The following is an 873,194-nucleotide window of genomic DNA, read 5'->3' on the forward strand; positions in this document are numbered from 1 at the left end:
CTCACACAGTTAATGATCTACTTTGACTTTCAGAGTCTTCTCTCGTCACTCAGGTAAAACAACATCCATGTCACCACCATGTGTCCTTATTCTTTCTATTGCTCCTTCCACATGTGGACGTTGTCTTTCGCTGAGGTTTATCAGGGCCGATCTGGACATTCAAGCATTTCCTCACCATCCCTCATCGACTACAACTTCATAGTTAAAATGTATCCCACCAGGCACTGACTCCTCCTGGCCTCACCCATCCAAACAACGGGGCTCCATGTGGGGGTGGAAACTCTGCTGGACACAGGAACTGTCTCATGAAGGTAGTAATAACATTATAGAAGACACAATTTAACTTCACAAGAGCTGCTGCTATAGAAAAGTAGGTCAGCAACACCAGTAATAGTTAATTCATTATCTAAAATAAATTAAAAGCTGTTGTCAGTGCAGATGTCTGTTGTTGTTTTCTTCTGGAAATGGGCAACGTTTTAGAGAATCGCCACATTGTGACTGACGTCAGGCGTCTGCGTCATCATTTTCAAATGTCTCTGTTTCTGCCTGTCAACATTAAAATGCTACCCTGGAGTATTCAAACTAAAATGTGCAGCATAAATTTCCAAAAGTCTCCGTTTAACGGGTCCTAAAACACCCGAGTGGTGCCAGGCGTAAACGTAGCAACACTTATTTAAGAGTGTGGAAAGGGGAACACATGACACCGGACCTTTATCTTGAAATCGTATCACTTGTCTATTAAGTACTAAATGTTCTCAGGACTGAATACATTTCTGATTTTCTTGTATATTATGGAGCATCCAGACCCTGCAGGTGGTCTGAGGCAGGTTCACTCAGCATCAAAATCAAGAAAGGAGAAGCAGTTCTTAGTTTCTCTGCTTCTTACCTGTAGATCGAGCTGTGTCGTTTTGTAGACATTTTTTTCTGTAGATTTTTTTCTGCGCAACCAAACTAAACAATCAAACTCTTTGTTTGTTTTCATGACTGAATAAACAAACTGATCTTAAAGGACAACACAATTCATACTGTTTTGCTTTGTTTATATGTGGCGGACCCTGCCACCTTTCTAGCTTCAACCAGTGTTGTGTGGACAGCTGAGAGCAGCTTGTTTATTCACTGATGGAACAAATACATGTTTCTGAGTTTGTGTTATTACCTCATTAATATTGTAAATATTAAAATTCTGAGTTTGAGTTTCTTCTCGTAAAACTACACAGTGCACCTTTAACCAACATTCCCACCTGAGGAGTCACGCCTCTCGCATGGCTAAAAGGAAAAGGTAAAAACATGTTTATCTAACCAAAACTAACTGCTCCATTTAAACAGTGTCCATGAACACAAACGGAAAAGTCATGCACCTTCTCCTGATCAACAACCAGCAACATCCAGCCAATCATTAAACTGCGTGCGTCCGTGCACGTGTATGATAATGGACTCGGTATGTTTTTTTTTGGGGGGGGGGGTGTTTATGCATGCTCTGCATAATGTGTGTGTGTGTGTGTGTGTGTGTGTGTGTGTGCAGCCAGTGTGTGAGTCTAAATGCACATGAACAATGGCGACCATGTGGCTGCAGTGGTGGTAATTGATGAATGGGATGTTTAAAGAGCAGAATATGAATGAAGAGGAGAGGAGCCTGAGGGAATACTCCACACCATTGTAATCAAAGCCCTGATAGTGTCCCCGCCTTTGACTAATGGTCCCAAAAAGAAGCCTCTTACAGCATGCCTGTTCAATTCCCTCACCTCGGTGTGACACGGACCTCCAGGGAGAGGCCGGCAGGGTGGGAGGGCGACTTATGTCGGATCTTTTACATCAGCTCAACCTTTGCTGTCAAGTACAGGTGAGATACCTGCGTGTGAGCACTTAGAGAATGATATTTTCAACTCTTTTCTGTGTCCCGTTGCATCCATTTCACCTCTGTAACCCGTTCTCATCCGGAGGTGTGTACCTGCTCAGTGGCCGTTGATTTATGTAGTTCATATGAGGCCATTCTTCACGGGCGGGTGAAGGAGAGGAGGTGGAGAACAAGGCTCCGATGAAGGATGGAGGGCAAGAAAGTGCTAACACAAAGAAAGCAATTCACAAACACACAGAAACACACACATTAATTAATGACACTGTGCAAAATCAAATGACTCTCATTCATACTTTATTAGAGCGACTGTTAGGATGACATTCACACCGACCTCCAGAGAGGTAGCTTTTATATTACAGACCTATAATAACAAGGTGTGAAAACTGCAGTGGTGGGAGAAGTATTCTGATCCTTTACTGAAGTAAAAGTACTAAAACCCAACTGTTAAAATACTCTTATATTGCACATTTGCATTCGAAATCTTACTTAAAGTAAAGTATTATCAGCAAAAGGAAATTAAATTGTCCAAAAACGACTAGATTTTCCATTTATCTTTTGTTGAGTTGTGTACATGCATTATGTAAATGTAAATATCCAAGTAAAGTGCAAGTCCTCTGAACCAGCTGAGCTGCTTTAGTTCTGAAGATATTCTCATAACTACAGTGAATAATCACATGTATTAATTTGGATTTTCTTGCAGGTTTTCTGTACGCTCATTTGATCCACTCCCAATCTAGATATTTTTTATAGCAGCTTTAGAGACGTCATATTATGCTAATTTCTAGGTGCATACTTTTATTTGGGGGTCCTAGTAGAATAGGTTTACATACTTTTTTTTTCAATTTTCAAAAAACACATTATTTTTCTCAAATGGTGCATCGCTGCAGCATCTCTTTTCACACTGTGTCTTGAACAGCTACAGAGTGAGACATCTCGCCTCTGTTCAATCTTTGATGAGAGTTTCACATGGGCATTACTCAACTGGCAGGATGTAGCCAATCAGAGGCAGAGTAGGGCGGGTCATACCAGGCAAGGTAGTGTGATCTAAAATAACGTAGCAACTGTGTGTCTGCTGACTGACTGTGGTGTATATATTTTATTATAAATGTATAAATATAAATATATGTTTATATAACGGTTGTTACATAGTGACGCACTTAAGTTGCGGACGTGAAGGCTCGACTCCAGTGCAGACGTTTCAGGAGTGTTTTCTGTGGGACAGAGTGACTCCCTTTAGCGTGGACTTTGGACTTTTTCACTTTGCGGACCTTTAAAATGCTACACAAGACAATAAAGGAAAGGCTAAAACCCAAAAAGCATAATATGACTTTTTGAAGTGATTATATGAAGTGATCTTGCTGATAAAATCCACCAATTCCTGTTAAAACAACTTGCTGAATCTTGATTTTGTCTTATATTCAAGTGCACCAAACATTTTGAACTGTTGTTTTAAGCCCAGGGCCACAACACAAACACAACTCTGAACACAAAGCAGCTCGCTTACCTTTTTCTCTTAAATGTCACGGCAGTGCGAGGCGAGAATATACAACCCAACACACACACACACACACACACACACAGGCTCACATTATTACAAATGTATGGCATTACTCCTGCACACAGTGTGTTCGTGTGGCCTTTTGCAGGCGTCCTCAGAGACGTGGCATTGACAAACCTACAAACAGTAATTGGGCCATTACGACTCCCTGCGATGGTATTGATTCCACTGTTTTAGGTGCAGGCGGGTAATGGGTGTCTAGACAGAAGGGTTCATATTGCAGGCAGTAGGGCCGGGGCGGTATTAGATACAGTAATCCTGATGTTGTTCATGACTCAGGTGTGTTGTTCTGTGAATCTCAGCCGAGTGGAAATGATTGAATTTAGGGGCACATTTGAGCAGTGATTGTGCAATATTTCTGTGTGTTGAGAGCAGTTTCCAAGTGCTGTGGGCTGGTATTTCAGCAAGGAAGACACATCTGGGAGAAACTTATAGACTAAGAAGAACCGAGCCCGTCCTCATCAGAAATCCACCGAACATGTAGACTGACTCTGAAAGCAGACGATCACAACCTGACAGCCACCTGTAGTAGCCATTGTTACGGCAGCAAAGGAGGACGTCAGGTGAAGAAGTATAAAGAGTGCCAAAGTCCTCATCCGAAGGAGGACGTGGTGGACAGTTGGGTTGAAACAAATACAGGTCTTTAACCCAGAAGACGGCTGTTTGTGTCCCGCGTGAAACCAAAAGTCAACAGTGAGTTACTTTAACTAACGCAGCAAAGTGCTGTCACATACGGAACGTAACCTAAGTTAACAGTGAAGGTTTCATCTTTAGGAAAGAGAGTAAATAACATTGTTTCAAATACATTTGGGATCTCGGAGATGCAGGGACGTTTTTTCCCTCTTCAGCTGCAGCTCTGTTTCACTGTGAACAGTCCCCTTTAAACGCACCATGTTATACATAGAAATATAATACCGACACCCAAATTAATGGTAGATTTTTTAAAAATGTATGACCTTAGTTTCCTTAATTTTATTTTCAGACGTTTTAAGACTTGTGAAGGAGCTGCAGGAGCCTTCCACGTGCAGATGGAGGCCTCTTTACCTCGGAGTTAAAGCTGATCCCAGCGGCCACGAGAGAGCTGACTGACTGCAATCTGGTCCAGGTTGCTTCCCACCACCTGGAGAGCAGAAAGCAGGTGAGAGGGATCTCATCAGAGCCTCGCGGCTGTTCACTATCAAATATTACTGAGGCTGGGTTTCCATGGCAATAATGTGCCGCCCCCTCCGTGACATTTGGGGTTCAGCTGTGCAGGAGGCCCCCCCACCCCCCAAACCCACCCACCCCTCGTCTGTCTGCCTTCTCGGTCCAAGCGTGAGCAGAATAGATGAGTAAGCAGCATCTTGACCACGTTCTCACCTTGTGTGAATCTACAGAGTTGTGTGCACAGCGCTCCCTGGGGCTGCACAGGAACATGCGTGGCAAACACACTCCCTGTACTGCAGAGTACCGTCGGTCCACAGAGAAATGCTGAGGCCATCGATTGCTTTCTCCACAGGGGCACAATGTGCAACCTGCAGGCCCACAAAATGTCAATGGATATGAATTGTGCAGAGAACTCTTGATCCTCTAATTCAATATCGTAAAGCTTCACAAAAGGTTGTGCCGTAAGGTAAAAATAACAACAATACCTCACACACTCAATTTATTTTTCAGATATCTTTCCAGCAATGTACAATTTTTTTCTCGTTATTTGATATTATTTTAACGTGTTTCAGTACAGGACACGTACGTAATTTTCCTCCAACGTCACGCTCAGGGTGGGAAACTCGAACACTGAATTAACATTATGCTGCTGTGTTTCAGGTTGCAAGTCTTACAAATGTAGGTCATCTGACAAATTGTTATTTCACAGCTTCTTAGGTGATCAGCAACGGAAAAGATGATTGATTCGACCATATTTCAAGGTGAAAGTATATTTGATAATTCGTTAACTTCCTAACTTGCCACTGTCTCACTCAGCTGTAAAACTCTCTGCCAACTCCCGACACGACATCAACTGCAACTGGAAAAACTAGAATGGCACCTGGCAGGCTTGGCTGGCTTTGAAGTCAGGTTTCGTACTGGCCAAACCTGTAATTGCATCCTCATTTGATCCCAAAGCTTAATAAGCTTACATTGTGAAAGAAGAGTCTGTAAAACAGTGAATAAATGTTTTTGAGCGTAACGTAAGTGCTGAAGTTTAGCTCGAAAACAAAACCTCCTTCAGAGATAACAACCAAAGTATAAAACACATCGAAATACAAAACCAAGCAGTGCTGGAAAACTTAGCTCAAGAATTAAGTTTATTACCTCCGCCCAGGAGGTTATGTTTGTTTGTTTGTTTGTTTGTTTGTTGGATGGATGGACGGATGGCTGGTTGTTTGGTTGGTTGGTTGGTTGGTTGGTTGGTTGTTCTGTTGGTTGGTTGGTTGGTTGGTTGTTCTGTTGGTTGGTTGGTTGTTCTGTTGGTTGGTTGGTTGTTCTGTCAGTTGGTTGGTTGGTTGGTTGGTTGTTCTGTTGGTTGGTTGGTTGGTTGGTTGGTTGGTTGTTCTGTCAGTTGGTTGGTTGGTTGGTTGGTTGGTTGTTCTGTCAGTTGGTTGGTTGGTTGGTTAGTTGGTTGGTTGGTTGGTTGGTTGGTTGTTCTGTCAGTTGGTTGGTTGGTTGGTTGGTTGGTTGGTTGGTTGTTCTGTCAGTTGGTTGGTTGGTTGGTTGGTTGGTTGGTTGGTTGTTCTGTCGGTTGGTTGGTTGTTCGGTTGGTTGGTTGGTTGGTTGGTCGGTTGGTTGGTTGGTTGGTTGTTCGGTTGGGTGGTTGATTGGTTGGTTGGTTTCTTTAACATTGTGAAATAGGGTGTTTTTCTACATTTTTTGTTAATTTCTCAGTGAATGGATCTTGATGATAAAAAGCAGCTGTTTTTAGGCTGGTATCTATGAATGATTACAAAATTGGACCGTTGGACTCTGATTGCATGATTCAGATATTACTGCTGACATTAACACCTAGCGTTAGCTTTACAAGCCGTTCAGTTCAAATTAACTGATAAAATATGTCATTATGCTGTATTAATATATACAGTGTATATATATATATATATATGATGTCAAATTGTGTTATTGTCTGGTGTTTTGTCTATTAGCAAGTTATTTTTCAGTCACAGTCTATTGAGCTCTCTGGGCCACCATACAGGACAGCACTAGAACCAACACTCCCCCCCTTACGCCAAGACTACTGTTTCTAACACCAGATCCCGCTGCCTCCCCACCTTCTGCCTGCAATATTCATCTGGGAGAGTGCTGTCATGATGAAACACACAGTTTTAATGCTTACAAGCACACTGCCCCGGGCTCTTTTCACAGCATCAGTCACCTACCATCAAATCAAAGCTGCTTCTGAGGGGTGAAAGTATGAGCAGGGCCCATATAACCACACGGAGAGAGACAAAATAACAGGACTGGAGTCGAGCGAACATTTCGAGATCGCTGCCTTTTTTTTCGGCTCAGCGTGCCGATGATCCAGTTTGGACACTCGGCTCTCTGGTCCTTTGTTTAGTCTGTCGCAGATGTTTCTGCCTCCGTGCGCATGTGTGTGAGGGAGGGAGCGTGCAGGATGATTTTCACCGTGCTCTACTGATCTCCTCGCTACATTAGGCCAGGTCATTCCAGTGATTGCTGCCAAAGCTGCCAGAAGACCAAATGAATGTCTGAGGAGGAGACAGGGAGCCGCCACATGCATATATTTACAGGCCAGCAGGCAGAAAAACAACACAAAGCTGGAACCGGACTCCGGCTTTACAGAGCTTTTTTTTAAAAACATCAGAATCGACCATATTTACATGGCGGCCATTTTCCTCCAACGTCACGCTCAGGGTGGGAAACTTGAACGTTGAATTAATATTATGCTGCTGTGTTTCAGGTTGCAAGTCTTACAAATGTAGGTCATCTGACAAATTGTTATTTCACAGCTTCTTAGGTGATCAGCAACTGAAAAGACGATTGATTCGGCCATAAAGTATATTTGGTAATTAGTTAGCTGATGTAAGCATTCAACAACTTCCTAGCTAACGTTACTGTTTGAGTACACACCTGTGTGTTTCACATGGCTGTCTGATCAGCGGTCTCTGACTTGCCACTGTCTCACTCAGCTGTAACACCACCACCAACCCCCACCCACGACACGACATCAACTGCAACAGGAAATACTAGAATGTCACCTGGTAGGCTTGGCTGGCTTTGTTTGGATAGCCATGTTTCGTACTAGCTTGCACTGTGTCCCCAAATTACTTCTCCAATAAGCTTACATTGTGAAAGAAGCATCTGTAAAACAGTGAACAAATATTTTTGAGGGTAACGTCCCCCACTAAATGACTCGGTTGACTGGATCTGCACCAAAAACCAATGAGGTCTTTTCTGGGCCGAGACTCATCCTCTATCCAAATTTCGTGGAAATTCGTTCAGTAGTTTTAGTTGAATCCTGCTGACAACCAACAAACAGACAGGTGAAAACACAACCTCCTTGATGTAGGTAATAGATGTAGGACGTGCGTCTCAAATCTTCACCCGCTTTATCAGCTTGAATGAGTTGGACCAAGAGAGGAACACAGAGGAAAAGGATCACTATTTGATCGTTTATCAGGCGCTGGCTCCGGGTCTTAAAAGGTTCTGGTTGTCCATCAGTGTCCAAAAGTGTCTCCAGTGGCTTGCTGCTTAAAATTCCCAGAGGTTTATGGTTATTAATTATAGCAATTCAGGCATCTCTAATCCAGGTGTAGGTGATTAATAGTTGTCTGAGAGGTGGAGGACGAGGCCTTCAGCAGGTCCAACACTATAAATCTACACTTCTCAAGGAAAGACACAGCATTCAGATGCATCTCCGTCTCAAGTTATATCTATCAATCATTCTACAAAGTGTGTGTTTTTACTTTATGAAGCTGTTTTGCAAACTTTCATCCTCGAGCTATGTGTTGTAATTATTGATTTATTAGTGTATTTTCAGGATCGGTGGCGCAGACTTCCACACAGAGGCAGATTTATTGTATCTCGTGGCTCTGGGTTGTGTATCGTCACGCTGAGCTCGACGATGTGGGAGGCTGCTCACGCAACAGGAGAAGCCTCCACTTTCCACTTTATCCAGTGTCATGTAAGTTTTTGGAAACCAAAATGCATCCCAGCGAAGATGAATTATTCCCTCACTGAGGATCCGCGCTTTGATTTCCCCCTAATCGAACTGAAGTGTGGCTGTGCAGAAGTTCCCAGGCACGACAACACATGCATTTTTCATAAAAGACAGATCATGGAAAGCAGCTCAGAGTTAAGATAGCGCTGACATATTTTGTGCTGAATACACCATCCATATTTCATTACCAAAAATGTTCTCTGTCGATGTGTGGACTCGGAGGATTCGAGGGGGGATCCAGCTCTGTTCCCCCACCAACAAATAGGAGATAGTGGAGGTGTTCATCTCATGTTTGTGTACATAAATCATAGTAATACTAAATCACACCCAGAGAGAAGATCCCATTATAAGAGTGGTTATGTTTGTATTATTCTCACATTTGCATAAACTTTAATCAGCAAAAAACTATTTAAGTTTTCAGGCTTGGCAGCAAACTGCACAGCAAATAGAGAAGTTGTAATGCCTTCGGTTTATGTTTTTTTATTTTACCCCAAAAAAAATCATTGCTAACGAGCTTCTGAATGAGACTTCAGAGGTCGTCGGGGACATTAAACGTCCTCACAGCGAACATGGAGACTCATCTACTCACTAGTCCGTCTTTACAGGCCCACTTTAGTTACAAACTATTCTAACATTGACTCTATGACTTGTACATTGATCAGTTTATAGAAAACCTGGATAGTAATTGTGTAGTAAGATGCTTAGTGGTCGTGATGTTTAAGTCATGTGACCGTGATGTCGTCTGTTTGTAGCCTAGCATTAGCTTTTTACTGCTACACATTTAATTTACCCTTCGAAAATCATAAGTGGTGTTCATCTGTGAGGATTATCTTGATGAACAAAACCTGTAAGACTCATAAACACATCATTGCTACACCGCTCTACAGTCAGTCACTGTGTTTTCTCTTTGCATTGCAGCTCAATCACGTGCACACATTTAAGTATATGTGAAATGTGATGCAGTATAATGGTAAAATCCCCATCTGGCAGCAGCACCAGCACAATCGCTCCCCGTCATCTTTCAACTGTCATCTGCTGCAGTTTGTCACAATCCATAGCGTCCCACTGACTTCCCAGCTGACAGCTCGGGGCCCCGCTGAGGGGAATCAAATGGATTGCGAGCGCAGCTATGTGTGCCGACTGAACAGGCTCACACCCGCTCGTGAAATATACATTTTCAAATAAAAATTGACAAAGAAATGTAATCTCAATTCAAGGAGCGGGCGGAGGCATCGTCACAAGAGAAAATTAATTGTTATCCGCTCCACGACGGCATGTGACAGTTTTTGAATAGGCTAGATATCATCCCGCCATGAAACAGCCATATTGAAATAAGTGACAAGCGGTGCAACAGGAAGGGCACGCGAGCTACAGATAACAGACGCGTTGGCAGAGAGGAATCGATGGAATCGCGTTTGAAAGCAGCGCGAACATCATCTGACAAGACATCAATTTTAAACGTGTTGACAAGTCTCAGAAGTAAAAAACGATAAGATTTCAGAGCTGCCGGAGACAAAAGACTCCACTAAATTTAGCCCAGTTTACAGCCTAGTTGATGGTGGATTGGTGGAGGGGGGGGATGGCTGGGAGTATTGGATTTCTGTGCCACACGACTCTAATGCATCTCATCACAGAGCTGGTCCACATAGATTTGGTTCAGAGTGAGCATCAGGTCAGAAAGAAATGCATTAGATGGACTCGCTGGCTGCCAGCGTGTCTGACTGAAGAATGAACTCACAGAACTTCATTTCCACAACTGGATCCAGTTTAAATCCATTCAGGATGATTAAATAGATGTTACAGACACAGTTAGGTTTGATTAATGTCGATAAGTCGGATTCAGAGCAACAAAACAGAAATCACAAGGTTCAGTGATAGTTCAATTCAATTAGCTACTTGAGCTAATTGTTAGCTAGTTGTAGGCTAGTTCAATTTTAAATATGCATATAAACCATTAAAAAAATAGGCTCGACCTTAATATATTGATATCCATTAGCTTATGCATTAATTATCCACCGAAATCCAATTTAAGATAACTTAATATATAATCATATAAGCCACTGAAGTTCCCAAATACTCTTGTATGGTATAATCTGTTTAATTCATCCTCTTTAATCCTATAAAAGATACTTTAATGTCACAAATATTAATGGATTGTGTTTCATTGTAGTTTCTGATGTTAGGTAGTTACTGCAAATTACCTAACGATCCTGCATCTTCTGACATTTTTGTGTCTCATTACACGATCCCTTCGTGACTTTGAAGGATATTAAAGTGAACAAAGACGAGGATTTAAAGAAAATCCAACGTTGTTCAAGAACGTCTGCTAAGCATCATTAAAAAGACGATTCAACTGATCTCTTCTTCGACATTTGCTTGATATAACGGACTGGAACAAAAGGCAGGGCTAGATGAGGAGGCAGGAACATTTTATGAGGCCAAATGAGCATGAAGAAATATAATGTGAAGCTAATGGTTCAAGGTCGTTCTCAGGCTTAAAGAGAACAGACTGAATCGAGGTAGCTTGCTCCAGACAAGCCAACTCACTATGACTTGTCAATCAAAGAATCATAATAACACATTCTGTGTTGAGTGTCAAGGTATCAACTGGATTCAAAGGAGTGTTTCTGATGTCAGCCACATCAATCCACATCAACAACCGACCTGAAAACACTCGAGCATCTCTGCCTCATTCCTATTCCCCTGGAGTTTGTCTCTCCTGGGCCAGAAGATTTGACTCAGGCGTCTGGAATCAGCCCATGAAAACATAATGAGCAAACATGGCAGTAATAGACGAAGGATTGGGGGGATTTTGTGCTGCACACGGTCCCACCACACACTTCAAAGTAAAGCGCCCGATCCCTGGAGAAGTCTTCTGCTCCTCTCACCCTGCTGCAGCAGCATCCTCCCCCTCCTGCCCTCTGCTTCTTCCCTCTGCCCCTCCAATTAAAGATCTCTGGGCCGTTCCCTGACAGTCACTGTAAAGTCCTGCAGCTTTTACTTTATTTGCAGCCTAAATAAAGACACGGCTCTCAAATATGAATCCTAAATGATCTAATTTCACATTCGATCGACCTCTGCAGCTACACAAGGACATTTTTTAGCTGAGCGGACGTACGATAGGCGAGATTTTATTTTTTTATGCATAAAGAACGGTGTGTGAGGTTAACGACAAGCATAACTTTTTTCCTTTTTCATTAAATGACATCAAGAGAAGAGAAACGAGAGCTCTAACGGCCAGTGAAACCCTGGGGGGATGTTGCAGCTCCAGTGAACAGGACTAAGGGCCCCATCGTTGCCAGAAACCATTACCCGCTGAGGCCGCTCCGCTGCCACGGCCTCCACCATGGAAATGAAATCAGTAAAATGAACGGTAATTCGATTGCCTCCTTTGTCCTCACAGAGCACCGCTCCGACCTTTCAGTCCTGCTCCTTCAGATTCGACAGTGATTATTAATTAGCAGCCATTACAGTGCACGCAGCAGATGAAATACGCTTGCACGGGTCGTCTTGGAGTCAACAATGCACCGACCTGGCAGGTCTGTACATCTCAGCAGTGGTGGAAGACGTATTCAGATGCTTGTCATGGGTAAAAGTAGCGACTGTACACTGTGAAAATACTCCATTACATTTCTTTCTTAAGTAAAATACGTAAGCGTTATCATCAAAATGTTCCTAAAGGATCAAAAGTACAAACGCTCATCCCTGGCAGTGTTTTACACTCATATCTGATGTTTTTGTATTTATGTGTATGTTGCATTTTACTGCTGTAGATGTTTAAGTTTATAAATACTTTAAATACTGTGGTTACGTTCGTTGACTTCAGAGAAGCAGCCGAGGAAAACAGCTGTTTGTTGGAACAGTGTGAAGACAAATCACGACTGGTTTGGTGAGTTTTGTTTTGTTGCAGAGTTTGAAAGACGTGTGGGCAGGGCCTGCAACACAAGAGTGTTAAATGTGACTACTGTGACTCTGCTGCTGGCCCTGCCGCTGCTCGGAGCTTAGCGTCCGTCATCGGATGATCGATTTTTAAAAAAGTAAAGTGAATGGTGGGCGCGGTGGGCACGTAATGCAATCGGTGTAAGCCCGACCGCCGTGTAACACCCCAAACAGCCAGAATATTGTACGTTAGCCGTAAGCTAGAGAGCAACAGCAGGCATCGAAAGTGTCTGTGTCTGTTTTAGATTCAGGTAAACTCTGAGTGAACTCAGCACTCAGCAGAGACTCTGGTTCTGGTTCTCTCTCTCCTCTCTGTAACGTTCATGAAGTAAAGTCCATTTCCCCTCCAGCTCCAGTCAGCAGTCAACATTACAGAACAGAAACACCCGACAGTGGAGGTCACCTCCGGATCACTGCTGCAGTCAGGCTGATAAACAGGAGTGAAGATAAATCCACTTTTTAATTAAGTTAAATAATAATCTCTGAGCTCTCCTCCCGTCTGTAAACGGCTCCGGATCAGAACAGAATCTGATGAGGTCTGGATCTGGATCCATCCCCCGTCTATTTGCATCTTTTCATCTGCAGATATAATATTTTAAAAGATGGTGTAAACGTTAGCCATGTTGACTAGCTGCTGTGTTTCTATAATAACATCGTGCCAGATCGTTTGTTTTACAATATCATCTGAAGAGGAGCCGCTAGAAACTGATTGGAAAAGAGCAGACGCTTTCAAGAAATACTCAAGTTACCTCAAGTGTGTTGTGGCAGTACATCAGCCTGGTGTGGTGAAATGCTGCATTCTGAGCAGCCACCATAGACTATTACAACAAAAACATGACCAGCTGATCCGACAGACGTCCGTCACTCTGCTGTAGAAGAAAGATCTACGCTACATCTTTTTAAAAACTGGTCAGATATTTGATAAAAATCAGGGCGCGAGGTGATCAAGCAGCACATGTCGACACAATTTGACGCGCTCCCCCTTCCAGTGTAGTCAGGAGTGTGAGCACTTCATAAGATCAATACTCCTGATCATTATCGGGACAGTGTTGTGCATGTGAATGCAGTGCTTTGTATGTCAGGCGTCAGTTCTGTCTCATAGAGATCATTTAAACTGTACAAGTCATTACATGTCTGAATGAAACCACGGCAGAATGTTGTAAATCCAATACAGGGAGCTGATATTTCCCTCCTCACCACAGGTGAGTCATACTGCCTGATTGAGAGGAACATTACCTCGCTGTGTGAATTCACGGGCGCTGAAACAAGAAGCACGGCCTTTACAAAGTGAAGGCAAGTGGAAGAAGGGGGAATTTCCCCAGTCCCAAACCGCCTTCAAAGGATTTTCATACGCAGCGTCTGTGCAGATCATGAATTATCCATGATTGCAAAATAGATCCCTTGCAGTATGGCTGCGCTACATGGAATATTGGTATGTAAAATAATGCGAATGATCCTCAGAAATATGCATGCATGCATAGCTGGTCTGGATTCAGTCTGACAAATTAACTCAGGAGCGTGTTTCCCGTGACACTCAAATGTCACGAGGAGTTTGCATCCTTTTACAGAAGCGTAATTGCACAGAAAATGTAATTCATTGTGTTACGTTTTCATGCGTCGGTGTGTCCTCTACCCCCGTATTCATGCACACACAACAGCCGCACAATAACGTGTGTCCATTAATCCTCCAGAAACCAAACAAATAGAAAAAAAGCACTCTCTGAAGTCTGACAAGGGGAGGCTGTGGTTGCTGGGGAAACGCCTACGACAGACATTGATGGCCGACACCTCTGGGACCGGATGGACTGATGGGTAGCGAGGGGATGTCAGTGTTTGTGTGTCTGAGTGTGTGTGTGTGTGTGTTAATGACAGAGTGAGTAAGGGGGGTTGTGAATAAGTTGAGGAGGGAGTCTCCAGTCATGTTAGAGGGTGGATGGTTGGTTCGCAGCAGGAGGGCAGGTGGGTGGAGGCACCTGGATGAGCCGCTGCAGGTGCATCTCAGTACTCTCATGTTCCAGGTGAGACAGGAGAGGCAGGAGACACGATGCCTTACGTTTAATGAATGAAGGAGAACAGGCTCAACAGTACAACAGGAATGTGACACACATACACACACACACACACACACCTGTGACCTTGAGCATGACCTCGGGGTGACTCCTCCTCCTGGGCGAGCAGAGAAGGAGTTACATATATCGACAAACTGACGACTACGAGCTTATGAGTTGTAACATATGGAAATTAATTCACATCATGTCTGTTCAACTACTTTTCTAGACGGGCCGGATTTGAAATAAAGCGAAGGGCTCGGACTTTAACGTTCCTGACGTCTGACCTGCAAAGCTCAGAATTTGCTGTGTTAAAACGATGCAGCATTTACCATTTTTCTTCACTCTGTTTATTAGTTTTCATAATAGAAAAAGAAAATAGAAATACATGAGAAAAAAAAAGAAAACTGCATGTTTTAATATTTTTAGTAGTTAAGTTATGTTAAATCAAATACATTTTTTTAATTTAGCCCACAATCACAATCACATCGCCTCAGTGAGCTTTACAGTCTGCACAGCGAACGACGTCCTCGGTCCTTAGACCCTCGATTCAAGTGAGGAAAAACCTTTTACAGGAAAAAAAGATGGAAGAAACCTCAGAAGGAGCCGCAGCGGAGGATCCCTCTCCCAGGACGGACAGATATGCAAAAGACGTCGCCAGAGCAGAACAACAAAATCACAGTGTTCAAGTTGCATTGACAGAATATCTGATACAAATAATTATATAACATATGTGAAGTGTTTGGATCCAGGAGGACGACTGAGTCACACAACGTCCTCTCCACCGTGGTGACCTGGAAGAGGACCGGCCACGCAAGATAATTAGCAACAAAAATGAAAACAACAAAATGAAGAGGCATCAAATTTTACACAAGTAGCTGCACATACAAGGAGATAGTAAAATGTTATTATTATATGAACAAAGTTTTTCTCATCGAGATCTCGACAAAATTATCTCGTAGTCTCATTTGTTATTCTTTGATAATGACATAAATAACTATTTGAGAAAACAAATCAAATGTAACTCGTTATCCCGGGAAACTGGAGGAAATAATGTTTGATAACTCAGTAATAACTACTGAGTACTCACAGGTCTACATGTGAACAGGCCTCGTGGCTGCTGTGATCCAATCAGCAGATCGTCTCTAGTTTCCTTCACACAAAGTAACTCAACCGGCCACTAACCGCTCACCTGATGTCGTATAATGTGTCTCTGCTGCCACCGTGTGTTCTGACAGAACGCTACAACCCATCAGCTCATATTTCTCTGTTCCCTTGTAACAAAATGATGTATGTATAATAGAGTTATATACAAATTTAGATTTCTAAATGAACTGAACAGCAGGTCCAATTGGCCAGAAGTTGCCTCATGGCTGGAGTTCATTTAACGTTAAGTGAAGCACATTGGCCACGTGTTCCTTTAAATTTAAGGAAGCTTTTAAAGTAGATCATTAAAGGTGGGAATTTGATGTAAAAATGTAAAAGTCGGTTCCAGCTACTAACAGGTCTGTAAGTGAACAGTGTAACAGCGTTGGTGCATCAGCATCAACAGTCTTGGTAGTTGCCGTATCTACAGGTTGCACCCAGGATACTGCACTGCTCGGATGTTAGCTGGCATTAGCGACGTTCATACATCCGTCTTTCTTTTCCACACCTGCCACCTACATTGCCCACAATGCAACCTAGCCACTGACTGACATCACTTTATCAATTTATCAGATAACACTAAGCTTCCTCTGAAACCACAAATCGGCAGATTTCCAACAGCAAGGATGTTTCGGACCAAATTGGAGAAACTGAAGGCGGAGAATGCAGACCTTAAAAAGGAAGTGGAGGACATGAAATTAGAAGCCCGTGCTGAAAAACAGCTGCGTGCACCGGCTGAACACAACACTGAGACAACTACTCAAAGCCTGAAGGACATAGAAAGAGCAGAGCTTGAGGCTCGCACAAAAGCAGAACAACTGGAGGCTGATCTTGTATTTGAGAACACTCAAGCTCAGATTCTGGCCAAGAAAGAGGAAGCGGCTTGGAAGATTGTAGAAAGATCCCGGGCTTCCCATCAGGCCCAGCTTGAGGAGCACAGAGAGGAGACCAGGAAGATCACATCTGCCTTAGAAAAAGGCAAAGGATCTGCTGGAGACTGAGCGCCTCTGCTGGCAGCAGGAGAGAACCTCCCTGCTGGAGAAGATGGAGAAATCCAGAGCTCTCTATGAGGATCAGCTGGACCAGCAGGAACACAAGCACAACAACATTATGGCTGCTTTGAATGAAGTCAAGCAACAGTTGGACATCCATCTTATGCAGTGGCAGGAGGACAAGACATGCTTCATTCAGGTCAGAGAAGGTTTCAAGAAGACTGTGCAGGATATGCAACAGGAAGAAAAGGGAGGCTTTGGAAAGATCCATCAGACATCAGGTGGAGTGGCAGCAGGAAAAAACATCCCTCAATCAGTGGCGGATTTAAGAAATTTGGGGCCCAAGGCAAAGGCAGGCATGGGGCCCTCTGAAATGAGAAGACAACACACAAAACAACAGGTCAATTATACAGACACATACATTTTAACAGAATACACATGTATTATGTGTTTTACCTGTTGTCCCTCTCTTCCTGTCCCTTTTTCACGTTGTCTCTCTCCCTCATTCTGAAAACAAACACACAAACACAGTATCAGGCTCGTACCCAGTGGTGAAGTGTAAGTATATTTACTCAAGTGCTGACGTAGACATTTTAGGATTTCATGCAACTTCGATTTTGTCTGCTCCGCTGTATCTCAGAGGCAAATACTGCACTTTCTACTCCACTACTGTACATCATTTACGTTGCTGGTTACATATTTCAAACCTTTCCTGCCCAGTGAAAACCATGTACCCTCAAAATGATGATTTAATGCTAATATTTGTGATAAACTGAAAGAGTCTTCCTTTGTGGGGCGACTTCTTAAAGGACAACTACCGTTTTTTACAACCTGGACCTTATTTGTAGCAAAATATATGATCATTTACTCACCCAGATAACTTTGGTGTCATTTGACGTCGTTCGGACGAAATTAGATCCAGCGTAGCGCCGATATATCCATATAATGCGAGTGACGGGGCACCGAAGCGCAGCCTCTATGAGCATTATCTGCCACGAAACTAGTTCATTTCACCAATATGTTGTCATCATGATACGCTAGTGCAATTCCCCTCTGAGTCCGGGCTCGTCTGTTGTCAGACGTCTGTTGATCTACTACCTCTGACCTGGAAGATGTCGTCTCTGAGCTGCGCGCGCACCCGCGACAGCGCGGCTTGTTTACCTGTAGCTGCTACTGCTAGTTTGACCCCTGATGTTGGTAACAGACGAGCCCGGACTCAGAGGGGAATAGCACGAGCGTATCATGACAAAATATTAGTGAAATGAACTAGTTTCGTGGCAGATAATGTGTTATATAGATGCTGCGCTTCGGTGCCCCAATCACTCGCATTACATGGATATATCGGCGCTACACTGGATCTAATTTCGTCCGAACAACTTCAAATGACACCAAAGTTATCTGGGTGAGTAAATATTTTGCTAGAAATAAGGTCCAGGTTGTAAAAAACGGTAGTTATCCTTTAAGCCAAAACTCTTTAAAAAATCGTCTTGGGCCCGCTGGAAAATACATCATGACAAGACTTCAGTGAAGTTAGTTTTAAGTTGGATATTCGACATTCGCAGCCACTCCAACATTTCAAGTGCACCCGTATTGCAGACTTTACAGTAAACACACGGAGAAGACGGCTACAGCGGGTACCGACTTCCTGTTTTCAAAATAAAAATGTGGAATATTTAAAGCAGAGATACTGTGTTTAAAGCTATTGAGAAGCTATTGAGCTGAGATGCTAATATTTACATATAGCCTAAAAATGAATAAAAAATGATGAACAGATGTAAAATGTAAAAATATGAGGGGTATCTCATGCAGCCAGTGTAGTTACATGATCCCACACTGATTTTGAGTCAATTGATCACATGACCTGGAAGCTATTGAGCTAACATGCTAATATATGCTAAAATGCTAATATTTGCATATCAAATTTATAAAAAATATTTAGAGACGTAAAACGTAAAAACAAGAGGCGTATCTCATGCAGCCAGTGTAGTTACATTGCCCCCGGGGGGCAATTCAAGGCAAGGCACATGGAGCAGTTATACACAAGACAACACAACACTTAACAGATATACAACACAACACAGGACAGTTGGCTAGTTAAAATAAAAAATATATATAAGATAAAATAAAAAATAAGACTAAAATAGAGAAATATAAAAGGTACTGAGGTAGTTTTGAATGTCCATATAAATACTAGGGGGTTTAATGTCTAAACAAACAAACTCTCTTTGTTTTCATGACTGAATAAACTGAATAGACAAACTGACCTTAAAGAACAACACAATTTATACTGTTTTAGTTTGTTTATGTGTGGCGAGTAATATGTGTGTAGGATAGGAGTAAATAGGAGTAAATGTGTGTGTCGGCTGATATAAAGGTACATGATGTTGCTGAGTTCTCATGAATGTTGTAAATAACACAGTTCCCCTTTAACGTGTAGGAAACAGGTGGAGTCACCCTTTAACTGAAGATGCGCCTCGCTTCGAACAGCGCTTGGTGACACGGCCGGCGCATGCGCAGCGGCTCGCTCCCCTCGCGCGGCTGACCGCTGGTGACCTCAGCTTCTGCAGCACAACTTGGACGGGCTCGGCACACGCGCGCACGCACGCACACCGATAACGGCAGGCGCGGCGGAGAGATGGCCGGCATGTTCGGGAAGATCTTCGTGGGCATCTACGTGGAGATCAAGCGGAGCGACGGTGCGTAGCTAGCTCCACACACACACAGACAGACACACACACACACACACGGACACACACACGGACACACACCGCTCTCCATCCGGCGGGGCTCGGCTAACGTTTACCGCTCTCCATCCGGACCCGCCGGCCGGCCGGAGAGCGGCTAACGGTGCCGCTCACCGCTAAGCTAGCAAGCGGCTACGTCAACGGTTTTTTAACCGGGGCTGTCGGGTTGAACCTCCCGCTGAGTGGAGCGGTGAAACCAGCAGAAACGGTGTTTTCTGTCGACTGACAGTCGGGGGGAGACACACGCCGGACAGCCGCCGCACAGGTGGACGGACCCGCCCGCCTGTCAGCCCGCTCCCCCTCCTCCCCCCTGAGCTGTCCGGACAAAAATGACACCTGCCCCCGCCGGGCTCCGTCCGCTCCTCCGCGCCTCCGCATCATGGCTGAAGCCCTCCAGAGCTGCACTGCATCATCCGGCAGTGGCCTGTGAATCACGGGCTGACGGATGGCTGCACGCAGGGGGGCCTCTCCCCTCCTCAGACTGCAGCTCGTCTCGCTGCCCCCCACAAATAACCTGATTTTACCACTGAGACGTGTTTGTGTGTAAAGTCTCACTGGCTGCTCATAAACCAGTTGACACCCAGTGAATGCAGCTCTTCAAGTTGTGTGTGAGGCAGTGAATGAAAGTCTGATCATCCATCATGAGCCACACCCTTTAGCATCTCAGCATCCTTATTTAGGGTTAAACTGGGACTGCAGGTGTCTGAGGTGTTGGCTGTTGATGTCGTGGTTTTGGTCTGAATTACATTTTCTGAAAATGATGCGACCGTTTGAGGTGTTCGGCTCATAAGATGTGTTCATGTCTGCCTCTGTGATTTAAAGCAGCACATACACCAATCAGCCACAGCGTTAAAACCCAGGGGATACACACAAATAGAAACCACGGAGACTGAATTTATTTATTTGCAGTGAAAATGAAGCTCTTTATGTCATTATTTCGACAGCAGTTTATTCAAGTGCTGTTCTTAGGTACAATTTTCAAGTACTTCACTTCAGTATTTTCATTTTCTGCTCCTCTCCGCTACATTTATTTGTTACCTTTAGTTACTAGTTACTTTGCAGGTTCAAGTTATTCAGTGTTTATAGAGAGCTGAAGTCTCGGCCTCTCTGGTGGACCTCCTCGGACCTTGGTTCTGAAACAAACTGAACAGTAGTCAGTGGAGAGAGACAAGTACATGTTTCATCCTGTTTGAATCGTGTCATGAATCACACAGATGATGTTTGTCAATTTAAAAGATCATTTTTTAAGATAATACAGTCTCAGTTTGTCGTAATTATTAGTAGTAATTGTTTTAAACTGCTCATCGTCTCATCGACACAACATGGAGCTGACTGGGCTCAGAAAAGGTCGTAAAAAAGATGAAAATCACAATAAATCTGCTCATATTGACGACTGCAGTTCTGTGAAAGGAGAGTTGAAAAGTCAGTGATACTGGAACAATCATAAAATGCTGAATAATCATCCCTCCCCTGTTAAAACCACCTGCTTAATATTGTGCATGTTCCTCTGGTGCTGCCAGAACAGCTCTGATCTGTCGAGTCATGGTCCAAAGAGCTCCTGTGGTTTTCTAGCACCGGGATGTTTGTAGTGGGTCCTTTGGGTCCTGTTTCCGGGGGTGGTGCCTCCATGGATCGGACTTGTTTCAGCACGTCCCACAGATGGTCAGCTGGATTGGGATCTGGGATATTTGGAGGACTGGTCCACGTCTTGGGCTCTTTGTTTTGTTCCTCGAGCCTTTCCTGAGCAGTTTTTGTGGTGTGTCGGGGCTCATCGTCCTGCTGAGGGGGCGACCGCCATGAGGAGGTGTACTCGGTCTGCAGCGGTGTTAGGATAGGGGGTGCGTGTCAAGTTCATCCACATGAAGGCCGCTGCCCATCGTTTCCCAGCAGATTAATGCAATGTAACAAGATGATCAATGTTACTCACATCACCTGTCGGTGGTTTGAATGTTGTGGCGGATCGGTGTTTATTAGGGGTCGACTGAAATGTTTTTTTCAGGGCCGATACGGATTTTTAGTAATTGTTAGTTATTAGTTACCACAGGCTGAAGACATTTACACATTTTGTTCTACGACAAAGTTTACAGAAAACCTTTATAGTAACTGTGCAGTAAGACGCTCAGTGGTGGTGACGTTTAAGTCATGTGACCGTGATGTCGTCTGTTTGTAGCCTAACATTAGCTTTTTACTGCTAGATATTTCATTTACGCTTCAGAAATCACCGAAGCGGTGTCCATCCGTGGAGATTATCTCGCTTTTTGTGGAGGGAACCGGGGCAGAGCTAACTTCCGGGTTAGCCTACAAAAAGACGTCATCCCTGCAGCACTCTATAGGCGTTGACAGAACAGGCCGAGCATCTCTCTACATCCTCCCTCTCTCTCTCTCTCTCTGCAGGACGGATTCACCAGGCGATGGTCACATCACTGCATGAGGACAATGAGAGTGTGACGGTGGAGTGGATCGAGAACGGAGACACCAAAGGGAAAGAGGTACAGCTGACCCGTTCAGCCTCTCGCTTCCTGTCCACCTGAATGTTTCTCTGCTCTCATCATTCATGTTAAACAAATCCTGTCGTGAATTACTCCCCGTCTCTTCAGTGTGTCTGGAAAGTGATATGAGTCACTGAGACACAGTGGAATTAACTTGCATTCAAACACATTCGTCCTGTAAATAGAGAAAGCTTTATTTGTGCTCATAGCGCAGAGGTTAGCTTCTATTTAAAAGTCATTTATAAACGTCTCCTGCTGAAGCTGCCTCAAAATGTTTCATCTCTCGTTCATCAGGAGGAAATACTGAACTCAGGGACCGTCCCCTACTTTGCACCATCAAAATGGAATAAAATTAAACGTGAATAATATCATAATATTCTGAGCATGTATTGTGAAGCATTATATATCTCGACATTTTGAAATCTGCTCAAAAGCACTTCATAAATGCTAGATCAATGCATAAAATGTGTGAATATCCACCGATGTATTGATATTTGAATTGTTCTACTCCGTTCATTATGTCTGACCTGTAAAACTTGGAATTGAAATGTATAAAAACGGTGCACTCTTAATTATTTTTCTCCACTTCGTGTGTTAGTTTTCAAAATTAGAAGAAGAAACATTATAGACACAAAAGTACAGGGGGAAAACAATGCACCTTTTTAAGTTGTCAGTTTGATTCTTGTAAAGTCCCTCAGCCTAAACAGCCGGGGTTAAATCCTGTTAACAAAATAAGATAAGTCATACTCTAAATTTAGACTGCAAACCTCTAGGGCTTGTGGGAAATGATGTTTGTTATATGGCCACTAAAACACATAAAACTAGGATTGTCCAGGATATTAGATCATTTAAAAAAAAAAACTTCTGCCTTAAACATATGAAGCAAACCACATTACATACTGCTGCTCTGTGTCGAGGTTGGATTTATAACACTTATAACAATTATTACTAACATCAATGAGATTTTGAACTGGTCTTGAATATTGATATTTTTCAAGGTATTATATCAAAGTTAGAAATTCCAGTATTGTGACAACAGTGTTAAACTACTGATGCACGACACGTTTTCCCAATAATGGAAAATGTACAATTACAGCTGATAATAGAGCCGATAATACAAAAAAAGCCAAATTGCTTTTGCTGACCTACCAAGTGCAGCATCTCCACACTGTAGGTGGCAGTGTGCAGCTTTAACGTCCGTTTGTGAGCAGCAAATAAACAGAGAAACAGGAGAATCCTTGATGTCGAGCTGCTGCACCTGTGTAGAGCCACACGTCGTCTGGTGTGGATGTTTTTAACAAGAAGAAGCCGGAGAGGAGGGAAACGTCTTCAGGTTTAACAACAGATCTTCTCACAGCTGTGGATTATTAGACCAGCCATCTTTGCTCGCTACATCTGAGCCTTTCTAACGGTCAGGTGTGAACGAACCACAGGTTAGCCATCAGCCATGAGAGGCAGGTGATTATCGGCGTTATCCCTGTTTGAAACGGACGCTACTGTTTCACTTCAGTTCTCTTTTGTAAAAGTGTATCTAAATCTCATTGAGATCACCTGATTTAACAAATGTTATAATATAATATTCTGTGTCTTGTTTCTGCCGCAGATCGATCTGGAAAGCGTCTTTGCTCTGAATCCAGATGTTGCTCCTGACGAGGAGATCCCACAGAGTCCTGAAGCTCCGCCCTCCAACGTCCCCAAAACCAGCAAACTCCCCAAGGTCTGCTCCTCACCTGTTGTTCCACCAAAGATCAATGATCGGGACACTCTCAGAGATTATTCATGATTCCTGATCTGAAGTTTTTGCTCAACGTCAGCTCATTTATCCAAGTCATGTGTTTTGTGTTGACTTTGTTGTCGAGGGTGTAGGTTTGGGTTTAATGTGCACTGTTGTGTACTCTTTATTTTTTATATTTTCAAACACAAATGCCTTGACTCTGTCGTGTTTATTCAATTCATTCAGTATTTGTTTGGTTAACTTCAACCGTTAGATCAAGTGTCATTTCATTTTGATGCTCTCCACGCTGGTTTTAGTATTTTACAGTTTGTGGTGCCCAGACTGTTTTGGGTGCTGCACTTAATCCCAGTGGTGGCAGTGAAAACCCTGGTTACAGTCCTGTTTGTGTTTTTATTCTCAGACCAAACGGATTACAGCAATACCCAAGGCTGAGAATGCTCCACGGGAGAACAGAGGTACTTTTTTTAATCACCTTTGAAAGATATGAGTTTTTTTCTCAGCTTGACTTGAGGGATTCATAACAAAACTATCAAAACAGTGACCAATTAATTTTGTTGATTGTCGTATAGATCAACTAATAGTTTCAGCTCTGTAGCTGAAACCACATCTGTCTGCATGCACAGAAAGCGGTGGAGGTAAATAGGAGAATAGTTTGTCTCTTGTTTGTTCTGGAGCTGAAGATTCTGTTGGCCTGTGTTCTCCTCAGCTGCAGCGGTGGGAACCACCCGAGCCCGTCCCAGCCAGCACACCCAACCCTCAGAGCCTCCTCCACCAGCCATCCCTCCCCAGTCTGCCCTCAACCAGTCCCTGCTGCAGCAGCAGAACGGTAACACATCTGGATCATACGTGTCAGAGGTCACGCGAGTCCTCACGCCTTTTGTCATCTCTGATGAGGTCGTTTCCGTGTGTGTGTTGTTATTTTCTGGCGGAGGGTGATGTCATGCTCCCTCACAGCTGTGAGTGTGAGGGCGTCAAAGGCTCTTTCACAGTCGCTCGCTCAGCTTGGCGTCTGCACTCCGACTCATACTACAGCATTTGTTTTAGCCGTCAGCTGTGGCGGTGGGAATTAGCATAAGTGTACAACGCTGTGGAAAAAAACACAACACGTGGAAATCTGCAGAATCACTTCTGAGGATGAAATCTTCCATATTTTTACTGTCCACATATCACACCACATTGTGCCATGATGACACACACACACACACACATAGTGTAAATAATCCCCAATAAATGCACTAATTCCTCTGTTTTACCATTGTTTGTTAAAACTACACTGACCAGCTGTTATTTTTTAGCGTGTTATTAAATAAAAACTGTATATTTGTGAACCGTTTAATGGTCTTAGGTCTGCAGACAGTGTAGGGAAGTGAAACAAAGATTAACACGAGCATTATCCCCAATTAATCTGGTTGTTAATTGTGATTATTCTTGCTCCGTCTTTCCAGCACGGAGGAAATCCAACTGTGTGAAGGAGGTGGAGAAACTGCAGGAGAAACGAGAGAAGAGGCGACTTCAGCAACAGGAGCTCAGAGAGAAGAGGGCACAGGTGAGGAGCACACACACACACACACACACACACACACCAGGATTGGCTTCAAAGTTGTTTTTTGCATCATCCTCATACGTGCACGTCGTTAACTGAGATTTATTTCAGGAGGTGGACGTCAACATGCCAAACTATGAAATCATGTGTATGATCCGAGACTTCAGAGCCAGTCTGGACTACAGGCCGCTGACCAGCAATGACCTGGTGAGTCTGGTTCAGAGCCACGTTTGCTGATTTAGTGTAAAGTACTTAAATCATTGAAGTACCTCCCAAATCTGTATAACAATAAAATGCATAGTGGTAAAAAATGTGCAGCAGTTCTGTGGACTACGAAACTTCACCTGACTTTCCATCAGCATCAACATCAGTATCAACTTTTCCTTTAACGACACATATTGAACAGCACATTTTGTCTGTTGATGTTTCAGATCGAGGAGCACAGGATATGTGTATGTGTGCGTGCACGTCCCCTCAATAAAAAAGGTGAGAGTCTCTTTATTCAGTCTTTGAATTCAAACAGAACAAAGCAAATTTTCACCTTGAGTCATTCGCACAAATTTGACCAGCGGTGTAGTCTGTTTTTATTCTGCCCCAGAAAACTACTGTGCAGCTTCATTACAGACATTAGGGTTAAAAACGAACAACACGTCGACACCTGAATAATTGGTCACCGGGCAGATACACCTGTGCATCCTCGTTCAAAGCTCCTCCGGTAGCCTCCTCTCTCCTTGAGATGCATTCTAGGAATTGAGACATGCTCAAATTTCTCGTCATGATAAAATATATTGGACTCTTCTTCACATCAGATCACGCTGCCTCAAGAAAATCAGACTCTGGTCTTTTGTCTTGGCTCTTCGTTGACTTTGTGTTCAGCCTGTCTGTTCTGTCTGAAATGCTGTTTTCTTTGACGCATATGGTTGCACGTGCAAACAATGTGAATAAATGTCTTCTCTGTGTCTCTTCAGAGTTGACGGTGAAGGATTTGGACGTGATCACCATTCCCAGTAAGGACGTGGTGATGGTCCATGAGCCCAAGCAGAAAGTCGACCTGACGCGCTACCTGGAGAACCAAACGTTCCGATTCGACTACGCCTTCGACGAGAACTCCACCAATGAAATGGTTTACAGGTGATGTGTTTTTTTATGGAGGTTCAGTTTATTAATGTGTTTTTTTTCTTTTTTATGGGATAATTATTTTTTATGGGATAATCATCTGCCTGCTAACAGTAGCTCTTGTGCTCGCAGGTTCACTGCTCAGCCGCTGGTTGAGACCATTTTCGAGAGGGGGATGGCGACCTGCTTTGCGTACGGACAAACTGGAAGTGGAAAAACACATGTGAGTGTTTTCAACCGGAGAAGAGTTTTTGTTTCTGTGCCCTCCTCCTGGTTTAACTCGTGTCTCTGTTTTCAGACGATGGGAGGAGACTTTTCAGGAAAGAACCAGGACTGCTCTAAAGGGATCTATGCACTGTCTGGTTAGTTTCTCCCTCATCTCTCCATCTTCACTGCTGGTTTGCTCCATTCAGGTGTGATTCAGGTGTCTCTTTTTCTTTCCTCGTGCAGCCAGAGACGTCTTTCTCATGATAAAGAAGCCAAATTACAAGAAGTTGGACCTCCAGATCTTTGCCACATTTTTTGAGATTTACAGCGGGAAGGTTGGTGTCTTTTTTAAATGATTAGTTATCATTTTATGATTCATGTTATAATTTTGTATCTAAATCTAATCGACTGAAATGAGGCACAATATTGATCATCACAATCAAAAGACAGGTTTGTGATTCTCCCAGTGTTTTTTCCTCTCCACCCCGCCAACTTGTGCATGTCTGAGGAAGGAAAACAAAAAACACTTCACAGACGGCACAGCAGCTAGCTTACTGTTAGCGTCGGAGATCCTTAATTGATTTGTTTGGGAAGAGGGTTTACTCTGGACAGATTTGAGAAAAACAAAATACTTTTTTAACTCTGGAAACTTTATTTTTGGTGAATATAATTTGAACTTGTCTAACCCTAAACTGCAAAAAGACACCAGGAGACACCAGCAGCTCCACACTTCCTGAACAACTCTGTAGTCGCACTCTGAAGTCAAAGTAGTTTTAGTCCTAGTTTATCTTTCTATCTGTATGTGTTCACTGCATGTTGCAGCATTGAGAGACATGACAGACGTCCTGACAGGGCTGATGTGTTTGTATTCAAAGGTGTTCGACCTGCTCAACCGTAAAGCCAAGTTACGGGTCCTGGAGGACGGGAAGCAGCAGGTGCAGGTGGTGGGGCTGCAGGAGAAGGAGGTGAAGTGCACAGAGGACGTCCTCAAACTCATTGAAGTGGGAAACAGCTGCAGGTAAAACAGCAGCCCGAGCAGCAGTTTGAGACAAGCTGAATTAATGTTTTAGGGTCGTTTCTTACCAGCTCACCCAGAATCAGAACTTTCCAGTTCATGTCGAGGATTTTCTTTAAAAAAGTCATGAAAAAACTTCTGTTGAATTCATGGGGCCACGTAACATCCTACAGTTGTCTGATCTAAATCTTCTCTCCTGTGTTTATGACTTGACAACTGGTGGGAAAAATTTTTGCTAAGGATAATTTTTGTTAGCTCCTTAATTTTTTCCATCTGTGAAAACGTGAAAAAAAACTTTCAGAGGGAATTTTTTTTTTTTTTCTTGTTAATTTTTTTTTTTTATCTGGGAACTGGTGGGAAAAATTTTTTTGCCAGGATAATCTTTCAAAATTCACTTTTTTTCCATCTGTGAGAAGTGTGGGGGAAAAAAACAGGATAAAACTGTTGCTTTTTTTTCCCTTTTATTTTTCTGTCTGTGAAAACATGAAAAAAATGTTTCAAAAGGTTGTTTTCTTTTATTATTACTTTTTTCTTTTCTACACAGAAAAAAATATCCTCAAGAAAAAAAGAAAAAAAAATATCTGAGAAAAATCATCTTCCACTGAGAATTTTGTTTTCTCCTGAGAAAAAACTAATTTCACTCAGTTTCACACATTAATATTTTTTTCTCTCTCTTGAAATATTTTCTCCTGAGAAAAAATACATTTCACTTAGTTTCACACGTGAAAATAGTTTTTCCCTGCTGAATGTTTTTTCCCCATGTTTTGATGGATGGGGGGAAAAAGAGGCTTACGAAGAAGAAAAAAAAAGGTTTTTTTTGTTTTTTTTTTGCTTGGTTCCACAAATTGAGTTAAAAATTTCTTCTGAGAAAAGTAATTTTTCCATCTGTTCTATTTCCAAACTGAGCTATGCACATGAAAAAAAAGAGATTTCACTCGGTTCCACAAATGGGGAAAAATAATTTCACCTGAGAAAAATTTAATCTACAAACATTTTTTTTTTAAAAATCATGTTTTTTTTTTTTCATTTATTTTTGTCTCCTGAAAAATTTCCTCCTGATAAAAAAACTAATTTCACTCAGTTTCACATCACAAATTTTTTTTTCTCTCCTGAATGCTTCCCCGCCACGTTTTCACAGATGGAAAACAAATTAAACAGGCTTACAAAGATTATCCTGGCAAAACGTTTTTCCGCTTGTGCCACGTGTAAAGTTAATTTTTTATTTTTTTTGTGGGAAAAAAACAGCATAATCCTTCAAAGTTCCTTATGAAAGATTATGACAAAAAATTATTCAGATGAAAATTTGATTGTGTGAAACCAAGGTAAATTATTTTTTTTTTTTGGTCGGGGAAAAAACAGGATAAAAAGTTCCTTTTTTCCATCTGCGAAAAGGTGAAATCCTTTTTTTTTGTCAAACCGAGCAAATTCATTTATTTATTTATTTATTTATTTTCAGGAGAAAGGAAAAAATGTTGCAGGGAAAAAATAATCTTCTCCTGAGAATCTTTTTCTTTTTTTCGCCACGTTTCAATGATGAAAAAAAATTTAAGAAGCTTACAAAGATTATCCTGGCAAAACTTTTTTCCCACATGTTTCATGTTTAAAGTAAATTTTTTGTCATGAGAATTTTTTTTAATTTTTTCGTCCGGTACCTGGTGGGGAAAAAAAACAGCTTAATCCTTCCCTAAAGTTTCTTTTTTCCATCTGCGAAAACTTATTTTTTTCTTCTTCTAAACCAAGCAAATTTTATTTTATTTATTTCAGGACAGAAAAAAACAATTTCCTCCAGAAAGACAATGCTGGGCTACACACATGAATGTTTTTCACTCAGTTCCACACAGAGAAGAAAAACAAGTTTCACAGTAAAAAAAAAACAAAAAACATTTTCATGTTTTTTTCATTTACTTTTTTCTCCTTTTTTTGTGTAAACCAAGTTAGGTTTTTTTTTTTTTTTAATCTGATTTTTTTGGGTCTGGGAACTGGTGGGAAAAACAGGATACATTTTCAAAGTTCTGTTTCTTCCATCTTTTTTTCCACCGGATCTCAAGTCATAAACACAGGAGAGAAAATAATTTAGATCAGACTTAGATTGACAGATAAAAAACACTGGCTTCTGTAAGAATCTGTCATTTTCAAAAGTCAGTAACTAGAAAAGTTAAAAGTAGAACTTGATGATGTCCTTCCATGACATGAACTGGTAGAAGAAGTACTTTATTAATCCCTTTAAAGAGAAGTTCAGGGTTTCTTTGGTGCGTTGATATGAGAATAGAAAGAATAAGCATTGTGGTGTTTTTTCCTCCGTCCCTGCGTCTCCTTCAGGACTTCTGGTCAGACCTCGGCGAACGCTCACTCCTCTCGGAGCCACGCCGTGTTCCAGATCATTCTGCGTCGGCGGGGGAAGATGCACGGAAAGTTCTCCCTCATCGACCTGGCGGGGAACGAGAGAGGGGCGGACACGTCCAGCGCTGACCGCCAGACTCGCCTCGAAGGAGCTGAGATCAACAAGAGCCTGCTGGCACTAAAGGTCCTCTCCTCAGTATTTAAGATAACCTGCAGCCTCACTGGACCGACTGACAGACAAACAGTTTTGTTTACCATAATACCTGGAAGCTACTGCACTCAGCCACTGTGCAGTAATGACTGACATTAAAAAGCATCATGGTAGATTATTCAGAGCTTCTGAGATGGCTCAGCAACAGGAGGTGGACAGAACTGCAGTTATTGAACGTATATTTGTTTAACAATCATTATGCCACATAAAAAAACAGTTGAAGTTATTTAGTGAACCTCTACATTAGTTCACCCTTTACTGGTCCAATTTGAGACCATTTCATCAAAAATTGATCACTGTTAGAGCTGCAACGATCGATTAATCAACTACTATTATCCACAAACTATTTTGATAATTAAGATAATATAATAAGATTTTTCCAGCATTAACGAGCCGTTTATTAACAAATTGTTCCCGTCTTTCTGCAGGAGTGTATTCGAGCTCTGGGCCGAAACAAACCTCACACTCCGTTCAGAGCGAGCAAGTTAACCCAAGTGCTGCGGGACTCCTTCATAGGAGAAAACTCCAGAACATGCATGGTGAGATGGAGACGGATCTGTGTGTGTTCCTGCACCTCCTGCGGACAGAAACATTCACATAACGCTGATCTAACTCTCTGATGTTCCCCTGCACAGATCGCGACCATCTCTCCTGGAATGGCGTCATGTGAAAACACCCTGAACACGCTGAGATACGCCAACAGGTAAAACAGATTATACTGACAGTCGAAGAGTCGCGACTCACCTTTAGTTTAATGTTAAAAAACAGTTGATGCAAAAATCCCACGAAGTGCTGCAATTTAGATTTCAAGGTGTCATTTTAATACTAATAGCAGAAATATTTATTTTTTCCATAAGTGAAGACACAAGCTGTTCTCAGGACCCTCAGAGAATTTATTTGTTTGTGACTGTACAACATCATTGGTATTTCTCTCAGATGAACATAAACACACATCTCTACCTGCAGGAACATTAACATCCTCACTTCCACATGAAACTTTAAAGAAGAAATCAAATTGAGTTCATAGTGTTTTCTTTTGTGTCCTGGCAGCCGTTGATCCATTAATCAGCTGATCACATCACTTACACTTTGATTCATATCAGATCAAAACACCTCGTCACACATTTTACTTGTTAATGAGAGTTTGTCTTGATTCATTGTTGCTACCTGTACAACACTTTTTAGTTTAAAAGGTGCAAAATGTAAGAATTTAAGTGTAAACATTTAAAAATAAAGTTATCAACACAATGTGAAGCTTTGCTGCCCCCTGTTTGTTGGTAGGATGAATTTAATGGATCTTTACACCGTTTTAGAAAAACATTGTAAAAATGATGGAAAATGAGAATCATGTGGGGTTTTATTGTATCAAGCTGCAAAAAGACTGTAGCAGGACGTGATCGAGTTCATATCACACGTGCAGCATAACACGATCCTCTCCTGTCTCCTCTTCTTCTTCTTCTTCCTCTTCTTCTGTGGTTTTGTGTCTCTGTCCCGTCATGTCTCCAGAGTGAAGGAGTTCGGGATAAGTCCTTCAGACATCCCCTTCTCTCAGAGCGGGGGCGGAGGAGGGCGCTCTGAGCTCTCTCCTACTTATGAGTACGATCACTTTATCCAACGTCTCACAACAACCATCACATCACTTTTTTTCCCTTTAATCACTTTCTGTTTCCCCCGTGTCATTGCTTTCTGCTTTATTTTCCTCCACCATCCATTTTGTTCTGTGTTGACCTGCTTTTATTGTTTCCAGGCTTGATGTACTGCATGGACTCGGTCTGTTTTGCTTGTTGCATCTCTGGCATGCTGAGCTTTTTCCACCAGCAACACGTCTGCATGTACGCACGTATCTGCCAGCCAGCATCCGTGTTGTTGTCTGACGAGCAGCGCTGATGTGTTGTCAGGGTGAAGGAGCTCACCGTGGACCCTGCAGCAGCCCTGGACAGCCATCAGGGAGGACACGTCACCCAGCTGGAGGTGCTGGAGGCTCAGTGGGGAGTCGGGAGCTCTCCACAAAGAGACGACCTGAAGCTGCTCTGCGAACAGAATGTAAGACAGACTCAGCTACTCGTTCACTCAGGTCGATGTGGGTTTGATTTATCAGTTAAAGGAGAAACAAAACACAACTCATATTTCTGCTTGTTGTAATCATACCACCTTTTTCAAAACCCTATTGACATGTAACAACTGTAATCGCTACAAATCTAGTGTTAGTGGACAGAACTGTGAATTTTGTCCAGTATGAACAGGAGGAATTATTGCATACCTGACGTGTTTAAAGATGATTTGGATGGAGGGATTTTAATGTGCCAACAGCAGTCTTCATGTTTTCGAGCTACAGACTGACAGTAAAACCACCGTGTTTGTGTTCTCGGCAGGAGGAGGAAGTTTCCCCGCAGCTCTTCACTTTCCACGAAGCCGTCTCTCAGCTGGTGGAGATGGAGGAGCAGGTTCTGGAGGACCACAGGGCCGTCTTCCAGGTACAGCACAGCCTGCATTTTAAAAACAGCAGCGGTTCATAAATTCACTGACAGCAAATCACACCACTGGTCTCATAGCTCTGATGAAGCTGAGCCAATCACAGGGAAGCAGGACAACAACTCAACAAACAAAGAGAGTCAGTTTACAGTATGAAGAGGGGAAAAGGTCCACAGAGGCAGGAAGTTGTTGTGCAGGATGAGTGGATCAGTTACAGGACTTTAACAACCTTTTTTCCTCCATGTCTAGTGTGCTAGTGTTTCACTATCAGAAGCAACATCTAATTTATCAGTTTGACATATTGGTGATGTGTGAATGCCCTCTAGTGGACAGATCGTATAACAACCACACGCTGCTGCTGGCATTAGAAATGAATAAGCCGACTGTGTGTATACAGTGTAGAGGTACATGAGAAACATTCGTAATGGTCTAAATTTGAATTTTAAAAATAAATTAAATTCAAATGGGATTTTAGACAAAGATTGAGACTTCTTGATTTAAGAAAATATCATAATTTGCGTTAAAAATAAATAAATTGAGTTTCGGTTTCATGTTCGACACGAACAACAGCAAAAACAAAAAAATGACCTGAAGTTAAAACGAGGCGTGAGGTCTCCTGTAGGTTCAATCTTGAGGTTCAGGTTTGCTAGTTTATCCAAAAAGTGAGTTTTTAGGGAGTCCAGGTCGTGTGTTTGTTTTAAATAGTGCAGTGAAGACAGAAAATCAATAGAATAATTTTATGCATCGTATCGTCATGTAACATTTCTTTGTTTTTATTGGATCGTTGTCAACTGATTGGATGCTTTGTCCTGTCTTTTTTTCTTCGCATTTTTCTAAACTACGTTAGCTTGCGTCATCTTTTTTTAAATTTATCTATCTAAACTTTTTAAAGGGAAGGGAGGTCAATGATATAAGCCTGTGGCCTCTGACACATCTTATTTTTACCCTTTTTATTTGTGTGCAAATAATCAAAATAATTGTTTGTTTCTTGATATGTTATGTCAACACTTCTACTGTATCTCACTTTATAAATAACCACAATAAAATAACTGATTTAAAAAATAAAACAAACACCTAAAAGTTACAAAGAGGATCACGATGCGCAGGAATTTAAAGATCAGGAAACTGTCTGGTGGTAGCACTCTCACAGAAACAAATCCCAATGAATTAATTTCTTTCACAGTTTAGTTCTCAGTTTATTCCTGTTGTCTTCATCAGTCTCACATTATAAAGTGTGACCAGCACAGACGGTGTTAAAGTGCAGTCTGTCCCTACAGGAGTCGATCCGCTGGCTGGAGGATGAGAAGGTGCTGCTGGAGATGACGGAGGAGGTCGACTACGATGTCGAGTCGTTTGCGACTCAGCTGGAACAAATCCTGGACCAGAAGATCGACATTCTCACGGAGCTGAGAGGTAAAGATCAGCTGTACTAAATCTGTCAGACACAAAGCCTTTTTATTTTCATCAAACAGGGGGTTTTTGGGGGTTTTGGACTGTTGGTTGAACAAAAGAAGAAATTTGAAGACGTCACTTTGGGTTCTGGAAAATTGGGACGAGCATTCTTCACAATTTTACGGCAATTGAAACTTGCATATATTTGCATTTTGTCTCAGATTTTCTGAAAATTCAGGTAAAAATTGCTCGACATTTGGAGTCTGCGTATTATTTTAACTTTACGCTGGTTTCTCTCTCTCAAACTACAAAATCTCCTCCCCCACATTGATGGAAAGTCAGGTGAAGTCTCGTAGTCCACAAAAACTTCTGGAGCTTCACAGCAAAACAACTGAAGCAGCTGGGGTACAGAAGCCCGGAGGGGAAAGTGAGAATTTTATATTTCTGGTGCTCCATTTTCTAAGCTCTGAAATTGAAACAAAGGAAAAAATAAATAATAATAATAATAATTCAGGAGAATATTTTTTTCATGTGTCGAACAGAGTGGCAAAAAATTTTCACAAGAATTTTTTCCCCTGTGTGAAACCCAGTGAAAAAAAAAATTCACATGGTTCGACACATGAAAAAAAAAAAGATTTGAAAAGACGCCCTATTTTTATGAAAAGTTGATTTTTGAGTGTCACTCCTGACGCTTTGTGGTGGCGAAAATCAACTTTTCTTGCAGCTGCTAAGCTAAAAGCGACAGCGCACCCCGTCTGAAGTTGGTGCACGATCTCAACTGTACGTCAAAGGTGTAAATAACATCTTTTCAAATCACTTCAGGATCTCGGAGCTTCTAGAGACGTGGATTACACCGGACAAGCTGTAAGGAGCCATTTAATGTTTTGTTTCTCCAGCTCCTTCAGTTGTTTAGCCGAATGCTGCGACTCTGTTTTGTGGTGAAGCTCCAGAAATGTTTTGTGGACTACGAAACTTCATGTTTAGAAAACTGACTGGATTTTCATTTTTGGGCGAACTATTCCTTTAACATAAAAGTTGCTTCTTTAACAGACGGATGAAGTCGGCCATGTTGAGTATTTAATGTCTGACAGCGGCTTCAGAGCTGTTGAACTCGAGTGTTTCTGTCGAGTCGTCGTCACCTGTGCCGTTCTCTCTTCTTTCAGATAAAGTCAAGTCTTTCCGCTCTGCCCTCCAGGAGGAGGAACAAGCCAGCCAACAGATCACCCCGAAGAGGCCTCGTGCACTATAGACACACACAAACAGATAACAGATATTTCACTGTAATGTTGACTTGAGAAAGGTGAAGACCTGCCGCTGAGGAGGTCGCTGTTGACGAACGAGCTGATCGAGCTCAGCTGTGATTTAACGACTTACTGTCTCTCTGTGCGTTTCTCCTCAACCTCTTTGCTGTACAGGCTGCCGTCGCTTCCCATCATGCATCCGTCCACCTGTGAAACCAAAGAGCAGACCGTCTTTGCTCTTCCATCCTCCTGTGAAGTGTGTCGACAAGGTTTTGTATGTGTGATCAGTCACAAGTGCTCCATTTTAAACAAAAAATAAAAAAAAGGTGAATATTTATTTGTTTTAAATACACTTTTATAGGGTCAATCACAGCTTCTCTTCACTTTGGCCAATTTTATAAACAACTTTTTGCCATTTTGTGCAATATTTGGAGGGTTTTCTTCCTGTTCTTCCCTTTGTTTCAGCTCGGGGGCAAACAGGGCAGCTTGTGTGTAAAATGAGCCAATGTGTGTTTGTGTTGATACTGTATGTAATATATGTTTGACTGAGAGGAAGCTTAAACAAATCTAATCATGCATTACATGAATTGACCTGAAGGGGGCGCTGTAATCAAAGACAAAGCAGCTGATACCGCGTGTCCCATGCAACAATTAAAGAAGCAGTCATTTTTAATTTGCCAAAATAAAGAAAAGTTACTTCTTGTTGCTGTACTTGTTTTTATTTATTCACTTAAATATTATTTAAATTGTTATGATTATGATGCCTGTGGCACTTTACACTTAATGAGGGCTCATAAACTCAGGTTTTAAATGATTTAAGTTAATATTTCTTTAATAATTTGTGGGAACTTTAGTGTCGCCGTAAAATGTTTTTAAGTTCTGACACTTTATTTTTCACAATTCTGACTTTTTTCTCAGAGTTACATTACAATACACATACACAATTATAATGAAATTTAGCTCTGAGGGACAATAAAATCCATGATGTGAACTGGGAGGGCTGAGGTGAGTTAGTTTTTGGTACACAATCAAACAGGAAGAAACACTGCATGCGTTGGGGACTATTTTCAGCTGTGGAGTAATACACAGTTACCAGGAGGAATCTGCAAAGACTGCAGAATATCTGAAATGTATAAAAAAAAGTATATGTATTGTGATCAAAACAGCAATTACAAGTCCACGTTTGTGTTTAAGAGGGAAATTGACACACAAATGGGGTAAGAAATTGGTGCGATGCAGCTCTTTAAAGGGCGACTCCACCAATGTTCCACATTAAAGTGTGTTTACAGGTGAGAACTACTGAAAATGTGAAAAAGTCCGATAACAAGCAGCTTCCTCTGGAGCCACAACAGGCTTGATACTACTTTATTCACATTTGCAGTAGCTCTCCCCAACACCTGTAGACACACTTTAATGTGGAACATTGGTGGAGTCGCCCTTTAAGAGAAGCCAAACAAAGTCTCGTTATACCTGGGTGTGACGATAATAAAGATCTGAAATCACATTTAACAATTTCTGCTCCAAATTATCTGAAAGAATGAGAGAACTTGAAGTTCTGTAAAATGCTTCATGGTGGAGCGTTGATGATGAGTTCAGGAGTCTCTCAGCCTGAGGAATGAAGCTGTATCTTTCTCCAGATGGCCTAAGTTGCATTGTGGGTAATGTAGGCACCGTGTTTTGCAAAGGAATATGAGTGCGGGGAATAAACAAGGTGATATCTCTTCTTCTGCTGTATCCATTTTGATCGTTTGTTTTTAAACTGTCCATAATGAGTCCCAACAGCTTTCCAAAACCTGCCTACATTACCCACAATGCCACTGATGTGTTATCTATCTATTTTTGCAAAAATATTTTTAGAAGATAATGGCTTTTTTTATTCAATAGCTTCCATGTCATGTGACCCAGTGACTCCAAACCAATGCCGAATTGTATTACTAAATGGGACAAATAAAACATCTCATTTGACTGTTTCTTTTACTTTAAATGGCTATTTATTATTAAAATGAAGCATATATTATCAATAGCTTTGTCTTCATTCACTACCACAAAGTTTTCAGAAATAAGGTCACATGAGGGAAACCGGAAGAAGGCGTGACACCAGCTCTCTATGAAACTCAAAGTTTTTTTCTCTACTTAATTTTTATCTTGTGTTTTGTACATATATTTATTTGTATTCTCATTGTTTGATGTCCTTAAGTAGCTTTATATTTGTTTTGTATGTGTTACTATTCGGTGTACCTGAAATCTTTGTAAACGATTCATGTTTCAATAAAAAGAAACAAAAGAAAAGAAGGAAATCGTTCATCGCAGTCTTAGCTAATAACTTGTCTGATGATTTTTGTTTCAAAACATATGATAATAAACATTAACACATAAATGATTGTTCTCAACTTCAGAAGCAGCTGATCTGGTTCATTCTCGTCCGTCTGGATTCACAGTTCACTAATAACTTGTCTGATGAGTTTTGTTTCAACACGTCTGAAGCTTGAAATGCTGCTTTGACTCAGGATGAGATTCTGAAGCTCAACTGTTTTGTCACGAATGCTTCAAAGTAGATCATTAACTGTGTGAGACAACTATTATACAGCAGCTTGAATCTTTATGAGAGTTTAGTTTGATAACTCGCTGCTGTCAGTCAGCTGTTTTTAACCAGGAAAAGGAAAGTGACCAGAATCAGAGGAAGAGTCAGAGAAATATCAGCAAAGCCTCTGGACTAAAAACTTTGATGTTTTCAAATGTGGAGCAGGTTTTAACTGAGGCTTCGTTGTAAAAGAGGAAACACAGTTCAGATCCACAGAGCGGCTCCTCGTCCTGGAGCGAGTCAAAGGTTGATGACCGCTCACTTATCTTGTTTGCTCAAATAACTTCAGTCATCGATAGGTGAATCTCAGACAGTCGTTGTCACTGAGAGGTGAAATGGCGCAGAAAGCAGTTCAGCTGGACCGAGAGACTTTCTCTTGTCCGATCTGTTTTGATCTACTGAAGGATCCGGTGACTACTCCCTGTGGACACAGCTACTGCAAGAACTGCATTGAAGATCACTGGGACACAGAGGATGAGAGGAGGATCCACAGCTGCCCTCAGTGCAGGAAGAGCTTCACACCGAGGCCTGAGCTGCTGACAAACACCATGTTAGCAGTTTTAGTGGAGGAGCTGAAGAAGACTGGACTCCAAGCTGCTCCTGCTGATCACTGCTATGCTGGACCTGAAGATGTGGCCTGTGATTTCTGCACTGGGAGAAAACGCAAAGCCCTCAGGTCCTGTTTGTTCTGTCTGGTTTCTTACTGTGACAAACACCTCCAGCCTCATTATGATGTGGCTCCATTAAAGAAACACAAGCTGGTGGAGCCGTCAGAGAAGCTCCAGGAGAACATCTGCTCTCGTCACGATGAGGTGATGAAGATGTTCTGCCGTACTGATCAGCAGTGTATCTGTTATCTCTGCTCTGTGGAGGAACATAAAGGCCACGACACAGTGACAGCTGCAGCAGAGAGGACTGAGAGGCAGAGAGAGCTGGAGGAGAGTCGACAAAACATCCAGCAGAGAATCCAGGACAGAGAGGAAGATGTGAAGGTGCTTCAACAGGAGGTGGAGGCCATCAATGGCTCTGCTGATGAAGCAGTGGAGCACAGTGAGAAGATCTTCACCCAGCTGATCCGTCTCATGGAGAAAAGACGCTCTGATGTGAAGCAGCAGGTCAGATCCCAGCAGGAAACTGAAGTGAGTCGAGTCAAAGAGCTTCAGGAGAAGCTGGAGCAGGAGATCACTGAGCTGAAGAGGAAAGACGCTGAGCTGAAGAAGCTCTCACACACAGAGGATCACACCCAGTTTCTACACAACTACCACTCACTGTCAAAACTCAGTGAGTCTACACACTCATCCAGCATCAATATCCGTCCTCTGAAGTACTTTGAGGATGTGACAGCAGCTGTGTCAGAGGTCAGAGACAAACTACAGGACGTCCTGAGAGAGACATGGACAAACATCTCACTGACAGTGACTCAAGTGGATGTTTTACTGTCACAACCAGAGAACATGACCAGAGCTGACTTCTTAAGATATTCATGTGACATCACACTGGATCCAAACACAGCACACAGACGTCTGTTATTATCTAAGAGGAACAGAAAAGCAACATACATGAGACAACAGTCTTATTCTAGACACCCAGACAGATTCACTGTCTATCTTCAGGTCCTGAGTAGAGAGAGTCTGACTGGACGTTGTTACTGGGAGGTGGAGAGGAGAGGAGGAGTAGTCGGTGTAGCAGTCGCATACAAGAATATCAGCAGAGCAGAGAGGTCACATGACTGTGGATTTGGATCCAATGACAAATCTTGGAGGTTAGATTGTTACACAGACAACTTTTGGTACAACAAAGTCAAAACTCCCGTCTCAGGTCCTCTGTCCTCCAGAGTTGGAGTGTACCTGGATCACAGTGCAGGTATTCTGTCCTTCTACAGCGTCTCTGAAACCATCACTCTCCTCCACAGAGTCCAGACCACATTCACTCAGCCTCTCTGTGCTGGACTTCATGTTTCTGACTCTGCTGAGTTTTGTAAACTCAGATAGACAGAAGTCATTTCAGGGTCAGTGGGTTAAATTCTGTGTTTCATTTCTTCACACTTGTTGTGTTTCCATCATTGTTGCTGAGAGCTGATTGTTGTGGCGTTTCTTCACTGCGCACAGATCACCTGTCAATCAAACATGATGGGCGGTACTTTGACGTCTTCTTGTTGTTCTGTAAATGTTGGACTTTCTTCAGGCGGCGCTCCTTCCTGTGTCTGTTCAGCCACGGAGGCTCTCGCTGCTCATGATGACTTCAGTTTACATGATCATAATCAATAAGGAGATGCTTCATTATTTGCTTGTACATAGCTGAGATTCTGCTCCAACACACTGATTGTGTTGATCAAGTCAATCTGTTCATGAAATCATTGAACAAGAGTGGTTTAACAGACTTTACTGATGGACGTTTGAACAAACTGAAGCTTTAAATCATCAATAAACAAACACGAACAAGGTCTTTTCTTCTCGTCTTCATTCAGGGTTTCATACAGAGCTGACGGAGAACATGTCAAACTAATATGAGAGAATAACTGAGGCAGTTTTCCTCCTGAAATAACACAAAGTTCAGAGTTCATGTTCAGAGCTGAAGAGCGTTTGTCAGTCAGTCTCTGTCCTTTCAGCTTTCCTCTCTAAAACAGCTTCATCACAGAGAAATGAGTTTTGATCTTTTCACAAGAAACATTTAGTTTGTGCTCAGAGTCAATGAACAGGATTAATTACTTAGACTTAAAAAACTGGAATTAATGTTGGTGTTGAAGATTGTTAAAAAGACATTGAATTGTAATAATCATTAAAAAAAAACCTTTTCCTGAATATATGCAGCAGGATTACCACTTTGTTTTCATGTTTAGTGTGCTAATGTTTCACGATCAGAAGCAACGTCTAACATGTCAGTTTAAAGTATTGGTGATGTGTGAATGCCCTCTAGTGGACAGGACGTGTAACAACCACACGCTGCTGCTGCCATTAGAAGTGAATGAGCCCACTGTGTGTATACAGTGTAGAGGTACATAACACACATTTCATTAATTTCCATAGTCAAAATTCTAATATGAAAAATAAATGAAATTCAAATGGGATTTCAGGGAAAGACTGAGACTACTTGGTTTAAGATTTATTGTGATATTCATCTTTTTTAATAACTTTTCTGAGCCACCAAGGTGAAGTTAGTTCAAACAAATGCTGAATTGTAATTGCGACAAAGACAACACACCTCTTTTTATTCATTTTACTGTTTCTTTTATATGAATATTATGAAGTTCAGATTTTATTTTCAATAGCTTCCATGTCATGTGACCCAGTGACTGCAAACAAATGCCGAATTGTATTACTAAACTGGACAAATAAAACACTTCTCACTTTATTTTCATTTGACTGTTTCTTTTATTTTATATGAATATTTATTATTAAAATTCAGCTTTTATTTTCAATAGCTTTGTCTTCATTCACTACCACACATACTTTTTCAGAAATGAGGTCACATGAGGGAAACCGGAAGAAGGCGTGACGTCAGCTCTTTGAAACTCAAAGTTTTTTTTCTATTTAATTTTCATCTTGTGTTTTGTACATTTATTTATTTGTATTCTCTTTGTTTGATGTCCTTAAGTAGCTTTATATTTGTTTTGTATGTGCTACTATTTGGTGAACCTGAAATCTTTGTAAACGATTTATGTTTCAATGAAAAGTAAAGAAACAAAGAAAAAACTGATTATTATATCTGGTTCATTCTCGTCCTTCTGGATTCACAGTTCACTAATAACTTGTCTGATGAGTTTTGTTTCAACACGTCTGAAGCTTGAAATGCTGTTTTGTCACAAGTGCTTCAAAGTAGATCATTAACTGTGTGAGACAACTATTTTACAGCAGCTTGAATCTTTATGAGAGTTCAGTTTGATAACTCGCTGCTGTCAGTCAGCTGTTTTTAACCAGGAAAAGAAAAGTGAACAGCATCAGAGGAAGAGTTAGAGAAATATCAGCAAAGCCTGAGGAGCCAAGAAACATTTTACAACTAAAAACTTTGATGTTTTCAAATGTGGAGCAGGTTTTAACTGAGGCTTCGTTGTAAAAGAGGAAACACAGTTCAGATTCACAGAGCGGCTCCTCGTCCTGGAGCGAGTCAAAGGTTGATGACCGCTCCCTCTTCTCTCTGATCGCTTATCTTGTTTCCTCAAAATAACTTCAGTCATCAGGAAGTGAAGCTCAGACAGTCGTCACTGAGAGGTGAAATGGAGCAGAAAGCAGTTTAGCTGGACCGAGAAACAATTTTTTTCTTCTTTAGTGGAGGAGCTGAAGAAGACTGGATGATGAGATACTGAAGATTTTCTGCCATACTGATCAGCAGTGTATCTGTATTTTGTGCTCCATGGATGAACAAAAAGGCCACGACACAGTGTCAGCTGCAGCAGAGAGGACTGAGAGGCAGAGAGAGCTGGAGGGGAGTCGACAAAACATCCAGCAGAGAATCCAGGACAGAGAGGAAGATGTGAAGGTGCTTCAACAGGAGGTGGAGGCCATCAATGACTCTGCTTTAGCGACTGAAGTGGATGTTTTACTGTCACAACCAGAGAACATGACCAGAGCTGACTTCTTAAGATATTCATGTGAAATCACACTGGATCCAAACACAGCACACAGACAGCTATTATTATCTGAGGAGAACAGAAAAGCAACATTAAAGAGTAAACGACGGTCTTATTCTGATCAACCAGACATATTCACTTGGTGGCGTCAGGTCCTGAGTAGAGAGAGTCTGACTGGACTTTGTTACTGGGAGGTGGAGTGGAGAGGAGGAGCTGGTGTAGCAGTCGCATACAAGAATATCAGCAGAGCAGGAGACTCAGAGGAATGTAGATTTGGATTCAATGACAAATCTTGGATGTTATGTTGTTTCACAGACAGTTATGTGTTTTATCACAACAATGTCCAAACTCCCGTCTCAGGTCCTGAGTCCTCCAGAGTTGGAGTGTACCTGGATCACAGTGCAGGTATTCTGTCCTTCTACAGCGTCTCTGAAACCATGACTCTCCTCCACAGAGTCCAGACCACATTCACTCAGCCTCTCTATGCTGGACTTCGGCTTAGCTGGTCTTATGGAGACTCTGCTGAGTTTTGTGAACTCAAATAGACAGAAGTCATTTCAGGGTCAGTGGGTTAAATTCTGTGTTTCATTTCTTCACACTTGTTGTATTTCCATCATTGTTGCTGTGAGCTGATTGTTGTGGCGTTTCTTCACTGCGCACAGATCACCTGTCAATCAAACATGATGGGCGGTACTTTGACGTCTTCTTGTTGTTCTGTAAATGTTGGACTTTCTTCAGGCAGCGCTCCTTCCTGTGTCTGTTCAGCCACGGAGGCTCTCGCTGCTCATGATGACTTCAGTTTACATGATCATAATCAACAAGGAGATGCTTCATTATTTGCTTGTACATAGCTGAGATTCTGCTCCAACACACTGATTGTGTTGATCAAGTCAATCTGTTCATGAAATCATTGAACAAGAGTGGTTTAACAGACTTTACTGATGGACGTGTGAACAAACTGAAGCTTTAAATCATCAATAAACAAACACGAACAAAGTCTTTTCTTCTCGTCTTCATTCAGGGTTTCATACAGAGCTGACGGAGAACATGTCAAACTAATATGAGAGAATAATTGAGGCAGTTTTCCTCCTGAAATAACACAAAGTTCAGAGTTCATGTTCAGAGCTGAAGAGCGTTTGTCAGTCAGTCTCTGTCCTTTCAGCTTTCCTCTATAAAACAGCTTCATCACAGAGAAATGAGTTTTGATCTTTTAACAAGAAAACATTTAGCTTGTGCTCAGAGTCAATGAACAGGATTTATTACTTAGACTTAAAAAACTGGAATCAATGTTGGTGTTGAAGATTGTTAAAAAGACATTGAATTGTAATAATCATTAAAAAAAAACCTTTTCCTGAATATATGCAGCTGGATTACCACTTTGTTTTCATGTTTAGTGTGCTAATGTTTCACGATCAGAAGCAACGTCTAACATATCAGTTTAAAGTATTGGTGATGTGTGAATGCCCTCTAGTGGACAGGACGTGTAACAACCACACGCTGCTGCTGCCATTAGAAGTGAATGAGCCCACTGTGTGTATACAGTGTAGAGGTACATAACACACATTTCATTAATTTCCATAGTAAAAATTCTAATATGAAAAATAAACGAAATTCAAATGGGATTTTAGGGAAAGACCGAGACTACTTGGTTTAAGATTTATTGTGATATTCATCTTTTTTATTAACTTTTCTGAGCCACCAAGGTGAAGTAAGTTCAAACCAATGCCGATTTGTAATTGGGACAAATACAAGACACCTCTTTTCATTACATTTGACTGTTTCTTTTATTTTATATGAATATTTATTATTAAAATTCAGCTTTTATTTTCAATAGCTTCCATGTCATGTGACCCAGTGACTGCAAACAAATGCCGAATTGTATTATTAAACTGGACAAATTAAACACATCTCACTTTATTTTCATTTGACTGTTTCTTTATTTTATATGAATATTCATTATTAAAATGCAGCATTTATTATTAACAGCTTTGTCTTCATTCACTACCAGTTTTTCAGAAATAAGGTCACGAGGGAAACCGGAAGAAGGCGTGACGTCAGATCTCTACGAAACTCAACGTTTTTTCTCTATTTAATTTTCATCTTGAGTTTTGCACATTTATTTATTTGTATTCTCTTTGTTTGATGTCCTTAAGTAGCTTCAGATTTGTTTTGTATGTTACTATTTGGTGAACCTGAAATCTTTGTAAACAATTCATGTTTCAATAAAAAGTTAAGAAACAGACAGAAATCGTTGGTCGCCATCTTGGCTCCTCTCACCAGATGCTCCGTGTCTTCCTGTTGTCCTGCAGGGTCTTCATCTTCTCATCTCCTCTCTTCACCTTCATCAAGTAAAGTAACTTTCCCTTTCTCCTCCATCCAGCAGCGGTCAAGTGACAGTTATGGTACATCACAGTGGGTTTCTGCACCTCCACGGCTCGTTGTGGCAGACACGAGTGAAGATAAATCCAGTTTTTAATCCCAAAAGTGTCAAACAAACCAAACTGTGCTCTTTTCCTCCAGAGGCTCCGGCTGTGTCCTCCAGAGCTCACCGGTTCCAGCTGCTGTGTGCCGGTTAGCGCTAACAGAGTCGCTCGTTAATCCAAAACACCGGCCTCTGTCCCTCCACACCGGTCTTTTAGTCCAGTTAACCGCACAGAAAGACACAATCTGTGTCTGAAACCCTCCAAAAGGCCTCAACGCCGCAAACATGGCCGACGGTTCAGGTTCAGTGAGGTGAAGCCGCAGCAGCTCGTTGGTAGCTACCTGTCACTCAAAATGGCCGCCACCCCTAATCATGCGTCACTTCAGAGCCGAAGCCACGCCCCTTCCGGTTTGCCCCATGGGCCCTGATCAGGAAAACTTCGTGCAGCAGTGAAAGAAGAGACAAATGATTTATTGATCCTGTTTGAATCGCGTCATGAATCACACAGATGATGTTTGTGAATTTAAAAGATACTTTTCAAAGTCAATAAAGTCTTAGTTTGTTGTAATTAAAGTAAAATCTCAGGTAGTTTTGTGTTAAACTGCTCAGTGAGCTACATCGTCTCACTCAACACCAACATGGAGCCAACTGGGCTCAGAAAAGGTCGTAAAAACGATGAACGTCACAATAAATCTGCTCATATTGACAACTGCAGTTCGGGTTCTGGTTCAGTTCTGTGAGCTGCTGATATACAGGAGCAGCTCTACAATGTTTAAGTTCAACAAGACGACGTCACTAACGAGACTGTTGGCTGTGTCGTCTTTATAATGACGTGTTTTCACAGTCTGATGTTTCATTAGTTTGATGGCAAACGGACTTTATTGACTCTGAAAATTATCTTTTCAATTGAAAAAAAAATCATGTGTGTGATTCATGACACAATTCAAACAGGATCAATAAATTATTAGTCTCTCTTCATTCACTTTCATACAAAGGTTTTCTGAAATAAGGTCCCATAATATTAATATTTTTATGTATTTGAAGTATAATTATTGCTGGATCGTTTCTCTTAAATGTGAATGTTTTCTGGTTTCTTTCCTCCTCGACGACAGTAAACTGAATATCTTTGGGTTGTGGACAGAACAAGACATTTGAACACGTCATCTTTGGAAACACTGATCAACATTTTCTCTACCAAACAGCTAATCGATTAATTGACTTCAGCAATTAAAATAGTAGATAGTCTCAGTCCTGCTTGCAACAGTCCAGTTTTATTGAGTGAAAACTGATTTATTATTTTTATTTTCCCAATCTAGTTACTAATCACAAAACATATGATAATAAACATTAACACATAAATTATTGTTCTCAACTTCAGAAGCAGCTGATCTGGTTCATTCTCGTCCGTCTGGATTCACAGTTCACTAATAACTTGTCTGATGAGTTTTGTTTCAACACATCTGAAGCTTGAAATGCTGCTTTGACTCAGGATGAGATTCTGAAGCTCAACTGTTTTGTCACGAATGCTTCAAAGTAGATCATTAACTGTGTGAGACAACTATTATACAGCAGCTTGAATCTTTAGAGAGTTCAGTTTGATAACTCGCTGCTGTCAGTCAGCTGTTTTTAACCAGGAAAAGGAAAGTGACCACAATCAGAGGAAGAGTTAGAGAAATATCAGCAAAGCCTGAGGAGCCAAGAAACATTTTACAACTAAAAACTTTGATGTTTTCAGATGTGGAGCAGGTTTTAACTGAGGCTTTGTTGTAAAAGAGGAAACACAGTTCAGATTCACAGAGCGGCTCCTCGTCCTGGAGTGAGTCAAAGGTTGATGACCGCTCACTTATCTTGTTTGCTCAAATAACTTCAGTCATCGATAGGTGAATCTCAGACAGTCGTTGTCACTGAGAGGTGAAATGGCGCAGAGAGCAGTTCAGCTGGACCGAGAGACTTTCTCTTGTCCGATCTGTTTTGATCTACTGAAGGATCCGGTGACTACTCCCTGTGGACACAGCTACTGCAAGAACTGCATTGAAGATCACTGGGACACAGAGGATGAGAGGAGGATCCACAGCTGCCCTCAGTGCAGGAAGAGCTTCACACCGAGGCCTGAGCTGCTGACAAACACCATGTTAGCAGTTTTAGTGGAGGAGCTGAAGAAGACTGGACTCCAAGCTGCTCCTGCTGATCTCTGCTATGCTGGACCTGAAGATGTGGCCTGTGATTTCTGCACTGGGAGAAAACGCAAAGCCCTCAGGTCCTGTTTGTTCTGTCTGGTTTCTTACTGTGACAAACACCTCCAGCCTCATTATGATGTGGCTCCATTAAAGAAACACAAGCTGGTGGAGCCGTCAGAGAAGCTCCAGGAGAACATCTGCTCTCGTCATGATGAGGTGATGAAGATGTTCTGCCGTACTGATCAGCAGTGTATCTGTTATCTCTGCTCTGTGGATGAACATAAAGGCCACGACACAGTGTCAGCTGCAGCAGAGAGGACTGAGAGGCAGAGAGAGCTGGAGGGGAGTCGACAAAACATCCAGCAGAGAATCCAGGACAGAGAGGAAGATGTGAAGGTGCTTCAACAGGAGGTGGAGGCCATCAATGGCTCTGCTGATGAAGCAGTGGAGCACAGTGAGAAGATCTTCACCGAGCTGATCCGTCTCATGGAGAAAAGACGCTCTGATGTGAAGCAGCAGGTCAGATCCCAGCAGGAAACTGAAGTGAGTCGAGTCAAAGAGCTTCAGGAGAAGCTGGAGCAGGAGATCAATGAGCTGAAGAGGAAAGACGCTGAGCTGAAGAAGCTCTCACACAAAGAGGATCACACCCAGTTTCTACACAACTACCCCTCACTGTCAGCACTCAGTGAGTCTACACACTCATCCAGCATCAATATCCGTCCTCTGAAGTACTTTGAGGATGTGACAGCAACTGTGTCAGAGGTCAGAGACAAACTACAGGACGTCCTGAGAGAGACATGGACAAACATCTCACTGACAGTGACTCAAGTGGATGTTTTACTGCCACAACCAGAGAACAAGACCAGAGCTGACTTCTTAAGATATTCATGTGACATCACACTGGATCCAAACACAGCACACAGACGTCTGTTATTATCTAAGAGGAACAGAAAAGCAACATACATGAGACAACAGTCTTATTCTAGACACCCAGACAGATTCACTGTCTATCTTCAGGTCCTGAGTAGAGAGAGTCTGACTGGACGTTGTTACTGGGAGGTGGAGAGGAGAGGAGGAGTAGTCGGTGTAGCAGTCGCATACAAGAACATCAGCAGAGCAGAGAGGTCAGATGAATGTAGATTTGGATCCAATGACAAATCTTGGAGGTTAGATTGTTACACAGACAACTTTTGGTACAACAAAGTCCAAACTCCCGTCTTAGGTCCTCGGTCCTCCAGAGTTGGAGTGTACCTGGATCACAGTGCAGGTATTCTGTCCTTCTACAGCGTCTCTGAAACCATGACTCTCCTCCACAGAGTCCAGACCACATTCACTCAGCCTCTCTGTGCTGGACTTCATGTTTCTGACTCTGCTGAGTTTTGTAAACTCAAATAGACAGAAGTCATTTCAGGGTCAGTGGGTTAAATTCTGTGTTTCATTTCTTCACACTTGTTGTGTTTCCATCATTGTTGCTGAGAGCTGATTGTTGTGGCGTTTCTTCACTGCACACAGATCAGCTGTCAATCAAACATGATGGGCGGTACTTTGACGTCTTCTTGTTCTGTAAATGTTGGACTTTCTTCAGGCAGCGCTCCTTCCTGTGTGAGGCTCTCGCTGCTCATGATGACTTCAGTTTACATCATCATAATCAATAAGGAGATGCTTCATTATTTGCTTGTACATAGCTGAGATTCTGCTCCAACACACTGATTGTGTGGATCAAGTCAATCTGTTCATGAAATCATTGAACAAGAGTGGTTTAACAGACTTCACTGATGGACGTGTGAACAAACTGAAGCTTTAAATCATCAATAAACAAACACGAACAAAGTCTTTTCTTCTCGTCTTCATTCAGGGTTTCATACAGAGCTGATGGAGAACATGTCAAACTAATATGAGAGAATAACTGAGGCAGTTTTCCTCCTGAAATAACACAAAGTTCAGAGTTCATGTTCAGAGCTGAAGAGCGTTTGTCAGTCAGTCTCTGTCCTTTCAGCTTTCCTCTATAAAACAGCTTCATCACAGAGAAATGAGTTTTGATCTTTTAACAAGAAAACATTTAGTTTGTGCTCAGAGTCAATGAACAGGATTTATTACTTAGACTTAAAAAACTGGAATTAATGTTGATGTTGAAGATTGTTAAAAAGACACTGAATTATAATAATCATTCAAAAAAACCTTTTACTGAATATATGCAGCAGGATTACCACTTTGTTTTCATGTTTAGTGTGCTAATGTTTCACGATCAGAAGCAACGTCTAACATATCAGTTTAAAGTATTGGTGATGTGTGAATGCCCTCTAGTGGACAGGACGTGTAACAACCACACGCTGCTGCTGCCATTAGAAGTGAATGAGCCCACTGTGTGTATACAGTGTAGAGGTACATAACACACATTTCATTAATTTCCATAGTCAAAATTCTACTATTAAAAATAAACGAAATTCAAATGGGATTTTGGGGAAAGATTGAGACAAGTTGGTATAAGATTTATTGTGATATTCATCTTTTTTAATAACTTTTCTGAGCCACCAAGGTGAAGTTAGTTCAAACAAATGCTGAATTGTAATTGGGACAAAGACAGCACACCTCTTTTTATTCATTTTACTGTTTCTTTTATATGAATATTATGAAGTTCAGCTTTTATTTTCAATAGCTTCCATGTCATGTGACCCAGTGACGGCAAACAAATGCCGAATTGTATTACTAAACTGGACAAATAAAACACATCTCACTTTATTTTCATTTGACTGTTTCTTTTATTTTATATGAATATTTATTATTAAAATTCAGCTTTTATTTTCAATAGCTTTGTCTTCATTCACTACCACACATAGTTTTTCAGAAATAAGGTCACATGAGTGAAACCGGAAGAAGGCGTGACGTCAGCTCTCTATGAAACTCAAAGTTTTTTTTCTATTTAATTTTCATCTTGAGTTTTGTACATTTATTTATTTGTATTCTCTTTGTTTGATGTCCTTAAGAAGCTTTATATTTGTTTTGTATGTGCTACTATTTGGTGAACCTGAAATCTTTGTAAACAATTCATGTTTCAATAAAAAGTTAAGAAACAAAGAAAAAACTGATTATTATATCTGGTTCATTCTCGTCCTTCTGGATTCACAGTTCAATAATAATTTGTCTGATGATTTTTGTTTCAACACGTCTGAAGCTTGAAATGCTGTTTTGTCACAAGTGCTTCAAAGTAGATCATTAACCGTGTGAGGCAACTATTATACAGCAGCTTGAATCTTTATGAGAGTTTAGTTTGATAACTCGCTGCTGTCAGTCAGCTGTTTTTAACCAGGAAAAGAAAAGTGAACAGCATCAGAGGAAGAGTTAGAGAAATATCAGCAAAGCCTGAGGAGCCAAGAAACATTTTACAACTAAAAACTTTGATGTTTTCAAATGTGGAGCAGGTTTTAACTGAGGCTTCGTTGTAAAAGAGGAAACACAGTTCAGATTCACAGAGCGGCTCCTCGTCCTGGAGCGAGTCAAAGGTTGATGACCGCTCCCTCTTCTCTCTGATCGCTTATCTTGTTTCCTCAAAATAACTTCAGTCATCAGGAAGTGAAGCTCAGACAGTCGTCACTGAGAGGTGAAATGGAGCAGAAAGCAGTTTAGCTGGACCGAGAAACAATTTTTTTCTTCTTTAGTGGAGGAGCTGAAGAAGACTGGATGATGAGGTACTGAAGATTTTCTGCCATACTGATCAGCAGTGTATCTGTATTTTGTGCTCCATGGATGAACAAAAAGGCCACGACACAGTGTCAGCTGCAGCAGAGAGGACTGAGAGGCAGAGAGAGCTGGAGGGGAGTCGACAAAACATCCAGCAGAGAATCCAGGACAGAGAGGAAGATGTGAAGGTGCTTCAACAGGAGGTGGAGGCCATCAATGACTCTGCTTTAGCGACTGAAGTGGATGTTTTACTGTCACAACCAGAGAAGATGACCAGAGCTGACTTCTTAAGATATTCATGTGAAATCACACTGGATCCAAACACAGCACACAGACAGCTGTTGTTATCTAAGGAGAACAGAAAAGCAACATTAAAGAGTAAACGACGGTCTTATTCTGATCAACCAGACATATTCACTTGGTGGCGTCAGGTCCTGAGTAGAGAGAGTCTGACTGGACGTTGCTACTGGGAGGTGGAGTGGAGAGGAGGAGCTGGTGTAGCAGTCGCATACAAGAATATCAGCAGAGCAGGAGACTCAGAGGAATGTAGATTTGGATTCAATGACAAATCTTGGATGTTATGTTGTTTCACAGACAGTTATGTGTTTTATCACAACAATGTCCAAACTCCCGTCTCAGGTCCTCAGTCCTCCAGAGTTGGAGTGTACCTGGATCACAGTGCAGGTATTCTGTCCTTCTACAGCGTCTCTGAAACCATGACTCTCCTCCACAGAGTCCAGACCACATTCACTCAGCCTCTCTGTGCTGGACTTCGGCTTAGCTGGTCTTATGGAGACTCTGCTGAGTTTTGTGAACTCAAATAGACAGAAGTCATTTCAGGGTCAGTGGGTTAAATTCTGTGTTTCATTTCTTCACACTTGTTGTGTTTCCATCATTGTTGCTGAGAGCTGATTGTTGTGGCGTTTCTTCACTGCACACAGATAAGCTGTCAATCAAACATGATGGGCGGTACTTTGACGTCTTCTTGTTGTTCTGTAAATGTTGGACTTTCTTCAGGCGGCGCTCCTTCCTGTGTCTGTTCAGCCACGGAGGCTCTCGCTGCTCATGATGACTTCAGTTTACATGATCATAATCAATAAGGAGATGCTTCATTATTTGCTTGTACATAGCTGAGATTCTGCTCCAACACACTGATTGTGTGGATCAAGTCAATCTGTTCATGAAATCATTGAACAAGAGTGGTTTAACAGACTTCACTGATGGACGTTTGAACAAACTGAAGCTTTAAATCATCAATAAACAAACACGAACAAAGTCTTTTCTTCTCGTCTTCATTCAGGGTTTCATACAGAGCTGACGGAGAACATGTCAAACTAATATGAGAGAATAACTGAGGCAGTTTTCCTCCTGAAATAACACAAAGTTCAGAGTTCATGTTCAGAGCTGAAGAGTGTTTGTCAGTCAGTCTCTGTCCTTTCAGCTTTCCTCTATAAAACAGCTTCATCACAGAGAAATGAGTTTTGATCTTTTCACAAGAAAACATTTAGTTTGTGCTCAGAGTCAATGAACAGGATTTATTACTTAGACTTAAAAAACTGGAATCAATGTTGGTGTTGAAGATTGTTAAAAAGACACTGAATTGTAATAATCATTCAAAAAACATTTTACTGAATATATGCAGCTGGATTACCACTTTGTTTTCATGTTTAGTGTGCTAATGTTTCACTATCAGAAGCAACGTCTAACATATCAGTTTAAAGTATTGGTGATGTGTGAATGCCCTCTAGTGGACAGGACGTGTAACAACCACACGCTGCTGCTGGCATTAGAAGTGAATGAGCCCACTGTGTGTATACAGTGTAGAGGTACATAACACACATTTCATTAATTTCCATAGTCAAAATTCTAATATGAAAAATAAATGAAATTCAAATGGGATTTTAGGGAAAGATTGAGACTACTTAGTTTAAGATTTATTGTGATATTCATCTTTTTTATTAACTTTTCTGAGCCACCAAGGTGAAGTTAGTTCAAACCAATGCCGATTTGTAATTGGGACAAATACAACACACCTCTTTTTATTACATTTGACTGTTTCTTTTATTTTATATGATTATTATGAAATTCAGCTTTTATTTTCAATAGCTTCCATGTCATGTGACCCAGTGACTGCAAACAAATGCCGAATTGTATTACTAAACTGGACAAATAAAACACATCTCACTTTATTTTCATTTGACTGTTTCTTTTATTTTATATAAATATTTATTATTAAAATTCAGCATTTATTATTAACAGCTTTGTCTTCATTCACTACCAGTTTTTCAGAAATTAGGTCACACGAGGGAAACCGGAAGAAGGCGTGACGTCAGATCTCTACGAAACTCAACGTTTTTTCTCTATTTAATTTTCATCTTGAGTTTTGCACATTTATTTATTTGTATTCTCTTTGTTTGATGTCCTTAAGCTCAATATTTGTTTTGTATGTGCTACTATTTGGTGAACCTGAAATCTTTGTAAACAATTCATGTTTCAATAAAAAGTTAAGAAATAGACAGAAATCGTTGGTCGCCATCTTGGCTCCTCTCACCGGATGCTCCGTGTCTTCCTGTTGTCCTGCAGGGTCTTTATCTTCTCATCTCCTCTCTTTACCTTCATCAAGTAAAGTAACTTTCCCTTTCTCCTCCATCCAGCAGCGGTCAAGTGAGAGTTATGGTACATCACAGTGGGTTTCTGCACCTCCACGGCTCGTTGTGGCAGACACGAGTGAAGAGAAATCCAGTTTTTAATCCCAAAAGTGTCAAACAAACCAAACTGTGCTCTTTTCCTCCAGAGGCTCCGGCTGTGTCCTCCAGAGCTCACCGGTTCCAGCTGCTGTCTGCCGGTTAGCGCTAACAGAGTCGCTCGTTAATCCAAAACACCGGCCTCTGTCCCTCCACACCGGTCTTTTAGTCCAGTTAACCGCACAGAAAGACACAATCTGTGTCTGAAACCCTCCAAAAGGCCTCAACGCCGCAAACATGGCCGACGGTTCAGGTTCAGTGAGGTGAAGCCGCAGCAGCTCGTTGGTAGCTACCTGTCACTCAAAATGGCCGCCACCCCGAATCATGCGTCACTTCAGAGCCGAAGCCACGCCCCTTCCGGTTTGCCCCATGGGCCCTGATCAGGAAAATTTCGTGCAGCAGTGAAGGAAGAGACAAATGATTTATTGATCCTGTTTGAATCGCGTCATGAATCACACAGATGATGTTTGTGAATTTAAAAGATACTTTTCAAAGTCAATAAAGTCTCAGTTTGTTGTAATTAAAGTAAAATCTCAGGTAGTTTTGTGTTAAACTGCTCAGTGAGCTACATCGTCTCACTCAACACCAACATGGAGACAAGTGGGCTCAGAAAAGGTCGTAAAAAACATGAACGTCACAATAAATCTGCTGATATTGACAACTGCAGTTCTGTGACAGGAGAGTTGGTTCTGGTTCAGTTCTGTGAGCTGCTGATATACAGGAGCAGCTCTACAATGTTTAAGTTAGGAGACGACGTCACTAACGAGACTGTTGGCTGTGTCGTCTTTATAATGACGTGTTTTCAGTCTGATGTTTCATTAGTTTGATGGCAAACGGACTTTATTGACTCTGAAAATTATCTTTTCAATTGACAAACATCATGTGTGTGATTCATGACACAATTCAAACAGGATCAATAAATTATTAGTCTCTCTTCATTCACTTTCATACAAAGGTTTTCTGAAATAAGGTCCCATAATATTAATATTTTTATGTATTTGAAGTATAATTATTGCAGAATCAACAAGAAGGCCCAAATAACTTAGAATCTTTAACAGACAGCGTTTCTCTTAAATGTGAATGTTTTCTGGTTTCTTTCCTCCTCGACGACAGTAAACTGAATATCTTTGGGTTGTGGACAGAACAAGACATTTGAACACGTCATCTTTGGAAACACTGATCAACATTTTCTCTACCAAACAGCTAATCGATTAATTGACTTCAGCAATTAAAATAATAGATAGTCTCAGTCCTGCTTGCAACAGTCCAGTTTTATTAAGTAATAATTTTTTTTTTATTTTGTTTTCCCAATCTTGTTACAAATCACAAAAGAAATGATAATAAACATTGAAACATAAATTATTGTTCTCAACTTCGGAAGCAGCTGATCTGGTTCATTCTCGTCCGTCTGGATTCACAGTTCACTAATAACTTGTCTGATGAGTTTTGTTTCAGCGCGTCTGAAGCTTGAAATGCTGTTTTGACTCAGGATGAGATTCTGAAGCTCGACTGTTTTTGTCACAAGTGCTTCAAAGTAGATCATTAACTGTGTGAGACAACTATTATACAGCAGCTTGAATCTTTATGAGAGTTTAGTTTGATAACTCGCTGCTGTCAGTCAGCTGTTTTTAACCAGGAAAAGAAAAGTGAACAGCATCAGAGGAAGAGTCAGAGAAATATCAGCAAAGCCTGAGGAGCCAAGAAACATTTTACAACTAAAAACTTTGATGTTTTCAAATGTGGAGCAGGTTTTAACTGAGGCTTCGTTGTAAAAGAGGAAACACAGTTCAGATTCACAGAGCGGCTCCTCGTCCTGGAGCGAGTCGCAGCTCGATCAGCCCTCCCTCTTCTTCCTCCTCTCACACAGCAGCTCCACTCTGTCAGGATGTTTCCTTGTTCCCTCCCCTTCAGATCTACAGTTTGTGGTTGGGTGTAACTGAGCTGACGGCCTCATTCACTGCACAAACACACCCTGTTCAGATCAGAGCTCAGGCTAGTTTCAGTTATCAGGAAGTGAAACTCAGACAGTCGTCACTGAGAGGTGAAATGGAGCAGAGAGCAGTTCAGCTGGACCGAGAAATAATTTCTTGTCCGATCTGTTTGGATCTACTGAAGGATCCGGTGACTACTCCCTGTGGACACAGCTACTGCAAGAACTGTATTAAAGATCACTGGGACACAGAGGATGAGAGGAGGATCCACAGCTGCCCTCAGTGCAGGAAGAGCTTCACACCGAGGCCTGAGCTGCTGAAAAACACCATGTTAGCAGCTTTAGTGGAGGAGCTGAAGAAGACTGGACTCCAAGCTGCTCCTGCTGATCACTGCTATGCTGGAGCTGAAGATGTGGCCTGTGATTTCTGCACTGGGAGGAAACTGAAAGCCCTCAAGTCCTGTCTGCAGTGTGTGGCCTCTTACTGTGAGAAACACCTCCAGCCTCATTATGATGTGGCTCCATTAAAGAAACACAAGCTGGTGGAGCCGTCCAAGAAGCTCCAGGAGAACATCTGCTCTCGTCATGATGAGGTGATGAAGATGTTCTGCCGTACTGATCAGCAGTGTATCTGTTATCTCTGCTCTGTGGACGAACATAAAGGCCACGACACAGTGTCAGCTGCAGCAGAGAGGACTGAGAGGCAGAGACAGCTGGAGGTGAGTCGACAAAACATCCAGCAGAGAATCCAGGACAGAGAGGAAGATGTGAAGGTGCTTCAACAGGAGGTGGAGGCCATCAATGGCTCTGCTGATAAAGCAGTGGAGCACAGTGAGAAGATCTTCACCCAGCTGATCCGTCTCATGGAGAAAAGACGCTCTGATGTGAAGCAGCAGGTCAGATCCCAGCAGGAAACTGAAGTGAGTCGAGTCAAAGAGCTTCAGGAGAAGCTGGAGCAGGAGATCACTGAGCTGAAGAGGAAAGACGCTGAGCTGAAGAAGCTCTCACACACAGAGGATCACAACCAGTTTCTACACAACTGCCCCTCACTGTCAGCACTCAGTGAGTCTACACACTCATCCAGCATCAACATCCGTCCTCTGAAGAACTTTGAGGATGTGACAGCAGCTGTGTCAGAGGTCAGAAACAAACTACAGGACGTCCTAAGAGAGACATGGACAAACATCTCACTGACAGAGACTCAAGTGGATGTTTTACTGTCACAACCAGAGACAATGACCAGAGCTGACTTCTTAAGATATTCATGTGACATCACACTGGATCCAAACACAGCACACACACGTCTGTTATTATCTGAGGGGAACAGAAAAGCAACACACAAGAGAAAACAACAGTCTTATTCTAGTCACCCAGACAGATTCACTGAGTGGCGTCAGGTCCTGAGTAGAGAGAGTCTGACTGGACGTTGTTACTGGGAGGTGGAGTGGAGAGGAGGAGAAGTTCGTGTAGCAGTCGCATACAATAATATCAGCAGAGCAGGGAACTCAGATGAATGTAGATTTGGATTCAATGACAAATCTTGGATGTTATATTGTTCCACAGACAGATATAACTTTTATTACAACAAAGTCAAAACTCCCGTCTCAGGTCCTGAGTCCTCCAGAGTTGGAGTGTACCTGGATCACAGTGCAGGTATTCTGTCCTTCTACAGCGTCTCTGAAACCATGACTCTCCTCCACAGAGTCCAGACCACATTCACTCAGCCTCTCTATGCTGGACTTCGGTTTTACTTGCCTTTTGGAGTCTCTGCTGAGTTCTGTAAACTCAAATAGACAGAAGTCATTTCAGGGTCAGTGGGTTAAATTCTGTGTTTCATTTCTTCACACTTGTTGTGTTTCCATCGTTGTTGCTGAGAGCTGATTGTTGTGACGTTTCTTCACTGCACACAGATCACCTGTCAATCAAACATGATGGGCGGTACTTTGACGTCTTCTTGTTCTGTAAATGTTGGACTTTCTTCAGGCGGCGCTCCTTCCTGTGTCTGTTCAGCCACGGAGGCTCTCGCTGCTCATGATGACTTCAGTTTACATGATCATAATCAATAAGGAGATGCTTCATTATTTGCTTGTACACAGCTGAGATTCTGCTCCAACACACTGATTGTGTGGATCAAGTCAATCTGTTCATGAAATCATTGAACAAAAGTGGTTTAACAGACTTTACTGATGGACGTGTGAACAAACTGAAGCTTTAAATCATCAATAAACAAACACGAACAAAGTCTTTTCTTCTCGTCTTCATTCAGGGTTTCATACAGAGCTGATGGAGAACATGTCAAACTAATATGAGAGAATAACTGAGGCAGTTTTCCTCCTGAAATAACACAAAGTTCAGAGTTCATGTTCAGAGCTGAAGAGCATTTGTCAGTCAGTCTCTGTCCTTTCAGCTTTCCTCTATAAAACAGCTTCATCACAGAGAAATGAGTTTTGATCTTTTAACAAGAAAACATTTAGTTTGTGCTCAGAGTCAATGAACAGGATTTATTACTTAGACTTAAAAAACTGGAATCAATGTTGGTGTTGAAGATTGTTAAAAAGACATTGAATTGTAATAATCATTTAAAAAAACCTTTTCCTGAATATATGCAGCAGGATTACCACTTTGTTTTCATGTTTAGTGTGCTAATGTTTCACTATCAGAAGCAACGTCTAACATGTCAGTTTAAAGTATTGGTGATGTGTGAATGCCCTCTAGTGGACAGGACGTGTAACAACCACACGCTGCTGCTGGCATTAGAAGTGAATGAGCCCACTGTGTGTATACAGTGTAGAGGTACATAACACACATTTCATTAAACATTTCCATAGTCTAAATTCGAATATTAAAAATAAACGAAATTCAAATGGGATTTTAGGGAAAGATTGAGACTACTTGGTTTAAGATTTATTGTGATATTCATCTTTTTTAATAACTTTTCTGAGCCACCAAGGTGAAGTTAGTTCAAACAAATGCCGAATTGTAATTGGGACAAATACAACACACCTCTTTTCATTACATTTGACTGTTTCTTTTATTTTATATGAATATTTATTATTAAAATTCAGCTTTTTTCAATAGCTTCCATGTCATGTGACCCAGTGACTGCAAACAAATGCCGAATTGTATTACTAAACTGGACAAATAAAACACTTCTCACTTTATTTTCATTTGACTGTTTCTTTATTTTATATGAATATTCATTATTAAAATGCAGCATTTATTATTAACAGTTTTGTCTTCATTCACTACCAGTTTTTCAGAAATAAGGTCACGAGGGAAACCGGAAGAAGGCGTGACGTCAGATCTCTACGAAACTCAACGTTTTTTCTCTATTTAATTTTCATCTTGAGTTTTGCACATTTATTTATTTGTATTCTCTTTGTTTGATGTCCTTAAGTAGCTTTAGATTTGTTTTGTATGTGCTACTATTTGGTGAACCTGAAATCTTTGTAAACAATTCATGTTTCAATAAAAAGTTAAGAAATAGACAGAAATCGTCGGTCGCCATCTTGGCTCCTCTCACCAGATGCTCCGTGTCTTCCTGTTGTCCTGCAGGGTCTTTATCTTCTCATCTCCTCTCTTCACCTTCATCAAGTAAAGTAACTTTCCCTTTCTCCTCCATCCAGCAGCGGTCAAGTGAGAGTCATGGTACATCACAGTGGGTTTCTGCACCTCCACGGCTCGTTGTGGCAGACACGAGTGAAGAGAAATCCAGTTTTTAATCCCAAAAGTGTCAAACAAACCAAACTGTGCTCTTTTCCTCCAGAGGCTCCGGCTGTGTCCTCCAGAGCTCACCGGTTCCAGCTGCTGTGTGCCGGTTAGCGCTAACAGAGTCGCTGGTTAATCCAAAACACCGGCCTCTGTCCCTCCACACCGGTCTTTTAGTCCAGTTAACCGCACAGAAAGACACAATCTGTGTCTGAAACTCTCCAAAAGGCCTCAACGCCGCAAACATGGCCGACGGTTCAGGTTCAGTGAGGTGAAGCCGCAGCAGCTCGTTGGTAGCTACCTGTCACTCAAAATGGCCGCCACCCCTAATCATGCGTCACTTCAGAGCCGAAGCCACGCCCCTTCCGGTTTGCCCCATGGGCCCTGATCAGGAAAATTTCGTGCAGCAGTGAAGGAAGAGACAAATGATTTATTGATCCTGTTTGAATCGCGTCATGAATCACACAGATGATGTTTGTGAATTTAAAAGATACTTTTCAAAGTCAATAAAGTCTCAGTTTGTTGTAATTAAAGTAAAATCTCAGGTAGTTTTGTGTTAAACTGCTCAGTGAGCTACATCGTCTCACTCAACACCAACATGGAGCCAACTGGGCTCAGAAAAGGTCGTAAAAAAGATGAACGTCACAATAAATCTGCTCATATTGACAACTGCAGTTCTGTGACAGGAGAGTTAGTTCTGGTTCAGTTCTGTGAGCTGCTAATATACAGGAGCAGCTCTACAATGTTTAAGTTCAACAAGACGACGTCACTAACGAGACTGTTGGCTGTGTCGTCTTCATAATGACGTGTTTTCAGTCTGATGTTTCATTAGTTTGATGACAAATTGAGACTTTACTGACTCTGAAAATTATTTAAAGTGACAAACATCATGTGTGATTCATGACACAATTCAAACAGGATCAATAAATTATTAGTCACCTAACAAAGGTTTTCTGAAATAAGGTCCCATAATATTGATATTTTTATGTATTTGAAGTATAATTATTGCTGGATCGTTTCTCTTAAATGTGAATGTTTTCTGGTTTCTTTCCTCCTCGACGACAGTAAACTGAATATCTTTGGGTTGTGGACAGAACAAGACATTTGAACACGTCATCTTTGGAAACACTGATCAACATTTTCTCTACCAAACAGCTAATCGATTAATTGACTTCAGCAATTAAAATAATAGATAGTCTCAGTCCTGCTTGCAACAGTCCAGTTTTATTAAGTAAAAACTGATTTATTAATTTTATTTTCCCAATCTTGTTACTAATCACAAAACATACGATAATAAACATTAACACATGAATTATTGTTCTCAACTTCAGAAGCAGCTGATCTGGTTCATTCTCGTCCGTCTGGATTCACTGTTCACTAATAACTTGTCTGATGAGTTTTGTTTCAACACGTCTGAAGCTTGAAATGCTGTTTTGTCACAAGTGCTTCAAAGTAGATCATTAACTGTGTGAGACAACTATTATACAGCAGCTTGAATCTTTGTGAGAGTTCAGTTTGATAACTCGCTGCTGTCAGTCAGCTGTTTTTAACCAGGAAAAGAAAAGTGAACAGAATCAGAGGAAGAGTCAGAGAAATATCAGCAAAGCCTGAGGAGCCAAGAAACATTTTACAACTAAAAACTTTGATGTTTTCAAATGTGGAGCAGGTTTTAACTGAGGCTTCGTTGTAAAAGAGGAAACACAGTTCAGATCCACAGAGCGGCTCCTCGTCCTGGAGCGAGTCGCAGCTCGATCAGCCCTCCCTCTTCTTCCTCCTCTCACACAGCAGCTCCACTCTGTCGGGATGTTTCCTGGTTCCCTCCCCTTCAGATCTACAGTTTGTGGTTGGGTGTAACTGAGCTGACGGCCTCATTCACTGCACAAACACACCCTGTTCAGATCAGAGCTCAGACTAGTTTCTGTTATCAGGAAATGAAACTCAGACAGTCGTTGTCACTGAGAGGTGAAATGGCGCAGAGAGCAGTTCAGCTGGACCGAGAGACTTTCTCTTGTCCGATCTGTTTGGATCTACTGAAGGATCCGGTGACTACTCCCTGTGGACACAGCTACTGCACCAACTGTGTTAAAGACCACTGGGATGAAGAGGAGAAGAAAAAAACCTACAGCTGCCCTGAGTGTAGGCTGAGCTTCACACCGAGGCCTGTCCTACTGAAAAACACCATGTTAGCAGTTTTAGTGGAGGAGCTGAAGAAGACTGGACTCCAAGCTGCTCCTGCTGATCACTGCTATGCTGGACCTGAAGATGTGGCCTGTGATTTCTGCACTGGGAGGAAACTGAAAGCCCTCAAGTCCTGTCTGCAGTGTGTGGCCTCTTTCTGTGAGAAACACCTGCAGCCTCATTATGAATCACCTACATTTAAAAAACACAAGCTGGTGGAGCCGTCCAAGAAGCTCCAGGAGAACATCTGCTCTCGTCATGATGAGGTGATGAAGATTTTCTGCCGTACTGATCAGCAGTGTATCTGTATATTGTGCTCCATGGATGAACATAAAGGCCACGACACAGTGTCAGCTGCAGCAGAGAGGACTGAGAGGCAGAGAGAGCTGGAGGGGAGTCGACAAAACATCCAGCAGAGAATCCAGGACAGAGAGGAAGATGTGAAGGTGCTTCAACAGGAGGTGGAGGCCATCAATGGCTCTGCTGATGAAGCAGTGGAGCACAGTGAGAAGATCTTCACCGAGCTGATCCGTCTCATGGAGAAAAGACGCTCTGATGTGAAGCAGCAGGTCAGATCCCAGCAGGAAACTGAAGTGAGTCGAGTCAAAGAGCTTCAGGAGAAGCTGGAGCAGGAGATCACTGAGCTGAAGAGGAAAGACGCTGAGCTGAAGAAGCTCTCACACACAGAGGATCACAACCAGTTTCTACACAACTACCCCTCACTGTCAGCACTCAGTGAGTCTACACACTCATCCAGCATCAACATCCGTCCTCTGAAGTACTTTGAGGATGTGACAGCAGCTGTGTCAGAGGTCAGAGACAAACTACAGGACGTCCTGAGAGACACATGGACAAACATCTCACTGACAGTGATTGAAGTGGATGTTTTACTGTCACAACCAGAGAACATGACCAGAGCTGACTTCTTAAGATATTCATGTGACATCACACTGGATCCAAACACAGCAAACACACGTCTGTTATTATCTGAGGTGAACAGAAAAGCAACATACAATAGAAAAAAACAGTCTTATTCTGATCACCCAGACAGATTTACTGGGTGGCATCAGGTCCTGAGTAGAGAGAGTCTGACTGGACGTTGTTACTGGGAGGTGGAGAGGAGAGGAGGAGTTGGTGTAGCAGTCGCATACAAGAATATCAGCAGAGCAGGGAGCTCAGATGAATGTTTATTTGGAGACAATGACAAATCTTGGTCATTATATTGTTCCACAGACAGTTATGTGTTTTATTACAACAAAGTCGAAACTCCCGTCTCAGGTCCTCGGTCCTCCAGAGTTGGAGTGTACCTGGATCACAGTGCAGGTATTCTGTCCTTCTACAGCGTCTCTGAAACCATCACTCTCCTCCACAGAGTCCAGACCACATTCACTCAGCCTCTCTATGCTGGACTACGGCTTGGCTTATTTGACTCTGCTGAGTTTTGTGAACTCAAATAGACAGAAGTCATTTCAGGGTCAGTGGGTTAAATTCTGTGTTTCATGTCTTCACACTTGTTGTGTTTCCATCATTGTTGCTGAGAGCTGATTGTTGTGGCGTTTCTTCACTGCGCACAGATCACCTGTCAATCAAACATGATGGGCGGTACTTTGACGTCTTCTTGTTGTTCTGTAAATGTTGGACTTTCTTCAGGCGGCGCTCCTTCCTGTGTCTGTTCAGCCACGGAGGCTCTCGCTGCTCATGATGACTTCAGTTTACATGATCATAATCAATAAGGAGATGCTTCATTATTTGCTTGTACATAGCTGAGATTCTGCTCCAACACACTGATTGTGTGGATGAAGTCAATCTGTTCATGAAATCATTGAACAAGAGTGGTTTAACAGACTTTACTGATGGACGTTTGAACAAACTGAAGCTTTAAATCATCAATAAACAAACACGAACAAAGTCTTTTCTTCTCGTCTTCATTCAGGGTTTCATACAGAGCTGACGGAGAACATGTCAAACTAATATGAGAGAATAATTGAGGCAGTTTTCCTCCTGAAATAACACAAAGGTCAGAGTTCATGTTCAGAGCAGAACAGTATTTGTCAGTCAGTCTCTCAGCTTTCCTCTCTAAAACAGCTTCATCACAGAGAAATGAGTTTTGATCTTTTCACAAGAGAACGAGACGTATCTTCACTGGTGGTCTTGGGCTTTTCTGTCCCGCTGTGTTTCACCAAAGTGCTGCACCGACCGACAAGACTCCGTCCAAAGAGCCTCGCCGCTGCAGCATGGAGGATAAAATGACACGTACACATGTTGAGTTACTGTCCAATTGTATTTATTCCACAGTACAGACAATGGTAGAGAGAGCCGGGGCCGGGCAGCAGAGGTTCAGCCCGATGTATGAACCAGGAGACACCGGTACTGAATCCTCTGTCTGAAGAGTCAGAATAACTCAGAACAGTAATTCTAATACTGGTGTTGTTAATCCAGCACACAGTGTCGTGAACTAAAGGATGAACAGTTTCCAATCATTTAAAAAGATCTTTATGTTCGTCTGCGTACAGCTGCTAACAGAATACAGAGAAACACTTTATTTTAAACGCCCCTTGTTTAGATTTAAAAGCATATTAACACTTAATAAATTGTATTGTTTGTAACACTACTGTGTTTGTAGTTGTAATCAGTTATAACAACATTCATTGAAGCATCTGCAACATATAGAAACAGTAACTGAATGCTTTAAAAAATACATATCATGACAGTTGTGAATAAATCCGTACAGTGTCTGATAAAGTGTTTGATAATCATCATTCACAGGAGGGTTTAATACTGTTTAAGACAAATTATTATAACCAGGTTGCATTTGGCTGTCAGGTATTAATTAAGAATCTAATTAAAGATACTGAATGATTAGTTGTTACAACAAATGCGTAAAGAAAACTAAATAATGTTCGAAAAACTGCTTACAACTACATTATAATGTGTTTATAAATACTAAAGAAAGGGGTTAAAATAAAGTGTCACTGAAACACTGCATATATCCAAAATATAAATGAATTATTGCCACCTTAAATGTTGACAGACCTACACTTCTATTAATATTTGTCATGTTTTATATCAGTTAAATATGTAACTGATCCCACAGCTGGATTACCACTGAATGACTATTTAATATAATATAAATAATATCAAACGTTGGTACAACTTAATAATAAGGCACCCTTTATTTACAGGATATATATAAGCATTAATATACATCTAGTCTGATACAGTCCCCACTTCCGGTTTAAACACCACCCACTTCCTGTTTAAGCCACGCTTAGGTCAGGAAGTGGGCTTCAGGTCCAGGTACAGGTAATGTTGTACTCACTCATCCCTTTAATAAACCATCAGTTACAACTTACATCCTCTTCATAAAGGGTGTTTTATTATAAAGTGGTAAAACTCAAACTGGGCTGTGTGTTTTAAAACCGAGCTGATGACAAACCTCCGTAAACGTCTTACTTCTAATCCAAATGTGGCAATAACTGTGATAATCTCAAATATAATCAGCAGGATGTTTTCAGATATAGATCTCATTAAACAGCGAGGACAGAGTGGACAACACAACTGCTTTTATTATTGTTAAGCATGAAGGTTAAGTAGTTCAGATCTGACTGGATGACATGCAACAGCTTGTTAAATAGAGCTGCTTCCTTATGGGGGTTTCACTCTTTCATGCACCCGCTGACTGAAAAACCAGTCTCCAGTTATATTTCAAAGGTTTTGTAAAATACTGCAGTTTGAAAAATAGGTACAGTCAGTCCTATAAAATGCTCAGCAGTTGTTGACGGTTGTAAAGAGACAGCAGAGGTCAACAGTAGCTCTGATACAAAGAGTTTTCACCAGGTGTGAACTGCAGGTGGTGTGTGGGGAGCGTGAACTGCCTCGAGCTTGTGCCCCTGCTGTGATGGTGCTCCCGCCTGGCTGCGATGATCAGAACCATAATATTGCACCGGTAAAACAAACAGAAAAAAAACAACTTCCCGCGTTGGTCCGTAGCCTTAATGACCGCCAAAGTGACAAACAAAATGCTACATATTTCAAATATATTTCACCTGAAATTTCCAGAGTAACATCATGAGCTTTAGGTAAATAAATAACTCTCAAACATAGAAGTCCTACATACACATCTTTACAGTATGTACACCGACACGTCCGTCGGGCCCAAACAGCCTCAGGATCCAAGCGGACGGACATTCAACTCAGCAGCCGAGCGGCCAGAAGGGAAACAATGTGTGTTTGTCACCCACAGCACAACAGAAACTCAACGCAAAAGTCCGCGACTTTTTGCAAAATAGCTTATTGTCCACGATTAACAGCAACACGCTCGACCTCTGCTCTCAACTCAAACTCTAAAAGACATCTTCAGTTTCCTGTTAAAGCCACTTTTCTTTGTCCTCTCAGACATGGACGACTTTAGATCCAAAAGTTTTCAAACCTCATCAAAGCGGTACAAATCTCCCCTTCTAACTATGACTAAAGGACGGTTTCTGTCTGAATCAGAGGTTTTCAAACGGTGAGGTGCCTGCCCAGGTGCTCTGGGAACAGGAAGTTGGTTATTGTAGTGTGCACATGGAGAATGAAGAGTCATAACTCTGTCACATCTGAACACCACCATCGGGGTGGCTTACATTTAGCGCTAATTTACTAAGCCGATCGAAAGAAAATGAGTCACCAACTATTTTGATTTTGATTCAAGCTTCTCAAATGTGACGATTTTCTATTTCTCTTTGTCATTTAATGACAGAGAATGAAGAGTTTGGGGGTTTTGGGCTGTTGGTTGGACAAAAGAAGCAATCTGAATGCAATTGAAATTCAATTTGTTCCCTTTACATTTTATAGACTAAAAGTTAAAGGAACAGTTCACCTAAAAATGCACATTTGTTTATCGTCTCCTCCCCACATGTTGATGAAAAGTCAGGTGAAGTTTCGTAGTCCACAAAACATTTCTGAATTTATATTTTTGGGTGAACTTTTCCTTTGATCGATTAATCGTGAAAATATCTGACAGATTAACCGATAATGAAAATAATCGCTAGTTTTCGTAATCTCGGATACACATCTTAAAAGTCTGCTTGGAAATCATAGCAACAAGTCGCTCCTTATACTGTAACTGCAGAACTTGCCTGAGAATCTTCACGTTTTTAGGTTTTCTTCAGCATCAAAGTAATCCAGTGACAGTTATCTGTACATCCATGACTTCACTGCAAACAGGAAGTGCTAACAGCTAATTCGGCATACTTTTAATGGTGCCAATTTACTAAAATGTAAATAAACCTAGGCTTAAAAAACAAGACTCACGCTGCAGCCAACAGCACAACGCACTGAATCTATAGCTACATTTTACTTCCTGTTTAACATCTCCCAAGGATTCATGGGAAATATAGTTCCAAAATGTAATTAGTGTGATTATCTACCAAATAGAAGTAAAGACAAAGAAGAATAACAGGAGAGTAGGAGGTCGGGGGTGTTGGAGGGACCCACAGTGTCAGACTTTCAACACCTCAGCTCTAAATGCTTCTCTTGAACTGTCCACTGTTTGGCACATTTACTTACATTATTTTCATACCCGACAAAATGTACAGACATGTGCGTAGCTGCACACACAGTTTACCCTGAAATAAATTTTTTAAAAGTGTCGTGCACTACAGAGGTGTTCGAACGTAGCAACATGAGATGGTAACTACAGTATACTTCCACCAGAAACTAGTGCAAAAAAACAACAATGAGGTTCCACAGTTGATCGACTACAGTATTAGAGAATGATTTTGGCTTCTGTGGTGGGTTGAAGACATTGCTGATCACACAGAGAGTGGAGACGGACACTCTTTTGTCGCGTGGAAGCCGGGCATCAGATACAGCACAGTACAGCGAAGTGAGCAAGAGGAACAACCGCGCCACGTGTCCTTACTCCAGAAGCTTACAGGGGTTTAAAGGACAGGTTCATCATTTTCAAGTCCGTCTTAAAACAATTGTCAGGTGTCCAATCGATCCCACGCAGAAGAGGATCGGGCCCACTGAAATGTGTTTTCGGGTTCTGACTTTTTTTTGACAACTCTGATTTTCTTTCTCAGAATGTCAAAAAATGTCAAAAATGTCAAAATTGTAAAAACAAAAACATCAGAACTCAGCGGCCTTCATCCTCTTCTGTCCTCCCATTCCTCCCAGTCCTCCCATTCCTCCTGCTCATACTGGCCATTAAAAGATACATTCTTAATGTGCTTCAAGCAAAAACATAATAAAGGGCAAAAACATGATCCTGTTTTGTGCAAAGACACGTTACACGGTTTATCTGAAGCTGATATGAGGCTTTAACTATTCTCGTGAAAGCCCCCAGACTTCCCTAACAAATCACTTAATTTTGTGTGATGCTGAGTGAGAAGAAACTTTATAAACTTTGTGAAATGTTGTCCACAACATTTCACAAATCACTGGTGCCTTCTTGTAAATTCGGCATTAAATGCGAAAAAATTCATTTGTTTCTTTCCTCATAGAAAGTGTCAGTTTGTCGCAGCAGCATCATTTAAATGAAGATGTTGGGTGTATATATTTAAAACAGGGAAGCTTTTATAATGTAAATTAAATTGGCCGAGGATGGAGGGTTGGTGTACACCACAGGGGAGATTAGATCATAACTGATACTGATGTATATTATAGATACATTTAAACCAATCAGTGCCTGAACCTATTCTACATTTGAGTCTCAGCAGTGCTCACTCGACTCTCATACTGCCTGAAACCTGACTTAAGTTTTCCCGATTGTTGTTCACTTTGACAAACTCAGACAGCAGATCGTCATATCGGCTTAATATGAAGTTTTTGCACACAATGAGGTCGATTTTGTTCCCCCTCATGAATACTGGAAGAGCTTTAGACATGTTTTAATGGCCAGTATGAACACGAGGAACGACTTCAGCAAGACAGACTTGAAAAAAAAACAAACCTTGGGTGGCATCAGGACTGAAACATCTGACTACTTGTGCACATCGTTTGTGTTTTTGGATTGGACATGTGAGGATCTTCTTCAGTGTCCCCTGTCTATTAAAATATACAGTTCAGTAGACAGAAGCTATGAAATGTTTGCTCTCACGAGGGCGCTGTTGATTTTCTCTCCACCCCTGAAATTGATCCAGTCTTTTAAACATTCGTGCTGAATCACATCCGGCCCGCTCTTCAGTCCATTTGGTAAAAACAGTTAAAGTTCAACGCGTCTCTGTAAGTGAAAGCTTTGTGGAAACACTGGGTCCAGCCTGAAAGGAAGCAGGCTCCCTCGGCAGAAACACCAGGTCCGTCCTGTTCGGGGACACCACGCGAGTGTCCCCCAGCAGCAGCACAGGTGAGACACAGAACACCACCAACAGGCGGATCAGAGGTATTGCAAGCAGATGAATATATAAAGGGATTGTTGCTGTGGACTGTACAGAGTTTCAGTTGTTGCTTTAATGCTGCATGCCCTGTTTTTCTGCTTCCTGTTCCATCTGTGGAGCAAAGTGTCTCGTTGGATATTAAGGCCTTGGATGGCCCAGAGGCCACGCTGAAAGGGAAAATACTACGGAGTCTCACACACGCTGGAACGAAAACTGGACTAGCAGCCTGCTAGCATAAATACACGTAGCGTATCAGTGACGAACAAAATTGTTCTGTGACGAAGACGAGAAGAAATTTCATCTCCGATACGATTCATTTAGATGCTTCAAGGATCAGTTCAACCAAACTACAAAGTATATATTTTCTCACCTTCCCTCTCGTGCTGTTAGACACCCCGATGCTGTTGCCATCGACGGGTGGGGTTGCTACGTCAAAGCTATGTCAAAAACGTTAAATTGATGTTAAATTTATTATTTGACGTAAAACAAAAGTTTATATTGCCTTTTTGTCAGCCAATAGTTGAAACTTCCCTTTCTTTGTCAGAATATCTCCTTGTTTTGAACGTAGGGAGGCGAGCCCCGGCATCAAAATGTCTAAATGTGGAAAAAAATTAAAAATCCCAAACTATCTGTGTCGCTCAACACCGCGAGAGCTGAGTGAGAAAATGTGTTTGTTTTGTTCTGTAGTTTGGATGAACCGGCTGATGCTTCGCTTCCTTGCTTCCTGTCTCCTTCCTCGGTGTTATTGCCCGTCGTTGCTGGGTGTTTGAAACGTGTCGCTCAGCTGACAGTGGGACGGACACAGAAGTGAAAGTCATTTGGCTTTCTGACATGGCTGCCAATCAAGTTGGCCTCAAACCCGTGCTCGACTGTTTGGATCTGGCTCTGCGGTTTGTCCTGAGCTCATGACTGTGAAGTCCAGGACAGTGTGTTGTATGTGTGTGTGCGTTCGGAGAAGGGGAGGTGGGGGTTTTGTCCCGTTATACGAGATTAGTTTAAGGCTTATAATATTTCATTTAATCCCTCCTTGTCATGTTTTAAATAGTTAGCGATGTATCCTATAAAAGTATTACTGTAAAAGAGTCATGCTACAGAATCGTCTTTGTTCGCTGGATCCCTCTGGGCCTGATGAGTCCACTCCTCCTGGACAGCTTCCCTACCTTTCATTTCTAAAATACAAACCCTCCATCCACCTCCTCCTCTTCCTCCACCCGTCGTTCTTTCTCCAGAGATCATGGTGGCTCAGGCCGAGTCCTTCAACACCACAGCTCCGTTTTGAACCTTACTTCGGGCCGAGTAACCCTCCACTGCCCTCCTTGGTGCTCCCGCTGCGGCCCCAGCACCCTGCGGCGATGCTCATACTCCTCTGGGCTGCCGGCCCGACCCCTCGGTCCCGCTCCATCTCGCACTGGCTCAGCGTTCGCTCAGTCCGGCCCTGCTGGTTGGGAGAGGCCGACCCCGCCCCGCCGGGCTGCTTAGAGGAGATGGTGCGAAAGATGTGATTGCGTTTGCGAAGGAAGTCTCCTCCGGCGGCGCCCAACCCGAAGCTGCCCTTGCGGAGGACCATGCGGGTGCTGGCGGACTTGGCGGGCCGAGACCTCTGGTTGTACTCCAGCTGGGACAGGTGGGAGGCGTAGCCGTCCGGGATGAACTGGAAGAGATGTGACATTAAAAAGCTGTCCTGTCCAAATAAAACAATAAAATAATGATTTATAATCTGTTTACCTGACACTGGTGCTGCATTTTCTTCGTGGGCCTCCCCACTATGTAGATATGTGACGGAGGCAGGCCGATGGACGAGTACACAGATATGTCCTTGGTGGAGCCGTAGGCAGCAAAGATCCTCATGTGGGCCTAATGAAAGAGGGAGGTCAGCTTTTAGAGACGTCAAGGACCTAAATGTAAAAACACCTCAAACTCAGCGCAGCCTTCTTTACCTCGTTGATGAGGCATTTGAGGAAGTTGGCCTTGTGTCGGAGCGGGTCGTGAACCAGCCCGTCGCAGAAGGAGACGATGCCGTGAGGGAAGTTGTGCTGCGAGAGCCAGGCCACCACGCGCTGCTTCTGCATGTCAGGGCGACCCGTTACGTATACGATCAGGTAGCCCAAATCCTGCCAGTACCTGCGAGAAATAATAGAGTAAATGGAGCACAAAGTTAGTTCAGTATTTTTCCAATTTTACAAATACAGTAAACAGGAACTGATACAGGGTACTTCTCTGTCGCCCATGGAAAAAGTCACCAGACTCCCTTTAAAAATTGCTCAATTTTGTGAGTTGTTGAGTTAAGAGAAACTTTATAAGCGTTGTGAAATGCTGTCTATGACAAATTCTTAACTATTTGGGCCTTCTTGTAAATTCGGCAAATGTTATACATGAAGTTTTATTTCTTTGTGTCAGGTATAAACAGCCTCTGATATTTAATGATATTTTGCTGCTTCAATTCTCTGAAACAGCCTTTTGCCAGCTCTTACAACACAATCATATACAGTGTATACTATTGCAAAATAAGCCTGCAGAGGGTTGAGGATCTGACCCCTTACCTCACCACATCCACAGCTCCAGCTCGAACCTTTGGGTCGCTGCCCATTATAGACACGCTGGCAGCAAATGACCCGTCAATACTGAACACGACAAACTCTGTCCCTCGTGGCACCACAGTGAGATAGCTGTCTGCAAACGTGTGGTCCCCCCTGCGAGAGAGGAAGAGGAAAGATATAGTGAAAAGGGTAAAACATGCTTTTTAATACGTGAAATAACGTCTTAGCGTACCTGTAAATGACCTTTAATATGAGTGTAGTATTTCTATGTGTTTTTATGTTTTCTTATTAACATTCTTTAAAGCCAGGCTTTTATTTTTTATATATATTAAGCAGACGTTACATTCAGTGCTTTTATTTTGAAAGCGTCTCGCCTAGAACTCGTACACGTCCGGTGCTTCGGACTTTAACGGCAATAGGAAAAGTGTCTTCAATGCTAAAGTGTGCCTAACTTACATGAAACGCCCTAGCACCTGGCTAATAAGGGGCACAAGGTTTGTTTTGTTACCTTTTCATGCCATATTTATGTCCGGCTTGAGTTTGGTTGCTGTAGATATTTTTTATGTATAGAACGTGTTGTGGTTAACGGTAACTACTATTAGCAACGGCCAAGCTGCCGGTCTGTATTGGAAATGAGATGAAGCTATAAGCTAACTCGTAGGTTGTTTTATTAATGCAACAAGATGTATTTTGTCTGTTTTATGTGAGGTCTGCTAAGGTTAAAAACTGTTTATTGAGTTAAAAACGAACGGTTAAAAAATGCTAATTTCATGTTAAATATTGTTTTATATTGCACTCTATGGGAGGTTGTCCTTCAGTTAAAATGTGAATTTTCCTTCATGATTGTAACATCAATCGTAGCAGTTAAAATATATATTTAAATTCATGGAGTAAAACCTGTGAGTCTACAATGAGTTTATTAAAATAGATAAAAGGAGAGTCAACTTACATGATTGTTTATGGGATAAAAGAAGTTAAAAGTAATTTCAATTAAAGGTAACTGTATTTTATTTTCTTCTTTCATAGCTCTTACGGTGTGTTTATATTGACTACGGTCCAAGGAATAAATGAGTGTAAACCATCAGTTTGAGAGTTCGACCATCATTTAGCCGGGGATGCTACAGTACCTGACCACCATTTTGACAGGATACACCCCGATACCGAGCCTCTTGCTCTCAGGGATTACATAAGAGACTCGTCCGCTGCTGTTGGTGAGCTCTGTGTTAAAGTACACCCACTCTCCAGAGGGAGGCTGGGTCATGATGTGGACGTCAATCTGCAGGGAAATAACACAGAGATCTTTTCAACGCTGCGACTCAGAGTGACCTTAGTGACACAGATGGTGACACGATTACATAACTCGTCTTATTTACGGCACATCGCAGCTGGCCTCTGTCATTACCTTCTCTCCAGTGAGGGTGACCATGTCCAGAGGGCCGTACATGAAACGGCCCGTCACCATCTGGGCTCCGTCCTCGGTGTACACGGCGTCATTCACTCGGTGGTTGGCCGTCACATTCTGACACACAGAAGAGGACAGGAACAGGAAATCAGAAGAGCGTCCTCCTCGTCTCAGTTGTTGTGTAACGTTAACCGTGATTGGTGTGATTAATCCTCTAAAATCAATCCAAACAGACTCTTCTTACTGTGAAGCTGCCAGGATTTAAATGAGAGAAGCTCTGAGTTGATCAAAATGTTAATTAAGCGCAGAACTAAAGCTTTCGGCGCTGTATCGAGTGGTTTCTCTGACTCTTCAGCCCTCGGTTTCAACTCTCTGGCAACACTCAAACTGTTTTCAGGAGGAGAAAGAGGTAAAAGTACCAGTAAAACGATGTACGAATACTCCACAACAAGCAAGTATGATTAAAACGCACTTCAAAAATAAGAATACTCATTCTGCATGATGTATTTTAACACTGATGCGTTAACGTTAAAGCAGCTCCAGCTGGAGACAGTTTGAACTACTTAACATACAGTTAGCTAGTTCAGTACAGCGGTTCCCAACATGGAGGTCGAGCCCCTCCAAAGGGTCACCAGAAGAACCTGAGGGGTCGTCGACGTGAACGAAACATCATACTTTAATATTTCTTGCATGTTTGAAGACATCTTGTAAAAAAGTGTATTTAAATGACTCTCAGGTCATATTGAAGTCAACTGTTGTGTTTGGATCGTCTGATCGGTGTGTCGTGGGCAGATATTAGTTCTGGAGGGTGTTTGATTGGTGCAGCACGGGCTTACTGCCACCAGGGGGAGACAGACGCTCTGCCCTGCAGGTTTGAGTATTCACCACTGGCTGACTGAGATGTCTAGAGCTGCAACGACTAATCGATTAGTGAGTCAAAAGAAGATAAGTTGAAAAATTATTTTGACAATCAATTATTCTGTCATTTTTTCAGTAAAAATGTCAAACATTCGCTCGTTTCGGCTTCTTAAATGTGACGATTTCCTGCTTTTCTTTGTCATTTCTGACTGTAAATTGATTTTTGAAGTTTTTGAGTTTTGGACTGTTGACGACGTCACTTTGGAGATTGTTCCAGTGCACTGGTGTCATTTCAGATAATAAAGTTTATTGTTAATCTAGAAAATGTTCTGCCTGCATTAACATATCTTCGTCACAAGTGTTTGATAATCACAGTTGGCTGACAAATATTAATATCAAAATGTATTACTCCCCAAAAAACTCCCCAAAACAATTTTTTGGACATTTTATAGACTAAACGATCTACTGATTGATTATAAAAATTACTGTGAGCCTGTATGCAACTGGAGAGAAAGACTGAATGTAACAGGTCGTATGTATTTGCAATGACAGAGGTGAAACAGACATTATTACATCTAAATTTAAAAGGTTTCTGTAGGAAATGCATTAAAAGCCGAACACAGATCTTACCCTGATCTTAACGTGAGTCCTCTTGCGCAGCCACTTCTCACGAGGTTTGGATGGAGTGAACTCAGACACTTCTTTACCATCCAGCTCCAAAATACTGGAGTTCTCATGTCTCATCACCTGCGGCAGAAAACAATTTTAACTTAAAAAAAAAAAGGACAACACCTCTCTCAGACTCGAGCAGTAAATCGGTTACTGTAGGATTCAGATTCACAGCTCAGCCACAGCTAATTTAATGCTACATCAGACTGTTACTGCAAAGTCGACATTTTCTCTGCTTGCTTTCTTGGCATCTGTTGTAATTCTTCAGCTGTATATTCAATTCTTAAACATAACCATTAAAACTTAGGATAAATTGATGAAACACGATTTTAGCTTTGGCCGAGTGCTTCACTTCAAAGTTTATGACTTTGTCCTCTGCACTAAAGTCCAGATTGTAGACTGCTGAAGTTTCAGTGAGAAGAAATGAGCTGTGACAATGAAATCTACTTATAAACTGCAAAAATCTGAAATAAAATCGAACCTGGTGGCGAATTAAAAAGTCAGAAGATCACTGAAGTTGGAGGGATTCATCCTCTTGGCACCATGAATATCTGTTTTCATTTTTTTTTGTCAATCTAGCCAATAAATTTCACCATTTCACCACAAAAACAAAGATTGTCAACCAGATGGTGGCACTAGATCAAAAGCCAGGAGATCACCAAAGTCATCAGGGTTCATCCTCTGGAGACCATTAACATCTTTACCCAGTGTCACTGCAATCCAACCAATGATTGTTGAGATTTCTCAAGTGGTGGATCCGTGTTATTAATGCCACGGCACCAGCATGACTAAAAATACACTTTTAATATATATGAAGTAGAATGAACATACAGACTGTACGAACCTGTCTGAGTAAGAAGGAGACGACGTCTGTGGACTCCCAGTACGACGCGTGGAAGAGATGAGGCAGAGCCACGGTGGGGAACGCCGTCAGGGCATCAGGGCAGTACAGGGCGTAGTCCATCCTCTTACTGCCCCACCACCGAGAGGCAACTACAGCGGGGGGGAGGAGACGAGGGACAGATGGAGACAGAGAGGAAGAGTGACTTCAGGAATCAGTGCATCCGGTGAATCTTTGCGGCGTCCGCTGCAGATCTACGTTCTGCTCGTGTGGAGGTGAAGTTCACTCAGAGGAACACTACGAGGAACTGGAGGGTCGATGCTCGTGAGAAAGCAGCTCAGACTCTGAGAGACGCTCGCCGAAGCTGCTCTCACGAGTCTGAGCCGAAGAGACGTCACACAAGAATGAGTATAGAATGTAACTAAGTACATCTACTCAACTACTGTACTTAAGTACCATTTTGAGGTACTTGAGTATTTATATGTTCTGCTACTTCCACTCCACTAAAGTTTGGAGGCAAATATTGTACTATTACTCGCTACATTTTACTATAACTTTAGTTACTAGTTACAGATTACATGCTGCATCAGAGCCAAAGCAGCACATTTTTAATTTAATTCAGAAAAATTTAATGCAGAAAAATACTGAGTATCAGATTCACGCACGTTTGATATTTTGTCATTTGTTGCCCGAAAATTACTTTGATACTTAAATACATTTAACATCAGATACTTTAAGAGCTTTACTTAAATATTATTCACGGGACTTTCACGACACAAACTTTGGCTCTTGTACTCCTAAAAGAGGAGGTCGGGGTTTAACCTGCAGATATTTTTTTACTGGAGTAAAAGTAGCACATTAAAAAAGTTTTTTTTTTCCACTCCACTACATTTTGAAGACAAATATTGTCGTTTTATTCCACTACATGTATTTGAAAACTTTAGTTACTAGTTACTTTGCATCAGCGCAAAAGTAGCTCATTTTTTAAATTCATTAAAAACAATTTTAAGGAAGCAGAATATCAGATCCAATAAACGGCCGACCCACAGCATACAGTGTAAACATACATGTAAATATGTGTATAAGTTACTTTTACTTGTACTTAATATCAGATACTTTTACTCAAGTACTATTCACACAAGTGGCTGCTATGGAGCCAATGGACTGCCAAATAAATGTGCAAATATAAAGACAAATAACTGATGATAACTAAATGATAATTGAATTAAATTATTTTAGTTTTTTATTAAATTGCATTTACTGCCGTATAAATATATTTATTTATCCATTTTGCTTTATTCTCTGTGAATCCAAAGTTTACGGGGCCCTTCTGTCGTTTCTGTAGACTACTGAGGAAGACTATCAGAGAGGAAGATACAGGAGGAGGAAGGAGGAAGCGCACACAGGAGTGAGGATGGATCCTAGCATCCTTCCCTCATGTCCTCTCACTACAGCTCCCAGGGTACCTTGCTCTATGTTCTTCAGCACCCTGGGCGACGGGGGCGCCGAGCTGATGTCTGTGATGTAAGACGTGACATCTGTGAGGTCAGAGGTCACGTCAGAGGTCACGTCAGAGCTAACGTCCGAGCTCTGCTCAGACTCCACGCCGTTGGGTTTCGGAAACACCTGACGGGTTTTCTGGCGCGACCGCAAGGACGGAGTCCGAGAGGCGAGCCTATTGTAGGGAAGAGCCAGCTGGGACAGCAGACTGGACCTTTTACTGTGGCTGACCTCACCTTTGTGTGCTGAGGGGATGTTTGGAGGGAGGAACAAGAACACAAACACTGTCAGCTTGTAGACGAAACGTGGGTCAGACGCAGGCGGTTAAAGGTCGACTTACTCGTGGCGATGTTGGAGGCGGTGTAAGAGTCGGCTAATCCCGACACCTGACTTGCCAGGCTGGCCTCGCTGGCCCGGCGGTTGAAGCGAAGATGAGGGACCCCCGGTGACGTGGACGATGGGTACTGACCGTCCACGAAAATATGTGAGTGAAGAGAATCAGCTGCAGAGACAGAAGAGAGAAGTTAAAGAAGTTAATTCATTCGGTCTTATTTGTAAAGACAGACAATGATAATTTCAATAAACTAAAAGGTGGGGTGCTAGCTTAGCTTAGCATAAAGACTGGAAACGGGGAAATTGTCGTCAACAGTCAATGAAGATCTTCCTCTTTACATTAAAATGTCTTCCCCAAAAACTCCCCAAGTGCTCCTTTAAAATAAGTCAAAAACTGCACCAGAAAAACAAACATGAGGAGGATAAAAGAGGTGAACAGATGATATCAGATGATAACAGATGATAACAGATACACACTGTCTGTGTGGAGCTGCGTGCTCGGCCAGTTGAGGACGGGTACGGGGATGGACGTCTCATTGACGGTGTTTTCCAGGCAGCGTTGGGACGCCGCACCACCGGACTCCACCAGAAGCTGAGGGTTATTCTGCACCGTCTCGACTAGGAAGTCAAAAGAAAGGAAGAAAAAAAGAGGGTGACGCTTTAACAACGAGAAGTAAAATCTGCAGCGAAACGTTTGGTTTGTTTGTGCGGACTCACCCAAGAGGGCTGAGTGTCCGTCGCCCAGAGGAAAGCGCTGGTAACGGGGGACGCTGAAGGGAGGCAGCAGGTGGAAGCGTTTGTCCAGGAGAGGCTCGAGGCGGGAGGCCGACGGATCGGCTGGATGAAACAAGTTATAAACCTGCTGACAGGCCGGGCGCAGAGCGGACACTGGAGAGGAGAAGCAAACACACACTGAGAAACCTCAATCAATCAAAACAGTGAGATCAGAAAACTACTAAAAGAAAAGACAGACATCAAAACATATAGGATCATATATATAATTGGATATTAGTCGAGATGTTAACTCAACAGCTGCAGGTCAGAAAACTCTCTCCAAAGGAAACACAGCACAGTCAGAGTCCTGCCTGTGTGACTTTAATCACGTATGTTTCTTCTCTCAGCCAAACTTTTTCAGCCTATGACATCAAAAACGTGACCTCTAACCTCTGACTCGTGCTGTCCAGCTGTTTGGAGACGTGACTCTCACACAGAAAGAAAAACATCAGAGGCTACAAAAAACCCACTTCCTGCTCTTCTGACGAGGAAAATCATTAAAGGCCATTTTTGTTTTAAAACTGACAGCGTGAGTTTAAGAGGACACGTGAGGAACATCACACGGTGCACGAAACCTTCCTCACCATCTAGCGAGGGCACCACAGTCTTCCTCAGCGCGAGCACCAACCCCAGAGGAGAGCCGAACAGGAAGAAGTCCGTCACCTCGAAGTCAAACTTTCCCAGCGAGCCTCCCTCCAGCATGGTGCTGTTGCTGGAGCGCCGAGACCCGGGCTCCCCGTGGAGAACGCTGGAGTGGAGACTGATCGGAGAGAAGACGTCCAAACAATCAGTTTTCATTCAGTATTCATGGAAACAAATACAAAATGTAAAAAAACTGCACATATTGGCTGAAAGAGTTTGAGACGTCTGTGTCTCACCTGGACAGGAAGGCTTGGTGGTGTTTGATGGTGTCCAGCTCGTACGTGGACGAGTCGCTGCGCTTGCGTGGAAGTTGTCTCTTGGGGTCGTCGGGCCCCGAGCATCGAGGGATGTCGATATTGCTCCGGCTGAGGTGGCGGCTTCCTTCGAGGGACGGCGAGGAAGGAGAGACGCTGTTTATGACGATGCCTGGAGAGAGGAGGTCGGTGTCCTGAGAGACGGAGATGGAGAGAAAACAAAGAACGCCGTCAGGCTGAAACTAGCATTCAGCTACAGCCTCACAGAGCTGCTAGCGTTGCTCTAGACTCATTATCTGAAGTCAGAGTTGAGACAGATACCTGTACACTGATGGCGCTGCCCCGTCTGCTGCTGTTTTGGCTTTCTGACACCGTCACAGAGCTGCTGCACAGAGCATCAAACCCCAGGATGCCTCCAACACAGTCCCCGATAACACACACCTGCATCGGCACACAAGAACACAGAAACATGAAAACACACCAAGTCAGAGGAGAAACACGGCAGCAACACACACCTTCAGGTTTCACACTGACCTGGCCGTTAAAAGACTCTCCTTCTAAAGACTTGATGAAGTCACTGTACACCTGATTGGCTCGTAAGATGACGGTTGCCACGGCGTCTTGGTACTGCGGCGCAGAGGTAGCCAGGAGAGGCAGAGCGGCCAGAGGGATGTGGTCCTGGCTGCTGGACAGGCAGCCCTCGTCGTAGCTGTAGGGGCTCAGACTGCAGAGCAGAGGCAGCGGGTTATTCTCCTGCACAGCAGGTCGTGCATGTATTACACCGGGTTATTTAATTACTGTTGAACACTCAGGAGTATCGCTCACTTGGAGACCAGTGAGAAGGCGTCGACACACACAGCAGGACAGGGGACCATCCGGATGGCGATGCGGCCGAGCGCCGTGGGGTAATGGACCCTCATCACCGTCTCAAACGCCCCGCTCAGCGTGTTCCCGTCGCCCTGCTTGCTGTTCTGCTCACCTGCAGGCAGACAAGAGCAGAAGGTGTCTCGTAGGACTTCACCCAATAATGATGATCCAGTCATCATCTACTCTCCTCCTCAACGTTTCGCAGTCCACAAAACATTTCTGGAGAATCAGAAACTGTTGATCTTTTCATTTAAGCTTTAAACTAAAACAGTAGATCCTGAGAGGTCGGTCTCAAGGTGACGCGAGATAAATCTGAGGGTGGTGCACACATTTAGGTTTATTCTTTCCAGACTTTGACTTTTCTTTGCATGAAATACCAGATAGTTTTAATCGTCTATCACATGAGATAATGTCAGAAAGAAAACATCTGCCTGCTGCTGGAAACAAAACTATGAAATCTGCGAGAGCGACAGAAACACCCAAACCAAAACACTGAGCTGAAAGATGCTAAAACGCTCTGTAACGCTGAGGGGGAACTGCAGAGCTGCTGATGATTCTCTGTAGGTTTGAGTTCATTGTTATCATAAAAATATTGATTCATGTTGGGGAATTTGGTTGCTGCTGTACCAGAGCCGGTGTCCAGAATGTTGCCTCCGTGCAGGACCAGGACCAGGACGTGAATTTTGGACGGCTGTAGACACTGCTGAGCTGAACAGTCCTGCAGGGAAGAGGACAGAAGACAGACAGGAAGGAAACAGGAAACAGGAAAACAGGGTTAATAGGGAGGAAGGAGCTGGGAGAGTACAGGAAAACAAGGGAAGAGGAGCAACACGCAGGACAAGATACTAAAATAATTAGTACTTTTGTCTGCTAACATCAAATATCTTCAGTTTTTGGACGGCTGGTGAGACAAAATAAAGCAATATGAAAACATCACGTCGTGCTCTGTGGTACAGTGTATATTATTCACTATGTTTCTGACATTTTAAAACAAAAAAGTTCGTAAAGAGTCTCAATCAAAAGAAAAACAAAACATGTAGTTTGATGACGTTGTGAGGTAGTGTGTGGTGGATCATGGGAGTCGTTGTCTTCGTTGCTAAACAACCACTGCTGATGAAAACACATCTGATGGTTCACTGACTTCCTGTCTCACTGGAGGTTCAAGTGGTTCAATTTTATTCCATTTCTGCCTTTAAATCCTCCTAAATCCTGCAAACTGAACCTTCAAGACGCAAATATAATGTGTAAAAGAGTTATAGGAATAGTCTGACATTTTGAAAATACACGTATTGGTTTCCTGCGGGAGAGTTAGATGAGAAGATCGACAACACTCGTGTCCGTCCAAGAAACATCGAGTGCTACATTAAATTCTACACGACCAGTAAATTCAGTCTACTCTAATGTCTTCTAAGCTCTATAATCACGATGTCTAATGTTTTTCTACCCTCCTCAGTCAGAGGATCTCTACCACACAGCCTTTTATGCTCTACTGACTCACATTTCTTTTTCTGATGGATTCATGTCTTCTCCTTTTTGAGACGCGCTGCTGGACACAAAGAGCAGGAACGCACAACCAGAAACAGCATTTATACAAACTCACACAGTGTAAGCTGGAAAAAGCCTTTTTTAAACCAGCCGCAAGAGCGTCAGCTGGTCCTGAAGACTGCTTTTGTAGAAGGAACTAACAAAGAAGAGGTGTCTGTCTGTCTGTCTGGACAGATTTCTGTCTACATGAAACATGTAGACATGCATGTTCCTGCTGCAGAGGAGGCTCCAGTTTCAGGATCACAGTTCTGGGATTTGACCAAAATACTACTTTCTGTCCAAGTACTTAAAGTTTTAAAGCTTAAACTAAAAAAACATGCGACAGGGTTAGGGTTATGTGAAAAAAGTGGAGAAACTGTACCTCCATCTGCCTCTCCTCGTTACTCATCCCAGCGTACTCCCCGCCCGACTCCTGATACAACGTCTCTGTGGAGACAGACGATGGTTACAACTACAAAGGTAAAGTTTCTTCTGCATGTATGTCTGTTTCCAACAGAAAACACCACCAACCTTGTGCTTCATCCACCTCTATTGTTTCTATCTTGTCCATCAGATCGTTGGAGCTCCACTTGGTGATCTCTTTGGCAAACATCTCCTCGTTGTCAGAAAAGTCCTCTGCAAGACACACAGAAGAGCTCTGATATAAATCTTATGAAACACTCCTCTGCCGGTCAAAACAATCAGCCACGTAACAAAAAACCAGAGTCCAAGATGACTCTTACTGATGATCTGTCGGTGGGCAGACCTCAAGCCTGCTCCAGGTCTCTGAGGTCTCTGACTCGAGGAAACTAGGTGTTAAAAAAATCACAGGGGGGCACTAACACCGGTGAGTTTGTTGCCATGAGGAGGTGTACTTGGTCTTGCAGCAGTGTTAGGATGAGTGGTGTGTGTCTCAAGGTTTCCCAACAGAATATTGTTGAAGGATGATCAGTGTTACTCACTTCACCTGTCAGTGGATTTAATGTTGTGGCTGATGGGTGTAGGTCACTGAATCAATCAGGATGATGTCTGAACAAAGCAGGAGCACTTTTAATTAGTTTTTTATGCTTAAAAAGAGAGTGTACGAGCTGGACCTCTCTACCATGGGACTCGTTCAGTGCTCGTATTGGGGATATTTAGTTTTTTTGTACGCCGGGACAAAGTGGAGACACATCGTCCGTCTGTGGAAACTGATGATTTTACCATGAGCATCGAAGAACTCGTCGTCTGTACTGTCTTCTGAGTCTCGGGCGATGCTCTGCATCCTCCACTCTGAGATACTCTGGTGAGACGGACTCCCTGCAAACACACAGAACACAGCTGATGTTACTGACCATAGTTTATGGGCAGCGTTGTAAGAACTACACACTAACTAAAGTTATTAAACAAACTAGTGGAGTTAAAGTACAATATTTGCCTCCAAAATGTCGTGGAGTGGAAGCATAAAGTAGCAGAAACACAGTACTTGAGTAAACCTACTTAGTTACATTTAATCGGCAGTGAAATGAACCTTAGCTGATTATGAGATCATGAGAATGTGACACTATCAGGTGAATAAATGAGTTGCTCCTCACCTCCTCTCTTAGAGGACCTGTTGGAGGATCTAGAGGACGTTGACCACTGCTTGGTGAGCTCCCCTCGAGTCTCCAGTGAGTCTCCCAGTTTTCCTCCTCCTCCTTCGGCCTCTGCGGTCGACCCCGCGGTCTCAGCCCCGGGCTCCTGGTCCTGGCTGACGGAGGAGCCGTTGGTCTCCGCTCCACCCTCCTCGTTGAGGCTGTAGTGGGCCATCTTCTTAGCCAAAGCCAGCTGCGTCTCCAGCTCCAGCTGCCGGATGTCCTCGATGGTCAGGCCGTACCACTCGTCCTGCCAGCACCACGCCTGCCGGTGGGCTCGAACCATCACCTTACGGAGGCCTGGAGGGACAGAAACCACAAATCATTTTATTGTTAATTCATTGCTGACGCCAGAACTGTTACCTCCTCACATTTGTTGATCATTTTAATACTAAAATTCTTACATATTGCACCAAATGACAATGTACATTTTTATATATTTTCTGCTGCACTCAGCTCTCGATCTTGATCTCAGCGATATTACCTGATTAAAAGAAATGTCACATGAAAATAGATTCCAGAAAAGAACAAAAGACTGGAGGAGAAACGTGGGTCTGAAAGGTGATCTGTCAAAGGAGATTTAATTCTCATCAACGTCTTCCTCTTGATGAACCAAACAAGCACCAGCTGGTTATTAAACCTGAACCCTCCGAGCGGATCATGATTGAAACATTGAGCCTGCCAATAACAGACGAAATTAGCAAACAGAAAAGAGTTATTCTATTAATACCTGGCGAAAATGACCATTAACACATTCTGACATTAATCATAAAAGTTGAAATTTGCAGTTTAGAGCAGAAGCCCAGTGAACAGCCGCAGATGAAATCAGCGTAAAAAGTAGAAGTAGTAGTGAATGAGGAAAAAAACACACTGTGGTTGATGTTTCTGTCGGTGAGACGACAGAGTGAGATCGCCGTGAAGACAGAGCAGCTGCTGCTTGGTTAGTAAATGCTGTGAGGAGAGCAGAGGCCTGTGAGAGTGTATAAACATCTTAAATCACAGCAGGGAAACAGAAACAGTCCAACACCGGCAGGAAATGAATCCAGCCGGCCGCGTTATCTCAGCCAGACAGACACTTCTCTGTGCTCCCGCCTCTCCAACAGGTATCTTCACCACTTTATTCATTGGATTTACCTGTCCGCCAACTATTCCTCACACTCACCTTGTTCATTTCTTTTTCTCTCGGCTCCACACCAGAGAGTTAATTACTACAGAGATCAGGTCTATTGTCTTCTTATGGTCCGCTAGTTAGTCACTGTTTCATGTTCGGACACATGCAGGAACAAAACATCCTCAGAAAACTCATCAGCTCTGAATTTTCTGTGGTTGTAAATGAATTCTCTAACTATTTCAAAGATTTTGAGGGTTGTCAGTGACTTTTCCGGATTATTTTTAATGTTTTCAGGGTCTTTGTTTACTTCACTAGATTTTTTCCAATAATTTCAGGGTCATTATGGACTTTTCTAAATTATTACTGATGTAATCCAGGTCTTCAGTGGATTTTCTGGATTATTTCCAATGCTTTCAGGATTATCAGTGACTTTTTTGGATTATTTCTCATGTTGTTAGGCTAATCTAAATCATGCAGCCAGTGTAATTACACTGGTTGCATGAGATACGCCTCTTGTTTTTACGTTTTACATCTCTTAATATTTTTTATTAATTTTTATTAGGAAATATTAGCATGTTAGCTCAATAGCTTCCAGGTCATGTGATCAGTTGACTCAAAATCATGTTGGGATCATGTAACTACACTGGCTGCATGAGTCATGGGTCACCAGATTTGGCCCGTAGCTCGTTACACGAGTACGTTAATTCGATGCTACAACTGCCCTCATGTGCACCACGATAGCTCAGTAGCGCCCCCTAACGCCCCCTTATGGCTTTTCCCATTTTTTTTTTTTTCATGTCAAAGCCTCGTACTTTATTTCACTAGTCCTACAGATTTAACGCCACAGACTTCACACTCACTAAATATCATCTTCAGACCTTGATGATGACACCTTGTCAAAAGCTTTTGCCTCCGATATACATATGTATCATGACCAGACGCACAAAATACCCCTCGGCACCGAAACCCTCAGTCCAACAGGAAGTCGGCCACTTTGGTTCACAGCGGCCATTTTGTCAAACTTGAAGCCCCGCCTCCTACATGCACATACACTAACGAATTTCGGCACGCGTAAGTATCGTGACCAAACGCACAAAAAAGCCTCTTGGACCCACAACCTCAGTCCAACGGGAAGTTTGCCATTTTGGTTCAAAGTTGAGATGTTGCCGCCATTTCCACCCATTTCCACGGCTCGTACTTTAATTAACTTGCCCTACAGATTTAACGCCACAGACTTCACAGTCACTAAGACTCATCCTCATACCTTGATGATGAAAAGTGGTAAAAAGCTTTCGCCTACGTTATTCCTGGTGGGCATGACGGTCTGAACTTTCAATGCGTGGCCACTGTAAAAGCCATGTCAATGTGTGGTGTGTGTTGGACACAAACTGTCCACTAGGTGGCTACGTTGTGTTGTGGGTCAGCCTGATATCAATCAATCAGACGTCATTTATATCGCACATTTAATACAAATACAATGTAGCACAAAGAGCTTCACACAATAAAAGCAAGCACAACAAAACAGAAGTGAAACCAAAAGACACACACACACACACACACACACACACACTTTCTCTCACACATAACATACATACATGTGCACAATCTGATTTCAATTTTCGCTAAACCGGAAGTTAGCCGGCTCGGTGGACGGAAGTTTCTACGGTGCCGCACAACACGGAACATCCGGGTATTTTTTTTATCGCCAGGAGGTCGCGCCATTTTGTCTTCTACGCGCCACTTCCCCGCTCTCATGAATGAGCGGGGCTCAGCTCCGTCACTGTGTCCGGGCTGTGATGTAACGTCCTTGGGCTCGCTGGGCGCGGACTGTCGCCGCCCCGAGGCCGAGCTAAAGAGCGCGAAAAACGAACTGACGTCGGAGCAAATGACATAAAAGTCCGCGGAGGAGTCGAAAAGCATCAAAATGGAGACAGAAAACTCAGTGAAGTCGCTGAAAACGACGCCGTTTGAGAGGAGAACAGTGCAGGAGAAGCTGAGAGTGAAAGAGCTCGGACCGGACCGGACCGACATCGCGATAAAACAACAAGCACAGGACAGAGGGAGACGGTACACCCGGTCCTTCTCAAGTAGCTGGTTTGCTAAGAAGCCGTGGCTAACTGCGTGCAGTGAGGCCGGCGCTTTGTTTTGCTTTCCCTGCCTCCTTTTTCAAACGGCAGGAACCGAACCAGCATGGGTCCAGTCAGGTATCGCCGATTTAAAGCACTTTGCGGAAAGGGTGAAAAGGCACGAACAAGCTAAGAGCCACGTGGAAAATGCTCTGCGTCTTGGCATGTTTGGTAGAGCAGACGTCGCTGCCCAGCTCGATGAGGGCTACAGGGTGGACATCAGGAGACACAACGAGGGCGTTGACAAAAACAGGCACATCCTGTCCAAAATGGTGGACTATGTAAAGTTCTGTGGTGCGTTCGAGCTCACCCTGTGTGGCCATGATGAAGGTGCACGCTCAGGAGATCCGGGTGTTTTCAGAGGAGTGGTGGACTTTGTAGCATCACTGGACGCAGCAGTACAAGAACATGTGCACAGTGCTGCTGTGTTTAGAGGAACATCTAAGACGGTGCAGGATGAACTCCTTGACTGCATGCTGTCAGTGTTGAGAGAGCACATCATCGAGGACATCAGGAGCGCTGACTTTGTCTCCATCCAGACTGACGAAGTGATGCACGTTTCCACTCAGCGGCAGCTGGTGATTGTGATCCGCTACCTTGACAAAGCCCATGATGTGCAAGAGAGGTTTTTTGAGTTTATTCCTCTGCAGGGTGCCACCACCGACTCCATCGCCACAGCGCTTCTGGAGAGGTTGAGCATCATTCTCCCCGAGGAGCAGAAGAACAAGCTCATTTCTCAGACGTACGATGGGGCAAGTGTCATGAGAGGAGCCACAGGCGGTGTGCAGAAGAAGGTGCAAGATGTGTATGAGAATGCACACCATGTCCACTGCTACGCTCACCAACTTGACCTCATCATGCAGCAGGTGACATCTCACCTCACTGAAGTCAGGCAGTTCTTCTTCGACGTGGCCGGATTCTCTGGCTTTTTTTCAGCATCTCCCGAGAGACTCGGCGTGCTTGACAGAGTCGTGGCGCTCAGACTTCCAACAGCAGGCGCAGTAAGCTGGGACTTCCACAGTCGTGCTGTGAAGACTGTGTTCGAACACAAAGATGACCTCCTCCAGTGTTTAGAAAACATCAGGGACTCGGGCGAGTTCGATCCTGCCACTGTGCGAGAAGCTGGAGGGTTTGTGAGGCTACTGGAGGATGATACTTTCAGCTTCTTCCTGGAGCTGTTCCTTGACATCATGCCTCATGTGGACCTTCTCTACAGTGAGCTCCAGAAGCGGTCCATCGACTCAGTCTTTGTCCACAGAGTCATGCAGCAGTTCACAGACGGCGTGCAAAAGATCAGGTAAATTATGTCTGTTGTGCTGATTAATAATATTTATTAATAACTAACTGACATTTCTAGTTGTTTTTCCTGACGACTAAAGCTTAACTGTTCTGTTCTGGTTCTGTGCAGAGATTCCCTCCCTACTCTCTGTGGAGAACATGGTCACAGTGTTCAGCAGCAGCTGGCCAAGAAACGCCGCACAGTTGGGCCAGGTGAACGTCAGAGGGTAGCTACAGAGGTGAGATAGCAGTTCACATGCATCCATTGATAAAATTAATATTTTTATACATCATTTATAGGGATGCATGGATATTTTGAAACCGATATGATGACCAATAATCACCTGACTCTCATGGCCGATACCAATAATAGAAACACATATCGTGCATCCCTAATCATTTATAATATCTATATGTTATGTATCAGTTATGTAAAGCTGATATCCATGTCAATATTGTATTAAACTGCATACATTTTTTTAGGTTTGTGACACTATCCTGGGCCATGCAAAGGAGAGGTTTGCTTTCACCAAGCACCTGATCTGTGCTACACTGCTGCAGGCAGACAGGTTTCAAGAGTACAGCAGCCAGTTCCCTGAAGCAGCGCTGGACACCACCATGGAGGCTTACCCGCTGCTGCTGAACAAGAGCAAGCTGAAAACTGAACTGTCACTCATCTACGGCAACAGAGAGTTCAGGAACTGCACTGGTGCTGTGGCTCTGTACCAGCTCTTCGTGAGGAACAATCTTCAAGACACCTTCTCAGAGACTGTGGTCCTGCTGAAGATCCTCATCACAACACCCATGACGACGGCTGAATCTGAGAGATGCTTTGCAACGCTGAAAAGAATCAAGACCTTCCTCAGGAACACGGTGTCACAGGACCGTCTCAACGCATTGGCCATGCTCTCTATGGAGAAGAAACTTGTCAAAGACATCCCCGACTTTAACCACAGGGTCATTGAGAAATTTGCATGTCAGAAGCAGCGAAGGGCGAAATTCACATATAAAAGGTAAAGACGTCTAAATGACTGGAAAACACCTGTGAGGTTGTACACTGTGTGTTCAAACAATGACTTGCTGTTTTTGTATGTCATTAATCACAGTAGATAGTCTTAGACAGTCAGGGATAGTTGGTGATGAGCATCTTTCACATGTTGACTCACATACACAATGTTCAAGTATTGATTGTTTTGTTTACATGGAATCACATTAGCTAATATACAGTATCATTTACAGTAAGAAGAATATTTCATTAGGATTTCTAAAATAGACACACAAACATTTTTTTAATAAATAGCGTGCGAGATACAACTAAAGTGCACGCTATTTAGTAATTCACGCGTTTGAAAAAAAACACATCCATGTCACCTCTTGGGCTCCGTAGTTTCCAGCTCCTTGAATGTCAAGTTTTGCTGCTGTTGTTCTTGTCATTTATGACAGTAAATGAAGAGTATTCAGGTTTTGGACTGATTGGGAATTTGTAAATTTAAAAAAAATGTTTATAAAGTAGTTTTTAGTGTTACTAATATTACTGTTCCAAGCAGAGTATTTGTATTTATTTAAACAGACCGGTGTGATGCACCAGTAGGGGGCTTCGGCACGTCGTACTGGTGATACATGGTGTTCTTCGTCATTCCTGACTTTTCTGAATTGTTATATTATTATTATTATTCTCTTTTCATCTTTGGCTCTGACTGTTTTATTCTGGATATTTTTAGGATAATTGCCCAAATCTTCAACATATCTGACTTTCCCTGGCTATTTTGTAGGATTATTCCCAATGCTTATCTTTCATGGTTACCCTAAACTATTTATTTATTCTCATCTTTTCGGGGTAAAGTTTGTCTGAAACTTTTCAGGACTATTCCTAAAATTTAAAAATCAATCAATTAAATCTATAACATGTCCTGATTTTTTATAGTTGTCCCTAATTTTCAGGATCTACCTGACTTTTAAAGGTTATTTCAGACGTTGTAAGTGAGACTTTACTCTGACAAAGAGAAAAGATTTGAAGGTGACCTGTGTCAAAGAGTGCAGATACTCTTAAGACACTCACACACCTGTGCCGTGTGCCACACCTACCCACGTCGTGTATGAAGCGCTCGATCTTGGACTGCATGCCCCAGTATCTGAACTCCACTTTGCAGAGCTTGTAGGCACACATGACGGGGCTCTGCCCGTGATTCTGGTTGATCTCCTCGATCCAGTCGTCTGACAGCGGACCCCGTTTGGTCTTGATGGACTGATACAGCTTCGGGTCTTCTTCCACCAGGTACTCGTGAGGAGGGATGTAGTCCTTCACGATGTCTATGGGGTCTGCGAAGGGCACAAAATTATAAATAATCATATGAATGCTGAGCTGATGCAGACGTGAGCAGCAGGACAGATGTGACAACGTCCTGACTGAACACCTGCCTCAAGATGTGTGTGTGTGAGAGAGAGAGAGAGAGTGTGTGTCTTTTATGTAATCACTCCCTGCAGGGAATGTGTCTGGAGCAGACTGCACATTTTTCCTGAGGCCTGGTGGATTTTAGTATTCAGAGGCTCAACACAAGCTCTCACACTCCACAGTCTGCATCCCTCTGCATCACACTGTCTTTGTTTTCTCTGCAAATAACATCGTGTGAATCTGACTCCTGATTCTCGACTTGTGAGGAGACGACAATAGGCCGGTCGATCCGAGAGGCACAAACTCATGAGAGCGCACTTTGGGAGTTTGGGAGAGGGTGTGTGTTTGTGTGCAGGATGATAGACTTACCTACAGTCCTCTGTCTCTTTTCAGCAGGGGACATGTTGAAGACGTCCACTTGATTTCCAGTATCTGGTTTATAATACGTCTCGATGTCTATAGAGAACTTCTCTACAAAGGGGCAGGTGTACCTGAGAGACGAGATAGAAACGGATGTTTAGAAGTGCAGAATCACCGAAAAATGGGAAAACTCGGTCCAGATTCTGCGTAAATGATGTAAACTAAACACTAAACGAATTAATATCAGATCATAAATATCAGAGGAGCTTATAGAAGTGAGTTTAGGACCAGGGATGCAGCTGATACCAATAACTGATAATTATCTGCTTTTCATGGCCGATACCGATGAGATAACCAATAATTCACTGAGCAAGCTCAGAATGTTCTTCTCTGATCTCTGACGTATCAGCGATGTAGACTTTATCGCCACCTTTTGGCCTGGTATGCAAGTTTAAGCGGAAAATATTCATACGAGTGTGAACAAGGCGTAAAACTCAGCACCATGCATCACATAATCTGCATTTCAGCCTCTTCACCACTGGCTCCTAATTGTTATAAATGTCCATGTGGGAAAAAAAGTTCACAGCAGGCGACGTCCTGCAAATCTAATCTATTAGAAATAACAGGAGTCGAGCTGGAGGAGTTCAGTTACCTTGAGCAGATAAAAACTTGGCAAAATGTGGCTCAAAGTTGGCAGCAGTGTGTGCAGTAAATGAATAAATGATTATTCAGCTGAAATTGTTCCAAATAAAGAAACCGCTCCATCAGCAGAATCCGCTGAATGTTATTTCATTCGTTTAATTTATGAATCTAGAGGGCGTATAATAAAAAGCATTAACGTTTTATTGCTGAGAGTTCTGTGTTTCTACTTTAGCTGAGGCCAGCCGCCCGACATCAGCTGATGTAATGTGTGCCCATCACAGAGCAAATGTTTTCTTTTCTCTTAAAGTCTGAGTGATTTATTGTTATGTCTCCATGTGTTCCTAAAGTCCAATCCATCATTTAAACATGTGTGTGATGCATCGTTCTCCTCTCTGTGTGGCTGTCTCACCGGGTTCGTGTATAGGGGTAGGCGTTCCAGGACTCCTCCTCCACTCGAAGGGCAGCTTGAGGCAGGATGGCACAGAACCAGGACGGGATGTGTTTGCCGATGTGATAGACCTTGCGCGTGTACTGACCCGAGCCTCCGGGGCCGTCCTCGTAAGGCTTGTTCTCCAGGATCTCCACGCCGCTGCCCTCGCCACAGCTCTCCTCTCTGCTCTTTTTCTGCAGGATGACAGCACAGAGGGAGGTGATACGCTGTTTGTTTCAGCAGGTGACACAACACATTTAAACACATCTGCTGTACATATTGTTGGTGAATGTGTTTTCTCATAATAACTGTTCGAAAAAGAAATTTGCTTTGTAAACTGCGGCTGTATTCGCTCTACTTAAAAGGTCCAGGGTGTCTGATTTGAGGAGAATATTGGCAGAAATGGAAAATAATAATCATAATAGTGCTTTTATTTGTGTATAATCATCTGAATTAGGGGTGTCGCCGATAGCCAGTGTGGACTGTAACTATGACATTCAAAAACTGAAATACTGACATCGTGTTAATAATAGACATTTGATAATCCAACGTTAATAATCCAGCACCTCACAAATCGTTCCTTTGTTATAGTCGGTGGATTTAATGAGCCTGAACACCGGTTGCCAGCAAAAAGAGAAGAAGGGAAAGCTGCAGTAACGGTGAACTGTTCGCTCGCTCGCTACAGTGTGGCCGCTACTCATCGATTTACTGCTTCTGTGCAAAATCATGTCGAAACAAGAGACGTCGAAACACACAGAGCATTTTTTATTTTTAAAATGTCTGTATATAGATATCACAATGATATTGTTATTGTGAATTATTTTAGCAACGATAATCGTCCGGTGAAAATCGACCCCTTAGACTGTCACATCTGAGTTTGTAAAGCTCCACAGATCAGGTCTGATGTCCTGACAACTGTCGTTTTCATTTTTAAATTAATCTTAATAAAGGAGCAGTCTGTAGTTTTGTGGAAGAAATGTTAATGAGAAGAGAAATATCTTCATTGGCTGATTTCTTTTTCTGCCTAAACAAATTAAACAAACAAACTCTCTTTGTTTTCATGACTGAAAACAAACAAACTGACCTTAAAGGACCACACAATTTATACTGTTTTACTTTGTTTATATTTGGCGGACCCTGCCACCTTTTCTAGCTTCAAACAGTGTTCTGTGGACCTTATTTTCCTTTGACAACAGCTTGTTTATTCACCGTATGGAACAAATACATGTTTCTGGTTTGTATTATTACCTCATTAATATTGTAAATATTAAAATTCTGACCTCTCCAAAACAACATAGCGCTCTTTTAAAAACGGGGACTGTCCCTGAAAACGTAAACGTGTGGTGACCCGATGTTACACTCAACAGAAAACAACAAAGAACACGTGAACATTTAAACATGTTTGAGAGCGATCCCAAACCTGAGTGTGAATTTATATCCGAGTAGATTTACCAGCCGGTTACACTTCAACACATTCAATGAACCAAACAGGAGCAGGAAGAAGAAAAACCTCTCTGAGCTGCCCCTTTCTTAATAATAACACCAGATACTGTAGATACTGATGGACATCACTTTATTGTTCACTTCTATTTTCACAAATCAACTCAGATACAATCAATAACAGTCATCTTAACATAAATGTGACTCAATAAGCTCATAACGTCTCATTATTTCTCTTTTAAATCCTCTTAAATTGAATATTTGAGCAGCATGTTACGTCACAGTGTCTCTGCTTTAATGTACTACATCATACAGACTCTTAAAATTAAATGTGATCTTAATATAAACAACCTCTGTAGATTTCCAGCTGATTTCTGTCTTTACACACGACTGATAACGTTTTCAAATCAACTCAATCTTTAAATTTCATCACGTGTGACCTGATAAACAGTCTGTTGCTGTGTTTTCTTTCATCCACCTTGTTTATAAGTCTTATTGCTCTTTTCTCTGACACATACAAAGGTTTAGTACGAGTCATAGACGAGTTGCCCCGCACCTCAAAATATGGAAGAACAAGTGAACAGAACAAAATATGAAGAGAATCAAAATCTGAACCGTCCTTTGTTCAAAACAGCAAAACATGGACACACTTTCCAGTTTGTTGACACGTCCATCAGTAAAGTCTGTTAAACCACTCTTGTTCAATGATTTCATGAACAGGTTCACTTCATCCACACAATCAGTGTGTTGGAGCAGAATCTCAGCTATGTACAAGCAAATAATGAAGCATCTCCTTATTGATTATGATGATGTACACTGAAGTCATCATGAGCAGCGAGAGCCTCCGTGGCTGAACAGACACAGGAAGGAGCGCCGCCTGAAGAAAGTCCAACATTTACAGAACAACAAGAAGACGTCAAAGTACCGCCCATCATGTTTGATTGACAGCTGATCTGTGTGCAGTGAAGAAACACCACAACAATCAGCTCTCAGCAACAATGATGGAAACACAACAAGTGAAGAAATGAAACACAGAGTTTAACCCACTGACCCTGAAATGACTTCTGTCTATTTGAGTTTACAAAACTCAGCAGAGTCTTCAAAAGACCAGCTAAGCTGAACTCCAGCATAGAGAGGCTGAGTGAATGTGGTCTGGACTCTGTGGAGGAGAGTGATGGTTTCAGAGACGCTGTAGAAGGACAGAATACCTGCACTGTGATCCAGGTACACTCCAACTCTGGAGGGCACAGGACCTGAGACGGGAGTTTTGACTTTGTTGTAATGAAACTTATAACTGTTTGTGGAACAATCTAATATCCAAGATTTGTCATTGAATCCAAATCCACAGTCCTCTGAGTTCCCTGCTCTGCTGATGTTCTTGTATGCGACTGCTACACCAACTCCTCCTCTCCTCTTCACCTCCCAGTAACAACGTCCAGTCAGACTCTCTCTACTCAGGACCTGCTCCCACCAAGTGAATCTGTCTGGGTGACTAGAATAAGACTGTTGTTGTCTCCTGTATGTTGCTTTTCTGTTCCCCTTAGATAATAACAGCTGTGTGTATGCTGTGTTTGGATCCAGTGTGATGTCACATGAATATCTTAAGAAGTCAGCTCTGGTCATGTTCTCTGGTTGTGGCAGTAAAACATCAACTTGAGTCTCTGTCAGTGAGATGTTTGTCCATGTCTCTCTCAGGACGTCCTGTAGTTTGTCTCTGACCTCTGACACAGCTGCTGTCACACCCTCAAAGTACTTCAGAGGACGGATATTGATGCTGGATGAGTGTGTAGACTCACTGAGTGCTGACAGTGAGGGGTAGTTGTGTAGAAACTGGTTGTGATCCTCTGTGTGTGAGAGCTTCTTCAGCTCAGCGTCTTTCCTCTTCAGCTCAGTGATCTCCTGCTCCAGCTTCTCCTGAAGCTCTTTGGCTCGACTCACTTCAGTTTCCTGCTGGGATCTGACCTGCTGCTTCACATCAGAGCGTCTTTTCTCCATGAGACGGATCAGCTTGGTGAAGATCTTCTCACTGTGCTTCACTGCTTTATCAGCAGAGCCATTGATGGCCTCCACCTCCTGTTGAAGCACCTTCACATCTTCCTCTCTGTCCTGGATTCTCTGCTGGATGTTTTGTCGACTCCCCTCCAGCTCTCTCTGCCTCTCAGTCCTCTCTGCTGCAGCTGACACTGTGTCGTGGCCTTTATGTTCCTCCACAGAGCAGAGATAACAGATACACTGCTGATCAGTACGGCAGAACATCTTCATCACCTCATCATGACGAGAGCAGATGTTCTCCTGGAGCTTCTTGGACGGCTCCACCAGCTTGTGTTTTTTAAATGTAGCTGATTCATAATGAGGCTGCAGGTGTTTCTCACAGTAAGAGGCCACACACTGCAGACAGGACTTGAGGGCTTTCAGTTTCCTCCCAGTGCAGACATCACAGGCCACATCTTCAGGTCCAGCATAGCAGTGATCAGCAGGAGCAGCTTGGAGTCCAGTCTTCTTCAGCTCCTCCACTAAAGCTGCTAACATGGTGTTTTTCAGCAGCTCAGGCCTCGGTGTGAAGCTCTTCCTGCACTGAGGGCAGCTGTGGATCCTCCTCTCATCCTCTGTGTCCCAGTGACCTTCAATACAGTTCTTGCAGTAGCTGTGTCCACAGGGAGTAGTCACCGGATCCTTCAGTAGATCCAAACAGATCGAACAAGAGAAAGCGTCTTGGTCCAGCTGAACTGCTCTCTGCGCCATTTCACCTCTCAGTGTCAACGACTGTCAGAGCTTCACTTCCTGATGACTGAAGTCAGAATGACGGAACAAGACAAGCGATCAGAGAGAAGAGGATGTGGTTATCAACCGTGTTTCATCTTTTACAACGAAGCCTCAGTTAAAACCTGCTTCACATTTGAAAACATCAAAGTTTTTAGTTGTAAAATGTTTCTTGGCTCCTCAGGCTTTGCTGATATTTCTCTAACTCTTCCTCTGATTCTGTTCACTTTTCTTCTCCCAGTTAAAAATATAGTCAAGGTATTTTACAACAACAGCTTCACTTAACCCTGGTGGCTTTCTGCAGGTCAGGATTAGACAAAAAAATAGAGATTCCAGAGTTCAACACAAAACACCAGCCTTCAGTGATTCAACAATAAACAACAAGAGAGAGAAATTCAGTTTGTTACAAAGTTCAGTTTCTAAAAAAATGTGTCCAGAGTGAACCCTCTTCCCAAATAAATCAATAAAGGATCTCTGAGAAAGAAAATAAACCCAACATCCATGATGCTGTTAGAGTTTCTTCCACTTCCAGTCAGCACGTGGAGGTGCAGCTACAGGCTAATGCTAAACTAGCTGTGTCATCTGTTAAGTGTTTTATTTATTTATTTATTTATTTCCTTCCTTCAGATTGGCACAAGTAGGCGTGGGTGGAGAAAACAAAATACTGGGAGAATCGCAGATCTTGCTCTTGCTTTTGACTTGAAACTCTAAAGCTCATTCGTCTGAACAAGCAGGTAGACCAATTAAATTAATGAGTAATTAGAAGAACCTTTCCTTCCATTTCCAAGTCGTGGTGGTAAATGTGGGGTTGAGAGCTAATTTGGTGTGAAAAAAAAAAACACAGTCCATCCTCATCCAGACTCAGCGCTGACACACATCCTCATCCTCCCTCCTTTCCATTGACTCCCAATTAAACCCCTGCCACCCTTACACAGCACTCCTGTCTCTCACTCAGGTGTTCAACCCGGCGAAATCCACTTTCCTCTCTGAGCCGCATGGATGATGCAGCAGAGGCAAAGTGATGAGCTGGAGAGAAAAACAGCTGCCACACGGAGAGAAAAAAAGAAACTGCTTTTTAGTCACATTCAACCTTTTTATTTATAATCCTGCACTCCTATTCTTTAAACCGTACTAATTTCCACTGATGAGTCGAGGTGAGGCGACTTTAAAAGGAGACAGTGTAGAGGAGGTCAAAGCAGTGATTGTGGTTTCCTCTAATAAAAGGCAGCAGATGGTTCAGGCCCACAGATCCTGTAAGACTGAGCCGTGTATTAAGCCTGTTGATTCACAGAGGGGGCCGTGGATTACCGCATCAGTTTATAAACACACTACATCTCCTTAAGAGGCTCTCCATTTAGACTGGAGGCGTCTGGGTGGCAGCACTCAGCAAATGTAAATGCACAGAGAGAGTTTAGATGGCCGGTGAGTCACATTAAACCCCTCCAGGATGAGACGCAGGAGCCCAGGAGAGGCCAGACCAGTGCTGGAATGATTTTTAATTAATCGATTAGGCGTTTCTACTCATGATCTGATCAATTTATTAACAAAATAAAAGGCAAACGTTCTGTTTCCAGTTAATAAAATGTGCTTAATGTCACTATAGAGTTAAATATTTTGAGATTCTTGACAAAACAAACCCAAGAACATCATGAGTGCTGGGAACTTTTGATTTCATAGCCCTGTTATGGTCAACTCATCAATAAATGAATCAATAATAAAAAATAATTAGTAGCCGAAAGCTTCTGTAAAAACCTCAGCTGCATTTCAGCCATCTTATACACGTTGTTACACAACATACATTTACATTTTAATCAATAGGTTTGATTATTTCTGTTCAAGTCTGTCTGCTTTCTGTTCATTGACGTACAGATGTAGAGAAACAGAGAGCTGAAACGTCTTCAAGAAACTAAAAACAAGTTGCAGATGATATAACGCTTAGTAAGTGACACTGACCACTGCCTGACCGATACCTAATCCGATCAAGGTCGGTATCTTTCATGGTCCGAGGTTTAATACTTTGTGTCTTTTTTTTTTTACTGTTGGCAAAAGAGGAAGTCAAATGCAAGAGACCAAGACAGACGGGTGAGCAAAAAAAAACAAGTCACAAAGTCAACTTTAATAATGTAAAGCTGAAATCCCAAGAACAAAATGCAGATAACAAGAAGGGCAGGAAAAACCCAAGAAACAGACTCAAGAGAAATTAAAAAAAAAATGTAAGTCAGAACAAACCGGAACTGGAAAAAGCACAGAAACAAAAAGAGCAACACTGAAGACACACAGGGAGCAAACAAAGGACCGGGGGACAGATACCGACGTGACGCAAGGACCAAAACAGACAAACTGACAGATTGTTGAGCCGCGCCCATGATGGTGGTAACCCTGACCCTGCTCCTGAGCAGCGACATCCATACGTCCATCCATCAAGACGTTTATACGACTTGTAACAGCATCAAAACATTATCCCAGCATTCCCATCTTGGGCGTGACATCAGAGGAAAATGGCCGCCGTGTGAATATGCTCCATTACTACCACAGAGGGAACCCCCTGGCAGCCTCCAGATGAACACACACACTAGCGATGGAGCAACTTTCAGGCGCCAATTATTTCATGCCCAACAGCACATCCATGATAAATACTTTGTCTGCACACCGGTCCTCAGAGTATAAAGCACCTGACGCTCTGTAATTAAATCAATGAATCAAATCTTAAATCTTTGTTTGTAAAGGCTAGAAACATTTGAATCTTCCTGCCGAGTCACGCCAGGTGACCATCGTGTATACACACTATACTCTGGCTTCAAACTGATGATTGAAAAGCTGTTTTATTCCCTCCACTGTAAATGTGCTGCGGGTCCAGGAACAGCACAGCGTGAATACAAATCGCGGTGATCATTATTAACAGCGAGGAGTGGGGTGCTCGGGGTCAAGAATGAGAGCTCAGATTGAACACGGAGCTCTCCTCTCCTGAAGACTTCAGGGAGGTGGTATCAGTAATGAAGGTCAGAGGAGGCAAACAGCTGGAAAATTGCTGTAATCTAGCAGGTAATGTAATTTAGGTGAGGAGCTAAGGGCTTTAAATTACCCTCCTCGTGTCTGCTGCAGCACAGCAGAGAGAGCACAGGATCTGTATTAATGACATCTGAGAGCTCATAGCTCAAGTGTCGACTACACAGCGTCTCCCCAGAGACTTCGAGCAGGTTTATGGATCTTTATGAAAACAATAGAGGTGATCTATAACTTTGGTACCGTCTTCTGGTGTTGGGCCAATTTAAACATTTACAAACCGGTTTGATGTAAGAGCCCGTGAATGAGAGCGTAGCAGCACTACAGTCCATCAGGGCAACTGTGACACGTCGTGTTTTCATTCCTCACGACAACCATTCGACTTCAGTTCATCATCAAAATGATAAATAAAATAAGACGAGTGGAAGTGGAGAACAGATGGTATTTTCTTGATGATAGGGTTTCTGTCCACTATAACACTAAAGGGCTTTTAATTTGAAATGGACACAGGAAGTGTTGAGTTTGCATTAAAGTTCCCATCAAACGGCTATTTTGTGTTGGCATAGTTACGTGTTTCCAAGCCCCGCCCCTCCCGCCTCGCGGTGATGTAACCTTCACTTCTCTTTCTGCGGCTTTACTCGAAAACTTTTCCAATGTGGAAGCTTTTTTTTTAAACCGAAGATGCTGCGTCTGCTGCTGAGGTGTGTGTGTTCTGGTGTTTGGCTGTCAGCAAAATCAGACAAACACACACACACACACACACAATTGTTGAAGCCTGAAGGAAGCTAACGAGACCTCAGCAGCTCTGCGAGGCTGCACTTCAAGCTAACGTCAGCGAGTGAACGGGCTCACAATGACAACGCTAAAAATGTTTTTAAAAAAAGTAGTACGAAGCCTTTTGTGGCTCCAGAGGAAGCTGCAGGAATCTGATAAACTTCCTCCAGTGATGTCCCTCAGTGGCTCAGTTGCATTGTGGGTAATGTATGCACCAGGTTTTGAAAAGGAAGAAGAATGAGTGAAATAAAAACATCAACATCTCTGGATCATTTGTTTTGAAATGATGGGTCCAACAGTGTTTTTAGGAGTGCAATGCTTTTCAACACCTGCTGCCTACATCACTTACTTACTTTCCAGGAATCTTCTCAGGAAGTTTTCAGTAAAGTAAAGAGTTACTGAAGTCCTTGTACATTATTAAAATGCAGTGATGTGACGGGGAACACAGCGGACAGTCTGACCACTAAAGATCTACATGAGCCATAATTGTGAGAAGAGGAACTCGTCCAGTTTGACACGAAGATGAGAATTGTTCAAGGGAAAGAAAAACTAATCTGATATGTAATATAATATTTAACAGCTGACAGGAAAAGAAATACAGTACAATTAGAGACCAGCTCGGGCAGACACACTGTGGACCACGTCTGTGGAATTACAATGGGTCGGGCTTCGCTGAGGGTCTCGTTTCTGCCGGGCTGAGCTGTCCCTGAATAATTTATGTGACACTGCAAGGTTAGCATAAACCAGGGTACAAAACTCCGCTCCTCGGGCCTGCGTTCAGTCCAAACCGGAGCACCGGCAGAACCTCATGCATCAAGCGTTATCACTGGCTGCTCACACATTTCATACTCCCCCTCCTTCAGCCGCTCTGCCATTTTTCAAATCTGTGCAACAGACAACTCTCATGGATCAAACTGTCAGCTCGTTCGTTAAATAAAACAAAAACTGCAAAGACGACTCGCACACTGCAGCAAGTGGATACAAACGTGAAAGCAAAAGTGTAAAAAAAGCTGCGCGAGAGCAGAAAATATGTCACACAGCAGATCTTTCTGTTCTAATCTTAATTAGGACACTACAGGGGAAAACAGCTTTTTATGCTCTCGTTCATTTTGAGATTTTTGGCTATTTTGCCATTTTCTTTCAGACTAAAACGTCCAAAATAAACACTGAGGTCAGATTTCTGTTCTGGACATTTATGCAACTTGCATATTTAATAGATTATGCATCATTTGCATATTTAAAGGCCAGAAAACTTGAAACACCCAAGAAATAATTGTCTTTATGCAAGTTATCAACTTGAGAGGTCAGCTGTACTTTGTGTTTATCTAAACTAGGACGTTGAACATGGGTAACACTGTAGCTGCTAAACATCAGACTTTAATCTGAGAATTAAAAAACCTCAAAAAGTCAGAATTATGAGGAAAAAAATGTAACAAAACAATACAGCATCGCTCGCTAGCATGACTTTAGCTTCACCCTCTGCTATAATTAACAAATATGATCAGAAGTCATTTTTCTATGATAGATCAGTGAGGTTGAACTGAAATATTTGGGTTTCTTATTATATTTCTATGGATTATAAATCTTGAATTACAGACTTTTCTGCAAAGAAAAAGGGAAACAGGAGGTGAGGGAGTTAAAATGTATAATTTTATTTTTACACCGCCTGTGGTTCGATATAGTTTGAAGGTACAAGCCTGGACTCTAAATGCTAAACACCAGGCCCACTGGTTCTTACTGAAGACATGTTCGTTTCCTTCACTACCTACAACAGCTGCTCACTGTAGATTTTATTATATCTGGGACTACTTTCAGCGGCGGACTGATACATAATTGTTGACTTTTTTTCCCACCACGAAAAAAATGGCAGTTAAAAGAATCAAAATCTATTAAAACATCAGGCTGTTCATGTTATTGTGTCCACCCCCCTGTACCTGAGTGATAACCTGTATTTACAGTCAGACTTGTTGTCATGGTAACGCCGCTGCGCCATCACGTCCTCCTCCTCTCTCTCTCCCTCTCTCCGTCTCTCGCCCATATCACAAACAAATGATGGCAGCCCCATCCCGCCATGCTGCAGCTGATGTCACCGGTTACCGTGGCAACCGGTGCTCAACTGTGACGCTGAGCAGGAGGAGGGGTCCGGGGCGTGTGTGTGTGTGTGTGTGTGTGTGTGTGTGTGTGTGTGTGTGTGTGTGTGTGTGTGTGTGGATTTAATAATGTGTTTTATCAAAGCTGATTTTGAGTTGAGTTAATCTTGTCATGTTTATTTCCAACATGTCTCATCTGTTTTATTATTTTTCTTCTTCTTCTTCTTTTAATCTTATATTTCTGCCGTAATCCGTTTTATTTTTGTATTATTTTATTGTTGCCTCGTTGCGGTCCTGATGGTTCAGACACGTAAAGCACTTTGTAGTTTTGTTTTGATCAACGGAAACCAAAATCATCACCCCACTGAGGGCTGGATTCAAAATCAAACATTTAAATCACAGGCTGATCCAACTCATGAAGCAACTCATAATGTGACTCAGCAGTAAGTAATGCTCCTGATGACTCTGCGGGTGGTGTCCTGGGGGATCTCCTCCCAGACCTGGGTCAGGACGTCAGTGAGCTCCTGGACAGTCTGTGGCCGTACTTGGCAGCGTCGGACGCACCGATACATAACATCCCATAGGTGCTCAACTGGATTTAGGTCAGGGGCATCAATGTCTTCGTCATCCAGGAACTGCCTACACACACTGACCTCATGATTGTGAAATTCTTAATCTAAAATCCCAAATTATGGTTTTGTTTGTCAGAATTGTGAAGTTTGGATCCAGCTTCTAACGAGGTTTGTCAGCCAACAGGGGAACACCGTTGGTATGAGGTGGTATCTGTGTTTCGTTGCCAGTGTACTGCACTGCCCGAACGTTAGCTCGCTGGTGTTAGCGACGTTAGCTACGACAAACTGGCAACCACTGGAGTTGCATGTGATTTGGAGCGCAGCGGTGCTGTAAAGGTGAATGCAATAGAAGGGAAGAGATGAAATGACACGTTCAGTGACTGAATGTGATCAATAACAGCTTCATGCTGATATCTGTTAGTAAAAACTTGTTGTGTCTCTTATTTTTCCTTCATTTATGTCTAATTTAAACACTAAATAAAATCACTTCTTACTCAGAGCAGAATATTTTCTCTCTATAATTTTCCACTGTGTGTGTTTGCACCAAATTATGAACCGAAACACAATCCTGCCACATATGGAGCACCATCTGGTGTGCAGAACAACACGGGCCCCCGTGACCCTCTGAAAGTGCTCTTGTTCTGCTACAGTACGACACGATGACACCGTGACCTCCGGCCGCCTCCACACACAGACCTGAACTCGTGTCAGCACATGATCTGAATCACACCCCCGCTCCCTCGTACTTCCCCGCGCCACCAGACTAATCCTTTAATTTGAGATAAACAGCATTTTGACTATTAGTAATTCAGTTGTCCACTCACCTGGATCATGTAGAGCTGAGCGATGCGGTACTCCTCCACGCTCATCGGCATGGGGATGCGATACTCCTTGATCAGCATGGCTGTGGTTGAATCGGGCCGACTGTGTGTGTGTGTGTGTGTGTGTGTGTGTGTGTGTGTGTGCGCGGAGGGGAAGGAGTGTATGAGGGTAGTCGCTCCTCTCGGTCGGCTTCGCTACCCAAGCAGCATGTTCAAACAGCGAGGATGGGAGTCATCGTTATTCACACCTGAGGAGAGGAGCAGAAAAGAGGAGAGTGTGTAGATGGTAGCGTCCAGCGTCAGGAGGAGTTAGCATGTTTGTCTCAAGGATTAAAGCCCCCGAACACAAGCCAACACATCCTGTGTGTGTGTGTGTGTGTCCTCCAGCCCTCCCACAGATCTATTACAAGGTAATCCACTGACCTAGCAACATCCCTGAAATCCCCCAGCAACCTAAATCCCAACTCTGTCCACACACACCAAGATTCAGCCAAGTTGTGGTCAACGTTTAAATCCAACAAAGCTCTCTCATCTTCTGCACAGACGGAATATACTCATGTACTGCACTGTAGTACAATATTCAGATACTTAATGCGAGTATTTATTTGTCCTCCTACTTCAAACCTCTGTTTCACTACATTTATTTTTTTACAACTGAAGTTTTTACAGATTAAAAAGGTGAAATATGTAAGAAATCTGGTTGAAAACATTTAAGAATTGACTAAAATGATCAGCAGACTGAAAGAAATGACGGGTTTTGACATTATGACGTCTGTGAAAAGTGTTCCTGAGAAATCTACTGGAGTTAGCATGCTAACCAGCTAGCCTCAAGGTCCACAGCTCCTGTGCTAGTGGCCCGAACACCAACAACCCTACCCTGGTGCTCCCAGCTCCCAGTCTGGACCACTACAAAACAGTTACTCTGGTGACGTGCCGCCCTGTTTGTTTTGGCATTTGACTTCAGTCATTCAGCTTTATACTTTATTTATATATCTGTCTCTCTCACTATGTTAGGGCCACTTAGCTAACTGAGCAACTTGCTAACAGCAGCAGCCAAACACAGCTGAAGCAAAGAGTTCAGTGAGCAGCAGTTAGCGGTTATCCTGTCAATTTCTTTAAAGTCTCACCTTAAAACCACAAACATTAACCCCATGGTGGCGCTAGAGGAAAAGTCAGAGCATCAACAAACGATTCATCGTTCGGTCTGAGGGCAAACAGGCCGACACAAGTAACATTAAGATTTTAAATAAATGTTAAAACCTAAAAAAGAAACGTGTAAAAAGCTTCTGAAGCTCCGTGTTGTTGACAGCAAGATCTACTAATCTGTTTCCATTGTTGAACAAAGATCTGATCTGCTGCTGCAGCTTGACCCAACATGAAGAGCCAGTCACACACACACACACACACACACTTTTGATTTGACATGTCAGCTCCTCCTCAGCATCAGATTTACAGTCGTTCTCAATCTGTCTGAGATTAAGTAGCCTTTGTCATGTGACTCCTGAACTCATCTGTCTGCTCGTCAGTACGCGACCGTCTCTCAGCCGCCTCACAATCATCATCACAGTCATCACTCTGTCACTTGTGTTCGGATAGACGGGTGTTGATGTTGGACCAGAGGATGTCAGCGTTGGTTCTTCAGGGAGTGGACCAGATGTCACACTAAACGCTGTTGTCTTTACGAACACAGAGCAGCGAAGCACACAGATCAGAGGATCAGCGGTGGAAGAAGGATTCAAAGACAACACTATGAAAATACTCTTTAGGAACTTAAAGGACTCATAATGCAGAAAATGTGTTTTCTCACAAGTAAAAAAATATGTTGCTGGAGTAAAGATTATTTACAGAGGTTGCAAAAGTCAGTAGAAGTTCAGATACGTCTCTGGTAAAAGTAGAAGTACTGATTCAACTTCTTTACTCCAGTAAAAGTAATAGAGTACAGGCTCTGACATGTACTCAGAGTATCAGAGTAAAAAGTCTCCCTCTGAAGGACATTTGTGGTCAAAGCTAACTGAAGCTCACGTCATATTAATATAATTAAGAATAAGAATATAATAGAATCAAGCACAGTAATGAAGTATTTTTACTTTGTTACTTCTCACCTCTGGTTATTTTTAGGGATGTATGATGTTGGATTTTTGCTGATATCTGATATTTTTTCCACCTAATTGCAGAGAACATCTGTGAAAACGAGCAATTTGTGGAAATCAGCACCGAGAAATAAAAGAGGCGTCGATGCAGCTTCACTGATTTTTAGCTTGAAGATGAAATCATGACTGAAATCAACCCGATCATGTCACACATAAACACAAACATGTACTCATACGAGATCTGGTCCTCAGCGAATATGTATAAAATATGAATCTTTAAACTGTTTTTTTTAACAGTTTGCACAAAACATCTCCTTCTTCTGCTCCTGAACCCACAGAGCTCCAGTCATTCCCATGATGCCTTTAATAAACAATAACTCCAGGTATCACCGCTGCAGTCCTCTGCATGAACCATGAATGGAGATTCAAAATCCCAGCTGCTCTCCAGAGGCGGTAACGTCCGACCTGACTCAATGCGCTCTGATACAATTACAGCAGGGAGATGGAGTGGTGCTCCCTCCCTGAATCCTGTGAAGAATAAGTCCTTGACCGACAGAAGAGCTGCTATATATAGAGACACAGTAATCCCCACCGAGCAAAATGTGAGACGGAGACGGATGAAAACTGACAACAGACAGACAGACGGAGCCACGCATGAAGAGCGAGCCTTTTGTTTTTCGTTTGCCTCCATCTGATGAGCGAGCTGTGAGTCAGCACATCAGATACAGCAGACTGAACTCAGGAGAAGAAAACCTGAAGAACAAGCTGCAGACGACGTTACTGGAGAAAGTCTCAGAACGCTCTTCTACTTATTTTAAAGCAAAAATGCTGCCAAATTTTTCTGTTTTACGTGATTGTTGAATGAATTTCTTTGGGTTTTGGACCAAAGTAATACGTCTGAAAACATCACCGTGGTACGGAAGCCCTGAGGGGGAAAGTGAAGATTGCTTTTTTTGAGAGAAAAATAATTTTCAGGAGAATAAAATAAGAAGATTTCATTAGTGGAAATTTTTTTTTATGTGTAAAAATTTCAGGAAACATTTTCGTTTTGTTTTCATGTGTGAAAAAAGAAAAAGTGTCCTGTTTTTTTTTTTTTAAACAGATGAAAAAAGGCTCATTTTTGTGTTTGTTTCTGTAATACTCGTTTTGACCACAAGAGGCTTCAGTGCTCGTCCTCCTCATGTTGTTGTAAATAGGACTACAAACATTCACGTGTACTAAATATGAGACGTATCTTGTGTTTATTCTTACACACTATCAGTGTTTTTCTTGTCTGAATAAATAGTTAACAACAGTTGTGACGACTGTTTAACATGTGCAACTAAATCATGAGCTTATTTCCCAACGCTGCTTGGTTTAGTGTGTCAATGTGTTTTATATCAAGGAGGTTTTATTTTCACCATGTTCGTTTGTTTGTTTGTTGGTTTGTTGGTTTGTCAGCAGGATTACACAAAAACTCTTGAACGAATTTCCACTAAACTCAGATTGAGGATGAGTCTCGACCCAGAATAGACCCCGTTAACTTTTGGTGCAGATCCAGATAAAGGGACAGACCCAGGATTTTTTTTTACATTTTCTTTAATGTTGCGAGAGAGGGTGTTTTTTGTCATATTGGTTATTTCTTGGGATAATGCATTGATATTGAAAACAATCAGGCATATTTAAGTGGCTGGTATCTATGAGTGAGAACAGTTTGATGCAATCCAAATAAAAATAATGATATTAGATTGATTGGATTAGAGGGGACTGTTCGGCTTTGGCGGAGGTGTGCGCTCTACTGAGTGCCTACAGTCCCGAGCACTCAACCCCTGAAACTACAACATTAAAAAAAAAAACACTGCCTCTTATTTGGCAGACGACCACAAACATCACTTACATTATGCAGAATAACAGGAAGCTCTCAATCAACATGTGATGTAATGCTTTTCATCTCCACATCCTCCAGTATCTGTTTTGGAGTCCGGCTCCATTCCCTCTAATTGCTTTGGGTTCGAACCAAAGCTGATGGCTGATTTCCCACAGAGCGACCCGACCACAGTAAAGGGAAATTAGCTCTCTGCCTTCCCTCTGTGCCTCCACCTCCACCCACTCTGATCCATTTAACTGATGAAGTTTTCAGGGGTCGACTCTCTGAAAACACAAACCCAGCCTGCCGTCCACCTCCTCACATTAAACTCAAACTCGAGGTGAGCACCTAAAAGACAGACTGTCGCCTCTCAGCCCTGCGCAGACATCTGCAGCTACAAACTGTGGATAACATCTGTGAGATAAGAGATCAGGAACGTATTACCGACTGCACTAGTTGACTCTTTAAAAGGTGCAATATGTCAAAATGTTTGTTCAAAAGTTAAATTATCAGGAGACAATAAAGAAATAACAGTCTTTAATTTTTGTCTATGTTTTGTTTTGCAGAGACATCTATTGAAGTTAGCGTGCTAACCAGCTAGCCCCTCGCCATTTCGGATGGATGGATGGATTTAGTTGAAATATGTCCTGAACGACCCACCTTTAACTTACAGTAACTCACATCACCACTGACCTTTTAAGTTACTTAAGTGAACTTAGCGTACACATGCAGCAGAGAAGGAGCAACATTAGCATTCGTTCGCGGCCCCCTGATGAATCGAACCCACAAGCCTTGTAGTCAGAGCTCAGAGATAAGTCGACTGTCGAAGGAAAATCATTTACCACTTATGGAGCGATGCCTGCGAGCTGGTTCAGGCCGGCAGCTGGAGCTGTACTGGGGGCTACTGGGGGTCGGAGTGATGGGGTCCGAGCCTAGACGCCAAACGTGAGCTGCAGACTGACATTTTATAATTATAATTTATTCAGTCAAAACTAAACATGGAGAAGCAGCGTTCAGTTATTCAGCGCCACATAACTGGAACAAACTCCCAGAAAACTGCAGGTCTGCTCAGACTCTCACCTCTTTAAAATCGAGACTGAAGACCTTTTTGTTTGCCGCTGCCTCAAGGCTTTGAACTGTACTGTGACCTTTTATTCTTTAGTCTCGTCTCTTTTAAACCTCTTCTGTTTTAGGTTATTTTCCTATTTCTTAACTTGTTTTTAATGTTTTGTTTCTTGATGTCTCGCCTTAATTGTTTCAGTCATTTTTAAAAGCAAAAATATCAAACATTTGCTGGTTCCAGCGTCTTAAATGTGAGGATTTGCTGCTTTAATTCGACGTTAATGACAGTAAATAAAAAGTCTTTGGGGTTTGAAGACGTCACTTTTGGCTGCGGAATAGTGGCATTTTTAAAATGTTTTGACATTTTAGAGACTAAATGATTAATTATGAAAATAATCTACAGATTATTACCAACCAGACTGAAACTACTAAAACGATCCACCAGCTTTTTGACATCCAGAGCTCTGATAAAAATCGCTAAACGTTAACAGCTAATCCTGCACTCTGAACTGAAAAATGGTCTCAGTCTGTCTGGTTCGTTTCCCTCACGTGACGTCACACTGAAGCCTTCTTTACGTGCAGTTTTAACGTGTGACAGTTGTGTTTAATTCATGAAAATTTAAATTCCTCAGAACGTGTTGGCAGAATGCATATCCAATGAATTGTAATCATGAGGACACATGGATTAAGCACATGCGTATCTGTCACATTGTGCTCGACATGCACGAGTGGATTTATCGCGAAGAAGCCGAAGCATCGTGTCGTGCGATGCTTTCTTATCCCCTCGGGCAAAGAGCGAGCACCTGTTCTGTTTTTATTATATTATGTTATATGATGTATCCTTAAGATGCAAAATGTTTCTGTACAGAAGCCCTGAGAGGCCAAAATACTAAAGTCTGATCTAAATGGTTTTCTCTGCTGTGTTTATGAAGTTTTTTCTCTGATCTAAGTTCCTTAAATTTTTTTTCTTACTTTTTCAGAGCTTCCTTATTACTACGAACCCAAGTTCCCTTAATTGGACTTCCCTTAAGTGTCACTCTGCCCGCCGTGCTCAGATTATGAACAACAATGAATCATTTCAGATATTTACCGAGCATTCACATTACAATATTTTAAAATTCAATTTTGGTAGGACAAATCAAACCTTATGGTGGGACAGCTTTGGCTGCACGGATCAAGTGTGCAACAAATGTGTGGTGGTCTATAAAACCGGCAGAGAAACGAGACCACAGAGACGTTTTGTCAACAGTCCAAACCCCAAAGATTTTCATTTTACAGTGATATCAATGATATAAAACAGAGACAAACAGCAAATCCTCTCATTTGAGAAGCTTTGACATAAGACGTTCTGGCATCTTTGTTTTAAATAATATCGATTAATGTGCCTCAATTGATTAATTAAACATTTAGTCGACAAATTGCCAATTTCACATCATGTTTCATCCAACCAACAATCCAAAACAGCAGATTATCAGCACCGATTAATGTGATTAATGTGTAATCTCGTTCAAATAAGCTTACAATGTAGATTTAAACATGCTGCAGTGATCGTCAGCAGCTGAGGCTGAACTGCACCGAACATCTACTGAATATTTACACTTGAAATCAGATAAAAATGATGTGCCTCAAACGCCACCTCCTTCACAGCTTCCTCCCTTCAGAGAGACACATCGCAACCGCCCAACGTGACCACGAGACGTGTTGCACACAGGACGAGACAACATTTCAGCAGCGAAGCCGTCACACTGATCCCGAACCTCAGACGTGAATCCAGCGTTTGTCACTTTCGTATTTTCCTCAAAGAAAAATGACAAATCCGCCCTCAAAACAGCAGCCACCTGCAGAACCTCAGAGGAGTCCAACAGGCAGGCGTCCATGTTGCCATCATTCGACTGACCTGTTCTCACAACAGTTCAGTCCAGAGGAAACATTTTGTCTCGCGTGCATGTGAAAGATTACCTCGCAGAAGGCACCACCACCTCACCACAGCCACCCTCTGGGCAGAGGCTCAGGGGCCATTGCAGATCCTGGTCCCACAGAGACCAGCAGCCCGGGCTTCCTTCCACCTCATCCCTGCGCTCGTCTGCTGTCGGGCCAATCCTCACCGGCTCGCTCCCCCCAGCTCGACTGGGAAGGAGCGTCGCTTTTTAAATCCTCTCCTGAAATAAGAGAAGGAATCGATTCTCTCTCTCTCCCCTCCACCTCTTCCTTCTCCTCTTCTCTCATCCACCTCTGCTCTGTTTTCCCTCTCCCCCCACCACCCCTCCACCCCTCCTCGCTGTCTCCACCTCCTCGGGACTGAGGAAGCTCTGTTACCATGGAGACGCATGAGGCTGAAGCCCGATTGGTGGAGTTTGTTGTGATGCAGCCGGTCGGTGGTGCAGCCCACCAGACTGACTGCCTGCTCAGTGAGCGTCGCTCCTCTAACGCCGAGTGCTCCGCTAGTTTAACGCCTGCAGCTCATCAGGGAAGTTCTGGACGGTCGGACAGGAAATATAAATAATGCTTAATATTTAGTGTAAATCTCACATGCACAGCAAAATGTTTCAAGTCTTTCTGATAGAATTTCATTAATGTACATTACTGTATTATGAAGAGTCGTTTGGTGAATGATTTGTATTTATTTTCCTCTTATTTGATGACGTATGTTCATTTATTTCACTGTGCATATTCAATAAAAAGCTAAATAAAAAGATTGCGTCCAAGCAGTGATCTAAAAAACCTTTGTAAGCTCATTGAAGTGAGTCCAAGGTGACGTTTTCAAATGTCTCACTTTGTCCAACAGTCTAAAACCAAAAGATTTCATTTACTTTAGAGGCTGCGACCTGAGAAATTTTGGCATTTTTACTTAAAAATAACAATTAATGCGCCCATTATTTCCCGATTCATCAGTTATAGACTGGTCTTGCCAGAAAACAAGGCAGAGGTTCTGTTTCCACATGTCTTGTTTTGTCCATCAACAGTACAAAACACAAAGATGTGAACGATTTACTGACAAACAATCTAAAATTCCTCATATTTGAGAAGCTTGAGGCTGAGAAATGTTGCTTTGCTTCGAAAATAGACTTACTAATCAATTTTTCCACTAAAAGCAGCGAGTCCAAGGTGACGCTTTGTCCAGAACCACAAGAATTACATTTTCCAACAACGCCGATATACGATTAATGAGCCCATTGTTTACTTGATTAATCAATTAATTACGACGAAACAAGTCAGAGGTTCTGATTTCAAAAGTCCTGTAAGCAGGACCACTAGTTGTTGCAGTCCGAACATCAAGAGGAAACTGTAATCTAAGAAATTTTGGCATTTTTACTTTAACAAATGACTCCAGTCAGTATCATCTGATCTACAAATTGCCAGAAAACAAGTCAGAGGTTCTGTTTCCACAAGTCCTGTTCTGTCCGAAAATAAAAAGCTGTATTTAAGAAGCTGTAACCTGAGAAATTTTGGCGATTTTGCATTAAAAAATGGACTTAAACTAATCGATTAATCCACTTGTTATTGTAGTTTGGACATCAAAAGTGAGCTATGATCAGAAAACACTGATTAAAAACCTTTTTTAACGCTCAACAAATGTGCATCAGATTTCACACTCTGCACATTAAACACAGTGAAACAAACCATAAATCATCCAGTGAAGCTCTGCTGACACATGAACGCTTTACTTCAGCTGTGATTATTTTCTGAATGTGATACGAGAGATGAAGCGTTTGCTGGTGACGTGCAGAACATGTGCATGAATCACTTTTATCTGCTCCCACAGGCGGATCACCTGCTCTCATCATTATGCATCTGTTTGCAGGGTGTCGTGACCGTCCTGCCTCTTCCCGCTGTGTGTTTGTCTCACCTGCGCCGGCCACAGAATCTGAATGAGCCAGCTGAGCGGCGCCAACGCAGGTCTGTCCTTTTTGACTAACGAATCGGTGCACGAGGAAAAGTGTGCAAATGTTATTAATCCGGGCTGGAGCTGTGACGCCGCTCTGCTTGGATCAGCGCCTGTAATCTACATTTACATGTGGAACCAGCAGCAGCTTCGGCTTAAAGACACGAATGTCAATTAAAATGCAAAATATAAACTCGTATGAAAATATGTGCTGTGCTTTGCAGAAACATTCACTGCTGTCCCTGTTTTCAGATGTAATGCTAAGCTAAGCTAGCAGCCTGCTAATGAGCGGTTTCTTCTCATCTATATGGAGTTTGTTTCACTCAAACTGTGACGTTAATACACGAGAGGCTCAAACTGGAGGTATTTCTCTGAATGAGACCTGATGTGCACTGAGTGAGCGCTGAAGGCGTAGGATAAACTCTATGACTCACATGTCGACGCTTTATAAACGTCTCTTTAATTACATCCAGCCAACACGTCTCAGCGGGTTTGAGGTTAAAAATATCCCACCTGCAGCCAGACGGGCTCTATAGGGGGATTGTGTGGCTGCTGCTTCAACATCCAGCACAAGAACTGCAGAACTGAGGGTGAACCTGAAGACTACAACGGATCACAAAAGGCAAACTTAAACAGGGATTTAATCTACTGGCATACCGACAAACAGGAAGTGAGGCTGAGAATGAGAATGAGCTCTGCGATTTGTGCAGCGGTACCTCGCTCACAGCTCGTTTTATCTGGGAGCTGCAGAGACGTGCATCTTCAAAATGAAATGACTTGTTGATGGGTACTCCGCCCAACACACACACACACACACTTTATCTGAGCATCAGCAGAGCACCACGCTAACAGAATCAAGCCCTGCTCTCCAAACACCAAAGTCCTGCTTTACACGCAGATCCACGTCGGGAACATCTGCCACGATTACAGCTGTTAATTTGTGATGCTGTCAAACATCTTTCCTCACCAGACAGTCCTGTTGCTCATCCTGCACGGATCAAACAGCAGGTTACTCTGCGTCGGCTCCTGTGGTGTTACTGACGGCATTTTGTCAGGACGTCACACACAGCATGTGTTTGCTTAAATTCCCAGAGGATTTCTGTTACTGCGACACACAATAACAGCATTATAATGAAGCACGAGAGATATCGTGACCTACAGATCTTGTTCTTAACATGTTTGTTTGGTTCAGACCCTGACTCCACCACTGAGATCTGTCTCCACCACTGAGATCTGTCTCCACCACTGAGACCTGTCTCCATCACATCTTTACACGGACCTGTCTCAACCACATCTTTACACAGACCTGTCTCCATTACATCTCTTCAGAGACCTGTTTCCACCACATCTTTACAGAGCCCTGTTTCGACCACATCTTTACACAGACCCGTCTCCTTCACATCTTTACAGAGACCTTTCTCCACTACATCTTTATAGAGACCTGTTTCCACCACAACTTTACACAGATCTGTCTCCACCACATCTTTACACAGATCTGTCTCCACCACATCTTTACACAGACCTGTCTCCACCACATCTCTACAGAGACCTGTCTCCACCACATCTCTACAGAGACCTGTCTCCACCGCATCTTTACACAGACCTTTCTCCATCACATCTTTACAGAGACCCGTCTCCACCACATCTTTACACAGACCTGTCTCCACCACATCTCTACAGAGACCTTTCTCCATCACATCTTTACACAGACCTTTCTCCATCACATCTTTACAGAGACCCGTCTCCACCACATCTTTACACGGACCTGTCTCAACCACATCTTTAGACAAACCTGTCTCCATTACATCTCTTAAGAGACCTCTCTCCATCACATCTTTACAGAGACCTGTCTCCATCAATAATTGTTTAACTTATAAAAATCTAATAATGTCACACAGGATAAAATATCAGTCACAGGCGTCATTTACTGCAGAATGAGTACTTTTACTTTGACACTTTAAGTACACTTTGCTGCTATTACTTAAGTAGGTTTTTGAATGCAGGCCTTTTGCTTGTAATGGCGTATTTTTACATTACTTTACTGGTATTTTTATCTCAGTAAAGGCTCTGAATACTTCCTACACCCCTGCTCAGCTGACTGAAGATGTTGTTTTTTCCAAACTACAGATGTGAGATGTAGTCACTGACCTGCAGTCCATCTTCAGAGTCGATCTCCACTCTTCCTTCCTGTGAATGAAAAAAACAGCTGAGATGAGACTCAATGGCTGATGTTTTTTGAATGAAGCGTGCACAGTTACATGAACTCAGAGCTGGAGAGCTACGACACAGCTCTCTGAAAGTCAAAAATGTCACCTTCATACTGCAGAAACAGCTGATATGGAGCAGAAGTCGTGTTTCGAAACAGTTTCCTTCCTCAATCCAGTTTGAGAAACACAAAAAAAAATGTAATAGGACAGAGTGTAATATTATGAAATCTACCCTCTCATTTAAAAAGAAATTGACTTCTGTGTATGAAATTAGCTGGAAGTCTCTTTTCCTTGACGGATGCCAAACATGTTCACCCACGGCTAATTTGATCATCTGACACTGTCAAAACATCACAACATGAAGAGGCGTGGGCAGCGAATGAGAGTGAACGCCGGCTTGACGTGATGGCTGGGTGATGAGAGAGGACGGGCTATTTTTAGCTCAGGGCAGTGGAGGTGGTGGAGGTGGAGGGATGGGGTTGGGGGGGGGTTGATGGCAGAGAGCAGCGTGATGGTGGCAGGGCTGCTAGCAGGGGTTAGTTGTGATGCTTCACAAATTGCTCCGCTTTCCTGCATTCTGGTAAATGGCGGCGATGCATCAGTGTCTGAGGAGGGAGGGGAAGAAGCTAATCACCGTGCACATCGTCCATCCGAGTCTCTGGCTACTTTGTGCATCTGTAATGATTTTCACTGCACATAAAAACAAACATTTGAGAAATGAGGAGACAGAAATTCACTGATTCATTTCGCTCATTTCAGAATTGGATGTTAAAGGGACCTGACTTTTCTTTTTAAAGCCTTTGAATTCTCTTCTACATGTCAAACTGTGATTTACGTGCGTTACCGGATCTTTAGGTCACCTGAAGGCAGCAGAGCGTTTGATTTGTTCGTCCACTGCAGGCATAATGAAACAATTTATCAAGCAACTGTTTGTTGTAAAGTTGCTGTTGAGGCTTAAAGGGGACACTGTGTAGTTTAAGAGAAGAAATTCAAACTCAGTATTTTAATATTTACAATATTAATGAGGTAATAATACAAACTGTTTCCATAAGTGAATAAACAAGCTGCTCTCAGAGGAAAATAAGGTCTCAGAAACACTGTTTGAAGCTAGAAAGGTGGCAGGGTCAGCCACATATAAACAAAGTGAAACAGTTTAAACTGTGTTTATTCAGTTTATTCAGTCATGAAAACAAAAAGTTTGATTATTTAGTTTGTTTAGACAGAAATAAATCAGTCAGTGAAGATCTTTCTCTTCTCATTAACATTTCTTCAACAAAACTACAAAGTGCTCCTTCAATAAATGATTAATAAAGCATTTCATTGTGTGTTAACAGTAAAACAACTATTGACTTAAGTTTAACTAACTATACATTAACATTTAAGAATGATGGTCATCATAAAGTGTTACCAAAACACAGTTTTTCAGTTTGTTTCTCCTAAATTTGTGACTTTAATCTCAAAAAGTTTTACTCAGACTACTTCAGTTGTTTAAAGAAAGCTTCTTGGTGTTTCCAGATAGCTGTTGTCCATCAGTTCACCTCCTTTAACATCCTCTTTTTCACACTGACATGAAGGAACTGTAGAGGGAAATAAACGAGGAGCTGGAAACTGATGACTGCTTGTGGTTTTAAATTTGACAGCTGAGCACTGATACATGCACATACCTGCACACAGGAAGAAGAGGGTGGGCAGGTGGAAGTGGAGGTGGGTGGAGGAGGAGAAGGGGTTGGGGGGTGTTCTGTTAATTGGATATAGACAAGGAACCAGCAGGACAGCAGAGGAAGACACTGTTGTTAATAGAGCTGAGCTGATCTGAAGGCCCGGAGATAAAAGAGGAGGAAGATCGACTCTTCGGGGCCAATACCATTACGGTTTGGCCCCGCTCCAGAGCCTCCGAGGCTGGCTGACATGCAGCAGCAGAGCAGGTGACACGGGGCACGCTCTGCACTGACTCCAGGTCCTTTCACCCACTTTCATTTGTCACGGAGATTAAGCATCCATTAAGACTACAGATCCATCTCTTGATTACTCACATTCATAATGTCTGACTGGAAAACGAGTGAGTCTCCGCTGAGGAGAGGAGGCGAAGCACCCGCACGCAAAATCACTGCACACATAAACTAAACTGCTTTTAGGAAAATTTAGAGATGAATCTTCGTATCCGGGCTGATATCGTCATCGTGATGTGAGACTATGTAGACTGACTCTCAGAGACTGTTGTGCCCACAGACACCTATCTCCACCACACCTCTACAGACCTGTCTCCACCACATCTCTACAGACCTGTCTCCACCACACCTCTACAGACCTGTCTCCACCACATCTCTACAGGGACCAGTCTCCACCACATCTCTACAGACCTGTCTCCATCACATCTCTACAGACATGTCTCCACCACATCTCTACACACCTGTCTCCACCACATCTTTACACACACACCTGTCTCCACCACATCTCTACAGAGACCTGTCTCCACCAGACCTCTACAGACACCTGTCTCCACCACATCTCTACAGACCTGTCTCCACCACATCTCTACAGACCTGTCTCCATCACATCTCTACAGAGACCTGTCTCCACCACATCTTTACACAGACCTGTCTCCACCACATCTCTACAGAGACCTGTCTCCACCACATCATCTCAGATCAAGCTGTTGCAGACGAAAGGTGGACCACACACAGTCAAAGCTGATGGACAGTGTTTCCCAGATGTTTTTATATGAAGATGCCGACCAAATCATCATCACCAAGTCGAGTCTGTGACTTGGACTCGAGTTGCGCATAAGTCACCACACACAGACACTTGGGACTTAATTCTGACTCGCAATCAGGGGCTCGTAACCAATCTTTGTTTCAAGTCTGGCAAGCTTGCCGCCATTCCCGCAGTTTCACAAGAGCCACAGACGATGATGTCGGCTGCAGCAACAACACAGCTCAAAACGACACCATGGCGAGTACGGCGGCAGCTGCAGTGCCGTTTGTCATCACCTTTCGATAAAAAGACTTCACACAAGGCCCAAAACAAAAGACTCGCCAAATGCAATATCTGAAAACACGCAAAATTGGCCATTTTAATATTAAATGGTAAATGGTAAATGGTCTGCATTTATATAGCGCTTTTCCAGTCCTCTCGGACAGCTCAAAGCGCTTTACAACACATGCCACATTCACCCATTCACACACACATTCATACACTGATGCCGGAGGCTGCCATGCAAGGCGCCAGCTGCTCATCAGGAGCAATTTGGGGTTCAGTATCTTGCTCAAGGATACTTCGACATGTAACTGGGGGGAGCCGGGATTCGAACCAGTGACCTTCCGATTACTAGACCACCCGCTCTACCTCCTGAGCTACAGCCGCCTGCTCAACATCAGCATTTTAGCATTGTCTCTGTGCATGCTGATGTTATCACTCAGCTCGCAGCTCCACTGTTGCAGCCTCACAGAGCTGCGAGCATGACGATCAATCAGTCTAATCTGTGAGGCAACGGACGCACAGAGATTACTTTTAACTAACGGAGTGACGCTCAAAGTATCAAGTAAGCAGGCTGCTGTGCCTCATCCAGACCACTGAATATGTGTGTGTGTGTGAATATTTGATGAGGACACAACGCTTCGCTGGATTTGCACAAAGACCAGGGGTTGTTAATTAGAGTAAGTGCTCAACGCGAGCGCCTCAAACGTGGCCAAACGTGACAGCTTTAAATTCTCAGAACAAACGTTCGGTCTCACATGACCACTCGGAGCTACCGGGGGACGTCACGTAGGTATGGATCTATATTTAAAGCATTCTTACAAGGGCAGCATGCCGACTGTAAACCCTGACAATGTGAGTCTAAATACAGCTTCTTCTACATGCATCAGCGGTGGAAGACATATTCAAGGCCTTCAGTTTAGTAAAAAACAAATCAAATAGTGATACCACAGTGAAGAATATAGAAATATGTCAGCAAAATTTACTACAAATCTCAAACCTGTTCATCTGTGAAGATTATATTGATGAACAAAATGTGTAAGTATCATAAACTTGTGTTTGACACAGAGATTATTTTCTGTAATAATCTTAAATCCAATCTCATAGACTTTCTGTGGAGGGAACCAGGGCGATGCTAACTTCCGGGTTAGCCTTTCAAAAATACGTCATCGGCCTGGAGCCATGAAGAGTTCTCACACATGAGGACTGTCGTGTTGGACTGCATTAGTTGTATCTCAGTGTCACTATCTGCTGCACTAATAAAGTATTATCATTATTATTATTATGATTGTTGGTTGCATGCTGCAGGACTCCATATGAGACGCGGTGCATGTGTGCATCCTGCATGTGAAGCAGGAGGAGAAAGCGTCAGACTGGGAGCTCGTCGGTCTATTTGTGGCGCAGTGTTTCTTCCCCAGTCGGGTGTCGGGAGGGCGGTGACGACGGAGGCAGACGATCGTTCATTCACATCCAGCTCGACGCTACAGAGCGTCTCCATCCTCCCACCACACAGTCCTGACTGTGAAGCCATGATCAGTGGGCTGGAATCCCTCTGTTTACTCTGCTAAAAATAGATCCACACACACTGCGATGACGTGGCTTCTCGTGACAAGACCCCCTCCTCCTCCTCCTCCTCCTCCTCCTCAGCTCCCCCTCACCCTCCTCACCTTCCTCTTCAGCTCCCCCTCAACCCTCCTCACCCTCCTCCTCCCTCTCTCATCCAGACTGGAGTGCAGAGCGAGTCATGCCGTTATTGGTATGCAACGCTCGGCCCCGGCTGCATGCCGGCTCTCCTCAAATCCTGTCTGACGAATCTTTGGGAGGGAAAAAAAAAAATTATAATCTGGCGTGTCCACGAGAGGCGGAGAAGAAAAGATGAACTGGAGACATGAAGGATGGATGGATAGACAAAGACTCAGGGAGGAAAGAGGGGGGAGGGGAGGGAGGAGGTTAGAGAGAACTGAAGGAGGAGGCGGCGATCAATACCATGACTCATTCTTTCTGCGGTGGCCACTTCCTAACAGCATTCATTAAAGCAAACCTAATCATTTTGGCCCGATAATCAGATCCTGCGAGGCTCCGTCTTCTCTCACTCCCCAACACACACATCAAAATCATGCACACTGGGCCTGAAATGGGAGGAAACAGGACCAGTACATGATGGGGATGGATCCGATGGCTGTGGCGATAGTGAAGCTGCATGATACGAGTTTAATGAGCAGGTTAACAGATTTTCTGCAGGAAGCTTCTCTGGACGGAGGATGGAAACGTTGATCTGTTGGTCGGTCGAGCACGACCTCATATATCTCAACAACTGCTGGATGGACTGTAACTCAGTCCCAGAGGGGGAGAGTAACTAAGTACATTTAATCAAGCCCTTCAGTGCAACTTCAAGATTCTTGTTTTCTACTTGAGTACTTCCATTTCTTATGCAACATTATACTTCAATCTCTTCATCTCAGAGGTGAATATTGTTCATTTCTACTCCACTACATTTATCCGACAGCTTTAGTTACATTACTGTCCAGTGAAAACCACGTATATCCAGATGTGTTGATGCTGAATGTGTGAGATGAACTGAAGGATGAAGCCTTTGACAAGATTCTCCTCCAAACTCTTCAACAACCGTGTCGGATTGGCTGGAAATGCATCGTCACGAAGCTGAAACAGGCTGTTTCTCTGACACCTTCAAACTTTTTAGGGATAAGCTACGAACATATAATGATTTTATAGATATGATGCATCGTATTGATGCCCAAGTCAACCCATATCCCGCAGGACACGGGAACTGTCCCGTGGGTCAGCTTGACTAGAAATTATCACAGGTTTGGTTGGTGCAGGTCAGTAAAAACCTTGCATCACTACTGTGTTGTTATAGAGTGGTGTAGTGATGACGTATTTTTGTAGACTAACCCAGAAGTTAGCATCGCCCCCTCCACAAAAAGCCTGTTCGGGTTTCAAATGGGATTTTGGATCATTGTAGAAAATAATCTCTGTGACAAACACGAGTTTATGATAATTACACAAAATCACCAGAGTTAAAAAGCTAACGTGAGGCTATAAACAGACGACGTCACGGTCACGTGACTTAAACGTCACCACCACTGAGCTTCTCATCATCAGAATCGTCTCGATGTCGACCTTTGACTCCTCTGCCGAAAAACAGCAAATTCTCAGATTTGAGAAAATATCAGTCCGTCACGCTCGAATGATTGGTGATGAAGTTATGTACAATTTAAAATTCATGATTTCTAGATAATAACTCCCACTGACTTTTCCTCCAGCGCCTTCTTCAGGTCAACATCTTAATTTGTGTTTTCGATCATGTACCTGCAAAACTTGTGACATTTCAGCAGCCTGGCTAAAAAGCAAGCGTCAACACAATGTGGTGAACATCATTATTATCATTATTTCTCTGTGTCAACTGCTTCTCAACCTGAAAAGTGTTTTATAAATGAAGTAATTAATATTACACTTCATGGATGATTGTCTGAGCATCAGTCACCGGGTCAGTTTGGATTTCTTCAGACACCACGCGGTCACGCTGATGATTTAAAGCTCGGCGCCGGCAGCAGGCTGATAAACTCTCTCCAGGCTTAAAGTGTCCTTCCTAGAAAGTTTTGGCTCCACCGCAGCATCCGTCTAAATAAGTTAAGGGCTCGGTGAGGATCACACGGACGACAGCACGTCTTCAGCGTTTTCACCTTCAGTGTCTAAGAATAGCGGCGGCTCTGTGGAGGCCGGCATTGTTCGCAGGATGTACAGAACGTTTGTAGCGAGGACAGCTGGACGTTTATACAGTAAACACAGTCACTGCTTTACTCACAGCTTCTCAAATGTTGATATTTGCTGCCTGAATTTTCAACAATTAAAGAGCTGCAGCGATTAATTGATTAGTTGACAGCTACTAAATTTATCGCCAACTATTTTCTATCTATCGCTAACTTCATTTTCTTGATTAACTGATTAGTTGTTTGGTCTGTAAAATATCAGAAAATGTCAATCAGTGTTTCCCAAAGTGCAAGATGATTCAAAGATATTCAGTTTACTGTCGTCGAGGAAAGAAAACAGTAAATATTCACATTTAAGAAGCAGGAATCAGAGAATACCGACTTGAGAAATGACTCAGACTGATTAATCGATCGTCAAAATAGTTGGTGATTAATTCAAAAGGCACCACATGTAATTCCTGTCAGTATGTAAACACAAGACGTTTTTTAGGATAGAAAAGTCAAAATCCTCTGATTCCAGCTTCTTAAACGTGAACATTTTCTGGTTTCTTTCCTCCTCTGACAGTAAAAGCAGAATATCTTTGGGACGAGACATTTTGAGGACGACATGTTGGGTTTTGGAGACGCTGATCGACATTTTCTGACATTTTATAGAAGAAACAACTCATCGATTAATCGTTGAGTAACTTTTTCAAGCAAAAATAAAGTCAAAATCCTGATTCCAGCTTCTTAAATGCGAATATGTTCTGTTTCTTTCCTCCTTCAGCCTAAATATATCCTGTTACAATGTTTCTAATTACAAATAGTAGTCGAGTAAAACCCTTAAAGTGTCAGATGGAGTCCTAATTAAACGTGTATATAACATGTTTTGAAGTATTGTTTATTCCTCCAGTAGGTCTGGCTCTTCAACCGACTCTCTCCTCTGTCCAGGACTCATTTTTTAAGATAAAATAGTCAAAACTCTCTGATTCCAGCTTCTTAAACGTGAATATCTTCTGGTTTCTTTCCTCTATGACAGTAAAAACTGAATATCTTTGGGACGAGACATTTTGAGGACGACATGTTGGGTTTTGGAGACGCTGATCGACATTTTCTGACATTTTATAGAAGAAACAACTAATCGATTAATCGAGAAATTGATCGATAGTGAAAATAATTGTAATTTGCAGCCCTGCACTGAGATAAAGTCAGTTAATACCCGTGCATACTGAACATTACTCAGTATACAGGGTGTGTTATGTGCAAAGATCAATAGCTTGTGTTGGTTTATCTAACCTGTAGTTTCATGCTGATATGTGAGACTGAAGCACACACACACACACACACACACACACAAACACCACATTATTCTCCTCCTATAGATCACAATCACATCTATGGGCTGCATTGATCAGCTGGGGGAGCCACAGTGATGGACGCCAGCTGACCTGCAGCCAGTCAAACACAACCACAGCACAATGGAGGAGACGTTAACATCTGCATCGTGTCAATCGTGCGATCAGCTGCTCGCCAGTGACTCACCTGCAGCTCTCTGTTTATCTGCAGTCGCGTTGCTTCAGCTGCGCGGAGCCTGAACGCATCACCGAAGCTGTATTTGTCCACACAGACCCGAGTGGTCGGCGTTCACACGCTGAGCGCTGCCCGGCCTGCGGCGTTCATTCCCCCGCTGTGAGCGTCCGTCAGCCCCGCTGCCGCAGCACCTCCATCAGCCGACAACACGGTGGAGCTGCCCGGCCGGTGTGTGAGCCGCCTCAGCCCGTGTGCTGATGATATATATTCAGGTTAGCAGTTACATCAGAGGGCAGGAGGAACCTCCTTCTGACGGGCCACACGGGAGGAGGGCGCCCCCCAGCGGTGGACAGCCGCCTGCAAGCTGGGAAGACGTGTGACACCTGGTTGATCAGGTGAGGAGGAAGAGCTCAGGACTCATGTTATATTTTTACAAAGATTATAATGTTTTTATGTTATATCCGGATACTAAGCTCACATCCACTTGTAAAGAAACTACTTTCTCCATAAACATTCATGAAGTTTGGTTCAGTAATTAATTTATTATAGGTTTTCTTAAAAATCGGCCATTTTCACCTCAATCAGGTGCTTCTGATCTCCATCCACAAGCCTCTGGCTGATTTTTTAACCACTCCTCACATTTATGAACTGCCTTTTGTGGAGATTTCTAAATATCAAGATACAGTCGTGGTGAAACGTTTACATACAGCTGTAAATATCATGTCAGTCAGGAGCTCCAGTGATTTCTACAGCTCTCATTTTTCTGTGATGGAGTGAGAGGAAAAAATACAAAGAGTTTGGTTCAGTATTTATTATAGCTCTTCTGAAAATGTCTCAGCGAGAGTCGAGTACAGATCCAGACCTTCTGGAGGAATAAACACCAGGAGTCACATCAGTTTCTGCTCTGATCTGGAGACGTTTACCGACGGGAGGAGAGCTCAGAGGTTAGTTTTTAACTTTTGGGATTAAAAAACTGGATTTATCTTCACTTTATCTCCTCTCTGCAACGTTACGTTCATGAAGTAAAGTCCATTTCCCCTCCAGCTCCAGCCAGCAGTCACCTCCGGATCACTGCTGCAGTCAGGCTGATCAACAGGAGTGAAGATAAATCCACTTTTTAATCCCAGAAGTTACAAAATAATCTCTGAGCTCTTTTTTCCTGTAATATAATTCAAACAGTGAAACTTTCATATATTCTAGATTCATTATACGAACAAACTATCGAGTTATTTTTGTGTCTTTATTATGCGATCAATCAGAAAAGATTTGAGAGCAAAACTTTTGGATTTGCATTAATTCATTTTTAATCACAAATTTATTTTACTTGCAATAATACGTTTTTTAACTGTAGTGTCGATAGTTTTGCTCTCAAATCTGTTGTTTGATTGCATAAAAAAAGACAAAAAAACGGCGTAACAAACCAAAAACAAATGGAGATGCCAGCCTGACCTGAAGCCCACGGAGAAGATGATACACCAGACCCAACAATGCAGTGACCTCCAGAACCTCACACATATTACAAACTCATGAAGTTTGATTCATTTGTTTAATGTTTCATCAGTTGCAGCCCGAGACTCACTGCACTGTTTTGCTGTGAGAATAATAAACTAAATCTGTTACAATAAGGTTTAATAAAAGGAGCAACACTTCCAGTTATCAAAAAAAGCTTCATTTATTGTGCAACAACAACATTATAGTTCCAGTGAAGTTCACGTCAGGTAGGAAAACTGTATGGCAAAAAGGAAGCAGTGCAAGAAAATCCATGCACGAGCATCGCTGAAGGAGAAAAACGACCGGCTGCGTGAAAATGTCTCGACTGAAAAAGTGTGCTGGTTTGGATTTTACAAGTGGTTTTTAAATCTGGAGGCTCCAGTCCTGTGGCAACTTCAAAACACAAAGCAAAACAAAGTGACGAGCAGCGATGGAAAGTAAACGGAGGAAAAAGGCGATTCGATTCAAGTAAACAAACATTTCCTTCAAGTTTGATACATTTGGCCCAAAACAATGAGAAATAATCTACTTCTATCACAAAATAACAAATCTGACGTACAAAAACATTAAATAAATACATTTTAGGTCATGAAAATGGAAAAAAACATTAAAAATACTCATAAACACATGAACAAAAATGGCAGTTTTAGTTCCCAAGTGGATGTATGTCTGTGCTGGAAAAGTCTTTCTGATCGTCCACATTTACACTGAAACATGGCTGATTTTAAAAATCCACACCTGAATATGGCGAGTAAAACAATATCATAGTTATATTTCTGTGACTAAAAAAGTAAACGACTTTACAAATCTGTGCGTTACTAAAAATATACTCCAAAAATTGTAATATCTCTCAAGACATATAAAAAATATCCCCGAGTAATAAGCAATACGTATAAAAAAGATGGCGCGTGGGTTTCTGTACAGATGGGCGTATGGCACAGAGAGAGACCGGAGGACAATCGGTGCAGTGTATAAAACCAAGACACTAAGTTGTAGCATCTACACTGTAAATGTAAAAAGACAGACATTGCTATATGTTGGCAGAGGAGCGGAGGACGTGGAACCTCTTCAGGGTCATGCGGATGGATCCCAGCTCACGGTTCACTCTCTCCAGACGATTCTCTAAGGCCACCTGAGGAGGGAGGAGGAGCAGGAAGTCAGATCAGTAACTACACTCACAATCGATTCAGACTTCAAGTGTTGAAGTGTTTGTAAGCTTCTGGTTCCAGATTATTAAATGTGAACATGATGCTGCTTTTTAGCAACATTGGCGACTGTCAATCTGTCCACCACACTGTGGCATCACCCGCTGGGTTGTGGGTGTTTTAAAGCTTCAAGTCTGGCATTATATTGGTCGCCATCTTGTTTTTCTGGAGCCAGAAGTGACCGTATTTGGAGAGGATGCAGCTGGGGAGGATGTCCAGATAGTGTTTTGTTTTTTGTGGGCAGAAAAGCGCTGGCAAATGAAGCGTTTGTGCGCAGAGAGAATAAACGCTGCACGTGGGTTGCTGTATTCTCGATGCTGCAAGTTTGCTTTTTACTATTTGACATTGTTTTTTTATACCATGAGCACTGAACAGACGCCCCCGCTGTCATGGCTCCAGCTATCAGAGGACGACGTGGGTACATGACGTGATCCTGAATGACATTTTGGCCTCTTCACAGAAAAAGTGCGACGGTGACGTCACCGGCGCCTTTCTGAAAAGTTCAATGATTTTCAACTTGAAGCGATCGAGCGGCCTCACAGGCAAAGGCAGAGGGCTCTGAACAAAGACGCTGCAGACACTTTCTCCTCATTGGGAACAAGTGAACATCCAGATTTTAATAACATTTTTCTTGTACGTTTTTGTGTGACTAAAAAATACATCCGTCCACTCCAGCAGCAAAGCGTTTCCATGTCTAATGTAGTTGAAAACTATTGTTTTTTATCTGTCTGGTGTTCTCAGAAAAACATTAATACATTTATAAGAACATGATCAATATCCAAAGTCTTACCTCATCTAACCTGGTCTGTAGACTCACTCTACCACCTGCTCCAGGCATCCGGCTCAAAGCCGCCTCAATCTGCACAACACACACACACACACACACACACACACACACACACACACACACACACACACACACACACACAATTATATTGATGAAACAACCGGCACATGAATCTGGATCTGAACTTCCTAAAAATAGCAGTTATTCATGATTGGTATAAAAACAATGAATCCTGTTACATCAGAGGTCACGTGGGATGAGTGAGATCGAGTTCTGCTGTTAAAGCCTGAACGTCGGAGACACCGGCCTCTTTAAACTGAACAACACGCAGCTCTGTGAGTAAACTTCCTGTGCTGAGGTAATTAAAACTGTCTGAGTGGAAACAAAGCCGCGTGCGATGTGACAACCTGATAGTGAGCTCGTCTCACCTGCAGTTTCTCCTGCGTCAGCTCGTCAAACAGTTTCTCGGCCTCAGCCAGCGAGTGGAGTCGATCCAGGAAGAGTGGAGCCGAGTCCTCGAAGGAGTCCTGCAGGCTGGATCCAGGACCGGCTCCCTGCTCCTCCCAGCCCAGCTGGGAGTTTCCTGCAGGTGGCTTCACGCTGCCAGAGGACTCTGACTGCTGGAGGTCTGACGGAGACGAAGACAGAGAATCAGATTAGGAAGTTTCCGCCCTTTACAAAAGAAACCTTTTAATGCACTCCAGTAAAACAACACCACCACCTACTGTGACCTCAATGATTAACATACAGGAAAAGTATCGTCTTTCTGGGAGCGTCGACGAAAACCAGATGAATGAACATGAACTGTCTTAAGTGAAAATTACAAATGCATCAGTTGCAAACCAGCAATGACACTGTGCACTGAGCATTAAATAGAGCTCTTGACGTTCTCTGCAATTAGGATGAAATATCTGCATGGGTGTCGGCCAAGAAGAAAAACATCCGTAAGAATTTTAAAAGATCTTTTGGAGCTTGAATATTCAGTCTTACCATCTTCTCTGTCTGCTGACGTGAACTGGAGTCTCTTCCTGGGACTGCTGTTGTGGAATGAATGACGCCTCTGGTCAACTTGTCCATCGAACCTACAGACAGAAACACAACGTGATTTTCTTATTTGTTTTATACAGTAAAGTAGAACCTCCAGTTGAGTTTATAAGATGGAGAATTTCGATAAAACTCGTGTTAATGAAGCTGCAGTTCTGTCTCTGTCCCACGGGCTCACTGAGCTGTTTATATGTACTGAATTTTAACAAGCTGTGAACTCTGTGAGCCACTTTGTGTTTTTCAGGCAGTGTTTCATAAAAACTTTACGACAGCTGTGTTGCATATTGTCAGTTACAACTCTACTGAACTCTCTGAAAGAAAATGAGTAAGCGCATTTCTCAAAATATCCAACTCTTGCTTTAAAGCACACCTGGCTGGAGATGTTGTGTGTTTCTCACCTTCTGAGCAGGTGTTCCTCTCGTGGCATCATGCCACCAAAAGCGGTGGAGTAGTTCTCCGTGGGGCAGCGTTTAGGACTCGACTTGGCAGACAGGGGCATGAGTAAAGTTTCTCTCTTCGCTGGATGGAGGAGAAAAGTACGCCGTTAATTAAAACTCTGATACACCCAGACAGCATTAATTAAAAACTACACTCTCCAGAGAATTTTCAGTGATCCACAAAATTAAAAAAGATTTAATTGCTTTTGTTAAAAGGTTTTGGGGTTCGTGTCAAATGTAATATTAACAGTTTGTGGTTAAGTAAACAGCTTCGCTCCTGAACAAGCAAAGCTTGAAATTGTGAAGTTATTTGGCTAAATGTTTGTTAGCATGTATAAAATCTGTGGCACCGTCTGTGTTTATTGTTAGTCAATCATTTTATATGATTTGCTTCGTCAGTCCATTTTAACAAAGAGAAAAGAGTCGCAGACTGAAAGGCCCGGCGGGACACATACTGGGTGTAGTTGGGGGAATGTTTCGATGGGCTGGAGGAGGCAGGGAGGATGATCTGTGGCCCTCTGGAGACAAACTCCTCTGAGCTCTCAGCAGCGCTGCTCCACTCAGGCTCTTGGCTCCTCCTTGCTCAGCTCTGGCCACGACTCCTCCAGGTTTGATCACCTCCCTGTCCACCTTCTGAAGCCCGACTCGCTCCTGAATCACGTCTTTGTGTCTCCGCTCCACAAACCCGACTGTGGTCCTCTGAATGCCGATCCCTGCAGAGAAAAATCACACAAAGATGTTCACGATTAAGGTGTTTGATCAGCCTATAATTAATTCATAAAGATATACTACAATCACTATTTAAAGTGATCGGTCAATAAGTTGATTGATGTGGGTGGTGGTCTTACAGGGGGCCCGGCTCTCTGTCGCTCTGGTCTCCTCCAGCTCTATCAGGGCCCTCATCATGGGCGTCAGGGAACAGGACGCCTCTCTACGACCGGCCTCCCACTGCCCGCCGCTCTGCTCCTGGTGTCTGGGCTGAGGCAGAGACTGTTCACACTCGGGGGGAGACGCACACCTGCAGAAAGGGATCTCAGTAAATCGCCTGAAATCTTCACTAACTTTGGTTGAGAAAATTATCCACAACGATAAAAACCCACCTCCAGCTCCCACCAGCTGGAGACACGTCCAAAGAGCTTCCAGCGCCTGATGACTGCTCATTTATTGGAGACTGTGTCTTCTTGTAGACACTTGATTGGTTAGTTTGAAGGAAAGGTGACTTTCTGCCGCCGTTTAGCTGATCAGAGGGAGACTTCCTGCGGGTGACGTCTGGCTCTGCCTTACATTTGCTCGGTGACAGCAGCAGGTCAGGATGGTGGAAAAGACTGTGGACATGTTGAGAGGAAATTTACATTTAAGTGCCAGTCAGGTTTTTAATCTAGTGTTAATAGTTGTTTTATCATTAAAGCAGCTAATTGATTCTGGGGATCCCTAGTCTGCAAACTGAAGTTAGCAGTGCAGTGAATGAATGTTTGGGCATTCGTTTAACAAACCAGGGTTCAGGAAGAGATGCGTGTTTATATTTGTAAGTCAGATAAGAAAGAGACTTTAGCATGAAAGCTACTGTGGGTCATGGCTCTTGTGTATGTGGCTACTGTCTGGCTCTAGCTAAGTGTTAAATGGACAGTTCATCCAAAAAAAAAAAGAGAGATTTTTCCTCTTCCTAAAGGGCTATTTATCCTTCTAGATTGAAGCCATAAATAGCCCTTGACTTAAAGATGTCTGCCTGCTCTCTGAAATAATTGAACTAGATGACACTCTTGTGTGCTTGTGGTGCTCAAAGCGCTCACAGAAATCAATTTTAAAAGCTCAACAGCAACATCTCTTCCCTGAAATCATAACTTGGTTTTCAAGATAAACCACAAACCCTGTTGTGAGCAGTTTCAGAAGAAGTGTGCATCTACTCATGGATGAGAGGCTCGTGCTCGTCGCAGTGTGAGATGTGAACACAGCGTCCTCCTAGGCTGAGCTGTAACTTCAGCTAGCTCAGTTAGCTTGCCTCTCACCCATGAGTAGATGCTTCCATCAGCTTATAACACCTACTGTAGATATGAAAGACAGATTATCAGGCATTCAAGAGCTTACCCAGCCCCAGACGGTTGTGTGTTACTGTGGGAAGCATAACGGGCTCTGGCCTGGTTCTCGTGCTCCAGCTGCTTCACCTGAGACTCCAGTTTGGTCGCGACTCTGAAGGGACAGAGACAAACATGGTCACATGGTCTCAACAGAGAGACAGATGACTGGTTAAGATCACTTCTGTTGAACTCTTGAGCTCATCACTATGATACTTTACCCCTTAATTATTGATAGGGATGTCACAGGTGTCAGTTAGTGTGTGTTATACTCTACAGCCGATCCACTCACCTCTTCAGCTCTGATATGTGATCGTTGGCATCCAGAAGTTTGTTCTCTGTTGACACCAAGTTGTTCTGCAGATACAAAAAATGTTAAATAATTGAATTGAGAGGTTGAACGTGACATAAAGAAACCTGATTTCAAAATGATCCGACATGTTTAAAAGCTAATCAAATAAACAACATGTAATGAATCAGTTCCAGTAAAAGATCCATTACCTTCATTCCCTCGTGCTCCTTCACCAGAGAGTCATATTCACCGAGAAGCTGAGGAAACAAAACAGAGACCTCCATCATCATTAGTGTTGACAGAGAGTTCAACTCACTCACTGTCTTTATCACTCTCTTTACAGCAATAGTTTTCATCAAGGTCCCAGTGAGAAGTTGAACTTTAGAGGTCAGAGATGAAATAGTTATATTTTCTCTCACATCACAGTCAGACTCACATCCTGCAGCATCTTGTACTCCCTCTCCCTCCTCGCCTCCTTCTCGTCGGCCTCCCTGCAGGCTTTCTGCACCGACTCCTCCAGCTGCCGGACGTGGTTCTTCAAACGTGCGGTCAGAGCGTCCTTGTCTTTGCCCGAGCGTTTGCTCTCCTCTAGTCGCTGCTGCAGAGACTTCACGGTAGCACCGGCTACGGCGTACCGCTCCGGCCATTCTGCCTAACAATGGAAAGTCACATCGAGATTTAGGAACTGGAAGAATTTTAGGGATTTAAAGCTTGAAAGCTGCAAGTCAATTCATATTTTTGTAAATATTAAGACTTCCTGGCTAAAAAAAGGACATTTTATACAACAGACTTTAATCGCTACATACACACAAGCATAACAGATGCTGATTAAAATAAATAATACAAAAAACAAAACAGATTTTGAGGAATGTTACCAGTTTTTTCTCCAGCGAGCTGTTTGCTGCCTCGAGTTCTTGAACACGACTGTTGGCCTCAGCCAGAGCTTTCTCCAGGTGCTTGCACCTGCGGATAAACAAAAAATCACAACAGAAAAGAGTTGGAAAAAGAAAAAATATGAGTCTAAACTGAAGTATAATGTCATGTTAGAAATGTGATGGCATCTCAAAACTTGGTCACATTAAAAAAAAGTCAATACTTCAGAATAAATGGTCTGTTTTTCTTGAATTTACTCCTTGATCAGGTCAACATATTAACCATTAAAGAGTTGAGTATAAGCATACATTTTAGCAGCATATTTGCTCTTTATTAGTCATAAAACACTTGTTAATGCTTTTTTTTTGCATGACCATATTCTACAACTTCAAGCCCATTAACTCAGACTTTAAAATATAAATGTTAAGTACTACACACCTCTTTGTGAGGGCCTGGTTGCTCTTCTCTAAATCCTGGGGCAGATCTCTGAGCTTCAGTTTGTCTCTCAGGACTTGAATCTCAGACTCATAATAAGCTTTCAGATCAGCCACGTGCCGAGAGTGTTTCTCTCTCAGGTTCTGCCTCAGTCTGAGGAGACGGAGGAGAAAGGAAAAGATGAATTAAACTGTTTAACTGTTTTTTATGACTTCTGTCGGCTCACATAAATCCAGATGAGGCACTCTGCAACGGAAACACAAACAACTCAACACAGTTATTAAGATGCTTACAACTATCCATCCTTGAAACATTTTGTGTTTAATTCTATGTAAATGTTTACATCACCATTTTATCAGTTAAATTTTGTTTTTTCGTCACTTTCTTCTTCCTTGTAATCGTGTGTAAATATATAGCTATTTTAAATCGAGCATGAGCATCCCAGTGTGAACGAATACCGCAGCCTGTGTGTGTTTGACTCACAGAGAAAGGACGACAGGATCCTCTAGTGATGAAGCTCTCTCCATGTGTTGACTGGCTGCAGGCCGCAGGGTGGCACCAGAGGCTGAACAAGGCTTCAGGGTGCTGGTGTGGGTGTGACTGCCCTCCTCCTCGCTGGCTAAGGGGGCACTGGCTCTGCGTTGCTGGCTGGATGTGTGGGAACACGGCTGGGGCTTATCATGGGAGGTAGACTGGACTGCCTGGGATACCCACATGCTTTGCACCTTTGAGGGAGAAGGACCGGCAGCTGAGACGCTGGAGGTATCAGAGATACAGTCTGTATCTCCAGGGTTGGGACTGCACTCCACCATGCTGTCAGGGGTCACGGGGGTCCCTACTCTGGGGTAGAGGTGGGGCTGAGTGGCGAACGAGGGGCTGCTGAAGTGAGAGGGCGATGTGAAGCCGGAGGTTCGATCTGACTGCCGCTGGTTGGCTGCTGGGTCCAACGTCAGCACCTACAGCACAGAGAGAGGGAGAGAAGAGAGCTTCTGTTTTTTCTTCCTGATACCTCGACTTTGTGTATCAACCAACACTGTGTTGTTGAGCTGCATACAGGTGTACGGGATGCTTGTGAAAAGTAGCAGGGTCCCGTTTCTGATAAATAAATATATAATGTGGTGTCGGACCAGCGCATAGACTCGTGTACTCGGCAGTGTTGGGGCATTTCTTATTCTGGTATCAGAACAGTTGTAAGTGAGAGTAACTGTCAGGGGATTACTGATGATGATGATGTGACATACCTGTGGTGACAAAGGACTGGAAGTAAGAGAGCCTTCCCAGTCTGAGCGTTTGCAGTCTGTTCTTTGCTTGTTCTGATAGATCTCTTTGAGCGACAGCCGAGGCTCCTGAGAACAAGGCTACAAGAGACGGAGAAGAGACACCAGTCATCTCTGATTATTGTCAGTTAAGCACCTCAAATATAAATGTGCACAGGTAGGGGATGGTGTCGGAGGGTGCTTATTTCTACTCAACAACACGTAGTGTAATTACAAAAGTGGGAATCTGGAATCCACAGCTTCGTTAAATAGTTTTATTGGTGAGTTGCGTGTCTTGAATACATGTTTATTCCCTGCTATGGTTGCAAAGGTTTGAGATTTTAACAGCATGATAACCGTCACAGAAAAATATGTCTGTCCTGATTTGGATTCAGGTCCAGGTGTTTTTACTCACAAGACTCATAGATGCCTCTTGCAGGAGGAGGTAAGCGCCGCTGTCAAAGCTGTCCGGTAGAGGATGATACAGTTCAGTCTCATTCAGACGCCAATAAGTGAGGCCTAAAACAGAGAGAAGAAGGTCGTGGTTAGTTAGTTCATCTACTCGTCTGTACAGGAGTTTAAAATGACACCTTGTTGATAATTCTGGCAGTGATGGCCACCTTAATACAGTCCATTTTTAAAGACAAGTCTGGTGATAATCGATATATTTCTTTTGTCAACAAATGTGCCACACTGTTGTACTTTCATTACCATCGACTCAGTCTCACACACACCATCCTGCTGCCACAAATACTCACTAGACCATCAAATGTGGATTAATCCGCGCTGAAAATAGTCGCCAACAAATGCACCATTTCCTCCTGTTGGAGTCACATTTAATAAAATCTACAGTGAGCAGCTGTCAGAGGAAATTAATGAGATTTGTTTTAAGAAATTAAACTATATATCTGTGAGCTGGTGGCAGTAAGAAGGGAAAAAGAATCAGAAAGTTCTGATTGATGTTTTTTGTCCTTTCATGGAATTTGTTGCAATAAGGAAAATATAAAATATTACCAGACTTTAGGGCTGTGACTATTATTATTTTCACTGTCGACTGATCTGTTGATTATCTTCTCTATTAATCAATTAGTTGTTTGGTCTTAAAAAAAGTCAGAATTGTGAAAAATATTGATCAGTGCTTCCAAAAGTCCAAGAAGACGTCTTGTTTTGTCCACAACCTAAAGATATTCAGTTTACTGTCAGAGAGGAGGAAATAAACCAGAAAATATTCACATTTAAGAAGCTGGAATCAGGGAATTTTGATTTTATTTTAACTTGAAACCTAAAATCAAAATAGTTGGCGATTAATTTATTAGTTGACAACTGATGGATCTACCAGACTTATCCTTTAAAAGCATGAATGAAACACAGAGCACATTAAAAAGTTGTGAGAATAAAAAAAATATATTTAGAAGTAAAATCTGTCACATTGTTTGTCTCTAAACATTTTGCTCTGCAGTCACAGGCTTCAGGTGACGACCAACAGAGCTGGTGCTTAAACAGTTTATAAAGTAAAACCAGCAAAAAGTCAAACATTTGTAGCTTGTTTAAGGAAATAAAAAAAGGAAGTGATTTGATTCCACTTCCTCATGAATAATCCCTCTTTGGTACAACAGTGCCATCTTACTGTCACTTGTGGTAACTGCAGCAGAGCTTCGTCTTTAATAAGAAACTAATATCCTGTAATGTTTGTTTTATCACAGTGATCTCTTCACACGGGTCAAGTGTTGCCGCTGTGTGTTTTGTGTGAGTCAGTGAGTTGTTACCTGATGCCTCAGACATCAGGCTGTCGCTCCTCCTCAGGGGAAAAGAGCTGGATGACGGCCCAGCCGCTCGCTGCTGAAACCCAATAGAGATGAATGGATTAGATGCAGCAGAGGGAATGTAATCAGGACGACCACAACAGACACATACACTGAAAACAAACACGCTCCAGATGAAGGGCAGAGATAAACACTGGAGTTTTTTTATATAATCCCTGCAAAATCTTATGTGATTGCTCGTGGCGATACGTACCTGGTCCTGCGAGTCTGAGCTCTCCGGGGGGGTTTGTTTGTGGGACTCTCTGAGGCTGCGTGGCTGCTCCGGGTGCTCGGGGATTTGGAATGAAGCTTGTCCTGCTTTGCTCTTCTTGGGCCTGAGTTTTTGCCTCTGGGCCCACGAGGTCAACAGCTGGCTGGTGCTGCCAACAGAACCGGTCAGGATGAGTAGCGATATAATTTATCAGAAAAAGTGTTTTAACAGGGTTTCTGCAGGGGTCAGCAAGTCAAATCTGAAGACATTTTTCAGTGACAAACAGAATGTGGTGCTGTCCGAAGTATGAAATGCATCAATGAAAAACAGCAGAGACGATTCGGCCTACAGTCGACTACCAACCCATTTCATTAATGGACATTTATAGTAGGTTTGGGCCCATTTTAGATAATATCTAATATCAGGATATTTGCTGTTGTATACAATTGTTTTCACAATATCAAATATGAGAGAGTTCAGAGAGTTTTTACAGTAATATTTGAACTACTCAGACATACCCAGAGGTTCTCTGCTGGTACGATGAAGGGTTAGCTTCCTCCACTCCCACAGTCCTCTCATTGGATAAATCCTGCTGACAACCAATCACGGCTGTCTCTGTGATCTCCTGGAAGCTCGAGGGCCAGTGATGCTTCTCCCTCTCCTGACCACCATCCTCATCTTCCCCCGGAGACCCGTCAGGTTCCAGACCTGTTTCCCAAGCAGACAGAGTCCCGTAGCCACTGCTGAGCACCGTGGTCGCCCGCTCCTCCCCCTGCTGGTTGGCGGTCTCTGATCTCTGGAGCGGAGGTGAAGGGGAGCTAAAGGGGGTGTGGGCAGGGGCTGCCAGGCTGTCGTTGTCACTAGCCACATTTTTGGGGAGTGTGCGGTCACTGGTGAGGAGGGGGAAGATGTAACTCTTTGTGTCTGGGGCAGTTTTGGTCACAGGAGTTGGAGAGAACTCAGTGTGTGGCTGGATGCTGGCCGGGCGGTTCTGGAGCTGAACCAGGGCCTTAATTTCATCCTGAATCAACTGGAAAAATGCAAACAGGATTAACAAACATATTTACCCATCTCACGTAATAAGACACGACTAAATCCAGGCGTACCTGTATTTGGCACTGGTATTGTTCTTGCTGAGCAAGTATTTGCTCTTGGTATTGCTTCTCAACCAGCTGAAACAGATGCAGCCATCGGCCCTGTGGAAGAAGAGGCAAACAAGTGTGTCATGAACCATCATCACTCACAGAAAGACGTTTTCTTTTTCTTTCTAAAATAGGTAAAATCTTATTTTATTGTAGAACTGCAGACTACTTAATCACTCAACCCCTTCCTGTGGAAAACCCCTCCACTGTGAACATTATTAATTATCAACATATTAATGACATATTCATAGATTAATGACATATTCATAGATTCTGGATACTTCAGTGTGGAGTCAGGAGGAGAATCCTTAAAAAAAAACATATCAGACACAAATTATAATTCCAAGCAGAGTGTTTTTGTGCCTTAAAACATGTCTGGAGGAGATATGTTAATTGCTATAGTGATATAATATGCTGCTTTGTGAGTGTGTGTGTGTGTGTGTGTGTGTGTGTGTGTGTTGTAGACTTGCAGACTCTTTAGTGAGTAAATCATTTTTTTAAACAATGTGAATGTGTCTGAATGTTACAAACAGTCAAATGTTCAGTGGTGTAAACAGACTAACCACCACTTCTCCCTACCACTTAGGCCTAGCCCACCATTTTGCACGTCCACATCTAGGTGTACGGTGTCCTGATTCTTGATGTAATAGGGGGTGAAGTGTTGGGGCTACATGGCCCTCCAAATGGGAGGTTTTTCAGAGGCACACTTCTAACCGAGGGTACTGAGAACTCTCTGCTGCTTCCTTTTCTTTATAACAGGCACGAAACATCACGACAGTGCTGATGTCACATTAGCTGACTAGTGCCGCTTTTCCACCAAAATAGCAGGTCTACACAGGATTTTTAAATGCAGGTCAACCCACAATAAAATCACCTATTGACCCCGTTCCCACTTCCAGCAGGCAAGTCTGTCTGTGATTTTCAACCTGAAGCGTTATGTTGAACGTCACTGACGTCATTCTTCTTTAACTGAATTCGCCTGCATATTTCCTGTGTGCAAATATCCATGTGTGTATTTGTGAAGGAGTGAGGGGAGCAGCTGTGAACATCCAATCAGAGAGCTGATAGAAGTGATGTACAGAGCGACAATAATTCTCCAGTGATGTGATTATACAATAAGTTACTAGAGACATCATAATGACCAGAGATAAGTGTGTTTCTCCCCAGGTATGTGACCTAAAAGGCCTCCAGCCTGATGAACTAGCAGTGAAGTGTCTTTGTGTTGCAGCATCACAGTTGTCTGTTCTCTACAAATCACATCCTGCGTCTGAAAAGATCAGCTGCAGTGTGCTGCTGTGCTGCTGTGTGTATGTGTGTGTGTGTGTGTCTATCTTACTGTCAGGTGTGATCCGCACAAAAAATAAAAGTGACAGCTCAGAAATGAGGCTGCCAGCTGCCAAACGCAGCGCACAAGAACAACTACCACAGCAGTTAACCCCGACTCCACTTCCAACATCATCAGCGTGCATCTACACTTCTACAGCAGCTACAGTCTACAGCTCTGTAATATTCTCCCACCTCACAATCCTTCCAGATCTCAGGGTCCGTCTCTCCACTGCTCTGGATCTCCTGCACCAAAGCCCGCAGGGTCTCAAGGGAGCTCGGGTTGATGAATGGGAGGCTCTTCCCTTGTTCAAATGCTTCATCTGTGCTCAGACACAGACTCCTAAGATCATAAATCAACATTGAATCACACACTGTACCTAGGGATGGTAATATATGTTTATTATAGTAATTTTTTTCTTATTCTGGACCCTCTACACCATCCTGTAACTCCCACGATTCTTTAGATTAGACTTCTGAGAATTAATGCAAAATATCCTACCACATAAATTATATTACATTTGAATCTATTTCAAGGAAATTCAGAAAACTACAACAACGGTTCTTCATGGGAAATAGATGTCAGTAACTTGTAGTAATTCTGTCATGTACGTAAATTGTAAATTAAAATTCTACCACATTGTTAAAATGGGTGAAATGTTATTTTACTGTAGAACTGGGCAGAGTTCACTGATTAGATCAACCCTAGATCAAACTTGAAGCCTTCTTGATTTTACAATGAGTGAGGAGGAGACTCCTTAAATAACTGTATCAGACACAAATTATCATTACAAGCAGAGTAGTTGTTGTGTTGTGTTGTGATACAATACACACTCTACAACATCTCCCACGATTCTTTAGATCGAACCTCTGTGATTAAATGCAAAATATCCTCACACATATAAATTATATTAATTGATAAGAAGAGCATTTAAAGGCCTATTCACATGGGACTAGTATTACCTGGACAGAGAAGGTTACAGGTCATGTTCCAGTACAGCCACAAAGCAAATTTTACTTGATCTAAACGAGCTGCAAATGTGTATTAATGCTTGAAACACATGCAGCAAGTGGCCACATCTTTATTAATGATGTGGCTGCTGAAGAACAGACACTTCACTTCTGAAAGCTGATGTTACCTGAAGCCTCGACATCATATCCAGGAGATAATGTCCGGAAATATGAGTAAAATAAATATGTTTATCCTGTGTGAATACACCACAGGAAAAGCAAATGTGGTTGTAACTTCTAAGTCACATGAGGTCCCCTGGTAAGACGAGTCCCGTGAGAACAGGGCTTAAGAAAAGATTGGTGCATTGGCCACTGTTTCGTATTTTATCTCTGTGTTTTTATACTCCATGTTCAGTCGAGCGTTTACGGATACTGCACCTGATCTTGTTGCATGCTGGTGTGATGTCCATGGGCCTGCTCTCCACAGTGCCTCCTGTTGTTTGGGAGGTCGTGTGTCTCTCCTCTGAGACAGCCAGCCCCGAGGCTGATGTCCCCTCAGAGGACACCAGAGAGGTCTCGCTCTCTTTGCCCCCATCCCCGTCCGCACTGGCATGGCAATGGCTCAGAGCCCCCGAGCTGGACACATCCTCAGAGATACTGTCATCTGTGGACATGTTTATGGGCCCATGCAGCGTGGGTCAGTCTGACAGCTGGGAACCAAGAGAGGGGGACACAAGAGGAAGGGAACCAAGAGAGGGGGACACAAGAGGAAGTGAGAAAAACATATTGTCAGTTGGAGGCGTTTCACAAATGTCAGAAGAATAGAAAAAAAGCAGGACCCAGATGTTTATTACACAGCTGTTAGCAGCAGCCTCAGTCCATGTCATATGTCTGACCTAACATCTGCAAGTGTTCACAAAACATAAATAAAAACAAAAATACAAAATGCTCAAGCTAATGTGTTAAATGTCACGCATTAGCATCCACTTCTCTGTCTGTCATGACCCCTGCTTCCTGTCTGCGAGAGCTCGGCTTGATTGAATGGCTAATTAACTTTGACACCTTAGCAAACAACACAATCTACAAAGCACCAACAGATGTCTTAGCCACAGCCATGCAGCCGATTGTGTAATTAAACAACAACATCCACATTAGCCGCTTTAGCTTCGGCGTCTGCCAGCTGCACCGACGCTGCGGGCGGGCAAGACCGTTAAAGTTGGCTGTCAACTCAGCTGGCTCAGTCAGGCTAAGTTACCTAGCTAACGCGCTAGCTACAACTACCACTGACAAGCAAATGAACTGGTTAGCTAGCTAGCTAAGTTGGGCTAAGTTGGTATATTACAGGTTTGTAAGCAGAGCGTAGACAAGCTGGACAGCGCGGGCGAGATGATGACACGCGTACACCGACGGATAAACACTGTTTTACAGAAGAGAGAGTGACGCAGATAAGCTTCATTAAATAAGACTTAACCTACCCGTTGACTTGTATCATCGCTTCATCCATATTTCTCAGTGAGTAGACGAGTCGGCTAGCTGGTTGCTGGTTGGCTACTGCACTGCAGTGATCTCTGGCTGCTGTAACGTCCGCAGAGCGCGTCGCCATTGGTCGAAATCCCGATCAAAAATACGGAGCTGTGATTGGCCGTCACGTTCACTCTGTGATTCTATTGGCTGCTCGGGGAAGGAGGGGGGAGGGGGCGTACACATCTGCTGGGACAGGAGCTGACAGAGGAGAAACACTCAACAATCAGCTGATGAGCCTTTTCCACAGGATTTAGATGAGCTGATCTCATCTGTTGCTACTTTGAGACCTCTCACCTGTGTTTTTATTAATCACATTTATTTTACTGATCCAGCTGCTGTTTGTCTTCACAGTCCCGCGTGTTTTCCTTTTGCAAACCCAGACCCTCAAGGCAACCATCTGTATACACACTTTTTGAATTATTCTGACATTCATATATTAAACATACGGCACTTTACACGCACATGCAGTTAATTTAACTCCTTCACCTCACTCTGCAGCTTTGAGCAATATCAGTATACCTCTTATATTACAGTATATTACTAGAATTATACAGTTAGCATTGTACTCCTCTCTTAAGGATCTATTATCATCTATTATCAACAACAATCTTTTTCAGTTAATGTATGTGTTATATTGTTTCTATCTATCTATCTATCTATCTATCTATCTATCTATCTTTGCATATAATGTTGTACCTACACTTGAAGCACAGTGATCAAGTGAGCTTCAACTATCGAAACCAGGGCCAAAATAACCTGTTTAGAGGCCACGGGGCAAAAACACCCAACTGCTGACCTCTGTGCATTTTGCATTTTGTAGTGTTTGCAAAAGTTTTAAAAATGTCTGGTTGATGTTTCTCAAAAATTAGTATTTTGTGATTTTGCATAAAATAGATGTTTTACAAACGTGTCCTTTTCTTTTTTCTTTCCATTTGTTTGTTTTTTACATTTTTTAAAAAGTTCCCAGCAGCTTCAGTTGTTTAGCAGAATGCTGCAACACTGTTTTGCTGTGAAGCTCCAGAAATGTTTTGTGGACTAGGAAACTTCACCTGACTTTCCATCAGCATGGAGGGGAGAAGATAATGACTGAATTTTCATTTTTGGCGTGAACTGTTCCTTTAAGCTGCCGGGACCGATAACATCCCTGGCCGTGTACTGAATGCCAATCAGCTAGCTGATGTTATTACTGATCATTTTAACGTACCATCCTCCCAGGAGACTGTTCTCACCTGCTTTGTGACAGCCACCATCGTCCTTGTACTGAAAAAAGTCTGCAGTGTCCAGGCTGAAGACGACCACCCACCCTGATAAAGTGCTTTGAGGTGCACCCCACCCAGCCTGGACCCTCGGCACTTCACATTCAGATCCAACAAGGATCTTTTAAGATATTTGATTTTGTTGCCCAATCCAATCATTTTTTAGGTGCTTTTGAGGGCATTTCAAAATATTGATATATACTGTACAATGCATATCACAATATTCTCTCAAGGCCATATCGCCCAGCCCTACCCTGCAGTCTCCTTTACTTCTTATTGTCACTTACAAGCAGATTTTTTACCCCTTTAGGAAACAGTTTGGTAGTTAAGTGTCTCATCAGAACTGGATGATGAATGTCTGAAGTGCATTGAATCACACAGTGACAACTATATTGAAAATACAATTTATTACACTGAGTAATAAATACATACAAAGATGCAAGTAACAGCATTTTCCTTTTTTTAATACCAAAACCAACCTCAACACGAATGAACTGATGCATTTGGCACATTTCTGTCCCTCACTCACTCAGTCACGTGTGTTATAGGGGTCTGAAAAACAGACCAAATTCTATCAAAAAGAAGAAGTCTTCTCCATCTACCCCTGTACAAGCCATGCACTGTCTAAGATTAACCCGCGGGCCCGTTCGCATGCATAAATCAACGTTTTAAATATGAAGTTGAAAACTAAGATCCCAAAAGTGGGGCATAAAAACACATGATACCCTCTCAATTGAATTCCAATAACCCACACATGATTTAAATGATCCTGCAGAACCGTCAGGAGTCATGAATTGTGTTTTTTTTTCTCTCTAGGAGCTTGCTTTTTCCATCCTTTGTTCATTTACTTCCTCTTGTCGAAGGAAATGCCATGCAAGTTATTTATTTTGTTTCATGAGACACACGCTGTTAGCTCTTCTTGCAGGGAGGAGTGTGTGCTTGCAGCTAGGACCTGGCGTTTCTCTCCGTCTCAGCCAAGCACTCGCGCACCAACCCTCTGGCGTGGATTATTCCTTTGAAGAAAGGCAAATATAATTTAGATTAACAAACTCTGAATCACCCGCAGCCACACTGTATGTTTTGCACTGGAACTGTTCTGCATATGAAGGTTTACACTTACCTCTTTTCAGTCTCTCCATTGCACTCTTACTTCCAGCATACGTGGGCCTGATCTCCTTTCCGAGCTCTTCGATGATGGCCAGCAGCTCTGCATATTTGTTCTGAGGCACTTGACTACCGGAGGAGCCCTGAACATCGAGCAAACAGAACAAGATAAGCCAGGTTCAACACAGTTCACACTGGGCTCTGTAGATGCAGAAGACACTCTTAATCCTGATAATATTTCAGCGAGAACAGAAGGAGCGTCGCCTTCAATACAGAAAATAAGCAATGTAAAATATTAATGTGTTAACAATCTGACAGCAAAATGAAAGCTGGAAAGAACAGACACTTTTTTAATCACATTATTTAATCTAATTTATTGATCCCAGTCATGTGGATCACTGGTGAAAGTCGTTTTCAGAACCTTTAATTAAAGGAACAGTTCACCCAAAAATGAAAATTCAGTCATTATCTCCTCACCTCCATGTTGATGGAAAGTCAGGTGAAGTTTCGTAGTTTCGCAGCAAAACAGCGTTGCAGCATTCTGCTAAACAACTGAAGTAGCTGGTGGTTGCACAAGCTTGACCGTGCGTCAAGGGTCATTTTCTTATTCTTTTTCCAGTTGTTCTTTTACGTTTTAAACAAGTCTCCAGCTGCTTCACTTAGGAGAATGCTGAAATGCTGTTTTGCTGTGAATGTTTTGAAGACTACAAAACTTCACCCGACTTTCCATCAGCATGGGCTGAGAAGATTATGACTGAATTTTCATTTATGTGTAGTAAAAGTGGCAATCCTGCATTAAAGAAGGTAAACCTGGAATCATCCTAAAACGTTTCAACTGACGGTGAAGTTGCTAAAACCCTTAAATTCACATAAAAATGAACAGAGTCTGGTTAGGTTTTGTCCACCACCGTCGTTGCTCCCCTTCTTTCGGTCGGAGAAGAAAATTATAGCAGACTAATCAATTGATTTTATCGTTTAATTTTTAAATCAATTACACTTAAGTAGTAGTTGCAGACCCTTAACTTTTCATTTTGTTGGGTCAAAAATAAATCAATAAAGGAATCATCCTAAAAAAAAGTTTTTGCTTTAGATTAAGTTGCGCAAACCCTTAAATTTCCATAATAATGAACAGAGTCTGGTGTGATTTTGTTCGCCCCTGCTGTTTTGTTCATCTGTAATATTCAACCTCCAACATAAAATGTTGCACACCATTTTATCATTTAATTGTTTGTTATTTTAAAACAAGTCTCCAACTACTTCAGTTGTTTAGGAGAATGTTGCAAAGATGTTTTGTCGTGAATGTTTTGAAGACTATGAAACTTCACGCTACTTTCTATCAGCATGGAGGTGAGTAGATAGTGACTGAATTTTCATTTTTTGGGTGAAGAAAAAGTAGGAATCCTACCCAGTGAAAATACTCCACTACAAGTAAAAGTCCATGTGTTTCTATTCAAACAGGTAGAAGCTTGATGAAATGCCTGTGTGGTTCAGTCTGTGTCAGTTTAATTTCAGTTACCTGTGAGAATCCCAGAGATGGAGGTCCATAGTCGCTCAGAAGCGGCCTGTAGGACTGCTGCAACGTGGCCAGGTTAGCTGCTGAGGGAGACTGGAGGCTTCCAACTGTTCAGAAAACACAAGATGTCATGAGTCAAGACCAGGAGGACCGAAACAGCCACATCTACATTTACAAGGGCTGCAACTAACATCTTTATTCTTTATCAATATATCTATTCATTACTTTTTTAATTATTTAGACAATAAAATATACACTGAAAGATACCGTCTCAGGACCCAAGGTACATCTTCAAATAGCTTTTTTTGAGGGAGAAATAGGTAGATATTTCATAAGAGTAAATCCTCACAATTAAGATACTGCAAACCAGAGCATGCTTGGCCTTATGCTTGATAAATCGACTCAAGCGATTAATTGCCACTGGGTTTTTAGTTGCCAGTGGTTAACTTTTTAACCTTACTCCTGTATTTTGTTCGGCTGTAATATTCAATCTCCAACACATTATCATTCAATTTTTTTTTAAATCAACTAATCGATCAATAAGTTTCTAAAAAATAAGGCAACGTTGGAATCATCCAAACAGAAAAGTTTTCGCTTTAGATTAAGTTGTTGAAATCCTTAAATTCCCACAAAAGTGAACAGAGTCTGGTGAGGGTTTGTCCTCCCCTCACACTGCTCCCCTGCTGCTTTGTTCGACTGTTATACTCAACCTCCACCACATTCTTCCCCTTTTTTTTTTAAATCGACTAATCAATAAATAGTTTCAATATACTTTTTTTTGTATTTTGTTGGCCCAACGTTAGGCAACACTTGAGTCAGAAGTTACAATCCTTAAATTCCCATAAAAATGAACGGAGTCTGGTGAGGGTTTTGTCCTCCCTCAGTTTTTTTTATTATTTTTTTTAAATCAACTGGTCGATTAATAGTTGGCCCAAAAATAAGGCAACACTGGTGCCATCCTAACAGAAAGTTTTTCTGTTCAATCCTTAAATCACCATAAAAATGAATGGAGTCTGGTGAGGTTTTGTCCTCCCCTCACGCTGCTCCCCTGCTGCTTTGTTCGACTGTAATACTCCAACACATCATTGTTCTTTGTTTTGTTTTTTAAATCGACTAATCAATAAATCATTTCAATACATATATTTTTTTATGTTGTTGGCCCAAAGTTAGGCAACACCGGACTCATCCAAACAGAAAAGTTTTCGCGCTTGCTTAAATCCCTTAAATTCCCACAAAAGTGAACGGAGTCTGGTGAGGGTTTTGTCCTCCTCAGTGTTTTTTTTTTTTTAATCAACTAGTCGATTAATAGTTGGCCCAAAAATAAAGCAACACTGGTGCCATCCTAACAGAAAGTTTTTCTGTTCAATCCTTAAATGACCATAAAAATGAATGGAGTCTGGTGAGGTTTTGTCCTCCCCTCACGCTGCTCCCCTGCTGCTTTGTTCGACTGTAATACACCAACACATCATTGTTCTTTGTTTTGTTTTTTAAATCGACTAATCAATAAATCATTTCAATACATATATTTTTTTACTTTGTTGGCCCAAAGTTAGGCAACACCGGACTCATCCAAACAGAAAAGTTTTCGCGCTTGCTAAAAATCCCTTAAATTCCCACAAAAATGAACGGAGTCTGGTGAGGGTTTTGTCCTCCCTCAGTTTTTTTTTTTTTTTTTTTTTTTTTTAAATCAACTAGTCGATTAATAGTTGACCCAAAAATAAGGCAACACTGGTGCCATCCTAACAAAGTTTTTCTGTTCAATCCTTAAATTTCCATAAAAATGAATGGAGTCTGGTGAGGTTTTGTCCTCCCTCACGCTGCTGCTCCCCTGCTGCTTTGTTCGACTGTAATACTCCAACACATCATTGTTCTTTGTTTTGTTTTTTAAATCGACTAATCAATAAATCATTTCAATACATATATTTTTTTACTTTGTTGGCCCAAAGTTAGGCAACACCGGACTCATCCAAACAGAAAAGTTTTCGCGCTCGCTAAAATCCCTTAAATTCCCACAAAAGCGAACGGAGTCTGGTGAGGGTTTTGTCCTCCCCTCACGCCGCTCCCCTGCTGCTTTGTTCGGCTGTAATATTCACCCTCCGACGCGAGATGTCCTCGAAGAGTCATAAAAAAGCTGAGAGGCAGATCAATCAGCAGCTCCGACCGAGGAGCATCATGGAGGAAACGGAACAAGGCTGGCTCAAGAAGACACAAGTGATACATTTTTGTCACCGCGTAACGGCTCCCACCCGGCGGGACCAGGACCCGGGACGACGGAGAATCGCATTTTACGAACCGCCGCCTCCTCGCCTCGCATCCCGGCCGTGTTTCTCGGCCGACTGATATCGCGGATGGCGCTCTTTTACATTAGTAATAATGGCGGATATGAATTAGCCTAGCTCCCAGGATCTGACCCTATATATATAACTGGACAAAAACTACAGACACGGTCTTTCTCCAGGTATTCTCCGAGACCCCGAATTTAACACTCGATTTAACGGACGGATACTTTGATTTCCCCCCGTTTTTTCTCCTTACCCTGGTTCCCAGAAGTTCCCGGAATGTGCTGATGGACATTGGGTTTATAAGACATTCCCAGAGACATTGTAAATTAAAGAAATAAAAATGACCCGAAATTCAGTGAAGCGTCTGTCTCTCACTTTTTGTTTACAACAGCGGCACCGGCAAATATGGCCGTCACTTTATATTGACACCCACTATGCTTTCTAACACTGATACTATCCATTGCGGGTTTATCATGTAGGGGGGAAAAAACACGGTTAAAACGTGATTTCCAGCAGAAAGGGACGGATTTCACACACGGTTTCGCAGATTTACTCAGCGACCCGCCGGGAAAAGTGGACTTTAAACACGACTTTTTAATTTAAAAAAAAAGGCAGTGTTTAGAAAAAAAAGTGCTCAAATGTCGCGTTTGACTTTTTCCCTCCTCACATTGCTGAAGTCTCCTTCATACATTACATTACGTTACATTTAAGTCAGAAAATTGTGTTTTTTTTTTGTAAAGTCGGTAACCGTGTCCGCCCGGGTGAACGTGCCCAGAGGTGAAGACTCACATTAACCCGGATGAGTTAGTGTTGAAGTGGAAAAATGTCTTTGTTGTGTCAAAGTGTGAGTCTTTCTGAGAGGAAAAAGAAGAAGAAAGAGAAAAGAGAGAGAAAGCAGCTGGAAGCAGTTTGCAGATACCTGTCTTTGTCTGTGGGGGCGCATCCATTGCTTCACATGAGAATCTGTAGTTTTAACATGAATAAAGAGGAGAAAGATAAGCAGGAGGATCCACTCCTGTTTTTTTTTTTTTTTAGGAGGGCATGTGGCTCCTCTCCCACTGAGCAGAGGAGATGAGCAGGAGTCCAGTTAAACCCTCAGTTTGTCCCATCAGGCCACATGGTGGGAGCTTTGGCCCAATCCTGGCCCCCCCAGTGTCCCAGTGTCCTGACCTGAGGGCCTCTGGTGTGAGAGGACAACCCCCCCCCCACACACACACACAAAGGAGCAGACACAAGACACAAGATGTGTGTTGGTAAATGTGCAGTAAATCAACAGCTTTAATTAAAAAAAATAAGCAAAAATATGTGTATTTTATGTAGTTTCATTATGAAATTGGCAAAAAGCAGCAGTGGAAGAAGTATTCAGATCATTTATTTAAGTGAAAGTACCAGAACATCACAAAAGATGAACATGTTTTGATTTTTAATTCTTGTTTTTCAGCGCTCAAAGTACAAATAACACACAGTAGACACAAATCAGATCCAAAACGTATATTATACACAGTAAATAAACATGGTCAGTTGTGGGAGAAGTATTCAGATCATGTACTTCGTTAAAAGTACCAGTACAACAACAAAAAAAGCATTTTTAATGATTAATTCAATTGTTTTTCAGCTCCAACAATACAAACAATACACAGTGGTGGCATGTAACTAAATACATTTACTTGAGTACTGTACTCACCCTTAGAAGATTACATTTTATACCACTCCACTACATTTATTCGATAACTTTAGTTACTATTACTCTGCAGATTACAGATTACAATTTTAATTAGATATATTTGATCCAATAATCGATCGACCCATAGTATACAGTAGATACATGTAAACATATGTATCATTTACTTTTACTTGTACTTTTGATAATTAAGTACGTTTAATATCAGATATTTTAAGATTGTTACCCGAGTACTACCACTAAAGTAATGTTTAAACACGATATCTTTACTTTTACTGAAGTATTCAGATCATTTACTCAAGTAAAAGTACCAGTTTAACAAAAAACTGCTTCAGAAGAAGTGTTTTTATTTTAGCTCCAGCAGTGCAAACAATACACAGCGGTGGCATGTAACTAAATACATGTACTTGAGTACTGTACTTACCTCAAATGTTTCCATTTCTGCTACTTTATACTCATAACATTTGAGAAGTTCAGTTACTTTGCAGATCACAGGCTGCATCAGAACCATAGCAGCACATTTTTAAATTAATTTATTTAATCTGCATTCTGATTAAATAGACAATAATCAGCGGACCCGTAGTTTACAGTATATACAGTACATGTAAATGTGTATGTTATATATGTGTCAGGAGGCAGGTTGTAGCTCTGTATCACAAACAAAAGCACCAGGAGGTAGAAGTATACCAAGCTTTATTGAGCATTGCACTCATCCATGTACAGGTCATGTTGAATATTTGTACAACTCTGTCAGTAGTGCAACTCGTGCAACGATAAAAGGAAAAAACAAAAAAAACAAAACAAAAAAAACAACAAGTCCTTCAAGTGTTATTCGACTTCAGAGGAGACGATCTGCTGTGGCATTCAAAAACAAAGTTACCAAGTCTGCAGCCCGGTACACGACGTCCCGAAAGACGAAATAAAAACCGAGCCGTTTGTTTATAGATCGGTGGACATTCAAGTTCAGAGACGTGACTTCCAATTCTGTCCGACAGTTTGAGATGTGCTGCAGGGAGAATCTCAGTTCTGATCCTTTTACAAAGTGTACAAAATGCACATTGGTATGATACAAAGACTTCTTCCTACTTTTTTTTTACTTGTTTCTGAACGCATCAGTCAAGAGCAGAAGAGAAAACACAGCTAACAACATGAACTAATCCACAGGTCGACTTTAATTATCAGCTCACGTGTGCAGACTTTGGTCTGAACCTTCCAGTGCAGATCTAGTACGATGCAGTATAGGACTGAGGAGGAGGCTGAGGAGGTACAACTACTCAACAGAAGCGATCGTCCATTTTAATTACAACTCGGCTGGAGAAAGCGGAGGAATCAGAGAGACACACGTGCTGTGAGGACTGTAAACACAGCTAACCACAGAGCCACAGAGCGACATCACTGAGCAGAGGTATAGAAGGAGCATTCGAGTTATGGTCATGCATCTCAGATACTTTTTGTTTTTCCAAAGAGGGTCTTTGTACGAGTTTAACCCCTGAGCAGAAGTCCATTTAAAAATGCCACAAAATAAAAAAAAAAAGAAGAAAAAAGATTAACATCTGAGCAGAGCACAGCGCTGCAGAAACCGGCTCTGAAACCTGTTTAAAAATCAAAATGTGATGGTCTTTAACACGGACATGCATTTCACAGTTCTCACACTTCCTTGGCTGCTTTATTGTAAATATCTGTTTCCTCTCCTTTGGATGACAGTTAGCGTCACAGACATCACACCTGACATCGAGGTAAAGACCAAAGGTGGTTTTAAATGTGCAACATTTTCAGGAACACTTGAAGCCCCGTTTTATGAGTGGTACTAAACATTTAATAAATGGTTTGTAACTCACTGTAACAGTAGTTTTAAAGGAACGGTTCACCCCAACATGTAAACTCCGTCATCATCTCCTCCCCTCCACGCTGATGGAAAGTCAGGTGAAGTTTCGTCATCCACAAAACATTTGTGGAGATTCACAGCAAGACAGCGTTGCAGCATTCTGCTCAACAACTGAAGTAGCTGGAGACTTGGTCAGGCATAATCCAAGTCTCCAGAAAGCCCCGAGATCCCAAATCGGTTAGAAAAGACGTTATTTACACCCTTTTTTAAAAGCTGAAGTCTTCACTGTCGCTGTTGAGCTAAAAGTGTGAGGGTGCAGGAGCTCAACAGCACATCAAGGGTCTAAATAATCATTTTTATTTCAAGAAGGGGCAAGAGAAAACAAACAAAATGGCGCCACAGCTCCTCCAGAAGCCCAGAGATCCCAAATTGATCTGAAAAACGTTGTTTACACGTTGATGCGCAGTCGAGGTGAAGATTTCAGTTTAAAAAAAAGGTGCAACAATGTATTTTCAAATCAATTTGGGATCTCAGGGCTTCTAGACAGTTGGATTACGCTAGATAAGCTGTGTGGAGCCATTTTACGTCTTGATGGCCTTCAGCTGCTTCAGTTGTTTAGCAGAATGCTGCAACGCTGTTTTGCTGTGAAGCTCCAGAAATGTTTTGTGGACTATGAACTTTCACCTGACTTTCCATCAGCACGTGGGGGAGGAGGTGATGACTGACTTTTCAGTTTTGGGAGAACTGTTCCTTTAAGTTTTTGTCCAACATAACCCCTCTTGTTGGCAACTCTAACTGGATGCTCCTAATGAATGACAAAGAAAAATACAGTTGTAATAATGTAAAACACGTCTTCATGCGAGCAGTTATGGCTACAGTGTGCTTCAAACCATTTATTATTAAAAGGGATCTTAAAGTTAAAGTGTGACCACTGCTTCATTTGTGAGGAAACGTCTGAAGAGAAATGCCTGGTTACACAATCTTACCGTTTCAATATTTATCTTTGGGAAACATTTTTCTTTAAATAGAAACCTCCGGAGAACAGACACTAAAATAACCAATTTTTTTTTCCACCAGTGCTTTGTTTAAGGCGCCTGACTGCAGCAGCTGTTTGTACCGATACTGAGGCAAATGTGACAAAACTCCCTGCTGTTAAACGATCCGTTCAGTCGGTCTTAAAAACACTGAACCGGGTTAGGATTCCTGTCATTCCTCCTGTTCAAACCAGCCACTTAGAGATGCCTTCTTCTCAGTGTGTCACCGGCCTCATTCTGTGTAAAAAATGTAGTTAATCTCGCGTCAATACGAGGCTTCAGCAGTCTGAGACGAATCATGTTTTTAACTTTGTCCCTCAACTTCAGCTAAACGCGGAAACATTAAGAGGGAATTTTGTATTAAAATAATTTAACCATAAAAGATATCCACTTCATTTGTCTATCTCAGATTGCTGGAGCGTCGCAGTGAGTTTGTTTTATACAAGAGGACAGTGGATTTTGTCCTCCATCTCTTCAGGGTCAGTATGAACCAGAGGAATAATTACAGAAGAAAAATGAGAGCTGGACGATTAATTCCTCAAAAAGCTAAATTTTTTTCAATAAGAAATAACAAAATGTGTGACAAACAGCATCATACTGAAGTCCTGTAGATCTGCAGAGACGCCCCGGGCCAAATACTTTTCTTCTCCAGATCTAAGAGGACATTTTTGTTTTTGTCCAGACCCCAATAAATGTCACATCATCAGGATTTTAATTGTTTTTTCAGCAAAAATATCTGTAACCGCATCGTGCAGCGCTACAAGACAGGCTTGAAAAACTGTGAATGTATCCTTTAATGTTACGTTACTAAAATAAAAGTAACTTTAATCAATGTGAGAGCCATGTGCAAAAAAGAAAGAAGGAAAGAGAAAGACAAACTGGTCTGATTACGATGTTTGTGGATTCTCACAATGAAGACATTTTTGGGCTTCGTCTTTGTGAGCGAACACAGAAAATCAGGAACTGAAGTTCTGCATCACTTCTTCTACGTCAAAGAACCGACTCTCTCTCTACATTAGTGCTGAATCATGTCAGAGGAGCAACCGACTGACAGTTTCCATCATATATTAATATCAGATTGTATTTAAGCATTAAATGTCCTCTTGTTAAAGGGTAAATCCGCACATTTATCACATTCAAGTGTGTTTACAGGTCTTGGGGAGTTACTACTGTGTATGTGAGAAGTGTAGTATAAAGCCCGTTGTGGCTCCAGAGGAAGCTGCCTGTGAGTTTGCAAAGACGCACTGTGGGTAATGTGGGCGCCAGGTTTTGAAAACACTGCACTCCTACAACACAGTTGGACTCATTACGGATAGTTTAGTAACACTCGTGACCACTTCCTGCTGTTCACACAGGACGGAGTAATCGAGTACCTGGAAAAAACTTCCGTCCGTGAGATACATAGCTGTTTATTCTCATTATGTGCTTTACTTTGAAAGGATCTCCAGGTTTTTTGCACAGCCTTCTGTAAATCAAGGCAGTGCTGATCAAATCTGAACCACGATCCTGTTCATTGTCGACTTCTCTCCTAAAATGTTTTCAGGAACATATTTTAGTGACTGTTTAGCCGCACGTCACCTTTTTTAGTCCACGCATTTTTCTTCCATTTCCAAACCTGGTGTGCATTACCCACAATGCAACAGAGGCAGCTCCCTCTGGAGCCACATAAGACTTCATACTGCCGTTTCCACACAGTCGTACTCCAAGAACTGTAAACACACTGTAATGTGTCAAATTGGTGGATTTCCCCTTTATTGAATCAAGGTAGTTCTCAGACTTTTTTGTTTTTCCCCCAATTCTGATTTTTATTATTTAGATCTCAGACTTTCAAAGACATGCTGGTCTTTGTCTCCTCCACCTTTGATCTGAACCAAGAGAAAGTCTTTGCTTCATACCAGGTAGTCCGGACTAAACATCTTAAAGCGTGGGTGAGGAGCGGAGAACTCGACAGCCACAGGCCAACACGCCCTCTAAAGGTTTCAACTCGATCAATATATCAACAAATCTTTTCACTCTGAATGTCAGAGGACAAAACGTCACCCGTCAAATCTCTCTAGGTGAGAACAAGAGTCTCTGGAGATTTAAAAAAAAAAAAAAAAAGGAAACCCTGAAATCTTTTCTCTGTACAACCACGGCTTTACATCTGAGGATCATCACAGCTCGGTGTGACACCTCCGACCCTCAGAGACATTAGGGGGGCGTGAGGGTGCAGAACAAGAGGGACAGCGGTCCTGGAGCCTGCAGTGCAGAGAGACTGATGAGTCAGATCCCTTCAGACCGGGATGTGAACTCGAAGGGGGTGGAGATGGGATCGATGCCCATGAAGCCGAGCGGTCCACCTCACTATGTGTTGGGTGCATGACTGAAACTCTGAGGGTGGAGCTGCTGCCGTTTCTGCTGCTCCTGCACAGCGAGCTGCTGGCTCTGGTCCGATGTTGACAGCTTGTTAATTAATGCAGACACACAGTTCGCTGGAATGATCAGTCCTGTGGATGAAAGAGACGAGCCTGTGAGACCGAAGACGTTGACATTTACAGCACAAATTAAAAGGAAAGGGTTTGATATTTTGGGAAATAGCTGATTCACTTTGTGGTGAGCGTGAGAGGAGAAGATCAATCCCACTGTCATGTCTGTACGCTAAAAATGAAGCTGGAAACTCTGATCATTCAATTCTGTTTAATGAAATCAAAAGTAGGATCAGTATCTCGCCGGCTACCTTTTGGTTTAGGCCTCCGCTAACTTGATTGGGAATAAAGTTATTTAATCTTGCTCTTCTAGTCTTTCCAAATGTTATCGGACCAAATGGATCAAATTCTGATAGTGAAACAAGTCACTGTGCGGTTGTTTTGCAGCTGCTTCTTTCATAATTTAAGCTTGTGGGAAAAAGTCTTTTGCCGTTTTTCCATCACATCTGCCGGCCTGGCTCTACTCGGTTTGACTCGGTGCGGCAGGGATTGGCATTTCCACCACAACTGAGTTGCCTGCTTGAAGGTGCGTCTTAAACCAATGACGCGCTTGTCTCCATCCCCACAGTGCTATCAAATAATCAACTGCTTAGAAAAGTGGCTCCATTATTTCATTTACAAAAATGTTTTTTCTACAACTGATAACTAAACATGATTCCTGAAACAGCTGAAAGTGAACACGATGAAACAGTAAAACTCAACAGCTGACTGAAAGAACAAACAGGACGAGAGAAACTAAAGAGATTCAGTTAGAAGCTACAAAAGTACTGAGAGCTGAACACATAGACTTTTAAAAACCTCTCTCAGGTTTCCTGCACAGACACAAGCTGAGTATCAACACACACTTCTTTGAGGGGGAGATGGTGCATGTTACGCAGTCTGTTTTGAGGTGGGGCGGGCGCCGCTTGGCCCTACTCCAGACCAGGTTCATCGCTGGCGCAGCTCAGCTGAATTCAGCGCAGTAAAACTGGCGATGGAAAAGTAAATCAGCGCTGCTCGGAGCAATATTTGATGAGTTGGGAATCAGACTCACAAAGGCTCTTTTTGTAAGTTGATTCTTAACTCCACAAAATAAAATCTGGATCTCGCTTTTAGTTTATAAATGTCTTACATCATCTGACAGAAAAACTTTTTAATGCCCTCTAAGGGCCTTTTTAGAGGGAAATCAATTCAATGCTTTTAAGTTTTTAAGACCTGCAGACATTCTGAACATGTTGCCTCGGACAGGGAACGATGAAGGGAGCTGAAAGTGGCCTTACGTTTCAAAAGGGGATCATGAGGATTTAGAGGCAAGATCGATCTTTTCATCCAGCTCTCGGAAAGCAATCACCTTAGCATGTTTCCCAAAGTGTCAAACAATTTCTTAAGGAGTAGCCGTCTTTCAACTTACCAACTATCCTCTGTCCATCTTCTGTTCTGAGGCGGACTATCTGCACCTTCACATTGGCTCCACTGACGGGAGTGAGCACCAGCTCCACCTCGTTCCACACGCTGAGCACCGAGCCACACAGAACAAAGTACGTCCTGCACCGAAGTCCGACTTCACACTGCAGACCCACCGACGCCTTCTTACAGTTCCCCCGCCTGTGGGCAGAATAACACACAAACAGCAAGATTAAATAACCATTTACAATACAAGATGGAATAAAACATATTCTAAGATGAATGATTTATGTCACGGCGAGGCTTAAAAGGATAAAGCTGGTGATATTCTGCATTTTTTAAGTGTCAACAAATCCCGAACCTTAGTAATTTCTGACTTACCCTGAAGCAACTGAAGTAAATCTTTAAATACATAGCTACATTTTTAAAAGGGCTGAGATATACGTTTTTAACAGCTGCTCACTTTAGTAATTAAATCACTCAAACAGGAGGAAATAGTGCATTTGTTGTGGACTATTTTCAGCGGTGGATTAATCCACATTTGATGATCTAGTGAGTGTATGTGGCAGCAGGACGGTGTGTGTGGGATTAAGTCAAAATAAACTACATTGTGTGTGTTCACTGCATTAAAGGAACTACAGTGTGACTCACTGATGTGTTTTTAATATTTTTGACAACAACTGAAGAAGATTTATCAGGATTTGATACACACACACACGATACCTGTTATTAGACACATTCATTGTTGGCGTTTTTATGAGACTGTTGACAGAGAAAAATGAAAGATATAAACAGACTAAACATTTAACAGATCTAAAATGCACGTACCAATACGCATGAGAGCAGATAAGTGCTGACGACTTGTACTGGTCAGTCCAGTGCTGCTTGGCGTCTTCTGATAAGACCTAACAGGGCAAAAATAAAAGTCGTGATTCACCATGTAAATCATTAAATGTTCTTCTCATGTCAAGCTCAATAAGGAATGTTGTGTAACCTTTTTAAACTTCTTCTTGATGTCTGCGTACGTCTCCAGTTTGAGCTGTCGGCCCGTGTTCGGCCGGTACACCAGGAACAGCCTCTTCTTGGTGTTCACCTCTTTGACCAGGATGGCGGTTTTCTTGTTGTTCCTCATCTGAAAATGAAATGCATGTTGGACTTGAAGGGTCTTTTCACTCCACTGATGTTTAATATACAGATCTGTTTACTCAGCACAGACAGCACTTCTGAGTCTGAGAAACAGGTGTATTTTATGTCTTCTGTGGCTCTATGAACACTGACTTTTATATTAAAAAGGTCTAATGGTTTCTTTCTTCCTCTCTGACAGTGAACTGAATATCTTCGTGTTGTGGACAGAAGACATTTGAGGACGACATCTTGGGCTTCGGGAAACACGATCGACATCTTTTACCATTTTCAGACATTTTACAGACAAAACAACTGGTCGATAGACAAATTAAGATGATGATTAATTGGCAATATAATAATAATCGTTATTGTTGTCAACTGTGTGTAACCGTTCATGGGCTTCTTGTAAGTCGCAGGACGATCTTGGTACATTTTTACATTACCAACATCACGGGTCATCACGATGCAAATTCTGCCACGAAAAAAAGGTGGAGATAAATCCTAGTCCCGTTTTAAAATAATAATCTTTGCAATGGCTAAAATGATTTTTTTTATTAGGAGCTTTGTGCAGGATTTAGTCGGCTGTCTGATCGGTACTGCACAGCTGCAACTCATCGGAGATCAGAAAGAAGTGAGATGTCCCACTCCTCAGCGACTTCTGTTAGCTCCAGAAAAAAAAAAAACACGATGTGTCTAATTCAGAAATACTATTGATTAAGACTTTTATAAACAAGTTTAACATCTTCTGGATGAAGTCTGATGAGGAAAAAAAAAAAAAACAGAAAGGCAAACTTGTCTCCTGTCAACGTGAAAAGAGGAAATCGTAGTTTTATCGGTGTTTAAAAAAGTGGTACAAGTGAGAAACACCCTCAGCCTTCTCGTACCTGTACATAGAAGCCATCATCTGGTCCGTTCTGTTCTGCCCAAGCATGCGTCGCCTCCTCCCAGGACATCCCCCTCTCCACACTCACCTGTGATGAGACACACAGGTACAAAGTCAGGTAATGCTGCTGCGATCCAACCATATCTCACAAGAGAACAGGGAGGTCAGAATGGTGTTTAAATAAAAATGAACATACAGTGTAGAGCTCAACATGTCCAGATGTGGTATAGCCCGGTGTGAGGAACTTCCTGCAGTCCACCTTCTTCACCTTCTCATCACCAGAGCCCAGATCTAATAAATGACATGGAGACAAAGATTTTACTCACAGTTGATACCTTAAAGATTAAACAAAGGCCCTCTGTCCCAGTTTAGCTTCTGCATTTGTGAAAACTGTGGGAAAATAACAGTGCGAATAATGACCGACTTACCAAGAATGCCCATGTCGTATCTGCCATTCTTCTTGGCCTCCTGGATGACTGCTCCCAGTGTGTCAGCGAAGTACTGGAACAAGGCGTTCTGCTGGTGGACCTCCATGCCCAAAATACGGTTCAGGAACTTCCCAATGTTGTTGTAGTCTGTAGCAGCAACAAAGAGCATACATTAGATTCAGGGGAACACACATTTAACAGCAATGTCACAACTTTTAACAATTTAAAAATCACCTTTGTCCAGTGAGAGCGTGCCAGATCTGTCCTCCACATTGATGAGGCCCACACCTATTAATCCTTTTTGAATTTCTATAGAAGAAATATATTTTTATCACTCAGAGGCAGAGATGACCATTGATTGATAAAAAAACAACAATACAGAAGTCAATACAGTAATCTAACACAAGTCATACCTTTGAAGAAATCACCTTTAAATTCAGAGGGCGGAGACACTAACGGAGAGTCGAGCTTTACGATAGACTTCATCACAATTTCCAGAGCGTTTCTGCCATACTGTAGCAAAGATAAACGTGAGTGAGTTACTGCAAATAAATAAATCTATAAGAACCACTCACAAAAGCTTGATGTACTTACTTTGTTGTCAAAATTAAACCTGCTCAGATCTCGAGTTTCTGTTGCTCTTCTGTCTCCGTGAGTTAGAGCTCCCTGTACAACAGGAACGTAACAGTTAATTACCTTTTCACAAATTCAAAGACAACAAATGCTGATGATTATACATTCAGTTAGTTCTCACCAGGCTCTCTAGTCTTTTGGCTACAATGGAAGCAAATCTCTGCTCTCCTGCCAGCTCTGATATGAGGAAGACATATTCTGGAGCTGTGACCTGGTTCGACCTGTGAGTTCTCCCTGTGACCAAACAAACAAAAGCAGAAGGTTCGGTTTATTTCTTCATTTATTTACATGAAATACGTGCAACAGGATGATCGATTTGAGAAGGACCGCAAGCATTAATATCTACTGACCGAACTGCTGTATCGCTCTGTCTGCGCTCCACGGCAGCTCCAGTGTCATGTGGACTCTCCGTCGCTGGTTCTTCACTCGACGATCAGCCTGCAGCGAGATACCTGAGCTGGCAGCTTCTGAGATGATGGCAATGTTCTGGATGGAAAGGAAAAGAAAGACATTAAAGACATAAAGTCCGTCAGCTCTGTCCAAAGATTTTTAGATCAGCCAGCGGCAAATTAAATCGCTCCGTTGGCCGTACACAGTAACACAGATTATGAGCCTGATTCCTTGAAGCAAACTGGTTTGTTACGAGGTGCTTTCACACTGAAGCTTTTAGGCTGATAGGAAACCTGTAAATTTGGCTGTTGTGGACTAAACAACCAGGGTTGAGACCACCTGAAAAGCTGCTGCCGAGCTATAAATATTAATCCCTTGGGCCAAATGAATTGAACTTTGGGTGTGAAATGATTGAATAATGACTAATGATTCAAATTACACAATAACTTTTGTTTACCTTCTCTCCATCCATGAACCTCTGCTTCTCTGTGAGATTCAGGATTTCCACCGGGACGTCCAGCTCAGAGCGAGATTCATACGTGATGCTGCCATCGTCATTACTGACCACGCGACCTTTGCGGCCAGTCATCTGAAGCACAGTTGAAGAAACAGAAGTGAGTTGAGACACAAACAAAAATCTGAGTCCGCTTTAAAAAAAAACAGACACTACAACAAAAAAATAAACCCTTTAAGCTACATAAGAATATGTTTTCATACCTCAGCTACATTTTCAGGTCCCCCCAGTTCATCGATGAGCTCGTCCAGAGTGTTGGGCGGCAGCTCTTCGGCGACCTCCTCGAGCTGATCCAGCAGTTCTCTCTTCATTTTCTGGGCGTGCTCCACTGCGTCGTCTCCTGTTACGAAGCTATCCTGACTCTCTGCCTTGACTTAAGAACAAGTAAAAACACGACATTCATTAACTGTCAGACGGCTCAATCAGAGTGTTGTAATTCTGCTCTGCCGTGTGGTAACATGCTCACCTATCGCAGGTGCGCTGGGGGGGTTAACAGGGGCAGTGAAAGCAGGCCTGGTGGAGCCCAGCCCGGAGGCTAACAAGGCACTTTGAATGGAGTCTGGATCGATACTCCTCCTTCTCTTTTTCTTCTTCTTCTCTTTCCCTTTCTTTGGTTCTTTTCTGATGAGCCATGGATCTGATGAAGACATAAAGGTGTTGCTGTTAGCACTGAGTTGGATATAAAAATATTCATTTAACTTTGACAACCTTCCTCGAAGTCTCACCGTCTTCCCCATCGTCACCAGACTCGTCTCTGAATGGGTTGAAATCATCGTCTTCATCCGCCGAGCTGATGGACTTGAAGCTGTCGTCGCTGTCTTTACCGGACTCTCTGTCTGACTCCTCTGATTGGCTCTCCTCGGAGCTGGTACCTGACAGACCGCCATGCTTGCGAGGCTTCTTCTTCTGCTGCTGCTTTTTGACCTCTGAACCTGGAAACATGATCAGAGAGTGAAGTGAATAATGTTTGAACAGAAATGACAGACTCAGTTTAAATAAGTTCATCATTATCTTAAGGGCTTTATTACCTTTTCTTTTCTTGCCCTTCTGTTCTTGCTGTGCTGCCGTGTCACAGGGAGAGGGCGTCTTCTTGGCTGAGAGGTCGATACCCAACAGGCTGTACAGCTTCTGTCTGTCAGGAGCTGGAAAGTGCTTCTCAATCAGGGACTGCAGCACACCCCTGCAACAAACACAATTTGTTACTGTGACACACAATCATAAACAGGAGAATGTACGTGTGAGAGAAATCATCTTCAGCCTGTCCGTACTTTGCAGTCGACACAAAGTCATTGAGCTCTCCTCCTCCTTCCTCCAGAGCCTCCAGTGTTCTTGCTTCTCCAGTGGACTGAAGACCGATCACCACACACTGCAGATGAAACAGCTCGTCAGTATTTTACACAACGAGGACCCTGATGAACAACTAACTGTTAGGCGTGTGTAACTTTAGGATAGCCAACACATCAAGAGGTGTTTCAAGAAAGCACTGAGTAGCTTTTGTGTAACAAAGCACGAGGACCTGAGTATCTTGGGCTCAGGTTACAGGTCAAAGTCTTTGTAGTGTTGTAGTGTTGCTGGGATTGAGAGCTTCACACAAGATCTGAGAGTATATAAACGAGATCATAATCTTAATTCAATTAAATCCGCAGCCTTAAATCTTGTTATATTTCAACAATAGTCCCACCTTTCCGTTCTGGACCTCCTCTCTGGCGAGCTGGACCACTCTGCGGACTTTAGAGGCGATGCAGAGGTATTTGAAGAACCTCTGGTGAGCCGACCAGAACTGGCCCCACATGGACTTCTTCATGCGCTGCTCCGCGTCCATCAGGTTCGCAGCCTGCTGGAACTTCTCACGTGCACTCACCCACTGGGAGAAGCAGGAGAACATAATTAATTAATTTACTTAACTTATAAGCTTCAAATAAATGTATATACACTTATTTTTATGTGCTTACCAGCCTCACTGATTTGTTGTACATGTGGATGTATTTCTGAGACAGGGGAACCTCCTCGATCTTGAAAGTCACACCTGTGAAACTCAACTGCCTCGCGATGTACATCCCCCTCAGTTTCATGTCCATAGCGACGATCTCCATGGCGCCAACACCTCTGAAAGTAAAAAACAAACATTGAGACTTGTTCCACTCGCCGCCCGTCAAGCTTTCAGTTGATTTTCTTTTGTGAAAAGTTGTTTCACCTGCTAAGAGAGACATTTACCTGCGCTCAACAGCTTGGATAAAGTTGCCAAATTCTCTGAAGGGAGTTTTGGGGCCCCAGATGCCCAAACGATTCATATAGGCCATATTTCGCGGTTCAGAGGCACCTAACATGGAAAAGGTACATTTCACAGAATTTACCATTGAGACTGACAATCCATTCAAAAAGCAGATCTCATGTGATTCTGTCTACTGACCTGTAGCACTTGCATACACGACCCGAGCTTTGGGGAGTTTGTTCTGCAGTTCCAACACTGCAAGTCCAGTTTTTGTGGGTTTGGATGAACCGACTGGACACACATTTTTGGCTTTGTGACACTCGTCATAGACAATCTAAAGACATCTGGTTGAGGAAAGTCATCACACTTCTTAAAAAGGTCTACAAGGATCTAAATAACCTAGATTCAGTAAAGACAACGTGTCTTCTCTGAGACTAGTGGAAACAAAGTGTCCAAAACACACATTTAGGTGTTTTTACGGCCCAAATGCAAATGATTGCATCTGGGTCACCAACCAACAATGAACCTCCGAGTTAAGCTCATGGAATTTTTTAAAGAAATAAAGTAGAAACTTCTACTTTTTCAATCTTTGTCCGATACCTATCTATATGATGTCATCTTGTTCTTGGTGTCGGGCAAAATTTAAATATTAGCTCCTTAGCGAAATAAACGTTATATCACAACACAAACATTACTGAACTAATTTCTGACAATAGCCTTACAAAACAATAAAGCAAGTCTGGGCAGATTGTACCAAAAACAAGTGTGGGCAGATTACTGCAATATAACCACAAGTCGTTAAATTCATTTCATCATTTAGCAGTTTGATGTGATAATAAAATGACGGAGCCCCGCTCTGTTGAACGAAGCCTGAACGAAGAAGCAAACTGTCAGAATCAAAAAACCAGTTTGAGCTGATGACGTCAGAAATTAGTTCAGAAACGTTTAAAACTGTGAAATTAATGACCCATATTAGATGAGATGATGACTTTTTGCTTATTTGAACATAAACTCGTACGGTTTCAGAAAACAGTACGAGTTTAAATGTGACCCTATTCACCTGAGGTGACTTCCCTTAATATAGCAAAGCAGTCATGATTTCCTGAGATCATCTTTTCTAAGAACTGATGTCCCCTTGAAAGGATACGACTCCGTCAAAGTCCTCCCCGCACCAGTGGAGGAGCTGCTGAAATCTGGTCTTGTACTTCCCTCCTGATTGGCTCTCTCCTATCAAGGAAGAGTAGGTGGCGAATATCACACCTTTCTTCACACTCCCATTGTGTTTCGAAGAGATTTTTCCATATTTGAACTGTAAATGTAAAAGTGGAATTGAGTCACACGTTGACATAATGAAGCCAGTAAACTCCTCTTATTGTGTTCATCCTTGTATCATGAACGTGTCTTACCTTGTTCAGTGAGTGAACCTGGATGTTTTTGGCTCCGATGTCTCTTAAATCCCTTTCAGCGTCGTACTTTAAGTCATTTGAGACACTGAACCTGAACAGAAGAGGAGAAAATATAAGTGATACAGTGGAGGTAATTCTGTATATCTATTTGGAAGGTAACAGATTGTAATTCTGTGTTTTAAATATAATATCTAATCGATTCTGAGTATTTACCAAAGTGATCTCTTCCTGCCTAACAGGTAATTCTCATAGATGACCCCTGCAATGGTCCGGCCTTTCCCCACACCAGCTCCATCGCCAATCAAATACGCAGCTCGATCACCACCGGGGAGGAATGTCTCATGTTGCTGCAAGAACCAGAAGACACACAGCGTCAGCTTCACTCTAAAATGTATTTTAGTTTGACTCATTTGATTCGTTTCTGTGGTGAAAGGCATCCAAGTATAGTTAATCTAGTACTGTACTTTTGGGGGGCTACTTTTCCTGAGTATTTGTAATTTCTAGTACTTTATTTCCACTCCACTACATTTATTTGATGACTGAAGTTACTTTGCAGATTATATGCTACATCAGGCCCAAAGTAATGCTGTTTTAAATCAAATTATTTTATTGGCAATCAGATAAAAATACCCGATCTGATAATCGGCCAGGTTGATGATCGGCCAGATTGACGATGTAAAAATGTGTTTAACTTACTTTTGATACTTAAAGTATCTGATATTAGATATACTTAAGACTTTTACTCAAGTACTATTCATATGAGTGACTTCCACTTTTATCAAAGTAATATTTTAATACAATATCTTTACTCAAGTATGACTAAATTGAATTAATTTACTGTTTAAAAAAAATAAACATTTTATTTACAGGGCACTTCATTCAAGACACATTGCAAATGAAATCTGGGAAAAATAACCAAGATAAAAAACACAATTCAAGTAAAAAGTACAGCAAAACATAAAATTAAATATTAAATGCAGTTTTTAGAGATACATTTTGTTTTCCGCTGATCTGTGAAACACAAAATCATTTACTTTTTGCACATTTTATTATTTCAATCTACTCTTTTATTTCCGTACCTGAGAAGCGTACGTGATGGCTTCCAGCTGCAGCGCAGACAGGCAGCCACGGTCGATAGTTTCTTCTGGGATGGACATTCTGTACCAAACGTCTGGAGGATTGACACTGGACAGGGAACTGGTCTCCACCACAGGGTCAGGATGCCGCAGACCAACTTTTACTGCAATGACAAAGTGACTGGTCAGTGGATCAGGACATTAACAACAGCAGGCTGAGTTTGTTTGATTTGGGAGCCATCGATCAGGACTGATGCAGTGCACGACTGTTATCACTCCGTCCATTTTCATTAGGCCTCAGCACAGCACTGCTCTGCAATTGTTCTCACAGTGGCTTGGTGAATAAATATATGTCCACACCTCGCTGTTACATATACTTACAGCTAACCTTTATATTCATTGACTGGCCTCATGTGTTTTTTTAATTCTTTAAACTGAATATTTTTGGGTCGTGGATCAAACAAGACATCTGAGGACGTCATCTTGGGCTTTGGGAAACACTGATCAACATTTTATAAACAAAACAACCAATCGATTAAGATAATCCGAAGATAATTAACAATGAAAATAATAGTTCGTAGCAGCAGTCACACTTACATTTCATTGGCATGTACTCCGCGTATGTTTCTGCGTGACCCAACTCATCTTCCTCTTCCTCCTCAGGCTCGTCTTCCTCCTTCATCCCTGGGAGTTTCTGTAGATGCATCAACATAATGAGACACCATGTTCTCACAATATCCTTCTGATTATAAACATCTCCTGAAACGGTCTTTAACATGCTGACATTTAGCAGAATTCAGCATCTTTCTGTTACAGTGAAATAATATTTACCAGAGGATGTGTGAAGTTGTGCATTTTAATGTTGTCATTAATCCAGATCCTGGCAGCATCTTTCCCCAAAACTTCTTTCTTGACTCCGTTGTTCATTTCACCTGAAACACCAGAAGAGACCAGAGATGTTGCTGAAACAGTTCAGGTTTCTGACCAATGTTTGAATTTTCGATTGTTTTGAGGAGACTGCTGAATCTCAGCTTGGTTATTCCACCATCTCATTATTTAGTTAATGTCACTGTGGATTTTAGAGCCGCAGTTACAGAAAATAAATCAATTCCAATAAAATGTATGCACAAATGACAAACATTACCTTTCAAAGCCTCTTAAATGTGAGAATTAGCTCATGAGTGATGCTTTTATTCGTGTAATGTGATAATTAACTCAATAACTTTGGATTATGGACTGCTGATTTGACTAAAGGAAATGATTATGTCCGTTTTTCATCATTTTCATACACATTGTGTACGAAAATTGAGTATTAAAATAATTGTTAGGTAGCACATTTATTAAAATAGATGCAGATCAGACTGAGAGCAGTTTAGAAATTCTCATTAAGTTTTTTTTTTTTTTTGGAGCTAGTAAAAGCTTTTATGTCTTCAGTTTTAAGAATTTTCTTGTGTTGAGGCCACTTGTAGGATTTCATATTATTATTCTTTATTTAGGTATGGCAGTAAATGTCATAAAGGCAAAGGCAGTATCATTTTTCTCCGCCATCCAGTTTTTACATTTTAGGTAAATAAGCATACGGAACAGTAACAAAAAAAAAAAAGAAAGAGAGAGAGAAAGAAGGAAGAGAAGAGAGAGAAACCATAAAGAACTTTGTACAGTTTGGGAGAGAAAGTGTGCACATACATGTCCATAATGTCCTTACAGGAGAGAAGTGACCAACATGATTCTTAGGTAGGTGAGGGGGGGGGTTATGGGTAGTCTTCAGCATGTATGGGGGGAGCGGAAGAAATTCTCATTAAGTTTTAATGTTTTAAACTAATAAAGAAAGTGGATCGGAGAGGGCCCTCAGCTTCATTAAAACGTTTAAAATAGTCAGAGCTGTAACACACAAGACACATTAAACCATAATTTTCTCTTTATTTTAAAGTGATATTTTCCTTTTATTCGGCCTCATATGAAGAGTAAGGACCGCTTTGCTCTAAACATAAACGGAAAGTCCCAAATGCTCTCTGCTGTGATTTGAACCAGAAATATTTATGATATCATCAACTAACTGAAAAACCTGGAAGACACATCTGGAGAGCAGAGCCCTCGAAGAATTAACACCAAACCCTACAGCTTTTAGCTCATTATGTTTATTCTCCTAAAACCTCAATAAATATCTTATAAGATTCCCAAAATGGGAGTGATTAAAACCATTTATCACATCTGCTTACTTAATATTAATTGGAAATAGAAGATATTAATAGTCCTCAGCTCTAATGAATAAAAAAACAAACACATCTAATTGCACATTCAAATTAAACCAAACAATATCAATAAATGACCTGTCGCAGTTGCTGTTGCTACTGGTGTAGTGATGTCAGGTGGAGGCTTCAGCTTCATGAGCTCCATCAGACTGTTGCCCTTTGGACCTGTCTTCACATTGCCGGTCCGAAGGAGGTCTTTCAACTGAATCTGCTAAAAAAGAAAATTACAACGTATGATGAGCAAAACCAACAGAAATACTTCTGCGCTGTCCTCTCATTTCACCACGAGTCTGAGATTTTGAGGAAGGAAAAGATGTTTTCCACAAATGTACCTGATCTCTGTTTGAAGGCACGACTGTGGACACTGAAGCAGGAATACTTGTGGAGGAGGGGGTCGAGGAACCTCGCAGGGCTGAGTTAGCAACATGGACCACCTTGGTGACAGTTATGGTGTGTTTGATATTGTTTGCGGCTGATTGTTTGGTCACAGTAGCTCCAAGTGACGGCAACTGATTCAGCTGATTTAAGACAAACGTGGTGGTTGATGGCTGAGGTTTGTGCTGTTGGAGACATTAGGCAGAGAGAAAAATGGATTTTAATACCACAAGACAAAGCATTAGGAGCGTTATCACATTGTGTCTTCAATAATTAATTAAGTTAATGTTCTGTAATCTCACCCTGATAGTAACTATAGGGACTGGAGCTGGAGGCTCCGTTCGAACAACGTCCATTGACTCCGTGCCCACACCAACATCCAGGGCACTGATGGAGATAGACTGGAAGAGGAACAGAAAACAGAACGTTAACTATGAAAATATCAATAAATCTCGTCTAGAACAAGAGCAGAATTTAATCTTACTTGCTGGGTTGTAGAGGGCTGTGCAACATCCTGAGCATCAACGTCAAACAGGCCAATATCATTTGGGCAAATGCCGCTCTCACTCAGGGCAGCGAGAAGTAAATCCTGTCCAGGATCCATCTGCAAGACAAACGTACGTGTCCTTACGTTAATGTCTATCGTTTACAGTGCCGACAATATTTGTTCTTAAATAAAAATGGTTAGCGTCAACAGAAAATACATCCCATCAATTTTGATAGAAAATGAATGTACATGTTACATTTCACACAAAAATTTCCAGATAATTTGCAGTTTCTAGTTTCTCAAATGTGAATATCCAACTTTAGTTTATTGTACATGATATTAGATTAAATTTCCATTGAGATTCAAGAATATCCTTCTGGATTAATAAAGTTTTATCTCATCTATAACTGGTAATAGAAACATTTTTACGCTTCACTATGAGGTGAATATTGAATGCACACCCGGGAAAAGTTAGTTTAACTGGTGAACCATTTCTATTAAAGACTAAATGATTGAATAAAATAACATTATGTCCTGTGTTCTTGTTATTTACGACGGAAAAGGAAAACAGACACAATCTTTTTTGTCTTTGCAACAGCAGTGTCAACAATAATTACCATCAGGAAACACTAGGGGGTAAAAGCTGTCTGTAACCACTTCAAATAAAGAAATGTGAAGATGTTTAATACAGCTTTAGGATAATGTAGCATAAAAACATTAACTTTATGCAGATACGACTCAATTTTAAATTCAAACGTGCGGTGACATATCATGAGAGAACTTCACAGTCTTGTGCCATTTTCAACAAACTCTAAACTTTTCACAACATAATGACACAGTTGGGAGTTCAAGGTTACACTGCCTGCTTATTCCCAAATTAAGTTGCTTTTTGTCAAGTGTTTCCAAAAAGACTCATCTCTGCTTGAACAACTGGATGAACCAGACATCGCTAACAAACACAAGCACGTCGATAATCATAAAATCTAATAGATTAAATGTCAGAGGATGCAAGAGATAGACAATAAATTAAATGTTTTATCAAATCCGACACAAGCAAATGGCTTTTCACATCTTGAAAAATGGTTTCAGTCCACGAATAAACAAACGCAGAGACCAGACTTCTTTAGGGTTCAGGGAGGAGGGAAAAAGTGAGTTTTAACACAGCAAATCTTATCAGAGCGATGAAATATTTAATCATCCATCTTTGCTCACGGTAACATGGTCGGTCTCACCTTCAGGCGTGTATAAACTACCAGTTATGGTCTTTTTAAAAGCCAAAAATGTTAAATCATTCATTAGTAGAAGACAATTATTGGTTATCAGTATTGGCACACAAAAAAAATCCATGTCCTGCATCCCGTTGATTTCAACAGCAATGAATGAATACATGCAACGGTAATGTTTACAAAGTACAACTAATACAATAATGTGATCACAACGAAATGTATGCACTAAAAATCACAATTACAACCCACATGTATAGCACACGTGTGGTATCAAAAACTGAATGCCACTGAAAGTCAAAACCCCGTTTTCAGATGAAAAATAAGCCAGCGATACGTTTTTACATCCGTTATATAAATATCAACCTTTAAAAAACACACAGGTGAAGTTATTTCAATCTGATCCAAACTAAAATATTCAAAGTTCACCTCGCTGTGTCTCCTCCTGCACCGCACGCCCGAAAAAATGAAAATACAAAAAAATGCAAGTTAACACTGTGATAACTTCATTCAGTTAAAATCGAGGTTAACGACAGAAGAATATAAATGATCCATGTCCCAGAGCAACGTCTCCACAACCGCTCCGGTTCGAGACTTGCTCCAAAGTGACCCAAAACAAAACACGTGTTTGCCCCACTGTGCCGTTCAACTTCCTGCTCCCTCTGACTCAACGTAGCTCCCCCCCCCCCTCCCGCCGCCCCTCGACTCCTCGTTAGCTCAGCTGGTTAATAATTATATTAAAAACACAACACCAACGATGCAGAATCGGAACAAACATGTCAACGGCCAATAAAGCTGACGTTAATTCGCGGTTGCTCACACTCGACTGGACACCGTCGCACCAGAGGAACTGGCCTGCTTGGACCAGGGTGACACAGCTTAGCTCTGCTAGCTTGCTCACTAACCGAAAGCTAACGCACTGAACTCAAAGACACTTTCACATTCATGTCAGTGACACGACAGGCAACGTTTAGCTACGCATTTACGAACTAACAGAGGGAAGCTAACATGGCTACTGGCAAACACTCGGCAGCTACAAGATTAGGAGAGAAATCTGTTAAATGTTAGTAACGGTAACCACGGAGACTTACTTGTTCTCACAAATGTCAGAAGCTTTAAACGTTGTTCCCGTTTGTATCCCACACATGTGAACGTGCATTTAATAACTGAGGGTTGCTTGTTTTCTTCCAACTTAGTCCCTCGTTGAGTTAAAGTGTACGTTTTGTGTGAAACGCAACGAGTTTTTAAGCTAGCTCGTTACGTTGGTGCTGCCTGATCTTGATAACGAGTTCCTAATAAATGACGTTAGCACGCTCACACAGCGGTAACACCGAGTTTACAAAACACCACCTTCACCTGGGTGTCACAGCGTGTCCTTCCCGACCTAATCCACAGCTGCGGGGCACGGCAGGTGCGTTAGCTAACTGCCCCTCGCATTGTTGTGATGTTGTTGACGGGGCTCTCGCGCACTGTGTCATTGCTGTCGCTAGCTAACGTTAGCAACGCGGAGCGAGCTAGCGTTAACGTTAACCCAGCCTCAAATAGCAAATAAACAATTTTAACATTTCCGTAAAGTATCAGCACAACTTTGCGTCGTCAACGACCGGAGGTGTCGGTGTTAAATCAGCTCCCGCGCTGCAGTCAACTTACTTGACAGCTGAACGGGCGCTCCGGCTCGCGGTCGGCAGCGATCAGCAGTTGGGGTTTGTTGTCCTCTTCGCTCCGCCGCGCTCACGCCATCTTTTTATCAAACGCTCAGCCGCATGCTGGTCACGTGACGTGCAGGCCGACAGCGGGCGTTTTTACCGTCAAACTCCTCGACGAGCCTCGATAAAAACGGGTCTGCGGACAGCTGCAGGGCGTCCCTCCACCACAATAAAGCGACACAAGCGAGAAATTTAGCATTTCTAAAAGGTTAGCACAAACGACAAACATAGCAGAGTCAGCGAGCTAATACAACATCACGTGACCCCGCGAAGTCTCGGCAGGAAGTGACGTCGAGAGAAATTCTTCTTCGCTGTCCTCTTCCTTTTTTTTTTTTTTCTTCTTCTTCTTCTGCTTCTGCTTTTCATCTTCTGTCATACACAGTTTATTGTACTTATTAACACAACTTGTTATTATCATTCAACAAGGCAAATGTGCACATATAAAACCTCATCATCTTTAAATTACTCCAGAACATAATTTCTTCTGATTGGGTCAGAGAAGCAGTCTTGGACCAGAATATTCCTAATAACCTTGTTAGTGCATTTACTGTCTTAGTCCAGGGAGATATATGAATGCAAAATGTCTTCTTTCACCATCATGACCATGCTCTATTTGTTTGATAAGAAATGATTCAACATGAGTTTGTATGATTACGTGATTACTATTATAAATATTAAAATTCTGACGTTGGATTTCATCACCCAAACTACACAGTGCCCCTTTAACAATAAAAAATATTTTATAATTCTGTTTTTTTTCCTTTAAACCTAAATCTTGATCTTGATCTTGAAAAGTCAGCTGTGAAATAAAAGTAGTGGAGAAAAAGTATGTTTTCCCCTTAGAAATTTAGTGAAATGTACTTAAGTAAAAGTATCTTAAAGTTAATATGAATATATGTATTTTTTTGTAAACCTTTATTTAGGAAAGAACAATTTACAAGAAGTTCGTGTAAGTCAAACGGTAGTACATACAATCACATTTAAGTGAAAATAAGGTTGCATAGAAGTACAATAATTATATGATAATATAATAATTAGTATTACCTCATTAATATTCTGAGTTTGAACTTCCTCTCCAAAACTACACAGTGCTCCTTTAAGGAACATTGTAAATGCAGGTCTCGTACCAGAGTATTTCTACACTGTGGTACTAGTACTTATACTGCAGTAAAGGGTAGAAATACTTCCTCTGAGTGTGTATTTGACACACAGGAGGGGGCGGTTTGAAGCGCAGTGTCGCTGTCGGCCTGCAGGGGGCGACATTTCCCCGCCTCGCTCTCCTCCTTCATTTACACGGAGAAAAATGGCGGACAGGAGCTGTGGAGGCTTCATCGGTTGAGCTGCTGGCAGTTTAAAAACAACAGACGGGCACACAGTCACCGTGGAAGGGGGCCAGCTCGCAGGGAGGGCACTGCCGTACGAGCAGGGCGAGGTTAATCTCTGAACTGGCACCAAACGTCATTTATTTATTCCTCGAAACGAGAGGCTACAGCCGAGCGAGGAGCCACGAAAACAAGTCGGACATGAACGGGGTAAGTTTGCTTGTTCGGGCATCAGCGAGCACAGGTCAGGAGCCGCGGATGAAAGCTAGCCGAAGTGGATTAATTGTGTCTCTGAGAGTGACCCTAACGTATTCAGGTTAAAGGTGGAAATCACGTGTATTTTTACTGTAAGTTGGTGTAGTTACAGTAGCTGCAGATGAGGGGCTTTTTGTTGAAGTGCTTTGCTAACGTTAGCTGCTTACATGTGGCTGCTAGCTGAGCACTGAGCAGTGTTTCTGACATCAGACGAGACAGAAACACGCGTCGATTTCTGCTGTTTCAGAGGGTTTTATAGTTTGAAGGCAGCTGCTGAAGTGTGTTTTAGTTTTAGCGGACTTGACTCGTAGATATTGATGATCCGAGAGGCCTGATTGTGCCTGCAGTCTGGATTTAAAGGGACTGACGGGTGGGTGTGGAGCCAGCATGGTCCCCTCCTCTGGGCCCCACCCACACCACTGCTGGAGAGGGACTGAGTACTTTTACTCAAATACTGTACTAATTATATTACTTGTACTTTACTTGAGTACATTTCACTACATTTCTGACAGAAAAAAACACTTTTACTCCACTGCTTTTATTTGACAGCTGATTTTTCAGATCAAGATTTAGTTTTTGAATAAAAGAAATAACAGAATTATAAAATACTTTTTATTGTCAAAGAGGCACTGTGTTGTAGAAGAATTTTAATATTAACAATATTAATGAGGTAATAATACAAACTGTCTCCATCAGTGAATAATCAAGCTGCTCTCAGAGGTAAATAAGGTCCCAGAACACTGTTTGAAGCTAGAAAGGTGGCAGGGTCCGCCACATATAAACAAAGTAAAACAGTATAAATTGTGTTGTCCTTTTTAAGGTCAGTTTGTTTATTCAGTTTATTCAGTCATGAAGACAAAGACAGTTTGATTATTTAGTTGTTTAGGCAGAAAACAATCAGCTGATGATCTTTCTCTTCTGATGAAGAAATTTGTCCTGAACATCCAAGACACCCTGAGGAAACATGGCAACATGTATTAATTTAAATAGTTGTTGCTGAATGTTTACAGTAATCAAATTAACAACAGGAAGTCTTTTTTTTAGACAGTTATTACTCGTTAAATATAGCTTCTGAATTGAAAACCCACTGTAGATTTTCTCAAGAATGAATTTCCTTGAAACAACTGATTAAAAGATCGATAGAAATTAAGCAGGCGAACATTTTAATATTGGGTTAATAATTTAAATTTCAATGTCCATATTTCAAGCAAAGCCAGAAGATAAACCCTATTTTCACCTTCTCATATGTGACGATTTGCTGCTTTTCTGTGTCATGTGTGAGTTAAGTGAATGTCTGTGGGTTTAAGTTTGGTTTAGTTTGTTGTCAAATGTCTTAATTAATTACTTTAGTGTCTGTATGTCTCCTGAATATTTGTGTTATTGTGTTCTTCATCTTTTTGTAATTGAAGCATGCTTCTGTAAAACCACATCTGCTCATGGCAAGAACATGGACTTGATACATTTCTCTCTGCATTCACAGGAGATTGTATGCAATAGTCATTCAGTCACTGTCTTAAGCTGCACCAAATCCATATCGCCAGTTCATGATGAGACGACGATCAAGCTGACACAGGAGGGACGGTGCTCTCCGATATGCTGCCAGCAGAATGAGGCTCAGAGGCAGGGAGAGAGTAAGTATCCTCGCTGCAGGTCTGCAGCTTCATCTCCAGCTGGGGAGGAGAGTGGTTTAACTCTGTGGACTCGCCACAGGAGAACAAAAAGACTGCTGTTTATTTTTATTTGTCAGTAGATTATGTAATGGAAGGCAGCGAGGATCGCCACAATGATATATTGTTGTTTTTTCCTCTCAGGCAGGAGAACAAACACCATCAGCGCCACACCAAAAGACTCGACGACTGACTTCCCAGAGATGGAGAGCAGCTACAGCCAGTGTTCACCCTGCTGGTCAGATGAACAGCCGTCGCCTCCGCAGCTCTACTGCCGCCGCTCCCCCGCCGAGCTCTCCCTGCCCCGCAGCAACAGCTTATCTCACGCTCCCCTCCACGCCAACAACAACAGCGCTCTGCACGGCCACCAGAGGAGAGGAGTCCGCCTCAAGGTCAAAGGAAAGAAGTCCACGCTAAGAATGTACGCACGCCCGGATCATAGAGGACAACGTGATGGTGTGATTGTTGTTCATACAGGTGTAATAATTATTGTTCTTTGTCCGCTACAGTGCAGGAGGGAAAAACTCTCAAAACCGAAAAGTTACTGATTACTATCCAATAAGACGAAGCTCAAGAAAAAGTAAAACAGAGCTCAAGGTAAGAAGGAATCACTTCTCTTACATACAACATATTATATCATCAGTATTATCAGATGTAATGTCTTTAATCACTTGTAAAGCACTTTGAATTTTGATTTGTTTGGAAGGTGCTTGATTGATTGATTGATTGATTGGTGAGTATTGCTGCATATGTGAAATAAGTAGTATAAAGCCTTTTCTGGCTCCAGAGGAAGCTGCATGTAGTCTGAAAAATTGCCTCCGGTGATGCCGCTCAGTGGCTGAGTTGCATTGTGGGTAATGTAGGCACTGAGTTTTGAAAAGTAAGAAGATTTTGATCATTTGTTTTCAGGAGTGAAGCGTTAGACCAGTGGACTGCTTTTCAAAACCTGGAGGAGGGAGAGAAATCCAATCTGCTCTTTTTCAGTAACGCCATCTCATGTTTCCCTTTTTGTTACCAGTGTGAAGAAAAGAAGCACATAGATGATCTCATCACAAAGGGAATAGAAGAAGGAATGGAGGTACGTTCAGTGTTTTTCTCTAATATTCAAAAAGCAACAAACACTCAGCGGTTTTAGGTGTCAAAAACAGACGCCACCACCTGCTATGTGCGTCCGCACACTGGTGACGCCTTGAGGACACGTCAGGATAAACTGTTATCTTACTTCCCAGTGTTTGAGACACATTGACTCTTCAGAAAGACAAAAGAAACCGAACGTGAAGCAGAAAAGAATCAGCAACATCAGAGCAAATATAAGAAGAAAGAGAGAGATTTATTCTTGTTATTTGCCCAAATACATTAAAGAAAACTGGTGTAATATCCCATCAAACTATATACATATAAGATCAGTATTAATGTAAAGTTTATTCTTTCTGTGTGTCAAAATGGAAAACCTCTCGTATTTGTTTTTGTAGGTGCAACATATAGAAGGAAAGGGGCGAGCAGTGTTTGCCACTCGGTGTTTCCAGAAAGGCGAGTATGTGGTGGAGTACCACGGAGACCTGCTGCAGATCACTGACGCCAAAAAGAGGGAGGCCGAATACGCTCAGAACCCCGCCACCGGCTGCTACATGTACTACTTCCAGTACCTCTGCAAAACTTACTGGTATGATCAAACTTCTTACATTTAAACGTTACTGGATGACGTACTGTAGCTGGCTAGTTGTTGTTTATATCTATCAATGCTAACTGCCAGAGCGAATGTGTCGAACAACAAGCAAGGAGACACTCCCTTTTTAAAGGGCCGTCATTCTGCCTCGTCTTCTGTGTGAAAGTAACAGAGGCAGGATGGAGGCACTGTTTCTTTCTATGTCTGATCCTCCAGCAGAGGTAGTAACAGAGCCGCAACAGAGGCGAGATGATGTCTGTCTGCCGACTCTTCGTCACACTTCCACCCAAAAACCAGCGTCTGTCCCCGGCAGCGAGAGTCGGGCAGCTCCCGCTGATGATTTGATGACCCTTGGTAGCTGTTGAGGTGCATTAACATTTTCCAATACAAAGTCTGATGTGAACATTTTGTCTTTTGCTCCAACAGTGTGGACGCCACAAAAGAGACTGGTCGACTGGGTAGGTTGATAAATCACAGTAAAACCGGAAACTGCCAAACCAAACTCCACGACATCAACGGCGTCCCTCACCTCATCCTCGTCGCCTCTCGAGACATCGACGAGGGTGAGGAGCTGCTCTATGACTATGGAGACCGCAGTAAAGCCTCCATCGCAGCTCACCCGTGGCTCAAATATTGATCGAGGGGGTCCACGACAAAAGAAAAAAAGGGAAACGTACAGTAACACTCGTGTTTCTCATTAGCTAGTGTACAAAATGCCTTAGAAACAGAATGTGTACCCTTTTTGTTGTAGGAAGTGGGAGGGGGGGTTGTGTGTTGGGGGGGTGATCACATTTCGATTGAGGTCCGTCTGCCTTGTCAGATGACATCTGTACTTTTTATTTATGTGTATATGAAACATTCTGGTTGTTTTGCAGCACATTTATTTTGTACATTTTGTATTACCTATAGACCAATGCTTCTACAGCATGCAGGTGGTAGTTAATGCTCTGCATTTTTATACTGCTTTTTCTTAATTGGTAGTTAGCAATACTTATATTTACGGCCCCAGAGCCCTTTTGGATCAGCAAGAACTATGAGATGCAAATTACAAACCCTTTTTTAAAAAAGACAAAAACATTCTGTTCCAAGTTTGATTTCAGCCATCAAAACTCACAATCTACCGTTTGTTTAGTGGAAGTGTGAAAGTTTACCAAACTTGCGGTTCAGTCGGCGTTTTTGGCTCCTGATGATAAAAACTGTGACACTGGATCAAAGTATTTTACTTTTTGAAGTGTAAAATAAAATAGTGTTCAACGTACAGACTCAAACAATCACACAAACTGATCAAATTAATAGTTTTTTCTCAGTTTTCATGCTTTTTTTAAAGATTTTTTTTTGCCTTTATTGTATTTTTTAATATCTAATACGCACAATACTTATAATTTATCATGTAATTAATGTTTGAAAGCATCTACGTACAGAACTTTCTGTTAGTTTAAATACGAGGAAGATATAGGAATATAAATAGACTTGATCTCGACTAACGACTCAGTTCTCAGCTGTCAGACTTCTCTTTTAATTCACTTTAATCACTCACAACTCTGTCTTATATTTCTGCACTATGTAAATATATTTATTGGCTTTCTATCGCAAATCAAAGGGTGTTTTAAAGGAATAGTTTAACGTTTTGGGAAATTGTTTTTTTCACCTTCTTACAAAGAGTTAGATGAGAAGTTTCATTCACTCAAATGTCAAAGCTGACCAGAGCGTCAAACCCACAAAATCTTCATTAAATAGCTTAATTTAATATTTTTTTTTTTTGTCAGTTACACTTTGAGAACAAAAAACTCCAGCACACCTGAAAAAATTGCAACGTTTTGACGACACGGACCTTCGTCAGGTTGCTTTTGGGAGTTTTTTCGTTTCGTTTTTTTTTCCGATCTCTCATATCTTCTTCTACGCACCTGTTGATCCACAGATGTGCAAAAGCTTTTCTCTGTGAATCAGTTAACACTTAATCTTGTGTTCAGTATAGCAGACTTATCATTAACGGGCATCATTGTGTTTGTTCCTCGTGCAGGGAAGGATTGTAGTCCGTCAGAGGCCCCCTGTCATTTTCTGTGGCTGAATTATGAAGGAAAACAGGAAAAAAAATTAAAGGTGCAGTATGTGAGAATTCTCCACCTGTTGAAATCATTCTCAAAACATTTAGGGGGCAGGGGAAGTGTTGGTGTTTACGCCTCCAGCACGGGAGCCGGGGCTAGCTAGTTAGCGTGCAAACTTCAGTAGATATCTCTGCAACACAACACATAGACGTCACAGTGTCAAAACTGTTATTTCTTCACATCCTGTTGTTCATTCTTGAATGTTTTTCAACTAAAATTCCTGCATACTGCACCTTTAAGCCTTCATCTCAGGTCTGTTTTACAGTATTATCGTACAAATTTGAGCGAAACGCAAAAAAGACTGATTCATGTCAAAAGTTTTCACTTCTATGAACAGATGTCAACTTTAGAGGGTTTTTTTATCATGAAGCTGTGACTAAATATTCATCTGAAATGGGGAAAATGTTCCAGTCCAGTCTTGTTTTAATGAAGTAAATGTTTTTCTCCATCATATCATAAACTAAACTTCCTGTCATGTCGGCCTCGGTCATTAGATGTTTGGACTTTTGATGAAAAGTTAAGCTACACTCAGAGTAGTGTGACCTCACGTAGCCAGAACAATCACATCCGCCAAAGACGAACTGACTGTTTGGCTGATTCTGTTAATGTTAGCCAGGCTAGCTGCTTCCCCGTGTTTCCAGTCTTTATGCTAAGCTAAGCTAATAGCCTGCTGGCTGTATTTTCATAACTAATGCACAGACATGAGAGGTATTGAAGTTCTCATCTAACTCACAGTTAAGGCTCATTTATGCTCTTTTTAAACATAGCTTCATCCATCGCTTACTGCCAACATACTTCCATGTGTCCTTCAAGGAACCTAAAAAAAAGAGGGTCATTACGTCACTGAATCTCACTTTGGTTCCAGACTGTGGCGTCAGCTGTATTGAAGTCTATGGGAGACGCATGGAGAAACACACTAAAACCCAACGTATCTACGTCGTCTGACTTCTGATGAAGAAATGTCTCCAGAAACACACTTCAGAGAGGAGTTTAACACCTGATTTTGTTTTTCCAAAAAAATAACGACGTTGTGACCAAACGGGGCATGTTCGACCAAATATCACTGAAGAAAACCAAAAATCAAAATCCAGGGAAGAACAACATGTCGATAAAAGAAATCAGGTGTTTACTCTCTCTCTGAAGTGTGTTCTTTCAGTTTCTGGAGGCGTTTCTTCATCAGAAATCAAAACGACGTAGATATGTTGGGTTTCATAGACTTCAATACAGCTGTCACCACAGTCTGGCGTCGAAGCAAATATTAAGTGACATGATGACCCTTCCTTCTGTTTACCTTCAGTAGAGGGCAGCTCAGAGTCGAGTTTCTGACGACAACAAACACGGTGACGTACGAGGAGTTTGTGACGATGTAACGGACAAAAGCGGAAGCAACGTTTTACACATGGCGGTCTGGGAGGCCATTTCCAAGACTTTTGGGCATCCGCTGTTGTTCAGACTTCTTCGTCATGTCTGATGGTCGTCTCACTGTTAGCAACACTTCCCCATAAGTTCTGGCAGGGATGTAAAATTACATCTGGACACGGCCTTGGTGGCGGAGCCTCGTTCAACTCTATGAAAGCTGCTCAGTGGTGCTTTGAAGCCAAAATGGCCCGTAGAGCGTGTGCACTAGAGACTTCTGCCAACTGAGCGGGCTAACTTCCGGATTAGCGCCCAGCTAACTTGAATGGGGATAAAATAATTGACGCTCAAAAAATGCATCCACCATTTTACAGACACTTCTTTCACAATGTTAGCTTATGGGAAGAGTCTGTTTGGGCCACAGGGCATCATGTGAAGATGTTATTACGCGGTTTTGCCACTACGAACGTTGGCTTCAAAGCCTGGCGCTCTTCCTGGGGGCTTGATTTCTTGTGGTGCTTCTCAATTTTGTCCGCAAAAGTTCAGGAAAGTTGCTAGAAAACAGGCAAAAAGAACACAGACGAGTACAGACAGAGGTCTGTATCGAACAGTGAGCATAAATGAGCCTTCAGAAAGTGAAGAAGCGTATTTCCAAAATCTCAAACTCGTTGAAAGCGTCTGTCCGGTACATGTTTTCTGTCCACGCGCTCACACACTAAACCAGCCTCTCCGACGTGTCCGGTGCCGACTGTGTTTGGTGAACTCTTACACTCCTGCTGTAAACTGTCTGCAGGTTTTCTACACATCTGTTCTTCCCGCTCACAACCAGATGTTCCATGTGAAAGTGTTTAACAGCTGAACCGCCAACAGGTCATTTTTTTAACTTTATATTTTAGCAGCTTTTTCAAAAAAGTGTGTTTTCCATGAATTGTAGCCAGAAGGTCAAATTTACCTCAAAGGGTTCGGCTCCAATCAGACATTTCTCTCTCGCTCGCTCTTTAATCTTATTTATCTTCTCCTAGAAAATCTCTGACAGACAAATTATTATTTTTCTTTTAGCTAATTTGTAATGTAGATATAAATATATAAGTATATACTATATTTTAAAAACTAATTTCCAATTCTGTGCTTTTGTTTTTTTCATAGAAATAACATTTCACTTAAGTATTAACTATTTTAGCTTGAATAATCAGATTACTTTTGTCAAATTACTACAAAAAAATGAATTCAGTTGTTCGGTACAGGCACGACGAGATCAAATGTTTTTGTGCTGACACTTTTCCTTTATGTGGCTTTAAGTAGCAACTTAAAACAAAAATCTTCCCGGTGAACACGACGCACACTTTTTCTGGCAGGATAACACATTCCCTTATATTTTGTTGTACAGCACGTCCTCTTCTTAAAGGTGCTGTCTGCATTATTGCTAATATCTCAATTATAACACATTTGTGAGTTTGGTACGATTATTGTGGTAAAATGTTCGGGCTCCGTCTTAAAGAAACAGTTTGATGTTTTAGGAAGTGTATTTGTTTTCTTGCCGAGAGTTCGACCGACGCCTCTCTCATCGCTTTCTGTTGAATATGAAGCTACAGCGACATGATGGTTAGCTTAGCTTAGCATAAAGACTGGAAACAGGTGGAAACAGCTAGCCTGGCTCCGTCCCGAGGTTAAAAAAAACCTACCAACAACTCTAAAGCTCATTAAAGGAACAGTTCAGCATTCACCTAAACAACTGAAGTAGCTGGAGACTTGTTATAAAATGTCTCACTTCAGCTCATCCGGCGTAATCCAAGTCTCCAGAAGCCCCGAGATCCCAAATTGATTTTAAAAAGACATAATAAACGCCCTCGACTCACATCGAGCTTCAGACAGGGTGCACGCTAACGCTTTTAGCTTAAAAAAGGGTTTAAATAACATCTTTTCAGATCAATTTGGGATCTCCAGAAATGTTTTGTGGACTACGAGACTTCATCTCACTTTCTATCAGGTGATGAACATTTCCTTTAATTGACGTTATACCTTATGTTGGAAGGGTTTTGTTTTTTAAACTTTGACAGAGCTACGGTAGCTGTTTCCCCTTGTTTCCAGCCTTTATGCTAAGCTAAGCTAATCACCCCCCGACTGGCGTCAAATCCAAACGACAGATATGAGAGTGGCATCGATCTTCTCATCTAACGCTGGGCGAGAAAATGAATAAGGGCATCTTCCAAAAATATCAAACTTGTTCCCTCAGAGCCTCTGAAATTCACTTTTACTGATTTGTAGCAGGTTTGTCTCTGAACTCTGCTAAATATCGAGACCTGGCTGTTTTACCAAACGTTCTCCATCCTCTCTGTGGCTGTTGATGCTCTACAGGAGATTTTCCAGAAAAGTGTTGGAAAAAAAACAAACTGCTTTGGTTTTATCTGCAGACAGAAGTCTCATCAGTGTTAATGCAGAGAGCGAGTTTCACAGTGTGTAGTACATACAGATCTGACTCTTCCCCCTCTTGCCGCCTCTACAGTAGCATCGTGTCACATGTGTGAAATGTTTTCATTTGAGCCTTTCTCAAACAAACACGTTACATTTTGGATTATTCCATCTTCACGTAGAACTAATGCAATAATACCTGAGGGGCAAAACTGACCTGTTGGCCATTCTAGGACATAATAATAGATCTTTGCTGTTGTAGCGTTGAATAAATCTTAATGCTGGGGTTTAGGCATCGATGAATAAAGATGTAATATGCAAATAACACGTGTGTGAATCTGATTTTTTCTTATGTTAGAAGAAATTATTATATTTTTTTTTAATTTCATTTTAGTTGCGTGAAACTGAAATTGTCTTTAAGCCAAAGCATGAGTATTACCACTTCTACGCTGACATTAACGTGTATACGCAGGTTTTTAAACACGGGTGAACCTGCTTATAATCAGCAATTAACTCCTTTCACGTTACCAGTGGATGAGTTTGCCTTTCTGTTTTATTTTCCCCTATTCACTTACCGTTAGTCATCACGAACGCGCCATAAAAACAGGGAACAATAGCTATCAGCAGATCCAGAAGACGACAAGTTAAAAAGTCTTAATCAATAATTTTCTGAATTAAACACCGGAGCTGATAACAGAAGTTACTAAGGAGTGAGACATCCGTCTTCTTTCTGATCTCAGAGTTGCACACAGGCAGCTGACTCGGCTCGGACCTCACAGAGGCCACAGACAACGGTTACTAACGAACCGACGGCAACAACTTCAACATGCGTCACAGCATCGCGCCTGAAACGAGAGTAAGTCAGCGTGTTCACATCACAGCCGAGCCGAGCCGGAGGCGATAAACACCCGTGACTGCGGCCGGGTTAACTGACCCGGGAGTAAATCCTGATTGTTCACATTACACACAAAAGCCAGATGTTAACGGGCTTAAGTGGGTCATTTGTGTGGTCTTAACATTCGGTGTCCTGAGAGTCAAACATGAAGGAGACCTATTACACTTTCTCCTTTCTCTCGGTGTGTTATTGGTTCTTGTGCACGTCAAAGATCTTGTAAGTTAAAAAGGTTAAAGTCTGCCCCAACAGAAGCTCCTCTCTCCCACAGAAAACACTGCTCCTGAAACGCCTCGTCAGCAGTCCGGCCTCTAATTCTGTGACTTTGTGACATCACACTATGTCACAGAGTCACACCATTTGCATAATTTATGCCTCGCAGCGGCTTGGGACATAATAATCGATCACAGCTGCTCTGTTGTTGTGAGTGGTGCTGCCTCAGGCGTGTGTGAGCCGACCAATCAGAGCAGACGGGGTCTTAAAGAGACAGGAGCTAAAACAGACAGAGCTGAAGCTGAACCTCAACTGTTACGTGATGAGTGATAACAGTGTTAAAAAACCAGACAAACACCTCAAACATTACAGAGTTTTTATTACTGAGGAGACAGCTCGTTTAATAAAGCACTGATCCATTCATTACATCGTTTAAATATCCATTTTAATGAGGGGAACAGGTGAGAGATGATCAACACTGACTGGTCGTCTTGTTCGACTACATTTCCCTTTTTTATGTTTCTCTGTTTTCATGCCTAAATAGTCCCGATCCCTTTGACTTCCAGGTGTAGTCCAGAATGAGACTGCTGCAATAAATATCATTATGTTGTCTGAATGTGGACCAGGTGAGCTGCTCTGACACTCATCACCTTCGTTTATTCACCTCGCTGTGTGAGTATAAACGCAGGTACAGTCGGCTCTTCGTGGCCTCTCAGGGGTGAAACATGAGTCAGTGTTAAAGCATGAAGGCAAAAGCAGAAGCAGCAACCATCAGTTAGCACGTTTTAAATAAACCACACTCGGCACTTCTGCTTTACTCACTTTGTTTTCACCGTTTTAGAAACTTCAGTCTGTTTCGGTCGTTTCTAACTTCTCTGCAGCCTCCTGAGCAAAAATCTGAGGAATATTTATAAGATTTACAATTTGACAACACGGCTTTAAAACCAGGTTCGTATCTGAGGCTCTGTATAAATGATGCCTATAAGCACAACGTGTACAAACTGTTCCAGTTTTTAAAATAATCTCATTTTGCAGGTGCATATTATATTGCTGTGTATTTGTCAGTATTGGGTTTGCTGAAAGTTTCAGATATTTGGGGTGTAGACACATGAAACAGGAAGGTTTATAAAACAAAAAATGTTTGTTTAATGTTGCCTCGTGAACATTAATTCATTTTTCTTCTTAACTATTATTGCCAAGAAGTAAGTAAGCCTTTTCGTTGATTTTTTAAAAATAAAATACATCTCAGTGGCTTATTGATATGCCAAATTTACTCATGATTTTGAAGGTTAAAACATTATTATTTTACATTTTACTTATCTAAATAATCTCATGAAAAGACCAAATATAACAAATATCTCAAGACTTTCTCTACTCTGTGGCTGTCAGACCAGAAAACATTGGCTCCCGGTCATTTAAGATATCGTCCTAACGCGCTGTGCGTACGCCCGACTCTCTTTTAATATAAATATTAGTCATTGTAGAAACAGGCTCACACAAACACAAGCTTCATTTCCACTCCCACAATTATCCATCAATCGACGTAGTGACGATCGATACTTCGATGCAACGAGAAGAACGGCGAAGAAGAAAAAGTACAACTTGTGTTTCATTTGTAAACCATCACCGTGGTTTTCTCTCAGTCATCATTAGTGAACGTAAAAATGCTGATCGATAGTTAATCTATAGTGTGTGTGTGTGTGTGTGTGTGTGTTAATGGTAATAAAGGAACATGTCTTTGGTCTTTTCATTCGATTTGTTGAATATTAAAATTATGCAATATCACAGGACTGATCATTTAAATGTGCTCTGATCAGGTGTTTAATCAGTCGGTCTCTCCTCTAAATACAGACGGACGACTAAAATCAATGTGCTTCGCAGATATTTTAAAAACACAAATAAGTTCAGAGGGAAAGTTTCACACCGGCAGCTCGTTTTATACTGACGGGGCTGTTTAGAGTTTTATATTAATCACCTGCTTCGGTTCAGCTGGTGATTCTGATATTGCTGTTATTGTGAGAAAATATATATTATATATGATGTGCTGTGACATCTTTGGCACTTTTTAAGAATAAACTATTGCTCTTACATGAAGCGGATACATTAGTGTTCATTTAATAATGATAATGTGTGAGAGAGAAGAGCTCACTCACTTATGGAGGCCCATTTCTGCCAGGAGAAGAAGAAAAACCAAGAAGTTAAACGGTCAGCGCAGGTTTTCTGTTCTTCAGAGAGAACTGGAGCTGAGACTTTAAGTTTCTGTCAGCAGCAGCATGTTAGCTAATGTTGTCAGCGCTGTCAGCTGGAAGCGTCTCCTATTGGTTGTTGTGGTCCGGCTCAGAAAGCAACGATGAAATCATCCAGATTTTAAATCACCTCACGTCACCAGATCATCCGTGCTGAAAACAGGAACCGGTATTACAGAATACTGGAAAGCGCTGTTGCAACTAAATCCTGCTCTACTCTATAAAATTCTTAGTATTTTCTATTATTTAATCACACCAAATCATGACATCTTTTTTCTTTTCTTGGCAGAAATGGGCCTCCATACTTGCTGTTTATTGCACGATATATGTTATAAATAAAAGCATTTCATCTTGGTCTGTACTCAGCTTTTAAATTGTGTTTCTAAGCATCATTTTATACACGAGCCTCGTAATCTTTATATTTGTAGAGCTGCATAGTTTTGCAAAATGCTGGTGACGGACCGACTAGCTGCCCACAGGAACAAGGACAGAGATTTTAAATAAATCAGTGGGACACAAAAGTGTTGCTGTTATTGTGAGTGAGTGGAAAACTGCCGTGATTGAGTGTTTTCTTTGCAGGTTAGCTTTATATTTCGACGGGGATCGTGAGACGAAACCCTTTAAAACTCATTTCCATTAGGTCGACATCTGGAGATGTTCAGACAGATCATTTGCAGCACACTTTTGTGTCCCAAGCCTTCATCTGTGTCATAATTTTCATCCACTTGCGTTTACTCTGTTCATTTACCAACATATCATCAACCTACGGAAGCCCAGAGAGGAAAGTGAGGAAGAAAAGATCCTGGTGATCCATTTAAAAAAAAAAAAAAGTCTGATCAAAACTCTAAAAAATTAGTTTTTACCAAGATCATTTTCTAAGTTATTGTATTCATATGTAAAAACAGGTGATTTGATTTTGTCAGAATCATTTTAGTTACTTTTTTCCATCTATAAAAAAAAACTAAACAGGTGAAAAAAAAAGGTTTTGCCAGGATCATTTTCTAGGTTTCTGAAAATATGTTTTTCTTCTGTGAGACAGGGAGATTTTATAACACTACCACTTGTTTTAAAGTGGAACAAGATGGAAAAAAGTAGCTTAAAAAAAAAGAAAAATATTCTGACAAAACAAACATTTTTCAACCGTTTTCATGTATGACAAAAATAAGTAACTTAGAAAAATGATCCTTGTGTTCTTTAGTCATAAACACAAGAGGACAAATGAGATCAGACTTAGAAGATAAATCAAAGGGATGTTTCTTGTTCTTGTCCTCTCTGGGTTTCCGTATAAACCGCTTGGATTGCAACAACTTTCCACTTTCCATCCTTCAACTTGAGTTTACCCTCTGCTCTTCTGTGTACAGACATCATGTCCGACTCTGTGAAGCCCTTCAGGCACCAAAAACACTCTATTTCTAAAGTTGTACAGTCAGTATGTGCCATCACTCTCTGAGATAAACAGTATCAGGTGTTTAAATAAACTTTTTTTTAAGAGGTTTTTAAGGATTTCTTTATCTGAGCTGGAGCCTCGTTCAAGCTGATCCGTCACTCGTCTTTCTGTCGGCCTTCTCACCTCAAGCACATGATGTTTCAGCTGCGGTGTGAGTCACTAGTGGTGGTTTTGGTGAGCGGTCGACGCGCCACGAGCCGGCCTCGAGTGATGGACATGGAGTGTTAAGAGTTTTGGAGTTTGAGTCCTCTCCAGTGACTACATGTGCTGTAACGCCTCCTGGGCCTGCTCTGTGTACACGTCGTCTTTCCCCGCCCACGAGCCGACGTCGAACTGTCCACTCCGCTGCGAGCCCCGCTGCTTGTCGCGTGAGAAGAAACTAAACCTGAGAGGAGAGGGGAGAGGATGGAGAGGAGACAGAGGAGATGTCTTCAGTGACGACAGCAGGTTTACAGTTACACGTCTGTCGTGTGTGCAGTGGATGTCAGGTTGTGAAGCCGTGTTAGAGTGTTACATCTTACAGCAATATGTGGCATTTAACAACATCAATACATCCGAACTGGATTATTTTTGGCACATTAATGGCGAATTCAGTCATCATCTCCTCCCTCCATGCTGATGGAAAGTCAGGTGAAGTTTGTCGGAGTCCACAAAACATTTCTGGAGCTTCACAGTAAAACAGCGTTCTCCTAAACAACTAGTCGATGGATTTGTGAGATCACAGGTTTGTAATCTCGCAAGTCCATCATGCCGGCTTCAAGCTATACACTTGTGGCTAGTCAGCGTCCTTTGAGGAAATGGAGGCGGAAGCTACAGGCATGATATAGATGTGGCGACGGCGAGAAGCGATTATTAGCCGTAGCAGCAGTTTTATCAGAACTGGACAAGAGCAAAGAACGGCACTTAAGGCTTTTCTGGAAGGAAAAGATGTTTAAACAAATAAACAAAATGGCTCCATACAGCAGCTCGTCCAGCGAACTCCGAGTCTCCGGAAGCCCAGAGATCCCAAATTGATTTGAAAGACGTTATCTACACCCTTTTTGAAGCTGAATACTTCACCGTAGCTGCCAAGTGTTAGCGTGCACCTCGTCTGAAGTGGGTGCACGAGCTGGACGGCACGTCTGGAGGCATTTTCTGTTGTATTTTTTGCATTTTAAAACAAGTCTCCAGCTGCTTCAGTTGTTTAGCAGAACGCTGCAACTCTGTTTTGCGGTGAAGCTCCGGAAATGTTTTGTGGACTACGAGACTTCACCTGACTTTCCATCAACATGAAGTTGAGGAGATGATGACTGAGTTTTAATTTTTGAGTGAACTTCTCCTTTAATGCATGACACAAATATTCAGAAGATTATAACTGGAATTAACTCATTTTATGAAAACTGATCAGTGCTGTTTTAATAAACATTAAGTCTTGAATTAGCTTCAATCACTAACTAGCCAAAGTGTTTTAGTTTTTAAATTATTCCTTTGAGTTTAGAGCTCAGACGTTGAGTTGTTACTGTGGTCAGTGAGGGAAAAGACGAGACAGACTACATGTTTATATTCTGACTGGCTGATTTGTACGATCCACAATCATCCCACTCTACAGCGGTGGTAAGACAGCCCCACAATCAGTCAATCAGAATACTACAAAGGTGGGAAAAAAGGCTCAAAAAGCGGCCCCGGCACATGCAAGGGGATGTAAGCTGTTAGCTGAGAAAGTGACAGACTCCGAAGCCAACCGAATATAGAGTCATACAAGTGATACGAGACGTCTGATTGGCTGTAAAGTGGGGTCATCTGGGATCAAACCAGCCGCCACCATCGGCATAATGGCTGTGAAGATCCTGTTACACAGAGGTGAAGACACACAAGCACAAACAGGAAGAGATATAAACAGAGAGGAGGGAGGAGGGGGGGGGATGGACAGGGGGGAGACAGGGACCACATCAACCTTTGACCTCTGTTCCACCCAAACTTCAAGTAAAGTCACCGTCACAACTCAAACAAGAGAAGTCATCATGCCTTAGTGCATTTTAGTGAAGGTAGAAAAACAGACCGGGTGCAGGAACGAGGAAACACAACATGGTTACATGTGTGTGTCGTGTGATGGACCTGCCCCACGACCAAAACATGACAGCAACTACACAAGCACACAGAGTGGTGACCGGTTCTGAAGAAGGCTCGGTGCAGCGTGTTTAACATCACAGCTGCAGTACTGATGTGTAGTATTCACATCCTGTTAACTCATATTTATACTCTATTATATGATGGTACTCATAGGTATTTATATCTCTGTGCATATTACATTATATATCTATACATATACACATATTTATACACACACATATATATGTATACACATATATACATATATACACACACACGTACATATGTACATATCCCTATATATATATCATTTCCTTCATATATTTATATAAACATATACGTATTAGGGATGGGCATTTCAATCAAAAATGCAGTTCGATAGTCACCAGGAATAATTCAATGCTCTGCTGTTCATACTGACCTCATGTGGAAAAGACTGTGCTACACATGTTTTGCCTGAGCCTGGTCATAATAACGTGGTTTAGCAACGCCTGTAATAACCTGGTACCTGGAGGTATCGTGTTATTAATCGCATGAAGTGTTAGAATGTTTCTAATATAACGACTATTCAAATATTAGATAATCATGACCCATTCCTAATACATATATATATATATCTGTGTTATAACAGGCCAAACACACACAGGCGTGTGCATGAGCTGTTTCCAGTTATAATCGCTGAAAGTCATTTTTTTTAATTGGAAACAACTAGTCTTGTAGTTACATTTTAAATTTGGTGCAAATGTGGTTCTCTCTACATTTTGTTAACTAATCAATCATCTTTCTAAATGTGTGACTACCTGTGTACATGGAGGGAAGTCGAATATTATCAGATGATACTCAAAATCTCTTAAATTGTCCCAAATGTCAGTTACTGCTGTTGAAGAGATGTGACTTCTCTCATGAGGCACAAGCTTGAGCCAAGGTTTCATTTGCATATGTCCTGAAGAGTAATGTTGTGCATGTTTGAGCATGCAGGGGCCATTTTAATTAGCCTTTACTCAGCGCATGCAAAGTAATCTGAGTCACTGTGATTTGCATCTCAAAGTAAAGGTTTTTAAAGTGTTTTTATGAGCAGATGTGTCTGAGAATGCAGTCGGAGGCATGTGAGGACATACAGGCGTTTGATTCCCGACTCTGGCTGGGCTGAAGAACGAGAGCGAGTCCTCAGTTCAGGTGAGGGAGAAGGACTGGGAGTAACAATCTCATCTTCTGTTTCCTCGCTGCAAAAACAGACCGTCATTATTAGCAACAACTTAGCCATAATCATGCCATTGTGAAAATCCATCTCCTCAGCTTGAAGTATATGTCTGTAAGTACCTTTTGTAGTAGGCCAGCTCCTCCTGCAGCAGGAAGACTTTGGCCTTGAGCTCGTTCCTCTCGTGGAGGACGTCCCTCAGCTCCTGCAGGGTGAACCGGGGCCGGTTGGGGTCCTTTGGGTCCAGGCCTCCCGTATCCTCATCGCACAACGCCTCCTGCGGACAGACGAATGCGTCACAAAGAGGAAACAAAACCAGAGAGAAGGAAGGAAGGACGCGAAGGGAAGGAAGTGAGGATACCTTGGTAAAATATTGGAACACAGCAGGCATGTCCTCATCGCACATCGCCTCCTGGTGGCAAACGATGAACTCTAAGTCAGACATCAGGCCTTGTTCCAATAAATATGTTCGCCCTTCCCTCCTCCCTTTACGCTTAAACTCTGTTTTTTTAACTCGGCACACTCGGCACATTCACTGACTGATAAAAACACCTGACAGACTTTGACAACACATGCAGCTGGCAGAAGTCGCTCATGCGTCAATCAACAAAAAAAGACTGTACTTTTTATTAATATGTATCTAAAACGATGTTCAAGTCCAACTGAAATCACATTTAGTCACCTCCTGTGCCGTCACAACTACTGTAGTTTGTTTTGAATTCGTTGTCAACTGTTTTTCTTTAAAGAAGGAAGAGTAAAGTCATTTGGAGGGATAGCAGACGACATGCTGTTGGTTGGTTTCTAAAGAGTAAACGACACACCGGCGTCAAACGAGAACATTTGCAGGTACATTTACATGCCGTCGACTGTGCTGCAGCTGAGCTGATCTAACTTGCAAACTTTCATTTTTCTTTGGTGAATGTTTGGTTTGGTGTTCAACAAGTCATGTCTCAGATCAAGAGCAGGAAATATGAAGCTGGTTGTTTAAAGTCTGTGGTTCTTGTGTTGCAGGCGGCTTTCTCCAGCTCTTAGTTAATTTCCATCCACACGTTTTTATGCCCATTTTAAAGTTGTGCAAATCTGACTTAATTGTATCTTTAGCTTCCTCTGAAGAGACAAAAACTGCAGCAGACGAAAACATCAAATCTGTGTGGAGTGACGAGGAGACTGTAAAGCTTCTCAAATTAATACATTAAACAAACAAATATCATGTTTTCTAAATTAATGTCCATTGTTTGTTTGTTTGACTGATGCTCTTTTATTGCATTGTCTCATTGTGCCTTCCTCGTCTGCAGCGGCACCTGACTGGAGAATTAGCTCAACCAGCTGTTTATCTCTATGAACCAAATCCTCCTATTCTTAGTTTTCAGATTTTCTGGCTACTAAATTGACGAAAAGCACCGTCGAGTTCATGACCAATGAGGTCGGAGCTTCACTGCTCACTTTCGTAGGACAGTGTACGTAAGTCACTTTAATTTTTGGCAGCTCTTTCAGGCCCCCGAGTGTAGGAAAGAGCCATAGTGACCTCTAATGTTGGTAATGTTTGTCTGAGACACTGAGGTGATTATCAAAATAATTAAAAACACTATATTCAAAGTTAAGGATGAAAACTAAGGTCGGAGGTGAACATAACGTCACCGTAGAGGGACAGGACGTAAACAGATATATGTCACACTACAGGAATGATGAATTAATACAGAGGTTGCCATCTTTAAACCAAATATTATAAAAAATATAACCAAAATATATTTAGTTTTCTGCCTTTTATCTTGAAGGAGAGCAGAGAACATGTGATTTAAATGGGCAGATATGTGTTCTGTTGATTTCAGTTGGACTTGAAACAAACATCTCTATTGTCACAGTTTCTGGATCACGGTGCATTAAAGGACAACTTCGAGTGCTGTTAGCGTCTGAGCTGCTGAAGTGATCTATATTTAGAAAGGTCATCGGTGCGGTCGTCCAGAAGGTCTCACCCAGCTGGAGCGACGAATCCTACTGCCTCTCTGTTAGTTTGTCAACACCCATGCCGAGCACTTCTCATGGGTCACACAAATGTTAGTCCACTAGCTGTTGTTTTTCTTTCTACCCATGTAGTCGTTCTTCTGAGAGGGGAGTGCAGGTTTGGAGTTAGAGTCGGGACAATCACACCACTCTGGTTCACTAACTAGCACTTCTTTATTACCCAGAGCAACACTGCCTCGTCCTCAGCCTCCTCATCCTCGTGTCCCTCCGGGCTGAGGGAACCAGGCAGGGGTCGCAGGGGCGGGTCAAACCCACCCAACATCAGCTCAGAGGGGTCAGATGTGTCTGACCAGCCCTCAGCACCCAACACCACTGAAGCAGCTTTACCACGCTGGTGGAGTAAAAGACACTTTATTATGTGTACAGAGGGATCCTAGTTAATCCTGTTTAGGGGTCGGTCAATATATCGATTAGATTGTGGATTAGAAGTGTCGTCTTCTCCTGGTTTTAAAGGCCACTTACAGCAAAGTGATGTAATTTTCTGAACTCACCAGACCGTTCTGCTTGTTTTTATACTTATGTTTACCCACTTAGTCATTATATCCACATTATTGATGATTAATGACACAGCCATACTTTGGGTATTTATCTGATTTGTCTATTCGCAATTTGGGTGAACGCTACATGGCTTCAGTGGAAAATTACTGGTTCTGACAAACAAGAGACTGGTATCAGTCCAACTCTCTGTACATGTGCATTTCCGAAGATGTCAAACTGTTCCTATAAATCTGTTTTTAAGACTTTTTTAGACAATTTAGAGGAAAAGTTCTCCCAAAAACGAAAATTCAATCATTATCTACTCACCCCTGTGCCGACGAAAAGTCGTAGTCCACAAAACATTTCTGGAGTTTCAAGGCAAAATAGCATTGCGGCGCTCTCCTAAACAACTGAAGTAGCTGAGGACGTGTTTTAAAACGTAAAAAAACAAAACATAAATGGCTCCATGCAGCTCATCCAGCATAATCCAAGTCTCCTGAATCCCTGAGATCCCAAATTGATTTGAAAAAATGTTATTTACAACCTTTTTAAAGCAGAAAACTAGCTGCTAAGCTTAAAGTGTTGAAGCGGGTGCACAAACTCGACTACGTGTTGAGTGTAAATAACATCTTCGTATCAAATTTTGTTTTTCTGGAGCCATTTTATGTTTGTTTTTTTTGGGTTGTCTCCAGCTGCTTCAGTTGTTTAGCAGAATGCTGCAACTCTGTTTTGCTGTGAAGCTCCAGAAATGTTTTGTGGACTACGAGACTTCACCTGACTTTATATCATCAGGAGGAGATGATGAGTGAGTTTTCATTAATGGGTGAACTGTTCCTTTAACCTTATGAGATAAGATAGACTGAGGGGGAAAGAGGATGATATACCTTTTAAAACAGACTTAAACTTGGACCGCACCACTAACATCTGTTCACTGTGCTGCGTTACCTCTGCAGGTGAGGGGGGCTGAGGTGGCTGCTCCTCAGGGTTCTGGGCTGGAAGTTCTCCTTGGAGTCGTTCCCTCAAGCGTGCGACTTCCTGCCGAAGGGCACTGACTTCCTGCCCCCGCGCCTGAGCGCCGGCCTCCAGTTCCACCTTCTGTTCGATCAGTGCCTTCCCCTGCGCCTCCACCACCGAGATTTTATGTCTCAAGTCGTGGTTGATTTTCATGAGGCGTGACTGCTGCTGCTGGAGCTGCACAAACACAAAATACAGGAAAATCTTGAGGAAACAGCTGAAAAACCTTATTATCAAGTGCACCCTATTTTAAAAGGTGCACTTTGTGTATACAGCCATCAATATTGTTATCAGTTACACGTATGCCTTTCCTGCTACGACACGTCATACTGTCTGCCTTGTTTATCGGCAGGAAACACTAAATTCCCAGTTAACTGACCCATTTTTCAGATTATTGTTTTGCCTCGACCCACTGTGTGTTATCCTCCTACTGTATCCAATCTACTGTCGCTAAAAATAGCACGATGTTGTGCAACATTAAAATGTGAGCACCCGTCCAGGCCCGCTGAAATTAGACTGGACTGAATCACGTTGCTGCTCTTCAACAAACCAAATTCATTCAAGCAGATTAATTGTTTAATCTCTGAAATGTGAAAGCTTGTTAAACGTGAGTATTTTCTGGTTTCTTTCCTCCTCTATGACGATGAAAATAACTGTTTGTTGCAGCTCTACTTAAAAATAGTGAAAAAAATGCCATTTCCCAAATAAATCACAGCCACGAACGATCACTTAATCTGGTCAATTTAAAGATATTCAACTTAACGACATAAATGACAAAGAAAAACAGCAAATATTCACATTTGAGAAGCAGGAATCAGATATTTGACCAAATGATTAATCAACTATCCAAATATTTGCTGATTAACTTTCTGTTGATCGACTCTATAAACCAGCTAATTGTTGCAGCTCCGACACGTCGACGTAGCTTCATGAGATAATTCGATGTGTGACATCTCTGAGTCGCCTTACTGCTTCTATGTCCTCGTTTTTCAGCGTGAGCTCGCGGTCCTTGGCTCTGATCTCGTCCCTCTGCTTGTCCACCACCTCTTTCAGCTTCTTCATCACCTGCCTCTCTCTCTCCGTCATACCTGGTGGCCACAGAGAGGAGGCGGTGAGGGAGGGAGAGAAGGCACAGACGACAACGAGCAGGCAGAGTAGATTTTTAAACAGTTTTATTCTTTATAATCTGTTTTTATTGGAGGAAAGTCATTGGACAGAGCTTTGCAGAAGGAAGTCTGATTTGTGTGCAAGCGTGCATGCACGTGTGTGTGTGTGTGTGTGTGTGTGTGTGCGTGCATGCGTGCGTGTCTAGCAGGTGTGCCTGTACACTGAGGCTGGTCTGTCCACAGTGTGTCCGAGTGACTGTGGCCTCTGTGTGAAACCACGAGAGCCTCTGATGCAGAGACAAGACTGGCTCACGATCAGATGCAGAGAAGGCTTCCTTTGTGTGTGTGTGTGTGTGTGTGTGTGTGTGTGTGTGTGACTGTGTGTGTGTGTGTGTGTGTGTGTGTGACTGTGAGCAGAACAGGGAGAGAGAGTGTCAGCGAAAGTTTTCTACAACCAGAACACAAACAACAGGTAGCAAACAATTTAAGACTTTTTTAATTGTATGTATTACTTATGATACTGTGATGTCTGTACGTATTATATAGATATAAAGTGTTAATCAACGAGCTTTATTGGGGCCGGCAGGCAGGTTTTCTTACCTTCGGACGGAGCCAGGCTAGCTGTTTCCACCTGTTTCCAGTGTTTATGCTAAGCTACGCTACGCTGCTGGTTCTCCATTCATATTTACCGTACAGACATGAGAGTGGTATCAATTCTCATCCAACTCTCAATCAGACAGCTGTATTGGGGCTGCAATTAATGATTATTTTCATTATCAATTTATCTGCTCATAATTTTCTTGTTTGGTTTATAAACTGTCTTACAAAAAGGGTGAAAACACAAAACTAATGTCAGCAAATATTGTTTTGCCCAACCAACAGTCCAAAACCTCCAAAGACTTTCAGTTTACGATGATATAAAACAGAAAAAACTGAAAAAAATCCTCACATTGGTCGGTTTGGGGATTAAACTATTAATCGACCAGTTCAGTTGTTATCCTGAATAACATCTGAGGGATTTATCACAATATATGAGCATCCAAAGTGAATAAAACCTGCTTTATGTGTGTGTTGCGAGCTCCTCACCCTCGTGCCTCTGCAGGTCCTCCTCACTCATGGGGTCTTTGATGGACATGTTGGTGAGGAGGCTTTTGTTCTCCTCCTGCAGCTGAGCGATCTGAGTCAGCAGGTCCTGAGCTTCTCCTCTCCAGACGTCCTCCACCAGCTCCAGCTCCTGAAAACACATATGATATCATTTCTGATAAACTGAAGGGTGAAGTGTTTCTTTATATGTTGAGAAAATTGAAACGTTATAGAGATGGTTCTCACAGGACGGCCACGATACAAACATGATGCTCTTATAGAAATTCGTTCAGACCTGTTATTAACATCCGTACAGGTGTGAACGTCATACAAAAAGTTTTTCTTTCCTTGTAAAAAGTGTCAGTTTGTCGAGGCGTCACTGTACCAGTCTGTCTGCTTCTGTGTTAAAGGTCGTCTTATCTGCAAACACTTACTTTCTTACTCACTATTTACACTAAATTTGTTTAAAAAAGGCATTTTATTGAAGGTAAACAACTCAAATTCTGCAAATACAGTAAACAGAAGCCAATATAAGCTACTTCTATGTCACCTGTGGAGAAAGCCTCCAGTCTCCCTTGAAAAATCACACAATTTATGAGTTGTTGAGTTACGAGAAACTTTATAAACTTTGTAAAAAGCTGTTTCAGACAACTGAGAGCGGGGACGCGGTCACTCGCGATGTATGTTAGTGCCAGGTGTGAAGTGATGCATTTAAAATGCATTGCTGTAGATTAAACTACACAACAGTACATAAAGTAGTCAACCTTTAACATCCACAGCAGTAAAACGACGCATACAAATGAATGCAGCAGCGATATTAATCCAGAAACATCAGATATAACAGGAAAACACTGTCAGGAAACATTTTACTGCACTACGACTCCTTTTACTTCAGTGAGGTTTTGAATGCAGGACATTTGACTGTACTGGAGTATTTTCACAGCTACTTTAACTAAAGCAAATTATTTTAATATGTATATTTCTGAGGATGAAGCCTCAGTGAAGCCTTGTGTCCTGTATCAAAGCATCAGCATCGGTTGTGTTGCTCCTCTGGTTTATTCACGTTTTCCTTTAATTTGTCACCGTCTGTTTGCAGAGAAAAGATCGATTGTGCGCTCAGATCTGAATCCGTCTCCACACGAAGGATTAACACGCCTGTTTCCGCATCTGTGGAGCCGTGAAGAGCACCGTAAAGCCTTCTGATTATATGCCGTGTTTATGATGAGGAAAAGAGATGAAAGGGCAACTCCACCAAGTTTACACATTAAAGTGTCTGTACAGGTCTTGCATAGCTCTACTGCACATGTGAAAAAAGTAGTATAAAGCCTTCTGTGACTCCAGAGGAAGCTGCATGTGATCTGATAAATAGAAAGATGAAGTCACGCCCCTTCCGGTGGACCCATGGGACCTTATTCAAGAAAAACTTCACACGGTCGTGAATAAAGAGAGATAAATAATTCTTTGGTCCTGTTTGGATCGTGTCATGAATCACACAGATGATGTTTGTTAATTTAAAAGACACATTTTCAAGTCAATAAAGTCTCAGTTTGTCGTAATTAAAGCAAAATCTCATGTAGTTTCAGTGAGCTACATCCTCTCGCTCGACACACGTCACCAGCACCAACATGGAGCCAACTGGGCTCAAAAAAAGACCATAAAAAAGATGAACATCGCAATAAATCTGCTCATATTGACAACTGCAGTTCTGTGACAGGAGAGTTGGTTCTGGTTCAGTTCTGTGAGCTGCTGATATACAGGAGCAGCTCTACAATGTTTAAGTTAGGAGACGACGTCACTAACGAGACTGTTGGCTGTGTCGTCTTTATAATGACGTATTTTTAGTCGGATATTTCATTAGTTTGATGACAAACTGAGACTTTACTGACTGAAAATTATCTTTTAATTGACAAACGTCATGTGTGTGATTCATGAAACAATTCAGACAGGATCAATAAATTATTTGTCTCTTCATTCACTAACGTACAAAGGTTTTCCATGAGGGAAACTGGCAGGGACGTGACTTCGGCTCTTTATCGCCTCCAGTGATGTCACTCAGCGGCTGAGTTGCATCGTGGGTAATGTAGGCTCCTTGTTTTGAAAAGAAAGAAGAATGTGTGGAATAAAAACGGTGATATCTGCTTCTGCTGTATCCATTTTGATCATTTGTTTACCTGTTGACTGCTTTTCAATATAATAATTATTGTATTTATTTATTTATTTTTACTCTGACTTTGTTGCCTTTGCAGCCAGTGAGCATGCATCAATAAGGAATAAACCCCTGATGCTTCTCGTTGACCCCGTCCTACCCCTAACCCTCCCGTCTGTAAGTTACTTTCCCACCACAGACTTCTGTGATGTCGAGTTTAGCAGCGTGTATTTTTGTAGTTGTGTTGTGATCCATGCGAACAACACAGGAGCTGACTGTCCTCTCAGTCACGGCAGAGAGATCCACTTTATCACACTCATGAGACACAGTTAATCAGTGAACCTGTGACTGTGTTCGCCGTCGCTCCGTCACCGTCACGAGAACATTAACTTTTTTTATAGCAGCGAGCAGCCTGACTCTGAGCTGTGACCTTCATTTACAAGTATTCAGACAGGACAGTGTGTCTGTGATACTCGATACTGAGTTTAAATAAGATCTCATCAGCAGTGGTGGAGAACATTTACTCAATGACCATAAGTACCATTCTGATTTAATCATTTCCATTTCACGCTATTTTATACCTCTTACTTCTACAACACTGCATTTATCTGATCTGTTCTCTCAAAATGTCCCTACGTTAGTGCATTAAAGGTGCAATATGTAAGACTGGCCACCTGTTGGATTCATACTCACAGCAAGTAAGGGACAGGCTACCACCACAGTAACTGCTAACTGTAGCTGCTGTTGGCTAGTTAGCAAAGTTAGCTGTGAAGCTAGCAGTCTGTACCGGGAGCTCGGAGCACCAGGGACGTGTTGGTGTTTACTCTGCTAGCACGGGAGCTTTGGACCCGGAGCGAGCTGGTTAGCACGTTAAACAGAGTCTTCATGTCAAAACTGTTATTCCTTCACATAATGTTTATAATTTAAGTGATGTTTTCAACCAAAAGTTGTGCATATTGCACCTTTAAATCAAACACTATGTGGTTTTTACCTTAAAATAACAGCTTCACAATCATTTTGACGGTCCAGTCTCTTGTAACAGGATCAATAGTTACAGGAGGATTGATTATTTTGTTTCTGTAACTTCAGACGCTGTAATCTTGAATCTTTGTCGTGATTTGATGACTAATTGGAAACAATCTCTCATCTGACAAATATAACTCGAGTGTGAAAGGAGAAACATTTTCCTGCTGACTCAGGAACAAAGTTTCCTTCAGCCGTCATCATCTGCAACTAAACAAACAGGAAGTATCCGACTGAGCGACTTAGATCAAGTAACTAAGTACAATTACTCAAGTATCTGTACTTCACTTGAGTATTTCCATTTCATGATACTTTTACACAACTGCCTTTGGGAAATGTTTCACTCCATCACATTAATCAACAGCTGACATCAAAATATATGAAGAGCTTTTAAAATATGATGCACTGTAATAAAACAACTGTCGTATTTACAATCTGATTAGTCGATTCATCAATTAGTCGATTCGTCAATTACCAAAACATAAATCAGCCACTGTTACAATAAATAATACTTAGTAAATAATACTTATAATACTTAAGTGACATTTTCAATGGAGGACATTTATTTGTAAATGGAGTAATGTTACTTTTAATTAAGTAAATATGACTTATAATACTTAAATTACAATTTCTGTGGAAGACTTTTACTTGCAAAATATTGGTACTTTTACTCGAGTAAATAACACTTAACATACTTTGACATTTTCAATGGAGGACTTCTACTTGTGAATGGAGTAATTGTACTTTTACTCAAGTAAATAAAATGCAAAATACTTAAGTTGCATTTTCAATGGAGTAATGTTACTTTCAATTAAGTAAAAAACACTTAAATAAGTAACATTGTCAAAGGCTGACTTTTCATTAGAAACAGAGTAATGCTACTTTTACTCAGGTAAATAAGACTTATAATACTTAAGTTACATTTTCAAAGGAAGACTTTTACTTGCAGGTGGAGTAATGATACATTTACTCAAGTAAACAAATATCAGAATACTTAAGTGACATTTTCAATTTTCAATGGAGGACTTTTACTTGTAAATGGGGTAATTGTACTTGTCATCAAGTAAATAATACTTAAAATACCTAAGTGGCATTTTCAATTGAGAAAAAAGAGTAATTGTACTTTTACTTAAGTAATGAAAGTTACAATATTACTTGATATTTTCAGTGGAGGGCTTTTACTGGGAGTACACCAGGGTCTGAATACTTGGTGGCCTTCACAGTCACAGTGTGAACAACCTGTTAACCACATGTTTAATCTGATTCTACATCTGTAATCTGTCTGATACTGGGTCATAGTGGGTTCTATTGGGTCATATCGGGTTATCGGGGCCTGTCGCGGTGCAGTAGCAGACCTTCCTGTGCTTCTTCTCCTTCTCCAGCCGGTCGAGCCGCTCCAGCCGCAGCTTGTCCAGCTCCAGCCGCAGCTCCTCGGTCTCCGGGCTGATGCTGCTGCGGCTCACCATCACCTCCAGGATCTCCAGCACCCGCACCACCTTGGGCATGAGCCTGGACAGAGCCTCGCAGCCGTACTGGTCTATGATCCGCTCGAACTCCTGGCCCACCACCGCGGCGATGTCGTACACGTCCATCACCGTGAGGTCAGCCACATTTTTCTCCAGGGCCGACCCGGAGTCCTCCATGTCGGGAGATTTCGGCCCTCCCCGGTTTCCTATTCTGTTTCCTCCGCCGCAGCAAACTTCCTCCCCCTGGAAGAACAATCCTGTGAAGTTAGCTAAACTCTACCGCTTTAGCTTCACAAACCACGGACTAAAACACCGAGAAACGGCGTCAAACACCGCGACTACCGCCGGCCCATCACTGGCGGCTGAGTCCGGGCTGTAGTTGGATTTGTTTGGGGTGAGTGTCGGCTGTGGCCCATCTCTGTCCCGCCTGGTCCGCCTGTCCCTCCTGCGGGCTGCTGCTGACCAGCACCATCAAGTCCGCCATGTTGGAACTGCGCACTTCCTGCCACGCGTTTCAAAATAAAACCACTGTTGACGAACAATTTCTGCATCATTACTACAAAATACCAAAGGTTTCATTTGTCACCTGTGTTGAAATGTTGCACTCAACACACGTTTTTTAAGGTACTTATACTTTACTTGAGTGGCTACTGCTACTACTCCACTACACTTCAGAGGTAAATATTGTACCTTTTACTGCAGACAGCTTTAGTTATTACACAGCAACCAATGAACGTTGCCTGAAGGGTAGGGGAATGTTCCCTGGACCCCCCCAGAGCAACGATCCCTAAAGGTTCTCTAGAGGCTGCACACAAAAAACACTTCAGAGAACCCTCAGGGAACATTCCCTAAAGGTTCTCAGAGGGTTACACATTAATAACCTCTAGAAAACCCTCAGGGAACAATCCCTAAAGGTTCTCAGAGGGTTACACATTAATAACCTCTAGAGAACCCTCAGGGAACAATCCCTAAAGGTTCTCAGAGGGTTACACATTAATAACCTCTAGAGAACCCTCAGGGAATGTTCCCTAAAGGTTCTCAGAGGGTTACACACTAAGAACCTCTAGAAAACCCTCAGGGAACAATCCCTAAAGGTTCTCAGAGGGTTACACATTAATAACCTCTAGAGAACCCTCAGGGAACAATCCCTTAAGGTTCTCAGAGGGTTACACATTAATAACCTCTAGAGAACCCTCAGGGAATGTTCTCTAAAGGTTACACAAAATAGCCTCAGAGAACCTTTAGGGAATGTTCCCTGACGGTTCTCTAAAGGTTTGTGTAAAATGAACCTTTAAAGATTCAGATTTTTAATACAAAATATAACCAACTTATAAATGATGATGCACTAATTATAATGAGTAATATGTTAGTCTGGAAATGGGCCATTTTGCACAACAAATACTTTACATTTTGGTACTTTAAGTATATTCTGATGCCAGTACTTATGTAATCTACCTTTACTTTTGTGAGATTTTAAATGCAGGACTGTGGCCTCACAGCATTAGTACATTCACACTGTGGTTTTACTACTTTTATTTAAGTCAAAGATCTCAATACTTCTTCCATTCCTGCTACTTACTTTGCAGATTCAGATGATTAATCGCAAAAATAATCAACTAATAAATTGTGATGTATGATTATCAGGGATGGAGGAAGTATTCAAAATTTTTACCGATTTACTTTACTACTTCTGGACTGTGATCATACTCCATTAAAAGAAGACATTATTTGAATACAAGTCTGTAAGTTTTATAAGCAAAATAAAGTTTGAAAAGTAAAAGTACTCATAATGATGATAAATGAGTGTTTTAATATATCATATTAATGGCTTATAATTATTGATGCATTGGTGTGTAGTTAGCATTTTATTGTTGTAGTTAGTCGAGGTGGAACTGGTTTGAAATATTTTATAAAAGCAAATGAAAAAAGTAGTATACAATGGAAAAACTTTGGCTGAATACACTAGAAGTACTTCACACTCGTACTTAAATACAGTACTTAAGTAAATGTACATAGTTACATTCCATAGCTGACTACTGGTATTTATCATGGAGGGTTAAGACTCTAAAGCTTAAAGTCACCCAGGTTTCCCCAGTGTTTGGAGACATCTGCTTGTACTATGCTTTTATTTTGAAAGCAATGGTATGTATTTCCGGTGTCCCTCCGCCTCACCTTCCTCCGGCTTGACGCAGCTGCTCTCTGCAGGACTCTTCATGGTGGTGAGATTGCACTTTGTTTTGCGCATGACAGAAATAACAGACAGATGAGGTCGCTGTGAGAAAATGTGACAGCATGAAGGACAGACACTTCAAAACAAACACAAATAAGAGACACGCAGGTCCTTTATTCAAGTGATGTATCTCAGCTCAGTGTATTTAACCGGACCATGTGTGCAATAGATGCATATTTGAAGCTAATGACAGACTTAAATGGAAGTAGGAAATCAGAAGAATCACATACAGCTACATTCTGCCTCAGATGATTTTATTATTTCTAATAAATCAACTCAGTATACGACGACAGATAAAGCTTTCAATATGATTACAAAAATAATTTGGAAAGTATTTGATTGCGATTTCATTTGAAGAGCCAGAGATAAAGATTAAAATCAGTGTTTTTAATACGTTAAAGGACATTTATATTTCCAGTGATTCTTCTTCAGTCAGGCTTCAAGATTCACCTGTTCCAGTTTCGCCTCGTTTGAACTGTAATGGGGAAAAAAATAAAACAACATAAATTTACACCATCTACTCAAATTATCCTCGTATTAGAGGGAAATTCCGGTATTTTTAAACTGCGCTATATTTTTGGGTTGTAAATAATTAAGCGGTACAAAAAGTTTTGAAATTGGCCCAGACGATCATCTAAGCTGGCTGCAACGTCACCCTTTGGGGCAACTGTCAAACTATGTCCACTGACTGTTTGTTTTTGTCTCTGACAGACTCAGATTGTTGTTCTAAGTGTCTGAAAACGATACAGACCATTTTATTAAAGAGGAAAATCCTCTCGCCAAAATCCACCAGACTCCATTCACAGAAAGAGTAATTTTATCACCAGAAAACACACACTTCATTCGAACTTGACAGAAACATGATAAAACTCACCAAAACTTTCTTGGTTTATCTTTCCAGTGTTCGAACAACCACCAACTGTAGTTTGGTTGACGTGAACCTTTAATTTACCGAGTTAGAGGTGAAAATATTGGGAGAGGAGCGAGAGGAAGCAGCTGGGGTAAACAGTAACAGAGTATTTTTACATCAAACGCAGTGAGTTGAGGGTTTACTTCAAGTTTGAATTAAGTGTGTTTTATGATGTAAAATTACTGTTTCTGTAAATATAGTTTGGTTTATTTAGCGAGAGCGATATAACGGCTGTTTCTGGTGAAACACAAAGATTTTACTCCTTCACAATAAGGTCTCTCTCTGCAGGTATCTTTATGTAATGTTGTCAGACACTTAGAAAAACAATCTGAGCCAGTCAGAAGCAAAAACCACCCCTTTTCATGGAGGGATTTTGCTGGTTTGAAGGATTACAACGCAGCCTGTGTCGCAGCTGCCGGCTGAGGCGATATACTGTAATGATTCCCAAACATTTTGTACCCGTTAGCCATTTACACCCCAAAATATGATAACAAATATGAATACCCAGCATCAAAACTTACCGCGTTCTTCAGCAAGTTTCCAGATTTGGTGAAGATGTTCGGTCTCCTGGAGGCTGGTTTGGTGGTTTCTGTGTTGTTCTGTGGGGTCGTCTGCGTCAGAGAGGGTGAGTGAGGCCGGGAGAGGCTGGGTGACGGTGGCTGTGACGGCGAGTAAGACTGAGGTTTTAGGTAACTCTGGGTCGGGTTTGGTGTGTAGGGCTGAGCTGGGACGTGAAGCTGGGAGGGGGTGTAGGTTTGAGGAGGGGTGTAGGTTTGAGGAGGGGTGTAGGTCTGAGGAGCGGTGTAGGTTTGAGGCGCGGTGTAGGTCTGAGGAGGGGTGTAGGTCTGAGAAGAGGTGTAGGTTTGAGGAGCGGTGTAGGTTTGAGGAGGGGTGTAGGTCTGAGGAGGGGTGTAGGTTTGGGCCTGTGAGTATGTGTGTGTTGGTGTGTAAGACTGAGGCAGTGAGACGGATTGTGTCTGAGCCGGTGCGAAGGGATTGGTTGGTGCATAGCTCTGTGTGTTCAGGTACGGCTGTGTCTGTGAAACGGACTGAGGTACTGGCGTGGACTCGAGCAGAGTGGGCGGAGGCGGCGGAGGGAAGCTCTCGGCTCCGTCCTCGGCGTCATCCCCAGAGACGCCCATATCATAGTGCCTCTTCCTCAGCTCTCCCAGACGGACTCGCTCCTGCTCCAGCTGGCTCTCCAGCTGCAGGACCCTCACCTGAGAGAAGAGCGTCGTCAATTACTTGCTATCGACAGAAAACACAGGAAACAAGAGGATCAATGTTGGGACTTGAAAGCCTTACCTGAACCTCCATTTCCTCTGTTTTCAGCTTGATCCGAGACATGCCAGAGAAGTCCATCGCACCTGGAAACACATCAGACTTAAACCACTTTGATCCACGGTGAAATATATGCACAACTACTGAATGGATTACCAACAAGTTTCTTCCAGATATTCATGTTCCCCAGAGGATGAACTGTCATAACTTTGATACTCCCTTCATGTTTCATCTAGCACCACTATCAGCTCCAAATTCACTGATTTTACACATCAAAAGCTTTTTATAGGTGTTGAGACTCACACTTTATTTGATCAAATCCACACAAAGTCTGATAAATTGCCTCAAGTGATGTCACTTGATTAAGTGTTGGTTGAAGACAAAGTTTGAAAATAAAATAAATCTGCTGGTGTGGAGAAGAAGATTACCTGAGGTCTCTAGTCCACCTCTAATTTCTGCTCAAGGCCAGCGGCGCCATGCTACATTAGCCTCTACTAGCATAACTAGTATAATTGAGTGAATCAAAATGAGTTGCATTTTGGGTAATGTTTGCTAACACATTCACAATATCAATTTTCATGTGATAATACGTCAGTGTACGTCTGCCGCCTCCTAGTGGCCGAAAAACTCAATTAACGCCGGCTTAATGTTACAAAGCCTCCGACATCTGCAGTCGTACTCGTCAGCTGCTCCACTCACCTTGGTCGGAGATCTGCCGCTGCCCGTGTTTGGTGGAGGTGACGACGACAGCAGCCATGTCATTCACATGTCGGGAGGCCTGCTGCAGCGTGTGCAGCTTCTTGTTGTTGCGGTCGGCCTTCACCTGAAATAGTGGTAAAACACAGTAGCACTTGTGGAAAAAGAAAAAGAAAAAAATAGTAACGATTTAAAAAAAATGCAAAAATAGAAATAAAAGAATAGAAACAATAAAGGACGATTAGAAGACGACATCACATCAAAGGAGCCAAGAACAGATGAAGAGATTATGAGCAGTAAAAGGAATAAAGGACAATACAAAGATTAAAGATAACAAATATAAGCAGTAAAGGACGGTAAGGAAGAATGAAAAAAGACGAGGGAGGAATTAAAAACAGAAAAATAGTCTTCAGAGTGGTGAACGGAGGTGAACACAAATTGTGATGTCGGCTCCCACCAAACTGTCTCAAGATAAATCTGAGGGGTCATGAGATGTTTAAATGCGACAGGAAGGAAGAAAACAAATGCGTCCATCTTTTGGACTATAAAATATTTGATGATTTCACTTCTTTCACTGCCAAAACTCAAAATCTTATTACATCTATTTGTCTATCTATTAGAATGTTTGACACATTCACCTAGAAAAGTAGCATTTCAGTGAGTCTTGTTCGTTTTACTTCTTACGAGCAATAATCGCCTTCAATTCATTGAGTTTTGTAACTTAGTGGCATTTTCTTACAGTGAATTAAGACTTGAACAGTTGCTCAAATGAAACATCTGAGAAAGTTCGAGGGGATGTGTCTCTTTTGTGGAACTGCAAACAACTCATGGATGTCTGAAATGTGCAGGAGGCCTCAGCTAGACACAGCTTTTTTCTTTTTGTAAGAGGTCACAATTAATTATCATGTTTTTATGCAAAATCTGAATCTAAAAGTAACTCAACGCTCAAATAAATGAAGCTTATTGGAGCAAAAAGTTTAATATTTCTCTTTAAAATGTTTCTTAAGTAAATGTACTCAGTTCATTTCCACCACTGCCTAAATGTGCATCTTATCAACCTCATACTCGCGGCTGTGGAGTCCGTTTGTCCACGTCGGTTGAACAAAGAAACAAAGAATACACATCTAAAAGCCCCACTCGTGGCACATTTAAAATGATTGGACGACTTCACAAACCAGCAGGAGAATATTTAGATTTCTGTACCTTCGAGGCAGCAACCAGGTGTGCAGTGCTCGCAGCGATCTCATGTGAACAGGCGATGAGCTCCTCATATGTACCATTCTCACCAACAACCCGGTCGGCTGAGTCTCTGACAGCAACAGAAGAGAACAAGATCATTATTTGGTTTGATATTCAGGATGAACTACTGACACACAGTATGCGTTTGTATTGATACGTACAGCAGCTGAGTGGCGCCCCAGCCCACAGCTTTGGAGGCGGAGATGAGGCCTTCGGTCCAACGAGAGTTTCTGGCATAAAATTCTGTAACGGACGCTGCCCCCTACAGGAAGAACAAATACTTAACGCCTGACATTATGAGACAACTAGCTTCATAGCTGCTGTAGCTAGCAGTAGTGACAGTGTGGGGCAAAAACAGTCTGCAAGCGCCAAGTTAATGCTTGTAAAACTTAATTGCTGTGAGCACACGGTAAAAACTGAAGGTAAATCAGCATTTTAAGAGATTTTCCCATTTGGATTTTGCTGGTTGAGGAGTATATGTCCCCCCTGTCCCCAGTGGAAATACGTCCTACTCTTAAATTGGTGCTTCTGTCCGTTACTTGAGCTCCGGCACACAAGCACAAAGCAGCTAGCACTTTAATACGGATACAGTGGAACTATATTTTATATATGACTTATAATAAAGTTTTAAGTCAAAGGTTTTAGTCTTGTATCAACTCACCCTGCCTCCTTCCACGATGTCTTTTTGTAGGTCAGTCGAAGCTGTCACCAGCATGTGAACCGCCTGCAGAGAAGAAGAAAAACTGAGTGAAAATGAATCACAACTTCACAGAAATGTGTGTGAAAGTACACTGACTTCTTACCTTCATCAGGTCTGAACAGGATCCCAGGATACTGTCGTGAAACAGAATAAAAATCATGCAGGTAAGAAACTAAACAAGAAGCTTTAAAATCATCAAGTTTAGGATGCTGCAGTGTTCTTCTCACCTCTGGTTAACCTCCAGCTTCACGCCACTCGTGTCTCTCTTTGCCTGACTCAGTATCTCCTGAGAAACAAACACAGAATTAGAAATATTCAACATCACCCGGTGAAGGTGTCCAGATTGATCCGTCATGATGTGTGCGTGTGTGTCCTTACGTCCATCCGCAGCACAGCCTCTTCAATGGCAGTTGATGTGGCGATCATCTCTTTATCCACCACGTATCCCAGCTCCTCTGTCAGCACATCTCGCCCTTTTGGACGCAGATCCTAAACATGAATCACACAGTTACAGCACACGTCACAGAAAACTGGACAAAAGTGTTTGTAACCAGCAAAAAGAAATGTGTATGTTTTGTAAAGTTTGTCAAACCTGTCCCAGAGCGAGGATGCGTTGGACGGTGTAGCGCACCGCAGACGGATCGGCTCTCTGTAAACTAGCCTGAAGCTTCAGATCCTTCAAGAACTGGAGGCAGTTGTTGGCACAGTCCCGACAGCTGTCAGTCAAACCTGCATGAGACGAGCACACAGGAGGGAGTGTTCACTACATCACGTGTTTAGTTTGAATCTCCCACACAGGTACGGTGTGTGGATGTGTGTCTCTTACGGTCGGCCTGGTCGGTGGGAGCAGAGTGAGACGTCGCCGATCCGTTGACGATGGTGTCAGCAGCAAGGTGGGAGAACTGTGTGACGGCTCTCAGCAAACCGCTGGCATCTAACAAACAACAGAGGAGAATAAGATACACTCAACATCCAGTGTCTGGTACCCTTCTTTTGATCAGTGGACTTTATAGACTTTATGACCACTTCAAAAGGAACAACGCTTTTGCTTATCATGCCAGCAAAACTGAAGTTGTCGGTTGGTTTTTCCGTTAAATTAACTGAACGACTGCATTGAGGAGAATCTGACCATATATAAAATGTCCACACTGACAAAACATTTATATCGTCATGAGCTGCTTTGAAAAACCTGGAATGGGCTGTCAGTGACCTGCTGGGTCTGAATTTCAGATGGTAACGCGTTACCGGCATTAGTAACTATAATTATTAGAAACACATTATATAACTCAATTACTGCTTAAAGTAATATATTACTGTATATTCCCCCAACACTGTCAACATCTAAAATAACATACAACAACCTGAACACGCGTACGACTCGCTCACCGTTCATGTTTCCCAGGTAGACCATGTGACTCTGCTGCATTTTGTCGATAGAACTCAGAGTGATTTCAGCTCGATTCACCAAATAATCTGAAAAAACAGACGGAGAATTGATTATTAATCAATCAATTTTGAGAACATGGAGCATGTGGGTGCATGACATGATCCAAAGGAGCCAAAAAAATCCTAGTTAGGGCCCGAGCAGGGAACCTGCAAGGTTTGCACCACCTGCAAGATTTGCACCACACTTTGCACACAGCATCTGTGGACCCTCCTGACAAAAAGTTATTAAAAGAATTGTGATAGTCCAACAAACGGCCAAAATTATGAAACAACAATTTCCTGCACATTGCAGTCACACAGACAATCTTCCATATCTTCATGAAATACAGTCGCATTAACACTACAGTTTTTAATTGTGTTCCATTGCCCAGTGAAGGTTTGTGAAAAATTTGGTGCAAATCGCCCAATAGAGGGCACTTTCATTGCTAAATGACGAAAGAACAACTTGCCTGCCTTCACTTTTGATTCCTCAGCGGAAATTCTTGCATGAACAAGCCCCGACGGCAGCATGTAGCGACAGCAGCACGCCCTGACGCGCGTGGACTGCTAGGGCCCGTTCATCACTGCTTGCAGTTTTAATTTTTTACTTATTTTTATATGTAAATATTAGCATGTTAGCTCAATAGCTCCCAGGTCATGTGATCAATTGACTCAAAATCATTGTTTCTGGAACCAATGGATCCGTTTATAGTCGTAGTTTGAAGTAACTTCAGTGTAATGAATATGATTTTAGGAAATAAAAGAGGTTTTACCAGGTGAGCTGATGCAGCTGACGTGTATGGGGTCGTCCAGTTTGGCCACAGCGTCCAGTATGATGCCCTCAGCCTCCACCACAGCACACTGCAGCAGACAGAACTGCTCCTCCTGCAGCTTCTGGGTCAGCTCGCCTTCACGACAGGCCTGATTCAACACACACATTAACATTTCAGTAACTAAACATATAGAAATTAGTAACAGCTTCACCGTGCAGTCGCACACACAGTGCAGACCTGTTGCTGTAACTGAGCGTGCAGGTTTCCCAGCTCCATGTTGTTCCTCTGCCTCTCCTGCTCCAGGGAGCTCTGGTGGAGCTGAGCCTGCTGTCTGAGGGAGTTCAGCTCGGCCTCCTGGTCCCTGGCCGAGCGCAGCAGCACCTCCCTCTCCGCCTGCAGCCCAGCCAGCGTGCTGCTCAGCTGGGTACCACTCTGAGGACCAAAACACGTATCAACATGTGTTTTCTTTTTATCAAAATGACTTGTAGATGATGTCAGGAGAGTTTCTAGAAATATTCCCACCATTTCTTTGCTCTGCAGCGCGCTGTTTGCTCGTGACAGTTCTGCTCGTGTCGAATCCAGCTCTCGTCTCAGCCTGTCGATCTCCAACTTCTGCTCTGCGTTGATGGTGAGCTAAGGAAAGACAAGTTTATCTATAAAGCGTCTTTCAACCAGTTGTAGAAGAAGATTTCAGATCAGAAGATACAGGAAGCACACATCTAGACCACAACATTGCCGTAGTAGTACTGTTCACTGTTTGAAGACACTCGTGTACCTGCTGCTGCAGCTGAGCTCTCAGGGCCTCCAGCTCTCGGTTCAGTCTGTCTCTCTCCAGGTCCAGAGAGCCCTGCTGGTGTTGGGCCTGTTGTCTCAGCGAGGACAGCTCGGCGTCTCTCTCTCTGGCAGAGCGCAGCAGCACATCCCGCTCCGCCTGCAGAGCTGCCAGGATGCTGCTCACCTGAGATCCCTCCTGAAGACACAGGAACAGGAACAGGTGAGTCAATGAAAGGTGTCTGAATAAAGAGGACTGACTGGATAAAGCTGCAAGCCACCAGTCGAAAAGCACATGAAGGAGGACGATGGTCCTGCTCTGCTTGTGATAAGCACAGTGGTGAAAAGTAACTAAGTATATTTACTTTACCGAACATACTACTGGACTCTAGACAGCCAGAATCAGTACTGAACATTTTGACGTTAGAACATGATGCATTCATTTACTTTTCGATGTTCTGAAACGCCGTTAGATGGTGATGCATTCACTTGCCATTGTACCTTTTGATTTGCCTTTAAATGATGATGCGTTTGCTTGTTGTTGTCACTACTGGAGCACCTATGAACAGTGATGCGTTCACTTGCTGTTGTACATACTGAGACGTCTTTGCACTGTGATGTGTTCACTTACACATCTTGTAAGTGATGCTAATGCTTGGCTTTGGAAAAACGTGACTGAACTGCCTGGTCGGAGATTACGATTCTTTGGACTCACCTGAAGAAAGTGATTTCTGCCTCCGATACTGAGTCACAGTTTCTTTATTGTTTGTTGTAATAATAAAAGTTTGTGCACACATTCAGTCTCACCTTCTCTTTACTGTCCAGAGAACTGCGAAGGAGAGCCAGCTCTGCTCGTTGCTCCAGAAGTTCTTGGTTCAGTTTTTGGACATCGTGCTGCTGCTGATTCATCTGATCAGGACATGAGACAGTCAATATTCACAACAGTCTTTGTCTACCAACACCAATGTTGTTCTTTAATATCAGGAGGTGTTATCAGCGTTACTGTCTGCAGCGTTTATGGGTCACAAGTTGAGGTCTCACCCAGCTACTTTTCTCTCGTCGTAGATTTTCCAGCTCATTTTCCAGCAGCTGTCTGGCTCGCAGCAAGTCGTCTTGGCCGTGTTTTGTATTTGACAGCAACTTCACTGTCTCAGCATTCTGCACAAAAACACAGATAACACGCTTAGCTCATGTAACTCTCGGCAAGAAAGTGAACGAGCATATTTCCAAAAAATGTCAAGAAACAACAATAATGAGGCAGTTTACCTTCTTCATTAAGTCAGCGTGACTGGTGATCAGCTCTGCGTGTCTCTCTTTGAGCTGACTGAAGCGAAGCTCTGCCGCCTGAGCTCTAGCTGCATAGAGATGATGCAATGAAGACGAGACACTCGCTCAGTAAGATTCAGTTACATTTGTATGGCTGTTTCACCGGGACACAAATCTGATTACTCACTGTCTGCCTCCTTGAATCCGATCTGAGCCCCGACACCGGCGACGTTAGCGCTCCGCAGAGTCTCCACTTCCATCCGCAGGTGTTCGTTTTCCACCATAGCCATCTGTTTGTGTGTGCGCTGCTCATCCACCTCGGCCTCCAGACGATTCACTTGAGACTTTAACTCAGTTACACACCTCTGAGCCTGAGGAGAGGAGGAACACGAGAGAATATTTCATCTTTATACAACATTTTACAGTGGAAATGCGTAGTAAGGAACAGGAAACAGTATTCTAGAGATCACACAGCTACACTGTGATATCTGGGACATTATTACATTAAATTATGCTCATTTTCAGGTTAATGCTCTTATTTAGGGTGTCTACTGAAAACTCTTTATGTGCTCTCTATTACTGCAGCACCTCTATTCCACCTCTAAATGCTCTGTTTCAGTGCCAGTCTCTTTCAGGCCCCCTCCCAAAAAGCCAAGTCTGCCCTGATTGGTTATTTCTCACAGGCCTGAGCAGGCAGCGCCCACCATGTTTCCACATCAGCTTTGTCTGTGTTTTTGCAACCATGGTCGTACTGGGGGCTGTGACTGTATAGTTGTGACATCACAGAAGACCTGACAACTCGTTTAAAGGCACAGTGTCTGAAAATGTGCTGCATGCGTTTCTCTGTGAGGGTTTTGATACTTTCACAGTTTCTATATAACACCTAGACCTGCTTTATAACCTGACACCACTCCGTCACGAGGACGCCCAGCTTACCTCGGTCTTGATGAGCTGTAGTTCAGGTTTGAGCACCTCCAGCTCTCTCTTCAGACTGTTGTTCTCTGTTTCCCTCTGCTCAAGTGCAGGATCAGGTGCTCCCATTTGGCTGAGCAGATAGTACTGCTATGAAAAAACACTAAACATTAGCCATGATACCACAAGAAGAGGAGAAAAACATTATTTATCTTTTGACTTGCATGTCAGCATACCTGTGGTGCTTCCCTGAGCTCTGGTTGCATCTCCACTTCCTCCTCCTCGTGATGCTCCGCGTTCGGTACCACCACCACTGGCCTTTTATATTCACCCAGGGCGGCGGCACGGAGGAAGTTTGGAGGACCCTGTGGGGTAAAAGATGATGGAAAATCACATAAAAGAAATGTACATACACAACCAATCAAAAGTTGAGAATTTGCTTTTTTAGTTTCCTTCCATAATAAAATTAAGAAACATTGTAAATCTGACTCCACACGTATTATTTACATTTAAAAGAGTTTCGGCTACAAAAGGAGAAGAATTAAATGACTCATTTTCAATTTATTTAATGTGTTGCATGATCGAGGAGAACTGCTGTAGCTGTTCTTTTCCACCAAATAACCTTCGACTTTGAATTTGTTTTGCAATCTGTCTGCAATGGCGATATATTCAGCTGATATTCCAGTAGTGCAAACCCTTAACATTTCTATTTTGAAGTTTTAGGCCTGTTTAATGGCGGCTTGTTGTCAGCATTTTTTTGTACTTGACACTGAAACAGAAGCCTGTTCCTATTTTATTTTGTTTAACTTATTTAATTTGCACCCGTATAAAACCGCAATAAAACCAAAATAATGAAGAATAAGAGATGTGTCAGGACAAACAGACCTCTCCTTCCTTAGAAAACAAACAAACTATCAAAAAATAAAAACTAAGTAAGGATAATTTAGGAAAATGTAACAAAAAATTACAAAAAGACGGACACACAATAAGCAGAAGAACTAACCAATCAATGATTCAATAAAAACAAAAAATACTGGGTTAATCAAGACAGAACAAAACAATACATGCAGTATATAATCTGGACATATTTAAAATCTGAATTCTAATATTCTTATTTAACTGTTGCTCAGTTGTATCTTTGTCTCTTTCTGCCTTTTCAGTTTCAGTTCGGTTGAACCACTGAACAGCGTTTTGTTCTCCAAGTACAAAACATAACTTTCATCATTCAAAATAACTTGAAAAATATCAAATAATCCTCTCAGCTACCAAATCAAGTTTTTGTGGCAGCTGCTTCCAAACGTTTGAAGAGAAACGTACGTGTGGAAACATTTACAGAAACTCACATCTGGGAGATCTGGGATCTGGATGATACTTTTAAAGAACTCCATTTCTCTGGCTCTGTCGAAGAACTGCGTGAGGCTGTGGAGGAAAGCACAGCTGTCACTTCCAGAAGCCATTAGATATAAATAAAACAGTTTTTTACCTTATAACACTGATAACCTACCCTGTGAATAGATCACGGAAGCGCTCACGATGTCCCAGAAGAACATCCGGAGCAATGCCTGAAAACCAGGAGGATATGATGGATTGAAGGCTTCGCAGTGAGCTTTGATTGAATATAAAACATATTTCTTCGTCACTCACGGCTGTGAAGTTTGAACATCAAGAGGACAGAGAAGTGGTAGAGGAAGCTGCAGTCCAGGATGAGCGGTATCAGAGGAGTCAGTCTGCACTGTCCGGCTGGAGTCGTAGATTTGGCCCCGTTGGCGTCCAGCTGACGTAAAACTTAATACGAGAAAAACATCAGAGCCAAATTCACGTCTGGACACCAAAAGAAACAAACCTGAATATGTAGAGAGCGTCTCCTTCCCGTGGACTCACCTGTCTCAGACATCTTCAGTCCAGCTTCCAGGTAATCCAACAGCTCCTGTGTCATATCTAAACTACAATACAAGAAAAAACACATTTAATTAGAAACATGGGAAACATCATGCGGCGACAACACAGACGTGAGTAGAAACTTACACTTTAGTCATGTCATTTCCTGCTTCCCTGTCTAAGGTCTCATCACTGGCCTCCATGTTGGCTGGGATCGTCTTGTGCTGTGGAGTTGAGGGTTGTTTTGTTTTAGTTTTATCACATTTGTCACATTTCATTAAATATAATAATATAACACATTTATGAGTTACCTTTGCATGAAATTCCATTTTGAGGCAGAGGAATTTGGCAGACAAGGCAACAATGTGGCCGTATCGATCGTGTAAGTTTCCCTGAAAAACATTCAAATATATAAGTTGTAATTTATTTCCTTGTTTGTATGCAGGACACAAGATAGAAAGGACGAATAGTATAGTGTTTGCGTACGTTTGTAGGTATGGATATATATATTCATGTACGCGGATAATAAAGTAACCTCACCTAATGTCAGACAGATAGAGTTGTAATCTCACATGACTTTTAATGCATTCCTAGATGTGACAATAATGCCTAATCTACAACAGGAAAACCAGTTTTCGGGTTGATTTTTGGACAATAAGTAACAACAATCTGTTACTCACCCAGAGGATACCCATATCTTTAACGTTGCGACAGTGTCTCTGAGAATCTCGGACAGCCTGCAGGTCAGACAGAAACAGAGATTACGCATCACCAGCGTGAGAAAAGAAAAACAGAAGTGAATGAGAAGACTGAGTTGTCGTTTACATTCAAACCTACATTTCTGTGTCCGTCCCGGAGCACTTTGTGCAGCAGGTAGCAGAACTTCCAGCTGACCATGGAGTTGCTGGACAGCGGCAGGTTCAGGATGTAGGACCAGAAGGTGGCGGCTCCCCCCTCCTTATGTGTTCCCATGAGGATATCTTTACAGCTGTCAAGGAAACTCAATAATACTAATGCAGACAGCTAACTGGTGGTGATGAACGAGGGATAGACCAATTATAGTGTGAATGTTTCGCATTTTTCTGATTATTGGTATCAAATTCAATTAGTTTTTTAAGGTGTGTTGTTACCACAGGCTGAAGATATATACATGTTATTTTCTATGACATAAAATACATCATTAAATGTCCCACAATTCAATTATAAAGCTCTTACGTGTGTTACAAATGGCAGTTGCTAAAAAGTGTCTAAATGAGACTACAGAGGTTGTCGGGGACATTAAACGTCCTCACAGTGACACAGAGACTCATCTACTCACTAATCCGTCTTTACTGGCCCACTTTAGTTATTAGTTATTTTAACTCTGACTTTACAACTTGTACATTGATCAGTTTATAGAAAACCTGTATAGTAACTGTGTAGTAAGACGCTCAGTGGTGGTGACGGTTACTGAAGCCTGTTTGTAGCCTAACATTAGCTTTAAAATGCTAGAAATTTAATTTGCGCTTCGAAAATAAAAATGTGTTGATCTGTAAATATTATCTCGCTGAGCAAAACGTGTACGTATCATAAACTTGTGCTTGACACAGAGATTATTTTCAGCAATAATCCAAAAAAACAATCCCATAGGCTTTTTGTGGAGGGAACCAGGGTGATGCTAACTTCTGTTAGCCTCCAAAAATAAGTCATCCCTGTACCACTCGATCAGTGAGTCCCCTTGTTTACTAATTATCAGTATCAGCCCTAAAAAAATATATGTCCAATTCCTAAAATAAAGCATGTGATAACTCATTGTACAACAAACATCACACTCGTGTCATAGCAGGTTAATAAAGCTATGCTAGCCCTTCTGATGCGCCATTTTGTTTTTTCCCCCGCGCCGTTATTATCTATTCTGACGTCATTACACTGCATAAAATCACAAATATTTACGATAAAATGTTCTCACCACTTTTCAATATAAAGTGACCGTTAAGCCAGAAATAACGACATTCCCATCTGCCTCAGTTGCGCTTTTGTGTTTAGCTAATTAGCAAAGGTTAGCATGCTAGCAAACGCGCTAAACTAAGCTGGCACATCAGCACAGTTTGCTTACAAAGCTGCTCGCGTGGCTGTAAACTGGACTTGTTTTTCAAGTAGTTTGTCAGTGAAAAAGGATACTGCGCACATATTTCTCTTTGGGTGGTGTTTCAGCGGAGGTGAGAGTCTTGCTGATGTTGTGAAGCTGAAAGAAAATGAGACAACAAACAACCAAACATCAGGAATCAAACAGCTCAATTTCCTACAAAGTCAACATCAGGCGGCTGGGCACGGAAATAGATGAGACTTGTAGATAAAAACGAAAAAGACAAAACTGGATTTATCGCAGCCAAGAAGGCAGAAAACCTTCAAGTACAATCAAAGCTGACATGTTGACTGAGTTATTTAACGTACATGTATTTATGTGTTGGTTTTAGCTTCACATTTGATTTATCTGGTAATCCAAAATAAGAGTCAGTGAAGGCATCACATACACGAATTTAACTATAAACCTTGTAGGAATCAGTTTTTTAAAATAACTTCACACAGACACAGTTTAATTCTGCCTTAATAAAATCTTAATTACTCACCTGTTGTTTACCAAACTGCTCTTTCTCCGCAGCCAAAGCTTTTTCCGTCTTATTGTCGCTTTTGTTCTTCGTTTTGCTCATCTTGTCGCTGTAAGTTCCTCCACGCAAACTAAAAGTCTATACATCCACAGACGTCCCCAGGTTTCTGCTCCTCACCTGGGCTCTCGTTTCTCTTTAAAACAATAACAGGTGCGACAGACGAGTCGTGCGCATGTCCCCGAAGGATTCCTCCTTCAGTTTAATCTCTTCACATCAATTCATCAGTCTTCCTGAAGGAAACAAGGCACTTTCTCTTGTGCGTAAAAAGCTCTCCAACTGCGTAAAGACGCACGCTGGGAGAAACTCGGCAAATCAGCGAGGACGATTATTTAAAAAAAAAATGCGAGCATCAGGCAATAAAATAAGGTTTGGATATAAATATTTTATATCAAATGTAGTGACAAGATCACAAAGACACAAGTTATAAGTAAAAACTATACACAGCGAACGACATTTCCTCTGAGTCACCTGGTGAATCTGTAGGCAGTGAAACTGGAAAGACAATACAAGGACACACCACTCAACAGCCCTGTAGGACTGGTTTCACATCTCACCTACTCCACACAATGCAGCCTTTAAAAATCTTACACAGGGTTTAAAAAAAAGACACACACAATGTATGTTTATCCACCAAATAATATGCATATGTAGAAATCACGCAACAAATTAAAAACAAGGTTAAGGGTATAAAAAGTTAAAATTCACAACAGTGTGTATTTTTATCACTTCATTGTTTTCCTGAGAGACGGCAGAGTTCAACCTTTTACTTTATGTCTGTGGACAGGTTCTGTTTCTGTAGTAATACTGATTTAAAAAACAAACTTTGGTAAATCCTGAAGTTTCCAGGAAACAAAAAAACAGAATCTGTGCTTCAGCCAAAGTCAGGCCGTCCACATGTCTGGCTGGTGTCGCGGGCAGGCTTTGGGTGGAGTTTCACTGGCCTGTTGGAGAGAAAAAAAGAAGCTGTTACATCTCAACACACCCAAACTACTTCATCTGAACATTTCACACCCCTGACGCCACCACACCCCGTGAATACAAACGGAGACAGAGGAGGAGAGAGGTTAAGAGGCTCTGAATCATGAAACTCCACCTTGTATGTCGGGGTAGCTGGGTGATGGTGGTGGTGGTGGTGGTGGTGAGGTGTCTGGCACTTATGAGAGTAAAGGGGGTCAGTGGTCCCGGAGCTGTTGACTACAGAGCTGTGGGGTCTCGAGCCGCTGATCACCTGTCTGGACTCCTCCAACAGCTGCTGCAGAGAACAGCTGGACAGAAGATCATCACCCTGCCCGCAGGAGAAGAGAAGATCAACTGTTAAAGGAATAGTTCAACATTATAGAGATGTTTGCTTTCTTGCTGAGAGTTAGATGAGAAGATCGATACCACTCTTATCTTTGAACAGGAGACAGTTATCTTAGCTTAGCATAAAGATATAATGAACACGTGAAACAGTCTGACACATAACCCAGATAAAACTTGTTGCTTTAGCATTTTTGTTTAAACAAGTGTTAATACGTGAGTTTTAAAGTTGCTGGAAGGCAGATTTTGTTTTTGGACAGAGCCAGGCTAACCGTTTCCCCTTGGTTCCAGCCTTATTGCTAAGCTAAGCTAACTGGGTGCTAGCTGTAGCTTCACACATAACGTGAAAACATGAGAACAGTGTCAACCTTCCTTTCTAACTCTCTGTAAGAAACAGAATAAAATATCTAACTACTCCTTTAAAACTCAAAACAAGTTTACATGTTTATACTCATCTTACATCCATCACGTGTGCTGAGAAGACTCCCAGGTCGCCGTTGACTGTGCCTTGCAGAGAATCGTGTAAAACCCTTGTGTTCTTCAGTCTGAGTGATGAAGGCGACCGGTCGTCCACACAGCCACATCTGGACTCATCCTGACTGAGACACAAACGAGGACAACCAATCATTCAGATTTTATGTTCTGGAAAATCTTAAAGAATCAATGCTACTCATTTCTATTCTATTCAATATATGAACCAAGACAGTTTATCGTGAGGTTTGTGCAAGACTTGGGTGTACCTATTTGACGGGGGGGTTTGGGAGTCCTACCGCAGGTCCACTGGGGACCAACTACAACCATTAGATCTGTGATGAGGTCACTTAGTTTTGATGCTCTAATCTTCTGTTAGGTGGTGCACAAACTGACCTGGGGGCTGCGTCTGAGCCTTGTGATGTTCATGAAAACCCTGAAAGATTATGGACTACATCACGGCATGAAATGAGTCTCATTAAGATCAGTTCTTACCAGGTGCAGCTGTAGTTAGTAGTTACACATTGTTGTATCAGTTGCAACCATTACAGGCAGATTAACATCTGTTTTATTGTGTCTAATGAGTGGATGTCTCTGTTTTTATTGTGTCTGCAGTAACCCTCCTTTCAGACTGGAGCAACAGGTTGGGAGGAACCTGTGTTGTATGATTCAACCAGCTGACAATCAGGGTTTAATGAATCAGGCTTTGGGGTTAAACAGCAACCACAAATTACTCTGCCCAATGTTAACTGACTGGAACATTACTCACCTGCCAGGTAACCCCTGACTCGTCTTCTCTCTAAGAGTTTCACGAGCGCTTTCCAAATTCAACTGCAAGAGCTGCAGGTCGTTCCGCTGATTCTCACACACCTGGAAAAACACACACAAACAGTATAATGTGTATTTATTTATTTACAGTTCAGACAGTCAGATGGAAACCATCCAACATGTAAAGTCACAGTGAGAGCATCTTTATCGTTTGTAATGTAATGTGTGGGCGAGGGATTTAAATTAAAATCCTTCAGATTGAATGGAGGGAAATGTTGTACTTTTTCTCCACTACATGTATTTGATAACTTTAGTTACTTTGCAGATTACACGCTGCATCAGAGCCGAAGTACAACATTTTTAAAACAATTTGTTTTATCAGCAGTCAGATAAAAAAAAACCCACTGATTCTGATAATCAGAAAAATTCAGGCCAATAATCGGTCGACCTATTGTATACAGTATATGTATAGATGTAAATATAATTAAAATGTACTCTGACTTGTACTTTTGGTATTAAGTACATTAATATCAGATACTTTAAGACTTTTACTCAAGTACTAGTTGTATGGTTGACTTACACTTTTCCCAAAGTACTATTTAACGATGATATCTTTACTTTTACTCAAGTATGACTTTTGGGTACTTTTTTACAACCCTGTCTTTTTTATTTCTCTGCCATAAAAAGTCTAAATGTGAATAAACTAATAAAACTATGATTGCTGAATTTTCATGTCACTGCTGTATGCTTTAAACAAATAATGGACATGACAGTGACCCAGAGCCGCAGTGAAGAAGCTGCGGGAACACTCTGAGCTATGCTGCCAAACCAGAAAGTCTCCTCTGACGTCAACAACAGTGTAACACAAAGAATGAGGACGGACGTTTTCTCTCATCTGTGATCTGTTATGATTTCTAGCAATGTTGTGAAGCTAAGTGAAGGTTTCTATTGGATGTGACCTTTTTGTATCTCTCTGTGAGTTGTTACATATCAGATACCTGTCGCAGGCAGCGGAGCTCTGACATGGTGCGTTCCTGTTTGGAGCGAGTCAGTTCCAACAGCTCATCTTTCCAACTGTCTCCCTCTCCTGGTGGAAAACATCAAATGCAGCAGTTATCTCAGCAGAACTATTTATTTTGAGCCGGGCAGTTGTCTGAAAGCAGTTACTGCACAGATTGAAATCAAGAAAAGAAGAGATAAAACAGAATTACACTCATATCGCTGCTGCTGAATCTAAAACTGGCTCCAGTTTCCCTGCGCACATCAACTACTGTATGGTAAAGTTCAGTGCTGACATTATCAGTCTGGTAATCGATCAACATAACTGATAATCGTTTCGTTGTTTAACTTTTTCATCAATAATAAAATGGCTGACAATATTTTAAAGAATCATGGATCAAAAGGATGAAGTTAGACTGATGAACTAAAGCACAACATTAATAAAAACAAATATGCAGTGTGTTAAAATTCTGTGGAAAATATATATAAAATGGATTAATGAATCAAATAAATAAATCCTTTTTATTATAGATTAATCTGACGGGTTTGGGTTTTGGACCCAAACACTCTTCTTACAACAGATAACACCAATGGTGACAATATATAATATTTCATCTGGATAAATCGTTTATGAACACCGACAGCCTGAGAGCCGATTATTTTAACGTACCTGATAAAGCCAGATCTCTGCGGAGCAGCTGGAGCTCCTGTTTGAGACGGATCATCTCCTCCCTCTGAGTGCTGCTCTGTGTCACCTGCTGCTGCAGCTCCTCTGCAGCCACACAGAATAACACATGTACAGCTGAAATGATCCGTCGCCTCAGGAAATAGTCAACAGATAATTAATGGACCGCTGTTAATTGAATGTTTCGATCCACATTCTCAAGTTTCAGCTTGAGCAGTGCAGATTTGCTGTTTTTCTTCATCATGTAAAAACAGTAAACTGAATAAATTGTTTGTTTTTGGGCTGTTGGTCCGGGAAGAAAAGACATTTAAAAAAAACACCCCGAGGTCTGGGAAATCATATTTGGTATTTTACATGAAAAAAATGGGCCAATTAATCGGTTATGAAGATAACCCTCTACCGAAAAGCAGGTAAATCTACTCCTGTAATTCTGTTTCTCAACTTTAAGGCTGTGTTGCGCTTGAAACAAACACATTAATACAAAGTGCTGTCCGCACATGTGAACAGGAACATCCTCAAAGTCCCAGCAACAAACCTTCACTGCATCTCTCTCTCCTTCGTTTATTTTCATCTTTCCATTCTCTATAATGCAGACCAAAATATACGAAAATAAAAAGTGCATCTTTAGATGATGTTCGGTGACAGAACGAGCTCTTTGTTTGAAGCACAGTGATGTTTAACTATGGATGTTCAGGTCAATCTATCCCATGTTGACACTGAGATAAAGAAAATCTTCAGGGCGACTAGAGCCGGAGTTTTAAAACGATTTTAAAATGTCTTGTTATTTTTAAGGTTTTGTACCTTTAAGGTGTGTTATCTCATGCTTGGCCTCTCTGTAACGACGTTTGTTTTCCTCCAGGTCTCTCAGGAGTTTGCTTTCCCGTGAGCGACTCTCCGTTAACGATGTCTCCAGATCTCGTAGGCGCCCTGTGAGCTCCACTATGTGTCCAGAAGCCTCAGTGACATCTTTGTTCTGAAATCAGAAAATCATACACACATACAACTTAACGAGCATCCTAATCAGTATTTATGGAAGTCACAAATTAATAATAGTCGGATAGTGTACCTTGAGTTTAAGCATGGAGCTCAGTTCTTCCTCTCTGACCTGCAGAGAGCCGACCTGAGTGGACAGAGCCATGACCGTGGAGTTGAGACTCTGGTTCTTCCCCTAAGAGAGACCACAAACCTTAGTGCTGCTTTAAGACTGTTTTCTATTGAGAATAAAATGTGTGAGATGAATTAATGAAGAATAACCAGGGAATAAAGATTCTCATGTTGCACTTTAAACTACCAGGAGAATAACCTGATGAATTCCATAAAGGTGAGTCAGGCTGTCAAAAACAGCAGCTCCATCCATGGTGAGCAGTCCTGGGTCTATTCCTCTGTGAGTAAAATATAAATGTGAAATAATGTTTTAACTTTACCTCAAAGTCTTCACATTTTTGGCTGATGTTCTGCTGCTTCTGTTCGAGCTCACAGAGCTGCTGTCGGGTGACGCTGAGCTCCTTTTGGACCTCCTCCTCCCTGGTTTCCACCACCCAGACACGTTTAGTCAGGACTCTGATCACCTCATTACGCTTCTGCAGCTCCTCTGTGCAAACAACAGAAGTAAATCACTGTCATATAGCTTTATGCCTGAGAGCACTCAAACATATTTTTAACAAATTCTTGGCTGTAGGATCAACGTGCAGCTGATATATGGACAGACTGGAGCTAAAACAATGAGCTGATGTTATATAGATAAAACAATCAATCTATGATTCACAGAAATAATCAGTGGGTTAATTAATCTAAAAACAACAGATACACAAAACAAAATAAACATCTATTCATGATTTATCGTTCAGAATAATTTGCAAAGAAACAGGGAAGGACGTCTGGATCAAATCCAAGGAACCTATAAAACCTATAACCTAAATAATCTATGAATATAATTTTAACTATATAACCTATAAAAGTTTCTATATCTGTCTGTTTACCATCCAAACGGGCACACCTGTGCTCCAGGGTGAGCACCCTCTGGCGGTCTTGTTCCCAGGCGTGAAGCTGCTTGTGATGGGAGGCAGCCATGGTGTTCAGCTCCCGGTCCCGGTCCTTCAGCTCAGCCATCAGCAGCTGGAGCTCCCTCCTCTGCTTCTGGATGGTGGAGCCACTCAGGTCATTCACAGGAAACTATTGCAAAACACAGAGAGAGACACAGGTCACCAAAACATAGCCTATTTGTAGTATTAGCAATAGAGCTGAGACAATTGCTTTTATCTAGCATGTAAGTGAGGATATTTTACATTAAAGGGGCCAAACTGCTTAATTTTGGTAAATAATTACTGTAAATATAAGAATCTTTTCTAGTAATTAACAGAGTTAACTCCAAATTCTGGGTAAAGTTATTTGACTCATTTGAATTCTGCTACTTTTTGTTCATTTTCATATTCTGGCAGTTAAATTCTGTTAACTGACTCGATTTCAGGTTCCTATTTGGAGCTTTTGCTTTTGGTTTACTTTGACATGAAAAATAAGGTTATCAAATACTCACAGTTGAGAAACAAGAATCAGCGAATGTTTGGCATTAATTGCCTTAAAATGACGGAAACAGTTTATCTTCTGTCATTGACTGCTGACATTCACAGGTGACTCTCAGGTAACAGGAATGACAGAGCTTGTAGCCTGTTCATGAACTCAACCCCATTGTAAAGTCAATGTGTTGGAAGCTATGCACAAGTTAAAATATAAACTATGAACCTGAAGTTTCGGGCCGGTACCTGCTTGGCCCTAACTCTGATCTCACCTCGGTGTCCTGCGGGCCGGGGGAACAGAGGGTGTCTGCAGGGATGGGAGGTGAGTGTTGGGCCCACTGTTTGGCTCTGCTCTCCATCTTGAAGCTGGTCAGCACAGATGGTTGGCCAGCATCCAGTGAAGCATGACCATTTTTCTGAAAAGTGGCATAAATAAGGTGCTTCAGACAATATGAATGCACTGCTTTGGGCATTTATAAGTGGATTTAATGAGAAATGTCACTGACCTTTTTGACTGGGGTGCTGTGCCAGAGCTCAGCTGAAGTGTCTGAAACAAAGTTAAAGTGAAAGTTGGGTGGTTTAAACTTTCTGTTATACATTAAAGCAAAGCACTTTAATGAGTTTGTTGTTGCAGCTGTCAATAATGATGTGTGTTTACCATTACACCAGGAGAAACAGGCTCTTCCAGCTGAGGGGGACAGTCTTTGTCCTTCATCCATCACATCATAGCAGCTGGTCACTCACTAATATTACACCCAACTCTGATTCCTTCGTGTTTTATCTCCAGTAATCCCCCTGTGTTATGTCACAGTCATTGTTTTTATATTGAGCTTGTTGTGGAGCATCTTTTAGGGGGTACGTCCATCAGCTAGCTTAAGTTTATAAGGCTAACGTTAATTTATCACCTCTAAAAGTAACTCTAAAGTTAACCGATAGTCAGGAAAACGGACTGAATAACTCGAGTGTGTGTATAATTTAACAACACGCTCCAAAACTCATTTAGATATCGAGAGCTGAATATAAAAATGATGTCTCTAGAAAACTTCAACTGCTAGCTAACGTTAGCTTCCAGCTAGCAGAGTTTAACTTTTTGAATGTAAGTGACCGAGGTGGGGAAACAAGGATGCGACGATGACGTCATGTCAACGGACGTCCCGCAGTCTTTTTACTGAATTTCTAAAATTACATAAATCAGAAAATTATGAGTGTTACTCTGACTTTTTGTCTACACACATGAATATTGTTTTGGAAAGCTCAAAGTTAGCCCAATTAATTTCACACTTCCGCACATCTGGACTGCACCTTGAAATACTCAGCCTAGGAACGATACAACGGACTTTCAGATTTTCAAAATAAAAGTCGAAATAACAAAGTGTACATCATTTAAAGAGCAATAATGTAGATGTCTGATTTTTACTGTCATAAATCTTGAAGGTAAAAATCTTAATATAACTTTAAATCACTGAAGCTATCTTTTAAAACGCAATTGGAATATATTCAATCTGTGCAATCAGATTGTCTCCAGGCAACTTTCATTTATTTTTTATATATTTTTTATACTTTTGTAAGTACATTACACAACATGAGGATTAAGTTTTATGATGAGGCAAAGCCTCCTACAGAACACAAGGGAAAAAGCATATATTTGGCCTAATGGTACATAATATGAACAACAGTTTTTGCTGTCTGTCTGTAATATACACCGTGTATTATAGACATATTGATAGCTGAGGTTGAAATCTAAAAAAAAAAAGAATGAAAAACACCTTTGCCAAAATGTATACAGCATGCATTTTGCTGTCAGGACTTCTCGGCTTTGGAACAACCTACTTGAGGAGATAAGGCCCGCAGAACCAGTAACTTTTTAAAACCCATCACCCTTTTTTTAAAATGAATTTTCATCTTTCCATCTTTCATTCCTTTTACTGCTCTTAGACTATTTATCTGTAACTCATGTGATGTGATGTGATGTGATGTTCTAATCATCCTTTATTGTTTTTGTACCTCTATTTTTGCATTTATTTTTTAAATTATTTTTTCTTCGCTCTCTTTTCCTTTCCTGTGATTTTGCCTGTTTTCTCACTTTTATTCATTTTACTTGTAGTTAATCATAGAGACTGTTTGTGTTTTTACATTTTCTGTTCTGCCTTCTTGTTTTAACTTCACCTTGGACAAGACTTCCTTGTGTTTGAGTGTTTATTCTGTAATATTGTCTTCCTGAGTTTCCTGCTTTTGCTTGACTGTCAAAGCACTTTGTAAACTCTGTTTTAAAGTTTATAATTATTATTATTTTATTATTATTATTATTATTATTATTATTATTATTATTATTATTATTATTATCCAAAAATAAAAGTTAAAAAAACATAGAAAATATCAGCAGTTGCATGAAGGTTAAGAAAGTAAGGGAGTTAAAATGGATCATGTCTATATGTGGACAGTCGGCAGTTGTCTGTTCGTCCTCCGGTCACCAGGGGGCGCTGCTGCACATCAACACCGCGTATCAGCCTCCTCAACGACTCAAACAAGAAGCGATACTAGGCGTGCTCAAAGTACGCCAACTAAACCTTATTCAATAAGAATGATTTTCCAAAAGTCCAACTAACGGTAATAATGCGAGTGGATTTACTGGACGGACATCAGTTTTAAGAGTATATTTAGCGGGGTACGTATCTCGACATTTCACCTGCCTTCAGTCAGTTATTCAGCAGCACAGCCTGGTCAGATAGCGGTGCGTTAGCTAGCTGAGTTAGCCTGCTAAGCTAAAGCCCACTAAACTGAGGTGCTGACGGTGACAGCTGGGTGAGTCAACGTTACCTGATGAATGAAACCACCGAAACTCATTTCGGCGATATTTTCTCAACTGGTACAGTTTATCTCCACCGTGATACTGTCCGGGCTAACCGTGACATTTAAAAATCACAGACATTAAAAGAAGCACTGTAGCTTAACGGTCTGTTTAAGAGCGCACCCACTGTGAAACAGCCGCATGTGTTAGCCAGCTAAAGCTAGTTCTGCTGACTTCTTTGATGCTGTTCAGCCAGCTGGTAAAGGGTCGGCACTTGTGTATTAAAATAGCCCCCGTGGGACCGACATGTGAACTATTTCAGTTCACATAAGTCTGTGTCATGATGTTAGCTAGCTGCTGCCCCGGACCTGTTAAGTGCTGAGTGTTGGCCGGGCAGGCTAGCATGATGAAATATTGGCAGGAGCCTTGTTCACTCATGTCCACACTGGAGTCTGATCACAACAGATCTAAAGGCGTTTTATTATGCTGGTCTGTAGGTTTGGACGTGGAGGGGAATCTTTAGGCTTTTTATCCTGCCTTTATTTTTGACTCATATGTGTCCTGTGCATTAATTTAAATCCATGTATTTGTCTTCCCTCTAGATAATTTGTGATGGCTACTACTGAGATGGAATCTGGTTCCTCAGATCATGGGACACTGGACCCTGATTCAAAGTACCCACTGAAAGTTCTTTACTGTGGAGGTACAGTATATTACATTTCACTCAGCCTGGCATCTTTACAAGTTGTATTTTGGTGCCCTTTCAAAATGTGACGATGTGACGTTTCTTTCCTCCGCAGTGTGCTCTCTGCCTACAGAGGTAAGTTTTTTATGATCACAAACATTCTGCTGTTTGACCCACTTCACTCACAAAATGCCATTTGAGATATTTAAGCTTTTGTTCATGGTGTAATTGAATCCACACTCTTTTGTGTCTGCAGTATTGTGAGTACATGCCTGAGCCGGCCAAATGTAGGCATTGGCTCGAGAAGAACTTTCCAGATGTTTTTGCCAGGATGACTGTTGGTGAGTGCCATTAAAGATTATAGCCAACGACATTCATTCATTTCTTAAATTCCCCAAACCTGTACATGCTGTACTTTAAATGAGGGATGTTCGATATATATATATAAATCGAGCCGATAAATAATAGAACATTTACATGATCGGTTATCCGCAGATAAAGAAATAATAGCCGATTACACAAAGCCAAACTGCTTTTGTTGACTTAACAAGTGCAGCATCTACACACAATAGGTGGTGGTACGCACCTTTTTAAAGTTGTTTTGTGAGCAGCCAATAAACACAGATAAGAACAACAAACAAGCTATTGTTGCACTCAAACTGCTGCACCTGTGTAGAGCCACGCGATGTAGACAAGAGCCACACATGTCATCACTGGTGTGAACACAACACGATGGACAAAGTCTTCATGTTTAACCATAAAATCTTATCACAGCTATCGAATATCAAATAAACCATCTTTGGTCACTACGTCTTAGCCCTTCTTGCACTCAGGTGTGCATGAAAAAGCATAAAAATGTTGGTTTCTATTCTCAGTTATTTTAATCGTTATCGGCCATGACAGTCAGGTAATTATCGGTTATCGTATCGGCTGAAAAACATCCATATCGTGCATCCCTGCTTTAAACATTTGTGACCTAAGAATTAAGGATGGGACGATTAAAGATATTATGGTGGATTGTGATTTAAAACCCACTCATAGTAAGCCATCTAGTTGGCTGATGCAGAGTCCTTTATTGGTTTCCTGATATATTTTAAATTGCCTGAACGTGTCACAGTGGCTGAAGGCTCGGCTCGCTCACTGTATCCCCACTAAAACTAGTTCAATCAGATGTGTGTAAATAAAAAAAACTACAGAGAGATGAGATTACCACCATTTTGCAAGATGTAAGGTTAAAGTGATTCCAGTATGATTCTGTGTAATATTTTGATGAACATCATGTTAATATCCCAGTTATGTTGAACAGGATAATCGTGACATGAAATTTTCACATCCTCTCATGCCCACTCAGAACAGAGCTGCACAGTATAGATTCATTAAATATGTATTGTTGCATGAATGCCTCAGCTTGTGAGGTCGTCAGATCTATGATGTTTTTTCTCGTTCACAATTGTTTTCAGTGTCAATATTTCCTTCTGAACCCAGCAAAAGTATATTGTCACTTTTTCTTGATGTCCACATAATGTGACATGTGTTTACCCCTTAACATAAAGCTTTTGGGTTGGAAAAATGATTTTATTCCACATTCACTGACAGTATTGTACAGTATGTTTGCTCTGTATCATCTTGTTCCAAGTCTTCTGGAAGCTACATGATGTTTACACTGAGTTTATTCCATCAAATAGAAGTTTACTACAGGAGAACCCCAAAATTCAACCTTATATTTGGTATCTTTGGGAACTCTGTGGATTTAAACAATATTGGCTTACAATAAAAATATTGTGATATTTGTTTTATGAGTGAATGGGTGAAGAAAGTAAGATTTCAACGTGTTAGAACTTTGTATTGTTTGCTTACCTCCATTGATTTAGTTGGACTGTAACAGCTTCATCAAACAATCATAGATTTCCATTTTCAACACAAATTACAGGTTAAAATGGAGTTAAAGTTAAAGGACCCAAAAAAGGTTGCTATAAACCAGGGAGTCTCACTGGAAAGCCCTAAAGCTGTGAAAGATTTTACCCCAAAACAGGGAGAAGAGTTTAATCAGTTATTGTGGCGCCCCAGTAGCTCAGTTGGCCCTCTGCTGCATATTGAATTAAAGCACAAAAAGCCCCCCAACATAATAATAATAATAATAATAATAAAAAAGAAAAATATGTATATTATTAAAGATCTAAATATTGTTGCTGGATTGGTTTTAATATTTTCCTCGTCTTCTTCTGTCCTACTGGCCCGGCAGCAAATGCACCCAAGCAAGAATCCGGCACTGGAGAAGCGCCCCCTGCTGGCGAGGACGAGGAGAGAAAGAAACAGAAGAGAGGTATGGTGGTTTTTTTAGCCGTATTTTAGGTTATTGTGTCGTTTGGTATAAATTCAAATATTTTTATGTGTCACAACAAATACGTTCTGCTTGTTTTGAGTTATAATCCCTCAGATTTCAGTCAAATTAGGAAATTTATCAAATTTAAACATTTCAGCTCGTTCTTTCCTCCCTGAAATGTTTCGCGTTGATGTGCTATCAAAAACTTATGAAAATGACTGTTTGATCTTGTTTTGTAATTACATTTTTGATGAACTGACAGCAAATCCTTTCCGGGCTTTCCTCCGACAATTTCACATTAAAAGCCAAGTTTAATGTGTTTTAATATGAACTAGCATGAATAGGAAATGTTGTGTTGGCATTATCAGTAACGTGATACAGCTGGATGAGAGTGAACAGTGAACAGTGAGGCGGATATCAGTGAGATTAAAACATTCCCTGTGAATCACCTCTGTGTATGAAAGAAATTTAAATACAGCACCGGAAAGGCGGACTCCGCCACTGACAAATAAAACTATTGAATAGAAATGAAATCATTGGAAATAAATACACTGGCTGTTGCTGAAAATGTCTAAAACAAGGTTTGATTTTAATTTTTATTGGTTAATGTTGTAAACGAAACTCTCTCTGTAGTTTTTGTATCATTATAGTGACGTCTCAAGTTTTTTTGAATCGACACCATAAGAGGTTTGAAAGACTTACATTGGTTTTATCTTTTCAAGGTGGAAGAGGTCAGATCAGACAGAAAAAGAAGACGGTGCCTCAAAAAGTCTCGATAGCAAAAATCCCAAGAGCCAAGAAAAAATACGTGACACGGGTGTGTGGCCTGGCAACATTTGGTAAGAGTTTGGTGTTTTGTTTTGTCAACTTCGCTGCTCTCTCGCTCTCTCTTTCTGTCAGTGCTTAACATAAATCCTGTGTTGACTCCTGCAGACATCGAACTTAAAGAGGCTCAGCGATTCTTTGCCCAGAAATTCTCTTGTGGTGCCTCAGTAACAGCAGAGGATGAAATAATCATTCAGGGAGATTTTACAGACGACATAATCGACGTCATTCAAGAGAAGTGGCCTGAGGTGAGTTTGTCTTGAGTTTTACCTTTGTAAATGCTTCATCTTGCCTAGGTGTTTCTCTTTTTCCCTCAACGTCACTTTCTCGTTTTACCCACACAATGCTGTTAAAAAATGAAAGACAGTTGGTCTGAGGAGAGGAGGGATTTGGCTTAATTACTGAGAAGAAAGGATAAGTTCACCCAAAAATGAAAATTGAGTCATTATCTAATTATCTTTGCTGATGGAAAGTTGGATGAAGTGACTTCGTAGCAAAACAGAGTTGCAGCGTTCTCCTAAACTACTCATGTAGCTGTGGACTTGTTGTAAAAAGCAGTGATGAATAGATGATGATTAAGAACAGTGTCTTTTTACAATTATTCCTAATGAGGAGTGATCATCTGCAGCAGCCCAGAGAGAAGTCGCAGCTCCTGCATCTTTTTTCCGAGTGCTCTATTCTTTCGTTTTCTTTCCTATCTTTTCAGGAAGGCGCTGGTGACGCCACCGTCGCTCTTTTTCTTTTTCCTGTATAATATTCACCGTCTTGTTTATCTCCTGTGGATCATGTATAGATCTCTGATGTCAAATAATAAAAAAACAGATGGTAAACCACAAAGGGGCAGTGTTGATCATACAGTGGTGGTTGTCAAGATATTGTTAGGTTTTTTTGTCTTGGCGCATAAACTCTTCATCCCAGTGTCCCGAGCACACTGCCAACACTTTTCTGCCTTTAAAAAAACCCCTCTGTGTTGACAGAGGCCGTAAGTTTTTTATTTTTCGGTGAACTTATCCTTTAATAAACAGGAGATAATAGTGCATTTATTGGGGACTATTTTCAGCTGTGGATTAATCCATATTTGGTGCTCTAGTGAGTGTATGTTGCATCAGGGCGGTGTGTGTGTGTGGGACTGAGTCAAAATAAACTACAGTGTGTGTGTTCGTGGTGATGAAGGAACATGTCGGCATGTGTTTTTAATAGTTTCTGGACAACAATGGAGCTCTGAGGCACAGAGGAAGAAGATACATCAGGCTTTGATAAAGGGTTTTGATCTTTTCATTGGATCTGTTGACACAGAAACTTGTGTAACTCATTATTGAGTCCAGTCTCTGTTTCTCTCCCTTGTAGGTGGATGATGACAGCATCGATGATCTGGGCGAAGTCAAGAAGTGAAGACCAAATATGCACTTTTACTGAAATGGATGTGACCTGTAACAGCGATAACCCGGCCAAATGTACACATTAAGTCATTTTATACCTATTTTATTTACTGTTCATAAGAAGCTGCGGACTTGGCCACTCACTTGGCATTTTCTTTTTTTAGTTGGTAGCTGCTTTCTCTCGTTTGCCAAAGGTGTGGTATGACGTGAATCCCTCCCAAATGTTCTTCACTCAAGCAAACTGTAGGCTAATAAATTTCAGTCTCCCTCTGGCCTGTACACTCACGTCTTCTTTCCAAGTTTCTTTTTTGTTTTGTTTTGTGTCCATGGGTGCAAGACATTAAAAATGATTTCTTTTTCAGGGTTATGATTTGTTGTAATCGCCTGCTTTATCGGAGTTAAATGGCCTCGGGTTACTTGTTTTTCAGGCGGCCCACTCAAACCCCTTGAGTCAACCTATTCCCCTGCATAATAGTTTTATAATGAGGGCACATCCCTCGACAGATAACATTTACAGTTGTTTCCATGCTCCTCTGGGTCAATATCACTCCCCCAAAGATAACACATAGTGCACAGCTGTTCGCCACTTAAGAATTTGCATGTTTGCATGAGAGCAAAGATAATTCCCTACCAAAGAAGTCACCTGGTACAGCATATAGATAGACAAATATATCTGTGTTGACACTGTAGAGCGGTCGGCTGTGCTTCATTGACAGTTCACAGGATGAATCTCAACCAGTCGGACGTGTGCTGCGCCTTCGAGGCTCCCATCCTGGACAAACTTTTGCCTCCAATCCTGATCTTGGAGTTCATGTTTGGACTGATGGGGAACGTTGTCGCCCTGTGGATGTTCATCTTTCACATGGACGAATGGAAACCCAACTCTGTGTACCTGACTCACCTGGCCGTAGCCGACTCCATCGTTCTGTTCTGCCTCCCCTTCAGGGCTGACTACTACAGGCGTGGAAAGCACTGGCTCCACGGTGACGCCATGTGTCGCATCCTGCTCTTCCTGCTGGCTGCCAACCGTGCGGCGGGGATCTTCTTCCTCACGGCTGTCGCTGTTGACCGCTACCTGAAGATCGTCCACCCATTGAACCGGATCAACCGAATGGGCCTGGGCTACGCTCTCATGGTCTCCCTCGGACTCTGGGGTCTGATTTTTCTTGCCACAGGTTATCTTCTTGCCAATGAGCACTTCTTCTACAACAGCAACCGTACACAGTGTGAGAGTTTCAACATCTGCATGGGCTTCAGTCCCCTGTCCACCTGGCACAACACCTTCTATGTGGTCCAGTTTTTCCTTCCCACTGTAATCGTCGCTTTCTGCACGATCAGAATCACGTGGCAGCTGAGAAGCAGAACCTTGGACAAAACGGGGAAAATCAAACGGGCCGTTCAGTTTGTCATGGCTGTGGCTTTAATCTTTATTACCTGCTTCTTTCCCAGCACTATCTCACGCATCGCTGTGTGGATCCTTAAGGTATGGTATAATGAATGCAAATACTTCGAAGAGGCCAACCTGGCGTTCTACACGTCGGTGTGTTTCACCTACTTCAACAGTGTCCTCAACCCTGTTGTGTATTATTTCTCGAGCCCTTCCTTCAGCGGCGCCTTCAAAAAGCTCCTGAACAAGCTGCTGGGAAGGACCGACGACAAAGAGGAGCCAGAAACTAAAGAGAATGAAATTTCCACCGTTGATCGTAGAAAGATATAAAGCCAGGTGCTGTTGTGTTTCCTGCTAATATTGTTACATTGAAGCATAATACACAATAATACACTTTTAAATCCGTGGTTACTGATAAAAGAATCACATTATCCAAGTGTGAAGAGGTTTTGCTGTGATATCTGAAGTTATAATCAGCAGCTTTGTGCTGTGTACTTATAAACGTATAACCCTTTTGAGTGTGGTAGCAATTTTTAATGGGTACTTATGAGCCATTAAAGGGTCACGCCACCAATTTTACACATTAAAGTGTGTTTCCAGGTCTTGGGGAGTACTACTGTCTATGTTAAAAAAGTACTTAAAACCTTTTGTGGCTCCAGTGGAAGCTGCATGGACCTGGTGCCTACATTACCCACAATGCAACTCAAACTGAGTGGCATCACTTGAGGGAATTGGTTGGAGCCACTAACTGCTTTATGCTACTTTTTTCACATATGCAGAATTGCTTCTCAAGACCTGTAAACACCGTTCAATGCCTGAAATTAGTGGCGTTGCCCTTTAACAGTGAAAAATACTGTGCAGTAGCAAAGTAACCTGGTTGAACATGTACTGCAAATGCTTGTAAAGGTAACAATAACTGTCAAATATGTGATTTTGCATATAAACATACGCTTTATCTCAGTAAGGGAGTTAATATAATACTTTGCATTGTCAAACACATCGACTGTGAACAGCAAACACTGATTTTCAGCCACCCAGTAAAACAATATTTACATACCAGCTGAAGGGAGGTTTAATGACTTCAGTCAAGCAACTTATAAACATCCATTGCAAAGTGAAACATCTGTGTGATAGGAGGTGAGCGTGCAGGTAATTTGTAGAAATACTATAAAAGCAATGTGTGTGTTTTTGTTTTTTTTGTCTTTTTGTCATGATGTGTGCATATACTTCAACTCACATTATTTGTATCCTGTCATATTTCGTTTCCAATGAATTCATTAAACATTATGATAGCTAAAATAAATCATATATTACTTTTGTGCCGTTTTCCTTTGTGTTGGTGTGTTTTCCGACTCGAGAAAGCGCTTCTTTTTTTTTTTCGGTGCTCGGATGTACGAGCGTACGTTCGGTCCCGTGAAGGCAGCGCTGGTTCCCAAGGTGACGTCATTGTGTGAAGCTGGGGCTGGGCAGTGGGAAAAACATGTAACGGTGCGAAGGTACGCTGCTGCACCCACACACGGCATCCTTCACTGAGACCCAGTTCACCGAGAGAGACCAAGTAAGCTCCCGCAACAACTCTCTCCACACCTGCCTGCTTTCATTTCACCGTAATGTCACCTGAACCGGCCGTTGGTTGCTTGACGTTAACGGCAGTTTGTGCGTTGTCGCTAATCTGAAGCTAGCTAGCTGTGGCAGTTGGGAGCGCATTCCAGCAGGCAGCGAAGCGCCAGCTAGCAGGATAATGAAGAAACAAGTTGTCAGTAACGTGTGTGGTCAAATTAACCTGTCGGGGTGTAATTAAAACATGTTAGAAACGGTTAGAAAAAGTGTTGGGGCGGTGTAAACCCAAGTTACTAGCCTAGCTCCAGGGATGCATCAAGTAGGGAGCAGCCCAGCCCGGAGACAAACAACACGGCCAGTGTCATCATCATCATCTGTCCGTCACAATGATTTATTCATTCACGGTTTGTATATTCAAAGCTCGCCTGGCTGTTTTAAAGGCTGTGGTAGTCTGAGAGTCCACCAGAGTCTGTGGAGCCGCAGGGTGAGGTTTGACAGCTCTGGGTGTGCTCGTTGTTTTGGTCTGGCAGCACCGGCGGGGCGGAGGGAGGGAGGGAGGGGGAGCAGACAGGTCTCCTGTTACCTGGCCACTGCAGAGGATGAGTCTGAAACACACACCTCTTCTTCTGTGGTACCATGAAATGTTAGGTACAGGACACATCGAGTCAGTCCTCTTCTTTATTATTAAAGAAAAACTTATAAAGATGTTAAACACTGCTCAAGTTTTTAGACACCATGGCCGGATTAACCTGCTGTGAGACTCTTCCCTCTGAGAGCAGCTTGTTTGTTCACTTATGCAAAGAATAAATATTTCTGAGGTTGTATTATTACCTCATTAATATTGAAAATATGAAAGCAAGTTTACTCGTCACCTCCTTTTTTCTCTTTTGTTGCTTCCACCCCTCATACATGACAACTATTTGTTTTTTCGTGGATCATAAAGACTGAGCAAAGCTACATGAATAGAAACCAGATCTGCAGCTAGAGATTATAGACTTTCATGGTATGATATCTTTCCTCAGTTTCATCATCTTAGTACGGTAATTTATTTCACCACGCTACAGATGTATAAAATCACATGAGCATTTGTGTCCAGAGGTTTTTTCTGAACAGTTGCTGCCTTTTGAAACAGAGTTCATAACCAAATAATACAGTACAAAATAACCAATAAAGATAGACAATAAGTCAGGTCAAAGAGCTGTTTAAGTAAAAGTGAAAGAAAAATAAATTGAGAAAATCTCCTAAATTGGCGGAGTGTGATTTATAAACAGTGCAATGCTCCTTTTCCTGCTTTGTTGCCGTTGGTTTAAAATGCACTGAAACTGAACTCTTAACTGACCGCAGTGAAGCAGGATCCGTCTTTAGGCCCTAAGAGTTGATAATGTGGTTTAATACTGATTCCCAAACATGATTTGAATGGTGAGTGGACTGTGCAGTTTCCGTCTTCTCCCGGTTGTTAAGACATTTCAGAGAGTACCTGTGATACTGTAGGAGAGCATCTATGCATCTATGCTGATTGTTTTGCATCAGAGCGTGTTTACCGGTCGTGGGCAGAACTGCTGCACATGTGAAAAAGTTACATAAAGCCTTTTGTGGCTTTAAGCTCAACACGGTGACGTGTCACTTGAGTCAGCGTCACTTGGGGCTGAAGACGACATGTTGAGAAATGAAAATAATTCAAGTTGTGGATTTAAAAAAGCAGTGAGCTTAGCAGACTTATCTCAGCTAGAGGTTAGAAGCTAGCGCTAGCTGTCACTCGCATAACGCTCCAGTATCCCCAACTAAACTGTATTTTGGGTAACGCAGGAGCCCGGCTGACATCTCTGGTTGTACTGCATCAGTTTTGAAGTGCCCATCATCTGACTGCCACACGATGTTATTGGATGGAGTGCTCTGTTAGTGTAGTAGGTGATGTGTGGAAACACAGCCTTGACTGTGTTAAACATAACGTCTGTGTTGACCCGCTGCACTCAGAGTGAATCATCTGCTTTATGAATAAAAATGGAGGCACGAAACAAGCTGCTTCAACACCTACAAGAGCTGCAGGAAGAAAACAGCTGATGTTAGAAGAGAGGAACGTCTCACTTTAGTGTGTGAGGCGGAAAATCAGCGTCACTTTATTTCACATGTGAGTTGAGACGTTGCACACGTGATAGTAAACAGCTTGGTGATAAACAGTGGGTTGTGATATGCAGGAGGAGGTGTTGAGGCAGGGTTGAATGTTTGGAGGCCTCGCCGGGTCTTGTAGCAGCTCTCACAGAGATGCTGTTGTAGTTATTGGAGGAGGACAGTGTTTTATTGTTTTTTACAGCATTGAATCAAAGCAGAACTTCATTAATACATTTGCTGGTCTTCAGAAAAAGAAACAACAACTATTTTGATAGCTGATTAATCTCTGAGGTTTGAGCTTCCTCCTGTACCGGTTAGTTGATCGTCTTCGTGCACACAGGATAAGTGACCGGAACTGCTGAAGGCTACCGGTAAGCTAGCTGAGTCTTTTACGGGATTTTGAGGATTTTGATTTTTTGTTTGTTTTTTTGGATGGTCAGGAGGAGTCTATCACTGACACTGCCTTTGAATTCGATTGATCGAAATGAAAGTCAATTTTGATCTGTTCTCGATTTAGAGTATCAGAGTAAAAAGTCTCCCTCTGAAGGACATTTGTGGTCAAAGCTAACTGAAGCTCACGTCATATTAATATAATTCAAAGACTATTAAAGTTAAAGGTAGAATCAGTAGGATTTGTCCCAGCTGTTCCTGAACGCACCACAAAGATAGTTGATTGTTGAGTCTCATTCTCAGGACGTCAAATAGACACATTTTGGGTTAGTAAAGTGTCCCGAGCAGCAAACAAAGTGAGAACATGAGAAAATCCAGGCAGAGGGCTGCAGGGTTCACAGCTTTTCTTGTAAAAAGAACTTGAAAACATTTTAAACTTAATGATTTTTGTTAAGCAAGGAAGACAACAACTCCCATGATCCCGCGCTACTTCACAACATCATCAAACTACATCTTTTGTTTTCATTGTTTAGATTGAGAGACTCCTAGTGGCAGAAATGACATACTGTGTCTTTAAAAACATGAATGCCAGCTTGTATTTCTCCAACGTCCCCATCGTCTTCCCACAGAGCTAAAAGTTGTTGTTTTATATTTTGAGTGATGAAGGCGACATTTTCTTTGTTTTCCAGCTCCCTTCCATCACATTGGGACTTTGTGGGGTGGTGGGGAAGGCCTAGTCCCCCACCTTGTTTAGGCCAGTTCCCCCCGACCCGAGGACAAACAAGGAGCCATGAGTACTTCAAGCAAAGCCAGCGGGCTCAAACCGCCCAGTAAAATAGCCCGTCCATCCGGGGTGCCATCGAAGACGTCTCCATCCTCTGGTAAGGAACGGTGACGCCGGCTGTACGGGCCCTTAGTAGAAACCTTAAAACTGGCTTCTAACTGACTTGTATGCTTTCTGTGAGAAGTGATAGCATATAATCATAATTGTGATTGCAGGTGCTCCAAAGCCAGTTCCCCCCGAGAAGACCCCAGGCACCGTGACCTCCCCGACCCAGGAGGGGAGTGCCGACTTTCAGATTGGAGAGAAGGTCTGGGTCAATGGCAACAAGCCCGGCTACGTGCAGTTCATCGGGGGCACGCAGTTCGCTCCAGGCCAGTGGGCGGGGATCGTGCTGGACGAGCCCATCGGGAAGAACGACGGGTCTGTGGCAGGGGTCCGGTACTTCCAGTGTGAGGATGGGAAAGGGATATTCACGCGGCCTTCAAAGCTGTCCAAGACTGCGCTGCCGGAGAAAGAGGCGAACGGGAGGCAGGCCAGTCCAGCTCCAGGAGCCTTGGCGACAAGCGAGTCTGCACCTGGTGCACCTTCTGCACCTGCTGCACCTACCTCAATTGGTAACAGTGAAAATACAGAAAGCATGGATGTTGTTCAGTGAAGTAAAGGCAGCTCTTTTGTCTAGAAAAAATACTAAAAATGTTTATTTGTTGTTCAGCTCAGGGCACCGGCATTAAGACAAGTTCGGCAATGAACCGAATGATGTCCAGCGAGTCGGTGTCAAACATCTCAGACCCAGACTCACAGAAGAAGATCAAGAGGGAGCTGAGGCTGGGAGACCGTGTGCTGGTGAGAAGCTCAGTGTTTGAACCTCAGAGGCCTTAAAATAATATTGTGATACCTGATATATATCTCGATATTTTGAAATCTCCCTAAAGTATTTCACTGTAATTCAGCTTTTAAAACCAGGAAAACACAACACTTGATATACAGTATATGCTTACTCCAAAGTGTCCCCAGTGTTAATTGTTAGTTAGGAGTTCAGCAATAAATATTAGATGAGTGGGTAATTTAATCTGACACGGGAGACCGTTTGAACAGAGTCTGGACCTTAATTATTACCAGCCTTGTTGGTTGGTTGGTTGGTTTGTCAGCAGGATGACTTTAAAGTGGCCAATTCTTATGTAATGCACCTTTGATATTGGATTAGGCTTGACTGAATTAAAGGGCCTTGGCCTTGTCTTTTGTGTGTATGCAGGTTGGTGGGACGAAGGCAGGAGTGGTTCGGTTTCTGGGAGAGACAGACTTTGCCAAAGGGGAGTGGTGTGGAGTGGAACTGGACGAACCACTCGGCAAGAATGACGGAGCTGTGGCGGGGACGAGGTAAACAGTGTAAATCTGTTTTAACAACATCAATCGTAAAGGTACTTCTTAAACCAGCTGTCAGTGGGTCTGCTGAGGTTTCAGTTTGTGCCACCTGTTCTCCTTCTCAGATACTTTCAGTGCCTGCCCAGGTACGGTCTGTTCGCTCCGGTCCACAAGGTGACGCGTATCGGCTTCCCGTGCACCACACCGACCAAGGCCAAGAGCTCCCGGAGGAGGTCCACCCTGAAGAGGAGCCCGAGCGCCTCCTCCATAAGCTCACTCAGCTCCGCCACTTCCTCAATCAGCGGCAAACCCAGCCGAGCAGGACTGGTAAGACTCACAAAGCAGCGTCACACAACGCATCCCCAAAACCTCACTGTGAGTCACAGCTGAGGCTGTGCGTGCAGCGGCTGGAAACTCATCGTTAAGTTTTGAGTATTTGGGTCATTTCCTGAGGAAGATTTAAATTTTGCTGTTTCTAACATGAGGTGACTTTTTTCCCTCTTGTCCTGTTTTCAATCTATAATTTGGATCGCAGATGTCAAACAGTCTTGTCCAGCGGTCTGCTGACCCTTCACGACTGAGTGTTATGTTTTTAATCAACATAAGGAAACAGTTTGAATGAACGTATTTGTCAAGCCATACATTGTTCAAACAAACCTTCAGTGGCATCGTGCAGTACTGTAAGTAATTTGTTTTTCTCTCGCTCTTAACACTACAGTATTGTGATTGCAATTCAATTTTGTACAAACATTCCCCAGATCCGCAGAGGATGAGTCCAATAGAGCTGTAACGATGATAACGAGTTGAATAATCGATTAATCTATCAAAAGAAAATTAATTGTCACCTGTTTTGATAATCGACAGTTGTTTCAGTGATTTTTCAAGCTAAACATTTGCTGGTTTCAGCTTCTTAAACATGAGGATTTGCTGCTTTTCCTTTGGGTTTCGGACTGTTGGTCATACAAAAAAGCTATTTGACGTTGTCACTTTGGGCTCTGGGACATTGTGATGAGCATTTTTCAAATTTTTTTGACATTTTCTTAATAATCTTAAAGATGAAAACTGAAATTATTCACAAATTAGTGAATAATGCCCATTAATGCCCGCTAACATGTGGCATTTGTCTTCGGTGGGAAAGCTCCAACATCTGGGTGGATATGTAATATGTAATATGTAATTTTTTTAACATAACTGGTTGCACATCGTCTTATCCAAGCAAATATATTTGTTTCCGATCAAAATATAGTGTGACTGAATGTGGAGAGTAACTCATGTTGAGTCAGACTGAGTTGATTTTCTGATACATTGACCTCATTGTCTTGTTTCATGTTTTGCCACCGTAGATCAGAGGCACCGCTGACACAGTCTAAACACTTGGTGTAACTGTATGTGAAAAAACAGCATCAGAAAACATCCAAAATGTTAAATGTGAATGTTTCACTGTATCTCTCCAGCTGACGGAGACATCTGCTCGCTACGCTCGTAAGATCTCTGGCACCACGGCGCTGCAGGAGGCTCTGAAGGAGAAGCAGCAGCACATCGAGCAGCTGCTGGCAGAGAGAGACCTGGAGAGGTGTGAGGTGGCCAAGGCAACCAGCCATGCAGGGGAGGTGCAGCAGGAGCTCACTCTGATGAGGAAAGGACGGGATCAGGTCTGACACGCACACGTGAATGTCATTGATAATAACTTTTTAGGATCAAAATATGTCAGAGCTCGTGTTTCTGTATGTTCCTGCTCACATCCTGTAGATGTAACATGTACAGAACAGAACAACAACAGCACATAGTGTACAGATTTCATTGACAGAACATCTGATACAAGTAAATGATATAGAATATATGTGAAGTGTTTGGATCCAGGAGGACGTCTGTGCAGGCCGAGGTAGCGCCAAGTGGTGCCCGAGCCACACAGCGTCCTCTCAGGACAGGCCACAGAAGATAATTACCAAAAAAATATAAAGATTTAGATATTACAAAAACAGATATAAGAAGATTGTTAGATAGAGGAGAGCAATGATCCGTGGGAGCCCAAGGGCATGACGATACCGATCCGTCAATAAAATATCCCATTGAACTGATGATTCGATTATTCTTGCCACACATTTTAAAGATACCGTCATTAACATCAGTAACCAACATCAAGTGTCTGTAAGTCGACTCACACAGTGTTATTGTCTCTGTGTGTTGCAGTATGCGGTGGAGACGGAGGCTAAGTTGGATCAGCTGCGTTCGCTGGTGGAGGCAGCAGATCGAGACAAAGTGGAGCTGCTCAACCAGCTGGAGGAGGAGAAGAGGTGGGTGGTCGGACTTCACCTGTAGCCTGCACATGATACGGCCCATGGATACTGTTAAACGTCTCGTGTGTCACTGTCTAATACGTGAAGTGGAGTTGCTTTGGGAGGAAACTTTATCATCGTCCCTGTTTGACAGAAAAGTGGAAGACCTGCAGTTCCGTGTTGAAGAGGCGTGCATCACCAAAGGAGACCTGGAGGTAACTCCCGGTTATATAATCCGCTTCTCAATTAAACATCTTCTCTCAATCCTTCGAGCTATAAATCTCCCACTTGTCAGGCTCATGCTTTCTTTATGATATTCATTTGTGAATTATTGACAAACTAGGTGGATATTTTACATTATCCAGGGTTTCTGCAGGCCCCAAGTCTCAAAATGTCCTTAGGCCTATAAGGACTCATGATCTTGACGGGTCTAAACAATTGATTGGATTTGAAGTTAACATGACTTTTTTCATTAACTTCACTCTCACTTTTAAATGTGTTTTTGTAAAAAAAGATTGTTTTGCTCACATTGTGACAAAACTACTAAACGAAACCAGCATGTAACCAGTAACAACAGATGCAAACTGTGCAGCCTGGCGTGTGAGCGGTGACGTCTCCCCTTTAAAAATAATCAGCTGCTTTTAGAAGTAAAAAGTTGAAAACATTTCTGTTAAAGTAAAAGTTTCCGGCTCAAGAACAGCGCGTTTAATTCTTGTTCAGACTGCAGGCAAATCAGATTTGTTTCTCAAATCATCTTTAAGACAGACTCTCTGCACCGTAGTGAGTTGCTGTTGTAACAACGCAGGCATCAGTCAGTATGTACGCCGGTGACGCAGCTTCCCAACATGGACGCCTGATCAATCATCAAACAATCACACTATCAAGTCGCTCCGCTAGTCGCAGCCTAGAGTCTGCTCAGCCGCTCTGATGCTCCTCTGTGGCTCTGACGTTGCTGCATCCTGTTTTGCTGTGAAGCTCAGGAAATGTTTTATGGAAACCTCACCTGACTTTCCATCAGCATTGGAGCTGAGTAGATAATGATTCTCGTGATAAATGAGACAATGATGGTGAACTTAGCCTTTAAATTAAACTAACTGAAACCTGCAGAAACCCTGTGATCACACACACTTAGTTCTCATTAAAACCAGACAAATGATGAACCTCGAGCCCTCCTGTGTACGAGTTTCCAGAGTTTAATCTCTTTTTTTTTTCTACACACAACATTAAGTGAAAAAATGGCCACTAACTTTCATTACTGCTTTGCTATTTCTGCCAAAAAATAAGAGCTGATGATTAAATCAATCATTCTGTCTTAAGCCTTTTCCTTTTCCTGCACTCTTTGAATCATTCATTGGCTTTCTTGTTCAGACGCGTCTTTTTTTCCGGCTCCTTTCATTTATTCATTCATCCTTAATTCACTCACCCATCTTCTTGGATTTTTTTCTCCCCGTCTGCAGCACTTTGAATTACCATCCTCTCCTCATCTTTTCATCCACATGCCTGTTCTTGAAAGCTGTTTTTTGTCTTCAGTCTTTCTTGTATGCTTTCATCTTCCTCTCCTGTCTGCATCCTCTTTACTCTCACTGCCTGAATTGGTCTCCTTCAACATCTGAATACAAGCAAACAAGTGGCCAACGAAGAGAAATGAAAGTATCTGGGAGTCAGAATGAGAGAAAATAATTAACTCCTTATACTCCTCAGAGCAGAATGAGCAAATAACAATCTTTTCCTTTGTTCACAACCAACTGATGAAATTGAAATGCTGTAAACCATCAGTGCTTTCTTACTCACTGGCCTTCTCTTTAAAGTCTTGTCGCCTTTCTGTTCGTGGCACAAAGCTGGCATGTCAGTGTTGCAGTGTTGGTGTTTGTTCTCCTTCTCTTCCTGCTCTCTCTTACTAACAGACGCAGACCAGACTGGAGCATGCCCACATAAAGGAGCTTGAGCAGAGCCTGCTCTTTGAAAAGACCAAAGCTGAAAAACTCCAGAGGGATTTAGAGGACACTAGGGTAATGCTGGCAGTCCCAGTCCCACAGCGCGGCTGAGTGATGTGCTTTTCCCCACTAGGTTTAATAATGATGCACAGAATATATTGAAGGAACCACAGCGTGCAAACATTATGCAGTTTTTCAGATATGTCACAAGTTTCTTCCCTCACGGCCCAGTCCACGATCAGCCCCGGCGTAGGTACATTAACATCCCATCGGCCTCGAGCTTCTCTAATAACGCAGGTCTATCACACTGAAAGTTATGCATGTGTGCATGAAAGCTCTTTTAAATAATAGAGTTTGGAAATGCCTGTGCTTCTGACGATGTCAGCCTTCATTTTTCTTCCTCAGCAAATCCCACGAAAAGCCCAAAAACCAACAATGTGTTCGCACTTTCCAACGTCTCCACCCTGTCGGCTGCACTCAGCTCCAAACCCACTCGCCCCTACTGAAGATGTGAAGCTTTAAAAACAGCTCACAAATATGTAGTGTCATTTTCAAAAAGGACTGTAATTTCCTAAAACAGTGGGTTACTGGCAGTCAGTGATGTGAGAGGTTTTAATCTGACGCCCCACTTCTTTGTGTCCTAGTAGCAGAAAGAGTGGAGAGTCAGTTGGACAGATATTGTGATGTATGTAAGATATATGAGGCTGTGACACACAAACAGATACATTCAGCATTTGTTTGGTCTTTTCATGGGATTTGTTGACTCTAAGAAAAATGTACCACACTGCTATCCTTTACCCTTAAAGCAGAAGGTCCAAACTTTGACCTGTTTGATGAGTCAAAGTCTCCTGAAGAAAGACGAATCAGTTGTATCTGTTCAAAATAAGTGTTTTTTTTATCAAGGCATAAAGCTGAGGATGTTACTGAAGGTTTGATTCAGCAGAAAGGTCTGAGGAAGTGTTTTTTCTCAGTTTGATGAGTCAAGTTTGTGATTAGACACCGTGATGTGCCTTCAGAGCCTGGATTTTTGGGGCCGATGCCGATACCAGAGCGTAAAAAAAATTCTATAACGATCTTAAAACATAAAACCACACGTTTTTTGCAGTGATCCTTTTAATTTGGTTATTAGACACAGGATATATCCAAGGCAGGATATTTTACCATTAAACAATAAACTTTATTGTACTAAATTGAAATCGGAGTGCTGAAACAGTAAACTTCTCTAGGAGTTTAATAATTATAACCTACCACAGGCAACTTTTCTGCAATATTTTCTGAAAAAAATCATATCGGCACATATTGGACAACATTTAAGCTGCTTTTCTCTCTTTAATATTAAACATATTTTGGTGTTGGAACGTCAAGTTGTCCCCTTGGGCTCTGGGAAATGTGACGGGCATTTTTCACTTTTTTCTGATGTTTTTTAGACAAAAGATGGTAAATTAATTTGATAGTAAATCAAAATTCTACTGATTCTAAGTCATTTGATGTATCCCACCAGTGTAATCATATTTGGTCCACACTGTACAACCAAGTGTGTTCTGTGTCCACTCTCCTCTGTCTGCTCTCCTGCCTCCTCTTTGCCTTCATGCCTCCTCTCTGCATGTCGTGCTGTAGGTGGCCACGGTGTCCGAGCGCTCCAGGATCATGGAGCTGGAGCGGGAGGTGGCGGACCTCCAGCTCAGGCTGCGGGCGTCGCAGCAGAAGGAGGATGCCGCCTCTCTGTCCCAGCAGCAGATCAGCAGGCTGAAGGCTCAGGCTCAGTCTCAGGAGAAAAAGGTTTGTGGGAAAAGTCCCGGCACAGGTGTTGTGTTCAGCAGCTGCATGATTCTCACCACCTGTAAAATGGATTATTCATCGTCGTCATTATCATATAATTTATGGCAGGATGTCAAACTTGGACGATTGATGCAATTTCTATTTACGACCTTCCCTTTAGCTCCTAATGTAAATAGGCATATGTCCTCTTTATGTGTGGTTAGTTCGAGCCACTGTGCTGATGCATAATTTATGGCTCTACTCAGATGTACATGTGTATAATGTATGTCCTATACTGTGTGTCCCCAACAGATCAGTGAGCTGAGTGTCGACCTGGAGAGCAAACAGAAAGAGGTTCAGTCTCTGGAGCAAGATAAGAGCAGTCTGGAACAGCAGCTGACAGGCGTGGTAAGAAACCCTGAACATCATAATCATAAATAAACAGAGAGAAGAGAAAAAGAGGACCACGTTGCTCCTTTCTGACATTTCTGGCTCCAACTATCTGCTAACGTCAGGGATTTTGGGCTTTTAAACATAAGTGTCCTTTATCCAAAGACTCATTCAGACTTAGAATAATAAATAAACACCTGAGTCACTTGTAAAAGTCACAACAGCAGTCTTAAGGCCTTTACACACCGGGGACGTGACAAGTAAACAACACAAAAATGAGAAATTCTCGCTTCAAAACATCGTCATCTTGCAATAACAGGCTCCAATATGGGATTTTGCCACACAGGTATATGAAACGTACAGTGTATTCATACAGGACAGTATTTTTTTTTGTTGGCCTTTTTCACTTCGTAAAAATGCCATCATAACCTGTGTAAAATGGAATGAATGTAAAATGGCTGCACGTTTCTGTAATGAAGTGCACATCTGTGAGCGTCTAACTGTAGATTCTTCTCGTTTTCACGGTGACGTGTTTTGCTCGTGGGCATAGAGAAAGTGCTCTCATTAAGAGAAGCCTTTTATCCGCAAACCTGCTTGTTGTCTGGGCCCAGTCATTCTTCTCTGCTGAGCTCAAGGTACAAGAATGTTACCGAGTGATGTGAGTGATTAGTTGTAGTGAAGCTGATGTTTCTCTGTTTCAGAGACAAAGGCTTGAGACAGCTGAGGAGGAGAACAAGAGGACAGCGCAGACCATGCAAGGTAAACACATCAGATGTTTCTCAACTGAATTTGATCTTTTTTGTTGATGGTTGTTGTAGTTGATGTCTGTTTCCTGTCAGATTTGGAGCAGAGTGTGGAGCAGTCAAAGAAAGACTATCAGACCCTGAAGGAGGAGAGTCAGAGCAGAGAGACGGAGCTGACACAGGTACGTTCACACACGCAGTCAATGTACATTTAATCAACTAAAGCCGCCCTCCAGTGTATTGTGGTGTTTTTATCAGGGGTCGACCAGTATGGCTTTTTCAGGGCCGATACTGATTATTAAGTAAGGCAACAGATAACCGATATTTGGAACCAAAATTAATTGACATATATATATATAGTGCTAACTCCAACGCAAAGCTTACTGAAATGCATTGAAGCATATGTTTTATTAAGATTATGTCTGAAGTCTCAGCAACAATATCCTGCAGAACTGCACCTCTCTAACCTTACAAGAAAGAATCAGACATGTTAATACAGTTTACTCGTTGTAAGAAAGTGCAAGACATAGCATTAAAGCCAACAATTGTTCTGTGAATCAACTGGCTAAATAATGGAGCAGTTAATGAACTTGTTAATGTTTTCTAACACAGTCAAATTAGCTCTAAGGGACTCTACGTTAGCGTACGTCATTATATTATCATCTTCAAATTATTCCTTAAAAAGATAGGGCTATTTTTCAACAACAGCTTAACTTTATCCTGGTGTTTTTGCAGTTTAGGGTTGGACGAGTTCAAATGATTGTAAGGGAAATTCTCCTTGTTGAAGTAGAGAGTTGCTAATTCTCTGAAGAACTTCAGAATCAGTATCATGAATCAGATCTCTTTAATACATGCAGCATGGAGAGAAGACCTGAAGTGTTCTCTCTCGTCTTCCAAATGTTTCTGACTTAAATACAAACAGAGTGGGGGTTTACAACATTTCTTTCCAGAACAATGACCTTTTGATGTTTGGTGGATCGTCTCTTTCCCAGGACGGTGACCCTTTTGCTACTTCATTAGAATGTAAATGTCGTCTACCATCTATCTTCCTGTAACACCTCAGAGGAGAGGCAATTGCCTCTCGTCTGACTCTTACACCAAGGGGTTTCTTCCCTTTTGTTCTCACATCCTGATCTGGTGTTTACAGTATATTTCTTACTGAATGGAAGACTATTTAATTTCTCACATTCCTCCCTTTTGACACAAAGTGTCAACACACATTTCTGGGAATTAAATTTAGAAAAATTGAAATAAAACAAAACCATTAACAGCAACCAGCAATAACAAAACAACAACAAAAAAAATCACTTAATTTGACCTCAAAAATTATGACTCTTCGTTACGGTACATAGAAAATACAACAACAGCATTAAAGCAAATCAATTAGTTCATCAGCATTGAAAACTCCAAAAACCATTTTGTTCAAACTACTAAACTGTTGTTTTTTTTTTTTTAATTATTATTATTATTCCGTGATCAGCTGCGCTATTGTGGTTGTTCTGATGTCATCTTCCTCTGGGGTCACTTGATTCTGTTTAGTCGGCATGCCAATGTCACTTTTGTCCTCTGTGTCTTCTTTGGACCCTCGTTGTTGACAGTCCATTGCCATCCTTCTGTGATGGATGGGTGTCTAAGTATCAGTATAATGACATCAGTTTGACTGGTGGTTGCAAGTGAATCAGTGGTGGTGTGATAGGTATGAATATATGAGGACGTTTGGAGTCCAGTTGTTGCAAGCTTCTGAATTTGCAGGAACAGCTCTCATCTTGCTGTTAGGCTGAAGACCAGGATTGGTCTACAACGCTTGTGGTGACCAACCCGATGATGAAACTGTAGCCACGATCGTCCACCAGAAATCCTCATCACTTTCCCCACAGATTAAGTTGTCTTCTTCTCAGAAGAATAATCGCTGGAGAAGGTTTACACTCGAATTCCTGGATCTGGATTCACGTTTCTCCCTCAGCTATCCAGACACAGTTAGAGTCATTCACAGGTCTAGGCCGGCTAGATGTAGAGTCAGGCTCAGATGGGGCAGCTTTTACCTGAGGGAAGAAAAACTTCAAGACATAGTTAAGCTCACAGCAATATTTTAACATGTCATCATCCATTCCTGTCAGAGTTAAACTGTTTTGAGGAAACAGGCCGTTCATCATTCTCATAGGACGGCCAGTCAGTACCTCATAAGGAGATGATCGAGTTGTCTTATATGGGCAGTCTCTCATAAACATTAATGCAGGTTAATTAATGCAACATTAAAAAGGTAAAACCTCAACTATTAATAAATTTGTTTCTGTCACTAATTTTTTAGTGGTTGTTTTCAGGGTCTGGTTAGCCTATTCCACTGCACCTCCACTAGCTGGATGGTAGGCACAATGTTTTTTTTTTTTAGGTTTATCTACAGGCTATCGGAGAAGCTTTGAATTACACTATTTATAAAATAAGACCCATTTTCGCTAGTTAATTTAGATCGAAGGCTCTCAACATGGAATTACGTCTCTCAACAATGCTTTTGTTACTGAGAGCAAACTGGAGTGACTGTAGCATTTTTACATTGGAAGCATTCAATCCATTTCAGAAACATGTCAACAACTCATCATTAAATGCTCAAAGGAACCTTCAGGTTTAGGATGGCTGACAGGGGCATTGCTACACCTCTGCCAACATTATTAGTTGCACAAATTACACAATTTTTACAAAAATTCAGAGCAAAAGTTGAAAATCCTGGCGCATACCACAATCTATTTACAATATCCAACATCCCCCCTTTTGACTCATGGTCAAGACCATGAGTCAAATTTGCCAAAAAGGGAATATAGCTTTTTTCAGTACTGTGCCTTCATGCAGCCTTCATGAGGCTAGATGAGGTTTTTGTTGTTTTGTTTTGTTTTTTTTAAAACTCAGCTCCTGTTTGAAACAAAAAGACATCATAAAGGGTGTTGGACAGACAAAAGCATCTGTAGAGTGGGGGAGGCAGGTGACAGAGCAGCTGCCTTTGACACCGGGACAAACAGAACCTGTATGAGCTTGACATTTGCATACCACTACAGAGACAGGTAGAAGTAATGCAGACAAGAGGTTACTGATGGGACTTCTATGTGCTATAAGTTCGCTGTCGAAGTAAGGAAACGTAAGTTATGACACACATTAACTGCATATTTCAAGTCATTGTAAAACTGTGACGTTCTGTCCTGTTCCTAGAATGAAAAAACAAAAAACGAGTTATTGCAAAATATTCAGCTGCCCTAGCAGACAGGAAGTTTAGCATTTTCAACTATGGCATTCTCAGTACATATTGCATATGAGACACAAGGGGATCCATCAGTTGGATTTCTCATAGCAGAACCATCTACAAAAAAGAGAAAAGTTAGGGTTATTAAGGGGTGTGTCAAATAATGCATCCTGTGGTTTTGACACAGACATGGATGTGGTCCTCCATCTTGAGCTGTATGGAGCAAAGTTGATGGGTTAAGGTCAGTACAATGTTTAGGGTGACATGAGACACTGTTAGTAGCACATTTGTTAGTGCAAAACTCATGCTTTGATTAGGTGAGTAGTTTTTCTCATTGTTAAAAAAGCAGACAGCATGCAGAACATGAACAGTTAGAGGACAGATAGTCATCAGCTGTGGCCATAACTTCTTTGGTAACAACAGCTACAGCTCTTACACAATCTTACCATAGCTCTCTCTGTGGTGTAAAATTATTCTGATTAATAACCTATTAGGCCCTAATTGCCACCACGGACTAAGTTTGATATAAACCACCATATTCAGAAAGAGTAGTAGTTTTTTCTTTTTTCAATTTTGTAATCTTACGCAAATTCTAGGGTTTGGTAGGCCTAAACAAAAAGAAAAAAAATTGCATCAAGCTTGATTTAAGTCAGTAGAGGCTGTCTCTGCCTCAAAAGTCAGTCAAGTCAGTCTTGGTCAAATGTTTTCACCCATGTGTGATGTCATACAAGGGTTGGGAGATCTCCACAAAATTAAGAATCCATGGACAACAATAGCCTGCTAAATCCAATAAGGCAATCGTTTGTTTTTTCTCATTCGCAGTTTTTGAAACATCCAAGATTGTCTGGATGTGGTCAGGACCCAATTTTCGACCCTCCGGAGTATAATAGCGCATTAAATTTTTTGAAATAAGTTGCAACTTCGTCCTTCTAAACTTCAGGACCGTTTTCTGCCAGAAAACAAAGTGGAGACACTGTTTCAGTTCTTGACAATGTCCATGTAACGTAAAACACATATACAAATTATCAATATACTAAACAAGAGCACTACTGCACAATAGCTGCTAATGCAACAAGTTCTCAGCTCCATAGCAAACAGAGTTGGACTGGAGAAGAAACCCTATGGCATCTTCATCCAAGAATAAAGCTTACCATTGAAAGAGAAAGCAAACCAGAACTGTGAGTCAGGATGAACAGGAATGCTAAAAATCTGCATTTGTTAAATCAATTACTGAACCCCCACCGTCTGATAGAAATTTTGACATTAGTGTTACAACATCTGCTGGATGCTCAACAACTTCACACCTTAAGTGTTTTACTGGTCTCCACCCCCCATTTGGTTTCTTAACAGGCAAGATGGGGGATTTACATGGTGAACTTAGGGATTCAACAATGGCACCTTGAATTATGATAGACTAAATGACAAAAGCAATGACTTTAAAAAGCTTTAGGGCTGAGCGGATATTGTTTTTTATCTAGTCTAAAAGTTGATTTCGACTGGACAATAATTATCATCATAATAATAATTTGCATCTTTTATATTCCCAAAAATCAAATTTGCTTAGAGCCCTCAAGCTACCAGAAACTGTTAGAAGCAATGCTTAGTCTTTAGCAGTCAATCAGTGTTTCTCTCTCTCTCTTTGTCTATGTGTGTGTGTGTGTGTGTGTGTCATCATTATTTGTGTCTAAATGTTCTTCTCTATGTGTTGCTCAATGCTCTGACCTTCCTCCACTGTCTCCTTTGCCTTTGTCACGGGGAATCCTGGAGAATGAACAGACATCTTTAGGTGGTGCATGTGGCCAGGATTCTTCTGGATCTCGTCTTGCTTGTTGTTTAAGCTCAGGGGTAGCACGATCATGTGATGCATGCCCATAGCCTTCCAAGCTGCAGCATCGGCCTTTTTGTCAGTTCTGTTGCACTCTCCTTGACGCGTTGGATGTGAACCCAGTCTGCTTCTCCTCTTGCTGTTCTGTTGAGACTGCCATCTTTGTCCAGGACTCTGTGGTCCACCCATCTCCAGTCTTTTGGGTGCCAGGTAGTTCCTGCAACCTCCTTGAATTTTTTCGGCTGACATAGGGAACATCATCCCCTCTATGATCTTGACTCCGCAACCAGTAGTCAACAGAAGCTGCTATTGGAGAAAAAGTCTTTTTTGGAGAAGAAGAGTTAATTTGTGTCTCTTTAGGAGATGGGGAGAGGGCTGACAGGTCAGGGTGTATTGGTGCCTCTCCCCCCTCCCTTGCAGAGTCTTCCTGGGGTTCTTGACCTCATGTGGAGAAGGTGTCGTTGAAGGAAGTGCTGTAGGTGTGGAGACAGTATTTGGAGGAGGCCCATTCCTAATTCTGGCCCTACATTCTTGTTTCTCCTTCTTCCTCTTACTCAAACTTTCTTTTCCCATTATTTCAATCCTGCTCCTGATTTTGCAAAAAATCATCAGTCTATCTTTCCTACATTCCTTTTACCTTTTCTTCTAACATACTCTATACCATCTTAACATTCTGTAATTTGCCTTTCACTGAAAACACCCCATGGGTGACATAGTGCCAACGTTGAGCATCCTCCACCACATTATTTCCCCATTTGTCTGCCCTTATTTCAGCAGAGCCTGTAAGACATTCAGCTAGAGCTTTTAATTTCCCAGTTTTGTTCCTCCTGTTTTCAATTGACTCACTGGGACAGATGTGCTTAAACTTTCAATGGGCTTATCTTTCACACAAACTTCACAATCACACTGATCTTCCCATACAAGTGTATGGTTGGATCTCATCAAGTAGACACTAACTTTGGGTAACTTATTCAGCCAGGTGGTTTGTATGACACATTTGTTCCGAGCAACGCACCCTTGTAGCATACAAGCTGTATACTAGTCACTGAATGTGACTACAAAGTTCATTCTTTACATTCTTATTTCATATATATATATATATATTTCCATTCATACGCCCATTTTATTGTAGTGGGGCCTATCATATCATATTATACTGTATAATATCATTATATTACAGTATTTAATATAGGATCATATTATTATTATTATATTATATTATTATATTACCTGTTATCAGGTTTGCATCAAACACTCCTATTCAATTTCTAAGTCGTCTATAAGGATTATCTAGAACTCCTTCAGCCTCTTGAAATCACAGTATATATATATAATCAGTTCTTTTGCAAGCTTTACTTAGTAGATTACAACAGCCTCTTGCTGTGTTGTTACTTTAGTTTCTTTCTTTTTTTCTTTTTTCTTTTTTTTTTTGTCCAATACCACACAGGAATTACATGGAAAACAGGCGCCCCCAGGGCCCTTTACACACAAAAGTCCAATACCACACAGGAATTATATGGACAAACAGGCGTCCCTCATGGACCCTTTACACACGTGAACTCACTACCACACAGGAATTATGTGAGCAACCTAGGTTTCACAATAGAGCAAATGATTCACAACACCGTACTCACTTATTAGATGGAGCGTCTGCTGTCTGCCTCCCGTGCCTGACTTCAGGTGGGATCCAGTCCTCCGTTTGTCGGAGCGGAACTTTCCCTGAGTCTCCTTGAAACTCCTGCCGACAGTTAAACCTTCAGTCCAGGCTCAGGAGTCAATCAGCAGAGCGTCCATCCCATCCTCGTCGCCAAATTGTAAGGGAAATTCTCCTTGTTGAAGTAGAGAGTTGCTAATTCTCTGAAGAACTTCAGAATCAGTATCATGAATCAGATCTCTTTAATACATGCAGCATGGAGAGAAGACCTGAAGTGTTCTCTCTCGTCTTCCAAATGTTTCTGACTTAAATACAAACAGAGTGGGGGTTTACAACATTTCTTTCCAGAACAATGACCTTTTGATGTTTGGTGGATCGTCTCTTTCCCAGGACGGTGACCCTTTTGCTACTTCATTAGAATGTAAATGTCGTCTACCATCTATCTTCCTGTAACACCTCAGAGGAGAGGCAATTGCCTCTCGTCTGACTCTTACACCAAGGGGTTTCTTCCCTTTTGTTCTCACATCCTGATCTGGTGTTTACAGTATATTTCTTACTGAATGGAAGACTATTTAATTTCTCACATGATATTCACCAAAAATAAAGATTCCAAGTCAACAAAGTCAACAAAAAATACCAGCCTTCAGTGATTCAACAATAAACAACAAAAGGAGTTTTCACTACAGTTCAGTTCAGTTTTTTCTTCAAGGGTAAACCCTCATCTCAAAGAAATCAATAAAGGATCTCTGAAACATCTCCAACGCTGTCAAAGTTACTTACCTACTCGTAGCTTGTTTGTCTTTGTGCACGCAGTGAGTCTCTGGAAGTGCAGCTGACGGCTACCGCTAAGCTAACTGTGTTTTTTTTTTATTTAAATCGAAACCCTAATCACTTTAAGTGTGTGCTATATTAAAGTATCAGACAGCCCTTTCAAATGGAAAACTGAAGCCTTTATATTGCTCTCTCCAAAGCCACCAGACTCCTTTAACAAAAAACATAATTTTACCACATCAAACGCTGGAGTTGCTGGTCTACCACCGCCTCAGTGGTTTTGACTGTTTGTGTTATTGTGTGACTTTGTCGAATCCGACCCAACCCTTTAAATCTCGGCTTCCTGCTGTGGCCGCAAACGACATTACATCTTAACCGCATGTAAACAGAGTCCTTATTGTTGTGTTTACACTGCACACAGAGGAGCCTGAGAGCTTCTGTCTGTGAACAGAGTCGAAGTCACGGCTCTGACTGCAGCTAACAGTCGGATAACGTTGGTAGACGATGAATCAGCGTGTTGGCATTTACTGATTCTCACCAAGATAGCTCCGTCTGCCTCTGGCTGTTAACAGACTTCAACAAAGTATTTGTGGACGTCTTGGAGGAAATGCTGAAAATGTCAGAATTAAAGAGTTTTTGGGGACTTGCAAGAGGCCTTTCCTTTATTAATCCGTCCTTCAGTAATCCAGCGTGATTTGATTCAGACTTAGTGAAGCTCTAAAGCTGCCGTGGCCTCCGGCTAATTTGGTGTTGTTAAAACATTAATAACACACACATGCACACGTTACTCTCATTTCCATTTGAGTTTGATAAGTCAGCGCACCAGTCAGATATTTTTATTCAAGCTTTACAGATTTGTGAAGTCTGTCAGTTTGTCGTCACAACCAGGAGGAACTGCCTGAAAACTAGTTTGTAGGATCATACATGAATCAGAGTAACATAAAGGATGTGAGGAAGGATGAAATTATATTCTGTTTAGGAAGAATCTGCAGAAAAAGCACTGCAAGTCAATTAGGGATATCATAATTCAGTCGATTTATGATGTAAACATTATTTCAGCACCGACGGCTCTGCCATTGTTCTCACTCATCTGGGTTTGTAAAGATCAACAGATCGTTGGTTTTATACCCCGACAACTGTCATTTACATTTTCAAATCCTCCTCGAAAATAGAGGTTTGTTACTCAACAACAGCTTGATTTTATCCTGGTGTGTTTTTGCAGGTTAGGGTTAGATAAGTTCAAATAATATACAACAAAATAAAGTTTCCAGGGTTCAACAAAAAATACCAGCATTCAGTGAGTCAACAATAAACAACTTAAGATACAAAATCAGTTTGTTACAAAGTTTGGTTTCTCAAATCTGTCCAGAGTGAATCCTCCTTCCAAGCAAATCAATCAAGGATCTCTGAAAAAGAAAATAAACCCAACATTTGAGTTTCTTCCATTACACGTCAGTCGATCGTCTCCCTGCACACAGGATAAGTGTCTGGAAGTGCAGCTGTAGGCTAACGCTAAGCTAGCAGTGTCGTTTTTGAACAAACTCAATGGTGTGTTTCAAGCTACAGGAAAACTTCTTATGCACTTACATTTCTTGTAGCTATTTTTGCACATGTGAGACGTCTCTAAACAACACGAGTGGAATTACAGTTTGCAGTTATAAGAGAGTATTTTGTTTTCTCTCCCTGAAGTCGGAGCTTTCCTGCTGCTGCTCTCGCTTCATGGAGCTCGTTACAAATGGATTTAAAAAGTGAAACAGCTGAACAGGCTTGAGGCTGACTCAGTACAGAGCTGTCTTTCCTTTTTTAGCCAAGACTCTTAATGACCTCTGGTCTCTGCAGTCTATTAATGGAAAGCTGGTTTTTAAGCATGAATGTCCATTTTCACTGAGCGACTGTGATGTCTGTGAAAACATCACAATATTTTCTCTATTAGCAACGGATCAAATTATTGTGTGCAATGTGAAATTGGTCTCATGTTATGACAAAGCCACAAGGTTCCCCTCAGCTCTACTTAACATTTTAGTGTCTTTCAGATCCTTGTTTTGGTTGCACACTGCACAGTTTCAGTGTTTTGTTTTATTCTCACTTCTTTCTTTAGCAAAACGGCAGACAGACAGACTCAGTTAGAGACTATGTGGTGAACATAGTGCAACATTTAGCAGCTAAAGATCCAGATATTTCCCTCAGGAGTTGGTGGAGAACACAAAAAAGTTAAAAGACGGTGATTATTGGACAAACATTCATTAGGTGACACAAACATGACTCTTAATAAATGATAGTGTTGCTGTGTTTCTGCTGGATGTGTCATTAAGCAACTGTTTGCTAATTATTGTTGCCTTATCAACTTTATAAGGTGATAATATGATAAAGGTGTGTTTAGTTAAATAAAATGATTCATATAAGCTTGGCTGCTCTGGATGAATGACTAGATACAACAGACGCAGTAAATAACAGTGAAATAATCCCAAGAACAGGTGAATTCTGATAAAATAATCCAGAGAAGACGCATGACATATGCAGTATATAACCGTACAATGTGGAGCTAAATATTATTAATATGTTTTCCAGGCTGTTGAGAAGTCAGAGAGGACGGCGCTGTCGCTGGAGCAGCTGACCAATGAGAAGAAGACACTGGAGACACAGGTGAGCAGACAGCTCCAATAGAAAACATGTAGAAGACTGTCGAAACCCACGGTCCCTGAAGTCCCCATGTTGTCATGTGAGATCTTACACGTTTGCTTTGTGTTTTTAGTTATGAAAAGGTCAAATAAACCCTCCAAGCTCTTTAATATCTCTCCTTCTACAGTCCGATGCTTCAGCATGTGGATGAACGCACGCATGTGTATGAAATCGCTTTAACAGTGTGTTTGTCTAAAGGAGTCAGCCCGAGAGGGAGTTTTCATCCAAATCATGCCGCTAACGTTAGCTCCAGTAGTTGGATTTGTCTCCACAGCCCTGTGAAAGCATTCACACATGAATATACATAAGTTTAGCGTTTGTAGCCTGCAGGGTTTTTATTATGTATTCACATCAGGATTCCCACACTGACAGCATGTGACTGTGCAGCTCTCAGTCATCGCATTTAATCAGCCGTGCGTGAAACACTGTGGGCCATCGCTCTCTCTTTGATTCCCATCTCAGTCTCGTCGTCTCACCGCCGTCTGTAACCTGATATTTTTATCATTTCGTACTCCATCGCTACCCCTCTGAGTGTGATCCACCTGCAGTCGTTCTGTCAGTCGGTGGCTCTCTGGTGCCCTCTTGCTCGCCTACATTCATCTCAAATCTGAGCTGCCCGGGAGCTCCAGATGTTCGGTCTCATGACAGTCAGAGAAATGGACAGCAGATTAGAGCAGGAGATGAATGTAAACATGCTTTTTCTGCTTTTCTGACTGTTCTGTTCTGGAAAACCTACAACTAGGAAAACAACAACAAATGTCTCCTTGTAAGTTGAATGAATTGAATGATCATTTCAAGCATAATGGCAAATTCTTATTACTAAATAAAAAGTTTAAGCTCACTTAATAATGAACAGAAGCTCACAGGTTGAAAGATAACACACAGTATTTTGAGGTTAGAACGAACAACAGACTGTTCATGATACTTTAAACACAGCGTGTTTGAAGTGACCTGAAAGGATCAGCATTACGTGATCGTCATTAAACATGTAAACTGTTTTCTCAGCTACATCATAAGAGCAGGACGTTACTCTCTGTGGAGGAAAACACACATTTATTTATTTATTATTTATTACATCTGCCTCCTCGCTCCGCTCCGCTCAGCCATGTCGCTGTAGGTTGTGATGTAATACTGCACATGTCAGAGTGTGTGTCTGTGTGTGTGTGTGTGTGTGTTAGTGTATGTGTGTGACGCCTGGCTGGTCAGAACATCGCTGAAGTTAATGAACAGTTGGCTTGAGGTCGGCAACTCTAGTCTCGTTCTCTCAAAAATCTGTTGGTTCTGCAACTGGAGCGAATCGTCGGTTAATTGATGAGTCGATTGAACAAAAATGTTGACAATCTTTACTCTCTACGTATTATTTGTATTTCTTTTCATTGTTACACAAACCTTTTTGGACGGCTGTTTTGGTTGTGGTTGGCTTCTCAGTTTATTTGCTGGGGTTTTTTTAAATTTTTTTCCATCTTTTCTGATTTTAAACTGAATATGATCGGGTTTTGGAGGGATGCTAAACCGACTTTGGCTCTGATGCAACATCCTCTCACACAATTTCCCGCCAACAACAATATCTGATTGGTAACACTTTTAACACAATTAATAGCCTCTAGACACTAAATAATCTGAATCTGCAAAGTAACAATTAACTAAATGTATCAAATAGATGTGGTGGAGAGGAAGACACAATAAGTTTCATTTTTACTGCAATTGAATATCAGTCCCAGATATCGGTTTTCAGTCTCCTTGATTTCTAATCATCAGTATCAGCCCTAAAAAAGCCGTATGAGTCGACCCGTACTCTGTCCCATCGTAACACTGTCATTTAAGAGGCCGCTCAACGCACACTGAATGTTACGACTCCATGTTCTGTGTATTTTTGCTCACTTAGGTGAACCCATGAGTGTCTTTCAAGTTAACTTATCTTTATCTTTATAGCTAGCTAACTGGCTATCTGTGTTTCAAGCTTCTGAGATGAAGCCCCTTTAAAAGACATTTACAGTGCCTATAGAAAGTTTACACCCCCCCCGCTGGATGTTTTCCCTTTTTATTGCTTTAACAAATGGAATCATGGTCGATTTAATTTGGCTTTTTTTGACAAGAATGTGCAAAAAAAACCCAAAAAACTCTTTAATGTCAAAGCGAAAACCAGATTAAATAATAATAAAATAAATAAATGAAATAAGAATAAAAGGGGAAAACATCCAAAGGGGTGAAAACTTTTTATCGACACTGTGTAGACCAAATAATTAATCAGGCAGATGACTGACAGATGACTCGATGATTGAAGTATTTGTTAGTTGCAGCCGCAGTTGGGTCGTCTGTGTACAGATGCTGCCACACGTCACTGACACAGTGTAAGAGCTGAAGGTACGACTGGTTGTTTTTATGAGACCTCGTAACGTAAAGCAAAACCGTAGACATGCAGTCACCAGCTGATTCTCCTGTCGGCTGTGATTCATGTGAAACACTGTGAATGAAAGGTGAATCTCTCAGAGCGAGTGAGTACATATGGTGTCGGAGAGCGAGGAAACAAGATTGTGAGCAGCTCAGAGGAGGTGGTGGTGGTGGTGGGGGGGTCTGGGAGGAGCTTATTGAGGCTTACATAATGGAAGTGCTCGGAGAGAGAGGGAGGCTGCTCAGGCGACACTCTCTCCATTTCCCTCTGGCAGCCGTGCACGGCGGGGGATGAGGGCTGATGCTTTATTGATGCTCAGCTTGTGTTAGTCTGTGCTTGACAGAAAGGAGTCGAGCGCTGGTGTAGCAACAACTCTGCTGCTGCTGAGCAGGTGAACACAGGTCAGAATCAGGCAGCGGTGAGCTGTGTAGGTATGGACATAGCCGCTCTGCATCAGGGTTACTCCAGTAACATCTACTCGCCTCGCTACCAGGTAGGATTCCTGTTTGTGTTTTTATTTTTTAAACTGGGATTAAAAGCTGATCAGTGCGGGAGTCACTTACTGTCACTGTAAGCAGGACGAGGCGGTGTGATGTGTGTTTAATTGGCTCTTTTAAATGAGCGCTGTTCTCCGTGTGGATGTAAGATGCTGTGATGTAGCCCGTGCAGATAACCTGATTACATGCTGCGTGTTTGTGTGTATTTGTTTATGTTTGCGTGTGCACGTGAACATGCTCTGCAGACTAGATCTCACCTCGGAGGTGTAGATAAATACTGAGGTGCTGAGAAGTCAAGAACTCCCGTACAAGGCAACCGTATGTGTTAACATGCAAACAGAAACATACTGCAGACGGCTCACTGTGTGAATCATCACTCATGACTTTTTTTATTTATTTAGTCCGTGTCCAGTGTCAGCAAAGGCATCGATTCAAAAGTCATACTTGTTAATTAATTATTGACCGTTGCTATTTTAAAGCAGCACGTGTGGCAGTTTGAGCTGTCGGGAACGATTTGTGAGATGTTTGTTTGTCCCGACTTGAATGAGAAAGTAAAAGTTTGCACGAGGTGAAGTTGGACGAGCTGACGTCTCTCCGGGGCTTTTATTTATAGTTTCACGTGGATTAAACGTGCTCTGCTGTCTCATGCTGACTCACCATGAATATCAAGGTGTTGTATTTAAGGTCAAGGCACAAAATTAGCACCAGCCATCAGTTAAATGCTGGAAAAATATGCAAGTAGCTGGAAGATGTCTTTTCACCCTCCATCCAAAGAAACAATGGTAATCTACTGAGTGGCTGGTAAAATTAATTTGCCAGTTGGGCAGTGCATAAATTTTAATTATGCACTATGTTTTAAGGTATCAACTGCAGATTCACCTCTTACGACTAACGACAACTCTTGTCTGACTGCAGCTTTTCCCTGGATGCACAAGCTTTCAAATGACATAGGGGAAAATGAGGTTGAATAATTGTGGGACAATCAATTACTGGGTCGAATTGATTGGGAGCCTTTTAGAAAGTGTTGAGAGTGGAGTTGCAACTTCTTAAATGTGATGATTTGCTGCTTTTGAGGAGTCTTCAGGTGTTTCTCTGTTGGTTGGACAAAGGAAGCAATTTAAAGACGTCACTTTGGGATCTGGGATATTGTGATGAGCATTTTCACAATTCTTGATGAATGAAATGAATAAATGTGAAAATAACCAGAAGATTTATTGATAATATAAAGAGTTTAGTTGCAGTCTTAACGTGTAAGATAATCATGCACGTGTAAATGCACTGAAAATTGATAATCATAATGCAAAGTTACTAAAAGTAAACAATAAATCGTTGCAGCTCATTTCATTCATTCATGTTGTTGGCCTAAAAATGTTTTAGGTTAAGTTAGGTAAAGAGTCTGGGGTAGCTTTAGACTAAACAATTTTATTTCAATAAATGTGAAAATAACGGGCAGATTAAATGAGAATGACAATAAGTGTTTCAGGATTGGTGGAGAATATCTTGAATATCTTTGGGCTTTGGACCGTTGGTTTCGTACAAAATAAACAGTTTGAGGATCAACTTGGACATCGTGATTATTTTTTCAAGCTCCCTCAAGATCCACAGAAGATGTGTCATGTTGGTGGAGCTCCCCTTTAATATGATGGTATCAGCGTAATTAAACGAATATTAGAAAAAGACCGTTGAGAACTTGCCTGAGAATCATCACATTTTATAGTTGTCTGAGCATCCATGACTATACTGCAAACAGGAAGTGCTAACAGCTGATTCGACATACTTTAAATAGATTTGGCGACCTCTTGCGCTCCCGATGACTTTGATTTTTTTTTTGTTGTATTGGTCACCAAATAGGCTTCTTTGTTCGTGTTTCGCCGGTCAGGTTCGCACAGACATCACAAGAGAAAACTCAAGAGATCGTCTTCACGATCGTTCAGGACTGGATTCAAATTGCAGGAGTATGAACAATGATCAACATATGCACTCGCTGACCAGAGCAGCTGATCTTAAACTCAGGACACCTCTCCAGATGAATATCTCCCGTCCGAACGGGGCTTAAGTGCAGCAACATTTTAGCTGTGAATATGTGATCAAGATGAGTAGAAGAGAAAAACGTTGTTGTAACTTGCTGTGTGTATACTGTACTCTTTAAGACCTTCTGTCCTCTGTTTGTTCCTCAGCTCGAGGCTTTGAAACAGCAGAACTCCAAATACCAGGAGGAGCTGAGTCTGTCGAAGGAGCGGAGCAGCTCAGAAAACCAGCGTATCGGAGTCCTCCGCAAGGAAATGTGAGTACTGAGCATAACTAATGTGTTTTTTCCTGGCGCGGGTCTCCTCTAAAGGTGACCCCCAGCCAGCCGGTTCATTAGACTGGTGTGGTGAATTTCTCCTGTGGGGTCCGTGCTGATGATTAAAAATCCAGCCTGCATTTTCAAGCTCTAATTCAGCACAAAGAAAGGACTGTGGCTCGACGTATTTACATGTAAAAACTGTCCACATTGGTCTCACACCGAAATGTTAAATGTGTTGTTTAAGTGGCTCCATCTGCATCTCTCCAGAGAGATGCTTCCACTTGTAAATATGTTTTAAATTGCTGTGTAAAGCCCATAATTAACCAGAGGGTGCTATTATGTGATTATGGATATGATGGTGGAGTTGAGTACAATGCACAATACTCATAATCACAGTAAGAAAACTCCTCCGGGGTATTATGGCCTCCTTATAAACATGTCTAGAGTCCTCACTGTAAAATGCTTGTTTAAAATCCTTTTCGCTGAACTTTTTTTAAACGCATGTTCTAGTTTTTATATTTCCAGATGTACTTTTACTTCCCTTCAGGCAGCCGTTGGTTTCCATTAACTTCTGTATGGATTGAAAATCACGTAGCAGATTCCTGAATTCAGCTTGAGTTGTTTAATCGATCACAGTGAACATCAAGTTAGTCACGGTCGAATCTTTCCGACTCTTCAAAGACGTCGTCGTCGTCCTACAAATTCAAGCCTGCAGTGCAGTTTAGCTCCCAGCCTGTAGTATATTTTGAATCCTTCATTCTCACCCCAGTATTATGACTCTTCGTGTCCTGCAAAGAAATTAAAGCCAGCTGTGATGTAAAGTAGTAAATAGAGAATCAAAACATGAAAAATCACTGGTATGGTCCTTTAAGACCTCTGTGGATAGATAAGAGAAAACATGATAAAGCAAGATTTATCACAGATTACTTTGATGTCTTCCACGGTGTCGGCAACAAATTCATTAAATTTATAACAACGAGCAGATTGTTGACTGATCGCTGAACCAGTTTTTGACGCAGAGTAAAAAAATACTCTGCATGTTTTCACCTGATGTGTTTGTTGTGGATTTCCGGCCTGATGTCGAGGTCTATTTATAGACTGTGTGTGTGCATATGTGGAAGTACGTGTGTTTGCACGTGTGCGTTTGTGAGTCTTAACATCATCCTGCCACTGCCCCCCCCCCTGAGTCATCAGACCCCCGAGCTGTGATGTCACAGCTCCTGATGACTCGGATTGGCTGAATTATAGTCATCAATATGTAGCATCCTGAAGGAGGAGCAGCAGATGGAAATACCAACAGTTACAGCGACACGAGAGCAGCTTCGTCGTCCTTAAGAAGCAGCGATTTGTCTGCTTTTCTGCGGGTCTGAACCTCAGATGTCTGTAAATGGAGGAACCATGTCGAACACCTCTGTGGCTCTGTTACATCTTCCTTCCTCCTCCCTCGTCCCGTCTTGTCCCAACAATGTGTTCCTCCATCCTCTCTGAGCGTCCTTCCTCGCTCTGATGCTGTTATGTAATCGCTCCGTCTCTCCTCCTAGGACCGCCTGGCTCCAACGAGGCCGCCGCTCTCACTATGACATCAGAGTGTGTGTGTTTCTGTGCGTCTTTGTGTTAAACTGAGAGTGTGTGTGTGTGTGTGTGTGTGTGTGTGTGTGTGTGTGTGTGTGTGTGTGTGGCTCTCAATGTGGCTTTTGTTGGCATTTGGGAGAGCAGCTGTATTGTGTTTCTGGTGCGTCTGCAGGTCAAATACTGATTGTCTTGTGCAGTAAATGCAGCAGTTAAAGAGGCTCTGTGTCACAGATTTGTAGTGATTTAAGTGCATTTATATTTTTTTTATAGTTCATATGTGAGCAGACCGAAGTGACACATAAAATTAGACCTTCTCCGTCCCTCTCAGTCGCCTATACAAGCCTGTGGACGATCTGTTGAAGGTGTATGTGATGAATATTCATTATCGAGATAATCTTGAATATCCTCACATGAATGATTTGAAGCTGTCGTACAGTCCTTGATTCATTTCTTGATTTTGCCTCAGCCTGGAGCACAAACCTGAAGCAATAAACAGTCTTAAATTTTAGATGATGCATGAAACAATCTCAGAAGTCAGATTGGAGAGGCTGAGCCTCAGCTGCTGCACTCTCACATCTATAGTTCTGCTTGAATGAAGCATTTTCCATCTGAGTCTGCTTCTGTTTACACCCTGATAGAGAATAAAAAGTGACAGAGACGCAGATGGATGTGGCGTTCACAAAATCCACAGAATAAACCATATTTTTTATCGTGCAGGTTCCCTTTTGCTCATCCCTGTTGTGTTTGCGTGGATGAAACAGAGCCATGGCCAATGTAATTACACAGCAGGCAGCCAAATATTTCACCCAGCTGGTGCTCAGACCGGTCTATTAGTCACACATAGCTTCAGAGTTCTTCCTTTGACACAAATCCTAAGAATGACCCACATGGAGCTAATTACAGTTTCTCCTGCAAAGCATTTGCTTTCTGCATCCAAAAATATCCAGATTCATAAAGCTCCAGACGACACTGTTTACGCTGCTGTCTGTCGGTCTAAATTTGATCATGTGCACAGATTACTGTCTCAGTTTTATAATATCCTGCTGGTATTTTCCGTGGATGTGTGCGTAGTACAGTATATCACAGCTGTATCTTAGCTGAGCAGAGAGTATAAACCACTGCAGGTTTCACAGCTGTCAAATCCTTTAAGATGTTTAAAGTGGGATGGTGTAGTCGTCTACATAAGCAGCAGAAATGGACCAACAGATGGCTTTGGAACGATGAGAGTCTGTAGATTATATCAGTTTAAGTGCGGCTCATGCAGGACATGTGCTGTTACAGTTACTCCAAAAACTAGAATCAGTCTGAAATACTAAAGCAGAGCATTTTTCAAGAGGCTTTGGGTTGCTTTAAAGCTGCTACAATCAATATTTTTGTATAAGTCACCTGAATCTGCAGCTCCCCTCAGTTATACAGAGCTTTTTAGTGTCTTTCAGCTCATTGTTTTTGACAGGTGAACTCTCACCAGCATTGTTTCTTGCCGTTTTCAGTGGAAGCTCTGATAAAAATATTAAGTACATCACCAGACAGACACAGTTCGAAACGAGCTGGTGAACACAGTGGAGCATTTAGCAGCTTCAGAGCCACATGTTTCCCTCTGGGGCTGGTGGAGACCAAAAACTGAGCTAAAAGAGAGAATATTGGACCTTCATTCTTCAGATGCACATAATGTTACTCTGTGTCTGCTGGATATGATTTTGCTATATCAACTTTTTTGAGGGAAATGTGTGTTCAGTTTAGTGAACAGATTGTTGAGCTGCACAATGTGGTCATCATCCTCTCCTCCCTCCATGCTGATGGAAAGTCAGGTGAAGTCTTGTAGTCCATAAAAACATTTCTGGAGCTTCACAGCAAAACAGAGTTGCAGCATTCTGCTAAACAACTGAACTAGATGGAGACAACCCAAAAAACCCATAAAATGGCTCCAGATTCTGCTGCAACTCTGCAACTTTTGCTTATAAACTGACTTGCCCGGTCAGTCGATTATCTAAATAGTACCCGGTTGTTTCCTGACGAGTCAGTTAATGGACTAATCGTTGCAGCACTAAGTGAAACCTTGAAAGCATTTGAGTCACACACATCTCACAGAGCAACACAAGTTGATCTGACATGCAGCAGCACTTTACAGCTCCTAATCAATGCACCCCGCCTCTGACACACATAATGCAGAATGTATGTGGATCGTACTGCAGTCACAGCAGTAAACTTCATCCAGCTCCTACATCAGCGTGTGTGTGCACGTCTAACAGATGAGGCAGCACACCAGATCTAAGCATATAGCAGTGACACAGATATCACAGATCTGACTGTACGTCTCTTAAAGTGTGTCACCTCTCCTTCCTCTCTGTGTTTCCCTTCAGAGAGGAGCTGAAGCTGGCCTCCCAGAAGTCTCAGCATCTCGACGAGGTACTGACCTTTCCACACCTGTATTATACAAACCATTTCCTTCATCCTGTTCTAGACCAGGGTTTCAGAAACAGTGATTTGATTAATAGGTGTTGGCACGGCGAGGATTTAGTTCCTGCTGCGACTGAACTCTTAAAGCTCAGGCGGGTTTAGCTTCTATTTAAACGCCTCTATATTTGTGTGTGTTTGCCTTTCAGCACAATGACGACCGAAACAGTCAACAGCCAGACATGAAGAACAGGTAAGAAACCAGGAAACAGCTTCTTAATTATACGTATGTACTCTTTATTTCAGTCATGCTCTGACTCTTTTTACAGACTCTGATGTACTCTAACTTTTTGAAATGTTCTTTTAAATGTGTGATAAAATGTATAATTAAAAAAAATAGCAGCCTAATCGAATCCCTGATTTAGCATTTATAAACAGTTAATACATCGATTATAAGACACTGTAATGTGGCTGTATGCAGCTTTAAGGATATTTATCGTGCTTATTATGAATTTATCAATACTTCCTCTTGTGAATTAAACTAATCTATAACTGATATACAGTTTACATTAGTTTTCTGTATCCAGTGGTTGGAATATAACGTACATTTACAATATTAAGTGTTGTGCTTGTCACAACAGAGAGGGAGGGGTCGTCACAGTGGCCAAACAAATTCATGATAACGATATTATCATGATATCTATGGAAATTTGAAAAAAAAGTATTTATAAGTCTGTTTTCTGTGTGTTTGTCTCTTTTTTTGGCAAATTAATTACCCTCAAACTACGAGTAACTGTAAAAAAAGAAGAAGCTGTTTTTGAACTCTCAATCAATCATCTTCATTTGTATTGCGCCAATTCACAACAAAAGTCACTCCTTGATTCATTTATTTACACAGACCCAACGTTTCCCCACATGAGCGAAGCACTTTGTGACAGTGGTGAGAAAAAACTGCCTTTTAACAGGAAGAAACATTCGGGTCAGCCCGAGCGCCCGGTTAGTGTGAGGGTCACCCCCCTGTTCAGAATGAACAAATCAATGACTGACTGTACTATTGATCTACCTCGTAGTAGTTGGCTCCACATTGACAAACTACACATTAAAAATTCTTTAATAATTCACGTTTGTGCTTTGATCTGTTCATTGTCTTTGGTCGTATTTTAAGCCCGTCCTCAGAACAGAAACAGAAACTTGGCGTCGTCTCTGCTCAGCAGTCAGAGGATTAAAACGTGTCGGCGCTGCTTCAGAGCAGCGACTTAAGTTGCGAGCGAATGTTGAAAAGAGTGTGGATGATGGACGGCTGAGGCAGGATGACAGCGTGTGTGTGATGTAAGATCTGAGCAACAACGTGAAGGAGAAGCGAAGTGAGGAGCAGCCGACAGCTCTGTGCTGTTGGCCCGAAGGAAAGCGAAGAGGTGATGGTACAAACTGGAGCAGAAATGACATGTTTGGAGGGAGAGAGCGTTCTCCTCAGGTAAACAGGAGCAACACAGGAGATGTGATTGAGTGAAACGAGCTGCTTCACATCCGGTTTCATTTATCGAGAGCGCTGGGTGTCATCTGTCTGATGGAAGTGATTTTGGTGGCAGGTGGTAAAAGCCACAAGTCTAATAATCCACGCAGCCACAGCTACGACGGTTCTTGGCTTTAAAAGTTTATTGACATTTTGGTATCTCACAGTTTTATTATTTGGTTGATGGAACTGTCAAATCCAATATTAAATACATTGTTTTAATGGTGAAAAAATAATACGATACAACCAAATATTTCTTCTCTCTACACGTCTCCTTCTGTCTACAGAGACACCATCTCCAATCAGGAAACTGAGGGCGACATAAACTTCCAGAAATCCACTGGAGCCTTAATCTCAGACAAAGACCGGGAGCTGGAGATTCTGAGGAATGAGGTAGTCACATGACTTTTATATAACGTCAGTGTGTTATTTTAACGAGGGGTGTGTGAGGGATTGATCCGTTGTCTGTCGTCGCTGCAGATCGCGGTGCTACGAGGAGAAAACGCCATGGCCAAGACGCTGCAGTCGGCCGTGGAGACGCTGGAGAGAGACAAAGCTCAGCTGCAGAGCCGTGTTCACAGTCTAGAGCAAAGGCTCATGGGAACGCAGGCCTCAGAGGGAGAAGACACCGAAGCTCCGCCCTCAGGTGAGGAGACGATGATCAGAGCGCTCAAACTGTCATGGAGCCTGGAGTTTCTTTTTGTCAACCTGCTTTCTGATTCACTTCTGCAGGCGATGCAGCTCTGGAGCAGCTGAGGGAAGAGAAGGAGTTCGCTGAGGGACAAGTAAGACTGTCAGGACGCTGCTGACACATATTTTATCTAATCAGTTCATGTTCAGGGCTCTCAGTTCTCATCTGTGTCTTGATTGTCTCCATCAGATCAACTTCCTGAACAGCGTGATCGTGGACCTGCAGCGGAAGAACGAGGAGCTGAAGATCAAACTGAAGAAGCTCGCTCTGGCTGAGTTCAACGGCAACGACGACACTGACGCGTAAGAAGAACACAAAATCATCGCTGCTTCATAAATGAACCGCAGTGCAACAGTGTCATTGATGTGTTTTTGATACATCAGAGTGATTTTTGGTTTTCTCATGTGTCAGTAATCACCGTGTCCTCTCGTGTCGTCCCTCTTTCCTCCGTCAGGTTTGTTGAAGGTGTGTCAAAGCGGGGGAAGAAGGCGGCGACGCCGCGTCTGTTCTGCGACATCTGCGACTGCTTCGACCTCCACGACACCGAGGACTGTCCCACTCAGGCCCAGAGCCCCGACTCTGTACCTCACACCACCTATCACGGCAACCCGGCCGACGAGAGGCCCTACTGCGACATCTGCGAGGCCTTCGGACACGCCACCGAGTCCTGCAACGATGATCAGACCTTCTAGAGGCTCCAGAAACTCTTTACCTGCATCTTAACTCCTCCCCTTAAACACCTTTTACTCTCCCACTACATCTCCCACAGTCCCGCCCCCGACATGCCTGACTAAATCCCTTCAGATTTTTCCATATTGTATTTTTATACTGTATTTATGCATATCACTGGTAGCCACCGTCCTGATCTACGTCCTTTTCTCTGCAGCTCTGGCTGTGATGCCGAACGCTCGTCCAAATATGCTGCTTTGGTGCAATATCGATGTTTATAACAAAAGGAATCCGTCCTCTGCACTCGTTGTTTTTAACGTGTTGTTTTGCATTTAAGTTTGTTTCTGAAATAAGCATTAAGTGACGTTTCACGTTGTTTTTTGGGGCTTTACTTGTTACATAGCCAAAAATGATGCAACACAGCTAAGCACAGATGAAACTGAAGGGAAAATGAAGCACATCTACGGTTTTACATTCCTGTATCACATTCCTCCGTCTGTTCAGCTACGAACCAATCAGAGAGTGAGACTGCCGGGTTTTTACTAACTTTATATGTCTAACAATATTTTTTACAAAGTCCTTCTTCAAGTCTGTCGACGTACGACGGAGTGTCGGGGCCACTGACGGGAAAGAAAGTTGTAATATTTCCAATAATGCAAAAATTCCCAGTCGAATCTTCAGACTTTTGTTGTGAAACAACATTTATAATTCACTAACAAAAGTATGAACTATCTCATAATGTATAATAATAATAACTTTATTCATATAGCACAAGTAACAAAGCACTTTATATACGACTGAAAATAAATATTAAGATTAAATGAAAAGGAAGGATAGTTCTTTACAACTAAGCAGTAAAATCTCTTATTATTCCAACTTTATTCTCAACATGTTAAGACAATAATCAAAATGTAACGGCTTTATTCTTTAAACGTCACGACTTTTCTCTTTGCACCATTCAGACATTATTCTCAAAATATAATAACTTTCATGACTTTGTTCTCATAATATTACATCTTCTTTCTCAAAACATTGAAAGTAAAATTCCAGCTTTACTCTCAAAATTAAAACTTTATTCTCTAAATATTACGACTGTAATCTTTAAACAGTACAACTCTTTTTCCACCACTATTGTTTTATCATTATTTCTCGTAATATGCTGACTTTATTCTTAAAATACGACTATATTGTTGAAATATTTTGACTCTATCTTATAATATTACAACTTATTTCTCAAAACTTTGCCTTTTCTGGGGGAAATATTTAGACTTTATCCAACAGATTAGCAGATAAAGTAGCAAAATCTCAAAATATTGCAACTTTTTTCTCTTTATCATTAACGTTTAGTTTTTTGGGGGGAAACATTTTAATATTAACTTAAACTGACAAAACAGTAGATGAAGTAGTGAAATACAACTTCGCTCTCAAAATTACAACTTGAATCTGGAAATATTAAAATGTTTATGATCACGACTCTTATTATGTTATTGTGCCTTTTTTGTTTTGTAATATTCCGACTTTGGTCTCGAAAGTTTTGACTTTTCCTGAAATATTACAACTTTTTTCTCACATCACTGCCAGTTTATTCTTTAAATATTACAACTGAATCAAACTTAATTAATTACTGAACAGTGGCCTGAACACTCCGTTGTAATCACACCAACAGTTGACCTGTGGACGGATGATAACACTTAGTAACATGAGCGAAGTCTTGACCTTTAAACTCGTTCGTTTCCAGTGTTGATGTCTTTTCTCCGGAGCTTTCAGCTGCATCTCACCGTCCTCATCAGTGGATGGAGGTTAGTCCTGAGTTCACTCGTGTGTTTCCTCCGTCTGCTGAAGAAGACCATGAGATGCAACTGAAGGAAAGCGAGTAAGTGGACCTCGACTCCACAGATTTTACGCACGAAGGTCAGTTTACTTGTTTACATACTTTTTTCTATGAAGTGTCTCCACAACGTTTATTTGTCAGTCAGAACAATCTCACCACGAGGTCCATTTAATAACTGTTCAGAGCTTTCAGCAGGATCAGAATATCTTCATCCGCAGTCGTGGAGGAAGTTCACATGTTGTAGTTTCATTTTTCTGAGCAGCTTTAAGGACTTCTCGTCTATTTTGGGTTCAGATTTGGGATTCAGGGACCTCGTGATGAGATTGTTTTGTCGTCTTCTGTGTCGAGCTTAATTACTTTTCCATAAATCATCCTACAGGTTCACGTCCTGGAGTAATGCCACAGAAGGTTATTGAGGATTTGTTGTCGTTAATGAAGAAGTCGTTGCATTTTGTTATTTATTCTCTGATCGTTCACTAACCGGTGATGTTCCTGCAGGGAAATAAGCTAGCACTGATTCAAGGTGTTGTATTAGTCTGTACTAGGACTACTGTACTGTAGTGTAGGTGGGCTTTTTGAAATGCATCTGCCTCATGTCACAGGAACTCGCCCAAACTATAGAAGCCTCGACTAACTTAGTTTTGCACTGTCCACTTTAAAGATTCAGCAGAAACAAACGGCGCTTTAACTTTATGGTTCTGATCAAAGTGACTTTATTCTGAAGGTCAGTACAGACGATCACACTGCCCTCTTTAAAGTTTAAAGTCTGACATTCTGGGAAATTAGCTTGTCGTTTTTTGTATCGGAGATGAAGTGAAAAGGTTTTGACAAGGAAAGGGAACACTTGTTTTAAAAAAGAGGATTCTCTCTGTTTCTGCGGCATCAATGTTTTTAATTATTTGGCTCTTTCCAGCACATAACCCACATAAAAAGGAAAAAAGTCAATTTTACAATAGTCTCTTTGGTTTTTGTTTGTTATTTAGCTGTTTCCCCTCCATTTCCAGTCTAAGCTAAGTTAACCTGCGGCTAGCTGAAGCTTTATACTGTATCTAAAAGGGAAGTCCAACGATTTGACACATCAAAGTCTGTGAAAACGTCTTGGGAGCACTACTGCCTCATGTGATGTCACTCGAGTCCGCGTCAGTTGAAGACTACAAGTTTGAAAATCAAATAAAATCTGTCAGCGTGGAGTTAGAAAGAAGTGAGACCTCTGTAGCTGCTCCCCATCTCTGCTGCAGGCTACATTAGCCACTACTAGCAAAACACACCCGAATCTCCAAGTGAGCTGTCGGTGGTAGAGTTGCATTGTGGGTAATGTAGGCACCAGGACAAGGAAAGGGAATACGTAGATTTAAAAAAAAAAGGATGACACTACAGAGCGTGATGCTGAATCCGTCGGACGTTTTCTCACCTGCTTCTCCGCCAGAAACCGAAGCGAATTTCCCAAAATGTCGAACTGCTCCTTTAAATTTAACCCTGTTTAGCGACTTGTATTTGACTTCTCCTGTTCTTAAGCACAATTTTTGGATCATATTGAATCTTCCAGTGTAACAGTGTATATAATACATGATGCGACTAACCATCGACACTCGTCTTTGTAAATACTAATCAGAGGCGTCCTTCTGATGAACGTGTACACAGTGCCATGAACAAAAGATAGCTTTTATGTGTACGACATTTTATTTTTCTGCCCTGTTGATAAAAGATTGACATTGTATACGGAGGTTTCCACTCCAGGGGGGGAAAAAAAGCCCATTTGTATAGACTTTAAAACATTGTGTACTTTATACGTGATGCATCTAATTATTAGTGTTTTATATGTAACAACTTCACCGTCGAGGAATGGTTTGGAAACCGTTTCTCAGATGTTGACGTGGTGTAAAATGTCACTGTTTTCTATGTACTGTATACTCCTGAACAGTCCAATAGAAATACTAAAAAAAGCAAAGTGTGTGTTCGTGTTTTGTCCTGTTTTCTCACTCCGGCGGTAGATAATGTTTTTTGCCTTGCAGCAGACATTTCTACATCCTCTCACAGAGCATTGAACTCCACTCTGTGCAGCTCACAGCAGTTAGCTGCTGCTGCTCTGCTCATTATAGTTTCGTCCTCAGATCCATTTACTCCTGAGAGGTTCAGGCAGCTCGGAGAGGCTGCTCCACTTTTCATGAGCTCATGAGGCCTGTTTCATAAATGAAGATCAGCACTTAAACCAGGTTTACTTCAGTAATTCAGGTTTATTTATTTTTGCTCTGTGAACATGATGAACGTAACTTTTTTAGCTCTGTTTTTGTCTCCTGGGGGAAATATTTGTCTCTTAAGCTGCTAAATGCTTCACTGTGTTTACCAGCAAAGTCTCCAACTGTCTCCGTCTGCTGAGAAGAAAAAACAGCTTCAGGCACTCGAGTGGAGCGGGAACAAGAACACTTATAAGTTTAGATTAAAAAGCCTTTATTAAAACGTGGCTACTTACAGAGCAATAAAAACACCGACTGGTTTCGACCTCGAAGGTCTTTGTCAGGGTGCAAAGTGGTGGACAAAGAAGAAGGTGAACGCAGGTGGTGATGACGATGAAAAAAACAAAACATCCATCACATGAACACATTTCCAAAAAGACTCAGTCCATTATCTAAATCATGTGACCTTCTTTGTCATTTAAATACATCTGTACAAAATAAAAATAAATATATATAAGGCCTGTTTAGTTTAAACCTTCTCTATCTAAGGATGCTTAATGTTTTTAGGATCAAGGTCATGAGAACAAAAAAGAAAAGGAAGACGTCTGTCCGTCTGCTGCCGAGCAGAACTTTTTTACTTTTCACAGTATAACACTCTTATGTATAGAAAAGTTTAGGTTTAGATTTTAAGGTTTCAGGAAACAAACAAATAAAATGAAATATATAAAGATAATAAAACTAGAGACCATCTCACACCAGTCACGACGCCCGGCAACATGTTCAGATCCGACCCATGACTACTCAGTACTCACGGGTCAGTTTGATCTCAACTACACACCTGTCAAGTTTCATGACTGCATCGTGCACGGTGACGCGACTGTGCTGGCAAGATACTCGCTATGAAATGTATCTACAGGACCAACACACACACACACATACACAGATGGACAAGGTGAAGCATTACCAGCAGATGCTGATGTGGCGGAGAGTAATAAAAACAGAAAAAAAAACAATTAGAAAAAATAAAGACGATAACAGACGAGGCGTATAAAAAGTTCTTCAGCTAATTTTAAAGGGGCACTTTGTAGTTTTAGAGAAGAAATTCAGACTCAGAAAGATTTATTTTTTCCATCAGTGGATAAACAAGCTGTTCTCAGAGGAAAATAAGGTCCCAGAACACTAGAAAGGTGGCAGGGTCCGCCACATATAAACAAAAGTAAGACAGTAAGAAATTGAAGACGATGAAGAGCTTTTCTCTTCTGATTAAAACCTCTTCCTCAAAACTACAGACTGCTCCTTTACGTCAGCACTTCAGACACACTGAACACAAAACGCCAGAAAAGTTTTTGTGAATTTTATTAAGAAAACAAACCATTGGACATGATAAAAACCAAGCACTACTGATGGAATAAATAAGTCAAACCAAACCATAAATCTGTACAAGATCTAAAGTGAAACAAAATGGTCCCAAGAAAAAAAAGAAAGAAAGAAAAAAAAAAAAAACAACATACAAGATTTTATATCTCACAGCTCTTTTTTTTTTTTTTTGTTTAAACACACAGTTATGAGCAAACTATAAGCAATCGGCTCAATCAGGTGAAAGCTACAACAGAAGTGAGATTTTGTTTTTTTTTAAACTGAGTGTACATAATGCTGTTTATAACTGTTAATGTCAATACAATAGCATTTTAAGTTCCAGCGCTGCTGGACTGGGAATGAGGTATATGCTAATCCATCCTCTAAACTGAGACAATTGTCATTTTTTATTTCTTTTCTCTCCATCCATGTTGAACGCTGATCAGCTGAAATCTGAAGTTATTCCGTCTCTACAGCCCCCGTTAACGCCGTGAAGTCATTGGTTTGTGATTCAATTGATTCCAATCCATAGTCACAAGCAAATATCGATTAATGAAACTAAATCTTACATGTGTGAGGTTGAACATTAGAGGTCAAAGGTCTGAATCCGTACGAGAAAGTTCAAGTAAATTGCACAAATCTGCACAAAACCAGGATGTCGATGCCACACGTGTATGGATTCAGCCAATAGACAGCACCTTGAAGGAGGATTAGAACCAATGTTTGAGCTCAGAGACTGGACCCTTCTGTGTGGAGCTACAGAAACATGAAGGTCGGAGATAAGTAGTGATACACAGACCAGAGATGAGAAGAGACGGTGGACCAGACTGAAAACCAGTTCCAGCACCTGGTCTGGTTCTACTGAGTTCACACCGGAGTAGATCCAGACCAGGTGAGCAGGAACTCTGACTTGTGAGGTTTGCAGATTTTTTACATTTCCAGAAGACAAAACCAAAAAGACTTCTGGGTAGTGTTCAAATTCCTGTTTCCAACTGTTTTTAAAGGAATAGTTCCACATTTTCATCAAAGTTAAGTGACAGGAATGGTTCCACTCACGTCTGTACGCGAGTGACGAAGCTACATCTTAGCTTAGCATAAAGACATGATGCAGGATTTTTAAAGGCGATCTTTAAACACTATGCGACTGATGCCTTTCACATTACCACAAGACAAGTTTGGTTTTCCTTCTGTGTCACGTTCAACGTTACAAATACCAGAAAACAGGAAACAGAAGCTTCGTTTCTCTTTCAAACTCGGCACCAACTGAACAATGTTTCTACGCTGCTTGAATAAAGACAGATGGAGAAGTATTTATGTGGCGATGTCGTCATAGCATCACAAACATCAGCATGTACACCTGGCTGTCACGTCTCTATCCGAGTCCTCTTCCCTTTCTTACTGAAGACAAAAGCCAGATGTTAGCGGCTCTATTGTCCAGTGTGTAAAAGCAGTATTTGTTTCCTATGGACAGGACCAGGCTAGCTGTTTTCCTATTGTTTCCAGTCTTTATGCTAAGCTAAGCTCAGCTGAGCACCTCCTGGCTCTAGTTTAACACCAAACGTACAGACACACGAGTGGAATCAATCCTCTCATCTAACGCTCGACAAGAAAGCACAAATATTTCCCAAAATGCTGAAATATTCCTTCAAATAAAAAACAAAACAGTTGTAGTTGAGTATAAATATTGGGTAATACTAATAAGTGATGATTATAAGGCAAAGAAACAAAACAAAACATGGCACCAAAATTGTAATTCAAAACCTGCTTGACCTAAAATGTGTATTTAAATCGTAGCAACTCAAGGCACACCTTCAGGACCTACGCTACCTACGCCTGTCTTCACTACTCATCCAAGAGTTTATCTTGACCTGTACCGTCGTCTTCTTCTTCTTCTTCTTCTTCTTCTACGAACCACAAACTAACTCACTGTGATAAACATGTGAATGGAGAACTTTTCATGGATAGAGAAAAAAGACTTCCACTACAGCAGCAAATCTATCTGTGATCGATTGTGACATACCATAACAGTGCATTGACCCTCCTGAGAAAAAAACCCTAAACATTTCCTAAACAAATATAGAACATTAGTCTAACAGGAGGGAGGATTGAAGTGTCGTGGTCTTAGGGTGGAGGTTCCCCCCCGCGGCCGCTGATCTGAGACCAGGTTAGCCTCTTGAGTATCCTGAGCTAAACCGTTAGCAGTTCTAAAAATCGGTCTCAGAGCAGCGACCGGGATCAACCTCGTCCTAATCTCAGATCCCCAGTGTTAACTCTTTTAGTCACAGATACAGGTCAGGGTTTGTGGTCTGGCCTGGCGGGTGGCCCGGGCTCGGCTGACGGCGTCGCCCCTGGTCACGGAGGGGATTGCAGCCCCGGGTTCAGAGCTTCTCTTGGCATTAGTGAAAAGTGTGGAGAACTGGAAGGAAGCACGGAGGGGACCAGTGAATAGAGGTAATATCCATTCTCCCTCTGTGGCAGAGGAGTGTTAGGGCAAAGGTGGCAAGGTGGAGGGGAGACAGCCGTCAGGAGGAGGAGGAGGGAGGGAGGAGAGGAGGGAGGAAGAGAGACGTCCATTCTCCCTTTGGTATAGTTTGGGTAGAGAAGGGAAGGTGGAGGTAAGAAGAGGAGTGGGAGGAGAGCTGGTGTGTCCATTAGCCCTAAATTATCTAGAGTTAATGGAGGGAGGTGCAGAGGGAGGGAGAGGAGGAGGGTGAAGGAGAGAAACGAATCAGCCCCCAAACATTTAACTCTCCTCAAAGTCCTGAGACGAGGACTCCAGTTTGCTTTTCTTGCTTGCCGGGGCCTCCTCCTCTAGGTCCTACGAGAAAGAAGAAAAACAACACATGAGAAACGGGGCCTGTTCACGCCTGGTATCAATATTTGTCCGGAGTGATTCACTGTAAAACATTTGCCGAATTTACAAGAAGGTCCAAATAATTAAGAATTTGTCAGAGACAGCATGTCATAACATTTATTTAGTTTCTCCTAACTCAACAAAAATAAAATCGGACGTTTCTGTAAGGGAGTCTGGGAACTTTCTCCACGGCCGACAAAGAAGTAGCCTGTGTTGGTTACAGTTTACTGTATTTGCTACATTTGTCATGTTTACATAGTGTTTTGTATTTAAAGCTGAATCAACATGGAGGTAAGAATGATTGAGAATTGCAAAGTTGAAGTTATTCTGTGTAACAACTCTCAAAATTACGAAATTTGTTAAGGGAGTCTGGTGATATTGTGGTTACCAGTTCAATGGCCAAGATGACTTTAACTTAAATTAAGACTTTTTAACACCATGTTACTAACACAGAGAATATAATTCAATACCTTTTTTTAACAGTGACATAAACTGAGGTATGTAAGTGTGTTGGGAAACCAGTGGCAACAACAACAACAACACACATGCAGACACGTGCTCAGAGGACAGCAGGTCCTGCGGTCAGTCCTGTTGTTATTCAGGGTCCTTCAGTATCTGTGTGACTATAAATATCCATTCAACATTCACCGAGTGCCTGAGGGAAACATACATTATGGCTGCAGTCGTAGAAGAGAAGTCAACACTGGAGCGGCAGGTCCAGAGAGAAGTGACATAATGTTGATGTACTGGACCTGTATTCTGTTTATTTTGTCCTGGTTCTTCTGAGGTATCTGATAAGAGTTCTGTTTGTGGTTCTCACAGCATTTTATAAATGTGAGTTTAAAAAGATGAACAGCAGCGTCACTTTCCAGGAACAACATCCTGACTACTGTGGTTGTTTCACAGAGCGAGTAAGACAAGAAGAAAGACGTGTTGATTTTTTTAATAAAATAAATCTCCTGGTCCTAGTTTGCTCATAACTGTGTGTTCCTAAAAAATTAAAATAAATAAAAGCTGTGAGATATACAATCTTGTATGTTGGGAACATTTTGTTTCGCTTCAGATCTTCAGATTTATTGTTTGGTTTGACTTATTTATTCTTGGTTCTGACAAATGTCTTTATTTAGTTCTGATTGGACACAGACACAAAAACCCTCTTTTTTCATTTCAGGATGTTGTTAAAAGTCCCGCTGCTGAGGGATGAGGGAGGGTTAGACCGCTCATCATTGACAGCGTGGACGACCGAACACATGAGTAGTGAGTGTAGACGTGTTCGTACCTGAGTGGCTTTACTGTCTGAAGAGTCCTTCTCCCCTGAGGACAGACTGTCTCTCTTGGCACTTTGTGCTCTCTCTGAGGTCTCTGATGACGGGGTGGTCTTACCTGCAACACATCGACACATCAGAACAGAGTCCATTACAGCTGGCGTGCTGCAGTTGCTGACACTTTAATGACACAGTGTGGTCGAGTGAAGTAACTGCACGGTAACATCAACATACTGAGACGTACATTTACTCAACACAAGATCAGTTTAGTTGAACCACAGTGAGACAAAATAAAAATGTAATTCCTGATATAAATACTGTAAGCAAAAAAGCTCCATGATTCCTCCTCAAATGAGAATATTAGCTGCTTTACTGTTTACTGTAGCTACTGTTAATTTTAATTTTATATATTATATATGTGTAATGTATGTTTTTGTATTTTGTATGCTACTGGACAATTTCCCTCGGGATAAATAAAGTATCCATCTATCCATCTACTCTCTCCGTTTATTGTGTTGCGGTTAATCTTAACGTTCAGACTCAGAGAGAGTGCCGTCTACTTCAACCTAAAAGACGGTTGTCGGTTGAAGTCTCGAGGGAAACGACGTGACCACAGCTGCGTCCCTGCGTGTCTCCAGTATTTAACAACAGGGAAGTAATCATCTCAATGTTCTCTCAGCTCTCAGTGTGATGCTGTTTATCTCAACGTTACTGACGGAGATAAGAGAAACAAAAACAGGAAGTGGTTCATCATCCACCTGATCAGCCGTACTGACACGCCGCCACCTGCGACATGTCGGTGAGGAACTTGTTTACAGGTGTGTGTGTGTGTGTGTGTGTGAGGAGGCGTCTCACCCCTCTTGCTGTCCGGGCTCTGGTCAGTCTTGGCCTCGCTGTTCTCGCGGTGGGACGCGGAGGTGGGCTCTGGGGTGGGGCTGGTGCTACAACTGTTTTCCTGTTTCACTGGAGACGAGTCTGCGATGGAGCTCTGGTTGCTGTTGTCATCTAACAACGACAGAAAGAGAGAAGGACTTACGTCAGTTGGTTTTTGTCATCGTGAGATTGTCAGACATTGATCTTTGACATAAAATGTAATGATTTTTAATAGTTTAGTATTGCATTAACAGAATTACTATGACTTGAAGGTGTCAATTTGCATGGAAGATACATAAAACCCCTCAAGTGTGACGAGTACAAATGACTAAAATGCAAATTCTTTGGTAATAAGTTTAAGAAGCAAAATGTAACATTTCTCATCTCTCTCCAGTTTCAAAGTCCACAAAACATTCCTGGAGCTTCACAGCAAAGTGTTGCAGCATTCTCCTAAACAACTGGAGTTGTAAAAATATATAAATATGGCTCCATACTATGGAGTAGTATATGGCGCCATCGTCTGGCATAATCCAAGTCTCAGAAAGTCCAGAGATCCCAAATTGATTTGAAGAGACATTATTTTCACCCTTTTTAAAGCCAAAATCGTTAGCACGCAGCCCGTCTGAAGTGGGTGCACAAGCTTGAACGTGCTTTAACGTGAGATAGCGTTGGGCGTGATGTCTGCCGAAATGGCATATGATGATTAACACACTGAAACACTGTGATGGACGACAGCGTCATTGTTTTTTAAAGACCCTTGATGTGCTGTCAACACTTTTAGCTCAGCAGCTACACTGAAAATTTCGTCTTAAAAAGTGTTTAAACAATGTCTCCTGCAAATCACTTTGGGTTCGCCACCGGACGAGCTGTATGGAGCCATTTTATGTCGTTTTTCGTTGTTTTTTTCTGTTTTTCTTTTTTAAACAAGTCCCCAGCTAATTCAGTTTTCAACGCTGTTTTGCTGTGAAGCTCCAGAAATGTTTTGTGTGCCTCTGGAAAACCTTTTTGGAGAAACATGCACGCCTAACACTTCACTCTACCCCTCGACATGAACATCTAAAATGGAGCGGTAGGGGCAAAGAGTGCGCTGGGATTAGGCCTTGGACTTTTCATGGCATTTGTCAACAATAACAAATAACAGAGAGCATCACCAGCTCTGTCCTTTAAGGCTTTCACCACCTACCATGCATGTCCATCATCCCTGGAGAGGAGCTGTTCTCTGGAGTCGTCAACTCTGAGCCGTATTTCTCATCTTTGCCCTTCTTCTTGTTCTTGTTCTTCTACGGAGAGGAAGAAAATAGCGTTCAAACACACAATAGCTTCGTTCAAAAGCAATCGACGTGGAACAATGCGATGTACAAAAACAGCAAAACAAAAACGGTGGAGCTCTGACAGCGTGTTCAAAGGAGAATACATTACGGAAAATATTTTGCCCTTGAAAACAAAAGGCTGGACATTTTCTTTTGTCTTCCAGCACCTGTTGAAAACAGGTGGTGACGCTGTGTGTTCCTGGTGCGTTTATAATGACATTTAATATCATTGAAGAGGGAGCGAGAACTCACATCATCTGATTTGGGCTCCGTCACTGGCACCCACTTGTAGATGCGGAGGGACGTGTCTCCAACAGTCACCCATTTCTTCTCCCTGTGCAGGAGCACAAACCAAACTGACTCAAAGAAAGACAACGAGGCCACAGACATGATAACACAGACGGCTGTAGATTAAGACGCTGTGACGTGACGTAAAGAAAGAACAAAACAGTTCCTGATGAGCTCTTTTAGTGATAGGACTTTAAAAGTATTACTCTTAGGGCTAATAAGTTAACCATTTAGTCTAGAAAATGTCAGACAATAGTTAAAAATTGCAAACACAATTTCCCAGAGACAATTATTATATCAGCAAATTACTTGTTTTGTCCGTCCAGCAGCCTAAACCCCAAAAATATTTCATTTACAATGATAAAACAAAGAAAAAGTTATTATATTTCAGAGCCTGAAGTTACTGAATGTTTGGTATATTTGCTCAACTGAATCTGTCTGTGAATAGAAAACATTGTGATTAACACAGCAGGAAACAATCACGTCATAATAAACAGACATCACTACTAAATCCCAAAGACTCAGACAGAGTCACACTACAGCAGATGAAATACATTTTAAGACCTCAGCTTGGGTTTTGGGAGACTGTGATGACATTTTAGAGACCAAAACGTGTAATTGAGATAATAACAGGCACATTGACTGATAATGACAATTTTAGTTGCAGACCTGAATTATTTGGTCTATAAAACGTCAGAAAATGGTACAAAATGTACTTCACGTTTCACTAAAGGTTCAGTTCACATAAACAAATGTCTTGTTTAGTTTCAATTTAAGGTCCAAACTCAATAATAGACTAAGAAAACCAGCAAATATTCACATCAGAGAAGCTGGAGCCAGAGGATTTATGGCAGTTTTTCTTAAATCAGTGGACAAAATGGTTGATAATTTCATTTTATGATCAAACTGACATATCGCTTCAGCTCTAAAATCATTATGTAGATATAGGCACACTAGAATTGACAACAGGATGATGTTATGTGACAGCATGTGATATAAAATCAATATACTTCTAAGTGCTGTATAGTAGGCAACAGCTGCCTACTATACAGCACTTTATTACCCTGACCTGGATGAGAACCTTCAACAAAATCAATGTAATAATTCTGATTCGGGAGCCAACTAACAAACATATTCATCCATCATTTTCTGATTGATTCAAATGATCTTTTGGTCCATAAAATGTCAGAAAACAGAAATAATAAAGTGTCAATCACATACTCAAATGTCTTATTAATCACGAATTATATTATTATCAATAAAATATTCACATTGGTGGATCTGACACCTGTGAATGTTTGGCTTTAAATAGGTATTAAACATTAAACAATGATCAATGGACTAAAACTGATGCTGGATAATTATTCATAGATCCGTTAATCAATTAACTAATCGAGCAATCGTTTCATTTGTGTGCAGTAATGATGTATTCTACTAATTACTATAGATTAAATGTAATTAGTAAATCACAATTACTGTAAAATTGTACTTCAGTACAGTACTTGAGTAAGTTTACTTAGTTACTTTCCATTACTAAGTCAGCCAATAAACTTTTTAGCTCATAGCATTTATTGTGTTACTCAAGTAAAGTACAGTTATCTTAATATTGTACTTAAGTACAATACTTGAATATATGTACTTAGTTACTTTCCATTACTGTCTTTAAGTCAGGGGTAGCTAGTAGCATTTAGTGTCATCTTAAGTTTCAGCAACAGGAAACACATTTTTGATATAAATGTATTAAATGTTAAAATAAATAAAGTAACTACAGTTGTTAAATAAATGTAGTATAAAATGAAGTATTTATTCAGGAAATGTAGGATTATTACTCCAAATAAAATGGAATTAAGTATAGTAGTTGAGTAAACGTACTTAGTTACTTTAGATTACTGTCTTTAAGTCAGTAGTTAATGTAACTTTTTAGCTAGTAGCATTTAGTGTTAGCTTAAGTTACAGCAACAGTAAACAATTTATTGTGAAACGTATAAAAACGGTGGAAAAATGAAATAATACAAATTAATACACTTCATCTAATGTCGTCCATTTGTGCCTGAAAGTAGAATAATCCGTGTAAAAGCATTTTATTCGTATAAATAATCACAGTCACATCAACGTTTTTGTCACAACACCAACTTCTCCTGACTTTGACCCGGGGACGTTTGATTAAAACACCTGATAACAAATATCACATCGATCCTTCCCCCCCCGGGCGGGGTTACACACCCGACTAACCGACATCTGAACGTGCGCTCTCGCGGTGTTAAAAACGTGTATTTGTGCCGTTAAACGCGGATAAAAGTGTGTTTTTCGCGTGAAGACTGAGTCACTACGTGTTCAGCCATGCACTACTGTAGCCTACTTCCCTCTCCCAACCCCCACCGTGCCTCCCTCTCGATCGGACCTAAAGGGCGACTCAAAGCGCTTAATTTAAAACTCCAGACGGACTAAACTCCTCCGACTCGAGAGCGCCGTCGTCAAAATTGTTTCCAAGTCGACACTTATCGGAGGTTTCGGTCCTAAAAACCCGCCGCCCGAGCCGCGAAGCTTCAACAGCGGGCAGCAATGGCTTCATGTGACTGCATCGAAATGGCTTCTGGGTTCAACCCTAGCCGTTAAAACCGAGCGAGAGAAAAAGCCACAGAGACGCCGGGTACATGTTGTGTGTCGGCTCCCCGGCAGCCAGACGACGGTCGGGGCGGTGCACCGCACTAGTGCGCCCCGGTGCACCTGAGCTGCAAGTACATCTGCCGTGAATCCCGTTCAGAAATTGTCCTTTTCTTTCAATTTCATCCCTCACTCCGTCTCGCTCCTTCCCTCTCCTCCCCCAACAAGCGAGCCTTTCTCGTGTTAGATAACGAAGCCCGCTTTTTTTTCCTCCTCCTCCTCTTTCTCCTCTTACCATTTTCGTACTTTCTCAATAGCGGCCATAACCCTCTTGATGTCATCTTTCGCCCTGCTCCGGGTCTCAGCTCGGACCGACCTGCCCGACATTGCCGCGGTGGGTATAATATTTTTAAAGCTCGCCGGCAGTTCAGACACAATGCAAACAGTAGAGCGCACAGAGGAGCCACTGCGCCTGCGCGGCCTGATGTAGCAGGGGGAGAGAGAGGAGCCCGGCTGCAGCTGCACTGCGAGCAGAGATGTGTCTCCCTGCTGAGTGTGGAGGAGAACAAAGGAGGCTGCACAACAGCGTGGACGCTCCCGGGGCTGGAGGGACAGTTCACGGGCTTCACCTCGGTCCGAGGGCAAAACACTCCACGGCAGTCAAAGTGTCACGTTAGTGCTGCTGCTGCTGCTGCTGAGGTGAAAGTACACGAGTGTCAGTGTTGTTGTGAGCACATACAGGACTCACACTTTGTAGTTTTAGGGAAGAGATGTCAAGATCTTCATTGAAAGACGATAAATAAACTGAATGCACAAGTTTTTTTTAATTTTCTTTAAGTCAATAAACAAGCTGTTCTCGGAGGAAAGGTGGCAGGGTCCGCCACATAAAAACATAATAAAACATCTACGTTCCTGTCTTAAAGGAGCATTGTGTAGTTTATTAGAAGACATGTTAATGAGAAGAGGAAGATTTTCATGTTTCTGCCTAAACAAACTAAATAATCAAACTCTCTTTGTTTTCATGACTGAATAAACAAACTGACCTTAAAGGACAGTTTATACTGTTTTACTTTGTTTACGTGTGGCGGACCCTGCCACCTTTCTATCTTCAAACAGTGTTCCGGGAAACTTATTTTCCTCTGAGAGCAGCTTGTTTATTCACTGATGGAAACAGTTTGTTTACCTCATTAATATTGTAAATATTAAAATACGGAGTTTGAATTTCTACTCTAAAACTACATAATGCCCCTTTAATATGTCCTGTTTTTTTAATCACTTGTAAGACACTTTTAATTGCATTTTCCTTTGTTTGAAAGCTGCTATATAAGTAAAGTTTGATTGATTAGTTGAATTAATTAATAGTCAAATATTAAAGGAACAGTTCACTCAGAAATTAAAGTCAGTCATCATCTCCTCCCTCCATGTTTGTCCACAGAACATTTCTGGAGCTTCACAGTAAAACAGAGTTGCAGCATTCTGCTAAACAACTGAAGGAGCTGGAGACTTGTTTTAAAAACAACTGGGAAAAACAACATGAAATGGCTCCATACAGCTCGTCTGGTGTAGTCAAAGTCCTTCAGAAGCCCTGAGCGCTCAAACTGATTTGAAAAGATTTTGTTTTCACCCTTTTTAAAGCAGAAATCTTCACAGCTGCTGAGCTAAAAGCATTCAAAAGCTGCGAATGAGGAGAAAACACATTTTCAGTTTGGACGGTCACTGAACTTCTCTTGTCAAAATGTGGATATCACACTGATAAACAAGCCAGTTACAAATCCTTTCTCGTTTAATGATGCAGTGAGTAGTTGTAGTCAATCTACTCCACAGCTTGAGTGAATAGTAATTTAAATGACTATGTTGCCCTCTGGTGGCATAATCAAAAACTGTGTCACAAGCTTTCTTTTATCAAATCAAATAAACTTTATCAACAACTGACATTTCTGAATTGAATGATTTACAGTTTATTTTCATCTTTCATGTTTGAATGATTTTTTAAAAAAACTTTAAATTATACATTATATTTATATATGCTGCCAACTTTATACAAGAGGTATAAAATAAGTCATATCTTAAAGCTTTCTTAGCCTTTTTGTGCTGCACATCTTTAATTAAGATGTTATAGTTAAAGCAGGTCGTGGATCTGGTCCATATATCCAATCATATTTGGATTTGTGGATGTGTAAGTCCTCCTGTTTAGCAGTTACACATTCATTTATTAAATGGTTTATCACATAATGTAGTTGTACGCAGCTATAAGGACACATTGTTTGTCAGCAATTATAATCTCTCCCAAGACATGTTTTATATTATTACACCTGTGTTTCACTCTTCTGTTACACAGCTATGTTTGCCCACAGGAGGAGTTATAGCTTAAATACACTTAAATCTGCTTTCAGCTGCATTATAATGGGTCAATAATTCAATGTTTGTATACTGCTTATAAATGTTAAGTAGGGGGACTTAAAGTAAAGTGTTGCCACATTTTCTTTGAATAAAACGTTCTTTCTTTCTTTCTTTCTTTCTTTCTTATGTTTGTTTCTAAAGCTACTCCTCCTGATGTCCACACAAGTAAGAATGACATCATAATATAAAACAATCAAAAATCCAAGGCAATGAGGGAACAAAACAAATGAACGACATAAAAAAAAATATGAATATTAGGATTAATAGCTACCAAAACTACTGACTATAAATAAAATTAACATTTCAAACAAAATCACAAGAAATAAATTATTTTTTACTCGAAAACTTTCCAACAAAATCCATCAAAAGCTCAAATGTGTCGTATTTCCGATGGCCCGTGAAGAGGGCACGCCGTTGATGGGCGAAAACGTCCTACGTCATCTCTCCGCGACACATCAACACGCAGCTCTTTGCGAGATGAGCTAATTCAGTGTAACTCGACAAATAGTGATAACAAAACTTCCCAAACGGACTCAGGCGTATCTTTTAGTGTCTTCCTCGTTAGAAGCGCGACGGAAACTTTTAGTTCAGAACATTTATTTTGAGTTTTGTGTTAAATTTGATTTGAATAGAGGAGTCAGCAGCTCTGACATGTGTCAAAATACTGAGGAGTGAATTCAGTAAATATCAGCCGTGGTTTGTTTTTAACCTCCAACACTTCAGCGTGTGGACTCTGTTGCAGGTTTCAGGATGAATGAAGAAGGTAAGCTGTCTCAAGTTCATCATTTCTGCTCATATTTTGATGCTGGTATCACGGATGTTAACCGTGTTTGACTGTGTTCAGAGCTGGTGGAGTATTTCAGGGCTCAGATGAGGAAGGACCCGGACATGGCCTCTGCTGTGGCTGCTATCCGCACTCTGCTTGAATTCCTCAAGAGAGACAAAGGTGTGTAGGTTTGCTGTACTTGTTGTGAATAAAGCTGCCATGTTTCAAGTGAACCATAACTCTGTTTTGACAAGCTGTGCCTGCCCCCCCTCAGGAGAGACCATCCTGGGCCTCAGGGAGAGCCTGACCTGGGCCACAGACTGCCTGACAGGAGAGGACTCCTCTGTGGCCGTGTCCTCGGGAGGAGAGCTCTTCCTGCGCTTCATCAGCCTCACATCGCTGGAGCACCAGGTTAGAGACACCACCTGCACCCAAACCAACTGATAATCCATGTCACATCAAAACAGCACTTCATGTTCAACAATGAGGCCCAAGACCGGTCTCAAGTCCCCTTTTTGAAGGTCTTGGTCTCGTCTCGGACTCAACACTGTTTTTATTTGGTCTATTTCAAGACCGTAACTGCAGGGACATCACTGTATTATGTAATTGTCTGATACCTTCTGTACTGAATGAGAGTTTCTATGAGACAAGAGTCACCTACAAAACCTGCTGCTGGCACAGAAAGTGTTTTGTGTTGGTTGGATGGTAAAACATGGAAAAGTAATGTTGAAGGAAATAGTTGATTTCAGCTCCTAAGGATATGAGTACATTTCCCACACATACAATTCCCCTCTACAATGATTTTTGATTATTTCATCAAGACATATCTAAAGGTTCGCTTACACATGCACACATATATTAAAACAAAACAGACATAACACCAATGCCGATATCAGGAAATAGAGAATTCCAATATCGATATATCGGCCGATAAACACGCATTGTTTTGCAACGGTGCCTCAAGTGTTGTTATCAAACACTTGTGACAAAGATATGTAACAGAGGCAGAATATTTTACTGTTCAACAATAAACTTAATTGTCTAAAACGACATTTCAGTAAACTTCACTGTAAATTTAAGAATTATAAATCACCACAAGGATCTTTTTCTGCTCCGTGTTCTGAACACAAAGGTTACGATGCACTCTGGTCTTGATCATGACTTGGTCTCGGTTGAGGTGGTCTGGACTACAACACTAGTTACTTGCCACATGACCGACTGCTTTAACATGAGGGCATTGATTTTAATGAAAGAAGAGGTGAGTGTGTTTCAAGTCTATCTCCAGACAACGCTCGCATGATTAAATGAACATAGCAGCTGTTCTCGCTCGTGGAAATAGTTCCTGCTGTTCATGCCGGTCTTAAAGAGATCCCTCCAGATGTAATCCCACTGAGACAATCAGCAGTCTTGAGTTTGTCTTTTTACTAGAAACCAGCTGATACTCTGTTTTTGGCGCCGATGCCAACACTGATACATGGAAGTGAAAAATTCTGATATTCATGTTCTGTTCTTGTGAACAATTTTGAGGTTAATAGTTAATTTATTGCGTCTGCAATTAAATTTAACAAAGAAAAACAAATTAAATAATCAGAAAAATTATGATTATTGGATCTGATAATGGACTCATAGTATTCAGTACATACAGTATGTATATTTAAATATATGTGTCATTTATTTTTACTTGTACTTTTGATACTTAAGTACATTTAATATCAGATACTTTAAGACTTTTACTCAAGTTTGATTTGTATTGGAGACTTTCACTTGAACCAAAGTCATATTTTAACACGATATTATAACTGTTTCTCTTGTAGACAGTCTGGTGAGCTCTGTCTTTGATTTAATGTTCAGACATTTCTGTGTTTATAGTTTTTACTATTTTCATTCATATTCAGTTTATTGTGTCATCTTAGTGAATAATTTCCAAAAAACTACTGTACGCGACAAATTTACACGTTCACTAAAAATACTTTCTACACATTTTATGAACAAAATCAGCAGCAGAAGAAGAAAAGCTAAACATAACCTCTAAATAATAACACCAGATACTGTAGATACTGATGGACATCACTTTATTGTTCACTTCTATTTTCACAAATCAACTCAGATACAATCAATAACAGTCATCTTAACATAAATCTGACTCAATAAGCTCATAACGTCTCATTATTTCTCTTTTAAATCCTATTATATTAATTATTAACCTATTATTACTAATATTGCTCTTTTCTCTAACACATACAGTACAAAGGTTTAGTACAAGTCATAGACGAGCTGCCCCGCACCACAAAATATGAAGAGAATCAAAATCTGAACCGTTCTTTGTTCAAAACAGCAAAACATGGACACACTTTCCAGTTTGTTGACACGTCCATCAGTAAAGTCTGTTAAACCACTCTTGTTCAATGATTTCATGAACAGATTGACTTGATCCACACAATCAGTGTGTTGGAGCAGAATCTCAGCTATGTACAAGCAAATAATGAAGCATCTCCTTATTGATTATGATCATGTAAACTGAAGTCATCATGAGCAGCGAGAGCCTCCGTGGCTGAACAGACACAGGAAGGAGCGCCGCCTGAAGAAAGTCCAACATTTACAGAACAACAAGAAGACGTCAAAGTACCGCCCATCATGTTTGATTGACAGCTGATCTGTGTGCAGTGAAGAAACGCCACAACAATCAGCACTCAGCAACAATGATGGAAACACAACAAGTGTGAAGAAATGAAACAGAATTTAACCCACTGACCCTGAAATGACTTCTGTCTATTTCAGTTTACAAAACTCAGCAGATTCTCCAGAAAACCAGTCAACATAAAGTCCAGCATAGAGAGGCTGAGTGAATGTGGTCCTGACTCTGTGGAGGAGAGTCATGGTTTCAGAGACGCTGTAGAAGGACAGAATACCTGCACTGTGATCCAGGTACACTCCCACTCTGGAGGACAGAGGACCTGAGACGAGAGTTTTGACTTTGTTGTAATAAAACTCATAACTGTCTGTGGAACAATGTAACATCCAAGATTTGTCATTGAATCCAAATCCACATTCATCTGAGCTCTCTGCTCTGCTGATATTCTTGTATGCGACTGCTACACCAACGTCTCCTCTCCACTCCACCTCCCAGTAACAACATCCAGTCAGACTCTCTCTACTCAGGACCTGATGCCAGTCAGTGAATCTGTCTGGGTGATCAGAATAAGACTGTTTTTGACTCACTGTTGCTTTTCTGTTCCCATCAGATAATAACAGCTCTGTGTTTGCTGTGTTTGGATCCAGTGTGATGTCACATGAATATCTTAAGAAGTCAGCTCTGGTCTTGTTCTCTGGTTGTGGCAGTAAAACATCCACTTCAGTCTCTGTCAGTGAGATGTTTGTCCATGTCTCTCTCAGGACGTCCTGAAGTTTGTCTCTGACCTCTGACACAGCTGCTGTCACATCCTCAAAGTACTTCAGAGGACGGATATTGATGCTGGATGAGTGTGTAGACTCACTGAGTGCTGACAGTGAGGGGTAGTTGTGTAGAAACTGGTTGAGATCCTCTGTGTGTGAGAGCTTCTTCAACTCAGCGTCTTTCCTCTTCAGCTCAGTGATCTCCTGCTCCAGCTTCTCCTGAAGCTCTTTGACTCGACTCACTTCAGTTTCCTGCTGGGATCTGACCTGCTGCTTCACATCAGAGCGTCTTTTCTCCATGAGACGGATCAGCTGGGTGAAGATCTTCTCACTGTGCTCCACTGCTTCATCAGCAGAGCCATTGACGGCCTCCACCTCCTGTTGAAGCACCTTCACATCTTCCTCTCTGTCCTGGATTCTCTGCTGGATGTTTTGTCGACTCACCTCCAGCTTTCTCTGCCTCTCAGTCATCTCTGCTGCAGCTGACACTGTGTCGTGGCCTTTATGTTCGTCCACAGAGCAGAGATAACAGATACACTGCTGATCAGTACGGCAGAACATCTTCATCACCTCATCATGACGAGAGCAGATTTTCTCCTGGAGCTTCTTGGACGGCTCTACCAGCTTGTGTTTCTTTAATGGAGCCACATCATAATGAGGCTGGAGGTGTTTCTCACAGTAAGAAACCAGACAGACCTGACAGGACCTGAGGGCTTTCCGTTTTCTCCCAGTGCAGAAATCACAGGACACATCTTCAGGTCCAGCATAGCAGAGATCAGCAGGAGTAGCTTGGAGTCCAGTCTTCTTCAGCTCCTCCACTAAAACTGCTAACATGGTGTTTTTCAGCAGCTCAGGCCTCGGTGTGAAGCTCTTCCTGCACTGAGGGCAGCTGTGGATCCTCCTCTCATCCTCTGTGTCCCAGTGATCTTCAATGCAGTTCTTGCAGTAGCTGTGTCCACAGGGAGTAGTCACCGGATCCTTCAGTAGATCCAAACAGATCGGACAAGAGAAAGTCTCTCGGTCCAGCTGAACTGCTCTCTGCGCCATTTCACCTCTCAGTGACAATGACTGTCTGAGCTTCACTTCCTGATAACTGCAGTTTATTTAAGTAAATAAGATAAGCGGTCAAGAGAAGAGGGAGTGGTTATCAATCTTTGACTCGCTCCAGGACGAGGAGCCGCTCTGTGAATCTGAACTGTGTGTCCTCTTTTACAACGAAGCCTCAGTTAAAACCTGCTCCACATTTGAAAACATCAAAGTTTTTAGTTGTAAAATGTTTCTTGGCTCCTCAGGCTTTGCTGATATTTCTCTAACTCTTCCTCTGATTCTGGTCACTTTTTTTTTCCTGGTTAAAAACAGCTGACGGTACTTGTCAGACTATTTATGAGCATATGATGGAGCCAAAGTACCGTTCTGGTGTTGAGTTGCAGACCAGTGAGACTTTCTTCTAAGATACTGGTGGAGGAAGTATTCAGATACTTTACTTAAGTACAAATACAACAATGTAAAAGTCTTTCAAAAAGACATTACAAGTAAAAGTCCTGCATTTAAAATAATAAGTAAAAGTACAGAGATATTATCAGCAAACTGTACTTGAAAGTATCTAAAGTAAGATTAGATTGTTTAACTGATGCATCAGTGTGTAAAGGCTCAACATCATTTATTTGTCATTATACAATACTACAATACAATATAGCACAAAGATACAACAGCTGGTAGTTCAACACAGGACATATATGTACTGTACATGTTCCTGTTGAAGCTGCTCAAGGTGGAGCTAGTTTAGTCCAGTGGTTCCCAACCTAGGGGTCGGGCCCCTCGCAAGGGTCCCGAGATAAAACTGAGGGGTCGTGAGATGACTAAAGAGGAAAAATAACACATTTGTGTTCATTTTTTGACTTTTTTGTCTTCAAACAGAAAGAAAAGACCAGAATGCACTTAATGACTCAATAACACTGCTCAATACTACCAGCTTGTGACCAAAGTCTGCAACAGCATGACAGATTGTCACAGCCTGCTTCAAATTTCACTCATTGTAAACAAGACGAGATCAAAACTGAATATACGGCTGCAAAAATGTGTCCGGTTGGTTACTGGGGTATTCAGTGGTGGAGTTCACCGTGTGACTTTCCTGGTATAAAATGCTCATGTGCTAAAAACCAGCACACTGTAACTGAGGAACTAGTTGACTTGTTATTACATTAACACCATTCCATTCAGCTGGAGCCTCAAAAAATATCTACTGCTGACATCTACTGATTATTTCCCCTTGATGTAACTGAGAACAAATTTCCATTTAAGCTTAAAGGGTCACTGTGTAGTTTTAGAGAAGAATATTTACAATATTAATGAGGTAATAATACAAACTCAGAAATATGTATTTTTTTTCCATCAATGAATAAACAAGCTGCTCTCAGAGGAAAACAAGGTCCCAGAACACTGTTCGAAGCTAGAAAGGTGGCAGGGTCCGCTTCATATACACAGTCAGTCACTTAAGATATTTATTTCCTCATTGACATAATTAATGTTAATCATTAACAATAACAACCATGATAATCATTAATTATTATTGATAGACAAAATTACCCAAAACTCCCTATTAATGTTGCATGAAGCACTATATATATGGTGCCCCGTGTGAGGCACTGAAAACCACATATTTCTGAGTTTGTATTAATGCAAATAAATCAACTGACCTTAAAGGACAACACAATTCATACTGTTTTACTTTGTTAATATGTGGCGGACCCTGCCACCTTTCTAGCTTCAAACAGTGTTCTGTGACATTATTTTCCTTTGACAACAGCTTGTTTATTCACTGATGGAACAAATACATATTTCTTAGTTTGTATTATTACCTCATTAATATTGTGGATATAAAAATTCTGACCTCTCCAAAACAACATGGCGCTCTTTTAAAGATGGGGACTGTCCCTGAAAACATGAACGTGTGGTCACCCGATGTTACACTCAACAGAAAAAACAAAGAACACGTGAACATTTAAACATGTTTGAGAGCGATCCTAAACCTGAGTGTGAATTTATATCTGAGTAGATTTATCACCCGGTTACACTTTGACACATTCAATGAACCAAACAGGAGCAGGCAGAAGAAAAACCTCTATGAGCTGCCCCTTTCTTAATAATAACACCAGATACTGTAGATACTGATGGACGTCACTTTATTGTTCACGTCTATTTTCACAAATCAACTCAGATACAATCAATAACAGTCATCTTAACATAAATGTGACTCAATTAGCTCATAACGTCTCATTATTTCTCTTTTAGATCCTCTTAAATTGAATATTTGAGCAGCATGCTACGTCACAGTGTCTCTGCTTTAATGTACTACATCATACAGACTTTTAAAATTAAATGTGATCTTAATATAAACAACCTCTGTAGATGTTCAGCTGATTTCTGTCTTTTCACACGACTGATAACGTTTTCAAATCAACTCAATCTTTAAATTTCATCACGTGTGACCTGATAAACAGTCTGTTGCTGTGTTTTCTTTCATCCACCTTGTTTATAAGTCTTATTGCTCTTTTCTCTGACACATACAAAGGTTTAGTACGAGTCATAGACGAGTTGCCCCGCACCTCAAAATATGGAAGAACAAGTGAACAGAACAAAATATGAAGAGAATCAAAATCTGAACCGTCCTTTGTTCAAAACAGCAAAACATGGACACACTTTCCAGTTTGTTGACACGTCCATCAGTAAAGTCTGTTAAACCACTCTTGTTCAATGATTTCATAAACAGATTCACTTCATCCACACAATCAGTTTGTTGGAGCAGAATCTCAGCCATGTACAAGCAAATAATGAAGCATCTCCTTATTGATTATGATCATGTAAACTGAAGTCATCATGTGCAGCGAGAGCCTCCGTGGCTGAACAGACACAGGAAGGAGCGCCGCCTGAAGAAAGTCCAAAATGTACAGAACAAGAAGACGTCAAAGTACCGCCCATCATGTTTGATTGACAGCTGATCTGTGTGCAGTGAAGACATGCCACAACAATCAGCTCTCAGCAACAATGATGGACACACAACAAGTGTGAAGAAATGAAACAGAATTTAACCCACTGACCCTGAAATGACTTCTGTCTATTTCAGTTTACAAAACTCAGCAGAGTCTTCAGGAGGCCAGTGAAACTGAACTCCAGCATAGAGAGGCCGAGTGAATGTGGTCTGGACTCTGTGGAGGAGAGTCATGGTTTCAGAGACGCTGTAGAAGGACAGAATACCTGCACTGTGATCCAGGTACACTCCAACTCTGGAGGACACAGGACCTGAGACGCGATTTAGGAGTTTGTTGCGATAAAAGCAATAACTGCCTGTGTAACAATATAACGACCAAGATTTGTCATTGAATCCAAATCTAGATTCATATGACCTCTCTGCTCTGCTGATGTTCTTGTATGCGACTGCTACACCAACTACTCCTCTCCTCTCCACCTCCCAGTAACAACGTCCAGTCAGACTCTCTCTACTCAGGACCTGACGCCACCAAGTGAATCTGTCTGGGTGACTAAAATAAGACTGATGTTTTCTCATTACTGTTACTTTTCTGTTCCCCTCAGATAACAACAGATGTGTGTGTGCTGTGTTTGGATCCAGTGTGATGTCACATGAATATCTTAAGAAGTCAGCTCTGGTCTTGGGCTCTCGTTGTGACAGTAAAACATCCACTTGAGTCTCTGTCAGTGAGATGTTTGTCCATGTGTCTCTCAGGACGTCCTGTAGTTTGTCTCTGACCTCTGACACAGCTGCTGTCACATCCTCAAAGTACTTCAGAGGACGGATATTGATGCTGGATGAGTGTGTAGACTCACTGAGTGCTGACAGTGAGGGGTAGTTGTGTAGAAACTGGTTGTGATCCTCTGTGTGTGAGAGCTTCTTCAGCTCAGCGTCTTTCCTCTTCAGCTCAGTGATCTCCTGCTCCAGCTTCTCCTGAAGCTCTTTGACTCGACTCACTTCAGTTTCCTGCTGGGATCTGACCTGCTGCTTCACATCAGAGCGTCTTTTCTCCATGAGACGGATCAGCTCGGTGAAGATCTTTTCGCTGTGCTCCACTGCTTCATCAGCAGAGCCATTGATGGCCTCCACCTCCTGTTGAAGCACCTTCACATCTTCCTCTCTGTCCTGGATTCTCTGCTGGATGTTTTGTCGACTCCCCTCCAGCTCTCTCTGCCTCTCAGTCCTCTCTGCTGCAGCTGACACTGTGTCGTGGCCTTTATGGTCCTCCACAGAGCAGAGATAACAGATACACTGCTGATCAGTACGGCAGAACATCTTCATCACCTCATCATGACGAGAGCAGATGTTCTCCTGGAGCTTCTTGGACGGCTCCACCAGCTTGTGTTTTCCATAGGCAGGGATTTCAACATGAGGCTGGAGGTGTTTCTCACAGAAAGAAACCAGACAGACCAGACAGGACTTGAGGGCTTTCAGTTTCCTCCCAGTGCAGAAATCACAGGCCACATCTTCAGGTCCAGCATAGCAGTGATCAGCAGGAGCAGCTTGGAGTCCAGTCTTCTTCAGCTCCTCCACTAAAGCTGCTAACATGGTGTTTTTCAGCAGCTCAGGCCTCGGTGTGAAGCTCTTCCTGCACTGAGGGCAGCTGTGGATCCTCCTCTCATCCTCTGTGTCCCAGTGATCGTTAATACAGTTCATGCAGTAGCTGTGTCCACAGGGAGTAGTCACCGGATCCTTCAGTAGATCCAAACAGATCGGACAAGAAATTGTTTTTCGGTCCAGCTGAACTGCTCTCTGCGCCATTTCACCTCTCATTGACAAGGACTGTCTGAGCTTCACTTCCTGATAACTGAAGTTAGAATGACGGAACAAGGCAAGCGATCAGAGAGGAGAGGATGTGGTTATCAACCGTGTCTCCTCTTTTACAATGAAGCCTCAGTTAAAACCTGCTCCACATTTGAAAACATCAAAGTCTTTAGTTGTAAAATATTTCTTGGCTCCTCAGGCTTTGCTGATATTTCTCTAACTCTTCCTCTGATTCTGTTCACTTTTCTTTTCCTGGTTAAAAACAACTGACGGTACTTGTCAGACTATTTATGAGCACATTATGGAGCCAAAGTACCGTTCTGGTGTTGAGTTGCAGACCAGTGAGACTTTCTTCTAAGATACTGGTGGAGGAAGTATTCAGATACTTTACCTAAGTACAAATACAACAATGCAAAAATCTTTCAAAAAGACATTACAATTAAAAGTCTTGCATTTGAAATAATAAGTTTATTTACCCCCCCATCCAATCCTCAATCCCGGGATGTTCTGGCTCTGCTTGACGCAGAAAAGGCATTTGACCGCGTTAAGTCTCGAACAGAAGATTTCTCTTTATGCCGATGACATCATACTTTTTTATCTCGAAACCCTCTGTCTCGCTACCAAGGCTTCTCACCTGCATAAGGAGGTTTTGCAGCATCTCTGGCTACAAGCTCAATATCAATAAGAGTTACCTTTTCCCCATCAATATGGATGTGAATGACCTCCCACCCTCATCTGTACCCTTTAAACTAGCCCTCAATGAATTTAAATACCTCAGAATCACTGTCACATGGAGATTAGGGTTGGGCGGTAATACGGTAATAAGGTATACCACGGGGTCTTAAAAATAGCAACGGTATCAGTTTCAATACTGTCATTAAAAAAAAATGCTAACGAGAAGGGAGAGGCGGTAAATACTGACGAGGCAATTTGTAAATTGTGCAATAAGGACGCATCTCCGAAACAACAAGACAGCACGCCCTTTTCACACAGAGTCGCCGCATTATCACCGCAGCACGGTTCGCCAATTCTCCGCCGCTGCTTGTTCACACAGAGCCGAGCAGCTCCGGCATTAAAGACGAACCAGAGTGTAATTCACACAGAAAGCCGGCGCCGCGGCTCCAACAGAGGCGTGACGGTACTAGTCTTGATGGTGACGTATTTTTTTTCAAGGTGTTTCCCCGGTGTTTACCTGTTAATCTAAACATGTAGCCTACACACTGACAGTTTATAATCATATGGATGCTGTTATAATGTGTTGTGATTAAGATCCTGACCCACAAAACATCCTGGAAAGTGACAAAGTTAAGTTTTTCTCTAAATTACATAATTAGCCTACATAATCGGCATCAGTAAACTGGACGCTGTCTGACTCTTTCACTCGTGGGGAGAGAGTGAAACTGAAAAGTCACCGCGACAAACAGTTGGTGAGTTAAGTTTTTTGCCGGGGACAGACGCTGGTTTTCGGGCAGAAATGTGACGAAGAGTCGGTAGCACCGACAGGCTGACTGACACATTATTTTCATCATATAAGTTACCAAAGACACGATCAGTTACTGCGTTACTGTTGTCTGGTCCTGTAACGCTGCTTTGTGGGACATTTCTCTATATTTTGTTAAGTGAAGGACCTGTTTATTTTAGTTTCTCCGGGCCGCCGGCTTATCTGTTCACACTGGTTTGGGTCGCCAATACTGCGCCTCTGATACCTCTGGAGACGCGTCAGTGGCGAGTGGCCCGAAAGTACCTGTGCGTCTGTGCCACAAGCTCACCATCGGAGCGGGTTTTCAGCACCGCAGGTAAAGTTGTCAGTCCACAACGCGCCCTGTTAAAGCCGGAAAAGGTGCTGCTCTTTGTTGTTATTAAAAGTTGTTCGGGCAGTGATTTAATTTAATTGATTTGTGTGCGCGAAAACTGTTCTGGATGTTTATCTTAATTTAATTCTGTTTGACTGTTGTATTTGCACTTTTTTACAAGCTGCTATTTGTAAAAGTTGTTAATATTGTGCATGTTATGTTGTTATTGTTTCAGTATTAGTGTTTGGTATTCAGTTTCTGAACGGTGTAGGCACAAGCCAACAGTTTGGTGACGCGTCTGAGCCTTACGTCATAATTTTTAATTAGTCACGGTAATACCGTATACCCTGGTAAAATAGGGAGGAGGTTTGACGGTATCAAAATTTGGATACCGCCCAACTCTAATGGAGATATGCTAATTTATTCAATAAGAACTTGAACACTAGCGCTGGATCGTGCTAAGTCAGATTTCACACACTGGTCCTCTGTTCCTCTGTCCTCAACAGGACGCATCAACTCGGTAAAGATGAACATACTGCCAATATTTCTCTACCTATTTCAGTGTGTCCCGATTTTCATTCCAAAAGCCTTCTTTAAAAAACTTAATGAAGCCAAACTTAGTCGATCAGAAAAATGATGAATATTTGATCTGAGAATGGACTCATAGTATTCAGTACATAAAGTATGTACATTTAAATATGTGTATAATTTATTTTTACTTGTACTTTTGATACTTAAGTACATTTAATATCAGATACTTTAAGACTTTTACTCAAGTTTGATTTGTATTGGTGACTTTCACTTGAACCAAAGTCATATTTTAACACGATATTATAACTGTTTCTCTTGTAGACAGTCTGGTGTGCTCTGTCTTTGATTTAATGCTCGGACATTTGTGTGTTTGTAGTTTGTTTTACTGTTTTCATTCATTCATTCGGTTTATTGTGTCATCCTATTGAATCATTTCCAAAAAACTACTGTGCAAGACAATTTTACATGTTCACTCAAAATACTTTCTGCCCATTTTATGAACAAAATCAGCACCAGAAGAAGAAAACTTAAACTCTTAATAATAACACCAGATACTGTAGATACTGATGGACATCACTTTATTGTTAACTTCTATTTTCACAAATCAACTCAGATACAATCAATAACAGTCATCTTAACATAAATGTGACTCAATAAGCTCATAATGTCTCATTATTTCTCTTTTAAATCCTGTAAAATCGAATATTTCAGCAGCGTGTTACTTAAGTATCTCTGCTTTAATGCACTACATCATACAGACTTTTAAAATTAAATGTGATCTTAATATAAACAACCTCTGTAGATTTTCAGCTGATTTCTGTCTTTACACACGACTGATAACGTTTTAAAATCAACTCGATCTTTAAATTTCATCACGTGTGACCTGATAAACAGTCTGTTGCTGTGTTTTCTTTCATCCACCTTGTTTATAAGTCTTATTGCTCTTTTCTCTGACACATACAAAGATTTAGTACGACTCATAGACGAGTTGCCCCGCACCTCAAAATATGGAAGAACAAGTGAACAGAACAAAATATGAAGAGAATCAAAATCTGAACCGTCCTTTGTTCAAAACAGCAAAACATGGACACACTTTCCAGTTTGTTGACACGTCCATCAGTAAAGTCTGTTAAACCACTCTTGTTCAATGATTTCATGAACAGATTGACTTCATCCACACAATCAGTGTGTTGGAGCAGAATCTCAGCTATGTACAAGCAAATAATGAAGCATCTCCTTATTGATTATGATCATGTAAACTGAAGTCATCATGAGCAGCGAGAGCCTCCGTGGCTGAACAGACACAGGAAGGAGCGCCGCCTGAAGAAAGTCCAACATTTACAGAACAACAAGAAGACGTCAAAGTACCGCCCATCATGTTTGATTGACAGGTGATCTGTGTGCAGTGAAGAAATGTCACAACAATCAGCTCTCAGCAACAATGATGGAAACACAACAAGTGTGAAGAAATGAAACACAGAATTTAACCCACTGACCCTGAAATGACTTCTGTCTATTTGAGTTTACAAAACTCAGCAGAGCCTCCAAAAAAACAGCTGAACTGAACTCCAGCATGGAGAGGCTGAGTGAATGTGGTCTGGACTCTGTGGAGGAGAGTCATGGTTTCAGAGACGCTGTAGAAGGACAGAATACCTGCACTGTGATCCAGGTACACTCCAACTCTGGAGGACAGAGGACCTGAGACGGGAGATTTGACTTTGCTGTAATAAAAGTTACAACTGTATGTGAAACAATTTAGCCTCCAAGATTTGTCATTGAAACCAAATAAACTTTCATCTGAGCTCCCTGCTCTGCTGATGTTCTTGTATGCGACTGCTACACCAACTTCTCCTCTCCACTCCACCTCCCAGTAACAACGTCCAGTCAGACTCTCTCTACTCAGGACCTGCTCCCACTCAGTGAATCTGTCTGGGTGATCAGAATAAGTCTGATGTTGTCTCCTGTATGTTGCTTTTCTGTTCCCTGCAGATAATAACAGACGTGTGTTTGCTGTGTTTGGATCCAGTGTGATGTCACATGAATATCTTAAGAAGTCAGCTCTGGTCATGTTCTCTGGTTGTGACAGTAAAACATCCACTTGAGTCACTGTCAGTGAGATGTTTGTCCATGTCTCTCTCAGGACGTCCTGTAGTTTGTCTCTGACCTCTGACACAGCTGCTGTCACATCCTCAAAGTACTTCAGAGGACGGATATTGATGCTGGATGAGTGTGTAGACTCACTGAGTGCTGACAGTGAGGGGTAGTTGTGTAGAAACTGGTTGTGATCCTCTGTGTGTGAGAGCTTCTTCAGCTCAGCGTCTTTCCTCTTCAGCTCAGTGATCTCCTGCTCCAGCTTCTCCTGAAGCTCTTTGACTCGACTCACTTCAGTTTCCTGCTGGGATCTGACCTGCTGCTTCACATCAGAGCGACTTTTCTCCATGAGACGGATCAGCTCGGTGAAGATCTTCTCACTGTGCTCCACTGCTTTATCAGCAGAGTCGTTGATGGCCTCCACCTCCTGTTGAAGCACCTTCACATCTTCCTCTCTGTCCTGGATTCTCTGCTGGATGTTTTGGCGACTAACCTCAAGCTCTCTCTGCCTCTCAGTCATCTCTGCTGCAGCTGACACTGTGTCGTGGCCTTTATGTTCATCCATGGAGCACAAAATACAGATACACTGCTGATCAGTACGGCAGAAAATCTTCAGTACCTCATCATGACGAGAGCAGATGTTCTCCTGGAGCTTCTTTGACGGCTCCACCAGCTTGTGTTTCTTTAATGGAGCCACATCATAATGAGGCTGGAGGTGTTTCACACAGTAAGAGGCCAGACAGACCAGACAGGACTTGAGGGCTTTCAGTTTTCTTCCGGTGCAGAAATCACAGGCCACATCTTCAGGTCCAGCATAGCAGTGATCAGCAGGAGCAGCTTGGAGTCCAGTCTTCTTCAGCTCCTCCACTAAAGCTGCTAACATGGTGTTTTTCAGCAGCTCAGGCCTCGGGATGAAGCTCTTCCTGCACTGAGGGCAGCTGTGGATCCTCCTGTCATCCTCTGTGTCCCAGTGATCGTTAATACAGTTCATGCAGTAGCTGTGTCCACAGGGAGTAGTCACCGGATCCTTCAGTAGATCCAAACAGATCGGACAAGAAATTATTTCTCGGTCCAGCTGAAGTTCTTTGTGCGCCATTTCACCTCTCAGTGACAACGACCGTCTGAGCTTCACTTCCTGATACCTGAAGTTAGAATGACTGAACAACATAGGCAATCAGAGAGAAGAGGGAGCGGTTATCAACATTTTATTCATTCCAGGACGACGAGCAGCTCTGTGAATCTGAACTGTGTTTCCTCTTTTACAACAAAGCCTCAGTTAAAACCTGCTCCACATTTGAAAACATCAAAGTTTTTAGTTGTAAAATATTTCTCGGCTCCTCAGGCTTTGCTGATATTTCTCTAACTCTTCCTCTGATTCTGCTCACTTTTCTTTTCCTGGTTAAAAAAAGCTGACGGTACTTGTCAGACTATTTATGAGCACATGATGGAGCCAAAGTACCGTTCTGGTGTTGAGTTGCAGACCAGTGAGACTTTCTTCTAAGATACTTAAGTACAAATACAACGATGTAAAAATCTTTCAAAAAGACATTACAAGTAAAAGTCCTGCATTTAAAATAATAAGTAAAAGTACAGAGATATTATCAGCAAACTGTACTTGAAAGTATCTTAAGTAAGATTAGATTGTTACTGATGCATCAGTGTGTAAAGGCTCAACATCATTTATTTGTCATTATACAATGCTACAATACAATATAGCATAAAGAAACAACATCTGGTAGTTCAACACAGGACATATATATACTGTACATGTTACTGTTGAAGCTGCTCAAGGTGGAGCTAGTTTAGTGCAGTGGTTCCCAACCTAGGGGTCGGGCCCCTCGCAAGGGTCACAAGATAAAACTGAGGGGTCATGAGATGACTAAAGAGGAAAAAAAACACATTTGTGTTCATTTTTTGACCTTTTTGTCTTCAAACAGAAAGAAAAAGACCAGAACGCACTTAATGACTCAATAACACTGCTCAATACTACCAGCTTGTGACCAAAGTATGCAACAGCATGTGAGATTGTCACAGCCTGCTCCACATTTCACTCATATTGTAAACAAGACGAGGTCAAAACTGAGTTTACGGCTGCAAAAATGTGTCCGGTTGGTTACTGGGGTATTCAATGGTGGAGTTCACCGTATAAATTTTTGGATATAAAATGCTCATGTGCTAAAAACCAGCACACTGTAACTGAGGAACGAGTTGACTTGTTGTAACATTATCACAATACATTCACAGATTTCTGGTTTTAGTGATTTGACTCATCATGACAGCTGGAGCTTCAAAAAATATCTACTGCTGACATCTACTGATTATTTCCCCTTGATGTAACTGAGAACAAATTTCCATTTAAGCTTAAAGGGTCACTGTGTAGTTTTAGAGAAGAATATTTACAATATTAATGAGGTAATAATACAAACTCAGAAATATGTATTTGTTTCCATCAGTGAATAAACAAGCTGCTCTCAGAGGAAAATACGGTCCCAGAACACTGTTTGAAGCTAGAAAGGTGGCAGGGTCCGCCAAATATACACAATCCCTCACTTAAGATATTTATTTCCTCATTAACATAATTAATGTTAATCATTAACTATAATTTTCCATGATAATCATTAATTATTATTGACAGCCAAATTTAATCCAAATCTCCCTATTACTTTTGCATGAAGCACCAGATATGGTGCCCCGTGTGAGGCAGTGTAAAACAACATATATCTGAGTTTGTATTATTACAAATAAACAAACTATTGTACAATAAACAAACTGACCTTAAAGGACAACACAATTCATACTGTTTTACTTTGTTTATATGTGGCGGACCCTGCCACCTTTCTAGCTTCAAACAGTGTTCTGGGACCTTATTTTCCTTTGATAACAGCTTGTTTATTCACTGACGGAACAAATACATATTTTTTAATTTGTGTTATTACCTCATTAATATTGTAAATATTAAAATTCTGACCTCTCCAAAACGACATAGTTCTCTTTTAAAAACGGGGACTGTCCCTGAAAACGTGGACGTGTGGTCACGCGATGTTACACTCAACAGAAAACAACAAAGTACACATGTGAACATTTAAACATGTTTGAGAGCGATCCCAAACCTGAGTGTGAATTTATATCTGAGTAGATTTACCACCCGGTTACACTTCGACACATTCAATGAACCAAACAGGAGCAGGAAGAAGAAAACCTCTATGAGCTGCCCCTTTCTTAATAATAACACCAGATACTGTAGATACTGATGGACATCACTTTATTGTTTATTTGTATTTTCACAAATCAACTCAGATACAATCAATAACAGTCATCTTAACATAAATGTCACTCAATAAGATCATAATTTCTCATTTAAATCCTCTTAAATTGAATATTTGAGCAGTGTGTTACGTCACAGTGTCTCTGCTTTAATGTACTACATCATACAGACTTTTAAAATTGAATGTGATCTTAATATAAACAACCTCTGTAGATTTCCAGCTGATTTCTGTCTTTACACACGACTGATAACGTTTTCAAATCAACTCAATCTTTAAATTTCATCACGTGTGACCTGATAAACAGTCTGTTGCTGTGTTTTCTTTCATCCACCTTGTTTATAAGTCTTATTGCTCTTTTCTCTGACACATACAAAGGTTTAGTACGAGTCATAGACGAGTTGCCCCGCACCTCAAAATATGGAAGAACAAGTGAACAGAAGAAAATATGAAGAGAATCAAAATCTGAGCCGTCCTTTGTTCAAAACAGCAAAACATGGACACACTTTCCAGTTTGTTCACACGTCCATCAGTAAAGTCTGTTAAATCACTCTTGTTCAATGATTTCATGAACAGATTGACTTGATCCACACAATCAGTGTGTTGGAGCAGAATCTCAGCTATGTACAAGCAAATAATGAAGCATCTCCTTATTGATTATGATCATGTAAACTGAAGTCATCATGAGCAGCGAGAGCCTCCGTGGCTGAACAGACACAGGAAGGAGCGCCGCCTGAAGAAAGTCCAACATTTACAGAACAACAAGTAGACGTCAGAGTACCGCCCATCATGTTGATTGACAGGTGATCTGTGTGCAGTGAAGAAATGCCACAACAATGAGCTCTCAGCAACAATGATGGAAACACAACAAGTGTGAAGAAGTGAAACACAGAATTTAACCCACTGACCCTGAAATGACTTCTGTCTATTTGAGTTTACAAAACTCAACAGAGTCAGAAAACAAGCTAAACTGAAGTCCAGCATAGAGAGGCTGAGTGAATGTGGTCTGGACTCTGTGGAGGAGAGTCATGGTTTCAGAGACGCTGTAGAAGGACAGAATACCTGCACTGTGATCCAGGTACACTCCAACTCTGGAGGACACAGGACCTGAGACGGGAGTTTGGACTTTGTTGTGATAAAAGTTATAACTGTCTGTGGAACAATCTAACATCCAAGATTTGTTATTGAATCCAAATCCACATTCATCTGAGCTCCCTGCTCTTCTGATATTCTTGTATGCGACTGCTACACCAACTCCTCTCCCTCTCCTCTCCACCTCCCAGTAACAACTTCCAGTCCGACTCTCTCTACTCAGGACCTGCTGCCACCCAGTGAATCTGTCTGGGTGTCTAGAATAAGACTGTTGTTGACTCACTGTTGCTTTTCTGTTCCCCTCAGATAATAACAGAAGCGTGTTTGCTGTGTTTGGATCCAGTGTGATATTACATGAATATCTTAAGAAGTCAGCTCTGGTCTTGGGCTCTCGTTGTGACAGTAAAACATCCACGTCAGTCACTGTCAGTGAGATGTTTGCCCACGTCTCCCTCAGGACGTCCTGTAGTTTGTCTCTGACCTCTGACACAGCTGCTGTCACACCCTCAAAGTACTTCAGAGGACGGATATTGATGCTGGATGAGTGTGTAGACTCACTGAGTGCTGACAGTGAGGGGTAGTTGTGTAGAAACTGGTTGTGATCCTCTGTGTGTGACAGCTTCTTCAGCTCAGCGTCTTTCCTCTTCAGCTCAGTGATCTCCTGCTCCAGCTTCTCCTGAAGCTCTTTGACTCGACTCACTTCAGTTTCCTGCTGGGATCTGACCTGCTGCTTCACATCAGAGCGTCTTTTCTTCATGAGACGGATCAGCTTGGTGAAGATCTTCTCACTGTGCTCCACTGCTTTATCAGCAGAGCCATTGATGGCCTCCACCTCCTGTTGAAGCACCTTCACATCTTCCTCTCTGTCCTGGATTATCTGCTGGATGTTTTGTCGACTCCCCTCCAGCTCTCTCTGTCTCTCAGTCCTCTCTGCTGCAGCTGACACTGTGTCGTGGCCTTTATGTTCATCCATGGAGCACAAAATACAGATACACTGCTGATCAGTACGGCAGAAAATCTTCATCACCTCATCATGACGAGAGCAGATGTTCTCCTGGAGCTTCTTGGACGGCTCCACCAGCTTATGTTTCTTTAATGGAGCCACATCATAATGAGGCTGGAGGTGTTTCTCACAGTAAGAAACCAGACAGACCTGACAGGACCTGAGGGCTTTCCGTTTTCTCCCAGTGCAGAAATCACAGGCCACATCTTCAGGTCCAGCATAGCAGTGATCAGCAGGAGCAGCTTGGAGTCCAGTCTTCTTCAGCTCCTCCACTAAAACTGCTAACATGGTGTTTTTCAGCAGCTCAGGCCTCGGTGTGAAGCTCTTCCTGCACTGAGGGCAGCTGTGGATTCCCTTCTCATCCTCTGTGTCCCAGTGATAGTTAATACAGTTCATGCAGTAGCTGTGTCCACAGGGAGTAGTCACCGGATCCTTCAGTAGATCCAAACAGATCGGACAAGAAATTATTTCTCGGTCCATCTGAACTGCTCTCTGCTCCATTTCACCTCTCAGTGACAACGACTGTCTGAGTTTCACTTTCTGATAACTGAAACTAGTCTGAGCTCTGATCTGAACAGGGTGTGTTTGTGCAGTGAATGAGGCCGTCAGCTCAGTTACATCCAACCACAAACTGTAGATCTGAAGGGGAGGGAACAAGGAAACATCCTGACAGAGTGGAGCTGCTGTGTGAGAGGAGGAAGAAGAGGGAGGGCTGATGGAGCTGCGACTCGCTCCAGGACGAGGAGCCGCTCTGTGAATCTGAACTGTGTTTCCCCTTTTACAACGAAGCCTCAGTTAAAACCTGCTCCACATTTGAAAACATCAAAGTTTTTAGTTGTAAAATATTTCTGGCTCCTCAGGCTTTGCTGATATTTCTCTAACTCTTCCTCTGATTCTGTTCATTTTCTTTTCCTGGTTAAAAACAGCTGACGGTACTTGTCAGACTATTAATGAGCACATGATGGAGCCAAAGTACCGTTCTGGTGTTGAGTTGCAGACCAGTGAGACTTTCTTCTAAGATACTGGTGGAGGAAGTATTCAGATACTTTACTTCAGTACAAATACAACAATGTAAAAATCTTTGAAAAAGACATTACAAGTAAAAGTCCTGCATTTAAAATAATAAGTAAAAGTACAGAGATATTGTCAGCAAACTGTACTTGTAAGTATCTAAAGTAAGATTAGATTTTTAATACTGATGCATCAACGTGTAAAGGCTCAAGATCATTTATTTGTCATTATACAATACTACGATACAATATAGCATGAAGAAACAACAGCTGGTAGTTCAACACAGGACATATATATACTGTACATGTTACTGTTGAAGCTGCTCAAGGTGGAGCTAGTTTAGTGCAGTGGTTCCCAACCTAGGGGTCGGGCCCCTTGCAAGGGTCACGAAATAAAACTGAGTGGCTAGTGATCAGAAGGTCGCTGGTTCAAATCCCGGCTCCCCTGGGTGGAACTGAGCCACATGTCGTAGTATCCTTGAGTAAGATACTGAACCCCAAAAATTGCTCCTGATGTGCAGGTGGCACCTTGTGTGACAGCCTCTGCCATCAGAAAGGGATGAGCTGGCAACTCGTCCAGGGGTGAACCCTGGTTTTCATAGAAACTGGGATTGGCTCCAGTAACCCCCGGAAACCCCTTTCAGGGCGGGGGGGTTTGCGGGTACATCCCAGCGATGTGGGTAACATCCCCGCGATGTTTTAAATAAAAGAATTTTGAACCTATATGCTGTCAATTTAATATTGTACAAGAGTGAATGTTGCCAACCCCTACTCTGTCAAGGACTCCAAAAACCTTCAACCATTACTAGCTGTTATGGTAATATTGGTTGTAGTTACTAAGTTAATTATTAATCAGAGTCACAGACTGACAGTTTAGTAACTTTTTCTGAGACTGATTTGGTGAACGACGTTGACGACCGGCCGAAATTTGACTCGCTCATCTGGAAACTGCAGGCAAGACACCGTCAGAAATCTGTATCTCACTCAAAAAAGCACGGATGGTCTTTTATCAAAGTTTGTATGCGTGTGGCAGCACCATAGACCCAAAATTAACACCCCAAATCCCAGAAAAAGTGAGTTTTTCATAATATGGGACCTTTAAAGTTGCGTGAAGCACCACATATGGTGCCCCGTGTGAGGCAGCGTAAAACACCATATTCCTGAGTTTGTATTATTACAAATAAACAAACTATTGTACAATAAACAAATTGACCTTAAAGGACAACACAATTTATACTGTTTTACTTTGTTTATATGTGGCGGACCATGCCACCTTTCTAGCTTCAAACCGTGTTCTGGGACCTTATTTTCCTTTGATAACAGCTTGTTTATTCACTGATGAAACAAATACATATTTCTTGGTTTGTATTATTACCTCATTAATATTGCGAATATAAAAATTCTGACCTCTCCAAAACAACATAGCTCTATTTTAAAAACGGGGACTGTCCCTGAAAACATGGACGTGTGGTCACGCGATGTTACACTCAACAGAAAACAACAAAGTACACATGTGAACATTTAAACATGTTTGAGAGCGATCCCAAACCTGAGTGTGAATTTATATCTGTGTAGATTTACCACCCGGTTACCCTTCGACACATTCAATGAACCAAACAGGATCAGGAAGAAGAAAAACCTCTATGAGCTGCCCCTTTCTTAATAATAACACCAGATACTGTAGATACTGATGGACATCACTTTATTGTTCACTTCTATTTTCACAAATCAACTCAGATACAGTCAATAAGTCATCTTAACATAAATGTGACTCAATAAGCTCACAATGTCTCATTATTTCTCTTTTAAATCCTCTTAAATTGAATATTTCAGCAGCGTGTTACTTAAGTTTCTCTGCTTTAATGTACTACATCATACATACTTTTGAAATTAAATGCGATCTTAATATAAACAACATCTGTAGATTCTCAGCTGATTTCTGTCTTTAAACACATCTGATAACGTTTTCAAATCAACTCAATCTTTAAATGTCATCACGTGTGACCTGTTAAACAGTCTGTTGCTGTGTTTTCTTTCATCCACCTTGTTTATAAGTCTTATTGCTCTTTTCTCTGACACATACAAAGGTTTAGTACGAGTCATAGACGAGTTGCCCCGCACCTCAAAATATGGAAGAATAAGTGAACAGAACAAAATATGAAGAGAATCAAAATCTGTACCGTCCTTTGTTCAAAACAGCAAAACATGGACACACTTTCCAGTTTGTTGACACGTCCCATCAGTAAAGTCTGTTAAACCACTCTTGTTCAATGATTTAATGAACAGATTCACTTCATCCACACAATCAGTGTGTTTGAACAGAATCCCAGCTATGTACAAGCAAATAATGAAGCATCTCCTTATTGATTATGATCATGTAAACTGAAGTCATCATGAGCAGCGAGAGCCTCCGTGGCTGAACAGACACAGGAAGGAGCGCCGCCTGAAGAAAGTCCAACATTTACAGAACAACAAGAAGACGTCAAACCTTAGTAAAATTGAACTCCTCTTCATCCCGGGGAAAGTCACTGTCGTGGACGTCACGGTATCGCCTTCATCGACTGCGAGGAACCTGGGTGTAATCCTCGACGAAGGACTATCCTGCACCCCCATCATCACCGGGGTGGCCTGACCCTGTATAATTTTGCCCTCTACAACATCCACAGGATCCGGTCTTTCATCACAAAGGACGCAACGCAACTCCTGGTCCAATTGCTGGTCCTCTCCCGCCTGGACTACTGCAACTCGCTCTTGGATGGACTCCCAGCTGCTGCAACTAAACCCTTGCAACTTATCCAGAACGCTGCAGTGCGCCTCGTTTTCAATCTACCCAAATTCTCCCATGTGACACCCCTCCTCCATGACCTCCACTGGCTTCCTTTCGCGGCCCGCATCAGATTCAAGATCATGGTGCTGGCCTTCAAGGCCGTCAATGGAACTGCACCCATCTACCTCCGAACTGGTCAGACCACGCGCCTCAGCGCGAGCACTTCGCTCTACTACATCAGCTGACAGGCTGGTACCGTCATCGCTGAAAGCAAACAAAGACCGCCCAGCGAAATCCCGACTCTTCTCTGTTCTGGCGCCTCAGTGGTGGAATGAACTGCAGACCAATGTCAGGACAGCAGAGTCACTCGCCATCTTCCGCAAAAGACTCAAGACTCACTTGTTCAGACTTCACCTCAACCCCGCATAGCGTGACTCCCTCCCTACCCCCCCCAACCCTAAAAAAAAAACAAAAAAACAAAAAACATATGCCCTTGTATGTTCCTACCTTTAGCACTTACATCATAGCACTTATGTACTTAAGGTTTTCTTGATAAATAGCAGCTACTCAGACCTCAGATGAGGGCTTGGATATTGTTTTAATCTTTTCTACTTTATCAACAGTGATGTGTTGTGGTTTCTTTCTTGTGACAAATGTACGTATTGTAAGTCGCTTTGGACAAACGCATCCGCTAAATGCCCCAAATGTAAATGTAAAAGTACCGCCCATCATGTTTGATTGACAGGTGATCTGTGTGCAGTGAAGAAACGCCACAACAATCAGCTCTCAGCAACAATGATGGAAACACAACAAGTGTGAAGAAATGAAACACAGAATTTAACCCACTGACCCTGAAATGACTTCTGTCTATTTGAGTTCACAAAACTCAGCAGAGTCTCCAAAAGACCAGCTAAGCCAAAGTCCAGCATAGAGAGGCTGAGTGAATGTGGTCTGGACTCTGTGGAGGAGAGTGATGGTTTCAGAGACGCTGAAGAAGGACAGAATACCTGCACTGTGATCCAGGTACACTCCAACTCTGGAGGACTCAGGACCTGAGACGGGAGTTCTGACTTTGTTGTAATAAAAGTTATAACTGTTTGTGGAACAATCAAACCTCCAAGATTTGTCATTGAATCCAAATCCACATTCATGTGAGCTCCCTGCTCTGCTGATATTCTTGTATGCGACTGCTACACCAACGTCTCCTCCTCTCCACTCCACCTCCCAGTAACAACGTCCAGTCAGACTCTCTGTACTCAGGACCTGCTGCCACACAGTGAATCTGTCTGGGTGACTAGAATAAGACTGCTGTTGTCTTTTGTATGTTGCTTTTCTGTTCCCCTCAGATAATAACAGCTGTCTGTATGCTGTGTTTGGATCCAGTATGATTTCACATGAATATCTTAAGAAGTCAGCTCTGGTCTTGTTCTCTCGTTGTGGCAGTAAAACATCCACTTGAGTCTCTGTCAGTGAGATGTTTGTCCATGTCTCTCTCAGGACGTCCTGTAGTTTGTCTCTGACCTCTGACACAGCTGCTGTCACATCCTCAAAGTTCTTCAGAGGACGGATATTGATGCTGGATGAGTGTGTAGACTCACTGAGTGCTGACAGTGAGGTGTAGTTGTGTAGAAACTGGGTGTGACCCTCTGTGTGTGAGAGCTTCTTCAGCTCAGCGTCTTTCCTCTTCAGCTCAGTGATCTCCTGCTCCAGCTTCTCCTGAAGCTCTTTGACTCGACTCACTTCAGTTTCCTGCTGGGATCTGACCTGCTGCTTCACATCAGAGCGTCTTTTCTCCATGAGACGGATCAGCTCGGTGAAGATCTTCTCACTGTGCTCCACTGCTTTATCAGCAGAGCCATTGATGGCCTCCACCTCCTGTTGAAGCACCTTCACATCTTCCTCTCTGTCCTGGATTCTCTGCTGGATGTTTTGTCGATTCACCTCCAGCTCTCTCTGCCTCTCAGTCCTCTCTGCTGCAGCTGACACTGTGTCGTGGCCTTTATGTTCATCCATGGAGCACAAAATACAGATACACTGCTGATCAGTACGGCAGAAAATCTTCAGTACCTCATCATGACGAGAGCAGATGTTCTCCTGGAGCTTCTTGGACGGCTCCACCAGCTTGTGTTTTTTAAATGTAGGTGATTCATAATGAGGCTGGAGGTGTTTCTCACAGTAAGAAACCAGACAGACCAGACAGGACTTGAGGGCTTTCAGTTTCCTCCCAGTGCAGAAATCACAGGCCACATCTTCAGGTCCAGCATAGCAGCGATCAGCAGGAGCAGCTTGGAGTCCAGTCTTCTTCAGTTCCTCCACCAAAACTGCTAACATGGTGTTTTTCAGCAGCTCAGGCCTCGGTATGAAGCTCTTCCTGCACTGAGGGCAGCTGTGGATCCTCCTCTCATCCTCTGTGTCCCAGTGATCGTTAATACAGTTCATGCAGTAGCTGTGTCCACAGGGAGTAGTCACCGGATCCTTCAGTAGATCCAAACAGATCGGACAAGAAATTGTTTCTCGGTCCAGCTGAACTGCTTTGTGCGCCATTTCACCTCTCAGTGACAACGACTGTCTAAGTTTCACTTCATGATGGTTGACTGAGGTTAGAATGACGGAACAAGACAAGCAGAGAGAAGAGGATGTGGTTATCAACCGTGTTTTCTCTTTTGCAACGAAGCCTCAGTTAAAACCTGCTCCACATTTGAAAACATCAAAGTTTTTAGTTGTAAAATGTTTCTTGGCTCCTCAGGCTTTGCTGATATTTCTCTAACTCTTCCTCTGATTCTGGTCACTTTTCTTTTCCTGGTTAAAAACAGCTGACGGTACTTGTCAGACTATTTATGAGCACATGATGGTACCAAAGTACCGTTCTGGTGTTGAGTTGCAGACCAGTGAGACTTTCTTCTAAGATACTGGTGGAAGAAGTATTCAGATACTTTACTCAAGTACAAATACAACAATGTAAAAACCTGTACCTGTAACACATTTTTTTTAACCTTTATAGGCCTACAGTAGCTTGCTGTTATGTACACATCTATCATAAATTCATATTCTATCTTTTCAATCTCGCAATAAAATGACTCAAACCACACTGACCTGCAGCTGACCTGTCATTCCACCCGGGATGATCACCAAGTCACCATTCAGCTCCTTAACTTGTTTCTTGAGCTCGTCTGTCACATGTCCACGGAAAGCATCCAGCACCTGCATGTTTCGCCTCCGTCTAAGTCCCCCGGGACGTCTGGCCCACACAACTTTAAGCCAGTCCACCACAAGCCTGGACTCCATCCATCCTTTTTCTTGTGCACGCACAATTATGCCAGCCGGCATAGGATCTTTGGGGAGAGTCTTTCGTTTCAAAATCACATAGGGGGGGAGTTTGGTCCCATCAGCGAGGCAGGTTAACATAACGGTAACGCGGCTCTTCTCGTTCCCTGTAGACTTAACAATCACTGATTTGTCTCCTCTTTTATGAACGGTGACAGATGTGGGCATGTCGAAAAAAACAGGTGTCTGGTCTGCGTTGCCCATCTGATCCAGGGGATATTCATGCTTCTTTCTCAATTTGATTACAAAACGCTGGTAATTTACCAGCTTCTCTCTGAAGTCTGCGGGCAGACACTGAGCTAGGCTTGTCCTGCGTCTGAGGGACAGGCCATTACGTCGCATCATTCTGCGGCACCAGCCCATGCTGGCTTTGATCTCGGCACGGGGAATGTTAAGCTCTGTGGCTACTTCAAGTGCTTTTTGCTGCATCACCGCCCTCGTGATGGGCATCCCTTCATAACGTTTTTCATTCACATAATCACACACCCTTCTGTCAATTTCAGTGAAGCGACCAGTTTGTGGACCACGATAGCCCCTTCTCTGGCTGTGAGCGTTTTTTAGCTCATCTTTCTGGGACCGCCAGCGTCGTACGTTGCACTCAGTCACATCATATCTTTTTCCTGCCCTCATGTTATTCGTTCTCTCAGCTTCATTTACAACCATAAGTTTAAAATTCGCATCATAACTTCTCCTCTGCTTTTTATTCACCTGACCGACTTTGGAAGCACTTTTTTCAAGTGGATCTCTGTGCCCTGGCTGCATCTTTCTGTCATTCAGTAGCTTATACAAATGAAGGCTAACACACCCACTCCAGCCGACTTGTTTACATGCTTGTTTACAGGATCACGTTAGGGTCACACTGCACTAAACGCTGACGGAGAGAAAAGCGCACATATGGCGCTACCTATTGTTTTACATTGGCTACTCCTTAGACCCCGAATATAAGACGAGGCATAATTTTCAGGCATTTTTCAAGGGAAAAAATATCGCCTTATATTCGGATCAATACGGTAATAACACCAGATACTGTAGATACTGATGGACATCACTTTATTGTTCACTTCTATTTTCACAAATCAACTCATACAATCAATAACAGTCATCTTAACATAAATGTGACTCAATAAGCTCATAACGTCTCATTATTTCTCTTTAAATCCTCTTAAATTGAATTTTTGAGCAGCATGTTACGTCACAGTGTCTCTGCTTTAATGTACTACATCATACAGACTTTTAAAATTAAATGTGATCTTAATATAAACAACCTCTGTAGATTTTCAGCTGATTTCTGTCTTTACACACGACTGATAACGTTTTCAAATCAACTCAATCTTTAAATTTCATCACGTGACCTGATAAACAGTCTGTTGCTGTGTTTTCTTTCATCCACCTTGTTTATAAGTCTTATTGCTCTTTTCTCTGACACATACAAAGGTTTAGTACGAGTCATAGACGAGTTGCCCCGCACCTCAAAATATGGAAGAACAAAGGAACAGAAGAAAATATGAAGAGAATCAAGATCTGAACCGTCCTTTGTTCAAAACAGCAAAACATGGACACACTTTCCAGTTTGTTGACACGTCCCATCAGTAAAGTCTGTTAAACCACTCTTGTTCAATGATTTCATGAACAGATTGACTTCATCCACAAAATCAGTGTGTTGGAGCAGAATCTCAGCTATGTACAAGCAAATAATGAAGCATCTCCTTATTGATTACGATCATGTAAACTGAAGTCATCATGAGCAGCGAGAGCCTCCGTGGCTGAACAGACACAGGAAGGAGCGCCGCCTGAAGAAAGTCCAACATTTACAGAACAACAAGAAGACGTCAAAGTACCGCCCATCATGTTTGATTGACAGGTGATCTGTGTGCAGTGAAGAAACGCCACAACAATCAGCTCTCAGCAACAATGATGGAAACACAGCAAGTGTGAAGACATGAAACACAGAATTTAACCCACTGACCCTGAATGACTTCTGTCTATTTGACTTTACAAAACTCAGCAGAGTCAGAAACATAAAGTCCAGCATAGAGAGGCTGAATGAATGTGGTCTGGACTCTGTGGAGGAGAGTGATGGTTTCAGAGACGCTGTAGAAGGACAGAATACCTGCACTGTGATCCAGGTACACTCCAACTCTGGAGGACACAGGACCTGAGATGCGAGTTTTGACTTTGTTGTAATAAAAGTTATAACTGTCTGTGTAACAATCTAACCTCCAAGACTTGTCATTGAATCCAAATAAACTTTCATATGAGTCTCCTGCTCTGCTGATACTCTTGTATGCGACTGCTACACCAACTCCTCTCCCTCTCCACTCCACCTCCCAGTAACAACGTCCAGTCAGACTCTCTCTACTCAGGACCTGCTGCCACCAAGTGAATCTGTCTGGGTGACCAAAATAAAACTGTTGTTGTCTCTTGTATGTTGCTTTTCTGTTCCCCTCAGATAATGACAGCTGTCTGTTTGCTGTGTTTGGATCCAGTTTGATTTTACATGAATATCTTAAGAAGTCAGCTCTGGTCATGTTCTCTGGTTGTGACAGTAAAACATCCACTTGAGTCTCTGTCAGTGAGATGTTTGTCCATGTCTCTTTCAGGACGTCCTGTAGTTTGTCTCTGACCTCTGACACAGCTGCTGTCACATCCTCAAAGTACTTCAGAGGACGGATATTGATGCTGGATGAGTGTGTAGACTCACTGAGTGCTGACAGTGAGGGGTAGTTGTGTAGAAACTGGGTGTGATCCTCTGTGTGTGAGAGCTTCTTCAGCTCAGCGTCTTTCCTCTTCAGCTCAGTGATCTCCTGCTCCAGCTTCTCCTGAAGCTCTTTGACTCGACTCACTTCAGTTTCCTGCTGGGATCTGACCTGCTGCTTCACATCAGAGCGTCTTTTCTCCATGAGACGGATCAGCTCGGTGAAGATCTTCTCACTGTGCTCCACTGCTTCATCAGCAGAGCCATTGATGGCCTCCACCTCCTGTTGAAGCACCTTCACATCTTCCTCTCTGTCCTGGATTCTCTGCTGGATGTTTTGTCGACTCCCCTCCAGCTCTCTCTGCCTCTCAGTCCTCTCTGCTGCAGCTGACACTGTGTCGTGGCCTTTATGTTCGTCCACAGAGCAGAGATAACAGATACACTGCTGATCAGTACGGCAGAACATCTTCATCACCTCATCATGACGAGAGCAGATGTTCTCCTGGAGCTTCTCTGACGGCTCCACCAGCTTGTGTTTTTTAAATGTAGGTGATTCATAATGAGGCTGGAGGTGTTTCTCACAGTAAGAGGCCACACACTGCAGACAGGATTTGAGGGCTTTCAGTTTCCTCCCAGTGCAGAAATCACAGGCCACATCTTCAGGTCCAGCATAGCAGTGATCAGCAGGAGCAGCTTGGAGTCCAGTCTTCTTCAGCTCCTCCACTAAAGCTGCTAACATGGTGTTTTTCAGCAGCTCAGGCCTCGGTGTGAAGCTCTTCCTGCACTGAGGGCAGCTGTGGATCCTCCTCTCATCCTCTGTGTCCCAGTGATCGTTAATACAGTTCTTGCAGTAGCTGTGTCCACAGGGAGTAGTCACCGGATCCTTCAGTAGATCCAAACAGATCGGACAAGAAATTATTTCTTGGTCCAGCTGAACTGGTCTCTGCTCCATTTCACCTCTCAGTGACAACGACTGTCTGAGCTTCACTTCCTGATAACTGAAGCTAGTTTGAGTGAACAAGATAAGCGATCAGAGAGAAGAGGGAGCGGTCATCAACCTTTGACTCGCTCCAGGACGAGGAGCCGCTCTGTGAATCTGAACTGTGTTTCCTCTTTTACAACGAAGCCTCAGTTAAAACCTGCTCCACATTTGAAAACATCAAAGTTTTTAGTTGTAAAATGTTTCTTGGCTCCTCAGGCTTTGCTGATATTTCTCTAACTCTTCCTCTGATTCTGGTCACTTTTCTTTTCCTGGTTAAAAACAGCTGACTGACAGCAGCGAGTTATCAAACTAAACTCTCATAAAGATTCAAGCTGCTGTATAATAGTTGTCTCACACAGTAAATGATCTACTTTGAAGCACTTGTGACAAAACAGCATTTCAAGCTTCAGACGTGTTGAAACAAAAATCATCAGACAAGTTATTAGTTAACTGTGAATCCAGAAGGACGAGAATGAACCACATCAGCTGCTTCTGCTGATCATCTGTGGATTCATATGAATCAGTTAATCTGTACAATTGATACTTTGTCCTTTTGTTTTTGATTATTATTTTTAGTTTTTTCACAGCTAATCAACAGAGATCTCACTCAAACTTTTTATTTTCATCACCTTAAAGTTAATAAAACTGGATGTAAAGATAATTGTTCGTATTGACGTATCAGCTTGAAATGAGCCCAAAATAAACTAGAACACTTGAACAAAACATGGCTGATTTGAAGTTGAATTAAGGAGGATAAACTAAAAACAGCTGACGGTACTTGTCAGACTGTTTATGAGCACATGATGGAGCCAAAGTACCGTTCTGGTGTTGAGTTGCAGACCAGTGAGACTTTCTTCTAAGATACTGGTGGAGGAAGTATTCAGATACTTTACTTAAGTACAAATACAACAATGTAAAAATCATTCAAAAAGACATTACAAGTAAAAGTCCTGCATTTAAAATAATAAGTAAAAGTGCAGAGATATTATCAGGAAACTGTACTTGAAAGTATCTAAAGTAGGATTAGATTGTTAATACTGATGCATCAATGTGTAAAGGCTCAACATCATTTATTTGTCATTATACAATACAATAAAGCATAAAGAAACAACAGCTGGTAGTTCAACACTACCAGCTGTAGAAGCTGCTCAAGGCTAGTTTAGTGCAGTGGTTCCCAACCTAGGGGTTAAATACACAATAAACTGTACAGAGTTCGGTTGGTGGCGAGCGAAACATTTCTCAGGATAGTGTGATCGTGATCGTGGCTCAAAGAGAAGTGTTTCTGGACATGTTTGCTTGATTGACAGGTGTCTCGGTCCATCACATTCAGCAGTGGTTGCTCATACGAGCTACTTTTAAGTACATTTTCTCCTCTTGGATCAGATCAGGAGTTCCTGGCTCCTCGATGACGAGAGGAGAACCGATGAGAGCATTAATTTGTCTCTGCCCTGAAATAACTTCTGTTTCTCCGTCTGTCAGGATCTGTCTCGCTGTAAGAAGGTGATGGAGGAGAGAGGAGAACTGTTTCTAGAGAAGATCTCCATGTCCAGGACCAAGGTTGCAAAGCTCTGTCACACCTTCATCAAAGACGGTGCTGTGAGTATTTGTTATACAAACACATTATATTAACACATTACTGAGATCCGATCATTCAGACCACATTCAGAGGTGGTCTGGGCCACATGGGGCCACATGTGACCACAGTGTACAACAACAACAGGCAGAATGGATTAAACTCTTGTCTGATTTCATGTGATTCACTGTCATCCATCACCAGACCCCCTTAACAAATTGTGCAACTTTGTGAGTTGTTGCATTCTGAGCACCTGAACAGACTTTGTGAAACAGCTGCAGTAAATTTCTTAAACATTCCTGCTTTCTTGAATTTTCGGCCTTAAATTCAAAACCTTAAGTTGTTTCTTTTCTTGTAAGAAGTGTTGCAGCATCTGGTACCAGCCTGTCTGCTTATGTGTCTCAAGTCTAACCTGCCAACATTCAGCAGCTGTTTCAACTGATTTAAGCATTTACTCAAAAAAATTAAACACTTTTTTCAGGGAAATGGGGACTGGGTGTTAGAGAAGAAGCTTATACTGGTTATGGTTTACTGTATTTGTAAAATGTTAGATGTTTACCATCAATAAAAAGGTTGATCTGACACCATTGGAAACAACAGTCTCACAACTTCTTTATCCAGATGTTATCATCAGCTGTAACAAAAGCCTTGGACAGATCAACAAGCAGTGCAGCTCATGTTGGTTTTCATTAAGTGGGTTGAAGTCGTCGCCCACAACAGCAGTTTTCGTACTTTGAGCAGGTCTGAAACTTGACTCCCGACACTGAATGTCATTATTATCCTCCAGAAAGACACGCAGCTGTGAGTTGGCCAGAGATTTTTTATGCTTAGATGCTGGCACACATACAATACACCCTTTATATTTACAGTATTTAGGCGATTCTGTGACTTTCCCTCGTCTTCCCAAATGTTCCTCCGACAGAAAATCCTGACTCACTCGTACTCCAGAGTCGTCCTGAGGGTGCTGGAAAAGGCTGCAGCTGAGAAGAAACGCTTCTCTGTCTATGTGACTGAATCGCAGCCTGACTCAGCTGGGTGAGTGAATGCCGTCCGTGAAGTGTCCTCGTTTTACTCCGAGGGGACACACACTCATTCAGTTTATCTTTTTTTATTCATACTTTCTGGATTCAGGCGACAGATGGCAGAAGCCCTGAGGAAACTCAATGTTCCAGTAACAGTGGTCCTGGATGCAGCTGTGGGGTGAATATTTCAGTTTAAAAGAAAAAACCTGTGTCAAACGTTGTCAGCGGGAGTTAATTCAGTGTTTTAATCTCTCTTTTTTTTTTTTTACAGGTATGTGTTGGAGAAAGTGGACCTGGTGATTGTCGGTGCAGAGGGCGTTGTCGAGAGCGGAGGGATCATCAATAAGGTGAGTTTTCAGTGAATCGTCGGGGTCCAACATGTCTTTGGATGAACAGTGGTGATCCTGGATAACTTCAGCTAGAGTCTGAATTTGAAGTGAAAAATCACCATAAAATGAAAAATAATATATATAAAAATACATTTTAAAAACTAGAATATTATCACAATAGGTGCTTGCAGTAATGTTTCAGTTGAAAATGAAAAATATTCGCTTTTTAATTTCACTTTAAAGGGTCCCTGTGTAGTTTTGGAGAAGAAATTCAAACTCAGTATTTTAATATTTACAATATTAATGAGGTAATAATACAAACTGTTTCCATCAGTGAATAAACAAGCTGTTCTCAGAGGAAAATAAGGTCCCAGAACACTGTTTGAAGCTAGAAAGGTGGCAGGGTCCGCCACGTATACACAAAGTAAAACAGTATAAATTGTGTTGTCCTTAAAAATCAGTTTGTTTATTCAGTCATGAAAACAAAGAGTTTATTTAGTTTGTTAAGGCAGAAGAGATCTTTCTCTGCTCATTAACATTTCTTCACCAAAACTACGTACTGCTCCTTTAACTGTTTTCACTGCACCTCTGTGAAAGCAGCATCAGTTGCTTGTGTTACAGAGACCTCAGTGTTTCTCCTTCACACTTACAGATTGGCACTTACCAGATGGCCGTGTGCTCTAAAGCTCACAACAAGCCCTTCTACGTCGTGGCAGAGAGCTTCAAATTCGTCCGCCTGTATCCGCTCAACCAGCAGGACGTGCCTGATAAATTCAAGGTAAGTCACGGTTAACCTGACGCGACCAGATTCATTGTGATTCTCATCTTTTTTTACTACCTTTGCTGAGCCCAGTTGGCGGCCATGTTGTGTTGGTGACGTGTGTGGAGTGAGACGATGTAGTTCACGGAGCGCTTTAACACAAAACTAGATGATATTTTACTTTAATTACCACAAACTGCGACTGTGTTGACTTGAAAACACAATTCAAACAGGATCAAAAAATTATTTGTCTCTCTTCAGTCCTGCTATACATATTTTTTCCTGAAATAAGGTCCCATGGCGTCCACCGGAAGGGGCGTGACTTCAGCTCTGTGTAAGAGTTTGTCCTCTTGAGCAGGATGATTGCGCCCTCTGCTGTTCAAACATAACAACACATTGACAAGGAGCGACAGAATGTATTCATACTGATTAACTGTGTTATATCCATGAACTTTATAAGTCATATGTTGGTAGACGTCGTGACAGTCCCCGACGGTATCAAGATAAAGTTAGGTATATCGTTACATCCCTACAACTCACTCAGGTTTAGAAAGTTAATCTACTTAAATATTCTTGATATTATTACACATTGATTGATTTAATAAAACCTAAAAATGTTCTTATTTAACCCCAAACTTTACCAAAAAAAGGTCTGAAGCGTGGACTTGGAGAATCGTTACACCCCTCGTATGATGTCTGAGAATGTAATGTCGAGACTAATTCTGATATATTTTGAAATATTTCTTTACACGTCTTTTCTCGCCTCCACAGTACAAAGCAGACACCCTGAAGACTGTACAGAACCTGTCGGAGGAGCATCCCATGATTGATTACACGCCTCCCTCCCTCATCACCCTCCTCTTCACCGACCTGGGAGTCCTCACCCCGTCGGCTGTCAGCGATGAACTTATCAAGCTTTATTTATAACTGCCTCCCCATTCTCAATAAAATCCATCGTCAGAACAAAGTCCAAGGAGTTTGATTTAATTGAATTTTGACCAAGTTGAACACAGCTGTTGGATTATACATTGTCCCCCGAGCCGTCGTGTGACGGTCCTGTTTTGTGTTTCGACTTCGGCTCGCTCGTTATCTGTTTCTCAAAGTCCTCCTCGCTGATTTGCCCTTTCTTGAGTTTCTTGAGGAGGCGAGTGTCATTTAAAAGCTCCTTCATGTCCTCGTCGTCCACGTCTGAACCCTGCGGACACACACAAGATAAAAACAGAGCTGAGATTAAATCCAGCCCACTGACACTCTTTGTTTAATCATCACATCTCACGGTCACTGAGTGGAAAATACCTCGTTGTGCTTCCTCTTGGCGGCCATCTTTTTCCTGCGAACCTTCTTGGTCTTCTGTTTCGACCAGGACTTATTCTTGATGAAGTTCTTTCTGGGAAAACGAGTCTCTTCTCTCGGCTCAGCGAGCATCTTCTGCCTCTGTTTCTCCCTGTTCTTGTCCTTGTAGCGGATGGTGTCTGTGTCCACTGTCGTCTCGGTGAAATCAGGAAACGTTTTCCCCCTCAGCTCGGGCATCTTCGGCAGGCGGAGGAGGGCGAAGCCGCGTGCTAAGGTGGCAAAGTCCAGATCTAGGCGAAGAAATGAACAACAAAGTGTTTTTACTTCACGCATACGACAGAACTGAATCTGAGATGTAAAGTGGCAGTTTTCAGTTTTTTACCTTTGATTCTGAAGATGAGGCTACATTCATGTTTGGCGTAGGCCTGGACGTACGAGACGAAGGCCCTCATGCTTCTGTCAAACATGGCGCGGTCAGCCAGAGACATGGCCTGCACTTTGGGCAGCACGTCCACAACATCGCTCACAGGAGGCATCTGCTGGAGCGGGCACTGGAGAAATGAAATTATTTATTTATTTACGAAAGATTATTCTATAAAAAGGTCAGAAAATGATGAAATGTTTAGTTTTAGTGTGATACAGGAGGAAAGAAACCAGAAAATATTCACATTGAAGAAGCTGGAATCAGAATTTTGACTTTAGATTAATCGATTATTAAAATTGTTGCTGATTATTCTAGTAGTTGACATCTCATCGATTAATTGCTGTAGCTTGAGGAGCAGCTTGAGAGCAAGTGGAGCAGGCATAGGAAGTTATGGTTTACACTGATAGTCGAGGGAAAATTATTGAACAAAAGGTTTTAGAGAAATTTCTAAAATATGGAAAATAACTCACTTTCTGGTTGATGGACAAAAAATTGACGTAGGTCTCCTCCATTGGCAGCAGGAAGACGAGGGCGTTGCCCTGGTTGCCGATTCGAGCTGTACGTCCACATCGATGAACAAACGCACTGAGACGAAACAAAGGAACGTAAAACAGTCACACAACAATAAATGTCTTATTCTGATTCTTCAGTGTCTGCTAAAAAGTGAATGTATCTCCTAACAAGTATTAACTGGACATCACAATCTGAGGATTTCATTTAGCCTTTCTTTAAAAATTAAAATAAAGTTTTGGAGCTGATTTAAAAGATTTAAGATAAATTGCTGAACATGTCACTATTATTATTAGAAATGCATGTAATTTGACCCAGTGACGCTGGTTTCAGAGACGTTACCTTGCGCTGCTGGGAGGATCATACTGCAGCACCCAGTTAACATCAGGGATATCAATACCTCTGGCCATGACATCTGTACACACCAAGATCCCACTGCGACATAACACAAAGATAAAAGTGTTAAATAAGTCACAGAGTGCACATCAGGTTTACTGTGTACAGACAGACAGACAGACAGAGACACACACACCGTCAGTCTCACCTTTTCAGGGCCCGAAAGTCTGCAAAGATCTTGTTGCGTTTGTTTTTCATCTTGCCGTGGATGCAGTGGACCGTGACCTTCTTGATCAGAGTCTCCAGAGCTCGACCGTAGTACTCCACACAGGCACACGTACTGAGGAGGAGACGGCAGCGACTCATATCAGTCAATGACTTCACTTCACACCTGATGAAGAATCTTTTCAACTTGAAGGCAAGCGACGGTATAATGCCGAGCAGACGCTGTACTGAAAAATATATTGTGTATATATGTTTCGTGTTACGCTCCATTGTTAATAATGAAAGCCTCAACACTCGGTTGAGCTTGTGCACCCACTTCAAACGAGGTATGTGCTAAGGCTTTTAGCTGAGCAGCTGCAGAGACGATTTCTGCTTCAAAAATAAAGAAAAGGGTTTTAATAACGTCTGCAGAATGCTGCAAAGCTGTTCTGCTGTGAAGCTCCAGAAATGTTTCGAGACTTCACCTGACTTTCCATCAGCATGATCGTAAATAGATAATAGAACATTTTTGGGGTGAACTGCTCCTTTAACATACCTGAAGAAGACCAGGTTCTTCTCATGCTTGTGTTGCCTCAAAAACGCCACCAGGCTGTTGAACTTGTCCTCTGCTCTGCAGATCTGAAATGACAACATAATTTGTATTAACTACATTTCCTTTGGGGCTGGTTGATGCGAGGCAGGCTTCAGACTGAGACGACTCACAGTGTAGTAGTTGGACAGTCTGGAGGGTGTTTTCTGGACGGCGGTGGCAGCGACGCCCTTCTCTTTCACGGTGATGCGGACTGGGTTCCTGAGGCCGGCCCTCACCAGCTTCTCCAGCTCCTGCGTCTGAGTGGCTGAAAACAAGCCTGTACGTCTCTGTTTGGGCAGGTAGCCCAGGATGGTGTTCAGACTGGATACACAAACAGACACACAGACTAAATAAAACCTGAATTAAATCATTTACAAACAAACTGTGTTCATGAAGGTTTCCTGAGTACATGTAGTAACATCCTTTTACACAATCACGTGTTTTACAAAGTGGTTAACCTCGCTCCGTCGTTGCTGATGAACGAGGGAGCCTTTCGAAGATAACTCTTTCATACCCGATCATGATACTATCATCATATCAGCAGTAATCACATTCTGTTTAATGTTTTACACTGCGTTCAGAGGTTGTTTATGTTAATTGAAGAAATGTTCTCTCGCTCTGCACACTGAGCTTGTTTCTTACCTGGCCTCGAAACCCATGTCGAGTAGTCTGTCGGCCTCATCGAGAACCAGCACGTCCAGACTCTTTACCGAGCAGCCCAGGTCCAGACCGTCGGACTTCCTCCTGAACATGTCCTCCAGACGGCCTGGAGTCGCGATCACAATGTTCGCTCTGAAACACACAAATAGTCGTCATCAGAAAAACTAAAGACTAGGGGTAGACGGATTATCGACCTCACTGATATTCAGCATTTTTTTCTGCTGCCGATCGGTTTTCAGTGTCCTCGATTTCTAATAATCAGCATCTGTATCGGCCCTGAAAAAGCCAAACTGGTCGACCCCTACTCATGACTGACTGTGTTCCTTTACCCTCATCGATGAGGTGTTCTGGTAGTCCAGTAGTTTAAGATGCTGATTCGAAACCTTTGTTCGAACTTGGAACGTTCCCACCACAGGGACCGGGATCTAAATTAAGTTCTGGGGCTTTGATGACAATTTTCGCGGCGGCAAAACTATAACTACAATCCTGTTAGTGATTTTCATGGACAGGATCTTGAGGCGCAGCCGTGGGGAGGAAAGTGTAATTCTAACCCTAACCAGGAAAAGAAAAGTAAAGAGTTAGAGAAATATCAGCAAAAACTGATGTGGAGGTGTGAAACTGATGTCAAATGTGGAGCAGGTTTTAACTGAGGCTTCGTTGTAAAAGAGGAAACATAGTTCAGATTCACAGAGCGGCTCCTCGTCCTGGAGCGAGTCGCAGCTCGATCAGCCCTCCCTCTTCTTCCTCCTCTCACACAGCAGCTCCACTCTGTCGGGATGTTTCCTGGTTCCCTCCCCTTCAGATCTACAGTTTGTGGTTGGGTGTAACTGAGCTGACGGCCTCATTCACTGCACAAACACACCCTGTTCAGATCAGAGTTCAGGCTAGTTTCAGTTATCAGGAAGTGAAACTCAGACAGTCGTTGTCACTGAGAGGTGAAATGGCGCAGAGAGCAGTTCAGCTGGACCGAGAGACTTTCTCTTGTCCGATCTGTTTGGATCTACTGAAGGATCCGGTGACTACTCCCTGTGGACACAGCTACTGCAAGAACTGTATTAAAGATCACTGGGACGCAGAGGATGAGAGGAGGATCCACAGCTGCCCTCAGTGCAGGAAGAGCTTCACACCGAGGCCTGAGCTGCTGAAAAACACCATGTTAGCAGCTTTAGTGGAGGAGCTGAAGAAGACTGGACTCCAAGCTGCTCCTGCTGATCGCTGCTATGCTGGACCTGAAGATGTGGCCTGTGATTTCTGCACTGGGAGGAAACTGAAAGCCCTCAAGTCCTGTCTGCAGTGTGTGGCCTCTTACTGTGAGAAACACCTCCAGCCTCATTATCAATCACCTACATTTAAGAAACACAAGCTGGTGGAGCCGTCCAAGAAGCTCCAGGAGAACATCTGCTCTCGTCATGATGAGGTGATGAAGATGTTCTGCCGTACTGATCAGCAGTGTATCTGTTATCTCTGCTCTGTGGACGAACATAAAGGCCACGACACAGTGTCAGCTGCAGCAGAGAGGACTGAGAGGCAGAGAGAGCTGGAGGGGAGTCGACAAAACATCCAGCAGAGAATCCAGGACAGAGAGGAAGATGTGAAGGTGCTTCAACAGGAGGTGGAGGCCATCAATGGCTCTGCTGATGAAGCAGTGGAGCACAGTGAGAAGATCTTCACCGAGCTGATCCGTCTCATGGAGAAAAGACGCTCTGATGTGAAGCAGCAGGTCAGATCCCAGCAGGAAACTGAAGTGAGTCGAGTCAAAGAGCTTCAGGAGAAGCTGGAGCAGGAGATCACTGAGCTGAAGAGGAAAGACGCTGAGCTGAAGAAGCTCTCACACACAGAGGATCACACCCAGTTTCTACACAACTACCCCTCACTGTCAGCACTCAGTGAGTCTACACACTCATCCAGCATCAATATCCGTCCTCTGAAGTACTTTGAGGATGTGACAGCAGCTGTGTCAGAGGTCAGAGACAAACTACAGGACGTCCTGAGAGAGACATGGACAAACATCTCACTGACGGTGACTGAAGTGGATGTTTTACTGCCACAACCAGAGAACAAGACCAGAGCTGACTTCTTAAGATATTCATGTGACATCACACTGGATCCAAACACAGCACACACACGTCTGTTATTATCTGAGGGGAGCAGAAAAGCAACACACAAGAGAAAACAACAGTCTTATTCTAGTCACCCAGACAGATTCACTCTGTGGGATCAGGTCCTGAGTAGAGAGAGTCTGACTGGACGTCGTTACTGGGAGGTGAAGTGGAGAGGAGGAGTTGGTGTAGCAGTCGCATACAAGAATATCAGCAGAGCAGAGTGGTCAGATGAATGTAGATTTGGATTCAATGACAAATCTTGGAGGTTAAATTGTTCCACAGACAGTTATGAGTTTTATCACAACAAAGTCAAAACTTCCGTCTCAGGTCCTCGGTCCTCCAGAGTTGGAGTGTACCTGGATCACAGTGCAGGTATTCTGTCCTTCTACAGCGTCTCTGAAACCATCACTCTCCTCCACAGAGTCCAGACCACATTCACTCAGCCTCTCTATGCTGGATTTTATGTTAATGACTCTGCTGAGTTTTGTGAACTCAAATAGACAGAAGTCATTTCAGGGTCAGTGGGTTAAACTCTGTGTTTCATGTCTTCACACTTGTTGTGTTTCCATCATTGTTGCTGAGAGCTGATTGTTGTGGCGTTTCTTCACTGCACACAGATCAGCTGTCAATCAAACATGATGGGCGGTACTTTGACGTCTTCTTGTTCTGTAAATGTTGGACTTTCTTCAGGCGGCGCTCCTTCCTGTGTCTGTTCAGCCACGGAGGCTCTCGCTGCTCATGATGACTTCAGTTTACATGATCATAATCAATAAGGAGATGCTTCATTATTTGCTTGTACATAGCTGAGATTCTGCTCCAACACACTGATTGTGTGGATCAAGTCAATCTGTTCATGAAATCATTGAACAAGAGCGGTTTAACAGACTTCACTGATGGACGTGTGAACAAACTGAAGCTTTAAATCATCAATAAACAAACATGAACAAAGTCTTTTCTTCTCGTCTTCATTCAGGGTTTCATACAGAGCTGACGGAGAACATGTCAAACTAATATGAGAGAATAACTGAGGCAGGTTTCCTTATATTGTATATTATATTGTTCATGATAAAACATTTTCGTTTGTGACCGTCACATACCCTTTATCCTTGAACTTCTCCACATCCTCTATCGGGTTACTGCCACCAATCAGTAAAATCTGCCTGAAAACAAAGACATGAAACATTTTAATTACTGAAAAACACAAAACAAAATAAGACCCACGTGATTAATAGACCAACATCGGATGAGGGTGCTGTTATTTTAGCACTAAAGGTTTCCAAGAAAGGTTAAAGTGTAAGTCCACATATTTTCCCTCTTATCTGCAGAGCTTTTATTAATAAAACATTCAGGTTTGTCCTTTCACTTTTTCTGGAGCTACCACCTTTTGCCTGAGCCAACAGCTGCAGAGACGTGGTAGAAAGCTCCAGAAGAAGCCAGCAGGTGGACTGTAAGTTTAGATATTGCGTGATTACTATTGAAAAAGGTCAAGAATCAAGACGACTCATGTCCTCATCACTGCCTTTGTACTTACGTGAACTGTGGGAATTTGTGAATGAACTGCCCCATGACTTCACTGATCTGAAGAGCCAGCTCTCTTGTGGGAGTGATCACCAGAGCGCCGACCTGCAGGAGACACAAGTTAAACCTCCACAGAAGATCTGAACCCCCGGTCCTCCCCTCCACCATGACGGTGGATGTAGAAGTTCCACCTGAGAGAGTCTCATCCTCACCTGCATCTTCTTCAGCTTTTCTTCTCTCTTCAGGAGCAGTTCTATGACAGGAATGACAAAAGCAAGCGTCTTTCCGCTCCCAGTTACCTGCAGCGATGAGACATTTAGTGAGCTGGAGCGGTACCGATTATCAGAAATCAAGGAAACTGAGAAACAGCTGTGAAAATTTCAACCAGTGACGAAATAAACCTCCTACTGTACTGTTCTTAAGTACAATTTTCACATACTTTACTTGAGTATTTCCATTTCCTGCTACTGTATACTTCCTCTCCACCACATTTATTTAATAGATGTAGTTACTAGTTACTGCAGATTCAGATTATTCAGATTATTCAGTCTTTATAGGTTATTAATTGTGATATGTTACACATCAGACATTGTGTGATGGATTTTGCATCAGAGGCAACTTGGCACATTTTTAAATTAGTTTATTTGATCTGCAATCTGACAGAAAAATCCCAGATACCGATAACATGTTTGGCTCTTGTCTACGTTGCGTGGCTGTACACAGGTGCAGCAGTTTGACGTTATATGTGTGTGCTGATCTTCTTCTGTGTTTCAAGCTGCATGCCACCACCTACTGTGTTGGATGCTGCACTTGTTAAGTCGACAAAAGCAATTTGGCTCTGTAATGTCAGCTAGATTTATCAGCTATAATTTCTTTATCTGCCGGTAACTGATAATGTAAATTTTCCATTATTAAGCTGATAATTTATCTGTTATCCCTAATTTTATACAGTTAACGATCAATCTTGACAGTAATTCAGAGGTTATTAGAGAGGGGAAATAATTGTGAGCTGCAACCCTGATTGTAAATGATTTTAAAATAAATAAAACAAGTTAACTGGTGTTTTCTGATGTAGAGATAGTTATCGGTCAAAATAACGATACTGATGGTTGCAGCACTTTAACACAGTCTACTGGAGAAGTGATGATGAACGAGCTGACTGAAAAGACAGCTAAAGGTTCATGCTGGAGGAGGGTTTGTCACAACCTGGCAACCCAAAACTTTCATATTAGTGCCATTTACCTCGTCTATAAAACACTGGAGGTGTTTTATTATCCAGTAGTTAATGATGACTGGTTGAATTAAGTGGTGGAAGCAGTACTTAGAGTAGAGTAAAAATACTCTGGTACAACTAAACGATGCTAAATCTTACAGAAGTACCAGCATCAAGAAGTGCTCATCATTCAAAATGGCGCATTTCAAAAAGTGTCAATTAATGTAGTGGTGGTGTAAAAAGCACATTAATGGCTTCCTAAGTGTAATGAAGTAGGAGTATAACGGTTCCTGAAATGGAGATACTTCAGTAACAGAAGTAACACGAGCCTCAGTCGTAGCGTTACTTAAATACTTTAGTTACTTTGGTTGAATCGCACACTTACCGCCTCAGCAGCCACATCTTTGTTCCTCATGAACAGCGGAATACAAGCAGCCTGTACAGAAGAAATCACAGGTGAGCTGGTGTGTTGACTGAACAGTGCTGAGAGGCAGGTTTGAGGTGTGATTGTTACCTGTACAGGTGTCATGTGTGTGAATTTCAGCTCCACGAGCGTTTCTAAAATCATGTCGTTGAGTTTGACAGGTAAACTGTCCCACGTCCCGTCCGTCGTGTTGTCCATGTCGGAGGTGAAGCACAGAGTAAAGTTTGAAGCTAAAGTTGTTAGCCGCCGCTCGGCTCGGCTCGCTCGCTCTCCACGCTGCTCCTCTTTCCGGGTGCGCTGATGTTTACAAGCCGGGTGGGAACTGAAGCGCTGTCACGAGTATCGTTCCGCATCCTCATGTGCCGGTTATATTATTGTTAGTTGATCATTTAATTTGATTTAATTTAGTTTAATTTCATCCTTTTTAAAAAATTAAGAAGCTTAAGAGGGGCGGATGTTATAAATATAATTGAAAACTAAAAGTTATCAGCTAAATATATTTAATTTTAAAATGAAGTTTAAATGCATGGAAGCCTACATTACCCACAATGCAACACTGACTGAGGTCACTGGAGGCAATTCATCAGATTGCATGCAGCTTCCTCTGGAGCCAATCTTAATGTTAATAAAAGTACACAAATATGATCTGTTAGCAATTATTTCTCAGGCAATGACGTAGAAGCAGTATTTATGGTTTATGTGGCTTTTTCATATAATGTTAGGAATTGTTATGATACTTATTTTAAAGCCGACCATATTTTATATAATGTATAAACTGACTGAAGTGAATCTGAAATTATTACCTGCATCTGTCAAATAAAACAGTGGAGTAAAAGGATAAATCACATTGAAATGGAAACACTCGTCTACAAGTACCTCAGGACTGCAAAGTTTTCGTGACCATATTTTATATTATTTTATAAACTGATCATAAGTGATTCTGCAAATAATCCGTTACCTACATCTGTCAAATAAAGGTAGCGGAGTAAAAAGCACAATATTTCCTTCTGGAACGTAATAGAAGAATAAATAATGTAAATAATCAAAAACAGATGCCTGAGAAACAAAAAGTACTTGAGTTTTTGTGTAACTTCATGTTTTCCACCTGCAGTCAAACTTCTCAATAAGAAACTTTTACCACCTGTTAAGAAAGACATCCAAGTAATTGTACAGAATATTGGCTTTATTATGAAACCTGGGGCATTTTCCACAGACAACCATTCTACATTTGTACAGATCCATTTATCAGATTTTGTCGTAGTCACAAAAAGGAGGAGACTGTGTACAGAACAGTTTACCTGCCTGAGCTCACCAAAGATTGTTTTTAATACAAAACTGGAGCATATTCGGTGACACGCGACAATAACGGTGTTGCAGCTGCGTAGACTTTTGGACTTGTTACCTTGTATACTGATAGAAAAAGGTAAAGCATCTGAATTTTTTTAACATCCACACAGTTGCATGTCACAGGATATGCTCCAAGAAAAACAAACGGTTCAAAATTGTATACAATCATATAATTTAAAATCCCCAACCCCAACAAAATAACTATAGTAGAAGCAACTAAAGCACACAGCAGTCAATAGGTGTCAGACCACCCCCCACCCACCCTCAATCAACATGTAACATGTATTTCAGTATTTCTCTACACTTTGGAGTTGCACCCCAAGTGGTTCAGATTAAAATCCAAGCCTGCCTCAGCTCTTCCGGGTCGTGCTGCTAAGTGAAAGTTTAAATTAAGTGTTTGAAAATTAAATCAACTTGTGAACTCCGAGGCCAAGAAACCCCTCGCCTGTTGTTATTTTCTGAACTACGTAGTTTCACTGCAAAAGATGTAAACTGAACCCGCTCCCGTGTGTATGGAACGCTATGAATCAACAGGCAGAGCTAGAAGCTGTACAGTTTCCCTTAAAGACCAGCTGCAGAGTAAATCCTTCAGATATTTAGATGAATCCATCAGGAGTGCAATTTGTTGTTTGAGAGCATTAACACATGTACAGATATCACATATCTGCCGGTACATTGTCTGACTTGGCTTAGACACCGGAAACCAAAACCTCCTGCACGTCAGACAAAATTCTAAAGCATTTGTTTTTCTTGTTTGCCATTTTTAAATCATAGGAAAGGAGTCTGATTTATATCTTAATAAGGGCTACATTCTCCTGTGGTGACTCCACACATGCCTATCCATTTATGTGCATTTCTACATCTTATTCATTAGCCTGCGTTTGCTTAACATTATGAGCCTCACAGTCATTCACACAGGCAAATCTGTACTGGCTAGTAATCGGTACGTAACTGTAATTATCAAACAGTGTTGGACAAAAGAATCTGTGAAACAAAAAAAAAAAAACTAATGAAATCCGACATCTATCCCAGAATCTTTTGGCCATTCGTTCCAAACAAACACTAATTACATTTTTCAGAAGGAACCAAACAGGTAACAGGAGAACAAAACATCTGAGATCCAATCAAATGTAGGCTTTACTCAAAACTGCCAGTCTCATTTCCAGAGTGTAAATAACTGTCTTGGTGTTGGAGAAAACAGTGGAGGACACAGAGGGATCATGTAAGCGCACTACACCACTCGCCGTACTTCGAAAAATCTCTTCAGGTAGTAAATCTGTCCAAGTGTCATTGCCACGAGAACCAGAGCTTCGAAGAACGACCACAGCACCACTCTGCTGTTTGTGTTGTCGTTGACTAGAAAGGGAAGAAGAGACAGCTTGTGAAATAACAGTCAAACAGCTACAAAACGACTGGCTCTTGGTACATGCTCTTATTGACTCACTTGCTCTGTGTATCCTCTCGCGAACCTCCATGTACTCCTGCTCATGCTTTACAGCTGTCATGGCAACAGCGAGCTCGTTGATCATCTCCTCCAGCTTGTTTTGGTGGGCTGAAACAGGTAAAAGAAACCATCAGTAACGGGCCACAAACCAGTCACCGTGCACAAAGAACATGCATGAGGTATGTAAGACATGCATAACCGTTTTGCGAGTGTGACGTACAGTATGTCGCGGGTGATGCTGTCCTATCACCAGGGACATAAATAGATCCTACGTGTTCTCACAGTGCAAATAGTCAGTCAAATCATTCACAAACATCACAGCTTCTTGGTAGAAATGCACTTATTAGTGTATGCTATGGAACACTGGTTAGAGAAAACTCTGCAGTGCATCACAAACTCAAAAGTCTATGTCACAACAGCAGTTTTGCCATAGCCTGCCCTGTGCCCTACCATCCCAGCTGTCACCACCTACGAAGAGGAAGAGTCACCAAAATACAGTCAAAAAGACAGCAGCATACGATAAATAACAGCAGAATACAGACAGAAAAACAGATTTTCCAACACAAACATCCTCTGCGTACCTTCCGTCTCCATGTCCTGGCCTTTAGGCGCCTCTCCGATATCAATCGTGAACATGACGATCTTGGGTGTCATGGTTGACATCTTGTTGCTGAAGCAGAACTTGTAGGTCCCGTCCATGTGTGCTGCCACAGAGTATTTCCCACTGGACTCTCTGTCGCCTTTGTAAATCTGCTTGCCATCAGGCCCCGTTATCTGTGAAAGGACACAGGAAATAATACAGATGTCTTAATGCACTGAACACTGCTGCATGAGGGGACTGCAGTAACATATGGCAGCAACGTCTGTGCACACAAAACACTCAGTGGCACCTTTAAGCACAGCAACTGTTCCACAATAAGTGAGTAAGAAGAGCACTAGCATTAATAAATCTCACAGTGTATTGATTTAGATAGAGGGCATCGTTTTTGCTACACAGTTAGCTAGCATAACTTAGCCAGACAGACTGCTAACGCTGTACTTCCTGTATTGTTATGAATAATTGAATCATCTCTGTCACATATTTAAAGAAAGCGAGACGGACAGGTGATTCCTCTTTAATGATTTCATTCACAAATCAGAATATTGTGCGTCTGAGAGTTTGTTAATGGGCAATAAGTAGCTTCACTTGACGTGAACTGTTACGCAGGCGGCGCAAGCTAACGTTAGCACAGGCCTTGAGTCTAACAGTAGCGTCAGCAGGTAACAATTAAGAAACACACATCAATTCCTTCACGTTAGGTGTTTGGTTTGTTATCCCAGTGAAGTAATTCACCTCGACATCGATGTCCAGAAAGCCGCCTTCGGCCACCTCAAACATGAGGCCCATCTTTGTGCCGGAGTTGACCCGCTCGTAGAAGCATTCCTCGGCATGGGCGTCTATGCTAACGAAGTAGCCGGACGCGGTGGCAGACAGGACGGCCAGCAAGACGACCAGCTCCGACACGGTAAACATGTTTGAAATGTTTTACAGCGGGCGTCACACCAAGCCTGACGATGTAAAGAGCGTCCTTGCTTTCAGTAAGTCCTGTCGGAGGGCCGGATGTCAGTTTGTATGAGTGAATTGTTGCAGGAGAGGAGCCGCATTAGCCTCAGCTGCTGTGTACTGCTCTCTGACTGCCACGTACGGGCTTAAACGGCAAGCGGGAAGGGTCAAACCTGAGAGAGTGCGCAGAAACTGCCACAGGAAGCTGAACGTCCAGTTGTTCAGACTGATCATCAACATCTGCCTTCTGCTGCAACACGGTCCAGAAGATCAGCATTATATTCAGATGCATCACTTTGTGCTTAGATGTTAAATATTAATACTAAATATATTAATTATAATATAATACGACAATAAAACTAATAACATATATATAATGTAGAATATATAATATAGTAAATTATAGTTGTTATATTTCAATGCTCCAATGTGTGTATATATATATATGTATATGTGTGTGTGTGTGTGTGTGTGTGTATATATATATATATATATATATATATATATGTATGTATGTGTATACCTATGTACACTTGAGCGACATTATAGCTCAGTAAGATCGCTGTGCTCCGGTTCAGGAGATCGAGGGTTCAAATCCTGGGCAGGGTGTGGCTGTTCATATGGGCCCTTAGGCAAGGTCCTTCATGCTACCAGGATGTGGGACCCTTGACTACCTGGATAGAATTTCTACCTAACTGAAAACTGCTCGTGCAGACAAACATGCAACTGCAAGGAGCCAGGGCGACAGGTTAGGTGGGATGTTTCATCATCTCCACACTCCGATGATGGGTAACAAGCCCCATAGAAACTAAGATGGCAGATATCCAGGAAAGAGTGCATGAAGAAGCAGGTCTAAAGAAGCTGCAACACAAATGAACCAGCTGCTAGCGGATGGGACCAACCCAGAATAGTTAACTGATCCTGAAAGACTGGTAGAAGCGATCCGACACCCAGCGATAACCGGTCTACATGACATGAAGCTGTATGCCAGGACTGAGCAATACAGATACCCCGCTGGCATAATAAGCTGGCCAAAGGACGAGATAGAGGAGGCGATGCATGGAGTCCAGAGGTTGTACACTAACCGGGGACTAGCCATGTCAAAGCCATGAGTACATCAAGAAGACGGCCCCAAGTGATGGACTGCTAAGTGAATATCTCAGACAGCAGAAACTCTGTGTATGTCTTTACAAGTGGCGAGAAGGCACTAAGCATGTGCTTAACATCCTGCCCAGCCAACAGAAACAAACGTATCTCTCTTATAAATTTTGCAATGATTCATTTCAAATTGACAGATTATCTAAATCATGTCCCTGTATGCAAACTGAAACTTGAAGCTTTTCACCCACAGCTGAAGGCTGCTTAGCAGAGTCACAGGAAACTTGTGGTTTTCTACCTGCACAGTGAGCTGTGGTTATCTGTATCTGACACCCACTTCAGGCTGGGTGCTTTCTGCTTGGCAGCTACAGTGAAGATTTTGGCTTCAAAATAGGTGTAAATAACATCCGTTCAAATCAATTTTGGATCTCAGAGCTTGTGGAGACTTTGCTCGTGCAGAACGAGCTCAATGGAGACATTTTATGTTTGTTTTTCATTCTTTTTTTGATGTTTTAAAACATCAAGCTTCACCAGACTTCCCATCAGCATGAGGGTGAGTACATAAGTTACTGTAAGTCACTTTAGACAAATGCATCTGCTCAATGCCCTAAATGTAAATGTAAATGTAAATGTAGATAATGTCTGAATTTTCATCTTGGGTGAACTTATCCTTTAATTAAAGTGTAATAGCCGATTCTGACTCTGACAGCTCCCTTTTTAATGTTACAGACAGTCAGTTTTGGTACCTTTTTATCCTCAACAGACAGATTGAACCGCTTCATAAGAACAGCTAATGGTCCGTCTGATAGTTATTCCTCAACTGAGTTACTTGAGAGCATTTTAAATACCTGCAGCAGGCAGACACGAGACACGAGCCACATTATCACACACTTTTTCTGCACTGCCTTCTTGCATCAGTAAATCCCCACATGTCACCACTGAAAGTGCCACAGCAACATGTCACAGGTGATTAGGGAAGTCTGCATTTTCACATGGCCTCTTTAGAAAATGTGGCAACTAACCTGACATCCATAGCGCCGACGACCAGCTGTGGAGTCATGAGCGAGTTAAAGACAAGTTGAGATTGGGGTAAATAAAGGCTGAACTCGATCGCTATTGTGCCAATCCATTAATGGATTTATATGGTTTCAGATCATATACATCACTTTGGAAATTACAGTTAAATGTACTGTTAGGGAACCAGGAAAAATGCTGTGTAAATTGTGCAACCTTTGAGCTACATGTGTCACGACTGTTACGCAGTTTATGTCAAAAATACAAGTGATCTGATGTGTCAAACACTTCTTTCATTTTAAGTCATCCAAGTGAAGGTTACACACAAAAAAAGAGACTTTATGACTTGTGCTGGAGGTTGAAGTCAAAATTAGGAGCTAATTTATAGGTTTTCTTCTTGGTTGTATAATAAAATCTGGTACGGCATCGTACAAAATAATAAATACTGGTCCAAGTCTGCTTGAACTTTATATTAATGATATTTGCAAAGTTACTGATTTGTTTAAATGTGTATTCTTGCAGTCGATATAAATGTTATTTTGTTCTGGTAACATTTTTTAGGAACTTTTGTATGAGAGGGAGCTGACAATCCTCAAAAACTTGGTTTGATGTCATAAATTGTTTAGAAAACTACACATGTTGTTTTCATGACTGAATAAACAAACTGACCTTAAAGGACAACACAATTTATACTGTTTTACTTTGTTTATATGTGGCGGACCCTGCCACCTTTCTAGCTTCAAACAGTGTTCTGGGACCTTATTTTCCTCTGAGAGCAGCTTGTTTATTCACTTATGGAAAAAATATATATTTATGAGTTTGTATTATTACATAATTAATATTGTAAATATTAATATTCTGAGTTTGAATTTCTCTTTAATATATTTTTTACCTCCTTCTCCACTTTTTGTGATGATTTGATCATGTGACGTCACCGTGCGGGCACCGCGCCGCTCGCCGCCGCTCTGTTCGCGGACCCTCCACACCGCTTCCCGCTCGTGCCGCTGTAATCATAAAATAAGCGGCGTACTGAGCATGCGCGGAGTGAAAGTGATAGGGCTCTTTAATTTATGTCGCGCTGTTCGCCGGACGGGGCGCGCGCTGTGGCTTTCCTTAAGGGAAGCGGAGAACGGCCGCGCGGGGTGGGAAAATCCGCGCACCCTCTGTTTTGTCGCATGTTTGGTGACGTCCAATAATCGACTTGCTTTGAAGTCTCCGGGGCCGAGGCCTACAGACTTTTTTTTTTTTCTATCGCACGCTCTTAAAATTGAGTTTCGATGCCCAGATTTCGGTGCCCGTTCTGACCGGGTGTGAACCGATGAAGCACTTTATTCCGTGACTGAAGCAGAAACGGTCGGAAACGTTAGCCAGCTAACTGTAGCTCCTGCTAACTGCCAGCGAGGAAGTGAGGAACGAAAAAATGACATCTCGGAGGTAAGAGGGGGCTGTCTGGAAAACAATGTCTGCTGATTGTGTTAGCTGAGCCAGCTAACTTTAACCAAACTCAGCTGTTTGGATGTTGGTGTGTCCGTAAACAAGCTCCGAGAGTGCCGACGTTTCTGGGAAAAAAAACCCCAGTGATGGCAGAGGAGTAGCTAGCTAAGGACCGCTTCATTTAGCACACACCGGCAACTTAACGTTAGAGCCCGGTCAGAAGATGTTTAAGCTAGGTTAGTAAACACCGTTAACACTGTAACACTGCTACCAAACTTAAGCTAGCTAGCAGGGTAGATGTGATATAAACAGAGCAGAAAGTAGATACAAAGGAGGAATTACTTCATGGAGAATCAGAAAGACAGTGTTAGCTGAAAGAAGGCACAAACAAAAGTTAAGTGAGTATTTATTATGACAAGTTAAAGACCACGAAACTTCCTCAGTACACCATGGAGACGCAGAAGAGACAGAGACAACACCCAAACACACTTTATCACATACATGTAATGTCAGGACAGCAATGAACAACCACTGCTTGAGGATGAAGACCTGGATCATGACTGAATGGAGCTGAGACAGGAAAAAAATGGGAGAGAAAAAGTCTAAAGATGGAAAAGAAAAGGAAGGAGGAGACTCAGTGCATAAAAAAGAAAAATGGAGAGAGAGCTGGCTACTATTAATCGACTAAATCGAGTAGCTGTCAATAACCGATTAATCAGTTTGACTCATGTTTTTCAAGAAAGATTTCTGTGATTACATCTTGTTCGGTTGTCTGGCTTCTCTCCTCCTCTATGACAGAAACTGACTGAATATCTTTGATTTGTGGATAAAACAAGACATTCATGACGTCACATGATCAATATTTTCACCCATTTTCGACATGTCCTGCCTAAAACAAATAAATTAAACGGATTAAAGGTGCACTATGTAGTTGCAGAACGTTCATATACAAGGGCAGACATATTTATGTGATATACATATTTCTTTGTCCTCAGAGGGGAATGAGGTCCTCACTGTTTGAAGCTAGAAAGGAGGCTACTGAGAAGAGTCCCGTGTATATAAACAAAGTATAACTGTATGAAATTGTGTTTTCATTTGAGGTTTATTCTGTTTATTCAGACGTGACTGATTTTTTTCCCTCCCCCTTTTTCTCATTCTCTTAAAAACCTACATAGTGCACCTTTAAGCGCCAGTGGAAATGATCGCGAGCACACATGACATGCTTTGTGTATTTAGTTTTGTTGTACGTTCAGATCTTTGTATGTTCTGTGTTTAACATGGCTGCAAGATATTTTTTCCATTAGGAAGTCGGAGGTTGTAGTAGTTGGAGTGCAGCTGCAGTGTTTTGCATCTATCAGATGTGCTACATTACGTTGTGGGGCTGTGGAGAAAAGTAGTGCACGTGTCATGTACTTAGCTCTTTGTTGCATTATCATAGTTTTTGACAAAGCAGTAACCTCAACCAAAGTGTTGGAGAGTAAACAGAAAGCACATGGTGGTACATAGTGAGAGGTTTTGAACACGACCTTGCCCTCCAGGCTGAGGCTCATCATGCTTTCACTCCTCTTCCAGGTGGTTTCACCCCAACATCACAGGTGTGGAGGCTGAAAACCTCCTGCTGACTCGAGGAGTGGATGGGAGCTTTTTAGCCAGACCCAGTAAGAGTAATCCAGGAGACTTTACCCTCTCAGTACGGTAAGTGTGAAGCAGCAAACACTACAGGAGACAATATGATACAGTGTCAACAGTTCAAAACCTCCGTCCAGTTCTCTGTATTACAGTGTGTGAGGAATAACGGTAAAATGAGAGTTTTGGTTTCACATTTATTACAGGGGGTTCCCTTATTTTTAAAGCAATCTAGTTGTGTCTGCTTTTGTAGTTTTACATGTATTAAAGGCTTTGAATAGATGCTGTTGTTTAATGTTTTTATTGTTTACCAGCGTCAGTTTTTAGGTTATTTTCCAAAACTAAGCTTTATATGTTTTAGTCAGGGCAGCCATCAACGAGTTAGGATTACAAAATATGTCCAGGTGTCCAAAAAACAAAGATTCTTAATTTCTCATCATTAATGATGAAGAAGAGCAGCAAGTCGTCACATTTAAGAAGCTGAAACCAGCAAACGTTTGACATTTCTGCTTGAAAAATGGCAAATACGATGAATATTGAATGAATATTCATTGCAGCGCTATTCGAGACAACAACTTAATAAGCTGATATGATGTTGATATGATGTCAGTGTTGTGTTTTCATCTTGGTCTGCTGTCGGCAAAAGGCCTTAAAATCAATGAATGCAGCTTTAAATATGCTGTATCGTTAAGTGACACTGAAATATAACAAAAACGGCCCTCACACTAAATTCTGCTTTGTCTGTAGCGATGGTTCTGCTGAGTGACGGTGGGAAAAGAGCGTTATCCACAGAAGGAAGACCAAACTTTAGCTAATAAAAAAACAGTTTGTGGTTTTATCTCCGAGGCCCTTTGAGTCATAAATTTTTCAGATGAAGTATCATTAACTCTGTTTAGCTGACGTAGCCGGTGTTATTTTTGTAACAGTCTCATATTTTAGCTGTACAGTCTCTCATCTCGCACCATATTTACTTCCTATGGAAACAAAACAAGTCACGCTCGTCTTGTGGAGACAGAACCGGAGGGAGGCCGGTCCCTGCTGGTTCAAACCAGCACGTCTCTCTGTCTCTGCACATTCTGCCAGACTTAACCGTAAGTCATCCAAAGTTACATGCTGCTACTGAGCCTAACATCTGCCACTAGTTCTCCTTTTCTATTTTCCGATATAATGGCGGTCACCTACGATGACTCAACACAGTTTATTCCCTTCTATCTGGTTCGTGTCTCAGAAACGTGTTTTTTTCCTTTAAGACTTGCCAGTTTTGAACCTCAGCGTCGTCGCTCTGCCTTTTGAACATTTTCAGTTTCTTCTTTTTTTTTTGCCTCTCGCCGACTGCTAATAATAGAGATGGTACTCATGCTGTCAGTTGGGCATGTGACTGAGTGTTGTGCTCATTTTAATCTTAACACATCAACACTGCATAAGAAGGGCAGGAGGACCGAGAACCAGCAATGATGCAGTTCAGGCTGCAATTAAAGATCATTATCCACAATCCCAAGATATTCACTTTAAATTCTCGTGTGACACAGCAAAGCAGCGAATCCTCACAATTCAGATGTCGGCGTCTGTTTTTCATCAGTTATCAAGATGGTTGCGCATAATCTCGACCGACTAATTGATTAAAGGAGCACTACGTAGTTTTGGGGACAAAATTTTAATCAGACTTCATCGACTGTTTTCATTTGGGCCTAAACAAACTCTCTTTGTTTTCATGACTGAATAAACTGAATAAACAAACTGACCTTAAAGGAAGACACAGTTTATACTGTTTTACTTTGTTTATATGTGGCGGACCCTGCCACCCTTCTAGCTCCAAACCGTGCTCTGGGACCTTATTTTCCTCTGAGAGCAGCTTGTTTATTCACTGATGGAACAAATACATTTCTCTGAGTTTGTATTTCTTCTCCAAAACTACACAGTGCCCCTTTAATCTTTAGATGCTGCTAAAGAAAAAGTACGATGTGAGACGAGATATTTTAGTCATGTTCTTGTCAGAATATGGCCTCATTACGACAGCACTGATTTATATTTAGGATTGCAACGGTATGAGATGTCGTGCTACATTATCTTGATTTCACAATATCTTATTTCCTCACAGACGTGAACCTTATATCTGATAAATTCACTGCATATGTGTGAGTTTGTGAGAAGATCCTTTACATAGTCTGATTTTTATTAATTAATCGATAATCTTTGAATGAGCGTAAACGTCCTGTTGAAGTCTGTTCTCGCGTCTGAAGGCAAACATTTCCTCAAAGTGTCTGTGCTTCTTCTGCAGGCGAAATGGAGCCGTCACCCACATCAAGATCCAGAACACAGGAGACTACTACGACCTCTATGGCGGGGAGAAGTTTGCCACTCTGGCTGAGCTGGTGCAGTATTACATGGAGCATCACGGGCAGCTGAAAGAGAAAAACGGAGATGTTATTGAGCTCAAGTATCCGCTCAACTGTGCCGACCCAACCTCAGAGAGGTGAGTGATGATGATGACGACGACGATGATGATGTTGATGTTGAATTAATGTGTTTGAATTTCCAGCCAGAGGTGGCAGAAGTCCACACATTCTTCATTCCTGTAGAAGTACAGATACTCCCTCTGAAGGACGTTTCTACCAGCTATTTCTAAACTCAGATTTTCTTTTTACTAAACATACACACACTCTTAACTGTACTTCATGTAAACAAAAAGAAGGATGCAACTGAAGTGACCAGTTTATCCCAGTCACCACTGGAGACAGGTGTTTCATGATGTGAGTTATCTGTCCAGTCGAGTCCAGTTTACCGTCCCGTGTCTTTTCATCAGATGGTTCCACGGACACTTGTCGGGCCGGGAGGCCGAGAAGCTGCTGACGGAGAAAGGAAAGAACGGCAGCTTCCTGGTGAGAGAGAGCCAGAGTCATCCGGGAGATTTCGTCCTGTCGGTCCGCACAGGAGACGACAAGACGGACAGCAGTGACAGCAAACCCAAAGTCACTCACGTCATGATCCGCTGCCAGGTAAACCCACAGCTCATCGCCTCTGTGTTTCCTTTATACCTCCTCTCTGTTGAATAGAGATTCACCAATCTGCCAGAGACCAGAATTGGACTGTTTTTGGCATGATTGGCCATGACGGGTTGATCAGACTCAGATATATCAGATTCCTGTGAACCTGATTTCTAAGTCACCTGGTTTCTGGAGCACGATTGTCTCGATCTTCCCATTTTTCATTGCCATCTCCGGGTTCACAGTTCTCCTGTATTCCTCCTGATTTATGACAAGTTTCACACCTTTTCCCCGTTTTTCCTGATATCAAAGCCTGTTTTTGGCGCTGTGCAGTCTACTGTTACTGCTCTGCTTCATCCTCCTCAGTGAGTGAGAGACGGACAGAGAAATGGAGAACAGAAAGAAATACTCAAGCAAATTTCGATGTCCTGGAAAAAAAAGAATTCACCAAACTTATGAAAAGTTTAAAACTAAAATCTGCTGCATCAAATTTTCCATTTACCACTCGGGTCTCGCCATCATCGAGAGGAATCCCAGTTTGAGCTAGAAACCCTGATCTCAGTGCTATGAAAAGTAAAACAGCCGGTTGTTTTCATAAGTCAGCAGTTTGCGTTACTTGCTGCTCTGGTAGAAATAATGCTGGTTTTGAATCGTCTCAAGAGGAAACACATATCAACGAGGGATCAGACTTTGACACAACACCGGAGCGCTCCCCATCGAGTGAATGCCCGTCGTTCACTCTCGTTTAACCTCAGTTTCTGTCACTCTCCCTCTTCACCTTCTTCGCCTCCATCAGCAGGGTTTCTTTTTCTTTCCACAGTTATTCCAGTTGTTCCACTGTTATCTGGGGATAGTGACAAGGAAGGGAAAACAATGCCTCTAACTATTATGATTGTGCCGTAATCCGGCCTGGTGGCGGACTGAATAGCACAGAAAAAGTGAGGTTTATAGAGAACCAATCTATATGCTAATGGTGTCATTTTTCTACAGCCATTACACTGTGACTTCAGTGATTACCTCAGAATGAGAAGATTCTGGTCTATTGCCAGTTTGACATAAAAATCTTGTTGCAATATTTCTGTTATTTTCATTCTTTAATGTCACCAGAATTCAGAAAACGACGAGTCTGAAACTTAAATGTGTCTGTCGGAGGATCCTCAGGCCCCAACTTTGGTTTCAAATCCTCCCCATTTCTGAGGGCTCATGGTCGGCCTCATGACGGTGAGACTGGCCTGTTGTATTCATGTGTCTGTGCCTTCTTCTTCAGCCTGACCTGAAGTACGACGTGGGCGGAGGGGAGAAGTTTGACTCCCTCACCGACCTGGTAGAGCACTACAAAAAGAACCCCATGGTGGAAACTCTGGGCACCGTGCTTCAGCTCAAACAGGTACCGAACCGGGTGTCCAGTAATCATTTTTACTGCACGCTAAGGCAGCGTTTCCTGATTGTGATTGCTGTGCTGACTAATTTTTCTCCTCCACAGCCCCTGAACACTACTCGTATTAACGCTGCAGAGATCGAAAGTCGAGTTCGGGAGCTGAGCAAACTAGCCGAGGCCACGGACAAGGTCAAACAGGGCTTCTGGGAAGAATTTGAGGTGAGTAGTTCTGTTGGGTCGTTCTACAACTCTCCTGGCTCCGTCTCATGCATCGTTGGTTGGAAATGTCGAGACTTGACTCTCCGCTCTGTTTTCCATCCAGACTTTGCAGCAACAAGAGTGCAAACTGCTCTACAGCCGCAAAGAGGGCCAGAGAGCGGAGAACAAAAACAAGAACAGATACAAGAACATTCTGCCTTGTGAGAAACACCGACTGCTCTTTCACTATGAGACCGTCTCAGCTGACCCGTTCAGGCTTCGTTTAAAACACTTCACTGTTTTTGTTTCCGTTTCCAGTCGACCACACTCGTGTGGTGCTGAACGACAGGGACCCAAATGAGCCGGGCTCCGACTACATCAACGCCAATATCATCATGGTTGTATCTGCTGTCATGGTAAACTCACTTCTTCCTCAGGGATACACACACACACACACATGCACACACACATCATTTGTTGATATGTGGATGAATAAGATGTAGATTTGTGTTGGTCAGTCATTGTGCAGCCGGTGTTTTCAGTCAGTTCTTGCTCTTGTTATAACATCGTGATTCATAAAAAGTTGGGACACTATAAAAACGTAAATTAAAACGTTCCTTGTCTGTTGTTATCACATTGTTATATGTATGTTTTGCTCAGCATCCCAGTGTTTGTTTTAATGTATTGTTTATTTCTGAATATCCAGCTGACTGTCTGTCTGTTTGTCTCTGTGCAGCCGGAGCTGGACTACAAGTGTAACAGCACCAAGCTGAAGAAGAGCTACATCGCCACTCAGGGCTGTCTGCAGAACACCATCAGTGACTTCTGGAGGATGGTGTTTCAGGAGAACTCTCGAGTCATTGTGATGACCACCAAAGAGGTGGAGAGAGGGAAGGTAAGAAATACAAGGTGACATAAACCCTTTTCACACTGGTCATAACTCACCTGAGCCCGCTAACGTCTGGGTTTTGTGTGGTGCAGTATGAATGTAAAGTATCAGGGCAATCTGAAAGGAGTTAATTTCAGATTATTAGCAGCTTGATGTTTGAAAGTCCTCCGTATACACACCAACTTTGGTGTAAACTGTGACTTTACGTGAGTCTCAGGGTGTCTGCCGGTCCTTGAAAAAGTCTTCAGTGTCTTAAATATAAATTTCATGAATATGAGGCCTTAAAAGTCATAAAACAAACTTTTAAAATTTGTGAGGTCTTCATTGTGACAAATATTTTATCTAATTTAATATACTTGTCAAAGTGAGTCAAGACTCTTCAACTAAAACAGCAACCATCACAGTTAAAGTTAGAAACCTGATTGGTGGACAGACGAACGTGACATCGTTTATTTCTACCTGAGCCCCGCCTTCTTCAAACCAGTAAGAAAAGAAGGACAGAAACATAAAGACGAGGATCTAAAACTGTCCTTCACTCAGAGAAGAAATGACAAACAATTAATTTATCAAAGTGTTGTAGATTGATTTCCTCCACTGGACTATAGTTGATAGCTTTGACTTATGTGGCGACTGTTATTGTGTCTCAACAGAGCAAGTGTGTGAAGTACTGGCCGGACATGTCGGCTCTGAAGGAATACGGTGCGATGCGTGTTCGCAATGTCCGAGAGACGGCGGCACACGACTACATCTTAAGAGAGCTCAAACTGTCCAAAGTCGGGCAGGTAAGTTATGTTTGTTGGTGTCTACGTAGAGATGAAACCATGTGGAAAATCAAAGCTGTCACTGTAATATAAATGTATGAAAGGACATATCTTAACTTGTCTTTTAAGAACCTCAGTATTCATGTAACATTGTGTGTTTTCAGGGCAACACAGAACGTACAGTTTGGCAGTACCACTTCAGGGCCTGGCCGGACCACGGCGTCCCCACTGACCCCGGCGGTGTGCTCGACTTCTTAGAGGAGGTCAACCTGAAGCAGGAGAGCATACTGGACGCTGGGCCCATAGCAGTACACTGCAGGTAAACACCGGTCACACACTGAAATGAATGAGCCACTAATCCTCTGAAACAAACTCCAGAAGTGTGCACAGAGGAAACGTGTTGACTCAGACTTCCTCTGTTGCTCCTCAGTGCAGGGATCGGGAGGACAGGGACGTTTATAGTGATCGACATCCTGATAGATGTGATCAGAGAAAAAGGTGAGTGCGTGGCTTCGTTTACACTCCTCACTTCAAGACTCTTGTATCCAGATAAACTCCTGATTCGACTGTATCTTAAGGGTTTTGTTTTATACAATACTGTTTTCCTGTTTCAGGGGTGGACTGCGACATCGACGTGCCAAAGACCATCCAGATGGTTCGTTCTCAGCGCTCTGGGATGGTGCAGACCGAGGCGCAGTACAGATTCATCTACATGGCGGTTCAGCACTACATAGAAACACTGCAGAGACGCATCGAGGAGGAGCAGGTGTGCAGCAGAAAACACCTCCTGATTTCATTTCTGCTTTTTTTTCCCTGCTCTCGTCTCTAACCGTCCTCTGTTCTCCTCTCCTCTGCAGAAAAGTAAGATTAAAGGGCGCGAGTACACCAACATTAAGTACTCTTTGTCTGACCTGACCGGAGGAGAGCAGAGCCCTTTGCCTCCTTGCACTCCAATTCCTACTCCCACCTGCACAGAGTAAGTAATGCTGTTCGTAAAATGCTGCTACAGGAGGCTTCAGTTAAGATTATTTTCATTGTCGCTTCATCTCCTGATTATTTTCTCAATTATTCCATTAGTTGTTTGAATATTAAAATGTCAGAAAATGGTGAAAATGTCCATCAATGTTTCCCAAAGACCAAGCGGACGTTCTCAAATGTTTTGTTTTGACCAAAACGCAAAGATATTCAGTTCACTAACACAATCCCAGAGGAGGAAACAAACTATAATATTCACGTTTAAGAAGCTGGAATCAGAATTCTGACTTTCGCTTTATCAAAACAGTTGCCGATTAATTTTATAGTCTAATTAATGAATCGTCGCAGCTCTACATTTGAGTAGTTTCTCATGAAAGTGTGTGTGTGTGTGTGCTGGCAGGATGAGGGAGGACAGCTCCAGAGTGTATGAGAACGTGGGCCTGATGCAGCAGCAGAAGAGCTACAGATGAGATTCACCTTTGACCCCGGTGCTCTATCAGTTCCAGGTAAATTAAATCAATAACATGCCGCTCATATAGAAAAGAAAAACAAACACTGGACATTAATGAATGCATTGAGTGGGGTTGAATCACCTGTATCACAGAAGCTCACATGGTAAATTAATGTACATTACAACAACAGTCCTATCACCAGAGTAATCACCGGACTTTGCAGCATCTCAGTCCCCTCGCTGTTTTGGTTTTTACAACCCAGCATCATTTTCAGCGACACAGCTCTAAAAAAAAGCCACTGTACACTTCCTGCTCAGCACCAACAGGAGATAGACACAGTTAGCGACAAGCTGGTTAACACAGTGGAGCATTTAGCAGCTAGAGAGCCAGATATTTCCCTCAGGTGTTGGTGGAGACTTAGACTGACTCACCAGATGTAGGCTGTTGGTGTAAGCCTGCCGTAGGACGCCTATTTCAGTCACAGTCTCCTCCCTTTCGCTATCTGCATGTCGCTACAGGAAACAACAGCCTCTGAGCTAGCAACCTACAGGGCTTTTCATGACACTTTTGACCGCGCCAAGTCACAACGTGCTGCGCTTGTTTGTGTTTCCATTACCAGTAAAAGTTTGCTAAATTGCGCCGTGCTGCACCCGAGATGGACAATCTGCTGCTGTGACACCTCCCTCTTCTCACCCTCAAACAAGCTGCGACGCTCGGCTTATTGCTGTGCAGGAGACCAGAGAGAAAAGGCGCTGTGTTCATCTCTCAGTACTTCTGCAGCTTCTAACTGAATCTCTGTAGTTTCTGTCCCTGTGTACTTTTAGACGGCTGCTTGATTTACTGTCTCATCGTGTTCACGTCCAGCTGTCAAAACAAATCCCCCCATCTTTAATTTGTAGGGAAACGTCTGTAAAAACTTTTAACCTCTAACATATCAACACGCAACAAGAATTTTGAACCGGCCTTTATCCAACGTTCAGGTTTCTCTTCTGGAAATATGCGCAAATTAGCGCATATTATAAATACAACATATCAGAGGATGTTAATACAAAAAAATGACTGTCTCAATCTAATTAAAATGTTTGCCCCGTTCACCTGTGGCGTTTCCTTCACATGTCCAATCGTTTCTCTCTCTGTCTCCCTCAGGATCTCGATACCTGACAGTTTTTTCGCCAGCCACACCTTGACGCCTGAGACTTGACCGTAACGAAATGGAACAATGGAAAAAACACACAAAAAAACGTGAGAGAGAGACCAGACACCAGGCTCCTCCTGTTCTCGCTCATCTTACATGAACATTTCGCCCTCTAGTTGAAATCTAAACCACTGTGATCATCAGAAGAAGCCTTTGAGAAGCCTAACACGCTAAATCCCCTACTAAAACCACAGTCTGGGTTTAGCCTTTGTAAATCTCACCACGACAAGGGCTGCACACAGCGAGCGCTCTCCTCAGAGGGAAAAACCGAGCTAACCTTTTGCTCCTTTCTCTTTTTTTTTCTATGTATTTTTTATTTCTTTTTATTAACCAAAGGAAGATTATGTAGATTGTTTTTGTCGACGGAAATGAGGAGTTTTCTGGAAAAACGGCCTGTGCCAAAACCACGAATGATTTCATCCACATTTCTCAGCCAATTAAAAGTCTCTATTTGGCCTTTAGCGCAGCGGGAGACGAGACCTTACTTGTGGACAAAGTGGAGGCAGTGAATATTGTCTAGTTTTCACTGTTGTGTAGAGTAATGTTTCTGAATGAAGAACTATTGGCATTGTAGTGTAATAACCATATTTACTGTTGAGTTGTAATCCACTAAACATGAATTCCTTTTTTTTTTTTTTTTTCGTCTTTTTGCGCCAGAACCGCCTCGAAGAGAAACTTAAATTCAGGCCGTTCGGAGTCAATGAACCTCTCTGTCGGGTTTAATTTGCTTTTCGTTGGGAAACACAGTGTGTCTGTTTGTCAGTTAACCATTCCTGAGCTCAAGCCGAATGCCCTTATTGCTGCACTTTTAGTTCGCAGCGTAACAGTTACAGTCAAGCCTTGATTCACCGGGTGGATTTATGAATAATCTAATCTGGGGTTTAGTGAGGAGTTTCTGGGGGGGGAGGGTTGATTTCCAGCCCCTCTCCTGCTCACGCCTGCACTTATATGTCCAAGTCAGTGTGACGACATGTTAAGATTTCAGGGGAGTCTGTTGTGTATCTCAGTCGCAGGCATCGCCACAGACGCACGGCTGCCAAAAAAAACTTTGTTTTTTAAGTTTTTTTTTAAAAGTGCATATTACTTTCTTCATTCATTCTTCTCTCTTTCTTTCTTTCTTTCTTTTTCATTTTTTTAAAGACAAATGCCTTTTTGTGTACCATTGCCTATTTTGAGCACCACATGTACTTAATTTTAAGAGTCACTGTTTTAAGAAGCAATCACACATCTCTCAGCTTTGGCACTATAGATAGTCATTGTCGTGGTTATAGATTGTCGGCCCTGTGATAGTCAGCTGGATTCAGTAGTTTTAACACACTCACATGTACACACACACATAATATACACACAGGTTTCTGTACGAGAGTATTTTCTTGTCTGTCTGTTAAAGTTAATTAATCCATTTAAAGGATATTTGGAGGTTTTGCGCATTTAGCTAATTCGTTTTCTTGCAGAGTCGGATGAAAAGATCAATATCACTCTCGTTTTTGAAGATAAATATGAATCTACAACCAGCAGCTGATTAGCTTATCTTAGCTTAGCATAATAACTGCAGACACGAGGAAGCAGCTAGCCTGGTTCAGTCCAACTGTGACAGCAAGACTCCAGGAAGTCACCGCTCCCGGCCAAGAAGTAGTTCCAGCGTGAGACGGTTTTACATTGAGATGCTGGTGTCACACTCATGTCTGTAAGCTAAATATGAAGCTAAAGCCAGTAGCTGATTAGCTTAGCTTAGCATAATGTGATGGAAAGACTCTGGGAAGTCACCGCTCTCGGCCATAAAGTCGAACGTCACAACATGACGTTTTTACATGAATTTGCTGTTGTGAGTAGATCAACACCACTCTCATGCCAGTATGCTAAATAAGAAGCTACTGCAGATAGGCTTAGCTTAGCTTAAAGACTGGAAATGGGTGGAAACAGCTAGCCTAGCTCTGTCCAAAGGGGACCACAAGACTCCTGGAAGTCACCGCTCCCAGCCGAGAAAATAGTCCCATCATGTAAACACAACATGATGTTTTAACATTTGCTGTTAATTGCAGGAGAAAAAAATGCCCTTTGATTAGAAAATTGTGGATTATTGTGGATTATCTTATTTCATCTTAGTTTAAAGACTGGAAACAGGTGGAAACAGCCAGCCCGGCTCTGTCCAAAGCTGTTGACAAGACTCGGAGAAGTCACTGCTCAGGGCCAAGAAGTAGCTCCAGCACGTAACCGTAACTTTATGCTTTGACATCGACATGCGGTTGGTTGTAAAAAGAAAACGAGAAGATTGATACAAACTCTCATGTCTGTATGGTAAATGTAATGCTACTGCTGATTAGCTTAACTTTAAGACCGTCTCTTACGTATTAACAAAACTGTTTAATGCATAAAAAAAACCCTTCGCTTCCAGTCTTTATGCTATGCTAAGCTAATCTCCTGCTAGCTCTTACCTTTTTACGTATTCAGCACAGACATGAGAGTAGAGTCTTTTTTATATACCTCTCTGCAAGAAAGCAAATAAGTGCACTTTCCAAAAAAACGTCATCTCTACAATCAGCTCCAGTATTGAGGGAAGTGAGATGTTTTGGATCTGCATTATTGTCCTAGCCAGAATCCACAACACTCATTTCGAAAACGTGTGGCCTGAAGTATTTTTCTTTCGTCAAGCCTTCCCAGCTCACCATCACTACGCCTTGAGAAACTGCAGTCTCGCGGTTGAACTCACTGTAACAGTGCTGACTCAGAAATCTCTCAGTGGAGAAAAAGGAAGAAGCGTCTCTCCTCTTTTTTTTGCCTTGAGGGACAGTTCTCAACGACCACTGATCCAGGATTTGAACAGCTTCTTTCTGTAACGTTAAAAAAGAAATCATGAAATCAGTGTTTTTTTTACGAGGGGGCTGCTTCCTCCTGCCGGTGGACTCTCTGCTAACACCCGGCTGCTGCTTCACAGCAAGTGTTCTTTGAAAATGAATCTCCTCCTCCCGGCTGAACGCCATCCACTGACTGAGTTATGAGATCTTCTGTCGCGTGGTGTACTGTATGCAGTTTTATCGTCAAACGGATGAGTTTGTGCTCGTCTTAATGTTTCGTTGAGTGCTTGCTCGTGGTGTTTTGTGTCTTGTGGTGTGTGTGTGAGCGGGGATGTGTGTGTGTGTGTGTGTGTGTGTGTGTGTGTGTTGTGAGAGTGCGGCTGCCTATCAGCCTTTTTTTGTTTCTTGGATACTTTCTTGTTTTTGTTTTTTCTTCCCAGATGATAAAACTGCTTTCCATTTATCATGTAAGCAATTTAGATGCATAGACGTGCCTTCTATGCATATGCCTCTGTGTATGTGATAGCTATTAAAATAAACAGAACAGTGCTCTTTAGTTCCACCGCCATTCAAGAACCTGTTGACACTTAAATGTGAATTATTTCATCCTGAACAAAAAAGGAAAACCGGTGATCGCAATGCAAACAAACTATATTTTTTAACATGTATATTGTACATGAGTACCTGGTAGAGGAGAATGTACTTACTAAAAAAAAAAACATATCTACTTGCCAATAAGATATACTGTATGTATATTCCTACAGCTTTCTCTCTGTGACACAGGGAGGGACCTCTCACAAAGCTTAAGAGGTTTTATTGTATGACTTTCAATGCAGTTAACCATGTTAACTTCCTCAATAACAATAAATGACAGGCTCTTGCCACATTAAGACTGTCTTTTTTTTCTTTTACTGTGATTTATAATCGTCTCAGACGGCGTTGCACAAAAACAGTGATGTCGAAACTGATCGCAAACGTAACGGGCGGAGACAAAGTTCCTGTTTCAGGTTTGAATGAGATATTTGATTTAGATTTTATAAGCAAATGTTGAACAAAACCAAACTGTGAAATGCTCTGAAGGGTCGGATCAAAACGATAGCGAAATAAAAAACAATAATCAGAAAGAGCTCAACCTTCAGAAAACGTCTGCAGGCTCAGCGTTGGAACAATATGAATATTTTGAAGGTGCTTAAATACTGAAGGTACTGCAGGAAGTTGAAGCATTGAAAGGAGTTTGAAAGCATCAGTGATGAGATGGATGAAAGCAGTTGAAATGTCAGTTAAAGCTCCTGTAATAGACCCACTGACGCTTTGGGATTGTAGGTTGAGGCGGCCGCCATCTAAAGTATTTGACGCGTTGGGAATGAGACTCATAAATCAACTATGTTACCAGAGGAGCCATTGAAATGTCAGTTGAAGAGTGAGACATTCAAAGTGAAATGTAAGGGATTAAATTAGTTGAAGTGTTGGTAAACTAAGAGAAGAAAGCGGCTCTAATGTCAGACGAGTAAAGAATAAAAGTAGTTGAAATGTGAGTTGAAGACTAAGATGGAAGTAGTCGAATATCTCAATAAAGTAGGAGATGAAAGCAGTTGAAATGTCAGTTAAGTAAAAGATTAAAGTTGTTAAAATGTCAGTAAACGAAGAGAAGAAACCAGCTGCAGCGTGTCGAGTACGAGAGGAAATCAGTTAAAATGCAGCTCTGGTAAAAGATAAAAGTAGTTGAAGATTGAAGTAGTAGGAATATGTCAACAAACTAAGATGTAATCAGTTGAAGAGTAAGTCAAGTGGAAACATTGTAACCTGGACAAATAAAAACGCTGCCCGTCCAGATTGTTGAGGCAGGAGCACAATGTCTCGCTTCATAATTTGGGTGAACTGACCCTTTAACAAGGTAGAAGATAAACTTTTATCTGCTCTAAATATTACCTACAATTAACATTTAAAAGTCGGCTCTCCTCTGCTGCGTAATTAGATCATGTTTTGTTTGTGTTTTTGTCATAATTGCGTTAAACCTCATCTGGAGACCTTTAGGCTCAGAAACAGGATCCGTATTAGTTCATCCTTAATCCCGTTTGCCTCGTGGGACGAGGTACAATGAAGCTGACACGAGTCCGGTGCTTAATGAGGATAACGACGTTAACGAGAGGGAGGACACCAGAAAAACAGGTTAAAAAAGGGTCTTTCAACTATCTACTCGTCAGAAGAATGTATTTTCTGTGTTACAGCTGAAAATATGTCGTTGAATGAAAACATTTAAAACTGAAAGTGTCTCACATCCTTTCTAAGCGATGCAGACGGATCAGAGGACAAACAGCCACATGCGGTTTCATCGCACGCCGTCTAAATGTTTCACCACCTGAGTCACTGGCTGTTCTGCTGAAGGCCTCCCGCTCTCCTTGCTGCTGGGCGTCCTGGTTGGTCCAGACGCTGCCCAGTCATCATCTGAGGCCCAGAGCGAGACGGTTTCAGAACCAGACAAGACTGTTGTTTCCCTCATGTCATGCACACACACACACACCGGTTATACTTCAATTTCCAGTTATAAATTCTGCTATATGTTGAAAGGTTGTTGTAGTGAAAAGACTGAAGTTGCTGTTTTGTTGGTTTCACAGGGCTGATTATGGGCGAGGTGTTGAGGGGAAACAGATGGTTTCCCCTGAAAGCCTTAAAAAAAACAACCTTTTTCCAGGAACCATGTGGGAAATAATCCAAGATGAGCGTACCTCTGCTGCTCCCTCAGGAAAACTATCCAAGTTTATTCTCTCTGCTTGTATTTCACTGCCTTTGTGTCTGTTAAAGATATAAGACGTCAAATTTCTGCATTAAAAAAAACGTCTAAATACGACCAGACCTGTTTATATATTTGTTGAGTTGTGTTCTTACATTAACCCAAATGTTTCCATTTTTTAATAAAGGTGACGGAGTGTTTCATGTGGCTGACTGTCGCTAGAGCTTCAGAGAGTGACGAAGAAAGTCGGCAACAGAGACTAAAAGTCACGGGAATTAAACTAAACCTCCTCCGTGAACGTTTGTGCCCCAGTCATGAATCCAGGTCAACTCTGAGTTGTTAAGTCTCTCTTCTGGTCCCTGGGCTGAAGTAACATTCTCCTGTCCAACTACGTTGCCTTAAAACAGAAAAATACGACTTCTGCTGAGACCAGGAGGGATTCACCTTCCCTCGGACAACATTGTGGGAAACAATGGTCTCTGCCCTGGGACCAGATGAGACTAAACAGCCATGAGGAAAATCCTACAACACAACTTCTGCCCTGAGACCAGAGGAGACAGTTGACTCCCCTTTTTCACTGCTGCAGTCAGGCTGATAAACAGGAGTGAAGATAAATCCACTTTTTAATCCCAGAAGTTAAACAGCAGTCTCTGAGCTCTCCTCCGGGCCGTAAATAGCTCTGGATCAGAGGGAGACTCCTGGTGTTTATTCCTTCAGAAGTTCTGGATCTGAACTCCTCTACGCAGCTGTTCAGCTCTGAGCAGCAGCTTTGCCTCCTGCTCGCCCAACGTCTCTTGTTTTCATGTAGAGACCTCGAGCAGCAGAAACTATCGTCCACTTAAACTGATCTTCTTACTGCCGTTTCAGAAGGTCTGTATCTGTATTATTTGTTGTCGTTTTGTCGACCTGTGGAACAAACTGTAAATATTACATTCATATATTATTATATAAGAAGAATTCAGAAGTTTGCTGTTGAACCTTTGAACAGAAACTTTTCACTACAGACGTTAAAATAACCCAAAAATGACCACAACTGACGCCACAGGTGAAACGATCTAAACTATATTCATATTGTAAACGTTACCTTCCATCCACTGTTAGCGTCTTCCTGAAATGCACCTTGGGAGTCGTAGTTTAGTTTTAAGAGTTTATGCAAACAGGCCAAACCACATGATTTTAACACTGGTGTTAATCTTTTGTATTGATGATTGAAAAAAAAAACCCTTGAACGCAGCTGTAATTCTTGTATTTTTGTCTCCCATCATATTGTCCTCCCGTCACTCCCCTCCTTTTCCGTCAGCCTGACGTCAGAGGGAGATGGACTCGGTCCTCGGGGAGGGTCTGAGGTCCGCCGCAGGACGCCCTTTCAGAGCGACCACTCACTCACGAGACTCAGCGCCGAGCTCAGAGCGCTCCATGAGCTGGTTTCATGCCACCGACAGAGATACAAGTTGATGGGTTATGACATATCTGCAGTGGACGGACACGCACACACACACACGCACAAACACACACACACACTTGGAGGCATTCAGGCATATACAGACAACAAGCAGCATCTGGACAATTTCTCTGAAGGACTTCATACCCAGGGTTATTTATGACATTTATGACATTACCGAACAGAGTTACACACACACACGCACACACACACACACACACACACACACACACACACACACACACACACACACACTGACCTTAAGATCTCAGCACGATCATGAATGTGGCATTTATCCATCATTTGTCATTATCTGTGCTTCCCCTGCTCAGGTTTCTCTCCAACCTGCCTGTTGTTCCTCGTCCTTCACTGAGATTTGTCTTTTGTCTTTTGTCCAGTGTTCCTGTTCATTGAGAAAATGTTCCTTTCAACGTTTCAGCAGCGTCCCAGCGTCCAGTAGCCTATTCAATCGCAGTAGAAGCACAAAAATGATGAGAAATGACGAAATAAACACAATCTGAGCAACTCAACAACAACAACTCTGGTTGACTCGGTTGACTCTGGTCTGTGGGGATTGTCCTCCAGATGTCACCAGCTCCACCTGACCTTTACCTCGAGTCAGGAAGCTCCACTTTTGTGAGCTAGCAACCTTGACAGTGTTTGTGTCCCTTAGTCGTAGGTCGCTTCGTGTGTCCACCATAGTTGCCGTATTGCAAAACAAATCCAACCATCACCAACGTGCAATGAATCTTGTAAACGTTGGGACGTGAAGGATGCAACGGTTGGATCCATCATGGCAGGGAAACCTCTTTGTGTAGAAAAAACACTTCTGATGCCTCCTCTGTGATGATGATGATTCCTGCAGCTTGAAGCCGTCCTGACATCTTCTCTTGTTCAGACTAATCAACCGGCAGCATGTTTTCCTTCACGAGCACGCCTTCTCCGTTCATCTCTATAATTAAACACTCGTATATGTGCATTGTTTGGGATGTCCTGCTCCTGGGCAGCCCTGTGGCCATCATCTCCACTAACCACTGTACAAACACAACTCGAGCTTCATCCCTGAAGCGCAGCTGCATCGTTTGCAGAGCTGACTCCATCACATCAGCCTCTTCTTACAGTGCAGCTACAGCACATCACGCTCAGGGTGATCCCGACAGAGGCAGCGCCGAGGCTCTCCTCTTCTCGGGCTTATGTAATTAATGAGGTGTTTGCGTAACTTAATTATGTAAATATGTGAGGGAACAATCAGACGTGAAACACCTCGAGGTAGTTATTAATGTTTCATCTGTGGTCAAAACATCTGCAGCGTGTAATGAAGCTGGTAACCTGCACTGAACTGAACTGAACAGGCAGGTAAGTTGATTTAGTTTTAAAACGAGGTTCATGTGAGGAAACACACACATGATGTCGTGTTTGTGTGTCCTCATCCTGGTTGTTTCATGCTCATAGTTTTACCAAAATAAAGCAAAAGTGCTCCATAAATAAGAGACATGGGGAGACTTTCAGTAAATGGTTTATAAAATATGTCATTGTGGGAAAGACGGAGACTTGTGACAGCATTTGTTGAGTGATTTTAGATCCTGATCTTTAATTTTTGTCAGCCATTTGCACAAGTAACCAAAACATCTTTTCATCATTTGAGGAACGTTACAAAAATCAGATCCTTTTTAACCCTTTTACATGCTTTTATTACACGTCGGTTAGATTACTGTAACTCTCTTTCTACTTTCTAAAGGTAATTCTGGATTCTGGATCCTGACTGATGAAATCTTCACTCCACAGGCTACCGGTTTATTTCAGAATTGATTTTAAAGTACCTCTCATTTTATGTCTCGTCCAGATCCTCAGATCCTCCACTGACTTTCTTTTAAAAGCTCCTAAAGTATCCTACAAAAAAATCTGGTGACGCCTCGTTCAGCCACGACGGCCCTGAACTGTAGAACAGCCTCCTCTTAGATCTTAGTAACTGTTGGTATTGTTAAAAAAGAAGTTAAAAACACATCTTTTAAATTTGGCTTTTAATGTGGAGTAACTGCATCAGTTTGATCTATTTCTTTATTATGAGGTGTTGCTTCACTATGTAAACATGGTTCTGGTGATAACTTTTTGTTTTGCATGCAGTATAAAGCTTTAAGCATCTTTAAAAAGGCACTCTGTGGATAAATATTTTATTTTCTCATCCTGATCACTTCCTGTTTGTCGAGCCTGAAGATGCAGTGAAGCTCAATCGACTCTAGCAGCTTCACCTGCCTGTCGGACAGAGAGGAGGGCCCTGCTGACGCCTGATTGTAATTTCCATCATTGTATTTCTTTAATTAAAACTCAAATCTGTGTTCTGCTGCAGGAGGCGACACTCTCCACATCTCGTGGCTTAATGAGGGCTCGTTTTGGCACTTGTTCAAGCTCGAGTTAACGTTGCATTTGTGCAAATCTCCTAGCTGGCGAAATGTTCGGCCAATTAAACGTGCAATGTGGCGTGATGGCAGAGACAGACACAGAGGAGGGATTATTAGACATCACAATGAAGGAGCCACAAGAGGGCAACAGCAGGCCGAGCACTGCTGCACAGGCTGGATAACTGGAAGCTGTTTAATTTAAGATGAACCTTTTAAAAGGCAGAACAAGGTCCTCTGGGACTCACCAGCCACAGCTCAATGAATCAAAGAGCCTCCACAGACGAGGAGGCTCATTTTAATACCTCCACATGTCAGCGTCCACATGTGGGACAGTGTCAGTGTCTTTGTTGCTCCAGTGACCGCTCTCGTAAATAAAATGTCTTAAGGTTAACTCTCATCTATGTTTGTTGAATGATAGAATTACATAATCATTACGGGCTCTAATTGCACAGTGCAGCAGGCCTATTGGATTTGTATTGTATTGCACATAATAAGTGCAGCTGTTTAGCTTGAGGGGAAATAAAAGGCCAAAAATAGATCTAATAGAAAGTATTCCCATATGGTGCATGAATACAAGCCCGTTAGTGGCACACGTATAGAGTCAGAGAGGCCGAGCTGAAGGGAAAGCAGAGTTTAACCTTTAAAACGACGACAGAAGAAGAAGTTTCATTATTTAATCAGTGCTCGGAGAAGAATTCAGGTTCTTAATTGACAAGTTGTTTGCTTTAACTTTTGATTATGGTGTTTGATTATCAATGTGCAAACTTGAGTTTTGAACAAATTTCTATCTGCTTCTCCGTCTCGTTACAGACTAAATGTTTTTGTTCTGCGTTGTTGGTCAAACAGAATCGATCCAGTTGTCTTTGCAACAGCGATGCTGGCGATGCCGACAGTAATACCAGTTAGAAACACTTTAAGTACGATAATTCTTCTTTTGGTCAAATTTTGGATGATTTTTACATCTCTGGCCTTCAAACAGATATTCAGATGAAGCCATTTGAGAAGTTTGGATGGGAAATATCTCCTCAAAGAGTCCTCAGCTGATTCAGCATTGCGCTGTAAAACTCTGCCACCTTGAAATCACGTTTATATACGATGAATTGGCTCCAGAGGAAGCTGCATGTAATCTGATAAACTGCCTCTAGTGATGTCACTCAGGGGCTGAGTTGCATTATGGGTATTGCAGGCGGCAGGTTTTGAAAAGGAAGAAAAAAAGTAATTTGATCAGTTGTTTTTAAAACTCTTTATAATGAGTCAATGTGCTTTCCTAGGCCAGTGGGCTGCTTTCATATCCTGGCGCCTACATTACCCACAATGCAAATAAAGTGTTATGCTAGCAGTGGCTAATGTAGCAGAGATGAGGAGCAGCTGCAGGCTCGCTCCACACCGACAACAATGGTTTTCATTTTCAAACTTGACGTCTTCAACGACGCTGACTCGAGTGACATCACTTGAGGCAGTTTGTCACACTTAATGCAGCTCCCTCTGCAGGCACAAGAGGCTTTACACAACTTCCTCCACACATGCTGTAGTACACACAAAAAGCTGGAGTTCCTCTTTAAAGGTCCACGTTGTAAGAAAGTTGATGTTATTTCCCAACTCGTCAAACACTGATGCTTTCGGATCGTAGGTCGGGTCGGTCGCAGTCTCAAGCTGTCGGTATTTGACGAGCTGGAAATGGGACTAAAAAACAAAACAAAACAAAACAATGAAAATTCAGTCATCATCTCCTCACCTCCACGCTGATGGAAAGCCAGGTGAGGATTTGTCAGTTTCTGGAGATTCACAGCAAAACATCCTCCCAAACAACTGAAGTAGCTAAATAAACAGAAAACAGGCGATAAACAAAACAGAAAATTGTGTAATCCAAGTCTCCTGAAGACTCAAGATCCCAAATTGATTTGACTTTATATCTGTTGCTAAGCCATCAGAAATACGTTAAGGACGACTAAAACGCTGATTTCTTTTGAAGGGTCACAAACCAAAATCTGTGACAATTCAGCTCATCAGATGTTTAATATGTAATATCTTAATCTGCAGTAAGTATCATATTTCCCTCTCAGATTTAGCAGCACATTAGTGTAAAGCAGCATAAAATGAAAACACTCCAATCTGCAGTTAAGCTCAGGACTTGAGGAAACGTCTCTCTCCTCCACTCGGACAGAACCAGCTGCAGAGTTCAGCTCGGTGAACTGAAGCTGTATAAACAGTTTTTGCCTCGTATAGTTCACTTTGCCAGCAATAGTGGCATCACCATTTTGTCTTGTGCTGATGAGATGAGAGTGGACGGATTTAGTTAAACAGAGAGAGAGAGAGAGAATCAGAGCGAGGTGGGGGAGGGATGGAGGATGGAGGGAGGGAGGCGGAGCGAGGCTTTTACTACAGTGTGTGAGTCGAGGAGGCAGCAGTGAGGAGGAGAGTGGCGGAGAGGATGCTGGATGCTGAGACGCAGCTGCTGGCGATTCACTTTGTGTCACACTGAAGCGACTCTCTCTATCCTGACAGGAAAAAAAGAACAGCAACACATCTGTGTGAAGGCCTCAGGTAAGACGAGATGTTCCTGCCGCAGAGACACACGTTTATCTGAGATTATTGCAGGTTTTTGTTTGGTTTTCATGGAGGAAAATACAATTTGATGCCTTTTAGGTTGAACTTTGTTATTTCACGTTGAATGCAAAGCCGGCAAATTTGAAGTAATAAGAAGTAAAATGTCTCTGATCTAATGAGGATGAAATAAATCATCTTATATTAAAGGGACATTTCTTCTTTCTTACATTTATTTAAAAAACAAGTGTTTAATATTTATATAGAAAAATCACTGACATGGTTTTTGACGACTGACTGATTTATGTCTCGTGTTCAGATACGTTTGACATTTACATTTTATTTGTTTCCTCGAAACACCGTATTCACAACCGGCTGACGTCATCAGCGACAGAACAAGACGCACTTTGTCAATTTACCTCTTCATCTTAAAAACACAGGTGAACCTCGAGTATACCTTCTCACTCAGCAGAGCGTGTCGGATACTAGATTAAAAAAATTCTAATAATGTTAAATCTGATATTTCTTCTTTATTTTATTGTATTTATTGTGTAATTATTTCTCTAAAAAATGTCAAATACAACTGAACAAAATATCATCAACAGTCAAATCATTGCGTTTGTTCATCGCAGCAGATTCTGTATTTGAATAAATGATGTTATAAATAAAAGGAAGTGCTCAATAATCTGAGAAACACTAGATGAGAAATTGATTCCACTGCTGTACATATACGCTATTATGAAACTAGAACTAGCAGCTGGTTAGCTTAGCTTAGCTTAGCTGAAAGACTTGAAACAGGGGGAAACAGCTAGCCTGATAACCCTAACCCTGCCTGCTAGCACCTCTGTAGCTCATAAATTAACATGTTATATTCCATTAATCCGTACAGAAACAGAAATATAATGAAAATGACAAGTTGTGGTCCAAATGTTTGTTCAGTTTTAGCTAACTGTTTTCTCATGCTTAGCTTGAGCTAAGCTAATCGCCTGATTGCTTCATTTTTTGCATATAAATCTCACTAAACCACGTTATATCTTGTTCTTACCATCCTGTCCTCATCAGATAAACGACCACATATGTCGACTGTGAAAGCAACTTATTATTTCACATATTTATGTTTCTTGTCCGGCAGCGACATCTAGTGGCTGTCGTCATTCTCACGGCTGAAAAGGAGGAAGTGGGGAGAAGCAGCTCTTCGATGTCAGGTTGTTTTGGGAAACTAGTCTCAGGTAGTGACACGAAAACAACTGACAATTTAACAGTGTTTACTTTTCAATATCTAACTTCAGTCTGTTTCAAACTGAGCTGCGACTGAACTAATCATCGCGCATGAAAAAGCGTTGACAAGCCAGCGTCTTTAACTTCAGTGCACGTCATGTCATCGCGCATGAAAAGGGGCGTAAAATAGTGTGCACCTGTGACCTGAAGCCAGGTGTTGGTGGGTTTTTTGTCCAGTGTGAAACAGGTGTTAGGTAGCTGTGTTCTGTGCTGCTACCTGCTGGTCCTAGCTTAATGTTTAGCATACCAAGCTGACTAATTAGCATATAAATGTGGCATTTTACGTGGATTGTTCCTCACTATTTACACCTGCAAACAGTTGTATATATATTAGGTTTAACAAACAAGTTGCAACAAGATTTTTCGAGGTACTGGTTGGCGGATTTTGTGCCAGGCCAGCTGTTTCTCCCAGTTTCCAGTCTTTACGCTACAGAAGACGTGAGAATATTGTATGGATTAAATGCTGATCGGTAGATTTTTTTGTACTTTTGGGCAGGACCAGGCTCACAGTTTTCTTACAGTCTTCATGCTAAGCTAAGCTAGCTGTCCCCTGTCTGTAGTTTCACATCAGACACTGGTATCGATCTTCTCTTCTTACTCCGAGCGAAGAGTGCGAGCAGGCTAACTTCTCTAAAACATCAAACTATTTCTAGTGAAGACCATTTGGAAAGAGTGTCTTTTTGCACGGTGTCCAGTAGATGAGGAGGCGTCGCCTGGTCAGCTCGAGTCCAGAGAAACTGTCGGTACAGCGGGTGAAGGAGCAGGAAGCTCTCTGCCTAACATGTAGTGGCAGCAGTGAAGGCGAAGCTGAGGAGGAAGGGATGAAGAGCGAAGAGGAAGAAAAGGAAGCATGCATTCGCTCAGTGTGTGCGTGAAATCGATTTGCAATACTGTAACACTCACTTTTTTATTTTGCTCTATCATCCTCAGCCACAGTCGGGTTTATTGAGCCCCCTCTTCTTTCCCATGCTCCCTGTAATCCCGGCCGAATGCCCCTTTTGACCCCCCGATCGGCTGTATTGAGTGCAGTGTGTGTGAGGTGGGTGGTGGTGGATTATACAGACCGCTGAGCGCTCAGGTGCTGACTGATGTGGCTAATGTGCTTGAACAGAAACGCTTCACGCCGACTCAACACCCCCTGCCTGCTGAACTCAGGGGAAATATCTCCTACTGTAGGTTTTTTTTTCCCTTGTGTCTGTGCTTTCTGAGATGTTGGCAGTGAAGACCTAATTGTCTTGAGTGCTGCTTTTAGTAGAAAAACAGAAAGGGTAGTGTTATCCGAATTACAGAAACGTTTTGCTAGAGTGGCTCATCATCCTCTCAATTAGAGGGGATTTAAAGGATAGGTGCATCCAAAGATGAAAATCCAGTCATCATCTCCTCCCACACACGCTGATGGAAAGTTCGTAGTCCACAACACGTTTCTGTAAAGACGGACGAGTAAGTGGATGAGTCTCCGTGTTCGCTGTGATGATGTTTAATGTCCCCGACGACCTCTGTAGTCTCATTAAGACGCTTTAATCAAAAAACGATTTAAAAAACCCCAATCATCTTTTAGACGAGGGAACCGGAAGGGGAACAAAGTTGATTTCCAGGTTTTAGGACTCGTTACTACAAAACTCCTTTTATTTTAAAACAAAAACAAAACTATTCGAATTATATTCGACTCATGAAGTTTAATCTCAGCAGCTCGGGCGCAGTTTCATCTTAAAAACGGTGTAAATAAGGATCTCAGGTCGTCCAGGAGACTTTACTCGAGTAGATTTTGCCGATAATACTCGCATACTTTAACATTAGTAATGATTTACATGCAGGGATTTTAATTGTATTCAAGACAATAAAAGACAGCTAATTTATGTCACTTATAGTTTCTTTATGTCCTCTTGAGTCGGGTTAAACGGCCTCTTTGGTTCATAAAACGGTCTCAGGGTCGGGGTCAAGTTCACTCTGACCCGATCCATAAAAAGCAATCAATTGAGATTCATGAATTTCCCCCATTGCTTCCACAGCGAGGACTCGTCTCACTCTCTCACATGAGCTCACTCGTTGGACCGTTTAACAATTTGGACGGTTGAAACGTACAGTAATTGACTTTCCTCCTCCTCAGATCTGCAGCTGAGGCGTTATCGTTTCCCAGCGCTCTCTCAGCGCAGCAGGAACAGCAGATGTGTTGCAGGAATCCACTGTGGCCCCCGAGTGTTTGATTAGCAGTACATCACGGGCGCACTTGGATTGTTCACAGCCAGGGAAGGAGGATGGCAGGGCAGATGTTCATACTATATATATATATATATATATATGTGTGTGTGTGTGTGATAGATGTAAACAGAAGACCTTTATGGCTGTAATATGCTGCTGTGTGTGGATCTCCCCCCACATGACCCACATATTCTGTGAGGGACCTCCGGGCAAAGATGTCCGACACACACCACCAGCAGCAATGTGTGGATCAACCGTCCGTTCGTTATTTGTCAAAAATGTCCTCACACGACCTCCGCAGAGGTCCAACTGGAACCCACTGGAGAAAATGCGGACAATAATGGTGTCGAGGCTCCGATACAGCGACGTCACACAGAACTAAACGGGTCCTCCTCTTGATTCTGACTGAAATCAGGGCCGAGTGTGAAATAATAATATGATAATAAAAACTTTATTAACACAAATTGAGATAGAACAAGCAGCATCGGTGCAGTTTTAATCATTTCACATGAAGGAAAACAAAACTTAAAGGAACAGTTCACCCAAAAAATGTAAATCCACCCCTCTCCAAAGTAACTTGTTATGTTACTGCATTATCTACTGAGAAAAGTTACTTGTAGAGTACTTAAGTTACCAAAAGTTACAGTAAAACCTCTTTGCGACTCGTTGAGCGTGTGGGTGATATCGTCCAGACGGCGTGCAGCCGACTGTACATGAACCTTTGAATAAATTGACTCTACCTTCATTTTGTGGCCTTCTTTACGACCCACAGTCGGTAACTCTGCAGCCTAATAACAGACAGACGCAGATGTGTACAGTAAAAGGCACAGCTGTTTCAATGAAAACACTACAACACGAGCTCTTCTAGCCGAATATATGATGTTTAAAAATGCTGACACAGAAACCATAAAAGCACAAAGATGATGAAAGTGCATTTTATTTTACTTTTGTGGCGACAAAAGGAAAAGACAGCAGTTTTTCCAGTAACGGACTAAATAACAGAGCTTGAACTGCAGAGCTAACGTGTCACGTTACTCGTTACAATAAAAAACTGATCTGAGTACTCAGATTACATGACTCGAGCTCCTCAGCTTGCAGTTTCTGTATCTTCATTCAGCCACGTTCTCCGTCCTCAGTTGACGAGTTAGAGAGCTGAACTGAACTGTTTCAGTTCAGTGAGTGCGACTACGCAGTCGGAGCACGAATCTTTATAATGAACCGAAAAGAACATTCTTGTTCCTGAAAACATTGGCCTCGTGACATCACTGCAGGCTCGTGATTGGTTGGGGACAAACATGTAGTCTGTCACGTCTCTCTCTGAAGTCACAGCAAACATTTATGTCTCTGTCATCACCACATCTGACACAACTGACAGTAATATCTCGTCATCGTGTCGTCTGAACGTGGGAGAAATGAAATGTCAGTCAGCGGCGATGACACGGGCGATGACGACGTTCACCGACTCTGTTTGGACGAAGATCGAACGCTCAGCATCACATCTGATGACTCCTCTCCCCGGGACATGTTGTTGACCTCGTTCCTCCTCCGCCTCATTACTCCACCTGTCTTCAGTCTCAACTTGCTCATCATAAAGTCAGACAGCGAGCGAACCCCCCCCCCCCCCAACACAACAAACAAACACATACAGGAGACAGAAAGACGTGAGGAGACAGTTAGCCTGAGGTCTGCGTTTTGTTTGGCTCAGTTTAGTGGCTTCACTGTTTCCTCGGGTGTTTTCACACACACACACTGAATCTGTGATTTCCACTCACCACTCACCATATGGGTGTTTGCTCTCCTATTAGACTGAACATGCCGCGCACTCCCGTCATCCGCATGCACATGCAAATTACTGGTTATAACTGCCACCTCACTTATTCCACTTTTTTTTTTTTTTAATTTTCTACTTTTTGGTTTTTACAGAAAAACTCGACACGATCAGCGGAAGACGAACACATTATTTTGGGGTCATTTTGTGCTTTAATTATAGCCGGCAGGAGAGAGAGAGAGAGAGAGAGAGAGACAGAGAAGGATTGGGGGGATTTAATGCAACAAAAGGTCTCCAGCAGGACTTCATGGAGCTCATGGCCGGTGCCTGAACACCAGGACGCCCCGAAAACAAACAGATCCAAACTGATTTGTTTAACAAGAAGAGTTCAAATCTGAGAGGCTGCGCTGAGATTAATGCTAACATCAGTATGCTAACATGCTGGTGTCACTGCTAACTGTGTTTATCATCTTATTTTAGCTTGTTAGCATGCTAATATTGGCTGATTAACACAACATACAAAGCAGAAAGAAGGTAGATGTCATGTCATCAAAGTTGGATGTGTTTGGTTTTAAACTCAAGTGTCGGACGCGCTGAAATTAAATGCAGTGATGAAAAGTACAAATGTACTCAAGTACTGTACTTAAAGGAGCATTATGTAGTTTTCACATTAAACCGTGAACCTGGCTCTACTCGATTCGACACACACCTGCTTGAAGGTGTGTCTTAAACTGACGAGGCGCTCGTCTCAATCCTCCACAGTACCATCGAAGAATCAGTGTGTAATATCCTTTTTTTACTGAATGTGTCTGTAATCTAATTACATCTTTTTTTTCTGCAACTTTGCTGGAATATATTTCCTAATTACAATTAACACAAAGTCATTTTGCACCTTGTGGTGGCTCTAGATGAAAATCAGCGGCTCACCGAGGTCACTACAGATGATCCTGGCGTGATGTGAACGTGTGCATGACATTTCACAGCAGTCCATCCAGTTGTTATTGAGATATTTCAAATCTGGACCAAAGTGATGGACCTCAGCCTCAATGCTAGCATGGCTGAAGGAAATCTACTCTCATACGTGGCTGTTTGTTTACCCCCCTGTGCATGAACGTCCTCTCATATGTTCTGTTGTCCTGCCTCCTCCTCCACCGCTCAGAGTAGGTACAGAAAACTCGGTGACGTCAAAGCTTTCATCCACCCGTGATGGAACCGAAGACCAGATTATTCTTAAATCTATGCCTGGCTTCACCCACGAGTCATCAGAACGGGAGGCTTGTGTGCGAGTATGTTGTGTTTATGCAAAGGGTTAACGATCCCCAGAGAGTCATCAGACGGGGGATAAAGTAGGAGGTGATGCGTCTTTGCAGAACTAAGCTGTATAAGCTGCTTCCTCACTAGTCTGACAGCCTCGGTGGAGGAGTGGAGGGACGTTTGATGGTGGGGGGGGGGGCGATGAGACAGACAGCAGGGTGCATGAATGGACGGATGATGATGATGAATGGATGATGGTAGATTGACAGCTGTGGGGACAGTGTGAGGACAGGAGTGGGGGAGTTTTTGGTCGTGGGATGGATGAGTGTGTTGAATAGATGACGGTGTGTGTGTGTGTGTGTGTGTGCTGAAATGTTCCAGCCTAATTCAGGGGGGAGTGTTTGGACTCCTTGGGGAATGTTCTGTGTACCGTAAATAACCGGGATGCTGCTGTTGTAGCCGATGAGGTTTGCCTGAACCTGGTTTTCCTGAGATGACTAACCTCATTTAAGGTCCGACGGCTGATCCGCTACCCTCGAGCAACGTTTGTTCTGTCCCGCCTCTCCTGCCTCTGCAATTTTAAAGTATGATTGGGGTTCGTCGTGTAGTTTTGGACCAACGTTCCTATCAATTATAATATTTTATTCATCAATGTGGGAATTTAAGTCAGGAAGTCCCAGAAACACTTGTGATTAAAGGAGTGATTTGTAAGACGTGGCCAGAATTTTACCCATTGGTGACTTTATTATGCTACACAGTAAAATAAACCCATTGTCCCCATTTGAGGACACATTTTTTTTCATAAAACTACTTCCTGTTCAAGGATGATGCTTAGTTTTTATACTTATCATGCCCTACTAATCTCAGTTAGCTAGGAGAAATTAAAAATTCATATCAAACAAGAGCTCGAGTCTCAGGAGGTTAACCAACACCTTCATATGCAAATAAAATTAAAATAAAAAACGGGAGTTCTTCAAAAATACGTCTCCAGAGCAAAAACAACAGTCATTTTGAGCGTTTGTAGACAGCGGATCAGTTTTGAATATATCTGGTTGCAGTTTTATTCAGTCTGTATTGAACGAGAAGGAGATGTTTGATGAAGAGCTGCAGGCGACAGGATGAAACCTCCATCTTCTCAGTGAGGTAACCACTTCCCTCTAACGTTATCCGACATATCGCCAAACAGGCGCTTTGGCAACAAATCCTCCGCCATCGTCCTGTCAGTCAGTCACTCTCCATGCCTAAACCTAAATGTGACTCGTGTAACTCTGCTGCTGGCCCCGCTGCTGCACAGAGTAGACACCTCCAGCAGTCTGTAATCATGGCATCCATTGATTTTTCAAAAAGTAAAATGGCGGTGGGCGCTGTACGGCCACAGTCCAATACCAGAAACACAGAGTATGCAGCGAGCCTAGTGCAAAGTTTAAATAAGTAATTTATGAGGAAAAATATTAGCAAAATGTAAAAATACCAACTGATTTCCGGGTTTTAAAAGTCATTACTACGCTGCTGTATGAAAATAAAACACCTTAAACTATAATGCAAATGTCATGAATGACATATTAAAGCATTAAAACATGCATTATTAGATTAAATATGTGTCACACTGAAATAACACGATGAAAAAAGACAATTCAATTGTTTGTAAGCAGACAAATGTCATTTTTCGCTGCCAAATGACAAATATCCGAGCCAACATCTGGTGAGGATTGGACTGCCTGTCCGCTCTCTCACATATCTTTCTGTCCCTGCTGTCAACTAAACAACAGAAACAAAAGGATTTGATCGCAGCTCATAAATGTTACCTGTCATCCAGGTGACCAGCCACTTGCTCTACGCTCAAAATCACTTAAAATAAACACGAGCGACTGTATTGTTTGATTGCAGCTGCACAGCCTCTAATCTGTGCAGGCTTACACGAATGTTTTCCAGATTTCGTTTTTTAATCCTGTACACACAAAAACAACAGAGCTGGTGTTTTTTCAGATTTATCCACTTTGGAGTTTGAAAAGGAAAAAAAAAACAGCAGCTTAGTGTCGAGGAAAGGCCAAAACAGAGAGCAGGGAGGGATGGATGTGTATTTTATAAACTGTGTAAACAAAATACATTTAAAATACATTATCTGTCTTCTGGCTCCAACAACTCGATTTGTTTCCCTTTTGCTTTAATGACAGCATGCACTCGACCCGGTACGGACTCCACAAGTTTGTGTAAAAACCCGCTGACTCATGTGATCCCGGGTTGATTCGACACAGCACCACAGAGCTTCTTGCTCGGCTCTCTCAGCCTTTAAGTGCCGCCATGAATGTTGAATGGGGTTGAGGTCAGGCGGCTGTGGAGGAAAGTCCAGGACCGTCAGGACTCCGTCTGTCTTTGAGGTGTTTGGGCTCATTATCCTGCCACAAGATGAATCCTCCTCCACAGAGATCAAACCAGAGGGTGGAGCTTCTCCTCGGTCAGGGTGGAGTCGGTCATCACTGGGAAATTTGCTGATTGGAGTCTTGTGTTGGTTATTTAACACACTCTGTATCTGTGAGGAGGTTTTCTTGTCCATCTCTCAGTGAACTCAGCTTGATGTATTGATCTTCTGATGTTGTGGTCACTTGGGCTCTGCCTGATCGTGCTTTGGATACAACTGATCAGGTTTCAGAGGATAGGAGAGCGATGCCACCTGAAGATAAAGACACTGCCTGTTCACACTCACCTGTTCAGGTGGTTGAGTCTTCCCCAGCTTCACCTTCCTGTGCATCTACTGTACGTGATGTGCCTGGTGTCACAGAAAACACACATCATTTCTTACCGAAAGTCTAAAACCTTCCAAAATAATGTTTTCACACTGGAAAGGAACCGACCCACGGTTCAGTTTGATCAGGATCAAGACCACCTCTTCTGGTCCGACCAAGGTTCGGCTGTTTGGTGCAGACCGTGGTCCAGGGGATGTTTCACACTTGCTCGGATCAAACTGAAAGTCCAAAAGTCTGGACCAACCCTCCTCGATTCCACTGGGCACGTCTCTGGTACCTGGTGCCGACTTCATATCTCACTGAGAGCGTTTCAGAAGCAGAGCGTCGTGCCTGCCTGATGTTGTTGACTTGCTGTGTTTATTTCAGCACGTCTCCTTGATTCTCCATCAGCTCCGGCAGCCGTAACGTGGTCGTTAAGGGCCCGATGGAGACTGGTCATGAGACACCTTGAGCCATGATTCGGTGCTGAGAACGCTCCTCTTTGCTTGATACAACAATTTGACTACAGACACTCAATCTTTCTGATGGTTTACTTACTCCACTGTTTGTATTTATTGAGTGTAAGCATATTTTTTCTTGTGTTAAAAAACATGAATGCGACATATTTTTACAAAAAGTCAAAGCAGTCTGAAGGAGGGAGGCCTCTCGGCGTCACAGGAAACACAGGAGCATGACGCAATCCGTCAGAGTTCTCCTCCCTGCAGCGCTTACGCACACGCTCTCACACAATGTGTGTTTGCTGTGTGTGCTGACATGAATAACTTGTGTTTGTGTGTGTGTGTGTGTGTGTGTGTGTTTGTGTGTGTGTGGCCCTGCAGCTCTTAGTCAGCCCACATAGTCTCATGGAGCTAAAATGCCTGGGTTTCCTTTTACTTCACGTCAATTTGCGATGCTTTTCTCTGAGCCGCTGAGCTTGTGTGACAGCTCTCTGCGCACAGTCTGTGTGCGTGTGCATGTGTGTGTGCACGTGTGTGTGTGTGTGTGTGAAAGTCAGGGGGAGAGTGTGTGTGTATGTGCACGTTTTTTCCTGCACGTCAATTTAAACTAACGTTAATGCCAGGTTGCTGAAAGTCTTAATTGCAGAAGACCTACTTTACTGCACTCGCCAGCAGCTGAGAAACAGACAGGGAGACAGGCAGGAAGACAGACAGGAAGACAAACAGGACAGACAGGCAGGAAGACAGGCAGGACAGACAGGCAGGAAGACAGGCAGGACAGACAGGACAGACAGGACAGCAGTGATCAGCTGAGAGAAGCAAACATTAAAGAGCAGCACCTCGCACTTCAAATTATCCTAATCTGACCTCACAGAGAAAGAAATGTTGTTGTGATGGATGTAACAGAACAAGAGTCTGCAGTCGAGCTTGCAGCTCTGTGAGGCCGAGCTGCTCTGAGCTTAAAGGGGCAATTTGTAATTTTACAAACTCATAAAATGTCAAGAAAGGAAATATTTTTACTACAATTTTCTTGACTAAACAGTAAAAATACAACCGCATGCCGTCTGACTTCAAGTTTCTCTCTTTTACTGAATCAAGATGCCGTGTCCTCTCGTCTCCGGAGTCATAGTCCTGCTCAGAGCCGCTGTAAATCGCCTCCTTACTGTCTTCAAACTGACCTCCGTCGCTCCCAGAGTTCAGTCCCAGTCTGGTGGGAGGCTGCTGAGCCTGTGGTGACTCCCCCTGTCTTCAGACTCCTGTCAGCTAATAGAGCCACTTAGCTCCTCGGCTAGCTGATGTGTTTGCTAGCTGCAGCTAGTCTCTACAACCAAACGTGGCGACAGCAAAGAGTTTAGTGAGCAGAAGTGAGTGGTTATCGCCAAAGAGGATATATTTCATCCAGGTGGTGATGCGACTTCACGTCAATTCATCCAATCATCCAGACGTTTCTCTAAAAATCATAAATGTAAACCTGCTGGTGGCGCTAGAGGACAGTCCATCAGTAGTTGTTGAGATACTTCAGCCTGGACCAAAGTTGTCAATCGAACACCCCTCGTCTTACCCTCCCGTACGATGGCGTCTCCAGAGCCTCTGCTTGGTTTGTCTGTTCTGGGCTACTGTAGAAAACACAACAGCTCTTACTTCCATGTGATTATACACTAATTAAAACATGATTATGAATATTATATTTCATTTCTCCTCACAGATCCTCCTAAATCCTGCAAACTGGACCGTTAACGATTAGATTATCTCAGACGCAGGCTAATTATAATTAATTCCTTCCCACTATTGATTTTCTGATGATGGCAGTCAGGTTTACGACGATATGAATCCCTCTTTAATGTAAATGAAAATAACTGTGAGTGGGTGGATGAAAATAGCTCCGTTACTCGTCTCATCATCGTGGAGTCGTTAACACGCGGTTCACCTCCCAAGTTATGACCTATAATCTCGGATGGACACGCACACATTCATGTAAGTACCCCTCCCCCCCACCCGGAGGTCGTTCCGCCCCTCAGTCAACTCCAGCTATAAAACAGGTGTAAATCAAAGCAGGCTTCAGACGATGACGTGTCCTTGGTGTGGCCTTTCTCATGTGCTGCTTGCAGGAAACCTCATCATCCCCCCACAACATGAACATAGTTCGGACAGCGTGGACCGGATACAGTAATATCAGTGTTCGACTGACATAAAGGATTTGGTTACATGGGGGAAGCTCAGAACTCAAAACCACATTGGTGTTTTATTACCAAACTGCAGCACAACGACTGTAGAAATATTCTTAAAGCTAACAATAACATATGCAGAGGCAGCCTGGTAGCAGTTTCTCTTTATTTTAAACTACAAAACAGTCAGATTATAGTGCTTCAATTGCCACATTGTGTTGACGTTAGCTGATTTTCTTTTATTTCTCCAAATACATTTTTATCAAAGAATAATAATAAACTGAATTAAGTGTGAAATGTCAGCTAATTTCTTGTTGGACGTTGTTTTGCTCTAAGTGAATAATACACAGATGTTATTTTTAGTTGACAGAAGCTACAGTAGACTGCCTGTATCCATGACAACAGCTATGTAACTTCACTTACTTAGCTACCTAGCTGTAATCTACAATTAAAGATGGGCATTTAATTTTAGCTTCGGTGACTCAGAGGCATTCATTTTGTCAGTAGAGGAGAGGATAGGCCTGCCATATAATACATGGTCAGGGAAATATTAAGCTAACAGGCTAACATCAGTGTTAGCTTCTCCAACAGTCATGGTTAGCCTTTCAATTATGTGTCAGTGTTCATGTTGTCATGAGTCTATCTATCCTAACTTAGGAAATTCTTCAGTAAGAACGCCTCTTTAATTCCTAAATTCATATCCTAAAGTAAGATAAATAAGAATTTTTCCTAAAAAATCCTAAATGTCACCATAAACTGAGATAAGACAGGATTTCAGACTAAGTAAGCTTCTGTAATGAGGCCTCAGTCTGCTGACAGAGTACGAGCCTCCCTCACTCACTTCCACTGGCCTCCTTCAGTACAAATGAGCATTATGTTGTCACTGACGGACTGAAACTAGCAGAGGAAAGTCATTTCAGCTTCTGAGAACATCCACCTCATTCCTTCGGTCATCGCTCGGCCTCGGCTCCCTCGGCTCTCAGCTCAGCTCTCATCACCACACTGGTCCGATACAAAGCCTGGATTAGTGCAGCTGATGCCTCCGATCATCGTGTAATCTCATTATCCTTTTTATTGTCACTCACGGGGAAAAAAAACGATCCCAGGATACTTGCAGCAGAATCAATGATGAGTGTAATACAGGTGGTCCATGATGCATTTGTGCTCCATCACCCCTCAGCGATGAGGCCGGCTCTGCTGTGGTGATATCAGCATTACTGAGTAGTGCTGCACGAGACTCAGCGGGGGGTCGCCGGGTGAAAGGAGGGCTCGTATTGATGTGCTGTCATGTGTGGGCAGCTTGTGTCCTCCTCAGTGGATGACATTGAGAAGCAGATAGGAGGGTCGTGTCCCGCTGCAGAGCGACGCTGAACATTGATCTCCTGTAAAGCAGCGACCGAGCCGCTCAATAGACAATTCATGCTGCGTGTGTGTGTGTGTGTGTGATGGAGAGAAACTCCTGACCCTGACTATCACTCACGGATAATATGATTTATAAATGATAGCTGTGAAACTTCCAGAGGTTTTATTGTGACAAAGTACATTTATTCAAGTGCAGTGTCGAGGTGATTTACAGCAATTCAGAGATGGAAGAGGCATTTTTAACATAGTAAAAGGAGCAAAACTACACGATAAAAATACTCTATTACATCTTTAAGTAATGTAAAGAGCTAAGAGCTTCACAGCAAGCTTCACAGCAATAACTGAAGGAGGTGGGGTTGGTGCGAGCTAACACTTTTAGCTTAGCAGCTACTGTGAAGATTTTGGCTCAAGCGTAAATGACGCCTTCCTTAGACTTGGATTACGTCAGAGAAGCTGCATGGAGCCATTTTATTTGATTTATTTGTTTTTATGGTTGTTTTAAATCAAGTCTCCAGCTACTTCAGTTGTTTAGCAGAATGCTGCAACTCTGTTTTGCTGTGAAGCTCCAGAAATGTTCTGTGGACTACGAGACTTCACCTGACTTTATATCCGAGCTTATAAAATGTGGACGGGGTTAAAATGCAAGAAGTTTAAAATGAGTAGACATGACGTGTTGTTGCCACTCTCATGTCTGCACGGTGAATATGAAGCTACCGCCAGCACCCAGTTAGCTTAGCTTAGCACAAAGACTGGAACCAGGGGGAAACAGCTAGCCTAGCAGGAGCGGTCTGCCAAGAAATTTCATGTCAGAGAGAAGTCCAGTAAAACAGATTCAAGGATAAAGATATACAGCAACATGTTTTTTAATGAGCTTCAGGTGAGCCATGCTAGCTGTTCCCCTTGTTTCCAGTCTTAATGCTAAGCTAGGCTAATTGTCTGATTTTTACTTGTAATCAAGTATTTAATAGTTACTTTAATGCGAGTAAATTGTTTTGCATGATACCGATTTGTCATTTTCACATGGTCCGGGCTGTAACTGCAGTGATTTGATGCATAATGACATCAGTGTGCGTGAGTGTGTGAACGTGCGTGTGTGTTAATGTATGTGTATATTAGCGTGTGTGTGTGTGTGTGTGTGTGTTTATGTGTGTGTGTGTATGTGTGTAATCCGTTGAGTGGTGACTCAGAGGCTGAAAGTGTCTGACCGTTCTGAACATTTCCTTCCTTACCGACCTCACCTTCCTCTCTCACTGTGAAGCCTCCGAGGCACGCACGCACACACACACACACGCACACACACACACACACACGCACACACACACACACACAGGCATCAATCTGTCATGCTGTCACATTGTCCACGATGATAGCGACCCCGTGACATTTACATGCCTTGAGGACAGGACATTTTTCAGGGATGAAGGATGATGAAGGATGAGGAGGATGAAGGCCGCTGAGCCTATAAGTAAGTGAGGCATTAGAATATTCTTACTCAGCAGCCTCTGCCAGATCTCTTGTGATGTTTAATGCTCGGACACACTCATGTAACAGAAAGTACCTCCACCGGAGATTATTCAGACTCTACAGGGCGACTTGAGAGTGAGATGATGACATTAACGGATCGGGTCGGTGGCGGGTCCCTCTAATAATTTCGAGCTTGGCTGCCTTCAGAATCCTTAAACATTGATTTTGAGGTTTTATTCTATACAGAGAGAATAAAAATCTGCTTACTACGGCGATAAAACTGTGAATACATTATTCAAAACGTGAAGCGTTTTCTCCCGCTGTCAGCAGCATCAGTCAGGTCCGCGAGGTGTCGCGTGTTTTCGGCAGCCCCGGTCGGATCCAGAGGCGAGAAGTTGAGGTCGTGCTTTCTCTCTTAACAATGTTCCTGTCAAAAGATAATGAGTGCGCTTCTCTGCAGTGAAAAATGTCTCCAGGCGTGCACATTGCAGACCAGACTTCAGTTCGTAGTCAAGCAGTCAGCCTCAATTAGCGCTCTATTTTAAAGCAGCTGCACGAGTGCACTCGGACATGACCGGCAGATGTTTAGGAATATATCAGCCACAGGCGGTGGTCCGGCAGTAGGTGTTGCAGTGCTGAAATAAATCACAAGATAATCAAATTAGCTCCTCTCAGAGCGTTTAAGATGAGTGCCTCTGCAGCCGCGGCTCACTGACGGCTGAATGGACGGTGAAATCTTTGTGTTCGTGTCTTACGAGCAGAATAAAGCACAGAAACAGCTCGTGCAGTTTTATGTTGGGAGACTGACCCGGTCACTGGTTTTATTCAGTGCAGTTTAATTCAGATGAGTCAACACCGGTTTGTGCACTTCTGACAATAGCAGCTCTGTAAGACTGCACCAAAGTCCTTTGAGGCAAGTCTTGCCACTCGGCAGCCATCTTAACATCGTCCCCGGGCAGGTAGTTCAGGCCCCGAATGGGGAGAGAGCCAGAACTTTACCTTCACTGGTCACCAGGACATAAAAACTGCATGTTTTAGAAATGAATCATCAGCGAAATCTGATTAAAAAACAAAACAAAACAAAAAAAAGCTTAATGCTGCTGGGTTGATGCTCTTCTGCGGCCCTGTCCAGCTGTCCTCGTGTAACAGCTGGTCTCCTGGTATCTCCTCCAGGCTCTTGAGAACGTGCTGGTAGACACAGTAAACCTTGTGACCTTCTTGTGCTACCTGGAGGCGCTGGACTACCTGTGCAACCTGACTGGGCTGCAGGTACCGCCTCATGCTAATGCTACCAGTAGTGACAAGGACACTAGCAATGTTAGCATTTGCATTTCAGAAGCTGTGGTCAAGCTGTGCATGTTTCTGCCATCATGTGCACAGACACTCATCATCTCAAGGCAGCAGAGAAGCTCTTCAAGTTCCCTTCTTTGTAGCCTTCAGGTCCGTGGTTAATAATTATGCGTGGAACAAATATAGCTACCTTGATCAAGTCTTACATAACATATTTTTATACGGTACACAGGCTTCTTTACAGTTTCTCTAAATACATCAGGAGAATGGAGCGTGGTGCTCACAGCAGAGTCAGGAAGAGGGAAATTAGATTTCTTTGAATAATTGATGGATAAAATAAAGTAAACAGGAATATATAAGTGTAAGGAGAGCTTTCAGACTGTCAGAATGACAAATGGAGCCACTAACTGTATTATTCAATGTTCAGACAACAGCTGTGTGCATGTTGGCTGTTTTTCCTTTTTTGTATTTTTTGCTTTAAAGATAAAATATGTAAGATTTCTGCATTGAAATGTCTGAAAATCGACTACGTAATCCCAAATGTTTTCAACAACGTTCAATCAAGTTCAGTTCAGTTCAGTCCAGCCTCTGACTGAGCTCAGCACTCAGCAGAGACTCTGGTTCTGGTTCTGGTTCTCTGTTGCAACAACCTGGTCTTGTGACTCTTTAAATAAAGTTAAATAAAGTCTGTTAATAACTGATTTTGCACTAAAAACACCCATAACAGGTGAACTGTTTAGTATATTTTGTGCTTCACCAACTAAAACCATGATACAGACAGACGGATGATCTATTTCCTCTGGTGAAGCCACGAGCTCAAACATGCATCGACATCGTTTCTGCAGTGAAAGCCACAAGATTATCAAACGGACACGTCGAGGGAAAACAACAACAACACTTGCCCCTCGGTTCACAAGCTGACGGCGTTTGATTCGCACTGGCAAGAAATTTGGCCTCTGCTCTGTCGGTTGGCCACAAGTGATTTGAAACGTTGAAGGCAGCTTGTGGGAGCAGCAGCACTTGTAGCTTCAGAGACGGCCTGCAGATGAATCGCACTGACTCGAACTTTTATTGAAGTTTGTCGCCTTGAAGTCTCGAGTTTCAGAAGGTTAAAGTTTGTGTGTCGCTCACCAGTGTGGCTCGTTTGCTACCTTCAGAGCACCACGGCCCTTTGTCTTCGTTTTCTCTGGTCATGTAGCATCAATTTCAAATACATTTGTGTCTTTCCACTGCGTTCAAAGCCCAGCGGTAAATACTTCTTTTCAGTGAAGTCATCATGTAACCCACTTGTTTGTGTGTGCGGCCGTGTGATGTGTCACACTTTTTGCTGAAGCTCAGTTTTGCTTTGAGCCCAACATGTTTCCAGCTGTGCTCCTGTCCGTAGATCTTAGTGTCTCGACCTCCTTAGCGATGCACTTTTTAGACTTATTGGCCTTTTGTCTGAGCTGCATTTTTGTTCCACTTTGCATGCCACTTATACGCTGTGTGTCTTGTTTTTGTGTGTTTGTGTGTTTGCGTTCAGGATTAGGAGGACGATGAACGTGTCTGGCGGCGCCCCAGGGGAGGAGCTCACGGATGAGGAGAAGGAGATCATCAACAGCGTGCTGGCTCGAGCTGCCATGATGGAGAGCATGGAGCAGCAGAGGATCGAGTGAGATGGAAAACTATTGTCTCTGTTGCACAAAATCACATCAGTCAACCGCACGCACATGCTCACTGACTCGGATGATGTTTTTGGTGTAAAAACCTGTGCCAAGTTTGTGTCTGCGCCCCTCATGTATCTGCATGTGTTCTCTCAGGCGTCTCTCCAGCCGCCTGGATAATATCAAGAGGACGGCGTGTGGTGACGGCCGGTCACACTGTCTGTTGTGTGGGGAGACTTTCGGACCACAGGGCGTCACGGCCGTCCTCTGTGTGCAGTGCCAAAAAGTAGGTGGACAATCTCTCGATTCCTTCTGCTCGAACGAAGAGTGAAATCAGACGCGTCTCCTGCTCCCCAGAGGATGGAAAGACTTCTGTGCACGGATGGGATTTCTGTTTACTGTACTCTCTTTAGCGTTGTGTAGGTCCTGAGAGGTTTCCTATGGCGATAAGCGCCCAGCGAGCCGCACGCTAACACGTTCTGACACACACTGTGTATTTCCTGGTCTTGTGCATCACATTCTGTTTCTTGTTGCTCTCAGTAACTAAGTAGGGAGTTAATGCTCTCTGAACTGTAAAAATATATGTGCTCTGTGCACCTGCCATCAAGAACTAAATCTGTGTAGGCTTCTGCTTCTGTGTGTGTGTGTGTGTGTGTCTTATTTATGTGTTGTTGTTTGTTTTTTCTTTGCAGCACATTTGCAGCAAATGTGGGATCCAGAGCAACAGCAGGACTTGTCCTGCGTGGCTGTGCAGAATCTGTAATGAACACCAAGAGGTGAGGCGAGAGGAAAGATGATGAACAGAGTGGGTTTGATAAAAAAAATTATGCATCCAAATTATGCCATTATGTCATTCTCCTGCCGCCGGACCAGGAGCTTCTCACATAATATGAACCATTTTCTGGCTTTTAGCATCACACAGAATCACATTTCACCGTCCAGTGACCTGGAAAATTACCTCCCATTGATACTCCTTCAATATCCAAAATGAACTCATGATTTATTACAACGCTTATTTAATTTTTTAAAAACACAACATAGTGTTTTGACTAATGTAAAACCTGAAGAAAGCAGTTATACAATGCTGTTGTGACGATGGAGCTGTGTTTGTGGAGGTCGGCGCCTCAGGGAGCGCCGACTCTTTAAATAAATGCTCCCTGCTGTCAGTCACACACAGACGAGCGACTCTGTGACGCTGCCGACACAAAGTCGTCATGTTTCCGTTTCAAAGTATAAAAGAAAGAAGAGATAAACATCTTATCTCCCAGTAAAATCAAACTCAGACACAAACACACACTTCATTATTTGCACACAAAGGTAGATAGAAAAGTGGCTTCAGTGTCGGCCTGCAGACGCCGACAGCAACTTATTTCAACTTCTTCCAACTTTTTCAGTCCTCCTCTGTCCTGTGACTGAACCCTGGTAAATACATTGTTTTGATGTAATTAGCTGATTGTTTGAAGTCCATCTTTTGTCCCTTTATGTGATATTTTTCACGCCACCGTCTTGACTCCCCTGTAAGAGACATTCTGAATCTCAAAAACAAAAATAAATGAAGTAATTTTGCCCACAAATCAATCTTTTCCCTTCTTTTAATGGGACGATTTCTACACATCTCTTTCTATATGTGCTACTGTAAGTGACTAATGGGGACAAACACTTTTTGAAGTTGATCCACCGTGAGAGCGAGCGAGCGAGCGAGCGCTGCAGCCAGCAGCTGCCAGAAACTACAGCTGATGATCTGCTGTGTCAGCTCCGCCGCCGGCTCATTGTTTTACACACCAGACACATTCACACCAGACACCAACTGAACAGCAGCTATGATGTAGCATGTTAGCTAGTTAATTCTTGTCTCATTGGAGCTGATTAAACAGTAAATTCATCGTGGCCCACTGACCTCCATCCATCAAAGTTTTTTTAATGGAAAAAAGGCGGCTAATAATCACATTTTACTGCTTTTCTCGCCTTCTACTGTCGAAAAAAGTGATGGGTGTTTGTTGAGGTCTCTTTAAAGGAGATTTATGCTCATTTTCAGGTTCATAACTGCTTTTATGTTCAACAAACACATCAGTTTTCTCAGACTGTCCAGTGCTGCAGCTCTGCAACGCTCCCGTCTCTTTAAGCCCCGCCTCCTTAATACCCAGTCTGCTGTGATTGGTCAGCTCACAGAAAACCAGTGGGATCCATGGTAACGTTGTCCTCCATTCACAGAATCAATGATTTTATCATCGTAAAGAAAAAAGACTCCTCCTCACCGTCTTGGTTTGTCTCTCTTCTACCTCGACCGCTATCGTTCTCACCAGACTTCATTCAAAAAATTAGTAATTTTAACATCATAAAACAAACTTGATTCAAACTCCACTGAAACAAAATAAAACTCAACAGAACCATCCTGGTTTGTGGTGCAACTCTAGTTGGGTCGAAATAAAACCTTTAATTCATTTCACCACCTGCATTAAATGACTTTTCTTTTGCTAACAAGTTAGCCATGTTAGCTTTATGAGGCGGTATTGTGTCACTGTTGCTATGGTGGTCGCCGATTGACATCATCATTTTTAAAATGTCTGATGATGTCATCGCAATACATCACTATGTTTACATTTTTCTATGAATTAGACATTTGGGCCGTGCTCATGTGCCTCTGTGCTCACAGAACCAGGATTACAATGTGTAACCTTTGAGTGCGTCGTCACTGTCCTCTGAAGCAGCTGACTCGGTGTCTTATTGTTTTTTGTACTCCTGCAGGTCCAGAAGCGTTCAGGAGCTTGGTTCTTCAAGGGGAGAGACCAGCAGGGTCTGCCGCCCCCCCTCCCTCTGTCCGGATCTCGACAGTCCAGCATCGAGAACAGTTCTGTTCCAGATGGACCACATGAGCCCACAACACAGAGAAACAGTACACAGAGAGATTATCCTTCATTTGCTTACAATACAGGATAATTATTAAAATGTTAGCGCTGTTAGCACGGACACCAGTGATATTGTGAGTGTATGTCGTCTCCTCAGAACCACAGCAGCAGCAGCAGCAGCAGCAGCAGCCGTCCTGCGGATCAGAACAATGGGAGCAGACAGCAAGAACAACAGCTGACAGCTATAATGAGACTCAGTCCTCTCCAGCAGCTGTAACAAAGACTGAGAGACATGTGTTAGCCTCCAAACCTCCTCGGGCAAATGCACAGCAGGTCGCCCCCACCTCAGGTAAAGTCACACTGCTCTTTCTAAGAATAAGCCCGACGCCACAGGGCCGCTTTCAAAAGATGTAACATCAACATACAAAAAGATGCTTCAGATGGTTATTAACGGCCGACTTTGTCTCGTAGCGTCTCCAGCTCCTGCTGCCGTGGCTGAAAACAAACGCCCGGAGAGGGAAGAGACGGTGTCTCCTCCGGCTGTGCAGGAAAAAAGACAACCTGTTGTCTCCAGTTCACATATTCCTGCAGCCAGAATCACTCCACCGGTCAACAACCTCGCTCCCCCGCGACCCCCGCCCGATCGAACAGAGGACGAGGACGAGTACGACTCAGATGACGCCAGTAAGACTGATTTCTCCTCTCAGACAGAACCGCTGGTTTATTGGACATTAAAGTGTCTCTACCTGTCCCAGATGTTGAATACTATGAATTCATCCTTGTGAGCCTCCAGCTGGTTCAGAGTCCATCTTTCTAACGTGTTCCTGTGTTTTTCTTCTCGCAGCCACTCTGGGATTACTGGAGTTCAGTCTGCTTTACGAGCAGGAGAACCACGTCCTCCACTGCTGCATCGTTAAAGCCAAGGTAAACACACGAGTACGCAAAGACGAGAAGAGACGAGATGAGACGAGACGGGACAAAACAAGATAGGATGAGATGAAAGTAGACGAGTCGAGATAAGACAAGATGAGATGAAACAAAAGAAGTAGAGACGATACACGACATTACAAGAGTCCAGATAAGACAAGACGGGACAAGAAGAGACAAAAAAAAAGAGATAAGACAAAACTAAATTGGACAAGGTGAGGCAAGAAGAGTCAAGACAATATGAGACAAGATAAGGCAAGACAAAACAAGATAATAAGAGACAATACAAGACAGTACAACATGAGACAAGAAGAGACGAGACAAGAAAAGACAGGCCAGATGAGACAAGACGAGTTAAAAAGAGTCGGGACAAGACAGGAACAGATGAGACGAGACGAGACGAGATGAGAAAGGACAAGAGGGGACAAGACAAGAAAAGACGAGCCAAGAAAAAACGGGCCAGATGAGACGAGACGAGATGAGTCAGGACGAGACGAGACAAGAAAAGACAAGTGACAGGACGAGACTTCTCCAATAAGTTTAAATCATTTAGCACCACGTGACTCTGATACCAGAACATCAGGACTATATGAGAACAGCTGACGCACGTAAACACTTTTCTTTTCTTCTTGTGTCTCAGGGTTTGAAGCCGATGGACTCAAACGGACTGGCCGACCCGTACGTGAAGCTGCACCTGTTACCTGGAGCCAGTAAGGTACGATCACCTTAATAACTTCAGGGAGTTTGACTTCAGCTCTCTGTGGAGCCATCAGCCGAGGAGCTGCACAGAAACGTTGTGTTCAGTGATCTCATAACAACACGCAGCCTGTGAAGAAGCTGCAGCAGCGCCTTTATTCAATTTGGGACTCAAATTACACGATGGAGCAAAAAAACCCATCAACTAACCAAATATGAGCCTCCGCTGCTCCTCCATGATTTATGACTCGTCTCCTCTCTTGAGTGAACGTTGTACTGGCAGTGAAACAGAAACAACTTTCTTTGTTATAACATCTGGAACATGTGTTGTGTTACTGATCCTCAGTCGAACAAGCTTCGCACCAAGACACTTAAAAACACTCTGAATCCCGTGTGGAACGAGACTCTGGTCTACCACGGGATCACCGATGACGAGATGTCGAGAAAAACTCTCCGGTAAAGAACAAACTTCTCCTCCGTCTGTGTTTTGTACCAGTTACATAGAAGTAAAACGTTAAAAGTTTAACGAGGCACGCTGTCTTCTGTCCGCAGACTTTCAGTGAGCGACGAGGACAAGTTTGGACACAACGAGTTCATCGGAGAGACGCGAGTCGCTCTGAAGAAACTGAAGTTTGACCAGAAGAAGAACTTCAGTGTTTGTTTGGAGCGAGTGATCCCGGTGAGAACCACGCTGATGTCACATGGTGTGAAACGCTGCACGCTGAAATACAGACAATTAAATTAAATGATCCGAACTTACTCTTTCTATCACTGCATGTAAAGAAATAGTTTGACTTTTTGGGTAATACCAATTTCACTTTCTTGTCCCGAGTTTGATGAGAAGATTGACACCATTCTCATGTCAGTGTGCTAAATATGAAGGAAAAAAGCAAGGAGGCAGTTAGCTTAGCTTAGCATAAAGACTCTAGACTGCTAGCCTGGTTCTGTCCACGGGCAACAAAATCCATTATGTCTTTTGTCTCCTCACAGGTGAAGAAGGCTGTCGGAGGACAGGCTCGTGGGATGGCTCTCTATGAGGATGATGTAAGGCTCTGATGTGGATCTCATATTACTGTGCATTAGATACATGTAGATAACTTTACACTTAAGCACGTACATTATCCTCCATTAGTAGATATTATGATGATCACTACATAATCTCCAGATATGTGCGCAGGTCAAAGAAGCACGAGGATCAGTGAAATGAAATACTGTTAAAATACTTCCTGTTTGCACGTGTGTGTCTGTATGTGTGCAGCTGAACGAAGGCGAGGACTCAGAGGAGAGGGGTCGTATCCTGGTCTCGCTCATGTACAACAGTCAGCAGGGTCGTCTGATTGTGGGCGTGGTCCGCTGTGCTCACCTGGCTGCCATGGACTCCAACGGATACTCGGACCCCTTCGTCAAAGTGTACGTTCAGCCGAATCCTCCGAATCCCCATCTGTGCAGATCAGCTCTTATAAAGACTTGTAAGATTATGGTTAAAGGGACAGCTCACCCCAAAATCAAAAACACATGTTTTTCCCTCTTATTTGGAGGTAAATGGGCGACGGGCTCGTGCTCGTGACAGCGCAGGATGTAAACACTAATGGCGTCCTCCTTGGCTGAGCTGTAACGTTAGCCATGTTGCACACTTCCTGTTGGCGTGTGTAGAGTCAGATGATAAGATCAACCAGGTTAATATGAAGCTACAGCCAGGAGATGATTAGCTTAGCTTAGCACAAAGACTGGAAACAGGTGGGAGCAGCTACCCTGGCTCTGTCCAATGATAAAAAAATCCAGCTACCAACAACTCAACTCTTAAGTTTTTGTCTTATTTCTACTAAACTAAAAACAACAACAAAACAACACAAAAGTGTTTTTTTCCGGTGTTTTGTGCTAAGCTACGCTAACCATCTCCAAGCTGTAGCTTTATGTTTAGTTGCCCAGACAAAGAGGCAGTGTTGATCCTCCAAAATGTTGAACTATTCGTTTTAAATGTAAAAGTCTCAAAGTTTTAAACACACTCTTGTAGGATATTATATATTGATAGTGTTTTCAGAATAGAACAGACCTTATTTCAGGCATTTAACCAAAAAACCCGAGGGAACCGTAAGTGAATAACTTCTGATTTACTTCCAGGTTTTAAGACTCGTTCCTGCAGCAACGTTTAATAATCTAACATTTATTTTGTGCCGTAGGTGTCTGAAGCCAGATATGGGGAAGAAAGCTAAAAACAAGACTCAGATAAAGAAGAAGACCCTCAATCCAGAGTATAATGAGGTCAGTTCTGTCTAAACTCGCAACATACTGAACTTTGCACAGTTTTCTGCTCACCCAGATCTTTTTATATTTATTATTACATTATAGATTTTGTAATAAACTCTGTGTTGCAGGAATTCAGTTATGAAATAAAGCATGGCGAGCTAGCCAAGAAAACTCTTGACATCTCAGTCTGGGATTATGACATGGGGAAATCCAACGATTTCATCGGTAAGTGTGGATATATTGTCTTGCAGTCACATTTCCTCATCTGTCTAATTGGTCATTTTTAGCCGTGCTGGTGGCTAAAAATAGGGATTAAATGTCTGCTGGTTGGTTGGTACACCGCTTCAGTTCAGACTGAAATATCTCAACAACTGTTGGCTGGGTGGTTCAAACATCCATGGATCACTGAACTTTTCATCATCAGTTTAAGCGTGTTAATACTTTGTTTCATCACTAAATACTTGCAAAACCAATCATATTCCCATCAGCCTCAGCTGTGTATTGGGTTTAGTGCAAATTAGCAAATGTTTGCATGCTAACACACTCAACTAAAGTGGTGAACATACCTATTAATTGTACCCGCTGTTGGGGCGATATGTTGGCAGTATCGTCAAACTGTCAACAGATGATGGATAGTGGAAATCTGAAGGAAAATGGCGCCATATTCGAAGCTAAAACAACATATTTTACAACTCATTAGCTAACGTTAGCATTCAACCTCTTCCTGGATAACTTTACAGTTTGAAACATCCAGCGCGTTTCATTTCTACGCTCATATATAATATATATGTTAACGTTACATGCATATGTTGTCTAAAGGAAGCTAACAGGATGTTGTTTTACTTTGAAATGTGTCCCGTTGTCTGTCCACATGAGCAAGCATGAACATAAATGCTAACTTTTCTTGTCTCCTCCAGGAGGATGTCAGTTAGGCATCCAGGCTAAAGGCGAGAGTCTGAAGCACTGGTACGAGTGCCTGAAGAACAAAGACAAGAAGATCGAGCGCTGGCACGTCCTGCTAAACGACAGCACCGTCCAGTTTGAAGATTAACGCGTCTTCTCTTCTTCTTCTTCTTCTGTGTATTTTTCTTTTCTTTCTCTGTCGTTCTCCCCGTTTGAATATTGTCTTCCAGTGAACACGGGTAGACGGATGTTATCCTCTTTTTGCTTTCACTGTTTGGTAGTTAATCCCAAAGTGCAATGTGCAAACGCTACATTTCCTTCGACAGTTTTCAGGTGACCAACATGGATGTTGACCTCGTGGGGCTCTTTCGTAATAAGGAGCGATCACTGAACACCACACGACTCTCATTTTTTTTGCCATTTTCATATCATTAACCAGATCATATAATACATGTATCTTACCTGACACGCGGTAATGATTGAATAGAGTGATTATTATATTTTATGGCGCTGATTAAACCTGTGTTATCGTCAACATTAGGGCGGTATGTTGTAACAAAGTGTGCCTCCATGCTCGGACCCAAACGAGGGGAACTCCCAGTTTTCTGTCTCTGACCTCTTCTTCCTCCTGTGATGAGATCATGTACTGTGTTATCAGCTGATCTGTGTGACCACGTTGTTCGAGCGCTTGCGTCACCAAAACATTCATTTCTCTTGTGTTGTTTGTGCATCATGCATAATGTTAAATATTAAAAATGGGACGCTTACACCTGTTTGGTTCCTAAAATATGATGTGAACAAACCCGTTCTTTGGTTGTTGATGCTTTGAAACGGTCTCTTTGTCCCAGCTGTCACTGACGTCACCTTCACCTGTGCATGTGTGAGCTCTCGTCCGTCTTCTGCAGGAATCCAACGGCCCGAAATGCTTCTGCATGACATTTTATTATGAAGAACAAAACTTGATTATGCAGTGCGAGTCGCAGGAAAGTCATGTAATATTCCTCCAGAGATGTGTTTGATTGATGAGTTATCAGATCTTCAGCTTAGTAATCAACATGTTGCTCTCTGTGTTCATATCGATGCATGTCTGACCTCATGTTGTAGCAAAACACGTGGCAAATAAATAAAGACATCATGGCACTTCCTTGGCTCCTCTTCCTGCTTCTTCACATGTTGTGACATGGCAGAAAACTTTGTCTGAATCAGGTGAGGTTTTGACCAATCAGGGCGGACGGACACGCAGCTGAGAAGCTTGTGAACTTTGACTCCTCTTGATAACACCTGCCGTCTGTCCAAGTAGGTGAAAGTTGATGGACCTGTTACACTCTGCGAGAAGTCAGACAAATCCTCCGTTTCTCACCGATGAGGTTGTAACGTGGAGGCAAATCAGAAAGATAGCTCTGACGGGAACATTCACATGAGGTGTGAAATACCAATCAATACATCTGAGCTGACCTCCACAGACCTCCAGACAGGAGAGCACCAACTTGTAAATGTGTAGGATCTTAAAAAACACAGTTTAGCTTTGGGATTTGTCTTTAAAACTCATGTCTGCTCCTCATGAGGTCAAAGAAAGGTGAGAAATGTAATAGAAAAGAAAACTTTACTGGCCTTAAAGGTCAGGACTTTAACTTTGGGATGACGACCCAACCTACAGTCCGGTTATTATCTGATGAGTTTGGCGTGAGACTAAAAAAAAATCAACTTTCTTACAAATTGGATGTTTAATGTCAGAGCAGTTATGTTTTAAAGGGACAGCTCGCCCTAAAATGAAAATGCAGTCATTATCTTGAAGCCCAGAGACCCCAGGCTGATTTATAGGGTGTTAGTCATCATCAACCACACAGCGAGCCAGGGTGTAAATAACTGTTCTTGGAGGAGCTGTATGAAGCCGTCTCATGTTTGTTTTTCCTTAGTGTCCTCCAGGTCGCCCTTCCAGTGGAGAAAATGTGATAAGCTGTCCTCTAGGGTTTAGGACTTCTGCCAGCTCTTCTGGTTTAGCGCCTGGCTACCTTGAACAGGGATAAAATAATTTAATAATTAATAATTTAATCTCTTCTTGACTTTCCAAATGTTATCGGACCTTATGGCTCAAATTCTCACAGTGAAACAAGTTGCAGGTTTTACAGCTGCTTCTTTCACAATGTTAGTTTATCATGTGGTGATGTAATTAAACTGTCTTCAAAGCCTGCAGCTCTAAACACCAACACTTCCTCCGAGCTCCCAGGCCTACGGTGGCCGACAAGGACAAACGCGCAGCAAAGGCCAAACGCTGCAAATACACAAGATGCAGACCCAAAGACACACAAAACACATGCAACAACAAAATGCTGCAACGGAAAAATGCTGCAAACAAAGAAACGATGCAGAACCAAAGACACACAAACACACAAAACAAATGCGATAACAAAATGCTGCAAATACAGAAAAGATGCAAAACCAAAACGACACAAACCCCCAAAACACATGCAATAGAGAAATGCGGCATATTGAGTCAACACAACGGAAGTGTCCACACAACGGAAAAGCGCCAGGCCGCTACGAGGTCCTGACCTCGCGACCTGGACCTATTACTGTATAGACCAGTCTGTATTGTACCTGACGAGAGTGAGCTAAAAAAACCAAACAGAAAACGTACAATCAGCTAGCGTTAGGCCTACGTAAATCTGTTAATCTTTTTGAACTGTTATTGTTATATTATTGTAAAAGATTACAACCAAATGTTTAAACCACGTACCTTTTTATGTCGCCTCTGTAAAAGTTTTGCTCACTCTCGTCAGGTACAATACAGACTGGTCTATACAGTAATAGGTCCAGGTCGCGAGGTCGGGACCTCCTAGCGGCCTGGCGCTTTTCCGTTGTGTGGACACTTCCGTTGTGTGGACACTTCCGTTGTGTTGACTCAATATGCCGCATTTCTCTATTGCATGTGTTTTGGGGGTTTGTGTCGTTTTGGTTTTGCATCTTTTCTGTATTTGCAGCATTTTGTTATCGCATTTGTTTTGTGTGTTTGTGTGTCTTTGGTTCTGCATCGTTTCTTTGTTTGCAGCATTTTGTTGTTGCATGTGTTTTGTGTGTCTTTGGGTCTGCATCTTGTGTATTTGCAGCGTTTGGCCGTTGCTGCGCGTTTGTCCTTGTCGGCCACCGTACAGGCCAGATCACTAGCTGCACGGCTCACTGAGCTAACGGCAGCTACAGTTAGCAGCAGTTAGTGGTTATTCTGGTGATACACGCTCTTACTTATTGCAGCTTTAACTGTCCACACAGACACAACAGGACTCGACCTCTTTCTGCATCAACAGATCTTCGTTGAGTATTTTAGCTTCTTCTTCTCGTTCCTGTCGGAGAATCTTCTCTGTTATCGTCGGGTGTGTCGTTATGTTTTACTGCTGCTCTAAATCTTTTATTCCCTCTTCATATCACCTTTTAGATTCTCTCAGATGTTTTTTATTAGTTTATTGTATCAATCAATGATCAATCTATCTATAAACACCTTCTATTTATTATATATTCATTTATTAAACCTTGGCCTATTTAATTTCATGTTTTATTTCTATTTATTTAATTTCCTTGTGTCTGCATGTTGGTAAATGTGTGCGTGGTAAATGTCTCCTGGTGGGATCAATACAGTTGATCTGAATCTGAATCTGTTGAAGGTTTTTTCAAAATAAAAGACATTAAAAAGTCATGTTCTGTTCGGGTCACATTTGCAGATTGATAAATCTATTTGTCTCGTGTGTGTGTGCGTGCGTGTGTGCGTGTGTGTGTTGATCAATATGTCACGGTCACTGTCAGTGATGGGGGGACAGATGGGGGGGGAGAGGCTGCCTGATGTTTAGCTGCTCTGACAGGTCACATGACTCGGGCTGATTTGGATGTTGTGTTTATTTGGAAACCCCCCGCGCGCCTCCTCCTCCTCCTCCTCCTCCTCCTCTCCTTTAAACCCGACCTGTCAGTCTGTCGGTCCGTCAGTCTGTCGCTCCTCACTGACTGAAGCAATAACCTGGTTAAGATCTCAGGTGCAGCAGCTTCTCCACCTCCTCCTCCTCCATTCTGCTCCTGACGCGCCACCATGACGCACATCGCTTCTCTCCTCGCGGTCATTTTCACATCATCATCACTCCTGACGTGGTCTCCTGCAGGAGCCTCGCTCTCCTGCGCCTCCATCACAGTCCTGGATAACACTGACGTGATCTACACTTTTCTCCGGAGCGACCCCCTGCGGCTCTACAGCAGCTCCTGGACCGGCCAGCGCGCTCTGCTCGGCTGCGCTTGGAGCGACGACGCGGCGCTGATCCAGAAGTACTCCTCTCTGTGCCGGGAGCGCACGCACGAGTTTTCAGATCATCCGAATGAAAAATACGATGTTGACTCGATGTTTGAAAGAGAGGATCTGTGCGTCTCTCCAGGGGTCGCCTGGAGCCGGGAGCGCACCGGGGAGAGGAGCGCTGCTGCTGGGTCACTGCCTGAGAGTCATCAAGGTCGAGCTGAAAGGTCAGAGGTCAGGAGGCTTCAGCGCGTGAAGCGCGGGTTCATCGTGCCAGGGACTCTGTGGTGCGGCTCAGGCAACAAGGCGCCTTCATATGAAGATCTGGGTGAGTGGATTCAGACTATTGATGATGTGCATGTGAGGAGGTGAGAAACCTGAGGGGTGATTAGATGATTAGAGGAGAGGAACGCAAATAAATAGTGAGAATAGGGAGGCTGCAACCTGTGATTCATTTTAAAGCAACATTATGTAACTTTTTTACCTTGTTGATGCTACAGCGTCTTGTAATAGTATGAATGGTGACTCTTGCACCTCGCCGTCTCAAAAAACAGCATCCCTCCTCCAGTGTGAGAGCCAGACAGAGTCAACTGTTTACCAATGGTGATTATGTGATGCAATAAAACTTTGTCACTTCCCATGATGCATTGTGGGTCAGGATGTCAATCACAACACTTTATAACAGCAGCCATATGATTATAAACAGTCGGCGGGTACATGTTTAGATTTACAGCTGGGAAACAACACACAGATCTCAACATTACGATGTGTAGATCATGTTGTTTTTCCATCACACCTGTCCAATCACGAGCGGCTCTGCTTATTCAGTTACAAACACCTTTCATTTCCTTTAACTTCTTCACAATAAAAGTCTGCGTTATTTAGTCATTTAAAAGCTTTTATTATGAAGCAGCATCGCAGGACACGTTACGTTTTCGGCAGCAGTAACTAAACATCCTGTCCGTCTCATCTCACCTGTTGCAGGAGTTTTTGCAGAAACCGACAGCTGCTGCCGTGAACACGACCAGTGCAAGCACACCATCCTGTCCTTCAACTCGCAGTTTGGTGTCTTTAACAGCAACATCTTCACCATGTCTCACTGTGACTGTGACAAAAAGTAGGAAGCATCGCCCCCTCGCTGAGTTTTCTTTGATGCTTTCTGAAATGTTTTGAACTAATAAAATGATCGTCGGCAGGTTCCACAGCTGTCTGACGGAGGCGCAGGACAGTATATCTGACGCGGTGGGATACACCTTCTTCAACCTGCTGAAGATGCACTGCTTCGAGTTCTCCCACCGACTCCAGTGCACACAGAGGAACTGGTTTGGGATGTAAGTGAAGCAACACTGTGGTGTGTGTAGGTTTTCCTGTACTTGTGTCCAGCCATGCAGATAGTCCGAGTTCATTTGTCAAGGCTGTGGGACGTCAGCCAGTCGGCTCCATCACGCCTGCCTGCAGCCGGCCTTCTCACTTTTATTTGTTTGTTTAAGTACTTCATACCGGCACCAGGTTACCTTTCAGAACTGTTCATTGTGTACTCCCGACCCCTCAGATCCGCTGAACCCAAGTCCAAAGGTGATAGAGGCATTTTCGGTTGTTGGCCGAAAATGGCTAGATCCCCTTTAATCCGAGACGCTTCAAACAAATGTGATGTAACGTTTTCAGCTGCAGGCTTCATACTTGAAAGTGGCATCGACCCTCTTGTGTAACTCTTGGCACGGGAGCAGATAACCTCCCGAAATGTCAAACTAGTCCTTTAAATCATTTCAACCTCTGTTGCGTCTTGCAGGTGTAAGGAGACTAAACTGGCTCTCTATGCTGAGGTCCACCCGCCCACGATGTACGACTCTCCCAGTCCAACAGAGGTCAGCATCAACAGCTCCTTCATCAACACGACCAGCAGCACGTCACGTCCTGCTGCAGCATCCACAGTCCCTACACCCTCCACCTCCACCTCCACAGTCCCTACACCCTCCATCACCACCTCCACCTCCACAGTCACAAACACAACTGAGGGACCAGCAGGACCAGGACCAGGACCAGGACCAGAGAGTAGAGACAACCTGGAGAACACGTTATCTGTCAGGGAGCAGGATGCTGCAGGTATTCAACATCGCTCACGTCTCTCCAGTGTATCAGTTCATGTTTCTTCGCCGCAGTAACAGATCTGAACATTCACACTGAACAGAGACGCAGCTGTCCTGTGACGTCTACAAGGATCTGGATGAGTGCAAGAACAAGATTCTTCCCCAGCAGACGAGGTACGGCCTCCAGAACCAGGAGGCCACCACGCTGTACCACTGCAACTGTACCACCAGGTAAAGAAACATTTTTTACATATTTGTTTAGTTGGTTGGTTGGTTTGTTGGCAGGATTACACAAAAAATACCAAACACATTTTCATAAAACTTTGATAGAAGATGGATCTCAGCCCAGAATAGACCCAATAACTTTTGGGTTGGATCCAGGAACTTTTTCTCACTTTCTTTTATTCTTCGAAAGGCAAAGTATTTACATTTTTCCTGTAAATCGGTGCGGTAGGGAGGGAAGTTTCAAGATGATTGATTGGCGCTGATTGTCTGGTGAGCTTATTATAATTCTGGTTCAGAAGTTCTGGGCGGTTTCAAAGTTTAGAGTGATCAAGGCTGTCGAGTTTGATATCGGAGAACACTTGGTTGAATTAAAGGGGACTGTTGGGCCCTGGCAGAGGTGTGCACTCTACTGAGAGTGATTATTTTTACCCCAAACTATATATTTAATTGGCAGGATTAATTGTAAATTTAATTGTAAAGCGATAGACAATATTCGTTTAAGATAACGATTGTTTTTGAGCAAAGATAACACAAAAAAACCCATAAAATGATCTGGAGCAGGTTAAATAAATTCGAAGTTCTTACTTCGTCAGCAGTAAATCACATTTTTTTGACATATTGTCACACTGGAACACAAACGTTGATCTTAACGCTAAACTAAGACCAACACCAACAGAAAATCTGCAGAGTCGTCTGGATTATCAGGATATATAACGATGTGTCACTCCGTATCTAGATTACACAAATTGACCTTAACCTCCATTTAGAGTAAATATTTACAGGACTATTTGCAGAGTTGACACAGACGCGGTGATAATGGTGCACTCACCTTTGTTTCTGTGTAACAACGACAGACCAGACATGTTTCATAACTGTGAAGTGACACACTGTTACATAAACCTGCACAGAAACCATGTTATATTATCATAATCTCATGTTTGCTCCTCGTCTCTGCTCCGTTCATCTGCTGTGTTTGGTTTATGTTTTCTGTCTGTTGGTCTCTGACGTGTTTTTTCCCGTCCTGTCAGATTATTCCAGACTTTGGCGAAACAGAGACAGCTGACCGACGTGCAGGCTCGTCTTCTGGGACATGTGTCTCCGTCCTGCTTCCTGCCGCAGGACTGCACAGCAGGCAGCAGGTAAGAATACAAACATTATTACATTTATTTACATCCTGAAGCATTGTTTGATATAATAAACAAAGTCCTGCAATACAAATCCTACTCACAAGTACCTTCAGCAGAATGTTCTTCAAGTATCATCAGTAAAATTACTCCTGTGACTGAAATCAGTGTCAGAGCAGCATCTTACTGTTGCAGCTGCTGCAGGTGGAGACAGTTTGAACTACTTTATATACAGTTAGCTAGTTTAGTCCACTGGTTCCTAACACGGAGGTCGGGCTCCTCCAAAGAGCTGCCAGGTACATCTGAGGGGTCGTCAGATGATTAATGGGAGAGGAGAGAAGATAAAACAACAGAATAACAGATAATTTTAGCTCATTGTCCCTCAAAAAGTTATTTAAATGAACACCTCTGAGAAGTGTAGAGGGGTGAAGTCTCTCTCACAGACGTCTGAAGCTGCTTTAATCTAGAACAATACGTCACATTGTTACAAATCTGTATGTCAGATAAATGATGTATTCAATGTACTTTAACTTTAAAGCAGTGATCAAGTGATTCCCAACGGAGCGGCCAGACTTTATCCAAATAATCAGGATTAATGTGAGAGGAAGAAGAAAAAACAAAGTTCTGTTGCACACATTTACATTCATCACTAAAATATTGGATTATTTTATTTATTTGGACCTTGGACATTTGTTAAAATGAAACATTTATAATATTTAGGGGAAAAATGTCTCTTTGAAATGCAACAACTCAAAATCTGTAACATGAGGGAGGTCATAAAGGCTGGGAGGCACCAATTTAATCTTTTTACTTATTTAAACGCATTTATTTACATCTGTGTCGACATGTATGATGTCAAATCTGAATCTGAAAAAAGCAACTAGTAACTTTATCAGTCAGATCCATGTACTGGGGGGAAAAGTGCAATATTTAGTATAAAGAAGCATAAAATGGAAATAATCTCATCTCAACACTACCTCTGCTCCTTCTCCTCTGTTGAGCAGCTGCACAGCCGTGGTGGTGCGAGCAGAGCTTCCTCAGGTGGACGAGAGGAGCGGAGCAGACGTGGAGGAGCAGCGCCATCTACAGGCAGTCATACTGAAGGTCAGGAGGCCAAACACCAGGAGAGCAGAGAGGAAGGACGGAGCTGTGAGGCTTCTTCACAGACTGTGCGTCAGGATGGTCCATCGCCAACTCAACAAGAGCAGGAAACCAGCTGCACGCCGGCCGGCAGGAAGACGAAGGGAGCTCGAGTGAACGGGAAAATTTACGGAGGGTCAGAGTGATCGATATTAAATAAGACAACGTGAAGTCATAAGAATGAGTGCAGATTAAATATATAACTTCATTTTCATTTTATTCCAGCACAGAAGTCTCCAAAGGTTTTACATCATAACGTCTCTTAACATCATAAAAGTCTTTGTCAGACAGAATAACACAAAGAAGAGTCGGGTTTATGGATCTGACAGATAATATTAATTTATTTATGGATCAACAAAAACACAATTTAAAGGGATAATATGTCAAAGAGCTAACGCTTATTTACAACATCCCCCCAAGATGTTAAAATAGAAAACATAAAAGCAGATATTAGAAATAAAATAAATAGAAAATGATGGAATAATACAAATTACCTGAAATAAACTCAGTTTAAAAAAAAAAAAATCATAACATCATGCATGTATTCATCTGATTATTTCAAGTCTTTTATTAATATTGAACTCTTTTGATCCCCATTAAATTTTGTATTATTATGTATTCATATTGTCTGAGTCTGGGACAATACTCGGTACTCGGTTCTGACAAAACTGAGCCACTTTATTGGGACAAAACTGTGAAGGGAACAGTTCAGGCGCGACTAATAAAATGAATGGCGGCTGCGTTTCATTCAGGTGTGCCAGGTTGAAGTCCTGCTGGAATAACTTAAGGACACCTTATACAAACTGAGCCTCCATTAAAGTGATTAGCTGCACCTGTGGCTCCAGGACCGGCTGTATCAGTCCACCACTGTGGTCCAGACTGACACATCCAGACAGATTCTGGATGGACTTCTGTAATATGTTGTCCAGATGTTCATGTCACCCTCAGGATGAACTTTAACGACTTTGGCGCTCCTTTAATTTCTTCTGATTAGCTGTTAGCGCCCTTGCAGCACTGACGACATTCCCACCAGCCTCTGTTGCACTTTGTGTTTACTGCTAATTAGTAAATGTTAGCATGCTAACACGCTAACCCAAGATGGTGAACATGGTAATTGTAGCAGCTGAACATGTTAGCTTTATCTTTGTGAGCATGTTAGCGTGCCGTTGTTAGCATTTAGCTCACGCACCACTGTGCCTAAGTCCAGCCTCGTAGCCGTTAGCGTGTCTTGTTCTGCTATGGGTCAAAATGTCGGCCATTGAAAAGGTCCATTGGGTTTCATAGCGGTGGTACTGTGACATTTCCCCCACTAAAGCTCTCAGTGTATTTGTAAATATTTGTTGCATGAGTTAAGAACAAATGCAGATTATGTTGTTAGCTCAGCACATCATGTAAATATCTGTACATAAAACACATGTTGAAATATTTGATTTAAGATGTGAAAAGGAAACATGACTGATTAAGATGTAAGAGAACAGTTTGATATTGTGGTAAACACGCTTGTTGCTTTCCTGCTGAGAGTTAGATGATCGCCGCTCTCATGTTTATCTGTCAAAGGTTAGCTTAGCCTTTTTTTAAAGGCAATTTCTTCGTACGGACTAAAAATTTAAAGACAGTTTTCCACCACTGGATGATCTTCCCATTTTACTCTCGACGATATAGCCCTGAGATAGCTGCCAGTTAGCCTAGCTTAGCATAGAGACCGGAGGCAATGGGAAACTCTGGAGGCACTAACCAGCATATTTTACCGCACATAAAACCACAAATTGTTGTTTTTAGATTTTAGTTTTGAACTCAGGAACCCTGTAACACTACTACTAACGCTATTATCGCTAAGCTCACTTAGCTAACGCTTCTAAAGCCTTAAAAATGCCGTCTGTGCTTATCATGCTAGCTCCTCCAAGCAAAATCATCCATAATCGATTCCCCAGTAACCTACTCAAACTCACGGACAGTTGTACAGATCTTCCCATCTAACTCTCAACAAGAAAGCCCAGAGATAGAGGCTAGTTAGCCTAGCTTAGCATAGAGACTGGAGGCAGTGGGAAACCCCCTGGAGATATCCACCTCATTCCTAGCTCCCAAACTCATGGGCAGTGGTATTGATCTTCCCATCTAACTTTCCACAAGAAAGCCCAGAGATAGCTGCAAGTTAGCCTAGCTTAGCATAGAGACCGGGGGCAGTGGGAATACAGCGTATACTCCCGCACATAAAACCACAATGTTACTTTTACACAGTAAACACGAGATAAAGACAGTTTACCGCCGAGCTTCAGAGCTGCTCGTAGGTGGATTTTGCTCACCCAGGCTAGCAGTTTCCCTCTGTTTCCAGTCTTTATGCTAAGCTAAGCTAACTTCTTCTGACTTCACATTTCTGAGAGCGGTTTCCACCTTGTAAATACAATGTTGCGCGCTTCATTAGATCAGAAGATGTTTCTAACTTTTCAAATGTTACACGTGTTTCATTTTTTGTAGTTTTGTTGATGTTTTGTTGACTTAATAAAAGTAAACAAAAGAAAAGAAAACATCTCTTTTATTCCTGCAGCAGTGTGTGTGTGTGTGTGTGCGCAGCCTGCTGTAATGAATATCTGTCAGGTAACTGAACTCCTCTCTGATGTCATGAAGAAGTAATTGAAACCTTGCTGAAGGGCTGCAGCCGTGGACCCGACCGGATCCCCGCCTCTCACCGGACAGAAATTCCGCTATGGGGAGAGGATCGGCTGCGGGAACATGGCGCACTTACTCCGGATTAACTCTCCCCAGGAAAACCGTCGGAGCTCCGCCGCATAGCGCACAACTTTACGCATCTCGTCTTTAACAACTCCGGGCGGCTGTGGATTGTGTTACTGGCTCGTACCGGTTCGGATGGTGTTGTTTCCCGTCCTGCCTCGCTGCTGCTGCTGCTGCTGGGGGATGAAAGTTTGGAGCTGCCGGGTTTAGCGGAGAGAGGCAGCGGGATGGAAAAGCACAGGACCAGGAAAGAAAAGGTAAAAGACCGGAGTGGAAAAACACAACCGGCGACGTGTTTTTATGTGGTGGGGTTTTTTTTTAACAAGATGGCCCAGTGCTGGTGGTTCTGGTGGTGCTGGTGGTGGTGCTGGTGGATGTGATCTGATCTGCAGCAGGCTGAGAGAGAAAAGTTACAGGAAGACAGAAAGAAAAGTTTATAGAAGTTATAGTGACAGTTAACAGCAGGCAGGAGGAAGTACTCAGCCTCAGTCCGAGTACTCTGTTACAAGGAAAAGTACTCAAAAGTTAAAATACACATTGTGTAAAGAGTTAAATGTTGCAGCTGGTAAAGTTTGAGCACATTTTTTAAAGGAGCACTCTGTAGATTTGGGGAAGTAACTTTAATGAGAAGTGTAAGATGCCAGACTAAAAGTGAAAGGATTGAGTTTTTCATTGACTGAATAACTAAACTAATAAACTGAAAAGTTAAAGGAGCATTATGTAGTTTGGGGGAAGCAATGTTAATGAGAAGAGAAAGATCTTCACAAAACTAAACTTAAACAAACTAAATAATTAAGGTTTCCTTGTTTTCATGACTGAATAAACTGACTATTTTAAAAAAAATGACTTTAAAGGAGCAGTCTGTAGTTTTGGAGAATAAGTTTTAATCAGAAGATCTTCATTAACTAAATAACTAAACAAACTCTCTTTGTTTTCATGACTGAATAAACAAACTGACCTTAAAGGACAACACAGTTTATACTGTTTTACTTTGTTTATATGTGGCGGACCCTGCCACCTTTCTAGCTTCAAACAGTGTTCTGGGTTCTGGTTTATTCACTAATGAAACAAATGCATATTTCTGAGTTTGTATTGTTACCTCATTCATATGAGTTTGAATGTATTCTACAAAACTACGTAGTGCCCCTTTAGTTTACAGTATAGATTAGCTTATAAACTGCAGGCTGACTTGTGACTTGACTCTTTAGTGTCAATAAAGTCTTCTTGATTATATTTTGTATTATGAATGGAAACAACTGGAAAGTTGTAAAAAGACAAAAAGCAGCTGGTGTCAAAACTTTACTTGAGTAAATGTTCTCACATCCCATCATGAATTATCTTCCTTATAAAAACGGTGTTGTAAAAAAATACCCAAAAGTCATACTTGAGTAAAAGTAAAGATATCATGTCAAAAAAATATGAATATATGAAAAGTACTTGCTTAAAAGTCTTAAAGTATCTGATATGAACTGTACTTAAGTATCAAAAGTAACTTTCAGGCAATAAAATGTCCTAAAAGTTGCAATATGTAAGAATTCGGCACAAATTAATACTCTAAACACAATAACAAGAGTAACTGCTAACTGCTGCTAACAGTAGCTGCCATTAGCTAGTTAGCTCAGTTGGCCGTGCAGCTAGCGGTTCGGACTGCTCGAGGACCAGCGTTTTCACCGCTAGCACTACGGGAGCTTCGGACCAGGACGGTCGAAGGCTAGCTGGTTAGCATGCTAACGTCAGTAGTTCTCTCTGTAACACAGTACATTTTAACATTTGCAACTAAAATTCTTGCATATTCCCCCTTTAAATATCAAAAGCAAATAAATGTAGTGGAGTATAAGAACAATATTTAACCTCCAAAATGTAAAGTATGTGAAGTATAAGTACCTAAAAACTGTACTTGCGTAAAAGATCCATCACTTTACAAAAAGCTAACGAGCCGCTTGTTTTCTGTATTAATTAATAAATCAGTTTGTCTATGGAGGGCTGTTCAAAGTGCGGCCTGCGGGCCGAAGTCGGCCTCACGTGAGGTCCAGTTGGGCCGACCAGCAACAACAAAGACTACAGAAAAATAAAAACATGTAATAATGTGGACGTTGGTTTATGTTTTGTGACGTAAAAGAGCGTTTTGGCCCAAAGATGTGTAAAACCTCTGGAAACAGACATAAATGCTGAAAACGAGGCGTCCAAAACTGCTGAAATGTAAATGTTCGCTTTACTTTATCATACATGAAAACCAGAATCATCTGCAGAACTCTGAGTCCGGTTCTGAGCTGCTCTCACACAGAACAATTTACAGGAAGACAGAAACAGACTCACAGCTAAAAAACAAGGCTGAACAAAGAGAGGTTAAAAATAAACACACAACTATTATGTTCATACAAGAAGCTGGAAACATGTGAACGTGTATAAATGTATACACAAATATAAACACATGATAACAACGATAACAACAACGTACAGTTTGTATGTACAAGTGAAGAGTTTCTGAAACAAGCTTCAAATACAGACAACATTTAAGCGCTTAAGTACAGTTTTGAGGTACTTTTACTTTTCTATGTCTTAGAGGCAAATATTGTACTTTTTACTCTGCTTACGACTACTTGAGTACTTCAGTTATTTTGCAGATTACATGCTGCACCAGAGCCAAAGTGGAGGATTTTTCATTTAATTTATTTTATACACGATCAGATTAAAAACACGCTGATTCTTATAATCAGAAAAACGTATAATTCACTGTATAGTTTATTTTTTAACTCGTCACCAGATACTTCAAGTCTTTTACTCAAGTACTTATTCGTGTGGGTGACTTTCACTTTACCAAAGTTGAATTTGTAGCACGATATCTTTACTTTAACTAAAGTAACTTCTACTTCACACAAATACACATCAGCTGATCTACATCAAACCGTCTTCAGCTGAGTCCAGGTGCTGTCGGCGCCATGTTCAGGATCTACCACCTGCAGTGTGACTTCACGAGGTCACGTTCAGGGACAGTTTCCTGCTTCAGGTTTTTCAGTTTCTATCTGTGTTGTTCTCCAGGAATGTTCTCCCTCTGACCTGAACATGGGCTGGAGTACAGGGGAAGGGTGTGTGTGTGTGTGTGTGTGTGTGTGTGTGTGTGTGTGTGTGTGTGTGTGTGTGTGTGTGTGATCTTGGGAGGACTCTGACAGGACATTCATGTTGTGTTCCTGTCTTTTTTTATCCTTTTTGCATGTGTGTGTGTGTGTGAACTGTGTTGTTGCTCCGACTCTTTCCGGTCCACACTGCTGTTCTTCTTCTACACATTTACTCAACAACTGTGTTAAAGTACAATTTCAGGCTATCAGTAACACAACAGACTCACAATAAAAGTGTAGAAGAAGTAAATGCTTCTGCTCCGGGACACTTTATACTTTTCACTCCCCTTCTTTTGTTTCTTTCCAGATTCACATTATGATATTATTAAAGCAGCATTATGTAGAAATGTTACCACTGCGGTAAATACAAACCGCGGTTCTGTAACAGTTTGTAATGTAGCTGCTGACTACAAACAAACTGATGACATCATAACGATGTTTTCTTCGTTAAACCCACTTTTATAGACTCGCTTTTACTGCTCCGAGACTATTTATTTGTTTTTAATTCCTCCCTCGTGTCTTTTCTTTTTATTCTTACCGTCCTTTACTGCTTTTATTTGTTATCTTTAATTTATTGTCCTTTATTCCTTTTGCTGCTCATGATCTTTTTATCTGTTATTAATTTATTTGATGTGATGTCATTATTGTTTTTATTCTTTTATTTATTTCTATTTTTGCATTTATTTTCTCTCTCATCTCATCTCATTTTATTCATTTTACTTGAAATGACTCATATTGACTTTTTGTGTTTTTACAGTTTCTGTTCTTCCTTCTTGTTTTAACTTCATCTTAGACTTCTTTTGTGTTTGTCTCGACTGTAATATTGTCTTTCTGAGTTTCCTGCTTTTGCTTGATTGCAGCTTTAAACTCTGTTTTTAAAGGTGCTATACAAAAAGAGTTTATTATTAATATTATAATAATGTTAAACGTGTATGTAACGCTGTGGTCCGACCCTCTCACTGAAGTTACATAGTGCAGAAACAAGTGACAGAGACACTGAACCATCATAATGATCCTGAAGCTGTTATTTTAAAGTAGAAAAGTTACATAATATTGCTTTAATTATGATATTCTTACATTTATAAAGCTTTATTGATCACAAGGGGCAAATAAAAGTAAATTATAAAGTAATAAAAGATTTACCTGCTGCAGCCCATAAAGTAATACACACATTACTGCATCAATAATCCAATAATTCAATATTTACTAATCGTACATGTACATTTACTTTTCACAGTTTAGTCGCAGCGACACTCAGAATAACAAACAGTCGGTGGAAACGTCCCGCTGAGCGACTCGGTGCTGCTGACGACCCGTCACATGTGTGACAGACGCCACCTTTAATGAGCTGCCACAGGAACAGGCAGCGACACACACACAGGTGACACAACAACTGATGAAGCAGATTGTACAAACAGTAGTTCACAGCATCCTGTCGGGTTTTAAAGGAACAGTTCACCCCAAAAATAAAAATCCAGTCATTATCTCCTCCCTCCATGTTGATGGAAAGTCAGGTGAAGATTCCAACAAACATTTCTGGAGCTTCACAGCAGAACAGAGTCGCAGCATTCTGCTAAACAACTGAAGCAGACGGAGACTTGAAAAACATAATACTCTGGCATAATCCAAATCTCCGGATGCCGCCCCGAGATCCCAAATTATACCCTCGATGCGCAGGCGAGCTCGTGGCCCCACTTCAGACCGGGCTGCACGCTAACACTTTAGTTTAGCGGATACAGTGATGATTTCGGTCTGAATAACATCTTTTTAAATCAATTTGGGATCTCAGGGCCTCCGGAGAGACGCTCTCACCCTCTATACTGTTGACTTATTATTTTACACGAAGCGTACGTATTATTTTCTGTTTCACTTTGCTTTGGCACTTAGGTTTAACCCACAAAAATACTTGTTTAGGTTTTAGGAAAAGATGGTTTGGATAAAAAATAGAATATTTAACAATGTTGACAGAGGTCCACAGTCCACACGTCCTCTCCTCCAGTAGAAGTTCAGATACTTGTGTAAAAACAGACTCTGGTAAGGTAAAAGTGCTGATTCAGCTTCTTTACTCCAGTAAAAGTAATCGAGTACAGGCTCTGACATGTACTCAGAGTATCAGAGTAAAAAGTCTCCCTCTGAAGGACATTTGTGGTCAAAGCTAACTGAAGCTCACGTCATATTAATATAATTCAAAGACTATTAAAGTTAAAGGTAGAGTCAGTAGGATTTGTCCCAGCTGTTCCTGAACGCACCACAAAGATAGTTGATAGTTGAGTCTCATTCCCAGGACGTCAAATAGCCACATGTTGGGTTGGTAAAGCGTCCTGAGCAGCAACAAAGTGAGAAAATAAGAAACTCTCTGCAGATACGAGACACTAACACGCCTTTTCTCCCCATTCCAGCGTCCCTCTCTGTCTGTTCACGTCTTCTTACGTCTTTGTTTCGTCTCGCTGCGTCTGAAATCAGTCATATTCACCTCACAATTCACCTCAAATGCATCAAACTAAAGTGACGAGCCTGTTTTGAAAATGTGAGGAGGAGAAAGTTCAGATGTTTGTGTTCTGAGGTAGAGAGGAGAAGTCAACAGTTAAAAGAAGAAGAGTACAGATACCTGAAAAACATACTCAATTACAGTAACAAAGTATTTCTACCACCTCTGAACAAGTGTTGGAGCGGATTACTTCACTCATTTGTGTATTTGTCCTGAGTTGTGAAGCATTACGTTACATAAAAAATGAGTTGCCGGACGATATCAGATCGTGCGTGGGAACAAACTGGCGAGGTTAATGGAAAAACAGGAAAACAAGCAACGCTGACTAAACAGCGGTAGGTGTTGTGACAAGATCAAACTCACTCCGCCTCCGGCTCGAACACTCGTACACAACTTTAACCTCTGCTCTGAGAAACAAACCTCTCGGACCGGTCGTTTTCACCCACACAACAGCACAGAGGAGACTCCAGTGTAGTCAGACTCCTGTTTAAAACACTGTAACACAACAGTGTATATAACTGACCCAGTGATGTAAACTGTACTTTTTACCTCGGAGCTCCGTTAACTGGTTCAACAGTAATAGGCTTAGAGATTTACGTCCTCGTTCCATAATCGTGATGTGTGGCCCTCTTTGTTTGTTTCACCAAACGACGCCCCGGTAACACGTTAAACAAGCTCTGCTTTACATCACATCTGTCATATTAGAACAAGTGTTTCATAACAACACGGTTCAGTCATGAAATGTGATGGCGTGTAAGAGAGCGGCTGAATAAATGAAGCTCCATCAGAGGACTGATTTATGGAAATCTGCTCAGTGAATTGTGTCACCGAACACCTCAGGCCTGCAGCTCCCGGTGAGGACGCCGAGCTCGTGTCCCTCATGTTTCTTTGTGTGAATTTGGGATTATTTTATGGGAAGGATGCAGTGTTTTTTAATGCCTTAACGCCGGCGACAGCTGAGGCCCGCATTTATTTTGTCTTGTTCGTCCATCTCATTCTTGTGAACGCGATATCTCAAAAAAAGCTTTGGGGAATTTCTTCAAATTGGGCACAAACGTCTTCTTGGACTCATGAATGAACTGATGAGGGTTAGGTTCTCGTGATCGCCACATCTCTACGCCTGGAGGGAAGTGAAGGAGTTGAAGTATCTCAGGGTGTTGTTCACAAGTGATGGAAAACTGGAGCGTGAGATGGGCAGGCGGTTTGGTGTGGTGGTGTCAGCAGTACTGCTGGCGTTGCGCCGGACCATCGTGGTGAAGAGGGAGCTGAACCGGAAGGCGAAGATCTCAATTTGCCAGTCCATGTACGATCCAACCCTAACCTGTGGTCACGAGCTGTGGGTAGTGACCCAAAGAGCAAGATCGTGGATACAAGTGGCCGAAACGAGCGTCCTCCTGAGGATGGCTGGGCTCGGATTAGAGTCGCTGCGCCTTTGCATAGAAAGGATTATTCATTATATCAAAATATTTTTTTATGCCGAAGTGCTGAGGATGAATTGAGGAGGTCAGAAGCTCTGTAGTCTGGTGGCACAACACTAAAGCAAAGTTCACTTCATCTTTTGTCCACAGGGGCCGCCAGAATCAACAGAAAAGAAAGTTACTTGTAGTAGCTTTAAAGATAATCTAATAAACAACTAACTAGATATGTGAAAACTGAAAAATCAAAGTTTCCAGTATCCTCAGTGTTCCTCAGTATCTCTGAAGCTCCGGCTGCAGACCTGGACTCTCTGTCACCGGCAGCATGAATAACTGTCCACAGTTAAGACTTAAATCTTGCTTTTAACAGCGTACAGCCTGATTGTGCTCGATTCCAAATTAATCACACCACCATCTGTCAGAGGCGTACTTAATTAAAACTGCCATGAACTCAACTGTGAGGAGAGAAGTTGTCGAGGTCTCAGGAGGCGCCGAAACTCAAGAAATTAATCTTTATTTTCGTGGTTGATGAGCCAAGATGAAGACGCTCGATGCCAAACGAGTTGTTTGCTCCAGAAAACTCTTTTCAACAAGTGACAGCTCTGCTGAAACTTCTCCCTGGCTGGTTTGTTCTGCTCTCTAACCTGTGGCAGAAGTACTTCACGTTCAGCTTTCAGAGTCTTTAAAGTCTGAACTGACAGCTGCTGATGAAACATGATGATGATGATGATGATGATGATGAGGATCATCCTGTTCAAAAGTCTCAACTGGTTTTACTGGACACCTTCTCCGTCTGTCCGTCTGTCCATCCATCCATCCATTCATCTGTCCGTCCATCCGTCTATCCAACCAACCATCCATTCAAACATCCATCCATCCATCCATCCAAACATCCATCCATCCATCCATCCATCCATCCATCCATCAATCCATACAAACATCCATCCATCCATCCATCCATCCATCCATCCATCCATCCATCCAAACATCCATCCATCCATCCATCCATCCATCCATCCATCCAAACATCCATCTAACCATCCAAACATCCATCCAAACATCCATCCATCCATCCAAACATCCATCCATCCAAACATCCATCCAAACATCCATCCATCCATCCATCCATCCAAACATCCATCCATCCATCCATCCATCCCTCCGTCCATCCATCCATCCATCCATCCATCCATCCATCCCTCCGTCCATCCATCCATCCATCCATCCATCCATCCATCCCTCCGTCCCCCCGTCCATTGGTTGATCGTGGTCTGATCCAGTTTGTTGTCCGCAGCACAAACTCTCCTGTGAGTCGACAAACATTTTTTTTTTTCTCTCTCTGCTGAAGTTTTTCTTGAAGTTTATTTCCAGTGAATCATCAGAGCCTCCAAACAACTCTGCCTCTCGCTCAAAGCCGTTGGGTGATGCATTTTTTAAGTTTTAGGAATCCCTCCAGTCTGCACATTTTAAGTGTATATCTGAACAATCGTGTGTGTGTGTGTGTGTGTGTGTGTGTGTGTGTGTGTGAGAGATAGAGAGAGAGAGAGAGAGAGAGAGAGAGGGAGGGGAATAGAGGGAGATAATGAAGGCCTTGGTGTAAGGCTCTGGTGAAAGGACAAATTTGGAAACGCCAGATCAGGGAGGGAGGCAGCGTTTCAATGTTAAAGCTACAGAGAACAAACCTCAGCGAGCTCCAGCAGCTGTGACAGAAGCGAATGAGAAGAACAGAAGCCTCATCTGACGCTCTGAGTCTGACTTTCCTTCTCTCTGTTTGTCCCTCGGAGGAATTCAAGCCCAAAAAGAAAAAGTGCACGCAGCAGTTTGGTGTCCCATTTGCCAGAAACTACAGTATCATATCATGCAAATGAGGCTGCTGCAGTTTGGGCCGAATTCTGCCTGCAATAAGTTGTTTTTTTATGACTTATGTAACAGCAGCCAAAAGCACATTTCTTCTGTCTTTCTAACTTTTTTTTTTTTATTTATTTTTTTCTACAACACTGTGGGCACAAAGCCTCTTTCTCATCTGGTCAATCTTTATAAGGCTCTCTGAATGACACAGCTCAAAATATAACATAATCCGTAGATACTCGACTGGCAAAGTCAAAGTTATAAAAGAGAGAAAGTTAGAAAATCCTCAAGTTTCAGAAGCTCGAGCAGTTAATCAATCAAACCAGCTCTCTGTTGATGATTTATGGAGTTGTTGTTATAATCATGCTCTCTTGTCCCTCCCCTCCTCTTCCCCTCCTCAGTTCTCTCTGTTTGGTTCTCGCTCCGCCGGCAGAACCACCAACCCTCCCTCTTCATCCTCCTCCTCTTCCTCCCCTGTGATCCCGTCGGTGAAGAGGGCGGACCGGCCGCCCTGCTCCGGCGCCCCGGGCCTGAGCAAAGCCGAGTTCCTGGAGCGCGTGCGCCGCAGTAACCAGGCCTGCCAGCAGGGGGAGTACGCCCTGGCCGTGCATCTCTACAGCGAGGCCCTCACCGCCGACCCCCAGAACTGCATCCTGTACAGCAACCGCTCGGCAGCCTATCTCAGACTGGGCCAGTACAGCACGGCTCTGGACGACGCAATCAAAGCACGTCTCATCAACCCCAAATGGCCCAAGGTAAGAGGTTTGACCCCCGGCGACCCCTCGCCGTCCAATCACACTCCTCAAACGAGAGCGTGATGGAGATGCTGCAGCTGAATGGGTTTAATGTGGCAGCAGAGTGGATGTGTCCATTAAGTGGACGGTTCGATGAGCTCTTCATGATACGTTTCTCTTTGTGGGAGCTTCTTCTTCTTCTACGAAGTATCTTAGATCTGCTGTCAGACGTAATCTTTGCTTTTTTCCTGTTGTTGTCCAACTGTTGTCCAAAATAAGGAGTCCTTATTTCCCCTCTGTCCGTCTCCAGATCCTGTCTCTCAGCTTGTTGTTGCTGTACTTGTGATTGTTACCGGTGTACGGGAGCTGAACACAAGCCTGCTATTTAGACGCCGCAGTCCACATGTTGTGCTTAGCGTATAATGTTGAGCTTGTGCTGAATATTCTTTTTCTTTGTTTGACAAGTGTATTGCAGATGCAGGACACACATATAACTCAGCGTAATGAGATATGTCTGTAAATATGCTGGTGGAAGGAGAGCCAATGTGACGGCAGTGATGGTGATAGAGACCTGAGCGAGGAGACAGACGGCGGATAACGAAGTTCAGATGTCGGGTTGGACCGTGTAAAGAAGGATGATAGAAGTTTTTTGTTATTTCTAGTTGTATCATAGTGAACAACACTGTGTCGACCACTTCCTGCTCTGCTGCTGTCACATTTGATTTAAAACCATTCAAACACACCAATCTGTTCTGACGAAGCCCGTCGGATCAGCGCCAGGCTTTGAAGCCGGTTTTCGTAGCGGCAAAACTGTGAAATTACAACGTCATGTCGTCACTGCGGCCTGAAAATACTCCTTCTATAAGCTAACAGTGAAAGAAGCGTCTGTAAAACGCTGGATACATCTTCAACTCCTGCACAATGATCAGGATTTGAGCCTTTCTGTCCAGTTCAAGTTAGCTTGATGCTAAACTGTAAGCTAACTGAAGCTCACGTCATATTAATATAACTCAAAGACTATTAAAATTAAAGGTAGAGTCAGTAGGATTTGTCCCAGCTGTTCCTGAACACACCACAAAGATAGTTGATGGTTGAGTCTCATTCCCAGGACGTCAAATAGCCACATGTTGGGTTGGTAAAGCGTCCCGAGCAGCAACAAAGAGAGAAAATAAGAAACTCTCTGCAGATACGAGACACTAACACGCCTTTTCTCCCCATTCCAGCCTCCCTCTCTGTCTGTTTACGTTTCTCATGTCTGAAATCAGTCTTGTGATGTTGGGAAGGCGGCGTGCGATGACGCCAAATAAAAATAATCCATAATTCACCTCAAATGCATCAAACTAAAGTAACGAGGATGTTTTGAAGCTGTGAGGAGGAGAAAGTTCAGATGTTTGTGTTCGGATGTAGAGAGGAGAAGTCAAAAGTAATGTGGAAACAACGTGGAGATCTACTGCAGATCATTTATCATCTAAACATCGCCCGCTCTGACTTTTTTATCCTCGTTGCTTCTGAAGTCGTGAAAATTACATGAACTGCTTTCACAGTTTTAATTTCCAGCGGCGTGCGGCAGAGCCGCTGATGTGTGCCGTGTTATTAAAATGTGCAGTTTCCCCATTCAAAGTCCTTCTTCACCCCTTGAAGTGGCTCTTTACATGCGCCGACACAGTGAGGAAGCAAAAGGCTGGTGAGGGCCCGGGGACTCCTTTTAAAGCCATTCAGAGGAGGGGGAAGCAGGCAGGCAGGCAGGCAGGCAGGCAGGAGACCGGGCCTGCCAGGCTACCTCTGTCTGGACGACTGGGGCCGGGCCAGCTCGACTCCACTTCCTTTCTCTGTGAGAGAGAATGGACGGAAGTGGTGTTTGGGTGTGTATATGCGAGTGTGTGTGCGAGCGAGAGACCTTTGCACGGCTGTTATTTTGTTTTTCAAACCCCGGCTAGGCCTTGGCCTGAGTTTGGCACTTAAAGACAATAACAGAAGCAGCATTCCTTTGTGTGTGTGTGTGTGTGTGTGTGTGTGTGTGTGTGTGTGGTTTGTATAGCGGCGGTGTCATAGCAGTGGGCTTGCCGCTGCATTCGCCGTGGGTCAAAGACAAGGTCAAGACTAATGAAGTACCAATAAGAGAGAGTCTTTCTGAGGGCGACGTTTACTTCTGCCTGAGCTCTCTCTTTCTGCGTTTCGCCCGGACGCCTTTTTTCTTTTCTTCTTCTCCGTTTGCCTCCCACAGTTTGTCCCGTTGCTGCCCCCGTCGACTCCTCTGTTGGCACAACAGGCTCGAACACACACTGACTGCATCACACACACACACACACACACACACACACACACACACTCGTCCATGGGAACAGAGGGGTGTAACTGGTCAAAAAGTCGCATGTGTTTGTGTGCTTATCTGGATACCGACGCGGTACAGAATAACAGAACTTCTTTGCATTTTAATGTTGTTTTCTCGTCGTTTTGTGCAGCTTTATCTCCTTTTCGTCGGTGCTTTCAGCGCCGAGCTTTAGAGAGACCCTTTTGTTTTCTTTGTGATTCAAATGAAGTCACATCACAGACGTAAAAACTGCAGCCGGAGCTGAAAGCCTTTTCCTTTGACTCGTTTGAGTGTTTTTCTCCTACAGACTCGACTGTTTTGTGTCTGAATGTTTGCTGTCATCCGCACACTCGCTCTGTGTGTTTTTGTGGAGTTATTGGGTGCTTTCTGAAAGAGGCTTTTATTCTCCCCCTCCCGTACAGGTGCATTTATTCAGATCCTTAAGCTCACAGTGGTCTGAGGAAACTTTTTGCTTCTCCACATAAACTGCTTGTACTTTTTTGGTGTCTCAAATAAAGACGTCTGTTCGGTCTAGAGGAGATAATGGAGGCACGGCGGCAGATCTACAGCTGCGCCGCTGATCCGTATCTGAAGGATAAGAAAGGCTCGGGAGTTACCCGTGTCGACTGAGATTGAGGGTGCTGGTGAGAAATGGTTGATAGCACACAGTCAGGTGGAGCTTTCTCTCTCAGCAGATGGAGGTTGTTCAGTTTTTTTTTCTTCTGAGCTCTTTAAAGGTGCAGAAAAGTGATTCTGGAGAAATGTGCTGAGTCTCAGGTGGTTAATTACTGATGCGCTGGGTTTATCTGGTTTTCAAATATTGACACTTTTAACGACCTGGAAATGAGACTCAACAATTTACTATCTCACGTACTGCACTTTTACAGATTTTATAACAATGACAGGTGGTTTTTGGGCCACTTTTAGGCAGCACGAACACGACATTGAAATGTTGGCAGTGTCTTCTCATTCAGAATATCCAGTTGTTTCACGCTTACAAATGTTGAAACACAGTGCTGAGCAGTGGTCTCTGGCTTGGCTCTCGTCCTCTCACAACCATCCCCCCCCCCTCCTCCAGACACGTATTGTTGAAGTGTTGATGTGATATTTATTAAATCTCTTCAGGTTTCAGATTCTTGGGAGTTAAAGTCGCCTCGGACTTTTAACTTTTTGCTATTTTCACTATTTCCTGGAGAGAAATAGTGAAGCTCTGCTGTGAGCACTGAACCCACTGAGCATGCTCGCTAACATTAGCTTACGGCTAGCCTAGATAAACACAGCATGAGTCACGCAAATAAACACAAATGTTCCTGCTGTCACACTCGCTTCACTGTTGATGTTTACACTGTAAAACCACCTCCACTGCTGCTGAAAATCTGATGTGACTCAGGACGAGGTAACATTTTAAAGTTTTATTTAACCTTAAATTCAGTCGTACTTGTGGATTTCCCCTTTTTTTAAATGCGATCAAATGAAACGCTCCGTTAACTTGAGTAAACTTGTGGATTTCTCTGGTTTGAACATTGCTGGAAACATCTGGGATAAAAGAAGTAAACAAAGGTCGAGTCGGTCTGACTAAAGACGGACTCATCAAGAGAATATTCTTAAAATAAGGGCTGCAACTATCTAAATTTTCATTCTCGATTAATTGGTTAGATATTTGGTCTATAAAATGTCCGAAAACGCTGAAAAATATCGATCAGTGTTTCCCAAAACCCACGATGACGTCCTCAAATGTCTTGTTTCGTCCACAACCAAAAGATATTCAGTTTACTGTCACAGAGGAGGAAAGAAACTGGAAAATATTCACAGTTAAGAAGCTGGAAACCTTTTTATCTTAAAAAAATAGTCAAACTGAATAAAAATATGAACAGTTCATAGTTCAGGACTTCAGTTTTCAGTGCAAAAACTTTCTACAGAAGTAAAGTTCCCTGTGAAAAGTCAGGAGATGCATCGAAACCAGCACAAATCAAAGCAGAACCTTCAGAAGTGAGTGACGTTAAAAGGTTTTTCTTGTAATTTGGTGGACTGACCCTTTAAACAGGTGGTTGTAAGTAAGTTTCCTGAAGTCCTAAAGTGTTTTCCTGAACATTGTGCTCTGGTAGTCGTCGCTGTAATCAGATGATCAGATCGGCTCTGCGCTCTGAAGCAGCAGCCAGCCAGATGGCAGCCAGCTACGCCTGTTTACGCAGAGGGCCGCGGAGCCGCTCAGGCTTCCCCTGTCATTAACAAACTACTCTCCAACCACACGCTGCAGAAATATTACCGACATACGTGCAGAGAACGCAGAGAGGACCGTGCACTGAGAACAGGAAGGTTTCCCCACATGACACAGTTTATTATTATCTGATCCGACCGAGGGAGAAGGACTCGCGTTCGGGTTCCTCCCCGGTCGTCGGACGACTCCACGGTGTCGTGACTTCACTCCCCGGACTGCGTCGGCGTGATGGTAATGTTCTCTGCTGTGTTCGTGCCGTATCTGAAATTGTGTCATGGAGAACTCGGGCCGGGTCAGCGGGGTAATCCAGGACTTAGTGCAGACCATGTGAGGAGAGTGATTGAAGTCTCCAGCAGGGAGAAACTTCACTGAACGAGCTGCACTGAAACCACTTCACGTACACAAAACAACACTGTGATCAGACTGTGGTGTGTTCACCTGTGAGGTCACGAGTTACTCTCTACATGTTTGGACTTTTTGACTGACTTTTGGGTTTTGCACTGTTGATTTTATGAAAACAAGCAATCTGAAGACGGTTCTGTTTGTTGCAGGGAAAGATCGTATTTTCTTTCACTGAAGGGGAAATACCACAAGTGGAAACATCATTTTTTTGGGGCTATTTTGCTTTTATAAAATGTAACACATATTTAATTAGCTCGCATCATTTGTATGACCAGACTCCCTTTAAAAATCGCTCAATTTAGTGAGTTGTTGAGTCAGGAGAGACTTTACAAACTGTGACAAATGCTGTCTACATCACATTCGTCACTATTTGGACCTTCCTGTTCATTCGGCAAATGTTTTACAAGAGTGAGTCACTTTGGTTTTAATGCACAGTTAAAGGAGCAGTCTGTAGTTTTGAGGAAGAAATGTTAATGAGCAGAGAAAGATCGTCATTGGCTGATTATTTTTTCTGTCTGAACAAACTAAATAAACAAACTCTCTTTGTTTTCATGACTGAATAAACAAACTGACTGAAGGACAACACAGTTTATACTGTTTTACTTTGTTTATATGTGGCGGACCCTGCCGCCTTTCTAGCTTCAAACAGTGTTCTGTCTCTTTCTTATTTTCCTCTGAGAGCAGCTTATGGAAAAAATAAATATTTCTGAGTTTGTATTATTGCCTCATTAATATTGTAAATATTAAAATACTGCATTTCTTCTCCAAAACTACACAGCGCTCCTTTAAAACACAAAATATCAGAAAACTGGGAAGTTTTCTGGTGATATCTATTAGTTACGGGACAGTTACTCCACTTTAAGGTGATGTGAAATATGATATATAGATATAATATCTCACCTGCTGCCTTGTCAAAATAAATGTAAAACACAAAGTAACTTATTTTTGAGGTAAAAACACGTCGAACATTAAACTTCAGTCTTTAGACGATCGCTACTCGATCGGCACAACTTGAAATTTCATAATCATTTTGCAGAAAGTGTCCAAGAAAAAACTTCAGTTAGTAACTTAATTGTGTTGATTTTTGTGCTTCTTTCCAACCCAAGTACACATCCATTAATTATTCATTCACAGCTTGGATACCACGTATATAGTTAATATATGTTTAATAGTACGCTCGCCTGGATAATCACCTCAGCTGACCTGATGTGAACTAAAGTAAAGTAAAGGCCCTCCAGGCTGCGCAGCAGTTAGTTTGAATTAACGGTTTTAAAATCTGATTTTTTTTATTGAGCACAGACAAAATGAACACTTACAGATGCTGCATCTCATTTTCAGTTTGAGAGAACAGCCTTTTATTCAGTTATTGAGAAAATAAATATTCTGAGTTTGTATTATCAGGAAAATCAGGAAAAAGACTCCGGCACACTTCACCGCAATTAAGTTTAATGACGTTTCGGTACTTAGACCTTCATCAGGTTATCTCTGAGTTATGAGGTTATATCTGACTTTGTGTTATTACCTCATTAATATTGTATTTATTAACTTTACTTACTGACATTTACTGACATATTGAAGTGAATAAAGCCTGTGGGAGGGACGGAGGTGTGAGGAGAGGAGGCGAGGATCTACAACCTGATAGGTGAGATGAGGATGCAGCAGCTGTAAGTGTACATGTTCTCTGTGCTCAATGAAAATCTGATTTTAAAAGGAAACAAACCTTTAACTCCTCGAGGGCCTTTACTTTACTTTAGTTCGCATCAGGTCAGCTGAAGTGATTATCCAGGCGAGCGTACTATTACACATATATTAAGTGTATATGTGGTGTCCAAGCTGTGAATGAATAATTAATGGAGGTTTGCTTTTTCATTCAAGGAAGCAAAAACAAAAATCACCACCACACTTACCTGACTGGAATAACTTCCCTGAACTCTGTCACTGTGTTTTAATGAAGATCTTTCACTTATGGTTTAAATGTCTTCAACAAAACTACACACTGCTCCTTTAAAATAACAATATTTACCACCTTCTCACCTTCTGGACCTGTTAAATGAAAGCTTGATCTTACAGTGATCTTTTTAAATAACTCGGCGTCCTGCTCCCACCGTGGTTTGTTTACTCCAGCTGTGTTTCACGCCTTCTGCAAAGGATCCCTCTCTACATCCTCGCTTGCATCTCCTCCAGCTGACCTCCTCTCTCCTCGAGATGCGTTGAAGGGAGACATCCGTGCTGAGATGGATTTTCTGGCTCACAGGCGGGAGACGAGGAGACGAGGAGACACAAAGTAGAGATCTGAGACGAGCCCCTTGTGTCGTGTAAAAGTTAAAGGATGAGAGGAGCCATTGATTTTTCTCTGCAGCCACTAGAGAGCAGCACTGACGTGTTGGGGAAACCGCCTGGTCACAATCTCGCAGAGCTCAAACACAACTTTTCCTTTGTTCCAGCCCGTCAGCAGCCCTCTCATGACCCACATCACATGAGGCTCTGCAGCGACCAAACATGCACAATTTAGTAATCCAACCAGGACTAATAGGCTTCCCAGAGCTGCACAGATAAGTGTAATAATCACTCCCCCGTCTCTCTCCTGCTTCTTTATCGCTCTCATTAGCAGCAGATGAAGCTGCTTCTCAGCTTCCTGTCTGTAAAGTAAATGTGATAACATGTTTGCAAGAAGAAAAAAAAAAGTGCACATCAGCAGCAAATAACCTGCTGCTCGCTCCGTCTCACACAGGCAGACTCACACCAGCTCTCGCCTGCAGAGTGTAATGAGTTAGAGGAGTTGGGCCTAATTGTCTGGTATTAATCGGAGATATGCTCCCGCTCCGCCGCTCGCAGCGTTCGGTTCATACGCCGCTGTAAGACATCTGCCGAGGCACAGCCAGACTCGGCCCAAACTCTGCTGTCTCAGCAGCCGTCGTGTGCTGCTGGAGTGGGTTTTTTTACCGGTTTCTTTATCCTCCCTCTGTGCTCATCTCTCACAGCCGGGTGCCTCGGCTGTCTGAGCAAAGAGAATTGCAGAGGAAGGAGAAAGATAACAGCAGTGGGAGATAATGAAAGAGTGACTGGGTCGGACTTGAGCATGGTGGTGGTGTGACTGCTATCACAGACAGAAGTGAATGTCACAGAAGGAGGATTTAGGTCTCAGCTCTTGTGTTTTTCTTCTCATAATAAACCCAGTTTAAGAAACAACTGACTAGTACGAGCAGCTCGTGGTCGAATGTAAGATTAAGTTATTGTGTCTCCTGCGATAACCAAGCTGAGATCTGGAGAGCTGGTGAGATCTCCGGGGCCTGGAAACACACGTAGTCTGAAGATAAGACAGAAATCCTGAAAGGTCCAAACTCGTCGTGAACATCCACAGTTTCATGTTCCTGGTATTATTTATATTTCTGTTGCACTTTCTTCCTTTTACCCACAAGTAAAGCAGTTTGAACAGCCCGTCCTCATCAGAAAAACAGCTGTTCAAGACCTTTATATAAACGTTTTATTGTTAGGTGGGGACCTCTAGTGGCTGCAGCAATTATCAGGGGAGCAAAGGAGGCATTCAGGTGTCGTAGTGAACACAAAAGGAGGAGGATGGGGATGGTGGTTTGGACATTCGATGAGTTTGATTATGGATTAATCTGCTGATTATTTTCACGGTTAACCGATTAACGGTTTCGTCTTTGTTGAGTCCAAAGTGACGTCTTCAAATTTCTTCTTCTGTCCAAAGACTCTTCGTTTACTGTCAGAAAGACCGTCACTAGAGTCCAACCAGTAGTAAATATTTGGGGTCGATGCCGACACAGATATAAGGGAGTTAATTTAATAATAAAAAATTACCCCTTTTTTTCTAATTATATACATAAAAGACCCAAAGTGATGTCTTCAGATCGCTTCTTCTGTCCAACCAGCAGTCCAAAACCCAAAGACTCTTCATCTACCGTCATAAATCACAAAGAAAAGCAGGAACCAGAAAATGTTTGACGATTTTTCTTTCAAAATGTCTGAAATGATAAGAATCAGACTGATACTCGATGTCTGGGGCCGATGCCAACACTGATATGAGGGAGAAATAGTTCCTGATATTAATAAATATCAGCCAATATAAACATTTCTGCAGTGATCCCTCACATGTGATTATAAAACACTTAAAACAGTTTCAATTTCGCAGCATATCAGACAACAAACACGCTGATACAATACATCTGTCTGTGATCGGCCAACTGATATAAATCAGTCGGGCTCTACAGACCCAAGGTGTCGACTTTAGATCGCTTCTTTCCAAAGACTCTTCATTTACTGTCATACATGACAGAAAAACAGCAAATCCTCACATTTAAGAAGCTGGAACCAGAAAGTGTTTGACATATTTACTTGAAAAACGACTGAAAGGATTAAGAAAGGATTAATCGGTGAACAAGAAAGTTGGCAACTGATTTTCTTTGAGTCGATGAATCGAGGCATTTTCCCTCCGGCTGCTGTGAATGAATGTAATGTTGTGCCAGTCCATCTTTGTTTCACTGGAGAGGTGGAAATGTCAAAGATTCATCCTCTGGGGAACATGAGCGTCAGGACAGGAGTGAGTAGTAGTTGATATTTCAGTGTTCGACTGACAGCCATCCCTAAAAAAAAGAAATGTTGATAACCAGAATCATCCCTCGGCTGTGTTTGGACCCTGACGGGCTGTTCATACCGTCGCTCCACGCTTTGCTTCGGGAGCTGTCGTCCTCGTCGTGGGTTCTGGGATTTCTGGGTTCCCTCTCAGTATCTGGAGCAGCGCCGCCTCGGAGTAACAGAGCTGCGAAAGAAAAACAGAAAGAAGAGAGGAGAGGTAAACAGCAGCGAGAGTGACTCGCTAATAAAGGGCTGTACGTTGCTATTTCCAGACGGGAGGTTGAGGTTAATGAACAATCACATATTTGGGACTCCTGTGATGTCTGTGGAGGCGGGCCGGGTTTTGGGTCTGAGCTTCAAAGAGAGCACTTTTTCTGGGGAATGTGATGGGAGTGTGTGTAATACGAGCACATCCGGGCTCGTGGCCTCTTTTTAACGAGGTGTACTTAAAATAATGAAACTGCAGCATAAATCAGATCAGTCGGACGGTCTGAGCCATCAACCGGACTCTTTATCAGAACATCGAGACTGTGGTGTTGTTGGTGTGATTATTGAGGAGGAGGATGATCGTTCAGACTGATTAAAGAGGTCATCAGCAGTCATTAATGAGACCGGTATCAGCACCAGTGCAGAACATCATGTTACAGGCACATAAAAGAGCTGATGGTTGTCGTGTTTATTGTTTTTATTCTGATATACTGCATTTTTTTAATTGTTTTTTATTGCCGCAGTTTTATTCTTCTCTTTTTCTGTTTTTATTATTTTTAATTGTCGCATATGATCCCAGACATGTTTGCAAGCTCTTGTTTTTATGGATGTATTTGTTTATCTGGGCTCGATCATTTCTTTCTTGTTATTACCTCGATCACCACCGTATCTGTTCAGTCTCGTCCGTATGAAAGTGAATTCAGGGCATTGCTGTGAAAGAGCTTAGTGCTTCAGACTACCAGCCAAACCTTTTTTTTTTTTTGGCACATCCAGATTGATTTTATGAAGTCCGGGCGGAGACTGAACCACATGAACGGATCCAGACCACAGCTGGAGGTGGTGATTTAATTCAGATATCGACGGAAAGATAAAGAGAAAAAACTGCTCTTCACCTGTTGTGTGTGTTCTCCTCAGATATAGACGATAAAACTGTCGTGAAATGTTGGTATGATGTCGTTTTCAGGTGTATTTTTGCAGAGATGAGACTCAGAGTCTTCAGATGGACTCACTCTGTTGTGTGGCTCTTCTTACTTGTTGACATGGACAATGTAAAAACAAGATGTCTCACCTCGCAGACACGTGTCCCAGTCAGAAAAAGAGTTGATAAGCATGCTAGCAGCTCTGTGAGGCTGTACTTTGAATGAAAATGCTAAAATCAGTCACCATATGTTAATTTTTTAACATCCCGCCATCACCACTAGAGGATATCTTCAATCCAAGACGAAAAACTGAGAACAGCAAAGAGTTTCAACGAGAAACTTTTGGGGACGACGTTGAGTTAATTGTCGAGTGATAACTGCTGGTCTTTAAAATGAGTCTCAGTGTTTTCCTGCACGGCGCTCGACTAAAAACAAATAATGAATCTGCTGTCACAACTCTCCGGTCGCCTCCACGTCAGCGCGGACAGCAGCCTTCATGTTGCCCTGACTTGTTGCAGCGGTGCGGCCCGTCACCATGGCAACAATGGATCAAATTATGGATTATCTTTTTTCTTTTGTGGAATTGTTCTCAGGGTTTATAGGCTCAGATGTGTGTGTGTGTGTGTGTGTGATTTGTTTTATGACAGAGAACGAGGGTCTGAGGAGAATCAGCTGAAACATGAAATTCAAAATGGAGGATCTCGGGCTTATTTGCCTCCCAGAGGAGATTGTTCTTCGTTCTGGCCTTAAAAAATCTAATTGGCTTTTACAGAGTTTTGGAAACTGAGTTTTTTTCCCAGTTTTTTTGTTTCAGATTTATTTCTTTCACTGACGTCCTCGACGTAGCTGGATCGTGCGCCCAAGAGATTTATGTTATCGTCACCGAGTTCAATTATTTTAATTTCTTTTCTGTTTTGTCTGTTGGGTTTTGGTGGACCGCTCTAAATACTACAATACCCATGAGCATCAACAGATGTCGGTGTGAAGAAGAAGCAGGTCAGAGGCACGAATCAGCAAATACAAAACATTTAGTTGTTGCAGAAAATGTGGAGCCGGAGTGAACTCGGACTGATTTTATCTGCAGATTGCACGATCAGTTTTTGGGGCAGTAGTGGAAGAAATACTTTGTTACTTGCATAAAAATACCAATACCACAATGCATAAATACTCCATTACAATGTCAAGTCATTAGTTAAGTAGAAGTATGTACTTTGAAGCAAAATACTACACAGAGTATTTAACTGCTCATGAAACAGTGTAATACTGATGTCTTTATATGACCTACATAAACAAGAGACCATCAGCGAGAAGCTTGGCTGTTTATATATAGTTATAAAGTTATTATTCATGCCTGTCGCCTGATAGGAAAACGAGTCACAAGGTCAATCTGAGGGGTCACGAGACGATTAATGATTAATTAACGAGAAGAAAGAAGAAAAAACAAACCTCTGATTCACACGTTTCTATAAATACTTTTAGATAATTCAAGGTATTTTTAATAATTTGGGTGACATGACTTGTGTCTTCTTCTCCTGATGGATTTATTTTAAAGTTATTAAACCATCTGAAACTTTTAAAGGGGAAAGAAACAAACTCATCGACAGCAGCCATGTTTATAATCTTTAATACACTGTGTGATCTTTTCTTTTTGTTCTGACGATTCAACCGGCAGAGTTTCGTCCCTAATCTGAGCTGCCGACGAGCTCCAACTGTGAGTTTATTGTAACGATGCAAAAATCATCCAAAGCCCTTCACTATCAAAGTCAGCCGATGTGTAAAAACCCAGTGCAAAGCTCTCCCTACCATTAAACCAAACACAATTACAGGCTCATCTGTTTGGCAGCGCCCCAGTGACGCCGTGCCAGGCTGCCAGGCAGGCCAACCTCCACCAGGCATATGTGCCACCAACTGTCTGTCTGAGCGCCGGAGCTCAGATCCACCAACAGTATCAATAACAACAACAACAACAACAACAAAATCATCACCCGGCCGACAAGAGCCTGTTTATTCTTCATGCTAATGGGACCATGTTGAAGTCTCGTGCAGCCGCCGGAGGATTAATGAACGCAGCACTCAGCAGTCTGACGATCAGATTGTGGGGTTAATTCTCCTCTTGTATGTTCGGCTTATCTTTAACCCCAAAAACCAAATTATATATTCATGGTTTTAAGTGAAACTCTTCAAAAGCTGCATGTGCTTTTTTTCTTCTCTCCCCACTGAAGATACAGAGCCACTGCAGGGAGGATATAACACACAAGTAATCAAATATGCAGCTCTTGCATGTTCAGCTCGTTCACATCATGTACGAGCTGATTACAGAGAATTAACTGCGGAGGATTCACTTTACAATGTCTCATCTGGATGATTGTCTCATCTTCTTGTATTGGGCTTTATTTAATTATCTAGTTTTATCATTTTCATGTATGTTTCTGTGTCGCAGTGCGGTCTTAAACAATTAGAAACGTTGTGGATTAATCTGCCGTTTTCTTTAGTGATGTCGTTATTCAACCCGGTCGCCAGAATAAATGTTGGCAACGTATGTTTCTGCAAAACCACAGATATGTTGGAGCTTCACAGTTTACATTTCTTTATGTCGCAACGTTTCCTTTGTTTAAGTTAAATTTTCAGTTCTAACAAAGCTGAGCTTATCGAAACCTCTTCAACCCATGTGTTTGCTAGTGCTGTTGCCACAGCCGCTGCTGCAAAAATGTCCTGACATCTCGTGAAAAATCTCCAGTGGTTTCACGCTTACAAGTGTTGACATCCTGTCTCGAACAGTGGTCTCTCGCTTGGAAGCCGTTTCACTAGAATAAGGTTTAGGAAAAGATCATGTTTTGGTTTCCCTGTTCTCTGTCGCCACAAACACAGCTGTGCATGTTGAAAATATTCAGTGGTTTCATGCTTACTAACGCTGCAACACAGTCTTGAACAGTGGTCTCTGGCTTGGCAGCAGTCTCATTGGGATTAGCTTTGGAAGATGTGATTTTTTGTTTTTCCCTGTTTCTGTTGCCACACATGCGGCTGTAAAACTGTCCTGACGCCTCATTACAAATATCCAGTGGTTTCACGCTTACAAGTGTTGGCACCGCGTCTCAAACAGTGGTCTCTCGCTTGGCAGCCATCTTGCCCGGGTGCCGCTTCAACAACCATCCTCCTCCTGACTTGAAAGTCATCTCATATACATGTAATCTGGACGTGATATGACACGTATTGTAGAAATATTAATATTAAGGGTTTCACAATCTACCAGTGATGCAGTAACTGTGACCGTGAAATGAATTATTGATTTCATGTTAATAAAACACCTGATGATAATAAAGTGTGAATAATTTAGTTCTTCTTAAATCATTTCCGTTTCTTTCCGTTCTCGCTTTGTCATAGTCAGTGGCGGTGATGCACCTGGAGGCTGGTTGTGCACTTTATCTGACATTTACAGACCAAACTAATAATTTATCAATCAAGAATAATAAAAATATATTATATATGCAGCCCTCGATGGAGGCATGTATGTGTTTTAGTCAATAATAACAGAATATCCTGAGATTTTTCCATGAAATAATATCTAGAAACAATCATCAACAGTAATCACAATAATTTGATGGATTAATAAAGTCACTTATCTGTAAAAATGCCAAATATAATTCCAGCTTCTCTAATGTGTGAAGATTTGCTCCTGTGCTTTCTTTGTTTTATATCATAATAAACTGAATATGTCTGTGTTTTGGACTGTTGGTCAGACAAAACAGGACGTATGAAGGCATCAACCTGAGCTCCTGAGGTGCAGGACAAAAGAACAAACGTAACTGAGAAAAATTAATTAGATAATTAGCTGATGAGAACATTTTCAGCCCGGTGTTTTTAAAAGGGTTGAATCTTTTGTGCCGTCAGTAATCTGCCGTTAATTGCCGGATAACAACCTTCTCACCAAAGGTGTGAACATCTCCGACGTGCTCTCAGCACCTCCTCGCCTCTGACGCTCCGCTCCTGTTATAGCCAGACGAGTGTTATGTCAGCTGGCACAATGTGACCTTCACACGAGTCCAGAGGAACCGGAGCAGGCCCGGCGTACAGAACTCCACCGAACACGCCTGTCAGGTTAATGTCGGCGAGGTTTCCTGTGTGTGTGTGTGTGTGTGTGTGTGTGTGTGTGTGTGTGTGTTAAAGAGCGTAATATGCACAATTTAATACAACCTTGCCATAAGGCACGAACGGATCAAATTAGCTATTAGTTAGAGCAGGAAGTGTAGCGTGGAAACATAAACAGAACAGGCAGCACACACACACACACACACACACACACACACACACACACACACTGACCTCTCTTATCTTTTTTTCATTGACTACACGCTGTAATTTATTTTCTCTTGGACACGTACACGCCTGGACAGTGTTAGTATGTTATTTTAAAATGATTTTCAGCCCCTCATAGCGGTGTAATTATTGTGTGTGTTCGTGTTTGTTCTTGTGTGTGTGTGTGTGTGTGTGTGCGTGCCTGGCCACCAGTGCACAGGATCAATATGATCTGTGCAGGGTGATAACACTGATGTTGTTGACTCCAGCATGACCCGTGTATGATGAGACTCAAACATTTAAAGGACAATTATCTGCTGACATTCACACCATTACACACACACACACACACACACACACACTTAATACAATAACTGGATTCCTTCTCTGTATTTCAGGTTGTTACACTGTCCGGTCGACCCGTAGTAACTCGTCTCAGTAATTAGCCTGTTTGCCAATTAGCCCACGCTAAGTGTGAAGCTAACTGACACCAGGAGATGCTTTTAAGGAAACCTCGGGACAATCTCCAGCCGCGTTTGTGGCAACAAAAATCTTGTTTTAAACGTTGGACATTGTGACATTTACCAGCCAGCTCTGTGTTGAGGACACCAGGTTTTTTAAGCCAAAACTTGATCTTTTCCAAACTCTAACCAAGTGGATTTTGTGCCTAAATCTAACCAGACAATAGGAGCAGCGTTGTCTCAACATAAAGTTTCATCATATCTGTGGTTTTGCAGAACTGTACATCCCCCAATAGCACACATACGTCAGATGTCAGTCAGAGTTAAGTTGTAAAGACGTAGCCAACGTCTGCCCGATTAGCAAACGCTCCTTATAGCACGTCTTTCCAACATAACATCTGTTTGTTGGGCCGACATCTACAAGACGTTTGTGTCTTTCATCACTAAGTTGTATCTGAGGATCGTCTTATTTCACACTTTGATCACAAAAAACATGAAAATATAAATTAAAGGTCTTTATTTTTCTGTCTTTGGCTAGTGACCATGGTCTGAGCGGGATGATGCCCCCCGATGTGTCCATAATCAGGAGTTAATCACCTCCGTGTTGTCCTTTAAGTCCTGATAACGAACGTGTCGTCGGCCGTTATCACTCCAACTTATTGCACAGACACAGTACATGTAGCGCAGCAGGAAACCGACAGGTGAAGTGGAGATAACGTTACCTGAGTTAATGACTTGTGACGTCGCTGTAAGTGCAACAAAACTTCCAGCAGAGAGTAAATCATGAATGTTATCTGTCCAAAACCAAAGACGGACACAAACGTCTGAATTATAAGTCTAAAAATAACAATAATGTTGTTGCAGTCATCAGTGCCCCTCCGATAATACACTATACTTCTAATCCACCACATTTCAGAGGGAAATATTGTTCTTTTCATCGTTGAAAAACCCTAAATGTGCATAAATTATATATAGATTTATCACTAATTAATTCCAGATTTAAGGTGTGAAGCTTTGGAAAACATATTCCTCTCATGTCACGGTTTTAAGGCGTCTGTGTCCGTCAGAGCCGAAGTGCAGTTGAACGTATCGGACCTTGAATCAGTAACCTGAGGGGTTTATTAGCCGATCACTGTTCAATACTGCCAGAGGTGCAGAGGTGTCTCCCCCCCGCCTCCCCCTCCATCCTCCCCGCTCTCACCCAAACCTCCCGGGGAAGAGATCAATGTCAAAAGCTTTCGGATATGTTACCAGATCAATACAAAAAAAGATTCTAGCAGCGTGAGCGTGTGTGCACAGATACGTACCACACACACACACACACACACACACACACACAGCTGGACAGATCAGATAACCAAACAAAGCCCTCGTCTCCATCCTGTTTGGTCGCCCCAGTGACCCCCTGTGATCCCCGTGTGACCACGCTCTCGACCTCTGACCTCCTGACCTGCACTTGTGTGATTCACGGCCTAAGATGTAGGAGGACGCGCGCGTGTGTGTGTGTGTGTGTGTGTGTGTGTGTGTGTGTGTGTGTGTGTGTGTGTGTGTGTGTGTGTCAAGGTTTAACATTGATTTATCTTGTGTGTGATACAGAGAGAGAGGTGGGTGGAGGTATTTCTTCTTCTTCCTCCTCTTTTTGGTCCCATTCATGTATTTTCTGTGGATATCTATTGTAAATATTGACAAATGAAACAGAGACAAGTTGAGTTTTGAGACTGATAATGATATTAAACGTATAAAAACGTATAATGCTGCAACCCTGTTTTGCTGCGAAGCTCCAGAAATGTTTTGTGGACGACGAAACCTCACCTGACTTTCCATCAGCGTGGAGGGAGGAGATGGTGACTGGATTTTATTTTGGGGAAAGGAGGACGGTATTCTGAGACGGTGGAGGTGGAGGATATGACAAATACACAGTGAGATTCAACCCTTTGCTTTAAATCTCCGTGCCTCCACACGTTCCTCTCTACAAACGCAGCCCCTCCCCCATCCAGCTCAAACGACATCATCTCTGATTGAGAAAATCTCTCCATCAAGGTTTTTTTCTGCATCGCCGAGCGCTTTCACTGGTGGCAGCAGATATACAATTTATCAAAGATGGTTAACTAAAGCGTCCTCTGAGTGCCGGGAGGAGAAGTGCATGCGTCTGATTCACGCGGCTCCAGCTCCACCTGCACTTGACGACATGGTAAAGGTCAAATGATTATTATGCTGCTGGGTTGATACAAACTTCAGCGAGACGTGACTTAGAGAACAACAGTGGACGAATTAATCAAGTCTCACTCTTTCAATAAAGGCAGAAGCAGCTCAAAGGAGCATGAAAACCGTTCTGAGGATGGTATTTCTAATTTTTTCCATCAAAATACGTCGATGCAAACAGCTCATGTGTCGTTCTTGACGTGGAGCGACGTCTCTAACGAAAGATGTTTGCCAAAAGCAGATTAATCGTGAACAGACGTGACCTCCAGGAGACACGGTCGCCCTCGTAGCCTCAGAAACAGAGACGCTGGACAGATCCTGAAACCAGGACGGAGCAGATAATCAGAGGAGGCTCAGACTGGAGGGTGGACGCTGCCTGTGTGGAAAAAACAGAAACAACAGCAGGTGAAATACCTGCTGTGGCTGCAGAGAAGAAAGAGCGGATTAGACCTCAGAGTGTGTGTGTGTGTGTGTGTGTGTGTGTGTGTGTGTGTGTGTTAGTGGCCATGTATGGAGCAGAGATGAATGGTCTCATTTGCGGTGGGCGCCTGGAGGCCACACAGACTGATGTCTCCGTGCTGCTGCAGACTGTATCTCACACTCAGACCGTGTTCACACTAAATGCTGATAAATCTGGAAACAGCTTGGTGGTAAACAGGTTCAGCCACACTAACAGCTTCAGTCAGCTCTGAGCCAGAACGACTGCAGCACAGTTACATATGTGAATGTCTTCATGTCCTCTCAGGCTGTCAGGATCAGACTTGACGAGGCCCAGATGAATTCAGGATAACGATGTTGTTACGACAGCAGGCGAGGAAAGTGCCGTCAAATTCATCTTTTATGAAATTAGAGCTAAGTTCTGTCTGCTGCGGTTAGAGTGGAGTGGTGGTCTGTCTGTCATTGTCTTCTTCTTCTTCATCATCATCATCATCATTATCATCATCATCATCATCTTCCTCTTCTTCTTCTTCTTCGTCTTCTTCTTCTTCTTATGTCGTATGGCGACCAGCATTAAGATGGATTACCACTTCCTCCTTTGACAAAGCGAGAACAGAAGAGAATTAAATGATGTCAGAGGTGCTGGATTATCACTCAACATTATCATTAGGGTATTATTAACATGATATCAATATATTTTTTTAATATCCCAATTATGATCCTCTAATTGGCCAGCTCTCACTGCCTGAGGAGACACTTTGTGTGGATCGAGTGTTTTGATACTTTAACAGTATTTTTACAGCACCTACACCTGCTTTATGGTAAGAAAAGAAAGAAGACATTTCATTTTCTACAACATGGCACCTTTAAGTCTTCATCCAGCGCCACCATCAGGCCAAATTCAGGTGTCAGTGCTGCGCGACAGCCCTAATGTCCTCCTTTATAAGAGCTTTGTCAGTTTGCTGTGTTTTTGGTTTGTGTGTGCTTCATCAGGAGCGGGGAGCTGTTGAAAGGTTGGCTGACTTTGAGAACAACAAGTCCTTCAACTTAAACACATTATTGATCAGCGCCGTCCAAAAACCGTAACAGAACAAGCAGCCGTGTCCTTTAGCAGCCGTCGTGACTCCATAAAAAACATCACCTCGTTTCCTTCTTCGCTTCACGTTGAGGTCTTTAGGTCCTTGAGGTCTTTGTCACTTGAACATACATCTCAACTCCAGAGCCATTACAGACAGACTTCATCAACGAGCCTCCACAACTCAAAACCGTACGGGAGCTGATGCTGTCGCTGTCTGACTTCACCCGAGTGATAACAACCTCCTCAGTCTGGACCAATAAACAATGAGATCCCTCTCCAGCACACACACACACACACACACACACACACACACACACACACACACACACACACACACAGAGTAAATTACAGTACACACCTGCATGCTTCTCAACTTCTCGTGCACTCTCTCCCGTCCTCCCTCTCCATCCTATATCATTTCCTCATTTGCCACAGAGAGAAAGCTTATTGATTTCTGTTGGAATGAATGTGTGTGTGTGTGTGTGTGTGTGTGTGTGTGTGTGTGTGTGTGTGTGTGTGTGAGAGAAAGATCCTGACGCTGCTCCTGCTGGTTATATTTCATATGTTTATTTTATCGATGAGCGGAGAACTTTATTAGAAGTGCTGTTCATTCGTCACTTGAAACACAAAAACATCTGAGTTTTACCCTGAACTTCATCAGAGAGCTGACGATGAGGGGTGACAGGAAGTAAAGGAGAGAGAGGAAGAGAGGTGACATGAAACAGAAGGTCGTGGCTTCTTTCAGTCCTTTTTTCAGGCGGACTGATTGAACCTTTCGGGTCACATACAGGGTCAACCCCATGATCACTGAGTCCAGGACCGCAGCCAAGAGTTAGGAGAGGTCACTGAGAGATGATATGTTTTATATTCTGGACGTTCAAGGTTAAATAAAGGAAGTTCTCATCAGAGATCAGCAACAATTTCTGTCTTTTCTGCAGGTTAGTCCAATTTTGGTTCGCTAGTTATAAGTCAACATTGTGTTCAAGATCCAGTGAGGAAAATTTAGGATAATTGTTTCAATGTTTTTGGCGAGAACAATCATGACATGAAATAAAATAAAAAATGAACATAGTGCAGCATTTAGCAGCTAAAGAGACAGACATGTCCCTCAGGAGTTGGTGGAGACCAAAAACAGAGCTAAAAGAAGAGGGAATATTACATTACATTCATGAGGTCGACACAAGTGGGACCCAGAATGAATCATCACGCTGCTCTGTATCTGCTGTTTGCAATCAATATCAACTATCAAGACCCAAAACACAAAGGCACCGAGGCAGGCGGGCTGAAAAACAAGAGGCGAGGTTTAATTCAAGAAAGAAATATGGCAACAAAACACGACAATCCAAGAGAGCAAAAAAAACTAAACAAAGCAGGGAGGAACACAGGACTGGTGGGGGAGACAAGTGGGAAGACGACAAAGACAGGAAGTGTAAACCAACCTACCAAAATAAAACAGGAAATACCAAAACCAAACCCCCCTCAAAAATCAGTTAATGAAGGTTTAAGGCAGCATGAGACATGGATGTAAGATGTATATTATAAAAGTATACTTGAGTTATATTAATTGATAATAACCAAATATAAAAATTGAGATGTGGGAAAATGAGACAGTAGATTTATTTCACCACATCTTTATTATTATTACATCAAACGTTCAGTTTTGATACTAAAACAGCAGCAATGTAAAAACACACACGTACTGAATCTGTGTCTCCCAGTCCAGCACACACACACACACACACACACACACGCGCACACACACACACACACACACACACACACACACACACACACTTTGAACCACTACATTCATCACTGCCAAGGTGTGTGTTTAGTAGCCATGTTGGCTGTGGAAAGTGCTCCATCAAATTGACTTTCCTGACATCTGGTGTGTGTGTATCTGTGTGTTTATCAGCGTGTGTGTGTGTGTGTGTGTGTGTGTGTGTGTGGAGGCAGAGTGATGATGCCGGTCAGAGAGATGAATACGACTGATATTTGATAAAGATATGCAGCTCGGCTCGTCTGACAAACACGTCTTCCAGCCTCTGAAGGAAAAAGGTCGAAGTTCGAAGGTCAAGGTCGACTTTATTATCTCATCACAGAGACTTTTCCTGCAGGTTGAAGATGATATATGAGTTAAGCACAGTGTCATTATACTTCTGTAACACTGACAGAGAGTCGGAGCGTATATATTAACGAGCGCAGCTTCAAACCGCGGTGTTATTTGCATACCTCTGGCGTCTGCATGCCTCTGTGTTTTCCTTTGTTTGCTCCTTGTAACAGGTTGTAAATATGCAGTTTACAGTTTTCATGAAAAAACAATGAGGCCGGCAGCAGCCATGAGCATAAACAAATCTCTCTCACACACTCAAATAAAAACAGCTGTTGCATTATTGATGGCGTCTGAAGGGGCTTTGTGATTTAAGATCAACCGAGGTTGTCTTAAAAAACAATGGGAAGGCATCGCGCAGAGAAACAACACGCGCTCACACGTCTGATCATTATGAATGTTGTGTTTGAGAATTCATGCAGGAGATTATAAGACATGTAAAAGTGGTTTTCTCTCAGCGTCACACAGGTTTCTCCTCCGCTTCTGGACGAACTCTCCTCTCTCGTCTGACAGTCCTGCTTTAAGAAAGACAGATTGTCGCGGTCTCGCTTTTTTGGCATTGAGCATCGAGCGCCAGTTGTCAGCTGTTACATCACAAAGTGCATTTAGTCCTCATTTGTTAACTACAGAACACGTCTCCGAGTCGTATGCAGCTCTGAAAACATTCATATATTATCAGTGGGTGGAGACGAGGGTGAGGTTTCTGGCTTTACGAGCTTCGAATGGTTTGATTTTCTGCCAAACGACTGAACCGGCGTTTGTCAGGTGTGACGTCAGCCACCGTCTGGACCTGTGGACTGAGACATAATATTTCTGTATTATGATGTGGTCGAATATTACTTCTAGCCTACATGATTCAAGTACCGTTAGAGCAAAGTCATTATTTTACACATTCATAATAAGGTCTACAGTTTCACGGCCCTATTGCAGTGTATTGTGGGTAATTAAATCAGTGAAGTCCGGGGAAGTCTGCAGCTCAAGCAGAAGAAAAGCTAGCCTCCAAAACTTGCGAACTTCCTGCGAACGCGCCTGCAAAGTCTGCAAATCTGCAAGTGTGGTGAAGTCCTGGCATTTGGATCAAGATTTACAAACATGGAGGACTTGAGTGGTCGCTGCTGCCATCGGGTCTCCAGTTTCTCTCTGCTTAAGTCTTATTTAAGTGTGACAGTGTGGCTCATCAACAAATATCATAAAAGTCATAAAAATACCAAAATACACTGGAGGGGGGCTTAAATCTGTGGTTTCACTGGGAGTAACAGGCTGGAAGTATTTCTCTCTGGGCACTTTATGCTAAGCTAACCCTCTCCTGGTTTTAACTTCATATTTACTTGAGGTAAGAAAGCACAAAAAGCTTATTTCCGAAAATACTGAACTGATTCTCTGAGGGGATATCTACCTTAAAGATATGACTTGGTATATCTCCAACAGCCTCAGCTACACTGGCGGCGGCAGCAGCAGCAGCAGCGGCAGCGGCGTGAACTCCCTCTCAGAGTCGGTGCTTCAGCAGCAGGAGTGTGTCGTGCTCTTTGAAACTGTGCTTGTTTAACACAGACTTGATGGTTTTCAGTATTCTGCAGCAGTCAGTCCGTCTTTGATGTGCATATCATCACAGCGGGAGTCAGAGCTCCCCCTGAAGGCTTCGCCTCACACAAGGGACCGGCGTCTAACAAGTCTCACTCAGACACCTCATTGACACAGTCAACACATTTGCATACCGGATCACGCCTTTTGTTTCCATCCGTGACAAAATATTTTATTCAGCCGTTTATTTACATACTTACATGCTTTTTGATGCTGGGTCTTATTATGTGTGTGTGTGTTTTGGCTTCAGCTGCTGCAGATGACAGTCAGTCACGTTGTCTGACAAGAACCGGGTGTGAAGGAACACAATAAAATCAAATCTGTTTCTTTTTTTCACATCCTTCACAGTCTGTTTTAATAAAAACACACACAGAAACACACACCTGTCTGTCACACCTCGCGTTAATCATCAGATCTCAGGGTGATGTGCTCGCTTGCTGCCAAAGACAGTAAAGTAATATTTTCACACAGAGTCGCTCTGTTCAAATGTGCTTCATCTGAGTGACTGCTGACATAACACTGTACTCTTATTAAAGATGTTATAACTTCTGGGAGAGAGTCGGAGCGAGGAAGGCAGTCGGCAAGTGAGACTGAACATGGCGTGAATAAAACGTTAAAACATTACGATTTAACGATTGCTTTAGCCGTAAGCTAAGCAGAGACTCTGGTTCTGGTTCACTGCTGCAGTCAGGCTGATAAACAGGAGTGAAGATAAATCCACTTTTTAATCCCAGAAGTTAAAAGTTAATCTCTGAGCTCTCCTCCCGTCGGTAAACGTCCCCGGATCAGAGCAGAATCAGGGTGTTTATTCCTCCAGAAGGTCCGGATCTGAACCCTCATGTAATCGTGTGTTTAAGTGCTGGATTGAATTGTGATGATGAAAAACAAAACTCCTCTCAGCACTCTCCTCATTAGTAGAGTAGAGCTCAGCAATATATGGACATTATATCATTACAGTGATTCAGTCATTATGTCCACATTACATTACATTGTATATTGTGAAAGTACCACCAGTCTCCTCATCAATATTATCGCAACATTGAGGTATTCGGTCAAAGTTATTGTGATATTTGATGTTATCGCCCAGTCCGAGTGTTTATGAAGTGCTTCAGAGGACAGAACCCAGTTTCTGTGGGTATAAAGACGTCTTGAGTTCCCCTGATGTTGTGTTTGATGGACCAACACAGCTGCACACAAAGACGCATAATAAGAAGAATATAGGAACATTTGTTCTTGTATTAAATACAGAACCTTTGAGCTCTCTGTAAATTATTCACGTCTTTCTTCTTCATCTGCACCGTCACAAAGTTAATATCAGTGCATTCAGCCCATCAGACCAGAGCAGTGCAGCTTTTCTTCAGTCTCAAAGGTAAATTGTCTGATAGGCTACACAGCTGAGCTGTTCCTCAATCTCTGGCTTTTCCCAAGATAAATCAACAAGAGTCTGCAGCCTCATTAGCTGCTCTCTGAGGCTGCACTTAGGCACAGCGGTGCTTTGAGCTAAATACTAACATCAGTAAGCTAACATGCTCAGAATGGCAATTTATAGGTGCTCATTTTAAGCAAGCTAACATTAAGCAGTTAGCACTAAACCCAACGTACAGCTGGAGGAAACGACATTAGCTTTGAGGGAAGTGGTCACTAGATTGAATCTTAAAAGGTCCCATAATGTCATAGTGATCATAGTGACGAGTTGGGAGTTGAGAACCTGTTGCTAAGAAGTTTGTCTTGATCCATCCAGTAGGATTCATCCTCTGGGGACCATGATTGTATAATGTACATCTAATGGAAATCCATTCAATAGTAACTGAGACATTTCATTCAGAACTACAAATGTCAGTCTCATGGCGCTCGTGGAAAAGTCAGGGGATCACCAGGGTTAGAAATTAGATTCATCCACCGGGAACTTTGAACGTCTGTGCAAAATGTTTCATGTCAGTTAATCAAACAGTAGTTGAACCATTTTATGTCTAGACATTTTTTACATGTGCTCTCTGGACTGCCTAACTGACAGACATCCCCGATCCTACAGCCAATAAATATCAAAGTCTCCATCCAGACTTTGATTTTTGTTTTAAGTCTACAGAAGATGATGAACTGCTGAAGTTTCTAATGTTACCAGAGTCTTTAGAGAAACGCATCAACACTGTCAGATCTAATTAAAGGGATGTGATGCTACGGGGTTTAACTTGAGCTCACTGCTAACAGATGCAGATGTGAAGATCTGTGGCGAATATAACACACACGTTCTTCTTCTTCACTTGAACTTTTTCTCACACACCTGGTGAGAGGAAAGCTCAGTGTTAAGCTTTCATGAGCAGCCAGGACGGCAACAGTTGGGGGTGTGACAACTTCTGTTACCTGATCCCTTCTCCCACTTACACCAGCATTACATCATCTCAGCCGGCCTTGATCTTCTGGGCGTGTTGTGTTCCTCAACACAAGCACATAATACAGCTGGTGTCTCATTTGTTTTGGAACATGAGCTCAATTAAGAGCTTAACCTCCGTTATACAAGAGGACCTCCGGTGGTCTTCAGAGAGAACTGGAGCTGTGATCTCACTGGTCATGAACCACAGAGAGCATGTTGGCGAGCAGCGAGTGTCCAGTCATCTTAGCAACCGAAGCTAGGCCCGTTAGCAGCAGGCCTGTCATGCTATCACACATGCGATCATGTGCATGGGGTTGTTGTACAGGAGTGTGTGAAGAGTTAGGACAACTTTTTAACTTCTGAAAACAGAAAACAAAAAGAGCAAATGTGCAAAGAACGGATGAAACAACGAGCAGTGTGGGAGAGCTCGTCCCGGATGCTATCAGGGTTTATGCTAACGCTAGCGTATGTCCTGTTCTTTATCACGTTTAATGATAACCTTCGATATAAAATTATGTTTGTGTACTTTTGGCCCTCAAAGCTTTTTTCTTTTAGAAGTGAAAAATATAGTTTGGCCCAAGTATGTAGCCTATTTCTGTTGTAGCCTAATTGTCAAAGATAGTTTTGTTAATAGGTGCCATAAATTCATTTTTAATGAGAACCTCTCAGCATGTCCTCTGCCTGGGCTTTGTTAGCATTAGCCTTCGTGTTTTAGCACAATATCATGTACGCAGTATGTACGGCAAGTGCATATTTGAAACCCTCATTTTGAAACAAGTCAGCTGAAAATATAAAAAGAAATTCAGTTGAAAACAGAAATGCTCAGGCTCGAGCTGGCAGCTCCGTCGCAGATGAGGCGGAGGTAACTCGTGGTAGCGCTGGTGGGGTGTGTTGGGTACAGGGTGAAAAGGGAACAGAGGTGCTGGAGGCTGGGCGGGCGGCTGATCGTGGAGCAGGTCCAGAGAAAGTCTGTAGAAGCGAGAAGGCAACGTTAGATCTCAGATGTGAGACAAGAAAAAACACGAAACACACTGATCTGATGAAAACTGGCTCTGATTGCCAAGATGTGCTGCAGGTGTGTGTGGACGTCAACAGCTCAGATCAAGGCAGAACCCGGCCCAGCCTCTGCAGTGCACCTCTGTAACACAACAGGCACAAAAAAACACAACAAGGTCCGAATACAACACCTGTGTGAAATCTAAGACTCAGTATCAGAAACATGTCAAGAAAGACAAGAAAGACCTGCCTCAGACTCGTGATGTTCATATTCACACACCACTTTGTTTTTTTCCAGTGACACTAAACCACAGCAGCTGATGTCGGCGCTCGCAGCGATGTTATCACAGCTGATGGCCACACTGAAGCCACACCGAGGCTCGACGCAGAGCTAGAAGCGGTGATTCTCCTCTAAAACTAATTTGCCCTCGGTTGTTTATTCCTGATTAGTTTGTTCTTTAAATGACTGACAGTCACACACAAGCAGCCACCTCACCCTGTGTGTGTGTGTGTGTGTGTGTTCCTATTATTGGAAATGGGGTTAGTGATCTTCATCCTTCACTACAATTTACCCTCACTGTCACTCTGTGAAGTTCATTTCTGTTATTGATTCGAGGAGGCCATTACAATCACACACAAACACACTCGCATCCACATTCACCCGCCGTTCACTTTAACCCTGTAATGACATGCAGCCTTCAGTTTGACCTTTGTCTCACTTTAAGAGGCCTGCTGGGGTTTAAACAAACAGTAACATGATGATGATGATGAAGCAGATGAGCGATGAAGACACAAGAAAATCAATCAGTAGTTTGTTGACAAGAATAGTTTTTGGAAAATATGCTTATTCATTCATTTCATGTTGAGCGTTAGATGACAAAGATCAATATTAATGTCACGTCTGGACAATAAATATGAAGCCAGAGCCAGAGGAGGGCTAGCTTAGCTTAGCTTAGCATAAAGTGCCTCAAGAGAAATACCTCCAACCTGTAACTCTCAGTAAAAATCTAAATCTGTTGTTTTCACATTTCTACTTGTGTACATGTCTCATGTCAGTTAGCTTAGCTTAGCATAAACAATTGAAACGGGGAAACAGCTAGCCTGACTAGCCTGGTGAGTGTAAATATGTCAACATTAGTATGCTAGCTAACGTTAGCCTGTTGCTCGGTAACACCGTCAGCTGATCTGGGATGTACGGCCATAATCATCCAGATTTCAAATCCTAAATGACAAACATGTTTGAAATTATCCACCAGCAGTTGTTTAAGACTGGATCTGTAAACCAGTAACGGAACCAGATAAAATGGGTCGAGACAGTGGTACCGAACCGAGGTCCCTGACCAGAACTTTTTTATTGAATCTGGAATAAATCAGCCTGAAGCGTGTGCAGTCTGACTCTGGCATAAATCTTACAAACGGATACGTTAAATCTGTTTCCGTAGCGCTTTCCGCCTGTTTCCAGTCTTTTCCCTCCCTGCTAAGCTAAGCTAAGCTAAGCTAAGCTAACTGACTCCACAGCTGTGAAGGTGGTTTTGATCTCGTCATTGAGCTCCAGGCGTGAAAACAAACAAGCTCCCAAAACGCTGAACTATTCCTGTCAGAGCCTCCAGGTGTGTGAACAGTGTGTGTTCAGCAGAAACACTCGCAGGTGACGGCACATTCATTATCAGGAGCTTTCACTTCCTCCTGAAGGTGCCTGTTACCCCGTCAGCTGTCATTTCCTCTCTCCCCTCCTCAGCCGTGTCCTCCTATAGATCCACATATAGATGCAAACGTGCAATCTTGAATCAGTGACAGTGTAATAAATATTTGTAGTGTTTTCACATGACACACTCCACACGTGTTTGCAGCAGAGAGCCCACCGTGTGTGTACAAAAAGAAGAAAAAGCTTCAGACAAACCAATTATGTGACACCTGTTTCATCCTCTGTTGATTCCCCCAGCGCCTCTGCAGGCACATCTCTGGTCCTCTGCAGGCTGCTGGCTGTTCGAGCTGCCCTCTGTCGTTGTTTGTGGAGGCTAAAGGATCCTGAAGGCTTTCCCAGAGTCCCTGCCCTCTCAACCTCCCTCATCCCCCAATAATATCCCCCTCAGCTCCGGTTTCAAACCCTCCACCTCTCAGTGCACAGATGCACAGGGAGGTGTTGGGTTCCCCCTGTGCCTCCTCCTCCTCTTCTGGCCCTCCTCTGCTCTTGTTCTTGTATCGTTGAACCTCTGGGATGTGACCTTCAGTCCGCAGCGATTAAAGCATGAAACAAACATCATGGTATCATATTTAATGTTGCTGAAATACAGTGAAAAGGGTCTAAATGTGCATCTATGACTGGACTTTACCGTCGTATCTGTTCTTCTGCTGGAGGACGTTTGTCTGAGGACGTTTGTCTGAATGTTGCACTCGGACACGTCGTGATGTCAATTTATTTTATTAGTTGTGCAGCTTTAAGCAACATGTTCTTATAGTACTGTAAACAAGTGAAGGTAGGATCCTCCACATCTCACAATATAATGTAGTAGTGCACTGAACACTGAGGTGTGAGGCTGAAAGATACATCACTGATACTGTAGGAGCTAATGAACAGGAGGAGTGAGTGGGGGGGAGAGAGAGAGAGAGTGGGAGGGAGGGAGGGAGAGAGAGAGAGTGAGGGAGAGAGTGGGGAGAGAGAGGGGGGAGAGGGAGTGAGGGGGAGAGAGAGGGGGGAGAGAGGGGGGAGAGAGGGGGGAGAGGGAGTGAGGGGGAGAGAGGGGAGAGAGAGGGGGGAGAGAGAGAGGTAGAGAGAGGGGGGAGAGGGAGTGAGGGGGAGAGAGGGGAGAGAGAGGGGAGTTGAGGGGGGAGAGAGAGGGGGGAGAGGGAGTGGGGGGGAGAGAGGGGAGAGAGAGAGCGAGAGAGGGGGGAGGGAGAGAGAGAGGGGGGAGAGGGAGGGGGAGAGAGAGAGAGTGGGAGAGGGAGTGGGGGGGAGAGAGAGAGAGAGGGGGGAGGGAGAGAGAGTGGGGGGGAGAGAGGGGAGAGAGAGAGCGAGAGAGGGGGGAGGGAGAGAGAGAGAGGGAGAGGTAGGGAGAGAGAGGGAGAGTGAGGGGGGAGAGGGAGTGGGGGGGAGAGAGGGGAGAGAGAGAGCGAGAGAGGGGGGAGGGAGAGAGAGTGGGGGGGAGAGAGGGGAGAGAGAGAGCGAGAGGTAGGGAGAGAGAGGGAGAGTGAGGGGGGTGAGTGAGGGGGGAGAGGGAGAGAGGGAGAGAGAGGGAGAGAGGGGGGAGAGAGGGGGGAGAGAGAGCGAGGGGGTAGAGTAAGAGGTGGAGAGGGAGCATCAGTGTAGTGTTACCTCTCGGTCGGTCGGTTCAGTCCTCGGAGCCTCTGGATCTGTCGGATCTGTTGGATCTGTTGGATCTGTTGGATCTGCTGGTGCCGCTCAGCTGGACGATGCTCCTCCTGGCTGACCGTGCAGCCTCACCGTGCAGCCTCACCGTGCAGCCCGGTGCTCCGGTGTCTCTAACGGGATTATAACTCGCTCACTCTCCGCTCCGCTCCGCTCCGAGCCGGCGGAGGCAGCTCTGCCGGCGGCTGTGAGATGCTCCTGCCGCCGCCGCTGCACATCGCTCCTCGCCGGCTGCTGTGACACATTCCTGCCCGTCAAATATGATGAAATGGCAGCCAAGGAAGAAGGTGAGTGGCTGAGCTCTGAGCTCTGGGCTTTAAGCTTTAAGCTTTGGGCTCTGGGTCCAAAGTTGTGTCGGAATGTGTCGGATGGCTGACTGGCACCGTCCGGATCAACAGGGCTGTTTAAACAGCCTGAGAGCCGCAGTCACGGACACTTTATTAAGGATAATCCGTTAATAGCCGCATTTCACAAAGACACTGCAGCTACATGTCTGTGTGGGATTATTGGAGGATTATACAGGAGATGAAAAATTCCATAAAGCTGAATAAAGTCGCTTTAAGCTCAGTGTGGAGCAGCAGGACCTCTGTGAGAGGAGAGTGGTTCATTATGGAGCTGCTGTAAAGACTGTTGGACACAGTTAAGATACAGGAAAAGTCATTTTAAAGCCACACACACACACACACACACACACACACACACACACACACACACACACACAGGTGTGAGCTGTCTGTGATCACCTGCAGGTAACTCAGCTTCATCTGCTGTTCAACAAACAATTAGTCAATAAATCAACAGAATCAGCTGCCGACATGTTTAATATTCAATTAATCATTGAATACATTCATTTATCAGGTAATAATACAGAAGCTGTCTGATCACAGGTCTCTGATGGGAGTGATGTTAACTTTTTATATAGATATATTGAAGATGATCAATAATTGAGAGCATAAACAAAAGTTTGTGTCAGTCTTGAATGTGTATTATGAAAATGTTGAGTTGTATTTCTGCCCCTCGCTGCAGGTGTTGACCTGCAGGTGTGACAACTGTCAGAGTTCATATTTCTCTGTGCTTTGGTCCAGATATGTTGACGTGCATCAGATGTTTGTACAGAGGATCGTGGTCCTCAGAGGATGAACCATGATCCTCGACCCTCGACCGAGTCTGCATGAAACAGCTTTAAGTGTCGGAGCAGCTGCTGGTGTTTATGTATCCACGGCTGCGTCATAACATAAAGAAAGATTTGATTGGACGGGACATTAACACACGCCCCTGAGTGCAGGATGAGTCATCGACATTTATATTTTATATTTGTTCCCCAGAGGATGAATCTGCCTCCGGTGTGCTTTGTGCTTTGACATCAGCATGTTAGCATTTTCATCGTTAGCACGTTGGCGTCACTCATTTTTTTACTCATTAGGAAGAAAAAAAGTTCATGTGTCATTTAATCTGAGCCTGTTTTGTATATAAATGAAGTTTATTGTTATTATTACTTGTGTAACTCAGCACACTTACGTTAACGTGTAGCTCAAAGCGTCCAGCTGCTGGCGAGCTGTAGCCGGAGTGTCCGCTCTCTCGCTGTGGAGGAAAATATGTCTGAGGACGACAGCCGCTGATATTTTAAAACCTCCTCCTCCGTGTGTCGAGTGGGTAGTGTGAACTGGGATTTGATGCCGAACCAAATTAGTGTTCTGGCTGGAAGATCACAGGGAGCGACACGGTTCCTGGTGCTGAAGTGGTGGATGGAGCCGTGATGACGGGAGGGCTCCCCCGTGGAGTGAGCTAACTGATCAGCCAGACTGTCAGCTGTCGGCCTGCTGATGGCAACGATGAGGACGGGAGGACAGAGTCATCCTCTGTGATTGACTGTAAACGGCACCGGTCGTTTGATGTTTGGGTTGTGTTGGTTCTGACCTGGTTAACATGACGTGTGTGGGAACATGACATCAGTGGAAGGTTGACTATGTTTATCTGAGATCAGTTTTATGATCTGTGACAGGAAGTGACAGATTTCTAATAAACTGTTTGCAGGAATTCAACTTTTCTCATTTATTCGGTGCTTTCAAGCAGTTTTGTCTTTTAAGAAGCAGACGTGGTTTCTCTGATGCCTCCGTGCTGACCCGACATCTCGCTCTTGGTTTAACTGTAACAGCCTCAGGATCCTCGCAGGGTGACGAAAGCCTCTGAAAGAGCCTCGGCGGACCACTTTGAGCCTGCTGCAGATCTACTGTACAAGTCGGCCTCCCAGAGGCTCAGAAGACATGTGGACTACTTCCCTTCAGCACTTGTTGCGAGGATGAATATTTATACAAAGCTCATGTTTGAAGCAGACCCTTTAACATCGCGGGTGCTTTTATTTTGAAGCTTTTTTGTCTTGGAGCTCTTACTTTTCCAGCCGATAGCAGAGTGAACGAGGGCAGTCACTGTGAGATGAGCTGCTGCTGTGTTTTCACTGAGTCCAACTGTTATTTAATGATGTAAGATGCCATAAAATCAATATTCCCTTTCTGCTGTGTGCCGTGAAGCACAAATGAGAGCCACACACACACACACACATAAGTAAGTAAGTACACACTTGTGCTGATGCTTGTGCGAGCTGTTGCTTCTGGGTCATCTTATCTGAAGAATGAAATTAAATTCAATTAAAATCAGGACAGGAGGACGGAAAGAACTGAAAGAAGGGCAGAGGAAAGTTTCTGGTGCGACAGTGAAGTCACAGAAACCGTCCCAACGTTTCTGGACAAATTACATTTTGATGCATTTTCTTCTTTCATGTCAGTAAAGCTCTTTAAATTGAACCGGATATGAATAATCAGCAGCGTCACCCCGGCTGCTCTGTGGACGAGTCCTTCCTCCTTCGTCCACTCCGACCCGGCACCGAAACCCGCCAGAATCAGCTTCCTGCAGGAGAGAGGAGGGGTGAAGGGCTGTTGTGGTGAGCTGGTTTCAAACAGTTAGATGGCCTCGATTAGAGTTTCAGATACTCCCGTGTTTCCTCTCTAATGAGCAGATGTGTAATGTTTGCTCACGTTTGTCCTCATTAGTACCTGATTTATGGCTGTTTATCCCTCCTCGACCCATATAGTCTTCATCCAACACGGACGTATCCGTGAATATTATGTATGTAGGCGATTTTCTTTTCAAAGTGTTTTGTTAGATGCTTAAAACAAAAGTTTGTAAGTCGATTAGCCTTTCAAAGTTTTCTCCTGAAGGTCAAGTGTGCAGGATTTATTGGAGGAAGTGGAAAGTAATTTAAATAATTATGTTTTCATTAGCGTTTAATCACCTGAAACTAGGAATTGTGGTGTTTTTGTTACCTGAGAATGAGACTTTATAGCCACTGAGGGAGCAGGACCTCGTCCATGGAGTCCGCTTTGTACCTACAGTAGCCCAGAAGGGACGAGCGAAACACTGGCTCTGGAGAGGGTGAGGTGAGGGGTGATCAGTTGGTTGCAATCTGCACAGCCAGGCTCCACTAAATCAGGCTAAATCATAGACGTCAACATAGGTGCAACCTCCGATGGCCCATAGATATTATAACAGCAGCAAAGGAGGAAGTCAGGCGCAGTAGTGCGAAGAGTCGGCATAGGGAGGAGGTCAAGGACGGATGGTCGGGTCGAACAAACACAGGAGTTTGACCCAGAAGACCACTGTTAGGGTCCAGTGTGACAACGAAAGTTATTTTAACTTTCTGAGGTAGTGAAGTTACATCACACACACGAGGTATCTGAAGTATATTTGCTGCGTAAGTTACATAAGTAACGTAGTTATTTTAAGCTAAACCACAATGTTTTGTAGCCTGAACCGGTACGTGTGTCACCAGTACGCTACAACGCTCATGTTGTTCAGGAGGCGCTGACCCTCAGGCTGATGCGTTGTTCAGGTATGAGGATGTGATGCACTAAATCCTCCACACTGGACCTTTAAATATACGCAGCGTCGAAGGGGATGCTGATAACCTTCTTTAAAATAAACATGGCTGCTTTGTTTACAGTAATCAGCAGTTAAGTTTCCCTCAAAAGTATATAAACGTGACGTCCTGGAGAAACGAGCAGGTGAGGAGTCTTTGTGTTGTTATAGAATATTGATATTCAACTTTAATAATATACTGTAGTTCAATAATGTACGAGGGGCAGAGCTGTGTATCTGACAGTCTGATTGATTTGCCACTAGTGCGACTTGCACTGCGTGCGTGCGTGTGTGTGTGTGTGTGTTTACACTCTGAGCAGAGGTGTATTAAATATTAGCTTCGCGAGTTCATTGTTGACAGTCGGTGTATCTCCCCTGAAACACTGAGTGCAGGTTGGTTTCAGGGACTCAGGAGCAGCTCAGTGCTGCAGCTCCACTTCTTCTGTCTTTTCAGAGTTTCTCCATCTCTCTCTCTCTGTCTCTGTCTCTCTGTCTCTCTCTCTCTCTCTGAGGCATTTCTATTTGCCCTGCAGGAGTTCATGAAACATTTCTTATTCTCCTCTGCTCGGTCGGATTGGCAATGCACCGAGTGTAATGTGTTTACTTACAATGCGGCTAAGCTGCTTAAAGCTACACTCCTGCCTCTGATTTAAGTCTTAGCCCTGCAACTAAAACCCCCTTTTTTTTTTTGCACGAGGGCTCAGTCACACATATTGTTTGAATGTGTCCACCAAATAATCGCCACATTCTTCTGCTGTATAATCCAGAGGAAAGATGCACCGCGGGCTGCGAGTCTGAGGCCACTGTTCGAGTGTCATTATGTGCTGCAGCGAGTGGAGATGAACACTCAGAGGAAACTAAATATACATGATGTTTGACTGCATTTCTCACCTCGTATACTAGATAATGTGTGATTGTCTGGAATATGCTGTGTGTTAAACGGTATTTAACGTGGACCAGTCTCATCGGGTCAGTACATTTAGTAGGAATTCATATTCTGTATGATTTACAACACAAGACATGTAATTTAGCAAGTCAGATTAGATTGCTCACTATTCAGCAGCAACAGGTCCAGCTTGGTGTCTGTCTGCAGTTTATTTGTTTCACTGACGACCAAAAGCCAGTCGAAGATTTAACTTTATTTATGCTTCCGTGTTGAATCGGCGCTGTAGCTTGACGTGCACACCCTCCAGAAATGTAACTTCACGTCACAGCGACGCGGACTGCAACAACTGTGATTGTTTCCGCTTGGTATTATTGCAGTGATGCTAATAACGGAGGTTGTGACCTGTAGTTTCCCCAGTAAACACACTGCTCTATTCGGCTGTTGCAGTCCCTGGTGACCGACTGGCAGCTGCTGTTCTCGGGTTATTCTCCTCGAGCTGCCAATCCAGTCACTGCTGCCAGCAACTCGTTATTGTACATGTATTAATGCTCATTTTAGCGTAAGCCACTTGCGTTGGTTACAGCATCGACTCTGCGCAGAGCCAGGAACCATAAATCATCCTTTACTCTTGTCTCTCGCTCGTTCAGTCTTTTTTTTCCTTCATTCACCTGTCAGACTCTCCACAGAGGCTACCAAGTCTGGTTCTGGTACCCACTCACCCAGCTCTGGTTCTGTTGCCCATTCCGGCCCTGGACCTCCATTTCCCGATGGTCCAAAGCTCCTCTGATAGCGTGGTAAACCTCCCCAGCGCTGCTCTGAGCAGAGTCGGCCAGCAGACCTGAGTTAAGTAACAGGTTGCTTTCAGGAAACTCTAAATCACAAAGAGTTGAGGTAGATCAGCAGGAGGACTTCAGAGGGAGAACCAGAGGACATTTTCTTCTCTATAAAATATGATCCAGTTGGACTGAAATCACTGAGAGTCGGTGCTGTGTGACACAAAAAGTTACATAGGGCAGAAACAAGTGACAGGGAGGGTGAAACCATTCACCAATCATTCAAAATGATTGTGAAGCTGTTATTTTAGAGCTACTGTTGCACTTCAGCCAAAGATAAAACCTTTGTTTGTAATATTTCAAGAATTTTGAGTCTCTCTCTCTTTCATTTCTAGAAAGTTTTGAGACAATTAATGGTCATAAGAGCACAAAAAACCCAAATATTGTGGAGTGGTTTTGTGAAAACACAGAGACATGTATAGTAGCACCAGTTTGCTAAAAGATGAATTTTCTGAGCATCGTAAACGATCAGAGACGACAGTTTTACATCATCATTATATAAAAGGAGTGAAAACCCAGTACAAGCAGTTCAGGTTAAAAGGGTTAATGCCTTTCCTTTCTCAGTAATGTGCATCCTTTCCATCTCAATCTAGGTCAAAAGGATGAAGCTGACATGAAAAATATCAGTCTTTGTGCAGCTCGTAATTAAAGCTTCAGTAAGTGCAGTTTTTGAACGAGGTTGTCCTTCTTGTCGCTTTTAATAAATACACGAGGAGTTTTTCAGTTTCAGAGTGAAGTTGGTGTCCTTGTGTCTTCTTCTCTTCACTACTTTGGATTCCAGAAACTGAACATGGTTATGCATAAAGAAATCCCTCAGTGGTGACCAAAGCTAGACTTTCTCTCTCCGCCTCCCTCAGAAATGCGGTGCATCTCCGGGCTGAGAGGACAGCGCTCCCCCAGGAGCTTGTCATGTTGATAGAGCTGCTCGGCTCCAGTATCCTCGGGACGTGTTTTTTTTTCCTCTCGGTATACCTCTCTGTTTATTTCACGCCTATCACCGCGCCTGTTGGTCGAGATACTGTCTCCGACTGAACCCTAATCTGTCCCAGGGATGATATTATTCCCTTTCCTTTCTCTTCTCGTTTTCAGCCGCTCCTCCCTTCATGCTTTTACAGCTCTCCGGAGAGCAGCAGCACGGATAAAACACTTCTTCTTTCATGTAAGCAGAGTATAGACAAGAGGAGGACCGTGCGTGACTGCACTTTGTCTCATAACCTCCGCCACTTCCCCGCCTGTACTCTGTTTTCTTGCCGTTTGACATCAGGGTTTGTCTGTAACCGCCCGATCGAATGAGATATTGCTGTCACACATCAGCACACAGTCTCTCTGTAGCTCCTCCGTCGCACTTTACACCCACTGAACCAGAACAGATGTGCAGTAACATCAGCCCGGTCTCACTTCATCTGTCTGTAATGACTCACTTTATCTGCGAATGTGTTTAAAATGTGTGTCCGCTGGGCTTTTGTCTGTCTATAACCGTGCCAAAGTGGGTTTTCCTTTTCTTTCATGAGAAGAAAAACACTTATTCTGCGCTCTCAGAGTTGTCTGTGCTGCTTCACGTCCAGAATATATAATGTATTTTTTAAAAATGTGCTGTATTATTTTTTCCTTCCCCACGTCACCAGCTTACAAATGGCAGTGTAGCTGCCTCAGAGGATACATGTGACTCGTATACCTGTGCTGTAACGTTGGCAGAGAAAGCCTCGCGTCCCTAAACAGCATCAGGTGGGAAATGCTTGCATGTATTTTGTGTGCACTCGTGTGTGTGTGTGTGTGTGTGTGTGTGTGTGTGTGTGTGTGTGTGTGTGTGTGTGTGTGTGTGTGCACTGTATGGCAAACAAATGGGATTGTGCCAGCTGGGGGGTGAGAGAGACGAGCGAGAACACCTTTAAAATGAGCTTTGTGGCGCTGGAATGAAAGATAAGCTGCAGTCATTATTTTGTTGGTTCGACACACTCGCCGAGTGTTGAGTGTGTGTTTTGTGTACATGCTGTTTGCACTCAATTGTCGTTCTATTATTCGTGTTTTTCGGACGATTATCTTAAATGGAAATTACAGCGTTTGTTAACCTGGTCGCTGTTATTTTTTGCACAAGCAGCAGAGACTTCAGGGCGTCACAGGTCACTGACGAAGGAAGAGTGCGCCACCTAAAACCCTGAAAAACCCTCTGAAACCACAGATTTGTCCTTTGTGCTCGTATGGAAATGAGCTGTGTCACCTGTTTCCAGTCTTTATGCTAAGCTAAGATAGCTGACTGCTGGCGGTAGCTTAATATTTAACATTCGAATAGAGCGGTGTTGATCTTCTCATCCAACTGTCAGCAAGTGTTGTTGCCATAACGTCAAACTTTACCTATAAGAATATAATTAACGTAAAAAAGTACGATTTATTGGTCAGCACTAGTTTTTAGCTTTTTAGCCACATCCTGTATGTGTGTGTTGTGTTTTCCTCCAGTTTTCTTGTTGTCTCCCTCCAGCTTCACTTCTCTTCTTCTCTTATCTGCAGCTGTATGAAGTTCAGTCATGAAGCTCCGGGATAAACACAAGTTTTCTGCTCAAGTTGAAACATTTTCAGCTTCCACGGATGCGTCGTCGCTTCACTCGCTGCCTCTCCAGCATCTGTTCGGCCCCGCTCGTCTTATCATTGACTTTGTGTTGCAGTGGTGCCGCCTCTGAGCTTCACGTTTGGTCTCTTGCGTCAGTCTGCAACATCACCAGAGTTTCCAAAATGTTACCACAGACGAGACGCACACATCTGCCTGAGCTCCAGCTCTCCTCGGTCTGTCTGCACTTTATCTCCTCCCTTTTCTTTTGTTTATTCTTGCAGGGACACAATTAAAAGTAATTGCTCCAGAGTTAGCTAGCTGCTAATTAGCAATCGGTTCTCCCCGGACAAAACAGCACAACAAAGCCCATTAATGTGGAGATAAACAGAATCATGATACAACGAGGTGACACCTTTGTGCTGATTTGAACCCAAACTGGGGCTGAACTGAAGCAAGCACATCTCCAGAGATGAGCTGTGAGTACACAAGGACTGGACCTCTGATCAGAGAGGAACTGGAGGCGCCTGCAGTCGAGCTCTGTGATAACTGATGGAGGAGAGGGGGAAGGACTCGTCTGTTGCATGATGGGAATTACAGAAAGAACAGAAATGTGTGTTTGAGTGTTTGGTAGCTATATATAGTGAGGTGATCTTACCTGCTTCTGCAGTCTCGGTGGAGCCGACCCGACAGTGTTTGGACTCCACAAACACGCTCAAGTCTGTGTACACACTGTACACACCTCTGAACTGATCCATCAACCCTGAGAACAAAAACACTTCTGTGTGATTGTTTTTTTTTCTGTTATTATTTTTGTGTAAAGACGTGTTGATGCTTTCTGTTCTTCGTGCTTTCTCCTCAAAAAAATAAAAGAAACAAAGCTGTGAGACGGAGGATTTGTCAGAGACGGACAGGAAGCAAAAAATGATAGTAGGGATGTTGTTCGGCAGTGCTTTTACTGTGGTTTTACACATAGTTAAATCGATTCGTTATCCGCCCGTTTTAAGTCTGTTTTCTGTTAATATGTCAGACTTTGTTGTGCTGCAGAGGCCGAGTCTGCATAGTGTGTTTTATTTTGAAAATCGACACGATGCACTTGTCCGGCTCGATCGGCTCCGTGCAGATCGACGTGGCTGCCGTCCTTTGCTGAAACGTGGCGTGGCACGGCCGGTGGAAACACAAGGCCGTAAACCAGCGGAGACGGGCCTGGTGGAGTCTCAGGTCAGAGGTCAATCTGTCAGCGATAGACGACGGATGATGGCAATCGTCACAAACGGACATTTAAATGCAATGATGGAAAAGAGAGACAGAAACAGCCATTTTTACAACAACAGCATCATCCCAGAGGATTGTGTCAGGGGTCCCTGAATACAACCAAACGCAGTGAACATCTGTTTCCTGTTGGTCACCTGTTTTCAGGTGTGTTATGATGAACGAGATCATTCCTGAACTGGACCTTAAACGCTCGTCAGGACGGAGATCAAGCAGGTTTTCAAAAAATACCTGTGTACATGTGGACAAGGCCTCAGATTTGACGTGTTAAACTGCAGCAGAGCGATATTACGTGTTTGTGAATCAGTTTCTTCTTCTGTGTCTTTACAGTTTGTGTAAATCTGTGCTCCACCTCGTCTGTTTCCAGCCTTTTATTCGCCTCCTGAGCGGAGCACCAGAGGCGGTGGAGGAGAGGAGTGTTTGCTGTAAATAATGCAGATAATAAGCTATTGAAAACATGACACGCGCGCATAAAACGCTGACAGGTTTCCAATACGTATTATCAGCCTCTTCTACTCCTGCAGCGACTGTGTGTGTGTGTGTGTGTGTGTGTGTGTGTCTGTACAGTGTGTTGCGTGTGTCTCTGCCTGCTGTATTCATTGCTTCAGCTTAGCGAGGCAGTGGGGAGGTGCAAATGTCACGCTGTCTGAAAAAACGCTAAGCCAACTGACTGTGGAAAGTCTCAGGAGAACTGAGGAGGAGGAGGAAGAAGAAACTGGAAGCCACTTCAGAATATGAAAGTGCTGAGTGAAAGGTGGAAAACATCACAAATCTCCCTCGCCGAGTCTCTCCCAGCCTCCCTCTGCCTCTGCCGTGCGCCGCGCTCGCACTATATATCGGCCTGTAATCACATTGCGGAGCGTTTCTTCTGTTAAATTGAATTGTAATTGGCAGACAATGGGCGTGACATCACAATTCACTGGATGGCTCATGTGGAAGCAGCTCGGCTAAATTGAGCCTAAAGTGGGCCATGCTTACTGATGAGCCCGGAGCGTTAATGAAAGAATAAAGGAGCAGGGAGCAGAGCACATATAGGAAGCGTGGAGGCGCAGAGGAGAGAGGGAGGTGTACTTACTCTGAAAATTAATTGCCCTTTGGGACCGATGCCATTAATAATTATAGTGTGTGACAGCAGCGGCAGAATGTCGACTTCTCCAGCGTGTGCGCAGCCACACCTGACTGATCTCCTCCTGCAATAATGGAGCTTTTATCGTGAGAAAAGATTGTTTAAGAGTGTTTTGGATTAGCAGACTCCATCTCCGGTCGCTCCTGGTCCTCCACACTCTTCGACACACCTGTACTTTTTATGACGCATCGGCTCGTCGTTGCTCGTAAAAACGTGTATTTACGACATTAATTGCACGTCGGTTTGTTGAGCTGCGATGGCAAACAAATCTCATCAGACTTTTTTGTTTTTATCTCTTCTCTCTCTGTTTATTAGCAGCTTAGGAAATATTTAGTTGGGTGCTTTCACTTCAAAATAGAAGAAGAAGAAATAGAAAAAACATGTTTATGTCATAAGACAGATGTGTGTGAGGGATGAGTAGAAAGCAAAAGACCTTCAGTTTGCCTGATCAAGGTTAAATACAGGTGTGCAGGATTTTACACTAAAGTCGTGATGTTTTGACATTTATTGGACTCGTATAAAAGCGTGTGGCCGTAAATGTTAGATTTTCCTGGACCGTTCAGGACAAAAGATAAACTGTGTGAATGTTTCTCCCCGATGTTTGAACAGGTGTCATCCTCACACTCACACTGCTGCATTGTACTTGTTAGAAAGCCAATAATAGAAACAAGTTATATATAAGTCATTGGAGGGCGGAGCCTCAGTGGTGATACTGTTAACATACAGCAGTGACGTCACCTGAACTGAAGCGAGACAACTGGCAACTTTCTGTGTAACACCGAAGGAAAAAAAGGGAAGAGCAGTTCATGAAAGACTCGTCACGTTTAGAAGTTTTATTAAACTGATAAATGAAATCTGCTCCGGCTGTTTCAGCATCACAACAGACTCAAGAACAAGGTTTCTGTCGCCAAAGAGTCTTTATTTATTTTGTTCTTGGAAAGGCTAGAGAGGCTTCGGTTAGAGAAGAGAGGGAATGAATAATGCTTCAAGACTCGACTGCAGCCTCGTCGCTGTTATGTGAGAATCTGTGCAGGCATGTGAAGGTGATTTCACCTTTTCAGACGTCATTAAATCCTCTTTAACCAGTCCGACTTCAACCTCACACACATGATAAGTCCCATTTTCTCATTAAATCACCACAGAAGCCAGTTAGCTCAACGAATCTGTCTGAACTTTTTAAAATATTTTGTTCATAAATATTCACTTGGTGGCCACAAACACAACGTCAAGCTAAAGCAGCACAAATATTTATCAGCGTTTTTGTCAGATTTCACATCGTCAAAAGCTCATTATCGCAGAAATATCGTTATATTATTTTAGGGCGATATCACACCACTACTACACACTAAATCTGCACCTAGTTACTGTTGCTATGCTCTGATTGGACGAGCCGCTGCTCTGGGGGCGGGGTTTAGCGAGGGGTCAGCTGGATTTAAAAGTGCACATTTCTGCGTGGATTCCTCACATTTCCACTAACGTGTGCTGTGTTTCTCTGCTGATAATCCATTTACTGGATTAGTCAGACTGAACAAAAGAGCTGTGAAGGAATTAATTACACATATGTACACACACACACACACACACACACACACACACACACACACACTGCAAAACAAAAATCTGTTTATCTGCAGCATGTTGGGTTGAAGCACCAGGGAACAGTTGTTGACACGTTGAAGGGATGGTGGGTTTTTTTACGACTGGTTATCTGCTCGGCTCCTCTATGAATTATCACAACCTGTGAGGCTGGATGTGAAACAGAGAGAGGGTCTAATTAGCTTTGTAGGGAATCATTAGGAGTGCGCTCGCCCTCCTCGCCCTGATTCGCTGAGTGGGAGCTGCATGCGTGGCGTCGTTCCCCCCCGAGTAATCACTGGTCTCTGTGTTGCGCTGCCTCCACCCTCCTGTCCTCCACCTCTCCTCATCTCTCCCCGGATGATTCGGCTCTAATTAAGACGGTGAACCAGCGAGAGAGGAGGAGGGTGTTGACCCTGCTTTCAGTTTGGGCGTTAGAGGTGTAAAAAGTGGAGGAAGAGGAGGACACAGGGATGTGAAAAACAGAGGAAGAGACCTTGAGGGGAGAAAGAAAAACATTATAGCGAATGAAGAAGAACTGAGACTATATGGGATGCAGTGTTTTTATGAAAACATATTAATTGCAATACATATTGTCTTCAAGCTTCTGTCATTGATCTACAGGAGTTTGAACAAACTAAAATCAGCCTGCAGATGAGATGTTACTGCTCCTATTAGCTGGGAAACACAATGGGTCCATATCATACAGTCTTACATGGTCCAAGTTCATATTTAATAACTATATCACTGAAAATAAACACTACACATGGTGTTTTTTTAAGGATGTATTCAGGCGCCTGGCAGAAAAGATGCCATTATGTGACCTCAGAACATCCCCGCCTGAGAGCAACAGCCACAAAGCTCATTACAGTCCTTTATTTCCTTATTTACACTAACTTCATGTTTAAAAAATAGTCTAAAACAAGTGCTTCGGTGGGAAAGAAGAGAGAGTGGGTCACTGATCTACACGACGTTGGCTGTTGTGGGCTCTGGGTCGGGCAGAGAAGCTCCTGTGTGCCTGAGTGGTTGCCCCACTTTGGGCTGAATATGTCTGAACAGCTCTAGGACGGGATATCACACAGATTTCCACCAAGCAGTCCGGTTCACTTCAGTTCGTGATACATGAGAACGATAATTTTTGCATTGTGGATGAAACCAAAACAACCACTCCATGCCGTCCTGTTCTTTTGTTACCCTTCTGTTGAGGTACCGAACACACTGATCCGATACTAAACGGCGGAGTTTAAATTCTGCAGACCAGAACAACCAGCGTCATCTGTGCTCTGATGTAGGATCGCTTGAGAAAAAGCTGCCTCGCTGCCTGCAGCTTTTTCTCATCCAAAAATTGTTTACTTGTTGTAATAATCGATCACATAACGAGACTGTATGCGGTCGTAACGCAAAATGGATCTGTCCAGTTCAGTTCAGGTCAGTTAGTTAAGCATAAGAACAGTTACGGTACCAAAAGAAACCGCTCCGTTCCCTCCTGTTTTCTCTCTACCCTTCTGTTTCACTAAAAAGGGGAGTTTAACACTGCAGACCCCGACGTGGTCAACCAGCGTTGTCTCGCAGTCTTCTGTGTGAAGGAGGTTTACCCTCGATCAACCCCACCTACGTAAAAAGTAGCCTGCTGTATGTGGTGGGATCGTTAAACGGGCTGTGGATACATGTATTTGTTCTCCATCATTATCTATCTGTTGTGACACATTTTTATTACATCTCACTCCTCTCACTCGATGTCCGACCTCCGTCATGGACTGAACCAGCGGATCCTCCCCGCTGATACAAACGTGTCGGGATCGTTCCTCCTCCTCCATCGTCGTGCAGCCCGGATCACTTTACATCAGCCTGTGCTCCTCTACCCTCCCTCAGTTTTACAGTTCACTCCTCTCAGCTCTTCACATTGACCTCCCCACTCATTTTTCCCCAGCAGGTATATTTGCTCGGCCTCGGGGGTCAAAGTTCACCGAGGCAATCAAACGATCAGCCGGCGCGCTGCCTTCGAGCGCACACTCACACACAAGCGCAGCGGCAGCCGCTTGACTGACAGCCTAATTACCCCGAGTAGGAGAGAGCGAGCCCCTCGCTGTACTGCAGCTAACAGGATCAGAGGCCACTTGTCCTCCTCGCCTTCACGCTCAACCCCTTTATGTATATTTCTCTTGTCAGTGCTGTGTGTTTATGTGTGTGCGTCGGATGGAGGGAGCACTCTAGATTTGTCTCAAAGATGGCGGCTGATAGCGTTTTCACAGAAATGAAAGGGTCGAGGGAATGACTCAGGGTCTGGGTGTGCAGATAAAGCGGAGCAGAGAGACGAAGGGGGAATTGCTTTTAGTCGCTCGGGGGGAATAAACCTCGTGTGTTGAGGTTAACCAGGATCACTTGTGTGTACGTGAGCTCCGGGTCCAGAGTCATTCAGCCGGCACGCCAAGGTTAAATGTCCGAGCCGGCGTCCCACTCAGGTTATCCACGCTTTGAAGAAATTAATACTTCAGGTATTTTTGGTATGTTCGAGATGGAAAAGTGGATCAGGTGTTTGAACAGCTGCAGTGAAGTGAGGTGATGTGCTCTTTAAGAGGAGATAAAAAGAGAGCGGCGTGTCAGCTGGCTCTCTTCATCGACCTCCAGACTTCACATTTCAAAGGGAGATTGAGAAGTGTTTCCTACAGTCCGACCCTCATGTGTTGAGTTACACTTTCACGCCATCGGTGCTCTAAATGTGATGCTGTGGCCCTGAGCAAAGACGCTCGACAAATAAGGTTAACTTTTGATTTTTTTGGCCTCGTTAGCAAATAATTGCATATTCACACATCCAGCAGACACATCATCGCCCAGACCGACGCGTGTTTCCAGCCTCCTGATGAGTGCGAGTCCGATATTCACCATCTTCACCCTCTAGTTTGGTCTCCACCATCGTGACGTCTCCCAATTCTGAATCCTCGAGTTTGGCATTACAGCTGTCGCCATCTTGTTTTTTTAGAGCCATGTGACGACATGTGAGGCTCTTGTGTACATTGTGTGGCTCTACACAGGTGCAGCAGCTCTACGTCATGAACGTGACCACAGCGTTGTTGTTGTTCTTCTTCTTCTGTGTTTATTGGCGGCTGGCAAACCAACTTTTAAAGGTGCATACCGCCACATACTGTGTGTAAATGCTGCACTTTTAAAGTCAAGTAAAGCAGTTTGGCTTTGTGTTATCGGTTTTGTTTATTCTATATATCTTATATATCATGCATCCCAACAACAAACTATTTTGTGTACTGCAGTGTTTATATATATATGTGTGTATTTCTCGTTCTTTAAATGTTTTGTATTTTCTTCCTCTTTGTTGCCGAAGAGTTTAAAATATGAATGAAAAGTATTTTCCTCAGGAGGGAGCCTTTACATTCCTCCCGTCAGAACGACACCCCAGAAACAGTTACACAATCCCTAAAAATCTAAACCATCAGTAATAAAAACACTCGTGACGCTTCTATAAAGCTGGTGCCGCTCGGCCCGGCGGTGTCCGCTGAATGCTGAACACAGTTAACGACCTGTGTCGTTGGTTAATGTGCGGACAGCTCAGCTCTGAGCTCCGGCACCGGCTCTGTCTGCTCACACCGGACAGACGGAGACTCTTAATCGTTTGGCTCCGGGTGCATTTTGTGGTCCCTCAACATACGACGCTGTGGGCGTCACTGATGACCCGACACACGGTCACGCACACCGACACGCACTTAAACACGCTTACATCAATATTGACTCAGAGAAGCACTCACACATGAGACGTCTCTGTCCGTGATGAACCAGGGTTTCACACGCATGTCAAGAAACAAAATGTAAGGCTCAACTTTATCTTCACAACTTTTAAACAAACTTTAATACGACACACAGACTCGTGAAGCCATCAGAGTGTGTGTGAGAGCCCACAGCTGGCCGTGTAACATCTTTATTGGTCCCAGTGGAAACAGTGGTTATGGCCACTCCAACTCGATTATTGCATCTTAGCTAGTGTCCCAGTGAAGCGCTGATAAATATTCATGCAGATTAGCCAGGGAACAGTTGGTGTGTGTGTGTGTGTGTGTGTGTGTGTGTGTGTGTGAATAAGAGCGGCTGCATTGATGCCTCGTTGTGGAAAGTAACTAAGTAAATTTACTCAAGCTCTGTACTTAAATAAGACTTTTGCATGTAATAGAGTATGTACACATTGTTGTATTGGCAGAGGTGTGAAGTAACAAAGTACAAATACTTTGTTACAGTACTTCAGTACATATTTCAGGTATCTGTACTGTACCTGAGTATCTCTGTGACTTTCCCTCTCTACATCTGAACACAAATATCTGAACTTTCTCCTCCTCACAGCTTCAAAACAGCCTCGTTACTTTAGTTTGATGCAATTGAGGTGAATTATGGATTATTGTTATTTGGCGTCATCGCACGCCGCCTTCCCAACATCACAAGACTGATTTCAGACGTGAGAAGACGTGAACAGACAGAGAGGGAGGCTGGAATGGGGAGAAAAGGCGTGTTAGTGTCTCGTATCTGCAGAGAGTTTCTTATTTTCTCCTACTGACTCTACCTTTAACTTTAATAGTCTTTGAATTATATTAATATGACGTGAGCTTCAGTTAGCTTTGACCACAAATGTCCTTCAGAGGGAGACTTTTTACTCTGATACTCTGAGTACATGTCAGAGCCTGTACTCGATTACTTTCACTTGTGTAGCACGTCAGAGTACTTCTCATCTGTTGTTAGTGTTTTTCTACACATTGACTCAGTTTCACAGGTTATAACGAGTTGTTTTCTGTTTCTTCTTGGTGTTACATTATCTTGTTTGCACGTTTTCTGTGAAGATGCTGACTCAGCAGCGTTATTCCTCCACCGCGGTGTTTACGGGCTGACTGGTCTATTAGACGAACCCGTTTGAATCACGTCGCCCTGCGAGATGAGACGCCTGTTAATTCCCAGACTGTGAGTAACTGCTCCGCCGTAGAGGTCTGCTGTTTTTTTTTTTTAATTCACGGTGTTTGATCGTACTTTCACTCCGGTAATAAGGTGTGTTCAGGTCTACGAGGAGGCATCCTCACAATACAGATTGCTGTGTTTTAATGGCTCCCTCGACCGTCTCGGGCTCTTAAATAACGACCTCGCTCTCACACACACAGCTCACAACTCACACAGCGTGTCATTATATCACCTACTGTGGGATAAGTGGGGTATTGACTTAGCAAAATGAACCCTGTTTTTTTAAGTGATGGCCCAGAAACATCCGCAGCCCCTCCACCCCGAGGACGATGCTTCTTCCTCTAGTTTCTCTCTGAGGACGGCGTGATGTGAAAGGACGAGTCTGTTGTTGCTTATTATGACTGGGATCTTATTTTTACAGTACACAAAGCCTTTCACGTTTGTAAGTGAAAGTGTTTATGTGTAGACAGGAGGACAAAATGTGCAGGAAAGTATCCGTATTAGTGTGGTGAAGGCCTGACTGATGAATCCTGCCTCTTGTCCACGTGACGAGGAGGCTGTGGGTCAGGACGCAGAGGCGGGTCGTCCAGTAATGACGGCTGCACGTCGCTGGCTGAAGTTTCTGTGTAAACTTCCTAAAACCAGAAAGAGAGCAGGAGCGAGCTGCTAACACTAGCCTGGACTCTCGCCCGTTCAACACAGAGATCACACAATACTGCTGCAACAAAGACAATTCTTCATGCTGACTTCATGATAACAACAGTCATTGACCATATTTAACGCTGGTTGATCTCGTCCCCTGCTCACAAAGTACTGTTTCCTGAACTTCTTCTTCTGGTAGCTGCTTTGTAAAATCCCCTGGTTAAAGCTTCAGTTGTGGTCAGTTTCTGAGGTCTGGGCTCACTGATTCATCGCTAAAACAGTCACATTACAACCTGAACTCTACGCTTTAACTCCCCGTCCTGCTTCATCTTTGTCTTTTTTGTACCTGCTGCAGTTTTGGTTTGACCTTTTTAAATATAACGGTCCAGATAATCCGGCTAAACTGTTGGCTTACAAACGGGCCTGATCATCTGACCGTGTTTGTTCCATCTGACTTCTCTTTCAGCAGTTCATCCCAGTTCTCGCCAATTAACTTGATGAGTTTAATCAAATCACGAACCGATGCCAGAACCACGAAGATAAGAGCCCGAAGCTCCGACAAACTCCAGAATTATCTTTTAATAGCAACAGTAAACAGTTATTGATGATTGCAATAAGTCTCGCTCCTCTGCCGGGCCACAGGTAGAAGGTAGACGAGTTATAATATTCATTTGTCAGTTGTGGTGTAATTTACTGTTTATTGTTTGTCTCCTGTGAGAAAATTAAAGCTGGCTCCGGCTGCCAGGTGTGTCAGGAAGCTCGTCTTCGTCCTCCGTCTCTAACAAATTACTACATCTCCACACCTCCCTCGTCCACGTCCGTCTGAACGGCGTTAAATCTGTCCGCTCGCAGGAGAAGAAACAAGGTTCAATCCACTTTTGCGTCCGGATGAAACGAGAGCGAACGTTTTTTCGTCTGTGTGTTTTGAGGCAGATTCTCTCATTTGCAAAGACATCAATCTCCATCACGTCTGGTTTATGTGATCCTCTCCTGCTCGTGCTCACACCCTCTCCCTCTCTCCCCCTCTCTCTCCCTCTCTCTCGCCACTTGTGTCGCCATCTGTTCTCGATTAATGTGAGTTACGAGCAGTAATTGAAGCATCTGTTCATCCGGTGTGCATCCGTTGCTCTGACACGCCGACGTATAACACCCTCATCTCGCTATATCTCTCACTCTCTCCTTCATTTTGTTTAACATTATGTCTCTTTTAAACACCTTGAACTGCTCCGGTCGTCTCTAGCCGGTCGGTCGGTCGGTTCACCGCTTTGTTTGGACTGAAATATCTCAAAAACTATTGACATTCAATTTTGGATTATTGCAGAAAATAATCTGTGTCAAACACAAGTTTCTGATCCTTCCAGGTTTTGTTCATCCAGATAATCTCCACAGATGAACTCCACTTTGTGATGTTTGAAGCGTAAATTAAATGTGTAGCGGTAAAAAGCTAATGCTAGGCTACAAACAGACGACATCACGGTCACATGACTTAATCGTCACCACCACTGAGCGTCTTACTGCACAGTTACTGTACAGGTTTTCTATAAACTGATCAATGTACAAGTTGTAAAGTCAGAGTGAGAATAGTTTGTAACTAAAGTGGGCCTGTGAAGACGGAAGAGTGAGGAGATGAGTCTTGTTTAATGTCCCCGACGACCTCTGTAGTCTCATTCAGACACTTGTTAATACACTAAATAGGTTTTTTATTAAAATGTGGAGTATTTACTGACATATTTTATGATTTAGAACAAAAACAAAGGTTTACTGGTCTCACTGCTCTAATAACCCGACAAAGATGAGGCTGTTTGCAAAAAGAAGCTTCCTCACTCGTCAGCAAATCGTTGTTGGACACAGCTGCTAGCTCGTCATCCACGCGAGGCAGCGGAGGAGTGGAGCAACTGCACAGCCGTTCACTTTTCAACTTTTCAACTCGCTGAATTTCCCAGAGACCCCTCGCCAAAAGCTGAAGGCGTTACCCGATAAGATAACAAGATGTATATTCAGGGATATGCCGTTTGTATTGGGATGGTTTTCAGGAAACTGACAGAACTGGAGCCACGAATAAAAAACTCCCATGATCTCAAGACGTTTGGAAAAACTCACTCGCCGGACGAAATACAGACTCTTAGGACACTTTGTCTGATGGACGGACAGCTGAACAGTAACGCTTTGTAAAGCCGAGCAGAGCTGCAGGTTCAGGAGGTAATTCATAGCCGATCAGAGTCTTTTTAAAGGAGCACTCACTTCATGACTGAATAAACTGACCACACTTTGTTTATATGTGGTGGACCCTGCCACCTTTCTAGCTTCAAACAGTGTTCTGGGGACATTATTTTCTCATTAATATTGTCAATATTAAAATTCTGTGTTTGAATATCCTCTATAAAACTACATAATGCCCCTTTAAAGTAGCCTCGGTTTAGCTTCCTCCGTCAGCGTGGCCCCCCAGGAGCTCCCAGAGTGCTTCACCAGTACAAAGACATCCTGTATGTAAGTACTGCAGGCGTGAACACACTCGCACACCGCCAGGATGAGTCCCGTCCCTTTTATCGATCACTTTGCTTCAGCCGACGCGGAGCTGTCAGCTGACGGCGAGGAGGCCGTCTAACTGCTTGACTGGGAATCGGTGTGAAATACCTGCAGAGCCAGACGGACCAGACACGACCGAGGCAGCTTCTGTGATCTGACGAGCAGCTCCAGCAGACCGCTGAGAGACGGCTGGGAAAAAAAGAAAAAAGAAGTGTGTTTACGTGTGGTGGCAGTGTGTGTGTGTGTGTGTGTGTGTGTGTGTGTGTGTGTGTCAGTCTGGTCTGTACCCCCTGTATGTGCTTAGCAGGCGGCGTAGCCAGACTGAGCTAATAAGGCAGGATGTGTGTGTGTGCAGGAGGCTGGAGGTGGTGGTGGAGGCAGACTCTTCCTGCTGTCACTTTCTGTCTGGCTCTGGCATGTTTACACCCTTGATGGGGGTAGAAAGCTCACACACACACACACACACACACACACACACACACACCTGCATACATCTAACACACACACACACACACACACACGACTCAGCCTATTGTGCTGTAAATCCTGCAGAGATAATGGCCGTCTCGCTATGATTATAACTTCTCCTTTTGATACAATCACCCTCATCTGACTGAAATTATCCTCCCGGAAGATTCCCCCCCAATCACGGGGAAAAAAGGTAAAAAACGAGCGTCTAAACGAGAGACTCGGCGTCTGTCGTACGGCGGCCAAATCAGTGTGAAGGCGACAGATTTGAGGGGCAGCGCTAAGTAGAGGTGGGCAGACAGGTGGGGCGTCCATATGTCGCCCCGGCTCCTCGGTCCCCGTCCAGCCCCGCCGCTCTCCTCTCCAGCCTGGACGAGGGTCAGAGGGCAGGCTGCTGTCTCTCTCTCCTCAGCATGGACACTTGGCATCAGTGCCGGGAGATGAGACACAGCGGCCGTCATGTGTTTCAGCCTTTGTGGACTGATGTCTGATGTCCTTTATGCATCAGAGCGATATTTTCCATGTGTATGTAGATCTGATATCATTATTTGTCATTTAAACGGTTATTTTTCCACCCTGTAATTTACACAGTGCAGTGCTATGAAGAGTTGAGTCATATGTATTGAAATACAGGAAGAGCTGCAATTATTAAACAACTATTTTGATAATCGGTGAATTAGTTTGAGTCATTTGTTGAGAGAAAAGTCAAACTTCTCAGATTCCAGCTCCTTAAATGTGAATATTTTCTGGTTTCTTTCCTCCTCATCGACAGTAAACTGAATATTTTTGGGTTGCGGACAAAAAGGAGACAATTGAGGACGACGTGTTGGACTTTGGGAAACATAAATCAACATTTTATAAACCAACAACTGATCTCATATAGACACTTAGTTAGCAGCCGCTGTTTTTAACACATGTAAGAGCTTTATAGTTAAACTGTGGGACATTTAACGATGTATTTATTGCTGTAGAACAAAACCTGTAAATATCTTCATCCTGTGGTAACATCACACCTTATTTCAGGCATTTAACTGGAAACCAATTAAAAAACTCACAGATTTTGAGACGAGGGAACCGTGTACATACTACACCTAAAGAAAGCGCTAACTGCTGCTGAATGTAGTTAGCTGCTGCCTGTTTTTACAGGAAACTATGCCGAAGCAAATAGCCAGAGTTTGTCTTTTTAACCTAACAGGTTATCTCTGGTGGACGTGGTGTTATCCGGTGTAACCCTCCTTTAACTCAAGTTGTCAGGGACTATTGGATTCGTCCACACTGTCTGTGGGTTCAGACACTGTTTACAACAGCTGGACTTTAATATTTGTGACAGTATTTTATCTTATCGTGTTTTATTTCGCTGTACTTTTCAGTGTAAACCATTCAGGTCAGCAGCTTTTGCTGGAAATGGAACAAATGAAGAAAAATGGTGGTCGGGTCAATGAATGAGGATTATTATATGATTATACCGTCGCTGTAGCTGCCACTGCTTTCAGGCCCTTTTTGTGACGAGTTATTTAAGAGACGAGGCCTCGGCTGTAATTACTGACCATTTATCCCACTTTGTGTTAATCAACAGTGAAGTGACACCGCGGCCTGTTCACATTCACCAGCACGCAGCGCTCAAGGCTTAGTGCATTAGATTAGACGTGACCCCGCGGCTCCATTCGTTTCAATGAAGATGTCGGCCGGACGACGACGGGACAAAGACGGCCGCGGCTGCAGAACAAGTGGCGAGCGGGACAGGAGCTGCCATGTAATCTAATTCCTCTGCGCTTTGTCTTCATTCACTCACTGTCGTGACAGATTATGCTTCAATGGGAGGAGGGAGGGCAGGATGATAGATGAGGGAGGAAAAAGGGGGAGGAAGGACGAGAGAGAGAGAGAGAGAGAGAGAGAGGCAGACAGGACAATTAAGTTACAGTCAGGTGTGTGTCTGTGTGTGTGTGTGTGTGTCTCATGAATCTGATGTCATGATTCATTGTCTCTAATCTTGCAGTGAAATGCACGAGGGCTCCTGATGAAGTGTGTGTGTGTGTGTGTGTGTGTGTGTGTCACTGTGTGTGTTCAGGCTGTATCAGTGCTGTGCAGGTGTCGGACTCACACTCACACACACAATGGCTTTTTAATTACTGTAGCTCTGTGGACGCGTCAGAGGTGTTTCTGAACCAGCTGACTGGTTTCAGTCCAGCGTGTCGGTCCAGACTGACATAAATCAGCTGTTATGTTTATTATAGGTGTTTGACGTTCGTGTGCCTGAAAGGATGAATAAGAAACTAGTGATTTTTCCTCTAGCGCCACCATGACGTGATCTTCTTTTATTAATAAAGGTAATGCCAAACTTTCAGAGCCTCTGAGGTAATACTTTTATCTTGTGCGCACGAGATCCATAACTTGCACAAGACTAAAATAAAAAGCCGTCCGGGCCTCCGGGACTTCAGCTGGTGGTGGTGCTGGAGGAGAAGATCAGTGACTGTGGGATTCATCCTCGGGGATCCAAGAACGTCTTTGCAAAATATTTTACCGATTCATCAAGTAGATGTTCAGATATTTCACAGCAAAAGATAAAACTTTTGATCTGCTGGTGCTGCAAGATAAAAAGTAGAGAGTATTTTTTAAAGTAACAGTATTTTATTCATCTTCTTCGTCTGGGTCCTTCAGTCTGGTGACCAACACTCAGACCAGCACTGCTGTCGAAAATAAAGAAACAGTTACATGATCTGAGCCGTCATGGAGGAAGAAAACACAGAATGTGATCAACATGTTGATGTTTGCTCTTCTTCCTGCAGGCCTACTTTCGTCAGGGGGTTGCCCTGCAGTACCTGGGCCGTCATGCCGACGCCCTGGCAGCGTTCGCCTCCGGCCTCGCCCAGGACCCCAAGAGTCTCCAGCTGCTCGTCGGCATGGTGGAGGCTGCCATGAAGTCGCCCCTCAGAGGTAAGAAGCTCGTCTGACGACGGCCGAGTTCACACGCTGTCTGTCGACTCTCTCTCCTCGTACTGTACGACAACACGAGGCGGATTCATGCAGACAGAACATTTGTTTGTCTCCTCAACAACAACTCTGTTGTTGAAAGTTGTGGGAGAGGAGAGCGAGATGTAGACGCTGGGGAAACTGTGAAGTTACCACTTTTCTTTTGTTCTTTTATTCAGTGCCTCTCCCCGAGGACTGGGACGGGAAAAAAACAGAAAAAGTTGCCTCTTATGATTCAGATCTCACAGAGATGTGGATGCATATTGGATGTGACAAAGGAAGAGATAAGAGAAGAGAGATACGTGGAGAAAATAAATAAAAGAAGTCAGTCAGATGAAATAGAAAGAGAAACACATAGAAGTTGAAATTGAAAATAGTGAGTCTGCGATGGCGAGTCGGGGAGATTGGACACCCACTTGTTGAAGTGAGGGCAGGACTCAGGTGAACGCAGCCTGAATCCTAAACGCAGGTGAAGCTGCTTCTTTACAATGTGGTGGCTCACAGGAGTCACACCTACTGCGAAGCATGAAGACGCACATGTCCATGTCCCAGAGACCAGGGACCGGGGTGTCGTGATATTTATGGGCGTGGATCTGAACTTTTACCTCTTTAGTTAGTCATGTTTGGTTTATATTACATTTTTTGTTGTTTTCTTATTGATACTACACAATTTTAACTTTTTTGATTTTGGAAAGGAAGATTTGAAACCACTTCCTGTAAGCTAATGGGTTTCCTGAGCTGAACGGAGGCCTCGTCCCCGGGTACACGGGTATTTTTAATAATGCATTTTCTTTCAAACACAAGCTGTCAAGCGATGTCAAGCGAACGCCAAAGCAGCAGGTGGTGATGTAACCTCTACCTTAAGCCCACGATGGCCAATCAGAAGACGTCAAACAAATGAGACGCGCTTTTTCAAGCCAAGTTTTCCAAAAGCTCCGTTTTTAGTGACCTGAAATGCCGTCTGGTGAGGAGATAATGACTGAATTTCCATCTTTGGTTGAACTGCTCCTTTAATGTTGCACAACTATTTAAAGTTCTTGAAGAGGACCGTTAGTAACGAGTTAATTATGTGGTTACTGTGGTTTTTGGTCTCTAATTCTTCAGGAAGTCACGATGTTGTTCAAGTTTAATTACAGCGTCTTTAGGAGCAGACAGCACATCACCGGGGGAGAGGTTTATCAATAACAGTGGGCAGCTGAGGTCTTTAATCAGAAGGAGCTACTGAATGAGTCTGGAGGGTCAGAGAGGCAGGAAGTCACTGAAGGAAGTGACTGTAGGTTTATCGAGCGTTGAGTCAGCGTGTGACAGTGTGTCGGCTGATAATCTGACATCTGATCAGTTACATTTCCATTTTCAGGACTCTTACAAACACGCTCCCTGAGCAGAGCTGAGCACAGAAGGTTTACCGTGTTTATTAGCATGACTTCGCCTCTCGCGGAGCTCATGATGAAATATTTACGAGGCAGTTTCTTGTGTGTCATTGATCTGTCCGCCCCTCAGTTCTCGCTGAGACTTCTATCTGCAGGTTTCAACGGAACGAGGAGATGAAGGAAGCGTGCATACAATCACGGGCGGTTTGCAGGCTGGAGTTGGCACAGGATTATGTTTTTCTGCCCTTCAGCTGTATCAGAATGAGAGCGGCGCTGCTTGGGAATAGCCTTCTTACTTGGCAAGCAGCAGCAAATGTCTGCGCACGTGGATTTTTTTGCATCTGCTCCGACACTGGAGAGCAAATCTGGTCGAGTATTCATCATAATGTTTCCCCTCAGAGGTAGAGAAAGACGATCCAGGTAGACTGAGCCGAGTCGCAGCTAACTGACCAAATCAGCGCCGTTTTCTCTTTCGTCTGCAAACAACAGGCGTCGCTGCCAAGTTTAAAGAAGAGCTATTTATTATCGGTTTCTTCACCGGAGCATAAAGTACGTAGGAGAGTCCTGCCTGAACTTCTGCAGAGCTATCCCGTGCAGATCTGATGCACTGTGGGAGGTTGTCCTGCTCTCCCGGGGCTTCGACTTCCAAAAACTCAATCTCCCCTAAGCTTCAAAGCGAGCGAGCCTCGGCGCCGAGGGGGCCGCGTATCGAGTGTTACCAGGAGTTGTCATGCTCGAGTAAGCAGGAGGAAGGGCAACATGTTGGACCATGAAGAAGGCCGATATGCAGCAAGCACGGGGGGGGGGGAGCTGCGGTATTAGCGGCGTGGAAGAGGAGGCCCTCCTCCGGGTTATCTGGCTCCTGTTGTGTCGGCTGATGTCTTTTTCATAGGATGATATGCTGCCGGGCATCAGACAGCCGAGTTGTTAGAAAGAAGAGGCAATCCTTCCAGTTCTGATCCGGAGGATGTTTACTGAGCCTGCCTCAAATCACCAGAATATTTCAGTTCAGCGTATTTACCAAAGACGGCAGATGTTAATGAGAGCAGCTGAAGTTCATCTCAGTCAGCGCAGAGAGATAACGTGACCTGATTCTGGTGTGTTCTGGTACATGTAATGTTCATGTTTCAGTACCAGATTCAGATGAAGGTTGATCTGAAGGCCGATGTGAGAACCACAGATCGGACACCTGCTTTTCTCTGCTGTTTCATTACAGACGCAGTTTCCTCTCAGCGTGTGTTCCCCTCAGAGGAAACCTTCATTAATTAAACATACATAAAGCCTGATTTTCTTTATTCAGGCCTTGACAGTCGACCCTCCAGAGCTGATTCCCGTTCACGCTACACGCACCGTACAGTTCTCGAGTGTTTCCACAGCAGTAGTTTGGAGGACGTGTGGTTCTCCTGTGATGTTCAGCCCAGAGGAGCTGCAGCGGTTCACCTGCAGTCTGTACGAGCTACATGCTGTGGTGGCAGCAGCAGTTGTGTGTAACGACTGTGATTAACACACATTCAATAATCTGTTGTCAGAGCTGGAACCTTTTTATTGACCTGCCGGCTCAAAGCGTCACAATATCTGACAACACGTGCTTTAATTACACAACGCTGGCACACAACCACAGTCCACGAGCTCAGATTGACGTCTCCAGGCAGCTCTGAGAGTTTTCACAACAGTCTCAGTGTGTCAGAGCTGACGACGCCCCGCGGTCCCCCGTCCTCCGTCCAACTGTCGTCTCTTAACTGTATATTAATCTCAGCAGAAAATGTAATTATAAAAATGCACACTCAGCGATAAATTGTCACGACGAGCAGAAATGTTGTGCCTTGACGAACAAAATCAGGCGTAAATATCCCCAAAAACAGTGTAATCACAGACTGAGCAGTGGGAACACGTGCTGATGTCTGGAGACGTGTTTCTGAAGTGTCGTTTACATTAATTCAGTGCTGCCGCTCTCCTCGGTGCAGTTAAAGACATTTCACAGAGCTGTCGTCCACTTTTCTCGCCATTTTTAGTGAGTGTGCTGCACAAACAAATTCAAATCAGTATAAATTTAACGGACGGACCACTGAACACACGTCTGACTGGATGATGATCTCAGTTCAGTGACCCAGTGAGTTGGACTTTACTGTCTCTGGTGGTGCACACATCGTCCCACAGCGATGACAGACGGATACATGAAGCACAGCTCGACATCACACGACGACGACGGCAGCAACAAACAAGACTCGTAGCTCGAGTCGACCTGTTGAGGGTTAGAAATGCTCACATCTGTGAATGAACGCTGGTGGTGGATATTGTTAGGATCATTGTCAGTGTCAACACCAGGAGGCTGCTGTTCATCTGTATCAGATCTCCATGTTTGCTTCAGAACAAAGCTCAGCTGGTCGCGTAACATGGCCTCAGATGATGACATCACATGAAACAGTATAAGCTAGCTGGCTGGCTAACATATAGGCAGCAGGGTTAGCATTATTATTATTATTATTTATTTTATACATTCGATGGCAACAGCCTCTAAAATGTCTGCACACGTCCCTGCAGGTTTCTTTTTTAGTTTATACTCCCCAACCAACCAACCAGCCACAGAAGTTAACTATAAAGTTGTGAATAAATATTCAATTAAATTTTGTCACCAGTGTTACAGTCGTTTTGCTACAATTAGCCGACTCTTCATTATAGCTACAGGCCACTTAGCGTGAGCACAGCTGCAGCCGGCTATAAGAATCACATCATCTTTTGCTGACTGTTTCATGTAGGAGAAACGGTTCGTTCAACAGTCGACAAACTAAAAATACTGAACGCCAAAGTCAGACGTTAACACAAGCAAGCTAACTGGAGTAGCACCTCCTGTGTTCTCTGAGGTAAAATGACTGTTTTTGTGAATGGAGTTTGGTGGACTTTTAACAGAGCGTAAGGAATAATGGCTGTCTTTGTGTCCACTTACTTCCTCTCAGACTCCCTTGAGCCCACCTACCAGCAGCTCCAGAAGATGAAGCTGGACAAGAGCCCGTTCGTGGTCGTGTCCGTCATCGGGCAGGAACTGCTGACTCACGGTTTCCACGGCGCCTCCGTCGTGGTCCTGGAGGCGGGGCTGAAGATCGGCACGTGCTCTCTGAAGCTGCGTGGATCCGTCTTCTCGGCCCTGAGCTCGGCGTACTGGTCTTTAGGTAACGCAGAGAAGAGTATGGCCTACATGCAGCAGGACCTGGAGGTGACCAAGACTTTAGGTATGGACGAGCAGAGAGCGTGCAGAGTGAACAGACCGTCAGGGTTTGAAAACAGTTGTAATGAACGTCTCATCCGCAGGTGACCAGTCGGGCGAGTGCCGGGCTCATGGGAACCTTGGCTCGGCGCTCTTCTCCAAGTGCAGCTACAGAGAAGCTCTGGCCAATCACAGAAACCAACTGGTGCTGGCCATGAAGCTCAAGGACAGAGAGGTGCGTTTGCATGCGTGTGTGTGAAACATATAGTGTGTGCTCATGTTTATTCATGCGACGACACATGTTGTGTGGAGTCTCAGTTCGAGTGCAGATGATCAGAAAACAGCCTGATGTTCGTGCACCGTGCACGTCCACCAGCTTATGAGCAGCCAAGAATTGGGACGTTACCAAGTCAAGTGTTTGGCTCCAGTCCTAATCCTGCTGACACCGAGTCCAAAACATACTTATATTCACCTAAATGTTGTTTAACAGCTCTCACTACTAAATCTGACGCCTTGTTTTTCATGAGCAGCACTGAGAAATATTAAGTTTATACATTTAAACACAACTGAGGAGCGTTAATTTACTAAAATGTAGTTTATGTGCTGCTGCTGCAGCCGATGAGAAAGGGAAAATGGTGCCATGAAAGTCCTGCTTGTGGTCAGAAACACATCACATCCTCGGCGAGCGACTACGGAGAATAAATATCGTATAATTATTTAAACTGTAGTATCTTTTGTCCATGAGCAGGCAGACAGCCACCGTTGCTGCTGGTTGCACAGTTCTGTTCAGGGATATCAACGTTTAATCAACTCAGTCTACAGGTGAATTTGTATCCAAGGTAAGAAGTGAAGCTCAGTGAGGAAACATCTCCTCCAGAGAGGCGACAAAGAAACGCTGCACCTCATTCAGGACAAACACCCTGCTGTCATATCTGAAGACGGCTCGCTGTCAAAGATCACGCTGCTGCTAGCCGTGTGGAGAGAGCTGGGTATCTCAAGCCAGAGTACGTCCTGATATCAAGAGCTGCTGCGACTAAACACGTGGAAAAGTACTTTGAGGACGAGAAGGATGAGCTCAAAGTAAATCTAACGAGGGCAGACAGGCTGGACGGCTCTCACAAACAAAACCTAACATCACGACTACCTGTAACTTCATGCATCAGACGGCGTCCCGTGTGCTCGTCTCTCCAGCGCTGACACAGCGACAAGAAAAACAAAGTGTGGAAATAAATCCAGTTCCAGCGCTCCTCACTCAGAGCTCCTCCGTCCGGCACATGTCAGGACGACCTCGCCGGGGGCTGACGCAGTGCGCCAGAGCCCAGCGAGGCTCTGTTTATTGCATTCATTCTGCAGGGGAGTTAACCCGTTAGGTACCAGTTAACGAGTGTCAGTTAATTGACACCCGAAGTGGAGATTCTTCAACAAAAGATGTTTGGACGAGCGTCTTTTGGACGACTGCTGGAGTTCACAGGACCAGATATTCCCCCCAAAAAGACGAGTGGAAGGATCTAACTGACCAAACGAGAGTCGATGTGATGGGGTCACCTGCACAGAGACTTGACAGCAGGAAGAATAACGTACATGTTGTGAATTGTTGATGTCGTTGTTACAGAAAGTCATTCGCCTCCCTGATGTGTTCACTTTGAGAACAACAGCACTGAGTGTATATGATGTGACACTGTCAGCAGTTTATCCAAGACTTTAACTCTCCAGAGCTGAGTCAGATTACACCGTCGTCATCATCATCATCATCATCATCATCATCATCACGACTCCGACGAGGAGACAAACTTCAGATTTCTTTTTTTGGATCGTCTCCCTCAACCTCTCGTGTTTTTTTCCGGAGAGCAGGAGGTTTATTTTTTTTTCCTCTCGTCGCCTCGAGGGCCAAAAACTAAACTCACCGACTTTCTTGTGAAACACTTTGGACAGTTGTGAGAACCATCGTTAATCAGATCGCTGTTACAGATTAGACTTTGGCCCCTTTATGTCTCAGAACGCAAAGTAAAGCTGTCAGGTTGTTTGTGTGTGTTTACCTTCGTTTAACTGCTCCCATATGCTCGTGAGCAGTGTGTGCGTGTGTGTGTGTGTGTGTGTGTGTGTGTGTGTGTGTGCTGCTTTCTTAACTCGGCCAACGTGTGATGCAGTGTGAGTAAACAACATCGTGGGATGGCGGATCCAATTAAGTCTCACTGGATTTAATATTTTATTTAATCTCACGTTGTGTGTCTTTAATGTTGTACAAGAAATACACAAAACCTGACGTGTGTGTGTGTTCGTCAGTAATCTTGGATGTTGTCTGTACGGCTGGAGTTTCAGTTTGTACACGAACACGTGTGACTGCTGTGCATCGGACCGCAGCTCTGTTCGATTAACGGCTGCCAGGCGTGTGTGTGTGTGTGTGTGTGTTCTTATCTCGGTGCCGTCGGCCATCGCCGCTCATCTTCATGCGCTGTGCACTCTCGCCTGTCAGGTTTCTGCCCGATGATGTTTTTGCGTGTGCACTCAGAGGCTCGAAGAAACAGGCTGGGAGTTTGAGTTTGTGGTGCGTTTCAATGTCAAACAAACCCTCAGGTAGAAACCCTCCACCCTCATGTACGAGCTTAAATACAAATATCATTTTGTTTTTGCGTGATGGTTTTTCAAAGTTTACACATCGTTAGGTTGACTCCTCATTTCCTGGTTGGGCCACAGGCGAAAGGAAATGTCCGCTTGAGTTTACCCAAAGCTAACAGTTAGCCCGACCGGCGGTGAGATAACAGAGCAACACAGTCCAGGAGAAACGTCAGACAGGTTGGACCGCCGCGTTTAAAGGAACAGATCACCCTAAAAATGCAAATCCAGTCATCATCTCCTCCACCTCTTCATTCTGATGGAAAGTCAGGTGAAGTTTCGTTGAACCCAACATGGCTCCATACAGCTCATCCATTGTAATCCAAGTCTCAACAATTTGGGTTCTTGGGGCTTCAGGAGACTTGATGAGCTGCATGAAGCATATTTATGTCTCATTTTCAGCTGTTTTTGTTACATTTTAAAACAAGACTCCAATGTTTTGTGGACTTGGAAACTACTTCACCTGACTTCCCATCAGCATGGAGGTGAGGAGGAGATGATGACTGGATTTTTAGTTTTAGGTGAACTGTTCCTTTAACCATCTCTTTAAACAGTTTCAGCTGAAAATTACGACAAAAATAAACAATGTTGTTGTGAGCACGACATCACAGTGACTCAGTTTATACTTTTAAGCAAGACACACACACACACACACACACACACACACACACACACACACACACACACACACACACACACACACACTATCTCCTAATAGCCTGTGATTGCATCCTGTATCTGCAGAGATTGAGCAGCTGTCAGGAAGATGAATGAGTGTTTGACCAGGTTCATTTTAATGAAAGCAGTGAGCGACTCGCGGCGCCGCCTGCTTATATTTCTGTCCGTTCATCTTCACGTTAATCTCGTCTGACGCTTGTTTAACGTCTGACCAGCCTCCACGTCAGTGTCACACACACACAAACACACACACACGTGTAGTGATGTCATGAATCCTGACAGAAGCTCAGAATCGAACTCAGACTGAAGCGATTCTCCAGCAGAACTCGTGTGTCTGTTTTCCCCTGAACGCACCGCAGACAGTCGAATGTCGGCGCTGTTGACAGACGAGTATCGAGCTTCTCCTCCACAGGTGCGCGGCCTAAGGCGACTGAAACACGGCCATCAACAGAAATCCATATCTCCCACTGTGTGTTTGCTTAGCTACGTCACGCATGTGTGTGTCTGTGTGTGTCTGTGTGTGTGTGTGTGTGTGTGTGTGTGTGTGTGTGTGTGTGTGTGTGTGTGTTTCCAGACAGCGAGCCTCCAAACAAAGACGCCGCCTGCAGAGAGCTGATGTCTAACCTACAGGGCTGGACACAAGGAGACAACAACTGTACATTGTGATTCAGTGCTGAGCAGTCGGAGCTCAAACGCCTCTAGAAAATGAATAAGCAACATTTTTTTGTAAATCACTTCATCATTCAAGTCATTAATCAACCAGGAAGCTGAAATCTGTCACCTCTCTCTGCTTTCCATGACTATAAATGAGATTTATTTGTGTTTTGGCCGTTAGTCAGACAACAAAAGACATTAGAAGACGTAATTTTAGGCTCCAAGTCTTGCTGATCCAAACTTAATGACATGAAAACAATATGAAAGTCTTCTTCCAGACGTCCTCTCTCATGTCTGGATGTGCAGACAGACTTTAGTTCGCTCGGACCGACGTGAAGTTAACTCAGATCTGTCTTTTCCCCCCGACGCAGCGGGAGAACTCATTTCTTCCTCCAGCCCATGCTGAGGGTTAAAAGCCCGTATTTTCTGGCTGACTGTGCATCGCTCTCCTGCGTCTCTCTGGGCCAGTTTATCGAGCAGGAGATGCGGTGCCACTGCTAATCTTTCTCCGTCTCTATTCGTCTCTCCTTTTTCTATTTTCATTCATTAGATCCAGACATCCGTCTCTTTCCCCTCCTACACCTGTTTTTCCTCGCATGTTTTTCACCCTCCTAATGAGATCTGCTGCTCTGCTGCAGCATTATATATAAACACAGTGTAATGACAGGCTGAATATTGTGATTCTTTGATTTGTTTTCTCTGCAGGATGACAGATGTTGTCAGTCTCCATCTTTTTCATATATATAAATATATATAAACACACACACACACACACACACACTGTGTAGTAGCTCACAGTCCCAGACACAACATGATTGGATTTTTGTGTGCGTTTTCCTCGTGCAGGGGAAACATTTTGTCCTTGAGGGAAATCAAACAGTCGTCTGGCCGTTCGACTGTACACACACAGGCCTCGTCATTTATTAAATCTCCCTCTCCCGCCTGCGAGATGTGTCAACTGGATTTTATGTGTTTACACTCATCACTTTGCTGGGAATTGGGGATTTCAGTGTGTGTGTGTGTGTGTGTGTGTGTGTGTGTGTGTGTGTGTGAGCAGACAGGAGAAGAGCAGTGTGTCCTGGTGTTAATTAGAAATGGTAAATCCCACTAAAGGTCAGTTTGGATGTTTTCAGTGACAGTTTTCACCTTAAAGGAACTTATGTGTGTCTGATCTGAGTTTGAACTGAAGAGTCAAACATTCATTCATGAGCAGGTTTCAGTGGTGGAAAGTAACTGAGTACATTTACTCAAGTACTGGAATAAGAAGAAAGAGAAGAAGAAGAAGAAAAAGAAGAAGAAGAGGAAGGAGAAGAAGGAGAAGGACAAGGAGAAGAAGGAATAGAGTAGAAGAAGAAGAAGAAGAAGAGGAAGAAGAAGAGGAAGGACAAGGAGAAGAAGGAATAGAGTAGAAGAAGAAGAAGAAGAGGAGGAAGAAGAAGAGGAAGGACAAGGAGAAGAAGGAATAGAGTAGAAGAAGAATAGGAAAAAGACGAAGATGAAGAAGAAGAAGAGGAAGAAGAAATCCGTTCAACCCATCTGTTGGAGCTGAAGTTGACACTGGCTATAAAGTAGTATAAATATAATCAGATATAAATATAAGTGGTTTAACTTCAGATTTATCCTATTTTTTTATCATTTAATTGTCATTATCACATTTTTCTATATAAAATATGATATATAATATTGTCGGCTCGCACGGTTTCTGCTGAGGAACACACTCCTCTGTATCTGGAGAGTGTAACAGTGTGTGCTGGATATAAATGAGTAACGTACATGTTAATAACCCTCGTTAATAATTCATATCTTCTTCCTCTTCTCTCGCTCACGTTCTTTAAACTTGCAAACATTTCATTACAGCCGCCGAGTCGTCGTCTTCTGTCCGTCACCGTGTCCTCTGAAAGGTCACGTCCATGTTGTAATGTGTGAGTGTGAGTCTGTGTGACACCAGAAGGTGTTCAGCAGGACGCTAACTTCATTACTGTCCCTGTGATTGTATCAGGAGATCATCCTTTACAGTGAGTCTATACCTCAGGACAGAGTTTATATTGATAATCACATCACGCTGTGTGTTCACAGATATAAACTGTGTTCAATAGATCAGGAGCTTTATCACCGATGTCATGTTTCCTGTGGAGGCTGCTGAAGGTGCTGCATGCTTTAAAGGTCCTGTATGGAAGAAAGGTTGATTGTTGAGTCTCATTCCCAGGACGTCAAATAGCCACATGTTGGGTTGGTAAAGCGTCCCGAGCAGCAACAAAGAGAGAAAATAAGAAACTCTCTGCAGATACGAGACACTAACACGCCTTTTCTCCCCATTCCAGCCTCCCTCTCTGTCTGTTCACGTCTTCTTACGTCTGAAATCAGTCTTGTGATCTCGGGAAGGCGATGACGCCAAATAACAATAATCCATAATTCACCTCAAATGCATCAAACTAAAGTAACGAGGCTGTTTTTGAAAATGTGAGGAGGAGAAAGTTCAGATATTTGTGTTCAGATGTAGAGAGGAGAAGTCAAATAAATACTCAAGTAAAGTACAGATACCTGAAACATGTACTGAAGTATTTAAAGTTTTAAAGTATTTGCAGTAACCCTGTTACTTCACACCTCTGCTACAGAAGGCAATCCTGATGATCTGAAAAATGCTGAATAGCGGCGCCGATAGTTGTTCTGTCCCAAACAAATGCCTCAAAAAACAAAGCAAATGAGAAAAGAAAACAGAAGAAACTAAATACTCAGAGACGAGGGATCGGTGCAGGGGTGGACTGCTGATATATCTGATGAATTATGGAGGCTATAGAGGGTGTTTCACCATGTTTCCTCCACTGTAGCGGCGCCTCAGAGGGCACTTTATCATGTTTTATCTACCATAGGGGCGTCTGAGAGTACACCAGTGAATTAAAACACTTTTAAAATAGTACCTGCTGGAATCTGTTGAGAAATCAGCAGGAGTTTGTGTATCTGCTGACACACGGTGGTAAAGACTGTCTTACTCTGCTAATTTGAAACAGCCCTCCTCGGACCTGACGAACATTTCCCAGGACTCCTCTGACTGAGCTCGGGTCGATACCAGAAACCTAAAGATTAGTTAGCAGATGAGTGGGAAGGTTTCGGATCATGACGGAGGAACTGACACAATCTGTGTGTCGGTGTGTGTTGGTGTGTGTGTGTGTGTGTGTGGGTGTGTGTGAGTTCGTGACCCTGTTTTAAAGCACATGTGCGAGTGCGAAGACAACAAGGGTGTGAAGCGTTCATCGTGATCTGTGGGGTATTACGCCTGGAGAGGTCCTGTAATTAGCAGCGGGAGCGTTGCTAGAAATCATTAGACGCCTCAAAGTGCTATAAAAGTGTCTGATGTGCGAACTGAAACAGTAATAATAGAAGTGAGAGGACGTGAGTGGTGGTGGCACAGGGTGACACACTCACAGCAGCCTCTAATAGGATGTGAAGGATTAGCCGTCACTCCTGCAGCCTCCTATATGTGAGAATCTTTTCCATTTAGGATGCCAGGATGTGAAGGCCCCGCTCCTTTTTTTAACACCACAGTCTGGGTGAATGCTCAGTTCTGATTGGCTGCAGGGTGTCACGTCACTCCTGATACATGAAGACCTCTGGAAGAAGTCAGGTCGTTCTAGTGGAGAGGGACGTCCACACCGAGGACGATGACTATAGGATTGTTTTAAAAGTCTGTCTAGCTTAAAGTGATAGTTTGTGTCTTTTGATACAATGCGATACATTACAATACGGTACGATACGAAACATTAGAGAACGGTACGATAAATTACAATAATGATAACACACAATACGATATGATACAATATGATATGATTTGATACGATACATACGATACGATACGATACATTACAAGATGATACGATACACTATGATACGATACGATACGACATACTTTATTGTCCCTGTAGGGAAATTTGTGGATGGACTCAAATACTGCGCACGTAGATGCCTCCAAGTTACAGTAAAATAAACTATGTGTGGGTTGTATGACGTACTTATCCCTCGTCGGTGTATGACCTGCAGCGTAGCAACAGGACAAGAAGTGGCAGGATGTATGTAAAATCATCATCTTTCTCTTCTGATGAACATTTCTGCTCTAAAACTACAGAGTGCTCCTTTAAAAAAAAACATAATTTTACCTGAGGCATGCTGCCAGACTGTCTTTGTTTTGATGTCCTTTAAACTGATCGTCAGGATAATTGATGTTGACTCAAACAGAAGTATGAGTGTAATTTCTCTTCAACGCCTCGTCTTTGAAGTATTTCATAAAACAATATCCTTCTGTGGGTTTTTCACGAGGGGTCGACTGATACCGATAATGAAAATCAAGAAGACTGAAAACCAATATTTGGGACTGATATTCATTTCCAGTAAAAATGAGTCTTTGTGTCAAAATGTAGAACAACCAGTGATGTAATGAGCCTAAGTATGAGTTGTATATATGATATAAGTGTGATAATGACCTGTTGTCTTATTCCTCTGTCAGTAAATGAGTCACTGACTCCTATTATAAGAGACAGGAATGATAAAGTACATCAGGACCTTGAAATCAAAGCTGTGTCTGTGTCTGTGTGTCTGCTGGTTGTTTCCTGGCACTCTGCGGATGGTTTCAGATATCTGGACTCTAACCATTGTTTCTGTGTGTCTGTGTGATTTCAGGCTGCGTCCGACGCTCTCAGCAGTCTGGGTCATGTGTACACAGCGATCGGCGACTACCCCAACGCCCTGGCGAGCCACAAACAGTGCGTGCTGCTGGCCCGACAGACCCAGTGTCGGCTCAACGAGGCCCGGCAGCTGGGCAACATGGGCGCCGTGTACACGGCACTGGGAGACTTCACCAACGCTGTTCAGTGTCACGAGCAGCACCTGGACATCGCAAAGGTACCGGACTACATCTTATGATCTGTCAGGTTTTCCTTCACTGCCATGAACACACACACTGTAGTTGGCTTCTTTTACTTTTGCAGTTATACCTGTTCTTCCTCCGTCACCTGGGGAGAGTGACCGGGGAAAACAATGCCACATCCTGTTTTGGTCGCACAATGACAGACGTGTTTTCTTTGTGCTTTAATTCGTCCCTTTTTGCTGGAAAAAATCGCCTGAATAGCACCGTGAAGTGAAGTTTATAGGGAAGCGATCTACGCAGATGTTACAGTACAATCAGTATTTACTTCAGAATAATAGATTAAAGCTAAAAAGTTGTTTATTGCCGGTTTAACCTATAGAAAAGTGAAAACCTTGTGGATAAGTCGACATGTTTTTTTCTCAGGGAAGCTAAAAATGGGCCTGTACGACACCCAGCTGGAGTCACTTAATGAATATAAAGGCATCCAGTAATTGAGTTTAGGATTATTATGGAGAGAAGCATAATTTGTATTTCACGACTATGATAGATTCAAACAGGAGAGCTGCTGTTTTTTCGTGCTCTTTGCAGCAGCAGTGTCGTCCCTGCGTGTCTCACCCAGGTGTTTTTCTGATGCCGTTGTTTGTATTTTTTAACACGTCCGTCATTAAAGCAGAATTAATTGCATATTTCCCAGAGAACATCATGTGTATTCAGGACAGTGTCTGTGGCGCGCCGCGGTGCAGCCCTTCATGCAAATATAACGAGAACAAACACAGCGAAAGACAACGATCGGAGCTCATTTCACTTTTTATGTGATTTATTTTTTTTCCTTTTTTTTTTGGATGAAGTGTAAAGTTGTAAAGGAGCCAGCCACCGCAGCCAACATCATCTCACTCTGCAGCTTCCTCTCTCATCGCACTAATTGACCATCTGTTGACAACTAGATTTGTACCAGAATAAAAGGTTCTCTAATTAAAATCTGCCGACTAACGAGAGTTTATATGGTTGTTTTTATTCTGACAGTTTAGGTGTTTTTTTTGCTGCGGATTGTATCAGAGAACAATTTCCATCTGTTTGATATGTGTGAGCTTTATCTCCGCCTCTCTTTGAAATCTGTTTTGTAATGTCCTGATGCAACTGACAATGTTCAAGAGCTGGCCTGAAAAATAAATCTGAATACTCAGAAACTGACTTGCCCAAAACAAAAAGAGGAACCTGCACAGTCGTAAGCATCAGTGTAGATAAAACCACAGCTAAACACCTGAACGTCCCTTCTGTCAGGATTGATGCTAATAAAGTGAAGCAGATTTTAATCGAGACATATTCTGCTTCCTCCTGTTAAGTAGGTATGCTACATGACTGTTGCTACATGATTAGCATGCTCTTTTATCTAAAGGTTAAAATCTTTAATGTCATTTGTTTTGCATTACTCAGAAAGAAAATGTTTTCTTCAGGGAAGAACAGCGTTACTCACATCTGATCCTTGAGGACCGGGGACGCAGAAAATCTAAAATGTCTCTACATGCAGTGAAGTAACCACAGTGATGATTCCTAACGATGCACTGATGATGTCTCTGGCAGACTTTGGAGAACCAGCGTGAGGAGGCGCGGGCGTACAGCAACCTGGGCAGCGCCTACCACTCTCAACGGGACTTTGACAAGGCGATATCGTATCATACGCGAGTGCTGGAGCTGGCACAAGAGCAGGGCGACCGAGCCATTGAGATGAGGGCGTACGCCGGGCTGGGGCACGCTGCCCGCTGCATGCAGGTGGGTAAAAATCCTTTAAAGACATATTTACCTGAAGCACTGAATCACACAGGGGGTTTTCTGCCATTCTGTGTGTAAATGTGACACAAACACGATTAATGGTTTTGTTTCCTGCCATCGTCAGGACCTGGAGAGGGCCCGTCAGTACCACCAGCACCAGCTGGAAATCGCTCAGGAGCTGCAGGACAGAGCGGCTCAGGGTCGAGCCTCCTCCAACCTGGGTAGGTTCATCTCCGCTGGACGGAGTGGATGTTAATCTGTGCGTGTTTGTTAAGTAGTGTTTGTTTAACGGTTTATATCAAAAAACAAAGCTGCTGTTGTATTATTATTAGTTTGAAACTAATAATGACGAGGAGAAGACGATCGAGCTGCACGTCACCCTCGAGGATAAAGAGACGACAACAAGTAGGAGGAGGGAGGTGGATTTCTTCTTCTGCACGTCGCGGAGGAGGATAAACATGTAAAAAAAAAAAGAAATAATAAATAAAAACTAGAGGGTCTGTGCATCTGCTGAATAAAAGAATAAAAAGATTTGAGAGTCTGCAGCAGCTTTAAAAATCCTGGTTCATATGCAGTTCAATCTGTGATCTGAGCTGACAGTCTGTTGTTGTTTGAGAAGTTTGATAAAAATTCAGTACGATGGCTGAAACAACCGCAAACACACAGTCGACACGATGAACACAAACAACACAACACACACTACCTGTTACAGCACGCTCAGTGTTTATAGACGATACGTGAAGTATTTTATGTGAGCAGGAGGCGAGTCAGAGATTTTGTAGCTCGAACAGAAACAGAGGGTCCAAACCCTGCTGGATTTCTTGAAATTGAACTTTTTGTTGTTGTTGTTGTGTTTGCCCTCAGTTTTGGCTCACAGGTTTGATACTGGCGGTCCAGTCTTATTTCTGGAGCGCTTCCACCTGCTCTGCAAGTCTGCAACAAAATCCAGTGAACATTGTTGTGATAAGATATTAAACATCAGAGCGAACACAGTCAAACACAGTGCTCTCTGTGGTAGAGCTGGCTGATAAAGCACTGAGTGGTGTTTTTCTGATCTGCTGCTGCGTTCTGAACCATCCGGACCTCTGAGGTCGTCAGGTTCAGGTCCGCTTTCAGTCCATAGAATAAAAACTAAACATGGAGGAGCAGCGTTCGGCTATCATGCACCACACATCTGGAACAAACTCCCAGAAACCTGCAGGTCTGCTCCGACTCTCCTTTCTGTTTGCCTCGAGGCTTCGAACTGCACTGTGACCTTTATTCTTTGGTCTTGTCTCTTTTAAACCTCTTCGATTTCAGTTCCTATTGTACTTGTTTTAATGTTTTGTTTCTTGATGTCTTCCAACTTGTTTTTAATGTATTTTAATGTAATTTTCTGCCCCGGTGAAGCACTTTGAGTTGCCTCGTGTCTGAATTGTGCTAAACAAATAAACTCATCTCACCTAAAGACGTATAACAGTCTTTATCATAAGGTACGAGGTAAGACAAAGCAATATAACACCAGTTTGACACAATTTTTTTAATTTCAAATGTTTTTAAATGCAGGAAATAGTCGTCAGTTTCTTCTTCTCTTACAGTCTGACTCCACTGACGTGACTTTTATTGTCCTTTATGAATTTCATTTTCAAGAAAGCAGAAGTTTTGATGCAATTTTAGATAAAAGCTGAACGCTCTGCAGAGTTTCTCCCGTTTAAACTAAAGCTGCAGCGCTGCAGTGTCAGTGAGCAGCAGGTCTTAACGTCGCAAAGACTCGATGCACCGACCGATCGATCGGCATCGATCAGCAGCATGGAGCTCACACACACGATGGACTCTTCATTTGTTACACCAGAGCAGAAACTAAGTACATTCACTCAAGTACAATTTGAGTTCATGCTACTTTTCAGACGTCACTTGACAAAATCATACACATTTTAAAAAGGTATGGCTCAAATCGAGCAATCTGATTGGCTGTTAGCCGCGGTGTAATCACCGTATGCAACAGTGATGGCGTCCACATGTAGTCGCACATCTTCCTGTTGTACTGGAAGAAAACATGATTGATATGAGATCAATGCAAAGATATGGATTTCGTTTCATCTCGACTTTAAGTTAATGATCTGAGTTCTTCTTCCACCGCTGCACTGAGCCGCTGCGTGTTGGAGTAAAAATATGCAGTTGTAGTTTCATGAAGCTCCTAAAGCTCGTTAACCCGAAATCGTGGCGCCGGACCGTGGACCCGTGTGATGCTCCACCTCTCCCGTCACCTTATCTGTCTTCTGAGGGCCTCTCACATGACTGCAGTACTGCCTCTCTGGCCAATCAGCTCTCATGTTTTATTAATCGGGTTTTGTTTTTCTGCGGCCGTAGTGATATCTGAGAGAGCCGGCGAACCTGACGCCACCGCTGACTGGACAGCTCCTCCACCCTGTGTGTGTGTGTGTGTGTGGTTGTGAGTGTGTGTGTGGTTGTGTGTGTGTGTGTGTGTGTGTGTGTGTGTGACACAGGTAATACGAGCACTGCTTCAGTCGCTCTGAACACCTCATGTCTTCTGCATCGAGTACAATCAGACATGAAGTCGTCTGTTGTTTTGTGCTGTTTCCTCCTCAGTGTGTGTCGCTGCAGTCTGAACACACACACACACACACACACACACACACACACACACACACACACACACGCACACTCCCGTGTTCACTGCCTGTTATTTGAAATAATCAGAGTGAGGCTCTCGGCTCACAGTGGAGCTTTGATGTGTGACTAATAGGCTATTGCTGAAGTCGCTGACACCCTCCTGACAGACGAGATCCAGTCTGCGGTTCAGATCAATGATTCACATCATCATTTATGGATGATACTTTTCTCTGACGCTGAATGCTGACTTGACAACCCTTCATTCTCCTCGCCTCCTTTCTTTCCTCCTCTCCTCCTCTCCTCCTCTCCTACCATCCCTTGCATCCTCCTACTCGCCTCTCATTTCCATCATGACGTGCTCTCTCCTCTTTTCTTCTCTTGTTTCCTCTTCTCCTCTGCTCTCCTCTTCTTGGATGGCATCTCCTCCCTTGTTTCCTCCTGTCCTTTCCTCTCTTCTTCTTTCATTTCCTTGCTCATTTTCTCGTCACCACTCTGCACTTTCCTCCTCTCCTCTCCTTCCTTCTCTTTATTTCCTCCCTTTTCTTCCTCTCCTCACTCCTCTTGTTTCCTCTCCTCTGTTGCCCCCTTCTATCCTCTTCACTCCTCTTTTCTTGTTGCCATCTCCTCTCTTGTTTCCTCCTTTCCTTTCCACTAGCATATCCTCTCTTCTTATCTTCTTCCCTCCAGTTGTCTCCTCCTCTTCTCCTCTCCTCCTCTCTGTTTTCTCCTCTCTTCCTCTGGTCTCTTCTTCTCTCCTCTTTTTTGGTATCATCTCCCTTGTTTCCTCCTGTCCTTTCCTCTCGTATGTCCTCTCTTCTTCTCTACTTTCCTCTCTTTTCCTCTTAGCTTGTCCTTTCTCCCTTGTTTCCTCCTCTCCTCAACTTCCATGTTTCCTTCCTTCCTCTCTTGTTTTATCCACTCATCTTTTCCCCTCCTCCTCCTCTTTTTGGTGTCATCGCCTCCCTTGTTTCCTCCTGTCCTTTCCTCTCGTATGTCCTCTCTTCTCCTCTACTTTCCTCCTGTTTCCTCCTCTCCTGTCCTTTCCTCCCATGTTTCCCACTCTTCTTTACTTCCTTGTTTCCTTCTCTCTTGTTGTATCCACTGTCCTTTTTCCTCCTCCTTCTCCCTTGTTTCCTCCTGCCCTTTCCTCTCATATGTCCTCTCTTCTTTTCTCCTTCTGACCCATTTTTTCCTCCTCTCCTCTCCTCACTTCTTTTATATTATCCTCCCCTCTTCTCTCCTCTGTTGGTTTCATCTCTGGTGAGATTGAACCAAATTGTCTACCGCAAAACCAAAACAATGAGCTGAAAGTCACTAAAACATCTCTCACAGCTGCAGAGATGGGCGATAATTCCTCGTGGCTTTGTTTCCATCAGCATTATCGTAATTTTTTTCCATTAGTGCATCAAAACACCAGAATAAGACAAAACCGGAGCTGCTTGATGCTCGTGCCGGCCACACCCAGCTTCGTTAATCGATGACCGAGCTGTTTGCTTCACTGTGGTGAAGAGTCGAGCTCAGATCAGCGCTCCCCTCCTCTAATTCGCTCTGTGCCGTTTCGGACGAATGCCCCGTCATCAGATCTCACTTAATTCTCCACACCTCTAATCCTCACAGCCCTGCGGCCTCCTCCACGTCGGGGAATCCCACCACAGATAGCTGGCACCCGAACGCCTCGCACAAGTGTGTGTTGTGCCTTGAAGGAGCTTCTGTATCTGCGTCTGCACATGCTCACGCCGGTGTTAGCAGAGTTTAAGAGGAGGGCTGTAACTGTAACCAGCTCTTCCAGCCAACTCTGCAGGCTCCTCTGTAATCCTCTTAGAGCGAGACCCCGACGAACGAGGTCTCCATGTCCTTATCAGCAGCCTCCTCCTCCTCCTCCTCCTCCTCCTCGTCTTCTTCACGTAACCCTGCTTCCTACATATTCCAGACGAGGCTGAGTGAGGCCAAAAACACAGCGTGCTGAGAGGCATCGCTTTTTCTGTCTGCTACAGTTCAATGGTTCAAGCTTTTATATTCTGCTCCTGACTCAACCACAGTCTGATGCAGGAGCAAAATGAGCTTTATTAGAGCTTCATTAGAGGTTTATTAGACCTTTATTAGAGCTTTATTAGAGGGTTTATTAGAGCTTTATATGGGGTTTATTAGAGCTTTATTAGAGGTTTATATGAGGTTTATTAGAGCTTTATATGGGGTTTATTAGAGCTTTATTAGAGGTTTATATGAGGTTTATATGAGGTTTATTAGAGGGTTTATTAGAGCTTTATATGGGGTTTATATGAGGTTTATTAGAGCTTTATATGAGGTTTATATGAGGTTTATTAGAGGGTTTATTAGAGGTTTATTAGAGCTTTGTTAGAGCTTTATTAGGCCTTTATTAGAGCTTTATTAGAGGGTTTATTAGAGCTTTATATGGGGTTTATTAGAGCTTTATTAGAGGTTTATATGAGGTTTATATGAGGTTTATTAGAGGGTTTATTAGAGGTTTATTAGAGCTTTATTAGAGCTTTATTAGAGGGTTTATTAGAGGGTTTATTAGAGCTTTATTAGAGCTTTATTAGAGGGTTTATTAGAGGGTTTATTAGAGCTTTATTAGAGCTTTATTAGAGGGTTTATTAGAGGGTTTATTAGAGCTTTATTAGAGCTTTATTAGAGCTTTATTAGAGGGTTTATTAGAGCTTTATTAGAGGTTTGTTAGAGGTTAATTAGAGGTTTATAAGAGTTTTGTTAAAGGTTAATTAGAGCTTTATTAGAGGTTTGTTAGAGGTTAATTAGAGGTTTATAAGAGTTTTGTTAAAGGTTAATTAGAGGTTTATTAGAGGTGTCACAGCATCTCTTGATTGAAAATAAATCAAAATGAGCAGGCAGTCTTCAGAGATCCTTTATTGATTTGTTTGTGAAGAGGGCTCACTCTGGCCAGATTCACTTTAATACAAACTGAATCAGCTATCATCAGAATCAAAATCAAGATCTGTGATTCTCCCATTATTCTTTTTTCTCTTCATCCCGCCTACTTGTGCGTGTCTGAAGGAAAAGAAAGCACTTGAAAGACGACACAGCCTGGTGTGTTGAAGATGTTGGGTTTATTTTCTTTATCAGAGATCCTTTGTTGATTTGTTTGTAAAGAGGGCTCACTCTGGACAGATTTCTTGTGTCGTTTATTGTTGACTCACTGAATGGTGGTATTTATTTTGTTGAATATGTGACCTTGTCTAACCCTAACCTGCAAAAAGCCACCAGGATAAAGTCAAGCTGTTGTTGTAAAGTCTCCTTAACAACTTCAATAGTCTGACGATGGCAGAAATGAATTCAAAAGTCAAATCAGAGCATGGATTTGGAGAATTGTGACCCCCTCAACATGTATACACAGAAGCCACACACTGTGTCTTATGTACTTAAAGTGGCGTTTATAAAACCAGAATATTCAGCGAGGCTGTGTTTGCTCCTCGTGAATACTTTAAGTCATTCACTTGGTGTCCTGCAGTGAGACACAATCAAATATGCATCATTATTCTCTTTGGATGTGAGCCAGTTACACAGCGTGGATGAGGGTTTTTTTTACTGTTGCACACTCATCCATAATACGCCAATTAAAGACGTTATCATTAATTCAGTTTTACTTAATTACTTTTGTTCAACCAGTTTTATTTTTTCTTTAGTGGTTTTAAATTCGACATCAGTTTTATTTTCTGTGTTTTTGCTCTGTGAGTTCTTCATCATCATCGATTACATTTCTGAAGTTTGATGCCGGTGATGATGAGACATCACACACGACGCTGCTTCACTGACGCAGTCGTGATGAAATATTGAATTCGTGCAAGTATGGATGCTATAAACAGCCTTTTGTAATGGATCTGTGCTGCTCGGATTCTTCGTCAATACAACCGAAATCATTCTGCTCTTAAAGGCTTTCACATGCATTTAGATCAAACGGTCGTCTTTGTGGATGGATTGCAGACTGTGGGTGTAGAAACCAGGCGTGTGAACGCACGTCTGTGTTCGTCTCTCTGCTTTTGTGTGAGGTTTAATCCTTTTTATGCGACCTCGGACAGAACCGACACAAGAACCTGTCCAAAACAGTCACTTTTACGTTTTTTAATTATATTTACATTTACTATCTTATTCTGTTTCATAAGTTCAAAGTGAATCATGTTGAGTCAATGTGAATAACTTTAATAGTCTGATTGAATTACGTAACAACATCGTCATTCCTTATTTATCATCATCACATCCTGGTTCACTTCAAACCCACCAACACGCTGAGGCTGAAGCTTGTCCATCCTGAGGACGACACACCCAGACATCAACAGAGTGATGTAGTTTATGGACTGCACAGATTTGTACATCAGAGAGACAAAAGGACTTCTCCATGAACGAATGGCACAACACAGGAGGCCCGACTCCGCAGATCCAGACTCTGCTGTCCACTTACACCTGCAGGAGAAAGATCATTCTGAGGACAACAATGTGAACGTCCTGTCCATTTTGTTGAACACTGCGAACATATAGTTTAATTTATAAACATACATAATAATTGAACAGGAGGAAGATGTGCATTTTATTAGGGACTTTTTTCAGCTGCGGATTAATCCACATTTGATGCTCTAGTGAGTATTTGGGAGCAGAGTACAGTGTGTGTGTGTGTGTGTGTGTGTGTGTGTGTGTGTGTGTGTGTGTGTGTTCATAATGCAGAACGTGTCGGCCTGTGCGGCAGTGATGTGTTTGACAGCATTTCATCAGAGGGATCGGATCGTTGTTGGTTTCAGTCTTGTCTTGTCGTTGGATTTGTCGACGGTAATAAAAATACAGAATAAAACGCGCCTCTCCGCTGCAACACAACAGAGCTGGAAATGTGCCAGAGACTCTGAGTTAACGCTGAGTGAATCAGACCGTCCTCTCTCTTCACACAGTCTGACACGGAGGCCACATGTAACCTCTTCCATCTGGTGTCTCGACACCCCCCGTATCCCTGTTTCCCCTCCCGTAACCCCGCCTCTCCGTCCTCCTCTAACTGTACAGACATGCATCTGATATATATATATATATATATACAGTCTCAGCAGTAAGATTTAATACAGTGCAGCATTTTAAAGTGCAGTTACAATGTTAGTGACTAATTTTTTTAGCGTAGATGAGAGAATCAGCGAGGTCTTGTTTTAGGAACATTTAGATAAACACATTAACATCACAGCACAAGGAGAAAACTTTGAATAATAACATAATTGTTCTTTTTAAACACTTTGATGGTTCAAAGTAACATTTTCAGCTAATTCAGAAATCATAACATCGTGTAACTTGTAACCTTTCAAGCTTTGTTTTCCTCAACATGTTGTATCGAGGGTTAAGTCCCTGTGATGTTCTGTCTGTTGAGATCAGGTGATTATAAAGTCAGAAATTATTGCAGAGAGACGCGACAAACACAGTGATTTCATGATGTGCATGATGTCATCAGGAAGGAGTCGCTACAGGGACTTCCAGAAACAAGAACTTTAAAGAGAAGATACTTTAAAAACACAACATCACAGTCAAAAACAGCGCACTCTGGCTCGCTTGTTGTTAACTCTGTGAGCTGACTGAAGACTTGTTACTCAGGCTAACTGTTTCCTACATGGATCAACTGGCGATGATATTTAGATGTCGGCCTGTTTTTAGATACTTTTAGAAAGACATGCATGTAGCCAACAAGACTTTAAACATTAGAAAGTCAGCTGTAGAGGTTTGAGAGGTAAATCTGCCACAGTTGTTGTTTTAATCCGCGCCCCGCTGACGTGGAAAGTTTGGCAGACGTGGCAACAGAAGGCTAACGAAGGAGGGCAGACCTGTAGTGAAGGGTCAGTCGGCCTCACGTCCTGAAAGATGACATTAACAGCAGCAGAAAATAACAGAGGATGTAAAACTGATTGCTTGCTACCTGGATCAGTGCATGTAGACGTTTATCTGCTATATCTCCTGTTTATCTAGTTGTGTCTGCTCTGATTTGGAGCGAGATAACACAGTTAAGGTGTTTACACGGGAGCAGCAATATTCAGTTTTGCCTCCATCAGGCTATAATCAAGTTATTAGCGTGCATGTGAACACAGGGAAGATAAAGATATCCTGAGGTTCCTTAACCTGCATCCTCTCGTCCTCTCGTCCTCTCGTCCTCTGTAAACTGAGCTGTTGATGGTTGAGAGGACGGATCATCACATATAAAGTTGGGACGCTGTCTTTGGGACTGAAGTTTTTCATTTCATGTTCCAGGACAGAGCGACAGAAGACGTCTGCGTGACTCTCCTCTGGATCTCTGCGTCTGCACTAATGAAGTTTGAGGATCCGTAGCAGCAGATATTATTAGATTTGTTGAATTTCCTGCAGTAGCTTTTTAATTATTAACTGCTCTGCACTCGTGTGTTCTGCAGGGTTATGAACGCACGTGTGCATACGTGTTCACAAACACACACACACACACACACATATGTTTCATTGGTTCATTGTGTATTTATATCTCTGTGCATCATTTTGGGAATTGACCCTGTTCATGGTAACGTGCAGCGAGCTGTTTGATGTTCACCGCTCATCATGCTGATGTTGGATGAATTAACCAGCAGAGCTGCAGAGTTGAGAGTTGGATGTGAGTCAGGCTTGAAGTCTCAATCGGCCTGAAAATCACTCTGCTAACGGACTTAAAGGAACAGTTCAGTTGAAAATGATGGAAAGTCAGGTGAAGTTTCGTCTTCAATGTAGCTGTGAAGCTAAGAACGTTAGCGTGCACACTTAAAAACTGGACTTGGCCTTGTCTTAAAAGACTTTAACAACTCTGCTAATCACTCAGCTCATCTCTCTGTGTTTCTCATCAGCATCTTTGTGTTCCCTCTTCTCTTCTCAGGCATCATCCACCAGATGAAGGGAGAGTACGATGCAGCACTGAAGCTCCACAAAGCCCATCTGTCCTTCGCCCAGGAGCTGAGTGACTACGCCGCCCAGGGGAGGGCCTACGGCAACATGGGCAACGCCTATCACGCCCTGGGCATCTACGACCAAGCTGTCCGGTACCACCGACAAGAGCTGCAGATCTCACTGGAGGTGAGTTCCTGCTCTCTTCACGGGCGACATGTAGACGCCAGTGTGGGAAAACAGAAGTGTGAAATCTGTCTGTGTTTCAGGTGAACGATCGTCCCTCCCAGGCCTCCACACATGGGAACCTGGCCGTGGCCTACCAGGCGCTGGGAGCTCACGATCGAGCTCTTCAACACTACCTGCACCACCTGACCATCGCTCGAGAGCTCCGAGACACTCAGAGCGAAGCGAGATCGCTAGGCAAGACAGACGAGAGAGATGCATTCGGGGCAGAGAAGCAGGAATTGACTGATTCAAAAACTTTAACACTCTTCTAATCTTCTCTTTTGCAGCAAACTTGGGAAACTTCCACAGTTGGAGAGGCGAATACGCTCAGGCGCTGCCGTACTACCAGCAGTACCTCGCTCTGGCTCCGGGCCTGCAGGACCTGGAGGGAGAAGGAAAGGTTTGCCACAACCTCGGCTACGCTCACTACTGCCTGGGACAGTACAGAGACGCTGTCAGGTCGGAGGCTGAATACATCTCACACAAACAACACAAACTTTATATGACTTTAAGTGTTTTTCAAAGACAAATGACTTGTTTCTCCTTGTTAAAAACCTCAAACTTTCACCCACTTCTCAGGTATTATGAGCAGGACCTGGCCTTGGCGAAGGACCTCCAAGACAAATTAGCCCAGGCCAAAGCCTACTGTAACCTGGGTCTGGCCCACAAAGCACTGGGGGAGTACAGCAAAGCAGAGGAGTGTCAGAGATACCTGCTGTCTCTGGCACAAGCCCTGGACAACACACAGGTCACCTGCTGCCGCTGCGTTCACACAATTAACTGTTCAAACGTCTCTTTCACACAGGAAGCGGCCGTTAATCATGTGATCATATTTGTCTGCAGGCGGTCTTCAGGGCCTTCGGGAACCTCGGGGACGTGTGTGTGAGTCGGGGAGATCTTCCAGGAGCTGTGAGGTTCTACCAGCAGCAGCTATCTTTGGCTCAGAAGGTCCACGATCAGAAGATGGAGGCCGACGCTTACTCAGCGCTCGGATCAGTTCACAGGTCAGAGAGATGTTCAGCTGTGTGATCTCTCTGCTGTCCTTCGCTCTTCTTCTTCTCTCACATCTCCTTCTCTCTCCTCCATCTTCAGGCTGCTCCGTCAGCTGGACACCGCCTTGTCCTTCCACAGCCAGGAGCTGACCGTCCGAAAGGATATCGGGGATCAGCAGGGGGAGTGCCGCGCCCTCGGACACCTGGCGGCGGTACATATGGCGCTGGGAGACTACGCCACAACCTTCCAGTGTTACGAGGCCCAGCTGGGCCTGGCGCAGGGACTCAGGGATGCCCGCCTGGAGGCCCAGGTCCACGGGAACATGGGCATCACCAAAATGAACATGGGGGTGTTTGAGGAAGCTATCGGCTACTTTGAGCAGCAGCTAGCGATGCTGCAGCAGCTGAGCGGGACCGAGAGCATGCTGGACAGAGGCAGGGCCTACGGAAACCTGGCTGACTGCTACGACGCTCTGGGAGACTACGAGGAGGCTATCCAGTACTACGAGAAGTACCTGACGATGGCCCAGAGCCTCAACCACGTCCAGGACCAGGAGAAAGCTTACAGAGGACTCGGCAATGCACACAGGTAGGAAACAGGAAGCTGGAACACCCTTTTCAAACTAACTTTATCTGTATGTTTAATTCTCCTCAGCTGCAGCACATGATTTACATTCATTACAGCTTTTCTTTTTTTTTTAAATGAATACTGAACATGGAAACTGGATTATTCCTCAATTACAGAACAGAACGCAGCGGCTTTAATTTCTTTAAAAAGACACGTGAGCAAATGTGTTTTCATTCGGTCTCTCAGGTCTGTTTCGTTCTCTGACAGTTTCTCCGCTCAACAGTTTCTGTTTACATTCGTGTTAATATTTATGTCGGGTATATATTTATGTTCTCATTAGTTTGGATATGCTTTTGCGTCCGTGCAAGAATCTCAAACGAAGCTCTTCTTGCCTCCAGCACACACGCTACACATTTTAAATTAGAGTCATAATAATAGTGAAAATAATAAACTCAGAGGCATCACGTATTCCCCACGTCGGTTCTCCTCCTGCTAAAACCACACAAGTAACGCCGGCTGACAGCAGAGCGAGGTTTAATGATGGGTTCGCTCCGTCCTTCCTTCTGCTCTCTGGAGTGTGAGTAAGATTGAAATGAGGAGGGTGGACTCGCTGATTTATCCCCATGAACACAGCTTGTGTAGATCTTTCTAGTTTCCTCGTTCTCTCCGAGGAAACAGATCTGCTTTCCACAACGCAAAACCAAAAACGTCTTGTTATTATGAACCCGTTTTACTGTCTCCTTTGGAAGTCGTTAAAAAACCTCATATGGGTCTCTCAGGACGCGATGTTTTAACTCAACTGCAGGTGCATTTCTTGGAGTGCAAGAACAAAACCAAAGAAACAGATGATTCTCACTCCCTCTCCAGGTCTCTGGGAAGCCTCCAGCAGTCGTTGGTGTGCTTCGAGAAGCGTCTGGTGGTGGCCCACGAGCTGGGTGGAGAAGGAGGGGGTAAGGCTCAGGCTTACTGGGAGCTGGGCACCTTGCACAGCCAGCTGGGCAACTATGAGCAGTCTCTCTCCTGCCTGGAACACCAGCTTAACATCGCCCGCACAGCAGGGGTGAGGATTTACCTGCAGAAGGTTTTCTTGTTTCATCTTCTCTTTCTTTCTCGCCCTGCTGAATATGAAAAATTATCTCTTTTTTTTTATGAAAAGCACATTATACACAGACACAAACGTAGTAAATCCTGTTTTATCTGTCAGGATAAATCCCTGGAAGCAGAGGCGAGCGACGCACTCGGAGGTGTTTATCAGCTGATGGCAGACAACGAGACGGCGCTACAGGTTTGTGCTCATTCATGATACATCATGACTCAGCGCTTTCTAGGCGTGATTTAAAGGAATAGTTTAACATTCTGGGAAATACTCTTCTTTGCCTTCTTGCTGAGAGTTCAATGAGACTAGCAGACTAGCAAAGCAAACCGTCCCCTGGCTTCATATTTGACTATAAGCCCTTAAAGTGACCGAGCTCTCCTGTCACAGTGGCACCAGAGGGCTTTGGACATAGCCGAGCAGACGGGATGTGTGAGGAGCCAGGGCCGAGCCTACGGGAACCTGGGGCTGACCTACGAGGCTCTGGGAAACCACGAGCGGGCCGTGGTCTTCCAGGAGCAGCACCTGAGCGTGGCGGCGCAGACCAACGATCTGATAGCTAAAACTCAGGCCTACGGGAGCCTGGGGAGGACACACCACGCCCTGCAGAACTATGCACAGGCTGTGATGTACCTGCAGGAAGGTAAGAAGCTAAAGCCGCCGTTACTTCCTCGACTTTGTGACATCACACTACGTCACCGTGTCACACATTTGCATAATTTATGCCCGGCAGGCTAGTTCGGCACGTAAGAATTGATTTGGCACAGCTGCTCTGTTGTTGTTAGTGATGCTAGCTCAGGCGTGTGTGAGCTGACCAATCAGAGCGGACTGGGTATGCAGGAGGAGGAGCCTTAAAGAGACAGGAGCTAACGCAGCGTTTCAGACAGACTCAGATTTCCTGATTTTGTTAAAATACTGTTACTTATTTAACATTTTCAAAGCTTACAGGTCTGAAAAGTGCATTAACACTGCACTCTTTCTGATGGCCAGCAGGGGGCGACTCCACTGGTTGCAAAAAGAATAAGCTTATGAGAGAATGACCCTATTTCTGACTTGATGTATCACCTTAGTGAACAGTGTCCTCATGAGTTTATGGTCTCAGTCTCTAGTTTGAAGTCTTTCTTTGTATCAGAACTGTGTTAAACTGCATCGTCCCTGTTAAATAGAAATTGAAATTAATATTTCAAGATGTTCATTTAGTAAATTATGGTCCCATTTAGAGTAAAATAGACAACAAAGCAGCGTACGCTTTAGGGCGTGGCTACCTCGTGATTGACAAGTTGCTCCCACAGCTTTGTGTCCTTGAGTTTTCAGTCAGATCCAATCAGGATACCCGCCTCAGCTCGAAGCGTGAAGGCTGTAATGCTTCAAATCAATAGTCCACAAACCAACGGGTGACGTCACAGCGGGGTTGAATACCTTTACTTAAATAAAAGTCTGATATCTTCCACCTCTGTGCAGCCGACTGTTGGATAATCTCACCTGAATCGGGACGCAGCCGGTGTCTGATGGGACCTCTTGTTTCTGAAGAAGTCAGTTTCTGAGCGAACTCTCGACTTGTGGTGAAGATCGAGGGGAAGAAGTCACAGTTCCACCTCCTCCCGCAGCCGTACGCACTTCATTTAGGGAGGCTGTGGCTGACTTTGATCTGCATGTGTGCGTCTTATTTAGGGCCTGAGAACATTGTGAGGTTTACATTTCTGAAACCATCCAGAAGCATGAAAGGTATTCATGAGTCAGACACAGGCTAATAGAGGATCAGCTCGGCTGTTTACCCTGGAGTGTGGTTTCCATCTGGCAGCTTGCTGTTAATAATCCTGTTTGATTTAACTTCTTCTCTAACTAACTCTCTGAAACACACACACACGTCTCTCATCGCTCAGTGTTTTAACTGTCTGCTTCCTTGTTTCCTCCCGTATGTAACAGCACACTTGAACATGCAGACGGACGGAGACAAAGTAAAAACTCATGTCGTGGATGTTTGGTTTCATTCATGAACTCCTTCAGGCTCCGTCGGCCTGTAAGACGCGGTCACGGTTTGTCACTTTACTCGCAGCTCCTCTTGGATTTTAATTGATCATTAACTCAACAAGCAACGAGGAATTCGTCTCAGAGTTGAAGTGAGGACGGAGCCGGAGAAAAACATTCGAAACGAGGAGCGCCTCCAATTAACCTCCCCAACTGATGGAAAGCAACACAGATACAGAACTTCACAGGGCCAGACAGACAAGAGCGTGAATCAAAACTCGATGTTTGACGAGATTCGGCTAAATCTGAGAGTCTAATGAGATCTAATTACAACCTGCCGCGACTCTGCTCCTGCACAGCAGGGGAGATGAAACACATCTGAGACAATTTGAGGAGCAGATCGAAAAAACTTTGAGTTGGAGTCAGATGAGAGGACAGGAGAGCTCGGGAAGACAAGAGGAACAATGAGAGGCAAAGAAAGGAGAGTGCGAGCGCCCTGGGCTCAGTTCAAGTTCACTTCAAATGCAGCAACAGTTGTCATGAAGTGCTTTCAAAGAGCCGATCTTCACATCAGCCTCCAGCAGCCGGCGTCTGATCTTCTGTCTGTCCGTCCGTCCTTCTTCTCCTCAGGTCTGCGTCTGGCAGAGCAGTTGGGTCGGAGAGAAGACGAAGCTAAGATACGCCATCGCCTCGGCCTGTCTCTGTGGGCCAGCGGAAACCTGGAGGAGGCTCAGCACCAGGTGTGTGTGTGTGTGTGTGTGTGTGTGTGTGTGTGTGTGCACTCACAGCTGCATCTCTACAGTGTCTTAGCTTTCCTGAGAAACTATTGTTCACGTGTAGTGTGAAGACAGGATCAGGGATTTATTGCTGTGCTGTTGGGATGTTTTGGATGTTCGTCCCATTTTTAGAATAAAACCAGCTGCTTCATCTTCACAGAGCTTCACTCATCTCTGAGTTCCTCTATCAAAAACTAAAAAAACAAGTCCTGCACTTGTTTTAGGTCCATGTTGGAGTTGTTCCTGAAGGGTCAGGGTTGAGCAACATCATGATTAAGGGTGCACTCAGGCGTTTTTGGGGGAAAAACTTTCAATGAGAAGAGAAAGAAACAAAATCTGTCAGAGGGCAGGACACACAGGATAATTAGCAGTAAAACAGAGAAGATCAGAGTGAAGAGGCATCAAACTTTACAGAAATACAGATATAAGGAGATGGTGAAACAGAGGAGAGCGATGATCCAGCGGAGCACAGGGTGTGACGATCCAGATCCATCAATATGTGAGGCAGCAGGAGCAGGAGAGGGAGATGGTCCCAGGGGCCCGAGGTCCATCAGTGAAAAGAGAGGAGGAGGAGGAGGAGGAGGAGGAGGAGGCGCCACAGCTTGCAGCTTATAAGATAATTACATTCTTATTCTGAAGATATGCCTTTGTCACTTCCAGTGTAAGATTTTTAATTAGGTTGAGTGAAGTCCAGTCCAGAGCAGTCAGACACGTCCAACACTGGTTGCAATATTCTGATAAATCCTTCGTAGCCGTCCTGCAGGGTGTGGGTGAGCTTTTCCAGGAGAGTCGCTCCTTTTACCAGTCGTCGATTATGTGATCCTCTCAAACACGTGCTTAACGTTTTCAAAGGGTATATTTTAACCCAGGCCAAGTTTTTTTAGTTGCCTAAACCCACAGAAAACCAAACTGGGACAAAAAACTGAAACAAACCCAGAAAATACTAAGTGATCTTAAGTAAATGAATGTTCAGACGGAGGGTGAATAGAGGTGCTGCAGCGATGGACAGCATGATAATGTGTTTTTTCCATTAGACACAAAGTAAAATAAAAGTTTTCCCCTCTAAGCCAAAACATATATAATACCATAGAAATGCAAAAATGATGCAGTGTAAGCAACTAAAACAGAAATATGTGCACTCCTGCAGTGAAACGTCTACAACAGGATGATTTCACTAATGCAAAGCAGAAGCTCCGACGTATTTTACCTCATTATTCCCATTTTATCCTGCTTATACTTGCTTCTGCTCTGCTGTGTGTCAGAGTGGAAGTGTTGTGTTTACCACTACGTTTATCTGACAGCTTTAGTGACGACCCACTGAGCAGAAACACATCCAGCAAACGTCTTTGAGGACGTTGAGAAGACGTCCTGTGGAGAGCCAGAAAGAAAGACGTCTTGTCAACGTTCACTGTTGAAGTCTGAGTGACGTCCATACAGAGTTCAACATCAAAGTTTCCACAATGTGATTTTAAGACGTCTGAAAACTCTGGTTCTGATAAATAGCTCACCTGGTGAAGTCTGCTCCTCATACTGAGGTCGAAGCTCAAGGTTCAGCTTTTGCTTCGTGGAGTAAAACTTTGCCGTAACAAAAACTTTAATTGTGAAGCACGAGGAGTTCTGTAGACGTCTGGAGATCAATACTGACGTGTTTTGGATGTTTTTGCTCAGTGAGCTTTGCAGATTTGTGATGAGTTAATGAAATATGATGCGTCGTTAAATATGACAACTTTATAAAGCAATTAAAATCAGCTCGATCATCTGCAGCAGCACTACCAGTCCAATAATGTCATTTATACGATATAATAATATGAAAACTACTGACACTTAAATGACATTATTCTAAAATGAATGTACTTCAGTGAGATGAATTTTGAATGTCTTGGATCATTTCCTCACAGAGGTATTCGAATACTTTTTAGTACATGTATATGAAATATGAGAGTACTTCCTGCACCGCTGGGTACATGTGAAGTGATCCTATGATGCCTTCACAGGCACATGTTTGAGTATTGTGAGCTCGTTCCAGTTTGATAGAGAGAAGAAGCATCACAACTCCTATTTCTTAAAGTTTTTGTGTATGTTATAGTGCCCCCCAGTGGTTACTATAGTAACAGCAGGAGCTTTTAGGTCATCCTGCTTTAAAAATAATGTGTTTTATATGAACAGACAGGTGACAAGTTTGAGGAAAATCCTGAAATAAGTGGAGGAATACAGCAGATACAGACACTGAATGACTTTGCTGAGTATTAAAAACAGATCCACAGTCAACAAATCTCAAAACTAGCGACACTGGGGGTGCACAATGTGTTTAAAACAATAATATGAGGTTATGTTGACAGATGATATTATGCAATATGATTCACGATTAGTAGGAATGAACACTGCTGCGTAAAAGTTTTCATTTTCACTGAATAAACCTTAAAATCATGATGTTGTGACGTTTGTGTACCAAACAACCTGTAGATCTGTACGCTGTGTGTGTGTGTGTGTATCTTGTGTATAAGTATTAGCGTGTTGTATGTTTGCTGTGTTTCAGCTGTACAGAGCGTCCGTGCTGTTCGAGACGATTCGTCATGAGACGCAGCACAGTACGGATTACAAGCTCTCTCTGTTTGATCTGCAAACCAGCTCGTACCAGGCTCTCCAGAGGGTCCTCGTCAGCCTCGGTGAGTTAACTGTCCTACCTCTCCTGTTGTCTTGTTATTTTGTGGTGCCGCTCTCATTTTCACTCTCCGTGCTCGTTAGCGATGCACAGATCGTCGCCTGATGTCAGCGTGCTTGTTTATTGTTGTTATTTATTAGCAACCCCATGTGTTTACATCCAAGGCCGGCACGATGAGGCGCTGGCCATCGCAGAGCGAGGGCGAACACGTGCCTTCGCTGATCTGCTGGTTGAACGCCAGAAAGGAAGTCAGCAAGCGGCGAGCGCCGACCCTTACATCCCGGTGACTGTGGAGCACATCCTGGAGACGGTCAACGGTCAGAGGGCCATGGTCCTGTACTACTCTCTGGCTGGAGGCTTTCTGTACAGCTGGCTGATATCTCCAGGGACAGGTACGCACACACCTCAACACATCACACAGCTAAAGGTAGAAAATGCCTTGTAAATTACATTGGAACTACACTGTAATAATTCATATTTCACTGGCATTAACCTGCGTCTTGTGTGACCACTTTCAATCAGATCTCACTTCCCCCCTCTACATGCAAATAAACACGTACATCTCTGAGACAAACAAGGTTTTTTACACAAAGGAAGAAATAACTTAATGTAGAACAACTGCCGAATTTTCAAGAAGACCTGAATAGTTAAGAATTTGTCAGACACAGCGATTCACAACACTTATAAAGTCTCTCCGACGCAACAACTCACAAAATTGAGCGTTTTTTTAAGGGAGTCTGGGGATTTGTTTCATAAATGAAATGAAGTGTAACAGTTTGTTTAAACGGGCTGAAAGAGCACTGAAGCATGCAGGCTGGTGCAGCGATGGTGTGACTAACTGATTACGAGGAAAGAAACAACTTTTTGCATTTAATGCCTGAACGCACCACAAAGATAGTTGATGGTTGAGTTTCATTCCCAGGACGTCAAATATCCACATGTTGGGTTGGTAAAGCGTCCCGAGCAGCAACAAAGTGAGAAAATAAGAAACTCTCTGCAGATACGAGACACTAACACGCCTTTTCTCCCCATTCCAGCCTCCCTCTCTGTCTGTTCACGTCTTCTTACTTATTTTACGGCGTGCAATGACACTGAATAAAAATGATCCATAATTCACCTCAGATGTGTCAAACTAAAGTAACGAGCGTGTTCTGAAAATGTGAGGAGGAGAAAGTAAAAATAAATACTCAAGTTAAGTACAGATACCTGAAACATCTACTGAAGTACAGTAGCAAAGTAACTCGAGGCTTCATAACAGTCGCTCCACAAACAAACGGGTGACATCACGGTTGGTTTACACTCGCTTGTGTTGCAGTTTATGTTGAAGAAAACGTGTGAAGTATTTCGGGGGGTTTCTGACCTGTGATTCAGCCTCCTGGCTGCAGATTTGGCTCAAAACTCCACAAAGATCCCTCAAACGCAGCAGGACATCTCACAGCAGGACGGCCCTGAAGTGCTCCTGCGACTGAGCCAGAGTCTAATGGATTGATGTCGTGACATTTACCGAGCGCTCGTTCTCCTCGGCGGATGAACGCTTTTACTTTGGATCTCACTTTGATCTCCCCTCTTGCGCCACCCTCAGGCCGAAATGTCAACAACGTGTGCACATATCTCATAAAAATCTAATTGTTATGACATTTCCGGGGGCGGGGGGGAATAAACCTTCGACATTTAATCTGTTTTTGACCTTAATGACCACATGACCTTTCCTCTAAGGTCGCCCTCAAGGGAGCTTCATATCTGTGGCTCCATCACTTGTTTGTTCGGGCTTCAGACTTGATCCCGTTCATGTTTTATGTAGCGCAGCGCGGACCACTTCTCTTACGCTCTTCTTAAAATGTTACAACAGGTATCGTGAAGTTTAACGAGGTGTATCTCGGAGAGTCTGGGGTGGATGTGTCGGAGTTTCAGGATGGTGGGAGCCCGCAGAGTGAGAGAGGAGGAGGAGGAGGAGGAGCAGGAGGAGGGCCTCTGTCTCTGGAGCAGTACATCTGCAACGCCAGAGAGGCTCTGGGAGTCGACAGCCACTACAGCAGGTTTGTCTTTTTCATTTTCTATCTGAATCTGTCATGAACAACATGCACATAAAACATAGAAGACCTGACTTTTCCTCTGGCACCACCGCGAGGTTCACATCTGTGGTTTGTGTAAAATGTTTCAGAAACCGTTGAATAGACGGTCATAAAACTTGGTTCACACGTTCTTGTTCCCCTCAGGACTGACTCAGGTGGTTTGTTAACTTCAAGGGCAAAATTTAAATTTTATGACCAAAGACCAGTGTTGTAAAAAGTACCCAGAAGTCATACTGAAAGTCACCCATACGAATAGTACTTGAGTAAAAGTCTTTAAGTATCTGACATGAAATCTACTGAAATATCAAAAGTAATTTTCTGGCAATAAATGTAAATGTAGAGTGTAAATATATGTGTAATGTTACTTTACTTGTACTTTTGATATCATGTGTGACTGTCAATGTGTGACTTTCACTTTTACCAAAGTATATACATATATCTACATGTATGTTCATACTGTGTACTTTGAGTATCTGATCTGATATTCAGCGTTTTTCTGACATGAGAATCAATGTTTTAAATCCGAGTGACGATAACCAGTTTAAAAATGTTCTACTTTGGCTCTGCATATAATCTGCAAAGTATCAAATCAAATAAATCTTAATATATATATAGCTCAGAAAACCTCGAGAAAGAAACCTCAGGAAGAGCCACAGAGGAGGGATCCCTCTCACAGGACGTAGAGGATGCAGTAGATGTTGCATGTACAGAAACAGAACAACAAAATCACAGTTTTCACATTTCATTGACAGAGTATCTGAAATACCTGCAAAACTGACGCCACATTCCCATCAGCCTCAGCTGCTCTGTGATGTCAGCGTGCTAACAGACTCAACTGAGACAGTGAGCATGGTAAACAGTATACCTGCCATGTTAGCAGCCTCACAGAGCAGCTAGCGTAGCCTGTAGCCTCTCTAGTTTTATTACTGCACGTCGTCGTTCATTAAAACTCGAGGGAGCGAAACAAGACAGAGGAGCCTCACGCTGCACGCCGTCCGTCTCCCTCCGCTCCGGCTCTCTGCTGCCATATTTCCTTACTCTCAATTATCCTGCCCGCAGCTTTCGGGCCTTGGTTGGCACAACTGGACGACTTTGTAAATCACTACCATGTGTCATGTCAGCAGATAGCCCCCCCACCACACACACACACACACACACACACACACACACACTGCATCTCAACTTTCTGTGAAAACCACCGCAGTGGTGTTACTGCAGCCAGCAGCCATTCATTATGTCTGTCGCATGTGTGTGTGTGTTTGTCTGTGTGTGTGTGTGTGTTTTTGTCTGTGTGTGTGTGTGTGTGTGTGTGTGTTAAAGCTGTGGCGGGCCTGGAGTCTCCCTTCATTTGTGTGTGATGATTATGAATCCTGCTCATCCACAGCACATAAAAAGTGTTTTCACATACGCAGCATTAAAAGCTCTTTCCAACCCACCGGTGGAGTTTTACTACCCTCGAGCAGCAGAAACGGCTATTTTAACACAAATCAAACCTCCAAGCTGTGAAAAGTGCGGCCAGAGGATTCCATAAAAAGTAATGTTTTTAGCTATTGGGAAACTCTGAGCGCCATCAGTCCGGTACATAAAGCCCGAGTCCTGTCATTACTGCTGTGAAGCGACTCTTAAAGAGGTGTCGCTGCCAGCGCGAGGCTGCGCTACGACATTATTTATCATTTCATTGGAAATATTATTACCTAACTCGCCTCTCACGTCCTGTTTTATCTTCAGAGTTAAAATCCCTGCTGGGCGGAAACAAGCACAATTATTTCAGCTAATGACACAAATAAAGAAGAAAACAAACCGGTTTTGTTGCTCGATGTTCTGAAACGTTTCTGTTTCCTGTGTCACTGCACAGAGTTTGCTCCAGCAGCGAGACGGAGAGTGAAGCCGGAGATCTGTTGGAGCAACAGTTTGAGGAGCTGAACAACAAACTCACCTCAGCCACCGACCCGACCGGTTACCTCCGCATGGTGTCCAGAAACAACCTCTTCAACAGGTCTGATTCTGGTCTCACAGCCAGGAGAGCGGCCAGTCAGCCACTTTGTTTCAGACTGAAATATCTCAAAGATCTTTGGATGGATGAACTTGATATTTGCCACATATATTCATGTTCCCCAGAGGATGAGTCATGATGATTTTGAGGGAAATATCTCAACAACTATTGGATATATTGTCATGGCATTTAGTCCACAAATTTATGTCCCCTTCAGACTGAGTTGTGATTCCCTAACTTTTTCATTTAGCGCCATCATCAGGTCAAAGTTTGAATTAGTCCTGTACTTTGGTTTATGACCAAATACCTGTAAAACTAATGACATGCCCATCAGCTTCAGCCGTTCTTTGTTTTAAGTGATAATTAGTTAATGTTAGCATCACAGGATGGTTCACACTGATGAAAACATCAGCAGATAATCTCGCTCAAGGAGAAGTCTCGCTCTGAGATCTCACGAGGCGAGTTGTTGCAGGAAAAGATGAGAGTCGGAGTCAGAGAGAGGATTGTTAATCTTGTTATTTTATTGATTTCAGTGTGTGTGTTGTGTGTCATGTCGTGTGTGTGTTCATGCCTCTTGCAGGAGCTGTCAGAGCATGACGAGCCTGTACAGCGCCACGGTATCTCCAGTGAAGGACAGCTCATCATCTCCTCTTTGCAGACCGAGCAACATCAGCAAACCTCCTCTACGAGCTCTTTATGACTTACTCATAGCACCGATGGAAGGGGTACGTACTGTCTGTCTGTGTGTGTGTGTGTGTGTGTGTGTGTGTGTGTGTGTGTGTGTGTGTGTGTGTGTGTTGTGTATATTTCAGTATCTTTACTTGAATCTCCGTCTTCTTCCTCTGCAGGGTCTGATGCACAGCAGTGGGCCTGTTGGCAGACACAGACAGCTCGTGCTGGTGTTGGAGGGAGAATTGTACCTGATCCCCTTCGCCTTGCTCAAAGGCAGCTCCTCCAATGAGTATCTTTATGAAAGGTTCAGCCTCATCTCTGTTCCTTCGTTAAACAGCCTGGGAGCCACAATCAAGGTACGCAAATCCTATTTCTTTTAAAAATCGTCATCGTAAACATCACATCACAATCTGTGAGTCCAAATTTCTCTTTAAAACACATCTGATGATCTGTGTTCATCCAACAGCCTCATCCTCGCCGCGGCGGACCCTTCCATTGCTCGGATGGAGGCTCAGTAGCCGCGGTGGTCGGTGCTCCTCGCCTGCCCCCCTCTGTGATGGACCGCTGGCTGTGGGGCCCCCTACCTTCAGCCCAGGATGAAGCTCTCTGGCTGGGGGAGCAGCTGGGATGTCATCCTCTAATCGGAGCAAACGCCACGAAGGAGCGCGTCCTCGCAGCTCTGAGTCAGGCGGAGTGCGTTCACTTTGCGACCCACATATCGTGGAAGCTCGCCGCTTTGATCCTCGCCCCCAGCCAGGAGCAGGCCGGAGGCGAGGGGGCCGCTGGTCGACCCAGAGAGAAGTCGCCGTGTGGAGCGTCGACCTCGGGCGAGACCGCGGGTCAGGACGGGAAGATGAGGAGTTCGTTTAAGAGTCACGGCAGCCCGGAGAGACTGAGAAGAGCAGATGAAATGAGCGACGACGGAGAGAGTGTGTGTGAAGTGGAGAGTGTGTGTGACAGTCCGTCGCTTCAGGACTTCCTCCTCACCGCTGCGGACATACTGGACCTGTGCTTGAGCGTCAAACTGGTGGTTCTGAGGTATGACCCTTCACAGATTTCACACAGCCTGTCAGGTTTGACCGACCCGTCTGACCTCTGACCTCTTGTCACCTCAGGTTGTACCCAGAGTCCAGCAGCAGGGTGACAGCTGACGGGCTGGTGGGTCTGACCCGAGCCTTCCTGGCTGCGGGGGTCCAGTGTGTGTGCGTGTCTCTGTGGCCTGTACCGATAGCTGCCTCCAAACTGTTCACGCACACCTTCTACACCGCCCTCCTCAACGGGACCAAAGCCAGTGCAGCTCTGACGGAGGCCATGAAGACGCTGCAGAGCAGCAAGCACTTCTCACACCCCTCCAACTGGGCTGGTGAGCATGGACACCGACACTCGAGGTCCACTTACTGGCTTTCAGCATCTCCTAACCGTCTTCATCAGCTGATGGAGTTTACTCAGTTGTCATCATGTGACCTGAGAATCTCTATCTGCTGATGAATTGCCATGAAAGCTCTGGAAAATGCTAATAAGTGGACCTTGAGAAGGTTTATTTGTTGTTGTTGTTAAAGGGACATTTCACCCCAAAATCAAAAACTACATACACAGAGTTTTGGAGATATCAACTAATGGAGCTCGATGACACTCGTTGAATCGTGACCCGGTTACTCAAGATGATCCACAGACCTTGTTGTGAGCAGTTTCATGTAGGAACTACTTTCTGTCTACCAAACCACACCCACCATCCTCCTCAAGGACAAATTAGTTAGCTCATAGTCCCTGAGTAGATGTACTACTTCCTGCTGCGTGGTGATACGGTTGGCAGTTGTAGTTTGGTAGGAAGAAAATAGTTCCTACAGGAAACTGCTCTCAGCAAGGTCTGTGGATCACCTTCAGTCACCAGGTCATGATTTCTGAAAAGAGACATTGCTGTTGAGTTTTCAAATGTATTTTTTGTAGAGGCATCTCTGTGGCTAAACTCTGCAACTCACATGAAAACAGTCTAGATGGATACACATCTCTACAGGAAAGAGGAAAAATATATTTGATTTTAGGTGAACTGTCCCTTTAATCTATTATTTCCTCTCAGTTTAGGATTTTGTTCCACGGTGAGACAAACTGCGTCTGACTGATATCAGTGCTGTGGTTTGTTTCAGTCTCACAGAGCTGTTGGGTTAATTTCTCCTCACGCAGTGTTTAAATGTCGTCAGTGTCTCAGTGTGTGTTTTTTCCTCAGGCTACATGCTGATTGGCTGTGACGTGAAGCTGAACAGCCCCATGTCGCTGGTCGGCCAGGCGCTGGCAGAGATCCTGCAGTACCCAGAGCGAGCCAGGGACGCCCTCAGAGTGCTGCTGCACCTGGTGAGAAACACTGAAACTACCAACAGTCTCACTTTTTATTTGAGTCTCGACACGTTATCATTAATTCAACGCCTTAAATCAACAGTATGTTGCTTTATTGAACTTAAAATAACAACTTTAAAATCACGTTGAAGTGACAGTGTGTCACTTCCTCTCATCCGACCCCACAGTCACCATTTCTTTGTTTTAATGCAGGACTTTTCTTCCATTTACTGAAAGAGAAATTAAATTTACGTTGTTGAGACTGATCAGATAAAACTATACTCAGCTCGGGATCAATACAAATTTGTTAAAGCACATCTCCACCGTCATCATCAGCAGCAGACCTCCATCAGAGCATGTTGCTGAGTCGTCTTCTAGCCCCTGAAATGTCCTCACATGAAGCTCGAGCTGCATCTTGAGCCGTCTCTCTTTCTCCCCACAGGTTGAGAAGTCTCTGCAGCGTATTCAGAGCGGTCAGTGTAACCCGATGTACACGTCGCAACAAAGCGTCGAGAACAAGGTTTGTATATTTAAATCCTTAAAATCACACCTGTTCCTTTTCTCTCATCAAATATATCAGAATATATAAATATGCAAAATTTACACATATATAACACAGTGAAGCTCAAACACCTTACTGTGGGAACAGGAAGAAAAACCTCTTTATGACTAAAGAGGGACTGTAGTGAAGTAAAAGTACCTCCATCAGGTAAAAAGCATGTGTGTCCTCTCTCAGGTGGGCGGGGTGCCCGGGTGGCAGGCCCTCCTGTCTGCGGTGGGTTTCAGGTTGGACTTCTCTGGCAGCGGTGCCGGTCTCCCCGCGGCGGTTTTCTTCCCCACCTCGGACCCCGGGGATCGTCTGCAGCAGTGCAGCACCACCCTCCAGTCGCTGCTCGGTACCACAGCTTCTCCATTATTCAAAATGTCACACGTGTCAGTCACACCGATAGAATAACAACCTGCTCAGTCCCTGCAGGATCAGAGTGCAGGAACTGTGAGGACGCTGCTGTGAAACTACGTTTAGTTTGTGTTTTTAACATCAGCTGAAGAATAATTCAGACTGTTTTCATGAAGCAAGCACGTCTAAAATAGTAGTAGTATAGTTATAGTATGATGATCTTTACCTGAAGGTCTGATTAACCCTCTGTCCGTCCTCAGGTCTGACTCCTCCAGCTCTGCAGGCTCTCTGTAAGCTGGTCACAACATCTGAGGCTGGAGAGCAGCTCATCCATAAGGTACTGACAGGTTGTGTACGAGTGGACCAGTTACTCAGGCCAGTGGTGGAAAAAACACTCAGATCCTTTATGTAAAAAACTAAACTAAACTAGATATGAAACAGTCTCAGTTTAACACTGTTGCTTCTGTATGACATATGTGAGCAAACACGACCATCAATGAGAAGACTGGCTGTTTCATTTTGATCTCAACAACACACCTGTGAAGTTTTGTGACGACATCATGGTGCTAAGATCTGTCCACAGTCAGACTGACAGACGTACAAACACCTGGTGAAATACTCTAAATGTCAGGGGACACTTTTCTGCCGTGATGACACAAAACCAGAGTTGCAAACTGAAAACGTCTTTCTTTCACTTGCACATCACGAGCTCTACAACAGGAAGCAGCGGTGCTCATATCGCTTTTTATCAGCAGGGACCGCCAGAAACAACACACAATGAAACCTCCACGTTGCTGCTTTAATTAAAAAATACAACCATGTAAATAAAGTCATGCTTTCTAAGTGAAGTGCAAGTTAAAATGTCCCCTCTGACAGTATTAGATCAGCATTTCACTGTGGGAGCTGCTCCAGGTGGACAACACTGGTTTGATTTTTAAGGATGCATCATATTTTATAAGATTATTATTATTAGTTTTTTCATGCAAATGTAAATCTGAAAATAGTAGCTGTCAAATGAATGTGATAAAGTAAAAAGTACAATATCTTTCTCAGTGATGTAGCTCAGTAGAAGTGTCATCACGTAAAAGTATTATTAAAGTAAAATAAAAGCACCCTAAAATGATAGTAAATGTACTCAGTTACTTTCCACCACTGGTTCACATGAACATCTGAGCGCTGCATGTGTGTTGTTGCCTTCACGTCTTGTCTGACCTGGACACGAGCTTCTTCATCTTCATCCTGCTCCTGATTGGCTCACAGTTATTCACTTTCCATACATTTATTCACATCCATCTCTCCCACGTTGTTTTATTTTATCACAATTTTGTAAAGCACCTGAGAGCCTCCGCACAGCGTCGGTATCATATTCAGCGTGAGTGAAGTCATCCTCCATGCATGGCTGCGTGTGCAGTGACTCAGACCCAAACACTTCTGCACAAACAAACCACTAAAGTTGTGTTTCCTCTTCTCTCATACCCACCTCACAAAGGCGGTTAAAAGCATGGTGGGAATGGTAAGTGATTCACGATAACAGACTTGAGTTCAAAGAAAATGTAAAACTGATCAAAGAAGACGCAGAGATGAGAACAATCAGCCAAATGTTTTATTTGAAGGATCTTTGTGATGTGGGTGCTGCATCAACGCTTTGCTTGGATCTCACGTGTTCATGATATTTGCTGTTTCAAAGCGTTGAACTCATGTATCGCGGCTGTTACATCATCATTTTTTGCTGTCTTCCCTCTCCAAAGCTTCACCAGGTGCTGGTGCAGTTGCAGTCGAACGACAAAGACCAAGACTTTTCACTGGCTCCCATCCAAGTGTCGATAAGTGTGCAGCTCTGGAGGCTTCCAGGCTGTCACGAGTTCCTGGCTGCGCTCGGTGAGAACGCACAATGTTTCCCTCTGAAATGATCAAGACTTAGACGTATAAATCGGCATAAAATGGAAATAAAAGTACCTCAAATGTGTATTCGAGTACAGCACTTGAGTGAATTAACTCTTCTCCTGTCTCTCTGTCAGGTTTCGATCTGTGCGAGGTGGGTCAGGAGGAGGTCGTGCTGAAGACCGGAAAGCAGGCCAGCAGGCGCACCATGCATTTTGCTCTCCAGTCTCTTCTTGCACTCTTTGGTAAGTATAATTCAAAACTTTGGACTTTTTAACAACTTCTTTAAAACTAAAAAACTTCTAAATCTTATTCTCTATGCCAAACTCATAAATGAAGTCGCTCCCTGTCTTCTTTCAGACTCCACAGAGCTTCCCAAGCGCCTCTCCATGGACAGTTCGTCCTCCCTGGAGTCTCTGTCGTCCTCCCAGTCGGCCTCCCAGCCTCACTCTCTGCCCCTCTCCTTTGGCTGTTACCCACCTCAGCCCTCCTTCCTGCCTCCAGTCTGCCCCGACAACCTCTCCTGCGACGCCATCTCCGTCTACAGCCTCAGCTCCCTCGCCTCCTCCCTCAGTTTCCTGTCTCGACCCGAGCCCGCAGGAAGCGACATCATCAGCCAGCGCTCACACCAGCAGGACCTAGAGAGACCTCGCGGGGGAGGCGGCCTGTACGCCTCGCACCGCCATTCAGGAGGCCTGCAGAGAGGTCGACTGACCAATCACGGGGGAGGATTAGCAGGAGAAGGGGAGGACGAGGAGTACGAGGGGTACTCCATTATAAGCAGCGAGCCTTTAGGGCGAGGGAGGAGGGACTGTGACACGCTGCCGCTGCCTGCAGGACACAGACAGGGCAGAGGCGGCGCTGGCAGAGGGGCTGCCGGCGGTCATGGGTACCCTGTTACCATTTCCTCCAAGGGAAGCATCAGCACGCCTACGTCTCCGATTAAAGCTCCCCCGCTGCCTCTGAAGGTTCCTGCCAGCCCCAAACCCAAACAGGAAGTGTAAGTTCAGTGTTGGTTCAGTCAGAAAAATATCAAGCCTCCTTCTTAGGCAGAAAATGTGCTGGACTTTTATTTTGGATGCCCGGAGTTACCTACTCCCTGTGCAGCTCTGTGTCTTCTCCGGTTAATTAAGAGGTCGTGTAAAAGTTACAAACGTGACATGTCATTATTTATATCTCTTCTTCCTACTCTAGATGAGTTCACGCCATATAACTGGAAATTCAGCTTCTTATTTTCATCTTTTCTCCCCAGCTTATCGCCTCAGAGGACCAAGAAAGGGAAGGTCAGCAGCTCTGAGTCGGACCAGTCGAGTACTGAGACGGACAGCACGGTCAAGTCCCAGGAGGAGAGGACGGTGCCTGCGGGACAACTGGATCCTCAGGAACTGGCCCAGAAGATTCTGGAGGAGACCCAGAGCCACATGCAAGCTGTGGAGAGCCTGCAGAAAGGAAACATGAGAGGGAAGACGCTGAGGGGCCCCGAGGGGAGAGAAGAGGCCAGGCAGCCCTCTCTGTCGACTCCCTCAACCCCGACTCTGAGCCCCACTGGAGGAGCGAGAGGGTTTCAGCCGTCTGAGACCAGCGCGTTCAGCAGACCACCCAGCAGAGCGAGTCTGAAGGCCTGCTCCTCTCCTCTCTCCCTCTCTGCTCACCTCTCACCCCGCTCCACCTCTGTGTCAACGCCTCCCCCGACTCGACCCAAACCGCCGTCTCGCTCCTCGTCGCTGCAGAAAATCAGCTCCGGCTACAACAGCCCAGCTCACTCCTCTCCTTCTTTATCTGTGACGGAGCAGCGTTCACCACCTTTCACCCCAGATGTTCACTCGCAGGCTCAGCTCAAACTGAAGTACCCTACCTCACCTTACTCCACCCACATCTCACCCTCACACTCTCCCGCTAACAGCGCCCCGTCGCCGGCCCTTTCCTATTCCTCCACAGGCTCCGTCTCAGCCTCCTCCAGCCCCGCGAACACCCCCGAACTGAACCAGTCAAGACAGGATAATAAAGTCCAGGCCATTCATCATTTAAAAACCTTCTGGGCCAACGCGGGCCAGAAACACGAGGGGCCCTGCCCTGCCAGTTTACTCCGAGGTGGGAATAAAAAAATGAGTACAGTTCAGAAAGATGTTCTGGGTTTGCTTAATCTCTCACCGAGACACGAGCCTGCGAGCAAAAACCCAGAGGGATCTGAGGAGCACAACACTGGCGACCGACCGAACGGTCACAAAAAACTGGAGGCTAAACCGCCTCAGCCTCCATCTTCTAACGCTCCCACAAACTCTAAAGGAGGCATCAAGCTTCCCTCGGGGAACGGCTACAAGTTTATCTCACCCGGGCATTTCTTTCCATCGTCTAAATGTTGAGAGTTAAACTGAAATCTTCTGTTTCATTTTTTTTGGGTGTTTGTACTCTGACAGAAGCTGTCCGTTTGTCAGCTACCACATTTTTTAGCAATACCTGCTGAAGACCAGATTTAAAAGAAAAGTACTGTTTCGTACTGACGGTGATTTTACATGTCATGACTTTTTTGTGAAGGGATGTAAATGATTTGAATGTGATGACTGTGCCTTCGTCTGGAGAGAGCTGGAAGGACAAAACGTGTCGAGTCCCTGGCTGTACTTGTGTTTTCATGACTGACTAGAGAGCATGTGTCTCAACGCCTCCATGTACTGTACTCACGGCCTGTCGACCGAATGCCTGAAGAAAAAAGGAGAACGTGTTATGTCGACCTAAATGCTCGCTATGTTTGTGTAAGTGGACCTGGATTTTGCCCCTTGATTTATTGTGTAATAATTATTGTTAAACATCATTATCAATGCTTATTGTTGTCTTTTATTTTGTAAAGTAAAAACAGTGTTTTCCAGTCATTAGTACACGTTTTATAAAGACAATTAAAACCGAGGAACGAGTCAAAGAAAACATTTTGATATTTTTTACGCAGGTTTGATTTAATGTGTGATTGTTGTCAGCATGGTACCTCTTGCTGTTCAGTGTGTTAGTGACTTTATAATGTACAATTTTTGCAGCGGTGCCAGACTATTTACAGATATCTCAAATCTCAAGAAGTTGACAAATAAAAACGTCCCTTTCCTTGTCTTGCTTTCGTGACAGAAATCAATTCTGCTCGCAGTATTTCCACTGAACGGTCTCATGACAGCTCGTGTCTGATTCAAGCACGCGTGACAGTTTAATGCAATAAACACGTAACGATGATAGTTGCTTTAAGTTTGATTATTAGGACACGTTTATGTTGTCTCAGTTAATGTCAGGCTCACTTTGCATTCAAAGTCACATAACTGAACGAGTGACGCTTAATGAAAACAGTCATAAACATTCGTGGTCATGACGGGTGTAGAGAGTGAAGATCTTTGTTATGAAACATCTTTGGGATACATTCTCATTTGTTGTGATTGTTTCACCTCAAGAAACACAGTTCAAGAATTCACAAGATAATTATGACAAAATTTTACACAAATGAGAAAAAATGATGAAGTGATGACATGTTATATCAAAAAAGTCAGAGGTCTGGTACGTGGAGGCCAACAAACGAGGCGGTCATTCTAGTTTATCTCATTCCTTCATTAATCTGGTTTACTCTTAATATTAATATCATATAGTACTGATATCTATGACCCACTGATAGATCGGTTGGCCCATATTATCTGCTGATATTCGCCTATCACAGTGTATCAGTATCAGTTTATATGTTGTCTGATATGTGCCAATATGAAAACTTTTTATAGAAGGTATAAAGAAAAGATGCCTGGTGTTCATGTGTTTATACCGGCCCAGGACTGTTGGTATTAGCATCAAAGATTGAGTATCAGTCGGGCTCTAGTACAGTATTACTACATATTTGATATATGTATATGTATCTATATCACGCCTATTCAACCACTTTTTTAGAGAGGCCAGATTTTTTTTTAAAAAGTGAAGTGCCAGGGTCCAGACTTTAACTTTCCCCACGTCTAACCTGTAAAGCTCAGAATATATATGTGTTAAAACAATGCACGCAAGAAGTAGGTTGTCAGTTTGATTCTCCTAAATTATTTTTATGTTAAACAACAGACACAACTAATGAATGTGCTCATTAACCTCCCAGCAAAATTATAAAAAGGCCGCATTTGGCCCACGGGACGTCAGTTGAATACGTCCATTCTATATAATAAGTATATCCACATTAATACACACAAATACATGAATAGATAAGGGGCTACTTGTCATGACTGTATTCAATGAATCCTTGTAATGAAATGATACATATATAATAAGCTTAATAATATAATCAAATCAATCACATCTCTTGAACTGACAGGATTGTAATCACAGTAAGCAACAGTGTATTTGTTAATTAACTATACTATACTAAATATTCCTCTAAATCACAGTATGTATACCTCAGTGTGTAACAGTACATGTATATCTCAGTATATCACAGTATATCACAGTACATGTATATCACAGTATATCACAGTACATGTATATCACAGTATATCACAGTATGTATATCACAGTACATGTATATCTCAGTATATCACTGTATATCACAGTATATCACAGTATGTATATCACAGCACATGTATATCTCAGTATATCACAGTATATCACAGTACATGTATATCACAGTATATGACAGTATGTATATCACAGTATATCACAGTATATCACAGTACATGTATATCACAGTACATGTATATCACAGTACATGTATATCTCAGTATATCACAGTATATCACAGTATGTATATCACAGCACATGTATATCTCAGTATATCACAGTATATCACAGTACATGTATATCACAGTATATGACAGTATGTATATCACAGTACATGTATATCACAGTATATCACAGTACATGTATATCACAGTACATGTATATCACAGTATATCACAGTATGTATATCACAGTACATGTATATCACAGTACATGTATATCACAGTATATCACAGTATGTATATCACAGTACATGTATATCACAGTATATCACAGTACATGTATATCACAGTATATCACAGTATATCACAGTACATGTATATCACAGTATATCACAGTATGTATATCACAGTACATGTATATCACAGTATATCACAGTATATCACAGTACATGTATATCACAGTATATCACAGTATGTATATCACAGTACATGTATATCACAGTATATCACAGTATGTATATCACAGTACATGTATATCACAGTATATCACAGTATATCATCTCAGTGTGTCACCGGAGGAAGAAGCTGAGGTTTTTCAGCCAATCACATCGCTTCCGGAGGGCGGAACGAACTTGTTGATAATTCTTTCTGATGACGAGCCTCAGCGCGCATGCGCAGCCCGGGTGACGAAGATGGTGCTCATCAAGGAATAGTGAGTCTGAAGTGTTTTTTAAAAATGTCTTTTGGCACATTTACAGGGACATTTTCGTCTATCCGAGAGCGTGTTGCTGGAGAGTAGACATGTATGTACCGTTTAACGCTGTCGTTCGCTGGATTTCACTGTCACGGAGCCCGTAAAAAGGCAGCTTTGAGCGGGGTGGATCAGGACGTGGACAACCGGACACCACACCGGTCTTTTTTAGGCGTTGCTAGTGCATGCTAACGCTAGCTACTGAGTTGTAGCGGCAGAGGGGATAATTAGCTTCTTAATGAAAATGAGTTACATAAAAAGGCTGCACTGGTTACACACAAATAATATGCATATTCGGTTAGTTAATGCGACTTTGATAGTTGAATTAATGACCACCATTAACGTAGTTAGCCATTTAGCGGCGTGTTGTGCCGCTAAAGTGCCCGTTATGTTAAGCTTTGGTCCCCGTGAGTGACAGATTAAGGTTCCTTCTCCGACGGATTTACCATTAATGCTAGCTGGCTAAGTTAGCTGTAGCAGCCGGCTAGCTGCTAGCATGACAATTTTCTGACAACGGAGTTCATTTGTAAAGCACACATCTAACATTAGCTAACTGCTAAGTTGTAGCCGGTCTAACAGACGTAACCTCGATGCTAACACGGAGCTCGGCAGGAATAATCCTCCAACATTGGCCCGTACACCACACAGCAGTTGTACCCTTCAAGCTAGCTCGAGGTTGTGGAAGGACTAACTACTTTGCTTTTACTTTGTTGGCGCTAGCATTACATAGTTAGCCCTTTAACTGGGCGGCTAATACTAACTCAAGAGTGAAGCTGCCTCTGTAAAACAATCACAATGCTGCCTATATATTCATACATGTTGTGTTGGGACTTTGTCGTGGTCGTTTTTTGTCCACACTGTATTCATAGCAAAGCTCGCTTTCACTTGGTTGCTAACCTGTATCCGCTACAGATAACGGTACCTGTTGTAGCCACTCCCCTGTCCTCGGCTGTGTACACTCAGCAGCAGTGTTAACTTAAATCAGAGCAAGAACAATCTGCTCAACAGACTGTGTGCTTTATAAACAACAGATAGATGTAGCAAGGTTTTTGTCTGTCAGTTCAATCTGAGATGTTATCATGTCTGCACGCTTGTAGAAAATATGTTTAAAGCTTTACTGTGACAGGAGTTGTGTGTTTCTACAGCTGAGATATCTGCACATGGCCATGTTATAATGATAATGATACAATAATAACTTATTTTGTTTTGCATTATTATTCAGACAGTTACAACAAGCTTTAAAAAAAATGCATGCATAACAGTAATACAACTACAATGAAGGGCTGCTGATATTGGTAAAGAAAAGTGACATTGCAGTGTTATAATTATAACGAGGTGGTTGTGGTTTGCTGTGAATGCAGATTCTGCATGTCACTCAGACAACAGACTCCCATGATGAAAGAAACCTCATAACAGACTAAATTATGTAATAATAGACAGGCATTTCCTGTAGATTAGTCATGGAAAATGAGAAAGCGCAGTGTTTGCTGTTAGTATCAAAAAAAGATGACTTTGAAGGTAAGAAATAAAACAAATGAATCACACAGAATAATAAATATAATCCGTATGATTGTGGCCACAACATATAAGATTATACAAGTCTGCTTAAAGCCAGTTTAAAAGGTGAATATTGAGCTGAGGTGATGTATATGTGCCCTTGACCTTCTCTCTAATCGGTATGTAACAATATATGAACCATCTTGCTCCCAATATAATCAATAAGCAAACCTTCCGATCAAATCACGCTCCAGTTGTAACTGTCATGACAGCTACCAGTTAATAAGAGCAGCCATCTTGCTTGAAAGGAGCTCATCATATTCAGAAAATAATATTGTAGATGGAAAACATATTGATCAGTTTGCTAATCCAAAACAGCACTGACTGTGTAGGCCTACATCTCCAAGAGAAAGGTCCACTCGCCATTAGCGTTGCCAATTGGTTTTCTTACTGCACACATTTAGAAGTGAATAATCTAAGGCATCTGGGAGAGAGAGAGCTCTGTCAACACACCATGGTTATCTGTGTGCTTGTGTTGTTAGTGATGCCTCATTCTGATTTTGTCTGGCGTATCTATGAAGTGTGTGAGCTCTTACATCTTGACGGGAGTTTCCCCATCAATGAGAACACTCTGATATGAAAAGCTGTGCAGTAAATACCATCTTGGGAAAGTGAAAAATAATTAGTTTTTGTTTACTGATTCAACTTCATTGTGTCATTTAGGGCCCCGACACACCAGGCCGACAGCCGGTGAACATCTGTGGCTGTCGTTTTTGCGATGTGTCCCACACTGTTGGCACCAGTCGGCCCTTGTTGGTGGCTTTTCGGCCAGTTGAGCAACTAGAACAAACCAGTTAGATTGCTGTTGGTCTTTTGCGCTGGTGTGTCTGGTCCCTGAGGCAGAAATCAAAAGTGATTACCTGTGTGCTTAAGAAGATAAACATTGCAAGATATTTCTCTTTTTCATAGTGAGTCCAATATGTACACTATACAGCCAATATGGACATTGTAACCTGCTTAACCTACTTGTGAGTACTATAAAATGCACCACTTACATAATAATGTGCAGGAGAGTTCTTATCAGCATTGTGAAACTAAACTTTGGTTATGATTTACAGAGTAACGTTACATGTAGGTGCATTAAGTCTGCAGGTAATGGTGTGTTTCCAGTCAAATGATCTCTCTGCTGGTGAGATTAATTTAATGGTTGGGGTCGCCGTCGTCGTGTCAGTTAAAGCAACGAGAACTTTTAATCCAGCAGCTCAGGATTCAAACTATGAGACAGACTGACTCACCTCTCTGTGTTCAAGCATCACAGTACCTGAGCTGCAGGTGTTTGTGGTGTCTGCAGAGGCACACAGTGGGCTTATAATGGATCTTGCATAACTAGAGGTCACCTCGACTACCAGACCACTTGAACTGGTCAGCCTTTGTCGAATTGTACAAATAGCTTTGTCCTGTATAATCCAACAAAGCTATTACCAGTGCAAACCTGGTCTGTGCTGCCACTGCCCCTGCTCTGCATCGTCACTGAGTGTTTGTGAGTGTAAACACAGTTAATTTGAGCGTATAATGAAGTCTAAGGATGCAGATTGCCAGCAATTTTCAGTAATGACCGCATTATATTATGTGTGTTTTTCCCTCCATGAATGTTTAAACAACTGACATGGGCCAATTTTCCTCACACAGCAGCACGTTCAGTGCCTTAACGGTGAGCAATCAATAACTGATGAATCATTAACACACCTGAAGCTGAAGGGAACCAGATCCTCTCTGATGTCATCTCAGTAGTTGGGCATTGAGACATAATTCAAGCCAAATTTGTGGTTGTTTGGATTTCATGTAGAAGCAAAACACAAATGGTTTTCATCCTTCCCCCTCTTTCCAGTAAAATGAAACTGATGCGACAACGGTTCTGGAAAACACAAAGTATCTGTTTCGATTTCACTGATTAATGTCTCACCTCAGTCTAATCGAAGATATTGAGGGAAATTAACAGGTGTGAGGCTTCTCAGTGAAAACTCAGTGTGATTGATCTGCTTCAGTCTCACGCAGCGGATGCTTTTGTACATTTCACCAGAGCCGACATGCTAATTTCTCTTTGTTACCAAAGCCACTAACCAGGATGAGCCAAAACCACAAACACTGCACTCTGCCTTTTGTTTTTCCAGTCGTGCTTCATTGTTCCTCCAGTTACACGACCGTCGGTGCTAAAATCTGAACGCGTCTTTGAAAAATGTATTTATCGTGGAAGGTTTTATACACGTGGCCCTCAGACTCCCCAGATCTCAATCTGGTAGAGCATCGACGTGGTGCGCCTGATCCATGGAGCCCCCACTCACAAGCAACATTATATTTATGTTGTGTGGTTGCTTTTAATTGGAGCCTGGTACTGGATTTTTAGGGGCTGATGTTGATACCGATATATTAGGGAGTACAAAAATGGTGACATCGAAACATTGGCCGATATTCCCAGTAGACAGATTATACACATAACCACGCTGGAAAAGATACGTACGTAATGAGCGGATATTTAACAATTTAACAATAAACTTAAAATTAAAATGTTTGTAAATACAGGAACATTTGCGTCACGGTCTCCTGAAGCCCAAGATGTTTTGTTTTGTCTGACAACCAGTCCAAAACTGAAAAGGTATTCAGTTTACAATGACATAAAAATGCAGAAAATCCTTAAAAAATTGAGAAGCTGGAAACTATGAATATCTTTTGTGTTTTTGCCAGAAAAAAAAAATCTCATTAATTGATTATAGTTGCCAGATTGTTTTTCAGTAGATTTCAGTAGTTTCTTTTTAGTCACCTCCATCAAAAAGTCTTTATAGCCCTGTGCCCGTACGATCCTTACCAGTATATTGATGTTACGTCGTTAATAGGGTATGACTAAAAGGTTATATTGTGATAAGTGTTGTCTTTTCCTGGTTTTAAAGGCTGAATTACAGTTAAGTGATACATGTATTGTGATACAGCCTTAACACTTCATGGTTTTATTTTAAGGCCACATCATCAGTACGTGCCGTCATGATTTTTCAGTCTGTGTATTACCGTTAATTCTCTCGGCTATAAATACTCTGTATTATAACGGCGTTCAAGTTGTTTACATTGTAGACCCTTTCTGCCCGAACCCAGCGTGTCAGCTGCATATTTTCAGCCTGCACAGTGCGCACCAACCCCCAGCAAGCTTTATCAATCAGTTCATGTTTAGGTTGAGGGTGGGGTGCTGAATCTGCCAATCTCAGCAGAGGATTTTTATGAAGTGTGAGAGGAGGAGGTGCCGCCTGACGGGGCCCGAAACTACAGGGGAGAAAGTGCCTTTTACTGTGTGTCTGTTCAGTGGATCCCTTCGTGCCATAAATAAGCTGTGATGTCCGTATATAGGCTGAGCATAATGAAGCTCTGTTTAGAGATGCTGCTCTAGTTTGTAACTGAATCATCGCTATTGTAAAAGTTATTTGTTGTTGATACAAGCATGTTGTGTTGACACAATATACTGGATACATTTCACAGCTACCGCCCAAAACTGAACATAAGAATGACTCTGCAGAAAAACATTTAGTATTACACTTTTCTCAGGGCAGGATTCTTGCATTGGAAATGAAAATCTGTGCTAATATTTTGATTATCCTGATAAAATAATCTCATCATTTAGGAAACCATTTTGTTTTGCCTCCTTGTGCATTAATTCATATTTCATTTATGTCTTTGTTTTGCAGAAAATACACAGTCACTCTGCTGTCTTACATAAGCCGTGTTCCTTAATTACGAGTAATTATTGCTGCTTTATAATCGGGTTACACCGACGACATGTGTTATCTCCAAATGACCATCGTTTGGGGACTAAAGCAAAGTTTCAACCTTCAGACTGGGAGACACATTTCCCTCTTTCAGCACAGGGCCACTTCATTCTTTACCCAAAGATGGTCAGAGTAAAGTTTACCCACAACTTAACGCTTTCCCATCTTTGTCAGGTCACAGGAATATTTCTTTGAGTGTCAAAAGGAGACACTGACACTGACACTGACACTGACTCAACCATATACTGCTCAAAACCTTTAACCTGTGCTTCACATTCACACATCTCTTCCAAACAAATATGAGTAACTTGTTTGTTTCTCTCTCCACTTCCTGCCCCGCCTCTCCCTTGTTCCCCCTCTCTCAGCCGTGTAGTGTTGCCAGTCTCTGTGGAAGAGGTGAGTATCATTAATCTCCGTTATGCTCTTTGATATTACATGAGATCATTTTTAATCAAATATTGTTTGAATCCAATACAACATGTATGACATTTACAGCACATGAGTCACAGTTTCATGTGTATTTCCTCCTGCGCTCAGAAAGCCTCACATACTGAGACAAAATAGCCTTTGTTAGGGAGCTGTGGTGTTGGTGTGACAGGCTGGTGGCGGTGTTTGTAGAGAGAACTGGACCGGGCGCTGAGCTCGGCCTTTAAATCTCTTCGTCATCTTGCTCTTAATAGAAATCATATTTTTTGTGCCCAGTTTTTTTTTGGGGCGATTGTTCTCCATCTACCCTTAAAACCAGACACATTTTTATTGAGTGTGCCCCGAACTCATTGTGATATCCGTCCACATCATACATTGGCACCATTTCAGAGCCTTCTCTACTCAGAGGGGGGGGAAATGTTGTGGCTGGCAGTTAGGGCATTTAGTTTTAATGAGAAATAGCTGCGTTGTTTGTTCTTAAATAAAAGGTTTTTGGTGGGAAAAAAACACAACCAGAGATCGCTTTGTTAGTCAAAAGCAGTTAAGATTTCATATCCTATATGAAAACCTCTCCTCTGAGGCCCAATCAGGGCGCAGAGTTCATTCAAAGATTATCTGACCTGTAGACTGTGGGAAAACATGGTTATAGGCTTTGTGAAGTCAGCCATTGTTGAAGCCTTTTTAAGGATTTTAATGTGGTAATTTAACTTTTTCCTAGAGATTTGTTTATGCATTAATACATGTGAGAAAGAGGGGAGATCTGGGCCGAGTAGTTAATTTCCTGTGTAGCTTCTAGAAATGTTTAGTGGTGCTGCATCCTCTAAGCACTTTGGCTTCAGGGACTTATAATCTCAGGATTTGTCCCAGCAGTTTAAGGCTGTATGTTCAGACTGTGTCTTCTTGTCTCTTTCCCATTCCTCCCAGTATCAAGTAGGGCAGCTGTTCTCTGTGGCTGAGGCCAGCAAGAATGAGACCGGAGGAGGAGAAGGCATCGAGGTGCTGAAGAACGAACCTTACGAGAAGGATGGCGAGAAGGGACAGTACACGCATAAAATATACCATCTAAAGAGGCAAGTCTTTGAAAGCAACTCTCACAAAGTCCCAGAGAAAGTAAAGTGAGTTGAGTCACATGTTCATGGGGTGGACAAAATAATGGAAACGTATCACTTGCGCTTATCAAATAACAACAAAGACTTAAGTTAGCTTCAAGAGGCCACTACCGTATGCAGTGGAGGGACATATTCATGTTATCTTTTTATGAACATTAGGCTATCTCTTCTTGATGTAGCTAAAGCTTAGCTTGCATTTTGCCAACATAAGCTAACTGCCCACTGTCCCAGTAACATCTTTTACTCGTTTTCTTTACAACATAGACAAACCCAACACACAGAGCACAGAAGTTTAACGGGGAAGGGGCAAGTTGAACGATGTTCATCTGGATACAAAGCTTACTCAACTATTGTTCGAGCGCAGAGTGAAACTGTCCGGGATTTAGGAAGGGTCATTTAAAATTTTCGCTTTCACTTCAGCTCATAAACGTCTCTACCCACCACCTTTTCAACGTGATTGCCCGACTGCACATGTGCAACTCTGAACAGAGATGGAAGAGAAGTGAGATGGCTCATTCCTTCATCAACCATCTCCTTGACCTGGCATTTTACTTGCCTTGGGCAATCTGTCAGTCCTTATTGTTGAGCCTTGATATAGTTACCGCCGTTAGCTTTGAAGAAAAAGCATGTGCCATACAGTCTCCATCCCCTATCTCACACTGATCGGGATGGAGAGACAGGTAAACACCGGCAGCCTCAATATACCACATAAATATTGAGGTAACACCTTCGTGACAACCATAAATACCAGTGTCACCAACTGGTGCTTAGAAATATTTATGATTTATAAATACACGCTTCACAAAGCAGGCATTTATGTCACTGCCATCACATTTCACCAACGCCCCAAACAACTAACCAGAGTAGGTAAAGCACATAAAACCCACAGCGCTGCTTCTGACCTTCATCTGGATGTGTTTGTTTGGATCGCAGGAAACTGTTAACATACCATCGCTGTTGCCAGCCATTAAATTTGATGGAGAAAATGTATTGGCAGCCATGTGAATGGAGACATTAGGTGCTTCTACTCTGCACGGTTGCTCAGCAGCCAAAACAAGCAGCCATTTTACCGAAGCAGCTTTACCTTACAGAACAAACACCGGTCCTGCATGAAGTTCTCCATACTTCAAGATGGATCATCTCCATAAACTCGGCCAATCAAATTCAACAGTAGTTCGATAAAGTCAGACACCTTTCAGGGCTTCGCCAAACTGAGATGGCAACAAAACGGGAACTTGAAGGAGCAAAGTCGAGTCTTTTCATCTCTCAAAAACACTTTTAATGACCAAACTACAAACAGAATGTGTGTGCAGCAGCACCAAGAGAACTGAAGACTCCTTGTCAGGTGTTTCCTTTTATTTTGTCCACCCTCTGTATATTGTGTGACTGGCTCTTTGATATTTCAGGAAAAAGGAGCTTCAGTTCCTTCGGCTCTGTAACACCAACAACAAAAGGGAACCATTCATTTCAGCTAGAGTCATAGAATTAAAAAAGGTTTCAATTTAGCTCTAAATTGTCATTTTTATCTCCTCCAGACCTTTTGTATGTTTATTTCTCCACCGTGGACATGATTGTGTGACTTGTTTTTCTCTCACTGCAGTAAAGTCCCAGGGTTTGTGAAGATGATTGCACCAGAGGGAGCATTAGTTTTTCACGAAAAGGCCTGGAACGCCTACCCGTACTGTCGCACAAGTGAGTTCACGCTGAAGATGAAATCAATTCCTACTCGGTGTCTTTTGACCGCTGTGTGATGTGACAAGCATTCATGACCATGGTTGCATGTAATCATGGCCTCATTTAAATCTTTATGCATGTTATTGCAGTTATGTTTTTTTCTATATGCATCAAAGTGTTTTATCAAAGATACTGATGCTCATTTTTTCTTTTCTCTCTCTTTTTCCCTCCTCCCTCTGCAGTTGTGACGGTGAGTTGTTATTTTAAACTTTTAAAGTCTTCTCAGGTCCGATCACACCAGAAAGTTAAATGCTAGAAATTCACCTGCACGTCTTAGTGAAGTATTGCTTTGTGAAGGTCTAGCAGATGAACTGCTACGGCTGGCAAGTAAACCACTAACTCTGGAGCCAGCCGGGAACATGCTAGCACCAGTCACAACTCCTCAAATTCAGAATAACTTGTTTAAATTAAACTCACTCGAATATATTAAGAAAAGATGTTGTTCTTCAGTTGACTTTCTTAAAACATGTGCAACAGCTGTTTGTGCATGCACCGTGAAAAACACACTGAAATCACACTGATAGGGGCTTAATAGATGCACATTGCATAATGTTTCAAGTGCTGCTGAAGTAAAAATAAAGAAATGTTGTTATTTTTAAACATAAATCAAGTTATTACTATATCTAACATTGCGTGGGTATTACAGAAGCCTGCAGACTCTGGCCGCTCACATAATAACCCGTCTCAGCTTCACAGAATGGGTTTGAAAACACCAAATGACTTGCTTTAACAAATTAAATTTGTCTACACAATGAAGAACTGTAAATCATTTCCATGAGGCTGTTCTGCTCAACAGATCGCAGGCAGTGAACTTGGCTTTTGATAGTTCTCGCAGCTGTAGTGAAATGAGAGCTGCATGCTGATTAACGTGAGTGGATGATAATTAATATGACCAAATAATACGACCAAAGTTTTAACAATGCTTTTTGACTTTGCCTGAAGTTATACCTCATTAACAATTGCAGTTGCCGTGATCTCCAGGTTAGAAAATGCCTCACTTTATACCCACAAAAGCTCTCTGCGCTTCTTTGTATTTTTTTTTGTCCTGGACCGTTTTGTTCTCGGGATTGTAATTCAATGAAGGGTTACTGAAGAGAGGAAAAGACTCTTCAAAGATTTCTAACGGGACGGCAATAAACACAATTTCCTCAAGGGACATATTTGTACCATCGAGTCCTGTTGTGTAACTGTGGAGCTGTCTATATCCCCCCAGAGGAGGTTAAATCAAAGTCGGTGGTGCAGCACAGATAATAATTTACAATAGTTTCTTCTTTTTTTGGCCTCTCTGGCTCTCTGTTCCCTCAAAGATCAGCACCGTCAAGGTGACTTGCTCTTGTTTAATGGTTCAAGCGTGCACGTCAAAGTTCAACAAATTCGATGTGAAAGTTATTGCGTTTTTAAATTCTGGTATGATTTGGCCTTCAACTGGATATATGCAGCAGACTTTCACTGATGTGTAACGCGTATAATCGTCACCACTATCCGTCTCTGACATTTACCTGCAGGCTACCTGCTGTTGTAATGGTTAAAAATAGATGTGCAGCATCTCTAGTGTGTTTCTGTCTAAACGTCTGATTAGTTAATTGGATTGAGCTGTAGGGTTTAAGTACATCTCTCAGAATCCTCCATTCATGGTGTCCTCTTTGCTGTTTGTGCCGGCTGAGATCAGCTGTTACCATTCAGTTCAGCAGTAGCAGCTGGTTTATCAGTATTGATTAGAAGTTTGCAATTTGGCAGAGTCGTTCCCTTGTTGAAAATAAAGGCCACGTATTCATCGCCCCCCTCGTTAAATCTGTGTGTGTTTTTCTCCTGCTTTTCAGAATGAGTACATGAAGGACGACTTTATGATAAAGATCGAGACGTGGCACAAACCTGACATGGGAACAATAGAAAATGTAAGTACAGGAAGAGCTTTTATGAATATTTTGGTCATGATTTATTAATTATTGACAGACAAAAAACAAATAACAACAAGAGAAAAGGTTCTTGGTTTATACGGGAGATTGTGTTGATGAAACGCCAGATTATGTTGAAAATCAAGCATTTTTGACAGTTCAAGCACATTCCTAACCCTGGAAACATATTGGTTTTAAATTCTGCATTTTAACAAACTTTGTACAAACCCATGAACAGCTTTTAAAATAAACAAAGTGAAGTGAATTCTGTTCGAAAGTAAATTGAAGCAGCAGAGGCAGAGATATCCTGACTCTTAGTCCATACCCCCGAATCACTGGATCCTACATTTCCCACAATGCAATGTAAAAGCATTTTCATTAGACCTTCCCTGCCCCGTCAAACTATACACCTCCATCTTCTGCTGCCTCATGAGGTGAGCAAGTTGATGCACATGCAAGAGAATAAGGGTCAAGGTAAAACACCTGTGTGCTTGTCCATTTGAATCTCATTTGTTTCAGACTCAACACAGATTTGAATAAGAAACAAAGAGTCCCTTGTTGTCCCTGTCAGCTGAGGTTTACCGGCTTGTCTTCCTCTTTATCATCAGGTCCACGACCTCGACGAGCAGACATGGAGGTCTGTGGAGGTGGTTCCCATAGATATTGCAAGCAAAGACGAAGTGGCCCCTGGGGTGAGTTTGACTACGACCGTGCGACTGGTCTTTACGGGCCTTTTTTCAAACCACTAAACAAAGATGCATTGTGTTGGTGCATCAGCTGTGATGAGAATAAGCCTGATGAGCAGGTGTTGGTACTTGGCAGGATGTCTCCACCCTGAGGAGGAGTGTGGTCATACAGGTTGTATGTATGTATTGTACTTTATTTATCCACAGTCATCATCCATAAAGCCTCACGTAACAGATGAAATACCTCAGTTATATTACAAGCTTGAAGCTGGCCTGGTATTGAATATTTAAATGAGATTATAAAGTTATCAAAGAAGGAACTGTTGCACAGGAGGATCACAACATTTACTGTTCTCCTCTCTAACGTCATTATTATGACTTCCCCGAGCTACGAAACACACATAAGAGACGTACCAATTGCAATTATCTCTGGTCCAGTTCTGGTTTTGACCTGCTGATCCTGACTTTCCTTCTAGGAACTATAAAATACAGCGTAAACAATCAGTTGTAGGTTTATTATAAAACAGTGACTATTAAACAGGTCTGACTTTGACTTGTTCTCCAAAATTGCATCAGATTAAAGGACCTCCTCTTACAGTACCAGTAACATCAACTGATAATGACTTGCAGTACTGTATGTCCCACTTAGCTAACATGCTATTTTATTGAGTGACCCGTTAATGAAACGGTCGAAGCGAATTTTATTCCCCTCTGATAAGCATTGACGCAGTGCATGCTGGTTTATCTGAGACTCTTACTGTGAAAGGTAAAGAATGAAAGGCATCCGTCTCAAATGTGCTGCAGCGAAAAGTCGGCTGGTTCAGACGCTGGAGCCTCCATGTTGTTATTTTGCATTTATAACCCTCGACTACACAATTTTAATTTCATTCTGGTGCCCGTTTGACCGGTGCGTCCCAAAAAAACACATTTCAAGGGAAGTCCTGTCCAGAAACAGACTCTCATTGTGCTCTTCTACGAATCAATATGCCGATAACCTCGTTGTGAGGACACATACTATGTAAGCTTTGGTGGTTGCATTTTCAGATCGCCCTTCGTCACCAGGCTCAGTCAGATGACATCGTAACTGCACCACATCGTTTAATACCACTCTTGATTACCTGTTGCTCACAGTGACACAAGCGGTCCACAGAGCCTCCTTCGGGACTCTCGGCCTGGCATACGGAGAGCCGGGTCAGGCCGAGCGTCCCCGGATACCGTCTCTACTTTAAGTGTGTTTCACTTAACACACAGGGCGGAAACGCTGCAATAGGTCGAATCCCGCACCTGTCAGTTCTGCTCTTTTCTAGTCACACACACTGTAGAGCTGATCTTTATAATAACCATGAATTCATATCGTATCTGATGTGTTCCTGGATGAGCCGATGATGCTTCTTCTGCACCGATAAAGTTAAAAAGACCGCAGACTTGTGCGTTGATCTGCTTCGAGGGGTTTGTGTTCGTCCGCTCGTCTCTCTCGCTCTTTGTTCAGACACAACCGACAAATGAGGAATAAATACCTAAAAACACAATCACAAACGGCAGTGACACTTAATAATTATTATAATTGAAAAAGGAGGTTGTGCTGGACCCAAAACATTCAGAGAACAAATTCCAGGAAACATGAAACAGCAGATTTCAAATTTCAAAGCCAGAAAGGACAAAATACTCTCATTTCACTTGTTTATTTGTCTCACATAACAAAAGATAAACACTAAAGGGAACGATCGCTGCAGATCGTGAGCCGGCCCTGAAACTCTGTGCTATACTCTGTCTAAACAACCAAACTGTTGGACTTGAAGAAAAGATACCTGCAGCTTGTGAGACGAGCTGATAGACAAGCAAAGGTTAAAGAAAGTGACGTGAATCGGTGAATGTCTCTTGCAGACGGCGTTCCTTCAGCTCTCAGTGAATCTGAATCTGTGGCTGTCACGCTGTCCCAGCAGCTGGCTCATTATTCACGTCCATGGACCAGCTCTAGGCTGTGCATTATATATTCATTCATCTTTATATGACACTATAATCTGTGTCTTCATCTTTAAAAAGACACATTTTCTAATTCAGATTTGTCCAATTTTGTGAAAATAGCATGAAAATGCAATTGGACTGCATTTAATAAGCCACAGGGAAAAGCCTGTGATGTGGTTATCAGTTTTTTGGCAGCATTTTGATTTGATGTCAAACCCTGAAAAATTAAACTTTCAGCTGTCTTTTAAAACCTCTTAACAGTCCACCGTGGGCACCTGACAGTCAGTAATACCTAAACCATCGTGTTGGCCGAGGTTTAACATCTTACAGGAGGCATTAAGCCATTTTCATCCAGGTGGGTCACAGTTGTCCCAGCGCTTCCTCTTCCAGCTCCTCTACTATAATGACTTAAGTGGATCAGTGTTGAGGCCAAGGCTTAATCTGAATGTCCATCTGCTCCAGGTCCTCGCCACCCTTTCCCTACAGAATGGATTAAAACAGCACGGTGTGCCGTGAGCTTGGGGGTTGGGATTTGGGGGGGGGATGCAGTAAAAATACAATCTTGGCAGTTACCCAGTACAAAAATCTGACTAAACAGCTTTACTATGAGTGAGTCAGCGCGAGTCTAAGATGACTCTGTCTTCACTCGACTCTCGTGACAGGAACAAATAAGATGCCATCCCGCTCTTGTAACTCGGCTCCAGTTGGTTTCTTGCATAATCTTAACGCTCTGCCGTCCTTTGTTCTTCTTTAGGACTACAAGGAAGAAGAAGATCCTGCTCTTTTCCACTCCGCCAAGACGGGCAGAGGACCTCTAAGCCCTGACTGGAAGGTACCTGACATCATCACAGGAGCAGAGAAGCACCGATTGTCTGTCCTCCGTCACATTTTGTGATGTTTCCCCCTTTTTTTCTCCCGTTTCACAGAACGAGCTGTCGACAGATTGTCCTCACATGTGTGCATACAAACTGGTCACTGTCAAGTTCAGATGGTGGGGACTGCAAACCAAAGTGGAAGGTTTCATCCAGAGGGTAATTCATCATATACGATAAGATGCAAAGTGCTTTATCAATCCCCCCGAGGAGAAACGCAACACAGCACCATCCTCAGTATGATCACAGTCCCAATCATCGACGTTATTAACGGTGACAGTCAGCGACAATGTTCATAAAAAACGTACACAGGACTTCCTGAACCTCTGAGGAACACCTCAGCATAACAAACCTGTCAGTGAAAGAGCTGAGAGCGTTGTTCAGTGGATGATACTCTCATGAGCTTCCTACACATCCTGTGCTGTTAAGATCACTTCAGGCGAGTCGAGGGGGTCACACCAAAAATATCATTAAACACTTGGAGGAGTCAGGTGAGAGTTGGTATCGTTAATTATGTCAGTGAAGCACATTGAATCATTTTCATTCACTCCTAGAGGCTCTCAGGGCGCCAATTAAGTGTTGTTTCTGTATCGGACAGCAGAGGGAGACATTTCAGTGTCTGATATTTAGAGGGGAGAGAAAATTTAACTGAGGAAGCAGATGGAAGAGATGAGAAACAGCAGTAGGTGAGATTAAAGATTAAGTGAGATTAGGAAAAATGCATATGGACCTATTCCAAGAAGTTCAAGCATTCACTGATGCAACAATTCCTCAATCTTTCCCCAAATAACCTTCTTCACAAACAAATCAGTTCCCTCCCCTGAGTTTTTGTTCTACTGGTGTGTATTTAATCTTAATTGTGTAATTTAAAGGCAGCTAACAGCTCTTTTTCTTTCCTTTACAGCAAGAAAAGCGTATTTTCACCAACTTCCACCGCCAGCTGTTCTGCTGGATCGACAGATGGGTGGGTTTGACCATGGAGGACATCAGGCGGATGGAGGAGGAGACCCAAAAAGAGCTCGAGGAGGTAATGAACCCTCCTCTCGGACGTACAACACTGGAGTACAGAGCGTTTTATGTGGTGTGGATTGAATGTTTACAGGTGTTGTGAAAGCTGAGGAGCTCACACATTAAATCAAGTTGTCTGTTAAGTTATGATAAGTTCTGCTCTGACCAGCCTGCTGGAGACGACACATCGTACTTGTGTCTGCTCGATTTAACACTTGTTTACTCCTGAATCTCACATCAGATGCGTCAGAAGGGAGATGTGCGAGGGACCTCTGCGACAGAAGAGTAGAGGCCCGTCGCTGTAGGTCAAACTCTAGAGGCAGGCTGAGTAAGTCTCAACACAGGAGGAGGTGGTGGCGCTGCATGGACTGTCCTCCACCCTTTTTCTTAATACTGCTGTCTGGCTGCCGTCTAACTCGCCCTTTTGTTTTCAGATCTTTCTGTGCTTGACATCTTTTCACCACAGTGTCTTCTCTCTGTCCTAATCCTCTTGTTTTTTTTTCATTTCATGGGCTCCGTTCTACACATGTGGTTAGGAAGCTAAAAATGATCCTGTGTCCTCTCGGCAGGTTAATCCGGCAGTTAGACAACTGATTTGTTCAGCTTAGATTTAGTTATCTTGAGTTATAATGCACTGAACTCAGGAAGCATCTTTGACATATAATAACTATTAAACTATAATGAAACCCTGCAGATTTTTTAAAATAAAAACATTGTAATGAGTTATGAAACCGACTGTTTTAAAGATATAATATGTAACATTTCTGCATCACAATGTCTTGAAGCGACGAGAAAATTGAGAATTCAGACCATCCGAGTCGTAAACGAACCGATCAAGTTACCTCTGTTGGCCACAAATGAAGAACGGGGCCGTTGTCTGTTGTATTTGTCTCATTTTCCTTCGACTCACCTTCGTCTCTTCTCACATTTTAACGTTCTCTTGCAGCTCGCTCACTCGTCTTCACTGTGCTTTCAGTTCGTTTTCCTCCTGATGTTTTTGCAATCGTGGGAATAAAGATAAAACATTTGCCTTGCTGAAGTGTTTCCCTTTTGATTTTGTTCTGCATGTGCATGGCTTATTGGCATTAACGCATTTAAAGGTTAAGTTCAACCAAAAATAAACAAATTCAGTCATTATCTTCACACCTTCGTGCCAATGGAAAGTCAGGTGAAGTCTCGTAGTCCACAAAACATTTCTGGAGCTTCGCAGCTAAACAACTGAAGCAGCTGGAGACTTGATAAAACGACCCAAAAGAAGATCTCGTCTGGTGTCATCCAAGTCTCAGGAAGCCCCCAGATCCCAAATGTATAAGAAGAGACATCATTTAAAGCCTTTTTTTAGCGTCACGAGCTCAACCTTGTGTCGAGGATGTGACTGAAACCTTTTCAAATCAGTTTGGGGTCTCAGGGCTTCTGGAGACGAGATGTATGGAGCCATTTTATGTTTTTGTTTTTAAGTCTCCAGCTGCTTCAGTTGTTTAGGAGAGATGGGTCGACCTCCAGAGAAGTTTTGTGGACTACAAAACACCGAATTCACCCAATTTCCATGTGTAGATTATGACAGAATTTTAATTTTTGGGTGATGTATCCTTCAATCATCCTCGTAGTCTTTATGACCGTACTGAACACTGAACCTTGTTTCTCCTCTCTCGTTTCTCAGCTGCGTAGTAAAGGTCCGATTCGAGGCACCAGTGCTGCTCATGAGCAATGAGGCAAATCAACCAAACCCTGTCATGATGATGTCATCAGAGACACGTCCACCACGATGAGGAAGTGGCCCTGACGTCGCCTCTCTTCTCTTCCTGTCTCACATGATTCATTGGGGGGTTTGACAAGTTTGGTTAACAGTACTGTACAGATCCTACCCCAATCACAAGCCTCCCGTTCACTCAGAAAACAAAACAAAAAAAAAACATGGTTTTGCATACATTATAAAAAGAAAAAAAAAACTCTTTGCACAGAACGTAACTTGCCTGACATGTAATTGTTAGTTGATTATTACAATGGGCTTTGTTTTTATTCAGGTGTGTAAACCGTGACTCAGAAAGTCAAGCCTTTTAAATTAATTAGAATGTTTTTAGTAAACAGGTTCCCACAGAAATTGGTATCAGATGGCGAGCAGGTATTGGACCATTTATCTCCCGACCTTCCCCCTTGTATTATAACTGTCTGTCTCTACTTTAATCCTTGTCTCTCCCCTCAATATTGTCTATATTCTTGTCCTGATGAATTTTGTCTGGATCTCCTCCCCCCTTGTCTCACTGTCCCCTCTGTCTGGCAGTTGTTTAGGAAAACTGATGTTTTTATTTTTATTTCTTTTATCGTTTTTAATCTTGAGGCTCCTCCAAACGCCTGTTTGTGGTTCAAAAGCAAAAAATTTTAATGCTCCTGCATGATCGATAAATCTCCGCTGCTGTTCCCGACCACAAACGTCCCACATGTCGACGTGCACAGCCGGCCTCCTCCTCCTCCTCTTCCTCTTCCTCCTCCTCCCCCGCCGTCACAAGTGCATGTGGACAACAGCAACTCCTCACTAAACTGTCGTTGCATGTGTATAGTCGCTGCAATGCAGCTTCGCTCAAGTGGATTGTTTGTGTTGATTTAGCGAAGAGGGTCGGCGCCCTCTAGGAGAGTCTGTACAATACACCCGTGTGTTAGTGTGTGCATTCGTGTGCTTGTTTGTGTTATCAACTGCCTTCGCTCTTAAAGGACCGTCGCTCTCGGGACTGAGATGGAGAACGTTCAGCTTAACACCACCGAGGCTCCTGAGCGGTGCTCTCGCTCCACCAGCGGCCCGTTGGACTCGCCTCGTGCTGCCGCTGCATGTCCTTTCTCCTCCGCTCTCGAGCTTTAACTGGGGGAAACCTCCACAGAAGCTTTTCTCCTTTTTCTTTTCTAAAACTCAAAACAAGTGAGGATGAGAGTCTGTGCGTCGCTGCGTGCATGAACGTGAATCGAGGTAGTTTTTTTTTTTTTTTATATCTTTCTCTTAACTACCGCTTCCTCTCAGCTGACAGAGCTAATGGGTCCAGGCAGATGTTTGTTGCAGTTGTGGATTGAGCAGCCGTCTGAGTGTATAGTTTTTATTTTCTATTCTCACCATGTATAGTGATTTTTCAAAAAGCTTTTCATCTACCTGAACTGCAGGAAAGTACGAGTTGATGCGTCTGAACTTTTTCTTGACATTCGACCTTCGCAGTTCAGATCGGTGTGGGATGATCTAGTCGGTGGCATCTTCACCCTGCATCACTTCTTCTTCTTTTGGCTGCGTCGTCTCCGGGTCGCGGCCGTTTTATCACAGCGAGCATCTTCGTTTTGAGCGTAACGCAGATCAGATCCCGTCGGGCTCTAGGTAAAATATTTTGTGACGTTTTATATGATGATGACGTAGCTTAGCGCAGTTATTACAGCTATGATTAAGACGTTGTTGTATCGGATCGGGCGTGAGCGTGTAGGTTTTGTCGTAACCTATCTGTGCGTGGTTTATTGTTGGACAGGTTTTAAAGAGAGTTATAAGTGTACTTTATAATAGACCCATTATAGAAATGGACAAACTGTACATACGAACACTGACTTGAATGGAAATATTCACCGCTACTCAGCATCGTCAGGTCTTATCATTCAATACTGTACTGCTCGAGGTGACTTTTAACGTGAGTTACGCCGTCGTCGTCGGAGCAGCTGATGTCAGCTCTGTGGACAGTGTGTGTTGTGTGTGAAGTGGAGCAGGCTGTCCACGCGTTGTTGCTCATACTGTACCTCATCCATGCTTATGAATGTACAGCTAGGAGACAGACGTGTCAAACTATGCAGGACGTTTCTGAGCTGCAGACGTGTTTCACACCTGTACAAGCATGACATGGAGCCATTATATCACCCATACACGAGGAGAGATTTAACTAAAAAAAAAAAAAAAGAAACAACACCTCCAGATTTGGATCTGCATGCTCAACACTTTTCTTCTTCTTTACCTTTTTTTCTTTTCCTCTCGGTTTATTCTCCGTTTGATCAGGACATCAGTGCTCATCAGACAAGAAGGGAAATCCTTTTAACGGAGGCGGCTTCCCCCCTCAAAGTCAAACTGGATTCAGCTCGACCTCGCGTCGCTGCCGAGGAGTGAAAAGCCTGAGCGAGTTTGACGATGACGGCGAGTCGCCCCGTTACACTAGAACGGGCTGCGTGATGCACAGTTGTGTAGCGTCACCAGCGATGCCAGCCAGGGTCCGACTGTGAGGGGAGGGATCGGCGCTGAGGGAACAGATGGAGTCCAAAATACTGTTGTTGTTTTGTTTTTTTTTCTTTTTCTTTATTGTAATCATGAATAAGCACTTGCAAAATCTACTGGGTTTTTTTTTTTTTTTTTCTCTGATGTTTTTCTTTCTTTTATTTGTTTTTTGGAAGACAAAGATTCACAGTGTATTCAATTTTCTGATTTTCTGATAAGGCAAAATTCAGGGGAATTAGTAGTGAATGTAAAACAATTAGTTCCTTTTTTTGTTTCTTTTTCGCGGCTCCGGCTGCGACAGAAGGTCTAGACAATGGAACATAACAGAATATCTAATAAATTTGAACAAATAAGAGAATCGACGCGCCGCTTCCTGTTTGTGTCTGTTATTTTATGTTGAAATGTGCTTTTTTATCGCTTCTCCACACTCAGATATTTCTTCTGAAACATGAAAATCTTTACCAGATTACTTTACTCGAAGCGCACATAAATATTGATCCTGATTAGATATTTAAATTTTGATTTATTACATTTATTTTGGTGGCTGAAGAGCACACACAGCCAAAATACATCAGAAGGACATTCTTCAAAATAACTTTTGGTTTATCTGACAACAATAACAAAATAAATATTAACATGCAGCTGGTTTGAATATTCTATCAGATACTTTTCTCTTTAACTCATTAAACTTACAGATGAGGCTGCAAACATAGAATAAAGAACAATACATTAAAAAAAAGTACTTATTTCCAACAATATTAACGTAGTAATGTTCAGTGATGACAGTTTTGTCCCAGTTTGACCTTTTAAGACGAAGCTTTTCACAATAAAGTGACTCAGAATGAAGATCTGAGAGGAAGCTCAGTCGGGACTTTGGATAATTTGTCCTCTGGCAGCAGCTTCTCTCTCAGAAATTAGATTTTCTCTACTTTAATGTTCGAGCCTCACGGTGCAGATGTGAGTCCGACACCAAAAGAAAGATTCTGTTATTAAATCTGATTTTTAATTAGTTATAACGAGTCTGGAAGCCTAAAACAAGTGTGAAGTAGAAACTTTGTGTGAGCGAGTTCGCTGCATGAGAACAGACTTTTTCAGGGAAATGTGAGACGTCTCGTGTCCCGTCATTAAAGGGGCTCTGTGGGACTTTTGTGTCGTCGTCTCCAGTTTACGTCAGCAGACTCCCATTTTCTGAACTTACATTAGATACTGTCTCGCTCTGTTAGCCGAGCGGAGAGAAGCACTGAGGTGTAAAGTCACAGAGAAGAAATCAACAGTCCAGCAGCGTTAAACAAGTTAAAGTGAGAGAGAGACGGGCTCATGTTTCACATCACCAATAATAAAGTGATCAATACATGTTAATCACCTCAAATTGTTACATAATGCCTCTTTAAACTTGTGACATGAACAATATCTGCATTCTCATGAATCCTGGCAGTGGTGGAAGAAGTATTAGATATATAGTATATATAGTATTTAGATAGATAGATAACTTTATTAATCCCCGAGGGGAAAATTGGTTGTCATAGCAACAGGTACATTCAAGTACAAATACAATCAAAATACAAGGGCAAATATAGAAACAATAAGAAACAGTAAAGTACTACATACAATATACAAAAAACAATAAAGTACTATATGTACAATATACAAAAGACAGTAAAGTACTATATACAATATACAAAAAAACAAAGTACTGTATACAATATACAAAAAAAACAATAAAGTACTGTATACAATATACAAAAAAACAATAAAGTACTGTATACAATACACAAAAAAACAAAGTACTGTATACAATATACAAAAATACAATAATTCAGATCTTTTCAGTAAAAATCTCAACACCAGTGTTTTCATTATTAGGATATTAGCATCAAAATATACTTTAAAGTACCAAAGTTAATTGACTTCTCATGCAGAGTGGCCAGTTTCAGATTTGTTGGCGTGTTGAGGTGTTGACATGTGTCAGTGATGTGCAGCTGGTGGAGATGGGATATGAATATTTGCAGCATTATAATTTATTAGGAGTAAAAAGTGCATCATCTGCCTCACAGCTGCAGCAGAGTAGAAGTATGAAGTATAAAAGTACCTCAAAGTTGTACTCATGCACTGTACTGTTTAGTTTTATTGCACCATATTTCTCCATAAGGTGGAAATAACACATCATGTAAAGTAGAACAGTGTTTCTCCATGTGTGGAGATGATCTTCACATCTTTACATCTTCACAGCTTCACGCAGCTTCATGCAGCTTCATGCAGCTTCACGCAGCTTCTTGCAGCTTCTTGCAGCTTCATGCAGCTTCATGCAGCTTCTTGCAGCTTCACGCAGCTTCATGCAGCTTCTTGCAGCTTCATGCAGCTTCATGAAGCATCTTGCAGCTTCATGCAGCTTCATGCAGCTTCTTGCTCTTTCAGCAAGAAAAGAAATCCTTTAATCGCTCCTAGAGGCAGCTCGCAGTGCGCATGCGTCAACATTTCCCCCAGCAGGTAAACTCCACCATGGCGGCGAGAGGCCATGTGCAAGATCCCAACGACAGGAGACTCAGACCGATATACGGTGAGGACTCAATGGGGAGTTGTGCGGCGGGGTGCGTGTGTCTGTTTGCGGGACATTAGTGTGATCTGAGCTGCTGCATGTGTGTAAAGTAGAGAGTGGTGGAGCCGGAGGGGGGGTGGGGGGGGCAGCGGTGCGGCCCCACCAGCTCCAACCACGGTGTCTGCTGCCCGCAGCGCCCAATGACAGTGCACCTTACCCGGTCTGCCACCTCGCCGGGGTTGGGACACGGCTAGCCACGGGTCTCTGGGGGAACCCGGGTGTCCCCGTGCCACAGCTGCGGGTCACTCCGGGTGGTGTTGTGGCGCTGGACGGTGCCGACATTTTTGTCGTCCGGTTCGGCTCATTCTCAAAGTCGAAGTGCTTTCTCCTGGTTTTTTGCTAATGGTCGCTATTTGACAGCTAGCTAGCGTGCTAATGTGTCAGCTAGCTCAGCCAGTCAGTGCCTGGACCTGCTGCAGCTGTGTGCAGGTTCAAAAGAAAAGTTTTGTGCTTCGTGCCTCAGCTTGAGGAGGATTTCCGTTGTGATCAGCTGCTCGTGTCCAGCCTGAATGTGTAGCCTCTCTGTAACTAGCTTAATGTGACACGGTTAGCTCCCAGCTAGCATCAGGGGGAGAGGTGTAAGGACAATGCTTCAAGCTAACTCCTGGACTAGGCTAGCTTGTTAGCTTGCCTGCTAGCTAGCTCGCTAGCTGTCACAGCCCACGGAGGCTGAGCGGTGTGCTGCTAAATAACGGAAATAAAAGACATTCACGCTGTTGTAACATGAAGCAACTGCGATGAATCACACACGTTTAGCCGCCGTGCTGTACTTGTCTCGCTTTAGGCTGTTAGCGTTGCGTTAGCCGACGTTTGAGCGTCAGTTCACGGAGCTAGCTGCTGAGAATGAACAGGTTTTTTCTGTTGGGAACTTTGTCAAAGCATTTAGCTTAGCATCAGTGTGAGCTGTGCAGCTGCAGGACAGAGAAAATGCACTTTAAACACCACAAACAAGCACGTTAGCCTCTCGTGTTTCCCCATCGAGGTGTGGAGCCGCAGGGCTGCTAACAGTTTGTCTGGAGTGATGTCTCCATGTTGGTGACATTTCTGTTAGCTGGCGTCAACTTGTTGGTCTCCTGTGATGATGACAGTTTGAACACAGAGAATAGACGTGACATAATCACCCTGAACTGTGTCTGGCACGGTTAATTTTGGCAGCCAGCTGTCATGAAGAGGCTAAACTGAGGTTTGTGTTTGTGTGTGACAGCATGAGATACTTCAACATTTACCAGAGAGACAGACATGTGTGATGATGGAGACCTGAGCTGCAGCCTTTAATGATGACTTATTAAACAAGTATTAGAACAAATGACACCACTTTACTGTAATAAAGCCTTAAAAACGCCATGGTATCACCACTTATCAATATCCAAAATCTGAGACGATACAAAATGATCGATTATTAATAGTTTCATCAAATGATTGCAAGAGAAAGTCTATTGTAATCATCTAAAGTCCAAGTTAATGTATTTAAATGTCTTTAAAGTTCGACCAACTGTTCAGAAATCTAAAATTACCAGTTTATTGTCGCCTCAAATGAAGAAAATCCTCATAATTGAGAAGCTGGGACAATAAATGTTTGGTATTTTTGCTCAGAAATAACAAGTGGAGCATCAGAGTACTGTCAGATAGAGCTGAAACTAATAATTGGTTTCGTTATTGGTTAAATTAGTCAATGAATTGATTTGTTGTTTGGTCTATAAAACAGCCAGAGACAACATCCTCAAATGTTTTGTTTCATCTGCATACCAAAGATATTCAGTTTAATGTCACAGAGGAGGAAAGAAAGCAGCAAATATTCGCATTAAGGAAGTGTTATCAATAATATTGATCACATATTGATTGTGGATACTCACAGTGGCTTCAGTGCTCAGGTTCTGGAGTATTGATCGACCAGGAGCAGTTCTGCTCCTCAGCAGGGAGGTGCTGCTGTGCTTCACACGCAGTAAACACGACTCGTCATATTTGTTTTTTTATTCAAAATCTAAAATGTTCGTCTGATTTTTATTTGAGAATCGAAAGCGATTTGTTTCAAGATGTTATCTTGAAGTCAGACGTTCCAGTATCATGTCAGCCAGTTTCCACATCTGTGAACAAAAAGTATGAAAAGCAGATAATAAATCAACAACAGCCTAAAAGCTGAATGATGAAACTTAAATCAGTCCACTTTGGACAAACTACGACCGTCAGATCAGGAACAGTAACTGTTCTGCATTTACATGAAGCCTAATATTCAGATTATAATTAGTTTTAAAGCCCAAACAGAGTAAAACTGCTCTATATAAACCTGCGTCATGAACCGATCGACTTAAAACCTGCGGCTCGTCCTCTCTGCTCGTCTCCACCGTCTTGATGTAAATGCGAAGTGACCAACGTTTCTCCACTAAACCAAGATGGCGTCCTCTGAGCTGAGCTGGTCCACTGCAGAGTTTGTTTCTAACACAAACTCGTACAGAACTGAACAAAGACGACGGATATATTGATCTACAGGTCAGATAGCTGATCAGACACAAGACACAAGAGATACAACGTCTGACATCACTTTCACTTTCAGCCGTATGAAGGTGAGAAACCCAGATTAACGTGATGTCTTCTCTCTCGTGTTTCCTCAGATTACCTTGATAATGGCAACAATAAGATGGCGATACAGCAGGCGGATAAACTGCTGAAGAAACATAAGGACCTGCACTGTGCCAAGGTGGGTGACCGGATCCAGTCTCACTGTTTAAGTCTTCTGTTTGTTTTCTGTGAAGCTTCTTCAGCCGGCGGCACCAGAACCAGAACACACAAACCAGCAGCATCGATACAGATATGTTTTACAGGCCTGGTTTGGTTTCCTGACTCCCCAAATTATAATGATACTGATAAAAACTAATGAAAACTAATAACTCTGGTCTGTTTAATAAGACGTAGTTTCAGTCTGATGTTGATTTTAGATGGAGCCAAACGTCAGAGCACTGAAACTCCTGTGAGAAGCTCTGTGACGTATTAAATCTGAGGGTTTTGGATCCGTTCTGTCCTCCTGGAGTCGCTCGCAAGGAAAATCATTCATAATTTATAACGCTTTAAATAATTGGGGGAACTCGGGCTTCGACAACTGTGCAGCGAACATCTCCTCAGGTCCACACGGCAGAAAAGTGCTGGTTGGAAAAAATGCTGCACGTGCGTCTTGACAACTGCTGCTGTGAGATGTTTTTATTTGGGTGCATGAGATGATGCATAGGAAACAAAAATACAGTGAATATTATCACCAGAGCCGCTGCCTGTCGCTGCAGACGTTCGCTCCTCATCGGGATCGGTTGTAAAAAGTAAACGATGTGTTTGACTCTCAGGTCCTGAAGGCGATCGGGCTTCAGAGGACCGGGAAGCAGGATGAAGCTTTCTCTCTGGCGCAGGAAGTGGCCACTCTGGAGCCCACTGACGACAACTCACTACAAGCTCTGACCATCCTGTACAGAGAGATGCATCGTCGTGAGTACACACACACACACACACACACACACACACACTCACACACACACACACACACACACTCAGATGTAGAGGCTGGTAATGATAATACTGCTCTGAGGACAGTCTGTTAGCTACCGTGCGTGTTCGTTCACAGCGGAGTTGGTGGCGAAGCTGTACGAAGCGGCGGTGAAGAAGGTCCCTCTCAGCGAGGAGTATCACTCGCACCTCTTCATGGCGTACGCTCGCGTGGGGGAGTACAAGAAGATGCAGCAGGTGAGAACGTCACGCTCGCGTCCACACCTGCATATAAACATTCAAACACACAGCTGAGAGCTGCTCGTTAAATAACGGACACATCGTCAGAGTAAAGAAGAGGATGTTCACGACTGCATCTTCGCCCTTTACAGGCGGGAATGGCCTTGTATAAAATTGTCCCCAAGAACCCGTACTACTTCTGGTCCGTCATGAGTCTGGTGATGCAGGTAAGAGCACGGACGCTCACATTCCCCCCAGATCCTGAATTATTCTGATCATAACTGTCGTGCCGTTTGTTTGTGTGGTTCAGGCCATCTCAGCACAAGATGAGAAACTGTCCCAGACCATGTTCCTGCCTCTGGCCGAGCGCATGGTGGAGAAAATGGTGAAGGAGGAGAAGATCGAGGCTGAAGCGGAGGTGAGTCGAGCGTCTGCGTCGCCTGAAAGATTCGTGTTGATGCAGAATCTTGAAAACTGGCTTCAACACAGATTCAAGTGATCCAAGTTCATGTTATTCATGCAGCCGGTCCGAGCGGTTCTGTACATCACACAGCACCACGTGTCCTGACACCCTCGACTCAGATCAGCAACACTCCCCAAAAACCAGTTTGACAGGGAAGAAATGGAGGTCAGACAAACATGTGACAGATGTTGTAGATGGAGTGTAAACATAAATGAAAGTTACCACACTGAAGGATAAAACACAAGATCATCACGTTCAGATGAATCATTTTCTGGGACGTTTCCTCGAGCTGCTGTTCGTCCAATAAAGAGTCTTTTGTTCTTGACGCCTGGTGAAAATGAAACATGAAAAACTTCCTTAAAGCTTCAAGTAAAATGTGAATTCCCCTTTTTATTGCTCGTGTGCTGGTCTCACACTCACTCTCTCTTCTGTCTGAATGAGTTTTGAGTTCCTCATCGTGACGGCGCCGTTTCTTCATGGTTAGATGTTTCTGCAGATGTCCGTGACAATTTTGACTCTAAAGTATGACATTTGGTGCCATTAACGAGTTGCCTTAACAGTTTATGACGTTGTGCATGGTGTCATTGTCATCCTTGACCGTTCAAACACGATAACATCTGTGTCATCACGGTCAGTTCAGGAGATACGATGTAAAAAACATAATTCTGTTACGGTGGAAAGTACAACGAGCGCTACGTCCGCCCACGAGGCCGACAGACGGTTTCATAATGACTCTAGTGTTCACGCTTTTATGAAGAAGTAAATGTATCACCTCGAGAAGCTCGGTAACCTAGCAACAATGAGGCTACAAACAATGTCGTCTTATATTTTCACTAATTAGCAGACAGACGGATGATCGTTCCAGAGTTTGTGGTGATATTTACAGTGGTTTGTGGTTTGTGTTTGTGTGTCTGCAGGTGCAGCTGTATTTTATGATCCTGGAGCGTTTGGGGAAATGTGTCGAGGCTCTGGATGTGATCAGAGGACCACTGGGCGGTACGAAGGCTTCTGTACTTATAAAACCTGAAGGATCATCGAGATGTTGTGAGTTCTTCCTTGTTCGACTGTCAACTATCTTTGACTGTATGTGTGTGTGTGTGTGCGTTCCCACAGAGAAGCTGACCAGCGAGCTGCAGAGCCGAGAAAACAAGTGTATGATGCTCTACCAGAGACTACAGCGCTGGCCCGAGTGCAACGCTCTGGCCCACAAGCTGCTGCTCAAGAAGTGAGTTCAGGCTCGCACCTCGTCGTGAACACACACCTGCTGATGAGCTGATTGGTTATGAACCTGTGTGTGTTTCTTGTTTGCAGTCCTGATGACTGGCAGTTTTACCCTTCCTACTTCGACTCTCTCTTCCACCTGATCGATCAGTCGTGGAGTCCGCCAGAAGAAGGCGAGCAGTGAGTACAATCGCTTACATTTTTAATGGACCGTGGTGTGATTCTGCGAGTTCCTGTAGCTCTGCTCCGTCGTTCGGCTCTAATCTTCGGAGGACGGCGGTTGGAAAACGTGTTTTCCTTCACAGATAAACATGATCTGTGTCTTTGTGTGTGTCTGCAGCTGTCCGGAGGGTGCGGTCCATCACACTGTGGCCGACGTGGTGAGGTTCGTGGAAGACAGAATCAAAGGAGAGGACGACAAAGACTCTCGTGCGCTCAGAGGACCGTACTTAGCTCGGCTCGAGTTGATCCACAGACTGAGAGAGCGAGGCTGTCCTGAGGAGAGCCAGCTGGGTAAAACACATGGAGCAGAAAAAACCAGTTTGTTTTCGCTCCGCTCTGCAGTTTCACTCTGCTTTAACGTCTCTGTGTCTTTAAACAGGAGAGCCTTTAGAGCTGATGGTGCAGTTCTTTGGGAAGTTTGGGGACAAACCGTGCTGCATCACCGACCTAAAAATATACCTCCACCTGCTCTCTGCTGATCAACACGTTCAGGTACGCCCGAGCTTACAGCAGGGTTGTCGTGCTGACTCCTGTGAAGTGAAGTGAAGTGACTCAAATGCATCGTTCCTCTCAACGTTTCAGTTCATCAACCGTCTGAGTGAAGCGGTGCCCCTGGGGGAGCAGGGAGACGACGGATTCGCGTTTCCGGACGATACCAAAGCGCTGCAGAGGCATTTGTGTGTGTGTCAGCTGAGTCGAGCGCTCGGGCTGCATCACGCGCTCGACGTGGAGGGAAAGCTTCGCCTCATCGCCGAGCTCAAAGCTCACTATCGGCACGGACTCAAGTTTGGTGAGAAACGCTTTGATTCACTGATGAAACGAACGATCGCAGATGGTTTCCTGTGTTTGTTCTGACTCGTGGGTTTCTTTGTCCAACAGGGAAGAACGCTCTGAAGACGGAGCTGCAGTTCTCTGATATGTATTGTCTCATGGCAGCTCACGTATACATCGACTTGTGGACGGATACCGGTGAGTCCCTCTGTCTCCGATTCCTCGTCTGTCTCCGTTTGCACGATGTCTCTAAACGTGTCTCTGCTGTGCGTCGTAGGGGACGAGGACATGGTGTGGCAGTCGCTGGGCGTCCTGCAGGAGGGTTTGTCTCACAGTCCCTCCAACGCCCAGTTCAAGCTGCTGCTGCTGCTCCTCTACTGTCGCCTGGGAGCCTTTGAGCCTGTAGTGGACCTTTACTCCAGCCTGGACGCCAAGCACGTACAGCACGACACCATCGGGTCAGTACACACACACGGATACTGAGATTATATCTGTGGTTCAGTTTAATGGTGCTTAGAAATGGCATCATCCCTGAAAACAAATAAATACAATAAATGTTAATGAGATGTTGTGAATAGACTCATAATGTAGGTTTAGTTATGAAGGTTTTTCATGCAAACGACAATTAAAGTGCTTAAATCTCCTGATGACGTTAAATATTGGCTGTAAGTAAACACCAGTCAGTCAATTTAGATAAAATAGTGAAGAAAAGTTGGAAGTTGTTGATTTTTGTAGCATCAGCTGGTGTTGGACGACGTTTGCTAACAATGACGGTGTATTAAATAGGCTTTAACTCCAGCATTGATACATTTAATGAGTCAATCAATAAATGAAATTAATAAATCTCATTACCTTTTCAAGTTTTTGTGCGGAGTCTGTGCTTGTTTCTAGCAGGAACTTTATTGTAAAAGAGGAAATAAAATAAAAAAGCTAAATTGTGGAGTGACCAAAGCAAAACTATCGACTCATAAGTATAAAAAGTCAAATTGAAAATGCTTCACAGGACGATTTCCTTCCTTTATTTGTGGCATCTGTGAGTCTGAGTGTATTTCACAGCCGTGTTTCTCTGCAGACGTCCGTTCAGTCATTGAAGGGAAACTTTCTTTAATTCTGTCTGTGACTGGTTTTTAAAACCACTTCTTGCTGAGCTGTGTGCTGCTGTCTGTCCCTTAGCTTGACTTCCTGGCAGCTTCTGGCACATCGAGGCGCCTCTTGATTCACTTTAACCCTCAAACAAGAAAGCTGATGAAATGCTTTTGCTCCTGACGGCAGGCCGACCGGCCCTGTCTTCTGTCTCTGAGACGTTTGTTGAGTGCGATCCTGTCCGCGTTGATACGATCAGCGAGAGGTTTGTTTGACTCCTGATTTCTTTTGTCATTTCCAGGTTTCTGTTAACGCGTTACGCAGAGTCGTTGGGTCAGTTCGCTGCAGCCTCCCAGTCCTGTAACTTCTCCCTCAGGTTTTTCCACTCGAACCAGAAAGATGTAAGTCGATCCCGCCTGATGATCTGATCTGATGCTGCCTCACTGTTCAGTCCTTTAATTCACCTGTTCTTCCCTCCAGACCTCAGAGTATATCATCCAGGCGTATAAGTACGGAGCGTTTGAGAAAATCCCAGAGTTCATTGCTCTCAGGAACAGGTTGAACCAATCACTGCACTTTGCTCAGGTCCGTACTGAGAGGATGCTGCTCGATCTGTTCCTGGAGGCCGATATGTGAGGAAACGCTCAAAACATGCACAAAAATCACAGCGACTCGTGTTGCAGACTTGAGTTCTTCATTTAGATGTCGTCTTTGTTTTTATTTCAGCGTGTTGAGTCTGGAGGAGAGTGTGAAGGCCATGTCTTTGTCTGCAGAGGAGGACGACATCCCCTGGGACACTATGAGGGACAACAGAGACCTGACTGTTTTCACCAGCTGGGACCCGAAAGACAGGTGCGTCAGGATTTCTGTCCCCTTTTGTTGTAGATTTTGTTTTCGCAGTTTTACTCGTCAATAATCGTCTTCAACACGTCTTCTCGCCTCCTCTCCCTTCAGAGAGTTAACTGAGGAGCACCGGCGCCGCTCTCTGGAGGAGGAGTCGGTGTGGCTGAGGTTACGCTCTCTGACTCTTCGCCTCCTCGCCTCGCTGGCGGCGCTGGGACACTCGGCCTCGCAGCAAAACTCCGAGGTGACCAACGAGAACGGAGTCGGAGACAAGTCCTCGATCCTCAGCAGCCTGCTGTCGCAGCTCAACCAGACTCTACAGACTGCCGCTCAGATGGCAGAAAAACGCGTACAGGTAACACATCAGTTTAACTTAATAACTCAATGATACTGTGACACACAAGGTAAAAAAACCTTGTGTGTCACATGTACGAGCGCTAACACCAGCCTGCACCCCCCCTTCTTATTAACCTCTCAGCTGATTCTCTAAAAACGTCCTTCATGCAGGTCAAACCTGAACTGAACCCAAATCATCACACAGACGACAGGATTTTTAGCTTCAGGCTCATTATTTGTTTCCCCTAAAATAAAATTCACACTTTAATACGTCCTTCCTGAAACTATTCTTCTATTTCTGGGGCAAATTTTCACTCCTCCCTTGTTGTGGAAGAGGGGATGTTATGTGTTTCTTAATGTGAGGCATTATGTCCCCTCAGTGTTGCTGTAACGCAGGAGCTGCTCATTAGCACACTGCTGTAGCCACCGCTGCTCTGAAGGCAACTTCCAACCGTCTCCCATCACCAGCGGAGGGAGTCAGATCGACTCGCTCGTCCCTTAGCTAAGTCTAAAAGGGTCTTTGTCTTTGCACCACACGTCGTGATTTAGCTGTGTCCTCATGAAGCAAAGCTATCCGGCTAGCTGCACTGAATAAGCTAAAGGTAAGAACATGCAAGTAACGACAAAGAAACACAGCCGGCCCCCAAATGTGACCGAGCAGCAGCAAACGTTTCATTTTCTCTCCCACATGTCGACTCTGAGGGGACACCACTGTCTCTTTGTGCTCTTGAATCACGATGTTAGCCATCGACCTGACCCCTCATGTAGCTCCCTGAAAAAAAAAAATAACACTGCTGTATCTTCTGTATCTTCCCGTTGAATCCTTGCAGTCCATTTGAATGACGGTCGGTAAAACGCTGCTGAAATAACGTCCGTGTTGTGTTGCAGTATCCATTCCTGGGACCCCCCTCGACCCGCCTGGCCCCGGCCCTGTCCAGCGGGAGCTGTCAGTGCCAGGCTGCAGCGCTCCAGCTGTCTGTCCACATACAGGAGCTGGAGACTGTCGGACTCGGTGAGAACAAGCAGCGGGAACATGAAACTGATCTCTGCTCTGACCTTTTCGATGCTTTTTTTTTAAACTTACCACTCGTTTCTTTGTTCCCTCTCAGACGAGCCGTCGGAGCTCCAGACTCAGATCTGTAACGGTTTCCAATCATTAGTAGTTCAGCTTCAAGGTGAGTCAGCAGCTGGACGTCACAGCAAACTGCAGAGGGTTGCTTTGTTCCCATTAACGCTTCATGTTTCCTGTTTGTGTCCACAGAAATTCTGAATAAATGCAAAGGAGATTTATTGGAAATGAAAGAGAGCAAATTAAAAACGCAGCCCTCCTTATTAGAAAACCTCATCTTCTTTGTCGAGGTGAGTCGTCTCTGCTTCCTCTCACTTCATCACCGCATGATCTGACGTGTCTGAAGGTGTAACTGATTCATGTTGTCCTGCGCAGACGGTGTGCATAGTCTTGTGGATGGCTGGTCACTGTGCCAAGATCCTCCGACCACTCAAGACGAGTCTACAGAAAAAGAAGAAGAAGAAGAAAAAGGATGCGAACACGGCGATGGTACAGTGTGATCATCACTCTTCACCTCTGACCTGGTGATTAATCCTCACTGCTGTCGTATTTACTCTCCTCTGACGATCTGTGTCTCCTGCAGCCAGCGGTGGTGTGTGGCTTCCAGGAGCTGACGGGGAGCTTGCAGGACCTGCTCACCGAGGCTCTGGAGCATATAAAGGGGCAGGAGACGGGCCTGACAGCCCTTAAACTGGCCAGTTTAAGCTTGGACGGATGCCCGGAGGTCAGTGTCAGTGTCAGTCTCATCATCTGTTGGATATTTTCTCTAGTAACAGATGAGTTGTTTGGACTATAAAATGGTGAACATGTCGTCCTCACATGTCTCGTTTCATCCACAACCCAAAGATATTCAGTTTACTGTCATAGACGAGGAAAGAAACCAGAAAATATTCATTAAAGAAGCTGGAATCGGAGAACGAAGTCGCACTGTCACCCAGAAAAGCTAACACAACGTGACTAAATGCTTGTAGATGATTTTCTGACGGACTTCCCTTTTTTTTCCCCTTTGTTTCAGGATGAAGCTGCGTTTATGAAGGCTGCTATGGACAAGGTGCAGAGCAGTTACCTGCGCTCTCTACAGGAGGTGGGAGATCTGCTCAAGAAGAGAGCGGAAACTATAAAGAACCTCAAGATCTGAACACCATCACACACACGCCCCAAATAAAGACGACTATCCCCCCCCCACCATCAGCCCCTCAACGCCCCACAACCGCCGTCTGTCAGCCCACCAGCTAAACCTACGAGTCCGACTCGACTCGACCCGCCGACCCGCCGAGCACACAGTCGTTACTGACCTCCCCCCCTATTTTTTTCCTGCATACTTGTGAGCTCTCGATCTGGATTTTTTGTTTTGTTTTTCCTTCTTTTCTTCCACTTTTCAACACACACCTCTGGGACATTTGCAACTCTTATAGCACACGAGCTTGTAAGTAAAAGAAAAAAACAAAAACTCATGACTTTATACAGCAGTTATAAGAAAATTAGGTGGGAGAAGAAAAAAAAAGACGCAACTTTTAAATAAAAAATACAACAATAGAGCAAATTAGGAGAAATGAATACGCAGTTTTAGATGAACTAATCTAATAAATTATTGTACATAGAAAAAGAGCAACTACCGCTACAATATAAGACACAATAAACCACTATTCTGTTTGTCAGTTATGTTTCCTGTTTATTCCTCATGACTCTGAGAACAATCACACAACACACACACGGACACACACACGGGACTGTTAACACTAAGGAGCTCAACGTGCTGCTTCTCCAGCTGTTTCTCTGCGTCGGGTGGAAACGGGCACAATTTTTTTTTTTTTTGCATTGAACTGATGGAAATGAGGACTGAAGTTTCCCTTCCAACGATTGTTTTCTCACTTTTCTTCTTCCTCCTTTTGTTTTTGCTTCGTGTGTCGCTTCGGTACTGAAAGTGGAGCCACCTCTGTAGTTGCAGTATTATAAAGAGCAGCGGTGGGATGAGTTAAATAACCAGGACGTTGAACTGTCTGCCGCTGTTGTTGTTCTCATTTTATTTTTATTTTTTTTTAATTCCTAGTAGAAGTGCTGCTTGTTAACATGTCTGTTGTGGACTCGGGTTGTTCCAGCACAAAACAAACATCAGGCATGGATCACACCGTCAGAGTCCTTTAAGACTGGACTGATTTATAATGATGATGAATATCTTAAAGGAGCAGTTCACCCCAGAATCAAACATACATATTTTTCCTCTTACCTGCAGTGCTGTTAGTGCACCTGGAGTGTGTTGGTGTGAACAGTTGTCTCTTTACAGAAGTCATGACCCGGTTACTCAGGATAATCCACAGACAGGGTTGTGAGCAGTTTGATGCAGGAACTATTTTCTTTCTAATGAACTAAACCCGCCGACAGTATCGCCGCGCAGAAGGAAGCGTGCGTCTACTCACGGACGAGTAAACATTAAGACCCTGAGGCTTGTGGCCCGAGGTGTGATGCTTCAGAAACACCTCGACAGATCCGTGTTGTGCGCTGTGAAGTACTGTGGCGTCTTTGAAATGTGTCACTTACGTGCAACAGGAACACAGTTTTGCTGGTGATGCATTTCTGTGTGATCGACCTCTAATTTTGTCCTCGGCTGAACTGAGTCGTTAGCTAGCTTAGTTAGCCTAGTTATGGTACTTGTCCGAAGGATCCATCATTTACACTTTACACTTCCTATTCATTGTCTATGTGAGCTGCCATGCAAGTCATTCTGTTAGCGTTGAATTTTTGAGAGACTCAGTTGCATAAAGTTTAAGTCTAGGCGGCTTTACGCAAATCAGGAGCGTCCAGCTCGACTCGCTGCCTCTGGAAACTCTGAAAAACTATAAAAACAGTTCGAATAAAGACGCCTAAATAAGCTTTTAAGGTGAACTTTCTTCCAAATGAGCCACCGAGCGTTGTCACGGTTGTAGGAGTCTTTTCTTTCCCTGTGGACACGTAGCATTAGCTTAGTGAGCTAGCCTCTCATCCATGAGTTGGATGCACGTTTCCTTCTGCGCGGTGATACATGAAACTGCTCACAACAAGGTCTGTGGATTATCTTGAGTAACCGCGTCGATGCATATTTCCCAAACTCTGCCGCTCGCACCAAAACAATGTAGATGGCTTGATAACGCTACGAGTAAGAGGTGAAACGTGTGTTTTTGATTTTGGGGTGGACTGTCCCTTTAAATATGAATATTTACCAAAAACAGTGTTTTCTCCTCGTTGCATCGTTTCCTCTGACACTGCAGAGAAAAACCATGATCAGACATTTCTCATGAAGATCCATTAACGCAGTGACAAAAGTACACAAACAGTTTTCCAGAAGCTAAATGAGTTCTGAGTGTTCTGACCCGAACACTGAGCGGGTTCTGTTTCCTCTGACCCTGATCTGACTGTACAGGCAGATATTTTGACGCCGCTCTGTAGGATACAATCGGACAGGAGTGTTTCACAGACGAACATTGGACCTGATGTGTAAATAGGAGCCGAGGTTCTGGTGTGAACGGACTTTAGTGTGTTTTAAAGCGGCTGCAGTAGAAACTCTGAGATTTCCCCCGTGTTTATGTTTTTTTGTCATTCCCGCTCAGCCTCCTCGAGTCTCATGAACCGAAACGATTTCATCAGCTTCAGCATCTTCTCAGTCTGTGAAGAAATGAGCTTCTTCTTCTGATCTAACCGACGAGATAACAGCAGACAGTGACGTAGTTTACAGACGATCACCAGGAGCACTGATGGAGCAGTCTGATTCATTTCTTTTTGTTTGTTACTGTTTTATTAAGAATTCGGCAGAACAATGTGAACATGTGAGTAAACGGTGAACCCTCCCCTCCTGTTGGTCTTGTATACAATCACACACACACACACACACCTGCGAATAATAAATGCCTTTTTTTCCGAACACTCGAGCCCGTCTGTCTGAATGGATCCACGGCTGGAGGGAAGATGTTTGTGATCAGACTTCATGTGTCGTTGTCGTTGTTGTTGTTGTTGAGGTTCAGGATAATGGTCGACAATCTGGAGCGTCATCTCACCACCCTCTTTTGTTAGAAAATGGAAAACAGAAACACTGGAATGTCAAAGCTTTTTTTAAATAAAAAAAAGTCAATGTGAGAATTTTGTTGTTTAATGTCTCGACTTTATTTTCCTATTTTTTTTAAAAATGGAAGTTTTCAAGCTGCAAAGGACAAAGTTTACCTGACGGCTGTTTTCTTTATAAATTAATCATTTCTTTCGATTAACGTTGCAACAATTGTGGGTTTGATTTTGAAATCTTGAGAAATTAAGCCATTACTAAAATTATAGTACTGAATTATTTTCCAATCTAAAAAAAACCTTTAAATTCCAGGATTTTTTGCAAATTAAAAAATGTAAAAAAAAAATTTATGCGTTCTGATGGAAAATACAAAATAACTCCTGAATTTTTAAGTTTGATTTTTTTTTTCATCTGGGATTATTTGTATCTGAGTTTTACTAATCCAAACTGAGCAACTAGATTTTTATTTTTTCATTTTTTGACTAGAATTAAATTTTTTAGATCCAAAAATAACCAACTGACTTCTTGTTACATGAATAGTCTTTTTAAATATTATATTTTTTGACTTTATGAACAAAAACAAACTTGAAATCAAATGTACTTTAAATGCTTTTAACCAATCAATCCTTTCAATTCCATTTATAAGATAATATAAACTAAAACAATCTGTTATTGATCGGGGAAAATGCAGGTGTCTCAGCAGCATAAAGACAAAATAAGTGCAGATAAATTAAGAAAATAATTAGAAAATTATAATAATTATAAGTGTATGAGTTAATAATCAGAATAGAAACTGTAAAATATTAGATTAATGTAAATTTGTGGTTGTTCAAATTTCAGTTTCATATAATAATTTCTAATCTTTGTTTCTTTGCCTCCATACGATTATCTTAGCAACAACAAATTAACAATAAATGTACTTTTTTTAATTTATTTTTTAATTTTTATTTTTAAGGATGTGTGTTTAAAGTTACATCAACATTTAGTCGTTTTTAAAGGAGAATTGCAATTGTTTTCTGCAATTTACAATTATAATTAAAAATCAATGGGGGGTGTAGTGCGCAGTTACTTCCTGCAGGTGGCAGCAACACACCGGAGGTCGATTACGTGCTGATTCATTTAGCACACGAAGAAGAGCAACATGCTAGAAACAGCTGTGAGCACAGAGATAGGGTAGCTAGCTCAAAGTCTGTGACACTAACGGTGTCTTATCTGTAAAACACATAAATGTAATGTGTGTGGTTCCGGTCGGAGAAAGACGAGAACAGTATGACGGACACTCTGGTGTAACCGAGCTGGAATAACGGAACGGAACGGCTAATTATACTTAGCCGCTAGCTTATTAGCCTGCCAGTCATCTAGCTAGCTGGTCCGTAGCTAGCTGTCACACCGGGTTGTGTTGTTCTTTGTAGAAGTGTCCGTTTCTTTTATAACACATGAGTGTGTCTTTGGTCGTTATCCGTCTGGAATTAGCCGACCAGTCTCCTTCTCCTCAAGGTTTCAGGTACTCTGCAGGTGAGTCAACTTCCTCTTAATGTCACCGTTATAAAACACTGCTTTGTGTTGAGTTAGCCAGGAAGCTAACCAGCTGTGATGCCAGTCTGCCATGTCTGAAGCTCCTGCTGTCGGTTAGCTAGCTCACTTTTAGCATGAGTAGACATTATTTATCGTATTAACCCAGCTACAGCTAATGTGAGTAATGTGTGTCCGTGTTGTTGAGACACTCTGAGGTCCAGTTTGACTGTCTGGTCCGTCTCTGTCATCTCCAGCGGAGGACATGTCCGATGAGGAGCTGCAGGAGAAAGCTCTGGGTGTAGCCAAACACACTCTGAGTGGGAAGACGGATCTGGAAAGAGCTACTGTCCTGCACCAGCACATTGGCAGCAGAGCCATGGGGGACATGGTGATAGAAACGTTTGAGCCCAGCCCAGGTGAGGACATGTCCGGGAGAGACACAACACAAGATTAGAGTCTGTCGAGCTCATTAAAGATAACATCGGTAGAGCTGTGCTCTTCTTATCGTCAACAAAGCTCTTTAAAGATAGATTATGCAGGAATTCTGCCTTGAAATGTACGAAAACATCTAGACTTGTGTTTATATTTTGTTATATAATGTTCAAACCCAAAGAAATCCACAAGTTTATTCAAGGTAACTTTCCGTGAATAAAACTTTAAGACATTACATCTTCTGTGAACATTTGTGCCCGAGTCTCATCAGATAAATCTGTACGTTAGCTAGAAGGTAATGTTAGTGAATTCAGGTAAACCTCCCACTAACCAGAGACCAGAGACTCTGGTTCTGGTTCTGGTTCTCCCTCTGTAACGTTACATTCATGAAGTAAAGTCCATTTCCCCTCCAGCACCAGTCAGCAGTCAACACTACAGAACAGAAACACCCGACAATGGAGGAAGATGAATCCACTTTTTAATCCCAGAAGTTAAAAGTTCCTCTCTGAGCTCTCCTCCCGTCGGTATCAGAACAGAATCTGGTGTGACTCCAGGTGTTTATTCCTCCTAAAGGCCTGGCTCCGAGCCGGTTCTGACCACTGACTGTGCCCCCGTGAAGCCCGTCCCAACACAACACAACACAACACAACACAACACACTGACGTCTTTTGTTTTGTTTTGATAGTGAGCCCCCTAGTGGCAGAAATCACACAGTGTCAACACATCAAATACTGTTTGTAGATTTTAAACTGCTGCATGTTGCCTCCAGATAAAGGAGGAGGTGAAGACTCGGAGCAGAACAGTGAACCTCAGGCTGCAAAGACCGACGCAGACGGTCCGGAGGGCGACGAGGCTTCACCGGACAGCAGCGAGGCGAAAGGCGCCGCTCCTGACTCCCCCTCCAAGCAGCTCCCGGAGCAGATCTCCTTCTTCAGCGGGAACCCTTCAGTGGAGATCATCCACGGTATCATGCACCTCTACAAGACCAAGTGAGTGGATCTGATGAGTCTATTGATCAGGTTATCTGCTGTTTACAAACAGGATGTTTATTTATTTATTAACTTGTTTTTCTGTCTCGTTGCAGCAAAATGACGTCACTGACCGAAGACGTGCGACGCAGCGCGATGGTGTGCATCCTGACGGTCCCGGCGACCATGACGAGCCATGACCTCATGAAGCTACTGGCACCATTTAATGATGTCATGGAGCATATGAAGATCATCCGGGACTCGACCCCGAACCAGTACATGGTTCTGATTAAGTTCTGTACACAGGTAAGAACTCAGCATGGTCATCACGTTACTGTGTGTTTTCTAACTGCAGGAAGTTCAAACTGATGTGAGTGAACACGTTAGTTTGTCTTTGTCACGTGTGACTTCACACACTATCTGATTTAAAGCTGCTTTTTTCTTCTCTGTCTTTCTTCAGGCAGACGCAGACAGTTTTTACACAGCGTGTAACGGCCGCCAGTTCAACTCCATAGAGGAAGCGGTGTGCCAGCTGGTCTATGTTGAGCGGGCAGAGGTTATTAAGTCTGAAGAGGTAAATTCAATTTTATTTATTTTAATCCAATTCAAACCTTCTTCTTCTTTACGACTCAGGGAATCAGTGGAGGGAGACGCTGCTTTTCAGTGACACCAGACATGAACAGAGACATCAAGCACACATGTCTTAAAATGTAACTATTTCACGAAATAACACAGTTTCCTTTCTCTAACCTCCTCCCCTCTGTGTCCTCCTCCTCCCCCCTGTGTCCTCCTCCTCCTCCTCCTCAGGGAGCCAGTCTGCCGGTGATGGAGCTGACCGAGCTGCCAAAGTGCACCGTGTGCCTGGAGAGGATGGACGAGTCTGTTAACGGCATCCTCACCACTCTCTGCAACCACAGCTTCCACAGCCAGTGTCTCCAGCGGTGGGAAGACGCCTCGTGAGTTGTGTAGACACACACACACACACACACACACACACACACACACACACACACACACACTACTGTGTTTCCTACAGGATGTTATCTCCTGCCTTCTGAAGAACCTCTTCCTCCCCCAGTCTCTCACCGTTTGTATCAGGGACGTGAATAAAAATCTGTTTTGGATTCAGCTGTGTGGGTGTGACTCCTGCTGCATGTGTGCAACAGTTCATGAGATTTAGTTTAAATGTAGCTCTGATCAACAAGCATGTAAATAAAGGAACCTTCTCACCGATCACGTGCTCCCTCACCTGATTCTTCCTCGTCCACTGGTCATTTCTGCGGGCTTCAGGTCATGTGTTGTTTGTTTTTGTGCTCTTTGCATCCATTCTTCTGTGTCACAAAGGACCACCGCACACACACACACTCACACGCGTGTCACAATAGGTGAATATGTGCTCTGTTTCCAGGTGTCCTGTGTGTCGGTACTGTCAAACACCAGAACCAGTGGAGGAGAACAAGTGCTTTGAGTGCGGCGTGCAGGAGGTAAACGTTCTCCATCTTCTGCCGGATCTTCTTTTTATTCCTCTTGAGCGTTTGTTCTGAAGCTTTTGTCTCTGTTCTCCGTAGAACCTGTGGATTTGTTTGATCTGCGGCCACATCGGCTGTGGTCGCTACGTCAGCCGGCATGCCTACAAGCACTTTGAGGAGACACAGCATACTTACGCTATGCAGCTCACCAACCACCGTGTCTGGGACTACGCAGGAGGTACTCGGCTTGTAGTCTGCTTGTGTGTGTGTGTGTTTTAGAGAGCAGGTACGTGTTGATAGCTCAGGATGGTGACTGTAAATTACAAGATTAAATCCTTTCCAAGAATTTATGGCTCTTAAAGCCGCTTTAATCCATTTTAGCCACTAGAGGGCAGAAGAATACCAAAAAATGTCAGCTCCTGTAATCACAACCTTCTGTTGACAGTCGCCTCACTATGTTTTTTTAATCATTTTTATTACTTCCTTTATTAAACAGAAGACCATTGAGAGCAAGCTGAGTTTTAGGGGGCCGCCCAACAAATGCCAAAAATGTTATTTGATATGATAAGTATCAGAGGTATTATTTCCTAAGGTGCTGGAAAAGCTTGAAAATGCATCTTCAAAGTCCTTGAAAAGTGCTTAATTTTGACTGGAAACGTGTAGGAACCCTGTCATCTGTGTGGACCTTACGTTGTTCTGTTGTAATCATCTTTGACGGCTCTTAAGTCGCCAAAAAAAACACCTTAAATATTTACTTAAGCTTAAAATAATGAGGAATATTATGAATAATCTGACCCACGTACTTCAGACTCTCAAGCCCAGTTTGATCAGATGTGGAAGGGCCGCAACTAATTTAAATTTTCCTCAAATAATTTCTCTGTTAATCAGTTATTTGTTTGTCTATAAAATATCAGAAGAGTTACCGTTATAATTTCTTTAGAGCCAGATGTGATGCATGAAGATTTGTTTGTCTCAAAGAAATTCAGTTTACAGTCATGTCAAACAGCACATCCTCAAGTTTGAGGAGCCGGAAGCAGCAAATAATTAACACTTTTGCTTAAATAAATAACTGTAAATAATGAAGCAATTATCAAACTAGATGCCAGTGTTTCTTATGTTTCACTCACTGACCCGTCCCTGTTGATGTTTGTGCTCGTAGATAACTACGTTCATCGGCTGGTGGCCAGTAAGACGGACGGGAAGATGGTGCAGTACGAATGTGAGGGAGACACCTGCCACGCTGAGAAAATAGACGCACTTCAACTAGAGGTAAGCGCCCGCTGCTCTCTCACTTTATCTGCTCGATAAACACAGAAACGTCCTGATGGATTCTGCTCCTCTGCAGTACTCGTACCTGCTGACGAGCCAGCTGGAGTCTCAAAGGATTTACTGGGAGAATAAGATCGTCCACCTGGAGAAGGAGACGGCCGAGGAGGTACGACGCCTCGTTACAGTGCGGACGTTAATCGTGTTTTCTCTCTGAAATCGTTTTATTCTGATCGTTCTGTGCACGTAACTCTTTCAGATCAACAACATGAAGGCCAAGTTTAAGGAGACTCTGGAGCGCTGCGATAACTTGGAGCGACGCTTCGGAGACATGAGCAAAGAGAAGCAGGTCATGGAGAAGAAGTAGGTGACGACTGAAGCAGTACCACCGAACCACTGTAATATCCTTTATTTTTACAATCATGTGTGTCACAAAGTGTTGAACGTCGCCTCGTCCTTGCTTGTGAATGACTGAGACGTCCACCAATCATGATGCTGTCACCTGTTACCAATGAACCTGTGAACAGATCAGTTCAGATATTACCTTTTCATCTATCTCTAAACGTAAATTAGGATTAAGGTTAACTCAAGACACAAAACTCAGATTATAACTCGAACCCTGTTTTGGGGTGTCAGTGGTCCAGTTTGATACAATACGAGCCGTACTGGAGTCGCACATTTAAAACAAGTCCACCAATTTCAGAGGTTGTATTTCTTTTTAGACGTGGTAATTTCTGACATGGTGTGCAGAGGCCTTAAGTCTGGTCACACCTGAAGCAACAGGTCTCTTTATTCCCAGCAGACAGTTTGACATGTCTGAACAGGAAACACACAGGTCATAAATAAAACCATTAATTATGTGTGTGAGCTCCTGAGCTGTGGTTTTGTGCATGCCAGCTTGTATTACTATGGTTAGGTCCACCTGTGGTTTGTTCTACTGAAGGAAGGACTTCTGAAATAAAGCTAAAGTTGTAATAAACTGTAGTTTTTTGTGTAAGTCGTCTGTGCTCTTCTGTGTTCAGGTGCGCTCAGCTGAGCAGTCGAGTGGTGAAGCTGAGCCAAGAGCTGAAGGAGGAGCAGGAGATGAACCGCTGCCTGAGAGCCAATCAGGTTCAGCTGCAGTCTCAGCTGGCCGACGAGGAGCGCAAAGGAAAGGAGAGCGGTGAGTGACGAGGAGGACGAGTTCCTCCTGCTGCACACTGTGGAGCACGACGCTGTATAAACAATCATGGAGGAAGCTGGGCGTGTTTTATGGCTCTGCACTGATAACAGCTGTTTCCAGAGGCTGTATTTTTTCAGGTGTCCGTCTGTTTCGGTCTTTTGAGCGTAATATCTGAAGAATGCAGTGAGGGAGTTTCTTCAAATTTATCACAAGGATGGTCTGATAAGAGCTCGGTGGTGAAAAGGCACTGTGACGTCACAAACTGTTTATTTAAGCCCTGACTCAACAATTCATGATGATGATTATTCTCATATGTATGTCTGAGAGGAGGAAATGATATTTTATATCCTGAAGGTCAAAGATCAACTTCTCTGTGACGTCATGAAAAAGGTTTGACCATTCAGGTGAACTGTAGACTCACTCACTCCTCCATCAGAGATTTTATTCTCCCTTCACACTGAAAGAAAAGTCCAGTAAGACCGGCTAACATCAGGCTTCTGTGTTACAATCAGGAGTTACTCCGGGGTCAGTTAACCCTTCAGTAGTCGGCTCGGCTCGGCAGGTGAGCGCGCTGGTATACTCTCCTCCTCAGGTGCGATGCTGTGACGTGTGTTGAAGTTAACATCTTTCTGCCGAGCAGCGTTTGAACATTGTTCAGTTGGCGCCGAAGTTAGATAAGTTAGATATCAAAGAAAGAATCGTTTGTGGCGTCTTTGTGGTCGGATCGATGTGCAGCTCGTCAGATCAGGAGGAAGTGACGCGTCTCACTCAGAAACTTCCGTTAGATGTTGTTTCCCTCCAGATAAAATGATGCGTTTAATTCAGAAGAAGACTTTTTAAATCAAGTTTAACGTCTTCTGGGTGTTTTCTGATGAGATGTATGATCTGCTGCCTTCTTCTGCTCCGACCCAAGTCCTTCACAAAGAAACCCACTAGTCCAGCAGCATTAAAGGTGCAATATGTAAGAATTGGCATCCTGTTGAGTTTATACTCAAAATGAATAGGGAGCAGTAGCTCACCAGAATAACCAACTGCTGTTAACTGTCGCTACAGCTAGCTCAGTTAGCTATGCAGCTAGCAGCACCGGGGGAGTGTTGGGGTTTCCACTGCTACCACAGGCTAGCTGGTTAGCATGCTAACTTCAGTATGCATCTTTGCAATACAATATATTAGATGTCAGAATTGTTATTTCTGCACATTCTGCTGCTAATTTTAGTTATTTTTTTAATGTTTCTGCACATTTTTTAACTATTTGAATCGAATACTGAAGGTTCTGGTTCAGAACGATGAAGTTTATCAGCTTGAATAAACTTCTCATGACATCTCTACATCTCTACCTGCCACGAGTCTCATTAGCTCATCTCTTGCTGCTTCTAAATAAACTAACTCCTCAATTAACTTTAAGCCACAACCCTGACATCAAAAATAAACAACGTGAACGTCGGACTGAAGAATCCAGAGGAACAGGAATATTATTCGGGACAGGAATTCTTGGCTGCTTCACATTCAGGTCATGTGCGCCTGGGGCTATTTTTGTGTCGAGGCCGGCAGTCGGAGAGAACTTCCTCATTCAGACGGTAATATTTGCAAATGATAAACAAATTTCCACTCCAGAGCTGCGCCTGTAGCCGAGCGCAGTCGCTCAGGAAGAGATGAAGATGTGAACGAAGTGTTTGTACGGGAGGTGGAGAGGATGTCAGGATCAAGTGTTTCAGATAGAGAAGCTCAGATCATGTGACGGTTAACGAGCCCTCCTACACTTCAGTCACAACTACGCCCGAGGGCAACGTAAATGTCAGGTTGGAGGTCCGAACGCAGACTTTCCGTCTACAGTTTAGACATACCTGTATTTTTCCTTCACATTCAGCTCGGAGGATGAGGACTGTTTAAACAAACGCTCTCCGGTGTGTGTGCTCTCTGTTTATGTGCAGGAGACACACACACTCTTCAAACGTTTAATCCACAGCCGGCCACCATACTCTTTCCTGCTGGAGTCGATTTCATTTGAGCACTTTAATTACCACAATTTTCCTGCTGACGTGCAGTAGCGTGACCAGTCTGTTTGTTTGTTTTAAGTGACTTTAGTCAGAGTTTAGTCGACTGATGTTAAGGTTACGCTCGTGCCTGTGACTCAGACTGAATCAACACTGATGTTTGTGTTGCGTTGCTCCGTGAAGACTTTCTAACTTTCTAACTTCAGCCTGAAAAAGACACGTGGAGCTCACAAATTCCTTCTTCTTATCTATTAACAACTCAACCGTCATGGCAGAAATTTTCCCAACAGTGCAGCGACTGAATAAGTTCAGCCAAGCAGACTTTTCTTGGAAGCATTAGGACGATCGTGGACTCTCGAAGCGGCTGCTGATGTTGAGATTCATGTTGTAAAAATATCGGCAAAATCATTTGAAAATAAAACACAACATGAACTCGATAAAGATCCTTTAAAGTCGGTTAAAGCTAAAGACCGAAAGCTAAAAGCCACCAAGACATGCTAACATGCTATCCAATTCAGAACGCACCCAACGTCTTAGTTTTGCCTGTTAGCTCGTTAGCATTTGCTAAGTAGCAGTGCACACAAAGCACAGATGATCAGCTGATAGATTTGCAGATATTATAAACCAAATGATTGAACAAATGAATGTGACCTGATGATGGCGCTGTAGGAAGAGTCAGAGGATGAACAGAGTTATTAGAAATCACCCTGTGGGAAACATGACGGCTGCCGGTCAGCTCATCTGTGGGAAACATTTTTATTTATCTGTTGTTTATGATTTTGATGATGATTATGTTGAATCTCCTGTATGTTTCATCACTCTTAGCACTGCCTCTCTGGTGTTTATAGGTGTTAATGTGTATCTCAGTCTCTTGTATAGACAGGAAGTTCACACAGCTGTGTGTTGACCTCAACATCGAGGCTTGTACATGTACATCCTATAGCATGACAGACACCGTTGGAGACTAGCCAGCTAAAGAGCCAGATCTTTCATGAAGGAGATGGTCGAGACTCGAGCTGCAACACTAAGTCGTTCGACAGAAAAATAATTGCCACCAATTTTGATTGTTAAAGTAATTTTTCATGCAAAAACAGTCATTTTATCTCCCAAATATAGAGATTTCCTGTTTTTCTCTGTATGACATCGTATCAAACCAAATATCTTTGGATTTACGACGGATCAAACAACATTTTTCACTATTTTCTGACATTTACGACACCAGATGATTAGATTAATCAATAATAGAGCTAAAAAAGACTGAATACTGGACTTAAACTGCACGACCACATTGTTTGAAACATTTAGGATAGAGTAAGAACACAATTCAACAAAATAAACAACAAAGGTTTCATCATTTTTTGACATTTTAATGCAGAAATGCTAATTTTTACATCTTTGACATCCGCTTCTTGTCCGGTGTTTTCCTGCAGGCGATCGTAAGGACGTGGCGATCGGAGAGCTGCAGGAGCAGCTGAGAGACGTCATGTTTTATCTGGAGACGCAGCAGCAGATCGAACACCTGCCTCCGGAGGCTCGCAGTGAAATCCAGGAGGGACAGATCAACATCGGAGCCAGCCCGTCAGACGGCGCTCTGGGCTCGGCGGGAGCCGGTCCCTCCTCGGGCCGGGGCAGGAGAGGCCGGGGCAGGAAGAGGAAGTAGGCAGCTGCTAAAAATCTACTGGAACATGCTACAAACTGTCGCTGCCTCTCAGCGTGGACGCACGTCGATGGCTGTCCTGTTGTTCACGTGTGTCTGCATCAGAAAGCACTCCGAGGAGAAGGACGATGTTCAGCTGCACAGTTTCACACCTTAACTTAATGTAGCTTCCACGAGACGAGACGTGGAGACATGCTCGGTCATTAAAGACACGACAAGCTTTTCATCTGTGTGATGTAAATCTATTCTGCTAATCCCCAAATCTGAGAAGAGAGAAGAGATAAATAATCTGTTTATTTGATTAAGATCATGTTCATTCGTGCCCCTGTTGTAGTTCTTCTTATCAAAGTCTTTATATTGCTTTCAAATGTTAAGATCAATTTCTTTCACGTGTTTGAGTTGAGCAAAGAGAAGCTGGTAGATGAACGTTTGATATCATGTTTTCAAAAATCCTTTTTAAACTTTTGTTCTGTTTTATTCTTAAGTAAAATGCTGAAATGTGTTTTCAAAGGATCATTTCTAGATAGTGAAAGAAACTGGAGGTGAAACACTGAATCACCATGTTGTTGTATCTGTTGTTGGCAAGTTGAAGACCTCTGACAGGAAGTCTTCAGGGAGGAGCAGGAAGTGTCTTTACCCTCTCACAGCGAGGTCAGTGAGTCCCACCCAGGGGTCCGTGCACCACGGGGGGTACTGCTGCATCTGTGAGGACGTCTCTGAGAGGGTTGTTAAATAACTCGGATAAAAAAAATAGAAATATGAATTTGCATTCAGGATGAAAATAAACACAATTTGGTTTGCAAATAGAGGCGGATCTTCAGTGTATCTACAGTCACAATAACCAATCAGTGATCAGCTGTGACAGCCTGACTCAGCTGCAGAGGAGGCAACAGTCGACACATCCTGTCCTCCAGTAGAAGTTCAGATACTTGTGTAAAAGTATCTGAACTACTGAAGTACTGATTCAACTTGTTTACTCCAGTAAAAGTAATAGAGTACAGGCTCTGAAATGTACTCAGAGTATCAGAGTAAAAAGTCTCCCTCTGAAGGACATTTGTGGTCAAAGCTAACTGAAGCTCACATCATATTAATATAATTCAAAGACTATTAAAGTTAAAGGTAGAGTCAGTAGGATTTGTCCCAGCTGTTCCTGAACGCACCACAAAGATAGTTGATTATTGAGTCTCATTCCCAGGACGTCAAATAGCCACATGTTGGGTTGGTAAAGCGCCTCGAGCAGCAACAAAGTGAGAAAACAAGAAAATCTCTGCAGATACGAGACACTAACACGCCTTTTCTCCCCATTCAGCCTCCCTCTCTGTCTGTTTACGTCTTTTACGTCTTTGTTTTCGTCTCGCTACGTCTGCCGTGTGTGATGTGCTCTGATGAAATCAGCACACATCACATCACTGAAGTAACGAGCCTGTTTTGAAAATGTGAGGAAGAGAAAGTTCAGATATTTGTGTTCAGATGGAGGGAGGAGAAGTCAAAGAGATACTCAAAGTACAGATACCTGAACAGTAACAAAGTGTTTGTAGGTAAAACATCTAAATATACTGTATATATATATATTTTTGTTGAAGCTTCTTAAATATGAACATTTTTCTTCGTTTTGTCTTTTAAATAATCACAAGTTGGATTTTTGGTGATGGTGTCACCTCAGGCTGGAGGAAATTGTGGGCGACATCTTTAACTCTTTTTTTCCTTCTGTGGACAAAACAATTATCTGCAGATAAATCAATCACAAGCATAGTCTTTGGTTGCAGTAAATGTAAATCCATCAGTAATAACACTGGTGCACAAGTACTTCTAGTTTTGAGTACATGTTGCTGCTCATACTTCACGTGTAGGACTTTCACTTGTATCAGTATTTTTGCAGCTTTTTCACAGCTCATTACTTTCACTTCCTTCAAGGGTCTGAAATAATTCTCCCACCACGAGTGAGCCTCAAGGACGTGAACCGCCCATCGAGGTCGTGTCTTCTGACCTTCGCATGTTTGCGATGTGAGCCTGCAGACATCCGTCCTGTGTACAAAGCACCGATCACAACACATCGTATTGTGAAAACACCGGAGTGATCCATGACCTGATGGGTTCGACCCTGGTGGAGGAGAAGAGCTGAACGTGATGTCAGCGTGAAGGACGTGATGAGGTGGCTTGACTCACTCCTCTCAAGTATCTGTACTTTAGGGATTGTTGCAGCCTAAACTTCCAGATTTCATGACGGCTTTTTCTTTCTTTTTTCGTCAATTAACTTCCGAAATAGTTGCACTATTTGTCTTTTTATATAATCGGCTGTTTATCAGTATCTGTGAGATTGTAGCTGATGAATAGAGCCCATGATATGAAGGCAAATAGCTTTCAGTGACTTTATATTGAAGTCTTTAGATGGACCTGAAAGGCCTTAATGAGGAACTGTGGTGTGTTTTTATCAAACATCTGGCGCATGAGATGCTCAACAGGTAGACAAAGTAGATTGTTTTGTTCCTACCTGAGAGAAATAAGTGTTAAAATGTTGAACTATTCCTTAAATAAAGACGTCAGCAGAGAGCAACTGTCTCTCTACCTGTTTTAGCGTACTACCACACCAGCTACGTCAATGACGACGGATGTGGTTTGTGTGTGTTACGCTCGGGGCTATAAATACAGATAATGATCATCATTGATCAAAGGTTCTCTGGTCAACTCTTCAATGTCATTAGTTAGCAACATCAGCTGTTCCCTGTCAGCAGCACTGAGACGAGACGCGGTCACACATCCTTTTAGGACCGTTGCAAAAAAATCTGACCCGAGTCCTTCGCAAAGAAATCCAGCAGCATTTAAACGACTTCAACAAACCGTCCACAGGCTTGTTCAGGCAACCGAGAGAGACGGGAAGTACTGTAGATTGTTACATAGAGCCCCTTTAATCTGTTTATTAATCCTTTAGTCCAACGTGACGTCTTCAGTTTGCTTCTTTTGTCCAAAAACCCAAACACTCTTTATTTACTGTCACGAATGACAAAGAAAAGCATCAAATCCTCATGTTTCAGAAGCTGGAACCAACAATTATTTGACTTTATTTTCTTGGAAACATCACTGAAACTATTAATCGATTATTAAAGTAGTTGGCGACTTATTTTCTTTCGATTGGCGGCTTGATTAATTGACGAATCGTTTGACTTTGATGTCCAACCCTAACTTGAAATCGTCGTCATGTCAGTCCACAGAGAGAAGTTATTCTGAATGCTTTCCTCTTTATCCTCCCACATCAACAAATTGTCGTGGGTGAGAAGTGATACAGATGGTTGTCAGATTGCAGATGAATGACGTGATCACCGTGGGAAACTGTCCTCTGTCACAGTAATAATAATAAAAATGTGCTCATCTGTAGCAGCTCTCATTGTTAGTGTTGAGCGCTGACCGGCTGCTGCAGCAGTAGGACTGGTGACTAATCCGTCCTTCCTCCTGCAACATTAACAGTTTACTCGCAGCAGCTTGTTGGAAGTAAACTGTGTACAGAGGCTGCAGTGAAGGATGAGTTGAGCTCAGACTTCCTTCTGACGGCGTCTTTATAGTCTGATAGCTTCCTTTTCACACCATTGATATACAGAAACTCACACTCGAGCTTTTCCTGTCAAGCACTTCTTATCTACAAACTGTGATCAGGTTTTATGACTCAGCATCAACTGTGAGGTCACCACGTCGAGTAGATTTCTGTTTAATCATGTTTATTATTATATTTTATCATCATATTTATTTTTATAGAATTAATCGCAGTGTTGGAGGAAGTATTTAGATATTTTAATCCAGTAAAAGTTGTATTACGACAGTGAAAAACTAAAAAATGAAATGCATGTTAGCCAGAGCTTTACGACAGGGGGCTGTTGTACCTCTTTTGTCCACAGGGGGCGCCAGAATCAACAAAGCATGAAAGTTTTTTGTAGCAGCTTTAAGTAAAAAAGTATTCACATCAAAATATACTTAAAGCTCCAAAAGTTAATGCTAATTTAATGTCTTTATATAATGCTGGATGGCTTTACCCATAAAAATACATCATTTTTTAATTAATTTATATTTGTATTATTAATCTGAATCATAAAATAATCCAGTTACTCAGGCTATCAAATAAATGTAATAATAAAAAGTTCAACGTTTGCCTCCAGAATGAAGCAGAAAAGGAGTATAAAGTGGAAATGCTAAGTGAAGTACCTCCGCTGTTTAGTCATAGTTAAATGACAATGCAAACATGTTCCACACCTCTTGGTTTTCTATTTATATCCAATGTTTGACCTTTTAAAGTCTGAACACCCACGCAACAATGACAACATGACAGCAATTTAAATAATGTCACACAGTTAAAAGTGACTCCATTCAAATGGTTTTTCACAAACCAACAGTCCAAAAACCAGGAGATATCCAGTTTCCTGTCATACAAGACGGAAGAAAACCACGATAATGAAAACGATCCTCAGAATAGATACATTGTTTTTTTCCCTCCTCATGATGACTTTGCAAAACTGTCTGTTTGGTTTGGGTGGGTTTTTTTAAATCATGCGACGAAAGCCTACATTTTTCTTCATGAACAATCCTCGTGGACGGTCCCATGTCAGTGTTTTTACTCTGATTTCATCCTTCGTTTGGATTAATGAAAGGCAGTAAAGATGTTGTAGAGTACCCAAAAGTCATCCTTGAGTTAACGGTCCTATTTGTAAGAAAAGTTTGATTTTTGAGTCTCATTCTCAACTCGCCAAATACAGACGATTTGGGTCGGCAGCCGAACCGACCTAAAAAGAGTCGGTACAACTTTCAACAATCAACTTTTCTTACAAATAGGACCTTCAAAGTAAAGATACTGTTTTTAAATATCACTTTGGTAAAAGTTGAAGTCACCTATATGAGTAGCTGTTGAGTAAAAGTCTCAAAATACGATATTGGATGTACTTCCCGGTGGTAAGAGGAAACACACATCAACGAGGGAACAGACTTTGGTACAACACCAGAGCGCTCTCCTTCTCGTTTCTATCACTCTCCCTCTTCACCTCCTCCATCGGCGGGTTTCTTTTTCTTTTGCAGTGTAGAGTTTCCACAGTTAATCCGGTTGTCCCGCTGTTACCTGGGGAGAGTGACCGGGGAAAACAATGCCTCTTCCCGCTCTGGTTGCAGATCTGCTTCTTTTTGCTGTAATACGACCGTCATTTTTGCAAGAAAAGAAATCGAGCCTGGTGTCAAACTGAGTAGCGTGGTGAACTAAGATACACGTAGGCGGTGTCGTTTCTGACATGACGCCGTGCGATCGGCATTAACTTCAGAATGAGTTTCAAAAATACAAGTTAAAGTAAATTATACATATATTTACATCGACAGTGTATTATAGGTGGAATGATTATCAAGAATCAGTGTTTTTCTGTCCTCGTGCTGATGAAATACATGAATTAAAAACTGCTATTTTGACAATCTGCAAAGAAACTAAAGTTGCAGTTTTGCCTCCAGAATGTAGGGAAGTGGAAGTATGAAGTAGCAGGAAATGGAAATACTCAAGTAAAGTACAAGTACCTCAAAACTGTACTTGAGTACATGTACTCAATTACATTCTAATGAATAAATGAAGCTCGGGGTCTTGAAGTCAGGATTTGGTTTCTACCTGTAAATCTTCTGTTATTAGTTAAAGACGGTGTAAGAAGAAGCAGTGGAGCAGTTTTTTAAAGGCTCTGGTGAGAGTTAACAGTGTCAGATGAAGGCAGCAGTGGGTTGTAACGTGTCAAACACCAGAGAATAGAGGAGGAGGAGCCTGCACATGGTGGGGAACAGGCTTCGGAGGTGAGATAGACAGATAGGACGGCTCTTCCTGAGTCGAGCTGCTCGTCCTGCGTGAGGCTGTTCTCTGCTTCAGCTGTTCACTCCCACACGATGGACTGATCCTCTAAACTTATTGCTCTTCGGGAACATTCGAGCCACCACGGAGGTAAGTAAACTGTTGTTTATTTTCTTGCATGCTTTAACTTCTCCTTCTTCACTGGTCTGTTTCCCCCTTCTGCCTGCTTTGCATACCCAGCCTGCAGGGTGAGGTATGTGTGTGCAGCTGGGTGTGAGGTTGTAATTCAGTACCTGTCTCTGGTTCAGGAGAAATCAGTGAAACAAACAACAAAACAGAAAAGCTTTTCAGAGAGGCGCCAGCCTTCAACCTGGGTGGTGTGTCTGAGCGTTCCTCTGAGCTTCAAGTATGTGGAAGTTCTTGCAGGCATATTTTGAGACGTGAAAAGGTCGTTTTTTGACACAGTAAACATGAAAAATGCTGCAGAGCTCTAAAATCCCTGGTATGCAGCTGCTTCTTTCGGGTCTCTGCATGTGAGGAGACTGATACCATCTTTCTTTCTGTCCCCTGAGTGTTTCCAATGAATTCTTTTGTGCTGGTGAAAAAGAGGCTCGGACACACGAGATTTATTTAATAACTTTAACAAAAAAAAAAAACGAGGCTGCCTCCGCGCCAAGAGTCTGATAACACACACAATGCAAACAGTGTTCGGTTTTAACTGGAAGTGGTGCTCCTGTCTCTCTCTGCGCTGCCAGCAACAGGAAAAAAAAAAACAGAAGTGGAAGATTCATTGACTGCAGAATTGATTGTGTAAATTTGTACATTTGGGTGTAACTCATAGTTCCTACTTTCTCTGCAGGGCTGAAAAAAAACAGAAAGTCACCCTCGTGTGCTCTAAAGGAACAGTTCAACCAAAAAATGACCAATCATGATGGAAAGTCTGGTGAGGTGCTGTAGTCCTCTGAAGCTTCACACTAAAACAACGTTGCAGCGTTCTCCTGAACAACTGAAGCAGATGGAGACTTTAAAACGCTAAAAACATCAGAAAAAAAACATAAAACGGCTTCATGCAGCTCATCCAGCCAACACATCCTCACACCTAACGTCTAAGTAGATCGGCTTTCCAGTGACTCCAGAAATGACATGACAGTTGTCACGTAGCAGACCTCTGTCGTACGCTCAGTGTGGTTAGTGTTAGGAAAACATATCAAATAACTCCATCACTGATACAGCGATCACAATCAGAAACACTTTATTGATCCACGCGGGGGAAAGTGGTGGCTCACAGTTCTTGTCCTCTTTATACTGCTCCGCTTGACGTCCTCCTTTGCTGCTGTAATAATAACGACAGCCACTAGAGGTCGTTGCCGAACAGGAAACGTAAATATGCGTCGCGATGAGCTGCTGTCACAGTCAAAATGTGTGAAGACAGGAGATCAGAAATTGATTTAAAAACATGTTATTCACATGTTTTTTAAAGCTGAAATCGTCACTGTAGCTGCTGAGCTGAATGCATGAGATCGACCGCACGTCAGGGGTGTAAATATCTTTTCAAATCAGTTTGGGCTCTCAGGGCTTCTGGAGACTTGGGCTACGCCGGACGAGCTGTATGGAGACATTTATGTTTTCTTTTCGGTCTCTAGCTACTTCAGTTATTGACGAGAATGCTGTGACGCTGTTTTGCTGTGAAGCTCCAGAAATGTTTAGTGGACTACGAACCTTCACCTGACTTTGCATCAGCATGGAGGGAGGAGATGATGACTAATGATTTTCATTTTAGAGGGAACTGATCCTTTTAAGAAGGTGATGTAACCAGCATGGTGTCACATTTAGAGTATTTCATGTATATAACTTTGACTGTTTCTGCAGACGAACCTGAAGAATGTGAGGTTACGACTTAATGAGAACCGCATGTGTTCGACTTAAAAGTTGAAGATTTTGACTTCAGTGATCACAAAACTTTTTTCAGTGAGTCGATAACACAAAGCTTATTTGTGTGAACTTGCACAGGCGGGGTTATCCTGCAGCCAGCTCAGGTTCCTGAAGGGATTTCACTTCCTTCTTTTCTGCAGGAACATTTCCAAGTAATTTTTTCTTGATTTGAATATCGTGTGTGAAGAAAACCAACAGCTGTGCACCTGGAAAAACAGTCACGTCCACGTCGGTGCTCATGAAATAGTAGATCTGGTTATAAATTACACAAAAACAAGTCAAATTTCACCTGATAAAGCAGAGAAATGTAACATCCAACTGCTGAGTGATACGTGATCTGAAGATATCTTATCAGGCCTCACTTTTAGAAATATGATCTGGCAATAATTTTACCCAGAATCCTCTCAGGCTCAATCACATTTTCATTAGTCATGAAGTTGGAAGAATTTTGTCTCCGTCCTTTCTCGTATTTGTGGTGTTTTACTCATCCTATCTTGGTCTTTCTCGTCAGACCAGAGGAAACGAGCGCAGTGTTGCACCTCCACCAATTTCACACACTCCCTCTCCTCTTACTGTCAGAGACGCCCGGCCTTTCTCACCAGACATACATTAAACGTATGCAGCTATACGTCCCTTTTAATGTACTCAAAGTGAGAACACAACCATCAGTTTGTGGTGAGAAGTACAGGCCTCGGTGTGTGTGTGTGTGTGTGTGTGTGTGTGTGTGTGTGTGTGTCGCTGATTGATTTGATAACAGATCGGAGGATGGTTGGACCACAAAAAAGTCTTCTGATTGGCTGCTGCGAGTAAAAAAATCCCTCATGGCTTTAATATTCACAATAATGATGCATGTCGCTGGATCGTGGCAATATTTTGTAAGTATTTTATAAAATACTCGATTTAAAGGGACAGTTCACTACAAAATCAAACATCCTTCCTCTCACCTGTGAAGCTGTTTGTCAATCTGGATTGTTTTGATGTGCGTCGCTGAGTATTAGAGATAACAGCCGCAGAGGTGTCGGCCTTCTCTTCAGTTTAATGGAGCAGCAACGTGTCTTCTCAGAAATCATCTCTCGGTTGCTCAACGTAACCCACAGACCCTTTTAAGGGCACCAAGCTAATGCTACGTGTCCGCACGGGTGATTTTGGAGCACGAGCACTTTCTTGGAGACTTGTTCTGAAACTGTCTTATAAAACAAAACGTTCACCGAATGTGTTGCTTTAATGTTGACATCGTAACTCATGAGCACGAGCCTCTCGTCCATAGTTTGAGGATCATATATGGTACAGGTGTAGAGACAGGTGTAGTTCGGTCGAAAGACAGTTCCTCCATGGAGCTTCACAGCAAAACAGCATTGCAGCGTTCTCTTAAACAACTGACTTGTTTTAACACGTAAAAAACAACCACACAACAACACAACATAACATGGCTCCATACAGCTCCTCCAGAGTGATCCAAGTCCCCGGAGGCCCTGTGATCCCAAATTGATTTGGGAAAAACCTTATTTGCACTCTTGATAATGTGTAAACAGCCAGTTCATTCAGGGTGCATGCTAACTCTCTCAGCTCAGCAGCTACAGTGAAGGTTTCGGCTTTAAAAGGTTGTAATTAACGTCTTTTCAAATCAATTTGGGGTCTCGGGGCTTCCAGAGACTTGGATCACTCTGGAGGAGCTGTGTGCAGCCAATTTATGATTTTTTCAGTTGGTCTTTACGCTTTAAAACAAGCCCCCAGCTACTTCAGTTGTTTTGGGTTGTTAATGGCTGTTTTGCTTTCTATCAGCATGAGGGTGAGCAGATAACGACTGCGTTTTCATGTTTGGCTGCTGGTCTTGCTTTGGCTTTTAGCTGTGCACGTAAAAGCCAAAACAACGAGCTCAAAGAAACACTAACACGGTCCGGTAGAGTTGAGAGGAAGTCGGGGAAATAACTGTGGTTTTGTCACGACAAGAATAAAAGATGTTGATTGTAGCTGCTCTGAAGTCTTCTCTTCCTCTCTGCAGATGAGTGATCAAGACAGCAGCAGCGCCTCGGCCTCTGTGACAGAGGGAGAGCTGGAGGGAGACATGGACGGAGAGGTGGACGAAGAGGCTTCTTCTAAGGGTGAAGAAGAAGAAGAAGAGAGTAACGATAATCACAGGAGCAGTCCGGCCCCGAGTCTGTCCAGCTTCTCCTCGTCTCTACGCGCCGTCATCCGCATCAAACAGAAGTACCAGGCCATAAAGAAGAGGCGGCAGGAGCTGGCCCTGTCCATGGGAGGAGCAGGGCCCCTCACGGGAGCGCCGTCACGAACCAGCCCCAAAATCTTCACCTTCGACGGACTCACCCCGTCCGCCTTGTCGTCCTCCATCCCTCAGAAGAAGAAGAGGAGGAGGAGGAAGAGGGTGTTGTTTCCGAACAGCGGAGGGTGCAGGGCCCCGCCGAAGCAGGAGCAGAGCCGGGCCAAGTACTGCCTTTACCTGCTGTTCGCCATCGTCTTTATGCAGGTAGAGTGACTGAACACAACCGTGACTGTGACCCGGAGGCTTTCTCATGATGCTTCTCCTGGGTGGGGGACGATGTGTTCAAATACATACAGGAAAAAAAGTATTACAGCTAAATTATAAAGTAATATTTTCAACTGCCTGTGCCTTGGATTGAAGCAAGGTTAGGATGTCACATGGGTCCAAATCTACTTGAGCAAGTTTAAGGAGTTCAACACCAGTGTTGAACAGTGGCTGAAAACAGTGTGTCACCTCTGGGTGTGGTTAGCTGTAGTCAGAAGTGTACACGGTGATGTCACGGTGTGCTGACACACCCTGGAGGACACTTCGACATCACTTAAGTTAAGTTAAATTGCTGGAATTGAGGAAGAAAAACAAGATATTTAGCAGCTGTGAAGTTCAGTTTCGTGCATGTTTCGGCTTCACAAAATAAAAGTTCAGCTGACACAAAATAAAAGATGTTGTAGTTCAGGTTCATTTCCTCTATAATCTTCTATATTTCCTCTATATTACTCTTGGCAGTCACAACGTCGTTGTCTGGGGCTGACGATGTCGTGTACAACATTAAAATATGTCGTCCAGGGAAACCTCAATATCTCTGGAAAGCTGCGTGTTAGAGACTTCCTCTGCAGAGGGATGTCACTGTTGTGCGACTGTATTCATCTGAGCAGCTCAGTCCAGCTTCGATCTGCAGCGTCTATTTGAAGACTTTGCAAAGTTAATCCATGAAGAGGAATCCAACGTTGAATGTCTTCTGGATTATTTATTCATTTTGCAAGATGAAAACAGAGTTGTCGTTGTTGTTGGCATGATCGTTCACCTTCACCGTCCACCTTCATTCCCATGATGCCTTGGGAGGTTGAGCAGTCGGTGTCTGTATGTTGCATCAGTCATGTTAGTATACCGTGTGCTGTATATGCACCCAGAACTGGCAGAGCAGACTTTCCTGTAACTGACTGTGAGGAACTTGTCTTACAATCAGTTCCTGTCTGACTATTCAGGATTAAAATAGAGAGTGGACTGTTTTTTTCTCGACATGCTCGGTCGTGTCGTTTATTCAGACTAAAAATAGACTGGATCAATTGTCACTCGGGCCTCAGGTACCTGCTGTGTCATCAGCTAATCTCAGGCACTGTTCAGTAAAGCCTCACCGCCCTTTTTCCGTTAATGCGGCTGAGATATTTGTAGCGTGTGTCCCGCAGCGTAAACCATGTTGACAGGGCGGCCATTTTCCTCTGACGTCACGCTCACGTAGGGACGAAAAAGTAGAGAATCTGACTAACTGTTATTAATTGATCACTTCTGACTGATCAGCAGCTAATAAAGACAAAGGATTGTAAAGTATAGAAGAACATCGAGCCACTCAAGGTAAAACATGTCTGATTCTCATGAGCTTTCATTGGACAAGAGGCTAGCTAACATTTACGTGATATGATAAGAAAGGTGTCAATTAATACTGAAATATTTGAGCCTGGAAGTTAAACATTAGCTAATTGGTTATCCACACTGTTGTTGTACCCTCAAGATTTTAACTATCCATCATCTTTCCGGTCGCTGATCGATGGGGAAATGGTGAATAACCCACATCCTGGAACACAACAGCTCAACATTACCCCAGAAGTTTTAGCTTCCACCATGTGAATATGGTCTATTGTGAATTATTGTAAAGGGAATATTTTTTCAGTTTCAAACAGGAACAGTTTTAATGGTTCTGGTGTATTTCCTGGTTCCAGGTTGAAGATGTCAGCAGCTGATCGGAAAAATAAACTGGGACAGAGCTCGTTTCCCTCTGCAGTGTCATGTCATACAAATGATTGATGCAGATTACAAGGCCAAATTGCAGAAGTAATGAAATACCTGAGAAGTGTAAATACTTCCCCAGTTTGTTGTTTCAGGCTTTGTGTAGATTGTATTGATTTCAGTCCCTACTGCATGTAAATTATAAGCAGATTTTGAATATGCAGTCTGTTCACAATGGAAACATGACACACACAAAACTGTCAGCAGATAAAAAAATGTGATTTTCCGATATAACGAGATAATTAATCATGAGAAAATGACTTCATAAGATTCACAAGAGTGGACCGTTACATACACACGCATGCATTTGGGAGTTTCAAAGCAAAACGTATTAAACTTTTTATGAATTTTTACCATAAATGATCTGGCGCCCCCTGTGGTCAAAAGATGACAATGGTGAAACATTAACTTTGTTTTAGTGTCGTATCACCAGACTACAGAGCAGCTTTTTTCCTCATTGCATCCTCAAAACTCCACCATAAAAAATAGTTTAAAATTTTATGACTTATCCAGCTATCTAACTATTTTAATTATAAAGAAATAGCCAATCTTATCGCTGCTGGTCTCGTTTGCTTATGTAGGTTCATCATATTCTGTCACTTGTTTCTCTTCAGGTGTACAACGCCATAGAGAACCTAGATGACCACGTCCTCAGGTACGACCTGGAGGGGCTGGATAAGACTCTGAGGAGAGAGGTGTTTGGGCAGCAGGGGGCAGTGGAGGGTCTGCTGTCCCACCTGAAGGACTACCTGTCCACCTACGTCCACAACAAGCCCCTGGTGGTGTCCCTGCACGGCCCCAGTGGTGTCGGCAAGAGCCACCTGGGACGCCTCCTGGCCGGACATTTCCGCTCCGTGGTCGGGGAGACACTGGTGCTGCAGTACTACGTCCTTCACCACTGTCCCCAGGAGGCCGACGCCCTGCAGTGCGCCCGCGACCTCTCCGGTATCATCTCAGAGATGGTCGAACGAGCCGAGGAGGAGGAGAAAATCCCGCTCTTCATCTTCGACGAGGCCGAGCACATGCACAGCGAGATCCTGGACGCGCTGTGGCAGCTCGTGGCCTCCAAACAGTCCAACGAATACCTGAACGCCATCTACCTGTTCCTAAGCAATCTGGGTCACACACACATCACCAAACATATGCTGCACAACTCCTCCAGTATTTCTATGGCAATGTCAGCATCTGGTCGTCATAGTAACCTGGTTAAAGAGCTGACTCCGATATTACGCAACACTCTGGAGAAGCTTCACCTCCTGTGGACAGAGGCGGACATCTTACCTCTGGGCCTCTTGGAGAAAGGTCACGTGATGGAGTGCTTCCTGGATGAAATGACTCGAGAGGGCTTCTACCCGGATCATACCAACATAGAGCGGCTCGCCGGGGAGATCCAATATTACCCCGCGGTAGGGGAGCACGAATATTCCCAGACAGGCTGCAAGCAGGTGGTGGCTAAAGTGAATCTGCTGTGAAATCCTCTGCAGGAAATGCTTGGATGTTTCACATTCTGTAAACCATGAAGAAACAGTGTGGTCGAGACCGTATGTTTATGAAACTTGAATGGCACAACTCAGAGCCAAAGCTTTCAAGAGCAGTTTTGAAAGACTTAAAAAAAAAAAAAGAGAAGTGTGTTCAGAGAAAAGGGCAGTGAAGACGTTCAGCTCTGCTGAGGGAAATGGTGTGAATCCTGTGAAGAGGTTTGAAAACACCCAGTCCACAAACAATCCTGAGAGGGTCGGGTCAGTTTATGAAAAACCTCTCTCTAGTGGAATCCAGCCATCCAGATAGTTGAGGTTTTTATTACACCAGATTTTGGAATTTCTGCTGCTCTCAACAGTTTTTATAGGGTCTGCTTCTTCAATAGAAAATACTTTAGCTCAAATGTTGACTACTCTTTCTGGAAAGACACGCTGCTGTTGACTCACATGGCGCTAATAATCAGGGTCTTCAGAGGCTCAATCTTCATGATTTTATCTGTTGATTTCATTTAGTGCCTCCCGTATGTCAACGCTGAAGAATCCAGCTAACATCTGTTATCAGTTGACTTCTCCTTTAACCCGACAAGCAAGTTAACATTTCTATTTCTGAGTGAATAATCAACAACTATTGGATGGATTTTCACAGAGATGGATGATTAAAAACCTGGACGGATTAAAAACAAAACTATCTAAATGGCTAAACGCCACTAGAGGTATATTTGAGATGTGTTTTTATGAATTGGGAGAACTGACCCTTTAACCCTTCTAACCCCTCTTTTAGTTTACAACATCTATATTAGGCAGCTCAATCAGACATAGTAGAAGTAAGATAAATATTCATTCATTTAAAAAAAGGGAAGTTCAGATATTTATAGCCTCATGCATCAGTTTGTCAGAAATGTCAAATGCAGCATGGCCTTAAATAATGCTAATGCAAGTCAGCAGATACAGAATCTTCATTGTGTAGCCTGTGGACTTACTTCGATAATATATGGCATTGAAAACTGTAATAATATCAAAAGTTGCTTTAGCTCGTAGGCTAGCAGCAGTGACATTTAGCCTCCAGCTAAGTCTGCTAGTAGCAGGATGGATCTTGCCTGCATACATGGCCTCCCCTCTCTCTGTGGTCCCTGACAAGCTTATTTATTAAAGAAAGACATTTTTGCATGTTCACATCCAACAAACTTAAAATCAACACAGACTTGCATTAGCATTAAGATTTGATTTTTATTGGTCTGATGAGATTGAATGAGTCATGAATATGTAAATGTCCTTTAATCAGTTTATATTATCAATATAAACTTTAATGTAGTGAGTGCCTTGAAATTAAAGACACTGTTTAAATATGACTGTGGGACTTTTCTTGGATGCAGCTTGTAAAACATCACGTAGCACTTTTTTGATTGACAAAAAAAAAGAAGAAAAGTTTTGAGTAAATAATTCGACATTTTGGGGAAATATGCGTATTGTAATGCGTCAGTTAGCATTTATGCACTTATTCCAGTTTCCTCATCTTAAAGTCAATGGGTATTTTGACTGGGTTTTAATTGAAATAAGTGAAATAAGGTGTGTTGTTACCACAGGCTGAAGATATTCACACATTTTGTTCTAAGACATAAATGTCCCACAATTCAATCATGAAGCTCTTATGTGTTTTAAAAACAGTGGTTGCTAACAAGTGTCTCAGTGAGACTACAGAGGTTGTCGGGGACATTAAACGTCCTCACAGCGAACACGGAGACTCATCTACTCACTAGTCCGTCTTTACAGGCCCACTTTAGTTACAAACTATTCTAACTCTGACTTTACAACTTGTACATTGATCAGTTTATAGAAAACCTGGATAGTAACTGTGTAGTAAGACGCTCAGTGGTGGTGTTTATGTCGTCTGTTTATAGCCTAACGTTAGCTTTTTGCTTCTAGAAATTTAATTAACGCTTCAAAAATCACAAAAGTGGTGTTCATCTGTGGAGATTATCTTAATGAACAAAGTGTGTAAGTCTCATAAACTTGTTTTAAATACTAAGATTATTTTCAGCAATAATACGAAATCCGATTCAAAATCCCACAGGCTTTTTGCGGAGGGATCCGGAAGTTAGCATCGCCCTGATGCTAACTTCCGGTTTAACGTACAAAAAACGCCATCGCTACGCCACTCTCTGTCAGGGCGATTTTATTGTGGGTTGTTTTTTCATTTATTTTTTATTTTTGAGAAGGTGATTATCAAGAAGAGCAAAACAACAATTGAGGTAATTTAACTCGAAATAAAATCACCTGGTAGCCGTCAGTTCACGTCACATCCGGTACGGAGACGCAGCCGTTAATCATGATGGATATCGACACATGACAGGTTTCACTGCAGCTGCTGTCGGTAAGTGTTCGCAGCAGATCGTGTTCGTGTTGTTTGGTGTCTTTAATAACATGAAGTGAGCGTGTTTGTGTTTATTTGCCGTTTTTAGCCGCCGGCTAACGACACAGTCGTGCTGCCAGGGGAAATGTACCAGCAGGTTTTAGAGGCGCCATGTTTCTGTATGTTTTGTCTCAGGCGAGTTTTATTTCCTTCAACCGTTTTACTGATAGTTTATACTTTTAACCTCGAGCTGGCGGCTGATTTATTTAATCCAACTTGAACTATTTCGGGTCCTTACTGCCGTTTATTAAACTGTTGCTGCTGTAGACGCAGGTGACTGACCACGCCCCTTCCGGTTTCCCTCAGGGAGACTGATCCTGATGTGTGTCATGAGTCACACAGGATGTTTGTCCATTTAAAATATCAATTTCTAAGTCAATAAAGTGTCAGTTTGTTGTACTTAAAGCAAAATATCATGTAGTTTTGTGTTAAAATGCTCAGTGAGCTACATCATCTCACTCAACACGCGTCACCAACACCAACATGGAGCCACCTGGGCTCAGAAAAGGTCGTAAAAAAGATGAACATCACAAAAAATCTGCTCATATTGACAACTGCAGTTCTGTGACAGGAGAGTTGGTTCTGGTTCAGTTCTGTGAGCTGCTAATATACAGGAGCAGCTCTATATGTTTAAGTTACGAGGCGACGTCACCAACGAGACTGTTGGCTGTGTCGCCTTTATAATGACGTATTTTCAGATATTTCATTAGTTTGATGACAAACTTTATTGACTTGGAAAATTATCTTTTAATTTGACAAAGTTGTCTTTTTGTTTTGTGGACTATTTGGGTGAACTTTACCTTTAAGCTGATATCAGTTAGAGCTGCAACAATTAGCCAATTAATTGGCAACCTATACAATAATTGGCAACTATTTGGATAGTAAGATAAGAAAATGTTAAAATTCTGATTCCAGCTTCTTTAATGTGATTATCTGACATTTTAAATACCAAACAACTAATCCATTAATTGTTAAATTGATCAACTGATTTAACAATTGTTAGTTGCGGCCCTCAAACCCCATTTCTATCTTTACGCTCAGTTTTTACAGCGTATACTGATGAGAAGAGAATCACGAACAACTTTCAGACTTTTTTAGTTGTTTTTTTTTATTATTAGAATTCCCTTAATTGACATTGGAAAAATGAGGTACTGTGTCTAAATGACAAAGAAAAATGAGCCTTATAATCATGACGACAAAATAAGATGGAAAAGAAAAACACATTTTGATGCATGATTGCCAAAAAAAAAACAAGGAAACAGGATAGTCATGTGGGACACAACGACCTCTTACATAATCCTAGTAAGTATTTTTACCGGAGTCACTCAGAGGACAATCAACTGTATCTTATGTACAGATCTGAGGAGTGGAGTGTTGTTGTTTTTTCTCGAGAAGAGAGCGCTGACAGCAATGAGTGCAGTCCCCGAGCAACATGAGGAAACAGCTGGCCATCAAGTTAAGACGCCCGGCGTCACTGAACAGCAGAGATACCTACGAGACGTACGCGCAGATGCAAAATATCCTCACTTTGTTTGTGACCGCTGAGCTGAGACGGATAGATGAAAACAATATTGTAGAAATGCAAACTAACTACACACGCTACCAGAAGATTCCACTATATTGATTTCACCTATCAAAATGAGAAGTCACAAAGCATTCGAAGATTTAAGAGCATCTGCGCTGAAAAGACTTTCACTGTTCCTGTAAAGCTAAAATCTTTAAACATCCTTCATTCAGTCAGTTAGTGCAGGAGTCTTTACCGCTGAACTTAAACCACCTTTAATCAGTCATATGTTCATGAAGTGTGTTGTAAGAAAACATTTATATGGATTAAATGGTCCACAGATTGCAACAACACAGCCAAAAGTCTTCAAACCGATACAAAACAAAAAGATAAAACAGACACTCAGCACCGCTTTTAACCAAGCAAATAAGCCTTCATCTCTGCATCCACGTCTTCATTCTTACATGCTTTTAGGAAGGCAGGAACAGCCGAACACAGAAGCTACACATGTACACCAACGACTACTTCATCCATGAGCTACAGGGAAATAAATAAGTGTAACTTCAGTAACCATGAAAAACTGTAACGATCCACAACTACGCGCCGTCAGTTTCAGGATCAACACGCAACCTCACAGCTCCTCTCAGGGGCGTTTACGCATGATGCCGAGACTCGACTATTACCGTCAGAAATGCTCATGAGACGTGTGACCGGGGGAAGGACGTGTGAGGGGGGAGTCCAGAGAGACGCTACATGATGGTGGGGGACTGTGTGAGGGGAGGGCAGGGCAGAGGAGTGTGTGTGGTCATGTGGTTCGAGGGCTTTTTTTTCTTTGTTGGTGGGTCTCAGGTCTCCGCTCTATGCCTCCAGCTCGAAGCCCATGCCCACTTTGTGTCCGCCGGCGTTGAAGTTCTTCCCGTCGATCAGGGCTGAGAGGGTGACCTTCACGCCTGCGGGGACACAAAACAGGGTTTGTGCACAAGTCGAGGTAAATGTCAGACCTTTTACCAGCAACCTCTTAGTTCTGCGAGGTAAAATTTGGTGTGCTGGCTATGGAGAGAGATGTAACGGCTTCAGTTTCCTGTCAGAAGATGCCGTCTGACAGGTAAAACTGTGAAAATGTTCTAAATATAGCGTACACTTAAAAGATATTGACATTTTTAGCTGCTGCCACCGTCCACAGAAGTAATCCTGCTGCTCCTCCAAGCATGCTGGCTGCCATCTGCTGTATATAATGCACTGATTAAAGATAAAACCCTCAAACCCTCAACCTTTTTATAGCTGTTTGACAGTCATACCAGGCAAAATATGTAAAGTATGAGGGGAAACCAGTAGGGACGACATGGCCGACAATTTATTGACATATTGCATTTCTTTCAGGACTTCCAAACAAAAAAAAAACTATAATTTACAGCCGCCTGCAGCAGCTGGTTATACCTGTTTAAAGTCTCATAAATCACACTGAGACATTATGCATTCATAACTGTTGTTGCGGTCTATGGAGGCTTTTATTAGCCAACATTTAAGGGCCGTTTGTTTTTGCTTCGAGTGCCAGAGTCTTTTTTTAATTGTCTCTAATCAGGAGTGAGCAGCTGCGGCAGCACGCGGCCGCCTAGAGACAAACATTTACTTTCATTAGCATAAACACCGATCACCTGTCAATCAATCACTGTAGAAATAGCGAGTGAATCTGTCTATAACACGTGATGTCATTCATAGCAGAGAGGGACGACAATCAGCTTCTTTCGTTTTGGTTGCTCTCAGCGTTGAGAGCAACGCTAAAGCGCCACCGTTTCTTATGATGGGAGCCTACCTGGCCGAAGACTCTGGGTGTAGCCGACTCCAATCAGACTGGCATTGTTCACTTTGGCCTGTGATGAAAAAACAAGACATGAAACAAAACATCAGAATTGTTTTAGGAGAATTTGCCTCAACAGCGACTCATTAAGATGAAATTAAGCGGAGCACTTACAGACAGAGAGGCGTCTTTGTCCAGCTTGTATTTGGCAGCGATGCCGAAGCGAGTGTTGTTACTGCCGGCGGTCCAGGCCAGAGTGACCGCTGTCTCCAGCTCGTCGTTCACCTTCTGGTAGATGGAGCCGCCGAACTCGGTCCCGTCGTTACTGAGAAAGATGAGATTCAGAGACGTTCATGTACACAGTCGTCCACCCACGTATAAACAACACATTTTACCTCCCTGAATCATCATGGGTTCAACATTTCAGTTAAAGCCATGAAAGTAGAATAAATAAATAAATAAAACTCATAAAATTAGGTCACAGTGTCCTTTCTAAATACTGGAGACCTGGGAGGATAAATAATCGATTAGAGTCCCACGGTGGTGTCAAATATTAACTACTGATAGACAAAGGAAAGCTGATAATGAACATTGGGGGAACTGTTAAATTAAAGTTAATAAAATAGTATTTGTATTGCCAAAAATATTGAATCCTACATTTCCCATAATGCAACTTGATGACCTCTTTTCATTGAGACTTTTGAGATGTTTGTTTTGGATGCGTTCTGTTAAATATTTGTGTTCTCCGATCTCTAGTCCAAAAATGATGATCCATCCCTGATGATCAGCGTAAAGTCCGTGGAGTACTCACACGTTGGTGTGCAGCTGGAAGTCTCCGGCCCTGTATCCGAGGGCGAAGTTGTTCTGGGCCAGTTTGGACTTGGCCGTGTCGAAGGCCATCTGGTATCCGGCCAGCCAGCCCTCGTAGCCCAGCACGGCTGCAGCGTGGATGATGGGACCCTCGAAGTCGACGTCGCAGCCCAGGTTCACAAAGTCGCGCTTGTAGCCCGTCTTCAGCTTGCCGCTCTTCTTACTGAAAAATTGGTTTTACAGTTAAATGTTTGTTTACTCCAACACTGAAGAATACGTCTGGTGATTGTCATGTTTCTCTTTTCTCATGGTGATGTCTCCTAACAGGTCGTCACAGTCCGATATATGTTCTTCCTGTTGTGATGAGCATTCCTTAACAATTGCATTTGACAGTTTATTGACAATTACCTGTGAAAATTAGATTAAATAATTGCTCTAAAGAGAACAGACTCACAGCCATGATGAACTAGAGCTCTGACTTCACTGTTCTCTTTACTTCCATGTGACCCTGATGTTTCATGTGATCCCATTTTATCACAGATTCATTCAAATAAAAAGTCTCACCCCGTGTTTGGTACAAAAGACGTATCCAAGGCAACCTTCAGTCCTTGAGTCAGCTGGAGGGAAAAGAAAACTTGTGTAAGACTTTAACAATGTACTTTTATCGGTTGCAAAACCCCGAGTGTGAACAGGTGACGTTCCCACACGTACCTGGTCCTCCACGGTGACTTCAGTCGCCAGCGTGTTGTCTGTGTTCCACTTCTGGTTGAAGCTCAGGCCCAGCTCCTTCATCTTGTATTTGGTCTCCAGGCTCCCTGAGGCCTTCCCTGTGTCTGTGTTACTGGAGCCAGATGTGTTGAACTCCTGGAGGGAGGACCAGGAGGACAAGTCATCAGTGAAGCAATCACACATTACAAATACTAACGGTGATATAATGAATCTATGTGTCGATTAAACATTCACAAAAACAAGTGACAACTTAAAGTTACAATCACAGAGAGACCAAACGTAACTGTGCCAAAATAAAACATCAGAGACGTAAAACACTTCACATGTTGGACAAGACACTGTGAGACGACCCCGAACATAAATCCATGCAAAACACCAGAACACGTGAAGGACAGAAAATGGAAAGAAAAACATACCAAGTTTGATGAATATTGATAATGTGATCTGAATTAATATTTTAATTTCAGCGTGACAAAGTGCTTAAATAAAAAACATTAAGAAGCAAAAAATGTTCCATAAACCTCCCAGAAAGTCCTTTTTCTTTAATTGTATTAATTAAAATATAATCACAACATCAGAACTGGGGCTGAACAAGCACTGAAAAAAGCTAAAAACTTCTGAAAATCCCAACCAGGACAGTCCTTCACATAAATCATGTATTCATACAGAAATAAATAAATAATCTGTGATCTGTGAGTGATCTCCTGCTCATCAGTGGGTTAACCACTCAAACCTTCATGCTGAGTAGGGAGCTAGCAAGATGAGCTAACGTTCAGATTAATAAGTGATGACGGATGTCTTCAACACAGGAAGTAACATCTGGACTGATTTGTGTTTAGGCTTCTTCACCTGAAGGTCACAGCACGACGGATTTATGTTTTCATGTGTGAAAACCCCCCATAAAACAAACAAAAGAAAGTTATCACATAGGAAACCTGAGAGGAGCGCAGACGCAGCGCTGCAACGATCGATTAGTTGTCAGCTATTCAATTAATCGCCAGCTATTTTGATCATCGATTACTTGGTTTGAATAAAAGAAACTGTAAATTCTCTGATTTCAGCTCCTTAAATGTGAATATTTTCTGGTTTCTTTCCTCCTCTGTGACAGTAAACTGAATATCTTTGAGTTGTGGAGAAAACAAGACTGATGGACATTTTTTCACTATTTTCTGACATTTTACAAACCAAAAAACTAATGAAGTGAGAAAATAATCAACAGATTAAGACAATAAAAAATAATTGTTAAGTCCAACCTGCAGGTCAGTAAATCTACAGTGAATCCAGCTTTAACTGATTAACTGAAAATGAAAATGTAGCTTGAAACTAAAAATAACTGACAAACACATTAGACTCAGACATTCTCCACCAACATGTGAAAATCATAAGACAGAGTTAAGAGTGATGTGACAGAACAGACAGCAGATACTTGTTAAAGACATTAATACTCATGCTGTGTGAATGATTAGCACAGAGACAAAAAGAAAAACATCTGGACGTGATATGAGCAGAGAACAACAACGAGTGAGTGAACAACATGATGGTGCTGGTGGTTATTTTATGAATGAACAGCTGTCAGCGCTGACTCCGATCTTACCATCTACATTAGAGCGCGAGCAGTCCAGTACAGACGGCAGCAGCATGGAGACAGAGCAGCGGTTAGGAAAAGGCAGGCAGAGAGACAGACAGGCCACAAAATAAATACAGGCTCGACTTGTTTCTCTACGGCGGAGCTCATGTTCAGCCAAGCAAGGTCTGCATCAGCACCGCTCGTCAGACCTGGAAACCTTCAAGCTCCAGGTTACAGGTCAGTTAAAAGCTGTGATGAGAGGAGGCTTACAGGGGAGGAGAGGGGGGGATGGACTGAGCAGAAAATGACAACAGGTTATAAAAAGGAAACAGGAAAAGTGTCCTCACCACTCCACTTTGTGATTTGGTCTTGAGGTCCAGCTTCACAACTCCAAAGCCTGGCGGGTTTGAAAAGACAGATATGTGTCAGAAGTAATCAGGTGGGAGATTAAGCAAATGGATCAGATGCAAGAAGGTTTAAAAAGGAGTAGTTTCGACGTTTTGGGACATGTGAGAGAGCTTTGAGGTGGCGGCAGGCAGATGTTATTTCTGATCTTCTGACAGTACCAGGCTCACTGTTTCTGCATCTCCTGTGTTTTCTGCTGTGCTAAGGAAACCGTCTCCTGGCTGCTGCTCCACATGTAGCAGACAGATACAGGAGTGGTATCGATTGTCTCATCTAACGCTAATTAAGAAAGTGAATAAGTGCATTTGCAAAAGATGTCAGACTATTCCTTTAATTCACAGCAGCTGCAACAATATGCTCACTTCATGTTCGGCTCAAAATACACTTTAATCTTTTGATATTCTGTCAGTTAAAACATGACCATGACATGACATCACTCATCTTTCAGAGTTAAATATTTCCTTTTTCCATTTTTTTTTCAAAATATACTGCGAGATGATCTGAAAGTGTCGACCATCAGAGAGTTGACAAACCGTTTATACCTGGTAGCTATCAGCTAACTACTGAGTACTTGTCTACAGTTATACGTCTAATGTCTCTTAGTGTATTAGACCATTGAGGGCATCGTTGTAGATCATGATGACCAAAGTGACTCATGGCAGGACTTGATTTTTATATAGTTTTCATTTTTCAGTAAAATGTACCATAACCATTTTATCCATATTGCTCGTTCCTAATTCAACTCAATGCGACAAATTTCATTTTGGACTAATTTGCTGATCATTTTTTTCACTAATCATTAATTTTAGACCATAAAATGCAGTTAATCCTCACATTTACGAAGCGGGAATCTGCAATTGTTTGATATTTTTGCCTGAAAAAATACTTTAATCGATAAATCAGCTATGAAAATGGTTGGTTATATACTTCTTTACAACCTTGATGGTGTGTTTGCTGTTTGCTTGGCAGATTGGCCCACTGCCACCAACATTAAATGTTTTCATCGATCTGTTATATCATCTGCACACTGGAGAATATGACATCTAGACTCAATGAAACACCAGATCTGAACAGACTGTGTGTTTCAGGAATTCCTACCAGTTAATAATTTACTCTTTGGGCTGAAACAGTACTCACCATAGCCCTTGCTGAATATATCCTTGGCAGCCTTGCCCAGGTCTGAGTATGAAGGAGGGACAGCCATTGTGCTGGAGGAGATAAAGTCATGAATGTGATCAGTGCCACGTATTTCACAAGTCAGACTGCACACACTCTCTACACGGTTAAAGGCCATAATCAGGGCTGAAAGTCACATCTGAGTCCTCCATGATGTTGCACCACGAGCAAAGCTTATCCTGGATGAAGGCAGGGTGCAGCAGAAGTCAGTGGGGGGTCGTCATATACCCAAACAATGGAGTAATTGTCATTCAATTAAACAACCAAGTGTCCCAGTGAGCTGCAGCAGAAGGGAACATGCTGTTCCTTTAGAGGAGGCTGGGATGCTAACAACACATGGGCTCTGCATCCGGCTGAGCCAAGAGAGCCAGAGGGCTGGGCAGGAAGTGCACCACAAAATATACATTTAAAACCATAAATGAGCACTGATACACACACAAACACATGAAATAGCAAAGCTAGCATCAGAACAAAAGGCTCTCAGCCTCATCATCATCTCAAGGTTGTAAAAAGAGGCCTGATGATGATGATGATGATGATGCTGAGACAAATGCACATTATGACTGGAGATGTGTCCTGTCCACTGTATGAACAGCAGAAGATGCATCCCCAGGTGAACAATGCTAAAGCTACTTGCTTCATCTGTTATGCGGGACAAAGGACAGCAGATGGGCCAGCGGAGGAGGTGAGGGGGGGCTGACAGTTAGCTAGCTAGTGTGTGAAGCTGCAGTAACAAGCTAGCTAACTAGCAAGAACAGGGATACGACAGATGCGCTTGAATGAATAGTTAGTTAATGTTCATTGTAGTCTGTCTGTCCTCCCCCAAAACACGCACACACACGCACACACATACACACCTTACCAGCCTGCTAGCCTCAAACCCAGCTGACAAGGTGGCTAACTGCGTAGCTAACGTGACCGTTGTAAATCTCCGTACTATCACACAGGAGAGCTATCATCCACGGATTAAACTGTGCATTACAAGGCTAAACATCATTACATAACAGACTAGCTAAATCGCCCAGCATGCTATGTGGCTAACCTTGGAGAGAAACGCACCGTTATGTAGCAATTAATGACGTGAATTATAAATGATAAATGGTAATTATCAACGCTGTATGTGATATTAATTAAGTACAGTTCAGTGTCCTTACCGGTGCGAAGGTGTCTGGAAGGGGAGTCTGCAGAGCCCGGAGCGTCCCTGGCGTGATGCTGCTGAGGGGATTGACAGCTAGCTTAGCTTAGCACTGTCTATAAGGGGAACAGGGCACAATGAAGGAGACATATGGCGCATGCGCGGTATCAGTGCGAAAAGCGAACGAAGAGTCAAGAAAAGAGCAAGAGATTAATCTCAACCCGGGTTTCACGCGAGTGGGAGACGTTTAATGGAAGACGACCGGACACAGAAAATGACCAACAAACGTTTATAAATGATCCAGAAATGATTTTATTTAATTTATATATAGTTTCTGATTATAGGAGCTAACACAGGGGCCTCTGACCTCATGGCCCCCGCCTCTGTGGCTGACCCCTGGGGGAGGGTTTGATGAATCCAACATGCAGGGCCTCAGACTGACCTTTACACTGGGAGCACTGGTGCAACAGTTACATGTAGTTTCATTTCTTAACACTATAACTACATTTAAGTTTAAATTTCAAGTAAAAATTCTGCAGTCAAAGTAAAAATGCATTAGTATTATGAGAGTAATGTACTTATTACAAGTATAAGTACAAGTATTTATGATGGAGACAGTGTGATTGCTGTGTATTGCTGTAGGCCCATACTACTATTATTATTGGATTATTAACCTGAACCTATATAATCAAAAAACAATTTATGATCTACAATTACACATTAACACAAAAGTTTATTGATCCCCGGGGGTAAATTCACAGGCTGACTGGTAGTTTATAAAGTCATAAAAAAATGTGCTCCACCTTTAACAGCTGTAACATCAAACCCTCAATAATCACGATTCAATAAAATAAAAGATTTTATTTTGAAATGGGCCAGTCCGCCTGATGAATACTTTTACCTTTGGTGCTTTATATATTCTATAATCTTGAACTATTTATAGGTCAGAATCAGAAATACTTTATTGATCCCCAATACATATGCAGAAAAATATATATACAATACAAATATAAGACTTTTACATTCTATTCTATTCTACTTTTACATTTTCTATTTTATATATATACATATATACACAGTGTAATAAATAATGCTACAGTTGAAATATGGGTTATTGCACATTATTTGAGAAACAAAGCGTCCAGAGGCCTCCTGTTGACTCAGAGTCTGACACAGAGCGAGGAGGAGGAGTGATGTGTGACCACTGTTTCCACTGCTGAACAGTCACCACAGTAGACATAATAGCTAATTAATACATTTAGAGGAGCACAATTATTCTTTCTGAAATATAGTGGAAGTATAAAGTGGCATAAAATACTCTGTACTGTACTTGTTTGCCTACAATACAGAAAGTTTTATCTGGGGCTGAAATAATAATACTTTTTTATTATTATTAAACAGAAATTGGCAAAAACAATAATTAGACTATTTATTTCAGATTTTCCCTGAACTGTTTTTTTTTTTTTTTAGTTTGTTGAAATTTGGTGACTTGTATAAATTGTTTGCATAAAGTTGTTGAATAAAAAGAGAGAATAAAGTAAAGCGGTGAGTCACCGGGGGAAATGGCGGCCTCTGCAGGCGGCCCGCAGCATTTAAAGCGGGCTGAGGTCTTTTCATCGCGAGGAGCCTGCACGAGGATCTCTGCGGTCCACCTTAATGTTTGTGACAAACATGGCGCCCCTGCGTGTCAGAGCCGAGCCTGCCCCGCCCGGCTGCACCGAGCACTGACTCGACGCTATCAAGCCTTCTGTGTGTGTGTGAGTGTGTTGTGTGTGTGTGAGAGCGTGTGAGTGTGTGTGTGTGGAGGGAACTCCACACTGAAAAGTACACACACACACACCACACACACACAGTATCAACTCCAAAAGTCCAATGGTCCATGTCTGCATCGAGAGGACCAGGACTGCATGAGGTGCTTGACGGCTGACTGGGTTTTGTCGAGCACAACATCCGCGTAGACCGACAACGAGAGGACGACAAAGTTCGGCCGGTGTACCGCAGTCATGTCCGGACCGCCTCGCTTCGTGAGCCCGTTCAGCAGACCCCAGGTTCTGGCTGCTGCTGCTGCTGCAGCTCCGGCGGGGAAACCCAAACTCACGCATCCCGGGAAGGCGATCCTGGCAGGTAAGGAGGAAGTTAGTGTGCAGCAGGAGTTGTGTCCTCTGAAACTTGTTTGTGTAGCTGTGAGCTGTGTGTGTGTGTGTGTGTGTGCAGATGTTATCAGGGGCCTTGGCTGCAGCAGCACTGTTGTTTTGTTTTCTACACCCTGACACTGATAAATTAAAGAAGTGTGGGCTGTGTTTGTGCACCGCAGGCAGCAGAGAGGTGCTCAGGTTGTCCTGAAGGCACCACGGCTCTCTGCTTCTTCTTCACAGGGTGAAATAAAACAACACCCAGGACGGGTCACACTCACTCACTGGGCTCTGAGCTGGAGTTTGGCCTTTAAACTTCAACCTCCTCAAACTCTGACTGCCTCATTGGTCAATGAGTGACAGACGCTCAGACTTCAGCTCAGTGTGGGACAGTAGGAGCTGATACCGTGGTGCCATCCGAAGCTGTGGTCGGTTTAATTATCTGTACATGACCGTCAGCAGTTTGAGTGGTTGTTGTCCGTTGACCCGGTGCCCCTGCAGACTGTGTGCTCAGAGGCCTCCGGGTCTCCATGTTCATGAGTTGCATGAGCCACGATGACAAAGCACATTGCTCCGTCAGCCTCTGCACACATTCACCTGGGGTTCAACACGTCTGACACAAGTCCAGTGAAGAAAGATGTTTTTCACAAACACTCAGGGGCCAGAATCGGATGTCCAAACCATCCTGGCTCACTTTAATCGAGCTAATAGGATGACGAGGCGTCTGTCAGCAAGTCACAAGAGAATAACTAGATCACATGCCGAGGCTTTATACAACAACCACTAATCCCCGCAGAAACAGACAGCATCTATTTCATACAGCCGGTAAACCGACTGCAGTTTGGTCTCACGTGTGAATATTTCTGCTTCAGTGCACAAAAATACAAAAACATTGTGAGAAATATTCATTTTCCAGCAGGGACCTGACGAGAAGATCAGATCTGCCTGTCAAATATGGAGCTAAAGTTAGAGAACAGTTAGCCTAGCTTAGCATAAAGACTGAAAACAAAGGGAAACAGCTAGCGTGGCTCTCTTATTCATGGATTTACACACTGCACTTAGGCCCAGGCTAAGAGAGGCCTATCATTAGCACAGGGCTAATGCTGCATTCACGTGCCGCTCAGATAGTCCGGCTTCCCGCGTTCAGAAGTCGTTCTTCCCACTTCGGTGCGTTCGCGTGCCTCAGTTTTGAATGTGGGAGCGACGTGGACGATGATTTGCATTTTATCGCTCAGCGGTCCAAACTAGTTTCCAGGATTTGAATAACAGGGAAGAGCAAAACAAGCGTATCCTGTAAGCCATGAAATACAATATGCACGTTAGCATCACCAACGTTAACCGTCGTCCGCCATGTTTAGCGTCAAAGCGACTCGTGTACCAACATTTTGTCTGACTTTCCCAGTTGTGAATTTTACCAGTCGGAAACATGTTTTTGTGGTTGTTCTGACGTCGCTTGAACGCACCATAAGGTTTGACCCTTAACTTTAGACCAGGTCCAAATATCTCTTGTTTACGTTCTAGTATCTTGTGTTACTACTCTGTGTACTGTAGCTCTGTTTCACACCGGCACCTTTTAGCATCAAGTTTAGTTGATTTTTTTTGGGGCTAACTCTGTTTTGCAGGAATGCCAGTAAGCCCGAGGCTAAAGTCGGGTTGGGCCCGCTTTAAAATGTGCCAGGATTGTGCCTAAAAGCACTCTGAGATCATTCTTAGCCCCAGGAGAGCAGTTAGACCCAGGCCAAGACGCTTTAACTCTGTCACAATCCTAGCATATTCAGAAATAGCCTAGGGCTCGCCGGTCCAGTTCCAGAGCCGGGTTAGCTCGAACTGAGAATGGACTAAACATGGGGCTAAAGTAAACACAGAAGTCACGCGTCATGCTAGGATGTAGCTCTTTCTGAGGTCACTGCACCTAGCTAAAAAATAGTCCAACACAAAACATCTTAACACTTCAGATATTAAACAAATAAGGTTTATGTTGCTAGCCGTTTGGCTTTAGAGCTGCTAATAGGTGGTTGTTGAGCCAGGCTAGCCGTTTACGCTTGTTTACCTCCAGAGTCATGCTAAGCTAAGCTAACTGACACCTGGCTGTGGTATCGATTTCGCAGGTATGAGATCCTCACGGTACGTTAACCAGCTACAAATATATTGTTTAATGGCATGACGGCATTACTATAAGTTACAATGATCCTTGCAGGAATGGAAAACAGCATGAAAACTTCATTTTTTGGTTGAAAAAGTAATTTATTATACTTTTCTTGCAAAATATTAAGTCCTGACCGACATAAAACTTGATATAAACTTTAAATATAACATTTTTTAAGAGCACTAACACAGTAGAATTCAATTTGTAGATAAGTTAATGTACACAGTATGACCAAAGTCTATTTTCATAGCACGGTATACCGCAATCCTGTGATTACTGTGCACCTACTCAGCCTTCATTATCAGACCGTGAATTAACAGGTATTACAGAGTGATCAGGTGTTTTATCTTGAATGTTAAACAGGTAAATGTGAAAGATTAAAGCTGAATCACTATCGTTAACAGTGCAGCCATTATTAATGTCATCAATCACGGCCCTGCTTCTCCAGACAGCTAAACCAACGGCCTTTTGTCATGAAGCTTTGTCTGAGGAGCGTCGTGCAAGTGTTGCAACTGTGCATATACTCCAGCTCACCTTCAAAACACCTGTGCGGCTTTCTGTTCATGTCAGACTTGATAAACTGGTTGTGTATGTTTCTTCCAGCCTGAGTATACGTGGACGCGATGCAGGTACTGCACAGAGGCTTGTTGACAGAAGATGTTGTGTACTGTGTTGGTTTTAATTTGTAGGCGCAGCTCCGCCTGCAGAGCCAGTCTCTAACCAGAGGAATGCCTGGGTGTGTCATTACCAGCTCACCAAAAATACACTTGATGTTTTAGTGAAAACAGTGATTTGACAAAACGGTAATCTTGTGATTTCACGTGCACGAGCAGCCTGACTTGCATGTTAGTTGGATTTGTCTGCATGACATTTTGGGAGAAGGAACGCATGTTAAAGCATCAACAGAGGAGCCTTTTTATACGAGTGAGGGTGAATTCACATCCACATCCACTGTTCACATTCCCTCAGTGCTCATTTTGGTGCCACATCTCCAAAAATATGTTGTTTTGTTAACGACTGCTTGCAACTTAACGGCTGTGTAACCTCGTCAAACTTCGTGCACTTTGTGCGCCTTATCTAAAGAAAGTTTCCTTTTCCTGTATTTGGTGTGAACGTCTCAGTCATCAGAGGCATCAGGCCACTATCTGACAGCCAGTGTGAGGCTGAGGGGCGATGTGGTGAACAGTTTGTGCTCTGAAGGCTACACACCCCCTTGACTTGGAGTCAGGCCAGGGGGAGTAACTGTAGGCTGAATCTCACTGAGAGCGGCCGAGCCAATCGGCTGCCGGCTGCGTGTTCGCTGCTGAACGGCAGATGTGTGACAACCAGAGATTTAAGGTGGAACTGGTTTGTACTGGAGATGAGACGCTGTTCACAGACGTGTGCAACAGTCGTGAACAGTGTTGACCTCTAACGTGCACCCTGCTTACAACTTTTAAAGGGAATCGTACGTATTTTCTTAACCTCGACACTTCCTCGTTTGTTGTTTTTAATGTGACATTCGTGTTGTGAGTTTCTTCTTTTATGTGAAACTTCTTATGCTGCTCTCTTGGCCTCCCCTCTTAAATACATTTTTGAATCTTAGTGGGAATATTCCTGTTAAAATAAAGGTTGAATATGTTGTTTAATTACTAATTAATTTATTTTATTTTACTGATTTTAATAGTACTTGTAAAAACTTGTCATATTGAGGAAAAACAACCCTTTTAACAGGGAAAAAAAAAGATGGAAGAAACCTCAGGAAGAGCCACAGAAACAGACATGCAGTAGATGTCACATGTACAGAAACAGAAAAACAAAATCACAGTTTACAAGTTGCATTGACAGAAAATCTGATACAAACAAAATAATAAAAGTAAAAATGTTTGGATCCTGGAGGCCGACTGAGCAGGCCGAGGCATCGCCAAGCAATTATTTGGGTGTAAAGTCTTCAGGAGCACAACTTTACTAATAAATGATGAATGAATGTGAATAGTAAACAGTAAGTATTCATAGAAACAGACACATGCATGTGTAACGTAGATTAGATGAAGAAAAACTACATTTTAACGATCAGTAGTTGGTTGTAGTTCAACTTGTTTGCTGTGTTGATGCAGTTTTACAGATATGAAAGTTATTTTCCCTTGAAATGCACCCGTGTGTCATTGACAGGAAACACTTTAAACATGTTTTCTGGCTCTTCTCTTTAACATCTTTGCTGACTGGAGTGTTTTCTATGTTATTTCAGGCGGGATCGCAGGAGGCATCGAGATCTGCATCACCTTCCCCACAGAGTACGTGAAAACACAGCTGCAGTTAGACGAGAAGGCGAATCCTCCCAAATACAGAGGCATCGGTGAGTTCACGTCCGTGTTTGCTCTCTGTGTTCATGTGTGATGATAACACAACTAAATCCTCTGTGGCCACTTGACTGGGTGCGCCTCTAAAATCCAGTATAAGAGTTCAGAGTGAGTTTTGTTCGTGTGTGAGCGAACAGATGTGTGTTTGCGCAGTAAGTTGGTCTTTGTTATCGGTTATCTTTGAGACCTTGTGAACTTTGGCAGAGAACATGTTTGTCTGTGGAAACTCGTCATTGTGAGCTTTTCTTGGCAGCGCTGCAGTTTTCTCTTGATATACCAGTCCAACAGATGAATGTTTAGTAAGCCGCCCTCTCGTCTCCTCCAGGTGACTGCGTGAAGCAGACGGTGAACGGTCATGGGGTGAGGGGTCTTTACAGAGGGCTCAGCTCTCTGCTGTATGGATCTATACCTAAAGCAGCTGTCAGGTACGACAGCCCTCCAACTTCACACACAAACACACACTTAATGAATGTACAACAGCTGGTTTCCAATTATGGTGTGAGGTGTGGCTGCTAGAGGTGTGAAACATAACTTTGATATTGATTATTTGGCACCCATATAGAGTGAGTGTCGGTTGTAGAGCTGGTCCATTAGTTGATCAACAATCTGATTTGTGTGATTGTAAATTAAATATCTTTGAATGAAAGTTGGAAAAAAGAGGCAATTTGAAAACGTCAGGTTGGATATTTTTCACTATTATCTGTCATTTGTCCCATTAAAGGGTAACTCCATCAATTGAAAAAAGTATTGTAAAGCCTTTTGCATGTAGTCTGAGAAAATATCCTCCAGCGATGTCACTCTGCATTTTTGGAACCTGGTGCCTACATTACCCACAATGCAACTCAGCCACTGAGTGACATCACTGGAGGCAGTTTATCAGACAACACACAGCTTCCTCTGGAGCCACAAAAGGCTTTAAACTACTTTTTCACATATGAGAAACTCACCGAGACCTGTAAACACACTGTAATGTGGAAAATTGGTGGTTACCCTTTAATAGATTAATCAGAAAAAAAAAAAAGATGAATTGATAATAAAAGCCTGAATAAGAACCAGAGCCTAAACTAACTAACAATGTTTGTGTTGCCAGGTTTGTAAAAATGCTGGTTGTTCTTTAGTTAAGGCTCACAGGTTTCTAACTTCCTTCCTAACAAGCCATCTAGTCGACAACTATGAATAAATAAATAAATAAAAACTCAAGGGATTTTATCACAACCTGGCAACCCAAAAGTTGTACTTTTTATAACTGCTCTCTGATGCCTAAGTTGTTTATTAACCATAATGAAATCCATGACAACGAGGTCGCCCTGTAACAACATGGCGCTGGTTTATTGTCTGTTGAAAGTCATTAATCCTTTTTCTTTTTCTTCTCTGTGAATTCGTGCAGATTCGGGGTGTTTGAGTTCCTCAGTAATAAGATGCGAGATGAAACTGGTAAACTGGACAGCAAGAGAGGATTCCTCTGTGGTCTCGGGGCCGGAGTTGCAGAAGCTGTGGTCGTAGTCTGTCCCATGGAGACAGTCAAGGTAAAAAAATAAAATTATAATCTATGAAGCAAGTTCAGGATCTGACAGCTTCCTCTCATTCAGTCCTCACAAGTTTGTAGCTTGATGCAAATAAAATATTTCTGATGCCGTTTTGCGCTTGCAGCTTTACTCGTAGCATTAAACCCTGCATGCCTCACACTGTTTGGGCTTGTCAGAGTTATTAATCATTGTTTCGATTTCATTTCAGGTCAAATTCATCCATGATCAGACATCAGCAAACCCAAAGTACAAGGGCTTTTTCCACGGGGTGAGGGAGATTGTTAGAACTGAAGGTAAGGAGGGCTGCGTTTTACTGCCACCTACTGTTCAGACTTCACCACAAGATGATTTTGCAGCACAGGAAATTACTCCTCAGGTTGTTCATCAGCTCTCATGTGTTTGAGTTTGGAGGATAATAATCTTCCTCAGCCTCGTTACTCCTGAAAAGTTCATTAATTCAAGCGTTGGTGACTCTAATATGAAACTGAAAGCATTTAACTGATGATACTGATGCGTGTCCAGGACTGAGGGGAACGTATCAAGGCCTGACAGCCACCGTGTTGAAGCAAGGCTCCAACCAGGCCATCCGCTTCTATGTCATGACTTCACTGAGGAACTGGTACAAAGGTGTGTGAATCATTAAATCTTAAAATAATTACCACACAAGAAAAAAACAGCCAAATAATCCTTTTTTTGTTAAACACCAAGGTGACGACCCCGACAAAGCCATCAACCCTTTGATAACTGGGATGTTTGGAGCTTTCGCTGGTGCTGCCAGCGTGTTCGGAAACACTCCCCTGGACGTCATCAAGACCCGAATGCAGGTCGGTAGAAAAACATGTCGACTTCTTTAGGATCTCATAATTCAAGCCTGAGTCACATAACTAACAGGTTTTTTATTTAACAGGGTCTGGAAGCTCACAAGTACAAAAGCACAATGGACTGCGCCGTCAAGATCATGAAGCACGAGGGACCAAGGGCGTAAGTTGATTTGATTTATGACTTTGCATGTTTTGTATTTGCTGTATTCATGATGTCATGTCTTTTAAATGGACTCACACTCTTCACAAATCGATAAATCTGCAATAATTTGAATTTTCCACGTCATCTCCAATATGGTGGCAGGTAACCAGAGACTAGAATGCAGCTTCAAGTATGAATTAAAGGACTAGTTTGACCAACTGGTAAAATGCACCTGAAGGCTTTTTAGCCAGTCGTCAGATGTAAAGATTGATCTCTCATTTTTATAAGATAGATATAAAGCTAGCATTCAGTTAGTTTAGCTTAGCATAAAGAGAGTAGGCAGGGGGAAACAGCTAGCATTTCTCTGTCCAAAGGTACAAAACTGACTGTGATTTTAAAGGGGGGGTTATGTGCTGGACAATTTCTTCGTCGGACATTTTTACTTCCTGGAGTCTTGTTGTTGTTGTGAGGTTGCTCGGCCACAAACTGAGGCCAGGAAGTCACACTCACACCGCCCCGTCAAACCACAGTTTATCATTTTTACACTTCGGTTTTCATATGCAAGATAAAACATGATATTGAAAGAGCTTCAGAGGTAATCGAAACCTAGGTTCCCTTCGATGCCAGTGAAATATTTCAGCCATAAAATATCTCTATCAGTTCAACAACCATCAACTGATATATCATGAGCAGATTTTTTAAAACGTTCATCGATACCAGAATTGGTCCAATTCCACCTCCTAATAAAATAGGAGCACATCTGTTCCATCATTATTTTTATAAATAAAAAATATCTTCATATTGAGAGTTATTCATTTGGTGCAGACGTCCCCAGACAGTTTAGTTTAGTGTCAGATCTCAGGGTTTCACTGTGGTGGAGTGCGTCAGGGCACTATCCTGGGGCCACTTATGTTCTCCTTCCGCCTGCTCATATAATTTGTAGACTTGTTTTGAACAGCACACTGATCACCTGTAATACGTGATTATGTCTGCCATGAGTTTTTGCCACCGTTTCAGATTTTTAATAATAAAAATACTATTAAAAGTAGTTTCAGTATTGTGGTGTTTTATGTAGAAAGTCATCTGGGTTTCTGTGCACTTTTGAATGACCTTATTAGTGGATAATTAATTTGAAACCTTTCTGATGAATCTTTAAGTGCCTGAAGCTTCATATTCACTCTCTCCCTTCGTCCCATCCAGGTTCTACAAAGGTACTGTTCCTCGGCTGGGTCGGGTGTGTATGGACGTGGCCATAGTCTTCATCATCTATGAGGAAGTTGTGAAGATCCTGAACGTGGCTTGGAAGACGGATTGAAATGGACACCGTGGTGCTACACGAGCAGGAGTGTTTGGACAGGCCGCTAACATTATTAACCAGGCCGAGTCCCGAACCAGTCTCCTTTTAAATCCTGCTTCTAGGTTCTAATATCTACCTCTGAGTGATTTTCAGAAAAGACAGAAAGGGATCGTGGGTATGTTCTTGATTTGATTTGCAACAACAGCTAATACAAGTGAAAGCATTGCCTGCATGAAACAAAGCTCCAGATTGCAGAGTCACTGCTTACACTTGCTCTCTTTACTTAAATTACAGACGCGGGGGAAGTTCCTTAAGAGCTCAGGGAAAAGGAACAGGGGCAATTATGTAGATTGAATTTACCAGTCAGCACAGAGAAGTGAGTCACCTACAGCGCTTTGAGTTCGCTTATATGAATGCTGTATGTGCTCGATCGAGGAGAAACCAAAACCCGACCCAACATAATGTGATTTAGACACTGTAGGAAGAGAAATTATACTTGAAATGAGAGATTATATCAGAGATCAAACATTTTAAAGCCCTTTTATATGCAAGTATTTAGGCTTTTTTTTATATATACAACACTTTTCAAAACTTATTTCATTCAGTACATGATGAAATAATTTATATCCAGATGTCACATGCTGCAGAAGCTGCAGGTACGCTAACAACTAAATGCCTTAAATCACATGAATTGTCAAATGAATCAAGATTGTAGGACCCACACAGATGCAGTTTTTTATTATGTTGCATATGTAAACAACTTATTTAGACGTGCATATTTCCACAGAGCAGTGGGGTTGGGGTGGTCTGAAGTTGCAGAGATGTTTTTAAAATCCATTAACTGACTAGACGGATGCTATAAAAAAAAAAAGTGCCTATGTGATGTAATTCATTTTGAGATCTTTTGAGATTAAGAATGATTAAATGTTGTGTGTACTTAGTCACTACAGATGTTTTAATTATATACTCCGTTGCACACGCCGCCGTGTTGCCAGACCTTGTTAATTCCAGGCACTTTCGAAGGTATTCCTGAGATGTTCATATCGTCTTTTTTTTTTTTCGATGAACTTTTTTTGCTTTTAATTTTCAAACTGCCTTTAATGCATAGACAAGAAATACCATTAACAGTGCCTTCCATGTCATTCCACGGAGGACGAGTGGTTTGGGAGAGCTTTTATTGCAGATTTTTTTTTTTCAGATTGTGTTTTTAATTTTTAACTCTGTGACATTAATTGCCTTTTACTTTTTAAACCAACTGATCGACCCAATGTGCCAACTGCTTCTCACATATGTAATGCCATGTTATAGACTGGAGTTTGTAGCTTGTGAGTCTGGCATGTTTACATACGATGCAATTAATTGTTAAACAAAATGTTTACTTTCAGCTTCGGCCTGATCTCGCATACATGTGTGTTGCAGCTATTTAAATATCTTCTGGAGCTTTCATATAAAAGGAGTGGTTCAACCAGAAATGAAAATTCAGTCATTATCTCCTCCTCACCTGATGGTGTGCTGATGGAAAGCAAGGTGAAGTTTTGTAGTCCACGAAACATTTCTGGAGCTTCAGCTGAAGAAGCTGGCGACTGTAAAGTGTGAAAAAAACAATAGAAGAAAACACAAAATGGCTCCATGCAGCTCATCTGGCGTAACCCAAGTCTCCAGAAGCCCCAAGATCCTGAATTGATTTGAAAAGACGTTATTTTCATTTTTTTAAGCTGAAATCTTCACTAGCTGCTAAGCTAAAAGCGCACATCGCTTTTTAAATTGGTGCAGGAGATTGAACGTGTGTCAAGGGTGCGAACGACGTCCTCTCAAATCCATTCTGGATCTTGAGGCTTCAGGAGATATGGATCACGCCGGACGAGCCGTATGGAGCCATTTTGTTTCTTCTTTTGGTTGTTTTTGAACGTTTTAAAACAAGTCCCCATCTGGTTCAGTTGTTCAGGAGAAATGCTGCAATGTTGTGAAGCTCCCGAAATGTTTCGTGGACTACGAAACTTCATCCGACTCTCCATCGGCATGTGGTTGAGTAGATAATGACTGAATGTTCATTTTTGGGTGAACTGTTCCTTTAACACACGAAATTAACCAGTAGCTCAAACCGAGTATTGTGCCTTCAGTATACTTAATTCTAATATGTATGCTCGCAAATAAACATTGGATCAGACTGTTGATATTGTCGTGTTCATTTCTATCATCCTGCTCTCATTTTTGGGTGCTTTAAAGGTGCACTACGTAGTTTTGGAGAAGATTTTTTTTTTTTTTTTTCTGCCTAAACAACCTTAATAAACAAACTCTCTTTGTTTTCATGACTGAATAAACAAACTGACCATAAAGGACAGCACAATTTATGCTTTTTAACTCTGTTTATATGTGGCGGACCCTGCCACCTTTCTAGCTTCAAACAGTGTTCTGGGATCCTTAGTTTCCTCTGAGAGCAGTTTGTTTATTTACTAATGGAAAAAATACACATTTTTACACATACATACACAGAGTTTGTGTTATTACCTCATTTATATTGTAAATATAAAAATTCTGAGTTTGAATTTCTTCTCCAAAACGACAAATAACCCCTTTTAATGTTGTCATATTTGCTTGAAAAGTGCATGCCAATAAGTTTTCTGTTGATCTACATTAGGTAAACCCCACAACATTAATTTTACCTCTATGTGCAAGTAAGAACAATATTTAGGAAAGGTGTAGTTCGCAGCACAAGATAAATGAATGACAGGATTCTGGCATTTATTTGTCATTTAATAATGTTAATAATTAAACTGTTTACAGAATAAAACATGAAGCTCTGACTTCTCCAGCTTCTCTTACTGTGATAAGGAATAGAGAACAACATTAACAGACACTAGTTCCCTGTGACTGTTACAATCCGGTACAAATTTCCCCTGTTTTGCTTTGTGTATACGTGGCAGACCCTGCCACCTTTCTACCTTCAAACAGTGTTCTGCAACCTTATTTCCCTCTGAGAACAGCTTGTTTATTCCCTTATTAAGCTCATTAATATCATCATATTAAGCTCCTGAGTCTGGATCTCTGCTCTGAATCTACATACTGCCCCTTTAATGATCACAGCGCTCTGCTCTGCTCTGCTCTGAGTGTTTGTGACCTTGCTTCGCGCTGCTTTGGACCTCTCGCTCGCCGTAGTTGTCATTGGTGTCTCGCTCCTCCTCGGGACGGATGACAGAAGATGTTTGCGCTGCCGTGTCTGTACTAAGGCATCTGTAAACATGTCTCTTAATGGAGGAGGGAGCCGAGGGTTTTACTTCAACACCGTCTTGTCCCTGGCACGATCTCTGGCAGCTCACCAGCACGCGCCCATAGAAAAGGTAACGTTGCTCGACAGCTAACGACAAGCTAATACCTGTCAAACAGTCTGTGGCACCGAGGCCCGTCCTCAACTTCGCCTCTGTGCCCGTGTTGTCGATGTTATTACCTTAAAAACACAGTCAACTCGTCTTTCAGTTTGCCAGTGTGTGAATTATGTTGTTAATCTGAGATTTAACGGCGGCTGTGGCGTCTGTAACTGACTGAAAGGTGGCTAACGTCGGCTAACGTTAGCTGTTTTGAACCTGGAGTTAATCTTCCTTTAGGTTAAAGACCTGCTGGCTTGTTTAAAGGAAAGAAAGCTGACTTTGCTTTTCCAAACGTGCACCATAACTGTGACAATATGTCTTTATTGTTTCATTCATACAGGCTGCTGACAGTTAGAGGGAACTTAAAACCAGTTAGTGTCTGTGGATGTTGTTCCCTTTTCCTCATCACAGGAAGAGAAGTTGGAGAAGTCAGAGCTTCATGTTTTATCCTGTAAACACAATAATATAGACTCTATAACATATTAAAAAGGGATAAATAAATGCTGCAATCCTGTTTCATTCATTTATCTTGTGCCACCCATTTACTACTGCTGTCCCAAATAATGTTAAAGGAGTTAAGATGCTTGTTGAGGATTTTCCTAAAGGACATCAACAGAAAATGTTTAAAATTAACAATATTAATGAGGTGATAATACAAACTCCTTTTCCTTCTCAGGAAAATAAGGTCCCAGAACACTGTTTGAAGCTAGAAAGGTGGCAGGGTCCGCCACTTATAAACAAAACAGTATGAAATTGTGTTGTCCTTTAAGGTCAGTGAAGCTCTTTTGTTTACTTTGGGCTCTAGATCAGGTATTGTGGTAGGTATTTTGTGTTTTCTCAAATTTCTTATTTTTCTAATTTAAAACAATTCAATTCATCCATGAATCCATAAAATAATCAGCAGATGAATCAATAATGAAAATGATCAGTGCAGTGTAGACACAACTACAACATACTGATTTGTTTTTGTTTTGTTTTATTAGGTTACACATGCAAATAATGCAGATTAATATACATATGAGCAACAAAAGATGTGATGGAGAGATGCAAAAGACTCTCTCCACTGCAAACACTACATTAGTTGTAGAGAAAAACTAAATTATTAGACTGTCTTATAGTTTCATTGTTCAATATTGTCCAATATTCCTCATTCAAAAACCAGTTAATTCAGTCACTGTGCATAAGAGCAGGCTGTATTTTATTAGTACCTTGTATATCAGTGCTAGTTTAAAGTGAATCGCAGGGTGATGTGAGGTGAATCGATGTATCTTTGAACTAATTGCAGCATTTTCGAGTGACAGTCAAAGTGTCAATGAGTTCGGCAGAAGTGATCAATAGCAAATGAGAACAGGCTGAAGCATCAACTGGGAAAAACAGGCAGCTGCCCCGAGACCTCAAATGTCCCAGGATTACTGTGTGTCTGTTGTTTATTAGTATGTTTATTATTATTATATTATTTCAAATGTGTTTGGGAACTTTCAACACTAGTGTACAATATCACTGAGGTCCTGCATTACTATGTAACGTGACCCTGTGTGAAATTATAGTTATGATAGCTTTAATATTATGTTTATGTTGTGCTCACATCATGCAGCATTTTCTTAATGAAGTTGTGTTTCGTTAAATTACTATAAACTAACTAACATACAGGAAACCTGGGGCCTGGGGTAGTATTGAGTAAAGTGTCGTCATGATCCTGGAATTTATATCTTTGATGCAATACCAAGAAAAATATAGATATTTCATACATTTCATTATTAGGAGTTTATAGGTATTTTTAAATCTACATTTTTGACAGCAGTAATTCTGTACAGAAGGACGAGTCTGTGTCTGGGTCCTTGTGCAAAATACAATAACATCCATGTAATCTACGTACACTGTTGGTGGGAACTTGGAGGCAGCAGGAACCCCAAAACTGGTTAATCTGGCCATGACAAGAGTGTGAGCTCCTTGTAAGGGAAGATTTATTATGCAGTACAAGTCATGACAGGCAGACGAAGGATTCAAAAGAGGGAGGCAACCAACTTCCACCCGTGAACGCAAACTGAACTCCGCCTGAAATAGCTTCATCTTGCAGAGCATGTTAGACGTGGTTGACTACCATGTTACTCACTCAGGAGGTTAGGATTTGTGGTCGGGGATTACAGAAGGCCACAAGGCAGCTTCTGAAATACTTTAAAAGAGCAAACAGTTTGAACTGATTTGAACAAACACCAGCTGAGATTCAAAAAGGAGAAACCTGAACGGGAAGTTTATTCTATGATGAAAGAGCTGCGGTAGCAATAATACACTGAGCAGTCCGCCCATTGTGTTATTGTGTAAGTGGACCGTGTCAGTGTGTGGACTCAGAACTATGTAGGTTTATGTCTGCCTTTTTATGTCTGTTAGGTCTTCAGTGTTGACTGGTTTGATGCTTTCCGGCCCAATCGTTTCTCAAAACTGCTGCTCAAATTCTGCAATGATTAATCGATTAGTTGTCAAGTCATAGTTGTCATAGTTTGAGTAATTTTTAAAGAAAAAAAGTCAAAATTCTCTGATTCCAGCTTCTTGAATGTGAATATCTTCTGGTTTATTTCTTCCTCTATGACAGTAAACTGAATGAGACATTCGAGGACGTCATCTTGGACTTTGGGAAACACCGATTGACATTTTTCACCTTTTTCAGACATTTTATAGACCAAACATAAAATCTTTAAATACATAATGTAATAAAAAAATTAATCGACAATGAAATTAATTGTTAGTTGCAGCCCTACAACGATCAACTGTCACATTCACCAATGAGCAGCAGCAGATCTTCACATTTCAGCACGTTTAGCTTAACAAAATCATTCATCCAATTGATTTTCAGTTGATCAGCTAACAGCCTTATTGACTGACCGTTTGACTTATAGACCTGTGTAGTCTAGTCAGATCTACTTCATCACACCGTTCCATTGTTTGTACAATAACCCCCTCTCAGTGGGCGTCAGAGCAGCCAGTGGTACTCAGGAACACATTGTGTTATTATGTCGACTTAAGAATCGGTTGTGATGGAAGTACACCGTTGATTCAACTCCAACTTTTTCATTTATTTTCCCCGGGGGCACAGTTTTTCCTGGCTCAATAAAGAGCTGCGGGTGGTGTCCAAAGCACAGCAGGTCGAGCTCTAAACCCAAATCCCTTTTTTTAATTTAATTATGGTTTTGGCACTGACAGATGTGCCATTGCTGAGATGATATTTAGCTTTTGAAATGCAGTGCTAATATTTTGTATGGCAGATGTGACCAGACTCCATCCAACCTTCAACAGCATCATCAGTTTAAAAGATCCCTATACACTGAGTAATGGATCAAACAGTGATCTCACTCTCTCTCCCTCTTTTAAATCTCTCTCAGCCGTTAAGTCCGTCTCTTTAGCATTAGGCTAATTAATGCCAGAGGCAGGTTTGGCTCGATTCCTGCAGCCCATTCAGGTCAACAAAATCATTATCGCTAATGGAACCAGGAATGAGCGATGTGTCTGTTAAAGCCCTGCGGGCAGGGGAAGTGTGTGCTTTTAAAAGATTGTATTTTCTAAATCGCTCACAGTTACAGCTCATTGTAATGGAAACAGCAGGTGATCTGAGCCACGTGTCGTCCTCTCACAGGTCCAGAAGCTACAATGCATGTGTCCCGTGGATTTCAGAGGCGTCTTCCAGCTGGATGAGAGGAGGAGGGATGCTGTCATTGCACTGGGCATCTTTCTAGTAGAGTCAAACCTGCAGGTAAACATTATACTGATACTTACAAGTCAAGTCAAAGCTTTTATAAACAGTTAAAAACTAGTTTATGTGTACAAGGAAATTCCTCTTTTGTCTTCCACTCTGAAGAAAAAAAGAGAGATAAAGAAAAGGCAATAACAAAGTATCTGAGGAACACTATATACGATATACAGATATACAGTATCAATACACATATACAGTACACCTTTCCTCTTCATGATACACTGAGCTCACAACAGCAGTGGTGACTCTGTATATAACACGCTATGGATCACTTGTGTTGCAGCACAAAGATGCTATCGTCCCGTACCTCCTCGGGCTGCTTAAAGGGCTTCCTAAAGTTCAGTGGATTGAAGAAAGCTCAGAGCGCAAAGGAAGGGGTAACTGTACACCTCTCATCCTGTTAACATGTTTATAACAATATTAAATATGTCATATAATATTCATGTTTTACACTTCCTGTCTTGCAGAGATCCTTCCTGTCGCAGAGATCTTCAGCTTTTCTCTTGTGACTCTGCTCTCAGATGTTGCCCAACGTGACGAGACCTTACGAGGACAGGTGTGTGCGTGTGTGTGTGTGTATGTGTGTGTCAACACTGGCTATGAAAGATACCAGTGTAAGATATGGGCGACGATCTCACTTCAAATCTGTGTAATAACATTTTTTAGATTTAGCTCGTCACAGACTACATCTTTTGCTTCAGTGTTTTGACTGAGGGGCCAAAACAAACAAACTGTGTGTTTAAACATGATCTTTGAGGTGGAGTATGTGATGATGTAACATTTGTGTCAGATCCTGGAGGCGGTCATGGACATCATGCAGGTCCTGCAAGATATCTGCAAGAATCCAGAGGCTCATGATAAAGGTCTCAATAACACACCTCATGCTTCTCTGTGTGTTACTAAGCTGTTCCACGTAATGATATTTTCCACTGCTAACTCCGTTCTGTGACCTTGTTTCCGCACAGAGTACCTGTGTAAGTACGTTGTGCCCACCCTGCTCGGTGTTGCCCGAGCATTCGGACGATACAGCAACACTGACGAGCCGTTACTGTCCAAGCTGTTCCCTCGACCGGTTGCTCCTGTGCTGCCGACCCCCGAAGAAACTGATGCCGTGCACCGACGTTCCTTTAATGACTTCCGCTCCATCCTGCCGAGCTCTCTGCTCACGGTGTGTCAGGCAGACACCCTGAGGCGTAAAGCCTCTTCTCTGTCCAGTGTGTCCCAACAGGTACAGATGAGAAGGGTGAATGTAAAAGAAGTTAAAAAAGAAAAGGTGACAATATGTTCACTGTTTTTCTGTGTTTCCAGGCCAGTCCAGAGAGAGCCTGTCTGACCCCCAGCTCACCTGCTGACTCCTCTGCACAGTACTTTGAAGGTCAGAGCCCGAGGCTTTCAGGAAACATCTCTGACCTGCTGAGGAACATGCTTCAAATGTTTCTGCTCTCCCTCTTCAGGTTCATACCTGCCTGATGGCAGTGCAGTGGACCCTGATTACTACTTCTCCACCATCAGCTCCAGCTTCTCTGTCTCCCCTCTGTTCACTGGAAGCAGCTCTGGAGAGTTTCATGTCCCTCTGGATATGCTCAGACAGCTCCTCCACATGGTGAGCAGCCACAGCAGCAGAACAGATGATGCAAGACGCAAATGTGATGTACAGAAAATGAAAATGTTTCCACTTGTTTCTCTCGAACAGGTTGAACAGATTGTCTCCGAGTCGTTTTTAAAATCTCTGGATGACTCTCTGGCAGAACTTCTCGAGGTATGACGCTTAAATCACTGCAGATGTTTATTTTACTTTTACTTTCTTTAGCCCTGTTCCAAACCTTGGTATTAACATGCATCTTGAGTGATCGGATCACAAATGGACAGCTTTAAGTGCAGGTGTGAATACCTCCAAGACGCATTGAGGACGCCAGGTTACTGCCAGGTGTGACCTGAAGGACTGAGAGCTGTCCACTCGTGTTCTGATCCTCTCAGTACGGATGTCAATACCAGGTATGCACAGGGCCTTTGGCACCACTGCTTCACTGATACATTTCTGCTACTTGTTCGACAGTTGAGCCCTGGTCTTCATCTCCACTACAAAACCTTCAGTGATCCTCTGTACGTAGCCATATTCAAAATGCTGAGAGACACGCTGTACAATTTAAAAGGTAAAGAATCCACTTTTCTTCAAATGATAATGAAATTTCTCTTCTAAAATATGACTGTAACAATAACACTGTACTTTGTGTGTTCTCCAGACCTTCAGACAGACTTTGTGAAGGAGGTTCATGACTTCGTGCTGGAGCAGTTCAGCAGCAGCCAGTCGGAGCTGCAGAGGATCCTGCACGACGTCGAGTACCTCCAGAGCGAGCTGAGCCCGCTCAAACTGCGCTGCCAGGCCAACGCTGCCTGTGTTGACCTCATGGTGTGGGCTGTGACCGAAGAGCAGGGTGAGAAATCAGTCCATCCACACAGGAAGTTATCCGTCTCAGAAGTCATCTCTGAAAAACTATATTTTTTCCACCAGGAGCTGAGAACCTTTGCACCAAACTGTCAGAGAAGCTGCAGTCCAAGACGTCCAGTAAAGTCATCATCGCTCACATGCCCCTCCTCATCTGCTGCTTACAGGTAAAAACCACCTGAAGACAAAGGGGAAAGAAACTGTATGTTAATGTGCGCAACAAAATATGATGATGAGGACATTTTGCTACTGGTTAACCAAGTCGTGACAACACTGGTGTTACCGATTACCGACTGTGTGTGTGTCTTCAGGGTTTGGGTCGTCTGTGTGAGCGCTTCCCTGTGGTCGCCCACTCTGTCACCATGTCCCTGAGAGACTTCCTGGTGGTGCCCTCTCCTGTTCTGGTGAAGCTGTACAAATACCACAGCCAGTACACTCCAGGTAACAACAGAAGCGCTCCACATTCAGTCACATTATTTTGTCCAGTGAAATGTTTTCTCATTAAATCTTTTTCTTTCTCTTTTTAAAGGAGGCGGTGAGATAAAGATCCACGTGACCAACGAACATTCCCAGTCGACTCTCAGCACACACGCGAGCAAGAAGAGTCAGCCGTCCATGTACGAACAGCTGCGGGACATCTCCATAGATAACATCTGCAGGTGAGTTCACACACATACACACCTGTACAGCGCACACACACACACACACACACACACTAGTATCAACATTGCCTTTACTCTCAAATCCCTCTGTCCGTCCTCAGGTGCCTGAAAGCCGGACTGACTATGGATAATGTGATCGTAGAAGCTTTTCTCGCCAGTCTGTCCAACCGTCTCTACATCTATCAGGAGAACGATAAGTAAGTCGAACACATTAAACTGACTTCGATGAGATTGAAAAGTCTTCACACGTGTTCCTCTCTCTTGCTCAGGGACGCTCACTTGATCCCAGACCACACCATCAGGGCTCTGGGTCACATTGCCGTGGCCTTACGGGACACCCCCCGAGTCATGGAGCCCATCCTCCAGATCCTGCAGCAGAAGTTCTGCCAGCCTCCGTCGCAGCTCGATGTCCTCATCATAGACCAGCTTGGCTGCATGGTCATCACGGGCAATGTAAGTCTTAAAAACCATCCCTGTCTCAGCTTCTGTAAACTGTAGTTTTATTACATATTTAACGTCATAACTTTGTCTTTCTTTTACTTCAGCAATACATCTACCAGGAAGTGTGGAATTTGTTCCAGCAGATCAGCGTCAAAGCTAGCTCCATGGTCTACTCCACCAAAGACTACAAGGACCATGGATACAGGTGAGCACCATCTGAAACGACACAGTTCTTTGTTTCATACGCGAGAAAGTGATGCGTTAAGTGTGAGAATATGCTTCCTCTGATGTAGCAGAGTAAATAAATGCTCTCTCCTCTTTTCTGTAGACACTGTTCCCTGGCTGTGATAAACGCTCTGGGTAACATAGCGGCCAACCTTCAGGCGGAGCAGATGGTCGACGAGCTGCTGGTCAACCTGCTGGAGCTTTTTGTTCAGCTGGGCTTGGAAGGGAAGAGAGCCAGTGAGAGAGCTTCAGACAAAGGCCCGGCTCTGAAGGTATGGCACACACTCATGCACACATAAATGCAAGAGGGGTCCACACACAGGAGGGTCCAGCAAAAATGTGTAAAGATGGAGGAGCACACTGCTGCTGCTCCTTTAAGCTTTTTGATGAGTCGGGACGTACTGAGGAAGAAGCTCATTATTCAAATTCAAAATTAATCATCTTGGCACCTGATATATGTCCATTAATACACAGTCTGCAAACTCATGTTTCTCACCAGGCATCAAGCAGTGCTGGAAACCTCGGTGTCCTAATTCCAGTTATTGCAGTGGTGAGTTTTTTTTATATTTACTGCATTTTCAGCTTTCATCACGTTGTTTTTATAACCTATACATTGGGGTGTTAAAAGGTCAATTTGGTAGACTTGTGTAGCATTTTCACTGCACCTTAATAATTACAGACACCTGCTCTCTCTTCTTCTTCTTCTTCTGCTGCTGTTAGCTGACTAAGAGGTTGCCACCAATTAAGGAAGCAAAGCCACGTCTGCAGAAGCTCTTCAGAGACTTCTGGCTCTACTCTGTCGTCATGGGATTTGCTGTGGAGGGCTCAGGTTGGTTCGGTTATACATTTTTATTTCTGTCTTTACTGCACATTATGTACAAAATACCTAACATTGAATTAGATAATGCACGTAACACTACTTCAACATCATGATCTGTTTCTGTTGCACCTTCAGGTCTGTGGCCAGAGGAATGGTACGAGGGAGTTTGTGAGATTGCGACCAAATCACCGCTGCTCACGTTTCCCAGCGGGGAGCCTTTACGCTCAGAGCTGCAGTACAACTCTGCCCTGAAGAATGACACCGTCACTCCGGTACGAGACCACACATGCACACGTATGCTCTCATATTAAAGTGTGCGTTAGTTCACAGTTCATTGTTGTGTATCAGGCGGAGCTGAATGATCTGCGCAGCACCATCATCAACCTGCTGGATCCTCCTCCTGAGGTGGCTGCTCTCATCAACAAACTGGACTTTGCCATGTCCACATATTTGTTGTCTGTTTACAGATTGGAGTACATGAGGTATGAAACCATATCCACAGGGAGTATATTGATTTATGTGCTGGACAATGTTCAGGTGTTAAAATTGGTAATCTATGATGTTTTCCCTTCATCTCTCAGGATGCTGCGAGCTCTGGACTCTGACCGCTTTCAGGTCATGTTTCGATACTTTGAAGACAGAGCGATACAGAAGGATAAATCTGGTAGGTAAAAGAAAAAAGACACAAAACTTTATAAACCATTGTGTTGTTACTTGTCTATTAAATGCATTAATCTTAATACATTCTCTCCAGGCATGATGCAGTGTGTGATTGCCGTGAGCGACAAGGTTTTTGAGGTCTTTCTGCAAATGATGGCTGAGAAAGTAAGTGAGATGATTCCAGTGAAGAGGAATGTGTGTCCTGTTTGGAGTGTATTTATATCTCAATGGAAGATATTTACTGGTGATCTGAGGCCCTTTTTAGGCACTAAACAAACAGTTTGTCCTTATTTACTTGAGGACTATACTGTAGGTTTTGTGCTTGCAACATAGAAGAAAAGCAGCAGAGTCAGAGGAGGGAATGAAAATGTATAGAAGAAGCTGCCGCACTTATCTCATTTTACATCAGGGAAACTCAGGTGTAAAATCTGCTGCGTTGTTTCATCAGACCTGCGCAGGGAGCGAGAGAAAAGTTGCAGACCTAATCTGAATAAAATGTTGTATTTTCAGCCAAAAACCAAAGCCCACGAGGAGGAGCTCGAACGCCACGCTCAGTTCCTCTTGGTCAACTTCAACCACATCCACAAGAGGATCCGCAGAGTGGCTGACAAATACTTGTCAGGCCTGGCTGAAACGTGAGAGTGCATTTACACACATTTATGATACAACACATACTCCTTAATAAACAGTTTAAAATGAAGCCTCATACTCGGCAGCGTCAACAGTATTTTCTCTCTCCTCAGTTTCCCCCACCTGCTGTGGAGCGGCCGCGTGCTGAGGACCATGTTAGACATCCTGCAGACACTTTCGCTCTCACTCAGTGCAGTAAGTGATGCAAACATAGACCATTCATCAACCTGTCAGTCGGTCTTTTAACTTCATGGCTGTAACGATGTTTATTCTGTGTTACAGGACATTCACAAAGACCAACCTTATTACGACATCCCAGACACACCGTACAGAATCACTGTCCCAGACACATATGAAGCCAGAGAGGTAACGTTGATGTGTTCAGAACCAGTTATTCAGCATTTCAATCTCGAGTGTGAGAAAAGTGCCTGTTTTAAACGTGTGACACATACACAAGACGTATTGTATCTGTAATTGTAGAGCATAGTGAAGGATTTCGCTGCTCGTTGCGGGGAGATCCTCAAAGAGGCCATGAAGTGGGCGCCATCCGTGACCAAATCACACCTCCAGGTAACGTTTATTCTATAAAATTCAAAACCCACATAATTATTAAAGTTTAAATGTTGGTCTTGAACATGGACTGACTCACTGTACTGTGCTGGTCTTTTTCAGGAGTATCTGAACAAACATCAGAACTGGGTGTCGGGTCTCTCCCAGCACACGGGCCTCGCCATGGCCACAGAAAGCATCCTGCACTTCGCCGGCTACAACAGACAGAGCACCACGCTGGGGGTAGGTCATTCTTACTCATGGTTTTTATTTGATTGTGATGATGCTGCCAGATAATTGATTTATGTTTGTTTCCCTTCGGTTCACTTGCTACAGTAAGTCTGATGAGAAACGGCTGACAATTTATTATAGAAAGATAAAAATGTTACGTACTCAGTGTCTGGAATGGTTTAATAAAGTCTGTCTGTGTATGTGACATTTTTATATCTTCCTTTTCAATCATTTACATCTCGTATGCTTTCACCTGTAGTCCACTCAGCTGACTGAGCGGCCGGCCTGTGTGAAGAAGGACTACTCTAACTTCATGGCCTCCCTCAACCTCAGGAACAGATACGCTGGAGAGGTAAAACCACCAAACGGTCACAGCATCGTTGTGATCAGCTGTACCGTGTATAATTTATTATGGACATAAACCCTGTGTAATAGATAAAACATTGTTCTACTGTGCCTCTCCATTTCATATCTGCTCTCTTCTGTCTGTAGGTGTCCGGCATGATCCACTTCGCCCAGGCAGTTCGAGGACAGTCCGATCTGGGCCGGCTGATGATCAAGCAGATGGAAGAAGCTCTCGACTCTGCACAGCCTGAGGCCTTCACTGAGGCCATGTTCAAACTGGCCGCCTTGCTCATCAGCAGCAAAGGTGGGTGGATGACATGATACTAATGGTTGAAATTGTTTGGTTTAAGCCAATATAAGCACCTGTCATATTTGTTCGACAGATTTTGACATAAGAGTACAAAGACATGTATTCCTTTGTCATATATTGTTGATTGTATGACTGCGGATGTGATCTGAAAGGGTTAAAAAGGCATTTTTGCTTTAATCTCGACTTTTAAATGCTCCGGATCTGTTGTTTTTGTCTCGACTGGACTCTAGACTGCGATCCTCAGCTCCTGCACCACCTCTGCTGGTCTCCTCTCAAGATGTTTACAGCTCACGGCATGGAAACAGCCATCGCCTGCTGGGAGTGGCTGCTGGCAGCTCGTGTTGGAGTAGAAGTACCGGTACGTAGTTATTTTTTAAAATAATTTCCTTCCTGTGTCCTTTGTGTTGTCAATGCATTTGTATATCAATCTCCTCTCTGGCTGTCTAGTTCATGCGAGAGATGGCGGGCGCCTGGCAGATGACCGTGGAGCTGAAGATGGGCTTGTTCTCAGACGCTCAGGTGGAGGCTGATCCTCTGGCTGCATCAGAGGAGAGTCAGCCTATCCCCTGCCCTCCAGATGTTACGCCTCACCAAATATGGATCGAGGTCAGACAGAAGACATTCTGCTTTCTACATGTCCTCATCACTCTTCTTCCTTTCCACGTATTGCCTTTATATCTGCCTTTTTTTTTCCTCCAGTTTCTGGTCCAGAGGTTTGAGATCGCTAAGTATTCCAGCGCAGATCAGGTGGAGATCTTTGGCAGTTTGCTACAGCGCTCGCTGTCCCTCAACGTCGGTGGAGCTAAGAGTAGCCTCAACCGCCACGTCGCTGCCATTGGACCTCGTTTCAGGTACGTAAAACACGCACAAAGATAATGTGTGGTATGTTTGGTGATCTCCACACTTACTTGTTGTTTTATTAAGTGAATTGGTTTGGAGCATGTTTCTCTGCGCTTCAGGCTGCTGACTTTGGGTCTGGCGCTGCTCCACTCTGACGTCCTCACCAATGCAACTGTGAGAAATGTGCTCCGAGAGAAGATCTACTCCACGGCCTTCGATTACTTCAGGTACCTACACCTTAAGTTTTCCTGCAGTTGAGCTGTTTGTCTCCAATCATTTTCATTGTATCGTTATTTTCTCACAAAATTACACAAAAGTTTTGTTAAACACTGAAAAATTATATTTAAAAAACAAATAAAAGCTTTATTTACAAAAGATATTGCTAACCAACTCAGTTATTGATAATCTAACTGTTGTCTGTCTCTGCAGTGTGACTCCAAAGTTTCCCACCCAAGGCGACAAGAATCTGCGCGAGGACATCAGCATCATGATCCGTTTCTACGCCAGCATCCTGTCCGACAAGAAGTACCTGGCAGCGTGCCACTTGGTCCCACCTGGTGAGCTTGGTACTACCCCAGCCCCGAGCACGCTCTCTGCCGGGATTTTTGGATCGCTTATCGTGTCCAGCACTTCTCCGATATCGATCTTAAGTAAGCCTAAAGCGGTGGAGCTCGGACTGCACTGCAGCAGCGGCATGAGTTATTTTTTTTCTATTTTTTACGCATGTCAAATTTGACACAGTTTATCCTCACAATGCTGCTGATAGATCCTCGTATCTGTCTGTGATACCAACCTAGATCTTTATGTTTCTATAGCTTTATGTTCCTCAACATTCCTCTTCTAGTCCCTCGTAGTTTCTTAAACTTTCTGCCTTTACAATTCCTCTTTTACTCTTCAGTATCTTACTCCTTAAACTTTATCTGTTTTTCGCCCTCGATTTACAGCAGCTGTGAGGAAAATATTTGTCAAATTTGTCAGTCGCGTTAAGATGCATGATGATCATCATGTCAGCCCACCCGTCTGCCCCTCTCCTCGATCAGCTTCAAGAGAAGAAACGACAGATTAAACATGTTTTTTCTTCCACCCCAGAAAATCCTCTCCTCTTCATTCCCGACGTCCCCGAGAAAAGACATCGTCTCATTCTCATATACATCGAATCGCTTCAGGTAGACAAGTCCTCTAACTGCTGATCCTGGTTCAGATTAATCTACCTCCAGCCCCGCCCCTCGCGCATTAACAAGACAAAATAACATCTGACCCAGTATCAGTGGTTCAAGGCAACTTCTACCGACATGTAAATCCCGCTGGATTTCCCTGCTTTCAAATGCATGACCATCACAGCCGCAGAGGACTAACTGATGCAGCTCATCTCGTCTTCAGAAACTCCCTCATCATCGATCATATTGTTGATGTTTTTCTCTCTTGTGATAAACTTGTGATGTTGACTCAGGATGGTGTGTAACAAACTCATGACACGGCAAGTTCACCGCAACAACTCAAAATCTTACCAAGTTTATTTGTTTAACTTCTAATTGAAAATATCTCATTACACTTAAAAGGCGCTATGTGTAAGATATGGCCAGAATTTGTGTTAAAACTGCTCAGAGTGTGACCCGTAGTTTCAGCTGACAGTGAGTTCACTACTTTTTAAACAAAATAAACTCACAAAATGTCAACAAATGGAATATTTTTACATATATTTTCCTTATTAAACAGAAAAATACAACTGTACACCATCTGAATTCAAGTGTTTCTCTGTTAAAAAACTAAGAGCCTCATTGTAAAACAAACTTAATTGAAACTCGACTCCAGAACAGTTGGTTTGTCTCCAGTATCACCTCTGGTTTGGTCCAAATAAATCCTCAGTTCAGAGAGTTAGATGTGAAAATATTCTGGCTCTACCCGCTGCTGATGTCCGACTCTCTCTCTCCTCTGCTGCTTCATGCCTCTGCTGTCACCGCCTGCCGTGACACAGTCCTGGTCGGAGCCACTGTAAATCGCCTCTGTACTGTACTGGTCTGTCTTCAAACTGGCATCAGTCGGTCTAAGAGGCCGTGCTCAGTCCCAGTGTGGTGTCTAACCGTATTTACTGGGAGGCTGCTGAGCCCAGTCCAAGGCAAACTCAGGCCAACTTAAAGGGCCACTTAGCTCAACTGCTAACTGAGCTACATGCTAACGGCAGCTAGTTGCTACAGAAAAGAGAATACAAAGCAGCAGTTGTCTCTGAATTCTGGCCATTTCTTACAAATTACTCCTTTAATAAAAAACACAAACGCCTAGAAAGTAACATTTCAGTGAGAAATAAATTACAAGCAAAAAACACCTTTTATTTATCATTTTTTAACTTCTCTTTGAAGTGGCATTTTTCTAGTTTTTGAATTTGATGATAAAGAATAAAGTTAGAGTTCTTGTGTCTTTGTGTTTCGGTTGCACTAAATCTGTTCGTATGTGAACAGATAATCAGGACCCGTCCTTGAACAGTCTGTCTGTGATGAATGCCGCCGACCTCAGGAGCAGCATCGACTCCAGCTCTCGCTCCCAGCAGAGCGGCCAGGGATGGATCAACACCTACCCGCTGTCCAGCGGCATGTCCACCACATCCAAGAAATCAGGTACCACTCACAGTCGGCATGTGAACAGATCGCTTGTGTCAGAGAAAAGACAGCAAGGTCAAAGGTCAACTTCATATGGGTCTCGTAGTTTTGTGTCTAGTGTTGTATTTAAACACATAAAGTGTCCAGAGACTTTTTGGGTGAGTAAATAAGCTGAAGTTGGGACAAGAGAGTTTTTACTGATGCTACGTGAGAACTCAAACTGACATATTGGTTCGTACCTCGCCTCCTCTTAGGAGCATCCAAGAAGAGTAACAGAGGGACGCAGCTTCACAAATACTACATGAAGCGCAGGACTCTGCTGCTGGCTTTACTGGTGAGGACTGATCATGATTTGTCTTTTCCCTGCTGCTCAGTATCACCCCAGTCTTCATGCTCTCTTTCCATCTTCACCCTTTCTCTTCGTCCCTCCAGGCCAGTGAGATCGAACGCCTGACGACGTGGTACAACCCACTGTCCACTCAGGAGCTGGCCATCGCCACGGAGCAGTCAGTGGAAACCAGCATCGCCAACTGGAGGTCCAAATACATCAGTCTGACGGAGAAGCAGTGGAAGGACAACGTCAACCTGGCCTGGGGGATCGCACCCTACCTGGCTATGCAGTTACCAACAAGGTAATCACTCTCTCTTCTTTTGAGACACCTTCGACATCGACTTCTTGTGACCTCAAACGTTACATCATCTTGCTTTAAAATGAACATTTTAGGAGAAACTGACAGCCACAACATGATTCAGAGTGTAGATCATGAAGTTTTTATTGTTAACTTCTTTGTTTCCAGGTTCAAGAATGACGCCATTGTCGCTGAAGTGACCCGGCTGGTGAGACTGGACCCCGGAGCTGTCAGCGATGTACCTGAGGCCGTCAAGGTGAGATCACCGAGTCGAGTGAAGCTCAGCTGACGAGATTCAGAAAAGGTTGTCCTTAATGTCTGTGAATTAATTTTTCTTCTATAGTTCCTGGTGACGTGGCACACCATCGATGCCGACTCTCCTGAGCTGAGCCACATCCTGTGTTGGGCTCCAGCTGACCCGCCCACCGGTCTGTCCTACTTCAGCAGCATGTACCCTCCTCATCCTCTCACTGCGCAGTACGGGGTGAAGGTGCTCCGCTCCTTCCCTCCTGTAAGTCACACACTCAGAGACGTTTGCTTCAGCTCAGACGGATTTATCAGTTATCATCAGAAAAATGACATGTGTTTTTCTCTTCACAGGACGCCATCCTGTTCTACATTCCTCAGATTGTTCAGGCTCTTCGTTACGACAAGGTAAACATCAAGTACTGCACCTTCACTAACTTCATGAAACAGGGACGTCAAGTACAAAACTCCATGTTTAATGAATGAAGCAGCAGTAATGAACTCTGACACTCTGTGCTGCTCAGATGGGATATGTGAGGGAGTACATCCTGTGGGCGGCCCAGAAGTCTCAGCTTCTCGCCCACCAGTTCATCTGGAACATGAAGACCAACATCTTCATGGACGAGGAGGGACACCACAAAGATCGTGAGTACAGACTCCACATGTGACCTCTGTTAGACTGATTACAGAGATGATCTGTGGTTAATACCAGGAATTAAGATCTTCTTATTTACTGTGAATTTCCACAAATAGAAAAACCAGCAAGAACCTTTTGTTCCCTCTAGCAGTAAATATCTGGCTGCTCTGTGTTAATGATATCTTTTCCTATTAATGTGTAATTATATTGTCTGTCTAATGGGAAAACCCTTATTAGGCCTAATTAAATCAAATGAAGTGGCTGTAATCACACTCATTAATGTGTGCAGCTGACATCGGGGAGCTGTTGGAGCAGATGGTGGAGGAGATCACAGGTTCTCTGTCGGGTCCGGCCAAAGACTTCTACCAGAGAGAGTTCGACTTCTTCAACAAGATCACCAACGTGTCCGCCATTCTCAAGTAAAACATTCCCCACTATTACTTTGCAAATCATCAGCTAACAGGGAGATGTTTCGGTGTCGTGTAATACCTGATTTTTATTTGTGTTTTTCAGGCCGGTTCCAAAAGGAGAAGAGAGGAAGAGAGCGTGTCTCAAAGCTCTGTCGGATATCAAAGTCCAGCCAGGTAACAAACTGTCCCAGGGATGGATGATTCAAACTGCAAACACCAACTGTGCTGCAGTAAAAAATCAGTACACAGAAATGCAACAAAAAAAGAGACCAAAGACAGAAAAAACCTCAATAAACATCTATTCAGACAAAAAACGTTTGTATTATATCATAACTTTTATTTTGTTGCTAATATCCTAAACTCTCTCTGACATGTTCCAACCTTAACGTCAGAAAATTACCCCCAATTCGTCGTGCTTTGGACAGTAGCAACTATTATATCATCAAAAGAAGCTCTTCCAAATACATCAAACGAGCCTGTTACTGCCAAGAAAACCTGTGACTGTCAGTCCAAACTCTCAGACAATTCACTCCCAACAAACACTTTTGTGGGGTTCCTGATGGAGACTGCTGTTTTATTATTCATATTTCCAGATGTGCTTGACATAAGTTAGATGAAACTATTCTCTCAGCTCCTTAAATGACTTCAAGAATGGTGAAAAAGTATTTAGAAACTTAAATTGACAGTAAGTAAAAGTACAAATACCACACTTTAGAAATACTCTGTTGCCTTGCCATGGAATAAAAATAGTCATGTAAAGAACGAGTGCCTTCAAACATTATTGAACAGGGATTCAGTGAATATTTCCTGAAAAACAAACATTGTGAAAGTGATTCTCTGAACGCAGCCTGCTGTCGTCTGTCTTGTTTTTCAGGCTGTTACCTCCCGAGTAACCCCGAAGCCATCGTGCTGGACATCGACTACAAGTCTGGAACACCCATGCAGAGGTAACGACAGGTTTTCACTCAGGTTTCACGTGGAGAAACATCAGGATGCGTCTTCTCTTGCCCTCAAATCTGTCCACACACATACTGTGTTTATCTGACGGTCGTGTCCTCTCTGTTGTCACAGCGCTGCCAAGGCTCCTTATCTGGCCAAGTTCAAGGTGAAGCGCTGTGGTGTGAGTGAACTGGAGAGGGAGGGTCTCCGCTGCCCCTCCGACTCGATGGAGGACGGAGAGGAGAATCCAGACGGGTCGCGCAGGATTTGCTGGCAGGCGGCCATCTTTAAAGTGGGAGATGACTGTAGACAGGTAACACTCAGAGGCTGACTGGATTCATTTACTGGAGCATCTCAGAGGAGGAAACTTGATTTGATTTGTCTTGTGACTCTGCAGGACATGCTGGCTCTGCAGATCATCGGGCTGTTTAAGAACATTTTCCAGCTGGTTGGCCTCGATCTGTTCGTCTTCCCCTACAGAGTGGTGGCCACTGCACCAGGGGTAAGACTTCCACGTCCAGTAATCTCTGGTCTACACCTCATTTCTCAAGTTAGATTAAGTGAGACTGATATAGTTGTGTTTACATGTTATTTTTCCCTTTTATCTGGATCCACACCGACAGTTAATGGGATCTATTTTGGGCGGAGACTCATCCTATATCAGAGTTTCAGTAGTATACCATTATACTACTATCTACTATCATACTATTTATTAACTGATCCTCCTTCCCTCAGTGTGGAGTGATCGAGTGCATCCCAGACTGCAAGTCCAGAGACCAGCTCGGCAGACAGACGGACTTCGGGATGTACGATTACTTCCGTAATCAGTACGGAGATGAATCCACCCTCGCCTTCCAGAAGGTGCGCAGGTTTTAATTCTTCATTACGTCTTTACTGATTGTCTCTCAGACTTCAAAGAGAAGGTCCACTGCTCATGTAGTCGTCTTAGACTGTCCAACATTACTGTTATAATAGATAGAAAAAACCTGCGTGAAAAGACGACGCTGTGTTTTTTTTTTACATGTTGGTGCCAGACACTTGAAAAATGTTTCTTTTAAGATTTCTACCTTGTGACCGTGAGTTCAGTTCTGCCAGGGAGTTCACTGAAGTGTCGCTGACGTCCTCTTCTCCTCTCTGCAGGCTCGGTATAACTTCATCCGCAGCATGGCCGCCTACAGCCTCCTGCTGTTCCTGCTGCAGATCAAAGACAGACACAACGGCAACATCATGCTGGACAGCAAGGGCCACCTCATCCACATAGGTACAGTACGGTGCCTGTGGACATGGACTCATCTCCAGAATGCCTCTCTGTGCTTCCATACATGTGTGACAACAGCGAAGAGTTTCTGTCATTGTGATCGTCTGTGTCGGTGTCTTCCTCGTTCTCTCCAGACTTTGGCTTCATGTTCGAGAGCTCTCCCGGCGGTAACCTGGGCTGGGAGCCGGACATCAAGCTGACGGACGAGATGGTGATGATCATGGGGGGCAAGATGGAGGCCACGCCTTTCAAATGGTTCATGGAGATGTGCGTCAGAGGATATCTGGCTGTACGGTAAGAAACTCGAGAGTAAACGTCTGCAGCAGGTTTGTAGAAACAAAACAAATTGTGTTCATGCAGCTTTTAAGATTTCAGCCAAGGATTGTTTGATGAAGCAGAGTTTAGAAGATTAAAGTCAAAGGAAGTCGTCTGTAATCCACTCAGTGAACTTTTGTATTGTGGTTTGACGCTGTAGATAATCTAATTTTTGTTATTTGCTTCTTCTCTGGACTTGAAGACCCTACATGGATGCTGTGGTTTCTCTGGTGACCCTCATGCTGGACACTGGACTGCCCTGCTTCAGAGGACAAACCATCAAACTCCTCAAGTAAGTTTAACTGAAGAAGAACAAGTTGAAGAACAAACATGACTGTCTATTGTTTCTACTGTACATGTGGGTGTCATGTTTACGCTGTGCTCTACTGCCCCCCAGTGGCCATTAAATCAATTAATGCAGCTTTAAACATTCATGGGTCTTTTCTCTGTTTTCTTTCCATAATCAGAGGACGGTTCAATCCTCAGATGAGTGAGAAAGAAGCAGCGGCGTTCATCATCAAAGTCATCCAGAGCTGTTTCCTCAGCAGCAGGTGAGATAAAATCCCACATCTCTGCAGCTTCTCTGCTCATCTCACTTGACGTTAACATGATGTAAACATGATAATCTGCTGTATAACTTCTCACAGTCACATTTTCGTTAATTTGTCTTCAACAGGAGCAAAACGTACGACATGCTGCAGTATTACCAGAACCAGATCCCTTACTGAAGACCCTCTGCCGGACCTCCACTGTACGTCCAACACAAACGTCTCTACGCAAGCAATGCAAACTCTCTTCTGGATGATTTTAACGAGGCGGTGGACGCGGACCGCTCTGCTCCTGTGAGAGAGACAACAACGTGGCACTTTGATCTCGTACATCTGAGTGTTAAACTAGTTCTTTATGTAACGTGAGCATAAAGAACAACGTACGTACTTTTACCAAAAGAGGTATTTGAATCACCCTTTAAGTATTTTCTTCTTGATGCTGTTGTTTGTTACACCAACTAAACTGTCACACTAGAGGAAGATGGCCATAAAGGGAGCCATATTTATCGCGTTTGTCGAAGCAGCTGTCATCATCATCGTCGTTATCGTTTTGTTGTCTATGCTGTTATTCACTTTTATGCACTTTATAGATCACAGTATTTCATCGGCTTCACCCGCCCGTGAGTTTAAACAGAGATTATGCATCAAAAATCAGAGATTAAAGCAATCTGCAGTTTATTCATCCGATCAATGAAATCGCAGTATTTTTGATTTACATCGTTAGATAGATCAAACATCGATGCAAGAATCAATCAGCATTTAATCGAACGGTAGTCTTTAGAAACGTATTTAGAGAATCAGACATAATTACGCTGTAGTATTTGCTGTAGGATTTACTGTAGAGTCACATCAGGACCACAGAGTATTTTATTCTGTGATCAACGTGGAAACTTGTAGAGTTAAATGTGAGAAAACATATTTATCAGAAGATTTTACAAACTTTTAACTGTGCTCATTGATGCTTATCCTCAAAGCCAGTCACGTCACCTCACACCTCTTCATGTCAGCGTTCAGCTTAAACCGGTTGTTGGGAGTTTTTTTTTTTTTTTCCACTACAGCAACGACCGGTAACCTGAACTTTTTAAGAAGCTGCGAGGCTTTGCTGCTGGGTTCTGCCTTTTGTTCCCACCGTGTTTTAAGGACCGGTTAGTTTTGCAGATGGAATAAGTGGCGCTGATATGCAGCAGCTCTAGCATGTGCATCTCATGTATGAGCATTACATTTAAGTCACGCAGCTGAGCATCTGATTTACTGAAAGATTAATCTTTAAAACAAACTGCATCCTAAAAATAAGATAAAACCACCCAGATCACAAAAAATGTTCGTTTACTGGAAAAAAATATTTTAAACCTGTAAATTAAATTGCTCTTTTTCCTAATTCAAAGATGGCAGCCACACATTTTACACTTTAAACTGGCAAGTTTTCTGCTTCAGTGTATCATTATGTCGGCCAACAGTGATGTCACTCAGTGGCTGAGATGCATTGTGGGTAACGTAGGCGACAAGTTTTTAAAAAGGACAGTGTGTGGAGAGAGAGAAAGGTGATATCTCTGGTTCTGCTGTTCGATGCTAGCCTGGAGCCTACATTACCCACAATGCACCTTAGCCACTGAGTGACATCAGTGGAGCCACACAAGGCTTTATACTACTTTTGTATAAAGTAGCAGACCTATAAACATATTTTAAAGGGTTTAAAGTTTAATATCCCCTGTCACATTTCTTCCACCTGAGAGTCGCTGTAACGTTTCCTCCTGTGCGGCGCTGAATTACAGGATAAAGACGAGTGGGAACAAACGCAGAACCTGTGATAAAGTTTGGTTCCTGTAGTGGAAAAAGGCCGATAGGAGAGAGTTGACACAGGTCGGACCGGGAGCTCACTGGCTGCTCCCACCATCACAGCATGCGAGGTGTATTATTGTCCTGCGTCAGAAAGCAGCTGTCCACATGTTCGTGTAACCCCGACTGGAAACATTCCTCTGATCTGTGTTTTAATTTGTTTGGATCTGTTGGGTTTTGGGTCGTGTTGCTGTTACTGATGATGATGAAACCTAAAAAGCCATTTCTCCTACCCTCGGTAGAAACACAGCTGTAGTAATACTTGATGAAAGAAGAAAACCCTAACCTTTATGCAATATGTTCATGTATACTGTATGATGCTGTATTTGTGTGTTGTGTTCGACAAATGAACTCGCTATAATTCCTTCCATCCCGTGTGAGAAGTGTTTTTACTGCACGTTGCAGCTGCTGTCTTTAAGAAATCGAGGGGTGAACGTAAAATATCTAATACTAGTAATCTATTACTTGTTTGACGGCTGATAAAAAGAGACTCCATCAGCTCTCTGGGGGCCATTTTAATGTCGTGGATTTTCAAAATGTCCGTCATCATCCCTCACGTCCACCTGTGTTACCTGTGAACCACAAGTGTCGGTCAGTGTGTAATATATGCTGAGTGTGTGCGTGTGTGTGTGCGTGTGCGTGTGTGTGTGTGTGTGTGTGTGTGTGTGTGTGTGTGGCGACATCATTGCCGGTTCAGATTAAGATCACGTCTGTTATTCTGATAATGTGTGAAAACTTCTAATTTCCACATTAAATGTGTCATTTCATCAGACTGCTGATGTGTTTGACTTTCTGTTTCTGTCTTTTTTGATTTCTTCCTTCTTGTCTTTTCACTTTCTTCATTTCTCTCTTGATGTCTTTCTATCTTAATTTCATTTTTTTTCATGATTGCTCTCCTAATTTCTCAAAATTTCTTTTCTTTCTTGCTTTCCTTCTTGAATGTTCTCTCGGTTATTTCTCCCTCACTGTCTTTCTTGATGTCTTTAGTCTTGTCTTTTCTCTTCCTTGATTTTTCTTTCTTTCTTTCTTTCTTTCTTTCTTTCTTTCTTTCTCTCTTGTTTTCTTTCTTTCCTTCTTGTTTTCTTTCTTTCCATCAGTCAATCTCAGGCAAAAACCCGGGCTGAAGAACAAACCTATATTTTAAAGATTAGTATGTAATAAAAACAAAACACAGTTTAGCAGGAAACACTGAATTTAATGGTTTGAGATAAAAGATGGGTCATATAAATGTCCTGTCAGTGATGACAGTGTTGATTCAGAAGGACAAAATATAAATATATGAATAATAAAAAGGAGGAACTGTTGTTAAAGTGTTAATTGAGGCTTAACAAGGTCAAGTCCCGAACCCTCATTGTTTTCAAAATAAAAGTCTATACTTTTAACCAGATAGTGAACATCAAAACAATTTACACATTTTTATGAAGTAATGACATGGATAAAGAAAATAAGCCATCCTGTCTGGACATCTCTAAGAGTTACTGATCTCTAATATATCAGCGACAGCTCTAATCAGCTGTTTACAGGAACCTGATCCTGAACTGTCGTCTCGTGTGGAAGCTGCTCCGTGACGCTGTGAATGGAGACGAACAAAGGCAGCAGAGTTATACGAGAAAGCAGCCAGTTGTGACGACCTCTGACCTCTCTGACGCGATGTAGACGAGGGCCCCTAAAACACTTCACACCAGAGGAGGGCGTCACATGTTTGATGGCTGCTGGTTAAGATAATTAGGAAGACTCTGACTGAAGGACGCTTGGAGGAGGGTCACTGTCTGTTTAAAGATGTTTGCAATATCATTCTTGCTTCAGCTGATGATGGGAGGAAGGAAAAATGAAAATCCTTTTAGTTTTGTCAACCAGGCGAGACTCCCAAGACAGGAAATGTATGCATGTGGCACAAAAGGCCGGGACGGCAGTGGGAGTGAAACTTTGGCTCGCACACAAAGGAAACCTCCTCCACCCTCCGGCCTCCCCCTCCGGCCGGGCACCGAGCTGAAAGGGCAGCAGGATCCTGAGCCTCCAAGTCTGTGGAGTCACTACAGACGCAGAGTCACTGAGCTCCTGCAGGTAATGAACCACGACAGGAAGTCAGCTCGTCATCCATTCTGATAGAAGTTTCCTACCTGACGATGACTCACCTCACTTTGGATTTATAGAGGAAGTCGTCTGTCCTGAGATATTTCCTAACTGACCTCGCCTACATTTATAGAGGTCCTATATTCTGATGACCTCGCCTACTTTATCTACGTGTACAACGCTGTCATCCTCTGATATTCTCACTGTATGTGTCACATTTAGGCAAAACAACTCGTGTTAAAACTTTTCTACATCCTTGTGAAAATCAAGTCACAGCCTTTGTAAAAATATTGTAACTGATACCTGTAGAAACTCACCTTTTGTGTCACCCTGCACTGAAACTATCATCTGCTGTTGTTTAACTGCAGACTGCCATCTAGTGCTCAGCCAGCAGTTATGAAACATATTAGAGATGATCAGCAGTGGAGGAAGTATTTATTTCTTTAATTTCTATAAAAGTACAAATGCAGCGCTGTGTTTTATGAGCATGAAGTACAGTATGTAATAAGGTAATAAAAGTTCTCATGTCAGTGTTAGTTCCTGTTAAATCTGATGTTTGTGGATTTATACGACTGCAGCTTTTATGTGTATGTGTCATTTTTACTGCTGTGAATCTTTCAGGTTGAGATCATTTAAAGTTTCATGGTGTCAGAAAAACGGCAGCGATGTATTTTCCAGCCAATCCAAGAAGGTTTTTAGAGAGTTTTTTTTTAAAAATCATAACAAGTCGGAGAATTTTACAGCTTTAAAATATAGATTACACTCATTTTTGTAGCTGTTTTTATCTGTTATATCAGATAATAATAGTATCAACAGTCTTTTTGAGGTTCAACCACCTGAGCAACATAGAAATAATTAAAGTGTGAGACAGACTGACGTCATGCAGGCTGATGAATGTTGCAGTTCAGGTTCAATCATTTGAATTCTTGTGTTCACATGAACAAGCGTCACAAAAGGTCACATCACACCAAACACCTGTTTAAAATGTAACAATCAGTTTGATGAGATGTAAAACAATAACACTAAAGTTTTAACATGTATTTATCTTTTAATATGATAAATGTTTCAGTGGAAGAAATCTGCTTGTTGAGTCTTTTCAGATCTAAACTTCCTTGTGATGTTTTTTTCGACGCTGAAAAATAAACAAACAAAAATTTGAATTAAACAAACTTTTTTCACTTGTAGGAAAATGAAGTTTTCAGGACTCTGTGTGAGAAATGTGGAACATGAAAGCGTCAAACGGACCTGAGCTACTTGTGACAGAAACATGTAGCACAGAACAGTTCAGAACTTTTACTGGACTTCAGTTAGAGCACCTCAGAAGTGTACCTGAGTAAATGTACTTAGTTACATTCCAGCACGGCTTCTCTCTGAGAGTTAGTCACAGTGTGTGTGTGTGTGTGTGTGTGTGTGTGTCAGCCTCAGGTGTGAAGTGTGTGTGTGTTTGTGTGTGTGTCAGCCTCAGGTGTACAGTGTGTGTGTGTGTGTGTGTGTGTGTGTGTCAGCCTCAGGTGTACAGTGTGTGTGTGTGTGTGTGCGTGTGTGTGTGTGAGTCTCAGGTGTACAGTGTGTGTGTGTGTGTCAGTCTCAGGTGTGCAGTGTGTGTGAGTCTCAGGTGTGCAGTGTGTGAGTCTCAGGTGTGCAGCTCTCCACAGGTACATTTCCCCCTCCTCTGTGTGTGTGACGTCACAGGGATGGGCAGGTCACGTGGTCGCGCCGCAGAGGGAAACCTGAGGTTGAACGTTACTGAGAGAAAGAAGAAGAAGCGGAGGACGGAAGCGAACAAGGTGAGCGAGCTAACTTTCACACTATTTACATCCGTCACACGGAGCGTTAATCACCGTGTTCGATCAGGTATCGATCAGACATCGATCAGGACTCGTTCACAGTTTGGAAAGTTAACTTTGTGTCGGTTAACTTCGCTGAAAACGCTCCTCGGCTGAAGTTTACCTCGTCCCGCTGCGGCTCGTAGCGGAGCTAGCTTAAAGTGGTTAAAAACACACGTCCGGACCGAAGTTTACTGGACCTCCGGACTGAGCCACAGCTGTACAACAACAACACACAGCTCAGCGGAGACTTCACACGGACACACACTAACACACACTAACACACATGAACGTGTTTCAGTTGACTTTCTCTGAACGGAGCTCCTGGCTGAGGGCCAGCTGGAGGTCCACAGGTCTGTTGTGTCCGGCCTGCGGTCCGCTGCTGAGGGCTGGAGCCTGCACACAGCTGCATGTGGGTCAGTCGGTTCTGACCCATTTATGATCAGTGTAACATGGTTTGACTCAACATGGTGGTTTATAAGTATGTTTAGAGTTGTTGGAAGTCAGACAAGTACCATCTTTACTTCTCTGTACTCAGAACAAGTAGAAAAACACTCCACTGCAAGTACCTGAGTTCAAAATACTCCTCAAGTAAAAGTACAGAAGTATTATCAGAGCATACTTATAGTTATAAAAGTACTTGTTCTGCAGTAAATTGTCTCCTGTGACTGATGCTTTATTATCTGACAGTATCAGCTGCTCGAGGTGGAGCTTGTTTTTAAATTTGATGCACAAATTTACATTATTTTTCTCTGATCTTTGCTTTCCTGTAAGATATTAGATCATAATTCTGCTTTAATAATAATAAACTGTATTTATAAAGCACTTTTCAAAGATAATAAGCCAGTTTCCTCACAACAGGAGTCTGTCTGACTCAACATGGTGATATATAATAATGTTAAGAGTTGTTAGAAGTGATATAAGTACCATCTTTACTTCTCTCTGCTAAAAAAATACTCCACTGCAAGTAGAAATAGTAGTAATAAAAGTAAAAGTACTTGTTCAGCAGTAAAATGTCTCCTCTGTCTGATTAGTGACTTTATTTTTCTCTAATCTTGTCTTTTTTGTAAGATATCAGATTATATTTTTCTCTTTGGACCTCAGACAGTTAAAATCTTTTGCTACACAAACAAGAAAATACACAGTTAATGACACAATGATGTGCAGGAGTAAATTAAAACATATAAAAACAAAACATTCACACGCTTCATTACTGAGGACTGAATACTGGACAGAAACAGCTTCATGTTGTCGTATTTCAGAGCTGACATGTGTCTGGACTCATTATTATCATTATGAACAGTTTCAACATAACAGGAGTTTGTCTGACTCATCATGGTGATATATAATTATGTTAAGAGTTGTTAGAAGTGATATAAGTACCATCTTTACTTCTCTCTACTAAAAAAATACTCCACTGCAAATAGAAATAGTAGTAATAACAGTAAAAGTACTTGTTTTGCAGTAAAATGTCTCCTGTGTCTGATGTTTTATCGTATCTGACAGTATCAGCTGCTCGAGGTGGAGCTCGTTTTTAAATTTGATGCACAAACGTACATTATTTTTCTCTAATCTTTGCTTTTTGTAAGATATTAATGCAAAATAACCTGTAATTAAACCTATAATATGAATAAAGTGGAGTTACTTCAGTTGTGATGCTGTGTGAATCTTGAATAAAACAGAATTTTGATATTAAAACTGTGCAAAAGACGATATATTTAATTTTTCACCTCATCAGGTTGATTTTAGTGAATATATTCTTATTCTGTAACTGATGCAGCAACAAACAAGTGGTCAAACACATGATTGTATGAAGGTTAATACTACGAGTACTTTGTAAAACTGTAAACACAGTTTGTTTGTAAATGATCGCACTCTGCTTTTATTTACGTTTACTCAGCGTCCAATCTGTTTTTGGAGTCAGGGCTGTACATGGAGGATCAGAAATCACCTGTCTGCCTTAAACAATTAACAACAGCTGATTAAGTGCTAACGAGCTAAAGTAGCATGTAAGGATTATCTGCTTTTCTTAGTTTTATATGACTGTAAATCAAATATATTACAGTTGGTTGGACAAAAACAAGGAAGACGTCACTTAGAGCTGTGATTTGGCTGACCTCCTTTTTGTTTACGCGTCACACCTTCACACCGCTGTTTGTCTTCGCAGGTGACTCCTCGGCTCTGCGCGTTCATACCAGGTTTGCATTCTGACCTGCAGGCCAATGTAAGTCGAGTTGAGTGACTGCGTGTGAAAGAGGTATTCAAGCTCAGTTCATTTTATCTTTTAACCTCTCGAGATGAAAGAAAACGGGCTTTAAAGGGCTGATCTGCTGTCAAGAATGTGTTTTTGTGCCGTCTGAAACAAGAAGTGGTGAGTTGAGCTTTCACGGATACAACGACATGAGAGGTCATTACGACAACGACAGAAACAACAGGGGTGTTTGTGCTCACTTACTTGGTCGCAGCACAAAAATGCATTCTTGACTCGGCTTGCATGGAGGACGCTGGGATAACATCTTCACTCGTGAGGGCTTTTCTCTGGTGACCTCAGGTATTCAGGGGTTAAGCTGTAATTATTCCAGACCGACTTGCATGAATGAAGTTTCTCGAATGTCTGGTTTTAATTTCTCTGTTTTATCTTCTGGCTTCTCTTTTTTTTTATATTTCCTCTTTCTTTGCCTGCTCAGTTCTGCTAATGATTTGAATTAATGATAATATGATGAGAGCTGAAGTGATTACCGGGTTAGTCGATAGACGGACACAAATTTATCGATTGTTCGTCATTTTTCAAGCAAAAATGCAAACTTTCTGAAATTCCCGTTTGTGATTTGTGAAGATTTTCTGCTTGTTATCATGACAGTAAATTCGTTATCTTTGGGTTTTTGACTGTTGGTTCGAAAAACTTGACATCACCTCGGGCTCTGCAGAAAATTGTGATTGTTTGTTTGATAAAAGCCCCAACAAATATCACACCATTGGGATTTTAATAGTCTTTTTCAATGAAAATGAAAATTGTGATGCAAAAATGATCGTTCCCACTCGATTTAATTGCAACTTGATTAATATTTTGACCATATTATTCAGCCTTTCCATTTTCTGACATTTTATAGACCAAACGTTTGATCAGTTAATCGAGTGTAAGCTTTGTTTCACTTTCATAAATAAACGCTTTGCTGTAAAAACTTAGCTTTAGCAAAACCCAAAGATAGTACATTTCTATTGTTATGAAATGCAGAAAAAGCAACAAATTGTCATATTTTTCAACTGCAACCAGTTAATTTTTGGCATTTTTGCTTAAAAAATGATCAGTTTATTATCAAAATAGCTGAAAATGTATTTCCTGTCAAGGAGCACATTGTTTGGCGCAGCTGTGGTGAAATCCTTTCATTGTATTAACCACCTAATTTAAACTTTACTGATTGAATACGTGTGTGTGTGTGTGTGTGTGTGTGTGTGTGTGCTCTCAGGGACCATCACCATCCTCATGTCCTATGGAGGAGGCTTTTACGGACGCACTGAGCGCGTCCAGCAGGGACCCCACTATGACCAGGTCCCTCAGGGCTCTTTACCCCGAGCAGACTCGGACTATCTTCAGCCGCTGAAGGAGCAGAGAGCGCCGCGCCTCGCTCAGAGCGCCGACCCCCTCCCTCCTCCGCCTCTGCCGGACCAGCCTCCCGTGGGCCCCGAGTTCGATCCCAGCGGCAGCGAGGACAACACAGACCCGGACCCCGACCCCGCCCTCGACATCAAACCTGTCCACCGCTTCATACCGGACTCCTGGAAGGACTTCTTCAGAGGGAGTAACCGCAGCAGCAACAAGCCCTGGTCCATGTCTACCTCCTCACAGAACAACAACAACAGCACCACCGAGGGGGTGCGCTGCTCTCCTCCAGCGTCCCCCTCTCTACCTGGATCGTACCGGGATCCTTATGGCGGCTCAGGCGGCAGCTACAACTCGCGTAAAGAGCTTCTGGAGCTACGAGACGCCCATGAGTCCGTGTCAGGGCGCACCTACCGCACGGGTCTGACCTACAGCGAGCGAGTGGAGGAGTACCATCTGCGCTACGCCTACATGAAGTCCTGGCCGGGGCTGCTGAGGATTCTGGGCTGCGTGGAGCTCCTGCTGGGAGCAGCTGTGTTCGCCTGCGTCTGTGCCTACATCCACAAAGACAACGAGTGGTTCAACATGTTTGGATACTCGTCTCCTGGAGGAGCGTACGGAGGCGGTCTCTACGGCGGCGGCACAGGCGGGAGCTACTACAGCGGCCCCAAGACCCCGTTTGTGTTGGTGGTGGCAGGGCTGGCCTGGTTGGTGACTGTGATCGTGTTGGTGCTGGGGATGACCATGTACTACCGCACCATCCTGCTGGACTCCTCCTGGTGGCCTCTGACCGAGTTCACCATAAACCTGGCGCTGGCGGTGCTCTACCTGTCAGCAGGTGGGTCACACACAGCTGAACTACAAACACACGTTTGATTTGCTCCTTGTGACAGTTTAATCTTATATGTCCAGACTGTTAGAAGTTATTTGTAAGGGACTCTGTGACAGAACGGCGCCAAACAAAATGAACTGCAATGTTTATTTTCATGATTAATCGTTTAATTAATTAAAGCATGTTTCCCTCTTTGTTCACCAGGCATCGTTTACGTCCGAGACACGACCCGCGGAGGGCTCTGCTCCTACCCGGTCTTCAACAACGGCATCAACGGGGCGTTCTGCCGAACGGAGGCGGGCCAGACTGCCGCCATCATCTTCCTGTTCGTCACCATGGTCGTTTATCTGATCGGAGCCATGGTTTGTCTCAAGCTGTGGAGACATGAAGCTGCTCGCAGATACCGGGAGAATTACGCCCGCGAGGTGAGAGCTCAGCCAGATGTGTTTCAAAATCACTCCGTGATCCTTCTTCAGCTTAAAGGATTATTTCAACACGATCTTTCACTGTGAGGACTTAAAAACAAACATGTTCACCCACACAGACTGTAATGGCAACACCAAGCCAGGTAATTTGCACACAGGCTTCCAGCTGAGGAGGAGAGGGTGGAGTCGCTACCTGTGTGGAGGACAGGAGCTGCACACAGTCGTGTTTATAACTGTAGTGAAAGACGCATTAAGATCTTCTATTTCAGGATATAACATGTAACACTGAGGCGTTTTAACGTCTGAAAACGACGAGACATTTGCTCCCAAATGTTTCCAACAAACCCAGAGAGATCTGTAGTTTTATTCAGTGGTTGTTTTACAATGAGGACAGCAACTCCCATGAAAATGTCAAACTATTCCTTTGATATTGAATCATCATCATTAGCTTCTTGTATTTATGCTTTGTAGGTACAGATGCATCCCTCCGAGGTGCGAGCCTCGCAGTCTTTGGTAAGTTTCCTGCGTGGCTTATAAAAACACAACACAGACTCACATTCAGGATGTTCAGCGACATGCCTACATTAGGTTGATGAGAAGCATGGAAACTGGCGCTGTGATTATAACAGTTGTGGGTGGGTTTTGTGTTGCCGTGTGTCTGCAGGTGGTTCCAGATTCGGCTCCTGCAGTCAAACTTTCAGAGCAGGTCCAGGGATCCTCGGTGGTTCCCATCCACGCTGCTCCTAAAGCCGTCCCACCAAAGGTTCTACAGGGAGCGATACCATCAGGACACATCCCAAAACCCGTTATTCTGCCGGACTACATCGCGTAAGTGTTGCTCTGAAATACAATATACTGAGAAGCACGATAAATACGTCGGACAGATACATTTAGCTCTCCACATCTGAGCCTTTCTTGCACTCAGGTGTGCATAAAAATGTTGGTTTCTAATATCGGTTATTTTATCGGTATCGGCCACGAGAGTCAGGTAATTATCGATTATGGTATCGGCTGTAAAAAATCTATTTTTTAGAGCCAAATAATGTTTTCATTCAGATTCAGACCAGACGACTGCAGGTCACTTCCACACCTGTTGTTCAGTTACCTGAATGACGGCATGTCATGTCACTATAGTTACCAAATCATTTGCATAAATATTTACATGTCTTCTTATAAGACTGCTTCCTGATCTGCTCATCTAACTGATCATACAATCCTGTGGCTCATCTGTTTGTTTGCATGTGTGAAATAAGCACCATGAAGCCTTTTGTGGCTCCAGAGGAAGCTGCATGTAATCTGATAAACTGCCTCCATTTTAAAACCTGGCGCCTACATTACCTACAACACAACTCAGCCACTGAGTGACATCACTGGAGTCACTTTATCAGTTTGCATGCAGCCACAAAAGGCTTTATGCTACTTTATTCACATGCAGTAGTAAAAGACCTGTAAACACAATATGATGTGTTAAATTGGTGGAGTTACCCTTTAAATGAACTGCACTGAAAGAGAAAAGTTTGTTTCAGACAACTAAACTATACAGAAAATCGCAAAGACTAAATGATGAAGTGTTTTCCTCCACCTTCCTCTCTGCAGTAAGTACCCGACGATCCGGTCGGACGAGGAGCGGGACCAGTACCGAGCCGTGTTTAACGACCAGTACGCTGAGTACAAAGAGCTGCACTCGGAGGTGCAGGCTACCGTCAAGAAGTTCGACGAGATGGACGCCATGATGCGCAGCCTGCCTCAGCACCCCACCAGCCAGATGGTGATTGGTGACACACACGACCACATGATCATGATTACTTCAGTTACAAACTGCTAAAAAAGTCCAAAACCACAAATGTACTTTGTTTTTATTTATTATATTCGACCTTTTATTTACTGGTTTCTGTATTATTTCAGTTAAACAGTTAAAAACAAAAACAGAAACCAGGATTTTTCCTCGACATGAAGATTAGAAGACGCTGCGTCTCATTCCTTCTCTGTTTGGCTTCATGCGAGCGCTGAGGAAACATTTTGGAGACTGATTGCATGTCTGGGATACTGAACCCAGTCTTTTTTGTTTTTAAACCGTGCCTCATTTCCCCCCGTCCTCTAACTTCCTCTGTTTGCACTTCCTGCTTCCGGCTGAACTTCCCCTCCACCCTCAAATTCCTTCGCCGCTCCATCCAGACGGCTGATGTAACGGCGTCATTACGTTTGTTCGATGGTCGTTCTGTATTTCAGTTTATTTAATCTCTGTCTTTCTCTTGCAGGAGGTCGATCGCATCAGCAGAATCCTTCAGGATTACCAGAGGAAGAAAAATGTGAGCCTATTGTCTCGTTGTTTTGTGTAAACGGTCCGCTGCGGCCCGTGTTTATAATCCAGAGGAGCTGCAGATTGTTTTGCTTTCTCTCTGGAGACTCAAGGTTCAATATTCTCACTTTAAACATTCAGTTGAGCTCCACATGCTGGGGGATGGACAAAAAGAAAAATATAGAATATTTCCAGCATTTTCCCTTTAATATAACGGTAGTCATCTATGTAACCGCTCCTGAACAGTGGAAGTAAAACAGAAAATAATTATTTGAGACTGCTTTTTGTCTGAAAATAAAACCTTGACTCAATGTTTCTGCTTCATCCAACAGGACCCAACGTTCCTGGAGAAGAAGGAGCGCTGCGACTACCTGAAGAGCAAACTGTCGCACATCAAACAGAAGATCCAGGAATACGATAAAGTCATGGAGTGGAACGACGGATACAGCTAAACACCACAAACACAGAACTGTTCCTGACAGCGAAGCAGTAACGCTGGTGAAACTGACATTTTTAGCGAAAGGGTAAAGACCACAGGAGCAGAAGTGGGATCTCCGGCCTGCTGCGTCTTTAAAATCTGTACAGCTGTTTTCTGTGATCCAGCGTCTATCAGCAGATTTGTATGTCTGCGTTTGTAACGCTGACACGCAGAAGCAAAGGGTGTTTTAAACACTAACAGGATAATTAGGGATACGAGTAGGATAGCCCTAAAACTACCTTCAAGAGCCGGTTAGCTTAGCTTAGCATAAAGACTGGAGGCAGGGGGAAACAACTAGCCAAAGTCAGACAACGAGCACTTCCAGGATTCACTGATTTACATGTTGCATCTTGTCCTAGTGTCAAAAATGACAACTAACATTTTTTATTGGCACTTTTTTTCCTTAGAAATAGAAATAATCCGACACATAACCCGAGAAATAACATTTATACAAACGCTGACTCCAAAAGAGTTGGGACGCTTCAAACAAAAGACTGAGAAGGTTGTGAAATGCTTCAGAAACACCTGTTTGGATCATTCCACAGGTGAACAGGCTCATCAACAGGTGATAGTATCATGATCTGGTATGAAAGCGGCATCTTCGTCGCTCACGAGCGAGGACGCAGTGACGTTCACCACCTTGTGAAACACGTGATTGTATAAAGGAGATCACCACATGGGCTCAGGAAACACTACGTAGAACTGTTGTTGGTAAACAGTTTGTTTTTGTAAATGATGAAAATTAATTTTATTTACATTTTACGCAGCGTCCCAACTTTTTGGAACGGTGGAGGAAGAAGTGCTCGTATCTTTAACTTAAAGGGAAACTTCACCAAAACATGGAGTCATCATCTAAAAAGTCAGTCTTATGTTTTTGTTTTCCGTTATTTTTTCCATTTTAAATCGAGTCTCCAGCTGCTTCAGTTGTTTAGCAGAACGCTGCAACTCTGTTTCACTGTGAAGATCCAGAAATGTTTTGTGGACGACGAGACTTCACCTGACTTTCCATCAGCATGAAGGTTGAGTAGGTTTTAGTCTGCATAATCTGCATTTAACACTTTGAGTAAAAGTGTAAAAGTATTAATGTTAAAACAAACTTAAAGAACCAAAAGTAAAAGTGCTCATTTAAGAATGATTTACATTACACATGAGATTATTGTTTCTCCCTGTTTCCAGTCTTTATGCTAAGCTAACCGTCTCTTGTCTCCTGGCTGTAGCTTCATATTTTAATTAAATGTGGGATATTTTCCCTAAAATATGAAACTCCTCCTCTAAAATGGTCTAAACATGCAAAGAACTGAACATAACGTGTGTGTGTGTGTGATACTGTGACTCTGATTGTAGCCGAAGCTTTAACACTAGATTTCAGAAGGTAACACTGGTGTCCGATGTGAATGTGGGAGATGTCGGGAGGAGACGTGAGACGCACGGAGAGATAAAATGAAAGTTGCTTTATTTCTTTTTCTTCTTTTCAAAGTTTACATCTGCTGAAAGTCGAGCTGGTCATCTTTCTGTAACAACGTCCGGACGACTCTCCTCTCGCCGGTTTCTCGACCTGCTGTGACGATTGTTTTTTAATTGCACACTTTTTTTTTAATATGTTCGCCTCAATCTGGAGATTACGCACGTGCTGTAGATTTATATGTTGTATGTACGTTATGTATATGTTGTAACACTGTTCTAGCATTTCACAGATTAAACATTTTGTACTTTATCTTCACGTAAACATCCAAAGTGCCTGAATATCTTCTTTCCACTCTGGACCTCCTGATCGAATCGTCAGGTCTGCGTTCCTCTCATGTTATTAAGAATAATTGTAAATATGTTGCTGTAAATGTCCGTTTTCTTTCATAATTTAAGTGATGGATCGGTGCTTTCTGTCCTCAATACACTTCTGGTTGTGTACTCGCAGTCTGTGGTCTAACTTTCGTTTGTTATTCAGCTAAAAGTTTCTTTTACTGGGAAAGGGAAGGAGGGATGTGAGCGTGCTTTGTACAACTCAGCAGAATAAAGTTAAGAGAGAAAAGAAAACTTATTTAGAGCTGAAGCCAGCGGTCGATCGTCTGGTCGATGGAAAAGGAAGTGGCAGTTTTGTTTTCAGGTCACTTGATGCAAAAATGTTATAAAACATAATTTTTTCTATGTTTAAATGTGAAGATTTGATTCTTTTCTTGGTCTTTTCATAATAAACTCTTCATGTTTGGGTCTGAAACCTTTGACAAAATGTATTTTTGTCTTTTTTATAGATCAAACCATGAACGGATGAAGCAAGAGAATAATGTTATTTGCACGTTTTTGTCGATCCTGTCGATGCAACAAGAAATATTGAATAATTTAAATGAACGTATCTTAAAACTTTATACTTTCCCTTCATCTCCAGCCGGTTGCTGTAAAAGGCAGAAAAGAGAAGAGATCATTTGTTTTCTTCACCAGCCTTTCCTGGCCTCCATATAATAACTGAATAATAATAACAATTCATAAACAGTATTATTGATTAAAGAAATCACTTTCATTCTGACTTGTCTGATGAGTTTTAACTACATTTTGTCACTCTCAGGCCTCCGTAATGTAATTAAAGGCTTAATGAGATGAGAAGAAACAAACACATTAAGTTTGATAATGAATTATTATTATTTGCGGGACATTTTGTCACTTTCAGGACTCTGTACTTATGCAATAAAAGTCTTTCTGAGATGCAAAGACAAATAAACTAGTTTGTGGGTGATAAGTTATACTGATATTTGTTTGTTTTTTGCCATGACACCTCCGGGCCTCCATACATCATTAACTTAATGATTAATTTATGTATTCATGCATGATTTTTATTACATTTTTGTCACGTTCTGACCTCCAGAATGAAACAAAAGTCCCTTTTGAAATGTAAAACACATTAAGTTCAGTTATCTATATTATTTATTTGTGAGATATTAGATTTTTTATTAGATTTTTGTCACTTTCTGACCTCCAGAATATAATAACAGTCCTTTTACGATGCAAAACACATATTAAGTTGACTAATATATATGAATTATTTGTGCGATATCACATTTTAGTTGTGTTTTGTATTTTTCTCTGCTGAGCTCAGTTTTATTTCATGTACTTAATGCTGCTGCTGCTGAAGCGTCATAAACAACCTGTTAATGATCCACTGACCACAGACACTGTTGCTGTGTCTTCATTGGCTGAAGCATATCGAGGCTCTTCCTGTGGATGACTTCCGGTGTTGTTGAGTAATGTGACACCTGTGCGACGGGGGCGGGGCTAACCGGACCGAGAGCGGACTCACCTGGGTGTGGTCCCGACTGTTTTTATCAGCAGCTGCAGTTTCAGTTGAAACATTTGAGGAGCAGAAGAAGCAGAGAGGAGTCACACAGCGACAGGTGAGTTCACTTTACTCCAGCACCACAGGTGTTTATTCCACTTCGTGCTGCTGGATGTGTTTAATACCGTCTCACCTGGAGCCTCCACACAGGTGGACAGGTGTGTCGGTGGACCTTATTATCCTGTGAGCAGCATCTCTGCGTCGCAAAGTCTGATTATGATGACGGAAGCTGCTGCTGCTGGTTCAATATGATTAATCGATTTGTTGATAAATAAACACATCAGCAACAATTTATTTATAATCGAGTCATCGCTTATGTTAGTTTCTGAGTAAAAACACCACAAAATCATTCCAGTTTCAGCTTCAGCTTCAGTTTCAGCTTCTTAAATACGAGGAACTGCTGCTTTTCTGTTTTTATGTCATTATAAACTTTAAGTTTCTGAATTTATTCTGATTTTAACACCTTTAAAGTCTTTTTAAGAGACTGTGATGAGCTTTTTTTCACCATTTGTGACATTTTATAAACACATATATCAGCTGATTAACCAATAATGAAGATAATCATTAGTTTCAGCTCTGTTTTTAAATATATTTTATTCTGTAAATCTGTTTAATGATGTAAATCCTGATTATGTTTCCCATAGAGCAGCAGTGAAGCCAGTGAACGCAGCAGAGATGTCCTCCAGACCGAACGGGAGTCCACCTCCCTACGAGGCCGACGGATAGTGAGTCTTTATGTTTTAATATATTTTATATATCAGCTCGAGCTACTGTTGATGAACACCTTTTATATGGAAGCAGAGAAACGCCAAACGACAATTCAGTTTAAATGTTGTGACGTGAAACATTACCGCCTTTGAAATATCTCACGTTGAGCAACAGCTACATTCAGGTTTGGTCAACAAGTGATACTGCGATTGCGAAATGATTCATGATTATTATTATTGATTTTAATTTTACATCATGAGTTTCATTGTTATTGAAAAACTGGTAAAATCACGATGATGTGGCGTTTTTCTCTCCCGGTCTCTGACAAACAAACAAACATGTTTTATGACGTCTGAAGCTGCAACATTTCATTCAAACACTTTTTATAAAATAATTGCAGTTCTTGTGATTTTTGATTATTTTGCGATTCATTGTGGCGCCCTGATCTACGTTAATTAAACTAATTTGTGTTGATTTACAGAGAGAATTGAAGTGTTTTGGGATTTTAGTTGCTTAACTTACATTTTCTTTCCTGGATTATTTGACCGACAAAGCATCATGTGATATGACACAGATCTGATCAGCGTCGATTGATTATCCTGATGTTGGATTAGCTTTAGATTAGCATTAGATTAGCTTTAGCCTGAATGTTCAGGTTTAAGTGTTTTCATCCTAAAGCTCCTGTTTGTGAGGAACGTGAGGACATAATGTCGTTCGGTTGTCAATAAATTAAATCTTGATGTTTTTGTTCTTCTATATGAAACTGAGGTTGATTTAATGTTTTCCCGCCTCTCTCCACAGTAACGGCCCTCCCCAGCCGGCCTACTCGTACTACCCAGATGACGAGTTCCAGCATTTCTACCGCTGGACGTCTCCGCCGGGCATCCTCAAAATCATGTCCATCATAGTCATCGTCATGTGCGTGGCCATATTCGCTTGCGTCGCCTCCACGCTGGCCTGGGACTCTCAGGGAGCCATGGGTGGCTTTGGGGGAGGAGCCTACGGGGGAGGAGCCTACGGAGGAGGAGGAGCCTACGGCGGAGGAGGCTTCGGGGGCGCCGGCGGCGGCTACAACAGCTTCGGTGGCGGCGGCTACGGAGCGGCAAACGGCTACGGCTACGGTGGAATCGGAGGGAACTACAACGACCCCCGATCAGGCAAAGGGTTCATGATCGCCATGGCGGCCATCACCTTCATCGCGGGCCTGGCCATCTTCATCATCATCGTGTCTCACCAGAGCCTATCGCAGAGCAGGAAGTTCTACCTGGCGGTGATAATCATCTGCGCCATCCTCGCGCTGCTGGTGCTGATAGCCTCCATAGTGTACTTGGTGGCGGTGAACCCCACGGCTCAGTCGTCCGGATCCATCTACGGCAGCCAGATCGCGGGTCTGTGCGCTCAGTTCCAGAGACCACAGCCTTCAGGAGTGTTTGTCAACCAGTACCTTTACCACTACTGCGTGGTGGAGCCGCAAGAGGTGAACATTCAGATCCACATGTTTTATTCCCTTCTACCTTTTTCCTTTTTTATCCGTCGTTCTGTCTGTAACTCGGCGGATTGTCTCTCGTTTCAGGCCATCGCGGTGGTGTTTGGCTTCCTGGTGGCCGTCGCTCTCATCATCATGCTCGTCTTCGCGCTGAAGACGCGCCAGAAAATCAACAACTTCGGCAAGAGCAACATTTTGTGGAAGAAGGTGAAGGTCGTGGACGAGATGGAGCCGCCGAACGACGTCGAGGCCTGGGTGAGTGACGCCGTTTGATTATTCAACCTGATGAGAGACGAATCACTCAGTCGATTAACCGATTAGTCGCTCAGCATGTTGTCGTCTCGATCAGTCAGTGAACCACTGAGGAGGGTGTGTCAGAATAACTCGCTGGTGCACCTTTAAAGAGCCCTCGTGAGAAGGGTCACGTCTTGGTACCGTGATCGCAACCCAACAGGAAGTCAGCCATTTTGAATTTAGTGCACTTGTACTATAATGAACTCCTCCTAAAGATTTAACCTGATCAACTTCAACTTTTGTCAGGCCAATCGTAACACCTTTGCGATTAAGGGTTATAAAAAGCTTGAGTTTTTGTTGAACGTCGAGCCCGCGGCACTGCTGCGAATTATGTGTCGCCATGAAACAGGAAGTTGCTGTAACTCGACTGTAATGGTTGAAACTGTCCCAAACTTCACACGTGTAGAGTTAAAATGTCCTGACCTGAAGATATTAACATGTCAATAACCAGTAGTAGTCGTAGGAGCAACAGGATACGACATGTTATATGAAAGAATAAATAGTTAAATTAAAACCTCACAATTTGCGAAAATATTTGGCACTTTTGTTGAAATTAAATTCTCAACTTTTGTTATGTCGTAATATTTTTTTAAGCAAAGTTTCTGAACATGTTCTGCTCCTGATCGTCTCAGATGTGAGGATTTGATGCTTTTCTTTGTCATACATGAAGGTAAACTGAATATATTTTGGTTCTGGACTGTTGATCAGCCAAAGAAGACATTTGATGGGTCTGTAGGAAACGAATAAGTGATTTACAATCAAAACAAAACTCTTTTAGCACGTTCCCTGATTGATTACCTCGCCCCTAAATCGATTCATGCAACTACCTGCTGTTACAGTTCAATGAGAAGAAAACAATCAAGAACCGTACACAATAATTCACTAAAGCAAGCAAACACAACATATTATAGCCGAGTCATTCAGTCTCTGTATGTTGTATATTTCAGGAAAAAGACTCTGCACACTGTCAGCGTCACTTGCAGTTAAGTTTTAATGACAACTACGTTTCAGATGTCTAAGTACCCGAAACAAGTCTTTTCCTGTTTTTGTCGGCCTTCGCTCTTCTCCTACACACCTGTCGATCTAAAAGCAAAAGCTGCACTCTGTTTATTGTATTTTTCACCATTTCCTGACAAAAAAACAAAAAAATTAGACCATTAATTGACAGATAATCATCAGATTCATCGATTAATGTTACAAAATAGTTGCCAGTTTCTTTAATGTTGGTGGACTCGTTGGCTGGAGATGAAATCAAAAGCAGCGTATCTCACAGCTCGTCTCAGGTAAAGTGTGTCTCAGTGTGTGTCGGCTGAAGTGGTTCAACCAGTTTGGTAGCTGTCACCTGTTTATGGGCGGGGGAGGGGAAGTGTGGAGCGAAGGGCTCCTTCTTCCCCGTGTGCTCGGTTTCAAGGTGTGGCGTGAGCACAGGTGACAGTTTCTATCTGACGCCGACATGACGGACAATAAAAAACCTGCACTGATAAACTCAGTGTTTACATTTCACGGTGACTCACGCTCTCTGTAGCTATTTCCAGAAGTGTTTTGCAACAACTCACATTAGACATACCTGAGCGAGCAGCGATGAGTAGGTGAGTCATTTTGTTAACAGTTGGAAGTCATGATGACATTCAGCGCAGCGCAGCAGAGTCCTGACTGGTGCGTTCACTGCAGAGCACTGAAGAGGAAGAACAGGTCGGACCGGTGCTCTGAACCATCAAACCCGCCAGTTAGCCCGACACAGAACACCACAGAGCAACTCGACACTGTGAACAGGAGGCGTTTATTTCACTGCAGCTTGTGGGAACCCGTCTCAAAGTGCTGAGGCAGCGACCTGCAGCACATACATGTTGTTTTGTGTGCAGCGGGGTGTAGCTTAATTATGTCACATATTTTCAGAGGACAAGTCCGTGCAGGCGGATCATACCAGAGTTGGGAGAGATCCAGTGTGTGTGTTGAGGGAGGAAGCGGGTCAGCGGTGAAAGCATGTGTGAGTTTAGACTGCAGATTGTTTGAAGTAGCTTGTTTTGGGTGCAGCAGCTGTGACCTGGAGACGGATCGTATCTCTGCTGTGGTGCGACAACAAATAAATGCTGCGACTGATTGTGAAGTACCTTCTTTATTAATCGACTTGTTGTTTGGTTCATAAAATGGCGATCAGTGTTTCCCAAAACCCAACATGTCGTCCTCAAATGTCTCGTTTTGTCCACAACCCAAAGATATTCAGTTTATTGTCACAGACGAGGAAATAAACCTGAAAATATTCACATTTCAGAAGCTGGAATCAGAGAAATTTGACTTATTTTCCTTGAAAAATTACCCAAACAGATTAAAACATTATCAAAATAGCGCTAGGTTAATTTAAAGGTGCAATATGTAACAACTGGTTACTTGAATTTATACTCCCAACAAATAGGGGCAGCATATTAACAGAGTAGCTGCTAACTGCTGCTAACTGTATTACCTTTATCCATAACTTTAGCTTGTTAGCTCAGTTAGCCATGCAGCTAGCCAGACTACCAGGGGAGTGTTGTTGTTTACACCAGGAGCTTTGGACTGCTGGGAGGTTTTCAGGCCCGGGGCTAGCTGGTTAGCATGCTAACTTCACCTCGGTACATAGACATTTTCACATTTTTTAAAGTGCGTCAATTAACTGTTGCAGCTTCACATCAAATATTAGAGATCAAACATTTTAGGACATTAATATAACATTACAGTTGAAGCATTTGGTTCATAAAATGTCATAAAATAGTCAAAATAATGTGTGTTTGTCCGAGATGAAATGATAAAGTTCTTGTTTTGTCCGACCGACAGTCCAAAAGCCAAATATTTTCATCTTGCGATCACGTTTGACAAAGAAAAGCATCAAATCCTCCCAACAGACGACCTGGAACTGACCAATCTTTTAATATTTGATTATTAAACAACAAAATCGTCTCATCATCGCAGCTCCAACACATTTTAGTGCTGTCAGTATGTAATATAGACATGTATTTTTTAAATTTATGTTGCTAATGTGTGAATTTTTCCTTTTAAAGGTGAACGACGTGTCCGTTCCCGCTGAAGCTCTCCCGACGTCGGAGTACCCTGAGAAGATGAGAGGCTCCAGGAGTCACCTGGACGACGAGAGCACCAACTATGACAAACCTCCGTACGACTACAGCCCACAGTGAGTACACCGACCCCAGCTGTATGAACTCATAGTTGAATATCCTGATCTTTGGGTGTGTTGTTGATTAGTACGACTGTCCCTGAATGCAACACAGAAGAGTTTCCCTCAGGTGGATCTGGACAGAAATGAGACGTCTGTGGGAAGATCTCAGAGAGCAAACAAATACGTTTAGATGTTTGGATGAAACTTTTTACCGTCTCTTTGTTAAACCTGCAGTTTTTGAGCCACTTGGTGGAAACAGAAACAAGTTAGTTGCTTATTATCACACCCAACAGTTACAGAGCGACATTATCATTATTTTGGAGTCGTGTTCGTGTCGACCTGATGAATATTAGTCCAACATTTGCTCTCTTTTAGCTGTTTTTGGTCTTTACCACTTCCTGAGGGCAACATCTGGTTATTAAGCTGCTAAATGCTCCGATATGTAGTGTGTTTAGAGGCTTTTTATCTGAAACCAACCTGCTGCAGCTTCGTGCAGACTTGCAGACTTGTTTCTTCAGACGGCTGCTGTCAGAAAACTTGCTCGAACTTGTTCTCATGTTTTGTTTTTTTCTGCAAGAGGAGACTCTGTAAACATCGTAGTGGTTCCTCAGGATCTCTTTCACATTATTACATTCATGTTGCCAGTTTCAGCGAAGACGTCCACCATCAGATGTTCTTGCAACACTGAAACTGGGTGAAATACCTTCGCGCTGATTTAAGGAACAAAGTATTCTGAAAGAAACAGGAAGTCATTGCTGACCTGTTTGCTCATCAGAGATCATAAATCAGCGTGGCCGTGTTTTACTTCCTCATGTGTCTTTAGAAAGTTAAAGAAGAGGAGAGAGAGTTGAAATTAGAAACTAACACACACGCAGCAGTTTATTGGATGTACAGACACGATCTCATCTACTTAAAGTCATCGTCAGCTGTTTTTTTAACAGTTTCTGGTTTGTTCCTCGTCCCACAGGCCTCCGGTGGAGGAGCACCTGCCTCTGAGAAACGGGGCTCCCTACAGCACAAACTCAGATAAAGCGAGCTCGGCTGGAAGACCGAGGAAGAGACACGACTACAACGACGACTACAACTCCTCAGGAGACGAGCTGGACGACGACGACTTCGACAGGTAGGAAGAGATGAAGTTACTTAGAGTAAAATACTCCATTACAGGTGAAAGTCCTGCATTTAAAGTTAAGTTAAAAGTAGCGTAAGTTTTCTCTGTTGTAATATATTTAATATTTATCACCTGTGCATCAACATGAAACAGAATAAAACTTTGAGCTGATTTTTTATATTTTGTGATCATGATGTTGTTTCTAAAAAGTAATCTGAGTTTTAGGAGGGAAGAATGACCCAAATTATTTGTTAAAATGAAGATTTTTGAGGTTTCGGACTCTACAAAGTAACTAAAGTAATCAGATAAATCTAGTAGAGTAAAAAGTAAAATATTTCTCCTGAAAATGGCGTGGAAGTGACGTATACTTCAAAAGTACATCACTTGATTAAATGTACTTTTCCTCCTCGCAGAAAACTTCTGTAATATAATTTTTCCGCCTGTCTTGTTTTCTGCTTCAGTGAATTTCCTCCCATCGCCAACGAGCAGGAGCGCAACGACTACAAGCGCGAGTTTGACCGCGACCACCAGGAGTACAAGGACCTGCAGGCAGAGCTGGACGCCATCAACAAGAACCTGTCGGAGGTGGACCGAGAGCTGGACGACCTGCAGGAGGGCAGCCCGCAGTACCTGGTGAGAGAGAGCTGTTTATTCATGGGTTGACATTCATTCATGTGACTTCAACTGCTGTCCGTCAGTTCAGTTCATCGACTCTGCAGACCCCAGATTTAATGTCTCAGTCCACATGTAATCGGTATTTCTGAAAACGTAGCTTTTTCTGTATGTTTTGGCCTTTTTTACGCACATTTACAGTGTTTGTGTCGCTTGACCTTTTGGAAAACAAACTCCATTCTCAGTGTTTTTGCCTGGATGGGCAGAAACGAAGAGATGACGCAGACACACACATTATCTTCCTGATTGGGCCTTATCACTGCATGTAGCATCATTTGCAAATGTGAACTCGGAGTATGTGATATGCCACTGCAGCATTTCAGCTTGTACAGTTGCAGAGTGGCTTTTATATTGTCTAAACCCAGGAAGACACAATCAGGGCGCCCCAGCAGCTCAGGTGCATCTAAGCAACCGAACCACACAGTAGACGTCTGCTTCCTGTTTATACCGGCACGGGTACACCCAGTGTACATGAATAGTCGTGTGGTAGGCCTGTGTGTTTCCAGGTGTAGCCTGTAGATTATTAATAACACTGTGCTAAAACAGATTTTTTCTAATTAGCTTCATCTCCAGCAGCAGCAGGGAGCTTTTAGCAGCTAAAGAGACAGATGTTTCCCTCAGGAGTTGGTGGAGACGGAGCTAAAACAGAGGAAATATTGATTCAATGAGTCCAGATGACTGCTAATGTCGCTCCATGTCTGCTGGAAGTGTGATTAAGTATCCACTTTAGAAGGTGATAATATGTCACAGATGTATTTACAGGTCGTTCTGCTGCCCCCCCGTGGACAAAAGTTTGCAGTTGTGGAGAAAAACAATGTGTTTCCATGAAAATATTGTTAAATATGAGACTTAATATAATTTGTGTCTGATAATTGTTGACGCTCTCATTAACAGGATGCTTTGGATGAGTACAACAAGATAAAGAAAATGAAAAAGGTACGTTGGATTTATTGATCCACACCGAAGCGTCTGGTTTTATAACTTACAACCTGCTGATCGTATAACTACTAATTATTACGTGTTGTTTCTTTGCTCAGACTTCAGATTATCAGGTGAAGAAGCGCAGGTGTAAATATCTGAAGGCCAAACTGAACCACATCAAGAAGCGGGTCAGCGACTACGACCGCCGGGCCTGAACAGCTCTGAGGATCGTCAGCCTGTCCGAGGCGTGACAGAAGGGACTAAATCTGATTTTACCGCCTTTTTAGGGGGAAATGTTTGAGGCTTTTCTGCCATCGACAGACGGTGGAGGACGGAGCTACGCTGATGTACATCCAACACGGCCGTTTTCACAGTCTGAGCCGATGTGAAGCGTTGTACAGGTTGTTTTGAGTCACAAGAAACAAATCTTCTGTTCTGTATTTTGCCCTCTTTGTGTTATGAGCATCTCCTGCCATAGATACTGTTAGATGTATTTATTCTGCCTGAAGTGGTCTGAAATAATGGAGTAGAGGAGTTCAGCCACTCGATTGTGGAGTGAATACAAATTGATCCATAACCCCCCGTTTGTTTTTTAATAGCTCTTTGTACAGTGACTCAACACGATGCTCAGGTTTTTACCGTATTTTAATTCTCATTTTTTAATATAAACATGTAAATATGTGGGAAACACTGATGTTTTTATTTTTATTTTTTAACATTTTAAGGAAGCAAGTTCACACGTGTGCTATTGTGGGTTTTCTTTGTCGACGGTAGAACAAAACAAAACACTTTGCAATGATGATGCATGTTTAATGCATAGTGATGTACTTTAACAATGATCTGTGACGCCTTTTTATGATAATAAATTCATTTATTGAACAATTTTCTTGCTCTTTCTTACACAGTAAGCGTTGTGGCTGACAATGGCTTTTCACAGACATATAATTCAGACTCCTTGTGCAAATAGCGTGTGTGAAAAACAATTTCAAGACTCGACCCCTGTTGATTAAAGCCGCTATGTGTAGAACAGTGATTACGGGGCATGTTGCTGTCTTCCACAGTGAATCTTATGATGGTACAACTGTCAAATTCTGCACACTTTAAAGGGACTGTTCACAATATGTCAGATGTTGTTGCTGCCCCCAAGTGGCCGAAGAATCTCCAAGCAGCTTTAAGGGAGTGTTGCACATAAAAGCTGCAGACTGAAGCTACGAGCACAGTGACAACACACAGCACACTAAAGCAGAGGAGCGTACCTACAGTTTGTACGTTACATCGATAAGTATTAAGGGTGTCACGATTCTCCAAATCAACAACAGCGCTGTTTTCTTTCTGCAGGTTAAACGAGTTGAAATGATTCTCTTCAGTCAACAATCAACAACAAAAGATAGACATTCGATTTGTTACAAAGTTTCGGTTTCTCAAATCTGTCCAGAGTGAACCCTCTTCACAAACAAATCAATAAAGGATCTCTGAAAAGAATCTAAACGTGACATCTTTGATGCTGTCGGGGTTTCCTCTGGTCAGATGATGATCTTCATGCACACAGGGTAAGTGTCTGGAAGTGCAGCTGCATGCTAACGCTAAGCTAGCTGTATCGTCTTTAAAACATTTTTTATTTTCCTTCTGACGTGTGCAAGCAGGCGAGGTAGGGGAAAAATATACTATATATACTCTGGCATCTCTGTATTCGATGCAATCCCACATGATTCCTCCTCGTTGCCTTCATACCGTCTCTCCAGGTGAGTGTTACCATCGTGCTACCCGTGAACTTAGTTATTTAGTTTTCCATTTTTTTCCAGTTTTCGTCCCGGGTGCACTGTCGTTGTTTTTGGACATGTTGTTGTTTGTCCCTTGCAAACACGGATCCAGTAGCAGAAGAAGCGGTGAGCTGACGTTACTCTCGAAAAAAGGAAACGCGAGAGTCCTGCTCTGAACTTTAAACTACTTTAAATGAGATTTGCAGACGACGTACACAATTAGCAGCTAAGCTAACGTTTCATAGCACATTTATATCGACGCACATCGACGTACTCGCATCTCAGTCCTGCTTTTGATTTCGATGACTGAAACTGAAATCGCGACACCCTTAATATGGATCGTATATTTTTCTTATACATCCTCTGCGGCTTCACAACACAGACACTACATCACACAACAAAACATTTCACATGAAAACACACCGGTGAACTGGCTGAATTTCAAGCTGTGGTTTTGAGCTGTTCGGTCTGGATCGAGTGTCTCCTCAGCAGCATCCTCCTCGTCAGCTCTTTGGGGTGCCCAGGAGGAGCAGAGGGAAGGAAACCTTTGAGGCCGGGCTCAGAACCGCTTCCGGCGCCGGAGCCGAGGTTATAAACATTAAGGACGGGGTTGTGGGTGGAGTTGAGGGTCAGAGGTGGTAGAGATCTCGGCCTGGCCTGGGAGTTGTGGTCCAACAAGAAGGCTCCAGACCCTCTGCGCTCAAACCCAGACAGCACTCTCCTGCTCGGGCCTGACATCGACGACGACTCCCTCGAGCCCAGTGTGCTGGAGCAGCGTAAGGGTGCCAGCTTCTTGCCATCTGTTGGGTCTCTTGGTGTCTGCTGGGACTCTTCAGGGAGAGTCTGGATGTCTAGAGCTAGCTGGGGCTCAGAGTTGTAGATGTCTGCGCCAAGCTTGCGCCTCTGGATGATGCTGTGAAGGCTTGACGAGGCCATGCTGTGAAGGGGAGTGCCGAGACTTTTGCCACCAGAAAAGGAGGAAGAGGAGCTGATTGAATCTGTCCCAAGGTTTACAGAGTGGAGGTTAGGGTGGGAGGCAGAGTGGGGTGACTGGAGACCTGGTAAAGACATCTTCTGTCCTGCATGTTTGGCACTTTCATTCTTTCCTTCTATTCCTTTCTCTCTTGCCAATCTTCCTTCATACCATTTGAAGCTGTCAGTTGAATTTATGCTGTCTTCATCCAGTTTGGTAATTCTGAAAGGCAGCTCCTCAGCTTGGTTGTTGTTTTCTGAAGATGAGCCTGCATGAGGATGCTGCATGAGCAGAGACGATGGGATCTTCAGCCAGGGCTCAGAGTTCAACCTCAGGAGGGGCTGCTGAAGTCCGCACGCGGCCGGTTGGCCGAACCTCTGAAACCGTGATGGGGAACACGGATGGGAGCTCACTCCACCGGACTGGGCTTCTTTAAAGGAGAAGACAGGCTTTGGGGGACACAAGGACGAGGACGTGCACTGGGGGGAAGTGATGAGCTGGATTTCAGAGGGCGACGCCGGAGCTGCTGATGCCGTTTTGTCCGTCTGATCAACAGGACCAAGGGGAGGCATGCTGAGGTACTGCTTGGCTTGCAGTTTTCCACATGGGAATTTGTCCGTCGTTATGATGATCACCTCTTTCCCCTTAGCCTTGCATGTGTCGAGCAGCAGCTTCAGAACCTTCCAGTCTCCAGCCATGACGGCGTAGACCAGCGCCGATGTCCCGGACTGATCTTCCAGGCTAATGTCCGCTCCGCTAGCCAGGAGCAGTGACACCACCTCAGGGCCGGCCGTTTCCCGACAGGCGTGCATCAGCGCAGAGCGCCCTTCCTTGTCCTGGATGTTGGGGTCCGCTCCTTTCTCCAGAAGAAACTGGACCAGCTTGACCCGGCTGGCGCTCTGGGCATCGGTATGCTGGGTCCTGCAGGCCACCATCAGGGGAGTCTGGCCTTGGCTGTCGCTCTCGTTGATGTAGGCGCCTCCCTCCAGGAGAAGCCGTGTGAGTCGCAGGCGACGGAGGAATACTGCTTTTAGCAAGGGGTTACCTGAATCCATCGCTACCCCGGGATTACTGCCTTCCCCCTCCATCTCTGTTGGTCCCAGATGGCGGTTTTAGAGATTTAGTAGGACAGGTTTCTGTGGAAAATAACAAAAAGGACTTTTTAAATTAAAGAAAATATAATTCCTGAAACAGACACACATTCATTCTCAGGTCAAACACTTGATCATTCCTTTTTTTCCCATGTTTACTCAATTTAAGCCAACATCCTGAGGTGGCTGGTCGTTGGATATCTGCGTTAGGGTTTGACGTAGGAATTTTTTGGGTGGAGGGAAGCCACAGTCCTCATAGTAATGAATCAACGACAACATGATGATGATGGTGCTACAAATAAAAAACAGGACAATGTTGCTAGCTAGGATGAGCTAGCTGAGGATTATTTGTTTGGTGCCAGCCGGCAACTTGGCTACATTAGTTAGTTTGTGCTGTGTCAGAGCCATTTTGACTCGGATGTATTCATGGTAATGAAGCACCTGGTCACTGGCTAGCATGTGCTTGGTGATGGTGGTTATGTCGCCATCATTTCATGGTCTTTCTTTGCTGACTTGCGAGGACAGGCCTTCTGTTAGCACAAATAAGATATAGCATGCAAGTCTCAGACGCCCAGATGTTTGTCAGGGGCCGTCCCAATTTCAAACTAGGTGTTATGAGTCCCAACAAACATCTGTAAGGAGGTGGACAGGAAGGTGGTGGCTTTATTACAAGCCAACAAGGAAGCCAAACAGCTGACCACAGTTCAAATCACACCACTGGATATTTTTAAGGACATTTCTTGGCGAACAAAACAGGTATTTTAAACCAAACCATGATGTTTTCTAACCCTCACAAAGTGGTTTTTGTACATCAACCTAAACGAAGCATAAGCACGGCGTTGTGACGAGAGAGAGGTGGAAAATTCAACCTAAACAAATGTAAAACAACATATCTGTGGTTTTGCAGGAACATATTGGTTTAATTATGGCCCCCTTTTACCACGAATGGCCCCAAATCCCAGCAGGAGCCCGATCTCCTGCGCCATTTATCCACTTTATCCCTTTATTTCACTCTTTGATATATTTATTTATGATGCATTGGTTTAATATTTCCTGCTTGTACGTCCTTCGACATCTGCCTCATACACACAAAATCACAAAATGTCCATTACAAAAATAAAAAATAATGTTTTGATTGAAGTGCTCTGTAACATTTTTCTGTTCTCAGATTAAAAATATGCTCCTTGTTTCTTTCTCTTAACCAGTTAATGTGCTCGTATGTGAAACATGTAGTTTCAGGTTTGAGAAAGGCAGCACATATAACTCTCTTGTCTTTTTGTGCTTGCATATAGGATCCATTCAGCGTTTTTTCTTTTCATTCGCTCGTCCTCCGCAGCACCAGCAGAGGCAGCCACTTTCTATCAGCCTTTGTACTGTTTGTCCTTGCCTCTCTCTATTAGAGCAGATAAGGTGGCGGTTACCAGTGTCTCAGACAGTAACATAACATTTTCCCGTGTGAGTCACAGCCCATGAAACTGAAACACTGGCAGGGATTTACATCTAGAAAAAGGACAGGCATTATATTGCATGTTGCAACGGTATGCAAAATAGCAGCGGGCCCATAAACGTCTGCTGCAGCAAACCATAATGGAGCCGTAATGACAGTAAATGACACACTGATGCATCATGAGACGGGTTAGACGTGTCTGATAAAAACACGTCTTCTGAGACTCAATGTGACGGAAAAAAAGCTGCCAGCTGCACAGAAAAATACGATATAACGATAAAATAATGACAATAATCAGTGAGTCTAATGAAAAATGACACAAATAGATCAGGTGAGCTGCAAAACACTGTCATGAAATGTTGTCAACAGCCATTAAAAAACAAGTTTTTAGATATGACGTGTCTATAATCAGGCTGTGAATGATGCATGGACAAACATCTCTGTAAAAACCAAAGGTGGGAAGTAGCAAAGTACAAAATACTTTGTTACTGTACTAAAGTACATGTTTCAGGTATCTGTACTGGACTTTCCCTCTCTACATCTGAACACAAATATCTGAACTTTCTCCTCCTCACATTTTCAAAACAGGCTCGTTACTTTAGTTTGATGCATTTGAGGTGAATTATAGATTATTTTTTATTTGGCATCATCGCACGCCGCCTTCCCAACATCACAAGACTGATTTCAGACGTAAGAAGACGTAAACAGACAGAGAGGGGGGCTGGAATGGGGAGAAAAGGCGTGTTAGTGTCTCGTATCTGCAGAGAGTTACTTATTTTCTCTCTTTGTTGCTGCTCGGGACGCTTTACCAACCCAACATGTGGCTATTTGACGTCCTGGGAATGAGACTCAACAATCAACTATCTTTGTGGTGCGTTCAGGAACAGCTGGGACAAATCCTACTGACTCTACCTTTAACTTTAATAGTCTTTGAATTATATTAATATGACGTGAGCTTCAGTTAGCTTGGACCACAAATGTCCTTCAGAGGGAGACTTTTTACTCTGATACTCTGAGTACATGTCAGAGCCTGTACTCTATTACTTTTACTGGAGTAAAGAAGCTGAATCAGTACTTCTACTTTTACCGGAGTCTGTTTATAGACAAGTAATCTGTACTTCTACTGGAGTAATGAGTGTTTCCACCTGTCGTGTCCTTAAACGCATCACGTCTATATGTTAGTTCATACGTGTGTTTATCTTCTCGTGTCAATCTCATTCTGCGGAAATCACGTGATGACGAGCGTCCGACATCATTCAGCATGTATTTATAGCGCGTGTTGCTGTTAGCGATGCTCCAGTTTTCCACATGGTAATAAATCAATACACTGCTTTTTAATCAAGTCTGGTGATATTTTATATTTTTATTTTGTCATTAAATAATGATAATAAAAGAAAAACAATGTAGATTAATCCGCTACTAAAGATGGTCCCCAACAAATGCACTATTTCCTGCTGTTTGATTAAAATGTAATCATCATTAATAAGTAGCCACACCCACCAGTGATGTCACAATGTCACAGAGTACACTTCTACATCACTGAAACAGAGTGAGTCAAAGTTAAACCACTAGAGGTCAGAATAAACAGGTCGAGATCATTACGTCACTGAATCTTGCAGCATGTGGTGTCAGCTGTACGGGACAGAAACTGTGGTTACTACACTTCCCAAAATGCAGCTTGATAGTGTCTTTGTTGTTGAATCCTTCAAGACAAAGCTGAGATAATCATCATGACATCATCAGGGATATTTTGTCAGACTTGACAGACGTCCTCTCTCCAACCTTGTTCCATGCGTTTCATTTCCTGTTTTATTTTGAAATACTCTCCTCTCCTCTACATTCAGTCACTTTACCTCTTCCTTTGTGTTTTCCCTCCTTTTTGATTGTCTCTCCTGCCCTCGTTAGTGTCACCTGTCCCTTGTTAGCTCTTCCTACTAAATATATTTCACTCTTACTCTCTCAGTGCCAGTTTGTCTTTGTAGCGTCTCTAATCCTATTTCTGGCTCATTTTGCTTTGTTTTCCTGAACTTTCCCCCTTTATTTTTTTAGACTTTTGATTCTTGCCTGCTTCCTGTTTTGCCTGTCAGCCTTTTGTTTCCTGCATTTTCACACCAGAATCATTGAACTTCACCAGCTCCACCTCTGCAGTCTGCAGCCGGGTCCTATCCGCCTTTAGTGTAGCATCTATGGTGAAGATTTAGGTCTTTTCAAATCATTTTGGGAGCCATTTTATATTGTTTTAAAACAAGTCCCCATCTACTTCAGTTGTTAAGGAGAATGTTGCGACTCTTTTTTTTGCTGTGAAGCTTGAGAAATGTTTTGTGGACGTCGAAACTTCACCCGACTTTCCATCAGCACGAAGGTGAGTAGATAACAACTGGATTTCCATGTTCTTGGTGAACTGTTCCTTTAAGCATACGACCCACAGACGTCAGCAGAGTCTCGGTGTCTTCACCTCCAGATGTTCTGTCACATTTTCCTCGCGTCCAGTTCGATGCACTGGTTCTGAGACGAGCAGACGACATGTTTTCTGTCTTCTCCTGCTTCTTCATCCTGCTGCTGCTGCTGCCGTCAGCAGTGACATCAACCACCGAACACGACCGAGCTCTTAGTGGCCGCACACACACGTCTGAGACAAAACACCACCTGCACCATGTTTGACAGACGAGGTGGAGGTGGTATCCATTTAATCACGCTGTTCCTTTTTCTGGTCGAGGCTTTCATCTTTCCATCACTGCTGCTCGGGTCAATCACTGAGTCATTAAAACATTTTGGTACAGAGCTGGACGGGTTTCTTATTGTTACTAAACTCTCATGTTGTGATGGTGTTTTTCTTCTGTTGACGGTCAACGTTTTCAGAATATCTCAACATTTACTCGATGGATTGGCCCAATATTTGGTACCGATATTCATGGATGCTTCAGTGAAACCCTGACTTTTCCTTTACCTTTCAAGTCAGATGGATTTGCGACATGATCACGTGATCTTGCCGGGCTATGAGGAACTACTGGCAGCTACAAGCGTAGTTTACAACCAGCGAGAGAAGTGACCGTCCGTTTGAAAACAACGATGGCTGCTCCTCATGAGGTTAGCGTAGCTGCTGTAGCATTTCATTGAGGGAAGCGTGAAGAAAAGCATGGGGGGCTTTTGATTTACCAACTGGCTCCACTGATGATCTGATTGGTTGAAGTTAGCCTGTGATTGACAGTCAAAGACAAATGGTTCGCCAAAATGGGAGGAGAGACACAGGTTTATTACTGCTGGAGCATAGAGCTATTCAACACTTATTTTAATAAGAAAATAACGCTAACATGCTAACTTTAAGTACTATTTTACCTGCTAATTATTAGGTTGCTGTCATTTTGAGCAATTTGCAAGTAAAGTAATATATTTATGTGATCGGACCCGAGCACAGGCATTAATAATAATAACTATATAAAAACAGCAGCTGATGATCTTGTCTGCTTTTGCAGGTGATTTATAATCATCGGAGGAATCATGAGACTGTTTCATAAACACTTAAAAGTACCTTGTAGTCACTTTAACTCAAAGCTGCTGCAGGAACTTTTATTGTTCGTTGACTCTGGCGGCCCCTGATGACGACAACAAAGATGACGATGGTGAAACAAAGTCAACAAAAGTTTCTTGTGGTCGTCTACGTTAAAGTAGATATACTCCATGTAAAAGTGCTGCATTCAGAGCTTCTGCAGAGATTTATTTTTATTGTTAGTACTGATGCATTACATGTAAACAACATTTAAAATGTTACAGTTGGTGGAGGTGGAGCTGATGATATTTTATTTCCTGTTGTTCCTTCAGGATTTAAATCTGTAAAGTAAATATAACTAAGATAAAAATAGTGGCGTTTAAAAAATGCAATATTTCCCTCTTAAATGTCGTAAACTAGCAACGGGCAGCATTAAATGTAAAAACTCAGGTAAAGTACCACAGAATTGTACTTAAGTACAGTATGTGCTTGATTTCAGTACTCATAATATTTTGGTTCTAATTAAATGTATTCTAATTTTTCAGCTTCACTGGTGTCGACATTTCTTCAGTCGTCATGTTGAGAAACACCTGAAATCAGCTCAGAAATTAATCTATTCTTCCTGTTCGGCACATTAACTAACAGTAACACACACGTCCAGCTGTACTTTGGGTTATCGTCTCCTAACTCTGAGTAAAAAGGGCCACATGCCCCACACTGTTCACCTGAAACCCTCAGGTTGAAGCTGAGCGTCTGCACATTCACCACATGCTCACATACGACAGTATATTGCAGCGTTTCTCCTGCAGATCGAGGACAGAAAACTCCACTTCACCTGAACAGGCTCAGCTCAACACTCATCCTCTGTAAGAGCCCACTAACACCGCTGCCAGTGTGTGTGTGTGTGTGTGTGTGTGTGTGTGTGTGCACATATGCATGTGTGTGTCAAAGCTGTGTAACACACTCTCAACGAGACGTTGTGTGTTCGTCAGGAACGATTTTAAAAATGCAGGATAACACAACATGGTTAAATATGATCGCTTTAAACCATCACAAAGCTTCTGCATGTTTTAATATCCTCAACCAGTTCATGTGAAAAGGTCACGAGAGGAAGACGTGAAGTTGAGGAATTGTTGAGGATACATCTCTGTGTGTGTGTGTGTGTGTGTGTATACTACTCACCAACCTGTGATCAGTCCTCTCTTGCAGACATTTACTCTCCTGTTGCAGAGCTGCGACTGACGTCCTCTGTGACCAGGCAGCGCTCGGTTGAAGTCAGCGGAGGGAGGAGCTGCAGCAGTCAAGGTTTTTCAGATTGTGTTTGCTCCTCAGACAAAGTGTGATGAGTGAGTGAGTGAGTGAGTGTGAGAGAGAGTGATGCTGGCTTGTCGTCAGGCAGGTCTAAGAAATGGTTAATCCAGCAGCAGCAGCAGCAGCAGCAGCAGCAGCTCTGGAGAGTTAGAGCAGCAGAGGTTGACAGAGACGAACACACACAAGGTGAAGCTCTATAGCAACACACAGCACGTCTGACTTGTCTTTCCCATTAAAGGACGTCTGATTCAGCAAACGGGGCCCTCGTTAGTTGTCACACTGCCGTTTTTTTCACGGGAGTTTTTCTTTAGTTACGCGCTCAGAAAGAAGGAGAATTATTTTGTCCACCTTATCAATGACATCTCCATGACAACCATTAAGGAGGCCGAGTGACGGCACATGTTGTAATTGTGCGAGAGGAACTGTTCTGTGTGTGTGTGTGTGTTTGAATGAGATCCTGAGCATGTACATGATTTAATTATATCATAATAAGGAGAATGTTTGAATTATGACCTTTTTAAAATATCACAATTTTAAAATCTCCTTTAAAAAAATCAAATTATGATATTTTTTTTGACCAAATACCTCAATATCGATATTGTGGGGACGATTATTGGAGCAGAAATATTAACACACTGAGTATTCTGATAAATAATCATGAGTAATGTGTCAGTAACAGTCTGTTAAGTTCAAAAAATGACATCACTTTACTGTAATGCAGCTTTTAAAACCAGTAAAAAGACAACGCTTGTGTCGTATCATCATATATCGATATCCTTTTTTAAAACTGATCACACAGCTCAGCCCAGACTGAACGTACCAGAAGATGAAAAACAAAATGCTCTGCTGCAGGATTTGTAATAAAAAAAAACACTGTTCTTTGTGTTCTCTGCCCAGACTGTTACCACCCCAGCTGTTAATTGTCCAGACCGTGGTGCAGGGTTTCCATCACTTTTCTGTAGCCATAGAAACACTCTGACTTCACAGAGCAGCTCATAAATCCTCCTCCGCCGCCACCAGATGTCAGCGTCACACAACAGTTGACCATCATCTGCAATGAGCTTTAGTTTTTGACCCGTTTGTCAGGTACAGCGTACATTAATCCTCCTTCATGAAGGTTTTGATGCTCAGTTTTTACTGAAGCTCTTTGAAAGAGGTGTTGAATTAACTGTAGCATCATTTTGGGAGGATTTAGGTGTTTGTGTTGTTGAACTGTGTTGTGTTACAGGCGTTTCTATTATTTCGTCACAGCCTATTTAAAGAATTAGCAGAAAACGTCGACTTTAAGTTTTTTTATTACATGTGCTGTTGATTTTCCATCTAATCTAAGTTCAATAAGCTTTTTTTCTATCACGCTGCATATTTTAAAAGTTGGACTAATAATTTTAAGTTGTTAAAACTTTTTAGATCCTACAACTTAAATTTTATAGTCTTACTTTACTTGTTAATTTTGAGGTAATCAGTTACTTTTAAGTGAAGTCCCTTTGAGTCAATGTTTGTTTTATTACAGGAAACAAGAAAAAACAATTTGAAACACTGTACTTTTAAATACTTGAATAATAAACACTTGAAAAACACAATGTTTTAGTAACTTAGTAAAGCTCCCCACTGTGTTTATATGTAATAACTAAATAAACACACACCGTTTATGAACGAGTCTGCATTAATTAAAACTAATCAGGTATTTTAATTTATTCACTTTGACTCAACGAGATAGAAAACATTGATTTTTAAACGTGACGCTTCGTGTTTAGTTCAGTAACGTTATCTCAAGGGAATAAAATGAAATGTAAAATGTACTACAACTGTCAATTTGAGGACGTTTACTTTCCATTTCCCACTTTTGCTCTGTGATACTTCAGAGGGGAAATATTTTAACTTTTTCCTCCAGCAGCTGTAGTTATTAGTTACTTTTCATTCCCAGATTTCACATCAAAAACCACAATAAGCTTCTCAGAGTTGAGACCAAACAAGTTCACCCAAAGAGTTTTGCAGATGAGGCTGCATAACCACAGGAAAAGGCTCATTTACAGAAGAATTAATAGATGAACCAACTTATGTCTGTCGCTAAACACAAATATACTCTTATTTCATCTTCACATTTTAATCCAGGCTGTTTGAGCAGAGGGGATTTACTTTATAAGGTTAAAAAGGTCTTTATAGAGCGGTTTGTTCTGATCATTCAGTCGAAAAAGTGACTATACAAACAAAATGAAACAAGAATATTGAGCCTGGCTTCGTCCAGCGTCCAAGGCCGTTTTCTCAAAAAGAGGTTTTTCTCAAACTGAGTCAGAAATCTCCTCTTTTTAATTTATTATTTTTTATTTCATTTAACCTTTATTGAGATTCAGAATCTCTTTTACAGGGGAGTCCAGGCCCAGGCAGCATTAAAAGGAACAAACATTATCATTTTTACATAAAAGAAACAAGCGACTACTAGTGTTGCATCATGTTATTCCACTGGCTGCATGAGATAAACCTCTTGTTTTTACATTTTACTTCTGTTCATAATTTTTATTCATTTTTATAAGTAAATATTAGCATTTTAGCTCAATAGCTCCCAGGTCATGTGATCAGTTGACTCAAAATCATGTTGGGATCATGTAACTACACTGGCTGCATGAGATACGCCTCTTGTTTTTACGTTTTACATCTCGAAATATTTTTTATAAATTTTTAGGCTATATGTAAATATTAGCATCTCAGCTCAATAGCTTCTCAATAGCTTTAAACACAGTGTCTCTGCTTTAAATATCCCACATTTTTATTTTGAAAACAGGAAGTCGGTACACGCTGTAGCCGTCTTCTCCGTGTGTTTACTGTAAAGTCTGCAATACGGGTGCACTTGAAATGTTGGAGTGGCTTGCGAATGTCGAATATCCAACTTAAAACTAACTTCACTGAAGTCTTGTCATGATGTATTTTCCAGCGGCCCCAAGACGATTTTTTAAAGAGTTTTGGCTGAAGAAGTCGCCCCACAAAGGAAGACTCTTTCAGTTTATCACAAATATTAGCATTAAATCATCATTTTGAGGGTACATGGTTTTCACTGGGCAGGAAGGGTTTGAAATATGTAACCAGCAACGTAAATGATGCACAGTAGTGGAGTAGAAAGTGCAGTATTTGCCTCTGAGATACAGCGGAGCAGACAAAATTGAAGTTGCATGAAATCCTAAAGTGTCTACGTCAGCACTTGAGTAAATATACTTACACTTCACCACTGAGTCAGAGCCTTATACTGTGTTTTGTGTGTGTTTGTTTTCAGAATGAGGGAGAGAGACAACGTGAAAAAGGGACAGGAAGAGAGGGACAACAGGTAAAACACATAATACATGTGTATTCTGTTAAAATGTATGTGTCTGTATAATTGACCTGTTGTTTTGTGTGTTGTCTTCTCATTTCAGAGGGCCCCATGCCTGCCTTTGCCTTGGGCCCCAAATTTCTTAAATCTGCCACTGATTAAACATAATATCAGAAGTATCTATTGGTCTAATAGTTGTACAAGGATGTGAATGCTTCTCCCACCGCTGCATGTCGTCCAGGTTTATCAGGGTTACATCTGGGTGAAGGTCTCGTTCTCTTTATTATCAGTTTCTATTCTTATTTTGTTTCATATTCAAGGCTTCTTGGGGGAGAAGCTGCTTTTCTTTGTCACACTGTCGAATGAGTAACACACGCAGTTAATAATCCGTCTGCCAGGTCTTTATTTCAGGAGAGGCTCCTCTGTGCAGACCTGCCGGCTCGGTTCAGCTCTGCAGCGTTGGAGTCCTGAGCGTGAAGCGGAGCGAGCGGCCATTACCTGCTCTGCCTCTGCCCTGTTCAGATGGAAATCAGCACTGTGGACAAGTACTCTCAGCTGGAAACAGGAGACACCCACGGGACTGTATGTTTAGCCATCATGACTAACCAGGCACCTGCTTGGTTTGTCCTCTCAGGAGAAGAACACACTTCAGTTTTTTGTATTTACGCTGTTTTAGACGCAGAGCTCAGATATTAAAGGTCTAAAACCTGAAGTCTTCATAATATCAACCGTCTTTACCTGAGAGACCGAAGCGTCTTCTCACATGTGAACACCTGTTTCTGCTCAGACGCTCGGTCGTCTGTTCATTTATTAAGATATTCAGGCAGACGCACATTTGAAATAACAATTTCTAATAACTTGATGCTGATGCATAGAAATAAAAGGAGCAGTTCACCCAGAAATGTAAGCTGGAGACTTTTAAGAACGATTTCCACACAGCAAAGATAAAATACCAAAATAATACTAAAAATAAAAGTCCTGCATCGAAGATGTCGCTGGTAAAAATGTGTAATTACAATCAGGATGTTCTTGAAGTATAAAAGTAAAATTACTTGACCCCTGTCACTGTTATACTACAATTCATGATCTCATCATTTCTCATGCTTTCAGATAAAAACAGGATTTTACTGAAAGTAACTAAATACATTTACACGTGTACTTTACTTGAGTTTACGATTTTCAGGTACTTTACTTCCACTATTCTGCTGATACTCCAGTTCAGAGGTGAATATTGCACTTTCTACTCCGCTGTGGTACAAATATTTGATAACATCAGTCATCAGTTGATTCATTCATTGTATCAATGAGACTTTATTGATCTCCCATTTCTTTACCTTTAGACACACAGTGAGGAACGAGGACAACAAATGCTCATGTGTTCACAATAAGACTCTTCACTAACTGAACTGTTGCTGTGTGTTTTTAGGGGTTTCCTGTCTGCAGATGTTTGGATCAACCTCAGTGTTGGTGCCAAGATGGCAGCAGTTCTTGGCACCAACATCAGACGAGCCTGGACCGGGCCTCACCTGTAACGTCGGAGGCTTCACTCACCAGAAAGGATCCTGAGGTGGGTGGTGTTAGGAAGACTTTATTTTTGTCCTTGTCAGTGAATTTAATGATTTTTCTTCAGGCTGCTGCTTTGACAGACTTTACAGAAGATCTAAAAACAAAACACAGAAGACAACAAGAACATTTCTCAGAGAAATATGTGTCATGTTGTACAAGAATAGTCCAGATAAACCACAAAAAATATATATTTTCAGACCACAACAGACTAAAGGAGTGCTGCCGCTGTTGTTGAGGAGTCGCTTGGTTCCTCTCTTAAAGTAACACATCACATAACAGACGCTGCTGATAAACACTGTATTTAATAATAATAAAGCTGAATATTATGATCTATATCGTGCACCACAGCAGAGTAAACTACACGACAGATCGTGATCAGTAATGTCCGCTGGTTCATGTGCAGCAGTCATCGTGGCAGACACACTGTGATAGTAATCCTCTGTAATCCTTTGCTGGCTATATCTACAGATGAGAGTGCTGTTATTAAAGCCCCTTATGTCTCCACCCAAGACCACCCACCGTCCCACATCACTGTTGAATAAAACTGTTCATGTCGTTGCTCCAGCTGATCATCCTGGAGTCTGGATAAATACTGAAAGAGCTTCACAGATCCACCAGTGAACGATGTCCACACCGAACACTTTAAAGCTGCATTGAATGATATTTATATATTAAAGGTACACTATGCAGGATGTTCCTGGAAAAAGCAGTAGACTCGACCGACTAGAAGTGTGTGGCGGTGTCTGCAGAGATCCGGATCTTTCCTTTTTATTGTCTTTCGCATTGTGTTCGAGATGTTTCTGGGCGCCACCGATTCTGGAGAAAGATGGTTCTGGGTCGGTGGCTGCCCAACAACCTGGGAGTACATTTTTAAATGATGTGCCGCTAAATTCTGATGTATTTCCCGTTACGCGAAGTGACGATGCGTTATCAGCATCTGGTGGTGTTGGTGCGTAAATAAGAAAGGACTTTGAGATGCTATCTGTTGTTGTTTGGTGTTGTTCCTTGTTCCTGACGTACAACGTAACGCTTCAGATAAAAATCTAAGATGGGAATGGAGTTAGGGTTGATCCGCACGCACTTCATAAAACCTGTGTAGGCCTGCTAGTGTTGGTGGAAGAGCAGCGATAGCGTGCCTTTAATGATAAGTCCAACAACTATTTGTGATGTGAAATGTGTTTATTCACATTTAGTCTCAGAACAAACGGATCGCCAGTCGACCTTTCTTTTCTCGGTCAACATGGCGTAAAATCTACGCAGCCCAGCAGCGGTATGTACGGATACATAGGAGGTGACGTACGTATGAGAGGATGAAATGACCATATGGTGGATCCACCGCTTTACAGACGCTTCCTTCACCATGTTAGCTGATGGGAAGTGTTTTTGGGCCCCAGTGCATCACGTGACGATGTCATTAAGTTGTTGTGCCACAACGAAAACTGACTTCAAAGCCTGGCGCTCGTCCCGGAGGCCCGGCCGGCACGAGATGGACTACAAATCATATTTAGTGGACTGAAATTAAAAAGAAGAATAAAATCAAAGTGCTCAAGCGAAGTATTTGTTATATGCTGTTTCAATGACAGTCGGAGGAACGATTGATGCTGAAAAACTGTGTGTGTGTGTGTGTGTGTGGTGGCTGGCGGTGATGCAACGTGTCCTTGTCCTCTGCTCTAACCTCGCAGGGATTGTTCCTCTGCTGCTCCTCCCCGTGCAGCTCCGCTCGTGATATTAAGCTGCAATGAGACTTTTTCATTTGTCAGCTTTTCCTCCGTTTGCCTGCGGACACCAGCTTCGGCCTCTGAAGCTTTGGAAGTGATCGGACGCGACAGGATGAGGTTAATCTACCTCTGCGGTTAATGGGCCAGCTCAGTAGTTACCTGTTTACATACGAGACTCTGGATCTCTAGCTGATTGATTGATTCATTTATTGACAGACAATTAATTATCTTGATGAAGGTTTAAAAGAACGAGGAAAATCAGTTTAAAAACAAAAATCGATGCAGCAGATCCAGAGATATCGCCTCTTTATTCCACACATTCTTCCTTAGTTTTCAAACCCTGGTGCCTACGTTACCCACAATGCAACTCAGCCACTGAGTGACATCACTGGAGGTAATTTATCAGATTACATGCAGCTTCATCTGGAGCCACAAAATCCTCCCGAGACCCGTAAACACACTTTAGTGTGGGAAATTAGTGGAGTTACCCTTTAAATGCAGTACTCGAGTAAAAGTACTTTGCTACATTCTATCACCGGACAAAAATTATACTCAAGTGAAGTACAAGCACATCAGTTATGTACTTGAGTACGAGACTTAAGTTACATGTACTTAGTTACATTCCAGCACTGGGAAAAAAAAAGTACAACGCACCTCAGATAAGAACTTGAGTAAATGTACTTAGTTACATTGTATCATTGGAAAAATGAAATACTCAAGTAAACTAGAATGATCTCAAAATCGTACTTAAGTAGAGTAATTGAGTAGATGTACATAGTTACATTTCATCAGCGGAAAATAAAACGCAAAATACCTCAAGCAAGTACCTCAAAATACAAAGTACAAGCACCTTAGACGTGTACTTGAGTAAATGTACTGTGTTACCTTCCAGCAGTGTCAGCAGCCGTCAGCCAGACTTCATCACAGTAAACTGATATAGTACTTGAGTAAAAGTACTCAGTTACATCAGCCAGACTTCATCACAGTGAAGTGATACTTGGGTAAAAGTACTCAGTTACATCAGCCAGACTTCATCACAGTGATACTTGAGTAAAAGTACTCAGTTACATCAGCCAGACTTCATCACAGTGATACTTGAGTAAAAGTACTCAGTTACATCAGCCAGACTTCATCACAGCAGATTAGAGACTCGTCTGTCACATTGTGTCTTTTGATGGTGTCGCTCTGCTACATGACGTCCAGGCTGCTGAACTGTTGCATGTTTCAGAACCGACCACAGCCGGACCTTGACCTGACCCGGAGGGGGGGGCGGGGTCACAGGGAGTCTCCGAGGGTTTAATACCCCCCCTCCCTCTCTAACCCCCCCCCCCCGGCACAAGACAACCAATCAGTCACCAGATCATGTACAGTATGAACAGAAGTGAAAGGCAAACTCTGTGGCAGCTTAGCTCCAAAACACACACACAGACACACACACACACACACACACACAACATCTGTCTCCACACACACACACACACACACACACACACACACACACAGTCTACTAAAGCACAACAACATCTGTTCTTTCAGGCTGAACGATGGTTTCAGAAGAAACATCGTCTCTGAAGCGAATCGCCAGCTGACACAAATACAAACTTCTGCTTTTGTCCAAGTACATTTATATATATATCATTTTTATATATATATATATATATACATATATATATATCTCAGTTTACTGTGATGAAGTCCAGCTGACTGCTGCTGACGCTGGAAGGTGACACAGTACATTAACTCAAGTACACACCTAAGGTGCTTGTACTACTATTTTGAGGTACTTGCTCGAGGTATTTTGTGTTTTGTTTTGTGTCACTTGAGTATTTTTTTTCCAGTTCTGGAATGTAACTAAGTACATGTATCTTCAGTACTGTACTCAAGTACACATCTGATGTGCTCGTACTTTACTTGAGTATTGTTTTTTTCTAGTGGACTGAAACTAGTACTCTACTTAAGTACATTTTTGAGGTACTTGTACTGTGCTTGAGTTTTTAATTTTCAGATACTTTATTCTTCCTAATGATGTCACTGTGGTGGAGGAGGTTAAAGGGTAACTCCACTAATTTTACACATTAAATAATGAGGCTGAAGACATCTGAGGGCTTCGGGACACTGATCGACACGTTTCACCATTTTAATGATCAAACAACTAATCGATTAATCGAGAAGACGATCGACAGATTAACTGACGATGAGAATAGTCGCTAGCTGCAGCCTGTAACTGAGACACTGTCTTTATTGATCCTGTATTGATTATTTGACTGTTTCAACTAAACTAAAATGAATCATACTGTAAAGATGTTTGAAGAACGGAGAAGCTGTCCTGTAGGTGAGGCTAACGGACTGAAGCACACCTGTCCAGCTGTGATTGGATCCGTGATCAACTTTTGGCCCCTTCACGCGCTCCTGCGCACCTGCACAGGGCGTTTCTAGCGGCGCGGCGCGGCACGGCACGGCGCGTCACGGCGCGGCGCAGCGGGCTGCAGCGACCTGTCTCTTTAAGTTGGTGTCAAAGCCGATTACCGCTGATCTCCGTCGTGATTCTGCTTTCACCGTCTGTTCCCTCAGTCTATTTTTGTTCCGCGCAGCTGACGGGACGAGACGCGCTCTCGTTTTTTAACGGGGAGGGGGGGACGCAACAAAACGCGGGTCGGTGAGTCGTCGCCAAAGTTTGGAGCATGGAGACGTCGTGAAGCGTTTCCCCGCGGCTCTGCTCGGTAGGACCAGCCCGCGTTTAAAGCCCCGATCCGGCGCGCTGCTCGGTGAGTGTGATGCGCGCTGCGCCGCGGACACTCCAACTTTTTCTACCATGGTAAGCCTGGATTACTCCTCCTGCACGCGGACACATTAACCGCTCTCTCCCCCTCTCTCTGCTGCGCTCCCGCTAATAATAACGGCAGTGACCGCCCGGTGATGTGATGTGATGCCCCGGGCTGCTGTGTGAAGTTGGCACCGACATAAAAAACAAAAAAACAAAACACAACCCGGGTGAACGTAAGATGCAGAAGGGCGTGCGGTACAATGAGGGCCACGCTCTGTATCTGTCGGTGGTGGCGCGTAAAGAGGGCGCCAAGCGCGGCTTCCTGAGCAAGAAGACCACGGAGAACAGCCGCTGGACCGAGAAGTACTTCGCCCTCTACCAGAACGTGCTCTTCTACTTCGAGAACGACCAGAGCACGAGGCCCTCCGGGATTTACCTGCTGGAGGGATGCACGTGCGAGCGGGCACCGGCGCCCAAGGTGTCCGCCATCAGCAAGGAGCCCATGGAGAAACAGCAGGTGGGTCAGCCGGCCTGGGAGAGGAGGGGGGACCAGTTAGACCAGTTCAGAGTTAAAGGACGGAGGCTGGTGATGAGTTTTTAATGTTTCAGCTTTTAAACTGTCTTTACTCCACATCATCCCTCAACTCAGCTGCAGGTCTGACTTCTTTTATCAGTTTGACAAAGATTAAAGCTGCCAGGAGCCCAAAAGTGCAGGAACAATGAAATAAAGCCTCCAAAATGTGCAAATTATCACTCAAAATATAATTATAGATCAGTTCAGGGTTATAAAAGATATAGTTTCACTGTTTATGCACAAAAATACAGCAGGAGAATGTAAGAACTGGCAACTATTCTAATGTTTTAAAGCAAATATAACAAAAAACACTAATGTTGTAAATTTAACAAGCTGCCAGGAGCCAAAATACAAGAAAAAAGACACGTGAATATAAAAATGGATAAATCTTTTGTGATAATCACTCAAAATATCATTGTAACAGTTGGAGGTTATAAAAAATATTGTTTCACTGTTTTTACACACAATTACAGCAGAAAAATGTAAGAAATAAATCTGTAACTGGCAACTATTTAAATGTTTTCAAGCAAAAATGACAAAAAAATGACTAATTTCATTAATTTTGTTAAGTATAAAGCTGCCCGGTGCTCAAAATACAAAAAAACAGCAGATGTGCTCATAGAAATGTACAAATCTTTACTGATAATCACAAATATAATTGTAAAACAGAAAAATTTAAGAATTACAACTATAATACATCTGTTTACATGTAAAGTGATTTATCAGTTTGTTTTTGTGCCTTTTTCATTAAAAGTCCACAGTATGTAAAAAAAAAAGTAAAATATGAAAATAATTCACGTTTCAAGTTTTTTATCCTGCAGATAAAAAGTAAATGAGACGCTGAGTGAACACAGCTTCTCTGTTCATGATATAAATAAACATATTATAGATAAAACTGGTGGAAAGAGGAACAGAGCCGTTTGTTTGTGACTGAAATAGTTCAAACCAGATGTGAAACGATTTAGTCGACTGATGAAACAATAACCGACTTATGAGGCCGTTTTCAAGCAAAACAGAGAAAAAATGACTCAATTAGTGGATTAAATCAGCTTTCGTCAGCTCGTCTGTGCACGATTTATTCATAAATGATTTTATTTATCATAAAACACGCTCGCTGTACGAAAAGAGGAAGTCAGACCGCCTGTTTCGGTTGAGAGCCGGAGCTGAATTGATAATTAATCAGCTGCTGAGTCGACAAACGAACGACGACTGTTTTCAGTTCGGTCACGTTTGTGTTTGTTGTCTGTTCGTCGCACGAAACAAGATAATCAGCAGGTGTCGTGCTGGACTGAGAGAAACAACTTAATCAATAATGGAAAAATATGATAACTGCAGTAATCACACTCAGCATCCTGCTCACTGGACGGAGGAGATTGATTATTAAACTCCCAATATTTCTGTTTGTTGACACACAGATGAACTTGAACGCAGCCTGCTGTGAGAATCTCAACTCAAGTATCCTGCAAATAAAAGTAATTTAACTGTCGATTAGTCAGATTTTTCTCTCAGTTAATCATTTGGTTCATGAACTGTCTGTGCCAAAGACTATTTTGCCTCATAAACCGTCTAAAAACACACAATTTATTAAGTTTATTATTAAAGAGGATGAGGAGAACCAGAAAATATTCACATTTGAGAGGCTGGGATCAGTGGATGTTTAACATTACTGCTGAAAAATAACTTTTAAATAACATTTACTGTTTAATTATCGGTCTATCGATAAATAATCTAATTTTTTCAGCTCCAAAAACAACAATACAGCATCTCGTCGTCGTCTTTGTCAGACTTCTCGTCCTGAAACTTGCATCACAGTCTCCCGTGTCGTGATGAAGAGCCTGCAGACTGTTCGTAGTTTTAATCACAAACAGAATTATCCCTTTTTATAAAAATATTAGCTCTGTGAAGCTAAACGCTAATTATAAATGACCCATATTCCTGTCTGTGCCGCTGCGGGGCCTGAAGATGTTTCCTCCATCAGCAGCTGGTTTCATGTAGAGACGCAGTTAAAGGCTCTTTTTCTTTTTACACGTTCGATCCGGTTTATTTGCTGTTTCTGATCGATACGCAGGTCGATCGATCACTCAGTCTCGACTTCACACAGCTTCAGTGTTGTAACAGTGAATCTGCTCCGGTACGGTGAGAGTCTGACGTGATGATGGTTGTAGCTACATTTTCTCTCTCTGTCAGCGTTATTGTGAGTTTTGCTCTCATGTTTTGGCTTTTCTGTTGCAAAGTGAGGGACCGTGTGAAGGTTAATGAGGAGAGGACGTCAGGAGGAGAGGAGGAGGTGGCTCAGAGGACGTTGTTGTATGTTTCTGTCCTGAAGTTATCGGGTGATTTGTTGATATTTAACAGGAGAGATTAAATATTATAGATCCAAGACGAAACTGACTCAGAACAAAAACTAAACTTTTATATAAGATATGTTATTTCCTGTGCTCTCAGTTCAGACTCGACTGGGTATGTTTGCTCTGTGTGATGCTCTTTGTCGAGTTTTGGCACTTTTACTTACTTACTTTTACTTTACTTTACACGTAAAAATGTATTTTAAAATCGAAATCACGATTCGAAACAACGGGATCAGCTGCAGGATGCGCGTCTGACCCACGTTTAAACACGTGTGTCAGTGGTTTTACTAAATTAATGCCGTCTGACGAGTGCTACAGTCATGCTCGCCAACCAGACGTGAAGGAGGGTTAGGGTCAGGACCAGAAGTCACAAGTTTTGCGATAGTTGTTGTGATTGTTATACGTTCAGGGCCACTTGAAAAAAATATTAATAAACACTTGTTGGTGGCAATTTATATCTTTTGAGTTCTTGTGTTTTCATTACAATGTAGATCAGTTATTATTTCTCCTCCATCACATGTTTTAAATCTATTACACCGTGATTATCGGTCAGAAAAATCGCAGTTAGATTTGTTTCCCACATCGTTCAGGCTTGATTTGTTCCTCCTTTACGTTCAAACATAGTTAAATCCATCTCAAACAATGTAGCCTTTGCATCGTGTCAAATCATTTATCACGCGAGGGCTGTGAAGTCTGGAAAAGCTGTGATCGTCATCGATTTTGAAGGTGTCTACCATCTTCTTTAATGTCCCTCTACTGCTGTTTCCGTACTTCACAAAGCCTCGGTGACTAACGGATCCTCGCCACGTGAACGCACCAACACAGTGATGCAGCCAACTTAGTCACGTAGCTCTTCCCTCGGTGACGTACTGTAAAAACAAATGCAACTTGACTTGTAACTAGCGGCACGGCAGGCGAGGAGCTCGTGAGAAAAACGGCATTATTGTGTTTTAATTATGCAAACGTAGAGATGTAAACACATATAAATAATCCACAACCCTCCACAGGACCGTCCCCTGAGAGAAGAGGCAAACTGAGCTGGTTTAAACCAAAATCACCAAATTGTTTATACCTGCTAATGATCTTTAACTTTTGAACTAAACATCCGGTTAAAAGTGTCCGGCTGGATTAATTTCCTCCTCTCTGCTGTAAACCTGTGAACTCCCCGTCTCAGTCGTTTATCTTTGCAGCGTCTCGTGTTGTGTTTGTCCAACAGCTCACCTGTGTGTGAATCCTGTTGTCAAAGGTAAAGGTCGCAGGATGCAGAGCAGGACACAACGACGTAATCTGGCATTGACACTTTAACACACACACTTGCAGGGAGCAGTGAGTGTGAGTATTTTAATAATCAGTTACTTTTTCCGATTAATTGATTATTGTTTGGGCTGTCAAATGTCAGAAAATGCTTCCCAGCAGTCGAAGCCCTCAAATTGTGTGTTGTTTTTTTTTGCTGGACCTTCAACACCAAACTCCAAAGTAGTGAATATACTGTACAATGATTGATTATGATTGATTGATTTGATTTAAAATGTTTATTTCAAATATGTAAAGAACAAGAAACGACTGACGAGAAATAAAAATAAATAAATAAAAAGCACAAAGCGAAAGACTTTGTCAAACACTTGATGACTTTGTTTACAAACATGAAAAGTAGAAGAAGTATGAACTTATTAAAGCCCACACCTGAACCTATACTCTAATTAATCTTCCTAAACTCATCTAAATATAATATTGATCACATTTTATCTTAAAACACAAGAGAAGCTGCTGAGAGCAAATGTTGTTTTTTATTTTTCCTTGATCATTAAATAAAATAAACTTATTAAAAGTTTTGTTGCTACATGTTCTGCTAATCAGCTCATGAGCTAATCGGCTAATCACTTCATTTATTCACATATTAATTTATTTATGTTTTTATTGTCACTTTACCTGACTACTTCAAAAGCCTCCTTCTTTGAGATGATCAGCAGACACAGTGTGATGATCTGAACCTTCAGTGGGAGGACGGGGCTGCGAGCTGCGACGCTGCAGTGTGACAGCCTGGCATTAGAGCCACGGGGGGTCTGCTGCACTGTAGCCTCCGTTTACTGCTCGCTGCCGTCAGCGCTGCCTGTGGAAACCAGACCGGACAGACCGCCAAGCTGCGGTCGACACCCTCCAGAGTGGACAATTAATGAGGCTGAGGGGTCGGGGTACGATGGAGAGGAACTAGTTCAGAGCCTGAAGTGTTTGTCATCGTCTTCACTGGGAAGTCGAGGTCCCGACACATCAAACTGACCTCAATGAGGTAGCTGCGTCAAAGGCGGACCATTGCGTCGCCTCGCGCCTCCTTTATCTCGGCCGAAAAGCTGCACTTGAACGCACCACGCGGCCAACAAGCTCATATTTTTGACACCACTCTCGCTAATACAGCTCTTCCTAAAGGAGAATATGTCTGATAAAAAGTTGAAAATGTCACTGGTGAAGAGGCAGAGGTGAAAAATAAGGAGAAACTGCACTAGATGGTTAAAATCATGAATACTTTCCCTTTATTTTTACACTCACTGACGGCCCTGACGATGCCCGACAGCCGACCATCGGCCTGGTGTGTCGCAGCCTTTAAAGTGTAAACAGACAGCTTTTCAACTTTCATCCCTCCGAGTGCTTCTCTGTGGCTCTGTTGGCACCGGCGTCGCTAACACGGCACTAGCAACATGGCTACAGATGGCAGCCTGGCTGCTGTCCAAAGCACAAACACAACCCCTGCTCGCCGTGCTATGAAGAGTAAAAACAGCCGGTTTATTAATAGGTTGGCAGGTTTTCTTTCTTACTGATCTCGCAGAAAGAACGGCGGGTTTGAAGCGTCCCGAGTCCCGGTGGTGAGAGGAAACACATGTCAACGTGGGAACAGACTTTGACACAACACCGGAGCGCTCTCCATCTTGTTCTACCTCAGTTTCTATCACTTTCCTCCTCACCTTCCTTTTCTTTTGCAGTTGTTCCAGTTGTTTTCTGAGGATAGTGACCGGGGAAAACGATACCTCTTCCTGTTTTGGTTGTGCAGTGGCAGACGTGCTTCCTTTGTGCCGTAATCTGAACTTTATTTTTGTGGGAAAAATCGACTGAATGGCATAAACGTGAGGTTTGTAGGAAACTGATCTGTGCGTTTTTCTCCAGTCGTCACGCTGACATCAGTATTTACACATGTTGAGTGGAGGTGACATCGTGTCGTGGTCCTTCACGTGTGGAGATGCAGCCTAACATCTAACATCCAGACGACAACAAGCAGCATTCACGACACAGTCAGTGTTTGAAGTCGGTCTGATGAAGGCCGCTCTGTGATTTTGACTGAGTCTGATGCCGACGTTTTAATGGAGCGACATTAAAGTCAAACAAACATCAGAGAGCATCGAAGCACTCGGCTGCAGATGATAACTGGATCATTTGATGTCCACTCTCTGCAGATACTCTGGCAGCAGCATTAATTATTCACTCGGCTCAGGACGATCCTGTTCATTAACATGACTGTGATCAGCGTATTGATCTAAACATGCTGAATGTGCTTCTGTGCTCTTTGTTCTCAGTCTCGTCCTCTCGAAGTTGCTCTTATTGTTTATCACTTTTATAAGATGCATCAGTGAGCGACGACGGGCTCCAGCTGGGCGGCTCGTGTTGACCCAGTGAACACATTGTTTGTAACACCCCCTTCATTAGATTAGTCTGAGATGAGTTAAATAGAGTATTAAATATGAACAACAGTGTGAGATAATAAAATCCACTGCTGTGATTTATTGCCTAATGAACTGGAAACATAAGCCCGGCTGAAAGCCGACGTTACTCATTGAGGCGATTATCGTCTTTGTGTGTCCACTTGTATCGTGTTGTTGTTGTTGTTGTTTAGAGACAAACAACTTCCTGATTTGTAGCTTATAAGAGAAATGAACTGTGAACAAATCGCTCGTTAATCTTTTCATCCTCAGACACGAAGCACCTCTTCAGTTTAGTTCAGGTCTGATGAGGATGATGAGGATGATGATGATGATGATCATGATGATGAGGGTAAATTCATCGCTCTTGTTGCACAGATCTGTTTGAAGAGTTATCCCGAATGATTTTAACATTTAATGACGTCAAGACAGCTGTGCACAACTTCAGACAAGTACAGTTTATGTTCCAGGAATGATTTTATCATCAGTTTGAAGATTAAATCCCATTTTACAGCCGGGTGTTAGTGGGTTTTTGTCCGGTGTGAAAGGATTTGCATTTTTATTTTTATTTTAATTGTATAAAAAAGTATAAAAATGTGCAGTTGACTCTGAAAAAAACAATTATATGGAAGAAGATTAAGGAAACTTTGCTATAAAGCATTTTTGCTGCTTGCTGCAGACCATGGCATCAATAATAACAGCAGAGTCTGACCGTTGTTTTGTTCTGGATTCTCTTCGAATAATAAATATAAACACAAACTGTGAGCGTTTAACATTAACCCATTACAAACTAATGTAACATCTACACTCGCACATTCATGTACAGCATGTTGACCGTCTTAATTAACTTAGATAAAACTTAAGTGCTGCTGAGATTAGCACATGTAAGTTTCCTGATATCAGAGAATAACACCATACACAACAACTATCATCAGAACTACAACAGAAAAGTTGCCAAAACAATGAGCTGAAAGACGCTAAAACACTGCAGAGCTGAGGGGAGCTGCAGCGTCGAGTGATTACTCACATCACCAGAAATGACCTCTTATCATCTGATGCATTGGAAATCTGAATATATTGATTAGAGCAGCTTTAAATAAAACGTCTTCCACTTTCTCGGCCTGTCCTGGAGAAGAGTACGTCGGCAGTCTCTAAGTTAAAGGTGCAGTATTTTAACATTTTAGCTCAAAACATTCAAAAATCAAAAAAATATATTTTGACGTCATGTCAAAGGCGTCTTTGTATCGTGTTGGAGAAATATCTACTGAAGTTAGCATGCTAACCAGCTAGCCCTTGGCCTGAAAACTTTTTTACAGCCGTCTACCGCTCCTGTCTTCTAAACACCAGCACTCTCCTGGTAGTCCCGCTAGCTGCACAGCTAACTGAGCTAACAAGCTAACAGCAGCTACAGTCATGAACGAATACCGTAAGCAGCAGTTAGCAGATATCCTGGCGATATGCTGCCCCCGTTTGAAGGGTCGGCTCTGATGTGAAATCTGTGCCGATCGTTTATTTCTTCGTCCCCCTGCACGCCGTCGCTTTATGCTAATGGTTCGGCCCACTACAGGCAACTCATCCAGCACCACCTGACCGATGTCTCCATGGTGACGAGGGTGATGGGTGAAGTGGTTTATGAACTGAAGCGGCGTGGTAGAAACACGTGAAGAGACGTGAAGGGAGACGATGTAAAGAGTTTGTCTACAGTCGAATAGAAACAGAGAGGAGAGCAGTGTGACGAATATTTAGTTTTATTTATTACACTTATAGAAATACACAGTATATAAAGAGAGATTACAGCCTTTAAAACCAATATTTAATACGTTAACTCTTATTAAAACATGTAAACGCAGCCCTCTGCAGTGTGAGTGTTTGTGAGGTTGTGGCTAACGTGGTGCTGCTCTGGGATGCTGCTGTGCTTGACTAAGAATAGCATCCTTGCTGGTCCTTTCGCCTGCAGTCACTGTCTGAATACCAAGTCAACAAGACTGCACCGCACACACACACACACTCGGCTACACACTGCTGGTACCTGAGCTATTTGTAGCCCACCTCCGACTGTACTGCGAGGGGGATCTGTCCGTCCGTCTCTGAGTGCAGGACGGCTGCAGCAGAGGTGGAAAGGCTGCCAAACAATGTCAGTTAGTTTATTCTCATTGAGCCAGTCGTGCACGTGTGCGTGGAAATGTCCCGAATTCATGCGGATGCATTTAAATCCACATCAGTGTGTCTTGTGTCGCAGCAGCAGGTTTTACAGGCCTCGGACACGAACAGGAAATATGAATACTGACACCAAAAGAGTAAAATATTAAATGAATATTATGAATTTGGTCAATCGTGAAAATCAAAATATAAACAGAGGATAACAAACCAAATACATTCAACAAGTGTGTGTGTTAACTTTGTCTTATAAATACCTCATGTTTCTTTACTTGAAGTTATAATTTGGTTAAAAAATGCATCGTGATGACCGTCCCGTCAAGTTACGACAACATAAATAACATATTTATTTATTATAGTGTGGTTCAGTCACAGCCCCTCACTGTCTGTTATTTAAGCGCTGTGTGTGCATCGGACAATAACAACTAAAATCTATATTTTTAGACATTTAAACATTAAACACGTTTTTAGTTGTGAGAGAGATTATTATCTGTACCGTGTAAAGTGTTAGTAGCATATTTCAAATGTGTTATTTGAAAGAATATGGTAAATTTTATACATATTTATTTACAGAAGGCAAGTAATATTCAGCCTCACACAGAAATAAACATAAACAATCGGAAATGTGTGAATTACATGTAACAGAAATAAACAGTAACGGCTCAAAGTGAGCAGGTCCGTGTTGCCCGAGTGGCTTCAGTGTTCGTCCTCGGTGCTGCAGGAGGAGCGATGAAGCGAAAGATTCAAACACACCAACATCGTCCTGAAGTCTCCTCGTCGTTGTTGTTGTTGTTGTTGTTGTGTAAGTGATGCTCAGAGTCACAGCTCCTGTCTGTGTCCGTGCACAGGCAGCCGATGTCTGTCTGTGACTGGACAAAGTGATGCTGAACGAGGCCGGGCATAAAGCTCTGTCTGTGTTTCTGTGTCTGTGTGTCTGTCTCATTGTTATCCTCTAGCTTAAAGCAGGCTTGTGGCTGGGGAAGCCGCATTAGCAATGCGAGGAGCTGTACAAGCCTTCATAGTTATGTAACCCCACTGCCCCCCCAACACACACACACACACACACACACACACACACACACACAGACAAGCCCTTAAGCCTCTCTCTGGTCCGTAGCCGGCACACGCTAGCAAGTGTCTGTCACCCGCTTATCGTTACATCATTACTATACAGGCCTACTTTCTCCCCGTGGCCTCACAGCGACGGTTATTTTCAGACGTTTTAATATAATAACAAAATATAAATATGCAGCAAGGTACTGCAGGCAGTGTGTAGGTACTTCTTTCTTACTTACTGAACCACAACAAAAAGTAGTAAAACACAGGAAAAGAAAGGCTCTTTAATATTTAAAAATGAAGTATATTTACAAATAAATATGTCGTGTAGTTTAGACTCAGTGTTTAAAGACCACAGTCGCTGTCTTTATGCTCTTCAGTCTGCAGTAAATGTTTATGTGGAATAAATATTATGTCATTTTTCCGTGGGAGCCTTTTGTTGAGCCGTCAGCCTCTGGAGTGATTACGGTCTCGTCGGACTGGTGATAGAAGAATTATATAATGAAGGACTGACTGGCTGTCTGCTGGTTTCTGCTGGAACAAGACTCAAGATGTTGTCAGACGTCGTGTGAGATGTCACCAAAGCGACATAAAAACCAGATGTGTTCTGTTCAAATACAGTTATTCACTGCAGGGGAAAAACATTTTGTCACTTCAGTCGACGAACGACAACAAAAGAGGTGAACTACAAAGGAGAAACGGGCCTAACTCAGTTATCAGAAGCTCTTATCTGCTTCGCTTTAAACCAGCGTGTCTCAGACTTTATTAGACCGAGAAAAAAACCCTCAGAGACCACCGAGCGTTCCAACATCCCCAAAAACAATGGGGCTACTTCAACAGTATATCACAAATTATAGCCTAATTAGATGACAGTCTCTCCTACTCGCTCATCACTGTCTCTGTTGCCATCTTAAAGAGAGAGGATGGAGACATCTGACTCTCAAACTGGAGGATGTTAGTCTCACATCGCGGTGAACAGCTGATCATTTTTGACCTAAATCGTAAATGTGTTGTGCAGGCAGCGTCGCAAATAAACTCTGACGCCACAGCCGAACAACCAATTCAAATAATAAATCAATTATTATCTGCGACAACACATCTGTCCCGCTCACTGTGAGGCTTTGGAGGCGCTCAGTATCGCATGAAGTTTGAGAAACACTAAATTAAAACATGAGATTTTATTAAATCTACTCGCAGAGCGCTGGTGGCTGAGAGAAGCTGCTTTAAAAGCAACACCGCTGCTCTGAAACCTTTCACAAGTCAGATTTCACGTGTTAATTGAATACTTTCACTTGTGATTGGCTTTATTCACACGCATACGAGAAGTTTGACGCCAGAGAAGAAGATATTTCAACACGTGAACTGGCTGTAACGACTTCCTCGTAGTGACCGATGGGTTGATGTCTGAATAGTTCATGACGAGCTTCTCTTGAACTCGTGCAGCTGTCGTAGTTTAGTCGTAAATAAAACACAGATCGGTTGTTAACATCACTCTGCATCAGAAACATGTGCAACACGGGTTGTTGCTTTGATGTACGGCAGTGAACTCATGCATAAAGGCGTGCGAATCGAAAGTCGGCATGTTTAGAAGAATTACATGTCCACATGTAGTTTCTGAATCTTTTATAACGTCCGAGTAGCGAACAGGAGACGCAAGATGATTAAGACGACCGAACGAAGTCCCTGTTGAGTCTGAACACTGCAGCAGGAAACAAGTCGTGAGAGTTAATCAGACACGGACGGGAAGTGTTTTGTTCAAGTGTACAAACTCTTTATCATCCTTGGTGCCTGTTTTCTCTGCCTACGAGCCCAGAGACACTGCAGCTGCAGGGCTGGGCAATATATATCAATATTGTATATGAGTCTGTGTATGGTCTTATTTTTTGGATATCATTATATGATGATATGACATAAGTGTCATTTTCTGCACTCACCTGGCTGATCTACTTGTTGTAATACTTGTCTTTACCCAAGTACCAACAGTCATTCCTAAAGTATTGTCGCAATATCGAGGTCAAAATATTATGATTTTGGTTTTGTTGCCCAGTCCTCACATTCATGAAGTGCTCCAGAGGAGACTTCAAAATCAAGATGCATATCGTGTATCGTAACAAAGCCTAAAAATACCGCAATATTATTTTCGGGCAGCGTCACCAGCCCTTTTCTCCGTGTCATGCCAAATATCTGCCTTATCTCGCGTGGGACTACAACACACGCCTACTCCACAAAACACACATCATTGTCTGAACTCACCAGACATATCGAGGTGTCGGTATTAAATCTAAACTGTTTCATAACCAGTTAAAAGTTCCTTGTGGAGCATTTCAGTTTGACTGCAACAAACTGTGAACTGTAACTCGAATATAAAACTCTCTTGAACTCTGTACTGAATCTTTCCTCCTCATGCAGACGTGTTATTTAGAAATCTTGATTTTTATCTATTTTAAAAGGACCATGAATAAATGAAAAACTGCCCTGAAATGTCAAAACACTGTCGTTACTTCACGTTCGTTCTTAGGCGCCGTCTTTTCTCCGCATTATCCCTTTAACTCAGCACAGACATGTCAGAGCCGCTCATGTAAATCACTTAATTAGATCACTGATATTGGTGCGGCGATGCTGGAGGTGATCCGACGTGCTGTGACATGACGGCCCGTCGTTGGTAACGTGTTGTGACGGACTGGCAGGACGTGGTGCCATGAAGACAGGGTGACCATGTAGGTTATCACCCAGCGGCGTCTCGGCTTTCATAGAAGACATGACCCTTTTCACGGAGCTGCTACGAGCGCCCCGTCAGTGACAGTCAGCAGGACGTTGACGGATCGGGACTGTCATGAATCAAACACACATTTGTGATGATATCAGCCAAAGACAAAGTGTTTTTTATTCTTTCTTTGCATTTTTTTGAGCAAGATATCCTCTCGATTTAGCCTGAGAGAGATCCTCCATAGTTTGACCTGTAGGGCAGCATTTTTGGGAAACTACAGGATGTTTTCTGGACATTTAACAGTCAAAAGAGGAAGACAAAAGAGAGTTTAAGGGGAAAAAAAGATTCAAAATAGTTAAAAATCACACTCATAGCTCTGTAAATCTTAACACAAAGACATGAAACAGATTTTTAGATTAAATGTGACCCACACTTCCTGACGATGTCACTATCTCGGATGGTCAGTGAGGAAAACTTCCATAAATCCACTTAGAATCCATAGAAAAAAGACCATTCAGAACTTCCTTGAGAATCGTCACATTTTTAAGTTTTCCTCATATGAGAATAATTTAGTGATAGTTGTCTTTAAATCTTTGTGTCCAACGCAAACAGGAAGTGCTAATGGCTAATTCGGCACACTTTAAATGGCACTGATTCGCTGAATATGGGCCTGCAGCTGACACATCACAGCTGACTGACTGTCTTCAGATCAGTAGTACGTTCAGTCTGTCGATTAATCATGAAAATAATTTGTAGATTCATTAATAATGAAGATGAATGGCTGATTAATGAACTCCTGGCAGGTAAAATATGTTGTTACTGGATGGCAACGCTGCTTAAAGTTCGGACTGACATTGACCGGCTTAATAATCAGAGATATGAGAGCCGTTTGTTGTTCTGAGCGTCTCGATCTCAAACAAATCTACAAGGATCAAGTTACTGAAACAACGTAAAGTAGGCAGAGTGGTGCGGTATAATGCGATGGGCATTAATGTTGTCGGCAGGAAGCATCGATCCAGCCGCACTAAAACACAGATGTCGACATGAACGTGCAGCTCTGAGGCGCCACTCTTTGTGTTATTAACACTGTGTGGGTCTGAAGTTAATGTTCATGTGTTGCTGATGTGCTGCTGTGAGCTTGTGGTATTGATTTTGTGTGGTGGTGTTGGTGACGGAGATGTTTCAGCCTCTGACGTTGAAATTAAAACGATGGATGGAAAGTTTAGAGAGAGTGTGGACACGACAGAGCGATCAATCAGCTGCTCCCAGCCTCATTTAAAACCCAGTTTGTGTTGAGGAATAAGTCTCGATGTTTTTGTGGATACTTGAAGTAACAGCCTGATGTTTCTTCTTCTCATGCCAGTATTTTGATTTTACTTTGATACGGACGTTAGTAATTTGTAACGAGATACTTTTTGTGTGTATTTGTCAGTTAATACATTTTCAAAAACGGAGATTAATCGATAAATGATTAATCGTTAACATCCCTAACTGAGTCGCTTAAAAAGTTGCCCGAGGATCAATAAAGTTCTGTCTTGTCTCAACCTGTCATCACTAACTGTTGATTATATTTTGCAGCACTACTTCCTGGTCATTTTTGGCCACGATGGACAGAAACCTCTGGAGCTGCGGACGGAGGAGGAGTCGGACTGCAACGAGTGGGTGGAGTTCATCCAGCAGGCCAGGTGAGAACAGACCTCACTTCAGTTTACTCAAGTGCTGCACTGAAGTACAATGTTGAGGTACTCTTTAAGGATAGGCTGTTTATCAGGACCAGTATTCAGCATCTCTCTGATCAACGGTATCTGTTTTTTTTGCGTCTGATTGGCAATAAATTAAAATGATTATAAGAATATAAGTAAAGCTAACTGCTGTATCGTGCTGTAGGCAACTGGATGTGTTTCAGTTTCTCTAAGACGTTTCACCTTCAAGCTTCTTCACTTCTGAACTGAATAATATGAACAATAAATCTACATCTGAGCCTTTTACAGGTTAGGAGCTTATTTTTAAAATGCAAAAATGTGATATTATTATCGATATCGGCCGTGAGAAGCAGGTGATTATCTGTATCGGCTGAAGAAATCCGTATCGTGCATCCCTAAAAATCCTGTCTTCACCTGCTCCTACTCTGTTTTTCTACTTTCCTGCTTTCTTTTTGTGCTGATGCACATTCGGCATAACGACCACGTGTTATTCCATATTTGTTTAACATCTGAGAGTGTGTGTGTGTGTGTGTGGACGTGTTTTGCTCGCAGCGGTTCACATTTAGGTCACACTGGTGCTGTATTGCTACGCCGGTTACATCACAGACTTGATCTCGCCACTCCACCTCTGCTCCTCTCTGCCTCTCTGTTTCTGTCGCTCCTGTTTTCATCCCAACGTTCAGCAGAAAACACGACCGAAACACTTGTTTCTTCTGACATCATGACACGTTTCTGTCAGGTTGTTTATTGTGTCGAACATGAATTATCAAACTCTGTCCCCGTCCTCGCTTTTTAGTTACTCTGACATCATCATCGAGCGTGAGATCCTGATGCAGAAGTACATCCACCTGGTCCAGATCATGGAGACCGAGAAGGTCGCGGCCAATCAGCTCCGCACTCAGCTGGAGGACCAGGACACTGAGATCGAGAGGCTCAAAGCCGAGGTACGCATGAGTGCATCCACATCTGCGTGTGCATGCATACATAAATCCACACACACTGTCGCGCACACGCTCAGATGGAGCGGATCAAAGCGTGCAGATGCAGCAGACCTGATGGGGAAACGCTGGAGTTCGGAGCTCACCATGTGTGTCTTTGAATGAACGCTCAGCGGGGGCTCCGGCGACTGCAGGAGCATTAACTTCCTCGTCATGACACGAGATGTCTGCTTTGTTTTGAGCCTCCAAAGTGGCTCCATGAATATTTTAACCTCTGTGCCAGTTTGTTCACATCGACGCTGTTGTTGTGCCAGATCGTAGTGTTGAACAAAACCAAGGAGAGGATGCAGCCGAGCCAGAGCAACCAGGAGGAGGAAGACCCAGACATTAAAAAGATCAAGAAGGTAAAACGTTTAAACACATCGATTTTCCAATTCAAATCGATCTGATATTCATAAAATTTGCTTTTCTTTGTGGAGGTTTTTTCCCCCTCAAAGCACCAAATGCGAGTAAATCTGTGAAGGCTGTCCACCAGCTCCCCGAGGGATTAACGTTTGTACCGAAACAGTCATGTGATTAAAACTACGCTCAGAGTCTCGACTGTGTTTTGGTGTCATTTACGGACACGCTGCTTCTGTCCTTCTGACTTCACGGTGCATTCAGGTGCACCTCGTAAACTCAGACATAAACATAACATAAACATAAACGGCATTTAGAAAACACAACATTCAGAAATCATATCACTTTGGAGATGCTGTTGTGTTTTGACCCTCAAGGCCACCATATCTACCTCTGACTCTGAATCAGATCGAGTTGAATCGGGTGAGTCGCAGCTCTGTTTCACACAGCGATGTGAAACGGAGTCAGAACAAAGAGAGACGCCGAGTGTGTTTCCTCTGTGCAGGTGCAGAGCTTCATGCGTGGCTGGCTCTGCCGGAGGAAGTGGAAGATCATCGTCCAGGACTACATCTGTTCCCCTCACGCCGAGAGCATGAGGAAAAGGAACCAGATCGTCTTCAACATGGTGGAGGCGGAGACGGAGTACGTCCACCAGCTCTCCATCCTGGTGAACTGTTTCCTGCGGCCGCTCCGCATGGCCGCCAGCTCCAAGAAACCTCCCATCAGCCACGATGACGTCAGCACCATATTCCTCAACAGGTGCGGCCATCTTGTTTTTTTAAGTGACGTTTGTAGTTTAACGTTACAGCAGGAAACTCGTTCACAGCGATCTGAGACCAGTTCTGTCTTTCTCCAGTGAGACCATCATGTTTCTGCACGAGATCTTCCATCAGGGTCTCAAAGCTCGGATCGCTAACTGGCCCACGCTCGTTCTGGGTGAGTACTGCAGAGACGAGACCACAGTCCAGTCTGCATTCACAGTTTGCATGTTTGTGATGATTAATAATAGTTTGCACGGCGTTACGTCACTGCACAGTCTTTGTAGCAGATATCGTGCATCCCTTCATTACATTAAATTAACTTTAAAAAAAGGAAACGTGAAACAAACAGACAGTTTATTGTGGTGGATTAGTATTGAAGGAGCGTCGTCACACGCGTTTCCTCTTTGCCACCCAGCCGACCTGTTCGACATCCTGCTGCCCATGCTGAACATCTATCAGGAGTTTGTGAGGAACCATCAGTACAGTCTGCAGGTTCTGGCCAACTGCAAGCAGAACAGAGACTTCGACAAGCTGCTCAAACAGTACGAGTCCAACGCTGCCTGCGAGGGCCGCATGCTGGAGACGTTCCTCACCTACCCCATGTTCCAGGTGCTGTTCACACCTCCACCTTCACATGTCAAACATCCACTGACGAACAAAAAGCAGCTTAGTCACCTGCTTTGTTTGTAATTGGTGTGTTTTGGTGTTTCAGATTCCTCGATACATCATCACCCTTCACGAGCTGCTGGCACACACACCTCACGAGCACGTGGAGCGAAAGAGTCTCGAATTCGCCAAATCCAAACTGGAGGAGCTGTCGAAGTGAGTGCGAGCACGTTTCAGAGATGTGTGTTGACAGACGGTGATAACGATGCTAACGATTGATTGGTCGCGTTGTCAGGATGATGCACGATGAGGTGAGCGACACCGAGAACATCAGGAAGAATCTGGCCATCGAGCGGATGATCGTGGAGGGCTGCGACATCCTGTTAGACACGAGTCAGACCTTCGTCAGACAAGGTGAGCCTCCTCTCGGTCGTCGGCCTCTCTTGTCGCTTTGACTCCGTCACTTTTCACTCACTCCCTCACTCCGACTCCACGTCCAGGCTCTCTCATCCAGCTGCCGTCCAGCAGCGAGCGGGGCATGCTCAGTAAGGTCCGCCTGGGCTCGCTGTCACTGAGGAAGGAAGGAGAGCGGCAGTGTTTCCTGTTCACCAAACACTTCCTCATCTGTACGCGAACATCTGGAGGAAAGCTCCACCTGCTCAAGGTCAGCCTCACCTGAGCACAGACACAAGTTACACAGTTGTTTAACATTTGAAGTCCATGCCAGAACATCTATGAAAGGACAGACCATTTACAAAAAACACAGTCGCAGGAGTCAGCTGGCTGATATCTCAGTACCGGGCTGGGTGTCAGTCCTGTTATCTGGAGGACTTCTGGACAGGACACGCAGTCCCTAAAATATTATAATGTGGCTGATATGAAAGGAAAACTACAATAAACTCCTTGTTCAAACTCACCAAATACTGCAGCTACAACAGTCTGTAGTCAAATCCAAAAGTCCTTGAGCCTGTAATAAGATAAGATAATCCTTCATTAGTCCCACAGCTGGGACACTTGTGTTACTACAGCAGCAAAGAGGAGAGCAAGAGAGAGAGAGAGAGGGCATAAGTTAAAACAGTAAACAGTAAAATCAAATACATTTTATTTATATAGCCCAAAATTAACTCACATCGCCTCAGTGGGCTTTACAATCTGTACAGTGAACAGCATCATCTGTCCTCTGACCCTCGATTCAAGTGAGGAAAAACTTACCATGTTGGAAAAAAAACCTTTGTACAGCTGCAGAGGACATACAAGTCAAGTATATAAAATATATGTGAAGTGTGTGGATCCAGGAGGACGACTGAGCAGGACAGCGGCGTGGTGACCTGGAAGAGGACAGGCCAACAAGATAATTAGCAAAAGTTAAAAATATAAGTAAATAAAGCAGTTTGAACAATATGAGCTGTAGAAAGAAGAATCAAAAACTCCAAAGATATTTACACCACTGCACACTGAGATCTTGAAAATGGCTCATCGGGATATTGAGCGCAGTTAGAAGTCATATTTCCATCAAAAACAAAGTTGATCCATCCTCAGACGGGAGCAGATGAAGATGCTGGTGGTGATTGTTGCTCAACTACCGTACTGAAGTAAAAGTACTGAAGCATCAATACTGCAAGAAACGAGTATTGAAACCGTGTTAAATAATCAGTGTCGGTATTTATCGATATGTGACAACACTTCTTACAAATAATTGAATGAAATGTTGCACAGGACGTCAAAGTTAGAATAATTTACCTGTGAAGGTCGGTTTCGTCTCTCATCACCACTTGTTTACTGGTTCATGTAATTTCCCCGTCCTGCTCTCGTCCACTCAAATGAAATGTGGTTTGCCATCTGTTGTCTGTTTGAATTCATGCAGATGCAGCGTCGGGGTCACATACAGAAATGTGTTCACTGTTTACACACAAACGATGGCGGTATTTAATTAACTTTGTACTTTCTTCATCCGACTCTCTAACAGCAAGGAGGAACGCTGTCTCTGATCGAGTGCACTCTGATTGAAGAGCTGGATGCCAGCGATGAGGACTGTGAGTATCTTTATGTCAGATTGTATCCAACCTGTGTGTCTTTGCTGCTCACTGAGGCGTGCGCTGTGTGTTTTACTCTCGCAGACAATGCAGCAGGTCAAGGCTTCAACCATCTGGAGTTTAAAATCGTGGTGGAGCCTCCCGACGGGCAGTCCTTCTCCGTTGTCCTGTTGGCTCCGTCTCGCCAAGAAAAGGCAGCGTGGACGAGCGACATCAGCCAGGTGAGTCTGACTGTGCGGACTACACCGACCTGAGTGAGTCGAGCGAAGCAGTTTTCTGATTCTGGATGTTTGATGATGCTCCTCCGCTCTCTGCTTCAGTGCATCGATAACATCCGATGTAACGGCCTGATGACCAGCGTGTTCGAGGAGAACTCCAAGGTTTCTGTGCCGCACATGATCAAGTGAGAAAAGAGAAAACTATATGCACTAAAGTCTGAATTATATGCATCGTAACTCGGTAACAACCTGAGCCGATGTCTCCTCTGAAGGTCTGACGCCCGGCTGCACAAAGACGACGTCGACATCTGCTTCAGCAAGACGCTCAACTCCTGCAAGGTCCCGCAGATCCGCTACGCCAGCGTGGAGCGGCTGCTGGAGCGCCTGACGGACCTGCGCTTCCTCTCCATCGACTTCCTCAACACCTTCCTCCACACGTACCGGATCTTCACCACCGCCGCCGTCGTCATCGACAAGCTGGCTGACATCTACAAGAAGCCGTTCACCTCCATCCCCGTCAGGTACCGTGACGCTACCTCAACGTGGTTCCTCCACGTGTTCCTCCGTCCTCGTCGTCCTCGTTCCCTCTCACGCATGGCCGCCTACGTTCACTCCATCTCTCCATTTCCACATTTTCTGTTGTTCTCTCTTCATCCATCACCCCGCCATGCCCCTTCCTCTTCCTCCTCCTCCTCCTCTTCCTCTCACTGTCCAGGATCGAGCAACATTCATGTGACCGTCTGTCCATCATGTCCCTCTGTCCTGACTACAGTCTGAAGATCACACAGCTCGCACTGGACCAGACCAAGTAAATACCATCAGCAGCAGAGCTGAAACCAACCATTATTTTAACTGTTGATTATTTTCACGATTAATCAATTAGTTGTTGGGGCTATAAAAATGTTGATTAGTGTTTCCAAAAGCCCCAGATGACGTCCTCAAGTGTCTTGTTTTGTCCACAACACAAAAAGAAATTTCCCCAAAATAATATCATAGGGAAACAGTTCAGGGTCTCGATCTCTGACCCGCCTTTAGATGTTCAGCACCCTGCATGTGTCAGATCTGCAGATCCTCTCCTCTCTGCTCTCTCTCAGGTCTCTGGAGCTCTTCTTCGCCACCAACCAGGGCTCGTGGGCGACCGACCCCCTGAACAACAAATCCCCGAGGCTCTGCCGCAAGTTCTCCTCTCCTCCTCCTCTCTCCATCCCCCCTCGCACCTCCTCCCCCGTCCACAGCCGCAAGCTCTCCCTCAGCTCCCCGGTCAGCGGGAAGGTGGGAGTCTTGGACCTGTCCGCCACCCCCTCCTCCTCCGCGGCCAACTCCCCCACCTCCAGCCACAGCCCCTCCATCTCCTCGCCTCCTCCCGGCTCAACCAGGCCCCCCTCCGGCTTCTCCTCCCCTCCGCCCACCGCCACGCGCTCCCCCAGCCTCCCCCAGGCCTCCGGGATGTCCTCGCCGCCCCCCTTCTGCACCAAGGCCCCTCTGGACCTGAGCCGCGGTCCCAGCTCCCCTGAGCTGAGCCCAGCTGCAGGGGAGGATGTCAGCGGAGAGCTGCCTCGCCTCGACGCCTTCTGTGGGAAGCTGAGGCGCAGCATCCGCAGGGGTATGTAGCTGGAGCACAAAAGCATATGATTCACACTGTGTCAGTCCTGTATGATCATCAGCACACGTGTGGGCCCACGCTGCACACACACTGTTATGAAATGGTGTTTTAAACGGCAGGTAAATGCAGCTCAGGTCTCTCTTTAATCTACACACACGATCATGACTTATTTATCACTGATATCACCCTTGAATGCGACGCATCACTGATAGTTTCTTGCCAGCCCAAACAGACGAGGGGACGAGACACAGAAATGGGTCACCGTTACCCAACGGAGGAATAATCGTGCTCTTAGATCACCATCTGGCTCCAGCTGACAGCCTGTTCACCATAAAAACAGCGGCGGAGCACGAGGTCAGGGAAAAAAAACCTCTGACAACAAACTGGAGAGGAGAGAAAGGAAAATGAAGAGATAAATGGAGCTCTCACGCGGCAGCCGAGTGCCTCCCGAGAGGAAAATGGCACATTGAATGGGTGAAAGTGAGAGCCCTCCACTGACACCCCAACACAGCAGCTCGTGACCCCGAAGGCCAAAGAGTCACATGAACAACAGGCTGGAACATGAAGTGTTGGTGTTTGGATCACATCTGAAACAGAAACGTGTTTTGTATTTTTTACTGAGCGTCGTGTTTCAGCGGTCATAACTTAAAGCTGCACTAGTCAATATTTCCACATCGTTTATCTCATTGATGTCTTATTTGAAAGCTAAAACTCATAATGATGAACTCACACAGAAGCATCACACCTGACTCGGTTTCCCTCCGCTTAATGGAGCGTTTTAGCGTCTTTCAGCACGTAGTTTTGGTTTTACTTTCGTCAGCCTGATTTCCTGCAGCAAATTGCAGCGACCGTGCACTTCCTGCTCAGTAGAGCTGAACGATTCGTTTACTAATCGATCAGTGGATTAAGTGTCGCTCACTTCAGTGCATTTTTCAAGCAAAAATGTCAATCGAGCTTCTTAAATGAAAAGTCTTTGGGTTTTGGACAAAAGAAGCAATTTGAAGACGTCACATTGGACTCTTCTCCACAATTTCTTGAATTTCTTGTCTGCATAGAATAATAAATAACTTTTTACAATACTTTCAACAAAATGCTCAAATATCCTTTATAAAACAGTTAATAGCCAGGATCTTTTTAAATAAAGGAACAGCCTTGGACTCAGGGATGAGCAGGCAGACAGAGGATCACAGTCTGATATATTATGAGACGGGAATAAATATTTTTAATTGTAGGTTCGGTCATATGAAACACAGCAGACCTGTAGCTTCTATGATGTAGCTTATAATGACACGACAAGACAAACATCTCTTCTTCTCTGCCTTTTTAATGTAGTCCACAGAACCAGGAATGCGTATACGGATTGTAACGCGTAACACACGCGTACATAAAATCAGACTTATGCTTTAAACCAGTGGGGTCGCCCCCTGCTGGCAGATGTAGGGCACTTCTGCACTGGCTTCACTTAAGACTAGTGTTCAAAGGCATGAACAAAAACAAACACACATCCTGGACCTCCACGCTAAATTTCAGCCTCTTAGACCAAAAATTGTGACTTTGAAACGGTGAGGACATTTTTGTTGCTAAAAAAAGTCAACAAAGTTTCAGATAAGATACAAAATGTTCTGGTGTGAGGCCCGTTGTCTTGCTGCTGACGCCACGTCTCATTGCGACCCCTCACAGCCGTCCTGGAGTCCGTCTCTCTGGACAAGTTCATCCCTGAAGCGCCGGCCAGCAGCGAGCCGGGCGACCTGTCTCCCTGCCGCTCACCTTCAACGCCGAGGCATCTCCGCTACAGGCAGACAGGAGGTACGAACACACACGAACACACCAACAGCTTCCTTATAAAGACATGTCATGCTGTTTTTATTAATGCCTCTGCTTCCTCACAGTCACATCAGGGGAGACCTCTCGCTGCACGATGTCGCCGGCGTCGGCGTTTGCGATCGCCACCGCTGCCGCCGGACACAGCAGCTCCCAGGGTGAGCACGGCAAGCCACGAAGGTCAACAGACACAGCAGAGGGGGAGGGAGCTGTGAAAATGGCTTTTTTACAGGTGGATAAATGGCGAGAATGACCTCAGACGTTCCCCCATTTCTTTTTTTATCTCCCAGGGTTTAGTAACTCTGAGAAAACCTGTGACAAAGAGTTCATCATCCGGAGAGCCGCGACCAACAGAGTCCTGAATGTGCTGCGACACTGGGTCTCCAAGCACTCCCAGGTGAGGACACGACAAACCTGTGTGAGTCCTTCAGACTTCATCAGCAGGACGACTTCCCAGCAAGTCTTTACACGCATCCAGAAAGTTCACAGTCCACCTGAACCCTCGACAGGACGCTGAGAGCCCACCTGCAGGAGTCTGTTGTTGTGTCTGTTGTTGTTGTTGTCTGCTTCCGTTGCCGCCTCCTCCTCCTCCTGTGTGTGTGTGTGTGTGTGTGTGTGTGTGTGTCACTCGTCTCGCTGATGGAGGTGCTCTTTGCTCTGCGTGTCGTTTCTCCCACCAGGAAGCAGAAAGGTCAGCTTCCTCCTCAGGGACGCGAAAAGGACGATCACTTTCATTTCACATTATATAAGATGCTATTTTTGTACCTGGATGCTGCAGCCGGGGAAAAAATGAACCTTTATTATTTCGGTCCGATTGATAAACAAAGTTCTGATTGCACGTAGGTAAATGTGAGAGACACTGACATCAACAACTGATAGATTTGTAACAACAAAGAAATAAAACATCTACTTACATTAAGAGAATTATTTTTGCAGGACAGGATTTCAGATTTTTTTGCATAAATGTCCAGAAGAGAAATCTGCAATAAATTCACACCTACATGTGTTTTGGACATTTTCTTTCCTCTTGTCTGAAAGAAGACGTCACTGTGCATTAAACACAATGTTTTCACCTGTAAAGTCTTAAGTTCACTTCACATTTCTACAAATAAGTCTGGATCCAGACTCGTGACGTCTCAGCTGAAATGTCCCTTTTATCACAGTTATATTTATTTATTTCTGTTTGTGTTTAACCCTCAACTGTCGATACGTTTTGTGTTTTTAACTTTCATTTTTGGATCATTTTGGCTGTATTAATGCTTATTGCATACATAAACTGGTATTTAAAGGGTTAAAATCCTGAAAATTAATGAATATTTGTCGTTATTATCAGAACTGATGTCGGCTGAACAATGTAACCCAGTGACAGTTGATAATAATATTAATATATAGTGATTTTATGGCAGTTTTTTCACGTGAAACATTTTTTGTACTAAATGTGGTCTGAGGTCTTTTTATTGTTTATCAGTTGCATGAGGGTTAAAATAATCTGTCGTCTTACAGGCAAAACTGAATCAGACCACCTGATGTAAATGTCCTGTAGGGGGCGTCATTTTCCTGAACACTGCAGTCATGGACATGATGAAAGCAAAGTTTAGATGTAAACAATTTAAAAAGATATACTCTTCATACTTTTAATCTCATTTATAAAGCAGATATTTTAAAATTACAATTATTGTTTATGTGAAATCAAGCAAAAAGTCTTTGAATAGTGTTTTCATGGACTCGTGGCTTCTGTCAGTCCGTCTGCAGAGATGATCTGTGGCTGTAAACGTGTATCAATGTGTTGATCCGTCAGGACTTCGACATGAACGGCGAGCTGAAGATGGGCGTGATCGGACTCCTGGAAGAAGTTCTACGAGATCCGGACCTGCTGCCACAGGAGAGGAAAGCAACTTCTAACATATTAAGGTGAACACGACGACGTCATCCATCCATCGGTCTGTTTATTAATGAAAATAATATTAGACACTTTAGGATCCTCAACACTGAAACAAGATTAATTGTCCCGGTGAATTTTCATGTATCTTTTATATTTATAGTTTTTATACATCTGTTGTTCACTGTCTCGTTGTCTGCAGTGCCCTTTCTCAAGAAGAACAAGACGACGCTCAGCTGAGGATCGAGGACATTTTACAGATGGTCAGTATTCACACCTGTGATCATCAACAGACGGGGTTTTAACACAGATTTTTAAACAGCTGTTTGAATTAATCTATCTGCAGAAGAGCTGCCCCCTCCTTCACTTCATCGTGGTAAGAGTCATGTTATCATGTCGACGTCCCGTAACGGAAACAGTAGCTGCTGTAGTGAACTCTCTCGGTAGTCGTAGCGTAGGTGGACTCCCAGTTGATCTTAGTGTCGGTCTGGTATCGTAGATCTTTTGAAGCAGCTTCATGAGAACTCTTCACTATAAAACAGTTCGTGTGTGTGTTTTCTCCAGGCGGAGAGTCCGAAGGCCGAGTGTTTCGAGTCTCTGTCGGCCATGGAGCTGGCAGAACAGATCACGCTGCTGGATCACATCGTGTTCAGGAGCATTCCCTACGAGTGAGTACTCCATCCTCAAACCTTCATCTCGCACTCCCACAAACACAAGAAGGTCTGGAGAGTTTTTTTTTAGTAAATCGTCTGAGGACCAAACTGTTTGTCTGACCGTCCTGTGTGATCCTGCAGGGAGTTCCTCGGTCAGGGCTGGATGAAGGTGGACAAGACAGAGAGGACTCCGTACATCATGAAGACCAGCCAGCACTTCAACGATGTAAGAGCAGACGCTCCAGGTTACCTTGTGCACCTTCAGCGTGGGGTCGGACAGTCTGATGATATATTAAACCGGGGTCAACTACAGTTAATGAAGTTCAGTCCGTCCCTTTCACACCCGACAAACACCCACTAACACTGACTAACATCTGTCTTTTTGGTGCAAAAGTCCTGCGTTAAATTAAACGTGAAGCGATTAATCGATCAGTCGAACATCAGAAAATTCAGTCAGCAGCTTCTGTGATCAATTCTGAATTTTTTTTTTTTTTTTTTGAGCAAAAATTTCAAAATTTGATGTTTATGTTTGTCATAATTAATAAGGAATTGAGTATCTTTGGCTTTGATACTGCAGTTTTCATCCTTCAGAGTCTGTACATCTGTTTAACTCCTTTGGATTTTGGACCTTTTGAATATTTTAACTTTATTATATAGACAAAAGCATTAATCCAATAATAAGATTAAAGAGATTAATCGATGATGAAAATAATCTTAGTTGCAGCCCTACATTAAATCCTAACGTCATGACGTTTCAGAGAGGTTGATTTAACTGTACGGCCATTTTAGAGGGATTATCGTGCATTAATAAGAAATGTCTCAATTTTTTTTATCAACCTTTTTTAGGAGAGGTTATTGTTTATGCCACACCTCTACATGAAAATAGTTATATTAACCTCTGAACATCATCAGACTGCCTGAGTTTTTACTATGTGTACCTGATAAACTGTGTCGCCTCAGATGAGTAACCTGGTGGCGTCTCAGATCATGACCCACACTGACGTGGGCTCCAGGGCCAGCTCCATAGAAAAGTGGCTGGCGGTGGCCGATATCTGTCGCTGCCTCAACAACTACAACGGCGTGCTGGAGATCACCTCCGCCCTCAACCGCAGCGCCATCTACAGGCTGAAGAAGACCTGGGCCAAAGTCTGCAAACAGGTTGGGAATCCATTCATTTAAACAGCTGTTAATGAAATACAACATCTTCTCTGCACAAAACAGTCCTGATGACTCTTGTTTGTGTTTCTCTTTAGACGAAGGCGCTCATGGACCGGCTGCAGAAGACGGTGTCATCGGAGGGGAGGTTCAAGAATCTCAGAGAGACGCTGAAAAAGTAAAAAGCTGCAGAGAAAAATACAGTGATTTATTTCAGTCTTTACAACCCGTCTGATTTCTGAGCTGTGCATCTGTGTTTGTAGCTGTAACCCTCCATGTGTCCCGTACCTGGGCATGTACCTCACCGACCTGGCTTTCATTGAGGAGGGAACACCCAACTTCACGGAGGAGGGCCTCGTTAACTTCTCCAAGATGAGGATGGTAAGAAACTCTTTCCCTGCTCCAGCTCTTTTATTATCTCTTTTAAAGGCCAGTTGAATGTCATGACCAGCACGTCCTCACTGTGTGTTTGTTAGCAGCTCTGTCGCTAACGTTAGCGTCTCTGTCCTGCTCTTTATTACATTTTTTGAAGTTTACTTTATCTCCAGCCAACTTTACGTAATAGCGTTACGTTTGCAACCTGGGAACGGGTCAATAAAAGTTGACCGCTGTTACCGAAGTGCTCCATTAACTCTGATCTCCGCTGTCTCAGATTTCTCACATCATCCGGGAGATTCGTCAGTTCCAGCAAGCACCTTACAGGATAGAGCACCAACCCAAGGTAAGTCTGATTAAATACCTTTAACGTTACATCATTTCTGCACTGAGAAGTGATTAAATTGAAAAAAAAAACCTTCTCTCTCCTCCAGGTGACTCAGTTCCTCCTGGATAAGACACTGGTGATGGATGAAGACACCCTCTACGAGCTCTCGCTGAAGATCGAACCTCGAGTACCTCCTGGCTGATCACTGTACAACTGACACTCAAACATATATTCACACACATGATTTTACATATTTACCGTCTTACAGTACCAGTCATGAATTAACACAACTTGAGATTCTTTTCTTAATAAAAAGCAGGGGTTGTTTCATAAAACACCGCCAGTATTTGTGCTTAGGAAACTCAGGAGACAACGTGCCTTTGAATGAACATCTGATGTGTGTATTTAGTAAACAGAATGAACTGTATAACCAACACAACTCTGCCATAAGATCGAACAATTATGACTGTAGAAACAACCATGTTAGCTACTGAACATGGCACTAGAAAGTAACCTGTTGCTGCTATCACACTGTAAATACCAATCGATCTGCCTCTGTAGTCTTTCACGTGAACATTTCAAGATACGTTTTACATTATTTGTACGATCATGCCCGCATTAACCTGCTTTGGGTCCCAGGAGGTTAAAAAAAGAAATGAGCCCCAGGTTTACTGTGTGGTAGTTTCTAAATTATTTTGGGAATACGTACCATTTTTCTTTGGTGGCTGTGGGGAAGCTGCAAACACAAGATCCAGGTTAGATCCAGAAAACACGAAGCAACTGTAAGTCCAGTATTCTCTCTCTTTTAGCTCTGTTTTTGGTCTCCACCACCTGAGAGAAAGCTCGTGCTCTTTAGCTCTCCGCTGCTGCTGGACTCGAGGTTGATGAGAGCCGTGAGACTCAACCAAAACGATACATTTTGGGCTGTAAAACCAAAACAATGAGCTCAAAGATGCTAAACTGGATGACAATTCTCTGGCGTCGTTACTACGAGCAACACTTTCCACATTACACACCCGCCGCAAACTTTCACTTCGGGTTATTTGCATCGTTTGACCGCCATTTGTGTTTATTTGTTTTATTGTACATTCATGAAGGAACGTACCTTTAGAGTTAAGATACACTCGATGGCTCATCACAGACATATCAGGATCAGTCGGTATGTTGTCTGATATTTGCCGATATGAAAACTTTTTTTCTATTTTTTAACAGAACATACTTAGAAAAAGATGCTTGGGGTGATTTATAATTAATAAATTCCCAATGTTTCAGTGCGCTGATGTCATTTTGAACAGCAAAGCTTATTGTTAAACTGTAAAATGTCCTTCTTCCATCACACACGTATCTTTGTTTCAAGTGTTTGATGACGACATTTGAGGGATCAGTGTAAAACTGTGTGTTTATGTTTGTATTTTGTATATGTAAGAATATCGATGTCTGGATTTATTTTCTCTATGATATGGGCATTGCTATCAGCCCAAAAAAATCCAGTATCGTTGGTGGAGACCAAAAACGGAGCTAAAAGAGAGAATATTTTCCTTTGTGTCTGTCGATGTGTAAAATGTAAAATGTAAAATGTACACTATGAAAATCCGAGGAGGTAAATAAATCAGTTTGGTGTTTACAGCTTGTTCTCAGTCACCAAAAAATCCATTATTGATGCTTTAAAACATTTTTTATCAAACGGCTTTCACTGAAAAGTGTTTGCAAGACTTGGGGGGGGGGGGGGGAAACATTGTAAGACTTTTGTAATGATCGTGTCAGATGTCGGTACTGACTGTGTCCACTACTCTGACAGCTGATGAGGGTCTTTAAACTAGATTTTAAATCAAGGACGTCAGAATCAGGCAGTAAAAATATATCTTGTACCTTATCATGTCAGTCGATGCTGAGCCTTAGTCGTGCACGTTACAATATTCCCAAACAAAATATAAATGAATCAAATGACCACAAACCAGTTTCCACACAGTGAACAGTTCTGACCGCCTGTTTCTCGGTGGCGTTGATGTCTGGCTTTTATATCTCGACTCCTCTGTTGACACTAAAGCTTTGTGTTTCTGCAGTTCTGCATGTTACAGCAAAAAAAAAAACAACGTTGTGAGTTTACACACATTCCTGATCTGAAACTGTGTTTATCGTTAATCTAAATTATTTGTTTCATCTTTTGCTCGACAATCAAAAAAGCGTTGTCATTACAAATCATGTGTTTTCAGTTTTGTAATATTTATATAAAATTTAAATCAAATTTCTGCTCTTTTTAAAGAGAATCGGCCTGAAAGGTTTCTTAAATGGTACAAACCCCCACAGATAAATTTATTTTACATGTATCACTGTTATTGTTATTGTTATTATTATTATTATTATTATTAGTTCCTTGTCAATGTGATTATTTTATCATAATTATATTTAAAACCTTGTTGACTGTATTAGAATAATAGTTATATATTTGCACTATTGATTTGTAAAGAATGTCAATAGACTCTAAACTTCCTAGCATGAATATAGCATGATGTCCTGAGATTACTGTTTTCCTGGTGAGTTTTTATTAGCTTCACTTTATGTTGGCACATTCCTGACTCAGTGCATTAGTGTATACGACCCTCGCTTTCTTACATTACTGTATTCTTTGAAATTCCAGTTTTGCTGTTGTATTTTTCCATGAATTTCTCTGTGTAATGTACAGATACTGTATTTACACACAATAAAAGCAAACAATGTGACTTATAACGTAGCGACAAATTGTTTTCTTTTATGGCCGATAGAAGAAGATTTGGTTTGTCCCGAGAGCTCAACACAATTCATCTTCAGAGAACACAACCCTGCAAATAGACAAAATAAATATTAAATACAAATTAAGAAAAATCTTCTTAAGAAAAATCTTGGTGGTGTAGGCTACATGCATTGTGCATGGCAGGCATAGAGGAAGTAGAGGATGCAAACTGGAAAAAACTCAAGTTGACTTAAAGAAGAAGGAGAAGAAGAAGAGGGAGAAGAGAGTAGAAGGAGTAGAAGTAGTAGAAGAAGAAGAGGAAGAAGAGTAAAGAAGAAGAGAGTAGGAGAAGAGAGTAGAAGAAGAGAGTAGAAGGAGAGTAGTAGAAGAAGAAGAAGAAGGGAGTAGAAGAAGAGAGTAGAAGAATAAGGAGAAGAGAGTAGAAGCCGTTTCACAGGGAGCTTTAATCTCTCTTGTGTCACTTGACTTCCTCCTTTGCTGCTGCAATGATCACTGTGGCCACTAGAGGTCGCTGCCTGACAAATGTAAATATGGTTCGCAACAAGCGTCCTACACGGTCGATCTATACGGCCTTTTTTCCGATGAGGACGGGCTGGAAAAAACAACATACAAGCAAATACAGAAATGTTCTCAAAATAACAAAAAACACAGTAACGCCAGAGAAACGCTGCTAGTTACACAAAACAAGACTACGCTGCAGAAGAAGTTTCAGAGACACTATTTCTATTTGTGTTTCTTAAGTTGCTGTGTGTGAAGCTCTCAGTGTGTAAGTGGAGTAATAAGGAAGTGTGTGTATGTGTGTGTGTGTGTGTGTGTGTGTGTGTGGCTGTAGGTGAAAATATCAAGGTCAAGCTGGACAGTGATATCGGACTCCTCTGGTCGTAGTTAATCATGGCTCAACATGAGCGGTCTGCGCCGTCGTGGCTCGCGCCGGTGGCCCTCAATTGGTTTATCGAGGTTTGCCTCTGAACTTATGATTGGCCTCCAGTTTTTAATCCCACTCGAGGGGGTGGAGCCCCCTGAGAGAGGAGAGTGAAAAGCTCTTAAAGAAGAGACCTTCAGCAAGAAGGCAGAGCAGCTTTCCTACAGGTACTGTACCTCCTTTCCTTTATTTCTCTTGTAGAGAGGCTCAGTTAGCTTCTGGTAGTTAGACAGGCATCTGAAACTGTTAAATCATTTGTACAGCATCGGAGCTACAAGCTTTAATTTGATATACTCTTTTTCTGACATTTACAGTTAATCTGAGGGGTTTACCTGTGAGTGCATGTTTCAAAAAGTTAAAATATATCAAACAGGAGAGGTAGACGGAGGCTTGATGCAGGATGTGATGACTTTAATGTGATACGAAGCTGAACAAACTCGACAACGAGGGAGATAAGATTAAGAGAAAGTCTAACTTCGCAGTCAAAAATCCCCCTGAGAATCTTTCTGGTGCACTTTGTGAACATATATATTTTTTACAACTTTCCTAAATGTTTTATGTGAAACACCTGATGAAGTGTTAACTCTCCCGTGTCCTCTGGAGAGGACGAAGCTGCACGTAGACTCCAGAGTTAAAAGGTCAGGCTGCTCAGGGGAGGGGGAGGCTGATCCGAGGTCGGTAGTGGTTTTGTTTTAATCCTGACCATAAGACCATGTGATCTGATCCAGTGTCAGTCAGCAGCAGAGGCTTTATCGGGCCAGAGCAGAGAATGACCTGGATGTCCACTGGTGTCTAAATTTGACTTTTTCATCCGGAGTAAAAGTCTGTCGATCGATTGTTTCTCCAGTTCTGTCCTTCATATCTGCTGTCCCACATTCTTCACCTGCCCTCGTCCCTGTTTCCATCCCGCCGTCGGTCCTGGCTTCGTGAGAGGTCCGGTCTTGTGACCAGTTCAGAATGTCACTGCGCTGTCAGCCAGAGATGGCTTGTTTCTTGGCACTGGATCCTGGCAGCACAACTGTCCTCCAGTGATCTATTAATAATATTCCCACCGAGTCCAAAGACACTGACCTCCACAGAGTGAGAGGGAAAAAAGAGTCAGTGGGGTAAATTCAGTAGATAAAAGTCATCTGATGTATCAGCTGAGTGCAGGAGACCGATCAGCCATCTCCTCTTTGACCAGGATTAACAGAGTCCTGATGGTCCTCACAGCTTCCCTCTATATTAAGACACAGTCTCTGTGAAGGACGAGCTAAAACTTGACCTTCCAGTCACAAAACTTACATTAAGGTTTTAAATTTAACATCTTAAATCTATTCAGACGATATTTAACATGTTACAACGTCTGTAAAAGTCTTTCCTGCGAGCTTAACACAGACGTCTGCAGGTATGAGACCATGAAACCAGCCGTCCTGTGGGCGGCAGACTGGTAATGCTAAGAGGCTAAGAGCATCTGCCGCGGCCCCCCGACTGCTCTAAGCTCGTTACTGCATTACACAAAAAGGTGTCTGTGTGAGGGGGGTTGTCAAAGTTGAAGAGGCGAAGAGGAGTTTAACATCCATAGCAGCAGTAGAAGTAGAAGAAAAATACAACACAAGTCAAGAATTATGAATATAAAATAAAAAAATAAAATAAAAAAGTCTTTCAGATTTAAAATTAAAAGACCTAAAAGGAGTTTAAAACAAAGAGGGTGGTATTTGCTAAATATCCACAGGATAAAGTCCAAAAGATAAACATGCAGTCGCAAATATAATAATCTAAATATGTAAAGAAGTACCTAAAGGGCATAAATGACTTCTTTTAAAAGTTAAATTCACCCATATGAATCCTCCCTGAGTAAAAATGTCTGATAGTAAATGTACTTAAGTGCCAAAAGTACAAGTAAAAGTAAATTATATATCTATGAACTGTATTGTTTGGGCCGACTGATCCAATATTCAGCATTTTTCTGATTATCTGAATCAGTGTTTCCTCCAATTGTCTGATTGCTGATAATATAAATTAATTTTAAAAATGTCCTACTTGGCAGCAGCAGCATGTAATCTGCAGAGTAACCAGTAACTAAAGTTTTTAAATAAATGTAGTGAAGTAAAAAGTCCAGTATTTGTCTGTGGGAGTATAAAGTAGCAGAAACTCCACCTTGTGACCAGCAACATATTAATAAGGACGCCATACCTGAGTACAAGTTTGCAAAAGAAATGAAATGTTTAATTACAAATAATAACAAAAACTAAACAGAATTATGAGTCTGGAGGCCAAAAATGAATAAATGGATGGCGGAAGTCTGGGTCAGCCGTGCAGTGGGCCGCAGGAACCAGAACTTCTCTCCCTAAACTAAGAGAAAATACATAAACTTAAGTAACAAAGCTAAGACAGGACTGATAGACCTCCATCTTCAAAAGACAAAAAAAACACCAACTGAGGACAAAGACGGACTCAAACGCTCTCAGAGCTAGCGAGGCGTCAGGATCAGCTCATGCTCCCACAGAGGAAGGTAAATGTTGTAACACAGCTAACGAGCTAACGTGACGATAGCTCCCTCGACCTCGGACTTTCCGGTTCTCTACTGGCGACACAGTTATTGCTCAAAGTCACAGATCGAGTTCACTACAGCTGAAAAACTTTATTTGCTTCTCACATATTTTTAATAATCTACTTGCATCAGATATTCTGTTTGCAGCACTTCCATTGAAATGAATAGGTTTCTCTGAGAGTTGTTGCAGTTTTTAAACGCTCATCAACGTAAATAAAACCGTCTTTTCTCATTTTTTTTTTCTCTCCAGCTCTTTTGCTTCTGACAGAGATTTTCCAAACTAGCGGAAAGATGGCAGGCTCTTTCACCCGTATGATCTCCGGCCGCAACACGAAGGTGCTGTTGGCCGGTTTGGGCGCAGGGACGGTGGCCACCGGCTTCCTGTTGAGCGAGAACAGCTCCTTGGCTGCAGATGTCAAGAAGAAGCTCTATCCTCCCAGGTGAGACGGCATGAAGGCGCAAAATATTACTGATTAGGTGAATTTATGACGATGTGGAGGGTGGTGACCTTGATGAGGCCGAGCTCTATAATTATCGGCCTCAACGACACAGAAACTGACCACGTGCTTCACATTTCAGATGAATGACTCGCTGCTTTGTTTCCACAACTGAAAGGTGACACCAGGACTGTTTGTGAACCCATTCATGTGATTTAAGTTGTCTGATAAGAGCTGTACAGCATCAGTAAACACATTTCAAGGATCAGTGTGACCGTAGGGATTTTTTTATGAAAGAGCACTTGAGGTCACGGCAGCCGCGCTGGCACCGGACTGCAGTATCGCTGACGCTCTCAGGTTTCATCTACGCTACCTTTGACTCACTGACTCTCTCACCTCCTCGTCTTAAACACCATCTCTCTTCATGTACAAGCAGAGTAATGACCAGTGGCTGCACATGAGTCACATGAGCACAAGTATCCCAAAAATCAGGTTTTATTTAAAAGCTTCTGCAAGAACTTTAATTTTTTTGATGGTTCTGGTGGCGCCTGTGGAGAAAAGATGACGATGGTGAAACAAAATAATCTCAATATGCAACATTTCTGCATTTAAATGTCTAAAAATGACATGTGTGTACTGACTTGATCCCAAATGTTTCCAACAATGTTCAAACCAGAGAAATTGTCGTTTTACTCAAGATAACGGCGCCTTTAATTTGGTCGCCTGTGGCTATAATGGCCTTCACGTTGTGAGGCAACAGGATTCACGAGGTACTTTATTTGAATGACGATCTTAACTTAATATTAGACATTGTTTTTGACAATAGCCAGAATAAATAATGGAGATACAGAGTGAAAAAAGCCACATTTCAAGCAACACAATCACCAGAATAAATGTTAGTAAAGTATGTTTCTGCAAGATACGTGTGTCACACTGTAGATATAAAGAAGGTTTAAATACAGAGACAATACATCAAAGAGTAAGTAAACTGTCTTATCTTACTGTAGCAGCTGTTGATGCAAACTGTCACCACTAGCTGGCAGCACAAGCAGGAAACAGCTGTAAAACACCTGCCCCTCTCCCACTCTTCCTCTCCGTCAGCTCCGACTTCCCCGACCTGAGGAAACACAACAACTGCATGGCCTCGTGTCTGACTCCGGCCATTTATGCCAAACTGAGGGACAAGCTCACCCCCAGCAACTGGACCCTGGACCAGTGCATCCAGACTGGAGTGGACAACCCGGGACACCCTTTCATCAAGACGGTGGGCTGCGTGGCTGGTGATGAGGAGAGCTACGAGGTAAGAGAGGTCAAAGGTCACAGTTTGTCATGACCCAACACCCGACATTTGATCTACAGATCAGAAAAGACGCTGTAATTTAAGATAAAAACACTTAACATCTATCGAGGAGGTTAAAACGCAGAGGTCCAAAGATTTGGTTCAGAACTAAACCTCTGACGTTGTTTGTCCCTGCAGGTGTTTGCTGAACTCTTCGACCCCGTCATCAAAGACAGGCACAACGGCTACGACCCCAAAACCATGACGCACCCCACCGACCTGGACTCCTCCAAGGTGTCCGACCCAAACCATCCCTCCAAGATCCCCCCATCCATCCGCTGCTCCAGCTGTTATAAAACAATAACTTAAATCTTTCTGTCTCTCCTGTGTGGACCTCCAGATCACCAATGGCGTGTTTGATGACAACTACGTCCTGTCGTCTCGCGTCCGTACCGGTCGCAGTATCCGCGGGCTGAGCCTGCCCCCGGCCTGCTCGAGGGCCGAGCGTCGTGAGGTGGAGCGGGTGGTGGTGACGGCCCTGGCCGGCCTGAAGGGAGACCTGTCCGGACGCTACTACAGCCTGGGAGACATGACGGACAAGGAGCAGCAGCAGCTCATCGACGTGAGTTTCATTTTGACTCCTGTGATCTGTCATGAATCCTTTTAGTCCGAGGGGATCCTGATTAAAACATCAACAGGACCAAAATATCACAGTACCGGGATGACTTTTCCTTGTCGAATCATTTCATTTGAAGGAATTTACAAGCCTGAAGATGTGAAAGTATCTTTCTTATCCCTTTAACTTTATTGCAACCCTCCTAGTTTAATCTTGTGGTGCCCTTCAGGGGTCCCGAATCCCAGGTTAGGAACCGCTGCTGGGTGCATCGACCCAAACTACAATTAAAACACAAGACATAACAAATGTCAACAAGTTAAAAATCATATTGGAAAGTCCAGAGAAACTATATTTTAAAAGAACGTTGAAAAGCTTTTGTTCTCTCGCCATCCAAGTGTTGGAGGTCGTAGAAATCATCTCGAGGTCGTGTCTGTTCTCTTTCGTTGAGATTTCTGTTCTGATTGTTTCACGCTGCGCCACACAAGGATCACTTCCTGTTCGACAAGCCCGTGTCTCCGTTGCTCACCTCGGCCTTCATGGCCCGAGACTGGCCTGACTCCAGAGGGATCTGGTAAGGCCGACGCAGTTTAGTGAAATCTCATCCCCCGTGCTGTTAGCGCTGCAGATCTGTGAAGTCCTCCCTCACCTTTATCCTCTTCTCTCCACCAAAGAAACAAACAGTTGTCTTTCCCCTAAAGTCCAGAGAAGTCCGTCTACTCCTCCTTAACGTCCTCCTACCTGTTCTCTTCCTCCACCTGTCTCCACCTCCCTTCACCCCTCCCACCTTTAGGACCACTTCTTGTTTGACAAGCCCGTCTCTCCACTGTTGACATGTGCCTTTATGGCCCGAGACTGGCCGGACGCCAGAGGCATCTGGTAGGGTCCATGCCGCTCCTCCTGCATGTCTGCTGTGTGAACATTAACTTCCACATCAGTCGTATATTTATATTATTAACAGTGATATATTTAATATCTTTCTACATCCTCTGACACTAGATAAAATAATTCAGTTATTGCTCTGCCTTCGATGCAAAAATACCAGCAGGATATTGTGTTTGTGCGTCCCGTGTGGTGTGTGTTATTGTACATTACAAATGCATGTGCCTCTCACAACGAGCAGCATGAATATTAAAGTGTCTACGAAATCAGGTCTTTTATGACCGTGAGTCACCTCCTCTAATGAAAAGAGCGTTTCGCCCGGGGAGCTTTTTATTGAGTTCCTTCAGCTGGTTCTCCTCAGGCACAACAATGAGAAGACCTTCCTGATCTGGGTGAACGAGGAGGACCACACCAGAGTCATCTCCATGGAGAAGGGAGGCAACATGAAGAGGGTGTTTGAGAGATTCTGCAGAGGACTCAAGCAGGTACAGTGGAGATCACAGACACGACGCTGATATGCAACCAGATCGCCAGAGTGAAGTTAAAGCTGGACTGCAACTTTCTGTTTGTTTAGGTCGAATTTCCTTCTGTGTTTATGATCTGCTTAAGTTTACGCACAAAAAACACGCGGTTAGGGTCAGGAGAGCATCGTGGTTTGGCTTAAATAGCCAGTTTTGGTCGCTACAAAACAGCTGGAAATGTCTGCAGGTCTCCAGCAGGAAGTCTCCAACTGTCCTTCGTTAGCTGTAATAAAGACATTGATCGACCTTTCCTCGAAAATGTAAACTTGTCCCATTGACATCAGCTGTTCTCTGTGCTTGGTGCTAATTAGCAAATGCATTTTTTCACCCATGACGGTTAGTTTTTCTGGTCATCTCTCTGACCTGTGATTTTCCCCACAGGTGGAGCATCTGATCCAGGAGAGAGGCTGGGAGTTCATGTGGAACGAGCGTCTGGGCTACGTCCTCACATGTCCCTCCAACCTGGGCACCGGCCTCAGGGCGGGAGTGCACGTACGCCTGCCAAAACTCAGCAAGGTAACACACAATCACATATTAATTTATAAGAAGTAAATATTTATGCCTCCTTTTTAAAGATGTACATCTTCAGGAGCCACAGACAGGGTCAGGAAATCAGAGTACTGAGAGACGAACTAGCAGCTTGTTGGTTTTAGTCTTTAATCAAGATGAACTTTATCTCAACTTTAGCCCAAAGTGTTCTCTGTAAACCCTGAAACCAACATGTATCTAATGTCAAATCAATGTTCACTTTTGCATAATGTGCTTTTGGGAATAAACTAACAATCCCTGTGGTCACGACAAGATGTAAATGTTTGAAATCACTCTGCAGGACTCACGTTTCGCCAAAATCCTCGACAACCTGCGGCTGCAGAAGAGAGGCACAGGAGGCGTGGACACAGCCGCCACCGGAGACACCTTTGACATTTCCAACAACGACCGTCTGGGAAAATCTGAGGTGAGGATCCATCAAACACTGACTTTAAAATAAGTTTTGTGTTCTGTTGTTCATAAGGAACTTCTGTGTTGTGCTGGAAGCCGGTCGTTTGTTCACATTAGTTTAGAAATGGAGTCGGCTGACGTTAGCTTATTCTTTAATTTCATCATTTCAACACGACCCATCTTGCAGCCACGCCGATCATCGACATATTTTGGCATGAAGAGTCGGAGCCTCTCCTTCGTTGCAGAAAGTGAACTATGCCGTGTGTGTTTTCAGGTGGAGCTGGTCCAGCTGCTGGTCGACGGGGTCAACTACCTGATCGAGTGTGAGAAGAGGCTGGAGAAGGGACACGACATCAAAGTCCCAGCTCCCATCGTTCAGTTCAGGAAGTAAGAGCCGGGACTCATCGTGCCGTCGGTGTCGGCTCTCAGCTCGGTGCTCCGTCTCACAGTGGAGCCGGCGGACGACCTCAGAACGCCGTCTGTCCACTGCTCCAGAGGACGTCTTTAAGTCCTCCTGCAAACATCACAAATCTTTAGGGCAACCTAATCTTAGACATGAACTGCAGTTAGGGGAGAATTCTACCTCAAGTTAAGGTCTTCACTGTAACCCTGACTTCAATAAAACCAACAATATTAATCACCGACTGTGCCGTCCTTGACTTCACTCGAGCTCTTTTACAGATCCTATCTTCGTGTTCGCAGCCGTCTGTGTCGTCGTGAGTACGCCGACATACCAGAACGAGTCAGATCCGTGGAGTCGTTACCTCACAACTCACAGGACTCAGAAATCAGCCTCATTAACATCACTGACATCGATCGGTCACAACGTCTTCATCTTGTAGCTGATTTGGGTCCTATGGGTAACAAAGTGTGAAGGAGGTGAGATCTCCTAACTAAACTTCTAGCAAGAAACTTCTGAGAGCTACTCTGAGCGAGGAAGAGAGCGAAGCTTTTATCATAGTGAGGAGGCGTGTAGAGAGGTGTGGTTTGTAGTCCTGAAAACCCGGAAATCAGTTCGCGTTTTTGTACGTCCGGTTCCCCTCGTCTCAAAGTCAATGGGTTTCTTGAATGGGTTTTCAGTTAAACGTGTGAAATAAGGTGTGTGGCGACCACAGGCTGAAGATATTTACACGTTTTGTTCTAGGACATGATACATTTTGTCCCACGGTTTAATTATAAAGCTCCTCCGTGTGCTAACAAGCGTCTAAATGAAATACAGAGGTTGAAAAGTCCCATAGGTTTTTTTGTGGAGGGAACCAGAGCGATGCTAACTTCCGGGTTAGCCTGCAAAAATGGTTGATAGTTGTTTGCTTACATGTATTTTCCATGCAGGGAATCCTACTTTTCCACTATTTGATAACAGTGAGGAGTTGGATAATATTCCTTACAGTTGCCAAATATGTCAGTGTTGTGATCAGTTTCATTTCTGCTGTTATATCGTCGTGTTGTGTCAGGGATGTGACCACAAACGTTCTCCCTGCACGATCTAACCCGCAGCCTTTCATTAACATTATTATTAGTGTATATTTCTCCTTCCCCCTTTTGTCTTTCCACCATTTTCTCCTCATCTTGACACTCTTGAGGCTCTCAAAGGTTCTAGTCTTCATTTTAAGCAGACGTTTATGATATTTTATCAGGAAAAACACGTGTTAAGTGTTTAATTTTCATTGATATTGTTATTTACTTTGAACATGGAGCATTTAAGTCGATATGATGTGGACTGATTGTGTTTTCCAGCTAACAGGAGCAGTTACAGGTCACCTGGAGACTTACTTAAGATTTTTTTTTTTTTAATTCAGGCAACAAATATAAATTCAGTGTGTTCAAACTCCTATGGATCGATGCCAGCAGCAGCTACAGAGAGGGAACCAAACTCAGCCTATAGTCTTGTGAAGGAGCCCAAAACCACGTCAGTGCTAAAAATGGTTCAACAATTTACTTTGGCCTCGATGTTCGAGGATAATTTTACAAACACTTTCAGGAATGGTAATTAATATTGTTGGTAAAACTCCAGTGGATCTTAAAAATGAAGAGTCTCCAGTTAATAAACACAACAATACAAGTTTGATTAAGCATCCATCGCAAATCTTTATTCATTAAATCACCGTCAGCGCTCCACCTGCAGCTGGATGTACTGCCTTACATGTGTTACAGCGTAGAGTCTGCTGGTGAGCCATGATTCGTCAGCCATCAGGATACGTTACCTAGCTAATGTTGTGTATTAATGAAAGAAGCCAATTAGAGCCGTTTAACTGCAGGTTGAAAACCAATCAGTGCTTTTTATATCGTTAAGTATGTAAATATCGTCAGCGTTGTGCCGAGCAGATGAACAGGAGTTGGTAAAATCAAAAAGAGAAATCCTGCATGTAATTTGAAGCAAACGCTGATTTTTACTGTTTTTGTTACGTCTGCAGAAGTGAAGAGCTCTTTGTTAATGTCGGTGCTTAAACTAATAGACAACATAAATTAACAAAACTTTAGAAAAAAGGAAACCTGGAGAACTACAACATCCAGTAATAGGTCAAAACATAAATCTGCAGAAACACACGATATAATGCTCACTGACACTACGCACTACCTGGGAGGCCAACAGAGGTGGAAGAATTTTTAATTTTCATCTCAAAATACAAAAACATTTCAGAGGAAACATCAATGTTGTTGCATTTTCATAGATTTCGGTGATTACATATGCAATTCTGCACCAGTAATAAACTTTTAATTTTGCATGTACTGCGACAGGTGACTTCACAAAGTACAGTGTATCTTGAGGGAACAGGAAGCAAAAAGAAAAAGGAGACAACAGATAGAAACAACAGCATCAGATGCTGTGCATTGGTTGTTAACTTTTGAAAACAAAGCTTAATAAAAATCTGTAAACAGGTTTGCATAAGCTAATGATTAATCTGAGAAAACATTCCAACATTTAAGTAAGCAGAACAGCACTTTTAATTTTTTTTTCCTGACATTTAACTTTTCCTGGATGCCACCTCTTGATATTTTTCTTATTTTTTCTAAAAAGAAATCAGTAGAAAGAAGTCAAAACAACCAAAGGGTGACACCTAGAGGCCAGAGCCTGCCTATTCACCTAAAAGTCCTGCTTTTCTTTTTGGCAAAGTGAAACAGAAACACAAGCCTCTATTACGGAGTGGTTGGAGAGTGCTAAAACAATGCGGGAACGCAGAACAGGGGCATCTCTGTGTAGTTTGGGAATAAGAACAGAGAGTCAGGCTGGGCTCTTTAAACAGGAAACAGAAAGGAGGCCAGCAGCTGTGAGCGTCAGTGTTGTGTCGTCAGTCAACGGGTCGCTTCTCACTGTGTTTCCTTGTGAACTCCTCGGCGTTCTTCATGAATTTTGCACGATCTTTGCTGAATTCCTCCGCCAGGTCGGCCCGCAGTGGATGCTCCGGCTCAGGGGTGGTCACCAGAGCAACTAGACTCTCAATCACTGGAAAGAGGACAGATATGTGAGATTGATTGGAAAAATCACTTGTTTTCATATTCATTAAATATTCACCTCCTCGACACAGCTGAACTACGATCACCACATCACGGCTGTAAGCCTGCGCCTATGTGCTAGGCTAAGTCTAAGACTAATTCTCATTAATTTGAATGGCTGTCTTTGCATTTGGTATCCAATACTTGTATAGATCTATGGTCAGGAGTCAATAAGCAAGTCAGCTGCAGCAGGCTGTTGTCAATGTGTGACATCTAGTGGTACCCTCCGGTAACACGTGTAGTATATGGGCCAGTATGTGAATAACTATGTTCACCACGCACACGGTTGTTTATGAACGTGTGGTTCAAAAACAAAAAATCTCTCCAGCTGAACATCGTTGAAACAGAGCCGCCGATTTTGACGTAGCGATAGCAACAAGTTAGCGGACTTCTGAGTGAGCCACTGTTTCAGGGTTTTTTTTTAAAATAAAGGCGCATCTTAAGCATGATGATATTGTTCGATGTTTTTACTTTGCATCTATCACACGGGATCGATGGATCGTTAAACCTCTAATCGATGCTACAACTTAGCTCTTACGATCACTGCTCAGGGGAAGAGTTCAGCAAACAGTGATTTACAGAATGCGAATACATTCAATCGCTCGTAGCTGAAAAACACCATCACGTCAAAAATGTGATCTGAAGGGAAAGACGACAACTTTTTCCAAAAAGATCAGAGTGAGGACATTCACACGTGTCCCTCGCCTCACCCTGGCAGGTTTTTGTGGCTGGCTTCCAGTTCTCGACGCTGATGATAGGCAAGCAGATCTGGCCCTTCTCGTCAATGTTGGGATGGTAGATTTTTGTCTTGAAAGTGACCTTGGGTGGCTTGAATGGGTACTCTGCGGGGAAGATGATCTCAATGCGAAAGGCTCCTTTGTCATATGGAGGAAACTCCTAGAGAAAAGAAGAAGACATAAAACATGAGTTTGTAGATTGGGGAAACAAAAATAAAGTTGTACTAATATTCTAATATTTTAAAAGAGCAACACAAGTTCAGATAGCAACAATTCAATACTTACAGGAACAATGACTCCTTGCCAGGCCATACAATTTGATTCATCCACTTGAATGTTTTTGAAACACTTCATGCCATTCAGGCGCATATCGTCAAGTTCCTTGAAAACAAAACAAAACAAAACAAAACAGGTCAAAAACACATTTGGATAATGGTGCACCCAAGTAAAGCCTACTAATGAAAAAATACTGAAGAGTCATATACACACTTACAACAACTACTACAACTACTGTAAATGTAGGCTAGTTATAAGAATACGTCTGAGTCAGAAACAGAGTCTGCCGAGCTTCAAATGTGGGCATAGTTTCTGTTTGGTAAATAAATCTCTGAAGACTTTTCCGCCACACCAGCAGCTTGTACCGAAAGTTATTTAATAAAAACTCTGCTGAACGTCTCTGCCGTGTTGTGGAGTCGTTTATCTCTGCAGATTTATCTCTGCGTCCGTCCTCTACTGTTGGAGTTTGACACACTTAGAGGGAAGTCATGGTGCGTTCAGGTGCACGTCTTAAACTCTGTAATCTCTCCTCAAAGAGCCATGAAGGTCTTTTAAAATGAGACAGTTTCCTTTTTTATTTTCCTTAGTTGAGATGCATTAGGCCTACATCTGTTACAACCGTCTTGTAGTTTTGTGGAATAAATGTTTATATGTGGTGGACCCTGCCACCTTTCTAGCTTCAACCATCCATTTCTACTGTGGATTTAAAAAAATCCTATTAAAAAAAATACAATTGTCTCAAAATTTTAGTCAGCAAACTCGACCACACTCTCGTACAACTGGTCCCCGAGTAGTACCCTATACTTGTCAAGTTGATTTACTGCAGCATTTTAAAATAATTAATCATTAAAAACTTGAGATATGAAAGATGCGTTATTAATTAATTGAAATTTAAACGTTTCTTTGTTGTCACCAATTGTTCCAGACCCCTGACCTTCAATAAAACCCCCGCCATAGATTGTACAGGTTTACCAAAACAGTGGCCACCGAGCGTTTCTGATTATAATCGTGACGCTTCAGAAACAACAGGGGGAATAAAATCTGCTGCGTGAAAGTGACTTACAGGAGCTGTGTAATCCAGTCACACTGCACAGTTACATCACTTCTCGTCAGTGAGTCAGATCCACTCTCCTCTGCTCAGTTTATTGGATACAAAGTGCGTTCTCCTAACACACCTTTCACATGACTACTGTAAAGTCATTGACAAGGACATCTCAGAATCACAGGTTTTAATTAGTGTTTAGTCGTGAAGCACAATGTCGTCTTGCTCTCTACTGATTTCTGCTACAGAGCATTGTGTTGTTCATCTTTACCAACACTTATATTCTCTTATCACAGCTTTCATTAACTATTAATCTATCGTTAGCAATCAAACATGGGATCATATCGCAATTTACCCAGGTGACGTCATAAAAACCTTTAATGGCATGACAACAAGGATTTTTTTGGTTGAACAATGGCTGTATTATAATAAATATATATCAAATATTTATATTTTTTCTATTAACACCATTATGTCAGAATGTCAATACCTTGGATAAGCAAATGTACATTGTTCGATAACTGTTGAGACTAAGAAAAATATAATGAAAATATTCACATTTCAAAGTTTATATTAAATCAAAATAGTGGCCAATTATTTTCTTTTCTGTCCGTCAACTAATGCAGTAATCTGTTAATCATTTCAGCTGTAGTTGCAGTACAACACGGCTCTATGTGCCTCTTAATCTGTCAATGAGATGAGCTGGTAATCCTAATGTGCCTCTTGTGTACGAACGTTACATTCAAGTTCACAGAGCTCAGTTATTTTTGTTTAATATAAGACAAATACTAACAAGTATAAATACAAAGTACCATCAGAGAAATGTGCGAAACCTCGTGGAAACAGAGATATGTAATTTCTAGCCATCATGTCTCTTTGGATGAGGATATACGGTCCCAACATAAAATCCTTTTTAAATGGTATAAGAAACCACATATATTTTCACCAGGTAGTCAGAGGAGTCTTTGAGGATATTGGAAATACCTTCAGAACAGAAGATAATGTTTTTCAACCTTTAGGAAGCTAATTGCTTCTTTCTTAGTTATATATGACAGTAATTTGAATATTTTGTGGTTTTGGGATAACTAACTGATTATCGGGGCCAAAATTCAGCATATTGTTGTTTTTTGTTTCCTGTTAAACTTAATAAAACTAAAAGTGCTCTGCTTTGGCTCTGATGCAGCATCCTCTCTGTCGTCACCACTCTGTCCCGCCCACAACGCTTTCTGATTGGTTACACGTCACGAGTAACAGCCAATCAACACTGAATAAGCTGAATCTGCATGTAACTAGGAAGTAGAGTTATCAAATGGATGTAGTGGAGTGAAGGATAAAGTAGCGGAAAAGTATCCATCACTAGTTGTTGTAAAGATTTTTATTTTTTACTGAAAATTGGTTATCAATCTACTTGATAACCAATTATCAGTATCAGTCTCTGCCCTGAATAAAAAACATATCTGTCGACCCCTGATTGATTAGGTGTCGAATATTAAATTACTGCCAACTGTTTTGGAAGTTAATTTAAGTATTTTTTTCCCTTATTCTAACTTCCTAAATGTGACATTTTTCACGATTATCAATCAAGAAAATAATAAACAATGGAAAATAACAGTGAGCAGCAGGGATGCATATGTTATGTAATTTCTTTAAACGATAATCAGCTGCCTTTACAATCGATTAATCATCAATAATATATGAAATATGTTGGACCTTTATCCTGGCAACAAAATCCAGCTCATGCTGAGGCGACTAAATGTCTAAAATGTGATATCAGTTTGTGTGAAATGTCTTTTTGCATTTCTTAAATTACAAATTACTTGTATTTTGATTAAATACATTTTCTCACACCAGTATTTTGTGTTTTAATAGGATATATTTGGAAAGCAACTGCAATCTGTTACTGTAAAATACTTGTTGATGTATCTATTTTAATCGGTTAAATTCTTAATCGGCGATTAATCCATTAATCATTAATCTATTAGGGATGTTAATGATCCCTATGATGATAGTAATTTGTCATTTAAAAATACAAAAGGACATTCTACACAAACTGATATTACAGTTGTAGGTTGGATTTTGTTGGGCCACTAGTCATAATTTTAAATAATTATTAAGTTTATCAATCAAGTGACTTGATGTTTATCTGTTCTTCTAACTCTTAATGCAGACTTCTCTGATTTAGCATCAAACCCAGATTATGTCAGCGGTTAAAAGAGTTTTCTACCGGAAATAACATCCAACATATTTCATATATTATTAATAATTAACCGATAGGTGAGGCATCCGACTATCGATTAAAGAAATTTTAAATTTGCATCCCTTATCCCTTGTTAGCAGCAGCCCAGTGATGTCTGTAGGATGTTGTGGTGGACATTTTTGACAGTTTTCTGATGTTTTATAGCTGCAAAGATTAATTGAGAACATAACTAGCTGATTAATCATGATGAAAATAACCTTCAGTTGCAGCTCTGGTACTTTGACTTGCGTGTTGGAGAGCAGAGAGGAGCAGGTGATGCATATCAACTGAACTATCAACTAAATCTGTACAAACTGTTCTACTTCCTGTCACCACATACTTCACTACCGTTTACCTGAACTGTAAGACTATAAAAAAAAAATGTCAGGAGGTGTTCAGGAAGTGGGGACTTGACTCACATTATCACATGGGGAATTCCTCTCACAGCCCTGAACGATCACATCCAACGAATCAAAACCAAAAATGGTGGTGTGTCACACCGAAAGTGCAAGTATGAGACGTTCAGGGGCCAACTCGGCGTTTTCTCGCGTCAAATAAGTTTCAGACGCGAATACAAACATTTATCACGACATTAACGAGCGTTATCTGGACTATTTTTACATTTTGATGATTTCTCTGTGTGATAAATCGCCCAGTTTGGGTCTGACGTCACGTCCCAACCCCAAAGTCTCCATGTTTTCGTGTCTGCCTTCAGACGGTGACAGCGCGTAAAACAAGCCGCTACAGTTCTCCCCACGAAGGCGTGTTTTATAAGCGCCTCCATTCAAAGACAAACACATCGTACGACTTCGTGTTTTATCAGGCGGATTTTTCTCTAACTGCTGAGTCACGCCCCGCCGGCCTCTCAAACTAACTACGGTAAACTAGTTACCTCTCAGTCACCGTCTGTCGGACGTCATTATCCTTTCGTTTTTGTCCGACAGACGAACGCAAAACACTTGCGTTCATTTTCTCTTCGTCGACGGGTGTGTAGCTACACGCACGAAGCCGAAACAAGTTACTCAAACCCTCGCAAAGTGGTGTAAATTCAATAATTCATTTTATTCTTTACCTTCACTAGTCTCCTACAACCAGCCATTGTGGTGCCGCTGTCGTCTTCTTCGTCTTCTTCCTGTTTCTTTGCGTTCCTCCCCGACTTCTTCTTCTTCGTCTTCTTCTTCTACTTTTATTTTTTTTGAGCGTTATGGGCGGTCGGTAAACAACGAAGTGGCGCATTACCGCCACCAGCTGGTCTGGAGTGTAGCTCAGAAAAATCCAGTACAGTCACTTTCAGCTTTTATGTTTTATTCTGCTTTGCTGTCTTCAAAAGGAAACTTTATTTATACATTCATATAAATTATTTTATCACTTTAACTTTAACTTTATTTATATATTTATAGAAATTATTTTTTTCCTTTTCTCTCTTCCTTTTCTGTGACTTTAACTTTATTTATATAGCACCTTTCAAACAAATCAAAATGCAATCAAAGTGCTTTACAAGTAATTGAAAACATGGTATAAGAACAGGTTAGACAGAGTAATGCCCATCAATTGTAATAAAATGAAAAGTTGCAATAATAAAAGATAAAAACAAGCAGTAAAAATAATGATAGAAATAAAATAAAATATTGCAAGTAAAATTTGATTTAAAGAAGTTTATAAAATATAACATAAGAATAATACGAACAACAGTAAAATGTAAATACAAAGTATATAAAATATAGTAAAAAGAATATAGGGCTATTATAAAAACAAAAAAAAATACTATTATTATAAGTACAGGGAAAAAACAATGCACCTTTTATACTTTTATAAAATACTGACATTCATAGACATTTTCAAGAGATTCAAAGATTAAACTCAAATTGTGAGGCAGATATTATCATTTTCGATAAAAAGTATTATGTTTTGTGTATTATGTCGACAAATATACAATCTGAAGAGGTATGGACTGCACTGACAGATGTACCTGATAAATTAGACACACTGTATATATACATTCAATGATCATGTATGTATTCATGTTACACCACATATACTGAATTCACTTAGATGAGAACTGGTACAAATGTTTATTGTTGTTACTGTTATTTGTTTTTACAGTATGTGTCACTGTACTCTGCTTCAATCGGAGCAGCTGATGTTTTATGTAAATGCTTTAATCGGAGGGATTAAACAGGTGTCCACTGTTCAGCAGATGACAAACCTGAGCAAGGAATGAACAGCACATGAGAGGGAAAAGTTGCCACCGTGTGGTACTGAAGTGTTACTACACAGGATTGCATTTTATTAGCAGATATCTGTGTGTTGAGTAACAAAAACAGATTTTATCATCAGTTTATTTGTTTTCTGTTTTTCCTTTTTATTGATATTCTTATAGAGAAGGTAAAGGAGAAGGAAAATTTGATGTTGAGGGATATTTAAAGGAGGTTATTGCCCAGATGTTACATACAGTGTCTCAGAAGGCTTGAGAAGGCCCTTTGAGACCCTGCATGATGTCCAGCCCACACTCTCTAACAAGACGAGGACAAACTCCTCGATAGGGAAGAAAAACCTTGGAAGAGGCTTTTCAAAGAGAGATGCCCTCTTCACGGATGGCTGGGTGGAAGTTGTACCTTCATCTGGCCCACATACTGCCTGGAATGAGGACACTTGGGCGGTCTGCTCCTGTTTGTCCGACCTGAGCCACAAGCAGGCCATAGCATGGGCCGGATCGAGCAAGAGCTGTGCAGATTTAGGTCAGTTCTGGTTTATTCTGATGTAAATTTTGATGTTATTTCTTAAAACGATACTGTTGCTATGCGTTTTGGCCGTTCGTACACACGTAAAGGGCGTTTCAGGTCACTGAAAACTGAGCTTTGGAAAGCTCCTGCCAGGGTGAAGATATTCAGAAAATGTTGTTTTCAGTGTTTATGTGTAGAGAGGAAAAAACAGGTTTTTTTGGCTTGTCTCCTTTGTTTGACAGGCTTCTGATTGGCCAACGTGGCCTTAAGGTAGAGGTTATATCGGCACCTGTTGCTTTGGCGTAGGCTTGACACAGCGATGGTGTGGACGGGTATTTGTTTTGAAACCAGCATAGGCCTTTAATAGTTCAAGAGGTTTTTGAGTAATGACGTCAAAACAAAAAAATGGTACATTTGTCCCCGGTCTCCCCTATTCAGATACTGCACTGAACATGGGTGCATTGGTAACTTAATATACAAAAAAATGCTGTGTTGTTCATTATTTTCATCCATTTAAAAAAAAGAAAAAAAGGTTATTCACATAAAAAAAAAAAAACTAACTGAAAATGAATGTAGGTCTTCATCAAAATCCTGTGAAGAAAAGTCAGTGGGGTCATCCACAATACTGTGTTTGTTAAAATGAATATATCTGCCTTAAAGAAGTAGATTACCTCCATTTATCTGAACTATAATCCCGAATAATTGCAGTTGCGTTTGAGGAGAAATGACAGTGCATGGCAGGCTGGTTCAGCAACACTGTGGCTGAGCAGATCCTGTGACCTCCCGACAGTCTGTTCAAGATGGCCGCCTGAGTGGAGAATTTACACATCTCCAATAAAACTAATCCAACAGCTAGCTTCTTCTCAGGCAACTTTAACTGCCTCTACCGGAGGATGAGACGACGATACGGGCGACGCTTGTTCCTATTTTGACACAGAAGATGACATTAATTGTTGGGGACGACGTCGGAGTTATGGAATAAAAAACAGTGCTGGTAAGAAAATCCAGAAACAAACCCAGGTTAACCCACAGTTAGCTAGCTACATTAGCCAGCTAATGCGTTCTGTGATAACTAACAGGCTAGCAGTTAAGTTTAGCTACACCTGCTGTGATCAGGCTAATTCCAGGTGACAAACAACAGGCTGTTAGTTAACGGCTGGCGTTTAAGAGTCTTAAACTGTTAAGATACAGGCAGCCATTTAATTAACACTCACGCTAAGTGTTAAGTGTGTTTTGTTGTGGTGAAGTGTTAGTTGCTAACGTGACCTGCTAACGCCAGCGGTTTGATATGTATCGTTATGCTATATAGGTCAGTTAGCCTGATGCTAATTTTGCAGGGTAACGTTAAAGAGTAAACAACCGTTGGCTTTCGTGTTAACGTTTGTCAACCCAGCTGCCCCTTTTGTGTCGTACGAGGATTCTTGTGAAATGTGATAGTGAGTTCACATTAAAGCTAAAGCTCTTTAAATGAGAGGCAGAGGGGGAATTGATTAATTAAATCAATAACACATAGCTTGATACGGCTGCTATCGGTGGCACATCAGCAGCAAGTCACACTGGATGGCTGTTGTTTAACACCTTTTAGTTTTAAGACAGTCACACTGTTAATATACAGCAATAACTAGTGATGCCCTTTAACTAAGTACATTTTCGCAAGTACTGTAATAAAGTACAGTTGTGGGGTTCTTGAATTTTTCTTGAGTTATTTCAATTTTGTGCTGCTTTATATTTCTACTCCACTACTTTTACCTGACAACTATAGTTACTGGTTACTTGCAATTATTTTAAATGCAATATATGCAGCGGTGGTAAAAGTACACGTTCATTACTCAAGTAGAACTACAGATACTTGTGTAAAAAGTACAGATTCAACTTCTGTGTGTTTATCACTTTATGGTTTTTAGACAGGGTTACACTGTTAATACACGGTCATAACTAGTGGTGACATTTCCTCAAGTACTGTAATAAAGTGCAGTTTTATTTGTGTGAATTTTACTTGAGTTATTTCAATGTTATGCTGCTTTATACTTCTACTTCACTACAGTTCAGGAAATATTGTACTTTGTACTCTACTACTTTTACCTCGACAACTTACTGGTTACTTGCATATCTTGATTTTTAATGCAAAATATGCAGAGGTGGTAAAAGTACACACATTTCCTTACTCAAGTAGAAGTAGTGTCCTCTGAAGGACATTTCTACTGTTTGCCATTTGTGGTCAAAGCTAACTGAAGCTCACGTCATATTAATATATTTCAAAGACTATTAAAGTTAAAGGTAGAGTCAGTAGGATTTGTCCCAGCTGTTCCTGAATGCACCACAAAGATAGTTGATAGTTGAGTCTCATTCCCAGGACGTCAAATAACCACATTTTGGGTTGGTAAAGCGTCCCGAGCAGCAACAAAGAGAGAAAATAAGAAACTCTCTGCAGATACGAGACACTAACACGCCTTCTCTGTTTGTTTATGTCTTGTTACGTTGTTTAGTCTCGCTACGTCAGCCGTGCGTGATGTGCTGTGATATAGATTGAAATCAGTCTTGTGATGTTGGGAAGGCGGCGTACAATGACGCAAAAATAAAAATAATCCATAACTACCTGTTTTGAAATGTAAAGAGGAGAAAGTAAAGATATTTGTGTACAGATGTAGGGAGGAAAAGCCTAAAGTTGCCAGAAAATGTAATACTCAAGTAAAGTACAGATACCTGAAAAATCTACTTAAGTACAGCAACAAAGTCAAACTAAGGTCAAATTAACCAAAAGTGTATAGAGTAGTTGAAATTAGTTCCACCTTAACTAGCTACGTTTAAATAACAGCGATACATGAACAATGAAAACTCCCAAAACATCAGGAAAGGAAGTGACCTCGGATCTATTTTCCTTACCGAACAGAAGAAATACAATATCACACCGTCTGAATTCAAGTTTCTTCCTTTTACCAAACTAAGACGAGCCTAAAACACACCGCATTCAAACTCAACATATGTAACTTAAATGAAATTCACCAAAACAGGCTTGGGTTTGTCTTTGTTGGAGAAATGATTATAATCATTTCATGATTTTTAGTTGTCAGAGAAATGGCACAAGTGAAGTGCTGATTTATGATGATTAACCGTAAGATGTGTTTCTTGTAGGGCTGGCTTCCTCATTCCCATCTATATTTAGCTTACAAAGATATGTTATTGTGTACAGAGGGATGAGGAAGCGAAACAGTCTTTTGTTACATCAAAGTAACAAATGTTGACTTGTGTCCCTAAAGTTTCTTCTTTAGTGTCCTTTGTCCTGTGGAGAGACTACAGCCTGCTGCCTCTTTGTTAACAGTGTTGAAGCGTCTACATCTGTTGATTTCTGTAAAAGTCCACAGTACTTTTGAGCTCAGGCGCACAGGGATAAAGAATAGTCAGGAAAAGGTTGTTACAAACAGTCTGAAGAGTTATTTTAATTACAATAATCGAATGAAAACAGAGCAAAATCCATCATCTGAGCAAAACACCAGGACGCCAGAGGTAAGCTGACATGAGCCGTTTATCCAGAATGTATGTAAACTACTAAATGTTGTCTTTGGCTCCGTGTCTGTTTTGTAAAGTATGTCTATAAAGGTTCTTTTAAAAGCAGCTGCTTGTTATTTTTGGACACAAAGGTGTTAAGTAATAGCCATTCACTCCTTTCATCAAGCAGATTTTCAGAAAATATTCGATGTTTGCCCTCCGTTTCAACAGAGAGCTATTTTTAACCACGCCTTCCTTAAGTTTGACCCATTTACATTTCCAATAATATTAACCCATTTCTGATTTTTGCCTGAGCTGAGTCAGATCAGTATTGGGATTTTTTTAGTGTATTGATCCATGGACTTGTACTTAGGGAATGAGGAAGCAACAAAGAGCCGAACTCACGTGCTCGCCCCCTTTACCTGCATGTCTCCCTGTGGGCCTGACAACGATCTGCCCTTCAGAGACTTGGAGCACCATGGGTGTTGTTGTGTTAGCATCGCTGTGTGTTGTTGCAGGCGGTTAGCTGCCAGACCGTTCATCAGAGAGATCACCAGTCTCCCACGGTGCCACACAAGCACATTATCATTACACAGTTAATGTTACAGTTAACTCTTAAACTGAGTCACTCTCGCAGGTATCCTCCCTTAATGTTCCTTATGTTGCTGCACAGTTGTTCAGATTACACATTTGAGACAATCCTATCACATTGCTTTACTTACATTTGGTGACAAAAACACAAGTATTAATATTTCCCTCTGCCGAAAGCTGATTTTGATTAGTGTTGTAACTGTTAGTTTGCCCAGCCGAAGAGCTGCAGGCCATCTAAAACTATAGTGCAACTCCTGAGCAACATGACATGATATGGCCTTCAGGTGGTTGTGTTCAGGCCTCAGAGGAAAAAACCTCGACCTTTTATAGAGAATCAATACAAATTGCATTGTTGTTTATACAGAATGAAATGAGCTTGTTCTGTGCTGTACAATGTCTCAAAGTAATATGCCTAAATAAAGTCTAAACCGTTCTTCAGCCAGAAGAAGTGAGTGAATTAGTTGGTGTAGCCAGTAATCACCAGTACTAACATGTTGACTGACAACTGGGAAATAAGATCCCATGATGCAACGTGTTGTGAAACTGGTGTGTGTGAGAATAGTCCTCTCTGGTGCAAGTTGTGTACTGTACTTACAACCAGAGATGTTTTCCTACTTCTGCTATTCCTTTAATTATGTCGGCTTTTGAATCTCAGAAGCTGTTTACGGTGACAAATCAGATGTAGGGTTTATAAAACGGCTTTCTTTAAATAAGGTACCGTTTTGTGCACATTGAAGGGTGTTTCGCAAAGATTTCACACAAACAAAGGAGACATGAGTCATTAGCTCGACAAAAGCAGGGCGATAAAGCAACATAGTGTCTATATATTTGACAGTTAATACAATACACACTGACAGTTACTGTAATACAGAACCATAGGATTAATAATTTCCAGGCCTGTCATGATAACTACTTTGTTTGGACTATATATTGTCCCAGAAATGATACAATAAATAAATAATACAAGTTTCATTGTAAAGATGAAATATGTAACATTTCTGCATTAAAATATCTAACCTTTTGTTGTATATTTTGTTAAGTTGTGTATTTAAATATTTCTCTAACATGTTTCAATAAAAAAGTAAATAAAATGTGAGAAAACTCAAAGGTGCTTTGTCATAGTCAAGTGATGGTTGGGAAAACCCTGCTTGTTAATCTGTCACCATGCTGCTGGCTGAAATGTTGGTGACGTTCTTATGTAAACAAACATAAACACATTGGGCAATGTAGAGGTCGGCAGAAATGATGTAGGTCATGAACATTCATCGAAATGCTGATAAGATATCTACAATCAGTGACCGAGCCTAGATTAACAACCAGGCCCCAAATATGCTCACATGTGATTTAATGATTCAGCTGTGCGAGAAAACAGTTTGATGAAGTTTGTCGCCAAAGCAAGAAGTTTATCATTTGGCCGAGAACCAGGCAGTGTGTTCATCGAGTCCATTAGCAGCTGAGAGTCGGTTGAATGTGTTTGTGCGTCATCGTCAATCTACTGGTAGTAAATATTTATACAGTTTTAAGGTGTGGTCGGTTCTTTGCAGCCTGATTGGAAAAGCTCCTGTAATGGACCTCTGAAGGCTGAATATTTGGTTTCCCTTCATCAGGTTTTTACATGCATATATTCAGTTTAACTATGATTTGTCATGTTTGACATTGTGTTGTTGTTTGCATTAATTCCTGCAGCTGTTGCTATAAATATGTGCAGCCTGCTTTGCTACACGTTGAATGAGGAAACAGGAATGTCACACTGGGTTAATGTGTCAAGGACTGACCTAGATTCTTGCTCTTAGGGAGATTTTTACACCACCGCCCAAAGAGCAGAGACTGAAAAAATATGGCATTTGAAATAATTCTTCCTTTCCTGCTAAAACAACGAGCTTTTTTTTTGTCTTTGTAGGAAGCGGTGGGGGGTAAAGGGCCCTTTGTTTTAGCCCAGCATGGACAGCTTCTTCAAGGCAGCTGTATGTGATCTGGACAAACTGCTTGATGACTTTGAGCTCAACACTGGTAAGAGTTATGTCACATCGTTAATGCATCTGTTTATTGTTTTTACTCAATTAATCAGTTGGTTTATTTGAATCAAAGAAATAGAATATTGGGAGTCTGAAAGTTTGATTGACTCATAATTGTACTTCTTAAAAAACACAATTTAAATATCGAACTGTGTTTCTGATTTTGAGGGTATCTGAGTGTAACTTGTTGTGTGTGTGTGTTTGTTTGTTTGTTTTTACAGAGGAACACGAATGCAAATCTGTGTTCCTGAAGCCTTCTGTGTACCCCTTCTCCTCCCTGGGCCCCCAGTGTTTATCCTCAGAGGCGTCCACTGTCCCACCAAACCTCCCTGACCTCAACTCTCTTCATTATGGTTCTGCCAACAGCTGTCCTGACAGCTCCAGCGGTCTTAACCGCAACACTGATGACAGAGAGGTCAAAGGTCAGCCTCTCACCGCAGTGGACCTTCTCTCCTCTGTGGATCGCAGGCCAGTTAAGAGCTCTGCCCCTCCCTGCCCGGACAGAGCTCTGAAACCGGTGTGTGACCTGGTGAATGACACCAGCTCGGCCATCCTGGTCAGGGCCAACAGCCACGATGCTTTCAGCGAGCTGGACATGGTGGAAAAGCAAATGGAGGAGGAGGAGACGCTGCTTGTGGACTTTGACAGCCCTGTGGTCAGCGTACATGGAGAGCAGCAGGCTGCTGGCTGCAGAGATACCATGGAGGATCAGGCGTCTGCAGGGAGAGACGAGCTGCTGGGTTTAGACTCCTGTGAGCAGAGCGGTGAATACTCTGCCTCTCTAAGTCTGCTGGACGTCATTCTTCCTGCCGCAGTGGAGAGAAGCTGTGAGCCCACAGATGATTCACTCTCACAAAGGACCACTGAGGCAGCTGACAGAGAGGAGATGGACTGTGAGGAGGTGGCTTGCACAAACCAAGTGGTGGTGAACTCCTTAGACCACTCTGAACCGCAGGGCACTCCGCCTGTCGACGGCACTGAAGAAACATCCTCAGTGAATAACGAGGACGAGTCACATGAAGCCTCAGATAAAGCTGAGGCGGAGTCTGATGAAGGTCTAAAATCAGGCGCCTCGGTCTGCGAGCCGGTGGGTTTATCATGCCTGCCCTTAGCTGTGTCCATGTGTGGAGCTCTGGTGAACCCAAAGACCACAGAAGATGAGTCGGGTCAAGCTGTGGAGCAGTGTGACGAGGCAGACGTCTCTGAGAGCACAGAGGCAGACTCCCTGTCAGCCTTGGAAGCCAGGGAGGACAGGGCCCGTTTAGAGGAACCTGTTGACTCGTCCCAGCAGGTTGCAGAAGGCCGGATGTCACCAGAGGGGCAACATCTGTCTCTTGAACCTGCTGCTGCTGCCCCTTCTGCAGACCTCGCCTCCTGTGATTGCCCAGAGCCCAGCCCAGTGGATCCCCCTGAGTTTGGCTTTGAATACCTGCCTGAGAGCGACCAGGCTGAGCTGCTGGTTACAGATGAGGAGTTGGATGCATTCCTGCAGGCTCACACAGAAGCAGAGCAGGGCGGTGGGATGTCTTACTGCAGCAGCTCTGGAGATTTTACTCAACCGGAGAGTCTATCTGAATCTAATGGAGATCTGGAGGGCAGGATCGTGGAAGAGGAGCTGAGGAGCTGTGGTCGACGGGAAGATCTAGAGGGCCTGTCATCTCCAGAGAGTGACAGAACAATGTGTGTGTCTGTAGAGGGAAGTTTAAACCCTGGTGCTCCATCACAATTGCAGGACTCTTGCCAAGAAGAGCCAGCACTCTCCTCCGGCGGAAGCGATTCTTTGCCCAGCAACAGTTTCCAGTCCCAGCACAGCAGTAGCCCCGATCAGCAGCCCTCCTATGGAGGAGCACGACCTAAACAGCTTCACTGCCAAACTGCTAGATCTCCACCAGCAGGGGAGGAAGGAGAGGAGCAGGCTCAGGCGCTCAGTGATTCCACAAAAGAGCCGAGCGGAGCCGAGGACGAAGAGTGTTCACCCACGAGTCCTTCAGAGGAGCATTCCAACGTTAGGGATTTGAGCCCTATATACACCACTCAGGACCATCAGGAGTACAGCGTGGGGTATGATGAACTCTCAGAGCCTCCGCCTTACCCGGGGGAGCCACCCACAGATGGTGCCAGACCGGTGAACTGGAAGAGAGAGGGGGTGGAGGAGCTGGGGAGCAGACAGCCTGCCTGGGTACCAGACTCTGAAGCTCCCAACTGCATGAACTGCTACCAGAGGTTCACTTTCACCAAGAGGCGGCATCACTGTCGAGCCTGCGGGAAGGTAGGCGTCATCGTGTCTTGTGTTGTTTGACCAACAGACCAAAACCTTTAAAATATTTAAGTTACAGTAATGTGAGAGGAAGAAAAGCAGCAATTTCTCATATTTGAGTCGTGAACCAACAAAGTCTTAAAAGACTAAAACGATTGTCTAAATTGTTTTGTTTTTTTCATTATTCAACTGCAGCTCAAGGTGAAAGGTTCAGCAGTGTTATCGGTGACAAATCAACCCATCTGTAGTGCAGCCATTTTTATTGACTGTTGACCGATTATCTCCACGATTAATCAACATCTTGTTCAGTCTTTCTAATTATAAGGAAATTGTGCAAAATGCTTCCAAAGTGACATCTTCAAATTTACATTTATTGTCATAAATGACAAAGAAAAACAGCAAATCCTCACATTTAAGAAGCTGGAACCAGCTTGAAAAGTGTCTGAAAATATAAGTCGATTATCAAAATAATTGGCCAATAATTTTCTTTCGATCGCTTCATCAACTTATCCTTGCAGCTGTGGATAAAACATAATTGACCAGATATTTTCTTATCAGCCTCAGTGATGTCCTTGTTCCACATTCAGATTGTATGATTGTGGAAATGAGAAGTTACGTGCACTTCTGTTTTTCGACGCTGATATCTTCTGAAAGATGTCCTGAAGTGTGCGTGTTTCAGAAATAGTTAAATAAAAGAGATTACGTCCCAGGGGCAAATATAGCACAGCGGATTCATGGACGCTGAGAGCATGAGTCAGCAGATCTTTTTTCAGCTCATCTAAAGATACTGAGCCGTGTGTCCTAAAGATGGAGCTAAGTCCTCTAAAGACCAGTGATTAAAACAGCGCTAGAGAGTACTGCATAGGATGTGTTATTGTTCCCATCGTGCCTAGATAGACAAACATGTCTCCATATACTGCAGGTGGTTGTATCTTTTATTTTGTGTATGTGAATTCGTCCCCTTGGTCACTGTGGTCCTCTCTCCTCTGTGGCAGGTTTACTGTGCTGTGTGCTGCAACAGGAAGTGTAAGCTGAAGTACCTGGAGAAAGAGGCTCGTGTGTGTGTCGTCTGCTTTGATACCATACAAAGAGGTAAGACCAGAGTTCAGTCTGATCCCTGATCCCCGGCTCAACTGCTAACTGTTCGCTTCCTCATATTTCTACTGACATGTGAGCAGAGATGAGCTCCGAGCTGGTCAGTTTTGCAGCGATTGTTAACAGAAACGCAGTCATTCAGGAGACGTTTGATGGCTGAGAATTATTTCAGTAAAACGATAGAGGCGATTTATTCTTTCTGCTTTGGTTCTGATCAGTTGTGAATTATTGACAGACCTCTGAGATGGGATATAGCTGTTGTCTGTGTGCATCCCCTGGAGGGGCATATAACATGAGAGGACAGTGGTTTTTAAAGCCCTTTGAAGAAGCTTTTTTAATGTTGTGATTTAAATGAAGAAACCTGTGAGTGCACACGGTGGTTGGCCACACAGCAGCTAGTTGTCTCCATTGTAGACAGAGAGAGTGTCTTTTCTGCAGTGCTTCTCCTGCTGATAGATGATTAGAGACTGAGTGTGTAATGAGTACAGGTTTGAAGTAGGGCTGGGCAATATGTCGATATTAAAGTGTTACTGAGACATGAGACAACTGGCGACCCGTGGGCCAAATGCAGCCCTTTACAACCTCATTCCAGCCCCTTGATATATTTGTTAGCAGGCTAATTAGCCCATTCATTAGTTCTGTCCGTCAATAAACAAAAAATATGGAAACCCTACACAGTCATGGGTCAAACATATGATGATAACGAGTTAAAATGTATTTGTTTTCTCGTCATCACAAGTTATTTATGTCATATTCACGGAATAACAAACGTTGTTTTACCGAGACAACGGGATCATTTTCTCAAGATCTCAAGGAGACAAACTCTGTTTACACAATAACAACATGTTTGACTTGTGACAGTTTACGGCTTCAGTATAAAAATAGTCTTATTTAGTTAAAGAACTACTGAAATAAAAGATAAAAAAGGTGCGTTGATTTTTTTTTGTTTACTTTTGTATAATATATATTTTTCAATTGCGGAAACTAATAAATAAAATTATGAAAAAATACATAGTGAATTGTTTTAACACATTTAAACTCTGAGCTTTGCAGGTCAGACACCGGGAATGTAAAAGTCGGGCCCGTTGGCGTTTTACTTTATTTGAAATCTGCCCCTTCTAAAAAAAAAAAGCATTTATTTGATAACTTTGGTGACTAGTTACTTTGCAGATTGTATGCTGCATCAGAGCCAAAGTTGTGCTTTTTAAATCAGCAATCATAATTTAAAAACAAAAACACTCAGAAAAGTGCTGAATATAGAGTCATAGTATACAGATAAAGTTACTTTTTTCCATCTTTGAAAACAGGTGGAAAAATGGTCTATTTTGTTTTTGGCAGTTGTTGTTAATCATTGGCTTTCCCTGATATTCAGATCTTTACCCTACGTCCTCGTGCCGACCCCTAACCAATCACAAGCAGCGTAGGGCGAGTCCTGCCAAAAAAAACAGTTGGCTCCATAATAAGATAGCCATGCACTTCACCCTCTTGTGGCCGAAACGAGTATTACAACAACAAATACTAAAAAATGTTTTCACCTGCCAACACTTTTTTTAACTGTTCGCACAGACGAACCAAAAAAGTAACTTTCCGGGCAAAACTGTTTTTTTACTTTCACCGAAACTAACTTTTCACAGTAGAAAAAAAACAATTAAGGGGACTTTAAAACCTGTCACCGGTCATTAAGTCATAAACACAGGAGAGGAAACTATTTAGATTAAACTTAAATAATGGGTCATCATATATTTATTTTTTCTCATTTGCCTCTCAGGGCTAAAAAATCCCCTTTTTCGAAGGGATTTCTCTGCCTCTGTATGACGATAAATATATTTAACAGGGTGGAATTGATTTGAGTATTTTTCATCCCCTCACAGGACTAAAACCTCAGAGTCATCTTTAAAATCCTAAAATAGACAGAACTCAGTATTCGTCATTAAAACTTAATAACATCACAGTAACGTTTTTTCATTATGCAGTTGATGAATATTTAAGGCGTGACGCACAAAAAAAGCCCCGTACGAAGTGGCTCGGGGGCTTTCTTTAAGTCTTTCTGAGCATCTATAAAAAATTCAAACATTCATTTAAAGAACTGTGTCTTTTAAGGAACATAAACAGCATGTTGGTGTCTTTACATTCACACCGTGTAAGAAATACTTCAGATCACATGTACGTTGTGTTGTGTTGGTGTGCGTTGATGATGAAAGGCTCTTCAGAGAGGCACCTTTTTATAGTTAAAGACTGCAGCGTGGTCACGGAGAGAGGGAGAGAGCAAGAGACGGGAGGGGGAAGATGGATGGAGAGAGGGAGGAGAGTTATAACAGGACACTGGCATTTGTCCTTGATTGTGTGTGTGTGTGTGCTTTAGGACCCGCCTAACGCAGTAGACATGTGATGCTCACACACACACACACACACGATGTCTAAATAAAGACGAAAGAGAAAGGGGTGATCCACTTTTTGTGGCCGGTGGATGCTCGAGCGGTGCGATGCGATCCTCCTCTCCTCTCCGTCACCTCTCTCCTCCCTCCCTCCCTCCATATCAGTATGGTGAGCAGCATGTGAGGCTTACCGCACACACGCCAGCCTAAAGCTAACAGGCTATTACGGCTAACAACAGACAGAAGAGACTCATGGAAATTAGCGAGGAGTAGGAAAGCAGTGATGGGAGTGTCTGAAGTCAGGCTAATGAACGGACTCACGCTGATGTGGACTGGTTGAGTTTAAGCAGAGGGGATGACGAGGTAAGAGGCACCTGACTTCTTAACAAGTCGACTGTTGTTGTTGTTGTTGTTGTTGTGTTGCAACTGCTACTGTGTTTGGTTGTTGTTTGTTGATTTGTAATCACCATTTTGACTTGATTTTAAAGAGGAGTATTTTGGTATATAATTGCTTAAAATGGGGTCGCAGATGGATTTCGTGCTTGAAGTAATTAGCCCGAAGCCCTCGGTGACTTTTTTGTGCCTTGTCATCCTTTCCTTGCAAGAACAAGGTGAAACAAGTCTCCTTGTGGTGAAGCTCTGTGACAAACAAGTGACTTTTTCCGTTAACAAGGCTCTGAATTATTATAATGTCTTTGCTGTGTGTTCTTGTGCTCTTGTGCTCTTGTCAGCCACTCTGTAGCTGCTGTCCGTACAAAACAGATCGATAAAGATCCATGATGTTTAATCAATATAATGTAGACGAGTGCTACATCAGCATTTTCTGGGAGTGCAACCGGAAGGCTGAGAAGTAACAACTCACGTCGGTCCCGTTTGTAATAACCTTCATTCATCTGCACTACATCACGTCGTGTAGGTGAAGCCGAGCTGTCAGTCAGATGTTGGATGTGTCTGATTTAATAGTTCGATATATAAATCTGCGACAGGACCACACGAAAGAAGCCTTTTCACCTCGTCTTATAGAAAACAGTGACATGTAGCTACAGGAATGTACTGCAGTGTTGTTACTGAGCAGCAACCAAACACAAATTAGTCATTACAGTAATCAGTCACTCCCCCCGTGGTCATTGAAACATGACTGTTCGGCTGTGTGCACTTTTTTCTGTCAAGCTTATGTCCCCCGAGCGAACACAGTCATCCTCATGCTCCACTTCTGCTTCTACATGATCTGATCTGACTTCTGATCACTTGGCACAAAAGTCTAAACCTCATCGTCGCTTCAGGCAGAGAGTCTGTCGTCGCATTCCTCCGATGTCAGAGAAAAGCTCACTTAAAGGAAATACTTCTTCCTTGTGTTCACGAAAACATTACCTGCTGTTCCCTGCTGCCTATAGCAACACACACATACCCCTTACACACTGGACAAAACAAAAACGAATACCCGCTGCTTTGTCTTCAGGCATTCACTCCTGGGTCAAATGACTCTGCAGTAGTCACGAGTACTTGTCGTCTCCGCCTCTGATCGGCTTTAATATGATCACAACGCCTGGGTAAACACAATAATATTCATGAAGAAGCAAGATGTCTCCTGAGCAACTTCCATCATCAGCTCAGGAAAGTGGGAAAGGGTACGATCGGCATTCATTACCGGTTGTGTCGACGACACGACACTGATTCACCGGCGAGACGCTAATACGGACGTTGACGCTTTGGACGTTGGGGCGCGAATAGTTTTCCATCGGTCTCCATTCAAGCAGAGCTCAAACATCATCTAGCTGGCACTGAGTTTGAAAGAGAGACAAAAGTAAAAGACAAGAAAAGTAATCACTGTTACATCACCGGCCTCCATGCTGCTGTCCACTTCCCTGTTTTCCGCCGCATTCGTGACATTGAACATGACTCACCCCCCAAAAAAAGGCGAACTCGTCTCCTGGCGATGGGAAATGGGATTCAATCGCTCATTTTTAGCTGGTTTACCCACATTTCACCTGTGGACCCTTTAAACTTCTTAAAGACTATAAGAAAAAACATGATTTTCAACAGTTGTAGTAATAATAATATTGATAATGATAAACTTTATTTCCACAGTGCCTTTTAAAACCAGAGCTACAAGAGGCTTTACAAAATATATGACCAGACCAAAGAGGAGCGAGTCATAGAGCAATAAAACAAAACAAAATGAAATACAAACCAGGAGTTCAACATTAATAAAACATTAAAACATTTGAATAGATATTAAAAAAAACAGAAACAGTTTTACACCAACAATTTGTTAAACAAATAGTTTGATGAAGAGAAGCAGCTTGAGGTTTTAACTGGATGAAATTAAGAAATTAGACGGGGTGTAATATTTTCCTGGGGCTCTAAAGAACTGAGCTACTGCTGTGCTGCATTAAGCTCGACTGATTAGACGGAAGAAAATAGATTTCACAACCTCCTCACAGCAACAAGCCTCCATCGACCACTGAATTAAATTTTCAAGTTGTTATGGTCAGTGTGTTGGCCAACACTTCAGTCAGACCCATCCATCAGAAACCGCAATTTCCGCCCTTTTTATCCATTAGTTTGGTTCAGCTCTCTGTGTTCGATCAGCCTGTGTAAGCTGAGAGCAGCAGTCAGTGGCTTTAGAGCAAAACCAGAACAAACCATCGTTGGTACTGATCAGTGTTTTACTGAAAGATGCACACAAAGAGAGACAGACATCTCTCTTTGGTATGGCTACAATTAACTATTATTTTCATTGTAGATTCTTGATTAATCAATTAGTTGTTTGGTCTATAAAATGTCAGAAATGATGGAAAACATCCCAAAATAACCCAAAAATATTCAGTTAACTGTCACAGAGGAAGAAAGAAACCAGAAAATATTCACATTTAAAAAGCTGGAATCAGATAATTTAGATTTGTTCTTCTTTTAAATGTATTATAAGTTACTCAAACCAATTAATCGATTATCAAAATAGTTTAGCAATTTATTTAATAGTACAACTAATCAACCAATCGTTGCAGCTCAATGCCTTCCTTCTTTTAGGTATTTGGTCATAAACCAAAGTAAAAGTACTTGACAATAAATCTCTATAATTCATCCCAACATGAACTTGAATGTTTGTCACAACATTTCAGTAAAATATCAACCTCATGATGTCACTAGAGCAAAACTTAGAGGATCATCAAAGTCAATAGCAAACATCGCCTGTGGACGTGAATGTCTGCACAAAAGTTCACAACAATCCATCCAATAGTTGCCGAGATATTAACGTCTGGACCAACATTGAATCTTTGGAGCCACCGAGTTCAGATAACAGTAGATGAAAACAATTTAGTCAGTCAACTTGAAATTTGCTCTAAAATTAACGCTCGTCTGTGACATGTTTCTCCTTGTAGCTCAGGCCCTGGAGCGGATGATGAGTCCTTCGGGTCCGAGTCCGAACCCCAACGTCCCGTCTGAGTACTGCAGCACCATCCCCCCTCTGCAGCAGGCTCGCGCCGCCGGCACTCTTAACTCACCTCCACCGACCGTCATGGTGCCTGTGTCCGTTCTCAAACACCCAAACAACGACAGTATGATTACTCCTAAATACTGTACACAGTCTGTGCTTCACTTCACTGTCAGTCTGTTGTCCCGGACCGAACCCTTGAAAAACGTCCACTTTCTGTGTGTCTTCAGGTTGTCCTCGTGAGCAGAAGCGTGTGTGGTTCGCTGATGGCATCCTGCCCAACGGAGAGGTGGCAGACACAACCAAGCTGTCGGTGACGAGCCGCAGGAGCTCCCAGGAGTTCAGCGGTGTCAGTCCGGATCAGACCACAGTAAGACCACACAGCCTGGCTACACACAAACACTGGAGTCTTTGGGACTTCAGTTTTGTTTCTAGGACTTTTTTCACCGGAGTTCATGTTGTTTTCACTGTTTGTAAACCTGTTAACTTGTTTTGAGAAAGTTGATTCTTCCCCAGGTGCTTGATAAGCTGTTGTCTGCTTCACTGAGTTTTCTACAGATATAAATATTTTAGTATCGTGAGCAGTAAAAATAACTTCGTAGTATAATGGGACTGGTACCTCTCATTTCAGCCCGGCCCTGCAGGGTCAGAGGTTGGAGTCGGCGGCTCTTCCTCCTCCTCCGAAGCTTCAGGGGTCGTAGAGGTGGTTCGACCTCCGGTGTCTGGACCCTGGGACTACGCTCTGCTCTCTGGAATCGGCACTTCAGTGAAGAGGGTTCCCAGTCTGCTGCCAGATAACGAGGACGAGCTCCCTCCTCTGCTCATCACCACCGGAGAGGATGAAGCAGGAGGTGTGTGTTTGTTTCAGTGTATTTGCGTATTAGAGCTCATTTCATTTCGTCTTTACGAAAATGAGTTGGCAGTTTTGCATGTGCATGTTGCATGACAAGACTAATATCAAAGTAAGTGCTGAATGGTTTTTGGTAAAAGTCACTTCTACTAGGTTTAAAATCCGTGTCTGATTCAGCCTGTGTGAGAACGGAAAACACTCGTCCTCCTTCATATCGTCACTCCTTCAAGTTCGCTCACTGTTTCCCAGCCCTGATTACACAAGAGGCCAAATATAATGCACAGGGCTCCATGTCTGAGTTAACTCTGGCTGTCCTGCATCACAGTTTCAGGGCTTTATAAGCTTCTGTCAAATTTGAGAATTTCTCGTGGGACCGCATTTGTGGAGACTAATTCAACTCCATTTCTTGTTCTCAGCCGTTTGCCTCTTGCTCAGTGCAGATGATGTGACATCAGAAGTGAAGCATTGGAGTACAGATCTGGATGACGATCATCACGGCATTTGGGTCATCTCGAGCTTTAGCAAACAATTACGTAAACACCACTTAAGTCTGAGGTCTGAGTGACAAAATGCCGTCACTGTGACAGATCGGATGAGACCGGCAGTGTTTCATAATCACCCTGCTGATTTCAAACGCATAAATGTATTTTTGAAATGTGATTTTTGTTTTTCTTTGTAGATGTTTTGGTTGAGGAGAGTCCAGCTCCGTGCCAGATTCTGCACTTATTAGAGGAAGGAGGACCTCGACCCCTGACGTTCGTTCTGAACGCTAATCTGCTCATCAACGTCAAACTGGTTACACGTGAGTGGACTTATTTCACATCTTCTAAGATGATATAAAAAGAGAGTAATGGCTGTGTTTAGATGTTCTCCCTCAGACGTGCTGCCTGTTAACCGTCTGTGTTTCTGTTTGATCCAGACGGCAGCCGACAGTGCTGGTGTTTTGGCTCTAATGGGCTGCAGGCTCTGGGTCAGAGAGAGTTGGTGTTTTTGTTGGAGTGTTTGCCAGAAGAAAAAGCTCTTCCAAAAGACCTCTTCACACTTTATCTCAACATTTACCAAGAAGCCCAAAAAGGTAGACGGCACATACAAAACCGTCTGTTTGAGTTTCTGTTTACAGGAAAAACAAACAGCTACAGAATCACTTTGTTCTGTTACAGGGAAGTTTTTGGAGGAGCTGGATAACGTGACGTTCACCAGCAGTTTCCTGGGCAGTAAGGACCACGCTGGGATGCTCTTCTTCTCTCCCACCTGTCAGCCTCTAGATGGCCTCACTCTCCCCCCTCAGCCTTTCCTGTTTGGCCTTCTCATCCAGAAGCTGGAGGTCCCCTGGGCCAAAGTCTTTCCTCTCAGGCTGCTTCTCCGGCTCGGAGCTGAATACAGCGGTGTGTAGCTTCCTGCTGGTCACTGTTGTCCCTGCCTTTGTTCTCTGGTTTAGCTTTTGTACAGTCTTGACCTGACGCCAGTTGAATCAGGATCAAGGTTATTGTGAAGGAGGTTTACTTCCTTTCACTTACAAGGAATTTGACTTGGTGCACGATGTGGTAAAAAAAAAAAATCATGATGACTGAAAGCCCAACTCTTAACAAAACACTACTTCAAAAAATGTTGTGCCATAATGTCCCTCTTATTCAGAAACACTTCAAAACTGTGACATTTTAAACCCTGGTTAATAGTGAAATCCACAGTAATAACAATCTAATATTTTCTCTGTTTCAGTGTATCCCACTCCACTGACAAGTATCCGTTTTCGGGACTCTGTGTATCGAGAGACAGGACACACCATCATGAATTTACTGGCTGTAAGTACGAAAACACAAACGGATCGATGTCACAACTTAAACCATGTTCTTTGGTTTTTAATCCCACTGAAACCATGTTTTTAATTAAGTGTCGGAGGAGGTCCAGTCTGCTGTTAATCATTCACCAACAATTAGGTTGTTTCCCAAATGACACAGAGGACTGTTGTGGTTAAATCCAGTTAAAAGAAAGTTAATTTAGACCTCCATCGCTGTGTGACTGTAAACAAGTGTCACAGCTTTACTTTAGTGAGTAACACAGTTTAATATTTTTAAGCTGTGCGACCACAGAAATATTCCAGTTATGTCTTTGGACCCACAGCGGCTGTAAGTGGTTAATAAGAGCAGAATGAATCTGAGAACATTTGATGCAGCTGATCACAGTTCTTCTGAAGAAATGAATTACTTGTCCTCCGGCGGTGTCGTCAGCTGGTTCGACTTGTGCAGAACCTCACACAGAGTTTGTGGTTTTGGATGAGAGCTTTTTTAAGTAGTGTGACTTTTTCTATGTTTGCCTCAAGGGTCAGTTTGTCTTTTTATCTGAATGTACATTATTGATTCATAAGGAGCCGTGACTCCAAAGTCTATGCAAGAAAGTAAGTGATGATTGGTGGATGAAGCCTTCTGAGGCTTTAGGACTTTCTTTTTATTTGTGCTGAAAATGGAGAACACTTTGCAGACATGACTCAGTTTCCCTGGACTGTTTTCTGACAGGACCTGAGGAACTACCAGTACAGTCTGTCAGTGGTGGAGGGCCTCAGGATCCACATGGAGATGGGCCACAGCTACATCGACATCCCCAAAGGAAGCTTCAACGAGGTATGACGGCTGTAAAGGAATAATTCCACATTTTGGGAACTAAACTCACTGGCTTTCTGCCTGAGAGTTTGATGAGAAGATCGATTCGATTCTCATGTCTTCATATTTAAGGTGTGCTATCGATCTTGTCGTCGAACATCAGCGAGAAAACAGAAAGAATTCCCAAAATCAAAAACTACCTCACCTGTATGAACAGTGCAGTAACAATAATCTTGTTTTGTGTCACACTGTGTGATATGTGTCCAACAAAGTGGAGTCATGAATACAAAATGCAGATTTTGCAAAAGAGTTCAAAGTAAATATTTCTTTTAGCAGTCGCCCGTGTAGATTAGGAGTTGGATTGATAACCATCGACCACATTTCTCGCACAGTTGTCAATATTTACCCTGAACAGCCCAAACTCGCATATTTACATACAAAAATAAATCAAGTAGGTCGGTTAACAGGCAGGTCGGCAGTACAGACAGTAAATAACACGCGTTGTGTGTTTTACAGATGCAGAAGGTGGTAAACGCTTCCAACGAGCACGTCATCAGTATCGGAGCACGTTTCAGCTCGGAGGCCGACTCTCACCTGGTGTGTTTCCAGAACGAGGACGGGAACTATCAGACTCAGGCCAACAGCATGCCGGGGAAGACCCGCACAGGTGAGAGACGAGCGATTCAGCCTCATCGGCCATGTTTCTATTTGTTTTCAAGAGGAAGGTGAGGGACGAGTGAGCAGAAATATCATGACGAACATGCAGATGATGATGTCTGTTGTTGTCTCTTGACTCTGTGCTGCTCTGTGTGTTGTTACAGTGACTGGGGCCAGTTTTGTGGTGTTCAATGGAGCCCTGAAAGCCTCCTCAGGATTCATCGCCAAGTCCAGCATTGTTGAAGGTAAAGTTACTGATTTGCTATGAAACAGGAGGAGCTCAGTGATTTTACTCGTGTTTTTGGACCCTAACTCTGATTTGTGTTCGCGTGTCAGATGGGTTGATGGTGCAGATCCCTCCAGAGACCATGGAGTCTCTGCGCAGCGCCCTGAGGGAGCAGACAGACTTCAACATCCCCTGCGGCAGGAATGATGGAGGGGAGGTCCGAGAGAACGTCACCGTCCGCTGGGTCGACTGGAGTTCACCTGTCAACACGGGGTAACGACACTGAACACACGGCTGTTTACACACTCTTGTGCAACCTGTTCACCGCTGCACTGCTTTCATGTTACACACTCCATGATCCAGAGGAGGTGGCGACAAAAGAAAAGAAAATACTAAAAACAGACGAAAGGCACTTCAGAGCCAGCTGTCAGCCACAGAAAGTCTGAGAGGTTTTTGTCCTGGAGTCTAAATTCTTTGAGGTTTATCTTCAAAAAACAGTCGGGTTTAAACTTGGTGTGACCGTTCCTCGCGTTCATACTGAGAAAGATTCCTATAGAGAGTCGAAGTCCAGTGAACCTCACGGCGCCTCATTTCTGAAGAAATTTGCTCAGTAGTCAACGGGGAGAGACAAATAAAGTAAAATCTCATCTAGTACATGTTAAACCCTCAGTAAACTACATCAGCTCACTCAACACTTGTCACCAACACCAACATGGCCGCCAACTCTTCACAGAAAAGGTACTAAAAAAGATGAAAATCAACAACTAGCGGATATCCGGGCCGATGCTTCCTCTTCTGTGCACCAGTTAGACAACCGGAGTTTCCCTTCTTACTGAACCCCAAAGGAAGTGAACTTGCTGTCTTGAGCCTTGTTCTTCTCACTCAGATACATTAATTGTTTAACAATAATGTGATTTTCTGTCTATAACGCTCATCTGCAGTAGAACTAGCGGAGTGGATGGGCGTCCTCTGGATGGAGTCCACAGTGTGAGGGCGCAGCAGGAGGCAGAGTTTGAGTCCGACGGACGCTCCATCAGATGCACTGAGGTGACTCTTCGGTTTACTGAACTGATTCTTGACACCGAGTTTTTCCAGTGTGAGTTCAGAGCCGGCTGACAGTGAATGTGTGAACGTCCCTGCAGGTGTTTTACCAGTTAAAGACTCCAGACTGCAGCCTGCCGTCGGTGCTGTCGAACTCCAGCGTGTTTCAGAAGGAGATGGCGGTGGCCACCTGCAGCGCTCTGACTCCTCACCTCGCCGTTCTCACCTCCAGCGGCATCAACTCGCTCTCACTCCGCATCTCGACACAAGCTGACATGGTAAAAAAAAATAATAACTGATCAAAGTAACAGTTGTTACTTGCAGCCTGACATTATCCAGAATATCTTGTGTGTTCAGTTGAAGTCAGTGTGTTGAGTGTGTGTGCGTTTGCTCTCAGGTGGAGTACCAGGCTGGCTGCGGAGGCCACCTCCTCCCCCAGCGCTACATGAACGAGCTGGACAGCGCCCTGATCCCCGTCATCCACGGAGGCAGCGCGAGCGTCCCGCAGACTGCCATGGACATGGAGTTCATCTTCTACATCACACACGCCATCTAACGCACACGCAGACCGCGACACAAGCAGACCCAGTGAACAGAAGGTATTTGAGCACAGACAGAGCAGCTGCTGACTGTGGCGGGACGACGGACGAGCAGCCGGTCACAGAGGACGAGCAGCCGCTGGCACAACGTTCACACTCTGAGGTCGGAGTGTAAACTGATCTGTCGTGTGTTTGCGTGTTTCGCGCTCACCAAAGCTGCTTTAATACAAGAAGCCAAACACTAAACAAAGGAAAACGACAACACGACCAAATACAACCAAACTACTCGAAGCGTTCTCCTCTGCTCTGCCTTCCAGGCTCCCCGCTGGCCTCCGTCAGCTCGGAGCTCCTCAGTGAATGTTTCCCACAGACACTCGATGGAAACGTCTCTCGTTTGGATGTATTTATTATATTTTAATATGGGCTTATTGAATGAAATGATGACATTAAAGGACGGGGTGTTACTGACCGCAGTATTCAGTACTTCAGAGGTGATTCTGTACATACGTAGCTGAACATGTTCACCGCAGGAACGAAAAGAATCTCATTTCCTCTCAGAGGTACTATGCTTTCATTTCACGTGCTGGTTTGTGACGATGACCTCACAGGACGACGTCGGGCCTCATGCAGGAACGTTTTTGTGTCCCGAGTTCGCTCGTACGAGTGTTTTAAATCTGTTCATGTCATCTTGTAAATCCGTCTCTCCAGGCTTCAAGCTATGCACTTTACGGCCGAACACAGAGTAGTCGAACCAATCGGCTTCCTATGAGGAAGTTAAAGCTGTGGTTCAGGTGTGACGACCAGCGAGAGAAGCGGCTGTTTGTTTGAAAACAATGGCGGCTCCTCGAGAGGTTAGCGTAGCTGCTTTAGCATCAGTTATATCAAAAAAGGAGAGTTTGTTTTTTTGGAAAGATGAGCAAAGAACAAAACTGAAGGCTTTTCTGGATGTAAAACAACTGGCACTACTGGTGGGAGCGCTCTCCTTCTGTTAATATGATTGGTTGAAATTTACCAGGTTAAGTTTTTTATTTTTTGAAAGTGTCTGCCCTTTCCCAAAAAGTTTCTAAAGGTGGCTTCCCAGATGGTTCTGTGTAACATACGATCTGGCACGTCGGGCTGTCCCAAATCAGTTTCACCAAACTCTGCACAAGTTTGTCTCGTCTCAACCTGATGAATGAAGACTTGTTTCTGAGATATTTTAATTAGCTTAATCAAAACGCACAGCAAAGTGCTTTTAAATGCGACCTGTTCTGCTAAGTTTGTAAGTTTAATTTACAAAAATTGTCCCCGGAAGTAAAAGAGTGAAAAGAAAAACTCATATTTAGCAGCATCATAAGAGAAGACAGAAATAAAGAAGGTGCAGTAGAAATGTTCTGACATGAAGTTAGACGCTGAAGAAATGAGGGGTGGGAACGTCGTCGTGAGGTCGTACAGAGGTGATGTTACAGGTGTTCAGCAGCATCAGCATGAGGCGGCTGATGTGTTGCCAAAATGTGGCCTCCGTGATGCTGCTGATGTGGTGAAAAGGATATTTTTGTAAGTAGCTCGTTCAGATTAAAACGTTATAATTCTTGAAGTATTTTCCTTTGCTGGACTCGTACCACAAATTGTGGCTCACTTCCAACTAATGATTATTTTCAGTATCGATTAATCTGTCGATCATTTAGAAATCTCGACTCAAATGTTTTGTCAACAACCCAAAGATACTCAGTTTACTGTCACAGAGGAGGAAAGAAACCAGAAAATATTCACATTTAAGAAGCTGGAGTCAGAATTTTGGACAGTTTCTTAAAAAAAAGCACTTGAAATCTGTTGGTACAAATGTTTCCTGCATGAGGCCGTCGTTTGTGTCAGTAACAGGTTTGTGTTCAGACGGAGAGCTGCGATCATCCGACGAGAGCTTCGTCCTCATTCACAAGTTATTTCTCTAAAAGGTGAATGTGGAGTTTCAGCTATAATCAGGGCTCGTCGTGTCCTGATGAAGCTCCAGTTCATTTAAAACCAAGGCTGACTTTTTACCGTTATTCTTGTTTGATCTCTCTTCAGCGCTGACCAGTGTTTCTCAGCTCAAACTTAAAAACCAATGATTTTTCTTTATTTAAAGAGATTTTACGTGTCTGCTTCAGTTAATGATCATTTTGCACAGCTGATGGGATCTTTGCATCACACTTTTTCTCACCTCACATCTTTTTTCTGTTTTAAGATGTATTAATCACAGATGTGCAGGCTCCATGGAAACTTTAAAACGAATAGTTTGATATTTTGGTAAATGCATTGATTTACTTTCTTGGCAGGAGTTAGAAGAGAAGACAAGTCTTATATTTGAGGGTTAAAGGAACAATTCACATTATTCTCATTATCTGCTCACCCACATGCTGATGGAAAGTCAGTCAATAAAAACATTTCTGGAGCTTCGCAGCAGAACAGAGTTGCAGCATTCTGCTAAACAACAAAAACATAAAACGGCTCCATACATCTCGTCCGGCGTGATCCGAGTCTCTGGAAGCCCCGAGATCCCAAATTGATTTTGAAAAGATTTGATTTGCATCTTTTTAAGCTGAAATCTTCACCGTCGCTGCGAAACCAAACGCCTTAGCGTGAACCCTGTCTGAAGTTGGTGCAAAAGCTCGACTGTGTGTTGAGGGTGTAATCAGATAACGTCTTTTCAAATCAATTTGGGATCTCAGGGCCTCTGGAGACTTGGATTAAGCCAAATACATGTTTTTTGTATTATTGTTTTTCCCCCAGCTACTTCAGTTGTTTAGGAGAACGCTGCAATTCTGTTCTGCTGTGAAGCTCCAGAAATGTTTTGTGGACCTGACTTTCCATCAGCATGTGGGGGGAGGAGATAATGACTGAATTTTCTTTTTTGGGTGAACTGTTCCTTTATATTTAAAGCTTAGCTTAGCATAAAGACTGGGAACAGGTGGAAACAGCTAGCCTGTCTATCAGCACCTAAAGCTAAATCACTAATGAAGCTTTTTTTCTATCTGGTTTGTTTAATTTGTACAAAAACTGAAGTAAAAACGTAATTTTATGGAATAATCTGGCACAAAATCCCAGTTTAAACTGCAACTTTTTGTTTTTACGCTTTAGTTTTTGTACAGATTGTAAAAATAAAGCAAATAAGAAGATTTTCCAAAATATAAAATGTAAACAAACATCTGTTGTGGCCACTCTGGGTCTCATCAGGTGCCCACAAAGTGTTGAACCACACGGTGAAAAGCTTCAGAGCCGTTTCCTGTTTTTGAGTTTATTTAATGTATTTTCACTCTTCAGCTTTAAGGCACTTTAGATCCATTAAAACAGCTCTGAGGGTTTTCAGTGTGGCTGTACAGGAAGTGTCATGTTGGTTTGTAACCGGAGGATAAAACTTTTTTCTTTTCCACAGAATCTAAAGCTTCATCCGAACTGCCAGTTTTCATGTTCGAGTGCTGCGTTTAAAGACTCGCGGCCGATAAATACTCTTCAAAGTCAGAATATAAGAAGCCATTCCAGATTAGCATGTTTTAAATCAGCTCATCTCGTCCCAGATTCTCACTTTGCAGTCAAGAATTTGTCCAAATGTATAAAAGATGGACTGAATGCATCGAGACTTTTGTTTTTCTGTTTCTTTTTAAATATTGAAGAGTTATTTTTGGAGTCATTGGTATAAAAGTTTTAACCAAACAGAAACAGAGTTCATATTTTTGATAGGACACATAGGCTTCGTTCAGTTTGCAGTTTGTGTAGCAAAGTTTCCAGTTACAGTTAATTTCCAGAAAATAAACAAATCTGATTCATCATTTTGTCAGAAGGTGGAAAAAAATCCCAAAATGCAATGCAGAGAGATGAATGTGCAGGTAAACAAACGGCTTATTTACTTCTTGTGTTGGACTCAAACTGTCTTAATGCTCAGAGATTTGATATTTGATGACCATAAATATCATAAAACAAGTGAATTAAACTGCTCCCCCTGTTTTTTATTATAAACCTCCACATTTAGTTGTTACATGGCTCATTCAGAGGTGAACTGGGCTCTGAATCATCAGCAGTTTTATACAAAACTGAGCAGAAGCTGATGTTTGTTTACTTCTGCCCAGTTTGTTGACTGACAGGCTGCTTTAAAAACCGTTGAGCTGGTGGTTTCTGGTACCTGACTCACCTGCCCTCACAGGAGACGTGTTGAGTAAACAGCAGAACTGAACACACAGCTGTGCACAGTGAAATCTGTGAGGTCAATTCAACATTCATGATCGACTAAAGCTTTAGAGAGACATGAGTAACACCTGAGTAAAAGCTCCAGTGTCGGGTTTAGGAGCTTTTCTGAGTAGCGCATGGGCTAGCGTGTCCGCCATCTTGGACAGCTACATACGGAAACACCACTAAGACAAACTACAAGCAGCGCTGCAGTAAAACCAGACATTTGATTAGTTAGTTTACGATTATGATTATGTTTTTTTAATGATTATTCCAGACGGCGGTGCGTGGGTTCCTGCTGTAGTGTAGCATATTTTTCGTTGTTCATATTGCTGTAATTCGATGTCAATAAAGTTGCTTTTAATTGAGTTTTAAAAAAAGCTTGACAGGCGACCACGCAGTACCGTCCATGAATGAATGTGATCATAATCGTAAAATAACATAACGAATGTCCAGCGGAAATTGAGCAGCCACTCATGTCGAGTAGTGAGTCCGCCATGTTTCCTACAGTAGCCCAGAAGGGACAAACCAAGCCACTAAACCTTAAAACATTTGTTTTATCAGCGATATAGTATAAACATTGAATAAATGGTTTATAGCTCACTATAATGTAGTTTAAGTGTTTATTAATATTATAACAACACTGTTTTACGCTCATTAAAGGGAAACGCCGCCAATCAGAGTTCTGCTGCATGTGTTGGCTCCAGAGGAAGCTGCATGTAATCTGATGAATTTCCTCCAGTGATGTCACTCAGTGGCTGAGTTGCATCGTGGGTAACGTAGGCTCCAGGTTTGGATTGCAGGTTAAAAACAAATGATCAAAATCATTAAGCAGAACCTGAGATGTCAGCTTGTTATTCCACACGATCTTCTTACTTATCAAAACCTGGTGCCTGCATTACCCACAATGCAACTTTAATTACCTGCCAGCCTCCAGGTTCAGGTGTGACAGAAGGTGTTACACTTATTGATGATTACATTAATAAACATTTATATCTGCTAACAACTACATTATAGTGTGTTATAAACATGTATTAACTGCTGACCAGGAGGTCGTCCAACCTTCATAACCTCAGCTGTACTTTGTCTTTAGCACTAATTAGCAAACATTAGCATGCTAACACATTAGCAGACAAAGATGGTGAACATCATATGTTAGCATGCTGACGTTAGCATTTAGCTCAAAGCGCCGCTGTGCCTGCAGTACAGCCTCTCAGAGCTGCTACATCACATCTTCATTCATTTTCACAAATCAGTGTTTCAGCTTTCAAATCGCAGAAGAAGACACAAAGTTATAATCATGAAACTTCAGAGTCCCCAGAATAACTTGTGATGATCTATCGAAGCAGTAGCCGCCTCCAACAGATGAATGTGGAGGTTATTCAGTCTCTGAATTTGAAATAACCATCGTAACCCGTGAGAAGACGTCACAGTTTCTCCTGTTTGTGTCAGTGGGGGGTTTAATCATCTTCAGACGCAGGCTGGTAGTTTGTCGACCTGCTCACCTGCCGAGGAAACAACCTGAAAACATGCAGCGACAGTTTGTGGACAGCTGATCGATCTTATTTTCATCCATTGAACTTTGGCGCGCTGCAGACGGGATGACTGAGGGGTGAACATCTGTTTCCTTCAGGTTTTATTTTGTTTTTTTATTAATTTGGGAGGCAAATGATGACTTTTTCTTTCTGGGGTGATCAAAACAACTTCCCGCCGAGTCAACATGAGAAGGACTGTTCTGCTCCGATTGTGTTGTTTTATGTAAATCATGTATTTATTCATAAGCACCAGCTTTATTTGGTGAACCTGGTATCTGGGTCCTGATCAGTTTCTGAATAGCTCGTGTATTTAAGAATAAAATGAGTTTTATGAAACATGTTCGTAATCTTTCTGTTCTTGTCTGACATTTAATTTAGCCTGGAGTTCTTCTCTTATAGCTTGTTAAAAAAATATAGTCTTAATGTCTCCACATTTCTTTACAACTACAAGTAAAACTACTCAAGTACTGTATTCAAGTACAATTTTGAAGTATTTTTTCCATTTACAGCCACTTAATACTTCACATTTCAGAGGGAAATATTATCTGTAGTTCGTCTTTATTGTCTGAAGTGTATTTTTTAAATTTACAATATATAAATAAAATAAAATATAAATATAATATGGTCGTCAGCGTCACATTAACAGTTGGACATCAGGTAAACGCTGCATCCACTTTGACTGTGAGCATCAGTGACGTAAACACAGAGTCCGCCTGTCACTTCATCTGTTTCTGTTTCCTGTGACCGGACTTTAGTTCAGCGGTGTTGGATGGTCGAAAAAAGATGTCGTGGACAGGGATCATCTCAGAGTCTGCACCTTTTAAGCCTTGTCGTCGTTTAGGCTAATTTCCTGTTCTGCAGTTAGCAGGCTCCTCCCTCCTCTACGTCACCACACTTGCACGACTCCTTTCTGTTTTTCGAGGCAGCTCTTTTTCCTCTTTCTTCTCTTCAAGCGTTTTTTCTCCACCTGCTGTGTTTTGTATTATAAGCCGTCACCGGGGAAACAGGAGGATCCTGCTCTCTTGTGTTGTTCGGCTGCAGGAAGGACCGCCTCTTTATGGAGTTCTCTGTCCTGATTGGATAAAGAGGGCAGGGATACCAGAAAGTGTCTTTCCTCTTTAACTGCATGAGCATCGATGAGATGAGACGTGTTGCTGACCAAACACTCTCTTATTTTGATAAGAAGATAACACTCACAGCAGCATTAATCCAAAACCTGCGCTCTCTTCTCCTGATGAAGCAACAAAAGCCGAAAAATTAACAGTCAAAAAAACAAAAATGTTTTGACCTGTGAACCGGCTGTTTATGATAATAATAATATAATAAAATAAAATAAAAACTAACTTGTTTTATACTGCACTTTCCAAAACAATGTTACAAACATGAAACATCTCAGGAGGAAATAATAATATCAGATAAACACAATAATAACAGTAATATACAACATGTTGGAAATAAAGCAAGCATAATAAAAAAAATGTTTTACTTTACTACTTTTAAACTGTAGTATTGTTGGCATTATTTGTAGTAGTAGTACTTTGTTTATTCCTCCATTGACTTGCTCCAACAAACCACAGTGTGTGTGTTGTAATACAGCGCCTCCAGGGATGAAAGTCCACCTGTGTGTGTGTGTGTGTGTGTGTGTGTGTGTGTGTGTGTGTGTGTGTGTGTGTGTGTGTGTGTGTGTGTGTGTGTGTGTGTGTGTGTGTGTGTGTGTGTGTGGAGGCGTGGCGTTGCCTCGTCTACCTGCAGCTCTTCCCTCCACTTCACTTCATTCACACTCTGCCACAGCAGCAGGAAACATGAGCGGACGAGTCGGAGACTTGAGTCCAAAACAGGATGAAATCTTAACCGAGGTAAAAAAAAAAACATATTTCGATCAATAAGAATCCACTGAAGGTATTGATCTGTGAATATTGATGAGTTCCTTCTGTTGTATTCAGTTTTCTCTGTGGTTGTTTTGTTGTAGTAACACATGGATCTCATGGTAACTGTCTCCTGTGTTCATAGTGACACTGTTGTTATGTACACTGAGATTTACTGTGCTTTAATACAAGTTCGAAGTACTTGTACTTCATTTGAGTATTTCCATTTTGTTCTACTTTGTACTTAAGTATATACCAGTGGAAAATATTGTAGTATTTTTTACCAGACAGAAAGTATTAATCCATTTATAACAGGATGATTTTATATTTTTTTAGTAAAACTTCTTTAAGTAAGTCACATTTTTAATGTCCGACTTTTACTTTTCTGTATTGTTGTATTAGTACTTTTACTCTGAGTTAAGGATGCGAGTACTTCTTCTACTGGAAGAATATTTATTTTTTATTACACTACAAGTTCACGTTGGGACACAATAACAAAGATTTAGTTTACTTATTGTCTGTGTTGGATAATGTGCAAGAAACATTGTTAATATTGATTCATTTGTTGATTGTTGTTCAATTACTGTACTTTAAAATGTCCTTAAAAAGCCCAATGAGATTAAATGAAATGACCCTTTTTAAAGATTTAAGAAAAGCTGCAAACCTTTACGTCTGGTGAGCTCGACTCAGGAGAGAAATCTGCCTCGAGGATGATTAACGATCTATTAGTCAGGCCACTAATCAATGAACCAGCTTCAAACTTTAAAGGAAAGGTTCAACATTTAGGGAACACGTTTAGATTCAGCCAGATCAGAAGGTTAATGCCACTCTGGTGTCTGTACAGTAAATAAAAAGCTACATCCAGCTAGCTTAGCTTAGCTTAGCTTAGCATGAAGACTTGAAAGAGGCAACAGGTTTCTGTCTTAAATAGTTTAAAATCAAATAATCTGACCTTCAGGCCTCAAAGTGTCTCGAAAATTGAATTAAATCTAACTTGTTTAAACGTGTAGAAAAGCTGGGACAGTAGCTGCCCTGGCTCAGGAAACTAAACTTAAGTATTAAAGCGCTAATTTGCTGTTTTACAGGACGTTAATCGTTGAACTGTTTCTTGGCCGGCAGCACGAACTGTCTGTTTCTTTGCACTTTGAATGAACAGGATGAAACAGGTTCGTCAGTGAGCTCCAGAGCTGCTGGTAGACGGAGGGTTGTGTTTCATTTGGACTGAGCCGGGCTAGCTGTTTCCCCCTGTTTCCAGTCTTTATGCTAAGCTAGGCTAACCAGCCCCATATCCACCGTACACACACACGAGAGTGGTATCAATCTTCTCATCCAAACACTCAACTCTCCTGTAAATAACAATGTTGTTTTTAATTTAAAGCCGCCGTTTGATTGTGATGTTTATGTTCTGACTCTCTGCCTCCAGTTTCGGGGGAGGATCCAGGACATCCTGCCGGCCCTCCCCGCACAGCACGACCACTACCTCCTGCGCTGGCTCAGAGGTGAGAGCGCACACCTCCACACACACACACACACACACACACACACACACACACACACACACACACACACGATGAGGGCAAAACATTAATCACACATCAGTCAATCAAGCACGAGGTGACATCTTTAATAATAAGAGGAAGAGCCAGCAGGTCCACGACAGACGAGATGGAGAAGAGAGAGAATTTGCTAATAATTTACAGCATAAACAGAAATAAAACAGGTTGTTTTAAAGGAACAGTTCACCCAAAACTGAAAATTCAGTCATCATCTCCTCACCTTCATGCTTTCTGGAGCTTCACAGTGAAACAGAGTTGCAGCGTTCTGCTGAACAGCTGAAGCAGCTGGAGACTTTCTACAGAGTTGTGTTGGTACTTTTCCTTCCTTGTGTAAACTGTGAATGAAACTCTCACACTAATGATGATGAGAGGAAACCACAACAGGTACATTTCCTCCAACACAAACAAACACACTGTCTGTGTATTGGCCGTCATTATTCAAATTGTCTCAGAGAGCTACCGCCCGAGGCTACGCTCACACTCTCTGCTGTCTGAGGCTGCTCTAAACAAACCTGTTCCCATGACCTCAAACCGCAGCCGGTTTCACTGCAGGACTGAGAGGAAATACCTGAGCCGGAGGCTTCGGTATCGAGATCCACTGCTGTCACAAAAAAATGTCAGTTTATCGTGGCATCGCTGGACCAGCCTGTCTGCTTCTGTGTCTTCAGTGAGTCTGGAAGCCGTTTCAACACCCTGTCTCAACTGATTTCACACTAAATATATGGAAAAAGACATTTTACTGACTGTTAACATGTCACATTATGCAAATACAGTAAACAGTCACCAAGATAGGCTGCTTCTTTGCCACCTGTGGAGAAAGTCACCAGACTCCCTTAAGAAATTGCCCAATTTTGTGAGTTGTGGCATGAGAAGAGACTTTATAAACTTTGTGAAATGTTGTCTCTAACAAACTCTTAATCATTAGTATCTTCTTGTAAATTCGGCATTAAATGCAAAACATTAAGATGTTTCTTTCCTTGTAAAAAGTAAAGAAAAGTTTGTTGCAGCATCGCCGTACCAGCCCGTCTGCTTCCATTCTGAAGTGCATCTCACCTGCCAACATTTATCAGCTGTTTCAACTGATTTTGCACTAAATTTATGAAAGAAGACATTTTATTCACCATAAACATGTAACAATTTTCAAATACAGTAATCAGTAACCAATGTAGGCTGTTTCTTCGACGCCTGTGGAGAAAGTCACCAGACTCCCTTAAGAAATTCTACAATTTTGCGAGTTGTGGTGTGAGAAGAGACTTTATAAACTTTGTGAAATGTTGTCTCTAACAAACTCTTAATCATTAGTATCTTCTTGTGAATTCGGCATTAAATGCAAAACATTAAGTCGTTTCTTTCCTTGTGAAAAGTGTCAGTTTGTTGTTGTTGTGTACAAACATATTTCTTTCTTTAACGATATTGTGCTATCGTGGGTATCGGTCATCACCTAATGGGCCAATAAACGTGTCAGCACTGTTTTCACCTCGATGTGAAGTCAATTACAGCTTTAGTCTTCCCGCTCATTCAACACCTCGCCCCAAATCACTTCAGGTCTGAGAGACCTGATGTTTGCATTACTAAATAGATGAAGGTGTGTCGGTCGGTTCTCTATGAAACCAGTTGTATTGACAGAAGATGCTGACAGCCTGTTTAACAGCGGTTAATGTAGCAGCGAACTACAAGACAGAGAAGTGTTCATTCAGTGTCGCTGGCTGCTTTGTCTGCTTTTCATGTCCACAAGTGACGTTTACAGGATCATGATAAATGCTAAAACAAAAGTAGAAAAGAGTCATTATTGAGTCATCAAGTCAGCTAACTGACTGAATATATCTACGTGATGTTTGCTAACACTCGCTCAGCTCAAGTCCTCCTGAAGAGCTGAGTGACGCTGTGTTTTATTCCTCACAAACAGTGTGTCCTTTCTTCTCTCGAACATTTTTTATCATTGACGGCATTTCCAGCGTTTCTCTCTGTTAATCAGTAATTTATTTCCTCTAGTGTTCGTCCGTCTGACCTCGTGGCCTTGAAAGCGCAGAGGCCTGTTATTGACTCAGCCGGAGGTTTGATCTGCTCTTATCCGACAGTAAATGTTTGTTCGACGCTGTAGAAAGTTTGACCTCGGTGAAGCTGCATGGATTTAAACTAACTGTTCATTTAAAGCCGAGCCAACGGTCTCTAAAACAAAACTGATAAAACAGAATAAGTTATCAAAAACAGCTGGCGGGAAAATTAGGATATAACTGTGGAAAAGTAAAACAATTATCAATAAACGAATAAATAAGTAAATTAAAAAAAACAAACCTGAAGTACAAATGTAGTCCGCTGCCGGCCTCCGTAGAGACGAACAGAAATAATGGATTAAGTGGACTGTGCCGACATTTTCATGTAATCTATTACCTCGTTGAGCCGCCGGTTTGTTCTGGACTTTGTGTCTCTGGACTCGACTCTTCTGTGAATTGACCCGGAGTTCGGCGAGGCTCGGATCAATGGAGGACTCTGTGACTGTGGATCAATATTTGCATTAGCTGTTAACCTCGGACAGTTTCCTCACTCGACTTCAGGTTTTCTATTGATTTGAGACTTTTACTCAAGTTTCATCCAGATCATATATTTTCTTCACTTTACTGAATACTTGTCATGTTCCTCCACTAATGAAACTGGTGGAATGTCCCTTTAAATCGAGTCTCTACTTCACTGATCAGGATTTTTCTCTTCTCTTCTTCTTGCAGCCCGAAGCTTCAACGTTCAAAAATCTGAAGCCATGATCAGAAAGGTGAAGCTCTCCTTTAAACTCTCACGTTATCTCCTCTCAGGTGTGTTTGGTGAGTTTCTCGTCACACCTCTGTTTCTCTCTGCAGCACCTGGAGTTCAGGAGGAAGATGAAGGTCGACAGCATCGTCTCTGACTGGAAACCTCCAGAGGTGAACATGCTCCTTTACACTGACTCAGGCGGGAATGTTAAAATAAAGACTTTACTTTTTATTTGCACCCATTTACACAAAATTAAACTGATTCATCAGGACAGTAAAAAGCTTTAACATGCGACAGTCAACAGAGATGTTGTGAGGAGGAAGAGGAGTCAGACTTTATTTTATTTTGGTATTTAAAGGAAGGATAAATACGGTGGCCCTGAGAGCTCAACACACTACTTAAAGGGTAACTCCACTGGTTTGTGCAGTTGCATTGTGGGTAATGTAGGCAGCAGTAGTGAAATACTGACCTTTAAAATGTATTTTTGGAGGTTTAATTTATTGTCCCGCTGTGATAAAGATGTAAACTCTGTGTCGTCCTCTGCTTCCCGTGTCCGTCAGGTGATAGAGAAGTACGTGTCTGGAGGGATGTGTGGGTACGACATGGAGGGGAGTCCCATCTGGTACGACGTGATTGGTCCTCTGGATCCTAAAGGTCTCCTGCTGTCCGCCACCAAACAGGACTTCCTGAAGACCAAGATCAGAGACACGGAGATGATGCGGATGGAGTGTCGGAGGCAGACGGAGAAGGTCAGCCACAGATACTGCACTTCATTTCATTTCCTCTCCTCTCCTTTCTTTTGTCTTCTCTCCTCTTGTCTTTCCTCTCTCTCTCTCTCTTGGTGTCCATTTTGTGTCCATTTCTTTTAAAAAATTCCTTGTATCTCCTTTCCTCTCCTCTCTTGTTCCCTCTGTCTTCCTCCTCCTCTTTTTCTTGACCTGTCCTCTTGTTTCCTCCTCTCCTCTCCTTTCCTTTCCTCCTCTCTTGTTTGCTTTCCTCTCCTTCCTCCTCGTCTCCTCTGAATAACGTCTCCTCGTCTCTGTCTCAGCTGGGGAAGAACATTGAAGCCATCACTCTGATCTACGACTGTGAAGGACTCGGACTGAAACACGTTTGGAAACCTGCGATTGAGACTTACGGAGAGGTTTGTCAGACAATCACAACTGAATCACTGAGTTTCATCTGATGAACATCACTTCATCTCACCATCACCGATCTCCTCCTGCAGGTGCTCACCATGTTTGAAGAGAACTATCCAGAAGGCCTGAAGAGAGTGTTTCTTATCAAAGGTGCTTCAGCTCGGTGACTCTCTGTTTCAACATCTGATTGTTTCTTTATGAGTTTTTTTTGGTTAATCTGTGATTGTTTCTTGATTTTCTGTCTGATGCAGCTCCCAAAATGTTTCCTATGGCCTACAACCTCATCAAACACTTCCTGTGTGAGGAAACACGGCGGAAGATCATCGTTTTAGGAAGTAAGATGAATTTTGTTTTTATCAATCCTTTCCTTTCCTCTTGTTTCCTCTTACTTGCTCTCTTTTCCTTTTGTTTAATTTCCTGTCACTTCCTTCTCCTTCCTCTTGTTTCCTTTCCTTTCCCTTCCTTTGCTCTCATTTCCTTTCCTTTCATTTCCTTTCCTCTCTGAATTTTTTGTTTTTCATCACAGACTGTAAAAATAAGACTGTAAACAGCATGGAAGTGCATCCAAGAACTTTTGCCCAGAACCTCTAGGTGGTTCTGGAGTAAAGGTCAAAAGGTCAGGAGTACAATCAGCAGGATTCATCCTCCGGGCACCATGAACCTGTGATCCGTCTGACAGCACCACCAGTCCTGACTGTTTTCTTTGTGTAGGTAACTGGCAGGAAGTGTTACGTAAACATATCGACCCAGAGCAGCTTCCTGTGGTGTACGGAGGAACCCTGACTGATCCTGATGGAGACCCGAGCTGCAGAACCATGGTGAGAGGAAACCAGTACCTCCTGCAGCAGAACCTGAGTGTTGTCTTTCTGAATGATCATGATTTAAACGACGGATGTGTTTGTTGTTGCAGATCAAATATGGCGGCACAGTGCCCAGGTCGTACTACGTTCAGGACTCGGTGAAGATCCAGTACGACAGCAGTGTGACGATCAGCCGCGGGTCCGTCTTCCAGCTGGAGTTTGATGTCACAGCACCGAGCAGCCTCCTGAGGTCAGCTTCAAATCTGAACACAGATAACCTTCATTCCCTGTTTGTCATCAAATCAAACTGAACTTTGTCTGTTCCTTCTCAGGTGGCAGTTTGCCAGCGACGGAGCAGATATCGGGTTCGGAGTGTACAGACGGACCACAGAGGGCAAAGGTCAGAAAGTGGCCGAGATGCTGCAGGTTCTGCCCAACGAACGCTACAACGCTCACCTGGTCCCTGAAGACAGCTGCCTCACCTGCGCCGAGCCCGGAGTCTGTGAGTTACAACACAGTCATGTCGAGTCGTTAGAGGACGGGGAGGATTAGTTTACAGGCTGCATCTTCTCCTGTGAATCCTACGATGGTGTTGTAGGGCCAGGTTAAAAAGATTAAATAAAAATGATGGAGCTGGGGAGAGGAGTAATATTCTGAGTAAGAAATCTGAATTTTTATGATTAAACTGTTACATTTACGCGAAAAAAATTGAATATTTTCTGAGATTAAAGAAGTAAATTAAGGATAAAAACTTGGACAATCTCTGGGATTAATGTGGTAAATGTAAGAGAAAGACTTCGGACAGAGCCAGGCTAGCTGTTTGCCCTTGTTTCCAGTCTTTATGCTAAGCTAAGCTAATCAGTGGCTGGCTGTGGTTTCATATTTAACAGACAGACATGAGCTGAAACAAACTATATATTTAAAATATCCTGCAGGATGCTAGCTGTTGCTAACTCTGTCCTCCATTTCCTGCAGACGTGCTGTGTTTCGACAACAGCTACAGCATCATTCAGTCCAAGAGGGTGAGCTACAAGGTCGAGGTTCTGCCTCCTCTGGACGGACCGATGCAAAGTCCACGTAGCCGAGGAGAGAGACGGCTGCAGTGACCGAGTCCAGCACAGAAAAACACAGACAGCAACATCAGTACTTTTGCATCAGGGCCGCATTAACCCTCTTTGGGGCGTAATACCTCTCTGACCCTGTGCATTGTGCATGTATTTGACTGTAATTAGCAATTAGCTTTGATTGAGAAAGTAACTTAAAGGGACAGTTCACCAGGAAATCGAGAATATGTATTTTTCCTCCTCATCCATCCAGATTGTGTTTGTGTGAGTTGAATAACACTGCTACTGTTTCTGATTGTCAGGTGAACTGTCCCTTTAATGTCACAGGATCAGTTTCTGAAGCTTCATCGTGTTTTTGTAATTGAATATAAAGACAGTGAGGAGCTCATGTGTCGAAGTACCGTCCCACACGCCTGACTGAAGTTTATGTTTGTGCTTGACGGACAACACACACACACACACACACACACACACACACTGAGGCGACAGGAGTAAAGTTACTTTCCGAGGTCACTCATCAGCAGGAGCTCTGTGTCAGATCGTGTTGGATAATTATGACCTGTTTGTTGTCACAGTGTGAAAATGACTGATGTTGTACGATGTGTGTAAATGAAGGATGTTGATAATAATCTTATATTTGATGTATAAATACACTGAAGTCATCATGTCGTGAACAAAGTAGGTTGATTTATTTTTAATTTATAAACTCTTCAGTTTGTACATGTTACTCTGAATAAAGAGAAAATGTGTATCGATAACAAACAGATTGTTACTTTTTATTTCTTTTAACACAACTACACACCACGTTGCGATGACGTCACACCAGCAGCCCGTCAACACGCGACAGCACAGTACTGATTACTGCATTACTGCATGAGTCCTCAGTACTTATGGGTCGGACCGCATCTTCAAACTTGACCTTTCATTTTCATCTCGATTACACACCTGTGGAGTTTAATGACTGTGTTTTACCTGGCTGTGACGCTGTCGCACTGACAAACTGCCCACAGAGACACAGACAGACAGACGAGGTGAAGACGACAGCAGCTGCACTACAGTGGACACGATGACCCGAACCGAGCTACACTCACCTGCGACCTGAAACCAATGTGGGCCAGAGCCGTAAAGCGGGGGGCCCAAACAGAGTGGGGTGGCGATGACGGATTTTTTTTAAAGGCTAACCCTGCAGACAGCATCGCCCTGGTTCAACAATGCATCGCTCTCTCCAAATAATCTCTCTGTGACTCCCACCCTGTCAGCACACGACCCGCGGCCTCATGTTTTACCCTCCTGGACCTGCAGACAGACGACCTACCTGTAGAGAAGGTGTGCCTGGACACCCTGCAGTCCACTGGATTATCTATAAAAGTACTTTAAAGTGCAGATTTAAATGTAAATCTCAAAAGTAAACATTTTATTCCAACACTTCATTTCTTCTCACCTTTACACGCCTGAATCTCCTCATCTGGTTTGACCACTAGGTGTCAGTGTAGGCGAGGACAGAGGAAAGTGTCACTGGCTGCATTGTTACATAACAGCTGATCATCCCTGAACATGAGGGGCTAATGATGAATAAAGGTGGTTCATAAACAGCTGATTATAATATGAATATTATCAGGTTGATTTTCATGGTGAAATACCAAAGAAGAAGAGCACAGAGCCATCTGACACAGAGGTCATTTAATTCAAAGTAACAGGTTCCTTTACATGCAGTTTATATTATTATTATTATTATTATTATTATTATTATTATTATGAGAAAGAAAGTCATAATTAAGAGATCAAAAGTCATAATTATTCTATATAAAGTCATATTTTGGGATATTAATTCGTAATTATTATATTATTATTATATTTATCATTATTACAGTAACAGATCAGGCCCCAGGTTCAGGGACTTCTCTGGAGAAAATGCTGAGCCGGGCCGGGCCGGGCCGAGCCGGGCCTGGTGCCAGAGGGATGCGGGATGGTGCAGGATGAGGAGGAGGAGCAGGAGGAGGAGGAAGAGGAGAGAAGAAGAGTGGGGGAGGTGATGGGGGTGCACAGATGCCATGTGCCTTTACATAACAGCAGCTGGCTCCGGATACAATTGGATGAGAACCGCTGGCCGCAGCAGCGGCAGCGGCGGCAGCAGCAGCGGCAGCAGCGGCGGCATCATCCGCGGTGTGCCGCATTGCCCCGGGCCTCGAGACAATAACATGGCCGCGGAGGGAGGGAGGTGGGGTGATCTGGGGATGTTTACCTCAACCTGCTGCAGCAGTGCGAGCATCCAAACACATGTACAGTGTGTGTGTGTGTGTGTGTGTGTGTGAGCTCTACCTGTCGCCGTCCGGTAGGCGGTGATAACGGGGGTGTGTGTGTGATGGCGCGGCGGGGGGGCGGAGCCGGCTCGGACATGAGTAAATGACGTCAGCGCCCAGGTCGCCGAGCAGTGAAACAAACATGGCGACAGAATGGAGCGGGCAGCAGGGTTACATTCTCACTGTCATCATCTTCCTCTGGGGCGCCGTCGGGGGCCGCACCGAGACGGCGGCGGCAGCGGCGGCGGCGGGGCCCGGCCGGGGCGGCGGCGGCGGCCAGGTGCTCGGCATGCGGCTGGAGAGGAGCGACAAGCCGGCCAGCACCAATGACGACGGTGTCATCCAGGTGACTGAGGAGAGCACCGTGCAGCTCCGGTTTTACGGGGTGCAGCTCCACTCGGGCGCCTGGACGCAGATCCGCTTCACGGAGCTGACGGACGGCGGCGACGAAGCGGAGGAGGAGGAGGAGGCGGCGGCGGCGGCGGCGGCGAGAGGAGGCAGCGGCATGATGGAGGCGCCGGACAGGACTTGTGTTGATTTCACGAAGGACATCAGCATCGGGACCTTCATGAACGTCAGCAACCGAGGCACGTCCGGGGTGGTCACCCTCAATATCAAGCCGCTCCGCAAGAGCGAGCCGCAGAAGGAGTACGCCCTGTGCACGCCGGGCGAGGCGGCCGCCGGGTGGGTGCAGCTGGGGGACACGGACGGCAGGCTGCTGGTGCTGGAGGAGAAGAAGTCCCTGCTGCCCATGTGGCTGCAGGCCATCCTCATCTCCTGCCTGCTGGTGCTGTCCGGGATGTTCAGCGGCTTGAACCTGGGGCTGATGGCGCTGGACCCCATGGAGCTGCGCATCGTGCAGAGCTGCGGCACCGACAAGGAGAAGAAATACGCGCGGAAGATCGAGCCCATCCGCAGCAAGGGGAACTACCTCCTCTGCTCCCTGCTCCTGGGCAACGTGCTGGTGAACACCACCCTCACCATCCTCCTGGACGACCTGATCGGCTCGGGTCTGGGCGCCGTGGTGGCCTCCACCATCGGGATCGTGATCTTCGGCGAGATCGTCCCGCAGGCGCTGTGCTCCCGCCACGGGCTGGCGGTGGGAGCCAACACCATCATGGTGACCAAGCTGTTCATGCTCCTCACCTTCCCGCTGTCCTTCCCCGTCAGCAAGCTGCTGGACGTCCTGCTGGGCCAGGAGATCGGCACCGTGTACAACCGGGAGAAGCTGGTGGGGATGCTCAAGGTGACGGAGCCCTACAACGACCTGGTGAAGGAGGAGCTCAACATGATCCAGGGCGCCCTGGAGCTCCGGACCAAGACCGTGGAGGACGTGATGACCCCGCTGGGGAACTGCTTCATGATCCAGGCGGACGCCGTGCTGGACTTCAACACCATGTCCGAGATCATGGAGAGCGGCTACACGAGGATCCCGGTGTACGACGACGAGAGGTCCAACATCGTGGACATCCTGTACGTGAAGGACCTGGCCTTCGTGGACCCGGACGACTGCACCACCCTGAAGACCATCACCAAGTTCTACAACCACCCGGTCCACTTCGTGTTCCACGACACCAAGCTGGACGCCATGCTGGAGGAGTTCAAGAAAGGTGTGTCAGCAGCGTGCGTGTGCGTGTGTGTGTGTGTGTGTGTGTGTTCATCATACATCAGCAGGTTCCTCAGAGGATCAGCTGCTCTTCATCATCACTGCATCCACACTAGAGCTGCAGTGAGTCCTCGATTAATCAGTTAGTCGATTATATTTTGATCCATAAATCATTTTATTGATCATTTTCTGGTTCCAGCCTCAAAAATGTGACGATTTGTGGCCTTTCTCTGTCAGTTATGACGATAAATGACAAATCTTTGGACCGTTGGTTGGGAAATTTAGTAGATTTTGACCGTTAGTCAATAAAAACAGCCGTTATTGGCCGATCGCAGATTATCGGTAACAGTGTTTCCAATTTTCTTTGATATGCAGACTTTTATTTTTTAGTACAAACCTCTGATCTCGATGCATCAGCCGGTAATCACACATCTCACACAGTGATCCCTATAATGAAAGCAGGATATTTAACAGTTTACATTTCTTTTCTTTCAGTAAATTAAATATTGTTGGTGGTTCTGTTGGTCGGACAGAACCAGACATCTGAAGACATCATGGACTAAAGAGATCGTAACGGGCACTTTCCACTGTTTCAATGAATTACTGGGAGATAAATCAGTAATATAAATAGCTGTCAGTTGCAGCTTTAAGCAGAATTTATAATGAAACTAGACTGATGTTTATCAGATGGCCGGTTTAATCGATATCGGTCCATCACAGGTAAATCGTGATCGTTGTCTGAAACGTGCAAAAATTAAAACCTTCCTTTTCTTTTTACAGAACTTGACGCAGGAAAAGATCCTTGAAGTTTACAGTTTCAGTGCACTGATATTATTTTAGACAGTAAGTTTATTGTTAGACTGTAAAACATCCTGCCTCCGTTACATCTTTGCAGACGTGAGTCAGAAGAGGCGACTCTGGATCATTTGACTACGGAAGCCCAGAGAGGCCAGTTACACACAAAGTGCAGGAAACAGCACAACACGGCAGGTGTTTGCTTTCGGCCCGCGGTCCACCTTCAAGTTCTAGTTTGGGCTCAACGATTAATCCATTTAATCATGAAGATGAATCAAATATGAAAGTAACGGTCAGTTGCAGCTCTACTCCACAGACCCTCCCCCCTCCTCCACCCGCCAGCAGCTCGGCCCGTATCGATCAGAACTATTGACGGCTGGAACATCGCAGCCTACATTTAAACACACAGAGCTGCAGAAACACATGCGATGCACGAACATCCAGACTGAGCGCGTTTCAGCTGCGGTGCTGATGACGCTCACATGTCGGTGCACGTGTGGAGGCGCTGGTCCACTCTGATACAGAACTACTGCAAATGTAGAGGAGGAGGAAGTACAAGTACCACTGACTTGGTAAAAAGCCGGGAGGGAAAAGTTGTCTGTTCCCTGTTTAAGCCAGATTTTTGAATGCAGGACTTTTACTTGTGACAGAGTAAAATCAGTAAAAAGATCCTACATGATAAACTTACAGGTCTGTAAACAAAAAAGAGACGGCTCGCGATGCTAACGTGAGCTTCAGATGAACTTTGAAGCCACACAGTGTGTTTACGTCTGTGTTTGTTAGCATCAGAGCAGAGCAGGAAGTACTTTGAGTTCAGTCCTGCAGTAAAACAATAAGACTATTTATCGACACACACGACAAACGTACAAGCTGCTTTCACGGTCGACCTCTGTGGTCGTTTTTCTGACGAGGACGGGCTGAAAAAGTTACGTAGTGCACCTTTAAGTTATCATTTAGTCACCAGGCCCCATTACAAAATCTCAAGCTGACAGGAACAAGAGTCGGATGAGAAGACGGATTCAACTCACGTCTGTTTGTTACACATGAAGCTACAGCCGGTTAGCTTAGCTTAGCTTAGCTTAGCTTAGCATGAAGACTGGAAACAAGAGGAATAGTTGTTCAGAGGTTACAAAATCCACCTACCAGCACCTCTAAAGCTCGCTAATTTTTATTTTTGATGTGTAAAAAGCAAATTATTTTTGTTACACTGTTTAAATTGAACAAACGAGATATAATGTGTTGATAAGTGAGCTCAGAGGTGCCGGTTGGTTGATTCTCTCCATGAACATTAAAGTTTACGTGGCCCACTTTGTGTCTCCACTTTGAGAATCACTGCTCTCAGTTATGTTGCATTTTATTTATTGGACACATCAGTGCTTCAGATAATCTGACGGCCTTTCATCCTCCATCAACACTTCTGGATTTCACTGACGATCGTCTTCAGAAACTAATCTGTGAATCAGCTGCTGTGTAAAAAACGTCAGATGGGATGAAAACCTGCACATTCAGGCGCACGGGATTAGTGTTGGAAATCTCAGCGCTGATATCCACAAAGCCTGGATCATACCTGCAGTGATCAGAGCTTATTATGGTGATAATGATGCTGTTTGAAGATCTCGAGACCTTTTCTTTACCTTTTCTTTTAGTCAGGTATGGAGGACTGAAACTGCCAAAACCAAAAATAAACAGAGAAATAAATAAATGGTTCAACAAATAAATATGCTGTTAAAAACACTAAAAATGATATAAATATAGTATTAAAAATGTGTTAATTTCCCTTTTTATCTACCTTCCCTAATTAATTTTTTCATTGTATCTATTAATTAATTTATTATTATTTATTTACATGTTAATCTATATAACACATTTTTCCATTTGCATTTTGAAGCTATTTATTACCAAAAACATACTTATTTATATACTGTACATGTCTGTCTGCGTTTGTGCTTTATTATGCATAAAATCAATAAATTAAATTGGAAATTAAACAGGAAAGTAAATGAATAGGTCAGTTACTAGAAAGGTAAATAAATATGGAAGCAAATAAAAACAGAACTGACAATTTGGGTCACATTTTACAAAATGATTAATTCCTACATTTATTATTTTTTAAAATATTATTTTTAGTAAATTTAATGACATATGAACTTATTAAGTGATTTCTCTAGGTGCAGTTTTAGTCCTTCATACATAAATGCATGAAGAAATGTAATTTATTACTATTTATTATATTTAATACTATAATTTATTACCATTTAACATTTATTTTTGGGGCATTTCATGGCATATTAATTGATTTATTGACACATTTATTTATTTATTTTTGATTTTGGCAGTGTCAGTCCTCCATAGACAAACAGTAAACAGAGCATGTTACACACAACCACATGTTGAGACTCTGGGAACACACATAGACAGAAAATACACATGCAGTATTTACATTAACTCAGCATATACATGCGTCTGTGTTATAAATCCAGTCGTAGATGGACGTCGTCGCCTTGAATCGCTCGTTTGCATATCAATACTTCAACTGTCGTCTCCAGACTCGGGGCGTAATTTCAGCCGTCAAGCTGCATAAACATCACAAACAGCTGTGGCTATTTATAGCAGATATGTTATTAATTCGTCACAAATAAAATAAATAATAAAAAAATAGTTTACAGCTCTTGTATCCAAACAGACCTTTATAATGATCGATGATACAGACGATACGTTCTCTGAAAGTATCAGAGCTTCACAGTTTGTAAGCTAGATAGTTGAATTTGGGGGATTTTGCCTTAAAAAATGTCAGAAAAAGAAATGAACTTGAAGGTTGAAGCCTGTGTGTCAGCTGCTGACGTGCCTTTAAGCAAACTGTGAACCTGCTGCAGGCTGACTGACCGTCACCTCTGACCTTTCTCTGTGGAGGGTTTGGAGGAAACACGGTTGACATCAGGTCAGTGCGTTCTGCTCTCAGACCAGCCGATGATGTGATGATGATGATGATACATGAGTCATCATGTCAGTGGCTGTCGGCTACACCACTGACCGGACTCGTCAGGCCCAACAGGCCCGGCTCTGTTTGGTTGTGACAGTGGCCGCTCACATGCAGGGCTGATGTTGGCGTGGACGATGACTCATAACGCAGATCAGCACTGACTTCTGCTTCGTACTGTCTTCCACTGCTGCAGTTTCAAATCAAACACTTATTTTGTGAGCGTACAATAAAACTACATCTCCCATGAAAAGTTACCAGCGCAGTTAATCCTAAAAGTCATGTTTCTGTTTGTGTGTCTGTGATCGGTGCCGTCTAAAATCCTCCCTGTCCCGCTGTTATCACACACACGTCTGACCTCATCGTAACCCCTCCACGTTTAATCCGTGGTAGTCAGCGGGCTTATGGGAAACGGTGTTCATTCAAAACCTGCTTTAAAAATACAAAAAATGTTGAAGAAACAACAACAAAGATCCTTTCTTACCGTCCTTACCTGAACATATGGAGGGCGCAACATGACGTGTGTCAGTGAGGCTCTGCTACAAGCTGTTATTATTTGCATTATTTTTAAATGTTTAAATGCTATTTTTGAACAACAGAAACTACAGACATATTGCGTTAATCTTCATTAAAGAATATATTGTTTCAGTACAGATATCTGAGGAGTTCATCGAATTGTATCGTTAGCTGACAACGTCCCAGCAGCTAGCTTTAGCTTGACGTTTAAGTGCTTTTCACACTGGCATGTAGCCCCAAGCTAAGGGCGCCGTTAGCCCCGGGCTAAGAAAGCGTCCACACGGACACACTCCAGCGTGGGCTAACCACTGGTGAATCAACCTAACACCAGGTAGAGGAGTAACACTTGAATGTTCAGCTTTACCTCAGGGCGCGTCGAGGTGCAGCATGAACACTCTGTTATCAATCTGTGTGTGAAAGCTGCCGAGTTATCCCAGGGTCAGCTGTTAGCATCGGGCTAAAGATAAGCAGTGTGAAAAACCCCGCAGACACATTTTTTTTTCATGTTTCTGTAAGTTTGATTTGTTTCAGCACTAAATTTGACAAAAATTTGGCCAAAACATGGTGAAAAAATTCCCAAGATGTCGTCCTCAAATGTCTTATTCTGTCCACAACCCCCCAAAAAATCAGTTTACTGTCACAGAGGAGGAAAGAAACCAGAATATATTCACATTTCAGAAGCTGGAATCAGATAATTTTTTACTTTTATCTTAAAAATTACTTGAACCGATTAATCGATTATCAACGTATTTGGCGATTAATTCAAACGTTAACAACTAATTGATTATTTGATCGTTGCAGCTCTTATTTTCTTTTGCGTGGTCCGAAAGTGTTAACACGGATTCATCAGCCTCAGAACTGAGACGTGCATAATCGCTAAACTTTCAGCCCAACTTCAGACTTTCAGAGGAGCTTTTTCTTGACATTAATGTTATTTTGGGACGCGCACACACATGCAGACACAGCAGCATCACTGCAGAGGACAGAAATAGACGCCGCTGGTGTCTTGACGGCGACTAACTGTGACAGGTTTCTGTCCCGGCCGCCTCTCTCCTGCTCACCAGATAATGTGCCTTCGCTCAGCCGTCATTAGCTGCCATCAGCGGTCACGAACGTCACTGCGCTGCAGTCGGTGTACAACATGCACACTAAGCCTGAGCATAAGCACAACAGTCTTATAGGTTTTTTTTTTTTTTTAATGAGGAGAGCTCAGGAGAACAGAGCCAGGAGAGGATTAATCTGCTGTTCCTCTTTCTTCCTATCTTTCTTCTCGGTCCTCTCCTCCCTCCAGACTCTCCTCTTTATCTCATTTTTGGCACTTCTTCCAGCTCTTTTCTCTCCAAAGCTCTAAGTCCAGTCTGGGCTATATTAAGGCATCAATCTGTCCTCCCAGCAGTCGGGATAAATCCACCGACGGATCGAGCGGCGCCGCAGCATCGCTGCCGTCCAAACAGGAAAAAAACAAGAAAGGGTGTTTTGATGTAGCGGCGGGCTGAGTGTGTTTGAAGGCCGGCCGCTGAAGTTTAGGAGGCGCAGCTACAGTGAAACGCTTCACATCAAAAACCTAAACTTCTCTTCCTCCCCTGTGCTCGACGCTGCCCTACTTTCCCCGACAGTTGATGTGTTAACAGTTTGTGGCGATGCCGGGAGAGTAAAGACGCTCATAAAGTGATGATTCACACCCGCGGCCGGTTGTAACCTTCAGCTGATCTCTCTCCTCTCCAGGTAAATCCCACCTGGCCATCGTCCAGAAGGTGAACAACGAGGGGGAGGGAGATCCTTTCTACGAGGTGCTGGGGTTGGTCACGCTAGAGGACGTCATCGAGGAGATCATTAAGTCGGAGATCCTGGACGAGTCCGACCTCTACAGTGAGTCAGCGTGTTTCGGGCTGCCGGCCGCGGCACAGAAACAAACGTCATCGACACACACTGATGTGCTCAGCGCGTTTGACCTCATGCAAATAAAGCTTCTTATTTCTCCTTAAAGCAACATTATGTAACTTTTTGACCTGTTTTTTTAATAGTATTACTGGTGCGGTGTCTTATAATAGGACGAGTTGTGTTAGGGGGGCGGATCACAGCGTTACATACGTGTGTTTGTAGTCAGCGCCTACATTACGTCTGAGATCTGAAGCTGTGGGGGGCGCCAAACCACACAAGATGCCAATTTCTACATAGTGTTGCTTTAAGTGGGGAAAACTTTCACACATTCACCAATTTTATTTAAGATCTTTTTTTCAGGATTGGTCCTTTCCCTCTCATTGGCTACAGACAATCTGCCCCTCTGCACAGCTATTGTTATTACTTTATTCTGCTTGCTGTATGGTGAATGGCGGACTCCGCCACCAACAACAAAAGCTGCTAAATGTTATCTGAGAGTGTAAATAAATTTACTATAACAAGGTATGATGTCAGGACAATCCTAAAGGAACAGCTCCTCATTTTAGAGTTAGATGTCTGGAAGCTAAATACGAAGTTTGAGCCAGCAGCTGGTTAGCTTAGCTTAGCATAAAGACTGAAAACAGAGGGAAACAACTAGCCTGGTTCTGTCCAAAGCTAGCAAAATCTGTCTAACAACAGCTCCAAAATGAAAAACGTGTTATATCTCATGTGTTTAATCTGTACATTCATGTTTAATCCAAAGTGTGGGAGGTTTGTGCAGGACTACTTCTTGGCGGGGTGCAGTTTTAGTCTTGTTGTCACCGTGAAGGGTGAAAGTTTGTGATTGAAACTCTCCACAGTTGGAGAGGAACAGGTCGCCTTCATAGTGATTTTGGTTTGTCTTGCGAATGTGAACCTACTTAAAGCTCCTTTTGTTCTGCTAACTCACTCACTGCACTGCTGATCTCTCCGTCTTGTCGTTCCTCTGCAGCCGACAACAGAAACAGGAAAAAGGTCGACCCGAACAAAAACAAGCCGGACTTCTCGGCCTTCAAGCACGACGCCGACAGCAAAGTGAAGATCTCTCCTCAGCTCATGCTGGCGGCTCATCGTTTCCTGGCTACAGGTGAGGCTAATCTCACCGCGAGCCAGCACAGATTTGTTCCACTGTCATTCAGCAGACTGTTTCTCTGCAGCCTCCAGTGGATTAGCACCGGTCACTGTGGGACTGATGCGTGCTGACCTCGAGGTCAAGCTTTGGTCCAATTAGTCTCTTGGTGTTGATTTAAATGGTTATATATCTGGTTATGTGGTGTAACGTTTGTGTAAGGGTCAGTTAAATAGCTGACATGTTTTCCGGTGTCGCCGTGTCCTCAACCCAGAGGTGAGCCTGTTCAGCCCGTTCCAGATCACAGAGAAAGTCCTGCTGAGGGTCCTCAGACACCCCGACGTCATCCAGGAGCTCAAGTTCAACGAAAGTGACAAACGCTCGCCGCAGCACTTCCTGTACCAGCGGGGCAAACCTGTCGACTACTTTATACTCATCCTGCAGGTACACCACGCACGCACACACACACACACACACACACACACACACACACACACACACACACACACACGATCTGATCTCCTGGTGTTGATCTCTCTTTAGATGCAGCCATCACAAACGATGAATTATACATCCTCCAAAAACAACAGACCGCTAGCTGCACGGCTAACTGAGCTAACTAGCTAACGGCAGCTACAGTTAGCAGCAGATGGCAGTTATTCCGGTGATATGCTGCCCCGTTGTTTTGAGTATGAATTTAACTTTTGTGGCTCCAGAGGAAGCTGCATGTAATCTGATAAATGACCTCCAGTGATGTCACTCAGTGGCGAAGTTGCATTGTGGGTAATGTAGGCGCCAGGCTTTTGAAAAGTGAGAAGAATATGTGGGATAGAAAAGGTGACATCTCTGGTTCTGCTGTATCGATTTGGATCATTTGTTTTGAAAAGCCCGGTGCCTATGTTACCCACAATGCAACTCAGCCACTCAGTGACATCACTGGAAGTCATTTATCAGATTACATGCAGCTTCATCTGGAGCCACAAAAGGCTTTAGACTACTTCTTTCACATGTGCAGCAGTGACCAAGACCTGTAAACACACTTTAATGTGGGAAATTGGTGGATTTACCCTTTAATAATGTAGCGTCCTAAAGACTGAGAGCAGCAGTAACGATGACGGTGAAAACATTTCACTTCCTGTTGATGAAACCTTTCAGTGGCTGGTTAAAGATTAGGGTTGGTACAGTTTATCCCGGGTCACCGCGTCAGTCTGGAGGAGTATTAGCACACGTCAGGTCGACCTTTTAAGACTCGCCTGACTTAAGTTATTAAGTTGTTTTGTTTTGTTTTAACTAAAAAAACAACCGTGACGATTTTATTCTTCGTCATAGTCGACGGCCAAAACACAAAGTTACATTATCAGGTAGAAACCGGTGGTGAATTGTAACAATACTGATTAAATCAGACACTTCACAGTATTAATGGTGTGCAGACGCAGGTGGAGCAATTATTCTCCGTTTTTCATTTTTCAACTATTTTTATTTTTAATTTTAATTGTTAACAAAAAGGGCTGCAGCTATGATTATTTCAATTATTGATTAATCCGACAGTTTTAATCTATTTTTATTGATTTCATGTAAAAAATTCAAAGGTGATGTCATCTTCTGATATCTTGTTTTGTCTGTCTAGCAACGAAAAACCCAAATATTCAATTTACAATAATGAAAAGCAGCAAATGTTGACTTGTGACTTAATTTACTGATTATCAATTCATTTTCTATCAATCAAACAGCTGATTGAGTGATTTTGGTGCTAATCCAGAACATTAATATTAACTTAAAGAATTAACAAGCAGCTTTCAAAAAGTCTTAACAAGAATATTCACGTGAACTTCTGAGAATTATTTTTTAGATCATGTTAAAACAAATTTGACACATTTTATACAAGCAACTTTTAGGCGTTTTATTGCCAGGAAACAGTGGAAAAGTGCTGGTTACATAAAAAATACATTAAACTTTTGATTTATTCTCACAACAGACAAAGAAAAACATGAAATCTTCACGTTACAGGAGCTGAAATTTGGTAATATTTGTCATTTGTGCTAAAAACAATGACTTAAATGATCAAATAATCAATTAGACAAGACAAGTTTCTTTATATTTAACCATTCAGATACAAGGCTTTACAGATACATAGCATTTAAGACATTAAAACATAAAGAAAAAGCAAAAACACAAGAGACATGTGTCGCGTTATGAAGATATGTGTGAATACATTTTCTGTCGACTAATGAGTTAATCCACTAATTAACTGAGCTCTCATTACATGCTGTATCTTAATAACCGTTGGGACAGTGTTTTATATCAAACAGCTTTGTGTCCACTGCAGAAAACCTTCAAAATAAAACGTCCCTGAAAGGTTTTAACAAAATAAAACAGACGTTATAATATAAATGTACCCGTGCGGGGTCGTGAGTAGTTGCTGTTGTGTCAGAGGGGCTCGTCAGCGTGCACGACCTTCACCAACAGATCCTCTTACATAAGGAGGAGGCAGGCGAGGGGGGAGCGAGGGGATTGAAGGGGTTAAGGAGGATGGAGGAGAAGAAAAGCGGCTGAGAGGAGACGGCGTTGTAAAGGCAGCAGCAGAGCAGCAGCGGAGGAGCAGATGGAGAGAGGAGTAAACAGCAGAGCGGAGCTGAGGGATGAAGGCAGCGGAGAGGAGGACGAGCTGTCTGTCAGTAAATCCCTCCTCTGCACCAGGAAGAGACGAGCAGCGCCGAGCCGGGCCGAGCCGAGCAGAGAGGGAGGAAGCTGCTCCTGCTTCACACACAGATGATGTTCATGTTCACGTGTGATCGCCGACACGTCAACACAACTTCTAGTCTCGTTCTTTATTCCTGATTTGAATCCCCTCATTATAATTTTATATGTTACGTGACTCGCTGCTTCTCCAGGATACATCCTCTGTGTTTTAACGTGAGCAGAGACACTTGGACTGAAGAATAATCTGATTAAAACTTGGTGATCAAAGGTCAAAGGTCAAGGTCACTACACCCTCACAGATCATGTTTTTGGCCGTAACTCAAGAAAATGTCACACGAATTTCTATAAATGTTTCCACATCGCCACGTTTCCTTAAAAAGTAGCTATTGTGTATTAAATTATTTTTTAGTGCCGACTAAACACGACTAACGTCACAGCCTGACTTTGATATGAGACATTTGGATTAATGAGCTTAAAACAACAATATTTTTCTTTTTATACAATTCGTTCTCCTCAGTCGTCTGAAGACATTAACTCCTGAAAGTAGCAAGATTACAAGTCTTGTTTAGCATCGTGAATCCACGTTTCATTCCTTTTGTCATGTCTTGAAGTCATTTGTCATAATGTCATAATCCACATCACCACATGAAACAACAACAACCTCCAAGCTGTTAGCCTACACGCTGAACATGTTAGCTATCTGACGCTAACCTGTTCGCTCACAGCACAAACACAAGCTAGCAGCTGTTACCTTTTCTTTTGCTGGTATTTATCCATTTAAATACCAGGACTTCCCTCAACACCTGCACAACCAGTGATTGGTTTGAAAGTCATGTTTAGTCTAGTTCATTTTTTTGAATGTTGGCCACATCTTACACATGAGAGGTGCAAAGCTTCAGACACAGCTGCACTTCAGAGGCTACTAGTGTTAGCTTGTTTTTTGTTTTCTCCATTTTTTGCCGAAACATTCCTGTTTGTAAGATAATTATTGATAAATGATGATCGTCCACTCTCGAGCTTGACTCATAGTTTTGCAGCGAGGGTCCGCGTGAAGTAAAACTCGTCTCCTGACCACATGCATGCGTACACGCTGTCCACGGCGTGAAGCACAAACACGTCCGTGTATGTAAACTATTGATGTAGCATCAACACAACTGAGCCGTCAGTCTGCACACACACACACGTCTGTCACACAGTCTCTATCATTCATTTTAAGTGTCCAGCCCAGTGTGTGTGTTAATGTTTGTGCATCGTGGCTCTTGTGTTGAGTCGTGTTTGGAAGCGTGTGTTTGAACGCGGAGGCTTTGTTGTCGACACCTGAGGTGTGGATAAAGTGACTTCAGACACTCAGCAGGACACCTGAGCACAGCTGCTCCTGTTCCCCCGCTGAAACACATATACGTGTGTGTGTCTGTGTGTGTGTGTGTGTGTGTGTGTGTGTGTGTGTGTGTGTGTGTGTGTGTGTGTGTGTGTGTGTGTGTGTGTGAGGTAAAGAGACACTGCAGCAGAGCACCTGTGGCAAGATGTAATATTTATAGGGCGTCAAAGTGTTTCTGTTACCTGCCACAGGAGACGACTGCTGGAATTTGCACAACAGAGCTTCCTGACCGACTCACACACACACACACACACACAAGTGTAATATACACTGTGAGATAAATGGGCTTATTACACAAAATGTCGTGTGTGTGTGTGTGTGTGTGTGTGTGTGTGTGTGTGTGTGTGTGTGTGTGTGTGTGTGTGTGTGTGTGTGTGTGTGTGTGTGTGTGTGTGTGTGTGTGTGTGTGTGTGTGTGTGTGTGTGTGTGTGTGTGTGTGTGTGTGTGTGTTCAGGGCCGAGTGGAGGTGGAAGCCGGAAACGAAAACATGAAGTTTGAGACCGGCCCGTTCTCTTACTACGGAGTCATGGCTCTCAGCTCGCCATCGCTGGGTGAGACGACACACACACTCTACTGTACTCTACTGTACACACACACACACACACACACACACGGATACAATAACAGTCTTTCAGATGTTCAGTAAACACACTCTGTCCTGTTTTCTGCAGGAGGCACACTGACTGTATCAGTCTGTTTAAGACGAGCAGGAATCACTTTAATTCACTGAGCCTCCTCTCTGATGTCGAGGTCGGCTGCGTGGCTGTGACCAGAAACTTCATCTCAGTGTCTCATTATGTCGAGAAACTCTTCTTCTCATGCCTGTAGAGATATTCTGAATAGTCTTAGGACATATTTTTGTTTGAGGAAGATGTTTCAAATTACACATAAAACACATGATTTTTACACACTGCCAAACTGTCTTTGGCGCTGACAGGGTCTCAATATCCATTTCCCTAAGCTGCCGACACACACACACACACACACACACACACACACACACACACACACACACACACACACACACACACACACACACACACACACACAGTTGGCGTTGCTAATTACAGACTGTAATACTGTTATAGAGATCGTTCTTGGTGTGGACGACACTTATGAATTCAAACTGACCTAGAAACCCTGATGTGAGTGCTGTGAGGAGGCAGACCCAGTTGTATTTAGTTGGCAGGTTTTGTTACTTTCTGATCCAATAGAAAAACCTGCTGCCTACATTACCCACAATGCAACGCAGCCGCAGATTATCAGATTACATGCAGCTTCCTCTGGACACTTCATACTACTTTATTCACCAAAAAATCAGTGGAGTCGCCCTTTAAAGATTCAGAAGACTGAGCTGAGACGTCCTCTCTGTTTTCACAGAGTGCTGCGTCAGTGTGTTGCTCATAAAGCTGTTAGTGTTTGAAGAGAAGCAGCGGAGAAGTCAAGAGGCTTAGTCCAAATAGGGAAACACTTACTGTAGTCTGAGTTCAGGCAGAGTTTGTCTCCTGTCGTCTGAGCCGACAGCTGACAGATCGACTCAGAGACTAAAGAGAGGTCGACCTGATGCATCGAGGTGTTTTCATCCTCATATTTCATTAGGAGAGTTTATGTTGTTGTTTGTTTCAGCTTTTACCTCTTAACAGCGACAAATACTTGTTATTAACTTCAGTTTATTAAACATGAGAAACATTCGGTCAGAGGTCTCTCTCTCTCAGCGAGGTCGACGGTTTCCTCCAGTAGAAAGAAGATCGATGGAGTCGAAGCATCGGCTTCACTCTGCAGGTGTAAAACGAGGCAGGTGTTGAATGATGTAATCGTACCTGAGAGGCCACGGTGCAGCTGGCTGGTGTCAGTGTGCTCCTGTAGACCACATCAGTGCTGGTTGGACCCAGCGGAGACACTCTGGTGACTCCTGCTGGTTCGGCAGCAACATGACTGCTGTTCACTGTCTCTGCCTCTTCTTCTTCTTCTTCTTCTGCTGTCCTGTTTCCTTCCTGTCAGCTGTTTGCGTCCCTGATAAACTGCTGTCTGTACTCCATGTGCACATTATGCAGCTCAGTGTGTGTGCATGTGCAGCATCAAATGTCACACACCGGATCATTTCTCATCCTGAACGCACACATTTAGATTTTAAACTGAGCTGAATGTGACGTTTACAGTTTTTAACCGGCTGCTAGAACGACGAAGAAAAGATGAACGAGTCGGCAACGATTCACTGAAGTGAAGCAAAGCAGCGCTCTCGTGTGATTATTAGGATTTAAAGCAAAACCCATTTTATATTAAAGCAGATGTATAATTATTAGGCTTTTCATTTAAAGAGTGTTTTTATCAGCCGATGAGAAATACAAAAAAAAAGGTTTTGTGACCTTTTCAGCGAGCTTTAACAAAGATGTTTGTTTATGTTTTGTGTTTAGAATAAAAACTGAATATTAGTAGAAGAATTTGACCTTTTAAATATTGTAATCTTATAAATATTGATATCTCCGTTAATAATCCAGAGTCAGACTCGTCTTTGAACTCCAGCTTTTAGCAGTGAAAAAAGTCAGAATTTTCTAGCAGAAAGTTTCATTTTTAATCCCCCAGAAGATTTTTATGAATGTTTAATCTCCGGCCACGTTTAGAGAAACTGGATCATAACGAGCCGGTCCATTTAAATGATTTAACACGTGACAAAATTTAAAGTGTCACATGTTTTCGTTGTTATTTATGGAAGCAGCAGAAAAATAATGAAATACGAACTGATCGTCGTTAACGTTTCTCAGCTCGTTCTATAATCTTGTTTTAAAATTAATTGTTTTGAGACACGACAAGATAAATTAGTGAATTAAAGCAAGAAAAGTGATTAAAATGTCAAACGTTAGAATGATGTAATAATGCAAAATTATCTTGTTATAATAAACTTCATGTTACAACATGATCCGTTCTTCTTTTCTTTTCACGCTGCTCTAGTTTCTGGTTTGTGGATCTTCTTTTGAAAACACTGAAACGAGAGAATTTCTTTTGTTTTGTTAACGAGGTTCTGACAGCGGCCCGGTCCGGAGGCTCGTTCTGCAGATCGGTTTGTTGAAGACGTCAGTCACAGAAATCATCTTGTGTCTAAACGTAAAAAAACGTCTGCATCTAAAGAGAATAAACTGCAGAGTCGGCGACGTGTTTCCGATCGGCTGAAATGAAAAAACAAGTGAACCAGCTCACCTCTCTCTCTCTGCCCCTCCTCCCCCCTCCTCTCTCTCAGCCGTCACCCCTCCTCTCTCCCCGTCAGTGGCGTCCCCCCCTCCACGACGCCTCTCTCTTAAGAGGTTTTCTCTGTTCTCTCGTTTCCCAGGTAAACACTCGCATGGGCCAGAGGAGGGAGGGAGGAGGGAGGGAGGAGGGTTCCTCTTTGAGCCGATCTCACCATTTCCTCTTTTTTTTTTCTTTCCCATCATCTTCAGAGCCCTGATCCAGCAAGTCCAGGCCCGGAGTAAATACGCACTGTTGGCAACAAGTACAGGCTTTGTGCATTTCTAAAGTTTAGTTTGCTTCTGTTTTTTTATGCTTTTGGAGCAAACGCTAGGACTTTTGAGTCACCGTGAGGCTTTCTGTCAAACTCTACGTCAGTGAAAGAAGCAAAACATGTTGCAAATTGTCTCAAATTAAAGCATCTCTGCAATAATTCATCTTAAGTGCACATAATTATTTATTTTAACCAGCAAAATTAATTATAAAATGTTTCTGCTGTCAGAAAAACAGCACAAAAGGCCAAATATTTGCTTGTTCCAGCTTCATGAATTTGGAAATTTGCTGCTTTTCTCTGTAGCACTGAAAAATTATTTTAAATTTGAAGACGTCACCTCGAAAGTGGAAAACAAAGTTCTCAGAAGACGAGAGAAGAATCTATAAATGACCTAAACGATCAGTAGCTGCAGCTCAGGTCAGCGTCGGGTTTAAAGGGTGGAACCAGAATCAGAGAGAGAGTTCTGCTGTCATGTGACCCGTCGGATCGCAGCGTCTTCTCCTGTCAGAATCTGGATACAACTTGCTGGATGGGGCTCTCGGCGTGGCCCCCCCCCCCCTCTATTTTCTAACCCCGTCACCACCTCCTCCCCTTTAACCACTGATCTGTGGTCAGATGTTAATCGTAACTCCTGTCACGTATCAACACGAGGAGGAGGCAAATCTGACTGTGACCACTGACCACTGACCTGTGGTGTAAGGAGGAGGAGACTTTCTTTCTTTCTTTCCTTCTTCCCGAGAGTCAGATGAGAAGATTGACACCACACATGTCTGTCCTGTAAATATGAAGTTAGCCAGTTAGCTTAGCCTAGCTTAGCATGAAAGCGGCTAACCTTGCCTTGTTTATATAATCTATGTAAAAACAAAGAACATCAGAAGATACAGGATGCTGATTGGTAAAGTTTAGATGAGCTTCCAACCCTCTAGTCTTTATGCTAAGCTAAGCTAATTAGCTTCTGGCTGTAGCTCCAAATTTACCACACATGAAAATGAGAGCGGTGCTGATCTTCTCATTCAACCTCGAAGAAAGAAAGAAAGAGAAAAAGTTTCCCCAAAATGTTTGAACTGCTCCTTTAAGCACAGCTGTGACCTCCCTCTTGATCTCCTCTAACTGAAGTCCTCTGATCATCACCGACGCTCTCTCTCCTCTAACACAACCCTTTAAAAAAAAACAAACACACAAAACGTCGAGATCGCCTCTCCCGCCCTCACGTCACCCTCCATGACATCACTAAAAACCAGCCAATGAGAGCGCAGACAGTCCTGTTTCAGCCAGTGAAATGCTCAAACGATGCACTCTGCCTCATCGCATGGCATGTTTGTGGCACTGCTAACAAACACGACCTCATCTCATTGATCAACATCGATACATGATGTGTTGTATATGTTGTGTATTTGTGTGATGTGTGTTCAAGCCTCTCACTGACGTCTTCAGTTCATATTTTCATGTTTTCGCTCATTTTCTCCTGATGTTTCTCGGTGTGTTTCCTGCTTTTGTTAATGTTTATCTGTGTGTGTGTGTGTTTGTTTGTTTGTGCCTCTCTCTCTCTCTCACTCACTCTTTTCTCTGTCGATCCCAGAGTTTCGTTCTCCGTCGCACGGGGGCAACCTCAACCGCTCGGCGTCTCTGAGCTGCACTGAGCGCGCTCCTGAAAGCGGCTCGGTGGGCGGCAGCATCACTCAGATCCCCGGCACCCCCTTCCAGTACATACCCGACTTCTGTGTGCGAGCTCTCACAGACCTGCAGTTCGTCAAGGTGACTTATTCAAAGTTTCAATAAGCACAGTTACATTACTGTAAAAATACACATTACATGTAGAAATCCTGTAGTATATCCAAGTATAATCAGCAAAATATACTCAAAGTATCAGCGGTAAAAGTACTGCTCTCTCTGGAGACGCTAACATTGATTTTAGCCTGCTGGAGAGGCCAATGTGGATGCTAGCTTTCTGGAGAGGCTATCTTTAATGTTTGCCTTTGAGTGAAGCTAACACTGATGTTAACCTGTTAGAGAAGCTAACACTGATGTAGCCATTTGAAGAGGCTAACACTGATGTTAGCTTGCTGGAGAAGCTAACTGATCTAAGCACACTAGGGAGGCTAACTGAGCCTGTTGGACACCGATATTAGTCTTTTGCCGAAGCTAACCCTGACATTAGCCTGTTAGCTTTAAACTTTCTGGACAAAATATTAATGCAAGCTAGCTCACACAGCCATTGTCATGGCTACAGGCGGTCTAATGGTTCCTGTTCTTCTCAGATCACTCGTTCTCAGTACCAGAACGGTCTCCTGGCGTCCAAGCTGGACAGCACGCCGCAGTCTCCGGAGGGCAGCCACACTCGTCTGGACACGTCGGCCTCTTTGCCCCCCGTGACGCCACCGGGGAACCGCAATCCACTGCCGCTGGCCACGCCTCCCGCACGGCGCCAGCCGTCAAACACTCGCGCCCCTCTGCCCCCGACCACCACCTCCTCCTCCGGCCGCAGACCGAGCCAGTGTCTGCCTCAAGCCACTCCGCCTCCGAGCAACCACGCCTCCCTCTCCCAGACGTCTCCGTCCTCCCTGAGTACAGCGACCTTTAACCCCCACTCAACTCAGACCTCCTCCCTCTCCTCCAAGTCCCAGCAGTCCCCGTCCTCTGCTGGGCCGGAGAACGGGCCGGGAGAGACCACCACTCTGCTCAGTGAGCAGCAGAACTGTGCGGGCCCACGCAGGCCCAGCCACACCCAGGCACACCCCCACCCACACGTTCACACCATCAGTCACGCACACACTGAGAGCACCATCTAACTACAGTCCCTGCGGGGAAACCAAACTACCTGTGCACTCACCTACGTAACACACACTCGCACTACTTCTTGTTCCTGTTTGCTTGTTGTCCCCTGAACTTTTCTGTAGACGTCTGAGGGAAGCTGAGGATCAGCACATTTGTGTATTTTGTAAACAGAGATCCTCTTTGATCCCTTCCTGCATGATCCCCTCCCAACACTGAAGAAGACCAAGAACAGACTAAAGAGGGCACAGGGAGCACGAGTGAGGAGGAGAGATGTTTATGTGGGTGAGCTCAGTTCACCCGGGTTACAGAAAGAGTCTCTGCAGGACTCTGACCTCGCAGGTGGTTCGGTTTTGTTCGTCCTGGTTTTGAGATTTCTGCCTCCGCCTCAGTGAAATATTAACTCAACAGAAACGTCTTTACGGAAACAATTTTCCAGTTTCTTTGGATCATTTACAGACTTCACTGTGAGCTAGTTTCAGAGGAAGTACTTTATACAAAGGACATCACCTGTACAAGAACTGTTAACAGTGAGATCTGTGGATTGTCCAGAATAACTGGGACATTGTTGACATGGACGTCTGCGTGGACGCGGCGTTTCTTTTTCGCTGCTTGTTAACAAAAAAAGTCAACTTCCGAGTTGTAATTACGACTGTGAAAGCTCTGATAATCTGACGTTATCTGATGTCTGACTCAGCTCTCACAGTGAGGAAGTGCCTGAAAACCAAACAAACATGGACGCCAAAGACTGTTCGATGTAGTCAAACCTGATTATAAGGGGATAGACATGAAGGAGAGATGACTACTGCTCCCCAGGCTGAGCTACCTTCTCTCCATTAAAAAAGAGACGGCTAATGCTAGCTAGGCTCTTTGAGTGCTAATGTTTAGCAAGGTAGGCTAGCTAGCTTCTACTTGTTGTGAATGGTGCAGTAAACAGCCAACACTATGTGCCTGTTGGAAAAGGGAAACAAAAAAAGGACTCCAGTACGTAGCGCACTGTGGCGGTTGACAGCGTGTCTCCTGTTGTCATGGGAACCGCCAAACGTTTTTTCAAATCTAATTTGTAAATATTTTGAGCGACGCAAAACAAAATTGACCTCCTCTGTATATTTTCAGAGGCAGATATCTCAAAACCTCAACACGTAAAACTGAAACTATTCGAAGGTTGTTTTTATTTTGTAACTTCTGTGAACTGACCCTTTAAATCACCGCCGGTACGACATTGACAGACACCTCGACATTCCCACCTGTAGATCCAGATCAGAGCTGGACGCCCGGCTGCACAGGTTTACTGTGAGGAGAAATCAGTTCAGCTGTTTTTATTCAGTTTTTCCAAAGAGTGAAACTTTCGTTTCCACGTTTTATTTCAGTGCGGCTGCTTTTAGTCGGGTCTTGTTATAAAAGGCCAGTTTCCTTCGAGTGTGTTGTCTCGAGTTCAGGCGGCTTTTATCGAGGCGTAGTCATGAATGAATTAGTCTGTGTCCTGCCCGTCTGTGCTGAGCTGTCAGTGAATCAATTCAACTACCAGCAAACGGACCAGAGTCACTGTTCTGAGTGGAAGTTAAACAGCCGGCCGGTGATTTTGAGTGTTTTCACCCTTTTAATACGAATCGTGAACAGTAAGATTTAGATTATTTATAGAAAACATGCTGTAGTTTTTCAGATATTTCACCAAACTGAAGGCGTCCATTGGTTTCCATTCATTTTAAAACACGCTCGGGTTGTGTGACACTTGTGTTGCTTTAAATCAAAGTCGTAATATTAGACGTACACAACGACATCTACCCTACAGAACTGAGTTGAAGCCAATGGCTGCCCGACAAAGTAGAAATAAAAACAAAATTCGTGCAGAAATAGTCTGCGATAATATAAAGTACACATGATTTGTAAGTAAGAGGCTGAAACAAAAACACCGGTTTGGCCCTTTAAGTCAATGTTACTAGTGATGTGAAGGTGGGTCTCCTCCTGGCCGACCTCTTGACCAAGGCAATATGTTTTAAATTATTTAATTTCCAAGAGTGATATAAGAATATTTATTTTATCTTAATTTATATATTTGACGTTCAGTTTCTTGTTTTATATTTTAGAGATTTTATTTATTGTTTCCGTCTTTGGCTCTTGAAGCAGTTTGAGCTGAAGGACGAGCTGCAGACGACACGAACTATCTGCACAGACACTGTATGATACTGTCACTGTGACGGAGCTGCGGCTCCTTCTCAAAGCTTCACGCCGTCGGAGACACGACGAGCCGAACCAAACCGGACCTGATGTTGTTGCAGCGCTGTGGACTGATGTCAGAAGTTCTTGTGTTTCCTCGCATGTGACACAAAGACCAAATAACCCAGAGAAACATGTGGTTCAGCTGAGAGTGTTTCACAGCACAGCGTTTTAATTAATGAGGGCATTTCTACATATAAGCTGGACTCTCAGAGGCTCTGGACTGTTCTGGTTCTGAGCAGGGCCGTAAAAACACTGAGGTCACCACGAGGCCCCGCATACTATGAAAATGAGCGTATGAATTTGGGAGCAGTTGTTTTCAAAGAATGCAACTTTTCTGGAAATGGAGTTCATCTGCTTTCTTGCTGAGAGTCAGACGAGAGGTCCCGAATCGTCTGGGTCGAGTCGAGTCTCTAACGTCCAAGTTCAGGTCGATGTTCAAGTTAGCAAGCTCAGCATGAAGACTGGAGACAGAGGGGAACAGCTAGCTTCCCCATGTCTGCCTGTCAGCACCTCTGCAGCTCACTTATCCACACGTATGTTGAAATGTACACACCACAGACTGAGGTTTGAGGGAGAGATTATAATGTGTTCATAGGAAAACTGTAGCGGTGCTTTTAGGACCGTGAATGTTTTATTCAGGCCCGGACGCTGCGGCGCTGCTCAGTCCTCAGTTTGACACCTCGAACTGCAAACAAGGTCGATTATGACTCTGTCTCTTACAAGTTTTTGATCCATGGAGGATTTTTATATCTGAAAAACTTTGCTCAAGCTGAGAAAAGCGATTTAAAAACCTGTGCAGTGGTGTCACATAACGAGGAAGAAGGGTTTTTGGCCTCTGCGCCAGGCGAGCGGTTCCCATTTTCTTACTAAGGAGTATCGTTGCTGATTTAAGCCTGATGTAGCGTGTGATGCCCCATTATTTTAAGATCTTGTAATAAGAGAAGTATGTGAAAAGCCCGGCCTAAGCTAAGCTGCCATATCCTGACCGTGGCTTCATATTTAACAAATAGATATGAGATTTGATCTGTTCACCTGATTCTCAGCAAGAAAGCGTGTTTCCCCCCCAAATGTTGAGCCTTTCCTTCGACCTGTGTTTCACACGTTGTGTTAACCTTTGAGCTCGCAGTAAACTTGATTGACGCTTTAATCCTGAAAACACTCGCAGCACAATAACTCGACGAGATTTACCGGACGACAAACATTCCTCTGCACGTCTTCACTCTGATCCACGCTTGGTGACGTTCCCCCCCTCATGATGTTTCCTGTGACCGGGCGGCGTTTCTTCCCTCACAAATGTACATACTGTTTGTTTGTGTGTGTGTGTGTGTGTCCGTATCCAAACCAGGGATTAATTCATATACATGGCACTTAAAACAATGTGAAGTACATCTTATTGTGTGTGTAAATGACACTGTGCTGGGAGCAGAAAGGAGGACGTTGGGTCGTGTTCCAGTGGACTGAAGACGCAGAGATAAAGAGATTAACATGAAGACGACTGTAGCAGCTCAACCCTTCACCCTCCGCGGGTGAGCAGCTGAGCTCAGACGTTAAAGCTGCTAGCATGTAATCTACCTATTTTCTTTCTCTCCTCCTATTTATGCAGTGACACTGTAAAGATGAATTATTTTGTGGATGATATAGTGATTTATTTGAAAAAGATAACGATGAACAACTGTTGTATAAGCTAGCACTGATTTGAAAACACTTTAAACTTGTGAGTTACGTAGCAGAAGTCTGAACACTGAATACTCCAAAGCATTTTTTTTTGTTTTTTCCAAAGTGAGAAGATCAAAAGCTGGATTAGTTGGGACCCCCTGAAGCCCCAGGTTCACTGAGTGTGGGCTGGTTTGTGGTTGTTTGATTTATTTTTAAAAAAATGACTGGGCATATGCACCAATAACGCCCAACTGTGACGGTACAAAGGTTTATTTTCTTACCTTGAGGTCTTGAAGAGGATCCCAGTGTCAAAAAAGACCTTCATTGTTTCAGTTTTGTGCTTACGTGTTGCATGTTGCAAGATTTATTTGTGCTTTACCAAAATGACCACACAGCTTAACCCCGGAGGGTTTGAGAGGCCGGACACCTTGTTAGCAACATGACAGAAATGCATCCCCCTTTTCAAACCTGAGCTCCAGATTTACATGTTTCAGTGTGTAAATGATTCACACTTTGCAGAAAGTGTTTGTTTTTGTCACTGACAGGCTGAGCTTGTTATTCTTAGAGTCTGACAACACAGTGGAAAGGATATACACCTTTTTGTTAAACTAGAAACAGCCGCTGTATCGCTCTCCTCTTAACCACCAGACTCCATTGACAAAAACAGTAATTTTACCACACAGATCATCGACACCAAAGTCGTCTTGTTTCGTCTTTCCACTGCTCCAACAATCACCAACTCTGCTGTCTGACAACGTGATGGAAACAGTTCCCACAGAGGGAGAATGTTTCGTTAAATGATAAGAAACAAAAGTCTCATTCAAAAAGAAATCTCACGTGATGTGAGTTGTTGCAGGAAGATAAGGTTGGAAACGTGAGTGGGAGTTGGAGAGAGGAGTTTGTCTCGAGGAACTGTCAGCAGGAATTCATTTTTTATAGTCGTGGCTGATTTTTGTAACTGATTTTTAATCATCTAGACGAGGCAAGAATGATATTATTTAACAAAAGGTGTCATTCAGTGGGAATAGTCTCCATAATGTGTACAGACAGCAGAGTTGGAGATTTGCTGGAAGAGTGAAAAAGACGAACCAAGACGACTTTAGTGTTGATGATGGTCGGTAAGGTAAAATTACTGGTTTTGTAAATGGTGTCTGGTGGTTGTGAGGAGACGGTAAAGCAGCTGTTTCTGGTTAAAGGTGCAAAATATGAGAATTTTAACTAGTAACAAATGTGAAGAAATAACATTGTTGATGTTATGTCACAGCTGTGTGTTGGAGAGTTATCTTTTGAAGTTAGCATGCTAACCAGCTAGTCCCTATCCACCAACACATACACCTGCTCTGAGCTCCCAGTCCAGGAGCTGTACGGTTAACTGAGCTAACGAGCTAACGGCTGCCATATTTAGCAGAAATGAGCAGTTTCTCTGGTGATATGCTGCCACTTATTTGGCCCAAAATGAATTTGACAGGTGGCAAATTCTCACATATTACACCTCTAAAGAAAAAGGTTCATCTTGGGAATCCTTTCCTTAATGTTGACGTAGCTTTGGCAGGTGTAGTTGCCCCAAAATACCGAAATTCCCCTTTAACCTGCCGACCTCCTCTCGAGTGCAGAGACGGAGAGGTTGTTGAGTCGCAGGTGAATCGAACAAACCAGGTTCATTCTCCTATGTAAAAATAAAATAACAGATCTCCTCCTGGTGATACCACACATGATAGGAAGAGAGTGGGAGTAATGGGGGAGTTAATGGGGGCCCAGTAGCTCATTTCCCCCCTGCGATCCCTCTGCTGGGTGAATCCGGCCCTGGAGAAGATCAACACTCTGTGGAAACAGATTTTATTCAGCAGGTGAGGAAGAGCCTGCTCGTTAAATGAAAATATATAGTAGTCGTCATAGCCTTACCCTCTATTTGAAGAAGACTTAGACCTGCCTGCTGGTTCATTTAGGTCTCATGTAGCAATTGGTCTGATACTGGTTTTCCAGTGAAGCCACTGGTTGGCTGTGTGACTACCAGTTTGTGTACTGGGAAATGTGCAAACAACTGTTCTACTTATTAACGTTGTATTTATTGTAAACATTGTATTTATTGTTTTTGTTTATTTTAGTTCTAGGCACCTGAAGTTCTGGTGTGGTTCTGTGAAAATCGGGCTTCCAGCTGTGAGACACGGCTTCGATCGGGTGACTTCACCCAGAAACACTGTGTTCAGTTCCCTGATTTGCTGTTTGTGTTATAATGCTTGTAAATACTCTGTACATGAGGACGTCGGAGGGTATTTTGTGTGATGCTGAAAGAGATAGATCTATTTATAACAAGAGAGGAGGTGTCGTTTTTAAGTTTCATTTCCATTGTTTTGCTAGGGACGCATTAAATAGCAATAAACATTGCACAGAGTTGACCTCAGATCATAATTTCCTCTTATCTTCTGTAGCTTCCTTCTGTTTTCTCATTAGATAAACCAAAGCTCGTTCCTTGTTTCTCCTTTCCCATCCTCCCTCCTTCCTGTCATCCTGTGTCTCCCCCATTTTTCCTCTCCTCCTCCCTGCGACTCCTTTCTCCTGACATATTTTTCACCCCGCCTCTTATCTCGACTCCTCTCCCGCCGCTCTGAGTATTGAAATTCCTCCGATCTGCTAAGCCGTTTTTATTGTTCGGACCTTTTTCTATCATGGGACCGGAGCGAGGGGGGGGAGCCGGGCTTATCAGCAACTCCTGTAGTGTTGTTTTTAGCCCTGCGGCGGTGTGATGATTAGACCTGTGTGAAGGTTAAATATTTTCTGGTGCGGCGTTTCTCAGGCCAGTCAGTTTTCCACACTGTGTATCATTCACGACTGGACTGTTTGAGGGCCCGGCGACATGTTTTTGCATCTTTTATCGTCCATTTCAGAAACATTTAGGTTACGATTTCTTTGCACACAGAGAGTAAAAAGGCAGTATTTATCAAGTTCAAGGACCTGGAATAAACAAAATATAGGTATTAATCTCCCCAGGATATGTACAGTAGCTGCAGAGAACCTGGTTGGAAGGTTTTAATATTCAGACTGTTTGACTTGGTTGTGATTTTCTTTTGTTTTGATGGTTGAACAAAGATGGAGGAGCACTTCCAAACATGGATTTAAAGCAATGTGTACATACTGTTTTATAACTACTGTAAGGCATTTGAAGAAATCTATGAGGTTAATAAACCTGAGATATATTTCTCTACAGAAAATCTGCCTCTGTTTGATTCGCACACAAAGTCTTCAGCTGCAGGACTGAAGTTTTGTTGTCTAACTACGTGTTTACTGAACAAAAAAAAGCTGCTTATTATACGTCTGTCATTACAAAACCAAGTGTGACTTCACTCACTTGCACAGACACACACACATTATGAAAACACAACAGGAAACACACACAGAGGATGGACTTATGTATGACTTTAGACACATTCAAAACTGTGTTGTGCTAAAAGTGAAACTCACTTTAAACTTGTTTCATTTCTGCGCGAAGGTGAAGTTAATGTGAGAAAATCTTTAAAGGAACAGTTCACCCAAAAAGGAAAGTTCAGTCATTATCTCCTCTGCATGCTGATGAAAAGTCAGGGGAAGTTTCGTAGTCCACAAAACATTTCTGGAGCTTCACAGTAAAACACAGTTGCGATCAGTTTCTATCAATTTGGGATCTCAGACAGACGAGCTGTTTGGAGAAATTTTATGTGTCTTTTTCATTGATTTTTATGTTTTAAAACAAGTCTCCATCTACCTCAGTTGATCAGGAGAATGCTGCAACTCTGTTTTGCCGTGAAGCTCCAGAAACGTTTTGTGGACGACGAGACTTCACCTGACTTTTCATCCACCCATCATTGATCATTAGGAAACTATCTGGTCAGTTCTGACCTTTGAAAGTCCAAAATGGAGGAGGAAAATATAGTTTAGCTATGTTGCAACATGTTTTAAAACGTCAAAAGACATCTGAATAAAAACACATAAAATGGCTTCATACAGCTCGTCCTGCGTAATCCAAGTCTCCAGAAGCCCTGAGATCCCAAACTGATTTGAAAAGACCTTAATTTGTGCTCCTATTAAACAAGGTGAGCGCTAACACTTTTAGCTTAGCAGCTAACAGTGAAGATTTGTGAAAAAAAAACATCTTTTCAAATCGATTTGGATCAATTTGCCTTTTTTTCCAGTTGTTTTCACATTTCATAACAAGTCTCCATCTATGTCAGTTGTTTAGCTGTTTGTTTGTGAAGCTCCAGAAATGTTTTGTGGACGACGAAACTTCACCTGACTTTCCATCAGCATGGAGGTGAGGAGGAGATGATGACTGGACTTTCATTTCTGGGTGAACTTTTCCTTTAAGGCTGATTTTTCTCCTCATCTCCTACATTACAGTCCGCATAGGAACCGATAATCACAGCTAACAGCTCTGCAGTCAGATGTGAACATGACTGCTGCTTTAAGACTTTAAGACTTGTAAAAAATAAATAAAAATAAAAAGTGAACCATCCTTTAACAGGTTTGCTGCCCAGGTTTTGTACAATGTGATTAAATTAGCATTAATTCAGTGAGTTAGCGTCCCGCAGTGATGAATGACTCGTTGTTATGAAATGGAACAAAGATGGGCGTGGCCTCCATCTTGTTTCCTCCCGTTTCATTGGCTGTGAGCACAAACCGACTCCGATTCGCTGGTTTTTCGAGGAGGCGGCGCGAGAACAGACGAAAACATCCAAGAGCCGAGCCCCAAAATGTCCCGGAAGCCCACAGCACCGCCTGTGTGCGTGGAGCCAAAATGGCCGCCGCGCAGTTCAGTTGCAGCGCTCGTTTTGTTTGGCTGGCTCGCCCCCCGGTGGGCGGGGCCCGCTGCGGGGCTACAGTCACATGATCCGCGCGGAGCCAGGCTGACCAATTCCAATATGGTGGCCAGCTTGGCAGGTCTACGGTTCCTGTTGATGATATTGTTGTTCTGCGGGATCAGGTACGGCGCCTGCAGCCAGGAAGCTCCGCAGGTCCTCGGGCTGCGACTGGAAGAACCGGCGGGTCTGGTGTGCATGAAGGATCGGATCATCTCGGCGCCGGAAGGAGCCACGTTCAAGCTCCGTCTCTTCGGGACGGATCTGGACCTGAATGGAAGCCAGCCGTTGGTGGCGTTCGCAGCTGGTGGAGCCGCCGGGGCGGTCGGGGATGCGCCCGACCCGTGCGGGGAGGAGTCCCGCCGTCACGCGTCCGTTTTCCAGGTGACGGGGGACTTCACCAAGGACGAGGACCACGGCGGGCTGATCATGGTGGAGGTCCGGCAGAGCATCCCTGCCGGCGGAGAGCAGACCTACCACCACCTGTGTGTGCTGAGCGGGGGGAGGTGGGCGTCCGTGGGCCCGGACAGACTGCGGGTCAACACCGACAAGGCTGTGCCCGCAGACCACATCCCGCCGTGGGGTCTGGCCGTGCTCGTGGTGCTGCTGCTGCTGGTGTGCGGGCTGCTGCGGACAGTGAACCTGAGCCTGCTGTGGCTGGACCCGGTGGAGCTGTACGTCCTCCACAGCTGCGGGTCCGAGGAGGAGAAGCGGGCCGCCAAGCGCCTGGAGCCGATCAGGAGGAGGGGGAACTTCCTGGTGAGTGTCGGGACACATCACGCACTTTAAAGGAGCAGTGTGTAGAAATGTTAGAGATCTTCATTTACTGATGAACAAACTCTCTGACTGAGTAAACAAACTGACCTCAAAGGACAACACACTCTCAGAATGTTTTACTTTGTTTATATGTGGCGGACCCCGCCACCTTTCTAGCTTCACACAGTGCTCTGGGACCTTATTTTCCTCTGAGAGCAGCTTGTTTATTCAGTTCTGGATAAAAACAAATATGTCTGAGTTTGTTTTATCTTATCAGTATGTTAATATTACCTTTCTGAGTTTCTTTTCCTAAAACTACACACATTGCCCCTTTAAGTACACTGAGGTCATTGATGACAAGTCAGCAAACTGAATGCTGATGAAATCTCTGGAAAAAGCCGGTAAATCGGCCTTAAAAGGAAGGAAATGAAGATTACTGTCAAACTTTTGATATTGAACAAGTCATTTATTTATTTATTTGTTTGTTTGTTTGTTTGACAGTTGCTTTTTGTGTTGGTTGCGAGGCAGCTGAACCGTCCTGACATGGACCAGTGTTTCCCACACGTAGGCTCCAGTCATTGTAGGATGAATGGAAACATGCGACGGCCCACAGTTTTTGTTTAATTTAAAAGCTCATACATTATTAACTTAAAAAAAATTATCAGAAATTCATTTTCTGTAGAGGTTATTTAAAATATGATCATAATACATTAATTGTGTATTTGTTGGTGAAGTTTAAGGAATAAACATTTTTCCTGACAAATCAGAAAAGCAGGTGATTACCGACTCGTCTGGCTCGTCAGTGACCGTCCGTCAGGTTTTTTGAGATGTGACCTCGACATTCCTGGATTAAATATTCCAGATTCAAGGACTGCTGACCTCGCTGCTCGTACCCTCCAGCGCTAGGATGAATATCATTAACTGTTAGGGCTGCCACGATTAGTCGACTAGTCACGATTACGTCGACTATTAAAATCGTCGACAACTAATTTAATAGTCGACGCGTCGTTTTTTTTTTTTTAAACTTTGTTTTCTCTCTCTGCTGCGGCACCTTCCACTGCCGCGTCTGCCTTTCTGTCCTTGACACACATGCGCAGTAGTGGTAATCTGGGTCAGCCGTGGTGTCACCTGAAGTTATACCAGACGGGCTCTCTGGTATCAGGGCTACCCGGCGGCAACGGAGCTCAAAAGTGTGGGAGCATTTTAAGAAAACAAAAGAGAAAAGTGTGCAATGCAATATGTGCAACACAGAACTCGCCTTTCACGGCAGCACAAGTGCGATGCACGAGCTCCTGAAAAGGAAGCACGTTGTGGCTGACAACGACGATGAAGAGGGACCGGCGTCTCGTTAAGCTAACTGGCTAGTTAGCTGCTAACATTAGCGTAAACAGAGAGCTAACTTACTACTTACTCATATTGATAGCTGTAAACGTTAACATTAGCGATGACGATTTGATTCATTAGCCTTAGGAACAAGAGCCCTATGCAGTTTGGGATTATATAGAGTCAGAGTGTAGTAAAGTTGAATAAAGTTGTGAGCACTGAGCATAAAATGCACTTTTGTTATATTCAGGGATGCAAACAGCGCGCCGAAAAGCGCAACTCGCTTTTTTCGTGGCCAATTAGGTGACTTGTGTGAATCGTTCAGATCCGAAGAGTTTTTGTTTGGGGGGTGCGTCTCAGCTCGGGTCAGTAAAATTAACAGGCTGACAGTGACAATCACGTGAAACTGAGGCGAACTCATTCATGGTTGCCTCTGATTATACTGATAGTAGCCTTCCTATTAGCTTCCAATGTAGACGCGAGACATGCGCGCTCACAACCCAAAGCGGCGCGTAGCCACGTGCATTCGGTGCGACGGCGACGCCGTTTTTCCCCCGTGCACGTCCGTGGAGCTGTGCGCCGCGGACGTGCACGGTTCCCTACGTTGCTGTGTCAGGCAGGTGTTTCCCACGGAGCTCTGCCCCGTTTCAAAGTGAAGGAAGCCTCAGTGGAGAGACGTCGCCTCCGCGATGTAGAATGTGTTTTATAGAAGAGAAACACACATTTCAGGAGCTGACTTGTATCATCAGAACAGACACATGTAAAGACAGAACGCTGAAAATCACTGGACATGTCTGTTGGGATTATACAAATCAACAGTGTAAAGTGGAGCTGTCAAGATGTATGCAGTAGTTAATTATTGCATATCCTACTGTACCTATCACTCCTATTGTTTCTGATGTACAGGTGCAGAATGTCATGGGAGAGTTTATTAAGGCCTATGTCACTAGTAGTTAGCATATACCTTAAACACTTCAAGCTGAAAGCTAATGATTGTTATATAAGAGCAGCTGCATGCTGGTGCGATAAACTGTATGTTATACATTCAATTTACGTATGATCCGATTAGTCGACTAATCGAAAAAATAGTCGGTGATTAGTCGACTATCAAAATAATCGTTTGTGGCAGCCCTATTAACTGTACACGACCAGCACTTAAAAGAGTCACTCACAAACCTTTGTTTCACTGGTTTATTATGGAACCTGTCCGTCACACAACACAACTAAATCCCAACCTGCGGGAAACACTGCATGAAGCCACGCTGCTCTGACAGCCTGTTTCCATGTTTGCATGTTGTCCATCTGCTATTTTTATTATGATAGAAGACAAATAAATAAAAGACCAGAGCAGCAAGTTCACAGAGCTGCACCAGTAACCAGCAAACACTCTGAAGTGAAGATGAAAAAGGTTTGTCTTCAGGTTTAAACAGTGGAAACTTTAAACACTGAAGCTGATGGAAAGTTGGTGTATTGATTAAAACAAAATGTAATCAGTAATGTGACTTAAACTTCCTGTGAGGAGCTGAAAACATCAGATCTGTGAGCAGTGACGAGGAGACTGTGTTTCCTTGATGTCTCTCTCTCCGTCCCAGACGTGCTCCCTGCTGTTCCTGTGTGCGGTGGGACACTCGGTCCTCGGGGTGCTCCTGTACCGGGCTCTGGGCTCCATCGTCTCCGCAGTCTTCACCAGCGGCTTCCTCATCTTCTTCCTGGCGGAGCTGGCTCCTCACATCCTCTGCTCCGGGTACGGGTTTCAGCTGGCGCCGGGTCTGACCTGGCTGGCCCAGGTCTGCATGGTGCTCACCTGCCCCCTGTCCTGCCCACTGGGGCTGATCCTGGATCTGGCTCTGAGGAGGGACATCAGCACCTGCGGGATACGAGAGAGGGCGATGGAGATGATCCGCACCAGCGTCAATGATCCCTACAGGTAAAATAAAGACAGTCACAGATGGTGTTTTGTGTTTTAACCACTCTGTCTCACGGACGCTGTCTCCTGTGTGCAGTGAGTTTGTGAAGGAGGAGTTCAGCCGAGGGATGCTGCGCAGTAAGACGGTGGAGGACATCCTGACCCCTCTGAAGGACTGCTTCATGCTGCCCAGCTCCGCCGTCCTGGACTTCTCCACCATGTCTGAGATCATGCAGAGCGGATACACAAGGGTGCCGATCTACGAGGAGGAGAGGTGGGAACAGATTACAGATTATTTTAATAGTTGACAACTGATCGATTTGCTGTTGCAGCTCTAATTATTATAATATTTTTACTTTAAAATAGTGTGTTTAAACTTTTCACGATGACTCGCCACAAAGAAGAACCTGTTATTGTTTACACCACGCCTTGAATTTAATTAGAGAACATAACTTCACACTCGGTGCCAACAAACAGTTTACTCATCAATCATCCAGTCAACAACATGTGTTTCATTCTCCAGGTCCAACATCGTGGAGATCCTCTATGTGAAGGACTTGGCTCTGGTGGACCCGGACGACTGCACCCCCATGACGACCATCACCAAGTTCTACAACCACCCGCTGCACTTTGTCTTCAACGACACCAAGCTGGACGCCATGTTGGAGGAGTTCAAGAAAGGTGCGCACACACAAGACATAAAATAACATCTCATTTTGTTAAATTAAAACCATTAAAAGTTTGCCGAATTAGCTATTAGCACCATCTATTTGCAGTGTACCCATGAATGTACAGACAACAATCACTAAATTATTTTGATACTGAAGAAACCCTAAACCATGATGTTTCTAAGGCAAGTTCTGCAGTTATGTGGATAAGTTAAGTGGATTTATTAGATGTTTACTCACAATTGCCACTGTGGATGATGTATTATGTCTGTGTGTTTAGATTTGACTGAGTTCACCCATCATTAATTAGGCTCTAAGGGCATGTAAAGTGCCTTTAGACAAACAGGAAGTATAATAATAAGTGACGCTATGGGGTGCAACTCGAGCCCTATATAGCCTATATTTACTATTTTGCCAATTAGCACCATTAAAATTATGTTGAATGAGCACTTCCTGTTCGCAGTGTACCCATGCATGTACAGACAACTATGACTTCACTGCTTTGATACTGAATAAAACTTAAAAACGTGCTAATTCTAGGGCAAGTTCTGCAGTTGTGAGGAGCATCTTCTTTCTGTTTTCCAAGTGGATTTATGGACATTTATTTACAATGGACACAGGAAATGATGTATCATGTCTGTGTGTTTAGATTTGACTGAGTTTACCCATAATTCATCACCCTCCAAGGGTTGTAAAGTACCTTCAGATAAACAGGAAGTAGAAGTTTGCCCTGGATTCACTGAGCAGCGCTTTGGGATGCAGCTTGAGCGCTGTGTCTTCAGCCTTTTTAATTTTTTTTGCCAATTAGCACCATTTACAGTATGCCGAATTAGCTATTAATAGTTCCCGTCTGCAGTGTACTCATGGATGTACAGACAACTGTCGCCAAATTACTTTAATACTGAAGAAAACTTTAAAACAGGTTAATTCTCAAGCAAGTTCTGCAGTTTGAAAGAGCACTTTTTCTCTATGACTTCTAAGCAGATTTAAGGACATTTATCCACTATTGACATATTAAATAATGGTATTCCAGTCACACTGAAGCTACAGTTATGAGATTTGACAGTTATGACTCCCAAAAGAAATGCAATTTTTAATGCAAATTGCACAATTCATCAAACACTGTATCTCTCCCTCTCCACCCTCCTTTCTACTGAAAGAGTTGACACAAAGAGTTTTATTTTTAATATTGATAATTAAAAAACAATCTGTTGTACAGGAATACAGATACAGAAATCTTGGTCACAATAACTCAAAATCTGGTCTGTGATTTGACCTCTGACCTCTCCTCTCTCCATCAGGCAACTCTCACATGGCCATCGTCCAGAAGGTGAACAACGAGGGGGAGGGGGATCCTTTCTACGAGGTGCTGGGGTTGGTCACCTTAGAGGACGTCATCGAGGAGATCATCAAATCAGAGATCCTGGATGAATCTGATGGCTACTGTGAGTTTCTGTAAATGTTGCTACAGCCCGAGTGTCTGACATGTTTTATTAAAACCTTTCCCGTCTCCTCCTGCAGTGGACAGGAAGGTGAAGCGTCCCCTCACTCCGCTGGAGATCCCTCTGGAGCCTCGCAGCGTCCACGAGGAGTTTTCTCTTTTCAAGCCTCCTGAAGGAGAACCCAAGATCCGAACCTCGCCACAGCTCCTGCTGGCTACACACCGCTTCCTGTCCAGAGGTGTGTGTGTGTGTGTGTGTGTGTGTGATTATCTGTCAATCTTTACTTTGAGACGGACTGAGTGAGGTTGTGGTTGATCTTGTAACTCAAACTGATAAAATGAGTGACAGTTTAACAGCACACATGTAATGATTATGTTTCTGTTGTAGATTATAATTCAGCTCAGTTACAGAGAGAGACAACAGGTGGATGTGTTGAAATCACCGTGAGACTTCTCCTGATGATTACCTGTATGAAGACAATTCAAGTTTTCTGATATTTTATGTTTATCTAATTAATTAGCGCTCATTAACATAAATGTAAACATGAAAAACTAAAATAAACATGTAAATGTGTATAATTACTGTCATTAAAACTCAGCACTGATGGTTTCATGTCTCAGGCTGCAGTTCAAGAAACTTCTCTGAGGTTATTCGAGTCGACAGTCTGGACATATTTGACATCACTGTTGTGTGACATCACCGCCCAGACGGCGAGTTGACTCGATCCCTTGTGTCTCTGACCTTTGACCCCCTGCAGAGGTGGAGCACTTCAGCCCCGGACGCGTTTCTGAGAAGGTCTTGTTCCACCTGCTCCGTCACCCGAGCGTCAACCAGGAAGTGCACTTTGACTCCAACAACCGTCTGAGCGCGGGTCACTATCTGTACACGCGAAACCACCCGGTGGACTATTTCATCCTGCTGCTGCAGGTATGAGCTCGTTCACACGCAGCTGCGTTTATAAAGTCAGTTTTTTATTTTTGCTTTTTATTTTCACTTAAAACCATGTTGCAGAATATGAGTCTCCAGGAAATCTCTGGAAATTATTTGTTTTCATGATCGTTGTCCCAGAGAAGTGTCGCATGGTGGGAAATATTGAGTAAATAACATCATCAAGAAGTACAGAAGGTTTTTAGTTTCTATTCCTTTTATTTCCATCCTTCCCGTCTGTTTCTCTCTCAGGGTCGTGTGGAGGTGGAGATCGGTAAAGAGGGGCTGAAGTTTGAGAACGGGGCGTTCACGTACTACGGCGTGTCCGCTCTGACGCTGCCATCTTCAGGTGAGATCAGGAACAGCAGGACGCCGTCTGCCTCACGTGTAAACAGGTTTCACACCGAGATGTTTCAAACACAGACGGCCGTCTGCATCAGATTATTAGTGATGTCACTGATCGTGATTGGAGTTTGATCAACAGTGAATCAGTCAGATTTTATTCAGAGATTCATTATTTGGACGTCAGACTTTACGATACGTTCCCAGTGAGGGCTGCAACTAATGATTATTTTTGATATTAATTAATGATGTAGGATATAAAAGGACAGAAAACTGTTTCATTGCAGGTTGAAATTGCTTGTTTTTTAATATTTGATTTACAATTACATAAAACAGGAGAGTACGAATCCTCATAATTATGAAGCTGACAGCAGGAAATGTTCAGCATGTTTGCTTCAAGCTGTAGACGACACTCCTGGAGAAAGATGGTTGATCTCATCCTGGTGGCCTTTTCTCTGGATCACCTCACTGATGATGATTTATGTCTTGTATCGTATCAGATAAATTACACGTGAAGTCAGTTTTAGGTTTGATTATCTCTTTAAATACTCAGATGTCATCATGTTATTACAGTTATAAGATGAAACATTCTGTTTAAAATGATTCCTGCTGAATAGTAATGCAGGTTTCCTCTGTGTTTATATAAGTGAGGTTTATATAAGTGGCTATAAAAAGAAGACAGCACCACGGCTGAGGTTAGCAGGACTGCAGATATTGTGCTGACTCTGTGTGTGTGTGTGTGTGTGTGTGTGTGTGTGTGTGTGTGTGTGTGTGTGTGTGTGTGTGTGTGTGTGTGTGTGTGTGTGTGTGATTACAGTGCACCAGTCTCCAGTGTCGTCCCAGCGTCACTCCCCCAGGGATCCCTTTGAGTCAGCAGAAGCTACGAGCCCGTCCAGCTATTGTCCCGACTACACCGTCCGAGCGCTCACTGACCTGCAGCTCATACGGGTGTGTGTGTGTGTGTGTGTGTGTGTGTGTGTGTGTGTGTGTGTGTGTGTTCACTCTGACAGCTGTCATCACTAAAGGTCGACAAACTGTAATTTTTGTCTCAGACCAAAGTGTCAGGAATCTGATGGACAATGAACGTGGCGACGAACGATAAATTAAAGAGCTTGAACTTGAGATCACAGATGAACTCTCGACCTTTAGAGCTGAAACTTATCGTGACTGGACACTTTTATTTTATTGATCAAAGTCCAAATTCTGTGATAAAAAGTCATAATTATGAAATACAATTTACAAAATTAAGAGATTAAAAAATTGTGATTTTGAAAAAACCTCAGAATTATGACAAAGTGTCAAAATTGATTATTAGTCAAGATTTTGAGGAAAAATTCAAAATTATGAAATAAAACTTATTTATTATTCTATTTTAAGAGATTAAAAAGTTGTGATTTTATTAAAAAGTTTTAATTTTGGGAAAAAGTCACAATTAAGAGATCAAAGTCATGATTCTGGAAACAAAAGTTTCAAAATCATGAGATTATTAGTCAAGACTTTGAGGAAAAAGTCTCAACGATGAGAAAATGTCAGAATTCTACGTTACATTCACAATTTGATAAAAAGTAAAGATTATGAGATATGATTTGTGATTTTGAAAAAAAAAATCTAAATAATGAGTGTCAAAATCATAATTAGTCAAGATTTTGAGAAAAAATCTAAATAAATAAAAAGTCAAAATTCTGAGATAAAAAGTTGTGATTTGGAAAAAAAAAAGTCAAAACTGATAATTAGTCAAGATTTTGAGGAAAAAGTCAAAATTGGAAAAGAAAGTCAATCATGGAAAAAGTGTCAAAATCATGAGATAAGTATTCAAGATTTTGAGAAAAAGAGTAAAAATTATGGGATAAAACTTGTAATTTTGAGGAAAAAGTCAAAATTCTGAGATGAAAAGTTGTGACTGAAAAAAGTTGTCAGAATTAAGTTAAATCGACAATTTGGTAAAGTCAAAATTGTGAGATATAATTTGTAAATTTTGGGAAAAAAATAGTGTCAAAATCATAATAATTAGTCAAGATTTTGAGAAAGTCAAAATAAATAAAACGTCAAAATTCTGAGATGAAACTTGAAGATATTATTATAATGGTGATATTGAGGGAAAATTATGAGGATGTGTCAAATATCACTCTGAGATAAAAAGTGGAGATTTGAAGGAAAAATCAACCTGAAACATCTGCAGCAGTAAGAAGCCACACACATATTAACTCCGCAGTGATATTAAACTAAAACATCAGGTGTGACAGTGACACAGAACCCTTTGAGAGCCTATTTTCCTCCTCATACTTGTATAACTGCACTTCAGCGATGTTGTGACTTTCTTCAGCTTCTGTGTTTTTCCCGCCGTTTGCATCGCAGGTGACTCGTCTCCAGTATTTGAACGCTCTCATGGCGTCGCGGGTCGGTCAGAGTCCAGATCCTCCTGAGATTAAGATCCTGCCCAACAGTCAGACCAAGCTGCTCAACGACAGAAACACCACGCAAGGTAGCTTTGCTCAGCACGCCGTCTGACCTGCTGCCCCGCGGATCAGAACTAACATGTGTTAATGATCATAAATCGCACTGAACCTCTTTGGAGTAGTTTTCAAAAACGTCTTTGTAGTATTTCTACTGAGTGCTTTCCTGTTTGCCTTCAGCTGAACTAAAATCATTTTCTCTTTCTCTTTCTTTTTCCTCCTCGCGTGCCTCCACGTCTCCTCTGTCCTCTGGCTCGTCCAGACTTCCCTGTAGACTTTTCATTCTTTGATACCATTGAGAACTACTGTTAGTATATTTTGCATGAGGTAAATGAAATGCAGCCCGTCTGTGGCATGACAGCAGACTGCACATCCAGCACACACACACCTAAACACACAGGAGAGGACAGTTTGCCCCGTGAGATAACGTCCCGCTCCTGCTCTCCTGTTGAAACTGTAACGGGTCCGTTTCCACCCTTTACCCCGTAAAATCAGCTGTCCCACTGGGTGCATTGTGTTTCTGGGATCACAGTGTGTAAGTGTAGATGTGTGTGTTCGTGAGGCTTTGTAACCTCTGTTCCTTCATCCTCTGTCATTCCTCCTCCCTGCTGTTCCCTGAGATCATCTCACTTTGGGTTCTGTTGGTTACGTAAACTCTCGCAGATGTGGCCCATCTGTAAACTCTATCGAAGCCCGGTTCTGCCTGTCAGAGAAAAATGAGAATTTTTGATTTCAAAGAAGCTCAAAAGGTCAAAAAATTTATTATGAGATCAAATTGGAAATTATGAAATAAAATTAATTTTTACGATCCGGAAGGCCAAAATTTAGTTAAAAAGTCCAAATTATGATAAAAAAGTCCAAATGTATATAAAATTTCAAATTGAGAGAAAAATTCAAAATTGAGAGAAAAAGTTAAAATTATGACAACAAGCCAAAATGTATATAAATTCAAAATTTCGATAAAAATTCAAAAATTTCAGTCAAAATTTCGATAAAAATTCAAAATTGAGAAAAATTCAAAATTAAGGGAAAAAATTAAAATTATGATAAAAAGCCCCAATTTATATAAAATTCAAAATTTAGATAAAAATTCAAAATTGGGAGAAAAAGTTAAAATTATGACAACAAACCAAAATTTATATAAAATTCAAAATTGAGAGAAAAATTCAAAAATTTGATTAAGTCAAAATTTTGATAAAAAGTAAAAATTTTGATTAAAATTCGAAATTGAGAGAAAAAAAAACAAAATTGAGAGAAAAAGTTAAAATTATGACAACAAACCAAAATTTATATAAAATTCAAAATTGAGAAAAAGTCCAAAATTTCATAGATAAAATTCAGATAAAAGTCAAAATGATGATAAAAACTCAAAATGATGAGATAAGAAGTTGACTCTTTTTGTTCAATAATTTGAATCTCATAATAATCATGACTTACCAAGGTAACATTTTTATTCTCAACACTTTCACGTGATTCTCTTTCTCTGTTACTGACATTAACGGGCTTCACAAACCTCTCAGCGACTGCATGTCTGATCACATTCAGCTGTTCAGTTCCCTTCAAGGACGAGTTACATCACCTCAAGTATACAGACACAAAGAAACTGACAAAGATGCACAAAAGTGACGACAAACAGCCTGAAAGAAGCACAATCAGCCGTCAGATGTGAAAACTGAAATGGTCTTGATCACAGCGTTCTGCTGAGGACGACTGTTCCTCCACTGGGTGTTCAGTTTGTAGAATTACTAAAAAAGTAAATGGGGTTTTGAATGAACCTGGAAGCTCTGGTTTCTCTATGCACGCCCTCTTCTTCTGAAACTCCGGCTCTTCTTCGTCTCTTTTGTGCCATCGTTCACGTCGGTGTCTTTTCCCGCCTTTTTAATACGCTTTAACGTCCCTGTGTGAGATTTCCTCGCTGTGACGTCGCCACATCCCTCACTCACCCCAGCTCTCCTCTCATTGGTCGGGTTCCACAGGTGGCAGTAGTACCCAGGAGAGCTCCACAGAAGAGGAGGCTCATGGGTAGTGCGGTTTCTGTCTGCCCCGCTGTGAAAGACCTGCTCCAACCAAGTAGAGATTTTAGTTTTGTTTTCTTTGTTTTGTTTTTCTTGATGAATCATCTATGGCTGGAACGTAGTTACTGGACGAGACTGGAGTGAGAGTGATTTTATTTGTCTGTATGTCGATCCACACGCCTCATCTCCATCCCCATTCCTGTACGTGCTTTTCATTGAAATTATTATTTTATGTTGTTTTATACACTCTGGACTATATATGTGTGTATATATATTATATATAAATACATTTTATTTTAAGTTGGCGGTGCCTTTCTTCCAGGTTTAGCCTTTCGTACTAAACTCTGCATTGCCATTCATCACTTTGCCTGTCTGGGTGCCAAAGCTACGTGTGTGTGTGTGTGTGTGTTGTCTGTGCGTACTGAAGCATCCGTCCGTTTGAGACACTAAAACACACGAGCTGGTCAAAAGCAGATTTGCACATTAAATTAGTGCACTGTTGAACGTACGTCCAGATTGTTACAGCCTCACACGACAGTCGAGGTGTTTGTGTTACCAAATAATATCATTTTAGCTTTGACCTTTCAACGCCCGATGTTTTAGTTTTACTTTAAATATTCAAGTTAGAAACTGAGGCTTGTAACCAAAATAAAAAATAAGCGCTGACAAATAGTGATAGTTTTTTATTGCTTAAGGTAACAGAAGCTCAAAAAGGCCTCCAGATAAACCTCAGAGTGGTTTTAAGTCGAGCTTGAACGATTATTAACAATCAAGAGATGCTGCAGTTTGTTTTATGTGATAATAAACTGAATATTTTTGGGTTTTGTCAGACAAAACAAGACCTTTTTAAGACAACATTTTTTCCCTATTTTCTGACATTATATTTATTGAACGCTTAATAGAGAAAATTATCTTCAGATTGATGAAAACAATCGTTACATCGCAGCCCTGTAAAGCTTTAAATCTGTTTAACGAGCTGCACGTCCATTTTCTTCCTGTCAAAACTCAACTAAGTACGAAAAAAAGTATCAAACGTCCGGTCAGATTCATAATCTAGTTTTCTAACACTGATCAGATCCTGATTTTAAGTAAAAAAAAAAAAAAAATTCTAGTAAGAAACTGCGACGTTCTTGTTCAGCTGCTTGTGTTCAAACAGTATTTAACATGAACGTCGGCTTCTTAGATTAAACGGGGAAGAAAAGACGAGCAATTTGATTTAATTTATTTAGTAGACAAAACTATTCATGACGGAAAATAATCCTGAGATTCTTCCACCCATCAGCTGTAAACACATATCATAGAAAATCGACATAATTTTTGGTTGCACATGTTTGTATTTCTCAAAGTAAGGTAGTAAAATATCAAACCCGACTGATGGTTCACAAATTCTTTTTATTATACAGTTTATTTTACAGTTTAACAATCAACTTTATTTTTTAAAATGACACCACATCACTGAAACAGTAAATTTACTGCAAAATCAATAAGAGTAAATTATCCCAAACATCTTTTTCTGTATTCTGATGTCTCGTTGTGAAAAACATGGTGAGAAAGATTAAGGAAATTACAAAGATTATCCTGAAACGAGTCAAAATTATGAGAGAAAAAAATTGAAATTATGATTAAAAATCAGGAGATTTTTTTTTTTCATGTGTGAAACTGAATGAAAAAAAATTTCTCCCGGGGAAAAAAATAAAAAATCTCCGGAGTTTTTTCATTTCACGACTTTACATTTTTTTTAAATCATAATTTCAACTTTTTCTCTCATAATTTCGACTGATTTAATTTTGAGATAAATCAAAATTCTGATGCGATTATGATTTCTAAAAAAGGGGTTTTTGTTTCGGCACATATCGGTCAGGCGCTCGTCCCATCCAAAGGAAATTACTTCGTCATAAATTTAAATTTAATGATCATTTTGATGATCAATTCGTCCAATTAAGCAATTTTTCAAGCAAAAATACTTGAAAAAATGTAAGAAATTTGCTGCTTAATAGCATCATAATCTAAATATCTGTTGAAGTAAGTTTATTTTTCACTCTATTCTTACCTTTTCTAGACAAAACAGCTGATCAATCATATAGTTTGTAGTGTTTTTATCAAACAAACATGAGGAAATGGAGCTTTTGTCGGGGGGACTAATCTACATTTGGTGCAGCAGGATGGTGTGTGTGTGTGTGGGACTGTGTGTTCATGGTAATGAAGGAACAACAGTGTGACTGATGTGTTTTTTAATGGGAGATGAAGATATATCAGGCTTTAAAACTACATTCAGTGTTCTCAGTGATGCACTTTGACTTGAGGAGCGTGTCGTCCAGCGGAGGGCGCTGTGAGTCCGACACCTGCACTGATCTCATTGTAAATTTCAAACCCTGGAACTGGAAGTCAGATCCATCCTGCAGTTTAACACTTAATTGGCCCAGGAGCTTCTCGTTTGTCATCCCGTCTGTGTTATTTCATATATCTGAGTCTTGTTAACATTCCAGTACATGTTCACACCCGTCTGTCTATGAATGTGCGTGTTTGTGTGTGTGATACAGTATTTAACTAGTACATGTCAGCGAGCGAGCATCCAGTCCTCACTGCAACTCCACTACCCGTCTTGTGTGTGGATAACCAAACATGCATTGTAAGCATCTGTCAGTCATTGTTGCATGTGTGTAAACATGTGGGTTGTGTCAGAACCGGCCTCTTGATGACCCGCTCCCTGTGTTCTCTGTATGTGTACATTAATATATTAATGATGAGGAGGGAAATGTCGAGGCCGACTCTCCACGAGCCGTTCAACAAAATCAGTGTTTTTATCAAGTATTTCAGCGCAATACTCATCGGCCCAAATGTACTGTGAGGAAGTGATACAATCAGTCCTCCGGTCCATACGGGCCTGAAGAGACTCCTTCATGCTGCAACTACACTGTAAAAAATGGAGGACAAAACAATCAACGTGATACGGGATGGCGTGTTAATAGCACGTCACTTTTAAGGACATTTGGTGTTAATGTCTACGCATTTTAAGCTTTTCATGTTTCATTAAGGATGTCCTCATTTTTTAATTTTAGTTTTGGCCATGCAGGAAAAGATGAAGTCAGGTGACCTTCATTGTCATGGTAACAATACATAACGTTTAGGCAACAAAACTGCTTGGTTAGGTTTAGATAAAAAAAAAATATGGAAGCCCTAAAAGGGGCAAGTGAGGACTTTTTTTTTTCTGGTGATCCTTTTTTTAAGTCTGATTTAAATTATTTTCTGACTTGAGAACTGGTGGGGAAAAAAGAAGTTTTCCCAAGAGTATCTTTGCTTATTTGTTTTCCCCATTTGTGGGAAAAAAAAAATCTTTTCCTCAGGAGGAAAGAAATATGTTCATGTGTGATAACATTTTTTTTCTAGGAGAATATTTTTTCTTTCTCATGCATGAAATCAAATGGGTCAAAAAGTGTTTGTAAGACCTAGTGAATATTTTTTTTCCAGGAGAAAAATAAAAAAATGTTCACACATGAAACCAAATTTAAAAAAAAGTTTTTTTCAGGATTTTTTTTCCATCGGTGAGCCTGAGTGAATTTTTTATTTTATTACATTTTTTTTATTTCAGGAGAAATGTTATAATCTTTCTAAATTCCTTAATCCCTCTGTCCATCCCTAGTCCATCTGTGAAAACATGAAAAAATAAGAAATGTCTTTTTCTCCAGGAGAAATTATTTTCATGTGTGAAACGATCACATTTTTTTTTTTCCCAGGAGATTTTTTTTTTCCCAAGTCACAAACACAGTATAGAGAATAATTTAGATCAGACTTAGAAAATGTATCACAAGAAACAAAACTTTCCTCTCTGGCCCCTCGGGGCTTCTGTAGACAACAGACTTTAACTAAAGCAGCTACCAGGACGTATCCTCCGCTGTGGCTCAGCATGTAAACACAAATAGTTAAAAATGATAAATCACAATAATTTTTAAAAACATTTTATGTCATTGAACAAAACGTGAATATTTCTCCCAAGATCCATTTAAAAAAACCCATCGTCTTCGAGACAAGTGAACCCAAAGTGCAACTATGCAAAGTCATTTTCATGTTTTAGGACTCATTCCTGCAGCTCTGTATTACAACAAACATAATGGAATAACAACTCATAAAACAAATAGTTAACAGTCATTTCTTTAATAAAGTCTGTGGGAGAAATGCTTTTCAGGCTGAGGGAGACTGGCGCCATCATACCTGAGAACTTCTGTCCACGTCACATTTGTATTTAAATCATCAAATGTTCATCTTGATTAAATTTCTCTGAGAATGTTGGACAAGTGTGATCTTCTTTTCGAAAACTGTTGTAGACTTGTGACACAGTCAAACACTTTACTCATGATTTTCTGTGCCGCTCTCTCTAACCCTCGTTACCGTTTCTGAGCCCTGATTGGACAATCGCTGCCTGTAATTATGTATTAAAGAGACTAACGCTGGGAGATTCCCTCATATCAACATCGGCTGACCTTTGCACAAAACAAGAAAACTGTGAATTTTGTCCTCAATTTCTTACAGTGTAGTGGGCTCGAGCCTGACAGCCGGTATGAAGAGAGGAATAACTCCTCTCTGAGCATACAGACAGTGTCACATGTGAGTATTGTATGAAGATAACCTTGAAGGAACCTGGACCCTGCAGCGTCGCAGGTTGTTGAGGAGTCGGCTCTGCACCAGCTGTGTTACATTCGCACCAGTTCTGTCTCTTTGCGTTTCGATTCATTCAGTGTTGTCACTCTCGAGCATTGCTGCCGTATTCCAGGAGAAATTTTTAAAACTGTGAATCTGAGTAAATATTTTTCAGCTGTTTACTTTTATTTTGTTTCGTTGTAATAAGTTCATTTCTATGGTATCAGAAGACTGAATGTAAAAAAAAAAGATAATCATTGCTTTGTGCTTCTTATACTGATCGAGAGAAACAGTGGGAGGGTGTCGATGATGTGTATTAATATATGACCGCTTAGGTAGAATATCATTTGAAGACGTAGTTTTTAGGTAGTAAGTCTCAATTTTCAGGTACAACACTGTTGCTACAAGAGTTGACTTTAACAGTTTAACCGATTCCTCTTTCTGTCCAGGTTACATTTGTATACAACTTCTCAATTTTATTATTAATTTCTTTTTTTGGGGGGGGAATGCTGCCAGTTTTTGGGTGCATTATTGAGACGCCATTGCATTTAACACTTTCAATAATCATGTTTCTTAGGAAATAAACTCAATCCTGTTCTAAATGTGTTGTTTTTGTTCATTTCTACTGTTCCCATGCACACACACACACGCAAGATGAGATATTATTGAATATCACAACATCTATGTCATATGTGATATTTTTCACAATATCCAAAAGCTGTTCAGACTTTTATTTTCTTATAAAATTCATTCAGTCATACAGAGTAATAATGTCATTTTAACAGCTGGTAAAATAAAGCGACACAGGTTACTGTTACTGTAACTTTCACATTGTTTCATATTGTCATTTTAAATACAACAGTGACAGTGATCAACAGTGATTATCGCAGCTTTAAGTCACGCTGACACACTTTCAAACAGTACACAAACTAAAGCCACAGCACCACAGAAACTTTCTGTCACCCGAGGCCTGAACTTTCACGTTCAGTTCCTCTTCACGTTCACAATACACTCAACAAACCAGAACATTTTGAGCTGATATCATTAAAAGGCAAAATAGCAGAACCAACTTTGTTATTTTCATTCACTTGTTAGTAGGTGACTGTAGTAGGAGTCGAGCAGAAACAGCCATCTGAGAGTGGAAATGAAACTGTTTCTGACCTTTTTGTCTGACCCCACAGCTCCTTCATCAACAACACATCAACAACTGATTTTAAAGTAGATTATTTATCACTAGCAAATTATATAAAAGAGGATTTTTTTAAACATGTTTTTGACACCAAGGAATTAGCGATGAGTTTTGGTCTCTCGAACACACAGATAATAGATGTATACAAACTGACTCTTACAAAAACATTTTTTTCTCCAGCCAAAACCTTTTTTTACAGTTTCACACAAATGCAAATGAAAAATTGATCACCAGAAGAAAACAAAACATTCTTCATTTGTCCCTCAGGGCCTCCGTACAAAACCCCTTCTCTGTGTGGGTATGATTTGTTTCTGGTAAATCTTTTGGAAATCTTTCTTCTTCTTGTCTGTTCTTTTTTATATCCATTTTAAAATTCTGAATTAAAGATCATCATGCAACACTGTTGTCTATTCTTTGTCTGGAAATGGAGAGAATAAACTATCAGGCAGCGACAGAAAAATATGTGCTAAAATAAGTGTGGGTTTTTTTTCCTGTGCTCTTCTCACTGGTTTTACGTACACAAAGCTCGGTCAGAAACGTGACGTTCGCAGTTTAGGTGTAAGTTTGGTGATGAAATGACTGTGTGTGGTGTAAAAGTGGGTCACTTTTAGTGACAAACCACAGAAAATAACATGTCCTCGTCTCTGAGAAGCTCGAGTTGTCAGTACTCGCTTCACTCGTAGTGACCTGTTTTGGCGCTTCCTGCCACAGGAACAGCAACAACAAAGTCAGAATTTAGCCCCACGTAGAAGGTTTCATTACAGACTTTGAGATTTTGCACTTCTAAATGTGTAATGAAACTTTCTACGTGGGGCTAAATTCTGACTTTTTCCCTCAACTTTTTCTCAAATTTCCCTCAACTTTTTCTCAAAATTCTGACATTTTTCCCTAAACTTTTTCTCAAATTTCTGACTTTTCCCCCTCAACTTTTTCTCAAATTTCTGACTTTTTCCCTCAACTTTTTCTCAAATTTCTGAATTTTTCTCAAATTTCTGACTTTTCCCCCTCAACTTTTTCTCAAATTTCTGACTTTTTCCCTCAACTTTTTCTCAAATTTCCCCTCAACTTTTTCTCAAATTTCTGACTTTCCCTCAACTTCTTCTCAAATTTGACTTTTCTCCTCTCAACTTTTTCTCAAATGTCTGACTTTTTCCCCGTCGACTTTTTCCTCAAAATTCTGACTTTTCCTCAAATTTCTGACTTTTCTCCTCTCAACTTTTTCTCAAATGTCTGACTTTTTCCCCGTCGACTTTTTCCTCAAAATTCTGACTTTTTCTCAAATTTCTGACTTTTCTCCTCAACTTTTTCTCAAATTTCTGACTTTTTCCCTCAACTTTTTCTCAAATTTCCCCTCAACTTTTTCTCAAATTTCTGACTTTCCCTCAACTTCTTCTCAAATTTGACTTTTCTCCTCTCAACTTTTTCTCAAATGTCTGACTTTTTCCCCGTCGACTTTTTCCTCAAAATTCTGACTTTTCCTCAAATTTCTGACTTTTCTCCTCTCAACTTTTTCTCAAATGTCTGACTTTTTCCCCGTCGACTTTTTCCTCAAAATTCTGACTTTTTCTCAAATTTCTGACTTTTCTCCTCAACTTTTTCTCAAATTTCTGACTTTTTCCCCTCAACTTTTTCTCAAAATTCTGACATTTTTCCCTCAACTTTTTCTCAAATTTCGGACTTTTTCCCCTCAACTTTTTCTCAAAATTCTGACATTTTTCCCTCAACTTTTTCTCAAATTTCCCCTCAACTTTTTCTCAAATTTCTGACTTTTTCCCCGTCGACTTTTTCCTCAAATTTCTGACTTTTTCCCCTCAACTTTTTCTCAAATTTCTGACTTTTCTCCTCTCAACTTTTTCCTCAAATTTCTGACTTTCTTCCCCTCAACTTTTTCTCAAAATTCTTATATTTTTCCCTCAACTTTTTCTCAAAATTCTTACATTTTTCCCTCAACTTTTTCTCAATTGTCTGACTTTTCTCCTCTCAACTTTTTCTCAAATTTCTGACTTTTTCCCCTCAACTTTTTCTCAAAATTTTTACATTTTTCCCTCAACTTTTTCTCAAATTTCTGACATTTTTCCCTCAACTTTTTCTCAAATTTCTGACTTTTCCCCCTCAACTTTTTCTCAAATTTCTGACTTTTCCCCCCTCAACTTTTTCTCAAATAGTAGTTGGGGTGAACTTGGACTGCATCATGATCAGGACTCACAATGAGGATATGGAGTGTAACAATTCTGTGAGAGCTATCACTGACTTTATTTACAGGCTTTCTTAAATTATACAATCCATATTCGCAGGTGGTGACGATGATCAAGATGAGATGACTGGAGAAGGCAGAGTGTGCGGCGGACTGTGCTTGTCTCCAGTGCGCTCTGTGAAAAAAAAAGATTTTTCTTGAGAAAAAAAAGATTTTTTGAAGGGAAAACTCAGAAATTTGAGGAAAACGTTGAGGGAAAAAAGTCAGAATTTTGAGAAAAAGTTGAGGGGAAAAGTCAGAAATTTGAGAAAAAGTTGACAGGAAAAACTCAGAAATTTGAAGAAAAGTTGTGGAGAAAAAGTCAGAAATTTGAGAAAAAGTTGAGGGAAAAAGTCAGAATTGGCCATTTTATCAGAAATTTGAGAAAAAGTTGAGGGAAAAAAGTCAGAAATTTGAGAAAAAGTTCAGGGAAAAAAGTCAGAATTTTGAGAAAAAGTTGAGGGGAAAACTCAGAAATTTGAGAAAAAGTTGACAGGGAAAACTCAGAAATTTGAAGAAAAGTTGAGGAGAAAAAGTCAGAATTTCAAGAAAAAGTTGAGGGGAAAAGTCAGAAATGGCCATTTTCTCAGAAATTTGGGGAAAAGTTGAAGGGAAAACTCAGAAATTTGAGGAAAACGTTGAGGGAAAAAAGTCACAATTTTGAGAAAAAGTTGAGGAGAAAAAGACAGAATTTTGAGAAAAAGTTGAGGGGAAAAGTCAGAAATTTGAGAAAAAGTTGACAGGGAAAACTCAGAAATTTGAAGAAAAGTTGAGGAGAAAAAGTCAGAATTTCAAGAAAAAGTTGAGGGGAAAAGCAGAGTGTGCGGCGGACTGTGCTTGTCTCCAGTGCGCTCTGTGAAAAAAAAAGATTTTTCTTGAGAAAAAAAAGATTTTTCTTGGGGAAAAGTTGAGGGAAAAAAGTCAGAAATTTGAGAAAAAGTTGAGGAGAAAAAGACAGAATTTTGAGAAAAAGTTGAGGGGAAAAGTCAGAAATTTGAGAAAAAGTTGACAGGGAAAACTCAGAAATTTGAAGAAAAGTTGAGGGAAAAAAGTCAGAAATTTGAGAAAAAGTTGAGGGAAAAAGTCAGAATTGGCCATTTTATCAGAAATTTGAGAAAAAGTTGAGGGAAAAAAGTCAGAAATTTGAGAAAAAGTTGAGGGAAAAAAGTCAGAATTTTGAGAAAAAGTTGAGGGGAAAAGTCAGAAATTTGAGAAAAAGTTGACAGGGAAAACTCAGAAATTTGAAGAAAAAGTTGAGGGAAAAAAGTCAGAATTTCAAGAAAAAGTTGAGGGGAAAAGTCAGAAATGGCCATTTTCTCAGAAATTTGGGGAAAAGTTGAAGGGAAAACTCAGAAATTTGAGGAAAACGTTGAGGGAAAAAAGTCACAATTTTGAGAAAAAGTTGAGGAGAAAAAGACAGAATTTTGAGAAAAAGTTGAGGGGAAAAGTCAGAAATTTGAGAAAAAGTTGACAGGGAAAACTCAGAAATTTGAAGAAAAGTTGAGGAGAAAAAGTCAGAATTTCAAGAAAAAGTTGAGGGGAAAAGCAGAGTGTGCGGCGGACTGTGCTTGTCTCCAGTGCGCTCTGTGAAAAAAAAAGATTTTTCTTGAGAAAAAAAAGATTTTTCTTGGGGAAAAGTTGAGGGAAAAAAGTCAGAAATTTGAGAAAAAGTTGAGGAGAAAAAGACAGAATTTTGAGAAAAAGTTGAGGGGAAAAGTCAGAAATTTGAGAAAAAGTTGACAGGGAAAACTCAGAAATTTGAAGAAAAGTTGAGGAGAAAAAGTCAGAATTTCAAGAAAAAGTTGAGGGGAAAAGTCAGAAATGGCCATTTTCTCAGAAATTTGGGGAAAAGTTGAAGGGAAAACTCAGAAATTTGAGGAAAACGTTGAGGGAAAAAAGTCAGAAATTTGAGAAAAAGTTGACAGGGAAAACTCAGAAATTTGAAGAAAAGTTGAGGAGAAAAAGTCAGAAATTTGAGAAAAAGTTGAGGGGAAAAGTCAGAAATGGCCATTTTCTCAGAAATTTGAGAAAAAGTTCAGGGAAAAAAGTCAGAATTTTGAGAAAAAGTTGAGGGGAAAACTCAGAAATTTGAAGAAAAGTTGAGGAGAAAAAGTCAGAATTTCAAGAAAAAGTTGAGGGGAAAAGCAGAGTGTGCGGCGGACTGTGCTTGTCTCCAGTGCGCTCTGTGAAAAAAAAAGATTTTTCTTGAGAAAAAAAAGATTTTTCTTGGGGAAAAGTTGAGGGAAAAAAGTCAGAAATTTGAGAAAAAGTTGAGGAGAAAAAGACAGAATTTTGAGAAAAAGTTGAGGGGAAAAGTCAGAAATTTGAGAAAAAGTTGACAGGGAAAACTCAGAAATTTGAAGAAAAGTTGAGGAGAAAAAGTCAGAAATTTGAGAAAAAGTTGAGGGGAAAAGTCAGAAATGGCCATTTTCTCAGAAATTTGAGAAAAAGTTCAGGGAAAAAAGTCAGAATTTTGAGAAAAAGTTGAGGGGAAAAGTCAGAAATGGCCATTTTCTCAGAAATTTGAGAAAAAGTTAAGGGAAAAAAGTCAGAAATTTGAGAAAAAGTTCAGGGAAAAAAGTCAGAATTTTGAGAAAAAGTTGAGGGGAAAAGTCAGAAATTTGAGAAAAAGTTGACAGGGAAAACTCAGAAATTTGAAGAAAAGTTGAGGAGAAAAAGTCAGAATTTTGAGAAAAAGTTGAGGGGAAAAGTCAGAAATGGCAATTTTCTCAGAAATTTGAGAAAAAGTTAAGGGAAAAAAGTCAGAATTTGAGAAAAAGTTGACAGGGAAAACTCAGAATTTTGAGAAAAATGAGGGGAAAAAGTCAGAATTTTGAGAAAAAGTTATTTTTAAAAGAGACACTTTTCTCGTGAGGACAAGATACTTTTCTCGTGAGCACGAGAAAGTCACTTGGACTGCATCATGATCAGGACTCACAATGAGGATATGCAGTGTAACAATTCTGCGAGAGCTGTCACTGACTTTATTTACAGGCTTTCATAAATAGTACAATCCATATTCGCAGGTGGTGAGGATGATCCAGATGAGATGACTGGAGAAGGCAGAGTGTGCGGCGGAGACTGCGCGCGGTCTCCAGTCTCAATGATTATTACACTTCACTATAAGCTCAAATACTAGAGTGAAATACGAGGCTATTACAAATTCGAGGTTTATGAAAACGCTCACGAGAAAAGTTTCCTGAGCACGTTTTCAGAAACATTCAGACCAACAGTGTTACTCGTGTCGTTGCACTTCCGTATATGAGTTTATATTGAAGTGTAAAAATTATTCCATAAACACCTTACAGTTGTAAAAATATCAGCCAACACACATCTTAAATCAATATTTCCCCAATGAGCGCTGTGCCATCATTCCCTGTCCTGGAGCGCAGCGGAGAGGGCCGGACTCTTTGGTAACTAACTGATCCAGTAATCATAATCGATGGTAGAAATAGTGTATCAAAAAGATTAAATCAAAAAACATTAAAGAACGAATAGCCTACGGTTCATGTTTCACCAAATGCGATTTTAGTTTTCATGTAGCTTGTGTGAAATCGCTGCAGCGTACACGACTGTGCTGTCAGGCGCACACCGCGCACTGGAGACAGCGCAGTCTCCGCCGCACACTGCCTTCTCCAATCATCTCATCTGGATCATCCTCACCACCTGCAAATATGGATTGTATGATGAAAGCCTGTAAATAGAGTCAGTGACAGCTCTCACAGAATCGTTACACTCCATATCCTCATTGTGAGTCCTGATCATGATGCAGGCCGAGTTCACCGTAACTACACTTCAATGAATAGTGAGTGAATCTCGTGAGCAGCTTCCTGTGACCCTGAAAATGAAAAGCAGTTTCAGATGATGGATGGAGAATTCTCTTGAAATCTTTGTGTGGTGTAAAAGTAGGTCACTTATAGTGACAAACCCACTTCTCTGGGGGTTTATCAGGAACAAGCCCTCGCCTCTGAGAAGCTTTAGTTCTGTCTTTGGTTTGGGTTTTCTCACTGCTCACGGCTCTCACATCTGTTTTGACACTTCCTGCCACAGAAACAGCAACATCAAGTCCTGACTTAGTTGTCTTTTATGTTGTATGTTACACTATCTATAATTCATCTCTTGCAGTACAAACTTTGAGATTTTGCATTTCTAAATGTGTAATGAAACTTTCTAGGTGGGGCTGAAAAGATTAACAACTGCAACAAAATGAACACAGTCCATATATTTGTAGTGTTTCCTAGAGATTACATCGTGAATGATTTGTCATAATGATTCTTCTTGAATGGTACAGAAGTTATGTTTATGGCGGTAACAAAGCACAGAAAGGTGTGGGTATATTTATAATTACAGGCCATGGGTTTCCCTAAAAGATGCATCATATTCCAGCTCTAAATCATTAAAACTGACAAATCTAATCATTGCTATCTCCTCCAATCTCATCAAAACAGAGGTCACAAAGTCAATAAATGTAAATACGAACAAAGGTCAGAGATAAAAATCTTTTCCGGGGACACGTCATACTGAATCGATTCGTTTTTTCATCAACATGAAATCAGAATTTTATCGACTTTAGCACCGCCATGATGAACGGTAAACCCCGACTCAGTCAGTCATCACCCAGACAGCTAAGATCCAAATACCAAAATACTCAAACCAGTGCCGACCGGGAATATACCGAATGTGAAAAGTAATTATTAGGTATTAGAGGTACTTTTCTCCACACCATTACTCAGTACCAGCCTGGTACCACCTCTCCTCCAGACGGATATTCATCCATCCTGGTTCGTGTCATTTTTTACTGGTGAGTGAATTTTGTAGTTTGCCGTTTGGCGTAGCCAATGAAAATATAGAATCATGTGTGACATAATCTGACAAATGGATAATCCACTGTGATGTGCCTCTGCCCGAAACCAAGGGAAAACCATAAAAACTAAGTGCCGTTGAGTTAAAATAAAGACAGCAACAGCGTGCTTACAGAAATTAATGTTGGTAAAGCAGACCGCCCACGGGTAGCATTTGTCCAGTAATGTTTACGTGGTTGATGGAGGGTTTAGCCTTTTTTGGTCAAGTGTCCAGTACTGGGAAGCGTCCAAAAACGCCCCTGTGGACACGTGCCAAGCGAAATGTAACATGTGGAAATAGTTTGTGAGAATAATGTGGTGCGTTTGAACGGAAGAACTGAAGAGGAACTAAAGCTGCAACATAACCAAACAGAACCTGCAGGGAGAGAGACGGTGCTCCTAACAGCCAGAGGTTTATATTCAGGTAACATCGACTTTCTCTTTGGACCACGACAAATAATCTTCAAAGGGGAAAACGAATGCTTCTCCTCAGCTTGACTGCAAAATATGATGCGTCTCCCAGACTGCCAAAAGAACAAAACCCAGTCTGGCCACTAATCAGCACAAACACACCAACCAAACAGACACTCAAACATTTAAAATACCTGCATATCTATAAATGAACCTGGATCGCAGACAAGCTCCAAATTTGTAAACCAAAGTACAAAAGAAACACATGGAGAGTGGAGTAATGTAGGGTTTGCGTGAGAGTGTGAGTGTTGTGAGGTTCACATAAACAGAGTAAAAGGAAGAACTGAAGAGGAACTGAAGAGGCGCCTGCAGGGAAGGAAACAGCCATGTTTCCACTGCATGGTGCGACTCAGCTCACCAATTTTCTGGTTTTCCATTAAGGATGGTGCCTGGCGTCTTTTGGTTCGGGAACCAACTGCAGGGATCAAGACAAGCGCATTTCTGGTTTAAGACACATCTTCAAGCAGGAAGCACAGCTGTGGTGGAAATTCAAATGCAAAACCTAAATTTGAGTACAGGTACTTTTCAGGAGTATTATCTAAATGTGTCAGGAGAAGCTGAATCGACTAGACTTTTAAGTCCAAATAAACATTGTGGTGAATATTACTCATTTTTCCTCTTCTTGTGGTTTAGCTAACAGTCCCTCTCAACACCCCTTCACTAGCTACTCCTTGGATGACTATACTTGTGTTCGGGGATCTTCCAGGCATATTGAAACTGATTTGATGTTTTAAAGTTCGATGTTTAAATTGCATCAGCCCTTTCACCTTTTATCCGTGGGAAACTCCCCACCTCTGACTTGTGCCTTGTGTAGGACAGAAGGGGAATCCGGAAGCTCCATTAACACTTTCTCTGACACATGTCTGTAAAGATTGAGTAAATGTCGGTGAGCGTTGCCCGAGATGCCACGTTTTACAACAAACCACCTTTCAGTGTTGACGGGAAGTTTCTATCTGGGTCAGATGAGCTCATATTACCGGCAGTCACCTCCAAAACAAGACCACACATCACATCGTCACAAAAGAGCGAACAAGTGGCTGAATGTCAACTGCCACAATGTTTTTAAAAAGGTAGGGAAGGCGACGGTTGATTGTTGAGTCTCACTCCCAGGTCGTCACATACAGACACTTTGGGCTTAAATTTCAGACTGAATAATGTAGAAATACAGGGGTCACATTTTTTAAGATAATCGACGAGGAATGTGCGTCAGCAGTTGAGCAAGGTTCAAACTTTCTGCCGGAGTATTATTGTTTCGATTATTCTGAAACCCTGACAGTCCAAAAAATGTCCCACCGGACTGAAAGCCTGTTTGTCCGACAGCACTATCCTGAAACGAAGATTTCACTGCTCCAAAGGCCCATTGTTCTGAAAATACACACTGCCTGGAGTTTTTTTTATATCTTTATATCTTGTTCAAACTGCCAGCCCAAGTACACCAGGGCAGGCTGGTTAAAAAACAAAGGCCGAGCTTTATTGACAAAGCCGAAGTCCAAAACTTAAGCAACAGAGGCAAGAAACCAAGACCAAAACTGAACCAAGTACAAACCAGTATAATTCAAAGTACACAGGCAGCAAAAAGGGAAGGTACGAGCCACAAAACAAGACGGGAAAAGCTGTAAAACGCAGATCGGCAGTCAAAGAGTGAGGGGAAAACACTGATGTAATAACACTGGGATCAAATAACAAAAGAACAACACAGGTGAACTGGACTGAAGGCAGGGAAAGGACAAAAACAGGAAGTGTAAAACAAAACCAGACACACAAGGAGAGTATTTAAAGATAAAACAGGAAATTGAACTTAATTGTAACCCTGTTTCTAGGTTAAAAAACTCCTACTCTCTCCATCTGCAACAAGTTGGAGACGATTTCTCCTCCCCTGTTGGTGCAGTCCCCTTGCAGCACGATGTTGCATCATAACAGAAACTTCTGAATGTTTGTGCATGTTTCTTTTTTTGGCCTGTAGGACAGCATCAGTTTCACCCTGAGACCAAACATGTCGTGTCCACCAGCTCTTACAAGAAAACATAAGAAGCTTGAACATCAATACTGGTGATCATATTGGGTAGTTTATGTGTTTGATCACCGCAGCATGATCTCCAAGAGATGATTACGTAATTTTTTTTGTTGCAGGGAAGCTGCGTTTTTTCAGCAACCCCTGCAAGCTCCACCGCTGCACCTCAAACACACTAACCACACTCAAAATGAATCACAAAATCCATGTAACAAGTTACATCATTTCTGCTATGATGCAACATTGTGCTGCAAGGTGACTGCATCAACAGTAGCCACGTTACATACTTCAACTATGTCACATACCTGATGTAACTTAAGTTACATCAACATAGCTGAATAAATATAAATAAAAATAACTAATTATTGACTTGTGGTTTCACACTGGACTCGAACAACAGCCGTCCATCAGCATTTTTTTAGCTCTATTCTATTTCTGTTAGAGGTGTGCGTTACAAATATAAAAATCATTTAATGATTTCTCAATAAGCACAACAGGTTTTTACTTATTTTAAAATCTACTCTACAAGTGACTTTATGTGTCCTATTTTGTGGTTTTTCGATTTCAGAGAAAGTTCGTGTGTGAAGCCGCAACTACTACAACTAGGAAGCTGCTGCTGCTGCTGCCTATAAAAGACACTCAGACTCAGTGACTCAGTCAGTGCAGGTGCGACAAGAGTGTCAACTCAAAGCTTCAGTGAAACCACGCACAGAGAAAAATCCTCCATATTTGATCATTCGTTAACGGTTTACATCGAGACAATGTGCGACTTCGATCTGTCTCAAGCTTTAGACAGGTAAGTCTGTGATGTTAAGTTTCTGTTTAACCATACATTACTTTTAAATACAACTGAAAGAGTCTCTTCTTCACTTATTATTGGAAGTGTTGAGCTTACAAGTGAAAAACGTGAGATTTTAGATGGTACTTTATTTGTTGTCGAGAGCTGAGAGCACGAAATCCGTGTTGTAGTGACCGATTTAACCAGTGAAATCAGGAGTTCCTGAAAAATATTTGCAAAAAGCCCAACATGCTGAGTGGCTGCTCTGAAACCGGAACAGCTCCTGCCTGTCTGGCCATGTGTTTCACTTCTCATTCGCACCATCATGAACATGTGCTGGTGAACAAAACAGGTCAAAAAGAGTGAAGATTTTGTAGTTGGGCTTCATAAAATTAACGTACAACTAAATATGTGTTACAGCAGAATGGATATTTCAACTTCCCTTCGATAGACGCCTTCCAACTTCTAATTTTAAGAACATTGATAAAGTTTTTTTTTTTAAATGGAACAGACAACTTTTATCCTCTTTTTAGCGTTTTCAAGTGGTATTATTGTCTGCGCCGCTGTCGCAAAGACAAACAGATCTCTTTCTGTTTTCCAAAGAGTCACAACTTCTACCAACACAGGACCAAATGTGAGTTTATTTGTTCATTTAGTCTTTAATGGCGACGTAAAAGCAAATAAAAATGGCGCCGGGCTGCTTCATTGTCCCGGGAGATTTCGTGTGCGGTGGCAGACAAAACAGCAAGGTGAAAGGGAAGTTTATAGGGAACCAATCTAAACACTGTCTGTGTCATTTTTCTTTAGCCAGTCAACATTAACTTTATAAACATTTGTTAAAGTAAAAAAACGTGTCTGTTCTTTGTTTAATATTTATCTGCTTTGTATTTCAGCTCAACTGAATTAGACGATGTGGAAATTGAATCCCGCTCCTTCAACATGACGGTAAGATGATATAAGTCATAATTCACTTTAGGCCTCTCAAATAAATAAACGTATACTTTCATATTCCCATATTTTCATTTTAGAGATACTTTTGTTGAGAATCTTTGTACGTATGCATACGATATGTATTTAAGAGGGATGTCCTGAACAAAGTCTTTGGCTCCGATCTCAGTCTGAGTCCTATAGTGTTGCCGGATCCGGTACTTATATTCACCTAAATGTTGATTAAATATGCATCTGACACACTGAAATATCTGCTGTGTATTTTTAATGTAATGTTGACTTAAAGTTTGTTGATTTAAGCTCAATAGCCAGGTGATGATTCAATAGATAGTACACTGCCCGGCCCCAAAAAAAAGTCTAATGTTTCGCAGGACCGCCTTTAGCTTTGATTATAGCACGCATTCGCAGTGGCATCGTTTTGATCAGCTCATGCAATGTCACAACACTTATTTCCATCCAGAGTTGCATTCATTTTTTTTTCTTTTTGAGCCAGATGAGTCGTGGTAACGTCATCTTCGAATATGCCCGTGCCATCAGGACGTTAACAAACACAACATAACAAATCCATTGATGGAGAAACCTGGTCATTCAGTATATTCAGGTAGTCAGTTGACCTCATAATGTTGCTGAACCTAGACCTGACCAACTGAATCAACCCCAGATCACAACACTGCCCCAACAGGCTTATAGGGTAGGGGCTCCCTAGCAAATTGAATCCTTTTCCATGAATTATGGCTAAAGTATCCTGAGCTGCAGTTTTGTTTTAATTTATTTATGGATTTATTTTCGTATTATTTATTTTCGTATAAATTCTTTAAGCGTCACCACTTTGTGACTCAGCTAAGAGAAGAAACCTCTAGGAAGACATGATGTGTGATTTCTCCTCTGTAACGTGCAGGATCTTCAGGATGAGACCTTCAGACTTGAGGATGGACTGGACCTGGTGGTTTCCCACAACCCAATGACCATGCAGTGTGTAGTTAACCTGATGTTGGCGGTGAACAGGCTCAAAAAGTCCCTTCCTCGCTGTGGCAAGGGGCTCAGCGATGATGAGCTCTGCAGCGTGATCATGGACAGCCTGGTGGAAGGTGGGTGACAACAGGACACGGCATTACATCAGAGTTTCACAGGATATCGGAGGCTATAACGAGCCAAGGTGAAACCAGAACTTCTCGATTCTGTTCCAAAAGTTAGAAAACCTGATTCTCTACTCACTAATCATACATAGATGAGTATGTGTAAAATATCTTTAGGGCAGATTGATAATATTTGGGTCATTTTTTGTATCATTTGGATATTTCAAAAAATGGCGCCTCCTCTCATCCTTGTAGTATGATTGAGTACCGAGTTTGGTCGACTCAGCTCGACACACAGTGACCGATAACTGATTACATAAACCTTCATTTCGGTTCAAGGACATTTTTCGTATTGTAATTATTATTATTATGTTACACCTGCGATAATAGTCTTGAAAAAGCTGCATGGAAAGTGAATATTACCTGAAATCTTTTACGTTATTTTATAACTCTCTCCAACTTCTGCCTCCACCTTTCCATAGATACGATTGTGAAGACGACTGTGAACTTCTCCGCGGAAGAGAGAAGAAGTCAATTCCAGCGTTTCGGCAGCATAAAGCAGTGCACTCTGTGTGACGCTTCAAAGAAAGACGTCATCTGCGTATCAGAAGAGATGAAACTGCAGGCCATCACGCTGAAAGGAGGACACTGTGAACGCAAAGGTATGAGAGGCACAAATCTGGTGCTAGAAAATACATTTACTTCATGATACTTTACATTGATACTGTGTGAAGTGAAGAAACTTTTTTTTTTCTGGTTATCCATTTTCTAAGTCTGATCTAAATTGTTTTCTCTCCTGTGAAATAAATTTGCAGTAATTATCCAAGATTTTTTTAATGTGTGGTGGAACCAACCAGGGAAAAAAAAATCATAAGAATAAAAAAAAAATCTTCATGTGTGAAACCGAGTAGGATAAAAAAAATGTTTGCAGAAATTTTCTATCTTTTTGTAAGGGCACACCCACACTTGGCAATCCGTACGATGCCCAAACACGTTTGACCCCCAAAGTCCAGTTTGTTTTACTTGTGTGAGCGCAAGTATCCCCAGTTGGGATAGCAATGCGAGTGCAGGCCAGCAGGGGGACTGGAGAGCTGTGAGTGTGCACTAAGGCTCATTCCCTTTCCAATATTAGACGGATTATCTTTTTCTCTCCCATTAATCATCTGACGACCCCTAAGATTTATCTGGTGACCCTTTGGAAGGGCCCGACCCCTAGGTTGGGAGCCACTGGACTAAACTAGCTAACTGTATGTAAAGTAGTTCAAACTCAGACTAATGACTAATAAATGTTAATTTGTGTTTTGTCGTTTTTTTCCCCACATTAGTGAATTTTAGACTGTCCAAGTACATCAACTCTGAGGGTTCGCCGGTCAGTCGCACTGTTGTTCTGTCCATCACCAACAACTTGCACGTTTCCTGCTCGATGAAAGATGGCCGACCTGTGTTGAATCTGGAGGTAAGCAGAAAATCTCTCTCTCTCTTTCTGATGTGATTCAAGGGGATTTTTTAGTCTTTCATTAAGATAATAACAAAATATGCTAATATCAATATATCAGAATATTTAACATGACACTTGCATGGGCCTGAAACATTTCAGTTCAGTTCACTGACAAAACAATTTATCAAACAATGCAGATTTTTTAAACAAAAAATTCTGACTTTTAATCTCGAAATTCTGATTTTTCATCTCGAAATTTTGACTTTTTATCTCGAAATGTTGACTTTTTATCTCGAAAATCTGATTTTTTATCTCGAAATTTTGACTTTTGGTCTCGAAATTCCAACTTTTTATCCCATAACTTTGACTTTTACCTATGATTTTAACTTAAGTCATGAATTTGACCTGAATTTGAACTCTTACTTCATATCTCATATTTCATAATTTTATCTCATAATTTTGACTTTTTATCTTATAATTCATTAAGATAATAACAAAATATGCTAATATCAATATATCAGAATATTTAACATGACACTTGCATGGGCCTGAAACATTTCAGTTCAGTTCACTGACAAAACAATTTATCAAACAATGCAGATTTTTTAAACAAAAAATTCTGAATTTTAATCTGGAAATTTTGATTTTTCATCTCGAAATTTTGATTTTTCATCTCGAAATTTTGACTTTTTATCTAGAAATTTTGACTTTTTATCTGGAAAATCTGATTTTTTATCTCGAAATTCAGATTTTTTTATCTCGAAATTTTGACTTTTGGTCTCGAAATTCTGACTTTTTATCCCATAACTTTGACTTTTACCTATGATTTTAACTTAAAAGTCATGAATTTGACCTGAATTTGAACTCTTACTTCATATCTCATATTTCATAATTTTATCTCATAATTTTGACTTTTTATCTTATAATTCATTAAGATAATAACAAAATATGCTAATATCAATATATCAGAATATTTAACATGACACTTGCATGGGCCTGAAACATTTCAGTTCAGTTCACTGACAAAACAATTTATCAAACAATGCAGATTTTTTAAACAAAAAATTCTGAATTTTAATCTGGAAATTTTGATTTTTCATCTCGAAATTTTGATTTTTCATCTCGAAATTTTGACTTTTTATCTAGAAATTTTGACTTTTTATCTCGAAATTCTGACTTTTTATCCCATAACTTTGACTTTTACCTATGATTTTAACTTAAAAGTCATGAATTTGACCTGAATTTGAACTCTTACTTCATATCTCATATTTCATAATTTTATCTAATAATTTTGACTTTTTATCTTATAATTCAGACTTTTATCATATGATTTTGTCTAATCATTTTGAAGTTTTGGCTTTAATCTCATATGCAATATTTCAAAAATGTGTTCTATTCAAAACATTTATCTCATCATTTTTGCTTCAGTGAATGAAGGCTTTGACTCACCATAAGCATTTCTTCTATCGTGACAAACGCCATCCATTTTCTTTTTCACTTTTACTGGCAGAAATGTGCTTCCATACATAATAAGGACTTTATCTTATCTATCTTCTGTCAGGAATGCAGTGAGGCGGATTTACAAACAATCAGCAAAGATGACGACAGGGACCGTTTCCTCTTCTACAGGAGAGAAGCGGGACTCTCTCACACCACTTTTGAGTCGGTTAAGTACCACGGCTGGTTCATCAGCACCTGTGAGGATGAAGAGAAGCCCGTGGAGATGTGTGAAGCGGACACCTCCAGACGTCTCACCAGCTTCAGAGTAAACTAAAAACTTACGGTTGCGTTTTGTGTACTGATTGAATGTAACCACAATGTGTGTAAATAGTCACTATTGTTGTTATTATTTTTACTTTCTATTATTTTATGATGCCTTCTCTAATTTTTATCTTTCATTTTATCACTTTTTCCTCTGTTTTTAAGTCTTAAGCTGCTGTGACAAGTGAATTTCTCCAGTGAAGGATCAATTACTAATTTATTCTGCATCACCACTAGATGGAGCAATCGTCTGCAATGTTTCCTGAGCCGGCAGTGATAATAATCCCTGTGGGTGCTGTGGTAGAGATAACAAATAATTCAGTGCAACCCACTAAACCTTGTTTTACTTTATATAATTTCTACTCACTGCTCTAAAAAAAGAGACTAACTTAGTTTATTTTCTTTGGCAGAGAAAGTCGTAACTGGATATTCCTCAAAACTACTGATGTAAATTATTTTAATCTATTGTTCATCATTATTGTAAATGCAATTAAATTTATTTCTCTACTGTCTGTTTTTACAAATGAGTTTTTGTGTGTTCTGTTATGTTGCAACAGGAAAATAAAGCTTTTAAAGTGTAATGGGCTGAATATGCTTGGTAAATATAAACATTGCTGGTATTTCAGGTATGTTTGATGGTTGCATCATGACGAGCACAGTGCAGCTTTAGACGACTGCATTCATATAACCTTTTTTAAGGTCATGACATTATAATGGAAAGAAGAAAACACAAGCTAAAATCTAATAAAGCAAAACAGCCTTTTTGAACCTGGATCAAACAGTCGATATAAATTTAAATTAAAGGAAGTTGATAGACTTCTTTACACAGAGACACAGAGTTGTTTACACAGATGTTTTACATCAATTGAACAATCAAAGCTCACAATATAAGGATTTAGAGATGTAACTTTGACGTGTCGTCAGTGTTTCGGGGGGTAAAGGGGCTCAATACAGTGCAGGCGTGTGCTTTGGTGAACTGTAGTTGTATTTTACAGATTTGCAAAAGCTTTAATTGTTCTGCATTGTTTTTTTAAAAACCTAAATGTTTTCATATCAGTTGATATTGACAACATACCCGCCCATTATCAATATATCTATAACAGGCCAATCGTGGCGGATAATACCAGCCAACCTATATGTTGGTGGGGCTCTACTTCTTTTAATGAAAACTAATCAATCAAAGAACCTTATAAAAGTAATCATAAGTCATAAGAATCATAAAATCTTGCACAAATAAAAGGAAAGGGTGGTAACATCATCTCCCTGTCGTTATTTAGTTCAAGTAGTATTTAGACACATCAGATTTTACTTGTTTTCATGGATACATGGGCAAGCCACGCCTTCAGTCATGGTGACCCATCCCTTCACCCAACAACTTTTGTTTTTGGGGGTCCCTACTTAAGTAATCTACAGTTAAAACTGCCAACAACAACAACAACAACAACAACATCAGCAGCAGAGCATCATTTCCACACATTGCTGTACACACAGGCACATTACCGCTGCAGGTGAGTTAATTAAAGGCCTCGGCCTCTATTTGAGACAATACGGTAAACCACCACAACCACACAAAGATTATTAAAACTTAAAGAAATACAAACTATATCTATGTCAAAAAGTATCTCTACAACAGCCACTACTCCACTGTCACACTCCTCATGACTCATACCTGAGCACCAGTGCTAGCAAACATTTAGCTAGTATGACATTTGGTAGCTGACACAGCTAGGTAGCTATTAAACCAACACTGGACGTACAGGGGGCGCTAACGGCCGGGCAGACGTTAACGCAAACGTTAGCTTCATTCATCCACCTGTAGACATTTTAAACAATCAAATTCAGAAACTCTAGAGATAAGAAAGTGAAGTTTTTTAACTTACTAGCCGTCAGACAGGCGCGCACACACGAGGGCGCGATGACAGCGACGGCCCGCGGCTAACGGCAAGGTAAGAAATGGTATGGTCCAGTTTGGGGGTGTCTCAAATCGTATGACAAGATTCTTCCAGGCATAAATATGGGAAATATAGATTGTAATACTTTAAGATTAAAACTAAGAAGGTTATATAAATGTTCCAAATGGCATTTCGTGTTGGTTTTACCTCTTTTGTGGTGGTCAAACTCGTAATTAGTGATGAGACCCCCTCCAGTCCCCTATTATTTGAACCCTGCTAGAAGGTAGTCTTTGGATAAACTTTGAGAAAATTAATTATGTTACAAAGGGAGTATTGTTGTTGTTGTTGTTATAAATTATGTTTAGTTTTATGAGAAGGGCAAGACACACCGCCTCACCTGACTAGTAGCAAATAGTAAATTAGGATTAAATTGATCTAACTTTCCATAATGTTCAGAAGTAATCGGGTCTAATCTTAATATGATACAGTTTGTTATTGTTATATTACATAAAAAATGTTTGACAAGAAATTCAAACCACCATTTCCAATGTCAACGAGTTCTGTCTTTAAATGCTTTATCTCCTGTTGATGATCAGATTCAATGTGTTTTTTAGAAGAATTATCAATAAATGAAAAACATTTAAATTACTTTTTATTTATTTATTTATTTACCTGAAAATGCAGAGTAGATGGTGGAGTAGTGTCTGCAGGCTTGTTGCTCTGCGAGGTGGGTTAGGATAGAAGATAACCAAGATAAACATTTTATCGTAGTGAACATTTGCACGGTTGCTGTATATCCTGCCGGCTTTAGATGTCAGATAATCTGATGAAATTATCAGATTAAAAAAAAAAATACTAATCCCAATCTGCAGCGGACAGCCAGGAAGTAGCTGTTATTAACCTCAGAATTAAACTGAGCTGGTGCCAGTGCAAACATCAGGTGACAATACATGAGGGAATGTAATTATGTTTTTAAATATATTAATAGCCTACATTTGTTTGGATTAGCAGCGTGATGTCACAGCAGCAGATATAATACATAAGTATTATCACATCACTCATACATACTCATTTGTATCCAGTCTTTATGCTAAGCTAAGCTAGCCAGCTGCTCACAAATATGAGCGTGGCAATGATCTTCCAATTTTATTCATGGCAAAAATGTTGAGCTATTGTTTTAAAGGTACAGTTCACCCCAATAAAAACAATACACATTTTCCGTCTTACTTGAAGAGCTGAATATTTATCTAGATTGTTCTTGTGTGAGTTGCAGAGTTTTGGAGATATCAGCCGTAGAAATGTCTGCCTTCTCTCGGCTTGTTGTGTTCAAAGGGGGGAAAAACAAACACCTGAAAAACTCAACAGCGATGTCTCTTTCCAGAAATCATGACCCGGTTACTCAAGATAATCCACAGACCTTGTTGTGAGCAGTTTCATGTAGGAACTATCCTCTTTTCGTATCACTGTGCAGAAGGAAGCGTCCATCAACTCATGGATGAAAGTCTTGTGACAGCGCAGGATGTAAACATTAATGGCGTCCTCCTCAGCTGAGCTGTAACATAACCTGTCGTCCATGAATAGATGCACACATCCTCCTGCATGGTGACACATTTGGCAGGTGTAGTTCAGTATTTTGTGTTCAGTTCTGTCTTGTTGACCTATTTTCAATGACCCAGGCTCCACATATTCTCATTTTTTTAAGGATAAATTAAAAAAAACATTTTTGAAAGCGGTGACCTTGTGCCATTTACAGCTGTACATAACAGAGCTACATCTGTCACTGACCAGTTATAAAATATTTTACTGGTAAAATGTAAAACCATGATGGTTTTCTGATTGTGACACACATCATTTGAAGCTTCGCCTTATTTATCGTCCATGCATCCCAGCCTGTAATCTGAATTTCCCAGCACTCTCCAAATTAAATGTCAATCTGTCCATACACTTCACAATAAGAGACTTAAATAAACTCAGCCAATCAGAGACATTTCATAGGAGGTCGACGTCTTCTCATTGGTACAGCCCGCACGGGTTTGCATGGCGACACCTTGGGCTGTTTCTTGACTGACTACACACCAATGAGAGATGCTGAGCTCTGCTCCAGAGCGCTGCTCTACATCGTGGGTGCATAACGCAGATTATGGAGCGATGTGCATTTAACTTTAAAGAGGCAAAGTGGTGCAGGCAGGCTGAGGAGGTCAAGAGCTGGAGAGAAAATAATATCAACGCATGCACAGGCGGTGGTGTTTCATCCTTTATTCTCACATTCTCACTGCTGCTGAGATACATACGTATAATATTATTATCTGAGGATCACCTCTTTTAACACGTTTTAAGGGAAATCTAACAGAATGAATTCAGTTTTTCTGCATCTGAAGCTTCATTGTAAATGTCAGTTTCCCTCAAAATAATTTATAGACATGCAGAATCTTCACAGCCCCTTCCTCCAGCTTCAGCGATAGCGATGAAGTAAAAATCACGTGTCACTGTGTGTGTGTGAGCGAAAAACTAGAACATTAATGTTAATGTGTGCACGTATACATTGATACAGTGCACGCATCACCTCACATGTAATGAAAAACATAAGAACAACTGATGATCTCATGTCTGCAATCACAAAAAACAAAAACTTAAATCCCCCCAAACTGTCTCACTGAACTACACACAAACACACACACACACAAACACACACACTCACACGTGCAGGAGTGCATGAACCTATTGTATATGTATGTGTGTGTGTGTCTCCCTCTGCCATGCACATTCCCGGCACATGGCAACAGAAGCTAAATATAGCCCCAGCAGCCCGGCTTCACAGCGGGATCATGCTTCCTCTCGCTAACGTAGGATCCTTCCCCGTTGTTGTCCCTGTTTCTCTGCTTCCTACAAACACGAGTTCCTCTCGTGCACCTCTCTCTCTCTCTCTCTCTCTCTCTTCCTCCCTCCTTTTCTCTCTCTTCACTTCCCTCCATCAAACCTCCCTGTCTCCAGTTACCCTCCTTCTGTCTCCAGGCACCTTTTCCCCCTCTGGATTTCAGCTGCTCTCATACACAGGGCTTCTGCCACCTGATGAAAAACTCACACATCTTTGTACCCGTGCAGCTAGATCACTGTAATCCACCTTTGCATGTGAGGACATGTAACTAAGTACAAATACAAGTGCTGCACTTGAGTATTTCCATTTTAAGCTGATTTACACTTCTACTCCACTGCAGCTCTCAGAAGGAAGAGGACGGGGAGAGTATAGGCTGGTGAGGGGGCTGCAGCAGCACCACCTAAAACAAAGCATTATTTTAAAAAACGTTAATTGATCATCAACATAACATAAAACATTTCTGTCACTTGGATGAACTACACTGCAGACTGGAGTCTCTGTTAACAGCGACAAACAGGCAGATCCGTGTTACATTCGATGCTCCGAGTACAACATGTGCCGAATTTACAAGAAGGCTCAAATAATTAAAAATTTGTCTGAGACAGACTTTCACAAAGTTTATAAAGTTCATTCTGACTCAAGAACTCAAAAAAATGAGCGATTTTATAAGGGAGTCTGGGGATTTTCTCTGCCTCTTCATCTCCTGTAGTTGATGTGGCTGCTTCGACCTCTAACATGTTGATGTTCATGTTTGCTGCAATGCACAATATTTTCAAATTGCAGTATATTTTGTTATTAACTGTCAGATATACTGTAAGTTATCTAGGCCATTCAAATTAATACCAAAAAGATTAATGTTGCAGACAACTTACTGTGACATCACCTCTCAGCACCCCCAGTGTGTCAGTGTCTGCCTGTGACTGAATCAATGTACATTTTACTGACAATTAAATGCTACTTACACGTTAAGAGCCTAACTGTAATTATAATCTCTTGATTAATGTGTAATCAGGGAGCCATTTTTCTGCAATAAAAGAAATTTTCACCCATTGTGTGTTCCTCTTAGCTGAAAATCTGACGTTACTCCTTTTTGACAACCTCATGTTGTTGTCACTCGCTGTCGAAATCTGGCAATCTGCACACGTCAATCAATGACAGGGATGTATTAATTATGTTTTGACAGACTAGACGCACAGTTGTGGGGAAAAAAATATTTATTTTTTGAATATCTGACAGTCCGCCAGTAACATTTAAGTCAACATACTGTTTTTAGCTCGTCACCGTCTCGTCTTCTTAATGAAAAAAAAAAAGAATTTAACAGTGATACGAAGCCATTTTGTTTTATTCTAGTTTTGCGGTCAAGCTCGTGCATCCACTTCAGACGGGGTGCATGCTAACGCTTTTAGCTTAGCAGCTTCAGTGAAGATTTCTGATTAGAAAGAGTGTTAATAACGTCTTCTCAAATCAATTTCGGGGCTGCTGGGAGACTTGGATTACGCCAGACGAGCTGTATGGAGCCATTTTATGTTTTTTTCTGTTCTTTTTTTTTACATTTTAAAACAAGTCTCCAGCTACTTCACCTGACTTTCCATCGGCATGGAGGGGAGGTGATGATGACTGAATTTTCATATTTAGGTGAACTGTTCCTTTAAGTCTGAACTTACCTGAACACTTCTTCCAGTGTTGGTTCATCGTAGTCTTGTTATATTTTTTGGCACTTATCCGATAAGCTCACCAAATTAAAAGGTGATGATATGTCAATGTCGTGTTAACAGCTTGTTTCTGCTGCCCCCAAGTGGCCAAAAAGATAAATTTCAGTTTAGCTTTAGTTCACTAATAACATGAAAACATCACTAATAATAATCCAGTATATATAATCTATATATAACACTAAGGAAGTGGGTAATTTTACAGTACTTTTACCTTTAATACGTTTTGTAAATTTTGCTGGAAATACTTTTTACTTAGTGGGACTTTTACTTGAAACAGAGTGTTTTTCTTACATTGTTTACTTTTACTTCTAAATGATCTGCATACTACACACACACACACACACACACACACACATATTTATAGAAGTCAGTGGGGTTGGCCCGCCTGATCCTAGCAGGATAGTAATGGACTGCTGTGAGCATGTGGTATAATCCTGGCTTGATTTGGCACACTGCCTACTGAGGTATTACATTGCTCACAGGCTGCATTAGTCCCACTGTTCACATGTGCGTGCTTGCACACATTACTGCTGCGCTGCCCGGGAGGTGAGAGTACGATGAAAGTGGTGATGGGGGGGGGGGGGAGATCATCGGGGACGGGGAGCTCTCCAGCGTGGAGACGAACACATTTACAGTGTAAAGTGATAAAGGATCTGTGGAGGCTCTCTGCTGGCTTCAATAGAGATCATTTAAACGCTAATTATCAGGATATTATATGTTTGGAGCTGCTGTTAAAGCCTCCATCAGTGGACAGAGACTCTCTTTATTGACGGACTCATTATGAGAGTACCTCAAACAACTTGAGTACTAACCCTAACCCCTCAAGGTAACGGTGCGTCAGGTTGCCGTTGGGTTTAGGAAAACATATATTACTACGTTACTTGTGCAACTTTATTAATGTACGTGACGAAACTCCACTATGTTAGTAATTTAAAATAACTCACCATTGACTTTTGCTTTCACACTGGACACGGACAGCTGTCTTCTGGGTGAAACACGTGTCCTTCACCTGACCTCCTCCTTTGCTGCTGTAATAATAACTATGACCACTAGAGGCCGCCGCCTAACAAGAAGCTCTTGCATAATTTGAGTCAGATAGACGACTCTTTTGCAGGCTTTAGTTTATTTCTCACACCATCCTGTCATAAACTCCTCCTCCCTCATATTTCCTGTCATTATCCGGGGCTGTCCATTTATTTCAAAGTCTCCCTGTAGACTAAAAGCGCTCAAAGACTTTCTGACGTGTCTCATTATCCAAAATCTCCTGCAGTCATACACACTGTCTTCACTTCACACTACTCTCTCCTGATTGAAGTAGCTGCTGCTAACCAAACTGGATTTCTCCTGAGGGTAGCCTTGTTGTAGTTCTTCCAGTAAGATGCAATTATCAGCTTGAAAAGCTGGTTTCAACTTAGCTTCATCAGGAGTGCCTGAACTTGACCTGAGTGTTTCCTTTTTGTGCTTCTTAATACTTCTATTGAATAATGATTGAGAGGGAAATATTGTACTGTAGCCTACATTGTATTGTGTTATTAACGTGCAAGTAACTTTTCTATATAGCTAAATAAACACCGCAATAGAAACTGAGCTGCTGTATTGGATTGGATTACATGTGCACCTCATAGTGTCCACTGAATGATAACAGCTATATTTTATGGCACTTATGGAACAATATAATCGTTAACTGCATCATTTTGCATTCATCCAGAGTGAATCTGCACAGTGTATCCCAGTACTGACAGACACACACAAGTGAATGCTAATGTGTGAATGTGCAAAAATAGATTTGAATAATTTAAATTGGGCTGTGTACAAAAACTCTGGTTGCATAACACATTTTGCAAATGAGAAAAGAAGAATACCAACAGAACAACCCACCGACTGCCTGTTCTGCATGTGACAGATGCAACGCTTGGATGCTGTAAACAAAACCTTATAAAGTTGATATGACACTGGCAGACACAATACTCCTCCTGACTTCTGTCAACTGTTCATTTGATATATTTTAATTTAACTTTCTGTGTTTTCTATATATTTTCATCAGAAATACTTTTTTAAAATCTTTATACTATCTTCAGCTGTATGTTTAATAGTACAGTTTGTCCGAAATCGGCCGCATCATTCTCGATTCATAATCCAGACCAATAAAAACAGTTGCACAGCTGTGCTTTGAGCTAACATGACTCTTGGTGCGTCTCATTTCATTTCGTCTCCTCGGTGGGAAGGACTAAGACGGAGAAAAGATGCAAGTGAGGGAGACGTGGATGCAATTTAGGTGAAATGGGATGTACCCAATGTTTGGCAGGTTAAATGTTTGCAATGTTCCCAAGACTAGGTTAAGAAGTTTGCATGCTAACATTTGCTTATAACACTTAACACAGAGTACAGCTGAGGCTGATGGGAATGAGAATTTGTTTTGGAGAAAATTGGCCATTGGACGCATTTGAATTTGGACCTGAAGACTGCCAGAGGATCACCGAGGATGTTATGGTTCATCCTGAGGAGAACATGCATGTCTGAACCAAGTTTCATGTCAATCCATCCGATAGTTGTTGAGATATTTCTGGACCGAATGATATTTTAGGCAAAAAAATAGAAATTTCTTGAGCATCAATAAGATGTTTGTGCCGTGAAGCCTACTGAACACTGCTTTCAATTCCTCGTTGGAAACCACAGGAACACCATAATAAAGACCTTTAAACAGGATATATATTTATAAGTTTTTAGACGTGCTGTGCAAATATTTTGGACGTCTAACAAAAGACCGAAACAACTCTGTTGTCCGTCCAAACGCTTCTGGAATCCACTGTGAGTCACTGCACTGGTACATACTTCACCTCGTACTCACAGAGACCACATCCGTCAATACTGAGCTGCAAAGTCTTTTTATATTTAGGATCTGTTTTCATGCTGTTTCGGGTCTCGCAGCAGTCGGTGGATGGAGGATTTGTTCTGTTCAGCTGCAGCAGTGTGCCGTCAGCTCTCATTAAGAGCCAGCGAGGAGCTGGCCTCTCACCTCCGAGCCGGGGGAATGAAGTTGTCTTGTAACACACGACTTTACAGGCAGTGCATCTGCTTAGATATGCACAGAGGGCCTCATTAATGGAAGTGCTGGTTGAGTGCCTCTTAGAGCACACTCAGCAGAGCTATAATTTCCAGGAACATGACATGATTGTTCTTTCAAAACCTGATCTCATCTCTTTTATTATGTCCTTTTGTCTTGTCTCGGTCAAACAAACAGGACGTGATTTGTTTTTTTTCCCCCAAACACTTTCATTAATAAGATACATGATTATTCTTTCAGAGTCTGTCTGTCAGACGGAGGCTGTTGAATCCAGTTGTCTGTCAGCGGAGGAAAAACATCAGGTTGCCAACTTTCCATGGCACCTCAACAACGAAGCTGTCGGATCCAGACTGACTGCAGATAAACAACTGTTCATGGCTGCGACATTTCAGAAAGGAAATCATCTATGTCGAGGAACGATGGACTAAATCTGTACCCTGATTAATGGTGTTTTGTTTCATACTATAATAAAGAGGTTTTCAAACTGCGAGGTAGAGTTGAAGCGTGAATCGTGAGTCATGACTCCGGACACGCTGACATGATACACATATTTTTAGATTCATACTTACACTGCCTGAGGATATCATCTCTGGTGTCTTTCACAAGTAACATCCACTCCTCATAACTGCAGAACTTGCCTGAGAATCATCAGGTTTTTAGGTTTTCTTCAGTATCAAAGTAATCCAGTGATAGTCGTCAGTACAACAGGAGCTGATAATAGCGAATTCATCTCACTTATAATGGTGCCAAATTGGCGAACATCTTTCTGCAGAGCATTAGAGCCTCTATCGCCACCCTTGATTATCTTATACAATACACTGCCTGTGTGACTAATTAATGAGTCTAATAAGAATAATACAGAGGGAAGATCTTTGCTCCCAACCAGCCCTCATGAAGATTTCATTAAAATGTACTTTCGGTTGGTCGACCGATGTGAAAATTGGTGGCTATGTAGTTCAAAGACGGCTTATTACTAGGTGCTATTTCTAACTTATCATGTGGACGGAGACGTTGGACCAGACTGAAATATCTTATTTCAGGCGTCAACAGTACTGCAGGTGCTGCTTTGGACTGTCGAGGTGAGGAGGGAGCTGAGTCAGCTCTCAGTGTATCAGTCCATCTACGTTCCAACCCTCATCGGCGGTCATGAGCTGTGGGTAGTGACCGAAATAACGAGATCTCAGCCTTACAGATGAGGAGCTCAGACATCAGGGAGCTCGGAGTAAAGCCGCTGCTCCTTGTCGTAGAAAATGAGCCAGCAGCTGGTTCGGGCATCTGATTATGATGCCCCCTGGGCAGCCTCCCTTCTGAACTCATCCAACCGGGAGAAGACCCCGGGTCAGACCCAGAATTCGCTGGAGAGATAACATATCTCATCTGGCATGGGAACACCTCGGGATCCCCCAGGAGGAGCTGGGAGAAGGATGTCTGGACTAACCTGCTGAGCCTGCTGTCACCGCGACTCGACCCCGGATAAGATGAAGATATTGGGTGGGTTGATAGTGTATTGGTTGCGTGATCAGCTGTTGCACCCGACTATATAACAGTGTTTACCAACACTGATGAAACTGAAGTGTAACTGAGTTGAACCGGTTGAGATTACCGAGCTTAGATGGGTGGTGATGGTGTACAGGTGACAACTAGGAACGTCCCAAAATGGCTGATTTGCTGTTGATGACGTCAAATTCCCATTTCCCATCAGCCTCAGCTGTTCTTTGCATTTAGTTTTAATAAACATTATCATGCTAACACGCTAAACTAAGATGGTGAACATGTTAAACATCACTGAGCAAAATGTTAGCTTTGTTGATGTTAGCCTTTTAACAACTATCAGTTAACTTACTTTCACAACAGCTCAATAAAACCGTCTGCAGATTATATTTTACGTTGGTTATCGATGGAGCAGTGAAGAAGCAGTCCAGAAGGCAGAATGTGAACATCTACTGGTGACAGAAAACTAAAGAAAAAAAGAGAAAACTGGCAAACGCACCATCATTCGAGCCAACACACTGTGAGAGCCAGAGCAGCTTTTCTCTGCTTGAAAAGATCAGACAGGAGATGCTTGGCTGTGGTGAAGTATGAGGTGTGAACATCACCACAACACCTCTGCCAGGAGTGGAGTGATGACTTCCTCTGCGTTTTTAAAGGTAAACTTCACTGATTAGATTATTTTCTTACATTTTCTTTGGCAATTAAGAAACATAACCTAATTCATCACAACATGAAACAGAAGAAGTCAGGACAAAAATCACTAATGAGGAGCCGACGGGAGGCTCGGATAAACGTATGCAGATAAATGTAGGTCAAAAACTGAAACAGAGATAGTCAGCGGCAGACAACAAGCCGACCTATTATTGACAATACTCTGTGGATCGTGTGCTTTATGGGAAGATGTGTTTGTTGAGACATGATCTGTGGATTAATGGCCTCCATTACTACGAGGGGACGACATGAACAAATGAACCAATCACTGTTTTCTTGAAATGTATTTGATTATCTGCAGAATCGCACACTGAAGCGAAAACTGTTTCTTCTGCCTGCAAAAAGTAATCAATCTGGAAAAAGTAACAAAAAATGCCTATAGTTCAAGTGAAGGAGAAGTATCATGGTCTACGTGTACTTAAAGGAACAGTTCACCCAACAAAGAAAATTCAGTCTTTACCTCCTCAACCACACGCTGATGGAAAGTCAGGTGAAGTTTCATCGTCCACGAAACATTTCTGGAGCTTCACAGCAAAACAGCGACGCAGCATCCTCCTAAACAACACGAAAGAAAACATAAAATGGCTCCATGCGGCTCATTCAGCCTGATCCAAGTCTCTGTAAGCCCAGAGATCCTAAATTGATTTTAAAAGACGTTATTAACACACTTTTTTAAGGTGAAATCTTCACTCTAGCGGCTACTGGTGGTGCTGTATGAGCTCGACCACACCTCAAGGTGTAAATAACGTCTTTTCAAATCAGTCTGGGATCTCGTCGCTTCAGGAAGCTTGGATGACGGCAGATGAGCCGCATGGAGCAGAGTTAACTTTGGCAGCCATTTTAATATTTTGTATGGAAAATGTGCATCTGCACAGTAATGAGTAATCAGATGTGATCTCTCTTTGAATTGTGGTGAAGTGTCATAAAATGGAAATGCTTGAGTAAAAGTGAGTAAAGTAGGTAAATCTAAGGACTAACGAGCCACTTTGACCAACTGACCTCTCCCCGCTGACGACACAATGAACAGACATGAGGACCACGAACAAAACGTCTCTGTAGTACCTGCCTCGTGTGGGCCGCATGTGAGCCGACCTCAGCACAATCGCACTGTTGTACGAGAGTGTCCCCCGGCAATCAGGTCCTAATGGCACAGCTGACTCCTTGACCAGGAATGTCAAGTCTGTGGAGGCCTCGCACATTAAAATAGCCAGCGTGCCCTGTCAGCACACCCTCACAAGCGTACACATGGAGGCCTAACAGCTGCCAGATTCACACGACTACTGAGTGCTGAGGCGGAGAAGAAGAAGCAACAACAGGAGAAGAGATCAGCACGAGGGGAGGAGATCAGATAACCCTGAAGTCTCTTCTTCTTCTTCTTCTTCTTCTTCCTCCTCTTCCTCCCCCCCTCTCTGCTCCTCACACCACAGTCAGGAAACACGCTCAGCTTTGCACAAAATACACTCGTGTCATTCTGTAGGCGCGCCGAGGGACGTGGCGGTTAAAGACAGCAGAGCGACCTCGACTAAACGGCACATCGTCCTGATTTGTTTTGGATTAATGAACAAGCTCTTGTTGTGTGGAGCTGCTTCCTGTAGACGGTCTTTATTAACCTCAGAGACAGCTGCTGCGTGTGTGTGTGTGTGTGTGTGTGTGGAGACAGCAACTGTAAAGCATATGCTCCTCGTACCCTGCTAGAAACCACTATTAGATGTTGAATTATTAAAGGAACAGTTCACCCAAAAACTAAAATTCAGTCATCATCTCCTCACCTTCATGCTGATTAAAAGTCAGGTGGAGCGTCGCAGCATTCCCCTAAACAACTGAAGTAGATCAGATGGAGACCAAAAACTCATAAAATGGCTCCATGCAGCTCGTCCAGCATAATCCGAGTCTCCGGAAGCCCCGAGATCCTAAATTGATTTAAAAAGATGATATTTACACACTTTTTTAAGCTAAAAATGTTAGCGGGCGCTCTGTCTGAGGTGGTGCTGTATGAGCCCGACCACACGTCAAAGTGTGAAATCAGTCTAGGAAAATCGGGCTTCGGGAAACTTGGAACGTTCTGTGGCATCAGGATGAGGAGATAATGACTGAATGTTCACTTTTGGGTGATCTGTTCCTTTAATGTGTTGATTATTTTCTGGATTTATGGGTCGTAACTCTTGAAAAACAGTAAAAATGCCTGTTATAGTTTCCCAGAACCAAAGATTGATTGATGAATCCCTTTTAAACAATCAGTAGACATGTTCTGAGACCATTTATTCCTTCCTGATACCAACACCACAACCTTAACTTTGTGTATCGACCAACACCGAGTACCGATCCAATGCTGTACACTGCCATCACTGTATGGCTGTTACATTGTGGATGTGCTTGAAGTTGCACAATTGGCTTGTGGCTCATGAACATTAGCTACTATCTGTTAGGTTGCACACAGGTGTAGACTTGGAGACGCTGCCAAGAAGTAGCACGGTCCAGACTGACGGAGCATGACGAGCATTTTTACTTCATCTTGTTGGAGGTAGTAAACTAAAGTTACAGATTCATTCTGCATCGATTCAACTGTTTGAGCTTTATATGCTTTTAGTACTTTTCCCTTGTTTCCTTCAAGCACAACAGTCCAGTTAGCTGACAGTAAACTGGTTAAACAAGATTACAAAACGGTTTAAGAAGCAAATAGAAACGTGTGCAGGTTATGTTGAGAAAATGTCATCAAGACAGCTCGAGCTGAAGCTTCAACACACAGCTCATCCAACAAGAAACTAAATTAGCAACAATTCTGAGGTTTGATTTACAGTTTGAGTCGTTTGGTACCTGAGAATGAGAAAAAAGTTCTAGTTCGATCTTCTCAATGCGAGTATTTCTTCTTCTATGGCTGCAAACTGTTCATCTTTTGGGTTTCGAACTGTTGGTTGCCCAAAACGAGACATTTGAAGACGTCCAGCGGACCTTTTCGCTGCTTTCTGGCATTTTTTTAGAAACCAAATGATTCATCAATCAAAAGCTCAGAGAGCTGCAACGAGAAGTCGATTCATTGAAAGAAAATTAATCACCGACACCGTTTTCGCTGCTTGTCTGTGAACAACGGGTCTTTGGGTTTTGGACAGTTGGTTGGACAAAAGAAGCAATTTGAAGATGTTACACTGGCTCCTGAGCTTTTATAGATTTAGCGATTGATTCATTGTGAAAATACTCTGCAGATTTATCAATAATGAACATAATGGTTAGGTTCAGCCTTGGTTATGTGGCTGAAGCTTCGTGTGACATCTTCTTAAATCCTCACACTGACCTCTTCAGCGAAAGCACAATAATCCTGGTCTGGATTTGACATTACTGGATTTCCCAGGAAGGATTTCTCTGCTGATCACGCAACTTCAGGCAAAAAAAAAAAAAAAAAAAATGCTGAGAGAGAGAGAGAGGCAAAATCATGACATCAGAAACTATATAAAAAGCAGACCTCACATGCTGATCAGAAGGAAACTTCTGTTAATCGATTAATAATTACATTTTATTAAGTAAAAATGTAAAAAATTCTCTTGTTTCAAGCTTCACAAAAAAAAAGTGCATCTTTTCTCTGGTTTATCTTCCTGTAAACTGATTTTCTTTGGGTTTTGGACTCCTTGAGGACAAGAAAACAAGCAATTTCCATCATTTCAAACATTTTAAAAGGATTAATGAATCGAATAATAATGAAAATAATCATAATTCAGAGTGAATAGATTATCTTTATGAAAACAGGGAGTTAAAAATATACAGTCACAACATGGTTATTGCATTTAAAGCTGTTTTAATTAAGGAAGTGTTATACTTTCACTCAAAATGAAAAATAATCTGGAGGTTTGAGTCACAACTTTGTTTTAAGAAATTAACCTTTTTTTTTTTTTTTTAAGTCTTGAAATTCTTTTACATTATACATTTTTTTTTTTCCATTATAAGTATTTCAAAATATCATTTGCTGGTTTGTTCAGTACTATTTTTCCTATAAGTAGAATTCTCATTTCAATATAGTTCTCTTTTTGAAAACAAAAACAAAAGAAAACAGAAGAAACATCCATCAGTGTGTTTCTGTCCAGGGTCTTCACGCGTTGGACGATGTTGGGTCAGAAAAGAGGCCCGTGGTTCTGACCACGACAGAGAGGCCGATGGTGAGAACTCATCGCCGACGCCGCTCTGCAGTCCTGCAGAAGAAGCTCTGCTGTGTCTGATGCTGCGCTCCCGGATATTTGGACCCTTGTAGTGGCACGTGGGAGCGAATGAGCATCGATTAAAAAAAGTCCAGTTTGTATCTGTGTGTTGTCCCTGGTGGCGATTCTTCTCAAGCCGTTGATCTCAAACACCAGGGATGCTCTGGTGTGAGGAGACGCACTGCTCGTCCTCTTTCCTGAATCGGACTGAAAACTATGAATTTTTATTTGCCAAGATCGTATGTATAACATAAAACCCAGCTGATCCTCACTGTAAAATGACTACTGGAGTCAAAAGCTTTAGTTCAGGCCCTTGTTGTCCGGGCTTAAAAATAATCCCCTCAGTAACTTCCCCTAACATTTTGGGTAATCTTATAGATTAACTGCCAGCTGCTGCTGCCGCCGCTGCTGCTGCGTTTGTTTGACAGCTCTCCACCTGCTCACATACATCTAATGCAAAAAAAAACATCCAGCGGCTCTCTATACATTCCTCTCAGGGTTCATCTGACCGACTTGCAAAGAAAAACAAAATAACTGCCCTCTGGAGGAGAGACCTGGACTGGAACAGGAATACAATGGATGCAATAAAACTCTCTCCTTAAACCGAGTAAGGAAAACATCTTAAACAGGTTGACTCCTCACTCTTTTTTTTAAATATAAACTATGTTGCAGATAGGAAAGCATTCATTGGCTTCATAAAAACCAATCTGCTGGTTTTAGTATTCTTTCTCTCTCCTCTCTTTTTTTTTTTTTTTTTTTTACAATAAAGCATAACTCTTTTTTTTTTTTTTTTTAAATTCAGCCAATGAGATTCATCTCATTTTTACACATTTAGTCCACTTTCAGAGGTTCACACAACCACTCCAACCCTCAACCCTACAAACTTTTTTTTTTAGGATAATACACCAATAAATCCCTGCACATGTACTTTTTTTTTTTTCTTAACGCCACGATACTTTAGTAGGCTATTACAGCACGATTTGTCATGCACTTTATCTTGTCTTTTTTTTTTCACAATACCCCTACACTGCAGATCTGTCATGTAGCTGGACTAACAACTTGTTTTTTCCCCTCTCCTCTCAGTCGTCCTCCGCTTCATCTCCCTCGGACTCATCTCTCCTCTCGTACATTTTATCCCTCTGCCTCTCCTGGATCTCCTTCATCTCCTCGGCGTATCGGCTGAACGCTCCTCCGAACTTGCCCCAGGCTTTGAACGGGATGGTGATAGAGTTCCTGTAGCTGGGCTTCACCTCGCTCACCCGCAGGAACACTCCGTATTTGTTGGACCCGACGTCGAAAAAGAACCGCTTGGAGTCCACCATGATGGAGGTGCCCTCGGGGAGCTCGCTGTAGCCCCCGGCGGCCATGCCCCCGGCCAGCTCCTCGTCGTCTCCCCCGTAATCATCTATGAGCTTAGCAAGGGCGTCTCTAAACTCTATCAACCCCTGCGCCGGAAGGGCTATGGTCTGGCCGGCCAGCATGCCGCCCACAGGGCCCCCGACTCCGAAGCCAGGTCCACGGTTTACGGTCTGCCGGATCCGCAGGAACCTCCCCCGCTGGTTCTCCTTCAAGTCCAGGTAGTACTTGCGGTTTTCCCGGACGAGAAACTCGCTCTTGAGAGCTCGCCTGGGCCCGCCGTCCTCACCCACGCTGGCCTGGGCTATCTGCTCCGGACTGCTAGGCCCCAGCTGGGCGTAGTGCTCGATGAAATCCCCGAGGTAGTCGCGGAACTCCGCCGCCACTGACAGGGAGAGGGTCAAGCGACTTTTGGAGCCCCCGGCCCCTACCTCGGCGATTTTGATGAACCTGCCCTTGCTATTCTGCTTGACGTCCAGGTAGAAGCGCTTGTTCTGGATGTCAAGCCTCTTGGACGCCAGCTCCTGGGTCTCCTGGTCCCTCTGGAAGTGCTGGAAGCCGCCTCCACCTCCTCCTCCCCCGCTGCTACCACCGCGCTCACTCCCGCTGTCTCCATCCGCCATCTTCAGCTCCACCATTCGGCTTCTGCCCCTCTCTCCTGCGTAGCTGCTTTCTGCGCGCTCCCGGCCAGCGCGCGCACCCTTCACGTTCATCATGGTTGCACTTTAAGGTGGGGGGGGGAGGGGGGATTCTGATTGGCCCGCGCGTCTGCCACTTCTACAAGTTCACACGGTTACGGCTTTCCCATTGGTCGGTTGATTTTGTCCGTCACGCCCACACGTAGAATCTCTCGTTAGCCATTGGTTGAGAGCGGAGTTCCGTTTGCGTACTTCTTGTTCCTCCCCTCCGCCGCTGGTTGTGAAATCTCCTGTTTTTATGACATAATGTGTTGGAAAGTTATGTTTTTAAATTGTTTTGGCTTCAGCTCGTAAAAAGTGTGTCGACATACTTTGTTTTCCTGCTTATAATTATAGTGCAGAGGAATCTGGGAGGATTTCAGGGTCGTGTTCTTATATGAGCAAAAATACTTCAGTGACTTCTTCTAGATTAATTTACACTGACGACGTTTTAAATATCTTTCTGTTATTACCAGTGGTGGAAAAACTTCTTTCACCTGAGCTCATGTAGCGACAGTGTTGTATAAAGTACCCACAAGTCATCAAGATATCGTGTTAAAATGTTACTATGATAATACCTGGTATTAAATGTATTTAAGTATGAAAAGTACAAGTAAAAGTATTTTTTAAAATATGTTCACATGTATATAAATACCGTATACTATGGGTCGAGCAGTTATATTGATTGGAGATTGGAATCAGTTTTTTTGTTATGAGATTGCCAAATAATAAATGATGCAGTAATCTGCAAAGTAACTAGTAACTAAAGTTATCAAATAAACGTAGTTGAGTAAAAAGTACAATATTTGCCTCCAAAATGTGAGTGGAATCATAGTAGCAGTAAAGTAAAGTGCTAGTAAAGTAGCAGAAAATGGAATTACTCGAGTAAATGACAAGTACCTCAAAGTAACTAGTTACTTTAGTTATCAAATAAATGTAGTGGAGTAAAAAAAAAAAAGTGTTAGTACACCTGACTGGTGGAGATTGTCAAGATGGAGCTGATTTTATCTACTTAATATGCAGCTGTGTAGTTTAAATCTGTAACATTGCATCATATTTTACATGTTTTGTCTTATTTTGAAAAGCTTTCAAGTAAATGTAGTGGAGTAGCCGTATAAAGTAGCATAAAGGGGAAATACTCAAGTAAAGTACCTGGAAATTGTGTTAAAGTCCAGTAATTGAGTAAATATATTTAGTTAATTATCCCAATAAGCTACTGGTTGATCCAGACCAAATCAGGATCAGTCTACTGAACTTCACTGCTAATTAATTAATTAATTAAAGAAGAATAATGTTTTGTTTCTTCTTTCAAATGTTACATATTCTCATTTTATGTTATATGAACAGTCAGACCTGTCATTTTAAAATATTTGTTTGCAGTCCTGCATTTGTTTTGGAAATGTAGTATTAAACGCACTTTAGTTTCAGAATAGAGCATCAAAGTGGGTGACCTCAAATCTACTGTTCTCCATGATGTCACAGCTGTCACAAAACACACATGTTGCTGTGATTAGATGCCAACAATCAACAGGAAACCAAACAGGAAACCTTCTCAAGTTTCACTTTCTCTATTCGTAACATTTTTAGGCACTTGTGCTGGTTGTTTTAATTCCCTTCGTCTTTATAATCACGACAATTCACAGGGAAATATTGTACTTTCACTCCACTACATTAACAGCTTAAGTTACTTTTTAGATGAAAGTTTTATACATACAGAACATCAGTGTTTACTGTTTACCTGCTCATTTTTTTTTGTCAACAACGTAATCCAAATATCACAATATTAAAGTAATGTAACTTATGTTGTGTAAAATTGTAATCATGTTAGTAATTTCTTTTTTTACTGAATATAATCTAAATATATTTTTTACTTACTTTTTTTTGTATCCTGTTACATGTATTCAGTTACTCCCCAAGCCTGCAAAACATACAGTATATAAAATATGCTGCATTATTATATGTAAGGTAATTACAGCTTTCATACTATTTTATTATAACAATCCAATACTGAAAAACAAATATTAGTTATGATATAAGTCTCTACATAAAGACAACTTTAAGTACATTCTGGTGCCAATACTGTACTTTTACTTATAATGAATGCATGACTTTATCTTGTAACAGAGTACTTTTACACCTGAGTACTGCAGTAGCAGCAGTAGGTGCTGGCTACATGTAAACAGTAGTTACATTATTATTGCAGTACCTCTCTGTGTCCACAGGTGGCAGCAGAGCTCCATTTTCTTTCAGGTGATGTGTGTTCACAGGTTTGCTCTCACTTCCTCCCTCCCAGCTGGACGTGTCAGCAGCACCTGTGAGCTTCAGAGCTGAAACCACAGCAGAAATAAACCCCACTGACACTGTGGAGTGTTTCTGCAGCTGTTTGTTTCACTCTGTCTGTCCCGTGTTGTGTTTCTGCAGCGAGGCAGTTGAAAATGACAGAAAAGGTGTGAAGGTGTCAGCTCACCTTAGAGCTGATAATCTGGTGATGAAAAGCTTGATTCTCTCCTGAAGGGCGTGTGATGGTTTGGAGAATTATACGAAGTATTTGTACACAAGGAAGTACAATTTTACAGTAGAAATACTGAAGTCATGAGTCCAGATTCACTCAGAATAAAGGGTATGCACTGCGGCCAGCAACCAGACTCTGTACACATTTCTGAGCATTTAAGAAAAAAAATCACACATTTCATTCTTGATTTTGAGGTATTTGTACTTTACTTCTGCTATTTTATACTCCTTCTCCACTTCATTTTGGAGGGAATATTGTACTTTTTACTCCACTACATTTATTTGATAACTTTAGTTACTAGTTAGATTACAGATTACATGCTATCATGATGATATCAGAGCTAAAGCAGTGGATTTTTAATTCATTTGTTTTATTGACATTCAGATGAAGAAAACACTGAATATCATGTACTCAATATCTGAGATGCGTGTACATTACTTGTATTATTATTTCCACTGTAACTGAGTACATTCAATCAAGTAGTATATCGTACTAAAGAAGTATTTTATTTGAGTATTTGCATTATCTGCTACTTTATACTTCCTCTCCACTACATTTATTTGATTTATTTGATGATGAAAACACATTTAGTCTGAAGAATATCAGGATCAGTCGGCATGTAAACACCTCTTCATGCCATTAAACTGAATTCCCAGAAATATAACCAAGAACATGATGTCAGTTTTCTCAGTGGCAGCTCATGAAAAACAAACTGTTCTTCTGAATATGATTTCTCAATAATTGTGCAACATTAAAAACCCAAAAGCTGAAATCTGACTCCATCGTGGTCAGAAAAACAGCCTGCGTTCAGCTTTGTGACGATAGTTTTCCAGCTAATCCAAAAAAGGGTTTTTAAAGAGTTGTTGATTTTACGAAGGAGGAGACTTTCCTCGACACATAAACAAACTCTTCAGTTTATCATAAACATTCAACATCAACACATCTGGAGAGTCATGATTTTTCACTGAACAGGAAGTGGATGAAAAAAATATTATCTGAAAAGTAACTAAAGCTAGTAAAAGGTGTAATACTTGCCTCTGAGATTTAGAGTAGTGTTGCATAAAATGGAAATACTCAAGTAAAGTACAAGCACCTTGCATGTACTAAGTTACACTGGAAATAATAATATGTAAGTAGTGTACAAACAGATGTATAGGTGTTGCATGTAATCTGAAAAGTAACTAGTAACTAAAGTTATTAAATTATGCAGTGGGGGAAAATTACAAGAAGTATAACGGAGCAGAAAATGCAAATACTCAAATAAAGTACCTCAAAACTGTGCTGAAGTATGATATATAGTATTTGATTGACTGTACTTAGTTACACTGGAAATAATAAAACATAAGTAATAAACAAGCATCTCAGATATGTACTTGAGTACATGAGAATCTGTGTTTTCTTCATCTGAATATCAATAAAACAAATACATTAAAAACTCACTACTCTTATATCATCATGATGGCATGTGATCTGTCATTTATCTAGTAACTAAAGTAAAAAAGTACAATATTTGCCTCCAAAATGTAGAGGAGTGGAAGTATAAAGTAGCAGAAAATGGAAATACTCAAGTAAAGTACAAGTACCTTGAATTTGTACTTGGGTACTTGAGAGATTATTTGTCATTATTAAAGAAAATAATGTTGTGTGCTAATCATTCATTCTCTTTTCGTTTGACTTCCTGTTCAGAAAGTGTTCACAGGCTGCACAGTAATCTATTTCTTTGAGAAGTATTCAGATTGTAAAGTACATAAAAGTACACATGAAGGGAAGAAGAAGCCCATCATCACAGCGTAATGGAGCCTGTGTGAGTGTTAATATGTGTCCCTGAATATTTAAGGCAGTAATGAGTGGTGAGCACTATTGATGAGGGACTTCCTCGGTATCTGTGTCTGTACTCGTTCTCAGAATAGGTGAGAGTGGGTGTGGCTTCTCCTGGAAATGGGCGTGGCTATAAGAGAGCTATGTTATGAATCAATAAGCGCCGCTGGGTGCGATTAACCAGAAGTCCTGATATTGATCAGAAGTCGCAGAACTGAGCTTCAGATCAAGGTTTATCACAAGAGTAAGAGAAGACACAATATCTGTGATCAAACTTTAAACAGTCAGCAACCCGACACATAATCTCACGACACACGACTGTTGCAGCGTACCAGTGAGAGGTGTACCGGACCTTCGTCGCAGGTCGGTTGTACAGGATGCAAGCAGCAGTCTACTGGGTGAGAGTCCATCCCGACCCGACCATCCATCTCCTGATTTCCTCCTTTTGCTGCTGTAATTACTACCACAGCCATCAGAGGTCGCCGCCGAACCAGAAACTTAAATCTGGGATGAATTTGCTGCTTTCAATGTCAACCCGTGGTCGTTTTTCTGATGATAAAGCATCGGATCTCATAAACGGATCATGTGATTTGTTAAAGCTTGATTTGGTTTTCACCTTCAGAATATATGGATTAAAACACATCAGAGGACTTGTTAAGTTTTAAAAATGATTTTATTTTAACAATCTGATTTACAGCAACATAACAACAATCTTTTAAAATCAAATTTAAATAAATCCAAACTTTACATCAGATACACACACAGATCACATCGATATTGCACACCACCCTGTTTGTTCACGATTCAAGATTCACAGCAGTAACTCTGCCCACATCTGTCTCTATCAGCATCGATCCTATTAGGATAAGATGAGGTGACCGATAATTAATCGATTCAGTCTCATTTTGTCTCACAGTGAAGGTGAAAGTAGCAGCACGGGCTCATCGGGCCGGACAGTATCAGTAGTACTGAGGGTAACCCGGGTACGAGCCCATGAGTTGAGGTGTGGTGGAGGGCAGCATGACTCCTGGGAGGCTGTTGTACTGGTAGAAGGAGTCCAGAGGCAGAGATGAGACGCTGGACAGAGGCGAGCTGTACTGCAGGCTGTGTGGATGGACGTAGGAGGCAGCAGACGGGCCTTCTGCTGCTGCTACCGCTGCTGCCGCCGCTGAGTGGTACCTCGGGTACGGACCGGGCCTGTACGCCTGCAGCTCCGGGTAATGCATCAACTGAGAGGCGACGTTTGCCTGACAGGCGTGAGCCAGGGCGTCCTGCACGGTCCGCTTCAGCTTCATCCGCCGGTTCTGGAACCAGTTTCTGATCTGAGGAGGAGAAAAAAAAAGTCTCATGAGGAAAAGTTCTGTCAAATAGTCAGGATTTATTAAAAATACTGCGGTCATCATTACTGATACATACTACACTACACACTGAACACAGACGTCTCTCACTGATCGATTATCGATAACGGATCGAGGATCGTTACCTGTTTGTCGGACAGGTTGAGCTTCTTGCACAGCTCGGCCTTGTCTTGCGTTCCCAGGTAAGCGTTCCTCTTGAACGCCCTCTCCATGCTGCTGATCTGCTCAGCTGTGAAGGCCGTGCGAGGCCTCCTCCCTGACGGAGGCGACGCCGGTGAGGAGGTGGAGGTGCAGTCGGTGGAGAGGGAGTGACCTCCTTCACTCTCGTAGCCGGAGGTCTCCTCCTCTGTGCCGCTGCTGAATCCTGCCTCGGACACTGCAGGAGGAGAAACCAGCGTTAGAGACGTTCAAGTCTTCAGAGTGAGGATGTCACATTAAAACACTGATGGAGGATTCAGAGCCTTTAGTGAAGTAAAAGTACTGATACCACTCTGTAAAAATACTAATAAATCGACTAACTGGTTAATCGACCAGGCATCTTAGTTTAACTTTAACTTAATATCTGACAAAAGATCAGATTTTATAAACTCTTCATGTGTTTTGAGTTCAAGAATCCTAATTAAAGAAATAATAGTAACTCAATTTATCAGATTAATGTAGTCGAGTAAAAATATATAATATTTCCCTCTGAGGTGTGGTGGGAGTATAAAATACTCAAATACTCAAATTATTCAAATACTCAGAATATATTTGAGATTATTTTCTTTCTTTCTTTCTTTTTATTCTGACCAGTGGTGGATTTGAGCAAAAAGTTAAAAAAAATATTGTGTTTTTAAAAAATTAAGTCACTGTTATGAAAAGTAAGTCTTAAAGTATCTAATATTAAATGTACGTGAGTATCAAAATTACAAGTAAAAGTAAAATACTCTTTTATCTGATTACCAATAAAAATGATTTTAAAATGTTCTGCTTTCACTCTGATGCAGCATGTAATCTGCAAAGTAACTAGTAACTAAAGGTATCAAATAAATGTAGTTGAGTATAAAGTACAATATTTGCCTCAAAAAGGTAGTTGAGTGGAAGAATAAAGTAGCAGAAACTTGAAAAAGTCATGTAAAGTACCACATAATTATATTAAAGTACAGTAGTTGAGTATAAATACTTAGTTACATTGTATCACTGCCAATTTCTTATCAATAGTACAGATATTTCTATTTCTTTAATGCACATTTTTACATTTATATCACGTTATTCTTCATTAACTTCTCTATAATCTATATTTTCTGGGACGTTTCTCTTCAAGCAGCAGCAGAAACGGATCAGTACAGATGTTCTGATTGTTCTGAACGTACCTTGGTTGTTGTTGAGTGAAGTTTGGTGCTGCAGACTGAGTCCATCCAGGTTCTGGCTCCTGTTTTCTTCCTGCTCTGTTAAACTCTCAGACTTTGGTTTGCAGTAAAAGCCCGGCAGACTCTCCGCATGAGTCCCACAGGTGGTGGGTCCGGAGGCAGAGACGGTGTCCGTCCCTGCTGGCTGGCTGCTCTGGGCCATCCACTCGATAGAAAAGTGTCCTCTCATGGCTGCAGAGTGCTGAAGTTTGGTCCTGTAGAGTAAATCCAGAGTGGAGGTAAAGGTCTGCCGGTGATGTCCTGGTCCTGGAGGAGTCCTGACTGCCTCCCATCACAGCTCGTCTGTATTTATAGGAGGCGTCCGTCCTCGGGTCAGACTCCCTGAGCCCGGAGATCAAAGCACACATCCTCCCTGCCTCCACCCTCCTCCTCCAGTTTTCACAACTGGAGTAATTAAGACGTCTCATTCAGTCTCAATGAGGCTGTTACAACAAGGCTCCAGTGAGTCTGGAGGAGCCCCCCTCCACCTCCTCCACCTCCTCCACCTCCTCCACCTCTCCTCCTTCCTGCCTCCAAAGACAGATAATAGACACACCTCACCTCAAAGTGTCTGCATCTCCTCTGCCGTCGCATCCGTACTGTAAATACAGATGATGGGAGCAGTTTCAGGCAATAAAAGATCAGATCAGAGTCGCTGTCTGAGCTGAGGTCCACAAACTCGTCTGCTCATTTAGCTGTTTTAATTTACAGATAATTCTCCTGTAGGACGACAGACTGACCGGAGAGTGAAGATGCTGCAGTCAAGAGAAATAAAACATCATTAACTGAGTTTATATGACTTGATAACGGTGTTAATCATGACTTGTTAACAGTTTCTCTGAAGGGAAGCAGTGATGTAACTAAATACATTGACTTGAGTACTTTATCTGCTACTTTATACCTCCACTCCACATTTATCTGATAACTTTAGTCAGAAAAATGCAGAATATTAGATTCAATAATCAGTCGATCCATCGTGTAATATGTACTTTATACAACACTGGTTCATATGTTGAGCGTATTTCTATTTTTACTCTGAAGGTTTTAAGGTCTTAAGACTTCAGTACTTGCACTTTACTTGAGTATTTCCACTTTCAGCTACTTTTTACTCCACTACATTTCATGATAACTTTAGTTTTTCTAGTCTAGAGCCCGGCTGATACATCAGTTAGCCAGTTTTATCAGTTGATATCCAAAATATATCAGTATCGGCTGATATATGTTGCCCGAAACGCACTGATGTTTATTTTTTATAGAGGTCATAACGCTTGTGGTGATTTAAAATGATTAAATTCTTTGTGAAGTTTCCTGTTTCGGTGCTTTGATGTCGTTTAGACAATAAAGTTTGCAAAATCAGCCCCCAAAACCCAGTACTGGTCTCCAGCTCTACTTACTTTGCAGATAACACTTTTCACAACACTGTTAAAGGATGAAGAAGTGATTCAAATGGCGTTTTTTGTCCTACAATAACCACTTTAATCAGGATTTATTATCTGCTGCATGAGATTAATTCATATAAAAGAAGAAAAAACAAAAAAAAACATTTACATAACTTGTATAAACTTGTTTTTGTTGAACCTCTGACTGTATCGCACACCAAACTTCAAGACTCAGAACTACAAATATACTGTACAACTCTTGTTTTATTTCTCCTAACATAACTTTATTTATTTGTATTTGTTGTATTATTCTGTTGACACAAAAGCTGAGAAAACTGGTAGATGTGGAGCGTTCGGTGTCTCATTTCTGATTCTTTAGATTTGAATTATTGACGTTCAAAGACATAAAACACAAACTGGAATAAAATCACGTTTGGCTTCTGGAAATCAGGATGAAAAATCATCAATCAGACTGCTGCTGATCATGTTCAGCCACTCACAGGCTAAAAGTCACATTAAAATCTTGGGCGAGCTTCACTTGAAGGAGCCTTCAGGTTAATTAGCAACACAATCAGCTGTGAGTGGTTTAAAACGACGGCAACAGATAATCCCGGGATGATCCCAGATTAAAGGAAAACTGTCCTGATGGGCTTTCAGCTCGTGTTATCTGTCTTTTAATTGATCAGGATTTAAGTAAAAATGATCCAACAATCATGTCGGATCAATAATCAGAAGAAGAAGATGTTCCAGTCGTATTAACAAGAAACAGACATTTATTAAGAAATATAAGATAATTAAGACACTACGAACTCAGTATTGAGCATATTATTATTTATTATATTTATTTTTCTTTATCTTTCCACATTTTTATTTATTTATTTATTGTATATATTTTAAATTTAAAATGTTTATCTTTAAATCTATCCTATTTTCATACCCGCAGTGATTTTCTTATTGTTTGACAGATTCATTATTTTTTCATGGCACACTATGACTCCATATTTTTAAAGCAGACGTGTGAGGATTTTATAAACTAATCCCAGATGATCCCAGATTAAAGGCAAACTGTCTGAAAGTAACCAGAGATGAAACCTGATGGGCGTTCAGCTCGTGTTATCTGTCGTTTAATTGATCAGGATTTAAGTAAAAATGATCCAACAATCATGTCAGATCAATAAAAACATCACGTTCTAGTGTCGTATTAACAAGAAACAGACCTTAATGGTATCTGTGAATAATCCTGAACATGCACCTGAGATTTGTCTCTTTATATTTTTAATCACCTCACATTTTTATATAAAGACACAGACCTGCCATGAGAATTAAAACATCAGTAAAAAAAATTAATAATAATAATAAATAAGTATCTAAATACGATGTACGAAAAAATAAAGGCAAAGGGGAATTAATTAGAACAAATAAAATCATAAAGATAAATAAATGACAGTATATAAAAATGATTACATTAAAAATACAGAAGAAAATAGAGAAATTAATCATTTAATTTATCTAAAATATATTTAGAAATGAATATGAAAATGACTGAAGATGCTTAATTAATAATTACACATTTATATTGTGTTTTTTTAGTCGTTATATTTTCTTATTTATTCTTTTAATTAATATAAAAATGTAAAACTCCTGTGACTCCACATGTTTAAAGCAGATTTAGTTTCCAATTTAATTTTAATTTATTGAACGTCTTTCAGTAAATCCTGCGTTTGTTGGTGAAGATTAATGAATCAATGATGTCGAGTGTATTTTTACGTCCGTTCATTCATTCACCAAATCATTTAAACAATAAAGAGACAAGAAACAAAGCAGCCGGCATAAATTAACCCAAATGAACCTGATACTAGCCGGACTAAAGGACTGAAAACTGTACTTGAGTAGATGTACTTAGTTACATTCATGTGGAATACTCTCATTACATTTGATGGAAACTGATCGTTGTGTTGCGCCTGAAATCATCCAGAACTGTTGAGTCTCTTTCTGCGACAACGAGGATTTAGGGATCAAGTTAAAGAGGCTGATAACGACCCGGAGAGGATGATCCCACCTCCACCTCCTCCTCCTCCTCCTCCTCCTCCTCCTCCTCCTCCTCCACCTCCTCCTCCTCCTCCTCCACCTCCACCTCCTCCTTCTCCTTCTCCTCCTTCTCCTTCTCCTTCTCCTCCACCTCTGTCTCCTTTTTTATTTCTTCTTTATCTAATCCTCTTTCTATTCTTACAGTTGTTTTCTTCTTCTTCTTCTTTTACAGATTTATTCTTTTTTCACGGCACTCCTATGACTCCACATGTTTAGAGCAGACGTGTGGTTTTATATTTAATATTTAATGATACTGTTACTTCTGGCACAATGATTTCCTGATAAACTTCTTCTTACGTTGGACTGTTGTTCACTATAAATACACGTTTGACAGTAGATAACTCTGGATCACACCGGATGAGCTGTGTGGAGCCATTTTATGTGTTTTTCAGTGTTTTTTTTAACGTTTTAAAACAAGTCTCTCACTTCAGGGGTTTAGCAGAACACTGCGACGCTGTTTTGCTGTGAAGCTCCAGAAATGTTTTGTGGACGGCGAAGCTTCACCTGACTTTCCATCAGCATGAGGATGAGGATCTTTTAATATACATTGAAATTGTCTCTCTACCTTTCAGGCAGATGTTTGATTCATCTACCAGCTCGATAAACAAACATGATGATGAGCTGCAGACAGGTTGTTGACGTGTCTTGTTGTTTGGATGCTGCAGCCTCTCGTCTGTCTGTCTGTCTGCCACATCAAAGAGCCGGAGTCCTGCTCGTCACAGACCGGGACGGGACGGGACGGGAGGAGGTGGAGCAGGCCGCCGCTGATACTCATCCACCCCGTTAAGCAGCACAGAGACACAGACGGAGGGGCAACAACTGATCAGGAGCCCTTTGAACTTCTAACTGGACCAATCAGCAGCCTGTTGTTTCTCTGTTTGTCTGCTTCTACCTGAACCGTTTGAAGAACGTGTACTTCATCTTCTGACTGATGGAGTTTATTTACCTCTCAGGTTATGATTTTATGATAAATTAAAGATTGATCTTGTCGCTCTCGACCTTTTTTCAACTTTTAGTTACTTTACAAATGAAGGTTTTTGCTACAAAACACACAAAGAGTTCTTAAATATTTGTATAATTTACTGTCTAGCACACTATCTAACAAAATATGGAGGAAATCAGGGAAAGAAAAAGCTTTGTAATGCACCTTTACATCCATACTTGTTGGTTGAGATTGGTGGATCTTCTTCTCCTGTTAGTGTCCAAACCACTGCAGGAGAAAAGAAGACAACAAGATGATGACTCTTCATCGATCCTCCGTTACAGGAGACATATCACACTGGAGAGATTTTAATAAGATATAAACAGAGAAGACAATAAGACATAAGAGGAAGTAAAAATAAATTGTATGCATGAAGAATTATGACATTTCTATGAGTCTCATAAGAGGAAGGTTGAGTCTCCTCGTCGCTCCACACAGTCACAGATACATCATTATTTAATCATTGAGAATGAAACACAACCAGGAACGAGGACGATAAAAGCTGAACAAACAGCATAAATAATGATGAATGTTTGATGAATTTCCCCTCTAACTTCTCACATGGCTTCATTTAAATAAACTGTCCGAGGCTACGAGAGTTACAATGATCCAATATTTAACAGAAGAAAGCATGAAATTCAAAGAAGAAGACAGATTTGTGTATCAGAACTTTGTTTTCTTTCCCCTCATCATCTGACGAGCCCTCAGATGTATCTGCTGATCAGGGAGTGAGGGAAGTTTTTATCTTCATTATGAAAAAAGTGGAGAATAAAGTCGACTCTTCTGGTTCATCGAATCCAGCTGGGGGAGCGACTGACAGCGATGCGAGCTGCCCGAGCCTCCGGGCCTCAAACTGACAACTACACTGTGTTCATGAGCTAAAAGACAAATAATGTCTTTGTTGCTGAAGCACAGTTTCACCACTTCATCTACACAAGGCGTCTTGTTGAGGCGTACGAGCTCCAAATGTCGACTTTAATCTCCACGTTTTGACTTTTTCCTCTTCCTCCTCTTTAATACTCGTCCGTACGTGAACCCCCCCGTGTTGTGAACCGCTGGACTAAACTAGCTAACTGTATATAAAGTAGTTCAGCCTGTCTCAGGAGACATTTTACTGCAGAGGGAGTACTTTAACTGCTGATACTCTGAGTACATGTAGCTGAAAATACTTCCTTTCTGAAATCCTGACTAATAATCTAAATAATCAGCCAGTTACAGTCACGTTCTTCAGGTTTTTGGAGATCTTCTTCACAGCAGAAGAATCTCAGGAGCTGCAGATACATTTCTCGTGTGTGTGTGTGTGTGTGTGTGTGTGTGTGTGTGAACTCACAGGCGTTTCCTTCACCTCTTCCTAACAGCCTCATTAACCTCTAAATACCAGTTTAACATCAAAGGCCGTGTCAGAGCTCACACCTCGGTCTCCTCTCACATCCACTCTCCGACGCGAGCACACACTTCTTCATCTACGCACGTTTTCTGCAGAAACAGGACTTATTTTTATTTATTTTAAGACACGTGGGCTGTGTGACATAAATACATAACACTGAACGCGGCGAGGGGGAAAAAACGAGGGAGGAACGGGAGTTTTGTTTTCATGTTTCCACATCAACATCGACACGTGAATGTTTTTGACACCGTATGTGTGAACCAAAAGTCTCTCTGGGAGAAGGAGACATGAGAGAGACTTCGTCCTCCGCCGAGGAGACTGTGAGTCTGGACTGCTGTGAGAACACAGAGGACACAGAGGATGTAGTTTGTATAGATGTAAATGTATTTAACTGAGGGCGAAGGACGTGTAGTTTCCCCCTCGAGCTCGACCGCATGTCAATAACATCCTTTAAAATTAATTTGGATTCGCAGGGCTGCCAGAGACGTTTACATTTTAACACAAGTCCACATTCACTTCAGTTGTTTAGGAGTTAAAATGTTAAAAAACAACTGTAAACAAACATTTAATGGCTTCATACAGCCGGTCCGGTCTAATCCAAGTCTTCAGAAGATCTCAAATTGATATTAAAGGATGTCATTTGTGCCCTCGACATGCACGCTTTGTAAGTTTTAAAAACAAGTCTCCATCTTCTTCAGTTGTTTAGGAGAATGGTGCAACACTTTTTTCTTGCTGTGAAGCTCCAGAAATGTTTTGTGGACGACGAAACTTCACCTGACTTTACATCATTAGAGGGTGAGGAGATAAATACTGCATTTTCATTTTTGTGTGAACTGTTCCTTTAAAGTACGCTCAATATTTGTTTTGTTTAGTATTTGAGCGAACTGTCCCTTTAGACTGCAGGCTTGTGTTTACTTCACTTTTGCTCGGAGGCTTTCTGCAGAGTCTCTTTGTTTGCGCCTGTTTCTGCGCTCGCACACCAGACTCCATGTGAAAAAGAGCCGCTTTAATCTCAGAGCAACATTCACGTGAACACAGGAGAGCAATAAAACAGACAGTGATCCTGACCGTGTGTGTGTCTGTGTGTGTGTTTGAGTGTGTAAATGCTCCTTATCCACGACGAGGGCTCATTCCTCCTCCTCGGCCCCAGCAGGCTGCTGCTGTCTGTGGGGTAACGGCGTCCTGCTGGGCCCGTCTTTGATTGGCTCCATTCAGACCCTTTCATCTCTAATGGGCCTGTTTGCTGCTCTGTTATGGACACAAACACACCTCGACCCCCCCCGGGGCGCTGACAGCAGACCGGAGGAGACACATGTCCCGACCTGGTGCTGCTTTGGTCTCACTGTCTGTCTCCATTATCAGCTCCTGCAGATAAAACACGACACTTTGAAACAAATTAAACTCTTTCTGCAAACAAAAGCCTGAAAGGAGATCAGCGTGTTCGTCCACAGAGCGTCTGCGGCTCTCAGCTCAGAGACCCAATGTAAAAATATGTGGTTTTATTTTGAAAGAAAGACTCATTCCTAAAACCAGCTGCTCACTTTTAGTTTTTATTTAGCAAAAAGGAGGAAATGGTGCTTTTATTTGGGACTATTTTCAGTGGACGATTAATCCACGTTGCTCTAGACTTTCTTTAAAGCCTTAAAGTTATCTTTCTTTTACTTTATTCACATTTACAGATCAAACGGCTGCAGGATTCAACATAAATCCTCATATTCAAGTCGTTTTGGGCCAATTACAGTTAATTTATCTTTAGTTAATAGTTATTTCACTGTTCACAAACAATGAAATGATTTTATAAACCATTTTATTAAAGAGTAGTAAAAGTTTATAAACATCAGTTGCAACTTTATAACAAATAACTGCTTAATAAATGTTTAATAAAGCATTTCATAGATTGTTAACAGTGAAACAACTGTTAACCAAAGCTTAATTAACTATTTATTTAAATAACACTCTGTTTCTGTATGTCTACACATCAACAGGCTTCACAAATCCTCTTAATTTAATCATTTTTAAGAGATTTTCTTCACTTTTTTAATTCCTGATCCAAAGCAGATTATAAAAAACTACATTCTTGACAACAAAACTCACAGTTTATCACAACAAACTGTAAAATCTCCAGAAGAAAAGCAAGAAAAGTAAAAGCAAAAAGGCTTTAAAATAATATTGTGATATTTTTATGCTGTATCATGATACACAATATATATCTCAGTGCTCACATGTACTTCATAAATGCAAACACTGTGACAAATTTCACTTAAAATACCTCGATATCGATATCGCAAAAATATTGTCGGGCTGACTATTTATTGGTATTTTGACAAAATACTAACACAATGAGCTTTCTGATCAATAATCATCAGTAAAGTGGTTATTGGTGTAATTAGAAGTAGAACATTTTACTGTAATGAGCCTTTAAAACGAGGAACAGACGACACTCATGTCCTATCATAATATAACCATATAAGACTGATGTGTTGTGCAGCCCGAGGAGAAAATACACATTTAAGCATTTTTTAAAAACACGCGTCCGCCTATTTAATTCTTCCCCTTTATTAATTTTACCTACAAACAGAAACACAAACAGAAACGATGGAGCAGACTTGCATCAGCCTCCTGAGCGTGTTAACTGAAGACAATAACAAAGCACTTTTCTCCGGTAACAGAGGTCCAGTTTGGCTCTTTGGATCTCACGTCAGCCTGAACTGAGTGAGTCTCTGCTGCTGAATGGATTCCTCTTCATGCAGATGAAGGTGCTGATGACGCCCAATAATCATTGATCTCCATTGCCGGCAGTCTCCAGCAGTTGCCCGCCCCGTCTGTAACACAGTCAGTTAAGGCCTCTTCCCCTGTCCCATTGATCCCTATCAGCCTCATCAAAGGCTCCCGGGGCTTTGATGGGGGCCGGCGGGACGGGTCCTGGTGGACGAGCAGGCGCTGCGACTCCCCTCGTCAAACGGTGGACAGAAGGACGGAGGGAGGGAGGCGTGTCTTTGGATTGTGAAATTTAAATTTCTAACTGAATCTGAGAGCTGCAGGCTGTGACGCAGCACACCTGAGGGTTCACAGGCTTTTATGGCAGGTAACAGTGAATCTCCCGGGACTTTAAAATGTAAAGCAACGTCTCGCCGTTTTAAATGTTGATTTAAATGTTGAAAAGTACATTTTACATATATTTAAATGTACGGACACACTGTTTAATACGAGTCGACCGATTATCTGCTCTTATATTTAGCATTTTTTCTGATATAACAAACAAAATGTCACCGTCTGTACTCAGAGTTGTAAAAAGTACCCAACAGTCAGACTTGAGTAAAAATAAAGATACCGTCTTAAAATACTAGTTTGGTAAAAGTAAAAGTCACACTAGTTCTTGAGTAAAGATCTGAAAGTATCTGATTAAATGTACAAACGTATCAAAAGTCCAAGTAAAAGTAGATTACACATATATTTACATGTTTGTATTTACTGTTTATCAGATCTGATATTCAGCATTTTCTGATCAGTGTTTGTTTCATCTGATTGTCAATAAGTTAATTTAAACATGGACTCCATGTAGTCTGCAAAGTGACGAGTAACTAAAGTTATTAAAATAAAGTTAAAAAATGAAGCGGAGTTCAAGTACAAAGTAGCATAAAAAGACTAAAATACAAGTATCTGAAACTTGTACTCGAGTTGCGTACTTGAGTAAATGTACTCTGTTAGTCTGTGTGGTTTCTCTGCTGTTGGTTTTTCTTCTGAACGTTCAGATAAGAGACGATGAAGACGTTACAGAAAACAGGTCACAGCTCCACAGGTGTGTCTGAGGGAGGCGACGCACAGTCAAACATCCTGCAGCTCCTCAAACATGAAGTGGAGACACGTTTAAAAACCTTCTGACTGAATGTTCTCGTGTGATTGGATCAAACTGTTCTTATCTCGTCTCCTTTCTAACACGATCTCCTCCAGGACAGCAGGTTTAATCCCATCACACAGGAACCGTCTGTTTGAAACAGCTCATATCTCTTCAGGGTGGAAGTTACACAAGAACGTCTTCCCGTGTTGTTGCACTCAGATCCTACATTAAAGGGCGACTCTGCCAGTTTTCCACATTACAGTGTGTTAACAGGTGTGGCTCTGCTGCATATGTTAAAAAATGAGCAGTATCAAGTCTTTTGTGGCTCCAGAGGAAGCTGCATGTAATCTGATAAACTGCCTCCAGTGGACTCACTCAGATGCATTGTGGGTAATGTAGGCACCTTTTTTATTCCACACCTGGGACTCTGGGGCTCATCCTGAACTTTATATACCTCAATAAACGTATTTATACCTGTAAGAATACATTATAATGTATTTGCTGATTATATTTTAGTATATAACGATAATCAAAAAACATAAAACCGAGTTAAAAGTACAATATTTCCCTCTGAATTGTGGTCGAGTAAAAGTATAAAGTTGTATAAAATGGAAATACTCCAATAAACTACAAGTACCTCAAAATACGTACAGTACTTTACGTCCTTACTTTCCTCTCGTGAGGTAATATCTCTATTTTATTTATTTTCTGGATCGCCATGAAACATATTCATGAATCCTCTGACTGTTCCTCTAGCGCCACCATGAGGTTCAGATGTGAAGTGTTTTTATTAGATCTGTTGACAGTAAGAAAGATACAGAATATAACCAGACGTTATCCTGCAAGAGTTTATCTTTGAACACATCTTTTATTGTAAAGACCAGATCAGCAGGTAAGACAAACATCCTGTAACAGGCAGTCGAGTTATAGCAGCAAATATTATCTGTTTTTATTTTTAATTGATGACTCCGACACTCATTATTATTATTATTATTATTTGGCACAGCTTGTTAAAACTAATACAGTCTAATTAAAGATAATTTCTTTACATTAAACTGTTTAAAAGTCAAAGAATCCTAAAATAGAATAAAATACAATTTACAATTGAAAATATGTAAAAGCTGCAGCTGCACAGTGTTTAAACGAAGACAGAGGAACGTGCAAAATATCGACTTATTGACTTAAATACAAGTTGTGGTGCAGCTGAACTGGACTTTGGTGTAACTGGGTTAAGAAACAGTAGAAACACCCTCCAGTGTGACGCAACACAACTCAACAGCAACACAAACGTGATCCTCCAACAACGATCCTTCAGTTGAATCAACTTCTTCACGATGGAGGATTTATCACAGTTTAGTATCAGACTTTTCCAGCTCACACATGCACGAGCGCATTCCTGGTAGATTACTTTGTCACATTTTACTGTTTACGTAAAATCACCTCTGATGAGATTTTGTAAAAGGTGTAAAATCTTTCTCTTAGTGATATAAACCTTCAAACTCATGGCTCCTCAGTTTTCTTGGGTCTTATTTCATTGGCTACATCTCGTTGATGCTCCTTGTTATTATCCTCAGATACCTGCTTCACCCTCCTGTCGGCGCTCGTCACGTCCTCTCAGGCGTTTCTCTCTGACGGAGGAATGAACTCCAGACCGAGATGAGCAAATATCTCCTCCTCCGACGTCGCTCGCAGATAACTTCTCTGAAAGAATACAAACAAAATGACACCCGGCTGATTTGAAGAGGACAGATGAAAGTCACGGGTTTTGTTTATGACGACAGTGTGCGCACCTGTTTGTTATCATACAGCGCGTGGCTGCTCAGAGACATGTTCTTCACCTGTCCCGCCCAGCGACGCAGCTCCCGCTCAAACAGCTGTGGACAAAATGGAGTAGGAGGAAATGTTATTCAACGTTTGTCAGTTTTCTTTATCTTTTTTTGGTTTATTATTTTGCACCAAACCACCAAGTTAAATTCTGATTCTAATATTTGATTTCATTTCTGAAGGGTCACCTTGGATCCGGTCCAGCCCAGCAGAGCAAAAGCAAACTGGCTGACGGGAGAGACGACCAGGTCGACCCTCACAGCTCTCCACAGTTTGTGTCCGGCTTGTTTCGTCTGATCCGCCTCCAGCGCTTCATCCTCACAGCGGCCGCGTTCACTAATCTGGATGCGACCGTGTGGATTTGGATCAGGTGTGTTGAGAGTCTGCGGGCCGCTTTCTGTGGCCGTCTCTGGCTGTTTCGCTCCTTGTTTCTCCTCCTCTGTCAGTCTGAAGATGGAGAAACACCTCTCGAAGCGGTCCATGTTGGAGGCGGGTCGACCGGGACCGTCCTTAGACTCCAGGTACGAGTTTCTGGTGGTTTTCTGGTACAGCAGGAAACCCTGGAGAGAGAATGTGGACGGTGTGAATCCAGGTTTTTAGATGTTCCCTCCAGTGACAGTATGCGACTGAAGTTTACCTGCGATTCCAACCAGGAAACCACTTTCGGCATCAGTCCCACCTCTCTGCCCTCCTCTGGGTGTGTTATCAGGAAGTCGACATCGTGGCCCGACAGCTTTCCCCTGGAGACACGAAAGGCGATGAAGATAAATCGAAGAAGCTGCTGGTTTCAAATGATATCCTCACTGTTAGAAACACTTTACTGGAAGAATCAACAACGCTACAGCTTTTTGACCCTCAGCTCTAAACACTACAGTACCCATGTCTCCAGTCGCAGAAGCTGAAGCAGGGTCAGCTGAAATGTCTTTTTGACCTTTAATTCATCTCGTAAAGGTCACGATGTGTCAGACGTTCTGGTTGTTTTGCTCTTTTACCTCCTGAATCCTCCAATCAGAGTCACGTGTGCGCCTGGCAACACAGAGACGACAGCTCGCCGCACGATCTCACCGATGACGTCAGCTTCTGCCTTGGTGACCGGCTGGTTGAGGTCGTCGTAATGCTCGAGGCCTGAGAGACGACAAACTGTGCGATCAGACAGAAACGAGACAAAACAGAGTCTGAACGCAGACGAGCGGAGACACAAACCTGCCTGCTGCGCTCGGTTGAGTGTTTGTCCCGAGTCCTGCAGCTGCTGAAGGCCGAGGATCCCGTCTCTGATCCAACGATCGGCTGTTTTTGCTCCGACTCCAAAAATACCTGTTAAAACCTGAAATACACACAGAGTTAGGGTCAGGGACTATTTTTAGCCGTGTATTAATCCATGCTTGGTGCTGTGGTGAGTATGTGTGGCAGCAGGACAGTGTGTTTGTGTGTGTGGACAAAACATCTGACTGACCTTCAGAGCTTTATATCTCTCAGACTGCTTCATGGACTCAGCTTCACCTGATGCTCCGTTCTCAAAAATATCCTACAAGAAGAAATAATGAAAATATTTTATTGTATCTTCTCTGAGTGTGATGAAGCAGCTAAACTTTTCTACCGACCTTGATGACTCTGAGCGAGTGACCTCCGAGACAGGGAAGCCCTCTGAGCTCCGTCATGCTCGTCACCGGTCTGGGCAGAGCCTTCAACACGGCGGCGGCCCGGCGAAAAGCGACACCTCGTCCCTCCTCCTCGCTCAGCTCAGCGTTTTCAGCCAGGAGCGACAGAGCATCCTGAGACGGGAGATACATCACACGGAGCGTCAGAACACACAGATGTTGTTTTATTTAACAGCGGTGCTAACATCTGTTAGCTGGAGGAGGACGCACAGTGAGGACGGCGTTGTGGTTGTCCAGGGTGGTCCGTCTCTGACAGGCGTAGCCGGGGACAGTGAACACCTCCACCTCGGCTTCACGCGTCTGCTGCTCCTGAAGGACACAGAGTCATTCATAACCATTATTTCATTATCTATTAACCTGTTTCTTGATTATCAATTAGGTGTTTGGTCTATAAAATGGCAGAAAACGGTAAAAAATGTTGTCTTCACACTCAGAACATAATGGATTTTCTCTTTCCGGGTATTCTTGAGTTTTACTTTCACTCTGACACGTTTATTTACTGTGTCTGAACAGCGGCGATGATCCCTGTAAAATAAATGTACCTGCAGTTTGTGTCGGTCCAGCATCTGGACAGGATGTCCTGCCTTCATGCTCTCCGTGTACCAGCTGATGTCCAGGAGGTGAGCAGGTGTTCGACCTCTGACCTGCGAGTCGAGCCACGTCCTGACCTCGTCGCCGCAGTTGTTCTCACAGATGACGTGTGTGACACTTTCACTGTGAAGAAGAAGAAGAAGATTAACGATCTGGATTTCATGTTTTAAGAGAGAAATATCAAACATTTGCTGAATCCAGCTTCTCTAGCTGGTTTTACATCATTGTTACTTGAATATCTTTGAGTTTTAGATGTTGATCTGCAGAAATCTTTATTTAAAACCTTTAAAAAAGGACAATAGGACAAAGATCCAAACTTGGACTGGAGTAAAAGTACTTAGTTACATCCCACCTCTTGTTTTCTCTCTTTAAAGTAACTTATCTCTACTTTAAGTTACATTTCCTGAACCGGATCATTTACAGGTCATCTTACCTGAGCAGCTCCTCCACCTGAAATCCCTTCTTCCGGCCGAGCCGAGAGAGGAAAGCTCTCCGGCTGGCTCCCATTTTTCTTTCCAGCAGGAACAAAACAACTTGAGGGAACCGGTTCGGTCCAGTCCCAGTGTTCCCAGTATGAGAGGAGACCACCTTCCTTCTCTTCAATGGCACCATGGCTCAGCTCTGTGGCTCAGTGAGATGTTAAAACGCACCGGTGTCGAGGTTTGAAGCTAATGTTGACATTAGCTCTGCTCGCTGCTGTCACACGTCCATCACTTCTCTGCTGCTAGCTGACTTTGATATCACAACAGAGCGATTACCGTTAAAACACCGCGAGGAGACTTCAGCGAAGTTAGTTTTGAGTTGGATATTCAACAGACATTCACGAGCCACTCACACATTTCAAGTGCGCCCGTATTGCAGACTTTACAGTAAGCAAGACGGCTACAGCGTGTACCGACTTCCTGTTTTCAAAATAAAAATGTGGGATATTTAATAAAAAAATATTTAGAGATGTAAAATGTAAAAACAAGAGGTGTATCTCATGCAGCCAGTGTAGTTACATGGTCCCAACATAATTTTGAGTCAATTGATCACATGACCTGGAAGCTATTGAGCTAAAATGCTAATATTTGCATATAAAAATTAACATAAAATATTTAGAGACGTAAAATGTAAAAACAAGAGGCGTATCTCATGCAGCCAGTGTAGTTACATGATCCCACACTGATTTTGAGTCCATTGATCACATGACCTGGAAGCTATTGAGCTAACATGAATTGAGTTCTAAATATTTTTAATTATTTTTTTGTAAATATTAGCATTTTTAGCTGAATAGCTTCTCAACAGCTTTAAACACAGTACCCCTGCTTTAAATATCCCACATTTTTATTTTGGAAACAGGAAGTCGGTACACGCTGTAGCCGTCTTCTCCGTGTGTTTACTGTAAAGTCTGCAATACGGGTGCACTTGAAATGTTGGAGTGGCTGCGAATGTCTGTCGAATATCCAACTTCAAACTAACTTCACTGAAGTAGAAGGAGTTGAGTAAAGACGTCTCACGTTACTGAGTCCGCTCTCTGAGGCAGGTTAGTGGGAAATAAAACCACTTTCACCACCAAAACTTGGGAAGACTGCCGCCGGATGCAGCTGTGTCGCTGCGCCGGCTCCACGTGTGCATCACCAAAATAGTTCCGAGTGGAAAAAGAGCACGGTACGCTCTGCTGCTGCATTCATGTGCTCCTCGGATAGTTGGGTAGCAGTTCGTCCGACTTCGGTGTGTCATGTCGGAATGTGGGAGCAACATGGACACCGAAAAATAATTTGTTCTGCATTTTATTGAAGGTTTAAAGAAGTGAGGGACATGAAGAGTAAAGGGAAAGACACAATGACTGACAATACAGGACTGTGGTAAAAGTTTCTTATCATCGACCCAGTGTCAAGAGTACGTTTTTCCGCTAATTCCGACAGCACGTAAACGCACAGTGCCTTCCCAGTATGGAAGACCATTTCTGCCATTATGAAAAAACAAACTGTTACTTAAGATAAAAAATAAATAATAAAAACAAAAAAAATAGTCATGGTTAGTCAAACTTACCAGATTGTAAGTCCTGATCATTTTAACTCATTATCTCATATTTTCAATTTAGTATCCCATAATTTTGATGAAGTAACGGTATCTCCTCTTGAGCTTTTTCTAGATTTTGCCTTATTTCACTTTTTTTTTTTTTTACCCACTGTATCTTAATTTTGACAAACTACATCATAATGTTGATTTACCATTTGATAATATAATATTGACTTTTAATCTCATAGTTTCTAATTAATATTTAACATCACATAACTTGAACTAAGTATCAGTATTTCACCAAGTTTGGCTCGACTTTTCTACATTTTGACTTAATATGTGATATATTTTACTAACTAACTTACTTAATACTTTTGATTTACTACCTCGTAATTCTATTTTGTCTTTAATTTAATAATTCAAATGTATGACTCAACAATTTCTTTTTTAGCAAATCAAAATTTTCACTCACTGCCTCCTAATATTGCTTTTTTGACTTACCATCAGCACCTTTATTAGATTGTTTTAATCATGACATGCACACCTCTTCATATGTTGTTTTCTGAATATATATTATGTTATTATTATTATTATTATATACTGTATCATATACATTTATATATTTGAAAGGGTAATCAGATAAATCTTGGTGCTTACAAGATGATTAATGAGAGAGGAAAGAAGAGGAAAGTTCTGATACACAAATTTGTATTAATTGTTTTAACTTTTCTCTATTTTTTTTCCCAATAAAATATTGAAGAGTTTTACTTTTTTGGGCCTCAAGCAATTTCTTAAATGACATGATCAGAGAGGTTTAGCTATTATGTTTCAAGAAAGTTGGGAACCACAAGCTTAACTTTTGACTTTATTTATTTATTTATCAAGTGTTTCTGATGTAAAATGAAAGTATCTGTAGTTGTAAGAATATAAAGTAGCATAAAATGGAAATACTCTGGTACAAGTACCTCTGAACTACATTTAAGTACAGTAACTGAGCAAATGTACGTTCCACCTCTCACTGCGGCTGAACACGTTGGTCATAGAGCTGTTTCTTCCACTATAATCCCCTCACAGCACAGATGATGAGGATGATAAGCTGTCTGTGGTTATAACCTCCTCCATCCTTCCTGAAGCTACTATCAGCTCAGTCGAGCACCTTCAGCTCTTGGCTCATTTCATGGTCTGACAAGCAGCAGATCAGGTGTGACTGTGCTGCCTGATTGCTACCTGCCTGTTCATCACCTCACCGCCAACAGCTGCGGAAAAAATAAACCTGAACTGCAGCTGAATGTGGAGATTGTTAAGACATGATGCACGGATCATTTAATTCTCACTTCTTCCTGTTATAGTGGCAGTCAGTGCAGAGTGTCTAAAACTCTCATTATAAATGAATCCAATTTGTTTTCACTGCACAATATGTCAGAGTGGGATGATTCCAGATGCAGATATCATATTATCTTAATGTTTTTGTAGCTGTATATTCAGCTGTGAGGAGGTGAAACTCTTGAATATGATGATGTCAAACACTGAAATAAACTCTGAAGCTGTTTAAAGGGAAATTTAGGGGGAATTACACTGAAGTGATCGTGTTGAACTGGTTTCAGATCCTCAGGTGTACGTTCAAGTTTTATTTTTCCTGAAAAGAAAATGAAACCTTTAGACTGTAAATCGATTAGAGTCAGGTGAATAAACTGGCCGAGAAGTAACAAGAAAATGTAAAGAAACACCAAAATATATGTGTATATACTGTCAAATCCAGTACATGTTTACATCTGACGACTTGATTAAATGTTTAACTAGTAAAAAATGGTAAACTGTTATAATAAAGTTAATGAGAGGATGTCTAAATTGGATTAAATATATATTATAAAGGAATTTACTACACCACAACATTATGTAAGGCTAAATAAAGCTAAATAACATAAAATAACACAACATAACATAACATAACACAGCATAACACAACATAACATAACACAGCATAACACAACATAACATAACACAGCATAACATAACACAGCATAACACAACACAACATAACATAACACAGCATAACATAACATAACACAGCATAACACAACACAACATAACATAACACAACATAACATAACATAACATAACACAACACAGCATAACATAACATAACACAACATAATATAACACAGCATAACATAACATAACACAGCATAACACAGCATAACATAAAATAACACAGCATAACATAACATAACATAACATAACATAACACAGCATAACATAACATAACATAACACAACACAGCATAACATAACATAACACAACATAATATAACACAGCATAACATAACATAACACAGCATAACACAGCATAACATAAAATAACACAGCATAACATAACATAACATAACATAACATAACATAACATAACATAACATAACATGACACAGCATAACATAATGTTTACTTTAATAAATTCTAATTAAAGATGATGTAATAGAATATTATATAGTTTAATTCAATGAATTAGCAAAATCTCCATTTTGGACTAAATATAATATAATATAATATAATATAATTAACATGGTAAGTTATTAAATGTGAGTATTGTCTCCATGGTGACTCAGTATCCCTCCTGTAGGACACAACCTGTTGAGTTGTGTGAAGTTGTGTAAAGTTGTGTGAGGTTGTGTTAAGTTGTGTGCAGTTGTGTAAAGTTGTGTTAAGTTGTGTGCAGTTGTGTGCAGTCCGTGTGGTACAGTTTGTTCTCAGCCTTCACTCCTCCCCCTCTGCTCTGCTCAGTCTGATCATATGACCACCAGCACCTCGACTCCACTTCCTCATACTGCAGCTCACCGTGTGTGTCCAGCCTGCACACACTCATCCACACACACTCTCCCTCAGAGCAGGAAACGAAACCGAGCCTCAGCTGAGCGGCACCGTCAGTGAGTGTGTGAGTGTGAGTGTGTGTTACAGGAGGCTCCGGTGCTGTGGAGGCCTGACATGGCAGGTCCGAGGAGCGGATCCGGAGCGACAGTCACCCCGCAGAGAGGACACGCTGCGGCCGCCACGCTCGTCACGCTGCTGCTCACCTGCTGCGTCAGGTGTGCGGCGGAACCGAGCGGCGGCAAACCGAGCAACATCCTCCTGATCGTGGCCGACGACCAGGATGTCCAGCTGGGCGGGATGGTGAGTGGACCCACCTGAACAAACACCTTTAAATGATCACCTGTATCGATCCTGCAGAATCTGTGATGACTTCAAACAGACGTTTAACGCTCCTATCTTCAGGTATCCACCTGTAGGAGTGTTTATAATCACCTGGATAAAGTTCAAAGTCACTTTATCAAACGTTATAGTGTTTCTATCACCTGATTATCGATTATTTATCAGTACAGAAGGGAGGTGTGACAGTCTACTGGCCTCTCATGTGGAGAGTCGATCGATCAATTGAGTTGATCGACAGGAAATTCATCTGCAGGGAGGCCTGTTTCAGGACAGCATCACACTTTATTGATCAGAGCCAGTGTTGCCAGGTTGGGTCGATGTTTTCCAGCCAAAGAACCACTCAAAATCTGCCTAAATTGATGAAAACGACGTCCAAAAGTTATTTGTAATAGAAAATATTAGTACATTGATAGATCGTATCAGTTTATCGGTTCAAACAATATAAATTAATAATAAAACAATATTTAGATGGATCATACAGGAGGCCAGTTTCCATTTCTCGCCCTCGCCCTTTAAAAATAAACACAAATAAAAGGTTTTATATAACTGAGCCGTCACAGTCTTTCACAATGTGCCCACCTAACGTGCAGACGGCTCCACCACACACCAGAGACAACATGAAGATGTCGTAACGCTGCCAGCGAAGATGTTTCTGTTACAAGGAAAGTGTGAGTGTTTGTACAGGGTGAGCCGCAGGTGGTTGGTAATGATGGTAACTGGTGTCTCCTCTCGGCAGGATGAGCATTAATGATGTCATGTCAGTGTTGTGCTGAGTGACCGGATGTATCTGCATTATTAATGAGTCTAATTTTATTTTTAATTTACTTAGAAACTCGAACAATGCAACCCAAAACCACCCGGAAAAAACCTCCCAGTCTGGCAACGCTGGAGCAGCTGATGATTATTGTCATTAGAGATCAATCTGCTGATTGTTTTCTTGATTAATCAGTTATAAGTGTGGAGAAGTTCAATCACAGTCCCCCTAACATCAAGCGGAGGTCTTCAAGTTGCTTGTTTTGTCTAACAAACAGTCAAAAACTTGAAAAATATCAAGTCGTTCATTCATAGTGTGTTTTGTTTTTTCTCTCTGGACTCTTTCAGACCCCGATGAAGAAAACTAAAACCTTAATAGGAGACGCAGGAGCAACATTTGTGAACGCTGTGAGTACATTTACACAACAGTTTAAAGTAGATACATAAGTACTGTATGTGAGTACAACTTGTAGGTACTTGTACCTGAATATTTCACACAGGAGGCAAAAGTCCACATATTCTCTCCTCCAGTAGAAGTTCAGATACTTCTCTGGTAAAAGTAGAAGTACTGATTCAACTTCTTTACTCCAGTAAAAGTAATAGAGTACAGGCTCTGACATGTACTCAGAGTATCAGAGTAAAAAGTCTCCCTCTGAAGGACATCTGTGGTCAAAGCTAACTGAAGCTCACGTCATATTGATATAATTCAAAGACTGTTAAAGTTAAAGGTAGAATCAGTAGGATTTGTCCCAGCTGTTCCTGAACGCACCACAAAGATAGTTGATTGTTGAGTCTCATTCCCAGGACGTCAAATAGCCACATGTTGGGTTGGTAAAGCGTCCCGAGCAGCAACAAAGAGAGAAAATAAGAAAATCTCTGCAGATACGAGACGCTAACACGCCTTTTCTCCCCATTCCAGCCTCCCTCTCTGTCTGTTTACGTCTTCTTACGTATTTTACATCTTTGTTTCGTCTTCTTGTGTCTGAAATCAGTCTTGTGATGTTTGAAAATGTGAGGAGGAGAAAGTTCAGATGTCGAGAGGAGAAGTCAAATAAATCCTCAAGTAAAGTACAGAAACCTGAGACATCTACTGAAGTACAGCAACAAGTGTTGTCTCTGTTTATTTGACATGGTAGTTACTTTTCAGATTAAGATTCTGACATTAAAGATAGTTTTATGAACACATTGTTAAAGATTAAACCGGCCTTTTCCGTCTCGTCAGGCTCCTTGTGATGTGTCAGATGTCTTATGAGTCGTCAGCACAGTCATTTCCCCTGTAAACTTCTCACGTGGTTTCATTTACCATGTGAGGCCTCAAGAGCTCAGACTCTCTGATATCAATCCCCAAAAAGCAAAGATTAGGGAAGTTTAGTCTTCTTTTCTCTCCCATCAATCATCTGACGACCTTTTGGAGGAGGAAACTGGACTAAAGCAGCTCCAACAGTAAAATGCTGCTCTAACATTGATGCTTCAGTATTAATAATCTAATAACGTCAGTCACATGACTACTGCACAACCAGTACTTTTACCTTTTAATATTGTTGGTACATGTTGTTCATAATGCTGCTCACCGCTGCCTTCACCTCTGGTTACACATGTTGAAACTGAAAGAGTTACACATCCTCCTCTCGGCTGCCGTGCGTCTCTTTCATCATCTTCTTTCCCCCTTCTGCTTTCGCTTCCTTCTCCCGTGCAGTTCACAGTCACGCCGCTGTGCTGCCCCAGCAGGAGCAGCATACTGACGGGTCAGTACCCCCACAACCACGGGGTGAGGAACAACTCGGTGTCCGGGAACTGCTCCAGCCTTCAGTGGCAGAAAGGCCCCGAGGCCGGCATCTTCCCCATCTACCTCAGCAAACTGAAGTACCAGACGTTCTTCGCTGGGAAATATCTCAACCAGGTTTGAATGCATTCGACTTCATACGCCAGAGTTTCAATCAAACGTGCTGCAGCTTTGTACTTAATCACATTTTCATCAGTTTGTGGCACTTCCCTACAAACTTCCCTCCCTCGCCCGGGCAGCACTGAAGATTTTTAATGTACACCCAGTCAGTACACGGGCCTCACCTCGGTCTCACCTTGTCAGGGTCGGCTGATGTCTACCGAACTGGCAAATGCAGCGAGAGCCCGTCATACATCCCCATCTCCGTCTCCAGGCTCAGGAGCTTGAAACAAAGTTAGCCAGCAAGCTCAGCTAAGAGACCTGTAGCACAAAAAACAAAGGCAACAATTTTAGGACCTTTTAAAGCCCTGATGTTAGCAGAGTAGAAGGCTAAGTGGTTAGCGATGGACAACTTATATCTTGTGTATAAGTTTAACAATAACCAGTGCTGCTCCTACACTCATTGAACCTGGAGTTACAGTTCAGAAGCACTGCTGTGCCTTATGCCCCTTTTCCACTGGTCACAAATCCCACTTAAACCCGCTAACATCAGGCTTTTTTGTGCAATGTGGATGTGTAAACTCGGCATTTACACCCGGGTCAACTGACTGTGCAGTAGAGACGGGTTTTTATCACCTCGGCTCGGCTTTAATCTAAACGTAAGACCCGGCTGAACACGCTGACTTTTTACCCGACTCAAAGTTGTGACTTCTTTTAACCGTTGTGCTTTTTCGTCCATCAGTATGGAAAGAAAGACGGAGGAGACGTTTCACATGTTCCAGCTGGCTGGGACCAGTGGCACGCACTGGTGAGCCTCACACACACACACACACACACACACACACACACACACGTAAACACACACAAGAAAATTATTATAACAGCCTTTCTTTAATGGTCACAGGTGGGAAACTCGCAGTACTACAACTACACACTCTCAGTCAACGGCAAAGAAGAAAAGCACGGAGACAGCTATGAGAAGGACTACCTCACAGACCTCATCGTGAGTATGAATCACACGCTCAGCTCTCGAGCGCATCAAGACATGTACTTGCACTGATCCTGTAATCAGCGGTATTTCATCTGTGAGGACATCGGTGACAGGATTTATGAGAAGACGTGCGACTGTTCACCTCCCAAACTGGCTGAATCAGCTGCCGTCATAGAAAGTCTTCTTTGTCAGACAGTCAGCAGTGTGGACGGTTAATCATCAGCTAGATCGTATGTTAGAGGACAGCAGGCGGATACTGTGCAGGTCTTTACTTCCTGTTTTGAGTGTTTACGTTGAAGTTCGGCATTTTTATTTAAATGTGTGAGAGTCTCCTGTTTCATGGTTTCGTGTTGCTGCTGCTGCAGGGGATCCTCTCCAGCCGACAGACGAGTCTTTCTGCTTTAAATATAGTTTACGAGGGCTGAACTTTCTCTTGTCACCTGCGCTGCCGGCTGCTACTGAGCTGCAGGTGTGTTTGTGCTTTTATCAGCAGCGGACGGTAGTGAAATACACTTCTTTAAGGGCTCCTCCTGCACACATGACGTTTAAAAGATAAGTTACGAAGTCAATAAAGTGGCAGTTTGTGATAAAACTAAACGACACAGCAAGCAGCCTCGTTAGTGACGTCATCTCGATCCATCATTAGAAGGAAGTTCAGCTCAATTTACGTGAATTATTAACATTTAAACAGCCTCTGCTCCTGGCTGTCTGTCGAGCGGACAGACCGGTAAACCAAACTCCATTCTAAAAACAGGTGTTTTATGGTCGGGACTTATTTTTTCACGGTAAAACTGTAGTTACAACTTTACAAAGGCTCTTTTTTCATTCGCTTCGATCTACAGACACAATCGGCACACGTGTCATTTACTAAGTAACATCATTAACTAGTCTGTGACGAGGTGTTTGACACAGACGGACACGTGTTAACTGGCCGAGTCTCTTCTTTTACTGTCTTCACTCTTTGAGGAAGTAAATAAAATTATAACCTTTGTGAAAAATGCAACGCACCTGCTTTCAGGCATGTCGCTACTAGCTGTCTTCAATCTGGTGAAGGGGGTTGTGGTCGTTCTGGTGGCAGGAAAGTGACGTGAGGCTTCTCTCATCTATGATAAATAGATATTTTTATGAAAACAGTGTATTATATGATCATTTGAAAGGCGTCTCTTGTAGCGATGGACCTCTCACTGCTCTCTTAGTGTCGATTTCAGGGGAAAAGCTGTATAAAGCCAGTGTACTCGACTCGCTCAGCACCAAACAGCAGACAGACACAGTTGGAGACCAGCTGGTGAACGAAAAGATCAACTTTAAAATCAAAACGAAACCAACCAGCTAGTTTATCAGACCCGGCGGCGAAGGTTTCATAACTTCACAAGGCGAGCACTGAAAAGACAGATTCAACACAGTGTGAGATCTGGAACGTTGGTCTCATCTAATAACATGTATTCAGCAGCCTGTGACCAGTTTTTGTTACATAACCTGGTGTGATAATGACTCACAGATGCACCAAACACACAACCCTCCCTGTTCCTGCAGCTCAGTTAGTTTATTTACATGCAGTTTGCTTCCTGGTATCTGATCCTGGCACTACCAAGCAAACATACTGTTGTTGTCTCCGAGCTTTGCTTCCCCGTCTTGTGGTTTTAATCAAATGTAAAAAAATCATATTGCATTCAGTGTTTGTTTATTCTTCGATCCAGACGAACCGGTCTCTCAACTTCCTGGACAACCGGAGTCCTCAGCATCCGTTCCTCCTGATGCTGTCTCCTCCGGCTCCTCACTCCCCGTGGACGGCAGCGCCGCAGTACCAGAAACAGTTCGGAGACGTTAAAGCTCCTCGAGACGGGAGCTTCGACAAACCGGGGAAGGTTCGTCCAAGTCAATATCAAACATCACCACGTTTGATAACTTTTTCTTTCATAGTCTTTTCCTCGTGAATTTTTATTTATCTGTGTGTTTTCAGGACAAACACTGGCTGCTGCGTCAGCCTGTCAACCCCATGCCCAGCAGCTCCCTCGACTTCCTGGACAACGCGTACAGGAAAAGGTACGACCGCTTTATTCTCAAGGGATGGCGGTTAATGAGGTTTGGAGGGATGTTCGCTTGCTGAAAAGCCTCGAGATTGTTTTTGCATTGATTACATTTGAAATCAGTGAGAATCTTCTGTTTAATCAAAACAAAAAGGAGCAAAAAGTGTCACGGTTTTACAGTATTACACAATTATCATGATAAATATCAGTTAAAATGACGCTTAACGGAGTGAAAACTGGTTTTTGATTGAATAAAAACAAACTCTGTCCTGACAGACGGACTTGGGGATAAACCTGAAATATATGTTTTTTGATAACACACCATAGATTAGCAAATGTACACGGTGTGATAATCAGCAGTTTTCATATCACGGTATATCTCAAAAATGATATGATACAACTGAAAAACCGAGTATGTGCTTCAGAAACAGGAAGAGATGTTAAGATTAGAGCTCGACTGATATTATTGGCCAATCAGAGATAAATCCTTATCTGCGTTTATGTTTTTCCGACATGAAAATGATTTTTTGTGGGTTATAATGCAGTTAAAAAGATGTTTGTGGTGATTTATAATCCTTAAATTCACAGTGAAGTTTTACTGTTTCGGTGCTTTAAGTTTATTGTTAAACTTTAAAATATCCTGTCACATTCAGAAGATCATTGCAAATACGTGTGTTTATCTGCTGATAGATCAATATCAGCCCCAAATACTGAGTATTAGATATTCAAATCTTAATTTAAGTTGATAATATTTGCCAGCAAAATCAAATTATTTACAAGATATTTAATCTTTGTTTCATCAGAAGACATTTGTGGTTCCAGATCATTTCTTCTTTACAGGAATCGTACGACAGCGATAAAGTCTGTACATGAATTTATATTAATTTACAATTATTTAAAATTCTTCATTGTTCATTGTTCAGCGTTGAGGTTGAGGTTTTGCACACTAGCCTCAGGACTATCCCTCCCTGCACGTTGTTTTTGAGCAGGTGACCAAAAGAAAAAAATCTTTAAAAGGTGGATATTGATAGATATTGATCTGTGTGGTGCAGGTGGCAGACGCTGTTGTCTGTGGACGACATGGTGGAGAAGCTGGTGAAGAAGCTCGAGAGTATAAAGGAGCTGGACAACACCTACATCTTCTACACCTCGGACAACGGCTACCACACAGGTGTGACGTCCCTCCTCTGGTCCTCAGCTGATTAACTCTGTGCACTTCCTGTCTGTAACCGCCTGTCTCCACTGCTCCAGGTCAGTTCTCGCTGCCCATTGATAAGAGGCAGCTGTACGAGTTTGACATCAGAGTGCCGCTCATGGTCCGCGGTCCCGGGATCAAACCGAACCAGACGCTGCAGGTTGCTGATACAGAGACGCACGATTTTGCTTGCATATGTTATAAAATGCAGAATGAAATTGACCTGTAATTTTGTTGTTTTGCTCGATTGGTTCAGGCTCCGGTGTTGAACATCGACCTGGCTCCCACCATAATGGACATATCTGGTGTCAACCTGTCCACTGTGAACGTGGATGGACAGTCTTTCCTCTCTCAGATGGCTCCTTCTCTGCGTAACGGCACTGCACGTCCATTTTTCCTCGTCGAGTACACCGGAGAGGGACATCCGACAACAGATCCCGCCTGTCCCAAACTCGGCCCGGGACTGTCTGTGAGTATCTGCCACAAGAAAAGACGGATTTAAAAAACAATCTGCAATCATTTTGACACTTTTTCATTTCATTTATCAGCAAAAATACCAAAATAATCTCACCACAAGGTATATTTAGCAGCTGTTCTGCAGCTTTTGAACGCATCACGTGATCTTAAAGTGCCCGGAGGACATTTGAATATCTGCAGTTACTAACACACAGTCCAGCTCGACTGCAATCTTTCTGACTCAACACTTTGTGAACTCATTAAACAGGGTGCGGCCTTTGAACTAGTCTGATTTGAACTCTTTTCCTGGTTCATTCCTCCACAACAGTTAATCGTCTTTAATCTTGTTGATCTGGTTTCTGTCTTCGGGAGCGATGACGTCATCCAGATTAACAACATCGCGAAGCAATGCACCGACACGTCAAGTCGAGGCAACGAGATTAATATGAAGTTTTCTCACGACACTCATCAGTTCAGCAGCTGTAGACCATCGTCTTTGATTTGATGCAATGTGTGTGGTGTCTCTTGAATCCACAAATGTGGTGTAACAGTTGGTCCAAAACTCCAAACGGTGGCTTTAATCCTTAAAATAATGATAATAACCCTTTTTTTTTTTCCTTCTCAGCAATGTTTCCCAGACTGCGTGTGTGAAGACGCCTACAACAACACCTACGCCTGCGTCAGGACCCTCGACAGCAATAACAACCTGCAGTACTGCGAGTTTGCAGACACCGAGGTACTTTGCATGACTGTGGTTAACACGCTGGTGACGGACTCTTGTGTGAGAGCAGATGTGAAACCCGGCCTCTGTTCTTCTTTGTGTCCTCAGTCGTTTGTAGAAGTGTACAACCTGACGTCGGACCCGCACCAGCTGGAGAACATCGTGAAGAAGGTGGACCCGGCCATCCTGCAGGCGATGAACCAGCGGCTCATCAAGCTCCAGTCCTGCGAGGGCGACAGCTGCCGCGACGTCAAGTGAAGGCGGAGCCGCCGAAACAGCCCCCTTAACCCTCACGGTGGAGGTCGGGCTGGTTTAATCTGAATGTTTATTTTACCACAAGTATAGTTGGAGAGGCCTTTTTCATACCGATGTTTCCTACTGTGAAATTTTGACACGTCTCGGCAGGAAAAGTACAGGTGTCAATGATGAAATGAACGATGGCCACGAGTCTGTTGAGCTGCTCCAGTTTCAGGGTCCTGGCATTGTGCACGCTGGCTCACTGTCACTCTGTCACGGTTTACTGGGACGCTTCAACAGAACTGAGCCATCGATAAAGGAAGAGCTGATACCGCCCTCGTGTCTGTCTGTTAAATATGTAGCTGGAGACGGTTAGCTTAGATTAGCATGAAGACGGTCTCTGGTATTAATTCTATGCAACAATTCCCCCAAAAAGGACTTTTGTAGGCTTAAAGGAGCAGTTCAACAATTTTTGGTAATGCAAGTTTCAATGTCAGGAGTCTATTTTAGAAGCATAAAGACTGTTTGTGTAATTTGTACGACCAGAATAACGTCATCACGGTTGTTTGCCTCCGCGCACCAGGCAAGCTGCTGTTTTTTAAGAGCTGTGGCGTTGAGTAATGACCAGAATATTTTGACGTCACGATGCATTTAACCTTGGATATAATATGTCATAACTTTTCTTTTTATCCTGTTAGATTTGTGTACAATCTCACTGAACTTGTCGTATGAAATCTTGAGCTGTAGCCAAAAATGTGTTTTTGTGAGGTCACAGTGACTTTCACCTCCAGCACCACCAGCTCATCCTTGAGTCCAAGCGGGCATCTTTTTCAAAAACTGATGTGTAAAACCACCGTTTGAACCAGTAACTCCCTGAAGTCTCGGCTTGTTGCCGACCAAGAAATGCTCTGGTGTCACCAGCCGATCTGAGCAGAGCACGCACCAGCACTTTCGCAGTCTCGGGCAGCTCCGTACGGTAACACCACTTGGACAAACCAAACACAGAACTGCAGTTAAAAAGGCAATTTGTTAAGTTAGTTTATGATTCTGATTATTACATTTGCTAATGATCGCTTGTAGTTTCTACACTTTTGTACTTGTCCACCAGAAAGACGATAAGAATATTTTCCAGAATGACAAACTTTTCCTTTAATGTTTTTATTAACAGCTGTGCTTTTCCTACGACAAGTCCAAAATGTGAAAAAGATCTATTATTTTCTGAGCTGTGCTCATTTATCTCACACTTTTAGTTTATTATATATTTTCTCCTTTTCCCAGTTCCTGTTTTGCAGATTGGACTCGTTTCTGCATATAAACTGCACTATTAACTTACTGTTGTTCTTTACGTGTTCAGGATTTAAAGTGCCATCGAAGATCAGTCAGACGTGGAGATTAATCGTTTTGTTCTGAAAAGATTCACAGCCAAAGGTTTTCTGATTCACTGTAGCTCATCAACCCAATCAGCTCTAAAGGAATAGTTCCACATTTTAGACGATACCCTTCTTTTAAAAATGGACAGCTTTTAAAATGTTTAATTCCTATGTTTATCACAATCCTTTACAGAGTATTAATAATATTTTAGAGCCTTTTTAAAGCAGAAGATGAGGAAAGTGATGCGATAGTTTTGAGATGTGACGTTTTCTTTGTAATTGTGAGTCATAAAGGGAAATTTTTACGTGGAAACATTAGAAATGAACGCTTTAATCCTGTGCGCCTTGTATTTGCACTGACGAGCCTCGTGCCTTTTTAAATGTGAATCTATTTGCACTGTGATGAAATTGACTCAAAATAAATCAAAGCATTTAAAAAGTGCTCGTCATGTCGGATCTTTCTCAGAGGCTCCTATGAAGACGCTTCATATTATTACATCTGTATTTTATTGTTGTTATTCATTATCTGTTTATACAACCGCCTCCATTGATGGCAGAGGAGTTATAGTCGTTGCCAAATGCATCAATAAACCCTTAAATCTGTTTACAACTACGTTATGTGTTATTAACATTTGTTAAATGTTTATATACTGTTTATAAATGCTAAACAGGGACTTCTTGATTTAAACTATAGTAATGAGTGAAGCACATGTCAAAACATTCAGAGTATAATACGTATACAAGTTTATTTATAAATGGAGTTGACCACAGAGTTGACCAAAGTGCTGCACACAAACACACTGCAGACTGAGTCATGTTCACAGGTCTGCATAAAGAGGAACCATCGGGAGAAGACACCGTTTCACTCTCATAGATTTGTTGTAACGCAGGTCAAGCCTCAGTCGAAGAAGCCTGAACAGTTTTGTGCTGTTTCCTGAGTGTTGTCTCGTTAAGTTTGGTGTATTTTAGGAGCCTGTTAAACTATCTTAGACTATAAATGCTATGTTATGTGACATTGGCTCATGCTACTTACAGTATATACTATATATATACACTGTATGCTGTGGGTCAGACCTATTTAAATCACATTAAGCAGAAGAAGAACGCACTAAGCAGAATTTCCTGATTTAACTCACGACATCCTTCTGATCATTAAGTTTGTTCCCTCTGACGACAAAAAGATCTGGACATCTTGAAATGTAAATAACAGGTGAACTAAACTGTGATATATCAACACACACAGTATATAAACCTTGCGTTTGCTATATTTATTTAACAATTTCAGGCATAATGTTTCAGTTACACACACACGATTGCATTTCCTTTAATTCTGAGAGTTCATTTCACAAAATCAAAATGGCTGAAGACCTTTGAAAGTTGATAATGTCCATTTTGGGGTTATTGAAAACAGAAGATGGCGTCACTGTGAGCAGGAATGGAGACGGGAACAAAGTCACCAACGAAAACACAAATCCAGCTGGTGTTATACCGCAGGAGACATGTAGTATTACAGTTCCATCAGAGGTACTTGTACACAGCTTTATCCGGCACGGTCTGAATTTCTAACTTGACGGGACATTTGTAGAAGTGCGACAGCAGCGACTCTGAATAGCCTATCAAGAAGTAAAACTTCATTGGGGGTAATTTCTGTAACATTAAAGCACACACGATGAGCAGATTGCCCCGCCGTTTGATCACGATCTCATTGGCCAGGCAGCTGTGGAAGGTCCCGAAAATGAAGCGCCTGATGAACACGTCCTCTATGGTTCGTTCGGCTGCTCCCTCTTCTCCTTTCAGGTTACCTGACAGAAACGGGAGGGAGATCTTTACTGAGACACACAGTGCTAAATCCACGTTTATGAGTTAGTGAGTTGGATTCTTAGAAAGTTTACAGTTTCATCAGAGGTGAGAAGATTAATACAGTGTAACTAAACTGTAGAAGTATCCTTGAGTGCTTGTACACACAAATCTTAGAGTGTATTTGAGCTGTTGAGTTGCTTTCTAACAAGCAGGTTTCTACTCACTGGTGTGCTGTGCCAGCCATCCTTTGCGGTGGCCGATGTGGTGAGGTGCATGTGCGTGCTCGTAGGTCACAGGCTGGTCTCCTTTCCCCACTCGGACACGAGCTGCTCGACTCTGGAAAACAAGAGAAAAACAAAGAGATCCAAATGTCAATTAAAGACAGTCTTTGCTTCGGAGCAAACTGATAAGTAGGCCAGAGGATCCAGATATGGTCGGGAATTTTGTACTAAAACGACTGAAACTACCTAACTCAGTCTGATAAACCTTCATCTATTAGCTTCAGCTGGACAGGAGGAATATTTACAGCTGGCTAAACTTGTTCCAATGTGAGTGTTGTTCTAAGACAACTGAAACAATGGCTCAGGTTCATTTATTTGTAGGTGAATTTAAGTGCCTTCGTTACAGCAGTCTTCAGAGGATGAAGACACATGTAACAACAGAGCGGTGGGTAACTATGATGATGTCTGGAGTACAGTGTTTACCTTGCAGCACACTGCAGTGACGTGGAGAGATCTGCTTCCAGAGGAGCTGCACAGCGAGCCGGACCTGGCCAAGGCGCTCTGCAGAGGAAACACCATGAGAACACAAAACCATCAGATGAGTGTAGTAGTGCTGAGAACAGGAGGGTTTTACAGGCACAAATAAAGTTCAGCAAGAGTTGAACTTCTGACAGAAATCATTTAAAATGTGTGGTCGTAAACCTCTTAAGAAAGAAATCCCAAATTATACTGCTGTTGACAAAAACTTGGATTATTGGATACTTTTCTGATAGTGACACTAACCCATTTTAATCTTAATTTAACTTAATTTCTATGACTTCTATGATAATTTCTGGCTCCATGACTCTGGGGCAGTTGTCAGTTTGACCAACATGTAAAGCACCCTTGGTTACATCAATGTCAATTACTTGTAAGCACCGTTTGTGTCGTTGTTGTCCAAAATATCACACACAGAAAGGTGCTACAGTATTTTCACCTTAAGGAGCAGCTGACTAGATATATCTAGTCAAACTGGATATGTTTGATGCAGTAAACAAGACATGTTGATCTGTTGGTGGGTGTTTAACAACAAGTAACTCAGGTATGACACTGAAGCTATGTTAGCTAACTTACGAGCAGGTTTAAACCGTTAGCTTCTAAATAAACACGCTCTCAGACTGTACAGCTGAATTAGCCAGAGCATATCAATATATATAATGTCAACATGAGTTCATAGAAATGTATTAAACGTTTAAATATTATTTTTCTTACCAGGAGCCTCACGCTCCCTGCGCTGCTCAAGGACGCCGCCATGTTTTTTCTAAGTATTAAACTGATTGGCGCGTACAAAGCTAACAGAGCTCACACTATGTTCGCTAATTTGTTTTTATTTCACTGACGTTATAGTTCTTAACATTCATTAAACCTATAATCATGTATTGATTATATAACTCGTGTCAAAATGTAAAAAAAAATTTTATTTCTCAAGGAAACTGCGCCTTTACACTGGAACTGTTTATCGGACAGTCAGGCATCTGTTTCCGCCGGACAACTGTTAACGTGTACCAACCGGATACAGAAAAAATAAATAGGTTAGGAAAAAGCGAGCTCCAAATTACTTGATTATAATGATTATTAGCGATGTAAATATCCACAATACGATATTATAAACTTATTGTTACTTTTTATTATTTAAATTTCAATTAATTCTGTCAATTTTTTACATATTTACTGCGATTGTGCACTTATTTTGAAAAACATGTGACCGGAAGTATTATTATTAGGGACACAGGCGTTCAGAAACGTAACCCAGCAAGTCCGACTGACGTTTAAACTTATATTTCTTGACAGCGGCTTTTGAATTGGGTTCGTAAATAACCAGTCGGGATACTTTAAAGCTTAGTGAACACGGAGAAACGTTAAAAGCCGCCATGGCGTCGCCGCTGGAGATGACAGAGATGTACGACAACGCTCTGCTGGGGATCCTGCAGCACGTTGGAAACATCCAGGACTTTCTGCAGGTCTATTTCGGGTTTTTGTACCGCAAGACGGACTTTTATCGCCTGCTGTCGGGTCCCAACGAGAAGATGGGCTTCCCTCCAGGTGTGGCGGAGAAGATGGTGTTCAAGGTGAAGTTTGACAACATATTCAGATCGTTAAACACATTCAGAGCCATGTCAACATGCTGAATATACAGTCTGTGTTTAAGATTTCTGGCCATTTCTAGCTATTAACACCTTTTAGTTGCAGCCTGACGAGCAGAGTTTTACTGCCTCCTCTGACTATAAATGTCACACTGTCCTGAAGTACAGATGTGCATCACTGCAGCACGATGAGATGTTAAAAACATGATTTTAAGGGGTGTTAAAGGAGCAGTCTGCAGTTTTGGGGGAATAAATATTAATCAGAAGAGAAAGATCTTCATTGACTGAATAAACAAACTGATCTAATGGGACAACACAATTTCATGCTGTTTTACTTTGTTTATTTGTGGCGGACCCTGCCACCTTTCTAGCTTCAAACAGTGTTCTGGGGATCTTATTTTCTCTGAGAACAGCTTGTTGATTCACTGATGGAAAAAATTAATATTCTGAGTTTGAATTTCTTCTCGAAACTTGAGTGCACGGCTGCATCCAAATGTCTGGACTTCACCGCACATGCAGACTCGTCGACTTTGCGGGCGTGTATGCAGGAAGTCTGCAAGTCTTGAGGGCAGTCCAAACTCACATTTCATCCAGTCCAGAAGCACCGTCAAGCCGACTTTTTGCAGACTTCCAGGGAGTTGGACGAATGCGTTGTCCGTAGACCTTAATATGAATGTGTAAAACACTTCATTTATTATAATCTTACCTGAATCATGCAGGCTAGAAATAATATTCAACCACATCATAATACAGAAACATGACATTGACATAATGACCGTGAACACGTGGTTCAGGATTCAGTCCGCAAGTCCAGAAGGTGGAAATCTGTATTAAGCCAGCAAGTCAGCAAAACACCTAATTCCCTCCTCTCTGGTAAAATAAATAATAATATGTGATATAATCTCTCGTTCTCTCTTCAGACATATAAACTGTTTGAGAAGCTGGCAGATCACGACAGAGAGAGGCAGCAGAGCGAGCTGCAGAAGAGAGAGGAGAGTCGAAGTGTTCCTCCGGCAGTTCAGGAGCTGGAGATCAACGCCGAGCCTCCAGAGGGGACAGAGGAGCAGAGCACAGAGGCAGCACAGACGGAGAGCTGCTCACTGGAGGCTGGGGATGTTTCCACCGAGGCGACCGTCAGCTCTCAGCCCAGCAGCAGCAGCAGCAGCAGCAGCAGCAGCAGCGGTCCAGGACAGTTACCTCAGGGAGACCAGGCAGCTGCAGCCAGCACGAACGCAGCAGAAGGGTGAGTGAAGCCCAGCGTCTTTATCCAACGAAGCTTCTTGTTTGTGTTGTGAATCAAATCTAGAAGTCAGTAAAATCTTCAAGTATACGAGCCAAGTGAACATAAAGATGAGAACTGGAATGAAAATGCTTATAGTTGTTATTATTCGGGACGACGATGTGGATTTTTTTCAGCCGATACGATAATCGATAATTACTTGACTCTCATGGCCGATAACGATTAAATAACCAATAATAGAAACCAACTTTTTTATGCTTTTTTCATGCACACCTGAGTGCAAGAAAGGCTGAAAGATGGTTTATTTGTTGTGTTTGTCTTGTAAAAATAACGTTCACACCAGTGACGACATGTTTTGTTCTTGTATTGGCATCAAGGATATGGTGAAGTGTGATGTTGGGCAGTATCTCCTGAAATCAATATCAGGATTAATAGTTGAAGTCGTGATTCTCTCAGCTTCTTTGTAGCCAGTTTGTTTTTTTTTAAAAAAAGAAGTTTTTAGTTACCTCTGTGTTTTTCGCCCGTGGCTGTTTGTTGGTTTGTCAGCAGGATTACGCAAAAACTACTTTATGGATTTCCACTAAATGTGGATGGAGGACTGGCTTCAGCCCAGAAAAGACCCCATTAACTTCTGGTGCAGAGCCAGGAATGATTTAACTTTCTTTAACATTGCGAGACAGGGTGTTTTTAGACCATTTCATTAATTTCTCAGGGAATAATGAATCAATCTTGATGAAGAAAAGTATTTAGATGGCTGGAATCTACGTAAGTAAAGGGGACTGTTGGGCCTCGGCGGAGGTATGCGCTCTCCTGGGTGTCATTCAAGTTTGATTATTATTTACAATCTGTAACTTAAAAGGAGTCAAGTGTTTCTGAGAGTCCACAGAGGTTCGTCCAGTCACCTGCCCATCGCCAAACAATTTCTAGCGGCGCCTCTTCCAGATGCAACAAACCGTCTGGAGTGTCGGGCTACAGAAGTATGAATGTGTAACACATGACGGCGCCTAACGATTTGACATTTCGTTGCTTATTCAGTGATTTCGTGTGCGCGTGTTGTGTTTCAGAGCTCAGCAGAACTTTCAGGCCGAGCCCGACAGTTACAACGGAGCAGTGAGAGAAAACTACAGCTGGTCTCAGGACTACACCGACGTGGAGATCAAAGTGTTCGTGCCCAAGACGGTCGTCAAAGGCCGACAGGTAAGCGCAGTCCGTCCCACCTCCTCGCACACCAGGAAAACGCCGCTCTCCTTCCAGTGACTGCAGCCGTGTCTCGTTCATCATTCTGTCCTCAGGTCAGCGTCAGTCTGCAGACCAGCAGCATTAAAGTGTGTGTGAGGGAGGGAGCCGAGGAGAAAACACTGATGGAGGGAGAATTCACTCACAAGATCAACACTGAAAACTCTCTGTGGAGTCTGGAGCCTGGAAGCTGCGTGGTTGTGAGTGCCCACACGCTTTAATTCTGTCGGTGTGAAGAACTTTTGAAATCAATAACTTTTTAATTCATCTCGCCCCGTTTGACTTCCAGCTGTCGCTCAGTAAGACCTCGGAGGTTTGGTGGAACGCGGTGCTGAAAGGAGAGCAGGAGATTGACATCAACAAAATCAACCGCGAGCGCTCCATGGCAACGGTGGACGACGAGGAGCACGCCGTCCTCGACAGACTCACCTTCGACTACCACCAGAAGCTGCAGGGCAAACCGCAGAGTCATGAAATGGTGAGGACACGACTTTCACACGTGGAGCACGTAAGATAAGATTGCTGTACATCCATGTATGTATGCAGCAGGTCACTAATCAGATTTATCTTCTACCCTCGACAGTTACAGCGGGGGTAGAGGATAAATCCAACCTTATTTTTGGAAGCATGACTCACTGATTTTTAACTGCAGACAGGCAGTTCCCTCATGGGGCGAAAGCGTGTTAATATAACAAAAGATCACGTGTAAAGCTGCGAAGACAGACTCATTTATATTCCTTGTGTTTTTCTCGGAGTTTCAGTTCGAGGACATATTTGTTATGCCGCCACGCCTGTGTGGAAAAAGTGATTAGAAACCAGGTGACACAAATACACGGCTGATAAACTGACTTTCTTCAGGACTAATCTACCTGAGGGGATTCAAGTTTCTCTAATCCTCCACCTCGTTTAGGGAGAGCAGGGTTACGTTTAGGAAATCAGCTCACTGGGGAAAAAGCCGACTGTGACCTGCTTATTCCTTTTTTACTTTGAAACTCTGTGTGACCCACCTCAGCACGTCGGTCTGCAGTCCATTACACGTGTGTTGTAATTAACAAAATTATTATTTTCCACATAGCGGCTGTGAGAGACGGCACTTCAAACATGACTCTGCTGCACACACCTCTCTCAGAGTTGGGCGACAACGTTTAAATCAGCATCAGATTGTTTGCTTTATTTGCTCTGGTGGTCTTTAACAGCAGGTTGTCTCGCCCCTAGATGGCACTGTGGTCTTTATTAGCCTGAGTGAAAGATATTTAACACGTCTCTCTCTCTGTGTGTCTCCACAGAAGGTGCACGAGATGCTGAAGAAGGGCTGGGACGCTGAAGGCTCTCCGTTCAGAGGGCAGCAGTTCGACCCCACCATGTTCGACATCCCGCCCAGCGCCGTGCAGTTCTGAGGCCCAGCCCGACGACACTCAGCCAAATATGAACTGAATCCCAGTTTATTTACAGAACTGGACACGGAAAAAAAGTCAACATTTACCTGCTGCTCTGTTGTGTCGAGAGGTCGACATTAACTCAAAGAGCAGAACTGAAGCAGCAGATTTAGTGTGTGGGAGATTGTGACGAGGACGTGTCATTATATCAAACATTTATTTGATGTTTTGGCAGCGTGACATCTGATGAAAACGTGTACTTTGTTAACTGTTTTGCTCTTTATTTAATAACTATAGTGCCTATAAGTTTGTCAGCCCTACTGAGTGATTCTTTTTGTTTTGTTTTCTTCAATTTTTATTCTCCAAACTGTCGAGCATTGAGTCGTCTCTCGCTGGTCAAGTTTCCATCCAAATGTAGCTCAAATTTTTACAGAATTTTTAGGAAATTTGCAAAAAGAAAATGCAAATTAATGTGTGTTTCCATCCGCTACTGTCACGAGATCGTCAGGAGTTATTCTTATAAAACATTCACGTCTCAAAGACATTTATGTAAGTTTCATGTGTCGATGTGAGGAAGGTGACAGTCTCCTCGTCACTGATGTTTGCAGCTCTTCACAGGAAGTTAAAGTAGTTGAGTAATTATTCACTGACATCATGATTTGTTCGTTTCGCCTTTGTCCATTTCGTTTTAATCGATACACCAACTTTCCAACCTCAGCTAAACTTTGAAACCTTTTGGCCGTGTATCAAGTTTTTAAAGACATCATGGAAGGATGATGACAGGATGGAAACACACTTCTTGTTTCAGTGCGAGTCGATCGCTTTCAACCTGAAGACAAACCCTCTTCACGAGTGTTTACTGGTCACTGGTTCAGATTTGTACAACTTGCGCTCTGGTCTTTTTATTTATTTGTCTTCTGTCATGATAAAAAAAAACGTGCACAACATGGAAACAGACTGTCGGAGCAGCATGGGGTTGATGTCCGAATGGATCCGCTGCCTCACAACCAAACAACCAAAATAAAAAAAATCAACTGTTGAATAAATAAAAGACTTGTTAAATATCAGGTGGAAAAGTTCATTCTTTACTTTGGAGTCTTTGAATGCGTCTCACTGTCTTCATCAGCAGGTGAAGTTTGCTAAAGTGACCTCAGTGTACTTACGTATAAAGTAATAGATTATGTGCTGTAAGCGGACTCCATCTACGATAAGAGAGAGCGAGGTGCAGCTGAAAGCCCGGCTAGTAAGTGGACCTAAGTGAAAAGGCTACCAGGAACTCCTGATGAGATTTTCTGAACAAATGAACAAGACCTGCCTGATGAAGTGTCTGTGCTGCAAACAAAGACTAGAAGTATTCAGGTGAAGTGTGGAAATACTCTGTTACATGTAGAAGCTTACCATCAAAAGATACTTAAAGTACGGAGAGTAAAAGTACTCATCAGGCAGAATGTCCTACTGCAGAATGATGTATAATTAAATTGTATATTGATGCATTAATGTGTTCTTTAACGCACTAATGCATGTAAATATTGCAGCTGGTAAAAGTGGAGCTAGTTGTAAATGATATTTATCTACTGGTGGGGAGTTAAATCCGCAAGAGTATATCATAATTTATTACTTGATTTGTATTTTGTATTAAGAATATAACTACAGTGGTGCCCCAGAAACAGCGGTAAACCTAAGTAGTACCTAACGTAAAATAACTTGAGTAAAAGTAGAGATATTGTGTTAAAATATTACTTTGGTAAATGTGGACGACACCCAGAGGAATAGTACTCGAGTAAAAGTCTTTACTCTCTGATATTTAATGTACTTAAGTAGGAAAAGTACAAGTTAGAGTTAATTATATATACTGTATATTTACATGTACACTGTAATCATGAGCCATTTCTTGTTTCTGATTATCAGAATCTGTCTTTTTTATCAGCTTGCTGATAAAATAAATACATTTAAAAATGTTGTACTTACATGTAATCTGTAAAGTAACTAGTAATCAAAGTAAAGTCAGATATCAAATAAATGTAGTGCAGTAAAAAGTAAAGATTTTACCTCCAAAAGTAAAAGATAGCAGAAAATGGAAATACTCAAGTAAAGTACAAGTACCTCAATATTGTACTGAAGTACAATGCTTAAGTAAATGTACGTGGTTATTATCCATCACTTCTTATTGATAAGTAGCATTTTATTAATGAAACTAATAATGAATTTGTAACTAACGGCGTCAGTAATCTTAATAAATCAACAATAACGTCTAATTGATCAGGAATTAAATTTTATTAGGACATTAAAAATGATTTTACAACCAATTAAATAACATTTAATTGTTTATTGTGATATAATGTATTCATTTATTGTTTCTAATGACTTATTGATTGGTCAAAAACATATTTATAAGATCTGTTGTTGCCAAATAAAACCTCAAACGACGACGCTTACAGACGGCTCGTTACTGCCACACCACTGAAAAAGTGATTTATCAATATTACAGCTTATGAACTGTAAAGTGTGCTCATTAAAACAGCAGCTGGCCTCAGTCCCCAGATGTTCGGCCCATGTTCGGACCTCCTCGTCGGGCTGCAGGACTCCTCCTCTCCTCCTCGTCTTCCCGTCTTAACTAAACATTTCTGCTGTGCTGTCTCCCCTCCAGTTATCCTCTCATGCATCCATTTGCAGGTAGTGCTATAATAACATCTTGTGCTCCAGAGTCATCGTTAACTTCATCCATACAGTCATCAGTCTTTCCACTCTGCAAATGGAAAGAGGGAGCTGATGATGATGATGATGATGTTGCTGATGATGATGATGACGAGAGGCAGATAGGAAGATGGAAAGACAGAGTGGAGGACGACCCCGACGCTCTGCTGAAGGCGAGAGGTGACATTTAAAACGTCTGGATGTTGGATAACGTAAAGATAAAGATCAGAGGTCTGACACACACATGCAATTTCCTCTTTAAATGAGTTCCTGAGGTTTACTGCTGATTTCAACAACGTTATGTAACATCTCTGCGTTAAAGTGTCTAAAAACAACTTGACCTTCTGTTATATTTAGTCCAGTTGTCTTCTTTTATCATCCACAAATGTTTCCAACAAGGTTTAAACCAGAGGAACCCACCAGTTTATTCAAGGGGACATGGTGAGTTTCTTTAGGTCACCAGTTGCTTTAACTTGAAGATGGCGAACGTGACCAAACATAACGTGAATAAGCTCCCCATAGGCCAGTGGCGGACTCAGGACGCTGGAGAAGAATGAAAAGTGGCACCAGCACTCAGAAAGTCGTGATATATTTATAGTGAAGTGAAGGCTCCTCGCCACGTTTTGTCCATCTTAGAGGACGCTTTCTTTTTCTAACATGGAGGACGTTTAAACGTGGACACGGCCTTGGAGACGGAGCCCCGTTCATTCCTAAGAAAGCTGCTCAGCGGCACAAGAAGCCAAAACGACTCGACTTCCTGGCGATTATAAAAAAATACCCAGATCTTCAGTGTTGTGCGCACTGGAGACCTCTGCTGACCGAGCCGGCTAACTCCTGGTTTAGCGCTCGGCTAACATGAAAGGGGATAAAATAGTTTAATCATGCAGCTCTTCTAGACTTTCCAACTGATATTGGACTGAATTTCTCAAATTCTGGCAGTGGGACGAGTCATTTCGCTGAGTTGTGACGCTCAAAAAAACGTATCCGCCGCTTCAATTCAATTAAAAAAACTTTATTTGTCCCTGGGGGGCGATTAAAGAGCTTCTTTCACATTGTAATCTTATGGGGGGAAAGTATGTTTGGGCCCCAGTGCATCACATGACGATGTAATTACAAGATTTGTCCACCAGGAAAACTGGCTTCAAAGCCCAGACAAACCAAACCAAGATCAGAGAAGTAGCGTCGGCGAGGGCTGACTGTTGCGTTGCTCCTAAATTGGTGGAGTTGCCCCTTTAATTGTCTTCGTTTATGTCTCACAGGCTCAAAATAAAGTTGCGTTTGTAATGAAACTGTACAGTCGGCTGCGTATTGTTGCAGCCGGGTGGGTCAGTGGGGGCCACACTGCGGGTTTCCTGATAAGATGAATCCGGCCCTGCCAAAATAAAACTATGATGTTTTATTTAAGGGACATTCAGCCAAAAAAAAAAAAAAAGCCTCGTGCAATTACTGAAGTGCACCAAGAAGAGGAAGCACATTAAATTTTCCTCCCCAGTGTTTGATTGACTTCCTCGTGCGCGCCTTTAAATAGATTCACACCAGTGAAGTAATTTCATTATGGAGCCGCTCTCCATCATATGATTTATAATAATGTGCAATTAAACGCTCCCCCCGCCCTGCCGTCCAATCAGCGCGCACTCAGCCTTTCATTTCACTTTTTCTTTATTTCTTTCCCTTTTTTTTTCTCTCTCTCTCTCTCTCTCTCGACGCGTCATGCGGTGAGCTCACATCAGCCAGGCTGTGCGGTATTTAAACAGTGCGTCCTCCCCGCCCGCCCGGCAGAGCGGAGAGAAACCCCCCCCCACTGCTTGAGGACCACGCGTGTTTATCTCTGTGTGTGTGTGTGTGTGTATGCGTGCGTGGCTGCAGCTGAACCGTCCGGAGGTCTGAGAGGTGGGCGGAGACTGAGCCCCCAGAGGTCCTCCCGTCCGCAGCAGCCGACGCACCGCGCATTTCGGACTCCCGCACCCGTCCGAGGAGGAAACGCAAAAAAAAAAAAAAAAAAAAAAAAAAAAAGCATCATGGCAACGACTACTTGTACACGCTTTACAGATGAATACCAGCTGTACGAGGAGCTTGGCAAGTAAGCTGCTGTTACATTTCTTTCTTCTTGTCTCTGTGAGTCCTCCTGCCTGCAGCCTGACCCTGCGTCCGAACCGCTTGCGGGACGGAGCCGCATCCATCACCGCAGATGTTGCAGAGAAAGACCTTCCACAACTGCTCCGGAGCTCTCCTGCATCTAAAATTAGCCTCAGATCATGATCGTTCCTCTGTGCATGGCTTGTTTTGTCCCCTTTTAGTCAGAGTTTTGCATGATGGGAGCTCAGGAGGACTTCTGGACACCCTCCACCTCCTCCTCCACCTCCTCCTCCTCTTCCTCATGTCTGCCCAAAGGCTAATTAGGGACAAATAGGCCCTAATATCAGGGGGGGAAAAGCTGATGTGTTGGAATTAAGCTCCCTGATCATCAGCTGGCTTTAATCACAGTGTCACACAGCTTATAGAGGAAGTCAGGGAACAATGCTGCTGCTGCTGCTGCTGCTGCCTCCTGATCTACTGCTAATCTAATGAGGTGTGTCCTGTGTTTTTTTGAGGATGTGTGGCCCCTCTAATAGGATGCAGACAAAACTGAGAGAGCGAGAGAGGCTGAAGAGGCTCCGGGTGCCTCAGTGGGTAGATGCAAAGTGGACTCGGTGTCTCTGTCAGGCTGTGCGTGGGCAGGAGAGGATCTCTTCGCCTCACAGGAACATTTATTCCACAGCGCCGGAGGGAAAAAATAGCAAGTTGAGTTCAGCGTTGAGTGGATGGTTTTTCAGCTCTGGTGTTTTACAGACTTGTTGTGATGAGTTTCTGGGATCTCCAGTGTGTGTGTGTGTGTGTGTGTGTGTGTGTGTGTGTGGGATGTGATAAGTTAAAAGACAATAGAGATGCTGGAGTAGCTGCTGCAGCTGCCCTTTGCTGATAACACAGCTTTTTATTGCTTGTTCTGCTGCTGTTGTCACTTCTGGTTGTGTGTGATGGGTTTTCTATGTGTGTGTGTGTGTGTAAGTCGAGTGTGATTGCTGAGCTTCAATTAAAAAATCTTTATCAACAGTTTTCCATCATTTCCATGTAATTTAATTAGATCTTTGCTGGTTTATTAAAGTGGCGTCGGACGACTGGGCCTCTCTGGCGTCGGTGGCGTCGTTGCAAAAACGACTGGAACGTTTTGTTTGTTTGTCTCAGAGCTGTAAATAACAACAACACAGGACACAACATGAGTTTATTTAAAGGGTCGCTATGTAGTTTTGTAGACGAAATTTAAACTCAAACTCAGAAATATCCATTTTTTTCCACGACTGAATAAACAAGCTGTCCTCAGAGGAAAACAAGGCCCCAGAACACTGTTTGAAGCTGGAAAGGTGGCAGGGTCCGCCACATATAAACCCACTCTTTGTCTATTAACAGTCTAAATGGGTTGTAATAAGCTGCGTTCACAGTCACAGTCAAGTTTTTTTGGCCACTTGGGGGCAGCAGAAACAAGTTGCGAACACAATATCGACATTTTATTACTTTTTAAATTGATAAGTCGAACGGTAACGAAGCAAATACCAGAGTTTTTTACGCATCCAGCAGTTTCGGATCAGCACCAACATTCATGTGCGTCCATCCGATGCGTCCAAGTCCAACATTCGCTCCCTTTTATCTCCGTTCTTTGGTCTCCACCGGCTCCTGAGAGGCTCTTTAGCTGCTAAGTTTAACAGCTCGTCTCTAATTATGTCTCTCTGGTGTTCAGCAGGAACTGAACAGTCGATTTCTAGTGTTTTAAACACATTTTCAAAAATCAATTTGTTTGGCGTTCAATCAATTGACTATTGATCGTTTCACCACCAGTCTATTCATCAATTTTGAATCATTTTAAGCAACAAAAGCCATAAATCACTTAAAATATTGCGTTATTAAACATATTTAAAACAGAAAATTGGCGATTAAAACATCTAATACACCCTGATATTCAAGTTTGACTTAATAATCTTAACTCACAGTTGACTAATCAGCTTCTTCTTGAGCTTTTAACTACATATCAAAGCCTCCAGCAGCACGATTATGAGATACAGGGTAACTACCTGGTGGTTTGCTACTAAAAAAAGAGGGGGGAAGGTTTCGTTACATGCTGAGCCGAATAAATCCAGGTTCTGGATCCAGATCCAGACCTCCTCCTGACTCCCAACCTGCCCTGCAGATAACCTGTCATGTCGAAGCGCCGCAGCCTTTTCCTACCACGCGGCCGAGTGTCAGCGGGCGTCGTGCTTACTCACCGCGTCTCCTCATCATGTATGCAGCATGTTGGAGTGCTTGTGAGAGGAGCAGGGGCTCAGAGGGGAGCGTGAGTGGTTCATTGCGTAACAATACTGAGGTGAGATAAAATTAGCTTTGAGAAAATGACAGCGGTGGTTTATTTCTGTTTGTCTCTGCTGGGTTTGATGAGCAAATGTGGCCCTAAAAGCTCCAGCGCTTTGCTTCCTCTAATTCCTGACATCTGAAGCCGACTCACATCGTTGAAAATTTCAATGTTTCAGACTGAATACAGACGGATCAGGTGTCACATCACATCCTGTGACCACAGGTGTGACCACAGGTGTGACCACAGGTGTGACCACAGGGGGCCTTGGCCTTCTAATATCTGACACATGTAGTCTAATGAGAATCTGTGACCCTTGATTTTGAGTTCCCTTTGATTTGATTTCCTCGTTTGGTTTTGAATTAGTTGCCAATTACAGTAGCTAATAAACTGTATTAGCTAACAGTAGCTAATTAACTGTACTAGTACAGTTGTTAACTCACTTTAGTAGCAATCTACCGTAGCCGGCTTACTGTAGAATCTAGCTAACGAAAGTAGCTAATCAACCATACCACTAGCTAATGTGGTAGCTGTTAACTTTAGTTGCAAATTATGGTAGTTAACTACCTGTAGTAGCTAACTACAGTAGCCAACTATCTGTTCTACAGTAGCTAACTGCAGTAGCTGGCCAAACATTACAGTAGCTGTAAGTTTACTAGCTAATTAACTGTGCTATAGTAGCTACAATAACTAACAATTAACCGTTGATATCAACGGTAGCCTACTTCTACTACTGCTACAGTTAGTTATATAACTAACTGTAATGGCTAACTACAGTAGAAAATAACTTTAGTTGCTAACTACCAAGGTTAACTTACTTTAAACTACCATAGCTAGCTAGCTTATTACAGTAGCTGATTAACTGTACCACTGTAGTTTACTAGATTAGCTTAACAGCTAACTATGATAGCTAACTACAATATTTAACAAAGGACTGTACTACAGTAGTTAATTAACATTAGTAGTAATCTATCGTAGCTAACTGAAGATAACTGAAGTAGCTTTCTAACTAAAGTAGGTAATTAACTTTACCATTTGAGCTAACCACAGTACTTTTGTAGCTTATTGCGGTAGCTATCTATCTCTAGTATTATGTATAGTAAAGCTAATGTTAGTAGCTGATTAATTGTACTACAGTAGTTATCTAACTTTAGCTACCATTGCTAACTAACTAATTGAGGCGTGTAACTTCTATTTTCTGTTTTTTCCCCCCCAAAATGTCAGTTTGTTGTTTGAGCAGCTGATATCCAAACTGGAATATATATTATGAAAAATGTAAGTTTTATAGGTTTAATTTCATGAAATGTTCTACACAGATGGCAAAAAGTGCTTAAAAGTGACATTAATGTGTGTTATACTGTGTTACAAGTGGGTTTAAACGTGAGGAGCCACCGCAGTGATGCCGGCTTGTATAAAACCCAGTCTCATGTTATATCAGGCATTCAGGTCAGGCTGGTTTGAGAGCAGAGCGGCGTCCAGAACAACTGTGGGGACAATCTGATAGCTGAGACGCCCCTTTGATGCTGACAAAGCTTAAATGGCAGCTGACCCGTCTCCTCCTCCTCCTCCTCCTCCTCCTCCTCCTCGTCCTGTCTCCTGTCTTTTGTTTCCCAGGGGGGCCTTTTCAGTGGTGCGCCGCTGTGTCAAACTCTGCACAGGCCAAGAGTATGCCGCCAAAATCATCAACACCAAAAAGCTGTCGGCTAGAGGTGAGAGGAAGACGTGAAAGAAAGACATTAACAGTTATCCTGTAACATGATTATGTGTGTGTGTGTGTGTTTACAGGGGAAGAGAAGCAGAGCATCATGGGGGTTTTCATCATTATGTGTGTGTGTGTGTGTGTGTCCCAGATCTGAAAGCTCACATTAGCATATTTTAGCGCGTGTTTGATTCTCAGCGTGTGAAGCCTCCACGTCTGTTCCTCCGAGAGGCAGATGATGGTTTCAGTCAGACGCGCCGTCAAAAAACAACGTAAATCCACATTTATCCCAAAGAAAATGCTACGGCGACGTTAAATGAAGAGTTTGTGCTCAGTTTTTTTTTACATCCTGCAGCAGATTGTGGTGGTGGTGGGTCGTAATCAGAAGGATGTTTGTGGTGTCACGGGTTCAGAAATCATCCATAAATAGCAACAATAGTGTAATTACAGCAAAAGACATGAGATCACGGCTGTGACTGTCGCACCATTAATAAATCTGTCTGCTGGATTCAGGCGTCTCAGTTCGTCCTGAAGTCGAAGATCACACAAACATTTTAGTTCTGACGTGACTGATGTGAAGTCTGAGCTGCAGGACTGTCGGTTCTGTCCAGTCCAATAAAAACAGATGCAAGACGACACTTGGATCAAATTCACTTCTCGTCAGGACAAATGGATCTCCTGTTTTCTTCCTCCTCCATGTCTCCTCTCCTCTCATCTCCTCTCCTCTCCTCTCCTCTCCTCCTCCCTTTCCCTTCCTCTTGTTTCCTCTCTCCTCTCTTCTCCTCTTCCTGTTCAACTTATTTCCTCACAAGCTTCCTCCTCTCCTCACTTCCTCTCCTCATGTTTCCTCCTCTCTTTGCTTCTCCTCTTCCTCTTCTGGTTTCCTCTCCTCTTCATTCCTCTTATCTCTTCTTCTCCTCCTCCTACCTTTCTCCTCATTTCCTCTTCTTCTCATGTCCTCTTCTCCTCCTTCTCTTCCCCCATTTCATGTCCTCTTGTTTCCTATACTATCCTCCTCCTGTTTCCCCTCTCCTCTCTTCTCCTCTTCCTCTTCTCCTGTCGTCTCCTTGTGTTTCTCTTGTGTTTCCTCTGCTCCTCTCGTCTCCTTTCCCTCCTCTCCTCATGCTTCCTCCTCTCCTCACTTCCTCCCCTCTCATGTTTCCTCCTCTCCTCTCTTCTCCTCCTTTTCTTCTCCTGTTGTCCTCTCCTCTTGATTCTTCTTGTCTCTTCTTCCTCCTTTCCTCCTCTTGTTTCCCCTCTCCTCTCTTCTCCTCTTCCTGTTCAACTTATTTCCTCACAAGCTTCTTCCTCTCCTCATCTCCTCTCCTCTCATGTTTCCTCCTGTCGTCTCCTCTTCCACTTCTCCTCCTCTCTTCTTCTCTTCCTCTTCACCCCACTTCCTCTACTCCCTTGTCTCCTCCTCCTCCCCTTCCTCCTCCTCTCGCCTCCTCTATCTGAAATCTGGGGTTAAATGGGCATCTGGGACAAAAGTGGCCCTCAGGCCGTTTGCACAGATGTGTGTCGGAGAGTTGTGTGTTTGTGTGTGTGTGTGTCTCACAACTCCTCGTCAATCACCTTGAGAAAAGTTTCCTCTTTAAACTTTGTAAACTAAAATGAGGTTTTATTTCACAGTATGATCCAGTTTTCACTGAGAAATGATCCACTTTGACGACTGTGTCCTCGTCTAATGCACACCTGACTGTTTACACCTGACTGTTTACACCTGACACCCTCTGAGATGTTGTTGTGAAGCTGTAGTCCGACTGTCTTGCAGACCATCAGAAGCTGGAGAGAGAAGCCAGGATCTGCAGATTGCTCAAGCACCCCAACATCGGTGAGACGCTCTCTTCTCTTTTTTTTAAGTGTTTCCTTCCAAGTTTAGATTAGATTTAGTCTTTTTGGCAACTTGTGACCACTTGTCACACGTAAGTTTAATGTACATCAGACATAATGATTGTGATCTAACTACAGCTGCAACAGTTTGTCTATTGATTAGTCGATTAGTCAGTTGACAGAAAATAAAATCATATTTTTTTTTGTGAGGCAAAACCTTCAAAAACAAGGAACTTCAAACATTATGTAACTTTTTTACCATAAAATATCAACTTCCAAATCATTTTGATGTCTGACAAGAAACTGTGGGGGGGCGCCAAGCTGCACAAAATGACAATTTCTACATAACGTTGCTTTAAGACATCAAAGGCTTAAGAAAAGATGAACTGGAGAAGCCAAAAAGACACATTTAAGTAAGATTTTAAATAGTAAAACAATAAATTAAGCTAAAATAGGCTAAAGGATGAAATAGGAGATCGATAACCGATATTGGGACCGATACAATTGCAGGAAAACCTTAAATCTAAGGGGCCGTTCATGTAGCGACACTGGGTGGTGATGACAGACAGAGAGACAAACTGTTGCATTTTTAAATTGATTGATTTGATCGACAAACACTGATACCGATGATCTGAAAACCCGCTGCCCCGATAATCGACCAGGCAGATAATCTATCGATCCCTGGCCTCCAGTCGTTTCTTAATAAAAGACAGTGCCGGTTCTGATCCTATCAAACACAGAACATCTTCAGACTTGTCCTGTAAGTCCACATGAATAAATTAAAAGCATTTTGG

General features: G+C 42.4%; 53 protein-coding genes and 4 long non-coding RNA genes across 109 annotated transcripts in view; 35 read left to right on the forward strand and 22 right to left on the reverse strand.

Moving 5' to 3' along the window:
* The first annotated feature begins 19,195 nt into the window (after nucleotides 1-19,195).
* On the forward strand, nucleotides 19,196-35,897 carry LOC311275473 (kinesin-like protein KIF2A). Of its 3 annotated transcripts, none has more exons than XM_084384061.1 (21): nucleotides 19,196-19,386; nucleotides 21,829-21,923; nucleotides 23,527-23,640; nucleotides 24,059-24,113; nucleotides 24,365-24,484; nucleotides 25,104-25,204; nucleotides 25,313-25,408; nucleotides 25,633-25,687; nucleotides 26,170-26,332; nucleotides 26,450-26,540; nucleotides 26,616-26,679; nucleotides 26,768-26,859; nucleotides 27,400-27,542; nucleotides 29,859-30,063; nucleotides 30,519-30,629; nucleotides 30,726-30,793; nucleotides 31,597-31,713; nucleotides 31,989-32,133; nucleotides 32,463-32,564; nucleotides 33,840-33,975; nucleotides 35,118-35,897. In XM_084384061.1, the coding sequence occupies exons 1-21, from the start codon at nucleotides 19,326-19,328 to the stop codon at nucleotides 35,201-35,203; spliced, it is 2,220 nt and encodes a 739-aa protein (XP_084240187.1). In that variant the 5' UTR covers nucleotides 19,196-19,325; the 3' UTR covers nucleotides 35,204-35,897. The 3 variants fall into 3 exon arrangements, with proteins under 3 accessions (XP_084240187.1, XP_084240185.1, XP_084240186.1); XM_084384059.1 differs by having other exon boundaries at nucleotides 19,197-19,386; nucleotides 31,597-31,686; XM_084384060.1 differs by lacking the exon at nucleotides 31,597-31,713 and having other exon boundaries at nucleotides 19,198-19,386.
* LOC311275481 lies at nucleotides 33,986-35,419 on the reverse strand. Its single transcript, XR_014624872.1, has 3 exons — nucleotides 35,329-35,419; nucleotides 35,094-35,197; nucleotides 33,986-34,420 (listed from the first exon to the last, which is right to left on the reverse strand). It is a non-coding gene; the product is annotated as an uncharacterized lncRNA (long non-coding RNA).
* Nucleotides 35,898-38,109: 2,212 nt separating the features above from the next.
* On the forward strand, nucleotides 38,110-42,898 carry LOC311275476 (tripartite motif-containing protein 16-like). Its single transcript, XM_084384064.1, has 2 exons — nucleotides 38,110-39,389; nucleotides 42,496-42,898. Exons 1-2 carry the CDS (start codon nucleotides 38,112-38,114, stop codon nucleotides 42,886-42,888), a joined length of 1,671 nt encoding a protein of 556 aa, XP_084240190.1. The 5' UTR covers nucleotides 38,110-38,111; the 3' UTR covers nucleotides 42,889-42,898.
* Nucleotides 42,899-46,528: 3,630 nt separating this feature from the next.
* LOC311275475 (tripartite motif-containing protein 16-like) lies at nucleotides 46,529-57,625 on the forward strand. Its single transcript, XM_084384063.1, has 2 exons — nucleotides 46,529-47,867; nucleotides 56,588-57,625. The coding sequence occupies exons 1-2, from the start codon at nucleotides 46,682-46,684 to the stop codon at nucleotides 57,085-57,087; spliced, it is 1,686 nt and encodes a 561-aa protein (XP_084240189.1). The 5' UTR covers nucleotides 46,529-46,681; the 3' UTR covers nucleotides 57,088-57,625.
* LOC311275478 (tripartite motif-containing protein 16-like) lies at nucleotides 50,572-51,536 on the forward strand. Its single transcript, XM_084384066.1, has one exon. The coding sequence runs from the start codon at nucleotides 50,683-50,685 to the stop codon at nucleotides 51,442-51,444; it is 762 nt and encodes a 253-aa protein (XP_084240192.1). The 5' UTR covers nucleotides 50,572-50,682; the 3' UTR covers nucleotides 51,445-51,536.
* A 3,199-nt stretch (nucleotides 57,626-60,824) lies between the features above and the next one.
* Nucleotides 60,825-63,091, forward strand: LOC311275477 (tripartite motif-containing protein 16-like). The gene has a single exon (XM_084384065.1). The coding sequence runs from the start codon at nucleotides 60,934-60,936 to the stop codon at nucleotides 62,635-62,637; it is 1,704 nt and encodes a 567-aa protein (XP_084240191.1). The 5' UTR covers nucleotides 60,825-60,933; the 3' UTR covers nucleotides 62,638-63,091.
* Nucleotides 63,092-63,447: 356 nt separating this feature from the next.
* Nucleotides 63,448-121,733, reverse strand: pitpnm2 (phosphatidylinositol transfer protein, membrane-associated 2). 5 transcript variants are annotated; one of them, XM_084383506.1, is made up of 27 exons: nucleotides 121,468-121,733; nucleotides 113,181-113,219; nucleotides 102,155-102,399; nucleotides 90,671-90,885; nucleotides 89,629-89,750; nucleotides 88,953-89,186; nucleotides 82,314-82,652; nucleotides 81,943-82,038; nucleotides 81,271-81,375; nucleotides 81,122-81,186; nucleotides 79,843-79,933; nucleotides 79,174-79,327; nucleotides 78,883-79,072; nucleotides 78,670-78,789; nucleotides 78,331-78,542; nucleotides 78,037-78,212; nucleotides 77,396-77,566; nucleotides 77,156-77,296; nucleotides 76,686-76,847; nucleotides 74,849-74,997; nucleotides 73,966-74,082; nucleotides 72,478-72,594; nucleotides 72,203-72,351; nucleotides 71,079-71,228; nucleotides 70,476-70,659; nucleotides 70,264-70,392; nucleotides 63,448-70,189 (listed from the first exon to the last, which is right to left on the reverse strand). In XM_084383506.1, exons 3-27 carry the CDS (start codon nucleotides 102,230-102,232, stop codon nucleotides 69,821-69,823), a joined length of 4,035 nt encoding a protein of 1,344 aa, XP_084239632.1. In that variant the 5' UTR covers nucleotides 102,233-102,399; nucleotides 113,181-113,219; nucleotides 121,468-121,733; the 3' UTR covers nucleotides 63,448-69,820. The 5 variants fall into 5 exon arrangements, with proteins under 5 accessions (XP_084239632.1, XP_084239633.1, XP_084239636.1 ...); XM_084383507.1 differs by lacking the exons at nucleotides 113,181-113,219; nucleotides 121,468-121,733 and adding an exon at nucleotides 109,109-109,826; XM_084383510.1 differs by lacking the exons at nucleotides 113,181-113,219; nucleotides 121,468-121,733 and adding an exon at nucleotides 76,312-76,590 and having other exon boundaries at nucleotides 102,155-104,169.
* On the forward strand, nucleotides 71,317-72,159 carry LOC311275206. Its single transcript, XR_014624833.1, has 2 exons — nucleotides 71,317-71,569; nucleotides 72,102-72,159. It is a non-coding gene; the product is annotated as an uncharacterized lncRNA (long non-coding RNA).
* Nucleotides 92,987-99,976, reverse strand: LOC311275195 (tripartite motif-containing protein 16-like). Its single transcript, XM_084383519.1, has one exon. The coding sequence runs from the start codon at nucleotides 94,871-94,873 to the stop codon at nucleotides 93,200-93,202; it is 1,674 nt and encodes a 557-aa protein (XP_084239645.1). The 5' UTR covers nucleotides 94,874-99,976; the 3' UTR covers nucleotides 92,987-93,199.
* Nucleotides 121,734-123,108: 1,375 nt separating the features above from the next.
* On the reverse strand, nucleotides 123,109-138,364 carry mphosph9 (M-phase phosphoprotein 9). Of its 2 annotated transcripts, none has more exons than XM_084383515.1 (24): nucleotides 138,252-138,364; nucleotides 137,215-137,486; nucleotides 136,021-136,168; nucleotides 134,467-134,556; nucleotides 133,879-134,390; nucleotides 133,364-133,529; nucleotides 133,114-133,183; nucleotides 131,763-131,866; nucleotides 131,333-131,449; nucleotides 130,575-131,047; nucleotides 130,095-130,244; nucleotides 129,659-129,746; nucleotides 129,220-129,435; nucleotides 128,993-129,040; nucleotides 128,784-128,848; nucleotides 128,505-128,606; nucleotides 127,520-127,744; nucleotides 127,268-127,437; nucleotides 126,875-127,132; nucleotides 126,381-126,501; nucleotides 125,929-126,020; nucleotides 125,367-125,566; nucleotides 124,942-125,010; nucleotides 123,109-124,078 (listed from the first exon to the last, which is right to left on the reverse strand). In XM_084383515.1, exons 2-24 carry the CDS (start codon nucleotides 137,448-137,450, stop codon nucleotides 123,977-123,979), a joined length of 3,822 nt encoding a protein of 1,273 aa, XP_084239641.1. In that variant the 5' UTR covers nucleotides 137,451-137,486; nucleotides 138,252-138,364; the 3' UTR covers nucleotides 123,109-123,976. The 2 variants fall into 2 exon arrangements, with proteins under 2 accessions (XP_084239641.1, XP_084239640.1); XM_084383514.1 differs by having other exon boundaries at nucleotides 133,114-133,186.
* Nucleotides 138,365-139,948: 1,584 nt separating this feature from the next.
* sbno1 (strawberry notch homolog 1) lies at nucleotides 139,949-167,824 on the reverse strand (the record flags this gene model as incomplete). 9 transcript variants are annotated; one of them, XM_084383505.1, is made up of 34 exons in its annotated part: nucleotides 139,949-140,569; nucleotides 140,677-140,803; nucleotides 142,177-142,280; nucleotides 152,851-153,044; nucleotides 153,672-153,748; nucleotides 153,838-153,975; nucleotides 154,853-154,939; nucleotides 155,048-155,142; nucleotides 155,280-155,426; nucleotides 155,514-155,588; nucleotides 155,693-155,792; nucleotides 155,874-155,945; nucleotides 156,034-156,146; nucleotides 156,263-156,398; nucleotides 156,760-156,891; nucleotides 157,020-157,189; nucleotides 157,283-157,453; nucleotides 157,542-157,748; nucleotides 157,845-157,996; nucleotides 158,085-158,182; nucleotides 158,498-158,680; nucleotides 158,769-158,922; nucleotides 159,031-159,136; nucleotides 159,227-159,362; nucleotides 160,176-160,337; nucleotides 160,435-160,525; nucleotides 160,648-160,781; nucleotides 161,514-161,674; nucleotides 162,108-162,204; nucleotides 162,342-162,442; nucleotides 163,841-163,973; nucleotides 164,095-164,322; nucleotides 164,440-164,538; nucleotides 164,622-164,741. In XM_084383505.1, the coding sequence occupies 34 exons, from the start codon at nucleotides 164,739-164,741 to the stop codon at nucleotides 140,502-140,504; spliced, it is 4,368 nt and encodes a 1,455-aa protein (XP_084239631.1). In that variant the 3' UTR covers nucleotides 139,949-140,501. The 9 variants fall into 9 exon arrangements, with proteins under 9 accessions (XP_084239631.1, XP_084239630.1, XP_084239629.1 ...); XM_084383498.1 differs by lacking the exons at nucleotides 139,949-140,569; nucleotides 140,677-140,803; nucleotides 142,177-142,280 and adding exons at nucleotides 146,813-151,481; nucleotides 167,498-167,824; XM_084383499.1 differs by lacking the exons at nucleotides 139,949-140,569; nucleotides 140,677-140,803; nucleotides 142,177-142,280 and adding exons at nucleotides 146,813-151,481; nucleotides 167,204-167,456.
* A 1,015-nt stretch (nucleotides 167,825-168,839) lies between these two features.
* Nucleotides 168,840-177,688, forward strand: kmt5aa (lysine methyltransferase 5Aa). Its single transcript, XM_084383529.1, has 7 exons — nucleotides 168,840-169,085; nucleotides 170,611-170,761; nucleotides 170,942-171,218; nucleotides 171,307-171,394; nucleotides 171,816-171,875; nucleotides 172,270-172,460; nucleotides 172,890-177,688. Exons 1-7 carry the CDS (start codon nucleotides 169,077-169,079, stop codon nucleotides 173,098-173,100), a joined length of 987 nt encoding a protein of 328 aa, XP_084239655.1. The 5' UTR covers nucleotides 168,840-169,076; the 3' UTR covers nucleotides 173,101-177,688.
* A 2,112-nt stretch (nucleotides 177,689-179,800) lies between these two features.
* Nucleotides 179,801-197,232, reverse strand: rilpl1 (Rab interacting lysosomal protein-like 1; the record flags this gene model as incomplete). 5 transcript variants are annotated; one of them, XM_084383522.1, is made up of 10 exons in its annotated part: nucleotides 196,644-197,232; nucleotides 192,123-192,270; nucleotides 190,900-191,018; nucleotides 189,862-190,107; nucleotides 188,600-188,770; nucleotides 186,779-186,829; nucleotides 186,540-186,694; nucleotides 186,338-186,442; nucleotides 184,870-184,957; nucleotides 183,398-183,516 (listed from the first exon to the last, which is right to left on the reverse strand). In XM_084383522.1, the coding sequence occupies exons 1-10, from the start codon at nucleotides 196,929-196,931 to the stop codon at nucleotides 183,511-183,513; spliced, it is 1,377 nt and encodes a 458-aa protein (XP_084239648.1). In that variant the 5' UTR covers nucleotides 196,932-197,232. The 5 variants fall into 5 exon arrangements, with proteins under 5 accessions (XP_084239647.1, XP_084239649.1, XP_084239650.1 ...); XM_084383521.1 differs by lacking the exon at nucleotides 184,870-184,957 and having other exon boundaries at nucleotides 179,801-183,516; XM_084383523.1 differs by lacking the exons at nucleotides 184,870-184,957; nucleotides 186,779-186,829 and having other exon boundaries at nucleotides 179,801-183,516.
* A 1,846-nt stretch (nucleotides 197,233-199,078) lies between these two features.
* hip1r (huntingtin interacting protein 1 related) lies at nucleotides 199,079-213,588 on the reverse strand. Of its 3 annotated transcripts, none has more exons than XM_084383512.1 (33): nucleotides 213,445-213,588; nucleotides 212,996-213,059; nucleotides 211,673-211,815; nucleotides 211,516-211,572; nucleotides 211,147-211,227; nucleotides 210,983-211,059; nucleotides 210,839-210,900; nucleotides 210,602-210,742; nucleotides 210,462-210,519; nucleotides 210,301-210,376; nucleotides 209,194-209,322; nucleotides 208,982-209,104; nucleotides 208,233-208,416; nucleotides 208,046-208,134; nucleotides 207,821-207,937; nucleotides 207,587-207,688; nucleotides 206,784-206,978; nucleotides 206,531-206,641; nucleotides 206,246-206,440; nucleotides 206,009-206,156; nucleotides 205,197-205,283; nucleotides 204,637-204,744; nucleotides 204,403-204,539; nucleotides 204,189-204,299; nucleotides 204,038-204,096; nucleotides 203,914-203,944; nucleotides 203,772-203,834; nucleotides 203,272-203,372; nucleotides 203,075-203,180; nucleotides 201,875-201,998; nucleotides 201,200-201,261; nucleotides 200,416-201,114; nucleotides 199,079-199,459 (listed from the first exon to the last, which is right to left on the reverse strand). In XM_084383512.1, the coding sequence occupies exons 1-33, from the start codon at nucleotides 213,523-213,525 to the stop codon at nucleotides 199,424-199,426; spliced, it is 3,957 nt and encodes a 1,318-aa protein (XP_084239638.1). In that variant the 5' UTR covers nucleotides 213,526-213,588; the 3' UTR covers nucleotides 199,079-199,423. The 3 variants fall into 3 exon arrangements, with proteins under 3 accessions (XP_084239638.1, XP_084239637.1, XP_084239639.1); XM_084383511.1 differs by having other exon boundaries at nucleotides 208,982-209,107; nucleotides 213,445-213,587; XM_084383513.1 differs by lacking the exons at nucleotides 212,996-213,059; nucleotides 213,445-213,588 and adding an exon at nucleotides 212,784-212,892 and having other exon boundaries at nucleotides 208,982-209,107; nucleotides 211,673-211,823.
* A 257-nt stretch (nucleotides 213,589-213,845) lies between these two features.
* On the reverse strand, nucleotides 213,846-221,315 carry ccdc62 (coiled-coil domain containing 62). Of its 2 annotated transcripts, XM_084383520.1 has the most exons (13): nucleotides 220,877-221,315; nucleotides 220,725-220,765; nucleotides 220,491-220,634; nucleotides 219,685-219,877; nucleotides 219,130-219,296; nucleotides 218,772-218,873; nucleotides 218,507-218,678; nucleotides 217,691-217,792; nucleotides 217,020-217,108; nucleotides 216,023-216,123; nucleotides 215,243-215,381; nucleotides 214,577-214,768; nucleotides 213,846-214,424 (listed from the first exon to the last, which is right to left on the reverse strand). In XM_084383520.1, the coding sequence occupies exons 1-13, from the start codon at nucleotides 220,935-220,937 to the stop codon at nucleotides 214,365-214,367; spliced, it is 1,563 nt and encodes a 520-aa protein (XP_084239646.1). In that variant the 5' UTR covers nucleotides 220,938-221,315; the 3' UTR covers nucleotides 213,846-214,364. The 2 variants fall into 2 exon arrangements, 1 of the variants encoding a protein (XP_084239646.1); XR_014624832.1 differs by lacking the exon at nucleotides 213,846-214,424 and having other exon boundaries at nucleotides 214,666-214,768; nucleotides 215,243-215,377.
* Nucleotides 221,316-222,711: 1,396 nt separating this feature from the next.
* On the forward strand, nucleotides 222,712-228,497 carry denr (density-regulated protein). 2 transcript variants are annotated; one of them, XM_084383531.1, is made up of 8 exons: nucleotides 222,712-222,883; nucleotides 223,609-223,709; nucleotides 223,807-223,826; nucleotides 223,948-224,030; nucleotides 225,923-226,014; nucleotides 226,737-226,853; nucleotides 226,948-227,087; nucleotides 228,187-228,497. In XM_084383531.1, the coding sequence occupies exons 2-8, from the start codon at nucleotides 223,619-223,621 to the stop codon at nucleotides 228,229-228,231; spliced, it is 588 nt and encodes a 195-aa protein (XP_084239657.1). In that variant the 5' UTR covers nucleotides 222,712-222,883; nucleotides 223,609-223,618; the 3' UTR covers nucleotides 228,232-228,497. The 2 variants fall into 2 exon arrangements, with proteins under 2 accessions (XP_084239657.1, XP_084239658.1); XM_084383532.1 differs by lacking the exon at nucleotides 222,712-222,883 and adding an exon at nucleotides 222,919-223,020.
* A 133-nt stretch (nucleotides 228,498-228,630) lies between these two features.
* LOC311275200 (hydroxycarboxylic acid receptor 3-like) lies at nucleotides 228,631-230,924 on the forward strand. Its single transcript, XM_084383528.1, has one exon. The coding sequence runs from the start codon at nucleotides 228,943-228,945 to the stop codon at nucleotides 229,933-229,935; it is 993 nt and encodes a 330-aa protein (XP_084239654.1). The 5' UTR covers nucleotides 228,631-228,942; the 3' UTR covers nucleotides 229,936-230,924.
* A 112-nt stretch (nucleotides 230,925-231,036) lies between these two features.
* On the forward strand, nucleotides 231,037-265,455 carry clip1b (CAP-GLY domain containing linker protein 1b). Of its 2 annotated transcripts, XM_084383516.1 has the most exons (23): nucleotides 231,037-231,163; nucleotides 234,354-234,545; nucleotides 234,664-235,062; nucleotides 235,161-235,291; nucleotides 235,701-235,825; nucleotides 235,936-236,137; nucleotides 237,265-237,462; nucleotides 238,001-238,104; nucleotides 238,241-238,301; nucleotides 239,991-240,095; nucleotides 241,638-241,799; nucleotides 242,091-242,186; nucleotides 242,870-242,927; nucleotides 243,008-243,093; nucleotides 252,959-253,033; nucleotides 258,136-258,242; nucleotides 262,178-262,223; nucleotides 262,421-262,464; nucleotides 264,012-264,117; nucleotides 264,205-264,370; nucleotides 264,457-264,509; nucleotides 264,605-264,717; nucleotides 264,870-265,455. In XM_084383516.1, the coding sequence occupies exons 2-23, from the start codon at nucleotides 234,455-234,457 to the stop codon at nucleotides 265,105-265,107; spliced, it is 2,766 nt and encodes a 921-aa protein (XP_084239642.1). In that variant the 5' UTR covers nucleotides 231,037-231,163; nucleotides 234,354-234,454; the 3' UTR covers nucleotides 265,108-265,455. The 2 variants fall into 2 exon arrangements, with proteins under 2 accessions (XP_084239642.1, XP_084239643.1); XM_084383517.1 differs by lacking the exon at nucleotides 239,991-240,095.
* Nucleotides 265,456-270,429: 4,974 nt separating this feature from the next.
* On the reverse strand, nucleotides 270,430-280,276 carry bcl7a (BAF chromatin remodeling complex subunit BCL7A). The gene is made up of 6 exons (XM_084383534.1): nucleotides 279,935-280,276; nucleotides 277,000-277,081; nucleotides 276,621-276,717; nucleotides 275,420-275,569; nucleotides 274,579-274,682; nucleotides 270,430-273,263 (listed from the first exon to the last, which is right to left on the reverse strand). The coding sequence occupies exons 1-6, from the start codon at nucleotides 280,024-280,026 to the stop codon at nucleotides 273,189-273,191; spliced, it is 600 nt and encodes a 199-aa protein (XP_084239660.1). The 5' UTR covers nucleotides 280,027-280,276; the 3' UTR covers nucleotides 270,430-273,188.
* Nucleotides 280,277-282,456: 2,180 nt separating this feature from the next.
* On the forward strand, nucleotides 282,457-317,151 carry eif2b1 (eukaryotic translation initiation factor 2B, subunit 1 alpha; the record flags this gene model as incomplete). The annotated part of the gene is made up of 9 exons (XM_084383530.1): nucleotides 282,457-282,802; nucleotides 282,884-282,985; nucleotides 283,080-283,216; nucleotides 314,020-314,136; nucleotides 315,036-315,148; nucleotides 315,245-315,313; nucleotides 315,407-315,482; nucleotides 316,117-316,242; nucleotides 316,996-317,151. The coding sequence occupies exons 1-9, from the start codon at nucleotides 282,790-282,792 to the stop codon at nucleotides 317,149-317,151; spliced, it is 909 nt and encodes a 302-aa protein (XP_084239656.1). The 5' UTR covers nucleotides 282,457-282,789.
* LOC311274822 (uncharacterized protein) lies at nucleotides 285,575-291,986 on the reverse strand (the record flags this gene model as incomplete). Its single annotated transcript, XM_084382818.1, has 2 exons — nucleotides 285,575-287,250; nucleotides 290,327-291,986. The coding sequence occupies 2 exons, from the start codon at nucleotides 291,984-291,986 to the stop codon at nucleotides 285,575-285,577; spliced, it is 3,336 nt and encodes a 1,111-aa protein (XP_084238944.1).
* On the reverse strand, nucleotides 295,256-297,515 carry LOC311275199 (tripartite motif-containing protein 16-like). Its single transcript, XM_084383527.1, has one exon. It carries the CDS (start codon nucleotides 297,498-297,500, stop codon nucleotides 295,827-295,829), a length of 1,674 nt encoding a protein of 557 aa, XP_084239653.1. The 5' UTR covers nucleotides 297,501-297,515; the 3' UTR covers nucleotides 295,256-295,826.
* On the reverse strand, nucleotides 300,593-312,510 carry LOC311274823 (uncharacterized protein; the record flags this gene model as incomplete). The annotated part of the gene is made up of 5 exons (XM_084382819.1): nucleotides 300,593-302,401; nucleotides 305,796-305,875; nucleotides 306,421-308,133; nucleotides 308,644-309,433; nucleotides 310,855-312,510. The coding sequence occupies 5 exons, from the start codon at nucleotides 312,508-312,510 to the stop codon at nucleotides 300,593-300,595; spliced, it is 6,048 nt and encodes a 2,015-aa protein (XP_084238945.1).
* A 41-nt stretch (nucleotides 317,152-317,192) lies between the features above and the next one.
* ddx55 (DEAD (Asp-Glu-Ala-Asp) box polypeptide 55) lies at nucleotides 317,193-325,814 on the reverse strand. The gene is made up of 14 exons (XM_084383518.1): nucleotides 325,591-325,814; nucleotides 325,462-325,512; nucleotides 324,076-324,162; nucleotides 323,877-323,968; nucleotides 323,443-323,505; nucleotides 320,226-320,375; nucleotides 319,715-319,904; nucleotides 319,548-319,630; nucleotides 318,996-319,127; nucleotides 318,794-318,886; nucleotides 318,412-318,526; nucleotides 317,900-318,068; nucleotides 317,521-317,807; nucleotides 317,193-317,419 (listed from the first exon to the last, which is right to left on the reverse strand). Exons 1-14 carry the CDS (start codon nucleotides 325,696-325,698, stop codon nucleotides 317,246-317,248), a joined length of 1,794 nt encoding a protein of 597 aa, XP_084239644.1. The 5' UTR covers nucleotides 325,699-325,814; the 3' UTR covers nucleotides 317,193-317,245.
* LOC311274887 (tripartite motif-containing protein 16-like) lies at nucleotides 321,079-323,228 on the forward strand. The gene has a single exon (XM_084382884.1). It carries the CDS (start codon nucleotides 321,184-321,186, stop codon nucleotides 322,843-322,845), a length of 1,662 nt encoding a protein of 553 aa, XP_084239010.1. The 5' UTR covers nucleotides 321,079-321,183; the 3' UTR covers nucleotides 322,846-323,228.
* Nucleotides 325,815-326,662: 848 nt separating the features above from the next.
* tmed2 (transmembrane p24 trafficking protein 2) lies at nucleotides 326,663-330,009 on the reverse strand. 2 transcript variants are annotated; one of them, XM_084383466.1, is made up of 5 exons: nucleotides 329,625-330,009; nucleotides 328,873-329,065; nucleotides 328,742-328,759; nucleotides 328,292-328,399; nucleotides 326,663-328,203 (listed from the first exon to the last, which is right to left on the reverse strand). In XM_084383466.1, exons 1-5 carry the CDS (start codon nucleotides 329,802-329,804, stop codon nucleotides 328,079-328,081), a joined length of 624 nt encoding a protein of 207 aa, XP_084239592.1. In that variant the 5' UTR covers nucleotides 329,805-330,009; the 3' UTR covers nucleotides 326,663-328,078. The 2 variants fall into 2 exon arrangements, with proteins under 2 accessions (XP_084239592.1, XP_084239593.1); XM_084383467.1 differs by lacking the exon at nucleotides 328,742-328,759 and having other exon boundaries at nucleotides 329,625-330,002.
* A 3,067-nt stretch (nucleotides 330,010-333,076) lies between these two features.
* On the forward strand, nucleotides 333,077-347,523 carry ptpn11a (protein tyrosine phosphatase non-receptor type 11a). 2 transcript variants are annotated; one of them, XM_084382365.1, is made up of 16 exons: nucleotides 333,078-333,380; nucleotides 334,953-335,075; nucleotides 337,285-337,479; nucleotides 337,810-338,002; nucleotides 339,258-339,377; nucleotides 339,474-339,587; nucleotides 339,691-339,787; nucleotides 339,885-339,982; nucleotides 340,303-340,461; nucleotides 341,106-341,237; nucleotides 341,381-341,535; nucleotides 341,647-341,714; nucleotides 341,831-341,982; nucleotides 342,074-342,192; nucleotides 342,592-342,697; nucleotides 343,790-347,523. In XM_084382365.1, the coding sequence occupies exons 1-15, from the start codon at nucleotides 333,367-333,369 to the stop codon at nucleotides 342,659-342,661; spliced, it is 1,809 nt and encodes a 602-aa protein (XP_084238491.1). In that variant the 5' UTR covers nucleotides 333,078-333,366; the 3' UTR covers nucleotides 342,662-342,697; nucleotides 343,790-347,523. The 2 variants fall into 2 exon arrangements, with proteins under 2 accessions (XP_084238492.1, XP_084238491.1); XM_084382366.1 differs by lacking the exon at nucleotides 342,592-342,697 and having other exon boundaries at nucleotides 333,077-333,380.
* Nucleotides 347,524-355,623: 8,100 nt separating this feature from the next.
* Nucleotides 355,624-382,114, forward strand: rph3aa (rabphilin 3A homolog (mouse), a). The gene is made up of 16 exons (XM_084383992.1): nucleotides 355,624-355,748; nucleotides 373,232-373,360; nucleotides 373,509-373,638; nucleotides 374,045-374,128; nucleotides 376,098-376,245; nucleotides 376,356-376,547; nucleotides 376,670-376,882; nucleotides 377,043-377,122; nucleotides 377,766-377,840; nucleotides 378,168-378,277; nucleotides 378,374-378,500; nucleotides 378,812-378,865; nucleotides 379,080-379,231; nucleotides 380,002-380,083; nucleotides 380,197-380,293; nucleotides 380,986-382,114. The coding sequence occupies exons 2-16, from the start codon at nucleotides 373,245-373,247 to the stop codon at nucleotides 381,117-381,119; spliced, it is 1,794 nt and encodes a 597-aa protein (XP_084240118.1). The 5' UTR covers nucleotides 355,624-355,748; nucleotides 373,232-373,244; the 3' UTR covers nucleotides 381,120-382,114.
* A 2,838-nt stretch (nucleotides 382,115-384,952) lies between these two features.
* pla2g3 (phospholipase A2 group III) lies at nucleotides 384,953-392,279 on the forward strand. The gene is made up of 7 exons (XM_084383481.1): nucleotides 384,953-385,566; nucleotides 386,223-386,355; nucleotides 386,435-386,569; nucleotides 387,028-387,341; nucleotides 387,427-387,556; nucleotides 388,579-388,689; nucleotides 389,679-392,279. Exons 1-7 carry the CDS (start codon nucleotides 385,044-385,046, stop codon nucleotides 389,929-389,931), a joined length of 1,599 nt encoding a protein of 532 aa, XP_084239607.1. The 5' UTR covers nucleotides 384,953-385,043; the 3' UTR covers nucleotides 389,932-392,279.
* A 172-nt stretch (nucleotides 392,280-392,451) lies between these two features.
* Nucleotides 392,452-501,251, forward strand: ttc28 (tetratricopeptide repeat domain 28). Of its 3 annotated transcripts, XM_084382582.1 has the most exons (35): nucleotides 392,452-392,801; nucleotides 401,813-402,166; nucleotides 455,209-455,356; nucleotides 459,717-459,989; nucleotides 460,069-460,199; nucleotides 468,581-468,802; nucleotides 470,349-470,537; nucleotides 470,662-470,758; nucleotides 480,016-480,212; nucleotides 480,293-480,446; nucleotides 480,539-480,710; nucleotides 480,831-480,999; nucleotides 481,095-481,255; nucleotides 481,344-481,832; nucleotides 482,679-482,871; nucleotides 483,016-483,096; nucleotides 483,295-483,547; nucleotides 485,503-485,612; nucleotides 488,185-488,314; nucleotides 488,475-488,702; nucleotides 490,160-490,346; nucleotides 492,238-492,378; nucleotides 492,956-493,100; nucleotides 493,224-493,403; nucleotides 493,514-494,085; nucleotides 494,163-494,410; nucleotides 495,272-495,396; nucleotides 495,821-495,898; nucleotides 496,115-496,274; nucleotides 496,537-496,613; nucleotides 497,766-497,789; nucleotides 498,025-498,154; nucleotides 498,295-498,402; nucleotides 498,518-499,157; nucleotides 499,410-501,251. In XM_084382582.1, exons 1-35 carry the CDS (start codon nucleotides 392,772-392,774, stop codon nucleotides 500,518-500,520), a joined length of 7,707 nt encoding a protein of 2,568 aa, XP_084238708.1. In that variant the 5' UTR covers nucleotides 392,452-392,771; the 3' UTR covers nucleotides 500,521-501,251. The 3 variants fall into 3 exon arrangements, with proteins under 3 accessions (XP_084238708.1, XP_084238709.1, XP_084238710.1); XM_084382583.1 differs by lacking the exon at nucleotides 497,766-497,789 and having other exon boundaries at nucleotides 392,453-392,801; XM_084382584.1 differs by lacking the exons at nucleotides 392,452-392,801; nucleotides 401,813-402,166 and adding an exon at nucleotides 431,709-431,983.
* Nucleotides 501,252-503,480: 2,229 nt separating this feature from the next.
* Nucleotides 503,481-523,152, forward strand: pitpnb (phosphatidylinositol transfer protein, beta). Its single transcript, XM_084383572.1, has 12 exons — nucleotides 503,481-503,527; nucleotides 509,238-509,268; nucleotides 510,223-510,368; nucleotides 512,008-512,099; nucleotides 512,324-512,331; nucleotides 513,962-514,036; nucleotides 514,645-514,728; nucleotides 517,442-517,519; nucleotides 517,614-517,718; nucleotides 518,464-518,586; nucleotides 518,809-518,895; nucleotides 520,228-523,152. Exons 1-11 carry the CDS (start codon nucleotides 503,508-503,510, stop codon nucleotides 518,854-518,856), a joined length of 810 nt encoding a protein of 269 aa, XP_084239698.1. The 5' UTR covers nucleotides 503,481-503,507; the 3' UTR covers nucleotides 518,857-518,895; nucleotides 520,228-523,152.
* A 2,088-nt stretch (nucleotides 523,153-525,240) lies between these two features.
* Nucleotides 525,241-536,759, forward strand: naa25 (N-alpha-acetyltransferase 25, NatB auxiliary subunit). 2 transcript variants are annotated; one of them, XM_084383895.1, is made up of 24 exons: nucleotides 525,241-525,349; nucleotides 527,998-528,083; nucleotides 528,718-528,856; nucleotides 528,993-529,111; nucleotides 529,246-529,320; nucleotides 529,404-529,511; nucleotides 530,474-530,552; nucleotides 530,670-530,781; nucleotides 530,868-530,957; nucleotides 531,118-531,290; nucleotides 531,379-531,491; nucleotides 531,582-531,789; nucleotides 531,879-531,968; nucleotides 532,048-532,228; nucleotides 533,155-533,254; nucleotides 533,334-533,485; nucleotides 533,580-533,705; nucleotides 533,808-534,051; nucleotides 534,921-535,044; nucleotides 535,142-535,207; nucleotides 535,294-535,391; nucleotides 535,477-535,590; nucleotides 535,685-535,825; nucleotides 536,117-536,759. In XM_084383895.1, the coding sequence occupies exons 1-24, from the start codon at nucleotides 525,256-525,258 to the stop codon at nucleotides 536,237-536,239; spliced, it is 2,955 nt and encodes a 984-aa protein (XP_084240021.1). In that variant the 5' UTR covers nucleotides 525,241-525,255; the 3' UTR covers nucleotides 536,240-536,759. The 2 variants fall into 2 exon arrangements, with proteins under 2 accessions (XP_084240021.1, XP_084240022.1); XM_084383896.1 differs by lacking the exon at nucleotides 525,241-525,349 and adding an exon at nucleotides 527,183-527,875.
* Nucleotides 536,760-540,267: 3,508 nt separating this feature from the next.
* On the forward strand, nucleotides 540,268-550,096 carry brap (BRCA1 associated protein). Its single transcript, XM_084384004.1, has 13 exons — nucleotides 540,268-540,646; nucleotides 540,901-541,062; nucleotides 541,848-542,067; nucleotides 542,163-542,352; nucleotides 542,507-542,620; nucleotides 542,854-543,002; nucleotides 543,455-543,530; nucleotides 543,615-543,753; nucleotides 544,675-544,784; nucleotides 544,861-544,950; nucleotides 545,041-545,144; nucleotides 545,804-545,943; nucleotides 549,368-550,096. The coding sequence occupies exons 1-13, from the start codon at nucleotides 540,568-540,570 to the stop codon at nucleotides 549,595-549,597; spliced, it is 1,803 nt and encodes a 600-aa protein (XP_084240130.1). The 5' UTR covers nucleotides 540,268-540,567; the 3' UTR covers nucleotides 549,598-550,096.
* A 5,089-nt stretch (nucleotides 550,097-555,185) lies between these two features.
* tor4aa (torsin family 4, member Aa) lies at nucleotides 555,186-564,429 on the forward strand. The gene is made up of 3 exons (XM_084382807.1): nucleotides 555,186-555,538; nucleotides 559,323-559,805; nucleotides 562,217-564,429. The coding sequence occupies exons 2-3, from the start codon at nucleotides 559,323-559,325 to the stop codon at nucleotides 563,072-563,074; spliced, it is 1,341 nt and encodes a 446-aa protein (XP_084238933.1). The 5' UTR covers nucleotides 555,186-555,538; the 3' UTR covers nucleotides 563,075-564,429.
* A 2,824-nt stretch (nucleotides 564,430-567,253) lies between these two features.
* On the reverse strand, nucleotides 567,254-574,761 carry LOC311275138 (non-selective voltage-gated ion channel VDAC2). Its single transcript, XM_084383421.1, has 9 exons — nucleotides 574,634-574,761; nucleotides 573,441-573,511; nucleotides 572,246-572,295; nucleotides 570,314-570,466; nucleotides 570,167-570,219; nucleotides 569,604-569,825; nucleotides 568,967-569,117; nucleotides 568,808-568,865; nucleotides 567,254-567,944 (listed from the first exon to the last, which is right to left on the reverse strand). Exons 2-9 carry the CDS (start codon nucleotides 573,505-573,507, stop codon nucleotides 567,853-567,855), a joined length of 846 nt encoding a protein of 281 aa, XP_084239547.1. The 5' UTR covers nucleotides 573,508-573,511; nucleotides 574,634-574,761; the 3' UTR covers nucleotides 567,254-567,852.
* A 1,484-nt stretch (nucleotides 574,762-576,245) lies between these two features.
* slc25a1b (slc25a1 solute carrier family 25 member 1b) lies at nucleotides 576,246-587,189 on the forward strand. Its single transcript, XM_084383913.1, has 9 exons — nucleotides 576,246-576,738; nucleotides 581,120-581,227; nucleotides 581,557-581,656; nucleotides 582,619-582,757; nucleotides 582,966-583,050; nucleotides 583,280-583,384; nucleotides 583,466-583,581; nucleotides 583,665-583,738; nucleotides 584,921-587,189. Exons 1-9 carry the CDS (start codon nucleotides 576,618-576,620, stop codon nucleotides 585,033-585,035), a joined length of 963 nt encoding a protein of 320 aa, XP_084240039.1. The 5' UTR covers nucleotides 576,246-576,617; the 3' UTR covers nucleotides 585,036-587,189.
* Nucleotides 587,190-588,169: 980 nt separating this feature from the next.
* Nucleotides 588,170-610,068, forward strand: pi4kaa (phosphatidylinositol 4-kinase, catalytic, alpha a). 2 transcript variants are annotated; one of them, XM_084384094.1, is made up of 54 exons: nucleotides 588,170-588,355; nucleotides 592,011-592,127; nucleotides 592,411-592,504; nucleotides 592,595-592,683; nucleotides 592,918-592,990; nucleotides 593,093-593,355; nucleotides 593,436-593,502; nucleotides 593,582-593,730; nucleotides 593,821-593,886; nucleotides 594,184-594,280; nucleotides 594,371-594,562; nucleotides 594,640-594,740; nucleotides 594,885-595,014; nucleotides 595,103-595,232; nucleotides 595,337-595,432; nucleotides 595,505-595,688; nucleotides 595,781-595,881; nucleotides 596,005-596,173; nucleotides 596,401-596,451; nucleotides 596,622-596,730; nucleotides 596,857-596,993; nucleotides 597,070-597,203; nucleotides 597,303-597,385; nucleotides 597,476-597,546; nucleotides 597,892-598,016; nucleotides 598,125-598,206; nucleotides 598,294-598,377; nucleotides 598,492-598,581; nucleotides 598,684-598,803; nucleotides 599,051-599,143; nucleotides 599,284-599,440; nucleotides 599,677-599,804; nucleotides 599,894-600,052; nucleotides 600,146-600,297; nucleotides 600,406-600,513; nucleotides 600,716-600,936; nucleotides 602,743-602,898; nucleotides 603,135-603,214; nucleotides 603,313-603,512; nucleotides 603,678-603,765; nucleotides 603,853-604,020; nucleotides 604,110-604,163; nucleotides 604,280-604,400; nucleotides 604,682-604,811; nucleotides 604,906-604,976; nucleotides 605,677-605,749; nucleotides 605,874-606,054; nucleotides 606,139-606,243; nucleotides 606,477-606,602; nucleotides 606,882-607,002; nucleotides 607,134-607,293; nucleotides 607,517-607,606; nucleotides 607,782-607,865; nucleotides 607,991-610,068. In XM_084384094.1, exons 1-54 carry the CDS (start codon nucleotides 588,257-588,259, stop codon nucleotides 608,040-608,042), a joined length of 6,381 nt encoding a protein of 2,126 aa, XP_084240220.1. In that variant the 5' UTR covers nucleotides 588,170-588,256; the 3' UTR covers nucleotides 608,043-610,068. The 2 variants fall into 2 exon arrangements, with proteins under 2 accessions (XP_084240220.1, XP_084240221.1); XM_084384095.1 differs by having other exon boundaries at nucleotides 600,716-600,843.
* A 3,453-nt stretch (nucleotides 610,069-613,521) lies between these two features.
* On the forward strand, nucleotides 613,522-623,140 carry marveld2a (MARVEL domain containing 2a). Of its 4 annotated transcripts, none has more exons than XM_084339729.1 (9): nucleotides 613,527-613,558; nucleotides 615,765-615,821; nucleotides 617,065-618,036; nucleotides 618,235-618,455; nucleotides 618,927-618,968; nucleotides 619,120-619,283; nucleotides 620,052-620,223; nucleotides 620,714-620,764; nucleotides 621,087-623,140. In XM_084339729.1, exons 3-9 carry the CDS (start codon nucleotides 617,082-617,084, stop codon nucleotides 621,204-621,206), a joined length of 1,725 nt encoding a protein of 574 aa, XP_084195855.1. In that variant the 5' UTR covers nucleotides 613,527-613,558; nucleotides 615,765-615,821; nucleotides 617,065-617,081; the 3' UTR covers nucleotides 621,207-623,140. The 4 variants fall into 4 exon arrangements, with proteins under 4 accessions (XP_084195858.1, XP_084195855.1, XP_084195856.1 ...); XM_084339730.1 differs by having other exon boundaries at nucleotides 613,539-613,558; nucleotides 615,765-615,854; XM_084339732.1 differs by lacking the exon at nucleotides 615,765-615,821 and having other exon boundaries at nucleotides 613,522-613,558.
* A 1,358-nt stretch (nucleotides 623,141-624,498) lies between these two features.
* On the forward strand, nucleotides 624,499-633,781 carry oclna (occludin a). Of its 2 annotated transcripts, none has more exons than XM_084383596.1 (9): nucleotides 624,499-624,612; nucleotides 625,199-625,279; nucleotides 626,064-626,739; nucleotides 626,836-627,003; nucleotides 630,078-630,208; nucleotides 631,161-631,316; nucleotides 631,766-631,937; nucleotides 632,871-632,912; nucleotides 633,014-633,781. In XM_084383596.1, the coding sequence occupies exons 2-9, from the start codon at nucleotides 625,230-625,232 to the stop codon at nucleotides 633,110-633,112; spliced, it is 1,494 nt and encodes a 497-aa protein (XP_084239722.1). In that variant the 5' UTR covers nucleotides 624,499-624,612; nucleotides 625,199-625,229; the 3' UTR covers nucleotides 633,113-633,781. The 2 variants fall into 2 exon arrangements, with proteins under 2 accessions (XP_084239722.1, XP_084239723.1); XM_084383597.1 differs by having other exon boundaries at nucleotides 625,204-625,279.
* A 71-nt stretch (nucleotides 633,782-633,852) lies between these two features.
* On the reverse strand, nucleotides 633,853-642,908 carry ankrd34ba (ankyrin repeat domain 34Ba). The gene is made up of 2 exons (XM_084383595.1): nucleotides 642,838-642,908; nucleotides 633,853-636,766 (listed from the first exon to the last, which is right to left on the reverse strand). Exon 2 carries the CDS (start codon nucleotides 636,716-636,718, stop codon nucleotides 635,099-635,101), a length of 1,620 nt encoding a protein of 539 aa, XP_084239721.1. The 5' UTR covers nucleotides 636,719-636,766; nucleotides 642,838-642,908; the 3' UTR covers nucleotides 633,853-635,098.
* Nucleotides 640,133-646,979, forward strand: LOC311275241. Of its 4 annotated transcripts, XR_014624841.1 has the most exons (5): nucleotides 640,133-640,530; nucleotides 642,465-642,521; nucleotides 642,886-642,960; nucleotides 646,232-646,282; nucleotides 646,371-646,979. It is a non-coding gene; the product is annotated as an uncharacterized lncRNA (long non-coding RNA). The 4 variants fall into 4 exon arrangements; XR_014624842.1 differs by lacking the exon at nucleotides 642,465-642,521 and having other exon boundaries at nucleotides 642,852-642,960; XR_014624843.1 differs by lacking the exon at nucleotides 642,465-642,521 and having other exon boundaries at nucleotides 642,865-642,960.
* Nucleotides 646,980-652,098: 5,119 nt separating this feature from the next.
* rasgrf2a (Ras protein-specific guanine nucleotide-releasing factor 2a) lies at nucleotides 652,099-680,882 on the forward strand. 2 transcript variants are annotated; one of them, XM_084383745.1, is made up of 28 exons: nucleotides 652,099-652,832; nucleotides 666,422-666,528; nucleotides 667,343-667,490; nucleotides 667,799-667,888; nucleotides 668,389-668,642; nucleotides 668,740-668,819; nucleotides 669,060-669,253; nucleotides 669,357-669,466; nucleotides 669,546-669,664; nucleotides 669,751-669,914; nucleotides 671,217-671,283; nucleotides 671,368-671,504; nucleotides 671,604-671,686; nucleotides 671,774-672,022; nucleotides 672,217-672,309; nucleotides 672,596-673,104; nucleotides 674,785-674,910; nucleotides 674,994-675,083; nucleotides 675,216-675,322; nucleotides 676,724-676,836; nucleotides 677,007-677,067; nucleotides 677,369-677,472; nucleotides 677,599-677,683; nucleotides 678,418-678,615; nucleotides 678,711-678,790; nucleotides 678,876-678,993; nucleotides 679,265-679,333; nucleotides 679,422-680,882. In XM_084383745.1, the coding sequence occupies exons 1-28, from the start codon at nucleotides 652,554-652,556 to the stop codon at nucleotides 679,515-679,517; spliced, it is 3,930 nt and encodes a 1,309-aa protein (XP_084239871.1). In that variant the 5' UTR covers nucleotides 652,099-652,553; the 3' UTR covers nucleotides 679,518-680,882. The 2 variants fall into 2 exon arrangements, with proteins under 2 accessions (XP_084239871.1, XP_084239872.1); XM_084383746.1 differs by lacking the exon at nucleotides 672,217-672,309.
* A 2,111-nt stretch (nucleotides 680,883-682,993) lies between these two features.
* On the forward strand, nucleotides 682,994-690,812 carry ckmt2a (creatine kinase, mitochondrial 2a (sarcomeric)). The gene is made up of 10 exons (XM_084382975.1): nucleotides 682,994-683,135; nucleotides 685,752-685,941; nucleotides 687,040-687,238; nucleotides 687,416-687,511; nucleotides 687,618-687,839; nucleotides 688,624-688,709; nucleotides 689,074-689,197; nucleotides 689,615-689,749; nucleotides 690,063-690,188; nucleotides 690,447-690,812. Exons 2-10 carry the CDS (start codon nucleotides 685,793-685,795, stop codon nucleotides 690,561-690,563), a joined length of 1,254 nt encoding a protein of 417 aa, XP_084239101.1. The 5' UTR covers nucleotides 682,994-683,135; nucleotides 685,752-685,792; the 3' UTR covers nucleotides 690,564-690,812.
* Nucleotides 690,813-692,763: 1,951 nt separating this feature from the next.
* LOC311274941 (ubiquitin-conjugating enzyme E2 L3-like) lies at nucleotides 692,764-699,139 on the reverse strand. Its single transcript, XM_084382976.1, has 4 exons — nucleotides 699,031-699,139; nucleotides 694,690-694,785; nucleotides 694,378-694,564; nucleotides 692,764-693,617 (listed from the first exon to the last, which is right to left on the reverse strand). Exons 1-4 carry the CDS (start codon nucleotides 699,055-699,057, stop codon nucleotides 693,463-693,465), a joined length of 465 nt encoding a protein of 154 aa, XP_084239102.1. The 5' UTR covers nucleotides 699,058-699,139; the 3' UTR covers nucleotides 692,764-693,462.
* A 2,242-nt stretch (nucleotides 699,140-701,381) lies between these two features.
* On the forward strand, nucleotides 701,382-725,796 carry zfyve16 (zinc finger, FYVE domain containing 16). Of its 2 annotated transcripts, XM_084383706.1 has the most exons (18): nucleotides 701,382-701,675; nucleotides 706,659-706,768; nucleotides 706,995-709,042; nucleotides 710,026-710,122; nucleotides 715,884-716,060; nucleotides 716,167-716,306; nucleotides 716,568-716,787; nucleotides 717,466-717,588; nucleotides 717,706-717,861; nucleotides 717,947-718,171; nucleotides 718,506-718,588; nucleotides 719,300-719,404; nucleotides 719,900-720,050; nucleotides 720,205-720,285; nucleotides 720,377-720,539; nucleotides 721,208-721,313; nucleotides 721,409-721,585; nucleotides 721,705-725,796. In XM_084383706.1, the coding sequence occupies exons 2-18, from the start codon at nucleotides 706,699-706,701 to the stop codon at nucleotides 721,861-721,863; spliced, it is 4,281 nt and encodes a 1,426-aa protein (XP_084239832.1). In that variant the 5' UTR covers nucleotides 701,382-701,675; nucleotides 706,659-706,698; the 3' UTR covers nucleotides 721,864-725,796. The 2 variants fall into 2 exon arrangements, with proteins under 2 accessions (XP_084239832.1, XP_084239833.1); XM_084383707.1 differs by lacking the exon at nucleotides 715,884-716,060 and having other exon boundaries at nucleotides 701,383-701,675.
* Nucleotides 725,797-729,357: 3,561 nt separating this feature from the next.
* On the forward strand, nucleotides 729,358-737,432 carry sec14l7 (SEC14-like lipid binding 7). Its single transcript, XM_084382651.1, has 12 exons — nucleotides 729,358-729,416; nucleotides 730,849-730,924; nucleotides 733,705-733,748; nucleotides 733,834-733,896; nucleotides 734,287-734,475; nucleotides 734,775-734,870; nucleotides 734,955-735,015; nucleotides 735,117-735,200; nucleotides 735,577-735,683; nucleotides 735,776-735,915; nucleotides 735,998-736,167; nucleotides 736,641-737,432. Exons 1-12 carry the CDS (start codon nucleotides 729,363-729,365, stop codon nucleotides 736,769-736,771), a joined length of 1,215 nt encoding a protein of 404 aa, XP_084238777.1. The 5' UTR covers nucleotides 729,358-729,362; the 3' UTR covers nucleotides 736,772-737,432.
* Nucleotides 737,433-738,588: 1,156 nt separating this feature from the next.
* On the forward strand, nucleotides 738,589-764,535 carry LOC311274776 (metal transporter CNNM4). The gene is given in 10 exon segments (XM_084382729.1): nucleotides 738,589-739,477; nucleotides 739,480-739,521; nucleotides 739,523-740,639; nucleotides 746,649-746,792; nucleotides 747,796-747,930; nucleotides 748,187-748,356; nucleotides 752,445-752,541; nucleotides 755,226-755,315; nucleotides 757,066-757,241; nucleotides 757,745-764,535. Coding segments are annotated over 10 exon segments (2,847 nt in total). The 5' UTR covers nucleotides 738,589-739,132; the 3' UTR covers nucleotides 758,276-764,535.
* Nucleotides 764,536-766,802: 2,267 nt separating this feature from the next.
* Nucleotides 766,803-779,095, forward strand: cnnm3 (cyclin and CBS domain divalent metal cation transport mediator 3). Of its 3 annotated transcripts, XM_084382732.1 has the most exons (12): nucleotides 766,803-767,722; nucleotides 770,635-770,969; nucleotides 771,046-771,222; nucleotides 771,472-771,629; nucleotides 772,918-773,061; nucleotides 773,138-773,296; nucleotides 773,816-773,985; nucleotides 774,238-774,334; nucleotides 775,145-775,275; nucleotides 776,683-776,809; nucleotides 777,043-777,107; nucleotides 778,757-779,095. In XM_084382732.1, the coding sequence occupies exons 1-11, from the start codon at nucleotides 766,859-766,861 to the stop codon at nucleotides 777,090-777,092; spliced, it is 2,412 nt and encodes an 803-aa protein (XP_084238858.1). In that variant the 5' UTR covers nucleotides 766,803-766,858; the 3' UTR covers nucleotides 777,093-777,107; nucleotides 778,757-779,095. The 3 variants fall into 3 exon arrangements, with proteins under 3 accessions (XP_084238858.1, XP_084238857.1, XP_084238856.1); XM_084382731.1 differs by lacking the exon at nucleotides 778,757-779,095 and having other exon boundaries at nucleotides 766,804-767,722; nucleotides 777,043-777,745; XM_084382730.1 differs by lacking the exon at nucleotides 777,043-777,107 and having other exon boundaries at nucleotides 766,807-767,722.
* A 5,031-nt stretch (nucleotides 779,096-784,126) lies between these two features.
* LOC311274779 lies at nucleotides 784,127-797,548 on the reverse strand. Of its 3 annotated transcripts, XR_014624786.1 has the most exons (4): nucleotides 797,401-797,548; nucleotides 796,887-796,979; nucleotides 792,523-792,579; nucleotides 784,127-786,988 (listed from the first exon to the last, which is right to left on the reverse strand). It is a non-coding gene; the product is annotated as an uncharacterized lncRNA (long non-coding RNA). The 3 variants fall into 3 exon arrangements; XR_014624785.1 differs by lacking the exon at nucleotides 792,523-792,579; XR_014624787.1 differs by lacking the exons at nucleotides 784,127-786,988; nucleotides 792,523-792,579 and adding an exon at nucleotides 788,997-789,035.
* Nucleotides 792,589-800,946, forward strand: il1b (interleukin 1, beta). The gene is made up of 6 exons (XM_084382733.1): nucleotides 792,589-794,971; nucleotides 795,847-795,898; nucleotides 796,800-796,989; nucleotides 797,460-797,639; nucleotides 798,303-798,433; nucleotides 799,977-800,946. The coding sequence occupies exons 1-6, from the start codon at nucleotides 794,937-794,939 to the stop codon at nucleotides 800,187-800,189; spliced, it is 801 nt and encodes a 266-aa protein (XP_084238859.1). The 5' UTR covers nucleotides 792,589-794,936; the 3' UTR covers nucleotides 800,190-800,946.
* A 14,680-nt stretch (nucleotides 800,947-815,626) lies between these two features.
* On the reverse strand, nucleotides 815,627-818,150 carry purbb (purine-rich element binding protein Bb). Its single transcript, XM_084382472.1, has one exon. The coding sequence runs from the start codon at nucleotides 818,097-818,099 to the stop codon at nucleotides 817,185-817,187; it is 915 nt and encodes a 304-aa protein (XP_084238598.1). The 5' UTR covers nucleotides 818,100-818,150; the 3' UTR covers nucleotides 815,627-817,184.
* A 5,018-nt stretch (nucleotides 818,151-823,168) lies between these two features.
* On the reverse strand, nucleotides 823,169-825,971 carry ved (ventrally expressed dharma/bozozok antagonist). 2 transcript variants are annotated; one of them, XM_084382474.1, is made up of 4 exons: nucleotides 825,924-825,971; nucleotides 825,179-825,813; nucleotides 823,952-824,202; nucleotides 823,169-823,790 (listed from the first exon to the last, which is right to left on the reverse strand). In XM_084382474.1, the coding sequence occupies exons 2-4, from the start codon at nucleotides 825,402-825,404 to the stop codon at nucleotides 823,428-823,430; spliced, it is 840 nt and encodes a 279-aa protein (XP_084238600.1). In that variant the 5' UTR covers nucleotides 825,405-825,813; nucleotides 825,924-825,971; the 3' UTR covers nucleotides 823,169-823,427. The 2 variants fall into 2 exon arrangements, with proteins under 2 accessions (XP_084238600.1, XP_084238599.1); XM_084382473.1 differs by having other exon boundaries at nucleotides 825,179-825,940.
* Nucleotides 825,972-835,736: 9,765 nt separating this feature from the next.
* Nucleotides 835,737-839,784, reverse strand: polm (polymerase (DNA directed), mu). Its single transcript, XM_084382395.1, has 11 exons — nucleotides 839,395-839,784; nucleotides 838,913-839,084; nucleotides 838,581-838,679; nucleotides 838,314-838,484; nucleotides 838,166-838,237; nucleotides 837,916-838,036; nucleotides 837,705-837,837; nucleotides 837,350-837,452; nucleotides 836,901-837,272; nucleotides 836,679-836,762; nucleotides 835,737-836,589 (listed from the first exon to the last, which is right to left on the reverse strand). Exons 1-11 carry the CDS (start codon nucleotides 839,571-839,573, stop codon nucleotides 836,503-836,505), a joined length of 1,593 nt encoding a protein of 530 aa, XP_084238521.1. The 5' UTR covers nucleotides 839,574-839,784; the 3' UTR covers nucleotides 835,737-836,502.
* Nucleotides 839,785-843,736: 3,952 nt separating this feature from the next.
* gnsb (glucosamine (N-acetyl)-6-sulfatase (Sanfilippo disease IIID), b) lies at nucleotides 843,737-854,242 on the forward strand. The gene is made up of 12 exons (XM_084383250.1): nucleotides 843,737-844,129; nucleotides 845,270-845,329; nucleotides 846,618-846,821; nucleotides 847,546-847,611; nucleotides 847,708-847,806; nucleotides 849,492-849,659; nucleotides 849,755-849,837; nucleotides 850,874-850,992; nucleotides 851,073-851,176; nucleotides 851,273-851,485; nucleotides 852,098-852,208; nucleotides 852,302-854,242. Exons 1-12 carry the CDS (start codon nucleotides 843,944-843,946, stop codon nucleotides 852,449-852,451), a joined length of 1,563 nt encoding a protein of 520 aa, XP_084239376.1. The 5' UTR covers nucleotides 843,737-843,943; the 3' UTR covers nucleotides 852,452-854,242.
* An 811-nt stretch (nucleotides 854,243-855,053) lies between these two features.
* mrps24 (mitochondrial ribosomal protein S24) lies at nucleotides 855,054-857,273 on the reverse strand. Its single transcript, XM_084383137.1, has 4 exons — nucleotides 857,073-857,273; nucleotides 856,305-856,382; nucleotides 855,825-855,936; nucleotides 855,054-855,602 (listed from the first exon to the last, which is right to left on the reverse strand). Exons 1-4 carry the CDS (start codon nucleotides 857,112-857,114, stop codon nucleotides 855,319-855,321), a joined length of 516 nt encoding a protein of 171 aa, XP_084239263.1. The 5' UTR covers nucleotides 857,115-857,273; the 3' UTR covers nucleotides 855,054-855,318.
* Nucleotides 857,274-857,564: 291 nt separating this feature from the next.
* nudcd3 (NudC domain containing 3) lies at nucleotides 857,565-862,863 on the forward strand. The gene is made up of 6 exons (XM_084383616.1): nucleotides 857,565-857,929; nucleotides 858,865-859,187; nucleotides 860,249-860,381; nucleotides 860,477-860,620; nucleotides 860,710-860,898; nucleotides 861,707-862,863. The coding sequence occupies exons 1-6, from the start codon at nucleotides 857,732-857,734 to the stop codon at nucleotides 861,815-861,817; spliced, it is 1,098 nt and encodes a 365-aa protein (XP_084239742.1). The 5' UTR covers nucleotides 857,565-857,731; the 3' UTR covers nucleotides 861,818-862,863.
* Nucleotides 862,864-866,206: 3,343 nt separating this feature from the next.
* Nucleotides 866,207-873,194, forward strand: part of camk2b2 (calcium/calmodulin-dependent protein kinase (CaM kinase) II beta 2) — a 44,157-nt gene continuing 37,169 nt past the window's right edge. For 3 of the 9 annotated variants that reach the window (XM_084383361.1, XM_084383359.1, XM_084383364.1), the window contains exons 1-3: nucleotides 866,212-866,570; nucleotides 870,483-870,577; nucleotides 872,342-872,401. In XM_084383361.1, coding sequence (XP_084239487.1) covers nucleotides 866,509-866,570; nucleotides 870,483-870,577; nucleotides 872,342-872,401 — 217 coding nt within the window. In that variant the 5' untranslated portion in view covers nucleotides 866,212-866,508. Of the gene's footprint in view, nucleotides 866,571-870,482; nucleotides 870,578-872,341; nucleotides 872,402-873,194 lie in introns of all 9 variants that reach the window. The other 6 variants (XM_084383362.1, XM_084383360.1, XM_084383365.1 and 3 more) reach the window with 4 other exon arrangements.

This window comes from Pagrus pagrus (assembly GCF_965226575.1).
Source record: "Pagrus pagrus genome assembly, chromosome: 19".
Taxonomy (NCBI): Eukaryota; Metazoa; Chordata; class Actinopteri; order Spariformes; family Sparidae; genus Pagrus; species Pagrus pagrus.

Excerpts from the sequence above, each read along its gene's own strand:
- LOC311275473 (XM_084384061.1), top strand. The coding sequence starts at position 19,326 with ATGGCCGGCATGTTCGGGAAGATCTTCGTGGGCATCTACGTGGAGATC. Across the intron at positions 26,860-27,399 it reads TTGAGATTTACAGCGGGAAG|GTGTTCGACCTGCTCAACCG; the intron begins GTTGGTGTCTTT and ends TTGTATTCAAAG. Across the intron at positions 31,714-31,988 it reads CACTTTATCCAACGTCTCAC|GGTGAAGGAGCTCACCGTGG; the intron begins AACAACCATCAC and ends ATGTGTTGTCAG.
- LOC311275476 (XM_084384064.1), top strand. The coding sequence starts at position 38,112 with ATGGCGCAGAAAGCAGTTCAGCTGGACCGAGAGACTTTCTCTTGTCCG. Across the intron at positions 39,390-42,495 it reads GATTCACTGTCTATCTTCAG|GTCCTGAGTAGAGAGAGTCT; the intron begins GTCCTGAGTAGA and ends TGGTGGCGTCAG.
- LOC311275475 (XM_084384063.1), top strand. The coding sequence starts at position 46,682 with ATGGCGCAGAGAGCAGTTCAGCTGGACCGAGAGACTTTCTCTTGTCCG. Across the intron at positions 47,868-56,587 it reads TCCAAACACAGCACACAGAC|CACACACACGTCTGTTATTA; the intron begins GTCTGTTATTAT and ends ATCCAAACACAG.
- LOC311275478 (XM_084384066.1), top strand. The coding sequence starts at position 50,683 with ATGGATGAACAAAAAGGCCACGACACAGTGTCAGCTGCAGCAGAGAGG.
- LOC311275477 (XM_084384065.1), top strand. The coding sequence starts at position 60,934 with ATGAAACTCAGACAGTCGTTGTCACTGAGAGGTGAAATGGCGCAGAGA.
- LOC311275195 (XM_084383519.1), bottom strand. The coding sequence starts at position 94,873 with ATGGCGCAGAGAGCAGTTCAGCTGGACCAAGACGCTTTCTCTTGTTCG.
- pitpnm2 (XM_084383510.1), bottom strand. The coding sequence starts at position 102,232 with ATGCTGATCAAGGAGTATCGCATCCCCATGCCGATGAGCGTGGAGGAG. Across the intron at positions 79,328-79,842 it reads CATTCTGGACACCGGCTCTG|GTGAGCAGAACAGCAAGCAG; the intron begins GTACAGCAGCAA and ends GTCTGCCTGCAG. Across the intron at positions 78,543-78,669 it reads GCAGCGCCATCAGTGTACAG|GACACCGACCTCCTCTCTCC; the intron begins GTATCTGTCTCA and ends TCCGTCTCTCAG.
- mphosph9 (XM_084383514.1), bottom strand. The coding sequence starts at position 137,450 with ATGTCCACAGATGACAGTATCTCTGAGGATGTGTCCAGCTCGGGGGCT. Across the intron at positions 136,169-137,214 it reads CCAGCATGCAACAAGATCAG|GAGTCTGTGTCTGAGCACAG; the intron begins GTGCAGTATCCG and ends TTATGATCTTAG. Across the intron at positions 126,502-126,874 it reads CATTCCCCCAACTACACCCA|CGAAGAGAGAAACTTTACTC; the intron begins GTATGTGTCCCG and ends TCCTCCATCCAG.
- kmt5aa (XM_084383529.1), top strand. Across the intron at positions 170,762-170,941 it reads GGCTCAGAGGCAGGGAGAGA|GCAGGAGAACAAACACCATC; the intron begins GTAAGTATCCTC and ends TTTTCCTCTCAG. Across the intron at positions 171,219-171,306 it reads AAGAAGTCCACGCTAAGAAT|TGCAGGAGGGAAAAACTCTC; the intron begins GTACGCACGCCC and ends TGTCCGCTACAG.
- hip1r (XM_084383511.1), bottom strand. The coding sequence starts at position 213,525 with ATGAGCAAAACGAAGAACAAAAGCGACAATAAGACGGAAAAAGCTTTG. Across the intron at positions 204,540-204,636 it reads TCCCACCGACCAGGCCGACC|GTTTGACTGACAGCTGTCGG; the intron begins GTAAGAGACACA and ends CGTCTCATGCAG. Across the intron at positions 203,181-203,271 it reads TGGGGCGCCACTCAGCTGCT|AGACTCAGCCGACCGGGTTG; the intron begins GTACGTATCAAT and ends TGTTGCTGTCAG.
- ccdc62 (XM_084383520.1), bottom strand. The coding sequence starts at position 220,937 with ATGGATGAAGGACAAAGACTGTCCCCCTCAGCTGGAAGAGCCTGTTTC. Across the intron at positions 218,679-218,771 it reads GCTCCATGCTTAAACTCAAG|AACAAAGATGTCACTGAGGC; the intron begins GTACACTATCCG and ends TTCTGATTTCAG. Across the intron at positions 217,109-217,690 it reads CAGAGATCTGGCTTTATCAG|GAGAGGGAGACAGTTGGAAA; the intron begins GTACGTTAAAAT and ends GTTTTCCACCAG.
- denr (XM_084383531.1), top strand. The coding sequence starts at position 223,619 with ATGGCTACTACTGAGATGGAATCTGGTTCCTCAGATCATGGGACACTG. Across the intron at positions 224,031-225,922 it reads GTTTTTGCCAGGATGACTGT|TGGCCCGGCAGCAAATGCAC; the intron begins TGGTGAGTGCCA and ends CTTCTGTCCTAC. Across the intron at positions 227,088-228,186 it reads TTCAAGAGAAGTGGCCTGAG|GTGGATGATGACAGCATCGA; the intron begins GTGAGTTTGTCT and ends TCTCCCTTGTAG.
- LOC311275200 (XM_084383528.1), top strand. The coding sequence starts at position 228,943 with ATGAATCTCAACCAGTCGGACGTGTGCTGCGCCTTCGAGGCTCCCATC.
- clip1b (XM_084383516.1), top strand. The coding sequence starts at position 234,455 with ATGAGTACTTCAAGCAAAGCCAGCGGGCTCAAACCGCCCAGTAAAATA. Across the intron at positions 238,302-239,990 it reads TCACCAAAGGAGACCTGGAG|ACGCAGACCAGACTGGAGCA; the intron begins GTAACTCCCGGT and ends TCTTACTAACAG. Across the intron at positions 240,096-241,637 it reads GGGATTTAGAGGACACTAGG|GTGGCCACGGTGTCCGAGCG; the intron begins GTAATGCTGGCA and ends GTCGTGCTGTAG.
- bcl7a (XM_084383534.1), bottom strand. The coding sequence starts at position 280,026 with ATGTCGGGCAGGTCGGTCCGAGCTGAGACCCGGAGCAGGGCGAAAGAT. Across the intron at positions 274,683-275,419 it reads GAGCCCGGACAGCAAGAGGG|GTAAGACCACCCCGTCATCA; the intron begins GTGAGACGCCTC and ends GATGTGTTGCAG. Across the intron at positions 273,264-274,578 it reads CAGACAGTAAAGCCACTCAG|GACCTAGAGGAGGAGGCCCC; the intron begins GTACGAACACGT and ends TCTTTCTCGTAG.
- LOC311275199 (XM_084383527.1), bottom strand. The coding sequence starts at position 297,500 with ATGGCGCACAAAGAACTTCAGCTGGACCGAGAAATAATTTCTTGTCCG.
- LOC311274887 (XM_084382884.1), top strand. The coding sequence starts at position 321,184 with ATGGCGCAGAGAGCAGTTCAGCTGGACCGAGAGACTTTCTCTTGTCCG.
- ddx55 (XM_084383518.1), bottom strand. The coding sequence starts at position 325,698 with ATGGACAACACGACGGACGGGACGTGGGACAGTTTACCTGTCAAACTC. Across the intron at positions 319,905-320,225 it reads GACATGGGTTTCGAGGCCAG|TCTGAACACCATCCTGGGCT; the intron begins GTAAGAAACAAG and ends TTGTGTATCCAG. Across the intron at positions 317,808-317,899 it reads CCTCATCTTCAGAATCAAAG|ATCTGGACTTTGCCACCTTA; the intron begins GTAAAAAACTGA and ends TTCTTCGCCTAG.
- tmed2 (XM_084383466.1), bottom strand. The coding sequence starts at position 329,804 with ATGTTTACCGTGTCGGAGCTGGTCGTCTTGCTGGCCGTCCTGTCTGCC. Across the intron at positions 329,066-329,624 it reads TTCTGGACATCGATGTCGAG|ATAACGGGGCCTGATGGCAA; the intron begins GTGAATTACTTC and ends GTCCTTTCACAG. Across the intron at positions 328,204-328,291 it reads CGAGAGGATACACAGAGCAA|TCAACGACAACACAAACAGC; the intron begins GTGAGTCAATAA and ends TTCCCTTTCTAG.
- ptpn11a (XM_084382365.1), top strand. Across the intron at positions 341,238-341,380 it reads AACTGTCCAAAGTCGGGCAG|GGCAACACAGAACGTACAGT; the intron begins GTAAGTTATGTT and ends GTGTGTTTTCAG. Across the intron at positions 341,983-342,073 it reads GACGCATCGAGGAGGAGCAG|AAAAGTAAGATTAAAGGGCG; the intron begins GTGTGCAGCAGA and ends TCTCCTCTGCAG.
- rph3aa (XM_084383992.1), top strand. The coding sequence starts at position 373,245 with ATGAACGTGTCTGGCGGCGCCCCAGGGGAGGAGCTCACGGATGAGGAG. Across the intron at positions 376,246-376,355 it reads GCCCACAACACAGAGAAACA|AACCACAGCAGCAGCAGCAG; the intron begins GTACACAGAGAG and ends TCGTCTCCTCAG. Across the intron at positions 380,294-380,985 it reads GAAATCCAACGATTTCATCG|GAGGATGTCAGTTAGGCATC; the intron begins GTAAGTGTGGAT and ends TGTCTCCTCCAG.
- pla2g3 (XM_084383481.1), top strand. The coding sequence starts at position 385,044 with ATGACGCACATCGCTTCTCTCCTCGCGGTCATTTTCACATCATCATCA. Across the intron at positions 387,342-387,426 it reads CAGGGAGCAGGATGCTGCAG|AGACGCAGCTGTCCTGTGAC; the intron begins GTATTCAACATC and ends CACACTGAACAG. Across the intron at positions 388,690-389,678 it reads GACTGCACAGCAGGCAGCAG|CTGCACAGCCGTGGTGGTGC; the intron begins GTAAGAATACAA and ends TCTGTTGAGCAG.
- ttc28 (XM_084382582.1), top strand. The coding sequence starts at position 392,772 with ATGGAAAAGCACAGGACCAGGAAAGAAAAG. Across the intron at positions 468,803-470,348 it reads AGCACCTGGACATCGCAAAG|ACTTTGGAGAACCAGCGTGA; the intron begins GTACCGGACTAC and ends TGTCTCTGGCAG. Across the intron at positions 494,086-494,162 it reads GTCAAACTGGTGGTTCTGAG|GTTGTACCCAGAGTCCAGCA; the intron begins GTATGACCCTTC and ends TTGTCACCTCAG.
- pitpnb (XM_084383572.1), top strand. The coding sequence starts at position 503,508 with ATGGTGCTCATCAAGGAATA. Across the intron at positions 514,037-514,644 it reads ACATGGGAACAATAGAAAAT|GTCCACGACCTCGACGAGCA; the intron begins GTAAGTACAGGA and ends CTTTATCATCAG. Across the intron at positions 517,520-517,613 it reads CTCTAAGCCCTGACTGGAAG|AACGAGCTGTCGACAGATTG; the intron begins GTACCTGACATC and ends CCCGTTTCACAG.
- naa25 (XM_084383895.1), top strand. The coding sequence starts at position 525,256 with ATGCGTCAACATTTCCCCCAGCAGGTAAACTCCACCATGGCGGCGAGA. Across the intron at positions 531,291-531,378 it reads TCCTGAGGAGAGCCAGCTGG|GAGAGCCTTTAGAGCTGATG; the intron begins GTAAAACACATG and ends GTCTTTAAACAG. Across the intron at positions 531,790-531,878 it reads TCGGCACGGACTCAAGTTTG|GGAAGAACGCTCTGAAGACG; the intron begins GTGAGAAACGCT and ends TTTGTCCAACAG.
- brap (XM_084384004.1), top strand. The coding sequence starts at position 540,568 with ATGAGTGTGTCTTTGGTCGTTATCCGTCTGGAATTAGCCGACCAGTCT. Across the intron at positions 543,531-543,614 it reads TTGAGTGCGGCGTGCAGGAG|AACCTGTGGATTTGTTTGAT; the intron begins GTAAACGTTCTC and ends TGTTCTCCGTAG. Across the intron at positions 545,944-549,367 it reads GCGCAAAGGAAAGGAGAGCG|GCGATCGTAAGGACGTGGCG; the intron begins GTGAGTGACGAG and ends GTTTTCCTGCAG.
- tor4aa (XM_084382807.1), top strand. The coding sequence starts at position 559,323 with ATGAGTGATCAAGACAGCAGCAGCGCCTCGGCCTCTGTGACAGAGGGA. Across the intron at positions 559,806-562,216 it reads TCGCCATCGTCTTTATGCAG|GTGTACAACGCCATAGAGAA; the intron begins GTAGAGTGACTG and ends GTTTCTCTTCAG.
- LOC311275138 (XM_084383421.1), bottom strand. The coding sequence starts at position 573,507 with ATGGCTGTCCCTCCTTCATACTCAGACCTGGGCAAGGCTGCCAAGGAT. Across the intron at positions 569,118-569,603 it reads TTCCAGCTGCACACCAACGT|TAACGACGGGACCGAGTTCG; the intron begins GTGAGTACTCCA and ends CATCTTTCTCAG. Across the intron at positions 567,945-568,807 it reads CACCCAGAGTCTTCGGCCAG|GCGTGAAGGTCACCCTCTCA; the intron begins GTAGGCTCCCAT and ends GTGTCCCCGCAG.
- slc25a1b (XM_084383913.1), top strand. The coding sequence starts at position 576,618 with ATGTCCGGACCGCCTCGCTTCGTGAGCCCGTTCAGCAGACCCCAGGTT. Across the intron at positions 583,385-583,465 it reads ACTGAGGAACTGGTACAAAG|GTGACGACCCCGACAAAGCC; the intron begins GTGTGTGAATCA and ends TTAAACACCAAG. Across the intron at positions 583,582-583,664 it reads TCATCAAGACCCGAATGCAG|GGTCTGGAAGCTCACAAGTA; the intron begins GTCGGTAGAAAA and ends TTTATTTAACAG.
- pi4kaa (XM_084384094.1), top strand. The coding sequence starts at position 588,257 with ATGTCTCTTAATGGAGGAGGGAGCCGAGGGTTTTACTTCAACACCGTC. Across the intron at positions 598,207-598,293 it reads TTTCGCTCTCACTCAGTGCA|GACATTCACAAAGACCAACC; the intron begins GTAAGTGATGCA and ends TCTGTGTTACAG. Across the intron at positions 599,805-599,893 it reads GTGTTGGAGTAGAAGTACCG|TTCATGCGAGAGATGGCGGG; the intron begins GTACGTAGTTAT and ends CTGGCTGTCTAG.
- marveld2a (XM_084339732.1), top strand. The coding sequence starts at position 617,082 with ATGTCCTATGGAGGAGGCTTTTACGGACGCACTGAGCGCGTCCAGCAG. Across the intron at positions 618,037-618,234 it reads GGTGCTCTACCTGTCAGCAG|GCATCGTTTACGTCCGAGAC; the intron begins GTGGGTCACACA and ends TTTGTTCACCAG. Across the intron at positions 620,765-621,086 it reads ATTACCAGAGGAAGAAAAAT|GACCCAACGTTCCTGGAGAA; the intron begins GTGAGCCTATTG and ends TTCATCCAACAG.
- oclna (XM_084383596.1), top strand. The coding sequence starts at position 625,230 with ATGTCCTCCAGACCGAACGGGAGTCCACCTCCCTACGAGGCCGACGGA. Across the intron at positions 630,209-631,160 it reads CCGTACGACTACAGCCCACA|GCCTCCGGTGGAGGAGCACC; the intron begins GTGAGTACACCG and ends CTCGTCCCACAG. Across the intron at positions 631,317-631,765 it reads GACGACGACGACTTCGACAG|TGAATTTCCTCCCATCGCCA; the intron begins GTAGGAAGAGAT and ends TTTCTGCTTCAG.
- ankrd34ba (XM_084383595.1), bottom strand. The coding sequence starts at position 636,718 with ATGGAGGGGGAAGGCAGTAATCCCGGGGTAGCGATGGATTCAGGTAAC.
- rasgrf2a (XM_084383745.1), top strand. The coding sequence starts at position 652,554 with ATGCAGAAGGGCGTGCGGTACAATGAGGGCCACGCTCTGTATCTGTCG. Across the intron at positions 652,833-666,421 it reads AGCCCATGGAGAAACAGCAG|CACTACTTCCTGGTCATTTT; the intron begins GTGGGTCAGCCG and ends TATATTTTGCAG. Across the intron at positions 667,491-667,798 it reads TCGAGAGGCTCAAAGCCGAG|ATCGTAGTGTTGAACAAAAC; the intron begins GTACGCATGAGT and ends TTGTTGTGCCAG.
- ckmt2a (XM_084382975.1), top strand. The coding sequence starts at position 685,793 with ATGGCAGGCTCTTTCACCCGTATGATCTCCGGCCGCAACACGAAGGTG. Across the intron at positions 687,840-688,623 it reads AGCAGCAGCAGCTCATCGAC|GACCACTTCTTGTTTGACAA; the intron begins GTGAGTTTCATT and ends TCCCACCTTTAG. Across the intron at positions 688,710-689,073 it reads CCGGACGCCAGAGGCATCTG|GCACAACAATGAGAAGACCT; the intron begins GTAGGGTCCATG and ends GGTTCTCCTCAG.
- LOC311274941 (XM_084382976.1), bottom strand. The coding sequence starts at position 699,057 with ATGGCTGGTTGTAGGAGACTAGTGAAG. Across the intron at positions 694,786-699,030 it reads GTTGTAGGAGACTAGTGAAG|GAACTTGACGATATGCGCCT; the intron begins GTAAAGAATAAA and ends TTTGTTTTCAAG. Across the intron at positions 694,565-694,689 it reads GGCAAGGAGTCATTGTTCCT|GAGTTTCCTCCATATGACAA; the intron begins GTAAGTATTGAA and ends TCTTTTCTCTAG.
- zfyve16 (XM_084383706.1), top strand. The coding sequence starts at position 706,699 with ATGGACAGCTTCTTCAAGGCAGCTGTATGTGATCTGGACAAACTGCTT. Across the intron at positions 717,589-717,705 it reads CAACGTCAAACTGGTTACAC|ACGGCAGCCGACAGTGCTGG; the intron begins GTGAGTGGACTT and ends TGTTTGATCCAG. Across the intron at positions 717,862-717,946 it reads TTACCAAGAAGCCCAAAAAG|GGAAGTTTTTGGAGGAGCTG; the intron begins GTAGACGGCACA and ends GTTCTGTTACAG.
- sec14l7 (XM_084382651.1), top strand. The coding sequence starts at position 729,363 with ATGAGCGGACGAGTCGGAGACTTGAGTCCAAAACAGGATGAAATCTTA. Across the intron at positions 735,016-735,116 it reads GAGAGTGTTTCTTATCAAAG|CTCCCAAAATGTTTCCTATG; the intron begins GTGCTTCAGCTC and ends TGTCTGATGCAG. Across the intron at positions 735,916-735,997 it reads GCACCGAGCAGCCTCCTGAG|GTGGCAGTTTGCCAGCGACG; the intron begins GTCAGCTTCAAA and ends GTTCCTTCTCAG.
- cnnm3 (XM_084382732.1), top strand. The coding sequence starts at position 766,859 with ATGTCCCGGAAGCCCACAGCACCGCCTGTGTGCGTGGAGCCAAAATGG. Across the intron at positions 773,062-773,137 it reads GGATGAATCTGATGGCTACT|TGGACAGGAAGGTGAAGCGT; the intron begins GTGAGTTTCTGT and ends CTCCTCCTGCAG. Across the intron at positions 774,335-775,144 it reads TCTGACGCTGCCATCTTCAG|TGCACCAGTCTCCAGTGTCG; the intron begins GTGAGATCAGGA and ends GTGTGATTACAG.
- il1b (XM_084382733.1), top strand. The coding sequence starts at position 794,937 with ATGTGCGACTTCGATCTGTCTCAAGCTTTAGACAG. Across the intron at positions 796,990-797,459 it reads CATGGACAGCCTGGTGGAAG|ATACGATTGTGAAGACGACT; the intron begins GTGGGTGACAAC and ends ACCTTTCCATAG. Across the intron at positions 797,640-798,302 it reads AGGACACTGTGAACGCAAAG|TGAATTTTAGACTGTCCAAG; the intron begins GTATGAGAGGCA and ends TCCCCACATTAG.
- purbb (XM_084382472.1), bottom strand. The coding sequence starts at position 818,099 with ATGGTGGAGCTGAAGATGGCGGATGGAGACAGCGGGAGTGAGCGCGGT.
- ved (XM_084382474.1), bottom strand. The coding sequence starts at position 825,404 with ATGAGAGGACACTTTTCTATCGAGTGGATGGCCCAGAGCAGCCAGCCA. Across the intron at positions 824,203-825,178 it reads TTCACTCAACAACAACCAAG|TGTCCGAGGCAGGATTCAGC; the intron begins GTACGTTCAGAA and ends CTCCTCCTGCAG. Across the intron at positions 823,791-823,951 it reads TCAACCTGTCCGACAAACAG|ATCAGAAACTGGTTCCAGAA; the intron begins GTAACGATCCTC and ends TCTCCTCCTCAG.
- polm (XM_084382395.1), bottom strand. The coding sequence starts at position 839,573 with ATGGTGCCATTGAAGAGAAGGAAGGTGGTCTCCTCTCATACTGGGAAC. Across the intron at positions 839,085-839,394 it reads CAGGTGGAGGAGCTGCTCAG|TGAAAGTGTCACACACGTCA; the intron begins GTAAGATGACCT and ends TCTTCTTCACAG. Across the intron at positions 838,238-838,313 it reads ACTCGCTCAGAGTCATCAAG|GATATTTTTGAGAACGGAGC; the intron begins GTCGGTAGAAAA and ends TTCTTCTTGTAG.
- gnsb (XM_084383250.1), top strand. The coding sequence starts at position 843,944 with ATGGCAGGTCCGAGGAGCGGATCCGGAGCGACAGTCACCCCGCAGAGA. Across the intron at positions 846,822-847,545 it reads CTGGGAAATATCTCAACCAG|TATGGAAAGAAAGACGGAGG; the intron begins GTTTGAATGCAT and ends TTCGTCCATCAG. Across the intron at positions 849,660-849,754 it reads GCTTCGACAAACCGGGGAAG|GACAAACACTGGCTGCTGCG; the intron begins GTTCGTCCAAGT and ends GTGTGTTTTCAG.
- mrps24 (XM_084383137.1), bottom strand. The coding sequence starts at position 857,114 with ATGGCGGCGTCCTTGAGCAGCGCAGGGAGCGTGAGGCTCCTG. Across the intron at positions 856,383-857,072 it reads CAGGGAGCGTGAGGCTCCTG|AGCGCCTTGGCCAGGTCCGG; the intron begins GTAAGAAAAATA and ends TTTCCTCTGCAG. Across the intron at positions 855,603-855,824 it reads ATGGCTGGCACAGCACACCA|GTAACCTGAAAGGAGAAGAG; the intron begins GTGAGTAGAAAC and ends CGTTTCTGTCAG.
- nudcd3 (XM_084383616.1), top strand. The coding sequence starts at position 857,732 with ATGGCGTCGCCGCTGGAGATGACAGAGATGTACGACAACGCTCTGCTG. Across the intron at positions 859,188-860,248 it reads AGCACGAACGCAGCAGAAGG|AGCTCAGCAGAACTTTCAGG; the intron begins GTGAGTGAAGCC and ends GTTGTGTTTCAG. Across the intron at positions 860,621-860,709 it reads AGCCTGGAAGCTGCGTGGTT|CTGTCGCTCAGTAAGACCTC; the intron begins GTGAGTGCCCAC and ends TTTGACTTCCAG.